General features: G+C 44.9%; 2 protein-coding genes across 11 annotated transcripts; one reads left to right on the forward strand and one right to left on the reverse strand.

The window, feature by feature from the left end:
- Positions 1-88,380: 88,380 nt before the first annotated feature.
- On the forward strand, positions 88,381-678,631 carry SASH1 (SAM and SH3 domain containing 1). 6 transcript variants are annotated; one of them, XM_029594048.1, is made up of 20 exons: positions 88,381-88,404; positions 327,491-327,619; positions 437,024-437,074; positions 437,232-437,281; positions 487,705-487,745; positions 498,116-498,202; positions 502,268-502,380; positions 526,202-526,303; positions 569,974-570,106; positions 572,858-573,204; positions 588,670-588,744; positions 592,653-592,796; positions 611,246-611,381; positions 624,039-624,208; positions 626,106-626,315; positions 638,640-638,790; positions 642,226-642,339; positions 657,191-658,230; positions 664,021-664,152; positions 674,540-678,631. In XM_029594048.1, exons 2-20 carry the CDS (start codon positions 327,575-327,577, stop codon positions 674,801-674,803), a joined length of 3,405 nt encoding a protein of 1,134 aa, XP_029449908.1. In that variant the 5' UTR covers positions 88,381-88,404; positions 327,491-327,574; the 3' UTR covers positions 674,804-678,631. The 6 variants fall into 6 exon arrangements, with proteins under 6 accessions (XP_029449908.1, XP_029449909.1, XP_029449905.1 ...); XM_029594045.1 differs by lacking the exon at positions 88,381-88,404 and adding an exon at positions 257,310-258,082; XM_029594046.1 differs by lacking the exon at positions 88,381-88,404 and adding an exon at positions 257,310-257,844.
- Positions 678,632-723,986: 45,355 nt separating this feature from the next.
- On the reverse strand, positions 723,987-833,423 carry LOC115087192 (glycoprotein endo-alpha-1,2-mannosidase-like). Of its 5 annotated transcripts, none has more exons than XM_029594057.1 (5): positions 833,374-833,423; positions 827,905-828,492; positions 790,929-791,038; positions 764,406-764,482; positions 723,987-725,683 (listed from the first exon to the last, which is right to left on the reverse strand). In XM_029594057.1, exons 2-5 carry the CDS (start codon positions 828,449-828,451, stop codon positions 725,047-725,049), a joined length of 1,371 nt encoding a protein of 456 aa, XP_029449917.1. In that variant the 5' UTR covers positions 828,452-828,492; positions 833,374-833,423; the 3' UTR covers positions 723,987-725,046. The 5 variants fall into 5 exon arrangements, with proteins under 5 accessions (XP_029449917.1, XP_029449912.1, XP_029449916.1 ...); XM_029594052.1 differs by lacking the exon at positions 833,374-833,423 and adding an exon at positions 832,621-832,745; XM_029594056.1 differs by lacking the exon at positions 833,374-833,423 and adding an exon at positions 831,708-832,422.
- Positions 833,424-898,680: the final 65,257 nt, after the last annotated feature.

Here is an 898,680-nt window from a genome sequence, read left to right on the forward strand (position 1 = left end):
TAATAGGTACACCTAACTCAAAGAAAACAATGAGATTCTGATTTGATTCACGGTACTCTTTATTAAGGAAAACACAACAGTACATACAGGTATTTCAGATATACAAACAATCCAACACTCATGTGTATTTTTGTAACAACACACTTTATGTTGTATTGTGGTTTTTAGATGTGTTCCAAGGGCTTCATAAGTTCAATATCTTGATCTCTCTGTGCTACTTTTAACTCATGTTGTGTCATTGTATACCACTTTTTTGTAGCTATGCGTGTTTTAAATGTACTTCATTTGCTTTATTTGTTTTTATTTCAAATGCTATTGTGATGTCTTCACAAATTTATTCGTTTATGAATGTTTAATTAAAATTGTATGGAATTTTTTTATTACAGTAGCCCCTGAGGCAGCTCTATATGTAGAGCGAAACTCGGCCAGAGTCGAGCGCAGATACTGTGTGAATAAAGTTTTTTGCCTTTACACAGAGCTCATCTTTTTTGGTCACAAGACAGGCTTACGCAGGATAAGTTAGGCCTTAGTGGATATGGTGAGCATGGCATGCCATACCTAGAAGCGTCAGGCCGCTGTGGTTATATTTGGAGTAAATGCAAACGAAAGACATGGAATAGAAAGGTCACACATGCAGCATCAAAGCAGGAGAGGGATGTATGACACTAAATAAAACTATTTGTGGGTTTCAAAAACAAAGTAAACAGTTCTTTTAAGTTAAGAATAGATTTATTTAAACAATCTTCATAAGTAGTATAGTCCCCCAACACGGCCATGTTTCACCGATGGGGCTATGTTGGGAGGGACAAACAATAAGGGGTAAATTTTAAAAACTTGTGCACACACATGGACACGCAATTTTATAACAAGCGCGCGCCAGTGCACACATGTTATAAAATCAGGGGTCAGCGCGTGCAAGGAGGGTGCGGCCTGGGAGGGAACTTCCCTACCCCCTATAGTAACCTTCCTACCCCTTCCCCTAACCTTCCCGCTTTTAGCCCTATCCTAACCCCCATCCAAATGCTTGTCTTACCATTTGCTCCTGTCTCAGGGCAGGAGCAAGTTGCGCGCGGCGGCACCCTGCCGGCACGCGAACCCCCGGCACAGCAGCAAATGGCCACTGTGCCGGACACCTCTAGCCATGCCACGCCCCACCCCAGACCACCCCACCCCTTTCCCGAGGTCCCGGGACTTCCACACATCTCGGGGACTTACGCCCGTGGCCGGGCCTTTCAAAATTGGCCTGGCACTCATAAGCCCGGCCACGGGCATAAATCCCTGGGATTTACGCGCGTAAGGTTTTGAAAATTTACTCCTAGGGATTTTGGGTGAAGAAACAAACAAATAAATTCAAGAAGAACAGAGGCACATACAGTAAGAATAAGCTGTTACAGTAAAATTACACAGCAAAAGGCTCATACCAAGAAATGTCCAACTTATAAGAAATTCCAGAAACTGATCCCAGAGAATTCACACAAATCTAAAAATAAAACAGTTGAATGCTCAGAGGTCGATGCATAAATAAATAAATAAATAGATAAATAACCCATGAGGATTATATACTGACCTCATGTTAACCCCGTTTTAAAGTATATGCAGCATATCGGAGAGGTACACGAAAACAGGACCTTAAATAAGACAAAACTGAAATTGAAAGAGCTTACTGCAAGACATGACCTGAGAGGAAACAAGGAATTAGTATAAGAGAAACTAATCTGTAGAAATGATCTTAGAGTGGTCAAGAGACCATGGGAATGATTTTACATATTTTTATGTCATCTAAAAGAAAAAGAAGAGAGAACATGAACGCAGGAGAATTACAGGAGGAATGACATTTTTACTCCAAATAGTTGTTGAGGCGAAGCAGGCAGAGGAAGTCAGTGGAGTTATGACCCTCCAGTGGCACTTGGAACACGGCAAGCAGAGGAACTCACTGGAGTCATGACCAGACTGTGATGCTTGGGGCTCACCAGGCAGCAGAGTCATGACCCTGCAGTGGGTTTTGGGCTAAGCAGGCAGAGGATCTCAGTGGAATCGTGACCCTGAGGTGGTACTCGAAACATGGCTGACAATACAAGGATGTATCATCCCTCTATGGTAGTGTGAGGTATATGGCAATGGAATGCTGCTGCTGGATGTGCTGTCAGACCCCTGTGCTGTTGGTGTTGAGGTAAGGCTGCTGCTGCTGCTGGATGTGCTGTCAGACCCCTATATTGAGAGGCCCCAATGTTGTCGTTGGGAAAATTTCAGAAGGAAGCAGGACGTGACAGACCCCAGTGTTGCTGATGGGGGACGTCAGGAGGAAAAAAGCTTAGTCCGACACAGGTGTTTATTTATTTATTTAAATGTACTTATTGTCCTTTTAAAGTTTGGGGCGGGTTACAATTAAGACATTCATAACAAAATAATCATAATAAGACAAACAGAACTTGTATAAACAAAACAAAGAAAAACGAGCTGATATTCAGGAATGGGCCTGGAAGGAGCCTAGATGTCTGGACTAAGGGACTAGGAGAAGAAAATATTATGGTCTGTTAAGATCTTTATATGCTTGATTAAATAAATTATGTTTCAATGCTTTTTTTTTAAAGCTCTTGCATCAGATAGTAATCTTATGTGGAATGGTATAGCGTTCCATATTATGGGGCCAGCAATGGAAAAGGCATGCTCATGAGTCATTAAGAGTCTTGTTTGTTTAGGTGAAGGTACTTCAAGTGGGAATTGATTTTGTGATCTAAGATTTCGTGAGGAAACATAGAAATGAAGGATTGCATGCAACCAGGTACTTTTAACATTGTGTATTAGGTTGTGCAGTGGCATCTATGGCACAAGTGAAAAAGTGCACCCTCACCCTGAACACAATGAGCTGGGAGGCTGTTAAATGTAGGGAGCTTTAATTTTTATTTTTCTTCAGCAACTTCTTCCTGCTCTTTGGGTTTCCAGCTCAATTGGAACCAGTACAGGGATCCTGGTGCCATGAGCTTTCATTCAAAAACTGAACTGGAAGTTCACCAGAGAAATGTATTTATTTATGAAATGCATTTCTATTTCTCTGAAATAGAAACAGAAATATTTTTCCTCCTGTATTCCACAAAATAAGGTATCGTGAGTTGTACATTCCCAAAGTTGGTTTATTCCATTCACTAAACTGAATATAAAATGCTTTTTCTACCTTTGGTGGCTGAACATTTTATTTTTCTAATCACTTTGGTCCTTTTTGGAAAACAGCACAAGCCAGGCAGCTATAGATCCCTACACAGAAACTACATGCAGAATATCTTGCCCCAGTCATATATATAGAATATATATATGATATATATATGATATATACAGACACTCACCAAATAAAGAACAAAGAGACCATAAAGTATACATCGAAACAGACAGGCAGAACCTGAACTGGAAACCACAGTGTAACAATGGAAAAACAATCACCATTCCTCATAAAATATCAAATAATAAAATCAAGAAATAAACCATCAGCCATAATAGTAAAACCATACTAACAAAAGGATAAGTATTTCAAAACAACTGACAAATAGAAAATCCAGTAATTAAAAACTCATTTAAAAATATTCCAAATGGCAATAAAATATTTCAAATCATTAGATACCATCAATAACACCTAAAATAGGGAATAGCCACTGCTATTACTGGTATCAGTAGCATAGGATCTACTTAGTGTTTGGGTACTTGCCAGGTACTTGTAGCTTGGATTGGCTACTGTTAGGAACAGGAAACTGGGCTTGATGGACCGTTGGTCTGACCCAGTATGGCAATTTCTTATGATCTTATGTTTTAAAATGAAAATTAATGAAGATATTTTTAAAAATCCCCCACTTTTCCTACCTGGGTACTTTAGATTTTCAGATGGCCTGAGATTGTCATGGATTTGCAGGGGGTGGGTTTTGTTGCACACAAACTTTCTCCTCTCTCTCCTCTGCTCAATCATGTACACACACACACACACACACACACATATTCTCTCTCTCTCTCACATGCTCAGTCATACATACATACACACATACACAGGCTCTCTCTCATGTGTTCAACCAGCTGTCATTGCTATGTTACTATGTGTCCGTGTGTGTGTGTGTGTGTCAGTACACACTCCCTCACATGCTGAATCATATATACATACACAAGCTTTCTCTATGTTCAATCATACACTCACATGCTCTGTCTCATATGCTGAGTCATATATATAAACACACAAGTTCTATATTATGCTCAATTGCACATGTACATTTTCTGTTTCTCATGCTCAGTCCTACCTACATGCACTGTCTCTCATGCTCAGGCAAGCACAAACACACACGCACAGTCTCTTCTGCTCATACACACACACACACACACACACACATATGCTCTGTTTCTTATGCTCTTTCACTTGTTTCCCTCTCTGGAAGAACAAGAGGAAGCAGCAGCAGCCCAGACAGTCAGTAGACTCTTCCTTTTGCTTCTAGTCTCCAGACCCTGCTATTTTTGCTCACTATTGTAAGGGTGGGGAGGGGAGGTAGATGCTGCTTCTTTCTGCCTCTCCGGTCATACTCCTCCTAAATTTTGTGGAGAGGGTGGGGGAGGCCATTTCTTTCAGTTATGCAGGCCATGCTCCTCTTGACTGCTGATGCAGGAACAGGGATTGGGAGGCCAGGCCTCTTCTTATGGTTCCATTGCTGTGCTTTTTCTGACTCCCAGAGCTGGGGAGTGGAAGGCAAATGCTGTTTCTTTCAGCCTCACAAACCACTGCTGTTCTTGATTGCTGGGGTGAGTTGAGCTTGGGTTGAGGAGGAAGTAGACGTATCTTTGTCTAACAGTAGACAGAGTGAAGAGCAATGAAGCTTGCTTTAAGCTGGGCAGCAGCATTGGTGATTATTTTTCTCCTGATTGAGGACATACATACTTAATTTTAAGGACAGCTGTGATGGTAGGCAGGATACCGAAAGCAGGCAAAGCAGTTCCTGCCCAAAGTATCAAGTGAAGGGGAGGCAGCTTTTCAGCCACACTGTAATAGAGATGGTGTCCTCTAGTAAAAGGCACCTATCGCTGAGGCCATATCGGCCATTGATTAGCTATAGCTCTGAGGTTGTGTATTATGAATAGTATTTTATATATTATCCTCCATTGTACAGGCAGCAAGTGGAGGGAGTGCAAAGCACAGCTGACATGACCATGCTATCTAGTATTTGTAAGTAGAGTTATGATTTGGCCGAATCTTTCGGTCGGGCCTTTGTTATCGGCCCGCTGTGGGAAATTTTGTTTTCCTGCGGTTTGGGCCGAATTTATTTCGTCTGTTCCCGAAACGATGCCCAAAACCCGCCCCAACCCTTCAGATTTAAAAAACAAAACCCAAACACACCCCAACCCTTCAAATTTAATTATTTGCAACTCCCCATATGACCCCCCCCCCAAGACTTGCCCAACCCCCCCCCAGACTTACCAAAAGTCCCTGGGTGGTCCAGCGGGGTCCTGGGAGTGATCTCCCCCTCTCAGGCCATCGGCTACCACTAATCAAAATGGCGCTGTTGGCCCTTTGCCCTTACCATGTGACAGGGGCTATCCGTGCCATTGGTCTGCCCCGTCACATGGTAGGAGCAATGGATAGCCCGCGCCATTTTTTAAGATGGCACTGGCCGTCACATGGTAAGGGCAAAGGGCCATCAGCGCCATTTTGGGCAAAGGGCCATCAGCGCCATTTTGATTAGTGGTAGCCGATGGCCCAAGAGGGAGAGATCACTCCCAGGATCCCGCTGGACCACCAGGGTCTTTCGGTAAGTCTTGGGGGAGGTCAGGCAAGTCTTGGGGGGTCGGGAGGGTGGGGGTTGCAATTAATTAAATTTGAAGAATTGGGGTGGGTTTGGGGTTGTTTTTTTTGTGCCCTTTCTCCCCTCCCCAAAAACGATAAGAAAACCACACAAAATTTCATGGGTTTTCTTATCGTTTCATCCCCCCCGAACCATGACGAAATAGGAAATATCGTCTCTATTTCCTATTTTGTCGCAAACGAATGCACATCCCTATTTGTAAGTAGTCGGGCAGCTGAGTTTTTGTTGTTGGAGATTGGTCAAGTGGTAGCAGGATGTGATAGACCCCAGTTTTGTTGATGGGGATGTGTCAGGAGGCAACAGGATGTGTCAGACCACAGTACCTAGTGGCTCAGGTGGCAAGGCCCTTACTCTTCAGCCAAGCAGGCCCCTGGTTCAAGTCCAGCCCTGCTATGAGGCAGGTGGGGTGCAGGGGAAGCCTATGAGCTTCTAGTGAGCCTGATGGCAAAGAATCTTTCATAACTTCTTTTGGCAGTAGAAGAGGACTGGAAGAGACCCTTCGTTTCTTTGAGTAAAGATCATTTTAATGGTGGTTAAAGAGGATTGGTAAATATAGCTTTGGGAAATCTTTGGATTTATAAAAGTTTGGAGAAAGGTGAAATAGTGGGATATATTATTTAGAGTTTGTGTGTGTCTGAAGTAATAATTCTAGTGTCTGTCTTTCCCACCCACTCAATCCTTGATTTTTAGGCAAGAGACACTTTCTCATTAAAAATCAATCAGGCTCTTATCTAAATCATACTATTGTACCAACCCTTACTGAAAGTTTAATCATCCCCTTGTAGGACTCTATCTGATTAATTAGTAAATTCACCTGTAAATTTAAAGTACTCTAATTCCAACTCCCTTAGTATCCTAAACTTAACTAGGAACTCAAAATTAAGATGAAGGCAGCAGTCCAGCAGCAAGAGGGGGGGCTTTCCAGACTTTTGCATTGAGTGTCACATGTATGATTTTTTACCCACCGGTGAGAGATTGTATGTGTGCACTGGTGCAAAGAGCTCCTGGCTCACAGGGAACGAGTCCAATCTCTGGAGGCTAAAGTAGCAGACTTGGAGGAGTTAAGGCAGACAGAGAGGTACATTGATGAGACCTTCAGGGACATGGTAGCCAAGTCCCAAATCCAGTCTGGTAGCGCCAGTGCTGCCTTGGATCAGAAAGGTCTTTGAGTGGGAGAACATCACCCTGGTGTAATAGGAAGTGATCCTATAGCAAGGACCTGCTCTCCAGGTGATGTATTGTCCTCTCGCACTGAGGACAAGTCTCCCAATGCTACTGCCCAGGAGGGAAGGGTTAGGCTGGCCATCATAGTTGGTGATTCAATTATTTCCTGGGTGGTAACTCCTAATATGGAACCTAACATCATGTGACTTCAGTATGGTTTATTTTTCCCTATATGCTACACCTTGCACTTATACACATTAAATTTCATCTGCCATTTGGATGCCCAATATTCTAGTCTTACAAGGTCCTCCTGCAATTTATCACAATCCGCTTGTGATTTAACTACTCTCAATAATTTTGTATCATCTGCAAATTGATAATCTCTCTCGTCGTATTCCTTTCCAGATCATTTATAAATATATTGAAAAGCACCGGCCCAAGTACAGATACCTGAGGCCATCCACTGTTTACCGTTTTCCACTGGGAAAATCGACCATTTAATCTTACTCTCTGCTTCCTGTCTTTTAACCAGTTTGTAATCCATAAAAGGATATCGCCTCCTATCCCATGACTATTTAGTTTTCTTAGAAGCCTCTCATGAGGGACTTTGTCAAATGCCTTCTGAAAATCCAAATACACTACATCTACTGGTTCACCTTTATCCACATGTTTATTAACCCCTTAAAAAAAATAAAGCAGATTCATGATGCAAGACTTCCTTTGGGTAAATCAATGTTGACTGTGTTCCATTAAACCATGTCTTTATATATGATTTGTGATTTTGATCTTTGGAATAGTTTCCACTATTTTTCCTAGCTCTGATGTCAGGCTCACTGGTCTATAGTTTCCCGGATTGCCCCTGGAGCCCTTTTTAAATATTGGGGTTACAATGGATGATTTTAATGATAGGATAGGACCCCAGGAGCGGCAGAGCACGCCGGGGAGAGCCAGAAGCAGCAGCGGGGGTCCCGACCGCGAGGGAGAGCTCGTGGCGGGTCAGCCCCGCTGCAGGGAGCAGAAGGCGGATGGAGGGGGACCCGGAGGCAGCGGAGAGACAGGCGCGGCGGCAACAGCGTCAGCGGCCCGACTGGCCGCACGAGGTAAGAGCCTGCCCGCGCTCCTCGCGGGCAGGATCGCAACACTATATACTGTAACTCTCCCGACTTACTTATTAGACTTTTGGCATTGGCATACAGACATTTCAAAGTGCATATTTTGTTTGTATTAACAGCCTGCTTTTCAATTTCGAATAATAGAAGGACTAGGGGGCATTCCATGAAGTTAGCAAGTAGCACATTTATTTATTTATTTATTTATTGTATTTATTTTGATTTCTTATATACCGACATTCCTGTAAAGTATACAGATCACACCGGTTCACAGTAAAACAGAACTGTCGCGGGAGGGCGTTACATTAAACAATAAACCTTAGAGCATAAGAACATTTGAACGTTTGGAGAAACAATGGAACAATTGCAAACTATTAGAAGCTTAATGCGGAATGACTATAAGACTTCAATCCCGAATAACAGTATGTAAAACATTAGACGTGAAGTTTGGATTCAGGGGATATGAGAGAGAGGAGGGGAGGGTGAGAGAGAGAAGGGGGAGGGAGTATTCTGAAGGCTAATCGGACAAAATTCTTTTTCACTCAACGCACAGTAAAGCTCTGGAATTTGTTGCCAGAGGATGTGGTTAGTGCAGTTAGTGTAGCTGGGTTCAAAAAAGGTTTGGATAAGTTCTTGGAGGAGAAGTCCATTAATGGCTATTAATCAATTTTACTTAGGGAATTGCCACTGCTATTAATTGCTTCAGTAGCATGGGATCCTCTTAGTGTTTGGGTAATTGCCAGGTTCTTGTGGCCTGGTTTTGGCCTCTGTTGGAAACAGGATGCTGGGCTTGATGGACCCTTGGTCTGACCCAGCATGGCAATTTCTTATGTTCTTATGTTCTTATGATAATTTGGAAATCTTTAGCTCAGGTGATTTTTCACTTATAGGCCTATGGACTACATTTGCTTTTATTGAAATCTCTCTGTTGGGGTGCCCTAACTCTCCTGTTTCATTAGTATCCTTCAAAGATATATTTCTCCGAACCATGCACTGCTGAGTGACTGTCGGCTTTCCCCTTGTTCTAGTTTAAAAACTGCTCTATCTCTTTTTTTTAAAGTTAGCGCCAGCTGCCTGGTTCCATTCTGGTTAAGGTGGATCCCCATCCTTTCGGAAAAGTCTTCCCCCTTCCCCAAAAGGACCCCGAGTTCTTTACAAAACTGAATCCCTCTTCCCTGCACCAACGTCTCATCCTCGCATTGTGATTCTGGAGCTCTGCCTGCCCCTGGGGACCTGCACGTGGAACAGGGAGCATTTCAGAGAATGCTACCCTGGAGGCTCTGGATTTCAGCTTTCTACCTAAAATCCTAAATTTGGCTTCCAGAGTTTTCTGGTTGGCACCAATGCAGTGCATGTAAAAATAATATACATGTTGCTGTGATATTTTTACCTTGAAAGACTATGAATATCTTTTTTCATGTACAATCTGTTATTATAAATGCACACTTTTTAACTGTGTGTGGTGAGAGCTAGTGTGTAAAGTTCACCTAGTGCACCTGATATCCTTGCACCGACCTGGAGAGAGTGTGCCACTCACTGCCCCCCACACTATTCACCCATTTACCACTTCTCAAGGGGGAAATACTGCGGAAATGTGGGAGGCAGGTTGTAGTGTTTCTGGGAATATAGTAGGGCATCAGTGATACTCTGTCTGCCATTTCTTTGGGAATTCTTGCCCTTCTTTTCCCCCTTCTGTAGCATTTCCAATTAAGGAAGGGCCAGACTCCAAGGGGACTCTCTGCCCCCCATGACCCTCTCGATGGTTTGACCTGTGCTTTGCCTCATCCCTCAGGCAGCAGATTGCCTTGAGCTGCCCCTGCAAGCATGTATGTGGAGTTTCTGATCAGAGGTTCTAGTCTGTAACGTACCTTTCCAAGCATGCCAGACTTCCCTCTTCCAAAGATTTGGTATGCTGACTCCCAGGTACCATGGGTTATCAGTTCCAAGTGGAAAAAAATATTAAAATTAACCCAAAAAGGTGGATAAATCAAGCAAGAAGCTCAGTTTTATTCCACTCAAAGAGTGGAATAAAACTTCCTTACCTCCAATCAGAGAAGATAGAGGAAAAAGACAGTTAATGCAAAAATATAATTCCTCTGCATCAGGTCACCAGACAGCTTAAATCGAGAAGAGACAAAAGACTGCCGGAATCTTCCCTCACACAGGATCTAACCTTGCACAGCAGATGCCCCAATTCACTCTGAAGAGGTAACAAAGCTCTCACAAGGAAAGCTCAATAATTTAAAAGCAGGCCGACGAATCAACTGTAGGCTGACTCCTTATTCCTTTCCCTTAAATTAGGAGAAAAAAAAATTACAAGACACAGTGCAGACCGCTTCTGCCTCCTAGAAACTCTTCACAGAAAATCCACAACCTGTTAATTCAAGTTCCCAATTGAAAATCCACGAAGAAAGACTGTGCTGTGGGATGATAAACAGCAGGCACACCCCACCTGCATGTTCCCACATAGGGGAGCAAAACCCAAAGAGACAGATTTTATAAATCTGTGCACACGCATACTTTTGTTCGCACACCAGGCGCGAACAAGAGTACGCGGGATTTTAATAGATACGCGCGTAGCCATTAATATCCAGGGTCGGCGCGCGCAACGCTGCCCAAAATCGGCAGCCTGCGCGTGCCAAGCCGCGCAGGCTGCCTCCATTCCCTCCACCCCCCGCACCTTCCCCTACCTAACCCACCCCCCCCCCCACCACCTTTGTCGACAAAGTTACGCCTGCTGGAAGCAGACGTAACTTTGCACGCGCCGGCCGGCTGCCCTGCTCCATGTTCCGGTTCCCGGGGGCTGGTCCGGAGCCCGCGGCCACGCCCCCAGAACGCCCCCGGGCCGAAACCACGCCCGCGGCGCCGCCCCCGAAACGCCGCGTCACTCCCGGCACGCCCCCCCCCCCGACTCGCCCCCCCCGACACGCCCCTCCATGCAAAATAGGCTCGGCACGCGCAGGGGGGGGGTTTGGGGTAGGTTTTCGGGGGGGTACGCGCGTATCCCTTTGAAAATCTACCCCAAACTCTCTCAATTATCGATGCACTTCTTCAGTAAGGGGAAACCAAAGGTCCCTTACATACACATGAACTAGATTTGCATACAATTAGGGCATCGTGCATGCAATTCTCTCTCGTCGTATGTTCATTAGGAATATTCTGAAAGTGCAACAGGTTGTGGCTCTTGAGAACTGGAGTTGCCCGCTCTAGCATGCGTTAACAGAAATATATCTTTATAAAGTTCCCATTTTCTTCACCATCTTAACCAGTTTGTCAGTGTACACCAGTATTGTAACAATATAACCTCTGTTTATGGTAAAGGAACTGGGAAACAAATAGAGCACTGTACATGTGCAAAATAAGGGCCATCATATTGACAAAGGGCAAAGCAGTGGAGTCATTATAAATTAGACACTGTGAGATCTGAAGCTTGCCCAGAGTCCATTAGAACTCGAGTACATCAAAGATGACCAATATCTCCACTTCAGATGCACAGTGTACTAAGAATTTTCCCCATAGGCACAAAGTGGGAAAAATCAGTAGGTCAGGCTACTTGGTTAGCCATAAACATAAAACTGTTAATCAATAAAACAGTTTGCTAAATTGCTGCATATTACAATTAGTTCCAAAATAATACAAAAGAAATACAATTTTAAAAAAATCATGTAAGACAGACTCAACACAAAGCCATGGATCTGATGAATGAAATCATTGTTTATCAGCCAACACCCTGAAAGCTAAAAAGTTGTCATCCTCATATGGTAGTGCTGCAGCCAACTGCACTTGCTGTGCAGTATTTAAGTAACAACCTCTTAGAAGTAGATCATCAACAGGCCGATACAGTACAGTGCACTCCGGTGGAGCTCACTGTTAACCGGCATTTGGACGTGCGTTTTCGACCCGCTAGCTTTACTCCTTATTCAGTAAGGGGTAATAGCGTATCGAAAACGCACATCCAACGCCTCCCCCCCCCCCCCCCCCCGAGACTAATAGCGCCCGCAACATGCAAATGCATGTTGATGGCCCTATTAACCATTCCTGCGCGATACAGTAAGTAAAATTTGCAGCCAAGCAGCACATTTTACTTTAAGAAATTAGCGCCTACCCAAAGGTAGGCATTAATTTCTGCCGGTGCCGGGGAAGTGCACAGAAATGCATGGTGATATTAAGTCGGACATCCCAAAAGTTAAAAAAAAGTTAAAAAAAAAATGGAATCGCAGCTCGCAGGTTGAAAACCGGACGCTCAATTTTGCCGGCATCCGGTTTCTGAACCCGTGGCTGTCAGCGGGTTTGAGAACCGATGCTGGCAAAATTGAGCGTCGGCTGTCAAACTCGCTGACAGCTGCCGCTCCTGTCCAAAAAGAGACGCTAGGGACACGCTAGTGTCCCTAGCGTCTCTTTTTACCTCGGGCCCTAATTTAAATAAATTAACTTACTGAATCGCGCGCACGGGAGAGTGGGCGCTTGCCCGCTCTCCCGCGATTTTTACTGTATCGGCCCATAAGAGAGTTGGCAGATTTGGTTCAGAACACCAAGGGTAGGCCAAACCAGTTTAGGTTTTAAACTCTCCTCTGACTGTATATATTATATATAGGGTCCTTCATTTTCAGGTCAAACCAATTTTTACCCATAAATTTCCAGGTTTTTTTCAAAGGTGAAAATTGATTTAAACTAATTTCCAGTCCTAATTTTAGGCTGATTGACGAGCAGTGTTTCAAGGCCTCCTGCCACTGCTGGAAGCCAGTGTAGGCCAAAGCACGTGTGCTGCGTTTCAAGTCCCAAACCCCACCAGTAAAAGTGCTTCAGTGCTGCGAACGTAGCGTTTCAAATCCTGCCTGCTCCCCCTCCCCCCCCCCCCCCCCCCCACAAAGTGCCTGCTGCTCAGCACCACCACCAATGCAGTGGAAATACTTCCCTGTCGGCTCCCTGGCCCTACCCAAAAACAGAAGCCCAGTTCTGCAGAACGTGGGAGCTGCCCAAGATCGAGGGAGGAGGAGCCTGGAGCTACCGCTGATAAGGATGAAGGCTGCTGCAGTGGGGTGAGGAGAGAGAGAGAGGGAGATTCTTAGCCGCAGGGGGCAGGAGGATGTGCAGGGGATGCTGTTGATTGAGTGGGTGGAAGAACATGCTTAATATTATTTTACTATCTTGGCTTCTGACCAGTTAAGTAAACTTCAATATTTACCTGGAAAAAAAATGAGTCCTGTTTTTTTTTTGCATTGATTTTCCCCTTTTTATCTTCTTGTAATAATAATTCCTGATAAAGTCTACATGTAACTGAATAGCTTAACATCCTGTCTTGAAAATTGGCTTAACTTTGGCCTGCCCCAGAATGCCCCTGAACACCTCTGACTTATTCGGCTCTAATTTAGCCGGTTAAGTGGACACATTTAGGCAGATAACTTTTGAGTAATCTGGCTAAATGGCTTTGAATATTGACTTCATAAATCCTAACTCCACCCATAGTCCCAATCCCAGAATTGTCAGTTCGCATAAAAGAAAACACAAAACTGAGCCCCAGGCTGTTTTAGTACAGCCATTTACATGCATAAAACTAGGTTGATTATGAGTAAATGGCTTTGAAACCTGAACCCTATATGCTGTACATTTTTTATTACGCTTGATGGAAAAGCGTGAAATAAAACAATAATGATGATATCAAACAGGACATCTTTATGCCTTGCTTTTCTCTCGAGACACCCAGCCTTTCAACCCACAATTTACCTTTGGTTTGTAGGTCTTCATTGGTTAAGATATTTGCAATTTAATTAATCCTGTGTTTGTACTGGTCCTGTGAATGCCATGCTACCTAATGACAGTGCAGAACTGAAAGCTGGCTTCTCAGTGTCCTGTTAGAAATGTGGACACAGAGAGGTTCTTATTCAGAGGCATTTAGCCAAATAATTCACAAGTTATCCGGCTAAATGCCGACTTTTGCCCGGTTAAGGTTAAGCCCATTTATCTGGCTTAACCTTAACCGGGTATCTCATTGTCCAGTTAAAATTTAGCCAGATAAGTTAGGGATGTTCTGGTGCCATCTATGAAGTATTCTGAGTAAAGTCTAAAATTGAATTTGCATTGATGCAGGAAACCTCTGTAGTGCCCCCTATCTCCCATTGAAAATCTCCGGAGGCAGCAGATGGAGAGTTGAGACAATTCTTCTAATTGCAGCCTCTAGTTTTTAATTATTTTGCTCATAAAGGGGTAGATTTTAAAAAGGTGCACGCGCGCATGTATACCTGTTTTTATAACTTGCGCGCGCAGGCGAGCGCAAGTTATAAAATCAGGGGTCAGCTCGCGCAAGGGAGTGCACAATTATGCACCTTGCGCGCACTGGGCCGCGCTGCCTTCCCATTCCCTCCCCCTAGCCCTACTCTAACCCCCCCGAAAATGTTTATTTTACCTTTTGCGCCTGCCTCTGGCAGGCTACCGGCTTGCGATCCTTTGATACAGCGGCAGTGGCTGCTGTGTGGCAGGCCTCTGGCCCCGCCCTGCCCCTGGACCACCCCACCCCACTCCCCATCCCCAGACCACCCCTTTAGTAAAGCCCCAGGACTTACACATGTCCCGGGGCTTTACGTGCATCACTGGGCCTTTTTAAAAAAGGCCCGGTGATTGAAAGACCGGTTACGTGCATAACCTTTTTAAAGTCTGGCCCAAAGTGTATGCATGGTTTCCAATTGCAGACATTTTTGTTGCCAAGAATTCATCAGCTCCTCATCTTGTGCTTGAACTGACTGCATTTTTTGTAACAAGAACTGGATATGTTGTTTCCAATATAGCCATCTTAGGTGATGAAGGGAAAAGGCAAAAACACAGAGAGTTTCAGAAATCCACTGACATGGGTGTGGCCCACTCTCCAGCAGCGTGAGAGCTGGCTTGCCCAACAAAAGAAAGAAAATAAAAAATAAACTCTAGCTCAACCGAACCTTTCCTTCCTGACTGTTATTTCCCTTTCTACCTGCTCCAAAAACAAAAAAAAACTTCCAGCTGTTGGATCTCCCAAGTTGGGCCTGATAAATCTGTCAGACTCAATAAAAATACAATGCAGGGTTCGTGCTTTTAACTGAAGTTTAATAAGCAAACATAAAGGTTAGAACATGGTAGGCGTTCGCAATCCATTTTATTGTATAGAGCGGTATACAGCACCTATACAGTATCCAGGGTGCGCCATACCTCTCATTTCAAATGTCATGTCATTTTAAATGTCATTCCAGCAGGTAAGTGAATGGTTCTTTTCTACAGAGACCCTGCATGGACACCGGGGCCGCAGCCCTGAGCATCCAGGCGTCCTTGATCGGAGGCGACTCCCAACCTTTCATGTCCTGGCGCTTAAGGACGTGCAAGGACGTCCGGGCATCTGTGAAGGTCGGGGCCTCCGAGCATGGATGCCCGCAAAGAGACAGGAATGCTGCCTTCCAACTTCCATGGCCGCTGCCTTGAGCGCCCGGCCGGACGTCCAAGGTCGGGGCCTCCGAGCATGGATGCCCGCAAAGAGACGGGAACACGGCCTTCCAACGTCCATGGCCGCTACCTTGAGCGCCCGGCCGGACGTCCAAGGTCGGGGCTTCCGAGCATGGATGCCCGCAAAGAGACAGGAACGCTGCCTTCCAACGTCCATGGCCGCTGCCTTGAGCGCCCGCCCGGACGTCCAAGGTTGGGGCCTCTGAGCATGGACGCCCGCAAAGAGACAGGAACACTGCCTTCCAATGTCCATGGCTGCTGCCTTGAGTGCCCGGCTGGACGTCCAAGGTCGGGGCTTCCGTTCATGGACGTTGATGGATGTTCCTGCCTCTAAAGCCCATGACTGAAAGGCCCCGCTGTCTTTACGGACATCTGTAAGCTCTACATGTGCTCCTCTTCTGTTTGGCCAATATATGCATGTTGTCCATGATGCTGTCCGGTCCGAATCTGACTGAACACCACACTAACACCAGGGTCAAGGTAGGCGGTAAATATAGATGTTAAAGACGCGGTAAATAAGCTGGTTAAAAACGCGATAATTTGGGCGTGCGTTACTGTATAGGGGGAATAGCTAATCCGATCATTAACATATCATATACATGCGGCAGGCAGAAATGGATACGCGTCTTTTTTGGCAAGCGCTAAGGACACGTAAAAGCCGATACTGAATCATGCGTCCGTCTTACGTGCTCAAAACATGCGTCCAAAGCGGGTTAAAAAACGGGCAACCGTGGCCGCGCTTTACTGTATCGGCTTGTTACAGATTACTGGGAGACCATCAAGCCGTGGTACAACTACTGTTACTTAATAGGACTTTAAAGCAAGTTAAACAGCTGTAAATCACACGATACCGTCCTATTGCACCAATATTATGCGATTTATGCGATATTTTGCATAGCCCTGCCCAGATTCCCTCCCCTACTACAATGAGTTGCTTTGGCATACATGAATTTTGCAAATTCATGCAAAGCAACTCATTAATAGGCAATCTGATGTTAATAACTTAACGTGGATGACTTAGAAAGTTGTCAGCCATGTTAACAACACCTCCTCTGGAAATGGTAATCCAAAGCAGGAGCCTCAGGTCCATAACATGGGTCCCGAGGCTCCCATGTTAGATTTAAAGACCTATGCAAAAATTTTAAAAATTCCACGCAAAAAATGAAAAGGGTGTAAAGGGGTCAAATTTGATCCCCGCCACTCAAGGCAGCCTTGACAACCAAATGTAAAAAAAATAATAATGTTAAAGTAGTAGACCACAATAGCCCCCCACTCCACCATTTAGCATATAATAAAGTATGTCTCTCCATACTCTTCCTCCTCCCACAATAGTAATACAAAATTGTTAGGGTATAGGGACTCCCCAATACCTCCCCCTCCATCCATCTCCCAAGTGTTAAAAAAAAAATCATTAGTTTCTAGTGTAAACATAATCCTCCACTCCCCACCCCCTGACCCCCCAAACCTCTCTCTTGCACCCCTAACCTCAAAAGTGTCAAATTGCTCTAGCATTGGGGCCTGAAGGTGCTCCCTAGCCCTGGGCCCAATTAACGCCATTTTTCAAAATGGTGCCGACCTGACTTTGGCCCAGTCACATGACCTGAGGCAAGATCCGGGCACTAATCTGGCTTCCACCTTGCTGTTAACTGGGCTCAAGATGCAAAAACAGAGATTCAGCCCTTCCTCCCATCCCCCCTCCCCCTTCTCTTTCCCATCCCCCCTCCCCTCCCCCCTCACACCCCCCTCCCCCTCTCCTCTCCCACACACACACCTCTCTGCACACATTTACTCTCACCAAGGCCTTCATCTAGGCCGCGAGCGGAGCACGTCCCGCGGGGGGGCCTTCATCTTCGCTGCGAACACGCACACTCCATTTGCAGCACGCTGGGGCCTTCATCGTCACCACGAACGGTGTGTGCTCTTTTCGCAGCATGCTGGGTGCTTCATCTTCACCGCACATGGCACGCCGGGGCCTTCATCTTCGCTGTGAACGGAGTGCACTCTGTTCGCGGCATGCTGGGGCCTTCATCTTCCCACGAATGGCATGCTCCATTCACAGTATGCCGGGGTCTTCATCTTCTATGCCATTTTCTGCGCAGAATTTGGCGGGGGGGGGGGGGATTCTGCGCAAATTCTGCGCTCCGCAGTAGCACAGAATTTCCCGAGGATTAAATTGTACATTGACAGCTGTTCATGCTGAAGCCTTAGAACGCCTGCAGTTGGACCAACATACTGTAGAAATGAGCAATACCATACGTGCCAGAAAAGCAAGTTCAGGTGACCGAAAACACCATCCCCTAAAACTAATCTCCTCCTGCAATTATCCTTCTCCATGCCATAAAGTGCAGGAGCAGCCATCTCAGGGGGCCACAGAGCAAAGACCAGAGAGTGCAGCCCACCTTGGGTGAGAAGAAGCTGCCTTGTGAGCATCCCTCCAAATTCCTGCTCCATGCCTTTTGTGAGATACTATATCCTTGTCGCCGCTGTTAACACCTGTCTTGCAGACTCTGCACCTTCTGAGACCATGCGGGACTCAGAACACATGCAGTGCAGTGACTCGGCACAGACATGGCATTTGATTGCAACTTGTGGCTGTGGAGTTTATTTGCAATAGTTATAACATAGTGCAACAGAGTGATGCTTGAACAACAGTTAAGAGCCCTAAAATTAAACCGCTGTCACTTTCTGACCACATATCATATGTCCCCGTCCCCACAACCCCTTCCCCTATCGATGGAATGCCTTTTATATTTTCTGGTAACATCTTTTGCTCATTCTGTTCTGACCCGTGGTAAGGATTATTAGCTTCCAAAAGCTAGCCAAGAAATATGCTAAATTAGTCCACTAGAAAGGTATCACCTTACGTAGTTTTTGATTTCCTTTCTTAAACTTTATTTTTGTGTATTCAAGTGGATTAATACTACTTTATAAAAAATACAGTTGTTGATAAATCGTTAGTTTGAAAATCCATTTTCTTATCTAAATAAAATGTGGATTTTTTTTTAAGTACTCGTGTGTTTTGATGGTTCTCATATGTGCACACCTCTCACAATATCTCCTGCTCCAACAGCCCCATCTCCTCCCAGCAGCAGCCCCCAAAAGCATCTTGTCATCTGAGCTCTTTAAATAGCTTGCATGCACATTGAAAAGTTAAGTTATTTATTTAAATTTCAATACCGCCTCCCTGAGCTAAGAACACCCCCCAAAATGGTGAATAGAAAAAAAAATATAAACAACAATATAGAAAAACATAACATCATAAAAACAGAAAAATGACATAATATCATGAAATGAAGCTAAGCTTAATTCACACTGCCATGCCCATATGACATTTTAGACCCCAAAATAATCTTGCAGAGACTGAGTTGCAGTACAGAAGGCATTCCAATACTGTAATTTATTGTATTTATTTATTAAAATCATTTGATATTCTGCCATGTTCTAAAGGTAGGCCCATGGTGGATTACAGTAAATAGATAATAAGGGGGGGAGTACATTAGGTAGGCGTGAAGAAGTAGGTGCATATATTTTGATGGAAAGAAAAAAGATCCTTGCCCTTTTTTGGAGGCTCAGATAATTTAATTTCTTTCTGGCTTCTGTAGGGAAACTATTCCATAGCATTGACGTGACAACAGCTAATGTCCTTAATCCGTAATGAGCCAGGCCCATTACTCAGAAAGTTGGGATTCAAGAAAACCCTCCATCATCTTAGTTTATACTTAGGTGTATACCACTCCGGGTTGTTGGTGACTGTGAGCTAACCAGAGCATAGAGGAGAGCATAGCCCACACCCACCAAAGCCTCAATTGTATCTGATGTGAAATGCAACCTAATTTTAGCATATGCACACTTAATATCTTTTCTGACCGATTTTAGCATCCACATCAGGGCCTTCGTGCATAGATGCTATTTTTTGTACACGCTAAGCTTTATAGTGCATAAGCCTTTTTTTGTGTTAAATGAGAGGGCCTCTTATTGAACGTAAACTGCTTTAGCTTCTAGGATCAATAGGAGGCACAGCATAGGGACAGCAGTTAATTAGTGGGAGTCAACTGCCTGTGACCGGGAAAAGACAAGTCATGCGAGAGACACACACAGCACAGACAATGCAGCTAAAGAAGCCACTGGAGTGATTACCAAAGAAAGCAGAGCTCTGATGCCTTCACTGCATGCTCTGCAACTAGATTCCTCTCTGTGGATAATGGCAAATGGTATAACAAGAAAACACTAAGCAGCGTGTTTGAGAGAGTTCCTTCTATCGTAGAACAGATGGTTGTTTATATATTAAAAAAAAGCTCTGAAAATAATTGTCATTATAGCATTTCCTTTTTTATTTCTGTGCTTTCAGAACTTGCCATCTTGGTAATGCAGTCTCTGTAAATGGGGTCAGTCTGGATGCAGTTGCTTAGGTCTCTGTGCTAAGCAGCACTTTATAAGTATGGGACAGTTTTCCAGTTAGCAAAGCAGAAGCAGGCAAGCATTTGGAGCACTTTTCTTATTAGTGTTGATTTCATCTTCAGTCTGTGCTAAATGTGGGCCGTCTGTTCATGATTCTTAATAGTTTAAAAGAAAACTGTAGCCTGCATACTCTTCAGTATGTCAGACGTACTCATAATTAGTAGTAATGTTTCTCATTTATCCATTAAAATTTTATTGCCCCTGTTTTTTTTTTAATTCATGAAGCCATATTTGGAACTGGGTCACTAATTACACTATATAGAAAGGGCTGAATGCTGTTTTATGGTTTTTATTGTATGATCATGTTATATTGTAACTGTTTTGGGGCTTTTTTTTTTACGGTATGTGCTATTTAGAATGAACCCTCAGAGGTTAGGGGAAACTGCATCCTCACTGGTTCTTTACATAGTAATCAGAATGAAGCTTCCAGGGTTTCTCACCCTTTTGTACAATCAAGCTAGGTAGAGAGTACATCCTACAACTCAACTCCTCCTTTACCTTTCATCACTCCAAATAAGAGAAAATCTTCAATGATGTCAACTTTGCTGTTCGTACCTCTGACCTTGTATGTAAAACTGCCCATCCCCCCCCCCCAATCCTCATCCCGAGTTAAAGTGCTCCCTCTTACAGTGGTATAATTTGTAAACTTACATATTTGGTACATAAGAATATAAGAACATAAGAAATTGCCATGCTGTGACCGGGAAAATAAGAAATTGCCTGCCTGTGACCGGGAAAAGAATGTCTTTTCCCGGTCACAGGCGGGTCCATCAAGCCCAGCATCCTGTTTCCAACAGAGGCCAAAACCAGGCCACAAGAACCTGGCAATTACCCAAACACTAAGAAGATCCCATGCTACTGATGCAATTAATAGCAGTGGCTATTCCCTAAGTAAAATTGATTAATAGCCATTAATGGACTTCTCCTCCAAGAACTTATCCAAACCTTTTTTGAACCCAGCTACACTAACTGCACTAACCACATCCTCTGGCAACAAATTCCAGAGCTTTATTGTGCATTGAGTGAAAAAGAATTTTCTCCGATTAGTCTTAAATGTGCTACTTGCTAACTTCATGGAATGCCCCCTAGTCCTTCTATTATTCGAAAGTGAAAATAACCGAGTCACATCTACTCGTTCAAGACCTCTCATGATCTTAAAGACCTCTATCATATCCCCCCTCAGCCGTCTCTTCTCCAAGCTGAACAGCCCTAACCTCTTCAGCCTTTCCTCATAGGGAAGCTGTTCCATCCCCTTTATCATTTTGGTTGCCCTTCTCTGTACCTTCTCCATCGCAACCATATCTTTTTTGAGATGCGGCGACCAGAATTGTACACATGGAGCGATATAGAGGCATTATGACATTTTCCGTTCTATTAACCATTCCCTTCCTAATAATTCCCAACATTCTGTTTGCTTTTTTGACTGCTGCAGCACACTGAGCCGACGATTTCAATGTGTTATCCACTTATGATGCCTAGATCTTTTTCCTGGGTGGTAGCTCCTAATATGGAACCTAACATCGTGTAACTACCGCAAGGGTTATTTTTCCCTATATGCAACACCTTGCACTTGTCCACATTAAATTTCATCTGCCATTTGGATGCCCAATCTTCAAGTCTTGCAAGGTCTTCCTGCAATGTATCACAGTCTGCTTGTGATTTAACTAATCTGAATAATTTTGTATCATCTGCAAATTTGATAACCTCACTCGTCGTATTCCTTTCCAGATCATTTATATATATATATATATATATTGAAAAGCACCAGTCCAAGTACAGATCCCTGAGGCACTCCACTGTTTACCCTTTTCCACTGAGAAAATTGACCATTTAATCCTACTCTCTGTTTCCTGTCTTTTAACCAGCTTGTAATCCACGAAAGGACATCGCCTCCTATCCCATGACTTTTTAGTTTTCGTAGAAGCCTCTCATGAGGGACTTTGTCAAACGCCTTCTGAAAATCCAAATACACTACATCTACCGGTTCACCTTTATCCACATGTTTATTAACCCCTTCAAAAAAATGAAGCAGATTTGTTAGGCAAGATTTCCCTTGGGTAAATCCATGTTGACTATGTTCCATTAAATCATGTCTTTCTATATGCTTTACAATATTTATAGCTCTTTGATGAATTTAGGCCTAAGCTTGCTATTGTTTTTCTTTAGCTGAAGTTTATTCTTACCACTCACAATGGTTTATTACTTAACCCTCTTTTTCGAATTGCCTAAACCAGAGTACACAGCCATAGTTGGATAACTAAAATATCCTAATCAGCTATGTTTGAATAGAGCCGGGTGGGTATTTCAGTTCTGCGGCCTCGTTTGGCCAGAAAAAAGTGCTACCTAAGCATCAGCAACTAAACTAAAGTAAACCATAAGCTGCCCAATCCCCTCACCCCCCCCCCCCCCTTCCAAAGCATGAATGTAAACTTGGGCTTCCAGCGTTGCCTCTGTCAGAGCAGCACCGGAGGCGCCGGGAGCAGGAGCAGAGGGTCCCTCACTCCCAGCTGAACTGCAAAGTATTGGCAGGGATGGGGAGGGAATGGGGTACAGACGGGACACTTCTTCATTGTGGATGGGAAAGGGGGGGAGGCAGGCTGATCGTGGGACAGGACCTGGCTTAAAATGCCGGGCAAATTGTTACTATTGAAAAAGGTGTAGGGGATGGGGGTTTAGGATGTACTCCCGGCTTGTATTATGCTTTGGGGGGGTTTGAAAGAGGGGATTTGGCAGCTTATAGTTTACTTTAGTTTAATTGCTGATGACAGCGCTACTTAGCCAGATATTTTTTCAATATCTCCTGACCCACACCAAAGAATTCAAAAGTGCACTGTGCTCCCCCACTACGGTCACCCTTCCCTCACGTCCCAAAGACCCCTCTCCCTCCTGGAAACCCTTTATCCCTAATTGAAGTCCATCCCCTATTCCAGGCAAGAGTTAAATTGCTTTTGCCCCACTGATGCCAAAATCCAAAATGACACCAACGCTCTTTTTCCCCCCCTTGTGTACAGGGTGCATTGAACGCCAAATGTGGCATTTAATGAGCATTAAATGTAAATAGTAAATAGGTCCCATTATTCTCTAACAAAGTGATGTGGAAAGCTTTAAGTAATCACCAGAGAGCATTTTATTACTTCTTCTGTGTAGCACTTGGAAGCATTCCAGCTTCCACTCTGAGTTTAGTTAGGTTCCCCTGATTCTTTTATATTATTTTTTACAGAAAAAATAAAGCAAAGGGATGTTTTGTGACTATTTGAGCTCATAAGAAAAGCTGGAATGGTTCAAACCTACAATGAAAAAGGATCATTTTTGTATTCCCTGCTAATAGCTTCGTTCCCTGTTCCGTGAAATTCAAAGGCATGTGAAAATGTATGCACAGGAGTACATCCTCATATCAACGTTGCAGATCCCTCAAGCCAACCTGATTTTAGATTTTTTTGAGGATGGGGCAAGTATGAGAAAACATGTTGCATGCATCTTGCTATTTGTAGGGCTCAGGAATGCAGCTGAAATAAGGCAACAGTTGAGACGATGCGGAAAATATCCATAGAGCAGAAAAGCTAGTTGGAACAATCTTCAGAAAGGTCAAAAACAGGTGCTACTAGCAAAAGAAGAGATCACTGTCTTTGTCAAAACTGTTTCATTACATAAAATACACCCAAAGATTCAGTTTAGCAATGGACCATCTTCGGATGGGGATGGGCGAGGGGCTGAGGATGGCCCTATTACTGAGCTAGAAATGATGGTTGGAATTGTTATATAATAATATGTAGTTTATTGATCTACTTTGGAGGCTCTGCTTTCTTTCCCCTAGATTCATCAACATGCTATAATACTGCATGGATAATGCCCGCGGTAAGCAAAAGGGGTGTGTTTATGGTAATTTTAGAATTACTGCATCACATGCTATCATACTACTGAGAGACAGAGAGAAAATCTATTTATAAGGCCTTCATAGTACTCAACTATTTATATCTCTATAGGAGGGCCAGCTAATAGATCGAGGTGAGGTGTTGGTGGTGATTTAGGGTTTAGGAGCCAATTTTATATGCAGAATGAGACGTACGAACATCATTTGGAGTGAGGAAATTCTCACCAAATTGAGATTTCTACTATGTTCTCTCGCCCTAGCTTGATAGTACCCTGTTATAGAGTCCATCAAGCAAGGGTGAGAGAACATTGTAGAAATCTCAACTTTGTGAGACTTTCCTCACTCCAAATCTTCACCAAGGTGTAATGTGCTGTTCCTACTTCTCACTCTGCATGTAAAACTGGTCCCTAAACCACCACCAACACCTCACCTTGTGCTATTAGCTGGCCCTCCTATGGAGTTATAAATAGTTGAATATTGTGAAGGCCTCCCCAGAAGCTCTCTCTTTCTCTTTCTTCCTCTCCCTCCCCCCACTCCCTTCTCCCTCCCCAAGCCCAGAAATGGCCAAAATGCAACTTGCATTCGTGCTGTGCGGTAACACATTTATCACACGCGTTATGCCTTTAATGCATGATTTAATGCCTTACCGTGTATGTTAACACCATAACGCATTTTGATGAATGACCCTGTTTGCTTGCTAGATATCCATGGTTTCCATTAATGTGGGCACCTGTCTGTGTTTTTATTTGGAGAGTTTCTAACCCCCTTTAGCTGATCTGAACCCTTGACTTATGATCAGAGCTGGGCATCTCTTGTGGCAGAAAACTGTTTGATAGCAGTGTGCTTCACTGTGGATTGACAGGACCACTGCGATTTATTTATTTAGTCAGTAGATAGGAACTGCAATTATATTTTCAGTGATAAAAGATGGGCAGGTAAGATCACCTATCCTGAATACTTCATCTCAGGTACTTGTTCTGACATGCTATGAATAAAACTTAAATATAAAATAGCTATATTTGTTGCAAACCCAGGTTCTGCTCCTTAGATCGACCAGGGCTGCTCGTCATGCAATAGTTCCACGTATGTGCCATACTCATACTTAATTTGCATTGGTTTTTGGAGGGAGGCCTCAGTCTGTGGCCCCTGGCCGAGCACTCTTATTATGATGGTTGGGGGCTAAACGAGTTATAAATGGGTGAGAAACCCTGGCAGCTTTGAATCTGAAGGTTCATGGTAAGGTGGCTTCAGCAGAGGCTGGTTCTGCTCTGAGCTGGAAACTGAAAGCCCAAATGAACAGCCCAAATAAACCTTGTTTAGAAAAACTATGTGTATGATATATCTCTTTTGGTGCAGCTTTTAATTTTGCAGGGATGTCAGTATTCAGCTCTGAAAATGTAGATGTTTTTCTCTTTCTTAATATTGGTGAGGTAGTACAGGCGTGATGGATTCTCCAATAATGGCTGTGGATTTTTTTTTTTTAATTTTTCCCCGGAACAGACCTTCTGATCTGATGAACACCACAGCATATTGATTAGGGCAGCAGCCTACTGCTGATTCACCAGCATTTTCTGCAGCTCCCGGTAGGCACTTCTGCCTACATTCTGAAATGTAGAAAGAAGGCCATGAAGTGTCAGTGTGGGAATAGAAACGTTCACAGCAATTTTAACAAAAAGAAATTGTATTGGTATAAAAGTTTTCATATTCCTGAAAAGTAATGCCCAACTCAGATCCTGTCATATTTATTTTCAGAGAATCATCAATAAATAAAAGAGAAATAATATTAATAATAAAAGCTATATTTTATAGACCTCACTTTATTATTTTGAAAATCTAAGACCAAGCTGAGGAAGTCCATTATAAAAAAAAAAAACAAACATTCAGAAAATGTTTGCCAAAAGCAGTCTGTGATATTAAATTTACAAGGGTAGATGAAAGATATTTTTTTTAAAATGGCCTTCCAGGAACAAATGTTACTGCAATTTAATGCAAAAGCTCTTGATGATTCTTTCGGGGGCTGACATCAGAAAGCAAGAGGAAGACATTTTCGGATGTCTGCCCCAGAAAGGATAATTCAAAGGACCAATGCAGTTTTACTATGCAGGAGCAAAGCACACAACAAACACGATTCTCATCCAGGGAAATGATATAAGCTACAAATCACAGAACAGCCTCACATAGGCAATCCAAAGGTCTTTATTTTACAAAGTGACTTTTTTTCTCTGGAGACCCACTGTATGTAAGATTGGGTAATGGGACTGTAAGAGACCTGATTGTTTGGAGAGAGAGGTTATTTTGAAACCATAGTAAGTAAATGTATTCCCAAATTCTATGCAATGGAAGTAGAGGGGAGACATCCCATGGGAAAAGAAAAGTTGCCTATGTTTATGTCCTTTCCAACAAGCTGTACTTCAGCATTACAAATCTTAAATCCTTATCATCTGACTGATTTTAGTACTAGTTAAGAACATAAGAAATTGCCATGCTGGGTCAGAACAAGGGTCCATCAAGCCCAGCATCCTGTTTCCAACAGAGGCCAAACCAGGCCACAACAACCTGGCAATTACCCAAACACCAAGAAGATGCCATGCTACTGATGCCAGTAATAGTTGTTACTAGGGATGTGAATCGTTTTTTGACGATTTAAAACAATCGTCAGATATATTTTAAATCGTCAAAAATCGTTAGAGCCACGATACAATAGCAATTCCCCCGATTTATCGTCAAAAAATCGTAAATCGGGGGAGGGGGGAGGGCGGGAAAACCAGCACACCAAAACAACCCTAAAACCCACCCCGACCCTTTAAAACAAATCCCCCACCCTCCTGAACCCCCCCCAAAATGTTTTAAATTACCTGGGGTCCAGTGGGGGGGTCCCGGCACGATCTCCCGCTCTCTGGCCACGGCTGCGTTAATAGAAATGGCGCCGGTGGCCCTTTGCCCTTATCATGTGACAGGGCAAAGGTAGGGCCGGCGCCATTTTGAATATTGGCAATACGGCCCGTGTGCAGGAGGTCGCTCCCGGAGCCTCGCTGGACTTTTGGCAAGTCTTGTGGGGGTCAGGAGGCCCCCCCAAGCTGGCCAAAAGTCCCTAGGGGTCCAGCGGGGGTCCGGGAGCAATCTGCACTCGTGACGTCGGGTGTCAGGAACCAAAATGGCGCCGGCGCTACCTTTGCCCTCTCACATGGTAAGGGCAAAGGGCCACCGGCGCCATTTCTATTAACGCAGCCGTGGCCCGAGAGCGGGAGATTGCGCCGGGACCTCCCCCCCCCCCCCCCCCCACTGGACCCAGGGTAATTTAAAACATTTTGGGGGGGTTCGGAAGGGTGGGGGATTTGTTTTAAAGGGTCGGGGTGGGTTTTAGGGTTGTTTTGGTGTGCCGGTTTTCCCGCCCTCCCCCGATAAAATGATTTTTTAACCAAAAAAACCATGACGATCAGATTCCCCCCCCCCCAGCCAAAATTGATCGTTAAGACGATCGATCACACGATTCACATCCCTAGTTGTTACACGTGCCGGCCATGGCAGACCCGCAGCTCAGCCCCCTCACCTCTCTCAAGCGAATCCAGCGCCTGGTCCCTCATCCCTGGCGGTGGTAGACCGCCGGCTCTGTCCTTGGGCTGCCCCTGGTTCCTCTGGCTCAGCTACAGATCCTTGTGCTCCGCTTCGAGCCTCTCCTCGTGGCCCGCGGAGAGACGCCACCTCTCAGTGCTGCGCCCCTCCCTAGGTATGCGTGCGTGCGTGTGCATGCGAGCATCACTATGTCTTAAGTAGGGCCCGCAGCGGGAACAGAGCCCCAGCCCCAGATGATGACGTTAGCAGAGCTCCGGTACTTAAGCCCGGGCTCCGCTTCCTAGGATCGCCTTTGCAACAGGTCTCCACGCTGGTCGTGTACTTGTTGCCTCCTGGTGATTCTCCTTTCTTCCTGGTTCCTGTTCCTCGCTGACTCCTGTTTCTGGTTTCATCATTCCTGTGTTCCTGATCCTCAACCTATCCTCGGATTGCCTTCTCAGACTCTTGACGTCTGCTTTGCCTGCCCACATCGTTGACTCTCTCCAAGCCCGGACCTCTGCTATGCCTGCCCACATCAATGACTCTCTCCAAGCCCGGACCTCTGCTTTGCCTGACCACGTCCTTGACTCTCTCCAGACCCAGACCTCTGCATTGCCTGACTACTCCGTTGCCTCTCTCCAGACCCAGACCTCTGCATTGCCTGACTACTCCGTTGCCTCTCTCCAGACCTGGACCTGTTCATTGCCTGACTACACTCTTGACTCTCTCCTTGTCCAGACCTCAGCCTTGTTTGCCACTGCTTCCAGATTGCCGCTGGCCATGACTCCAGCTTGCCTCACGATGCCTCTTTAGTCTACATCCTGGACTTGGCCTATTCAGGCTTCGGTCTGTTCTTGCTCGGGCACCCCGTTTCTGACTTTGATTCTATTGGTGCCCGGGTCTCTAGGACTCCGCCTCATCCAGTAAGGCCTTCTTCTCTTCTCTGTTGCTGCCTCTGGGCTGACATCAATCATTCCATTGATGATGACATACGGAGGCCTACCTAAGTCCAGCTGGCCCTGGCACCCAAAGGCTCAACCCGCGGAGAACGAGGGCTGGTATTGGTGAAGCATCAGCCGGCCTCCGTCCTTCAGCCGACTCTACCTGCCAAAGGTGGGGACCCGTAGGATCCTTCCTATGGGTTGCGTCAACCCCACCTCAGCCCAAGGGTCTACCTCTGGCGCAGCAAAAGCAGAGGCCATTCCCTAAGTCAACTTGATTAATAGCAGTTAATAGACTTCTCCTCCAAGAACTTATCCATATCTTTTTTTTGAATCCAGCTACACTAACTGCACTAACCACATCCTCTGGCAACAAATTCCAGAGCTTAATTGTGCATTGAGTGAAAAAGAATTTTCTCTGATTAGTCTTAAATGTGCTACTTGCTAACTTCATGGAGTGCCTCCTAGTCCTTCTATTATCTGAAAGTGTAAATAACCGATTCACATCTACACATTCAAGACCTCTCATGATTTTAAAGACCTCTATCATATCCCCCCTCAGACGTCTCTTCTCCAAGCTGAACAGCCCTAAGCTCTTCAGCCTTTCCTCATAGGGGAGCTGTTCCATCCCCTTTCTCATTTTTGTTGCTCTCTGTACCTTCTCCATTGCAACTATATCTTTATTGAGATGTGGTGACCAGAATTGTACACGGTATTCAAGGTGTGGTCTCACCATGAAGTGATACAGAGGCATTATAACATTTTCCGTTTTATTAACCATTCCCTTTCTAATAATTCCTAACATTCTGTTTGCTTTTTTGACTGCTGCAGCACACTGAGCCGACGATTTCAAAGTATTATCTACTATGATGCCTAGATCTTTTTCCTGGCTGGTAGCTCCTAATATGGAACCTAACATCGTGTAACTACAGCAAGGGTTATTTTTCCCTATATGCAAAAAAATAAATGTACTTGGGTCTAAAATTTGATATCTATCTACATAAGATCATATATAGAATTCAGAGATTAAACTACCATGACCCGTATTCATATGTAAAATATTGAAAACCGTAGTTGTGAAAAGTTATGGAGAATCTCTTAGTAATCATAATATTGTTAAATATATATATATATAGAAAGGGAGAGAAAAAATACTGCAATACAGAGCATGATAAATGTTAACCATCTAGGAAAACACAAATGTGCATCTTTTTTTTTTTTCATATCACTTTATTTTAGGCTGCAAGAATAAATGACATTGCGCGTAAAATGAAACAATGGCAGCCTTACTTACAATAAATTAAGCATAATATAACATATAATACCATATCATGGACAATATAACAATGATATATAAACAAAAAAAAAACTATAAAGGATAACACAAAGGTACTCTACATTGACTTCACCATTACATCTTCCAAATGTTTCATATGCCTCCTGTTTGTTGAGAAGGGAGAAAGACATTTTTTCCATAATTACAATATCAGCTACTTCCAGTGACTGATCTAAGGAGGACTTCCAAAAGTAAGCTATGGTAATGTGAACAGCATGAAGTAACTACATAGCCAAAAGCTTAGCAGATTTATTCAGATCCACATCTTCCCCTGTTCCAAAGAGACGCAAAGATTTATTAAGTTGAAAAGGCCGACCCAATATGTCATCAGTTAGCATCTCGAGCTGCTGCCAAAAGTTACCAACAATTGGGCAGTCCCACCACATATGGAAGTGAGAGGCAGATTCACCACACCCCCACCAACATAGGGGCCTTGATGCACTAAATTTAGAAAAGAACAGGGGAAATAGATATGTCCCATGTAGCAAATGAAACATTAACTCCCAAACTTTATTGCAGCAGGCCAATTTGAGAGTCAATCTCCATATATCTTTCCAATCGTCCTCATCCAGAGTCAATGATGAATCATCATTCCATTTCTCTATGATTATGGAACGCATCTGGATCAAATATACCATCTATCAAAAACAAAAACATGTACAGTATATTCTAGAAATCAGTTGTTTGTGAAACATAGGTTGGTTTCACAAATATTCTAGACCAATGTGCTTCTGTTGTCTGGATGCCGCTCTATGGATCTTTGTAATTGTGAAAATACAAATAGAGTGTGTTCAACAACACGAAATTCAGCCTGAAGTTCCTGGAAACTTCAAAATTGACCGCCAACCCAAATCTGATCTAAAAATCTCAAACCCCCCTTGCCCCACTCCATCAAGTCTAGTGATAAAAGCAGATCACTCTGAAGACATGAGATGGTAATAAACCCTCATTCCTAGAACCCAATAATTTATTAGCCGTACACCCCATTCTATCCTAGCATCGTGAGGAGAGGTACTAGGAAACATGAAGAGCGATGTCAGAGTGAACGGTCCCAACTGCAAATTCTCCAATGAAATCCAACTAGGTGAACCAACCTGTGTCAACCAGTCTTTAATACCACTAACCTTGAAGCAAGATAATAAAGAAATAAATTTGGGATATTCAACCCCTCACTAGTCCTAGGGTATAGTTTTATGTGTGGAGTTTTCTGCTGCCATAAAAAAGAGGAACTGGCTCCATTAAGATCTTGAAACACTTTTTGTGGAATGCTGGGAAGGACCTCCACAAATGTGCATCTTATGCTATAAAAAGGGATCAAAGCCTGGAGTCCCATATATTTAAGACTTGGTAGAAATTTAGATACCATTCAATGTGCCAACATTACAGAACAATAATTATTTATTATACAATTCAGGCAGAAGTGTAAAGTAATTCTAAACATTTAAAAACTTAGAAATACTATTTGGAAATAGGCATCAGATTTGTAGACCGTTTATTTAGAAACACAGGGGTGAATTTTAAAAGGACGCGCGCGGTTCCCGACGTACACACATGGACGCACAGATTTTATAACATGTGCATGTCGCCGCGTGCATGTTATGAAATTCAATATCCATGTGCACATGCGTGCAGGAATTTAACATTCACGCGTGTATCTGCGGTCGGCCTGCGACTCGTGCGTGCGGGGGGGGGGGAGGTATTTTTTACTTTATGCGCGATGACGCAATTTTGTTTTTCTCATTTCCCTCCCAGTCCACTCCAATTAGGAAGCGGACTGGGAGGGAACTTCCCTAATCCTAACCCTACCCTTCCTACCTTTTCCCCTTTCCTCCTCGACTCCTAACCACTACCTATCTACCCTATGTTTTTTGTTTGTTAACTTACCTGTTTCTTCAAAGCAGAAATAAGTTACGCGTGCCAGCAGGCTGCCAGCGTGCACTTCCCTGGGACAGGGCCTAATACGTTGTCCTGGTCCGCCTCTGCCCTGCCCAGACCCCCCCCCCTCCCCCCTGGCTCGCCCCTTTCTGGACCCGGCACTTTGGCACATATTGAGAGCTACGCGTGTGGCCAGGCCCCTTTGATAATGCACACGGCACGAACAGGGCCCGGTGAAATGCGTAACCCCTGGTATTTGCTCATGCGTGCGTTTTAAAATCAGATTGAAACAGTTCTAACTTTGAGCAGATGAATTTTCCATATCACAAGTGCCTTATTCATTCTCACACAGCCTCTGATATGATTATTTGATAGTATAAATATTTTGGATAGTATGCTTTCATTTCTTTTCATAAGAATTATATTTCTTGATTGATGACTTAATCAAGATTATAGAATTTTGTGGTTCTTTATCTATTATTTTACATCTTGGCTGTGTGGCTTAGGCACACAACTGAATTGGTGGTGTCCTGTGCCCACATCTTGTGAAGAGAAAGGATTGTTACTCTATAACTTCCTGTTTTACTGTCAGTGTATCTGACTGGATTTATGTTATTTGGTCTTTATTTATGTGTTATATGGCAACAAGGCTCACCAAATCTGAAAGCAATAATACTAGCCTAAAATGTTAAATAATTCAGATGACCATGAAAACAAGTAATCTCATTACCTGAGCCAGATTTCCCATTAGGCACAGTTGGCATATACCTGAGAGTGCCCGCTTTGTGCCAGACGCCTTAGGGGATCAAAAGTAGGTAGATAAACTAATATTAATCATGATAAATCAATGATAATATTAAATGGGAATCTGTGGTGAGTTTGGTGGCCCTGTGCCTTGACATCACATCGGCACTCCCCTCATTCCCCTCCTCTCCCTCCACCCCTAGCAGGAAAAAGATACTGAAGATCCTGTATCTAGGGGCATGTGAGATGTAAATCCAGCTCTACTCATGTTTATTATCCTTTTTTTAAATGTTTATGTGATGCCTGAGGAAACAGTAATGTTTAAGGTCCTCCTGCTATGCTGTACCCCTCATTTTGAAGCTAACGATACTTCTGTTGTGCTGATCTTTATCAGGACTAAATATGACAATTACACTAATGCATTTAAAGCAGAAATATAACACGGATAGTGGGCTTGCATGTTCAGTTGAGGAATATTTTCTATATAAAACAGGAGATATAACCATAGTAAAAAAAAAAAAATCTACATTATTCCCCTAAAAAGAGTAAATATGTTTGGACAGCAAAAAAAAAAAAAGAAATGTAGGGATAACATTAAAAGAGGATACAGAAGTGCCTAAAATATATCTTGCACTGATCAATCTATAGCAAATAGAATTGCTTCTATAAAGACCATGTAAATTGTTTTTTCCTGATATGGGGGCTTAGCACTGCCATAAAGGAATAACATAGTAATGGGGGTGTATTACCGTCCACCTGGCCAGAGTGAACTAACAGACAATGAAATGTAAAAGAAATTAGGGAAGCTAACAAAATCAGCAGCACAGTAATAATGGAGGTGATTTCAATTGCCCCATTATTGACTGAGTAAATGTCACATCTAGAGAAGTAAAGTTCCTAGATGAAATAAATAACTACTTCATGGAGCAGCTGATACAAGAACCAACAAGAGGGGAAACCATTTTAGACCTAGTCCTTAATGGAACACAGGATTTGGTGTGAGTGGAAACAGTGTTGGAGCCACTTGGCAATAGTGATCACAACATTATCAAATTTGACTTATTAACTGGAGGGAACAAAAAAAGAAATCTACTGCTACAACATTTAACTTTCTAAAAGGTGACTATGCTAAAATGACAAAAATGGTTAGGAAAATAACTGAAAGAAGCACCTGCAAAGGTTAAGAGTTTAGCTCGGGTATGGATATTTTTAAAAATACCATCTTGGAAGCCCAGACCAGATGTATTCCATGTATTAGAAAAGGTGGAAGGAAGGCTAAATGACTACCAGCATGGTTAAAAGGTGATGTAAGAGAGGCTATAATATCTAAAAGAACATCTTTAAAGAAATGGAAAAGAGATCCAAATGAAGAAAACAGGAAACAGCATAAGCACTGGCAAGTCAGATGCAAAGCATGGATAAGGAAGTCAGAAAGAATTTGAAAAGAAACTTGCCATGGAAGGAAAAACTCATAATAAAACCTTTTTCAGGTACATTCAAGGTAAAAAGTATTGCGATGGCCAGTCACATGATTCACAACCCGCCCCTCCTACCTGCCCTCCCGCACCGTCCCGGAGCTAGCTCTGCTCCGGAGCAGGGCAGGGGAAGTGTTCCGGCAATGGTAGGGACGTTTCCGGCCTTCCTCCTCACTGTGGGCCTTTGCTTCGCGGTGGAGGCCCCGCCAACTCTGCTGTCCTCTGTGCAGTCCCTTAGCCGCGTGCACACGTGCTCCTCCCCCTTTTTTTAAAGGGCCTGCAGTATGCCAGGACTGCCGGCCCCTTCAGAAGATGTCACTCCTGGAGAACTATATAAGTTGGCTCCTGACACTCAGGGGTCACCTTAGCAACTTCTCCCTTCCTTGGGGTTAGTTGCTTTCCTGGTTTGTCTGTCCACTGACCTGATTAGTGCCCGGTTTTCAACCCTTGCCTGTTTGCCGACTACTCTGATCGCCACCTGGAACTTGACCTCTGCCTGGAACTCTGACTACTCTTGATTGCTGCCTGACCTGACTTCTGCCTGGAACTCCGACTACTCTTGATCGCCACCTGGAAAACCTCTTGCCTGACCTGACTATGCCCGGATTGACCTCCGTTACCCTGCTTTGGCTGACCATTCTGGACTGATACTTTGGCCTTGAACTTTGCTATACACGCACTCTCTTCTGGCTGCCTGTGACCTCTGGACTTTCCTATCTGCACACCGACCATGCACCCTTGTTCGTGGTGGGCACACCCTTGAACTTTCTCTCAAGGAGACCCTGCGAAGCCCACCTAAGACCAGGCAGCCCAGGTAACCAAGGGCTCAACCTGAGGGAACCTGGGTTGCTATTGGCGAAGCTCCAGCTAGCCTCTGTCTCCTCCTGTGCTCCACTTCCTGGTGGCAGGCGCTCACCGGGTCCGACCAGAGGGCCGTACCAATCCTGCACCAGGCCAAGGGTCCACTCCCAGTGCAACAAAAAGCCTGCAAGGGAGTCAGTTGGACGATCAGATGATCAAGGGGTAAAAGGGGCACTTAGGGAAGACAAAGCCATAGCAGATTGTAGGGGTGTGCATTCGTTTTGAACTTAAATGGAAAACGCAACTTTTTTTTTTTTTTAACTTAAAAAAAAGATGAGGCTTAAACGATCGGATTTCCAACGTATTCAACATAGCTATGTTGAATACGTTGGAAATCGCGATTGTTGATCTAAATAAAAATTTAAACCCCTCACCCTCCTTAATCCCCCCCCCCCCCAAGACTTACCAAAGCTGGCCAAAAGTTCCGTGAGGGTCCGGGAGCGGACGCGTGGGGAATCACGTGACGTCCGCGTCACGTCGGAGTGATGCTGACGTCACGTGATTCCCCTCGGGTTCGCTCCCAGAACCCTCGTTGGGCTCAAAAGGCACTTTTGGCCAGCTTGGGGGGGTCAGGAGGCCCCCCCAAGCTGGCCAAAAGTTCCTTTTGAGCCCAACGAGGGGTCCGGGAGCGAACCCGAGGGGAATCACGTGACGCCGACGTCACGTGCTCCTTGCAAAGGAGTTCAGGAATGGCGTCCTGACCCTGCTGGACCACCAGGGAGTTTTGGTAAGTCTTGGGGGGGGGGGGGATTAAGGCGGGTGAGGGGTTTAAATTTTTATTTGCACATATGGACATAGACTCAACTTATGGAATTCTCCATATGTCCATATTGACCGCAAATGGGACCCCCTTTCGACTTATGGACTTATGAACTTAAACTTTTGGTCTGCACATCCCTAGCAGATTGACTAAATGAATTCTTTGCTTTGGTATTCACTGAGGAAGATGAAAGAGATATATCCATGCCAGAAATGATATTTAAAGGTGATGATTCAGAAGAACTGAAACAAATCTCAAGGAACCTGGAAGATGTACTAGGGCAAATTGACTAAAGAGTAGCAAATCACCTGAACCAGATGGTATATGTCCCAGAGTCCTGAAAGAACTAAGAAATAAAATTGCTGACCTGCTATTGGACATTTGTAAACTATCAGTAACATCATCACTGGTACCTGAAGACTGGAGGGTTGCCAATGTATCGCCAATTCTTACAAAGGGATCAAGCGGTGATCCAGGAAATTACAGACCAGGGAGACTGATGTCTGTGTCAGGCAAAATGTTAGAAACTATCATAAAGAACAAAATTGCTGAACATACAGATAAGCATAGTTTAATGGGACAAAGCCAACATGGATTTAGCAAAGGGAAGTCTTGCCTCACAAATGTACTACATTTTTTTGAGGGCGTAAATAAACATGTGGATAAAGGTGAGACCGTTGATATAGTATATCTGGATTTCCAGAAAGCATTTGACAAAGTTCTTCATGAAAGACTTCTTAGGAAATTAAAAAGTCATGGGATAGGGGACAGTTACCTATTGTGGATTTCCAGCTAGTTAAAAGAAAATAGTGAGTAGCACTAAATGGTAAATTTTCCCAGTGGAAAAAGGCAAATAGTGGAATGCCCCCAGGAGCTGTTCTGGGACCACTGATTTTTAATATATTTATAAATGACCTGGAAATGACCTGGAAAAACAAGTGAGATGATCAAATTTGCCAGTGAGACAAAATTATTGAAAGTTGTTAAATCGCAAGAGGATTGTGAGAAATTGCAAAAGGACATTGCAAAACTGGGAGACTGGGCATGCAAATGATATTTAATGTAGACAAGTGCAAAGTAATGCACAGGGAAGAGTAACCCAAATTATTGTTACATAATGCAAGGTTCCACATTAGGAGTCACCATTCAGTAAAAAGATTTAGGTGTCATTGTTGAAAATGCATTGAAATGTTCTGCTCAGCGTACAGCAGCAGCAGCAAAAAAAGCAAACAGAATGCTAGGGATTTTTAGGAAAGGAATGGAGAATAAAACTGAGAATATGATAATGCTTCTGTATCGCTCCATGGTGCGACCTCATCCTGAGTATTGTGTGCAGTTCTGGTCACCACATTTCAAAAAGGATGTAGCAGAATTAGAAAAGGTACAGAGAAGAGCGACCAAAATGATAAAGGAGATAGAACAATTCCTCTGTGAAAAAAGGCTAAAGAGGACTCTTCAGCATGGAAAAGAGATGGCTTAGGGGAGAAAAGACAGAGATCTATAAAATAATGAGTGGAATGGAACGAGTAAATGTTAATCAGTTGTTTTCTCTTTTGAAAAGTACATTTAAAACAAATAATAGAAATTATTTTTTTTACTCAAAGCATAATTAAGCTCTGGAATTTGTTGCCAGAGAATGTGGTGAAAGTTATTAATGGAGCTGCGTTTAAAAAATGTTTGGACAAGTTCTTGGAGGAAAAATGAATAAACCTAAGGTAGAGTTGCAGAAATCCATTGCTCATTCATGGGATAAGCAGTTTGGAATCTATCTACCCCTTGGAATCCTGTCAGGTACTTGTGACCTGGCTTGGCCACTGTTGGAAACAGGACACTGGACTTGATGGACATTTGGACTGACCCAGTATGGCAAGCCTTATGTTCTTAAATGTTAAAGTATCTTTCTTTTGCCCTTATGTAATGCTGAGTTAATGTGCCTTCACTAAGGTGTATAACTTATCTTTACCTGGTGTCTTTAGCATACAGTCCATGGAAGAAATTCAGTCTGAGCCACAGTACTGGAGGATTTGGCAGCACAAAAACAGAGCAGGAAACAGAATAAAGAAAGCAGGCTATATTTTGCATACTTGCATAGTTACAGCCTATAAATCAGACATGGTGCCGTGTCTGAGTTTAGTTATTTTTACATGAAAATTATATGGAGCTTCCGGCTGTTTATCTTTTCTCTTGCATACTGTATAAATACACACAAAGCACTCTAAATTTGTCGAAAATGATTCTGTTTGCCTTAAAAAGAGCCACTGTGGGGATACATAATAACAAGATGCTTGGAAATGCCATGGAAATTGTACTTGGCATGGGCTGCACATTTGAGGTGTGGTGGAGCTGTGCATAGTATCATCAGTTATAATCTTTGCTGACAGTAATAGTGCTTAGGCACACTTATAATTTCTTGCCCTCCATTATTACATATTCCGCGTACACTTGGCTGAGTAAGGCAGGCTTAGCTTCTGAATCATAAGCTTGAGGAACGCCACCACCCTTCTTACCACCAAATTATGCAAATCGGCGCCTGTGGAGCTCCCTGTGGCACTTGAACTTTGCGCTCATTTTCCAGGGACACACTGCAAGCAGTGAGAAGGGTTTTACATTCCCACGTTCAATCACTTCTTTGTACAAAGCTATCAGTTTGGTCAGGCAGGCTGAGCAGCAGTTGGTAAACGGGCGGCATGGAGCGTTTCACTGCCGAGTCTGAGTTTTGGAGCAGAGTCATGGTGAGTGCAATGCCATTTGGAGAGGTTTTTTTGCATGTGTGCATTTGCACTGTGTTTGTTTGTTTTGGTTTTGTTTTTTTAAACTTGCGATTAAGGGAAAGTTGTTTATTCATTAAGATTGTTTGCGGGTTTGTCAAGTCGAAGGCATATGTCCATCCCAGGAAGTTGTAAACAGAACAGTGCCCTGAGTGTTGTGTGATGTCTAGGATTTGTCAGTGAGAAAACTGTGACATCAGCGAGTTGGCTACTAAAGGCTCTTGTAAGTATTCATCTGGTGAAATGAATCATTGTATCATATAAACACTGTATGATCTGCATTTAACTTTGACAAAGGTTTGGAGATTGATTTCAAACTGGTCTAAAGTTCCAAAACAAAGCATTTCTTTTATCATTTTCCATTGGGCTTTAAACTGGCTGGAGGTGTGTTATGGTTAAATGTGGACATGCTGTATAGTTTTACCATGTTTGTTGCATCTGATCAGTATAAGTCAAGGTTATTTTGTCTTGGCTGTTGGAGAGTCGATCTAGGCTAGAGTATCTGACAAAACTCAAACTGTTTTATTTCTCTGCTCATCTCAACAATAAATCTGAAAGAAGATTCAGGTCCATATGAGGAAATAAATACAATTAAGTCTTTCCTTCATTTTCTTGACTTGGCAATATCTGTGATTTACAAAACATACTTTTGACTCATGAACAAAACATGGAAAACCAGTTACTGCCATTCGAGCTGAAAAGCAAACTCCTTTTTCCTTTTTCTCAAGGATTCCCATAGTGTCCTGTTCCTCCAGCTAACCAGCCTTTTTCTGTTAGTCAATGCAATCATACATTCCCATTTGAAATACCGCAACATGTTGCTTGCTGGATTTCTGCTCTTTTATGTTTATTTACTGCTGGCTTTATCTTCTCGCTTCCCAGTTTCTCCCATGCCACCTCTTCCAGAAAGACTCTTCATTGGCTCCCTGCTTACCTACATGCACAATTCAAGTTAACGTCTCTTGGAGTCATCTTGGTTCTGCCTCACCCCCGCCTGCTGTCTTTTGCAGTATTGGTACTGCCTCCTTTCATTCTGCCTCTGAATATTTACTATTTCCCCAGTCCTCTCTGCCCAGTCTTGTCTTTGTGTCTTCTGGAATAAAGTCCCTCAAAGTATTCAAATTACTTTTTTCTCTCTCAACAAAGGTTATGTGAAAATGTTTGATTCACAAATATTTTTGCTAATGTTATATAAAGTTTGCATATTCTTAAACATAGTTGTCATAAACATTAATGGCAGAATTTCTATGCAGAAGGTGAAAAACCATCAAAATTCACTCTCTGCAGCTTCTATGATTTCTATGGGAAAAACGTTTGTGAAAGTAGATATATTATTTTCACATAGGTGGAAAGACTATTTTTTGATGCAAAAATGTTCAAACATCTCCATTTCCAAGTCAAAACTATCTGTGATTGTTTTTTTCAGATGGCATCGCCAGCTGAATTCCTTCACTGACTTTTACTGTTTGGGCGGGGTCTTGATAATTGCAATTGCAGATCAATGAAATTAAATCCTGGAAAATTTGGTGGCCATCTTGCAATGTTCCGGATTGTATTTAGAGCATTGTAAAAGTTCCTGCCACCCTCACAGATCACATTTTGTTTCACCTACAGCTGCAAATAGTAAACTCTTGCCCAACCTATGAAACCTGGATAATGGGCAGAGAGTTTGATCGTGATCATGGATCTCAATATTTTGGCCCATCTTAAATGTACCTCCCTTTATATTTTCAACTTTTTAGTCTCCCTCCCCAGCAGCTTGTGCTGCTTTAGGATTAACTTGCAGTGTCCTGATTCTGAATTTTGGATAGTCAACGTGTGATGGGTAATGCAGTATGATAGAAACTGATGTATAAATCCAGACAGCCAATTGATGCTTCAGACACTCTGGGATTACAATAAGTTGTTAATTAAATGTCTAACTGTATGCATTCCTCAGTAGCTATAGCTATGCGTTCCTTTGTCTGCTTCATGATTTTAATTCAGCTAAACTGCTCAACTAACATTTTGTACCTCTGAAAACTATTTTAGAAAGAGAATCTGTTACTTTAAATCTTTTTCCTCAGCACAAAATTGTACAGTAAATCGAAGACTTACTCTTCAAAGAAGTGAGTTAGAAATTGAAAGTACAAGTTCCTTCAAGACAGAAAAAGACAGCGTTGTGGAGGGGTACTGAATATGAATAACTGATTTTTTTTGTTGGGCTTGTAAAGCTTTTCAACTAGTCTAAACATTCTTTTCTCCAAAACGTTAGATTAACTTGGTTTCTTCAATTTATCCTCATTCTTCTTTCTGTCTCGTTGTTTCTTCTTACCATTTCCATTCTGTTTTCACTTCCTCTCACAGTCTGTTTCCTACTTTCTTTCCCTCCAATGCTTACTTTCTGATTCTCATCCTATTTCTCCCTCTTTCAAACCTGCTCCATCTCTAGCCTCTCCTTGCTCTCCAATGTCTCATGACTTTTGCCTGTCCCTTTTACCACTCTCTATTTCTTACTTTCATCTTCCTATTCATGCAACATTGAAGTTTCTAGGTCAGGGATAGGCTGACCTTCAAGTACCACAAAATGGTCTGGTTTTCAGGATGCAGTGGAGGAACACTATGCAGTGTGGATAGCTCAAAAACCCAACTGGCTTTGCAACACTCGAAGACCAAAGTTGCTTTTCCCTGTTCTGTGGCATTGAGCAATATGGTAGGTAAAGGGAGGATAACATTCAAGCAACTACATGCAGTAGCATATATTTTTATTTTATGTACTTATTTTTATTCCATCTTTCAGACACTAAATTGGATTACTTTCAGATACAGTAGATATTTCCCGATCCCTAATGGACTCACAATCTAAGAGAATAGAGGGTGAAGTGACTTGCCAAAGTCACAAGAGATAGCAGCAGAATTTGAACCCTGGCTTTTTTGGTTCACAACCCAATGCTCTAACCATTAGACTACTCTTATGCACAAATATGGCTGTGCCTAGTTTTACTTTATAACGACACATATAAAATACACATTTTTATCCCACAAAATATGCTTATATCTTTGCTTACATGCGAATACATGCAGTGCATTGAAACCACGTATATCAATGCATTGAATAAGCATACTTTTCCTACCTAAATTAAAAATTATGCATGCATATGTTTTACGCATGAAAGTAAAGTAGACTTACTCATGTAAGTCGGCCAATGTTGAGGAAATTAACCAGTTTACCAATTAGTCTACCAGTATGCCCAGTCCTTCTCCAGATTATCGCAACCTTCCTGGTTGTTCAATCTGAACTCCCCCCAGTTCATCCAGACCTCCCATCCAGTTAGTACTATACAAAAAACATGTTTAATATCACTTAACGCCAGATAAATAGGAAGTGTAAAAATAAATGTGTAAGTTGGCAAATGTACAAGTGTGTCTTTTAAAATAGAAGCCTACTTGCGTAAGTGTTGACCTCACCCTGGTATGCCCCAGACCACCCCTTTTTTACATGTGTTTATATGTACATGCGAAGGTGGATATGTGTGTATGTGAGCAGTTCTGAAAATCAGACACGAATGCTTCCCATAGGCATGTTACATTCTGTTATTTACACGCATACTATTTTGAAAATTCACCCCTAAATGAGTCGTAGTCGGTCAGTTTAGAGAATGCTGTAGTAGCAAACATTGTGCGAATAGAAGTTTCATTTAGAATTCTCTTTTTCCCTCTTTTTATGCGGCAATAAACAAAAGTTTGCCTGTGGTGGCTTGTGAGTATATCCATGCAGAAGCAACTGTGAACTAAATTTATAGAGAGATGTTAACAATTCATTCAAACTCTAACTTAAACCAAATGGATTTGAACTTGGTTCAAGTTGAACAGAAATTTCAGATTTCCCCAGTTTGTCTGGGAAAATTCATCACATTTTTTATCAGTTGATTTGTGTGTGGGGAGGGGTGGAGTTTGAAAGAAATGTAGGGTTGTCAGCTGGCTCCAGATTTTCAGAACAGGTTGATCCTGTCCTGGTTTTACCCCATTGCATACTGGGACTTATTCTGATTTACCTAGTCTTGATTTTCTTAGGGAATGACAACAGGTAAATCAGAATAAGTCCCAGCATGCAATGGGGTAAAACCAGGACTGGATTAACCTGTCCTGAAAATCTGGAGCCGGTTGGCAACCCTAGCTATATGGTACTTGATCCCCTGTGGTGAACCTAGAGTTGGTTTACAGTTTGGGCACCCGTAGGCAGGATTGGAGTGTGGGGTTGGGAGAACATGAAGTCCCTTTACCTCCATCCCCCTCCAGAGTCCCAGAGTGCCTCTTTGAAGTAAATGGCAAGAGCAGGCTTCTCCTTGGCATAGGTGAACTCCTCTTATGCCTGGGTATTTGGTGCCTTCAAAATGTAGCACCCTAATGTTGCCTACGTCTAAATCAAGGCCTAGGTGAACCTCTGGTTTATTTCACAATAAATATTTCCTTGTCTTTCGTTTTACGGACCCTGGGACTGACAGCCAAATCCTTCTCCGGATAAAAATAGCATACTGTTTATCTGTTTATGTTATAGAAGAATATGATGTTAGTATCAGATTATATGGAATTCCTTCTACCAGACCATATGGCTTATTAATATTCACAATGCAAGCAGTGCCAGCTGTTGTGCCAAGTGCGAGGCTGTGTGTCCTTAAGACAGGAAGCTCTCTTTTTTTTCTACAATTAGTTTTTATTGCATTTTATATCCTGACAAGACAAAGCTACGTAGTTTACTTGTACTTAAATCACAGAGTGGAAATCTTTACACCTTCAGAATTCCTGGGTAGTTTTCTTTTTTCCTTTTCACTCCTTTATATTAGTGAGATTGTATTAAACCCAGAGCTTACCTCTGGGGGCACGAGGAGCTTCACTGCCTGGGTGAGGCTGTGTAGCTGTGTCTGTGCTGTTGTGCATGCGTGTGGTTGTGTTGCCTGCATGTTATTGAGGTGTTCTATAATTTATCACCTGTGTGTGTGTATCTTGAGATTGCTGTGTGGTGATGGAGGAAAAGAGATGGGCCTGGGTGGAAAAGGGAGGGCACATGGTAGGGTGAAGGTGGCTGTATCTGTGCAGCTGGCTGTTGGGGATGGGGTATACGTGTGGTATATCTGTGTAGAGAGGGGGTGTGGGTAGGGTGGAGATGGCCATCTCTTTTCCCCCCCTCTCTCTATCTGTGTCCTCCTTCCCCTACCTACCACCGCTCTTTCGGCTGTCACTGCGTGGCTCTTTTCTCCAATAGACGCGCAGGGCCTGGCTTCTCCGATAGCCCCATTCTTCAAGCTTTTTAACCAGGCATGCGGGGAAGAGATTTAAATGGTTAAGGAACTATTGTTGTGAATTTTGGGGGCAAGGGGAACTTGATAAAGTCAGGGATTCAAATTAGAACCTATTTCTATTGCACTATTTTGTTAATATATTGCTGTTTCTCATGATCTAAGTCCATTTATATGTGAATGTTGATTTTTTTTTTTTTAATTATTATTGTAACTCATTTTGTTTCTCCCAGCAAAAGGCATGAAATCAAATTTGAATAAAATGAAAATGGAAAGAAATAGGCACATTAACATTCTGAAGCATCTAACTAGAATATTTCTTCAAATAGCTAATCTTCCGAGGGCAAAACAGCTGAAATGTTTGGTTTGATACCTTCTTCCTCTGTTTACCCCCGTCACCACACCCTCATGATTTCATTAAAGCAGTAGTTCTCAAATGCAGCCCTCAATGGATTTTATTTTTGTGTTCACCATGGAAGAAGGAACCACTAAAGTTAACTGCAATATTGCTTCCCAAACCATTTGTAGTGAGAATGCTTGAAGTGCATCCAGAGCAGGATTTCACATTTCCATTTGCCAACCTGAACGAAACCTCCGGCGACCTTAGCCAATGATGTGCGTGCAGTCCGGATCGCTGTCACTTAAGCCCAAAGTGGCTGACACAGCTTGTCCTGCTTGCACGTTATCTCTCATGTGTCTGCATTACTAATTTCCAGCATGCATTACAGTCGTCTACCTGGGGCTATTTGTCTTTCCTTGACTGCTGTTGGTCTGGGCTCCTAACTACCTGCGTCTTTTTTCATTGGTTATAATAGGGCGATTTATCACTGTCAAATCACCTCCCTCTTCAGGAAGAGGCCAACTGCCTGACATGTCTGAAGCTGGTGGGAATTCTTAGCCCTTAACTACAGGTCCCTGGTTTGACAAGTCATTTATACCTCTATCATTTCCAGAGCCTGCCAGAACTGGATCTCTGGAATCTATATTTTATTTCTTTCCTGCATCCAGTTGTTGTTCTGGTGGGGTTTTTTTTCCTTCCAGAGTACAATTGGAGCATTGTATTCATGAAAACTTATCTCACAGAACCATATTCCAGGAAGGGGACGGGAGGTTATAGGGGCTCTGCATTGTTCATATTCCCCCTGTCACAAATAAGCCTGTATCAGTGCTTGTTGATCAATAAGGGTTCTCATTAATTGAAGCTGATATTTTCGCCTGGAGTGGCCCTAAAAGAGGCAAATTAAGGCCCAGTGGAGTTCTTCCTGTCGTATTGGTGACAAAAATTGCTACTCTGTGGCTACACAAGCAAACACTATTTAGGCCCATTATAGAGCACTGAAAATAAAATGAGCGTCCTGCATTCTCTTGCAGCTTCACTGTTTAAAACTAAATTACATTAAAAGGGAATATAAGATGTTCAACACAGAAGCCTGAAACTGTCTCTCTTTTGTCAGGACTTGCATGCTTTGCATCAGAAAATGAAACAGCTATGCTAAAAAAAGATAACTAGGTAAATAATTGGTAGGATTGCAATGCATAGTACTGTTCCTTTCAAACATAACCTTTGTAGCTTGGCAGTCATTTTGGTCCTGTATTGCATTTCATATAAACTGTTAACTCTGTACTTTGCAAACTGTTGTATCTAGTAAGAAGCCAAAAACAAAAAGAAAGACTCTGAGAGCAGATAAAGATCCCCAGACCCATCTAGTCTGTCCATTTTTTCTTCCTGTGTATACCAAAGTTTACTTTTACTGCCCTGCAACTAAAGATCTTCTGTGCTTATTCCATGCCTCCACTTAATTCCACTGGGAGTATGTTCCATGCATCCACCACCCCTTTTGTTAAAAAATATTTCCTCGTGTTATTCCTGAGTGCTAATCACTTTCATTTATTATGGGATTACAATTTCTTGCAGTCAACAATAAAATTAGATGCAATGTATGTTTCCAGTCACTAGATGGCAGCAGGTTAAAATGCAAAGGAACACACTTTGTTTACATTGAATCAAAAGTAACACTCTTAACAATTTTATTAATCACAGAATCTTTTCTAAGAGGAACACTTAATATTACCTAAATACTTGCAACTTCTCTTGCTTCAGAGAACAATGTTTTCTTTGTATAATAATACAATATTTCTTTTAAGTTTGATTTTACTGATAGCAGGAATTCTGTATTATGGTCTCTCTGTGGATGATCTCTATGTGTGTCAATCTGCAGATCTCTATTCCTTCTGTCCTGGTCTTTGTCTGTGCAGATCTGCACGTCTGTGTCCCTTATCATATAGCTTTCACTGTTCAGCATTTTTCACGTATCTATTCTCTTATATAATCCTGCATCACTGCAATTAATAATTAAGCACAAAATACATCACTCACCTTACAGATTGTGTGCCAGCTGACTTTTACCCAAAATTACAAAAGCCAGTTTGACCAAATAAGTTTGCAGAAAATATTTATGGAGAGATTATTATAATACATTTCTAAAAGTTTCTTTGTAGCCTGTCTCGCCAGTATACATTTGATTCACCCAAAACATGTATGCTACAGCTCAATAAAATTATAGAGGATTTTCAAATATTAGACCTATGTCAATCAGATATCAGATTTGGTCATAGCACTGAAACAGCTATGGTTTCAGTGCTGGACACAACTTACTGTGGTCAACCTCCCCATAAAGACAGTGCACCAGCCTCAGCTCGCATTCGGTCAGGATCCAGTTATAAGAACGTCGTAGCTCCCATCCTCAATAGCCTTCATTGGCTTCAGGTTCCTTATTGGGCACAATTTAAAGCCCTCACTGTCCTATAAAGCCCTTAATGGCCAGGGTCCAAGTTATCTACATGGCTGTTAATCCCGCTGAGTTTCAACACAAGGAGTGGCCTAGTAGAGCAATGGCCTGAGAACCAGAGAAACCAGGGTTCATTTCCCCTACTACCAAGTCATTTTACCCTCCATTGCCTCAGGTGCAAATTTGGGGCCAGATTCATTAAGGGGGCAATTTTCAAAGGAGCTATGCGCGTAAATGTAACATGCTATAGTAGCAATTTTCAAAAGTCGTTTACTTGAGTAAATCCTATGGATAATTCAATGACATATATTGTAGCAATTTTCAAAAGCCTACTTACTCAAATATAGGAGTAGATTTTAAAAGGGTTACGTGCATAAGTTATGCGCGTAACCCTTTCAAAACCCCCCTGCGTGCGCCGAGACTATTTTGCATAGCCTCGGCGGCGCGCACAAGCCCCAGGATGCGCGTCGGGGGTGGTGTGACATTCGGGGTGTTCCAGGGGGCATGTCGGGGCATGGTGCAGGCCCGGGAGCATGGCCGAGACCTCCGAAATCGCTCCCGGGCCGGGGAATCGCGTGGCGGCGGCCGATCGGCATGCGCGAGTTACACCTGTCTGGAGCAGGCGTGACTTTCACGATAAAGGTAGGGGGGTGTAGATAGGGCTGGGGGGGTGGGTTAGGTAGGGGAAGTTGGGGGGAGGCCAAAGGAAAGTTCCCTCCGAGGCCGCTCCGATTTCGGAGCGGCCTCGGAGGGAATGGGCAGCGCACGCAAGGTGCACAAATGTGAACCCCCTTGCGCGTGCCGACCCCGGATTTAATAAGATATGCGCGGCTACCCCATAGTGCATATACTCGAGTAAAACTCAGTTTTACTCCAGTAAATACTTTTTAAAATCTGGCATCAAGGCTTTTCTCCCATTTTGAATCTATGGGGAAAACCCTTAGGGGTCAATTTTCAAAACCACATGCGTGCATCGATGTACGCGTGGTTCCCGGCACCTGCACATGGATATGCTGATTTTATAACATGCGGGCGCCAGCGCGCACATGTTATAAAATCCGATGTCCGTACACACATGTATGCTGGATTTTAACATCCATGCACGCATGTGCGGGAGGACCGCGACTCATGTGGGCAGAGAAGGAAGTTACAAATTACGCTCAGTGATGCGATCGGCCTTTTTTCCAGTTTCCTATCCCCCTTTCCCCTCTTCACCCCGACCCCTAACCCCAACCTAGCTACCCCCAATTTTTTTATTTTACTACTTCCTGCTCCTCCTGAGCAAAAGTATTTTCCACTCGCCAGCCAGCTGCTGGTGCACGCTTCCCCCAGGACAGCGGTTAATGGCCACTGTCTTGGCCAGCCTCTGTCCCATGCCGCCCCGCCCCTCTCTGCTCAGACCATGCCTCCTAGCCCGCCCCTTTTTCAGGGCCCAGCACTTCTGCGCGTAACGGGACTTCTGCGCGTGGCTGAGCTTGTTCTAAAATGCGCGCGACGCATGCAAGACCCAGCCACGTGCATAACCCCTGTTTTTTTACGCACGCGGCCCTTTGAAAATGTATTCGTTAGTGAATCAGGTTGTGAGGCCTCTGGGGATAAGGGAATACCGACAGTACCTGAATGTAATCCACTCTGAAGTGCCAAAAAGCAGACTATAAAGAAAAAAAAAATATTTTAACAAGTTTTATCTCCAGTTGCTTCGGATATCCACTTCAACTGTAAACTCTTTGGGGTGGCAACTTATCGTACATGAGTTCTAATAATGCTGTAAGCTGTCTTGAGCATCACTTGGAAGAGCAGACTAAAAATAATTATCTTATATAAGTTAACATCAATTCAGGAAGTCTTGTTATTGACTCTTCTAAGAGATGCAAAGCTGGTGAGAAGTTACAGGCATGCTTTTTTTTATGTTTTACTCCCCTGTTATGGAATTTTCTTTACAGGGAAATCCACCTCACAAAGGACATAAGAACATAAGATTTATAGAAACATAGAAATGACGGCAGAAAAGGACCAAACGGTCCATTCAGTCTGCCCAACAAACTTATGGTACTATCTACCGTGCCATACAGGTCACCCCCCATAGTTATGTTTCCCAGACTATAAAATTCAGGGCCCATGTTTATTGCTGTTGAGTCCAATTCCCCGTTACCTCTTGCCATTGAAGCAGAGATCATTGTTAGATTTTCATCAAAAGTATCAGGCTTATTGGTTAAGGGTAGTAACAGCCTCATCAGCAAATTACTTGCATGCTTATTTGTTTCCTCAGACCGTAAAAGTCAGGGTCCTTGTTGGTTGCTGTCTGAATCCAATTCCCCTTTTCCTCTTTTCCCCCTGCCGTTGAAGCAGAGAGCAATGATGGAGTTGTATCAACAATATGAAGGCTTACTGTTGCCGCACGTATCTTATAAAATCCGGGGTCGGCGTGCACAAGGGGGTGCACATTTAAAAATGGTGCAGGCCATCCAGTGCTCCTACCATGTGACAGGGGCCGGACAATGGCACGGATACCCTGTCACATGGTAAGGGCAAAGGGCCATTGGCACCATTTTGATTAGTGGCAGCCAACGGCCCGAGAGTGGGAGATCGCTCCCGGGACCCCCACTGGACCACCAGGTACCTGTAAAATGTTTTTGGGGGGGTTCGGAGGGTGGGGGAAACAAAGGGATTAGTTTTAAAGGGTCAGGGTTGGTTTAGGGGTTATTTTTGTGCGCCGTTTTTCCCGTCCTCCCCCAAAACGATAAGAGAACCCCTACGATCAATATCGTGGGGTTTTCCTATCGTTTCGGGGGAGCCCCCAATTTCTGACGATTTTGAAAATATCGACGATATTTTCAATCATCTGAAGCCCGATTCACATCCCTACTGCCAGCCAGTGTCAGACAAACACACAGTTACTCAGACACAAACACCCACACATAGACTTTCAGACACCCATTTTGTCTGTATCTGAGAGATGGTGTGTGGGGGGTTTCTCACTTTCTCTGACACAAATACATACACACACACACACTTCCTCTTGGCTCACCCCATCCCTTTCTGTGACTCTAGCTTGCTTCCACTTTGAAGTGCCCCCCAACACCACTCCAGCACATTCGCACTGGCTGAGTACAACAAAGTGTGCTGCTTTTATGAGACAAGTGGAACACTGATAGACCGTCACCAAATACAGAATAAAGAGTCCACAAAATATAAATAGAAATGTGCAAACAAAAACTGAACTGGAAACCGTACATGTCAAACTGTACGCTGTTCAACGTATAAAGAGAAATATCACCAGTTCTCATAAAACATCAAATAATGAAGTCAAGAAATATAAATAAATCAGCAATAGTAAAGCCATATAAAGAATACATATTTCAAATTAAACTCATATAAAATTTTCCCAAAAACCAATAAAATATTTGAAAACAGCAGACACATCAGATAACACCCAATAATTAAAACCAATAAGACTTTAAAAAATCCTAACAGGGCCAGGGGGCACTCCATGAAGTTAGCAAGTAGCTCATTTAAAGCAAATTGAAGAAAATGATTTTTCACTCAGCTCATAGTAAAGCTCTGGAATTCATTGCCAGAGGATGTGGTTACAGCAGTTAGTGTAACTGGGTTTAAAAAAGGTTTGGACAAGTTCCTTGAGGAAAAATCCATAAATTGCTATTAATTAATTAATAAGCAATAGTGGCTTGAGATCTATTTAATGTTTGGGTGCTTGTGACCTGGATCGGCCAGTGAGGGAAACAGGATACTGGGCTTGATGGACACTAAGGGGTAGATTTTTGAACGTGCGCGCACTTCCCAGCGCACACACACATGGGCGCACCGATTTTCTAACATGCTTGCGCCGGCATTTCAGAAAATCCATGGACCACGCACACATGTGCTCCAGATTTTATAATCCGCGCAAGCATGTGCAGGCGGCACACACCAGGGGGGGGGGAGGCTTTTGCAATTTTCATGCAGCAACGCATTAGGGCCTTCCCCAGTTCCCTCCCAGTCCGCTACTGGGAGGGAAATTCCCTACCCCCCTACCTAAATTCCCTCCCTTTTCCCGTCTCCTCCCCACCCCCTAAACCCTACCTTCTGGATTTTTTTCCCTTTTTTTTACAACTTACTTCAGCTCCCAAGCTGAAGTAAGTTGCGCGCGTCGATAGAGTCTTTGGGACAGTGATTAATGGCGCTGTTCCGGCCCGCACCCGCCCCTCCCTGCCGAGAACAGGCACCCCTGGCCCGCCCCTTCGAAGAGGCCCAGCACTTATGCGCATACCGGGGTTTACGCACATGGCTGGGCCCCTTTGAAAATTTGCTCGGTGCACACATGGCCCAGCTGCACGCGTAAACCCCGCAATTTACATGCGCGGGCCTTTGAAAATCTACCGGTTAGTCTGACCCGGTATGGCATATCTTATCTTCTTAGCTACAGCCTTGTCAACCAGCAGTGGTCCTTCTCCAGGGTCTTCTTTAGTGAACACTGAACTGAAATATTTGTTTAATATTTCTGCCATTTCTTCGTCTCTCTCCACACATTGATCCTTGTCACCTTTCAATTTCACTATACCACTTTGGGCCTCCCTTCTTTGTCTGATGTATCTGAAAAATTGATTGTCACTCGCTTTACCTCTTTGGCAATCCTTTCTTCACTTAACCTTTTTCTTTCCTGATTTCTCTCTTTGACTTCCTCAGTTTTAACAGATATTCTTCCTTGCATTCCTTTTTTGGGATGCTTTATACTTCTCGCGCGCTGTTCTTTTTGCCTTAATTTTTTCAGCCACCTCGTTACAGAACCAGATCAGTTTCTTTTTCCTCTTCTTCTTCTCTACTTTCCTAACATATAGATTTGTTGTCTTTGTAATTAATCCTTTTAATTTGGCTCACTGTTGTTCCATTTGACCCGTTTTCTCTGACCCAGGCTGGGTCAGATCAAAGGTCCATCAAATCCAGTATCCTGTTTTCAACAGTGGCCAATGTAGGTCACAGGTACCTGATAAGTCCTAAACGTTGATAGTTTCCATGCTGCTTATCCCAGGGATAAGCATTGGATTTTTGCAACTCCACCTTAGTAATGGTTTATGGACTTTTCGTCCAGGAATTTATCCACACTTTTTTTTTTAGTCTTTAGATGCCTGATTAATTCATGGATATTTTGGAAGACAATTGTTTGTTTTACTGTTTATGCGGTTGAGGATTTTAGTTTTTGGTTTGTTTTTTACTGTTGTTAGTTATTGTATATCATGATGTTTATATTGAACATATGATATTATTGTTTCATTGCTTTTATGACTGACTTGCTATATTTTATGCTGATTTGCCATTCATAATTTTGTTTTTAGCTTGTTGTGCTTCACCTTGAGCACTGTTGGAAAGTCAAGCAAGAAATTAAATATTGCTCCCTGGAAACTGAATAGTGGGAAATATTTGGGTTTTACTGCACAGCAGCTGTCATGAAAAGATATACAAAGTATTTAGCACAAATAAAAGATATTTGAGTGTATAAGAGGAGCCATCATAGATGGTTCATTACAGGGCAATTTGCAAAGGCTTATCCATTGGTAAAACAGTGATTTGCACATGGAAATGAGGTCTTTGAAAATCGGCCATCCTTTCTGTGCTTAAAAGCATGCGTGTAGTGCTAGTGCATGCACACTTTTCAACAAAGAGAAGGGGCATTCCCGGGGGCGAAGCTGAGGAAGGGTTAGCACTGCATACATATGCGCACAGGTTGTGCACCTACACATGCGTGCATAATTTCACTGGAAAAGAACATAAATAGCAAGTCTATACACATACTTTTGTCAACTGGGTTGACAAAAGAAAACAGACGTAAAGTCTGCAAATAAAAAGTACCCACAGGTTTTTCACTTCTGTGCACATTTTGAAAGCTGCCCTACCAATGTATTACATCTTTCCCATTGACATGTCCCCTAGTTTACTGACTGTCAGGGTACCCCTAGTCGTTAGTGACACATTGAGGAAAGCGCATACCTGAGGAAGCTGGATGTCCAAATAAAGGTTTAAATAATACAGAGATTACATAAAACTAGACACCACTAAGTTAATAATGTATATATAAAATGCCCCAATAAATTTACAAAAATTTTTTATTATCATCATTTTTCAACATATATATAGATAAAAAACAGCTTCATATATGCACATACAAAACAACAATAACATATTTACATTCCCAACTAAAGGCCACAGTTTCGCCGACACAGCCGGCTTCTTCGGGGGACTCAATCACTCACACCCATTTAGAAACACAATAAGTGCACACAATTACAAAAAATATCCAAACAATCAAAACAATTACTACTTATGTAGTCATAATATCCATAGGTTGTGACATAGAGCAATAAGGTAATCAACCAAACATGTAATTCCTGTTTACACACAGGTATAAAGATGTTAAAATTTTATATATACGTCTGTTCAGTTTAGATAATTTGCAAAAACGTCGATAGGTATATCTGCAATAGTAGACAGATGATATATCTACAATAAATAAAAAATAAAAAAATTTGTCTGAAAAACTATTAGCAAGAATATAAAGACAAAAAGATTTTTGTCTTCAAAATTCTCACAATTACACTGCCAATCAGCAGGCATTCATTGTCTGTGCTTTACTACACCAACTAATGTCCAACAGCAAAAATACCTATTAAAAAGGAAACAACATTTATTTATTTATTTATTTATTTAAAACTTTTCTATACCGACATTCAAGGGAATATCACATCGGTTTACATTAAGCAAGGGTAACCAATAACTTTGGAAAAAAGAAGTTACAATTGACATAAGTAATCTAAACTGGGGAGAGAGGGCTAGCGTAGCAGAGTCAAGAGAGGAATGGTTACAGCAAAGAGGATTAAAATTATTTAACAAGATAAAATGAAATGAAAAATAAATGTACAGTATTTACAGATGATAGGAACCAAATGTACAATATGTACAGTATGTTCAAAATGAGGAAATTGAAGGGCAATTACTTGGGTGAATTCCAGGAGGGGGGTGTATAGTTAAGGGGTAGAAAGGGTGTGGGGGGGGTCTAGGGGGCTATGGAAGGAACTGTGCGTTGGATGGTGAGGGGGTTAAGTGAAGGCTTGTGAAAAAAGCCAAGTTTTTAGTTGTTTTTTTTTAAAGGTTTGTGCACAGTGTTCTCGGCGCAGTTGTGGGGGCATGGAGTTCCAAATAGTTGGTTCAGCGATGGACAAGGCCCTTTTTTTAGTAGCTATGTGATGGGTGAGATTTGGGGGAGGGATGTAGATGGTTCCTTTATAGGCAGTTCTCGTGGGTCTATTTGAAGTGTGATAATGTAGGGCGTTATCCAGCCATATGATGTTTTGGGTATTCAGGGTTTTATGGATGATCGTAAGAGTCTTGTGGAGGATTCTGGAGTGTATTGGGAGCCAATGAAATTTATCACTACATATTGCAACCAACTTACAGTGCTAGCCATAAAATTACCACAAAGGTTATGCACCAAAGCATATCATAGTGGCAGAATCACCACCGCATTTGCAGCAAAAACTTGGTGAAAAATGCTATAAAATGCCATGCATATGTATATCCACAACCGAGCAATGTATAAGCAAAAGGGGCGGGAATCAAAAAAGAAGAAATATATAGATGATATATTTGGTTGGGTTCATTGAAACAGTTACAAGTTTTCATACAGTGGATCAGTACTCTTGATCTAAATTTACAATTTGCATTTCACTATCATCAGGAGTCTATTGTTTTTTTTAGACCTACAGATTTATAAAAGACAGGGGGTATTATGTACTTCAATTAGTCTGAAAAGTGCAGATGATAACACGTTGTTACATTGTGACAGCTTTCTTCCCCTGGGTTTAAAAAACAATATTCCCGTGGGTCCGTTTTTGAGACTACGTGGTATATGCGCATCAGTTGGTGAGTACAAGTTATGTTCTATGGAGCTGACACAAAGATTTCAAGATAGGGGATATAGATGTTCTTGTATCAAAAAAGTATTTAAAAGCTGCTAACTGAGGTAATTAATTGCTGCTTTCTCAGAAATCGTGAGTCTCTAGGTTTGTACGTGCCTTACCTTTTTTGCCATATTCAGATAGGATTAAATCTATAATAAGCAGGCATTGGCCTGTTTTGAATAGTGACCAACTTATATTTGTGATGGAAAAAAAAAATTGATCTTAGGGAGATTAACTAACTTTGGCTTTATGACCTAGTGTCTCACAAGATAACCTGAGTCCATGTGGCCTGTACAAGTCTGGTCCTGTTCTGTTTGCCCTTGTGAGTGAATTGTCTGAATTATTGGTTAATGCTCTAAAATTTGGGCTGGATTTTAAAAGGGTTATGCGCATAAGTTATGCGCGTAACCCTTAAAAAAAAAACCCTGCAAGCGCCGAGCCTATTTTGCATAGGCTCGGCGGCGCGCGCAAGCCCCAGGACGCGCATAAGTCCCGGGGCTTCGCAAAGGGGGCGTGTCGGGGGCATGTCGGGTGGGCGGCGCGAATTTCGGGGCGTTCCGGGGGCGTGTCGGGGCGTGGCGCCGGCCCGGGGGCATGGTCGAGGCCTCCGGACCAGCCCCCGGGCCGCGCTAGCGCGCGCAGAGTTACAACTGCCTCTGGCAGGCGTAACTTTATCAACAAAGGTAGAGGGAAGGTGTAGATAGAGCCTGGGGGTGGGTTAGGGAGGGGAAGGTGCAGGGGAAGGTGCAGGGGGGCCGGGGGGTGGGTTAGGGAGGGGAAGGTGCAGGGGGGTGGAAGGAAAGTTCCCTCCGAGGCCGCTCCGATTTTGGAGTGGCCTCGGAGAGAACAGGCAGCACGCGCAGGGTTCGGAGCGCGCAAGTTGCACAAATGTGCACCCCCTTGCGCGCGCCAACCCCGGATTTTATAAGATACGCGCGGCTACGCCTGGTGCGCAAACAAAAGTACGCGCGCGCGTAGATTTATAAAATCTACCCCTATATGTATAAACTACCAGCATAACATGACTGTTTTTCATCTCAGGTTGTGTATGTTATACAGTGCCTGTTTGGACTTCTTTATATTAGTCAGACAAAATGTTGTATTAGGGCTGAAATATTAGAACATATGATTTGTATTCATGCTGTATTTATACGATGTTAGGTTCCATATTAGGAGCTAACACCCAGGAAAAAGATCTAGGCGTCATAGTGGGTAATACATTGAAATCATTGGCTCAGTGTGCTGCGGCAGTCAAAAAAGCAAACAGAATGTTAGGAATTATTAGGAGGGGAATGGTTAATAAAACAGAAAATGTCATAATGCCTCTGATTCATTCCATGGTGAGACCGCACCTTGTCGCTGCATCTCAAAAAAGATATAGCTGCACTGGAGTAGGTACAGAGAAGGGCAACCAAAATGATAAAGGAGGTGGAATGTCTCTCCAATGAGGAAAGGCTGAAGAGGTTAGGGTTGTTCAGTTTGGAGAAGAGAAGGCTGAGGGGGGATATGATAGAGGTCTTTAAAATCATGAGAGGTCTAGAACATGTAAATGTGAATCAGTTATATGCTCTTTCGGATAATAGAAGGACTACGGGGCACGCCATGAAGTTAGCAAGTAGCATATTTAAAACTAATCAGAGAAAATTCTTTCTCACTCAATGCACAAGCTCTGGAATTTGTTACCAGAGGATGTGGTTAGTGCAGTTAGTGTAGCGGGGTTTAAAAAAGGTTTGGATAAGTTCTTGGAGGAGAAATCCATTAACTGCTATTAATCAAACTGACTTAAAGAATAACCACTACTATTACTGGCATCAGAAGCATTTAGTGTTTGGGTACTTGCCAGCTCCTTGTAGCCTGGATTGGCCACTGTTGGAAACAGGATGCTGGGCTTGATGGACCCTTGGTCTGACCCAGTATGGCAGGTTCTTATGTTCTCATGTTCTTATGTACCCCTTTGGTGACTCATTGGCATATGGCTGAACACAGTGGGTCTGATTTTAAAAAGCATTTACATGCGTAAAACTGGGTTTTACGCATGTAAATGCACTTTACTCGAGTAAGTGGGCTTTTGAAAATTGCTACAATATATGCCAGAAGGGCTACAATATATGCCAGAAGGGCTACCAAAATGATAAGGGGAATGGAACAACTCCCCTATGAGGAAAGACTAAAGAGGTTAGGACTTTTCAGCTTGGAGAAGAGACGACTGAGGGGGGATATGATAGAGGTGTTTAAAATCATGAGAGGTCTAGAACGGGTAGATGTGAATCGGTTATTTACTCTTTCGGATAGTAGAAGGACTAGGGGACACTCCATGAAGTTAGCATGGGGCACATTTAAAACTAATCGGAGAAAGTTCTTTTTTACTCAACGCACAATTAAACTCTGGAATTTGTTGCCAGAGAATGTGGTTCGTGCAGTTAGTATAGCTGTGTTTAAAAAAGGATTGGATAAGTTCTTGGAGGAGAAGTCCATTACCTGCTATTAAGTTCACTTAGAGAATAGCCACTGCCATTAGCAATGGTTACATAGAATAGACTTAGTTTTTGGGTACTTGCCAGGTTCTTATGGCCTGGATTGGCCACTGTTGGAAACAGGATGCTGGGCTTGATGGACCCTTGGTCTGACCCAGTATGGCATTTTCTTATGTTCTTATGTTCTTAAATCGTCCATAGGATTTACTCATATAAGTGCACTTTACGTGAGTACATGGCATTTGAAAATTGCTACAATAGTAGTTACATTTATGCACGTAACTCCTTTGAAAATTACCCCCAGTGTGGAAGAGTTGAGATTCTTCGTGATTAATCATGTTAAATTACAGCATGGGGCAATATTTCTAAGGTTTTGACTCAAAATAACAGTGGTAAATCTTTGAATGGGATACTATGGAACCAAATGGTCTGAACCAAGATATTGAATGAACTATATTTTTGTGAAGTGTTATATGTTTAAATATCTCACACTGATGTGAGGAGTTGGGTTTTTTAATTCCCACCCCTTCTGCTTATAAGATTACTCAGTTTGGGATTACTCACAGCTCGATACAGTAAGGCCGCGGTAAAAACAGTGCGGCAGTGTCAGGCGCACCCTTCCTCCCCGCACGCACAGTTCTCTTCACTAACTCCCCGATACTCTCCTCTAATCGCATGCAAATGCATGCCGCGGCTGTGAAGCGTTAGGGAAGGGTTATGCCCGCGCAACCCATTTTACTGTATAGGCGCTGTAACAGCGCCTATACAGTAACCTGGGTGCGCTGGTACCTGTCATTTTAAATGACATTTGAAATGACAGGCACCAGGAAGTGTAAAAAAGTGTAAAAAGTGTAAAAAACAAAAAACCTGTGTGTTATATAAAAAAATAAAACAATTTTAAATACCTGTCGGAGGGCCGTGGGTCCAGGCGGCCGGTGGGCGGCGGGCAGCCATCAGCGGCATCCGGTAGTCCCTTCTCCCTTCCTCCCTCCCTCCCCTGCCTGGATGAGCGCCAAAATCGCACGGGCGGGGCGGCAGCGGGGGGGCGGCAGCAGGATCCGGGAGCAGCGGGTAGGCAGCAGCGGGGTCCAGGGGGCGGCAGCAGCAGGATCCAGGGGCGGCAGTGGCAGCTAGATCCGGGGGGCGAGTAGCGGCAGCGTGTTCGATCGGGCAGGTAGGTGGGAAAAAAAGATGGCCACCTGCACGGGGGAAAGCTGCAATTGGCCGCTGAAGACGTGACGTCACACCCCGTGACCCCAAACGTCGTGACATCACGTCTTCAGCGGCCAATTGCACGATTTTCCCGTGCAGGCGGCCATCTTTATTTTGCCACCTACCTGCCTGCTCGATCGAACATGCTGCCGCTACTCGCCCCCCAGATCTCGCTGCCGCCCCTGGACCCCGCTGCCGCTGCCCCCCCAGACCCCGCTGCCCCCCCGGACCCCGCTGCTGCCTACCCGCCGCTCCTGGATCCTGCTGCCGCCCCCCCCCCCCCCCCACCCCGCTGCCGACCCGCCCGTGCGATTTTGGCGCTCATCCAGGCAGGGGAGGGAGGGAGGAAGGGAGAAGGGACTACCGGATGCCGCTGATGGCTGCCCGCCGCCCACCGGCCGCCTGGACCCACGGCCCTCCGACAGGTATTTAAAATTGTTTATTTTTTTATATAACACACAGGTTTTTTGTTTTTTACACTTTTTACACTTACCATAGCAGGCCCGAGCCTTGCTACTTTTTTGTTTGTTTTTTTTTTGCTTCTGGAGGAGGGGACCGGACGGGGCTGCAGGAGACCGGACGGGACCAGGGCGGGTAAGCAATGTTTTTACACTACACTACACTACACTAACTCCTACTAGGGGGAGGCGGTAAACTAGCAGGTTAAGGCCGCGGCAGAACAGCGAGTTACGGAGGAGATAATATCAGCGCCCGTTACAGTATCGCAGGGGAATAGCTAATTCCTTCATTATACAGCTTTTTCGTTCATTTACATGCTGGGTGCGGAAAGGGTTTAGGAAAGGGTTTAGGAAGCGCTAAGGACGCGTGAAACTGGAGACTGTATCGCTGGATGGCCTTACTCGTCTGTATTGTGCGCTCCCAGCACGTTACAGACCGGGAATCTTTAACTCAACGTTACTGTATCGACCTGTCAGTTTGGGATACGCATGTGCGGCATTTTATAGCATTTTTTGGCCTGTTGAATGTATATTCTGCAAATAGGCGGTGATTCTGGAATTCAGGAGAGAGCCATGGAGCAGCAACACAGGAACAGGAATAAGGCCAGACGAACAGAGAATGTATGCAAGGGGGTCTGCTGTGCCGGCAAAAGGTGTGCCTCTGACTCCTTATGTAATATCACCAATCTGGGCATGTCCTGTGTAGAACCAATGGGAACCTTTAGTGGCATGACTAACTACCTGGCAATCAGAGGGTAAATATCCCCTGGCCTTTCTCTGACTTTGTATCTTGCATGGCTTCTTTGCAGTTTATTGGCCTCTGTCCTCTAAGACTGCCACATCAAGTTTTGTCAATCCTGACTGTATCTATGCCTTCATTTATTTTCCCAGACTCTTCAAACACACACATATTTACTTCTGTTTCAGGTAGATACCAGTCCAGGCCAGAGCGCTTCATAGGCAAACAGCTCCTACTACTTGATATGGGAGCGATTTTGACACTGAAATTTTTTTCACGCTTGGTAGGGGGAGAATTATGAAAACTTGCAACAATAAATCATTTTCTTTTATGCTATCACAGCAGTTCCCAAACTTTTTTTTTTCTGGCTAGGGATCCCTACATAGTTATCTCTGCTGTCAGTGCCAGAAAACACTGAGGGGTACATTTTAAAAAACAGCACGCGCGCGTACTTTTGTTCGCACACCAGGTGCAAACAAAAGTACGCTGGATTTTATAAGATACGCACGTAGCCGCGCGTATCTTATAAAATCCAGGGTCGGCGCGCGCAAGGGGGTGCACATTTGTGCACCTTGCGCGCGCCGAGCCCTGTGCACGCTGCCCGTTCCCTCCGAGGCCGCTCCGAAATCGGAGCGGCCTCGGAGGGAACTTTCCTTCCACCCACCCCCCCACACCTTCCCCTCCCTTCCCCTACCTAACCCACCCCCCTGGCCCTATCTAAACACCCCCCTACCTTTATTTGAAAAGTTACGCCTGCCATAGGCAGGCGTAATTCGTGCGCATCAGCAGACTGCTGGCACGCCATCACCTGACCCGGGGGCTGTTCCGGAGGCCTCGGCCGCGCCCCCGGAACGCCCCCGGGCCGGCACCATGCCCCCCGACACGCCCCCCGGAAAGCCCCGAACGTCGTGCCGCCCACCCGACATGCCCCGACACGCCCCCCCCCCCCTAGCAAAGCCCTGGGACTTACGCGCGTCCTGGGGCTTGCGCGCACCGCTGAGCCTATGCAAAATAGGCTCGGCGCGCGCAGGGGCATTTTAAAAGGGTTACGTGCGTACCTTATGCAAATAAATGAATAATTATAAGCCCTCTAACTAAACCCTTAACCAGACAGTCTCTAAAAAAATGTAAATAGATTATAGGGGGTCTTTATGCATTAGCATAGTTTACTTGTGCACATATACTGAACCTCTTTAGAAGGTAATAATTCAAGGCTTTAGTTATAGGCACTTAGGCAATAAATATGGCCCTCTGTCTACAGCTCAGAACTGGCCAATTTTTAACCTGTGCCTCAGCTTTTACAATATTTCTTAAAGCTTAAGAAATCCCCTTGAAGTCAATATAGGATCCTCAGACTGCTAAAGAGTTCCTTTAACTTCAGGTGGTAACAGCAGCTTAACAGTGGCTCTGTCTTCCTACCAGCCAGGTTTAAGTTCAACCGGCTTCAGAAAGGAAGTTATGTTACATTAACTAGAGTACTGTCAGTTTAAAACTAACAAACTTCAATAAAATTCTTTTCTTTTCTTTTTAAGAATCCCTATCACATCCACACGCTAGAGTCAAACTCCCGCGGGGCTCTCCAAGTTAACTAAAACTCTCACTCACGCATTCACATCCCCACACTCTCAGACTGTCATAAAAAAAACTCATAAAAATGCTTCCCATGCACACCCCCTCTCTCTCAAGGCTGCCCCCCCACTCACTGTTTAACTATCACACTTGGAATGCTGACAGCAGCCGTCCCAAGCTCAGTGACCCTGTGACTGCCTCATCCATACAGAACCTCCATTCACACACCTAAGCTTGCCCCTTTTATTCCCCCTTACCTCTTTTCAGAACCTTTCTTCTTTAATTTATTTTCCCTCCTTTGCTTTTTCCCCCTACACCAATTTCCCAGCCTGAGATCCAGGGAATTACTTTTTTTTTTTTATTTTAACCCATATGCCCCCTACACCAATTTCCCAGCCTGAGATCCAGGGAATTACATTTTTTTTTTAACCCATATGGGTTACATTAAAGATCTGGAAACCCTGACTTTCGGCCCTAGCCACCTTCCTAGGACATGATCATTTCTGAGTCATCAGCACCTCTCTGTTGAGAAAAGGCACTACCTTGGCCTTTTCTCTATGGAAGGAGAGACCCACATCAGCACCTCTGTGAAGAAGTGGTATCTTCAGATTGCAGACTGGGCACAGGAGTTTTGTTAAACCTGAGACACCACTTCCTATTTTACTCTGACACCCCTCACTGGTAGGGTCTGTTGAGACCACTGGCCGCACTAGCAAGAGCAAGTCCCACTAGTTAGGGGCATATTTGGGGGTCTCCTCAGGTCTGGTGCTTCCATTAGACAACTTAGGCAATCGCCTACAGTGCCAAACTTTTGGGAGTGGAAACATTCTACCAGTGTCAGGCATAAAGGGATGCTGTGCCCGATCTAATACTGTCAAAAAAGGGAGCACTGTGCTGGAGCTGCCGCCAATAGGGCTCCTCCTACTTAGTCAATGACCTCATTCACTAGTCAAACTTGCTATTTGTTCCAGCTCCTCAGTTCTCCCTCCCCTGCAATTACCCCTCAATCTGTCACAACCTCAATTGATCACTTGCCATGGCAACGTCCCCTCTTTCTTCAAATATACTGTGGTCACACTGCTCCTCAAAAAAACCTTCACTGGGCCCTACCTACCCTGCTATCATCCCATCTCCCTCCTCCCTTTCACATCCAAATTCCTTGAATGTGCCATTCATCTCCACTTGACTTTCTTTCATCTTAAGTCATTCTGGTTCTGCTTCAGCCTTGCTTTGGCCCTCTACATTCTATAGAAACTTCTCAAGTGAGCTCTTTGTGGCCAAGAAGAAGAACCTTTACTCAATCCTCTTTAACCTAGCCACTGTTTTTGATACCATTGATCACTTTCTGCTTCTTGACATACCGTAAATTGGATTTCAGGAGTCTGATGTATCTTGATTTTCTTCTTAACTCTCCCATCCTACTTTCCTGAATCCTCTGGTGATTCCTCCTCCACCACTATCAGTTAGTGGCCCTCTTCTCTTTTCTGTCCTTCCCTCAGTGCTCTGATCTCCTCCCGGGGGTTTTAGTACTACTTTTCTGCTGATGACTCCCAGGTCTGTCTACACCAGAATGCCCTATTGTCACCTTAAACTTAACATAGCCAGGATTAAACTTCTTCTTCCTCCTCTCCTCTCCTCCTGCAAACCCAATTCCCCTCTTCTTTCTTTTTGTGTTTCTGTGGATGGCACACTCATCCTCCCAGTCTCCTCAACAGTGGCATAGCCAAAACTGTTGTTTTGGTAGGGCCTGAGGTTAACATGGGTGGGCATTAGACATACAGTTGTGAGCTGAGCTACTTATGCTTTTATCAGCAATCCCCTGCCACCACCACCCCCACCAGCAGTTTTTCTCTCTCTCTCTCTCTCTTTCAATATCCTTCCTCCCATAATGAGAGCAAGAGTGACACGTACAGTGGTGGGGAGAAGGGCATTGAGAGATGGGGACAAGGTAAGGCAGGGAGAGGAGACTCATAGCCCATGCCTCACCCTGTCCCATGTTGCTTCTTTCTCTCTCGACCCCCTTGTCCCCCAGTAGTCTCTCTCTCTCTCTCTAGTTTCAGCCCCAGCCCCTGTCCCCTACAGTCTTTCTCTGATCTCCCACCCTGTCCTCAGTAGGCTTTTAGTCTTTCAAATCATCACAATCCCACCTTGTTCCCAGCAATCACTCTATCAAGCAACCTTCCTCCCTGCCTCTCTCTTAACCAAACATGCTGCCAAGTTCTCCCAGAGGCATTGCTAGGTAGTTAAAAGACTTAGGGCTCTGACCCATAGGCACCTATCAAAATTGTGATAACAATGGAACCAATCATGATTCCCCTCCAATAATAATCCTGTAGTTACCTATAATTGGACATTATGCTTTTAAATATAAAACTTTAAATGAATATTCAAATTCTGGAGTTGCTTCAGTAACAAGAACACAAATTGCCTCCACTGCCAGACACTCAACACAAATCCCTGCAAAAAAAAAAATCATTCAGGACCTATAAATCAAATATACTATACCATAGCAATACTAATTCCCAGAACTCATACGCACAGACCACCTTGTTTGACTGTCAGTTATAAAGGGAAATATGAACCTCTGAAATTAAATTAAAATTACCTATGAAAAGACATCACTGCAAATATTGCAAAAGATCCGGAACACAATATACCTCCTATTGGGAAAACAGAATATTCTAGAGTGCTACAGATCCTACATAGGAACTACATGCTAGCAGAATCCCTCACCTTGGTCACATGCATAATAAAGTACCATAAATTAGAAATAGAAATATGTAGAGTCAAGATGGCCAATGCATAAGTAGCAAGGGAAGACTGCTCTGCCGACCGCAATACCTGTATACAATTATTTCTAAGTAAAATTGCTTTAAAATGCCCCACACGGAATGAAAGGCAAAATTAAGAGCAAATACCTTTTCTGTGGTTTCCATGCAGACGACTCAACGGAAGATAGACAGTTTTTATATCTCCACACTATTGACGCCGGAAGCGAGGGCCGCTGCATGTAGGGATCAGGAGCTAAGATCCCTCTCATTGGCCAAGGAGATTTCGCTTACTCCTAGAGCACCAGAGACGCCCTCCCCCCCACCCCCCCATGAGGTCTGTGGGCCGAAGGTGTAGCTGAATTGCCGATTAACCTGGAGGTATCCAGTGGTAGCCCTAAACCATCGGGTTTAGAGGTGGAAAAGCTGGCTTCACTATGAGGCGGATTTTAAATGCCCTGCGCACCGGCGCGCCTATTTTGCATAGGCCTCTGGCGTACGCAAGTCCCGGGGCTTTCTAAAAGGGGCGGGGAGGGGGTGTGTCGGGGGTGTTCCCGAAATGACGCTGCGTTTCGGGGGCGTGCCGCAGCGTTTCGGGGGCGGGCCCGGGGGCATGGCGCCGGCCTGGGGGCATGGTCGAGGCCTCTGGACAGCCCGCGGGTCAGGTGACGGCGCGCCAGCAGCCCGCTGGCGCGTGCAGATTTACATCTGCTTTTAGCAGGCATAAATCTGCCAACAAAGGTAAGGGGGGGGTTAGATAGGGCTGGGGGGGTGGGTTAAGGAGGGGAAGGGAGGGGAAGGTGGGGGGAGGGCGAAGGAAAGTTCCCTCGGAGGCCGCTCCAAAATCGGAGCGGCCTCGGAGAGAACAGGCAGCGCGCGCTGGGCTCGGCGCGCGCAGATTGCACAAATGTGCACCCCTTGCGCGCGCCGACCCTGGATTTTAGAAGATACGCACGGCTACGCGCGTATCTTATAAAATCCAGCGTACTTTTGTTCGCACCTGGTGTGCGAACAAAAGTACGCAATCGCGCAATTTTTTAAAATCTACCCCTATGCGTAGGAGCGGAAAGGGGACCAGGGTCGGCTGTGGAATTGTCTGCGGAGGCCCAGCACTCCCGAAACTTATGGTACCGGTAGGAGATAACATCAAGGGTATAAACCTAGAAGATGCCATCACATTGAGTCCAGTAAAAAAATTTTCTTTGAAGAAACCTGCTATTGTTAATTTGCACGCTGTGTGGGGAGCTCTAGCTTCAATAAGATTCTAATAAACTGAGTTTGGACACTGAAAAAAGGGTGAAATTGCAACAAGAAAGAATGGATGGTATTGAGAAAAAAATCTGCCACTATGGAGAAGATTCAAACAAATTTAATTCAATTTGAAGCTACATCTATGAAGAAGTTTGAAAAAATTGAGAATTCTTTAAGACTCTTGAACTTGAGAATCTTACATTTTCCTATTGTACCCAAACCTTGTGCTGCATTTTGTTAAATCCTATTTAACAGATTGTCTTAAAATTCCTAAAGAAATGATGCCTATGGTAACTATGGCCTTTTATATGCTGAGGAAGCCAGTAAATTCTAGTGAAATGGAATTACAAGACCAGCATTTATTGAATATATCAGAGATTCTGGAATTATCTCTTGAAACTGAAATAGTTGCTTAGAGGCACGTTGTTAGTCTCATTCGCTTTTGAACAAGACTGTAATCTAGTTTTGAAATTTTGTTTCAGGAACAGGTTACTTCAGTTTCATGGGTATAAAGTCTGGGTATTTCCAGATATTATTAAAGTAACTCAAGAACGTAGGAAACAATTCCTGGAAATGAGAACAGAGTCTATAAATTGTGGTGCAAAAGTTTTGCTAAAATACCCTTATAAATGTTCAATAAGATACCAAAATGAGAATTCTGTGTTCTTCGAACCTGTACAATTAAGATCTTTTCTAGATGAACATCTTTAAGTGGGGGTATATAGTATTAAGGGTGTGATCTGCTCCTATGTGTCTATTTCTTCTTATATTGATGAAGCTTTTGAAAATGATAGCTCCTTTTCCGTTGAATCCTTCCCTATATTTCTTGTGAAAAAAGTTAGAGATTTACTAAGGATATTCATGGAATTTTGGAATGTCTAGTATGTAATTATTGTAATATCTCTATTTCTGCTTTGTTTGTATTATGTTTGAAAATGGTAAAATAGAAATAAAATTTAAAAAAATAGAAATATGTAGGCGAAATTTAAACTGAAACCACCAAACTCATAGGCAGTGTAACACTGGAGAAACAGAAACAGAAATGCATGTACTGTATAAAAAAAAAAAAATATGATGATATCAGAGGTGCACATTCCCAAAAATTGACATTTTCCTATTGCGAAATTGAAAATAAAATGCTTTTTATACCTCTCTTGTCTGGACATTTTCTGTTGCCGTGCGTTTAACCTGCTAACTTACCGCCTACACTTACCCCTGCATTAGAGGCAGGGGAAAGGGTAGGCGGCAAACTTTTCCCCAGCCCCCGCTCACCTGCCCTGGCCGCGTCCATGGGTGCTGGTCTCCGGGGCAGCCCCAGTCCTCTCCCCTCCTCCCGAAGCAACGAAAGCGGAAAAAAGCGAAAAAGCGAAAAAAAAAAAAAAAGTAGCAAGAGAGAGAGGGGAGAGAGGATGGGCAATCCTACGCTCGGGATTGCCAGTCCTCTCTCCCCTCCTCCCGAAGCAAGGCTGCTTTTCGCGCCTTGCTTCGGGAGGCGGGGAGAGAGGACTGGCAATCCCGAGCGTAGGATTGCCCATCCTCTCTCCCCTCTCTCCCTTGCAACTTTTTTTTTCGCTTTTTCGCTTTTTTTTTTTTTTTTGCTTTTTCGATTTTTTCCGCTTTCGTTGCTTCGGGAGGAAGGGAGAGGACTGAGGCTGCCCCGGAGACCAGCACCCATGGACGCGGCCAGGGCAGGTGAGCTGGGGCTGGGGAAAAGTTTGCCGCCTACCCTTACCCCTGCCTCTAATGCAGGGGTAAGGGTAGGCGGTAAGTCAGCAGGTTAAACGCGCGGCAAAACTGCAGGTTTAAAAAGCGATAATCGGGGCGCGCGTTACTGTATGGGAGGGAATAGCTAATTCAATCGTTTACATGTAATATACATGCCGCGGGCAGAAGGGGTTACCCAGTGATTTAAGGACGCGGTAAGAGTAGGTTAAAGGGGCTAGTGTATCGCGGGTTGGACTAACGCGGCCAAAAAGTGGGTAGAAAGCGGGTTAGGAGCAGGGTAACCGCGGCCGCACTTTACTGTATTGACCTGAGTGTGAAGAAAAGTGGAGGCAGGAACAGATGGGGGGATGGGGAAAAGTGCTGGAGCTGGCTTGGAAGGAATGGGGACACACAGAATGATACTGGTACTGCTTGGGGGGAGGCAGGAACAGAGAAGGAGACACTGGTGGGTTGGGAGAGGGGATGATGATGTAAGAGCATGGGGAGAGAATTAGCATGTGTGTGAATGGGAAGAGCGAGCATGTGTCTGAGGAGGGAGAGACCATTTCGCGTGTGTGTGTGTGTGTGTGTGTGAGAGAGAGAGAGCACATGTATATATGTATGAGAGAGCAAGTGCATGTGTGTAAAAGAGAGAGGAGAAAGCTTGTGCATGCCCCAACACACACATACTTCACACCACACACACACACACACACACACACACACACTAATCTACAACAATCCTGGGATCAGGTTGACTGAAAATCACAACTTCCTAGATATGGAGAGTAAGACAGTTTTAAAAATCCTTATTAGTTTTAATTATTGGGTATTTAATGTGTATTGAAATATTTTCTTGGTGTTTGGGAAATTTTTAAAAATTATGTAAATGAGGTTTTAATTATTGGATATTTTTCTATTGGTCTGCTGTTTTGAAATATGCACTTTTTATTACTAGGGTTTTTACTATTAATGATTCTTATTTCTTGATTTTGTATTACATTTTCTGAGGAATGGTGATGATACTGTATTTCCATTATTGCATTGCATATAGAGACTGCTTCTTGTGGTTTCCAGTTCAGTTTTTGTCTGCACGTTTCTATTTATATGTTATGTTCTCTTTACTCTCTATTTGGTGAGAGTCTATCTGTGTTATATATTTATGTCTTGAGGTGAGGTTTTTTTTGCTAATGTGTAGTTTCTGTGTAGGCATTTATAGCAGCCTGGCTTTTTCTGTTTTCCTAATAAGAGGTGTATTCGTGTTTTAGGGCCTGGTGTAATATGTTGCCTTTTCATGAGTAAGGTTGTTACTGTTTAAGTGCTGGCAGTCAGTGCATTTCATTACTTTATTTGTATTCATTTCTCATTTTCTCAGTTTTATTTTTTTTTCCTCATGTTACTGTTACGGTGGGCGAAATCCGGAAGTGGATCCTTAGGCCGACTGACCCGAGAGTACAGTCGGGAGGCAGAACTCCCACTGGGCAAACGGAGCTTCACCTGGAAACCCGTGACTCCCCCAGAGGAGCTGTGAGAGTCCGGGTCGCTAGGACTTAGGAGTCTTCACCCTGGAAGTCCGAGGTCCCCCCAGGAGGAGCCCGTAGGAACCCGGACCGCTGGGACTTAGGCGAAGACGAAAACACCCAGGAGTAGAGTACAAACCGGAGTCGAAGGCAGGCGGCAGGCAAACAGGAGTCGGAGTCACGGACCGGAGTCAAGGCAGGCAGCAGGCAAACAGGAGTCGGAGTCACGGACCGGAGTCAAGGCAGGCAGCAGGCAAACAGGAGTCGGAGTCACGGACCGGAGTCAAGGCAGGCAGCTGGCAAACAGGAGTCGGAGTCACGGACCGGAGTCAAGGCAGGCAGGTGGCAAACAGGAGTCGGAGTCACTAACCAGAGTCAAGGCAGATAAGAGTCAGGCGAAGGCAGAAACACAAGGCAAACGGAAGTCCAGGAACCAGGCAGGGATCAAGTCAGGCAGGCAAGCAGAACCGAAACCGGCAGGAACGAAGACAACGGCACTTCACAAAGGAACCTCGTTGCAAGGCACTTTGGAAGGAGAAGTGCCTTGCTTAAATCTCCCGGTCGGCGTCTGACATCATGGGGGGCGTGTCAGCACATCCGGGTGCTGACAGCTGAAAACGCCGTTCCCCGCGCGCGCGCGTTGCCCCGCTGAGGGGAGGAGTCTTCGGCGGCGTCTCCCTCGTGGAGACGCCGCTGCCACGCGGACCGGAGGGCCCTGGACCCGGCGTTTAGCAGCGCGGGGACAAGAGGTAAGCGCCCGGTCACTAATCTAGTGACCGGGATCGTAACAGTACCCCCCTTCTTACGCCCCCTCCGAAGAGGACCGGGCTTTCCAGGATTATCCAGGTGGAACTGAGTCAACAAGGATTTGTCCAAAATATTTCGTGCAGGTTCCCACGAGTCCTCCTCGGATCCACAACCCTCCCAAGACAGCAAATACTCCCAACGGCGGTTAGCGAAGCGTACATCACATACTTTATGTACTTGATAGACAGGTTCTCCGGGAGAAGAGGCAGAGATGTCATCTGGAGTAGGCCGATGAAAGCGAGAGTATACTACTGGTTTCAGCAGGGATACATGAAAGACGTTGTGTATCCGCAAAGACGAGGGAAGACGTAACCTGTAGGATACCATGCCAATCCGTTCCGCCACAGGAAAAGGACCACAGAATCTAGGTCTTAACTTGCGAGTGCGGCCTGGGAAGTGCAAGTTTTTGGTACTCAACCAAACCTTAGTACCCGGCACCAAAGTTGGTGCAGGTCGTCGGTGGCGATTCACCACATTACGTGTCCTCTGAGCTGCCGCGGAGAGTCGCTGTTGAAGAGTCTCCCAAAGTCGGTGAAGCTGAGAAGCCGCAGACTGGGCTGCTGGTGAAGGAACTTCCAAAGGGAGTGGAATCGGAGGCTGGAGATGTCGTCCATAGTCGACCTGAAACGGTGTCTGACCTGTAACGGAATGCTGATGATTATTATATGCAAATTCGGCCCAAGGCAATAGAGAGACCCAATTGTCCTTCTTTTCGGAAATGAAACTGCGAAGGAACAATTTGAGAGACCGGTTCATACGTTCCGTTTGTCCATTGCTTTGAGGATGAAATGCGGTGGACAAATTTAACTGAATTCCAAACTTCTTGCAAATAGCACGCCAATAGCGGGCGGTGAACTGTGATCCACGATCCGACACAATACTCAGTGGGAGTCCATGTGCTCGGAAGATGTGTTGAGTAAATAGATGTGCTAACTCTGGAGCTGAAGGAAGTTTGGGTAGAGGTACCAGGTGAACCATTTTTGAGAACCGGTCCACCGTAACCCAAATCGCTGTGTGACCTTCAGACGGAGGCAAATCTACCACGAAGTCCGTGGCAATATGGGTCCAAAGTTCCGTAGGAATAGGCAGAGGCTGCAGCAGACCCCATGGTCGTCCGACCAGCGGTTTCTGTCTGGCACACACGGGGCAAGAAGCCACATACTCGCGCACATCCTGTCGCACCCGCGGCCACCAGTAGTACCGATTCAGGAGACTTAAAGTCCTCTCCTGGCCGGCATGGCCCCCCATAAAGGAGTCGTGGGCCCATTCCAGGACTTTCCTCCGATCTCGTCGAGGAACCACCACTCTGTTGATTGAAGATATACAGGTGCTAGCAATAACGATTTTAGCCGGGTCGATGATATATTGCGGAGGTTCGTCCTCCTCCTCGACAATGGTATTCCGAGATAATGCGTCGGCCCGAAGATTCTTCGATGCCGGCCGGTATTTGAGGATGAAATCGAACCGGCTGAAAAACAATGACCAGCGAGCTTGTCTAGGGTTGAGGCGTTGGGCTTGTGACAAGAACTCCAAATTCTTGTGATCGGTATATACCATAATCTGATGCTGGGCTCCCTCCAGCCACTGCCTCCATTCTTCGAAAGCCAACTTGATGGCCAAGAGTTCTTTATCGCCTATCCCGTAGTTGTTTTCGGTCGACGTAAATTTCTTGGAAAAATAGGAGCAGGGTAACAACTTCCCAGAACTGGAGTACTGAGACAGGACAGCTCCTACCGCCACACTAGAAGCGTCTACTTCCACTATGAAAGGGCGTAGGGGATCAGGATGGCGGAGGCAGGTCTCCAAGAGAAATGCATCCTTTAAATCCTGAAAAGCTTTACAGGCTTCTGGAGTCCAGTGTTGTGTGTCTGAACCCTTCTTAGTCAGCGCAGTCAATGGTGCTACCAGCCGAGAGTATCCGGAGATGAAGTGTCTATAAAAATTTGCAAAACCTAGAAAGCGTTGCAGTGCCTTTAGACCAACCGGTTGAGGCCACTTCTTAATGGCGGATACTTTTTCAGGGTCCATGCTGAATCCTGTAGCGGACACTATATACCCTAAAAAGGGCAACGAGTCCTGCTCGAACAAACATTTTTCCAGCTTAGCGTAAAGATGGTGCTCTCTCAGGATCTGGAGTACCTGTCGAACCTGCTGACGATGGGTGTTCAAATCTTGTGAAAAAATAAGGACGTCATCCAAATATACAATGACGCAAGAGTTGAGCAAATCTCTGAGTATCTCGTTCATGAGATGTTGGAATACCGCTGGCGCATTACATAGGCCAAACGGCATCACCAAGTACTCGTAGTGTCCGTCCCGGGTGTTGAACGCGGTCTTCCACTCGTCCCCGGGACGGATGCGCACCAGGTTATAGGCTCCTCTTAAGTCTAATTTCGTGAACACCTTAGCCCCCTGAAGTTTATCAAGTAACTCAGGAATCAGGGGTAAAGGATACCGGTCCTTCTTGGTGATGGCATTTAAACCCCTGTAATCGATGCAGGGTCGCAAAGATCCATCCTTTTTAGCGACAAAAAAGAATCCGGCTCCCGCAGGCGATTTGGAGGTGCGGATAAATCCCTTGGCAAGGTTCTCCTTAATATATTCGGACATAGCTTTTGTCTCGGGTAGCGAGAGAGGATACACCCTACCCCGTGGTGGAGTCATACCAGGAAGAAGTTCAATAGTACAATCGAAGGGACGGTGTTGTGGTAATAACTCTGCTTTTTCTTTGGAGAAAACATCAGAAAAGTCATTGTACTGATCTGGAAGGAATATTCCAGCATGAGCCAAAGAGATAGGCGGAACCACTGTGGTTTTGATGCAATGTTGAAGGCAATGGGAACTCCATTGGGTGATCTGTAGATTATCCCAGCGAATTACTGGAGAGTGTAGTTGCAACCATGGCAGACCCAGAACAATAGGTATACTGATCTCTCCAAAACAAGAAACGAGATCTCCTCTTCGTGTAAAAGACCAGTCTGGAGTGTAAGCGGGACGGTGATCACTGAGATACTACCAGGCAAAGGTGTTCCCTGAATGGAGGTGACCCGGATCGGAGGATCACGGGGTAGCGTAGCCAAATGAAGTTGCTGTACCAGCTCACGGGTGATAAAGTTACCTCCAGCCCTGGAGTCAATCAGTGCCTGTGTTGAAAAAGAATCCTCTGAGACCCTCAGAGTTACCGGTACCGTACATTGAGGAGCAGCATTAAAACAGCCCAGGAGGTACTCCTCTTTCCTTCCTAGGCGTGGGCGTTTCCCGGCCGTTCTTTACAATGGGAAAGGAAGTGCCCCTTTCCACCGCAATACAGGCATAACCCCAATGTGCGTCGGCGGCGTTTCTCTTCTTCAGTTAGGGAAGTTCGTCCTAACTGCATAGGTTCTTCGGGAGAGGAACCGGCCGAAGCCCCGGAAGGTCTAGGGGCCGGTGTGAGCGGTCCTGAAAACGCCGGGGCTAGTGGAGACAGACGTCGTGGAGGACGCACCTCCCTGGCTCTTTGCTGTAGGCGTTGGTCAATACGTCCAGCCAGCTCAACAAGCGCGTCCATGTCCTCGGGAAGATCCCTGGCGGCCAGAACATCCTTAATCCGGCCCGCCAAACCCTTGAGGAAAATCCCACGAAGAGCATCGTCTCGCCAGCCTACTTCAAGAGCGAGAGTGCGGAACTCTAGGGCGTACTCGGCCAGAGTACGGCCTCCCTGTCGGAGCTGTAGCAATTCTGACGTGGCAGAGGTTTGACGAGCGGGTTCATCGAAGGCTGCTTGAAACCCAGCCACAAAGAGATCCAAATTAGTGAGAGTGACGTCACTCCTTTCCCACATAGGGGAGGCCCAATTCAGGGCTTTCCCATCCAGCAAGGAAAAGATATAAGCGACCTTGACTGAGTCCGTTGGAAACTGATTGGGGAGCAAGGCGAATCGTACGAAGCACTGGTTCAAGAAACCGCGACACCCCTTAGCATCTCCTGCATAACGGGACGGAGCGGGAAGCTGTGTGGGCGTCTGAATCGTAACCACTGGAGCTGGTGCAACCACTGGGACTGGTACCGGAGGTTCTGCGTCCATACGAGTAGCCATCCGCTCCACTGTGGCTACCAAAGAATCCAGTACTTGTTGTTGTTGTACCAAGTGTTGAGCCAACCCTGGGATGGCCTGGAGACCAGCGAGATCTGCCGGATCCATGGCCTTGCAAACTGTTACGGTGGGCGAAATCCGGAAGTGGATCCTTAGGCCGACTGACCCGAGAGTACAGTCGGGAGGCAGAACTCCCACTGGGCAAACGGAGCTTCACCTGGAAACCCGTGACTCCCCCAGAGGAGCTGTGAGAGTCCGGGTCGCTAGGACTTAGGAGTCTTCACCCTGGAAGTCCGAGGTCCCCCCAGGAGGAGCCCGTAGGAACCCGGACCGCTGGGACTTAGGCGAAGACGAAAACACCCAGGAGTAGAGTACAAACCGGAGTCGAAGGCAGGCGGCAGGCAAACAGGAGTCGGAGTCACAGACCGGAGTCAAGGCAGGCAGCAGGCAAACAGGAGTCGGAGTCACGGACCGGAGTCAAGTCAGGCAGCTGGCAAACAGGAGTCGGAGTCACGGACCGGAGTCAAGGCAGACAGCTGGCAAACAGGAGTCGGAGTCACTAACCAGAGTCAAGGCAGATAAGAGTCAGGCGAAGGCAGAAACACAAGGCAAACGGAAGTCCAGGAACCAGGCAGGGATCAAGTCAGGCAGGCAAGCAGAACCGAAACCAGCAGGAACGAAGACAACGGCACTTCACAAAGGAACCTCGTTGCAAGGCACTTTGGAAGGAGAAGTGCCTTGCTTAAATCTCCCGGTCGGCGTCTGACATCATGGGGGGCGTGTCAGCACATCTGGGTGCTGACAGCTGAAAACGCCGTTCCCCGCGCGCACGCGTTGCCCCGCTGAGGGGAGGAGTCTTCGGCGGCGTCTCCCTCGTGGAGACGCCGCCACGCGGACTGGAGGGCCCTGGACCCGGCGTTTAGCAGCGCGGGGACGAGAGGTAAGCGCCCGGTCACTAATCTAGTGACCGGGATCGTAACAGTTACATTTGTTTATATTTCATGTAGCAAGAATTAAGGGTCAGCCCTTGTAGAAGATAAGGATCACTTCCTTGCAGACCTGAAGGTCACACTTTTGGGACCAAGGGCACACTTGTGTTTAATAGTAATAGTAGTATGCTTTAAATAAAACAAAATATTGAATCCTCCAGCTGGTGGTATAGTGTGCACAGAGTGAGGGGGAACTTTTTGAGGTGGCCATAGGCACCAAATTGCCTGGCTACGGCTCTGCTGGGGGGCAGCAGTGGGCAAATGGTTAGCATTGGGCGGGGGGAGGGGGATCTTATCTCTCTGACTATGCAAAGAGGCAGACCCCCAAAAAGGGGTTGAATTAGCACAGACTTGAAACCTGTGAGCAGTAGTTGCCCGGTGTCTGGGCTTCCGCTGTAGCCTCGATGATTGACGCCACCGCTGACAAGTTTCAAGCTTGTGCTAATTCAACCTGCTCTTTGTGTCCATTACCATCTGTCCAATATAAGCACACAGATTTTTTCCAAGGACGCAGGAGACCACTTTGCACTGCCCTGCAAGTTCCCATCTTGGGGGGGTGGTGGAATGAAATTATTTGTTCCTTCTGTTCTTTCTTCAAATTAATGGTAAAACAAAAGAACCTTTCCTTTCCTGCCACGGAAACCTGGCTTATCATTCCCAAACGATTCGGAGGCATAAAAAATGTGTTTCTTTGGGGAAAACCATGGCTTAGCTAATGCCATTGCCTATGATTGCGCTGGCACCTGCGTGTTTAATGCTCTTCTCGCTCACCCTTTTCCTCCTTCCTAAGAGAATTCAGAGCAAACACATCAGACTTCATAATGTCATTGTTGACCTAATCATATCTGTAATTTCAATCATTTTATTGTAAGCTTCTTTTTAGGGGGATGGAAGCAATTTGTCTTCGTCTTTTTTTTTTTCCCACCCCCTTTAACATCCATTTGCCGCCTTCGCTTTTATAGAGATGAGTTACTCTCACTATTACCAGTGCTGAATTGGTTCTGTAAATTCCCAGTGGGGAAAACAATGCATCTGCTGTAAAGAATTTCAAGCCGACGTTTGAGAAATCAGCATTTTTCTGTTGATTTAATACTCTTCCAGGTCATTATTCCTCAGCTAAATGTTGCCTATTTTTTATTTCTCGGGTACAGTAGTTACTGCAGAATGACTCTGGGGAGAGAGAGAGAATAATCAAGGACGATGAATAGGAGGAAAATGCTCAGCATTAGCCTGTGCTGAGAACAATTCCCCTTTTGAAAATTCAGGAAATTGGTAATAGCATATTTTTGTCAAATAATTGCACTCAGAACAGACCTATATCATTTTGCCTAGTCAAATGGGCATATGTGTTTGCTTCTTTTTTTTTTCCCCCTCCCTTCATTCTTTGATGAGTGAATTTATGGCTAGAAACGTTCTCCTGAGAAGAGTGACTAATTTCTCCTTGCTTTGTTCTGCCTGTCTGCAATTGCCTGTTGCCTCTCTTATTTTAGCTTTCCATGTTACACAAACTGCGAGCGTGCACTCCTAAACTTACCCGCTTATTTCCAAAGGCATTTGCCTAGCATGTTTTGCCATAGCAAGGAAGAATGACATGTGTACACAAAAAGAAACCTGAATGTTGCCTAGATCATATTACTCTCTGTAGAACTGTTGTAATGGCTCAGAGCCCCCTCCTAGTGGTTGGTTCAGGAAGCACACCTCCTCTTGTCTGTAGATCAGCATGGTTTGGGATTGGGAACCTGCTTATTTTAACAGCTCAAAGTTAACAATTCTCCAAATACCAGCTCCACTGGTTTCTTGGAGCTATTCTTCCATGTGCTGATCTGATGGCAAAGCCTCTTCTTGATTTCCTCCTATGTAGGAACCAATGTAGTAAGCTGTGTGCTAAAACGTTGTGCTGAGATTTAATGCACAGTTTCTTAATGCATGTGCTAAAAGTAATTTAATTCCTGATGCGGTGAGCTAATGATATGCTAAAAAAAGTGAGAATTTTAATAAAAGCACTTTAACCCAAAAATGTGCACAGAAGAAATGCTTGTCACTCATAAAATATGATTTCTGTGCATAAAACATGTTTTCTGCATGGAAAAATATGTGTGCATGCAAATAGTGTTTTCTGAACATAAAACATGATTTATGCACACAAAATATAGTTTATATGAATATATGCAGAAAAAAAAATTTCATTTCTATTCATTAATTCCTTTTGCATGCCTCCATAATTTGTTTCATTTATTTCAAACAAAAAAAGCATTAAAGTAAATGGTGGAAGCAATGCATCTTATTATGAGCTTCAAAATCAGGGTTATCTAATCAATTCTAATGAGACTTGTGGGTTGACATCATCAGAAAAGGGAAGAGCACTCCAAGAATGTGTCAAAGTAGCAATAAAAGTAGCATGACTAGCCCAAGTTAGTGGTCCTCAACAGGTGTGTCGGGACACACTAGTGTGTCGTGAGTCCCAGGAGGTGTGTTGCAGACCCAGCAGAAGGCTGCTCATTCCTCATCAGTCTGGGCAGGAGTTGGCTGACTTCTTTATTGGATATGTCAGGAAGCTGTTCTTGCTTCCTTCTCTTCTTCCTGGCCCAGTGAGAGATTGTTCCCTCCTCCTTCATCCAGATCAGAGTGAGATATCACCAACTCCTGTTCCTATAGGCCACGCAGGACACCAACTTTATCTTCCTCTGCCTGGCCTGGTAGTGAGGCTGCTGATGCTCTCTTCACCCCATGGACCCTGGGTGTGAAAGCAGGAGCATGAGGGAAAGAGGTGCGTGCTCTATAGATTCACTGCCGACTTCTGCTGCTGCTGCCTCCTCATCTTCTTCCTCTTCTGAATGCTTCTTGTCTTCGTCTGCTGCTGGTAAAGAAGGTTGGAGACTCTGGATTGGACTGAAGGCTTTTCTGCTTGCTGGGAGCCAGGAGGAGAGGGACATGTGCTAGGCAGGAAGGCCTTGGGAGATAGGGGATCAGGGATCTGCTGGGTAGGAAGGAGTAGGGGAAAGGAGATTAAGGGTTGCTGGGTAAGGAGAGGTGGAGGAGGGGAGGGGTGGTGGCTGCTGGGCAGGGAGGAGAGATGGAAGTGGAGGGAGAGATGGAGATGTGGAGGATGCTGGGGTGGGGAGAGGGAGGTCAGGGGATGCTGAGCAGGAAGAGGTGGTCAGAGGTAAGCTGGATTGGGAAGGGGAGGGGTAAGGAGAATTTAGCAGGGGAGAGAGAGGGAGCATGGGGAAGAGGATGCGGGGGGGGGGGGGAGGGTCAGGAATATTGAACAGGGATATGAGCATGTGAAGGGATGATTGAGTAGTTGGGAGGTGATTGGGGCACGGAGGGGAGTGATGGGGTACAAGAGCCTTAATATGTCAGTTTTGAGAATATGTATTTCTTCTACTTTGAACTTTGCTTATTGTAGGAGGAAATATATTTCTGTTTCTAGTTTTCCAATTTTTGCACTACATGCAAAATGGCTTTCTGGGGTTTCCATTCAAGTTTTTGTTTCCACTTTTGTAATTTGCGGGGGTTTTTTTTATTCTATATTTGGTAAAAGTAGGTCTGTGTTTTTATTTGTGTATGTGACTGAGATGAGGTAATTTACTAGCATGTAAAGATTTATATCCGCCTTATTTGTTGTATTTTCTCAATATTATATTGCACTGGTGGTGAACCAATTCATTTTCATGGGTAGGGCTATTGCTGTTTTATTTCTTGGAGTTTGTGCTGCTGGAGTATGGCAGGTTTGATAAACATGTACAGAATGGGGTTTGTTTGCTTGTTTGCTTGCTTTTTTTCCCCTGACGATTTCAATGTATTATCCACTACGATGCCTAGATCTCTTGTCTGGGTTATTTTTCCCCATGCGCATCACTTTGCATTTGTCCACATTAAATTTCATCTGCCATTTGGATGCCCAATCTTCCATTCTCACAAGGTCCTCCTGTATCAAGGTCCTCCTGTATCAAGGTCCTCCTGTATCACAATTCATTTGAGATTTAACTGCATAATTTTGTGTCATCCACAAATTTGATCACCTCAATTGTCATACCCCTTTCCAGTTCATTTATAAATAAATTAAAAAACACTGGTCCCTGAGGTACTCCACTGTTTACCTTTTTCCACTGTGAAAACTGACCATTTAATCATACTCTGTTTCCTGGTTTTTAACCGGTTGCAATCCACAAAAGGACATCGCCTCTTATCCCATGCCTTTTTAGTTTTCTTAGAAACCTCTCATGCGGGACTTTGTCGAACATCTTATGAAAATCCAAATATACCACATCTATTGGTTCAGCTTTTTCCACATGTTTATTCAACCCTTCAAAAAAATGTAGAAGATTTGTGATGCAAGACTTCCCTTGGGTAAATCCAGGCTGGCTGTATCCCATTAAATCATGTCTATCTAAATGTTTTGTGATTTTATTCTTTTTCCCGGCACTGAAGTCAAGCTCACCGGTCTATGGTTTCCCTGATTACCCCTGGAACCCTTTTTAAATATCGGGGTTACATTGGCCATCTTCCAATCTTCAGGTACAATGGATGATCTTAATGATAGGTTACAAATTAATTGAAATAGGTCTAAAATATCAATTTTTAGTTCTTTCAGAACCCAGGGGTATATACCATCTGGTCCAGGTGATTTACTACTCTTCAGTTTGTCAATCTGGCCTACCGCATCTTCCAGGTTCACCGTGATATGGTTCAGTTCATCTGAAACATTACCCTTGAAAACCGTCTCCGGAATGGGTATCTCCCCAACATCCTCTTCAGTAAACACCAAAGCAAAGAAATCATTTAATCTTTCCATGATAGCCTTATCTTCCCTAAATGCCCCTTTAACTCCTCGATCATCAAACGATCCAACCAATTCCCTTACAGGCTTTTTGCTTCGGATATATTTTTAAAAGCTTTTATTGTGAATTTTTGCCTCTATGGTCAAATTATTTTCAATTTCTCTCTTTGCCTGTCTTATCATTGTCTTACATTTAAATTGCCACTGCTTATGCTTTATCCTATTTTCTTCTGATGGATCCTTCTTCCAATTTTTGAATGAAGATCTTTTGGCTAAAATAGCCTCTTTCACCTCACTTTTTAGGCATGCTGGCAATTGTTTGACCTTCCTTTTACCTTTCTTAATGTGTGGATTACATCTGGACTGTGCTTCTAGGCTTGTATTTTTTTAACAGTGCCCACATGTGTTGCACACTTTTTACCTTTGTAGCTTCACCTTTCAGTTTTGCTTTTTTTTTTTTTTTTTTTTAAACTATTTTTCTCATTTTATCAGTGTTTCCCTTTTGAAAGTTTATTGCTAGAGCCATAGATTTAAGTACTGTTCCCCTTCTAGTCATTAATTCAAATTTGATCATATTATGATCACTATTGCCAAGTGGCCCCACCACCATTACCTCTCTCACCAAATCCCACGCTCCACTAAGAACTAGATCTAAAATTGCTTCCTCTCTCATCTGTTCCTGAACCAGTTGCTCCATAAAACTGTCATTTATTCCATCCAGGAACTTTATCTCTCTAGAATGACCTGATATTTCACTTACCCAGTCAATATTGGGGTAATTGAAATCTCCCATTATTACTGCACTGGATGTGGAACTTCTACCAAAAGTGCTGCACTCATAGAAACATAGAAACATAGAAATGACGGCAGAAGAAGACCAATCGGTCCATCCAGTCTGCCCAGCAAGCTTCACACTTCTTTTTTCTCATTCTTATCTGTTTCTCTTGGCTCTTAGTAACCTTAGGTTCTATTTCCCTTTCACCCCCACTATTAATGTAGAGAGCAGTGATGAAGCTGCTTCCAAGTGAAATATTAAGTTTGATTAGTTGGGTAAGCGGCAGCATAGCTCTCTGCTGTTGAAGCAGAGAGCAATGCTGGATCTGCGTGAAGTATTAGTTTTTCTTCTCCCCTGCCGTTGAAGCAGGGAGCTATGCTGGATATGCATTGAAAGTGAAGTATGCCTTGAAAGTCACATTAACTATCATCAAATATTGAAAAGCCTAATAATTGGTAATTGAATAAGCCTAATAATTGGTAATACCTATAGCCCATGAACCCATCCCTGTTTTTTGTTTGGTTTTTTTTTGTTTGTTTTCTTTTTTTAATTTTTTTAATTTTTTTAATTTTTTTTTTCTTTTTTTAATTGGGAGATGGCAGCCCTCCATCCTTCCACTCCGTGAAGGTGGAACACCAACCACTGGCCACTGGCATCCCGCTCTGTGGCTACTGCCGCTCCGTGCAGTGTTTTGCTGCCTGCTCTTTATACGCGTCCTCTAGACCTGATGGATCCACAGTGTTTATCCCTCGCCCCTTTGAAGTGCTTCACAGTTTTGGACTTCACCACTTCCTCTGGAAGGGCATTCCAGGCATCCACCACTCTCTCCGTGAAGAAATACTTCCTGACATTGGTTCTTAGTCTTCCTCCTTGGAGCCTCAGCTCGTGACCTCTGGTTCTGCTGATTTTTTTCTGACGGAAAAGGTTTGTCATTGTCTTTGGATCGTTAAAGTTTTTCAAGTATCTGAAAGTCTGAATCATATCACCCCTGCTCCTCCTTTCCTCCAGGGTGTACATATTTAGATTCTTCAATCTCTCCTCGTATGACATCCGTTGAAGACCCTCCACCTTTCTGGTCGCCCTTCTCTGTACCATTTCAATCTTGTCTCTGTCTCTTTGAAGATACGGTCTCCAGAACTGAACACAGTACTCCAGGTGAGGTCTCACCAAGGACCTGTACAAGGGGATAATCACTTCCCTTTTCTTACTCGAATTGCCTCTCTCTATGCAGCCCAGCATTCTTCTGGCTTTTGCTATCGCCTTGTCGCATTGTTTCGCACACTTCATATCATTAGACACTATAACCCCAAGGTCTCTCTCCTGCTCCGTGCAGATCAGCCTTTCCCCCCCCCCCCCCCCCCCACCCCCATCGAATACAGTTCATTCGGATTTCCACTCCCCATATGCATGACTTTGCACTTCTTGGCATTGAATCTCAGCTGCCATATCTTCGACCACTCTTCCAGTTTCCTTAAATACCGTCGCATTCTCTCCACTCCTTCTGACGTGTCCACTCTGTTGCAGATCTTAGTGTCGTCCGCAAAAAGACAAACCTTACCTTCTATCCCGTCCGCAATGTCGCTCACAAAGATATTGAACAGGACCGGTCCCAACACCAATCCTTGCAGTACACCACTTAAAACCGCTCTCTCTTCAGAGAACGTTCCATTTACCATCACACATTGTCTTCTGTCCGTCAACCAGTTTGCAATCCAGGTCACCAACTTGGCACTCACTCCTAAGCTTCTCGTTTTATTCACCAGTCTCCTTTGTGGAACCGTATCAAAAGCTTTGCTGAAATCTAAGTAGATGACATTGAGCTCTCTTCCTCGATCCAATTCCTTGGTTACCCAGTCAAAAAAGTCAATTAGATTTGTCTGACAGGATCTTCCCCTGGTGAATTCGTGCTGCCTCTGGTCCATCAATTCTCCGGACTGTAGATAGTTTACTATTCTCTCTTTCAACAGTGACTCCATTACTTTTCCCACCACCGAAGTGAGGCTAACCGGTCTGTAGTTACCAGCTTCCTCTCTGTTCCCACTCTTGTGAAGCGGAACCACCACCGCTCTTCTCCAATCACTCGGCACCACCCCCGTTTCTAGGGATCTATTGAACAGGTCACACATCGGACCCGCCAGCACATCTCTGAGCTCCCTCAGTATCCTTGGGTGAATCCCATCAGGTCCCATGGCTTTGTCCACTTTCAGATTCTTTAGCTCTTCCCATACATTTTCTACTGTAAAAGGGTTTTCGTCTGTTCCACTTCCTTCCAGTTTCTTGTTGTGTAGAGATGGTCCTTCTCCAGGGTCTTCTTTAGTGAACACAGAGCTGAAGTATTTAATATATCTGCAATTTCTTCATCTTTCTCCACGCATTGATCATTTCCACCTTTCAATTTCACTATACCAGTTTGAACTTTTCTCTTTTCACTGATGTATCTGAAAAATGTTTTGTTACCATTCTTTATCTCCTTGGCAGTCCTCTCTTCCGCTTGACTTTTTTCCGACTTGATTAATTTCTTTGTCTCCCTCAGTTGAATCAAATATTGTTCTTTGTGCTCCTCCCTTTGGGATCTTTTATAATTCTTGAATGCTGTTCTTTTAGCCTTAATTTTGTCAGCCACCTCCTTTGAGAACCAGATAGGTTTCATTTTTCTTTTGCTTTTCTTTACACTTCTAACATATAAAGTAGTTGCCTTGGTAATTGCTCCTTTTAGTTTGGTCCACTGTTGTTCCACATCTCTCGCGTTCTCCCAGCCTTTTAGTTCTTCCTCTAGGTATTTCCCCATTTCTTCAAAGTCTGTGTTTTTGAACTGTAAAACTCGGGTCTTTGTGCTTCTTTTCCATATTCTTTTAGTGATATTAAACCATACCGTTATTAATATAGGGAAGGCTTTTTGTTCTTGTTGCACTTGATACTGTGTGTGTCTCCATGTCACATTTCTCAGCAGCTCTCCATGTCACATTTCTCAGCAGCTCTCTGTCTTTTTCCCTTGTGTGACACCCTTCTGGGTTGGGGTTTGGCACCCTGGTCTTCCCACTCCCTACACGGTAATTTTTAAACAGCTGCACGGGTGTACATGTACGAATGTATGGCAGCTCACGCGAATGGACACAGACATTTTATAGCATATGTGTGTATTATATACAATTGGCTGTATGCACATACATGTGCACATAATTTTGTATGGATGCATGCTTGTGCGTGCCAATACAGGCTCTACCATGTAAGTGGGGGGATTTTATTAGATACGTGAGCCGATGTAATTACAAGTTTCTCCAGTCTGTTCACAGTTCGCCCAGGTAAAGACTCTTGACTTCCTATCCCCCCTAGCTAGATAGCCTCCTTTTTACTCTATTAGCCCTGATTTTTTTATTTCAAAACTTACACGCCATCCATAGCAGAAACAAACTTACGTGGTTGGGGATCCTGGCGCACGCTTGTGTGTGGACTTACGCCCATACTTCAGCTTACAGACCCAGAATGCCCATGTCCTTCCCATGCCCCACCCAGACTCTGCCCAAGCCATGCACCTTTTTTTGACTTCCTGATTTGTACGCATACCAGGAGATATGCGCGTACTCGCGAGCCTTTTAAAATCCACGCGGCACAAGCCGGCCTGTATGATTCTTTCTAGCGCCCTTCTGGTCTTAAGATGATGCTCTCTTTTCATTTTTTCTCCCCTGGGGTTTCACTGCTGTACCCTCTGTTGCTCTGGGTGGCAGGAGCTATCGTTTTTCTCCTCAGTTTTTTATTGTGTGGGTTGTAGGTCCTGTCAAACTGAGGTGTTATTTCTGAGTTGATTTTCCTGAAATGCCTTCTTGAGGTAATTTGTTATTTTAAGACACTGGGCAACATTTTAGGGGACCTTAGTAAATAAAGTAGTGCATCCCAACCTTCACATGCATTCTTATTAGTGCATGTATATCTGATATTGATCTGGAATGAGAGATACCTGATGTTAAATAATGTACAGCTGCTATAGCTATGCGCTGTTGTTTATGTAAATAATTTTTTAAAAAATTGTCATGGTTTAGTTCTGGAATGAACTAACGCTCCAGGCATGTCACTTTCTACTGAAAGTGAAGTTTTGAAAATGTGATTTGCACTAACAAGCCATTAATTTTTCAGACAGAAATATCCTATAGGGTCACATTTGCCTCGTTTTAATTAAGTCTGAGCAGTGGATTTCATTACAGTCCCCATTTTTCAAGGGTTTATAACTAAGTAATTTAAATTTTCCTATAAATTGCTGTCTTGGTTGCAATTTAGTAATTTTTTTCTAAATGGTTTAAATTAGTTTTGAAAAACCCTCTTGTATTTTGTGGGTAATAGAAATCAATGCCAAGGTGGAGGTGGGGGTGGAAGTGGCACACACCCAATATTGCTTCGATAGTAAATTTCTCTTTTAAGTACCGCCCTGGGACCTTTTAGACTGCACACATCTAGAACTGCTTACATTCAGAACAGGAGGATGTAACACTAATCTGCATTCATTTGCTTTTACATGACAGAATTTGAGGGACATGCGTTTGTGCTTCTACTTTACAGTGCATTTTAAGCAAAGATTTGGAAAATAATTTTGATTTAAAATTAAACAATATGCACTCTTGAGGAGGGGACAATTCCAAATCCTGCCATCTGGAGCTGGTTTGTTTTGCTGGTGAACAAAGGTCAAGCAATACTGTCTAATCATTTATCCACTGGCACTAAGAACTTGTAAGATGGAATTACTTCTGAATGCATATATTATATATTATCCAAAGTAGGATTAAGAGGGGTGGAGCAAAAGGATGGGGTAGGGAAGAGGGTTGGAGAGGAAGAGAAGAGGAAAGGGGACAGAGTGAGTATCATTTTTAGAATTGAATTCTGACCAAAGAGTCTCATTGGTGAATGGATGACATGGCAAGATATGACTCTCTAAGATGTAAGGCTGCCTTGTGTTGGCTTCAGAAAGTCTGGGCAAGTTCTCAACTCTTATTACATGCCAAATGGTCAACAGATTCCTACATATTTTTCACACACTGTATGCCAGGCTTTGATATACAGTATAATAGTAATTATGTTGTATTGCATAGATGTTAAAGGTTAACAGATTTTATGCATCCCAAAATTCTGAGCAATAAAAAAAAGTTTGGGAGATGGAAAATTTGCATATGGAACCAAAATATGCATAGGTAACACCCTCTTCATGGGGATGGCTGAAATAAGAGTCCACACAGTCCCACAGCCAGTGCTCAGTGTCCTAATCCGCTCATGCATCGCCAACATGATCACTGGGTGCTGGAGGTTCAATCAGTCGGGGGAAGGTTTTTTCTTCCTGGGCCCTACGTGGTGGTGGGCCCAATTGTCATATCTTAGTCTCTTGGGTATTCACTTGAGAAGCTCCCTACAGTAGAATTTCTTTTGGCAAGGGAAAAATCCAGCAGGCTGACCAATACCAGCTGGCTGGCAACCTTAGGCCAAGTAGATTCTGCTGGTAGATTATAGATAGAAACTGATAGAATTTGGTGTTGCTTTGTTGACGAGTTGGCTCACGCAAATGTGATGGAGCTATGCCAGTCACTAACATTATCCCTTTGGGATTTTTCTACCTAATGGCATTAGAAGGGGTTTTGTTATTTTTTATTCCTCCCATTACTATAACCCCAACTTTTTGCAGGATAGGCTTTCTGGGGTATAAAATCTTATGGAGCATGCCCAGTGCTTCAGTGGGTCAGGAGCTAAGGAGAAGGAAGGAGGCTAGAGATTCCTCAAGGATCTCAAGCAAGGTTAGTGAGAGGAAGAATGAGGAGCTGAAAACCTGCCCTAGGTTTCAATAGAGAGAGAACTGAAGATCAGAGATTTCCCCAGGATCTCAGAGCAGGGTGGTTGGAGAGCCGGAGTTTCCCCCTGGAACTCATGCAAGGCAATTCAAGCATTTGGCAAAGAGGTTTTGAGAAAAGTTTTTTTTGTGGATTTTGAATGACCAACATCAGACAGAAAGGCATACCCCCAGCATACCAAAGGGCTGGAATTGGGGATCTTTTGACCCATTCAACCAGTTAAATTGGGTGAAGAAAAGGCTGCAGAGTTTTGAGCCACCAACTCAAGAGACTTGTGTTTTTTATAATTATTTATTTTTTTATTTGGCTTTTGCCTGTATCAAAATAGTGCTAGGCTTGTTGGAGCCCCTTTTTGGAAATTGTGCGTGGGGAGATTTTTCCAGACCAGTTCATTCCTGAACTGGAACTCGTTATCACCCTCTCACATGGTGAGGATATTTTCAATCAGGATGAAGGTACAAGAGCCAGAAGGGACGTGAGCAGAGTAAAGATGGACAAAGAAACCATTCGCTTTTTGCTGATCATTGGCTTGGATCCTCTTCTTTAAGATATAGTAAAGAATATCTTTTAGTTGATCACCAACAACAGACTGCAGTGTTTTCATTGAGTTTTACCCAAGTTTGGACTTACTGGGATGAATGGAGGTTTTTGTGATTCCTGGTTTCTCTTTCTTGTGCTGGTCTGGTTTCCCTGTTTTTATTTTTCACTATTTGACACCTTCTGGAAATCGTCAACGTAGAGTGTGAAGTGGTGATAGAGATAGTGATAAACAGAGCCAGGGGCCCCGGAAGAGAAATCCTCCTCCCTGTCTGGACCTGAACCCGGACCTGAAACACCCCTAGCCTAGGATAAAGCACCAAAACGAGAGACTAGCTATATAAAAATGCTCATGTTAAGACATTTAATGTAAATAAACCTCCCCTAATTATAGAGTAAATGCTGTCATTGTTATGTTGGTGTTAACCTGGTCGGCAACGGAAACATGAGGAGAAGTAAAGATCTTTCAAAAGGAAAAGCAATATTTCTGTGGATCAAGGCTTGGTGTTTCTTCCTCAATGGTGTTCCAAGCCTCCATGAGTCTGATGGGGAATCACGCTTTCTTTTCTGATAGTACAGAGGAAGTTAGAGGAAAACTGTGTATGTAGCATGGGGAAGAAGGTGCTGAGTTTTCAGAAGAAATAACTGGTCATGTTCTCATTTTATTTTAAGTTTTGGCCAGAGGTTCTTCTTTTCTTCTTTATATTCCAGCCTAGTGTGAATCAGTGCTGGAAATTTAGCACCATGCACCTTCATGAACAACTATTCAGAGATTCTACCTCTAATTTATATTACTTTCCCCGCCCCCAGCAATGTACCTAGTGTATCATTGCAGCAATAGTCTTGGGTCAGGGACCCATTTGTTATGGTAGCAATGATCCTGAGGCCAGGAGCCATGCACCAGGGCTTCTTCCAGAATCCTATATTATGGGCTCTAAATTCGGCTGTTAGAACATAAGAAATTGCCATGCTGGGTCAGACCAAGAGTCCATCAAGCCCAGCATCCTGTTTCCAACAGAGGCCAAACCAGGCCACAAGAACCTGGCAATTACCCAAACACTAAGAAGATCCCATGCTACTGATGCAACTAATAGCAGTGGCTATTCCCTAAGTAAACTTGATTAATAGCAGTTAATGGACTTCTCTTCCAAGAACTTATCCAAACCTTTTTTGAACCCAGCTACACTAATTGCACTAACCACATCCTCTGGCAACAAATTCCAGAGCTTTATTGTGCGTTGAGTGAAAAATAATTTTTTTCCGATTAGTCTTAAGTGTGTTATTTGCTAACTTCATGGAATGCCCCCTAGTCCTTCTATTATTCGAAAGTATAAATAACCGATTCATATCTACTCGTTCAAGACCTCTCATGATCTTAAAGACCTCTATCATATCCCCCCTCAGCCATCTCTTCTCCAAGCTGAACAGCCCTAACCGCTTCAGCTTTTCCTCATAGGGGAGCTGTTCCATCCCCTTTATCATTTTGGTTGCCCTTCTCTGTACCTTCTCCATCGCAACTATATCTTTTTTGAGATGCAGCGACCAGAATTGTACACAGTATTCAAGGTGCGGTCTCACCATGGAGCAATATAGAGGCATTATGACATTTTCCATTTTATTTATCATTCCCTTCCTAATAATTCCTAACATTCTGTTTGCTTTTTTGCAGCACACTGAGCCGACGATTTTAAAGTATTATCCACTATGATATCTAGATCTTTTTCCTGGGCGGTAGTTCCTAATATGGAACCTAACATCATGTAACTACAGCAAGGGTTATTTTTCCTTTAATGATGTCCATGACTCCATCTGCCACAAGGACTGTGAATGCTGCCTCTGCAGCATCTCTAGCCTCAGCCAACACAGGGCATGGCAGATCCAACTCAGGGATTGAACTGGGGACATTCTGCATGGCCATGCTAGGCCCGCTCCATTTCCTCCTTCTGACAATATATAGCTAAATTCAAATCCCCTCTAGATTTTCAATTGTATTTATTTAATATACCATTATTCCAATAAAGACCAAAAGAGAGTACAATAAAATTAATACAAAAAATAAAATATAACGTAAAACAAAATGCAACCCACTCAAAACATGACCTTCACATTGTCTTATAACTTCCTGTGCTTCGTTGCAGCCTTTTCCCGTCAAACCTGAGGCAGATGTCCTCTTCCTGCAGAAATGTACTGCCAAGTTGTGCACCTCAGAGGTGGCAGCATGTATGTTTGAAGTACTGTTTAAAATTGTACTTGCAAACATTTAAGATGAAAAACATTATTAGGCAAATCAAAATAGTCATCCACATTATGATTGTCTGCAAGTTTATCCTTGATCTGTTTACCCCTCCAATAGTATACCATAAAAAAACAGAAGAAAAGATTTTTGTAAAGTTTGGTCTGTAAACAACTATGAAATGACTGATGCTTGGTGACAAGTTGCACAATCTCAACACAGGTATGCTTGCCAGTAGGTTGAAAATAAAGAGAAATGTCCCCACCTGTATCAGCAAATGCCAGACACTCCCCTGTATACACACTCACAAGATTAGACCTGCAGAGGGAGGCTGGAATAGAAGTGACGCCACAGGCAAGTGTAACATTAGTAAGCGTTCTGCACGGCATGAAAGGCGCACTGTTTGTGACCTGCTCGACAGGTACAGAGACTCTGCTTTTCTCAACATAAGATGCTGCTGCACTGAGGCCTGTAAGTAAACATTTCTCAATGCTTATTCTCCCTCTCCTCTATCTCTTTATAATTTTATTTTTCTTTTATTCAATCCATGCAGTTGAAGCAAAGCAGTAGCTAAAGTTATTGGAGGGGTTTGGGGGCGGGGTTATTGAGATTCATTAGCATGGCAAAAATACATTATAATGGCTGCCTGGGGTCCTGGCCCTAGATGAGCACAAACTGAACTCCTCTGTAGCATGGCAGGGAAGAGATACTGGTGCATTGCAAGGCCTCAAGGCTTATAGCCTACTGAAATATTTCTTGACTAAACACTGCAGGGCAACACAAACTCCACTTCTATAATAGGAAATGAGGAAAAGAAATTAATTTTCCATTCCTTGTCACCTTGCTAGCTGTCTCTTAAAGCAATACACATGAGGGGGGAGAAGTGAAAATTGCTTTCATGATTTGTGGTAGATGACACTAAGGGGGTCATATTCAGCAAGCTGGCTAGTGGACAAGTTATCCAGCTAAAGTTGTCCCATATATTCGGTGGGATAAACGTCCCGCTGAATATGCTTGTCTGAAGTGCAACCCCCCGACAGGGCACATAAAATATGAGAGTATCTAGAACTTATCGCTAAGGGCCAGTCTTAGAGAAGGTTCTGTAAGAAAATGGTCAAACATATGGTGTAGAGGACCCATCCACTGGGGTCTCTCATCTATGAATCCTACCTCTTTCAATCCCTATGGTTGTTACCAGTAGACAATCGCATCCCAATTAAACTTCACCCTAAGGCATATTTTATGCCAAAACAATTAACGTTTTATTTTCTGGGGTTACCAGCAGAGCAACTGCTTACAAGATGGATAGAGTGTACTAAAAGATTTCCGATGTTATCAGAGTTCACAGGCTTTACAGCCCAGCTACCAAGACGCAGAAATCAACCAGTTTCACAAATGTCCAACACATCTTTTCAGTCTTTTACTATGCTCCTTTAGAAGTACGTGGCTTGCATTTCCGATATGCTTCTCAAATCTCAAAAGACAATATCCCCTCCCCATTATAGGTAGGATGCTTTCCCTACTGTTCAACCTACCAACATCAACTTCACTCCAAATCAGGTATTCATGTCATGGAAACTGGGTACCCACTCTCTTTGGGTCCCATGTTCTGTATCCTCAGTGATAGCAAGGACATCCCCACATCCTCCACACTTCATTAAGTGCCTCACCTTCCTATGGTCTTCGACTGTATATGGGGCCCTCTTTGTTCTCCTCCTCCTTTTTTTTTTTTACAACCCAGGCCAAGCCCCCAGTCTGATTCCCCATGACAGGAACCATCTCTTGTGCCTCAGGCTTTGCCAGCCCCTGTAGGGCCCTCTTCTGGAGGGAGGGTTCCCCAGGTTCACCAGCCAGACTGGCCACTGCTGTCCATTCCTAAAGCACCATGGAACCAAACATGGAATCCCAATTTATAACTTGTAACCTCTCCCCTAAGAGGATCTTTTCTTACCTCCATCTTAAAGAAGCCAAACCCAGTAATCCAGAAACTTCCCACACAACCTTCCAAGGGATCAGCATACACCTTGTCCTCTTGATCATGCATACTGCCATCTAGTGGTGGTATACTATAATTGCACACCTCATTAATTTTTACTGAAGCATTCAGGGGGCCGATGCAATATTGGGGCAGATTTTAAAAGGATTATGCGCGTAACCCTTTTAAACCCGCTCCTGCGTGCGCCGAGCCTATTTTGCATAGGCTTGGCAATGCATGCATGTCCCAGGGCTTGAAAAAAGGGGGTGGGGAGTGGACGGGGCGCTCCGGGGGCGGACAGAGGCCTCCAGCACAGCGGCCATGGAAGGGGATCGTGTGCTGGCACTCCGCTGGCACATGCAACCTATGCCTGCCCAGAGTCAGGCGCAACTTATAAAATAAAGGTGGGGGGTGATTTAGGTAGGGCTGGGGATGGAAGGAAAGTTCCCTCTGAGTGGCCTTGGAGGGAATGGGGAAAGCCATCGGGGCTACCCTAGGGCTCAGCGCACGCAAGGTACACAAGTGTGCATCCCCTTGTGCACGCGCCAACCCTGGATTTTATAACATGCGCGTGGCTGTGCGCGTGCATGTTATAAAATCGGGCGTAGATTTGTGCGCGCCAATGCAAAAACTTGCTATGCGCACTTTTTAACAGAGCAAATTTAACGCCAGCCCTGGAGCTGGCTTAAAGTCTTGCCGCGCGTCAAGGGCTCACTAAAAAACAAAAAAAAAAATCCTGCTTTCTATGGTTCCTCCTACTTTTAGTATCGTCGTGATACTAAGTAGGAGGAACCACAGAAAGCAGCAACATAAAAAAAAAGTCTTGACAGCTCAATTTACCAGCATCCCTTTTCCTATCCCATGGCTGCTCACAGCCATGTCTCCTGGGCGCTGATGCCAAGGACGCGCTAGGGACACACAATTGATCCCTAGCATGTCCTTTTTAGTGCGGCACCTCATTACAATACTGCATCAGGTGTCCAGGAAACATGGCTATGCGAGTGTTAAAAAAAAAAAAATGGACTCCCAGTTTGGATGCATCATTTTACACGTGGCTTATTGCATCGGCCCCTCAAACGTTAACAACCATTTACACTTCCCAGAACAAGAAAAAAGCTTCTGTACCCATAGTCCTTCCAGGCTACACTCAAAGGGCACATCTGGGGGCCTGTCACATGAGATTCATAAACTACTTGAAGAAAGTGAAGCCACGCTACCGTTTACAGCTTCTGGAGGGAGGCATCTCAGTCATTGCACAACAGCAACACCAGAGATGGGGAGTGCGTGCACCAGGTTCCGAAAGGAGCTGTGGCCTGTGGGCCTTTGGCCATGCACTGTCATAGTAGTGGCTGAGCTAGACAGGGATTTCATAAAAGAAAAAAAAAACTGGAGACTCGTGACACCATAGTCCTGTAGAGGCCAGTTTTGACTGAGCTGGAATCCCCAAAAGAACAGGAAGAAACAAATGGGTCCGAAAAATAAAAAAACCGAGATACTTTTGTATTGCTGTAAGTTTCATAGGGTTCACTTGTGCCAGTGCAGACTCTTTTGCTGCCTGCTTGTTTTATTAGCTGCATTCATTCCTGCACAATGACTACTATTGATGCTAATGAATGAGGCAGAAAGAGGACTATTTGATTGAACTTACAGTGCTAAATTCAGTGCCAAGAAAAAAAAAATCGTACAGAGCGAACTGAGAAAGGGGCATATACATAATTTTTACATAAAGACATTTGGAATAGTTTAATGATACAACCTTAAGAATCTGCATCTAATTTTGTTAATCACTGTTAAATATGATTGTGACCTTGGATAATACAGTACCGTACATTACTTCTAAAGACTCATTTTTCTTATTAAATGGTACAATACGGTCTAGGCTTTATCGCCAGCTTGATGGTATTATTAAGCAATAGGTCTTCATAGCTTTGTCTCATCACCTTTTAGAGCTATTTAACTTGGTACATTTCTGTGGAGAGGGAGAAGAGGAAGCTGAAGTTGGTTAGGGCTAGAAGAAAAGGAATATGTAGAGTAAGAGAGAAAATATGAGAGGGAGTGGTGTGTGTAGATATATATATATATAGTACATGTGAATGTGTGAAAAGAAGATGTCTATAAGTGGGAGTATGAGACATGTGAAAACGAGACTGGGAAGAGAAAGTTGTGTAGACATTTGGAAAGAGGTGGGGAGAGAATTGGGGATAAGTGCATGGGGAATTGGAGAGAACTAGGGTAGGGTTCACCCTGGGGCTGGGAGGGTGGAGAAGAAGAGGGAATGTGAGGGGACTAAGCATTTTGCTGATGGAAGGGAGGGAACAAGACTCATGGTAGTGATGAAGCTGGGAGGAGGAGAAAGAGTACTGGGGGATTGAACTGATGGGGAAGGGAAGGCAAAAGGATCAGGGAACAAGCTGGGGAGTGGGGAAAGAAAGGAATGGAGATGAAGCTGGGGAAGAGGAAGAGGAGATAATGCAAGGGGAAGATGGTGAATGGAGGAGAGAAGAAAGGCTGACATTAGATACACTGAGGTGGCCTAGTTGGTGCCAGGCACCTTGAAGTTTTGTCACAGCTTTGTCAAGGTGTTCACCTTGTATTTCTGGGGGCCCAGGGCAAAAAAATGCCCCAGAGAGGGAGTAGAAAAAGTATTTTCAGAGAAGGATCAGATTTTCCTCACTTCCTCGCAAAGCATGTATGCGAATAAGAGATGATCCTAGAAAACAAGATCCTTATAAAACAATTTTAGCGGCTACTCTCCAAAGACTTTTCAATAATCCAGCAAATGCTCTGAAAGTCAGAGAGAATAGTAAGCGTTCTCATTTGCTTTCCTTATCAAATTAAATTATCCCCTGGGTCCTCCTTTATAGCTATCAAAGTAGCTATAAAACAGTTGGAACTGTACAGAAAATAACCTCTAATGCATAATCAGTTACATGAGATGAAAGCTCTTTGCATAATTATATTTGTTAGAAATTTGGCTTCTGAGGCTTAGGCAGTACATGTTTATCATGAGAAAACAAATCTTAAACATGGTAAAAATCAGCATACATCATCCCACATACATGTTGCATTGTGGCCAATCTACACTCTAACCTTTACGTAAATTCCTTTTCTCATGCTCCTCATACTCTGTTCCACATGCCACGCCTACATTTGCTCTTCCATACTATACAGTACAACTGTTTCTGGTGTAACCCGCCCCCCCCACCCAAACGGGCACATGAAATGTGAGAGGATCCAGTACCTGAGTGAACCAAGTGCTAGTCTCTCAGGAAGAATTCAAGAAGGAAGGTAAGTCAATTACATGGTTGCAGTGACCCCAGGCCCAGAGGCAAGGAAGATGTGTAGAAGGCCTGAGCTGGATAGGGATCTCGGCCCTGAAGAATCCCCTCTATGACCCGCTTCTGTCTCCCCCTGTTCACATCTCACCACACCAGAAAAAGAGAGCTCACTCTGCAAATATATTCAAGCAGCAAACCTTTATTTCCTGGTGTTACCTACCAGTAATCAGAGTATGTAACAATAGAGTGAAAACATGGATTAGATCAAGTTGCATATACTTGTTCAGCTAGGCTGTGGAGGTTACAAACAAGACTGAAAGGTCAAAATTATTAACCTTGGTAATTATATACACCTTCCCCTGGATCATGAGAACTTCTTTTAACTACTTTTCTCCACACTTCTCTCCAATATTTTAAAATTCATACTGTAGAAGCAATCTATCCTCCCCTCCCCCAAACACACACACACACACACACACACACACACACACACTCCCTTCTCTATAACCATTTTTTCTCTTCTGTCTAAGTAGACTATGCTTCTCACAGTCTTATTATCAGTTTCTCCCACATAAAGTGTTTCAGTACTGACTCATTAGACACTGAGTATTAGAAGTGGAAATTAATTAATAAAGAAATAGGAAATAAAGACTATATTTCCTATTTTGTTGCATTTTGGGAATTAAAAAAAAATGAAAGGAAACCCCCCAAAATTTGCTGGCTTGTTCTATCATTTTTTGCGGGGGGGGGGGGGGGTGTAAAAATATATGCACCTTTATAAAAAAACAAACAAACCCAAAACCAACTCCCAAGCTTTCTCATTTATTTAAATATAAAGTCCCCCACCCCTAGGAATCACTCAAAATCTGTGGTGGTCTCGCAGGGGGCCCAGGAACGACCTCCTGCTCCTGGGCAGGTGGCTGCCATTAGTCAAAATGGTGCTGGCCATCCTTTACCTTTACCATGTGACAGGGGCTACCCAATGGCACCAGTAGCCCTAGTCACATGGTAAGTGCAAAAGGCACCCAGTGCCATTTTGACTAATGGCAGCTACTGGTCCGAGAGCAGGAGGTCATTTCCGAGCCTCCTGCTAGACCACCATGGATAATGGGTGAGTCCTGGGGGCCTCTGCTGGTGGGAGGAATTAATATTTAAATAAATGGGAAGGGTTGGGGTGGGTTTTGGTTTGTTTTTTTTTAATACCAAATTTAAAATGAAAAAAAAATCAAAACCCAAACCCAACAATCTGGGGTGGACCTGAAATGGCCCATCCCTGATCTGAAAACAAAAATGCCACAAAAAATATTTGGATATTTGGGGTACCACCCCCTACTGAGTACTTCTCACCATTCTCTAAAGAAACTTTGTAACCTTCAAACATTTCTGCCCTATCCAAGCAGTAGCATAGTACTTCACTGGGGTCCCCAGCTCTCTGCTTTCAGTGGTTGCCTCTTGGCATCTTTGCCCCACTGTCTGTCGGATCTCCAGACTCCCCTCCACCTTTGGGACTCAGGTCGGATCCCCAAGTTGCTTCCTTTTGAAGAGAAACATCTACTCTGTGTGTGGCCTTTCCCCGGGGGGGGGGGGGTGGTAATCCCTGCAGGGTCTCTCCTGAGATAGACACTGCCCTTGGCAGACCTAGTCCGTGGCTTGGCTCTCTCCAACTCCCCACCAAAATCCTAAATCCAGCATTTTATACTGGATAAGCAATCCCTCTTCAGGACTTTTCTCCCTCCTCCTTAAAGGAGAATATTCCCATATTACCAAAAAAGGATGCCATCTAGTGGCTATTCAGAATACCACATCCTTCATATCAATTTAGCAGCAACAGACAGCTTCTGCTATCCCACATTATTCCCATACTCCTCTCAATTTAAGGTAGTCTCCCCTACTCAGAATCCTTTCCAATGGTTTCTCAGTGACAAGAAGCCCTTTCTTGTCACTAAGAAACGATTGGAAAGGATTCTGGTCTGCTTATTTGATGTTTCATACCCCTTTTTTTAAACTCAAACAAGCAATTCCCATCCTTTTTTTCACACTCACAGTCTGTATTTATAAGGCTAGCAAATTTTGGGTACACAAATCTGAGACACGTTTTTTTTCTCACTGCAATAATGATGAGTGAACAGTTCATTTTGAGGAGGACAGTGATGGACTGAGGGACTGCTCCCTGGGAAATTTGTAGTAATCTGCTCTCAAAATATGCCGTTTCATGAAAGGATGGGGGATCATTGCGTATCTGGGTGGGAGGGAGTAGGAGAGGTTGCTATTTGGGGAAATCAGGTAGGAGGGAAGACTGAGGGCTAGGGATGATGGGGAGTTCCTTTGCTCATCATCCAGGGTGCGAGGGAGAGAGGAAGGTCCACAGGATCCAGCTGCCTAATTCCTTGGGTTAGGTTGCTAGAACCTCTGTGGTCAATTTCCAGCAACCAGATACCAGCTAGATTATAGCTGCCTAAGTTAAAGTTATCTGGTTAGACCACTGCTGAAAATTAGCCTATGAAATAGTCACATTCCTTGAAAACTGGCCCCACCTTCATTAAGTTTTGTTATCACAAAATATTTTGGACCCAATATAAAAGTCTCAGGGCTGGCAGCTATGTCTTACATAGAAGAGATTTCGTTATCCACTGTAAAATGTCAAATCAGCTAGCAAACGTCCTCCATCAGAATTTCAGATTACATTGTAGCTCCTAGATTTGGTGCTCAGGAATAAATGTGTTTTGAAATAGCAATATAGAACCCCACCAAAATCCAGGTTTTACAGGCTAGTGAAGCTTTCCAGAGTATCATCCTGGACTATATAGAAATATTCCAGGAAAGCTGTAGGAAAAAGATGGTCGATGTACATGAGTAAAATGCATTCTCCTCCCCCATATAGATGCAAAATCATTTTCACATGTCAAACACTGCCTACATCCATGGAAGTAAATATCCACAATATTTCAGGAATACTAAAATACACACTGCATAGATAAACACGATTCACCCACCTTTACTATTAATAGCACTAGGATGTACTGCAACATACATTAGTTCCTCTGGCATACAACTAAAACACCCATTTCATGTTTAACTCTCCTTCACACCACACTCGCACACATTCCTCTCAAATGAAACAAACACATATGGGAACTGACACCACAGATCAAAGAAAGATATACGTTTTAATAGAAAACAAAAATAAAAAGGGTGTTCAGTCTGTGCTCTGACTTGGCCCCTCTCTTGGCCATTGCTGCTGGGGATGTTAATTAGTTAGTTAATTAGTTTTATTTGATAAATCGCCTTTCTGTGTTTAAAGTCAAAGCGATGTGCACAGGAACAAAAATTGCGACTTTGTTCCTTTGATGAATATGCCGCCACACTGAACGTTGCACGACTAATTTTTTGTAAGTGAAATGGATTGATAATCACCTTTCAGTATCACTAAATGGTCAAGAATTAACCAACTCAGGGGTTCAGTCAGTTTGGTTGTAGGCAAATGAAAATGTCATTCAAGGCTTTCACCTATATTTGTTTTTCTTTCCCCTGCATTAACCTCGTATTGTACTTTACAGTGCAATATATCTTTCACTTTTTCTCATTTAGACTGTTTTCTACAAATCATCCTATTCAATTGATTATGTACTGTATAATTTAAATGGTGTGCAATAGGTTTTATTTATGCAGTCACTCAACATTTCCTCCTGTGTGCTAAAAGAAGTCTAAAAATAACTTTTTGCTGGTTTACATAGTAATGAGTCAACTGAGGATCTTCTTCCCCACCACTAATTTCAGCCTACTTTTTCTAAGTAAAGTAAAAACATATGTCTCATTCAATTGCAATCAACAAAAATGATGAATGTTAATGAGGAAAGCAAGTTACTGAAGGGTTTAAATATGTATATCCCGGCAGTGAGGAAGGATGCGATAGGGATATTCAGTACCACCAGGGTATAAAAAAATGCAAAAGTGCCAAGCATTTTTCCATGGAAGAGAAGTTCTAGAATCGAGGTCTCCAAACTATGGCCCGAGCAACAGATGTAGCCCTTGGCCAAATTTCATCTGGCCCACAGCACTGACAACAGAAAGAGCTTCATATGGCCTGCAGTGCTGGTGGCAGGAGCACGTTCCGCCCTTCCCGCCAACCCAGATATCTGAAGTCGTAAGTGCAAGTGGCAGCGCATTAGAGTGGCACGGCGGTATTGAGTATTGCTGGCGTTAGTGTGTTTTGTGCAGTTGGAGTCACTTGGGTCGAAGGCTGGGACAGAACTTGCAGCACCGCCATGAAGTGTTGCTTGGCCCTGTGGAGGGCAGGGCAGGCCATGGGGAGGAAGGCATTGGCTGTATCTGAGCCTTGGGTTCTGCAGGGCTGCCAGGGAAAGCCAAGTAAGGATGGTGTTCCTGGTGCTTCCAACAGTGCTTTTTCAATTGCAACTCCCACCTTATGGAAGGCCTCCCCGGAAGGATCTGCGCCTTATGGAATGTCCAAAAATGTTTAAATCCATCCTGAAAACATTTTTGTTCAAGTAGGTCGATTGTTGAACTGTATATAAATGGTTCTTGTCCTGTGATTTTCTGGAGTTTTGAGCAGATACGTTTCTGTTTAAGGTCTTTGTTACTTGTTTATATGTGGTAATGGTCTATTTTAAATTATGTATCTGGTATTGTACATCTCTTAGGGTCATGGCTTGAGCAATTAATACATTTTAATAAAGATAAAGATCTCTTTGTTGCTGTGGGGCAGAGGGCATGGACATTAACCCGTAAGGACGCAGGCTCTGAAGGAGCAGAGTGCAGAAATGCTCATTATTATAACCAGATACAAAATCCAAGTGTCTCTCCTTGTTTTAGGGACCCCAGAGGAGGTTGTTTTGTTCATACCATGAATATGGTATGAACAAAACCGCTCATTTGACCCTCTCACCTTCTTTTTTCTCTCCCTACCCCATCTGACCCTCTCCCCACCCTTCTGACCCTCGCCCATTCTACACCCCCCACCCTCTCCTTCCCCCCCTTCTTTACCCTAGGTTCCCTCCTCTTCTTCCCCCCCAATCATCCTTATTGCTTATTTAACCTACTTGTTAATATCAACTTGTACATTTGTATATATTTCTCGTATTATTCTCCTCTGCCCTTGTTAATTCCCTACCTGAATGATGCAAGAGAAGGGAATGAGAGGAAGGAAGAAGGGGTGGGGGAAAGGATGAGAAAGGGGAAGGAAGTAGAGAGAGAGCAAGAGTGCATGGGATGGTGTGAGTGAGACAGAGTACACCACACACACCTCCACACACACACCCCCCATCCTACTATTCCTCCACCCTCCCTGCCACAGCTTCCCTGGATGGACAGATTTTGTGGAAAGGGAGGATGCAGGGGACAAGTTGCCAACTTTGGAGAAATCTAAAAATATTATTACTGACACTTTGCCACAAACCTACGGCCGTGGGAAGCCTGCCCTCTGTCTCTCCTCTTCCCCAGCATTTCAGATCACTGTAGGGGACAGACGGCCCATTTCCCCCCCCCCCCCCCCCTTCTCAGCAAACAACTCCAAGGGGGCGCTCTCTCTCTCTCTCTCCCGGCCTAGCAGTCTCTGAGGAGGACCTACCCTAGCCCTCTCAATGATTTGAAATGTCCTATGTGGCCCTTCATTTGAAAGATTGGAGAACCCTGTTATTTAGGGATAATGATCTGAGGATGGGGCAAGAGAGACTCAGGAGTATTTCTTTTCAGAAAGGGTCGTGGATGCATGGAACAACCTCCCAGTGGTAGTGGGCAAAGTTTTTGAAACCTTATTGGAATCCAGGAATACCCAGGGGGGGGTTCTCAGCTGTAAGAAAGAGAGGATCAAGTAAGGTGTGCAATGTTGCAGCAGAGAAAATAGTAAAAGTAAGTGGACCTTTTGGTAGGGTTGTGCATGGGAAACATTTTATACCAGTCATTCTGTTTCATTTTGGAGAGGGTTTTCTCATGGGTTTTTCTTTCATTTTGTTTCGTTACTTTACATATGTAAGTACAATTTTATGAATGCGAAAAAAGTACTAGCATAAAGTTATGAAACAGTACAAAACGAATGCACGTTCCTACCATTTGGTCCTTTTCTGCCACCAGTTTCTGAAAAGTGAGGTTAGAATCTGACCACATGGAAAATAAATTTACTGTCCAGGCAAAGAACTTAGTTAATTTGGATTGTTGTCCTGTATTGCATATTTGGAATCACAATGATGTACGTGGTAGCTGGGTTTGCACAAACTGTCTGAAATGTATATTGCAATCATTTTCAAAGCTTAAAAAATATGGCAGAAACTTTGTTTTTCTGTATGTTGTGTCCATACCTGTACCTAAGATGGAGGTAATTCAGAGCAAGGCCATGGAAATGATGTATAACCTGTGCTACAGGTCATGCATAGAGTTAAAGATTGTAAAATCATACTCTATAGAAGAAAAGAAAGGGGAAAGAGAATGCGAACATTCAATAAGATACTACAAGGTAGCACTTGCCATGCAAAGAGAAACTCAAGGATTAAAAAGACATCAGATGAAGCTGTATTGAAGGCAGCTCAAAAGTAATATGAGGAAAAACATTTTATTCAGAGGGCGGTGGACCAATGAAATAGTGCTTCAGACAGATACAGAGGGACCTAAGTGGCAAGACAAGATGGATGTAGACCAGAAGTTGAATAGGATTTGTGGCAGCAAAGTAGACAAATACAGAAGAGCAAACTGAGTAGACCAAGTAATCCTTACCTAGATTTCTGTGAGTCTTGTCTCTTTGCTAAAGTGGGCGCTGCAACAATGTTTGCATTGTTTTAGGTACCATGTGTAGCTGCTCTTCCAGTAAAAGCCTGGAAGGCAGGGGGTCACATAGGGTCCCTGGGCTAAATCCTCTCTCCCTCTCGCAGCCCTGGGGGGATAAGATTCTCCCGTCGGGGGTGTAACCCCACCTTCCAAGCCCTGGAGAGCATTGGGGTTACTGTGCCAAGGCAGGGGATCAGACAGTCCTTTAGGACTTCGTTGGCTGGGGACAGAACCATCTGCAGGGCCGAAACTGGGTTGAAGACACACTCTCTAAAAGTCCACTGTCCACAGTGTACTTGTGCTCCAAAAAATACATCTTTTTTTTTTTAACACAAACCAAAATAGCAACAAGGAAAACTAAAGTGAAATCACATTCCATATTCTTAATCCACGTACTGGTTATAGTAATCAAAATTCAACAGTTTAGTTCATTAATCACAATTTCCCCCCTAGTTTTTCTTATTCCTTCTTCTCCCAGGTCTTAGAAGAACCCTGAATGCTTGTACACAGTCTTTATACAGCAGTTCTCCCCTTCATCTCACCCCAAAATCTTTTTTGACTCCACAATATCTCAAAACCTCTGCTGGATCCCTAGGCAGCTCACTCCCTTCTATGGACAGATGCAGCTCCTGGTCCACTCTGAAACTTCTCACAGTCTCCTCTCTCCCTGTGTCCTGCAAGCGTCCAACACCTCTCTCCTTTCACAATCACGTTCTAGAAACCTTGGATTCTTCTACTGAGCAGTCACTCTGGTACCTGTAGCACCATAGAAGGGGCACTTGCTTCTTCTCTCTTCATTCCCTCTCTTTCTCTTTCTCTGAGATGGTATCTCAGCACTCACTACATCACACTTGCACTGGCTCTTCCAGTCTCTCTCTCTCTCTCTCTCCAAGCATTGGGAAAGCCTCTCAGAATCCTCATTGCAAATCTCTCCAACTCTCAACGAGCTGGAAAACCTCACAGTTCTCTTTCTCCCTTGGGTACCATAGGAGATGGCACCTTTCACTCCACACTTCTGTTGTGGCTCCTCCAGAATCCCTTCCTTAGATTGCCAGCCCTTTGCCCATGGCAACAGTACTTTTTAGATCATTCCAAACACACTCATCTATTGGTTCAGAGTCACACCACCACTCATACTTCTGGCACACACCTACTCGACTTCCTTTGACCCTTACTCTTGAATTTTCCCAGTGTTAAAAAATAGGCTAAACGTTTTACCCTTTTTTACTTCTCCCCAAAACATACCCTTTATAGAAAGGGCCACCTGAATACTCCCACATAAGCTGTTCCCTAAGTGTCCTTTGCCTGAATTTTCCTAGGCCAGGACTTTCTCAACTGTATAGTATAGCACAACCTTTTAACTTTCAGTAGTATACATAAACCCAGTAAGAGCATGCTCCAGAAAGTATAGAGCTACTATGCCATCTAGTGATCCCATAACATTACAGGGGGAGAATTACTCTTCCAAGGTCCAAGATATGTGGGTGACTCTTTCTCTTTCTTGAGGATTTCCCTCTTCAACGTATGTAGAAAGGATGCGAGTCCTAAATAAATAATCTGGACTCTCAGGATGGGTGTCGAAACAAAACGTTACTGCAGAAACTCTTCAAAACAAGTTTATGGCACTATATACACAAGCGGGCGGATTTTAAATGCCCTGCTCGCGCGCCGGCGCACCTATTTTGCATAGGCCGCCGGTGTGCGCAGAGCCCCAGGACGCGCGTAAGTCCCAGGGTTTTTTTAAGGGGGCGTGTCGGGGGCGTGTCTGGGGTGGGGCCAAATGCTGCGTCGTTTCGGGGGCGGGACCAGGGGTGTGGCGCCGGCCTGGGGGCATGGTCGAGGTCTCCGGACCAGCCCCCGGGTCGGATGACGGCGCGCCAGCAGTCCGCTGGCGCGCATAGATTTACGTCTGCTTCTAGCAGGCTTAAATCGAGGGACAAAGGTAAGGGGGGGTTTAGATAGGGCCGGGGGGGGTGGGTTAGGTAGGGGAAGGTGAGGGGAGGGCGAAAGAAAGTTCCCTCCGAGGCCGCTCCGATTTTGGAGCGGACTCGGAGGGAACAGAGGCAGGCTGCGCGGCTCGGCGCGCGCAGGCTGCCCAAAATCGGCAGCCTTGCGCGTGCCGATCCAGGATTTTATAAGATACGCGCGGCTATGTGCGTATCTTATAAAATCCAGCATACTTTTGTTTGCGCCTGCTGCGCGAACAAAAGTACGCGATCGCGCTCTTTTTTAAAATCTACCCCAAGATTTGGACACATTTAAGTTTTATCATAGTTCTCCAACTCTACTTTATCATACAAGTGTCCCTCGGAAGATGGTGCCTGGGACAAAACTTGCCCTCCAGGGCATGGAAAATTGTCTTCCCAGATGAACAGGAAGGTATCCTAGTGATGGACATAAATCCCCTTCCAAATTACTGGCAGTCAAACAGGACATCAAACACTGCACGCCTCTCAAATGTATCTCTTCGCCACAGGGCGAAGACTCCAGATGGGGGTGTCCCAGTGTAATAAGAAAGTCTTACAGTTCTTTTTTTTTTCCAAATAACAAATGGGAGCGTTCAAATGAAAGGTCCAGGCAGCAGGGAACTATCAGTTCTCCCAGCTTTCCCCACTCTAGAGCAGGAAGGGTGGCAACAAAAAAATGTTCCTCCCCGATCCACAAAAAAGCAAAATCCTTACCCAAATGTCCAAACCTGGAATTCTCCTGCAGCAGGCCACACTGTCTTCTCTACCCTGGCCACCCCAAAAAAAAGGGACTTCCCTGTAATCCTTTCCTGGGCCAAAAACCAGAGGCCTCGCAAGGAGCTCTAAAAATCATCGAACTCCCAGGAGCATGAGGTCGAGATAACACAACCAGAGTAGCCCCTGGAATGGGCGAAACCACAAACATTTAAAAAAAAAAAAAAAAAAAACCTCCCACACAATAAACAGAATTGGCACTGCCACATCGATCTTTGACTCCTCCTGCTTTTTGTACAGGCGGAAGGGCTGACCACTCCAGCAGCCTTGCTGGAGGTGCTGTTCTGGAAAAGATGTGCCCCTCCCTCCTGTACCTAAATCCTAACTCTTAGCCCAGGTTTGGAAACTAGAGCCATCTATCCCAAGGAGTCACCACACATGATTACATGTTGGACATTCATCATTCCCCTTTGTGAATAACAGTAATACAGGGGTCAATTTTCTGGGCCCTTTATTCACCAGTGTCAACCTGCAGACCTGAGTACATAGGTTGAACTCTTTATTAGCCTCAACTGCATGCAATTGTATTCAGTGCTTGAATATATTACATTTTTCTGGAGATATCTTAGTAACTTTTTCTCTTCAGATATTTTCTTGAGGTTACTATTTTACCACTTTGTCATTTGCTTTTGGTTTTTTTTCTAAATTTAATTATCATAAATTTGAGATCCCATGAGCCATACAGTTGTAGCCTCTTTGCCCTCCTCAAGTCAGGCCTGCTAACACATTAGATAATAGTTATTCTTCCTAAAGCAATTGCCCAATAAACTACTGCACATCTAGCATAAGCCACTACAGAGAATGGGATGTTTGAAGTTAGCTGCAGAGCTATGTGCAAAGGAGCAAGAAAAGTGAAGTGTGCAAGGGAAATTATATTTTCACGTATTACAAATTCAGAGCAAATCCCATACAGAACATTATTTTAGCCTTCATCTGCTTGCTGTCTTCCCTTGTCTCTTCTGTGTCATTTGGCACAATAATCAATCTTCAGATGTTTACCCTGGCACGGTGCCTACACAGATCTTGAATATATATGAGCTCAAATCAGAGAGTTCCCTCATTCCAACAAGTTTATGTCTGTAATCAGGTATGACATTTTGGCACCTCTCAGTGATATAGGGCCTGGTTTTAATGTGTGTCTTATTCTGATTAATGATGCATTAATTTAACAAGAAAAATCCAGTTAGGAATTTTCTCTTTAAATTAATTTATAGACTCTAAAAGGGTGCTACCAACAGATATCTGTATTTTATGGGAATGGAGCAGTAATAAATGTAGGCAAACCATGTCACATGCATCATTCTTGCACAAATGTAAAGATTGAGCTCATGCAACAGGTCCGGGAATTGTGGGTGGATTTAAATTCACAAGCGGGGTCTTTACAGAACACTTGCTCATGAAGGAAACATTCTGGAATAGTTTGCATAACTGAAGAAAGTTCTTTTTCTTATGTTTCCTTTTGCTTGTATTTTTTGTTTTTGTGCCTGCTGTGAATTGGTCGTGTTGGAAGAGGTTTGACATTTACGAGGAGCATATTTTTCTCCAGTTTACTGCTGTCACTAATGGGAGGCTGAGACCATTTAAATTCTTGCATTATAAATAAAAGAAGATAATCCCCTCTGTTTTTTTATTTTTATTACCAAATGGGTAAGGATCTTTGGTTTTAATTTATATTTTATTTTTCTTGGAAATTTATCAGTGTTAATTGATACAAAAACAGGAGAGATCAGTGGAAAAAATGACTTGTCATTTTTCTGGGTAACCATAATTTTCTTCTTGTTGTAATAAATACTGATAAATTGACTAGAAAATAAAATAAAAACTTAAAACAAAGGTTACTGTGTATGGGCCTAGGTGACACAGGAGACTTTTTCTTTTTTTTTAGTTTCTTACCTCTGCAAATATTTTTTTTCCTCTGATCTAGCGTAGGGCTTGTCACTAAGATGTGAGCTAATGCAGCTAAGTAGCTTTTGAATATTGCCCTGTGTTTCATAAAATTAAGGTGCTTATTCAGCATGGAGTTACAGGTATAATGTATCTGCTGGATGGAATGAAATGCTAATGACTAAACAGTTGCTCAGGGATACTTTATACCTGCCAGGCTTTACATTGATTCACAGTCCAACTTTAATTTCTAAATGTTTAAGAATTGAAAGCTACATTGCACACAGTACTGGTATTTACGAGGCATAGATCAAGGACATTTATTTGCATGTACTACCTCCATTGTATGCAAATCTATCTCATGCATATTCATTGTGGATATTCTGAAAACCTGACCTGTTTGTGGCTCTTGAAGACCAGAGGTGACCATCTACTGAGAGGAGAGGATCACCTTGCTGGTGGCTGAAAGGAATCAGTAAGTTTTTGCTTGGTATGTTGTCTTTTTTAAACATATTGGGGCAAAGTTAACTATTTGGGAATATTATTTAGTGTGTTTGTGTGTTTGTCCTTTTAATAAGTAAGGCAGCGAATAAACAAGTTAGACTGTTTGTATTTTTAAATAGTCAGTCATTAAGGCAAGCTAATAAGCAGAACTGAGTGTATTAAAAAAAAAAAAAAGTAGCCAGAAGTTAGAAAAAAGTAGCCAAGAGCAGTGTATACCTAAGTAAAAAGGTTGAAAATTTCAGTTCAGTTACTCACCTTGGAAAGGTGTTGAGGTAGTGTGATTTGGTTTGATTAGGTACCAACATTTGTTTGTTTATTTATTTATTTAATTCTTTTCTATACCAATGTTCATGGCAACGTCATATCACATCGGTTAACAACGAACATGGGTGAATTACATCAAACATGGGTGAATTACATCAAACATGGGTGTAATAACGTTAACTTAAATATTTAGGCAGGGAGGAGATTAACAGAGGAAGAGGGTTACTAGAGCTAGGAAGATGGGTGAAAAGTAGGGTGTGGAGGGAAGGAACAGCAAATGATAATGGTTACAATAATGATGTACTTATGTGATAACCACCGTAGGGGAGGATTACTAGAGATAGGGAGATAAAAGTGGAGGGTGGAGAGAGAAGGGAGGGGGACAAGAGAGATTATAATTACAGCGATATACTTATTCGATAATTGCCTTGAGAGTTAATGAATGTACCGCAGCATTTTAGGGGAAGGCTTGTTTGAACAGCCAGGTCTTAAGTTTTTTCTTAAAGGTCAGAGGGCAGTGTTCCTGGCATAAATATGGAGGCAAGGCATTCCACTGAGATGGTCCAGCAATGGAGAAGGCACGTTTCCTTGTGCAGGAGTGAAGAGTGGATTTGGTAGGGGGAGCATGGAGGGTATCGTTATAGGCAGCTCTAACCAGTCTATTAGAGGTGTGGAGATGCAGCGGGATATTTATCTCAAGTGAGTGTTGTTTATGGATGGTTTGGTGGATAATGGGGAGGGACTTATGAAGGATTCTAAAGCTTATGGGTAGCCAATGGAGATTCCTGAGGGTGGGCGTGATGTGGTCTCCTCGGCTAGAGTTGGATAGGATCCTCGCGGCAGCATTCTGGAGCATCTGCAGAGGTTTAGTGGTAGTTGCGGGGAGGCTGAGGAGGAGGGAGTTGCAGTAGTCATAATGCCTCTGTATCGCTCCATGGTGAGACCGCATCTTGAATACTGTGTACAAATCTGGTCGCCGTATCTCAAAAAAGATATAATTGCGATGGAGAAGGTACAGAGAAGGGCAACCAAAATGATGAGGGGAATGGAACAGCTCCCCTATGAGGAAAGGCTGAAGCGGTTAGGGCTGTTCAGCTTGGAGAAGAGATGGCTGAGGGGGATATGATAGAGATGTTTAAAATCATGAGAGGTCTAGAACAGGTAGATGTGAATCGGTTATTTACTCTTTTGGATAATAGACTAGGGGGCACTCCATGAATTTAGCATGTGGCACATTTAAAACTAATTGGAGAAAGTTCTTTTTCACTCAATGCACAATTAAACTCCGGAATTTGTTGCCAGAGGATGTGGTTAGTGCAGTTAGTATAGCTGTGTTTAAAAAAGGATTGGATAAGTTCTTGGAGGAGAAGTCCATTACCTGCTATTAATTGAGTTGATTTAGAAAATAGCCACTGCTATTACTAGCAATGGTAATATGGAATAGACTTAGTTTTTGGGTACTTGCCAGGTTCTTATGGCCTGGATTGGCCACTGTTGGAAACAGGATGCTGGGCTTGATGGACCCTTGGTCTGACCCAATATGGCATGTTCTTATGTTCTTATCCCTGTACCTCCTAGGACAGTTCTTCTCAACCCAATCCTCAGGGCACACCTAACCAGCCAGGTTTTCAGGATATCCACAATGAATATGCATGAAAGAGATTTGCATACAATGCAGCCAGTGCATGAAAATCTGTCTCATGCATATTCATTGTAGATATCCTGAAAACTAGAATGGTCAGGTGAAGGTTGAGAACCACTGTCCTAGGGCATTTATAAACAGGAAATATGTGACATGGATGTGGTTTTTTTTGCTAATAACAATTGGCAGTAAGAATATCTGTACTGTGATTGGTTGTTGAAGATTTTGACCCAAAGTGATAGACACCTGACTAAATGTTAGAAAATAAACAATGCAAGCAGATACTACAGCAGAACTTGATTTCTGTTGCCATACCAGATGTGTGGCTACCCCCAAGCCTTCTCATTCTTCACACATTGTGCTAGGGAGAAGATTCTGCATTTCAAATGCAATTTGTTTCTATGACAAATAAATAAAATAAAGCTTTTCAGGGGGTAGTGGCTGAGGAGTGAAATTGTTTTCCTAGAGACTTGATTTCTCAGTGGAGTGTCTAGCAATGCAATATTGCCGGAGACTCCAGTGGAATGGGAGAGCCCTCCTAATAGTGGATACTGCAGCCTAGTGCTGATTACATGCTGTAAAAGAGGATAGGCCACTCCAGTCCTGGAGTGGCTCCAGTCCTGGAGTGGCCCAATTCAGGCCTGGTTTTCAGGATATCCACAACGAATATGTGCGAAATGTATTTGCATACAATGGAGGCAGTGCAGGCTAATCTATCTCATGCATATTCGTTGTGGATATCCTGGAAACCAGAACTGTTTGTGGCACTCCAGAACCACACATACCTGGCCCATCTGTAAAATATAAGTACAGGAATCAGTTTCTAACCATCTTTCTTTCATTTAGTATTCATTCTGTTGGATTCTGGCACTTCTGCTGTACCTAAACAGCAGTCGCACAAAGAAGATCCTTTCCTTGAAGTTCTCCTTGGGTTCATTCAAGTCATCCAATGGTGTGACACAGCTGTGCCTTTTTCTCCTCTCTTAGTTCTTGCATAGGCCTCTTGATACCCTGTGGGAGTCTTACACTTCACAGGAAGATTAGCTGTGCCCCCACGCACTGCCTTACCAGGGCACAGCTTGGTTCAGCAGCTCATGGGCTTTGAAAGTTGTCAAAAGGAGGCCCGGGGAGTGCCCTGGCACTCTTCAATCAGATCCATACTCCTTCATTCCCAATTCATCTCAGAAATCTCCCAGGAACCTTCTCATTAGAAAGACTGAAAACTCATAGAGCTTAGATTCAAAATTTTATGGGGATGACACCATTTCTCTCTTATTTTTCTGTACAAACCAACCATTAGTTCCTTGATGTCCAAGAAAACGATCCTGTGTAAGAGCCTTGAAAAGTCTATAGAAGGCTTATAAAATTAGCAGGATTTTTGCATTTGTTATTGTGGGCATCCTACTGTCTGACTAGTGTTCACAGCAGACACTGACAATGCTGAAGCAGTATATGTACAGCAGACCAATCTATTGCATTATTGATACAGTATAACCATAACACTTCAAAACCCATCCTTGCAGTTGCCAACTACTGAGATGAAATAGTCTACATCAGAATTCCATGTTTAGATACCACATGATGGCTCCCAAAGGGCAAATAGTACAGTGCACATCTGGATAAACTCAGCTCTGGTTAACCATGATTGACTCTAATAGTAGAATTGTTTAATCACAGTCGAAGAACTTGTGATACATTAAATCAATTGCATGTTCAATATCATACAGAAAATAAATAGAGTTTTTGCAGGTTCTTTTAGCCTGGTACTTTTCCTACAATTATTTTGGGCTTCCAGCTTAATTGAAACCAGTTTCTCCTGGGGCTGTGGCACCATGAACATTCTGAAGGCTTTTTACAGTGCTTATCTCCATGTTTACAGATACACAGACACGGTACTCAGTCAAGTTAAAATCATTTATTGGTATGCAATATTAAGACAGAGTATTGGGAAGAAGGAACAAATGACCTGACAGTCACTGTCAGAACAACTTCAGTTCTCTACCTGCACATTAGCTGCTTATATAGAGAATTTCTTTGTCTACCAGCTTCGCCTTAGCACATCATGACAGCTGGATCTGTTTCTTTTCATCCTAGCCTAGCCCACTATTGTTGCCCCAACATCAGTATTTTCCTATTCCCACAGGCTCTCTCTCTTCTATCTGAGTTTCAGCCTTACCAGGCGCCTGTGGTTTCGGCATCATGAGTCCTTTTTGTCTGGTTGTCAGATCTCCCTGCTGGCAATGTTTCTTGAGCAGTACAGCTGCAGTTCTGCAGATACTACAGCTGTCTCTGTCTTTGCAGATATACAATTTATTCACAACTGTCTTGAAACCCTTTTACCTCTCTTTGCCCTTCCATCTAACCCAGGACATCACATTGGCAATCCTGGCCCAGGAGCCATGGGATATGACTTCTTCTAGAACCTGGTATGCATGCACCCTGAAACTGGACACTAGGGTGTCAAAATTGTCCAATAGCTGAAACTCCCTTCTCTTCTTCTTCCTCTTCAGCCCCAACTTCCCCTCTCCCAACACTTCAAGGGCTGTGAATGCTGTCATTGCATTATTCCCTCCAATCTATAATATTGTTATATTGTTAGGGTATATGTTTAATCATGTTTGGAGCCTTTTCCTGGAGGATATACCACCTTTCCATTGGCATGGGTTCTTTAAATTCAGAATCAAAACTAGCATTATTTAATATTAAAATATACACTGGAAATATACTTGCTGTGTAATGTAGCTATACATTAATCCTTTTCACTGTTAACTATTATTGTTAACAGTCTGTGCGATTTATAGTTATGCATCAGTTTTCTTCCAAATATTATCCCCTGCATGATATGTGCACACTACTACAGAGGTCTGCAATACTATAGCGCTCATAGGGATGCTCTTTCCAAAGATCTAAATGGTTTGCATGCTGCTTGCTTAGTTTCCGGAGTAGTGTGGTTGCTGTGTTAGTCCACATGGATACACAGAAATAAAGATTATAGGTGGTAACCTTTCTATTGGACTAACTTAATATGTGGGACTAGCTTTCAAGAGCTAGGCAGAGTGCACAACGATCAAGATTATAACTGTCCAGTTAGAGTTGGGGGAATCAAGGCACATGATGATAAAGCAGTTCACCCAGGATCATCAGAAGACCTGACGCACAAGGCTTTACTCCAAACAACTGCTTAACTACTCTGCAGCTGTTAAACTAACTGCAGTTTATTGGACTGCATAGCCATAAAGTACAACCCTTTCATTTCGGCAGAACGCCTTCTGTTTTTTGCATTTCTGCCTCTCTCTTGCTGTCTCTCTGTTGAGCAAGCAATGCTTGCCTCCATGAGGCCACATGCTGCTAATCTAAGCCATGATGGCCCTATCAGCTTGCCTCCCAGCCCATCAACACTAATAAATGAAAATGATTTGAACTTTGGAGGTCATTATCTGTCATTTAATTTTAATGAAAAGAGACCCTGTTTTCCAATCTTCTGTCAACATTGCTGTGCTTTTTAAGGACATTTCTAGCATTGTTTGCTTATTTTACAAGTTTCCAATTAGCATTATCTCATGTCTAGATTTTTTTTTATATTGCTTTGTGTTTCCATGTCTAATTATTCTCTGTGTGTGCACATTGCTCCAAATGAGAAAGGAGCAGAGTCCACCCAGCAATCAGCCTTTAAGGAGTTTTTGTACATCGCTGATACTCCATGTTGCAAATCAGAAACTACAGACAACTGTTTAGTGTCATCAGTGTGGCTCCTTTAATAGTAGTAGTAATAATAATCACAGTTCCTAAATAGTGCCATTGTCCATGTTATGTTACAGGCATAAAGTGGGATTTTTACTACATTTAAGCATACGACACTTTCAGGGGCAGATTGTGGCAAAAAAATAGCTTGGGGTGGTGAAGCGAGGGCAAGAAAGATGCAGGAGGGGGAGGAATCTCTCTCTTACTCCCACCCACCCACCTCTCACCTTACTATTGAACCAGTGGCTCTTGTAAGCTAAAGCCCTTTGCACAACAGACTCCTCTCTTCACACAGCAGGCTGACCCACTCTCTCACTTTCTAAACACATTTCACTACCTAGTCTTTCCCTAGATTTCTCCATTTGCCACAGTCTAACATGTCTTATCAGTTGTACACTGCATCTTCACAGCTTGTCAATTTAATAAACTAATCTCTTTCATTTTCTTTTTTTATGAATGGGATGACCAGGTGTGGGTTTAAGAAAATATCAGCCCCCGGGGATTTTTTCAAAATAGGCCCACGGGTTATATGTCCGACGCCCTCGTGCACTGTCTCTGCAGTACATGTTTCAAAAGCTCCCAAAAGCATGGCAAGCCAACCCTCGAGAGATCCATCAAGTGACCTGGAGCCAAAATATCTCTAACACATTCCACATTTTCCCTAAATAACTAAAAACAACATACCCTAGACAGGGATGAGGAAACTGAACTGCAGTTCCCCTTCCAACCTCATCAACTGGTTGGCCCCATGCCCACCACAAGTCTGGTTAACACAATAAATGACAGCAGAAAAAGGCCCAAATGGTCCAACCAGACTACCCAGCTAGTTCCTTATTTTTATTTTATTTCTTTAAGGGTAATAACTGCTGCTCCGTGCGCTAACCTCTTTTTTCATTTCCGTCCTTTAGTTACTATGAATCCTCTGTGTTTATCCCACACCCTTTTGAACTGCATGACCTTCACTAACTCTTCCGGGAAGGCATCCCATGCGTCCATCACCTTTTCCGTGAAGAAGTATTTCCTAACACTGTTCCTATCCCCTCAGAGTTTCATATCACGACACCTAATTCTTCAGATTTCTTTCTGTTGGAAAAAGTTTTATTCTTGTGCATTATTAATGCCTTTCAGGAATTTAAAGGTCTGCATCGTATCTCCTCTGTCTCTTCTCTCCTCCAGGGGATACATATTCAGGTCCTTCGGTCTGATTTCATATGGCTTTTGATGTAGACCCCCCCTCACTATTTTGGTTGCCTTTCTCTGGCTGTTTCCATCATGTCTCTGTCTCTTTTGAGATATGGTCTCTCTCATGTATATATATATCCTGGGTTCCTGGCCTAAGTCTCTCGACAACTGATCAGCTCTTGAACAAGTTGCCAAGTAATGAGGCAAATACACTGCCAACCAGTGGCTCAGACAAATATTCCTCTGTTGTGCTGCTGCTCACGTGCTCACTCAGGAGGTAATTTTCAAAGGAGTTACACATGTAAATGTACCATACTTTCGAAGCAATTTTCAAAAGTCCTTTTATGCGCTGTCAGTGCACTTATGCATCTCAGACCTAGTGACAATCCAATGGGATATATTGTAGCAATTATCAAAAGCCTATTTACACATATAAAGTGCATTTAACATGTAAAACCCAGTTTTAAGTGTGTAAATTCTTTTGAAAATTATCGCCCTAGTGAGTGCCCCCGCATCATTATGTAAAGTTCTTGCTTGCTGCCAGCCTTTCACCAGCCTGCAGCACCCCCTCCCTTTCCCATCCCTTCTCAGCACCCCCATTTTCCAGGAGACTCACTGGTCCCACAGCCATCTGCTCCTCTCAGAGCTCATCCCAGCCACCTCCTTCCCTCCCTTTCTATCAAGCCGATCCAATACAGTGCACTGAGCCGAGCGCACTCTTTAACCCACGGTTGGATATGCGTTCACCTCCTCTTATTCAATAAGGGGATTAGCACGTCCAAAATACGTGTCCATCCCCGCTGTGAAACTAATAGTGCTCATCACATGCAAATGCATTTTGATGAGGCTATTAGCTAGGGATGTGCATTTGTTTGCGGAAAAAATAGGAAATAGAGATGATATTTCCTATTTCATCACATTTCGGGAGGGTGACGAAACGATAAGAAAACCCACGACATTTCATGTGGTTTTCTTATCATATATTGGGGGGGGGGGGAGAGGACACATAAAAAAAAAAAAAACAACTAAACCCACCCCAACTCTTCAAATTTAATTAATTGCAACTCCCATGCTCCCGACCCCCCAAGACTTACCGAAAGTCCCTGGTGGTCCAGCAGGATCCTGGGAGCGATCTCCCCCTCTCGGGCCATCGGCTGCCACTAATCAAAATGGTGCGATGGCCCTTTGCCCTTACCATGTGACAGGGGCTACCGGTGCCATTGGTCGGCCCCTGTCACATGGTAGGAGAAATGGATGACCCACGCTATTTTATAAGATGGCGCCAGCCGTCCATTGCTCCTACCATGTGACAGAGGCCGGCCAATGGCACCGATAGCCCAATATTAAGTTGAAGGAATTAAAAAGGACAGAAATTTAAAAAATAAATTTTAAAAAAAAAGGGTGCTGACAGCCGACCTCTCCTGGGCACCCACTGCCAAGGGGAGCATTAGGGGTGCACATGTATCTCTAGCCCCTTCTTGGTAGTGCAACCCCTCATTAAATATTCTATGGCGCACCCAAGAGAGGTGCGCCTGTTTTCCGTGCTGCTTTATTAGATCGGCCTGTGTAACTGTAGCTTGCCTCCCCTTGCTATTCCAGCACCTTCCCATTGACTGTGTAAAACATTTTTATAACAACACGTATACAGTATTTTCATGCACTACTATGGTGCCAACCACAAAACCTTGCAAAAGTCATTTGGAACCCATATGGTGTTAGGCCTATTCTTGATGTGGACTTAGCCCTTGCAACGTTTTGCATAAACTGAATTACAATATAGTAAACCTCCCATTCTAAACTTGCATTATCAGCCAGCACTCAAACAGTAACACCCCCACCTATGAAAAGGCAATATTTTGAATATTACACCAGGCCCTAAAGCACCAATATATCTCCTATTAGGAAAACAGAGGAATTTAGGTTGCTACTGATTCTTACACAGAAACTACATGGTAGCAAAATCCTTCACCTCAGATACACTTGCAAAACACAGACAAACCCTCACCAAATACAGAATAAAGGAACCATAGTAAGTAGAAACATGCAGACAAAACTGAATTGGAATCCACAACAAGCCAGTCTCTATAAGCATAACAGTACAACAATGGAAAAACAAAAATATCACCATCTGCCATGGTTGTGTAACAGAACGACTGTGTATAAATAAAATAAATAAATGTCTCATAAAACAACAAACAATAAAATCAAGAGGTATAATAGAATCATAATAATAGAATCATCATAATAGAAAAAAAACATGCTAATAAAAAGTGCATGCCAATACTGGCAGATACATAGATGGCCGGGCTGATTGCGCGCCGAATTCATTTTCAAAACGGCCCAGCCACATGCATATCTGCAGGTATGTGCGGAAGTGCTGGGTTGTTTAAAAGGGGCGGGCTGGGGATGGTGTCTGGGTGAAGCAAGGGGCGGGGTGGGGGCTAGCAGGGACAGCGCGCACTGGCCAGCTGCCAGTGTGCGGAACTTACTCCTGGTTCATTAAGCGGGTAAGTTCAAAGACAAAAAAAATTAGTTGTTAGCGTGGGTTTAGGGGTCGGAGAGGAGAGGGGAAAAGGGAAAAAGCATAGGTAAGGGTTTAGGGAACTGAGGGTGGCCTGATTGCGTCACCCATGGTAGAGGAACAGAAGGCATGCAGCATGGACCCAGCGGTGAGGTAGCAGTGGGAGGCCTACTGCCCACCTCCTGAAGTGAGAGCGAGAACCTGGGCCATGAGTGGAGGTGGCTGCACTATTTCCTGCCTCCAAGGTGAATATGGGGGAGCGGTCCAAACCAGCAGCGGGAAGAAGAGTAGGAAGCCGCCACCTCCACGAGAAACTCAGCTGAGCCACACAAAAATTTTTTAAAAAACCCCAAAAACTAAAACCTTACCTGAACCATCGGGTATCCGTTGAAGGCCGAGCCCTGATGCTGGGGCCTCGGCCCACACACAGGTGCAATACCATGACCCGACATGGACGCTGAGTCCCTACCGAGAGCCTTGGCCCGACGCTGCGACCCAACCTGGAGGCTGGGTCCAGATGCCAGTGCCTTGTTCTAGGCTGGGGCCCGGGCCCAACTCTTCAAACCAACCCGGAGGCCAGGTCCCAATGCCAGGGCCTTGGCCCAGACCAGGCCTGATGCCACGACCCAACCCGGAGGCCGGGTCCTGATGCCAGGGTCTCAGCCTGGACAAGGCATGATGCTGTGACCAGAACTAGAGGAGGCTAGGGCCCGATGCTGAGGTCAAGGCCTGGACCCAGGCCAACGCCAGAGCCTCGGCCAGAAGGACAGGTCCCGATGCCTGGGTCTCAGCCCAGGGTCAGGCCCCAGCCTTGGAGCCCAGGCCTGGGAGCTCCTCTTTATGCGTCCTCTTCTTTTTTCACTCCGAAGCCCAATGACAGCAGTCTCCAGGTTGGACTTTGGCATCAGGTCCTGGCCTCCGGGTCGGGTTGCAGCATCAAGCTTTGGTCCAACCAATGTTAAGAACATAAGAAATTGCCATGCTGGGTCAGACCAAGGGTCCATCAAGCCCAGCATCCTGTTTCCAACAGAGGCCAAAACCAGGCCACAAGAACCTGGCAATTACCCAAACACTAAGAAGATCCCATGCTACTGATGCAATTAATAGCAGTGGCTATTCCCTAAGTAAAATTGATTAATAGCCATTAATGGACTTCTCCTCCAAGAACTTATCCAAACCTTTTTTGAACCCAGCTACACTAACTGAACTAACCACATCCTCTGGCAACAAATTCCAGTGTTCCAGCATTGGGACCCAGCCTTTGGTCCAGGCTCCGGCCTAGGCTGAGGCCTAGGCTGGGTCCCGGGCCCAACTCTTCAACCCAACCCGGAGGCCTAGGCATCAGGTCTAGGACTAGGCTGAAGCCTCAGCCTTGCGTAGGCCGAGTCCACGACAATCTACCATAACCTTGGTCTATGCAAGTCTGAGGCTTCAGCCTATTCTGAACCAGCAGATCCCCACTGGACCAGTTAAGTGGGTGCCGGGGGGGATCCTGGCCCCAACATTTTTCCAGGAGGGTGAGAGAGAGGGCTCATTTTCGTTTTTTGGCCGTTTTGGATTTTTTTTTTTAATTACTTGATTTGGGTTTTTTTCACATGAATGAAATGAACCAAGCAATTCATGAACCTAAATTTGTGGAAAATAATCTCTCAAAAATGAACTGAAAAACCAAAACAATTTTTTTCCCTGCACATCTCTACTGTAAATGCCATACCTAGAAACTTTTGAGTTGTGGTCACCTTCAGATTCATTGTGAAATGGAGTAAGGGGATGCACACCCCAACTTTCTCCCACTCTACCAAACACTTTCTCACATATATCATTCTCTCTCTCTATCTCTGTCTTCAGTACTTCCAGGAATGATCTGAGTTCAACCTCTATATTATGCAAGATTATACACATCTTTCTGAAATGTTTAATGCAAAATTACTCTATTTGCTGATTTTAACAGATTACAAATAATAAAACAGTGAATACAGTATGTGCAAATGTTTGAACATCCTTCTAGTTGATTTATTACCACCTTTAAAAAAAAAAGTTGTTATTAAGGTCCAAAAAGTTGATTGACTCATTAGGTCTTCAGTTAGTTAAGTGAAGACAATTCCATGGTTGAACAAATTCTCTAAACTTTTTAACCTTTCAGGTTGTGATTGTTGTTCAGTCTACTTTCAACAACTATGGACTCCTCGATGTACTTTTCTGAACATTTGAAAATTAAGATCCTGCAATTCACTCTTACAAAGCAAAGGAAGGCTATAAAAAATCTCTAAATGTTTCTAGCTAGCAATTTCAAGTGTCAGAAATCGTTTTAAGAAATGGAAGTTATAGTATCTTATGTGGTTGTGGCCAAACAGTTCAATTTTCATTTTATTAGTCCAAAGCACTGGATTCCAAAATTTTTCAGCATATCAAGATTGTGTTTTGCAAAGACAACTTTTGTGATACAGTCATAGAAAAGGTTTCGTGCTGATAACTTTTTAATGCAGATCGTTGTTGTATAAGTAATGCCTTACTGTATTTCTATGGACAACTACTCCACTGTCAGCTAAACTTTTCCGCAAGTCATTTGCTGTGATCTGTGGGTTCTGTTTTGCAGATCTGACCAATTTTCAAGCAGTTTTGTCAGATATTTTTCTTGGTCTTCCAGATCTTGCTTTGACGTCAACAGTTCCATAATGTTTCTGTTAATTGAAATTGCTAGCTGGACTTGTTTAGAAATATTGCTTTAACCTTCCTCTGCTTTGTAGAAGTAAATGAACTTCATGTTCAAATGTTTAAACAGCTGCTGTTTATAGAAGCCCATGGTTGTTGAAAGTAGACAAAACAGTAATCTCAACCTGAATGAAAACTACAAGTTCCTGAATACAGTAGGGCAAAACCAGGACTGGATTAGTCTATTCCTTATGACATGGAGCCAAGTGGCAACCCCAGTTTCATGCCCTCCTCTCCTGTTCTGTGCATACTAGCTGGGAGAGAGAGAAGGGGCTGGAGCAGAAAGCTGTTCTTTGCTGAGTGAGATACCCAGTGAGGGGAAGAGCCCCAGGGTCAAGAAATGGGAAAAGTGCTGGGGTCAAGCTTGGGTAATGGGGAGAGAATGTTGGAGCCATCACTGGGGGGAGGGGAGGGAGAAAATGAGAGTGTGTGTGATGGAGTATGGGGCCTCCCCTCCACACCAAATCTCAGGAGGATCACAACTGATAAGTTCCCCAGGTATGTTCCTGGATCCTGGTGCAGATATGTGGGCCTACATTTCACAGCCTCTGAGCCTTAGCTGCCATATATAGGAGCTGAGAGCTCTGGAGCTGCCTGCTGATATCACTGCTGCCAGAGGAGCCCACATTCATCTGTGCTGAAACAGAGCCATCGAAGGAGGGACACAGGGAGCACTCTGCCAACCTGGTAGAACGACGCATGCCTAGGGAGTATTAAAGATCAAACAATTTGAGGAAGAAATAGGGAGATAATGGGAAAGGGAGTGGGCAATGTGTGAAAGATAGAGAGGGAAAGTATTTGGCAGTAGGTCAGAGGACAGAGTCACTTTACCAAAGAATTTGCAATCTAGGAAGCTGAGCAGAGGATGAAGGGAGGAAGTGGGAGAAAGACAGCTACAAACCACCGCTGGGAGAAGTTGACAGTTACAGACTAAGGTGTGGGGCAGCTGCAAGAGAATGAGAGACAGGTAGGTGAGAGGTAGGATCGCCATTTACCCTGGGTCAATTAAACAGACTAGTCCAGTTGTGGACACCCCCCCCCCCCCCCCACACACACACACACACACACACACACTACCCCCTGCATACACACGCACACACAATTTGCATGGATAAAGTTGCACTTCTAATTTTCCCATTGATTTTCCAAAGAAAATCAGAACTAGAATTTCATGTTTGCAATGGGGACAGGGGCAGGATTGGGGGAGGGGAGGGGCAAAAAGCCAGGACTGGGTCAACCTGTTTGACCTGTGGTGAGGTGACAACCTTAAAAATGCATGTATTTTGATTGTGATCTTGGGGAAGTTTAGGTTATTTTAAATGTATTTTTTAAAATATTTTTTAATATTCTAGGCAGGGTCATCAGAAGGGGCAGATAAGAGAGATGGCTGCCCGGAACAGCACTTAGCCCGGTGTCAGCCAGTAATATCTCACAGCAGATGGGTGGCAGTGCTTTTGTTATGTTAACTCTATATCCTGCAGTGTTTAGCAAATGTGTTTTAAAAGATTTTTGCCATTTTTGTTTTTTTTTTTTTTTTGGGGGGGGGTTACATACATTTATTATAACTTTTACTTCTCTTCCCAACTCTGCCTTGCCCATCTTCCTGAAATTTACAATCTAAACTTAAGCTGTCTGTAACAAGGCCTCTCGCCCCTCAAGCCTCCTCAGGGCCCAGGCTTCCTTGACCAGCTTTCCTCTTGTTATTTTGCCCATCCCTGTGAAAATGGTACCTGCTTATCCCTGCTTCACACTTTGACCTACATGTGGACAAAGCATGAGGTGTCAGGGAGCTGGCTTGATTTTGACAGTATTAGGTAAGATAGCAGGCAGGTAAGCAACTCTACCTCTACCTACAGAAGGACATAGGGGATCGGGGTCAGTGGGGTTGGGTGAGTAGTAGGGATGTGGAGGCCTTTTTTTTGTCACAAAGGCAGGGGAGCATTCAGTGTCTAGATGAGCATTTTTGTCAGAGGGCTGGCATGCTAGTCTTTTTTCCCACCACTACTCTGCCTAGTGGTCATTCATTTTCTCACAGTTACATGGCTGTGAGAAAGTTAATGCATGACGGTGAACAGAGGGATATGAGCTTAGAAGATCATTATCCTTCTTATTTAAATAGATAGTATGCAATTGATTTGTTCTTGTTTCACATGGCAGCGGCAAATTTTCTGATGCACCACCAACTTAAGCAGTCACTGTACAAGTTAAGAGTTATATCCTAGAAGCTACACTGCAGAATTTTGGACTTGATACAAGCTTTTTTATAGTTAATTTTGTAATTGTGTTTTGGAATATGTTTTTATTGATGTATATAAAATGAATTGTATTTTGTATGCATTGTGAACCGAGGTGATGATACTCCAAACAAACATCGGTATATAAAATGGTATAAATAAATAAATAGATAGATACATCAGAGCTTCCCAAACCTGTCTTGGGGATCCCACAGCCAGTTGGGTTTTCAGGATATCCACAGTGAATATGCATGAGAGAAATTTGCATACCATGGAGTCTCAGTATATGCAAATTTACCTCTTACCCCCATCATGTGACAGGAGCTACCCAAAAGCTACCGGTGCCATTGAGCAGATTCTGTCACATGGTTGAGCAAAGGGCAGCCCATGCCATTTTGAATAATGGCAGCTGCCGGGCCCAGGAGAAGGAAGTCATTCCCGGGCCCCCACCAGACAACCAGGGACATTTTGATGAGTCCTGGAGGGCCCAGGTAGGTCAGCTTGTCAGGGGTGAACATTTTAATAAAGGGGAATTGTCGGGGCGGGTCCTGCAAGAGGCTTTTTTTTTTTTTTGCAAAAAAATGAAATAAAAATAATGATCCGGGGGCGGACTCGAAATGGCCCACTCCCAAAACAATGGGGGAAATGTATTGAAAATATTTTTTTGTGTACACCCCCATTTAAGAGTATTATTTTGCTTCATAACATGTTGTATAATAGCTTTGCAAACCCTGGTTTAGCAGCTGAGCATAGGCAGCGTTTGAGTCTACTAAGTACAAAGGAAGATGTACATTAATAGCATTGCTATTGCTTACTTCCAAAGACAACATTAACAGCACAGAGCTGTTCTTCCTAGACTTGTCGGTCAGTACAAAGAAGCATAAATAACATAAGTCTGTGACTCCCAATCTCCTGTGGTCTTTGCTTCATGGAAGAGCATGAAAAGAAAGTGGGACATGAAGAAATGTCCAACTGACTATGCCCAGTACCTGGGAAACCTCACGTCCTGTTTGCTGCATGTAACGGGCATTATAAATGGTGCAGCTGCACTTCAGTTGCCATCTCTTGCTGGGAAACACTGCACAATACATCCAACAGCTTTACAGCTTCTTATTAAGCAGATCCGGTGTTTGGATCGTTTGATTACTTTCTCAGTTTATAGCATCCATAAATAAGTCTGGATATACTTATCTTTTATATATTTAGCATTTAAAGGATAGGTGCCTTGGGTTTTACAGGCTGTGGGAGGGAGGAGATTGGAAGAGATGGCTAAGTCACTAACGTAGCTTTATATGATCACCTCATCCTTGGCTTTCCCTGTCCAAGTGTCTCTCTAACTTGACTTTATGGTCTTTCTGATATTAAAGTAATCTTAAGGTACAATACACTGAGGGTAATTTTATATTAAGGTACTCTTCTACCAAGTAATTTATATCAACAAAAGAGTCCTCACCCATTCACAGAATATAAATAAATTCAAAAATACAATTTATTCATGAAAACACATAAAATAGATCCTGTCTAGACAATAATTCCTAAACTAACACACTCATCCATCCATATCACAAACATATCACAATTCCCATCAACCCCATTATATAAAAACGACAATTATATCACATAAAATTCCCAGCACCAATATGCAACACTGATTATTAATATACTTTCACATATATCTTGCAATCTTTTGCTTCTTTAATTTAAATAACATTTCATAATATATCAAAATAATGCTGCAACCAAAAACTCTGTGTATATTGGAACTGGATATTCTCACGTTCCCGCATTACACACTATACTTTTCTTATCAAACTGGTGACAACGTCCATTGGACCTGCCCGACAAGGAGTCCTTGTTTCACCCGCTTCATCCGGGCTTCATCAGGGATATTTCCGTCACTGTCAGCTCAAATTTGACCTGTGCAAAAACGCTTGTAAATTCTCTCCTGGTTAAGATATGCAACATCCGTTGCCGGATTACAGAGCTTTATATATCATTCAAATCTTCAAGTATATAAGAAAACCATTTCTCAATCCAACCTGCTTCCGCTAATTCCAGGGACCAACCATTTCCTCCGGAACTGATGTCATCACGTATAAACGGCATGTACATGCACAGGTCAAATTTGAGCTGACAGTGACGGAAATATCCCTGATGAAGCCCGGATGAAGCGGGTGAAACAAGGACTCCTTGTCGGGCAGGTCCAATGGACGTTGTCACCAGTTTGATAAGAAAAGTATAGTGTGTAATGCGGGAACGTGAGAATATCCAGTTCCAATATACACAGAGTTTTTGGTTGCAGCATTATTTTGATATATTATGAAATGTTATTTAAATTAAAGAAGCAAAAGATTGCAAGATATATGTGAAAGTATATTAATAATCAGTGTTGCATATTGGTGCTGGGAATTTTATGTGATATAATTGTCGTTTTTATATAATGGGGTTGATGGGAATTGTGATATGTTTGTGATATGGATGGATGAGTGTGTTAGTTTAGGAATTATTGTCTAGACAGGATCTATTTTATGTGTTTTCATGAATAAATTGTATTTTTGAATTTATTTATATTCTGTGAATGGGTGAGGACTCTTTTGTTGATATAAATTAAAGTAATCTTTGCAGCAACACACACTATTTTGTCAGTTAGACTAATGTAACCGTATGTATTGAAATATGCAACCAAATTCTACATCAGTGCATCCTTGTTGTCCATTTTAATGCCAGTTGTTGCCTGCCATTTCAGCATCTTGGATTGGGATGCTTTGGAAAACTGAATCACCACCTTTGCTATAATATCAGTTTTTGATAACCTAGAAACTCATCTTTGTTGAACTATAGTCTATCCAAATGGTTAGTTGATCAAACTGTGTGTCTCCTAATAGGTGAATTATGATTTGGCATCTGACTCCAAATATATATTCCTGACAACAGCTGTCATTTGCATTCAGTTTCATCCCCTGCATGACTTAGCTGCTGTGCTCAATCTGTTTCATACAGTGATCATGATAATATACTGCTACTATTCAGTTTTGGTTCTCAGCGCCTAGACTTCACTTTCTCATAGCAAATGTTAGATTGCTACCAAAAGGCATGGCATCTTCTCCTGCATTGTACATAAGACAGTAACATAGTGGATGTCAGCAGAAAAGGACCATTTGGCCCATCTTATCTGTCCAGTTACCTATACCTACATTACTCTTTCTTGTCCTTACCAGCACCTTTTGCATTAGAGGAAATCTTCCATATGTCAGCTATGCAATTTTGATTGCCTGCACAAGGCTGCTCTTTATCATTTTTGCTGTTAGCTGAGGAGTTCAGCCAACTGTATTCATCTTAGGTAACCTGCTAGGTTGCCAGAGCACTTAGAAACCATTATTTGGAACCCAGGGTTTATCTAGGAATCACATAAATAGCAATGTTAATGTCTTCCCTGCCAGTGGCCTCTGCTATGGGGAAGAGATTGGGTCATGCATCCAGAGAGTGCTGATGGGAAGAACAGTTCCTCCAGGTGCTGGCAAGTGAGGAGCTAGTGCAGTTGTGGGGTCAGTGTGGGCCTGAAGAGAGTAGGACTGGTGCAGCCACTTCCACTGGGAACAGTAAAGGTGGGCAAAGAGCAAATTTCTGCGGCCCTGAAGAGAGTAGGGCCAGCATGGCCCTGGAGCTGGTGGTGGAGGAGGAAGAGGTTACAGGGAGATTGTTGTGGTGAGAAAGCTGTAGGGAGAGGAGAAGGGTGCAGAGCTGGATGTGGGTGGGGAAAAGGGTGCAAAAGAGTGAAGTCTGTGGTAGAAATGATGAAAGGAGTAAGGGTGAGAAAGTTGAAGAGTGAAAGAGGAAAGAAGTCATGAAGGGGGAAGGAGTGAGTTTAGAAAAGGAAAGTGGAAAAGTAGGATAAATAATAGAAAATAACAAAAGAGCAAAAGATATAGTGGCATTGAAAAAGATACAAAGGCGACAAAATTGATAGTGGATGGAACTGCGGCCCCGTGAGGAAAGGCTAAAGATGTAAAGGAATGTTCAGCTTGGAGAAGAAACAACTGAGGGGGAGATACATAAACATGAGTGGATTTGAATGGGTAAATGTAAATCAGTTATTTACACTTTCCAAAAATACAAAGAGTAGGGGACATTCCATGAAGTTAATAAGTAGCACATTTAAAACAAATTGGAGAAAAATCTTTTTCACTCAATGCAAATTAAGCTCTGGAATTCGTTGCCAAAGGATATGGTTAAGGGAATTAGAGTAGCTAGGTTAAAAAATTTGGACAAGTTTAGGAGAAGTCAATAAACTGATATTATCCAAGTAGACTTAAAAAAAATAGCCAATACTTATCACTGCACAATAGCAGCATGGGATCTATTTACTGTTTGGGATCTTGCCATGTACCTGTGACCTGGATTGGTCACTGTGGGAAACAGGATACTGGGCTTGATTGACTCTCAGTCTGACCATTTATGGCAAATTCTTATCTTTTTTGTTGCACGCCCCTTCGGCGTCCGGCCCGCGCATGGGTCTGCTCACCTTGCTAGCTCCTCTGCAGGTCACGGGTCAGCCTCCCCAGTGGCAGCCGCAAGCTCCGCTAGGCCTCAGTGTCTCGCAGCGGCCGCTGGGCCTTCCACTGCGCACCAGGCCTCATGCCGGAGTACGGCGTCTCCAGTGGCGTTGGCCATGCCCCTGCATGCGCACGGACCGGCCGGCCTCTTGTACGGCCAGGGGCAGGTCCTAGCTCCGCGGCGCATCCTGATTGATGGAACAATATAAGGAAGTCCCTGTCTGCACTTCCTTGCCTTGGCAATTGGGTCGGCATTGTATTGTGTGCTAGTTTGCTTCCGTGTTCACACTCTTGTTCCAGCCTTGTTCCAGGATCCTACTGTTCCAGCCTTATTCCAGTGTCCTAATGTTCCAGCGTACTCCTGTTCCTGCGTCTGTCTGTTCGTCTTCCCAGGTAGTACCCTCGGACTGTTTCTCTGGTACTAACCTCAGCCTGTTCCTTGACCTTCCTGTCTGCTGCCTGCATCCTGACCTCTGCCTGCCTTGTACCTCCGGAACCTGACCTCTGCCTCGTTGACTACTTCCCGGGTTGATCCTCGGATTCTGACCTCGGCTACCATTGACTACGTCTTCTGATTCTGGCTCTGTCCCTTGCCTTGTCATCGCCTACGCTGGTTGTGTGGGTAGATTGTCTTTGGAAAATAATGCCTGAGGACTTGAGAATGAATTCTACATGTGTTATTTTCCAATCCTGACCTAAGCTTGTCTCTGGGAATGCCTCCCCTACATGCAGCTAAAAAGTATGTGTTGTGTGGAATAATATGCCTATTTTTACTCTTATTGAAGGAGAGCAGTTTTCAGAAGCCAGTTCAGAAAAATAAATCATCTTCTAAATAAACAATCTATATAAAATTTTAAATGATTTACTGCTAAAGAAAAAGTTTATTGTGTAGCAGTGATTGCTATATAAAACTTTTGTCAGTGTATTATCTGGGGGTGCTGACTTTTTTTTTATTATTTTTATTTTATCTATATGTAGGGATCCTGTTAGTCCCCTACTAGAATTAGATAGAATATATCAATTGGTGTGAAGAGAGACCTAAGGATAGTGAATGGCATGTCCCTCTGGCACTTAGAGTCAGCGCACCATTTTATCTTGTGGAACCCTTTTGCTTTTGAGGAGCAGCATGTCTGATGTTGAGCTCTGACAACGTAAATCTCCATGGAGTTCTTTATTTTGGATCAGAGTTTCTTTCTTCCCTCTCATTCCTTGTATTTAAATTTGAAGTGCCAACTAAGCTTACTTAGTTTTGCTCTTCAGTCCAATGAGAGAGGTTCTCTTCCAGCATGTATAGGTCCCTGGTGAGACCTCATTACTGTGTACAATTCTGGAGACCGCACCTTCAAAAGGATAGAAACAGGATAGAGTTGGTCTAGGCAGTGACTATATATATATATAAGTGGTCTTCATTCTAAAGCATATGGGAATAGATTTAAGATCTAAATTTATATACTCTAGAGGTAAGTAGAGATGAGGGAGATATGATAGAAACATTCAAATTTCTCAAAGGTTTCCATGCACAGGAAATGAAAGGAGGCTGTAGAACGAGGGGTCATGAGATGAGGTTGAAAGGGGGTAGACTCAGGATTAATTTTAGGAAATATTTCTTTACAGAGAGGGTGGTAGATGCATAGTTCAGCCTCCCAGTAGAAGTGGTGGAGACAAAAACAGTATGGGGTAGATTTTCAAAGGATTTACGTGCGTAACCCCCAAAAACCTACCCCTGCCTCTCCCTGTGTGCGCCGAGCCTATCTTGCATAGGCTTGGCGGCGCGCACAAGTCCCAGGGCTTGAAAAAATGGGCGTTCTGGGGGTGGGGCCATGGGCAGGGAACCAGCCTGGGGGCATTCCGGGGGCGGGGCCGGGGGATAGAGAGCCGGCGCACGCAAGTTACGCCTGCCCAGAGGCAGGCGTAACTTCTTCAATAAAGGTCAGGGGGGTTTTAGTTAGGGCTGGGAGGAGGGTTAGATAGGGGAAGGGAGGGGAAGGTGCAGGGGGGGGGGGGGGCGGAAGGAAAGTTCCCTCCGAGGCCGCTTCAATTTTGGAGCGGCCTCGGAGGGAATGGAGGAAGTCTGCTCGGCTTGCACAATTGTGCACCCTCTTGTGCGCGCTGACCCTGGATTTTATAACATGCGCACGGCTGCGCGCACATGTTATAAAATCTGGCCCTATCTGAATTCAAGAAAGCATGGAATAAATACAGAGGATCTTTAAAGAAGTGGTTATAAATATAATACTAAATTAACTGGACAGATGGGCAGACTGGATGGGCCATACGGTCTTTTTCTGCCATCATATTTTATATTTATGTGTTCTATAAGATCCAAGGAGAGGATGACTTCCAGCCATCCTAAGGAAAGGAAGAAGTGGAAAGGGGAGAGAAGGAAAGGAGATGGGCCATATTAATGGCCCATGAATATCTACAGAAGATTGGGAGATGAGAAAAAGGTATCACCCTTGATACTAAAAGAGGAAGTAGAAGACAAAAGACTAATTACCTTAAAGTACATCTTTGATACCTTAAAGTATCTTTGATACTTCAAACTACCATAGGAAAGAAGCACAAAAGATTTACCCAGAATCCAATAGGAGGAAAGATATCAAGTAATTAAAACAACTGATTAAATTTGATATAACATCAGAAATTAAGATAGACTGTAAGCAGTCTCAAACTTACTAAAAGCACTTGTAACAACTTGAAATGTGAAGTACACACTTGTAAAGACTATAAATCATCATTTGCATCTTATCAGTAAAAAAGAAATGTCAGAAACCACCAAATATCTTCTCTTGTGTTTCAGTGAGTGGTGACTTCATTATTCTGTAATGCTGGGATCATCATCATTGCTGTATACAAAACATAAAACTGGGACTTGAAATTAATCATTCCCCAGTGCAGGAAACCCTGGATATACATCATGTGGAATAATAAATATCCATCTAAAAATAAAATGTGAGATATGGCGTCTGGAACTGTTATCCTATTTTAACCATCTTTTTTTGAGGAAGATAGGGAGATACCCACACCTGAACCATTCTAAATGGGGACTCATAGAAAGTGAATCCACTGTTAATCTGGAAGAAGAGCTAGAGCAAATTGACAAATTAACTAGTAGCAATTCACCAGGACCTGATGGTATTCACTTTAGGAACTCAAATATGAAATTACAGGCCTGTTATTGGTAATCTGTAACCTATCATTAAAATTGCCTTTATACATAAGAACTACTGCAGGGCTTCCAAAACCTGAACTAGGGACCCCACAGCCAGTTGGATTTTCAGGATATCAAAATGAATATGCATGAGATAAATTTGCATACCATGGAGACTCGGTATGTGCAAATTTATCTGATGCATATTCATTGTGGATATCCAGAAAACTTGACTGGCTGTGGAGTCCCCAGGACAGGTTTGGGAAGCCCTGGACTAGAAGGTAACAAATGTAATGCCAGTTTCAAAAGGGCTACCAGGGTGTCGCAAGTACTACAGATCAGTGAACCATATGTCTGCGTCTGGTAAAATAGTGGAAGCTAATGCTAAGAGCAAAATTAATTGTCCCCGTTTGGCCCCCTCCTGCTCCTGCACCTACTACCTGTGCTGAATAGCCATGCTGGCAACCTAAATGATGACACCCGTACACGCCCATCCTGCTTGTGTACCTGCTTCCCATGCTGAATAGCTGGTGGGCTCAAAGCATGCACTGGATTTCCCAATAACCAGATATTCATCTGTGTGATGTGTGGTGCGTGCTTCTTCCCTATAGTGCCTGGGGGGCTGGGATCGCATTGGCGCGGCATGGTGCAATACCATGAAAATGAGGGGGACTGCAGAGTCTGTAGCACCAATATTAAACTGGAAAGGAAGGAGATTGGGCTGGTCAAAAGGGGGGAAGCGAGGGAGTGAGCAAGAATGGGATAAGAAGGATGTGATCTTGGGGGAGCCAGGGAGGATGTAAAAGAGAAAAAATAGATACTGGGCATGGCATGGTGTGTTAATAGCGGGACTAGGGGACAGTCCTTGAAACAAACAGGTTGCAGATTTAAAGCAAACTGGAGAAAGCATTTTTTCACTCAACACATAAAAGCTGTGAAATTTGTTCTCTGAGGATTGGTCAAAGCAACTAGCATAACTTGAACAAGTTCCTAGAGGAAACGTCCATAAACAGTTATTAACCAGGTGACTTCGGGAAACCACCACTTATCCCTGGAAGCTAGCAAGAAGAAATTGGATCTTTTTGGAACTGACTAGTGTTGGAGAAAGGATGATGGGGTTAGCCTAGTGGTTGGAGCAGTGAGCTAGGAACCAGGATTCAAGTCAGGTACAAACTTAAGGGCTAGATTCATCAAACTATCAAATGTGATAGGAAGAGTGGTGTATTTTATGGTAATAGTGCACTTTGCGATAAATAAGCTATCTTAACGATTCACATAGGTATTACTGCAGAGTGCGATAACTTTTCGCATTTTGAGGTAAGTGCCACGATTGTTAATTCCTACCTACCACCACTGGAGAGGGGGAGAGAGAGACACACACACAGACTAGCTATAAGGCCCTCATAGTAGTTAGGCATTTATACCTCTATAGGAGGCCCACCTCGAGGTGAGGTTTAGGTATTAGTGTAGGGGTTAGGGGCCACTTTGATATTCAGAGTGAGACGTACAAACAGAACAGTGCACTCTTGTGAAGATTTGATGTCCTTCGGAGTGAGGAAGCTCAACCAAAGATGAGATTTGTACAATGTTCTCTCAACCTAGCTTGATGGACTCTCTACCTAACCCCTACACTAATACCAAAACTTCACCTCAACTAACTAGGTGGGCCTCCTATAGAGGTATAAATACCTAACTACTATGAGGGCCTTATAGCTAGGTGCTCGCTCTCTCTCTCTCTCTCTCTCTCTCTCTCTCGCCCCCTCTCCTCTCCCCCCCAGTGGTGGTAGGTAGCTTAAAAGACTAACAATGCTATGTGTGAAAACATCGCAAAGTGCAATAAAGCCATGTCGCACAGCTTAACGCAAATGGAAAAAGGTGTATTTATTTGCCGCGTTAAACTGTGCGATATGGCATTGTGAAGCCAGCCCACTTGGCCAGAAATCCCATGCCAAACTCCACCCCTTTTTTAAATTAGCATCACACCATGCATTATGGAGCTTTTCGCATGCGAAAAATGCCTTAATGCATGCGAAAATCCCATAATGCAGCTTGGAAAATAACCCCCTTAGATTGTAAGCCCTCTGGGGATACCTACAGTACTTGAATGTAATCCACTTTGAAGTGCTGTGAAAAGTGGAATATAAAAATCTAAAAAAAATAATAAATTGATGGACCTTTCATCTCCCTCATCATGGCACTTCTTATGTTCCACTCCTCTTCTTCCTTCCCTCTTGCCCACTCTCCCTCTTTCCCAGTGTTATCTTTTCCCTGTCTTGCCCTTTCCAGCCCCCTCTGTATTCTTCCCATGATTGAATTTTATTATGATTTTGATAACTAGTACTTCTGCTGGTAAGCTGTTCCAGGCATTAATCACCCATTCACTAAGGAAGTATTTCCTCAGATTTCCTCTGAGCCTCCCTCTCTCCAACTTCATATTATGATCCTTTGTCTTTGATTATTTTTTACCTGTGTAAAATGCTACATTTTTTACTTAATTGAGAATTGCTATTGAATGCTTCTAGCATATCTTGTTCTCCCTACTTTCTTCCAGAGAGTAAAGCTGTCTGGGCCCTGTGTAATATGCATGTTTCCTATAGACTCAAAAAGGGAGACAAATTTTAGTATACATGCCTGCATTACAGGCCCTGTACCATTTTGGTAGCCCATCTCTGAACTATCTCAGTCATCTAAATATCTTTGAAAAGGTGTGGCTTCCAGAATTGAAAACAGAACTCGAGTTAGGAGCATCACCAGTATCCTGCAGTCCCAAATAAAGGGAAAACTACTTTTTTTTTTTCATACTGGTGATGCCTCCAAGCAGATTGCTCGCTTTCTCCTCTGCATGGTCACACTGGATGGCAGCCTTTCAATTATCAGAGATGATTACTCCTAGTTTCCTTTCCTGTCTAGCAATGGTCATCTTAAAGAATGGATCAATCTGCGTAAGCTAAAGGGGCTCCATCCTTCCATGTCTCTAATGGAAGAAAATAGTTGAGATATTCTATCCAATCATTTCCTCTAAGAGATGGCTCCAGTCATGCTTATCAATGCTCGACACATCCATCTATCTGCAGCCCTCATCAGCTGCCTTTTACCAGTTGGCACCACATAGGTTCTTTTATAGATAATTTATGAAACTTCAGTCTTTACTGCACAATGGAACACGCCAGTGCTGCTGCCCTTAATGAGATGGGGGAGGGGGCATGAAATAAATTGGATCAGCACCTTCAGCTAATTAAGTTCTGTTTAGTTTAGCATGTAATGATGCATGCATGCTAGATGCAAACCTTCATGCTTTCAGTTCCCCAACAATATTGTGCTCTCCCTTTATGCTAAAATGATATGACTTTGAATATCATTAAGAGAGGTTTATGTCTGTAGGTCTTCTGCTGCCCAGCTCTTGTAATTGTATAAAACAGTCACTAGCTGTTTGTATGAATTGAATTACAGCCCTTTCCTTTTATTTGCATGCGTTCTTTGTACAGTACTGAAAACGAATGCATACGAGGACACTGTTTATCTGACCCAGAGTGCATGTAAATCAGCCCCTCTGCACTTTAGGTGTGAAGAGGCTCCTGTGCATGCAACCCAGAGAAAACCACAAGAGAGGAATGTATGTGGTCCTCCTTTGTGCCCTTGCCAAAATTGTTTGTGTTGGGGGTTAAAGAAAAACATTCAGGTGTTTTATGGCTGTATTTTGTTGTCCTAGAGACAAATAGACAAACAAAAAATCATTTCTATTGGTTTGTAAATATCATTGAAATGTGAGTGCAGTATCTTTTGGCAGAATCGAAATCTTTCATAATCGTAAATCTTATGGAAAAGTCAGTGTGGCCCAGAGCCTCCTCATTGGCTACATTTCAGGCATTAATGGCCAAGGACCATGCTTCCCAAATGTTATCACCATATTTGTGTATTTATTTAATCCATTTTATATTCTGCAATATCCATAAGTAGCCCAGTGCAGATTACAGAAAACATTCATAATAAATATATAACACGGCAATAACAATAAAACATAAAATAGCTAATTAAAAAACAGGTTTAAGTAGCCAATATCAGTCAAAACATAAACTATAACATGGACATGATAGTCTACTGCAGAGAACATAACTAAAATAATAGAATTATACTCTCCAGCTAAATAAAGCAAACTACAGAATAAAATTACTCAAAGGCCTGCATGAAAAGTATTGCTTTTACTTTCTTTCTAAGCACTAAGTAATCAGCTTCCAATCTCAAATAATTAGGAAGAGAGTTTCATAGCACTGGGTCGGCTATAGAGAAAGCCTTTGTATGAGTTTCCTGCCACTTAAAATCATGATAAAATGTCATAGATAATAAAGTTTTACCAGAAGATTGTAAAGAATGTGTGTGTGTGTATATAAGGATTCATGGTGTAAACCATCACTGACAAAATTTTACGATTTAAAGTATAGGTTATTGAATGGATAGCTAGATTCTTATAATATTGGAGTAATTGTGTCTTACAAGTAAGGTCCTGATACCACTCTGACTGCTGCATTCTGTTCTAGTGGTAGTGCCTTTAAAAACTTTTTAGGTAGAACCAAATATAGGGCCTGAGTCATCAAGGTATTTTCCCATTGACACAGAATGCGAGAAAAGCCTTAGTGCAGTGGTTCTCAACCTTTCTAATGCCTTGACCCCGAAATACAGTTCCTCATGTTTGCGGTGACCCCTCGCCCCGCCCTTGCCCCGCAAGGGCGGGGCGAGGGCGGGGCGAGGGTGGGGCTTTGGTCATATGGGGGCGGGGTTATGGATGTGGTTGGATTTTAGTGCATACTTATTTATTATGACATTTATAACAGAACCACCATTCCTCATAAAACAATAAAATTAAGAAACATAAAGCATCAGTTATAATAGTAAAACCATACTAATAAAAGAATATTTTAAAATTACTGATAAATAGAATTTCTATTAATTAAAATCATATACATTTTTATATTTCCCAAACACCAATAATATTTCAAAACAGCACATATATCAAATAACACACAATAATTAAAACTAATAAGGATTTTAAAAAGCCCCTGCTGTCCATACATGGGAGCTCTTGATTTCCAGTCACCCTGATATTGTCGAGGATTAGGAGGTTATCCTCTCTCTCTCACACATACACTCACATGTCCATTCTCTCTCACACATACACTGTCACATACTTACACATTCATGCTCTTATACCCACCATAACCTCTCACTCTCACAGACACTGATACACTCTCAGGGTGTAAGACACTCTCTCCCCCCCCCCCCCCCCCCACACTCACACACCACACTCTACTCCCCTGGATTTTCTCATACACACTCATGCTCTCACTCTTACTGGCTCCCTCACAACCTCAGAGCCTCTCAAGATAAAACTCTATGCAGCAGAATAATGCTGAATGTTGAGAATTGTGTTCTGCAGACTAATCTGGAAAAATGCACTAATTTCTACATGAGTCATAATGAATCATGTCCTCAGCTGCAGGCATCAATTGATTATCCTGGCTCCTCTTATGTTTGCCAAATACAGTTCATGTGTACAGCAATCCTAATTCTCCACCAGATCAAGCTGATTTCACATCCCACTTCATACTTTGTCACCTCCAGCTGAGTCAAACAAGTTAATCTAATTACTGCCACTGCTGCCACGTGGCTATTGGGGAGGCACTGATTGCTGCTATTGGCACTGAAGCCCATTCTGCTGCCTCCTCTGTGCAGGCCCCCGTGGGTTTCCACTTCCTCCATGTTGATCTCGTACATTGTGAGATCCGCCATAGAGAAAGTGCTACTCTTGCACATTCCCAAAAGATTACATGTACCAATCAGTAAAAAGTAATTTATTTGTTTTTACATCTGCTTCCCTTTATTTTTTTGCCATTTCCTTTTATATTGCCTTTTTTTGTTTCTTTTCTCTCCACCTGTCGTCTTCCCTCAAACACACAGTCAGGTTCTCATTCTCACATGCATTTCTCTCACACACACACACAGGATCTCACTGTCACATGCTCTTTCTGTCATGCAATCATTCATACACACAGTCTCTCACTGGCACAGGCTGTCTGAGTCTCACACACATGGCTCTCTCCACACCCCCACATGCTGCCTTGCTCAAGCACAGGCTCTCACTGTCACATGCTGTCTCTTTCACACACACAGAGGCTCTCACATGCTGTCTCTGCAAACACACACAGTCTCTCAATTCACTCTCACACACAATCTCTCAACTCATCTCATACTCGCACACACCTCTCTCTCACCTCTGGGCCTCTTCTTTACGGGTTGCCACAGGATGGGCTCTGCAGCGGCCCTAGTCTTCCCACCCCGCTGCTCCTCTTTTGCATGTGGCTGACGCGCCTCCTCCTTCCTGCCCGTGCGGCTCCGGCAACATTTGTCTTCCGGGGCAGGGCGGGCAGGAAGTACCGTATTTTTCGCTCCATAAGACGCACCTGACCATAAGACGCACCTAGGATTCAGAGGGGGAAAATTAAAAAAAAAAAAATTGTGCTAAACTGGCTCTGCGTCTGGGGCGTCTTATGGAGCAAATTAGGGGAGTGCATAGCTTTTTTTTTCTCCCCATTTTGTTTTTGGGTCTGGGGAGGGCCATTTCGGTCCACTCCCCAGATCAGAAAACTCTGGGAACCCCTCCCCCCCCCCCAAAAAAAAACCCCATCCCACACTTTAAATTAACAACCCCCACCCTCCTGACTCCCCCAAGACCTGCCGACTTAATTTACCACAACCCCCCACCCTCCTGACCCCCCCCAAGACCTGCTGACTTAATTACCGCACCCCCCCCAAGACCTGCCGACTTAATTTACCGTAACCCCCCACCCTCCTGACCCCCCCAAGACCTGCCGACTTAATTTACCGCAACCCCCCACCCTCCTGACCCCCCCACGACCTGCCAAACATCCCTGGTGGTCCAGCGGGGGTCCAGGAGCGGTCCGGGAACGATCTCCTGGGCGTGGGCCGTCGGCTGCCAGTAATCAAAATGGCGCCGACGGCCCTTTGCCCTCACTATGTCACTGAGACCGACCAATAGCAGCGGTCCGGTCCCAGTGACATAGTGAGGGCAAAGGGCCGTCGGCGCCATTTTGATTACTGGCAGCCGACGGCTCACGCCCAGGAGATCGTTCCCGGACCGCTCCTGGACCCCCAATAGGAGGAGCACCGCGACGCGTTCCCTTTTGGGGTTGGAGGAGGCAGGTCTCCAGCTTCGCCCTGCCTCCCCGCAGCAGCCGCGGCGCCGCAGACCAGCAAAAAACCCCAACGGCCCGGTACTGGTCTGCGGACCGGGCTGTTGGGGTCAGTCTGCATACCTGTTTTGGTCGAACGACCAAAACACAGGCGACCCCTGTGTTTTGGTCGTTCGACCCCCGCCGGGGTCGCGACCCACAGGTTGAGAACCGCTGCCTTAGTGAATCAGGCAGATAGTCTGGCAGCCCCAGTGCTGCCTTGGATCAGAAAGGTCTCCCAGTTGGAGAACATCACCCTGGTGTAGTAGGAAGTGATCCTGTAGCAAGGACCTGCTCTCCAGATGATATATTCTCCTCTCGCACTGAGGACAAGTCTCCCAGGGCTACTGACCAGGAGGGAAGGGCTAAGCTGGCCATCATAGTTAGTAATTCAATTATTAGGAATGTAGATAGGGTGGCCAGTGAATGTGAGGACCGCCTGGTAACTTACCTGCCTGGTGCGACGGTGGCAGACCTCACGCATCACCTAGATAGGATTATAGACAGTGCTGGGGAGAAGCCGGCTGTTGTGGTACATGTGGGCACCAACGACATAGGAAAATGTGGGAGAGAGGTTCTGGAAGCCAAATTTAGGATTTTAGGTAGAAAGCTGAAATCCAGAACCTCCAGGGTAGCATTCTCTGAAATGCTTCCTCTTCCAAGTGCTGGTCTCCAGAGGCAAGCAGAGCTCAGGAGTTTCAATGCATGGATGAGACAATGGTGCAGGGAAGAGGGATTTAGTTTTGTAAGGAACTGGGGAAACTTTTGTGGAAGGGGGAGACTTTTCCGAAAGGATGGGCTCCACCTTAACCAGAGTGGAACCAAGCTGCTGGCACTAACTTTTAAAAAGGAGATAGAGCAGTTTTTAAACTAGAACAAGGGGAAAGCCGAAAGTAACTCAGCAGTGCATGGTTCGGAGAAATGTATCCTTGAAGGATACTAATGAAACAGGAGAGTTAGGGCATCCCAACAGAGAGGTTCCAATAAAAGCAAATGTAGTCCATGTGCCTATACTTAAAAAATCACCTGAGCTAAAGATTTCCAAATTATCCCTATCAACTAAAAAAAAAGGTTGTTAATACAACCAAAAAACACACTTTGAAATGTTTGAATGCCAGTACCAGAAGTCTAAGAAATAAGATGGGAGAGTTAGAGTGTATAGTAGTAAATGATGAGATTGGCATAATTGGCATCACAGAGACCTGGTGGAAGGAGGATAACCAATGGGACAGTTCTATATCAGGGTACAAATTATATCGCAATGATAGGGAGGTTCAACTTGGTGGGGGTGTGGTACTTTATGTTTGGGAAGGTATAGAGTCCAACAGGATAATACAAGATCATACAAGAGACTAGATGCTCAGTAAAATCCATATGGGTAGAAATTTTTTATTTCTCTTGTATGTTGTTTTATTTCTTGTTTGTTGATTTAATCTGTGCATGTTATTTTGTTCACCGCCTAGGCCTTTTTAAGTGTTAGGCAGTTTATAAATTTTAATAAATGTAAATGTAAGAGTATAGTGATAGTATTCTACCATCCACCTGGACAAAATGGCCAGACAGATGATGAAATGCTTACAGAAATCAGGAAAGCTAACCAGTTTGGCAGTGCAGTAATAATGGGAGATTTCAATTACCCCAATATTGACTGGGTAAATGTAACATCAGCATATGCTAGAGACATAAAGTTCCTGGATGTAATAAATGACTGCTTCATGGAGCAATTGGTTCAGAGAAGGAGCTATTTTAGATTTAATTCTTAGCAGAACGCAGGATTTGGTGAGAGAGGTAACGGTGGTGGGGCCACTTGGCAACAGTGATCATAACATGATCAAACTTAAACTAATAACTGGAAGGAGGACAATAAGTACATCTACAGCTCTAACACTATGGGGCGGATTTTCATACTCCGCGAATAGGCCTACTTTTGTTTGCGCTCCAGGCGCAAACAAAAGTACGCTGGATTTTAGTAGATACGCGCGGAGCCGCGCGTATCTGCTAAAAACCTGGATCGGCGCGCGCAAGGCTATCGATTTTGTATAGCCGGCGCGCGCCGAGCCGCACAGCCTACCCCCGTTCCCTCCAAGGCCGCTCCGAAATCGGAGCGGCCTTGGAGGGAATCCTCTAACGCCCTCCACTCACCTTCCCCTCCCTTCCTCTACCTAACCCACCCGCCCGGCCCTGTCTACACCCCCCCCCCCTTACCTTTCTCCGGGGATTTACAGCTCCCGGAGGGAGAAGTAAATCCCCGCGCGCGAGCGGGCCTCCTGCGCGCCGGGCCGCGACCTGGGGGCGGGTACAGAGGGCGCGGCCACGCCCCCCGGACTGCCCCGGGCCGTAGCCACGCCCCCATACCCGCCCCCAAAACGCTGCCGACACGCCCCCGAAACGCCGCGACGACCGGGCCCGCCCCCGACACGCCCCCCTCGGAGAACCCCGGGACTTACGCGAGTCCCGGGGCTCTGCGCGCGCCAGTAGGCCTATGTAAAATAGGCTCACCGGCGCGCAGGGCCCTGCTCGCCTAAATCCGCCCGGTTTTGGGCGGATTTAGGTGAGCAGGGCTCTGAAAATCCGCCCCTAAATGTTCAAAAAGGAAACTTTGATAAAATGAGGAAAATAGTTAGAAAAAATTGAAAGGTGCAGCTGCAAAGGTTAAAAGTGTTCAACAGGCATGGACATTGTTTAAAAGTACAATCTTAGATGCGCAATCAAGATGTATTCCATGCATTAAGAAAGGTGGAAGGAAGGCAAAACAATTACCAGCATGGTTAAAAGGTGAGGTAAAAGAGGCTATTTTAGCCAAAAAAAATCCTTCAAAAATTGGAAAAAGGATCTATCTGAAGAAATTAGGAAAAAGCATAAGCATTGTCAAGATAAGTGTAAAACATTGATAAGACAGGCGAAGAGAGAATTTTAAATGAAGTTGGCCGTAGAGGCAAAAACTCAAAATAAAATTTTTTTAAAATATATCCAAAGCAAGAAACCTGTGAGGGAGTCGGTTGGACCGTTAGATGACCAAGGGGTTAAAGGGGCTCTTAGGGAAGATAAGGCCATTGCAGAAAGACTAAATAAATTCTTTGTTTCTGTGTTTAATAATGAGGATGTTGGGGAGATACCAGTTCCAGAGATGGTTTTCAAGGGTGATGAGTCATGAACTGAACCAAATCACTGTGAACCTGGAAGATGTAGTAGGCCAGATTGACAAACTAAAGAGTAGCAAATCACCTGGACCGGATGGTATGCATCCTAGAGGTCTGAAGGAACTAAAAAATGAAATTTCAGGTCTATTAGTTAAAATTTGTAATTGAATATTAAAATCATCCATTGTACCTGAAGACTGGAGCATGGCCAATGTAACACCAATATTTAAAAGGGCTCCAGGGGCGATCTGGGAAACTATAGACCAGTGAGCCTGACTTCAGTGCCAGGAAAAATAGTGGAAACTATTCTAAAGAACAAAATCACAGAGCATATAGAAAGACATAGTTTAATGGAACACAATCAACATGGATTTACTCAAGGGAAGTCTTGCTTCACAAACATACTTCGTTGTTTTGAAGGGGTTAATAAATGTGGATAAATGTGAACTAGTAGATGTAGTGATATGGATTTTCAGAAGGCATTTGACAAAATCCCTCATGAGAGGCTGCTAAGAAAACTAAAGTCATAGGATAGGAGGCGATGTCCTTTCGTGGATTACAAACTGGTTAAAAGAAAGGAAACAGAGAGTAGGATTAAATGGTCAATTTTCTCAGTGGAAAAGGGAAACAATGGAGTGCCTCAGAGATCTGTACTTGGACGTGCTTGGACTTGCTTTTCAATGTTATGAATCCTGCCTGTGGTTCCCCCCATGAGCAGGCTCCTCACTGGTTGTCATTTCCGATGCGGCTGGACGCTGCTGACGTCAGGCCTTCTGCATGGCCGAAGCCGCGGACTCCGTTTGCCCCCCGCATCCCGGAGGCCGCCCATGATGCTTTCTTCACCGCAGCCGGAGCCGCGGACCTCTGTCCTCTTCGCGGCTGAACTGCCGCTGAGACCCGCGCCCTGGATGCCAGGTCCCCAACACTCCTCTTCGTGGCCTGGAGGCCGCCCCGAAGCCAGTCCATTAACTGCTATTAATCAAGTTGACTTAGGGAGTGGCCTCTGCTATTACTGGCATCAGTAGCATGGGATATTCTTAGTGTTTGGGTACTTGCCAGGTTATTGTGGCCTGGTTTGGCCTCTGTTGGAAACAGAATGCTGGGCTTGATAGACCCTTGGTCTGACCCAGCATGGCAATTTCTTATATACTTATGTTCTTACAGTAGTCAAGTGCAGTAAGCACTAATGATTGGACAATTAATCTGAAGTCAGTGATGGTTATATAAGGCCTCAAATACTCTAATATGCACAGTTGATAAAAGGTTGAGTTGGCATCTGATTTTACCTGTGCTTTTAAGATAAGTCTTGAATCAAGGTCAATAAATCACATGCTTCCAAAGAGATCAGCAGAATCATCTCAGCAACTGTTATATGAGACAACTCAGCAGGTGGAGTTGATCTGCCTAACCAAAATAAAACAGACATTTGGAGCTTCAACACAAATCTGTTGGACAACTTCCAATGACTAAAAATCTTTAAACAGTCAAAGTATCCAATGGCAACTTACCATCAGAACTCATTGTGGTCAGCATAAATACAATTTAATGAATGCCTACTGATGACAAGCTCTTACCCAATCACTGAAAATAAATAAAACTACTGACAATGGTGACCCTCGGGGTACACCACTTTTTATAGCATTCCAGGTTAAACATTTCTCAGCCACCCTCACCTGCTACAATCTGTTTGTTTTTTTTAATAAACAGATTTGTTTTAAATATCATGCAGGCACTGTAGAACAAATTCCTATAGATTGAAGTCTTAGTATTAGGTTCTTATGCAAGATAGTGTCAAACACTGCCGAGTAACTTTTCTCCAGTTCACAATTGAAAAGTGAGTCATTTGAGAACAACAAAGTCTCAGGTCCTCAGAATTTTCTAAAGCCATACTGACAAGGTTCTAATATCTTACGTTAATCCAAATATTCTTCCAGTTCTATCAGCACCCATTTTTTTAAGAGCTAAAGGATGGCAGGTTCAAAATTGGACAGTAACCTGATAGTTCTAACATTGATAAAGTAGAGTTTTTGAGAATAAGATGTCGCTTTTAATATCTCGGGGAAACAGGCATTAATAATATCCACTAATAAACTATATGTAACCTCATTTAAATAAGAAATCGACCAAATTCGGCAAGGAAGTAAAGATGAACAACAAGTTTTGGTCTGGGAAATCTATGTAAGACAGTGTTACCGAATTAAACTGTGTCCAAACCCCAGCATAATGCTTCATCAAATATTACATCAGAACTATTAGATGGTATTTTAATGTACTGCTCTAATATGACTCCATATTTTAACACAAGAAAATTCACAGAACCCCCAAACAATGACCAAAACAAAATACTGAACTGTCTCTTTCCCACTAGTCTCTCACCCAAAGCAGTAAAGGAGCAATGGCAGCAGGAGGCAGTGCATGTGCATAGGATTTCGGGCCTGGCAGGAAAGTCCTGCTTAGCAGGAGGGAGGCAGCACATGCAGGCTCACAGACCTTGCGCTGACTGTCGCCAGTGGCAACAGGTGAGAGTAAGGGGCCCAGAGAGGGATGGGGGGGGGAGGGGAGGCTGGAGTGGAGGTGCAAGCAGGAAAGAGTGGCCCCAGTTTCTTCCAACTCCCCCTCTACAGATTTTATAAGCCCTTTTTGGAGGGGTCATGACCCCCAGTTTGAGATGTTTCCTGGGAAGGGCAAAACGTCAAAACTGCCTGCATAAGTCCACGGGTGCTTTTTGCTGGCAGCCTTTGCACCAGTTTTCAAAGGGAAAATATTCCCTCTGAAAATCGTCTGAGGAAAAAAGTACTGCTTTTTGTGTGAGTACTTTTGCCAAGGAAAACTATCCTGTTCCTTCTGAAAATTCAAAAGTATGTGCATACCTTCTAACCCCGCTCTTCCTGGGCATACTTCTCCTCATCACAGTTAAAATTATGCATGTAGTGGAACTAAGCACACAATTTTATCCCAATATAGGGAGGCAATTTTCAAAGACCCCATTACCATGTGCAAATAGCCATTTACCTGCAGAAATGGATTTTGAAAATTGCCTTCAACATGAACAAATGGGAAGCCTGCCCAGTTCCAAAATTATACACTGCCAAGGATATATCCCAGCTGCAAAAGCATGCAGTGTTACTAAATGATTTAACAGCAAACTGAGATAATGTAAATATCACAAAACCATACTTATCTATTTTAAAACTAAAATGGTTTACAAAACATACAGTATATAATATTGAGCTCCTGGCTGGGCATCTCCCATAATAAGTGCCAGTAGAGAGGGGGTATAGCTTGGCTTCTCTTAAGACCTTCTAGCTGTCCACTCACCCCTAACTGACAGCCTACTAATGCCACCATTGCTTCATGTGCTCTCACACTTCCTCACACCAAATCTGCACATTGCTTAGTGCTGGAAGATTGACTGCCTTTCTCCCATGACAGCAAAAGAATTCACATGTGGTGCTTATGAATCCTGCTGAGCACCTCACAGTATCATTATTGCAACTGCTTCTAGTAATATTGCTTCAGTATGAATTGAAAAATAGTGTATTTGCTGAAAAATGCATGTGTCTATATTTTTTGTGTTATATTTTACACTAGGTTTATTATGCATCAGTGCAACAAATTGTTGGTGTTCTGTGATGATGAAATCTTCAATAAGTCAAACCACTTTCCCTGGGAGCCATTCAACATGCGCGCGCAGCCGCACACATGTTATAAAATCTGGGGTCAGCGCGTGCAAGGGGGTGCACACTTGTGCAGCTTGAGCACACCGAGCCCTAGGGGAGCACCGATTGCTTTCCTCGGTCTCTTCGAGGCCGCTCCAATTTTGGAGCGGCCTCGGAGGGAACTTTCCTTCCGCCCCTCCCTTCCCCTCCCTTCCCCTACCTAACCCACCCCCCAGGCCTACCTAAATCCCCCCTCACCTTTGTTTTACAAGTTGCACCTGCCTCTGGGCAGGCGTTGGTTGCATGCACCGGCCAATCCCCCAGCCTAGAGGCCCCATGAAGGCCTCTGGCCATGCCCCCGCCCCTTTTTTCAAGCCCCAGGACATACACTCGTCCCGGGGCTTGGGCGCATTGCCAGGCCTATGCAAAATAGGCTTGACACGTGTACCCCCCCTGTGCACATAAATCCTGCTGGTTTTAGGGTTTTTAAAATCTGCCCCTAAGAGTTTACATCAGAAGTGGGAAGCCCAGACCAGATGTATTCCATGCATTAAAAAAAAGTGAAAGGAAGGCCAAATGACTACTGGCATGGTTAAAAGATGGGTGAAAAAGGATGTTTTATCCAAAAGATCTTCTTTTTACTACGAACCAGAACATCTGGAGAAATTCTTAGAGGAATATCGCAGTCAAAAGAAGGAAGTACATCCCCAGTCCTAAGAAATTGGGAATATGTATAAGCCCGGTAAACCCTTATAATTAAGCCCTTTAGGGAATGATAAATATTTTTTTTTCTTCTTATATTCTTGCTTAATCTCTCCCCAAAGTGCTTGTTTAGTACATTAGAAACAAGGAAGAAAGAAGTTTAAATGGTTTAAAAGATTTAAGTTGATGAATGTTAAAGATGAATTTCTTGTTGGTATAATCGATTTATTGTAATGTAAATTTGAAATTTAGAAATAAATAATGAAAAAAAAAAAAAAAAGATCTTCTTTCAAAAATTGGAAAAAGTATCCAACTGAAGAAAACAGGAAAAAGCATAAGCATTGGCAAGTTAGATAGAAAGCTTTTGTAAGGCAGGCAAAAAAAAAGAGAATTTGAAAAGAAGCTAGTCTTAGAGGCAAAAGTTCAGAATAAAAACTTTTAAAAATATATCCAATGCAGGAAGCCTGTGAGGGAGTTGTTTGGACTGTTAGATGATCGATGAGATAAAGGGGCACTTAGGGAAGGCAAGGCCATAGCGGAAAATCCTTTTTGCTTCAGTGTTTACTGAAGAGGATGTTGGAGAGATACCTGTGCCGGAAATGGTATTGAATGGTGATAATTCAGAAGAACTGAAAAAAGTCATGGTTAATCTAGATGATGTAACATTGACAAACCAGAGTGGAATATCACTTGTACCAGATGATTTATATCCTAGAGTTATGAAAGAACTCCAAAATGATATTGCAGATCTATTGCTAGTAATTTGTAATCTATTATTAAAATCATCTTTTGTACCTGAAGATTGGAGGGTAGCCAATGTAACACTGATGTTTAAAAAGGGATCCAGGGGTGATCTGGGAAACTGCTGAGCTTCACTTTAGTACCGAGAAAAATTGTAGAAACTATTCTGAAAAATAAAAAAAACACAGAACATATTGAAAGACATGGTTAATGGGCCACATGGTTTAATGAGATACAACCAGCATGAATTTACACAAGGGAAGTTTTGCCTCACTAACCTGCTGCATTTCCTTGAAGAGGTTAATAAACATGTGGATGATGGTGAGCCAGTGGACTCCTGAGAAAATTAAAAAGTCGTGGAATAAGAAACAATGTCCTATTGTGGATTGCATAATGGTTAAAAGGAAACAGAGATGGACTAAATGGTCAGTTTTCTCAGTGGAGAAGGGCAAACAATGGTCTACCTTAGGGATCTCTTTTGGGACTGGTACTTTGTAATTTACTTATAAATGATTTGGAAAAGGGAATGATGAGTAAGATGATCACATTTTCAAATGTCACAAAATTATTCCAAGTTTTTAAATGACATGTGGATTATAAGAAATTGTAGGAGGACCTTGCAAGGTTGAGAATCTAGGCATCCAAATGGCATTTGAAATTTAATGTGGGAAAGTGCAACCCATGCTATAGTTACACGATGTTAGGTTCCATATTAGGAGCTACCACCCAGGAAACGAATCTGGGCATCATCGTGGACAATACTTTGAAATCATTGGTTTCGTGTGCAGTGATGGACAAAAAAGCAAACAGAATGTTATGAATTATTAGGAAAGGAAAGGAGAATAAAACAAAGGATGTCATACTTCTTCTGTGTAGCTCCGTGATGAGACCACACCTAGAGTACTGTGTGCAATTCTGGTCATCACATCTCAGAAAAGATATGGCTGAACTGGAAAAGGTAGAGAGGAAGGCTACCAAAATGGCACAGGATGGAACAGCTCCCCTATGAGGAAAGGAAAAAGAGGTTAGGGCTGTTCAGCTTAAAGAAGAGATGGCTCCGATGGGATATGATAGAGGTCTATAAAATCATGAGTGGAATAAAATGGATAAATGTGAATCAGTTATTTACTTTTTTCAAAAAATACAAACCATGGGGACACTCCTTGGAAACTGGAGAAAAATAAATTTTCACCCAATACAAAATTAAGCTCAGGAATTCATTACTGGAGGATGTGGTATATATAGCTGGGTTTCGAAGAAGTTTGGATAACTTCCTGGAGGATAAGTTAATAAAATGTTAACCAAGTAGATTTAGGGAAAGCTAGTACTTATTCCTTGGAGTTAGCAGCATGAGATCAGTCTATTTGGGATCCTGCCAGGTACTTGTGACCTGGATTAGCCACTGTTGAAAACAGGATACTGGGCTTGATGTTTCTTAATGTATCCTGATCCAGTATGGCAGTTCTTACGTTCTTATGATTAATATCACAGCTAGAATTATAAGAACATTTTAGTAATGTGAGGAGGGTATCTCTTGCAGCTTGTGTATGTTGTCAGAGATCATGGCAAATTCAGTTAACTGTGCCTTCTTATCCCAGTATGATCTCTTTGGTCATTGACATTGGACTCCCTTCTATTCTAGGTTACTGCTCAATCTCCAGTGCACGGCCTTAGTGAAAGCAAAGGCGAAAGGTGCAATCCTTGGTGCGTACCGCTTTCCATGCCGTATCAAGTTGTGAATTCCCTGCACTTTTTCCAGACATGTGACTTCGAAGCTTCAGTACTGTTTAATAATAGAAACCTAACTAGTTGTCAAGTAAGCCATTGATAAAGAAGAGTTGGTGTTCATGGACAACGTTTAAATAATAATGAAGATATAACTGGTCCAGATGCAGACTTACGAGAAATGAAAGGACATTTTCAGTGCTGAACCTAAACATTCAGTTCGCACTGAAGAAAAAGAATGGAAGCACTTGCCGTTTCAACCAGTTTGAATGCTTGTTTATTCTCCTTTAAAACATATACATTACTTTTAAATCTGTAAGCAGAGCTTTATGAGTGCAGCCTTCTTTCAGTTGCTTTTTTTTTCATAAATGGTTGTGTCACCGGGAAGCAGAAGGCACTGCTGAGGTTCACTGAACTAGAACAGCATATTGACACGCCGACTAGGGACCTGCCAAAAGGCTTATGCACTTGGCGATAATACCACCTTGAGTTCAGAGACAATGCACATCTGTGCCTCACTGATAGTGCTATAACCTTCATTATAATTTTGGACAAGAGCACCTGTGCACCGCTTGGCAAGTCAGCCCAGGGCCCCCATGATGATTGAGGTGATGTTTAGTAGCTTTCATTAAAACTGGGGAGACTTGCGTGCCAGATGCATGCTGACATGCACGAGAGGCATTTCCAGACTTCAACCTTCGTTTCCCATCCCTGCTCCACCTAAAATAAGCTCAGTATGTTTCTAAATGCTGAATCCTTAATATTCAAAATGTGATTAGATAATGCAGGAACACCCTTCAGAGCGTCGTTATGAGACAACAAAACTGAGCTGGGATGCAGTGTTGTATGATTGTACCTGTGCAAGCACACTCTCCCCAGATTGGCAATGTGACCGGCATGCAAGCCTCAGCAGGTCTACGAGTTAAATAGTATCTATTTTTTCTAAAAAGAAAACGTTTTAGATTCTATTTTCAGCAGTTCAGTCGCTCCCCCCGCTTTAAAATAGCGTGTATTTCTCACTACACATACCTTTTGACAAAGGACAGCTAGAATTGCCAGCAGTGCCCATGACTGCATTGTGCAATTTCATAATGTGCCTCAAATTTAGAAAATTGTGCGGTCCTAGTGGACACAGTGCCACACTTCATTCTTTAGACATTACAGAGTATCTTAAAATTAATTTGCAAAAGATGAAGCACTTTTGATAATCACTTTTTATCCAAATGATTGTTTTTTGCTGCTTTGCAATACATTCTTTCATTCATATTTAATTTTGTTGGTAAAATGTTGAGGAGGAGGTATTTTTTTTTTCTTATTTGCTTTTTTAGTTTGAAAGAGGTCATATACCACAGATGAAATTATTTAAAAGGAATCTAGACCACGCAGAGAGCACATTTCAATATAGCTGACTTTTTTTTTTTCTAAATTTCTTCCTTTCTCTGCTTCTCTTCATCTCTGAAAAGGAAAAAAAAAATAGACGTTACCCATCTACGTTTGCTTTTTGTCTGAGGAGAATTAGCAGTCTTGCTATTTGAAAAGCAAAAAACAATTTGCTGGCGATTTTGTCGGAACCTTCCCAAAACTCTGTTTCCCTTTCCAAATGCAGTCAGCCTTGCACACTTGATTTCTTGATTTGGTCTGTTTGAATTTAATATGTGGAATTGGAGAATATTTGTGCACTTGGCAAGCATGGTATACAGCTTGGCCATTTCATGAGTAAACGTTGTGAAATTAAGTGGCCAGTTTTCCTTAGAGTCCATTCAGTAAAAACGCTTATCCTACATCACATTTGTTGACCTTGATGTCTACCTATCCAAGTGAACTTGCACAGCAACTGCACTTGTTTATTCCGAGGGTTCATCCAGAATTCAGGACTTGCTTGAGTGAAACCCTGCCAAACAGTTATGGTTGACAGCAACATTTCTAATGCACAAAAGTAACAGCTCTAGATATAAGAGAAAAGCTTTTGATTAAATACCAGCTTCAGCAACACTAGGGGTAGAGAGGCCATGAGGAGCTGAAATGATCAGAGCAGGCCTGGGACAGGATGCAAATCGATCCAGATAAATACGAGCCATTTACATCTTGACTTGGATTTCCATACTTGCCCAGAGTGAATCATTTTGACCTAGTTTGGGTACAAATATTTACAGATTCATCCTTGGATTATTTGAAGGATTACAATATCTTTCAGTACTTTGAACCTACAAACATTTTCATAAATCCAGATTAGTTAAAGTACCGGTATATGTATTTTTATGAAAAGAAAAAAAAGCCAGTCTGATTTGAACTGACTCAAATCTGAATAACTGGCATTGGCAAATCAAAACCTAAATTTGAACTAGATTTGCCTGTCCATCTTTGGCATCTTTTATGGAAACTGGGTGAGTGATAGATAAGAGCGTGATGGTAAATGGAATTCTTTCTGAGGAGAGAAATGTGATTAGTGGAGTGCTGCAGCTATCGTTCTGGGTGCCGCTTCTGTTCAGTATCTTTGTGAGCAATACTGTGGAGGAATTAGAAGAAAAAAAATGTGCCTTTTTGCAGATGACAGTAAGAACTGTAACAGACTGGACACCTCTGAGGGACTAGACAGAGTAGAGAAGTGATCTAAGAAAGCTGAAACCATCATGTTAAAGACAGTTACATGCTGGCTATTTAGGTATAACTAGACTCCATCCCAGAGAGACTTGATGACTCTATCTACAGGAACAAGTAACTTCTTTATTATTTCCCAGGTACATTCTGTGCTCCATGACCTTTCCTAACAACTTTATTAACACAGTCTTTAACTGAACATTACACTCCATATCACAGAGGCTTGGTCAAATGCTTGGCAGTTAAGATTCAGTTTTAAAAAGTGCAAATTCATGCCTTTGGGATACAGAAATCTAAGGCAGCAGTACACAGTGGGAGATAAGAAGATCATGTGCACTGACCAGAAGAGAGATCTCTGGGTGATGGTATCATATGATCTCAATGTAATGAAATAATTTGATAAAATGGTAGCCAGAGCCAGAGGGATGATGGGGTACATAGGAAGAGGCATAAGTAGCAGAAAAAAAGAGGTGAGAATCAGGGCTGGATTTAAGAGGACAGTGCCCATAGGCAGAGGACTTGAGGAAAGGGCTTCTTTTCTTCTCCCCCTGGAAAGCATAGGGCAGCAGGGGAAATCCAAGTTTTTGGGGCACCTTCAGAATTTGGTGCCCAAGGCATGTGCCTATGTTGCCTGAACCCAAATTTGGCCCTGATGATAATGCTTGTGTTCAGGTCATTGGTGACTCCTCACCTATTGTGTCCAGTTCTGGATTTAAATAGGCTAGATGTGGGCTATAGAAAGGGTGCTAAAATGCTGCAGGGTCTCCACCACAAACCATATGAGATGAAACTCAAGGACCTAATATTTATACCCTAGAGGAGACTCAAATAAATACATCCAAAAAAAGGTCAATAAAGTCAATACCTCACCTATATTTATTTATTTATTTATTTATTTATTTATTTATTTTTAATTTTTATATACCGATGATCCTGTAAAGAATACATATCGCACCGGTTTACAAGGAACTGAACAGTCGCCTCCAGGGTGGAAATACATTAAAACAGTCGCCTCAAGGCAGAATACATTAACACAAGTATACAGGAAAACTATTAAAGAGAACTTTCATAAACTCAATTAAATGTAACTGGGAACCATAAATCAGGAACATATGTACAGAGGTAGGTATATCGTCTGTCGCTTCACCAGATTTTAGCTCTCAGGGAAAGCTTGAGTGAATAGCCAAGTCTTTAGCTTCTTTTTGAATGTCGGAAGGCATGGTTCTTGGCGGAGGTCCGGTGGGAGCAGGTTCCAAAGATGGGGACCTGCAGTGGACAGAGCTCGTTTCCTCAATGAGGTTTTTGTTGGCTGGGTGTGAAGCATGTTCTGGTATGCACTTCTGATTGGTCTATTGGAGATGTGTTGCTGTAGTTGGAAGGATAGGTTGAGGGGGGAGATGTTGTGAAGAGCCTTGTGAATCATCATGAGGGATTTAAATTGTATCCTAAATTTTATAGACAGCCAGTGAAGATTTTGGAGGATAGGGGTGATGTGATCCCATTTTTTGGTGTTAGTCAGAATTCTGGACGTCGCGTTCTGGACCATCTGAAGTGGTTTGATGGTGTTGGCTGGCAGGCCCAGGAGGAGTGAGTTGCAATAGTCCAGTTTAGGGAGGATGATAGATTGTAGTACCAAGCGGAAGTCTCGGAAGTGTAGAAGAGGTTTTAATTTTTTTAAGACTTGCAATTTGAAGAAGCAGTCTTTGGTAGTATTGTTTATGAACTTGGTGAAGTTGAGTTGGTTGTCCAGAAGTACACCAAGATCTCTTACTTGTGGCGTGTGGTCGATTGATGTGAAGGAGAGTTGGGTGGAACTAGTTGGGTTGAATAGAGAGCACTTGTCTGGAGCTATTATGAGGATTTCAGTTTTGCTAGTATTTAGCACGAGGTTGAGGCTTGTTAGCATGTTTTTGATTGCCGAAAGGCAGCTGTTCCAGTAAGACCACGTTTTGTGGAGGGATTCCATTATCGGGATGAGGATCTGAATGTCATCCGCGTATAGGAAGTGTGTTAGCTTGAGGTTAGATAGTAGATGGCAGAGTGGAAGGAGATAAATATTGAATAGTGTAGGTGAAAGGGATGATCCTTGAGGTACCCCCAGCTTTGATCTGATAGGGAGTGATTCTTTGTTGTTAATCCTAACCTTGTATTGCCTGTTTTCAAGGAAAGATTTGAACCAGTTGAGTGCTGAACCTGTTATACCAATATCTGCTAGACGCTGAATGAGGCAGGAATGGTTCACAGTGTTGAACGCTGAGGAGAGGTCCAGTAAGACGAGAAGGAAAGGTTGACCATTTTCCAGGTTGATGAGGATGTTATCAGAAAGCGAGGCTAGTAGAGATTCAGTGTTCAGTGACTTTCGAAATCCGAATTGATTGGAGGTTAGAATGTCATTCTCTTCTAGGAATTCGGATAGTTGTCTGTTTACTACCTTCTCCATGATTTTTGCAATCATTAGGAGGTTGGCAATTGGTCTGAAGTTAGCTGGGTCAGTGGGTGGAAGGTTAGGTTTTTTAAGGAGAGGCTTGAGAATAGCAAGCTTGAGTTGGTCAGGGACTTGACCTTGGGAGAGTGAGCAGTTTATGATGTCTGCTATCGGTTTAGCGATGATGTTAGGAATGGAGAACAGTAGATTGAATGGGATGTGGTCAAGTGGGTGGGATGAGGGCTTCATCTTCCTAAGGATGTTTTCAATTTCTAAGGCAGACGTCTGCTCAAGGGAAGCCATCGAAGCTGTAGTTGCTTTGTATTGCATGTGGGTTGGGTGAGAGTGTTGTGTGCTGGTGGTGGGAGGGTAGTTCGGTTGAGGAGAGGGCCCCTTGAGAGGAGCGAGGAGGGTGTCTATTTTTTTCTCAAAGTAGACCACCAGTTCGTTGGCTTTGTTGGATGCTTGTGCGTCTGATATAAGAGGGGTAGTTGGTTTAGTGAGGGCTGACACATAGGAAAACAGAGCTCTAGAGTCGAAGATAAAGTGGTGGATCTTTTTTGAGAAGAATTCTTTCTTGGTTATATTGATGATGTTTCTGTAAGAGTTTAGGCAAGATTTATAAGCCAAGAGGGTAATAGTGGACGGGATTTTTCACCACCTGTGTTCCTTACATCTGAGCTCTTGTTTGAGCAACTTCAACTCCGGCATGAACCAGGGTTTCCTGTTGTCCTTTTCAGGATGGAGCAATTTCGTGGTCATGGGGCATACTTGATCAGCCACCCTATTGGTGATGTTGATCCATGAGGTAGTGGCAGTGTTGATGTCTGAGAGGTTTAGTTGAGCTAGTTCTTTGGATAAATGAAAGCTGAGGATTTCTCCAGTACAAGGTTTTCTGATGGCAACTGAGGTTGCATGTGTAGTTTGGGGAGGGTGTTCCATGATCTCTAGAGCCGTGGAGATGATTCGGTGGTCCGTCCAAGGGACCTGTAGGCATGATGGATTGTTAACGGACGATATTCCTTCATTTAAGAAAATGAGGTCTAACGTGTGATCTGCCTTGTGGGTGGGTTCGTTGACAATTTGCCTGAACCCCATGTGGCCGAGGGAGGAGAGTAGGGTTTCGCAGTTGGTGGAGCGAGATAGGACGTCCACGTACAGGTTGAAGTCTCCCATGAGGATCGCTGGTTTTCCTGCATTAAGATGTTTGGCGGCTAGTTCAATGATGGGGGATGGGTCTGCCTCGAGAATTCCTGGGGGAGCGTAAATCAATCCGATTAGAAGGTATTTTGATTTGTAGAGGGCAAATTCGAGGTTAGCTGTTGTAATTGTGGCTTGTAGGGTCAGGCCTAATCCTTTTTTGGCGGCTAGGAGCAGCCCTCCTCCTCTTTTTTTGATCCTGGGAATAGAGAGTAGGTCATAAGCCTGGGTAGGTAGTTGATTTCGAAGTACTGTATCTGTAGTTTTTAACCAGGTTTCTGTGATAGCACAGATGTCTGGTTTAGTATCGTTTAGGAGGTCGTTGAGGATGTGTGATTTTTTAGAGATGGACTGAGCATTGAATAAAGTCAGTGAGAAAAGTGCCAGGCCTAGTAGTTGTGTGCAAGGCGTTATAGAGATGGGGATGATCCTCTGTTGTCGGTTGCGTGAATGTGGGTAGGGCTTAGGGAGTCTCCTCAGACGGTTGTAGAAGATAGGAATGTTGAAACATCTGCTGAAACATCAATGCAATTAATATATGTAAAGCACGACCTTCATCTTGGGCGCTGATTGCACATATGTTATGTGTATCAAATCTTTCATGCACCACCAATTTTAATCATTGGTCATAATGAGCAATTATAACAAAACTGACATTCCAATCACTTTTTTGAAATAATTTTTCGTATATGCAATTAAAATTCTGTGTAGACATTACTTATCTTATATGGTTTCCATCATATGGCATATGAGGGAAACCTTCCAAGATAAGTAGATGTCTACCCTAGAGGAGAGACAGATGGCATATAATAGAGACATTTAGATCTCTGAAAGGTAATAATAATTAAGAATAATGAAAGCTTTTTCAATGGAAAGGAAGTTGTAGAATTAGGAGTCAGGATATGAAACTCAAAGGGGACAGACTCAGGCAGTAGTATACTAAGGGGGGATGCAAGGGGGTGGTCTACCTTGGATGACAGCCAGGAGAGTGATGCCATCAGGAAGAGAAAGCCCCTTGGTGGCGCACTGCAATTAGGTGCCAGTGGGGTTCCCAGCCCCTCCACCGGCAAGAAGAAACCTGCATGCCAGTGGAGTTCCCACCTTCCACCGCCAGCTGGATCCACAGAGGCAACGCACTATAATGACGTGCCGTAGTGTTCCTAGCCCCCAGAGACAAGAGGAAGACCAATGAGCCAGAAAGAGAGGGACCCACAGAGGGGAGGGGTACTGTAATGATATGCCTGTGTGACCTGCCCTTCACACTGTCGGCGATCCCACTCCCCGTCTCCCTTCCCCCTCAGCCAGCAGAAGGACAAGTATAGAAACTGGTGAGTTTGCAGTAGAAAGAAGATGGGGAAATAGAGGGCTGTGAATGATAGGAAAGTGGAAAGGAGAAGAAAGAAAAGAGGGGAGGGTGGAGAAGGGGGAAAGGAAGGAAAGGGGGGGAGTGTGCAAGAGGAAAGGAAATAGAAAGGAAGGGGGTGTGGATTAGAGGGAGGAAGGGGGTTGCCCCTTCCCCTCAGCTGAAGAAAAGAAGGCAAGAGAGGGGTCTCAGCCTGCGTGGGGTGTGTGTGTGTATGTATGTGTGTGTGTGAGAGTGAGAGATAGGGATGGATGCCAAAGAAAGTATCTGCCCCAGGTGCCAAATACCTCAGGTAATACCTCAGGTATCCTCCCAGAATGGTTGATAAATAAAGTGTTGGGATAAATGAAGAGAATCTTTAGACAAAAAGTGAAGGAATAATGAAAGCATGAACTAATGGTACCAGAGGCCATGTGGGTAGTCAGGGAGGAGAATGGTTGAATACCTGGAATCTGAGGACTGGTAGGGGAGAGGTGGAAATAATGGTTAATGGATCAGATCTTGAGGTCAGGAGGTGGGGTAACTAGCCAAGGGGTTTACATTGTATTCTCTTATCACTGCTGTACAAGGGGTACATTGCCTTTTAGTTCAGCAGCAATGTACGGAGCCCATTCCTGTATTTTTCAGTATTTGTTATCTAGCAAAACATTGTTGATAGGGATTAATACTTTCTGGGGATGAGCACTCAGTTTTTCTAAAAGTGAAAATACAATGAATGACTCAATTTTTGGCTTGGTTCATTTTAAGTGAACTGAAACATCAAGCCGCCGAAAAATCTGAAAATGTTTTGGATCATTCAAGAGCTTTGCTGCAGATGGGCACTTCATGCATTCCTGGCAAGGCTCAGAGTGGATGGACTAGATCCGAACTGGAAGCTCCGGACACCTCAGGGAGACAACAGTTCAGGAAGGTTTTCCGGGCGAGACAGGCAGCGCCTGGGTCTAGTCAGGTGGAAGCCATGGTTAGTTTCCAAGCAGGTTGGTCTGATAGTCACGGTAGGCCAGGAGAGAGTGTTCGAGTGAAGCACAAGGGTCAGAGCCAAAGTATCAGTCCAGGAGAAGTCAGCCAAAGCAGGGTGTCAATACCAGAATCAGTCCGGGCGTAGTCAAGGCAACCGAGGGGCACTTCCAGGCGGCAGACAAGAGAATGGTCAGGCAGGCAGTGGTCAGTTCCAGGCAGCAGGCAAGAGAGTGGTCAGGCAGGCAGTGGTCAGTTCCAGACAGCAAGCTAGAGAGTGGTCAGGCAGGCAGAGGTCAGTACCAAAGGTCAGTCCAAAGAGGTACTACCTGAGAAGGATACAGGAACACATGGAGCCACTGGGAATGGAAGACACAGGAACACGGAGACGCTGGAACAGGAGGCGCTGGAACAGGAGACACTGGAACAGGAGAACACTTAGAACACAAAGGCAAACTAGCACACCAATGGTGTCGACCCGATTGCCAAGGCAGGGATCATGGGTTTGAGCCCTGCCTTAAATACAGGGCTCTGGTGATGTCATCCAAACGTGCCTCCCTCGGTTTTCCCATGCTTGCCCCTTTAAAAGACTGGACGTCGGCCACGCGCGTGCCTTGGGGCGGGGCCGAGGCAGCCGAAGGCGCGGAGCCTGCAGGGACGAGGACGCTGAGGAAGGTCGTGGTGAGCGACGGGGACATCGGGGATTGGCGGCAGCAGCCAGGCCAGCACTTGTGGAGGGCAGCGCGAGGTGAGCAGGCCCAGTTGCGGCACCTACGCGGCCGGGACGCACAACAGTACCCCCCCTTCTAGGCCTCCCCCTTACCGGTCTAGGCTTCTCTGGGTAGTCTCGATGGAATCCTTGAAGGTAGGTCTTTATCAAAAATGTTGTGAGAGGGTTCCCAAGAGTTTTCTTTTGGGAACCCTCCCATGACAGGAGGTATTCTAATGACCATGATGGTGTCGGACGTCAAGGACCTCCTTGACCTGCAGGGTGTTCTCAGTTTCCGCCGTATGTTGAGTAGGAGAAGGAGGCTTTTGGGAAGGCCAGGACAAGACCAAAGGCTTAAGTAATGACACATGGAACGTGTTGTGGATTCCCATGGAGGCAGGGAGTTGAGGCTGGTAAGTGTCTGCTCCAATGTGTCGAAAGATAGGGAATGGACCAATGAATCTGGGGGCTAGCCATTGAGATGGCAGTCATAGTCGAATGTGCTTTGTACTGAGCCAGACTTTCTGGCCAGGCCGGAACAGCGGTACGGCCCGACGATGGACGTCTGTAAAACGTTGGCTCTTTCAGCTGCTTGGCTATGTCTCTCTTTTACTTGGTTCCAGAGCCTGCATATAGTTTGTGCTGTAGACTGGGCTGCAGGTGAAGGTACACTGAGTGGAACCAGTAGGGGTAGGCATGGTTGGTGGCCAAAGACTACCGCAAAAGGTGAGACATCAGTGGCAGAGGCTATGTGGGTGTTATGGGATAGTTCTACCCATGGCAGGAGATCAGCCCAGTTAGCTTGCTGGTCATTGACATATGATCGCAGGAATGTTTTCAAGGAACGATTTGTCCTTTCGGCTTGGCCATTTGCTTGCAGATGATAGGCTGATGTTAAGTTTAACGTAATATTGAACTTTTTACAAAGGGATCTCCAATATTTAGTAGCAAATTGAGGCCCCCGATCATAGACGATTTCTTGTGGTAGTCCATGCAGACGAAATACGTTGTTTAAGAAGAGTCTAGTTAGTTCTGGAGCTGAGGGGAGACCAGGTAATGGGACAAAGTGGGCCATTTTTGAGAAGCGGTCAATAATGACCCAAATTACAGTATTTCCTTTTGAAGGAGGCAGGTCCACGATAAAAACAGTGGAGAGGCTTGGCCAGGGTTCGGTGGGCGCAGGGAGAGGTTGGAGGAGGCCCCATGGGTGGCCAGTTGGGGGGTTTTGCTGCGTGCAAACTGGACAGGAGTCCACGTATTCGCTGGAGTCCTTTATCATACTAGGCCACCAATAGTGCCTTCGAAGCATCTCGAGAGTCCAGGCTCGACCGGGATGACCGGCTAGCTTAGAGTCGTGAGCCCAACGGTGCACGCGCTCACGGAGATGGCGGGGGACCACCGTCTTCCCGGCTGGTACCGAGGTGGTGACTGCAATTGATATGCAAGCTGGATCGATGATGTGCCTAGGAGTCTCAGGTATATCTTCTGGCTCGATGGAATGAGAGAGTGCATCTGCCCGGAGGTTCTTAGCTGCCGGGCGATAGCGGAGCTCGAAGTTGAAGCGTTCAAAGAACAAGGCCCAGCGGGCTTGTCTGGGGTTAAATAACTGGGCCTCCTTTAGGTGTTCTAGATTCTTGTGGTCAGTAAATATTGTGTGAGTAGAAGGGGCCAGAAGGAGACCAGGGTTCGAGTCCTGTTGCTCCTTGTCACCTTGGGCAAGTCACTTTACCCTCCATTGCCTCAGGTACAAAAACTTAGATTGTAAGCCCTCAGGGGATAGAGAAATACCTACAGTACCTGAATGTAAACCGGTGTGATATCTCGATTGAGATCGAATGTCAGTATATAAAAATAAATAAATAAAATAAATAAAATAAATAAAATGGTACTAAAGTTCCTTTAGTGGAGTATTGACTCAAACCACTCCTGCTCCGATGGCAGATGCATCGACTTCGACGATGAAGGGATGGTTGGTATCCGGATGACATAGACATGGACCAGTATAGAAGGCTTCTTTCAAGGCGTGGAATGCTGACTGGGCCTTGGAGGTCACAGCCCTTCCTAGACATGGCGGTGAGTGGAGCAGCCAGAGAGGAGTAATTAGCGATAAAGTTTCGATAGTAGCTTGTAAACCCAAGGAATCTTTGTAGGGCATGGAGGCCCACTGGCTGAGGCCAATCTCGAATACCCTGGAGTTTATCAGGTCCATGGTGAAGCCATGGTTGGAAATGATGTAGGCTAAAAATGGAAGACTGGGCTGTTAAAAAATACACTTCTCTAATTTCACATAGAGGTGATGGTCTCTGAGACATTGGAGGAATGTTTGGATGTGGGAACGATGGGACTTTAGGTCTTTGGAGAATATTAGTATGTTGTCCAGATATAGCACGACAAATGAGTATAAAAGGTCCCGAAAGATCTCGTTCATTAAGTGCTGAAATACTGCAGAGGCGTTGCAAAGCCCGAAGGGCATTACTACGTACTCGTAGTGGCTGTCTCTTGTGTTGAAGGCGGTCTTCCATATGTCTTCTAGTTGGATTCATACAAGGTTATACACCCCTCGGAGATCCAATTTCGTAAAGATTTGTGCGCCCTGCAGACGATCAAATAGTTCACTAATAAGTGGCAGTGGATAACGGTCCTTACGAGTTACTGCGTTCAACCCTCTTTAGTCTATGCAAGGTCCCAAGCTGCCATCCTTCTTCTTTACGAAGAAGAACCCGGCTCCTGCCGGGGAATTAGAGGGTCTAATGAATCCTTTATCCAACTTTTCCTTGATGTACGCTGACATGGCTTGTGTTTCAGGAAGTGAAAGGGGATAGGTTCTGCCCTTGGGAAGCATGGTTCTGGGTAATAGTTCTATGGGGCAGTTAAACTCTCGGAGAGGAGGCAGGATGTCAGTGTTTTGTTTGGAGAACACATCTTTGAATTCCGAGTACGGGGCAGGTAACCCAGGAAGGGTTGTAGAGTTTAGAACAGTCACAAATGGAGACGCTTGCCGTAAACAGCAGTTTTGACATTGAGGGCCCCACTGAGTTAGTTTCAGGGATTGCCAGTCGAAGTGGGGTGCATGTAACTGGAGCCAGGGAAGTCCAAGGTCTACGGAGTGTGTGGACCGTTTCAGGATAAGGAGAGAGATTTCCTTGTCATGGTGGGTTCCAACGGTGAGGCGAATGGTCGTGGTACGGTGAGTGATACGACCGGGAAGATCCTCTCCCTGGATCGAGGCGATACGGAGTGGTACTTCCAGTGGTTGGGCTGGTATCTGGAGAAGCTTGACAATATCTTCCATAATAAAATTTCCACTCGCCCCAGTGTCCACAAGGGTGGTGGTAGCAAAAGAATGTGTCTCCCCAAGAAGGGAGATAGGGAGCAATAGTTGAGGGCCAGAAACAGTAGCGCCCAAGCTAGGGACCTCCGCCGGGCTCAGGCTTTGGAGTTTTACTGGACTCACAGGGCAAGTCTGAAGAAGGTGTCCAGAACCGCCGCAATATAAGCAGAGTCGGAGACGTTCCTCTGGAGTCAAGCGACCACGATTGATTTGCATGGGCTCCTCGGGTGGCTGAGGAGCCGGTGAGGCCTTCAATGGAGGACTTGCTGCCCATGATGGTCGTGGGTTAGGAGATAGGCGGACCCTTACCTCATGATATCATTTTCGGAGATGGTAGTCAATTCTACCAACCAGGGAGATCAGGTCTTCCAGAGATACGGGGATCTCCCGGGCAGCCAGTTCATCCTTAAGGGCTGGAGACAGTCCCTCGAGGTAGAGTGCCCTTAAGCAGTCTTCTTGCCAACCTAACTCAGTAGCTACTGTTCTGAACTCCACTGTATATTCAGTGAGCAAGTGCGAGCCTTGACGGAGGTGGAGTAGGTGGTGGCCAGTGACCGCCTGTCGGCCTGGGTCCTCGAAGGTACATCGGAAGACGGAGGTGAACTGAGGGAGCTGGCGAAGGATGGCGTCAGATCTAAGTTGCTTCATCAGGAAACAGCGAGGGTTGCAGTGAAAACTGCATATAACATTGATTTATGAAGCTCCACCCCATTAAAACGGGGTGGAGCCGGGAGGTCCAGCAGTGCCAGCCGGGAGGTCCAGCAGTGCCCGTGAGGGCAAGATGTGGGCAAGACCCCCTGAGTTGGCCATGACAGACTCCTACAATTGAGAGCATAGCTTTTCCACGGAGGAAGCCAATGTTTCCAGGACCTGTTGTTGTTGTTCTCGGAAACGATTAGCCAGACCAGGAATGGCCTGCAAGGCAGGAGACTCCGCCGAGTCCATGACCTTGGCAGCCTGTTGCATTGGAGTCCATGGCCTTGGCAGCCTGTTGCATTGGCTCCAGTTACATGCACCCCACTTCGACTGGCAATCCCTGAAACTAACTCAGTGGGGCCCTCAATGTCAAAACTGCTGTTTACGGCAAGTGTCTCCATTTGTGACCGTTCTAAACTCTACAACCCTTCCTGGATTACCTGCCCTGTTGGTTGCAAGCAGGTTGTTCTGATAGTCATAGTAGGCCAGAAGAGAGTGTCCGAGTGAAGCGCAAGGGTCAGAGCCAGAGTATCAGTCCAGGAGAAGTCAGCCAAAGCAGGAGTCAATACCAGAATCAGTCCGGGTGTAGTCAAGGCAAATGAGGGTCGGTTCCAGGTGGCAGGCAAAAGAATGGTCAGGCAAGCAGTGGTCAGTTCCAGGCGGCAGGCAAGAGGATGGTCAGGCAGGCAGAGGTCAGTACCAAAGGTCAGTCCAAAGAGTTACTACCTGAGAAGGATATAGGAACACACGGAGCCACTGGAAATGGAAGACACAGGAACAGAGAGATGCTGGAACAGGAGAACACTTGGAACACAAAGGCAAACTAGCACACCAACGGTGTCGACCCGATTGCCAAGGCAGGGATCATGGGTTTGAGCCCTACCTTAAATACAGGGCTCTGGTGATGTCATCCAAACGTGCCTCCCTCGGTTTTCCTGTGCTTGCCCCTTTAAAAGACTGGACGTCGGCCACGCGCATGCCTAGGGGCGGGGCCAAGGCAGCCGAAGACACGGAGCCCCTTCGGGAACTCTGCTGCGAGGCCTGCAGGGACGAGGACACTGAGGAAATCCGTGGTGAGCGACGGGGACATCGGGAATTGGCGTCAGCAGCCAGGCCAGCACTTGTGGAGAGCAGAGCGAGGTGAGCAGGCCCGGTTGCGGCACCTACGCAGCCGGGTCGCACAACAAACCCTGGGTGCTCCTTTGCCTTAGAAACTAGGGATGTGAATCGTGTCCTCGATCGTCTTAACGATCGATTTCGGCTGGGAGGGGGAGGGAATCGTATTGTTGCCGTTTGGGGGGGTAAAATATTGTGAAAAATCGTTAAAAATCGTGAAAAATCGAAAAATCGAAAAACCGGCACATTAAAACCCCCTAAAACCCACCCCCGACCCTTTAAATTAAATCCCCCACCCTCCCGAACCCCCCCCCAAATAACTTAAATAACCTGCGGGTCCAGCGGCGGTCCGGAACGGCAGCGGTCCGGAACGGGCTCCTGCTCTGAATCTTGTCGTCTTCAGCCGGCGCCATTTTCCAAAATGGCGCCGAAAAATGGCTGCGGCCATAGACGAAAAAGATTGGACGGCAGGAGGTCCTTCCGGACCCCCGCTGGACTTTTGGCAAGTCTCGTGGGGGTCAGGAGGCCCCCCACAAGCTGGCCAAAAGTTCCTGGAGGTCCAGCGGGGGTCAGGGAGCGATTTCCCGCCGCGAATCGTTTTCGTACGGAAAATGGCGCCGGCAGGAGATCGACTGCAGGAGGTCGTTCAGCGAGGCGCCGGAACCCTCGCTGAACGACCTCCTGCAGTCGATCTCCTGCCGGCGCCATTTTCCGTACGAAAACGATTCGCGGCGGGAAATCGCTCCCTGACCCCCGCTGGACCTCCAGGAACTTTTGGCCAGCTTGTGGGGGGCCTCCTGACCCCCACGAGACTTGCCAAAAGTCCAGCGGGGGTCCGGAAGGACCTCCTGCCGTCCAATCTTTTTCGTCTATGGCCGCCGCCATTTTTCGGCGCCATTTTGGAAAATGGCGCCGGCTGAAGACGACAAGATTCAGAGCAGGAGCCCGTTCCGGACCGCTGCCGTTCCGGACCGCCGCTGGACCCGCAGGTTATTTAAGTTATTTGGGGGGGGGGTCGGGGGGGTGGGGGATTTAATTTAAAGGGTCGGGGGTGGGTTTTAGGGGGTTTTAGTGTGCCGGCTCACGATTCTAACGATTTATAACGATAAATCGTTAGAATCTGTATTGTATTGTGTTCCATAACGGTTTAAGACGATATTAAAATTATCGGACGATAATTTTAATCGTCCTAAAACGATTCACATCCCTATTAGAAACCCCAAAACTAAATTTGGTCTGAAACAGGGCAAAAATTAAATGTTCTGAACTGACTCACATTTTTCTTTTCTTTACACCCCCCTGATACCTTCTTTTCAATATGAACAGTAGCCCTGTGGAAATGTCCATGCCAATTGCGCCATACAAGCAAAGTGGCTGCGAAAAGAATACAAGACAGCTTCAAAAAATAAGAAACGCTCCTGTTTCTGAGAGGTTCAGATTGTGTTTCCTGGTATTTTTAGCTAAGATCAAAGATAAGTTGATAGTCGTGAGCTCAAGACAATCCCTTCTTGGCTTTTTTTTAGATGAGATTAAGAAACTGTATATAACTCCTGCTAGGGTCCATAAAGTAAAACCAGCTGCTGAGGAGGTTCAAATCCTGGGATTGGTCAGTGGGGGTTCAAAAAGGTGGAGATGCTGAGCTGTATCAGGCTCCAAAGGTATCTCTCAGTAATCTTTCTCACTGGACAGGGAAACCTTCACGTTCCCTCTGTGGCATGAACATTTTACCCCTTACTGATATGGCTGCCTCTTCAGACACACCACAGCTCACAGGCATCCCTCCCTCTCAGGCGTGCCCAAACCCTGGGAAAAGGATTCAGTTCACTGTGTGGATTGGTGGCTCCACTAATGCCAACTTTATTAAACAGAAAAAACAGGGGCATTTAAGAAGCTCCACAAGCTTCAACGGCATTAATTAAAACAAACAGCCAGTGGCAAAATAAAACAGTTTAGCAGCGTCACTAATTCCTCAGCATAGGGAATTCATTCTTGGCAAAAAAAAAAAAAATCCAGCACAGTTCATCAGTAAGAAATACAGCACTTACTCCTCATCAGAAATTAGGAGAAATGATGAGGCTTCCAAGGCAAGCTGTTCTCTTTTGTGTTGTCTCCATAATTTCTTCTAGGGGCTCTTTTCCAAAAGAAGCTAGGCCTAGGAACTGAGGATAAGATTTACTCTCTCCATTGAGAAACGGGGGTTGCCTCCTCTTTTATCTGCACCAGGATGCACAAACACAGTGTAGCAAGCAGGCGGAAGAATCGGGAAGCAGAAAAAGCACACAATCGCCGCGAGTCTTACTCTTTCCCACCACTAGATGTCACCATACAGCCCCACCAAGGCTTGAAGATGCAAATACTGTACCATATTACATTATCTATCCTTGATACCAATGCAGCTCGTTGTGTAGATTATTTAGAGACAGAGGGGTAAAATTATTACTGGCATATGGAACAGACTTGGGATCTGGGCCATATGGGAGTTAATGACCTGTCCTCTGATACCACTGGGGAGTCAAATTTATTTTTTAAATTTTGATTTAGTTCACACCTTTTCGTTGGTATCTCAGAGTGAGTTACATTGAGGTATTATAGATATTTCCTATCCCAAAGGGCTTACAATCTAAGGGCCTTATTTATTAAGCATTTTTCTCATAGGCACAGAATGGGAGAAAAGCCTTACTAAATGAAACCCTAAGTTTGTACTTGTTTGAACCCTGACCAACCAGGAAGATTAAGCCTCCCTTTGATAAAATAAAATAAAATATCAGTGCTCAGTCAGGCACAACATGGGCCTCCAGAACTGGTGTGGGTATGCTGGGTTAAGAGGTCAGTCACCTTGCACTGAAAGATGTTTACCAGTATTTTTTTTCTTGCCAGTTTTTCCCTCTCTTGGTCTCTGTGTGCCTTTCCGTTTCCCACTTTTTTCTTTTTTCCCTCCTCAACCATCTGTTCCTTTTTTTTCCTCTCTTGTCCTCCCTTGCTTGCTTTTTTTTTTTCCACTTTCTGCCTACCTCCTCTCTCTCTCTCCAAACTGATACTGTCTAGGGGTGCCTAATCCTTTTGCATCAGCCCTGACAAGAAGTCAGCGTTTTCCAGTGAAAACTAAGCTCCAGTACTAGTGGTCGCGGTATGAGGTTGAAAAGGGCTAGACTCAGGAATTAACATAAGAAAATATTTCTCCATAGAAGCAATGTTGATGGATACACAAAAACAGTATTTCAGGGTAAATGGGGAGGGAGACCAAAATTGTAACGGAATTAAAGAAAGCATGGGATAAGCTCTGAGCATCTGTAGAATCTGAAATCTGGCAGGCTCTGCGGAGTTGAATCAGGGGTGAGGAGACCTGATGAGACCTGCAGTCCTTTATCTGACAATATTTTCTGTGTTTTGGTAATTGACTGAACATAGCTTAGATTTTTCCTTAGCATAAAAATAAGGGAAAGAATTCTGTGAAACCATCAGATTCAACCTCCTGAGGTCATCGCTGTGCTGATGTGTGGCGCAGGAGACTTCCTTTCTAGTTATGTAACCGACTTTACAAAAAAAAAAAAAAAAAACCAACAACATTTTTTTCTTTATGTTTTGTAAAGAAGGCCACCTAGGATTCTCTAATTGCAATAAAAACCTGCATGCATGAGTAAGCAGGTACTAAAAGCATAATGGCCGATGCAAGAAGTCATACCCATGCCGTAGGCTCAGGCAGAAATTATGCACCTGCTGTGTGTCTGCTGCATGAGATTTTATTGCTTAATTAAAATTACATCTTACTTGCCGTGACATTGCAAAGTGCTATAATGACACGAGATGAGAAAATTAGAAGGGAAGTAAAGGCTTTGGTTACGTTTGAAGTCCCAGCATTGGCTGTGGCACTCATCCTCCCTACAAGAGCTTCGCTTTCTGTTCCATTGCCATTTCGGTCCCCATTTTTTCCAATAATTATATGTTTCCGTCCTTCTTCTCTAGGAACTCCCTCTTGTTCTAAACTGCGGCCGTTGACTGATGCTAGGCCAGGTTATCTCCAACATTTGCTCAATTGATCTCCTTCCCTATCATCCACAAAAGTGTGGTTGCCGTATCAATCTACTTGACCTTTATTTCTGCATTTCCTAGTCTTAAAAATGTCCCCCTATTCTCTGCAGTACAGTAATGAAAAAGATTATATTTGTCATTGCCAACTGACCCCCAGCTCACCTCTATGATTTGTTTCTTTATTTTCTTTTTCTTCCCCTTCTGCCTGCTCAGTATGACTCTTTGGGTGACACAGGCCCCCTTTGCTGACCAAAGGCTGCATGAGGAAACTTTCTCTGTGTGGGTTCTGAGCAAGCAGGGGTCACCCCTGAACTGCTACAGTGACTATTCTAGCCCTCTTCCTCCCAGCCCAAGGCCCTGTACAAATAAGAACATAAGAAGTGCCGTGCTGGGTCACACCAGTGGCCCATCAAGCCCTGCATCCTGCCTCTGACAGTGGCAAATTTGCAGGGCTGGTGAAAGCACTTGGCAAACTAAGCAGCCACCCAGAGCAGCACAGTTCTGAGGGCGGCAACGGCATCTCCTCCTTCTTGCCGGCGCAGGCCCATGTGATACTACTTCTTCCAGCCTGCACCAGTGGGAAAGAGATGCTGATGCTGCCAATGCCATGAGAAGGAAGAAGAGCAGATTGAAAAGTCGATGGTGCAGGACAAAAGCAACTGGAAGAGCATCAGTGCTCAGGGCCCGGAAGCGGCAGTGACAGGAAGAAGAAGAGCACCAGCATGCTGGCCTGGAAGCACCAATCACAGCAGGAGGAGGAGGAGAGTCAGCATGCTGGCCTGGAAGCACCAATCACAGCAGGAGGAGGAGGAGAGTCAGCTTGGTGAGCCTGGAAGCTGCAATATCAGCGGGAGGAGATCAGCCTATGAGCGGGGTCTGGAAACTGCAATATCAGCGGGAGGAAGAGCATCAGCCTATGAGCGGGGTCTGGAAACTGCAATATCAGCGGGAGGAGGAGCATCAGCCTATGAGCGGGGTCTGGAAATAGCAGGAAGCATCGCTGTGTCGGCTTGCGCAGAGGAAAAGGGGGGGGAGTTTTTGTGGATGTGCATGTAGTGTGGGTGTGTGTGAGAGAGCCTGTATGTGTGAGGTGTGAGAAAGCCTGTATGCATGGGTGGTTAAGTGAGAGAGCCTGTGTTCAGGTGCGAATGTGTGGGCGTGTGAGAGAGGTTGTAAGCATGTATGACCATGTATTGTGTGAGAGAGCATGTGTGACTGTGTGTGTGTGTGTGAGGGAGAGAAAGTGTATGTATGCGAGAGCATAGGTGTGTGTATGTGAAAGTGAGTGTGTAAGTATAAGTGTGAGAGAGTTAGGATAAAGTTTGTGCAGCCCTCCTTCCCCAATGAACAACAAATTCAGGGTGACTGGAAATCAAAATATCCCAGGTATGGAGAGCAGGGAATTGTTTTATTCTTATTACATTTAACTATTTGCTGGTGTTTGATGTGTCTCTTGTTTTGAAATATTTTATTGGGTTCTGAGAACTTTAAAAAAAATGTTGGGGCCCAATATTCAAAGATATCTGGTAATCAAAGTTATCTGGATGTAACTTAGAAAGGATATTCAGAAGCTATGCAGCTGAATATAACAGGATTAGTTCTAGTTGGCAGATAAATTGTATCAAGATAACTTTAGACCAGCTATTGAGCAGGACGGTTGCCACTTAGCTGGATAAGTCCCTATTTATTCAGTTAAGTAACACTAAATAGCCTCTTTCAGGCGGATCCAATAAATCTGTGAGGAAAATGGGCGCTCAGTGTTTAGCACCTGCTTTCCTAACATGCGCCCAGCCACCTCTCCTGGGCAGCTGGCACCCAGGAGAGTTGGCTATCAGTGGGTTAGGAAAACTGGACATTCAATTTTACAAGCGTGCACAACCATGGGTTAGGAAAATTAATCTCGTTAATTGAGCATCCATTTTCCTAAACTGACCACTGTCACACTTTTTTTATTTTAATTCTTTTTTTTTTTAAACATTCTCATCCTTTTTGTTCCGCAGACTTAATATCTGCTCAGAAATTAATGCCTGCTCTGGGCAGGCGTTAATTTCTGAGGGTATAAATGTGTGCGTCGGATGCATATTTTTTTTTTAATTGGGGGAGAATAGATATTAGCCTCATCAAATGCATTTGCATGTGATAAGCGCGATTAGTTTCGCAGGGGGTTGGATACGCATTTTGGATGCGCTAATCCCCTTATAGAATAAGGGGTTGTGGACACGTCCAAAACTTGCGACCAACCACGGGTTAAACAGTGCGCTTGGCTGAGGACACTGAATTACATCGGCCTGTTTGTGTGTAATTGTTGAATGGTCTCCTGTTTTGAACAATTTATCCTATTAGTACAGGTTCATTATTATGATTGATGTTATATTTCTTGATTTTATTATTGTTTTGAGAAATGATGGTGTTTCTGTTTTTCCATTGTTGCACTGCATACAGAGTCTGGATTCTTGCAGTTTCCAGTTCAGTTTTTGTTTGCATATTTCTGTTTATACTTTATTCTGTATTTGGTGACTGTCCATCTGTGTTCTGCATGAATGATCGAGGTGAGGTATTCTGCTGGCATGTATTTTCTATGTAGGGATCTATAGCATCTTGACTTGTTTTATTTTCCTAATAAGAGGTGTATTGGTGTATGAGGCCTGATGTAATATTTGTGGTGTTGCTTTTTCATAGATAGGGTTGTTAACCTTTTGAGTGCTAGCATTTAGTGCTGTTTTAGTATAGGAGGTTAATTATTTTGTAATTCAGATTACTTATGGCTTTCTGAGAGCCAAGCCCACATCAAACGATCTTTACAATAGGCCAAATACCATACAGGTTCCAAATGTCTTTTTTTGCAGGATTGTCTGGTTGATATCACAGCAGTACATGTAAAAATAATATGCATGTTATGGTATTTTTACCTCAGAAAACTATGAATGTCCTTTTTCATGTAAAATCTGTTGTTAATGCAGTTTTTAATTGTGTGTGGTGAAGGTGGGGGTGCAAGCTTGTGACGTTTGCCTACTGTGCCTAATACTCTTGCACCGATCTGGAGAGAGTGCACCACACAGACCCCCACTATTCACCCATCTCCCACTTCTCCATGGGATAAATGCTGAAGAAATATGGGACGCAGATTGCTTGAGAATCACGAAACACTGGATCAGTGTCAGGCCATTTTAGCATTGAAGCAACAAAATGATCTCCTGCCTGAGATAAGTGTTTGCTTGATTAAAAATAGAGATAAAACTTTCAGTGGCAATTGATACTTTATTTTATTTGTAATTATAAAAACAAAAAAAAATGTTTGGATTTCTGAGGGACTGATGCATTCATGACCTATGATTAAAAACATAAGTCTTGTCTCATTTCAGACATTAGACACTCTGAAAAATAGAGTGCAGTCAGCGTTCATGGTATTATGAAGGTTATGCTACTTTATTTTACAATTTTGTGATGATTTGATTAACTCTTCAGTTTTCTTGGGTGAACTGCCCGTTTTTTTCAGTATATTTTTTCATCTTTGAGGTTTCTTATTTCACAAGTGTTGGAAAAATATGGGAACCAGGTGGTAGGGTTCTTGGGTGCGTGGTAGGATTGCCATCTTCTTAGAAATATTGTCACTGACACTCTATCTGCTACTCCTCTGGGAACTCTGACTCCTGCTTGTCCCCTTTTGCAGAATTTCGAATCACCAAAAGGGCCAGACTCCAAGGGGATCATCCCTTCTGCTGCTTGGCCTTTATGATTTGATCTGTGCCATGTCTTAGGGGAGGGGAGAGGACCATTTCATCCCTTGCCTCAGGCAGTAAATTGCCTTCAGCCTCTCATTGATAGCGGACTCCCACATGGGTATCCTCCACTGAGCAGTGCACAATGCTGCTATTCCACTCTGTTCCAGGCCATACGTCATGATTTTTAACTCCCACCAGAAAAGCATTCTGGTACTCATAGCCCTACATTTGTTATTAAATAGAACTACAATCCTTAGAATACTTCAAACTCAGCAATAAAATAATTCAGATTGGCTGAAAATTACACTGGTGACCTGGGAGGAGCTGGTATTTTCCAAAACATATGTTTATATTCCACCTGAGTGTTGCTTTTTCATAGATTGGATTGCTACTGTTTGAGTGCTGGGATTTAGTGCTGTTTTGGTATGGGAAGTAAGGAGCATGCCCCTTTGTGCGCCCCTACATGCACGCCTGAGGTGAAGCCTACAGATTCCTTTCTCTTCTGCTCCTTTGCCCTGAATACAGGAAAAATGGTGCAGGAACACTTCACAACAACTATGATAGAACAGGTCTCACATAGAAACCTTAAGCAATTCTATAAATTCATACAGCATAGAAGCTCTAACCTCATCTACCCCGTGAGAAATAATAACTCCTCAGCAGCTAACCCCTACCTAAAACTCTCACTACTTCTTCTAAATGAACAGTCTAAAAAAAAAAACCAAAAAAACCCTAAAAAATTATCTACTTGAGGAACTAAATCAGGCCATTTTTTGCGTCACAGAAACCTGGCTGAACAAAACTGATAATGTTCTCTTAAATCAAATCGAACATTCCATTTATGACATCTTTCATTTCCCCAGGCCTAAACATAGAGACGGGGATTACTAATTATTACCAAAAAAGAACTCAAACTTATGCCATACAAGTTAGAGGTTAACCCTCCTTACAAGTGGCTATACGTAAAACGCCTGTTGCATCCGTCGATCTCAGACGGCTTCGCCCAACATGCCTCACCTCTATGTCAGCCTTCTCCAACAGCCTCAGGAGAATGGCGTCCATAGCGTCTCCTTGCCGCACTCTCCGGCGTCCCTGGAGCGGCTTTGGCGCAGCGTCTCGTCATGTTGACCTGAGGCCTCCTAGGGCGCGTGTGTGCGTGGACGCCTCACAACTTAAAGCAGTGTTGGTGCAAACCTCGGAGGCATCCCCCTCGAATGACATCACTGCTTCCGACTACAAAAGGTTGCCCATTTGCTGACTCTCGCCAAGTTAGCAACGGATTGGATTCATTCCAGTCTGAAGCTGCTCTGCTGCTTTTGCTGCTGCTGGAAGCTATCTTCACCCTCCGGGGTTCTTCTAACTTGGGTACCTGCTCCTCGGGGGCCCTTTGCTTATTTCCAGGTGCCTATCCTGAATCCAGGTACTCGCTCCTCGAGGGCCTGTGTGTCTATCCTGCTGCCTGCTACCAATTCTTCTACCTGCTGAAACACTACCTATCAGCTACAGAGAGTGAGTACTACTTCTCCCAGTCTGTTCATCTACAGCTCCTCGTTGTCTATATGCATCGGGGCCTTATACCACCATTGTGGGAAGGGTCTCCTCCGCTGAGGGTCAAACTGTTGCTATCTAATCCACTCTCTACTGCCACCTCTGGTGAACCATACAAGCTGTATAATAAAGATATATTCTCTGTGTTTGTGCATCTGAGTCTAGCCTGGTGCTACATTTCCCTACGGGACTCCTCTCTGTGGGACTTACTATCACTGTTGCCCCTAAGAATCCACCAAACACCTCGATATCATAACATCGCCACAATTAAACTTCTGTACAGTCTATTGTCCACCTGGAATACTTCCAAAAGACTGTTCACTCTCATCGAAGCATTCACCAAAGCAGTCCCTTCACCCGAATCAACCCTCATAGTAGGTGTCTTTAATCTACATGTTGATAGAACAACCAAATCCTCTGCATTTGAAACCTTCTGAGAAACTATGGAAGCAATGGGAAGGTCACAATTTGTATCTGAACCAACACACAAAGCTGGGCATACTCTAGAACTCATATTCGCCAACCACAACAATTGCATGATAAATACCTCTCATACAATTCTGCCTTGATCTGACCACCAATTACTAAAAGCAGATATAATCATCCTCAACACAACAATACAAAACCCAAACATCAATTAGACATTCACCTTCAGAAGAAAGATAATGCCAGAGCTACTTGCTGACACTATAAAAGATAAACTAATCGACATCAATTTTCTTAATGCCTCTGCATCATTTGACACATGGTTAATGAAATAGAGGACAATCTATGCCCAATCCAAACAAAATCAATCCAACCATATCCACACTTTTTTAAACAAAAGAAACCTTCGTACAATGAAGATTTAAAACGTGAAAAACAACTATTGAAAAAATCTGAGAAACTTTGGCAGAAAAACCAGACCACCTAATTACATAGAAAATACATATCACTACTCTGTCAATACCAGGCTTCTAACAACAAAGCAAAGAAAGAACATTATGCTAAACAGATTCATGGAGTGATTTTTAACTCTAAATTACTCTTTGATGTTGTTAAACATTTAATCAAGGACCCATCGCCCTCGAGCTCAAGCAACAACTGCTTCTCTAAGAATACCTGCAATGACTATGCCAAACATTTGTCAGAAAAAATAACCAAACTAAAAAATCAATTTTCTGCAGACCCACTGACCAAAGAACAAGAAGAAAACCATGAACCAGCAAAATGGACCATGTTTGACAAAGTATCTAAACTACAAATCACGCAAATAATCTCCAAGTTATAACCTGAAATTCACCCTATAGACCCCGTCCCAGCTAGCTCCTTAAAACAAATTCATAGCACAATCACTCCAACAATCACATCCTTAATCAAGCAATCTCTCAAGGACGGTCTAGTCCCAGACAGGGCAAAACAAGCAGTGATAAAACCTATCCTAAAAAATAAAACCAGCTGTATTGACAACTGGGAAAATTATCAACTGATATCTAATTTACCCTTTCTATCCAAAATTCTTGATAAAGCTGTACTATCACAACTAGAAAACTATCTAGATGACCACCACATTTTACATCCAAACCAATTTGGATTCAGAAAAAATGTCTCTACTGAGACTCTACTCTAATCCCTATCAGACCCCATATTATGGGATTTTAACAATGATGAAGCTTACATCATGGTGCTAATTGACCTCTTGGCTGCCTTCGACACAGTCAACCATACCCTTCTATGCCATCAGCTGAGAAATATCAGAATTAACGTCAGTGTAAAGAAGTGGTTCACCTCTTTTTTTATCAAAAAGGACATTCCAAGTCAAACTGGGCAACCATATTTCTGACACCTTCCCAATGAACACTGATGTCCCCCAGGGTTCAGCACTATCCGCAACTCTAATCAACATCTACATGCTTCCACTATGTAAATTACTGTCTGATCTAGAAATCATCTTCTACCTATATGCCAATGACATTCAATTTTACATACCATGCAACATTTCCGTTGAAAATACAATACAGACACTGACATTACACATGAAGGTTATCCAACATGAACTATCCAATCTTAGACTATCTCTAAACACTAAAAAAACTGAAATAATTTTGTTAAGAAGAAATCCTCTAATAACACTCCCACAGACACTTGGCCTGGGTAACTTCAATATCACACCCTCAGACCAAATGCAGAACAGGAGTACAGATTGATGAGAACCTAACAATGAAAAACACATAAACAAATTAATGAAATCAGGCTATACTAAACTGCGATTACTACATAGACTGCAACCTTTCCTGACTCATGTAGACTTCCATAAAGTACTACAAACCCTTATTTTTTGAAACTTACACTACTGCAACTTTCTTCTACTCTGAGTACCTAAAGGTTTTATTAAAAAACTACAACTACTACAAAATGCTGCAGCGAGACTCCTAACAGGATCCAGGAAATTCAATCACATCTCACAATCACTGGTAGTTCTGCACTGGCTACAGATACAAACATGAATCCATTACAAAGTCTGAACATTAATACACTCCTCCCTCCATTCTGACAACACTGGCCTGGTAGGGGTGGTGCTATAATCATATAAACTGCAGAGATCACTAAGATCTCATAATAAAGAATTACTAGCTGTGTCAGCTGTGTACTAGCTGACAAAAATAAAGAGACCATATGTTCTCCATAGCTGGTCCTACACTTTGGAACTCTCTACCCGAGACTCTTCATCTGTCTACTGAAACAAAGAAATTCAGACATGACCTCAAAATGTGGTTATTTCAAAATGCCTATAATCTAACCTAACCTTCTGAAATCATTACTTGCTACTACATGGACAAACTCAATATGAACTTGACTAAAGAACTCACCACCTCTTTACTTCCAACCCACCCCAAATAAATGTATCAGAAACATCTTCTCTAAATTCCCTTCTTCACATCCCTCCAGCACATTTTGTTATAATTACTCCCTCACCCCTGCTACCCCATCCCTTCATATCTCTCAGTTCCCTTGCCGCCTCAGTCAGTGTATGTGTCTTTTGCCTAAATTGTGTCTTATTCCTAAAATGTATGAAATACGAACTGTTGAGAAGGGGGTGTTTAGTGTGCCCTTGGACCTCAGCCCGACCACAGACGGATCCAGGACCAAACTGAGGGTTGACGGCGTGTTCCAGCATGGCTGACGGTCTTACCCTCTGCCAGGCCAGCAAGCTCCCAAGGCCAACAACAAGATGATGTTGGAATGTGAATGGTCCTCCGACCATTCCGAGCCCTTTCGGACCTGCCGCTTGGATCGGCATGGAGCAGCAGGCCTGGCCTGAGGTCGAGGGCAGACGGGCCTTGACACGAAGACATGACAGTAAGGTCGATGCTACGGCATCGCAGATGAAGGCATGACACCAAGGCTGATTCGGACGGCATCACAGACGAGGGTTAAAGAGAAGACATGACATCAGGACTGATGCAACGGCATCAGAGACGAGGAACTTGACAAAGTCCAGACGAGACGGGAAACTGGGAAGGAAGACATTGGCACTGTCTCTCAGGGCGCCCTACACAGCCCATCTTCATGGGCGGACCCAATGGGCTGGTCGCGGACCACCCTGTCCCACTGTGTGCCCTACACAGCCCGAGGAGGCTGGTCACGGACCACGCTGAGAACGGGACAAGCGCAGGAAAGGATCCAGTCGAAGCAGAACTCCAACGACAAAGCCGGTGTCGTCCGAGGCTCCACCTACGGCTGGCAGGACATGACGGCTCAGGAGCACAGGATACACGTCCACCTGCAGGCTAGTCCACTCGGGCACACATCATCCGAGGGATCCCCGGCCTACAGGTACCAGAAGGCTCAAGAGCGCTGAAGACGAAGACACAGGAGCTTGGGTTGATGCAACGGCATCACAGACAAAGACAGGACATGAAGCTCAGGAGCGCAGGGACCGGAGTCCACTGCCGGCATCTCCAAAGACAAAGCAGCGTCACTGGAAGATCCACGGCCGGCAGTACGGAAGGCTCAAGAGCACCGGAACACAGGAACAGGGCATCAAGGAACCTGGAACATCAGGAAACGGAGGATCAAGGTGAGACACCAGGACACCTGGATGAGGACCTCAGGCATGAACATGGCTTGGCATGACGAGACGAAACAACAAGAACTCCATGGAGAAGACGAAGAAGACCTGACGGAGCTCTGGCAGGCAGGAGCCTCCAGAGTGAAGCAACTCCGATGCAAGGCAAAGACAGACTGACGGAGCAGCCCTTTTATAGGGCTGAAGCAGGAAGTCCACTCCCTAGGTGGGGCCAGCACACTTCCTGTGCCTGGCCCTTTAAATCTAGCAGAGAGGCGTGCGCCGACGCCTAAGGAGCAGGAAGCAGGGCTGTGCAGGACCATGGACAGCGGCCTGCACAGGATCTGTGCGTCAGAAGCGCAGGGCTGGCCTGAGGAGCAGGCCCGATGACTGCAGCGGCTCTAGCCGCTGCAGGAGGCCCCGGGGGCGGCTCCAGCCGCTACTCGAGCCCAGGGCTTGCGGCCTCCACGCCGCGAAGATCCAGATGACGTCAGGGGCAGCTCCAGCCTCGCTGATGGCAGGAAAGTCCGCAGCTCCGGCTGCGGTGAAGAGGAGCAGTACGGGCGATCTCCGGGCCGCAAAGAGGGATTACAGTCCGCGGCTCCGGCCGCGTGGAGAGGCTGGAGAAACAGCGAGGGTGAGTGAGCCTGCTCGCGGGGGGACCCACAGGCAGCGCGTTCATAACACGAACACATCAAGTGAATGTAATTGGTACCTATAATATTTATGTCATGATGTAAACTGTTGTGATCTTCACTTGGCATGACGGTATATAAAAAAAGCTAAATAAATAAATAGATACTATATTGTAATTGTAATGCAGCTTACTCATGTCTTTCTGAAGGCCAAGCCCATTCCCAACACATTATAATAGGCCTAATACCATATGGGTTTCCAAATGCCTCTTTTGTGGTTGACACCACAGTAGTGTATGTAAAAATAATATACATGTTAAAGTGATTAATTTTACCTCAGAATGGCCTTTTTCATGTAAAATCTGTTATTATAATTGCTTAATTTTAATTGTGTGTGTGGGAAGGTCATGGCAGGGAGGGGGGCACAAGGCTATAAGGTTTGCCTAGGGTGTCTTACACCTTTGCACCGGCCCTGGTGGTCCATGCCCCTTAATCAGAGGCTTGTCACTATAATGCGTAGGCTAAAAGAAAGCAAGATTGGAAAAGCCCGGGTAGCTGTGAGGAAAAGCCCATAGGGCCGGATTTTGAAAAGGTTACGCGCGCCGGGCCTATTTTGAAAAGGCCCGGCGGCGCGTGTAAAGCCCCGGGACGCGTGTAAGTCCCGGGGGCTTTACTAAAGGGGCGGTCCGGGGGCAGGGTGAGGTCAGGGCCAGAGGCTTCCGGCAGAGTGGCCATTGCTGCTGTGTCGGTAGATCGCGCGCCGGCAAGCTGCCGGCGCGCGCAAAAGCTAAGATAATTTTGGGGTGGGTAGGGCTGGGAGGGGGGAAAGGTTAAGGGGAAGGGGTGGGAAGGTTAGGTTAGGGGGAAGGGAAGTTCCCTTCCAGGCCGCTCTGATTTTACGCCGACCCTGGATTTTATAACATGCGCGCACATGTTATAAAATCGGGCGTACATGTGCGCACGCCGGGTAGCGCATGCACATGTAGCTGCGCACACTTCTTTTAAAATCTGCTCCATAGTGCCTCAGCCATCCCTCGTCTCAGAAACCCCAAAAACCCTGTAATATATTATAGCGAGCAGGGCTGAGGCATGTTTCAAATGTGCTGGAATCCAAAGAAGTATAAACAGAATGCTTGTCTTCCCTGCCTCCCAAAACTGGAAAATTTAATTGAATACAGTACCTTCTTTCATCTCTGTTTTGCATGGAGGGGATACATGACATACCTACAGAAAGTTAACATTAGGTGGGACAAAAAAGAGCAGGTGAGGGCTGTAAATAAACTGATTAATAAATGCAGCCAAACAGCACTGATTATCCCGACGCCTCCCGCTTACTGAGTTCATTGGAGCCATGTGTTATTTCCTGAAAAAGAAAAGCATTTGGAATTTCTTGTGAAATGCGTAGCATGTGAACTTGTTTTTTGTGATTGCTCATGTTTTTAATATTGCTATTCTAAGAGGCCGTCTAATTGCTTCCAGCACAGAGCGGAGGCCTATTAAAGAGAGAAGAACATCTAGTTCTAGTTTCTCATACCTTTCTACCAACACCCCTCCCTCCCCCAACTCTGTGGGTGACCCCTTCTTACCTTCAATTCAATCCCCTTAAATTATCACTTCCTCACATCAGGAGGATAATTTCCAGACATTTCCAAAATACTTGCATATTTACAAAATAATTTGTTCATGAACTTACTAATGAGATAAAAAAAAGGGGAGATTCACTAGTTCCATAGCTTTGGGATGGAGAATACAGTGAATAGTGTGCATTTTTAGATATTTTTTTCTTTTCTTTTCTTTTTTTTTGCCTATTCAATCAACAAATTTTGCATTAACTACTTTGGTGTACAAAAAAATGCAGAACATATAAAAAAAATGTTATGACAGAGGATATGTGTCAAACAAATTGTAGATAATGCCTTTCTGTTGGACTAACTCAATAAATCTGTTTCTAGCTGTCAGGAGTTATGCTTTCTTCATCATGTTAAAGGCAAAAAGTTGATTTTGCCAATTTTTTTTTCAAATACTCGAACGCAATCAGACCTGGGAAATTAATTTTCTAAATATTGTTAATTCTGCAACTTGACAAAAGCTTTTCCATTATTCACATATATATATCATATGTCATTGTTAGCACAGATTTTCATTTTGTGTCCCTCCCATGATGAACAAAGAATCCATAATACCGAGGTATTTGGTTTTAATCCTAAAGATTTCACAGCCAGCTCCCTCTGTCTATGGTTTTAAAATTCTTTCCATGTGTTTATGGTTGGGAACTTCTCCCAAGTATAAAATAAAGGGACAAAAACAGCCTTAGGGAGTTTCAGAGTAAAGGTGTCACCCTGTCTTCTGGAAAAAGAATAGTTTCCCTATGGAAGAAGGAGCTTCACGTTGTGTGAAATTAGTCACACTCATGGTTACACCTCAGGCTAGAGTGTTTCCAACCATTTATTCTGTCCATGACCACTTTTTTTTTGTTCTGGGAGTGCGAATGCCACCATTTGAGGCCCATCTCCCTCTGTTTCTCCCCCTCTCCAAAGGTGCTAATAGATGCATATCTGTTAAGCCTTTAATGACCTAAAGAGGAGTCTAACAGGGATAGCAGTTGTCTCAGTGAAGATGTGAAGGAGTTAAAATGTGCTTCCAGAAATCAAATCTTCCCTATTTTATTATTTTCTCTCATGAAGCAGCATTGGCCATTGTGGTGTAGGAAAATTAAATGAGTTTACTGACTGAGCCAAAGCAAAGTTTTCACACATAGCCAGTGATGCCTAAATCTTCAAGGGGCATTTTTACTGACTCCAGCAAACTGGTGAAGCTGAACCACTCTCTGGGTTTTTAAGGCACTAAAATACAGTGCTGCACACCCACTAACAGGGAAAATAATTTTACTGAGATTTGGGGTCTTGGCGTATCCATTGCCGTATCCATTGTGGGTGCTGCTGATGCAGGATCCCTAGCAGGCTCTGCGGAGACTTACAGGCCGATACAGTACAGTGCGCTCTGGTGGAGCGCACTGTTAACCCGCATTTGGACGCGCGTATTTGACGCGCTAGCTTTACCCCTTATTCAGTAAGGGGTAATAGTGCGTTGAAAACGCACGTCCAAACCCCCCCCCCCCCCCCCGAAACTAATAGCACCCGCAACATGCAAATGCATGTTGATGGCCCTATTAGTTATTCCCACACGATACAGAAAGTAAAATGTGCAGCCAAGCCGCACATTTTACTTTCAGAAATTAACGCCTGCCCTAAGGCTGGCGTTAATTTCTGCCGGCGCCGGGGAAGTGCACAGAAAAGCAGTAAAAACTGCTTTTCTGTGCACCCTCTGACTTAATATCATGGCGATATTGTCGGAGGCCCCAAAAGTAAAAAAAAAAGTAAAAATTTAAAAAAAACCAAAAATTAAAAATTGGTCCGCGGGTCGGAAGACAGTTGCTCAATTATGCTGGCGTCCGTTTTCCGACCCGCTGAAAACCGCCACTCCTTTTACTGCAGGCCCTAATTTGCCTAGGCCACCCTACTGAATCGCGCGCCCTGGAGAGTGGCCTGTGCGCTCGCCCGCTCTCCCGTGCGTTTTTCTGAATCGGCCTGTTTGAGAACCCAGATAGAGGAATCAAGCTTTTTCTCAGCCTCTGCCAAATCCCAACCCACAGAGAAAATGTATTTTTATTTAAAAGTTATTCACTTTGAGGCTGTGTATAGTGCTATATGTCAGCACTATAACCCAAGGGAAGCATTTCAGTTCCACAGTCCACCAAGGACGTCCAAACCATAACAAATGTGATCTGTGGAGCCAGCCCAATGGCTTATGCAGATGATCTGGATTTGATTCCCAAGTCAGATTTTATGCTTACCCACCCCCTTCCCGGGTCAGATAGGGATGCTGTACAAGCATTTACAGACCTGGGAGTACTGGAGGGGGAGGGGATGGTGTCATAGCCCTTGCACAACAGCAACACCTAGTGGCTGGATGAAAGGTCTATGACTGCAGCTTCTGGAAAGAAGAACCCTGGTGCATGCCCCCTGCTCGGGACCCTCACTGCAATAAATGGGTTGTGAGATGAGGGAAGATAAAAGAGGGGGAGAAAGGCTAGGGAAGTTGTGAATGAAGGCTCATGGTGCCAGATCCCAGTAGAGGGCAGTTCTGATTTGAACTGGAAGCCCAAGCAGCCCGGAGGAAACATTCAGGCCAAAACCAAAAAAGTAACAAAAATCACTGGTGTTTGTAGACACACCAACTATTAAAGTATACTTTAAGGAAACACAGCACAACTTTTGGTGGGTGGATAGAAGGTAGTAAAACAATGATGGATGGATGGATGTTATAAAACTTTTTATTTATGAATTTTAATATAATTCTAAGAACAATCTTGTTAAGCAAAGAAGGAAAACACAAAAGTACTTAAAGAAATAAACTTCACAGGATATCACAAATAAGCACTCTTCATACAAAAGTCCACTAGATAAGAGGGAGACGGCTCCAAATAAAACCAAGGAAATATCAGCATTATATAAGAACATAAGATATGCCATATCGGGTCAGCCCAACGGTACATCAATCCCAGTATCTTGTTTCCAACAGTGACCAATCCAAGTCAAAAGTACCTGAAAAGTACCCAAACATTAAATAAATTAATAGTAGTTTACAGATTGTTTCCTCTAGGAGCTTATCCAAACCATTTTTAAACCCAGTTACACTAACTGCTGTAACCACATCCTCTGGCATTGAATTCCAGAGCTTAACCATGTACTAAGTGAAAAAGAATTTTCTTTGATTTGTTTTAAATGAGCTACTTGCTAACTTCATGGAGTGCCCCCTAGTCCTTCTGTTATCTGAGAGTGTAAATAACCGACTTACATTAATATCGCCATGATATTAAGTCAGAGGGTCCACAGAAAAGCAGTTTGCCCGGAGAAATTAGCGCCTACCTTTGGGCCGCATATGTCCCGGGGCTTTCAAAAATGGGTGGTCCAGGGGCAGGGCAGGGGAGGTCCGGGGGCGTAACTCGAAGAAATAAGGTAGGGGGGATTTAGGTAGGGCTGGAGGGTGGGTTAGATAGGGGAAGGGAGGGAAAGGTGGCGGGGAGCTAAAAAAAAGTTCCTTTGGAGCGGCCTTGGAGGAACGGGGAAAGCCATCGGGGCTCCCCTTGGGCTCAGCGCGCGGCAAAGTGTGAACCCCCTTGCGCGCACCGACCCCGGATTCTATAACATGCGCGCGGCAGTGTGCGCATGCTATAAAATCAGGTGTACATTTGTGCGCGCCAGGTGGCGCGCACAAATGTACCCCGCACACGTAGGAATTATAATCGGCCCCACAATGTAGCAGTGAAGAGGATCATAATGCCAGTTATCTTACATCTTGAACTATCCCCCAAAATGTTTGAATAAACCAACAAGCTGGTGAGCAAAACTCCTAATGTATTTATGTGTCTCGCATTCCCTCACCACTCTCTCTCTTCCCCCCCCACCCGCCCCCATTCATGCCACCTCTCCTTTCCCTTTAATTTCATTCATCTCCCACCTACTTCGCGTCTTCTTGACCTTCCTCTGGTGGGGCCTGGCTCTTAACCTCTCCACAGATCTGGCCGGCACCTCCGCTGCTGGAAGCACCCGGGAAACACCGCCAGCCTTTCTGGCACCGGGCATTGGCTTCTGTTTGCGGGGGGCCTGGGAAATCCCAGGATTCTCCCATCGCTGTACATGGGAAAAAAATCCTTCTTCCTCAGGCAGGATCAGGCCGCCAGAAGGAAAAGTATAGTGGACCATATTTTGGGAACCCTCCCCCCCTCCCCTAATTTACAGAATCCTACAGCTAGAGAAAATTAAAAAGCTCCTAAGACCCTTGCCTCCATAACTTTCTATGCCTAAGGTGCCTCTAGGTAGAAATGCAGAAATACAGAAATCCTTTCAGATGTAGAAGAGCTGCATAGCCCTTGGCCAAGTGACTTGGATGGATCATTTAATTAATGCATTCCATTTTCGGTGGGGATCCCTTGTCTCTCTTCATTTCCCATCGCTATCAGTCATGTTCTCTTCCTCCATTGTTTGTTTGCCCTGACCTGCCTTCTCCCCCAGTTTGTTTTTAATAAGTTTGCATCTCAAATTTCACGTGATATGGCCTGATCAGTCGGCAGGCTAGCTGAGTGATGTGAATGGAAGTAAGTTTCTGTCTGCGAAGAAACTCTCCGAGGGGAGCTGTTTCACTGACAAGAGCTAAATAGTGAGAGGGAACTGGAGTGGGAAATAAGTCCATAATCATGGGCCCCTCTACAGAAACCATTCATTTTATGGTGCAGTTGCATTGCCTATCTATATTCAACACTACACCTTTTAGTGTCTGTAAAAGCACTGACCCAGCAGTGGTTTCTCCTACTCCAGCTGTCCAAAATGTTTCCTTTCTATGGACCGGGATGCAAGGATTCTGCCATTGATGCTTTATATAATTTTGCCTAAGTGTGTTGTACTGTATCTCATGTAGATCCTTTGATGTTGTGTGATTTTTTTTCCTCGAGTGAAGGGTTAAATGGACATGATTTTCTGTGCAGTGTTTTTTGGCTTGGATACACTGGACTACTGAGAAGGGAGTGTTTACCACGATGTACCCTTGGCACCATCAGCCTTCCTCTGCAGCTGCTATTTACCAGACAGTCGTCATGGGGAATGTAATTGGCAAGGAAAGTGAGACTAGGAATGCTGAAAGAGTTTGAGAAATCTTCACGCTGGTGATGCAACTGACATCTCAAAATACAGCAAGAAGCCATATCTGCACGATAAGGGGCAATTTCCAAAGAGCACAAGGTTTCCGGGTAGATTCCCCGCACCCCTTCTCCCAGACATTACATCGATCTTCAAACCAAAAGAACATTTGAGCATTTGCTTTGACAATTATCCTGGGAAGACTGGCCTCACACATTTGTAACTGGTAGTATGCATGGGTACTTTTCCACGGCCAAAATTTACACACATACTTTTTAAAATTAAAAACTATGCATGTAGTTTTGCCAGCTGGCTCCAAATTTTCAGGACGGGCTGATCCAGGCCTGGTTTTTATCCCTCTGCCTGCATGGACTTATAGGGAAATCAGTAGGAACACTAGAACTACGTGTCCATGCAAGCATGCGACAAAACCAGGATTGGATCCACTTATCCTGAAAAAATGGAGCTAGTTGGCAACCCTGTGCACATAACTCCCCTCTCTAACCCTGCCCCCAGGAATGCCTGTCTGATATGCAGGTGAAAATACACACATATAGGCTATGCTCATGTATTTTTACTTGCCCATCAGGCGGGCAATTTTATAAAAGCCCATTTCCACATGCAAAGCACCACTGTACCCATGGGAACAGCTATTAAAATTGCTCTCCCTATGTTTTAAGAAACAAATAAAGGCCATACTGCAATATATTAAAGGATGCAGCAAAGCCTAATGTTGAGCATGGCAGGATTCCACTCACTGTTCCTGCTTCAAAACTTCAGGCTCTGCGGCACTGCTGGAGCTGGCATGTGTCACAAGCATGGTGAATCTACAACTATATTATTTTTGTAGGCTGGCTGGTTTTTCTGCTTTTTTGGGGAGAATCCCTCATATTTTATCTTCAAATATTTTATCTGTGCTACAAAATAAGTCCAGCACAGTACATTTGTATGGGAATTTATGACAGGCTCTTTATTCACCCTCCAGCAATGCAAACTTTAAAAACTGACACCTTCCCCAACCCCAAGTCTTCACTGCCTTCCTCCCACCCCCGTACCCATGGCCAGTGCAAGGGTATTAGGAGCCCTAGGCAAATCTTATAGCCTTGATTACACCCACATCCCTTCTCTGGCCCTCTCTCCACACACACACACACACACACACACACACACACACACACACAGTTAAGAGTAATGCATTTATAATAGGTTTTACATGAAAAAGACCAAATACAGTATTCTGAAGTTAAAATATCACTTAAATTATATTACATTTACATGCACTACTGTGATGCCAACCAGCAATCCTTGCAAAAAAGACACTTGGAACATATTAGGGATGTTCATTCATTTCGCACATTAGCACATATATAATGAATGTTCGAATGTACACACAAAACATCCGTCTAATATGCGTCCATTAGGTACACACCATTCATTGTGCGTACATTCGTTCATTCGTTAGATACGCGATAGATGTCCAAAGAATAAAATGAATGGACACATGAATGTATATCCTAGAATGTATATGATATTAGGCCTCTTGTAACGCATGTTGGTGTGGGTTTGACCCTCCAAAAATCCTAATACACTTTCTATTAGGAGAATACCTCACCTCAGTCACACATGCAGAACATAAACAGACCCTCACCAAATAAAGTATAGAACAACCATAAAGTAAAAATACAAATGTGCAGACAAACATTGAACTGGAAACCACAAGAAACCATTCTGTAAGCAGTATAACAATGGAAAAACAGAACATCATCATTCCTCAAACATCAAACAATAAAATCAAGAAATATAATAAATACGTAAACATAATAGTAAAACATACTAATATTTTTTAAAAGGCTGACGAATAGAAGAGCAAATCATTAAAATATACAATTTTTTTAAATGTCCCAAAAACCAAGGGGAAGATATTCAAAAGCCATATAAACTGATAACTCAAAAGTTATCCATTTAAATGCATATATGGCATATTCAGCCACTTATCCAATTTTTTTTTTAATTTTTTATTTATGCATTTCCATTATATAACAGACAGTAATCCATAAATGAATACAGATAGACAAGAAAAATTTAAATTCAACCATTTATGATTTATCTAGCCATTATTATTTCTATCTAGTATTCATATGTAGAATTCAAATATGAAGTAAATATCTCATGAAGTTATATGTAATAGAGCAATATCTGACGACATTCTGGGAGAATTACCTTCAACCAGATAAACAACTGAAATAATGAGTTTACTAACAGGTATCTTTCTATTTGGCCTCTAGTTCTACAGTCACACTCTCTTGGGGACGCGACTCTAAGAAGACCCTTAACTGTGATACCTCAAAGAAAATAAATTTTTGTTGCTGACTGACGAATTCACACTTACTTACAGGGAAATTTTAACATTTTTCCACCTTTCGCTTCTACCTCTGTTCTTAAACCAAGAAATTTTGTCCTCATGTCTTGAGATTGTTTAGAGAGGTCAGGATATATCCATATTCTGCCTCCATGAAAAGGAAGCATTCTATTTCTCATATAAGACCTAAAAACAGCATCTCTATCTATGGCAAATGAAAAGGACACATGCAATACAGATCTATTTGTAATAACTGTGTCAATAGTTGATTTGATTACCCCTGTTAAGTTCAAAGAGTTTTGACCTTCGATTAGCGATCTCAAGCGTCCAGGAAGTCCCGTCTCCGTGACGTCAACAACGTGGAAGTCCTGCACCGCTGCTGTCCATGGATCCAAAAGAGCTCAACTTGCCCCAAAGAAATCAAAAAACCCAAATTATCAGGTAATAAGCTTCCTCCAGCAGTGCCTCCTCTCACCTCCACCTCCTATCCATCTAATTTATAGCTGGATAAGTAGTTATCCTGCTATAATTTAGCCAGATAAAAAAAAGAGGTTTCGGGTGCATTCCAAGGAAGGGCTACGATATCTGGCTAACCTAGGTGAAAATTGGGTATATGAGCTGGATAACTTTAGATCTGATTCTGAGCAGGTCTAAAGTTATCTGGCCTTCTGTGGCCAGATAGTATGCTATTTATCCAGATGTCTTTAAAAGACATCTGGCTAAGTAGTACCATCTTTATCCAAGAGGATAAGGTATCAACAGGGTAATCCCTCCCCCCCCCCCAAAAAAAAACCCATATAATAGTAATGCCCTGTAACACCAAAAAATATAATTAATAAGACTAAAAAACATTCATGCTCTCCATACCTGGGATAGTCACTCTGAGATTGTCATGGATTATGTGAGTGGGATGCACAGACTCTCTTTCTTATATACATACACACACACACGTTCTCTATCACATATACATGCTTTCTCTCTCTTATTCACCTGGGTGTCTCCAGCTATTATTTGGTGGGATAAGCCAGCAGCCCTGGGCTCTCCTTTTCACTTTGGCTGCTGGCAGGTTGGGATCCATATGCAAACCCATTTTCTCATACACAAACACACTCCAGGCAGGTTCCTGTTCTCTCTCTCTCACACATACACACACATACACACATACACCCCTCAGACAGGTTTCTGTTCTCACTCACACACACAATCCAGGCAGGCTTCCATTCACACAGTCCCACCCACCCAAATCCCAGGCAGGATCTCATTCACACCCACACAAATCTCAGGAAAGCTTCCATTCACCCCCCTCCCACCTACTCAAATCCCAGGCAGGCTCCCATTCACACACACACACACACACACGTGCAACCCAAGTAGTCAGGGTCCAAGGAGCTTCTTACTCCTCCCCTGCTGCTGTTGTCATCTGGTGCCAGAGCAGGAGTTGTCCTAGAGCTGTAGGATGTAGGAACCCATTCTGTGGTTTTTCTTCCATGCACGAGATGAACGTAGAGGAAGTGCTAACACTGTAAATGTTGAATAGCCAAGGGCTGGCCACTCAAGGAGGAGCTTTGAAAGGATCTCCCTCTTATTTTGCTCCCAGGTCATGCACATATGCTGAGGCAGAGTGCAGGCCTGTCCTTTCTTCCACCGCCAGTGGGATGGGATCAAACAGCAGTTGCACAGGCCTTTTCGCTTTTTTAGTCACCATTGGGATCAGATCCACCGGCATTTGCATGGGCCCTACTCCTTTTGGTAGGTCCCGTCTTCACTTCCACATCGATGCCGCCCTCTGGGTGAGCCATCCTGTGCAATTCCACGATTTGCACACCTGGTGGCACCAGGCCTGGTGTCTTCTCATTCAAAGTGAGTGCTGAATTGTTCTTCATTCTAATAAATGTTTGTTGGTAATCAAGAACTAAATTTTATCAGATATCTAAAGCTGAGAAAAGGTGTAACTGGCTGTTTAACAACACAAGCAAAGGCAGGACGTGTTTGTGAGACCTGTACAGCAGGACCTCCAGAATTGTAGTTTGACACCCCTGCCCTAAGAAAAGCATGACAACATCTTTATGCATACAATGGGGCAAAACCAGGATTGGCTCACTCTAGTTAGAGGATGGTTAAGTGCTGTACATTCACAAGGAAGTCTGAAATCATGGAGAATAACTTTAACACAGAGTGTTATTGTGGTTTTATAGCATTGTGTACATTTCAACTCAGCCGACAACTTTTGAGAAGATGTGGAAATGGCTCGTCTTAGAAGCCATGGATGTTGGGAAACAGAACAGTGGAGTTCTAGCATGGAAATGGGAAATGCATACAGTAGCAGCTTATACTGTCTGCATGTCATGCAGGGATAAAGTGGCATTAACATTGCAGGAAATATCTTGGCTGCATTAAGATCATCATCACCTTGTTGATAGCTCTATAAACAGACATTTTAACAAGGGCAAAGCACCTGATATTAACCTAATTCGAGATGCAGCACTAAATCCGGTTCTGTCTGTTCTCCACTATATAGTTTTTCTCTTTTTATAGTTTTTATAATTATGAATATAAAATCAATATAGCTACGGCACTTGAATCCAGAGCCATAGAGTTTATATGACCAATATGGTATCACCGGCAGGGCCTGGAGAGGAGGAGCAATGATGTGGCCCTGCTGGAATCACCGGCAGGGCCTGGGGAAGATGAGCAACATTGCAGCCCTACCAGAATTGCCAGCAGGGCCTGGGGAGGAAGAGGATTGACATGATCTGCTCTGCAGGAAGGAGCTCTAAGCCAGATCTGGGTTGAGGACTCAACCCCAAGAAATAGTCCTGTTGGCTGTGAGGGATGAAGGAAACTGCTGCTGCTGCTGCTGCTATTTCAAGAGGGGGGCGGGAGTTAGTGTGTGTATGAGAGAGAGAGATAGAAGGGGAGCCTGTGTGTATAAGAAAGAAAATATGTAAGTCTGAGAGTGTAAGAGAATGAGAGAATATGTGTGTGCATGCGTGTATGTGTGAGAGAGCTTGTGTGAGAGAATGAGAGAGCATAATTGTGCATGGGTGTGTGTATATGTGTGTGCAAGAGTGTGTGAGAGAACATATGTATGTTTGTGTGAGAGAAAGATTGAGGAAGAGCATGTGTGTGTGAGAGAGCATGTATGTGTGTGTGTCTGTGAGAGAGAGCGCACGTGTGCATGAGAGAGCAGAAAATTTGTGTGCAACAAACTTCCTTCCTCTCTTCCTGCTAAATCATGGCTATCTTAGGGCATCTGGAAATCAAAAGTTCCCAGGTATGGAAAGCAGGGGATTTTTAAAAATCCTTATGTGTTTTAATTCTTGGGTGTTATTTAATGTTTGTTTTGAAATATGTTATTTGTGTTCAGAAAATGTTTATATGAGGTTTTAATTATTGGTTGTTATTCTGTTTGTTAGTTGTTTTGAATTATATTCTTTATTCATGTGGTTTTATTACTATTAATAAAATTTATATTTTGTGATTTTATTGTTTTATGACTAATGGTAATATTTATTTTTTTCATTGTTGCACTTTCTAGTTCAGTTTTTTTTTTTGGCACTTTTTCATTTATATGTTATGGTCTGTTTATTCTGTATTTGGTGAGGATCTGTCTGTATTCCACATGTGTGACCAAGGTGAGGTATTCTGTTAGCGTACAGTTTCTGTGTAGTGATCTATAGCAGCCTGGCTTGTTCTGTTTTTCTAATAGGGGGTAGTTTAGTATTTTAGGACCTGTCGTAATGTTTGCATTGTTACCTTTTCATAGGTAGGGTTGTGCTTGAGTGCTGGCAGTTAGTGCTGTTTTGATATAAAAAGTGTTTTGTATTGTAATTCTGTTTTCTTGAGGCTTTCAGAGGGCTAAGCCCATGCCCATGGTGTGTTATAGTAAGTCTAATATCAAGTGGGTTCCAAGTGTTTGTTTTGCTTTTTGGCAGGGTTTTCTTGTTGGCATTACAGTATTGCATGTAAATATAACATACATAAGTGATATTTTTTTTTTATTTATACATTATATAATTATTACAAGTATCCACTTGTGAAAGAATATCCTACAATACAGATGTTGGCAATGGTTAACAGAATACACATTTATATAAATCATGATAAGATTCTGCACTTGTAGTCATATAGAAGTAAAGCGGGAGAGCTTAACAATAGAGCGTCTCAAAAAAGAAAACTAACATATGTATTTAACAAGAAAGAAATGGTGACCTATAACAGTCCCTCCGCTATGACTCTCAATATACTTAAATAGCGTGCTTATATGGAGCTAGGGTGGGAGTCCAGGAACACCCTCAACTGTGTTGGATCGAAAAAAACATATCGCTGTCCCTGATGCATTAAACAGCATTTGCATGGAAATTGCAGGTTAAAAGTTATTCCTTTCTGCACAGCCTCTCCTCTCATCTCCAGAAAGGTTTTCTTCTCATTTGAGTTTGTTTCATTAAATCTTGGTAGCCCCAAACTTTTTGGCCAAGAAATAACGTCTGACTATTTCTAAAATAGTGCTTAAAGATATTATTTTTATCCATAAGAAATGTAAACGTTACTAGAAGAGGTCTGCGACATGATACTACCAAGTCCTGTGATGAGTTCAGAAGAGTAAACAAATCAGGTATATCTTGTTGTTGTACATTTTCTTCTCTCTCTTCAATAGGATATAAATAATATGCCTTGGATATCACCGGTTTTAATTCTTCTGGAATCTTTAGTATTTGGGAGACATACAACCTAAATAATTCTATTAGAGAAATGTTCTTCAGAACTGGGAACTTTAGAAATCTTAGGTTATGAGCCCTCAATACATTTTCAATGTTTTCCAGTCTTTTATTGACTTCCATATCCTTTTGAATTGTTGCTGTGTTCAATTTCTCAACTTCTGTTACTCTTTCTTCCAACTTGTCAATTTTATTTTTCTGTGCCTTTATTTCAATAGCATTATCCTTGACTTGTTGCTTAACTTCAATAACTTCTTTAGTTAATCCCAGAATCGCTTTTTCTAGAGATTGGAGAGCTTTCCAAATTATATTTAATGATATATCAAGTTCAGATAATGTAATTATTTGCTGTGAGGGAACCTGGATTCCTGCTTTGCCCCCACACGCTGCTAGGCTGACGCCATTTCCAAGATCAACAGGTCTTGGTCCCTGCAGCAAGGTCTAATCCCGTACCCCCCTCTACTCCTCCGGGTATTACCTTGTCTCCATGCACTTGCATGTTAAGTCCTTTTGAATCTCGAGCCTGCCAGGGGCACCAGCCTCTCCTCGGATTATCTCCGTTGGGCTCTCATCACTCTGTAGGCTGCTTTCCTCATCATGTCCTGGAGGTGCTGGTCTTTTCGGTGATCCGGGGCTTAATGATATTTCGGTCGGGGATGTGTGCTCACGCTCCAAAGCTCGTTCCCCAGTGACCTTCTCACCCGGTGTAAGCGGAGGTACGGCAGCGAAGAAACTTCCGATTCTGGGTTGCCATGACTCCAGAGGGGTAGAGGTACTCTCTCCAGCCCTCACCCGGGCTTTACGCCTTGAATTGGGCATTGCAGAAATGTTTAAAATTAGCAATTCTTCAGGAGCATCTCATGCCGTGACCGTTCAGGTCGCCATCTTCACATATGTGATATTTTCTCTCAGAAGACTGTGCTTTGAATATCCTGTTTTATGTAAAATATATTATAAATGTATAATTTTTAATTGTGTGTAAGGGAGGATGTGATAAGCTGGGATGGGGGTGCAAGGCTGTAAGGTTTATCTAGGCTTCCTAAATCCCTTGTACCAGCCTTGGATATTGTTGTACAAACTCTTGGTGTCATGCTTTGTGTAATGGGTGAGGGCACAGATTTTCACTTGGCCAGATGCGCTAAATTGCCTGGCTACGGCTCTGCTTGAATCCTTCATCGTTCACTATCAATAGCCCCGACACGGTTCATGTTTTGTTTGTGACTGCATTAGGGGGAATACAGGATGATGTCTTCAACTTCCAAGTGGTGAGGAATGTGCAATGAACTTACATGAGGGCACCTCAAGTTCCACTTTGGCGCCACTAGCACCCCACACCCCACCAATACCTTGATGACAGTAGAGTTCAACTGGTGTCCAGCAAATGTAAGCAGGTATCTAATAGGAAGTGCAAACATTGGGAGGTGAAATGTGAGTGGCACGGCGAGCAGGAAGTTACCTGGATGATTATAGCGGAGATATTCAATGGGACGTATGCTGGTAAGTTGGCCTCTGAATGTACAGTACCTGTGTAAAATTAACTTATTAAAGATATCCGGGTAACTTTAGGATAGTATTTTCTCTGATCACACTTACTCTGATGTGTGGCCAGGTAGCACTTAATATCAGGTAAATAAACCCTGCTCCCAGGACATGTCCCCCGCCCACCCACCCCATCCCCATTTTAGCCAGCTAAATTGTACACAGGTAAAATTTTGTTGGTCAGCGGGGCAAGAAATTTTAATCTCAGGGTTTGTCCGGGTAACTTAAAGGTGACTCAGACAAACCCCTTTGAATATTGACCCCTTAGAATAAAATGCAGAATTAAAAGTGTTTCCTCTCTTTGCAGGTTTCTTAATAACGGTTTCGGCTAAGTATTCTATTGCAGAGTACTGGTTACTTGCTGACAAGGATAATCAATTCCTGATTGCTTTTCCTGGAAAGTAATCTAGTACTGATCAGTGCCAACAGAATAGCTGAGAGTTCTTGCGATGTAAACAGAAATAAATCACCACATTACATTATCTGTCACACAAGCCCTTCTTTTTCAAAGATTTTTGCAACAGGCAGAAAACAAGAAGATGTCTCGTTCCAACCACAAAGCTGCTAGGAAAATGAGGAAAGCTAGCTAAAACTGGCAGTACTTTTTATCCCAGAAATTACCTAACTTTTTAGATTTATTTTGCAATATGCAACTTGTAAGTGAACTATTAATTTTTTAACCTGGCATTTTTCTCATGTCCCTTTGGTCATCCAACTACAACCAGTGGTGGATTTCAGTTTTTATACCAATTACAGCAATTCCACCACTTTATATGTATGGAAACATTTAGTATCGAGCTTACAGTAATAGGCTATTAAGGACCTTCATATTAAGGGCTGAAGCATACAAATATCATCTATAGAACGTCCAAATCCTTGTGAAGCAATATCTTGACCCTAGACCATCAAGGATTTGAACATTCTATAGATGATATTCCTGCGCTTCAGCTTGGCAGTTTACTGGATTTAAAATTTCAAGATCATGTTGAGATAAGTATAGAATTTATTTGCAAATATACAAAAAAAGAAAAAAAAAATTTCGAGCTTGTTTACAGGACTGATGATTACATTATATTGGGCACTGGTGACCTAAGAGTCGCTACAGAAGCTATTAGCGATGCCATAAGCCCTTAATATGAAGGTCCTAAATAGCCTATTATTGTATTCTTGATACTGAGTATTTCCATACATATAAAGTGGTGGAATTGCTGTAATTGGTATATTTTTTTTATTTTTCTACCTTTGGACCATTTTTATTAGGGATTTCAGTGTTTGTCATCTCTAAGCCCTGTCTGTGCTGTTGCTCCCTATCCGTCCCAAGAAGGGCATGTTCTCGTATTTCCAGCATTGCAGGCTACACCCTTTGGAATAGTTTCCCAGAACCTCCACCAATGGAATATGACCTATTATGTTTTAGAAAGATGTTGAAAGCTTTACTTTTCTCCATAGCTTTCCCTACCCAGTTATCTCAGGGGATTATAGTATGCCTTACTATGGTTGATGACTTGCAATTTTTTACTGATATGTTTAAGATTTTTTAATCTGTTTTTAATTTAATTTTTTGTTTAGTCTAGTTATTGTATTAGTTTTGTACTGTTTGTAATTTACTGTTTTTTTATTGTGTCTGTAATTCTTGTTACCCGCTAAGATCTGTGGATTAGTGGCTACAAATTTGTTGATTAAATACATAAATAAATACATCTGGACTTTGGTGGGAGACTCTAGTAATGTCTTGGTGGCCTGGATCTTATGTTTCAGCCCTCTAACAGGCAGTAAAAGCTACAGAGTAGGTAGGCAGGCCTATACCGCAGACATTCTCTGTCCCTGCACAGAGCTACAAAACTATTTCCCTCACTGAGACATGGCCTGAATCTACCACTGCATTTATCTGACTGTCAGAACTGGCCTAATGTGCCCCTGTAGAAGGCCAGACTTGACTACAGCACCACGAGCCTTCCTTCATGGCCAGCTAAGGTTTTTCCTCATTTCTAAGCCCTCCCTCCTTCCTGTATTTTAGCCACTGCAGCATTGCAGCAATAATAGTGATCTAGGGGCCACAAACTTCACCCTGAGTCTGGCCACTAGGTGTCACTGTTGTGTGATGGCTGGAACTCCCTGCTTTCTACACCAGCCGCCTTTCTTCTCTCCCCAGGCCTGAACATACTGCCTCCAAGACATATCCGGAAAATGCATCTTTTTCCTGTTACTACTAATTCTCACCAATTCTCTGCTGCCCCACCCTACCTCCCCTACCTGCCCCCAGTCCCTCCTCCTGAACTCTGTTCATCAGGCAAGCCATTTCTATCTGTGCCCTTCCCCTGCATACTCTTTGAGATTGCTTTTAAATCTAAAACCCCCTGATTCTTCTTGATCTTGGCTCCCTTGCATTAAATATTTTTCAATGTAAAGTGATTACTAGAAAATGATGTCTTGACTGTTTCTCAGCTAACTTGTAAACTCCTTGGAGCAGGGACTGTCTCTATTTTCTGTATCTGTACTGCACTACATATACCTAGTAGTGCTATAGAAATGTTAAGTAGTGGTAGATTTTTTTTACTCAGTTATCCAGGAAAGATCATGTTTTCAGGGCTGGTGTTCACATTTGGCAAACTAGATGGTTGCCTGGAGTGCCAAAATTTGGGGGCGGCAAATTCCTGCTAGTGTGAGGCCTAGAGGGGTGCTGTGACAGAGCATTTACCTCCAGTAGGGGCAAGTGCTGTGCTGCAGCTGTAACCAAGAGGTAAGTTGGGGGAGGGTGGTATGATCGTAGGTTTGCCTAGGGTGCTGCACTGGCCCTGCATGTTTGAAGATTTTGAAAGAACCTTATCCTTAGCTAGATCGACGGGGCCTACTTGATCTGTGGTCTCCTCCTTCCCTCTGCCACTAATGTGTCTGTGTCTATCCTGGGCATTTCTCTGGGAAAGGGGGAACACTCAATGCTGGAGCTGAGACTTGACTAATAAAATTCAGCTCAGCAGAGTTTTCTGATGCAGGTAATTATTTTACCTCCAGGCCCAAGATGTTAGACTTGTTTTTCCAACAAAGACTCGCGCCACTCAGTCATTGAGTTCCAAAAATAAGTTTTAACTGTGAAACTTCTTCAACATAAATGATTTAACACTTGGTACATATTTTCCTTCTGGCATCCATGATAAATTGTTACAGCAATAACTGGGGCCTCTGAACCTTCGTGGCAACCCTCCAGGGATCGCCTCTATCTCTTTCCTCTTGGACTTTAGGTTCCCTTGAGGTAGCTGACAATTCCTCCCCCACCATCCCCAGGAACACTGAGAGTAATGATTGATTTCTGTTCTTCTTACAGCGGATGGATAGCTCTCTCTCTTTTTAAGCTTCTTGTAGATATCACCAGGTTAACACTGTGATGCATCAGCATCTCAGAAGGTTTTTTTTTCCTTCACCTTCTGAGATTAAGCAGTACTTCTATACCAGCTCTTTGTTCCTGCTTGAAATCTCAGTTCAGTCTGGAACTTTGACCATGGGTTCTCTTCCCTTGAAGACAGACCCAGGAATGAGAAGATTTACTTTTCTGATCATCCCAGAAAACATCACAGGAACAAACAACACAGTGAACTGCCAAGTGCACCACCACAGAGGCAAACTGTGTGGCACCACCCGCAAACCCCTGCAGACAAGGAGACAAGAGGCTGACCTCCCTTTCCCAAACTCCAACATCAATACACCTAGAAACCTCTCTAAGGTCACTATATGGAATCCCTGGATTGATCCACTAAGGCCTGTACTAGCAAACGGTTTAACCCACTCACTACACTTTACCAATTTTAATATGTCCTCCAGAGGGAGGAGCAAAGTATATGGCAAAGGGTCCAAAGGCCCCTTTAGGCGTGCAAGCTTCAAGTCTACCACTGTTTTGGCTCCTGAGACCTCCACTAGAAATCTGTTCCAGGTATCTACCACCCTTCCAGTATGTTCTTGCTCTTCCCTCCTTTTAGCTTTGTATGATGACCCTTTATCCTTGAGCACTTCATTCTATAGAACAAGCTATCTTCTGGTATTCTAGTTAAGGTATCTAAACACAACACACCTTGAGCTACCAATATAAAGGTGTGAGCTAAATGCACAAAAAATAAATCCTGTATCATTATATCATTATATCTCCTTTCCCTTCTTTCTTTCTACATAGTACATATTTAATTCCTTTACACTCTATGTATGGTTTATAATTCAGCCCATGAACCATTATGCTGACCCTCCTTTGAGTTGCCTATTGTAGCCATTAGAGCCAAAATCCCCGCAGCACGTATTGCACAAGCTTTGACTTTGTGGACTGAATTCTGCAACAGCAGGAATTGTATTTGTCCAAAATTAATTCCACACTAGAAAACTGGAGTTATCACCAATCTCCAGTGCATATCTGGGGGGAAAAAAACTTGCCATATTGTATGACAGGAAAGAAAATAGCGCAAATCTCTACAGGAAGAGGACAGAATGAGTTGCAATCTACACATGACCGCAAGTCATAAAGCTATAACGAAGGCCAAAAAAGCATACGTCTCCCATTCTATTGCACATTATATCATTATATCATTATATCTCCTTTCCCTTCTTTCTTCTACATAGTACATATTGTGCACATATTGCACAAGCCCCAAACCCAACCAGGAAATTATTTGCAATTGTAAATGACCTGACAAAACCATCTCCACAACAAAATCTCACAGCCAAACCAAAACTAACAGCAAATAAAATTGATACCTCAAAATCTCACAGCCAAACCAAAACTAACAGCAAACAACATTGATACCTTCTTTGAAAACAAAAAATCAAGATCCTTCATCAACAACATTACAACATCCCCCACCTGGAGTCAAAGATAGGTTTGGAGATGTCAAGCACACCAGAAATGTGGGAATCTTTTACCTAGGTCACAGAAAATGATCTAAAAAAGATGCTAGCTGCCCTACATCCAACTACCTGCTCCCTTGATCCATGTCCATCAAAGCTAATAAAGCTAGCAAGTTAAGGCCTCACAGCCTGGACAACAAAAATAATAAATCCTCCCTCACTGGGGGCATGCTTCCTACAGAAAAAGCTGTAGTATGGGCACTTATAAAAAAAAGAAGTCTAACTTGGACCCAGACACCCAGAAAACTACCACCCAAGGTCTAACATCCCTTTCAGTAAGAGCTGAACAAATGACTAATTAGCTGGAAAAAAAATTGGCTGCAGCCCTATCAATCCAGATTCAGGAAAGTCCGTGGAACAGAAAGTCCTTGTTGCCCTGCTGGGTGATCTCCTGAGATACCACGATTGAAGCCGGGCAGCAGCGTTGGTGCTATTAGATTTCTCTGCAGCATTTGACACTGTAGATCAGAACATCCTGTTATCTCAACTTGCAGAAGCCGGACTAAGCAGTAAAGTCCTTACCTAGTTCTGTTCCTTTCTGTCAGATAGAGAACAAGCTGTACATTTCGCTGACCACACATCAACACTATGGACATTAAAGTGTGGGGTTCCCCAAGGCTCCATACTATCACCAGTGATATTCAACATATATCTCAAGCCACAAGCACAGCTGATCCTCAACTTTGACGTAAAAGCCTACAACTGTGCAGATAATGTGCAGCTTGTGCCAACAATGGACCCAGACCCGTAATCAGTCATAGAGAAGCTTAACACATATCCTGCAGCCATACAAGCGTGGACAAAAGTCAATAAATTGTACTCAAATCCCAATAAAACTGAGATTTCTAGGTCCAAAACAGAGACAAGCCCCGGACCTGAAAATTTAATTTGAAATTTCTGTGCTTTCGCTATAAGTGCAGGTCAAAGTCTTGGAGTCATACTAGACTCAGAACTCACCATGCTTCCTCAGATCCAGGCAACAGTAATGTTATGATAAAGCGGTGTTTGGTGGATTCTTGGGTACTGTGGCAGATGAACACGCCCTCGGGGAGGAGCCCCTTGAGGCGCCACAGTACTGGGCTAAACGCAGACGCACAAACGCAGAGTTTAGTTCTTTTATTAAACAGCTTGTAGTGTACCACCAGAGGTGGCAGTAGTGAGGTAGTCTGGAAGTAGCAGTCTCAGGACCTTCGGCAGAGGGGACACTTCCCACCCTGTTGGCATAGGGGAATTCCGGTGCAGCACTGTGGATGAGATAGGCTAAGGGTTATATTACTCACTAGATGGTTGCTGTTGGTACGTGTTTCCACCAGGTTGAAGAAGTTAGGTAGCGGCATCGAGGCAGGGAGAGCAGGCCCTCGAGGAGCGAGTACCTGATCCCTGTAAGGCACCTGAAATAAAGCAGAGGGCCCCCCCGAGGAGCGGGTACCCAGGTTAGCAATACCCCGAAGGGCAGAGAAAGAGCTTCCAGCGGTAGCACGGAAGCGGCAGAATAGCTTAGAACCGGCCGAAACCAATGCTTTGCTAACTCAATGAGCTAGTAACTTAGTGCAGGCTATATACCCGGATGGTGTGACATCAGTAGAAGGGAACACCCCTGAGGTTCGTGCCAATGCTGGAATAAAGATGTGGGTGGTGTGTGCCCGCGCAGCCTAGAGGGCCCTTGGGAGGAGCATGGCGGGAGACAGCACCATAGCCATTCCGGGGATGCCGGAGAGGTCAGCTTGTAGACGTGGCGGCAGCCATTTTCCCTAGGGATGCAGGAGGAGCCATGAACAAGGTGAGGCAAACGGGGCGAAGTCGTCTAGCACCGACGGACGCAACAAGTAAAGGGTTACCATCTTCAACTAAGAAATGTACGAAGACTGTGTCCATTCATCAAGAAGTCAGACCTTTTCACAGAGTTCCATGCCACAGTAACCACACAACAGGACTACTGCGACGCACTGTACCAAGGTCCTAGCAGATTAAGCCCTCCACAAACTCCAGTTAATTCAAAATTCTGCCACATGACTAACAGAAGGATGCAAAAAGCATGATCACATCACAACTATCCTACAAAAGCTATGCTGGTTACCAATAACATACAGAACGATATTCAAAACTTTGTCATTTATGTTTAAAGCGCTAATAGGAGATGGGCTTCTATACCTGAGTGAAAGGATATCTGTCCTTGTAGCTTTAAGACCACTGAGACCCTTGCTTGGATCCTGGATGTCAATTCCATCCTCAAAATCAATTAAAAGAATAGATACCTGGAACAGATCCTTTTTGGGAGCAGAACCAGCCCTTCGAAATACCCTTCCAAAAAAATATATGATTAATAACTATCACTTCAGGAAACAACTAAAAGTCTGACTTTTCGGTCAGGCCTTTAATACCAAGCCTGGAGCACACAGAAGGACCATGGAACACTATCTAGCCTCAGCGTGAATGCCTTAGATATGCTGTTTAGGCTCGCTGCTACAAATATTTACTAGATGTTATCTAATTCCATTATTTAATCATTAGTATTTTCCCAACCTGGGGTCCATGGACCCTGAGACCATCCTGGGGGGAGCCACCAGAATGGATGCAAGAAAGTTCATCTGTGGAGAAAAAGAGTGGGCTGCTGCTACCTGTGATTAGTTGAGCTACTGCCACAGGCCAGGAGAGTCAGAGCGGGGCCTATTGCTGCCTCAGAATCTTCACCCCACACTGCTGCAGATCTGGAAGAGCAGCAACAGGGACGGGGGTGGGGATGTTGGCATCCATTAGAAGCCTCAAAATGCACTGCCACGTGTCCAGTGGACGTAAGGAAGAGAGGGACTGATTGCAGCTCTCAAGAGTCATAAATCCTACTACTGCACACTCGGGCCGACACAGTAAAATGCGCGGGATAGCCGGCGCTCCAAGGCGAGCGCCCGCTCTCCCGACGTGCACCCAGGCCACTCTCCTGCGTGTCCCTGGCGCCTCCTTATTGACTGAAGCGGCAGCTGTCAGCAGGTTTGACAGCCGACGCTTAATTTTACCAGCGTCGGTTGTTGAACCCGCTGACAGCCACGGGTTCAGTCAACCTTGAGTTAAATTAAATGTAAGCTGTTACTTTAACAGTACTCATAGGGAGTAGACAGAATGAAATCTGAAGAAGTTAGAAGAGTGGTTAAATTCTTGGCTGTTATTTCAACACAAAACAAATGATTGTGCTGAGCTAGTGGTAATTAATAACGTTTTTTATTTGAACCATTTGTAAAGAATGTTAAAATAAATACAGAAGATATTTTTTGGGATGCTTAGTTGGAGGGGAATGGGAGTAATGTCGTGCCCTGAAACTCTTTCTTTTTAAATGAGGAGGTCAATAGTCAAAACCCATTTAGCTGAATAATTCAGAAGCTATCCAGCTAAATGGCAGCTTTTGTAATACTGGGGAGGATATCTGGCTATTATTTAGCTGGATAAAAAAAGAGCTGGTTAACAGGGTCGTTCTTTATTGCGCGGTGTGCTGGTATTGCATGTGGTGCCAGGCTGCACTGCGGCAGTTTTATTCAAATTAGGGGAAGGGGAGGAGTGTGGGCGGGGCTTGGGCGGAGTTATCTTCTGGCAGGGCTGCGGGCGATAATGTTTTTCACATTATCGCCGGCATCACCGCAGGAAATAACTACACCTTTTCTCGTGGCGCTATGGGGGCCATAGTGTGCGTGCAGCCGCACCGCGGTGGACGAAACCACACTGCCAGTATGCGGCCGGCCGCCCACCCATCAGATACAGCAGAATGATGCATCTAGGGGTAAGCTAGCTGGATATCTTTAGACCAGACTCGGTGTAAAATTATATCCAACCTTCGGGCCGATACGGTAAAGTCCGCGGGAGAGGCGGGCAAACACCCGCTCTCCCAGCGCGCACACAGGCCACTCTCGTGTGCGCGCAATTCAGTATTCAAATTAGGGCCGGCGGTAAAAAGAGGCGCTAGGGACACTAGCGTGTCCCTAGCGCCTCTTTTTGGACAGGAGCGGCGGCTGTCAGTGGGTTTGACAGCCGACCCTCAATTTTGCTGGCGTCGGTTCTCAAACCCGCTGACAGCCACAGGTTCGGAAACCGGACGCAGGCAAAATTGAGCGTCCGGTTTTCAACCCGCAAGCCGCGGGCCGACTTTAAATTTTTTTTTTTTTTTTTTTTAACTTTTTGTAACTTTCGGGGCCTCCGACTTAATATCGCCATGATATTAAGTCGGAGGGTGCACAGAAAAGCAGTCCAATCGCGGAGCGCACTGTACTGTATCGTCCTGCTTGTGTGGCCCGATAACCTGCCACTTAACTGGATGTCTTCAAAAGGATATCCAGTGAAGTGGCACTGTTACACTTAAAAAAATAATACTTTTGAATGTCAGTCTTCCAGTCCGGTTCCCCCCTCTCTATAAATTTCACAAAAGCCCTTGCTAGCTGAGCTTCTCCCTCGAAACCCTTCCAATCGGAAGTTTTAAAATGAAAGATAAACTATCCGCATTGGCATTCTCCTTCCCCGCCTGCGACCTTGGTGCTAGAAATGAGGGCCTCTGAATTACCACAGGTAGTGGCTGGGAGGATTACAATTAGAGGGGTGGGGGAGGGATGGAAAGGGTTACCTTTCATTTTTTTTAAATATCCTATTGGAAGGGTTTTGGGAGGGGCTCAACTGATTGGGAGGGGAACGGGGGAGATCAGGCTGAGAGGCCCTCACTCATAATTTGCTTTCACGTCCCCAGCACCACTTAAGTGGCAATATTCAGAAGAATAAAGCTGGCTAAGGCTAAAGTTATCTGACCACATGAGGCCGGATAACCTTAAACCTAACTGGCCACATTCAAAAGATAACCATTAGCTTTAAAATAAACCAGATAAATTTAGCTGGATAACTTTACTCAGATATATTCAGTCGGATGTTTATCACACTGAATATCCAGGGTTAGCCAGATAAGTTAGCCGTTTAAGGGCTTTTTTTGAATAGCGGCCAGGTTGTTCCTAGCTTGGCAGCCCCACAGCTGGAGAAGGAGCAGCAGTGTGGCTGGGGGAGAAAAGCTGGCAGAATGGGGGGAGAGGGGGGAGGACAGACAGGGCTGCCAGAGGAGAGAGAGAGAGACGCTAAAGTGGGCTGGGAGTGGAAGAGAACCTAAGCCTGGGTAGTGGCTGATAAGGGAAGGTAAGCTGAGAGGAGAAAGAGTCAGGAGGACGTAAGACTTACAAGAAAGCGCTGGGCTGAGGGTGAGGGGAAAAGGTGGAGCTGTCTGCTGCATGAGGAGAAGCACAAACAGAGGAAAGAACTAAAGCAAACTGAGGAAATGAGCGGAAGAAAGGAAAAGGCTTTTAAAAAGAGAATGAGGAGGCAGAGATGGAAATAAGAGATAGAGGAGAGTAATCAAATCACAGACACACAGGTTAGAAAGTCGTTTATTTTCATTTTGGCAAGGATTTCCTGCCATTTTTTCCCCTGTGCTTGCGAGCCAGTCTAAGACAAGGAGCTCCCAGAGGTTGCAGAAATGGCTGTTCTGTCCTCATCCAGCCCTGATCTGTGACACCAGTGTAAAGAAGGTATTTTATTGGAAGGGGAGAGGGAATGGGGTGGCCAGAGTAGCTGACAATGTCCCCTTTAAAAACTGCTCTGCTGTCAAGATCCTCAGTGAATTTTAAATCTGATACAGATTTGGGGAACAAGACTGGATTTTTTTTTTTAAAGCTCTAGTCTGGATAAAATTCACCTGGATTGAGGCTGATTTGCCCCTAGTGTTACACATCCCTAATCATAAACCTGGGCAGGCAAAGCATGGCCGTGGCATTAAGGGACTGGAGTGCTTGCCAGAGGGGAAGCTGGTCTTCCAAAAAAAGAGGGGAGGCCAGAATAAAAAATGCACATCCGTGTCTGTTATTGCCATACCACTATTAAAAAAACTAATGAAATAACAAAAAATATAGACCTTTGAGCAACATAAAATAAGATCAATAAAGAAGGCCAACAGAGGGAGAACTAGAGTTAGGAAAGAGGCTAGTTGCTCCTTTAACAGGAGGTTTTTCAATCAGAATGCAATTGTTCCTGCACCAGCACAGCACAGTATTTTCTCCCTACCCTATCCCCTTTTTCATTGCCCTGAAAATACGGAATGAACCTGATTATTGTTATAGATGGAGTTTGCGAGTTCCCGTAGCTCTACTTGTGCACCAGTTAAGTGCTGTTTGCTGGAGAGGCATTGGGTGGTACACTTTGAATTGCAACCTTTGTCCTGCTGTGGGTTTTTGTTTGTTTGACGGAAAGAAGATCTAGGTGCAGACTTTGGTGTTACCATCAGGCTTTCTACCTGATAGGGTCTGAGAAACACCCGTTGCACCAGTGAACCATGAAAAGCAATCAGTAAAATAATCTTGTTTCCAAGGCGCAGTGTGATTTCTTTCAAGTTTATCTATGGCCATCTGATGGAGGTAGGATTCCAGTGACCAGGCACCCCCAGGCACTAGGGGTGCATTTTATCAGTCGCAGGAGGGGGGAGGGGAGGTGTTGGACCTTTTGAGCGGAGGCATTTCTTTGTGGGTAGTGATAATGGGATTGGGGGATGGTGTGAGGAAGCCAGTTAACTGCTCTATGGTGGGTGTTGCTTCTCTTCGCATTTAGGCTTTGTTGGTGCACAGTGTTAATTTGGTTTTTTTTTTTAGCAAGCTGCAGTTGAAAGGGATTGGGGGGGGGAGAGAGGTGTTTGTGACAGGAAGGGCCGGGTGACTGCAGTTTGAGGTGCTGCCCGCCGTCTTTGTTTAACATTAAGGTAGGAAGAAGACGGAGAAGACCCCTCTTGACTTGCCAGGGTACCTGGCACTTTTTATGGTGTTAGCCTGGCCCTCTGGCACGGAATAGGACTTTTGATCTGGAATGTGAAGTGTATGTGTGTTTTGTTTTGGGGTTGTTTTTTTTTTACCGAGAGGGCAGAGATCCTTGATATTGTTGGACCTGCGGGGTTGCCCTGGAGGACAGCCAGCCTGTGAAGGAATTGGATTTCTCTTCCTGGGTGTGGTGTTGCATTGAGGTCACATGGTAAGTCATTGCTACCTTCTTTGCTTCGCTGAATTTTTCAAACGACCTTAGCGCACCGCTTGCAAATTTTGCGTTCCCCAAAATTCCAATAATGTCTTTCAATACACAAAAGACATAATGGCTTTCTTAAATGCTCAGGGAGCCTTATATCAGTAGCTTGAACAGGTGATGCATGGGTTTAAAGTGAAATACAGGGACTTGACTGATGGCTGGATGACATATACCTCAGAAGTTTCAAACCTGTGCTTAAACCACGCCTAGGCATATATGCTCCTTTGAGTCCAGTGTAGGTCCATGCCATTTTTATCCAGTTTGTTGCCCTGTCTCCTTTCTTATTTGTATTTTCTTGCTCCATTTTACTGCCTTACTTACCTTGGGGCAGCTAAAACATTTGTGCACAGAAAACGGGCGCGTTGCATTGGGTGCATTAGCTGCGCGAGAAATTGCATCGCGGGTATTAGCTAATAGCCTCGTCCGCATGGAATTTACATGTGAAGAGCGCTATTAGTTATGTGGTGATTTGGACACGCTAATCCCCGAATTGCACTGGGGTTTATGGAAGCGCTTCCAAAACACATGCCGCTGCGCACGGTATTACATCGGCCTCCTTGTGTTTACTGTAAAATGCAGCCCACAGAGCTCAAATGAATGTAGGGATAGGACATATAAACATCTAGGGACCGATGCAATAAAATGCACCCAGCCTAGAGCACAGCTTAATGAGCGGTTGCGGATGCACGTGTGTTCATAACCCCCGATACAATAAGGGGATCAGCGTGTCCAAAACGCACATCCAAATAAAGGTGTAGCTAATAGTGCTCATCTCATGTAAATACAATGGGGACAATGTAATATTATGCAAGCAATAAATAGCGTGTGTCCAAGCTGGACGCACGTTTTTGAACGCACACACATTCTCTCTCTTGGGCGCCTGTCTTTCATTCTAATGAGCTGGTGCGCTAAAAGGGATGCGCAATGGATAATCTGTGTGTCCCTAGCGCATCCATGCCATCGAGCGTCCAGGAGAAGTGGCTGGGCGCAGGTAAGGAAAACAGACACTCAATTTTCTGAGCTATCCATTCACTGGTTAGGAAAGTGGGCGCTCGTAAATTGAGCTTCCCTTTTCCTAACCTAATTGCTGTCAAGTTTTTTATTGCTTTTAGTTTTTTTTTGTTGCAGCTCTCTGTGGTTCCTCCTGCTTAATAGCGCAAAATATCAAGTAGGAGGAACCACAAAAAAAACCCCTATATTTTTTGCTTTTCTGAGCATGGCTTGGGGTGCCTCAAAAAATGCCAGCTCTGGGCTGGCATTAATTTTCATTAATTTTTGAGCGTTAAAATGTGTGCGGCGGCCGCACATTTTTTTTTTTTTAGATCGAGGTACTAGCTAATAGCCTCATCAACATGGCATTTGCATGTGATGAGTGCTATTAGCTATGCGCTGGTATGGACTTGCGTTTTGGACGTGCTAATCCCAATATTGCATTGGGTGTATGTCTAGTGCATCCAAGATTCGCGTCCAACCGCGCATTTAGCGACGCGCTGGGTTCAGCACCCGATATTACATCGGCCCCCCCATGTACATGAGGCTGCTAGCTATTACCCCACAATGCAAAAAATCCTCGTGTGCCCGAGGTGCACTTTTTACCCATAAAGTAATAACTTAATGTTACTTCCCACAGGTCAAGATCTCCCCACAGGTCAAGATCTCAACTTAAAAACAAACAAAAACCTGCTTTTCTATGGCTCCTCCTACTTAGTATCATCGTGGATACTAAGTAGGAAGAGCCACAGAAAGCAGCAGCATCCAAAAAAAAAGTCTTGACATAAAAAGAAAATTTCGGGGTGCACAATATACACCCACGATATACAAGCTCCGGGCCGTGTATATTATGCATGCATATTGTGCTGGTAAATATCTGCTGCGGGAAAAAACAGACATTTTGTAAATTAAGCATCCATTTTCCTAACCTAGGCACAGCCACATCTCCTGGGTGCCCGATGCCATGGATGTGCTAGGGACGCACAATTTATCTCTAGCGTGCCCGTTTTAGTGTGGCAGCTCATTTACATATTGCATTTGGCACCCAGGAAAGATGGATGCGCTTGCATTAGAAAACATGCGCCCAGTTTAGATGTATGTTTTTTACGTGCACTTTATTGCATAGACTTGCTAGTGCAGATAGGATCAAAAGGCACATTATATATTGGCTGTGCATTTATTATACACACAGCCAAACATTTCAATAAACTAACTCTCTCTGAAAAGCGAATGTGAGTGCTCATCCTTGACTACTTAATTGCATACAGTTTTAACTGGCTGATGCAATACTTTTCGCTGGCTGCAGCGCACGGCTCAACACGCGATTGGATGCGTGTCCATAATCCCCGATGCAAAACGGGGGTTAGCGCACCCAAATGAGCGTCCAACTGAGTGCATAGCTAATAGAGTTCATCCCACATAAATTCATGTTGATGATGCTATTATTTCCGCCTGCCCCGGAACAGGCATTAATGAGTAGCCCAAAAAGTTTACAGAAAAGCAGAAAATACTGCTTTTCTGTAGTTCCTCCGACTTAATATCGTGGTGATATTAACAGATCGATACTCTAAGGCCGCGGTAGAAACAGTGCGGCAGTGTCAGGCGCACCCTCGTTCCCCGCACGCACAGTTCTCTTCACCTACCGCTCGATACTCTCTTCAAATTGCATGCAAATGCATGCCGCGGCTGCGAAGCCTTAGGCAAGCGTTAGGCCTGCGCAACCCATTTTACTGTATAGAGCGCCTATACAGTATCCTGGGTTCGCGGGCCTAACGCTTCACGGCCGCGCTGGTACCTGTCATTTCAAATGTCATTTCAAATGACATTTGAAATGACAGGTACCAGGAAGTGGACAGTTGTGTTCCCCGATGCTCGGCAAACTTTCTCCCCCTCACCTGCCCTGGCCCCGTCCGGTCTCCGGTGCAGCCCCAGTCCTGTCCCCTCCTCCCGAAGCAAAAAAAAAAAACCGAAAAAGTAGCAAGGCTCAGGCCTGCTACGGTAGTCCCTTCTCCCTTCTCCTCTCCTCCCGATTTCGGCGCTCAAGGCGGCCGGGTGGGCGTGCATTCATCCAGGCAGAGGGAGCCGGCGGCGAAAGCGGCCTCCGGCTCCCTCTGCCTGGATGAATGCACGGCCCCGCCGGCAGTGAATGAATGCCCGTGCGATTTCGGCGCTCAAGGCGTGACGTCACGACGCTTGACGTCACGGCATGTGACTGCCTTGAGCGCCGAAATCGCACGGGCATTCATTCACTGCCGGCGGGGGCCGTGCATCGAACACGCGCCCACCTGCCCGCCGGCTCCCACCGCCGCCTGGATCCAACGCGCGTCCACCCACTCGCCGGCTCCCGCCGCTGCCGCCGCCTGGATGAACGGGCGCCCACCCGCCCGGCTCCCGCCGCCGCCTCGATGACCGCACGCCTGGGGGATCAGGAAAGTGACAGGTATTTATACATATATATAAACAACTTACGCTGCAATGTTTTTTACACTTTACTCCCTTTGGTTTTACCCCCATTTTTTACACTTTATTCCCGTTTTAATTTTTGAACACCACACTAACACCACACTAACACCAAGTAGAGGGTAGGCGGTAAACTAACAGGTTAAGGACGCGGCAAAATAGCGGGTAACAAAGGAGATAATCTGAGCGCGCGTCACAGTATCGGAGGGAATAGCTAATTCCTTCATTATACAGCTAATTCGTTCATTTACATATCATATACATGCTGCGTGCGGAAAGGGTTATGCGTCTGTTCTAAGAAGCGCCAAGGACGTGTGAAACTGGAGACTGTATCGCTGGATCGCCTTACGCGTCCGAATTGTGCGCTCCCAGCACGTTACAGACGGGAAATCTTCAACCGCACGTTACAGTATCGACCTGTTAGTCGGAGGAAGCAAATAAGGAAAAACCTTAAAAAAAGAAAAAAAGATTAAAAAGCGTGCCAACAGTCAGGTTAGGAAAAGGGACGCTCGTAAAATTGAATGTCCTATTTTCCTAACCCGCTGACAACCACCTCTCCTGGGCACCCGCTGCCAAGCAGGCGCTGGGGTGCACAATTTCCCCTAGCGCCTCCTTCTTACCGTGGCAGCTCATATAAATATACATCGGGCACCCCAGAGAGGTGCATCGGCGTGGTTAGGAGAGTGGGCACTCAGTCATGAGCGCCCGTTTTCCGCACACCAGTATTCAGTGCATAAGATTCTTAATTAAAATCTGACGTTGAAAATCCCTTATTTTACCTGGGGAAATGGGCTGTTTGATTATTGCCCACACGCTACTTAGGTAAATGTTCGCTCCCATTTCAATAATCTTGAATTCCTCAGCTCAGTGTGCAGCAGGGTCAAACAAGCAAATAGAATGCTAGGAATTATTTGGAAAGGAATGAAGAATAAAACTGAGAACATCATAATGCCTCTGTTTAGATGGCTGGGAACCTGAGGGTGGTGCAGGGGGCTAGACTGGCACTGACCCCGCCCCCCCCCCAGTCCTAATATATATATTTTTTTAATTGAGATGAAGGCGCTTTGGGGAGGGTTGGCCCAGCAGGGCTGAGCCTTTGAAGCTCGGATGGGAGGGAGGAGGGGGACTACCATGGTCCAACAAAACTTTAACTTTTTGTCCTGTCATTTTTTTTGCTTTGGATCTACTCCTTTTTCGCTTTTCTCACTTTTAGGGACTTAAGCAGCACCCACAAAAAATAGCGTGCTATGCACAGAGACCTTAGCATGCATGCATGCTATCCGAGACAAAAATAGATGTTGGCGTGTAGGCGCATGCAAACGAAGGGACATCGTATGCAAGTAAGGTTTTAATGGGCACATGCAAAATAGCACGATATGCACTCCTCCATAGGCTAATTAACATGTGCTGACTAATGCCTAAACTTTAACTGGTCAATTTTAGGCTTGCCTGTGAGCAGATCTATAGTAATCGGGGAACATGTTAGGTGGAGTAGTAAGACTAATAAAAAAAAAAGATTGTAGGCCTACTTTCCCCTAATGTCCCCCACCCAAGGTCCAATGTTTGGCCCTCCTGGGCCAAATCTGCAGCCCCTTACCCCCTCAAAAAACCTTTTCTTTTTGTTTTGAATATCTATGTGTCTCAGCCAGTCTCAGTCACAGCCCTCCATCCCAGTCCCCATCAAAAGATCACAAAATGTGTAATCTCCAGGGCCTTCTCCTCTCTCCCAGCTGAACCCATAGCTTCCCACCCTCCTGGTACCTTCATGGTTGATCCAGTCCTGGTTTTCCCCATTGCATGCAGGGACTTGTTCTCATTTCCCTCATGCATTCCATAAGAAAAAGCAAGACTACAAGTCTCTGCATGCAGGGGAGTAAAACCAGAACTGGATCAACCTGTCCTGAAAAAGTGAGCGGGTCGGTGCAGTAGGAGAGAGAGAGAACGTGATGACGTCATGTGATCATCGACTGGGGCGGAAATAAACCCGTGCACACTATTGAAAGGGCTCAGCCGCCAGCATACATTGTGACTGAAAGATGAAGGCGATATCATACCTCACAGTGTAGCAGGCACAAGGGTTTGACTGCCAGGTACTTGCGACTTGGATTGGCCATGTTACGAGCTCGCGTGGTCGTCTCCAGCGGGTGGTGAGCCCTTGGGCCACGGCAGGACTCAAGGAGGAGCCCAAAGCCACACCGTGGGAGGTGAGCTGAGCAGGCATGGGGAGCCAGGCGGGTACAAAAGCAGGGAGTCCGACCCTCAGCCAGACCTGCACGCCCATGGTAGCCAACACTGGGAAGTTGACTGATGAATGGTCCTCCGACTGTTCCCGGCCCTTTCGGACCTGCCGCTGGGGACGGCAATGGGCGGCAGGCCGGACAGAGGCGAGGCCAGACAGAGTCCTTACACTGAAGACATCGTAGACAAGGCAGGTGCAAACAACGAAGATGAGGGCTGGAAGGAAGACATGGCACTGTCCATCGGGGCGCCCTACTCAGCCCACCCGTGGGAATGAGTCGCGGACCACCCCGTCCCAGACGCGCCCTACACAGCCCAGGAAGGCTGGTCGCAGACCACGCTGAGGAAAGGAGGGTGCACCAGGAAAGGTCCAGTCGAGAAGGAACTCCGATGCCGGGACCAATGACATCCGAAGCCCCGTCGGCTGGCAGGAACAGAAGCTCAAGAGCCCGGGGGACGAATCCCTCCTGTTGGCCAAACCAGGGCCCAACAGGCCAGAAGGCTCAGGAGCCAGATGAGGACATCAAGGAAGAGCAGGAACTGGATCAGACATCAGGTAACACATCAAGGCAAACATCAGTAACATCAGGTAGCGGACATCAAAACAGGACACCAAGGCAGAGACACTGGACAGGGACCCATCAAGGCATAGGCGATCACGGAGGACCTGGATCGGCAAGGTTACAGACAACTGTAGAGCCCGATCCGAAGGCCAGTTGCAAGTGACAAGAAAGTCCTTATATACTGGAGGTTGTAGGCAACTCCCTGGGAGGAGTTTGCCAGGATCGCCCCTCACTGGTCCTATAAGTAAGGTGGAGAGCTGCGGGCCAGCCCCTAGGGAAACGGGCGTGGCTGGAAACCAGGAAGTCCAAACAGCCAAGCAAGCCACAGGAACAGCTAGGCCTCTCAGGCCCTGGAGCAAGTCCCGGATGGAACACAGGCGAGGCCCTGGCTTCGGAGCGGCCTCCGGTGGAAGGTGAGAGACTACCTGTAGCGCAGCAACAGGGGGGATCGTAACAGGCCACTGTTGGAAACAGGATACTGGGCTTAATGGACCCTTCCAGTATGGCATATCTTATATCTTAAGTTATGTTGTTATGATTGTATCGATCATTCCTTTTATGAAGGCGGGTAGTTTGGCCAAAGATCATTGTTGGCATTACACATCTTGAGTCAGAACAGCATCCTGGGTATTGAGGGCTTCTTTGATGTCAATAGTTCATGTTTTTTTTGGTTTTTTTTTTTACTACAGAGCTCTCTTTGGAGAGCCTTGAGGCTCCACCAGACTACGTTATCTGGCAGTTCTCCCTCCAGAATGTTAGCACCACTTTACTCTGTTCTCACGGGATTCAAATTCAGGTCCCATCTTGGGATCAGATTCTCTCTCCCGCTTCTACCCTCAGTACTGTTTCCGTTTGCCCGGCTTCCTTTTATACATGTGACATGGTAGGAGCACAAGATGGCACCGGCCATCCATTGCTCCTACCATGTGACATGGGCCGACCAATGGCACCGGTAGCCCCTGTGACATAGTAAGGTCAAAGGCTATCGGCGCCATTTTGAATACCGGCAGCCGAGGGCGTGAGTGCAGGAGATGGCTCCCGGACCCCCCGCTGGACCACCAGGGAGTTTTGGTAAGTCTTAGTGCTGAATGAGTGTTTTGTTAAATTTTAAGCGTTAACTCCTGGTCAGAGGTGCAGTAAAGGTCCTGAGACCAGTGTTAGTCTATGGAACTGGGTCTGGAGTTCAGGGTGCGGGGATGCAGTACTGGGCTTTATGGACAGAAAACATGATTTGTGTACAAAATATGATTTATGCATACACAATAGTTTCTGTGCATTTATATTTTATGCACGGAAAATATGGTTTATTTGCACAGATCTCATTGAAATTTCCACAGCTCAGCTCTTCCTCCTCTTCCCTATGTTCCACTCATAGGAAATTGCCATACTCAGTCAGACAAGGGTCCATCAAGCCCAGCATCCTGTGTCTAACAGTGGCCAATCCAGGCTACAAGTACCTAGCAAGTACCCAAACACTAAGTTGCTCCCATGCTCTGATGCCAGTAGTAGCAGTGGCTATTTCTAAGACAACTTGATAAATAGCAGTTAATGGACTTCTCCTCTATGAACTTATCGAAACCTTTTTTAAACCCAGCTACACTAACCACATCCTCTGGCAACAAATTCCAGAGCTTAACTGTGCGTTGAGTGAAAAATAATTTTCTCCTATTAGTTTTAAATGTGCTACTTGCTAACTTCATGAAGTGCCCCCTAGTCCTATTATCCGAAAGAGTAAATAACTGATTCACATTTACCCATTTATTATTTCTTTATTTTATTTAACATGTTTTGTATACTGTCATTCGGTTTCGCCATCAGAACGGTTTACAGTAGAGATGTGAATCGTGTCCTCGATCGTCTTAACGATCGATTTCGGCTGGGAGGGAATCGTATTGTTGCCGTTTGGGGGGGTAAAATATCGTGAAAAATCGAAAAAACGTAAAATCGCAAAACCGGCACATTAAAACCCCCTAAAACCCACCCCCGACCCTTTAAATTAAATCCCCCACCAAATGACTTAAATAACCTGCGGGTCCAGTGGCGGTCCGGAACGGCAGCGGTCTGGAACGGGCTCCTGCTACTGAATCTTGTTGTCTTCAGCCGGCGCCATTTTCCAAAATGGCGCCGAAAAATGGCGGCGGCCATAGACAAACACGATTGGACGGCAGGAGGTCCTTCCGGACCCCCGCTGGACTTTTGGCAAGTCTTGTGGGGGTCAGGACGCCCCCCCCAAGCTGGCCAAAAGTTCCTGGAGGTCCAGCGGGGGTCAGGGAACGATTTCCCGCCGCGAATCGTTTTCGTACGGAAAATGGCGCCGGCAGGAGATCGACTGCAGGAGGTCGTTCAGCGAGGTGCCGGAACCCTCGCTGAACGACCTCCTGCAGTCGATCTCCTGCCGGCGCCATTTTCCGTACGAAAACGATTCGCGGCGGGAAATCGCTCCCTGACCCCCGCTGGACCTCCAGGAACTTTTGGCCAGCTTCGGGGGGGCCTCCTGACCCCCACAAGACTTGCCAAAAGTCCAGCGGGGGTCCGGAAGGACCTCCTGCCGTCCAATCGTGTTCGTCTATGGCCGCCGCCATTTTTCGGCGCCATTTTGGAAAATGGCGCCGGCTGAAGACAACAAGATTCAGTAGCAGGAGCCCGTTCCGGACCGCTGCCGTTCCGGACCGCCGCTGGACCCGCAGGTTATTTAAGTCATTTGGGGGGGGGGTTCGGGAGGGTGGGGGATTTAATTTAAAGGGTCGGGGGTGGGTTTTAGGGGGTTTTAGTGTGCCGGCTCACGATTCTAACGATTTATAACGATAAATCGTTAGAATCTCTATTGTATTGTGTTCCATAACGGTTTAAGACGATATTAAAATTATCGGACGATAATTTTAATTGTCCTAAAACGATTCACATCCCTAGTTTACAGTACCATTTACATCAGAACGCCATCAGAATGGTTTACATTCTAGACCTCTCATGATTTTGAAGACTTCTATCACATCCCCCCTCAGCTGTCTCTTCTCCAAGCTGATCAGCCCTAACCTCTTTAGCCTTTCCTCATAGGGGAGCTGTTCCATCTCTTTTATCGTTTTGGTCGCCCTTCTCTGTACCTTCTCCATCGCAACTATATCTTTCTTGAGATGCGGCGACCAGAATTGTACACAGAATTAAAGATGCAGTCTCACCATGGAGCGATACAGAAGCATTATGACATTTTCCGTTTTATTAACATTCCCTTCCTAATAATTTCTAACATTCTGTTTGCTTTTTTGACTGTTGCAGCACACTGAGCTGACGATTTCAATGTATTATCCACTATGACACCTAGATCTTTTCCCTGGGTGGTAGCTCCTAATATAGAACTTAACATGGTGGAACTACAGCATGTATTATTTTTCCCTATATGCATCACCTTGCACTTATCCACATTAAATTTCATCTACCCTTTGGATGCCCAATCTTCCAGTCTCACAAGGTCCTCCTGCAATTTATCACAATCCACATGTGATTTAACTTCTCTGAATAATTTTGTATCATCTGCAAATTTGGTTACTTCACTCGTCATATTCCTTTCCAGATCATTTATAAATATATTGAAAAGCACCAGTCCAAGTACAGATCCCTGAGGCACTCTACTGTTTACCCTTTTCCACTGAGAAAATTGACCATTTAATCCTACTCTCTGTTTCCTGTCTTTTAACCAGTTTGTAATCCATGAAAGGACACCACCTCCTATCCCATGGCTTTTTAGTTTCCTTAGAAGCCTCTCATGAGGACTTTGTCAAATGCCTTCTGAAAATCCAAATACACTACATCTACCAGTTCACCTTTATCCACATGTTTATTAACCCCTTCAAAAAAAGAAGCAGATTTGTTAGGCAAGACTTCCCTTGGGTAAACCCATGCTGACTGTGTTCCATGGTATCTGAAATAGCATTTTTTTGAACTAAATGTTATGATTCTCCAGTTTTTTCTGTCCTTTATTTCCTGGCTACTCTAGCCCCCAAGTTCATTCTCCCTGTTATTTGTACCTGCGCTTCGGCCTTCCTGTTATATGGTTATGTTCAGTTAATCCCTAAGTTTGATGTAAACCGGCCTGATATGAAGCTTGTCATGAAGTTCGGTATAGAAAAATGTTAAATAAATAAATAAATAAATGAATGAATTAATTAATTAATTCAATTTTAGCTGGGAAACGAATAAGAATGAACGCATTAACGTATTGGGGGGGCCCCCCTTGCCAAATGCAACATATCTGCCCCCCGACGAATATGAATTCCGAATGCAACGTATGGCGTCCCTCTGCACATCCCTAGTACACAATCTTATTTATAACCTTCAGGACTGCTCCTTCCCAGCTTGACTCTTGATCCCTGGTGGGGGGGGGGGGGGGGATTCTTTCTATGGGGGGAGACTCTCGTCTGTGGCCCAGACAGTGGGGTATAATCCTGTGTATTGGTAGCTTTGGCAATCCCAGGAGGGAGATGCTGTGAAAGAGCAGGCAGGACCAGGAACTGGGTATTAAATAATAATTTACTAATTCATTTAAGGTAAAACAATAATTTACTGATTTATTTAAGATAAAATAAATCCCATCCTTAAAACTTGTGCAGTTTAACAGTTGATTCTTGTTCAGTTTAGAGTGTTTCACTGTGGATAGGTGTCCTTTTATTTCAGCAAACTGGTCGAGCTTTCCATGGTGGTGTATATTGTGCACTCAAAGCTCTCCCAGCAGCTTAACCGGGATTCCTAGGTCAGAAATACCATTCTAGCATAGCAAAAATCCTACCTTACAGTCTAGCGTCTCCCAAACACCCAGCTCTATATTCTAGTCCCATGCTTGTGGAGATTCCAGACGGGGGTCTCCTTGATCTTACATCGCTCTTTGTACTTGTTCTATATTGGTGATTCTTTGGGTAGAAAAGTTTTAGGATGGGAACCTGCTGACCCAGCCAGGCTTCCAGTGAGGAGGGGAGGCCAAAAAAACCTCCTCACAACAAAAGAGTTATACTTTCTTCTACATAAACCTTTCTAGACTTGACTTCTGCTGTCACAGGTGCCTGCCGCATTCATAGGGAGAATGGAATCACTGGTCTTTAGGCTCTGCACTCTGAATCCAGCCAGCGAGGATAGCCTTCATCAGAGGAACAGAGTGAAATACAGTCCCTTATGTGGTAAAGTTCTTCCAGCCTTCACGCACCTCACACAACCAAGCCTGACACAGATGCTTGCTACATTCAGGGGTGAATGGACTCACTGGTCTTCAGTCAAGGAGTGCAAGTTCCCAAAGGATTCAGGCCAAAAAGATATCCTTACTGTAACTAAATATCTAGAATCCACTGGCAGGTTGTGCACAGCAAATCCCCTGCCAAAAAGGGAAAACTGGTGAGGCAGGGAGGGAAAAATCTCTACATCTTGTCTCTCTGGTGTCTACTCTGCACTCAGTATAGCCACGCCCTAAACCACTAAATGGCTGGTTATAAAAGGACCTGAGTAATCAATAAGAACATGCCATACTGGGTCACACCAAGGGTCCATCAAGCCCAGCATCCTGTTTCCAACAGTGGCCAATCCAGGCCATAAGAACCTGGCAAGTACCCATGTTACCGTTGCTAGTAATAGCAGTAGCTATTTTCTAAGTCAACTCAATTAATAGCAGGTAATGGACTTCTCCTCCAAGAACTTATCCAACTCTTTCTTAAACACAGCTATACTAACTGCACAAATACATCCTCTAGCAACAAATTCCAGAGTATAATTGTGCGTTGAGTGGAAAAGAACTTTCTCCGATTAGTTTTAAATGTGCCACATGCTAACTTCATGGAGTGCCTCCTAGTCTTTCTATTATCTAAAAGAGTAAATAACCGATTCACATCTACCCGTTGTAGACCTCTCATGATTTTAAACACCTCTAATCATATCCCCCCTCAGCCACCTCTTCTCCAAGCTGAAAAGTCCTAACCTCTTTAGTCTTTCCTCATAGGGGATCTCTTCCATTCCCCTTATCATTTTGGTCCGTCTTCTCTGTACCTTCTCCATCGCAATTATATCTTTTTTGAGATGCGACAACCAGAATTATATACAGTATTCAAGTTGCGGTCTCACCATGGAGCGATACAGAGGCATTATGACATTTTCCGTTTTATTCACCATTCCCTTTCTAATAATTCCCAACATTCTGTTTGCTTTTTTGACTGCCGTAGCACAATGAACCAACGATTTCAATGTGTTATCCACTATGATGTCTAGATCTCTTTCTTAGGTGGTAGCACCTAATATGGAACCTAACATTGTGTAACTATAGCATAGGTTATTTTTCCTTATATGCATCACCTGGCTCTCTTAGGTGGGAGGAGGGCAAGAGGGGATGGATAGCTCAAGATGTTTTAGAAAAGGGAAATGGAACTAAGTCATGTAGTGATGGCCTGGAGGGTCTGAACACATATGCATTCTAATTACATGTATACACTATATGCTAACAATTTAGAGCATAGCTCGTTAAGTAGCATTTTGGGGAGGGAGGGAGAGAGAGAGAGAGAAACTAGCCATAATGCCCTCACACTAGATTGGTATTTATATCTTTATGGGAGGCCCACCTAGTCACTTGAGATGAGGTTTAGGTATTAGTGTAGGGGTTAGGGGCCACTTTGATATTCAAAGTGAGACATACGAACAGAACAGTGCTCTCTTGTGAAGATTTGATGACCTTCGGAGTGAGGAAACTCACCCAAAGATGACATTTGTACAATATTCTCTCAACCTAGAATGATGTTACCCAGGTAGAGAGTCCATCAAGCTAGGTTAAGTGCACAAAGTTATTAAAAAAAAAAAAAAAAAAGTGCAGCACAGACCTGATGGTCTGATTCTCCGTCCCTACTCAATATACGAGAAAGGGACCCTGCCAGGCCAAACCCCCCACTCCTCCCCAATCCCCTTCTTGTAAACTTAAAATATTTACATATCTCAGGTTTGGTCATGGCTTCATCCTTCCCCCTGTTGCCAAAAATTACATTGCAAAACCCCCGCCTCTCACTCTCTCTCCCCACCCCAATTCTAACCCACACCCATTCAAGAAACCCCTTCCAGCCACCAGGTTCATGGTATGTGATGACCACTCCCAGCGGCATCCAGAGTTGCTCTGACAGCAACGCTGGAAATGTGAGCGATCAGTGTTGCTATCAGAATACGGTACTGACAAATATATATATGCTAAAAACTATGCTAAAAATATATATATGCTAAAAACTTTGTAGTTCAAGTTTTAGTTCACAAGCCCTTAAGTAAATATATGCTTAGGGAACATCTGGTAGATGAATTGCAAGATATTTTACCATTTTGCTGCAGTGCCAGTGTTGTAAATTTACATAGTACTCACTACTAGTAATGATAATAATGAAAGTTTAGATATCAGTGTGTTCTATTTATAAGTGAAATACTCTGTGTGACAGATATATACATTATGCATACATCCAGGAATATATTTGAATGTTGTTGCGTACCTCATAGTCTTATCATTTGTATAACTGTGTTTTCTACATAGTAAAGGAATAGCATTCATGTATTGTTTTTTAGAGTGTGATTCAGCCGAACCTTTTGGTTTGGCTTTTGTTATTGGCCCGCCGCAGGAAATTTCGTTTTCCCGCGGTTCAGGCCAATTTTTTTTCGGCTGCCCCAAAATGAAAATCCCAAACCTACCCCAACCCTTCAAATTTAATTAATTACAAACCCCCCCCCCACCCAAAGACTTGCCATCTTAAAAAATGGCACGGGCCATCCATTGCTCCTACCATGTGACAGGGGCCGACTAATGGTACCGGTAGCCCCTGTCACATGGTAAGGGCAAAGAGCCACCGACGCCATTTTGATTAGTGGCAGCCAACGGCCCGAGAGGGGGAGATCGCTCCCGGGACCCTGCTGGACTACCAGGGACTTTCGGCAAGTTTTGGGTGGGGTTGGGCAAGTCTTGGGGAGGTTGGGAGGGTGGGGGGTTGCAATTAATTAAATTTGAAGGGTTGGGGTGTGCTTGGGTTTTTTTTTATGTGCCCTTTCTCTCCCCCCAAAAAAACAATAAGAAAACCACATGAAATTTCATGGGTTTTCCTATTGTTTTGTCGGCCCCCTGCAACGCAGCGAAATAGGAAATATCATCTCTATTTCCTATTTCGTTGCAAACTAATGCACGTTTTTTTAATACATGTGTTTCATGTACAGATTTCGTATTGAAAAAAAGTTTGTGAATCCCCTAGGATGGTCTGTATTCTAGCACAATTTATACTCAAAACATGATCATATATTTATTTAATGGGGTTATCTCTCCCAATGAGAGAGAGAGAACCCCACTGAATAAATAACTTGGACAAAAAGCTATATTTTGATTATTTATTCAAGAATAAATATCCTTGTGAAAAAGTATGTGACCCCTTCATTCAGTAACTGTTGGCACCTCCATGAGAAGCAATAACTTCAACTGAACTTTTCCAGAACTGTTTATCTGTTTCTCGCATTCCCTTGTGGAATATTGGCCCATTATTCCATGCAGAGCTGTTTCTGCTCTGTGACATTTGAGGGCTTCTTCCATGAACAGCTCACTGCAGGTCTTTTTAAAAGAGATTAGTTTGGAACTTTGACTTCCCAATCCAAAACATGAAATCTCTTCCTCACTCATTCTGTAGTAGATTTGCACTAATGTTTAGGGTGGTTGTTATGCAGCATAACTTATTTTCAGCCCAGCTTCAGCTCACAAATAGATGACCTGACATTCTCTTCTACAATTTTCTTAAAATAAAGCATAATTCATGGCTACAAAGGTAGGTCCTGATGCAGCAAAGCAGCCCCACACTGTGCTACGTCTATAACCATGCTTGACAATAGGGATGAGGTTCTTACTATATGGAAGGCAATGTTTGTGGAAATTCCAACAAAACATTTGTTGTGCCTGAAAGGTTCAATTTTTGATTCATCTGTCAAGAGAACAGGAAGCCTTGTGGGTCATCCAGATGCTCTCTGGCGAGCCTGAAGTAGGCAGCAATGTTGCTTTTTTCAGATCAGTGGTTTCTTCCTAGCTATCCTTCCATGAACCTCATTCTCATTCAGCTTTTTTCCTGATGGTTGACACATGAGCCCTCACATCAGCTGCAGCAAGTGAGGCTTGCAGATCTTTAGATGTTGCTTTGGAGTTTTGTGGCATTGTGTTTGATTTTCTGGTTTGCATTTGGTGTGACCTTGGCAGGATGACTACTCATGGGTAGAGTTGCTGTAGTCAGTGTTTTCCATTATAGACTATGGATGGATGGAGCCCCAACTGTTTGGAAATTGTCTTGCACTCTGTCCAGACAGATGAACATCAATTACCGTACTTGTTTTTGTAAGTCCCCTGAAATTTCTTTCGATCATGACATGATAAGTTCCCATTTGGTGAAGATCAAATTTATAACCTTTTGGACTTTTAGGGGTAGATTTTATAAATTTACGCGCACTCGTACTTTTGTTCGTGCACCAGGCGCGAACAAAAGTACGCTGGATTTTATAAGATACGCGCGTAGCCGCAAGTATCTTATAAAATCCGGGGTCGGCGCGCACAAGGGGGTGCACATTTATGCAACCTGTGCGCGCCGAGTCCGGCGCGCGCTGCCTGTTCCCTCCGAGGCCGCTCAGAAATCGGAGCGGCCTCGGAGGGAACTTTCCTTCTGCCTCCCTTCACCTTCCCCTCCCTTCCCCTACCTAACCCCCCCTACCTTTGTTGGCAGATTTACGCCTGCCAGCGAGCTGCTGGCGCGCCATCACCCGACCCGGGGGCTGGTCCGGAGGCAGTGAATGAAATGAAGAGATGAGGCATGGGGGTGGCTTACGGGAATGACAGCTACTACCGCCCCCGGTCCCACTCCCTCCCGCCCCTTTACGAAGCCCCGGGACGTACGCGCCGGCAGCCTATGCAAAATAGGCCGCCGGCGCCCTGCGCGCGTAAATCCGGCTGGATTTACGCGCGCAGGGCTTTTAAAATCCGGCCCTTACTGTATATAGGATAGAATGCCCGAACTCAGTCATGCACATTTGCTCTACCGGGTGTTTTCCTTGTTAGCAGGAGGCTATTTAAGCATCTGATTCTAATTAGACAATTATTTGGCCTAAGGGAACTAGGCATTCACTTACTATTTCACACGCACTTTATTCTGAATTAGTCCTGTTAATTCCTATTATTGTGTCTCGAGAGGTATGGAATTATTTATACCTTTTTATTGTACAGGAAAAGTCTGGTTTTAATTAAACAAGGGCATCATGGAAAGAACTTGATATTCTCATTATACTTGAAGTTCACAAATGTTTTTCTCAGCATCGTATTACAGCACTAACACCTAGCTCCTGAATCACTTGTCACTTGACTCAAGTCACAAGGAAAGGAAATTCCAGGCATCCCCCTCACTCAACCATTTACAGTTTGAACCAGTGGTGTTTAAACATTTTTTGGGGGGGCTTGACCACCTTACACTGAATTCTCTTCTTCCCTCAGTCCATTAAATTTCCATTGATTATATCGTGCAAACACTGAACACAAAATTGAAAGGGGTATAAATCCCTTGCAGGCACTGTATCCTGTTTTATTCCTTAACGCTGAAGACACACAATGTTCACATTGTTGGCATCACGAAAGGAAGTGACTCTTTCATTTCCAGTCCTCACAGAAGACTCCGCTCTTCGTTGTTCAACCCCCAGTACAGGCTGGCACTCTCGACAAGCACTGTGAACTAGAAGGATTGGGCCTGCTTCCATTCAGCATGGATGTCAGTTTGCCTGCACTCAAGGCCAGGTGGCAGCAGGAGCTGGATTTTCTAAGTTCAACAGACACATCTCCATTTGTCTGTGAAAATAAATAGTCCTGACGACATTTCATGTCTTTGGGCAATATAAAATGGCTTGTGTGCAAGATTCTCTCCACCTGACCAGCTCGGACAGCAATGTAACAGTGCACACACACACACACACGGGGCACTATGTGAGTACTGTATTAACGCAAACTTTAATTAGAAAAAGATTTTCGTAGTGGCAGTGTAACGCAGAATTTTATGCTTAGTGAACTTGTACCTACAAAGGCCTCCTTTTCGTGATTTTGGCATGAACACTCCTCTGGATTTGCACAGGGGATTGTAAAACATGAGCTTCACCCCGTCTAATTTAAAAGTCCTCTTCAGTCTCTGGGAAAGAAACCATAAAAGCTTGCAGCCTTGAAGACTGACGTTACTGTTCTCAGATTGGAAACTTGCGTTAAATGTGTGCTCTTTTGTATCCAATATATATGTGCGCAGACTTTTTTGTTTGGGGAAAAAAGTGAAATCACTAGATAGTCATCCTTTTTGTCCACTCCCTCTGTGCCCCAGAAATGTTGCCTGAGATTATTATTATATGCATAGCTCTGTGCAGTAATGGGCTGTTTTGTAAGCGATTCACAAGCCCACTTGCCTGGTTTATTGACAACATTAGGGAGATAACACAAATGCTTTAGGGAACTAGGGGTTCATTGCTTTGTTTATGGTGAACCCAGTCTAATAATAATCCTCACTCACCCCAGAGTAGCATTTCATTTCAGTCTCTCCTTTTTATTTTTTCATGGAAAACATTCTCAGAGCAGAATGTGTCCGAGCTGAGACTGAAACGTGGATATAGAAACATGAGGAGCTAAGCCACGGCAGACCCAGGGTGCACAGACTTACTCTTCTGTGGGTCTAACAGACGGGACCACCTGAGTTTTCTCTTTAGCTGACAGGAGTTTGCTGTGTAAAGCAATGGGCAGTAGAGGGGGAGCCGTTGTTAGGCTCCTGCTCTTTCGCTTGGGGGAAGGGATTCTGGGGAAAATAGTTTGGAATGGAGCCAATATTATTATCCAGTCTTCAAAGAGGGAAGTCATATGAATCTATGCATGAAAATGGCCAGGTTTATGGAAATAAGTGGTGCGTTTTGTCTTCCCAGAAATATGGTATGGATAAAGCAAGGTCCCTAATTTCCTGTGGCAGGAATTAGGAAATCCTTCACCAAAGTGTTTTTTTTTTTTAAGATTCTGTTGCAGTTGTGCAGAAATTGCATAAATTAGCATATATTACTTACTGTGTAAAAAACAGTTTTTAAAGCTTTTATTTTTTTAATTTGTGTGCGTGCGCATACGGAATTCCTATTATTCCTTTTCCATTTAATGTTTCTTTTTTATTTTCATTCCCATTGTCTCTTTCTCTCTGTCATCTTGCCCCACATTCTCACTCTTGCTGTCGTCTACTTTTCTTTACCCCTCCTAAAAGGGCTTATTTTCCTCCAGTATCTCTTCTCCTTTACCCAATTTATTCTTTCCTTGAGTCTCTGCCTATCATGATTGAGGAAGTGAGCCCTTATGCCGCTGTTACGTTTCCACAGCCTATCTCGGGGGTGGCTCAAGGTAATCTGCTGCCTGAGGCGAGGATGAAATCGTGCCCCCTCATAGCCCGGTGCAGGTGAAATCACTGAGGGTCAGGGCAGGGGGAAGGCAATGGAGGGTGAAGTGACTTGCCCAAGGTCACAAGGAATGGCAGTAGGTTTTGAACCCTGGCTTCCCTTGTTTGCACCCACTGCTCTAACCACTCAGTTTTTGGACCTGTTATTTTTTTGTTCTCAGTCTTCGGTGCCCATTCTAGGGGGCGCCAGAGAAATGTTTAATGGGGTGGGGCGGCCTTTGGCCACCCCATCCCCTGAGTCTAGAAATTGGACTCCTCCATTCTCTATTGTCGGCCTCCCACCCTTCTCCAGGATCTGCTCCCTGGGGGTGTTAGAGGTTGGTGAATGGTGGGAGTCTGTGTGTGTGACACACTCTCTCTTAGGGCTGATATGAGGGTATTAGATGCCCTAGAGAAACCTTACAGCCTTTCATTCCCCCTTCCTTCCCCTCCCACATAATTCAAACTTCTGCATTCTTTTCCATTTTAAAATTTATTAATGTCCCCAACCTAAAAAAGGAAGATTGCATATGGAAAATAGACATTCAAAGTACAACATATGTATTTTATAGGCATACACTGCAAAAAAAAAAAAATAGTTTAATAGACTTAATAAACAACCTTTCTCATAGTAATCAAGGTGGTTTACTGGATCCCATATGGTATTAGGCCTATGGTAAAGTGCACTGGGTGTGGTCTTGGCCCACAGAAAGCCAGGAATAAACTGAACTACAATTCCAATGTAGTAAGCCTTCCATATCATAACTGTCAGCTCTCATCCTTTGGAAAAGCCATACTGCAAATATTATATCAGGCCCTAAACACCAATACACCTTCTATTAGGAAAACAGATTAAGCCAGTTTGTTGTAAATCCCTACACAGAAACTACATGCTAGCAGAATACCTAAAGCCTCAGTCACACAAGCAGAACACAGATAGACTCTCACCAAATACAGAATAAAGAGATCACAAAATATAAATTGAAATGTGCTGACAAAAACTGAACTGGAAATCACAAGAAGCCAAACTCTGTAAGCAATGCAAACACAATCAAGAAATATAAAACATTAAACATACCAATAAAAAGAATGTCAAATCTGCTGATAAATTTAGCCAATTAAAAACACGTATAAAAATGTTTAAAATATTACCAAACACTAATATTTCAAAACAGCAGATACATCACATCCAATCATTAAAATTAATAGGGATGTGCATTCGTTTGCGATGAAATAGGAAATAGAGATGATATTTCCTATTTCATCGCGGTTTGGGAGGGCGACAAAACGATAAAAAAAACCCATATGAAATTTTGTGGGTTTTCTTATTGTATTTCGGGGAGGGGTGGGGAGAAAGGGCATATTAACCCCCCCCCAAAACCTAAACCCACTCCAACCCTTCAAATTTAATTAATTGCAACCCCCCCCAAGACTTGCTCAGCCTCCCCCCAAGATTTACCAAAAGTCCCTGGTGGTCCAGCGGGGTCCCGGGAGCGATCTCCCCTTCTCGGGCTGTCGGCTGCCACTAATCAAAATGGCGCAAATGGCCCTTTGCCCTTACCATGTGACGGGCTATCAGTGCCATTGGTTGGCCCCTGTCACATGGTAGGAGCAATGGATGGTCCGTGCATTTTTTAAGATGGTGCCGGCTATCCATTGCTCCTACCATGTGACAGAGGCCGGCCAATGGCACGATAGTCCCTGTCACACGGTAAGGGCAAAGGGCCATTGGCGCCATTTTGATTACTGGCAGCCGACAGCCCGAGAGCAGGAGATTGCTCCCAGGACCTCCTGCTGGACCACCAGGGACTTTCGGTAAGTCTTGGGGGGTCAGTCGTGAGGGTGGGGGGTTGCAATTAATTAAATTTGAAAGGTTGGGTGGGTTTGGGTATTTGGTTTTTTGTTGTTGTTTTTTTTTTACAACCCCTGTTGTAATTCGGGGTTGTAAAAAAAATTCGGGCTTCGTTTTGGGAGGATAGACGAAATAAAATCGGCCTGAACCATGGGAAACAATTTCCTGCGGCGGGCCGATAACGAAGGCCGAACCAAAAGGTTCGGCCAAATCACATCTCTAAAAATTAACAAGGATAAATAGAAAATGTCCTACTCTCCATACCTGGGAGCTTTAGATTTCCAGTCCTCTAGTCCTCCTAAAATTGTCCTGTAACCTCTCTCACACACATATATACAGGTACTTTCTCACACACACACACACATATCTGCGCAGGCATTCTTTCTTATAGTCACACACACACATACATATACAAACACAAAAACCCTCTCATATATAAACACACCCCCACCACCCTCTCATACACACACCCCCACCACCCTCTCATATACACACCCCACCACCCTCTCATATATATACACACACACACACACACACCACCACCAGCCTCTCATACACACACACATCCACAACCACCCTCTCATACACATACACACACACACACATATACCCAACACCCTCTCATACACACACACACACACACCACCCTCATACACACACACACATGCACGCACACCCCACCACCCTCTCATAAGTACATCCCCACCCCCAACACCCTCTCATACACACACACACCCTCACCCATACCCATACCCACATCCCTCTCATATACACACACAGGCTCTCACCCCCCTCCAACACACACACAAGCAGTCACCCATCTACCCAGGAAGGTAGTCACCCACCGCATATACATACAGGCAGTCACCCTGCAGGACGTCTGCATTGCCTCCTGCCCCGAGATCCCTCGAGGAATTGTGGGAATTAGCTTTAGAAAAAAGGGAGCGGTGTTTCCTGCACCTCAGCAACTTGCAGGAAAAGGGATTGCCTGGCAATACAGGTCCCTAACCCCAGGCAGCAGGAGTCGCGTTCATCCCGACATCTCTTGCTGCCGGGGGCCTCGCAGCTCCGACCTTACTTTGGAGTCCTGTAGGAGTCCCATCCCTCCTGGGTTACCTATCGCACCACCAGGCCGCAGGGATCTCTCTTTTTCACCCTGCCCCTTTGACTGTCAGGTCAGAGCCCGAGGTGGTGAAATCGGTAACCCAGAAGGGATGGAACCCCTGCAGGACACCAAGATAAGGTCGGAGCTGCGAGGCTGGGTTTTAGTTGGGCTTCTGTTAGGTCACCACCCCATCTGACACCCTTGCCCTTTGGCAAGCCCTAATCTCGGGACCACCAGACCGGGCTATTACCAGTTGGCCCAGTGTCATTTGCATCCGGGGCACAGTCTGGCTGTGGGAGAGGTAGAGTGCCAGGCAGATGTTTGTCTTCTGTTGTCCCTTTCCTGGGGGAAAGGGGAAGGTGTTCGAGTCTATTATGCCTGGCCCAGTAGCAGGGGGAGAAGCAATAAGATGCTACATGGAGAGCCAGGGAGGGTATGGCTGGTAAATTGGGGGCTGGACTTGAGGCAGGTTTCATTGATGGAGTAGGGATAATCCGCAGGGGAAGATTTTGTAGAGGCAGTGTGGATAGTGCAGATGCCATGGGTTTTGTTGATGGAGTGGGGATAGTGCGCGAGGTTGGGTTTTGTTGTGGGGGGGGGGGGGGGCGGGAATAGTGCGCAGGGTTGGTGGTTGGGTTTTGCTGATGGGGCAGAGATAATGTGCAGGGAGGGGATATCGTACAGACTGCATGGATAGTGCACTTGACAAGTGGGGGGGCTGAGTTTTGTTGATGGGGAGGGGAATAATGCGCAGGGTTGGGGGTTGGGTTTCATTTAGGGGGCGGGGATAATGCACAGGGTCTGGACTCCGGCAGCAGGAGATGATGTCAGGATCAACGCGACTCCTGCTGCCCAGGTTTAGGGATCGGCAGGGGTTTAGTTTATCCCTGCCCGATCCGAAGCTTGACTTTGAAGGCAGAGTGAGGCAGTGGCTGCGGTAGAGGTGTTTTGAAGGGGTACTTTTTATCGCTTCAAAATTCTTCCTTAAGCCACCGCCTCACCCTGCCTCATGATAGAACTGCCCCTGGTCTACATTGTGCAGGCACAAGATAGGCTTTAACAGGCGGCAGCTGGCGCACCACAGGAGGAGGTTTTCTGCCTAGCCAACCACTTCCCCCTTGGGTTGAGCCTGCAGTTTCTGGTGGATGGCAGGACTTTCCTGGCTTTATCCAACTGATGACAATAGGCTAGATCGGTGGCCGGGCGATCAGAGCAAAGTCCAAGTTTATTTATTTAGGCATTTTATATACTGTCATTCCAAAAGAAGATCACAATGGTTTACAAAAGCATCAGTTGTATTATAGGTCCCCCTCAACAGCTAAAACATGTTGACTAGAGGACTAGAACAGTTGTTTGAAATACATAAGTTCCATTTCAATAACCTCGCATATTAGTCAGTGTGTTGTCTTAATACGCTTTACACTCTCATTACTTATTGCTCATTCTTTTAACATTATCTACACTTTTTTTTTTCTGGTTATTTGCATATTGATATTTTAAGTTAGATCATGTGTATGTTTGAAGGGCCAGGTTTTTAGGTTATGTTTGAAACTTTCTTTCTGTTATCAGACGTAATGTCTCTGGTAGAGAATTTCACAACTTGGGACCTGCTATGGAAAACATTTGGTCTCTTATTTGTGTTAGGTGTGTACTCTGCGTTGTAGGCACAGTTAATAGTCCTTTGTTTTGCGATATTAGCTTTCTCTGTGTATGGTTGATGTGTCACGCGTATTAGGCATGGGTTTCTATCATTGATGATATTAAAGATTAGTGTTAATACTTATATTGGATTCTGGATATAGAAACATAGAAATGACTGCAGAAGAAGACCAAATGGCCCATCCAGTCTGCCCAACAAGCTTTCATACTTATTTTTCTCATACTTATCTGTTACTCTGACCGCTGAGGTCAGGGCCCTTATTGGTAACTTTTTGGTTCTAATTTCCTTCCACTCCTGCCACTGATATAGAGAGCAGTGCTGGAGTTGCATCAATGTGAAGTATCAAGCCTAATTCTTTAGGAGTAGTAACCACCGCAATAAGCAAGCTGCTCCCACGCTTATTTGTTTGCCCAGCCTGTGCAGTTTAGCCCTTGTTGGTTGTTGTCTGAATATAATTCCTTTTTTCTTTGTTCCCCCCCTGCCGTTGAAGCAGTGAGCTGCACTGTATATGTATTCAAAGTGAAGTAACATGCTTGATTGGTTCAGGGTAGTAACCGCCGTAACAAGCAAGCTACTCCCACGCTTATTTGTTTTTCCAGCCTGTGCAAAATAGTCCTTGTGGTTGAATATGAATGACGTACGAGGAGAGATTGAAGAATCTAAATATGTACACCCTGGAGGAAAGGAGGAGCAGAGGTGATATGATACAGACTTTCAGATACTTGAAAGGTTTTAATGATCCAAAAACAACGACAAACCTCTTCCGTAGGAAAATAATCAGCAGAACCAGGGGTCACGATTTGAGGCTCCAGGGAGAAAGATTCAGAACCAATGTCAGGAAGTATTTCTTCACGGAGAGGGTGGTGGATGCCTGGAATGCCCTTCCGGAGGAAGTGGTGAAGACCAGAACTGTGAAAGACTTCAAAGGGGCGTGGGATAAACACTGCGGATCCATAAAGTCAAGAGGCCGCCAATGAAGAGTGGGTGACTCGCCAGAATGATGGCTATTGACACAATACCCTTATTAAATAAACATACACATGCTTACTGTGACTCCTACATCGCTCAAAGCTTCAACAGCAAGAGGTAATGGAAAAAAGGATTTGCACTCACAAAGAGGGGAGTAGCTGGCTTGTTACAGCGGTTACTACCCCAAACCAAATATGCCTGATACTTCACTTTCAATGCATATACAGCATAGCTCTCTGCTTCAATGACAGGGGAGAAGAATAACTGATACTTCACACATCCAGCAGAGCTCTCTGCTACAACGGCAAGGGAGAAGAAAAAGGGTTCGCACTCAAAAAGCGGGGAGTAGCTGGCTTGTTACGGCGGTTACTACCCCAAACCAAATGTGCCTGATACTTCACTTTCCATGCATATCCAGCATGGTTCTCTGCTTCATCGGCATGGGAGAAAGACTGATACATCACGCATTTCCAGCATAGCTCTCTGCTTCAACGGCAGGAGAAAAAAAAACAAAAAACAAAAACAAAAAACTGATGCTTCACGCATATCCTGCATAGCTTCAACGACAGGGGTGAAGAAAAAAAGGATTCGCAATCACAAAGCGAGGAGTAGCTGGCTTGTTACGGCGGTTACTACCCCAAACCAAATGTGCCTGATACTTCACTTTCAATGCATATCCAGCATGGCTCTCTGCTTCAACGGCAGGGGAGAAGAAAAAAACCCAACAAGGGCTGTACAACATAGTCTAGGTAAAACAAATAAGCATGGGTGTAGCTTGCTTATCGCGGCAGTTTCTGCCCCTACTACCCCTAACTAATCAAGCTAGATATTTCACTTGGATGCAGCTCCATCACTGCTCTCTACATTAATGGTGGGGGTGGAAGGGGAATAGAACAAGGAGCTAAGAGAAACAGATAAGAATGAGAGAAAAAATGTGTAAGGCTTGCTAGGCAGACTGGATGGGCCATTCGGTCTTCTTCTGCCGTCATTTCTATGTTTCTATGTTTCTTTTTTCTTCATTTCCCCCAGCCATTGAAACAGAGAGCTGCTTGGATATGCATTGAAAGTGAAGTACCAGGCTAATTTGGTTTGGGGTAGTAACTGCCGTAACAAGCAAGCTACTCCCATGCTTATTTGTGAATACAGATCCTTTTTCCCACATTTCCTCTTGCCGTTGAAGCATAGAGCAATGTTGGAGTCGCATTAACCGTGTGCATGTTTATTGAATAAGGATAGTAGCTGTCATTCCCGTAAGCCACCCCCCATGCCTCATCTCTTCATTTCATTCACCTCCTCTAGAGGCTGCCAGTACAATCAGAGAGGGGGGTGATGTGGTCAAATTTCCTTGTCCCTATTAAAAGTCTTGCTGAGGCTGACTGAGGGCTGAGCAATGTTGAAGTCCAGTCGAAGGTCAGGGCAGGCGGAAAGTGAGGTGTAGTTCAGGTCCAGTCCAAGGTTAAGGCAGGTGGAAGGTGAAGTGAAGTCCAGGTCCAATCCAAGGTGAAGCCGAGATAAACAAGCCAGAGGGAGGACACTGAGACATGGACAAGGAGGAAAGCAGGAATGAGGCAGCAGGTGGCCGGCATGAACCCGCAAGACCGCACAAAGGCAAACCAGGACAAGACAGGAGCAGGAACGCTGAAGCAGCTAGCACTTTAGGAAGCAGGAGAACTGTTGCAAAGGCAATGGCTTGCAGCAAGACTAGTGTTTTAACTCTCCTGGCTGGCCGACGTCGTCATCTGGCGCCATAGACAAGTTCTCGGCGCCGAGTCTTTAAGGGTCTGAAGAACGTATGCACGCCTAGAAAGGCCACACCGCGGTGAGGGATCTGGGCGTTCAATATGGCTTGCAAGGGGTAAGTGAGGCTGGCCACGGTGTTGCTACCACGGCTGGCTGAACATTACATTGCCTCATTCTCTGCACTTTTCCTTCCAAAATATCTATTTAGTCTTTTTTCCCCTCCCCTGTAACAACTTGTCATCTTTTCTTCTCCCTCTCGTCAGATTGCTTGTTTCTCTCATTCTCCACCCCCACCCCATCAAGCCTCTTCTCTATCACCAATCATATCTTCTCTTCCTCCTTCCCACCCTGTTCTCCAGTACTTTTTGCTACTCTGTGTCTCTCCAGCACATTCCAATGTACAGAAAACAGAATCCAGTGACTGGACTGCAGCAGCAGCAGCTACATGCAGGGGAGAGCCAGGAGAGACGACAGCAGCTACAGGTGCTGTGGTGGGGACAGAGGGAGCAGTGGGGGCGGGGACTAGGGGAACGAGCGAGCGCCAGAGAGAATTGTGGCAGCTACAAGGAAGGTGGGGATCACATAGCAGGAAGCAACCCTGGTGGTGTGCTACAGCTGGGACCATTTGCCTTCAGCTGGAGGTAAGTTCTATGATGAAGCAAATTTGAATCTGTTCTTCAAATTTATGTCACTTTTCTCCAAGAATTTCAAGGACTGAAAAGAGCTTATGGTACAATAAAATATACAATATGAAAATATAAATAATGAAATACAATTATTAAAAAAAAAAACCAACAAAGGTAAACCAAAGATAATGCCAACCCCCATCCCTGCCAGCGGGGTTAAGCGAATACAAAATCCATTTTACTCAATCCAATAAACTAATTAATACTGCAGCAAGTCCAAGGCCCTGGTGTAAAGATAGGTGTGAGGAGGGAAGTTAAGGGTATAAATATATTTAGCAGTGCTAATTCATTTAAACAATGCCCCCTCTCTAGAATATAGGGGAAAAAAAAGAGTTCTGCTCAGAAGCCATCACTTTCTGAGCAACAGTGTTTGTGGAAGCTGTAGGCAGTGAGGTGACTCTTTAAGTACCACCCTAAGGTGCCACACATTTTTTCTCTTTCTCTCCCAGCCTTGGGATGCATGCTGAGTGAAAGTGTATTTCTGATTCTCTTTTCTATTTCTATACTGCTTTATTCATCCAAAGAAGGCCCAAAACGGTTTACATTATTCATCATAAAACAATACATGATTTATATAGTGAAACCTGTGCATTTAAGACCTCAGCTGTTTATATAGTGTTATATGAATATTAAATATCACTGGGCCAGCCCTGTGGGCATGGGACTGGCTAAGGGTCAGGTGTGTGATGCAGTGGAACACGCTCAATCCTGGAGAGGGCGGGAAGATCACTGCCACTGCTGCGGTGGCCCCTGCCAACCAGCAAAAGCAGTTTTGAGGGATAGTAACAGAAGATATGACCCCTTTGGCTGGCATGAGTTCCTGGAAATGCTGTCTAAGGTTAGAGAGTTTAAAGAGGCTAAAGGGAATTATAAATATTCTGAAAATAAAAATGCCATTATTAGGTTGCTAACAGTAGATGGAAATTACATGACAAAGGCCAAACATCGTGTCCCTAATGTGCTAACTGTTGCGCTCCTACTCGCGGGCCTAGCCGCAAGCAGGCGCTTACCTTGCGGCCCGGTGGCCACCGCCAGCGTTCCATGCGGACAGGAGACCGCCGACATGGTCTTCAGCGGCTGGAGCCGCTCCAGTGCAGTCCTTGCAGCAAGAGGCCACCAACACGTTTCTTGCACCAGCGGGGCCTCCGTGGGACCTTCAGGCGGCTGGAGCCGCTCCCCTCAGGACCTGCATGGTGGCTGGAGCCGCCCTCAGCCTCTTCTTCGCGTTCTGGATGCCACCGCTCCAGCGTTGGGCCTGGTCGTGGCTTGCTCTGGCTCCTGCACTCAGTGGCATTGACGCCACTGTGTAGGGTCCTGTCCCTTCCTCCTAAGGGGCGAGGCTGCGTCTCTCGTCGATATTTAAAGGGCCCGTGGCCAGATATGCCCTGGGCCTCACCTATGGACTCCTCCCTGGGCGTCTCCAGCAGAGACCTATAAAAGGGCTCTGCTTCCAGTTCTTGGTTGCCTTGGCAAGGGGTTACTCCTCCTTAGGACTCCTCATCTTCCAGCTCCTGCCCGGCATCTCCTTTTCTTTATGGGATCCCTTGTCATTCTGTTCCTGGTCTCTTCACTGGATGTCCTTCATCTCTGCTGTTGTCCCTTTCGTTCCTGATGTGTCCTCGTTGATGTCCCTGATGTTCCGATGTTCTCCTTGCCCTGACGTCCTCCGTCTCTGATGTCCTGATGTCCGCCATGCTTCCAAAATCCTGATGTTTCTTCTGCGAGGTTCTGATGCCTGTCCAGTCCTGTGTTTGCCAAAGCTCCGCGCTGTCCCATCCCTGCGTGGTCCGCGACCAGCCTAGCTGTGTTGTGTAGGGCATGCAGTGGTCCAGTGGTTCGCAACCACCCCAGCTGGGGTGTGTAGGGTGCTCAGTGGGATAACTTCATCAGCCGGGGCCGAGGATCCTCTATGTCCTTTGTCAGTCCTCCTCCATCAGAGTCCATTGATGTTCTTGCCTCGCTCTTCCTCACTGCCCTTCAGTGAGTGTCCTGGAAGTCCGAAGTAGATGTCCCGTGCCTTTACCGTGGAGGCCTGAAGTTTTAGCTTGTCCAAATGTCTTCGTCTCCTGTCATCCTCAGATGTCCTGGTTCTGGATTTTACCTCCTAACAGGCCATCCTCAGTCCAACTCTATACAGTAAAATGGGTTGCGTGGGCCTAATGCTTCACGGACGCTTCTTGGACGCAGCTTGCATTTGCAAGCTATTTAAATACAATATCGAGCGGTAGGTGAGCCGGACTGCGTGCGGCAACCGCGGGTGCGCCCGGCACTAACGCAGCTCTTCCTACCGCTCCTTACTGTATCGGCCTGTGGGTTAGCTCACCCTACTCCTGCACTTCTCTTTTTGAGACATATGGTAGTTTGCTTGGGGGGAGGGAAGAACCCCACCCCGGTATTTCTTGGCATCCAGTCCAACCCTGAATGTGAACAGACTCTTTTCCAACTCTTCTTGACCTCGAGCCTCTCCCCTTGAGGGAAAGAGCCCCTGAAGGATTCTCCTTCACTGGGGGGTCTCCAGGCCCCAAAGCCTGTAGGTTGGCTATTCTAATATGGCTTCAACCCTAATCTCCACCCTGTACTTGGAAAGGGCAGAGGAGGAAAGGGTAGAATCCACTAAAACCTTTCCCCTTTATTCTGCCTGCTCGATAGAATCCACCAATAAGAACGTCTCAAACTGTTAAAGGAACATACACTCTTTTCCCAAAAAGCATCTAAACAATTTACATCATGACTGATCCCCCTAAAATGCCATCCAGTTATCATTTCATAGTATTGCATGATAACTATTGAACACTTTTGTTACCCAGTAAAAACAGGATGAGAGCAGGGTCTCCCACATTCAGACAGTTTTGTACACTTTGACACAGCATAATAAAGGTCATACTAAGGGGGCTGCTACAGGAAGAAGAGAGGAAATGGGTTTAGGGGAAAAATAAGGAGTTCTGCCTTTGCTATGTTGAGTTTAAGGTGATGGTGGGACATCCAGGCAGAAATGTGAGATGAGCAGGCTGAGATTTGGGACTGAATTCCTGATAACATTTCTGGTATAGAAAGGTAGATCTGGTTGTCATCAGAATAAAGATGGTGCTAAAAGCCATGGGAGGAGATCAGAACACAAAGGGAATTAGCAGAGAGAAGAGATGAGAGCCCAAGATAGAGCCTTGAGGCACACGATAGTGAAATGGCAGTAGAGGAGGATCCGCCAGAGGAAACACAAAGTGCAATGGGAGAGGTAGGAAGAAAACCAAGACAGGACAGAGTATCAAGGAGTAGTTGCTAAAACAACAGTTTCAAAAGCAGTGGATAGGTCATTGAGGATAAGGATTGAATAAAGGTTTTTTGTTTTAGCCATAAGCAGATCATTGAAGATGTTGGCAAGGGCTGTTCTGTGGAAGGTAGAGGGCAAAAACCAGACTGGAATGGATCGAGAATAGCTTGAGATGAAAGTCAAGACTGTGGAGGTGAACAGCACATTTGAGTAGTTTTGGATACAAAAGAGAGGAAGAAGTTGGGATAATAGTAGTGCAGATAGAGTCCAGTGAGGGTTTTTGAGGATGTCACATGCTTGAAGACTGCAGGAACAGTTGCAGTGGAAAGTGATAGATTAAAGATGTGATAGAAGAAGGGATGACTGCAGGGGAAATATTTGTGAGGAGTTGGGTGGGAATGGGGTCAAAGCAATAAGGAGTGAGTTTAAGGAAGGAGAGAAGATGGGTCATTACCTCCATTGCAGTTTCAGAAAAGGAGGAGAAGGTGGCAGGGTTCAGAAGAAAGGGAGAAGGGAGAGGAAGGGAGGAGTAGAGGTGACCTGGTTGAGAACTCAAGACTAATTTTGTGAATCTTGTTATGGAAGAAGTCAGACATAGTCTGGGCAGAGAATGAAAGGATGGGGAAAGGGGCAGGGGTGAAAGAAGTTAGAGGAGGGAATTGAGTGTGGCAGAGTTGGTGAGGATTGGAGTCAAGAGAGTTTGTTGGATGGACATAGTAGTATTGCTTGTCAAAAAAGTAAGTGTATAGTGTAGTTACCAAATTCATTAATAGCAACCATTACTCCAAACCATTGAGCCCCCCCCCCCCCTCACCATACACTCACAAACACACACATACAAACACACATACACCCTGCTTCTTAGAATTTAAAAAGAAACACAATTCTGTGGGCTCAAATAAAATATAACAAACATTGCCCAAAGATAGCAAATATTTACTTGGAAAACAGACACAAATCTCAGCACCAAGAAAGACAGAAATCTCTTCCTGCAGTCTTGAGTGGCCCAACATAAGAAAAAATATCCAGACTCCGTGCCCAAGAAATAGGCAAACGCTTCTCAGAATAGAATTATAGGATATGATCTCTGTCTTGGGAAAAGACAAAGTGACTCTTCATTGTCCTGCTTACTAATACCAGTTGAATCAAGATTGTCCAAAGATAACTACCCTTCTCCCTGCCCATTCACCCTTTGTGTCAGGGGAAGGTGGTGGTGATGGAGTTCAAACCAGCAGCGGTTGGGAGATGAAGGACTGAAGCCTTAGCAATGGAGTCAAGCAACTTGAAGTAAGCAGGGCCAGGGTTCATAAGAGAACAAACAGAAAGGGAGAAGCTGGTCTCTCCCCTAGGGACAGAATTGGCCAAATCCAGGCTAAAAGGAAATTGCTGGGACCAGGAAGTTATTCATATCAAGCAGAAAGCTATCCAAGCACTGTAGTAAGATGAATTCTCACAGTGATGCCTAGCCTACCTTCTTGCTTAGTTATGTTTCTACCTCGCTCCAGCCTGCCAAGTGCCAAGCTTCAGCTCCAGCCTTATTCTCAAGCTGCAGTCCCATTCCCTTTGCCAAGCCTCTGTTCCATTCTTGGCTTCAGATTCCAGCTCCTGTTCCAAATATAGGTTCCAGTTCCTAGTCCCCAGCTCCAGCTTTGTGTTCAACCTTAGAACTACAACTCCTGCTTGGAGTTCCGGTTCCAGCTTTACATTCCGGAACACTCCAGTTAGGCCTGGATTTGTCAATAGGCACACTAGGCTTATGCCTAAGGCAGCAGAAATCTGAGTGGCAGCAGGCTGGCTGAAAATGTGCTGCCTTTCAGCAGTGCTGAATCTCATTCAGCAGAGAACAGTCCTCTGTTTCCTGATCCAGCCCCGCCCCTACAGACAGCAAGCAAGGAACAGGAGAGCCTGTAGCAGCCAGAACAAAGAGGGATCATTTTGGGGAGATTAGGAGCGGGTGGGAAGAGAGGCTTGGCAATGAAAGGGGTATCAGCTGGGGGGGGCATGTATGTGTGAGAAAGAGGAGATCAAGGGTAGGGGGTAATGTTCATGTGTGTGAGAGAGAAGGGACTGGTGCCAAGTGTGTGTGTGTGTGTTTGTATATGTATATATATATATATATATATATATATATATATATATATATATATATATCATATTGGGTAGATGTTAGAGAGGGGAAACAAGGAGGAGCAGGACCAGAGCATGGAAGGGACACCTCCCTCCTCTCCCCCCCCCCCCCCCCCCACCCACTGCAATTCAAATTCTTCATCCCTTCATCTTGATTCTATCCCCCAGATTCTGGAATCTTCCTTCCTACTTCTCCCTAATCCCCAGATTTTAGAATCCACTCCCTCCTCCGCTTCCTCAATCTGATAATCTCTCCCTCTCGCTCTCCTTAATCTTCCCCATCCCAGATTCCTAATATTCCCAATTCTCCCCAACCCTAGTTCTCGTTCCTTCTCATACTCCTCGCCCTTTCTCCTCACCCCATTCCTGATTCTCCTCCCTTCCTCTCCCCTTTTCTGAGGTCTCCTCTCTGCACTGATACTCCTTCACCCAATAAAAATAGAATAAATTATACTAATAATTATAAAGTAAAACTACTTTATTTTTATAATGTAATATAAAAGTTGAACATTTTTGCCAATTTGCTTCAGAAGTTTTATTTTTTTGCCATGGGTTCTATTCCTGAACTGCCACAGGAAACTGCTCCCTGTTGTCCAATCTCGGTGCAGAGAAGGGGAAGACAGCACCAGCAGTGTCTAGGTGAACCAAAATCCTAAATCTGTCATTGACTCCACTTCCAAGTCCCAGCTCCACATTCCAGCACAGGCTCCAGTTCCTGCTCCGAGTTCAGGTTCCAGGTCCAGCATGCTGGGACTCCCCTCTCTCTCCTTAACCACAAACTCTTACCAATATGGCTAAGGAACCTAATGCTTCCTTCCTCACTAGCTGCTCTCATAGGCAGATAGAAGCTCTCCCCTAGTGGGAGAGCTTCTCCAGAGACATTCAGAATTTTCCCTAGATAATGCTTGAAAATCTCCAGTGGAAAGGTGAATGGAATAGCTGGAAAGATCAGCAGACACAAATAAAGCACTCTGGAGTGATTTTTTTCCAATTCTCTAATTTTCAATGCACCATGCCCTTGTCCTGCATCAGCACTGTCTGACTAGAAAGCAACAGGCCAACACGCTGATCATCCTTAACCATTTTCTTCTCTTGACCTATGAGATTCTTTGGTGTTTGGAGGTGAGAATGTGAATCTAGTGAGGTAATATATCTGCTTTAGCAAATCCAAATAGAATATAAAGTCACTGTGGGTGGTTTAACTAAGCATGGACTAGACACCAAAGTCATTGAGGTGGCAGAAAGTGCAGGGGGGTTATCAGATGAACTTACTCCTGCAGCCGGCATTGATACTTGCACAGGGGCTGCAGCAACCATTGCGGTAGGCTCTCCCTTCAGCTCTGAGCTGGCTAGGCTCATCGCTGCTGCCACGCTTACAATCCTGGCATTGTGATTCTCCTGTGGCACAATTCCCTCAGCCTGTTTCAATCTCCCCCCCACGTTGGAGAGACAAAAGATAGGTTAGAATGTTGTCTGCATAACTTTGAGTCAGTGCTGATTGGATTGCATGTTCTTCCAGGCTCAAGGTTGTTTCTATCTCGGTTGGGGAGGCATTCCTGCCCAACCGGCTCACCTGACCATGGTATCTGCCATTGAGCAAAGCCTCAAATGGATAGCTGCTAAGGTAAAGTTTCTTGGCATACTGAGGGAAACTTCCCAATTTTCTCCTTCTCTTTGCCCGGTATACAAGCGAATGCCATGACAAAGCTAAAGGGCACTCTTCCAGTGAGGTGCTCAGCAAAGGGCATCCTCTACTCAAGCCACCATATTGGTCTCCCCCAGGAAGCTTAAATGTACATTTCAACAAAGGCTTAACTAGTAGTTCATATTGTGTGGGTCTTTGTCTTATTTTTCTTGCATTGACATGAAAACAAGGATTTAGAGCAGAGGTGTGTAGGTTGATGACAAAAAAAAAATATAATTTAAAATAATTGTCATTTCGGTTTAAATTAATTTTGAACGAATGCAAACAATTGCTTTAAAACTAATAATAAAAGCCTCCCCGTCCCGCTCTCCAGAGGAAACCAGAAACAGGTCCTGGTAGTGGAATTCTGCTTGTTGAACTATTTTGGGGCCCTTCGGTAACATTTGGTGTGCTTACGGAGGAAATGCTGCCGAAAGGGATTCCTGTTTTCCTTGCTGATGGGAAGCAGCTCATCGCCGCGTTGCACCCTGCCAGCCTTCCTTTGCTTTCTGATATAACATGAGATCCTCGTCTTAGTTCAGGGGGGACTTTTCCCACTGTGAGATTGATGGGCAGCAAGTGCCAGACAACGGAGCCTGTCCAGCTGACTCGTCATGCCTTAGGAGCAAGAGAGGAATTTCCAGATTTGCGAGCGATGGAGATTATTTTTCCTGGTTCATGCATGTGGCGACCGTCACTGGGAAAGGAGAGTGTAATGAAGGCTTCTCCTCCCCTTTCTCCCCTCCCATTCTAAAAGTATCCTCAAGCTGTCCAAAGTCTTAATGGCTGTGGAAGGCGCTTAATACAAGTGATCCTTTGTTTGGCTGAAAACATCCAAACCTGTGGCAGGACTTTTGCTCTATATATTTTTTTTTTTTTTAACCAACAGGTGCCATGGGTTTTTAACATTTGCGGAGCAGATGGGACCTTATTTTCGATGTTACATTAAATCGTCAGGGAGGTTGGACTTGGTTCTCTCAATCTATTTGCCTTAGGATGTTTGGGGAGGTTCAGAGTCTCTGAATAGTTTTGCTACTGCTGCTGCTGCTGCTTTTTTATCCTCTCCAAGGTCAGAACCCAGTACTGCCAGCTCCAAACTGCACGTGCCAAGCTGTGAGCTAAAAGGTTCAAGCTGCCCTGGTTCAGAAATCCTTTCTATTCCATTTGGGTGTTAGTGCAGCACTCTGCTGAGCATTCAGCGATGGATTTCATTTTTTTACATGCCTGTGTCAGCCTTGCTTTCCTGATTCCATGTATCTCCTTGAGACCTCCGAAAACATTTCCATGCTAGCTTTTATAACTTTTTGAGGTGAGGACTATGCAGTTGCTGACATTTAAAGGAGATGGATCCACTGCAGGGCAGGAGGTTGAGAGAGGGGGGATCAGGTGGACAAGGACCGCACCTCTGCTAATTTGTTTTGCTTGTCCTCTGAGGTCATGTGACTTTTTATGTGCTAAAATGAGGTTGCAGTGGCAAAACGTTTGGGAAGCCCCGCCCTGTATTTTATCTGTTATAATAGAGCATTACTCTCCCCAACGCCCCTTTAATTCAGAGACATCTGACTTTCACCTGCCCTTTTAGGGAAGGTAAGCCAGCTTGCTTCAACCCTTTCAGAGGAAATATATCCAGTCTTACCCTTTCTAAAGAGACTGCCAGAATTGTTTCTCGTTGGGTGAAGATTGGGATTGTGAGTCCCTGCGATGCTTCTGGCCACAACTGGGGCTTTTTTACGCAGTATATGTGGGGAGGCCAATTTTCGAAGGCATTTGTAAAACAGTGTTTTAGACGCTGCAGAGGGCTAAAAGGAGGCATGCCCATGGTGAGGTTAGGCTGGGGGGAGTGTGTTGTGTTGTTGTTTTTGATTTGTTTTGCCTGGGAAAAAAATTCCCATCCAAGAAAGCAGGGGCAAATCTCTGAGGCTACATTTTCCAGGGACAATAATCAAAGCAAACCTACCCACCCACCCTGCCCGGATAGTTTTGTTTTAATTACTGGTGCAAACCACGATGGTAAAACGTATGCGCAGAGTTTTCCCCAACCTGGGCTATATGTCTATTGACCCCAGGCACAGGCTCTTCACCACCTTCTCCTCCCTCTGCCAGCGGGAGGAAGGGAAAGAGAATCCCGCCGATGTGACAGGGACGGGTGGGATACCCCTTGCCATGCGCTTGCTTTGCCTAACGGGAAGTCGGGCCCTGAATATGTGTGCAGGATGGTAGTTCTGTCTGGTGGGAATGTCCCCACGTGACAGCCCTGGAGAGAGGTGAGAGCAGAATCAGACCAAGACATTTTTCTGATTTGCAAATTGCTCAACCTATTGACAGGAGTCATGAGGGCCTTGTAACAAGGTAGGGTAATGCTGACCAAACAGCAAACAGACAAAAAAGCCTCAGGTGAAAATCCCTCCCGAACAAAAGTATCAAAAGACAAACAGGGATAAACAATTATATGAGCCGATAAACTTATGTCCGGTTTTGCTTATCCTGGGAAATGACCATTCGAAGGTACAAACTCATTGGATAGCCAAATACCGCTTTGCTCTGTATAACAGATAAACACATTTTTTAAAAATTTTTATCTATTATGCAATTTAAAACATTTCTTTAAACACCTAATGTGAGAAAAAATGTTTTTTTAAAGTAGAAATCATTATATAGTAGTCCACCCAATGGAGTCTAACAAAATATGGCAGTTGTATTGAAACTTGAATCACAATTATCTTTATTTCTTGTGCACAGATCTTCCATCCGACATATTTTTTAATGACACCAGCCATGTTTCAATGCCTTGCGTCTGCGTCAGGGGCTGGGGGATGAAGTTAGTGTTCATTTATCTTCTAACTGTCGTCTTGCCATCTTTTTTTCTCACAGTAGGTGTTTAAAGAAATAAGTTTTTAACTACATAATAGATAAACATTAAAAAAAAAAAAGATCTGTCATATAGAGCAGTGGTTCTCAACCTTTTTCCCATCGTGACACACCTGACAGGCTGCGCACACATGTGTGACACACTACTCATTACAATTCACGGCGGAAATAAAAAGTAAAGGTCCGGTAATTTTTTTTATTGTTTAAAATGACACAAGGAAAAGATACATATTACATATCCAGCACTTAAACAGTAACCACCTTACCTAAGAAAAGGCAACACTGAAATATTACACCAGGCCTTAAGACACCAATATATCTCCTATTAGAAAAACTGACCAAGTCAGGCTGCTATAGAGCCCTACACAGAAACTACACGCCAGCAGAAAACCTCACCTGAGTCACGTGTGCTGACCCTCACCTAACAAAGAATAAAGAGACCAAAACGCATAACTAGAAGCATGCAGAAAAAACTGAATTGGAAACTGCAACAAGCCAGAGTCTCTGTATGCAGTGTAATAAAGGAAAAAAGAAACATCACCCATCCTTATAAAACAAATCAAGAAATATAAAATCAGTAGCAGTAAAACCATACTAACAAAAAGAACAGATTATTTCGAAACAGCTGATGAGTGGAATATCCAATAATTAAAAACTCGTATAAAAAATTTCTAGATACCAATAAAATATTTCAAAATAGCAGACACAAAGACCCAGTAATGAAAAATAAGGATACAAAAATGTTTTTGCTCTGCATACCTGGAAATGTTTGATATCCAGGTGTCCTGAGATTGTTTTGAATTAGTAGGAGGAGGGGTGGCGCTCTCTCTCACACTGGCTCTCAATTACACACCTATACACACATGCTCTCAATCACTCACAAATACACATGCTTTTTCTCTCTCACTTATATAGGCTCTTAGTTACACATTTACACACATGCTGTCTATCTTTTCACGCTTACACACACAGGCTTTCAATCACACACATACATGCTGTCTTTTTCTCTCACACACAGACTCTCATTCACAGGCTTACAAACATGCTCTCTCTCTCTCATTTACACACAGGCTCTCAATCACATACTCACATATTAGGTGCTACAACCCAAGAAAGAGATCTAGGTGTCATAGTGGATAACACATTGAAATCGTCGGTTCAGTGTGCTGCGGCAATCAAAAAAGCAAACAGAATGTTGGGAATTATTAGAAAGGGAATGGTGAATAAAACGGAAAATGTCATAATGCCTCTGTATCGCTCCATGGTGAGACCGCACCTTGAATACTGTGTACAATTCTGGTCGCTGCATCTCAAAAAAGATATAATTGCGATGGAGAAGGTACAGGGAAGTGGAATGGAACAGCTCCCCTATGAGGAAAGACTAAAGAGGTTAGGACTTTTCAGCTTGGAGAAGAGACGGCTGAGGGGGGATATGATAGAGATGTTTAAAATTATGAGAGGTCTAGAACGGGTAGATGTGAATCGGTTATGTACTCTTTTGGATAATAGAAAGACTAGGGGGCACTCCATGAAGTTAGCATGGGGCACATTTAAAACTAATCAGAGAAAGTTCTTTTTTACTCAACATACAATTAAACTCTAGGATTTGTTGCTAGAGGATGTGGTTAGTGCAGTTAGTATAGCTGTGTTTAAAAAAGGATTGGATAAGTTCTTGGAGGAGAAGTCCATTACCTGCTATTAAGTTCATTTAGAGAATAGCCACTGCCATTAGCAATGGTAACATGGAATAGACTTAGTTTTTGGGTACTTGCCAGGTTTTTATGGCCTGGATTGGCCACTGTTGGAAACAGGATGCTGGGCTTGATGGACCCTTGGTCTGACCCAGTATGGCATTTTCTTATGTTCTTATGTTCTCCCTCACCTAAACCAGCTCTCAATCACACACAGACACACATGCTCTCTCTTACTTATACACACAGGCTCTTAATCATACGTACATACACATGATCTCTCTCACACACAAAGGATCTCAATCATACACACATACTCTTTCACACAAACAGGTTTTCAATCACAAACTTACACATACAGGTTCCCAATCGTAAATTTACATTCATGCTCTCTCTCTCACAGGCAGGCTCTCAATCAGAGACATACTCTCTTTCACATATACAGGCTCTCAATCTCACACATGCATGCTATCTCACTCACACACACAGGATCTCAAACACACATGCTTGCTCATTCACTCTCTCCCTCCCCCCCCCCCCCCCCGGAACTAGCGGCAGCAGCAGCCTCCTCCCAACCCTAACCTCCATTTTCAGCCCTCACGCAGAGAAAGGAGCCCCATGGGCCACGGGGGTTGACGTTCTTCATTTTCCTCCGAGCCGCGCTGCACATTCTTCAGACCGCGACTCTCTTCTGTTCTTCGGGCCGATTCTGACCACACTAGCATGGTCTCTTCTTCCCATGCACGTACCCGCTGCTCACCTCTTCCTCTTCCGGGCCGCGGGGGCAGCGGGAAGAAGAGACCATGCCGATGCTGATGCCGCTGACTCCAGCTGTCCTGCCGCGTTCCACCCGGGCTGACAGCATTTTAAACCCGGGCGGAGGAGGACCGGGGAGCAGCTGGGTCAGCGGGGGACCAGGAAGTGTGGCGACACACCTGCGTGTTCTTGGCGACACACCGGTTGAGAACCACTGATATAGAGCAAAGCAGTATTTGGCTATCCAATGAGTTTATACCTTCAAATGGTCATTTCTCAGGATAAGCAATACTGGATATAAGTTTATCGCTCATATAATTGTTTATCCTGGGTAATGCTGATGCCTAAACTCGCTATTCTTCTTCTCTTAAACACTGAAACTCATTGATGGGGGTTGAGAGTACAATCCTGTATTTCATGACATTCTTCTCCACTTGACTTACTAAAAAACGTATCTTTTATAACTATTCATATTTATTACATGCAGCCATAACAAATATAAACAGAGGAGGACAATAATGAATACAAAGCACGAAAAAAGACTAAATTAGAGTTACCTTGTGACAAAGAAGTACCAAAGTACTGCAGAAAATATGTTAATTGGAGTAGACCAGTTTCGTCAATATATTTTATTGAGGGCAGTTTTCAAAAGCTATTGACTTGTGCAGTTTGCTATTAGATGGGTAAAATGGCTTTTTATAAATTCCCTCTTCTCCCCCCGTATATGGGTCAAAGTTTGCGTGTTGTTCCACAATGCACATATGTTTATCTGCATTCACAGGGTTGGGTCTGAGATCCTTCTTACACTTCTGGTTCTCCACTGAGAATTTTGAGTGGTGATACTGCATCGGCCTGTTAGTTAAATGGCTGTCCACAGGTGCAGAAACAGTAGGATTAAATCTAACCAGTAATGTTATAGCTGACTAAATTTAAGTAAATCTTCAGCTGCTACCTATCCTAAATCTAGCTCTCTATGACACTTGCTGTTGAATAAAAGAATATTCAACCCACTATGTATGCTAGCTAATATAACTCACTGCACTTTTTAGGAGCTAAAGGTTCGTTGGCCTAGCATCTGACACATGGGGAGGTGGCATGTGTTGTAGGTTAGTTAATGAACACCCTATCACATAATCACTTGTTCCATTTTAACTATCTCTAGAAATATGTCCCATATGCATCGTATAGATGTACTTCACTAGGAGACAGACATGAATGTTCCATGCTGGCTTTTATAACTTTTTGAGGTGAGGGCTATGCAGTTGCTGACATTTAAAGGAGCAGCATCCCCAACAAGATAAGAACATAAGAACATGCTATACTGGGTCAGACCAAGGGTCTATCAAGCCCAGCATCCTGTCTCCAACAGTGGCCCATCCAGGCCATAAGAACCTGGCAAGTACCCAAAAACTAAGGGGTACATTTTAAAACACAGCACACACGCGTACTTTTGTTCGCACACCAGGCGCGCGCAAGGGGGTGCACATTTGTGCAACTTGCACACGCCGAGCCCTGCGCGCGCTGTCCGTTCCCTCCGAGGCCGTTCCGAAATCGGTGCGGCCTCGGAGGGAACTTTCCTTCTGCCTCCCCCCACCCCCCCGGCCCTATCTAACACCCCCCCACCTCTGTCGCACAAGTTACGCCTGCTTGAGGCAGGCGTAACTTTGCACGCGCTGAACCGGCTGCCGCGCGCCATGTTCCGGTCTGGGGGCTGGTCCGGAGGCCGCAGCCATGCCCCCGGAACACCCCCGGGCCGAAACCACTCCCGCGGCACCGCCCCTGGATGACGCGCTGACCGCGTCACGACCCCCGACACGTCCACCCCAAGAAAGCCCCAGGACGGCTTTGCATGCACCGGAAGCCTATGCAATATAGGCTCGGCGCGCGCAGGGGCATTTTAAAAGGGTTACGCGTGTACCTTATGCGCGTAACCCTTTTAAAATCCAGCCCTAAGTCTATCCCATGTTACTGTTGCTAGTAATAGCAGTGGCTTCTTTCTAAGTCAACTTAATTAATAGCAAGTAATGGACTTCTCTTCCAAGAACTTATCTAATCCTTTTTTAAACCCAGCTACACTAACTGCACTAACCACATCCCCTGGCAACAAATTCCAGAGTTTATTTGTGCGTTGAGTGAAAAAGAACGTTCTCCGATTAGTTTTAAATGTGCCATATACTAAGTTCTTGGAGACAGGAGATGGCTAATCAGAAATTGGGCAGCAAGAAGTGAGCTGGAAAGAGCAGCTCCTGGAGAGCGCCAGCTGCTGCTTGCTCTGCTGTTGCAGCCACCAGTGCCTATGCAAGTTGTGCTGTTACCAACATCAAGAGAATGGATCTATTGTGTGTGCCGGTTGCGGCAGGCCCATGGCCAGACCCTCTTACCCCTGTTTGCCTGCTCCAGCACCTGGTTCGGCTTCCCTTTTGGCCAGGGGTCGCCTCCTCCGACTTTGGGCCACTGCCTGTGCTCCCAGCTTCGCAGCAGACGTCTCAGCTCCATGGCATGTCTCCCCGTGTGGTCCGTAGGGAGACACCACCATCTCGCGCCACACCCCTCCTTTTGATGAGGCCGCGGGTTGGATTCCCTCCCTAGGTGCGCACGCGCCCGCATCTATTCTCCTTTTGAAGGTGCCGCGATGGGAATCCAACCCACAGCCCCGGATGATGACGTCACTGGGTCCCGGTGTATAAGGCCGGGCCCAGCCAGTGCTTCTTTGCCTTGGCAACAGGTCTCCACGCTAGTCGTGTACTTAGTTGCTTCTCCCTGAGATACCTCCATGTTCCTGGTTCCTGATTCATTCCTGTTCCTGATCCTGATACCTGTTCCTGCTCCTTTGTTCCGTGTCTACCCTGCTTGATGTTCCTGACTGCCTTCTGGATTTGACCACTGCTTTGCCTGACCACGCTACCGATTGTCTCCTGGATCTGACCACTGCTTTGCCTGATCACGCTACTGATCGTCTTCTAGATCTGACCACTGCTTCGCCTGACTACGCTACTGACTGCCTTCCGGTTTGACCTCTGCCTTGCCTGACTATTCTCCCGCTGACCTCTGGTTTTGACCCACACTTGTCTTGCCACTCATCCTTGCTTGCCCTGACTTCAGCCTGCTTGACAATGCTCCTTTCAACCTCATTCTGGACTTGGCCTTTCAGGCTTCGGCCTGTTCTGCCTCCTGTTTCCTTTGGCGCCCGGGTCTCCGGGACTCCTCCTCGTCCACATCAGATTATTTACTCCTACTGCTGCTGACCCCTGGCTGACCTCCTCGTCGTCCCTTAGAAGACCTCGGACAGAGGCCCACCTAAGTCTAGCCAGCCCCGGTACCCAAGGGCTCAACCTTCAGGGAACGAGGGCTGGTATTGGCGAAGCTCCAGCTGGCCTCCGTCAGTCAGCCAGCTCCCCCTGCTGACGGTGGGGACCCATAAGGCTTGCCCAACAGGTAGCGTCAACCCCACCTTGGCCCAAGGGTCCATCTCCTGTGCAACAGGATCTGCCTAGCTGGAAAGTGATAATTAGGGTCATGCATATTATGTCCTGGTAGGTGAGCATTTTGTACTGAGGTGAGATTGACTCTGTCTAGTTGGTGAACCTACTAGGCCCATGCCATTAGTAGGCAGGTGCACTCGGGGACAAGAATTGAGCGCCTTTATCAGCCCTTTTCCCCACAGGTTGAGCCCTTAGATTCAGGTGTCAGCAGGACATAGGTGAGATCCCGCTGAGAGGAGGAGGTCCAGTGGCAAGCCAAGGATCAGGGCAGTTGGCGTACAAGCAACATCGGTTCCAGGCAGAAGTTGGGGCAGGCGACATTCAGGCAGAGACCAAATCCAAGCAGAGATCAGGGCAGATAGCAGTCAGGCACAGTCAAGAAACTAGCAAGAGTCAAGCATGAGAGATCCTTCCAAAGGGCAAGGAAAGGGAAAGAACAAAGCAGAGAACAGGAACTGGGTCATGCAGGGCAGAGGGAAGAGCAGGGCCAGGGAGAAGATAAGAACAGAATGAAGGGGGAAGGCAAGGCTGGGTATGGAGGCTAGGCAAAGACAAGAGCAGAAAGGAACAGGACCTGGAAAGAGAACAGGAACTGGAAAAGGACAAAGGCAGGATCAGAATAGCAACACGCACTGCAGGCTACGCAGAAGGACCTGTTGCTGAGGTGCCGGCTGTCACACGGGCTAGGTTTAAATGCCTGGCCAGTGCCAGGGTGGAATTTAAGCTGGCATATGCAAGCTTTTCTTACCCTCCTGGGATTTGGGGGTGGATATGCTAGTTAGTATTATACTGATCTATTATTGTATATTGACTGTGAAGGTATTGATTGTACTGTTGGGAGTGGGTGCGTTTTGTTTTTTTTAAGTTGTCTGATGTGATCTTTCTCTCTTCCTAGTGATGGCAGGGAATGGAGTAGGTCAGTACCAGGAATCATTGTATTTGTTATTTTATATAGATATACTGTTTTATGATGAATGACTTAATACGCTTTGAGTCCTCTTTGTGGGGAAGAAGGCGGTATAGAAATTGAAAATAGACATAACTAATTATTGCCTAACATCTTCCACAGTCTGATATATTTATTGTGCTTTTTTTTTTTTTTTTAAGTCTGTAGATGCTTTGTTGTTCAGTTCCTTGAATTGCTTTCTATTTCTTTTCAAAGTGAAACAGATAGAAATAAATCAAAAGCAGAACAAACTATGGCATTAGTGTAAAAAGGAAGAAACAAGCAGTTCATTAATTTTCTCACTGTGGTTGGCATGAATTCTTGGCGCAGACTTTATCCTGCTGCCATGTGAGAGACCCAGGTAACCTCTGGCTCTTGTGCGCTGAGCCACTGGGGCCTGGAAGTGTCAATTAAGTGGTGTTCTCAGCTGAGAGGTCCACAACTTGGAGATTTGTCAAAGAAGAAAAACATCTGGTTTATCCCTTGCACTTGGAGAATCTTTGAGAAAACCACTGCTAATACCATTGGAGACTCGATTGACAGTACTAGCATCTCCAAATGTCCTTTTATTTGGAGGGCAGTCCCACATTACTATTTACCTGATCTGTTGTACAAAATAGATTTCATCTTTTCCAATGCTATATAATAGGATTTTTTGACCTGAATCTCATTCCCACCACACAGGTTACAGGATGTCCTGAAGTCTTGCCAACTGAAAGCCTATCAGTGCCATGGAGTTCAGCTGCTGTTGTCATACTCAGGAAGTTTCCTTGTGCCCCATCAAGAAGTAAATGGAATAACACCCTCTCTCTTCTGAAAAATAGATGAACATCATATTTCCTTCCTGAAAGTGACTCACAGTAGTTTCTCCAGAAAGGTTAATACTCCTTGCAATTTCATGGCACACTTCTTTCCCTTAGAGTGAATCATTTATTGAAAATAAATATAAATATATATACATTTTTTTTTCCTAAACCTGGCATCTGTTAGTTCGGTGGTTCTCAACCTTTTTTCTGTCGGGACACTCGTGACAGATGGTTCTCACGTGTATGACGCACTGAACACATGACTCTCATGGTCAGGGGGTTCCACAGGGAACCCCCTGACCTGCAACAATGGGTGCAGAGCAGAACTAGGACTTTCTCCGTATAATTCACTATACAAAAAAGATGATATGGTGTCATTGCGATAACAGCAACACAAACTCTCCCTACTACCAGGCGCAATAGCCTTTCTAATGGAAAGACAGCAGTTCACCACCAGTGCAAGTCCTATTGAGAAAACACAATAAATAAGACCTGTACAAATGCCTATATGCTAGTAAAATACCTGACCTCAGTCACACACACACAAAACCGACCTTCAACAAGTACAAAAAAACATGGATACCCAAAAAATCCACTCTGCATGCACTACAAACCTAGAGAAATGGAAACAGAAATATAGCACCTAACATACTCCCAGGATCTGCAATAATGCATACAAACTAATCCATACAAAGTTGCATCTGTATTATGGAACACACTCAAACAACAACAACCCAATCTATGAAATGGCAACACTACAAATATTAAACAAGGCCCTAAACACCAGTTCACCTCTTATTAGGATAACAGTACATGCCAAGCTGCTATAGATCCCTACCCAGAAATTACAAGCTTGCAGAATACCCTTACCTGGGTCACACATGCAGAACACAGACAGACCATCACCAAATATAGAATAAAGAGACCATAATGGTAATGTTTTTCCATTTTTGCACTTCATACAGAATTAGGCTTCTTTCTGTTTCCAGTTCAGTTTTTGTCTGCACATTTCTGTTTATACATTTCTCAAGAACTATAAAATAAATAATTGTAAAGCTATACTAATAAAGAGAATACATGTTTCAAAACAACTGATGAATAGAATAATATCCAGTAATTGCAAACTCATAACAATTATTAAAAATTATCCAAACACCAATAATCAACACAGCAGGCACAACACACAATCCCAACAATTAAAATGGCAGTCATTCAAGAAAAATGAACTTAAAAAGCCACCTTAACTTACCCTCTCCAGCAACTCTCCTACTCCTTTCCCTTGCAGGCCAGTGGCACACACCAGAAGCAGCAGGGGCTACCAAAGCTCTTTCTTCATAGTCCTCTTCCTTAGGGCCCAAGACCAGCCTCTCTGCCTCTTTTAAACACAGACACACACACCAGTCACCTCCCTGACCAGTCTGTCAATCTCACACACACATACACACACAAACCAGTCAGCTCCCCGACCATCTCTCAATCTCACACATGCACACCAGTCACCTCCCTGACAAGTCTTTCTCTCTCACAGTCACCTCCCTCACTAGTCTCACACACAGTGTCCCCTCCCTCATACACACAGTCACCTCCCTCACCAATCTCTCTCTCAGATGCACACCAGCCACCTCCCTGACTAGTCTCTCTCCCACATGCATACCAGCCTTCACCCTGACCAGTTTCTCTCTCTTACATGCACACCAGTCACCTCCCTGACCAGACTATCTCTCTTTCACACACACACAACAGTCACCTCCCTCACCAATCTCTTTCTCAGATGAACACCAGTCTAGTCCCTGACTAGTCTTTCTCTCTCTCTCTCTCATGTGAACACTAGTCTGCTTCCTGATCAGTTTATCTCTCTTACATGCATACAAGTCTGACCAATCTCTCTCTCACTGTCACCTCCCTGACCAGTCTCTCTCTCTCACACACACACACACACACTTCACCTCCCTGACCAGTCTCTCTCTCTCGCACACACACACACAAAACAGTTACCTCCCTGTCCAGCCTCTCTCTTACATGCATACCAGTCATGTCCAGGACCAGTTTCTCAATCACACATATGCGCTCTTGCTCTCTCACTTACATAATCATGATATCTCTCACAAACACAAGCTCTCAGACACACATTCTCACTCTCTCTCATGTACACACATGCTTGCTCTGTTTCACTCACTCCCTGCCCCACCCCGCTAGCTCATACTCAATTTTACTCACTTCCCCACCCCTCCAAGCACAACTGGGAGCTGTAGCAGCCTCCTCTTCCAGCTCCCGTTGTCCAAGAATTAATCCGATCAGCTGCAGGGACTAATGCTGCTGTCTCCCATTGCAGATCATCAACGTTTTTTTTTTTCAGCCGGCATTGCTTCTCAGGCCAATGCTACTGCCATTTTTGAATGCAGCATGGCCCTTTCTTCTTCCCACATGTCCCACTGAGCATCACTTCCTCTTCTGGGCCACTGGGGGTGGGAAGAAGAAAAGACTATGCTACACTTTCGAACTCCCACTAATACGGGTCCTGTTCCTATCTGGGCTTAAGGATGATGATAGCCTGGATGGCAACTGTAGCAGTGCAAGGATGTCTGCACTCACTCTGGCTGGAGGGGAAGAGAAGAGCAGCTGGGCCAGTGGGAGTGTGCAATACACCTGCTGGTGCTTGGTGACACACTGGTGTGTCGCAACACACTGGTTGAGAATCACTGTGTTAGTTTAAGGTCCTGTACACCATTTATTTTTAAAGTACTTTTTTCAAAGAATTGTCATGAAATGGCACAGAAATAAGTGCTCTTACTACTGAGTCACTAATACTCACAGTACTTCAGCCCCTGGTGTTCCTTTTCCACCTAAACAGCGATCGACAAAGCTCAGTGAAGGAAGACCCACTTGCAGGACCACTTTCCTCCCTTTAACCACATCTTTCATTGTTATTAACCTTACTGGCACCTTCTTCATCAGAATACCAGGGTTTTTCAGCCAGTTTGGTTAAAATGAAATATAAAGCCTGAGTCATGAGCTGAGGGTCTCCTGGAGAACCTACATAACATGAGGGGGGTGGGGTGGGAGGGAATGATAACACCCCACCCTACCACCCAACTGCATTGGGAACACAAACCCATTTGGACTCTTGCCAAACCAGGTGTTGCATTCGTAGACCCTTGGACCAAGGTGGAGTTGGCACAACCTGCAGGGAGAAGCCCTGCAGGTCCCCACTATTGGCAAGTGGAGTAGAATGAGGCAGAGGCCCAACTGGAGCTTCGCCTTGGGTTGAGCCTTTGGGTGCCAAGACCAGCAAGTCTTAGGTGGGGGCCTCTGCTGATAGTTAGAAGATCCATTGAGGTCACTGGGCCAGAGTAAATGTAGTACAGGTGAATCTGGAAGTAGGCTAGGGTCAGTGGCAGGCAACATTCAGGAATGTCCAGGAGACAGGCTGAGGTCAATACTGGATATCTGTCCAAAGGGAAAGGCAGGACAGATAGGCAGGGCAGGAAGGCAAGCAGCAGAACAGGTGGGCAAGCGAGAAGATGTGGGGGCACTCCATGAAGTTAGCATGGGGCACATTTAAAACTAATCGGAGAAAGTTCTTTTTTACTCAACGCACAATTAAACTCTGGAATTTGTTGCCAGAGAATGTGGTTAGTGCAGTTAGTATAACTGTGTTTAAAAAAGGATTGGATAAGTTCTTGGAGGAGAAGTCCATTACCTGCTATTAAGTTCACTTAGAGAATAGCCACTGCCATTAGCAATGGTTACATGGAATAGACTTAGTTTTTGGGTACTTGCCAGGTTCTTATGGCCTGGATTGGCCACTGTTGGAAACAGGATGCTGGGCTTGATGGACCCTTGGTCTGACCCAGTATGGCATTTTTTTATGTTCTTATGTTCTTATGAAGACTGAGAGATTAAAAAACTGAACTCAAGAACCTGCGATGAAAATGAGGACCTATTGAAGACAAAGGCAAGGACTACTGGAACTGAAGATGAAGACAAAAAACTGGAATTGAAGATGAAGGCAAGGAGCTAGAACTGAAGACAAAGAGCACTGAAGCAACTCACACTACTAAACAGTAAGGAGACCCACTGCCAAGGTGCCAGTGGACTGTCAGCCCAGGCCTTATGTAGGCCTGAGGGGATGATGTCATCAGGAAGTGCCTTCAGCTGTTTACCGCTGTGTGCCCTTTAAATTGGATGATGGCAGGTGTTAGGTGCACCTAGGGGCCAGAGTGAATGTCAGTGATGTCCCGGCATGAGGACCATTGGCGGCATCATGCCACGCAGGAAAGAAGGGAAGCCTGGCATTGTCTGGGAACTTCAAGCAGGGCCTAATCCGAAGGGTAAGTGCAGCGATTCATGGGAGGAGCCTGCAGACCACTAAACACAGCACCAGGAGGATTGAATTCTTGTCTTTTTTTGTGTGTTGAAAGTCATAAAATCATACTTATGTTTGTCTCAGAAAAGTGATCAGGTGTAAACCTTGTTGGGATAGGAGCTGAAGGTGGAATAGCTACAGCATTTGAGATGTTTCAGACCCATGTGTACAGTAATTATTTCATATGATTGCAAACTAAAGGGTTTTTCCCATTTTATGTCTATGGGTAGTAGAAGACGCTTAGTACATGTGGTCCTATGTCTGTTATCTTCAAGAAGGGCTAAAGTGAATTGCATGGGTAAGCATACAATGGAAAATTTTATAGGATTTTTGAGCTAGGGAAATATGTGGAATGGATGTTGTATAATTTAGAACATTTAAGCTGATAGTCAAAACCATTTTGTAATGAGCTCAGTATTGGTGGGCCTTTAGTGCTATGGCATGGTTGGTGCCACCTAGCAGATGAACTTTCTTAGGCCTATGTTGACAGCTGGTGGAAGCCCCTGTGGAAAGAGAGGCTGGAGGTTCACTATACCAGCCGCTCCCCCACAGATTGAGCCCTTGGGTTCTGGCAGCCGGCAGGACTTAGATGGGTCCCTAGGGTGGACAGGCAGATGAGAGTCCAAAGATAGATTGAGATCAGGGCTGGTGGCAGACAAGAGACACGAGGAACAGGTCAGAAGTTGGAAAAAGCAGCAGACAAGAGAAAGCAGAGCAGACCAGAGATTGGGGCAGGCAGCAGACAAGGCGTGGTCAGATCCAAGGCAGAAGGTCAGGTCCAGGCAGCAATCAAGGAAGGTCAGGGGCCAAAGTAGAGGTCAGAATCTGGGAGAGCAAGCCCAAAGACAGACAAGGAGAGACAGGACAAGACATGACCAAGAAACGGGCATGGAAGGACAAGAAGGATATGGACAAGGCAAGGGTAGGCAGGAACACCAGGGAACTGGAACGCAGGAACAGGAATGCAGGAAGAAGGCAACACAATGACAGCTCAAGGCAGGGGAGGAGACCTGTTGCTTAGTTTCTCTGATGCTAGAAAGAGGGCAGGGAGTGGTGAAAGCTGGAACTTAGATGGTTCACAGCGTCTTCTGTTAAGGATGACAGGGAAAGTATGCAAATTAACTTTTTCAATTTCTGCAACTGGAAATAGTGTGTGTGTGTGGGGGGGGGGGGGGGGGCTGTGGAAGTTGAAGCTTAGACAGTTCATGGTGTCCTCTTGAGTCCTCTGCTGGAGCTGTTGGGAGAAGTCTTTTGGTCCTCTGCTGCAGACAGACGCCCCTTTTGCCTAAAAGCGTTATACTGTATATTTAGATGTGCTGTAATTCCATGTTTTGAATAGCTAAAACATTAGTTTTCTGAAACTTTCACCATTGATATATATCTGGCTGTGTGTGGGGATGGGAGGAGGCCAGAAAATTAAATGACCCAAAATCACATGCTTTTTGTCTGCCCATATTTAGAAGCTTCCTTAGATTTAAAAATTAACAGGTTGGCTAGTCTTGATCACTTTAACAAGATATAAAAAAATATTATGTCATTCTCAAGGAAACATTGATGGAGGAAAGGTGGGAAAGAAGGGAGAAGTGTTGATTATTGGAGATTTAAATCTACCGGAAGTAGATTGGAAAATCCCTTCTGTGGAATCTAACAGAAGTAGATAGTGGATGCCCTGCAAGGGGCTCAGTTCAAACAAATGGTAATGGAACCCACGAGGGACGGAGTTATATTCAACTTAGTACTCACTAATGGGGAAAGTGTCTCTAATGTCCGGGTGGGGGCCCACCTCTCAAATAGGATACGGAGATGTCACACGAAGACCCGAGTTTTGAACTTCAAAAATATGGACTTTGTTGAAAGGGGAAGTACCTGGAGGCAGAACTATAAGACTGGGAGAATATGAGAGAGGTGGAACAACAGTGAGCCAAACTGAAAGGAGCAATTACAAAAGCAATTAATCTATATGTTAGAAAAGTAAACAAAAGCAAGAGAAATAAGAAACCTATCTGGTTCTCAAAGGAGGTGGCTGACAAAATCAAAATAAAAAGAACAGAGTTCAAGAAATATAAAGGATCCCAAAAAGAGGAACACAGGGAAGAATATCTGGTGAAACTGAGGGTGATGAAGAAAGTAATCAAGAAAGCAAAAAGTCAGATAAAAGAAAGGATTGCCAACGAGGTAAAGAGAAGTGACAAAACATTTTTCAGATACATCAGAGAAAGGAGAATGATCCTTTTCAACTTTCAATTTCACTGTTCCACTTTGGACCTATGTGTGGAGAGAGAAGAAGAAATGGCAAAATATTAAACAAATACTTCAGTTCAGTGTTCACTAAAGAAGACCCTGGAGAAAGAAAGAGATTGGAGGGGAGGGGAGTAGATGAAACTGTTTACAGAAGAGAATGTATGGGAAGAGCTAGGTAAACTGAAAGTGGACAAAGCCATGGGGCCTGATTTGGTTCATCCCTGGATACTGAGGGAGCTCAGAGATGTGCTGGCGGTTCCGCTGTGTGATCTCGTCAATAGATCCCTGAAAATAGGCGTGGTGCCAAGTGATTAGAGAAGAGAGGTGGTGGTCCTGCTTCCCAAGAGTGGGAGCAGAGAGGAGGCTGGAAACTACAGGCTGCTTAGCCTCACCTGGGTGGTGGGAAAAGTAATTGAGACCCTGCTGAAGGAAAGAACAGTGAACTATCTACAGTCAGGAGGATTGCTGGACCTGAGTCAGCATGGATTCACCAGGGGAAGGTCCTGTCAGACAAAACTGATTCATTTTTTTGGCTGGGTGATTAAAGAATTGGATCGAGGAAGAGTGCTCTCTATGATTTACTTGGATTTCAGCAAACCATTTGATATGGTCCCACATAGGAGGCTTGTGAATAAAATGAGAAGCTTGGAAATGAGCGCCAAAGTGGTGGCGTGGATTACAAACTGGTTGACTGATAGAAGACAGCATGTGATGGTGTTGGTGCTTGAGGTAGTTGTGGGTGGATTCTTGGGCCGGTGGCAGATGACCACGACCCCGGGGGAAGATCCCGAGAGGGACCACCGGTCAGGCTCAGAGTATGGAGACGGGCACACACTAGTTCTTTTATTAAACAGTATATTGAACCACCAGAGGTGGCAGTAGTGAGCTGGAGCGCCCGGCAGGGCTGTAGTCCCTCAGGTACTGGAACAGCGATCCTAGATAACTGAGCTGTAGAGAAAATGAATATAGTGAGTAGGCAGGGTATGCAGAGTTCAGGAACAGAACCTTGATGGTAACACTCACACAATAGCCTCTAGAAGTAGTCCAGGTTTTGGAATAGGTTAGGCCCTCGAGGAGCGAGTACCTGGTTCCAGGGAAAGCTCTGAGAGAGAGAGAGAAGATAACTCACTGGTGTAGTAGGCAGCGATGACTTCCAGGCAGAAAGAGTATTCAGCAACCAGTCCGGGAACATGGGTCCTCAAGGAGCGAGTGCCGGTTCCTGACTGTGACCTGAAAAACAAAGAGAGAGTGAGGCCCCCGAGGAGAGGGTACTCCTGGTAAGTCCAAGGAGGCAGAGTAGCTTGGAGAGAGCGAAACTGGTCCGTAACCAATTTCTATTCAGCTCCTTGCTAACTCGATTAGTTAGCGATTTCTAAGACCTTATATATCCGGTACTGATGACATCATCTCAGGGGGATGCCCCTGAGGTTCGCGCCACTGCTGGTACATCAGTCGGGGCTGCGCCGCACGTGCGCCCTTAGGCCCTTGTGAATCATGGTGGATCGCAGCGTTGAGCCGCTCCGGGGACGCCGGAGGAAGACGGCAGAGAGACGCCGTGGCAGCCAACCTTCCACTAGAGCAAGAGGGAGTCGCCAAAGAGGTGAGGAGGGTGGAGTGGAGATGTCAAGCAGCAACGGTCGCAACAGATGGTAAATGCAATCTACTCTGAAGAGAGAATGGTGTTAAACAGAGTGCCGCAAGGATTGGTGTTGGGACTGGTCCTGTTCAACATCTTTGTTAGCGACATTGCAGAAGGGATAGAAGGTAAAGTTTGTCTTTTTGTGGATGATACTAAGATCTGCAATATAGGGGACACATCAGAAGGAGTAGTGAGAATGCAACGTGATTTAAGGAAGTTTGAACAGTGGTTGAAGATATGGCAGCTGAGATTCATTGCCAAAAAGTGCAGAGTCATGCATCTGGAGTTTGGTAATCCAAAAGAGCTGCACATGATAGGGAGTGAAGGGCTGTTGTGCAAGGAGCAAGAGAGAGACCTTGGGGTGATAGTGTTTAGCGATCTGAAGACTGTGAAGCAGTGTGACAAGCCAAAGAATGCTGGGCTGCAATAGAGGAATGACTAGTAAGAAAAAGGAGGTGATAATCCCCTTGTACAGGTCCTTGGTGAGGCCTCACCTGGTGTTCAGTTCTGGAGACCGTATCTCAAAAGGGACAGAGACAGGATGGAGGCAGTCCAGAGAAGGGCAACAAAAATGGTGAGAAGTCTCCATCAAATGACTTATGAGGAGAGGTTGAAGGACCTAAATATGTATACTCTGGAGGAGAGGAGGTGCAGGGGAGATATGATACAGACCTTTAAGAGGTTTTAATGATGCACATTTGAAAAACCTTCTCCGTTGCAAAGAAATCAGTAGAACTAGGGGTCATGAAATGAAACTCCAGGAAGGATGACTCAGAATCAATATCAGGAAATATTTCTTCACAGAGAAGAGTGGTGGATGTCTGGAATGCACTTCTGGAGAAGGTGGTGAAGACAAAAACGGTGAAAGATTTCAAAGGGGCATGGGATAAACAATGTGGATCCCTAAAGGCTAGAGAATGGAAATGAGGAAAAGAGCACATGGGGGTAACTTGCTGGTGTGGTGGTTACTGCCCTTAACCAACAAGCCTTCATACTGTTGATGCAACTCACTATTGCTCTCTGCTTTAACGGCAGAGGAAAAAAGGAAAAGGGAAATTTTCGTTTTGGATAGCAACCAACAAGTACATGAATTCTACAGTCTGAGAAAACAAATAAGTATGGGAGTAACTTGTTGATGTGGCTGTTACTACCTTTAAAAAATAAGCCTTATACTTGTGATGTAACTCAACATTACTCTCTGCTTCAAACGGCAAGAGTTAACAGGGAATTGGACTAAGACAGAAACCAACAAGGGCCATGACTTTAACGGTTTGGGAAACTAAGTATGGGGGTCACTTGTATTATGGGGGAGACTTGTATAGCGCAGCTGGTGCTACCATAAGCTTGCTGTGCAGACTGGATGGACCATTTGGTCTTTTTCTGCCATCGTTTCTCTGTTTCTGTGAATACATTAGAGCAAATATAAGCTTGAAAGGAAGTTGATGGAGGTAAAACAGGATTTCAAATTATTCATTTATTTATTGAATGAAATGTGTATTGAACATGTGTACTGCTCTTTTACTAATGAATGGGTGTAGATAAGCCAAGGCAGTCTGCTAATACTGGAGATTTGCATATAAATTGTCTGTCGAGTAAACATCCTCAACATAAACAGGATAACATTTAAAGGTGATCCAGTGAGGTCTGCAAATACAAATTAGGCTGTAAACTTTGATGAAATTTCAGACAGACTTAGCTACCTAACTTTTTTTAGGCTAAACATTTATCAGACATGCATTTAAATTTACCTAAATGCTATTGTTTACCTAAATGTAGGGTAATGTACCGAGCACTGAATTTACCTGCTCCACCTGTGGCCCTGTCCTCTGTTCAGATGCCTAACTTTAAGTACTCAGCAAGGGGGAAATTTCATTTTTGCAGATCTGGGTGTTTTAACTTCTTTGCTAGGCACCTAAATCTTCTGAATATGGACCCTTAAGTGTATTTGTAATAATACTGTTTCAATATCTAATTATAAAAATAAATATTTTCCTTGTACCTTAGTGTTTTAGTATGTAAATGGCATTACCCTTGGTTGCAGCAGAGATCCAGGGAGGGAACTTGAGAATAATCTTGCTGTAAGGGTACTGTTTTTTCTCTCTGGCTTTGTGTTGCAGAAGAATTTTGGACCACAAGACAGGGAGACTCCAGGGCCTGAAGGCTAGATGCTGGTTGGTAGGCAGACAAGTTTTGGTACTGTTAGATACAACACATTTGTTTTGTCTCTAAATCTGTCTGTTATATCAGTATGCGCCAATTCTAGAACACTGTTAAAGGTTCTCAAAAGATTAAAAACAAGTTTTGTGATTTTTTTTTTTTTTGCACTATGGTGATTTCTTAACAGGTTGGTTATTAGGCCTTTTCTCTCTCCCTCTTTCTTTGTATGTATAATATTGATGGTGTGAAAAATAGGTGCCAGGAAAAATATATATTTTCAATTTTTTTCTTTTTGGCTCTTGCTCTTTATTTTTGTCTTGTGTATATTTTAGCATTTTTCTTGAATTACTTTTCCTTTTTCCTTTATATTTTTCCTTTTGCTTTTTTTTTTTTGTTCTCTCCTTCCTTCTTGTCCCTCAGAGACCCCCTTCATTCCAAGTACTCCCTCTTCATTCCCTTCTGCTCAGCAATAGGGCCCTACCAATCTTTGCATGGCCTAGGGTCCCACTGACATATCTGTCATTGGGCACCAGGTCTTGAATTTTAGGCTCTCAATCAACCTGTTGCCTGGGATTTTTCTAACACTGTGTCTGTATCTCTGCATCTAGTATATCATCCATTTTATTAGCTTAGTACATAAATGTCATGCATGCTATATATGGGAATGGTTATCTATATACCATATTTATATTTATTGGTGCACCCAGTTACCAAAATTATGAAAAGTATTTCATAATACAGCAGTGTGCAAAGAATCCCAGAAACAACTTTTCTAGAACAAGCCAATTGTGATATTGCCTTTGTGATGTCATTGGGACACCAGCACAGGAAAAATGTAGTTTGTGTGACATCACTGGTGGAAGTGTGTGCTTTATAGAGATTGGAGTGACAGTAAAAGGTGTTTTCCTTTTTTCACAGCTTTTCTCCTTGTTATAATAAATCTCCTACTCTGAGTCCCTCCACCCACTGATCGTCCCCATACACTATCCTCTCAGAGCAACCCATGCCCCTAACCTTCAAGTCATGGCACCACTTGTCTTCTTGTGGTGATTTCCCCGCAGCAGCAACTAGAGATAGAAGTTTGGCGCAGGGCCCCTCCTATGCTCTCACAATCCCTGCAGCGACCTGCCCCTGCTCCCGCAGGGCTTCCTGTTACCATGGAGACCTGTAGGAGGAATGGAGGGCTGCAGGGCCTGTCAGGAGGCCCCATTGTTGAATTTTCTGTCTTCAGGTTCTGTGGGGCCAGCACCAGGTCCCAGATGGAGGCATGGCGCTAGTGGTGACACTCTGATGCCTATAAAAGTTTGGCAATCCACAAAATGAACCCGCACACTAATCGAATGTTATTCTCATTAAATAAAGTATGTCTTAAATTTTTTTAAAGAACAATTTTTTATAAATACACCTCAGTGTCCCCCAATTATAAAAAGATTATGAAGTGTCGGATGATGCTTCATATAATTACCAGAACACCAAACCTTGGTGTCTAGCTCAATTTAGTATTATAATCATGAGCACCACCTTCCACCACTTTTAATTTTTACAAAAGTATTTTTATTTATCCTATTTTTTATTATTTGTTATATATGATTAAAAATTGATGTTGCTTAACCAACTTGCATCTTTTATCTTGTTGACTGCTCAGTCCATTTAAATGTTTTAAAGAAGGTTAAGAACAAAGTGAAACACTGTGTGCTGAACCAAGGGTTTCAGGTCACCAATCCCTAGAGAGACAGAAAATTACTTAGCTTAGATTGTTGTTCAAAACGCGGATCTTTTTCAGTGGCACTTGCCCCAACGAGGCCCAGTTTCGACGAATCTTCAAAAAAAGATGGTGAACCTGAAGATGGAAACAGATGGAGCAGCGTACAGACGAGCTCGTTATGGATTTGAAAAAGGCTACATTTACTCAAACACTTAATTTGAGTGGACTCTCCTGAAGAAGATTCGTCAAAACTGGGCCTCGTTGGGGCAAGTGCCACTGAAAAAGATCCGCGTTTTGAACAACAATCTAAGCTAAGGGGGGAAGTAGAGGAGGGAGAAATGCTTTCAGGGACGTGCTGGACAGATCCCCCTGCTTTTGAATAGAAGAAAAAGCGCTTCCTCACCCTCACACGCACCTTTCTCTCCCAGGCATTGCTTTGGCACAGTTTTCAGAAACAGCTTCAGCCCCCAGTGATATGTAGAACTGACGGGATGGTGTGTTTGAAACTGAATGGGGGGGAGGAGAGAGGAGGTAGAAAGGGAAAGTGAAGTGTTTCCATAAATTTTCCCTTGGAGCTGTGCTTGGGGTAGATAAAAATAATCAGTGGAGGCAGAGGACCACGTTTCCAGGGTTTTGCTTTTCTGAAAAGTGCTTGACTGGCTATTGATTGGGGCTGTGATAGCCGAGGTAGCCTGACGTTTGAGGAAAAGGTGATTGGGGGGCGGGGGGAGAGATCTGTCCCACATCCCACATCCAGGATTAGCTGTTTACTGGAGGGTTGGGGTTTGTTTTGTTTTCAGCTTCAGAGATTGCAAACTTGTTCCAAGCCAAAGGCTGCTGCTGGTAACTGGGCAGGCTGCTCTTTCAACAGGCGATTTGTTCTCCTGCCTGTGGCTCATTTCCATGCGAAGAGTCTGACTGACATCACACTACCTTTTGTTGCTGAAAGCTTTCTTTTGCGGCGGAGACAGAGTGAGCAGTCATGTGAAGTTGGAAGAGCTTATTTGTTCAAGGAAGGGGTGGCTGGTGCTTTCTGTGCGAGTGTAGCCAAGAACTACGAGCATCTTTCCTACTGGTATTGCCTTAAAATAATACTTTGGGGACGAGGTCGACGTTTGCCTTGTGCTTGCTATGGGTTAGAAACTTTTTTCCCTGCCTGAATTACAGCCGGGAGCATTACCGAGACCCCCACGGAGGCACCGTGGTACGAACCAGCCATCACTTGTCCTGTTGCTGCTGCTGCAACTCTACCAGAAAAAAAAGTTTCTGAAGGAATGTCAACTGCACAGCTCTGGATCTAGCAGGCACAGGGGGATGGGGGTGGGGGCAATGACTGAGCACAACCTGGCAGCTGACTCGGAAAACACTGTTTTGTTTTCCCCCCTTGAAGAATCCTGTGGGTGTCCTGTTGGCGGGGAGCACTGATTGCAGCCGGTGGCAAGGCATGGTGAGGCTCTTCGGCAGGAGCAGGGGGGAGTGTGTTTCCTGCTGGCGCTCGCTGGCGGTGGTGGTGGTGTCAAGCCTCTGACAGAAGGTTGGCAGTTGTTAGGTGCCTTCCCCTGAGGCAAGAGGAGCTCCCAGCCATGGAGGAGGATGGAGCAGCCTGCCCTGATCCCGAACCCCAGGCAGACAGCCTCATGTCCGAAGCATTCTCCAGACTCTGGGGAGATGTGATGGGAATGCTGGTGAGTTATGCAGGGGGGGGAAAGGGGGCAAGAGATCAAGAGATTTTAGAGGTCGGAGGGAGCATGCGTTGTCTGCACACTGAAAGGTCCTTTTCATTTATAATCTGGTCTTTCGACCTGTGCAGTTCCTGAAGTGCTCATCATGCATGTGTGTGATCTGCAAGAAGCAGAGCTGCAGAAGTGAGTGTTTCACGTTTGTACGTGTGAGATCGTTTTTGGGGGGTAATTATCATGAAGCAGTAGTCAACCTTGATAGTGAAAACATTTAATTCCTCGTACCAAGGAGAATTCTGCCTGCTGCACATCAAAAGTGTTGTGTGGTATTATTTGCTTTGTTTTCTTGAGTTTTGTTGGATTCTTCCTGTATTGAGCTGATTGTAAAGGAGTTTGGTGAAGTAACACTGTCCTTGAAAAATGCAGGCAGAGAAAACAACTAGCCCCTTCTAATTCCTTCTCATCAGGTGGCTGACCGGAGCACATTCATTGAAAGAAGATAATTCTTAGCATTGCATAATTCTTCACTCCTGCTGTTCACTAGCAGTCTGTCAACAGACAATAACATGTGCTCTAGGATTTCTCAGATGGAGGCAAATGTCCAGGTTCTTGTTCTTCTGTGTTCGTGTGAACTACCGCACTATTCTGACACTTTTTTTTTTTTAACCAGTGAAAGGATAACTTGAAATGTTTGCATTATCTGTGGAAAAAAATACATGCCCGTATACTGAACACATGATAAACACAGTTCGAATCTGGAGCAAGTTTGAAACTTGTGAGCCGAGGCATCCCGCGTCAAGGCTTCAGCTCTGTCTGCTGCCCATTCACACATCTTTCATAAACATTCATAATTCAGTCATCATTCTTTAACACAAAAGGGTTTTTCTCTAAAGTGGAGAGTATATCTCACATTTACTAACCTTAGGTGTAGAAAACACAATCTTAGCTCTTCCCAAGCATGATCCTTTTTTACTCAGTTGCTTTGTTCCTTAAAGCTCAAAACTTAAACAGCAAAAAAAAAAAGTAAAATAAAATAAAACATGTGAACCAATAATCCTAGATAGCATTGATGAGCAGAAAGGGAGCAATACTGTGTTCTCCCAAATTTAAATCTGTTATAGCCAAGAAGGTAATTCGGCAGGGATACCACCTTTATTAGGATAACACATAGTTTAGAGCCTTTTTGTTAGTTCAGTATACATCTCAGCACAACCCAGAACGTTTGCTGGTTTTCTTTGAGCAAATTTTAGTGGTGGAAACATAATCACAGTCGTAAAATTGAACCACATTTGCCTCTGCAGCCTCTTTTTAATAATGTTGGGTGAGCCCCCTCCAGGGCTACAGTGACCCCTAAGCCTTTCCCAATTCAGCAGCTACTGCGGGGGTAGGAGTCCACCTCAAAGCCCTGCATTTAATTACTGTCACTGCCAGAATGTTGCTCTCTCTCTTCCCCTGCCTCTTTTACAGGGGCTGTGCAATTTTATGTGTAAATAGTGCCTTTGATACAGATAGATTGCAAAAGGCTTTTCCAGGCATTTGCCGGGAAAAGAAAAAGCACAAAATAAGGTGCTGTCTGTCAGAGTGATGCGGTGATAAAACAAAGGCCAAGGAGATGATGAGCCTGTCGTTTGCTGCCCAATAAAGCTGTTTTCTGTTTCCTTCTGTTCAGCCACTTTATATTTTTAAGACAGGGTGACGCATGGATAACAGACAGTTTTGAATTTGACTCCTAGAGGTCATCAATATTGAAAGCCTTTGTGCGGGTAACTTTTCGAGTTATGCGCACGAAAAACGAGCTTTAAATATTTATCCTCCCCTTGACGGCACACGTTTTTTGTGCCCAGCATTTTTTCTGGACAAAAAGGGACGTGGATGGAAGCGTTTGGGGGTAAACTTCAGCTGGTGAGCGCGGTATTGGGCACCGTCTGGCAAAAGCGACCTGCACAAGTCTGATTAGAAGAGTCACAGCCCTAACTTTGCCTGGAGGGAGCTATGCACATCACTTTATGCGAGCATAGTGAGGTTACACCCCCCTGAATATGTGAGAAAAGTTATACACACGACTTTCTGCGGATATTTTTGATGCTTCCTGGCTCTCTGAATATTGTCCTCCTATTGGGTTTTTCCCTTTGAGGTGCACCATGTTTGTGTAAAACATAAAACGTGGTGGAAAATAACCCCCTCTTATGATATAACATTTCCTGCTGACCCTGGGAGGAGGAGGGACAGGCGGGATTTTGTTTGGTTCCTTGTTGCCATCCTAACTCAGTCTGCAACTTATGGACCTTGACGTCCTGCAGAAAGCATTGGGATGGGAATCGAAAACTTCAAACTAGTAACTAGTGGAGCTTGATTGACAACATTGACATTGTTTCACTTCTTGCGGGCTTTGCGTTATGATGAATTGTGTTAAACTACTTCACGGTTGTCTATGAACTTCCTTCTGTTTCTTTCTCCCAGTATTGAGAATCCTTATAGAATTTTACTAAGATCCAGCTGGAGGCTTCCATAACAGTAAGCCGTGGGATGAGTCCGTTTGAATGCACAGAAATAAAGGCCAATATAATCTATCATTCACCTGTATCTTCAGGCAACATCCTCTTTTGCTCTGACCTGCCCGTTTGTTTTTGGCCCGAGGAAGGAATTGTTCGCTCTGGAAAGCTAGTCAAGAAATGTTGCACGCTAGTCCAATACTAAGGTATCACCTTATATCATTGATTTTTCTTTTTATTTGATTTTTATTTCCATGCATGAAAATAAGTAAAAAAAAAAAAAAAAGAGGTAGATTTAAAAAGAATAAAATAGTGCATGGATGCTAAACCTCACTGCTCTGGAGCTGAGTGCAGGAGGAAGTCGGAAGAGATGTACTAAGTTAGTTGGCCCCACTTCTAATTGATTGGGCCGGAGTCCCAGGGTGGGGATCCGTTGCTGAGAGAAAGCCGCAAATTAAGTTCATTTCTCCATTGATTTTAACATCGTTGCAGATTGTTAAAGGAGGAGTGGCTGTGAAGCGTTATGGTGCAAATATGAAATGCCTGTTTAGATTCCTCACTTTTTTTTTGTAAAAACAGGATTGGAGGATAGATTAGTCCAGTCTGAGATGTGAAAAAGGAAAGTCAAACGTTTTGGGTGCAGGTTGTCAAAGGGAGAAAAATCGACCATTTTCTATAAAACTGACTAGTTAGAGCATATTTTGAGTTTGATAAATATTGTATAAGATTTATTTTTTTGGCCCAGCAGTGTCCTTTGTACTTTCAGCTCAGTTAGAACAAGGGCTGGGATTTGGTGCCATGAACCTTCAATCACAGCTACCTGGGGATTTTTCCCTTGTTTTATGCCCTCAGCCAGCAGACCTGGTCTGATCATTGCAGTGAGGGTCCTGAGCTGGAACCATGCATCAGGGCTCCTTCCAGAACCCTGCAGTCATAGGCCCCGAATCCCACCACTAGGTGGCATACTCGAGCAGTGACCACAAACATCTGCAACATCCCTGGTCAACCTGGGCAGAGAAAGAGCCAATTTGAGGATTGAGTGGGGGACCTTTCCCATGGCAATGCGCAGCACCAGCACTGCCACTGACCCCCTGCGCTGGCCCTGTTTAAATTATAACTTGGGTGGCAACAGGCATAACCAAAGTTTCTTTAAAAATGAGTTTGTGATAAAGATGAACTACAGTGTTTAGGGAATCACAAAAGTCACAGAATGAAGAGCTGGGATTCAAAACCAGGAGTTTGTGATCTCAAGTCCTATATTCTGGAATTAGTTGCTTCATTCCATTTTCTTGGGCTAATATTACTACACAAAAGGCCCTTATTCAATAAAGATTTGTTTCCATAGTCACAGACTGGGAAAAAGTTATTTTTGAATAAAGGTTTGAGGGCCTGATTCACTAAGCTTTATTTTTTTGCCTCCATCAATCTTTGGGCAGGCCCAGCACCACTGGTGTGCAAGCCGTGCAGTTGCACAGAGCGGCGCACCCAAGGGTACAGCATCGGGAGCAGGTAGAGGCCCGTGCTACTGCTGATGGACCCAATCCCATTGGCGGTGGAAGAAGCAGAAGGCTCATGCAGCCACGAGAGGACCCCATCCCACCTGCAGCAGAAGAATCAGAAAGCCTGTACGGCCGCCAGTGGGCTTCATCCCACTGGCAGCGGAAGAAGCCTGTCCTGCAGCTCCTCCTTGGGTGCTTGCTGCACGTAATTCATGGTGCTAGCACTTCCTGTATTCTCATCTTTCGCGAGTGTTGAATTACCATGGGACCAGCATTCAAGAAATGTTGGAGAACGGCTACTCTCCCCAACAAAGACGATACAAGCTGGCAGCAGCAGTAGCAGAGGAGGAATGACCCGTGGCCCCTGACTGCCTGTCTGCATGTGTATGTGAGTGAATGGGAGGCTGCTTGTGATGGGGATGTGTGTGTATGTGAAAGGGAGGATGCCTGTGAGTATGAGTGTGTGAATGGGAGGCTGCCTGGGATAGGGGTGTGTATGTGCGTGTGTGTGTGAATAAGAGGCTGCCTAGGATGGATGTGTGTATATGTGTGAACGACAGACTGCCTGGGATGGGTGGATGTGAATGAGATACTGCCTGGGATGGGTGTGTATGTGTGTGTGTGAATGGGAGCCTGCCTGGGATGGTTGTTTGTATGTGTGTATGAATGGAAGCCTGCCTGGGATTTGTGTGGCGTGTATGCACATGCATGCATGGGAGCCTTCTTGGGATGGGCAGTATGTGTGTGTGTGAGAAGGGGAGCCTGCCTGGCATTTGGGTGGATGCGAATGGGAGCCTGCCTAGGGTGTTTGTGTAAATGGAAGCTTGCCTATGGTATGTGGGTGTGAATAGAAGCTTGTCTGGGTTGTGTGTGTGTGAGAGAGAGAGAGAATGGGCTACAGGTGGATCCCAACCTGCCAGCAGCTGAAATGAAGAGCAGGGCCCGAGCTGCTGACAGATCCCAACCAAAGAAGATCTGGAGGTGCCTGGGGTTTTGTCTGAACATAAGAACATGCCATACTGGGTGAGACCAAGGGTCCATCAAGCCCAGCATCCTGTCTCCAACAGTGGCCAATCTAGGCCATAAGAACCTGGCAAGTACCCAAAAACTAAGCCTATCCCATGTTACTGTTGCTAGTAATAGCAGTGGCTATTTTCTAAATCAACTTAATTAATAGTAGGTAATGGACTTTTCTTCCAAGAACTTATCCAATCCTTGTTTAAACCCAGCTACACTAACTGCACTAACCACATCCCCTGGTAACAAATTCCAGAGTTTAATTGTGCGTTGACTGAAAAAGAACTTTCTCCGATTATTCTAAATGTGCTACTTGCTAACTTCATGGAGTGCCCTCTAGTCCTTCTGTTATCTGAAAGAGTAAATAACTGATTCACATTTACTCATTCTAGACCTCTCATGATTTTAAACACCTCTATCATATCCCCCCTCAGCCGTCTCTTCTCCAAGCTGAAAAGTCCTAACCTCTTTAGTCTTTCTTCATAGGGGAGCTGTTCCATTCCCTTGATCATTTTGGTTGCCCTTCTATGTACCTTCTCCATCGCAACTATATCTTTTTTGAGATGCGGCGACCAGAATTGTACACAGTATTCAAGGTGCGGTCTCACCATGGAGCAATACAGAGGCATTATGACATTTTCCGTTTTATTTACCATTCCCTTTCTAATAATTCCCAACATTCTGTTTGCTTTTTTGACTGCCGCAGCACACTGAACCGATGATGTCAATGTGTTATCCATTATGACGCCTAGATCTCTTTCTTGGGTAGTAGCACCTAATATGGAACCTAACATTGTGTAACTATAGCATGGGTTATTTTTCCCTATATGCATCACTTTGCACTTATCCACATTAAATTTCTTCTACCATTTGGATGCCCAATTTTCCAGTCTCACAAGGTCTTCCTGCAATTTATCACAATCCGCTTGTGATTTAACTACTCAGAATAATTTTGTATCATCTGCAAATTTGATCACCTCTCTCATCGTATTCCTTTCCAGATCATTTATAAATATATTGAAAAGTAAGGGTCCCAATACAGATCCCTGAGGCACTCCACTGTCCACTCCCTTCCACTGAGAAAATTGCCCATTTAATCCTACTCTCTGTTTCCTGTCTTTTAGCCAGTTTGTAATCCACGAAAGGACATCGCCTCCTATCCCATGACTTTTTACTTTTCCTAGAAGCCTCTCATGAGAGGGAGCATATGTATATATGAGCTTGTGTGTGTCTGTATATATACTGTATAAGAATGAGTGGAGAAGGTTTGTGCATCCCACTCCCATGAATCCATGACAATCTCAGGGTGACTGGAAATCAAAAGTTCTCAGGTATGGAGAGCGTGAATTTTTAAAATCCTTTTTAGTTTTATTTTTCAGGTGTTATTTAATGGGTCTGCTGTTCAGAAATATTTTATTGATGTTTGGGACATTTAAAAAAAAATTGTGAGTTTTTAATTATTCAATCTTTTATTTGTCATTTGTTTTTGGAATAATGTTAATCTGTTTTTACTATACCCGGCGTGCGTACATGGACCCCCCGATTTTATAACATGCAGGCACGCGCATGTTATAAAATCTGTGGTCGATGCGCGCAAGGGGTTGCACACTAGTGCATCTTGTGCGTGCCGACGCACGCGGCCTTCCCCCGTTCTCTCCTCCCTAATCTAACCTTTCCACCCCCTAAGCCTATTCTACCCCCCCCCCCACCTCTATCTTACCTTTTGCGCCTGCCAGCAGCCTTCCAGCACACAATCTTCCGACACAGTGGCAAATGGCCGCTATGCCGGAGGCCTCTGGCCCCGGACCGCCCCTTTTTTAAAGCCCTGGGACTTAGATGCGTCCCGGGGCTTTACACGTGTCACCGGGCCTTTATAAAATAGGCCCTGCGTGCATAAACCACTATGTGCGTAAATCCTTTAAAATCCGGCCCTATGTATTTATTTTATTTCTTGATTTTAGTGTTTGATGTTTGAAGAATGTGATGGTTCTGGTTTTTTTATTGTTGCACTGCACAGAGTGTCTGGCTTCTTGTGGTTTCCAGTTCAGGTTTTGTCACTTTTATATTTCTACTTTATGGTTGCTCTGTTCTGTATTTGGTGAGGGTCTGTTTAAGTTTTGCATGTGTGACTGAGGTGAGGCATTTTCCTAATAGGAAGTGTATTAGTGTTTTAGGGCTTTCGGAGGGTCAAGCCCACACACAACACACGTTACAATAGGCCTAATACCATATGGGTTCCAAGTGTGTTTTTGCAGGGATTTCAGGTTGGCATCACAGTAGTGCATGTAAATATAATGTAAGTGATATTTTTACCTCAGAATATGGTAGTTTGATATTTTTATTGTGTGTGGAGTGGGTCGAGGGGTAGGTTAGGGATGGGGGGGGGGGGGGCGGACATTGTGCAAGACTATAAGGTTCGCCGGGGGAGGGGGTGGTAGTGTCAGTTTTTAAAGTTTGTATCACTGGAGGGAGCTGGGATTTTCTTTGGTGAGCCTGGGACAGAGAATGAATGAACGGGGGGGGGGGGGGCAGCACACTCTTTGTTTGCACAGGACAACCAAAAAGTAACACTGGCCCTGCCTTTAGGATTCACTCCCTGACCTTGAAAGTGTACATTCCCTTCACTAGGTTTATGAGAATGAGTTCTAGGCTTGGTGTGCTTGTACAGAGGTGCATTTTCTTCTGCTGGGTGGCTGGCAGAGTTAACCAGATCAACTTATCTGGCTAACTTAGCTGGCATATTCAGCAGCATGGTGCGCCACTGAATATACATGGCTCACTTTAAGTTTGCTACAATTATCCTGCTACATTAGCTGGATGATGCTGAAAAATTGCTGTTATCTGACTAACGGGCCGATTCAGTAAAGTCCGCGAGAGAGCGGGCAAACGCCCGCTTTCCTGGTGCGCGCACAGGCCACTCGCCTGTGCGTGAGATTCAATATTTAAATGAGGCCCGGCGGTAGAAACGGGCAAAAGGAGGTGCTAGGGACACTAGCATGTCCCTAGCACCTCCTTTTGGCCCGGAGCGGCAGCTGTCAGCGGGTTTGACAGCCGACGCTCAATTTTGCCGGCGTCGGTTCTCGAGTCCGCTAACAGCCACGGACTCGGAAACCGGACGCCGGCAAAATTGAGTGTTTTCGACCCGACAGCTGCGGGATGACTTCAAATTTTTTTTTCTTTTACTTTTTTTACCCTTCGGGACCTCCGACTTAATATCACCATGATATTAAGTCGGAGGGTGCACAGAAAAGCAGTTTTTACATCTTTTCTGTGCCGGAAAAGCAAAATGTGCGGCTTGGCTGCATATTTTGTTTTCTGAATCGCGCAGGAATACCTAATAGGGCCATCAACATGCATTTGCATGTTGAGGGCGCTATCAGGTTCGGCAGGTTGGACGCGCATTTTCGGCCCATTACTGAATAAGGGGTAAGGGAAAACACGCGTCCAATGGCAGGTTAACAGTGCGCTCCGTTGGAGCGCACTGTACTGTATTGGCCCGTAACTTAGCAGCATATCTCCCCTCCACCCTGACTGCTCTCTGACTGCTCTGACATGGTCTGATAAGGTTTTAGCTGGCTAATAACTTATCTTGCTATGTCAAGGGTGGCTAAGCTGGGAGGATTTGTAAAATCCTGCGGTTTGTCCAGCCAAGTCCGAACTTAGCCAGGCAATCCGCTTTAAATTTTGACCCTCGTAATGTACACAGGCCTGTGCACAAGAGGGGGATAAAGAGAGTTCACTTGTTTGGGGACTTCAAGCTCAGAAGGGATCCCCAGAATTGGCACATATTTATAAAAAATAATAATAATAAACTAGGGAAATGATTGGAAGGAATGGCTCTCTAAATTATTCCCTAGATATCGCCAGAAAAATGCGATGTATAAGTTAACAAGAGACCACTTCTGAACAGCAAAATAAAGAATTTAGTTTGCAAGCTAGGAAAACAGGAAAAGAATGCATGCGATGTGGCTGAAGGTTTTTATTGGAGGTGTGACAAAACAGAACTTTTGCCTAGTTTTGCAGAGTTGCGAAGGCCAGCTCGAGTGATAACACAGTCCTGCCTGTCCGGAATAGAGTGTAAATGGGATTAGACGAAGGCATATTGAGGCCCCACTTTCCTCCTGACTCGTGTGAACTTGCCACATAATGCAAAATGCGGCCCTCGTACCTTGACAGGACAGGATGCTTGAATAAGATATTCTGCCATTGCATCAAGTATAAAATCCTCCCAGCTACTAAAAATATCAATGGGTGGGTGTATAACATGGATGAGTGTATAAGGAGCAAAATGTATCTTGAGCTGCTCAGAAGACTTAACATAATGGACAATTGTCTTCATTCACTCTGAATGCTCTGTAATTTAGTTGAAAGCAACACTGTTACCAAAATACTTTCAGAAAATTCAGCTGACAGTTAAAACAAACAAATCATTCTGGACCTGGAAACATATTTGGTGAATGAGGAGGAGGAGAAAAAGTGATATGGGGTACTTTTTTTTCTAAGTCATCCGTTTCCTATTCCCTCAGAGTCCCTGCTCAGGATATCTTGGCCACCAATGAAATTGTAGGTCCTGATTTACCAAGCTTTTACCCCATAGACAGACACAGAAGGGGAGAAAAGGCTTAGGGACCTCAGGCCCTTTAGGTTGGAAGTACTATGGTGTCGTCATTAGCTTTCTTTCATCTATGGTAGCGGTGCCCCAAAATTCAAAGAGAGATTGGTAAAAGCACAGAAATTAATTGAATAACGTAAGAGGAGTTCATCTTGCTGTTATGTCCCCATGCGCTTTTGTTTACTTGATGGATGGGACTCCCTACTTGCTGGCTCCTTACCAAAAGCTGATAAAGCATAGTATTAACTGCAGCCAAAATGTCTTTGATCATGTCTGGATTCTTTCTGCATATCTCTAAGGATTTGTTTTTTTAGAGCACAATTTATTTCCTGTTTCATAAGCAAGGACTTGTTTGATTTGTCAAGATGTAAAATAATTTATTAAAGGTTTTATCAGTTGCACACAATTGATTAGGTATTACACGTATACATGGCAGTAGCTTTACTGATTCAAGACAGATGCATGCCAAACACATGCAGATGAGTCCATTACATGATCGGGGCCAAAAGGATCACCGAGGCCGGCTGATGCCATTTTGAAAATAGCCGTTGGGCCAGAACAATCAAGGACCAGCAGCAGGGACTTAAAAGGTAATCCAGCTGGGTGGGCCTTGGGAGGGGAGGCAGAGGTCCAGGGGCTTAGGGGAGTAAACCTGCCACAGATGTTTTAAACATTTCTACTGTATTTTTAATACTTTGGTCACCTGAAGGGGTGGTGGTGATGGTGGAGGGCAGTGGGATAAGAGGTTCGCAATAGATCTCTCCCCCCCCCCCCCCATTGACAGTGAGTTTATCTCTGTAGTTCTGAGCTCAGTTTCATCCCCAGTGTGGCACTATGACCCGTGCTGGGCCTCAGATAGGAGCTGCTCACAGTGCTTGGACCTGCTGCCAGCGGGAAATAGGGAAGAGTTCCTTATGTGTGCCAGTCCTGGAGGGAAAGAGCTATTAATATTCTAACGGTGAGCTTGAGTTTATATATCTGAGGGGGCCACGTTTTGTAACGCCAGGCACGAATTGGCTGGCAAATCCGGGCAGAAGCGATCGTTAGCTTTCACAGCGGACTAACGAGCATGAGTCCGCTTGGAAAATGAATCCCTGCGTAGCTACCTGCCTGCACACACTTACCCCCCCCCCCCCCCCGCCAGTCTGCAGACAGAAAGTCTTCATGAAAGTGATTGCGCATACTTTTTAAAAGCCTCAGAGCACGGGCATAAATCCAAGCCAGGCCCCCAGGAACAGCTCCGGCCAGTCTCGGTAAACTGACATGCACACGCCTAAAGTTGGTCACGTAGCGGACGGCGGGCAGTTCTGGTATATGAGGCTATTTCTGTGTGGAAAAACACCGTTTTCACCCGCAGACGTCCCGTCCACCGTGACCCTTCCCGTGGTTGCCTCAAGTTTGACCCTGGCTTCGTTTTTCTAAATCTGTGTAGTTAAAAAAAAGTTGATCCCTTGTAATGAGCTGCCTCTCTGGCTGGCGGAGGGTGGGGAAGAGGAGGAAGGCTGCTCGTTTTGCTTTTTAGCAGATGGTATCAAATGTTTCTGTGTGTTTACCACTGCCCCCCCCCCGCGCCCCCCCAATAATTTAAAATGGCTACACTGAGCTGAACCAAGCCTTGTGCGGAGGCAGAGCTTGGGCGGACAATGGAACCTTTCTGTCTTTCAAACTTTGGGAGAGGTTTAAGGGTTGGATGGGGGGGGGTGGGGGAAAGTATTAGAGGCAATGTGGACAGTTTTCCCGTAGGAAATGTAAGGGAGGGAATTGAAGTGCTTAAGTTACCGTTGCATCTGGGCTGATCTGAATGAACATTAATATCTGGATAGAGAGGGCATGAGGGGTTTAGTTGTATGAGATGAAAGTTATAGTTGGGGACTGATTTGGGAGGAGAGGGGTTTGAACTAAGGCTATCTAGAATCTTCCTACTTCTTTTCAGGCAGTTTTTGGTATTTTATATGGTTAAAAAAAAAAAAAAGCTATAGAGTGACTTTACCTATCAAGGAAAGACTTCATTTTTCGTCATATGTGTTTGGGGTTTCCCCCCCCCCCCCCCTACTATCTGTCATGTACAATTTCCCTTCTGGTGCATTTCAGTGAAAGCCTAAGATCTCTCGTCTTCTCTCTCCGGATCGCAGTCTTGGAGGCTTTCAGACTTTGACGTGCATGACTTTGGGGGGGGGGGGGGGGGTGGCAGGAAGGTGGAGCAGGGCGTCAAGCGAGCCTTTTATGGCATGTGGAGACCTTGGAAGTGAAGACCGTGAATTGTAGCAGCTGAGGGTCTCCATGCAGGGCTCTGGAATGTGGGCTGCGCGCATCCTGTATGCAAGAAAATATGCACAGAGCCTTTTCTTCACCTTGTGCCTGCTATTATTCTTCAGTGACAAACCAGAGCCCTGCGGATTGTCCCAACAGAGCTAACTGGCAGGGAGATCTACAGACATTTTTCTCTTTATCAATTTCCTTTCCCAACTAAGGCAAACAAATTCCACCAGGCATCTCCAACATGGAATTGTGCTCCTTTGCTTACTGTATTTTCGCTCTAATGCTAAATTGCTAGCAACAGATCTGCACGTTTGAAAAGCAAGGATAGGGTGAGGCCCTGCAGACATGCTTAACTGTACGAAAAACCATTGGAACCACATAATTACCCTTTCAACCAACCTTGCTTCCAGCCCTGTTTTGAGGTTTTGCCAAAGGAAGTGATGGCTGCGCTCCTTCTCCTCGCTCCTCAGTGACATTGATGATAATAAGAATAATAATGAAGGATTTTATTTTTCCCCATTATGTGGCTTAAAATGCCTTAAAGCTACTTAACAGCAGCTTGTCAGTTAGGATATTGCAATACAGTAAAAAGCATGCCGTATATTTGCTGTACTAAAAAAAAAAATTGTTGTTTAATGAAATTGACCCATGAGTGTTTCCAAGATGAGCAGCTGTTGGTATGACGATGCATTTCAAAGAACGTGTTTTCTCACTCAGATCACTCCAAGCTCCATTACAGGTGTGCCAAGAAGTAGAAAACTGAGCCAACAGTACATTGGGGCATGGAATAATTGACTTAAGATCACTTTAACGGCAAAGACCCTGCTGGGGATGGGCAGGATTGGAGTCACCCCCCCCCCTTGGTGTGATTGCAGTACCTGCGCATATAGCCCAAGGACTGTTTCACGCTGGTTCTCTACAGCGTGAAACCTGTCATGTACATCTTTTGTTAATCTAATCCACAAGTGAGATCTTTGTGTATCACTTTCCCCCCCTTTTCTACAATGAGTTCCAGAGATCAGAATGTCTAAAAACCTCAGTGCCTCCTCCTTCCCACCATAACAGCATCATTTGCTGAGCATAGGCAGTGGCGGGTTATCTTTTTTTTAAAAGCTCTTTTTTTTTTAAAGTAGTCCCCCTGTTTAGGAAAAAAAAAATGTTTTTTTATTTGAAATTACAGTGAACTAAGCGTATCGCCTGTGGGTGGCTTCTGGTCTTGTTCCATCTTGCTTCCAGTTCCTCCTCTAACCACCAGCTGGGTACCGTTGACGTGATACCTAATTGGTGCCGTGGCAAGGAGAAGTGAATGAAAGGGGAGAGCAAGATACTCAGGTCTGATTTCTCACTTCCCTGCTAATTAAACTAACTTAGTGCCAGTGGTTCCTCTTCCTACTAGTAAGAAGCAAGGCTGCTTTAAACTGTTCTCAGGCAGCGCTTACTTCCTGGAAAATACGTTGTCTGAATATCTGACAAGCCTCCCCATACAGATGCTGTGGCAGCAGAAAACGGCTTTCTCGCTGCTTACTTCCCACCCAAGTAACTTCAGTTTTGGCTGGTTTTCTGCTCTTACTTTTCAGTTTCTCTCATTTTGCGTTGCTGAGGCCGCTGATAAGTTTCTAGAGCGGTACAGCCTTCCCCTCTCTTTATGGGGGTGGGCTCTGCACCCTGGGAGCACGCCTTCCCTGTGAGTTTTCAGGAAGCGCAACTAACACAGATGGTTACCAATGAAACCAACAGTTGTGTGCGCTTACTTTTCAAAAAGAAACTATTTTGTGGATGATTCCTTAATAATATTCCTACTGCTGGGAAGAAGGGGGATGCTGTGTCACCTCCTTTCTGTCTCAGCCCCGTGTACGTTGAGTAGTGATAGAGAAGTGATAAGTAATAGTATAAGATCGGGACGGGTCATTCTTGGACAGGCAGATGGTTTCTAGTGGACGTGGGACAGGACAAGCAGTGTTTGTTTCTTTAAAGGGGATCTTTTATAGTGTATATAACACCCGTTTTAAGCATTTAGTTGTTTCTGTAGAAGCAAGAATTTCTCATTAGATAATGGCCACCCCAAGGGATGTGTGGGGTAAGGCTTGTTTATACTTGGGGGGGGGGGGGGGGGGTAAACAAAATAGGAGCTCTGCTGGCTTCAATGAGAAGCAAAGCCCAGGAAAGCCAAGGTAACTGTAATAACCAGTTCTTTCATTCTTGCCATATTTTTTTTTTCCTGGGCAGCTTTTGTTAGCTTTTGTAACAGTAGATTGCAGCTTACAATTGCCTGTCTCTCTTGCTCCATGAATCTGACCTACCTGATTTCAAAATGGAAAGGACCTCTCTTGTTGTACGGGTGATGCGATACCTTTTAAGGGTAGGGTTGGGGAGAGGGGAGGCACTGTAAGGCTGAAGGGCTAGCAAGGTCTGGAGCAGGTCTCCCCCCATGAAACCGTAGCCCCCACCAGCGCTGATGTCTTTGTGAGAGAATGCAGCTTTATAGAGATTGTGATGTAGCCTTTCCCTTCCTGCCGCCTGACTGGAATTAGACGTTTCCATCCAAAGGTTCTTTCCAAGGTCGACGAAGCAAGCATAAGGAATATGAAGTACTGGCAAAAAAAAAATACTTTTTTTCCTCCTCATAGTTCACACAGCAGTGAAGATGCCATGGCCATATATTTTAACCTTCTTGAGGAGTTCCCAAACTTTTCTGTTCCTTTGGAGCAATAACATATCTGCAGGACTCACCACAGCATGCAAGCATTCCAAAAATCCAAGTCAAACCTGATGTTTCCCAGCGATAGCTGCGTCTGAAATTTATGCTCAGAAACTCCAGCCCTGAGCCGGGTATTTGCCTGTGAGCAGGGTTTCTTACATTGTCAATACAGATCACCATAGTACGATCCCGGGGACTGAGGGAGTACAGGACAAAGAGGCCTATGCGATTGGCAATTGACATCCAATTTCACCAAAGTCTGCTGGTGAATAACCAGATTATGAGTGGCTTTTTGAGCAAAGTAACAAGCCACAGTTTTTCACCTAGTGTGTAGCTGTAGCTTTAAAATGGTTTGCGCACTGTTGCCCTGCTTCATGCCTTCCATCCTGCTAATTGGGTGACTACAGTGAGATTTTATCCTATGAAACACGTGCAAGTTGTGTGGAGCCAACATCTTGACAAACACTAATTTAGATTATAGGAATTTGTCAAGCTGATTATATGATAAAAAATGATCAGTAAGCTGCAAGTTAATTATAGTGTCTGGTTTAGTTCAGGAGTGTGCATGTGTGTGCTAATTTGGTGTTTCTGAACATTGTCCTGCAGGAACTCCTAATCCTCTGGTTTACAGCATATCTGCAAGGAATGTGATGAATATGCATGAGATATATTTGCATACACTGGGTCAAGTATAGGCAAATCCACGTTGAGCTATCTTGTAGGGATGTACTTTTGTTTCGGAGTTACATGCATAATGGAAGTATGCGTGTACTTCTAATAGCTCTAGCACACAATGTTTTTTTACGCGTGTGCTATAAAGTCTGGGAGTTATGCACGTAACTCTGAAATGAAACGAATGATGCCGTACAACAAAATGGCGACCTCTGCCGAGGAGGATGTGCTGGAGTTAATTTACTCCGCCGTGTCCCCAATAGACACCTTAATTTGCAAAAAAAGAAGAAAAGAGAACCTACTGGCCAGCGCTCCGGCCTTGGAGCCAGAAGGGGCCTGGACCTGACCCAGGGCTGAAGGCCCTGCATCAGAACCCAGCCTCTGGACCAGGCCCCAGCATTGGGCCTAGGCCAAGGCCCAGGCATTGCAACCTGGTCTCTGGCCTGGGCCCCGGTGTTCAGCCTAGGCTAAAGCCCAGGATTTACTACCAGGCCGATGCCCCGGCATCCAGTTTAGGCTCTGGCATCAGGCCTAGGTCTCCAAACTTCAGCCTTGCATGGAGCCTAGGCCAAGATCGCGGCAACCTACCATAGTTTTGGCTTAGGCTTCGGCCTAGGCCTAGGCCTTGCTAGTGGATCCCCACCAGATTGGGTACATGGGGGCCAGATATTTCCTGGTCCGGGCATTTTTCTGGTTAGGAAGGTTGGGTGGCTGGGACAAGGGAGACCTTGGGAAATGCCATTTCCTTTTTTTTATGTTTGTTTTGTTTTTCTTTTTTAAACAAAAGATGCTAATTAAACTTTAAAGGAAACGAAATTCGTGGGGAAAAATCCTCCCAAAAATGAACTGAAAAATGAAACATTTTTTACCCCTGCACATCCCAAATTGTAAACTCTTTCTGTGGCTGTACCTGATTTGTAATTTGCCTTGTGCTTAATTCGGAAAGACGAGTAGCTAAATCCAAAAAAAATCCCCAAAACAACAACAACAACATTCCTTGGATATACATTAATTGACTGATATTGCTGCCAGAGGGAATGAGTAGAAGATGACATTATATTGAAATTATTTTCAAATGCAGGGACACCAATAAAGAAAATATATAGCACCATAGTTAACTAAATAGCTATGCCCACTTGCTGGTACAAAAAAAGCACTACACCAATGGACATCAGTCCACTGCGGCAGCTGCTAAGTGGATATTTGGTCTCCTGAAAACCCACTTTTGCTGTGTGAACCACATTTTAGGCTTCTACTGCAGCTTCTCAAAAAGTACAAGACCATTTTATTTTCTGACATCATTATGAGATCTTTTTCCTAACTCCTCTATACCATTTTATTTCATTATAAGCTGTTCTAATTTTCCTACATGCATCCTGATGGACTCCTGTGTGAGGGCTTTGGAGCTTGGGGACGGCAGTCTGTAGGGTGTGAGCTGTCACTGGGGACGTGTTTCCAGAGCACTTACCGGTACCCATTTGATGCATTGGCGATGTCAGGAGTATGACTGCGTATCTGGTTTAGGAGACTCCTGCATATACTTGATGAAAGTGATATCGTAGTATACAATCCAGGGGGGTGGCCAGGCTGAAAATGCGTACAAAGGGGGATGATGGGGCCGACCTGGCAGCAAAATGGCACAAAAAAGCAGCAAACTGCCAGGTGGAAAAACAAAGGAGGATTGTATGGTTTCCCCAAATATAGTAATATAGGATTGGAATATATTTAATTTCCCAAATCCGATGACTGTCTTAAGCCCCAAAATTTGAACGAAGCAGCCCAGAATGCCTTGCTCAGGGTCAGAGTCCATGGCATAGGACATTTGATGACTTGTATCATTATTCAGCGCGCTGACTATTAATGCACTCCTCCTCAGCCTTGATACTTTTGCGGCTCGGTTGGAATGCCTCGTCTGAGAGGGAAAGGTTCCTGTTGACATATATAGAAACTAAGCTCATTAAAAAAAAAAAAAATCCAGAATGTGAGGAAACAGAATCTAACAGGAATTTGCTAAGGTCCCCACCCGGCATGAGAGACTTCCTGTTGGTGAAATGTCCTGCTTTGTCAGTTATTTGTTACTTTCTTTTTCTGGGAAGATATTGAAGGGGAAGGGGGGGTGGGGGGTTCAAGGGATCGTTTATTTCATGTACATGTGAACCAGTGTAGCAAAGAGAGCGATCCCTGGTCAGCTGACAGTCGGCTTTGTTACTTATAGCAGCTTTAAACTCTTCCGTGGACGAGCTTTGAGACCTGTCTATTCCATCTTGATAAAGAAGCTGAAACCGTTTCTTTTTAATTATGCATCGCGGAGACTCCTTGTAAATGCTGGCATAGTCTTGGTCCCTGGGGTACAAGCATTCTCACACCATCCTGAAAGTTCCTCCGCAGTCACACTTGAAAAGTATGAATGTCGCTGTGGATGCCAAAAATAAAAAAAAGAAAGAAAGAAACCAGACTCCCAAACCATCTTGCAGCTTCTCTGAATTGCCATAACTGTCTGGCCAATAATTCCGTGTGTTCAGAAGAGCGTGTGTATTGGTGCGTGTTACGCGCTCTGACGTCTGTTTCCACCAGCTAGATATACAACCTGCTGTTGCACAGAAGAGATTTGTGAGTGCATTGCAATGTTTGCATATTTCCTTCTTCCCCGGCTTCTGGTCATTTTTGCTCTTGTTCCACCCTTTTGAAGATGACTGTCTGAGCCTGTACCTCACACATGTGCACAGATAAGCTCATAGGTTCTGGGATTCTATACTCACAATCAGGCCGATACAGAACGGTGCGCTCGGCCAAGCGCACCGTTTAGCCCCCGTTGGACCGCACGTTTTACATGCGCTATTATTACACCTTATACTGTAAGGGGTAATAGTGCGTGGAAAACGCGTGGCCAACCCCCCCGAAACTAATAGCGCTCGTCACATGTAAATGCGTGTTGATAAGCCTATTAGATATCCCCGCGGGTTACTGAAAGTAAAATGAAAGGCAGGCGTTAATCTCGGACAACACCAGGAAAGTATACAGAAAAAACTGCTTTTCTGTACACCCTCTGACTTAATATCATAGCAATCTTAAGTCGGAGGTCCCAAAAATTTAAAAAAAAAAAAAAAACTTAAAAAAAAAAAAAAAAAGCTGTCCACCGGCCTGCAGGTTGGAAAATGGAGTCTGTTTTCCGAACTCGTGGCTGTCAGCGGGTTTGACAACCGATGCTGGTAAAATTAAGCGTCGGTTGTCTGACCCGCTGACAGCCGCTGCTTCCGCTAATAAGGAGGCGCTTCCCTAGTGTCCTCAACACACAGTAAAGCTCTGGAATTTGTTGCCAGAGGATGTGGTTGGTGCAGTTAGTGTAGCTGGGTTCAAAAAAAGGTTTGGATAAGTTCTTGGAGGAGAAGTCCATTAACGGCTATTAATCAAGTTTACTTAGGGAATAGCCACTGCTATTAATTGCATCAGTAGCATGGGATCTTCTTAGTGTTTGGATAATTGCCAGGCTCTTGTGGCCTGGTTTGGCCTCTGTTGGAAACAGGATGCTGGGCTTGATGGATCCTTGGTCTGACCCAGCATGGCAATTTCTTATGTTCTTATGTTCTTATTAGCGTGGCCCCTAATTTAAATAAATAATCGCGCACCCAGGAGAGGTGCCTAGGCACGTGTCGGGAGAGTGGGCGCTCAGCACGGAGCGCTGGTTCTCCCACTGAGTTTTTTCAATTGGCCTGAATGGTGCGAGGTAATGTTTCATCCCCTCGCATCAGCGGAGGTCATAGAAGCACTGTGAAATTCTTTTGCTCAGCCCCAGATGTCGGCCATCAATGAATCCAGAGTGTTGCAGTTCCGATATCGAGGAAGATAAGAGAGTAGATTATCAATTAAACTTCACCAGATTAATTTCAAAGCAGCGCTTAGCCCTTCAGCCGTCACTGGTCTTATTTAAAATAAATCCGCTAATATTTCCCTCTAGATATAGTCAAAAAAAGAAATCAGGATGTAGTAGTGTCCTTTGTTGAGAAACTTTACTACAGCCTCGGGCCGATTCAGTAAAATGCGCGGGAGAGCCGGCGCTCTTAGGCGAGCGCCCGCTCTCCCAACGCATGCCCAGGCCACTCTCCTGGGCGCGCGATTCAGTATGCAAATGAGTGTCCTCGCTAATATGGAGGCGCTAGGGACACTAGTGCATTCCTAGCGTCTCCTTATTGGCAGAAGCGGCGGCCGTCAGCGGGTTTGACAGCTGACGCTTAATTTTACCAGTGTCGGTTGTCGAAACTTTGGGCAGGCGTTAATTTCTGAGAGTAAAATGTGTGGCTTGGCTGCACATTTTAGTTTCTGTTTCGAGCGGGACTAGCTAATAGGCTCATCAACATGCATTTGCATGTTTATTTATTTTATTTTATTTAAGGTTTTTTTATACCGGCATTCATGAAGCGTTCACATCATGTCGGTTTACATAAAAAACAGGGGTGCAATGAATACAACAACGAACATAAATAAATGTGCTGAAGAGATGCAGTTACAATTAACAAGGGCTGTTGAACTGGGGTGGAGGAATTAAAGAGAGATAGAAGAGGTTAATTATATACAAATATACAATATGTACAGTGTACAATATATACAGCTACTGTGTCGAGTGTTTGCTGTTGATGCGTATTAGATGGGGTTCGGGAAGGCTTGCCTGAACAGCCATGTCTTGACTCTTTTCCTAAAGGTTAGGAGGCATGGCTCGTTTCTGATGTCTGGGGGGATGGAGTTCCATAAAGGTGGGCCAGCTGTGGAAAAGGCTCGGTCTCTTAAGGTGCTGTGATTAGTGGTTTTGGTAGGTGGAAAATGGAGGCATCCTCTGTAAGCTTCTCTTGTCGGTCTTGTGGATTTGTGTAAGCGGAGGGGAACTTGTAGGTCGATTGTGGTATGTTGGTGAATAATTTTGTATATCAAGGTGATGGATTTGTGGATGACTCTGAAATGAATTGGTAACCAGTGAAGGTCTTTTAGGACTGGGGAGATGTGGTCTCTTTTCCTGGTGTTTGTTAGTAGGCGGGCTGCAGCGTTTTGAACCATTTGGAGCGGTTTGGTGTATGAGGAAGGGAGGCCAAGTAAAGTAGAGTTGCAGTAGTCTAACTCAGAGAAAATGAGAGCTTGGAGGTTGTTGAGCGCACTATTAGTTTCGGGGGGGGGTGGACGCGCATTTTCCAAGCGCTATTACCCCTTACTGTCAGGCCGATACAGTACAGTGCGCTCCGGCGGAGCGCACTGTACTGTATCGTCCAAACGCAGGTTAACAGTGTGCTCCGGCGGAGCGCACTGTTAACCTGCGTTTGGACGCGCGTTTTCGATGTGCTAGCTTTACCCTTTATTTGAAAATGCGTGTCCAACCCCCCCCCCCCCCCCGAAACGAATAGTGTCCGCAACATGCAAATGCATGTTGATGGCCCTTTTAGTTATTCCCGCGCGATTCAGTAAGTAAAATGTGCAGCCAAGCCGCACATTTTAGTTTCAGAAATTAGCGCCTACTCAAAAGTAGGCATTAATTTCTGCCGGCACCAGGAAAGTGCCAGAAAAGCAGTAAAAACTGCTTTTCTGTACACCCTCTGACTTAATATCATGGTGATATTAAGTCGGAGGTCCCAAAAGTTAAAAATAATTAAAAATAATAATTAAAAAAAACAATTTAAATCGGCCCGCGGCTCGCAGATTGAAAATTGGACGCTCAATTTTGCTGGCGTCCGGTTTCTGAATCCGTGGCTGTCAGTGGGTTTGAGAACCGACGCCGGCAAAATTGAGCGTCGGCTGTCAAACCTGCTGACAGCCGCAGCTCCTGTCAAAAAAAAGAGGCGCTAGGGACGCGCTAGTGTCCCAAGCGCCTCTTTTTACTGTGGGTCCTCATTTGAATATTTTTTTTAGTGAATCACGCGCACAGGAGAGTGACTTGTGTGCGTGCCGGGAGAGCGGGCGCTCGCCCGCTCTCTCGCGAGTTTTACTGTATCGGCCTGTGTATAAGGAGTAATAATGGTGCGTCAAAAATGAGCATCCAAACGGGGGCTAACGGTGCGCTCGGCCTGAGCGCACCGTACTGAATCGGCCTGTCTGTGCTGATGACCTCCCAGTGGGCAATCTGGTAATGTCTCTATTTTAATTATTGGAAGGGTCCTTTTTGGCTTAACTGTTTGAAATATAATTGAAATTTTGAGGCAGTATTTTTGGGTGGCGAGCTGCCACTCTGCAACGTTCTCCAGTTGGACTGGAAAGGCAAGTGGCCTCCATCAGGATGGACCTGGCAGAGAAAGAGCTCTGTCACCTGTGTGGATTGCAGCCCTTCTGACTTGTAGAAACAAACCCATGGCATTAGAAAAGATCAGGTTTACTCAGAAGGAAAAAAAAAAAAACTGTTGAAACTGAGATTTCAGGTTTTTATATTACTAGATTAGTGTTAAAAAATATATATATATATGTCTATATATATCAGCAAAACATTTCACAGTTTAAATGTTTTCTTAGGGTTTGTGGCATGCTACACTTGAGGGGAGAGCAAAAGAAAGATTTGCTTAACTGGAATAAACATTTAATCTCTGAAAGACATCAACGTTTTCTTCCAGAGCAAAAATATATTTTATATAGTCCAGGCCGTTCCCCAGCCCTGCAGCTGATATTCTTCAGCCTGAGACCCCTCCCCCCAGCTTTTTGTAGCACTAAAGGATTTCCTGAGGAAGCCTTGCTTGGAAGGGTGGGATACACTTCTTGCATGTGCTCCCATTCATACTCATATACGTTTCTAACATAGGAAAGCAGTTCTCTCTCTGTGCTTAATCTGTGTAAGGAAAGATGGATATCTGCCCCGGGCAGCTCCAGTCATTTCCCCTTTTTCTATTTAAAACTCCGAACAGCAGGAAACTGTAGGCGTGCAGAGCCGGTTTGTCCCTTTCAACCATAGGGATCTCACAAAATGTATCCCACCCACATTTATTTACTTATTTATTTTAAAACTTTTCTATACCGTCGTTTAGTAATGCACCATCACAACTGCTTACATGTAGGCACGAATAGGTTTGGTTTCTAGGCTATCCATAGTGTGCCAATATTTACGGTTACATAGATCAATAATATACTCTAAATGAGAAGTGGGAAGAGGTTACCATTTATATGATTGTCAGGATAATCATATATGTGTATACTGTTTTCATTTCATATTTAATTATGAGTAAAATAAAATAATTCTACTTTTTATATAGAGGTGACTTTCAGCTGGAAGTATTTGTTGTTGCTATTCAACGCTCTCACTGTGAAATGCTTTTTTTGTGTGCAGAACCCGTGCACACAATAGGGAGCCCTGCATCCATGACAGAAAAGAACACTTTTGTGAAGGAAGCGCTCACAGCCCCTTGGGGGTAGGGGAGAGAGAGAGGTCATCAATAAGGGCAGTCTCTGCTGACCAGAACTGAAGCCTGTGATGCAGGGGTCCGGAAGGCGACTTGGTGCATGGCTCTCTCAGCCTCAGGACCTTTGCTGCAATGAGCAGGCTAGGAACAGGGGGCCGGAGGGCCCGTTCAGAAAAAAAAAAAATCAGGAAGAAAAATCCCTGTGAATGAAAGTTCGTGGTGCCAGATTAAACACGGAGAGAAAACTGCAAGGGGGGGTGGGATTTTTTTCACGAGCTGGACTATATAAAAGATATTTTTGCTTTGGAAGAAAATGTTGATGTCTTTCAGAGATTAAATGTTTATTCCAGTTAAGCAAATCTTTCTTTTGCTCTCCCCTCAAGTGTAGCATGCCACAAACCCTAAGAAAACATTTAAACTGTGAAATGTTTTGCTGATATATATAGACATTTATATATTTTTTAACACTAATCTAGTAATATAAAAACCTGAAATCTCAGTTTCAACAGTTTTTTTTTTTTGCTTCTGAGTAAACCTGATCTTTTCTAATGCCCTGGGTTTGTTTCTACAAGTCAGAAGGGCTGCAATCCACACAGGTGACAGAGCTCTTTCTCTGCCAGGTCCATCCTGATGGACGCCACTTGCCTTTCCAGTCCAACTGGAGAGCGTTGCAGAGGGGCAGCACGCCACCCAAAAACACTGCCTCAAAATTTCAATTCTATTTCAAACAGTTAAGCCAAAAAGGACCCTTCCAATAATTAAAATAGAGACATTACCAGCATGCCCACTGGGAAGTCAGCAGCACAGACTGTAGTACAGTTTCTCAACAAAGGACACGACTACATCCTGATTTCTTTTTTTGACTATATGTAGAGGGAAATATTAGTGGATTTATTTATAATAAGACCACTGACAACTGAAGGGCTAAGCGCTGCTTTAAAATGAATCTGGCGAAGTTTAATTGATAATCTACTCTCTTTTGTGATTCCAGTTTGAGCTGAAAGAGAAAGGAGAAGCAGCTGGACTAAAAAGTGAAAGAAATTAACAGGGTATGTGTCCAGTTGTTTTTCCCACTTGTTGAACTTACAGATACACTTCCCTTTTAAAGAATCACTTTGGCCTCATTGGCTCACAAATTCTGCTACTTAGCTATAGTGCTATAGCCCCGCAGAAGGAAGATTACTGGCTAGGGGGTTTCTTATGCAAGGCTTTCTTTTTTTTTTTTTTGCTTTCTCTTTCTCTTTTTTTTAATTCTTCCATTTGGTTTCCTTTGTGCCTTATTAATGTTTCCATCCTTCTTTCCTTCACCTTATAAACTATGGGTTGAAACAATGGAGAAGTAGCCTAGTGGTTAGGAAAGGAGGCTGAGAGCTAGGGAAGTCAGAGTTCAAAGCCTGCTGATGCTCCTTGTGAGCTTGGGCAGGTCACCTCACCCTCCGTTGCCTCAGGTGCAAACTTAGGGCCTGATTTACTAAGCATTTTTCTTATAGACACAGAATGGGAGAAGCGCCATAGGAAATCAGGCCCTTAGATTTGTAAGCCCTTAGGGGACAGGGACGTACCTGCAGCACCTGAATGAAGTGGCTGACCAGTCACAAAAGGCAGAATATAAATCAAAAATTGTTTATGGATTAATAAATGTATCTGAATACTTAGAATTTCTGTAGCTTCTTTTACATAAATAAAATAACGTTCCCAGAAGCACTACAATTAAATTATGGCAAGCACTCAGCTGATTTTTACGGTAAGGCGGCCATTTATCTGAATGAGGAAAATGAGTCCCTTGATTGCCTATTGGCAGAGCTTGAATAATGGGCTGATCTTTGCTGGGTGAGCACATTTTCTGGCTGATGAGTTAAAGTCATAGTTTGTAACCATCTTAGCAATATAACAGTAGCATAATATTCTATGAGGAGCTTGTTTTATTTCAATTCACAAATTGTCTCAAAACAGTGTGCTTTAGGAAAACATTTTTTTAACATAAAATCAGCACTTGCCAGTCAAAGCTCATTGCCCATGAGGAGTACAGTGTTCCGGAAGTATTGAAAGCTCAGATCTATTTCACGTGCCTTACGTGTGGTATTTTTCAGTAGCCGCCCCCGGACTACCTTTAGCAGTGCAGGAGATTGCACTGGGAGCATTGCATGAAACGCCCTGTATGCTTTGCTGAGGTTACACGTGGATCCCATCACTGCCTTAATTGGTCCATCCTTCATTTGAGTTATTTGTTGTCCCGGTGTTCGTGTGCGATAACCTCTCTGCTGGAGCACTGATTCCCGGCAAACACAAACTAAATTCCACAGCTTTAGAGGCATTTTTGAAAGAAATACTTTTTGTCCTTCAACGTTCTGAAAGCGCTTAACCCATCTAAAATCCACTGGCGATTTGTGCACGATTAATTGTTTTCTCTTAGGGTACACAGCAAAATATGTCCACGTATATATTGGACACATGGTAGAAGACGAGGATCAAATGAGCAGATGTTTGAAACTTGTGAGTCATAGTGCCAGTGGTCAGCCATCAAGCCTTAATGATTAACACAATGCTCACAAGTTTCAACTTGCGCTAATTCAACCTTTTTTGTGTCTCCAAGTTAAGGTTAGCCATGGATTCCCACCAAACATCCAATTGTTGATCTACAGTCCTCATATCGCTTGGACTCCACGCACCCGCTTTGTACATTTTTTTTTTTTTTAATGGTATTAATTATTTCAACCATCCTCATAAACTCATCAAACACAGCCTCTGACACAGTTTTGCTCTCTATCACAACTAAAGCCTCATTAATACATCATACATACACCCACCAAACACAGCCTGCTTCTCACACACATTACCAAACATGCACCCTCCTTTCTTGTACGGAGACATAAGCCCTCCCAAACACAGCCTCCCCTCTCATACACGCATGCACACCCAGCATGTTTCTCTCTCCCTCTCACACTGGCTCTCACTCCTCTCACCCTCTCCTCTCCTCTCACTCACACTTGCTTTCTATCCTCTCCCCCTCCCCTCTTCCCTTCTTCTCACCCCATCCTCCATCATACTACCTTCCCTTCCTCTCTCCATCCATCTCCATCCTTTCAGGCTCTCCTCCCTCATCTATGCTTCCCTTCCTCTTACCCTCTTCTCCTGTCCTCTACCCTCCCCTCCTCACAAATGGTGTCCTCTTCCTCCTCCTCCATTCCCTCCCACTCACTCCTTATTTTGACTCTCACTCCCTTCTCCTTCTCCTCACCTTGGCTTCCTCTTCCGTTAGTGTGGGATGGGAACCCCCACTAGCATTGTGGCCCTTACTGTGTTGCGAAGAAGAAACAAATCGGAAACCGATCCAACGTTGCAGGTAGCAACCAGAAGAACAAGAAGATCAGTAACAGCACACTACCAATTATCCATGCAGATTCCTTGCCGTAAAACTTAAAATTCTGTAAGCAAGGCGTCTTGTAACCACTGCAGTTTTTAATAGACGTTTTTAACATACTGCTGGATTTTAAGGACATTGTATCCGAATGAGTGCTGCTAATACCGTTATCATTATTCAGCAGCCCCTGAAGCAGCTCTTAATTGAGCGAAACTCGGCCTGAGTCCAGCATTTTACTTCTTAATAAATTCTTTGGTGTTACCGATCTTCTTGTCCTTACTGTGCTGCTGCATTTGTCTTTATATTCTGCTTGCAGGGGGTGGGGGCCCTGTCATCATTCCAGCCCTTGCCTCCCGGAGCTTTATTTTCTGCAGACAGAGAGTGGGGACCCCTTTACACGCATTGTAACCCTCACTACACTACCGTTTGGGACTCTGTCTCCTGCTGGCAGAGGGGGGCGGGTGGGGATCCTGCCAGCTTCGCAGCCCTTGCCATGCCACTGGATCACACTGTTATTGAAACCTTTACTACTGCCGCTGTGCGTGAGCAAAAAAAACCAGAAAAGTGAATCTTGTTCTGTGTGTCAATTTGGCTGAAGGCAGGGAGAGTTTGGCAGGGCTGTTATAACTTACTTTTTGGGCAGTAGTTTAGGGACCCCTTAGTTTAGATGAGCACATTATTTCTTCTTTCAATGATTTTATTTTCAGGTCATTTAACGCCTTTATCTCCGCCATCATTGTTGTGCTTTGTCCTTCAGTCTGAAGCACAGTAGAATGGAATGTGACCATCTGGGCCGGGCCTGCATGACAGAAAGCCATGACTCTGCACTTGGATTCCAAGAAAAATAAATCTTAATAACACTCGGGCATTTTGTCTTGGGGAAAAAGACCGACTTCAAAGCCAGCAGCAACCTGCAGGCTCTTTCAAAGGCTGGTGTCAAAGCTAGCCATTGTATGTTACTACATAGTCTGGTAGCTGCTTCTATTTTAGTTTTACTAACTTGCACAATTCCTTCAGGGATTCACCATGCACAATGTAAATACAGATGTAGGTATAGATTTTAACTGCAAGTGCTTCACTGCCAGCGGGCAGGCAATCTGTGGTTGTTTGAATGTAATTATTTACACTGTATGCTGCTCAACTGATTCCAATCAAAGATATTTCTAGTGCGAGTTTCAGTTTATGAACAACCATGATTAAAGGCTTTCTTAGCTCCACCTCCAAAGTTACTTTTTGTTATAGGTATATCAGTTTGTTTGACAGCTCTCTAACTTGTCATTGATATATGATAAAGTTATCAGAAGTCTCCAAAGCATTTCCTTCAGTTCTGCTCTCCTCATCTTCGCCCGGCCAGCATTCAGGTATCACAAATCTTGATACTCTTATGATTTGATGAGTCAGAGTATTGTCAATAAATTTACACAATGTAAATCAAGGTTTGTGAGTCAGGTATATATGGTAACATTGCATATCATACATTCAGATTTTTGTCCTTGCACATCAAAATTGGGTTCAGAGTCCTTTTGTATAATTTTCAAGGTGTAGTCTGTAGAACAGAGAGAGTGGTTAAGTTGGATTTTATGATATGTCCAGCAGCTTTTAGTGATAGCTAATTTGTGATGCTTGTTCTCAAATGTTTTGCTTAAGAAATGAGGGTGTGGCAAGATTTGCTCTGTTGTGTTTATCACTTTTGCTGCACTGGATAATGTCTGACCTACCGCCATGTGTCACAGAAAAAAATGATGAGCACTTAAACTGTATTCTACATTGCTACTTTCTTCTTGGTGGGATTTTTCCATGTTTGCATTTTACCAGTAAAAGTGATCTTGAAAGTGACAGCAATACACTAATAAAGTTGTAAGTCTAAATCTTTAAGCTGAACTATGGTGGCTAACATGATCATTTACCTAGAGCAATGGTTCTCAACCTTTTTCCATTGTGACAGACCTGACAGACCACACTCTCATGTGTGACACACTGTTCATTACAATTCACGGCAAAAATAAAGGCCCAGTATTATTTTTATTGTTAAAAATGACACAAGGGAAAGAAGTATTCTGTCTGAACAGAATTTGCATAAATATTAAACATCCCACACCAAAACAGCACTAATTTCCAGCACTTAAACAATAAACACCTTACAAGGCAAAATTGAAAATATTACACCAGGCCTTAAAACTCCAATACTCCTCCTATTAAACTGGCAAAGCCAGGCTGCTATAGAGCCCTACTCAGAAACTACATAACCAGCAGAATACCTCACCTAAGTCATATGTGCCAGACTCTGACCTAACAAAGAATAAAGAGACCATAAAGCATAACAAAAAGTGAACTGGAAACTGCAACAAGCCAGAGAGTCTGTATGCAGAGCAACAAAGGAAAAAGAGAAACATTACCAGTCCTGATAAAACAAATCAAGAAATTTAAAATCAATAGCAGTAAAACCATAATAATAAAAAGAACAGATTATTTCAAAACAGCTGATGAATGGAATATCCAATAATTAAAAACTCATATAAAAAATTTCTAGAGACCAATAAAATAATTCAAAATAGCAGGCACCAAGACCCAATAATGAAAAATAATAAGGATTAAAAATACTTTGCTCTGCATACCTGGGATCATTTTTTTATTTTTTATTTATCAGCTTTTACAATTACAAAAAAGATTACTTTGCTTAGAAACACAAGAATACAAATATGAATTTTTTTTTAAATCACAAAATATAAATATTTTCTTTCTTTTCACGGAAACCTTTGGGGGGAAAAATAGGAATATTATATCGGGAGATTACTGAAGAAAAATCATCTCATATAAGGCTACCCTCATAACCATATTTACTACTTCATGCACGGTTATTTACTGGTGGGGACCTGCTCCTTAGAGCTCAAGAACTGCCTAAGCTGTTCAGGATTAGAAAACACAAAGGTATTTCCAGAGAATTTAATGACACATTCTGCGGGGTAACGTAAAATAAAATTTGCACCCTTCGCATTTGCTTCTGGGCGCATTTGTAGAAACTCTTTTCGACATAATTGTGTCGCTCTGGACAAATCGGGGAAAATGCGGATCATGCCTCCAAGATAAGTAACATTTAATACTTTTTAAAGTAATACTTCATAATGAAGCCTCTATCATATTCAGAATAAAGGGTAACGAACAAAACAGTTGTTTCTGCCATTTCACATCTGGAGCTTTCCAAATAATCTGAAAGGTTATCAAAGTTCCCAGGATCTCCAATTGGTGATATTTGAAACTGAGACTGTCTCTGTTGCAGATATGTTATCTTTTTTACTGACCTATTTGTTCTTCTGGTATCTTCAGAACCTCTTTTAAGTACCTTCTAAATGTTATCAAAGGGACAGTTCCCAATACTGGAAGTTCAGTAATCTTATATTCAGCTGTCTCAAGTAATTTCCTACTGACTCTAATCTGCGCAGTTTATTAACTGATCACGCATAGTTGTAACATTAGAGTCAGTTATACCTTTTAAATCATTTTTAAGCTCCATAATGGCTTGGTTTTGTCCTTCTATATTCAATTTGCATTCTTTTTCAAGGGAGTCAATTTTTTTTGGAGGCAGTTTCCACTCGTTGGGCCTGTTCATTTTGCCCAGCCTCAAGCCCCACAATTAAGTCCCAAATGGATTCCAGCGTTATATAACAGCTGGTTTTTTAATTTTTAGAGGCTTCATAAAGCTTTTCTTTACCTCCATTCCTTCCGCGCTTGATGTCCCAGCACTTTCTCCTTCATCTTCTCTTTCCTTGGTCAAAACGGTGGCACTAAAAAGCCTCTCCTGATCCTCAACCACGCCAGGCAGCCCCATCTTCTTGGGTTTGACCTGGGGAATCATTCCCCTGCAACACCAACTGCACAGCGTCATTAGGAGGAAATGGTTCCGGCTGCAACCGCGGCTCTGGAGGACTGAGCAATACATTCCCAGGAGGCGCCGAGCCATGCAGCCTGCCTCCGGTCCCTCCGAGGCTGCTCTGAAATCAGAACGGCCTTGGAGGGAACTTTCCTTCCACCCCCCGCACCTTCCCCTCCCTTCCCCTACCTAACCCACCCCCCCCCCAGCCCTATCTAACCCCCCCCCCCACCTTTGTTGCACAAGTTATGTCTGCCCGACACAACCACCCCCCCCCCAGGAAAGACACGCGCGTCCCGGGGCTTTGCGCGCGCCGGCAGCCTATGCAAGATAGGCTCGGCACGCGGGGGGGGGGGGGGGGGGTTGGGGTAGGTTTTCGGGGGTTACGCGCATAACCTATGAGCGTAACCCTTTGAAAATCTACCCCATAGACTCTCATTCACATACTTACACATGCTCTCTCTCTTTCTCTCACTTACACACAGGCTCTCAGTCACATACTCACATACTCTCTCACCTACACCAGCTCTCAATTACACACAGGCTCTTAATCATACATACACATGATCTCTCTCACACATACATTTTCTCAGTCATACATTCATGCTATCTCTCTCTCTCACACACACAGGCTCTCAAACATATATGCTTGCTTGCTTGCTCTCTCTATCTCTCTCTCCCTCCCCCCCCCCCCCCACCGAACTAGTGACAGCCTCAGCCTCCTCCACTTCCAGCTCTCACGGCCTTGAGAAAGGGCTCCCACCGGCTGCGGGGGCTGAAGCTGCTCCTCTTGTGCTTCTCATCGCGCTGCTCATTCTTCAGGCCAGGCCTTCGGGCCACGCTGCTCGCACTAGCATGGTCTCTTCTTCCTGCACGCGTGGCCGCTGCACTCCACTTCCTCTTCCGGGCCGCGGGAGGCGGGAAGAAGATACCATGCCGGTGCCGCTGACTCCAGCTCTCCTGCCGCGTTCCACCGGGGCTATCAGCATTTTAACCCGGGCGGAAGATAAGTTCCTATTTCGCTGGGGCAGGGGGGGAGCAGCTGGGCCAGCGGGGGGACCAGGAAGTATGGCGGCACACCTGCGTGTGCTTGGCTGGTAAAATTGATGAGCTCACGTCCGGCACACACTGTTCACATCTAGTGTACACCACTACTTTCATCTAGCGCTCACATCCCACACGTGCTGCTTATGTCGAACATGCACTTCTTAAATACAACTCAGCAAGGAGAGGCGATATTGGCACAAAGTAAAACACCCATTTAATTGTCTTCCTTCGCTACACACAATCTTTTTTTTCCTCTCCACCTGCCCCCCTCCGCCCTCCCAAACCCCACACAACAACCACAACCTCTCCATAGGTGCCAGCTCTGTGGGTGCTTCAGCACCTGTAATATTAAGAGGGGCCGTCCTCTCTCCCGCTGGTTGGAGTGGTAAGACAAGAGGAGGAGGAGCGGTGGTGCCTTGGGTCATATCCTGTTTCTTTGTTGCTGTGAGCCGCAGTATTGCACTGTGAAGTGCACAAGACACAGCAGTGCTGTGCATTATATAATACTCCATACAATATCTTCTGATGGCAGTGGCCTGAGCCACTGCTACTGGCTTCTTTCTCCTCCTCCTCCTGCCAGCTTCGATGTTTGTGTCAATGCCAAGGATAAGACTTTTATTTTCGGGGGAGGGGAGAGGGCATTTCTGTTGCACACCTGCAATCATTTTAAAAACTTGGCTCCTATGCTCCTCTCCACTACCCACCTGCTTTTCCCTTCCCCACAGCGATGACAGTGCAACCATTTGCTACCTCTCCCAGCTCTTCCTGTCCTACCAAAATGTTCTCCTAACTGGAGCAGTAGCCAAGTGATTAGCACAGTGGATTAGGAACCAGGGAAGCTGAGCTTCAGATCCCCCTGGCACTCCTTGTGATTTTGGGCAAGTGACTCCACCCTCCATTGTCTCAGGTACAGATTTAGCGGTCTATTTGCTAAGCTGTGTTAGGTATTTATCATGCAATAATCTGCCCCATGGCACAGTAAGGATGCTAATCAGCCCATTACTAGCTAAAACATACAAATCAAATAACACGGCTTGCCTTAAAAATTGCAAGCCGTGTTATTTGAGTTGTAGCTATCTTGCCTCGGGAGCATTTGGGGCAAAAGTAGGACATCAGCCAGCTGGAGCCATTTTGAAAAATGGCTGCATTGTATTTAGAGGCCTAGGGGGCAGTCTGGGCCTCTACTGAACCACCAAGGATGTGCAGGAAAGGCCCAAGGTGGTCTAGAAGGGGGGAGGCCAGTTTCTAGGGGCATTTTTTTAAAATAGGGAGGAGTTTTAGGAGGAGGATGGGCCTGCACCCCAGGGGACTCCAAAGTGATATAAATTGATTTTTTTTACTTCAGCTGGCTCCAGAGGGTGGGGGTAGCAGACAGGGGTTCTCCCTAAACCCCTAATGTTTGGGGATTCTTGGGGGTAGGATTACTCAGCCCAGTCAGGCCCTTTAAGACCATGATTGCCCCATAGCCTGGGGTCAGCACTGTGTGGTTTGGCCAGGGTTCTGCTAAGCTGTGGTATTTTTCCCTGTGGTATTGTACTGTGGGGGTTTTCCTCTACAGCTGAGTGTCCTCTCCACGCACTCCGCTGGTCCAGATGGCTACTCCTTTCCTACCAGGAGTCTTCAACAACAGATTCACAACAGCTTGCTAACTTCTTAGCAGGAACTATAACAGATTCATATCAGCTTGCTGACTCCCATCTCCTTCTGGAGCTAGTCCATAACAGATTGCTACTCCCAGCTCTACACAGAGCTTTCCTTATCAGATTGCTAACTCCTCCCATCTTGAGGAGTCAGATCATATCAGATTGTCACTCCTATCTGATGTCTCCGCCCATCCGGCATCAGATCCGCAGTCTAAACCTTAACAGATTGCTAGCTCCTCCCCCCAGGGGAGCTCGCTCATAACAAGTACCGAGTATTGAATCTTAGTAAACCCTGCAGTATTTTCCGTCTGGAGAAAATACGGGGGCTTAGTAAATGACCCCCTTAGGTTGTAAGCCCTATGGGGGCAGGGAAATAACCACACTACCTGAATGTATCTCACTGAGCTACCAATGAAAAGGCATAAGCTAAATATGTCACGTATGCTGTCCGCAGCAGACCCGCGGCATGGCCCCCTCACTTTTCCACAAGGACTCTAGCCTCTGCTTCCTCCTTGTTGGCAATGGTGGGCTACCAGCTCCATCCTCGGGCCTTCCCCGGTGCCTCCGGCTCTGCCATTGTCCCCGGCGTTCCCGGTCCTGCTGCCACTGCTCGTCGGGCCTCTCCGTGTGGCCCATGGAGAGACCCCACTACCCGAGCTGCGCCCAGCGCTGATCCTTAAGTAGGGACCACGGCAGGAACCTGGCCGCAACCCCGGATGATGATGTCAACCTACTCACAGTATTTAAGCTCAGGCTCCGCTCCATAGCGTTGCCTTTGCAACAGGTCTTCTCGCTGGTCGAGTACTCATTGCTACTAAGAGATTCGTCTCTTCCCTGTGTTCCTGACCCTCGTTGTCCCTGGTTCCTGTTTCCTTGTTCCTGCCCTGCTTATGCTTCGGATTGACTACAAGGACTTTGACTCTGCTTTGCCTGACTATGCTACAGTCTATCTCCAGACCCAGACCTCTGCTTCACCTGACTACGTATTGCCTATCTCCAGACCCTGACCTTCGTTTCTTCCGACTTCGCCATTAATTATCTCCGTGATCAGACCTCAGCCTTGCTTGCCACTACCTCTGGATTGCCACCAGCCTTGACTCAAGCCTGCCATTGCATGTCTCTTCTGCCTGTTCTCTGGACGTGGATTCATCAGGCTTTGGCCTATCTTTGCTCGAGTGCCATCTGTCTGCCTTTGTTCTATTGGCGCCCGAGTTTCCAGGACATTATCCAGTCCAGAGTAGGACTGCACCATTTCTCGTCTGCTGTCTTTGGGCTGAACCAACTTCTCCTGCAACTCTACACAGAGACCCACCTAAGTCCTGCCATCCCCAGCACCCAAAGGCTCAACCCGTGGGGAACAAGGGTTGGTATAGGTGAAGCTCCAGTGGCCTTTGCCTATCAGCCCACTCTACCTGCCGACGGTGGGGACCCGTAGGTCCTTACTTACGGGTTGCGTCAACCCACCTCGGCCCAACTCTCTAACCTAAAACATATCTTTTGTAAGGACATATTTAATTTTAATTTTGAAATCCTTACATTTTCCAGGACAATTCTGAAATGCAGGACTGACCTCGGGGAAAAAAATGTGATTGGTTTCATCCCTTTGAAAAGAGTTCTCTCTGAAATGAGATGTTATTAATTGCTTGACAAACATGCTAATGCAAAGCCTACAGGACAATTTAAATCTCATGTTCCTGATAGGATGTTTCTAACCCTGTTTAAATGAAAAGTCAGTGTAATTTTGGTGCAGCAGAGCCCCGTTTGATTGTCTTGATGCTATAAAGGACACTCAGGCATAGGCAGTCTGTATAATGTGTTGAATAATTCAGCAGCAAAAAAATGGCAATAAAATTTGAAATATTGTCGCTGTGAAAAGATATTCTGTGGGCAACTAACCACAGTCAATTCTTCATAGTAAAGTCTTTATTTTACAGCTTTTTTCATGCATTTAGCATCGGAGGCATACCCCATTGATAGGATTTCAGCAGCAGCGTTCCCGGGTAGGGATGAGAGGAGCCAGAGGAGTTTTGAGTTTTGTGAAAGAAGGTAAATGCCCTCCGAAGCCGAAGAGTCTGATTCTAAGAAGTGCCATGCTGGGTCAGACCAAGGTTCATCGATCCCTGTATTCTGTTTCTGATGATGGTCACTCTGGGTTACAAGTATCCATCAGATGCCCAGTAGTTCATGTATTGCTTATATCTGACTCCCAGAGATAAGCACTTGCTAATAACTGTTTATGGACTTTTCCTTCAGGATCTTGTCCAATTCCCTTTTGAACCCCACTTTGACCATATCCTCCGGCAACAGATTCTATAGCTTGATTGTGCAGTGAGCGAAAAAATACTTCCTGTCGGCCCGATTTTAAATGGCCGGCACGCGCCGGCGCACGCATGTTATAAAATTGCGAGTCCATGTCTGCACACTGGGTAGTGCCTGCATATGTTTTTAAAATTTACCCCTTTTGCTTTGTTTTAAATCTGACCGATTCTAGTTTCATGAGTGTCCCCTAATCCCAGGGTCGGAGGAACCACTAGGCGAGCCAGACCTGTGCCTAGGGTGCCACGATTTAGGGGGCGCCACGGCAGGCGGCAAAATTTTGAAAGAGCAAAAAAGTGCCCTTTCAAAATTCTTCCAGCCCCCGCCTCACCGTGCCACCCTCCCGACGCCCCCCTTGTGGTCCAGCGGAGGGCCCGGGAGCGATCTGCCGCTCCCGGGGCCTCGGCTGCCACTAACCAAAATGGCGCCTGTGGCCTTTAGCCCCTACCATGTGACAGGGGCCAACCAATGGCACCAATAGCGCCTGTCACATGGTAGGGGCTAAAGGCCACCGGCGCCATTTTGCTTAGTGGCAGCCGAGGCTCCGGGAGCGGCAGATCACTCCCGGGCCCCCACCTGGACCACCAGGTATTTTGTAAGTTTGCTTTTTGGGGGGGGGGGGGAGGAGGAGTCGGGGCTGCGGCTGGGGGCGGCGCAAGGCTGAAGGTGCCTATGGCGCCCAATCCCCTTGCACCGGCCCTGCCTAATCCTAGTGTTGTTTGAAAGGGTAAATAACTGTTTCCTATTTACCCGTTCCACCCCACTCGTGATTTTATAAATTTCAATCATAATCCCCTCTCAGTCATCTCCTTCCCAAGCTAAAGAACCCTAATCCCTTTAGTCTTTCTCCATAAGGGAGCTTTTCCATCTCGTTTATCATTTTCATCGCCCTTCTCTGTACCTTTTCTATCTCTGCTATATTTTCTGAGATGGGGTGACCAGAACTGCACTCAATATTCAGGCAAGGCAACTGTGCTTTTTTTTTTAGTTTAGTGTTCTGTAGGGGAGCTGCTTTTATAAAGTCATGGCTGTCTCCCAATAACTTTTCAGTCATTCATCCGTTTTCGTTCCAGTTTATGCCACAGAATTCCCCTTGACCCAATTGCTCACACTTTTCATGTGCTCCTGAGGGTCCCCCCCCTCTCCCCCACCCTTCGATTCGCAGTTTGACACATAGCCTAGTTTCTTATATGGTAACTGACTTTCTCAGGGTACTTGTCTAAGCTGTGTGGGCAGGTAGGAAAGTCTCCGGGGGATTTCTAATGTATGAGCTTGCTTTCCCTGTCAAACTTACCTTGGGGGGAAAAAATACCTGCAGAGATTTGCACCTGCTGTATCTGCCTCCTCTCCCAGCCTCATCCCATCTTGACAATGCCTCTGTGATAATGCAGGTAAAACTAGCTTTTCATAAAGCCCCTTTTACCCAGATAAACCGCCATTTACAGAGGTAAACAGCTTTTGAAAATTGCCCTCTATTACATCATCATGATGTCTGTGTGTGTATCTGTCCTCCCCTCCCTGTTTTAATGACTTGTACACTGTTTTGAAGGTTTTTACTGATGTGACGGTCTAAAAAACCAAATAAACTATAACTTTTCAACCACTCATCCAATTCCATTCAAATGTCTGCCATGGATAGGACAGCACTGAGTGACCCCTGTTCACACTTTATATGTTCCCTTGATGTCCTTGGTGCTCACAATTCCTTATTCTTTTTATTTTCTATTGGAAATGAACCCATTCAGTTCAGTTGAAATCTGAGGTAGGTCCAGAGCACGTCAACTCATTAAGCATTTTGAAAGCTGCCCTGCCATTGGTCATAATAATCATAACCATATATAAATTTCTGTACCAAAAATAGGAGACCAGGTATCATAAAATATTCACATACGTCTTTGTCTTCAGGGTTGGCTTTTTCATTAGGTGAACTAGGTGATCACCTAGAATGCTGAAATTTTGTGGGCAGCAGGAGGGGCAAATCTATTATCTTAGGCAGCAGAAAACAGCTGTTCTGCTCACTGTTCCAACCCCCTCTCCTCTCCAGCACCTTACAGGAAAGGAGGCTGAGGTGCACAGACCACAGCAAAGGAAAGGTACTCTGATCCCCCAGTCTAGCCCTTCTCCTCCTGTCCTCCATGGGGAGTAAGAAGAGAAGAGGTGAGGCTGAAGTATACAGAGCCACTCTGCTCCCTAATTCAGCCCTTCCCCTCTTCCTGTTTCCTTATCACCTCCTGTCTGCAGAGAAGGGGATGAAGTTGGAGTGGACAGCAGAGCAAAGAAGAGTTCAGGTTTTGTCTGCATATTTCTATTTCTAATATGTGGTAATTTATTCTATCTTTTGAGAGAGTCTGTGTTCTGCTTGTGTGACTCAGGTGAGGTGTTCTGTATAGATTTTGTATAGGGATCTGTAGCAATCTGGCTTGTTCTGTTTTTCCAGAAGAATGGGTATTAACGTTCTAGGGCCTACTTATTTCTTCAGTGTTGCTTTTTCATAAGTAGGGCTGTTGCTGTTTGAGTTCTGGGAATTAGTGCTCTTTTTGTTTTTATGGAAGATTTATGTTATAGCTTCTGTGTTTCTTTTATTAAAGGGTTTTGTATTGCTTCATAAAGTGCCAGCTAGTGGAAGTTCTTCGTATCATTGTTACTGAGGTGACAACAGAATTTGGATTTTTTTTCCTGTGGTGAGTAGTAAGGGAAAACAGGCTAGTTAAGGCCGGCCAGCCATTTCAGAGACTATCGACAGGCAATATGGTATTAAGTCTTTTAATTTATAAATTTATATATTTCTTGAATTTTTTTTTTTTTTTTTTTTTGCAGTCTAGCTCCAGAAATCATAGGTGACACATTCATCAGACACTGTGACATGGAATTTGAAACAAAGTTTATTATTTAAAAGTATGCACCCTCTTGGGCAGGGAAATAACTGCAGTACCTGAATTGTAATTCACATTGAGCTACGATTTGAAAAGGCAAATAATCAAATCTAAAATCCAAATACAAAATTATGTGTTTTACAGGAATGTTCTGGGAGGGGTGGTGGTGATGTCCTCACGATTGCTGTTTAATTTTCAAAATGTCAAGGGGTGGAGTGCATATGGACCTGAGAGTTAATTAGGGTGGGAGCAAGACTGAAGATTTGCCTAGGGTGCCTAATCCCCTTTGCACCAGCCCTGTTTGGCTTTCTTTTAAATGAACATCTGGCACTGGTGCTTGACTACGTACTACAACTGCTCTTTTAGGGGGCATTAAAGTTTGGTTTAAACTGTATCGTTCACTTCCATTGATTTCAGTGGCATCAGTAGAACAACAACAGTGTCCCAAAGAAAGATCTCATTATTGACCCTACTGAAAGAGTACTCTGTCTAGATTTTACAAGCAAAGTTTGGACAATCTGTATTTTCTACTTCGGTTATGAACTTTTCAAAATATAACATCAAGAATCCTCTTCACACAGAAAAAGAAGTACCGTACTCATATCCTAGCTAATCCAATCAAAAGTAAGTGTTAAAAAAAAATTGAATTGGCCCATCCATATCACAGTCCCACCATTATTGGGGTTTTTACCATCGCTCTGTGCAAGTTACCCCAGCCTCCTTTGGAAGTCTGATGCAGTAGTACTACTTCTCTTTGGGTTGTAACCGCCATGTTGTGCAGGTTACCCAGAGTAGTTATGGTTTAGCAATAGCAGCCTCATGCAGCCCGTCCACTCCTCTTAGGATGTAGCCAAGCTCGATGCAGTTTTATCTCCATACATTGACCACTGACTTCTGTTTTCCCCTCCCCGGCCCTTCAAATTTCATATGTGCAAATTCCAAAGTCTCCGCCTTCATTTCTTCTACATGTGTTGCCTGTTACCTGCTCTTAACATTGTGCTCTGTGTGTAACGGACACTACAGTCCTAGGAATGTCCTAGTGCAGCTAGTGAGCGATAATTAGTACAGGATCCATTCTGCTTCTCCTTGAGGGTGCTGGAGTGGCCATCCCCTTCTGTGAGGTTTATAAGCAGCTTTCTACAGAGAGCTCAGGGAGGCAGTGTAGTTTGCTGGTTTGGAGGAAAGTTGGAGTGTTGTTTTTTTTGGCCACACTGGGAAGCCTGGGCTCCATCCTGCCTCGGACCTTTTAGGATCGGTTGCGGACGCCACCTCTGTGGCCCATAGGTGCAGAGTGGTTAATCCTGGGTTACGTTTTGTGACTTTGAGCCTTATGAAACACCTGGGCCTCTCCTGGACGCAGGGCACGGGCAGGGGATACCTGTCCCTTAGAGGTGGTGACCCATTGCAAGGATAAACTCCAGTGTGTTAATATCATTTTGGGGGAAGAAGATTTTTGGTTAAAAGATCTGGGAGGACATTTTTTTGCTGCCCGCCTTCCTTGCCTATCAGAGGAAAAGCTGGAGCTGCTGTTGCCAGGAGGATCTCACCCATCTGGGGGATCCACAAGGGACAAAGATTAAGAAGGGAAAGAAAAGGTCAAAGAAGAGAAAGGGAACTGTTAAGCTGCGAGTAAGAACAAGTTAAAACCATGGTGGGCACCCAAATGGAGTCTTCGCCCTTGGGACGAGAGAAGATTGGACTCTCTGGGCAGAGAGACTGTGTTTAAAACGTTTTACCAAAGGTGGAGGGGGTTTTTCCTGCCCACACAAGGATCCCCTGTCCAGCTGGGAACGTTACTTTCCCATGTCTGTGTAGGGTGGATGTTTCCCTGACCCTGGCAAAAGAGACCCATGCACAGATAGAGGGAAAGAGACTGTAACACAAGAGACGTCCTATGGTGCTGAGGATTAAGTTTATTGTGCCATACTTCACCAGTGTTTTCAACAGTAAAGGCTTTAATTTTGGTCACGAAACCAGTGGCTCCAGAGTGCTTCTTTGGGACCTACAGCATGCAGCGAGGACACGTACCTCTCTCCCAGGGAACACAGAGAAAGAGAAAAGTGAGACCCTCCCCCCAGGAACAAAATAAGGAATGTCGTCGTTAGCACTCGGGGCCCTGAAAGTTGACCCCCCCCCCCCCCCCCCCCCGATAAAAAGAATCCACGCTCTGGGGAAAGAGCCAGGAAGAAGAGAACGAGCAGGAGGTATAATCAGTCGTTAAGAGACTGACATGTTCTTTTATGGCCCCAGCAGAGTTCGGTAGGCTCCCCGGGGTGGGGTTACATGTGTTTATCTCCAGCAAGTTTAAATAGTATTCTTTTGGTTGCTGCTACCTCTTTCTATTAAGCCATTCCAGGCATCCACCACCTCTCGGCAAGGAAGTATTCTGTTTCCATTGTACCTTCCTCCCTACAGCTTCATTTAATGACCTTTTGTCCTTAAATGTTTCTTACTGTGGAGGATTTCAGCTTCCTGCACTCTGTTAAAGCCTTTAGTGTTTCTGGAGGAAGTTAGTCAAGTTGCGAGTGGGAAGGAAACAGTGGAAGCATGGGCCAAAATAGTGGGCAGCATTTTTCCCATGTGTTGTGAAATGCAATATCAGAGGTGGTTTAAGAGGAAATTACAGTCGGGATCGTTTTAATGTGCTATGTACCGTGTCCTCCCACGGTGAATCTTGGACCGAACTTTGTGACCAATTTGTTAAATTCTTTTGTTTTTACCTCAGCTTGAAGAAATGTTTAAAAGACAGCTTCATGGGAATCTAAACATGGATCTCTGTTACTGCACAATAATTACATGCATTTTTTATTTTTTGGTATATGCATGTTGAGTCTTAAAGGAGCAGTTGTACAATTAGGAATGTATCTAAAAATGACTTCTAATTGTCCTGATTTTTGTTCTTCTCAATATTAGCTACTTTTGCTGAAGCATATTTTGCCTTTCCTCATTTTCTATTGTTTTTAAACATATGCTGCATATCATGATTTAACTGCCCTCTTCTTGATCTGCCTGGGCCGTGTAACAGAAGTGCGATGTTCTGTTTGTGGTCTTGTCTCACCTATAATGGCTGGAGTTGTACAAACAGGCCTAGTTTTTCAGGGTGACTAAAAAGTACAGATTACGTCAGTAACTTTCAAACCAGTGTGCGGGCGCACTTTGGCGCGCGTGCCCATTTATGACATGCGCGCACATATGCACGCATGTTATAAAATAAACTGGCCACTTTTTAAGCATGCGCATGCCTGGCCACATAAATCAGGTTTCTGCTGCGTAAGTCAGGGTATTTTAAAATGGGCACGCATCCACGCCATGACCAGTTTCACCGGTTTGCCCAGTATTTAGGTCCTCCAACCCCCCTTGGTTTAATATCCTGCAGTACCCCCAGTTACCCCAGATCCTTTAAACCCCTTGGAAATGGCTGTTTTATTTGTTTTTTACAGTTACACCTCCTCTATAGCAGAAGTAAAGTTACGTGGCAGCGGACCTGGGTACACCCCAGGGCGCGTAAATATTTGTGTTAACATCTCTTGGCCACGTCCCGAAATGCTTATGTTCCACCCAGACCACTCCTACACCATGCCCCTTTTGATTCTGTACAAAATAGGAGAATACCTTTGTACTGAGGGCCCACATCTGTTTAGGGGAACTGACATTGTCCATTTCTAATAGGAAATAGAAAAGTGAAGAGAAGGCTTAAGGCTTGATACAAAATTAAGAATGGCACAGTGCAGGTTTGTCAGAACAAGAGATTATGGGGCCTTTTAACCTTGCCTTTCCAAGAATGGCTTCAACAGCTTAAACCAACATCAAATGGCAGCTGATTTTTGGGCTACCGCTGAGCCCGACCTGGTTTTTCACTGCTCCTCCGTTGCATGCAGGAATCACTGCAGAGATGGTAGGGCCTTTAATAAGGGAATCAGGAGAACAGTTCATGTCTTGCTCACCTTGTCTTTGTTTGAGGCTACTGGGGATTCTAGCATAGATATTTCAGATATAGGGCCTGGAAGTTTATTCTCCACTAGGCATAAAGTGAGAAAAATCCATTTTTTTTAAATCAGCCCTAAAATTTGGCAGAGAGATGATCTCCTTCATATTATTGTATAATACCAATGGTGTTGTGAAACTGTTGCTCCTTACTGAAAGTAGATTTTCACTATATTTGCTTACTATATAGTTTGTAGGAGACAGAGCTGCTGCTAAATGTTTATGAGTATGGGTGACACTGTGTCTACTTGGAAGGTTTTCTGGTATATTTGACTGCCAGTTAACCTATCCAGTATTCCCAGTTTTCAACCACAGTATTCCTGACTCATGGAAAATTAGTTCCCATTAGCTGAGGGGGGGAGGGGGGTCCAAATATGTGTCAGGTACAGAAATAAAAATGAAAGAAGAGGCGAGAAAAACAAGGAAACGTATAGGACTGAATGAAGGCATTTCCACCCTTTCATTTCCTGATTTATTTTTTTGATACGTGTCTGTTGTGGCACTGCTGTGTGAAACGCTGGCCCTATTCCTGAACCTGAAATGGAAGAGAGAGCTGACAGAAACGTAGCCAGTTCTGCAAGAGCAAACGGATAACAAGTTATCAGAAAAAAAAAAGAAAAAGTAACATTAATGGGTTTTTTTAGACTTCTTTTGAAGTTTACTGCTGGCAAGAAATAATAAAAAAAAAAAAAAAGATGACTTAGATAACAGTAAAAAAAAAAAAAAATAGCAATTGCAGCAGTAGTAGGGAGCTTTTCAGCCACGTCATCATTTTTCTTTTTTTTTCATTGTAAACATAAGTTTGGTACCGCCTTGTCTAGGAGATATTTGACAGCCAGATGTGTATGTCACGAGGTGTTAACTTGGGGGGGGGGGGGGGGGAAAGCACCTTCTTAGTGTCTCCTGTTAGCCCTGCGTGCAGTTCTTTAATTTATGGCTGTAGGCTATCATTTAAGGACCGCATGATGGCACACAGTTTCCGTGTATGCACTTGCTGTAAACATGTGATTTAAATAGCTTCCTTCCCATTGATGCAGTTCAGCACAGTCTGGGAAGGCCACTGCTGGTCTTGAGTGGCTTTCCTACTGGAGTTCTCTACCAGGAGGAGCGGGTCAGTGTAACTGACTCTGAAAGTCTGTTAAGTTTATTGGTACGTTTTACCAATAATTTACCAACTCTTGAGAGTTCCTGGCGGAGCAATTCTGTGATTGGGGGGGGGGGGGGGTGTTTAGGTTGGCCTTCTGAGGTCCCACTGAGTTAGCCAGGCAGCACACTTCACCATAACAATTGTAGAAAAATAGGATGGTGAGGGGTCTCGGGAGGTCATCTAGGCTGCTCCCTGCCTTCAGGCAGGATCCATATTACCTGCATCATTCCAGACTCACACTTGTCTAACTTGTTCCTAAATCCCCACCACCCCCCAAAGGTTCCACCGCTTTCGTTGACAGGGCTCACTGCCCCCTGACTGTAACTGAGTCACATTTATGAACCTGCTAAGCTGAAATACTGTGTTCAGGATTTATAACAAGCTTCTCTTGTTTCAGTAATGTCCTAAGAAATAATAAGAGGATGCTTACAGGCACCTTTAGAGGTGACTGAGAATTATGATAGGTAGAAAAGAAAAGGGGGAAAATAGGAGTATTCAGTTTCCTTGCATCATTCCTTTTAAAGGTAGATACTATTTCAGTTTCTTTTTGAGGCTTTCTCATTCTTTCCGCCATGAGATGAGTAGATTAGATAACTTGGATCCCATTTCACAACTTACTTGAGGGATGGAACGGTGGGGAGATGTTCTGTAAGGGGGGGGGGAATGATTTTAGGAAGAGTATCCCTATTGTCAACCTTCATTCATTGTAACTGCTCCAATGTCATTTATTTTTTGTTTTTACCTTTACCAGTACTGTATCTGAAATGATACAGGTAATTACTAAAATTAAAAATTAAAAAAAAAACCCCAGGGATTCAAGTGTAAAGCTCTCACTGGAACAAAATAAAGAGCAAATTAAGAAGTGGAGACCTCCTGGGATGAATCATTGTTTTGTGAAACTTATAGATAAATCATGCTTTCCCAGTGCTTACAGCTCTCATTGGGTGTAGTAAAGGTACTGTTAATAACCAGTCACCCGATAGAGCTCATACTACTACTATCAGTTTATTATGTAGTGCTAAAGATATACACAGCACTGTACAGCTCCACATAAGAGGCAGTCTCTGTTCTACAGATATTATAATCTAGTCAAATATGCAAGACAAATACGCATTTAGTGGAAACAAGGGACAAGATTTAAATTCTCAAAGGTTGATTAATAGGTAAAGTTTAGGCACTGGGACTATTTTATCTAAGTGGGTAAAACTGCAAGAAATCTGTGAAGGTCTGTTGGTAGTTCTTGTCTCCTGCCAGCAGGTGCCCTCAGTTGGCCTTGGATCCCAGCTGCTTAGTCCTCCAAGCTCTATGGCTTGGAGATCCTGCTGGCGGTCAAGTTTGATGCTGCCTCTCAGTTGCAAGCCAACCTCATAGTAAGTACCTGGTCTTAGTTTGGTCCAGGTCTGGTTCTAGTTATGGTCCAAGTATGCTGTAATTCTAGCAATTGTGGCCCTAATCTGGGACCTTCTGGTATTCATTTGTCGCTCTTCCCTTATTTCCTGTTGGTTTGTGGCTCTAATTTATGGCCTTTTTTCCTTAATCTGTTCTATACTGTTCATGTTTGCTTATAGTCCTAATCAAAGGTCTTCTAATTGTTGTTCTGTCCTATTCCTGCTTGTTTGGTTTTAGTTTTATCTTGCTTTCCAGTGTCCTGTCCTTTTAGTGAGTGCTCTTCTGTACTGCCCAAGTTCTACAGTTCAGTCCTGCCATTGTGGGTGCTCTTTAGTGCCTGTCCTGTGTGTGTGTCTGTACCTGTCCAAGTCCTGCCAGCCATCAGGTCCTGTGGCTGATAGAGGCAGAAGATATCAGTCCAAGTCCTGCTCCAGCCACTCCAACCAATGTCCGGCCCTCCTCCAGTTCCAGGGGTCAGAACACTGGCAGTGCGCCATGACAAAATCAGGTCTTGCCCCTCAAACAATCTACATAGGAAAAACAGGAAATAGGGTAAGTGGGTGAGGGGTAGAGAGGGTGGGAAAGTCAGATATATTAACATTTCACGTCTTAATCCTCTAGCGGAAAAGTATAACTCCTTTCCAAGTGCTCAGAGAAATTAACATTGCATCCCTTAATCCGTTAACTCTGATCATGTCTCTATGTCAACATTTATTAGAGTAAAGGAGACTCAGGGATTCCAAAAACTTGATCTTGTAAAGTTCCAGCAGTGTTTCAGATTTGACAGAACACGTGTTATTCCTCTAGAAAAAAATATTTTTTTAATGTCAACGTCTTTAGTTCCATATAAATATGAAACCTGCAGCAATGTATTCTGTGAATTATGAGAGTTTAACTCTTAGCTGCGTGATATTCCGAAAGCTAAACACTTTTTAAAAATATGGTATGTTCTTTTCTCTTTCTGTTTTTCTTATGTGACGGAGAGCTGTATGTGGCAGAAGGCAAGGAACATTATTAGATCGCACAATAGTAAGGAAGGAAAGACAAATCTAAAACAGTTTTTGGTGCTGATCGCTTTCTTTACTTGCTTACATCAGGCTGCTCGAGCTCTGGCACAACACTCACCCATTCTGAGCTTTATAAAGGTTTCAAAATATATTTTGTAATCGATATGGGATAATCGAAATCAAAAAAAGAGGTCCGAATAGGTAACATCAAAAAACGGGAAGGACCTGACTTTGAAAAATAATCACTTTGAATGCTTTTCAGCATGATTTTGGTATATGTTGGTATCGTATTATGTGCTAAACCTTGTCAAGGATTCATTGATGCCAACGTATTCCAAAAACATAGGGGTAGATTTTAAAAGATGCGCGTGAGTGCAGTTCCTGGCACGTGCATATGAACGCGCTGATTTTATAACATGCCACAGTGGCTGGCAGGACTTGGACATGAACAGATTTTACAATCTACGTGTGCATGTGTGGGCAGCGCACGCAGGGGGGGGGGTGTGAATTTTTGCAAAGTATGCACAGCAACGCAATTGGGCCTTCCCCAGTTCCCTCCCAGTCCGCTTCAGACTGGGAAGGAACTTCCCTAACCCCCTGCCTAACCTTCCTTCCTCTTCCCATTTCCTCTCTCCCCCCCCCCCCAAACCTATCCCACCTTTCCTCAACTTTTTTATTTTATTACTTACTGCCCCTTACTGTAGTACTCTTTATATTGGGCTTCCAGATAGGAGGTTACGTGCGATGAAGTTAATACAAAATTAGTCTGGGGGAGTTTTAACAGGGATTTCAAAAACAATGCATTTATTCCCAGTTCTAAGAGAATTACATTGGCTCCCAATAAACTGGAGGGGCAAATTTAGTCCTAGATTCATCATTCCGCTATAAATGTAGTGGAATGATGAGCTGCTGCAAAAAAAAGGGGGCGGGGGAACGAAAAAAGGGATGGTGTGCATCACCCCCATAGCGACACTGCAAAAGATGGTGCTCTTTCCCATGCTACTGCCGGCGATAATGTACAAAACATTATCGTCGGCAGCAGTGCTGCAACCTCATTACCCTTTACTCCACCCAAACTCTTCCCTAACTCCACCCCTTCCCCTAATTTAAATGTTACCGCCGTGATTCGCCCATTATCGCAGGCGTTAGGGCGTTATCACGTGCGATAACGCCTAACGCGCGCAATAACGGCCCATCGCATTTTAGAAAATGACCCTATTAGGTTGTTAACCCATCGTATTTAAACTCATGCATAATCTTTCCTCCTGTACACATCGGGATCTCATAAGATGCTATACCCCGGCACGTGCTTTGAGATCTAAAAACTTACAACTGCTGGACGTGTTTTCTCCGCTGTTGCACCTAATGAGTGGAATAAACTCCCAGCAGAAGTGAGACAGTTACAGGATTTTAACATTTTTAGAAAGACATTGAAGGCAATAATTTTTGAGGCTGCTTTTGGCTGAAGTGTGCTGTTTTCTTTTAAAAAATCATTGTAATAGCATAATCTCTGTTTGTAATGTTTCATTTTGCTTGTATATGTTTGTCTTTAGTTGTTTTATGATTGTTATTTTGTAATCCGCGCCAAACATTTTATGGAGGTTGCGGAATAAAAGTATTTTAAGTAAAATAAATAAATAAATAAGCAATTTGCACGGGACAGCAGCAATTTACAGCGGGACAACAGCTAATGGCTATTTAATCTTTGGAAGACACGATAAATTAAGTGGTATCACAAACTTCATTGTAATATATAAATTTGGCTTTGGTAAAGGGCAATATCATATTAAAGTATCAATTTATAGAGAATAATTTAAAGAATAAAAAGTAAGTGGCCGCTGTCCTGGCCGGCCTCCGTCCTGCCCAGGCCACACCCACTGGCCCGCCCCTTTGTTTCATGGCCCGGCCACAAGCGTAAGTACCGATTATTACGTGTACTGTGCTTTTAAAATTTGGCTGATAGTGTACAACATTTAGAAATATTATTTTTCAATGTGAGGTCCCTCCCTGTTATTTGATGATTAATGTGGGGTGAACATTTCTACTTATAAAAACTACTACTTCAGAAATATTGCAAATTCCTTTAACAGGAGACTGGATCAGAGAGAAGATATTGATCAATAATAATATGAAAGCTGGCTGCGCTTGTGTATTGAAAATTTGCAGCCCTGGTAACAGTTTATCATTTTGAGTAGAGTAACTACATAGATTAAATACGTCAGTAACGTGTCTAATTTCTTTTCTTACAAGTATAATAATGAAAAATTATTTATAAATGCATAGTACCTGCAAGAGCTATAGCTAAAAGGTATCTCCATAAGATTTGCATCACAGCTCTACACACAAACCACACAAACTACAAATCATGTTCTTTAAAAATGGTTTTTCTTTTTAATAGAAAAGTTGAACAGTCTGTTCTGAGTCATTTTACAGATGTATTACTGCATAGGTATGGAAAAAGATATGCCTGAGCTCATCTTGAAGGTAAACTACATCATGGCATACAAATACCTTTAAAAAATCTTGAAGCAAGTTGGCTTCCAGGTGGAGAGCTGCATTCATTGCCACTCTGACTCAGTGCAGGATTTTTTTTTCTCTTTCTTCTTCCCATTCTTGATTTCTTGTTCAGCCCAAAATACAAGCAAAGGGCTGGATTCTAAAAGGGTTACGTGTGTTAGACCTATCTTTAAAAGGCCTGGCAACGCTCGCAAGTCCCGGGGATTGGAAAAAGGGGGCGGGATGGGGCGGGGCCAGAGGCCTCCGACAGAGCGGCCATTGCCGCTCTGTTGGAGGATCGCGTGCCGGCAGGCTGCCGGCGCGTGCAACTTGTGCCTGCCCAGAGGCAGGCGCAAAAGGTGATAAACATTTTGTAGGGGTAAGAGTAGGGCTGGGGGGGAAGGGGTGGGAAGGTCAGGTTTGGGGGGAGGGAACGGGGAAGGCAGGGCGGCTCAGCGCACGCAAGGTGCACAATTGTGCACCCCCTTGCGTGCGCCGACCCCTTATTTTATAATTTACGCGTGCCTGCGCGCGCAAGTTATAAAATCAGGAATACATGTGCGCGTGCCGAGTAGCGTGTGGAGAGGGGAGAAAGTCTGATACTTCACGCATATCCAGCATAGCTCTCTGCTTCAACGGCAGGGGAGAAAGTCTGATACTTCACGCATATCCAGCATAGCTCCCTGCTTCAACGGCAGGGGGAATGAAGAAAAGTGGATCTATATACAGACAACCAACGGGGACTGAATTGCATGATCTGGGTAAACAAATAGGCGTGGGTGTGGCTTGCTTATTGTGACAGTTACTACCCATAACTAAGCTAGATATTTCACTTAGATGCAGCTCCAACACGGCTCTCTACATTAATGGTGGAGGTGGAAGGGAAATAGAACCAAAAGGTTACTAAGAGCCAAGAGTAACAGATAAGTATGAGAAAAAAAAAGTGTGAAGCTTGCTGGGCAGACTGGATGGGCCGTTTGGTCTTCTTCTGCCATCATTTCTATGTTTCTATATGTAGGCTGCGCGCGCTCCTTTTAAAATCTACCCCAAAGTTCTTAAGTATTTTTTTCTTGTTGATGAGGGAATCATAGACACTTGCAAAGCCAGGTCAGTGGCATGATGTGGACAAGATGGTTACATCAAAGTCATTGCTGGTATGGATTTTCTCGCTGTTTGGTTTCCTTGCCTGCCAATGTATTGCCTCCATAGCTACAGACTACCTCTTTGCAGTTACCAGTGAAGGCTGGACTGCTTCAGATTGGTGTGCTCTCTTGATGATGTGGTTATGTCAAGGTCACATGACCTGGAGTCTAGAGGTGAAGAGAGTTCTGAGCTGGTCCCTGAGCAGAAGTGCTGGAGAAAATACAAATTCTTTGCGATTTTTAAAAAGATTTCCTAAGCTACTGTGAAAAGTATCCTGGAACTTTTGTGAAGAACAATTATGGATATCAAGCAGCTGCAGACTTGGAGCTTAAAGTAAATTCTGATTCCTTCTTTGGAAGGCAAGATAAATTAAGTGGTCTCACAAGCTTCTTTGGAATATATAAATTTGGTTTTAGAAAAGGGCAATATCATATTAAAGTATCAATTTATAGAGAATATTAATCACTTTTTTATACTTTAAAATTTTTGAAAATCTTGATATCTGGGGTTGAGCTATTTTGGAAATATATGTTGGAGTTTTTGAAGATCGCTGGGGAAAAGCCTTGTGCCAAAGGTTTGTAACTTATTTTCCTACATATAAACAGGAGTGGATTATTCTAATCCTGTTTTCAAAGCTTCTAATGAAGATTCTTCACATGATTTAGAAAATATGGTAAATTCTGTGGTGGAAAAGTCTGTAATATTAGGCTCTTCCGTGGAACTGCATCAAGATTGGGTTTTAAAAATGTAGTGTCTGAAATTGGATGCTCTCTTTTTAGGCACTAAGGTCAGGTTATGCCAAGATGTATCTCATTCTACTCGGTAACAAAGAAAAAGACTTTAGGCAAATAAACTTGATGGAGCTGATTTTGAGTTTGATATATCCTGCCAAATTTCTAGTCAGATTTAAGAAGGAGATCTCTATATATTCTGGGACCTAGAAGAGCTTGCTACCTTTATCCAGATGAACTCCACTGACCCTCTGGTTCAAATTTATATTAGTTAATTTTCTTTTTCTTTTCTTTACCTTCTCCCTCAGGGTCTCAACATATTGGATACTTGTCTCTCCATATCTGTTTAATTTAAACAGAGAAATATGATGACAGAAAAAGATTCTGCGGCCTATCTTGTCTGCCCATCCTCACCAACTGCTCAGCTCTACAACCTCTACCACTCCCTTATATATTTATGTTTGTATTTTCTCAGCTTAAATTTATAAATCTTCCTTCTCTTCTGTTTAAGATTTGCTCTAGGGCAACTATATGTTTCTGTAAATGTTACTTCTGTGTGATTTCTTGTCTTGTCTAGACATTATGGGCTAAATTTTCTAGTGTATGTTAGGGATGTGCAGAGGGACGCCATATGTTGCATTCGGAATTCGTATTTGTCGGCGGGCAGATACGTTGCATTCGGCAAGGGGGGCCCCCGATACGTTAATGCGTTCATTCTTATTCGTTTCCCAGCTAAAATTGAATTAACTACAACCCCCCCCCCCCCCACCCTCCTGACCGCTCCAAGACTTACCAAAACATCCCTCAGCCCCCATTCTGGTGTGGTCCCACTTCTGGACCTCAGTTACTTCCTAATTCTCGAACCGATTTACATAGCTACAGAACTCTCTGTGTCCTAGCAAACCATCCGGTTATTAGGCAGTCAGGATTACTTAAGAAAGTCATGCTGGTTATATTAACCTTGCCTTGAATCCCTGAAACATCCAGGTTTATATATTCTATAACTCCTCCGAAAACGTGTCTGATGGTAATAACAGCGCTCCTCACCGCCCCGTTCCCGGTAAAGCGGTGTGTTCTTCTGGAATCGTTACAGAGGGCCTTTCAAATAGGGATTCAGGTTGTTGTAGCTTGACTGCCATCATTTATCTTTCAGTGTTCATTTAAACTCAAACCAACTTTTCATGAACTGAGAATCACAGAGTTCCTTGTCTAGCTAACAAAGTACCAAACTTTTGTCAATTCCTCCTGCCACTGAAAAGCATTCACTTCCGCCAGCTGTTGCTAAATGAGCCATGCAGCCCCCTGTTTTTCAACGAAGTATTGCGTCGATAAAAGCCTTTTCCTTTTCCACTGAATCAAAAACTTGCATTTCACCACCATACCATACCTGCAGATATGCAGGAAATTGCAGGACAAAATGGATCTCTTTCAACTAATATTGAGCAGTCAGGAACAAAAGTCTTCCTTCTAGCAGGCATTTTCATAGAATAATCTTGAAAGATCCTTATCGGCTGATTTTCATATTGTAAATGAGATTTCTTTTGGTAGGCCTGCAGTATCATTTATTTTTGCGTGAAATGTAATACCCGAGCAATTACAACTTGTGGTCTCCGGTCGCCATCTTGTTTCACCCCTATTCTGTGCGCTCTTTCAACATATTATATGAGGCCTTTCAGCTCAGTTAAACCCAACATCTCAGGGAGCCATGTAATAATTAGGTTCCCCAACTTAGAGCCCTCTATGGCCTTCTCAAATCCCACGAAGTGCAAATTATTTTGATGACGACAATTTTCTAAATTGTCTATTTTCTCTTCTTGCTCCAGCAGAAGCTTTTCTAACTTCTATATTATCCCTGTTGCTGCTAGCGTGTTATCTTCTACCACAGACACCCTTCCTTCTACTGGGTCTAAACAAGGTCCAAAATGAGTGAGGGAGGATTTTAAATTGGTGATCTGTGTGGAAGTTGTTTCAAGCTTACCTGTGATTGTGGCTGAAACTGCTGCAGTAATCTCCTGAACAGTTTCCTCCAGGAGGCCTTGCATAGTTTTATCTATTTATTTATTTTATATACCATCATTCCAAGTTAAGATCACAACGGTTTACAAAAGTAACATTCTTCCTTTAGGTCATTACATATTATGGTGTAACACAAATTGGTATAACGTATAGGGGTAGATTTTAAAAGGCTTACGCGCATATGCATGCGCCGAGCCTATTTTGCATAGGCTCGGCGGCGCGCGCAAGCCCCGGAACGCGTGTAAGTCTGGTAGGCGTAACTTTTAAAACACAGGTGGGGGGGGGGGGTTTAGATAGGGCCAGGGGTGGGTTAGGTAGGAGAAGGGAGGGGAAGGTGCAGGTGGGGGGGGTGGAAGGAAAGTTCCTTCCGAGGCTGCTCCGATTTCGGAGCGGCCTTGGAAGGAACAGGCAGCGCGCGCCGGACTCGGCACGCGCAAGTTGCACAAATGTGCACCCCCTTGTGCGCACAGAGCCTGGATTTTATAAGATACGCGCGTATCTTATAAAATCTGGCGTACTTTTGTTTGCGCGGGTGCACTTTTAGAAAATTTACCCCATAGCTCTCTCTTTCCTGGCGGCCATTTTCTCTTCAGCTGGTTTCTATTTTTTTTTCTCTTTTCTAACTGGCTTCCTCAGCATTCCACCCAGAGATTTTTTGCATATAACGATCTATGGACATATACATATTATCTATTCTAGATGTATCAAACTTGTAGCGTTTGAAGCTTGGATGGCAGTGATTAATGCAGATGATTAGGAGATGGCACCCAGAGCTTGATCAGACACATCTGATTGAGATTACCAGATCAATTGACCCCCTCGGACTATCTAATTTTGTTGTACAGCTTACGTGTAAATATAAGATATTATAAACAAAGGGTTAACTTTTCAAATGGCGAGGCATCTTTTACACAAGCAAATGTAGTTAACATACATAAATCACTCATGTCCAGTTAAGAGGATTCTTAGCTGCCAGGAAGTATGCGTCCACTTTTGGATGCATAGAAAAAAAAGAGATTTTGGGAGTATGGCGGGGAGGGTGGATGCAGGTTTGGAAACTGCATACATATATTCATTAACAGAAATGCACATGAGTAGTAGATATGCCGCTAATGCATGTACTTGTTTAAATTAAATTAAAACAGTGTAAAAGTACATGCACATTTCAAAGTCACGCAGCAATTCAGGCACACCTTTATTTATTTATTTATGCTTTTTATATACCGTCGTTCCAAAAGTAGATCCCAACGGTTTACAAGTATAGCATTGAATTACATTGTAGAAAGATAATACATTTCTAAGTGCATTCATATAAAAAGTATGAAAAGGATTAATCAAAGAGAGTTATTAAGTATTAAAACAATGGAAAATAATTCCAAGGAATTATTTAAATATAAGGAATACAAGTCAAAGAAAATGTGTTTGGGGACTTTGTGTCTAAAATTGGGTTTGTGCATACACTGCCAGCCACTCGCCCTATGGAAAATGTTCCTAGAAATACCAAACAGTAAAGTCTGGAAAAAGAAAAATAGCAGAGCATGCTACATGTTTATAATATCAAATGGTCATAGTAGAAACACTTCAAAGCTACCTAAATGGTCTCCTTTTTCTGCTCTGTGCAGGATCAGAACTATAAATGGTATCACATTCAGGTCCCAATCCATCAGACATCTCCCATAGATACAGAATGGAAGTTAACGAATTAGGCCCTTAGACATCCAGTGTTTTGGTGTTAAAGATAGGAAGGATTTTCCAAGCCATTTCCATGCATATAACACACATTTATGAACACTGGAAAATAGCCTTGGGCTCAGTGCATCTCAAAGTATACGCGTGACCTGCGTACCTTTTAAACATATCAGGGAGAGGTGTTCTGGGGGTGCAGAGCCTGGGTGGAGTTGAGACTTAAGCACTGACTTTGTTTTTATTTAAAATAGTGGGCCTGTAAGTTAACCTGCACAAGAGAAGAGTTAGGTTTCGTAGGTTTCGTGGACCCTTGGCCCAAGGTGGGAGTTGACGCAACCTGCGGGGTTGGGCCCCACAGGTCCCCATCGACAGGAGGCGAGGTTGACTGGAACAAGGCAACAGGACCACGGCTGTGGTCCAGGAGGTGTAGAAGAACTGCCTGCATCACAGCCACGAGATCGCAGGCGCCTGCACTGTAGCTGTACTGCGGGGTGCCCCGAGGAGCGGGGACAGAGAAAGTCAGTTCAATGATATTGCAGTGCTGGGCAGGTCTGGAGAGAGCATATACTAGAGGAAGGATCTCCAATGCTGGAGTGCACAGGGCAGGCCCCGAGGAACGGAGAGTGCAGAGACAGGACCCTGATGAGGTAACACTGAGGCTGCCCCGAGGAGCGGGGAAGCAAGGAGATAGGGTCTCTGGTATAAGGTGCTGCGACTACCCCGAGGAGTGGGGAAGCATAGAGACAGGATCTCTGGTGTAGTAAAACCGAGGCTACCCCGAGGAGCGGGAAATGTGGAGTAAAGGCTGCATGTAAAAGGTACACACAGCTTCTACCCCTGCCCGCACAGTTATAAAATTACCCTCCCAAAAGGAAATCCATGCCTCTGGACCACCCAGATATCTGTGTCTCCCTGAAGGAGGGAAACATCTAGACCTCTGTGGGACCAATGTACGAAGGCACCTTAACAGCAACACACACTTGTGCTATCTATTGCAAGTGGCCGCCAGCGCTGTTAATGAATGGAAACTAGATTGTATGTGTGTTTAATGCCAAATCTATGCTAAGTTAATGAGAAGCAAAAGTATGCAAAATAGCTCATTACATATTCGCTCAGCAAAAACGTACTCTCATTAGAATGTGCAAAATCTAACACTGCTGCATTACTCTGCATAGTCTCACAAGCGTAATTTACTGTCTGGGGTAACAAGTGCATCGTTTGCATCTCATTAACATTGGTTAGTGTGTGCATGAAACAGAATTTAAGCTCGTTAATGCCAGATGCAAGCACAATTGGTACATAGGCCCTTTGATATTAAATACACAACGGAAGCGTTTGAAATGTGTTACCTATCTAACTTCTGACAACCTTTTTTGAAAATGTAGCCCTATATACATATTATCTATACCCAATAAATACTCTTCTCAGTGTATTTTCGGTATATATTATCATTAATTTAAACAAGCATACTAGACATTTTAGAGGTTTTTTTTAATCTTTTGATCTTCCTGCCATCAAGTGCTAGACTGGGCTCATAGTGTAGCTCAGAGCAGTGGTTTCCATACCTGTCCTGGGGGACCCCCAACCAGTCAGGTTTTCAGGACATCTGCAATTAATTATGAATCATTGCTTGCAGATTTATCTCATGCACATTCATTGTGGATATCCTGACTGGTTGGGGGCTCCCCAGGACAGATTTGGGAACCTCTGGCGAAGAAGAAGGGTATTCACTACTGTTCTTTGGGCTGTAAAAAGGCCTGGATTTCAGGGTGATCAAAATATGCAGATTAACTGGATGTTTATTTACATTTAAATGTAAACAAATATATCTGGGAATCTCGAGAACCCACTTATCCAGCACTGTGATCTTGTGCACATTTGTTGTTGGACTTTACTTTTCTCAAATTTAGATAGAAATGCACTGAGGGAAGAACACTGTAACCATATGAATGCTCTTATATAGCACTTTGCATCTTGGGATGGCTACTATTTTATCTTCCTTGTTTTCTTCTTTGCTGTCCTTCTGTAAATAAACCAAATCCTATATTCTGGGGTACGTCCTGAGTGCTATTTGTAGAGGTTCCCCAGTGTGGGTCATAATCAGTTTAAAAATAGCCTGCAGCTTTGGCAGCTTTAACACAACTTTGTTTCAAAGCATATTTCATAACATCCCAGGACACACCTTGGCGTTCTGTTAGGATGTTCTCAACTTGGCTTGACCATCCAAATAATGGACTACTAACATAGCTCTGGAGAAGTATGATATGTGCAACCCCAGATCCATCCATTGAGCACCTGTAGCTTGGGAGGGAGGAGTGGCAGAGGCAGGAGATATTTCCTCTCCAAGGATGCAGGAGTGATGAGCTGGAGGGTGCCTCCTCCAGTATCCCAGTGGTCCTTTCTCTCAAGCAACGCAACAGTATCCCATTAGACCCACCTTTTAAAGTCATAGAAGCAGGAGCAAAATAGAATCAGTGGCGACCCACCCCTGCACCTTAGACTCAGCATTGCTTGTGAGAAAGTGCTGCTGGGGCATGGGAAGTGACACCTCTTTCACTCCTTATTTCTATGCATCTCCCTAGATGGTAATCTAGACTTGTGTATGGGAGGTTGTAGATGACTGATTTTTTTGCTTTCTTTAAATAACTGTAGAGAGCAAGTTGAACTGTGTAGCTTCTTGTGTCTGTGTGAGCTAGCACCATCAGCAGAGCAGTGCACACTGATGGCATGCTGGGGCATTGGTGCAGTGCAAGCTCAGAGACCAGAATACCAACCACTCAGCCACCAAGACTATTTCATGTTGAGCCCTATATTTGTGGGATGGCCTCCCATCCAAATAATGGCAAAGTCTTGTGGGACCAGAGCCCAAAATGGTATTGCTGCAGGCTTATTATATTTACAACATGGTTATCTAGTGCCAGCATACAGTTGCCCTTGGATTGATCCTCGTATATAAAGATGACAGTGACATGCCCTGGGGGACCGAGGCACCATGCAAACCTAAGACTGAAGTATCCGGCATTAACCAGGGAAATCAAGCTGGAATGGGATCATGCTTATATTATGTGGTTACACAACAGGGGTCTTTTGCCTGCCCGATGATAGAGCAGGCATGCTACCCTCTCATACTGATTGCAGTAGAATGCTAAGAGGGCGCTTACACCTTTAGTGCTTGCAAAATGAAGGAGAGCAGCCAACTTTCTTTCTTTCCTGCTGCCGATAACCATTCAGGATGCCCACTAATTATTCAGTCAATGCACATTGACAGGAACTGGAGTGAGCTGTAGCACTGCTGGCCCTGGTCTCTGATTTAGAGGGAGGATATTATTACAGGGCAAAGAAAGAGGCATCATTTTTTTTTTTTTTTGAAAGAGTGCTCTTGAGTAAACTAAAGTGAAAAATGTCAGGGATTTAAGAACTGGAGGCTGTGCAACTGAAGAGAAAGGGATGTTAATAAATTTAGGATGTGAGAGAAGCTTAATGGAAAATAGCTTCTGTTTCTTAAGGATAACATTTTTTTTTAGTTTTATGTAGTCAGTTTGAGTCATGATCAGCAAGGGAGAAAGTGAAAGATAGTCTAAGGGTATCAGTAATTCATGTGATTTATTAGACCTGGGTCTGCTGTGTGAGATTTTCAAGCATTTCTTCATACTGAGTGATTTTTGGCCTTACTACCCATCTTCCATAATGTGTTTGAAAAGTTGTACTTGTGTTCGTTCTTTCTTTCTTCACCTGCTATACTTCCTTAGGTCAGTGGCCTGTGCTCACCCTATAAACCAGAGATAATTTACCTTTTTTTTAAGAGGTATTTCAAACTGGAAGCTGATCTGGCTGAAATGCTACTTTAGGGTGTATAATGAGAAAATACAGCCATTTTGCATCTTCAGATGATGAAATAAATGTTGATGTTACATAGTACATGACTGCAGAAAAAGATGAACTGACCCATCCAGTTTGTCCAGTTATTCCTGTCCGTGCTGCTAAGGGTAAATCCCAGCTACCAACTGTGGCGCACGACTGCCTGGAGGATATTATTTCTTACCCAGGATTGTTTTTGTTAGCTTCTTCCATTGTACTCTTCACTCCTGGGTAGGTAAACATGTAAATTCGTACTAGGCATCTCTCAATTCCTATGCCCAACTATAAGGTCCCACAGTAATCCAAGTAGCCACCAATACGAGCCTAGCTGTTATACAAACCTAATGCTCTCAGGCCCCCATGGCCTTTCTGGATAGCACCCCGCCACCACCACCACCAATCTGTCATAGCTCTCTGCTTCAGCGGCAGGGGAGAAAGTCTGATACTTCACTTTCAATGCATATCCAGCATAACTCTCTGCTTCAACAGCAGGGGTAATGAAGAAAAGTGGATCTATATACAGACAACAACCAACAAGGACTGAATTATTTAGTCTGGGTAAACAAATAAGCATGGGTATAGCTTGCTTATTGCAGCGGTTACTACCCCTAACTAATTAAGCAAATATTTCACTTAGATGCAGTTCCAAACTGCTCTCTACATTAATTGTGGGGGTGGAAGGGAAATAGAACCAAAAGGTTACTAAGAGCCAAGAGTAACAGATAAGTATGAGAAAAAAAAGTGTGAAACTTGCTGGGCAGACTGGATGGGCCGTTTGGTCTTCTTCTGCCATCATTTCTATGTTTCTGTGTAGCCTGCCAGACAGACCTTGGCTATGTGTCTGTGTTTCCACTAGGACTTACATTTGTTAATGTACTTGCAGCCTTCCAGATAGACCCAGTTGCTAATTAATTCTGTCATGCAGCCTGTCAGGCAGATCCAGCAACATGATCTGTCTGACAGACTATGCATTTGCTAGGACTTCTACTGTTTATTACTATACCTGTAGCCTGTCAGACAGACAAGCTGATAATTCTTCTGTGTTTTCACGTTTTTGCAACAAAGGATCTTTTACTCAAAACGTGAGACACCCTTACTAGACAGTTTGTGTACCAGCAAGGTAATAGGTCGCCTTCCTGTTCTGTGCAAAACCCAAGCCATGAGGCCTAATACACCAAGAATAGGGGAAAACCCTACTCAAGCAAAACAACTCCTTCTGCTCCGACTGCCAACTCAAAATGCCACACAGATCTATGAAGCAGCCTGCCCTTGAATAAGCCAGAGCCTGCCACTGCAGCCACCACAAAAGGAGTGCTGTGGCAAATCAGTCTGCTGCACTCTTGCACTCTCTACCCAGGCCTTTGACTAGGGCTATCTAGTGATTTCAAAGGGTCCCTATATACATATTTAGAACACTAAGTCTCATCTCATAGGGCTTTTGGTGCGCCATTTTGTAGCCCTTCTTTGGATTGCCACAGCTCAGTCTAGCAAATCCCAAAGAGATCGATTTATGGTTGCTCACACCCATAAATACGGGGTGCCTTTCCCCAAGTCTATCTAGGTAATAATTTGTCCAAACCCCTTTTAAACTCATCTGTGCTAGGTACCTTGACCACATCCTCCAGCAACTAATTCCATAGGTTAATTATGCAGAGAGTTAAAAAAAAAAAATGCTTTCTTCAATTTGTTTTACATCCACTACCCGTTGGTTTCATGGAGTGCACCTCCAGAAGGACATAGATGGCTTTTCCAGTTGCTGGAGGATGTGCTCAAGGTATCTAGCACAGATGAGCTTAAAAGGGATTTGGACAAATTACTGCAAGAAAAGTCCATAAGTAATGTTACCGCCATAGACTTGGGGAAGGGCCCCCCATATTTATGGGTGTGGGCAACAATAAATCAATCTCTTTCGGATTTACAAGGTAATTCCTAGAAATCTGGATTGGCCCTGTCAGAGACAGGATGCTGGGCTGGCTGTCCTTGGACTGACTCGGCATGGCACTTGGCATTTGCTATGGTCTTATGATATAGCCTCCAGAACTGGACAGCAATAAACTGTGGAATGGCATAATCACTTTTTTTTTTTTTCTAGCATCCCTCCAGTTCTGGCCATGGCCTTGTTTCAGTTGTTTCACTACCTTAAAATCATTGGATATAATCCTCCTGAGGGCTCTTTCCTGTTCAGTGAGCTTCAGTCTTTCTCTCCCTTCCCATCCTCCCAACACTCACACTGTACCGCTCCCTTGGATTTTCTGCATCCAGAAGTTGACAACTCTGCATGTTTTAGTATTAAATTTAGCTGCCAAGTGGTTAACCACACTGTTGTAGATGAAAGTGCCATCTTTCCTTTCCAAGCTGGTCCACAGCTCCTCCTCTTTTTCCCATGCCCTCTATATTTCAGTTTTTTTTACATAAAGAGCTACTCCTCCCTGTTTTCTGACATCCCTATTCTCCATAAACAGATAATAGCCTGGTATGGCTGTATCCCATTCATGGGAGTCATTGAAGCAAATCTCTAGCAACAATATCTAGGTCTGACTCCACCATCAGGGCTTGCAGATCTGGAATTTTATTGCTTTCACTATTAGCATTTGTACTCATAGACTTCCAACTATTTCTCCTTGGCTTGTCTATACTCCAAATAGCCTCATACTGGCTCCCCTTATCTGACCTGTTGCTCAAGGGTGGACTAGTAAGCACCCCCGTTTTCTATTCCCTCCCCACCACACACACACAATCTTCATTTTATCATTGGGGTGATAATCTGAGTCAATCGAAGTCCATCTGTCAGCCTCCTCCTGTAGTTAAATATCTGTCAACGTATGATCTAAATTTCTCATCTAGAAACCTTTTTCCTTTCACAGAAAGATGCAAGTCATCACCACAGTATTGCCTTTTATTATTCCATATACGGCCCCGGCACCCAATTATATCTAACACCCTCTCTTTTGCACCAGGTGTTGTCACATATAGGGATGTCACATGTATTTTATTGCTGTTTATCTTTGGGTGGTACTTCCTTCCAGCTGACGTTTTGACTGACCTAAGCTGAAATGCGTCTGTAATATGAACTCTGATGAAATCCTAACATCCTTTCCTCACATTGTTTGAAAAGGAAACCTCTGGGGTAGCCAGCGTGTTCCCTGTAAATTTCTATGGGCTATGTGAACTGTAAAGGCTCTTGTGTGCATAATGTTGCACATTTATACCAACTGTTCTTTGAAACAGTTTTTTATGTCCCTGTTCTTGGGCGTGCCATGTTTTCCTATGTATGCCTGTTCCGTGACTTGTGTATGCACGCATGCAGCTTAAGGGAACTCAGGAGACCCGGCTGTGAGCGACAGGGGCTGGCATAGAGCTGACAATTTAGATTCCGGGGAGGGAGGAAAGATAGCGACCATCAGTGCAGCAGGCCCTGCTAGCCAAGAGATTGGCACTCAAGAGTAAGTTCTCACTGGTCTTCTTGGTTGACAAGGGTACATTGTTGCCCAGGCATATTGTTGGAGGGCTGGGGGAGGGAAAGGTTGAATAAAAAGGGAAGAAACAGAATAAAAAAATAAAGACTGTGATGCAGATTCTCTTGCCAGTCCCTACAATGTGAATTTATTTTCAAGAGTAGCTTTCTGCTATGTTGACAGTGTTAAATTTTCCGATAATGTGACTTTTTGTATTTTTTTTTCCATTACATTTCTCATATTTGACATCACGAACAAATAACAGATAATTTGACACAGCTTTCTGGTTAGATTTGAAGTCTTATTTATCCTCCTCCTGTAGAAGTGATTCCATTCCCCTTCTCTCTCTCCTACCCTACTCAATACGTCTTCCCCACCTGTAAGTGAAAGCAACATTTTATCAGATAATTACGTTGGCGGTTAAACCAAATCATTAAGCTCCCGTGTTTCTTTATAAACGTTTGGTCATCCCTGATGAGATATTTGTTAAGCATTTTTGAAAGCTTGTTCTTACTTATCCTGGCTCACCATTTTAAATTAGGAAGCTCCTACCCTGACCCTTATCAGCACCCTTCGAAATCATCACTAATACATATAGCAGCAGGTAATTTTTTTAACAGTCTGCATAAAATGCACCCTTTTTGAAAGTCACGTGTATAAGTCAGCTTTGAAAATTTCTCCCGCAAAATCACCTGCACAATTTGATGCAGGTGGTTTTGCTGTGAAAATGTATCCACATTGTTCAAAAAAGTATGCATGGAAACAAAAACCCTGCCCAGACCCTCCACCTTCCCCCTTCCCTCCTGAGTGTGGGTAAAAGTGTGTGCATGCAGGTTTTATGTGAATACATTTCCCTACATATTTGGTGGGTACATTTACATAAAGGACATTTCAGTGGGTAAAGCACTGCCTCTTCAAATTACCTTCATAAAGCTTGAATATAGCATGAGCAGCTAAAGAGTGAACATGGATACTAAACACTTTAGAATTGTTGAACATGATGGCAGATAAAGACCCATTTAGTCCATCCAGTCTGCCCATCCACATCTCCTGCTCAGCTTTACAGTCTCCTCTTCTCCCTCAGAAATCTGTGCTTGTCCCATGCTTCCTTGAATTCAGATACTGTCCTTGTCTCCACAGGGGAGTCTGTTCCATGCCTCCACCACCCTCTCTGTGAAGAAATATTTCCTTAGATTGTTCCTGAGTCTATTCCCTTTCACCCTCATCCCTTGACCCTTCATTCAAGACCCTTGTTTCCTTTGAGAGATCTGCATCCTGTTTATTTATGCCTTGGAGGTATTTAAATGTTTCTATCATATCTCCCTTTTTCCTTCTTTCCTCCAGGTTATGCACGTTTAGATTTATACTCTTTGTCCCTATATACTTTATGACTGCTGGACTGACTCCATCTGGTTTATATACTTTTTAAATGTGCAATCTCCAGAATTGTACACAGCATTCCAAACGATGCCTCAGCAAAGACTTACAATATATAGAGGCAATATCACCTCCTTTTTGTTGCTTGCTTTTGCTCTCGTTATGCATCCAAGCATCCTTTTGGCTTTTACCATTGCTTTATCTACTTGTTTTGTCACATTAAGATAATCAGAAATGATCACCCCCCTCCATTCCTCAAGCTTCACTGGATCCCTTTTTATGTTTTCATAACCTTCCAGTTGCAAATTTTAGTATTATCTGCAAAAAGGCCAACCTTTTTCGATAGCCCTTCAGCAATGTCACTTATGAAAATGTTGAAAAGAATTGGACTGTAGACTGATCCCTGCAACACACCACTGGTAATCGCCCTTTCCTCAGAGGGAATTACAGTTGCCACTAATGTTTGTTTCTTCACTCAACCAATTTCTAATCCAGTCATTTTGTTTATGTCACCTATGCTCTGGAACTCTTTGCTGGAGAATTTGCGTGCAATTGATGATGATTGGTTTGTTTGTTTTTAAACATTTAAAAGCTTATTTATTTAGGCAGGCTTTCAACTCAGAGTGAGTTCTCATTATTGGCTAACATGAAACAAGGTTTGTTGTAGATTTTTATTTTCTGTATTTTAATCGTTTGTTGTATTTTGTGATTGCTTGATTTTATGATGTTGTAGCCCACCTAGTATGATTGTTTCACAATAGGCAAGATATAAATATTATTAAGTAAATAAATGCTGAACGTGTCAAAGACCTTGCTGAAACCCAAGTACCCTACATCTAGCATTCTAAATTTCTGATCGCATAGTCAAACAAATTGATCAGATTCGTCTGACAAGACTTATCTGTGATAAAAACATGCTGCTTTGGCTCTTGTAATCCATTGGATTCCAGAAACTGCACGATCCACTGTTTCAGCAGCGATTCCATTCATTTAAGCACTGCTGAGGTGAGACTTAGCTGGCCTGCAGTCTCCAGACTGCTCTTTATTATTCCTTTGTGAAGAGGAGCCACATCTGCCTGTCTCCAGTCCTATGAAACCATTCCAAATCGAAAGAAGCATTGAAAAGGTCAGATAACAGAGCTTCCAGAACTTCCCTAAGTTCCCTTAATACACTTGGATGTATCCTGTCTAGCCCCATTGCTTTATCTACTCTTATTGAAGATTTTTGAGATGTACCTCACTTCCATTCCTATTTGTGGCAGTTTTTGGTGGGTCATTCTCCAAATCCTTACTCAGTGAACACTGAACAGAAATACTTGTTAAGCAATTTTGCTTCCTGCTCCTCAGTCTCTACATTTCCTCACCCCTTCACCTTTGAATCTTACAGTCCAACTTTGGCACTTTCTCTGGTGCACAAACTGGAAGGTAAATAAAATACAGACGTAACAAAGAACAAATAAACAAAAATAAAAAGTGCCTAAGTAAATTTTCAAAACTTTTATTTAACAAATTTTGATATGCCAAAGAGAAAAGTTTTATTATTGCATCTAATATGGACACAAATACAAACACATTTGAAAACACACAAATATTCCCAAAAATATTAAATAATTGAATAACATGAATTGACAAGTTAAAAGTAGCCAAAAAAATAGAATAAACCAGATACTATGCAATAAAACTTACCAACAGCGAAATATAGTCCTACTACCGTCAAACACGCAATGTAATAGCCTGGTGAAAAAATGCAGCGCATGCGTATATTTCTACCATAGGCTTTAAATAGAGGAAGCAATGAAAATGAGTGCATGTGACTGGATAACATATAGGGAGAGAGACCAGTGAACAACTATCATAAAAAAGAACTCCATTCAACATCCAGATTTAAATCAAGATGATCAGTAGTGTCTCAATCAAAAGTGAAACGCTGCTCCTTTTGAACCAATGCTCTGGAAATATTACCCCCTCGATGTAACTTAATTGAATGGATAACAAAAAACTTTTAAGTCCTCCACACGATGTCCCAAGGATTGCCAATGAGCTACAAGTGGAGCCCTCTCCTTATTAGTACAAATGTAGCTCATGTACTCCAGTATATGGATACAAACAAATCATTTAGTTTGCCTGATATATAAAAGTTTACACATTGTATCACATAAATCACTTGAGATGAGAAACAATCAAAGTGTGTGGGCAATTTATAAATACGATGTGAAATGCTGATATGACATTCAGTCAATTCCAGTACATAGGGGCAATGTAAACATGATCTACATTTATATTGTCTGACTGGACTCGAAGCCGTACATGGGAGCATCAGAAGAGAAGCAGACATAAGCTGATCACTCAAAGAACGATTCTTTTTTAACACAAAAATTGGAAAGACGGAGAACATGGAGTCTTGATTCAGAATGGGTCAGTGCTTCCTAATAATAGCTTTAATTCTTCCCGAAAGAGGAGAGCATGGTAAAGCCCACCAAATCTTGAAACGCGTGATTTGGACGAAGGTACTAACAGATTGTCATGACTAGCATATAATGCATGTTGAAAAGCTTTCTTAATACAAGCCCAACTATATCCACAATCTGGAAATCTGCTTGCCAACCTCATAGACCATAGCCTGTATTGGTTCAAAAGGAGCAGCGTTTCATTTTTGATTGGGACAGTGTTAATCCCCATAGTTTAAATTTGGATGTTGAATGGAGTTCTTTTTTATGATAGTTGTTTACTGGTCTCTCTCCCTATATGTTATCCAGTCACATGTACTCATTTTCATTGCTTCCTCTATTTAACGCCTATGGTAGAAATATACGCATGTGCGGCATTCGCCAGGCTATTATATTACCATGTTTGATGGTATCGGGAATATATTTCGGTGTTGGTAAGTTTTATTACATAGTGTCTGGTTTATTCTATTTTTAGGCTAGTTTTAACTTGGCTTATCAATGTAATTCAAATATTTAATATTTATGTGTTTTTAAATGTTTGTATTTGTGCACCTATTAAATGCTTTCCTAATGCGTGCCCATCCACCTCTCCTGGGTGTGCGATGCAGTAGGCTAATGAGCCACTGCATTAAAAAGGTGGCACTAGAGGAAATCGTGCATCCCTATTGCCTCCTTGGCATCGGGTGCCCAGGAGAAGTGGCTGTATGCGGGTTAGGAAAATGGACGTTCGTAAAAATTGATCATCCAGTATGTGTGTTCAGCTTTTCTGTTACATTTTTGAGGCTCCTCAAGACAACGCCAGCTCTGGGACTGATGTTATGTTTTGAGGGTTAAAACGTGCGCGTCAGGTGCATGTTTGCTTTTTACATAAGGGGGTAATAGCTAATAGCCTCATCAACATGGCATTTACATGTGATGAGTGCTATTAGCTACGCACTGGTTTGGATGTGCATTTTGGATGCGCTGATCCCCATATTGCATCAGGAGTTATGGATGTGCATCCAACCATGAGTTACCCTGTGCACTAGCCTGAGCGCACAGTATTGCATCGATCTATTGGGGAAACATTCTTGAGGGATAAAACAGGAGAATAATAATTGTTTGTATATATAAAACCATTAGGTCAGAAGCTGCAGTTGGTAGTTATTAATTTGTAAGTGATTTCTTCTCTCTTTTTGAATGTTATATATTTTGAATGTACTTATTTTCCTATATTGTTTGCCCTTCATTTGATGAGGGCTGGTTCATATAATTGCAGATATGTAATTACTTTTAGAAATTACTCTTTGTATGGTGTTGAACAAGAGAGCCTGCCCGTCCTGGCATAAATCATCTCCAGCACTGGACTCAGCATGGACCCAGCAAAACAGAAGACCATCCTGCAATGGCCCCAGCCGCTGGGCTAGTGAGCTTTACAAAGATTTTTTGGATTCTCCAATTCCTACCAGTAATTTATCCATGGATACTCCATTCTGGCTGCTCCCCTCATGGCCTTGGCCCAAAAGGATGCAAATGCTAGAAACTGACCACCAGAAGCGGTCAACGTCTTTCAGAAGCTCAAACAAGCTTTCACTCAAGGACCCTGTCTCTGGCATCTGGACACTTCCCGTCCTTTCATGCTTGAGGTAGTTGCTTCTTCCCTTGGGGTTGGGGCTGTCCTCAGTCAACACAGCACGGAAGGGAAACTTCTTTCTTGTTCACTCTACTCTCAAAAATTTTCTCCAGCTGAGAAAAATTATACTATCAGAGACAGAGAACTTCTAGCCGTCAAACTTGCCCTGGAGGAGTGGTAGCATCTCCTGGAAGGCTTCCAACACAAAACCACCATCTACACCAATCACAAAAACTTGGAATATCTTCCGCAGACACAACACCTCAATCCTCAGCAGGGCCTCTGGTCTCTCTTCTTCTCTTGATTTGGCTTTTACCTCCACTACTGTACTGCCGAGAACTTCCGAGCAGATGCCTTATCCCATTCTTTTCTAACTCAGGATACCACAGAAGCACCATGTCACATCATTGACCCGGCAAGGGTCCTTCCGGCTTCCACCACCTCCATCTCAGCAGGGAAGACTGTTGTTCCAAAAACTCCAGGAAAAAGTGTTGAAATGGGCGCACATCTCCCTTATAGCAGGGCACCCAGGAGTATCCAGAACCCTCAAATTCCTCCAGCACCACTACTGGTGGCCACAGCTCAAGCAGGATGTAAAGGACTATGTAAGATTCTGCCCACTTGCGCACAGAACAAAATAGATCATGCCTGACCCTGGGGGCTATTATAGCCGTTACCAGGGAACCATGGATCCATATATCCACCAATTTTGTGGTGGCTCTTCCCCTCTCACACAGCTCCACAGTGATATGGGTCATCATGGACAGATTCTCTAAAATGGCTCACTTCGTACTTCTCGCTGGGCTCCCCTCTGCTCCTGAACTAGCTCGTCTTTTTGTTCAGCATGTCTTCCAGCTACATGGATTACCATCTCATATCCTCTCTGATAGAAGGGTTCAATTTACTGTCCATTATTGGAAGGCCCTCTGCCGTAAGTTTGTCATATCTCTGGACTTCACCACGGCCTATAACCCCCAAGGCAATGGACAAAGCAAAAGAACTAATCAGAGCCTCAAAACCTTTCTCAAGCATATGTCAACAAAAGGCAGGATGATTGGGCCTCCTTACTACTCTGGGTAGAATTGTAACACCGGCTCTTCAACCTTTCAGATCGTGTATGGGAAGCATCTGTGGGTACCACTCATGCTACTTCTTGCTGTTGATTGCCTGGCAGCCCATCTCACTGCTCAGGAACTCCATGCCCTCTGGACTACGACCACCCAGCTAATATCTCATGCTGCCGCACAAGCTGAAAAATACACTTGACGCCAAATACCGAACAGCATCCCAATTCAAGAAGGGCGATTCGGTGTGGCTGAACACTCAACGCCTACATCTCAAGGTTCCTTCCCTCCGCCTGATGCCACATTTCATTGGTAGGTACCCTATTTGACGACAGATGGGACCTGTCACTTTTCAACTAAAGCTTCCCAAAATATTCAGAATCCTTGTTGAAACAGTTAATCCTCTCCTGCCCTTCCAGAAAACTTCCCACCACCACGGATGTAGCGGTGGAACAAGACACACAGTTTGAAGTGGAAGAAATTCTGGACCCCATAGGTGGTGGGGAAAACTCAAGTATCTTATCGCTTGGAAACACTTTGACCCAGAAGGAAACTCTTTGGAACCTTCCACTAACCTTCAAGCATCGTGTCTGACAAGTGACTTCCATTGACAATTTCCCTCAAAATCAAAGCCTCAGACCCTGAGGAGGGAGCTTAAGAGGGGGTACTGTTACGTTTGCAGCTCATGGGACACTCTGCAAACTGGTTCTTTCACCCCAACACCGGCCTCCCTGAAGTGTGGCAAGACATTTAAAGGGCCTGTGGCAGGAAAAGATCCGCATTGCCCTCAGATGGCATCAGATGCCTAGCCCTATAAAGGGCTCTCTCTGCCTCTTCCTCACAGCCTCAGCAATGGGTTGACTTCCATGCAGGTAGGTGAGTTGCTATTTTGGTGTCTTACCTCTTCGTCTTCAACTTCGTCCAGCCTTGCCTTGCCTTTTAGTCCTCCGCCCTGCCCAGCCTTGCCTTGCCTCCTTGTCTCCAGTCTTGCCGTGCTTCCTTGGACTGATCCACGGTATTGACCATAGCCTGTGACCTGACCATCCTTGTCTGCCACCTGCCTCAACCATAGCCTGTGACCTGACCTTCCTTGTCTGCTGCCTGCCTTGACCACAGCCTGTGACCTGACCTTCCTTGTCTACCGCCTGCCTCGACCATAGCCTGACTAATGAATTTCTCTTCACCCTCACCAGAGACATTCATCTAAGACCTGCCAGCACCCAGAACTCAAAGGCTCAAGTCGCGGGGAAAGGGGCTGGTATAACCGAAGCTCCAGTCAAGTCTCTGCATCATCTTCTGCCTGTTAGCAGTGAGGATATAGGGTCCACAACTCTGACATAATTCAAATTATTTCTGAAAGTTTTTTGCTAAGTCTGATGTTTTCACCTTGTTTTAGATCATACCTTCTCAGTGGGCGGACCAATACTATGGAACAACATGCCAGAGAGTTGCTAAGAACTGAATCTATCACTTCCACATTTAAGAAACGTTTAGAAACTTAGCTGTTTCAGAGATATTTTGGTAACACAATCTCATAGACAGGTGTTTATGACAGATTTGTTGACTTTTGAATGCAGATGAAAGTTGGAATAGTATCTCAAGTTGTTGTTGTTCTTGCTGTTTTATGTTTAAAATTTTTTATGTATATGTTTTAGGTTTGTAAACCTCATTGATATTTTATGATATTGTGGTATAAAAATGACTACAAATAAATAAAATCATTGCTTTACTGTCTTGGTACAGTGCTCATTAATACAGTTTTTCCACTTCACCTCAATCTCAACTTGCAACAAATGTTGCATTCCCATCCTAGGCCATGTTTATTAATGTTTATTATTGAGTAAAAACTGTGTGAAATGCTTCATGAATCATTTTTTAAAAATTTGCAACTTTTTTTGCATTTACATAAAATCTTTTGCCATAGGGTTTAATGCCAAAGCTTTTAGCAGAAGCACTAAAAATTTGACAAACGTTTTCCCTAAAAATGCAAAATCATGGTGATTGATGATATGATCCTATGAATTATGGTCAAACGAAATTAGGCGAAAAGCTCTATTCTCCCCATAAAATTTGCAAAGGATGAATGAACACTCTCTTCTTTTCTCACTTTCCATGCAAACTTTTTCATCCTTCTCTAGCCTCGTAAGTAGGACAATAGCCCAGGAAAAGCAAGATTGTTGATGAAAGAGACTCCATCAGCAGTGCTACCTTCTCCTTAGCACAGAAGTCCTTTTTGTGACATACTGTCAACAGTACTAACTAATTCTCTGTTGTCTTCTTGCAGGATGGTTCTCTGGGGAACATTGATGACCTGGCACAGCAGTACGCAGATTACTACAATACTTGCTTCACCGACGTGTGTGAGAGAATGGAGGAGCTCCGCAAGCGCAGGGTTTCTCAGGATCTTGATGTGGTAAGGGTCAGCAGCATCCACAACAGTTATTCATATCATAACCATTTCCAAAAGAAAACAGTTGTAATTGGGGATGAGTTTTAAGATGTGGGTTGCTTAAAGGCTTGAAAGAAGGACTGTAGAGGCTAATGAACAACATTTCAAACTATAATTTTGGGACTGACTCTAGGCATTTGTTGAGGCTCATTGAGGAAAGGCTGGTAACTGTGTTATGCTCAGGTCACTCTCCTACTGGCAAAATGTGGTTTTATGGGGGATCGGTCTTGGAAGAAGCCTCCCTTCTAGCCGTCACTTATGTAAAGACCAGAGTGCTGGAATAACCACAAGGTGAACTGAAGTTGCTCCTTGTGGGAAATATTAGGGACCTGGAAATAAGACATAAAACACATTTTTAAAAACCCAACAGAAAGACTTGAATGTAGAAATGGATGTCTCAATTTAGGACCAGCAAAAACATATCTATCTATACATAAATCAATAGAGATTTAAATGAATAAGTCAAGGCTATTTAGTGCAGGCACAAAAGCCACTATGTACAACACTTACCTGGTAATTACATTGAAAAATATGCTGTCGATTGATATATTTACCAGAAAAGGGAAGGGCAGCCAGTTCAGTGGCCAAGATAGTGGCAAGAATATTTTATTTATTTATTTTATTTATTTAAAGTTTCTTTTATACCGATGACCGTTTACACATCGCATCGGTTTACAGTTAAAAAGGAACAAATGGGCAGAACCCTTACATATAACATTGAAAAAACAGGTTAACTTTTGGGCAGGGCCCTTACATGTAACTGAGAACAAGGAGGTTAAAACTGGGATAGGGTATAGAGCTGACTATGCTGCGCAGCGTCCGTGATATCAATAAATAGATACAGCAAAATCAGCAAAATCACAACTATTTACAAAAGCTAATTACATAAGTAGCCGAGTCAAAGTACAAAATCGATGGGCATGAGACGTATTCCGAGAAGTAGATTCCTAGTCATGTAGCAAATTCTTAGTTACTCAATTTTTAGTTAAACAGTGGGGGTTTATGTAATGGCAGGTGATGTGTGGTAAGCTTGCTGGAAGAGCCATGTTTTCAGTTTTTTCTTGAAAGTGGGTGTGTATGTTTCCAGGCGTATATCGGGAGGCAGGGAGTTCCATATGGAGGGGCCAGCGAGAGAGAAAGCTCTGCTTATGGTAGATGATAATTTGAAAGATTTGATGGGTTGGGCACGTATGCATTTGATGGGTTGGGCACGTATGCATGCTGTGGATGGGTTGGGCACGTATGCATGCTGTGGATAGTATAATTTCATGCCAGTAAGCCTGTGAAGCTCGTGTTAGTTTTAAGGCACTGTGTTGTCTGAAAGGCACAAGGGAAGCACCGATTATTCTCAGAAGCCCTTGGCTTTTGCTGATACTGCCTGCAGGATAGGGATGTGAATCGGGCTTCGGACGATTGAAAATATCATCGATATTTTCAAAATCATCAGAAATCGGGGGCTCCCCCGAAACGATAGGAAAACCCCATGATATTGATCGTGGGGGTTCTCTTATTGTTTTGGGGGAGGACAGGAAAAACGACACACAAAAATAACCGCTAAACCCACCCCGACCCTTTAAAACGAATCCCTTTGCTTCCCTCACCCTCCCGACCCCCCCCAAAAACATTTTACAGGATCTCCCGCTCCCGGGCCGTCGGCTGCCACTAATCAAAATGGCGCCGATGGCCCTTTGCCCTTACCATGTGACAGGGTATCCGTGCCATTGGCCGGCCCCTGTCACATGGAGGGAGCACTGGATGGCCAGCGCTATCTTTAAAAATGGCGCAGGCCATCCAGTGCTCCTACCATGTGACAGGGGCCAGCCAATGGCATGGATACCCTGTCACATAGAAAGGGCAAAGGGCCATCGGCGCCATTTTGATTAGTGGCAGCCGACGGCCCGAGAGCGGGAGATCACTCCTGGGACCCCCACTGGACCACCAGGTACCTGTAAAATGTTTTTGGGGGGGTCGGGAGGGTGGGAGAAGCAAAGGGATTAGTTTTAAAGGGTCGAGGTGGGTTTTTTATCGGCTCGGGCGTAGCAAAAAAAAAAAAACCCGAAAAAAAAGTAGCAAGAGAGCGAGGGGAGAGACGGGCAATCCTACGCTTGGGCCTGCCAGTCCCTTGTTCTCTCCTCCCGAAGCAGGGCGCGAAAAGCAGCCTTGCTCCGGGAGGAGGGGGGGCAGTTTAAAGCGACGAAGCGACTTACGTTTGCAGCCCCCCCCCCTCCGGACATCGGCGACGACCGCGGCTCCAGCCTCCAGCCGTCAGACAGACGCATCGCACGTGGGAAAGCGGCCCCTATGCGTGCAATTGGCTGCTCAAGACGTGACGTCACGACGTTTGGCGTCACGGCATGGGACGTCACGTCTTGAGCAGCCAATTGCACGCATAGGGGCCGCTTTCCCACGTGCGATGCGTCTGTCTGACAGCTGGAGGCTGGAGCCGCGGTCATCGCCGATGTCCGGAGGGGGGGGGGCTGCAAACGTAAGTCGCTTCGTCGCTTCAAACTGCCCCCCCCTCCTCCCGGAGCAAGGCTGCTTTTCGCGCCCTGCTTCGGGAGGAGAGGAGAAGGGACTAGCAGGCCCGAGCCTAGGATTTGCCCATCTCTCCCCTCGCTCTCTTGCTACTTTTTTTTCGGGTTTTTTTTTTTTTTTTTTGCTTCGGGAGGAGGGGACAGGACTGGGGCTGCACCGGAGACCGGCCGCGGCCAGGGCAGGTGAGCGGGGGCTGGGGGAAAGTTTGCCGTCTACCCTTACCCCTGCCTCTAACGCAGGGGTAAGGGTAGGCGGTAAGTTAGCAGGGTAAACGCGGGGCAAAACGGCAGGGTAAAAAAGCGATAGTCGGGGCGCGCGTTACTGTATGGGAGGGAATAGCTAATTCGCTCGTTTACATTTAATATACATGCCGCGGGCGGAAGGGGTTACCCGGGGATTTTAAGAGGCAGTAGGGATGAGTTAAAGGGGATAGTGTATCGCGGGAAGGGCTAACGCGGCCGGAAAGTGAGTAGAAGGTGAGTTAGGAGCAGGGTAACCGCGGTTGCACTTTACTGTATCGATCTGTATGTTAGCAAACAAAGGACAGGCTAAATACCCGGATGGCGAGACATCACTCGGAGGGGACGCCCCCGAGGTTCCCGCCATGACATGGATAAAGATGTGGGTGGCGAGCGCGCGGCGCACCCTAGGAGACCCTCAGGAGAAACATCATTATCCATAGATTGTGGCTCATCTACAATACATGTCTCATGGTTAGCTTACATGTAATTCGTTCTTGTACTTTCAGGTTTAATCTACTTTTATCAGTGAGAGTTTAAAAATAGTTGCCAGTGGCAAGTGTAACTAGTCGTTTGGTGCTGATTTGTAACGCCAGCTTTTCCTTACTTTCTCTGTTCTCTCTGTAAAAAGCCTGTTTGAAAAACCATGTTTTCAGACTTATTTTGAATAGTTTGAAATTTCCCTGTAATCTTACTTCCAGGGGGATAGTATTCCAGAAGATGGGTCCAGCCAGTGACAGTGCTCGCTCTCTGACCCGGGTTAGCCGTGCTGTTTTAACCGACGGGATGGTTAGGAGGGCTTTGTTTGCTGATGTGAGATTTCTATGTGGTACTGCAGGCTCAGACACTGGTGCCTTGAGAAACTCTATAAGGCATCCAAGTGCATATCACCCTAAATCAAGTCTTTTAATCTTTAAGATAATAGGTCAATATTTATTCAGGCGAGATATACAGTGGCGGGGTTGCACTGCTGAATGCATTCATTTATCTTGTAGTTAGCCAGAGAAGTTTATCTGGCTAACTATAGGTCAGGCAAATAACTGTCCTAGACTTATCCGACTAACTAGCTCCACTCCAGAACACTCTGTCCCATCCCTCATTTATTTGGCTATTCAGCTGGATAAACAGTTAAGCTGGCTAAGCGCTGGCTGCTGAGCGAGGCTAAATATTCAGATAGCTCCACTTAGCTGAATAGGAATTTATCTGGCTAAATGGCTCTGAATATCAACCTTCAGGGTTTCATGCACATTGTCTCTAAGCAGTTTCCGTGCCCTGCATCATCGGTGAGTTGTCTTTTTGATTGAGCTCAGCTGAAATGCTTCTTTGAGGAAAGGGTCAGGAGGAAAAATCTAGCTGGGCATACTGGATTTTAGTTAGTTTTTTTGCCCTGGTATCTTTCTCCTGTTTCTTGGTGCTTCCAGCCCAGGGAGCAGAATCCTGGCTGGAAAAACAAACTCAGGTCCTGCACCTGGCAATGTGCACTGTGTAGTGCAGCCACTGAGCTACCGGGCTCGCTCCATACCTTTTCTTTTTTTTTTTTTTTTTACCTAACTCCAGCTTCTTTGGGAAGCAAAGGATAATCTAGGACCTGGATCTGTACCTTTAGCCTTCATTCATAACTGCTGCAGATTCCCCCCCGCCATTTTATACCCCCCCCCCAGTCTATTTCAGTCTATTTAGTCCTGGACTGAGGCACCATACACCAGAGGTCCTTCCAGAACCCTACACTCATGTGCCCTGAATACAAACACTAGGTGTCACCATTGTGCAATGACCATGACTCCCTCCCTTCTCCCCAAGGGGCATCTTTTGTCCCAACCAACTCAGGAAATGGAAGAGCTGAGCTGGGAATTAAACCCTACCAGATCCTTCTATAAGGCAGTGGTCAGTAATTTTTACTACCTGCTATAAAGGGAAATGGATGAAAAGGGGAGGGGATTGGCTTCCAAGGGAGTATAGTGCCCCTTATGGCCTTAGCTGCTGGTAAGTAGCAGAGTCCTAGCATGGAGCATACAATATTCTGGGTTACCTGATTAGCTACCACATCACACATGCTCTTACCATGTTGTCTGGAAGGCTTCTGTGTAACATGAGGAGCTTAAAATGATATGAGGAAAAGAAAAACATTTTCTTTAGTAAGGAAGCAGAAAAAAACGCTGCAAAACCTACAGAAATCACTGCTCTCAAAGAATCTTTAAAACATATTTTCCCCTTATCAGAACCTCCCTGTTTAAAAAGTAGGAAGGGGACACTCAGGGAGCATTTGCCATCTTCTCTTTATTCTAAAGAAATACAATGAACTGTAAGCATTTTCCCCCGAATGGCTGCTGGCGTTTGTCAGCCAGTTTGTTTACATTAAATTTCCAGAGCTCAGGAGTGCAGAACGGACACTCCCCATTGCATCACGAGGCCATTTTCCACTGGGACCCATAATAGCATGGCCCGTCCCACACAGCAGAGTGTAATCATTCCTGCCACCATTAGGTTATGAGCAAATAAACTCTTTGAACTGAAGAAGTCACCGGCAGGTGCTGGCTAGTTCTGCTTTGCCCCTTAACTCTTAAAGGGAAAGAGGGTTGGGCTGGTCTGGTGGCTTCAGTCACTGCCACGAGAGAGGCATGGGGGTTCAACTCAAGAGAATCACCTTCCTGAGGTGAGGGATGAGATGGCACCGCCGTGCGCCCCCCCTACCCCCCCCCCCACACACACACACAGCACAGGCCAAATCATTAAGAAGGGGGTCTCTTTTTAGTCTGGCTCTTTCAGTGATTTGAAATGCTGTGGAAGGGGGGACGCAGAGGTGAGAATTCCCAGAGGAGTGGCAGATAAAGTGTCAGTGATAATATTTCTAGGAAGCTGGCAGCCCTGCCACACTCCCAGGAGCCCTAAGACCTGCCTCCCACCTTTCACCCAGCATTTTCCCGCTGTGGAAGTTGGAGATGGGGGAACGGTGGGGGAAGTCTGTGTGTGGCGCACTCTCTATTAGGCACCCCAGGTGAACTCCAGCCTTGTGCCCCACCCCCCTGCCCTACACACAATTAAAAATTCTGCATTTATAGTAACCAATTTTACATGAAAAAGGACATTCAAAATATAATCTTCTGAGATAAAAATATCAAAGCATGTATATTATTTTAACATGCACTGCTGTGGTGCCAACCAGAAAACCCTGCAAAAAAGCAGCACACACACTCGGAATGCATATGGTATTAGGCCTGTTGTAATGTATGTTGGGTTTCAGCTTTGTCCTTAGAAAGCCATGAGTAAACTACTGAATTACAATATAGTAAATCTTCCATACTAAAAAAAGAGCACTAACTCAAACAATAAAAACCTTATCTATGAAAAGGCAACACTGCAAATATTACACCATGCCCTAAACACCAATACACCTACTATTAGGAGAACACAAGAAGCCAGCTTGCTATAGATCCCTACACAGAAAAAGTACACACTAACAAGACACCACACCTCAGTCACACCTGCAAAGCACAGACAGACCCTCACCAAATACAGAATAAAGTGACCTTAAATTATAAACAAACGTAGACAAAAATTGAACTGGAAATTGAACCAAGCCAAACTATATGCAGTGAAAAATAGAAATACCATGCCTTATAAAACATCAAACAATAAAACTATACTAACAAACAGGATAAATATTTCAAATAGCTAATGAATAGAACATCTAATAATTACAATCTCATAAAAATTATAAAAAAAAAAAATCCCAAACAGCAATAAAATATTTCAAAATAGCAGATCCATTAAATTGCACCCAATAATTAAAACTAGTAAGAATTTTAAAAATTCCCGTGTTCCATACTTAGGAACCTTTGATTTCCAGTCACCCTGAGATTTCCGTGAATTGGAGGGGGGGGGGGGGGAGGAGGAATGCAGGGGAACTTTCTCCTCCCTCTCTATCACACATACGTTCATTCATGCTCATATGTGCGCTCATATACACATAGATGCTCTCACACATGCTCTGTGTGTTCTCTCACTTGCTCTTTCACACACACATGCTGTCATATTTGTTCTTTCATACACACACTCTCACACCTGCTCTAGCATACACACACATGTTCTCACACTTGATCTTTAATACACACAAACACACACACACACATGCTCTCTCTCACATGCTCTCATCCACACATTCACACATAGATGTTCTCACACTTGCTCTTACACACACACACACACACACACACACACTCTCTCACACTTGTTCTTTCACAAACACACAACACATGCTCTCATAAACACACAGATGCTATCACACATGCTTGTGCTCTCAGGCATACACACAAATACTCTCTCATACATATATACACACACACACGCTCTTACCAACACACATAGATGCTCTCTCACACACATGCATATGATTTCTCAAATCCAAACATGTACACAAGCTTTCTCACATGCAGACCCACAGTGTCTCCTGTTACCTCACTCACAGATGCTATCAATCATGCTTTGTCTCTCCTTTCTGTTGCAGGTAGCCAGGGCCTCTTATTTTGTTGTGCCGCTGCTGGGCCTCGTCTCTTATTTGGACGCTGGAAGGTTGGGGACTACCAGCAGCCACTATTCTAATTTTTTTGGACTGCCAAGCAAATGGGGCTCTGTCAGCTGTCCACAGGTCCTTTGTTATTCTTTGGCCCCAGGCATCCATCTCTTGCATTCTTCAGTTGCCAGCGGGTTGGGCTCTGCCAGCAGCCATTGAGTAGGGTCTCTTATTTTCTTTGTCGCCAGCGGCCTACATCTCTTCTTTTCTTCAGCCACTGGTGGGTTGGCTCTTCTGGCATCCTGTGGGGCTTTATCAGCAGGTTGGGCTCTGCCAGAAGCCGCTAGGCCTTTTCTTGTCTTTGTCACTGGATTGGGCCTCTTCTCACCTTCAGCCCCCACGGACACATCATTTTTCTGCGCCCACAAAGCTCCTCTTTCAGCCTGTGGGGTGTGAGAACCTCATGCGCATGTCTATAGCTATGTGTCTAGGCCAGGTGAGGTGATCATTGGAGAAGAGTTTTGGGGGGGCACTTTTTGAAACCCCAAAATGTTGCTGCCTCAGGCGGCTGCCTCACTCTGTCTCATTATAGAATCACCCCTACTTCTGCTCCCCAGAGCGGACTGAACTGGGGATACAGCTGAGGCAGTTCTTGCATCCTCTTCGGGAGAGGGGAGTCTCCGTCATTGCCCAACAGCAACACCTAGTGGCCAGACTTGGGATCCACATTTTCAGGGTCCCAGAGGGAGTGCAGTTTGTGTCCTCTGTTTAAGGACCATTGCTGCATTGTCTGGGCAAAAGATATGAAAATAGGGAATAAAACAAAGGGGTAGATTTTGAAAAAGAACACACGCGCGACCATGTGCGCGTTCATGTTACAAAATCCCGGTCGGCGTGCACAAGGGGGGGGGGTATAATTTCGCAAATTCGCGTGGTGACACATCGTAGGGCTTCCCCAGTTCACTACCCTTACCCTAACCTCCCTAACCTCCCTTCCCCTATCCTACTTGCCCCCTATCCCACCCCCCCCCTCCATTTTTTAAACTTACTTTTTGCAAAGGAGCAGGATAAAGTTGCGCGTGCCAGCACAGTAGCAAATGGCCGCTGAACCGGGCGCCTCTAGCTCCGCCCTGCCCCCGGAACGCCCCTCCCCATCTCTCTGCCAAGGCCCGGCTCTTGTGCTCGTAACAGGCCCAGCCGCACGCATAACCCCTGTGTTTTATGCCCGTGGGCCATGAAAAATCCGGCCTAAATTGAGTAGTTATGCATTTATTTATTTAACTCCTTTTCATTAGTAGCTCAAGGTGAGTTACATTCAGGCACTGTAGAAATTTCCCTATCCCTAGGAGGGATTACAGTAACAGGCTAATTTTAAAATGAGTGCGTGCGTGAATATATACTCACATATCGGCCTGCGATGGAGATACACTGGAATTTTAAATCACGTGCGCACTTGCGTATTTACGATTTAAAATATTCCTACTGTGCGTAAGTATGCTCCTAATTTTAAGAGGTTACTCAAGCATACCTACTTCGTGGGTCTTCCATAGGACTTTTCCGGCTTTAAAGCGGATTTTAAAACATGCTCGTGTGAGGGACATTCACAGCTTTTCCAGTTAGTCTGCCCAGTCACTATCAAAATCTTGCAGATCCCTCTAGGTCTTCATCCTACACACCCCCTAGTTGACCCGGACCCCTCACCCTGTCCTGTAAGCTCTAAAACTCGAGATTTACAGACTTGTTCCTCATGTGAAGCAGTAGTAAAGTTACGTGGCCAACAAGACTTTCGCGCACTGCGGCCTCCGGGTTTTAAAATATGGAGTTATGTGACCAAGTGTTGGCGCTGCCCTGGAACATCCATGTTCCGCCCTCCCTTTTTTTTTGGTGCATGCACATATATATATATACTAGCCGTTAAGCCCGTTAAAACGGGCGAGATTCCATCATTCAGACAGGCACGGTTCTCCACAACTTCCCTTTTCCTTCCATCCCCTCCCACCTCCTCCACAACTCCTTCCCTCTCCCAGCCCTCCTCCACCACTCTTTTTTCTCTTCTCCAGAACTTCTTACCCTTCCCACTTGTTCAGTCATATCCTCTTCCCTTTTCCTTCCCCTTCTCCCCTCTCCCTCAGCCCTCCTCCACTCCCTCTTCTTCTCTCTGGCCCGCCTGACACTTAAACGCCACCGCTGCTCCTCCATTGGAGGTCTCCAGTGGGGTCTCTCTCTCTCGCGCGGGGAGAAGCAGCGGCGGTGGCACAGACACAGAAATGCGAGGTCTCCGGGGATCTCTCTCTCGCGCGCGCGCCGCTCCACCGGGCTCGGTGATGAGGCGCGCGAGAGAGAGAGACTTCCGGCGACCTCCCATTTCTGTATATGTGCCACCGCCGCTGCTTCTCCCTGCGCGAGCAAGAGACCCCACCGGAGACCTTCCGTGCCGCCGCCGCCACCGCCGCCGCCGCTCCTCCTCGCCGCTTCAAAGACAGCCGTCCGCTGGGCTCCCCTCGGACCGACGTGCTCACGCATGCGCAGTAGAGCTGCTCTCTACTGCGCATTTGCGGCACGTCGGTCCAAGCCCATTTATATGGTAGATATATCGCAGGTTTGAAAATCTGCGTTGCACACATACATGCGAATGTCGGCATTTTTTGCGCAAGCAACACATTTCAAATCGACCTCTAAGTTTGTACCTGAATTAGAGGAAGGATGAAGTGACTTGCCCCAGGTCACAAGGGGCAGCAGTGGGAGAAGCAGGATTTGAACCCTGGCCTCCTTTCAGCCGGCTGCTCTAACCATAATACTAGTGTTTCCCAGGCAGTGTACCTTTATACCTGTTCAGCTACGCCTCTCTGCGCCTGCTCCTAGCCCTCTCCTCTCACCCCTTCAGCATCCCACCTCCCTCTCCCCATCCCCCTATTCAGCATCTCCTTTCTCCCCCACACCCATTTCCACTCCCTTGCTCATTAGCCCTGCCCTTATTCCTCTCAGCCCCCTTCTTTCCCTACCCTTGCTCCCTCCTCCAGCCCTCACCTCCTCATTGTTAGAATAATAATCTATTATACTTTGCATGGTTTACACAAAGAATGTATGTTAGAGAGACTAACATTCATTATAAATGGGGGAAATATGCTTGCCCCACCCCCAAACCAAAAAGACACTCTACTGCCCCTGGCTGTGGTCTTTATAAATAGAAGAGACATTGGAACCCTCCTGCCTGCACCGCAGTCGATGCCTCTAGGTGGAGCCTCACTGTATCTGGTGAAATGCATCATTGAGCACAAGATGCAGCTCCCCCAGGTGTATCATTCAACCAAATTTTGGTATCTGTCATCATGCAGGCAAGAGGGCTCCAATGTCCCTTCTGCTCATCAAGATCCCACCTATCGGACTGGTAAAACCTGGGTTTGGAGGAGTGGGTGAGTGGGCTGCTGTGTGAGAGCGAGGGATTCTTGGGGTGCATGTCTTGTCTTGGGAGGGAGGTGGGAATGCCACGAGAGGAGAATGTCTCAGGGGAAAGGGGGAGCAGGTATTATTTTTCTCTTTCCACAGTGCAGAGGAGGCCTGTTGCTTGGAGAAGGAGGCTGGGGGCCTCTTTCTATTGCTAAGATTTAAGGGGGAATGAAACCCTCCTCCTTGCCCTGTGTTTACTGGCCAAAAGTGAAAGGGTTGATTTGGCATGGGGCATTTTGAGAGAGAGCTGCTATGCAAAGTAGCTTAACTAAGGCAGTTTCTTTTATTCTGGCTTGCAGGATGTTTCCAGAATCTGGATTATTAAATAAGGCATTTTCTTTTTTTCTTTCTTTTAAATTTTTAACTCAGTTTATTTTATTTTAATTATATTTTTATGGTTGTATTTTAAATATGTATTTTAAATTGTATTATTTTTTTATTTTTTATTAGCTGCTTGTGTATTATTTGAATTTTTATGTAATTGGTTTTTTTGCTATGTTATTTATTTATACATTGTAAACTGCTGTGATTGATTCAGAACAATGGTATATAAATATTACAAATAAATAAATGTTTTTTTTTATTAATGTGCATATTAGTACTGCAGTCACCCTTGTGTGGTAAAACATTAACTTTTATATTGTAAAACTTATTGCATACCACATTAAATAATGCTTACTATGCACATTCAAATTTTTATCAGCTCGCCTGCTGAAGCTTTTTAGCACGTTTTACTGCATATGGCCCTTTGTGACTGCAACGGGGCACTTTTGCAGGCCTAAAAGCTGTAAATACAGGAGGTTCAAAGGTGAAAAACTCCACAGGACTAACACCACCTAATCCTTTACCTCAGATAGATTCAGATAGATAGTCTACTACTATCTAAAATAAAAGAATCATAGCTAAAATAGACCCATTTCTGATAGGTGTTGAAAACTGTGTAGCAGGATGCATCCCATGGTGCTCTAGAATTCTGGAAGGGACTTCATCAGAAGATGGACCCGATTTTGATCTCCCCATTCCAGAGCAGCTGGCGCTCAGTCAGCATAGTAAATGTAGATCACAGGGCAGAGCTTTGTGGGGAGTGGGGTTACATTATCGCTCACTAACGTGACTCAGAATTGCAAAGTTTGGTTCCTTCATGTAAGCAGAGGAGTTTGCCAGTCACTCAGCTGAAAAATCCAGAAAACTGTGTCACGCAAGGAGCTGCTAATTACCTTTAGTGCTAAACTTTTTTTTTTTTTTTTATTATTGTAGTTTGTTTAAATCGTTTACTTTAACTTGGGACTCATTTTATGTGGAGTCCATTAAAAAACAAACAAACAAAAAAAAAAGACCCTAAAATCCTGCATCCGGTGCTGAGGCTGGCTTTTGGCAGCAGGGCTAGCTGGGGATTCAGTGTACTACCAAGGGACCCACGGAGGCTCTACTCTTCAGGGTCACTGTTGGGGACAGGAGAACTTAAGTTGGGTTCCAGGTTTGACAACCGAGATAAAGCTTTTTGTTGGCTGAGTGTTGTCTCTCTCTCCCCACCTCTCGTTCCGTAGCTGGCACTGGTTGCTGCAGGACATAATTCTCCCACTGCCTGCGCTCTGGCCCCGCCGCCTGCCTCTGGTTGCAGAGCTCCCCAGTACATCCAACACCAGCTGCAGGCACTCGGAGGCAGGAGGTCATACGAACCTGCAGGGCGAGGAAGGGCAGATCCATGGGGGGGGACTTTCATAACACCGCACCCTTCCTGAAGTGGGTTTCGTTGCTTTATTCCTTGTTGGGTGGGAGGAGGGCGGAAGAAGCTTTCAGACCTAAAAAGAACTTTTAGAAAAGTACAAGAGAAGTTCACCAGGTAAGCTAATCCTCTCATCCATAGCAGTGCCCCTGCTGTCCCTCAGAAGATACAAAGGGCTGGGTGGGTGTGGATCAAACATGGAGAATGAACTGGGGCCCAGCAGTACAGGCTCATTTCAGGTAGCATTAACTTCCACCCCCATTATACAGGTATTTGCTAACCAGAGGGCATGGGTCCTTCCAGCTCATGCTCCCCCATGACCTCATTAAAGCGGTACTTCTGCCTGACTGAACAAAAGGCGGCCGCACCCTAGTGCCTCTCTGTGCGTGCATGCTGCAGAGCCGAAACGCTGTGCCTCCTCCGCAGGGATAAACCGGCTTTTAAAGCAAAATGTATTTATCCCCCTTATTTTCCAGCCCCTTTGGCGTGCTGCTAGCAGCGTTTGAAAGCTCTTCAGAAAGGGGGGACTTGAGCAAAGGATTGCACCAAAGGCAGGTAGTAATGTAAATAAAGTACAAAGCAGGAGGAGGCTGCTTGGTGCCCTGCTTATTCAGGACTCAGAACTAGGAGCACACATCTGCTAGGGTAACCCAATACTCTGCAAAGTTAAAAGCTTATGATGGGGCTGAGTCTAGAGCGTCACTTTTTGGCTTATATAAAACCTGGCCTGAGTACTTGATGCCAGGCCTTTTGCACAAACACCGCTGAATCCATGAGTTCATGTGAAAAGTAACATTCTTTTTGTTTAGCAAATAATTCACAATGCTGAAAATGCCACCTTTTGCACTTTCAGCTTTTGCATATCTCTGCAAAGTGCCACGCACCCACAGAAGAGGGAAAATCCTTTTATATTATCCCCTTTCTTTTCTCCCATTTTGAAACCCCTTCCCAGACGGCCAAAACTCAGGCCACACGAGTTCTTCCTTTCCGTGCTGCCCTAGCGCCGGCAGCAGTGGCTACAGTAGTGGCAGCCATCTTTCCTCCCTCCCCAGAGTGCAATCCAGGGCAGAGCCAGAGGGCCAGCCCGTGAAAAATGTGTGACTGTTTTGGTTTTGATTTTAACTTTGAAAGCATGTTTAAGGTGTTACCAATGAGGTTGATATGCAAAAAGGTTTGTCCGGCTAAGTTCAGGATAGACAAACAAATCCAGGGTTTGCAATATCCTGTTACACCAAAAGGATAAAAAAAAAGAGGCAGTGCGGGGTGAGCAAAATATATCCAGCAAGCACTGATATTCAGCATTAGCTGGATGAGCTTACCTGGCTAACACTGATTGGAAACATTGCAGGCCTAAAATTAGCCAAGTAAGATTTTAAAAAGGAAACAAACAAACTTGCAGGCCCAGCAGCAACCTTATCCCCCACCCCAAAATAATTTTTTTAAAATAGCGCAGTCCCTAGCAGTCTGCCCACTCCCCAAAATAATTTTAAGAAAGTTGTGGGCTGGGCGGCCTGATCCCTACTTTCTTTGAAAAGTGGGACAACACCACGCCTCCCTCCCCCCGAACTTATAAAAACTTCCCTGTACATCAGCAGGAGGAGGAGAGCATCTTGTACCACTCCCTAAGAGGTCAATATCTAAGTACCAGTAGCTGTCAGTGGCATATATATTCATTTATTCACTTTGTTCGGGCCTAAGTGGAAGATGGGGACAAAGGGTGCTAGGCCGCAACCTTGTTATTTTTCAGATATTCAGAAAAAGCCTATGAGTGGCAAAGTGACCTGGATAACTTTACCTTGGTAGCTTTAGCTGAGTATATTCAGTAGAAGATAAGTTCTGCTGCTCATTGGCTTTACTGAATATTGGCCCAGTAGTTTTTAAAATAAAAATTAAAAACATTTCATCAAAACAATTAATACATCATTAATTCCTCCCCAATTCTCCCTAGCAACATGCTGAAAGCAAAATTCATATCAAATAATATATTAGATTGAAAATTAAATATAAATAAATGCAGATAATTGAAATAAAAATTCCTCAAATATGTACATTCAGGTACTATTCTGGTGGTGATAATTTTATATGTTTTTATTTCATTTGTCTTATTAGTGATTATAATTTTACATGATTTTATTGTATAATTTTATTTTACATAATGCCTTTAGGTTTTATGAGAATGTTTTATTGTTTAGGATGGAAACCATTGTGATATACTTTGAATGGCAGTATATGAACGCTTAGTCGTGTTTCCTTCCTTGCAGCACCCACACTTTGGTTGAGCCCTATAGGGTCTCTCTCATTTTTCCAGCGAAGCTCACTGGTAGACTAGGTATTAGAAAGTAACCTGGACACCCAGCCTCTGGAAAAAAGCCCCAGATATATCTTGAAAACAAAAACTTTTGTACTAAAACATTACTTTTGTTCTTCAAGGTATGAGATCAAAAGTGATGGCACAGATGTAGAGTGCATTATAATTTAGCAATACATTACACATGTGAGTACGGCTGACTGTAGTTTTTTTTTTATGTTGTAATAGCCTAGCTGACACAAATCTGAATAAGGGTTTCAAATTGCTGGTTTTCTTCTGAATTCTCTATGGTGCTATGTACTTTGCGTGTGAGATACAGTGGGTCAAAACTATGCACACTACTAGGTGTATTATCCAATATCAGTTTAAAAAATACTTCTCATATGAATTTTAAAAAATCTTTAATCTGCACTACTGCAATTCTCCTCAGCCTTTGGTAGCAGCCATGTTCAGAGCAATGCCGCAGAGCTCCTGATGTGAAATGACATCTGATTGCTTCATGCTATGCATATGATGCCATTTTGTGTTGCATTAACTGATTTTGACTACAGAACTGTAGTTCCAGCTTCTAGGAAAAAACAAAATAAAACAAACAGGATTATTAGCCCATAGATACAGAGAAGCTGACCGGGACTGGCTCAGCCAGTCCAGAAAACATGCAGCCACGCAATAATCTACCTTTATGATAGCACAGACAATATGAACCAGTCAGATCCAGAGTATTTGAGGTAACACTGACTCTGTCTTCTTAACATGAATCGTTGGAGAGCTGATGAAAGAATTTTAAACAATGATGACTTATAAGTTAAAATTGAGATGCCAATAGCCAAAGATAACTACTCGTCAAGAATATTTAAATGTTGCCCAAATCTTTTTTAAAGATGAGGAGATCCACTGCAGTGTTCTCTATGCCAGGGGTCAGTCCTCCATCAAGCTAGGTTGAGAGACCCTTGCCCAAATCTCATCTTGGAGTGAGTTTCCTCACTCCGAAGGCCAGCTAATCTTCACAAGAGACCACTGTTCTGTTCGTACGTCTCATGTAGAATGTGAAAGTGGCCCCTAACCCCCTACACTCTTATCTAATCCCCACCTCGAGTTACTAGGTGGGCCTCTCATAGGGATACAAATACCTATGTATGGGACATGCTATTATGGCCAGTCTCTCTCTCTCTCTCTCTCTCTCTCTCTCTCTCTCTCTCTCTCTCTCTCTCTCTCTCTCTCTCTCTCTCTCTCTCTCTCTCTCTCAATACATCAGGTTTGGCACTTATCGCAGAATATGAAGTGGTATCACAATGTGCACTAACTTAGCTCTTCGCACAGGTAAGTTTCACAAACCCCTAAGTTTGAACCTGAGGCTTCCAGTCGGCAGAGTGCCAGAGCTTGGTTCTCATTCTCTGGCCCCCTTGAAGGAGTCCTTTTTCCAGAGTTTATCTTGCTGTGTTGTCTCTAGCAAAATCTTTCCTTCTCCAGATCTGCTGATTTGTCTCATCTGGTCTTCCTGTTTCTAGTTTGCTTATGCTAAATACTGCATTCCTGCTGAGTCCTACTACCTAAACTCTACTGGTCACCAGCAGGGCTCAACCCAAGGGGAAGGTGGCCATTGCAGGTAGAAGATGCCTTGCCGTTGTTCCATTTAGAACCTGTCCAACTTGCCTTGCTAGTGTTCCAGCCACTCTGGCTAAGGAATCGCACTCCTGGCAGACTGTGCCGTCACATTCTCCCAGGTTTCCTTGAATTCTGTTATTGTTTTGGCCTCTGTCAGCTGGCAGGCTGTTCTAGTTGGCTGGGACACAGGATTTTTGCTCACTCTTTGACACCATTTATATGGATTTTATTATTCAAGTGGAAGAAGAAATAACGGTAGAGCTGGGCAATTAGAACACAGTCAGGACATGATGAGAAAGTTCTTTTTTCTCTGCTGTTTCACAGTTCAAGTGTTTTGCTGTGCGCACAGACAGACTAGATTAGTATTTATCTGGGAGATTTAGGCTTATCTTGGCTCGAGATTTTTACTAGTGAAAGGTTTTATTTATCTGTTTATTTAAATCGTCTATATCTTTTATGAGTAGGGTACAAAATAAACATATATAATATTCAAAACAGCCATAAATCTTAAAATAAAACATTAAAAGATAAAACCAAAATACTTCATAATATGCCAGCAACATATACTGATACAACAATTGGCATCATTAACATAAGACATTCTAAAAGCAAAACACAAAATAGCAGGAAGGAGACTTTAAAATACAAATGTAGTAGTAGGTATCCAGCCTGAATGGACAAACAGAGCTTCCAAGAATCAAGCAAACACAAACATTTCTTAAAAAAAAACAAAAAAACCCCCAAAAGGAAACAAAAAGGCAACCCCCCAAAAGACAAATGGTCTTTTGTAATATGCAGCTGGCTTTGCAATTCTTATTTGCATTTTACTAGAAGAATTCCAAAATGCCAATCAGATTGACACTAAACTGAGAAAGATAGCAATGTAAGCAAGCAGACTGCAAATATACCCTCCTTTTTGCCTCCTCCAATTGCACTGGGAACATTGTTCAGGCTATAAACATTTATTCTTGGCACAATCAGATATGGGTGTGTGTGTGTGTATGTGTGTGTGTGTGTGTGTGTGTAAAAATGTGACTGTCAGTGAATCCTAGGTCAACACAGTGACTTGGTAGTTACCAGACCTTTCCAGTATTTTTCAATTTTGTCTTTTGGGGGTCTTGAGGATGGGATTTCTACAGTTAAATGGAGTAATCCTGACATTAAAGAGGGTGACGATGCTTAAGTCTTTGCAGGGAAATGATGTGCGTGAAGAGGGTTTTTCTTAAAATAGGGGAGTTACAGTCGAGGTGAATATGTATTAGGAGGCACATCTTTACAAATAAGGAATGGGCTTATAGAAATTGCCTACATGTTTTAGAGAGTTTTATCTGAAATTGGGGAGTATGGTGATCCATGCACCTTTCTACATGCACTGTCAGTTTTCAAGATCTTTCTTCAAAAAAACACAATCTGCAAGTATGAGTTCCATCTTCATGTGCTAGGTTTATTACTTAAAAGAGACCTCACTTGCTATTTTATTAGGAAAACATAAATAGTTGGGTACATGATAGTTTTCTAAGGGTACTGTGAGTGCTTAAACATACAAGCTGTTGGGACAAAGTCCTTTATGTAATATCTGTTGAAGGGACCTAGAGATCAATTTTCAAAGAATTTAGGGGTCTGACTATCAGGCCGATTCAGTAAAAGTCGTGGGAGAGCGGGCGAGTTGTGCATGTGATTCAGGGGGGAAAGAGCAAGCAAATTAGGGCCTGCGGTAAAAAGAGGCACTAGGGACACTAGCGCGTCCCTAGCACCTCCTTTTTGACAGGAGCAGCGGCTGTCAGCGGGTTTGACAGCCGACGCTCAATTTTTCTGGCATCGGTTCTCAAGTCCGCTGATAGCTACGGGTTTAGAAAACAGACGCCGGCTAAATTGAGCGTCCGTCTTCCGACCCGTGGGCCACCAGCCGATTAAAACAATTTAAAAAAAATTTTTTTTTAAACTTTGGGGCCTCCGACTTAATACTTTCCCGGTGCCTACCCAAAGGTAGGCGTTAATTTCTGCCAGCACCGGGGAGGTGTACAGAAAAGCAGTAAAAACTGCTTTTCTGTACACCCTCTGACTTAATATCATGGCAATATTAAGTCGGAGGTCCCAATGTAAAAAATAATTTAAAAAAAAAATAATTAAAATCGGCCCACGGTCCGCCAGTTGAAAACCGGACGCTCAATTTTGCCGACATCCGGTTTCCGAACCCGTGGCTGTCAGCGGGTTTGAGAACCGACGCCGGCAAAATTGAGCTTCAGCTGTCAAACTCGCTGACAGCCGCTGCTCCTGTCAAAAAAGTGGCGCTAGGGACGCAGATGGCCACACTGCCATATATTGAGGATGATATTTTCCACTGTGCAGAAAAAACCAATATATTTTATTTAAAATGTTTGCTCCATTGTGTTATTATAGAAGCTTGCAGCGTACTGGCACTATTTGCCAGTGATAAATGTTCTATCCCCAACCAAACCTCTGTTCCCCCCTTTTTTTTTAAAGGATCATCATTAAGGGAAACCCTGATGTGTGGTTATGTGCGGTAGCTATATCCGAGATGACCACTCTGTAATCATCTCTTTGTATAGCCACTGTCTTTATTCTCAAAATATTTTTTAAGTTTTTGCTTTTTTGTATTTTTATTAATTATTCCATTCCTAGTCCTTGATTTAGACTCTCCCTGGTGGACAGCTCGACCCTCTTAAGAGTGCTTACGCTTCTTGTCATCAATACTTATCGTTCTTTATGCTTGGCTATACAAAGAGATGATTACAGAGTGGTCATCTTGGATATAGCGAGCGCACATCAGGGTGTTCCCTTGATGGTTAGTGGTGATAATTGCTGTGAGTTTGTTTTCCTGTTGGAGAGGGCAGTGGGAGGACAGAACCGGAGACTGGGAAGTGGGGTTGCCAACTCTTGAAAATATTTTCTTTACTGGCAGACTTACGTATTTTTTACCGACAGCCAAACTTTTTTTAAATTGATGTACGTTGCTATTCTATCCACAGCTGGATTTATGACGTCAAGTCTCACACTTTTCTGCACTGAAACATTGTTCCCCGAATCCTGAGTACTGCAGCCTCCTAGGGCCTGAGCTCACAGTACTGTAGAGCAGACAGTGCGTGCCATTTTAATTCACATGAAGTTATTGTTACGGGCATGGCTATTTCTTTTTTTTTTTTTTTTACTAATATCTGGCAACCCTGCTAGGAGGACCAAACAAAGCAGAAACATCTCAGAAAACAGATCCTTGATAAGAGTTTTGAGATTAATATTTATAGGATTATAAAACAGCTCTGAACATGTCAGAACTGAATTGCCTTAGCAGAAGAATGCAATCAATGATGGACTTACCCTGTGCTAGAGAATGGAAGCCCACCAGTACTGTCTTAGTTTTACATAACTTAGCTCTAAAAATTGAGTTGAAGAGCAGGTCCTCCCAAACCTGTGCTGATGACCCCACAGCAAATCAAGTTTTCAGGGTAGCCACAGTGAATATCTCATGCATATGCATTGTGGGTATCCAAAAGCCCAGCTGGTTGTGAGGTCACCAGCACAGATCCGAGAAGCCCTGCTGTAGAGATTATCCTAACCTGGCAAGTCAGAAAAGATATTATGACCTCCGTCCGCGGCAGGCTCAACTCACGTCATGTCATGCTTGGTTTTCTACCCCTGGTACTCTTGCGGCAGTGGCCAGCCACTGCCGCCGCATTCCTCCTGGCTCCTTGCACTCTACATGGCGGCTGGGCTGCCGCCGATCAGTGTTTCAATCCTGGGCATCTCTAGACGCACAAGCACCGCGCCATCTGTTATCCCTTTAAAGGGCCAATGGCGGGAACTCCAGCCTCGTCCCCAGCTGATGACATCACTGGCCCGGGATATTTAAGCTTCACCTCTAGCCACCACTAACCAACTTGGCAACGAGTTCCTTGGTTCCTTTTGGTGCCAGTTCCTTCTCCACGGACCTGGTCCTGCCTTCGGATCTCTGCGTTTCTCCTTCTTGGTTACTGCTTCAGCACCTCCCGCTCCACAGGCCCTGGCTCAGCGCTACTTCACCTGGACTTTCTCTCAGCGCTTCCCGCACTTCAGGGCCAGGCTCAGTGCCACTTCTCCCGGACTCCCTCTCAACGCTTCCCGCTCTGTGGGTCCTGGCTCAGCACTACGTCACCTGGACTCTTTCTCTCAGCGCTTCCCGCTCCTCGGGGCCAGGTTCAGCGCCACCTCACCCTGACTCTCTCTCAGCGCAGTGCTCCACCTGACTGTGTCTCGGTACCCCCGCTCCTTTGGGCACCCCCCCTGCGCTGCTATTATCCCGACGCCAGTTACAGCGGGTTTCCCCACTTTCTCCTTTCCAGCATCCTACAGTTCCTGTCTCTGCACCTGCACCTCCTCATCTCGAGGCCACTCCCACGTGGTCCTGCTCTACTCCCATCAGAGCTGTAGGGGCCTTGCACTCCTTGAGACTCTTTCTCCTCCTCCCTCCGAGAGTGCTCTTTTTGAACTGTGCCTATCTTCTCCGACACTCTCTGAACTACTCGCCTACCCTCTCCGGGACCAGCCACACAGAGGTGCTCCTAAGTCCTGCCGGCCCCGGCACCCAAGGGCTCAACCTGCGAGGAACGAGGGTCGGTGCAAACGAAGTTCCAGATTGCGTCTGTTCCCAGCCAGCCTCGCCTCCCGACGGTGGGGACCTGTGAAGCCCTGTCTTTCAGGTAGCAACAACCCCCACCTCGGGCCAAGGGCCCACAATTCCTAACAAAAGAAATGTATGGAACCAAATCAAGGGAAAGTTCTGAGTGGAATTATAAACACTGTGATTGCCCAGGATATCTGGACATTGCTTCAGTGTAAAGGTTTCTTAAAAGAGAGATGCCAATAGGAATATAGGTTTCCATCTGTGCATTCTGTTGGGTGCATGTTCTGTACTTTCTCCAAGGACAAGCAGGATGGTAGTCCTCACACGTGGGTTACATCATTAAATGGAACACCGATGGGGAAAACTTATATCAAAGTTTCTAGAACTTTGATTAGGAACACTGAGCATGCCCAGCATGCCCTATACCACATGTCCAGTGGGGTCCCTCTACAGTTTCTCTTTTTCCGCAGAGCTGTAAGCCTCAAGGTGTGAGTGACCTCACTTTGGCTGGTTTTTGGCCTTGCGTAAAACTTCATTTTTCTCACAATTTTTGCGGGTTTTTTCTCATTGCTCCATCCCTGGGACACTCTCTGTGCCCTCCTGTAGTGTCTCCTAGTTAGGGTTTTTGGCGATTCAGGTAAGTTTCCTTTTGTGGTCGATTCTCTCATAGCGGCAGTGCATTGGTGCCTGCCAGCCATCAATGCCCCACTGCCATCATCTTCCGTTAGTACCCTTTTGTTTCATCCGTCATGGCCACGTCCATTTTTCAGCAATGCCCACAGTGCCCAAGGACCTTGCCCATTACGGATCCGCATGAGACGTGTCCTCTGCCTAGAGGCATCGCATGATGTTTGGGGTTGATGCGTATACACCCAGATGACCCCAAAAAGACATTGATTTCAACTCGACAATATGGATCAGGTCTTCGGATCAAAGAAATCCGAGCCATCGGCATCGAAAGACCAAGGAGCAGCACTGATGGACACTGAGCCATCGACATCTGCAGGACCGTCGGTTCCATCGATGTCGCCGGTGGACAGGGATGCCAGAGACCGACCATCGACCTCTTCATGAGAGGTCTAGAACTGGTAGATGTGAATCAGTTATTTACTCTTTCGGATAATAGAAAGACTAGGGGGCACTCCATGACGTTAGCATGTGGCACATTTAAAACTAATCGGAGAAAGTTCTTTTTTACTCAACACACAATTAAACTCTGGAATTTGTTGGGGATGTGGTTAGTGCAGTTAGTATAGCAGTGTTTAAAAAATGATTGGATAAGTTCTTGGAGGAGAAGTCCATTACCTGCTATTAATTAAGTTGACTTAGAAAATAGCCACTGCTATTACTAGCAACGGTAACATGAAATAGACTTAGTTTTTGGGTACTTGCCAGGTTCTTATGGCCTGGATTGGCCACTGTTGGAAACAGGATGCTGGGTTTGATGGACCCTTGGTCTAACCCAGTATGGCATGTTCTTATGTTCTTATGTAAGGACATCTGGTTCCTCGTCATCAGCCTTGGCACCAGGGAAGGTCTGGACCAAGCATCAAGGGAAGCCAATAAAACATCGGCACTGGTCCCCATCGATGCATGGTGCCGGGCACAGGGATGTACCAGCTTTGTCACAATGACCCCAAAGCGACCCCCATGGCGAAGAGTGCCAATCCTCCATTGGTGCTGGGGGTCTGCAGTGGTCTCCATCGGTCATGATGCCAGTCAACGATCCACCTCCAGGGTTCAAAGAATATCTAGCTACCTCTCTTTCCTCCCAGTCTTTCTTGGCATCGGCAACATTCAAGAAGGAGCTGGAGCATCAAGTCTACCTTGCAGTGGACCAGGCACTGCAGGGTTTCAGTCCTGTGGCACCGACAGCACCGGACCTGATGCCTCCTATCCTTGTACCACTTCTGGAGAAGCTTAACATGCTCATCAGTGTGTTACCAACTCAGCTGGCTTTGGTACCCGGGATGGCTTTGCAGCAGGAATCGATGCCCACAGAAAGGCATAGCTGCGGGTCTTGGATCTCCAACCAGAGGTACAGGAACGATTCACTGACATGCCATGTACTGAAGAGAATCTCTTTGCTGATAGCGTGAGGGGTGCCTTGATTCAATTTCAGGTCCATCATGAGACCCTCCAACAGCTCTCCACCAGTACTCTAGACCTATCCTCCTCATCCAGGAGGCCATCAAGACTGGGGCCAAGGAAGTCTTTCTTTCGCCAAAAGAAGTACTGTCCTCCGCTTCCTCTCTTCTGTCACCTTCAGGACTCCCACAGCTGTCCCAGGCAGCAGAGAGCCCCCAAGCTCCAGTCAGCTCTTCAGTCAACTCCAGGGATGGAGTTTTGACTGGACTGTAGGGAGCATAAGCCAGTTGTCCTTACCTGGGATGATGGACCCTCCAGTCGGGGGTAGGCTGCGGTTCTTTGTGGACCAGTGGGTTTTATCCTTTGTCCACCATGTACCAATTGAATCTATATTGGTGTCCCACCAAATTGCCCTCCATGCCCATATTAACGGCTAGAGCAGTCAAGCCCATACCACCAGGGCAAAGAGGACTGGGTTTCTACTCCAGGTACTTCCTCATTCCAAAGAGAACAGAAGGACTCTGTCCCATCCTAGACCTAAGGTCCTTGAACAAGTTTCTAAGAAAAGAAAAGTTAAATATGGCTTCCCTGGGTACCTTGATCCCCCTTTTACAAAAACGGGACTGGCTATGCTCCCTCGACCTAAAGGATGCATACATTCATATCAAGATCTTCTCCAGTCACTTGCCAGGTTCTTGTGGCCTGGTTTGGTCTCTGTTGGAAACAGGATGCTGGGCTTGATGGACCCAGCATGGCAATTTCTTATGTTGTTATGCAGTATCTCCGATTTGTGGTGGGAAATCAGCACTTCCAAAAGTGTGTGTGGCTGTTCAGGCTTGCATGCATGCCGTGGATCTTCACAAAAATGCCTGGCTGTGGTTGCGGAACACCACTGCAGGCTAGGAGTGCACATTTTTCCGTATCTGGATGATTGGCTGGTCAAGAGCACATCTCAGGCTGGGGCCATCAGATCCATGTGCTTGACCATTTGGGTGTTGGAATCACTAGGGTTTGTATTCAACTATCCAAAGTCCCATCTCAGCCCATCACATCAATTGGACTTCATAGGAGCCCTGCTAGACACGTTTCATGCCAAGGCCTTTCTGCCTCACCAGAGAGCTGTCACCTTGGAGGCCAATGCGGCAGATATTCAGCAGAGCCAACAGGTGTCAGCCTGGCACATATTGAGGCTGTTGGGACATAAGATCGCAACCATCCATGTCACTCCCTTGGCACTTTTACACATGCACAGAGCCCAGTGGATCCTGAGGTCACAGTGGTGCCAGGCCACTCAGAACCTGCAGGATTGCATCTGAGTCACTCTGGGACTCGTTCTGGTGACAGGTTCTTTCAAATCTGAAATGGGGGATCTCTTTTCAGATTCTCTCTACTCTAATTGTACTAACCACAGATGCATCCACCCTGGGGTAGGGAACTCATGTAGGTGGGTTCAGTACCCAGGGTCTCTGGTCCGCTCAGGAACGCTGTCAAATCAACTTACTGGAGTTTTGGGCAATCAGGTATGTGCTCTGGGCTTTCAGAGATCTGCTGTCCAACAAAGTTATCCTGATCCAGACCGACAACCAGGTAGCTATGTGGTATGTCAACAAGCAGGGAAGCACAGGATCGTACCTCCTGTGTCGGGAAGTGGTCCAAATATGGTCGTGAGCCCTGTCCCATGGGATGGTGCTCAGGGCCATGTACCTGGCCAGGACAGATAGCATAGTAGCGGACAGGCTGAGCTGAGCTGAGCCATCAGATCCCACATTTGGTCCCTAGACCAGGGGGTAGCAAATCAGATATTCTGCCTCTGGGGGAGCTTGGTCATAGATCTGTTCATGTCCCCCTGAAACAGTAAGGTGCCTCGGTTCTGCTCCCTGTTCAGGTCAGTTGGCAAACCAGCCTCGGATGCCCTTGCCTATCATTGGGGTAAGGGTCTTCTGTATACATATCCTCCAGTTCCCTTAGTGACGAAGACTCCCTTGAAGCTTTGTGTGGACAGGGGGGACTATGATTCTCATAGCTCTTCGTTGGCCGAGACAGATCTGGTTTTCACTCCTGTGGGAGTTGTCCATCTGGAGAATGATCAGTCTAGGGACTTCCCCAAACCTCATCACACAAGACCAAGGCTGTGTGTGGCATCCCAACCTCCAGAGCCTGTCACTCACAGCCTGGACATGGAGAGATTAATTCTGCAGCTGCTTGATCTTTCAGAGGATGTGTCTTGGGTCCTGGTGGCTTCTAGAAAGCTTATCACTTGAAAGCTCTACATTCTCCTACCCCCCACAAAGCTGCTTAACTACCTTCTACACCTATCAGAATCTGGCTTGAAAACCAACTCCGTTAAAGTTCATATTAGTGCAATTGGCACATACCACCAAGGCGTAGATGGTACACCCGTCTCTGTACAGCCTAGTTTTATGTTTCATGCGGGGCCTGCTTCAATTGAAGTCTCCCTGAGGCCTCCCATTGTGTCTTGGGACCTCAACTTGGTGTTAGCTCAGCTGATGAAAGCTCTTTTTGAGCCGCTGCGTTCCTGACCTGGAAGGTCATATTTTTGGTGGCGGTCACTTCAGCGCACAGGGTAAGCGAGCTCCAGGCCTTAGTGACTTATCCACGTTATATTAAGTTTTATCATGACAGAATGGTCGTGTGTACACACCCTAAGTTCCTGCCTAAGGTGGTAATGGATTTCCATCTTAACCAGTCATTTGTCCTGCCAATATTCTTCCCAAGCCCCATTCGCACCAAGGCGAACGAGCACTGCACAATTTGAACTGCAAGTAAGCATTAACCTTCTATCTAACTTTTTATTTCTTTTGTTAGAAATAGGTTGGGTGTTGCCGTTGTCAAACAGACATTACCCAATTGGCTAGCAGATTGCATTTCCTTCTGTTATGGCCAGGAGAGACTGCATCTTGGGAGTCATGTCAAGCTCATTCTGTCAGAACCTTGTAAGCATTAGTGGCCCACGTGTGAGTAGTTCCCCTGCAGGAGATCTGCAATACTGCTACATTGAGTTCTCTCCACACACTCACATCTCATTACTGTCTGGATAGTGATGGCCAAAACGACAGTAGGTTCGGCCAGTCTGTCCTTTGGAGCCTGTTTGAGGTGTAAAACCCAACTCTCCCACCTAGGGCCTGTTGTTTGGGTTCAGACTGTTTCCCCCTCTGTTACCAACAGCACCAGTGTTGTTGTGCCCATTGGTACCTGGCTGGGTGTCCGTTGGTCCCCTTTTACCTTGGTGAGAAGCCTGTAGCTAGGGATTCACCCATGTGAGAGGACTACCATTCTGCTTGTCCTCGGAGAAAGCAGAGTTGCTTACCTGTAACAGATGTTCTCCCAGGACAGCAGGATGTTAGTCCTCACGAACCCACCCCCCACCCTGCAGAGTTGTATTTCTCCTATTTTTTATTTTGATTCTGTTACAAGACTGGTGAGGGGCCTCACATTGACATGTGGTATAGGGCATGCTGGGCATGCTCAGTGTGCCTAGTCAAAGTTCTAGAAATTGTGACACAAGTTTCCGTATTGGGACTCCATTTGATGATGATTTCCATATGTGAGGACTAACTAACATCCTGCTGCCCTTGGAGAACACCTGTTACAGGTAAGCAACTCTGCTTTCTTTGCTTATCCTGATCTGGCCTTCATTGTTATCTGTCATGTATTCTCATATTTTATTAGATTAGGTCTTTTAAAATTTATTTTTATAAATAAAAAATACTGAGGCTTTCATTTCATAATTTTCATTTGAAGCTGATAGCAGCAATTCTAGATTCATAAGTCAACCTGAAGTTGTAAAAAAATATGAGTATTAGTTATCTTCATTTATTCATATATTTCTAATGCATTCTTTGGAACAAGTAAGTGTTGGAGTTAATGAAAGCTAAGCTTATTTATCCTGCCATGTCCATCACTCTAATGTTGCTTTTCTGTTTGTCATCACCCATTGTATCCAAAATAAGAAATAAAACAGGTTTCAAGTGAGATTTTCAAAAACTTGAGGGCATTTTTTATAATTTAAATGTAAACACTTGAAGAAATGTTTTTTTTTTCCTGCAAAGTACTGAAAGTGCTGGATTCATTTTTCAGTTGGCTTCACAGCAAAAACATAATTTTGGTGGAATCTACAGGGTTGCAAAATAGTAAGTGTTCCAATGGGTGTATGTAAGAGAGTCCTCGCTTAACCTTCTTACTTGGTGAGTTTGGAAATCAGTTTCAAATCGTTTTTAAACTGCAAGCCAAATTACCTTAACTAGTTTCAAATGCACTGTGAAAAAGTTAGTTCCATATAGAGTGAGATGCATTTTTTTTAGGCTGAAAGCCCTTAAAATAATACTGTATCTTTATTAAGAAATTCCAAATAACCAGATTATGTCCTGGGATTATTGGGCTGGGGGAGATCCTTATGAAGCACATGAGGAAGAACGGATAATCAAGGAGCTCTGGATTCAGTGCATTATCATAGAGAATATATCAAGATATATAATCATTCTTTCCCTTGTTGGTTGATAGATCAGTACTACAGCGGTTTACATTACAGTAAGTATAATGGTGACTTTGCACCCTTACCAAAAATTTTCAGTTTCATCTGCATTTTTGGATCCTCCCCAGATGTTGATGTTGTTTCATCTTTCTTTGAGCTGGCCCCTACACTGTCATATGTCAGTGAAAGGACCAATCCCCTTTCAGGACAGCCTTCTGAAAGGAGATTGGTCCTTTCACTGACATGTGACAGTAAAGGGACCAATCTGCAATAAGTGAAGGAGTGAATAAATTAATATTAAGACACTTTAATATTGATTTTATACACTCCTTCTGGTGCCGGTAGTCAGGTTGGGAGAATGGACGCTGAATCAGCGTCCATTTTCCTAACCCCTGCATGTGCGCTGGTTAGGAAAATGGGACGCTGATAAATTCAGCGTCTGTTTTCTTAACTGGTGGACAGCCACCACAGCAGACCTCTTTTCGGCTTGCGCTGTCAATGAGACGCTAGGGGAGTGCAATCGCCTCCTCGACAATGCGAGCCCTAATTTAAATATTGCATCGTATCCCCAGGAGAGGTACCTGGGCGCGCGTTATGAAAGCGGGCGCTGAATACACAGCCCCCACTTTCAGCGCGGGTTTTTTGCATCGGCCCCATAGTGTGTACACAGTTTTGTAATAGTCATCACACAACAGTGACACCTAATGCCCGAAAGGTGGAATATAAATCAAATAAATAAATAAATAAATAGTGGCTCATTGCAGAATTATGAAAGACTCTCTTTGGGAGGGGTCAACAACTACAGTTAGGAACAACTGATCTAGTGATATGGCTGCTGCTGGCAGGACCTGACCCGGGGAAACAGAGTTGTGTGGGTGACTACTGCTGGCAAGGCCAGGCCAGTAAGAAGGAGTTGCGTTGGCAGGACCCAGGCTGAAAGTTGTGGAAACTGATGAGGCATCAGCCAGGAAGAGCGTGTAGTCAGTGGGGCCCAGGAGAGTCACAGTTGCTGCTAGGCTGAAGGAGGAAGAGGAAGGAGAGAGAGGGAGAGAGAAAAAATAAGCTTGCAAGGAGGTGAGGTTGGGGGAGAGTGCTTGGAAGGAAGGAGGAAAGAGATGGTAAAAGTAAAAAGAAAAAGAAGCGAAAATCTTTTAAAATGAAAAGCAAAATAGGAAAAAAGTGAAAACCCAAACTAAAATATTTCATATTTATGAATGTATATAATCAAATGGATGAGTTATGCCTCATGTCAAAATAACACTAGACATGTAGGATCCTGTTTAAGTTTTAATTATTTTGTGTGTCAGTCCCCCTACTGCAGGAAAAAAGTGCAAAATATACATTCCTTATTGAGCAATATGATATAAATATCCAAGACCTGTTATTAAACTAAGAAGCACAGAAGTGACTGGAGGCTGCATCCAGTACAGAGTTGGGCAAGTTAAAGCAAGCTCAAGGTTCCCACGGTGGACAAGACCCAGCTAAATGGGAAGTAAAGTGCTCTGACTCACAAGGGTCAGAGTGCTTGTAACTTCCTTGTCTAAGGACCCGTGACTTTGCTTCATGCCAAGAGGGGATGAGATTGGCAAGAAGGAGAGAGTTTCATGTCATCCCCACTCTTCCTCCCCCTCCCCCACCTATACCCTTGCAGAAAATAGTTGAAAATAACTTTTCCTTTCTCTTCTTAACTCTGAATTGTTGTTCCCCCTTCCCTCTGCAAAATTCAGAAGGTGCTTAGTTATTTTTCAGCCTCAGCAGTCCTAGGACTGATGAGGGTTGTATGTGATTCGATGTGAAAGTACTGCTTAGTTCTGTGTCATGAAGATGCCATTGGCATTCTTACTATGACTTGACAGCAGTAGCAAACGCTAAGGGCAAGCCATTGTTTTTCTACTAGAACCGGAATCACTATGAGATCCATATTCAGCTGATGGCTGGATTGCAAAGTTAGATACATTTATCTGGCTAACTTTGGAGGAATATTCAGTGGTGCATCCACAAAATTGACTATAGATGGCTGTCTTATAACTGGATAGGTTTATCTGGCTAACTTTAGGACAGCTCTGCAGCATGATCAAAGTTAGCTGAATATGTTATCCAGTTAACCTAACTCCCAGAAATGACCCTACATTATCCAGATACATTTTAGCTGGATAATGTAGCTATCCAGCTAAGGTTTAGCCAGATATGGGCCCAAAATATTCAAAAGTCAGCATGTAACCAGATAACTTGTGAATTATCCAGCTAAATGCCTCTGAATATGGACCTCTATATGTATCCCAGCTTGTACTCTTGCTCTTATGATCTTACCCTAGTTTATACAATTTGGACTGGGGAAAAACAACTCTTAGCTGGGAGCATAACTAAGGGAGGGTAATGTGCTTAAGACACAAAACAATGACCAGGCACTTACCTTGTTTCCAGAGTTAGGGCTGAGGTTGCTATGCAGTCAGAGAACTGGGTTTGATGCAGTGGGACTTTGGATGCCATCTGACTTTGCACGTTGGTAACTTCAGAGGTAACTGTCATTGAGTTCACAACCATAGAGAGCAGCTTCCAAGCTGGTCAGAGAGTCAGCAGCATGTGAACACTGTGAGCCAATGAGATTCTCATTTCCTAAACCAGTGAGTCATAGAGGCTATACAGGCAGCCACAGCGACTGCAAGAACTCTAACCCTGGAGAACGCAAACCAATTGAGTCTGGCTTCCAGAAACTGGATGTCATAGAGCATGGACTGATGGAATTGCCTGTCATAGAAGGTTATTAAAATACTGATTTTGATGCCTAAAGAATAGTCCAGAGTAGCCTAGGACAGTCCCTGTTACACCCTGTGAAGGGGAGAAGACAATCCAGAGGAGTCACCCTAGTGGAGCAATTCCCAGAAGATACGCTTCTCAAAGGGGATCAGTGCTGCAAGACCCTAGGAGAGACTGGAGTCCAGAGAGTCACTTGAAGAAAGAGGAAAGATTGTTAAGCCCTACTGCATCCGGCTAGGCAATATTCAAACCGTAGAGCTCTTGCCTGCAGGCAATTGAGCCTGGAAGAGTGCCAGTTCAGAGCATCCAAGGAGACTGATCATTGTAAGATGGCGAGTTACCCTGTGCACTGTGGATTTATGTCTGGGACCCCACTCTACAAGGAAAACCCAGCACTCGATGCAACACACACAAGTGGAGTGGAGACTTGATGGTGCATATTATACTGTCAAGCATTCAGTAGAACTCAGACCTAACAAACCGCATCTTGTAAATTATCAAGCCAAATAATATCTGGGCCCCAGCGATCCAGCTAGCTATACCCGATACCACACTGAGGGAGACTACTTTTGACTGGAGTCAGACTGAACTTTTTTTTTTTTTTTAGCCAGGCTCACAAAGGGAGCTTGCTAGGCACTCCCACAGATCATTTCAATTGTTAGTAAGAGTGTGGGGGGGCTTTTCTGTTATTTTTCTACATTTTACTATTCTTAATTATTGTTTATTGTCCTTATAAATATTTTTCTTATATTCACATGTGCTTTTATATCCCCCTTTGGTTTAATGTAGTACTTGCCAGTCTTACCCCCAAATCAGGACTTTTAAAAAGTCTTTTTGCAGAATGAAAGAAGTTCACAGAAAAATTAGCCTTGGCAGTGTTCCATCATGACCACAAGAGAAAGATGAAGGTGACAGGGGTTTTTTTTTCGGGGGGGGGGGAGAGAGGAATGGAAATTTACTATGGGGCAAATTTTTGAAGTGTTGCTCTTGCTAAAAAAAGCCCACATATGCGAGTATCTGGGCTATGTGAAAGCAATGCTGGAAATTAAGTGCATGCGTGCGTGAGTTTAAAAAAAAAATGGGGCGGAGTTGGGAGTGGAGCATGAATATTCTGGGGTGGGACCAACAGTTGCGTGCGTAACTCCGCATTTTAAAGCCAGCTGCCGCAATGCGAGGCGGCCTAGTAGCCACGTATATATATTAGAGATGTGCTTCAATTTGGTATATCGTGTTGGGCTTCGTTTCGGGGCCCCTGCCCCTGTGGGGATTTCATTTTTCCTGCGGTTCTGGGTTTTTTTTTTTCAGGGGGATCCGATTTTCGGGTTAGTGTGTGCTAACTCCCCGTTAGTGCATGCTAACTTTGCCACGTTAGTACTCGCTATCGGGAGTTAGCGCGCATTAACTCTCATTAGTGCGCACTAACACGAAAATGAATTTTTTACGAAATTTCTGAAAAAATTCAATCGTTTGAAAATTGCCTAATTCGGGAAAAACGATTGCACATCCCTATATTGCTGCTTCTGATTAGGTGTAAATCTGTAGTAATCACTGTTTAGGCCTAACATACCAGGAGGAGAGGGTCTGGGTCAACCAGAGGGGTCTAGATGACCTTGAGATAGACTGGGCAAACTGGTGGACGATTTGGGAAAATTGGCTACGTCCTTCACGCAAAAATGTTTTGAAATCTGTTTACCTGCATGTTAAAGCTGACAATTTCTTAAGGAAAATACATGAAGTGCATTTGCTTGAGTAATGGCTTAAAATTAGGAGCACACTTATGCTTGCTGAATGTATTTTAAATCTTACGCTCGTAAATGTGCACGTGATTTAAAATTTCAGCGTCTGTTCGCTTGCGTGCCCATACACGTGTATAGGTGTCCGCACGCTTAAAGTTACCATCTATATTTCTTTTCCCAGTGCCTCATGAAGAGATTATCCTTTAACTAAAATAATCAGTATAAGATTGGTAAAAGAAAGTGGAATTCCCTGACTTGGTGCAGTATTTCAAAAAACAGGTTTTCAGGTGAAATGTGGAAGTGCTGTATCTGAAATAAAATATATGTTAAAGCTTCCAATAATCGAGGTTTGGATGGAGAGGGAGAAATATTTGACTTCCAAAAATTTCCTTTTCTCTTGAAAATATATATGGGTCTATTAATTGTATTTTAATATTAATAAGCTATTGTAAATCTATAATGGGATGTTGCATTAAAAATCAACCTCTTCTGCTGATAGTGTCTATAACATAGTTAAATTTGGTCCCTTAATGCAGAGTAAAATAATATCACCTTTTGCTGTTGTATTAAGATACAAGATCAATTTAAATTTAGTTATTACCCTTGAACATAAGACCAATTATCCCGTTGTTTGCATATGTCCTTCTGGGCATCTAAACCAAAATCTACTTAGCTCAGCTTCTAGCCCATATTTCAATTAAATGATTTCTTAGTTGAAAACATTGAAAGTCCCTGGAGGCCTCTATTCATTGTCCTCCTCCCAGTCTAACCCCAGCACTACCTTGCACCCTCCTTAGCCCTAACCCCAGCACTTCCTTCCCTTTTCCTGAGCTCACCCCCAGCACAATGTGATCCCCTCTCCCAAGCGCCACTCCAGCACTCTCTCCCCCCTCACTAGTCCAGCCCCATCACTCTTGTCTCCCTACCTAGCCCCACTCTAGCATTCCTGTTCCTCCTCACTGGCCCATTACCAGCACACTCTGACCCACCTCTCCCTGGCTTGACCATTTTGACCCCAGCACACTGACCCCCCAGCCAGCCTGATTCCACTACACTGTGACCTCCCTCACTAGGCTGACCTCAGCACTCCTTTCACCATCTTACTAGCCTGACCTCAGCATTCCCTTCCTCCTCTCACTGTCCCAGTCCCAGCACCCTCTGATCCATCTCCTTAGCTTGACCCCAGCACACCCTGCCCCAGTTTGATCCCAACATGGCTTGATCTTTTGTCCGAGCCCAGCACTTCCCGTTCCCTCCCGGCACACACTGACCCCCCAAGCTCCTGCACTCCTTCTCATCTGTCAGTGTAAGCACACTCCCTCCACTTCCTTAAGCCAACCCCAATCACTCCTGAACCCAGTACACTGACTTCCCTCACCAGCCTGAACCATCACTCCCTTACTGGCCCAACCACAGCACATTCTGAGTCCCTTCCTTAGTGCCACCCCAGTATACTCCCTGCTTGGCTTCACCCTCACAGACCCTGCCCCAGTTCATGCTGTTGCAGCCTGACCCCAGTCCATCCTGCCCCTCTGTCCCATCCTGATCCCAGTACATGTTGATCCCCTGCCCCAGCTTGATCCCAGCTCTCCTTTTCACCTGCCCAGCCACAGGATACCCAATATTTCTCCCTAAGCCCACTCCAGCATACTCCTAACCCCAGCATACTCTGTCCCCTCACACAAACGCACCCACCATCTTTCCTAGTTTGGCTCCTGGACACTTCCTCCCTCTCATTACTCCAAGCAAAATACAAAAAACCTCCTGAAAACCCAAAGCAATTGAAATAAAAGAACCCCTCACACTGACTTCCACACCGGCTAAAGCAAATGCCTCTAGAATGACCCACCTCCCTCCCCCACACTAGGCTTCTCCTCCACAACCTTTACCCCATTGTGGGTCCATGGTTGTTCTGAGGGCAGAAGCAATGCCCTATCACTCCTGTTTCATTGCCCTGGCTTTGCAAAATAAGTGCCCGTCAACCCGAGGCTTCAACATTATGTTGCACAGCTGCTATTAAGAACATAACATAAGAAGCTGCCATATTGGGTCAGACTGAGGGTCCATCAAGCCCAACATCCTGTTTCCAACGGTGGCCAATCCAAACATTAAGTAGATTCCATTCTACTAATGCCAGTAATAGCAGTGGCTGTTCCCTAAGTCAACTTGATTAGTAGCATTTAATGGACTTCTCCTCCAGGAACTTATCCAAACCTTTTTTAAACCCAACTACATTAACTGCTTTAACCACATCCTCTGGCAACAAATTTCAGAGCTTAATTGTGCCTTGACTGAAAAAGAATTTTCTCCATTTTGTTTTACATTTCTTACTTGCTAACTTCATGTAGTGCCCCCTAGTCCCTTCTATTATCCAAAAGAGTAAATAACCGATTCACATTTACTCGGTATAGACCTCTTATGATTTTAAACACCTCTATCATATCCCCCCTCAGCCGTCTCTTCTCCAAGCTGAACAGCCCTAACCTTTTTAACCTTTCCTCATAGGAGAACCATTTCATCCCCTTTATCATTTTGGTCTCCCTTCTCTGTACATTTTCCAGTGCAACTATATCTTTTTTGAGATGTGGTAACCAGAATTGTACACAATACTCAAGGTGCAGTCTTACCATGGAATGATACAGAGGCATTATGACATTTTCCGTTTTGTTCACCATTCCCTTCCTAATAATTCCTAACATTCTGTTTGCTTTTTTGGCTGTCGCAGTTGTTGCAGTCTGATACTGCAGGCGAAGTAGTGGACCCTTGGGCCGGCCTACCTCGAGTGATAGGGTAGGCCAGGAGGCGGAGCCAGAGGCTTGAGGTGTTCACCCGGGAACCAGGAACCCCCCAGGAGGAGCCCGTGGGGTTCTGGCACCTTGGGACTTGGGCAATAGAGAGAGTCCAGTGACAGGGATGGCGATAAGCCGGGAAGAGAGCAAGGAAGTCCAAAGGTACGTGGTAGGGCGGATACTGAGGCAGGCGGAGGATAGTAACAGAGTCTCTGTGGCAAGCGGGAACAGGAGCAGGAGTAGCCTGAAACAAAGTCTGTGACCAGCAGGAGCTGGTGCAAGCTGTAACCTGGAACGGATTCCGTAGCAAGCAGGAACTGGAGCAAGCTGAAGACTGAAGCAGGACCAGAGACGAGCCGAGATCAGTGGCAGGCAGCAGGCTGAGCAAACAGGAACAGGCCAAGATCAGGGCAGGCGGCAGGCAAGCGTAGTCAGGAACAAACCAGAGTCAGAGGCAGGCAGCAGGCAAAGCGTAGTCAAGGCAAACCAAGGTCAGCGACAGGAACTCAGTGAAGACGATGCGCAACTCAGAACTACAAGGCAGTAGTGAACCTCGTTGCAAGGCGATGAGACGGCGTCCGGGCGCCGGTTAAATCGCCCTGGGTGCGTGACGTCATCATTGCAGGCGGGGCTCGACTTCCGGGTGCTGGACGTACAAAGTGAGCGCACTCGCGCGCGAGGCCACGGCGAAACAGGCATGAAATGGCGGACGCCACGTGGAGCCATCGGCGTCTTGGGATCCTGGGGTCGCGGAGCGCGGCGTCTCCAGCCGCGAAGGTAGGCACTGGTCAGGCACAAGGGAGAGGAAGCGGTGCAGACCGCAACAGCAGTACACTGATTCAACTATTTCAATATACTATCCACTATGACGCCTAGATCTTTTTCTTGGGTGGTAGTTCCTAATATGGAACCTAAATTCATATAACTACAACATGGGTTATTTTTCCCCAATATGCATCACCTTGCACCATTTGGATGCCCAACCTTCCAGTCTTGCAAGTTCCTCCTGCAATTTATCACAATCCGCATGTGATTTAACTACTCTGAATAATTTGTATCATCTACAAATTTGATTACCTCATTTGTCGTATCCCTTTCCAGATCATTTATAAATATATTGAAAAGCACCGGTCCAAGTACAGATCCCTGAGGCACTCCACTGTTTACCCTCTTCCACTGAGAAAATTGACCATTTAATCCTACTCTCTGTTTCCTGTCTTTTAACCAGTTTGTAATCCACGAAAGGACATCGCCTTCTATCCCATGGATCACCATCTCTCTCCTGACACTACTTGGTGCAGGCTGCTGCTCACTCACCCTCTCCATGCTGCTGGTTGCAATTCTTTTCCCTGCCACCCTCCCAATGCTTCTAGTTATGGATGGGCTCCCTTCACTCAAACACTTCTGACTATAGGCACACCAAGTCCCTCCCTTCCAACGTGCAGACTGAGTGTTCTATCTCCCTCCCTCTTTCCCAGCTACACTGGTAGTGGAACAGCACCCTGTCTCCCTCCCTCCCCAGCTCTGATGGCTGCAGGTCAGGCTGCCCCATCTTTTTCAAGATACTGTGGGCGGCTGCTGTTGCCTTTTCTCCTGACTTGGCATCCTCCAGCTGCCTCAGTGCTATGTAGCCCTCCTGCCCCTTGCACCACTTGGCTCACATGAAACAGGAGACACCGGTTCCAGGAAAAAAGGCAACAGTAGCGTGCTGGGGCAAGCTGGGGATGTGAATACCTGGGGATGGGGAGGAAATTGGGAGGCCTGAGAGGAAGGACGGGAAGAGACTAGGGAAAGAGAGAAAGACAACTAGAAAGGAGCAAACAAAAGAGGAAGTGAAGAGGAGGAGGAGATATCTGTGTGAGGAGGACAAGAGAACTTGTAGTGAGGAGAGTAAAAGGAGAGCAGGGTAGAAAGGAAATGGGAGAAAGGCCATGGAAAAAAATAAAAACTGAAATGGGGAAACGGATAATGAAAAAAAAGAGAATCTACCACTAAACATTTTGTAAAGAAACATTTTTAAATTCTTTTTTAGTAAAGACTGATCTTTTCTGTATAGTGAGCAATGTAGACTATGGGAACACGTGTTTTCCAGCAGAAACACCCCTCCCCCTTTGAAATTGCTCCTGGGCCTCTGTGGGGAAAAGTGACTGCGTTGGAGGTGGGGTTAGAGCGGGCCGCCAGAGCTTCACACAGAGATTTCGTTTTGAAATTCCTGTGTGTTCTGTCTCCATTTTTACCCCGTTTTACAGAGGTTCCCAGGCCTTTCCTCAGAGACCGCCAGCCAGTCAGATTTTTGGATATCTAAAAGAATATACCTGAGAGTAACATATTTGTATGCACCGCCTTCTTTGTATACAAATATATCTCATGCCTATTTATTGTACATATTCTGAAATCCTGACTGACTAGGGATACCCCAGGATAGGTTTGGGAACCATTGGCCCAGAGCAGGAGTGGATATACGTAGTGGCCTGAGGGTCACATTGTTTTCCCTGTCCCCTATGGAGAGAAGGAGGGAGGGTTAAACCTTTTCTCCCCCAACCTCCAGGCTCTCATTGGCATGGATTAGTCAGCTGAAGTGGGTGGGGAAAGCTTTCTCATGTACACATACACACACACTCATGCACGCGCACACATATTCTCACTATCGGTCCTCCCTTTCCAGATCTGATGTCCAGTGCTCTCTCTTTTCCTGCCTGCGGGCCCAGCCCCCACTGGCTTCAGTCTTCCTACCTTTCTAGCTGCAGCTAGCATGGCACAGATGACACCACCTCTTTCCAGCCCATATTAGCTGATGCATCATAGCCATCTTCTCCCTGTCCATGTGGGCCAGTGATGCCACAGGCCCCTGCTGCTTGCCTGTATGGACCAACACAATGTTGCCACCTTTCTCCTGCCCACATGGGTCAAAGATGCTGCCTCCTAACAGCCTACATGGACCAGAGATGCTGTCTCTTGTCTTGCCAACATGCTGTAGTTGCTTTCTACAATTTGTATGGGCCAATGATGCCACCACCTTCTCCTGGCTTGCACAGGATGACACTGCTACCTCCTTCTACCTCTGCAAGCCTGATAAAGAGTTCCTGCCTGTGGCCTAGAGCCTTCTTGTCTCAAGTGTATCACATTAAATATACTTCTGTTCAATCACACTGCACTCCTCTAATGTTTTTGACTTTTATTTTAGTAGAATGCAAAGTTTATAACAGCTCTGACTACAGACCGAGGTTAAAATAATGAGCCTGACAGTAAATATATATAGAGATAAAGTACAAGATTTAAGTATAGCATATTCTTAACTCACTAGCACACAAAATATATACTGCAACAAGATGTTGGCTAGTTGATTGCAGTCTGGTATTTTTCTGGTACAATGCTGCAAGACTTTGGGTGTGTCTAGAGGCCAAGATGATATGCAATATAGTTCTTTAGTGGAGGTTTTCACCCCAGTTATGGCATCAGTGTAATCGTCCTTTCTTGCGTCATTGATGGCCTTCCTATACATCCTGAAGCATAGGGCCCAATCTAATCTATCTTAGTGTTTCCGCTATCTTTCTTCCTGGTGACATTTTTTTAGTTGTCTAATGTATTTTGAGAGCCATGATGTGGTGCATTTGGGGGCGGATTGTGCTTTCATGGATGCCACTTGGTCTAGGATAGTCTTGCAGGCGTTATTCCAGTGATGCATATAAGGAACGATAATCCAACTATATAAGTACATGCTGCTGGATCTTCTATTAGATATCACCACTTAGAAGAAGGATCTTGGAGTCACTGTGGAAAATACCTTGAAATCTTCAGCACAGTGTACAGAGGTAGACTAGAAAGCAAATAAAAAGTTAGGTATTGTTGGGAAAGAATGGAAAATAAAACAGAGGGTAACTTAATGCCTCAGTATCAATCCATGATGTGACCATAGCTTGAGTATTGTCTGCGGTTCTGGTTGCCCCATCTCAAAAAAGATATAGCGGAACTAGAAAAGATAGAGAGAAGGGTGACCAAAATGGAATGACTCCCCTATGAAGAAAGGCTAAAGAGATTTAGGACTCTTCAGCTTAGAGAAGAGATGGCTGAGTGGATATATGATAGTGGTTTATAAAATCATGAATGGACTGGAATGGATAAATAGGAAATGGTTATTTATCCTTTCAACTAGTACTAGGACTAGGGGACATGCCATAAAGCTAATAGGTAGCACATTTAAAACAAATTTTAGAAAGTGGTTTTTTTTTCACTTTGCGTACAATTAACCTGTGAAATTTTATGCCATAGGAGGTGATGAAAGGATAGCTGGGTTTGAAAAGGGTATAGATAAGTTCCCGTAGAAGTGGGAAAACCACTGTTTATCTTTGGTTATGAGAAAGGAGAATGAAATGTATTTGGGATCCTGCTGGGAACTTGTGACCTGGATTGGCCACTGTCAGAGACAGGATGTGTTGGGACTCGATTGACTTTTGATCTGACTCAATATGGAGTTTCTTATGTTCTTATGCAGGACTAGACTCTCTACCCTTCCTCAGGGAAGGTTTTCAGTTTGATACTGAGAGATTTTAAGACTTGAGGGGTATTGCGTTAGGATCCTGCCAGCGATAGGCGCGGGCAGTCCCCTACCTTCCTTCCAGCTCAAACGCGGCCAGCCAGGCCGCTGCCGACGCCGTTCCTCAGCAGCCGAGCTGCGACGCTCCTGGCTCCCCCGTGGTCCTAGTACGGAGCCGCCCCTGCTATCTGCTTCCTTTCTTCACGGCAAGGCTGACGCCACCGATGCCGCTGTCCTCCGGGCCTCCCACGCGGCAGGGATGCCGCTGAGGCAATCTTCACTTCCTGCTTCTGCATAGGCGCGGGCGCACGCCTCTCTTCTGTATTTAAAAGGCCAGCGGCGGGAAAAGCCCCGCGGCCCTCATCGATGACGTCATCAACCTGTTCCACTTCAGCCCTATAAAAGGGCCTTGCTGCTGTTCCTCATTGCCTTCGGATCCAGTCTTCACAGTGTCTGTGGTCTTCTGTGGATCCAGGTCCTCCGTGGTCTTCCTGTGCCTTGATGGATCTTTGCTCCATGTTCCTGAACTTCATCTCCTTGATGTTCCTGGTCTTGTCCCTCGTTGGAGCTCCCTTACCGCCTGTCTTCTGTTCCTGATGTTCCGAGTCCAGATGTCCTGATGTCCCGTGTCCTGAGGTGCCATGTTCCTTGTTCCTGATGTTCGATGTTCCTGTCTTGACCTCATCCGTCTCATCTTCAGCTCTTCTTCTGGTTCCCAGGTCCCTCGTCTGTCCACCTATCTTGGCGTGCCATGTCATGGTCTGTGACCAGCCCTGGGGAGGCTGTGTAGGGTGCTTCGTCGTACAAGGCTTTCTTCTCATCTGCATGCAAGCCTCCAGAAGACTCCTGTTTTTAATGCCTTGCTTCTGAGAAATCTGAGTCTTGAATCCTGTCCTGGTCTTCGGAGTTCCCTTGTGTCTGCTTCCAACCATGCCTAAGACTCTGCCAGAACCTGCTCCACTCCAGCGTGGTCCACAACCAGCCACAAGCGGCTGTGTAGGGCGTGCCCCGGTACAGGCCTCTACTGAATCTTCGTCATGTTCCATTCTCAAGTTCCACTTCTTCACCTGGAGTCTGCTTCGCATTCAGCGTGGTCCACGACCAGCCATGGGCGGCTGTGTAGAGCGCGCTGCGATGCAGTTCTCACCCAGTACTTTCGCCTAACTCCTGAATCCTTGCCTGAAAGTTCCGAGCAACCTGAATCCTTGCCTGAAACCTCCTGAGTGTCCGAGTCTTCGTCTGAGTCTCTTGAGTATCCTGAGTCTTTCTCTGAGTCTTCATGTTCCTGCCCTCAGTCTCTGTCTGGCCTCATGCACTTGTTGTTCCCAAGCGGCGGGTCTGGAAGGGCTATCGAGTGGCCGGAGGGCTACTCTCGAGACCAGCATTGCATTGCTGGGTCTCATTGGTGCGTGTACGTCCAGTAGAGGGCTGAGCCTGCCTTGTTCCTGTTCTGGTTAATCCTCGCCTTGTCTTCAGTCCAGCCTTGCTCCTGCTCCACCCGTGCTCATACCAGCTCACCTCTCGCGGTGTGTCTTGGGGCTCCTACCTGAGCTGCACTGTGACCCAAGGGCTCACATCCTGCCTTGAAATGGGACCATGCCTCCGCGCTCCTTAGGGCGCTTCGCAACATATTGACCTTCCCCTGTATATTGACCACCTATTTTTGGTGTTCCCTTTTGACTCTGTTGAAATATTGAGGACAAATTAAATCATTGAGTGTTGAGACCCGACTACGGGAGTGCTGGTCACTTTGGGGTTAATTTTCAACACCATTTATGTGCAGCAAACCTATTCTTTTATGTGTAAATGGCTGTGCCTGGATCTCAGTGTGTATGTACAAGCAGGCATGAAGCCCAGTTGATGCATGCTTGTACGCAAACTAAAGACTTATTCCAAGGAGCGGGGTCGGCACTTTTGTGTATAAATTGTGCCCTCCAAAGAAGAGGTATAACTATGTGAGTGAATGTGTGCGCGTACTCAGACTATTACCCGAGTATTTTCAAAGCGAGCTTCCATACATATAAGTATAGTTTAATTTATTAATTAAATTAATTGCCTTTCTAGTTTGTAAATCAAGTCCTTAGTAAAGTCTGTGTATCTTTTACTGCTGTGTGGGCTGTTTGAAAGTTCCCCTCCTAGGGATGAGTCCGCCAGCTTCCTTTGTGTTGGAGGCAAGGAGTATATTGATGGTATAGTTTTGAGAGGGCGCAGTGTTTATTCATTACAGGCCCAGAGATTGTGTGGAGGTTAGGAAGTATGGGGGCCATTAAAGCACCTTCACACATACACCACCCCCCCCCCCAGCCTGGTGTGAGGGCAAAAGGTGCTCTAGTGGGCCTTGGGCTGAGGTCTGCCTGGTCAGAGGCTGGTGCCTTGCATATAGAGCAATGGAAGCTTAAGCAGCAGCAGCAGGCTCAGCCTGCTTGCCTCATGGCTTCACCCTCAGGGGTTCAAAAGGGATTGCTGGGAGCGCCACAGTGAGAGGAGCTGTTCTACTCTCCTTCACTTTTCCCGAGATAGATTTATCTCACCCCAGAAGACTTTATAGCTCTGGAACCTTCACTATCCAGAGGAACTTCTCCAGTTTCTTTCTCTTACTTCAATCCACTGGGGCAGAACTCCTCTCTCCAGCTTGAAACAGACTTCTTTTGCTCCTCTCCTCTAGAGAGACACTTGCCCCTCTACTTCTTTCCTGAGAAGATCTGGTAACTTTCTCACAGGGATCTCTGCAAGTTCGCTACTGCTGCCCTCCCAGTGGGACATAGAGGATTGTACCATAGAGGAGGAATAGCCTAGTGGTTAGAGCAGTGGCTACGAATCAGGAGACCAGGGTTCGAGTCCCACTGTCGCTCCTCGTGACCTTGAGCAAGTCACTTTACCCTCCATTGCCTCAGGTACAAACTTACAGGCCAATTCAGTAAAGTCCGCAGGAGAGCAGACAAACGCCTGCTCTCCTGGTGCGTGCACCGGCCCCTCGCCAGTGCGCGCAGTTCAGTATTCAAATTAGGTGGTGCAGTAGAAACAGGGAAAAGGAGGCGCTAGGGACACTAGTGCATCCATAGCACCTCCTTTTAGCCCAGAGCGGTGGCTGTCAGCGGGTTTGACAGCCAACGCTCAATTTTGCCGGCGTCGGTTCTCAAGCCTGCTGACAGCCACGGGCTCGGAAACCGGACGCTGGCAAAATTGAGCGTCCGGTTTTCGGCCTGTCAGCTACCGGCCCATTAAAATTTTGGTTTTTTTTTGTTTTTTTTTTTTTACTTTTTACTGCTTTTCTGTGCACTTTCCAGGTGCCGGCAGTAATTAGCGCCTACCTTTGGCTGCACATTTTACTTTCTGTATCCCGCGCGCATACCTAATAGGGCCTTCAACATGCATTTGCATGTTGAGGGCGCTATTAGGTGCCGCGGGTTGGACGCGCGTTTTCCTCCCCTTACTGAATAAGGGGTAAGGGAAAACGCGCGTCCAAGAGCAGGCTAACAGTGCGCTCTGTCGGAGCGCACTGTACTGTATCGGCCTGTTAGATTGTAAGCCCTCTGGTGATAAATACCTACTGTACCTGAATGTAAACTGATGTGATATCTCAGATCGAATGTCGGTATATAATAAATAAATAAATAAATACCACAGCCAGAGGTTAGAGACTGGCTTTTAGCCTCTATCAAGGTAAAAGGTCTTGCACTAACTTTAGGTATTTATGGAATACTTGTTGAAACTGATTTCAAATGCATTGCAGAGGGAATTCAGTGAAGCCAGTTCTGTAGCAAGTGTGTCTCCATTCAATGGCTTGTTGGATTCGTATTGGATTACTGTCTGTTACAACTGATTTTGTCATAGTAACATGCATAGTAATGATGGCAGAAAAGGACCAAATGGTCCCATTCAGTCTGCCCAGCAAGCTTCTTAAGGTAATAACTGCTACTCTGTGCAGGTTACTCCCTTGTTTCTCTGCCCCTCCCAGCAGTTATCCCCAAGCTTTATCATAACCCATAAAAATTGCAGCTAGCAATCATTTTTTACTGGGTGATGAGCTTTCTTGAAAATTCAGGCAGTGCTGCTTGCTGTGCTTTGCTTAGGGACTTGGCTGTAGACTTATGTTGTCTTAATAGTACATTTAACTTATCTGCTTTCAAGGATGAATTACAAGAATTGGCAGAACTCTTATTGTGTTCTTGTGCATCTTTATCAAAAAGACCTGACTGGAAACAAAGTGATAAGTCATCAGATTACTCCCTGGAATTGTGAAAGCCACACTTGCTAGACAGCTACAAGCCAGCTGTCTGAGCAGAGCCCTGCTGACCTGGTTGTTTTCAGAGTGGATATGTGAAAGTGATTTACTTCATTTGCCCTTGTATTCTGAAAGACACCCAACATTATCAGTCTGCTAAATGAGGCTAATTAAAAGGTCTGTCTTTTCAGTAAACATACCCATCAAGTTAATGCAAGCTGTGTTTATGCATCAGTAAAAGTTTGCTTCCCCGTGCTAAGTTTTGCAGTGACAGCCAGATGGTTATTTCTTATTTTGTCAGAAGCCAACGGTTAGGTTTATGTTTTCATATAAATGTGTATGGAGATTTCTTTGTGTAATTGTTGTTCAGGTAATCTAATTCTGAACGTCAGTGAAATGAATAATTGTGCAACACTTGTTTCTAAAGAAGCCTGCTTCAGTGGGGTTGGCCTGTCGATGGCCTTGAGGATTGTCATTCCTTTGGCTGGCTTGATCACAGAGTACTACAGAAAAAACTCTCACAAACCCCTAGAACAGAGGTGGTCAACTCTGGTCCTGAAAAACCACAAGCAGGCCTGTTTTTCCAGGATATCCATAATGAATATGCAGTGGAGGCAGGGCATGCAAATCCATCTTATGCCTATTCATTGTGGATATCCTGAAAACCAAACCTGTTTGTGGCTCTTGGGGACCAGAGTTGGCCATCCCTGTCCTAGTGGTTAGTCAAAGAGGAATAATAAAAGAACATTTTAAGGGGTTAGCCTCCTGTTTTCTTGTCCACGGGAGGCAACTGAAATATGGGAGCTGTAATGTAGCATTACAGCGATCCATCATTTGGAGGGTCATCATGAGAATATAGGCAATGCGCAGCTCAAACTTGCCGAGAGCTACGTGGTGCTGGAAGATATCAGTTGTTTCGGTGACAGCCAGGAGAGACTGTGAGTGGTAGAAGAAGGATGAAAGGGACTGGTTTGCCTGTGATGAAAGTGTAGAGACCTCCTGGTCTCCACTAGATGGCCCTAGATCCCTGCTCTGGGTTTTCCAGCTTAGTGGGAGATACCATTTCTGAACGGCACCTCCCCTTAAGGCTGGTTGTAAATGGTAGCTCCTTAGTTCACTTGGGGGGAGGAGGGGGGGGGGAATCTAAGTGGTCTAGAGAGTGTGGTCATTTTTAGTTGGCTTCTGGAGAGTAAGGAGCTGTGTTTGGGAGCTGATTGATTTTTGAGGCAATCTCTGCAGTGCACCTCTTGCCTGTCAGAGTCTGCATCCAGTTTTTGGGAACAGAGCTTTGGGAAGATCTGGGCAGTTTTCCTAAGTTTGCCGGGGTGGGACCCTGGTGAGGGACAAGACCCAAATCCAGGAGTCAGGGATGAGAAGGCCTGTGTACCTTTTCCCCTGAAATTGGAAGGGCATCAACGACTCATCACCTCAGAAGAAGCGTTTTGGACTTTTTGGTTTGTAAGGAGGTTCAGTGCCACCCCCCTCCTCACAGCAGAAGCTGGGATATATATTAGCCTGTTTAGTAGTCTCAGCATCAGACTTTTCCCAACGAGAGTTCACAGTCAGAAGGAGTCCAATGAGCAGAGGCAAAAATCTTTTGGAGACCCACATCTGGATCTCCATCCTTTAGGACACAGGTCACAAGCTGGGGAAGAACCAGACTCGTGTGGACCTCAAGAACGATTTTTTTGAGACTAAGGGGATCCTCCTTACACATTCCCTGCTGGACATGGAATTTCCTATCAGCTCTTTCCCTGAGGGATAAGCGCAGTGCCCAAGGCACTGGTACTGAGGGCACATGCACAGAGGGGAGAGGAAGAAGAGTCTGCACTGTAAATACCCCGGTGAGAGTAGAGATGTAAAGACACAATTATCTACTTGATTGGATTTTTCTTTGTTTCTGAAGAATCTTAATTTGTGTCCTGCCTGTTCCTGCAGCACCATCACAACGGAAAAATCAGTCACACACTAGAGGAGGGGTTTTCACTACTCCACCTGGGCCTAGAAGGTCAGCCTTCCCCCCATAGAAAGGAACCATACCTTGGGACAAGCAAAGAGGGGAAATATGGCCCATGGAGACAGCCAGAAGAAATAAATCCTTTTATGGCTCTTTGAGAGACAGAACAGGGTTTATCCAGTAAACAGATCGCTCCAAGAACCAGCCACTCCACTTAGGGGGGGGGGACTTTGGTTCGTGCCACAGAGGAGAAGCCATTTCCTGACCAGTAAGAAGAATCACCGAGGAATACCTTGAACCTGGGCCTCCATACCATTTGTTCAACCTCTTTTTAGAATCCGCAGAGCAGTGCAAGGATCTATTCTTCCAGCAACTGGTTTTATTGTAGGTGCCCTGGTTGAATTTAACAATAATTGTTCCTGTGCCTGTCAGAGTATGGGAAATCAGAGAAGGGCTTGAAACTTTACTTTTATCTTTTGAAGATTTCAGGGTGTCCCTTACTATTAGATTTATATGATATTACATGTATTCACAGACTCATAAATATGTAGAGTATTGAGATCAGTAAAGAGGTGGTGGGTCTTTACGGAGAGTAGTATTTCCATATGGCAAAGGAGCCTAGAAGGGGTTTCCTGTGCTTTTACATTTACCTCTTCTCCAGGGGAATCAGGGGTAGAGCACCCAGGCCTTTAGGAGAACGAGTAGAGCTTGGCATTTGGCGGGGATTCTGAGTGAAAGAACCAGGTGGTGATCATTTGTGAAAGAGAGTTATCACTGAGGTTGTCGTTCAAGAAGAGATTACTAGAGATGTGAATCGTGTCCTCGATCGTCTTAACGATCGATTTCGGCTGGGAGGGGGAGGGAATCGTATTGTTGCCGTTTGGGTGTGTAAAGTATCGTGAAAATCGTTAAAATCGTGAGCCGGCACACTAAAACCCCCTAAAACCCACCCCCGACCCTTTAAATTAAATCCCCCACCCTCCCGAACCCCCCCCCCCCAAATGCCTTAAATTACCTGGGGGTCCAGCGGCACACTAAAACACGGCACACTAAAACCCACCCCGACCCTTTAAATTAAATCCCCCACCCTCCCGAACCCCCCCCCAAATGCCTTAAATTACCTGGGGGTCCGTAGCCTTAAATTACCTCCGTAGCGGCGGTCCGTAGCTAAATCGGGGGAAGGGGGAGAGCAGGAAAAGCGGCACACTAAATAGTGTAGTCTTCAGCCGGCGCCATTTTGCAAAATGGCCGCCGCAAAATGGCGGCGGCCATAGACCAAAACGATTCGACGCAGGAGGTCGTTCTGGACCCCCGCTGGACTTTTGGCAAGTCTTGTGGGGGTCAGGAGGCCCCCCCAAGCTGGCCAAAAGTTCCTGGGGGTCCAGCGGGGGTCCGTGAGCGATTTCCTGCCGTGAATCGTTTTCCGTACGGAAAATGGCGCCGGCAGGAGATCGACTGCAGGAGGTCGTTCAGCGAGGGTTTCGGACCCCGGCTGAACGACCTCCTGCAGTCGATCTCCTGCCGGCACCATTTTCCGTACGGAAAACGATTCGAGGCAGGAAATCGCTCACGGACCCCCGCTGGACCCCCAGGAACTTTTGGCCAGCTTGGGGGGGCCTCCTGACCCCCACAAGACTTGCCAAAAGTCCAGCGGGGGTCCGGAACGACCTCCTGCGTCGAATCGTTTTGGTCTATGGCCGCCGCCATTTTGCGGCGGCCATTTTGCAAAATGGCGCCGGCTGAAGACTACACTATTTAGTGTGCCGCTTTTCCTGCTCTCCCCCTTCCCCCGATTTAGCTACGGACCGTCGCTACGGAGGTAATTTAAGGCTACGGACTCCCAGGTAATTTAAGGCATTGGGGGGGGGGTTCGGGAGGGTGGGGGATTTAATTTAAAGGGTCGGGGTGGGTTTTAGGGGGTTTTAGTGTGCCATGTTTTAGTGTGCCGCTGGACCCCCAGGTAATTTAAGGCATTTGGGGGGGGTTCGGGAGGGTGGGGGATTTAATTTAAAGGGTCGGGGGTGGGTTTTAGGGTGTTTTAGTGTGCCGGTTTTCCTGCCCTCCCCCTTCCCCCGATTTACGATTTTTTGACGATAAATCGGGGGAATTGGTATTGTATCGTGGCCCTAACGATTTTTGACGATTTAAAATATATCGGACGATATTTTAAATCGTCAAAAAACGATTCACATCCCTAGAGATTACCAATGTTGTGTTGGAGCAAACGAAGGCCATCAGCCTTATGAATCTGATTTAGGGTTTTCTGCACCAAGGAATGGCAGCAAAGGCCAGCCAAGTGCATGTTTCTGAGGATTCACAGAGGAGCAGCCCTCTGGATTTTGAGAAGACATTTTATCTACATACAGGAGAATTTTCAACTTTCTTGTTTGGAGAAAAAAAATCAACATTACTCAGGTACTAATACTACTATTATTACTGCTACTACTGCTGCTACTACTTAACATTTCTATGGTGCTACATGACATACTCAGTGCTGTACAAACACACAAAAAAAAGGTAGTCCCTGCTCAATAGAGCTTACAATCTAATAAGAGAAACACAGGAAAAAAGACTTGGGGCATTTCATAAAGCAAGACAATGGTTAAAAAAAGAAAAGTTAGTTAATGAGGCTAAAAGCAATCAAGCCTAAGATTTAAAAGCAGCTTAAAAAGGTGGGTCTTTAGATGGGATTTAAACATGGCAAGAGGGAGCATGACGCACCAGTTCAGGAAGACTATTCCAAGCACACGACACAGCCAGGTGGAAAGCATGGAATCTGGAATTGGCAATAGTGGAGAAGGGCACGGATAGGAGTGACTTATCTGAGTGGAGTGCACGAGGAGGGGTGTACACAGAGAGAGAGAGAACAGAAGAGAGGTAGTGAGGTGCTGCAGAGTGAAGGCATTTGTAGGTGAGAACGAGAAGCTTGAACTGTATGTGGGAGCGGATAGGGAGCCAATGCAGTGACTTCAGAAGAGAGGGTTTTGTGTGCATAGTGACTTTGGTAAAAGAATTTAGGACAGATTTGAGTGGAGAGAGATGGCTTGCCGGGAGACCTATGAGGAGCAGGTTGCAGTAGTCTAAGCGAGAGGAGATGAGAGAGTGGATAAGGGTTCTGGTAGTGTGTTCAGAAAGGAAAGGATGGATTTTGACTATGTTACAGAGGAAGAAGCGGTACCAGTACAGGGAAAGACCCAGAGTGGAGAGGATTTCTAAAGCGTACACTGTTAGGGCATGGGCATAAGAACATAAGAAGAAATACACTGTGTACTAGTTTGACAATTAACATAACACCCAGAAACGCCAAACCAATTTTGTAAGACCCTCTATTCACGGGTAGACATATTAAGTGTTCTAACCGTTTCTCATAGGGGTCACTATTACTTTAATCATTTATGTACTCAATTTTTGTTCTGTTTTTCAAAGTTTTTTTCAAAGTTTTTTTCCAGGCCCTCAACAAATTCTTAGGCACTTGCCAATCAAAAATAAAAACGGGTACTTATCCGCACTGAAAAGGTCCCAGGTAACCCGACATGGCCATGTTTCGGACCGCTGTCCTGCTTCAGGGGAAAGGAAGGCAACCGATTCAGATACTTGTAGCAACTTCTTCTAGCGGCGTCTTTTTTCGTGCCGGTCAATTTCTTTCAAACAGGCTGAAGCTCTTTCAAACAGGCTGAAGTTCAGCCCGCTGTGAATAGAGGGTCTTACAAAATTGGTTTGGCGTTTCTGGGTGTTATGTTAATTGTCAAACTAGTACACAGTGTATTTCTTGTTGTTGACATTGGTGTGTACTAGAGTACACCAGTTGGTGTGGGTGGGTTTTTGTTGTGTGATTGATATCATAAGAACATAAGAACATAAGAAAATGCCATACTGGGTCAGACCAAGGGTCCATCAAGCCCAGCATCCTGTTTCCAACAGTGGCCAATCCAGGCCATAAGAACCTGGCAAGTACCCAAAAACTAAGTCCATTCCATGTAACCATTGCTACAGAGGAGTTCCCTAGTGCTGCAGGTTCTGTGGCTATACCTGTTGATTGCATGTTGGATATTAATTTCTGCATGGATTGCACTTGAAAAAATGTATTGTTTGTCAAGTTATACCCCGGTAAACGTCTTTTGTGTGGCTGTGAGGTTTCTATTGGGTGGTACAGAAGACATCCATAACCTAAAGGCCCTGGAAAGTTGCTCTCACTATCAGACAGATGTGGTCCTTGATGGCCTCAAAGCTCCCAGATTTGACCCTGAGTCAGAGGTAACCTGAATTATTCTTATTTAGATGCACAGACCTTACGTAGTCTAGACATGGACATCTCCTGCCAGTGCACATTCAAGTATTTGTTTAACCTTCATAGGCATCAGATGGCCTTCATTTGCTTGCATTTTTATATTAGAGGACAGCTAGAATCAGATATGCACACACAAGATCTCTTCCTGTGCTGTGGGTTTGTCTTAGAGATCAGTTTCAGCTTTTATGTTTGATTTAGGTTTTCTGGTTTTGAGTATAAATTGAGATTTATTTTTTCCCCTTTATTCAGGCACAAAAATTCAAGTTAACAAAGATACGGATTGTCACTGATTAAGAAGGATAAGCCTCTTTTGGACTGATTTTATATAGTTGCAAGGCTGGCTTGACAGGCACAAAGTAAAAAAAGGTTTTTCTTTTTCCCATAGGTACAGAATGAATATATTTGGGAACTTTTATTTCCAGTCACCCTGAGATTGTCCTGGCTTGTTTGGGGAGGGGGGAGTGCATGTGCACAAATTTTCTCCTCTCACAAGCACACGCATGTATATGCTAATTTTCACACTTCTCATTCTCCCATGCACGCTCATTCTTACCCATGTTCTCACACTAACACATGCCGCCTCTTACTGCTCTCCTTTTTCCACACACACACATGCTCACGTGCACATATACACTCGCCCACTCAAATGTAGTCCCTCACATACATACACCTACTCACACTCTCTTCTCTCCCTTTCTCCTGTGCTCACACTCTCTTCTCTCCCTTTCTCCTGTGCTCACACTCTCTTCTCTCCCTTTCTCCTGTGCTCACACTCTCTTCTCTCCCTTTCTCCTGTGCTCACACTCTCTTCTCTCCCTTTCTCCTGTGCTCACACTCTCTTCTCTCCCTTTCTCCTGTGCTCACACTCTCTTCTCTCCCTTTCTCCTGTGCTCACACTCTCTTCTCTCCCTTTCTCCTGTGCTCACACTCTCTTCTCTCCCTTTCTCCTGTGCTCACACTCTCTTCTCTCCCTTTCTCCTGTGCTCACACTCTCTTCTTCTTCCCTTATGCCGCACAAACAGACACACACACACGCTCACTCATTCTCTTTCTTTCCACCCTGAACCCATCAGCAATAACAGCCTCCTGCTCCTTGGGGGCCTCTGCAACTACAGCCATCGCTGCCCCAGCTCCTCTTTCCTGACTGCATGGGCCCCGACGGGACTCCTTCTGCTCTGCTCAGGCCCAGGCGGTTTCCTCTTCTCGTCCGCACATATTGCTTCAGCAGCAGCAGCAGCGGGGGCTGTCCTTTAAAATAAATGACTCTCGTTGAAGCTTTCAAAATCTCTTTGGCTTTGAATTCGGACTAGCTTCACCTCTAGAACAAGCCCATGGTGGCAGACCGTGGCATGTGTGTCCAAAGCAACACGGGCTTTCTCTCTCTCCTTTTCTCCCAGCCCTAATTGCCACTCCCTAAGCTGGATTGTGAACTGAGCCATGGGTGGGCCGGAGCGGGCGCCTGGGTGCAGTAATGAATGGCAGGGCTTTTCCTAGGCCCTGCGCTCACTGCCACCCTGCCACCCCACTGCAATTTTCTTAGCAGCTGGGCTCACAAACGGCCCTGCAAGTTCTCCCCACAATGAGGGAGAGCTGGCTTAGGAAAGAAGTGGTGCCTGCATGCCTGACCAGCTCCATCCTCTTGCTGCCACCCATGCTGCAGGGCTGCCTTTAGGCTTGTGCGATGTGACTACCACGGGGCTGCTTCATCTATGAGGCCTGGTCTAGTCACCTATCTGTAGATGGCTGTTTGTGTGAACAGGTAGTTTTCCGTGTCTCAGGCCTTAAATACGGGTCCCAATCCCACTAGTAATATCTTAACCTTTTTCCAAAATGCTCATTTGACCTTTCCTTTTGATTATTATTAGGATTGTGGTGTTGCAGAAAAGGATGGCACAGGTTTGCCTATTCCTTTAAGTAAATGTATATAGGGATGATACCTAGGAGGAGTTATGCCCTGTGTAAATAAGAGCCTGAGCGGATAGTGGGAGAGTTTTGATTCTGCAGGGTGATTCAAAGGGAATAAAACTGAGACAATTCTCTGAATCCCTGTCGGCCCTGCTGGTTATTCCAGTCCATCATGGCCATCAGTGACACTGGATTCTGGTGTGCCAAGGGAGTGATCCAAGGTATTTGCCAAAGTGGCATCTGGGAGGAGTAATGGACACTAGCCTAGTATGGGAGATCCCTTGTTCTTCTCTGGAAGTTTCTTCCTAAGAGGAATTCTGTGAATCTTCGTGCGCACTGATGAGATTGTTCAAAGAACGACTAAAGCACATGAGTTGTTAGGAAAAGAGAAGCTGATCCTGTGTGCCTTCTTTTTGTTACTGCTGATATCTTTGCTGCAGGAATCCTGTGACTCCTCCTTTTGGGATTTTTATTGCTGATTGCTGGAATCCTGGCAGAACAAAAGTTGTGATAAGTTTGAATAAAAAGCCATTGTGATCCCAGGAATGTGGGCCCAAGGTCAATGAGTCTGACAAGGGATGGAAAAAAGAGAAGACCGAAGATTTTGTGTATGGGGGGCAGTCTGATGGTCCCAGAGAGGAAAAGGTTGATTTTAAATGTCCCCAGTTGACAGCTATGCTTTTAAGTCTCTGAGCTAGATCCAATCTGCCATCTACCCAACCACTGTGTTTTTTTGAAAGCCATAGAGCTGATGCGAGGACGACAAAAAGCCAGCATCAGACCTCTCAGTTTATGTGCCCCTTGCTGGGGTTCTGCATGTATGAGAAAAATCACTCTAACCTGGGGCCTGCTACAGGGAGCCCATCCCACCAGCGGCAAGAAACAAGGAAGTGGAGGGCAATGACAGGAAGAAGCAGAGCGGCCCCTGGTTATGGACTGATGGCACTCAACTGGAGAGAGAGCATTTCTTTCCAGTTTTGTCCGATTTAGAATGGATGCCAGTTGGAGCGAGGATTTCCTTCCTTTAAAGCTTGGGCTCAGATGTGCGAGTTTCTGCATGAAGGAGCTTCTCCGTATTGGAGAGAGAAACTAAAAGATTTAAGTATTTGGCGCCATTCATTATGTTCCCAGGAGGATAATCTGTTGGAACTTCCCCCACTCCCATTTGAGATGAAATGGGTGAAATGCCTTCGCCAGGCTTACCCCCGGGCAGTTTAGATTCCCCAGAAAATTAGGCTGGTGGAAAGTTTGGGTCTTAGAAGTGCCCTTAAGGCTGAGGCATGTTTTGTCCTGGAAAGTTGGCTATGCAGGACTGTTTATTTCTTGGACTGATTTTGGGTTCTTCATCAAGAAAACTAGTCTTATAAGAGGTTTATGGTGTTGATATTTATTGTAACAGCTGTGCGCTGCCTTGAATAATGCAGGAAAACAGCGTATAAATAATTTTAAATAAAGGGAAACAACATTGTTTTGGGGGGGGGGCGGGGAAGGGAGGAAAAGTCCAAATGAAGGCAGAGAGAGAAGGGAAGAAGAACATGGGGGAGGGAAGGAAAAGAGAAAATGAAAGTGAAGGGGGAATGCCAGAAAGTGATCCCGCTTCTCCTTTCCCTCGTACATGCAGCACTTTTATTGAAAAGAACTTTACGGGGAGTGGTGAAGCCCTGGGCATGGCTACGAGAAAGAAAGAGAAATTAAAGAACCAAAGTCGGCCAGCAAAAGCTGGAGTAGATCAACAGGCCGATACAGTAAAATCCTGTGCGCGGGATTCAGTAAAATAAAATATTCAAATTAGGGCCCGCGGTAAAAAGAGGCGCTAGGGACATTAGCGTGTCCCTAACGCCTCCTTTTTGGACAGGAGCGGCGGCTGTCAGCGGGTTTGACAGCTGACGCTCAATTTTGCCGGCGTCGGTTCTCAAACCCGCTGACAGCCACAGGTTCGGAAACCAGACGCCGGCAAAATTGAGCGTCCGGTTTTCAAGCCGCGAGCCGCGGGCCTGGGGCCTATTTAAAAAAAATGTGTTTAATTATTTTTAACTTTTGGGACCTCCGACTTAATATCGCCATGATATTAAGTCGGAGGTCCTGGCGCCGGCAGAAATTAAAGCTTTTGGGTTGGTGCTAATTTCTAAAAGTAAAATGTGCAGCTTGGCTGCACATTTTACTTACTGAATTGCGCGGGAATACCTAATAGGGCCATCAACATGCATTTGCATGTTGCGGATGCTATTAGTTTTGAGGGATTGGACGGGCGTTTTTGACGCGCTATTACCCCTTACTGAATAAGGGGTAAAGCTAGCGAGTCAAACACGTGTCCAAACACGGGTTAACAGTGCGCTCCGCCGGAGCGCACTGTACTGTATCAGACTGTAAGGAAGGGAGAGGGCTTTTGGGGACAGTATGGGAAGAACAAGCTTTGAGGGACAGATTGTCCAAGAGGGTAAGGACAACTGAGTGAACAGCGACTGAAGACAGATTAGGGGCCTTCGCCATTCTGACCTGACCCTAAACGAGACGAAAAAGGTCCTGACATCCGAGGCCTTTGGCTGAATATGAGAAATTGGGAGAGATCTTACAAAGGATGGCACTTTGGCTGTAAAACCACCGCAACCTCCTAGCAATGTGTTTCAGTGGCCTGAGCTTTTTTTGCAGGCATGGATATAGAATGTGAAAAGTTGAGTTTGGTTTGTGGGAGTCAAGTAATTTGAAATTCTTTCATTCCGTGCCTTTTAATCTGCCTGTAATTTGTTTATTTTTGTAATCCACTTTGTTCTGCCTAGAAGCTGCATGTGCTCAGCTCTGCTCAAACCATCTTAATTCAAAATATTTCAATTAGCACAAGTGAAAACTTGTTAAATGGAGGTGCTTGAATTATGATTGTTTGTAAAAAAAAACCAAACACAAAAAAAACCCCTCTTTGCTGTGATGCCACTGCTTACAGATTTCAAGCTTGTGCTAATTCAAACATTTTTCTTTAGATTTTATCCCATGTCCAATATATGCACATGTATTTTTCTGTGTAATTCAAAGCAATATAAATTGATAATTTGTACATATGCTGCTAAATAATATATTAATTAAGGGGGCAAATAGCAAACTAATAGGGTCCTTTATCAAAATGCTGTAAGTTGTTTTCGCATGCATTAAGGGCTTATCGCATGTGAAAAGCGCCGTCAACGCATGCAAAAATGCCTTTAACACATTGGATAGCACCATAACGTATGGTGCGATGCAAATCCGAAAAAGAGGAGGAATGGGCTGGGTTTACTGTTTTGTGAAGCACTATTGCACGGCTTTAACTACACCTTTTTCAGTAGTGTTAAGCTGTGTGATAGCTTGTGTTAAGGCTTTATTGCATAGAGAGAGAGAGAGCGAGAGCACCTAGCCATAAGGCCCTCACCCTAGATAGGTATTTATATCTCTATGGGAGGCCCACCTAGTCACTCGAAGTGAGGTTTAGGTATTAGTGTAGGGGTTAGAGCCCACTTTGACATTCAAAGTGAGACGTACGAACAGAACAGTGCTCTCTTGTGAAGATTTGATGACCTTCGGAGTGAGGAAACTCACCCAAAGATGAGATTTGTGCAATGTTCTCTCAACCTACCTGCCATGTAAAGGGATGGAAGGACCTGCAACATGCTCTCCCAATCTGTGTCCTGCTAAAAATCCCTGGTGGCTTGTGAGGGGGAGCTAGCTAGGTTGAGAGAACATTGCACAAATCTCATCTTTGAGTGAGTTTCCTCACTCCCATCAAATCTTCACAAGAGAGCACTGTTCTGTTCGAACGTCTCACTTTGAATGTCAAAGTGGCCCCTAACCCCCTACACTAATTCCTAAACCTCACCTCGAGTTGCTAGGTGGGCCTCCCATAGAGATATAAATACCTATCTAGGGTGAGGGCACTATGGCTAGGCTCTTTCTCTCTCGCTCTCTCTCTCCTCAGTGGCTCTGATAGTAAACATGGTCCCCCCAGTGGTTGTATGTAGGAAATACCACACTTATCTCAAAGTGCAAAAAAGTTATCACAATTTGCAATAACTTAGCTCTTCACATAGGATTAGTGCAAATTGTGATAAACTGCCTATTACCATAAAACACACCCCTTTTTCTATCGCATGCAGTATTTAGTGCATTTTGATAAATCCAGGCCTAAGGTGTCTATTTATTATGCCATGGTAAAAAAGTGTGTTCCCACAAGCTAATTCCAATGAGAACTGCACCAACTAACCCATGGCTCCCCATTCACAAGCCACTAGGGATTTTTAGCAGGACAGAGATTGGGGGAGCATGTTGCAGGTCCTTCCATCCCTTTACATGGCAGCTGGGAGCATTGCCAAGCATCTTAGCCTTGAGGTGTAGCTAACTTTCCTGGAGTAGCCCAGCACGCAAAGTTTATTTTTGCGAACCACACTACTTGGCATGGCAGTGAGCAACTTTGCATGCATTTGCATGCAGAACGGCTCATTACCATGGTCAAGCTCTACCTGATTTGTGTACAGGAAAGAAATGCACAAACGTTTGCAGTAATCAGGGCCCCTGGGGCTCCTCCAATTCTGCGGCCACAGGAAGGGCCACAAAATCTGCCCTTTCGGGTGGAATTTGCTGGGCCCTGTGGAATCACCACGGAAAACCAGGGAGCCAGGTTTCGTCACGTCGGGCCACTTGGAGAAGGAGGAGGGCAGCTCTCTCTTGACAGTGCTTTCAATCCTGGCTGCTGTCAAACCCCTTTCTGGTCCCCCCCACCCCAAATGGCAAGGAGGAGAGTGGCTGCACATTGAGTTGTATCCGACTTCTCCTCCTTTGTTGCCCAGGCTCAACATGCAGCTTTGAACCACGCAAGACCCTCTACAGCCCTGTGGTTCAAAGCAGCAGTCAGTCTGGGTGGCAGAGGGGGAACTGGACATAGCTTGATGTGCTGCTGCTCTTCACCTTCATGCCATGTCATCAGTGACAGTAGGTTTGGGGAGGTAGGAGGAGGGAGTAATGATCGAGAGACTGGAGGGGGGAATAAATGAATGAGATAGGTGTGATGGGGGAGAGGGTGGAGAGGGTGGAGGGTGGAGGGGATAAGGAACACAGGAGAGGGTGGAGGGGGTAAGGAAAAGAAGAGATAGGTGTGATGGGGTGAAACACAGGAGAGGGTGGAAGGGGTAAGGAAAAGGTAAGGGGAATTGTATGAAACTGGAAGGGCCTTGTGATGTAGGCTGGGAGGATTATGGGCAAGGGCTTGGGAGATGGGAGTGAATCATGGAGTGGCAGAAGGGAATTTGTTACTAGAAGAGATGGGAGTTGAATGATGAGGACTGGGGAGATGAGGTGTGTGTGAAAGGGGGGCTTAGGAATCGGGGTTTATGTGAAAGATTTGCTGGGGCAGGGTGGATGGGTATGTATATGTGGGCAGGTGGGATGGGGACAATAAAAGAACTGGGGGTGGAGGGATGAAAAGATACAATATGGTTTGGGAAGGATGATAGAGAGAGGATAGGGACTAGGGATGGGGAGAAAGAACAATGGGGATTGGGATATGAGGGGGAGCAGCGCTCTCTTCTTTCAGGTTCCTCCTCCCTTCAAAAGAAATCTCAGAATCTCGTTCCCCTCCTGTTCTCTCCCTCCTCCCTATCCCTAATTTTCCTCCTCCTCCACCCAATCCCAATCTCTCCTCCTTCTCCTCCTTCTCCACCCCTATCCTCCCATTCTTCCCACCTCCCTATCCCCGATCTGCCTTCCTTCTTCTCATTTTTTATTCTACCTCCCTTTCTCTTCCCTTCCCTTAGATCTCCTCTACTTCTCCACCTCCAGCCATTAAATATTAAACTCCCAAAAGGAAAAAATCAGAGATTCAGACATAAAGCAAAGTTTGGAAAACAAATTAGAGGTCCATCTTCAGCCGCTTGCTCGCTAGGAAAGTTAACTGGATACATTTATCTGACTAACTTAGCCGAAATAGATGTGAATCAGTTATTTACTTTTTCGGATAATAGAAAGACTAGGGGGCACTCCATGAAGTTAGCATGGGGCACATTTAAAACTAATCGGAGAAAGTTCTTTTTTACTCAACGCACAATTAAACTCTGGAATTTGTTGCCAGAGGATGATGTTAGTGCAGTTAGTATAGCTGTGTTTAAAAAAGGATTGGATAAGTTCTTGGAGGAGAAGTCCATTACCTGCTATTAATTAAGTTGACTTAGAAAATAGCCACTGCTATTACTAGCAACGATAACATGGAATAGACTTAGTTTTTGGGTACTTGCCAGGTTCTTATGGCCTGGATTGGCCACTGTTGGAAACAGGATGCTGGGCTTGATGGAACCTTGGTCTGACCCAGTATGGCATGCTCTTATGTTCTTATGATATTCAGTGGCACAGGTGCCACTGACTCTACTGAGCTATCTTAAAGTTAGCTGGATTAAAGTTAGCTGCTCTTTGGTTGTGCTAAAGTGACCCCCCTAAGGTAACAGGATATTGGCACTCCACCGTAGAAAGCCCCCGGACCGCTCCCGACCCAGTCAGATAAGTTTTCAGCCAGACTAAACCTTAGCTGGCTAGGTCAGGGGTGGTCAAACTAGGGGGATTTTAAAATCCCGACATTTGTCCAACTAAGTGCCAGTCTTAGCTGGACAAACATTCTGAATATCGACCTCCTTATTTTTATTATGTAAAATAAATGTACTTTATCAGACAAAATAATTTAAGCATATTCAAATGTGCCATATAATTGCAGAATTTTCCAATTGTTGCCACAGAATCTACCCTGTTCTGCCGCAGGATTCTGGGGGCTCTGGTAACAATTCAAATCGCATGTGATAACACAGTCAAATGCATTATTGAGCTTAATAAATTGGCCTGTGTTGGCATGAAATCCACAGGTACTTTCTACCCGTGAACTTTGCCTGGATTTACAAAGTAAAAATGTGCATGAACCACTTTGAAACTTGCTGTGGGTACAAATCACTGGCTTTTGCATGTAGATGCCTTTTGCATGAAAAATAATGCATATAGAGTTGAAAATACAATCTATGCATGTTATTTTTGTGCCCAAACCAAAATACGAGGGTGACGGTTAACATTACTGAGTTTTTAGTAAATTGTGAGGGCTCGGATTGTGGTCAAGCTGGTTTTCTTAAAGGATGTATCATGGAGACTGTTATGGTTTCCATGTTGAATGACATCCTACTATCGTTAGATAAAGGAGATTCAGTGTTTGTGGTGCTGGTAAATCTTGCTAGCGTTTTAACCTGCTGGATCATTCTTTTCTGTTATTACATTGCCAGCACTTGGGATAAGAAAATACTGTAATTAAGTGGGTTGCCTCATTTTTTGAAGAATAGGATGCAGTCAATGGTTTTTAATGGTATTGGGTCTTTATCTAGAGAGGTTTTATGTGGAGTACCACAGGGATTTTCGTTATCACCTTTTGCATTTTAATATTTACTTAAAATATCTGGGAAAGTATATGTGCTCTTTTGGGGTTAGAATCGTTATTAATGCAGATGACGTTTTGTTGATGGCTGCATTGGGAAAAGACTCCGATAGGATTATTTCCCAGTTAAATGAATGTTTAAAGGAGGTTGCAAAATGGTTGGCTGATAGTAAACTAGATCCGACTGCTAGTAAGACTGAAAATACTGCTGGTTGGATCTATGAATTTACATAATTACTAGTAATAAATGGTTTTGAGCATTTCTTCATTCCGGGAGGTGAAATCTTTGGGGATTAAATTAGACTCCTGTATGAATATAGAATAGCAGATTACATCTGTAGCATGAAAGGCATATCTGAGATTGAAGATGGTAAAACAGCTTTGACCATTTTTGAGGTTGGGAGCTATAAAAGCAATGATGTATGCCCTGGTGTGTTGATTATTGTAATGCAGTATATCTTGGGAAGTCTACCCAGAAGCTTCATATAATATAGAGAATACTGCAGCAAAGATTGTAACAGGTAACTTGAGGCATGTTCCTGTACCTCCTCTGCTTTTGAAACTGCTTAGGCTTCCGATTGCAATGAGATGTAAAAATTTAAGGTCTTTGCGTTTTGGGTTTTAAGAAGGAAATGTCCTTTTACATCTTTTCAACCATTTGAAATGGTGTCATACTAGTAATCAGAGTTCAAGTCTATTAATGCTTATCAGTTAGACCTTCCCTCAGTAAATCACTATTGTAATTTGCATCTATAAAATAAAATATTTTCAACAGCAGTGCCAAAATTGAAATTAAGAGCAAAATTTAATTTATTGAGGTTTAAGACAATTAAAGGTCTAGTTAATGTTATCAGGGATATGAGTAGTGTCTTTGGAAGTTGAGATTGGTTGATGGGAAGTTTGCTGCTGAGCATGTAACAACTGAATTAATTTCATTGTGGGTTTTTTCCAGTTTCTTGATGATGGAAGTATGGTTTAGGTTATTTTATGTTGTGTTTACATTTGATGATTTATATTTATTATATTTGCCTTATTTTTTGAATGTCACGTTGGACAATCTTTTAGCTCTGGAAGGCATCTGATAAATGTTTGCCAATAAATAAAGAAAATATGTCCCCCCCAGGAACACCAACTCTAAATACAGCTAAAATTGGGTATGTTATGGGAGCATACATAGATGTTAGCCACAAGGAGGGAGAGCTGTTTTCAGACAATTAACATGAGTCAAATACTTTGAAGATGGTTCTCTTAGAAAAGAAGCACAATGAGCGAGTAGAAGTAACAACCATAATTAATGGTTTTAGTGATGGGCAATATTGTCTCTAGTCAGATCACATTTTTTTGTTTTGATGGTAGGAATCACCTTATTTTGCCACTGTAACATTTATTTAATTTCAGTTAGTGCAACCCAGGTTACAGTAAACAATATATATGTAGAGACCCCTATGGGGATCTTCACTGAAGAGGTGGCCTAGTGTTAGGACCCATCAGTGTAGGTATGGAAAGAGCATACCATTTTGCCACAGCACCCCCTTTTGAGGCTGCTGCAGTGGTAGATGCCTGCCTATTGAAAAGCAGATGACTCCTGGGTTAGGTGGGGCATATATTTTTGGAAACTGAAGGAGAAGGAGAATAGCCTTTGCTGTAGCATTTTGGAAGAGAAGCATCTAATTTTGTAGTTCCACTCTCCCAATTCTTTTCAGTATAGGAAGCAATTGGATCAGTTTTCTGGCCAACATCCAGTGGCTGGTGACTGTGGTGGACTTGACTTTTGAGTGTTTTGAGTGGAAGTTTGCTTGCCCAGCCCTCTAGCTCAAGTCAAGAGAGGAGTGGGGAAGGAAGGAGGAGGAGGAATTTTTTTCCCTCTGGAGATGATTTTGGATCCTTCAGTCTGAAGGATCATGGTGACAAATGAGGGGAATTTGGGAGAATGAATAGATTCCATCTGGAGAAGGAAGGAGAAAGACTCCACACAGATGCTTTTTTTTTCCAGGAGAGCAAGACAGAAATGTTTGGAGTTTTGGGGTCAATCAGTTGACCACAAGTATTTGGAAGGGGAAACCCATCAGATACAGGAGATCAGTGTCACCCTGAGTAGACTAATATTCGACTCGCAGCAAGAAATACCAAGGGACTGTAGTCACAGATTAATTTTTGGACCAGTTATTGGAGTGAATATGGATGTAACGAGAAGAAAATGTATTTGGTGCCATCTGATTTCCATGAACCAAATCAGGCTGTAAACTTTTTTTTTTTTTTGGAATACCAAATTTGAGAGTTTATTTGGAATGGGAAATCACAGAGACAGGAGACTTTTTGCATAACATCTTGGGCCCTGGAGTATAATCTCCACCTCACCCCATTCAGAGAATCCACTCCAAGGTTTATAGAGACTTCGCCCAGACTAAGCTGTGGCATTGAGCATGACACCCAGCTTCATAGCTAACACTAGTAGAGGGGGCTCCATAGAAAATATACAAAATTCACAAATTAAAAACATCGCCCCATTCTCCCCCGAATAAGTATGCCAGCCATTGTAAACACACCACCAAACCTTCCTGGATCCTCATTTGTGGCCCTGGTTTCCCCAAGGATTGTACAGAGATTTTCCTTTTCATTTTTTAGTGGGAAGTCTTATTTTTCTGTCAGCTTTACAGGATCTGCATCTCTCATATATTTGTGTTTTGCACAATCCCGGGGAGGAAATGCATTTTCTATTTTGGTTTGCTCCGTGTTACACTGCATGTAGAGTCCGGCTTCTTGGGGGTTTCCATTTCAGTTTTTTTGCTGCTCGTCTCTATTTCAGAATTGTGGTCAGTTGTGCTGTTTCTCAGTTAAAATGTATTTAAAGAAATGTAGTCCCTCCTAGAACTCTGAAAAAGACCATTCAGCTACTCACTATTGATGTCCTCATCACCCTGCTCTTCCTCTGTGGAGTCCTTTCTATCTGCTTTTTGTGGGGGTCAGACCTGGCAAATATCTGAAATGGATTCCACAGCTCAACATTGTTTTGTTGTTAACATGCACCAGCAACAGGTACACAAGTTTCTTTCAATTGAACTGAGATAGGCAAGAGTTGCAAACTAAATGCCTATTTAATTTTGAATATTTGTATTTTTTTTAAATTACTCCTTAGCCTTGTTCCTTCATTCCTTGTTAAGAACTTATTTACAGAACATGCATATCTGTGCATCAATATACATGGGAGTTATTTATGGTGATATTATTAGATTATAAATGTATAGGTCAGGTCTCCTTTTTATAGGTCGTCAAGGTATGATTTCTATTTGAAAGGTGAAATAACCTAATACATTAATCAAAAATAGCAAAATGTTAAGAATTAACATTTAATAGTACTTAATAGTACCATTTTCACTTTTGCTTGTCTGCTGCTTATGAAATACAGATACTTTTATTCATGCTCAGATGTCACTTTGGGCAGCTTTTACAAGAGGCAGTGTGTACGTGTTTACAAAGATTGGACCTGATTATGAAAAATGTTCCCCTCTTCCCCCGCCATGGTCATAAAATAAGGAGAAATCATTTTGTAACTCCATCTCTTTATTTCCAGAACCAAGATAGTTTAAAAGAATATTCAGAGGGTAAAATCTCCCAGCTTTTCACACTGTAGGACACCATGCAGTCTTTGGAAAGTCAGAAGAAGAGTCTAAGCAAGGAGAATCTATTTATTAAATGGCTGAGGCATTATTTAAAGGATTATTTTAGTTAGTTTTATTTTTTTATTTTTTCACATACCATTTGTTTCTGATTAGAATTTTTAGCAATGTTATATTACAGTGATCCATTTGTAAAACAGAACTTTGGTTAGGATAAACCAGAATCTGGTCCTCCAAATTAACTTGTATAGAGGTTTTGTGATGGCAATTAAATTCTACCAAGACAAACCTGTTGTAAAAGAGACAGATCTGTTAGGTTGTATGTTGAGGTGTCAAGGTATTCACTGCCTCTGGGGCCGATGCCATAATTGAGCACAGAAAACGGGCGCTCAGGGTTGTGTGCCCGTTCTCCTAACGTGCGCCCAGCCCCCTCTCCTGGGTGTGCGATTCAATATTTAAATGAAGGGTCGCGCTAAAAAGGAGGCACTAGGGAAAAATATGCCCCCAGGATCATGTATTTTGTGTGTGTACTGGGTGTCCAGAATGTTTTTTAACTTTTTTTTTTTTTTTTAACTAAATACTGCTTTATTTGGTTCCTCCTGCTTAGTATCGTGACATAGAAACATAGAAATGATGGCAGAAAAAGACCAATCGGCCCATCCAGTCTGCCCAACAAGCTTCCACACTTATTTTCCCATCCTTATCTGTTTCATCAACCACCAAGTTCAGAGCCCTTGTTGGTAACTGATTCAAATTTCCTGCCATCCCCTGTCATTGATGCAGAGAGTAATGTTGGAGTTGCATCAAAGGTGAGCATAAGGCTTAATGGTTAAGGGTAGTAACCACCGCATCAAGCAAGTTACCCCGATGTTTATTTACCCAGACTGCAAAGATTCAATACCTTGTTGGATGTTGTCTGAATGTAAAACCTGTTTCCATATTTCCCCCTACCGTTGAAGCAAAGAGCAGTGCTGTATATGTATTCAAAGTGATGTATCAGGCTTAATTGATTTAGGGTACTATCCACCGTAATAAGCAAGCTACCCCCACGCTTATTTGTTTACCCAGATTGTGAAGTTCAGTCCTTGTTGGTTGTCTGAATGCAAATCCTGTTTTCCACATTTCCCCCTGCCATAGAAGCAGAGAGCGACTCTGTATATGCATTCATAGTGATGTATCAGGCTTAATTGGTTTAGGGTAGTAACCGCCGTAATAAGCAAGCTACCCCCACGCTTATTTGTTTACCCAGATTGTGAAGTTCAGTCCTTGTTGGTTGTTATCTGAATGCAAATCCTCTTTTCCACATTTCCCCTTGCCACTGAAGCAGAGAGCAGTGTTGGAGTTGCGAAGGCTTATTAAGTAAAGGTAGTAATCATCAGGTAGTAGCCTCCACTCCAGTACGATACTATTAGGAGGAATCACAGCAGGATTTTTCTTTTTTTTTTTTTTCCAGTGCACCCTTGAGTGTGGCATATCTTTATGCCAGTCCCAGGCTGGCGTAAAATTTGCTGCGTTGCCAATGTCTGCATGGAAAATGTATTGGATGACGGGGATTAGCTAATAGCCTCATCTTCATGAATTTACATGTAATGAGTGCTATTAGCTACGTGGTGATTTGGACGTGCATTTTGGACATGCTAATTCCCGTATTGGATCGGGTGTTATGGACGTGCGTCCAAAACGCGTGTCCAATCGTGTGTTAAGCCGTGCGCAGCAGCTAGCGCATGATATTGCATTGGCTCCTTTGTGAGCAAATGACCTGCAGCTGCAAACTCCTGAGGCTTCTCTCAGGCTATGCTACATGGGGGAGATGCTTGACCATGCAGTAACAAGGGACCTCCAGTCTCTTCATTCCCTTGATTGAAGGGACAGGAGTGAAATGGGGAGAAGCCCCCTTCTGAAAGCAAATATTTAGTTGAGTCCCAGATTTATAAAAGGAAAAGATGCATTTGCTTTGTCTCTAGAACAGGAATGGCCAACTTTAGCCAGCCTGGGAAGAAAGCTGCTATTTTGCAGAATTTGGAAAGGCTACAGCTAACATTTGGACCACAAAGCTTGTGCGTCCCAAATGTTCCCATGACATGAAGATTCACTATTCCTCCTAACATTTCTAAGCGCAGTTTCTCTCTTACACTGTCGCAGCACCTCCCTCCTCTGGTGGCAGCCTCTTTTACCCTGCGGAAACCAAGCTCTCCTTCCCCTCTGATAGGGACGCTCCCCTTCTATGCTGTGATTCTTAAGCCTGCTCCTCTGGGCAGTGCTGCTTCTCCTCTGTACAGTGTTGGCTGCTCTTTGCCTCTGCTGCTAGCAGTGCCACACATTCTCTCTGTCTGCAGATCCGCGCTCCTCCCACACACCGCCCGTGGTGGCAGGCCATGGACCACCTAAAGCTGTTGCGAGGACCCTAGAATAAGATCTGTGTTGGTGCTCCACCTGTTCCGAGCTGTTTAGTAACCAAATATCTGGATAGAGCCTTAGGCCAGTCCTGGAATTTTTGCTCCTCTGCCATATGTGCCTTTCCAACTGTAGTACGGTGTTGAAAGGGAGAAGCAGGATAGAGGAGTACCGCAATGCAATGAGATGCACATTTTAAAACCAAGACTGGCCCAAAGCTTCCTTCCAGAAATTGGCTGATTTGGAAGCTGTCTCTGTGTCAAGGCATTCTTTATGTTCTATTTTTGCATCTGTAATTATTTGGTCTGTAGATATATGGTCAAAAGCAGAGCTTTGCTATTTGTCAGCATAGTTTTCGAAAACCAGGCCTTTTGTTCTCTCAGAGTTTTCCGTGTCTGGGTCTGAAGGAAAAAACAAAATTTCCTTAGCCTGCCACTGTGCATCTGTAGTGTGTGTGTGTGTGTGTGTGTGTGTATGTGTCTGAGAATGACTCAGAAAGAACTCTCAAAATATTCCCAGATGTTCATTAGTTTCAATGTATTTTTTCTGTTGGTAAAAATGAAATTGGATGTTAAAAACCTATTACAACAATGAGCGTGGCTGATCTAGAAGAGAACGTGTGAGGGAGTGCAAGTGTTCTGTGGACGTGCGTCCCCTGGCCCACTGAAGGTACTGTGATGTATGCTCAAGGTTATTAATATTTTTTATTAAAAAGTACATGGTCACAGATTACCAACTGTGATTCCTAGCAATCGATTCTTTATTGATTTTTTTTTTTTTTTTAGTTTACTTGGGTACTAAAAAGGCGTGGACTTTCCACAGAGGTAAAGAATAAAAAATAAACTAACCTGGGGTCTCCCAAATACCATATATGATAAACTATATTCAGAGCTGATAAATGAAATTGTTTTACTTTCTACCTTCCAAAAACAAATATGCTGGTTTAGAAATGAGCCACATATCTGTGATCTTTCAGTACAATGGAGGATATTGTTATATAGTGACCTGTTTCTTGGGTTCTTAGTGTTGTAATCTATGACAGTGAACCACAAGAACATAAGATATGCCATATTGGGTCAGACCAAGGGTCTATCAAGCCCAGTATCCTAACTCCAAAGTCACAAGTACCCAAACATTAAATAGATTCCAAGCTGCAAATACTGGTAACAAGCAGTGGCTATTCCCTATTGATTAATAGCAGTTTAAGGACTTCTCCTTCAGGAACTTATCCAAACTTTTTTAAACCCAGCTACACTAACTGTCTTGACCATATCCTCTGGCAATGAATTCCAGAGCTTAATTGTGCATTGAGTGAAAAAGGGTTTTCTCCGATTTTTTTTAATGTGCTACTTGCTAACTTTATGGAGAGCCCCCTAGTCCTTCTGTTATCTGAAAGAGTAAATAATCGATTCACATTTACTTGTTCAAGTCTTTTCATGTTTTTATAGAACACTGTCATATCCCTCCTTGGCCGTCTCTTCTCCAAGCTGAACAGCCCTAACCTCTTTAGCCTTCCTTCATAGGGGAGCCTTCCATGCCCTCTATCAATTTGGTCGCCCTTCTCTCTACTTTCTCCAGTGCAGCTATATCTTTTATTGAGATGCAGCGACTGGAATTGCACACAGTTTTCAAGGTGCGGTCTCACCATGAAAGCGATACAGAGGCATTATGACATCCACCGTTTTCTTCGCCATTCCCTTCCTAATAATTCCTAAGATTCTGTTTGCTTTTTTTGACCGCCGCAGCACACTGAGCCGACAATTTAAATGTATTTTCCATTATGACGCCTAGATCTCTTTCCTGGGTGGTAGCTCCTAATATAGAACCTAACATCGCTTAATTACAGCAAGGGTTATTTTTCCCTATATGCAACACCTTGCACTTGTCCACATTAAATTTAATTTGGACACCCAATCTTCCAGTCTTACAAGGTCCTCCTGCAATTTATCTCAATCCGCTTGTGATTTAACTACTCTGAATAATTTAGTGTCTACATATTTGATCACCTCACTTATCGTACCTTTTTCCAGATCATTATAAATATATTAAAAAGCATCAGTCCCAGTACAGATCACTGAGGCACTCCACTACCTTTTTTCACTGTAAAAACAGACCATTTAGTCCTACTCTCTGTTTCCTGTCTTTTAACCAGTTTGCAATCCCCGAAAGGACATCGCCTCCTATCCCCTGACTTTTTAGTTTTCTTAGAAGCCTTTCATAAGGGACTTTGTCAAATGCCTTCTGAAAATCCAAATTCACTACATGTACCGGTTCACCTTTATCCACATGTTTATTCATCCCTGAAAAAAAATATAGCAGATTTGTGAGGCAAGACTTCCATTGGGTAAATCCATGCTGGCTATGTCCCATTAAATCATGTCTGTCTAAATGTTCTGTGATTTTCTTCTTTATAACAGTTTCCATGATTTTTTCCGGCACTGAAGTCAGGCTTACCAGTCTATAGTTTCCCGGATCACCTCTGGAGCCCTTTTTAAATATCGGGATTACATTAGCCACCTTCCAGTCTTCAGGTGCAATGGATGATTTTAATGATTGGTTACTAATTATTTGTAATAGTTCTGAAATTTCATTTTTGAGTTCTTTCAGAACCTGGGATGTAAACATTCCGGTCTAGGTGATTTACTACTCTTCAGTTTGTCAATCTTCCAGGTTCATCGTGATTTGATTCAGGTCATCAGAATCATCATACCTAATAACTGTCTCCAAAACAGGTATCTCCCCAACATCCTCATCTGTAACCACCAAAGCAAAGAATTAATTTAGTCTTTCCACGATGGTCTTATCTTCTCTAAGTGCCCTTTAACCCCTCGATTGTCTAACAGTCCAACTGACTCCCTCGTAGGCTTCCTGTTTTGGATATATTTTAAAAAGTTTTTATTATGAGTTTTTGCCTCTACAGTCAACTTCTTTTTCAAATTATCTCTTAGGCTGTCTTATCAATATTCTACATTTATTTTGCCAATGCTTATACTTTTTCCTATTTTCTTCAGATAGATCCTTCTTCCAATTTTTGAAGGAAGATCTTTTGGCTAAAATAGCCTCTTTTCACCTCACCTTTAACTATGCTGGCAATTGTTTGGCCTTCTGTCCACCTTTCTTAATGCTTGGAGTACATCTGAATTGTGCTTCTGAGATGGTGTTTTTTAACAATGTCTATGCCTTTTTTACACTCAACCTTTGTAACTGCACCTTTCAGTGTTTTTTAACTATTTTTTTTTTACATTAGGGATAAATACCAAGATGAGGCATGGAGTTTATGATCACAATATTTTTCCCCATTGTAGTTTAAATTAATTTTGCATTGAAATGAAAGCTCTCACATGCACCAGAGGAGCAATCAAACTCTCCCTCACCAGCAGCTTTAGTGGACACAGCTTGGTTTTCACTTAATGACTTCCTCCTGCTCTTCCAAGCTTTCTTCTCCATCAGAACTAACCTGGGCGGGCTGAGTCTGAAATATGAAGTCTGTACATGCTGGGGTCCCCTAATGAGTAACTTTACTTCTGCTATGGACGGCGTGTAAATAATAAAATAAAAATTAGGCTGATCAGCGGGGTTTAAATGGTCAGGCCTAATAGAGTAAAAGGGAGGCAAGTTAGCTAGGGGGTTTAGGAAGTCCTGTCTTTTACTGGGGCAAACTGGTAATGAACTGGGGAAATAGGTAATTGCATTGGCATGCGTATTTACTAAACTCCGCTCACTTACACGAGTGAGGTGGCATTTGCATGCACATGTAGGCTTCAATATAAAAGTTGTGCACACATGTACACACATATAGCTGATTTTATAACAGGCGCAAATATATGTGCATATGTTATAAAATTGCCGTGTCCATGTGTGCGAGCGGTAAATGTGCACATGCGTGCAGGTCTTAAAATTAACCTGTATGTGAGAGAGACTTGTACCAAATGCCATATTTCAGATTTGAACTATTTCTTCAGAAAAGTTGTTTTCAAACACCAATTTTGTTTACTGACACTAAAGAGACAGACATATACCGCCTAAGACCTTGGAGATTTATCGTTTCCCCACTTATGGAGCACCCTCCAGTTGGGGGTGAGAAAGAAAATTGTTACTAGAGACTTAACCCTAGTGTTCTTGTGTACCCTGTGACTCAGAGTAGACACAGAGTACAGGGGTTACACTTAGGTATTAAATCTAGGAGAGGCTATGATTATAAGGCTTCAGGGAGGTCGAGTGAGGAATAACGTACAAGAACATTTTTTCACGGAGAGAATGGTGAATGCATGGAACAACTTTCTAGGTATCTGTGGTAGTAGCAGGAATGATAATGAATTCAAAAATGTATGGGAGAAGAACACAGGGTCTTGAGTTGTGGAGAAACAAGGGAAAAGTCAGAGATGATGTAGGGTCTGGCATTACAGTACATAGGGGAAAGTGGACAAACAAGAGGGTCCTTGTGATCTCCAATTGGGTTCCGTGCCTTTGCATTACTTTTTAAGAAACCTGTCCCTGTCCAGCATATGTCTTAATGCATGTTCTTGATGGTTTCACTAGTGCCCCCTCAGCCTGGCATAATTCAAGCAGGAAGTGAGTGCAGAGTCTTGGGCTGACCAGAGATTGATTTAATTCACTCATGTCTCAGTGCTGAAATCATCCCGCAGATTTAAGTGGGTCCAGTAGGTCCCGTTAAGGGGGGCTGTTTTCTAACTGCTCGCAGTGCTGCATACCTCGCTGATGTCTTTCCACCAATTTTCAACATGAAACCTCATGCACGCTTTCACTTTCAGAATAGCTGTGGGTACAGAGCACCTGAAGAGAGTTGTAGCTGGTTTTCCCTGTGGGTACTTTTTTACATGGAAAATAAGATGCGTGGATATAAAAATGCCAATTATGTGCATTGTTATCCTCTCCCCACCTAAACACACTGCCTTCTGATGCAGCTAAAAGTGCAGGCGCTGTGGAACCCCCGTGCGTGACAGCCCTGTTACCTGGGAAATTTTGAAATGCTGTGTACCCATGTAAGAGGCTATTTAGCTGGATAAAAGGGGCTTTCTGAAAACTGCTTACCCTGTGTGCAGGTTAATTACATGCAAGGAGCGACCAGCCACTAGCTGGCGGGATTCAGGACCCATTATTGCAAGGTTACAGTAGGATCCCTGGTGCATGGCCCACATCCCAGGACCATCATTGCAATGACCAGACTAGGTCTGTTGAGTGAGAGCATAAAACAAGGGAAAAATCCCCAGGTAGTTGTGAATAAAGGATCATGGCATCCATATCCCAGCCCTGGTTCCAACTGAGCTGAAAGTGCAAAGGAAACTGCTGGATCAAAAAATATAGGTGCTCCACAAACTTACAAAACCTTCGGAGTTTGTCTGTAAAGCTGATAATCCATAAAGACAAACATTTTGAACAAGAAACATATTTGATCAAGATAATTCTTTAGCTGGAGTTTCCTGTGTGCATGGAAACATGACGGCATGAAAAAGACCCATCCCACTTATCTCGCCCTTATAATTTCTATCACTCCCTCGGCAGTCCTCTACATTTATCCCATGCTTACTTGAATTCAGATACTGTTTTTGCTCCACCACCTCACTGGGAGGCTTTTCCATGCATCCACTACTCTCTGTCTAAAAAAATATATATTTCCTAATATTACTCCTGAATCTACCTCTTTCACTCTCTGTTATCTTTGCTATTTTGGCTTTCTTCTAGGGTGTACATGTTTAGGTCTTTAAGTCTATCCCCATATAAACAAGATTTATTTATTTATTTATTGATGGCAGAAAAAGTCTGTATGGTCCATCTAGTCTGCTCATCCACCCAATTATTTTATGCTTTAGAATGAAGACCACTGATCATTTTAGTAGCAGCCCTTGGACTGATTCCAACCAGTTTATATCCTTATGAAGATGCAGTCTCCAGAATTGTACATAGTATTCCAAATGAGGTCTCACCAGGGACTTATACAAGGGCAATGTAATCTTCCTTTTTCTGTTGACCATTACTCTCCCTATGCAGCTAAGCATCATTCTGGATTTTGCCGTTGCTTTATGCACCTATTTGGCCACCTTAAGATCATAAGATACTGTTATCCCCAGATCCTGCTCTTCTGTGGTGCTTAGAAGATGTTTGCTTCCAATGCTGTACCTCTCTCTTGGATTTTTGCTGCCTAAATTAATTACTCTGTATTTTTTAGCATTAAAATATAAGCTACCGGTCTCTAGACCATTTCTCAAGCTTCACTAGATCCCTCCTAATGTTTTCCACACCTTCATGGCCGTCTACTCTATTGCAGATTTTGGTATCATTGGCAAAAAAGCAAACCTTTCCCGACAATCCTTCCTCTGTTGCTCATGAAAACGTTGAAAAGAACCGGTCCCTGGACTGATTCCTGAGGCACAGCACTAGAAATTCCCATCTCCTCAAAGTAAACTCCATTTACCACTAGCCTTTGTCACCTCCCACGCAGCCAGTTTCTAACCCAGTCACTTATAGGTTCCATACCAAGGACACTCACTTTATTTATAAGTCTTCTGTGTGGAACAGTGTCAAAGGCCTTATTGAAATCCAAGAATCTAGCTATCTCCCATGATCCAACTGTTCACCCAGTCAAAGAAATTGAATGGATTCGTCTGACAGATTTACTCTAGTAAAACCATGCTGTCTCAGGTCATGCAGTTCATTGGATACCAGAAACTGCATTATCCTCTGTTTTAGCAGTGATTCCATTAATTTCTCACCACAGACTAACTGGCCTATAGTTCCTAGCCTCCTTACTTCCACTTTTATGAATATGAACCACTTCTGCCCCCTCCAATTCTCTGAAATTACCTCTGACTCTAAAGAAGCATTGAAAAAGTCAGCCAGTGGAGCTGCCAGGACTTGTCTACGTTCCCTCAATATCCTTGGATATATCACATCCAGCCTCATCACCTTATCTATTTTAAGTTTAATTAGCTCCTTACAAACACACTCTTCTGAAAATTAATTGAGTTTTACCTCACCTCTAATCTTTTTTTGTGTTCATTTTATGTGATCCTGTTCCAGGACCTTCCACAGTGAACACCGAACAGAAATATTTGTTAAGCAATTTTGATTTTTCCTCATCAGCCTCTCTATATTTCTTCCCTTCACCTCTGAGTCTCTCAATGTCACTTTTGCACTTCCTTCTATCAATAACATAGCTAAAAAAAAAGTCTTGCACTTCCATTTTACTGTATTTGCTCATTTTTCTTTGGTTTGAATTTTTGCATTCCTGATTACTTTCCCAGCTCCACTTAGCTTTTCCAGATATTGTTGCCTGTCTTCTACTTTCTGTGAGGTATTGTATCTGAATAAGTATGCAAATCGCAACCCCACCAATTTGCTTCTAGTTATTGATGGCTATGCTCAAGTTTTCAAATCTCTCCTGCCTCCTTTGCTTAGGAGATGGGGTGGGGAGAGATAGTGCTAGGTACTTGGAACTTGGAGAGGGAATGGTATTTGACAGTTCTGGTCACCACATCTTAAAAAAGATGTGGTGACCAGAATTAGAAAAGGTACAGAGGGATGACCAAAATGATAAAGAGGATGGAACAATTCCCCTATGAAGAAAGGCTAAAGAGGTTAGGACTCTTCAGCTTGGAGAAGAGACAACTGAGGGGAGATATGATGGAGGTCTTTAAAATGAGTGGAATGGAACGAGCAAATGTTAATCAGTTTACTCTTTCAAAAAGTACAAAGACTAGAGGCCACACAATGAAGTTACTAGATAATACATTTAAAAGTAATGAGAAAATATTTTTTCCCTAATGCACAATTAAGCTCTGGAATTCATTGCCAGAGGGTGTGGTGAAAGCTGTTAATGTAGCTGCGATTAAAAAAGGTTTGGACAAGTTCCAGGAAGAAAAGTCCATTAACTATTATTAAGGTAGAGTTGCAGAAATCTACTGCTTATTCTTGGGATAAGCAGCTTGGAATCTATCTACCCCCTTGGGATGCTGCCAGGTAATTGTGTCCTGGATTGGCCACTATTGGAAACAGGATACTGGGCTTGATGGACCTTTAGTCTGACCCAGTATGGCAAGTTTTATGTTCTTATGAACAATTAGTGCTATGTTCCATAATTACAGGACTAGGATGAACCTGGCACCTTCTCACTGTTTATCCTGCCCCAGGATGTCAGTCTATCCAGTACACCAGCCATCCGTCATCCTAGGCATGGAATGCTTCCCTTCTCCACATCTTTTTTTTGAAGCTAGGATTCCTCAGCTCCTGGCTCCCTGCGTTGGAGGGATGAAGAGGAGCACCTATCCTACTGCTTTCAAAGCCCCTGCTCCAGCAGAGAGGCAATGAGATGTGATCAGAGCTGGCATTGATCCTGAGCTCTGTGACGTGCTCTCCTTCTTCCCCACCACCACCAAGGATCAGTTGTGTTAGGAACAGTGGGTTGTGTACCCCCTCTGCACCTAGCCCTTCTGTGCCGGGTCCGGTGGACCACTCCACGTGCACGTGAGATGTCCCAGGCCAAAGCATTCTTTCACAGGAGGGTGGTCTGGGCAGCATGCATCCTCCTCCCCCCTCCGACTGCTCTCAGTAATGATCTTTCTGCAGATTCACGTATGGAATTCAATGTTAGAACTTTTTACTTTGTCTAAAAAAATCAAGTTTAGTTATCATTTTGGCGTGCGACCAGGCCCATTGCTGATGCTAGCAGGGCCTATCTGAGGAGCTCAGTAAACCATCCAGTTGGTAGTAGCATTGAGAGAGGCTGGGTGAGCCACATAAGGGAAGGATGTTGGGTTCTATATGGGAATTTGCATGTGCATCTGCCTGGGGTGGATGGGCTGCTTCTGGGCAGACTGGATGAACTCTTTTGCAAAAACTTTCTGTTACTAAGTATATCTGCACAAAGGAATGAAAATTCCATTCCAAACATGCTCCTTCAGCGACATTAATGATATGCACAGTCCTGGGTGTTGTATCCATTGCAATCCCTAACATAAGATGTGGTCCTTCAGGACCCATAATTTTAAATGCTTGTGGTTTAACAGGCTGTTGACAAAACTGCACTACCTAGGCATAATCTGGGAATGCCAAGCCTCCTGAATATCCGGTCTGCTCTGCTTACTGCAGATATTTACTTTCAAAACATGGAGTAAAGTTTCCTGGCACCTTAAAATGAAGTGCCCTGGAGCGATAGCAGTTGCAAGCAGGCAAAGGTTGACATGGCAGCGGTGGATAGTTAGCTTTGGTGTTGATCAGGTGCTGCTTTGTACTTGCAGATGAAAGGCGCAGAGGACTGCAGCTTCTTGGCTGCCTCAGTGAAATTCAAGTGCTGTGTCAATTCTCCAGGTTTGCTTTGCACCAGCGAGCCGCAGACAAGGGTGGAGCTCTGGCCCTTGCTTGTAGAGCATTTTTCACTCGAGTGTGTGTCTGAACAGGTCCATTCACCCTTAAGGTAATGTCAAGCACATTCCATCCCTGAACACTCTTTTTACTGCAGGTTTGCTCTCAGAATCCACCACAGAATAAAAGGACTTTTCAAAACCAACTCAGAATATGTTTGATTTTTTTTGGTCAAGTTTAATGGCATGAGGATGATGCACGCTTGGAATAAATGCTCCTTGACATTGCAGTATGGAGTTTCCTGGTTGAGTGGCTATAGCCGTGCTTTAGTTAACGAACTACTTGCAAGTCTGCAGGGGCTCACAGTTTAGAAATCAATCCTTCGTCTGTCTTTCAGCCCAGTTTTGATTGCACCATAGTTGAAACCCCTTAAATTTGTGGTTCAATCAGATTTGCTTATAAAACAAATAGAACAGCAAGCAAGCTTTCTGGCTTGCTCAGAATATTGACTTTCCCGTGTCTTAGCTGGATTGCTTTTGCCTTTGGTCTAATTAAAGGGTCTCTTGTTTTTGGTGTGATGGGGTTCCACTTGGTGGAGGAGTAGCCTAGAGGATAGAGCAGCTTGCTTTAAACTGAAGAAACCAGGGTTTAAATCCCACTGCTGCTCCTTGGGACCTTGGGCAAGTCGCTTTACTCTCTGTTGTCTCAGGTACAAATTTGGAAGATCGTGAGCCTTCTTGAGGACAGAGAAATACCCACAGTACCTGAAAGTAATCCACTTTGAAAAGCTGAATAGAAATTAGAAAAGAAAAGTTGCTGTGTTTTCATGAGCATATTTCATCTACTGGGCCTGATTTTCAAAAGAATTTATGTATATAAAACTCAGTTTTATCCGTACGAATCGGCTTTTGAAAATTGCCTGGGGGGGGGGGGGGTGGAAGGGTGGGGGTTGTGTGCATAAAAGTACACACAGATGGGATTCCACATGTACTTTTGTGTGCACTAGAAAGAAGCGTTCCAGGGCGTGGAGTTGGAGCAGGAAACGTATTTGCTTTTGATTTTGGATAGTGTGCATGGAATTGTATATGTGGGCACCTGTACAGCTGATCATAAGAACAAAAGAAATTGCCATGCTGGGTCAGACCAAGGGTCCATCAAGCCCAGCATCCTGTATCCAACAGAGGCCAAACCAGGTCACAAGAACCTGGCAATTACCCAAACACCAAGAAGATCCCATGCTACTGATGCAATTAATAGCAGTGGCTATTTCCTAAGTAAACTTGATTAATAGCAGTTAATGGACTTCTCCAAGAACTTATCCAAACCTTTTTTAAACATAGCTACACTAACCACATCCTCTGGCAACAAATTCCAGAGCTTTATTGTGCATTGAGTGAAAAAGAATTTTCTCCGATTAGTCTTAAATGTGCTACTTGCTAACTTCATGGAATGCCCCTATGTCCTTCTATTATCCGAAAGTATAAATAACCGATTCACTGAACTGTGAAATGATTATAGTTCAAATACGGTAGTATTAAGGTTAATTTATCCAGTGCTAGCAGATCTATCATCCCTAGCAGGCTTGCGTGCAGATGCTGCGCTGGTTTCCGTGTACACCTGCTAATCTTCAAAGTGGACTTGCATGCCTACGTCCCCTTTGAAAATCAGGGCTCAAGTCTTTCGGGGTATTTCTACATAAGGAACTGAGCCCAACGTGAGCGCTTATAACATTAGCCTCACTATATTTAATTACAGCCATGCTTCTTGTTAAAAAGAAGAAATTGGAAAGAAAAGCTCCTCCTTCCCTAGTGTTCACCCTTCCAGTGTCTATGCCGTGTTCACGCTTTGCATTTCTCCTCTCAGTCCCTATCTGCACCTGCTGAAAGTCAGCATATAACTGCGCCCCCAGTTTAATTAGATTCAGAATGGTGGACAGGAGGAGCTTTCAAAAGACTTGGAAGCTGCATGTCTTCCTCGGGAGTGAAATAGGAATCTGAATGAACAAGAAGGCTCTCTCAGCGGGTTTTGTTTAACTGCCAATGCAATTACCTATAAGAGAGGTTGCTAGCGCTGGGGCATGAAAGGATCGCTTCAGACTAGCTGGCTGAAGAAAGTCAGCCAAGTGGAAATGGTGTAGAGCATCACATTTCTAGTAGGATAAAATACCGTGTCAATAAAAACGTTCCTTTTTAAGTATGTGTCTCCCGCACCCGTCTACCTTCTCCCTCTTTCTCCGCCCTTTCAGCATGAGCCTGGTTGTAGAGATACCCCATGACAGCTTGTCTCCCTGATAGGCTTAGCAGGGCCTTGGAAAGTCACCAGGGAAGGAAGGGATGGGATAGGGAAATACTAGTAGGACTGGCCTCAGAAAATTGAGGTCCCTAGAGCAGGAACTAGGTTTCATGGACATCAACCATATACTCACAGAAGAGGCTGGAGGCGATTTAATGAAACAGGAACTTTTACTGTTAACACAATACAACTTCACTCTGCAAGCTTCTCCGGGTAGCCTCCTCTTTATTTTTATGCACATTTCCCATAGCACCACCTAGCGGGGGCCTTCTGAATTGCACAGCACCCACTTGCAAGTTTACTTTTTCTTAAGTTCTGTTGCAGAAATGTTATTGATTTTTATTTGTTATGATGTCACTTTTTTTTTTATTTAAATGTATTGTATTTTATGTTGAAGATTGTACCCCACTTAGAACAAAGTATAGTGTACAATGCGGGCTGTACATAAATGTTATACACATGAATCTGATTTCAAGACCATGCATGTCTTTTTATTTTCTGCCATTCAAATTAATCAGCCCTGCTGTTTTCCTGTTCAAAATTGTAATTTTGTAATTAAAGCGGCAACGTTTAAACTGCATTAGAACAAAATCTATGGGTATATTTTCTAGGGGTGGGCACCAGCATTTTTTTCATTTAGTTTGTTTGTTTAAAATGAAAAACTGAAACAAAAGGCATTTTAAAAATTAGAAAAAACCCCAAAAGGAAAACCAAAGCAAAAATATTGGGCCCTGTTGGGAGGCAAAACTCCCAAACCCCCAGCCTGGCCTCCCCTCCGTTCCCTCCAGCCTCTCTAACCCTCTTAGTATTATTTTCTTTCTTCATGCAGCAGGAGCAATCCCCAATCGCTCTTAGCTTGCCAGTGATAAGCTTACAAATGGCACTGGAGGCCGAAGCTGGTGCACTTTATATTTTGTCTATACAAAATGGTGCCAGTCCAGGATCGCTGCTAAAACCTGAGGATAGTGCAGGTTCTGGAATCGAACAGATTATAAGATCTGAGGCAGCATGGTTTTATCAGAGGTCAAATGAATCTGATCAATTTCTTTGACTGGGTAAGCAGAGAGTTAGATCAGGGGAGAGTGCTGGACATTATGTACTTGGATTTCAGCAAGGCCTTTGACACAATTCTGCTTTGAAAGCTTATAAATAAATTGAGCGTCCTTGGTATGACTAGAGTGACCGACTGGGTTAGAAACTGGCGAAGTGGTTGCCGAGTGGTAAATGGCGTTCGCTCTGAGGAGAAGGGCATTACTAGCAGTGTACTATGGGCTCAGACTTCTCTGAGGAGAAGGGCATTACTAGCAGTGTACATATGGGCTCAGACTTAAAGTTCTAGTGTATACCCTACTAGAGGATAGATGATACAGTGGAGATATGATAGAGGCATTTAAATACGTCTGAGGTATTGATGCACAGGAGGTGAGTCCCGTTCAATAGAAAGGAGACTCTGGAACGAGATGTTATGGGATGAGGATGAGAGTGGTCTAAGGCAGTGGTTTTCCAACTGGTGGGTTGCGAGGCTCTGGGAGGTGAGTCGCAGGGCCAGCAGATGTCTGCCTCCTTATCAGCCCGGATGGGAGTTGGTTGACCTCTCTTACATTGGGCCTAATAGGAGGCTACTCTCACTTCCTTCTCTTTCTGGCCCAGTGGGAGGCTGTTACCTCCTTTACCCAGATCAGAGTGAGACATTGCCAGCTCCTGCTCTTCTGGGCCTGGTGAGAAGCAGAATCTATCTTCCCCTGCTGAGTCTGGGAGTGATGCTGCTGATGATCTCTTCACCCTGTGCAGGGTGGGGGAATGGAGGATGGGGATGCTGGGAAGATGAAGGTGGAACTGAGATGGAGTGTGGCTGCTGAGCAGGAAAGGGTGGGAATCGGGGTAGCTGGGCAGGGAGGGAGATGGGATGAAGGGGCTAGGGAGAGTCAAGCAGGGGAGAGGGAGAGCACAGAGAAGAGGATGTGGGGGGTCAGGAATGCTGGGCAGGGATATGAGTGTGAGCTGATGATTGAAAGGGAATAATTGGGAAAAGGGAAGGATGATGGAAGCATGGAAGGGGAGTGACAGGGTACAAGAGCCGTAATATGTCAGTTTTGGGAATGTGCATTTCTATCTTTGTACTTTGCTTAGTGTAGGAGGATATGTATTTCTGTTTCTAGCTCTCCAGTTTTGCACTGCATGCAGAGTGGCTTTTTGAGGTTTCCATTCCAGTTTTTGCCTCCTCATTTGTAATTTGTGGTCTTTTATTCTGTATTTGGTAAAGGCTGGATCTGTATCTGTGACTGAGGTGAGGTGTTTGTATCAATCTTCTTTGTTACGCTTTCTCATTCTCAATAGGACATGCATTGGTGCTGCACTGCTGCCTTTTCATAGGAAGGGGGTATTGCTGTTTGAGTTCTTGGAGTTAGTGTTGCAATGGTATGGAAGGTTTGCCAAGCCAAACCTGCAACAAAAGAGCAACACCTCCCATAAAATAATAATAAAAAAAAAAATTATAATGCAGGGAAAAAAGTAAAAAAAATATATATATTAAAAAGTCAAAAAATATATATTAAAAAGTCTGTACTATTGTTTGTATTTTATTTCATTACTAATAAAGGAAAATGGTATCAAAGTATTAGATGTAAATGTTTTAATCCACTGTCTCTTGCCCGCAATGGGCTTCAAACAGTATGGATATGTAATGTATGGATATGGAGTTTTATATGTAAAGATAAATACCGCTTAGATAGGTGTTCCTAGGTATTAGGAGAGGTTGAAAATTTTGTATGAACACAATCAATAAAAAATCTTTTTTGTACATAGTTATATAATCTATGTCCTCTAGTTGGGTAATATTGTATGATTTAGATAGAGGTACTGCATCATTATTGTCTACCTTCAAACAGTATCAGCATATAAAACACCTTACGTTCAAATCATATACCAAAATTCCTTTGACCAATTAAAAAAACCTTTATTCCAAAAAAAACCTACTTATTAAAACTATATTATAAACTATATTACTAACTATCCTTTTGTGGCATTCTATGTCAAAAATAGAAAATCTATCATTCCATATAAATATAAACCAGCCTATACCAATTTCCTGAGCAGCACTTAAATGGACAGGATGATCACATTTTATCCAACAATTATTTAAACGCTGTACTTAGCTCTATAGCTGTATCGGCTGACTCAAATGAGTAAACTCCACTAGTACCGATTCACCATCTCAACATGACCGTGTTTCGGCATCAAGCAGTGCCATTTGGAGCTAAGCGTCCATTTAACATGCTGATAAGATCGTAATAAACTCCTGAGGAAGGCATTGCTTGATGCCGAAACACGGCCATGTTGAGATGGTGAATCGGTACTAGTGGAGTTTACTCATTTGAGTCAGCCGATACAGCTATAGAGCTAAGTACAGCGTTTAAATAATTGTTGGATAAAATGTGATCATCCTGTCCATTTAAGTGCTGCTCAGGAAATTGGTATAGGCTGGTTTATATTTATATGGAATGATAGATTTTCTATTTTTGACATAGAATGCCACAAAAGGATAGTTAGTAATATAGTTTATAATGTAGTTTTTTTGGAATAAATGTTTTTTTTAATTGGTGAAAGTAATTTTGGTATATGATTTGAACGTAAGGTGTTTTATATGCTGATACTGTTTGAAGCCCATTGCAGGCAAAAGACAGTGGATTAAAATATTTACACCTAATACTCTGATACCGTTTTCCTTTATTAGTAGTGATATAAAATATAAATAATAATAAAGACTTTTTAATATATATTTTTTGACTTTCGAGTCCCTGCACCTCAAATATATATATATATTTTATTTTTTTTTATGGAAGATTTGCTACACATATACTGAGTGGTCTTTTTTTTTTTTCAGGTTTTGTATTTTACAGTGCGCCTGTTAGTAAGGGAGTTTGTGTTTCTGTTACTGAGATAGCACCAGAATCAGAATATTGCTTTTATATAGTGAGTTGTATTTGAAATATCCTAGTTCTGCTCTGCATCCATTGTTTGGGGGCGGGTTCCTGTGGATGCAGAGTATATGTTTACATTTAGCCCTGTGATGGTCAAGTGTTCAGTGTGTCACGCCTGTAAGCATTATCTGCCAGGTGTGTCCCAATAGAAGAAAGGTTGAGAACCACTGCCTTGGGCTATAATCCACAGTGATATCACATGGGATCCAAATGGTACGAAGGAGAACAGGACATCTGAAGAAAGGATGGACAGGAGGAGAAATGTGGGGATTATGGAATCTGATGACGAGAGAAATTCAAAGTAATGTAGAGACCAGGAGAAGTAGCACGCCAAGGTATTTTATCACCTTTAAATCAATGGGAATGTACAAGCCCCTTTTCGGCATTCCAGTAGTAATTATCTGTATTGTCTACAGTTTGGAAGGTCATCCATTTACTGTGTGTTTTTGGGTGGATTACAAGTTTTTTCCTTTTTTAGCTCTACCTTTCATTTGCAGAACCGTTTACCTATTGACGTCACAGACTTGATTCATTTTGGAGGATAGTTTCCTGGGTTTTCATCAGCTATAAGACCCCCTCCAACTCCCTACCTCTAAGACCTATGTCAGTCCTATTGCCCTGTTTATACCATGCACTCCAGTAGCCCCATTAAGCCCATGTAGGTCATCCAGACTGGCAGCTTGGGGCGTTTAATGGTATACTGATAGTCAAGAAAGGAGAAGGGATTTTTGTGCTTCATACCCTCCTCCAAACAAATGGGTAATTACTTCTTGCACAAAGAACAGAGAGAAATCTCTGTGGCACACAGAGAAATTGATGCAACAGTTGTCTCGGAACAATAAACATGGCCTTACAGATCTGAAACACAGTTAGGCACGCACTGCCTGAAGAATAAACAGTAGACTGCTCTTCTATTTAGTGTATACATTGAATGTTTAAATAGAACAGGTTAATGTCACAGAGTGAAGGAAATTAATGGATAAAAATATAAACATAATTTTACATGTTTCAGTTGGAGGGGAAAAGTTTTCAAATATTGCTCAGCCTGTCTTCACTTCCAGAGATGGAGATTGTCACTGCAGCCCCCTGGTAATTGATTACATATATCCCAAGTCTAAAAATTGGTGCTGCCTTTCAGGACTGGACAGACGGTTTCGCATTCCCAGCAGTACTCTTTTATCCCTTTTGCAGTCAGCTAGGATGGAAATTCCCGCCAAATCCTTATTAACACTGTCATGGTGCTCCTTTCTGACCTGGCAGTGGCAGGAGCAGCTGGAGTCACAGCTTGTTAACCCGTTGGCTCATATATGGGCCGCGTACCTATGCCAGCTTCACTGGTTGTCCATACAGCATACGCAATAGAAGTTGGCTGTGATCATGCACAGCCTCCTTTAATAAATGTTTCTTCTCCCTGGATCAGTTCCACTCTTAGGGGTAGATTTTATAAATCTACGCGCGCGCGTACTTTTGTTCTCGCACCAGGCGCGAACAAAAGTACGCCGGATTTTATAAGATACGGGCGTAGCCGCGCGTATCTTATAAAATCTGGGGTCGATGCGTGCAAGGGGGTGCACATTTGTGCAACTTGCGCACGCCGAGCCCTGCGCGCGCTGTTCCCTCCGAGGCCGCTCCAAAATCGGAGCGGCCTCTGAGGGAACTTTCCTTCTACCCCCCCCCCCCCGCACCTTCCCCTCCCTAACCAACCCCCCCGGGCCCTATCTAAACCTTCCCCCTACCTTTGTTGCTAAAGTTACGCCGGCCGGAGGCGCACCATCACCCGACCCGGGGGCTGGTCCGGAGGCCTCGACCATGCCCCCGGGCCGACGCCACGCCCCCGACACCACCCCCCCCAGAACGCCCCAAAATTTGCGCCGCCCACCCGACACGCCCCCTTGCGAAGCCCCGGGACTTATGTGCGTCCTGGGGCTTGCACACGCCGCTGATCCTATGCAAAATAGGCTCGGCGCGCGCAGGGGGGTTTTAAAAGGGTTACGCGCGTACCTTATGCGCGTATCCCTTTTAAAATCCGGCCCTTAAGGTGCAGATTGCACCTAGGACCCTTCGGTCTTCTCGATCCTTGCTGGATGTTCTCCTCCTTTCGCTCAGCTCGTTTGTCGGCGAAGTCATGAGAGGACTTTTAACCATAGCAGGGCAGGTGCTAATGGAATTCACTCCCACTTTCCATACTCTGTTTGAAGGACTGTAAAGAATTCTAAAAAGCACTAAAACCTTCCCTGTTTAAAGCAGCCCTTCCAGCAGTTTGCTAGCTCCCCTTCTTCTTTCTTATCAGGACAGCTGCTGCCTCCTGAATCTCCACTTTTTGCCTCAGGCTGCATGTGGTTTATGTTCTCATGTATTATGTACAATTTGACTATTTTATTATGCATGTAGAGGGTGCAGGAAGTAAGTACTTTTAAATAAGCAAATAAATAAAAACTTGTCTCTCCAAGGTGCCAGTGCTTTCCCCTGACAAGAAAGCAAAATTGGAAACCCTAGCTTTCTTCTGATAGCTTATAAATATATATTTTTTTAACTTACTTCTATTTGGAGACACTCTCTGGCATTATTGCAAAGAATTGAGCAACGTACAATCCTCATTGTATAGCAGTCCTCCCGCAGACCAGCATTAGAGGCCCACAGTAGCAGGCCTGTAAATATTCTCTTGTTTTCTCTCTGAATAAAATGTAAGTTATGAGGTCTGTGAGGCTGCATGGATTCTACCACATAGACACTGCTCACACAGTTGTGTGCATTCTGCTTATCGAAAAACTGTGAGGCAGCGTTGGCTGGAGACATGACAGGGTGACAACTGTCACAGGACTCCAGAATGATTAATCAACCCCAGAACCACTTCAGGCCGGTTCATTCTCACCTGTCACAAGGCAGAGGATTGCACGATATGAAGAGTAAGCGCAGGACTGGGCATGGAAAGGGGGGAGGAAGTAGCACGAAACCTCACCGCTGGTTAGCCGTGGTGTCCAGCTCTTGCCGCTGTCTTTCTCATCCCTCTTCTCCTAAGCCTTTGGAGATCATCTACAGTTCCCAGAGTCCACGCCTCTCCTCCCCCCCCCTCCCCCATACTGCCTTCTGACCAACTCTTTCAGGCCGATGCATTAAGACGCACGTTAAAACGGGTGCTCGTATTGAGTGTCCGTTTTCTGAACACGTGCACAGCCACCTCTCCGGGGCACCCGATGCTATATTTTAATGAGCTGCTGCATTAAAAAAGGACACGCCAGAGAAGAATTATGCGTCCCTAGCGCTGTAATGCATCAGGGGCCCAGGAGATCTGGTTCTGCACCCACAGTTGCCATGGGCGCTCAGTATGAGTGTCTGTTTTATTCCCGCTTCAGGTCGATTTCTGGATACCAAATAAACACGCACAATAGCAGGAGGCAAAATCGACCTGGAGCACGTCTATTGTGTCTGTATATTATGCATCCAGAATTTTTTTTAATCAAGCGGTTACATTATACCTTTACAAGCCGTTAAGCCCGTTAAAACGGGCTACATTACATTTTTTTTTCAGTCCATTTTCTAACACAGCACCCTTCTACACTTTTTCTCCCTCTCTCCCCCTTCCCCTCGTTCACTCCTCCCCTTTCCTCCACTCAGTCTTACTCACCCTCTGTCTCCCACTGCCTTCTTCCCCTCACTCTCACCTCCCTCCCCTTCCCTCAGTCACTCCCACCTCTCTCCCCTTCCCTCAGTCACTCCCCACCCTCTCTCTCAATCCCATCCCCTCCCCCTCAGCCCTCCTCCACTCCCTTTTTCTCTGCTCCACATCTTCTTACCCTTCCACTTACTCACATCCCTGTCTCTCACCTCTCCCTCATTCTCCCGTCAATTCTCCTCTCCCCTCACTCTTCCCCACCCCCCTACCTCCCTCCCACACACTCACCCACTCCTCCCTCCCTCTCACTCAGTCCCCCCCCCCTCCCTCACTCTCCCTCAGTCCCTCCCTCCCCCTTCCTCAGTCCCTCCCCGTCCCTCCCTCCCACTCAGTCCCTCCCTCCCACTCACTCAGTCACTCCCTCCCACTCCCTCCCTCTCACTCAGTCACTCCCTCCCCTCCCTCCCCTCAGTCCGTCCCTCCCTCTCTCTCCTCCCTCCCTCGCTACTGGCTGCCGCCGCTCGCTGCTGCCGCTGCTGCCCGCTGCCACCCGCCGCCGCCATGTTTTTTTTTTCTGACACTGGCTCAGACCGACGTGCTCGCCCGCACATGCGCAGTAGAGCTGCTCTCTACTGCGCATTTGCGGCACGTCGGTCAACCTTCATTTATTAGGTTGATTCTTAAACACCGCAAGCAGTAAGCTTTTAAGAATAAAGGTAGGAACCACACAGGACGCTATTTTTTAAATTTCACCTGAGCCCTTGACTTGCGGATTGATTTTAATGCCAACTCCGGGGCTGGAGTTAAATTTGCTGCATTAAAAAGTGCACGTTGGGTGCCCAGCGACTTTCAGCATTGGGAGGTAATTGGTAATAGCCTCAGCTACATGGAATTTACATGTGATGGGCACCATTGGCTCGGCGGTTGTTTGGACGCGCTAATCTTATTGCATCGGTGCTAGTTTAGCACATCCAAAACATGCATCCAAACATACAAAATCCTGGGCACTGAGCACATTTTATTGCATTGGCTCCTTTGTGTTTCTGTGATGCGGTCCCTTGGTTTGATGCTGGTCTCTCTCTTCTGGAAGCGCACCTAACTGGTTCCGCACCTCTCTTTGTGAACCCAGATAATCATTTATTTGTCCGGGGCAAGTCTCAAGTGTCTTCCCAACCAGGGTCTCAACCCCCCTCTCCGCCTGGTCTCCATAGTCAGACCCTTATCCGAGGAAGCACTGGAAACCCGAGGCTCAACACAATCTTGCTACCTGGTTGTTTCACCAGATAGCGAATTTATAAGTCTTTTAGTCTTGGTCCACAATGTCAGTGAATCAAAACAGAAAAGGGAAGAACAAAATCCCAAAAGAAAATAAACGTCAGCAAACCTTCCTCTTTTCTTTAAAGGGTCAAGATTCCTGATTTGGCCAATCTTTACTGCTCCAAGAGTTCTTTCTACAGGGAGACCTTGTCACCTTCTGAGCCTCTCGAGGGAGACTGACGTATGTCTCCCAAGGATCCCTTTTTATAGGCCCTAGGCCCCTCCCCTGAACTATCCTGATTGGCCCAGTCGTCTGGCCTGCCCCCATCCCACAGCTGCAACTGCTTTCTGAACTCTCTTGGTGGAAGAAACCACTCTCCCTTGGGCTGGTTCTCTTCACCCTTCCTCTTGAGTTTTCCCCGATTTGATTCCATGGTTCTCAGTTTCTGAGCTGGGTGTGGGGGACCCAAAACATGTGAGAAAGCACTGAGGCCCATATAGTAATGACAGTGCTCATGTGTCACTGGTAAGAAGTGGGAGAGAGTGAAAAAGGGCTAAGGGAATGGATGCTGCTTGGGAGAGGGGGATGCTGTGCCAGCAGGGGGAAGAGAGCATGAGGCAAGGGACTGGAGGTAGAGGGTAGAGGGGCAGGGCTGCTGGGCAGGGGAGAGAAAAAGAACAGCGTGCTGTTGGGTAGTGGAGAAGCAGCTTTAGTGGCTAGAGCAGCGAGGTGAGAACCAGGAAATCCGGGGTTCAAATTCTATTGGTGCTCCTTGCGACCTTGGGCAAGTTACTTCACTCTCCATTGCTTCAGATACAAACTTCAGGGTCATTTATTATGCTGCGAGATTTATTGCGGGGGTCTGACCCACGATAGTTTGCCCCTCCCCAATGAAATACGCAGCATTTGCTCAGCGTGATTTTTTTAATCACGCGAGAAATGTGCAAGAAACAATTCAGTGCCATGAAACTGGGCTTAAGTATAGGACGGCGGCCCATCTCGGCTGGGGCAGCCATTACTTAAAGGGCTCAAGACCCAAGAGCTTCACCCAGATTTGCAAAAAGGTCCCCAGGGGTCTTTCGTGACTCACACCCACCCCTGCTGACTCTAAAGGTGGCGATGACCCCCACAAATAAAAAAAAAAAAAAGTTTTAAAATGCATGATGATTCCCTACCCCATCCCTAACCCCTCCTCTATGTATACAACTCAACCCCCAACCCGAGGCAAATTCTGCCCTTCAAAGACCAGCCCATCGGCAATCCACCTCCGGCTCCTCCCCCAGATCCAAATACATTCATATTCCTGGGGTCTAGTTTTCTTCCCCAGCCCCCATCCCCAGCCTGAAAAAAGGCCCTGGTGGTCTGGGGGCAACCTGAACTCCACTCCTACCCCCGACCTCCACGTACCTCCAAATTTCAGCACTGGGGTTCGGTGGGGGCCCAGAGTGCCCCTTAACTCCAGGCCCAGTCTGCACCATATTTCAAAATTGTGCCAAATGCCCATTTGCTCTATCACATGGTAGGGGAAATGACCCACCGGACACCATGTGATGGGGTATGCAAAGCAGCTCATTACCATTTTCACAATATTTATTGTAAAATAACACGCAATATTTAAAATACCGGTCATTTATCGCTACCACAAGGCTTTTACCATACAGTAAACACCCAATGTAGCTTAGCAAATATACTCCTACATTTGGAAATGTTCTCATAGGTTTTAAAGGCAAAGTAGCAACATGCCTGCTGTCCACCAAAGTTTCAAAGAGAAAAGTCCAGAAACAAAAGAAAGTTGAATTATCTCAAGCTTGAAACTTGTGAGCAATAGCGCATCGGTCATCAAGACTTCAACTGAATTTTGGTGGTAGTTTATATCCCTACATTTTTTGGATGTTCCACATTTAAGGGCGAATTTTCAAAAGTTGCTCGTGCAAAAAATAGCACTTGTGTAAAATAGCATATATATGTAGGCGAGTATGTGCTATTTTGCAAACCTTAATATACCCACGTAAACTAGGGTCTGTGAATACATTTGCACGAGTAAAAAAGGGGCAGGCCAAGGGCGCTCCGGACAGGGGCCAAATTTTGTGCGATTAAGTTGATATTTTGTAAGCAATTTACATATATAAATGTGGCAGCTTACTCGCATATATTTACTCCTCAATAGCTGGAGTAAGAGATTGATAACAACTGAAAAGTGAAATACTGAGTAGGTGGGGGGTCTGGATGAAATGGGAAGGGACCTCAGGCTGCAGGCAGATTGGTAAAACTGGTTATTTCATTGCTACGCGCATGTAAGAAAATCCCCTGACTTACGTGTGTAGAAGCCACATGGGGGGAGGGGGGAAAAGCATCTACATTACAAGTGGAAAATCTACTCATGTATCCTTTAAATATGAAGTAAAGATACACATGTATTTTATTTGTGCACACTTATCTGGCTAAATTCCCACTTATCCAGCTAAGTAGAGCCTTTGCCACTACTTAGATGGACAAGTTTCAACTTATCGGATCAGTAGCAGCAAAGCCACTACTTATTAGGATAAGTCTGAAAAGTGCTACCTGTCTGTCTAAGTAACATTTATCTGGTTAAGTAAGTTAGCCAGATGAATTTGAAAAAAATCACTATTTAGACAAATATGTCTTAAACACTACTTATCCAGCTAAGGCAGATAGCGGGATGAGTCTAACAGCACTACTTATCCGGCTGATTTAAGAACAAAAGAAATTGCCATACTGGGTCAGACCAAAGGGGTCCAGGTGATTTTCTACTCTTTAGTTTGTCAATCTGGTCTACAACATCTTCCAGGTTCACAGTGATTTGATTCAGTTCATCTGACTCATCACCCCTGAAAACCATCTCCGGAACCAGTATCTCTCCTACATCCTCATTAGTAAACACAGAAGCAAAAGATTCATTTAGTCTTTCTGCAATGGCCTTATCTTTCCTAATAGCCCCTTTAACCCTAACGGTCCAACCGACTCCCTCACAGGTTTATTGCTTTGGATATATTTTTTAAAGATTTTATTATGAGTTTTTGCCTCTATGGCCAACTTCATTTAAATTCTCTCAAAGCCTGCCTTATCAGTGTTTTACACTTAACTTGACAATGCTTGTGCTTTTTCCTTCTTCCAATTTTTGAAGGATTTTTTTTGGCTAAAATAGCCTCTTTCACCTCACCTTTTAACCCTGCCAGTAATCGTTTTGCTTTCCTTCCACCTTTCTTATTGCGTGTTATACATCTGGACTGCACTTCTGATTGTATTTTTAAACAATGTCCATACCTGTTGTAAACTTTTAACCTTTGCAGCTGCACCTTTCATTTTTTTTCTATTTTCCTCATTTTATCAAGTTTCACTTTTGAAAATTGTGTTAGAACTGTAGATTTATATATTGTCCCCCTTCCAGTTATTAGTTCAGATTTGATCATGTTGTGATCACTGTTGCCAAGTGGCCCCATCACTGTTATCTCTCTCTCCAAATCCTGCGTTCCACTAAGAATTAAATCTAGAATAGCTCCCTCTCTCATTGGTTCCTGAACCAATTGCTTTATGAAGCAGTCGTTTATTCCATCTAGGAACTTTATATCTCTAGCAAGTCCTGATGTTACATTTACCTAGTCAATATTGGGGTAATTGAAATCTATTATTACCGCACTGCCAAATTGATTAGCTTCCCTCATTTCTCTTAGCATTTCATCTTCCGGCTCATCATTTTGGCCAGGTAGACAGTAGTATACTTCTATCACTATACTCAACACACATAGGATTTCTACACATATAGATTATACTGAACATTTAGTCTTTTGTATGATCTTTATCCTGTTGGACTCTATACCCTCCCGGACATAAAGTGCCATACCCCAACAAAGATGATCCCTCCCTATCATTGCAATATAATTTGTACCCTGATATAGCACTGTCCCATTGGTTATCCTCCTTCCACCAGGTCTCTGAGATACCAATTATGTCTATCTCAACATTCACTGCTATATATTCTAACTCTCCCATCTTTATTTATTTATTTATTTATTTATTTATTTATCTATCTATCTATCTGTTTATTTATTTATTTATTATTTTTGCTAAACCGGCTTTCATGACATGAATCACATCAAACCGGTTTACATTTAACAAATTGTGCAAGGTAAGAGAGAACTCAAACAACTGGAACAAGAGCATTATAAGGAGAGTGACAGTTACAGTAAAACAGGGAAATAAATAACTGAGAGCTGGAAGCGAGAAGAGGGGAAGTTAACTGACAGCAAATTATTTACAGGGTAACAAGATTGAATCCGATATAATGTGATTTGTATAGAAAATGACATTGATAACAAGGTGAAGGTGATGACAGCGAAGAGAATAGATTGTTATTTAAATCCATTTTTGATAATGTGATTGAGATGTCGGGTGTAGGTCTCAGTCAAGGACTGGAAAGGCTTTTTTAAAAAGCCAAGTTTTCAGCCTTTTCCTGAATGTTGGTAGGCAGGGTTCTTGTCTCGGGTCTGCTGGGATGGAGTTCCATAAAGGTGGACCTGCTGTTGAGAACCCTCTGACACTGAGAGATTTATGTTGGAGGGTTTTTGCGTGTGGAACCTGCATCTTACTTCTTAGACTTCTGGTATTGGCTACAGACATTTCAAAGTGTTTTTTTTGTTTGTATTTTCATTCTGCTTTTTAATTGATAGGGATAAATTGGAATTTTTTTTAGCTCAGGCACTTGGACTACTTTTCTTATTATTGGAACCTCACTGTTGGGATGCTCTAATTCTAATGCATCATTAGTATCCTTTGAAGATACCACCCTCCGAACCATTCACTGCTAAGCGACTGTCGGCTTTCCCCTTTGTTCTAGTTTAAAAGCTGCTCTATCTCCTTTTTAAAGGTTAGCGCCAGCAGTCTGGTTCCACCCTGGTTAAGGTGGAGCCCATCCCTTCGGAAGAGACTCCCCCTTCCCCAAAAGGTTCCCCAGTTCCTTACAAAACTGAATTCCTCTTCCTTGCACCATCGTCTCATCCACGCATTGAGACTCCAGAGCTCTGCCTGCCTCTGGTGACCTGCACATGGAACAGGAAGCATTTCAGAGAATGCTACCCTGGAGGTTCTGGATTTCAGCTTTCTACCTAAGAGCCTAAATTTGGCTTCCAGAACCTCCCACCCACATTTTCCTATGTCGTTGGTGCCCACATCTACCACGTCAGCTGGCTCCACCCCAGCACTGTCTGTAATCCTATCTAGGTGATATATAAGGTTCGCCAGCTTTGCACCAGACAGGCAAGTTACCAGGCGGTCCTCACATCCACTAAGTAGTGCTTTTTCAGATTTATCAAGCTATCCTACTTAACCAGATACGTTTGAATAGCGCTTGTTAGAGAAGTAGCGCTTTTCAGATTTAGCTGGATAAATCGGAATTTATCTGGATAGTTTTGAATTTGTGCAGCATGCATTTTTATACATGCACACATGTTTGTGCACATTCTGTATGTGCATGTATTTTATAACTTGCATTAATCATATATGCGCAGATTATAAAATTCTGTAGTAACTTTTAGGGATGTGCAGCCGGAAAGTATTCATTGGATTCGGGATATGTATTCGTCGGGGCCCAGATACGTTGCATTCGGTCAAGGGGGGTAAAGCCCGATCTGTTAATACGTTGAATTCGGCATTCATTCCCTTTAAATTTAATTAACTACAACCCCCAACCCTCCTGACCCCCCCAAGACTTGCCTAAAGTCCCTGGTGGTCCAGCGGGGTACCTGGATCATCTGCACTCGGGCTGTCGGCTGCCAGTATTCAAAATGGCACCGATAGCCTTTGCCCTTACTATGTCACAGGGGCTACCGGTGCCATTGGTCGGCCCCTGTCACAAGATGGTGCCAGCCGTCCATTGCTCCTTCTATGTGACAGGGGCTGATCAGGACCCCTGCTGGGGGGGGGGAGTTTAGAATTCTGCATTGTACGGCTGCTCAGAATTCACCTAGCAGTAGTTATACACTACAAATTCTTATTTGCTTTGATTTCATTAAAAGCAAAAGTCATATGGCTGATGAGTGTCATTTAAAAAATATTAAAGCCCCCCCCCCCCAAATCAAAGGTATGGCAGCCATTTTAGAATAATAAAAATAAAAGTACAGGAAGGTACGCATTATTAAGCAGGGAAAACCTGAAAATGTGGAGCTGGAAATAACATGGAAATACCATGAGATATGTTTTAATGGTTTAAATTGCAAAGAAAACATTTAAATATTTATTTATTAGCATGTCCTTCCAGAAACATCCAGGGTGGGTCACAATAAAACATTCCAAAGCAATATAAAATGAACCTCAAATCACAATCCATAAAAACACAATAAATTTCAGATAGCACCAAGAACAATAATGGCTGAATTTTCAAAGGCCTACGTGTGTAAAAACGGGTTTATGTGTGAGGTTGGGCCTTGTGCGCGCAGCGTGCATTTTATAATGGGCCTGGCCAACCCCGGTATGTGCACAAGTGCCGGGCCTTTCCAAAGGGGCTGGCTAGGGGGCGGGAATGGGGTGGGAGGGCAGAGGAGCAGTAAGTAATAAAACATTTTAGGAAAGTTAGAATAGGTTTAGGGGGTGAAGAGGCGAGGGGGAGGAAGTTTAGATAAGGGGGGTAGGAACGTTCCCTCCCAGTCCACTCCTTAATTGGAGCGGACTGGAAGGAACTGGGGAAGGCCCAATTTCGTTGCTGCAAATCCACCCCCCCCCACCCCCCCTGCGTGCTCCCATAAAATATGTCCCTCTGCCCTAAGCATGGGAAGGGCCACTCCGCATACACCCATCATTTTACTCTTTTGTTGTAGTTAAAATAATGCTATTCTTTGGCAGCATCCAGTCAACCACAAAGGTGACGCCTACCAATCTTCTCATGCACTTGCTCCCCTTCTCTCTTTACCTACCTCACTGCAGCTCCTTTTCTCCACCCCTTGTCTCCTCTGTTTCTCACCCTTTTTATCAATAATATCCTCACCAAGTCTTACCCATCCACAAAAACAAAAATAAAATAAAAAAATCTCTCTACTAAAGCTGTAATTGGCTATAAAGTCTTTATAGCCAATTACAGCTTTAGTAGAGAGATTTTTTTATTTTATTTTTGTTTTTGTTTTTGTTGTCGTGCATCCAGCAAATCTGGATGCACGACACTCCAGCATAAAATTGTGTGTTGCAGTTGCTGAAACTTCGTAGTTGATTTTAGTTTTAATAAAGATCTTTAATTTTTGATTTGGCTTTTGTGCACCCTTCTCCATCGATTTGCATCCATATTTTAGGTGGAAACTCAGCCATTGGGGTAGATGTTTGAAGTGCGACTTTTGTATTTGTTCAACATCTCTAAACCCCAGCAAACTCTTGCCTTGCTGGTAGTCACTGCAAAGCTATGGCTCGCTCATGACGCCCACCTTTTAAAAATTACTTTGGCCTTCCCTAACACCCACATAATATAGGCTACATTAGCCTACAGAACATGCATATTGTCTTTCTTATCCTGTTCTGAGCCTAGTGTTACTTGGTCTCACAGCCTTATTCCCTCAAACACACACACACTCATTTAGTCGCACCCTCACACATTCACACTTGCACCTTATGCATTTTGTATAAGCATTTAAAGCTACACCTGTCATCTTTTGAAACCCACGGCACATATTCCTGAGATTATGAATCCCCTGGACTATAGTGATATTAAAAGACTTAGTACCTGAATACTGCATTGCTGTGTTGGCAAGCAGGACTAGTTCATAGTGCCTTCTTATAACATTAGCTAACACTACTGTTTTCCAGTCATACAGACAAAGGTTCATATAGATAGCTCCCACTTCTCCTTCACCTCATAATAAAATGTGAGTTAAAAATGTCTGCTGAACTTCAGAGAATATTTTCTTTACTCATGCGCTGAAGAGTTAACTCCCAATGTAGTAATCTAATGTTATGCTAATATATCAGGAGTTTAAAAAAGCATGTTAATCCAAAAGTGTGCATGCGAAAATTTTCTTAGCATACACAAAACATGGTTTATGTGCACTGTTGTGTGCAGAAAACATGATTTATGTGCATAAAAGTTGTGCTCTTAAAAGTTATGAATACAAAACATGAGTTTCGTGCACCAAAGCTGAATGCACCAAAACATGAATTAGGAGCACAAAATATGTTTTATGTACTTAAAACATGATTTGTGCACAGAACATGTCCTCACACTCAAATCATGTTAAATGCACATAAATTTTGAGTACAGGACTCCCGCACCATAAATTCCAGGTTCAGCCCCATAGACTAACACTGACCTCAGAAACTTTACTCCACTCTGACCAGGAGTTAAATTTCCAGCATCAGGAAAATCTGAGTTAAGCCTATGCACTGTTCTGCATAGCTATTTTCCATTGACAAGCAGGGCTGAAATTAGCCATGGCACACGATGACATCATCCATTGGCATCAAACGGACCCATCTCTCTAATTCAGTATAGTTTTTACTACTGAGCATGCACAGGAGTTCCCACATGCGTGCTGCCTCATGAGCCTCTCAGTCTTTTTTTGTCTAAGCTTCCTCACAGATGTGTATTTTCTCTCTCTCTCTTGTTTTTGTACCTTTTTCGTTTTCCTGAAACTAACTTGTTTCAGAGATTCCTCGCTGCCTCAATAGCCCCTTGACAGCATTTTTCAGTGCTACTACAGAAAAAAGAACAATAATGTCTTTGGATCTAAGAATGCCATGTCCTGTGGCTTCAGGGATTGTGTCTGTGGCCGAAAAATTTCCATCATTAGAACAACAGTGGGCCAAATAAACCCCTTTCAGGACGAGAAAACACAATACAATAGGCTCACTGACGAATGTATTCAAGGTGGTTCGGAAAGGGTTTAAAAGGAGCTATTACAAAGGCAACAAATCTTTATGTAAGAACAGTGAACAAAAATAAGAGGAAAAAGAAACCAATCTGGTTCTCAAAAGAGGTGGCTGAAAAAAATAAAGGTAAAATAACAACCTTCAAGAAGTACAAAGGATCCCTAAAAGAGAAACACGGGGAAGAATATGTTATGAAGCTGAAGAAGACGAGGAAAGAAATCAGGAAAGCAAAAGGTCAAACAGAAGAAAGGTTTGCCAAAGAGGTAAAGCGAGGTAACAAAAATATTTTTCAGATATATTAGAGAAAGGAGGAAGGCCCGAGGTGGGGTAGTGAAATTGAAAGGAGACAAGTAGCAATGTGTGGAGAAAAATGAAGAAATAGCAGAAATATTAAATAAATAATTCAGTTCGATGTTCGCTTAAGAAGACCCTAGAGAAGGACTATTGCTGGTTGACAAACGTTCTATGCCTATTACATAAATCAATGCATAACGATAAGGTTGAATGGCTAAATGCTGCTATTCATCTGCATTCTCCACAGCGGAATTTAAGATCCACAAACCAAGGCTTGATGACAGTTCCTTCAATTCAATCGTCAGCTCAGTGTGCTGTGGCAGTGAAAAAAGCAAACAGAATGTTAGGAATTATTAGGAAGGGAACGGTGAATAAAACAGAAAATGTCATAATGCCTCTGTATCGCTCCATAGTGAGACCGCATCTTGAGTACTGTGCACAATTCTGGTTGCCACATCTCAAAAAAAGATATAGTTGCGATGGTGAAAGTACAGAGAAGGGCGACCAAAATGATAAAGGGGTTGGAACAGCTTCCCTATGAGGAAAGGCTAAAGAGGTTAGGGCTGTTCAGCTTGGAGAAGAGACGGCTGAAGAGAGATATGATAGAGGTCTTTAAAATCATGAGAGGTCTAGAATGAGTAAATGTGAATCAGTTATTTACTCTTTCGGATAATAGAAGGACTAGGGGGCATTCCATGAAGTTAGCAAGCAGCAAATTTAAAACTAATCAGAGAAAATTCTTTTTCACTCAGCACAACAATTAAGCTCTGGAATTTGTTGCCAGAGGATGTGGTTAGTGCAGTTAGTGTAGCTGGGTTTAAAAAAGGTTTAGATAAGTTCTTGGAGGAGAAGTCCATTAACTGCTGCTAATCAAGTTACATAAGAACATAAGAACATGCCATACTGGGTCAGACCAAGGGTCCATCAAGCCCAGCATCCTGTTTCCAACAGTGGCCAAGCCAGGCCATAAGAACCTGGCAAGTACCCAAAAACTAAGTCTATTCCATGTTATTGTTGCAAGTAATAGCAGTGGCTATTTTCTAAGTCAATTAATAGCAGGTAATGGACTTCTCCTCCAAGAACTTATCCAATCCTTTTTTAAACACAGCTATACTAACTGCACTAACCATATCCTCTGGCAACAAATTCCAGAGTTTAATTGTGTGTTGAGTGAAAAAGAACTTTCTCTGATTAGTTTTAAATGTGTCACATGCTAATTTCATGGAGTGCCTCTTAGTCTTTCTATTATCTGAAAGAGTAAATAACTGATTCACATCTACCCGTTCTAGACCTCTCATGACTTTAAACACCTCTATCATATCCCCCCTCAGCCGTCTCTTCTCCAAGCTGAAAAGTCCTAACCTCTTTAGTCTTTCCTCATAGGGGAGCTGTTCCATTCCCCTTATCATTTTGGTCGCCCTTCTCTGTACCTTCTCCTACCCTTTAGAGAAGGAATGGGGTTAACCTGCATGGAATGGCATTTACTACCCTTAAGAGAAGAAATGGGGGTAACCTGCATGGGACGGTATTTACTACTGTGAGCATCTTGATGGGCAGACTAGATAGACCACTTGGTCTTTATCTGCCATCATTTACTATCTCTGATGGACACAATATTGATTCAGCTAACTGTTATGACTGCAGTCAAATGTCACTGAGGTCCCAGAGGAACAGAACCTGGAAGATGAAGGAGCTTCGTAGGGCAGTCAAAATTCTGAGCTGTTCCTCCTTCCAGAGTGGGACCTCCTCAGACTCCCTCCATGCAGTCGAGCAGGAGCTCCTCGGGCAAAACTCCTCCAACCACACCTTGGGGCAGATTTTCTAAGTTCACAGAACTTAGAAAATCCGGTGGTAACAGGGGGCGGGGGGGCGAAATGGGGGGGGGGGCGGTCCTGCGCTAGCCGGCAGCGATCGCACAGCTGCGGTGCGATCGCTGCTGGCGACGCGTCGAATAACTACACCATAAAAGGTGTAGTTATTCAGCACGAAATAGGCAGTGAAAAGGCTTCTTACCTTTTCACTGTCTGTGCCGTCTTCGTGGAGTCGGCCCCGGTGACGCCCCGACTCCTCCTCTTCCGGGGCTGACTCCGCCCTGATGTCCCCTTTGCAGGCGTGCGCTACGATTTCTAGCTATCGCACGCTTGCGCTGGTAGCGCAAGCGTGAGATAGCCTTAGAAAATAAGGCCCCTTGAGTATTAAGTGAAGTTCTGATCATGCCATCTCATAAAAGTGGAACTAGAAAAAGCACAGGGAAAGGCAACAAAAATGCTAAAGAGGATGGAATAGCATCCCTATAAAAAAAGAGGCTTCACAGGTTAGGGCTCTGCAGCTTGGAAAGGACAATTGAAAAGAGATTTGATAGTGGGGTGAAACAACTAAATAGGGGACGTTATTTATCCTTTCAAATGACACTAAAAGAAAGGGATGCTCCATGAAACTGACAAACAGCAGATTTGAAACGAATCATAAAGGGGCCGATGCAATAAATCAGCGCAGAAAACAGGCTCTCAGTGCTGAACGCCGGCTTGCCTAATGCCTCCTTGGAGAGGCTGCAATCAGCAGATTAGGAAAAAAGATGCTCAGTTTTACGAGTGTCCGTATTCCTAACCTGTGCACAGCCATGGATTAGGGAAATGGACGCTTGTTAATTGAGTGTCCCTTTTCCTAACCTGACTGCTGGCACACTTTTTTTTTTTTTAACATTTTGGTCCTTTTGGTTCCTCCGACTTAATATTGCCACAATATTTAGTTGTAGGAAGTACAGAAAAGCAGTATTTTCTACTTTTCTGTAACTTTTTGGGGCTGCTCAGAAATTAATTCCTGCTCTGGGCAAGCGTTAATTTCTGAGCGTAAAAATGTGCAGGTCTGACACATTATTTTTTTATAGCTGGGAAGAATAGCTAATAGCCTCATCAACATGCATTTGCATGTGATGAGCGCCAATAGTTTCGTGGGGGGTTGGATGTGCGCTTTGGATGCATTAATCCCCTTATAGAATAAGGTGTCCAACCATGAGTTAAACAGTGCATTCCTGTATTGCATCGGCCCCAAAATATATTTTGTCACTTAGCACACAAGTTGCGGAATCTGTTGCCAGAGGATATAATCAAGGCGAAGGCATAGCAGGGTTTAAACAAGGTTTGGACAAGTTCCTGGAGGAAAGGTTCATGAAACATTATTAACCAGATAGACTTGGGAAAGCTATCGCTATCTCTGGGCGTGAATAACAAAAATTGATGTTCATTTTGGGATCTGCCAGGTATTTGTGACCTGAACTGGCCAAGTCAGAGACAGGCTCGATGGAACTTGGTCTGATCTAGCATGGCATTTCTTATGTTCTTAGGTTTCCTATTGAGTAGAGATGTTTATGTTTTTTAGAAGATATTTAAATAAAGCAGTTTGGTGACTGAATTATGCATTATTTTAGCTTCTTGCTGTTACGTTTGCTGGCTTGCAGGCTGCTTCCCAAGCCGGCTCACTCAACTCAACGCTGGTCTCTCTGAAGGTGTGGCAGGACTCTGCCACTCCTGCTGCCTTCCAGCGTGCCCCTAGGCGCATGCGCGCTGAACTCATGCAGATTTAAAGGGCCTACGGCAAGAAAAGGCTCGCAGTGCCCCCAGATGATATCACATGCTTAACCCTATAAAGGGCTTTCTCTGCTGCTCCCTCACTGCCTCAGCAAAAGGTCAACTACCATCCTGGTAGCATGAGTTGCTGCTTCGTAGCCTTGCCTTACCTCGCCTCTTCGTCTTCAGTCTTGCCCAGTCTTGCCTTGCCCCACCTCTTTGTCTTCAGCATCATCCAGCCTTGCCCTGCCTTCTGCATCCTCCAGCCTTGCCTTGCCCCCCCCCCCCCCCGAACTGATCCCCAGTGCTGACCATAGCCTGTGACCTGACCATTCTTGCCTGCTGTCTGCCTAGACCACAGCCTAACTACGGAACCTCTCTTAGCCTTTACTAGAGATTCATCTAAGACCTACTGACCCCCGGAGCCCAAAGGCTCAACTCGTGGGGAAAGGAATAGGTGAAGCTCTAGTTAAGTCTCTGCATCGTCTTTCGCCAGTTGGCAGTGAGGACCTACTGGGCCTTCCTAGTAGGTGGCATCAACCTCACTCCAACACAAGGTCCATAATTCTGTCTTTAGATTAAACTGCGATTGTGATTGAAACCTGCTCAGATCACTTCCTCTGCCCATCTCCACCCAATTCCAGATGGTGGAGATGTAAATTTTCCTGAAATTTTGAATTGAGGAGGAAAAATGAAAAAACTGGGAAGAAATGGAAAATTAATTGGGAAATAATAAATAATTGTACTTGAGTAGCAATATAGTAAATGGTGTATACCTACACTTATTAAGTATTTTTATTTGAACAATTATGAAGTAATTTGATGCACAAACTTTTTATATCAAAAGCAATATTACAAGAAATGAATAGACAAAAGAATTCTGTAAAATGGGTCATAGGCTCTGACAGTATGTGTGTTTTAACTGTCAAATATGTGAAGGGTCATATGTTCAACATAGTTAAACTCTTTTCATGAGGTACAATTAACACCTATGGTTCGCACTTTCATGAATTTTAATTTGATACAAAACATAATATTTTGTTTCTTGTTGAAGTGTCAATGGCACACCCAGAAAACAAGAACAAAACAGAACTTTCTTCATTTGCTCACTGTTTTAAAAAGCGTCAAGGCCTTCTAGACGTTTGCATAATTATCTGAGATATTCCCCTGTTTCCTACAACTTTTCATTACGACGGTCACAGGAAGACACTACTCTCCTTTTTCTGATACCTCAACAGCACGTTTGACCTCTCTGCCACCAACTGAGATGTCCTGTCTTTGGTGAGGAATGTTCCCCTGAAAGCTGCCCACGTGCATGGCCGAACACAACTGAAATCCCTCCGGTGCACAGCTTCCGATTGTCCATGCCCTTCTAAGGCGCTGCCAGCATTTTCAAAACTTACTAGATGGCTCTCCCTGGCTGATGATTGCATCCATGTGAGATCGGCGGCCTGGAAGTGCCAGCTTGCAAGTTCTACAGATGCTTGAGATGCTGTCGACACAGATAAGACCAGTCGCCTTAGGTATAGGGATTCCTTTATCAAATTGTAGTTTAAATTCACAGAATGAAATAAAATATGCCTGGTGGTCTAATGTCTAATTTCCTTCTGTAGGAGTGCAGAAGGGGCGAGCATATCCTTTAAGTTTCTTTCACGTTTATTAGCGATTAATAACCTTTTATTCTCAAAATATTTGAGACTTTGTAGTTTTGTCCAATGTTTCTTTAAAACCTTGCAAATATTCTTTGACATCTTACTAAAGGTCAAGGGACAAACAATATTGTCGATGTGTTCTCTCTTTTTTTGGTTTCAATAAATCTTGTCTTTTTCGTTCTAATACGCGCTTATAGCCAGCATCAATGTGTTTCTCTGAGCAAGTCTTATTTGTAACCCAGCAGTTCTTATTTATAAACCTTGATTTCATTTCAGCTTAGGTTGAAAGTCTCATTCTTAGTACATAATCTACGAAGTCTCAAAAATTGTGACTATGGAAGGTTATTTTTGAGCGCCCTACTATGGCAACTAGTATAATCTAAAAATTTTAAAATTTGCGCACACAGGGGGGGGAGGGGAATTGTCTAAAATACGCCCGGTGACGCAATTGGGCCTCCCCCATTTCCCTCCCAGTCCGCTGCAATTAAGGAGCAGACTGGGAGGGAACTTCCCTACTCCCCTATCTAAACTTTCTCCCTCTTCTCCTCTCCTCTCCTCCCCCTAAACCTAACCTATTCCCAAATTTTTTACTTTAGTACTTACTGCTTCTCTGAGCGCCTGCTGGCTGTCGATGTGCGCTTCCCCTGATCAGCGTTGAATGGTGCTGTCCCGGCCCTGCCCAGATCCCGTCCCTGGCCTGCCCCTTTGGCAAGGCCCGGCACTTTGGCGTGTACTGGGGTTTATGCACATGGCTGGGCCATGCATGCAGCGTGCGCAAGGCCCGGCCACGCGAGTAAACCCCGAAATTTACGTGCGTGGCCCTTTTAAAATCAGGCCGTATGGCTTTTTGCAATTTCCAGTTCAGTTTTTGTCTGCATGTTTCTATGTATACCTTTTGGCATGAGCACTTTATTTGGAGGTTGGAGAGGGTCTGCCAGTGTTCTGGTGTGTGACAGTTGTGAGCTTTTCTGCTATTGTGTAGTTTCTGTGTAGGTATCTGTAATAACCTGTCTTACTCTGTTTTCTTATTGGTGTTTTAGGGCCTGGTGTAATATTTGCACTGTTGCATTTTCATGGTTAGGGTTCTTATTCTTTGAGTGCTTGTAGTTAGTGCAGTTTTGCTATGGAAGGTTTACTGTGTTGTAGTTGTAGTTCAGTTTATTCACGGCATTCTGAGGGCCAAGCCCAAATCCAATGCACTTTACAATAGGTTTTATGCAATATGGGCTCCGAGCGTCTGTTTTGCAGGGTTTTCTTATTGGCATTACAGTAGTACATGTAAGTGTAATATCCTTGTTGTTGTAAGTGATATTTTTACATCAGAAGACTGAATGTCCTTTTTCATGTAAAATCTTTGCTGTAAATGCCTAATTTTTTGTGTGTGGCACAAGGCAGGGGAGGAGGGTGCAAGACTGTAAGGTTTTCCGAGCACCCTTACACTGCCCCCTGAGAGAGTGTGCCACGCACAGACCATCGCCCATTCCCCCATCTCCCACTTCCCCAGGGTATAAATGCTGGGGAAGTGTGGGAAGCAGTTGGTAGGGTTCCAGGGAGTGTGACAGAAAGACAATTCCTAGAAATATCACCGACACTCTTTATCTGCCACAGCTCTGGGAACTCTGACCCTTGCCTGCCCACTTCCCCAGCATTTCACCTCATTGAAAGGGCCAGACTCCAAGGGAGACACCACCTCTATGCCATCTGAGTGATTTGACCTGCGCTGCACCTCGGGGAGAAGGTGGGGCCAGCACCATTTCATTCCTCGCCTCAGGCAGCAGATTGTCTTGAGCCATCCCTGCAGACAATGCTCCCTCTGCAATCCAGGTCCTGATTTTTGACTCCTTTCCCACCCACCCCCCCGACTGCCACACTCCCCACCTGAGCTGCATCCTCATTTCTCTTCCTACCTCCCTGGCCAGCAGGAGTCTGGTGCTTTACCACTTGTACCCTCTGCTGACTGCTTGACGATTCCACCTGCCTCACGGGTTTTTGAACTGTTGTTGGGCCCCTTAAATTTTGTGTTAGAAAAATGTGAGATGTAAGGAGCCCTGCACTGTTCCCCTCTCCCCAGAGGTTGTGAAGTGTGGCCTCTGCTGCATCCCCCAGTCCCGGCCAGCCTGGGGAGCAGAAGCCGGGCCCGGAAACTGAACCTGCGTCTTCCGCATGGTAGGGCGCAGCACTTGAGCCTATCTTTTTCTAATTTAAGAAAAATGATGGAACATTGGAATGATTTCAGGATCATTTTTTTTTCTTTATATCCTAATTCCACTTGGATCACTTCCCTCCCCATGATCCTCCACCTCGAGTGAGTGCGTGTAGTCAAACAGCAGTTGGCTAAAGATGCACTCCCCGGACTAAACGTTATGAGGTCTGCTTCCTCTACAGATGGGTTTCCCTTCATTGAATAATGTAAACAGTTCTCTTCTCTTTAACTCTTATCCCAGAGCTGGCGGGGGAAGTCTGTTGTGGAACCTGTTGTTCTGTGCCAGAATTTGTCACAAGGTTGGGTTAGAGTGAATGTCCATGTGGGTGACTAGATTAAGCACCACCAGGAATAGTCAATGAGGAGAAATCAAAGTGGGAAGCAGCCCAGACAGAGCTGCATCAATGATTTTAAACATCCCTTATTGCATTTCTAGCGATTATGTTCGGAACCAATATTGTTACCTTGATTTGGGTTTTGAAGGGGTTTTCATACATCGCTTAATGTGATTTTTGCTTAGTTTCCAACTGGGTCCAGAATTTAAAAAAAACAAAAAACAGTTGGGATACTAATTTATGATCTAAGATGGGGTACTTACATGAAAAAGCATCATCTTCCTTCCGCCCATACATTGCTATCTTTACACATAACTTGGAATTCTTGAGGTTCACACAGTCTTTCTGGTTTTTTTATTCTTTTTGGTTTTAGCAAGGCCTTTTTCTTTCGGTTGCAGTGTCAGTTTTCTACGTCCTGTCCAGAAAAGCCAGAAAAAGACCAGTTGAGCAACACTGAAGAATGTCACTTTACTTAGATCTTAGAAAGTAGCATAGTCTAGTTCAGTGCCCAGAAATGAAGATCCATAAACAACAACAACAACAAAATAAAGTGATATCTCTTTGTTGATCTAACATTACTTTTCTTGACCTGCGATGGGACTTAATACTCCCTTCCTCAGGTCAAAACAGAATGAGCAAGTCAGATGAAAAGCTTGGATATTACCTGAATGTCAAGTGAGTCACAGATTACATTACAATGACGGGGTGAAGAGGGAAATGGGGGTGGGAGGAGTAATGCATTAGCAGAGTGACTGGAAGGTGACAAAGTTAGTGTTTATGAATTTTCCAAGCACAGAACAGGTTACTGCTGAGAGTGGAAAGGAAAGCAGGGCATGCGAGATGCCAAGTCAGTGCTGAGAACTTATGAACCAGGATGCATCTGAGCCCTTCCTGATCCTGGAAATAAAAAAAAAAAAGAAAATTCTATCTTTTTCAAAGAGCTCCCCAGCTTAAAGCCTGACAGCCATAACCAGTTTCTCTGGGAAGGAGGATTTTAGCTCAGGGCTGGGGCGATATGTGTGTTCTGCTGGATTGTATCAACAAAATTAGTGTACAGTATTAAATATATTTCTGTCTGCCAGCAAGGACGCCAGCACAGTCTGCAAAGCATCAGTGACATAAAGAGTGAGAAGCCCAAAGATGCTATATGGAGTTTCCCATTCTACAGTCACTCTGCATGGCAGCTTTTTATTATTATTATTATTATTATTATTATTAGTTTGTATATGCAAGAGAGACCGGGGGCAGGGAGCAGGTAGAGATGGGACAGGCTTGCTTCTAGGGCTGTTGAAGCTTTTCTCTGTATTGGGTCTAAAGGTGGCGAGGAGAAGGACCTGGCCCGAGAGTGTTAACTCCCTGAGAGGGCAGTGCTTCCTTTCCAGTCTCACCGCAGGCCAAGAGAGGAACAATGGCGCTTCCTAGCCAGGTTCCTGTTCTGCTGCCATCTGGAAAGCTCATTTGGAACATGGGAGGAGATGACGTCAGAAAATTGTATGCATTTTTATAGACCATTTCTGTCGAAACACGGGAGCAGAGAACAAGGACCATGTTAGGTTGCACTTCCCAGCCTCTTCAGTCTAAATTGCACGGTGGGGTTTCTAATTGTAGGGTTTTGCAGAGGGAGGCGCTGGTGCTATTAGACGCTGTTACTGAGATGTTTGACCTTCAGTCCTTGGCGGTGTCTGGTCTCTCAGCTCTTTAAAGTTAAGGATATCTGCTTTTCTTGTTAACAATGCGTGTAGTAGTTTATCTGAGTTTGAAGTGAAGTCGCTGCCTTTGGCACACATGGACATTGTTAGTGAGTCTTGCCGTGCAGGGAATTGGTGTAGGGGGAATGCTGGAGACTAGAATAGCTGAGGGGGGGGGGGGGGGATTTTCAGCACAGGATAACACTGCCACCTCCCTACCACTGCCCCAGTCTGTCCAGAAACGTGCCTTACTTATCCCTGTAAACAAAATATTAAATAATCGGTACACCTGTTCGTCTATTTTAAATTAATTGAAGACTAGCTACTATGTATTTTTGTGGGACCTCTCCTCACAGGGTCATGGTATTTTTACCAGACTCTTTCTTGTGGTCTTTGGTCCATTTTACTTTATATTTTTTTGGGATATTTTTATCATTTTATCACCCCACTTTCACCATTAAAAACTGTTATCAAAAGACTATTATCAAAAAACTGATGAAACCTTCAACCATATCCCATATGAAAATAGTCACTTTTGCTGAATTTTTATCAAAAAACTGATGAAACCTTCAAACCACAGTCCAATATGAAAATTGTCACTTTAACTTAATTTCAGAAAAACGCTGTATTCTGCAGGAGTACTTATCTGCATCACCCAACGCCATCGCGTTTCGGACCCCCTCTCTTGAGGTCCTGCTTCAGGGGATAAACATTTCCATCTTTTTTCTGTGACAGAGGCCGAAGGAGGGTGCGTAGTGGGTTTATCCTCCTGTTCCCTAATAGGGGCTCCCTTCTCCCCCGCCTTGCTGCAGCCTAAGTGGGCAGCACAGAAAAACAGGCAGGCGATCCTTACCAATGTAGGGACTTCTGGGATTCCCCACTAAATAATAGGCTTAATTTTAAAATCAGTGCGCACGCGCCCATACACATGCAAATCGGCACGCGAGCAGAGAGACGCTGGAATTTTAAATCACGTGCGCCCTTGCGCACGTTTGATTTAAAATATGCCGACCACACGTAAGAATGCTCCTGATTTTAAAAGGTTACTTGAGCAAACCTACTTCACTTATCTTCCATAGGACTCTGCTGGCTTTAATGCGCGCCATGTAAGTGGATTTTAAAACATGCTCACACGAGGGACATTTCTAGTTTTTCTAATTAGCCCACCAGTTTGCCCAGTCAATCTTCAGGTCATCCAGACACCTCTGGTTCTTCATCCTGCATGCCCCCCCCCCCCAGACCCCTCATTCTGTCGTGTAAGCCCTAAAATACGAGACTTGTTCTTCATCGGGATCACGGAAGTTACACGGATAACGAGCCGACACGTATTGTGGCTTCTGGTTTTAAAATACATACTGGCCGATACAGACGGATACAGAGGGTTAACAGACGGAGCGCACTGTTAACCCTCAATTGGACGCGCGTTTTCGACGAGCTAGCGTTACCCCTTATTGAGTAAGGGGCCGAAAACGCGCGTCCAACCCCCCCGAACCTAATAGCGCCCGCAACATGCAAATGCATGTTGATGGCCCTATTAGTTATTCCCACGCGATTCAGAAAGGAAAATGTGCAGCCAAGTCGCACATTTTACTTTCAGAAATTAGCACCTCCCCAAAGGTAGGCGCTAATTTCTTCGGGCACCGGGAAAGTGCACAGAAAAGCGATATTGTCGGAGGTCCCGAAAGTTACCAAAAGTAAAAAAATAAAAATAAAAATTTGAAGTCGGCCTGTGAGCCGCGTGCCGAAAACCGGATGCTCAATTTTGCCAGCATCCGGTTTCCGAACCCGTGGCTGTCAGCGGGCTCGAGAACCGACACCGGCAAAATTGAGCGTCGGCTGTCAAACCCACTGACAGCCACCACTCCAGTCCAAAAGGAGGTGGTAGGGATGCGCTAGTGTCCCTAGCGCCTCATTTTACCTGTTTTTACCGCCAGGCCTAATTTGCATACTGAATCGCGTGCACAGAGTGGCCTGTGTGCGTGCCGGGAGAGCTGGCGTTCGCCCGCTCTCCCGCAGACTTTACTGTATCGGCCCGATAGTTATGTGCACTCACATATACGCTAGAGATGTGCAAAGCCCGAACATTAGTGCGCACCAACCTGAAAACTGATTTATCCCGAAATTTTGGGAAAATTTGGGTCAGTTTTCGGGTTCCCCAAACCAGGACGAATTAGGCAGTTTTGTTGAAATTGCCTAATTCGTCCTAAACGATTGCGTATCCCTAATATACGCAGACAAATCGCAGCTTTTAAAATTCAAATTGCCCACGTGCAGCCCGCATACTCGCACATATGGGCATTTTTACGGGAGCAACGCTTTTAAAATCGGCTCCCTAATTGCGTCCCTTAGCAGAAAAGATATTTTGAGTAGAGAGGAGGCAGGGTGATCCGTTTGTAAGAGCCAGAGCGGATCGTGCTTGTGAGTTCTCGAGTTTCTAGAAGTGAGAGGTGCAGGGAGGCACACTGGAAGTTTGAGGCTGTTGTGTGCAGGCGAAGCAGCTGCAAAACTTAAGACCGAGGTCAAAAGTTTTAAGGTGGGGCGTGCGCTTTCTATTCCTGTTTTCTTTAAGGTCCTAGGACTGAGAAATGAGAGTTTCCCAGTGTGGTGGAAGATAGCTGTCACTCATATGATTTTTCTCAGGGAGATGGTCCTAACTCTGAGCTTAAGAGAGTTTATAATCTGGGTTGCCAGAAATGGAGCAATGCACTGTGATTCCTCAGGGAAAAAGATTCCTAGTCAGTGCAATTTGGTGCCAAAATGGTACTCATAATTGGGGAGGAGTCAGCACGTAACAGATGCAGCAAGGAAAGGAGAGGGGCGAAGACTGTCCTGTTGAGGAGCAAAGCAGAGCCAGAGCCCTTAGATGCCAGATACCAAGGCGTGACCTATAGAATAGTGTCTCCCAACCTTTTCTAAGCTCAAGGCACACCTGGATTAACAAAACTGTGGTGTGGCACAGCTGCCAGAGAGCAGGCAGTGCGTATGTGAAGAGGACTCATAGGCCAAAAGCCCTGCCAGTCTCTCTTCCAAATTGTAAAACTAAGGGAGAGGAAGCCATCACAAAGGACCAGCTCCCTCTTTATCCAAATGCAGGAGAAGGGAGAACCCAGCGTGGTGCGTGCAGCCCACCTCAGTTAGTTAACATTGGCTGCCACCTGTGGCTTCTCTGCTGCTACTCCCAAGACTTCAGAGTGAGACACTTCCAGTGTTCAATGCACTCGCTCCCCATCTCACTCAGTCTGGGGATAGGATGGAGGCTAGAAGGAGGCTCAGAAGGGGGGGAAGATGAGACAGTGTTGTGTGCAGTGCATGTGCTGCACAAAGCAAAGCTCATCTACCCATGCCCTGCATGCTGCCCATTGCTTAACTCACGCCAAGGCTCATGCTGTCACTGGAAGAGGAGGCACTGCATGTTCCCCAGAAAGCGGCTCCAGCACGTTTCAGAGATATCCCTGATGTTTCCCTTGTTGCTGTGAATTGCTGAGAGCAGAGCTCTGGCGCCGGGTTTGACCTGAGCCTCAGGCGGTGGGGACTTTTCTGTGGCAACACCGGATCAGGTCTGAAGGTGCACTGATTGGGAAACACTGGCACAGAGAGGTATAGGAACTCTCAGAGCCTTCTCCATTAGAGATCCTGCAACAGAGAAGCAAGGGGAGCCCATTTCTGTGGCTTATGAAGGTGTAAATTGAAAGTACAGATTAATCACCAGGTAAATGTACTGTTGTGTTGGATTATCACATTTGAAACATTTCTGTAACAGTAGAAGATTACTGTCTGGAGACCGTTTTTATTCAGGTCCAAGAGTGCAAACGCCAGGGGACCTAGAAGATCATCTTCCCTCTCTGCTTGGAATGAACCCAAACTCACAACCTGACAGTGATGACATGGGAGAGAGGTTACATAATAAATTAAAATAATCCATTTTCTCGCCTTTATGTCTCTGGTTTGTTTTCTCTCCTGTCTGTATTCCTTCCTTTACTTGGTCTTCTCAGAGCTCCATGACTACACCCTATCTCCTGCTCTTTTCAGTCTGTTCTCATTTCCTGTCTTACTCTCTTTTCTTCATCTTTCTTTCTTGTTCTCTTTCCTCTGTTTGTGTCTATTTCTAGATGCAGCTTGTGTCTCTGTCCTTTTCCCCCCTCACTCTCACCCGTTATCTTTTTGTCTTTTATCCCCACTCGCTCATTACTTCTCTCCATACCTCTCCCTTGCCTTCCCCCTCCCCGTGCTGTATCCTTCCCTGAACGCTCTGCCTTTTTCATCGCCATCCTCCTCTTTCCTTTACCTCCTCTTTCATTCACCCTCCAATCCCCTCCCCTCCCCACCCCTTACCTCCTCTTCTCCCAAACCTCTCCTCCTACCACTGTGCCCCGCAGTAGCTCTGAATGGGATGCCAGGCATTGGCGGAGGATCTGCCCCAGGCCGTCAGCCAGCAGCAGAAGGGACTCTGTGGCCCGGCAGGATTCAGTTTTGTGGGCTGCCCCGGAGGCTTCTCCCTCTCTGTGACACAGGCTGGAGGGGATTGGATTCAGGAGTATTAGCTCCCAAAAGCTAGTCAAGAAATCTGTGAAGTTAGTCCAGTAAAAAGGTGGCATCGTATATAATTTTGGGGGTGGGGTTTTTTTTTTGTTAACCTTTATTTCCATGTATTTAAGTGGACAAACAGAGCAACCAGACTTGATTAAAAAGTTCCTTAAACTTGGGAGTCCACCAGCTTGGTAACTGTAGATGATCTAGGTGTTATGGCTTCAGAGCTGAAAAATGTCCTTCATCACTGGAATAAATACTGTGTTGTCTGCGAGTTAAATATGCATTTATTTAAAAACATTTTGTTAGCCGCTTACAACAGAACAACTGTGCTAAGCAGAGAACAATAACAGTGAAACACAATTCCTTCCAAAAGATTACAATTACCCATTGTGCCTGATGTAAAAGCAGATGCACCTCATTTCTGTAGTAGGTCCTCTAACCAAATGCTTCGTGACAGGAAACACACGCGGTGCACATTCTCACCTGTACACCCTGTCTGCCTTGATAAATTCGGGGTAACCATTTTATATTGCTGGAATATGGCAAGTTTGACTGTGCCTCGCTTTAACGCGGCGTCTGTTTTGTTTTAGGAGAAATCGGATGCCAGCCCCACATCGCTCCAGCTGCGATCCCAGCTTGAAGTAAGCACCCCTGACTCTGATCCTTTTTGTTAATTTTTATGTATTTGTTGTTTCGCTTGCTGATTCTGCAAAAGGCTGAAATGAAAGCTGCTGCTGCTGCTGTCTGCTGGCACTCATACCAATAAAATCCACCCCCCCTTTTTTTTTTTTTTTTTAGGAATCCCTTGGCTTCAGCAGCACTGTGTCCACGCCGGAGACAGAAAGAAAGTAAGTTTGTTTTGTTGTTCTGAGATCAGAATGCTCCCCCCCTCCACAGAGAAAGCAGCCCTTTTACATTAAACTGATTTTATTGTACCTAATTCCAGATGCATCATCTAACAGGGGGGGGGGGGGAAAGGCCCCATAGAGTTAATTATTGTTGCATTTTGAGAGGATCAGGGGTTCTTCACATGCCATGCGGTCTGAAATCCAAATGGTGAATTATGGGGAAAAGAATGAATTCCATTGTTGTGTGCAGAGTGAAGAAAAAAAAAACTCGAGTAGTGGCAGAGAAAAAAAAATATTCTTCAGCCTTTTCAAATAATTTAATTTTACAACCTAATGTGGCCTCTGTGCTCCCCCCTCCAACTGCTCATGGACCAGTCCTTTCCTTTGCCAAGAAATTATCTTTATTTTCATGAAATAACGAATCATCAAAATAATACCGCTAGTGATTGCATGGCTAACAGCTGCCGCAAATAATTGTGGGGCGGATTTTAAATGCCCTGCGCGCGTAAATCCGGCCGGATTTACGCGCGCAGGGCCCTCGCGCGCCGGCACGCCTATTTTGCATAGGCCGCCAGCGCGCGCAAGTCCCGGGGCTTCGTAAAAGGGGTGGGGAGGGGGCGTGTCGGGGGCGTTCCCGAAATGACGTGGCGTTTCGGGGGTGGGCACGGGGGCGTGGCGTCGGCCCGGGGACGTGGTCGAGGCCTCCGGACCAGCCCCCGGGTCGGGTGATGGCACGCCAGCAGCCTGCTGGCGCACGCAGATTTACGTCTGCTTTCAGCAGGCGTAAATCTGCCAACAAAGGTAAGGGGGGGGTTTAGATAGGGCCGGGGGGGTGGGTTAGGTAGGGGAAGGGAGGGGAAGGTGGGGGGAGGGCGAAGGAAAGTTCCCTCCGAGGCCGCTCTGAAATCGGAGCGGCCTCGGAGGGAACAGGCAGTGCGCGCTGGGCTCGGCGCGCGCAGGTTGCACAAATGTGCACCCCCTTGCGCGCGCCGACCCAGGATTTTATAAGATACGCGCGGCTACGCGCGTATCTTATAAAATCCAGCGTACTTTTGTTCGCGCCTGGTGTGCGAACAAAAGTACGCGATCACGCAAATTTATAAAATCTACCCCTGTGTATAGCTTCTATGTAAGCCCAACCACCAAAAAAGCCAGTGCCACAGTGATAGAAATCACAGAGCGCATCTGTGGAGAGACTGTATTTAACTATTTATCTTATCTTATGAGCTAGCAGGGTGTGGTGAATGGGTAATTCATGCTCCCTCCCCCATCTGCTGTCCTCCTGAGGGATTGGCAAATTCCGGGTGTCCGTATTTTTACAATGTAGCCCCTGCAAGCCCACCTATGCCCAACAGTAAAAAAAAAAATATGGTTATCGTTGTCTGACCAAGCTCGGCACGTGACCAAGCTGCCATGGACCTGCACATTCGGTGTGAATGTTGCTTTTGTCTTGTGTGTGTCTTCCTTTTTCAAGGTCTTCACAGAATGTTTCCCAGCTGGGACTCGGCCTTGCACTGCACTCAGGGCCGGCGCATCCAATAGGCGAACTTCGGCGCTCGCCTAGGGCACTGAGCCGTAGGGGGCGCCGAAGAGCAGCCACGTGGTGCCACAAGCAGGGCCTACCCCGCTCATGGCAAAGAGAAATAGAGACTGTGTGCTTCTCGGGGCCTGCTCGCGGCCCTGAGAAGTACACAGTCTACGCCAAAACAGGTAGGGGGGGCCCGACCAGGGGGGAGGGGCAGCGCAAGGGTCGCCTAGGGTGCCCAATACCTTTGCACAGGCCCTGACTGCACTGCTTACGCTATTTCTCCATGAGGAAGCTCCTGTTCCCGATTCTGTACAGTGCTCCATCTCGTGTAGCTTTGGAGCTCCAATCACTTTTTCAGTTTGGCTTGCCGGAGTGCAGTTGAAAGGGACCTTGTCCTTTATTTTGGACTTTTACTTTTTGTAAACTTACACAGATTCCCTACCTGTTCCACCATCATCGCTGCCAGTAATTCTCCTAAATCGAATCCTTTCGAGCAGCCTCAGCACTGATGGCGCATTGCTCTTCACTAGTGTATCTCTAAAGTGTCTGTAACTAAAGTGATGTGTGGCATGTAAGCAATTTTGATCTTATTGTCACATCTGGATCTGGATGTGAATGAGAACCAGAATTGATGAATGTGCGGTTCTTTTGAGTTAAAACAATGATTTAAAATAAAACCGAAACAAGGAAACAGAAAGCAAACAATCAAAGGAAAGACTGCTTGTATAGCACAAAGGTCTGTGCTGGCTTCTGTTGACAGAAAATGGCATAGTAGTTTTTTGACTATTACAGAGCTCCTGCCCACTAATTCACCATTATTGCATGAAAGCAGAAGCTCGTAATACTCATCTGCTAGAAAAGTAAATTAAGAACTTGACAAACTGTCCAGGATCCAAAGGTCCATTTAGCCCAGTACCCTGTCACTAGCTGCAGGCACTTAACTTATAGGAAGTGTTTAGGGAAACAGAGGATGTGTAAAAATAGAGCATAAGAACTTGCCATCCTGTTTCCAACAGTGGCCAATCCAGAAATCAAGTACCTGGCTAGATCCCAAACAGTAAATAGATCCCATGCTGCTATCGCGCAGTGATAAGCAGTGGCTATTTCTTAAGTCTACTTGATTAATAGCAGTTTATCGATTTCTCCAAGAATTTGTCCAAACCTTTCTTAAACCCAGCTACATTAACTGCCTTAACCACATCCTCTTGGTACGATGCTGCTCGCGGAGCCCATCCCGCCAGCAGCCTCTCACCTGGCCCGACGCTGCCACGGATCCTTCCTTTCTTGCGGCCTAGGCTGTCCCGGACCATCGCTGCTGCTCCTTGCGGCCCGATGCCATGGTATGCGGCAGGAGGGGCTGCTGCTGTTCTTCGCGGCACAGAACCTGCCGCCAGGACGCCTCTTCATGCAGCTAGGAAGCCACCGCCGACGCTCCTCTTCGCGGCCCTGGTGCCGCCACCATCTGCTCATCTTGTGGCGGAAATGCCATCGCTGTTGCCTCCAGTCACGTGGCAGGAATGTCGCCAATGACACTGCCTGCTCTTGCTTGTCCCCGAGCCTTCTAGGTGCACACGTGTGCCCCTGCATCTCATTTAAAGGGCCAGTGGCAGGAAAAGCCCCGCGGCCCCAACGGATGATGTCATCAGCCTGTTCCTCCACCAGCCCTATAAAAGGGCTCAGCTTCCATTCCTCGAGGCCTTTGCATTGGATCTTCATGGTTGTCCATGCGTCTCCTTTCCAGTCAAAGTCCTCCGTGGTATCCTCGTGTCTCTTCGTTAGATGTTCCTGACGTTCCTGGTCTCCTTGGATGTTCCTGTTCTTCGTTGGAGCTCCTTCGTCATCTCTTCGGTGTCCTGATGTTCCACGTTCCATATGTTCCAGTCCTGGTCTGGATGTTCCCATCTCTGGCTCTTCATCCTGCTTCCAGGTTTCCTGCTCGTCCACCTTTCCTGGCGTGCCACTGTCGTGGTCCGTGACCAGCCCATGGGGGGCTGTGTAGGGTGCTTCATGGCACAAGGCCTGTCTTCACATCTGCAGCACAAGTCTCCGGAAGGCCCTTGCTTTTAATGCCGAGGTCTGTTCCTGAATCCTGAGTCTTGAATCCTGTTCCTGGTCTTCGGAGTTCCTTGTTCCTGCTTCCGTCCATGCCCTAGACTCAAGCCAGAACCTGCTCCGCTTCAGCGTGGTCCTCGACCAGCCACATGTGGTTGTGTAGGGCGCGCCTCGGTGCAGGCCCCTCCTGAATCTTCATCATGTTACCAGTTCCAAGTCTTCACCTCACCTGGAGTCTGCTTCGCTTCCAGCGTGGTCCGTGACCAGCCATGGGCGGCTGTGTAGGGCACACTGTGGTGCAGTACTTACCCTGTACTAGTGCCTGAATCCTCGTCGGAGTTTTCCAAGTTCCTCGAGTCCTCGCCTAAGTCTTCCAAGTTCCTGAGTTCCATGCTCGTCTTGTTCCTGCCCTCGGCCTCCATCTGACCTCACGCACTTGTTGTTCCCAAGTGGCGGGTCCGGAAGGGCTACCGAGTGGCCGAAGGGCTACTCTTGAGACCAGCATTGCGTTGCTGGGTCTCACTTGTGCATATAGGTCCACTGGAGGTCTGAGCCTGCCTTGTTCCAGTTCCTTGATGTTCCTCATCTCGATCCTGGTCCAGCCTTGTTCTAGCTCCTGCCCGTGCTTGGACACTCTCACCTCCCATGGTGTGTGTCTTGGGGCTCCTTCCTGAGCTGTGCCGTGGTCCAAGGGCTCACAATCCCTCTAGAGCAAGCGACCGCATCCCCGCACTCGCAACACCTCTGATAATGAATTCCAGAGCTTAATTGTGCATTGTGATAAAAAAGTTTTCTCCAATTTGTTTTGAATGTGCTAATTATTAATTTCATAGAATGCTCCCTAGTCTTTGTATTTTTTAAAAGAGTAAATTACTGATTTACATTTACCTGTTCTGTTCCACTCCTGATTTTATAGACCTCCATCATATTCCCCCTCAGATAATTCTTCTCCAAGCTGATCAGACTGAACCTCTTTAGCTTTTCCTTTTAGGGGAGCCATTTCATCCCCTTTATCATTTTGTTCACCCTTTTTTGTACCTTTTGCAGTGCAACTATATCTTTTTAGAGATGCGGCAACTAGAACTGCACACAGTACTCTAAGTACAGAAACACCATGGAGCAATACAGGGACATTTGACATTTGCTGTTTTATTCTCCATTCCTTTCCTAATAATTCCTAACATTCTGTTTTATTTTTTTGATCACCGCCACACACTGAACCAAGGATTTCAACATATTGTCCACTCTGATGTCCATGTCCTTTTCCTGAGTGGCAGCTCTTAATATGAAACCTATCATCATGTAACTACAGTGTGGGTTTCTTTTCCCCATGTGCAACACTTTACACTTGTCCACATTTAAATGGCAGATTAAATTTAATGCCCAATCTTCCAGTCTCGCAAGATCCTCCTGCAATTTTTCACAATCTGCTTGTGATTTAACAGCACAGAATAATTTTGTATCTTCTGGAAATGTGATCGCTTTACTCTCATTGTTCCCTTTTCCAGATTATTTATAAATATATTAAAAAGCACTGGTCCCAGTAGAGATCCCTGAGGCACTCCACTGTTTGCCTTTCTCCACTGAGAAAACTTCCCATTTAGTCCATCTCTTTGTTTCCTCTCTTTTAACCAGTTTGCAGTGCACAGTAGGGCATTCCCTCTTATCCCATGACTTTTTAATTTTCTTAGGAGTCCCTTATGAGGGACTTTGTCAAATGTCTTCTGAAAATCCAAATGCACTACATCCACCAGCTCACTCTTATCCACATGTTTATTAACCTCTTCAAAAAAAATGTAGCAGATTGGTGAAGCAAGATTTTCCCTGTGTAAATCCATGATGACTATGTCCCATTAAACCATGTCTTTTTATATGTTCTGTGATTTTGTTCTTTAGAATAGTTTCCATGATTTTTCCCAGCACTAAAGTCAGACTCACCAGTCTATAGTTTCCTAGATCACTCCAAGAAACCTTTTTAAAGATCGGGGGTTACATTGGCGACTCTCGTTAGGCATGGCAGACAATCCCAACGATAGGTTACTAATTACCAGTTAATGGATCTGCAATTTCATGTTTGAGTTCTTTCAGAACTCTGGGGTGTATATTATCTGGTTTGGGTGCTTTGCTGCTCTTTAATTTGTCAGTCTGCCTTATTACTTCTTCCAGCTTCACAGTGATTTGTATCAGTTCTTCTGAATCATCACCATTGAAAATAATTTCCAGCACAGGTATCTCCCCAACAACCTATTCAGGGAAGCAAAGAATTCATTCAGTCTTTCTATGATGGCCTTATCTTCCCTAAGTACCCTTTTAAACCCTCAATCATCTAACTACCGACCGATTCCCTCACAGGCTTCCTGCTTTGGATACATTTTTAAAAGTTTTTATGAGTTTTTGCCTCTAAGGCTAACTTCTTTTCTAATTCTGTTTTAGCCCGCTTTATCAGTGTCTTACATGTAACTTGCCAGTGCTTGTGCTTTTTCCTATTTTGCTGAGATGGATCTTTTTGGCAATGTTTGAAAGAAGTTCTTTTGACTAAAATAGCTTCTTTCACCTTTTCACCTTCTAACAATGCCAGCAGTCATTTGACCTTCCTTCCGCTTTTTTAAATGCGTAGAATACATCTGGACGGGGCTTCCAAGATGGTATTTTTAAACAATGACCACGCCTGATGTATACTCTTAATCTTTGTAGCTGCACCTTTCAGTATTTTTCCAGCTATTTTCCTCATTTTATCAAAGTCTCCCTTTTGAAAGTTTAATGCTAGAGCTGTAGATTTACTTAAAGCCCTCCTAATCATTAAGTCAAATTTGATTGCTCTATGAATGCTGCTGCTGAGTGACCCACCACCATTATCTCTTGCACCAAATCCTGCATTGCACTAAAATTTAGGTCTAAAATGGCTACCCCGCTTGTCAGTTCCCAGTCCAACTCCAGGTCGCTGTCATTTATTTCATCTAGAAACTTTACCTCTCTAGCATGTCCTGATGATACATTTACCCAGTCAATATTGGGGTAACTGAACTCTCCCATTATTACCATGCTGCCAATTTTATCTTCCCTAAACTCTGTTAGCATTTCATCATCCATCTGTTCATTGTGGTCAGGTGGATGGTAGTATACCTCCACCACTACACTCTTCACCTCTTTTTTGTTGGTATTAACAACCTGCTTATCACTTGACAGTGATATTTTGGAAACTTTTAACTCAGGTGGTTCTTTGCTTACAGACACTTGGGCCACTGTTGCTTTGATTGGAACCTCTCTGTTGGGATGCCCTAAATCCTTTCCTATTTTAGTATCCTTTGAAGATACCTGCCTCTGAGCCATGCACTGCTGAGCGACTGTCGGCTTTCCCCCATGCTCTAGGACAGGGGTGGGCAAGTCCGGTCCTCGAGGGCTGCAAACCAGTCGGGTTTTCAGGATACCCCTAATGAATATGCATGAAATAGATTTGCATACAACTGAGGCAGTGTGTATGCAGGTCTCTCTCATGCATATTCATTAAGGATATCCTGAAAACCCGACTGGTTTGCAGCCCTCGAGGACCGGAATTGCCCACCCCTGTTCTAGGATGACCTCTTCAAACTGAAGCAGTTCTGAACCTTGGATTCATCTATCTCTGTGAAAGTGGTATTAGGATGGCCTCATCTATTTATCGTTATAAGGCAATAATAGACAGTTTTTATGCCACTAAAGACATGTTAACCCATGTAAAAATGTGATGTGAAATTTCCACCCCCCCATCCCTACCCCGTGAACAAGTTCTGGATGATAAGGCATGTGCTTTTAGCCGTGATGAGGATTGTGTGCGGGGACTACATTTTGAAAGCCCCACGTATATTTCATGCATGTACTTTGTGCCAAGCCCAGATTTTCAAAGGGAAGAATTCCACTGGGGAAACCATTGCTGCGCAGGTTTGCTCCTGTTTTTGTGCGGGTGCAGTTTGCTGTAGAAAATGCCGCGAGTAGTTTTGAAAATGCAAACCTCTGTGCGTTGTTGCCTCCTCCTTCTTCGACTTGGCCCTGCTCCTGAGTCTGCCTGCTTTTGCCGGGGTAAAAGTATGTGATTCATTAATCCCCCATATGTGCTTTTACCCAGGGAGAGAGAGGGGTTAATTTTCAATTTACCCGGGTAAATGGCTCCTGAAAACTGCCCTGCTCATTTGTAGCTTCTCCGCCTACATGGGCAATCCTCTACCACTTCTATTGGTAGGCTGTTCCTGACCTCGTCATCTTCCTCTTTGAGTCTTACATGACCCATACTTAATCCACTAGCAAGCCCACTTTCACACCTTACCACCAAGTTTAGTCGTAATCCATCAGTGAGACTGATGGACGAAAAATTTGGTCATCTATGGTAATTCATGTTAGAATTATAAGGTTAAATCAGTGATGGTTGTCATATTGAGAGACAATAACTCAATAACTTCAACTGCACAACTGAACATTGGTTCGGTGGATATGAAGATGAATTCATTGCTGCAATGATCTGTGGCCCTTTTAAGTTTCTCCTATTAGTGAGCAGACATAATTTGTACACAAATCTACTCCTCTAGTTATGTATTTCATCCATTAAATTGACTACAAATCTTTAGTGATGTCACTTTTACTATGAATACTTCCGAATGTTTCTGTAACACCCCTCCCCCCACTTTCTGAAACCCACCCAAATTCAAAGTGCTCCTCTACAGTGGTACATATAGAGAGAGTGTCAGACTGACTCTATGCAGAGGCTCTCTGTCTCTCTCATATTAACCTGTGCTTCTAATTGTAATCCTTTATGTGTGGAGCTTTAACTTGCGATTTTCCTTAGCATTTGTCAGCTTTTACGTATGTAAGACAACAAGTTTTGTAACATGCGTATAAAGGAAATTTCCTGTTTTACCAATCAGTCCACCAATTTGCCCAGTCTATCTCTAGGTCTTCAAGACTCCCCTCAGTTCTTCAGCCTGAACTCCTCCCAGTTTACCCAGACCCCTTCAACCAGTCAGCATTGGTGTATAAATAATTTTATTCAGATAGATTGTAAGCTCAAGGGGATAGGGAAATACCTACAGTACCTGAATGTAAACCAATGTGATATCTCAGATCGAATGTCAGTATATTAAAAAATAAATAAATAAATAGCTTACATGTAATAATTAGCAGGTGTAAATATAGGCAACTTGTACGCATAAATATTGGCCCTGCCCTGGATCACCCCTGGCCAACTGCATTTTTTATTTGAACAAATGTATTTGCGCACCATTAGGGATTTCTTTAAAAAGCAACTTTTAGTGGCAAGGGCCTGATTTAGGGCCAATGTCACAACTGTCTTTCTATTGGGGATGTGCAGAGGGACGCCATACGTTGCATTCGGGATTCGTATTCGTCGGGGAGCAGATATGTTGCATTCGGCAAGGGGACCCCCGATACGTTCATGCGTTAATTCTTATTTGTTTCCCGGCTAAAATTGAATTAACTACAACCCTCCACCCTCCTGACCCCCCCAAGACTTACCAAAACTCCCTGGTGGTCCAGCGGGGGGTTCGGGAGCCATCTCCTGCACTCACACCCTCGACTGCCGGTATTCAAAATGGCACCGATAGCCTTTGAACTTACTATGTCACAGGGGCTACCGGTGCCATTGGTCAGCCCCTGTCACATGGTAGGAGCAATAGATGGCCGGCGCCATCTTGTGCTCCTATCATGTGACAGGTAGCTCCTGTGACATAGTGAGGGCAAAGGCTATCTGCGCCATTTTGAATACTGGCAGGTGACGGCCCGAGTGTAGGAGGTCACTCCCGGACCACCAGGAACTTTTGGTAAATCTTGTGGGGGTCAGGAGGGTCCCCCAAGACTTGCCAAAAGTCCCTGGTGGTCCAGCGGGGGGCCGGAAGCGATCACCTGCACTTGGGCCGTCAGTTGCCAGTAATCAAAATGGCACCAATAGCCGATAGCCTTTGCCCTTACTATGTCACAGGGCTACCGGTGCCATTGGTCAGCCCCTGTCACATGGTAGGAGCACATGATAGCCCCTGTGACATAGTAAGGTCAAAGGCTATCGGCGCCATTTTGAATGCTGGCAGCTGAGGGTGTGAGTGCAGGAGATGGTTCCCGGACCCCCCACTGGACCACCAGGGAGTTTTGGTAAGTCTTGGGGGGATCAGGAGGGTGGGGGGGTTGTTTAAATTCGCTCCTTTAGATGGCCGAATAATTCAGTGAAGATTCGTTGTATTCGTGGGGAATCGCGATACGTTTCGCTTCCCCATGAATACAACGAATATGGCCCTATACGTTGCGGATTACCAATACGTAGGAAACGAATGCTCACCCCTACTTTCTATCGTATGATTTTGTATCATTACTTTTTGTCTCTGCGTTTTTAAGTTTAGGGCACCGTGCACCTTCTTGAGTAGTCGTATTTTATTTGTTTTCTTCACCGCATTGGGCAACTGAAAGGACGGGCATTGGGCAAACTGAAAGGTACAAAAAGGTTTTAAAATTTAAAAAAAAAAGAGATTGAAAAGAAGTAGCCCTAGTGCCAAGCCCTGCTGCCTCCCACTGGTCGCTTTGCCTTCACTAGAGTGGAACCCATTTACCACCACACTCTTCATCCTGCTGCTCAACCAGTTCCTCATCCAATTTACCACTGCCCCTCTTTCGTATCATCCAGCTTGTTTACCAGTCTTCTAAGCAGAGTGTAGAAAGCCTTCCTGAAGTCTAGCTAGGCACCTTGTACTGCACCTCCCTGATCCACTACTTTTGGCACGTCAGTAAAGGATTTAATCAAGTTTGCCTGACTGGATCTTCCTGAGGTGAAACCACATTGCCTGGTGTCCTGCAATGTACGCTTGCTTCAACATACTGCACTGTCTTTTTGCACAGAGGAAGAGGAAAATGATATGCCTTGCATCTTTGTAATGGTGTGTAGTCTCTAAATATTGTTTAAAGAAATTCATTGCCAAGTAATCCAAGGCTGCCTTGGGGATTGGCCCTGGTTCCAGTAAAGACTGTGCCTCAGGCTGGTGCCTCTTTCCAGCTGTTTGCTTGTATGTCTCTTCCAGTTAAGATAGCAATTCAACTTAGCCCTTAAAAATGCCGTTTTTTTTTTTAACTGTCTTAAACTCTATGTATTGCAATATGAAATAGCAAAGGTCAGTATGAAGAGAGCTTTTCTTTTTTTCAGTATAAATACCTTGTGGAAAATGAAACTGCCACCATCATTATCTTCCTTGCATCAGCCCCTATCACCTGATGACTTGGCAGAGTCCAAGAAGAGATGCTTTTAAACTGGGCTGGGCAGTAGAGAGCAGTTGACAGCGGGTAAAAAAGAAAACGTTGTACCTAAACTTGTTTTCAGTAACTTGTTTTCCTGAACCTGCTTTTTCTTTTTTTTTTTAAGTGCATCAGAGTTCAATAATGTTTTGGACCAAATTAAAAGGCTCGTTTAAAAGACAGTGCGATACATATTACTCAAGTTGATCAGTCCCATGTTTTCTTTTGCGTTGGTTTGCAGTGGTACTAGAGGAACGGTATGAAAGGAATGTTAAAAGTGGTTTAGAGTCTTGTAGTTATTCTGCTCCCTTAATAATTATTTCTGTTCTGCACCACTCTTTTTTTTTTTTTTAATTAAGCTTTCAATATTTTTTTTCATGATGGAGATGCTTCCCTGCATTTGCAGGTTTTGTTTTTTCTGTCCCGTGTCCTTGGCTTCTCTTCAAGACTCCGAATACAAACCACAATCTCTTAGGTGGCAGAATGAAACTCCAGCCCTTCTGAAGATCTCTCAGCCTCTGGCATCTGCACGGACCTGGGGGGCGCACAGGTTCAAGGCCCCAGAATTATGGAGTCAGCCTTTTGGTCTAGATAAAAATGAGGTCCAGTTGTAACTGGGTGGTAGTATTTGTGCGACCTCTTTGTAAAGCACCCTGAGATTAAGGGCAGTAAGGCCACGGTATACAAATTATTTATTTGCTTGATTTATAATCTGCTTTTCAGGCACTTCCATAGAAGATTACATTATGGCATTATGCAGCATAATAATAATAATAATAGTAACAACTAACTTCTAGCCAAGCAGGATCATTCCTTAAAGTTAAATAAAGTCTCTTTACCTGTAGACACCACAGTTCTGGTGTTCTTTGTAGGCTGGGATACCCTTAAAGGAACTGCTAAATAGATAAGGCGCTGGGAGTGCAGAGAGCTCACAGGCTTCTTTTCGAGTGCTGCTCGTATTCCAGTATCACAACTTTTTTAAAGACACTCATTTTCTCCAGGATCACTAGGGCCACTTGAAGTTATTTAATGTGGTTTCCTGTACCCTGTGTAATATATCTGTGAAATGTCAAATCCATGGCTAGCCTATAAAACCTGCGGCTGTTTTTCCGTCTACTATTTTTCCCCCTAAAGTTTCTGATGTTATTTTGTCTGCCTACTCTTGACTCTTTCATCATTGCCTCCCTGTGCGAAGCCTCCCAGTCCTTTTTTTTTTTTTTTTTTCACCCCCACCTTGCTCATGTACATTGTTTTATGCGCATCCCGAGCATTTCCAAAGCAAATTGCTGTTGTCATGTTTCCCTCCTTATTCATGTATTTATTTATTACCATCCATTTGTGATCTGCTCTTTCATTCTAGGCAGGGTACAATGAACATTCTTAAAGTTTAAAAACCATCACAGACATAAAGAAAATATAAATGGGATACACATTAAACATTCACAAAGGAAAAAACCCCTCCATCCTGAGCTGGAGAGCCGCCTCCTGAATGCTCAGCCTCAGTGGCAGTATCCCCGTAGGCCCCTGGGTCTCTTCCATCACTGAGGTCTGAAGCATCCGTCGTGGGCTCCGTTTCAGTTTCATCAGACCGTCTGGGGACATCAGGGCACTAGTGAAGCTCTGCAGAAATAGGATAAGCTCAAATTGTTTTTTTGTTGTTGTTGTTGTTGCTTTTTAGAATACTTGCTAGAATGCATGTCTAACGGATGCTTTTCATTTTATTCCTGGTTAGCATGCCACGCTGATGACGCTGGAAATGATGAAAACCAAGATTTGTTTCTAAGTGTTAATAAAGATGAGAAACGCTTACCGGTCCAATGATTGGAATAAGGAACTTATTCACACTTATCCGGCTGAATTATCCAGCTAATTTTAAACATATCCGGGTATATTCAGTGGCACAGCTGCACCTCTGACTTTCCCGGCTCAGGGCCAGATTCATCAAGGCATTTTCCCATAGACACAGCATGGGAGAAATGCCGTAGTGAATCGGGCCCTTAAATTAGCTGGATATGTCTGAATATTGACCGCTTTACATTTTCATGCATCTCTCTTGCATTTGGGAACAACAGTGCTAGCAAGGGAGCCACAAATTACTTCACACTGCATTGCTGCACCTGATTGGGTACAGTGTCACAAATGCTATCAAACGCCTTCTGTCCTTGTTTGTGCTGCCAGACAGCCAGTTAACCCTTTATCCAGCTTCAGCAAATCAGATGGACTCGGTACTTAACATCCAAACGTTTATTAGCGCAGTGAGTTATATGACCCTCACTGTGAAGAGCTGGAGTGAGTATAACTATAATGCTTAGACCTATGGAGGATGCACGTTGCCGTTTGTGAATATTTAGGTCTCGACTTGCTGAGGTGAGAACTGGGGAACTAGTTGTGCTTACTGCCAGGAGATGCAGGCTAAATGCTGCCCTTTTGACCTCAGATCACTATATCCTGCCTCTCATCCGGTTTTTAGCAGAGGTGGAGGTGCTGTCTTTGAGGAATAAGTTCTGTATAACATGCTTTCATTCTTTGCACATCTAACTTTGTTGCCTACATTGAAGCAGGAAAAAATATATACTAGCAAAAAGCAAAAACAAGAATTCATTTGACAGCTAAAACAAAGAAAGCCATCTGGATGATGCTTTTGGTTCTTTTTATTTAAATTCCCGAGGATGTATTAGTATTTAAACATTTGGAAGATTCCTTTCGCATAGCCACTCCTCACCACTATGAACCAAAGTAAAACAGCACGCCGCCATTTTTTTTTTTATCTTCATCAGATCTCCGCGCTGACATTGCACTGACATTTGCAAAGTATGACCGGAGCATTAACCACTACAGACGGGCCTTGGGGGAAGTTTGTTTTGTGAAACTAAGGGGCACAACACAATTTACTTATTTTTAAATGTATTGTGTATTTGATTTATATTCTGCCTTTCAGGCACTTCAAAGTACAACAAACAAAACACCTTTTAATCACTACTCCCCGCCACACCCTAGCCCCCCAAATTAAAAAAAAAAGTTTAAAACCTAAGACAGAGAGATGACCCAATCCAAATTCTTTGATCCATGATCAGGAGTCGGAGCCCGTTGAGATGTGCTGATATTTTTTCCCCATCCGGTCTCCTGATCACAGTTTAGACAAAGATTTTGCTGTTCTCAGTTCATAGTGTGAGAAGAGACTTGCTGGACTTGAAAGGTCAGGTATTTGCGGAAGAAATAAATAAAAAAAATAACAGAACTCAAATAACAAAACTCCTAGCCACAGTTTGAATAAATTAGTCAGAAGCTGATGACATTAATGAAAGCTTCTTAAAAAGGGACAGCACTGAGATTTTTTTCCCCAACCTCCAATTTGCTTTTGTCATACCAAGCCCTTGATTTATCAAGGGTCTTGTTTTCATGTTTGTCCAGAGTAAAGGTTTTGATAAATCAAGCTCTTCTTAACCCTCCTCCCCTGAGAAAAAGTGTCAGAAAGAGCAGAAATAATGTAAGAAGAAGTGACGTACCAGTCAGGCTCATTACTACAGGAAAGGCACATTATGTACTAGGGCAGGTGGCGGCAGGGCCGGTGCAAGGGTATTAGGCACCCTAGGCGAAACGTCAGCTATGCCGCCCCCCCCCCCCCCCCACACACACACACAAAATTAACTTACATTTTGCATTAATGAAAATAACGAAGTCTGTATTTATAACAGAACACTTATTTGACATTTTTATGCCATGTAAACCATTGAGATGATTTGTCTTATCGACGGTATAGAAACTCTTTTATAAATAAATAAATAAAAATAAATAAAATAAACATAAACCAAAGCTATACTTGTTGCTCAAACAAAAAAAGCAGACACATCACATAATATTAAATAATTAAAATGGCAGTCAATCAAGAAAAATAAACTTAAAAAGCCATCTTTACTTACCCCCTCCAGCAGCTCTCTTACTCCTCTTCCATGCAGGCTGTAGCACACACCAGAAGCAGCAGTAGTGGCTAAGCTCTATACTCATGGTCCTCTTCCTTAATGCCCATGTCTCTCACACACACACACCATATCAGTCATGCCCCCATGACCAGTTTCTGTCTCTCACACACCAATCATCTCCCAAACAGTCTTTGGCACACACACACCAGTCACCTTCCTGAACAGTTTCTCTCATGCCATACACACACAGGCTTCCCACTCCCGTGTTCCACTTACATATATGGGCTTCTCACTCTCATAATCACTTTCTTTCTCACACACATACCCAGAGTTCTCACTTCCATGCTTTTTCTCTCTTTCACACACACACACACACACACACACACTCACCAGTCTCTCACTCCCATGCTTTCTTTCACATACACCCCCACACCAGGCTTCTTACTCCCATGCTTTCTCACATACCCAGAGTTCTCACTTCCATGCTTTTTCTCTCTTTCACACACACACACACACACATCCCTGACTGTCTCACACATCAGTCATCTCCTTGAGCAGTCACTTTCATTGTCTCTCACATATACACATACATCAGCTCTCTGACCAGTTTCTCTCAATCACACACACATGCTCTCCATCAAATACATTCTCTCACTTACACACAGACTCTCAATCACACGCAGGCAGGCAGGCAGGCAGGCTGGCTGCTTCTCTCTCTTTCTCTCACTCACTTCCTCCCCCCCCCCCAGCACAAACGGTAGCTGCTCCTCCTCCTCCAGCCCCTGCAGGCCAAGAAGGAAGAATCCCATCGGCCGCAGGAGGCTCGTGCTGCTCTCTCCTTTTCCCGATTACCGGCTGCTTCAGTTGCTCGGGGGCCGATGCTGCTGTCGCCGCTATTTTTTCACGCAGCACTTCTCTTTCTTCCCGCGCATCACTTCCTGTTCCGGTTCAAAGGGGGGGGGGCGGGAAGAAGACCAGCCGCGGATGCAACAGCTTTTTTTTTTTTTTTTTGCACCGCTGCCGTTCCCGCTGGGCTTGAACGTGCTGATAGCCCGGCGGCAACGGCAGCAGGGAAGAAAGAGCAGCGGGAGGGACCGGGAGCCACGCGAACCGCTGGGGGAGGTCAGATGGGTCTTTTGGGGCGGGCTGCCGGCAGCGGCTGTTTTATTTTTATCGGGGGGGGCGGCGGCTCTCTTAATTTTACCGGGGCAGTGCCGCCCCCGGGAAGCTGGCGCCCTAGGCGACCGCCTAGTTCGCCTAGTGCTTCCGCCGGCCCTGGGTGGCGGGGCAGTCATTGGCTCTGGGGACCCAGGCCATGCTCCGAGTCTGCTCAACAGTGCCAGAATCTCAGTTGCTTCTGTTTGTATTTCACCTGCTTTAGGCTGTGGGGGGGGGGGGGGGGGGGGAAAGAGTCAGACCTGGCCTTGAACTAGGAGGTCTGCCCTGTTGGTAGGCTTGTGCTCCACCCGTGAGCCACAGGCTGGCTATGTTATTTGCAGCCAAGTAAGCTGAGAAGCCTTGCATACCTGCTTCCAGCCAGACAGCCCTGTAACCTTGCGGACTCAGACTAGTCCTTAGGAAGTCCATGTTCAAAAGCTATTTAGATCGATAACTCAGAAGTTATCTGTCTTAATAGCAAACTAGGCATATTCAGCCACTTATCCGGAAAAGTAGTTTTCCAACTATAATTCAGCCGGAGAAAAAAAAAAGGAATTTCAGGGGCTTTCCGGGGAGAGGTTGAGTTATCTGCCTAACTTAGCCGAATATTGCATACATTTGTCTAAGGCCTGGATTTATCAAAATGCGAAAAATATCACATGCGATAGGAAAAGGGGCGTGTTTTATGTTAATAGGCAGTGTATCGCAAAGTGAACTAATACCTATGCGAAACGCTAACCTTTTCACACTTTGCGATACATTTCAGAAATGTATTTCCTGCATGCTCACCTAGTAACGCGAGGTGAGGTTTAGGTAGTAGTGTAGGGGTTAGGGGCCACTTTGACATTCAAAATGAGACGTACGAACAGCACAGTGCTCTCTTGTGAAGATTTGAGCACCTTCAGGGTGAGGAAACTCACCCAAAGATGAGATTTGTGCAATGCTCTCTCAACCTAGTTTGATGGACTCTCTACCTGGGTAACATCAAGCTAGGTTGAGAGAACACTCCAAAACCAGGAAAATAATCCCCTATCCCAGCGATTCAAATCCCTATGAATAGCTCGAAACAGTGGATCGTAATTTAGTCTGTAGAAGTTCCCATTCTCCAGCCCGATCTTAACACCAAGGTATTTCACCCATTCCCTCGCAACCCGAAATGAAAGAGTGCGAGCAATGTTATCAAAGCAGGTGGACTGTACGAAATATTGAGGAGCTCTGACTTATCTTCATTAACCTTAAATCCTGAGACTCCTTCAAAGTCTCTCAGGGCCTGCAGTAAAGGAGGTAAAGAGTCTTCAGGTTTGGTAATTGTGAACAAGAGGTCGTCCGCAAACATAGAAATCTTGTAGTCATAGGATCCCTTCATTAGACCCCTAACCCCCGGGTTTACCCTCATTGTAGCAGCAAATGGTTCCAAGGAGAGAGCAAATAGAAGCGGTGATAGGGGGCACCCTTACCTGGTACCCCTCTTTACTAGGTTTTCATATAGATGCTGAATCCATTTAACAAAATGGGCACCTAGCTGGAATTTATCAAGAACCTTAAACAGGTATGGCCAGTGCACCCTGTCAAAGGCCTTTTCAGCATCGACCCCTAACAGTACCATCGGTACCTCCGCCGTTTTTGCTTGCCAGATTATCTCCTCATATTATCGGAAGCTAGACGGCCTGGAACGAACCCGGACTGATCCTCATGAATCAGAATCTGGGGTACTAATGCTAGCCTTGTGGCTAAACTTTTGGCCAGGAGTTTGAGGTCTACATTAATCAGAGATATGGGGTGGTATGAGCCGCACTGAGTAGGATCCCACCCTCCCTTGGCCAAAATCGTTATACCTGCCAGCATTTGTATATAGAGATGTCAAAATATGTTTCTTGTTTGAATTAATAACCTGCTCATCAGTTGAAAGGGGTAATTTGAAAATTTTCTGCACTTTACTTAAAGGCACCTGATACCCTTTGGCATTTATTGCAGCCTCTCTACCCAGATGCCCTATTTTCCCTGGTCTCTTAGTATCGTTCAGAGATACATTATTCTGAACCATATCCTATCCTTCTGAGCGACTATCAGCTTTCTCCCATCATCTAGTTTAAAAGCTGCGCTATCTCCTTTATAAAAGTTAGTGCCAGCAGCCTGGTTCCACTCTGGTTAAGGTAGAGCCCATCCTTTTGAAAAAGGCCCTTCCCCCAAATGAAGCCCAGTACCTAACAAATCTAAAACCTTCCTCCTTGCACCATTGTCTCATCTATGCATTGAGACTTTGGAGCTCTGCCTGCCTCTGGGGTCCTGCACGTGGAACGGGGACTATTTCTGAGAATGCTACCCTGGAGGTTCTGGATTCCTACTTTCTACCTAAAACCCTAAATTTGGTTTCCAGAAGCTCCCTCTTGCACTCTCCCATGTCATTGGTACCCACATGTACCAAGACATCCGGCTCCACCCCAGTACTATTTAAAATCCTATCTATGTGATGCATGAGCTACGCCACCTTCGCACCAGGCAGGCAAGTTGCCAAATGATCCTCATGTCCACCAGCCATCAACCTTCCTAACTGAATCACCAACTATAATGGCCATCCTAACCCTTCCCTCCTGGGCACGTGCCCTTGGAGTCCTATCCTCGGTGCAAGAGGATACTACATCACCTTGAGGGCAGGTCCAAGCTACAGGATTGCTTTGTGCCTCATCAAGCTGGTGCTTTCCTTCCAGGTGACCTTTCTCCTCCAAAGCAGCACAGGAGCTACCAGATTGGAGGTGGGACGTCTCTACTTTATCCCTGAAGGTCTCCTCTATATACCTCTCTGTCCCCCTTACCTCTTCCAGATCTGCCACTCTAGCCTCCAGAGATTGGACTCTTTCTCTTAGGGCTCGGAGCTCTTTGCACTTAGTGCACACATACAACCTCTCGCCAGCTGGGAGATAATCATACATGGGGCACGCGGTACAAAAGACTGGAAAGTCTCCCTCTCGCTGCTGGACTATTTCCTGCATCATAGTTTTGTTGATTTGTTATCAATTTAAAATTTCTAAGGGAGCAGGGATGTAAAGCTAACCTAAAGTACTTTCAGTCTATGGATTTATTTTATATGATTCTGGTAATGACCCTCAAACACAAAAATTTACCTCTATCTTCCTAGTTACTCAACTTATTAACTCTTGTTTTGAATTAGATTCCTTATGTATAAAATCTGCTACAAATTACTCCTACCAAACACAATTACTATGTAAAATCAAAACAGATAAAACCAAATCAAAACAGATAAGGTCTAGTAAACAGATAAGATATAGCAAGGTAAATGGATATAGTATAGTTAGGAAGTTTGAGGTACACATGCCATTTGACGCGCACTTCTGGTCTTCTGCTGCAAGGGGTGCGGGGCCTCTGGAAGCCGGGGCTGTGAAGTTCAAAGCTTGGATCCTCACTGCGACCTCTGGAGTCCTCTCCTGGGAGTTGTAGGGTAGAATTTGCAGATGAGTCTTCCAGTCCTCTTCTGATGTAAGGAGTGTGGGGACTCTGGAAGCTGGGGCTGTGGAGTTTGAAGCCTGGACCACTTGCTTTGATTTCTGGAGTCCTCTCCCAGGGGCTGCTGGGTAAAATATGCAGATAAGCCTTCAGGTCCTCTTTTGCTGCTTACGGAGCAAGGGCGAGGCAAAGATGGACAAGGCAGGACTGCAAGACTGGATGAGGCAAGGCAAAGCTGTAGGAGGCAAGTCATGGCTGGAAACAACACACACTCTCACTAGGCAAGGAGGACCTGTTGCTGGAAACACAGCTAGGGTTTAAATCTCCAGCCCGTGCTGACATCAACTCACCGGCGCTGCTCTAGTTTCTCAATGCAGGGCCCTGTTATCTTCTGGTGCGTGCCTAAGGCGAGCCAAAGCAGGAGCAAGATGGCGGCGTCCATGCCACGTTGGAGGCAGCTGAGCTTTGGTAACCGTCCAGCAGTGTTTGGAGGTGAGTGCGGTCGGATGCAGAGTCTGCCCGTAGCCGGCCAAATGTAATAGCATAGTTCAAGGCAAAGGGGTAGTGGTACCTTGTTCCACATTTTGGGTATATAGCAGCTGAAAGCCCGCCTGCACTATTCTGCTGTTCAATTTCACGGATGTCGGGGGGGGGGGGGGGAGGATGGAAGTGACTTTTGAGAAAATTGAAGATCTCTGGTGTCTGTGTGTTGGCAAGAAGAAGAAGGGAGATATACTCGTGAGCCTGTCTATTCACACATATGAAGACAAAGCAAGGGGTTTTGAATTTTATCCTAGTTTCTGTTGGTAGCTAGCCAGTGCAATTTGTGTAGGATGGGCCTAATGGGATTGGTTGCTTTGGCCCCTATCAGAATTCTGTTTGCAGTATTGTGGAGTTAGAGACGTTTCAAATTGTACTGAGAGATGCCATTCAGTAATGAGTTACAATAGTCAATTTGACTAGTGATTAGTTCAAGAATTACGGTAGCCAGGTTGTATGGATAGGGTTAGTTGCATAGCTGGTGAATCTGACATAGATACATGAAGGACTTTCTTTTTACCTTGGAGATGTGAGAGTCCTCTGAGAGATTTTGGTCGAGTTGAGCCCTGAAGCTTCGTACTGATTCTATATACCAGGCCCAAGATAGAATGCAGGCTCTCACTCGGTAGGAGAGGAATTCAGCAGTGTTGGCTGAGGTCCTTACCTCCTTGGGTTGTGTCTTTATCCCTTTTACCAATTATTTCCTTAACTGCTTAGGCTTTTAAGTTTGAGGATCCTGACCCTTAAGGAACAGCAGAGAAAATAGTCACTCACAGTTTGTAAATGATAAATGAAGACATTATGGAAAGGTGGAGATTCTGTAGGCTGTGCTGCATAATCCTCCTAGGAGAGTGAAAGCAGGGCTCAGACTAGGAGAGTGTTGCACCTGGAGGAGGACCCTTGTCCTGGAGCAGCGTGGAGCGGCTCCCTGGTCGGACCCAGGAAGCACCTGCCACCAGTAGGCGGAGCACAGGAGGAGACAGAGGCTATCACTGGAAGCCCGCGGTCCACCCGGGTGGAACCCTTGGGGACCCGGGCCACTTGGACATAGGTGGGCCTCACAGGGTCTCCCGGAAAGGAAGTACAGAGGTGTGCCCATTAGGATCAAGGGTGTGCGGTCGATGTCAAGACTGGAGGCCTGGGGAATTAAGGAAGGCCAGAACAGTGTCTGCGATGACAAGGCTAGGAGCAGGGCCAGGCTCAAGGAGGCATGGTCAATGATAGGGGTCAAGTTCCAAAGGTCAGTCCGAGAGTAGTCAGCCAAAGCAGGGGTCAGGTTCCAGAGGTCAGACATGGTCAAGGAGGCAGGCAAAGGTCAGAATCCAGGCAGCGATCAACGTAGTCAAGAGCAGGCAGAGGTCAGTACCAGAGAGTCAGTCCAAGAGGTACTACCTGAGGGAACGCAGGAACGGAAGGAAGCTGGAATGGAAGGACGCTGGAACAAGCGATGAGACACTGAGGCAAATTAGTACACACATGGTGTTGACCCAATTGCCAAGGCAAGGAAGTGCAGGCAGGGACTTCCTTTATATCGTGATCAATCAGGATGCGCTGCGGAGCTTGGACCCGCCCCCGGCCCTTTAAGGAACCGGGCGGTCTGCGTGCGCCTAAGGGCGGGGCCGACACCATGGAGGATGCCGAGCCCCGCCGTGAGGCCTGGTGCTCTGAGGAAGGCCCGGCAACTGCCACCGCCGGACGCCAAGGCCTTGAGGAACTTGCAGCTGCCACGGAAGAGGCCAACCCAGGACCTGCAGAGGAGTTGGGAAGGTGAGCAGGCCCGTGCGCAGGCCGAGCGTGGATGGGGCACGCAACAGAGAGTGCATGAAATTCCTCGTGCTGGGTCAGGAATATAAAAGAGAGGATATTTATACTGAGCTGGCCTACCTGGAACTGCTCAGTGTAACTATCTTACACTTCTGATTTAATACCAAGGTAATGTATATTTTATTTTTATTATACTATCTCTACCCTAACCATACTACCTCTCTAAGTGTTTAAATTTTGATTATTTAGCATACAATTTTTTTTCTATGTTAATTATATTATGAAATAATGTATTTACTTCTTTCTTCTTTGGAAATGCAAATAATTTTAAATGATTAATTGCTAACTACTGTAAACCGATTTGATATGCTCGCATGAAAAGTCGGCCTATAAAAATTATTAAATAAATAAATAAATAAACTCCATGAAGTTTCTGTTCTCAACCCATGCCCATAATTTAAAGGCACGTGCACTCATTTGCTAAAGATTACACAAGGGCTGTCTGAAATTATTCTGGAGCGCCCATTTTAGTGCTGGGTCCCTTAAATATGAAACATGACTTAACCACAAAAATAAAGAGTCAGAGGCAGCCCAAAAGCAAGTCAGAACTCGTATCTGGCTGCAGCAAGTTAACTGAAAATGTGTAGGTGTAATGAGTTAAGGTCTATCCCACCTTTCTTCAGCCTTCCAGGTAAAGAAAAAGTTCTCTACATTTTATGATCGCAGAAGGATTCATAGGCGCGAGGCAAACGTGCATGACTCTGAATTCAGCCATTCTTCTGTGGCATGTGAGCTCCCCAGTGCCAGCGGCCTGCTTGGATGAAGCGACTCAGGAAGCTCCATCAATAATGGAGCAGGAAGCGCTGTGCGTGGAGCCGCCTACTGCTCCTGAGAGGAGCCAGTGTGTAAAAAGTACAGCTGCGCCAAGAGGCTTTTCTTTTCTTTCCTCTCCTCCACTCCTGGAGACCAACTTATTGTGGATGCATCATGTTTTTATTTACTGTGTACATCCGGGTTTTTTTCTCCCTTTCTCTTACGAGAGTAACTTTTGATTTGATTAGGCCAAACTAAAATATGGATTTTTTTTTTTTTTTGTTACCAGCCTTTTTTTTTTTTTTTTTTCTTTTTAAGCCATGAAAAGCTCAACCCGATCGAGTTCTGCACAGCCCTGGCTCCGTGCTCAGACTGCACGAGTGGGTCACCACCAAGCACGCCCCGGCTGCAGTGAAACAGCTCAGTGTTTGCAGCCAGCGGGAGGGGGGGGAAGGTTTTCACCCATTTAAAGAGCCATCGCTATGGAAACATAATGAGGAGATGATTGAATGGAAGCCTTCCATCTCTCTCACACGTAGGGATGCCAGGGAGGTCAGAACCTTGCAGCCTTTGCTTTCCCTTCAGATTCATGTAAATTTGATAAGAATGCTAAAGGCTCATTTTCCTGTCAGCTCCCCCCTCCCCCATCCCAGTTAGATAAATTACCTTGTAACAGTTCTAGCAGATGATCCGTTTTCAGGTTAATTACATGTCTAAGTCTTTGAGGATATGTAGGGATAACCGTGTGGTCTGCGAGAATAAGTGCGCAAATGCTTTCTTATTGATTTATTCAAGGATGTCAACGTGGGCAATATTTCTGGACCAAAAAGTGCAGGATGCACAATTCATCTGCTTTAGTCTCTCCTCTGGTTAAATAGCTGAGGTGGGAGGAAATGCCTCTCTGTGTGTGTGTGTGTGTGTGTGTGTGTGTGTGTGTTATAACAGTTTTAAATCTTTTTTTACATTATTGAAGTACATTTCTGCATTTGTATAGCGTACACAAGATCTTGGCACTTGATTTGAGTTTAAAGATTAAACAAGCAGATGATTCAGGATACCTTTGCAATATTTGTGCTCTGTTCTGCTTAAAAGTACATGGCAGGCTCCGGAAAGGTCCATGGGACACTCGTGCACACAGGAAACGGTGTCCATGTTGCTGTTCCTTCTGTCTGCCATTCATTTGTTTCATTGTGAAAGTTAGGGCCAAGTAAGGCTTAAGAAAATGGATCCTTCACTTTGATACCCTGAGTTCTGGCAAGTATAAAGTATTTTACAGTTGAGAAGTAAGGCAATGAAGATGGAAAAGGCAGGAGAGAAAAAAAAGTCAGCAGAAACATTATCGGGCGTCAGGTCTGGAGTGCCTCCCCATCAAATAGTGTTTTTCATAGGGTTTTTTGGAATTTATTTCTTTTTGGTTCCCTGTCTCCCTACAATCAGTGTGTAGGGAGACAAGGAACATCAATGTGTAGGGAGACAGATATTACTCTGTTGTTTCCTGAGGGTTAAGAGAGAAGAGGAAAACCAGAGTTGCTTTGTCAGTGTTGCAAACCAGCATCATCTGCTGATGTTCACATCCACATTATTCTCTGTTCAGTCAGCTGCAACGAGAAGGTACCATGTCCAGCATGTTGGCTGGAGCTCCTCCTGACTTAAAGCATTGTCCCCCTCAGAGAGAGCCCCTGTATTTAAAGCATGCTTTCTTGAATTCATATATTGTTTTTGTTCCTCCACTGGGAGGCTGTTCCACACATCCACCACCCTCTCAGGTAAAGAGATATTTCCTAAGATTACTCCTTAGTCTACCCCTGTTCACCTTACTCCCATGACCCCTCATTCTAGAGTCTCTTTTCCATTGAAAGAGGCTCACCTCCTGTGCATGGAAACCTTTGAGATATTTAAATATCTCTATCATATCTCCAAATATACTTTAGAATGAAGACCGCTGATCATTTTAGCAGCCACCCTCTGGAGAGGCTCCAACCGGTTTATATCCTTTTTAAAGGTGTGGTCTCTAGAATTGTACATAGTATTCCAAATGAGGTCTCACCAGGGACCTGTATTGGGCAGTATCTCCCTTTTTCTGCTGACCATTCCTCTTCCTATGCAGCCAAGCATCTTTCTGGCTTTTGCTGTCACTTTATGCACTGTTTAGCCACCTTAAGACCTTCTGACACAATGACCCCCAGATCCCGCTCTTCTTTCTGGCTTAGAATAATTTCATCTCCAATACTGTGCTGCGAATGACGTGAGTGTGAGCCCCTTTTGCCATGGCGCAACCTTGTGGGCTGTGCCTTAAGGCTTGCACCGACAGCAGGTGAGCGAGTCTTAGCATGGGCCAGACTATGACAGAGTCCAAGAGTCTATACCAAGGCAAGGCTGAAGCTGGAGAAGCCCAAAAGCTGTGGCTGTTGACTTGGCACAGGCTGAAGACTGAAGCGGAGCTAAAGACTGGAACAGGCCTGAAGGCTGGAACAGGATTGAAGACTTGAGCAAGACTGGATACTAGAACCAGGACAAGACAGGAACCAGGAGACCTTGCTGAGGTGAGGCTGAAGAGCCCTTTTATAGGGCAAGCGGCAATGACATCATCCAAGGGCGCCACTGGCTTTTCCCACCGCAGGCCCTTTAAAAGAAGCTGTGTCACGCATATGCATGCCTAAGAAGCAGAAGGGGAACATTGTGGCGTTTCCCTACAGCAGGGAGCGGCAGCATCAGGCTGGCAGCATCAGGGTGAGTGAAGCCGCTCTCTTGTGAGCGGTGAGCGAAACATACTGCACCTCTCCCTTTGCTTTTTGCAAACTAAATGTATTACTCTGCATTTTGTTAATAGTAAATCTTAGCTGCCAGACCCTAGACCATTCCTCGAACCTCGCCAGATCCCTTCTCATGTTTTCCACATTGTCCTGGCTGTCTGCCTTGTTGCAGATTTTGGTATCATAGATAAAAAAGACAAACTTTTCCCCACAATCCTTCTGCTATGTTGTTCACAAAAATGTTGAAAAGAACTGATCCAAGGACCGATCCCTGAGGCAAACTGCTAGAAATGCCTCTCTTCAGAATAAACTCCATTTACCACTACCCTTTGTCACCTCCCACTCAGCCAGTTTCTAACCCAGTCAGTCATTCTAGGTCCCATCCCCAGGGCACTCAGTTTATTTAATAAGTCGCCTACTCAGAACCGTATCAAATTCCTTAGTGAAATCCCAGTACACAACATCTAATTCTCTCCCTTTATCCAACTCTCTGGTGATCCAATCAAAAAAATTGGTCTGATTCATCTGACAAGAGCCTCCTGACTGCTCTGTTTATTCTAATAATTTCTCCGCTATCTCTAGCCTTTCCTTCCTTCCAGCAGTCTATGCCTCCAAGTTTAATTTCCCTGTTAAATGTAACTTTGCTTTTTCATGTTCAACCTTTTGTTTTTGGTTACTGTTCTTGGTTCAGTTCCCCTATTCGATGTGAACCGACCTGATATGGTCTCCACCATGAAGGTCGGTATAGAAAAGTGTTAAATAAATAAAATAAAATCTCTTTTAAAATTATGCTGCTTCGGATCTTGCAATCCATTAGATTCAAGAAACTGCACTCTTTTAGCAGCTAACCAAGCTCATCTTCTACCCATCTCACCCTATCAAAGATCTCCTTTTTCTTTTCCTTCATCTCTCCCTTAAGATTTTTGGCTAGTCCTCTATCCTTCTTTTATGGTCTGTGTTCTTCTTCCTTCTTCTTCCTTATCCTCCTTCCTTCTCTTTCTGGAGTTTGTCTCTGTTACCCTCTGCTGTGTCCTCTCGTACTCTGTTTCCTCATCTTCTCTCTTGGCTGTTTTTAATTTGGGACTGCATGGCATTGGCACAGCTCATGATGTTCTTGTTACATGAGAACTGAGCTGACTGGTACCTCAAGAACAGTGCAGGCACTGCCCAGGATAGCCAGCCTTAGTGGTACAGGGATACACATACGTGCCTTGAAGGGAAGAACGGCTGCGTCACATCCTGGTGGCCTGTGTGAGTGTCATTAAATATAGTAAACAACTAAACATTGTAAATGACAGCAGATAAAGACCAAAAAGGCTCATCTAGTCTGCCCAGTAGCAACTTTATGTGCATCTTCCTAAAGCAGATCAAATTCTCACATAGAACACAACCACAAATCCCATTGTGTTCTCTTTAGGGTTGCAAATGCTGCTCCATGTGGGTTACCCCCATGCCATCCAGGAAGCACAATGCAGTCATATCACTGTTGCCCTGAGCTGCAACTGTTGCTTAATAAAGGTTGCCCAGTGCTTCATTACTATTCTCTTACCACTAGAGATCCTCTGGGTTTATTCCATGTATTTTTTAAGTCTATCACTGTCTTTGTCATTACCGCTTCCTTTGGGAGGGCATTTCAAGCAACCACCACCCTCTCTGTGAAAAAATACTTCCTGATATTGTTCCTGAATCTATACCTTTTGGAGCTTCATATGCCTAGTTCTATAGCTGCCTTTTCATTGAAAAAGGTTGTCTTCCTGTGCATTAATAGCTTTCAGGTATTTAAATAGCACCATATCAATCCCCCCCCCCACCCACCATGTCACCTCCAGTCTCATCTTATAAGGCTTTTGGTATGAACCCTGCGCCATTTTGGTTTCCCTTCTCTGGACCCTCTCTAGCCTCTGTGAATCCTTTCTGAGATATGGCCTCCAGAACTGGACACAGTACTCTAGGTGAGATCTTGCCAAAATCCTGTAAAAAGACATTGTTACAACTCTTTTTTTACGGATTATGCTTCTCTCTATGCATCCTCTGGCCGCCACCTTATCACACTGTTTTGCTTACTTGAGATAACCTGACACTATTACATCAAGGTCCCTCTTCTGGTCGGTACACATCGGCCTCTTCATCACCTACTGCATACTGTTTTCATTGATTTTTGCACCCCAAGTGCATGATTCTGCACATTTTTTGCATTGTTTCTTATTTGCCAAGCATTAGAACACGCCTCAAGCTTTCTTAGATCACTTTTCATTCTGACTGAATAACTGACCCTAGAACTGATCCCTGAGACACTCCACTTATCTTCTTTCTCTCCTTTGGGTGAATTCCATTTACCATTTTTGGCTATCACTCAACCAATTTCTAATCCAGGTCAGTATCTTGGGACCTAGTGTCCCTAGCACCCCTTTTTACCGTGGGCCCTCATTTAAATACTTGATTGCGCGCCCAGGAGAGTGGCCTGGGCGCGCGTTGGGAGAAAATGTGAAATGTGTGTGCTGCACAAACATGACACTTTCTCATTTTCCTCCTCTTCAGCCTCTTCCTTTGTCCTTCCATCCTCTGTCTTATTTCCAGGCTGAGTAGGACAGAGAGAGCATGCTCCAGAGATGTGCATTCTTTTTTTTATTTTGCCTTTGTTTCATTGTCTTTTCAGTTATTTAGTTTTGGAGGGGTTTTTTTCTTGTTTTTCCTTTTTTTTTTTCATTTCAGTACCGACTATTTCAAATAGAGTACAAAAATAAAATTACATAATTAGCAGAATCAAAATGCAAGTATACCAATTACCATGCACCTCTTAAAAAAAAAAAAGTTTGGGGGATTCAAGGTATGAATATCCCTAAATACTAGGGCCCTCTTTCCCAAAATGAAGAAGGATTGGCAAATTCAAAATATGCACTTGCATTGCACTGCTTAGTGCTTAATAGAACTTGTTGATTCTACTTGTTTGTTAACACTTGTTACCAGGCAGGTGGCACCTTCCCCCTAGACACCACCTTCAAACCTTGGCAACACAAACAAGTAACTAAAGAGACAGCCAATGGGAATGGAGAAGCATAGCTATAGCTAATGAACTGCTCCCCCATTTAACACTTTTTGTTACACAGATTGCAGCACTGAAGGGCAGAAAGTGATGTGTTCCACTATCTGATGGGAGGAGCAATCAGATAGGAGTTAGCAATCTGTAATAAATCTGCTGTTAGACTGCGGAGTAGCAATCTGATCTTATTGGCTCCTAAAGAACATAAGAAATTGCCATGCTGGGTCAGACAAAGGGTCCATCAAGCCCAGCATCCTGTATCCAACAGAGGCCAAACCAGGCCACAAGAACCTGGCAATTATCCAAACACTAAGAAGATCCCATGTTACTGATGCAATTAATAGCAGTGGCTATTCCCTAAGTAAAATTGATTAATAGCAGTTAATGGACTTCTCCTCCAAGAACTTATCCAAACCTTTTTTGAACCCAGCTACACTAACTGCACTAACCACATCCTCTGGCAACAAATTCCAGACCTTTATTGTGCGTTGAGTGAAAAAGAATTTTCTCCGATTAGTCTTAAATGTGCTACTTGCTAACTTCATGGAATACCCCTAGTCCTTCTATTATTTGAAAGTGTAAATAACCGAGTCACATCTAAAGAAGGAGGAGTCAGCAATCTGATGTATTCTCCATGAGGAATAGCAATCGTGTAGTGTCTCAGATATTGTCTTGCTAAGGAGTAGCAATCTGTAACGAATCTGATATAGTTGGGGGTGGATCCCTGGGCCGGTGGCAGATGACCACGCCCCCAGGAGGATATCCCGAGAGGGACCACCAGCTAGGCTTGAGTATGGAGACAGACACACATTAGTTCTTTTATTAAACAGGTTTTTGAAAATACCAAAGGTGGCAATAGTGAGCTGATATGCCCGGCAGGGCTGTAGTCCCTCAGGTACTGGAACAGCGATCCAGGATGGCTGAGCTGTTGAGAAACTGTAGAAAGTGAGTAGGCAGAGTAGGCAGAGTTCATGAACAGAACTAGATGACAAAACTCACATAAGATCTCAAGGAAGCTCAGGTGCTGGAAAGGTTTAGGCCCTCGAGGAACGAGTACCTGGTTCCAGGGAAAGCTCTGAGAGAGCGATGGTAACTCACAATTCTTTGTAGCAGTGATAGCTTCCAAGCAGTAGAGAATCTTCAGAGTGTCCAGGAGCATGGGCCCTTGAGGAGCGAGTACTGGTTCCTATCTGTAATCTGAAAGTAAAGAAAAAGAGCGAGGCCCCCGAGGAGTGGGTACCTCTGGTAAGTCCGAGGAGGCAGAGTAGCTTGGGTGGTGTAGCTGAAGCAATCCCCTTACTTGCAAACTCAGTTAGATAGTGAAATAGAGACCTTTAAATATTGGAAGTGGACGACGTCTTCGCAGGGGGACGCCCCTGAGGTTCGCGCTCTTGCTGGTACTTCAATCAGAGCGCGCATGCGCACCCTAGGTCTTCAGGCAAATGGCGGATCTGCAACGTTGAGCCAGTCCGGGGACACCGGAGAGAGATGGCATGGAGACACCATGGCAGCCAGCCATCCATCAGACCCAGAGGGAGTCGCCACAGAGGTAAAGAGGGCGGAGTGAGGACGTCGAGCAGCGACGGTCGCAACAGTACCCCCCTTCAAAGGGCGATCTCTTCGGGTACCAGGCTTAGGTTAAATCGGGGCCGAAGCCTTCCTAAATCAGAAGGTATTCAAATGTCTTGCCTCTGATATGAACATCCAGAATCTCTTTGATCTTAATTTCTAGGTCGTCTTCTGCATTGATGACAGGTGGATCTTGAGATTTGGAAGAATCTTGCAGAGTGTTATTGAGCTGCTGTGGACGTCACTGAAGGTTTCAGTGGAAGTGGTGATGATAGGGTACATCCAAAACCCTCTTCTAAAGATGACTTTGCAGTAGAAGTTGCTGGATGAGAGATGAAGTAGAATTCAGCAGTAATAAGTAGCTGCTATGGATGTCACTGAGGCTTCAGCGAAAGTAGCGATGTTGGGATATTTATTTATTTATTTATTTATTTCTTTTGTATACCGACATTCGATCGAGATATCACATCGGTTTCCAGATAACTAAAGGAATAGGGTGGTAACAGCCCTATTTTACATTATAACATGGTATTAAATAGATATAAGAATATTTTACATTATAACATGGTAATAAATATAACAGGAATATTTTACATTATAACATGGTAATAAATATAACAAGTTGTAACAGAACTAACAGGAGTACATGGAACATTAGACTATAGTATATAACATATGTACATAAATGGCTTGTTGATGAGGATAAATTATGGTAAGGAGAGCAGGGAGTGTAGAGGGGGGAGGGGAGAGGAAGGGATGTGTGGGAGGAAGGTAGTGATAGGGAGGGAAAGGGTGGTGGGAGATGCTTGTGTATGTGGGTGGTGGGATGCTTGTGTATGTGGGTGGTGGGTGGTGGGAGATGCTTGTGTATGTCCAAAACCCACTTCTATAGATGACTCTCCAGTAGAAGTTGCTGGATGAGAGATGAAGTAGAATTCAGCAGTAATAAGTAGCTGCTATGGACGTCACTGAGGCTTCAACAGAAGTAGCGATGTTGGGGTACGTTCAAAATCCACTTCTAAAGATGGTGGCATTACCAGCGAAAACAGACTATCTTCTTCGGATCAGTTATGTGCTGTGGCTCATCAGACACATCCTTTGAATGGATGGAACGTGACAGATATCTCCAAATTTATAATCTGTGAATGCGGATAGATGTTGAACGCCTTTGAGCCAAGGTGAACGTAGAAGGCGCTATGAATATCAGCAGCCATGGGCTGAACTGCCATGGACATCACTGAGATCTTCAGGAGAAGTGGCGATGTAAAGGAACGTCCAAAGCCCACTTCAAGTTGTGATGCAATAATGGATCTTCTAATTTGACGAAGGGACTCCTCAGGTCTTCCACTAGACATCTGAGAATAAGGTTGTCTCCTGCCCCTGAGTCCATCAGGGCAGGAGTCTGAACCATAGCCGGTTCGCAGATCACGGAGACTGGAAGAGAGGGCGGAGGAGAAAATGCAGTATGGCCCAAGAACAGTCCTCCCGCGGGACTTAGGCCCATCCTTTTCCCGGACGAATGGGGCATGTAGAGACATCATGGCTGGGCTGACCACAGTACATGCACAGGTCGAGTTTCTTCCGAAATCTTCTCTCTTTGGAGGTCAAGTGTCCATGACCAAGTTGCATTGGTTCATCTTTATCAGCAGCAGAAGTTACTGGAACCATCCGAGGTACAGTGGTAGTACTAGCCTGTTTCAACTCAAGTAACACCTTAGGCCGGAGTTCCTTCACCATGTCTCAGAGCCGGTGATCAGTCCGAGTAGCCAAGGCTATTAATTCGTCCAGCGAGTCAGGTGTCTGACGAGCGGCCAGCTCGTCCTTTAAGCGGGTATCCAGGCCTCTGCAGAAGAGAGTCTTGAGACATTTGGGGTCCCAGCGAAGTTCCGCTGCAAGAGTCTTGAATTCTATGGCAAATTCAGCAGTGATCTGTTGTCTTGCTTCAAGTCAACCAAAGCAAAACCGGCAACAGAATTATGAGCAGGGTCATCAAAGATGGATTTAAACAAGTCCATAAATCCTTCAATGTCCTACAAAATAGGGTCCTTGCGTTCCTACAACGTAGATGCCCACGACAGGGCTCTTCCATCCAAGTATGACAGGATGTAGGTGGTCTTCGAAAGAGCCGTGGGAAATAAAGTTGATTGTAAGGTGAAATGCATGCAGCACTTGTTCAGAAAGCCCCGGCTCTTCTGGATTTCTCCGGAAAAGCGGATAAGAGCCGCCAGTGGTACAGCAGTCTTTAAAGTTACCTCCTGTAACTGACCTTCTTGGTTAGAAGCTGTGCCTTGTATCTTCTGTGTGTGTAGCTGATGAAATGCTGCAGTAAGTTTCTCCAAAGTTTCTTGCTGCTCTGAGATGCGTTGGGCCAGGCCCGGTATAGCCTGCAAGGTAGAGAGATGTGCCGGATCCATGAAGTTAACAACATAGTTTAAGCCAGATCCACTGGAGTTAACAGCATCCCATAGTTAAGCTGGATCCACTGGAGTTAGCAATCTGTTAGGAAAGCTCTGTGTTAGAGCTGGGAGTTAGCAATCTGTTGTGTTCCGCTATCTGATGGGAGGAGCAATCAGATAGGAGTTAGCAATCTGTAATAAATCTGCTGTTAGACTGCGGAGTAGCAATCTGCTCTTATTGGAGAGTCAGCAATCTGATGTATTCTCCGTGAGGAGTAGCAATCTTGTAGTGTCTCAGATATCGTCTTGCTAAGGAGTAGCAATCTATAACGAATCTGATATAGTTGTGGGTGGATCCCTGGGCCGGTGGCAGATGACCATGCCCCCGGGAGGATATCCTGAGAGGGACCACCGGCTAGGCTTGAGTATGGAGACAGACACACATTAGTTCTTTTATTAAACAGGTTTTTGAAACCACCAGAGGTGGCAGTAGTGAGCTGATATGCCCGGCAGGGCTGTAGTCCCTCAGGTACTGGAACAGCGATCCAGGATGGCTGAGCTGTTGAGAAACTGTAGAAAGTGAGTAGGCAGAGTTCATGAACAGAACTAGATGACAAAATTCACATAAGGTCTCAAGGAAGCTCAGGTGCTGGAAAGGTTTAGGCCCTCGAGGAATGACTACCTGGTTCCAGGGAAAGCTCTGAGAGAGCGATAGTAACTCACAATTCTTTGTAGCAACGATAGCTTCCAAGCAGTAGAGAATCTTCAGAGTGTCCAGGAACATGGGCCCTCGAGGAGCGAGTACCGGTTCCTATCTGTAATCTGAAAGTGAAGAAAAAGAGCGAGGCCCCCGAGGAGTAGGTACCCCTGGTAAGTCCGAGGAGGCAGAGTAGCTTGGGAGGTGTAGCCGAAGCAATCCCCTTCTTTGCTAACTCAGTTAGATAGTGAAATAGAGACCTTTAAATATTGGAAGCGGATGATGTCATCTCAGGGGGACACCCCTGAGGTTCGCGCTCTTGCTGGTACTTCAATCAGAGATCGCGCCCTAGGTCATCAGGCAACATGGCGGATCTGCAACGTCGAGCCGGTCCGGGGATGCCGGAGAGAGACGGCATGGAGACGCCGCGGTAGCCAGCCGTCCATCAGACTCTGAGGGAGTCGCCACAGAGGTAAAGAGGGCGGAGTGAGGACGTCGAGCAGCGACGGTCGCAAAAGAATGTGTGGATTATTAGATATTAATTGCTAGCAATGGAAAAGAGGAAAAAAAAATAAAACTCCTCACCTAACAGTAGGCTTCTAATCAGTAGCAGCCAGATAATCTTGTGAATATCAGGGGCAAGTGCCAGTCTCTTTTCAGGTACCGTTTTGGAGTGCCAATGAAATAGACAATGTTGTAAAAACAAAAGCACAACCTAGCATGCACTGAGCGCTGGATAAAATTCACTCAGTGTTGGGAGCAGCAACAGTGAAGGGGATCTTGAAGGCACATGTGGCAACCAATTGAAATGGCTGCCCACGCCACACCAATTTTTCCCTTCTCTTGCCTTTGCATATAGAGGGATCTGGCCTTCTGTGATGGGTTCATGTGTATCTCTCTTCCCCATCTCTTCCTTTTGTTTTAAAATTTGGAAGAGAGACTGGTGGGGCTTTCAGTGCTTTCCTAGCTCTTCTTTTGGCCACCTAAGTCCTCTTCATGTATGCACTGCCTGCTCAGTGGAATTTGTTGTGCCACACATTTTTGTTAATGTAGGGGTGCCTTGGGTTTGAAAACTTTAAGAACAAATGCATTAGAGAAATAATTTATCCTCTTGATCTCCAGTGGGCATGTAAGGGAGTAGGGAGATAAAAAAAAAAATAAGGTAAATTTGCTGAGAATTATGAAAAACACTTAATCTCAGATCCCGCCCCCACCTTCAAAGCCTATCAACTTCTAAGATTACCCAGTCCAGCTTAGCCCTTATCTAGTTTTGAGCCCTTCTGAGAGAGGAATACCCTCATGAACAGTACAGCACAAGTTTTGTGGTATTCGGGTGACAGTTGGCAGAGATGATCATAGGATCTAGGAAAAAGTACTATAGTTGTTTACAAAAACATTTACTTCTCAAGAAGCCACATGTTTTGCATGTCGGGGAAGAATGTCTTGTGAATTTGGATGGTGTTGTAAGCAGATCTGCTGTATCAGGGTTAAACTGGAAATAATTTTGCCTTTGGAGGCTGGACCTCCCTGTTCCAGATAAATAATGGGACTCATAGAAACATCTTTGGCTATAATTTCTGAGTCATCGTGATCCAGCTGTTCTGACCTCTTTGTAAAATGTGTTGCTATCATCTCATCTCATCCTTCAGGTCGAAACTGTGTTCCTAGAACTCTTGAGCTTGTATGCATTGGTGAAATGCACTTCACACGGCAGCTCTCTAAGAAAGGTGGGACTGAAGGCTTCTGCTGGAAGCTATGGCACTTGACTGCCTTTCAGACCTGAAACGTCAGACTGGCTGCCAAATGTCGCTGCATCATTAGCTTTCAGTACAGCTAGTCTGCCTGCGAGTGGAAAGACACAAATTGCTTTCTGTCAGTGGAACGGCTATGAATTTAACACAGTGAGATGGGGGATGCTGGCAAGATCGACTGAAAAGCCCACTGGAGCTCCCATGACATCTTTTGCTGTTTGTACTAGAAAATGTTTTCATGGGAAAAAAAAATAAAAAGGGGGGGGGGGCCACGAAAGATTGCTGGATTTATAAAGGCTGGGCAAGCATGGTGTAAACTTCCCCATGCTGCTCTGCCAGCGCAGCTGCATCCTGATGAGAATTACCCTTGCCAGGCCCCTTCAGAATTGAGAATGCCAAGGGTAGTGAATTGTGCGCTGGATCTCTCATGTGGGCACATGTCCATAAGGGGCTAAACGGAGGCCATCAAGCTGCTTTCTTCCAAAAGGGTGGGCAGTCTGATCTACTGAGTTAAAAAACAGTCATCTATGCCCCCGTCTAAGAGTGGTACAACAGCAGGACTAGTTAGAGTTATCCACCTTTTGGTTTGTTATTATTTGTGATGGTTTATTTTAGCCTGTGTCCTCTGCTCTGAATCATTCCTATCTTTCCTATTATTGGTTCAGTGCATTTTATTTTTAGGTAAAAAGGTGCTCACATTTCCTCGTGGCCACATCCTCTTTAACAAAATCGCTTTCCCTCTGCCCACTCTGCAGGTACTTGTACTATATTCATGCTTTGCATGTTAACATGGTGAGTCTCTGATAAAATTTATAAACAGGAGCCCCCTCTTGACTTGAGCTATGATGCAAGCAGTCTCTCTTCTTAAAGGCACTTCCCCTTACCCATTGTCCACCCCCCCCTAAAAAAAAAATCAATTATTTACATGTTTATTTCTGTAACATTGCTGCTTACGTTGGCCATGATGACTTCTGCTTTCACTGCTGAATTGGTTGGCGCTTTATTATCAGAAGAAGTGATGTAGGGAACAGAATCAGTCCTTTGGCAATGTCTCCTCCTTCCCACTTTTAATGACTTCTACATAGGCAAACCTCAACACAGAGCACACTTGATAAGCCTCAGATAGAGGAAGGCAGTATGCAACATAACATAAACAATATATTCTAAAGTGTAAAACAAATTGCATTTTTAAGATTTTTTGCCACTCCCGCCATTTCTTTTAAAGTCAAAAGGTGGAACCCTGTATGGTGGGAGAAAACACGAATGCGCAATCCGCAACGTATATGTCCCTATTCGTTGCATTCATGGGGTTCCAAAACATATGGCAAACCCCCACGAATGCAACATATCACTAAAGAATAAAACTCCCTCCCTCCTGACCCCCCCAAGACTTGCCAAAAGTCCCTGGTGGTCCAGCAGGGGTGCTGGAGCGATCTCCTGCACTCGGGCTGTCGGCTGCCGGTATTCAGAATGGCGCTGATAGCCTTTGCCCTTACTATGTCACAGGGCTACCGGTGCCATTGGTCGGCCCCTGTCACATGGTAGGAGCAATGGACGGCGGCACCATCTTGTGCTCCTACCATGTGACAGGGGCCGACCAATGGCACCGGTAGCCCCTGTGACATAGTAAGGGCAAAGGCTATCGGCGCCATTTTGAATACCGGAAGCCGACGGCCCGAGTGCAGGAGATCACTCCAGCACCCCTGCTGGACCACCAGGGACTTTTGGCAAGTCTTGGGGGGTCAGGAGGGTGGGGGTTTTATTCATTAGTGATACATTGCATTCGTGGGGGTTCGCCATACGGTTTGGAACCCCACGAATGCAACAAATAGGGACTGTGGATTGTACTTTCGTTCAAAACGAATGCACATCCCTATGCCACAGCACACTGAGCCGACAGTTTCAATGTATTATCCACTATGATGCCTAGATCTCTTTCCTGGGTGGTAACTACTAAGATTGAACCTAACATCATTTATCAACCAAACAACTAAGGACTGTTTTCATAAACTTCATGTCCTGAAAAGAATAAAACCACTCCTTCACTCTCAAGATTACAGAACGGTTCTGCAAGCAATAATCTTCTCTAAGATAGAGTACTGTAACTCTATCTTATTAGGCCGCCCCTCATCACACACCAAACCTCTTCAGATGGTCCAAAACGCAACTGCCAGACTACTGACAAACACGAGAAGAAGAGACCTCATTTCTCCCATCCTTAAAGACCTACACTGGCTGCCAATTCACTATAGAATCATTTATAAGTCCATCACCATTATCTATAAAGCCATCCATCACCACGCTCCACTCAACCTACAAATTCCATTCAGAAAACATACCTCCTCCAGACCCATTAGAGAAGCTTACAGAGAATCACTACATGTACCCCATACCAAAACCTCTCAACATATTACATTTAGAGACCGGGCCTTTTCCACAGCAGGACCAACATTATGGAACTCCATTCCACCGGATCTGCAACAGGAACCATGTCTTCTAACATTCAGAAAAAGGCTCAAGACGTGGTTGTTTATTCAAGCCTTTCCGGACCCCAACTGAATCTCAATCCAACGACAACCATAGTCAGAGATTCCTAGAACATTGTAAATAATTGCTCTTTCTGTTAATTTCCTTTAGCCTTTCCTTCTTCTCCCAGTTTTGAACATCCTTGTTTTATTGTAACTTCTTAGTTTCTCTTCACCAGTTACTGTTTATTTTATTTTCATTTTACACCCCCTGTTAAATGTAAACCAGCATGATGTGATTCCTATCTTGAATGCCGGTATATAAAAACACTAAATAAATAAATAAATAAATAAATAAATAACATTGTGCAACTACAGCAAGGGTTATTTTTCCCTATATGTGTCACTTTGCACTTATCCACATTAAATTTCATCTGCCATTTGGAAGCCCAATCTTCCAGTCTCGCAAGGGCCTCCTGCAATTTATCACAATCCACTTGAGATTTCTCTACTCTGCATAATTTTGTGTCATCCGCAAATTTGATCACCTCACTTGTCGTATCCCTTTCCAGATCATTTATAAATATATTAAAAAGCACCGGTCCAAGTACAGATCTCTGAAGCCACTGTTTATCTTTTTCCACTTTGAAAACTGACCATTTAATCCTACTCTCTGTTCCTGTCGTTTAACCAGCTTGCAATCCACAAAAGGACATTGGCTACTATCCCATGACTTTTAGTTTTCTTAGAAACCTCTCATGCAGGATTTTGTCGAATGCATTCTGAAAATCCAAATACACCACATCTACTGGTTCACCTTTGTCCACATGTTTATTCACCCCTTCAAAAAAATGTAGGAGATTTGTGAGGCAAGACTTCCCTTGGATAAATCCATGCTGGCTGTGTCCCATTTTCTGTGATTTTATTCTTTGTAAGTTTCCACAATTTTTCCTGGCACTGAAGTCAAGCTCACTGGTCTATAGTTTCCTGAATCACCCCTGGAGCCCTTTTTAAATATTGGGATTACATTGGCCATCTTCCAATCTTCAGGTACAGCAGATGATTTTAAGTTAAAGTATATTTATTCATTTCAACACATACAGGCCGATACAGTAAAAGTCGCAGGAGAGCGGGCGAGTGCCCGCTCTCCTGTGCGCGCAATTTAGTATTCAAATGAGGGCCCGCGGTAAAAAGAGACACTAGGGACACTAGCGCATCCCTAGCGCCTCTTTTTTTTGACAGGAGCGGCGGCTGTCAGCGAGTTTGACAGCCGACGCTCAATTTTGCCGGGATCAGTTCTCAAACCTGCTGACAGCCACGGGTTCGGAAACCGGACGCCGGCAAAATTGAGCATCCGGTTTTCAACCCGCGAGCCGCGGGCTGATTTTAAATTTTTATTTTTTTATTTTTAATTATTTTTTACTTTTGGGACCTTCGACAATATCACCATGATATTAAGTCGGAGGGTGCACAGAAAAGCAGTTTTTACTGCTTTTTTGTAAACTTTCCCGGTGCCGGCAGAAGTTAACACCTACCTTTGGGTGGGCGCTAATTTCTGAAAGTAAAATGTGTGGCTTGGCTGCACATTTTACTTACTGAATTGCGCGGGAATAACTAATATATTTTAGATGCGGCTGCGCCGCTGAATATCCTACCTAAGTGTACCTGATTCACTAAGGGTTTTCCCATAGACACAAAATGGGCGAAAGGCCTTAATGAATCTGGCCCTAAGTTAGCCGGATATGTTTATCTGGCTAATTTCCCTAGCTGGCTAGCTTTTGAATATGGATCTCCCATTTACTCCCATAGCTGCATTGGTAATTTAGAGGAAATATATATTACATCATATTGGTCAATGCACTGAGGGTTTTACATTTGTTTCACTTCCCAAAAAAAAACCCAGAAAGTAGCCCTCTTTATTGTAATGCAGAAGTATGTATCAGTTCTGGTTATAAAACTTGGAATTTCAAAACGCAATAAATACTTGAGCACTGAGAAACATATTTTACAAAATACATAGATGTCTGCAGACAAGGACCAGTGGGGGCCTACCTGCTCTGCCCGATTGTCCCTGCCTACTTTGCTCTAGCTAAGATATCCTTCAGCTGTCTACCATACAAGCTTGAGCATTTATGCTGTTCCAGCTCTTGTCATCACCTTTCCTTGCCTTTTCCACCATTCTCTTTGACTGCCTGCGGGAGATTGCTGCTCCTACTTTTTTCCTTCCCTGGGAGTTGTAGGTAAGACAGAATGCTGCCTGTGGTATGATGATTGCCATCTATCCTCAGTTGTATCCAAGAATGTACCAGAACTCTGCTACTGCTGCTGCATGTTGATTGGCCTTTCCTTTACCTCCTCGATGCAGACATGCTTCTGTACTGTACTGCGATCTCCCCTTTTATAGCCCACTACTATTCGGGGATAAGAACATGCCATACTGGGTCAGACCAAGGGTCCATCAAGCCCAGCATCCTGTTTCCAACAGTGGCCAATCCAGGCCATAAGAACCTGGCAATTACCCAAAAACTAAGTCTATTCCATGACCATATCAATTTCTATGCCTAGAACACCAGCCAATCCCCCCCCCCCCAACCCCCAAATCTAATTTTCCCTTACCTCTCCTCTTACTACTGTCATCCGAATCCAGCCCAAGTATCTTTAAATTCTCTCATGGTCTTGGTTACAACAACCTGCTGGTAGAGCTAGTCCAGACGTCTTCTATCCTTTCAGTAAAAGTGTTTTCCTTGACCTTTCGTCTATTGAACTTCATATCCTTGCCCCCTTTTTCCTTGAATTTAATTTTGTTTTTTTTTAAATTAAAAGTGCTATCACCTTGTATTTTAGTGAAGCCTGCTAAATATTTAAATATTTCTGTCATTCCTTTTTCTCTTTCAGTGAGAACATTTTGAGCCACTTAAACCTTTTTCTGTAGGGTTTGTACTTCGGGACCTATATCAGAACTGTTTTTATCCTGGCATGGGGCCTGGCGCTGTAATGAAATGTGGGTTCCTCAGGAATGCCTACTCTTCTCTCTCCCCACTCACTTCTCCCTTATCCCTTTTTATGCCCCCCCCCCCAATCCCATACTCACCCCTATCTGTTCCCCCTTTCTCTCATATCCCTCCCTCCCCTGCTTTCCTTCCTCACTCACTGCTCTCTCTCCTCATTCTTCCAGTTCTTTCAAGTCCCCTTTCATGTCGTCCAACCCTCCTGTTGTTTTCTGCCCGGTCACAAATATTTGTGTCTTCTGCAGACTGACACATTTTCCCCTCAAGACTCTCTATAATGGTACTAAAGATATTGAAAAGAACCAACCCTAGCTTTGAGCTCTGGACTACTCCATTGGCTAAATTTACCTTTACCCACATCAACTTAATTGCTAACCTGTGTCTGAGTTCTGTTGCTGAATCGGTCTGTTAAGAAGTTTCTGTCTCACTCACATAACTTCCAGCACATTTAAGAATCTTCTGTCTGGTATAGTGTCAAATGCTGTACTGACGTCCAGACGGGCAACATCCATAGCACCTTCCTGATCTACCGTTTTTGTCACCTGATTGAAGAAGATCATGGTTTCTTTGTGAAACCGAGATTTTCCTTTTATTACTTTACAGGTCACTTCACCTCAAGCCCTCAATGTAATACTTCTGGTAATCCATGTTTAAATTGTCATGCCAGTAAAGTTTCTTGAATAAAGGTACTGGACTAACCTTTTCTTGTTCGCGTTTAGTTAACTTTGGAATAATCCCAGTTGCCAGGACTGAGAGAAGTCTCTGCACTCCCTGCACAGAAAATGAGAGGAATGGGAGAGCAAAAATAGATCAAAATAAGAAAAAAAAAATGACTGATGACAAAAAAGAACAAAATAAGGAGAAAAAATGTATAAGGGAAAAGGTATTTTTTTTCTTTTGCTCCTACCATTTTTCTAAATGCTTTTTCACCTCTGGCTTTGTCCACTACTGACATTCGACTGCTGAGACTGTGGTTCCCTGGCTCCTCCTCCTTCCCGTTTTTGTGATGGGGGGGTTACCTCTGTTCTCCTCCAGTGCCCCCCACTGGTCTCTAAGTACAAGATGAAGAGAGGTACTCCGGGCGCAGTCAGCACGTTGCGGAGCTCACTCAGTGTCCTGGAATGTAGCGCAGCTGATCCCATTGCCTTTTCTCCTCTCATCTGTGCAGTGTTTGAAATGCTTCCTCCTCTGTAAATGGGTTTGAAATCATTTTATAGTCATTTATGTCTCTGCGGCCTGCTGCTTGCTGTTTGTGATTGCATTTACTTAGCTGCCCTTGCTTGGGTGAATGTGCGTCCTCAGTGGAGAGTCAATAAAATCGTACTTGGCGATCTCACAGGCTCCCTAAATGTGTCAGGAAATGAACTTTAGAAGGGAACTTAAACCTTTCTGGCTTTGTATACGTGAGAAAGGCCCCTTCCAATGTGTCCAGCTCTGGAACTAGTTTGGTTTTTATCACTGTCCTTGACGGGTTTATTTGTATGTCGTTTATAGATTTGTTTAGGTTTTCTGGTCAGCACCATTTTAGCACCCTGTAATCTCCTCCTCTATTTTGCTGTCAATGTCGCCACTCCGGCTACTGATGATTGACCCAGCAGAGGTAATCAGATGCAGTCCAACAGTTTAAAAACAGACTTTTTTTGATTAATATCGTTACATTCTAGGCTGCCAGTAATCAGCACGAGTCTTTTCTAAATGTTGGAAACGGTGTGATCTCTCTTCTTTTTATTTAGCTTCTGGGTCTGCAAACAGCATGAGATCCTGCTTTAAAAACAGGAAAAACATCAACGTCATCCTAAAGGAGAGGGATTAAAACCCAGAACTCCTGAATGCAATACTTTAGCAGGAGCCTTTCTAACATATAGGGGGGGTCTGTGAAGTTAGGCCTGTGCACCCTAAGGCCGATTCAGTGGCATACTGAGGCAGAGCCGTAGCATGCCTACGGCCAATATGGCCACAGCCGTAGGCGCCGCTGTCGAAAGGTGCCATAGCACCGCCACCATGAGGGGCCTCAGTAAAGTGAAAAGGCAGCATGGCCCACCGGCCGGCCACGCTGATGATTCTGGCGGAGCCGCACTATTCTTCGGCTCATTCATACAATTTTGAATTGTAGGTTGAGTGAAGATAAAATATGACAAAGCGGAAGAAGATATATATTGAATAGTATGGGAGATAGTGATGATCCTTGGGGTCCAGACATCTTCTATCCTTTCAGTAAAAGTGTTTTCCTTGTCCTTTCGTCTATTGAACTTCATATCCTTGCCCCCTTTTTCCTTGAATTTAATTTATTTTTTTTTTTAAATTAAAAGTGCTATCACCTTGTATTTTAGTGAAGCCTGCTAAATATTTAAATATTTCTGTCATTCCTTTTTCTCTTTCAGTGGGGGATCGCGTCACCAACCCCCCCCCCCCCCGTGGGGTGCTGTCGCGATCCCCCTCATTCACCCCCTCTGCTCCTGAAGAATGGAAGGATCGTGGCCTTGAAGCGTGGGCTGCTTCCTCCACCTGATGACACCATTCAGGCACCAGCAGCCAGGAGGGAGGAAGCACGTCTTTTTGTGCCTGTTTTGTTTTAAGTTTTAAACCCTTAACTGTATATATAAACACTGCAGACTGTGGCCACTGTGTGAGAACCTGAAAAGTTTTTTCCACGTATTTTCAATGTGTAGAAAAAGTCAGCAGTGCCCTCTTCTGTCGGCTGGAGGTAATATGGTGCAGTGTTTTGGGGATTCTAGGAACCAGAAGTACCATTGACCTGAGATTTATCCAACATTTCACTGAGGACTGTGTTGTATGTTAAATGAAGCATTTTGATTTCACATCGTTTTTAAAGGACAGTGCCTGATGGCTTCAAGCACGATTAGCAGATGTGCAGCAGTGGGGATTTAAGCAGTATGTTTCCAGAGGGTGCTGATTTGCCCTATACATGGATTTATATTTTAAAATAGCAATTGTCTAAAATCACAGATGATTTTTGCCTTTTGTTGGTGGATTCTTGGCTACGCGGTGATCTGCATTCTGGATGTAGTTTTCCAGTGTGTCGGTAATTAATCAAACTATTTATTCACCCCATCCACCAGTTAGTTACGTGGATACTCACACCCAATTTGTCATATACCAGAGAATATACAATATTAATATAATGCTATATTTGCATATAATGGAGTTTTCAGTGGGATGTGTAAAATATTGAGGTAAACAAATAAGACTAAACATACTGAGGTCCATATTCAAAATCATTTAGCTGTGTAACTCAGAGGTTAGCTGGCAAAATGAACAGCCGGCTAATAAGACGAGGCGTTCCAGGGGCGTAACTGGGAGGAGCTGAGTTAGCTGGTTAAATTAGCTGGCTAGCTTCGATATTCAGAGTTAGCCAGATGACTTAGCTGGCTAGAGTCTGGTCGGGGCAAAGAGCTGCCCTAAAGTTAGCTGGCTATAGTGAGCCAGATAACTTTAAGATAACCGGCTATAGTCAGTGGTGCGGTTTCACTATTGAAGATACCTCCAAAGCTTAGCCGGACTGTGTCTGAATATGGACCTCGTCAATCTTTTTTTTCCCCATAGGCATAACATGGGAAAAACCCTTTTCATGCATTTGGCCCATATTGCATTCACATAGGGTGGTCATTGTATTTAGCCTTACAGATGTGCACTCGAGCACATAGTGGAATTTAATATACATTGGAATTTAAAAGAGTGGTAACATAGTTTAGTTGCAGATTTAAAACAAATTTAAGAAAGTGTTTTTTTCTGTCAACACACAATTAAGCTGTGGAATTTATTGCCAGAGGATACTGTCAAGGTTAATAGCATAGCTGAGTTTAAAAAATGTTTGGACAAGTTTCTGGAGGACAGAATCCATTAACAGTTATTAGCCAGGTAGACTTAAGGAGAGCGATTAACAGAGAATGGATCTGCCGGATATTTTCAAGTCATCGAGACTGACCACTGTCAGAGAGAGGATGCTGGGCTTGATGGACCAGTGGACTGACCCAGCATGGTACTTCTTATGTTCTTACTACATAAATTTAAAACAAAACAAATCTAGTATGTATGAAAACTTCAAAAAGCTGTTATGCATGCCTTCTGCGGCAGACCCGCGGCATGGCCCCCTCACCTTTCCACAAGGACTCCAGCTTCTGGTTCCTCCTTGCTGGCGGTGGTTGGCCGCCAGCTCCATCCTCGGGCCTCCCCGGTGCCTCCAGCTCTGCCACTGTCCCCGGCGTTCCCGGTTCTGCTGCTACTGCTCGTCGGTCCTCTCTGCGTGGCCCGCGGAGAGACGACACTACCCGCACCGTGCCCCTCCCTAGGTAGGTGCGTGCGTGCTGATCCTTAAGTAGGGACCGTGGCAGGAACCTGGCCGCGGCCCCGGATGATGATGTCAACCTACTCACAGTATTTAAGCTCAGGCTCCGCTCCATAGCATTGCCTTTGCAACAGATCTCCTTACTGGCCGAGTACTCATTGCTACTAAGAGATTCGTCTCTTCTCTGCCTTCCCGATCCTCGTTGTTCCTGGTTCCCATTTCCTCGTTCCTGCCCTGCTTATGCTTTGGATTGATTACACGGACTTTGACTCTGCTTCGCCTGACTACGCTACAGCCTATCTCCAGACCCAGACCTCTGCTTCACCTGACTATGCTACAGTTTATCTCCAGACCCAGACCTCTGTTTCGCCTGACTACATATTGCCTATCTCCAGACCCTGACCTTCATCTGACTGCCATTGATTATCTCCGGGATCAGACCTCAGCCTTGCTTGCCACTACTTAAGAACATAAGAAATTGCCATGCTGGGTCAGACCAAGGGTCCATCAAGCCCAGCATCCTGTTTCCAACAGAGGCCAAACCAGGCCACAAGAACCTGGCAATTACCCAAACACTAAGAAGATCCCTCTTCTGGATCACTGCCAGCCCTGACTCAAGCCTGCCATTGGACACCTCTTCTGCCTACTCCCTGGATGAGGATTCATCAGGCTTCGGTCTATCTTTGCTTAAGTGCCCTCTGTCTGCCTTCGTTCCATTGGTGCCCGAGTTTCCAGGACATTATCCAGTCCAGAGTAGGACTGCAACATCTCTCGCCTGCTGTCTTTGGGCTGAACCAACTTCTCCTGCAACTCTACACAGAGGCCCACCTGCCGGCCCCAGCACCCAAAGGCTTAACCAGCGGGGAACGAGGGCTGGTATAGGTGAAGCTCCAGCGGCCTCTGCCTATCAGCCCACTCCACCTGCCGACGGTGGGGACCCATAGGTCCTTACCTACGGGTTGCGTCAACCCCACCTCGGGTGGGGTATGGTCGTTATGGGGGCGAGGCCTACACATGTATGTAACTCCATATTTTAAAATCCAAGTCCACAGTGTGCATCGGCTTGTTAGCCACACAACTTTATTGCTGCTCCTGATAAGGAGCAAGTCTGCAGGACAAGGTGAGGGGTCCGGGTCAACAGGGGAGGCGTGCAGGATAATGAACCAGAGGGGTCTGGATGACCTTGAAATTGAATGGGCAAACTGATGGACTAATCGGGAAAAACTGGGAAAGTCCATCGCGTGAACATGTTTTAAAATCTGGAGGGTAAAGTAACTTGCCTAAGGTCACAAGGAGTGACAGCAGGGGGATTTGAACCCTGGATTCCCAGCCCACTGCTCTAACCACCAGGCTACGCCTCCATCTGCTTTTCAGCTGCCTCATACATTATAATTAATTTTCTGGAAATTTGTCATGGCAGTATGAGAGAGCAAAAAGCCTGATAACAAAAGATTCAGTGGTACATAATGTTATGTATTAATAGAATCTAAAAGCCCACTGGTCTGCTTTTTGATTAGAAGATGTAGAGCCCTTTTTATTAAACAGTTTTCCCAAGGAACACAATGGAAGAAAACATTTAGTACGTAGACACCTTTATGACACTGTGTGCAGCAGCCTGGAAGCTGCATTGAGTATCATATCGTATCGTAAAGGGGTCTATGTACTAAATGTTTCCAGGCAATTAGCATAGTGGGATGTAAGAGGTTTGGAGAAGTTCCTGGATCATAGGTCCATAACACATTATTAGCCAAGTAAAGAAATCTATTGCTATTTCTCGGAGCAACTAACAAGAATTAAATCTACTTTATGCAATCTGCCAGGGCTGGACTAGCCACTGTCGGAGACAATGTGCTGGGCTCGATGGACCTTGGTCTGACCCAGCAAGGCAATTCTTATGTTCTTATCCAGTGAACTTTTTTTTTTTTTAAACTAATAAATAGTTTTGATTATCTTCTGCAGCTCTTTTATGGAGGCTAATTAGTAAGCTTTATAATTTGGCAGTTTATCCTGTTTGATTGTGGACCCTCAGGTCGTTATCAGGTGCCACCTGAGGAATCAGTGGGAAGGACACAACAGTCACCAGCAGGGTGATTCCGGCTGCAGGTGTGAGCCGATCTGACCCGGAAATCATGTGTCTGGCATGCACATAAAACACGCGCTCCTCATTTGAGCAATGCAGAGATGCTCCAACACGGAGGTTCTCAATCTAGTCCTCAGGAAACGCCCAGCCCATCAGGTTTTCAGGATATCCACAATGAATATGCATGAGGTAGATTTGCATGCACTCCCTCCATTGTATGCAGATCTACCTCATCCGTATTCATTGTGGATATCCTGAAAACCTAACTAGCTGGGTGTGTCCCGAGGACCGGGTTGAGAATCCTGTATTAGAGCATCTCTGCATTGCTCAAGCGAGGAGCTCGTGCTTCATGTGCATGCCAGAGGCCCCGCTCTAACATACACAACTGCTGCAGAGAAGCACTCACGGTGATGCCTAGGATAAATCTAAGAGGATTATATCACAGCCAAACCAAATATCCAAATTAGGACAAATCATACCTGACTCTTTCAATGCTTCGGGACTTTTGTGATATTTCCTTGCCAGTAGCAAATTCCATTTTTGTGAGAGCCACTATTTTTTGACAGCCTTTACTTGCAAATTAGCACAAATCCAGCTGTACTAGAAAAAGGTTAGAATCCCCCCCAAACAACACTATGGCTCGATATTCAGCCACTATCTGGCTGCCTATTTAGTTGGATAAACGTATCTATTTAATTTTGCCAAGCTCTTCAGTGGTGCAGCCATGCCACTGAATAATATCGTCAGCTATCTTAAAGTTAGCTGGATAAGTTTATCCTGCTAACTTTAAGACAACCAAATAGCAGTCCTATACTTATCTGGCAAATTAACAGGGTCATTCATCAAATAGCGTTAGGACCCTAATGCCGGATAAACGTGTGATCTTTATCCTGGCACGTGTTTGTATGCAAATTTGATAATGAGTATCCAAAAACTAGCTTTTATGCAAATGAGGGACGCCTGCCCCCTTTCTGAAAATGTATTGCACACCAATGTGGAATTTAACATCGGAAATAACACCTTTTTTGTGCATTAGAATGGAAAAATAGTTTTTATCGTGGGATAGCGCTGTTATCACGGATCACCACTATTATTACGGCTAATATCAGGAGCGCCATAATGAGGATTTTTCTCAGACAGACCTAGACAGCCCTGCTGCGCCATTAAAAAAAACCTTTTCTTACCTACCCTTTCTTCCTAAATCTTCTTTGTTAGAGGGAAGTGTAATAGTAGTGGGAAACTGACTGCCTCACTGGCCCATTTACATGATGGAAGCAGGATTTGCAAGCACATGTGCATGTACATATCAAATAGGTGCACATGTGTATGCTTTCAGTCTGATACCATGCGTACATATATGTGCCTATAATGGCTGCCGCCACCGTATTACATAGACACGTATATGTACGTAGGATATCAAATAGGCTGAAAGCGCCTACATGTGTGCGCTATTTTTATATGTGCGCACACATTTATTTGTGCATGTATATCCCATTCTGAGCCTGCGACATGCTAATACATCGCACACCGCGATACGCCGTCCTGCGACGCCAAAAATTCTCATGGGTTGCGATTTACCTACGTGATGCAGAATGTCAAAAATTAGCATAACCAACGCGTCATATTCCTGTGATAAATATAGCAATTTGAAGAATCTTGTCTTAAGCTGGATAGCACTGAATATCTGCGTTTATCCACCTAAAGGGGTCATTCTTTAAAACGCGATAACTACTGTGTCGCGTTGGAAATATTTAAATTTGGGAAAGGGGAGGGGTTTGGGGCGGGGTTAGGGCGGGCTTTCGGCGAGCAAAAAAAAAAAAAGTATTTCCGGTAGCGCCTAGGATTTTACACATTATCGCCGGCAGTAGCACCAGAAATAACACCACCTTTTGGTGTGGCGCTATGGGGGCAATAATGGGCAGCGCGGCTGCCCACTATCAGCCCCACCCCTTTTTTTTTGTACGACTTATCATTCTGCTATAAATATAGCAGAGTGATAAATCTAGGGATAACTTAGCTGGAAAAGCGTCCCCACCCCAGAACGCCCACATCCCATCCCTCACTTAATCAGGTAACTTGTTAGCCAGATAAAAACCAAACCAAGCGGCGGCCACTGACCACAGCCGGATATTCAAATGGCAGCACTTAGCCGGCTAAGTCCAAACATAGACAGTTAATTTGCGCTAAATATCAGGCCCTATGTATTTAGGGGCATTGCAAGTATACCCCGCAGTGAGCTTTGCACTAGTGCAGGCAATAAGCTCTTTTAAATAAATAAAGGAGTTTGAAGCATGGTCTTTGCTTCCTTACGCTATGCCTAAACGTAAATAATGGTTTTCTGTTTTGCTTTTAGATTCTAGCTCTGGTGGCTCCTGCGCTTGTGCTATAACAGGATGCGTTTATGACGTGCTTGATGGTTTTGCTCCCTATGGCCTCTGAAGGCCCTCTGTCCCCCTGCCACGTTACTGTTACAGCTGACTTTCGTGCACAGCTTACTCTTCAGTCTGGTTTTCAGCAAGAAATTTTAAAAGAAAAAAAAAAAAGAAAAGAGGGCCGGGCTGGTGGTTCAGAGGCAACCTTGCACACTGCCATGCAGAGGGAACTGGGTTCAGGCCTTCCTCATCCCGAGCTGGCTGCAGGCGCTGCCCCAGGGGGTGATGGTCATCAGTAAGTGCGACACCTGGTGGCCAGCCTTGGAGCCCATGGTGCAGGGTGACAAAAGGATACATGACTCCTGGCCTCGGGATCATAGATGCAATGACCAGAGTAGGAGCTATTGGGAAGGCGGGTCTGTTGAAAGAGGGGAAGCATCATCCCAGTCAGCTCTGAACAAAGGCTTGAGGCACTAGAGTCCCAACACTGATTCCGATTGAACTGGAGGAAAGGAAATTAGCGGACAAATCCGCTAGTGGTAACAGATATCTTGGCAGAATCAGTGACTCTGAAAACATTTATTAGGCGAATGCCAAATGCTGGAAATAATGGGCCAGATCTTAAAATCGACGCCCGATTTTATAACATGCGCGCGCTGCCACACACATGTTATAAAATCCGGGCTCAGCGCGCGCAAAGGGGTGCACACATGTGCACCTTGCGAGCGCCGAGCCCGAGGGGAGCCCCAATGGCTTTCCCCGTTCCCTCCAAGGCCGCTCCGAAATCGGAGCAGCCTTGGAGGGAACTTTGTTCCGCCCCCCCACCTTCCCCTCCCTTCCCCTACCTAACCCACCCCCCATCCCTAACTAAATCCCCCCCACACCTTTGCTCCAAAATTTACGCCTACCTGAGGCAGGCGTAACTTGCGTGCGCCGGCGGGCTGCTGGCACGCCATGCCCCGGCACCGGCCACTGTGCCGGAGCACTCGACCCCGCCCCTGGACCGCTGCCTCGCCCCCTGGCCATGCCCCCGGACCGCCCCTTTTTGCAAGCCCCGGGACATACGCGCGTCCCAGGGCCTGCACAGGGGCAGATTTTCTCGGGTTACGCGCGTAGCCTTTGAAAATCCTCCCCGATGTGCAGGTTTTTGAACAGTAAAATAAAATCTATTTTATCATTATTATTATTTTTTTTTTGATCACAAAGTAACACTGTGGATTTTCTTTCCTTCATGCATGCGCTGGATTCTTTTGGTCACAAGAACCCTGTTGCTGTTCCTCAAGAGGAGCATTAAAGATTATTGAGGTTAAAGAGGTCTAATATCTAGGAGCCTCCTGTTACCCATTAGGGAAAACCCTGCATCTGTCCCCCGGGGTTTACAAGGGGCAGAGAACTGCCGGTGCCTTTGAAGTTTTATAGTGCACTGTAACGAGAAAGCGCCTCTCTGATACTGTAATGCAATAATCCTTTCTTTTACTCTCTGTTCCAGGCTCTCTCTCCATAAATCAAGCTCTGAAGAAGGCTCCTTAGGTCAGTGTTGTTCATCTCCACTGTTTTGAGCTTTTTTTTTTTTTTTTCATTTCATTCAACATAATTAAGAATAACGAGGTCCGTATTCAAAAGCCATTTAGATCGATAACTCAAAGGTTATCGGTCTAAATGGCAAAATTGTAGCTGGATAAGTAGTTATCTAGCTGTAATTTAGCAGGATGAAAAGGGGGTATTCCAGGGGCGTTTCCAGGGAGGGGTTGAGTTAATCAGCTAACTTAGCCAAATATTGCATGTATCCAGCTAAGTTATCCGGCCTTGAGAGGATTACGTGCTACTTATTCAGAAATCTTCAAAAGATATTCAGGTGAGCAGCGCTTTGAAAAATAAAAAAATGAAGAACTAAAGGGCTATGGCCAGATTTCCTCTCTCCCTCCCAGCAAATAGCACAAATGCCCTCTCAGGCCTTGCACCCCGCCCGACCCCCCCCCCCCCATCTTCTGATTACAAAAAATGTCCCCGGATTGCTTCTGACATTCCCCCTCCCCCTTCTCAGATTATAATCTATTAAAGTGGTCAGACCCCCCCCCCTCCCCACAATCTAAATCAGGTTCCCGCTGCACTCCCACCCCGGACCCTCCCCCCAGCCTTCCAATGCCAAAAAATCCACTTTCCCGCTCCCGGAGAGGTCTAGCGCAGGCCATGGGCTCCCTTAGTTCTTTTTGTTTTTCAAAGCACTGCTTACGCAGATATCTTTTGAAGATATCCGGATAAGGTACAAATTATCCGGCCATACAAGGCTGAATAACTAAAAACCCTAACTGGCTATATTCAACCATAGCTGGTTAGGTTTTTTTTAAGTTATCTGGCTAAAGTGAGCTGGATAACTGAACATATTCAGTGGGACATATATCCGGCTGAATATACGGGAGAAGTTATCCCGCCAACTTAGCAGAATAACTTGCCCAATACCTGCTGGCCTGCTGAATATGGATCTCTACCAGTCTTTTGGCTTGAGCCATTGGGTGTAGTTTGTCGTGTCACTTCCAACTATGCAGCTTTTAAAAAAAAAAAAATAATAATTCCCTCAACCCCTTATGCTGAAAAGGCCTGAAGGCTCTTGCAGCAAGCTTCCATTCCTTCCTCTTTTGCTGCTGCTGCTAAAAATTGCCCCGCCGCTGAAACCATTCATTACCCCTGAGGAGATTTGGAGCTTTATTGCTTTAGGAGAATGATGGATTGTTTTACGCACAGTTTCCTCACATAAGGTTATCTAAGGATGGTATTGACAGTGCCAGATATATTTCATCCAAGTCACCTAGCAAACCAAATCCTATCAGGTGTATTAACGTCAAAAAATTATTGTAGGAAAGGATCCTAATAGGGATGTGCATCGTTTTTATGATGAATTAAAATATCGTATGATATTTCATAATTCATCATGTATCGGGGGTCCCCGAAAATGATAGGAAAACCCCATGACATTTCGTGTGGTTTTCTTATAATTTTTTTTTTTTGGGGGGGGGAGAAAGGGCACACAGAAAAAAAAAAAACCCAAAAACCCACCCAACACTTCAGATCTAATTATTTACAATCCCCCACTCTCCTGACCCCCACAAAACTTGCCTATAGTCCCTGGTGGTCCAGCGGGGGTCCCGGGAGTGATGTCCCCATCTCGGGCTGTCGGCTGCCACAAATCAAAATGGCACCGATGGCCCTTTGCCCTTACCATGTGACAGGGGCAATCGGTGCCATTGGCCGGCCCCTGAACATGGTAGGAGCAATGGACGGCCTGGGCCATCTTAAAAAATGGCGCGGGCCACCCATTGCTCCTACCATGTGACAGGGGCCGGCCAATGGCACCGATAACCCCGTCACATGGTAAGGGCAAAGGGCAATCGGCGCCATTTTGTTTACTGGCAGCCGATGGCCCAAGAGCGGGAGATCGCTCCCGGGACCCCCGCTGGACCACCAGGGACTTTAGGCAAGTTTTGGGGGGGTCGGGAGGGTGGGGGATTATAAATAAATAAATCTGAAGGATCGGGATGGGGGTTTTATTTTCGGATCGGGACAGCCAAAAAAAAAAAAACCGGTCAGAACTGCGGGAACGAAATTTCCCGTGGTTGTACGAAAACGATACCGGAAATGATTGCCGGACGATACACATCTCTAGATCCTAATCGGCAGTGCTCCATTTAGACATAATCGGGTCCAGGTTTAGATATAGGCAACTGCCTAGGGCAGCAGTTTTGAAGTCACCAAATATTAAGGCCAATCAGAAGCCTGCATGGGACACCACTGCGGCACTGGCCATAGGCATCAAAATCTTAAATCCAGGTGCTTAATCCGTGAATGACCATTTGGATATGTCAGTTTAGGGCTGAAAAATAGAGAGGGAAGAAAGCCATTTAGCCTGTAAAAATATATCAAGACCATACCAAGAGTTTTTTCTTAATGAAAATTCTGCACAAAACAAGGGGTTGCCCACTAATAAAAGTAGGAAGACAGTTCAAGGTCCTTCAGAGGAAAGAATTTTCTATGCTGAAAGTGACTGAGACAGTTTCTACTGCTCCAAGGAACATTAGAAAGTATTCAGATCTGCTGAGATTCCAAGTGGATAGCTAAATCAAACAAATCAGGCTCGACAGATATCCCACAAGCCCCATTAGATGCAAATCAGTGATATTGCCATCTTTCAAAGATATGGAAAACGTTTATAAGAATGCACAATCACTTCATCAGTTCAGCACCAGATGTTTTAATCATCGTTGCCTCAAAAAGTTAACTTTTTTCTTTCTTGATGGTCCAAAAAGCATATCTTCCATTTAAACAAAATCAATTGCAAATACATAGTGCTACTTATATTAAACAAAATGTCTCTTAAAAATCTACAAAAAAATGAACCGCTTACCTCTTGAAAAGAAAATGAAGTTGTCTGCAATATGAAGTGCACCATTTCAGGGAGGTGAATCTTTAATATCAAGCTTCTCAAGATGCCATCGACTTCTGCAGCAGCGTTCAAACTACAGCCAAGCTGAGGTCTGCAACAAAGACCTATGAAAAACTTGCATGGCTGGACAGCAGCCAGGGCAAACACTTGCAGGGATGCATTCATTGTTATATGCCATACCTCCTCCAGTGTTTTGGACAGTTTTGAAAATTGCCCTCCGAAGGAACCGAGTCCAGGTGAGTACAGTCAGCATGGGGGAGAAGTGAGCTATCGCACAGAGGCGCCTTCTTACCCCCTACCTCTCTCCTTCTGCACAGGGAGACGGCACGCAGTCAGGTATGTAGGTAAGCATGGTCTCTAGTAAGGGGCTGACAGACCAGTGCTAGATCAGTTTTGCACAACCTTCTTGAAGGATCCCGTAAACAGATAACGCTGAGAGGTCAGCATTTTCACCTCCACCACCGAACTGTGAGAGTGACGGTCTGTATGGGATCTCCAGCAGGCGCACAAGGGCTCGCACAGCTCAGCGATGAGAGGTCTGGTCTGACAGGACCTAATCAGGTATACACTCTCTCTCTCTTCTAAAGGGGTGGAACCACAATCCCTGCAGGGGAAAATTTCACTGGCCCTTTAGAAGCAACTGCCCCCTGGAAAATGTTAAACAGTGTTTAAAAATAGGGGAAAGGGTCTTAATTGTTTTGTATCAATATATGTTAGAGTAAAAGAAGAGAGTTTGTGCGTGCTCTTTTGATTTTCCCCTATTTCAGGAAGAACTATTAAAATTGTTCCCATAGAAAGCAATAGGAACTGCTCTGTTTTAGGAGCACTTCTGTAAGTCATACCACCCTTGAGCTGCAGCAAGAGAGCTCCAAGCCTTGTCCTACCGGGAACCTTATCTTCATTTCACCGACTCAGGGGTGTCGCTGACCACGGTGCTGGCTTTTCTTCCTAAGGTGGTATCGCCTTTTCATTTGAATCAGTTGGTGGAACTGCCATCCTTCTCAGATGAGGATTCCAGGGAGCTCCGACACCTTGACGTCAAACAGGGGGTGCCGCCATAGCTTCTTCGTGGCAGGAGTCACCATTGTCGCCGCTGCCTGAGCAGCAGGGAATCTGCTCTCCTTTTATTTTCTTTGCGGCCCCGGAGTCACAGCTGTCTCTGCCTCTTCACGGAAGGAGCCGCTGCCGGGACGCCTCTTCATGCAGCAGGAGTGCCGCTGCCGTCTTCATCATCTTTACAACAGGAACGCCACCGACGTGGCCTCCTCGACTTCCTCCACCTCCCGGGCCCCTCTTGGCACGTTATTTATATGTATTTGGTTGAATTAGGGCTCCTAGAATATCTGGGCAGACTGGAGTGAAAATTCTGAGCAAAAAAATTTAAAATTCTGCGCACAAAAAGTTAAAATTCTGCAAACTTTATATTGGTCAAAATAACACAATTTACATGACAGTCTTTAAGGAATTACATTTTAAATTAATACAGAAAAAAGTTATTACTTAGAATTACTATTGGGGGAGTGCTAGGGAGTGATTCCCGATTCCGGGGAGATTTAGTGTGCCCAGACCGCGGCACAACCCCAGAGGGCTCCAGGGAGCGCCGAGGCAAGACATGTTCAAGCACAGGCGGACAGGCAGAAGACCAGGAAACCTGACCTCTGCCGAACCCATCGCACCAGAAGAGACCCAACAACGCAATGCTGGTCTCTAGGGTAGCTCTTCGGCCACTCGGTAGCCCTTTAGGACCTGCCGCTTGGGAATGGCAGATGCAATGGGACGGACAGAGGTCGAGGACAGGCAGTGGTACTGGAACAGGAACAAGATGAAGGTGCTTGGAGACTTTGTCAAGATGAGGAAATTTGGATCTCAGGCAAGGATTCAGATGTGGACGAAGGTTCAGGTTGCTCAAACATGGATGAAGATACATGATGCTCATAGGATTCAGACAGGGATACAGGTTACTCAGAAGACTCAAACAAGGATTTAGGTTTCTCAGAAGACTCAGGATACTCAGAAGACTTGGACAAGGATTCAGGACTCAGGTGAAAGTACTGGGTGAGGACTGCATCGCAGCGCACCCTAAACAGCTGCCACAGCTGGTCACGGATCATGCTGAACACGAAGCAGGCTCCAGGCGAAGAAGTGGAAATTGAAACTAGGACATGAAGATTCAGGAGAGGCCTGCACCGGGGCGCGCCCTTCACAGCCGTCTGTGGCTGGTAGCGGACCATGCTGAAGCGGAGCAGGTTCTGGCAGAGTCTTAGGCATGGACGGAAGCAGGCAAGTACTCTGACCGGGGACAGGATACAATACTCAGGATTCAAGACTCGGAACTTGGAACTCGGATTCAGGAACATTAAAAGCAAGGGTCCATCAGAGATTTGCGCTGCAAGGTGAAGGCAGGCCATGTGCCACGAGGCACCCTACACAGCCAGTCAAAACAAGGCATGGGCCACGACGGAGGCACGCCAGGAAGGATGGACGAAAGGAACCTGGAAGCTGGATGAAGAGCTGATGAAGAGGGCATGAGGATCAGGACAGGAACGAAAGACATCGGGTACATCGGAACATCAGGACATCTGAACCTCTAGATGATGGGGACCTCTGGAGACAAGGAAATCTGGGATGTCTGCAGCATAGAGCATGGAGAGCAGGTACCTCTGGAGCAGGAACATCGGAACTAGGAACATCCAGAGGGAAGAACATCTGAAGACAGGAACATCTTGAAGACGAGACGGATGAGGAGACAGGATCCGACGAGAGACCAGGACATGGAACGAAGATGAAGACGAAGGATCAGGAACCACAGATGAAGACAAGAGAATTCCTACGAAGAACAAGTGCCTTGAAGAAGCAAGATGAAGCAGAGAAGACTTCTGGAACGAAGAGCTGGAACCATGAAGAATCCAGGAGTAGACCAACTCCTTGCAAAGGCAACGACAGACCCTCTTTATAGGGCTGAAGAGGAAACGCCTCTGGAACATCATCAGGAGGAGTCAAGACGGACTGTCCACTACTGGCCCTTTAAATAGAGCAGAGAGGTGTGGCCATGCACCTAAGAAGGGGCAGGACCTTGGAGAGTGGTGTCCATGCCACAAGGAGGAATCAGGCCCCAACGCGAGTGGCTCCCTGCCGCGAGACACAAGAAGATGGCGGCTCCCTGCTGCAGAAAGAGGAGCTCCAGGGCAGCCTCCTGGCTGCAGAAGAAGATGTTGCTGGTGGCGGCCTCCAGGCCGTACAGGGAGAAGCTTCAGCAGCGGCCTCCTGGCTGCGAAGAAGGTCCAGCGACGACAGCCTCCAGGCCGTGCACGAAAGGTGATGGCGGCAGCTCCGAGCTGCGGGGAGATCCAACGGCGGCAGCTCTGTCCACCGCGAGTGGTAGCTTCAGCAGTGGCCTCTGGGCCGCAGGAAGAGCAGCAACGGTGTCTGTGATGGAACTGGTGTCGGCAGCGCAGCCACCAGGCCCCGCTGAGGTAAGAGGCTACTTGTGGGCCTCTCCCACAAGCAGAATCGTAACAGATGCAGAGATTTAAATATTTTGAGCAGAATTTCCCTAGAAATTCACCGTAAGAGTGTTCCTTCCACTTGCTCTCCCTACTCCCCTGGCCACTTTGCCCTCTCAGGCCCCAAGTCCTCCACCTGCCACTATCTCTCCGCTCCACCTCTAGGCTCAACCCCTTCCACTCTATCGCCAGACCCAAAGTTTGACCCCATTCTCAGTACTGCCCCTCACACAGGCTCCCTCTGTCCCTCCCTCTCTCACACACATGCTCCCTCTCTCTAGAACACATACACACACCCTCATACATGCTTCCTCACTCTCTCTCACACACACACACACACATCCCCTCATACAGGGTCCCTCTCTCTTGCATACACACCCACACAAGCTTCCCTTTCTCTCTCATGCATACATCCTCACACAGGCTATGTCTCTCTCTCATGCACCCCTTCAAACAGGCTCTGCCTTACACATATACAATCCCTTGACACAGGCTAGCACCCTCACATACACACGAGCTCCCAATCTCTCACACACATACACACTCCTTCACAATCTCCTCATATAGGCTCCTTCTCTCTGGCACCCACACTCAAACATCCCCCCCCTGCTCTCTCACCTCCTTTGCTCTTTCTCTCACATCATCCTGCTCACCCCTCTGCTCTCTCAACTCCCTGCTCTCACACCCATGCTCTCTCTCTCTCTCTCTCACAACCCTCCCCTCCACTCCCCTCTCTCACACCCCTCCCCTTTCTCACACCCCTCTCCTCTCTCACACACACATTCATTCACTCTCACCAGGGCCTTCATCTTCACCGCGAGCGGAACACCGGGGCCTTCATCTTCGCACGCTCCATTCGCGGCATGCCGAGGTCTCCTCTTCAGTTTTCTGCACAGAATTTGATAATTCTGCGCAGAGGGGGAATTCTGCGCTGTGCAGTAGCACAGAATTCTCCCAGGACTAAATAATGCAGCATCCATGGTGTCTCCTCCTCCTCCTACAGTGTATGTGCACTACTTTCAGGTCATGAGGAATATTTTTTATTTTGGCAAAATATCTCTTAAAGATCAGCTTTTTTTTTTACACTGATTATACAGTATTTTTATACCATTCACCCTCTAGAAGGAAAAAAATCAATTCATCCAAATTATTATTGCTATTTTTTTTAAGCCCAGATGTTTCTGCACAAAATTAGAGGAATTGTGAAAAAGTCAGCCTGTATATATATCTGAAGATGAGTTACCCTTTTATGCTACATACTAGGATTATGATACATCCCTAAGAATTAATCTATCAGCTGAAAAGCATCTGCAGTTCTGAATTGGCCACCCAGAAACAGAAGTCACATGACCATGTAGGGTTAACAACAGATCAAAAAGAAAAACAACAAAGGAAATCTCAAGTAACAAAATGTAATGGGAGAAAACAATGTATTTATTTATATCTAGATTTATTCTTTTTTCTTGCCTTGGCACATGCTAGCCTGTGACAAAATCAAACCTCTCTGCAGAGAGAGTTCCATTAGTGTGGTCCAGCTGTGAAGGAAATTCTCTTCTGCCAAAGTCGATCTGTAGTTAGCACATCTTAGATATAACTGCACCGGGCATCCAGTAATTTCCTGCAGTAAGCAGCTATCCCTTAGGACATTAAATTGAGCTAAGTATACCTAAAATAGTAAAGATATCATGTTCAGTGATTGAGGAAAAGGTCATAGGACATTTAATCAACACCAAGGTCTAGAAGTCTCCCTAAAGCTTGCTATCTTCTGGACATGTCTATTATTCAGGTTTGTGGGCTGACCCGGTGGCTCACTGGCAGTACGGTGTGCAGCCATGCAGAAAGTCCCTGGTCAGACCTTCCGTTTCCTGGATAGGTGGGGATGGTGAATGCTGCAGAGGCAATGTTCACAGTACCCAGGGGTGACACCTAGTGGCCTATGATTGCATAGTCCCTGGCCCAGGACCATCCCTGCAGTGACCAGACTAGCGGGCGGATACAGTAAAGTCCGCTGGAGAGCGGGCAATTCTCTATTCAAATGAGGCCCAACGGTAAAAACAGGCAAAAGGAGGCGCTAGGGACACTAACGCGTCCATAGCGCCTCCTTTTGGACCGGAGCAGCGGCTGTCAGCGGGTTTGACAGCCGACGCTCAATTTTGCCGGCGTTGGTTCTCGAACCTGCTGACAGCCACGGGCTTGGAAACCGGATGCCGGCAAAATTAAGCGTCTGGTTTTCGACCCGACAGCCGTGAGCTGACTTCAAATTTTTTTTTTTTTTTTACTTTTCGAAACTTTCGGGACCTCCAACTTAATATCGCCATGATATTAAGTCGGAGGGTGCACAGAAAAGCAGTTTTACTGCTTTTCTGTGCACTTTCCCGGTACCTGAAGAAATTAGCGCCTACCTTTGGGTAGGCGCTAATTTCTGAAAGCAAAATGTGCGGCTTGGCTGCACATTTTGTTTTCTGAATCTCGCGAGAATACCTAATAGGACTATCAACATGCATTTGCATGTTTCGGGCGCTATTAGGTTCGGTGGGTTGGATACACGTTTTCGGCCCCTTACTGAATAAGGGGTAATGCTAGCGCGTCGAAAGCGCACGTCCAATGGTGGGTTAACAGTGCGCGCCATCGGAGCGCACTGTACTGTATCGGTCTGTTGGGGAGGTGGGGATATAAAATAGGGGAAGAATCCTTGGGTAGTTGTAAATGAGGGTTCATGGTGCAGGGATCTTGGCCTGGGTGCTGATTGAGGAGGAAGAGGAAACTGCTGGATCAAAAAGAATAATTTTGTGCTGATTTTGCTTGTGTTTCAGTTTTTTTGCATAAAACAAAACAAAACATGCATTTCCCTAGTCTTTGGAGCACTTCCCAAATCTCATGTAGCCACTCATTCCTCTCTTTATGGACACCAGCAGGTATCTCCTAAGGTGTGAATTCCCTACACTGTAGCCAAGTCGCAAAATTCTGTGATGTCATGAATCATCCATTGATTCACAGGATCAAACAGAAGACTTTGAAATGCATCCACTCATGTGCAGACAGCCAGGGAAGCCTCAGAGGGATAGGTAGCAGGGTCTGTGAAAGAGCATGCGGTAGAAAGTAGCTTTATTGCCTCATTTCACTTAAGAACCGTCGTGGCTACACTGCGCTACTACGCCAAGCCAGTGTCACTGAGCTCCTGCTTGAAGAGAAGATTGCAGAACAAAATGTGTCATGATTGGTTTTATGAATTCAAAAGTTAGGCATGAGCAATCCATGACAAAGATGGCCCACTGGGTGTTCCCCAAGAGCCAAACAGACCTGTTTTTCGGGATATCCACAATGAATATGCACAAGAGAGATTTGCATGCACTGCTTCCTTTGTATGCAGATCTATCTCATGCATATTCGTTGCGAATATCCTGAAACCCTGGCCTGTTTGTGGCTCTCAGGGACCAGAGTTGGCCAGCCCTGCTCTAGGTTGTAACCGGCCCCCTTCACCGCATGGCGTATTCTAAAGCACCTACAAGCATCACATTCATAGATGTTTCATAATAAAATTGCTTTAATAAAGTGTTCCTGTAGAAAACCTTCCCTGCCCCGAAACCACCTCCATCACCTGCCAGTTCATAGTGCCCCGCAACAATGCATGGGACAAATGCCAAGGAGGTTTGTCAGCCAGTCCAGTGCTTTACAGTTCCCCTTAAAATTTGCTTTCCTGCAGTAGTCTTGCATGGCACTAGATGTGTGTTTAGTGACAATGAAGTAGTTGGCTCAACTATCTGAATTTACCAGGTCTTATTGCGTCAGCTTAAAAAAAAGCCCCTAAAATACCGTTCCATCTTGGCACATGGAAAATAAATGTTGGAAGTCAGTACGGAGGCAGACTGAAATAATTAAAGAATGTTTTGACTGCAGAGTAAGATCCTTGCTGGTCGGCTTATGATCCTTAACTGTGATTTGATTTGTTTTTGTTTTAGGGAAGGCAGACTGGAAAAAGAAAAATAAGTATTTTTGGCAAAATTTCCGAAAAAACCAAAGAGGACTAATGAGACAGACGTCAAAAGGTACTGTACCATTCCGATAATCACAGAATTCAGATCATTCTGGGCTTGATTTGTCAAGAGATTGTTTACCAATAAATTGGGCTTTCAGGGCCCTGTCCATCCAAGACCCAATTTCAACACTGACATTAATGATGTAGGGGTAGGAGGTTGTCCAAGACTGAGACCCAGCAGCTTTCGTCCTTTGGACAGGGGTCAAGGGCTTTGACTCCGTCCAGAACCCGAGACAAGTGTGATCTTGGCACCACCAGCAGCAGGTGTGCTCACAGCAGCAGTGACTAGAGCTGGGCGTGCAGCTGTCGTGAGGACTGCAAGTGCTGTCTCGGTTGCATTCCCAGCCGTTAACAGACCAATAAGCAGAATTTTGATGTGGGAACAAAACTCTCCTGCCCGTTAGCTCAGTTTCTAAGTGGGCATACTGCCCTTGCTATAGAGCGTTCCTTGTTTAGGACTCATTTATTTTTTGGCCTTCAGCTTTGTTGACTGAAAGCCACTGCTTTAGGGACACGCCAACAGGAGTTCCCTCTTCTAACCACAGAGGTTGAGAACTCAAGCAGGTTAACGGTTATTTCTTGCAATAGAGTTTTCCCCTTGTACCGTTAATGAAAATTTATAAAGGGGGGAGGGTCTCTGAGAACCCTGCTTATGTGCATTGTGGAGTATTTTCCCGAAGAGAGAGATCCAGCTATGGGTCTTTTCTTTTTGGTTAAGATCCAAGCAGTGTCTAAATTCCTGAGTTGAGGGTGGTCCATTTTTGGCCTTTTATCTGAGACCGAGAACATGTACAAGATAGGTGGTGAAAGTCCTTCCATCCAACCCCATTGGGAACATGATGATGTTACAATCATTGCAGAATGAAATTACCAAACCTCCTGCTTAAAAACAAAAGGTTCCACTGAACACCAATAATATAAGGTGTCAGTCTTGCAAGACCATAAATAGTAGAATCCTATAGTTGACATTGTGTGTCCTTTTAAACCTACTGTAACTGGTGCAAAGCAACACGTGTCGGGGCCTACATCCCCCACCAACAAGCAAGAGGAACAGAGAAAAAGGCCCTCAGTGAGACAAGTCTTTTCAGTAAAGTTGCAGGGGAAAAAATAGTTAAGAGGCAGAGTAGGGCCCTAAGGGGCAGGGCTCTGGAAGGAGATAGGGCCAAGAGTCCCATCCAAACTACAACCAAGAACTAGGAGAAAAGGGTCATAAAAACACTTGGTGGCCATTAAATGGGAGAGAGAAGAAAAAGCCACCTGCGGAGTCAGCCGCAGGACATAAAACCAAACTTGTTAGCAATTAGGCTACCTTACAGACTTAAGAGACTTTGGAGAGGAGCTTGTTGCTTGGGTATAGAAAGGAGGGAAGCTGAACCCACCACTCTGAGGATTAAGAACCCTCTCCATTTGGGTATGTCAATCCCTGAAGTGAAAGGGTTGGAGAGAGTAGATCAAAGTTGATCTTGGGTATTCCAGAACACAGGAATGCTAGATCCAACCAGTCAAAGGGAGAAGAACCAGTGAGAACAACTACAAATCTTTCACCACACCCATAACTCCAAAAGTACAGCACACCAGGGACATCTACAGTGCCTATTACGAGAAGCCTGGGAAAGTACTTGTGGAACCTTCACATGGTGTCAATCAATACTATATGTGGTCAACTAATAAACTATGTTCTACGGAGTCTTCATTCTTTACAGATTTGTTTTAGGTTTTTATTATTTACAAGGTTTGCTGCATTAATGATGAAACCATTCCTTCCTGCCTACATTTGCCTGTTCTGCCTTGTGCTAAGAACTTGACCCATCCTGGGTCCAACAATAGTAAGCACATTTTAGAATGGACTGTAAGCCCTCTCTTTGTGGAATGAGAGGATTCATTTTAGAGGAGAATATACAATGCCTCTATGCTCTGCTTAGATCTAGAGCACTAATGGGTTTTGGTCTTCCCTTCTGCTTCAAACAGAAACCAAATGTGATATCAAACTTGAGTCCCACTTACTCAAGTTGGCTGACAGCATGCTGCAATAAATTGGAGTGTGTGTATACTGGCCTCAGTCATTCATAATATATTGCACAACAGTTGACATTTACAGTCATTTACAGAATCACTTTATATCAGAATTTAAAAAAAAGTATATCATACTTTTTGCCTTGGCTCTCACTTAGTGTTATCTCTGATTGAAATCCAAAGTAGCAAGAGGAAGCAGCAAGGCAAATAATAATTTTTTATTGTGAATGAAGTCCTGATTCAATAAGCTTCTTTCCCATAGACGCAGAATTGGAGAGGAACCTTAAAAGATGAATTTTAAAAGCCCAGTGTGCACCAAAACCAGGAGATCTGTGCACACGTTGGGGGCGGTGCGCGCAGAGCAGATTTTTATAAGCCGCCCGTATACACGCGTATCTCCCGCTGCACACACAAATGAAAAGCTTAGAAAAAAGGGCAGAGCATGGGCATAGTCTGGATGGACCATGGGTGTTCTGGTTTTCACACTTGAAATTCGCGCATACATACGTACGCACACTGGGGCGCCCCGGGGTCCCCTGCCGCATAACTTTATTTCTGCTACGGATGACGTAAGTTTAAAAAAAAAAAAATGTAGGCCGTTCACTAGGGGGCAGATTTTAAAAGCCCTGCGCGCCGAGTCTATTTTGCATCGGTCCGGCGATGGGCGCAAGCCCCGGGGACGCGCATATGTCCTGGGGCTTTGAAAAAGGGGTGGGAAGGGGGTGGGGATGTGGGCGGGTACCAGTCCGGGGCGGGACCGAGGCCTCCTGCACAGCGGCTGTGCCGGGGGATCACGTGCCGGCAGCGCGCATGTTATAAAATCGGGCGTAGATATTAAATCTGGCCCTAGGGTTTTAATGGTCGGGGCTAACAGTGAGGAAGGGAGGCTATTAAAATAGGAGGGGGGGGTTGGAAATTCTGTCCCTTAATTAGGAGAACTGAGAAGGAACTGGAAAAACGGTGAATGGCATTGGCGCACATCCCTTGTAAAATGACCCCATTTACTGGATTTGTGCACATGTGCGCGTCCCATTTAAAATTGAGTGTACATGTACATGTGTCGAGGCTATTTTATAACGTGCACATGTGTGCGCGTATGTTATACAATTACTGCATTCCTGGGCGCGGGCCGACAAACGTGCTCACCTTTTTAAAAGTTACCGTTGTTAATGAATCAGATTGTTATTAGGGATGCTTCCCATGCTGAAATTTATGATTATTGTTATTTTTTTTATTTTTTTTTTTACCACCTCTTGCAGCCTGACACCTTAAAACTAAACTAGAATAAATAATGTTACAAAAGCGGGCACTGCATTAGCCTATCAATAACACTGAATTAGTACAGAAATAGCACCGCATTATGGATGTTGCAACAATGTACAAACGCCACTGAAATCCATTTTCACTTCATTTGCTCCCTTATCAGGAATTTGGACCTACCTGTATCCTTTATCTTGCTGGTGTTATGTCTCAGTGCTTCCGCAATATGTTAGATGGAGCAAAAAGGTTCCTTCTGCGTTAACACTGAGTAGTTGATGTCTTACAACCTGCACACCTGTTTGTTATGGGATGCCTGAAGCACAGACCGCCATTGCATGGGGAGAAATGCATGCTGTCTTATGTCTCTGGTTATCTGCATCGAGGCACTGGATTACAAGGATGTGGATGTACACAGTTGCAGAGTAAAAGAATATGAAAGAGGGCCTGAGATGCGCGCTCTTCAAGAGGCAGAGGAGATTGTCATAGAATTTCATTCATAATAACAGCAGTATTACTGTTCCAAAATACATTATTCTTCCCAAACTGCTGATCTCTGCAAATGAAAAGAGCATATCATCAGACTTTGAAAGATAATGGTAAATTAAGACATGGGTTTCATGAGAAATTGTGTTTCTTATTTCATTTTTTTGTTTGACTCACTACATCATTTTTTTTTTTTCCAGCTGTGTTCTGCCGAGTTGCCTCAACAAATTGGAAACATGCACGCTTTTAGTTAACTAAAGAAATAGGAAGTGGTCACAATCCTCTTGTGACTTGTCCACTTTCTTTTGCTCTTGAACAGGGGAGGATGTTGGCTACGTGGCCAGTGAGATCACGATGAGCGATGAGGAACGGATCCAGCTGATGATGATGGTGAAAGAGAAGATGATAACAATTGAAGAGGCCCTTGCTAGGGTAGGAAGCCTCTGATTACATTTTGCTCCCGTTTCTGCAGTGTAACGAGGGGCAGATATATTCTGGGATCCTCGCATCTGCATTTCAGTGACTGCGCGGTTGCAAGAAGAGATCAAAAGAGAAAACGATGGTTTGTGTCATTTGCTGAACATCTGTCTGTCATGAATCACACCAGCTCACCCAGTCTATAAGCAAAAGTTTCTTTGGTTGTCCTGAGGCACTGTGATTTAGAATCCTGTTTCAAAAAGTTTTATTTTGACTAATGGTTTAGAAGAAAAAAAAATTTTTTTCAAGTACTGATTCATAAAATATGCTGATGAGATATGGACAGCAGTAAGAGGGGTTTATTGGAGACCCTTAAAGAATGAAAGTGCCATTTCCATTTGTCTGGAAAATGTCAAAATTGTTCAGCTTCATGCTGAGATTCCCCCACCCCAGGAATGTGGAAATTTTGGTCTGCTTGGGGATGCTTTGTCTTTACTTTTGGGATTTCCTGGTTAGACGTTGTTCTTAGCTGGCTGTTATCTGAAGAAGAGTCCACCTTGAACTGCCATGGAATAGAAGATTTATCTGAGTAGTGTCACTCTTTGCTAGCAGACAAGACTTGTGCATGCAAACATGAGTGAGGGACACACAAACTACTAAACGGTGAGGCCAATGTAATAAGACCCGCAGTGAAATCGGTGCTATTTTTTAAGCGCATATTTTTTTTAGTATGCCCGGCAATAGCAGATGCCTCCACGGGATATAATAAGGGATTGGCATGCAAAAGAGGTACACACACAAAATCAGCGCAATAAAAATATCTGCGCAGATACGCACGCTGAAGGCCCTATGTAATAAACGGCTCATAAGCCCACATTAATGTGGTGACCCATGATTGATTCTCGGTTGAAAGCCTTCCCCTTTCATAAGACAGTAAAGAAGTTAGTGGTCTGGGAGTGGGACTGAAGATGGGTAGAGCAATGTGTAATCCCTTCATCATCCATCACTGACCACGTATCAGGAGTTATCTGTTCAAGGGTACAGCAGTGACTACACATTTCTCAATGCAGTGACTTGCAAGGTAAAAGTGAAGTCGGGGTTAGCAACAGAGAGCTTTCAGCATTCAGCATTTCTGACATGTGCCTGTCCCTCTCCGCCCTCTCTTCTGGCTTCTGCCGCTTATTATTTGACCTCCAGACAGGCAATGACACTTAACTCCTGCCCTGACCCAGGCAAAAAAAAAACCCCCGCACCAACGCCAGTGCAGCTTTCTACATTGCCCATGAATAGCTAATTGCTTCCTTTGCATGGCATTTATCATGGATTCGTGCTAAACCAGCAGCGGCTTTTTGAGCGGATTTGTGCCCGTTTTTTCATGGTAAATGTCGAACTAAATACATGCGTAAGATTAGCGAGTGAAAATGCGCATACTACCAGATGCACATAAAGTTTACCGCAGCTTATTACATTGGCCCCAGTATGCGCCACCTTGTGGTTAGCTGTGTATTGTTGTCCCCCTAGAGTACTAAAAAAACATCACTTAATCTCTTTTTTTTAAAAAGAATGGTGAATTTTCTCAGCAGAACTTTTTTTAAAATTGCCATGGTTTTATTGATTTTCTTTCATTAGTAACTGTCTGTGACCAGCGAATTATTGTACACGTGGTCAACGTAGGTAGTAACAGTTCATTATGCTCATGAAATCTTATCCTATATTACCAAGGTTTCCTGTTTCATGTCATATTTTGTTATATTTTTTTAATTATGAAACCCTTTTTTTCCTACCCAGTTACTGAGTCTAAAAAGAAAAGCATGTTAGGGGAGCTGTCTCAATCATAATAAAACGATAGGCAGGCCCTTTTCTGGCTGCTAATGGAAAATGTGAGAGACCTCCTAGAGTCAACTATAAAATTATAAACAGTTATGGAACAAAATACATGTTTTTATGTTTTATTACTCCCCCTATAGCTTCAGTGGAGGAGCTTTTGAAGCTGAGAAGTGACCTCACTGTTTTTCTGTTAGTCAAATTTATAATATCTCAGTTGAGGAATTGTTACATCATTCCTACCCCACAGCTAACATCGTAAGAGCATGGCGAGATCTATCGTTTCATACTAAATAGCTGGAGAGTTTAGAGAATTAGCAGTCAGGCTTGGATTTGTCAATAGGCACACTAGGCCTGAGCCTAGGGCGGCAGAAATCAGGGGGGGGGGGGCAGCAGGCTGGCTGAAGATTTGTTGCCTCAGCAGCCCTCTGTTTCCTAATCCGGTCCCTCCCATCCAGGCAGCATGCAGGGAACAGGAGAGCCTGCAGCAGACAAAGAATCCCCATCCCTACTTCTCTTTCCCTCTCACACTGCTCCCTCTTTTCCTCACCCCATTACTGAATATCCTCCCTACCTCTTCCCTTCTCCCGAGGTCTCCTCCCTGTATTGAAACTTCAGATCTTGTTTCTTCACTCATTAAAAATAAAATAATTATAGCTATAGTGTAAAACTATTTTTATAATGTAATATAAAAGATGGAAATGTTTGCCAGTGTGCTTCAGAATTGTTTAATTTATGCCTCATGATTTATCCTTGAGCTGCCACAGGAAACTAAGGGACTGTGCCTTGGAACTTCTGCTTCTTGTTATTCAGTGTCGAGGGGGGGTGGAGGGGCGTGACAGCACCAACAGTGCTTAAGGCTACCAAAATCCTAAATCCTTCACTAGTAGTAATCCCAGTTTATTAACAAATCTACGCCCGCACATAACTTTAAAAATCTACCCCTAAGGGAATAAAATGTCATACTTCAGTTCTTTCACCTCTTGAAAAAGAAAACTGATTAGTACTGAAATGAGAAGAAAAGAATTGTTCAGGAATAAAACACTTGAGCACATACCGTTTTGTGATGGGGGTGTGTGAGGAGGAGGAGGAGCATCACTAGAGTAGGAGACATGGCTGAGGGTGGAAGCATCATCAGGGAAGAAGAAGCAAACTGAGGAGCAGGAGGGCTCAGAGTGGTTACGCAGTGGAGGGTCCCCCCCAATTTAGGGGGCAAGAAGACAGAAAGAATGGGAGGGTGTGTGTGCAGGATTTTAGGCATCAACAAGGGATGAAGTGACGTGACTCAGAGGCATCGGCAGATGGTGAGAGGCCTTGAAAAGCAGATGGGAAGAAAAGTAAGGAACTGCAGGGATGGGAGATGGGTGAGTGTGGTGTTAGAAGACATCTACAGGGGCGGGGGGAGGGGGAGGAGAGGAGGAGTGCCAGAAGACAGCAAAGGTGAAGAAATTGGGCCGTAAGGAGATGGGACGTGACAGATGAGAAGAGTTATAGCCAGGTCATTTCTAATCTATGGCCAAATGAAAAAGTGCGCTCTCGATGTGAACATAACATGCAATACCACGAGCTGGGAGATTCTGATAAATGAAGGGGGTTTTGACCCAGAAGTTTTCTCCTGCTCCTTTGGACTTCCAGCTCAGTTGGAAACAGTACAGAGATCCTGGCATCATGATCCTTCATGTACAATTACCAGGGATCTTTTTCCCCTTATTTTATAACCTTTCCCAACTTTATTTACTCCAGTCATTACATTGTCCGTCCTGGGCTGAAGGCCATGCAGCAGGACTCTCTTCAGAACCCAGCAATCATGGACCCCCAATCCAGCCACTAGGTGTCAGTGCCCATCCAGTCACATAAGAACATAAGAACATGCCATACTGGGTCAGACCAAGGGTCCATCAAGCCCAGCATCCTGTTTCCAACAGTGGCCATAAGAACCTGGCAAGTACCCAAAAACTAAGTCTATTCCATGTTACCGTTGCTAGTAATAGCGGTGGTTATTATCTAGTCAAGTTAATTAATAGCAGGTAATGGACTTCTTCTCCAAGAACTTATCCAATCCTTTTTTAAACACAGCTATACTAACTGCACTAACCACATCTTCTGGCAACAAATTCCAGAGTTTGTGCGTTGAGTGAAAGAGCATGGCCTTCATCTTCTCCTTATACAATTAGAAATTATGCATTTATAATACCAGATGATATTCTTGTCTTTTCTAAGGATCTTGCTACGCACCATGCAGATGTGTGCATGGTCCTTCAACATCTCTGTGAGAACCATCTCTTTGCAAAGTTGGACAAGTGCCTTTCTGAAAAGTCTAGTTTGCCCTTCTTGGGGTATATAATCTCGCAGCAAGGATTCTCCATGGATCCTGAAAAACTTAAAGGAATCCAAGATTGACCTCGGCCCGTGGGCCTTAAAGCATTACAACAATTCCTTGGATTTACAAACTATTACCGCCATTTTATTTCCCATTATTCGACCTTGGCGGCTCCTCTCGCTGTGTTGACCCGTAAGGGCCAAGATACCCGGAACTGGACCCCGGAAGCCGTTACAGCTTTTCAGCGCCTCAAAGAGGCCTTCCTTGCTGGACCCTGCTGTCATCATCCTGACCCAAACCTCCCCTTTCTGGTTGAAGTGGATGAGTCTGCTATCGGGTCCGGGGCATTTCTGAGCCAACATTCAACATCTGGAGCTTTGGTTCCATGTTCTTTCTATTATTGCAAGTTCTCCCCTACAGAACAAAACTATAGTATTGCAGACTGAGAATTACTTGCTATTAAATTAGCCCTGGAGGAATGGTGCCCTTGGTTAGAGAGTGCTCAGCACAAATTCACGATATTTACTGATCATAAAAACTTTGAACACTTGAGTCATGCCCAGCGCCTTAATGCCCGTCAAGCCCGATGGGCTTTGTTCTTCTCTAGGTTCAACTTTGAAGTTCGCTATCGTCTTGCTGGAAGGAATCTTCGGGCAGATGCCCTGTCACGTTCCTTCGAACCCAAAGACATTCCCGAAGAACCCAGTCATATATTTGACCCAGCTTGTATCTGCTTGTCTGCGACTCACCCAGTCCTAGCTGAGAAAACTGTTGTGCCCCGTCGCCTCCGTGAAAGATTTCTCCGATGGGCACACGATTCTAAGTTTGCTGGCCACCTAGGGCAAGCATGAACTCTAGGCTTGCTCCAGCGGTTCTTCTGGTGGCCCACTATGGTCTCTGACACAAGAGTGTACGTTGATTCCTGCAATGCCTGCGCTCAACAGAAACCCCAAGTCAGTCAACCATGGGGTTTACTTCAACCACTTCCAGCTCCCGAAGAACTGTGAATGCATCTCTCCATGGATTTCATTGTGGACTTACCACTATCCAAGGGGGTTACCATCGATAGGTTTTCAAAAATAGCCCATTTTGTCCCATTACCAGGTTTACCTTCTGCTCCAGAAGGTAAACCTGGTAATGGGACAAAATGGGCTGTCCTTCTTCCACATATTTCGGCTGCACGGCTAACCCAAGGACATTATTTCTGACAGAGGTCCACAGTTTGTCGCACGTTACTGGCGCGCTCTTTGCAGTAAGTTTGGAATTAACATCAGCCTAACCACATCTTATCATCCTCAAGCCAATGGACAAGCTGAGTGAATGAATCGCTCCTTGAAATCCTTCCTTCACGCCTATATAAATGACCACCAAGACAACTGGTCCGAACTCCTTCCTTGGGCGGAGTTCTCCCACATCCCCCATATTGCCACTGCCACAGGCGCATCACCTTTCTCCATTGTTTATGGTAAGCAACCTCTACCACCTCTACCCATACCATTATCAGTACCTTCTCCTGCTGCACAAGCTACTGCAGATGCCCTCAAGGCACTCTGGAATCAGACAAATCTTCGCCTACACCAAGTCACATCCCGGGCCAAGAAGTCTGCGGATATTCATCGATTCTCTGCTCCTGAGTTCCTCCCTGGCCAGAAAGTCTGGTTGAGTACACGGTACATTCGGCTTAAGATACCTTCCAAAAGGTTTGCACCGAGATACATCGGACCATTTTCAGTCATCAGTCGTGTTGGACCTGTTACGTGCCAGTTTCGGCTGCCACCAACTTTGGGAATCCTCAATACGTTCCATATATCACTTCTGAAGCCAGTAATCCTTCAGGTTCGGGAACCTTTGCGCAAGGTTCCCGAACCATCCCAGCTTGTTGCGGAGCCCGACTACTTACAAGGTCCATGAAGTTCTAGATGTTCGCCGTAGGGGCCGCCGGTGGGAACACCTCCTTTCCTGGGAGGGTTATGGCCCAGAAGAAAATTTGTGGGAACCAGTTCATACCATCCTGGATAAAAACCTCCTCCCCCAGTTTCATCGTGCCCATCCGGGCAAACCAAGACCTCCAAGGGGGGGGCATAAGGGGGGGTACTGTTGTGTGTGCCGGCCGCAGCAGGCCCACGGCCAGGCCCTCTTACCCTCTGCTGCCTAATCCAGCATCTGGCTCCACTTCCCTCGCAGTGGGAGGCCGCCGGTTCCGTCCTCGGGCCACCCCTGGTGCTCCTGATGCTATGACGAACTCCTGTGTTCCGCGGTGGGACTCTCGTGTGGCCCGTGGAGAGATGCCACCATCCAGCGCTGTACTCCTCCCTAGGTGCGCACATCACTAACTCTTTTAAAGAGCCCACGGCGGGAACTTGGCCGCGGCCCCAGATGATGATGTCGCTGAAGCTCCGGTATATAAGGCCGGGCTCAGCTCCTGTTAGTCACCTTTGCAACAGGTTTCCACACTGGTCATGTATTTCATTGCCTCCTGGTGATTCCTTCGTGTTCTCGGTTCCTGTTTCCTTCGAGTTCCTGTTCCTAGTTTCGTCTTCTCTGTTCCTGTGTTTCCTGCTTCCCAGTCTGTTCCTACAGACTGATCTCCTGGACCCGACTTCCGCTTTGCCTGACTACGCTATTGATTTTCTCCTGGACCCGACCTCCACTTTGCCCGACCACGCTATTGATCTTCTCCTGGACCCGAACTCTGCTTTGCCCGACTACACTATTGATCTTCTCCTGGACCTGACCACTGCTTTGCCTGACTACGCTACTGATCATCTCCTAGTCCAGACCTCTGCTTTGCCTGACTACGCTACTGATCATCTCCTAGTCCAGACCTCTGCTTTGCCTGACTATGCTACTGATCATCTCCTAGTCCAGACCTCTGCTTTGCCTGACCAAGCTACTGATCATCTCCTAGTCCAGACCTCTGCTTCGTCTTACTATGCTGTTGCTTCTCTCCTGGATTTGACCTTAGCCTTATCTTGCCACTGCTCCTTGATTGCCATCTGCCCTGACTCCAGCTTGTTCTACGATGCCTCTACTGTCTACGTCCTGGATTTGGCCTTTCAGGCTTCGGACTGTTCTTGCTCGGGTGCCCCCTGTCAGACTTTGGTTGCTGTTGGCACCCAGGTCTCCACCTCGTCCAGTACAGACTCTTCAGTTTTGCTGTTGCTGCCTCTAGGCTTACCTCTCCATCTTCTCAGTGACGACTACATATGGAGGCCCACCTAACTCCAGCCAGCCCCGTACCCAAAGGCTCAACCCGCAGAGAACGAGGGCTGGTATTGGTGAAGCTCCAGCCAGCCTCCATCAGTCAGCCCACTCCGCCTGCCAACGGTGGGGACCCGAGGATCCTTCCTACGGGTAGCGTCAACCCCACCTCGGCCCAAGGGTCCATCTCCTGCGGAACATTTGTAACCTATCATTAAAATTGTCCATTGTACCTGAAGACTGGAAGGTGGCCAGTGTGGCCAGTGTAACCCCGATATTTAAAAAGTGCTCCAGGAAAAATTGTGGAAATATATAGATAGACATGGAATAGTGGAACACAATCAGCATGGATTTACCAAAGGGAAGTCTTGCCTCACAAATCTGCTAGATTTTCTAGTAGGCTAATAAACATGTGGATAAAGGTGAGCCAATAGATTTAGTGTATCTGGATTTTCAGTAGATATTTAACAAAGTCCCTAATGAGAGGCTTCTAAGAAAATTAAAAAGTCATGGGATAGGAGGCAATGTACTGTTGTGGATTGCAAACTAGTTAAAAGACAGGAAACAGAGAGTAGGATTAAACGATCAGTTTTCTCAGTGGAGTTCTTCAGGATCTGTAATTGGCCTGTACAGTGGAGTTCTTCAGGATCTGTACTTGGCCTGGTGCTTATTAATATATATATAAATGATCTAGAAAGGAGAATGATGAGTAAGGTGATCAGATTTGCAGATGACACAAAACTATTCATACTTAATAGTGATAAATTGCAGGAGGACCTTGCAAGACTGGAAGATTGGGCATTCAAATAGCAGATGAAATTTTATGTGGACAAGTGCAAGGTGATGCTTATAGGGAAAAATAACCCATGTTGTAGTTACATGATATTAGGTTTCATGTAAACCAGAAAGAATGTTAGGAATTATTAGGAAGGGAATGACAAATAAAACAGAGAATGTCAGAATGCCTCTGTGTCACTCCATTGTAAGACTACACCTTGAGTACTGTGTTCAGTTCTGGTTGCCGCATCTCAAAATGTTGTAGATACACTGGAGAAGGTACAAAGAAGGGTGATAAAGGAGTTGGAATGGCTCCCCTTTCATGAAAGGGTATAGAAATTAGGGCTTTTCATCTTGGAGAAACGGCTAGATTGGGTAAATGTGAATCAGTTGTTTACTCTTTCAGATGATAGAAGGACTAGGGGACACTCCATGAGGTTAGCAAGTAGCATATTTAAAACAAATTGGAGAAAATTCTTTTTCACTCAATGCACAGTTAAGCTCTGGAATTTGTTACCAGAGGATGTGGTTAAGGCAGTTAGCATAGCTGGATTTAAAAAAAACTGCTATTAGTCAAGCTGACTTAGGGAATAGCCATTGCTTATTACCAGCATGGGATCTATTTAATATGTGGGTACTTGCCAGGTATTTGTATCCTGGATTGGCCACTATTGGAAACAGGATGCTGGGTCTGACCCAGTATGGCAACCTCTTATGTTCTTATGTTCTAAAAAAAAATCGAATGAATAGAACATTGAATAATTAAAAACATATGAAATAAATACCAATAAAATATTTCAAAACAGCTGATACATCAAACACCCAGTAATTAAAACTAATAAAGATTTGGCTGACTTACATTGGTCTCAAACAGCAACCTCTAGAAATTCAGCAGAATATATCTGCTTTTTACCTCTAAGCAAAAACTTACTGTAAAATAAGTCAATCCCATTAAGGAATATTTTTACTTATTGTTAAGGTTTTGAGGTGTTTGGTGGATTCTTAGGTGCTGCAGTGATGGCCACTCCCACAGGGAGGAGCCCCGCGGGGAGCTGCAGTACTAGACTCAGATGCACAAACACAGAGATAGATATTATTGTACAGCTTGTAGAGTTCACCAGAGGTGGCAGTAGTGAGCAGATTCCTGCAGCAGCAGTCTTGGGTCTTCGGCTGAGGAGACCCATCCCACAATGGTGGTATAGGGAGCTCCGATGCAGATTTCCAATGAGGAGCTGTAGGTGAGACAGGCTGGTAGATGTTAGATTACTCACACTCTTGTAGCTGTAATGGTGGAGTTCCCAGCAGGTAGAAGTATTGGTAGCAGGCACCAAGGTAGACAACTCAGGCCCTCGAGGAGCAAGTACCTGGATACTGTATAGGCACCTGGAAAGAAGCATAGGGCCCCCGAGGAGCGGGTACCCATGTTAGAAGAATCCCAGAGGGTAGAGAGAGCTTCTAGCAGCAGCAAGAACATAAGAAAATGCCATACTGGGTCAGACCAAGGGTCCATCAAGCCCAGCATCCTGTTTCCAACAGTGGCCAATCCAGGCCATAAGAACCTGGCAAGCACCCAAAAACCAAGTCTATTCCATGTTACCATTGCCAATGGCAGTGGCCATTCTCTAAGTGAACTTAATGGCAGGTAATGGATTTCTCCTCCAAGAATTTATCCAATCCCCTTTTAAACACAGCTATACTAAGAAGCGGCAGAGCAGCTTAGACCGGACGAATCCAATCCTTGCTAACTCAAAGTCAGTCAGCAAATGGGCAGGCTAAATACCCGGATGGTGTGACATCACTCGAGGGGGACGCCCCCGAGGTTCGCGCCAACGCTGGAATGACGTGGGTAGCGTGTGCACGCGCACCCTAGGAGGCCCTCAGTTGAATCATGGTGGAATGCCTTGCCATGGTCGTTCCGGGGACGCCGGAGAAGTGGCAAACAGAAGTGGCGGTCGCCATTTTCCCGAGGCTGGTGGAGAAAGCAAATATTGAGGTGAGGTAAGTAGGACAAAGCCGTCTGAGTCCGACGGACACAACAGTACCCCCTTCAAAGGACCTCCTCCAGACCCCCTACCTGGTCTTAGTTTCCAAGGATGCGATCGGTGATACTAATTCAGCATCTCTTTGTCCATGATATTAGCCATAGGTTCCCACGAGTTATTTTCTGGTCCATAGCCCTCCCATGACAGGAGGTATTCCCAAACTCTGCCTCTCTTCCTTACATCAAGTATTGCATCAATTTTGTACTCGATGTCCTCTTCTGCATCAACAGGAGGGGGATCTGGTGTCTTGTTGCTGAATTTGTTGAGAATGCGCGGTTTCAATAGAGAGATGTGAAACGCGTTATGGTTCATTGCTGGGGGAAGTCTGAGACTGTAGGAGAGGTTGCCCAGACGTCGGAGGATGGGAAAAGGTCCAACATAGCATGAGTGAACTGATGGTAGCTTGAGTCTAAGGTGTTTTGTTGACAGCCAGACTTTATCACCAGGCTTGAAGTCAGGAGCCTTGCAGTGATGGGCGTCATAGCCCCTTTTAGCTCGGATTCCAACTTTAATGAGCATCTCCTTGGTCTTCTTCCAAAGTTGTTGAATCTCATCAGCAGTAGCTTGAGCTGCCAGGGAAGACACTGACAGCGGAAGTGGCAAAGGTGGTGAAGATAGTCGTCCATATACCACTTTGAATGGTAAGAACATAAGAACATAAGATCCAATAGATGTTGCTGGATGTGAGTTGATGGAAAACTCGGCCCATGGTAACAGTTCAGCCCAGTCATTCTGACGTGAACCAACATAGGCACGGAGGAACTGCTTGAGAGTACAGTTCATCCTCTCAGTTTGATCATTTGATTGAGGATGGTAGGATGAAGTGAAGTCGAGAGAGATATCTGACTTCTTGCACAAAGCCTTCCAGAATTTGGCTGTGAATTGTACACCTCTATCTGAGACTAAGTGTTTCGGCATGCCATGCAGGCGGAAAATGTGGCTCATGAAAAGCTTTGCAAGTTCACTAGCAGTTGGTAAGCCAGGAAAAGCCACAAAGTGAGCCATCTTTGAGAAACGATCCACTGTTACCCAGATGGTATTGTTGCCTCCAGAGAGTGGTAAGTCTACCACAAAGTCCGTGGTGATGTGAGTCCAGGGCTCGTCTGGCACTGGCAGTGGTTGAAGCTGGCCCCAAGGATGTCCGGGCGGAAGTTTCTGTCTGGCACAGTTGGCACAGGCCGCTACGTAAGCAAACGTGTCTTCTTTCATCGACGGCCACCAGTAGTATTTCTGTAGCTTCACCAGAGTTCTCCATTGACCGGGATGTCCAGCCAATTTAGAGTCGTGAGCCCACACTAGTAGTTTCTTCTGGAAGTTGTTAGGCACAATAGTTTTGCCCGAAGGCACTGGGTGAGTAGCAGAAAGAATGATTCTCTCTGGGTTGATAATGTGTTGCGGAGCATCAGGTATGTCTTCAGATATGAAGGAGTGAGATAGGGTATCCGCTCTAATGTTTTTATCTCCAGGTCGGTATTTCAAGACGAAATCCCTGTTAAAGAACAGGGACCATCTCACCTGTCTATGGTTGAGGCGTTGGGCATGGTGAAGGTATTCTAGGTTTTTATGGTCTGTAAAAACCGTGATTTGATGTTGAGTGCCTTCAAGCCAGGGATGCCATTCCTCGAACGCTATCTTTATCGCCAGCAGCACTTTATCTCCAATGCCGTAGTTTCTTTCTGCTGGCGTGAAGCGTCTGGAGAAAAGGGAACATGGACATAGGATCTTGGAGTCACTGTTCTGACTTAGCACTACCCCTACGCCAACATCTGAGGCGTCAACCTCCACGATGAAGGGGCGTGCAGGATCCGGATGATGGAGACGTGGCTTAGTAAAGAAAGCATCCTTCAGCTTTTGAAATGCAGTGACAGTCTCTATAGTCCAATTGGCAACATTGGCACCTTTCTTTGTCAGAGCTGTTAATGGCACAATCAATGAGGAGTAATTCTTTATGAAGGTTCTGTAATAATTAGTGAATCCCAGAAATCTTCTAAGAGCTTTTAGACCAGTGGGTTGAGTACATTTCTGAATGCTCTCAAGCTTTTGTCTAAAGTCTAAAACTTATCAGTTGTGCGCCCAGGTTTGGCGTGGTGTCAGCATTAGTTTTGCGGTGCATAGACTTAGGGCGCCTAACTTTTATGCGCATAAAGGTGCAGATTTTCAAAGGGGTACGCGCGTAAGATACACACGTAACCCCTGAAAAAGCTTCTCCTTCCACCCCCTGTGCGCGCCGAGCCTATGTTGCATACGCTCGGCGGGGTGCGCAAGTCCAGGGACATGCATAAGTCCCGGGGCTTTCCTGGGGGGGGCGCGTCATCGGGGGCATTCCGGGGTGGGGCCACGGGCGTGGTTCTGGCCAAGGGGCGTTCCGGGGGCGTGGACGCAGCCTCCGGACCAGAACATGGTGTGCTGGCGCACGCAAGTTACGCCTGCCCAAGGCAGGCGTAACTTTTGAAATAAAGGTGGGGGGGGAGGAATTAGGGCCTGGGAGGCAGGTTAGTTAGAGGAAGGAAAGGGAAGGTGGGGGGTGCTGGAAAGAAAGTTCCCTCCGCGGCCGCTCCGATTTTGCAGCGGCCTCGGAGGGAACGGAGGCAGGCTGCGCGTGCAGGCTGCCAATTTTGCGCAGCCTTGCACACGCCAACCCCGGATTTTGTTTGCGCCGGTTGCGCGAACAAAAGTACGCCCCAAATTTTGTACACTTTAATTTTAATTTAATTTAATTTTAATTTAATTAATTTCAGCGCGAATCAGCTGGACGCACATCTTCAGTCGCCTGTTAAGTATACTGATGAAATAATGGTGCCAGTGACTAAGAAACCTAAGTACCTTTCTCTCTGTGTTGCCTGTCATAATCGGGCATCTCAGTCTGGGCTGTATAACATAGTCTGAGTAAAACAAATAAGCATGGGTGTAGCTTGCTTATTGCGGCGGTTACTACCCCTAATACCCCTAACTTATCAAGCTAGATATTTCACTTGGATGCAGCTCCATCACTGCTTTCTACATTAATGGTGGGGGTGAAAGGGAAATAGAACCAAGAGCTAAGAGAAACAGATAAGTATGAGAGAAAAAAGTGTGTGAAGCTTGCTGGGCAGACTGGATGGGCCGTTTGGTCTTCTTCTGCCGTCATTTCTATGTTTCTATGTGTCAGCACTGCTTAGAGGCTCAGGGAGAATTATCTTACTCTGATTTTGCTATGCCTGGTTCTCCCTAGCCTGATGATGGCCCCATTAAGGACTTGTACGGAGGAACGCCTGACCTTGGAACTCCCTTGACTGGTTCCTCCGCAGGGAATAGCAGCTCAGGGGACCTCGCACAAGTGACTTCTGGTTTTAGCATTAGCATGGATCCTTCTGCCTTTTCTTGGGTAGAATTTTTTCAAGGATTGCAATCCTTTCTTCAGGCGCAGTCCTCAGCCCCGCCCAATCCTGTCAGGTCAGATTCTCAGGAGGTGTTTTATGTTCTATGTTTAAGTGCCGAAGCACACCTCAGTTAGCTGCAGGTATTCCCAACAGGAATTCAGATGGCACGGATGATGAGGCAGATCCTGACTCTGGAAGATGGGGGAAATTCTTCCGAGACTGGAACTGTATAGGACTGTGTTGCAGTTCTTTCATAGAGATGAGCTGCCGGCCCTGATTTCCCAGTCTTGGAAGATGCTGGAAGTTCCTGGGGCAGATTCCATATCTGAGCCAAAGAAAAATCCTATTTTAGTTTCCTTGTATAAAGCCTCCTGTGTTTTCCCCGTTATGGAAGCGATTCAAGACTTGATTGATCTTGAATGGGACTCCCCGGAGGCAAATTTCAAAGGGGGTCGGACATAGGAAGGTCTGTACCCCCTGGATCCAGTGGTGCGAGAGCATCTGCATTTACTGAAAGCGGATGCACTTGTCTGTGCCATCTCTAAGCGGATGACTATCCCCGTGAAGGGAGGAGCAACCTTGAAGGATGTGCATGATAGAAGGATTGAGGCCATCCTTAAGCAAGCATTTGAAGCAGTGCTATGACATTGCAGATAGCATCCTGTTGTGCCCTGGTGGCTCGCTCTTGTCTGCTTTCTCTCAGGAGGTTGATGATTCTGGAGTGAATTCCAAAGCAGCTATGGAACCTGCCACCGCTGCCTTTTTAGCAGATGCGAGCTGCGATTTAGTCCATACCTCGGCTAGAGGAGTGGCTTTGGTAATAGCGGCCAGGCATCAGTTATGGCTGTGAAATTGGTCAGCCGATGCAACCTCCAAAACTAATCTTAAAAAATTGCCTTTTAAAAGCTCGCTCTTGTTTGGGAGCGAGTTGGAGAAAATGGCGCCAGAGGCAGGCAGAGCTCCGTAGTCTCAAGGCGTGGATGAGACAATTGTGCAGGGAAGAGGGAATTGGCTTTGTAAGGAGGTGGGGAATCTTTTGGGGATGGAGGAGACATTTCCGAAAGGATGGGCTCCACCTTAACCAGAGTGGAACCAGGCTGCTGGCACTAACCTTTAAAAAGGAGATAGAGCAGCTTTTAAACTAGAACAAAGGGGAAAGCCAAAAGTAACTCAGCAGTGGAATGTGTCTTTGAAAGATACTTGGAGGAATGTCTCTTTGAAGGATACTAATGAAACAGGAGAGTCAAGGCATCCCAACAGAGAGATTGCAATAAAAGCAAATGCAGTCCATGTGCCTATAAGTAAAGAATCATCTGAACTAAAGAATTCAAAATTATCCCTATCAACTGAAAAGCAGGTGGTTAATGCAAACAAAAAAAGCATTTTGAAATGTCTGTATGCCAATGCCAGAAATATAAGAAGTAAGATGGAAAAGTTAGAGTGTATAGCAGTAAATGATGAGATAGACATATTTGGCATCTCAGAGACCTGGAAGAAGGAGGATAACCAGTAGGACAGTGTTATATCAGGGTACAAATTATATCACAGTGATAGGGAGGATCAACTTGGGGAGGTGGCACTTTATGTCCAGGAGGGTATAGAGACCAACAGGATAAAGATCATATAAGAGACTAAATGTTCAGTAGAATATATATATGGGTAGAAATCCCATGTGTGTTGGGTAAGAGTATAGTGATAGGAGTATACTACAGTCCACCTGGCCAACCTAGTCAGGCAGTTGATGAAATGCTAAGAGAAATCAAGGAAGCTAACCAATTTGGCAGTGAAGTAATAATGGGAGATTTCAATTACCCCAATATTGACTGGATAAATGTAACATCAGGACATGCTAGAGACATAAAATTCCTGGTTGGAATAAACAACTGCTTCATGGAGCAATTGGTTCAGGAACCAATGAGGGAGGGAGCTATTTTAGATTTAATTCCTAGTGGAACGCAGGATTTGGTGAGAGCGGTAATGGTAGTGGGGCCACTTGGCAATAGTGATCATAACATGATCAAATTTGAACTAATGACTGGAAGGGGACAATTTGTAAATCTACAGGTCTAAAAATAAATTTTCAAAAGCGAAACTTTGTTAAAATGAGGAAAATAGAAAAAAAACTGAAAGATGCAGCTCTAAAGGTTAAAAGTGTACAACATGCATGGAGATTGTTTAAAAATACAATCCTAGATGCGCAGTCTAGATGTATTCCACACATTAAGAAAGATGGAAGGAAGGCAAAACAATTACCAGCATAGTTGTGAGGTGAGCCAAAAAAAATCCTTCAATAATTTGAAGAAGGATCCATCTGAAGAAAATAGGAAAAAGCATAAGCATTGTCAAATTAAGTGTAAAACATTGATAAGGCAGGCTAAGAGATAATTTGAAATGAAGTTGGCAGTAGAGGCAAAAACTCATAATAAAAACTTTTTAAAATATATCTGAAGCAAGAAACCTGTGAGGGAGTCGGTTGAATCGATAGATGACCAAGGGGTTAAAGGGGCTTTGAGGGAAGATAAGGCCATTGCAGAAAAACTAAGGGGTGGATTTTAAAAGCCCTACTCATGTAAATCCAGAGGATTTACCCGCATGGGGGAGGGAGGGGGTGTTTACACACGCCATCCCCCGATTTTATAACATGCACACACCTGCGCGCGCTGGGTAGCGCATGCACATGTACGCCCGCATGCTTCTTTGAAAATCTACCCCTAAATTAATTCTTTACTTCTGAGTTTACTAATGAGGATGTTGGGGAGATACCGGTTGTGGAGATGGTTTTCAAGGGTGATGAAGCAGAAGAATCTGCTTCATCACCCTTGACAGGCCAGATTGACAAATTAAAGAGTATCAAATCACCTGGATAGGATGGTATGCATCCCAGGGTTCTGAAGGAACTAAAAAATGACATTTCAGATCTATTAGTTAAAATGTGTAACCTATCATTAAAATCATCCATTGTACCTGAAGACTGGAGGGTGGCCAATGAAACTCCAATATTTAAAAAGACCTCCAGGGGTGATCCGGGGAAACTATAGACCAGTGAGCCTGCCAGGAAAAATAGTGGAAAATATTCTAAAGATCAAAATCACAGAGCATATAGAAAGCCTTGGTTTAATGGAACACAGTCAGCATGGATTTACCCAAGGGAACTCTTATCACACAAATCTGCTTCATTTTTTTGAAAGGGTTAATAAACATGTGGATAAAGGTGAACCAGTAGATGTAGTGTATTTGGATTTTCAGAAAGTGTTTGACAAAATCCCTCATGAGAGGCTGCTAAGAAAACTAAAAAGTCATGGGATAGGACCTTTTATGGATTGGAAATAGAGTGTAGGATTAATAAATGGTAAATTTTCTCAGTAGAAAAGGGTAAACACTGTGCCTCAGGGATCTGTACTTGGACTGGTGCTTTTCAATATATTTATAAATGATCTGGAAAGGAATATGACGAGTGACGTAATCAAATGTTCAGATGATACAAAATTATTCAGAGTAATTAAATCACAAGCGGATTGTGAGAAAGTGCAGGAGGACCTTGTGAGACTGGAAGATTAGGCATCCAGATGGCAGATAAAATTTAATGTGGACAAGTACAAGGTGTTGCATATAGGGAAAAATAGCCCATGCTGTAGTTACACAATGTTAAGTTCCATATTAGGAATTACCACCCAGGAAAAAGTTCTAGCCATCATAGTGGAGAATACATTGAAATCGTCGGCTCAGTGTGCTGTGGCAGTCAAAAAAGCAAACAGAATGTTAGGAATTATTAGGAAGGGAATGGTTAATAAAAGAGAAAATGTCATAATACCTCTGTATCGCTCCATGGTGAGACCGCACCTTGAATACTGTGTACAATTCTGGTCACCGCATCTCAAAAAAGATAGTTTCACTGGAGAGGGAACAGAGAAGGGCAACCAAAATGATAAAGGGGATGGAACAGCTTCTCTATGAGGAAAGGCTAAAGAGGTTAGGCAGTTTAGCTTTGAGAAGAGACGGCTGAAGGGGGATATGATAGAGGTCTTTAAAATTATGAGAGGTCTAGAATGGGTAGATGTGAATTGGTTATTTACTCTTTCAGTTAATAGAAGGTCTAGGGGGCACTCAATGAAGTTAGCAAGTAGCATATTTAAAACTAATCGGAGAAAATTCCTTTTCACTCACTGCACAATTAAGCTCTGGAATTTGTTGCCTGAGGATGTGGTTAGTGCAGTTAGTGTAGCTGGGTTTAAAAAAGGTTTGGATAAGTTCTTGGAGAAGTCCATTAACTGCCATTAACCAAGCTAACTTACGGGCCGATAAAGTACAGTGCGCTCTGATGGAGCGCACTGTTAGCCGGCATTTGGACACGCTAGATTTACCCCATATTCAGTAAGGGGTAATAGCGCATCCAAAACGTGCGTCCAAACCCACCCCCCCCAAACCTAATAGCACCCGCAACATGCAAATACATGTTGATGGCCCTAATAGGTATTCCCGCGTGATTTAGAAAGCAAAATTTTGCTTTCAGAAATTAGCACCTACCCAAAGGTAGGCGCTAAATTTCTCCGGGCACTGGGAAAGTGCGATATTAAGTTTGATGTCCCAAAAGTTTAAAAAGTAAGAAATTTAAAAAAAGAAATTTAAAATGGGCCCGCGGCTGTCAGGTCGAAAACCAGACGCTCAATTTTGCCGGCATCCGGTTTCCAAACCCGTGGCTGTCAGCGGGCTCGAGAACAGACGCCGGCAAAATTGAGCGTCGGCTGTCAAACCCGCTGACAGCCACCGCTTCCTTAAAAAAAGAGGCGCTAGGGACACTAGCGTGTCCCTAGCGCCTCTTTTTACCACCGGACCTAATTTAAATAAAGATACTGAATCACGCGCACAGGAGAGCGGGGTTTGCCGCTGTCCCGCGTTTTTACTGTATCGGCCCGTTAGAGAATAGCCACTGCTATTACAGGCATCAATAGCATGGGATCCACTTAGTGTTTGGTACTTGCCAGTTACTTGTAGCCTTGATTGGCCACTGTTGGAAACAGGATGCTGGGTTTGTGATGGACCCTTGGTCTGACCTAGTATGGCAGTTTCTTATGTTCTTATGGCTTGTAAATGGGGCGAATCCCCAGTTCCTCGGTTGCCGGAGGATAAGCAGTTTCAGCGCCCCTTTGGTATGAGGGCTCATCTCAGGGGCTCCAAGCAGTTTCGTCCCTACAGAGGTTCAACCTTTCAGAGGACTTGGCCTTTTGGCAGGTCTCAGTCCCTTCGTCCCAGACAGCCCAAGCAAGGCATAGGCTCAGGTGCGGATCCTCCTAAGCCTTACAATGAAGGTTTGCTGACCCACCTTCAGGAACAAGAGATAGGGGGGGACTTCTCTCTCTCTCTCTTTTATCAGAGATGGGTTGAGATCACATCGGATCAGTGGGTTCTGTAGGTGATATGAGAAGGATATGCGATGGAATTTTGCAGTGTTCCCTGGGACATGTTCATGGTATCTTCTTGCCACTCCCGCAGAAGAAGCAGACAGTGGAATCTATGCTGTCAAGGCTTCTCAGGCTGAGGTACATCTCAAGAAGGTACAGGATGATATTCCATTTATTTTGTTGTGCTCAAGAAGGAGGGCTCCTTTCATCCCATCCTGGATCTCAAAGAAGTCAACCATCATTTGCAGGTGACTCATTTTCGCATAGAAACCTTGTGCTCAGAGATAATGACTATGTACGCAGGGGAATTTCTGACCTCCCTAGATCTGTCCAAGGCCTACCTCCATATTCGATTGGAACACCAACATTTTCTGCATTTTGTGGTGTTAGGGCGCTATTATCAGTTTCAGGTGCTGCCTTTTGGTGGAGCCACTGCTCCCAGAACCTTTTCCAAGGTTATAGTGATTGTAGTGGCAGAGTTGAGAAAGGATGGAATCCTGGTTCACCCATATTTGGGCAACTGGCTGAGTTGTCAGGAAGAGAGCCGCCTTGTGACCCACAAGGTGATCTCCTTGTTGCAGGAATTCGACTGGGTAGTGAACCTAGCCAAGAGCAGTCTTCAGCCATCACATTCATTAGAGTTTATGGGTGTTTGGTTCAACATGAGGCAGGACAACTTTTCCTCCCAGAAGTTCGGATTCAGAAGTTGATGTCGCAAGTGTATCTTTTGGTGAACACTGAACGCCTGACAGTGTGGGCCTATCTACAGGTTTGATGGCAGCAACCCTGGAAGTGGTGCAGTGGGCGAGAGCACATATGTATTCTCTTCAGCACTCCCTGCTGTCTCGTTGGAACCTACAGTCTCAGTACTATTCAGTTTGGCTCCACTTGCCGATAGAAATCTGCTTTCACCTCCAGTGGTGGTTGCAGGAGGATCATCTGAGAAAGGGAGTTTCCCTGACATTGTTGGACTGGTGATTTGACAGATGTGAGTCTCCAGGGTTGGGGAGCTCACTGTCAGGAACTAATGGCGCAAGAATGGTGGAATGGTGGAGCATCAATTGCCTGGAAGCCCAGGCGGTCCAGTTGGCATGTTTGCATTTCAGCAACAGACTACAGGGTCAAGTGGTCCAAGTAATGTCGGACAACACAATGACAGTGGCTTACATCAATTAGCAAGGAAGAACCAAGAGCAGCAAGTGTCGCAGGAAATAAACCAACTTACGGGTGGAAGTTCATCTCCAGGTGATCTCAGCCTCTCATATTGCAGCAAAAGACAATGTTAAGAGTAGTTTTATTTTAGCAGGGAGAGTCTGGACCCAGGAAAATGGGTATTGTCTGACAAGACATTTCAGCTGATAGTGGATCACTGGGGCCTTCGATTCTTTGACCTGCTGACAACTTCTTGCCGTGTGAAGGTTCATCGATTCTTCAGTTGTAGGAGAGATCAGGGATCCTTGGGTATCAATGCTTTCATGCAGATCTGGCTGGAAGACAAGCTGCTGTATGCCTTTCCTCCATGGACCCTGTTGGGCAGAATAGTTCGCAGGATCGAAGGCCACAGGGGGATGATGCACCTGATAGCACCGGATTGGCCCAAAAGACCATGGTATGCAGATCTGCGAAGACTCCTCGTAGAGACCCCCATTCGTCTTCTGCTGCACAAGAATCTGTTGCAGCAGGGACCTGTCCTTCACAAAGATCCAGCTCTGTTTTGTCTTAGAATATGTTCCTTGAGAGGGCTCGCTTGCTGAAGCGTGGATATTCTTCTGCGGTGATTGCTACCTTGCTACGAGCTGGAAAGTTTTCCACTTCCTTAGCTTTTATGTGGGTTTGGCAAGTATTTGAGGGTTGGTGTGAAGATCGAGGTGTTCTTCCTCATTTAGTTAAGATCCCGCTCATTTTGGAATTTTTGAAGGATGGGTTAAATGAAGGGTTGACCCTTAATTCCTTGAAGATACAGGTTGTGGCTCTTGCCAGGGGCCAGGTGAATGTTGAATCCTTATCGTCTCATCCTGATGTGGCCCGTTTCTTGAAGAGATTGAAACATCTTCATCCTCCCTTGTGGTTACTAATTCCTTTGTAGAGTCATAACCTGGTGTTGGATTTCTTTGCGGGCCCTATGTTTAGACTGCTGTGTAGCCTTTGTTTGCAGTTATTGACCTTGTAAACAGTGTTTCTGGTGGCGATATGTTCTGCACGTCAAATTTCCGAGCTGCAGGCCATGTCTTGCCGGGAGCCGTTCCTTCGGGTAACTCCAGGAGCAATACAGCTGCATACTGTTCCCTCATTCTTTCCTAAAATGGTCTACGATTTTCACTTGAATCAACCCATTTCCTTGCTGTCCTTGGATAAGGAAAGAACTGTGGAAGAGTATCACCTGTTGTGTCTCTTGGATGTCAAAAGACATGTTGTGCGGTACATGGAGGTTTCTAAAACTTTCCAAAAGACGGATTGTCTGTTTTTCCATCATGGTGGAGGAAAGCAAGGTGAACCAGCTTTGCAGTCTACAATAGCCCGCTGGATTAAGGAAGTAGTCACGGTCACGTATGTGGATGCTGAAAAGCCGTTGCCTACTCAGATTAGAGCTCATTCCACTAGGGCTCAGACAGTGTCATGGACGGAGGTTAGATTGCTGTCTCCTGTTGACATTTGCCGAGCTGCAACGTGTTCCTCTTTACACACTTTTTCCAAGTTATATCGTCTGGTTGTGCAGGCCCGGGACGACACAGCCATTGCAAGTGCAGTGTTGACTGGACTGCAGGCAGCCTCCCACCATTTTCTGGAATAGCTTGGGTACATCCCACTGGTCCTGAGTTCATCTGACTACATGCTAGGAAAGGAGAAATTACTATTTACTTGATAATTTTGTTTTCCTTAGTGTAGACAGATGGACTCAGTTTCTCCCCCCTTGGCTGCCAAATGATTGTGTTAATGGTCCTCCTGTGGGGCTACATGTTCCAGAGGATTAACTGGTAAGTGTTCATCCAGTCCCTAGATTGGGGTACATACGTTCATGGTCTTAGTTCAGGTTTCTTGTTGGTTGAGTACAGTAATGGTTGACTGTTTTTAATTAAGTTTTTGCTAGTCTGTCCACAGTTGCTTTTGAAGAAAATACTGGCAGGCTGATGTCACTGTAAGAGTATATATACTGTGACGTCAGTTTGCTCTGTCTCCATCTGCTGGCAGAGGTGCATTAACCCACTCGTCCTGAGTCCATCTGTCTACACTAAGGAAAATTAAATTATCAGGTAAGTAGTAATTTCTCCATGCTCCTAGGCTCTCTCTCACATGCTCAATCATATACATGCACACACTCATCCCCTCTGGAATAATAAGGGGCAGCAGCAATAGCCTCCTCCTTCAGCCCTTAGGACCCACCAAACTTCCTCTTTTGTTTGTCTTCCAGGTTTGCTGTGCCTACTTCTTGTTGTGGGGGGAGGGGGACTGGAGCATGCAGAGGAAAGTCAATGCTTCTTTTAGCCTGTGGACTGTCACTGCATTGCTCCTCACTGAGAGGGCAGGGAGATGACCCAGCATCTTAGAATCTCACCAGAGGCCAATGTTTCTTGAGGCTATGTGGGTTGCACTGATCTTCACTGCCAAGGCTGGGAGAGGGAGGCCGATGCTTTTCATGGCCCTCCAGGCCACTTTGCTCCTCATTGCCAGTGCAGGGAGAGAGAGAGGAGGAGGCCAGTGTTTTTCATTGCTCCGCAGACCATACTGATCTTGACTGCCGAGGTGGGGTAAGGGAGGAGGAGGCGGAAATCTTTTGCTCCTCATTGCCAGTGGAGGGGGGAAGGGGGCAATGCTTTTCGCGCAACAGCACCACTGGTGGATTTCACTTATGGCCGATGCCAGATCAGCTAGAGGCTAGCTACGGCTTTGCAGAATGGGGTAAGGGATGGAAGAGAATAGGTGTGGGACTGGGAGGCATGTCGGGAAGAAGTTAGCATCAGAGTTGTCAGTAGGGAAGCTGGAAAGGAAAAGATGAGATGCAAATCGGAGACATCCGCAAGAGGGAAGGGGGTCAAACCTGTGAAATATCTGTCAGGGAAGGAAGGTGGGGAGAGGATCACATGCATGAAACACAGGGTGTGGGCTAAGTTTGTTTGCCAGAGAAAGGAAGAAGGGCTGGAAGATATCTTCTCAGGAAGGGAGGGGGAGGTGCAGGACAGAGAGAGATGTCTATGTGGTGGGGGCAGGGCTGGGAAATGTTAGTGGGGGAGGGGGAGAGTCTTGCAGGTGTCATTTGGGAAGTAAGGAAGGAGGTTTGGTAAAACACATAAACAATGAGAAGAATGAAGGTCTTGGTGGTGACAGCAGGCAGTGTGGGTGTGAGGGAAGTTTGGCAGTGTGATTAGGTGGAGATAGGTGGGGCTCAGTGGTGGAAGTGGATAGACAGTTGATCAGGAGCTCAGAAATGACAGGGAATGGCAGTTGGGAGAAGGGGTTCAGAAATGTGAGCAGTGACAGTAGGAAAAAGGGCGGAGAGATTGAAGGGGGACTCTGCATGAGCAGGTGAGGCAGTAAGTCAGAGCTTAGTGGTGTTATCTAGCAGGCACATCAATGGAGGGATGGGGGATGTGATGGAAGAGAGCACAGGCTGCCTCCTTCAGTCCTAGCTATCTATGTCCTGCTTTCAACTCACATGCTCATTGCTTGCTTTGCCAACAATGGACAGATATAGGCAGCTCTGTCCAATGTTTCAAGGCTATGTCTACAGAACCTTAACAACGGGATGTAAAGATCCATTTTTTTCAAAACTTTCTCTTTCCATTACATTAACCCTGACGGTGTCTCTTTATCTGTGAATTTCATTAATTTGAGCCCATGATCCAGTCACAGAAATACCCTAGGATGAAGCAAACTGGTTGCCAACCCTGAGTTTGTTCAATTATCTCTTAATCTTAGCTCAAGGAGTACGAAGCCCAGCACAGGCCGCCAGGTGCCTCAGACTCTGCAGACTGGACCGACACCCCCGTTCCATCATTTGACGGGTCATCTAACTGTAACGTAAGTATCACTCCTCCTACTGGCATAACTCAAAATCTCCGTCAATGCAAATTGTTATCAGTCTGAGAAACTGACCTCTGCAAATTCTGGGTTCATAATTTTAGTGCACCTACAGTATGTCTTCTAGAGATTTGAAAACTAGAAAAATGAAGAATAACTATATCTGTCTACTGTGAATCAGTGAAAGCTACAGGCTTTACTCTAATGATTAAGGTAGCTGCCTTACAGAACTGAAAAACAATGCAATTTTGATTGCTTATAGCAACTTATTTGGAATCTGATTGAATTGTTGCTGCCTAGCCTTTGTAGATGAATCATCTCAGCCAAGCTGTACATTTCTCTTGGAAAAGCCAAGAAAGATGGCATGTGATGACTAGGAAAAATGTATTAGTTTAGAGCAGCTGCAGGAAAGGGACGGTATAGGACACTCCTGTTCTTACCCTTGTGTTTGTGGGTATGGTTCATGTTTCATAGTGCAGCTTAAATGTCGGTGAATTAAAGTTGGGTCGGTTTTTTAAATTAGGATATTGTAATTTTTGAATATTATAACCATAGAGGAATGCTAATCAACTTACATGGTTTCCTAAATGGTTCCTTCTGTTCATAAAAGATGTTCCATGATTTAATAGACAAGAGACACAGCATTTCCTTTCAGCAATTGGGGAAGCGTTCCTTCACTATTTATTATCTGTTGAGTCTTGCTTTGACGCTCAGGCTTCTGTACTAATCACCCAGAACCAAACACAGGGTGAGCAGGAGGCATGAGACTCAAAGCTGAGGTACCATTAGTGAACATTTGTGGTTGCCTAGGCTTTTCTCCCATCTTCTTTATTACAGATGCATCTATCTTGCCTCTCTGTTAAGCTGAAATGTTGCCGTGACACCTGATAATTGGTTCTGAGTGATGTTCCAAGCCCTGACACACTCACCTTGTGCAAACTGGGAGTCTACTCCAAAGGTTTGACATACTATACCAGCCTGAGTCTGGCAGAACTTTGAGCTCAAATTCTAATTTCATGGTCAGAATGGCTAAAAAGGAAGATCTCAGATATTCTCCACCATTTCCCCTCATGCATACCACTTAACATAATTTCCCAAAACCCCAGTTGTCCATTTTGTTGTCTTGACCAGGCCAACTCTTAATATACTACACATCTCATCAAGTGGATTATACAGTGAGCAGTGTGAAATGATCAGTTCTATCTTTCTAGATCTGAGTGAGATAACCCTTGTATCCAAAAAGAGACACTTCAGCTAAGAGGCTTAATAACCCCTTATAGGATGTCTAAGGATTATACATTTCATATTTGATGGGAATGCATTAGAGACTGAGAGAGTCATATGCCAGCCAGACCTGTTGTAGAGGGAGGTGTGCTATGTTCCAGAACTTAACAGAAAGGTGAATGAGACTGATTGGGTCCTCTGACCACTTCCATATCTACTCATTCATTAGGGATGTGCATTTGTTTGAAACAAAACATGACAAATAAGACTAATTTGTTTCATTGGGGGGGCCCCAAACCAAATTGGGGGCCCCCCTGAATTATTCGTTCATTTCATGGTAAACAAATGCATTGGACTTAGGTCTAGGCCTGAAGCCGGGGCCTCACCTACAACATCTGCTGAGGCCCAAAGCAAAGGATGTGACTTATGCCCCAGGCAAGACCCTGGCATCGCGCTCGGGCATAGACCAAGGCACAAAGCAAGGACCGTTGCCTAGGCCTGAGCATGACATCGGGTTCTCAGCAGAGGCCTGATGCCTCGGCCGAGGTGATGTTCATATCTTTCCTTCTGGTAAAGACATAGGCATGGTAAGAGAGACACATTCTAGAGATGAATTTGTGATATAGACAATAGTGCTTTGCTTTCTTGGACCAAGGTGTGATATTCCAAGAAGAAAGTATGCTGAGTAGAGAGGGAATACAAAGAATGCCATGAGTATTTCTTCCCATAGACTTGACAGCCTCGTGATTAGGATTTTAAAATAGGTTATTTGGGGATGATGATAAGGAGCCAACCTATGTGACCAAAAAGACGTCATGGTCCTTAAGTGTACACCACTGAATTCAAATAAAAACAGAAACAAATTATAGTAAAGATGCCCAACGGGAATTCAGTGGTGTACACTTAAGGACCATGACGTCTTTTTGGTCACATGCGTTGGCTCTTTAAAAATGGCCGTTGTGAATATATAACCATTGACAACCATTTTGGGATCGCTGGTGTACGGAACAACACATTAACAGCAGTACAATTTTCCTGTCGTTTGGTGAGCTGGACCCCTGATGAAGGATTAAATATTGAAACCTGGCCATGTTGGGGAGAAGGAGTCGCTACCGAATTACCGGATAAGAATTTTAGGAGCCTTCAGGATGTACTCGATTATGTGCAGCTAAGTACAAAACATATCTGGGGAGAAGGAATTGTTACCTAATCATTTGATAAGTGTTTCAGGACACATTTTATTATGTGCAGTCGAATATAAAATTTTTTAGTGTGCTATTGAAGTATCCAGTTTGAATTGAGTTTTTCACGGTTCTAATTTACAATTTACATAAAAAGTTTTTGGAAGTTTCACTATCTATAAAAAAAATAGGGGGATGGTGGTCAGTTAATGATTATAACATTGAATGGTATCCTGGATAGTACCTGCACGTATGATACGAAACTACCACTTCCTCCATTAAAATAAGTTTTGAGACGTTTGTCTGTAAATTCAAAAAAATACAACAATTGTTTTGATTTAATTATTTTTGTGAGTTTATTGTGTGGATTTATTTTGGTTCCAGTCATTTATAAATGGTTGTTCTCACAGATTCAGTTGGACAGGGAGCTCTCTGAGCCAAGACTAATTATCTCTAGTGTGCTTTTACATTTTTATCTCTATCCTCATGGTGACATTATTTCCTCTTTTGGAATTCAGTATAACATTTACACAGATGATATCCAACTCTTTGTACCAGCAAGTGTTTCTCTTTCACCCACCCTAACTCTCAGGTCGATACAGTAACGTTGAGATAAAGATTCCCGGTCTGTAACGTGCTGGGAGCGCACAATACAGACGAGTAAGGCCATCCAGCGATACAGTCTCCAGTTTCACGCGTCCTTAGCGCTTCCTAAACCCTTTCCGCACCCAGCATGTAAATGAACGAAAAAACTGTATAATGAAGGAATTAGCTATTCCCCTGCGATACTGTAACGGGTGCTGATATTATCTCCTCCGTAACCCGCTGTTCTGCCGCGGCCTTAACCTGCTAGTTTACCGCCTCCCCCTAGTAGGAGTTAGTGTAGTGTAGTGTAGTGTAAAAACATTGCTTACCCGCCCTGGTCCCGTCCGGTCTCCTGCAGCCCTGTCCGGTCCCCTCCTCCCGAAGCAAAAAAAAACCAAACGAAAAAGTAGCAAGGCTCGGGCCTGCTACGGTAAGTGTAAAAAGTGTAAAAAACAAAAAACCTGTGTGTTATATAAAAAAATAAAACAATTTTAAATACCTGTCGGAGGGCCGTGGGTCCAGGCGGCCGGTGGGCGGCGGGCAGCCATCAGCGGCATCCGGTAGTCCCTTCTCCCTTCCTCCCTCCCTCCCCTGCCTGGATGAGCGCCAAAATCGCACGGGCGGGTCAGCAGCAGAGTGGGGGGGGGGGGCGGCAGCAGGATCCGGGAGCGGCGGGTAGGCAGCAGCGGGGTCCGGGGGGGCAGCGGCAGCGGGGTCCAGGGGGGCAGCGGCAGCAGGATCCAGGGGCGGCAGCGAGATCCGGGGGGCGAGTAGCGGCAGCGTGTTCGATCGGGCAGGCAGGTAGGTGGCAAAATAAAGATGGCCGCCTGTACGGGAAAATCGTGCAATTGGCCGCTGAAGACGTGACGTCACGACGTTTGGCGTCACGGGGTGTGACGTCACGTCTTCAGCGGCCAATTGCAGCTTTCCCCCGTGCAGGCGGCCATCTTTTTTTCCCACCTACCTGCCCGATCGTACACGCTGCCGCTACTCGCCCCCCGGATCTCGCTGCCACTGCCGCCCCTGGATCCTGCTGCCGCTGCCCCCCCGGACTCCGCTGCTGCCTACCCGCCGCTCCCAGATCCTGCTGCCGCCGCCCCCCCCCCCCCCCGCTGCCGACCCGCCCGTGTGATTTTGGCGCTCATCCAGGCAGGGGAGGGAGGGAGGAAGGGAGAAGGGACCACCGGATGCCGCTGATGGCTGCCCGCCGCCCACCGGCCGCCTGGACCCACGGCCCTCCGACAGGTATTTAAAATTGTTTTATTTTTTTATATAACACACAGGTTTTTTGTTTTTTACACTTTTTACACTTTTTACACTTTTTTACACTTCCTGGTGCCTGTCATTTCAAATGTCATTTGAAATGACAGGTACCAGCGCACCCAGGTTACTGGGTGCGCTGGTACAGCGCCTATACAGTAAAATGGGTTGCGCGGGCATAACCCTTCCCTAACGCTTCACAGCCGCGGCATGCATTTGCATGCGATTAGAGGAGAGTATCGGGGAGTTAGTGAAGAGAACTGTGCGTGCGGGGAGGAAGGGTGCGCCTGACACTGCCGCACTGTTTTTACCTCGGCCTTACTGTATCGAGCCATCTGTTGTTTGACTGCATTTATGCTATAAAAGGATAGATGTCTGTGAGCAAATTTGTTCTTAAACTAAAAAAAAACAGCAAAGTTTTGTGGGTTAGCTGCCTTCCTGTTTCAACTGAGTTTTACCCACTTCAGTGAAGAGGACAGTTATTCCCTTTTGAAACAGAAATCTGGAAACTTTGTTGAATTCTTTATTGTCCTTTAAGCCCTAGGTTCAGGCAATAATGAAAACTGACTTTTTTAAATTGCACTTAGGGAGCTTAGGTGTCTGTTACCAAAACCTGACTTTAGGGCAGTTGCACAGGTCTTAGTAGTTAGTCTACTTCACTGCTCCAACGCTATTTATCATGGTCTTTAAAAAATACCAGCAAGCAGCGTTGCAACTGATTTTGAATGCAGTCTCACGGCTGATTACAGGTTCCAATCGAATGGATCACCTCCCACTAAATTTCATGGGGCTTCATTGGCTGTTTATATATTTAGGATCCAGTTGAAGATACTAGTATTGATCTTTAAAACATTCCAGGAGCATGGGTGATTTTATTTGAAGAAGGGGGACCAAAATGATAAGGGGCATGGAACGGCTCCCCTATGAGGAAAGGCTAAAGAGGTTAGGGCTGTTCAGCTTGAAGACGAGACAGCTGAGGGGAGCTATGATAGAGGTCTACAACATCATGAAAGATCTTGAATAGGTTAATGTAAATCGGCTATTTACTCTCTCAGATAATAGAAGGACTAGGGGACATTCCATAAAGTTAGCAGGTAGCTCATTTAAAACAAATTATAGAAAATTCTTTTTCACTCAACGCATAATTAAGCTCTGGAATTAATTGCCAGAGGATGTGGTTACAGCAGTTAGCGTAACTGGTGTGATGTGGTGCAGCCCGGCCGCAGGCAGGAGCTGCCAAGCCACCTTAAAAGCAACGCGAGTACCAAACCCAGACAGCAGGGGGCGCAGGGAAAGATGAGAAGAACTACGAATCCCAGGTTTCCTGAAACACCACCTGACTTGGGAGGAGAGCCTGAAGGTGAACAGGTGTTAGACATAGACCATGATGAGCTAGACACTGATGAGTTCATGGAAGTGGAGGAAGAGGGTGTGCCCACTTGGTGGGAATGGCCACAAAAGCCCAACTCTTGGGAGTCAGAGGAGGAAGAGATGGAGGTAGGTTCAGGGGGAGAAGAGTCCTCCAGTTCGTATATGGATACTGAGTAAGTTGGGGGAGGGGAAGTACACTCCTGAGGCTAAAGGGAAGGCCAGGGAGGAGGGCTCTAGAGGGGCCTGTTATGTTAGATCTGGTAATAAGCGCCGGGCATAAGAAACAAATGGTTACTCCCTAAGAGGCCTGCTGGTAAGAAAACCGGAGGGCTGGAAGGGGATGGGAGGAAGCCTCATGTACAGGTTTGTGTTATGTTATAAAGTGCTTGAAAGGAACTAGCGAGCTCTCTGTGTTGTCTTTGGGGATTGGGGAAGGGGTTCACCTACCCCCAACCCTGCTTGAAGGGAGCCTCGGAGCCCCGCCAAACCAGGGCCAGCGGAAGCACGGACCCAGGGATTTGCGTGAGTCGTCCAACTCTCGAGGCCTCGTTCGCTGGGACGGAAGGTGGAAGGGCGATACCCGAGGCCCCAAGGACGGTGAGCCGTGACACTGGGTTTAAAAAAGGTTTGGATAAGTTCCTAGAGAAAGAGTCCATAAACTGCTATTAATAAATAAGAAATATTAGCTTGGGATCTATTTACTGTTTAGGTACTTGCCAGGTATTTGTGATTTGGATTGGCCACTGTTGGAAACAGGATGCTGGGCTTGATGGACCCTTGGTCTGACCCAGTATGGTATGTCTTATGTTCTTAATGTATTACATCCTTATTCGATCTCAGCATGCTGCAAATAAATTGCTGTTAGATGTTCCATCTTTTAAAGATTGTCTTTGCAGTATTTTTGCAAGCAGACATTTTCGGTTGCCAGTCTTGTACTTTGGAGTGCCTGTCTTTGGGAATTTGAGAACAGCCAGATATTTTGTCCTTCCAGAATAAGGTTGAAACATTTTTGTTCAGATAGGTGCTCCCATCTAAAACTCAGGTATTATCTCTTCTTTGACATATAACCAGTGCTCGATCCTTGATCAGCATTGCTATGTATAGGCTATATTTTTGCTGTACTATTTTATTGTTTGGTGTTTTTTTATTCATTTTGTTTTGGTTTGTTTTGTGGTCAATTATGTACATTTTTTTATAATTGTATTCCACCTTGAACAGGTTTACTATATACAAGAGGAACAGAAGTTATTTAACTAAATAAAATAAATGATGACAGAAGACTACAAGTAAGGAAGAAACAAACTACACAGGATGAAGGCATGTGAATGGAGAAGTGTACAGAGTCCTTTTTTGGAATCTGGATAATCTGAAGCAGTGGGAGAATTCAAGTTAGTTTTGGATGTTCTCTGGCCAATGTAACCCCAATATTTAAAAAGGCTCCAGGGGCGATCCGGGTAACTATAGACCAGTGAGCCTGACTTCAGTGCCGGGAAAAATAGTGGAAACTATTCTCAAGATCAAAATCGTAGAGCATATAGAAAGACATGATTTAATGGAACACAGTCAACATGGATTTACCCAAGGGAAATCTTGCCTAACAAATCTGCTTCATTTTTTTGAAGGGGTTAATAAACATGTGGATAAAGGTGAACCGGTAGATATAGTGTATTTGGATTTTCAGAAGGCGTTTGACAAAGTCCCTCATGAGAGGCTTCTACGAAAACTAAAAAGTAATGGGATAGGAGGCGATGTCCTTTCATGGATTACAAACTGGTTAAAAGATAGGAAACAGAGAGTAGGATTAAATGGTCAATTTTCTCAGTGGAAAAGTGTACACAGTGGAGTGCCTCAGGGATCTGTACTTGGACCGGTGCTTTTCAATATATATATACATGATCTGGAAAGGAATACGACGAGTGAGGTTATCAAATTTGCGGATGATACAAAAGTATTCAGAGTAGTTATCACAAGCGGACTGTGATACATTACAGGAGGACCTTGCAAGACTGGAAAATTGGGCATCCAAATGGCAGATGAAATTTAATGTGGACAAGTGCAAGTTGTGGCATATAGGGAAAAATAACCCTTGCTGTAGTTACACGATGTTAGGTTCCATATTAGGAGCTACCACCCAGGAAAAAGATCTAGGCATCATAGTGGATAATACTTTAAAATCGTCGGCTTAGTGTGCTGCAGCAGACAAAAAAGCAAACAGAATGTTAGGAATTATTAGGAGGGGAATGGTTAATAAAACAGAAAATATAATACCTCTCTATCACTCCATGGTTAGACCGCACCTTGAATACTGTGTACAATTCTGGTCGCTGCATCTCAAAAAAGATATAGTTGCGATGGAGAAGGTACAGAGAAGGGCAACCAAAATGATAAAGGGGATGAGGTTAGGGCTGTTCATCTTGGAGAAGAGACGGCTGAGGGGGGATATGATAGAGGTCTTTAAGATCATGAGAGATCTTGAACGAGTAGATGTGACTCGGTTATTTACACTTTTGAATAATAGGAGGACTAGGGGGCATTCCATGAAGTTAGCAAGCAGCACATTTAAGACTAATCGGAGAAAATTCGTTTTCACTCAACACACAATAAAGCTCTGGAATTTATTGCCAGAGGATGTGGTTAGTTCAGTTAGTGTAGCTGGGTTTAAAAAAGGTTTGGATAAATTCTTGGAGGAGAAGTCCATTAACTGCTATTAATCAAGTTGACTTAGGGAATAGCCACTGCTATTAATTGCATCAGTAGCATGGGATCTTCTTAGTGTTTGGGCCATTTCCAGGTTCTTGTGGCCTGGTTTGGCCTCTGTTGGAAACAGGATGCTGGGCTTGATGGACCCTTGGTCTGACCTAGCATGGCAATTTCTTATGTTCTTATGTTGAATGGAAGTTGGAAGATCAGATCTAGAGGGAAGCAGGAGGACAGGTTAGGTGGTAGTACGGGGCTTGGTGCAATTGCTGGGTTGACAGATACATATTATGTCAGCTTGAAAGTCCAGAATCACCTACATAACTGTACTTCCTTAAACTTTGAAAGTATTTTCCTTTTACAATATGGATCTTGGATTTATCAAACCTTAGATTTATTAAACCTTGGATTTATCAATGTTTATAGTAAACCCCGATCATTATCCAGACTGTTCTATAAACTGTATAATTTTTGACATTGCTATCTCAACGTTTTCCACAGTCTGCAAGTAGAGCATGTATTTCCCCTCTAGATCTTTAACAAAGACACTTTTATACATAGCATCTTTCCTTAGTCACTAAACTTTCTGTAACCAATATAAATAAGAAGGGAAAACAGACAGCCATGAATTGTTCCTCTGGCTAAGATTCTGCATATTTTATACCATTTCCTAGGACACTTACTCTTGGGGAACCGTCTAGTAATTAGAACCAGCTCAATATTTTCCCAGGTAGCCAAACCTTTTTCGAACCCAAAACAGATGTTCCCAGAATGGCAAGTCAAATGCTTTTTCAGTATCCATGCTTATCACTTCAGCTTTTACATTTTGTTTCTGCTTGGCAGGTTTCAGTACTGCAATTAGCCTCATATGCTGCCACAAACCCTACATGATCTTTATGAATTAATTTCCCTATTGTTTATTTTAGTCTGTCTACTAAATTTTTTAAAATGAGTTTTATATCTTGGTGATGAAAGGTGTCATCAACCTGTTTGATCCTGGTAGTTTACTATCTTGTCTCCCTTTATAGATCAAAATGATAAGAGTCTGATGTGATGATTGTGAAAGTTGGAAAGATCAGAGCTAGAGCTAGTATACCTGTATCCAAAAAGTCATTTTCAACAAAGAATGTGCAATCTTGTCTAAGAAAATTTTGTAGAACTTTTCTCCAGAACCTATTATAAGAATAGGTGCATTAGGGTATTCCATATTTCTCATATTTCCATGAAAGGTATGAGCTAAATCAAAATAAATAATCAAAGCAGGCAAAGGTTATATTAGAAAAAAACATTAAATTAGTCCTCATTTCTGTTTTTTCTGATATAAAATTTTTCATTATAATCTCTAAAAATATTTGTCATATTCTCAGTGTCTATCATTCTTTGTCCCAAAGCAGTTTTCGTACTCGGTATAAAATTAAATTTTCTTGCCATAAATTTCCCTGAAGTATTGCCATGTAAATGATACTTCCCTTTAGGTCTCATTAAATTACTAACCAGAGTTTCCAAAAGTGAATTCTTATTTACTGTTCTTAGCATTAGAACCTCTTTTTAAGTTGAGAATTGTTTGAATAGTTCCAGAACGCGAATCTCCTTTTTCCTTTTTCAACATGTTGGCCTCTTTGAGTGCAATAAGGTAGCCATAGCAGTTGCCACATTCTGAGCTACATGGCTTTCCTATTTTTAATAGGGATGTGAATCGTTTTTCTGACGATTGAAAATATTGGAAGATATTTTCAAATTCGTCAGAATTCGGGTGGGCCCCAAATCCGATAGGATTTTTTTTGGGGGGGGGGCGGGTGGGAAGAAAGGGCACTGGATGGCCCGCGCCATTTTTAAAGATGGCGCCAGCCGTCCATTACTCCTACCATGTGACAGGGGCCGGCCAGTGGCACGGATACTCTGTCACATGCTAAGGGCAGAGGGCCATCGGCGCCATTTTGTTTACTGGCAGCTGACAGCCCGAGAGTGGGAGATCGCTCCCAGGACCCCCGCTGGACCACCAGGTACTTTAAAAAAGTTGGGGGGGTCGGGAGGGTGGGAGATTAGAAAGAATTACATTTAAACGGTCGGGGTGGGGTTTTTTTGGCACGACACAGCCGATTTAAATGGGTAAAAACCACGGGAACGAAGATTTCCCACGGTTTTTACCCAAACCCAAAACCGGAAATGAGTCCGGTACCGATTCACATCCCTAATTTTTAATGCATTGCGTTCTCTGTTTTTCTTCCATCTTACCTCCTTCCTGCCGTACCAGTCAGAGAACTACTTATGGTGGGCTCCTGTTGTGATGCACACCTACCATCATATGTTATGACTTCATGCACTGCTCTCCTGCCCTCCCCGGGGTTGCTTGCAGCTTGGGCCAGCTTTCACTGCCGCGTTCCCCGGGACTCCTCATGGCAGCCTGGACGCCGCCGCCATCTTCTTCAACTTCGGCCCTTCCTAGATGTGTGCGCACCACCAGGCCCTCTCTTCAAACCTCCTTGGCGGGAGTCTCAGGGGTGACTCCGGTTGATGACATCATCAGACCCGCGTATATAAACTCCACCTTCGCCCCTCAGCTAGCCAACTTGGCAACAAGTTCCGTACGTCTTCGACTACTACATATTCCTGAAACTACGCTGCTACCTTGGACTTGAACCCTGTCTGGTACCCGCTCCTTGGGGGCCAATGCACATCCTGGGGACTCGCTCTCCTTGCCTACCCCACTCCTCGGGCTGGTTCTGCATCACCTGAGTTCTAACCAGTATTGCCTCCCGTTCCTCAGGATTACCTCTGGGACACCTCAACTATCCGTGAGTTCTAGTAGGGACTTCCCTGGTCCTCAAGGTTGCACCCACATTCTGAACAAGGACTGGTCGCACCTCCCACTCCTCAGGACCGCGCTACTTGTGTTATGCTGATTGTCAAAGCTTCCCCGCTCCTTGAAGTTGTGCTCTCCGGCTTCACCTGGACCTGCGCACCTCCCCGCTCCTCGGGGTCGTGCCTACGAACAATATTGGGACTGCCTACACTTCCCCGCTCCTTGGGGCGGTGCTACGTCATCACTAGAGGCCCAGCTCGGGCTTCCCTGTTCTGAGGGCTGGCCTACGGCGTTTCATCACCATCCTATGCTGTACAGCTCCTCTCCTCGGGGTTGCCTTCCGGAGTTCCTCCTGATTGCTCAAGCCTCACGCTCCCCACTCTGCAGCCTGACTGGCATTCCTTCCCTCGGGGTCTAACCAGGTACTGCCTCCAGTCTACTCTCACGGGGGGCCTTTCCTGATACCACAGGACCTCTCTATTGCCTCGCTCAAAGCTCTACGCAGGTCTCTGACCTCACCTCCCAACGGTGCAGACCTGTGGGGGTCCTTCCCACAAGTAGTAACAACTTGCATCTTGGGCCAAGGGCCCACACACCCACAAATCATAACATCATGTACATATACCAGATCAGCAAAGAACCATCAAAAGAACCCCTGATATTCAGCTAGGTGGAAATTGGTGCTTTATGTCTGGCAGTAATTGGTGAATTTTAAATGATGTTAAATAAAATCCTTAAAGCTGCCCAGACACTTTGTGGAAATGAGATACTTTGTATTTACTGCGTATTTAGGTTGAGTAATATCTAGATCTTATCTGCTCCCTTGCAGGGCTGTAAGGCAAAATATATTAAGGTTCCTTTTAGGATCTAATGTTGCTAGACACTGACCAAACCACTGTTCAACAAAATGTTTTTGTGAAATAAATCAGCTTGTGATTTTCAGGATGGGAACTTTAAGGAAATTTCAAATTAAAATAGAAACATGTATGGAATAATCCAGGAGGCTAAAGATGATTACCAGGGCTTGTTAATTATGTCCACTTAATGCAGAATTAGATTTGCAAGCCTGTTGAATGGCTTTTGCTTTTCTGAAAGGCAAAAATATTAACAAAAAGAAGAGTTCTATACCGTCACCTCCTCAATGGGCATGCAGGAACTGGATTCAGCCAATAGAGGGAGCAGTGAACCCATTAGTGTCCGAGGGCTGGAGTATGATCTTTCCCCAGTTAGCGTAGAGAATTCTGGTTGAGTTTTTGAGAAGAGGAGCAGATGACCTGCCCTTGTACAATGCAGGAGAATGGAACCGGTCACCCCGGCATCAGCGTGTCTGAGGAACATGCACTGTCATGCTTTTGGACTGAGTTCAGCAAAGTCCTTAATCTACCCAGTTCAAGAACTGTAAGTCAGTTGCGTGTGGAACACCATTTCACAAGGCTCCGAGTGCTAATATTCATTTGAAAAGAGAGTGCAGCAGAGATGGTGGAAGAACTAGGCAAACTAGGTGGCTGCCTAGAATGCCAAAGTGCTGGGTGGCTGCGCAGCTGTGGCATCTTGTCTTTCCTGGCCCCTTGGTCTGGAAGAAGAAGTGTTGCCCGATGGGCCTGTTGGGGCGGGAAGACTGCTGCAGCCAGCATGAGACACAGGGTTATGGTGGTCTTTAACTGTAGTAGCGGCACTGGATTATGATGGCTGAGGCAGATGGAGCAGGTTCACAATGGTTGGCTGGAGCAGAGTAGAGCTGCGGGCCATGCAGCCGTCGGAAGCTGAAGTAACAAGCTGACCGGCCTGAGCCGGAGTTCAGCTGCAGTCGCAGGGCCCCACAGCTATCAGGAACTGGAGCAAGAGAGCCGCACAGTGTGGCCCCCCATCCCCCCCATCCATCGGGAGCTGGAGCAGGTTGTCAGGAAAAGCAGCACTGTTGCTCAGGCAACCGACAGAAGGAGAAAGAGTTCTGTTGATGGTTGGGACTAAAAAAGGAAGCAGTTTCTACTACTATTTGTGCTTGAGAGTGAGGGAGCAAAGAGTGAGTGAGAGAGGTTGTGTGTCTGTCTGATTGCGTATGAGAGAGAGAGAGGCTGTGTGTGAATGTGTGACTGAGCCTGTATGTGTGTGAGAGAGAGAGAGAGAGAGTGTGTGTGTGTGTGTGTGTGTGTAAGATTATGTGTATATGAGAGAGAGACTGTGTGTGTGTTTGTGTGATAGAGGCTGTATGTGTCTGTGTGTGACAAAGAGGCTGTAAATGTACAATTGAGTCTGTATGTGTGCGAGAGATGCTGTTTGTGTGAGTGTGTATGAGAGAGAAGCTGGTTGTGTGATTATGGGTGTGTGTGTGGAGAAAGAAAGAAAGAGGGGGGTGTGTATGAGTGAAAGGGAGAGAAGCTGTGTGCATGATTGAGCATATGTGCATGTATGAGAGAGACGCTGTGTGTGATTGAGCGCGTGTGTATATGAAAGAGAGAAGAAAGTTAGTTTGTGTGCAGCAGCTCCTTCTAATCCATGACAATCTCAGGGCATCTGGAAATCAAAAGTTCCCAGATGTGGAGAGCGGGGACATTTTTTAAATCTGTATTCGTTTTAGTTTTTGGGTGTTATTTGATGTGTCTGCTGTAAAATATTTTATTGCCATTTGGAAAAGTTCCATATGTTTACTGGACATTATTCTATTTGTCAGCAGTTCTGAAATATTTATTATTTTTATTAGTATGGTTTTACTATTATTGATTTATATATATTATGTTTTCCAAGGCATGGTAACATTTCTGTATTTCCATTGTTGCACTGCATATAGAGTCCAGCTTTCTGCATTACCAGGTCAGATTTTGTCTGCACGTTTCTATTTATAATTTATGGTCTTTTTATTTTATATTTGGTGAGAGTCTGTCTGTGTTCTGCATGTATGACAGATGTGAGAGATTTTGCTAGGAAAACAGCATGTTCTGTTTTCCTAATAGGAGGTATATTGATGTTTTAGGGCCTGGTGTAATATTTGCAATGTTGCATTTTCATAGGAAGGGTTGTTGCTGTTTGAGAGCTAGGAAATAGTGCTGTTTTGGTACGGAAAGTTTACTATATTGTAATTAAAATTCAATTTACTCATTTTCTGAGCACCCACACTCAATGTGTTATAAGGTTTAATGCCATATGGGCTCTTTTTTGCAGGATTTTCTGGTTGACAAAAAAGTAGTATATGTCCATGTCCATGTAAAATTAGTTTTTATAGATACATGATTTATTTATTTTTTTATTGTGCGTAGCGAGGATGGCACATGGGGGGGACAGGGGGGTGCAAGGCTGAAAATTTTGCCTAGGGCACCTAATATCCTTGCACTGGCCCTGGAGTGTAGCCCCTGTGTTGTTCCTGTGGTAGGCAGAAGACAATATCCTGAAGGAAGTAACTTACTCGGGCTGTGGTGATTATGTTGGAGGCAAGGAAGGATTTTCTTATTCAAGTAATATCATCCTTGCAAAAGCCTGCCTTCTTAAGTATCTAGTGTCCTCATGAAAGTAAAAGTCTTTAGGAACAACAGACCTGTGAAGGCTGTTTTATTTAGAAGATCAGCTGGAATTAACAGAGGATATGTTTCCCCAGGGGAGAGGCATGGAGATTTGCCTGCCCCCACTAACAGAAAAGAACTCCTATGTTCATCTCACATGAATGAGTGATCCAGGCCTGCCCTTTGCATTTTAGCACTTTTATTATTGTACTTTTGTGCACTTCGTTGCCACAGTAAGTTACTTGTGCTTCTCATTGCCTTCAGAATTCTTCCTAAAAGCACGTTTCCATCACATTTTCTTGTTTGTGCTGCAGAGCAAAGTTATTTGTTGGTTTTTTTGTTGGGTTTTTTTTTCAGCTAGTCTTAAATGTATTTGGCTTTTGCTTTCTGCATGTCCTTTGTGGATGTTCAAGCTTTAAAAAAAAAAAAAAAAAGAGCAGGCAGTTTGGGAAGTTCTGATCTCACTTGTAAACTGGGGAGTGTTCCTGGGGCTGCAAGTTCAGGGGGGTCAGGTTGCCGTGGAAACCTTTCATCGGTGTGCTTTTGTGCTTAGCTGCCACTACTTCACTCCTGGGCCTTGGAGACCTGAGTGCGGGATGTTCGTGTAGGCCTTTCAAGATGGCGAGGGAAGAAAGCACACTTCGTGCCAGTGATCCCTCTGCAGCAGTAATAAGAACACAAAAATGACTGCTTGTCATTATAAATTGCTGCTGATCGGTGTCCGCCCTGGAGTTGTGACCATATCATGCTGGATGAGGCAATAGGACTTACTACCATTTTCCAACATCTGATCTAACTACTGTGATGAGTTTTTTTTTTTATTTTGCCACGTGTCCTTAATTTGGATGTCAAAGTTAGCCCACAGGAATGGGAAATACCAATTGCTGTGGATGGTTCTGAGATGAGGAAGAAACTGTGAGAAGGTTTAACCCTCCAGGTGCTCATATGCCGGTGTTTGATTATTTAATGATTTTAAAGAATAGTCTCCAAATGACTTTTTGTTCAATAGTACATCAAGCAAATATTAATACTAACCTTGTATCAATTAATTCTTACTACTAAGTCTTTCTTTATTTTTGATGTTATGTAATATTATCCCCTGAAATTTTCCTCAGTCGCTGGAATTTGCCGTGTTGGGAATAGTATCACAAATTGTCTCATGTGATACAGAATCTGCTTGTTTCATTTAGTGTAGTCAGTGGCATTTTGTTGCATCGTACTTAAGATATATCAGTCAGATCCAGCATATATATAACACAAGGTGAGAGTTGCAGTTTATATACAACAACCACAGGTACATATGTTTTTGTTCTTTTTAAATACATTTGTAAAAAGCATTGTGGTTCTCTTTGGATGAAAGGCAATACTAAAATTTGCCAGCTGCTTATTAAACTAACTTTTCTTCTTCACTTGGCTTCTGAAGCCCATTTTTTTACATTCACAGTGTGAGACCTTTACAGCCTGTGTCTCAGTAAAGTGGAACAGATCAGGATTTCAGTGCAGACCATGGATGGTGGCAGAACTCTAGAGTAGGGCTTCCCAACCTGTCCAGGTGATCCCACAGCCACCATGATTATGCATGAGATACATTTACAAGCATTGGAGACTCAGTCGATGCAAATTTATCTCATTCATAGTAATTGTAACTGTCCTGAAAACATGATTGACCATGGGGGTCACCAGGAAAGGTTTGAGAAGCCGTGCTCTAGAGATATGGGAGCCCAGAATGCTGATTTAGAAAGTTTGATTAGATTTCTTTTATATTTTTTTTATTCTAGTTGTTCTGTTTGTTCTGAGAACGCTAGGAAAGCGATCCCATTTGAGGGGATTGTGTGCCCTTGGGCCTCGGCATGACCCCAGAAGACTCCAAAACAGCACCGAGGGTTGGCGAGACGTGTCTAAGCATGGGTGAAGACAAAGTCTGACTCTCTGCCGGATCTGCATGCTTCTGGAAGCCAACAATACTATGTTGGTATTTGAACAGTCCTCCGACCGTTCCCAGCCCTTTCGGACCTGCCACTAGGTATCGGCAAGAAGCAGCAGGCCGGACTGAGGATGAGGGCAGACGGAGGCCTTGAGACACAGAAGACTCAAGACGTGGACGAGAAGACTTTGGATGTGGATGAGGAGCTTGGAAGACTCTGGAGGAGACAAGAAGCTTGGAAGGTTCAGACATTGGCACTGTCTCTCAGGGCGCCCTACACAGCCCACCAACACGGGCGGACCCAGTGGGCTGCTCACGGACCACCTTGTCCCACTGCGCGCCCTACTGAAGAGGCTGGTCGCGGACCACGCGGAGAGCGGGACAAGCACAGGAAGGGAATCCAGCTGAGACGAAACTCCAGTGATGAAAACAGAAACTGCCGAGACGGATATACCGCAATAAAGTGTCATCTGGAGAACCAAAGGAGCTGGAAGGTCAAGAGGACTTGGAACAAGTGAAGGAGGAACTGGAACCTTGGAACATGAGGAAGTCTGGAACATCAGGAAGCCTGGACTAGGAACCTCGGAACATGAAGACATGGAACATCAGGAAGCAACGAAGACTCAGGTGAGACAGGACATGTAGCTCCAATGAAGAACAAGGAACGAAGACCTGACGGAGCGCTGGAAGACGAGACTTCCAGGAGCAGGAAATTCCAATGCAAGGCCAGGCAGAAGTGCTGGAGAAGCCCTTTTATAGGGCTAACAGAAGGACGCCCAGAAAGACGTCATCAGGTGGGGCCCGGGGCATATCCGGCCGCGGGCCCTTTAAATGTAGTGAAGAGGCGCACGCCGGTGCCTAGAGAGGCAGGCAGGAACAGAGGCAGCACCACGGACAGCGGTGGCCTGCCGCACAGGAAGGAAACAAGGAGCAGGCCTCTGCGCAGGCCCAGACAGGAGGAGGCGGCTTCCCTGCAGCATGAAGAGGACCCGGAGCTGCTCCATGCCGCGAAGGCCCGGCAGGGACAGCACTAGGCCGCAGTACAGGGCCTCAGCGATGGCGGCTCTCTGCTGCGGAAGGCAGGCTGGCTGGCGGGTCCCTGCCGTAAGTGAAGGTCCCAAACGTGGGGGTCTGGGCCACGGCGGCAAAGGTGGCCTCCAGGCCGCTTGGAAGGTAAGCAGGATGGCAGTTCGAGCCGTGGGAGAACAGCAGTTTCAGCAGCTCCCTGCCACAAGACAGGAAGGAAGTCGGCAGCGTCTCTTCGGCAGCTTCTCGGCTGCATCGAGGAAGCAGCACAGGACGGAAGTGAGAGGCATGCTCGCGGGGGAAAATCCGTGGGCAGGAATCATAACACTAGTGGGGAGATACTGTAACATGGGATTCATCTTTCCACTAAGAACTATTTCTTCTCTAACCCCCTGAAGGTGCATTAGCCATTAATAGGGAAAGAGTTTCACCGTGGAATGCCCCTGTATGTCACTAATGCAGATTATTTACCTAAAAAGATGGGAGGAGGGAAGTGGAAGCGCAAAAAAAACCCCCAAAACTCATCTGTTCCCAACAGTACAATTTCTTTGGTACTCTTTATTTTACTCTTCTCTTACACCCTTAATTATCTCAGTACATCACACCGTGAAATCACACAATGTTCTGTAAGACCAAAAAATATTTTATGGCTAACCAGAAACACTATAATCAACATACAGTTATTTAGAATTGGGGCAAAAGTATAAATAAAAATAGGTAAAGGGTTAAATTAATGGATAACAGAAATAAGAATAAAAAGCAAAGAATTTATGACATTAAAGGAAATTCTGGGGTTGTTTTTAAAAGGAGCGCATGTGCATCCATGTGCGCATTATTCCTGGTGTGCGCACATGGAAGCGCCGATTTTATAACATGCACGTGCGTGTTATAAAATCTGATGGCCGCGCACACATGCGCACCGGATTTTAAAATCCACGCGCGCATGTGCGGGCGGCGCATGCAGGGAGGGGACGAATATTACCTAAATACACGCGGCAACGCAATCGGGCCTCCCCCAGTTCCCTCCCAGTCCCCTCCACTTAAGGAGTGGGCTGGGAGGGAAAATTGAGAAAAAAAATAGTTAAGGTGCTGTATTCACAAAAATTAAAAAAAAACAAACATGTTTTTTCCTACATGTTGCCATACTTTACTTTTATATTATATACTGAGGGTGTGCAAGTTGGGGTATATGTGCATGAGCATGCACAAAGTTATGCTACCATTTAATAAACCGTGTGGCAGGAGTTTCACAGTTTATAAAATATCAGGTATCTCTGACCCGAAACTACATGCATGTGTTTCAGTACAATCGCAAGATCTTAATGCTGGGAGATGCTGTTACGTGTGCCGTCCGTGGCACACCCACGGCGCGGCCCTCTCAGCTTTCTATACAGAATCCAGCTTCTGGTTCCTCCTCGCTAGCGGCAGTAGGCCGTCAGCTCTGACCTCGGGCCGCCCCTGGTGCCTCCGGCTCCGCCATAGTTCCCAGCGACTCAGGTCAAGATGCCATTGCTCGTCAGGCCTCTCCGTATGGCCTGCGGAGAGTCGCCACTACCCGTGCTGCGCCCCTCCCTAGGCGCACACGCGCTTCACTGATCCTTTTGAAGGGCCCGCGGTGGGAACCTGGCCGCAGCGGCGAATGATGACGGCAAACTCTTCAGTGTATTTAAGCTCAGGCCTCGCTCCATAGCGTTGCCTTTGCAACAGGTCTCCTCGGTACTCGAGCACTTGTTGCTGATAGAGAATCATCTCTACGCTTTGTTCCTGACTCTCGTTGTTCCCTGTTCCTGTTCTCCTCTTTCCTGTCCTATCTATGTTTTGGTTTGACTGCACGGATATCGACTTTGCTTTGCCTGACCACGCTTCTGCCTATCTCCAGACCCAGACCTCCACTAGGCCTGACTACGCTACTGCCTATCTCCAGACCCAGACCTCTGCTATGCCTGACTACGGTACTGCCTATCTCCAGACCCAGACCTAGACCTCTGCTACACCTGACTACGCTACTGCCTATCTCCAGACCCAGACCTTTGCTATGTCTGACTACGCTACAGCCTATCTCCAGACCTTGATCATTGCTTTGATTGACTCTTGCTATTGACTTCTCCATGATCCGATCTCAGCATTGCTTGCCACGACCTCTGCTTTGCCACCGGCCCTGATCCAATCCTGTCATTGACGCCGCTCCTAGCCTACTCCCTGGACGTTGACTTATTAGGCTCCGGCCTACCTTTGCTCGAGCGCACTCAGCCAACCTCAGTTCCATTGGCGCCTGTTCCAGTACCTTACCCAGTCCAGAGTAGAACTATGCCACCTATCGTGTGCTGTCTCTGGACTGAACCAACCACTCTTGCTAACCAACCTCAAGGCCCAACTAAGTCCTGCTGGTCCCGGCACCCAAAGGCTCAACCCACGGGAATGAGGACTGGTATAGGTGAAGCTCCAGCAACCTCTATCAGCCCACTCCACCTGCCGACGGAGGGGACCCGTAGGTCCCTATCTATGGGTTGCATCAACCCCACCTCGGCCCAAGAGTCCACCTCCGAAGCAACAGATGCATACTTTTCTATACCTATTTTTTAAAATTACACTCATATATTTTACGCATGAAAAAATTATAACGTGCGTAATTACAGTAGTTTATGCATAGAGGCAGGTTTTTTATAAAATATGCATGAACTTTGTTTATCAAAATTTTTGCTCATGTACTTTTAATCACCTGTACACCAACACCTCCACCCAGAGCTCTGCCAGTTCATGCTGAGTCCCACCACTTAATCCAAACCTTCCATTCAAATACTGCAGACAAAAGACAAGTGCGATTTCATTTCTCCATTGGCAAGTGCAAAATATGCATACAAGTTTTCTAATGTATATGTGCATACAAAGTATTAACTTACTCGTGCACTTCTGACCCCTGCCCCGGAACATATATGCACATGCACACACTTCTTGACCACTTAAGTATAAGTAAATTATGGAATAAAAGACAAAAATATAGAAAGTTCTAGCATCGTCATATAATGCAAATTTTAAATGCTTAATAAGTCTGTCAGTCCCTGGAACCCAAGGACTTAACTTGTGGGGAAAGGGGCTGGTATAGGTGAAGCCTTAGTTCATTTTCTCTCCAATGTAACGCTGCCAGCTGTCGGTGAGGTCCTTTGGGGTTCACCCCGTAGGCTGCGTCAATCTCACCACAGCAGCAAGGGTCCACACACACATTGCACAGGTATGGCCATAGTCCATTCATGGGCCTCATTGAAGCAGATCTCTCTGATAGCACCAATATCTAGGTCTGCCTCTGCCATTAGGGCTTGCAGATCTGGAATTTCATTGCCTAAACTTTAAGCATTTGTGCTTACAGTCTTCCAGTTATTTCTGCTTGCCTTGTCTACATTCCGCATAGCTTCATACCTGCTACCGTCATCTGCTCTGTTGTTCAAGGATAGCCAAGTGAGCTCCTCACTCTTTTACTGTTCATAGAGACTTTATCCTCATTTCCTCAGTACACAAGATTTGTTGATTTTTGGTGCTTTCTGAATTGGTTGAAAGCATTGCCACTTTCCTTTTGTTTTCAAGAGATCAAACCCTGCTTCCTTCATTCAGGGCGCCAAGTTAAAAAAAAAAAACAGGGGGAAAACTTACCCCAAATTGGAGACTGGAGCCAGGACAAAGGATGTGCTAACTTCTGTAAAACTAATTGGTCAAACCCATGGAGAAACAAAGGGCTTGCCCCAGTCTGTCTGTAAAATTTTTAAAGAAATGGGGTGGTGAACAAAATCCACAGCAGATCTTTGGCAGTCCACTGGCAGATCTATGCAAAGTCCACTGTAGATTTCCAAAGATTTCGCCGGAGATCTGTATTAAACCCCTCTCTTCACCAAACTCAAACCAGGCTGAAATCCATCTGGTTCGAGTCTAAATTGAACTGCTTCACACATCCCTAGACAAAAGGTAGGGTACTAATTTACAAGCAGGATGTTTCCTCAAAGAACAGCCAGGAAATTATCACCTGCATGTTTTTTTTCTCAGCGGTTGTTATTTACATTGTCACTCTCCATAGCAGTGTGATCATTCTGCTTGCTCTTTCTCCAATACAATGCACTGTTGGTGTTTAATATTTTGCAAAAATAAAGAAGTCTAGAACACCATGAAACAAATATATGTTGTCCTCAAACTTCATCTTTTTTACCAGTCACTGTCCTGTTTTTCATTTAAGGCTGCAAACTGTTATAATTGCTCAAGAAATTGTATCAACTGTGGGGTTTTCTACCGAGCGTGCCACACTGTGTACTGGCTCATGCCTCTGATGGAAGCAAAGGAGGCATAATCTCAAAGAGCTGGACATGGAGAGGTCAAAGCATGTCAAGGATCAACTTACTGAGGGGAAAAGTGACCCAGTATAGGGAAGATAGGCTGCTGCTTATTCCGGGTTTATTTTTTATATCTCTTATTCCAGTGAATTGTGGCAGCCTGCAGCGCCTGGTTTCACATGGAAAAAACAAGGACTACAAATACCACACTGCACTGGGGTTGTGAGTTCAAAAACCAGGAATAGCCCAGTCTGTCCCTGAAATGCGTGCCACTTAGCAGCCCTGGCAGCACGTCACAGTCCTACTGGGGGAACCCGGGAGTGGAAGGGGATCATGGGAAGGGGCTTTGAGAAAGCAGACTTCTGAATGGAGAGGGGGGGGCTTCATCCAAGACAGGTGCTTGGGGGCATCCAGGAATAGGAAGATTAGAATGTAAAGAAGGAGAGCCATTGGAGGTAAGCGGGGGGCAATGCCAGACTTCTCAGAATAACTAGTGGAAGGCATATTAACCCTTTTAGCAGACCAAGAACACACTTGCCACAGATGTTAAGAAAGTTGTTTCATATGCATTGCTTTTGTCTTTTATAAAGCCGTGTGATTACCATGTTAGTGCATTTGAATATGTAGAAAATTGCTAGTGATACCTTTCTATTAGACTAACTGAAAAAAAACAAAACAAAACCTCCAACTTTGAATTTCTTTCTTATTGGACTAATATTATATGGATTTGCCTGAATGCACAAGAAAATTGTAGATTGGATTGTAATAGAGGTTGTTTTTTTCCAAAGCCATAAACTGTTATAAAGAATAAGGATGGGTTGCGATTCTCCCGTGGCTCCAGCCACGGGAGGCCTCTTACCTTCCTCCTTCCCTCAGCCCGACTTCTGACGCCACTCCCATACAATCCGGGGACCGCCCAAGCTGTCCTCAGCACGGCGGGCCTTGCTGCTGTGTCTCGTTGCGGCAGAGGGCCGCAGTCATCTCTCCTATGTGGCCCGGAGGCCGCAGAAGCAGGGGCCTCTCCCGCGGCGTGGAGCCGCTGCTGTTCCGTGGCCCAGAGGCCGCATCCCCCGGACCTCTCCAGCAGCGGATGCCGCCATCTTCTAGCAGGCCTGAAGGCCTGCCCTCATGCGGCAGGAGCCACCGACGCCAGGAGTCACACCGGGTCTCTTTCTGCGCACAGAGGCCGCCGATGCCTTTGGGCTCCCCTGCGGCATGTGGCTGCTCCTCTGCCCTCCTCTTTGCGGCTTGGATGCTGCCTCCCACTGCGGGGCCTGCACGGCCCAGTTCTAGCTCCTCCTCACCGTCTGCGTCTGCAGGGCCACTGTCCAGGGTCCTGCAGACTTCCTGCTTCCTCTCCTTAGGCGCGGGCCGCGCCCCCTTCCTGGAGTTAAAGGGCCAGCAGGGAGTGGTCACTCTGGCTTCTCCTGTGAACTCCTCCCTGGGTGTTTCCTGCTTCAGTCTACAAAAGGCTTCCACTGTTAGTACTTCCTCGCCTTCGCAGAGAGCAACTTCCTTCCTGGAGCAGGTCTCCTCAGGATCTCCGTTTCCAGCTCCTGCCTGGCATCCTTGTCATAGGATCCCATTCCTTGTTCCTGACTACTTTGATGTTCTACGTTCCTGGTCTCATGTCTTCGTACTGTCTTCAGTATCCTGATGTCTCTGTTCCAGCTTTATCCTGATGTGTCTGTTCCAGCTTTATCCTGATGTACCATTCCAGTCCAAAGGTTCCTGAGGTTCCGTCTTCCCATTCCTCGTAGTCCGTGACCAGTCCGGCTGGGCGGGCTGGTGGGGCGCATAGTGGCCCAGTGGTCCGCGACTACCCCGGCTGGGGTGTGTAGGGCGCTGGTGGGATTCTTCCATCTCCAGAGCCGAGGGTACCCATGTTCCTGTCTGTCGCTCCTGGGTCTGGAGTCTTCTGGACGTCCGCTTCATCTGTCCCAGCTGCTCCTCATCGAGTGTCCAGGGAGTCTGTTTCGGATGTCCTGGATCCTTGCCTTGGAGACTCATCTTCCTCTTTTGATGCTCTGGACTCCGGCTACGTCTAGCCCCCGGCGGGCATTGCTCCGGTGGATAGCCTGAGGGCCAGTCTGGCCACCACAGCCTCTTCCCTGGCTATGGGTGTTAGTGCTCTATCTGGAGTCTCCTTCATCTCGGATCAAAGATCTTCCTTGTCCATCTGAGTACCGTCTCAGATCTTCTCTCTCGTCTGATCTTCTTCATGTTCAGGGTTCCAGAGCTTCCCTCCTGTGGTCCGTCTTCAAGTCCAACTTCGGGATACCTTCTTGATACTTCGATCGCCGGGTTCCCAAGGCTCAGTTCAGGATGGGGCCACCTGGAGTTTTGGCCGGTTACCTTCATTTGTCTGTCCTGATATCCTTCTCCTTGGATTCGAGTCCTTCTCTTCAGTACCTATTGCCATCTTGAACTCTAATGTAATTGAGTCGATGCCAGCCTTGCTGCTTCGCCTCCAACATGGTCCGCGACCATCCCGGCTGGGGTGTGTAGGGCGCGTGGCGTCGCAGCACTCCTTTGAAGTTTACCTCAACGCCTGCCTTGAGTCTTCGTCTGTATCCTTGTCCTGTGTCTTGTCCTCGTCTGCCTTGTCCTCTGTCCGACCTGCTGCTTCCCTCCGCTCCCTAGTGGCAGTCCAAAAGGGCTTGGAACGGTCGGAGGACCATTCAGAGACCACCATTGCGGTAGTGGTCTCAAGGAAGCATGCAAGTTCGGTCGAGGCTCAAGGTGAGGACGTTTCACCGCAAGGGCACACATTTCGTCCGGCACTGGAGAGTGCCCCCTGGTGCTCTTGTCCATCGCAGCGCAACAGATGGGGGGGGTGGGATGCTAAGATTTTTTTTTTAGCAAAGGATGAGAAACTTGAGGGAGACAAACAGAAATTCTCTGGCGATGAGTGAAGAAGTTTTATGTCTCCTTTGTGTTTCTTTCAAAGTGTTGGATCCTTTCACTTTGAAATGTCATAAGTTTGTTACTGGGTCTTTTTTAGCATCCTGATGGTAAGGCCACTAATTTAGTATTCAGGCCTGGAAAAAAGCCCCCCCCCCCCCCCCCTAGGAATGTCACCTTCTTCCTCTCTGTGATGTGTTGTCTTAATCTCTGAAAATCTAGTAGCATCTGACAAGTATGCATTGAAATGTTAAATTTACAGAAAGGCACATGCTTTATTATTATTATTATTATTTAGCTATACAAGTTTACAAAGCCAACAACAATAATCTTAAGCAGAGTTCCGCTGTGCTTTTGCTCTCCTTGCTTGTAATATAAAACTCCCAACAGATATGCGGGTTTAGGCCTCATCCCAGCTTCCAGGGACTCCCCCTTGCTTTCTTTCCTTCCCTTTCCCCCTTTCCTTCTTTCGCTGAAATTCCATAGACAGTAATTAGGGAACTGAAGGCCAGCAAGAGGTCACTTAGCTTTCGTCAGTGAAAACTGGGATTGTTTACCACATACAACACTCCCTTTTTTCCTTGTGGTGAATAGCAGATTTGCTTAAAGCTGATGACTTCTGCCTTTCTGGCAAATTATGCAGCTCAGCAAGGAACTGGGGATTCAGTTGCCGAGCAGAAAGCAGCTAATTAAGTCCAGTATCTTCCTTTCTTCTGCTCGGGTTTTTTTATTTATTTATTTATTTTGACTACTTCACATATGAGCGGGTTGCACTGGAGCCAAGTCTTTGTTTGACAATGTAACTCGGGAGAGGAGAAGTCCCGTGCATGTTATGATTGCCGTCAAATGGTAACGCTCGAAAAGCGCCTAATCCCAGACTTTGGGGAGCTACAGGGGCTGAAATCGGAGCAAGCACCAAGTGCTCAGGAGGAGCTCGTCCGAATCGTGCCTTAGGCCTGCCTAAATGCCGAAGCTGGTAAGTGCTAGGATGTGCCGCGGTGCGAGGTGTGCGCATGTGATGTCCATGTGTCTGGAAAGAAACTGAATCCTTCCCTACTGCTAGGCTTAGCTCCTTATTGAGATTTGAAGAAGGTGCTTTTTTTTTTTTTTTTTCCCTTGTCCCTTTCCAACTCAATGTATATCTTTTTATTTCTTTGTGTATGTAGGGGAGGGTGAGGGAAGTGAAAGAGTAAATAACTCTTTTGGTAGATTTAAAAATAAATAAATAAATAAAAGCATTGCAAAAGAACTGAAGAAAGTATGCGTTTTGTCTCGGTGTTCTGCTGGAGCTTATGGAAAAGCTCTTGTTTTAAAAAAATAATATAAAAAAAAGAGAGCTTTATATATTATACTAAAAAAGGGTGAGCATTTCTTTACTTTTTCGTTGCCACCTCCCCAGCTCTGAATAATTGTTGATCATTGTAATGTGTGAGATCTTTGGTGGCTTGTCAATAAGTGTTACACTGGAAGTTTACAGGAAAGTCTTTAAATTTTTTTTAACAAGAAGCTAGGGCAGAAACATTTACTGTTGCCAGCAGCTGCTTATGCTTTACACATGTTCTGCTTCTGGATTCAATGTATATTTATTAGAAGAAGATTACTTTTGTTTGGCTTGGGTCATGAGACTGTTTAGTTATATTTAGCCGGCTTTAGAAGACGAGCTCGTTGAGTCTCTATCTTTGCACAGAATGTCCGTTTGCTTTATTGTGCTCTAAAACTTGCCGTGTGTTATATTAGAGCCATAGTGTTGAAACCAAAGTGGAGCGGACTGTATTTCTAAACAGAAATGTAGAATATGACAGTAGATGAAGACCACAGAGGCCATCTGTTTGGCCCGTTTATGCCTTCTACTGCGGTATCGTGACCCTATTTGGTCTCCGACTTTATGCTCACTTTCCTGCAACTGAGGATCCTCTATGCTTGTCCCCTACTATCTTGAATTCTGATACTGTTTTTACTTCCATCACTTCTACTGTTCCCTGCATCCACCATCCTTTCGGTGCAGAAATATTTCCTTGTGTTACTCACGAGTTCTCCTTTCAAGCTCTCTACCCATCCCAACATAGCAGACACGATGTCCCTAAAGCACTATTCGTATATCTGCCTATATGAGCTATCGGGAGTTTGTAATGCTTTTTTTTTTTTTTTTCTTGTTTGATTAAATTGAGCAGCAGTCTGTTCAAGGCAATTGTCAGCTATGACAAATCTTTGTACTCAGCTATCGACAGCAAATGTTGATGGTCACCATGTGGAAGCCTTAGTGCTTGCAGATGCTGTTGATTCCACCTCTCTCTGTCCCTGTAGTCCATCATGAAGTTGTATAATAGAGAGTTCCCCCAGAACTGGCTTTAGGTCTTGGTATGAGAACATTGCAGATGTGCAAGGTTATAAAACTTCTTCCAAGAGAAAACTGCAAAGGAGACTCCACCCTAGGGGGAAAGCAAAGGCCCCACAGGTCCTGCTCTTTCCCACTGGCAGCTGAATGGCGTGCTCTCGCTTTAAAGCAAGTATCATTTTGTACATTGGCTCGGTGCATTTGTTATGGTTTCAAAGTATGGAGCCAGCTGTCTGCAAGCTGATGTAATGTTGCCAGGGAAACTAGAAATGAAACACTTAAGCATTCACCACAGAATTACTACATAGATTAGCCAAAATAATTAAAAAAGTTGAGCCATATGGGGGTTTACTGATGGAAATATCTTCAGCAGCATGGATGCAAATTAAGCATATTCATACTTATTCCCCCTCCCCCCCTTTTTGTTTGGAACTTTTTTGCAAAAGCTGTCAAAAAGTAGGCGATTCTGCCATAATTTACCATCACTATAGAGAAGAAAGAGATCTTTTAAAAGTTGGTCTTCTTTTAAAATCTACAGCAACGTGCACTGCTTTAAGCTTCACTTAGCCCATAATTTGACTTTATTTGTTGCTACCCCTTGTCCAGATTTCAAGGCAGGTTCCAGCACGTCCATAATCTGCTATTCAAGCCACTAACTAGTTTGATTTACTAGGTCCATGGTCAAAAGGGAGACAGGCCAGAGTCAGTCCTGGTTCTGTTCCTATTGCATCTAAAGATCTGTGCTTCCACTTTCTTAAAGAAAAATCAGTGCACCTACAAGGTCCTGCTTGGATTGGGAGTTAAAGCAGGACTGGCTCGTCCTGGCCTGTTTAACATGGTGCTATATCAGTGTTTTCCAACCCTCTCCTGGAGGCACACCTAGCCATTTGGGTTTTCAGAATATCTGCAGTTCATATGCTTGAGATAGATTTATATAAACTGAGTCTCCAATGTATGCAGATCTATCTCATGCATACTCATTGTGGCTATCCTGAAAACCCCACTGGGCAGGTGTGTCTCCAAGACAGAGTTGGGAAACACTGAGCCATTATGATGATAGCACATGATGAATGCATAGAAGAACTTTACTGGAGAGTAGATCATGGTTATAGCACTGGGCTGTGATTGAAGAGAAGGCCTTGTGATGTGAGTTCAAAACGTCCCTCTTCTTCTGGTTCTTTGAGTGACCTTTGGGTAGTTTACTTCGCCCCCTTCCAAGACTTAGCATGTAGTTTGATCTGGTTTTCCTGGTCAACACATTTTTTTTGCCAGCATTGCCAAGCTAATTCAGTTTCTCAGCACATTTCCTGTTTAATCCAGGTATTCTTGCCAACTCTTTGTGTCAGATGTAAAAGGTTTTCTTTCATTTTGAATGTATGGCAGGGGTGGCCAATTCTGGTCCTCAAGAGCCACAAACAGGCCAGGTTTTCAGCATATCCACAATGAATATGCATGAGATAGATTTGCATGCACCGCCTCCATTGTATGAAAATATTTCTCATGCATATTCATTGTGGATATCTTAAAAACCAGGCCTGTTTGTGGCTCTCGAGGACCAGAGCTGGCCACCCTTGCTTGCCATAGATCCAAAATGGGGAAAGAAAACGCTTATTATACCAGACACTAGTTTGTGTCTAGATTTTCATTACAGATAACAGTGGTGTCGGTAAGGTTTGGTTTTCTTATTCGCACCACAATGTATTCTGCAGGACAGGAGCCACAGTGCACTGGAAGAACAGTGAGAAAATCAGGGGCAGGATAACCATCCCATGATGGCATGTTGGGCTGCCAGCGCTAAAAGTGGCAGTACTTTGTCCGTGCTTTAGACAGTTGATCCTCTAGACTGCATTTGAGACTACTCCCTCCAAGCAATAGTGCTTCCTCCTTGCTGCAAAAACGTGTTGCCACTTTACCAAGCCTCAGGAGAACCAAAAACCTGCTAATGAGGATGGAAACCCATTCTGTGGCTTCCAGACCAGTTTAGCAGCTATTATGTGGTCGGAGCTTTTATCATTGCAAGTGTTACTGTAATAAATTAGGGTTTTGATGACACGATGGAGGAATGCTTTGTATCATCTATTTGTGGAAAAATATATATGCAGACTAGAAGGTTATTGTAAAAAATAAAGCCTGTTTAGATACTTGGGATGTGTATATCTCTTCTTTTTACTTAAAGTGAGAAGTATTTTGTTAAATTACATTTAGGTGTTCAGATATTCTTAGCGACCTTAATTTTTTTTGTTTTTATTGTTTATTTTTCCTGGGAATTTATCAGGGTTTATTGTGACAAGAACAAAAACCAGAGAAATTCAGTTGAAAATAAATGACCCATTTTTCCAGGTAAAAATCAGAGTTTATTCTAGTGGACAGAATCCAGGACCATAAAACAATATTAAGCAGATTCTGCCATCCACCCACTCAGCAGCATCCCCACCTCTGCCCTCATCCCCTGTCTAGCATGTTTCTCTCTCTCCCCACCTCCATCCTGACGACAGTCTCCCTTGCTCATCTTCCCTCTGCAACAGCAGGTTATAAAATTTGCGGATGATACAAAATTATTCAGAGTAGTTAAATCACAGGCAGTTTGTGATACATTACAGGAGGACCTTGCAAAACTGGAAGATTGGGCATCCAAATGGCAGATGAAATTTAATGTGGACAAGTGCAAGGTGTTGCATATAGGAAAAATAACCCTTGCTGTAGTTACACGATGTTAGGTTCCATAATAGGAGCTACCACCCAGAAAAAAGATCTAGGTGTCATAGTGGATAATACTTTAAAATCGTCGGCTCAGTGTGCTGCAGCAGTCAAAAAAGCAAACAGAATGTTAGGAATTATTACGAAGGGAATGGTTAATAAAATGGAAAATGTCAAAAATGCCTCTGTATCGCTCCATGATGAGACCGCACCTTGAATACTGTGTACAATTCTGGTCGCCGCATCTTAAAAAAGATATAGTTGCGATGGAGAAGGTACAGAGAAGGGCAACCAAAATGATAAAGGGGATGGAACAGCTCTCCTATGAGGAAAGGCTGAAGAGGTTAGGGCTGTTCAGCTTGGAGAAGAGATGGCTGAGGGGGGATAATAGGAGGACTAGGGGGCGTTCCATGAAGTTAGCAAGTAGCACATTTAAGACTAATCGGAGAGAATTCTTTTTCACTCAACGCACAGTTAAGCTCTGGAATTTGTTGCCAGAGGATGTGGTTAGTGCAGTTAATGTAGCTGGGTTCAAAAAAGGTTTGGATAAGTTATTGGAGGAAAAGGCCATTAACTGCTATTAATCAAGATTACTTAGGGAATAGCCACTGCTATTAATTGCATCAGTAGCATGGGATCTTCTTGGTGTTTGGGTAATTGCCAGGTTCTTGTGGCCTGGTTTTGGCCTCTGTTGGAAACAGGATGCTGGGCTTGATGGACCCTTGGTCTGACCCAGCATGGCAATTTCTTATTTTTTATGTTCATGCTTACTGAGGCTCCCTCGCTCTGTAGCACTGCACATCTGCTTTTGTGCAGAGCCAGGGAGTTTGCCAGGAAGTGCTTCTGGTGGACAAGGCCTGCTTCAAACACATTTGCGACACCAAACAGCAGGTACTTTGTTTGGAGAATGAGAAGATGGGACTTGAAACATGGCATGGCAGGCCCTGGATGTGAGCGCTTTCACTAGTGGGGGGTGATTTGGCCCACACTGGCTTCAAGCAGTGGTTGGAGGCCTTGAAATGCTCATCTGCTGCTCTAGAGTAGCTTTTTAGTCTAAAAATCAGTTTAATCTGAAAACAAAGGACCCTAGGTATTCTTTACCATGGGCTTAATGGTTGCTATAGGTAATTGTACTTCCTGTCAGTGGGGCCGATGCAGTACAGTGCGCTCAGCCGAGCGCTCAGTATAACCTGCAGTCGGACGCGGGTTAAATAGGCGCTAATCCACCCCCTGATGCATGTGAACGAGTCCATTACTCATTCACTCCAAATGCAAGAAAAATAAATGTGCGTCTCAGACGCGCATTTATCGCTCAGCTATCAACGCCTGCCTGGAGCGGGCGTTAATAGCTGAGGGCATTGAAAAGAAGTAAAGAAAAGCAGAAAAAACTGCTTTTTTGTACTTCTTGTTTAAAAAAAAAAAAAAACAACTCAGCCGGCCGCATTAAGAAGACCGACGCTGATATGCAGACTGCAGTTAAGAAAACCGATGTCGAGTTCATCGGCACCGGTGACCGTAACTGACAGAGCGCCGGTAACCACCTTGCGGACGCCATGTGCGCGTTAAGAAAGCGGGCGCTGACTTTTTAGCGCCTGCTTTCTGCACTTATTTTTGCATCGGCCCCAGTGTTTTGGATGTATTATATGGGGGGGGGGGAGTACTAATGGGCAAAAATAGTAAACTGTCTATTGTAACATTTTGGATGTTGCTATGCCACATGGAAGAGTTCATGAGTTTTGCTGTTTGTTCTTTGAATTCTAATAAATTGAAATGTTAAATAAATGAGGTTTTATTGATGCATGATATCTTTGTAGTGCTGTAGCTGATCAGGCCAAAACATGTTTCTTGCTCAGGATCTGTAGGATTTTATTGGTTCTTGTTAATTTCGAGAGCACATGGATTGCGCTGAAAATCAGAGGGTGCTACATCTGGGGCTGCTGGGCAGTCTGGTGGCAGGTACTGGGAATACAGCATCTTGCACCTCCAAGGGACGTGACTGAAATTGTCTCAGGTCAGCGGTGTATGACCTTGTGTGGTGTTGCATACACTGGCGCTGTATGAATAATAATAGGCGGCAGCAGTAGAACCGAACACAATGGGTCCCCACAGCCCGCCTGTGTTTGTGAAATAGGTCAATCGGTTTCATCCAGTTCTCAGGGGGCATGTGTCCCCCCCATCACCACAAAACCATCAGGCTGCCTAGCAGTGATTGCTACACTACTGTGGTCTGCAGCCTTGGCAAACATTGTAAAGGTTAATTGGGCATTTAAACTGCACTTAGCTAGTATGTTAAGAACAGGATTGAGAAAAGGCAGTGCAGGCAAACTTTCGGTGCCGTTGGCTGTTCTATACCTGCCTTATGGAGAATAGATAAAAGGATTTAACATCTAATATACTGTCCATATGTCGTGTTTCACGAGAACTAAAATCCACAAAAATATACAAATATTGCATACGTGTATGTTCATGTATGTACAGTGTCTGCTTATGTATGTGTGTATATTTATATATCCCGGTAGGCATGTATGGTCTCAACTCAGCACGGGCCTGTGTTTTCAGAAGGTGGGTTGGGGTTCGGGGAGTGGTGTTACAGAAACATTCAGAGGTATTCATTACAAAATTGACATCTTTAGCTCTTCTAAGCGATGAAAGGGAGTTGATTTCTACAGTGCAGCTAGCAGAGACTGCAGCGTACAGATCAATTCCTTGTGTTAGATTTCATTTCTTCTACGGCCTAAAATTCTTTAATGACGACAGTTTAACAATGAATACTTCTGAGTGTTTCTGTAACACCACCTCCCGAATACTCACCCCAAATCAAAGTGCACTCCCCCTTACAATGGTGCTTATATTGAGTGTCAGACTGAGCCCTTTAAAAGGGTTCCTCACTCTTTCTTTCTCTCTTCCTACATCTACTGAGGAGCTGTAGCAAAGTGATGCCGGTAACACGCACAAGGCTTTTAAAATCTACCTCATAGTATCTTGTTGTCAAAGTATCAAGGGCAAGGCCGTAAAATGGTTTTTAAGCTTTCGGTAGAACAGATTACAAAGGGTATATCTTGGAGATGTGTTCTCGATATCTTTAGGCCTTACAGTGTGGATTACCCCAGGGTTTCATATTATCCATTCCCGGTATTATTCAGTGTGTGTATTGAGCCACTTGCTCAGATTACCAGCAGAGCAGAATGAAAGTATCTGATCTATGCTGATGACATGCAAATATACTGCAACCTAGGGAATGGATGCCAGGAAAAATGAGAGATTGAATTAATATCTAAAAGGCTTGGCTGACTTAGAATAAGTTGTGCTTTGACCATTTAAAACCAAAACATTATGGTTAAGGGGGCCTTCCTTGACAACCCCTTACTGTTGTGACCGCTTTTCAGGGCACATGAAATGATAGGGGTTCTGATGCCTGCTTGGGAGCTGAGCACCAGCTTCTGTGGGTTCAAATAAAACAAAAGAACGGGACCTGATGAGGGCTGTATTCCTCAAACTGGACAGGGAAAACACAAAACTCATTTCACCTCTGTGACCCCCCCCATCTGACTGCCCCCAATAATTACCAGTCCTTCCCAGAACTGTTCCCTTGAACGGCAGACTCCAACTCCCTGGCTCACTTCTTAGGTTTAAGGAAGTCTCGCTCCTGAGGCGTCTTCCACAAAACCTTTTACTTTAATTTCCAGGGGTTCCAGAAGTCAACGAGGTAAATCTTAAAAAGTCTCCGATACAGACTGAGTTCACGGGTGCAACATGGTAGGAAGTTGAAAAACAGAAATGGCATCAAAGATCTTCCCATTTACTGTGCATCAACATCATCAACATCTGCTTCTCTGTTGTACCAATATGTTATTTGTGGCTCTTCCTTGAAAGACATATTCAGTACTCGCGCCCTCCCACAGAATTCATCTCATGAAGGAATGGGACTCGAGTCACTATTTCATTGTGCAACATTTTGATCTTAGGAAAATCAGTCTATTAAATAAATGACCATTACCGCTCACTGACTGTGGTCCATGGTGAAACTGGTATCCAGCTTCCCCCTAGGAGTCTGGGCAGCAGTGCCCAGGAGTCTAGTCAAGGCAGTCTGGAAACATGGCCTTGCTGGGCCTCTGCCAGATGGACTGCAGAAGAGGAGAGAGAGAGAGAGAGAGATGATCCCCCTACTCTGACTGTACTCCAGCTTCCCACCAAAAGAATCCCGGAGAACACCAGTTAATATTAAGCCAGAGCACTCTCTCATTTCCCTTACAGGCCAATACAGTAAAGTGCGGCCGCGGTTACCCTGCTCCTAACCCGCTTTCTACTCACTTTTCAGCTGCGTTAGTCCAACCCGCGATACACTATCCCCTTTAACCTACTCTTACCGCGTCCTTAAATCACCGGGTAACCCCTTCCGCCCGCGGCATGTATATTACATGTAAACGATCGAATTAGCTATTCCCTCCCATACAGTAACGCTTTTTTAACCTGCCGTTTTGATGCGCATTTAACCTGCTAACTTACCGCCTACACTTACCCCTGCGTTAGAGGCAGGGGTAAGGGTAGGCAGCAAACTTTCCCCCAGCCCCCGCTCACCTGCCCTGGCCGCGTCCATGGGTGCTGGTTAAGCTCCTATAAGCGATGCCGTGATGCCAAACGTCGTGACGTCACGCCTTGAGCGGCCCTATTGCACACACAGGAGCCGCTTTCGCCCGTGCAGGCATCCATCTTTGCCGGCAGCTGCCTCCGGGAGGCAGGGGAGCCGCGGTCCGTCTCTGCCGATGTCCGTCTCCGGAGGGGGGCTGCAAGAAGAGTAAGTCGCTTCGTTGCTTTACACTGCCAGTCCTCTCTCCCCTCCTCCCGAAGCAAGGCTGCTTTACACGCCTTGCTTCGGGAGGAGGGGAGAGAGGACTGGCAATCCCGAGCGTAGGAGAACCGTCCACTTCCTGGTACCTGTCATTTCAAACCGTCCACTTCCTGGTACCTTCCTGGTACCTGTCATTTCAAACCGTCCACTTCCTGGTACCTGTCATTTCAAATGTCATTTGAAATGACAGATACCAGCGTGTCCTTGAAGCGTTAGGCCCGCGCACCCAGGATACTGTATAGCGCTCTGTACAGTAAAATGGGTTGCGCGGGCCTAACGCTTCACGGACGCTTCTTGGACGCAGCTTGCATTTGCAAGCTATTTAAATACAGTATTGAGCGGTAGGTGAGCCGGACTGTGCCTGTGGCAACCGCGGGTGCGCCCGGCACTAACGCAGCTCTTCCTACCGCTCCTTACTGTATCGGCCTGTTAAAGAGATAAACAAATCCCTATGATAAACACCTGCCACAGTGCATATCAGAGTGACCCCCAAAAGCAGAGGGTAGTTAGGTAACAACTTATAGGGTTTTCTTAAAAACAGATTTTAGCGGCAAGGGCCCAATATAGGGAAAACCAGGAGTATTATTTTTTATTCCCATGCGGACTGGGAATTGGTAGGGTAGTGAAAGTCTGGGGTTTTTTTTCTTTTCTAGAATATTCATAATTTGCAGCCATTCCTGAGGAGAAAAGGATCTAATTACAGTAGTTCATGTGCTAATTACAATGGACTTGGAGTACTATAATTCCCTGTATATAGTCTGCCAAAGTATCAGCCTAGTAGGCTGCAAGTAGTGCAAAACAGTGCAGCACCCTTGGTTTCACGGACAAGATCTTGTGACCATAACTCACCCATCCTTAAGACTCTGCATTGGCTTCCAGTTAGCTAAAGCACAGAATGTGGAATAATCCTTCTGGGTTTTGAGCCTTAAATAACTGTGCTCCACAGTATCTTGTCCCGGGTACAATATTATGTGCCAAGGCGAAACTTGCGGTCTTTCCAACAACTTCTCCTTAAATCCCATGTAAAATCAAATTGGTAGATACTATGAAGAAGTCTTTTTCCTGTGCAGGACCATTTTATTTGCAAAGATAATCCCACAGGAGCTTAAGGTAATAAAAAATGTAACTACTTTTAGAAAAACCAGGGCTTAATTTGAGAGGGAAGGGTCTGGAATGCAGTTCCCTCACTTTTTTTTTCAGATTTAAGAGGCAGAACAGCAAGAGTCTTCTACTCCAGTCCCTCTCTTCCAGGCAGCCTGCAAGGAAGATGAGAGAGGAGGGGGTAAGGGTGGAGCAGACAGAACAGAGAACAGCCCTGCTGCTCCCTAATCCAGTAGGCGGCTTGAGCACCTGGGCAAAGGATGGCTGGGAGTTAAGAACGGAGTAGGCTGGGGATGGAGGATCATTGGGATAAGGAGGAGGAAGAGCATGGTTTGCATATGTATGTGTGTGTTTGGGAGGGGGAAGTTCACATCTGGCCCTGCCCCGCCTCCTCATGCAGCTCACGCCCAGCACTGGCCCTGCTCCCCCCAATCCCCTGCTCCACTGTTCCACTTCCTTTTTGTCTACAAATTAAGCCGTGTAGAAAACTACGTAAAGCTCGGCATTTTATGGCTGTCTTTGGGTCATTTCATATCGTGATGTATTTCCTGTGGATTTTAATCTGTTTTTAAATTTCCTATTTCTAGGGATTTTATTATGTTTGTCTTAAATGTAATTAAGTTATGTTGTCTTTCTTTTGTTATCGTGTTATGTTGATTACTTATTTAAATTGTTGTACAGCACTTTGTAGCCTATTTTTGGAGGAGCAGTCTAAAATCTGAAAGTAAATTAAAAAAAAAAATCAACTTGGCATTCTCCATTACAATGAAAAGACATGTGCTAAATGTAAGTAAATAAATGAAACACAGGCCCCAGCGACACACGTACGACTTGCCTGCAACAGTGGCAGAACTACTCGTACAGTACATTGTCCGCATCCAAAATCTGAAGCCCTTATAGAGGGCAACTTTCAAACTATGCACAGACTTTACACCAATTAAAAAAAAACCAAAAAAGCTCCCATCTGAAAACCGAGTCGGAAAAAGTATGCGTACAGACCTGCACCTGCAATTTGCATCAGAGCTTTTCCCAAGAAAATACATGCGTGTACTTTTCAAATTAGCAAACTACATTTGAAAGTATGAACTCCTCCGCACCGCCACCCCCTGCTGGGACTGCCTCTCCTATCCGTGTGTGAAGCAATGCATGCTGTGGCATTATTATGCATGGAGAGAGCCCATTTCTGCACCTAAAACACTGCTTTACCCACAGAAATGCCTTTGATAATCGCCCTCCTAATGCATTGCATTTAGTCGTTCCCATTGCAGAGTCATGCTCGGCATAAATCTTCAGAATCTCGTCTTTCTGTGCTATTAAATCAAGACTGTTGTATGCCCAATGCCACGCTCTTGCTGGAGCTTAAACTACACTTCCCCACAATCATGTTTTTTTAAACACCTCCTCTGTTTGATGAATAGATATGGCACATATCTCTTCCTTTATCGTTCCTGGACTGATTTCTGATTTTCCAAACCCGGACCTAGAGGGTCAAACAGGCTTCTTTTCTGGGGGGCTCATCACTGTCCAAAATGTTGGGATCAGGAGGTGAGAAAGGATGCTGATCTTTCGTGGCTGCGTCTGCACAGAAGTGGCTTGCAGTAAATACAGGTCATAGTAACATAGTATTGATGGCAGAAAAGGACCAAATGGTCCATCCAGTCTGCCCAGCAAGCTTCTGATGGTAGCAACTGCTGATCCATTCAGGTTACTCCATGTTTCTCTAAAGGGTAGCAGCTGCTGCTCTGTGCAGTTATTCGATGAGCCTTCTTGAAAATTCGGACAGTGCTGATGTGTTTTGATTATGGACTTAGCCTCTGTTCTGCCATGCTGTCCCCTGGCAGAAATGCTGGGATCTGGAGGGAGAAATGATTTTTTTTTTCCAAAAGGTGCACTACTGTGTATCTTCTCGTGTATGCAGAAGGTGCACTACTGTGTATCTTCTCATGTATGCAGAAGATACTATGAACATGTGTTTTTCCAATCAAAGAAGTATTTCAGTTTCACAGAAGCAAAACATTGTGCTAAGTTGTAATGCTTCTCACTGGTGTATACTGCTAAAACAGAAAATAACTCTGTAATATTAAAGATTCTTTTCTGTGCTGCCAGGTGCCCTCCGATTGTTCATGGGGCCTATCTGGAAATGCAGCAGGGACATTGCAGCTTTCTATTAGCTTCCAAGGGGGGCCTGGGACCCAGCCAAGAAAGGCACAAACCCTACTTTGGTGTGTAGCAAGCCCTGAACTAAAGAGAGTATAGTTTTTTAATTTAAAGGCAATTTTCTCTGCTTATGCATATAATGTTTTGTGTCAGTGCAATATAGTTTCAGGGAGCCACTCAACTTCACCATACTTCTTGAGTGCCACTTAAAATGCCACTCTCTGGTCTATATTTGTGAAGTGTCTTTGATTTGTCTATTGAACACACTCAGCATGTTACTGAGGAGATTAGTGCATACTACTCCATTTCTGTTTTGGTGTGGTTTTCAGCAAAGTGTTTTTTTGTGTAGTGATGATTGCTGGTTTTAGTAAACGAGCGTACTGAACGATTTGAAATAACTGAACTAACACTGTGGCAGTATCTCACTGTGATGTGCATGCCTTGTACCCGACACATGGTAGCACCTGGAAAAGCATTCGGGATATCACAGTTTTTGAAACTTGTGAGCAGCACAATCATTGCCAATGCTGCCGACCCTGTTATAAACCACTCTCTTCAATCTGCCATCTTTCCCCCATTGATTCTCATAACAGGATCTAAAGCAGAAAAATGGGGCAAGCAAGGCAAGGCAATAGCCTAGTGGTTAAAGCAGTGGGCTACAAACCAGGAGACCAGGGTTTGAGTCCCGCTGTCACTCCTTGTGACCTTGGGCAAATCACTTTACCCTCCATTACCTCAGGTACAGCCTTAGGGGTAGATTTTCAAAGGGGTACGAGCGTACCCCCCAAAAACCTACCCCAAACCCCCCCCTGCAGTGCCGAGCCTAAGTCCCGGGGCTTGCATTGAGCTGTGTGTCGGGGGCGTGCCGGGAGTGACGCGGCATTTCGGGGGCCGGCACCGCGGGCGTGGTTTCGACCCGGGGGGCTTTCCGGGTCGTGGCCGTGGCCTCCGGACCAGCCCCCGGACCGGAACATGGAGTGCGGCAGCCGGCCCGGCGCGCACAAAGGTAGTGGGGGGGTTTAGATAGGGCCGGGGGGGTGGGTTAGGTAAGGGAAGGGAAGGTGCGGGGGGGGTGGTGGAAGGAAAGTTCCCGCCGAGGCAGGCTGCACAGCTCGGCGCGCGCAGGCTGCCAATTTTGGGCAGCCTTGTGCGCGCCGACCCCGGATTTTAATGGATACGCGCGGCTACGCGCGTATCCATTAAAATCCTGCATACTCTTGTTCTCGCCTGGTGCGCGAACAAAAGTACGCGTGTGCGCAGATTTATAAAATCTGCCCCTTAGATTGTAAGCCCTCTGGGGATAGAGAAATACCTACAGTACCTGAATGTAAACCGATCGAATGCCGGTATATAAAAATAATAAATAAAAAAATATTCCTGAGTTTAAACAGGAATGTGAATTTTCTCCCAGAAATCCTGCATGGAAATTTACCGACTAAATCATAGCTGTGAAATATACAAGGAGGTCAGAGTCTTTCCTTTTGGCTACAGCAAATGTCTTTGAGTGTGGTATGAGATGTCTTGATTTTTTCTGCCACTTTTTTTTTTTTGAAACCATGGACTTTACTGACTCTCCTGCCTTCCACAGTTTTTTATATTTACCGTAGGATTTGTGTATGTGTGAATATAGGAGGTCCATGTTCAGCGCCATTTGTCTGGCCACATTCCTCTTTAAACTGAAAAAGATACTAGTCTTGTCTTTCCTGGTCCCTTTTTCTGCTTTAGATCTGTGGTGAGAGCCAGTGATGGAAGCATGGAGTTCAGACTTAACCAGACACATGACGCCGTTTCAATAAATGGCCAGGCTCAGCACTCGGCACTTAGCCTGTTCACTTTTTATCCAGCTAAAATGTTAGCCGGATAAGTCCGGGGCAGGTGCATACCAGGGCAGAGTCAGTTTTCCAGACAACTTAGGCCTAGATGCCAAAATAGCGTCTGCGATAAAAAACAAAGGGGGTGTGGTTAGGCTAATTTCCCTGCTCCCGCATCGCACTGGTAATTTCCAGAAGCTGCGATAAATTTATCACACCAGCGCTAATTTTCACATCGCATGCTGATTAATCCACCTCAGGCGCGTTACGAGAGAGAGAGAGCGAGAACCTCTGTAGAGACCAATATGTAACTTTACTACTTATACCACTATAAGAGGGGCACTTTTAACGGGGTGGGTGGAGTAGGTTGGGGGGGGGGGAGGCAGTTTTACATACACAGTCAGAGGTACGAACAGCAAATTTGACATCACTGAAGATTTTCTGTTGTTTGGAGCGATGACAGGTAGAGAGTATATTGTACAAATCAACTCCTCGTGTACCATTCATCGCGCCAAACAACAGAAAATCTTCAGTGATGTCAACTTTGCTGTTCATACCGCTTATTGTGTATGTGAAACTGCCCCCCCCCAAACCCCATCCCGAGTTAGAAGTGCCCCCTCTTACAGTGGTATAAATAGTAAAATTACATATTGGTCTCTATAGAGACATGTGCTCTCTCTCTCTCCCCCGCCCCACCCAATCTCCTCTCACTTGCATGGATAAATGTCAAATTTCAGTGTTATTCAGCTAAGTTACAGGCCAATACAGTACAGTGCGGAGAGCACTGTTAACCCGCGTTTGGACGTGCGTGTTCGACGCGCTAGCTTTACCCCTGATTCAGTAAGGGGTAATAGCGCGTCAAAAGCGCGTGGCCAACCCCCCCGAAACTAATAGCGCCCGCAACATGCAAATGCATGTTGATGGCCCTATTAGTTATTCCTGCGCGATTCAGTAAGTAAAATGTTGCAGCCAAGCCATACATTTTACTTTCAGAAATTAGCGCCTACCCAAAGGTAGGCATTCATTTCTGCCGGCACCCTCCGACTTAATATCATGGCAATATTAAGTTGGAGGTCCCAAAAGTAAAAAAATAATTAAAAAGAAAAATAATTAAATCAGCTTGCGGGTTGAAAACCAGACGCTCAATTTTGCCGGCATCCGGTTTCTGAACCCGTGGCTGTCAGCGGGTTTGAGAACTGACGCCGGCAAAATTGAGCGTTGGCTGTCAAACTCGCTGACAGCTGCCGCTCCTGTCATAGATCTATCTATCTATATAACCTCCTCATCAGCGATCTCTGGGAATATGGGGTGCACACAGTTATCCCAGGACCACTTTCTCCTGGTTCTCTTTTTTCACACCAAATGCTGTCCACTGGCCTCCAGGGTGCCATTGTTCTTTCTGGTGGAGAAGAGGATTCAACCTCCCGGGCCTTAGCCTCACAGGGGTGGCTACCAACACATAGTCTCTCAATCCCTTTAGGCTTTCTTTCTCCACAGTACTCACGCTTAGGGTGTCCTTGCTTTATGGCACCACTGACTCTTAGTGAGGACGCTGGACACTCTCTGGTGGGGGTGTTCAACAATAACTTACTGCAATCAAATATCTTGAAGTCCAATTCATAACAAAACTCTCCAATTGGTCTTCTCACAAAAATAAACAGTTCAAGGCTGCAACAGTGCCCCTAAGGTGGCAGGCATTAGGCAAAACCTAACCCTCCAGATGTTAGAAGGTGGGTTCCCAGTGGGGACATGGATCCCCTTATCACTCTTTCTCCCTCTGATGATATACTTGGACTTCTGATGTTAGAAAGTCTCAACAAAATGTTCAAAATCTCTCCTCCTCCTCCTCAGTGGGCCAGGAACTGGAGGCAAAAGAATTTCTCCCAAAAACACAGGAACAAAACTCTCTGCCAAAACACTTCTCTCTTCTTTGTGAGATCACTGCTGTCCCTCCTTAGCTGAGCATCAGGGAATCGCAGCACCTTCTGATCACCCAAGGCAGGGGTGAAAATCCTCCTTAAGCAGGAGCAGGCACCCCAGAAAGCAAAACTCTTAGGAAAAAAAATAAAACAGCTGGTCCACAAACTCCTCTTCCACTCTCCTCAAGACAAGGGGGGAGGGGGTCCCTGGCCGGAGCAGAATCCCTTCCCCTTGATCAGGCTGGAGGAGGGGGGGGGGGGTGTGGGCGCAAAATGGGGAACAGAACACACAACTCCTTCTCTCCGAAACGTCAACTCATAAATCAACCCAAACACCACACTTCTCATGCAGAGCCTGCTTTTAAGGAGCTGGCTGATCAATCCGGGCCCCTGCAGGGAATGGTGTGCAAACTACTGAATCGTAGCCTAGGGCTAAAGCTAGGGACAATTTAGCCAGTGTGGAACCTAAGTCATATATATATATATATATATATATATAAATATATATATATATATATATATATATATATGAGGTCAACATTCAGAAGGGGGGCATCTGGCAAAGTTAGCCGGATAAACTTATACCAGACTATCCGTGGCATACTTGAACCACTGAAAATACCCAACTAAGGCAAAGTTAGCCAACTAACGGGCCGATACAGTAAGTCGCGGGCGATTTAGTATTCAAATGAGGGCCCGTTGTAAAAAGTGGCGCTAGGGACACCAGCACGTCCCTAGCGCCTCCTTTTTGACAGGACAAAATGACATCCTTTCTTGGGAAATGCTCAAGTGGCCCCTATTGCTATTGAGCAGGAAGCTGAATTGATACCGAGTTCCCTATCTCTGCACGTTGAGAGAGACTACAAAAGGCCTACAGCACACTGTACCGCCAGGGGATCTGCTCAACTGCATGTAGTGTCAGTACTGTAAAGGCTTTATTGTTTATGAAAAAAAAAATTCTTTAATTTTTTTCGTTCTGAGTGGATATAGAACAGAGGAAGTAGCATGTAAGACATGAGAGCCGGCTTTGGAATGAATTCCTTCACAAGGAAAGGATTGTTCCAGCTAGTGCCATTGCTGCCGGGGAATGCATCTGCGTGTCAGTGATGTTTGGCTCTTGAGGGAGCGCAGCTGTAGCTGAGTGCACTCAATCAGATGCAAAGTGAAATTTACAAAAAAAAAAAAGTGGTTTGAGGGGTGGGGGGGGGGGGCCGGATGTTGGGGAATATGCTCTGTTGTGCTGCTTGGAAAGGTCAGCGTTCTCCCCCTGCTCGCTGGAGCAGGAATGCTGTGTCTCACTTTAGCACTATAGTGTATGAAATGTCTTCATAAGAGCAGTCTGAAAGTCGGGGTGGGGGATGGGGATATTGTAACTGTGCCAAGTGAGCTGCTAAACGGGGACAGAAAAAGGAGGGACATTTCTCGCCCCATCCAGGAGGCTTTTGTTTATTGGGGAAGTGTGTGTGTGTGTGTGTGTGTGTGTGTGTGTGTCTGGGGATGGGGATGGGGGCAGGGGATTTGCGAAATGGGAGGGAGTTAAAAAAAAAAAACCCACACTTGTTTTGGAGAGGGAGGGGTGGCCCTTTGGAAGGCCATTGTGATGATGAGTTGTAAACATCGAGTTACTGATAGGCCAGAGTGCTCAGTCACTAACCCAAACTACTGCATGAATGGCCCTGCAGGAGCAGCCCCCGTATGATTTACATAACAAAAGAGAGGAGGGGATGGAAGACAAGAAAGAGAGGATACACGAAAAGGGGCTTCAGGACCTCAAGGGTCTGCAGAACCAGAAGAAAAAAAAATGGTGTGGTGTAATCTAAAACTACGGGGCTTAAGAATTATTGGCAGCAAAAAAACCAAGTCTGAGGGGACTGAGATAATGAGCAGAAACGTGACAGCAGGGTTGGCTTCGTGTCACAGCTGACATGGTTTGCTTCAAGGAGTGCACCACGATAATAATTCTTTATTAACCTCCTGTCTGTTCTGCCGTTTTGTTTACTTTTGTGTTTTGTTCTGCAGTCGAGAGAGCAGTCGGATGATGAAACTGAGGAGTCCGTGAAGTTCAAGAGGCTGCACAAGCTGGTGAACTCCACCCGCAGGGTCCGAAAGAAACTGATTCGGGTAGAAGAAATGAAGAAACCCAGCACGGAAGGTAAACGAAACTTACCTGCTTCTTCGGCTTAAAAAAATGTGCCCGAGCATCTGCGCTAAAGATTTGCTTTTCTAGCTGCGGAGAATCCCGTAGGCTAGTACTGCCCGTGAGTCCATGATGCAGCCTGGCCTTTCTACAAGGTAGTTTGGGCATGAGTTACTAAGGGCTTTTCATTCAGGCTCAGAAGGGGAAGAAAAGCCTTAATAAATCACGCCCCTCAGAAGCTATGAAACATTCCCGTGACTTGCAAAAATTAAAAAAAAGGAGTGGGAAAGAGGAGCCCGGCAGAGTTTTGATGAATGTGTGCGTGAGTAAGCTGGCATCACGATTAAAATCAGCATCAGTGAATTGCGTTTAAAAGGAAGGACAGGCTTGTCAGAAGAAGGGATTTCAGTTCACTTGGACATACTGTATATTAAGGATTTGAACTGCTGCTCGGAGATCTGTATCCACTGCTCTCCATGAATGTGAATCTGATGAAATCAGTCAGCGCGTGTCCTGCCGGCCCCTGCTATCCTGGCTAGAATTGCCAAACGGCTCTAGATTTAGTTTTGACACCACCTCTCTTCACTGTCGGTGCTGATGTCCAGGGCTGTGAGGCCTGTGTTTTAAAAGCCAGGGCTAAGGAAATGTTACTTGACCCTTTAGAAATGGAAATGTCCCACAGGTACCAACAACAGCTTTCCCTTGTATTCTGAATGCATCTTGAAACCAACTGGTTTTGAATTATTAGTAGTCTTTTAAATTGGCCAGAAGGGCCGATAGTTTGCTGAAACCAGTGTGATTGTATGTGAATATAAAATGGCATAGGAAGCAGCAGGTCTTCATGCATCCAGTACTTCCCTGTACTTGCAGGCTGGTGGAAAAGTTTCAGAGAGAAACATTCTGCTTTCAATAGAGGGAGTATTAGGTCTCATTCCCCTGCTTGGCAGGGCTGATACAATGTTAAAAATTAAATCAAAAAACCTCAGTCTAGGGCTTACATTTGCTGAGTTTTGTATTTTCCCCTCTGTCCCTTTGTAACCGAGTGAAGAAGGGTCTTAAGGATAAACAGGCCGATTCAGTAAAGTCCGCTGACAGCCACGGGCTCGGAAACCGGACACTGGCAAAATTGAGCGTCCGGTTTTCGACCCGACAGCCGCCGACCGACTTCCAATTTTTTTTTTTAACTTTTTTTTTCTTCGGGACCTCCGACTTAATATTGCCATGATATTAAGTCGGAGGGTGCATAGAAAAGCAGTTTTTACTGCTTTTCTGTGCACTTTCCCGGTGCCGGAAGAAATTAGCGCCTACCTTTGGGTAGGCGCTAATTTCTGAAAGTAAAATGTGCGGCTTGGCTGCACATTTTACTTTCTGAATCACGCACGAATACCTAATAGGGCCATCAACATGCATTTGCACGTTGAGGGCGCTATTAGGTTCGGCGGGTTGGATGCGCGTTTTCCGCCCCTTACTGAATAAGGGGTAAGGAAAAAGCGCGTCCAAGGACAGGTTAACAGTGCGCTCCATCGGAGCGCACTGTATATCGGCCTGAAAGAGAGAGAGAGGCAGGTGGAGGAGGAAGGAGTGAGCGGGCAAGGGCTTTGCTTTTGGAAGAGGAAAAATTGAACAACCACAGTATTAGTATCACATTTCCAATTCCTGCAGATCCCAGACCCGCGCATTGCTGGGTTGGGGACCTGCAGATTCTGTGCGTGGCAGGACAGACCTGTAGCGCTCTGAAGGGGGATCGCGTTCCTAAAAGAAATGATGCACTTCAGAAAGTTTTGTGTTCCGAAAAGAAAATAGTCTACTGAAGAAAAATCAAAGTTTGGCTGATACGCAAAAAAAAAAAAACACAGTCCAGGCTGCCAAATCACAGCAGGAAAACGTGTTTTTTTTTAATTCCAAAACTCACCATAAGGGAGATCAGTACCTTGTGCAGCTTAAGTGTTACTCAGAACACTGGAATCTATTGGTATTCTCCCTAAAGGCCCCTGGCTCTTTCCAAGAGAATGAAGGGCAGGCTTTACCAGCAAAAATTCTCCCCCCTGTTGTCTAAGGGTTGGATTCTCCTTTGTAACCTATAGGAGAGAATACTCATCTCCTGTGGTACCAATGGAGCCCAGACTGAGCACGACCCTTTAGCTGTGTCTATGCAGCTCCTTCATATCTTATTCCCCAAATCCAAGAACTCTCCAGAACTTGCTCCCCCCCTTCCCCCCCCCCCCCCAATAACCTACTGAACTACGGGGATGGGCCCTGCTGTCACTCCTACGTGACGACTACTCCCCCTGAACCTCCCATCTCTGGAACATTCCTTGTTATCTTCTAACCCTCCCTATGCCCCTGATTGGCAAAATTAGATGCCATTCCAGCCAGGGGAGATAGTTTTCAAAGGAGTTACACGTGTAAATGTAACGTCCTATCATTTCAGTTTTCAAAAGTGCATTGACACATGTTAAACCCAGTTTTAAACGTATAAATCCTTTCGAAAATTACCCCCTATGATTGTAGGTAGCTTAGATGTTAAGATGTAGAACTTCTATGTCTAGTTAATAATATAGAAAAGATAATGTCCAGCAGAATAGAACTCTGTGTACATATCTGACAGGATTGCTAGATAGGCCAGATTCTTCCCTTGACATGGATGAGATTTTTGCTGCTGCTATTCATAAAATAAGATCAAATGAGAAGACAGATTAGTCTTTAACTAAATGTGGCTGTAACTATAAGGCAAGACACTTGATGAATGCTTTTCTTCTCCTGCAGGAATGGACGAGCACACTGTTGACAGCCCACCTATAGCAGATGACAAATCTGCACTTTACTCTGGAGTTCACAAGAAGACCTTTTACTTTGATGATTCTTCTGAGAAGCAGCTGGGAGAGGATCCAGACTCACTCACCGTGTCCCCTTCGTCTACTAGCCTGGACACCTGGAATGCCAACAGGAAGCTGATTAAGACTTTCAGCAAATCCGACAACCGGGGCCTTATCAAGCCTCCGAAGAAGATGGGATTATTTTTCTCTAACCCAGAAGAGGAGAGGACTCAGAAGGTTTCTCGCTCTTTGACTGATGGGGAGATGAAGAAAGGCCTGAGCTCAATGAGCCATGGGGTAAGTACAGAGCGCATTTGTTTTTATGGCAGCAACAAACACAAGCACCACCATCTCCTGGTCTCCTTGGAAGAGCTCCAAAGCATCCGAAAGCAGATCAGATTGAAAAAAATAGATTCTAACTACTCCTGTTCCAGAGCTTTTCTTTGCCAGCGCCCTACCAGGAAAGGAGGGCCAACCAGCGACCATCAACCGTTTCCACAGAAAGCCAAAGGCGGAGGCTGCGGCTTCCCCAGCAAAAGGATCCGGGGCCGCACGTCCATCAGTGACTTCAACATCACTTATGTGGTGGAGCGCAGCCTCTGCAGTCACCTGAACCTGTCGCAACTGGTGCGCCCGGTCGCTGATAGGACCCTGACCAAGGCCGAGAAACAGGATCTGAGGCAGTGCCTGCTGGAGGAGGAGGAGCAGACCGAAAGGAAGTGGGCTGCCACGGTGGATCGCTGCACAAAAAGGGTTTTCTTAAGAATTCACCAGAAATCCGTGAGTCACGGAGCCTTCCGAAAAGTGGCCTTTCATTTCCCACAAGGTTGCAGTCAAAGATTATTACTTCATTCCGGTCCCTCCCGTTAAGGATTTCATTTCTTTTTGTGCCTTTCTTTTCCTCCCAACCTCATTTGCCAAGAGATGATGTTTAGTATTCTCTTAAATATAAAACTGGATATGGGGTGTAGGCTTTTTTTTATTCCCCTGTGAAAGTACTGATAAGATTATTTCATTTTTCTTGGCACTTTATCATCAAGTCCTTTGCTGCTTTGTATAAAGATTAATTCATCAGGAAAACGTTTTTATTTTTCCTTTCAGCCTAAAAAAACCCAACATGTTTTAGCCTAAGATCGTTGAGTGTTTAAGGATCATATTAAAACATTCAATATCAGAATATGGGCAGGTGTGACTCATCCATTTTTTTTTATCTCTTAAATACCTAAGTGAGTTACTAAATCACACACACATAATAATCTACAAACAAAAGCAACAATAAAGCTGAAATCTGCCCACGAACCAAGTCTTAGATTGCATCAAAGTTCAGTTTCCTTAGCTGAATACCTGTTTGAATAAACATGTTTTTAACATTGATTTAAATATTTTCGAGCAGTCCATCAGGCGGAAAGTTTCTGGGACAGAATTCCAGATGGTAGGAGCAGTGACCAAGAAAGACGATTCTCGTGGGTCAGCTGGTTGAGCTTGTCTCACAGAGCTGACGTCATGGAGGCTTCTCTGAAAAGACCGTAATAATAATCGCATTGGGTTATAGACTTGTAATAGGGCATTAGCCCAAGGTAGAGAATCGAGTCTAAGTAGTTTGTGGACTGACATTGTGATTTTAAATATTACACAATGGTGAGCCAATGAAGGTCGGCCAATACAGGAGTAATAAGATCACTCCTGCTTTTTCCCAATATTAAGCGGCCCGCTGAGTTCTGCAGAAGCTGCTTTGCCCTGATAGTGGTTCCTGGAAAGCCTGCATAAATAGCACTGCAGTAATCCAGAAGCAGTATAACAGAAGCCTGGACCACTGTTCTGAAGTCAATGGCTTCCAGCAGTGGTTTCATTCCACGCAGAACACTTAGCTTAAAAAAAATATCCCGACTTGCTAAGAGAAGCAATCTGATAGCGAAAGGACATCGGATTGCTTCACAGTGATGTTAGGCGACCTTTGTTTTTATAACATGAGGTTTAGCAAATCTGACATTCTCAAGAATAATTACACTTCATTTTCTCAAGGTCACTTAACAGTATTTAAGGGTGGCAATGGGGTTAGCCTGGTTTTCTCGGTATCGGGGCACAGGCTGTCCATAACAATAATCGTAATTTGTGTTTTTATAGCACCTTTTATCCCATCTAGATCCCCACACACACACACCTGCATGCTCTAATTCAACATTTCAGGTACATAAGCTCAGCCACCACTGTGGAGAGCGCACGCACACAGCCATCACTGTGATGGAGACTAGAGGCTGACGCCTGATCCTTGTGGACATTTTTGAAGAGAGAAAGAAAAATGTTGTGATTAGTATTATTATTACCCAAGTACAGCAGCGTAAACTGAGACCCAGCGAGATAAAAGGGGCATTTATTAAAGCGGGTTCCTCACTGGTGGAATTGTTCCAGTTTTGTAGCGTTATTCCCACTGATAAATCTCTCAGTCTTTTTGTCCCAGTGTGAAAACTGGGACAAAGCTTTGCTGGATCCCTAAGACTCCAGAAGTGAGATGTGGCCTTGTTTTACACCGAGTCAGTCGCAGGGCAGAATCCAAGCTCAAAAGGTTTCGGGAAGCCCTCCTGCCACATAATTCATTGCTCTAGCAACTAGTCTGCACGACCTCCCCCGCATTACTTAACACATGTAAATGAAGTTATTTGGGTTGGTTCAAACACGGCTATCACTTCAATAGATTTTTCCTGGTTCGTGTGTGTGCGCCAAGGACACAGACTGTAAGAAACTATTTTTTTTTCCTTTTAATGAAGCGCTCACATGTTTTCACGTGCCCTGCCAGCTCCGGCCTGCTATGTTTTGCTTTTTTTTTTTTTTTTTCCCAACTCCATATCGATTCTGAAGCTGTGCTTGGACAGCCAAACAATAACCCTCTTTCCCCTATCTCTGAATAAGACACCAACTGAGGAACAAGACGTGCTCTTCCTGGCTGGTGTTTTCTTATAGCCAGGAGAGCATTTTTCACACCTAGTAAAGCCCTAAGTGAGCCCATTGTCAAATGCCATCATGAAATTACATGAGAAAATTAACAATGGGAGTGTGGGGAGTGGATAGCCTCATGTGAGACTTCCAGACTGGTTCATTTCTGTTACAAAGTTCCCTGTTTAACACTGCAGAAAGCTGCCATTCTCCCCAACCTTGGAAAGAATATCCGACCGGAAGGAAGTAGTATTTCTTGGCTGCTGCAATCTCTGGGAAATGGCAATGCCCGTGCATTCAGTGGACGTGGTCATTCTGTCTCACCTCACCGTTTCGTTCACCTTTTTGTTTTTTGGGGACATTTTTTTTTTCCATTCTGGTGACCAAAGCATGCATGGAATGTTTAAGCCCTGGCAGGTTTTTTTTTTCTTTATTGACAGCATTAATGTGCATTTTGACTGCATGACCATTCCATTGGATAGTATGTTTTCCTTATTTATAGGTCTTTGTAGAGGGTAGGAAAGTAAGAAAGAGGGAGTGATCACGATATAATTAGATAACAGGGAATTGGCTACCAGGTAGATAAAAAAAAAAATCAGAGGCTCTAGATGTAGAAGACATTTCCATTAGTGTGTGCATAAGTCAGTAGATAGAATTTAGAAAAATAAGATCCTGCAGGTTTCTTGTACTTAAAGGCAAGATGTATTGCAGAGGATGAGAAATCCTACCGAAATTTTTTTTCAGTAGCAGAAACAAAATATTATTCATCTTAACAACCAAAATGCACCTGTAGAGGTTAATTTTCAAAGCTTGTGCTTAAAACTAAGCCAGTTTTATGCATATAAATGGTTGTACTAAAATAACCCGGGGATGTGTGCACGTAAAAGTATCAACGTAATTTGTGCACACCCGAGAGAGGCGTTCCAGCGGGCGGAGTTGTGGTGGAGTCAGCACTTCTGCGTACAGTTTTTTAATTTTAAAAAGTGTGAGTGTAAATTACCCTGCCCGAGTTACGCTCTGCTTGGAGCACGTACAACTTTGAACAAGGTCATTCATGTGCATACTCTGCCGATGCCCTGCGATTTTTTGCAAAGCGAATTTATGGACAAAAGTTTTGATTTAAAAATCCTCAGTAAAGTCTGGGTGCACTCTGCCCACACTGGAGCCGATGCAAAAAAAAAGAACGCTGAAAGCAAGCGCTGAGTATCCAGCGCCCGCTTTCCTAGCACATCCCCAGGCGAGGTGCCTGGGGGTGCCATGCAATATTTCAATTAGGGGTCGCGTTGTCAAGGAGGCGCTAGGATCGATTGCGCGCCCCTAGCGCCTCCTTGACAGTGGGAGCCTGCGAGCGGTTGGCTGTCAGCAGCCGTCTGCTGGTTAGGAAAACAGATGCTGAATTTATTGGCGTCCGTTTTCCTAATTTGCGCAGCCATGGGTTTGGGAAACGGATGCTTGTTAATTGAGCATCCATTTCCCGAACATGACTGCCGGCATTTTTTTTTTTTTTTTTTTTTTTAAATCTCTTGTTCCTTCTACTTAATATCTCAATGATATTAAGTAGGAGGATGTACAGAAAAACAGTATTTTCTGCTTTTCTGTCCAACTTTTGGGAGTGCTCAGAGCAGGCAATTTCTGAGCGCAAAATTGTGCGTTTTGGACGCCCTTTTTTTTTATGCATTTCGGGTGAGTAACTAATAGCATCAACATGCATTTGCATGTGATGAGCACTATTAGTTTCAACGCGTGTTGTGGAGGTGCTAATCCCCTTATTGCATAAGTTGATTAGGTTGCACCTACATAACCTGCGTCCAACTGCGGGTTAAACAGTGTGCTCGGCTGAGCGCACTGTATTGCATCGGCCCCACTGACTTTACTTCTGTGCAGGGAGTTATAAAATCACCCTCCCTATATGGATTATCTTTTCTTTTTATTGAGAGGGGCTGGTTCATAGATAGTTAAAAGCAATATCTGATTAACATCTTTATCAGCTGCCAAATACAGCGACCCCCCTCTGAGATGTTAGTATAACCACAGGCATTCTATAGAAGAAGGAAAGTGGATTATATTTCACAAATTAAGGCCTGGATTCATCATTCTTTTGCAGAATGATGAATCCTGCGAAAACGGGGGGCGAAGGGGGGGGGCGGGCCTGCGAAAGCCCGCAGTCTTCGCACCACGGCGGTGCACCAGCTGCCGGCTTTCGCGCCGAATAGCACCACCGTGAAAGGTGGTGCTATTCGGCGCGCTACTGCCGACATAACGTTACTAACCTTATTGCCGACAGCAAAGACACCGCCGACTTTGCCCCGCCCCGTCTCCTCCCCTCCCCGCCCCGACTCTTCCCCCCTCCCTAATTTGCATGATATCACATGCAAAAAGGCCCTTTTCGCATGCAATAGAGGCTTCTCGCGTGCGATAAGCCTTTAGAAAATAACCCCGTAAGAGAGAAAAGTCCCCACAAATCCCTGATGGCATGCATTCAAAACTGCTGACTCAGCAAAAGGAAAACAAAATATATATTTATTTTTTTTATTTACGAAATTATTTTGTTCACTCATTTTCTCTGGCCTCCCCCACTCTCTTCTCTTTTTCTGAAGTCACAGTGGCGGAAACTGCTCATCTTCTCTCCCCCTCCAAACTCACTACTTTTTCTCTGGACCCCCATTCCTACCCAGCTCCTTGGTTCCAACTCCACTGCAGTCATCCCTTTCATTTATCACATCCTCAGTCTATCACTTTCCACTTCTACAGCTCCTGCTGCCTTCAAACATGCTGCAGTCACACCAAAAAATCCTCACTAGATCCTTCTTGTCCGTCAACTATTGCCGCATTTCATTCCTTTTGCTGCCAAACTACATGAATATGCTGTTTACCACCACTGTCTTGACTTTCTTTCATCTCACACCATTCTTGATACACTCCAGTCTGGGTTTCACCCTCTAAATTCCACCGAAACAGCCCTTGCTAAAGTCTCCAGTGACTGTTTATGGCGAAATACAAAGGCTTTTACTTAGTTCTTATCCTTCTTGGCATATCTGCTACTATTGACACTGTTGATCACCACCTACTCCTTGATACTCATTTGGATTTTAGGAATCTATCCTGTCTTGGTTCCCTTCTTACCTCTCCCATCGCACTTCTAGGGTTCCCTCTGGCAGATTTTCCTCTACTGCTATTCCACTATCAATTGGTATGCCTCAGGGTCCTATCCTGGGCCCTCTTCTCACTATCTATACTAATTTCCTTGGTCTCCGATTTCCTCTTATGGCTTTCATTACCATCTTTATGCTGATAATTCCCAGATTTACCTTTCTGCACTAGAAAGTTCATCAAGACTTCAGTCCCAGAGTCTAGCCTGCTTGTCTGACATTGCTGCTTGGATGTCCCTCCTTCATCGTAAAACTCAATATGGCCAAGGCAGAGCTCTTTATCGTTCCCACCAAGCCCTCTTCCTCTCTTCCTCCTTTCTTTGTTTATGCGAATAACACAATCCCTTCAGCCCATAAACGTGGAGTCATCTTTCACTCCTTTCTCTTCTTCTCTACACATATCCAAAACACTGCTAAAATGTATTGTTTCTCTATAGCATCCCTAAAATCCACCCCTTTCTTTCTGAACACACTACGAGAATCCATAATCACTCTCTCATCACTTCCCGCTTAGAATGTCGCAACCTGTTCCTCCCAGTGAGCCAACTCTCTCCATTGCAATCCACACAAAATTCAGCTGTGCAACTTATCTTTCACCAAAGTCGCTACACCCCTGTAATCCCTCTTCTCAAATCACTGCATTGTCTCCTTGTTCGTTCCCACATACAATTCAAGCTCCTCTTGCTCACCTACAAGCACCTCAGAGCCTCTCCTCTTATCTCTCTCTACTCCCCTCCTCGTGCACTCCGCTCATCAGGCAAGTCATTCCTATCTGTGCCCTTCTCCTCTTGCGCCAGTTTCCGACTTCTTGCTTTCCACTTGGCTGCACCATATGCTTGGAATACACTTCCTGATCTGCTGTGGCAAGTTTCCTCCCGTGCCTTATTTAAATCCCATCTAAAAATCCACCTTTTTGAGGCTGCTTTTAAATCTTGATCCCTGATTGTCCTGCTTATTGTGTTAAGAAATGGAATTCCCCAAGTCCGTTTTGCCTTGTATGTTTGACTTTATTAGGTTGTAAGCTTTACCGAGAAGGGACTGCCTCTTATGTGTTTTTGTACAGTGCTGGGTACATCCAGTAGCGCTATAGAAGTGTTGAGTAAGAGTAATTCTTCCTTAGTGGAAGAATTTAAAATTAATGCTGATGTTATGCAGTTGATTTTTCCAGTCAGTGCCCCCATAGCTATGGTGTGTGAGACTATAGAAAATTGCATTTCTTCCGTGAAGCAGTGGCTCAAGCAACATGGCTTAACACTTGATCTCAGCAAAACCGAAGCCTTGTGGCCGAGTAGACTGCCTCCTCTTTCTAACCCATGTGTTCACCTTTGTTATTCGGGATATGGGCTTTTTATTAAATTTCTGCCTTGGGGTCTTAAGCCATAGCTTCGAGCTATGGTTAAGTCAGCAATTTACAAGCTTGGCTCTCCATCCCTTAAAATATCTTCTACCTGTCTCTGATTTCAGAATAGTGGTGCACACATTTATTTTGGTTCTTTACGTGCAGGGCTGCCAAAATACGTGATTGGAGCACTTCACTGATTACAAAATGCAGCCATCCATTTAATCACCTCCTGCTCTCTTACAAGACGATGCAATATCATGCGCATACAAAAGTGCATCCGAAATGGACAGACTTTTTTTAAACATGCACACATCCACCTCTCCTGGGCGCTCGATGCAATATGCAAATGAGCTGCTGCACTAAGAAGGTTGTGCAGTGGATAATATGTGCATCCCTAGCGCTCTGCATCGGGTGCCCAGGAGAAGTGGCTGTGCATTCACAACAGCCTGGCTTGAGCTGTCTCCCTACCTCCCGGCAGGGCTTTTCCGGATTGGACAGCCTTCTGAAAAGGGATTGGTCCTTTCACTGACATGTGACAGTGAATGGACCAATCAGCAGTAAATGAAGCAGTAAATACATTAATATTGCCTTCTGTGTGCAGGTTACCAAAATGGAAGCTCAATTTATGAGCATCTGTTTTATCTCAAAGCAGCTAATTTACTGGCACAATACACACACACATTATACACGGCCCCGAGCATGTATATTGTGCACCCCGAAATTTTTTTTTTTTTTTTAATGTCAAGACTGTTTTTTTGCATGGTGCTGCTTTCTGTGGTTCTTTCTACATAATAAGCAGGGTTTTTTTGTTTTTAAGTTAAGCCCTTGCTGCGCGAGAAGACATTCCGCGTGCTTCGGGGAGGCGCAAAATTTAACGGGTCAAAAAGTGCGCTTCGGGTGCACGGGGATTTTTTGCATTGCAGGGTAATAGCTAATAGCCCCATCTACATGGAATTTACATGTGATGAACACTGTTAGCTACGTGCGAATTTGGACACATGTTTTGGATGCGCCGATCCCCTTTTTGCATCGGGGGTTATGGATGCACGGCCAAAACATGCATCCAAGCACTCGTTAACCTGTACGCTAGGCTCAGCGCATGATATTGCATCGGCCTGCAAGAGAGCATATCTCCCCTGCACTCTGCCAACTCCACTGGTTTCCAGTTAAGCACAGGATCCAGTTCAAGCTGATGACTCAAGTCTATAAAGCCCTTTATGCTAACGGTCCAGCCTTCTTATCCAACAAGCTGATGATCTATGATCTGTAGATAAAGGCCTACTTATTGTCCCCACTGTCAAAACCTGTTGCCTCCAGATAGTTCGTGCCAGGGTTTTTGCAGTCACTGGTCCCACTCTGTGGAACGAATTATCCATGGAGCTAAGAAATTCTGTTGACTATAAATCCTTCAGAAAGCAGCTGAAAGTGTATTTCTTTCGTTTAGCTTTTTCCTGAGGTTTTAGGTTTTATTCTCTTTTCAGGTGGACGTGTATTTTGCTTTATATTATGGGGCGGATTTTAAAAGGAGCGCGAATAGCCTACTTTTGTTTGCGCTCCAGGCGCAAACAAAAGTACGCTGGATTTTAGTAGATACGCGCGGAGCCGCGCGTATCTGCTAAAAACCTGGATCGGCGCGCGCAAGGCTATGGATTTTGTATAGCCGGTGCGCGCCGAGCCGCGCAGCCTACCCCATTCCCTCCAAGGCCACTCCGAAATCGGAGCGGCCTCGGAAGGAACTTTCCTTTGCCCTCCCCTCACCTTCCCCTCCCTTCCCCTACCTAACCCACCCGCCCGGCCCTGTCTAAACCCCCCCCTTACCTTTGTCGGGGGATTTACGCCTCCCAGAGGGAGGCGTAAATCCCCGCGCGTCAGCGGGCCTCCTGCGCGCCGGGACGCAACCTGGGGGCGGGTCCGGAGGGCGCGGCCACGCCCCCGGGCCCGCCCCCGGAACGCTCCCGACACGCCCCGAAAACGCCACGCGGTTCGGGCCCGCCCCCGACACGCCCCCCGACACGCCCCCTCCGAAAACCCTGGGACTTACGCGAGTCCCGGGGCTCTGCGCGCGCCGGTAGGCCTATGTAAAATAGGCCTACCGGCGCGCAGGGCCCTGCTCGCGTAAATCCGCCCGGTTTTGGGCGGATTTACGCGAGCAGGGCTCTGAAAATCCGCCCCTATGTATATATTGTTATGATGCTTTTGAAACACGATTTTATATTTTCTGTTTTATTGTTAACAGCTTAGCACAGTTTTTCCGTTGTAGGCAGTATAAACAAAACAAATCCTGTAAATAAATAAATAAATAGTAGTAGTAAAGGAAGGCAGCGGAGTCTTGGATGGAGGACACTGAGAGATAGTGATTGAAGCTGGGAGCACATTGAAGGAGCGTGAATGAGTCTGGGTTGACAGTGGAGGGAGAATGGATGAGGGTGGGTGGGGGGAGGCAGAGGGGTAGCACGGAAGAAAGGAATTGAAGAGGGACAGGAAGGCGGGGAGGAACTAAAAGGAAAATATGGCAAATCAGAGGCAGGAATTGAAAGGGCTTAAGAAAGATTCTATTGGGTGCCAGAGAGGGTGGAGAGATGGGGAGGGGTAAGAAAAGTAAGCAAAAGGTCAGGATTGAGAGAAAGTAAGGGGGAGGGTTATGGAGTTTAAATGTTGTGAGGTGAAGATGAGACAGATGAGATGGGGGGATGTGAAAGAGTGTTGGACAGCAGAAAGATAAGAGAAAGGAGGAAAATGAGAAGTGAGATATGAGAGAAAAATAGAAGAAGTGGAAGGGGAGGGAGAAGTGGAGAAAGAAGAAGACACAAAGCTAAAATGGAAAGAAAACCAGGAAAAGTATTCAGAAGGCAGACAAGAAAGATTGTGAAATATGATGAAAGCAAGTCCTCAAAAAAGAAAAACATTTTCAGTAGTTACTGGAATATGTATCACTTTGTGATATTAAACTATTATATTTTCTGTATACTTTTTTTCATTATTTCAAACATATATGTAGTAACTGCAAGGCCAGTGCAAGAGCATTTGGTGCCCTAGGCAAACCTTCGTTCATGTACCGCACACCTCCAACTTACCCTCCCGCACAGCGCTCCCTCCTATCCATGGCAGTGGCTCCCGCACATTCCCTCCTATCCATGGCAGTGGCTCCCGCACAGCGCTCCCTCCTATCCATGGCAGTGGCTCCCGCACAGCACTCCCTCCTATCCATGGCAGTGGCTCCCGCACAGCGCACCCTCCTATCCATGGCAGTGGCTCCCGCACAGCGCTCCCTCCTATCCATGGCAGTGGCTCCCGCACAGCGTACCCTCCTATCCATGGCAGTGGCTCCCGCACAGCGCTCCCTCCTATCCATGGCAGTGGCTCCCGCACAGCGCACCCTCCTATCCATGGCAGTGGCTCCCGCACAGCGCTCCCTCCTATCCATGGCAGTGGCTCCCGCACAGCGCTCCCTCCTATCCATGGCAGTGGCTCCAGCACAGCGCTCCTTTCTTTGGTGGCTCTGGCACTGATCCCCTTTGGGCCTCTTGCTGGCAGGATTTTGCCGCCCCCACCCCCAAACTTTTGTCACTCTAGGTGAGTGCTTAGTTTGTCTAAGGGAAGCACCGGCCCTTAAGTAACTAAAAAGCTTCTTACTCTAAAATTTAAATGAGACAGCTTTGATGCTTTTGTTTCCCTGGCAGCAAGAAAATCTTACTGGATCCCAGTTTATTTGGGATCTGGGGTCCCTGTGGGCCCGCTGGCACCCTCCCCCTCCCGCCCGTTGATGGGAGAGGTGCAATATAGAAAGCAGAAAAAAGCAGATTTGTGCTGGAGGTGCTGCCAGCAAAGGGGCCGATGTATAAAGCTTTTTACTCCTGTTTTATTGTGGGTTTTTCGGCATTAACATAACTCCGGTATGTAATATGGGTTTTAGCACCAAAAGCCATGCCATAAACAAGAGTAAAAAGCTGCAATAGGATTGGCACATATCCATGTAAACTGCAGAATAATGAGCTTACTAGCTTTACCCTGCAGTGCAAGAAGGCACACTAAAAAAAACCAGATATCAAGGCATGGCTTGTTTTACAGCAAAATTTAACTCTTGGATCGGAGTAGGATGGGCTGAGTGGCAAACCCCCCCCCCCCTCCCTGGCCAAGGTTAGCCCTCCCCTGAGTTGTACTGTGGGCCAGAGAGGGGGGTCTGAGTTGCGAACCCTCTCCCTCCCACCCAGGCAAGTTATAAAAAGAAAAAAAAATCAAAGCAATGGCCTGGGCACCTAAATTTCCTCATGATCACCCCAACCTCAGCTGAAGGAAAAAGAATACCCTTATTTCCTTCCACTGGGCAGCCCAGTACAGAACATAAGAATATACGATTTGCCATACTGGGTCAGACCAAGGGTCCATCAAGCCCAGCATCCTGTTTCCAACTGTGGCCAAGCCAGGTCACAAGTACCCGGCAGGATCCCAAAAGGTTGATTTCATGCTGTGTATCCCAGGAATAAGCAGTGGATTTTCCCCCACGTCCACCTTAATAGTCAATGGACTTTCCTTCCAGGAACTTGTCCAAACCTTTTTCCAACCTAGCTAAACTAACACAGTTCACTTTGTCCTTTGGCAACAAATTCCAGAGTTTAATTTGCATGGGAGTAAAAAATAATATTTTCCCAGCTGTATCAACCTTAATATTAAAGTATTCACTTCACTGGCTGGCCACCGATTGGTTCTTTCAGTGACAATGGTAGGGCCAATCCCCATTCAAAACGCAAGGATTGGTCCTTTCACTGTCGGTAAAAGGACCAATCGGTGGCCAACCAGTGAAGTGACTAAATGAATATGAATACTGATACAGAGCTGTACTGAGCTGCCCGGAGGGAGGAAGTAAAGCTCTTTTCCTCCTGTAGCTGGGCTTGGGGGGATCAGGAGGGAATTTTGGTGCCCTGGCTGCTACTTTTTTTTTTTTTTTAACTTGCTTGGATGGGTGGGAGTGGAGGTCACAGCTTATCCCACCCTCCGGTGAACAGCAAGGATAACAGCAGCGGAAGCAGCTTCAGTTAAGGGACTGCTGGATTCTTTTCTGGATTTGGAGTTTTATGGATATGCAAATGGTCCGTGAATAAAAAATAATAAAACTTGGGGTTTTGTTTTTTTTTTAACTAATGAGGCATTTGTATGCCGTCAGGTTGTGTGTTCTTACCATGGGCGCAGTGTAAAATGTGTGCTAAACTTTACCTCCAAGTGTAGAAGGAAGCCATAAAGAGTCAAGAAGAACTGCAGCCAGTGGGGAATGGGGAAGGGAAGGGGGAGTTTCTCTGGGCAGAGCGGAGATGGTGGGGCAAAGGAGGAAAGAGAGAGGGGGGGGGTTGACATTGGAGAGAGAGGAGTTATTCAGGCTCTCTCGGTGATTTGGACCGTTCTGTGTGGCCCCTTTTTAATAACAAGTTTCTGTGGAGGGACTCCGGCAGCGCTGATGCACGGCAGTGGACGAGGAGCAGAAGCAAGGGCCGCTGCCCTGTACTGTGCTCCCAGCATGGGTTTCAGCTTTCTTTCTGAAACTGACAATCTGTAGCCCATTCGGAATTTGGCAGAAAGGCTATTTTGATCTAAGTTAGGTATCTGACCTAAAATTAGACCAGAGGGACCCCAAACTGTTTCAAGGGCAGGGCTGCGTGCGATATTTCATACCACTGACAGGGCAGGGGGCGATGTCCCCAGGGAGGTTTGATGGGCACTGGGAGAAGGGTCTCCCCTGGGTGTCTGGCCATTTCACTGAATTGTAGTGCTGTGGAAGGGGGAAGGCAGCGTTCCCACACAGGTGTGGCAAATAGGGTGTGAGTAAAAATATTTCTAGAAAGCTGACGACCTTGTCAGACCCCCGGGAGCCCTACTATCTGCCCCCCCTCTTCCTCAGGATCTACTTCTGTCCCTTGAGGGAATAGGGGGAGTGGGTGAATGCCAGGATGGTGTGTTTGTAGCACGCTCTCTCCCACTCACATCCCCCACTCACATCCCCCACCTACATCCCCGATTCACATCCCCCACTCTTGCTTTCTACTTCCCTCCCTTTTCTCATTGCTGTCCCCCACTCCATCTCATTCCCATCTCATAATGTACCCTTCCCTCCCTCACTTTTCCTCCTCCCTTCCCTCACTCACTTTTCCTCCTCCCTTCCCTCACTCACGCTTCCTTTCCTTCCTCTCATCTCTACCCCTCCTAATATCCTCTTTCCTTCTCTCACTCATTCTGTCTTCCCTTCCTTCACTTCTATCTCCCCTCCTTATTCCCTCCCCTCCTTTCACTCTCCCCCTCACCCCTCTTTCACTCACCTCCCTACCATATGCTTGAGGGGCCTGGCCTTCCCGCCAGGTTGCTCACTTCTGAGGTGTGAGACCGGCGATCCTCCTTCCGCTGGCAGGGCCTGGCCTCCCCACCAGCGGCTAAGAACATAGGAACATACATTTTTCCATGCTGGGTCAGACCCAAAGGCCCATCAAGCCCAGCACCCTGTTTCCTTCAGTGCCCAATGCAGGTCACAAGAACCTGGCAGGCATCCTAAGATCAATATATTCCATTGTGCTTATCACAGGGACAAGCAGTGGATTTCCCCCAAGTCCACTGTAATAATGGTGTATGGACTTTTTTTTTCCCAGGAACTTGTCCAAAACATTTTTTAAACCCAGTTACACTAATAGCTTTTACCACATCTTCCGGAAATGAATTCCAGAGCTTAATTATGTATTGAGTAAAAAAAAATATTTTATCCCATTTGTCTTAAATGTATCATCACCTAGTAACTTTTCAATGCATTTCTCCTAGATTTTGTCTTCTCTAGGGTGAGCCCAGTGAGCCTTCATATTTTACCGGCAAACATAAAAAAAAAGTTCCTCCATAGGCTGGATCCAGCCACATGTAAAAAAAGCTGCGCAGGCCAGAAGAAAAAGCACTGAGGGTTTGGTCCAGCCTGCCAAGCTGTAGTTTAGGGACCCGTAATGGAAATTTTTATTTTGTTATACCGATTTTCACCAAAATTTCAAAACGGTGTACAATAAGACTTTAAATATAGTTGAAGACTATGAGAACCTTTTCAAGTTTGAAAAGCCATCTTATTGCGTTTAAAAGCCATTTTTTCCCTGTTGCATAATAATATAAATTTCACATAACAAGCAATGAAAGGTTTTGTTGTCAAATCCATTACTTTTTTCAAACTTTTTCAAACTACACCTACTCTAGTCCCCTGAATCTGTGTGAGTGGCCACGTCACAAATGACCTCATATGAAATAGGATCGGATTCTTTCATTATGATGTCATTGTGACATCGTAGCTTATATCTGCCAACCAATTGGGTCATTTGTGACACTTGCAAATATGGCTGTTCTCTGAGATCCAGGGGAATTACAGGGGTGCAGCTTTAAAAAGATTTCAGACACAATGGCGTAACAGTAACATTGTTAATTTGTATAATCTGTGAATATTTGTGAAGTGGGCTTCTGAAAAATTGCTTGTCACACAGATGGTACAGTTTTTATGGTTTGTTTTTTTTCAATCTTTCAAATGAAGCTGAACTTTTGAAACATAATTTGTCATTCAGCTTCTTACCATAAAGATGTGACTTAGCCTTCATAGATCCTCCTTCCCTGTGTCTCATTTGGAAGAAGAGTGTCACCCTACTGACTAATTCATTCTGACAGTTTTTGTAGGCAGGAAGAGTCTGAGGAGCCACATTAGTGGTTGGACAAGTCTGAGAGGCAATGAGTCAGTCCCCACCCCTCCCAGTGGACTAATCTTGCAACAGCCAATGTAGCCAGGTTTCTCTCATGTTAAAAAAAACAAAACAAAAAACACCTCAAAGCTGCCTCATACCACCGAGGAGATAACCATGGGTGCCTGAACCTGCGGACAGATTTTCTAGGCTGAATACATTTCAGACTGGCAGGGTGTCTCTTGGGAATATTATCCGCATTGGAAGGGTCTCCTCTCGTAGATTCTGATGCCATCTTTGACCAGCTACGGAGGGGGACGAGGCTGCCAGAAAGCTGTAGGATTCAGCGTACAGATCAAGTGCAGCGTTTTCTCAGACCAAAGGTTCTTGAGCGTCTGGACTAGAGACCCAGTGAGGAGTAGCATCTCTGTGATGGGCCATCTGGTTCTGATTCCTCTCCCAGCATGAATCACTATGGTGGGACATGACCTTCTCATTCCTCATCGTTCTGTTTTTCCTGTTCCCATCTCATGTGTGCACACATGGTCTTGTTTTCAGCGCTGTAGCCCCAGTGAGAGAAGATGCTTATTTGTTTTGTTTTTTAAAATTTCTCTAGCCCTCTTTTTTTTTTTTCCCAACCAACTCTTTCTCTTTTCTGCAGAGAACCTGCAGTTTTGGTGGATTTGACTTAACCAATCGTTCTCTGCACATTGGAAGCAACAATTCTGACCTGATGGTGAGTACAGAGGGAAGAAAGGGCATGGTTGATTTTACACTGAAAACAAATCCGTGCGAGGCAGAATGACACAATCTGTGCCATTTGTGAGTGGGGATGTGTCTTCTCTTGTCTACGGCTCCAGTGCTATACCTGTGCAACCTGCATAACCCGCTTTAAATGCTGATAGCACGTGTCACCGTCATGGCAGAACATGGCATTGTGTCAAGCGCATCCACCGATTACATAAGCACTGAGTCTGACCTGCCCTGCTGTGTCCTAAGTAGGTTACTTTAGATGGGAATTAGTCCATAAGCTGTTTTTTTCCCCTGTTAGTGCTAATTATCTTTTAACCAAGCCAAATTATAGTGCGTCTACAAAATAGGTGCTTTCAGCTCCTGTTTATTTAAATGATCCTGTACAAGACCTTGTCCTTGTTTAATTAGTCTTCTGCTGGGTGATGCTATAGAAATCCTCCTCTCTTGAGTGCAACCGTTGTTGTGCCGTGTAATAATTCACGAGTCCTGCATTCAGCACAGGAGCTGTTCACCTCTTATTGTGAGCAGCTGACAACACATGTCATTAAGCTCCTTACCACAGTACAAAATTTGGTTTGCTCTGGTCAGATAACAGTGAAAGATTATCCTCATAATTTATTGGGGGGGGGGGGGACGCAGGGAGAATGCTTGAATCCGCCTAAGCGAGTTTTCAGCTGGCTTGAGCGTATGCACTCACTTTCACAAGGTGCGTACTTGTAGCCACAGTAAGTAATTTGGTGGGGGGAGAAAAGCAGCACGTGCACGTCGAGGTTTAGAATGCGTGTGCCTGTGGTTAATCCGCATTCATCAGACTCCCACTGGGTATGGCTTAAAGCGCATATGTTTTATCCAATAACCACCCAGTTAGACACAAACTGTGCAGGTAGTTTCTCCTTGAAGGTAAGGTGAGTGAGCTGATAAGTATGCGCACCCTTTGTCAGTCAGGCTGCACAGGGAAGATGGACCCCGATGTGTAGAACAGCTCATGGGATGCCTCCATCTGCTCCGGGGTAATAGTCCAGGTCCCAGCCCCTGTATCTTCAAGATATCCTGGTTAAGTGGAGCTGTCAAATAATAATAATAAAAAAAAGGAGCCTGTGACCTGATTTCCTTCCCCCCCCCCCCAAATTTCATAGATGTCCCTCCTAAATGTTGAAATGATTCCAGGGTCCACAGGTTGGCCACCCTCTTCACCCGCTGCCTCTGTTTTCTCTTTCGCCAGCTCTTCATGTTCATTATTAGAATAGCATCTTAGGTGATTTTTTAATTTTTTTTCTGTGTTCACTTCAACATATTTCTCTCTATTGGTGCTCTTGAGGATAAACTGGCCATACCTCTCAATTCCCCTTAACTGTTACCATCTTCATTGTGCCAGGCTCTTCTGTAGGCATAAACTGGCAGTGTCCTCTGAATTATTATAAGGGAGAAATCTGCAGTTTATTAGCGTAGGTTACCATATTTGCCTAAATATAATATGGGGGAGAGGGGGGGTTTGGACATTTTACATGTCCAAACACTCACCTTGTTATGTAAACGGTCAAAGCACTTCCCCTCTCCAAATCCACTGCTGAATGTGCTTCATCTCTTCCCCTCCCCCACCCAACACACACCCACACTATCAGGCCGATATACAATAAGGCGCAGGGAAAACAGGCGCTCAGTATTGAGCGCCCGCATTCCTAACACGCACCCAGCCACCTCTCCTGGACGCGTGATCCCATATTTAAATGAGGGGTCGCACTAAAAAGGAGGCACTAGGGACAATAGTAGGCCCCTAGCACCTCCTTAGCAGCGGAAGCCCAGGAGAGGTGGCTCTCAGTGGGTTTGGAAAACTGACGCTCAGTTTTATGAGCGTCCGTTTCCCTAATCTGTCCCGCCGGCACTCTTTTTTTTAAAATTTAAAAAAAATGTTTTTTTTTAACATTTTGGCTCTTCCGACTAATATCGCCACGATATTAAGTCGTCGGATGTACAGAAAAGCAGCATTTTCTGTTCTTCTGTACACTTTTTGGGGCTGCTCAGAAATTAGCTCCTGCTCTTGGGCAGGCATTCATTTCTGAGCGTAAAACGTGCAGATCGGGCACGCGTTTATTTTCTGTATCTGGGGCGAATGACTAATGGCCTCGTCAACATGCATTTGCATGGGATGAGCGCTGTTAGTTTCGGGGATGGGGGGGTTGGATGCGTTTTTTGGACACGCTTATACCCTTTATCATGTAAGGAATAGTGGACGCGGGTAAAACGGTGCGCTTGGCTGAGCATGCTTTACTGTATCGGCCTGTCTGAAAGCAAGACCCCACTAACTGCTCCTCCAGCTTGGCATCCCCACCGAGGGACTGCTGAAAACCTGGCCTTCCCTCCTCTCCCACCGAAGATGCTGACTGCTCCTCTACCAGTCTTGTAGGGAAGAGGGGTAACAATGTCCCACCTGGGCTCAGCGGAGGAGGAGGCAGCAGCATCCCACCTGGTGGAAGGCCATGTATAAAATTTGGGGGGGGGTAGGAAGGAAATCGGTCCACAGACCTCTCCTTTTTTTATGATTATTATTTGACAGCTCTACGTTAACTGGAAATCTTATGAAGACATCTGGAATAAGCAGCAAGTTATTCAGCCACACAAGGCTCAATAACTTAGCCGGATATATCCGAAATTTGACTGAATCAGCCGGATATCTTGGGCATGCCCAGGAATATCTCTTGTATTTTTTTATCCAGCTAAAATATAGCCAGATAAATTGCTCAATATAGAAAAACTTGCCATTTAGACAGATAGCATGAGTCCATCTTAAACAGCTTTGAATATAGACCTCTCCCTATTTCATTTCATTTTCAAAACAAAATGAAAAAAAAAAATGTTTTTCATTCGCTTTGTTTTGAAGACCAATCGCCGCCACCACCACCAATTTAAAAAAAAAAAAAAATTGCCACCAGGTCCCCCCCTCCCGTTCACCCAACCCAATGAAATGGGTTAAATGAAAGCCTCTCTGACTTTCCCCCACGCCACTGGCACGATGGCGGGTATTTCAGGAGCAGGAACCATCTGCAAATTCTGCTGTACAACGTAATGGTGCCAGCCTTGGGCCGAGCGGTTGCCATTTTGAAAATCTGGAGCTGCAGAGTGGGAGAGACAGGGATGGCTCCTGCTCCTGGAAGTTCCGCTGATAGGGCAAGAAATGGGGCGGGGGGAGGTCACAGGGGTCCTGAGTCTTGGGGGGGGGGGGGGGAGTGACCTTTCATTCAAGCAAGGTTTGGTGGGCAGGATAACAGCTTCCTTTCGTTTTGTTTGTCTGTTTTATTTTTTTTCTTCATTGTTTTTGTTTATTTTGTTTGGATAAATGGAACAAAATAAAATAAGAAACAAAATAGAAAAGCAGAAGCAAAAGAAAATATTTTCAAGTTGTACCCCCTCCGTTTCTGTCCATCTAACACTATTTTATGAGGAGAAATGGCTTTGAAAATGTTCCCATAGATCACGCTGCTGCTGCTAGTGGTCTCTGTACACTCTTTCTGCAAGGTCTGGAGTAGAAAAAAGCATGAAGGTGGGATTGAAACGGCTTTTATAGTGACACGCACAGCTTAGCTGGTACCCTGCACTTTTTTTTACCACTGTAAGCAGTTCAGATCAGCAGAATAGAAATGCTTTGAAATAAATAACATTAGGGATTCATCCCTACCCCAAGACCTGAAGACCTGAGCGAAGATAACCTTGCTTAGAAGTATTAAGAAAGTTCTGTCTTATCTGAGGCGCAGTCCTTTGGTTGAGAGAGATGTTCAACTGAGATTCTGTCTGTTTAGGGTATCAAAGAGCCAGTTGCATTTGTCGTGCATTTAGGGATCCTGTTTGAAGGAAAGTCTCCGTGTAACACGTGGAAACCTGTGTTTGCATTTGTAGGGCAAAGAAGGCGACCTGGTTTACAAAGAAGTCATCAAGTCCCCTACCACTTCCCGCATTTCACTGGGCAAAAAGGTGAAGTCGGTGAAAGAGACCATGAAGAAAAGGATGTCCAAAAAATACAGCAGCTCCGTGTCTGAGCAGGTAAGATGGCGAGGCCTTCGCTGTAAAACATCATCTGGATTCTTTGCGAGCGATGTTGGACCCGCGTAACTACTTTCCCATAGGTGAGGGTGGTGGTGCATGAGCTTTTCAGACTGCTTGTCTTCAGAGTATGTTTCGTTTAGAAATTAAAGCCTCAAGGAAAAAAAAAAGGAAGGAGAAAGGCCAGCTCCCAGGTCCTGGCCTCGTTGCAGTTGCCGTACTCGGTGCTCCGTGATAAAATACACGTTGGTGGCGTGATGCTGCAATGGCTGGCACTGTGGCATAGGGGTTAGGGTACAGAACAGAGAACCTATGGCCACCTCTAGCTGTGCAGCCTGAAAGCACCCTGCATCTCCACTCACTGTGTAAGTCCCTTGGGGACAGAACCTTGTAACCTTGTGGATTGTCTTGTACAGAGCTATGCAAATATTGTTGTTTCTTCATGGTTATGGCCATTTATCTCAATCCTTCGCCAAGGAGTTTGTCAGGTTTTAAATTACAGTAAGTCTGCTTTTCCAAGCTTTTTGGCAGGCTCTGTAATTTGGTTTTGCTAACTTCTCCTGTACAGTATTTTTTTTTTTTAACATGACTTTCCGCATAAAATGCAGACACAATTTGCTTGAAACCACCAAACAGCTGACTGTCACTTTAAAACAGCTGCAGAATGCAAACATTTACTCTGGCAGATGGCACCATCTAGTGGCTGAGCTTGTGCTGACTGAAGGCCAAGAAACACCCCAGAAGTTTTCTCTTTCACCATCTCTTCATGTTTGTTAGTAGAATATCGTCTTAGGTAATGATTTTTTTTCAGTGCTCACTTCAGCATATTTTTCTCATATTGATGCTCTCGAAGATAAACTGGCCATACCTCTCGACTCCCCCTAGTTATCGTAAGACTGTTACCAAACTGTCCATGTCCTCTTAATTATTATAATGGAGAAAATCTGCAGTTTATTGGCATAGATACCATATTGTCCTAAATATATCACTGGGGTTATTTTTGGACATTTTACGTCACGTAAACCCAGTCTAATCTACTTCCTCTCCCCCCAAACCTACTGCTAAATGTGCTTCATCTCTTCCCCTCCCCCCAACCCAACTCCGAAACCAACAGTCTGCTGACTGCTTCTCCAGCTAGGCATCCCCACCAGTGAATTACTGAAAACCTTTCCCCTCCTTATCCATGCCTCCCCCTCCCACCAAAGATGCTGACTGCTCCTCTAGCCACGGCTCTCGTAGGAGAGGAGGTAACAATGTCCCACCTGAGCTCCACAGAGAAAGGGAGGATGGGGGGAGGTGGCTTCAGCAGCGTCCCACCAGGTTGGAAAGAGAATGCCTGCTCTTTGGGAAGGAAGTATCAGGTCTGGCGGGCAAGGAAGAAGCATCCTGACTGGGCCCAGTGAGAGAGGGAGCAACTCAATCAATGGATGGACCCAACCATGTTGAGCCAAACATAAGAGGGTCAGTCGTATATCCGGGCCAAGGTGGTATATATGTAGTGCATTCAGTGTGTGCAGACAATCGGAAGGTTACAATTTGTGTATGAGCACATGGGGATGGATTTTCAGTGTGGGGCAGAGCGCACCACTTAGCTGGTTAAGTTAAGCTCATTTTCATTCACAGTCTAGCTAGCTTGATTTAGGTCCACCATTTTGTACACGGGGTAAACCGGTTAGATCCTTCCCTGACCCTATGAATACCTCCAGTGTTAGATTTAGCTGCCCTGAAGGGCTGACATTGTCACCCTACAAAATCTAGTCGACTCACTCCTTGGCTGGCTAGCTCCTGCCAAAAATCAACCTTCTGGAAGGAAAGTGACTCGCTCAAAGTCACACACAGGCCAATTCAGTAAACTCCGCGGGAGCCGAGCACTCGCTCTCCCGAAGCGCGCCCAGGCACCTCTCCTGGACACGTGATTCTTTATTTAAATTAAGGCCCACACTAATAAGGAGGTGCTAGGGACACTAGCAGGTTGGAAAACAGATGGTAAATTTTGCCGGCGCCAGTTGTCGAACCCGCTGACAGTCACAGTTTTGGAAAATGGACTCCGGCAAAATTTACAATCTGTTTTCCAACCTGCAGGCTGTGGGCAGATTTTTTTTTTTAAGAAGTTTTTTTTTTAATTTTTGGGGCCTCCGACTTAATATCGCTATGATATTAAGTCGGAGGGTGTACAGAAAAGCAGTTTTTTCTGCTTTTCTGTACACTTTCCTGGTGCTGGCTGAAATTAATGCCTGCCTTTGACGTTAATTTCTGAGAGAAAATGTGCGGCTTGGCCGTACATTTTACTTTCTGTATTTGGGTGACTAATAGGCTCATCAACATGCATTTGCATGTGACAAGCGCTATTAGTTTCGGGAGGGTTGGTCGCGCGTTTTCCATGTGCTATTACACCTTACCCCCTTACATTATAAGGGGAAATAATAGCGCGTCAAAAATGCGCGGCCAGACGGGGGCTAAACGGTGCGCTCGGCCAAGTGCACCATTCTGTATGAGCCTGACAGTGAGTAGTGAATAAGAGACTTGAACTAGGGTCTCCAGGCCCACAGCTCTCTGCTGTAATCCTTGAGCTGCACTGCTAACCCATCATAATGCTACAAGGTCACAAATACTTCATTTCCCCATCCCTTCCCTTGACAGGTGAGAGGGGTAACCCAGTGTGTCAGGTTTGTTCTTCAAAGTCCTGTGGAGCGTCAGCATGCTTTTTGTTCATGAAAGCACTTGAACTATTATTGTTAATGCTGTAATAGCATGAGAGTTCACATAATCTTGTTTTCAACATCAAAGCAGTACTTCTCTTCACTCTGAGGTTAATCTGCCCTTCCCCAGAGCAACTGAGATCTAGTAGTTTGCTGTTGCCTCAGGGCATTGGGTGGGGATCATGGAATAAAAGAAAGGGTTCTTCAGCCATAAACTGAGTGCATGCTGATCTCCTGTCTTGGAGAAATGGGGGACATGGGCATGGGACATGGGAAATGCCACAGAGTAACTTGGACATTTAGTGACTTGGGATTTAATTAACGTTCAGTCCTCAGTTCTCTTACTGAGTTCTCTTACGGAGGACTGAACGTTAATTAAACCCCAAGTTACTAATTGTCCAAGTTACTCTGTGGCCTAAGAACATAAGAAATTGCCATACTGGATCAGACCAGGGGTCCATCAAGCCCAATATCCTGTTTCCAACAGTGGCCAATCCAGGCTACGAGAACCTGGCAAGTATCCAAACACTAAGAAGATCCCATGCTACTAATGCCAATAATAGCAGTAGCTATTCCCTAAGTCAGCTTGATTAATAGCACTTAATTGACTTCTCCTCCAAGAACTTATCCAAACCTTTTTTAAACCCAGCTACACTAACTGCACTAACCACATCCTCTGATGATAAATTCCAGAGCTTAACTGTGCCTTGAGTGAAAAAAAACTTTCTCCGATTAGTCATAAATGTGCTACTTGCTAACTTCATGGAGTGCCCCCTAGTCCTTCTATTATCCAAAAGATTAAATAACGGATTCACATCTACCCGTTCTAGACCTCTCATGATTTTAAAGACCTCTATCATATCCCCCCTTAGCCGTCTCTTCTCCAAGCTGAACAGTCCTAACCTCTTCAGCCTTTCCTCATAGGGGAGCAGTTCTATCTCCTTTATCATTTTCGTCGCCCTTCTCTGTACCTTCTCCATTGCAACTATATCTTTTTTGAGATGCGGCGACCAGAATTGTACATAGTACTCAAGGTGCGGTTTCACCATGGTGTGATACAGAGGCATTATGTCATTTTCCATTTTATTAACCATTCCCTTCCTAATAATTCCTAACATTCTGTTTCTCTTTTTGACTGCCGCAGCACACTGAGCCGACAATTTCAATGTATTAGAAACATAGAAATGACGGCAGAAGAAGACCAAACGGCCCATCCAGTCTGCCCAGCAAGCTACGCACTTTATCCATTTTTTTATTTCCCTTTTTCTCTCTCCCACCTGTTACTATTGGCTTCCAGTACCCTCCAGCCCTAATTCCCCTCCACCCCACCACCAATGTAGAGAGCAGCGCCGTATCTGCATCCAAGTGAACATCCAGCTCAATTAGGGGTAGCAACCGCTGTAACAAGCAGGCCACACCCCTGCCCCATACTCTTACCCACCCCTGTTTTGTTTTTTTTTGTTTGTTTGTTTGTTTTTGTTGGTTTTTTGGTTTTTTTTTTGGAGATGGCAGCCCTCCATCCTTCCGCTCCGTGAAGGTGGAACACCAACCACTGGCATCCCGCTCCATGAATGCCTCTGTGGCTACTGCCGCTCCGTGCAGTGTTTTGCTGCCTCCTCTTTATCCACGCCCTCTAGACTTGATTATCCACCATAATGCCTAGACCTTTTTCCTGGCATTTACCAGGCAGCAATGCTCAGACCTTTTACAGTCCCAGTTAAATGTGAACACCTGGGAAGTTTTACTATGAGGGCAATTCTCAAACAGAGCTAGCTGGCTAACTCAGGGGTTTAGCCAACTGTATCCATCAGGGTGAAAATCTATCCTCTGCCAAGCAGCTAAATATAAAAGTGGGCATTCTGGGAGGCATGTTTAGTTTGGAGGAAGGGGGAATTACGCATGTAGATTGGATTTTCCAAGGTAAGTCAACCTGCAGACATAGCAGATATAAGCCACCGGGGGTTTGTGTTTGAAAATGTTATGAGGGCACGAAGTACTTATGGATTTTGCACACTGGGCAGAGTTTTGAATATTACCACCCTGTCTGTGGAATGGAATTTGAGGGCAACCATGCAGAATAACTTCCTAGTGAGAGGTGAATGGGAAGGGAAAATGATGGAGAACCAAGAAAGCAAATCATATCCTTTCTCAGCATACCACATCCGTGTTTTATTCTTATATTCACTTAAGAGCGTATACCACATGTGTTTGACGAGGTCCATCACAAGCATGGAATGGGAGTTCAGTATTTCATGAACAGGTGCTGGAAGGTAGTTTATCTGTGATCCCTTGCAGCAGTTCTTGGGACACTCCCAATCAGTCAGATTTTCCGGCAGGTCCACAATGAATATGCATGAGACAGATTTGCATGCACCGCCTCCACACCTGGCTGGGGGTGTCCTGAGGACCGGGTTGAGAGGCCCTGCCTTACAGGACCACGATTGCCAGCTCTCTGAAGTGAGTAAAGTCACCAGGGCTACGAATGGGCCAAAAGCAGAAAACCCAGACATGTCAGGTCACATATAGCATCTGTGTCAGTTCTGGGCCCCAGTCATGTGCTAAGTGGGATGCTTTAGATGAGAAGTAGTCGTACTACGTACAAGCAGGACCGAACCTAAATGACAGTAAGAAAGCTGAAATACTGCATGAAGAGTGCATTACCTTAGTGATCAGATGGGATTTTTCTCCTTTTTGTTATTCTGTCATCTTATAATATCAGTTGAGATGTGGATTTAAGTGCTCTGCAGACATTTTCTGATGGTTGTGCAGAACGGTAATAATAGGTTTCATTGAGATGGGTTTCTGACCACACATACGTGTCATTTACTCATCTGTCAGCGTTTTCTTGCTATGGATAGTGCTTCCTTTTTCTGCATACTATAATTTTCAGAGAATTCTTTCCGTGTCAAGAATTGCAAGGAGCAAGTGGACGAGGCAGACGAGAGTGAGAAAAGCCTTTCGGTGAAATGGAAGGGATGGGGTTGTTTATCTGCCTTCCCCCCCCCCCCCCCCCCCCCCCCAGATTCACAGAGACATTTGAGAGAGCAAAAGAGGTGGCTGCACCTCAGAGAGCCTGGCCTTTCCTGAAGCTTCCCAGAAATAGAACAGCTTAGAAAATGGACCATGTCCACCAGTCAGTCAGCAGTGAGAGACCCCAGCAAGCCGTTATCTTGAGTGCAGAAGCCTGCCGATTCCCACTGCTGACGCGGCACGTACAGAAATGTAGCACAAAAATTGGCTTTGCAGCTTTGTTTGAAATTCTGTTTTCCAGCAGTAAGCATCTCTTTGGACCTCTCTGGGTTGAAGAGAGCCAAAACACCCAAATAGCAACTGTTGTTTAAAGCAGATACTTGGTGGAAAAAAAACATACATTTGTCATGGCCCGAAAAAAAAAGAAAGAGATTCAGTGTTCAGAAGTAGTGCACCGTTAACTCTTTCTACTCCTCCACCAGATGTGTCCATAACCACCTATCTCCCCAGATACATACACACTTTTTATACACCCCTCAGAGCCATAAGCAAACTAAGCAATGTCTTGGGGCCCAGGGCAGCTCAAGAGTGTCCTTAATTATTTTCTTTTCATAAGGACTTCTTTGGCCTCCGCTGTCCCTGCTTAAGGCCTCCAATGGCTTTAGCACTACTGCACTAGGACCCAAACGTAGTCACACCCGCTCAGAATTGGTGTAACTCTGGCAGACGCGTGATCTCACCCATCTGTGTGGGATTTTTAACATTGGAAATCTGCATTCCTGCTTTTTTTTTTTTTTAAACAAACCCTGGAAGGTGTTCTCCCATATAATGCTTTCTTAGTCTGCAAGAAACTGAAACGTATTCAGTTTGTATCGTTTTCAAGGAATTTTTTTAAATCTTCTGCATAATCCTCATGTAATACCTATAATGTCATCTGTCCATTTGGTGCTTTCATCCCACCAGGATCACATTAGGGGCAGAATTTTAAAACGGTTTCAGTATGGAAAATTGGAAGTTGTGTGGTGAAGTTTCAAAGAGTTATGTACATAAAAATTAGAATATACGTGTGTAACAAGCCTGTACTCGCATAATCGGTATTTTATAAAAGCCAAAGGTACGTGCATACTTTATATTTCATGTGCACACATATGCAGTTAAAAACTTGCTGTTTTTAAAAGACACTGATGCATGTATATTTAGCAACTTGTGTTATTTTCCACCTGCTAATTATCTGGCATAATTGATATTAAACGTGTTTATTTTTGTAGTATTGGATGGGTGGAAGGTCAGGGTGAATGGGGGAGTTCAGGCTGAAGAATCAGGAGGGTCTCTATGATCTGGAGAAGGACAGGGCGAACTGGTGAAGTAATTGGTGACGCAGTTCATTTCAATTATGCACGAATGTTTTAATATATGCCGACTTAACGCACATAAATCAGGTTTTACGAAAGTCCTACTTTATTTCTGTGTGTAAAGTATATACACACAGTTTTTAAATAGGAAAATTGTGAGCGTTCATTGGATTGAGATACGTGGTTTCATTGCACTGCATGTGTTCGCACATAAGCCTATGTATACACGTATTTTATAATATGTGCATATGTGATACACGTGTTGGTGTTTGAGGTAGTTGTGGGTGGATCCTTGGGCCGGTGGTAGATGACCACGCCCCCGGGGGAAGATCCCGAGAGGGACCACCGGTCAGGCTCAGAGTATGGAGACAGACACACACTAGTTCTTTTATTAAACAGTATATTGAACCACCAGAGGTGGCAGTATTGAGCTGGAAGTGCCCGGCAGGGTTGTAGTCCCTCAGGTACTGGAACAGCGATCCTGGATAACTGAGCTGTAGAGAAACTGAATATAGTGAGTAGGCAGAGTATGCAGAGTTCAGGAACTGAACCTTGATGATAACACTCACACAATAGTCTCTAGTAGTCCAGGAGTTGGAATGAATTAGGCCCTCGAGGAGCAAGTACCTGGTTCCAGGGAAAGCGCTGAGAGAGAGAGAGTAACTCACTGGTGTAGTAGGCAGTGATGACTTCCAGGCAAAATAAGTATTCAGCAACCAGTCCGGAAACATGGGCCCTCGAGGAGCGAGTGCCAGTTCCTGACTGAGACCTGAAAAACAGAGAGCGAGTGGTTACCCCTGGTAAGTCCGAGAAGGCAGAGCAGCTTAGAACGAATCCTTGTACCATAACCTTTGCTAACTCGATTAGTTAGCGATTTCTAAGATCTTATATATCCGGTACTGCTGATGTCATCTCAGGGGGACGCCACTGAGGTTCGTGCCATTGCTGGTACATCAGTTGGGGCCGTGCCGCACGCGCGCCCTTAGGCCCTTGTGAATCATGGCGGATTGCAGCGTCGAGCCGCTCCGGTGATGCCGGAGGAAGATGGCAGAATGACACCGTGGCAGCCAACCTTCCACTTGAGTAAGAGGGAGTCGCCAGGGAGGTGAGGAGGGCAGAGAGGAGACGTCTAGCAGCAACGGTCACAACAACGCGCAGGTTATAAAATACTGTCGTAGATCTATACATGGCCATATATGCATTTATATGCTACCCAGGGCTTTCAGGTCCATTAGGTGAACTAGGCGGTTGCCTAGGGTGCCAGAAGTGGGCGGGGCACCATAGGCCGATGCAAGGGCTTGATTTTTGAATTTTCAGGAGGCTGGAGAGGCAGGTGCGGCAATGCGAATGAGATCGTATCTGCGGATAGAGGCACGAAGGAGCATTGTATGTGAGTTGGGGGGGGGGGGGGCAGTTCGGCTCGAGATAGAGAGAGAATCAGGATATGGCAATGACGTCACCACCTAGGGCGGCTAGACACCCTTCCACCGGCACTGATGCCACCATGTGTCAGAAGTGACAACCCACCATGGAAGGAGGCAGGCAGCCTCAAAAGTTGTAACCAGGAGCATTGGGGAAATGATTGCCCTTGATGACCAGCCTTTGCAGGTAGTGGAGAATATGGGTTTCAAGCATTTTCTGAAGGTCTTAGTTCCAAATTACAAAGTCCCCTCCAGAACCACATTTAGCAGAAAGGTCATCTCCAGCCTGTACAACCAGTGTCGCAGTCGGATCCAAGTGCTGCTAGCTAAGGCAGAGGGGAGTGTGCATTTCACCTGCGATATCTGGACAGCCATGAATACTGCACACTCTTACCTCTCCCTGACAGCAAACTGGTGGGACCTGGCTGAGGCAGGGGCAGGCAGCAGCTCTATTAGTGAATAAGTATCAGGGTGGAGGTGGGCTTTACTGCACACCCACCTGACGGACAAGGCCCATACCTCAGCCAATATTATAGCATGCTGGAGGGCTGGCAACTACACCAGCGAGACAGGAATCCTCAGGCAGGGTTCTTTGTCACAGACAATGGTGCAAACATGATAAAGGCAATATGCGACGGGCGCTTTCAGAATATCCGATGTTTTGCACACACTCTGCACCTGGTAGTGAAGTCAGCTCTGGGGTTGGAGTCCAGTCACCAAGAGAATGGATACCTGCATACGTTAATACACAAGTGCAGGAACATAGCAGCGCACTTCCACAGAAGTGTGAAGGCAGGGCAGGTTCTCCGACAAAAGCAGACTGATTTGGACATGCCTCACAAGCGTCTCATTCCAGGGAGCCCTTTCCTGCGCAAAGAAAGGGAACTCTCCCTGGGTGTAGCCAGCCTATCTCTTAGTGCCCGCCGACCCATGTTGAACCATAACCGCTGTTCACATGGAAAGGAAAGAACTCAAAAATGAAATTTCAGACCCATTAGTAAAAATTTGTAACCTATCATTAAAATCATCCATTGTACCTGAAGACTGGAGGGTGGCTAATGTAACTCCAATATTTAAAAAGGGCTCCAGGGGCGATCCGGGAAACTACAGACCGGTTAGCCTGACTTCAGTGCCAGGAAAAATAGTGGAAAGTGTTCTAAGCATCAAAATCACAGAACATATAGAAAGACATGGTTTAATGGAACAAAGTCAGCATGGCTTTACCCAAGGCAAGTCTTGCCTCACAAATTTGCTTCACTTTTTTGAAGGAGTTAATAAACATGTGGATAAATGTGAACCGGTAGATGTAGTGTACTTGGATTTTCAAAAGGCGTTTGATAAAGTTCCTCATGAGAGGCTTCTAGGAAAAGTAAAACGTCATGGTATAGGTGGCGATGTCCTTTCGTGGATTACAAACTGGCTAAAAGACAGGAAACAGAGAGTAGGATTAAATGGACAATTTTCTCAGTGGGAGTGGGCAGTAGAGTGCCTCAGGGATCTGTATTGGGACCCTTACTTTTCAATATATTTATAAATGATCTGGAAAGAAATACGACGAGTGAGGTAATCAAATTTCCAGATGATACAAAATTGTTCAGAGTAGTTAAATCACAAGCAGATTGTGATAAATTGCAGGAAGACCTTGTGAGACTGGAAAATTGGACATCGAAATGGCAGATTAAATTTAATGTGGATAAGTGCAAGGTGATGCATATAGGGAAAAATAACCCATGCTATAGTTACACAATGTTAGGGTCCATATTAGGTGCTACCACCCAAGAAAGAGATCTAGGCGTCATAGTGGATAACACATTGAAATTGTCGGTACAGTGTTCTGCGGCAGTCAAAAAAGCAAACAGAATGTTGGGAATTATTAGGAAGGGAATGGTGAATAAAACGTAAAATGTCATAATGCCTCTGTATCGCTCCATGGTGAGACCGCACCTTGAATACTGTGTACAATTCTGGTCGCCGCATCTCAAAAAATATATAATTGGGATGGAGATGGTACAGAGAAGGGTGACTAAAATGATAAGGGGAATGGAACAGCTCCCCTATGAGGAAAGTCTAAAGAGGTTAGGACTTTTCAGCTTGGAGAAGAGATGGCTGAGGGAGGATATGATAGAGGTGATTAAAATCATGAGAGGTCTAGAACGGGTATATGTGAATCGGTTATTTAGTCTTTCAGATAATAAAAAGACTAGGGGGGCATTCCATGAAGTTAGCATGTGGCACATTTAAAACTAATCGGAGAAAGTTCTTCTTCACTCAACGCACAATTAAACTCTGGAATTTGTTGCCAGAGGATGTGGTTAGTTCAGTTAGTATAGTTGTGTTTAAAAAAGGATTGGATAAGTTCTTGGATGAGAAGTCCATTACCTACTATTAATTAAGTTGACTTAGAAAATAGCCACTGCTATTACTTGCATCGATAACATGGAATAGACTTAGTTTTTGGGTACTTGCCAGGTTCTTATGGCCTGGATTGGCCACTGTTAGAAACAGGATGCTGGGCTTGATGGACCCTTGGTCTGACCCAGTATGGCATGTTCTAATCTCCTCCTCGTCGACTCGCCACACTTTGAAGGCTCGTGCTCCACTCTAGGGGCCAACCCATTTTAGGGAGCCCTTTCCTGCGCAAAGGAAAGGGAACTCTCTTAACACCCGCTGACCCATGTTGAACCACTGTTCACATGGAAACCTCCTCCACCTCGGCCTTCAAAATTATGTTTGTATATCTGCTACGTCCACCAGATTTTAAAAGGCCAGCGAGAGCTCACTAGACACCAATAGAACCACCACACTCTAGGGGCGAACCCATTCTAGGGAGCCCATTCCTGCACAAAGGAAAGGGAACTCTCCCCTGGGCCAGCCTGTCTTGCACCTATCAAAACTACAGGGACCTGACTACCTCAGCTCTGCCAGCCTGTCTTGCCCCTATCATCTTTCTGCCACTCTGCCATACACCAGATGACTCACTCTACTCTTTGTGGTATTCTTGCCACTATCATGGTTCCTCAGTGTGTTGGTGCTAGTCTTTCTGCTGCTTTGTCCCTTTATCGGCACTTTGTGGTTTTTTCTGACACCCTTTCTGCTTGCTATGTTCCCCCTTCATTGTGCTGTAGGATGTTGATGCCACTTGTCTTGCCACTTTGCCTGTCGTGCTGCCTTCGAGGATTCATGCAACTGTTATCGGTGCTCTCTTTTGAAGCTGTAGTGTGTTTTTGACACTCTCTCTGCTGCTTTGCACCTCTGTTAAAGCGCTCTTGCCACTCCTGGTACCCCTTTGCCCCTTTACAGTGCCTTAGGCTATTCATGCCACTTTGGTGCCACTTTGCCACAGTCTAAGTACCTTAGAGCTCTTTTCTCGTTCTGATGATTGCTCCTCAGAAGTTTCATCAGAATTGAAAGGCTACAAATACTTCCCTCATTAACTTTAATGGGAAAACGAAAAACGAATGAAACTAATAAACAAATTGGTTTTCCCCCTATGAAACTAATGAAACGAATTTTGGTCCCTGCATAACGAAAAACGAAATGAAATGAATTTTTTCCTTCTGCACATCCCTAGTATTCCCTCCCAGTCCTCGAGGGCCGCCAACAGGTCAGATTTGCAGGATATTCCTAATGAGTATGCATGAGATAGGTCTGAATGCACACTTCCTCCTTTGTATACAAATCTGTCCCATGCTTATTTATTAAAGTAATCCTGAAAATCCAACCTGTATGCAGCCTTCAAGGGCTGGAAGTGAATATCACTGTACTATGTAAATGATTAATAATAGTAATTCCTCAGTTCTCCACTCACCCCCTCAATGATCCCCCCCAGCCCCATGTAACCTTTCCAAAATGATCCCCCTTTGCTGTGTCTGCTCTAGGCTCACCCCACCCTTCCTGTACATGAAGCGGAAAGCTGTTCTCTGCTGAGTGAGCTTCAGCTCAGCTGGGATACAGAAAACAGCCATCAGCTTCCTGCTCCAGCCCTTCCGGTCCCAGATAGTGTGCAGGTAACAGGAGGGGAAGGGGTGAGAGTAGAGCAGACATAGCAAGGCAAAGAAGAACCACTCTGCTCCCTAATCCAGCCCTTCTCTCTCCTATTATTCATGGACAGGAGGGGTGGGGGGGGGAATCATTGAGGGGGTGAGTGGAGGACTGAGGAATTACCATTATTAATCAGCTGGTCTGCTGACCCCAGAATTTTGCCTCTCTAAGAATAAGCCTATTGTGCCTATTGGAAAATCAGGTCTGGGAACAAGAGCTCCAAGAAAGCTGTCCACACACTTAAGATGCCCAGTGACATAGACGTAAAAAGAAAAACAGCGCAGCACCAAACACTGTGCAGGATTTTACTGCTCTCCTGTCTCCCCTCTGGCAACAGCAGTGAGATTCAGAAAGGGGGACTCAAAAGTGAGGCGTGCAAAAGAATGGAAGATGTAAGGAGAAGTGATAGGCCCTTGAATGAGGAGGCCAGTTCAGGGCCAATGCAAGAGTGTTAGGCATCCTAGGCAAAACTTACAGCCTGCTGCTCTCTCCGCTACCCCCCTCCCCCCTCAACACACACATACACACACACACACACAAAATAAAAATTTGCCATTACTCAACCAATAACAACACTAAATATGAAAAAACCAGGCTGCTATAGATCCCTACATGGAAACTACAGGATAGCGTACTTCACCTCAATCACACATGCAGAATTCAGCCAGACCCTCACCAAATACAGAATAGACACCATAAAATATAAATAGAAATGTGTAGACAAAAACTGAACTGGAAATCTCAAGAAGCCAGACTTTATGCAGAGCAACAATGCAAAAACAGAAACATCACCATTCCTCATAAAACAAACAATAAAATCAAGAAATATAGATTATCAATAGAGTAAAACCATACTAATAAAAAGAATAAATATTTCAAAACAGCTGATGAATAGAACAACATCCAGTAATTTAAAAGTCATACAAATTTTCCAAATATCAATCAACTATTTAAAAACAGTAGTCACATCATACAGCTCCCAATAATTAAAATTAATAAAGATAAAATCTTCTACTGTCCATATCTAGGATCTTTTGATTTCCAGATGCCCTAAGATTGTCATGGATTAGCAGGGGGAGAGGAGAGGGGTTATTGCTCACAAACTTCCTCCTCTCTCTCATATATACACACATGCTTACTCACTCTTTCTCTCACACACACACACACACACACACACATACATGCTGTCTCTCTCATACATATGCATACACAGATATGTGCGCTCTCTCACTCTCATACTTACACACACACACAGACATGTCATCTCTGTCCTACATACTCAGACATGCACTCTCTCTCTCTCTTACATTTACACACAGATGTGCCCTCTCTGTTATACATGCAGTACATACACAGACATGTACTCTCTCTCTCTCTCATAAATACACACAGACATGCTGTCTCATACATACACATACAACACCCACCTCTGATGCATACTCACACAAACATGCCGTCTCTCTCATACATACATTCACATACACATGCTGTCTCTCATACATACATGCACATACACATGCTGTCTCTCTCATACATACACACATGCTCTCTCTCATACAGACAGACATTCTCATACTGTACATACACAGACATGTATTCTCTCTCTCTCATAAATACACACAGACATGCTATCTCATACATACACATACAACACACACCTCCGATGCATAAACACACAAGGGCTGAGTGCCTTGTATACATTTCACTTGACCTACTCCTTCAGCTTTGCAAAGAGTCAGGAGCTGTAGCAAGAGAAGAATGTGATCTAGGGGAAAAGAGAGACTTTCTCTCACCTGAGGCTTCTTCCTCTCTCTTGTAGTGGCAGTGTTTGTGAATGCGCTCTCTTGACCTTACATCCCTAGTCCTCATAGAATAAAGGGAGGGGAATGGTGTGCAGGGGCAGGAGTTGTGTAACACATGAATGCTGATTAGAGAGTGATAGAAGTGATTGGAAGATCACAAGAGTCCCTTCATAAACCATGCTGATGTCTTCAGTGGCCTCACCCTCTTGTAAAACAACCTTCTTTGGAACACTGGCTTGGACATTAGTGTGATCTAGAAATTATGGATAGAAGTTAGATATGCCATAGCTCATAACTCTCCTATGTTGTGTTTCTCATTACATTTATACATTATCTGTATTCTAGTGTGCCTTCATCATGCATATATGTATCATTCCCAGTGTATCTACACTTATCTAAAAAATTTACCTCCAGAACGCTGACACAGGTGTGTACTATATTGGTTTGTATGCAGCCTTTGGAGGTAATTTTAAAAGTAGTGACACGGGTAAACTTAACACACTATCATAGCAATTTAAAAAAGACATTTACACTTCAATATCCTATGGACAAGTCAATGGCGTATATTGTAGCAATTTTCAAAACCCTTCTTACATGAATAAAGTGCATTTACACATGTAAAACCCAATTTTAAGCTTGTAAATGCTTTTTAAAATCAGGCCTTAAGTGTAAAACTTATAACCGAGTGTGACATTGCTGTAGTAAATATTTCATTTCATCAGGATGGTAGTGGAAATTTGCTTGCAGTTAGAGAAGAAACTGTTCAGAAACAGTGTGTTCTGTGACCATTTCTTGCAGGGGCATCAATTATTTTGCCAGGATTGACTCCGCGCAGACTGGTAACCTCTGACATGGTGCCTTATCCTGGTTAATTTCCCTACCACCTGCAACCTCAGATTTTTATCCTGGTGTTTGAGTTTATGCATCTGTTTCTGTAGTACCCCAACGCTAATGGCAGCAGTCTGGACTTGGCACAAGCTTTGCTGCTTCCTAGCACCTTCAGTGGTTTTTGAATAAACCCCCATACAGTTGCCAGAAATATGAGTCAACCTGGCCCAATTACTCTACTTTTCCTAGGATGAAAGTTGGCCTAGTAGGGTTTACAATCATTTGTGTACTTAGTCTGCTACTTGCCTGTAGCAGGGAAATCTCTGCTTCCTTCTAGTCCCTAGATCCTAATGCTTGGCAGAAGCGTTAGCTACAAAAAGTGTTGGGTTGCTCTTGAGTGGCAGAGCTTCCTGCAGGTTGACCCTCTTCCTGGAAGTGGGCTTTTGGTTGTCATCAACTCAACTGCCTGATGCATCTATTCTTTGGCAGGTCACTTGTGGGGGACTGAATAGGCAATTTTTATATTCAGTCAGCATCCTATTAAGTCAGTGAAGTTGCTAGTTGTTTCATAAAAGTAGAAGACTTCGAAAGAAATCCTATCTGGAAAGTGTTTATATTTGTGTTGTATTGCAGAGTGCTATGCTTCCAAACTGATTTCTTTGAAGTTGAGCGATGTATTTAAATGAGGCAGCAATTGGGCAAGAATTTTTGGATTCCTATTCTTACTTTGTTTTATATTTTATGTCCTATTTTATTTTATTGTACATCGCTTTGGGCATTTTTAACAGTAAGGCGATTAATAAATATATGAAACTAAATAAGTAAATAATTCGCCTTTCCAAGTTCAAGGTGGACCGTGTTTTTCAAACACAAGATGTAATTATTTAGATTTGCAAATTTAGCAGATCTCTAGGTGCACTAAGCCGCGATGTTTTCTCACAGGAGGGGGTCCCAATATAGCGGAGAGGTGTCGCTACGATGGCGAGGCCCCATTCCCAAAAATGCATCGCAGCTGTATCGGTGCGTTCTTTTGTGTCGCGGCCAAACACCACGGCGCCAAAGAATGCGGCGAGCGTCCCTTTAGCGCGATGGCAGCCCCAGCCTTCCCCCAAGATGCAGCAAACGGGAAGTTTGAAAGGAGGGCCAGCGCTGACCCTTGTCTCAATCCAGGGCCACCGGTTAAGGCAGCCCCAACTCCCCCAAAATGTGAAAGCGTTAAAAAAAAAAAAGAACCACACAGCAACAAGGCGAGCCCCCTTCCACGTAGCACCCAATAAAATGTGGCCCCAGGGCCGATAACACTGCCCCTGACCCCCAAAGTACCAACACTAAACCCCCACCACACCAAAGTAACTCACCTCAGCCCCATCCCTTGGCCCCCCCCTGAAGTCACACAGTTCAAACCGCCCCCCCCCCCCCCCCACCAGTCCCTGGGGCAAGGTCTGGTTGGAAAATGGCGGTGATGCAGGAGGTATGGGGGGGTTCGGGGAGTGGTGGCAGGTCCTGCACTTTTTATTTTGGGGGATGGGGATTTGAACTGTGTGACTTTGGGAGGGCCAGAGGGGGTCGGGTTGTGTTACTTTGGGGGGCCGGGGGTAGAGAAATTGATTTTGTTACTTTGGGGATGGAGGGTAGTGGTATCGGAGCCCAGGACCACATTTTATTTTGTGCTTTGGGGAAGAGGGGGGCTGGGGCCATTGCTGCTGCCACGCGGTTCTTTTTTTCAACTTTTAAACATTTTAGGGACATCGGGGCTGCCTCAACTGGCAAACCCAGGTTGAGAGAGAGGTCAGCACTGACTCCCACTCAACCTCCCCACTTGGCCACAAGGTTGTTGTTTTTTTTCTGTCGCTTTAAATGTATGGTTGGAACCTCAGGACCCGCGCTATCCCGGGCCTCCCACCGCACATACAACACATTTCATATAGGTGTAGATATTTTATCGTGGCTTCCCTTCTTCTCAGTTGGCCACGATAAAATATTTACATAAAATTGACTAGTAATGACCACCTTTGCATGCAATTTCATTATGCATGCATGCAAATCACATGCAAAAAAGGTCATTGTAATAGGGGAGGGTATCTGGACGGGGATATGCAAAAGAGTGTGCAATATAATGCACGTCAGAGCCCTAATGCAGCTTGATGAATCACCCGGAAAGTGTGTTATTAAATATTTCCATCTCTTAAATTTGGATGAATTGAACCCTCTGTAAGTGGAATATGCTGCTAGATAATTTTCTACACTTGACTTTGATTTAGGACACTTAATGCAATGTGAGTAACTACTGAGAAGGACACCCCCAATGCCTTTGGGTTTGTTATTCAAGCCAAGTGGAAATGTTAGTTTGATTTCAAACTAGATTGGAGCACGGGATACTGGTCCCCTTTACATTCATTCAGGCAGATTCAGTAAACATCGCGGGAGAACGGGCGCTCCGTGTTGAGCACCCGCTCTCCTAACGCGCGCCCAGCCACTTCTCCTGGGCGCGCGGGCCTATATTTAAATGAGGGGTTGCGCTAAAAGGAGGCGCTAGGGACGATTATGCGCCCCTAGCGCCTCCTTTGCCCAGGAGAGGTGGCTCTGTCAGCGGGTCCAGCAAACCGATGCTCAATTTTACGAGCATCAGTTTTCCGAACTCGCTGACAGCAATCGGTTAGGAAAACGAACGCCGGTAAAATTAGTTAATTTATGTGCATAAAATGTACAAATTGGTCGCACATTTTACTTACAGAATGCCAGGTGAATGACTAATAGGCTCATTTGCATGTGATGAGTGCCATTAGTTTTCAGGGAGGTGGCCACGCGTTTTCAAGGCGCTAAACCCCTTACAGTATAAGGGGTAATAGACGCCCCTCAAAAACATCTTGAACAGTGCGCACGGCCGAGCACACTTGACAGAATTGGCCCGAATGTCGGCAAAATGTTTTAGTGTCTGCAAAGCCGTCCTTGCTCCTACACCTCTAAGCAAGGTTGACATTTTTCAATCCCATTTTTTATTTTCTTGCAAACGATGCAGTGACATCAGGCAGCATGTGTTTTCAGTAGAATGTCAACCTTTGTTCTCAGTAGGTATCATGGTAAAGAAGTCTGCAAACTCTTGAAAAAGGCAAAATAATTGCCTACTGCTGCTTCTACTAAAATACCAGGAAAAATATTGCCGACACTCATTTCTTGGATCATAAAATCTGGTGAACAATTTACTGAGCAGACAGACCTGAAATGGAATGTTCTGACAAAAGAGTCTCACACGTGCATGCATCCTTGTGCTGCTGAGAAACAGTGGTGAGATTTTGTATGATATGATGTATGATATTGTTTGGAAATGTCTTCCAGGACTCCAGCCTGGATGGAATGCCTGGCTCCCCTCAGTCCCCGCAGCCTGACACTGATCCTCTGGAGAAACCCAAGCTGAAAGCTGGTGGTTCTGTAGAAAGCCTGAGAAGCTCCTTAAGCGGGCAAAGTTCAATGAGTAAGTTCAGCTTTTAAATTGTTTGTTTGTTTTTTCCCCGTTGATGATGCATCCTATACCATGACTGCTGGAAACTGGAAGAGTATGGCCGCATGAACTGTGCTGCACATGCCCTGTTTTTTCTCTTATACATATCTCCTAAGCATCCGTTGCCTGTTACTGTTGAACTTGAAAACTTTGGGTCTGATCTGTTTTGGCAAATCGTAAGTTAAGAGACACTTAGCAGTTTAAAAATCAAAGGAGCAGTTACAGCCTTCAATTGTTTCCCCATTTATGAAAGTCTAAAAGTTCTACATATTCGCATCTGGCACACTCGACCTGTTTTTTAACATGTGTGGTTCCGCCTGCCCTCTTCACTTGGAATTACAGAGGTCTGAGGCAGGCCTATTTGAGAATCTCTCTTTAGAGCCCTCAAACAGCTGCTGGTGACAGAGGCAACGGCATTCTGGGCTTGCTAGGCTTCCACGCTTTCTGATCAGGAAGGGGTTGGACATCTCAGGGCGTGGTAAGGCAGCCAGGCCCAGTGCTTGCTTATGGAGCCTCTGAATGGCTTGGCCCCTGCCACATGTTTGGAATTGAGTTCTAGGGCCCTGGCACTTCACCGGTGGACATCTGCCATGGCTCCCGCTGGGCAGGTCCTCTCTTGGTCGCTTCCTCTCCAGTCTGAAATAACTGTAATGGTCCTTCAAGTCTCAGAGCACTTCCCAACTTCTCCTCCAACTCAAAACGGGTCCCTAGATTGACCTGGGACATGGTGGAAATTTGGAGGGGATTATGATCTATTTCCTCAGTACTCACTTCACTTCCTCTGATCTTGTTGTTGTTGCCACTGACTCATTGTGTCTATCCACTGGCCTGACTTCTCCCTCCCAGCAAGTTTGGGGACATGAGGCCAGGATCAGCCTCCAGCAGTTGACTCCAGGTCCCCTGTGGTACAATGCCAGTGGCTTCAGGCAAGGCTGTACACAGCTCTGCTACCCCTCTGAACGTTGATAGTAGCATCAAATTGGAGTGGCTCTTGGATTTGTATGTAGCACCCCTTCTCAGGAAACACTGGTTCACAGCTGCCAAGGGGACGGGGACTGCACAAAGACTGAATCCCACTTGCACCCGTAGGAAGAAATGGGCAGAGTGAGGGTTGCAGGTATATTTAGATAAATCAGGTGCCCCACTCACTGTTCTCACTGTCTGTATTTTGGGTCTTACCCCCAGGACCTTTCCTTGTTTGAAACCCCACTCCTGGAATGGGATATAATAAGAAAACTCTCCACACCAATATTATATGTTCTGTGCTCTTTACTGCATACAAATAACACATTCAGCAACAGGGAAAAGGGGAATGGGAAGAGCACCAATGGACCAAAATAAACAGTGTATATAGCATTGAAGTATAATCATCAAGAGCAATAGACAGTGTAAATGCAGGAATTAAATAAAGTTGCAACAAAAAAATACAAGACTCAGTTTATAAATTCTTAGCTTGAGTTTGCATATTGAGCAAAAAAACTTGTTAAATCTTACTGCTGGGGGTTTGTTCTTTGGTAAATGTGCACAACACCCTTCCAAACAGATGGAAGGAAAAACAAAGCCCTGTGGAACACTGATGGTAGGAAAAGAATAACTTGTAATGTTTATAGTTCATGAAAAAATACACAGTCCCACAGACAAAGTTCTTTTCTCTATGAGAGAAGGTTTCCCTTATCTAATGTGTGTCTCTCCTATTGTGATCAAACTGGAATAAACTGTATTCTTCATCTCCCATAGAACAGAGACAGATGTGCTTTGTGCTTTGGTACCCTGGAAAGAAATCTAATATATGACAGTTAATATAATGATTAAAATTAAATTTAAAAATGACATTACAGGTTCCTTAAAAGTCAAACTGCTGTTATACCTTAATTCAGCAAAAAGCAGTCATAAAGCTACTTTCCTTTCTATGATGGTCCACCTCTAGGAGGTGCTGTCCCCTGTGATAAGAGCTACTTCCTTTTACAAATCTAAAATCCTTTTTTTTTTCTATGCTTGTAAACTCCTAACTCGCTTTCTAAAAGAGAAACTTAAAACAGACAATTTTGCACTTAATTAGAAGTCATTTTATTTCCATCCAATATGCATATGTTCCACAAAGTTCATACTACCAAATCCTGTAAATACCCTAAATAAAAATACGAATCATTTCCAAAAGCACAAACATATCAGCTAGGAGTCTGGAAGTCTGCAAAATAAAAGGATGGCACATACTAATATGCATTAACCAAAAGTTTTTCTTACTGGCACATAAATAGATAATAGGCATTGCTGCTTAACTCTCTGCTGTTCACCGTCTCACAATCTTTCTCCTTTACATATCGTCTAAACAGGCCACAATACAAACGGTCAATACCTGAACTCCCATGACTGTTTCACTTTCTTTCACAAAGATTTCTTACTAGTGTAGCCTGTGATGCTTATTATGAGATTATTCTCCTTGAACAAATACATACCTTACATATGAGGAGCTCTGTCATGGGGATCTGCAACATTCTATTACTATATCTTTCGGCATATTAATTGCTCATTGTTCTTTTCTTCTTATCTTGGCCCTTTCACTATAAACTCTATTTGTAACTTATAAGCTAGTTGGTTTCTATTTAGGATTCCAAAGGGGAGGATATAATTTTTCTTAGTTCTGTCTTCGATTTGTATTACATTTCTTCCTTTTCCTGTACAAAGACTCACATTGATGGTTTATCAATCTTGCAAAGTACATTATTTTGTTTTAGTTCACATAATATGCTAAAGACTTTCTCATAGTGTCAGCTTTCACTTGTTTTTATGATTATTCCCAATTACACTTAGACTTACCATCATTTAAGAAGGGTATTAGCCCCACTTCTCTAGAAGTACCTGAAGACGAAGCAGTATTACTAGCCCTCATCTACCTTAATAATTAATACCCCTTGACTGACATTGGTTTAGAAACCTTGCCATCCACAGCTGTATTATCTCTTGGACATATGACTGCCACAAGTGAATTAGGACTGTTCATACAGTGAGGGCTTTCACTGCTACAGGTTGTTGTCATAATACTGGATAGCACTATAAATACCCTACAGAATTAGTATGATGTTTCGGACTTTTGCTATGCCTTTGCCTATCATGCATATGCCTTTGTATTTGATCTTCCATCACTGCAGCATATGACTAGAATATGTCTTATGCTTTGCAACACTTTTATAATTCATCCCACATCATGTATGCACAACACAGTATGAGTTCTTCTATTGATTCTTGTTTCTTTTATTCTATTGGTTTCTTTACTTTTCTGGTAAGGTGCATTGATTATATCCCTGCTTGCCATTTTAATAAATATTATCCTGGGTAGTTGTTTAAAACAACAATATTCATTGAAAAGATTTGCCCAGTATACCTAGTATTATATGAGAAACATAGTACTTTCATACTGGTCTCTCTGTGTACTTATCTTTATATGTTATACCACTAGTATGTAATTACTTGACTCTGAAAGATAACATATGTGATCATGCTATTATGAAGTAGGTCCTTTTTATAATGCAGGTATTTGTATAGCTCCATTATAGAGCTAATAGATACGTAGTGAAAATTAGTTATGATGTTATTGTTTGATTAACTAGTGAATGCTTGTGGGAGTATCATTCATATTAATTAGGAATCTAGAGGGACACACACCTATACACTACACCTGATAAATACCAAGGTTAGTGGTTAGGACACACTTTAAGTTCCTTTGTCATGGCTCATCATCGAAGACTGGTTGATGGAACACCTGTCCATTAACGGTGTCCCAAGAGGGAAATGAAGAATATGATTGATCAGATACGCAATATTAGGAAGGAAAAATACCCAGACGCCTCTGCTGTACTGTGGCCTGTCAGAGGTGAATGAACTCTGAGTGTCTTTCTGAGCATGACTTGCAGAATGTCCCTGAGGTAGACCTACTGGCACCAACATATTCAATGGCAACATTTACTTCATAATACAATGAAGCTGGGTTCGCATGAAACCAGGATGTAAGCTTTTGTCTTACAAATGTATATCTCAACGGACAGGAACCAGGTGAAAAGAAGATTCTTTGAGGTTACAGCTTTAATTAAATCCTGGTGACAGAAAACGGAATTCAGGCCGAGTTCCTATTCAGGCCACAGACTTGCTATCTGTTTACACAACAAAGAAGAACAACAGGTTATCAGGAGGAACAAAGTGCATCAAAGCCAGATTGATAAAGGAACTTTTATGGTGGAAGGGTGGTTTCAGGGAAGGCAAGTAAAGAATATGATTTTTACAAATGAATGGAGGATGTCCTCACAAGCATTTTCTATACATGATAGATTGTCATGACAACAGCATAATCTATCTTTGGGCATTCTGGAAACTTCGGTAGTGCTGTATTTTGATTATAAAAGTCAGGGCATGTCATATATTCATTGAGATGCTAGTTATTACAGATAGAGGGCATATAGCATCTCCCAGGAACACTTGTCTTTGACTCTTCTTTAAAAAGCCAAATAAACTAAATTTTAAACCTCTTGCTGAGTCGAAGTGTTCTTGTTGCCCTGGCCCTGAGTACAGAAATTATGTACAACTCTCAACAGAGCAGTAGTGCTGAGTTGCAGGTTTTAGATTACAAAAGAGCTGGCCTAATAGCCATCAGCCTTGCTGAGGGAATATGGTTGATAAGCACTGTAATGTTCTCCGAGAGATCCACTGCTGGTTTCAGCAGAAGAAAAATCCTGTATTCACTCTGAGTCTGAGTTCACTCTGAGTCTGTTTCCTTCCCTCTCATTTACCAGTTCTCTGTCTACTCCCAGGATCACTCTTAGCAGCACCCCTCCAAATACAAGGGCAGGCACCCAGGGGGTGCTTTATTATTTCTTTGATTTAATTACTGTGGTTTCTGAGCAGTAGTTAACACCCTGCAGCTGGGTGCTCCAAGTGGTAAGAGTCAGCATCCCTAGACTGCAGTGGTAGAGCAATAAAGTTATTGCAAGCTGCTGCAGCCCCTTCCACAGACTGTTATAGAGAGATCAGTTACTTATCTGAATCCTGTGAGAGAGAATATCTGCTGTGCTTCTGCAGAAGTCCTCTCAGACCCCACTGCAGCTCACTTACTCCCTTTCCACTGCTGGCTCTGCATCTGTTTGCACTCCCCAACAGTGGCCTTTCTTTTTCTTTCCTCTTACCTGATTGGCTGTCACTGGTCAAGAGGAAGATGGCATCCATACACTGAGCACAGTCCCTCCTCCTGGGCACCCAACTACCTTCGCTCATGCTCCCTTTCAGGAAAACCCGCTGGTGGGAACAGTGACCATTTGGAAAAACTGCCAGGGAAAAATGTAAAACTTTGCTGAAACAGTCTTTTCCTAGCATGTAGCCAGATGGACTGAGGACCAATGGGTTTATGCTCCCATGCCAGCAGATGGAGACGGAGTCAGGTTTCAAAGCTGACGTCACCCTAGATACACTCCTGCAGTGACCTCAGCCCTTCGGTATTTCTCCGTCTTTAGCAGACGCGGACATGCTTTCCCTATGGAGATTGCTGTACCTTTTGGAAGATGGAAATCTACTTTTAAATTGGAGAAAATAATGAACCCCGCTCTCCTGCGGTGATACCTAAAGGTCCCTCCCCCAGTTGAGAATTCCTGAGGTGATTTCCGAAATCCCTCAGAGGTGGGCCTTGGTCTGGTAGCCGGTTCCCGGCAGGGACTTTGCTGCTGAAGCAGCTGAAAGGCAGCGAGTGCAGGAAGCCGAGCGCGGCAGTGACGGACAAAGCCCTCTCCCTCCACAGCCGAAGACCATCTCTGTACTCAGTCAGAAAGTGCTGAGCCCGGGTAAGTAAAAAAAAAAAAAAAAAGAGAGAAGAGGATTTCCTCCTGATTCACAGATATTGGAGGGGATTTCGGTAAGACTTCCTCTGGTCTCCTTGCTCGACATGCTGCACTGACGTCCTTCCCGATCCCGTTGGGGTAAGGGGAAGTGGGCTTCTGAGCAGGTTGAGTGGTCTCCCGGTGGGCTAGGCCCCGCTTTAGGCTTGATCAGCACACTACGTGGTAGGCCACGACGACGCCGTTGTGCACACGTTTTTATACCTGTGTTGCCCACCATAGAGCTGTGGCCCACGAGGGCGCCTGAAATCTGTGCGCATAAAATTTTAAGCGCGAGCCGTTTGAACACGCAGTTACCGTCGCCAATGGCTCTGGCAGCAAAGAAACATAAGCGCCTTTCTTTCTGCACTGCTTGTCATATTAGGGCTGCACAGTCTGCCCTGAATTCTTGCTTATGTCAGCACTGTGAGGAAGCCCAGAGAGAGATGGCCTTCCCGGGCTTTGCTAAGCCTGGCTCCTCCCATTCAGAGGATGGATCAGCCACAATAGCTCCGGGACTGGGTCATCAATGGGAGAGGGAAATTTAGCGGCACCTACCCCAGTACCTTCTGGGCTAGGCATGGACCCTTGAGTGGAATTCTTTCAAGCCTTCATATAGGCGCAGTCTGCTCCATACCAGGGTACTATCAAGCTAGAGCAAGAGAACATTGTAAAATCTCATCTTTGTGAGATTTTCCTCACTCCAAATGATGTCAAATCTTCACTGAGGTGTACTGTGCTGTTCGTACATCTCACTGTGCATTTAAAACTGGCCCCAAAACCCTAGACCACCATCAAAACCTCAACTTGAGTTATTAGCTGGCCTTCCTGTAGTGATAGAAATAGTTGAATACTGTGAAGGCCTCCCCAGAGGCTCTCTCTTTTTCTCGCTCTCTCTACTTCACTCCTCTCCTCTCCCTCTACCCCTCCCTCCTCCTCTCCCCTCTCCCTCTTCCCTCCTCAAGCCCAGAAATGGCTGAAATGCAATTTTCAATATTTATCGCAAATTGCGTTACAGCCGTTTCGGACATTTCACACAGCTTAACACCAGGAGAAAAGGTGTAGTTATTGCGGTGTTAAAAATGTGCAATAGCGTGCGGTACACTATTGCACAGTGCAAAACTGCCCTTCATTTTCATTAATGGCACCCAAATCCCTAACCAATCCTGCCCCTATGAAAAATTTGCATTCGCACAATGCGATATCATTACTATCACAGGCATTAACGCCATAATGCATGCCTATGAGAAGCTTATGTGGCTTTCAGAACACTACTGTTTTTTTGGGTCCAGCAGAATGTATATATCTTATATAATACTCAGTAAAATCTGTTTAAATGATATAACATAGGCAGTAGTTTGAAACTTGAGCAATATTTAATTAAAATGTCTTATACCTATTGACTTTAAGGATTGGCTGAGATATTCTTTGGTTTTTGTTTTGTTTTTATGATATATTTTGTTTTTATGTGAATGCACTCTTTTATCCTTTGTCTTTTGTTTTGTGACTATGCTGTGTTTATTCAGTGTTTAATTGAACTTTTATGCATGTATTATTGCTACCCGCCTAGAACTGGTGACAAGCAGGATATACATGTTTTTAAATAAAACCCTGACGGTCCATATTCTGACACAGTTTGGATAGCAAAGTTAGCCAGATTATTTATACCTTCAAAGTTAGCCAGATAAGTTTATCTGGCTAACTTTGAAGGTATAAATAAAGACTGCAGCTGCACTATTGAATATAACTGGCTAGCTTAAAGTTAACCAGCTAACTACATTAACAGTGAAATGAAGAGGGGAAAGCAGGTGGCATAAGAAGAGAGAATGAAAGAGATGGTGTGGGTAAGATGAGCGGGAAGCGGGGGGCCTTGTTTTGCTATCACTAAGGTTCCTGGAATTTGAGATCCTGTCCACAAAGTGCAAACACTTAAAAGCTTTGCAATATGAAAGCTCTCTATTCTCCATCCACCTCATGATAGCAGCTTAGTATGTACTCGAATTTTGCCATAAAGAAGAGACAGACTCTTCTAAGCACTGGAGGCAATAGGGTAATGAGGACCACAAAATGGAACCTTTTGACATTTTTGGATGCAAAAGGATGGTAGAATTAATCAGTTCTGTTCTTGTCCGTAGAGGCTCGTGGTAATGAAAGCCCTCAACTTCAGGTTGACTGGAGCCGTGACTGTCTTGATATTTCCGAGGCAGGTTTATTGTGGGTTAAAGCAGTATAATTCAGCAACCAGCTGTTGTCCCTTATAGAAATAATGACTTACATTTAACCCACGTTAACATGGTCTGTCACGGTGTGCCATGTAGAAATTCTTCTCCTTAAACGTAAGCCTCCCGTGTCCCTATGGAGCCCCTTAGCGGAAGATGGCTCTATGATTACCAGGACTTCAGGGCTTGGAATCCTGCTCAATTCTTAGCAATCCAGTCAAAACGACTCCTGCTTCCAGTGGGGGGGGGCAGCGGAGTTTTATACCAATATTTCACCCCTCCCAGTGGGGAGTGGTGCTCTTTCTTACCATACTGACCCTACTTTGACATTGCAGTGGCAGAGTCTGGTAAGACTTCTGCCATGCTGTGGGCACTCAGATTAGCTGAAGCCGCATTCTGCATGATTATGAGGGGTAGGAACGTTTTCTAAGAGACATAAAATAGTATCCCCTCTACAAGGAGCAAACAGGAATTTAGTTGCTCATGCTGAATCATTTTATTGTGTGAACTGTTCTCCTAAAGCTCTCAGAACAGCCATGTCTGGAAGAGAATATCAGATAGGCTCTCCACACAATGATATCTCATAGGTTCAAGCAGCGTGCATTTCATTAGTGACCTCCTACACTGTCAAGACAAGCTAATCCAGGCTCATGTCTCATCTCTTGGTCCATTCACTCACTGAGCAGTGGACACACCCAGATTTATAAGAACACACTCGTAGGCACCGCATCAAAATGGTAAGAAACATTACGCACTCAAAATGAAATTACAAGAAAGGGGGCAAACATGCCAAGAAAAACTAAAAGAAGTATTGAAAAACACTGCACATTTCAAAAAGGAAAAGAGGAGAATAATAACAACTAACTTGCTGTAGCAGTAAGGGAGAAATTTAGCCCACATAGGGCTCAAGACTTTAGGCCGAATTTTCAAAGTGGACTCATGTGCATAAACGTAGTTTTATGCACATAAATGGACTTCTGAAAATTGTCCAAGCGGTTGTGTGTGCAGAAGTGATTTCATGTGGATTTTTGTGCATACTAGTGGAACAAGCTACTATAAATCAGATTCCTGTTCCCACGAGCTTATCGTGGGTTGGAGCCTTACATTGTGGACCGAGCTGCATCTGGATCTGAGTGATGTGTTTTGGACCTGCCAAAAAAGGGGTTTTCAACCCTCCATAGTCTGCAAACCACCACAGCCAAAGTGAACGGATATAAAAGTACATCAAAACCCATGTGCTCTCCTGCGAATGACAAATGTTCTTTAAGAACCAGCATCCAGCACTCACAGTGTTAAGTTGGGAAAAGGGCTGTACTGTATAGCCTGCCCGGAGAACAGTACTACATAGCCAGCAGAGAAGGAAGCCAACGGAATGCTGGGAGACCATTTAAGGAAGAAAAGGTGCAATTTGCCTGGTTCTGTGGGGACGGCCAGGAGTTGGAGCCAGGAGTCAGGAAGAGAGGAGTGTACCTGGGAGCTCTGCAATCAGTTCTTCTCTTGAAGAACTAATTATCAAGTGGGAGAGACAGAAGTCTGCACTCTGAGGAAAAATACAGACAGCTGTTCTTGCTTTATAGCCGAGCTACATGTAAAATCCCAACAAGGGACAGAGGAGTCAGGAGCTGAGAGACTGAGCAACTTCCTTTCCAGAGATATCCAGGCCATGGAGCACATGGCTAGATCACCCTTCTAAGCGACTGAATTAAGTAATCTAAACTTTGCACAGAGAGTATCTTAGCAGAGGAGAGAGAAAGTTTATTTCCTTGCTTTTTATCACAAATTCAGTATCTCATCTTAACTGCTTCAGCCTTTTAACTGAAGTCAAGTATAAACCCTTGCCACAGCCACAAGAAACAGGACAGGGAAAGAGAAGCTGATGGACCGTGGTCTTTCCGGAAGAGACAGAAACAAGGCCTGCTTTCTATTAAGTACCAAGTAAACCGTTTGGGGAAGCTTTCCAGGAGAGAGAGACAAATTCCACATGCTGCATTGCTCATCTATTTGGTTTGTCATCTAGCCAGCACCACCATCAAGAGAGAATTCTTCATTGGTTTTTCCACACAATTTTGTGTTTGGAACAGGGTGCACCTTTTACATACTGGTGGCATTGGGATGAATCAGTCCCCCCCACCCCCCCCTTTTTGAGTACCAAGGGGTAAAGACAATTTTTTAAAGCTGTGTACTTCACTGCTTCCCCACACACACAGATACACACTTTCTCTATTAGCATTCTTTTTTTTTTTACTATCCATATGAGTATGTTGGTTGCCCTGTCTAACAGGCCATACCCATTGTTATATTTGCATTACTTGATTTATAATAAGAAAACTGCAAGCTTATATTATACTTCACTACTGTACTTTTCCCATTTAATGTTCTGGCTGGATTTACCATATACTTACATAATACTAGTAAAAAGGTTAATTACTGTTTTATTCTGGTGTGATGATTTTATCTGCTTTGTGGTGCCACAAGTGAGAGATTGTTTGGGAAGGGCACAGAATTGTGGTATCGGGGGCTCTGGGATCCTGTCTCATCCCCCACTCAGGCTACGAACCTGAAGATAAATCATATTAGTGAATATAATTTCTCGTGTGGTACTCCCAACCTCAAGCATAGGGGTAATTCATAGTCCAGACCAGGTGAGGGCCACACTAGAAATAGGTGTTTGGAGGGGGAGGGGAGAGTTAGGGGTCGAGGGAACAAATTTACACATGTACTTTCGATTTTCTAAAGTTTGTATGTGTGTGTGTAAATCTACTCGCACACATTTACACCTGTTAATTTTCAAAGTGGAAGTTAAACACATAAATCCTCTTGAAAATCAGGCCCTAAAAACTGCACTCCCTCATCCCCCCAAAAAAAGTGTGTTGCCATCAAATAAGTTTTAAAGAAAGATACACACTAAAAACAACCTTGAAAAAGACAGAAAGAAATGTCAGCAAAGTCAGCAGCCCATTGTTTTGGAGACTCTCTCCTGCCTTGCGGATCCAGAGTCGCTGGTGATTCACCCTTTAAATCCAGTTGCCAGAAGCAAAGATATACGTTCTTCAAAACTTCACAATTAAACAGAAATGTAATATTGGACAACTGCCTTCTGATTCTCAAAAGGGAAGATACTCTGAGCCAGAATTAAACACTCAGCCAAACCTGACATCACTGCCACGTTTGTGCTTCTTTTGGAACCTCTCCTGCTTCAAAATATCTTGGCCAGTCGTCACAGATCTCCACTGAAACTGTACTTCAAATGAAATACCAACCCTACAGCCACAGTGAATCCTCCATCCTTGAAATGTGAAAGATAGTGCTGCTAAGCATATATATTTTTTTTGATTGTTTTATGTTAAGCAATGATTCATTTGTTTTACTCTGTACCCCACTTTTGATGCTCTTGGGAATTATCAGGAAATCAAATTTAACTAAATTATTATCCTTATTCATGTCCTAGATTTTTCTGTATGATCATTATTTTAGGTGCTGTTGATTTATTACTTTTATGATGCTGTTTTTATATTTTATGCTGTATTTTATTTTTGAGCCATTTATATGATTGCTTAAAAATGTTTATACGCTTTATATTCTTTTTATTTTGTGATGTAACTTGCTTTGAGCATTTATGGGGAATGTAAATAAGTAAATAAAATGTGTTGTATATTATCCTTCAATACAAATTACAGAGAAGCACAGCAGACCTCACAATGAATCAAATATGTAGAGAGTGAGGTCTAAAAAAAAAAAACCTCATAGCACAAATTTTCTACAAAAAGTATATAAACTAATAGCATCATATAATTTTTGGATCAGTGAATTGATCAATCAATAACATATGTAATCAGCCAAAAAAAATCTTTAGGCTTATGACAGTTTAATCATTTACCATTAGTCAAAATTGATGTAGCTCAATATTTTATTTTATGTTTGTATATTATAATTCTACACAGGTTCACTCTAAGTAGGTACCTTAGGCACAAGGAGATAAACTGATTTATGCTGTCATCATAAGTGTGTGTGTAGCAGAAGGAAGATATCAGCTCCGTGCTCCTCGTGTTCTCTTAGCACTGTACCACCCTTCTGCCATGACCTTAGATAAATCCCTCTGTTTCCTTATGCCTCAGATACTCCACTCAGATTGTGAGGCCTGTGGGCCAGGGATTCATTTTACCATATAGCGTTTTATACACTTTCAGCACTATGGAAAAGCAAAATCGTAACAATTTTCAAAAATATCAACCTAACAGCAAAATTTGAAATTGACACAGAATGTTACTACTTCTTTTGAGTACTTTATAAGATAGGAGATAATACACAAAGGTGCAGTTTCCTTTTAAGATTTAAAGAAGAAAATATCAGACTGATTTTTTTCAGGCCCGGCTCATCACTAGTGACCTTTTAGAGTGGCGGGAGGCTAAACGTCACGAGTGCAGCACACTGTGATAACTCTCCTGTGCATGAAGGTCTTGCTGCTGAGGTTCACGCCGCACTGGATTAAGAGAAAAATGCATGTTTTTGAGCATGATGGACAGCAAATTGTGACTTGTTTTGCTTTGTGAACTCAGGTGGTCAAACAGTGAGCACGACTGATTCCTCTGCCAGCAACAGGGAAAGTGTGAAGTCAGAAGACGGCGATGACGAGGAGCCTGCCTATCGAGGGCCTTTCTGCGGAAGAGCCAGAGTACACACGGATTTCACACCCAGTCCCTATGACACCGACTCTCTCAAACTCAAGGTACTCTTCATGTTAAACCATCACTATGCAGAGAAGACCTTCTCCTTCTCTTATAGATTATGATAAGTGGATGTAAGGAATTGTCACTGTGGCCCTTTCCTTCTGCTGCTGCTCAGGAGCCCTACATTTTGGGCTCCCCCTCTTCTTTGGGACAGGTGGGGGTTAGGGGGGGGGCGATGTACCTAAGTCCATGGGCATGACTGGTAGCTGTAAGCGACAGAGGCAGCCATGCTGTCGAGAAGGAACCATCAGGGTATCTCCATCATCTGGCAGCTGGTGCACAGGGGAGAAGGAGTGGGAAGAGAAAATGTAAATAAAACAGGTGATTGATAGTGCAGGTACCTTGGAGAGCTAATTTGGCATCGGAGAAAGAGAGCGGGATGTATGCGTGCATGCACCACTGCTGACTAACAGGCTGATACAGTACAGTGCGCTCCGGCAGAGCGCACTGTTAACCCGCGATTGGACGAGCGTTTTCGACGCGCTAGCTTTACCCCTTATTCAGTAAGGGGTAATAGCGTGTTGAAAACGCACGTCCAACCCCCCTCCCCCCCGAACCTAATAGTGCCCACAACATGCAAATGCATGTTGATGGCCCTATTAGGTATTCCCGTGCGATTCAGAAAACAAAATGTGCAGCCAAGCCACACATTTTACTTTCAGAAATTAGCGCCTAACCAAAGGTAGGCGTTAATTTCTCCGGGCACCAGGAAAGTGCACAGAAAAGTAGTAAAAACTGCTTTTCTGTGCACCCTCCGACTTAATATCATGGCGATATTAAGTCAGAGGTCCCGAAAGTTAAAAAAAAGTTAAAAAAAAAAAATTTGGAAATCAGCCCGCGGCTTGTGGGTTGAAAACCGGACGCTCAATTTTGCCGGCGTCCGGTTTCCAAACCTGTGGCTGTCAGCAGGTTTGAGAACCAACACCGGCAAAATTGAGCATCGGCTGTCAAACCCGCTGAGAGCCGCCACTCCTGTCCAAAAAAAGGCGTTAGGGACGCGCTAGTGGCCTGTGCGCGTGCCGTGAGAGTGGGCTTTTGCCCGCTCTCCCGCGACTTTAACTGTATTGGCCCGTAAATGAAGTGACAAATAGACTGCTGCATCCAGGCAGGTTAAGCCTTAATAATCTCTGGCTGATGTAGCATCAATATGTTGGTGGAGAGAGAATCAGCCATATACATAGCTTAAATTGCTTGATAAATAACCAACTCCAGGAGGCCAATGTACTAAAGTGCACTGAATTTCGTGCACTTATCTTCCAGATAAGCTAGGTAGAAAATTTACATGCAGAAATTTCCTACAGACATCTTCACAAAAAAAAACAAAAAACCAACTAGATTTCATTTGGTGCAGTTATCTATTTTGTGAAAACCAGCCTATGAAGGATTTTTTTGTACACGTTTTAGTGCTGTGAACATAGTTAATGAGCTACTTTGCGAGATTTTCCATCACAGCAACTCATTAAATTTGAATTTGCATAAAAGTTTGCAAGAGTAAACTCATGCCCATAAGTTTACTACATGCAAAGCCAAACAAATTTGCAAAGTCTGCTTTGCGAGTAGAAAGGAAAAATTCTGTGCGAAGCGGACTTTTTCAAAATTTCATGCGTCTTAATACATTAGCCCTCTGGGTTTGGATTCCTAGTTTTTCAAATACTGAAAGGTGGAAGTGCTTGTTAAGGTAAGGATCGTGTGTAACTGCATTTGTGAATATTATCAGTTTAAAATGTTGTCGGTCAATCTATTCATTTTCCACTAATTTTATACAAAAATGAGTTATGGAAGATTTCTTCCTACATCACTTGTTGTCAGTCCTTGGGTCATTAATGCTGTAATGAGTGATGTCCTTGTAATCTCAAAATGCCATTCCAGCAGATAATTCTTACTATTTATTTACAGAAAGGAGATATAATTGATATTATCAGCAAACCCCCCATGGGCACCTGGATGGGCTTGTTAAATAATAAAGTTGGCACTTTCAAATTTATCTACGTGGATGTACTGAATGACGTGGAAGAAAAACCCAAACGGGCCACAAGAAGACGAAGGAAGGGAAGACCCCCAAAGCCAAAATCTGTTGAGGATCTTCTAGAACGAATTAATTTGAAGGTTTGTTTGCATTTGTTTTACAAGTGTAGCTAAACGCTCATTGGGAAACTGATTATTTTTTTCTACATATAGGAGGTCATTTTCAAAGGAAAATGTAAATGTGACATTATCCTAGCAGTTTTCAAAAGCCTATTTACTCCTGTTAAGTGCACGAAATGGTAAAACCTATTGACAATTCAATAGCACATATTGTATCAGTTTTCAAAGTTGAGTGCACTTAATGTGAATAAATGGGCTTTAGAAAATTGATACAATATTATGTTACATTTACATTTTCTTTTCAAAGTTACTTGATAATGTATAACTGCGTTTGTGAATATTTTACAGTTTAACATTTCATCTGTTCATTTTCTACTATGCATCCTGGGACTGAGATGGGAATCCAGTATTGATGAAGGGCAGTGGGGCGTAATGAGTGCACATGTCAGTGCCATATATATTTCATACCTTTCTCTCATTCATGATGACTCATACATTAACTCTCTGATGCCAGTTCCAGCCTGTATATTATTAGCAACGCCACATTATTTGGTTTCCCGCTGCAAGTGAGAGGCAGTGTGGGACACAATACATCTGTTACGAATAGGAAAGGAAAACTGGTTCTTACCTGCTAATTTTTGTTCCTGGAGTACCACAGATCAGTCCAGAGACCCATCCCTATCTGTCGAAAGACTTCCTCACTTCTGGATGTGGCTGAGCTGACAGAGCTGGCATATGATATACTCAGATTAATGAGCAGTGAACATAGTTGGGTACATGTTTTTTGTGTTAATTCAAGAGGGCCTAGTTTGCAGGGTGCTCCAACTTTACGTCTCTGTTCATTCAAGGTATATTGGGGTTTGTTAAGTTAGACATCTTGGCTTGGGTACAGGTCAATACTGAGGGTCTGCAGGTGGCACTCTCAGTTATGTAGCAGTGCCTCAAAAGTTTTTGTTTTCTGCCTCCATCTGCTGGTAGGGATGCATAAACCAGGTTAGGTTTGGAAACCACTAGTCTAGACCTTATTGGCCACAGGGTTGCAACAGCTGAGTTAGTACTAATGTTATAGGCAGAGCATGACCTCAAGAACTACAAATAGGCCTGATTGTTAGGATATCCGTAATTAATATGCATGAGATAGATTTGCATGCCCTGCCCCCATTCTATGCAGATATATATATATATATATATATATATATATATATATATATATACTAGATAAGGGAGCCCTGACCGACGTGCCGCAAATGCGCAGTAGAGAGCAGCTCTACCGCGCATACGTGGGCAAGCACGTCGGTCAGAGCGGAGCGTGCCTGAAAAAAATGGCGCATGGAGGAGCAGTAGCGGCAGCAGCAGCGAGGAGCAGTGGCGGCTGTGGCAGCGGCGCGTGCGAGGGATGGACCACTCCCCCGGAGATCTTCCGTCTGCGCTATCTGAGGGAAGGGGTTGTGGGTGAACTGAAAGGGGAGGGGATTGAGAGAGGGGGAGTGACTGAGGGGAGGGAGGAGTGAGTGAGGGGAGGGGGGAAGGTGAGAGGGTGGGAGACTAGAGGAGGGAGGTGAGAGGGACTAGAGGGGGGAGGTGAGAGGCAGTGGGAGGGAGAATAGAGGTGGGAGGGAGAATGTGGAGGGGAGGTGGGAAGGAGAATGAGGGGGAGGGAGTGGGAAGGAGAATGAGAGGGAAGGAAATGGACCAAAAAATTTTTTTAAATGTAGCCTGTTGTTACAGGCTTAACGGCTAGTATATATATATCTCATACATATATATCTCATACATATTCATTATGGATGTCCTGAAACCCAGGCCTCTTTGAGGGTCTTGAGGACTGGAGTTGCCTACCCCTGCTTTAGGAGATCACGCCAAGGAATACAACCCTATTCTACAGTTGTACTCCACAGCAAAGGCCTTCAAGTCTCAGTATCAATGAGGAGCCTGGGAAACTCTGATTTAGAACAAGGATTCTCAAATGTTTTGTTAGCAAACTCCCCCAGAAATAGGCTCCTCCATTCTCCATGCATATTCATCTCTTCTCCTCAATTTGTTTTTTTTTATCTCAGGCTGTGTCTCAAGGGAGCTGAGTTGCATCGCTTCCATTCTTGGTGTCCTTATATTGCTTCATTTCACCCTTCCTTCTATCTCCCTCTTTCTCTCTACTTCTCACCTATCACTGCCACCATTTAGCTCTCTGTATCCTTTCTATTTGGCTCTTCCAGCCCCTGCACTGTCTTTATTTTTGTATCCCTATTCTCATCCATTTCTCTTGTCTTTTTCCTCTCAGCTCTTTCTCATCTTTGATAACAATAGCAACTGCAGCATAGTAATCCCTCCTTGTAGTGTATGTATTGTGCTGCTTGTTCTGCGTGTAACGGGCTGTAAGGTGCAAATTATTAATAAGCACAAGTAGACTCAAAGCTGATCATATTAAGACATTTAGCAGAATGAAATAATTGAGTAAATATGGGAAGAAAGTTAAATTCACATAGCCTAATGACAATTATAAGTCTAGTCTCTGAATTGACTTTGCAATTCATCCAGAATGAATGATCTGCAAATGGTTGCTTTCTTCTGCAGTGCCCATGGCCGTATTTGCGAGATCAGTAGTATAGAACTGAGGGTAGTGTAAAACAGTTTTATGGCTTCAGTGGCTCCTCAGGACTACCATACAAACTATCTGAGGTTGGTGATCTGCATATTTTGATTAATTGTCAATGGCTACGTCTGTATTCACCTTCATTTTCATTTTGATCTAGGAAAGACCTTGGAGCTTGTAATCTGGCAGTCATAATGCTGAGTTGCCATGTTCCATCGAGACTTTGCATCATGACCCTATCGACCACTTGAAAAGTAGATAATAAATAGTATGGAGTTTCCATTATAGTATCTAGATTGCCTCTGCTGTTTATCTATTCATTTCTTTTGAACTTGAGATGAGTTTTTGGCCCATGGTTTCAGCTGGTTATTCATTGTGCATAGATTTGAACAGGGGGACTCCTATATTCAAACATGGCAAGATATGGATTCCCTTCACCTTGTTTTGTATTCATCAGCAAATGCTTCACAGTTTTAACCATCCTTTCAATCTGCCCATTTGACAGTGGGTAGTATGGACTTGATGTTTTGGGTCAAAAGACATAGGTTTCTGCAAACCTTTCAAATTTTGCTGAAGTATACTGAGGCACATTGTCTGACACAAATTATCCTTGAATTCCATGGCAAAATTCCTTTTAGCTTGTGAATTATGCTAAAAGCCAAGGTGTCTTTTAGTATTTCTAGTGCAAAATAATGATGATAATAGTCCACTAATACAACATAGGTTACATTGTCAAGCATAAAAAAAAAATCTTATGCTACCTTTTGTCATAGTAGCGATAGTACTGCATGTGGAATCATTGGTGCTTTAGGGTTTGAAGCATGATGGAACTTGAGCACTATCTCCTCAATGTCAGCATTCATTCCTGGCCAATACAACAAGTCCTGGTTCTGTTTCTGCATTTCTCAACTCCCATGTGTCCTTGATGAATTTGTTTCATTAACTCAACTCTCATGGCTATTACCAATCTTTCTCCTTTGCAGATGCGATTGTCCATAATAACTAGTTCTTCCCAAAACCTCCAAAATTCTTCCTCATGCAGTGAGCATGAGTGTTGTGACTTTGGCCAACCATTGAGTATGGCTTTATGAAGGGCTGAGGGTCTGTTTTTGTTGAATCTTTTACTTGTCTCATTTTCTTGTCTGAAATGGGTAGGTAGGACATAGTTAAATGTTACTGTGCTTCAAATGCCTCTTTAGCTAACTTATCATTAAAATCATCCATTGTACCTGAAGACTGGAGGATAGCAAATGTAACCCCAATATTTAAAAAGGGCTCCAGGGGCGATCCGGGAAACTACAGACCGGTTAGCCTGACTTCAGTGCCAGGAAAAATAGTGGAAAGTGTTCTAAACATCAAAATCACAGAACATATAGAAAAACATGGTTTAATGGAACAAAGTCAGCATGGCTTTACCCAGGGCAAGTCTTGCCTCACAAATCTGCTTCACTTTTTTGAAGGAGTTAATAAACATGTGGATAAAGGTGAACCGGTAGATATAGTATACTTGGATTTTCAGAAGGCGTTTGACAAAGTTCCTCATGAGAGGCTTCTAGGAAAAGTAAAAAGTCATGGGATAGGTGGCGATGTCCTTTCGTGGATTGCAAACTGGCTAAAAGACAGGAAACAGAGAGTAGGATTAAATGGGCAATTTTCTCAGTGGAAGGGAGTGGACAGTGGAGTGCCTCAGGGATCTGTATTGGGACCCTTACTGTTCAATATATTTATAAATGATCTGGAAAGAAATACGACGAGTGAGATAATCAAATTTGCAGATGACACAAAATTGTGCAGAGTAGTTAAATCACAAGCAGATTGTGATAAATTGCAGGAAGACCTTGTGAGACTGGAAAATTGGGCATCCAAATGGCAGATGAAATTTAATGTGGAAAAGTGCAAGGTGATGCATATAGGGAAAAATAACCCATGCTATAATTACACGATGTTGGGTTCCATATTAGGTGCTACAACCCAAGAAAGAGATCTAGGTGTCATAGTGGATAACACATTGAAATCGTCGGTTCAGTGTGCTGCAGCAGTCAAAAAAGCAAACAGAATGTTGGGAATTATTAGAAAAGGAATGATGAATAAAACGGAAAATGTCATAATGCCTCTGTATCGCTCCATGGTGAGACCGCACCTTGAATACTGTGTACAATTCTGGTCGCCGCATCTCAAAAAAGATATAATTGCGATGGAGAAGGTACAGAGAAGGGCTACCAAAATGATAAGGGGAATGGAACAACTCCCCTATGAGGAAAGACTAAAGAGATTAGGACTTTTCAGCTTGGAGAAGAGACGACTGAGGGGGGATATGATAGAGGTGTTTAAAATCATGAGAGGTCTAGAACGGGTAGATGTGAATCGGTTATTTACTCTTTCAGATAGTAGAAGGACTAGGGGACACTCCATGAAGTTAGCATGGGGCACATTTAAAACTAATCGGAGAAAGTTCTTTTTTACTCAACGCACAATTAAACTCTGGAATTTGTTGCCAGAGAATGTGGTTCGTGCAGGTAGTATAGCTGTGTTTAAAAAAGGATTGGATAAGTTCTTGGAGGAGAAGTCCATTACCTGCTATTAAGTTCACTTAGAGAATAGCCACTGCCATTAGCAATGGTTACATGGAATAGACTTAGTTTTTGGGTACTTGCCAGGTTCTTATGGCCTGGATTGGCCACTGTTGGAAACAGGATGCTGGGCTTGATGGACCCTTGGTCTGACCCAGTATGGCATTTTCTTATGTTCTTATGTTCTTAGGTGGATAAATCTTGAAAGCGCTACTTATCTGGATAAGTGAGTTGGATGGATAAGTCTCAAATAGAGCTACTTATCCAGATAAGTAAGATAAATGAATAAGTAGCTGTTTTTGAGACTTGTCTGTCTATCTTATTTATACGGATAAGTAGAACTTTTCAGATTTGTCTGGCTATCTGACTTGGCTGAATAAGTAGTGCTTTTAAGACTAAGTTGTTATTTAAACAGATAAATTGGAACTTGTCTAGATAAGTACTGCTACGTAGCTGGATAAGTTCCACATTCAAGATTTATCTGGCTAAACAGTGGTAACTGCTATACTCATATTTTTATTTCTAACTTGAAAAAAATATGTGCATGGAGATTTTATCTGTATAATTTATACAAATTTACCCCGTTAGATGGGTTTTACGTCTGTAAGTCAGGAGATTTTCTAACATGTGTATGACAATGAAATTACCAGTTTTACCAATTCATCTACCAGTTTACCCAGTCCATCAAGACCTTCCTAGCTTCTCAGCCTCAAATATCCCCTCCCCCCATTTTACCAGACCTCCCCACCCAGTCAGTATTTCACTTTTAAGATGTTTATGACCACTTGCTTCAGATATAGAGCAGATGTAAATATATGTAAATAAGCTGCCAAATCTGCAAGCGTAAATTGCTTATAAAATGGCAACTTACTTGTGATAATTTTGGCCCCACCCTTGGACTGCCCCTTTTTTACACACGCAAATTGAATCACTCTTACTTATATGTGAATTTTGAGGTTTCTAAAATAGCATTTACACATGTATATGCTGAAGTTTACACACACAAGTTTTAAAAATTCATATTTTAGAGTATCAGCAAGTGGAATAGTGCTATCTGGCTTGCATTTTATGATAATATTTCTGCAGACTGTGTCCTGGCTAGTGCCATTGCTAGATTCTTCTTCATGATCATTTCCAAAGGCTTGTGATCTAATTCCACAGACACTTGTCTGCCAGATATATATATATATATATATATATATATATATATATATATATATATATATATATATTGATGAAAACACTTGTGAACGGGAGCTCTTGGGTTGAGCTTATGATTAAGCTACTTAACAGAACTTATCATACTCCTGTATTATATTCTAAATGTTTCCTCAGTGCCAGTGATCAATGTTGGCAGGGATGTGAGCAGCAACCTACCTATATCCATATGTGGCAGTTCTGTCCTGAGGTACCTAACTTCTGGTCCCGGGTCACAAAAGAAATAGCTGATATCCTTCCCCTCTCCCTATCCATATAATGCTGAAATTGGGGTTATTGGGCAGATGGCACCATTCGCTGGTTCCTGTGAAAGGTAGAGCACTGGTCGGGCAGCTGTTGCTGGCAGCTCGATTCACTATTGCAACTTTTTGGAAAGTCACCCCAGTATAGCTTACTGGCACTCACAAATACAAGTTATTGCTGACCTGGAACTGCTACGGTACAGTCTTAAGGGTGAACATGATAAATATACCACTATTTGGGGGCCATATCTTGATTATCTGAATTCTACTTAAGCTAATTTGCAGTGCCTCTTGGGGTAACTTCTTTTTATTTCCACTTTAATTGTCCTTTAATTGTTTGTTTCCCTCTGTACTCTCTTTCACAATGTACCTCACTGCAATATGGGTAATTGCTTCTATGTACTTTTCTCTGTTGTTTGGAAACATTTAAATAAAAAGTTATAAAAAAAAAAAAGAGCATGAGCTCCCGTGCCGCGATCCGACTGACACAACCCCAGGACTGGCTGTGGTCCACGCAGCTGGTGGGTGAGTGCATCCAAGCACAGGCTAGTCTGAAGCTGAAGACTGGAGCCTTGGGACAGACTAAAAGCTCAAGCAGGGCTTAAGATTTGGAACAGAAACAGACGAACCAGGAACTAGGAGATCTCGGATGAGAACCAGCAACCCATGCTGGTCTCTGGAGTAGCCCTCTGGCCACTCTGTAAGCCCTTTCAGACTAACCGCTTAGGAACTGCTTAAGTGTAGGACCGATGAAGGCTGAGGATTCAGGACACTGATGACAAGACAAGGCTGAAATCTCTGAAGACTTGGAACAAGACAAAGGCTCTGAAGATTTGAAATAGGCTGAAGGCTGGAACAAGAACTCTGGAGATGGGACAGGTCTCAGGAACTCGGACTCTAAAACTGAGGACGAGGACTCCAAAGACTTGAATCAGTTGACAATTCATACTGAAGACTGAAGAACTTAGAAGACAAAGACATGAACACCAGACTTGGACCTCAGGTGACAAAGACAGTAACAGGAGACCTCTAGAACTCAGAAGACAAAGACAGGAACAAGAACAAGAGACCAGCAATACGGAGGACCTTGAAGGCCAGGACATGGTGGAAGACCACAGGACCTGAAGACCTTTCGAAGGCCTGAAGCAATGGGACAAGTGTCCTCTTAAAGTCCCAAAGCATTGATGTAATCAGGAGGGGCCGCAAGGCTTTTCCTTCCGAGGTCCCTTTAAAACTTGAGTAGGAGTGCGTGCGCCTAGGGAAGATTCATGGTGCTGGGGATTGCCGTCGGCAATTCAGGGCCGCATGGATGACTGACTGCATCTCTCCTGCCATGGGAGGCAGCAACAGGCGATGGCAGCACACCAGGGCCATGCTTGAACCATGCTTTCTGGGCCACTCAAGACACAGTGGCAGCACCTACCAGGTGAGCAGAGTCAGCGGCACTCCAGGCCGTGAATGCAACAGAAGCAGAGATGGGTAGGTGAGGCCGCTCGCAGGGCCCGTGAGCGGTATCGCAACAGAAATGTTTGCAGCCAAAAACAAAGGCATATATTTGTTTTTCAATTGGACATAGTTGATTTCCGTTTATGTTAGTATCTTGGACACAAAATGACTGGCTTCCCTTCTTGAACTGATACCGCTCCAAGTCTTTGGAAGCATCAACCTGAATAGTCATTTCTTTTCTTACATTATACAGTGTGAGAGTGCTAAAGTTTGAAATTAGCTTTTATATCTCGTCAAATATATCATTTTGCTGTGCTTCTCATTGAAAATATGAGTGTTTCTTTACAAGATCCACATCTTCGACCCAACTTCCTGAACCCTCTTATGAAGGACTGTTATACACAACAGAGACACAACTAAGTCTTGAAAACTATTCAGAAATGGAGATTGCCTATACTGGATGTCAGTGCTATGTTAATTGCAAATCTGATTTGCCTGTAAGCTGTTCTAATGTCTCTGTTCATTTAAATTTATTATAATCCGCCTTAAGACCAATTTTGGGAAAAGGCTGAATATCAAATGTTCAAAAATAAAAAATAAATAGGGGTGATACAGTATCAGCAAGGTATGGAATGAACTTTGCTCGTTAATTTGCCATCCTAAAATTGTTCTGATCTATTTTGTGGTGGTCTCACATTGAAATTGCTGCAGTTTTTGCTGAGTCTGGCCTGAGGCCTTCTGCTGACAGTACATGACTAAAGTATTTTACTTCCCTAGCTCTTACTGTACATTTCTTTAAGTTTAATTTGATACCCTTTTTCTCTGGATCTTTGAAGCACGACTTTTAAGTTGATATCATGTTCCTCCACTCTTGTGGCCTATACTACTATGTTATCCACATATGCTGCAATATCATGAAGATCTGCATATATTTCATCCGGTTTTCTCTGAAAAACTTCCTGACCTCAGTGAATGCCAAATGGCAGGCGAGTAAAACAGTATCTTCCTTGTGGAGTGTCAAAGGTTGTGAGCTTGGAGTTTCCTAGTCTAGTTTTATTTGCCAGTCTCCTGATCTGGCATCAAGGACACTGAAACATTTTGCTTCTGCAAGCTTGCTGGTGATGTCCTCTATGGTTAGTTCTTGTTACTTTAGAACATCTCTGGGCTTGGCCTGTTTTTCTGGGGCCTGTTAGATCTGCTTCAGAAGCTGGCACCAGGAATTGAACTCACATCTCCTGCCTGACAGCACAGAGCACTAGTGTGTACTCTCTAGAAGAAAGGAGATATGATACAATATCAGAAAGCATTTTCCATGGAATGAATATTAAAAGGATATGAGTAACATCCTATGGCATTGATGAAAGGAATGTGAGAAAATACTTTTTCACTGAGGACACCTGGAACAGACTTCTAGTGGAGGTTATAGGAGCTAGAACAGTAACAGAATTCAAGCATGCATGGGATAGACATAAAGGGACCTTAATGGCAAAGTAAAGGAGACCACAAATTAAGTAAGATAGTTGGCAGATGTGGTGGACCCATAGATGTACCTACAGGGTGGCAAGTACCACTTCCAAAAAATGCTTGCCATCCCATTTTCAGATAGGGTTGCCAACTGTTTGCGCATAGCCCACTGTCTACACTGCCAGCCCTGGTACCTCTTTTGTCCTGCCTGCAATGCATAGTTCAGATGTCATCTGATGCAGGAAGGACAGAAGAGGATTCCTTCACATGGTAGCCAGAGAAGAGGACTTTAGACTTCACTCATATCCATATAGAAGAATTGGTTGAATGAGGCTATCAAATAATTTTAATGGTTGTTTTACTGGGAGGTTGAAAATTGCACAGAAGGACCTTGGGACTTTTTCTTATTGTATCTTTTATAGCCAGTTTATTGGCAGGAGGCATTATGAGTATTTAAATGTCATTTTACCTTGCCCTCATCCACACTTGACTTGCATCCTTATTGCCACTCCAAATACTTCTGTCTAGAGATTCCTCTGGGTGGACCAAGTGGTCCTTCTATGTTTATCTGTTACTCTGCCTTATTTTCAACAGCACTTCTTCCATGCTGCAACTGCAGCATAACCTTTCAAAGTTGGCTTTCAGTCAGACACAAGCAAAAAAGTAGTGGATCAATGTCAAGGAAACAGATTTTTATTTGCTCATGTAGCAAATTGCTCAAGATTTCCCGACTCGGGCCGAGTTTCGCCCATAAACATGGGCTGCCTCAGGGGTTGTATAACACTAAAATTAATAAATAAATCACAGTAAAAAAAAAATCATATACCTCTACCCCTGGAAGAGAGGACTCTGCCCGTTAACCCCACTGAGGCTCGACTCCACCTGCTGCTGCGGGACTCAGAGATATCGGAGGAAGGCACCCGCAGTGAGTATCTGACGGAGCCCACATCTGTGGAATGAGAAGCCTCAGCCTTTTGTTCGAGCTTAGAGCTTGCGGGACTGGTTCCAGCTGGAGCTGCCCCCCCCCCCCCCAGCAGATCGGCAAGGGTATTGCTAACTACCCACCTATTTGGTTAACAGAGCTAGTAAGGCCTCAATCATTTAGTCTGGAATCGATATGGGACACTATTCATGTTTTGAATTTAAATATCTCAGCACAAGTAAATCTTATCTCTAAAACAGTTCAAGATTTAGATCAATGGTTGAAGACAGACGAGGGAGAAATTGGTGAGCATAAAGTGAAATGGGAATCTCTTAAAGTTCATGTTGAGAGTTTCACTGATACTCAACAAGCGCTAATCAAGGAAAATCAATCTCTTCAGTTTAAATTGGAGAACACTGAAAACCAAATACGCGCCAAAAAATATGCGTTGTATTAACTTTCCAAAAATTCCTCTTACATCACCCAAAGATATCTGGAGGAGGTATCTACTAGAAATATTAAAAATCCCAGAAGCTGCACTTCCAATAATTTCTAACAATTTACTATATACCTCAGTCAAAGAAGACATCACTACATAATAGCAATATGCAAGTTTTACTACCCACCGAGTCACCTAAGATGGATATTTCCTCAGTTTTGGAGCAGTCAGATGAAAATTTGGCTAGGCCTTCCAACATTGATCGTTACGTTCTTGCTTGACTCTGATAGGGAATGGATATTCCAAAAATATTTTGCACATCGATCTGAGCCGTTCCTGAACTGTAAAGTTCAAATGTTTCCTGATCTTTCGAGACAAACCCAGAGGAGAAGACGCCAGTTTTTGTTATTGAAACCTAAAGCTCTTGAGATAGGATCACTATTTGTGTTAAAATTTCCTTGTAAATGCCTGATTAAACACCAGGGTGTTTCCTATTTATTTTTCCATCCATCTCAACTAAGAGCTTTTCTTACTCATAAAGGTGGAGTTCAGTTTAGCTCCTCTCCAACTTCTGGTGTATGAGCTCCATATAGCTGTAACCTTGACCTCTAATAGTATACTGACCCATTATTGCTAATACTTCATGTTGTTATATCTTGATTTCCTCTTGGATTGTGTATATCTTGGATCACTTATTGTGGGCTTGTATACGTGGTATTAGAAATTTGTATTTTCTTTCGAATATCTGATAAATAGTATACTATCACTTGTATTTCCTTTCAAGTTTTAATACTTGATGCAACATTGTAAAATTCATAAATAATAAAAAAAAAATCATATACATACAAAATATTAAAAAATATGTAAAATGGCTTTCAGTCAGAGGCATAAGTGTTTAAATATTGTATTTGGAAAGTTTCAAGAAAATTTAAATTAAAAAAAAAGTCTTGAGGCTCGGGGCACTTAAGATATTGATAATGAAAACCAACAATCATAAGTCCTTACACATCCCCACCACCCAAAGAACAATTCTTTAAAAACACAGCTCCTCCAGTCTTTACAATGTGCACTAATCATGCAGGCAAACATAAGGCACTGGAAGAGGAAGGTGGGGATACACCATACAGGTTGATTCTTACCAAGGTGCTCTTGACAGCTATTTGCTTGGTTTGCTCCAACCACACCCTCTCCCCGCCTTTCCCTGAAATACAGGAGGGGAGGGGGCCAGTTAGGGAGCAGAGCAGCTTTTGTTTGCTCTGTTTTATCGGTTTCAGGTTCACCTCCTCTCCTCCTTTTCTCTGCACAGGAGGGTTTTATCACTGTCTACTGTCTGCATGCATGGTTAAGGAACACTGAAGTGTGCAACATTGTGTTCACACACGAGACCTTGAGGTAAAACGGAAGAGCTCTTTCTGTTCACTTTTTCACTCACTCGTCTCGTGGTTCATTTGCAGGAGCACATGCCCACCTTCCTCTTCAATGGTTATGAAGACTTGGACACTTTCAAGCTTCTGGAGGTGGAAGACCTGGATGAGCTGAACATTCAAGACCCCGAGCACCGCGCCGTCCTCCTCACTGCCGTGGAGCTGTTGCAGGAGTATGACAGTAAGTCTGGGTTTTCTTCCTAGGATGACGAAAGGGAGAAGGGATATTTTTTTCTGCTTATCATGAATAAAGGGGAAACCCACTCAAGGGACATTATGTGGCACACAAAAAATAAAGAAACAGCTTATGATTCTTGATGTGAGCTTTAAGTGAATGAGTATCCTCAGCTAGTCCAGCACAACCTAAAAATAGACAGACAGAGAAAACCCAGTGCCCAGAGGAATATCAATGTATGGTTTACTGGGCCTTCCCACTACATCTTTTGAGGTTTTCCCATGGGCATAGCACATGAAGGTCAAAATGGACATTTTTCACTCTATTTATTTATTTACAAGTTTTTGTATACCATCATTCGGTGGGTTCCATCACAATGGTTTACAACATTTGCATAAAACTTCTAATACATTTTCAATTCCTAAAATCAAACATAAAATACATAAAACATGAATCATAAATAAAACAGTAAAATATATGAACAAATATTAATAACACATACATGAAATGTAAACACAAGTAAATATCAGAGATAAAAAATAAAATGTCCAATAAAATTACTGTATAAAACTAATAAAGTAATGCAGTTTCTGAACAAAGAGAGGTTTGTCTCTTGCTGCCTAATGGTTACTTTGATGGAGACACTAAAACGCATCTACTGCAAACCATCTCTAGCCTTGTACATCATTTGGCATTAGCATAACGCATATAAAACCAGTATGTTAAAGCAGTAGTACCTGCAGGAGACATTACCACAAAGAGTTGTCTAAAGCAGTTTTCTCAAACCGATCCTGGAGTACCTTCTAACAGGCCTGGTTTTCAGGACATCAGCAATGAATATGCCTGAGATAGCTCTGCATACAGTGAAGGCAGCACATGCAAATCTACCTTCTGCATGTCAGGGGGGATCTACTGAACACCAGACTGGCTGGGAGATGCTCCAGGACTGAAAGTCCAGGCCAGTCCTGGGGCTCTGGAAAGCAGCACTGATGTGTAGGAGGCCTGACCAGTGAAGCACACAGGGCCTGGAAGTACTTCTCTGGAGGTGAATTGATCGAGCCTGAGGACTCGGAGGGAAAATGGCTGCCACTACTGCATTGAACCAGTTATAGAGCTGCATATTTCCTTCCAGCTCTGGCCTGGTGCAAGGATGTTAGATTCCCTGGGAGAAACATATAGCCTGTTGCCCCATACCCCCTCCAGCTACACCCTTCCCACACACAATTAAAAATTATGCATTTATAATAGATTTTATATGGAAAAGAACATTCAGGCCGATTCAGTAAACTGCGTGGGAGAGCCAGCGCTCCGAGGTGAGCACCTGCTCTCCCAAAGCACGCCCAGGCCACTCTCCTGGGTACGCGATTCAGTATGCAAATGAGGACCCGCACTAATGAGGCGCTAGGGACACTAACGCGTCCCTAGTGCCTCCTTACTGGTGTAAACAGCGGCTGTCAAACCCGCGACAGCCACCGGTTCGGAACACGGACGCCGGCAAAATTGAGCGTCCATTTTCCAACACGCGGGCCGCGGGCAGATTTTTTTATTTTTATTTTTGGAGCCTCCAACTTAATATCACTATGATATTAAGTCGGAAGGTGTACAGAAAAGCAGTTTTTTCTGCTTTTCTGTACACTTTCCCAGTGCTGGCCGAAATTAACTCCTGCCTTCGGCCTGAGCGCACCGTACTGAATCGGCCTGATTGAAAGTATAGTCTTAGAGGTAAAAATATCACTTTTAAGATGTATATTGTATTTACATGCACTCTATGGTGGCAACCAGAAAACCCTGTGAAAAAATCAAAAAGACTCTTAAGAACTGATATGTGTGTTGGGTGTGGGTTTGGCCCTCAGAAAGCTGTGAATAAATTGAATTACAATTTCAATATAATAAATCTCCCATGTAAAAACTGCCAGCACTCAAACAACAAGCCTACCTATGAAAAGGCAACACTGCGATTAATACACCAGGCTAAAATCACAATATACCTCCAATTAGAAAAACAAAACAAGAGAGGCTGCTATACATCCCTACATAGAACCTACATGCTAGCAGAATTCTTCATCTTAGTCACACATGCAGGACACAGACAGACTCTCACCAAATACAGAATAAAAAGACCATGAAGTATAAATAAAAAAGTGCAAACAAAAACTGAACTGGAAATCACAAATCAGGCTATGTAGTTAGTGCAACAGAAACATTAACATTCCTCATAAATATCAAACCATAAAATCAAGAAATATAAATCAAAAGTTGTAAAACCATACTAATAAAAAGAATAAATATTTCAAAACAGCTGATGAATAGAATAACATCCAATAATTTAAAACTCATAAAATTTTTACAAATACCAATAAAATATTTCAAATCAGCAGACACATCAACCAGATGCCCTGAGATTGTCGTGGATTAGGAAGGGAAGAGGAGAGGGATTGCTGCACACAAATGTTCTCCTCTCGTAAATATACATACATGCTCATATGTATACACACACACATATGCTCACATACACTCTCGACACACATGCATGCTCTCATGCACACATACGCACACACCCGCATGCTCTCTCATACACACGCACGATCACAAACACACGCACACACTGTCTTTCACATATGCACACAGATGCTATCTCTCACTTCCCTCTGGAAGGACAAGGCCAGCAGCAGCCACCTCCTCCAGCCCCTGTGACTAATGGGACACTTCCTCTTTATTCAGGCTGTGGGGGCTGACACTGCTCTGCCTCCTGCTCCTAACAGACTCCAGCTCTTGCTGCTCACCCTACTCCTGTGGGTCCCTGCAACTGCTGACCGTGGACTGGGGCCGATACTGTGCAGTGGTTTGGGGGCCATCTGCTCCTCATCTTATTTCTGATAGCCACTAGACCGATGCTGCTTATTCCAGCTTCTGCTTCTGGCAGAAGCTGGAATAAGCAGCATCGGCTCCTACTTACCGCCTGTGCGGCCCGGATGAAGAAGTGGCCTTTGGACAGCAACACTATGCCAAGCCCTTCTTCCCAGAGGAATACGGTTACATGAAATTACAAAATTGGCATTTTACATGGTTTTGTTGTTGTTATGGCAGAAGTACATAAAATCCAACTTTTGTACATGATCAGCTGTATGCTATATGGCGAGAGCACCCTCACCCGCACCCCCAGTAATTTAAAATTATTTATTTCAAATGGAAATCAAATTATGGCAAATGTTTGCCCTCATTGTATGCAGCCAACAGTTAGAGGAGGATGAAAGAACTCTGCCTCCATTATTTAGCCATGTCCGATCCAGAACGTGGGTGCATTTATGACGCTGATCTTGAAACGAAGATAGCAGTGGGCTGTTGACAGAATTATTTTTCGCCCTAAATTACAATGAATTTTTTTAATTTTTTTTTTACTAATTTCTTCTCCTTTGCCTTCCACCTCTTGTCTTTGTCCAGGTAACAGTGACCACTCGGGGTCCCAGGAGAAACTTCTCCTCGATGGCCAGGGTCTGAGCGGATGCTCGCCACGTGACTCGGGCTGCTATGAAAGCAGCGAAAACCTGGAGAATGGTAATGACGGCGCAGAAAGCCTCTGACGTGCACGCGCTGTGCTTTCTGTGGACGGCTTGCATCCTTCCCGCCCCCGTGCTTCAGCTAAAAAAAAATGGAGTCTCTTCACGCTTGGCTGTCTCGTTTCCATTCGCCTGCATGCTTCTTCCTTCTCATCCTCTGGCTGAGCCATCGCTTCAAGCATTGTTGTGTTTGCTTCCCATAATTTTACAGCTAGACAAAATCCTGAATTCATACGGTATTTTTAGGAAATGTTAAAGGGGTTTTTAACATATTTTTTTTTTACACCATCTACCAAACTAGAGAATTTATTTTAATCTTTTTTAAATAGTAGAAAACCTGTTGGCGAACACAGCGTGTCCTATTTGGAAGCGTGTCTGGTGGCGTGTTCTCATTGTTTGATTTTCAGAAAGGATCCTAAACTGTGTGGGTTCTCCGCCCATGTGTGGTGGTGGCATCCTCAGCTCGCCAGCCACAGGCAATGTTCTTTACTCTTAAATGCGATTGGACCGTCAAGTACGTTCACAGTCTGTGAAACTTAAGAAACGCAGTGTCTGGGCAAAATGTGCGTCTCAAATACCCAGTGGCAGCCTGTTCCAGACCCAGCCCCCATACTTTGAGAAACCGGAGAATGGTTTTTTCTGTTTAAAGCCTCTCTCTTTTTCTACCTTGAGATGCTCCCTATTCATTAACAGCAAAGGAAGTAGAGGGAAGCTTTAGAAGTAGACAATTTTTAACTTTATTTTTTTTTGGGTTATCCATATCCACTGCTTTTGTTCCCACCAGTGGATCGATTTGTTTTCTGCCGGTGAGGACCATTTATGTCGTAGTAGCAGTAGTAGCCAGAATCAGCCCCCAGTGCATTATGGCATGATGTGCAATAAATTAAAAAAAAAAAAAAAGGTTACCCTAAATCGGCTCGGGCTGGTTCTGCCCCCACAAGAAGTGTCTCGCACACACATAGCCATAATGCCAGCGGCAACATGAGGCAGCGAGGAGAGGTGGGGAATAAAGAAGAGGGCGACTGTAAAGAAGCCACGGGAGCATTTACATCTGAAAACTACCTTTCCTCAATATGGCTAAAAGTCTGCACGTCTTTCCATTACATGGACATTTCGAGGAGGTGCTCCCCAGGGGCTGGTAAATAACGTGTGGATAACTCTATGCACTTATTTTCCAGGAAAGAAGTACCTGTACAGAAAGCAGGGGCAGACATCCGTGGGTACTTTTGTACCCACCACAAGTTTCAAATTGCACGGGTAAAACATACCCAAGGACTTTGTCCCAAGGCAGACAGTCTGAATGTTGCCCTTTTTTCTAATGAAACACTTTCTAGAAGGTGGTCAGTATTTTACATTTGCTTTAAATCGCTCCTTCTGTGCCTCCCTTCTTTCCTCTAAACAGCATTCATTTTTTAAAGGCTTGGAAAAATTAAACAAGATAATGTTTACCTTCAGTTCCCATGGAGCAGAAAGTCTCTGTTTTCCTGGCTTCTCAAAGTAGTGAACAGTGAACATTCTCAAACACGGCACAGCTAAACAGGTGGATGCCGCATCCCATCCCTCCTCCTCCTCCTCCACCACCCCCCTCTCTCCCCATCGTACTCAACTGACTGCTCTGGTCCCACCCATGCGCAGCTAATGTTACCGCTCACCGATCCAAGAAGGAGTAGCAGGTGCTTTCACACAGGCTCACAAAGCCAAGCAAATCTGTTCACTGTTTGGTTTTCTTCCAGTGTATTCTGGACATCTAAAAAAAAAAAAAGAAAAAACACAAGTCCTGCATCGTATTGTATTGGGTTTGCACCATCCTGTAGTGCTTCTCAAGCCAGTCCTGGAGTACCCCCCTAGCCAGGATATCCACAATAAATATGCATTAGATAGATTTGCATGCACTGCCTCCACTGGAGGGCTCCAAGACTGGCTTGATAAGCACCGAACAGTTGCTTTTTTTCAATTTTTCGCATGTACCCAGTAACTGCATTAGTTCAACCTGAAACCTGGCAACAGAAGGAAGACCAACCTGACACGCTTGTTAACAAATGTCATCTGCCAAGGAGCATTCTGGGCTTAGATATGCCCTCAATTGACGTTGATGTGGGCATCTGAACATTACTCCACTAGAACACTTCAGGATTTTGTTTTGTTTGTTTTGGTTTTTTTTTGGGGGGGGGGGGTGACAATTTTGTTAGCAGTACTGAAGGGGCTTCTCTTGTGTGAGTAGCCACATTATATACTGCATGTCAGCATGATCCGCCCTCCTGCACATTTCAAAGACCTTCTGCTTGGACTGCACTGACCGAAAAGCAGCCAAAGCATTGGGGGAAGGTGGGAAGAGCCAGAATGCCACCTTGTGTCCATCCTCCCAGTCCTGCCCGTGACGCAAAAACCAAAGCTCCAGTGTGTCGATGGACACCTTTCAAAGAGCTCTGGGTTGTAGAACAGAGTGCAAACTGTGTACATGGTTCTTGTTTAATAAAAGAGGTGTGGGACTGTCACGTGACCAGGAGAGGTGGTTTGTAGACGGTGTGGCAGTATTGCATCTTCTGCCCAGCAGAAAGAGAGAGAGCTTTTTTTTTGTATTATTATTTTCTTACTGGAAAGCAGTATGTGTAAATAGAGGCTATGTACATATACACGTTGCATTTGTAGTAAGGGATGGTACTGTTTGACTTAAATTACTGAGCAGCTTTACAGTTTAACAATGTGTAATAAAAGTGATTCTTGCCAACGTGGTGTGATTGTCCGCTTGTTTTTCCGCGTCACCCTTTCTAACCAGTTTGTTTTGGTGTGGAGTATGGCTAATGCTTTCGCTGCTTGCCTGGCTAACGTTTTTGTATCCTTTCGGCTAATCCTTTTCTAATTGTTGCACTCGGTGCACAGCTTATGTGCAAAAAAAAAAAAGAGAGAGATCTGTCCAGAGACAGGCGCTGCTATCCACAAAGGCACTCCTCAGCAAACTCTGTTCGCTTTTTAAGTTAAGAGGCCCCATGGGCGTTGTTAATATGGGAGCAGCTGATGTTTGTTGATAATTGTGGGACCACAGTAAAAAGATGCAAATTGGAGCAATGGGATTAGCCATGCAAATAAATATCAGCCACTGCACTGTAAAGATTGAAGGCCCAGTTTTACACCATAGCCCAGCAAAGGCTAAAAATAAATTTACATAAACAAAAGGCTATGAGGAAACCACAAATCTTTTTCTCAGATATGTCACTTTCCCATTATATTAATAACCCCCTTTGGTGAGTGAGAGGCTACTTTGTACTAGATCATGTAGCTAAAAGATTCAGGTCTAGAGGCACCCCCCTTCCACCCAAATTTTAAATAATTGTACTCAATTATCTTCTTACTAGTAATCTCGAACTTGTCATTCAAATCAGCTACGATTCCTGAGGATTCATTTTTCAAAAAGTGAGCCTGATGTCAGTACCAGGCAAAACGGTAGAAGATATTCTGAAAAACAAAATTATTGGCCATCTGGATAGACCCAGAGTAATGGGGCAGAGTTAACATGGATTTAGCAAAGGGAAGTCATATCTTACAAATCTGTTGCATTTTTTTTGAAGGGGTTAAAAAACGTGTTGACAAGGGTGAGTCAGTTGATATAGTCCATCTGGATTTTCAGAAAGTGTTCGACAAAATCCCTGGTGAGAGACTCATTAGGAAATTAAAAATTCATGCGATTGGAGGCAGTGTCCTATTGTGGATTGGTAACTGGCTAAAGAATAGGGAATAGATTAAGAGGGAATAGTCTTGGCTCTCAGTGGAGAACGATAAATAGTGGAGTGCCCCAGGGATCTGAACTGGGACCGGTGCTTTTTAAAATATTTATAAATGATCTAGAAAAGGGATAAAAGCCAATAATGAGAAATTGCAAGAGCCCCTTTCAAGACTGGGGGATTGGGTGTTCGGATGGCGGATGAAATTTAATGTGGACAAGTGCAAAGTGATGTATATAGGAAAGAATAATCCAAACTATAGGTACCCAATACGTGTCACCACCCAGGAGCTGCTTTGAGTTACTGTGGACAATAATTTGAAATCCTCAGTTCAGCGTGCAGGGGCGATCAAAAAAAGAAAACAAAATGTTAGATGTTGGAAAGGAATGGAAAATAAAACAGAGACTCTCATAATGCCTCTTTACAGATTCATGGTGCCATTGCACCTTGAGTACTGTGTATAGTTCCTGACACCCCATCTAAAAATTATATGCTGGCATTAGAAAATGTACAGAGACGGGCGATCAAAACAGGGCTGGAACAGCTCCCCTATGATGATGAAAGGCTAAATGTTAGGGCTCTACAAACTGGAGAAGAGATGGCTGAGGGGAGATATGATAACGGTCTGTAAAATCTTGCATGAGATGGAGCAGATGAACAGGGGATGGTTATTTACCCTTCCCAATAATACTAGGACTAGGGGATACTGCATGAACCTAAATGGTAGCGCTTTTAATACAAATCAGAGAAAATATTTTTTTCATTCAGCGCACAATTAAACTATGGAATTTGTTGCTAGAGGATGTGATGAAAGCAGTTAGCGTAGCTGGGTTTAAAAGGGTTTACACAAGTTCCTGGAGAAAAAAATCCATAAACCACTATTAACCAGGCATGTAAACTTGGGAAAGCTGCTGCTTATTCCAAATATGCGCAAGTAGGAATGAATCTATTTTTGGGATTCTACCGGGTACTTGTGACCTGGGTTTGGCCACTGTCAGAGGCCTTTGGTCTGACCCAGTGTGGCATTCCTTATATTCTGCCCCACCCTCCTGAGAATGAACCTGCAAAAAAAAAAGAAGAAACCTATTTGGATACTATTTCTATCTTCCTGGCTTTCTTTCACACACCCTCTCCCACTACACAACTTCCCCTTGGTTCGCTTGCAGTGTCTGTCTCTGTGCCCCTCTCCAGCTGTCCTCCTTCTCAGTTCTCTCATATCCTCTATACTTATCCCTCAATTTTCTTACAACCCTCTATGCCCTCATACCCCATCCACTCCCCCAGCAATGGTCCTTTTGCCCACTGTTCCCCTTGTGCCCTAGCCCTAGTCCTTTCATACATGTCAGAGGCACTTGGAAAGGAAATAGGTGCCAGACAGCCCAAGGTTTGCATTGCAGACTGAGAGACGGCATTCACCCTGCTTGCCTTCCCTCCCAGCATTCACACCTTTCTCACCATTGATTCTTTAAAGTGTTCTACTCCTCTCCCTCTCCCAGATTCCCTACCTGTCTTGTGCTGGGTGATGGCTCCCTTGCCCTCTCTCTCTCTCCTGGCAGGGCAGACTCCCCAATCTCAGGAGCCAGAGATCTGCAGCCACTGTGTCTGCTGGAACCCTCTTCCTCTCCTGTCCCTGAGGCAACGGGCTCACCTGTCCAGGAGAGGAAGAGCAATCCTTCCGTCCTCCTCTGTGCTGGCTGGCTGGCTCTTTTGCATTTCCTTTGGTTTGGAGGCACTTCCACTTCAGCTCCACATGCACCTCAGGGGAAGGGGGAAGAGGCAAGACTGTATGAGAGCCTTCCTTTCACCTCTGACTGGAGATGCTGTAGTCCTGCTGAGCACTGGCTGTGGGTGTTTTCTTTCAAGAGCACCAAAGCTGGGGCATTTTCAAACAGCATCATAGCATGGGCCCCATGTTCCAGTGCCAGCAAACCAAGCTTTTGTCCCCTAAACCAGCATGATACGACATCATGTATGTATGTATGTATGTATGTATTTATTTATTTATTTATTTATTTAAAAGAATTTGTTGGCCGTGCAAATATACAAGCATAATAAGTTTAGGCATCTGTCATTATGTCTGTTAACACAATGTAGAGTACCTATGAATGTTTTTTAGAACCATTATAAAAAAAACAAACAAACATTTGGCTTACGGTATCATAAAAATGTGAAAACTATTCAAGATCACATTTGCACCAGGTTTGTTTTGTGTTTGACAGAATGGTTAGACTTTCCCAGACCCACTAGAAAATGTTGTGAGATTGGTTTCCAATGGATTTGGGGGCAAATTAGAAAAAAAAAAAAAATGCAAGATATTTTGATTCAGATTTTCAAAAAATCCAAAGCAGATATAATCCCAAGAAGATTTTTTTTTTTTTTTTTAATTTTGCCTTGAAATGGTTCATCAAACTAATTTGACAAAAGTGTACGTTTTGTTTTTTTTTTTTTACAGGCTCATCAAATTGTTCCATGAAATTGAACATCTCATTTATCCAAGTGTTGCACCCCTTTGTAAATATTTACATTTATTTAAAGAAAGTCTTTATTACATTATACCAGTGCCTAAAATCGACATTGTTATAGAGTATCTATCTCTAACAGAAATCATATTTTATTAAGGTTTATTGATATTGGTCAAGCTAGACACTTCCACTAAACTTTCATTGATTTAAATAATGTGGGAACCATGTATGTAGGCTGGCAGTGCTAAGCAGGCCTTGGTTGTCTACGGGCGGGTTGAAATCTTTCATAATTATGGAACAGAGCTCTGGGATTCCCCCCTCCCCCCACTAAAAAGTAATTTTAAAAGGTGTGTATGCAGGTAAAATGTGTTTTACCTGCATAAATAGCTTCTTGTATGCCCACTCGATCCCGAGGGTATAAATACATGTATACACCCTGTGCACTGCTGAAACAGGAGGGTAAGTTGTCTACAAACGCCATTTGGGCAACAATACGGATAGACACCAGAATAGTCCAAAAATAACCTTTTATTTGAGTGGAGACATATATTCATACAGATGCCCGACTCTGGCCGTGTTTCGCCCCTCTTGGGGCTGCCTCAGGGGCTAAAGCAATAAATATGACATATAAATATACATTAACTAAATATGTAAAAATATCATTAAAATAACATAAAAGGGTACCAAAAATAAAAATAAAACACCAGTTACTATTATCACTATTATCACTGTGCACGCCTGGTTTATACCTACATATACCAGGTGCTTTCAGGGGGCAGGGAGGTTTGGGCAGACTTATCATTTATGTGCATCCTTTTCAATTTTATTTAAAAAAAAAAATGCATTTAAATTTCTACGAGAAAACAACCAGCACACATTAGTAGGCGTAAATGTGCCTGAGTAGTTTTCCCGGGATAATTTTCGAAGTGAAAGTGCGCAAATACTTGACAATTAGTAAAAAGGCTGTGGGCAGAAAGGTACCTGAAACTTTACACCCTTATGCCAGTGACCTCTAAATGTACAATGTTCCACAGCCTGCGTGACAACAGACTGGCAGAGCTAGACGATAATCTGGCTTTCAAGAACCTGCATGCAGTCACAGTTTCCCAAGCCCTGCTTGCTATGCCTGAATGCTGTTGGATTAGCATGAATTAGCTGAACTGTTAGACCTGGGAAGCGGCAGCATTATATTAATGACCTGGCCCTCCACTACTGTCCACATATTTACCTTCAGTTGTCAATCACTGCTTCAAAAAACCCCCAAGGTTATTACTTATAATAGTTTACAGCTCTGAACCCACACAGGGTAGATTAGAGGAACTTGCATGCTCATCTATCTAGGATGGCAGAGAGCCAAAGAAGATGACAGAAACTGACTTGGATAAGAAGCCTACTTTCCATGGCTGACAGATGGGATATAACCAAGGTCCCTGGTCTCCCACAATTCTGCAGCCATGGCAAGAGTCAAAATTCGGCCCTTGGCATGAAATTGCCAGGTTTCCCATAGAATCGCAGGAGACCAAGGGTTGCTCCTTGCATTCCCAGCCCTTCCACTGCACATGCATGGATCAGGCTGGAGGAGAGGAGCATCTGTGCTTCAAGACATGTTTTTCTCCCCTACCAACCTGGGAAGGTTTGAACTGCACAGCAGTATGGTGCTGCACATGGGATCTTCTTAGTGTTTGGGTAATTGCCAGGTTCTTGTGGCCTGGTTTGGCCTCTGTTGGAAACAGGATGCTGGACTTGATGGACCCTTGGTCTGACCCAGCATGGCAAGTTCTTATGTTCAAATCCCAAGTTGGGCCCTAGGTTACAGAGGAGGAAACAGCTAAATCCACCACCACTCTCCCCCTACTGTTGGTCAATCAGCATGGGGAGAAGAGGAAGAATTAGTGGGGTAAGAGGAGGAAGAGTGGAGGGCGAGCATCAAAGGTGGGAGTGGTAAGAGGGGACAACAATTGGTGGGAATATAAGAGCAGATGACAATTGGCCAGGGATGGTAAAAGGAAGGTGACAGTAAGAGGGGGCAATAAGAGGAGGATGACCATCAGCGGGAAAGTAGAGGAAGGTGACCATTAGCAGGAGGGGAAGGAGGGAGACCATTGGTGGGAAATGGATGAAAGATGGATAGACGTTGGGGATTATCGAGATCTGTGCCAGCTGGTGAGAGAGAATGAGAGTGAACCCTCCACCCATCTCTCTATCTCCCATGTCTTATTCTCTCTCCCTCCCCTCCCCTGGATGCATCTTCTCCCACCCATTAGTGATACTCTCTCCTCCTCCCGTGCATGAGATTCCTTTTACTCTGTGTGCCCCTGCTGTTCCTGTATTCCCCCTCCCTCCATCCTTGAGCCTTCCCCTCCCTCTCTGCCCTCTGCCATCCTCCCCCCAACAATGACCTCCCCTCCCTTGGTCCTGAATCCCTTCACCTTCCCTTTTTCTCCAATATTTCCTCTACCTCCCAATCCTTCTACCTTCTCCCCCCCATCCCCAATCCCTCCTCCCTCCTTACCTCTTTCTATCTTCTTTATCTCCAATCTTCCATCCCCAGCCCTCCATCTTCCAATCTTCCCCTTCTCCCTCCCCTCCCCATAACCAATCTTTCCTTGCTCCTTTTCTTCCGTCCTGTAATCCTTTCTCTTCTCCTCTCACCATCCTTTCATCTCTCTTCCCCTGATCCTATCTTTCCTTTCCTTCCCCTCCCCTCAATCCTGTCATTCTACCTTCTGCCATTCTATATCCTCTCCCCTATCCCTGAGATTCTCTTTCCTTATCCCCTTCCTCCCTCATCCCCATGCCAATCCCTTTTCCCTGAACTGTTTCTTAAGATCCTATTTTCCCCACCCAAAATAATCTTTAAAAAAAAATATTGTTTACATAGTCCACAAATAAGCATTGATCTGAAAAAAAAAATTCCTGTCAGAGTCCTCATGTCCCTTCGATTGCTCCAGAGAATTTGATGTGGGTTGGACGGAAATAAAAAATGTCATTAGGTGGTGTAATTGTGCACGTGTATCTGTGAAATACATTAATCCCCCCCCCCTGAAAAAAAATACCAGTGTGAATCAGATGCAAAATAAACACGCCACAAAAAAGTTTGTAGGGTATGACAATTGCGCACATAATATTCTACCCATCAGAATTTAGTGTGGATAGTACATCAAACACAAATATTAAGGGAAACCACACACCCTGATCTCATCAGCTTTCTTTTCCATCAGAAAGTACCAGTAGGCTACAAAAAGACAAAATGAAACATGTTTTAAAATGTGAAGGCAGATGTGTTGAGTTGGCGATAAGAAGCAAAAATCCCAGCGCAGAGGAGCTGCCCTCTCAGCACTCTTAATTGCTGCTGGGTAGTGGGTGGTACCTCCTCTCCTAGCTTTCTTCAAATTGCTGACAGCAGTCTGATTCAAGCAAAGGAAAAAAATGCACAGACATGGATAAATATGTCTCGGATTCACCAGAGCAAATTATTGTGGGTGCCGAATTAGTCCACTTGACGAGCTCAGAGCTCTAGAAAGCTCATCATGGATGTATTGAGTTAGTCCAATAAAAAGATCCCACCTACAGCTTGTTTGCTGAACCTTGTTTCTTCAGATTTATTACCTTTTTAAGTGCAAATTCCAAGAAATTCTGCAATCCATAGGAAATAAGGGAGTAGTACATTCCATCCGCACCAGGTCACTGGTCACATCTGCTTCCAAAGGCACAGTAACTGCAGGTGAACTATGGCTATTCCTAAAGCTGCACCTGAAAGAAAAGGCACATGCTCTGAAGTGAAGTGAAGATTGCTCATCTCCTAATCACAAACCCAAAAGAAACCATTTTCAACTGTGCCAGCACTGCCAGGAAGCTCCCTTAGGGAGGGTAACAGTGCACCTGGGGCTAAACTCTGCATGTAGAAAGTGCACCCAGACTTTAGCCTTAATTTTCAACATGTACTAACATGTTAAAGTCCACTTTGAAAATCAGCAGCTGCGCACAGAACCCAGCATGCACATGCATTTACATCTGCTGGAGAGCGGATATAAACATGTACGTGTACCTTTACATGCATAAGTGATTTCCCTACCCCTCCGCCACTCTCAGCATGCCTCTTTCTAGTGCACGTAAAAGTCCACGTGGAGTCTCTTCTGCACGTACAACACCACCCCCCTGGGCAGTTTTCAAAACCCCCCACTCATCTAGGTTTGAAAATCAGGCCCAAAAAGCTTCTGTTTTTCTTAATATTAAGAGATCATCCTTTGGAATCTTTTCCTGGAAGCAGAAGTTCAGAGGTTTGCATTTAAAGTAGTTGGTGATTCAGTTCAGTCTCTAAAAATGTCACCTTCAGCTTTGAGACAGTGAGTCTGTCATTAAACTGCAGGGCCAGGCACCTCCCACTGTTAGTTTAGAGCCTGCAGCCATCAGCTGTCATTTACAATAGAACTTCTTTTATATTTTTAAATGATTCTATACGCACACACACACACGATTTCTTTAACTTGCTTACTAAGACAAATGTAGGGCCTGATGTAACAAGGTTCAATCAGCAGAGTGCATGCACAAAGGTTAGTTCTGATGCAGAAAGCAGTTATGCACACAGAAAATGCATGTAAAACTGTGTATTCTGCTTAGTGCCCTCGCATGGAAATCCCATGCTAATGAAGGCATTAACTCTTACCCTCCATCACAGAGAAATGTGTCGGTTTAACTCTTGTTTTCTTAGCCCTGGAAACTGTACCCCTGGTAAGAGATGAGGTGAAGTTTCCAGTGCAAGCATCACGCTATGGGCAGAAGCCAGAGTACCGGGCCGGAACCTGTATTCAAGATTTATGTGCAGAAAACTCTTTGTGCACACAAAGCATGCTTTCTGCACATAAATATGATTTATGTGCACAAAAACTGTTTGCTGCATTGAAAGCATTTTTGTGCACATAAATCATCTTTTCTGCACACAAAGAAGCACAAATCAGGTTTTGTGCATATAAAAGTCCATTGTGCAGAAAAGGCTATACTATAATTTACAAAAAGCAGCGACCTGTAATTTCGCATTCAGAAATTTACTGTTTTTGGAAATATTGTAAACAGAACTTGGGTACTTTGTATAGAAAATCCATTTACATTGTTACAGGCAGCATTTTAAAGTATGCTGGAACTAGTCATGCTCTCACAGTTGTTAAAAAGTTTAGCAGAATGTTTTTGGTTTGTTTATTTCTAAATCTCATGTATGCACACAAGCCAGCTGGTTGTACCGTTAAATGGCACCATTCACAATATCCATGCAGAAGGTGGCCAATGAGACATGGTAAAGCTAGAACTCTGCGCCGTTTCCTGCAGCCTGGCAAACATCAGAAGGTTTTGCATGTCACATCTGAATGTGAGGAGAGCATGCATGGGCTCAGCTAACTCAAGGGATGTGCACAGGACTAGCCAGCGCCCTGGGCCACCAAACTGTGAGAAATGGTCAATGATTGCTGGTTTACTGGGAATGTAATTAAGGAATCAGCACGCGATGACAGGTTGAGGGATATTGGGTTTTTAGAATATAAATTTGATGGTGGGGCAAACAACAGAAACTTGCTTAACATCAGCTGTTGTAAAGGAACCTATCTGGCTGACAAAAATCTTGCCATAGCATAAATAAAGATATTGAGGCTATGCAGGAGGGTAATCGCCGACACTGTACAACTGCACTCCTCTTACCAGTCTTCCCTCACAGAGCCAACTCGAGAAATGTAATTGTTCAAAAAGTGTATAACCATAATAAAATGGTTCATGCTTTTTATTTACAAAATACTAATATATGAATAGAAAGATACAGATGTCAACAAAATTGGAAAGGTGTACTCCCATCATTATTAGTTATTGAATTTGATACAATGCTTGTTAAAGGCAGAATCCAAGTGGTTTACAGCCTTATAATCACATATATAATTGCAAAGCATGAAAGCAAAAAAATTTAGTAAACATTATACAAAGTAATAAAAAAACAGATACATCACAAATAAACGAGCACAAAACAGTGCTACAACTAGCAAAGCAAATAATATGACAAAAGAGCTCAGTTAAACCCGCCACAGAGTACACCAAATTTCCAAAGGCATTCTTTACACTACCTGTTGCAGGGATGGATGATGCTGATCCTTAAGAACCACAGACAAGCCTGGTTTTCAGGAAATCTACAATTAATATACAATGGAGGCAGTGCATGCAAATCTATCTCATGCACATTCTTTGTGGATATCCTGAAAATCTTGAGGTCCAGGGTTGGTGACTCCTAGCCTATTGTGTTATTCATTCCCAGTAATTTCATGTATTTATTTTTTATGTGCTGTTTTTGTAAGGGTGGGTATGCGAATTGGTCCAAGAGTGTATGTGGATGGGTGCTATGGGTGTGCATGTAGAGAGAGGTTTTAGGGCGGTTTGGGAAAGGGGGTGTGCTTGTAGGTCTGGGTATCTTTGATTGATGAAGCCTGCTGTTGTCTTTGTTTTTAAAAAGCCCGCGTGTTAATTTCCTGTTACCTGCAGAACTTACTGAGGGCAGAAGATTTGCGCACATAAGATCTCTCTCATAGGTAGATGGAAAAATCACACAGACAATTGGTCAGACACATAAGGCATTCCTTACAATCCTTTACTGTAAAGAACGCCTGAGAAAAAAAAAGGTCTTGGGAATAAGATCGGAGAAATCAATAAAGAAATGTAACAAGCAAATTGATTTCAGTAGTCCAGATAGTGCTATTGCTTTAAATTCCATAGTTTCATTCACAGACGTTCATTCTTAGAACGCCAGACAACTATGAGGAAGCTCAATTCCCACGATTACAGACACAGCCATGGGCGTCCTCCATGGGGGGAAGCCATTTGCCCCCTACCTGGATCTTAATGGTTAATTGTTGTAACTATTTCTATGACTTTGTTTTTGTATAATCCCTATTTATTGTCGTTATGGAACTTCCACCCCCAAAAAATGCTGTGCAAGTACTCCTGGAAAAAGCAGCACGCGAGGAACGGTAGGGAGTGACTGCCGGTACTGCTAGAGAGCACCATCAGGTTTGAACTGAAGTGGAAAACATGGCTAGGGCCTGCAGTGTCTCTTGGGTCTCCCTCTTCCTCTTGCCTGCCAACTGGGGGTGTTATTTGATGGAGCACCCACGCATTATTGATTTTGACAGTGACCCGCCTAGAACCGGTGATAGTGCGGGATAAAAAGTATTTTAAATTAAAGAAATTATTCAAAAGACTTGAAAAAGTGCGCCAGACTCGGCATACCATCTCAGTTCCCAAGTTTGGAGGGGTTTTTTTGGTTTGTTTTTTTTTTAAATCAAATATAGGTCCTCCCTAAAAAAAACCAAACCAAAATAGTACACAGCAAGGCTTGTGCTGGAAATCGCAGTAAATGTGAATGCTGTCATTCTGGTGAGGCACTGCTGCAGATAGGACATATTCCATAAAGTTACCATCTGCGTGATTATGAAAGAGAAGCATGAGGATATGGGGGACAAGAGCTCTCTTTAGATCCTTAGCAAAGTTAAATGAAATATTCCTTTCTGCCAGTGATTTTTATGCAATTGAAAGGAGAATATAAAAAATAACAGAATACTTTCGGAGTCCGTTTTTGTATGGGATAAAACCTGCTAGGTTATGGCCCATGGTGAGGAAATAGTATTACAGAGACTTGCATTTCAGTTCACCAGTGCTTAGACAGGGTTTTCCCAGAAATTAGAAAAGTGAAGGTAATAGACTTCCCATGATTTCTTTTTTATTAAATACTGACTCCCTAACATGAGAATACTTCCGAATGTGGATAAAAAGTATTTTATGAGAGGTCTGGAATGGGTAAATGTGAATCGGTTATTTACTCTTTCAGATAGTAGAAGGACTAGGGGGCACTCCATGAAGTTAGCAAGGGGCACATTTAAAACTAATCATAGGATGTGGTTAGTGCAGTTAGTGTAGCTGGGTTTAAAACAGGTTTGGATAAGTTCGTGGAGGAGATGTCCATTAACTGCTATTAATCAAGTTGACTTAGAAAATAGCCACTGCTATTACTGGCATCAGTAGCATGGGATCTTCTTAGTTTTCGGGTACTTGCCAGGTACTTTTAGCCTGGATTGGCTATAAGTACCTGGCTTATAGCTAATCCAGACCAAGATCAAGCCCAGGATGTTGGGTTTGATCTTGGTCTGACCCAGTATGGCAATTTCTTATGTTCTTATTTTTCAATGTCCAAAAGTGAAAATTGGATTAACGGAGGTAAATTGAAATGGTTGGTCTAGGTTTAGCATCCAGTAGCTTGGTAATCTAATACAGTGATAGACATTTCTTCACCTTCCTACCCCTTGTTGTAAGCTCTATGGGGAAATGGCTCTGAATCCTTGTGAAGTAGCTTGTGCTGGGTTATACAAAAAATGATGAATCTTCCACATTCCCAGTGACTTTGCACACAAATAGAAGCTTTTCTTCAACCGGTTAATGCCTGTGATTGTTTTAAAGCATCCTGGGGGGATCCTGGCACCAAGTAAAATGGGCACTGAAGGAAAAATATGCAGTATAAGGTCCTTAGAAGCCTTTCCATTTTCTAAGCTGCTATAATATTGAACATGACTAGCATGGATAACATATTATGTTCTGCTCCATCTATTGAAAACTATATATATATATTTTTATACTTGTATTCCAGGCAAGACTCGAAAAACATGTTCCTTGCCTAAAAAGTCATCTGCAGAGCACAACCTCAACGGAGATCAGCCGACAAATTATCCCACGCTGCCCCTGACCCAGTCAGTGGAGGTCCTGCAGCAGGCAGAGAAGCAGAGGTTAGCCAAACACCCCTTTCCAAAGATCTACCTCAAGCCTGTCACCATGCTGGGGTTGAAAAAGAGCCGCAGAAGCCTGCCGGTGGTGGTCTGCCGGAGCTGCGAGACGCTGGACAGCCCTCAGCCCATGGAGACCTGGCCCCGGTCTCATTCCTTGGATGATCTCCAGAGGGAATCCAATGCTGAGAGGCAGGACCTTGGCAAGACACTGTGCGTCCTGTGCCAAGATGGGACAAAGACTACGGCCCCTGTGAGCAGCTGTGCTACAGAAGAGGCTCGTCCTGGGCAAAGCACCGTGGCTACTGCCATAGGCATTCAGGAATTGGACTGCTCAGCAGTGGAGACTAATACCTTGTGCCTGACCAAGAACTGTGAGGCTTCAGTTGTGCAAAGCACCAGGAGGACAGCCGTGGAAAGCCATGAAAAGAACAGCCAGGATCCCAGGAGTGCCGGGAAGATGCCAGGACCTGGGGATGTGGAGCAGAGATGCACAACTGCAGCAAGAATGCAGCCAAAAATGTCTTCTCAGCCACCACCGGTCCCTGCCAAAAAGAGCAGAGCACGCCTTCTGAATGGCCTGCATCACCCACCTCTGGCCTCGAGTGGTACCCTTTCCAGTTCGGAAGCCCCCTGCCTGCCAGTGAAAACAACTAGCCCAGTGAGCCCCAGTGACTGTCACTTGGTGCTCACCTGCAGCCCATCTCCAGAGCAGGTTTTGAGCACTCAGCTCCCACGGCTTTCTGAGCACACTGAGGCTCCGGGAGCTGCTCAGCACATGGTAAAACTGGGCCCAGTCTCTGCAAAGAAGGTCTCGTGCACCAGAGGGATGGATCCAGAAATGCTAATAGAAAACAAGCTACAATCCGAAGGGATCGATCTCACAGAGGAGCCCTACTCGGATAAGGTAGGAAAGTCATGACTTCCCTTATCAAACCAGGCGCGTTCTTTTAAAGCAGCATTATTAGCTTGATTGGTCAAACTAGCAACTTGCTTGCTGCTTCCTGGTTTGCCCTCCAGCATCTCATTTTTCTGTTTTGCTGTTTTATTTAAGCTGATCTTTTCACAGTCTCTCTAAATTGTCTATTGAGCTGCCGCTGGGTTAGATGGCCTGTGGCTTAATAAAATACTCATACGCACAATAAAGCTCTGGAATTTGTTGCCAGAGGATGTGGTTAGTGCAGTTAGTGTAGCTGGGTTTTAAAAAGGTTTGGATAAGTTCTTGGAGGAGAAGTCCATTAACTGTTATTAATCAAGTTTACTTAGGGAATAGCCACTGCTATTAATTGCATCAGTAGCATGGGATCTTCTTAGTGTTTGGGTAATTGCCAGGTTCTTGTGGCCTGGTTTGGCCTCTGTTGGAAACAGGATGCTGGGCTTGATGGACCTTGGTCTGACCCAGCATGGCAATTTCTTATATACTTATGTTCAGTTTCAGGCTCAAAATTTATCCCCTTCCCACCTTCTCTTCCCCCCCCCCCCCCCCCCCATTCCAACTAAAACTACTTTTAGCCACAGGGAAAAAGAATGGGGTGGCAGCAAAGTACAGGTGGGGAGGTTCCCTGTGAATATCAGGATATGTATGCTACCTGGACAGGCTCATAATTGCCCAATTCCACCCTCCCCGGACCAAAAAAAAAAGTGAAAAGCGAGGCAACCAAGTAAGTAAAGAATAGGGGACAAATAAATAGAACAGTATGGTGAAGACCACCGTCAATTACAGACCCTGCAGTTTTGTTCCTTGCACACCCCTTTCTGCTGACAAGTCATTCACAGTGTTTAAAGGGGGAGGAATCATTTTTACACATGCTGTTCTACAAAATGTGAGAAGTCTGCTGCCGGGCACAGGATCCAGTGCAGTCATGTTTCCCTAGGGTTGGTTGCCGCTCTTGACAGGCGGGTAGTGGTGGCAGGAAGTTAAGCTTAACCCCTGTCTTGCTAGTGGCTTTCTGTCCAAATTTCTGCTTAAAAAACAAAACCTACCTACTATTCATAAAACTTTTTAAATTGCATTGCAAAGCTGAAGGGATTTTGAAGGAGGGTGGGGGTGACTAATCCATTCCTGACCTGAGTATTTCTCACCTAAAAATAGAAAACATTGCTATATGATTTTTTTATGAGGGAAATCTTGGCTTCCATTGAGCTAGGGAAGGAACACTCTGCATAGAACAGGGCTTCCCAAACCTGTGTTGGGAATCCCCCCAGTCATTCAGGTTTCCAGGGTATATATAATGAATACATTTACTTATACAGAGTCGCCAGCATATGCAAATATACCTTCTGTATATTCATTGTGGATATTCTGGAGCCCCCAACTGGCTAGAGGGTCACCAGGACACATTTCAGAAGCCCTGGCATACAATCTTCTAAAGAATGACTTCCAATGCTGCTGTAGGACTGACCGATCTCTCCCTGATAGCATGTAGGCAACTTAACATGTAAAGAAAGATTAAACCCCTGCTTCCTGCAGTGTGTTGCACTGAGTTTAAGGGATGACTTTTGAGAAAGTGGAAATTGGTTGAGAAAGACCTTTTCCAAAAAACTGGTATGATATGTTATCCAACAGTGCTTTGTATGAAAAGATCCTCAATAGCCCGACTAAATAATACAACTACTACTTTTCCAAGAGGATGAGATTGATCGCAAGAACACCCAAAAAGATTCCCCAAAAATGAATGGAGGGTGATAGATATTCTAGAATAGATCAATGTTTCTCAAGGTTTGCATGCCAGGTTCTGATTAGACACCTCCCTTAAATCACATACGGGCCGATAGAGTAAAAAACGCGGGAGAGCAGGCGAACGCCCACTCTCCTGTGCGCGCGATACAGTAAATAAATTTATTTAAATTAGGCCCAGCGGTAAAAAGAGGCGCTAGGGACACTAGCGCGTCCCTAGCGCCTCTTTTCGGACAGGAGCGGCGGCTGTCAAGGGGTTTGACAGCTGACGCTCAATTTTGCTGGCGTTGGTTCTCGAGCCCGCTGACAGCCACAGGTTCGGAAATCGGACGCCGGCAAAATTGAGCGTCCGGTTTTCAACCCACGATCCACGGGCCTATTTCAAATTTTTTTTTTTTTTTTACTTTGTTAAACTTTCGGGACCTCCGACTTAATATCGCCATGATATTAAGTCGGAGGGTGCACAGAAAAGCAGTTTTTACTGCTTTTCTGTGCACTTTCCCGGTGCTGGCAGAAACTAGCACCTACCTTTGGGTAGGCGCTAATTTCTGAAAGTAAAATGCGCGGCTTGGCTGCACATTTTACTTACTGAATTGTGCGGGAATACCTAATAGGGCCATCAACATGCACTTGCATGTTGCGGGCGCTATTAGGTTTGGGGGGGTTGGAAGCGCATTTTGGACGCGCTATTACCCCTCACTGAATAAGGGGTAAAGCTAGCGCGTCGAAAACACGCATCCAAATGCCGGCTAAATGCCGTCGGAGCGCACTGTACTGTATCGGCCTGATAGACTGGTTGCAGCACTGATGAGTGGAGGGGTGGGGGGATGGAAGCCCCTAGAAAATTAGAGTACTGAGGAGAAGGACGCGCTCCCTGCCCCCATCCGGTCTTTAATCTTAGGAGTCAGCCCTGGCGCTGGTCTGTGTCATTTTAAGAAGATAGATAGCCGGTTTAAGAAAATTGTTTTATAAAAAAGTTGTTTTTTATTTTTAAAAAATACCTCGATCTCTTTCTTTCTCCCAGGCAGCAATCAGTACCGACCTTAGAAAGTAAAAACAAATAACCTTCCTCTCTATCCCAGCCAACTATCAGTTGATCACTGAAAAAAAATTCCCTCCCTCTCTCTTTCCTCTCCCCCACAGTCAGCCATTAGTTGATCAGTCACCAGCTCGGTATTAAAAAAGGAGAAGAAATCCCTTCTTCTCTCCCTCCCTGCTGCTAGCCAGCAACATTCCTACAATTAATACCCCTACCCCGCTGCAGCTGAATTTTAACAAGCCAGCATGAAACTGGGTCAGAGTCTGCTCCTCTCTCAAGCCTTGCCCTATCTGCATGGGAGGTGGAGCAGACTCAGTCTCAGGCCAGCTTGCAAGCATTCAGCTGCAGCTGCTCCCCTCCTAGATATAGGGGCCTCAGGACCAGTCTCAACCGGAAAAACAGAGTAGGCGGGGATGGGGGTCGACTTTTGGAAAAGTCTCTGCTGACTGTGGGGCAGGGAGCACTGCAGCGTGTGCAGGTGCAGGGGGGGGGGGGGGGTCTTGCTTCCTCCTCAAACCTCCTCCAACCACAGTCGTACCATGGACCAGGGAACATGCTGCCAGGGATCGGTTTTGATCCATAGACTGGTGATTGAGAAATGCTGTTCTAGGTGTTCCACATTCTACCAACAACTAATAAGGAGGAACCTAAGAGAGAAAGACTAGGAGTATACTTAAAGAGCCAAGAGGCGCCAGTGTGGAAGAAGGATAAGGAAAGAGTAGGGTTGCCAACTGGCTTCAGATTTTCCGGACTGGTTGTTCCAGTCCTAGTTTTACCCATTGCATGCTGGGATTTATTCGGAATTCCCTAGCAAACGCAAGACTGTAAGTCCATGCAGGTCTGGAGCCAGTTGGCAACCCTAGGAAAAAATTGGTAAGTGTTCCAAAATTTTGGTATTTCTGGGAGTGCATTTATATGCTCCACAATGCCAAATCATATGTATTCTGAATGTTAGACGTAAGCAAACAAAGCCTTGATGTTATTTGTCTTCTGATTATTATTATTATATACTAATCTGTATAGTGCATTCTAGATGTCTGCAGCACTATGCAGAAATGCATAATGAACAGTCCCTGCTCTTTCGACTCTACAATCTAGTCAAGACAGACAGACAAACCATGCAACAAGAAACAAATAAGAAACTATGGAAGGCTATGAGTAAGGAGGATTAAAGTGGGTTAAATTGAAGATTTTGAGTATCATCAAATATAATGTGTCATAAACTAGTTAAGGGGGAAGGAACTAAATCAGGTGGTTTACAGATAGCTGCAGTCTCAACAACTGGACTTATAGATCATTTCTCTAATTGTTAATGGGACAGAAGCTTTAACCAATCTATATAAGCAAGCAAGACTGTGCAGAAGGGCAACCACACTCCTCTCCAAAAGCTCCAAAACAAGTTATATCCATAGGGGGGTCATTTTTGAAGCATTTTATATGCATAAAGAGCTTGTTAGAAAATGTATTAGTCTTTGCACACAAAAGTATGCATATAAATCAGTTCAAACCTACCTTTAGGTGCACAAAAAAGAGGCTTTTCTGGGGCAGAGTTTGGATTGATGCATATAAATGCACTTGCAGAAGTTATGCCCTGCCAACAGCAGGTGTAACTTTGTGCCAGGGAGTCAGTTCGAGACCTGACAACTAATTTTCAAAGCGAAAGTATGCACGTACTTTTGCTTTGAAAATTAGTGGTAAAAAAATACTTGCCGGCTTTCTGTCCCATAGAAAATCACTCTCTTAAAGTAGAAAAGTACCAGACTAGCGGGCCGATACAGTAAAAGTCGTGGGAGAGTGGGCGAATGCCTGCTCTCTCAGCGTGCGCACAGGCCACTCTCCTGTGCGTGCGTTTCACTAAATTAATTTATTTAAATTAGGGCCCGCGGCAAAAATAGGCGCTAGGGACACTAGCGCGTCCCTAGCGCCTCTTTTTGGACAGGAGCGGCGGCTGTTAGCGGGTTTGACAGCCGACGCTCAATTTTGCCGGCGTCTGTTCTCGAGCCCGCTGACAGCCATGGGTTCGGAAACCGGACACTGGCAAAATTGAGTGTCCGGTTTTCAAGCCGCGGGCCCATTTCAATTTTTTTTTTTTTTTTAATTTTTAACTTTTTTTAACTTTGGGGGTCTCCGACTTAATATCGCCATGATATTAAGTCGGAGGGTGAACAGAAAAGCAGTTTTTACTGCTTTTCTGTGCACTTCCCCGGTGCCGGCAGAAATGAATGCCTACCTTTGGGTAGGCGCTAATTTCTTAAAGTAAAATGTGCGGCTTGGCTGCACACTTTACTTACTGTATCGTGCGGGAATACCTAATAGGGCTATCAACATGCATTTGCATGTTTCGGGCGCTATTAGGTTCGGGGGGTTGGATGCACGTTTTTGACTCACTATTACCCCTTACTGAATAAGGGGTAAAGCTAGCGCGTCGAAAACGTGCGTCCAATCACGGGTCAACAGTGAGCTCCGCTGGAGCGCACTGTACTGTATCAGCCTGTTAGAAAGTTAGCATTTCCTCCCTGATCTTTGAAACCAATGGAAGAATTTCAGAGAAAGATGCGCGTAAACCCTTAAAAGTGCCCACACTTCTGATTTAATCTAATTGTATACTGTTGGTTAGTATTTTCTCTCGACAAACCGAGGTGAAATTATTTCCCCAATAAAACCTTTACAAGCAAACAAAAACAAAGCTGCTTGCTAGGGCCTCCGTTCCCCTTCAAAAAGAAAGGGAGTCCCATGAACGCTGCTAAATCCTCCTCCCGTTAAGCTTGGACAGAAGGAAGGCTTTGTGGATCTTGGTTCTCATTTCTGAAAAGCCCAGGCTCAGGTTTACCACAGACTGAGGAGAACAAATTACCAGGGCCCAGAGTCCCTTTCCTAATTTGTTCCATTCGGTTTGGGTATGCCCCTCCCTCGGACAGCTGACTGATCTTTGTTTCTTGGCTTCTCCCTTTCTTTCTGTGGCTCGGTGGGGACTTGTGAAGCACGGGCGTTGTGGGATTCCCGAGGCTTTGGTTCAGAGATATGCCGAAGACCTGAATCAGCCTGAAAAGGACACAGCTGGAAATCTGGACCAAATCCGGGTGAAACAACTGAGGAAGCAGCACCGTATGGCGGTGAGTGCCCTCTCTGCAAGCACTTCCTTTTCCTCTACTTGAAACTTGCATGAAGATTCTGGGAACTTGCACAAAACAATCCTGCCCCCACAGTGGGGAAAAAGGATGATGCTTTTACAGTGTGTCAAACAATTGTTAAAAAAAAAAAAGAAAGTCCTTTTTTAGGTGACGTCTTTTCACAAAATATCTTATTATTTAATTTACTGAATCCATTTTATAAGTGAAATAATATCAGTGTGGTACTGAAGACATAGGTTATAAACTAGCCACATGTCTCATCTATAGGCATGTGGCTATATGTATGTATGTATGTATACATGGCTACCTTAAAGGACACGGATGGAAATCTGGACCAAATCCGAGTGAAACAACTGAGGAAGCTCACCATATGGTGCTGGTTTGCCGATCTGTTAAATACCCTTTGATCGATCTAAGGCAGGGATACCACCCAGCATGCAATGCATCCCTAAACCAGAAACTGGAAGGGGGTAACTATGGATGAACAATGCTGCCCATTCCCCTCTTTCTTGCACGCCTCCTCTGCGCACCCGCTGCTTGCCATTATTGGCGACAGGATACCGGATTAGATGGCGCTTCGGTCTGAGCCAGTTTTGCAATCATGTTCTTCTGATTCCTGACATATAATAATTGTTCTCTAGAACAGCATTTCCCAACCGGTGTGCTGTAGCTGTATCTCTGGTGAGCTACGGCAGTCTTCAGTTTCTCATTCCCCTGCTGACCTGCAGGATATCCTTCCACCAGCAGGGGGAGTCAGAGAGCAGCGCTTATCTGCTGCTGCTTCAGCTTTCCCCTCTCCTGACTTCCTTCTACAATTGAAACTGCATGGGGCCCTGTAGACTCACAAGTCCTGCTGGCCCCCATGCAGTTCTCATTGCAGAGGGAAACCCAGGCAGAGGAGAAAGAAACATCACCAGGGAAGTGCTGCTGGAAGGGGCAGCCAAATTTGCTAGGAAGCTGGGGGTGTTGGGGGAGAGGAAAGGGAAGGTGATAGAAATGATGTCAGGGTGGAGGGAGAGAGTAGGAAGATGATGGAGGTGGAGGGAGAGAGTAGGGAGGTGATGGAGGTGGAGGGAGGGGAAAATTATGTTGGTGGGGGGGGGGGGGGGGAAGTAAGGAGAGAGAGGGAAGGAGAAGGTGATGATGAAAGAAGTTGGGGAGATGATAATACCAGGGGGTGAGGGGAGAGAAAAAGGAAGTTGATGATGTAGGGGATAGAAGGGAGAAAAAAGGGAAGTAAAGGTAATGATGCAGGAGGAAAGAGTGAAGAGAAGGTGATGATACCAGTGGTGGGAGGGGGGAAGGGAAGAGAAGGTGATGAATCCATGGGTGTGGCGAGACAATGAGAACTGTAGTGGAATGAAGGGAGAGGGGAAAAGATGGCAATGATGTGAGGGGTGGGAGATGGGGGAAGGGGAAGAGAAAAGGTGGTGATGTGTGGGGGGGGGGAGGGGAAGAGTGAAGGGAAGGTGATGACGCCAGGGGTTGGGGAGGAGAAGAAAGAGAGAATGATGATGCCAGGGAAATAGGGAATAGGGAAGGTGATGGTATGCCATAATGAAGTGAGCCCAATACAGGGTGTGCCATGACACAAAAAAAAGGTTGGGAACCATTGCTCTAGAATTTAGATGACATTAGAAACAAATCCTCAGGTTAGCTAGGCAGAGTGTTCAACTTAAATGTATTCCTTTTACCAAATGAATCATTTGATCAGCAGTGCTGTAGCCACTTACAGCCTTTACGTTGTTCATTTAAAACACAATAGCTCATTTTTGTAGAAATACTGTCTGACATTGGAAGCGTTACAGAGATTACAATTTCAGAACCAGCAATTTTATCCTTAATTGGTCATTCCATATCACGTGGACCAGGGGTCCACGTTCAACCTCTTCCAAATCAAAGAAAATTTTGCATGGATGTTCTCTAGGGTTTCAAAGAAAACCAGACTAAATTTTTCTCCTAGGACAAGCAGGATGGTAGTCCTCACATGTGAATGACATCATCAGATGGAACCCACCACGGAAAACTTTTGTCAAAGTTTCTAGAAACTTTGGCAGACTGAGCATGCCCAGCCTGCTGCTATCCGCGCGTCCACGTGAGGTCTCCCTTTCATCTCTTCTTTTCCCCCGTGCAGTAGTCTCGCGGTTGTGGAGCTCCAAACCCTTGAAGCGTTTTTTGCATTCTTCAGGGTTTTTTCTTTCTGCATTGGGTCCCCCTTCGCATTCGGTTCCCGGTAGATACCCTTGGCTTTTGCCTTCATAATTCACAGTTGATTCCCAACTCCCACTTCTGGGTCCCTGTTGGTCATCAACTGCGCGCCGGCCTCTTTTTCAATGGCGTCATCGGGTTTTCAACAGTGCCCGAGGACCATATCCGTCACGGATCCGCATGAGGTATTTATCCTCTGCCTGGGGGCCTTGCACTTGTCCAAGAATTCATTTGTGTGATCAAATGAGCTCCAATGGGCGTCGTGCTCACCTGGACAAAAGGGAGATTTTTTTTGGCTCTCCAAAACCCTCCACTTCGGCTTCAGTATCCTCCACACCTAAGGACTATGGCGAACCGTCCCCATCTCTTTCCCTGGCAGTCCTGCTCTCCAGTACCCCTAAGGATCACGGAGAGGTAGATCGCTCCTCAGTGGACTCTGCCCTCCCCCTAAGCTTCGGGTTGTCATTGTCCTTGGCGCTGGGGAAAGACTGGGCCCAAGTACTGGAAACCCAGGAAGCATCCACACCAGTCTCCGTCCCAACACAGTTCTGTTTTCAGAACGGCATCAGTAGCCGCCGAGCCACTATCAAAACGGCACCGGCCCCCGGAGGTTCTATCCTCCAGTGCCCCAGAAGCCCAAGACGTTCCCCACCGGCAACTGTGCAGGGCGCCGTGCTCCCTCATGATTCCTTCGAGGCTGTGCCGGTGACGCCTCATCCCCTTCCATCAGTCCTCACCACACAGGATTTCCAGCAGGAGTTGGACCACAGGATGCAATCGGCGGTGCTCAAAGCACTTCAGAGCGTCGAGCTGCCGGCGCCACCGGCCACCATATCGGAGCCCGAGCCTCCGCCTTCCATGCTCGCACCCCTGCTAGAGTGTCTGGACATCCTTCTTGGCGCCCTACCAACCAACCGGTGCCCAAAAGGCCCCTGATAACTCTCGGCCACCAATGCCCTCCACCGGAGCAATCATGATTCCTATGTCATCTGAGGAAGATGAGGCCGCGGAGACCAGGCACCCATGCCCGCGGTTCCCCAGGTCGCTGCTGCCGGTTCCCCCGGTGTACCATGGCTGATGCCACCCTCGATGCCCGAGAACCCATCGATGCTGTCTGTGCCTCCTCGGCCTTCTGTGCCTTTGGGGCCCAGGCCTGGTGCTCATCCTGGTCCCTGCCCTTGACGTCCGGACCCTAGTGAGGAGGAGGGCCCCTATGACCCGTGGGGTTCCTCGGATGCATCGTCCAAGTTCTCTGACGACCCCCTCTGGAGTAACAGCGTTGTTCCCCACCCAAGGACCTGTCTTATGCCAACTTTGTGAGGGCAATGGCAGAAGCCATTCCCTTCCAGCTCCTGTCGGAGGAGGACTCCCGTCATAAGATGCTGGAAATCCTCCAGTTCATCAGTGCTGCAAAAGAGGTCATGGCGGTGCTGGTCCACGACTTCTTTAAAGAGCTCCTCCTCGGTATGTGAGAACACCCAGTGTCGGTGGCCCCGGTGAATAGGAAAGCTGATGTGACTTATCTTGTTCAACAGGCAGTGAGCTTTGAACGGAGGCACTTACCCTACCAGTCTGAGGTGGTGGAGTCCACACTCAAAAAGGCCAGACGCTCCTAGACACATGCGTCCGCCCCTCTGGGGCACGAGCACAGGGAGCTCGATGGCATTGGGAGAAAGATGTTCCAGGGGGGCTATGCTGGTGGCCCGTATTGTGGCCTACCAGCTATACAACCAGAGGTGCAGGACAGGCTTGTGGACCTCCCCTGCACAGGAGAGAACCTTTTTGGGGACAAGGTGAAAGAGGTCATGGTGCAACTGAAGGATCAGCATGATACTCTTCAGCAACTCTCCACCAGCCCCTCTGAAGGCCCTTCCTCCACCAGGATGTCTTCCAGGCTGGACTCTCACAAGCTCTTCTACCAGCCAAGGAAATACTTTCCCTTCAGTTACCCGTACCCAGCCACCTCGGTCCAGTCCCAGGGGCCACGGCCAACAGCAGCAGGTACCGAGGGCCCAACCAGCCCCCCAACAGGCCTCGTCCACCGGCTTTTGACTGGCGGTGAGGGAGCACGAGCCAGACGCAGGTTCCCATGGCAGCTGATCCCCCAGTCGGTGGCAGGCTCCTTTGTTTCGCCCACCACTGGAAAGCGATCACTTCGGACCATTGGGTCCTCTCCATTGTCCTCCAGGACTACCGCCTGAACTTCAGCAGGCTCAGAGACCGCTCCCCCATGTCCATTGTGGGATTCGTCCACCCATCAGGTCGTCCTCCAAATAGAACTTTCCACCCTTCTAGAACCGGTTCCCCATGTACAGTGGGGGCATGGCTTCTACTCGAGGTACTTCCTCATTCCAAAGAGGAACGGCAGCTTGTGCCCCATTCTTGACCTCCGGGCATTAAACCATTTTCTCGTAAGAGAAAAATTTGAGATGCTTTCTCTGAGCACACTGATTCCACTCCTCCGAAGAGGAGACTGACTCTGCTCCCTCGACTTGAAGGAGGCTTTCGGCTATATTGCAATTCTCCCTAGCCACAGGAAGTACCTCCATTTTCTGGTGGGGACTGCACATTTTCAATACAAAGTGCTGCCCTTTGGGCTGGCATTAGCCCCATGTGTCTTCACGAAATGCTTGACAGTGGTGGCTGCCTACCTCAGGCGCTGCTCGGTCCACATCTTTCCATACCTGGATGACTGGCTAATCTGGAGCGACTCACACTCTGGGGCCATGATTGCTCTAACTTTAACTGTCAACACCTTAAAGATTCTGGGATTCGTTATCAACTTCCCCAAATCACATCTCAATCCATCTCCACGGCTGGACTTTATCAGTGCCAGGTTGGATATGGCACGAGCGAAAGCTTTCTGCCCAGGGATCGAGCGGTCGCTCTCTCTTTGTTGGCTACCCTCGTTCGCAACAATATGCTGGGCCATATTGCGGCTTCGGTCCTTGTGACTTCCTTGGCCCACCTCTGCATGAGGGACCTGCAGTGGGCCCTGCAGTGTCAATGGTGGCAGGAGTCCCAGGAACTGGAAGTACCAGTGACAGTCACAGACCCTCTCCATCTTTCCCTAGCCTGGTGGGAAACTCTATCTAATCTGGAAATAGAACTCCCATTCCTGCCTACTCTAACCCAGGTGACCCTCACCACTGACACCTCGCCTCAGGGGTTGGGGGCCTACACGGACGGCCTGCACAGGGCCTTTGGACTGTGGCCGAATCCCATTGCCAGATAAACTTTCTGGAGTTACGGGTGATCCGGTATGCCCTGTGGGCATTCCAGGACAGGCTGTCCTCCAAGGTCATCCTCATCAGCACGGACAACCAGATGGCGATGTTCTACATCAACAAGCAGGGAGGCCTTTCCCCTCTGCCAGGAGGCATTGCAGGTCTGGGACTGGGCCCTCTCCAAAGGTATCTATCTGCAGACCACATACCTGCCAGGCCACCTAAACACATTGGCAGACCGCCTCAGCTGGTCCTTCCAGCCACACGCGTGGTCCTTGAACCCAGCAGTAGCAGCCAGCCTATTACGTCTCTGGGGCATGCCAGACATGGACCTGTTCACCTCTCCCCACAATAACAAGGTGAGCATTTTCTGCTCCTTGATTCCGGGGAAGGACCGTCCGGCCTGCAACATGTTCTCCCTTCACTGGGGGACAAGGTCTCATGTACGTGTACCCCCCAGTTCCACTTCTCTGAAGGACTCTGATGAAGCTGCAGGAGGCCAGAGGACCATGATCCTGGTGGCACCCTCCTGGCCAAGGCAGGTGTGGTTTCCTCTGCTCCAGGACCTGTCCATGAGCGCACCAGTTCTGCTGGGGATGGCTCCTGACCTCCTATCGCAGAACCAGGGCACCTTACACCACCCGAACCTCCGGGCCCTGGCCCTCACAGCATGAATGTTGAGCACATGATCCTCCACCTCCTGCAGTTCTCGGACGGGGTCTCCAGGGTCTTGATTGAATCCCGGAAACCTTCCACTCGAAAATCTTACAGCTTAAAATGGAAGCGTTTCTCCACCTGGTGTGGGGGCCATGGACTGGATCCTTTCTCCTGCCCACTCCCCCACTTGCTGGATTATCTGTGGCACCTGTCCGAGTCTGGCCTCCAGACCAGCTTGGTCCGAGTACACCTCAGCGCCCGCAGCGCCTACCACCAGGGAGTCGCTGGGGCACCCAGTTCAATCCAGCCACTGGTCGGGCGTTTCATGCGGGGCCTGGTTTAACTGAAGCCCCTGCTTCACCTGCCGTCAACCCCGTGGGATCTCAACATTGTCCTGATGAGGCTCATGCAGCATCCGAGCCTCTCAAATCCTGTCACCTGAATTTCCTCACCTGGAAAGTTATGTTCCTGGTGGCGATCAGTTATGTTCCGCTTGCAGTCAGTGAGATCCAGGCCCTGGTCACATATGCTCCCTTCACGAAATTCTTCCATGATTGTGTGGTGCTGCACACACACCCAAAATTTCTGCCAAAGATGGTGACTGCTTTCCACATCAACCAGCCAATTATCCTTCCGCCGGCCTCATTCCCACCCGGGTGAACGTGCCCTCCACACCCTGGACTGCAAGCTGGTGCTCGCTTTCTACTTGGACCATACAGCGAACCACAGACAGTCCTCCCAGCCCTTTTGTGTCTTTTGACATCAGCAGGCTGGGAACAACAGTGGGGAAGCAGATCCTATCCAACTGGCTAGTGGATTGCATTGCCTTCTGCTATGAGCAAACAGGCCTTCAGCTGGCTGGCAGGGTGAAAGCTCACTCTGTATGGGCTATGGCGACGTCAGTGGCCCATCTGTATGTAGTCGCCATTGCTGAAATCTGCAGAGCTGCCACCTGGAGTTTTCTCCACACGTTCGCGGTGCACTACTGTCTGAACAGGACAGTGCTTTTGCCCAGTCCGTCCTCCGCATTCTTTTCCAGTCCTGAACCCAACTGTTCTCATCGTGCTCTCTGTGGGGCCAGACTGACCCTGTTTCCCACAGCGCCACAGTTGTGTTGTGCCCGTTGGCACCTTGTTTGGCCACTGTGGGTCCCTCTGATCACAGGAGGCAGTCTGGAGCTCTGTAATCACCCACATGTGAAGACTACCATCCTGCTTGTCCTAGGAGAAAGCGCAGATGCTTACCTGTATCTGGTGTTCTCCTAGGACAGCAGGATGTTAGTCCTCAGGAATCCCGCCCACCTCCCCATGATATTGGGTTTGCCTTCGATTTATTGTGTTATTTTTCTCATTCGTATTTTTGCTGATATGAGACTGAAGGGGGACCTCGCGTGGACGCACGGATAGCAGCAGGCTGGGCATGCTCAGTCTGCCAATCAAAGTTTTCCGTACTGGGCTCCATCTGATGATGTCACCACATGTGAGGACTAACATCCTGCTGTCCTAGGAGAACACCTGTTACAGGTAAGCAACTGCACTTTCACCTGGATCTCCATTGCTTGGAAAGCTAGAGGCAGTTGTGTGGAGGTCACCTCTGAGTACTATGCTTCGCGCAAACGAAAATGTCCATTTTGTCCAGGTACTGCAGCCCAACAACACCTTTCAGGGGCCTGAAATTTTGAGGATTAGTACAACCGCTAGTGCTAAGTTCCTATGCAAAGTTTGGAACATAACGTGAGCTTGCCTCCCTTTTTATGGGTCAGCAAAGTATGTGAAAAATGTTACAAAAGAAATATAAAACCTGCTTTGACTCCTTGTTGCTCCTGACCGATACTTTGATTCAGGCCCTGACTGTACCAGTTGTCACGGCCCATGGTAATTACATATAAGATTTGCTCTAAGAGGCTTTACAGACAACTGGATGCAAATATATAAAATTACATAAAGACACAACATCACTTATTTAAGCAATGTTTTCCAATTTTCCAGTGCAAATATCTCTACTGTGTAGTTTTTAATTCTTTTTTTTTAATGTCATTTGAAAAAGCATCTTTTTTTCTACAAAAGTCACCCTGTTCCATTTTGGACCCGAACTTGCTTTGGTCAGAATTAAGGCCCCAATGATATGCATCATTTGCATGCTTGGGCTCTGTGTTAAAAAGAGGCATCTTTGGCGCCCTGCTGTGTAACACACAAATGAAGATGTGAAATTCTACAGTGCGGCGAAGCTTGTTGTGCTTACCATGCTTGTAGCTTATGATACATCTTGCTTCATCATATTTTTATAAATGACCCCTTAAAATGGACATTTTATTGTGCTGTGTTATTTACTGCATACAATGCTGAACATGCAAAAGTATCACCTTCACAAGGAACTATGGTAATGTCATGTTAGCAGTCGCAGAGATTTTGGGAACATGCTCTGCCTGTGACACCATTGTGCTCTTTGTGTCACTGGTATCAAATTTTTCTTTGTGCCAAATGAGGACATTGAAGCAATCAGATCTGTTCAGGATGAGAAGTTTAGCAAAGGTCATACAGTTGCTGCCACAAGGGAAAATCATCAATTTAAGCCCATTGGGGCAACTAAAATTTGCATTAGCAAAATTTTGAATGAGATCACCTCATTCATTGCAAATGCTCTAGAACATTTACGTGAATATTTTCATGCCCTTCAAGTATCCAGCTTCCAACCTGATCAGTATTTAGCTTGTATCTATGATAAATCCTGGTGGATTAGCCATATATGAGAAGTCTCAATTGAGGAACGTGAGGTCTTGGTCAATGTCTTGCATCCCCCAAGGTCCTGCCAGGTCAGTTTACTGGCTGCCCCATAGAGACACCTGTTGGGTTCCAGAAGAGCACATTATTGCTACCCTTGATGCAGCCATAACAACTTCATTAGGCAGGCAGTACATTTATTCACAAGCCACTTTGTCACACGTTGATGGGGCATTCAAAAGCATGTGCAAGACAGGAAAAATCACTAAGTGATTTTTTGTGAAATCTGTAGTTTTAAGCAATTCTTGTCTTGCCTTTTCTTGTTTTGTACTTAAATAAAAGCTTGGAAACCTGTGGCTAGTACCTTGTCTGGCTGTCTGGAGTGGTTCCTAGGCTATGGGATTGTCAATTTTGCTGAATTGGCAGTGGCTCAGCCACCACTAACCAATGCAAAGTAACTAATCAGCATACAAAGTTTTGCACTGACTTTGATGACTAATTTATGTGTCAAAAGATAAAAGTAAACTGGGCTGCATTGTAAAATTTCACATCTCTAGTTCATTTGCATGTTTCACAGTTGGGTGCCAAAAATTGCTCTTTTTAACATAGAACATTCACACATGCAAATGATGCTTGTCTTTGGGACTGTAATTCTGAAAAAAGCAAGGCTGAGTCCAAAACGAAACAGGGTGACTTTTGTAGCAAAAAAGATGTTCTTTCTAATGACATTAGAAAGAAAAAATGTAAAAACTACACAGTAGAAATATTTGCACCCAAAAAATGGCAAAACTTTGCATAAAAAGGTGACATCATGTCTTTATGTAACTAGTTCTTTGCTTCCAATTGGCTGCAAAGCCTCCTAGTGCAAATCCTAGATGTACATCATGGGCCATGACTACTGATCCAGTTATGGCCTGAATCGAAGTATACATCAGGAGCAATGAGGAGTCAAAGCAGGCCTTAAATTTCTTTTGTAAAATTTTTCACATAGTTTGCTGGCCTTTAAAAAGGGTGCCAAATTCATGTTAAGTTCCAAACTTTTCACATGAACTTAGCACCAGAGGTTGTAATAATCCACAAATTTTCAGGCCCCTAACAACGGTTGGTTTTTCTGCAGTGCTCGGACAAAGTGACCGTTTTGTGTTGCACAGAGCACAGTACTCGAAAAGTGATCTTCATTCAGCTGCTTCTAGCTCTTGAACCAATAGAGATCTAGCTGAAAAATTTTGCATAGTTTTGTTTGAGGTCCTAGTGAACATCCACACAAAATTGTATTGTTTGAAGGAGGTCGAGCATGGATGATTTTCTAAATTGGTCCACTTGACATGGAATGTTCCATATATAAAGTACCACTATAGGATTTAAGGGCCTAATTGATGTAGAAAGAGAAAAAAACCCTTCACAAGATCCTAAATTAGACAAATTCCTTTGTGTACATAGCACTAGAGAATGAAGCTAACTTCTGTTGAGGCTGGAAAACTGATAAGCTGCTTTCTTATCCTTGGAGTTTTCTTCAGTAGGCAGTTACTAATATTTAACATTTGGATTTATATCTAGATTCCAAGTGGAGGACTGACTGAAATCTGTAGAAAACCTGTGTCCCCTGGATGCATCACCACTGTCTCTGACTGGCTGGTTTCTATCGGACTGCCAATGTACATCACCCCTCTCACAGAGGCTGGAATCAACACGCTGAGCAAAGCCTCTTTCCTGTCACAGATTCGACTGCAGGAAGCTGGAATCAAGGAGGAGAGACATAGAAACAAGTTGATAGCAGCAGCAGCAAGACTTGTTCAGACCCCAAACCCAGAGGCTGTTTAGACTGCCAGACTAGATACTTATTGAGACCTGCTTCCAGTTGCAGAATCTTTTATCTTTCTGCAGACAAAGGGGTTAAGGCACCAGAGATTCCAGCAAGAGGCAAGTGCATGTTACAAAGGACTAGAAGAGTTCTTCCAGTTCTATACAGCAGGAGAGAAGGCAAAAAAACACGAGATAATACAGAGAACACGGGATTCCATTCAGCTCTTACAAAAGAAAAAGTAAAAACGTAGTAGTATAATTTTTCAAGAGCGTAAAATCCAACAGGAAGGTGTAAGCATTTGTTTTGCAGGCCTGCTTCTTGGGGAGGGAATAAATCCAGTGCTGATGACTTTTATGCATGTTCCTCCATTGCTTTGGTGTAAACTTTATGGAGGCCACAAAGGCTGTAGATAAAAGTAGGTAAAATAAATAACAGACTGGAATTTAGGGTTTTAGCACAGATCATGTCTGTGGCTGCAAGACAACTAACCAAACTACGCTTGCAATCTCTTTTTGAAGAGTAAGATCTAAAAAGAAAACAAACCACCAATAGATGCATTGTAGCAATCAGCTCTTTTGCCTTAAACTAAGCTTTTGTGATATGTTATCTTACCAGCGTCCGTCTACCATACTTGTAAGTCTCGGATCATACTGCCGGACACCTGCAACTGACTTAGGACCATTCCCCTCAAAAGTGGCACTGCAGATGTCTTGCTGTAATATGTTCTGCTTGCTTTTCAGCACAGGACTGATCCCTGAGTTCTGGATGTCAAGCTAACTTCTAGCTCACTGTGGCTTGCGTTTGTTGTTGTTACTAAACTTTGCAAAAGATATATCTTTGCCTTGTACTTTTGAAAATGTGTTTGTCTTCCATGTTATATACTTTTTTCTTTTTACTGTTTTACACTGCCATCCATACACCAGGATGGGCAACTCTGGTCCTTGGGTGCTACAAATAGATCTGCTTTTCAGGATACTCACAAAAATTATTTGGAAGAATCTGCATACATTTGTCCAAAAACAACAAACCAACCTCCACAGATGGAGTTGCTTATTGGGGGTATTCTCAAAGACCCAAGGAACAGTATTTCCCATCTCTGCCTTATGCACTACTGTAGTGCTTCCATGCTACATTGACCACATCAGTGGGAAACATTGACTTTGAAAGTACAGATTAGTGACAGCAAAACCAAATCAAACACGAAACAAACATTCTCCTGAAAAGTAGGAGCCTTGCAATGTAGGGATGAACTACGGCACACTGTTTTCAGTCACTCACAGGACAACTTTTATGTCCTTGAAACAGATAGCCTTTGGTCAATGCTAATTACAAAAAAAAAATAATAAAAGAACTGAACAAATTTAATTTAATTTAAATGCCTCCTCTCGGAATCAGTCAATGTCACCGAAGTGGTGGGCAATCAAGACATACATCAACAATTTTGCAGTACACAAATTCAACATTTAAATATACAGGACAACCTGTAGTGATCTCTCATAAAAACCTCCACATGTACATGAGGAAATGGAAGTTACAGGCACATTAAAATAAAAGAAAAATGTTGGAAATGGCACACTCTGGCTGCCAGGGATCTTGGCTCATGATTTCAGAGCCCCTAAGCAGTGGGGTGAGTTCTTTTGATCCACTCCCCTGCAGTAGAATAGCAGCAGAGCAAACGCCACTCCTGCTGCTGGTCACAAGATGGATGCATCCAGCAGCCAAGGGGAAAAACTGATAAACTGCTTTACCTTCCTACTACTTTTTTTTTTTTTTTTAATTACTTTTCATCCAACCAGGCAACTCATACCTTGCCAGACACAAGGGCCGCCTGTTAAATAGGCATGAAAGACGTCCGTCCCAAAAAAAGTGAGCTTTGCAGCATCCATACTCACAGCCTCCACGTACTAGGGTGATTTGATAATCTTTTAAAGAAAGCGTAGGTGTGAATGAGGTAGCAGTCAAATAATATTTTTATATGTAGCCTTTTCCATAGCGCCTGTTAATGGAACATGTGGGCTAGTGGTTAACACATCCTGGCCCTGCCATGGTCTCTAAGGGTTGCCTTTGGGTAAGTGGCGTCATATCCCAGTGTCTCAGTTCACTCAGCTGTAACTGGGTGGTATAGCACAATTTCTGTTATGAACACATAGGGCATATTGTGAGTTGACTACTGAACTTACACACAGGGGGTCCCTGTGATTGGAAAAATCAATCACACATAATTTTGTCACAGGCTGGCAACCCAGGGGAGAATTTGACAGTTGTGTAATCACTGCACGGACGTTTCACGTAACAGCGCATCATATAAAAAGCACGCAGGACAACATCACACCAGTTTGTGGGCAAGTGACCAGGAGTACTTTTGTACACCGGTGAGTAACCAGTTTATTAAATGAATGAAAGGGAGCAAGCGGATCTCCTGTTCCTTCCAGCACACATTTCCAAGGAGCTGTGACTGGCAAACGACAATTAAAATCCTGTCGGGGGGAAAGGGGTTTATAAAAACATTTGTTGGTATGAACAGAGCAGACAGCTTTACTTCAACAAACTCAGATTATTTGCAATTGGAATTCAATGCAATATTGTAAGATTGAAGACAGGAAAACTACTACTGTAATGCCATTCACCTCCTCCCCCCCACTAAACCCCAGGACCTCAACTGCAGACAACACACACAGCGCAGGGTACCTGGATGTGTTCATAAGGACACCGAGGGACCTATGCAATAAACTGAGCGTTAAAAAAAAACATGTGCTGGTTTCCAATGCACATTTTTACCACTCAGGTACATTTTTTTGAAACCCCCCCAAAGCAATAAGCTATGATACACTAATGCATCGGGAGATAAAAACGCATACAAACTGTAAAATGTGCGTTCGGCAAAGGGAGGGGGAGCTGTTTCTACAAGTGGCGGCAGCCGCCGCCACCACATAATTAGATAAATACCAACTGATCCGGCTATGTGGCGGCAAGCAGCAGCCGCCAGATAGTCGGAGAAATCAGTACTTATAAAGTACTTATTCAGCTATGTAGCGGTGACTGCGCCAGATAAGTACCGATGTGGCCGGCTACTGCCACATACCGGCTTGGACAATTTTTTTTCTTCCCCTATAGCGCTGGAAACTTAATTCCAGCCTTGACCCAGGTGTTAAATTTCCAGCGCTAAAGAAGGTACTCTGGCCCGCTGCAGTCTTTCTGTCCCGGGAAGAAATACCTTGATGCCCTCATCTGCATGGGACTTCCATGCAAGCGTGCTGAGTATTGCTCTCCATGAGGTACGCGCATTTTCTGCACACAAAACTCCTTCCTGCATCAGGATTAAGTTTTGCCCATAGAAAAAGAGCACACAAAATGCAGGCTACAAGGCGTGTTTCTCTGCATGCACCTTTCTCCATCGGCCCCAAAGTCAGCAGGCCTGCATTTTCAGCATAGTGGTGCTGCAATTTCCAGGGTGGGTTCTTGATTTAAAATGCCCTTTGCCTTCCTGTCTGGAACTGCTTATACTTTTAAACTGTATTATGGGAAGGTAAAAAAAAAAACCAAACAAAAAAACATCAGGAAGGGGCCAATAGGATCATTGAGACAGCCACTGCTATTTAATTGCTTACTAAAATCTTGGAATGTGAGCAGAGAGACAAAACGATGACAACGTCCATGAACCAGCTCCAGCACTTTACAGGTTGGATAAGTTGTCTGCTTGGGCACTCCTGAAACTGCTAATTAACCAACAGCTTATATTTTAATTGCAAAATAATAATGCATTTCATTCATTAAAAAAAAAAAAAAAAAAGAACCCTTTTTATACTGAAACTTGATACTCTCATTTTTTTAAATTCAGTGCCCAATATCCTCTTGCCCCAGTCTTTATCAGTACAGAGACTACAGTTTAAAGAGCCTTAGGAGCATTTCTTTTTACTCCTCTGGTGCATCTTTTTTTCTTAATTTCCTTTTGAATCACACACTTCTTTGTTCTATTTAAAACAACAAACCTAAATTTCCATCATTTGAAGTCTGTAAAGATTAATGGACTAAGTCAATACTTAAAAAGTCTAACCTTTAAAAAACATGACTGTGCATATTACCATAAATAAATGCTCTAATCACTATTTGAGGTTTTTGTGTGTCAATGGGAGGTATTGCCTTTCCCTGCATCTTTGATCTGACATACGCAGGCAGGCTGTAGGGGATCCGTGGCCCAAGGGCTGGAGAGCCACTTCCTCCATGCCACTCTCAGGCCAGTACAATGCCCCTACGACAGTAGCAACTGGCCCCCATGGATAAGGGCTCTGAACCCAACAAGCAGCATGAGCTAACATGTTCAAACAGGGCCAGAGTTCCTGTTCCAGTCAGCACTGCAACGTCATCCCACTATGGTTTCCTCTAGTTTGCAAGCTGAAAGCTAGAAACAAAAAATCTGTGTGTATTTGGTAGAAGAAAATTTACCATCCTCCTTGAGCAATTCTCAGACTCTGGAGAAATATTACCTTTTGTCAGACACTACACACTCCCACTCCTCCCATAAGGGTCACTATTTTTCCATTATATGGCAACAGTATCAAAGATGTCACCAACGTCTGTGGAAATCTGTGGGCAGCTCCCTGAAAAAGTAATGAAGCTGCCTGTGGGAAATGATTGCAGAACTCTTTCACTTTTGAGGACTCTGTGTGCTGTAAGCCTCAATTTTAATCTATATGTGTGGCAATTTTTGTAAATTGTCAGCTTGCAATAACAATATTATTACCTTGTATAACATCTTTGTCCTGTCTCTAGTACTTAAGGAGTGGGATTGTAGACTTTCCCCCCCTGGCTATTGAACCCATCTTAATCACTCACTGCCCTGGAGATGCCTGCTGCTGCATCTTACAAAATAGCTTAAATACCTAAACCATGGCTAAATTCCAAATGTCATGCCCTGTGCTCTTTCAAGACTAGAAAATGTTATTGAAGAGTTGATCCAAGCTGTTTACTGAACATCATCTTATCACCACGTTAGCTCCAACACACTTACATCCTTAATTGACACTCTTGGAGAAAAAAAAACACAAATTATGTAACAACTGACAATGTTGCACTTTCTGTACATGAATTCAATATTTAAATAACTTATTTTTTGCCATTTTCTGTTCTTAAAAGATGTAAGTAGCTGTAATATATCAGTACTACAACATCCTTGCAGTTTGCTTCCAACCGAGAGAGCTGTGTATTAAAAAGCAAGTGTAAAGTATTGTACTCTGTTTCAGCTAGCAAAACGATGGTTGACAAAAGGTTCTTCCTGTGTCTATAGTTATATGTCATAATGTTCATATGAAGAAATAAATACATTCATTTCCCAAAGCGTATGAGTGTCTGATTTGATGGAGTCTACCCCTTCATTGTTTGTTGGGAGGGTACGGTGGTAGCAGGAACCCAATGGAAAACCACAAGAAACTGGATTTCTAGAAATTTAAAAGCAGGGGATAGGGGAAGAAAAAAACACCAAACAAAATGCCCCCTCTTGTAGAAGCAATTCCTGTCCATGAGATGGTTAAAAGCCAATAACAAACTTTACTATGATATTGCAGCTTAAGTGTTGCTTTAACTAGAAGACTTAGTCAGCCCAGCAGTGTGTCAGAGCTTATAGCCTTCAGGGCAGGGGGATTTGCACACTTGTGGAAAGGATCCTGTCTAGAACGTCCGCTCATCTTCCTGGCAGGAAGGAGGGGGAAATAGCCAATATGGTTCATCAGCATTGTGCAGTTCATGGCTTGGTCACTAAGCATTGGTTTGGGATGACAGAGAAACACACGATGTCCACAAGCAGGCATGAGCACCTGAGAAAACTAATACCCACACAAAGACAAAAAAATTCCATGCCATTGCCATGACAGTGTTTTCTCCAGAAAAGGTGATGAAAAGTGTTGGTCTTATTTAGATTTAAACTCATTGGGGTAGATCTTTAAAAACTACGCGATTGCGTACTTTTGTTCGCGCACCAGGCGCGAACAAAAGTATGCTGAATTTTATAACATACGCGCGTAGCCGCGTGTATCTTATAAAATCCGGGGTCGGCGCACGCAAGGGGGTGCACATTTTTGCAACCTGCGCACGCCGAGCCCAGCGCGGCCTGCCTGTTCCCTCCGAGGCCGCTCCGAAATCGGAGCGGCCTCGGAGGGAACTTTTCTTCGCCCTCCCCCCACCTTCCCCTCCCTTCCCCTAATTAACCCACCCCCCCGGCCCTATCTAAACCCCCCCCACCACCTTTGTCGGCAAAGTTACGCCTGCTGAAAGCAGGCGTAACTTTGCGCGCGTTGGCCGGCAGCCCCGCTCCGTCCTCCGGTCCCGGGGGCTGGTCCGGAGGCCTCGACCACGCCCCCGGGCCAGCGCCATGCCCCCGGGTTGGCGCCACGCCCCCGCGTTGGCGCCACGCCCCCGGGCCCGCCCCCCGAAACTCCGTGGCACGCCCCCGAAACGCTGCGTCGTTTCGGGAATGCCCCCGGACACGCCCCCTCCCTCCCCTTTTCGAAAGCCCCGGGACTTACGCGCGTCCCGGGGCTTTACACGCGCCGGCGGCCTATGCAAAATAGGTGCGCCGGCGCGCGCGGGCCTTTTAAAATCTGCCCCTCTGTGCTTTACTCATTTTCTCACTGCAGATGTGTGTTTTTCTAAACTGTCCTTTACTCCAAGGGCAGAGTATTTTGCTTGCATCTTTGTTCTGTGATGATCCATACAGAAGAGGCAGAAGTGGTTACTTGTAAACTTTCAACAACTTTGGTGTGAAACATGGGTCCCGCTGAGATCCTTCATCCAGCCCACTGTCGCTGTGTCCGGTGCACCTCTGGGGCAGCAGCTCATTGGATCCGGAGGCTAGTGGGGGTGGTAAATGCAGGTGGGAACGTAGTGACGGCTAATAAAATTGGGCCAAAAGGAGAGGTATCACACCAAAAAGGCAGCCCTATAGGAAACACCATGGGTCCTATTGCAGTTCTTATCCCTGAAAGCAGGGATAAGCAAGGGAAGCCTCCTACCTGCAAAGAAAAAACCCCACCACGATGTAAAATCCTGGGAGAAGAACGCCAAAGGAGTAAAGCAACTATTGTCCCTAAGATTTTGGGGGCTATTTTAGTTGTTTATAGAGAAGCCAAAAATAGGTTCTGAGTGTGAATACATCCAGAAGTGTGTTGAGAGAGGTCAGAAATATTATTTTTTGGGTATGCTGGGACTTCAGAGGAACAAGCTTTCTTTAGATGACATCATCAGTGGAATAAGACACATAGTAAGCTTTTTTGTTGTTGTTGAAACAGAGAGATGTTGAAGAGAAAGAGAGGGAAGAGGACATAAAAAACTTTTGCTCTTCATGAGCATTAGAATTGGTTCTAAAAAGAGGAAACATTGCCTTTAATAAACAATTACATTGAAACACAGAAACCCTTGTGATACAGGGAGATTCACTCGAAAGAGGCCCTGAATATCCTGTAATAACTCTCAATAGGACGAAGCAATCTGAGCGAAACAACGTGCAATGTCCTATTGATGTCCCTGGGCCTAGGGGAGTTAGAAGGTCGCAGTATGGTGGAAAGAGCACACAGGCTCGGAACCCGATCGAGCAGACCAGGCCCAGGGTGACAATTGCCAAGATTTTAAATTTTACCCGTAAAATAGCAATTTTACAAGCTTACAGAAAATGTTCAATGCTCACTTGTGAGGGAAATAGGATCCTGATTTTCCAAGATTATTCTGCAGTGATCTCCCAAAAGCGGAAAGCGTTTTCACCACTATGCACAGAGTTATTTAACAAGATGATGTGCTTTAATTTGCAGTACCCGACAAGGCTCTGCATAGAACATAAGGGAGCCTGGAGATCCTTTGATTCAGTTACAGAAGCCAAGCAGTTCATAAATGACATGGCTAACACCGGTTGACTTTGTCTTAGTTTCTGGCAGAAAGTCAGTTTTCTATTTTGTTTTCCCTCATGAGAGATTCCTTAAGAAATTGGGAAATCATGAGATACTAGGCAGTGTGGGTTGGTAACTGGATAAAAAAAAGAGGAAATAGAGGGTAGGACTAAATGGTCAGTTTCCAAATGGAGAAAGGTTGTTAGTAGAGTGTCCCAGAGGTCTGTGCTGAAACCTGTGCTATTTAGCTCATTCATTCATGATCTGCAGAAAGGAACAGTGGAAGAGGTGACTAAGGGGGTCATTTTCAATAGCTTTTGCCCTCAAAAAGTCCCTTTTCGCGTGCGTTAGGGTGATGAGGGCGGTCGTCCCTGGAAGAGGAGGAGTCGGGGCAGCACCGGGGCTGACGCTGCGGAGAGATCACTGGTGGCCCCCCGTTTCCCCCCCCCCCGGTACCGTGCGATTCTTCAGCCTCTTCGGAGGTTTGATTCCCTATCGAGCTGTTGCCTGGAACCACACCTCCTCGAGGGCGGACCTATCCTCTGTCACAACCAGGGACCCAAGCTATGACAGAATATATCTGAGAGATCCTGGCTAAAGGGTTCATTTGACCATTGACTTCTCCCACTGGAACGGGATTTTTCTTTGTTACAAAGAAAGACAGATCCTTAAGGCTGTGTATTGACTATCGCGTCTTAAATGCCATCACTAGTAAGGACAAGTATCCTCTGCATTTGATCTCTGAGTTATATGATCGACTTCAGGGAGCCTTCATCTTTACTAAACTAGATCTACGCGGAGCCTACAACAGTACACATATGCCCTGAAGACATCTGGAAAACAGCCTTTAATTCCAGAGATGGGCATTACAAGTACCTGGTAATGTCCTTCGGCCTTTGTAATGCCCCGGCTGTATTTCAACGAATGATCAACGAGATCTTCCGAGACCTTCTATACATCAAGGTAGTAGCGTATCTTGACGATATCCTTGTCTTCTCTAGATCTTGCTACGCACCATGCACATGTTCACACGGTCCTCCAATGTCTCCGTGAGAACCATCTGTTTGCAAAATTGGACAAGTGTCATTTTGAACAGTCCAGTCTGCCTTTTGAAGGATACATTATCTTGCAACAAGGGTTTTCCATGGATCCAGAGAAACTCAAGGGAATCCAAGACTGGCCCCAGCCTGTAGGTCTCCGAGCTTTGCAGCAGTTTCTTGGATTTAAGAATTACTACAGTCATTTCCTCTCTAATTATTCCACTCTGGCGGCTCCTCTCACCACTATGACCTGTAAGGGCTGAGACACTCGAAACTGGACTCAGGAAGGCCCTTGCAGCCTTTCAGTGCTTTATAGAGGCCTTCCTCGCTGCACCATGCCTTCGCCATCCAGATCCAAACCGCCCCTTCCTGGTCGAAGTGGACGCCTCAGCTATCGGGGCCGGGGTGGTCCTAAGCCAACACTCGACATCCGGGTTCCTGGTCCCTTGTTCCTTCTTTTCTCATAAATTCTCTCCTGCCAAACAGAATTACAGTATTGGTGATCGAAAATTACTCGCAATTAAGCTGGCCTTAGAGGAATGGCGCCCCTGGTTAGAGGGGGCCCAGCACAAATTTACAATTTACACCAATCATAAAAACCTCGAACACCTGAGTCATGATCAGTGTCTCAAACCCCGTCAAGCTCAATGGGCCTTGTTCTTCTCCAGGTTCAATTTTGAACTCTGGTATCGCCCCGCAGAAAAGAATCTCCGGGTGGATGCCTTATCTCACTCCCGAAGATGTTCCTGATGAACCAAGTCACATTATCAACCCTGCTTATATTTGCTTGCCCGCGACTCTCCCAGTTCCCGCTGGGAAAACTGTTGTTCTCTGTCGCCTTCGTGAAAAAATCCTCCGATGGGCACACGATTCCAAGTTTGCTGGCCACCAAGGACAGGTGCAAACTCTTGCCTTACTCCAGCGATTCTTTTGGTGGCCTACTCTGGTCTCTGAAGCCAGAGCATATGTTGATTCCTGCAATACTTGTGCCCAACAGAAATCCATAGTCCGTCGACCCTGGGGTCAACATCAACCACTTCCTCCTCCAGAAGAACTGTGGACACACCTTTCCACAGATTTCATTGTGGATTTACCACCGTCTAAAGGTCATACTGTCATATGGGTCACCATTGACAGGTTTTCTAAAATGGCCCATTTTTTTAACTGCCTGGCCTACCTTCTGCTTCAGAGATGGCATGCTGTTTTTTGTTGCGACCACTCTGCCTTACCTCTTTTTCTTCCCTTTCTCTCTCTTTGGGCAAGATGGCTGTCTCCGGTGCCGAGGGCCTTGGCGTTTCCAGATCAGCATGGGCGTCCCCATCTGCCATACTCACTCCTGTGGCCTCCTAGGGCATGAATGCGCACATCTCTGATGCTCAAATACATGTCATGGCGGGAATCTCGGGGCGGCCCCACCGCATGACATCAGTACCTCCGGGTATATCTAGCCTCCGCTTCAGCTACCACTTTGAGTTAGCAAAGACTTAGCTTCGCTACTCTGCCTGCTATAAGCTGCAAGCTTAGCCGCCACTTTTACGCTAAGGGCCTCGCTCCAGTAGAAGCTCTAGACACCCGCTCCTTGGGGGTCTCTCGCTTCCAACGTTCCTTCAGAGTCCTCACTAACCAAGACAACTGCTCCTCGGGGGTCTTCTCTCTCTATTCATTTTCAGGATATTGGACCATTGGGTACTCGTTCCTCGAGGGCCTATCTAGTTCATATCCTGCACCACGGACCTTCGGTCCCATCATTCTACCATCAGGAAGACGCCTTCACTCCGTGAGTACCTCTACGATCTGACGCTCCAACTCCACCCATCAGCCACGGCGTTACCCGCACTGTAGGCTCCTGCCTATCATGAACATCTGGGTGAGACTACACTTCTGAGCCTGTTGAACATATTGGCACTTCGTGGATCAGTGCCTTACCTTCCTGCTTCACCATCTAATTACAGCAGTACAATAAAGACTCTATTCATTCTGTGTCTGCTATCTGTGTCAGCCTATCACAGTGGTTCCCCACGGGGCTCCTCCTCGTGGGCGGAGTCATCTCCATTGCAACTAAGGGTCCACAATGCCTCAAACATAACATTTTTCCTCCATATCTTCTGGCTGCACGGCTTACCCAAGGACATAGTTTCGGACAGAGGTCCCCAGTTTGTCGCCCGCTATTGGCGTGCTTTGTGTTGTAAATTCGGCATCAACATCAGCCTCACCACAGCTTACCGCAGGCCAATGGCCAAGCTGAACGCATGAATCATTCTTTAAAGGCATTTCTCCGCGCCTACATAAATGACCGGCAGGACAAATGGGCAGAACATCTTCCTTGGGCGGAATTATCGCACAACTCCGACATCGCCGCTGCCACAGGAATGTCGCCATTCTCCATAGTTTATGGTAAGCAGCCACGGCTTCCATTACCCATACCGTTGTCTGTACCCTCTCCAGCTGCGCAAGCCACAGCAGATTCTCTTAAGGTTCTATGGAATCAGACAAACCTTCACCTGCGCAAAGCTGCAATCCGGGCCAAAAAGTCCGCAGATATTCATCGACGCTCTGCTCCTGAGTTTCTTCCTGGTCAGAAGGTTTGGTTAAGTACACGATACATCCATCTCAAGATACCTTCTCAAAGGTTCGCACCAAGATATATTGGACCTTTTCCAGTCATCCATCGTGTTGGACCCATTACTTACCAGCTCCAGTTGCCTCCGAATTTGGGAATTCATAACACATTTCATGTGTCGCTTTTAAAGCTGTTGGTTCTCTCCTTGCCTTCTTGTAAGGTTCCTGAACATCTCAGCTGGTTGCTGAGTCCAACACCACTTATAAGGTCCACGAAATTCTTGATGTCCGCCATAGGGGTCGTCAATGGGAATACCTCCTTTCTTGAGAGGAGTACGGCCCAGAAGAAAACTTGTGGGAGCCAGCTCGTAACATTCTGGATAAAAACCTCCTCCTACAGTTCCATCGTACCCATCCAGGAACACCCAGACTTCCAAGGGGGGGGAATGGAAGGGGGGAATACTATTGCCTGTGCCGGCCACGGTAGGCCCTGGGCCAGGCCCTCACACACTCTTCTACCTACTTCAGCATCTGGCTCCACTTCCCTCGCAGTGGTGGGCCACTGCCTCTGACCTTGGGCCGTCCCTGCTGCCCCTCTCTCCATGGCAGACTCCTGTTTTCCGCGGCTGGCCTCACCGTGAGGTCAGCGGAGAGACACCGCTGTCCCGCACCACACCCCTCCTTAGTTGCGTGTGCATCCCTGTTCTTTTAAAGGGGCCGTGGCGGAATCCTATCCCTCAGCCCCGAATGATGATGTCACTGGGCTCTGGTATATAAGCCTGGGCCCAGCCTCTGGTTAGCTGCCTTTGTAACAGGTCTCCACGCTGGACATGTACTTCGTTGCTCTCCCCAGTGACTACCTCCGTGTTCCTGGTTCCTGTTCCTTCTGTGTTGCTGATCCTGGTCCTGTTACTTCATCTGTTCCTGTGCTTCTTGTATGTTCCATTGATGTACGGACTGACTTCTGGACTCGACCTCTGCTTTGCCTGACCACGTCATTGATCTTCTCCTGAACACGACCTCTGCTTCGTCTGACCATGTCATTGATCTTCTACTTGACCTGACCTCTGCTTCGCCTGACCACATCATTGATATTCTCCTGGACCCAACCTCTGCTTTGCACGACCATGCTACTGATTGGAAAAGAAACAACTAAAGGGGTATGGTAATTCGAGTGGTAGCGGCTTGGAAACAGCCAGAGGAAAAAGGAGGCAGACTCTGACTGTTCCTTAAATGCAATTTATTTACAGTGAAAACAAAGCACAGTACAAAGCAAAACAAACAAATTAGGCATCTCACCTTTAAATTTAAGTATCTCACAAATATTGGGTATCAAACATAGCAGTTCTTAGCATATTTCTGGTCCCTGCCTGCTCCTCGGAGCCTCTCTAACCTTTCTAGGCCGTGAATTATTAAACTCTGGTGAGGTGCTTCTCCCTTCATCCAGGATTCTCTATGTCTGAATTGTAAGTGGTACTGGGCGAGACAGCTGTGCCCGGTCCTTTAAATTAGTCTGAGGGAGTTTTCTATAGACTGCCTCACAGGGGGATATGATTGATATTTATAAAATTATGAGTGGGGTGGAATAAGTAAATAGGGAATGGTTATATGCATTTTGAAACAATAATAGGACTAGGGGGCACTCAATGAAACCAGCAACCAGAAGACGTAAAACAGATAATAGGAAGTATTTTTTTACTCAGCACACAATCAAGCTTTGGAATCTGTTACCAGAGGACTTGATCAAGGCAATTAACACTGTGAGGCACAAAAGAGGATTGTACAAATTCTTGAAAAAAAAAGTCTCTAAACAGTTATTGGTCAGCTGGACTTGAGAAATCCAGTGCTTATATCTAGAAGTGAAATAGAAGAAATAGCTCAACTGTTGGAGATCTGCAGGAATTGTGACCAGGACTGGCCATTTTGGAGAGAGGATGCCATAGCCAAGACTCCATTCTTGCAGTTGAGACTGGGGACAGCCACTGACCCAAAACAGTACATGGAGTCTGTGCAGCCATTGTCTGTGCATGAGTATTAGGTACTAGGTGAACATTATAGCCTTGCACCCCCCACCCTCCCCTTGCACAATTAAATATTATGCATTTATAATAACAGATTTTACATAAAAAATGATATTTGAAGTACAACTTCTGAGGTAAAAATATCATTCATAGCAAAATGTAGATTATATCTATATTCACCAAGGTAGTGCCACCAGAAAATCTACTAACGAAATAGCCTACTAGATAAATAAACTCTTAAGAAATTGAGTGAAATTATGCTATAAAGGAGGAAAAAATACCTCAGAACCTGAGCAGAATAGGTATAAAACCTTGCAACCTCTCTAATGTAATCATAGGTCAAAATACCTCCTTGTGCATTTGTGCAAAACCTTTTTTTATTCATTTAAAAGTAAAATGTCTTAACATAAAATGAATTACAATATAAAAAAAAATCCCATAGCAAAATAGCACTTAACTACTTATGAAAAAACAACACTGCAAATATTACATCAGCCTTAAAACACCAATACAGCTTCTATTAGGAAAACAGAATAAGTTAGGAATCTAACAGCCTACATAGAAACCACATGCCAGCAGAATATTTTACTTCAGTTATACATTCAGAATACAGAGAGATCCTCAACAAACATAGAATAAAAAGGTCATAAAGTATAAATAGAAATATGCAGACAAAAATTGAACTAAAAACCACAAGTAGCCAGACTCTGTATGCAGTGCAAGAGTGATAAAACAAAAGCATCACCAATCCTCATAAAACAATAAACAATAAAATCAAGGAATATAAAACAGCAATCTTAATAATAAATCCAAATAAATAAAAAATACATATTTCAAAACAATTGATAAATAGAATATCCAATAATTAAACTCTCATAAAACTTTTTAAAATTTCCCAAACCCAAATATAATATTTCAAAACATCAGACACATCAAACACCAAATAATTAAAACCAATAAGAATAAAAAATCCCCTGCTTTCCCTACCTGGGAACTTTGATTCCAAACACCCTGAGATTCTCGGGGGTGAGGCATGTGCACAGACTGTCTCTTTGTGTTCTCATTTACACATATTCTCTATCACACACACATCATATTCTCTAGGGATGTGAATCGTTTATCTGACGATTGAAAATATCGTCCGATATTTTCAATATCATCAGATATCGGGGGGTCCCCGATAGCGATAGGAAACCCCACGATTAATTTAGTTGGTTTTCTTATCGTTATGGGGGGGGGGGGGGGCGGGAAGAAAGGACACAACCTAAAAACACAGCCTGACCCTTTAAAATGAGTTTGTTAGTATCCCCCCACCCTCTGGACCCCCCAAAAAATGTTTTTAAATACCTGGTGGTCTAGCGGGGGTCCCGGGAGCATTCTCCAGCGCTTGGGCTGTCGGCTGCCACTAATCAAAATGGCACCGATGGCCCTTTGCTCTTACCATGTGACAGGGGCTATTGGTGCCATTGGTCGGCCCCTGTCACATGGTAGGTGCACTGGATGGCCCACGCCATTTTTAAAGATGGCGCCGGCCGTCCATTGCTCCTACCATGTGACAGGGACCGGCCAATGGCACGGATACCCTGTCACATGCTAAGGGCAAAGGGCCATCGGCGCCATTTTGTTTACTGGCAGCCGATGGCCCGAGTGCGACAGAATGCTCCCGGGACCCCCGCTGGACCACCAGGTATTTAAAAATTTATTGGGGGGGTGTCCGGAGGGTGGGGGGATACTAACAAACTCATTTTAAAGAGTCGACTGTATTTTTTGGTTATCGGCTCGGGCGCAGCCGATAAAAAAAACCCGATCGGACTGCAAGAAAAAAATTTCACGATGTGAATCAGAACCGATACCGGTTCCGATTCACATCTCTAATATTCTCTCACATGCCCACTGACACTTATATGATAGTCAGACACATACATGCTCTTTGACAAACACACATACATACAGAAAGTCAGTTGCACACTCTCACATGCTCATTGACACACACACACAGATGCACACATTCACACTAACAGCCAGTCATATTCTCTTATACTCAGACACACATACTCAGTCATAGACTCACTCTCAGTGACACTCTCTCACACAGATGCAAAGTCACATACACTCACTCACTGACACACACACACTTTCTTATATGCTCATTGACATACAAAAACACTCAGTCACACACATTCTCTCATACACAGTGACTTACAGAGACTCTCACTGACTATTCTCACATGTTCACTCCGTTATACTCCTGCAGAAGACAGAAGCGGCAGCAGAATTTCTGATTGAATTAAAAAAGTTTTTATTTACTCAATTGGTGGTTAGGTGATTCAAACAAAGCCATGGGAGAACAAGTTCTCGGTGGGCTGCCTGTTTCTTGTGGTAGGAGGCATCTCTTGTCATGGGAAGGGGTGGGCTACAAGGCACCGATACTCTTCACTTAGGGGCAGATTTTTAAAAAGTACGCTGGATTTTATAAGATACGCGCGTAGCCGCGCATATCTTATAAAATCCAAGATCGGCGCGCGCAAGGGGGTGCACATTAGTGCAACCTGCGCGCGCCGAGCCCAGCGTGAGCTGCATGTTCCCTCCGAGGCCGCTCCGATTTCGGAGCGGCCTCGGAGGGAACTTTTCTTCTCCCTCCCCCCACCTTCCCCTCCCTTCCCCTACCTAACCCACCCCCCCCCGGCCCTATCTAAACCCCCCTTAACTTTGCACGAGTCGCTGGCAGCCCTGCTCCGTCCTCCAGTCCCGGGAGCTGGTCCGGAGGCCTCAACCACGCCCCCGGGCCGGCACTACGCCCCTGGGCCCGCCCCCGAAACGCCGGGGCCCGCCCCCAAAACTCTGCGTCGTTTCAGGAACGCCCCCGGACATGCCCCCTCCCGCCCCTTTTCGAAAGCCCCGGGACTTACGCGCGTCCCAGGACTTTACGCGCGCCGGGGGCCTATGCAAAATAGGCTGCCGGCGCGCGTAATCCGGAAGGATTTACGCGCGCGGGCCTTTTAAAATCCGCCCCTTAGGGTTTTTGTTTTTTTTTGCTGCAGCCCAAGAATGAAGGGGCTTGCTGCAAAGGATAGCATGAGAAATGGAGCTGGCAGTGAGACAATCACAGGAGGCCTATAGGCCACTTCCCACTGGGAGAAGAAGAGAAAGAGCTGGGAAGGGGAGGCAGCTAAATTATTTCCCACCTCTACAGTTGAAGGTAGCGAAGGGGTACAAGAGAGCTGCAGGAGGAGGGTTAGGAACCTGCTGCAGGAAAATTTAGTGAGCAAATAATCAGTGAGTGAGAGCCTCGGGGAAGGCTTGAGAAGCATGGCTGGGTACCTGATCTTGGATGGAAAGGCCCCTGCAGGCATGGGCCGCTGCAACCAACACCAACCTTATGATTGGCCATACTGGCCTAAAGACCAGATAGGCCAATCTGCCCCTGGTCAAACACACTTTCTCACACTCACTTTCAACAGTGACACACATATTGTGTGATACTCTCAGGCACACTCACTGACACGCAGTTACTGCTTCCCTCATTTACACACATCTCCTCTCTCTTGCGCTCTCAATCTTTTTTTTTTTATATATATTTTTATTTTATATTTATTACTTTTCAAAATGTTACAAAGCAATTTATATTCTTTTTACAGAAATATCTAGAAACATAAATTTAACATAATCAAACAGAAGAAGTTCCACATATACATTAGACCACCAAATTATTCTCGTCGGAGGAGCAATAATTATAGGAAGCCATAATATCATCAAGAAAGAAAAAAGAAGAAACTGGTCATAGCCTGATACATCTTTACCCCTACTACAGGTTAAGTAATAGGACTAACCATGGTTGATGAGATACTTATCACCCTTCTTTGGGAATTAAGCCACACTTTAAGATGTTCTGGTACGAGGAAGATATAAGTAGAATTATTAAATTTACAATACATCTACATGGATATCTGAGCTGGAAACTAGCTCCTAGAGTTCTAGTTTCTTGCCTTTTTAATTTCATTACTGGGGGGGGGGGTTCCACAAAATTACTTTATTAATGTTTATTTCATTTCCTTAAATTTACAAAAATGAAATAAACGTTTTTTGTTTTTTTTATAATCCCCAAAAATGGCCTTAATAAAAGAAATGAGGCCTCCCTACAATCCATCCCTCTCACCCACAGAAAATGCCAGGGCCAGGATCCACCCAGGTCCCACTTATGCAGTCCAGGGAGATCTGATGATGAGGCCAAGGCCCAGGGCAAAGTCTTGGCCTTGCTTGGCAATAGACCTGGGAGGACAATGCTATCATGGCCTAAGCTCCACGCTAAGGCCCGACTTGGAGGCTTGGTTGCACTGCTGAAGCCTAGACTAGACGAAAGATCTCGGCCTAAGATCAGGCCTGACTCTAGGATTCAGCCCGGAAGCCCAGTCCGAATTCCTAGCTGTAGGTCCAGGCCCAGTCTGAAACCTGGGTCCCAGCCCAAGAGGCCTGGTCCCGACACTGGGGCCTCGGCCAAGACACAAACCCAGGCACAGGCCCATACATGGAGACTAGAGACCAGGCCTTGGAGCTCCTCTTCTTTCTTCTGTCTTCTTAAAATGACATCGTTGGCTTGAGAACGTCCTAGGGCAACTTAATTTCAGCACTTCCCTCCTCATCAAAGGGCGCCATTTTGATGTATGGCAGTTCATTTAAACTGATGAGCTCCATGGCCTGGTCTTCAGCCTCTGGGTCTGATCCTTAGCCTGGACCTAGGCCTAGGCCGATGCCCTAGCATTCGAATCCAGATTTTGGGCCAGGTCCTGGCATCAGGCCTGGGCCTAGGTCCCAGTGTTAGAACCGGGCCTGTGGGCCAGGCCTGGCATTGGCTTAGTCTGGGACTAGGCATCGGGGCCAGGCCATGTCGTCAGAACCACGACGGACACAGTAAATAAAAGCCGAGAAATTCTCAACCCTGGCAAACTTTTCCAGGCCTAAATCTTGGTTCAGGTCCCAGTCAAGACCCCAACATCAGTCCTGGGCCTATGTGTAGGCAAGGCCGTGTCCATGGGTCTAAGTCTAGGCCCAACGGGTGACTTTTTATTTTTTTCAAAATGAAACATGAATACCAACGAAATTTCATTGCATTTTTATCATTTCATTTCGAAAATGACGAAATTAAATAAGAAATATCATTGTCATTTCCTATTTTGTTTCCAACAAATGCATATGCTTACTAATTAATGATAAGAAAATATTTGTGTAGTATGATCCAGTAGGGATGTGAATCGTTTTTTGACGATTTAAAATATCGTCCGATATATTTTAAATCGTCAAAAATCGTTAGAGGCGATATTTAATAGGAATTCCCCCGATTTATCGTCAAAAATCGTAAATCGGGGGAAGGGGGAGGGGAAGGGGGAGGGCAGGAAAACCGGCACACTAAAACATCCCTAAAACCCACCCGACCCTTTAAAATAAATCCCCCACCCTCCCGAACCCCCCCAAAATGTTTTAATTGACCTGGGGTCCAGTGGGGGGGTTCCGTTGTGATCTTTCACTCTCGGGCCATGGGTGCGTTGATAGAAATGGCGCCGGCGCTACCTTTGCCCTGTCATATAACAGGGCAAAAGTAGCGCCGGCGCCATTTTGCTTCCTGTCCCCCGACGTCACGAACATAGGAGATCACTCCCGGACCCCCGCTGGACCTCCAGGGACTTTTGGCCAGCTTGGAGGGGCCTCCTGACCCCCTCAAGACTTGCCAAAAGTCCAGTGGGGGTCCGGGAACGACCTCCTGCACTCGAATCGTGTTGCCGTAATGGAAAATGGCGCCGGCCGTACGTCAAAAATCATAAATCGGGGGAAGGGGGAGGGCGGGAAAACCAGCACACTAAAACATCCCTAAAACCCACCCCGACCCTTTAAAATAAATCCCCCACCCTCCCAAACCCCCCCAAAATGTCTTAAATTACCTGGGGTCCAGTGGGGGGTCATATGACAGGGCAAAGGTAGCGCCGGCGCCATTTCTATCAACGCACCAGTGGCCCAAGAGTGGAAGATCACAACGGGACCCCCCACTGGACCCCAGGTAATTTAAGACATTTTGGGGGGGTTCGGGAGGGTGGGGGATTTATTTTAAAGGGTCGGGGTGGGTTTTAGGGATGTTTTAGTGTGCCGGTTTTCCCGCCCTCCCCCGATTTACACAATATTTAAAAAAACAAAATCGTGACGATCCGATTCCCTCCCCCCCCCAGCCGAAATCGATCGTTAAGACGATCGATCACACGATTCACATCTCTATGATCCAGCACATAGAGGTAAAATATTGTTGCAATTAAAACAAGATTACTTCAGGATTAAAATGTCCTTTCTAAACTATTCAGTCTATTTACAATGTTCACTATATTGCTTTAGCTTTCTCTTTCTGTTTTATAGGATGAATCAGCTATCCTTACCTCATCTTATACATTTTATTATCTCCCTTGCTCACCTCAATATCCTAGCCCTCTTTCCTGCCAGGACTGCACTGAGTGCTAATTCCACCTTCTGCCTCATTTGCCTAGTTTATGTCATTTTTCTCAATAACTCATCCTGCCTTGTCCTACTTCCTTTCAATTCTATTTTTGCATCTTATACATTTCCAACACTATCATCTGCACAAACCATTGGATATCTTGATCCTTATGCAGACATTCCGCTGGATATTATATCTGTCCCACCTGTATCACTGAGTGAGGTAGCAAATGATTGGTTTGGGTAATTATGGTGAACACTTCCATTAATAATCAGGAGAAAGTAGTAACATCACTCCTTTTGATCCTGGGGGAATTCTGCACACACAAATTTAAAATTCTGTGTACAAAAACTTGCAAAATTCTGCATACTTTATATTGGTCAAAATAACACAATTTACTTGACAGTCTTTAAGTAATTTAAAATGTAATACAGATAAAAGTTATTACTAAAAGATACAGGGTTTTAAATATTTTGAGCAGAATTTCCCTAGAAGTTCAGTGTAAGAGTGTCTCTTCCATCCTCTCTCCCTGCTCCCCTGACCAGTCTCCTTTTCCTTTGCCCTCTCAGGCCCTGACTCCTCCCCTTGCCACTATCTCTCCCCTCCCACTCAAGGCTCAATCCCTTCCACTTTATCTCCACTTCCAGAGTTTGACCCCTCTCTCACACAGGCTCCCTTTCTTTTATTAAACAGTATATTGAACCACCAGAGGTGGCAGTAGTGAGCTGGAGCGCCCGGCAGGGCTGACGTCCCTCAGGTACTGGAACAGCGATCCCTGGATGGCTGAGCTGGTGAGAAACTCAATATAGTGAGTAGGCAGGGGATGCAGAGTTCAGGAACAGAACCTTGATGGTAACACTCATACAATGGTCTCATAGAAGCCCAGGAGCTGGAATGAGATAGGCCCTCGAGGAGCGAGTACCTGGTTCCAGGGAAAGCTCTGAGAGTGATGGTAACTCACTGATGTAGTAGGCAGCGATGACTACCAGGCAGAAGTGAATTCAGAAACAAGTCCGGGAACGAAGGTCCTCTTGGAGCGAGTACCGGTTCCAGACTGCAACCTGAAAAAGCAAAGAGAGAGCAAGGCCCCCGAGGAGCTGGTACCCCTGATAAGTCCAAGGAGGCAGAGTAGCTTAGGTAGCAAACCCTTGCTAACTCGTGGGCCAATACCATAAAAATCACGGAAGAGTGGGCGAGCGCCCACTCTCCCGGTGTGCACACAGGACACTCTCCTGTGTGCGCGATACAGTAAATTAATTTATTTAAATTATCGTCCATGGTAAAAAGAGGTGCTAGGGACATTAGTGCGTCTCTAGCACCTCTTTTTGGACAGGAGCGGCGGCTGTCAGCGGGTTTGACAGCCGACGCTCAATTTTGCCGGCTTCAGTTCTCGAGCCCGCTGACAGCCACGGGTTCGGAAACCGGACGCTGGCAAAATTGAGCGTCCGGTTTTCAACCCACGAGCCGCGGGCCCATTTTAAATTTTTTTTATTTATTATTTTTTACTTTTTTTTTTACTTTTAGGGCCTCTGATTTAATATTGCCATGATATTAAGTCGGAGGGTGCACAGAAAAGCAGTTTTTACTACTTTTCTGTGCACTTCCCTGGCGTTGGCAGAAATTAACGCCTTACTTTGGGTAGGTACTAATTTCTTAAAGTAAAATGTGCGGCTTGGCTGCACAATTTACTAACTGCATAGCGCGGGAATGACTAATAGGGCCTTCAACATGCATTTGCATGTTGCGGGCGCTATTAGTCTCGGGGGAGTTAGACGCGCGTTTTCGATGTGCTATTACCCCTTACTGAATAAGGAGTAAAGCTAGCACGTCGAAAACGCGCGTCCAATTGCCGGTTAACAGTGCGCTCTGTCAGATGGCACTGTACTGTATTGGCCTGTTAGCATTTCAGAGACCTTTAAATATCCGGTGTGGATGACGTCATCTCAGGGGGACGCCCCTGAGGTTCGCGTCACTGCTGGTACTTCAGTCGAGATGTGCGCGCGCGCGTACCCCTAGGCTTCTGGGCAACATGGCAGATAGCAGCGTCGAGCCGGTCTGGGGATGCCGAAGTAGTTCGGCAGAAGGACGCTCCGGCAGCCAGCGTTCCATCAACCCAGAGGGAGTTACCAAAGCGGTAAGGTGGGCGGAGCGGAGACATCGAGCAGTTACGGTCACAACAATACCCCGTTTCAAAGGGCGATCTCTTCGGGTACCAGGCTTGGGTTTAGAAGGATGCATGAGACGGAACTGATGAAGCATCTCTTTGTCCAGGATATTGGTCTGAGGCTCCCAAGAGTTTTCTTCGGGACCGAAACCTTCCCACTTTAGAAGGTATTCAAAATTCTTGCCTCTTTTACGAACATCCAGAATCTCTTCGGCTTTGTATTCTAAGTCGTCTTCTGCATTGATGACAGGTGGTTCTTCAGTTTTGGAATAAAATTCACTGAGTAAGAGTGGCTTCAGAAGTGAAATATGGAATTCAGCAGCAGTGGAATGAGCTGCTGTGGACATCACTGAGATCTTCAGTGGAAGTGGTGGTGTTGGGGAACGTCTAAAGCCCACTTCAACCTGTAACGCAATAGTAGATCTTCCAATTTAATGAGAGGACTCCTCAGGTCTTCCACTAGACGTCTGAGAATGAAGTTGCCTCCTGCCCCTGAGTCCACCAGGGCAGTAGTCTGAATCGTGACTGGTCCTTAGGTCAAGGAGACTGGGAGAGAGAGCGGAGGAGAGGGCACAGTATGGCCTAAGAACAGTCCTCCTGCAGGACTTAAGTTGGGGCTGTGCTTCTTCTTCTGAAGTCTTCTCTCATTGGAAGTCAAACATCCATAACAAAGTTGCATCAGTTCATCTTTACCAGCAGCAGAGATTACTGGAATCATCCGAGGTGCAGACAGCACTAGCCTGTTTCAACCCAGGTAACACCTTAGGCCGGAGATACTTTATCTTGTCCCGGAGCCGGTGACCAATCCGAGTGGCCAAAGCTACTAATTCGTCCAGCGAGTCAGGTGTTTGGCGAGCAGCCAGCTCGTTCTTTAAATGGTTATCCAGTAGGAATGTACATTCAATTCATATATTTCATATGTTTCCTATACAACCATGTAATATGAAACGTATGAAACATATGAAACGAATGCACATCTAATTGGCATATAATGGGAAACGTATGAAATGAATTAAACGAATGAAACGAATGCACATCCCTATTATCCAAGCCTTTGCAAAAGCGAGTCTTGAGACATTTCGGGTCCCAGTGGAAACATAGAAACATAGAAATGGCGGCAGAAGACCAAATGGCCCATCCAGTCTGCCCAGCAAACTTTCATACTTTTTTTTTTTCTCTCTCATACTTATCTGTTACTCTTGGCCTTTAGTAACCTTTTAGTTCTTTTTCCCTTACACTCCCACCATTAATGTAACCTTTTGGTTCTATTTCTCTTCCACCCCTGCCATTAATGTAGAGAGCAGTGCTTGACTGCTTCTAAGTGAAGTATCTATCTCAATTGGTTAGGGGTAGTAACCGCCACAATAAGCAAGCTACTCCCTCACTTATTTGTTTACCCAGCTTGTGCAATTCAGTACTTGTTGGTTGTTATATGAATATAAATCCACTTTTCTTCATTTCCCCCTGCCGTTGAAGCAGAGAGCTTCTCTGGATATGTATTGAAAGTGACTTTTTAGGCTTAATTGATTCGAGGTAGTAACCGCCGTAACAAGCAAGCTACATCCATCCTTATTTGTTTTGAACCCTATGGCAAATTCAGCCAATGATCTGTTGCCTTGCTTCAATTCCACTAAAGCAGAACCAGCTACAGAGGTTCGAGCAGGGTCATCAAAGATGTATTTGAACAAGTCCATAAATCCTTCTTTGTCCTTCAAAATGGGGTCCTTGCATTCCCACAAGGTGGATGCCCAAGACAGGGTCCTACCATCCAGTTATGAAAGGATGTGGGTAGTCTTGGAGAGAGCTGTAGGAAATAGAGACGGCTCTAAGGCAAAGTGCATGCAGCACTGGTTCAAAAATCCCCGGGTCTTTTGGATTTCTCCGGAAAAGCGGATTGGAGCTGCCAGTGGTACAGTAGTCTTCAAAGTTACCTCCTGTAACTGACCTTCTTGGTTGGAAGCTGTGCCTTGAACCTTCTGTGTGTGAGGCTGATGAAACACTGAAGTAAGTTTCTCCAAGGCATCTTGCTGCTCCACAATGCGCTGGGCCAGGCCCGGTATGACCTGTAAGGAGTTGAGTTGTGCCGGATACATGGAGTTAGCAATCTGTTATTGTTTAGGATAGTTGTGGATGGATCCCTGGGCTGGTGGCAGATGACCACGCCCACGCGGGAAGATCCCGAGAGGGACCACCGGTCAGGCTCAGAGTTTGGAGTCAGACACACACTAGTTCTTTTATTAAACAGTATATTGAACCACCAGAGGTGGCAGTAGTGAGCTGGAGCGCCCGGCAGGGCTGACATCCCTCAGGTACTGGAACAGCGATCCCTGGATGGCTGAGCTGTTGAGAAACTCAATATAGTGAGTAGGCAGGGTATGCAGAGTTCAGGAACAGAACCTTGATGGTAACACTCATACAATGGTCTCATAGAAGACCAGGAGCTGGAATGAGATAGGCCCTCGAGGAGCGAGTACCTGGTTCCTGGGAAAGCTCTGAGAGCGATGGTAACTCACTGATGTAGTAGGCAGCGATGACTTCCAGGCAGAAGTGAATTCAGAAACAAGTCCGGGAACGAGGGCCCTCGAGGAGCGAGTACTGATTCCAGACTGCAACCTGAAAAAGCAAAGAGAGAGCGAGGCCCCCGAGGAGCGCATGTGTCCCTAGGCTTCTGGGCAACATGGAGGATAGCAGCGTCGAGCCGGTCTGGGGACGCCGGAGGAGTTCGGCAGAGTAACACCATGGCAGCCAGCTTTCCATCAACCCCAGAGGGAGTCACCAAAGTGGTAAGGTAGGCGGAGCAAAGGCGTCGAGCAGCAACGGTCACAACTATTGGTGAAGTACCTGCTGTTAGTAAAAGTCCATGAACAGGAGCGCCAAAGGCAGAGACAGATTAGGCATGAAGCAGAAGAGGAAACAGTGGGCACTTCAGAGCAGCACTCTGTCAGCAACAGCTAGTTCTTCCTACTCCACTTCAGTACGCCAAAGCCATGTTGCCCATAAAAATCATCTGTTCTGGAAGGGGCTCGAGAGAAAGCAGCTGGCACGAGTGACTCTCAGCCCACCCAAACAAAGGAGACACCAGCACAAATGTCAGTGACACAGTATCTCTCAGAGCCCACAGAGGACATGCAGACAGCTTCGCTGGCATATTAGGCACACAAGTCCACTGTCTGGCCACACCTAGCCAAAGTGGCTCAGTGATATCTGTCATGTCCACCAACCAGTGTGCCCAATGAATGTGTATTTTCAATGACAGGGGATATCATGAGCCCTCACCGCTCAAGGCTGGCAACAGAGTTGATGGAAATGCTAGTGTTTTTGAAAATAAACATGCCTTTGCTTGGGTTTCAAAATTTTTCCTGTGAATGGCAAGATGAATAAAAGCAAATGAAAGCCTTGCAGCAGCTCCAACTGCCTCCTATGCTCTAGATAATATCAGCACATGTACTTGACCTGAAACGCTGTGCCAGTCTGTCCACTGTCCAGGCCGTGCTTCCCTACAAGGGCCTGACCTCAAACGCTGTGCCTGTCTGAGTTTAGTTCTAGTATTTCTAATTTCAGTTTCATTTATTTATGCATTACTTCTTTACAGAATATTCTTTTTCCTGTTTTGCAACATTTGGAATGTAAGAACATAAAAAGCTGACTTAAGATGTTTGGAGCTTGCATATTTCATATGCTCAATAGTTTTCATGACCTTCATAATATGGGCCATTATCCCTAAATCTTTCTTAGGTGCCAACATTAATGTTTCGAGTACTATAGAAAACTGGTGGTAGTTGCCCTCTAGTTCATCCTCTGTGTTCCCATAGTTTACAGAGGCAATGTAAGGTACAAAGTCATCATAGGTTGATATTGTAGATTTGGACTTCAGTAGCAGTTTTCTTTTTTCTGAGAGTTCTTCACGTTCCTTTGTCATCAACTGAAGGGCATAAGTACAGTTAATAGCTTCTGAGTATTCACTAGACGCCAACCCATTCTAGGGAGCCCTTTCCTGCACAAAGGAAAGGGAACTCTCCCCGGGTGTAGCCATCCTATCTCTTAGCACCCTCTGACCCATGTTGAACTGCTGTTCACATGGAAACCTCCTCCACGTTGACTCGCCATGCTTGAAGGCTTGGACTCCACTCTAGGGGCCAACAACCCATTCTAGGGAGCCATTTCCAGCGCAAAGGAAAGGGAACTATCCCCGGGTAAGCCAGCCTGTCTTGCCCCTATCTCTTTGCACCCTCTGACCCATGTTGAACCAGAGCTGCTGTTCACATGGAAACCTCCTCTATGTCCACTCGCCATGCTTGAAGGTTCCTGCTACACTCTAGGGGCCAACCCATTCTAGGGAGCCCTTTCCTGTGCAAAGTAAAGGGAACTCTCCACGTGGCCAGCCTGTCTTGCCCCTAACAACTTTCTGCCACTCTGCCTTGCTGCCATACACCAGACGACTCACTCTACTTCTTGTGGTGTTCTTGCCACTATCATGGTTCTTCAGTGTGTTGGTGCTAGTCTTTCTGCTGCTTTGTCCCTTTATCGGCACTTTGTGGTTTTTTTCTGACACTCTTTCTGCTTGCTATGTTCCCCCTTCATTGTGCTGAGGATGTTGATGCCACTTGTCTTGCCACTTTGCCGGTTGTGCTGCCTTCGAGGGTTCATGCAACTGTTATCGGTGCTCTCTTTTGAAGCTGTGGTGTGTTTTTTACACTCTTGCTGCTGCTTTGCACCTCTGTTAAAGCACTCTTGCCACTCCTGGTACCCCTTTGCCCCTTTACAGTGCCTTAGGCTATTCATGCCACTTTGGTGCCACTTTGCCACAGTCTAAGTACCTTGGAGCTCTTTTCTCGTTCTGATGATTGCTCCCCAGAAGTTTCATCAGAATTGATAAGAAAACCCTAATTCTGCAGCCAAACATAGGCTGCAAATACTTCCCTCATTGACTTTAATGAGAAAACGGCCAACGAATAAAGCTAATTATCAAATTGGTTTTCCCCCCTATGAAACTAATGCAACAAATTTGGGTCCCGGCGAAACAAAAACCAAATCAAAATGAATTTTTTCCTTCTGCACATCCCTATTGGTTAATACTTTTTAAAATCTAGAATGAAAGGAGCATAGCAAGGCAGCAAGAAGTGTAGCTTCTTGCTGCCTTGCTGTAACACCTCCAAAGCTCTAGTGCTATCTGGTTTATGTATCATTTGTAAAATACCTCTGCAGGCAGCAAATGTAGAATTTTTAGGGTCTGCAAAGTTTATTTTAAATTAATAAGGATCCTGGGTCTTTTTGTTTTGTAATGGGCAAGATATGTGAGCATGGTAGTAAAATTGCCTTTAAACTTGAGAGCTGGTGTGCATCTCCAGAAGCAGACATTACATTCTACATTGTATGCAACATTCTAAGCAACATTCTAGATTGAAGGTTACATTTTTCTTTTTGCGGAGGATACTAAGATCTGTAACAGAGTGGACAGGCGTGAAGAAGTAGAGAGAATGAAAAGTCAATGAAGAAAGTCTGAAGAGTGGTTGAAGATTTGACAGCTAGAATTTGTTGCCAAGAAGTGCAGCAGACATGCTTCTGGGCTGCAATAATCCAAAATAGCTGTATGTGATGGTAGGGGAGAAACAATTATGTGTACTGACAAAGAGGAACATCATGGAGGTAATAGCTTCTGGTGATCTGAAGTTGTAAAAGCAATGAGACAACGTATTAGGTAAAGCCAGAAGGGTGCTGGGCTGCATAGGAAGAGGGATAATTGTAAGAAAAAGGAGGTGAAAATGCCCTTATACAGGACCTTGCTAAAACCTCTCTGGGACGGGAGTACTGTGCTGTGTTAAGGTCTGAAGACTTTATCTCAAAAAGAATAGAGATGGTAATGGTTGTTAAAAAGAAGACCAAAATGCTGTGTGATGTGTATTGGAAGGCATATGAATAGAGAATGAAAGATCTAAATGTATATCCTTGAGGAGATGAGGTGCAAAGGAGATATGATTCAAAAACGCACACCCGGAGAGGTATGAATGATGGACCAATTTAAAACCTTTTCCAGGAGGGAAGACTCAGAATCAGGGGTTGAAGACACAGAATTGGCCCCAGTGGTGCACTTTGGGACATGGTAGGCTGAAGCTGGAAGTGTCAACCACTCTGGCCTGATATTTACAGTTTCAGCCAGCCATACTCTAAACATAGCCTCCCATGATTGTGGATAAAGCATGGTATGCTGACACTGGAGGTGTTGGGCCACGGTGGCTATGCTGGCGTATAGCATCCTGAAGCTGGAATTGTCAGGCCTCAGGGGTTGTGGTTGGAGCAAGACTTGCTGATGTAAGATATGTCAAGCTACTTTGGTTATGGTTGGAGTATGGCATGCTTAAAGTGGAGTGTCAGGCCCCAGTGGATGTGCATGGAATATGGCAGCAGAAATTGGAAGAGTCAGGACACATTGGTTATGATTGGAAGAATACAGGCTGATTCAGGATACGTCAGGCCAAAATGGTTATGATTGGGCATGGCATGATGAAGCTGGAAGTGGCAGAACCCAGGGGTTGTGATTGAAGCAAGATAGTGTGATGCAAGATATGTCAGGCCACAGTGGATACGGCTAGAACATGGGATGCTGAAGCTGGAAGTGACTGGCAACATTGATTATGGTTGGAGCATGGCATGCTGAAGCTGGAAGTATCAGGCCACAGGGTTTGTTGTTGAAGAAAGACAGGCTGATGCAGGATACGTCAAGCCACAAGGTTATGGTTGAAGCATGGCATGCTGGAGCTGGAAATGTTAGGCCCTAGGGGTTGTGGTTGAAACAAGACAGGCTCATGCAGGTCCCAGGAATTCTGGTTGGAGCATGGCATACTGATGCTGGAAGTGACAGACTATAGTTGTTATGGTTGGAGCATTGCATGCTGAAGGTGGAAGTATCAGGCCCCATGGGTTGTGTTTACAGCTAGGACAGCTGGTGCTGGATATGTCAGACCAGAATGGCTATGGTCGAAGCATAGCATGCTGAAACTGGAAGTATCAGGCCACAGAGACTGTGATTGGAGCATGGCATGCTGAAACTGGAAGTGTCAGATCACAGTGGCTATTGTTGAACCATAGCATGCTGAAGCTGGAGGGCCACGGTGGTTATGGCTCGAGCATGAAATGCTGAAGTGGGAAATTTCAAGCCCCAGTGGTTGTGGTTGGAAGAATACAGGCTGATGTAGGATACGTCAAAATAGGGGTGGATTTTAAAAGGGTTACGCTCGTAGGTTACACGCGTAACCCTTAAAAAACACCCCTATGAACGCCGAGCCTATTTTGCATAGGCTCGGCAGTGAGTGCAAGCCCCGGCATGCGCGTATGTCCTGGGGCTTGCAAAAATGGGCAGACCAGGGGTGGGGTCATGGGCGGGGCCGCGGTCTGGGGCGGTCCGGGGGCGTCGCCAAGTGCCCCGTCATAGCGGCCTGTGTCGAGACCTGGCGCGCTGGGAACCAGCCAGCGCGTGCAAGTTACACCTGCCGGAGGCAGGCGCTACTTTTAAAACAAAGGTAGGGGGGACGATTTAGTTACTTCTGGGGGATGGGTTAGATAGGGGAAGGGAGAGGAAGGTGGGGGGGCCAAAAAAAAAGTTCCCTCCACGGCCACTCCGATTTCGGAGTGGCCTTGGAGGGAAAGGGGAAAGCCATCGGGGCTCCCCTTGGGCTCGGCACGCGCAAGGTGCACGTGTGTGCACCCCGTTGCGGACGCCGACCCTGGATTTTATAACATGAGCGCGGTAGCGCACGCATGTTATAAAATCGGGTGTACATTTGTGCGCACCGGGTAGCACGCACAAATGTACCCCGCGGGCGTAGGAATTAAAATCAGCCCTATAGTGTTTATGGTTGGAGCAAGGGACGCTGTAGATGGAAGTCAGCATGGCTTTACCCAGGGCAAGTCTTGCCTCACAAATCTGCTTCACTTTTTTTGAAGGAGTTAATAAACATGTGGATAAAGGTGAACCGGTAGATATAGTATACTTGGATTTTCAGAAGGCGTTAGACAAAGTTCCTCATGAGAGGCTTCTAGGAAAAGTAAAAAGCCATGTGATAGGTAGCGATGTCCTTTCATGGATTGCAAACTGGCTAAAAGACAGGAAACAGAGAGTAGGATTAAATGGGCAATTTTCTCAGTGGAAGGGAGTGGACAGTGGAGTACCTCAGGGATCTGTATTGGGACCCTTACTGTTCAATATATTTATAAATGATCTGGAAAGAAATACAACGAGTGAGATAATCAAATTTGCAGATGACACAAAATTGTTCAGAGTAGTTAAATCACAAGCAGATTGTGTTAAATTGCAGGAAGACCTTGTGAGACTGGAAAATTAGGCATCCAAATGGCAGATGAAATTTAATGTGGATAAGTGCAAGGTGATGCATATAGGGAAAAATCCCATGCTATAATTACACAATGTTGGGTTCCATATTAGGTGCTACAACCCAAGAAAGAGATCTAGGTGTCATAGTGGATAACACATTGAAATCGTCTGTTCAGTGTGCTGCGGCAGTCAAAAAAGCAAACAGAATTTTGGGAATTATTAGAAAGGGAATGGTGAATAAAACGGAAAATGTCATAATGCCTCTGTATCGCTCCATGGTGAGACCACACCTTGAATACTGTGTACAATTCTGGTCGCCGCATCTCAAAAAAGATATAATTGCGATGGAGAAGGTACAGAGAAGGGCTACCAAAATGATAAGGGGAATGGAACAGCTCCCCTATGAGGAAAGACTAAAGAGGTTAGGACTTTTCAGCTTGGAGAAGAGACGACTGAGGGGGATATGATAGAGGTGTTTAAAATCATGAGAGGTCTTGAACGGGTAGATGTGAATCGGTTATTTACGCTTTCAGATAATAGAAAGATTAGGGGGCACTCCATGAAGTTAGCATGGGGCACATTTAAAACTAATCGGAGAAAGTTCTTTTTTACTCAATGCACAAACTCTGGAATTTGTTGCCAGAGGATGTGATTAGTGCAGTTAGTATAGCTGTGTTTAAAAAAGTATTGGATAGGTTCTTGGAGGAGAAGTCCATTACCTGCTATTAAGTTCACTTAGAGAATAGCCACCTCCATTAGCAATGGTAACATGGAATAGACTTAGTTTTTGGGTACTTGCCAGGTTCTTATGGCCTGGATTGGCCACTGTTGGAAACAGGATGCTGGGCTTGATGGACCCTTGGTCTGACCCAGAATGGCATTTTCTTATGTTCTTATGAAGTGTCAGGCAATGGTGGTTATGGTTGGAACATATGCTGAAGATGGAAGTGCAAGCCCCAGGGGTTGTGGTTGGAGCATGGAATGCTGAAGCTGAAAGTGTTAGGACCCAGGGTTTGGAGCAAGACAGACTGATGCAAGATATGTCAAGCCACAGTGGTTATGGTTGCAGCATGGCATGCTGAAGCAAGAAATGACAGTACATAGTGGTTATGTTTGGAGCATGGTATGCTGAAACTGAAAGTGTAGGGTCATAATGGTTATGCTTGGAGCATGGCTTGCTGATACTGGAAGTATCAGGACCCAGAGGTTGTGGTTAGCGAATGGCAAGCTGAAGCTGGAAGTGTCAGATCACATTGGTTATGATTGGAGCATGATATGCTGAAGCAGGAAGTATCAGAGCCCAGGGACTGTGATTGGAGCTTTTCATGCTGAAACTGGTTAAGTCAGGACTCAGTGGTTGTGCTTGGAGTATCGCATGCTATAACTGGAAGTTTCAAGCCCATGGGCTGTCATTGGAACATGGCAGACTACAAGTAGAAGTGGCAGACCCAAGTGTTTCTGGATGGAATATGACAAATAGAAAGCGGATGTGGGAAGCCCCAGGATTTGTGGTTGGAACATGGCAGGCTGAAACTGTGTCAGTCTCCGGTGGTTGTGGTTGGAGGAAGACAGGTTGATGCAAGAAATGTCAGGCCATAACAGTTCTGGTTACAGCATGACATGCTGAAGCTGGAAGTGTCAGGACCCAGGGAGTGTGGATAGAGTAAGTAAGGCTTAAGCATCATATGTCAGACCCGGTGGTGTTGTTTGGAGCAAAGGAGACTGAGGAACTCAGTGGAGTTATGCCCAAAGTTCTTTATTATGGCAAAGCCGGTAGAGGAACTCAGGGGAGTCATGCCCAGTGGTAGTGATTGTGGCAAATCAGTCAGAGGAACTCATGCCCCAGTCAGAGTTTTTACAAACACCACCGCTGAGGCACGACTCCACTGACTTCCCTTGCTTTGCCCCAAATAGTTCTTGGGGTAAAGTAGAACAGGGAAATCAGCGGAGTCATGCGTCAGCAGTGGTGTTTGTGGAAAATGAGGCAGAGAAACTCAGTGCAGTCAAGACCGTGTGGTCGTTATGGGAGTCATCCCCCTACAGTGGAGCAGAGCAGGCACTCTGTGGAGTCATGATCCTGCAGTGGTGATGGGGTAAAAAGCAGGTAGAGGAACTCTGTGAAGTCATAACACATTATTGTCTATAGGAATGAAATGAATGACATATGTTTCATTCATGGGAAGTGCCTCGTTTATTTTTGGGACCACAGATGCAACAAAAGGGGCATATTCATTTCAGAATTAACATTTATTTTTAATAAATGTACATCCCAACTAAATACTAGCTGAATAACTATTTGTCCGGCTAGAATTTAATCATATAAGCCAGGGTCATTCCAGGGGCAGGGGAAGAGGCAATCTGGAAAGGAGCTGAGTTTGCTGGATAAGTTATCTGGCTAATTCCAATATACAGAATTAGCCAGATAACTTAATCAGGCCAACTGTGGTCAACCTGTAAAGCTGTCCTAAAGTTAGCCAGATAAACTTATCTGGCTAACTTTAAGATAGCTGGGTATAATCATGGGTGTGGGTGTGCCACTGAATATACAGCACTAGTTAGCCAAATAAGTTTATCCAGCTTACTAGCAGAGCCACACAGTGGCTGAATATGGAGCTCATTATTCTAGACTAAGTTATGGGGCTCATGGTATATTTTGGATTACTATAAAATGTTGCATACTGAGACAAGGAATAAGAGACCTATTTACTAAAGTGCCTGAAGTACCCACATTTCACCCTAGTCCCTCCACCCAGTCATTTTTTCACTTTTAAGATGTTTACGATTACTTACACGAATTACTAAGCAGGAGTATATATTTGCGAGTAAAAGCCGCACACACGTCACTTTGGCAGATTTTAAAATAGCAATTGCTTTGCATAAATTTTGGCCCCCATCTTAGAACACCCTTGGCGTACCCTTTTTTTACATTTACAGACCATGATTTATGGGTGTATGTTGTGGTTTTAAAAATAGCATATACTTGTGTATCTGCTATTTTATATGCGCATCTGCTAATTTTGATGCATGCATCGTTTGAAAAATCAACTTTCAGTGAGTAATGTTAAGATTACTTACCTGGTAATCTCCTTTTCCTTAGTGTATGCAGATGGACTCAAAACAAATGGGTATAGTGTGCTCGTGCTAGCAGTTGGAGACGGATCTGACGTCAGCACGGGTACATATACCCCCACAGGAAGTGAAGCAATTCAGTAATCTTCCTTGCAAAGCTGTTATAGCTATATGCGTACTGACCGATCGATTAATCAACAGGATTACCCTGACCAATTGATGGTAGCTGGAGACCGCCAGTGTTCTCAACCTGAAGGCGTCGACACCCGGCAGGGTGGAAGCCCTATTATAAGCAAAACATGGCTTACCTGAGTCAGCGAATCCCCATGTATACCGGCAGCCGGGCGGGATGCTGAGTCCATCTGCATACACTAAGGAAAAGGAGATTATCAAGTAAGTAATCTCTACATTTCCTAGCGTGTAGCAGATGGACTCAAAACAAATGGGATGTACAAAAGCTACTCCTGGACTGGGCGGGAGGCTGCCCGAGGACCGTGTAGGATCGCCCTCGCAAATGCTGTGTCCTCCCTGGCCTGAACGTCCAGACAGTAGAATCTGGAGAAGGTATGGAGGGAGGACCATGTCGCCGCTTTACATATCTCTGCAGGCGACAGCAGCTTAGCTTCTGCCCAAGAGGCCGATTGTGCTCTGGTAGAGTAAGCCTTGACCTGTAGAGGTGGTGGTTTTCCTGCCTCTACGTAGGCTGCCTTGATAACTTCTTTAATCCAGCGGGCGATGGTCGGCCATGAGGCCGCTTCCCCTTGCTTCTTCCCGCTGTGCAGGACGAACAGGTGGTCCGTCTTTCGTACTGCTTCTGACATTTCCAGGTATCTGGACAGCAGTCTGCCGATGTCGAGATGACGTAGTATTCGACCTTCTCCCGATTTCTTCAAACCTTCCGTGGTAGGCAAGGATATGGTTTGGTTGAGGTGAAAGTGTGAGACCACTTTGGGTAAAAAGGAGGGAACTGTGCGAAGATGGATAGCCTCTGGAGTGATTCTGAGAAATGGATCACGACAGGATAGTGCTTGTAGCTCTGAGATGCGGCGTGCTGAACACACAGCCAGCAAGAACACCATCTTCAAGGTCAATAACCGGAGCGACAGGCCTCGAAGGGGCCTGAAGGCTGATCCCCCTAGAAATTCCAACACTAGGTTGAGGTTCCACAAGGGCACTGGCCACTTCAGTGGCGGGCGAATGTGTTTAACTCCTTTCAGGAAGCGTGAAACGTCTGTGTGCTGGGCAATGGATTTGCCGTTACGTCTGGGACCGTAGCAAGACAGCGCTGCTACCTGTACCTTGATGGAGCTGAGGGACAGACCCTTCTGAAGTCCATCTTGTAGAAAGTCCAAGATGAGAGGAATCTTAGCGGCATGTGAATTGGTGCCGTGAGAGTCGCACCAGGCTTCAAAAACTCTCCAGATCCTGATATATGTTAGTGATGTCGAGAACTTGCGTGCTCGGAGGAGTATATCTATCACCGGCTCCGAGTATCCTCTTTTCTTCAGTCTAGCCCTCTCAATGGCCAGACCGTAAGAGAGAATTGAGCTGGATCCTCGTGGAGAATGGGGCCTTGCCGTAGCAGGTCCCGGTATGGAGGCAGAGGAAGAGGATTCCCTGCCAGTAGTCTTCTCATGTCTGCGTACCAGGGTCTTCTTGGCCAGTCCGGGGCCACTAGAAGAACTAGGCCTCTGTGTCTCTGAATCCTGTGAACAATGGCGCCCAGCAGGGGCCATGGAGGAAAGGCGTATAGCAGGATCCCCTGAGGCTACGGTTGTACCAGGGCATCGATCCCCTGAGCCAGAGGATCTCGCCTGCGGCTGAAATATCTGGGAACTTGAGCGTTGGACCTGTCCGCTAGTAGGTCCATGGCTGGCGTCCCCCATCGATCCACAATTATCTGAAAAACTGTGGGTGACAGTTGCCACTCCCCCGGGTTTAGGCTTTCTCTGCTGAGGAAGTCTGCCGTCGTGTTGTCCTTCCCGGCAATGTGGACGGCGGAGATGTCCTGGAGATTTGCTTCTGCCCAAATCATCAGGGGAGTTATTTCCAGGGACACTTGTTGGCTTCTGGTTCCGCCCTGTCGGTTGATGTATGCCACCGTGGTGGCGTTGTCTGACATCACTCTGACCGCTCTGTTGCGAAGTCTGTGGGCAAATCTCAGGCACGCTAGCCTGACTGCCCGTGCCTCTAGTCGGTTGATATTCCACCTTGACTCTTCTCTGGTCCACCGTCCTTGGGCGGTGAGCTCCTCGCAGTGCGCTCCCCATCCGTTCAGGCTGGCATCTGTGGTGAGCAGAATCCAAGTTGGGGAGGACATTCTTGACCCCCGGCTCAAGTGGCCGGGCCGTAACCACCAGCGTAGTTGATTCCGCACTCTGGCTGGTAGAGGCAGGTATATGGTGTAGTCCTGTGATCGTGGACTCCATCGAGATAGAAGGGCGCGTTGCAATGGTCTCATATGAGCCCGCACCCATGGCACCACCTCCAGAGTGGATGCCATGAGGCCGAGGACTTGTAGATAATCCCGATCTGTGGGCCGGCTGGCGCTCAGCAGGACCTGCAGATGATTCCGGAGTTTTGACTGTCTCTTGGAGGTCAGGCTGACCTTGTCTTCTTGGGTGTCGAATTGGACCCCTAGGTATTCCAGCAACTGGGATGGCTGTAGGGAACTCTTCTTTATGTTGACTACCCATCCTAGGCTTTCCAGAAGAGCTATAACTCTGTTGGTTGCCCGGTGACTCTCCTCCGGTGACTTTGCCCTGATCAGCCAATCGTCCAGGTAAGGATGGACGAGGATTCCTTCCTTCCTGAGTGCCGCTGCCACTACTACTATTACCTTGGTAAAGATCCGCGGCGCGGTGCCTAACCCGAAGGGTAAAGCCCGTAAATAGCGTTGGTGATCCCGATGGATTGGGATATGGAGGTAGGCTTCCCCTGGCTGTACTGAGTTCTTGACAGACCGTAGAGTTTCCATGCGAAAGCTGGGGACCCGTAGGTGTCGATTGACTGACTTGAGGTCCAGGACGGGCCTGAAGGTGCCCTCTTTCTTGGGTACTATGAAATAAATGGAATAATGCCCAGAAGTTACCTCTTCCGCAGGTACTGGGATTATGGCTTTTAGGGCCAGGAGCCTCTGTATTGTCACTTCTAGTGCCGCTGTCTTGAGTGGTGAACAAGGAGATTCAACAAACTTGTACGGCAGAAGCCGAAAGAAATCCAGGTAATATCCTTCCCGGATGATGGCGAGGACCCACTGGTCCGAAGTGATCTCGACCCACCTACGGTAGAAGAGGGTTAGCCTGCCCCCTATGGCTGCTACCCTCGGATGGGTCGGCTGATTGTCATTGTGGGTTACGGCCGGGGCCAGAACCCGGGCCGGCTCTCTTCTTGGTGTGCTTAGCCCGAAAGGGCTGATTCCTGGCCTGAGAACAAGGTGCTTGATAGCGAGACCTGTAAGGGGTAAAGCGCTGCGAGTTTCTACCTCTGGATGGTCTGGAAACAGGATGCTGGCTCCTCCTTGACCTGTCTTCTGGTAGACGGGGTAACGGAGAGGCACCCCATTTAGTAGCCCAATTCTCAAGGTCGCTGCCGAACAGTAGTGAACCCTTAAAGGGCATTCTTGTGAGTCGAGTCTTGGAGGACGAGTCGGCCACCCAATTGCGTAGCCAAAGCTGTCTCCTGGCTGCCACTGAGGAGGACACTCCCTTGGCTGCCGTACGGACGAGGTCGGAGGCTGCGTCTGTGAGAAATGCGAGTGCCGATTCCATGTCTTCTCCCGGGGTGTTGTTTCTTGCCTGTGATAAAAAGGAGCGCGTCACCACGGTGCAGCAAGTCGCGATTCGAAGGGACATGGCTGCTACCTCAAAAGCTTGTTTCAAAATGGTGTCCATGCGTCGGTCATGTGCATCCTTGAGAGCCGCTCCCCCCTCCACCGGAATGGTGGTGCGTTTCACGATTGCATTAATTATGGCGTCTACCCTGGGGCACGCCAGCAATTCCTTGGATGTCGGATCTAGAGGGTACATGCCAGACAAGGCCCGACCCCCTTTGAATGAGGCCTCCAGTGCCTTCCATTCCAGCTCGATTAGCTGCTGTGCGCTGCTTGTAGGAGGGGAAAGTGGTGAGCCATTTGGTGCAGGCCCTCTAGCAGAGGGTTCTGTACAGGGACCCCTGAGGGGTCCTGGCCCGGAATGGCCAGCTCCGATAAGCATTGTGAGACCAGGCCCGGCAGATCTTCTCTCCGAAAGAAGCGTCTCATGGTCCGATATGGTTCTATCTCCGAGGAAAGTTCATTCTCCTCGAGTGGCTCCTCACTTACCTGGGAATAATCTGAATCCCCATGACTGGGGCTGTCGGGTGGTGAGTGGCTGCGCCTAGATCTCGAGGGTCCAGGGGCCGGATCAACCGGGACGGAAAGACCCATCCGAGGAGCAGACTGCATCAGGACAAAGGCGTGAATCCCCTTAAATAATTCCACCCAGGAAAGCGAAGCCAGATCTAGCCGCAGGGGTACCAGGTCTCTCGGATTCCCTGGCTGCTCGCCGCGGCCTGCGAAGTCCGGTGTGGTCCCTGAGGAACCGCTAGGCTGGGACCGGTCTTGTCCTGGAACTGCCATGGCTTCCTCACATTGGGCGCATAGGGAGTCTGCTTCCTCGCTCTGTGTAACTCTAAGGTTGCATGCTGAGCAGAGGCTTAGAGCGTTCATGCCTGATTCTGGGGGTGCCGGCTCTGCGGACGCAGAGGCATTCTTATGCTCCATTTGCTTTAAATGCGGTGGCGTCCTACGATGTGCGCCTAACACGGGCGCTCAACAGCATGCGCCTAGAACGGGCGTCTTATCAACGTGCGCCTACAGCGGGCGTCTTATAAACAGTGCGCCTATGAACGGGCGTCTTATAACCAGTGCGCCTATAAATGGGCGTCTTATAATGTGCGCCTATAGCAGGCGTCGTATAAACAGTGCGCCTATGAACGGGCGCCTTATAAGCAGTGCGCCTATGAACGGTGCGTCTCATAAATGTGCGCCTATGAACGGGGCGTCTTCTAAATGTGCGCCTATAGCGGGCGTCTTAGAAATGTGCACCTATAGCGGGCGTCTTGGAAATGTGCGCCTATAGCGGGCGTTTTAGAAATGTGCGCCTATAAATGGGCGTCTTAGCCTAACAACATGCGCCTATCGCGTGCGCTAACAACATGCGCCTATCGCGTGCGCTAACAATATGCGCCTATCGCGTGCGCTAACAACATGCGCCTATCGCGTGAGCGTTTAGCAAGCAAAAGCGCTTAATTAGAAAAGAGAAGTAGGCAGGCAAAAATGGTGACCTCCCAGGCAGGCGGCCTCGTAGGCAGGCCCAGTCAGTCCACACTTCCTCGGAGACCAAGTAAAGATGTACGCCTTACCGTGTCTTCGGCGCTTCCCGGCTGCGACCCGGGCGGTCTCCGGCTGCGGGGGGAGAGGGGAATACCTTCACCGCCGTGCTTAAGGAAGTGAACCTGCTGCCTCTAGGCCGCGCCCGAACTGCTCGGGGGCCAAGTCTACGCCGGGACCGAGGCTGCCTCTAGGCCGCGCCCGAACCGCTCGAGGGCCAAGCCGCGCCCGAGCCCTTCTCACTCGGGGGCTAGTCCCTGCCGCGAACCGGCCACCGGACCGAGGCCCCTACCTCCAAGGGACCACGGAAGTCAGCTCGGGAAACTCAACTGGGTGAGTGACCGCCTGGTATCACCACAGGAGTGCGGGGCTCGTCTTCAGTAGATTTCGTCTATGAATTTAGTCGATAGAATTTGGAAACATGCTCAGCGAGCGTGGGTAGCTCCAAACTGCTTTGGAGACGGAAATTACTGAATTGCTTCACTTCCTGTGGGGGTATATGTACCCGTGCTGACGTCAGATCCGTCTCCAACTGCTAGCACGAGCACACTATACCCATTTGTTTTGAGTCCATCTGCTACACGCTAGGAAAAACTGTTTTTTCTATCTGATTTACAGACTAAACAGAACTGAGGAGGAGAAATATGCCCACAGAAAGCGCAGCTGGTAATTAATATCAATCTCATAAACTATTTTTATTAGTGGACAGATTGCAGCCCTACATGTACACACCCTCACTAAGTACAAACAATACAGACAGTGGGGTATCTAGACAGAAGTATTTGGGGGCAACAGGTGGTGAAGCTAAGTGTAAAGGGGGGCAAGCTAAAGAGGCATTTCCTAACATCATGCCCACTTCCATAGCATAGCTTCCTGCCTTTAAATTGGCTATAAAAGTACAATAAGAAAAAGATCCAAGTGCGTTCTGCACAAGTTTTAAAAAGCTGGCCAGTTTCAACCATCTAGTAAAGCTATTCTTTTTTTAAATTATTTATTTATCATTTTTCAAAATTTACAAATAAACAAATTACATTTCTTCAATTACTTGCATTGAAACCAAATTGACTGTAAATCTATATCTGATATACATTAATTTGTAAATTGAAAACTTTATCAATAAATGGCTAAATCATAGACTGAGACTATTACAGAAAATATTGAGAGATTAAATTTGTAATTATATAACTTATAGACAAAAGCACAAAGACCACCGTCGTTTCAATAATTTCCCCATTAACTCTGTGATACTGGGGTAGAGGTTCTTGGCTCTCGTGCTTCTATAAATTGACGTAACTGATCACTTTGAGTAAAACTAAAAGACTCATTTTCTTTCTTAATGTTGCACTGACAGGGGTATTTTAGAAAAAAGGAGAAACCCAAGGAAATAACTCTTTGCTTCATAGCTAAAAACTCTCGTCTTCTAGTTTGGGTAATGGGTGCTAGATCTGGAAAGATCTTAATATTCTGACCTAAATAAGCTACAGGATATTAGGGATGTGAATCGTTTTTTGACGATTTAAAATATCGTCCGATATATTTTAAATCGTCAAAAATCGTTAGAGCCGCGATACAATAACAATTCCCCCGATTTATCGTCAAAAAATCGTAAATCAGAGGAAGGGGGAGGGCGGGAAAACCGGCACACTAAAACAACCCTAAAACCCACCCCGACCCTTTAAAATAAATCCCCCACCCTCCCGAACCCCCCCAAAATGCCTTAAATTACCTGGGGTCCAGAGGAAGGGTCCCGGTGTGATCTTTTACTCTCGGACCTCCGGTGCGTTGTAGAAATGGCGCCGGCGCTACCTTTGCCTTGTCATATGACAGGTCAAAGGTAGCGCCGGCGCCATTTTGTTTTTTGTCCCCCAACGTCAGGAGCGTAGGAGATCGCTCCCGGACCCCCGCTGGACCCCCAGGGACTTTTGGCCAGCTTGGGGGGGCCTCCTGACCCCCACAAGACTTGCCAAAAGTCCAGCGGGGGTCCGGGAACGACCTCCTGCACGCGAATCATTTTTCCATACGGAAAAACGATTTGCGGCAGGAGCGTAGGAGATCGCTCCCGGACCCCCGCTGGACCCCCAGGGACTTTTGGCCAGCTTGGGGGGGCCTCCTGACCCCCACAAGACTTGCCAAAAGTCCAGCGGGGGTCCGGGAATGACTTCCTGCACGCGAATCGTTTTTCCATACGGAAAAACGATTCGCGGCAGGAGCGTAGGAGATCGCTCCCGGACCACCGCTGGACCCCCAGGGACTTTTGGCCAGCTTGGGGGGGCCTCCTGTCCCCCACAAGACTTGCCAAAAGTCCAGCGGGGGTCCGGAACGACCTCCTGCAGTCGAATCGTGTTGCCGTATGGCCGGCGCCATTTTGCGCAAAATGGCGCCGGCCGTACGGCAACACGGAGCGCACTGTACTGTATCGGCCTGTTAGGGAGAAGGTACTTCATTGTGCACATGACTCTTCTAAGCTGGTCATCCTGGCACCAAGAAAACTCTCTCATCACTACTAGTGGCTGCAAGTGATCCGTCACAATGTTGAATCCTGACCTTAATCTGCAGTGACAAGATGTCACATGCCTGAGCCTGGGGGCTCTTATGGCCATTGCCAGGCCCTGAGAAACCATTATCCCACATAGCCATGGATTTTGTTACACATCTCCCACTCTCCAACAGCTGTACAATAATTTGGGTGGTAGTGGATAAGTTCTCAAAAATGGACCACTTTGTGCCTCTTCATGGCTTTCCGTCAGCTCAGAAACTGCCCGTTTCAACAAGTATTCCGTCTACACAGACTTCCTGAACATGTACTCTAAGATTGGGGATTGCAGCTCAGTACTAATTTCTGGAGAAATCTGTTAAAAAAAAAAAGTAAGATTTCCTTGGATTTCTCATCGGCTTACTATCCACACTCCAATAGCCAGATAGAATGGACTAACCAGATTCGCAAGGCCTTCCTAAGGACATATGTAAACGACTGGCAAGATGACTGGGCTTCCCTAGTACCATGGGAAGAGTTCCGTCATAATAATCACCCTGGTGAATCTGCAGGCACTTCACCCTTCTATATAGTCTACAGCAGGCATCCTCAACTCCCACTTCTGGTTTACCTGACTGTTCCATGTCCCATGGCTAACATACTAACCCATGATCTTGGAGAACTTTGGCAGAAGACTTGGTAATTCCTTGTTGCGGCTGCTAAGAAATACAAGAGACAGGCCGATAAAAGGTGCCATCCAGCACAGTTGTCAAACCAGGTGACAAAGTGCGGCTTAACACTCACAACTGAAAACTCCTTTCATGACGTTTTCTGCATGCTTCTTTGGTCCCTTCCCCATCATCTGCCAAGTGGGGGCCGTAAGCTATCAACTTCATTTACCCCCTACTCTGATGGTTCATAATCTCTTCAATGTTGCCTTGCTAAAACCATTGCTTCTGTCCTGTTCCTCTTGTTCTACATCTGAGCCCACTAAAGTGATTTCAGAACTGGACCCTGAGTACAAGATACAGTCTATCATGGATTCCAGATGCATCAGAAGAAAACTACAAATTATCTTACATCCTGGAAAGGATTTGTGACAGAAGCAAACACTTGGGAACCTGCCACCAATGTCCAAGCTCCTTGCCTCTCCAAGGAATTCCATTGACTTTCCCCATAAGCCTAAGCCAAGGGACTTGGGGAGGGAGCTTAGAAGGGGGTAGGTACTGTGGCCGTCTTTCCTTACCCTGGAGTGGCAGGATGCCACCAGAGACCCGCCTAATGCTGACCTCCACTGCTATGGCTACAGGCCACCTCAGACATGTGCGTGCACACAAATCTGCCCATGGTGCCTCCTTATGACAGCAGTGCAGCTGGTATTTAAACCCCAGCCAGACTCAAACAATTGCCTCAGCAACAGGTCCTCCTGCCGAGCCTCTGCCTACAGTATGATTCGCTTTGCTCCTGTTCATTTGCCTCGCCTCTATTCTAGCCTGCCTTGCCTCTGCTCCAGCCTTTCTCCTCATCTTATTGTCTACCCGTGTAGAGGAATTAATTTAAAATAACTCACAGAAACAAATTGTAATATATCTTTTTATTGAAATGATTTAAAATTGCTTGCTATATTTTCTTTGGATGCTAGATGGCGCTCGTCTCACACCAAACATATTACAATAGATGAAAAACAAGTTTCACCTCTAAAAAAAAGTTTTAATTAATATTTCTTTCTAATAAACAACATAATGCAATTAAACAATAATTATATAGTTCCTTATAATATTATATCAGGATCATTAAAGGAAATAAAGAATAACACAGAGTATAATTTCTAGACTTTTATATCCTCAATTCTGCATCTATACTTACTATTTGAGCTTTTTCTAGTTGGCCAGACTAGATTCAGAAGGAAGTCTGCTCCAGGGGCAGCAGTGAAATGCATAATTTCTTCTGGTTGTTTTTCCCTCTGTCTCTGATGATGCAATTGTAGAGCACCTGGCACAGAATTGTTAACTCAAGCACATTGTCACATGTCGGTAGCCAAGCAGTTAAGAAAGTTTCCCCATATAACAAAATATTAAATAACAATTCCCATTCCAGTTGTCTTTATGAGAGAGAATAAGAAATTGTCAAAAGACAAATCTATAATTAATTCACAATCTATTATTTTCAAAGTGACCAATAAATAAGAAAAGTTAGAGAGATATTTCCATTTTCCAATAACAATATTCAACTGTTCACAGTAAGACAATTTGTTCTTCAAGTAACAATTGAAATTTCTTTCAGATTAGCAAAGAATATATTCTCACACTCTGGGGCAGATTTTATAAAACTACGCGCGCATGTACTTTTGTTCACGCACCAGGCGCAAACAAAAGTACGCCGGATTTCAATAGATACGCGCATAGCTGCACTTATCTGTTAAAATTCGGGGTCGGCGCAGACAAGGCTACCCAAAATCGGCAGCCTGTGCACGCCGAGCCGCGCAGCCTGCCTCCGTTCCCTCTGAGGGAAATCAGAGCGCCTCGGAGGGAACTTTCCTTCCACCCCCCCCCCCCCCCCCCGCACCTTCCCCTCCCTTCCCCACCCCCCAGCCCTATCTAAACCCCCCCTACCTTTGTTGCACAAGTTACGCCTGCCCAAGGCAGGCGTAACTTGCGCGCGCTGGGCCGGTCGCCGTAGCGCCATGGTCCGGTCCGGAGGCCGTGGCCATACCCCCGGAACGCCCCCGATGACGCGCGGGCCGCGACATGCCCCCCCCCCCCGGAAAGCCCCAGGACTTACACGTGTCCCGGGGCTTTGCGCGTGCCGGCATCCTATGCAAGATAGGCTCGGTGCCTATCTTGCATAGGCACCGAGCCTATGGGGTAGGTTTTCGGGGGTTACGCGCATAACCCTTTGAAAATCTACCCCTCTATATCTTTCATTCATATGTGCACATTCTCTAGTATTAACTCTTGACTCTTGAATGTACTAAGCATATACATAGCATACCATGACATATAATTCAAACAACAATGAATTATCAATGGACAGGTAAGCTTGTAAGCCCTATATCTTCGTGTTCTGTATCCCAAATAGACACATATCTCTTAACAGATTTAAATTAAATTAAGCTTGCATGTCAAATGTCTCATATGACAAAATATAATAAACTTAGCTTTGGTCCTTCACTGGATGATCGGGTGTGATGCTTTGACCGCAGCTAGCTAGCGTGGGTTAACTTTAGCCCAGGCAGATGAGACGCTTTAGATGCTTGTGATCAGATGCTGGCGTGCGATGCTTAACGTAGGCTGGAACTCTATACTCACACGACTTGGAACTCTGCTGCTTGAATTTAGTCTAGCTCTTCCAGCTCTTGAACTTGTGGTCTGATTTCTTTTACCTACTATCCTTGCTTAGCAAATCAATAAAAGAAAACTTGTCTCCCTAGTCCCATTCTTCTTTCCCGATGACTATGCCTTGCTATGTGTTTGTATTCAGGAACCTTAGTGTACTGGAATTCTAGCTATTGCAAAAATAAAAAGAAATATTTCCCTCACGCTCAGCTGACCTAACCTATCTTAGGGGGTCATTTATCAAAATGCGTTAAAGGTGTTTTCGCATGAGTTAAGGGCTTATCGCATGCAAAAACGTCTTTAGCGCATGCGATAGCACCATATCGTATGGCGCGATGCAAATTTGAAAAAGAGGAGGAGTTAGGGGCGGGAGTGGGCTGGGTTTGCCAGTCTGTGAAGTGCTATCGCACAGACTTAATGCCGATTTTAACTACACCTTTTTCAGTAGCGTTAAGCCGTGCGATAGCTTGCGTTACGGGGCGGTAAGGATTTAGCGCATTTCGCAATGTCTCCTGAAAGGCCTGTTTTAGTAGATTTGAAGTTCCCGGGGCACCAGCTGGATCCATGGGGTTACAAGTCCTTCCAAGACTTGTCCCCCTTTGAAATTAACTTCCGGGGCACCCCACTCAAGATCAATCAATTCTCGAATGACCTCCATAATAAGGCAAAAACATGAGGCTTTGCACAAAGAAACCAAAATGTGAGCTATCTTTGGCATAGACATGGATTCAGCCCCAGGTACTCCCAGCATCTTTAATTTTTGGGAAATCAGAGCCAGTAACATCTCTATGAAAGAACTGCAACACAGTTCCATACGGCTCTAATCCCAGAGGAATTTTTCATTCCTCCAGGGAGTAATGATTGGCTGCATCATCCATGCCATCCAGGTCCCTATCGGGAAGACCGACCACCGATCTAGGCGTACTCAGGCTCTTACCCTCAGTACCAGTTGCGCCTCTGACCTGGTAAGATTGGTCGGGGCAGAGGACTTTGCCTGAAGAAAAGACTGCAATCCTTCAAAAAAGTTCCACCCAAGAAAAGGCAGAAGGATCTACGTCAAAACCAGGAGGCAACTGTCCTGTGCCCACTGAATTACCTTCCCCCACTGATGCAGTTAGGGGAGCCCAAGGTCAGGCAAACCCGTCTTTACGTAGGCTGAGAACTGGGCTTAGTAAAAATCAGATGAAAGCAATTCCCCCTGAGCTTCTAAGCAGCACTGACACAAGTTAGAGGGCACATCAGGCTGAGCTGCCGAAATATGACAAGAAGCACAGAGGGTAAGGCGCTTAAGGTTTCTTTACTATAGGTGCCATCATTTTGAAAGTATGCACTAAGGGGCGATGGAAAAGTGTGCGTCCAGTTGAATGCGTGCTGCAAAAAAATAGTTGTCCAAAATTTAAGCTTCCAAACCTGTGCATTGATGAGCGCTCAAAGGCTTAGCGTTTCAAAGCTGCTTAGAATGTGGGCTGGATTTTAAAAGCCCTGCACGCCGGCGCGCACATAAGTCCCGGGGCTTCGTAAAAGGGGCGGGGAGGGGCAGGTCTGGGGGCGTGGCCGAGGCCTCTGGATCAGCCCCTGGGTCGGGTGATGACACGCCAGCAGCCCGCTGGCGTGGGCAGAGTTACGCCTGCTTCGGGCAGGCGTAACTCTGCCGACAACGGTAGGGGGGTTTAGATAGGGCCGGGGTGGGGGGTGGAAAGAAAGTTCCCTCCGAGGCCGCTCCGATTTCGGAGCGGCCTCGGAGGGAACGGGCTGCGCGCGTAGGGCTTGGCGTGCACCCCTTGCGCACGTCAACCCCGGATTTTATAAGGTACGCGTGGCTACGCACGTATCTTATAAAATCCGGCGTACTTTTGTTCGCGCGCACGTAAGTTTGTAAAATCTACCCCTGTGTGTATAGGGAAGCAGGTGCCTCAAACAGACGTTCTAATCAACTGAATAATTCTTCAAAATGCAGCCACATTGGGATGGAATCATAAAGTTAAGTTTTTCTGGATCATTGCAGCTATTAATTTTGAAAGTTAATTGCATTCAAAATAAGAGAAATTAAAAATCTTGGGTTTTCTACACAAGTATTGATTCACAGAGCATCAGGGTGTGCATTCAATATAAATCTTATAAAAGTTATTCAAGCATTGAAAAATTTAAAGGAAACATTTTTGGAGTGGAAAATAATTTTATGGGCATTGAAAAATTATAAACAAAAAATTACAAAATTAATTTTGAACTCTATTGTCTGTGAGGTAAATGAGGAAGATTGGTGGAGGTTAATGATTATGAGTTTAATGGTAACCTGGCTAGTACCTGATTATGATCAAATATGAAATCAACACTGCTTTCCTTTAAATATTAGTTGCCCTCTTAACAGCCAAAAGAGTAAAACAAATTTTAATTAAGGTGTTTTTTTTGTACTGAGTAGTTAAGCAAGTTTGAAACATGTACATAATCTGATATAGTGATTTTTCCTAATTCCACATGAATTAATTTGAAAAAAGAAGGCACTGAGATAAAATTATAGCCAGTATGTGAATAACTGTCATGAGGCTTTGAATAAATGGAGAAATCAAGTTCATCCGGGTGTAACACACACCAATCATCAATTAGCTGTAATTCTTTCATAAGAAAATATGTCCCTATGAAAGTTGCAGCTGGCCTACTCAGTCAAGGAATTTAGCATCTTTATTATCTACTATAAAATTGAAATTCCAAGCTATTACTAACATGTAGACAGGAAACTGACTCAGTTCTGTAATTAAACATGAATAGGAGTGACTAAATATATTAGGGGAATATACAGTTCAAAATAGAGATTTCTTTTTTTTTTTTTTCAACATTTTATTGATGTTCACACCGAACAAAAATACAATGGGGTAGATTTTACAAATCTACGCAGGCGCAAACAAAAGTACACGGGATTTTATAAGATACGCGCGTAGCCGCGCGTATCTTATAAAATCCGGGGTCGGCGCGCGCAAGGGGGTGCACATTTGTGCACCTTGCGCGCGCTGCCCGTTCCCTCCAAGGCCGGTCCGAAATCGGAGCGGCCTCAGAGAGAACTTTCCATTCACCACCCCGCCCCTTCCCCTACCTAACCCACCCACCCGACCCTATCTAAACCCCCTCCCTACCTTTATCTTAAAAGTTACTACTGCCTCCGGGCAGTAGCAACTTACGCGCGCCGGCACGGCAGGCCCCGACACAGGCCTCTGTGTCAGGGCACTCGGCCACGCCCCCGAAACGCCCCTGAGCCAGAAACACGCCCCCGGACACGCCCCGAAAACACCACGTCGCCCCCGACACGCCCCCTCAGGCAAGCCCCGGGACTTACGCGCGTCCCGGGGCTTGCGCGCAGGGGTTTTTTAAAAGGGTTACGCGCGTAACCCTTTTAAAATCCGGCCCAATATGCAATAAACATAACCGTTAAGAAACAGTGTTACATCTTGTTATCTGATGAAATAAACTGCCACTAACCAAGACACATTGACCTTCACTATCTGTGATTTGATCTTTCTGAAACAAGATATCATCATATTATTAAGAGAAATAAAAAAACACTTGATCAACCCAAACCTTTTTAAATTTCTCATGTTCTCGTGCTGTAAATGGGTTTCTTGGAGAAACAGTATATGGGCCTTCAACCTGATCCTCGGTCAGGACTCGCTTTCATAATATTCACAATGAATATGCATGAGATAAATCTACATGCATTGTATATAAATCTCTCTCATGCATATTCATTCTTGGACATTCTGAAAACCAGTCCTGTTTGTGGCTCTTGAGGATCCGAGTTGGCCCCCCTTGCTTTAGTGGATAGAGGCATGCCCTGGGTGCTTTATGAGGGCATAAGCCAAGAGAATAAAAGTCTTCAAACACTGGAGCAGTGCCAACCACTGCAGCATATACCCTGGCAATGACTTTCTGCAAATTTAAAATGATTTCCATTTTAAACTTTTTGCATAGCTGAACAGTGATGCCATCATTGCACTGTGATCATAGATGCCAAAACAAAAAATGTCATCATCTGCTAAGGAACAGGTGAGAGGTGATGTGGAATGTTGGGTCACTCCTGTCTTAGGTGCAGTAGTAATTTTGGAGGTCTCGGCCAGCAACAGAACTGCACACTGCCACTGGAAGGACCCAGGTTTTGAGGGCCTCATCTAAGTAACATGAGTGGTGCAATTTCTACAATGACTCTTAATCAAAAGAGCTGTTACCCATTTTATTTCATTTGAACTCATTTATTAGTGCAACAATATTATTCATAGAATCTGGTGATATATATATGGATATCATCTGGGTGCTGAAAGCCCTACTACCAGCCATCCTGAAACGCATGACAACACCTTTCAAGATGACTAGTAGCAGCCTGCGTGGACTAGTTTAGAGAATTACAGAAGACAGTTTTTGCAAATAACCTCTGATGCAAATGCAGCTAAAAGCATTAAAACACAGCCAGTGTTGAGACATGTGTGTTTTACAATACGAGATCATGGTGAAAATATTAAGTACTTTTCTCTTCGTTTCTGGTTTCACAAAGATGCCTGTTTATTGAAAAGTAAAAACAAACATATGTGTTCACATGTCTAGCATACAAAATTCCAAAGAAAAAACTTTTGATGGACTTGAACTATTAGTGGGCTGGACTAGTGTGTGGTTTTGCAATACAAATGTCTGCCATGCAGAGATGAGGATCTTTCACATACAGACAAATATCTGTGCATTGAGGGGATTAAGAGTTATTGTGTGGGATTACTGAGAAAAATAAAAACCATTTAGAAAATGGGTGCTGTGCTTCATCAAATATGAAGTTAAAAAAACAAAACAAAAACGAACAGACATTATTGCAGGGGTGGCCAAACACAGACCTCAAGAGCCACAAACCAGTCTTGTTTTTAGGATATCCACAATGAATATGCATGAGCTAGATCTGCCTTGATTGCATGCAAATGTATGCATACTCATTGTGAATATCCTGAAAACCAGGCCTGCCTGTGGCTTTGGAGAACTGGAGTTGGCCACTACTGCATACTATATACATAAATCAAAGCACATACAAGGGATAAGATTCTGCAGGACAGAACACAAAGCAGAAGGATCCAGAGGCAGATTTTGCCTTACTCATGGCTGCTGAGACCTAGCACAGTCCTGGCAGGATTTGCTTTACTTTGTGCCTCTCACAATGGCACAAAGTAGCCATATATATTAATTAACTATTATACATACAGTTAGGCATTATTTACATACATTTTAGGACTCTTACTCCATGACAGGGCCAAAATTGTTGCAAATTTATGAGTATATACTTAAAACAAAAACAAAATATTTACAGGACCAAGCTCGTTTCTCATAAATATTTTACGAAGGGAAGACTGAAATCTTGGCTCCAAGAAAAAGAAACTGTGGAATATGTTCTCATTTTCCATTTGTTTCAGTTTTTTCAGGATCCTGGTTTCAAAAGTCTTTCTTTTGCCCAATGTCATGGGAAAACAATTTTGAAAACAAAGTACTAACATATCAAAAACAAAAACAAAGAAAGAAGACATCCTCCACCAGTCACATTAGCCACTTTTCTTTTTCCTCGCTGTATATTGTAGTCCACTTGCGAGTGAGCTCCAGATACAGGTGTGGCTTGTAAGGCAGGTAATCCTGGTAAGCTATTTGGAGAGATATTTTGGGAACAGCTGCTTCGATCTGGGTCCCCTCATGCCACTCATTAAAGGACGTGATAGAAAGAACATCAGGCCGCACGAGCAATGCCTCTTTAAAAGCGGTCTCATAGTACTTCCCATTCACTCGATTTCGGGTGTTGTGGTTGTTCCAAGGTCGAATTCTGGTGTCGCTATATCCTGGCCCCACGCTTGGAATAAACAATAGGTTGTTGCTGCTGCAGAAATATTTCAAACCTATCCAATGGTGATGAGATGACCCATAAGAGAAGCCATTTGTGGCAAAGTAAGTATACATCCCATCAAAACCACTTCTGCGAATTTCTTGCATATGCTTTTCCTGAACAAGCAACCCAATGAAAATTCCATCGTAGGGCGTACCGCGAACGCTTTGGGCTCCGGACACAGTTAGTAAATTGGCCCATATTTCAGGGGCTATTAGGTAAGAGTCATAAATATAAAACATGGGAAGAGTTCTACCGGTGCTTGTCTTGTACCTGTAAAATGCTGGATGGCTTCCATATCTGTATACCAAAAGAAAAAGGCCGCATTTAGTTAAACTGAGAACCCATGCACCAGCACAAGAATATATTTGTCACACATTCAAGCTTAGCGATCCTACCTCCATTCCATCTTTGGGATGCAACTAATTTATTTTAGGAGCCTGTCCGTTTCCTCTTGTTTCTGTGGGTTTCCAGCTCAAACAAAATTGGGCTAGTATCCAGCAACCCAAGTTTTCATTCACAACTACCTTGGGAATTTTCTCGTATTTTCTAACCCTCTAGACTCAGTTACCCAGTTTTTGAAGCAGCAATCCTCAGCCAGGAGTCCTGCACCAAGGCTGTTTCTAGCAACTTGCAAATCTCTGGCCCTAACGCCAGCCCCTAGGTGTTACTTTTGCACAATGACTGAGACCCTCGCTCCCCCCCTCAAGGGCTGGCCCAGGATAGGAAGATCTGTACACAATACTGCACTGAGCCAGGATAGGTAAATCTGTACACAATACTGCACTGAGCCAGCCTCACAATTAATTCTGTAGGTATTTTGGACTGTAATATGGTGTGGGAAGTAGTACATGGTCTTGAGTTTGAGGATCTCTAACTCATGACCAACAAAGAAAGTGATCACCCAGGCATGCTACCTGGAGGTTGGGGTGTATGGTTTTAAAAGTGAGAGGAGGGGGGGGGGGGAGTGACGTCACCAATGGGGATAGCAGCCTAAAATATGAGCTCCCGCCACCGCTGATTTTCATCGATCACTATCTGCGTTGAACCCCCACAAAATCAGCTAAATAAAGCACACAGGCATCCACTAAAGTTCCGCCATGGCAACAAAGAAAAAAAATGTCGATTTCCTGCGTTTTTCCTACAAAGGAGGTCCGATTGAGGTTGAGGAACGTGAGGTAAGCCCGGGTGAAGCTCTAGATGGCGCCGTCCTGCCTCCTCCAATCGCTAATGCTGACACCCACCCCGTTGATCACTGTAGCCCGGCAACCTCAAAGCACCCTACCCGTGCGGAATTTCGAGCGTGGTTCGCAAGTTTAAGAGCAGACATTAAGTCATACCGCCAAGAAATGATTTCCCATATGGAGAAGCTAAAGGAGGAAATGTCAACGATGAGCCACTGGATCGATGACCTAGACACCAGGTTAGACAGCCAGGCTGAGTCGATTAAACAAGCTATAGTTTCTTGCACAGAGCTTCAATCAGAAACACAGCAATTAAAAGCGAAAATTGCGGACTTGGCTAACAAAAATTGTGCTGAATTGCTGAAACGATTCTGCAACCATCTTCCCCTTGTCTCTCACACAGAAGGGGACTTCATAATGCCGGAGATTAAATTCGATAGCGCCCACAGGGCCCTACGAGCCCCTCTTCCAAACAAAGGGTGCGACATAGTGGCCTACTTTCATGATTTTACCGTAAAGGAACAGGTGCTACAAGCAGCCAAAGCTCAAAATGTGTGGCGCTGGGAGGATCAGGAGATCTCGATTTATGCTGATCTCTCACAAGCTACCTTCCAAAATCGCTACTCACTCCGGGAAATCACATCCTATCTCAGAAAGGAAAATATCAAGTACCGCTGGCTGCACCCTTTTGGACTCTCCTTCTTTCTAGAAGGGGTATCCCACAGAATCAGCATGCCTACTGAGGCCCTTACCATACTGGCGCCGTGGGGCTTCACCAGCACCGTGATCGAGGCCAGCACACCCAAATCCTTGCCTGCTGGACTCACCACGCCTGCTTGCAGAGGATTGGAAAAAGAAATAGCAGACTTCGGAGACACTCGGGTGGACCCCACCTCAGCCAAGCAGCAACCTGAACTTCCAACTGAGGAGAGCTGCGGGTATTTCAGACTATCTTGACTTAAATCTTCTATGAGCAGGCAGAAAGACCTGACATTCGGAACTTATAAGGGAGTCTGTGGCACACAGTTCTATCTTCCAGGAGGTCATTTTTCCATCTTCTCTATTATGCTTCATGATCGTTATTTCTTTTTGTTATAAGTTCTTGCTATGTAGGTGGCGGAGGGTTCTTGTCCCCATTTATGACAATAACATCCCCCCCCCTCCCGATTTGGAGAGTGTGCAGCCTGCAGGTAGGGAATGGCAGGCAACAATCTGTCAGCAGGGGAAGAATCATATCCCCATGGGCTAAGTGCTGTTGATTGGTTTTTCACTGTGATGGTCGTAGATACTCCTTTAAATGCAACAGGAGTTACCTCTCTCTTCCTAGATTATGCTGGTTGTCCTGGGATTTATTTTGTGGTAGGATCACTACTTCATGGTGGAATGGCACTCTCTGCAGTGGTCTCCAGAAGGGGAACTACTCAAATTACCAATGTATGACGGTGGGGCTCTTGTTTTAGATTTATATCAAAGATTTACATAAATGGCTAAAATCCGTATCAGTCCTTATATGTAAAGGGGCTAAACTCACCACAAAAGCGGAGTTTTCTTTTTAGGGAACTAGACCTAAGACTGCCCAAAATAGTATTCCTTCAAGAGACCCACCTATCTAAGAGGTATGAATATCTGATGAGATCACCAAAATACAGTAGACAATATTTCACGCCCAGTAATAAACTAGCTAAATATGCAGGGGTTGGAATACTGTTCCTATAAAATTTTATTTTTGAATGCACATATTTCCTTTCAGATCCTAAAGGCAGGTATCTACTGCGCCAAATTAAAGTTAATGGATCCCTTACTATAGTAAATGTTTATACTCCTAACAAGGAACAGGCTATCTTTTTTCAAGAAATTCATCAAATCCTGCTACAACATAGTGTGGGCCTGGTAATCCTGGGAGGTGACTTTAATGTAGCTCTCTCTCCTCTTTTAGATACTACTAAGGGGCACGTACAGACTGCAAAACTTCATAGCAGATTCTTTAAGGATCTTATGAACATCCCTGGAGGCTACAATATCCTCATTCAAGATCATATAGTTACTACTCCAAGCCTCATGATTCCTATTCCTGCATAGACTATATTTTGGTGACTAAATCCCTTTTTCATTATGTTCAGAACCCCGAGGTAGGCATCATTACATGGTCTGATCATGCTCCTATTAGTATAGACTTAACACTGCGAGGGGACGATGCGAGGAGGTGGTTTTGGAGACTAAATGACTCTATACTGACTGACCTTACCTACGTACAAGACACTGCCCAGATTATTAACGGCTTCTTTGGAACCAATGCTGGCTCTGTTGATTCCCCGGTGGTGATCTGGGATTGTTTTAAGGCATTTATCAGAGACCACTTTATATCTCGCTCCTCTTTTCTCAAAAAACAAAAGAATGAAGCAAGCTCCCGGTTGCGGGAAGTGATACAACTTCTCTCACAGCAACATAGCCAGAGTGGATCCCCAGCCATTTTAACCCGCCTCACCAAAGCCAGAGAGGACCTTCATAGACTAGAAGCTGACTGTATCAATCACTCCCTAGAAATTATACGCCAATAGCACTTTGAAGGGGGCGAGACGGCAGGAAAGCTGCTGGCTAACAAACTGAAAATACTTACCTTTCAAAACTATATTCTAAAAATTAAAAATGAACGAGACGAGATCTTATCGACATCGTCAGAGATAGACCAGCAATTTCTTAAATTCTATCAACCTTATACATAGCAGAGTCCCAGATCACCCCAGAGACCATACATTCCTATTTGAATTCCATGCCCATCCCCTATCTCACCCGGACATGAGGGAACTTCTCAATCCAGATATTACTACTCCAGAGCTGCTGCTGGCTATAAGGGATCTCAAAGTGGGAAAGGCCACCGATCCTGATGGACTCACTGCAAAATTTTACAAGGCCTTTGCTCCCCAATTGGTTGCCCCTATGCAAACATTATTTAATTATTTACAGACTGGAGGCTCATTATTACCAGACTCTAATCTTGCAGCCATTACAATTATAGCCAAACCAGGCCGTGACCCCACACTTTGTGGATCATATTGCCCAATATCCCTGATCAATCTTGATTTAAAGATATTAGCTAAAGTACTAGCAGCTCGATTAAATGGCTTTATTGCCCATATTAATCCACCCGGATCAAGCTGGGTTCATTCCTGGTAGGATGGCCAGCGATAACGTACGGAAAATCATAAATATACTCTGGGGGGCACATACGCAACAACTGCCCATGCTCCTCCTTGCTATAGATGCCGAAAAGGCTTTCGACATGTGCACTGGCCCTTCCTCTTTGAGACCCTGAACACTATGAACTTTGGTAACTTTTTTTTTTAACTGGATTCAAGCTCTGTATGATAAACCCAAAGCATGTTTGAAAATAAATGGAGGTTACTCGGTCACTTTCAATGTACAACGGGGCACTAGACAAGGCTGCCCCCTCTCACCCATACTGTTTTCCATATTCCTAGAACCACTAGCCATCATTATCTCTCATTAATGGCTTCCCCCCTTGGGCTCAGAGAATTATAAACTTTCGTTGTTTGCAGATGACATTCTTTTCACAAATCACTGATCCCCATACCTCCTTGCAGGCTACTGAAAACAATATGGCCTCCTATAGTGCTGTTTCTGGTTTTAAAATCAATTGGGATAAGTCAGAAATATTGAATGTTACCTGTGATTCCGAAACCACCAAATACTTAAAATCTAATCATCCATTTAAATGGGCCCACTCCAAAATTGAATACTTAGGAATTTATCTGGGTAAAAATTTATCTGACCTCTTCCAATTTAACTACATTCCCCTGCTACAGACAATTGAGCGGGACTTGGAACACTGGTCGCGTCTTACCATTACCTGGCTTGGTAGGAGTGCTGTTAAGATGAATATCTTGCCGAGACTACTCTATTTATTCCAAACCTTACCGATCACATTAGCATACATGACCCTAAATCGTTGGCAAAAGAAACTGATGCGCTTCATTTGGTGGCATTGACCCCCTAGGGTAGCCAAACATGTTCTTTTTCAAAACAAGCTTGAAGAGGGTCTGGGTCTTCCAAATCTGTCCTGGCACTATGCTGCTGTGCAGCTTCGCCCTATCATTGACTGGCACAGAGTACCAATGGTAAAACACTGGATATAAATTGAACAGTCCTGGTCAGGAGCTATGCCACTTCAAGCCATGGTCTGGCAACCCATGCACATTTGGCGCCCCTGCCCTATTTTAGCCACCACCACCAGGCATACCCTGAGTGTTTGGTCCACATGGAAGGATAGACTGGTGGGCTCATCCCCATACTTCTATGCATCCTGTCTCTTCCACAACACAGAGGCAATCTCAACTGGCCCCTAAGAGATCCCTTTTTGAGGGCTATCAGGCCCAGATGTTAAAGGGCCTGATATCCAAAATCTACCAATTATTAAATACTCGCTTACAGACTTAACCCAACCATATCTCTGCCTGTCACTTTCAGAAGAACAATGGTCTCTGATATTTATGAAGACCAAGACGTCTCAATCTCTTCCACTATAGTCGAGCAAGGCTATAAAGTACTATATTTAGATGGTACATTGCACCCACTCGCCTGAGCAAGTATAACCCTAGGACTAGTGAGCAATGCTGGTGCAATTGATCCCAATTAGGCTCCTTTCGGCACATGTGGTGGGACTGCAAATATATTCAAAGTACCTGGAGGCAATTAGAGACATTCCTTTCAGCCATCCTAAACACACCCATACACTTAACCATCACACACGCACTCCTTTATTTACACGACGAAGACTCTTCCCCACACTTTCACATTTTTATTCAGCACCGTTGTATTGCAATGAGAATGGAGATTGCATATTCCTGGAAAAGAACATATGCCCCCTACCCTTCAGGAGGTCCTGAAGAGATTGGACAAAACTTGTACAATGTATACAATTACTGCGGCTAAACAACATAGAAAGGCTAAGTTCCATAAGGTTTGGACGCCCTACCTCAACAGGAGGTGTGCACATCCTACATACAGCACGCCTGGAAATCATAACCCAGGGCAATAACGGCACCAATAATCTGGTTGGTTTCTTCTGAACGTAATACTTGCACTAATGTTGGCCTTAACTGAGCCTAACCCTGTATATTTTGCTATTCAATAAGATTTATTTATTGTTATCTGTGACCTTTGGTTTATGTTGATGTTTAGGTAAACAGTACGTAGAGGGAAGGGGGGAGAGGGGAATCAGTTTATAAAATTGAAATGCTGTCCTTGATATCTGCTGATGTATAAGCCTACGGGTCATGACATGTTTGCTTTGCTGTATTTTTCAAGGATCACAATAAAAATCATAAATTAAAAAAAAAAATAAAAGAGAGAGGAAAAGAAAATCTGTTAAAAAAAAATGGAAATGGAAATGGTTGCAATAGGCTTAACCTGGGGCTTGCTGGCATGCAGCAGCCCTAGACTTAAGCCTCCTTTGTCTGGCCTGTAATTTTATTTAATATATATCCCAATATTTAAAAGGGACCTCATCAGGACTGTGAAAATAGGAATGACAGACATTTATTTACAATCTTGGCACACCCAAAACAATCTGCACACTGAAGAGAGACTAAGTAGCAGCTCAAAAAGAACCAGTTCAAAAGGATGGGTTAATGTTGTACCTTCAGTCTACATATTTTACTTCTCCTCTGTGGTGCAGTAACAAAGAACAAATAGAAGAGTCAGGCAGAGACATAGAATAAAGGCTTTTTTTTGTTTATTTGCCTCCTTAAAACTGTGTAGCTGTTCAAACTTCTACTGTACCAGTAGTGGCCAACCTTTCATGCATTGAGCAAAGAAACTAGTGAGTCCATATTCAGTCACAGGCCAGATTGCAAAGTTAGCTGGATATTCAACGGTATAGACACACCATTGAATAAAGCCGGCCATCTTCAAGATGGTCAGATTAAGTTTATCTAGCTAACTTTAGGAATGGTCTATGGCACGACCAGAGTTAGCTGGAGATCTTAGCCGACTAACCTAACTCTGCCCAGAAATGCCCCCAGAATGTCCCTATGTTATCTGACTAAATGCTAGCCACATAATGAGATTCAAATTGGCATTCAGCCATTTAACTCATAAGTTATCTGGCTAAATTAGTCCTCTTCTAACATGTGGACTAACTCTAGTCTGGAATTTGTTATGTCTCCCTTTAACTTAATCTTAGTTGATGCCCTCTTCGGGCCTTTTCTTCCAGCTACCTAAGCTTCCAAGTTCACGGTCCTCGTTTAATGTAACTTTTGCTTTCCCTTTATCTCAGTTATTTACCCTTGTTCGATGTAAACCGACCTGATATGGTATTTAACCAGGAAGGTCGGTATAGAAAAATGTTAAATAAATAAATAAATAAATAAATAAATGCGCTGCATATGGATCTCTAGAATGAACAGTGCCAAAGAGCCTCATGTTTTGAAGAGATGAAGTGAGGGGGGGGGGGGGGGAGGCGCTCTAACACGGTCACGAAAGGAAAATTAGTTTCTTACCTGATAATTTTCGTTCCTGTAGTACCAAGGATCAGTCCAGGACACCTGGGTTGTGACTCCGCACCAGTAGGTGGAGACAGAGCAAAACTTGAGGGCGGAGCCATATATAAGCCCCTGTGCCAGTTACAGCCCCTCAGTCATACGTAATGTCAAAGTAGCCATGCAACCAAGTAACAAAACTGGCTAGAAAATGCACTTCTAACTTTAAACTAACACCAAACTCCTACTTGAACCTGGATTCCCCAACCGGGAGAGCTAAACAAGCTAACAGCAAAACTAAGAAAACATGATGAGCGGACTCTCCGTTACTGTAGCGAAGCCCTGCGGGCGGGATCCTGGACTGATCCTTGGTACTACAGGAACGAAAATTATCAGGTAAGAAACTAATTTTCCTTTCCCTGTACGTACCAGGATCAGTCCAGGACACCTGGGATGTACCAGAGCCAACTTACCGAGGGTGGGAAGCAGAGAGTCCCGCTCGGAGAACCCTCTCTCCAAAACCCCCGGAATCGTGAGCCCGGACATCCAACCGGTAATGCCGGATAAAGGTATGCAACGACTTCCAGGTAGCCACCCTGCAAATCTCTTGAGGCTACACCTGAGAAGCTTCCGCTCAAGACGCAGCTGGAGAGCGAGTCGAGGGAGCCCGAAGACCCATGGGAAGTGATTTTCCCCCGCACCAAGTACGCCGAACCAATGGCCTCCTTGAGCCAAGTGGCAAGCGTCGTGCGGGACGCTGCAACTCCTTTCTTTGAACCAGATAACAAAACAAAGAGAAGAGCCGTGACCCGAAATGGATAATTGACCTCCAGACAGCGAAGGGGGGATCTCCGCACGTCAAGCTTCCGTAAATCCCTCGCTTCTGGATCAGAGGGCTCCCCGACCGCAAAAGCGGATAGCTCAATTGAAAAACATGGAAAGCCGACACCACTTTCGGCAGGAAGGAAGGAACCGTCCGCAAAAAAAACTCCGGAATCGGAAATACACAAGAAGGGTTCCCTACAGGACAAAGCCCGTAACTCCGAAACATGCCGTGCCGAAGCAATCGCCACCAAGAACACCGTCTTCAACGTGAGATCCTGAATAGTTAAGCGTTTCAAGGGTTCAAACAGCGCCGCGCATAAAGCGGAGAGAACGGAATGGAGGTTCCAAGCTGGACAGGGGAGACGCAATGGAGGACGAAGGTGCTTAGCTCCCCGAAGGAAACGGGAGATATCCGGGTGAAGATCCAGGAAAGTACCACGGACCTTACCTCGCAAACAACCAATCGCCGCCACTTGGACCCATAGGGAACTACAAGCCAGACCTTACCTTGGCAAAAAACTGCTTGGAGGAACGCCAGAAGCCGCAGTAGGGACCACCCCACGCTGCACGCACCATTCCTCCAATCCACCCAGACACGGACATAAGCCAGGGACGTCGCCTGTGTCCTGGAACGTAGCAACGTGGCTACCACCGCAGCTGAGTAACCTTTTCTCTTCAGGCGATTCCTCTCAAAACCATGCCGCGAGGCAGAAGTGATCCGCAGTCTCCAAACAGACGGAGCCCTGATGGAGTAGACCCGCCATCCCCTGGAGCTGAAGGGGTGCCGCCACTGTGAGCTGGATGAGGTCTGCGAACCACTGCCGGCGCGGCAACTCCGGTGCCACCGGGAGCACGATGGCCGAGTGCAACTCTATGCGCCGCAGAATCTTGCCGTTCATCGGCCACGGGAGAAAACACGTACAGCAGAACATCCGTCGGCCCGGGAAGCGCCAACGCATCGACGCCTTCCGCCCCCTTTTCTCGACTTCGACCGAAACATCGCGGAGCCTTCGCGTTGTGCCACGTGTCCATCAGATCCATGTGGGGCACTCCCCACTTCTCGCAAATGAGAGGCAACGCTTCGTCCGCCAGTTCCCACTCACCGGGATCCAGGCGATGCCGGCTGAGAAAATCCGCCTGAACGTTGCCGACTCCTGCACTGTGAGAGGCTGCCATGTGGCCGAGATGGAGTCCTGACAGACCATTAAGCGCTGAGCCTCCTCCGCCACCTGTGGGCTCCTTGTCCCGCCTTGGCGGTTGATGTAGGTCACGGTGGTCGCGTTGTCCGACAACATTCGGACCGCCTTTCCCCGCACTACCGGTAGGAAGGCTTGCAGAGCCCAACGGACCGCTCTGGTCTCTAGTCTGTTGATAGACCACTGGGCTAGCGACACTGACCATAGGCCTTGGATCGAGCTCCCTAGGCAGACCGCTCCCCGACCGGAGAGGCTGGCATCCGCGGTCACCACCGTCCAATTGGGCACCAGAAGAGACACTCCAGAGGACAGATGACTGGAATCCAGCCACGAGAGCAGGCTGGACCTCGCGAGTCCCCTTAGTGGAAGCGGTAAGTGGAACTCCTCGGAAACCGGCGCCCAGCAAGATAGTAAGGACGATGGTAAAAGGCCGCAGATGAGCGAACGCCCAGGAAACCAGCGCAGGCGTGAATCTTGCCGTTCAGAAGCCATATAACCCCGGACCGCAAGGCAGTCGCAGACAAGAAGCGCCGTACTTGAGCTGGCAGCTCGTATCTCCAATCGTGTGACAGGAACACCTAGCCCTGCAACGTGTCGACAACGGCTCCCAGAAATTTCAAGGTCCGCGAGGGTGCCCGATGACTCTTGTTGAAGTTGACCACCCATCCTAGGGACTGCCAAGGTATAAGACCCTGGCCCACTGACAACAGACATTGATCCTCGGGCTTCGCCCGAATCCACCAATCGTCCAGGGACGGATAGACCAGATCATACTGGCGCAGCCACGCCACCACCGCGACCATCACCTTCGTGAACGTGCGGGGGCCGTCGCGAGACCAACCAGGAGCGCTTGTAACTGGCAGTGCCATCCTAAAAACGCAGAACCTGATGAGGAACAGGAACGACGGCTGAATGCCTATGTGATGATACGCCTTCGCGAAATCCAGGGAGGCCAGAAAACTCGCCGGGCCGCCCCGCAGCAATTACCGACCGAACCGACTCCATTTTGAAGTGAGAAACGCGAAGGCATCGCGAAGGCATCAGTTCACTCTACCAAGATCCAGAATAGATCTGCCGTACCGCCTCTCTTGGGGACGACGAAGTAAATGGAGTAACGGCCCCTGCCGTGCGGTTGACCGGAACGGAGGAGGCAGCCGAGTCTGATCACGCGGAGAACCCACTGGTCTGACGATACACCGGCCCATCTCTCTACAACTGAAATCAACCGCGCTTGCCGGGGCTCCCTTGTTTCCCCCGAAAGGACTGCTGCTGCCATGGCGGGGTCCGGGAGGAAGAAGACCTATACGACTGACCAGGAGACTTTGGAGAACGCGACGTCCTGGGATCACGAAAGCGGGACCTGGTCGAAAATGAAAACCGCACCCTGAATTTATCCTCGAGCCTCGGGAATCAGTCGATCTCCGGCAAGAGAGAGAGCTTACCCATAGCGTTCGTGACCTGGAGGTGCAAAGCCGGAGTATCCTATTCTCGATAGAGCAGGGATGACACAGACAGGTGAAAAGGAATGAAGCCCAGCCGAGACTACCCCCAGCGGGGTGGGATGACCAACCCCTCCAGGATGGTGGGAATCAAGGGCCAGCTCCTTCCTGATGAAGAGGTGGATAGAGCTCGAGTAATCCCCTTCTGAAGGCTGTGCCTGCCCAGCCGTCCACTGCGGCGGCGTGCCATCCCCCTCAGCCCCCCTCGGAGGCGGGGAGGGCGCCTTGGAAATCTCCGGACCAGAAGATTCAAACGTCGACATCTCCCTCAGCCCCCTTCGGAGGAGGGGAGGACACCTAGGAAATTACCGGATCCGACGAGGCAGAGGTAGGGACCGTGCCCAAACCAGGCGGTATGGCCCGCAACGGGCGTTTGGCTATGAATCGCCCCACCGCGAACTGCGGCCGAGTACGCGTCCGGTCCTAACTTGATTGGCCTCTCAGGCTCTCCGCCTGGCCAGAAGGTCGCTTGTGGGCACTGCAGCCTTAAAGGGCCTATGCCTGGCCAAAAGAAAAACCAGGGACAAAGAGTCCCTCAGAGATCGTGGCGTGTCTCCCCCGGTCCTCCCCCCCCACCGCCTCCAATGGCAAAACAGACCGCGGAGCCGGCGACTGGGGGGGGGAACGGAAATGAGGGAACAAACCCCTGGGGCCTGCCGCGCTTGGTGTCGCGCTCGACGCCGCACCAAGATGGCCGACTTTCCCGCCAAATTTCGCGTGAAAAGTCTGTGTAGAATTTTTTTTTTTTTTTTTTTAAATCTTTGCCCGCGGCAGGCAGAAAACTGCTTGGGGAAGGCCACCGGACGGTCCCCGCGACCAAGTACGCCGCAAGAGCGAAATGCCGCCGCCGAACAAGCACCCCCTGAAGCAAGGCCAACGATACTGCGCCCCTCGTTGCGCAGCCTGAGGAGAGCCGAGCTCGCTAGAGGCGCGTGGGCGCGAAAACGTCCGAAAAATGAGGACCCCGAAACGAGGAGTTCCCATCCACGCTAGCCTCATCCGAGGACTCAGCCCCCCCGGGGGACTCCCCCCGAAGGCCTCCGCTAAGGAGACAACGCGGGAGGCATGCCGGGATTCCCTACCGGTTCGCGCACAAGTTCGCGAGCTGACCCCAAGATGGCCGCCGCTCCCGCGCTGAGCGGGAAGGGGTCAGCCGGCATGACTGGAGCGGCGAAAACGCGCGACTGCGAACGTGCCGACCGGGATCGGCTCCCCCTGTCTGTCCCGGACGGTCCCTCCCGCCCGGGATGCAAACGGAGCAAATCCCCTCACGCGGGAGCTGCGCGCGCGCCGAGCCGCAAGCACGGCCAACCGTTCCCCTCGGCCTCCATGCGGTCGCGGCGGAACGGACGGCGCACTAACAAGACAGAAACTAAAATAATCAATTCCTACCGCCGAAAACACTCCCCGCGCCTCGCCGAACCGAGAAAACTCCCCCACCGGCGAAGAAACGGAGAGCCGCACAAGAAAAATAAAAGTACAATTTTTTTTTTTTTATTTTTTTTTATACGCAAACCTGACGCTGTCCAGGGTCCTGGGTCTCCTGCTTCTGTTGGGGGTGAGTGAACCGGGCTCCCCGGTGTCACCCCCACGCTGCTGCCAGTGGTAGGCCGGGTCCTCGACCCTCAGCAGCGGCCTCAACCAGGGGGGGATAGTCCCCTCAGAACCTTCCCACCCCCCTGGGAGGCAGGACGGACAGCTTCTTCATGTCTCTTCTCACCTTCAAATCCTTTTCTTTCTTTGTTTGTTTGTTTGTTTTTTTTTTTTTTTTAAATAACCAAAACCGATAAACTGAAACCAATAAAACCACCATGACCCTGACTAACCAACTATCAGTCCTCAGGCCACTCAGAGGCTGTGACTAGACCTGCACCACCTACTGGAGACAGAGTAAGACTGAGGGGCTGTGACTGGCACAGGGGCTTATATATGGCTCCGCCCACAAGTTTTGCTCTGTCTCCACCTACTGGTGCGGAGTCACAACCCAGGTGTCCTGGACTGATCCTGGTACGTACAGGGAACATGGCTGAATTTTGTTAGAACTCTGAATACCCCAGGGTCAATTCCATAAACTCCCCCTGTTAACGCTATGAATTACCTCTACACAACAGGTTGAGAATCTGGGAGAAAGAGGCACAATTGTTTTGGTACTGTTTGGGAGCAAAATCTGTGCTGTGGAGGACGAATAGCCGGCGAATGTGAAGTAGGAGAGGCAGAGGGCCTAGGCGCAGGTAGGAAGGAAAGGGTGAGCAGTAGTGAAATAGAGGTCCCTGAATCAGGCCAAGAAATGATAGCTCAAATTCCAGGGGAGATCCGGAGCCTAAGGGCAGATGTGGCAAAAGAAATGAGCTCCGTAAAAATGTCCATAACAGAGCTTAAAGAGCATACAGATGTGGTAAGACCAAGATTTGATGGGCTGGAGAACAGTGTCTGAGATAGAAGACTGGGAATCCACAACAGCAAATTCCCTGTTGACCCTTAAGAAGCAGGTAACAAATCTTGAAGAAAAGGTAACAGATCTGGAAGATTGATCCCGGCGAGCTAATGTACAGGTGGTGGGAATGCCAGAAAAAATGGAGGGCCAGGAGACGCGAGAATTTATAGAACAGCTCCTGAGAGAAGTATCACAACCAGATTGGAAGACCCACAGATAGATATTGAAAGGGGGCATCGAGTAGCAGGATATCAAAAAACAAGGAGAAATGACTACTTACCTGATAATTTCCTTTCCTCTAATGAAAGCAGGTCAATCCCACCAATGGGTAATGTACCTCTGCCAGCAGATGGAGCAAAAGCTGTTATCATAGATATATAGTCTCATCCTGTCATCAGCCTGCCAGTATTCACTGGAAAAGTCAAACTGTGAACAAATTGATTATACTTGAACATTATCATTAACAACCAACCACTCATGGTTCCAACCCAACAAGAACACTGAGTTCAGACAAAAGTAGTAACATATGCACTAAACTAAGGGACTAGAAAAGCCACTTACCAGTCTTCAACGAAGAGCAGGAATCACATTCTGAAATGTTTGCCCTGAAACAGCTAACCATAATTTAAACAGCAGCCTAGGGCGGGTGTGGCATTGACCTGCCTTCAAAGGAAAGGAAATGACCAGGTAAGTAGTAATTTCTCCTTCCTCTGCATTCTAGCAGGTCAATCCCACTAGTGAGATGTACCAAAGCTAATCCCGAAAGGGCGGGAGGCTACCAGAGGTCCAGTCAATACCACCCACGCAAACACGGCAGCCTCTGTAGCCTGAACATCCAACGGTAGTGCTTGTAAAAGGTATGGAAAGATGAGCACGTTGCCTCTTGGCAAAGCTCAGCAGACAAAACCAAACTAAGTTTCGCCCACGATACCACCTAAGCCTCCATGGAATGTGGTCTAATTTGTTTCTGCATAGTAACTTCAGAGGCTGTAATGACTTCTTTAATCCAACGAGCTATCATTGCCCGGGTCACGGGTGCTCCCTGTTCACTTCCACTATGGAGCATGAACAGGCGATCTGACTTTTGGATAGTTTTAATCTCCTCCAAGTAATGCAAACTGTCCAAGGTGGGGAAATGGACTGATTCAAACGAAAGTCTGAAACCACTTTTGCCAAATAAAAGGGCACAGCCCGAAGCTGAACTGCTCCTGGAGGCATACGCAGAAAAAACTCATGGCAAGAAGGAGCATGCAGCTCTGAAACCCGACATGCCAAACAGAAAAACAAGACAACTTCAAGGTAAGTAGCTGTAAGGAAAGAGTGTGCAGCAGCTGAAAGGTCGGACCAGCCAAAAATTCCAGGAAGAAATTAAGGTGTTAAGGGCCAAATCCTTATGCAAAGAATTCTGTAAGAATTCCAAAATTAAAGGAATATCCAACTTTAGAAGTTGAGAGCCTCGCTCAGAGCACCAGGCTTTGAAACTATCTAAACCCCAGCATAGGCTAAGGGAGTAGAAAATTTCCTGGCCCGAAGGAAGATGGAAATCACAGTAGGCGCTTCAAAATCCAAGCCCTTTCAATAGCCAAACCGTAAGACAAAATGGAGACGGACCCTCATGAAGAATGTCCTCAAAATATCCAAGCAATCAGGACTGCAGGTCTAGCACCTCTACCATCTGCTGGAGGTAGAGAAATACTGAGGGCCTGCAGGTGGCACTCTCATATATGTGGTAGTGCCCAAAGTTATGTTCTCTATCTCCATCTGCTGGTTGGGATGAATAAAACCAAATTGTCTGGACTGATCTGGGTATGTTCAGGAAACTACCTTGCAAGAAGTGCGAAGATTCTCTTCCATGCTCTTGGCATGAATCAAACAATCATCCCAATAGGGGTGAACTAGAATGCCATCTTTACATAAGGCCTCCGCTATCATCCTGGGCACAGTGGTTAAACCAAAAGGCAAAGCCTGGAAGTGGTGGGGAAGATTAAGAATGGCAAACTGAAGAAATTGTCGATGTTCTCAGCGACGTGAGGTATTCCCCTGTTTGACTGCCATTAGGATAGACTGCACCCTTTTCCATCCTGAAATGAGTGATTCGCAAAGGACGATTGACACCCCCAAGATCCAGTATAGGTCAAAAGGACCCTTCCTTCTTGGGCATGACAAAATAAATGGAATACTAGCCCGGAAACGGTTGTTGTAATATGCTCAGATGGGTATAGGCATTAGGGATGTGAATCGTTTTTTGACGATTTAAAACAATCGTCAGATATATTTTAAATCGTCAAAAATTGTTAGAGCCGCGATACAATAACAATTCCCCCGATTTATCGTCAAAAAATCGTAAATCGGGGGAGGGGGGAGGGCAAAAGTAGCGCCGGCACCATTTTGACTTTTGCCCTCACTATGTCGACATAGTGAGGGCAAAAGTAGCGCTGGTGCCATTTTGAATATTGGCAATACGGCCCGCGTGCAAGAGGTCGCTCCCGGACCCCCGCTGGACTTTTGGCAAGTCTTGTGGGGGTCAGGAGGCCCCACCAAGCTGGCCAAAAGTCCCTGGGGGTCCGGCGGGGGTCCGGGAGCGATCTTCTGCACTCGTGACGTCGGGTGACAGGAACCAAAATGGCGCCGGCGCTACCTTTGCCCTGTCATATGGTAAGGGCAAAGGGCCACCGGCGCCATTTCTTTTAACGCAGCCGTGATCCGAGAGCAGGAGATCGCGCCGGGACCCCCCCACTGGACCCCAGGTAATTTAAAACATTTTGGGGGGCTTCGGGAGGGTGGGGGATTTATTTTAAAGGGTCGGGGTGGGTTTTAGGGTGCCGGTTTTCCCGCCCTCCCCCGATTTACGATTTAAAAAAACAAAAACCATGACGATCAGATTTCCCCCCCCCCAGCCAAAATCGATCGTTAAGACGATCGATCATCCGATTCACATCCCTAATAGGCATACGGCCAGAAATCCATGTATAACAACCGCATGCAAGCTCGGTGCACAAAAAAAATTGCATTCAAGTACACACATATCATACCCGTCTAAACTAGGCACACAAACTGTGTGCCAGATACACACACTCAAACAAACGCCCAAGCTAGGTGCCCAAGGTGAGCATCCAGAAAGGACACCACCCAACCTGGTTGCACAGGATGCACATTCAAGGAACCATCCAGTCACACACACGCCCATCAGGGAAACACGACAGTGGATTCACAATGAGGTGCGCAGGTACATGCCAACAACACACAATGAAAACGTGGGAATTTGGGTATCTAGGAAGCCAACAGACCTATATAGATACAATTATGCAGCAATTGTGGATCGTATACAGAAGGATTTGCGGACATGGGATGATAAATTTCTTTCATGGTTCGGAAGAATAAATGTTTTGAAGATGAATATACTTCCTAGATTAATATACCTATTTCAGCATGTTCCATGTTACTTACCGAGGGGTGGGGGTGCTACTTCGTTGCAAGGGGCATTGAGAAAATTTATATAACAAAATAAGAAGGTGCTCATTAAATTTAGGAAGCTATGGAGGCCTAAGGAAGCTGGGAGGGGGGGGGGGGAGGGGATGGCGCTACCCTGCTTGCAGGGGTACTACTGGGCAGCAGGGTTGACAGGCATACTGCCCTGGTTTCATAGAGACCAGCTGACACCCTAATATTCATTGAAGGTTCAAATGACGGGATGGCAAGACCTTCTACTGCTTTTCTTATAGCCTGCGTTGATACATGGTGGATACAAGACAACTCACGCATGCCCTCATATATCACATACCATTATGATTTGGAAAACAATATGCAAGAATCTGTGATTCCCCTCACAGGCACAGTCAGTTACTATGCCTATAAGGCATAACCTTAGATTGCCAAGTACTACTTTCCACAGAGATGTCACTGAATGGTGGAAACAAGGATTAAAATTCCTTGTACAATTGTGGGAACAGGAGAATGCACAATTACACTCTTCCATAACTTCAAGGAGGAATATTTATTTATTTATTTAACATTTTTCTATACCGACCTTCATGGTTAAATACCATATCAGGACGGTTTACATCGAACAGGGGTAAAAATAACTAGGTAAAGGAAGAGACAAAGTTACATTAAACGAGGACCGTGAACTTGGAAGCTTAGGTAGCTTGAAGAAAAAAGATAAAGTTAAGTTAAAAGGAGAAATAAGAAATTCCGGACTAGAGATAGTTCAGATTAGAGTTAGTCCACATGTTAGAGTTGGTATCCATGCTGTCCAGGTAATCAGAGGAGGGGAGGTATAATTGATCGTGAGTAGATAACGTTTAATGTGTATCCCAGGGTTCTGGGTAGGCGGAACAGCCACGTTTTGAGTTTTTTCTTAAAAGTTAGCAGGCAAGGTTCCAGCCTGAGTTCAGCAGGGAGGTTGTTCCAGATAGCTGGGCCTGCTGTCGAAAATGCTCGGTCCCTGGATGCAATGAGTCGCGTGGCTTTGGTTGGAGGGGCTTGTAGTGTTCCTTTGGATATTTCTCTCATTGGCCTATTAGAAGTATGGAGTTTTAATGGAATTTCAAGGTCGAGATAAAGGAGATCGTAGATGGATTTGTGAATTAAAGATAAAGATTTGTGTAGGACTCTGTGGTTGATTGGTAACCAGTGTAGATTTCGGAGGATGGGTGTAATATGATCACTCCGGTTGGTGCTTGTTAGGATTCTGGCAGCAGCATTTTGTATCATCTGAAGCGGCTTAATGGTTGAGCTGGGTAGTCCTGTGAGGAGTGCGCTGCAGTATTCTATTTTGGCAAATATCAAGGATTGAAGAACTGTCCTAAAGTCGTGGAAATATAAGAGAGGTTTGAGTCTTTTTAATACCTGTAGTCTGAAGAAGCAGTCTTTGGTAATAGTGTTAATCATACTCTTTAGGTTAAGACGGTTATCAAGTATTACCCCGAGGTCTCTAACCTGAGTATGAGTGAGGGCGTGGTTATGTTGGGTCTGTGACTGGTAGTTGTCTTGGTTGGCGGAAATGAGGAGGAGTTCAGTCTTGTTAGCATTGAGGACCAAATTTAAACTGTTGAGGAGACTAGTGATAGATTGTAGGCAGTTGTTCCAGATCGAGAGTGATTTGGTAATGGATTCCGTTATGAGGATCAGGATCTGCACATCATCTGCGTAAATGTAGTGAATAAGGTTGAGACTTGTTAACAGTTGGCACAGGGGGAGGAGGTAGATATTGAAAAGGGTGGGGGACAGGGAGGATCCTTGAGGTACTCCTAGTGATGAATTTGTTGGTGGTGATTCTTTATTATTTATTCTGACCTTGAAGCTTCTATCGCTAAGGAAAGACTTGAACCAGTTGTAGACTTGTCCTGAGATGCCTATGTCTAATAGACGATTCAGGAGAATGGCGTGGTTGACAGTATCGAATGCCGCTGATATGTCTAAGAGGATTAGAAGAAAAGAGTGTCCTTTGTCCAGTCCCATAATAATATGGTCAGTTAGGGAGATGAGCAGGGTTTCTGTGCTGCGTGATTTGCGGAAACCATACTGTGAAAGATATAGTATATTGTAATCTTCTAAATACTCTGAGAGCTGGGTGTTAACCACCTTTTCTGTGATTTTGGCTAAGAATGGAAGATTTGATATAGGGCGAAAATGAGCTAGTTCACTAGGGTCTAAGTTGTGTTTCTTAAGGAGGGGTTTGAGAGAGGCGTTTTTTAGGATGTTTGGGTACAAACCTTGGGTTAAGCAGCAGTTTATGATGTTGGCCAGTGGTCCGGAAATTGTGTTTGGTATGAGTAGGAGTAGCTTGGTTGGCTGGATGGTTTCTGCTTCTTGAGAATGGATTCAATCTCTTTAGATGAAGTTAATTCGAAGTTGTCTAATTTGGCTCCCTTAAGCATATGGGTATTGGTAAATGAAGCGAGGGTGTTGTTATTGGGTGGGAGGAGTGAGAGCGTGTTTGATATCTTCTGCTGAAAGAAAATGGCTAGCTCGTTTGTCTTGGATTGAGCTTGTTCGTCTGGGATCGGTGGTGGTAGTGACTTTGTGATTTGAGACACATATGAGAAGAGAGCCTTCGCGTCATATTGGAGATCATGGATTTTATAGGCGTAAAAAACTTTTTTTGATTTTAAAATTGATGACCTGTAATGATGTAAGGTTCCTTTGTATGATGAAAGCGTGGAGGAGGAAGGGGCTTTACGCCATTTGTTTTCCTTGTGACGTAGTTCTTGTTTTATCTGTTTGAGTTCATTGGAGAACCAAGGTTGATTTCCTTTTTTTAAAGGGTTAATTCTTTTCGAGATAGATGGGCAGTGCTTATTTGCTACAGCTTCTGAGATCTTGTGCCAGGAGAGCACCGCTGTGTTGGGGTTGGATAGATCTATATTTTTGAGATCCTTAATGAGCTGTTCGCCGAGTGTGTCGGAAGCACATGATTTCCTGAAGTGAATGGAGGAGAGGTGGTGGGTGGTGGGTGTCTGTTTATTTGAGGTGAGGGTGGTTGTTATCAGATAGTGGTCTGACCAGGGGATGGGGGTACAAGCCGGATCCTTGGTGATGGAGAAGTTAGAGTTGATAAAGATAAGGTCCAAGGTGTGTCCTGCTTTATGTGTGGGTCCGTTGACGATCTGGGTGAATCCCATAGCATTGAGGGCGGTGAGGAGGGCTTCACAGTTGGGTGCATGGTGAGTGGCTTCAAAGTGTATGTTAAAGTCTCCCAGGATTATGGTAGGAGAGTCAGTGTTGATATGTTTAACGATGGATTCAATAAGGGGGGAGGCGTCTGCTTCCAATACTCCTGGGGGGGCATAAACTAGTAAGACTTGCAGATGATTAGATTTGAATAAACCTAGTTCTAGTTTGGATTCTGTCTTGATTGTATGAGATATTAGTCTGAGTTCTTTCTTGGTGGCTAGTAACAGGCCGCCCCCTCGTTTTTTGTGTCTGTGGATAGAGAAAAAGTAGTATTTGTGGGTAGGTAATTGATTGATTAGCGCTATATCCGAGTTTTTTAGCCAGGTTTCTGTGATGGCGCAGACGTCAGGATTACAGTCTAAGAGATAGTCGTTGAGGATATGAGTCTTTTTTGTCAGGGATTGAGAATTAAATAGGGTCACTGAGAGAAGAGTTAGACCTAGGAGCTGAGTCAGGGGAGTGATCAGGATAGGGATGAGAGATCTGGGAATATGAAATGCCAAGGGAGTCAGTGTCCTTCTATCAAAGGTTAATGGAGGAACTGGAACACTATAGGAGAAAGGGATGGGAACAGAAGGTGCTCAATACAGTAGAAAACGTTATGGTCAAAGACGACATGTCACGGAGGGGAATTTCAAAGTTTTATAAAGCAGAGGTGGAATGCCAAATGGAAAGGGATCCAGCTCTTAGGTTAGAGGCACAGTGGCATGAGGAGCTGCACTTAGACTTGAATGCTTAAAGCTGGAGGACTATTTGTAAAAAAAAAGGTACATAAGATCTCAATTTGTAATAAGAGGGTAGAATTAATGGTGAAACTTCTCCACGGTGTTTACAGGTTCACGGCCTATTATACAGCAACACTTTGGTAATATGCGCCAACTGCACAGAGATGAACTCTAACGGAGTTGGTCTTTAAACCAGCTTTCAATAAGTATAGAAAGTAATCAAGTAGTTTTTGTGTGGGGCAGAACAGATCTATGACCTTCTGCTCACACCACATGGAAAACCTCCTCCACGTCAGTCCTTCTAGTGGAAGGCTTTCTGGAAGCTACCAGGACCCGAGACAAATTCTCTGAAAGATTAAGCAGCTGCAGATTAGCCTCTCAACATCCAGGCTGTAAGCAACAGAGTCTGGATGTTGGGATGCCACAGCCTGCCTTGGTCATGTGTGATGAGATCTGGGAAAAGAAGTTTGCCGTAGAGGCAAAAACTCATAGTAAAAACATTTAAAAATATATCCGAAGCAGAAAGCCTGAGCAGGAGTCAGTTGGACCGTTAGATGATCGAGGGGTTAGAGGGGCACTTAGAGAAGATAAGGCCATCGCGGAAAGATTAAACAATTTCTTTGCTTCAGTATTTACGGAAGAGGATGTTGGGGGAAGATATGGCAGGCCTGACTGACAAACTGAAGAGTAGTATATAATCCAGGGTTATGAAGGAACTCAAAAATTAAATTTCAGACCTATTAGTAAAAATTTGTAACCTATCATCAAAATCATCCATTGTACCTGAAGACTGGAGGGTGGCAAATGTAACCCCAATATTTAAAAAGGGCTCCCGGGGCAATCCGGGAAACTACAGACCGGTTAGCCTGACTTCAGTGCCAGGAAAAATAGTGGAAAGTGTTCTAAATATCAAAATCACAGAACATATAGAAAGACATAGTTTAATGGAACAAAGTCAGCATGGCTTTACCCAAGGTAAATCTTGCCTCACAAATCTGCTTCACTTTTTTGAAGGAGTTAATAAACATGTAGATAAATGTGAACCAGTAGATGTAGTGTATTTGGATTTTCAGAAGGCATTTGACAAAGTAGAGTTGCTTACCTGTAACAAGTGTTCTCCCATGACAGCTGGAATTTAGTCCTCACATGTGCGTGACATCATCATGATGGAGCCCAATCACGGAACACTTCTTGTCAAAGTTTCTAGAACTTTGACTGGCACACTGAGCATGCCCAGCATGCCACCAACCCTGCATCCAGTAGGGAGTCCCCCCTCAGACTCGTTTGTAGCAAAAAGTATGAGCGAAAAATAAAATGTAAGTGAACCCAACTTCACAGGGTGGCAGGCGGGTTTCTTGAGGATTAACATCCTGCTGTCCAGGGAGAACACCTGTTACAGGTAAGCAACTCTGCTTTCTCCCAGGACAAGCAGGATGGTAGTCCTCACATGTGGGTGAATAGCGAGCTACAGGATGCCCAAATAGAGTAAACCAAAAGCACCCAACGACGTGCAACAGGCACAACAAGGAGGGTGGTTTTGGATATGAGGGCAGCCTGAACTTCACAGTGGGTCACAGGAAGGAAGTTGGGTTGTTAAACTGGAAACAAATTACGTAGGACAGACTGGCAGAAGATGGAGTCCTGTCTGCCAGCCTTGTCGAGACAATAATGAGCTGCAAAGGTGTGGAGGGAACTCCATGTGGCAGCTCTGCAGATGTCAGCAAGAGGTACAGAACGGAGGTGCGCTACTGACTTTGCCATGGCTCTTACTGAAAGCGCTTTTACGCGTTGTTGTAGCGGAAGGCCTGCTTGTTGGTAGCAGAAAGAAATGCAGTCCGCCAGCCAGGTGGACAGGGTCTGTTCAAACAGTTGGGTGGACATCCTATGGGCTGCAGTGCGGTCCAAATAAAAGGCAAGCGCACGTTTACAGTCCAAGGAATGCAGAGCCCGCTCACCTGGCTGTGAGTGAGGCCTTGGAAAAAAGGTAGGAAGTATTATGGACTGATTTAAGTGGAAATCAGAAACTACTATTGGTAGGAATTTAGGGTGAGTGTAGAGTTCCACACGATCGTGAAGAAATTTGGTCTACTGTGGGTATGTTACCAGCGCTTGTAGCTCACTGACTCTGCAAGCTGATGTTATAGCAACTAGAAAGATCACTTTCCAAGTGAGATGTCGTAGCCTGCAGGAGTGTAGGGGCTCGAACGGAGGTCTCATGAGCCGTGCCAGCACAATATTAAGGTCCCATGCTGGAACCGGAGGACGCAATGGAGGCTTGTTGTAGCAAGCCTCTCAGAAAATGCCCTACAAGGAGTTGTGTTGATATTGGAGCATCTCCTATGCCTTTGTGATAGGCAGCTATGGCGCTGATATGCACTCGGATGGAGGAAGTTTGTAGACCAGACTCCAAGAGGTGCCAGAGGTAGTCTAGGAACCTTGTTGTGGGACAGGAAAAGGGATCTAATTCCTTCATTCTGCACCACAAGGAAAATCTCTTCCATTTGGAACGATAAGATTTCCTAGTAGAAGGCTTTCGTGAAGCTACGAGTACCTGGGATATAGTGTCTGAAAGATTTAGGGATTGTAGTATCAACCTTTCAACATCCATGCTGTCAGAGACAGAGAGTGGAGGTTCGGATGACGCAATGATCCGTTGTTCTGTGTTATCAGAGTTGGATCTGTGCCCAGGAGAATTGGTTGTCGAATTGAGAGGTCGCGTAGGATGGGAAACCAAACCTGTTGCAGCCAGTGAGGGGCTATGAGGATCATTATGCCCCAGTCATTCCGTAACTTCACAAGAGTCTTGCTGATGAGTGGAAGTGGAGGGTAGGCATATAGAAGACCCGTTGACCACGAGTGGGCGAAGGCATCCTGTGGTGGTGTCTTGTGGCTGCGGTGTAGAGAGTAGAAATTGTCTACTGTGTGATTGTGAATATATGCAAAGAGGTCTATGTGTGGTCTGCCCCACTGGTGGAATATCTTGTCTGCTACAGTGGGATTTAGGGACCATTCATGGGGATGAAAGGTCCAGCTGAGATTGCCCGCCATCACATTGTCCACGCCAGCCAGGTAGGTTGTTCTCTGTAGCATGGAATGGGAGAGAGCCCAGGCCCAGATCTGTGCTGCCTCCTGGCATAGCAGATAAGAGCCTGTGCCCCCTTGTTTATTGAGGTATCACATCGCTACTTGGTTATCGGTTTAAATCAGGATTGATTCGTTGGATAGGAAGCCTAGAAAGCAAATAGGGCGTATCAGATTGCTCTGATGGAACAGCTCCCCTATGAGGAAAGACTAAAGAGGTTAGGACTTTTCAGCTTGGAGAAGAGACGACTGAGGGGGGATATGATAGATGTGTTTAAAATCATGAGAGGTCTAGAACGGGTAGATGTGAATCGGTTATTTACTCTTTCGGATGGTAGAAAGACTAGGGGGCACTCCATGAAGTTAGCATGGGGCACATTTAAAACTAATCGGAGAAAGTTCTTTTTTACTCAACGCACAATTAAATTCTGGAATTTGTTGCCAGAGGATGTGGTTAGTGCAGTTAGTATTGCTGTGTTTAAAAAAGGAGTGGATAAGTTCTTGGAGGAGAAGTCCATTACCTGCTATTAAGTTCACTTAGAGAATAGCCACTGCCATTAGCAATGGTAACATGGAATAGACTTAGTTTCTGGGTTATTGCCAGGTTCTTATGGCCTGGATTGGCCACTGTTGGAAACAGGATGCTGGGCTTGATGGACCCTTGGTCTGACCCAGTATGGCATTTTCTTATGTTCTTATTCTGCTGCGGACCAGGTTCCCTGGGTTTGCATGTTGTTTACATGGGCTCCCCAACCGAGATTGGGGGCATCTGTGGTTAACGTAATCTGAGGTTCTGGAGACTGAAATGGTAGTCCTATGAGAAGATTGGACTCCTGGATCTACCACACTAGTGACAGACAAAGCTGTTTGGTGATGTGGACAATGTGGGACATATGTTGAGATGACATATGTTGAGATGACTGAGACCACTGGGTTTTTAATGTCCATTGTGACACTCTCATGGCTAAACGAGCCATTGGGGTGAACTGGACCGTGGACGCCATGTGACCTAGCAAGGTTAAGAGATAACGAGCTGTTGTGGTTCGGCAAGTTTGTATTGATTTGGCCAAGGTGGATAATATGCGCGCTCGATCCCTTGGGAGAAACGCTTTTGCCTGCCTGATGTCTAAATCTGCCCCAATAAAGGAGAGGGTACGCGATGGGGTGAGATTGGACTTGGGATAGTTTATTAGAAACCCCAAGGATTGTAGTATCTGAAGAGTGAAATGAAGGGAGTGTAGAACTACTTCCTTGGATGGACCTTTGAGTAACCAATCATCTAGATAGGGATAGACATGGATGCTTTTTTGTCGTAGGTAAGCGGCTACTACTGCTAGGCATTTTGTGAACACACATGGTGCTGACGCGAGGCCGAAGGGCAGCACGCGGTATTGGTAATGTCGGTGACTAAGAATCTTAGGTATTTTCGATGTGGAGGGGTTATTGCTATCTGAGCATATGTCTCCTGAAGATTTAGAGAGCAAAGCCAATCTCCCTTTTGGAGGAGAGGGAGATCATGGAGCCTAGGGTTACTATCCTGAACTTTTCCTTGCGTAGATATTTGTTTAGGGCACGTAGATCCAATATAGGTCGAATGCCGCCTGACTTTTTTGGAATTAGAAAATAACGGGAGTAGAATCCCTTCCCTAGCTGAACCGTGGGAACCGGTTCTATGGCACTGGAGCGGAGGAGGGTTAGAAGTTCCTTCTCGAGAATGGGAGAGTGGTTGGTTGTTCTCCACACAGGACGAGATGGGGAGTCTGGTGGAAGGGTAAGGAAGTTTAGATGGTAACCCTGAGTTACTACAGAAAGGACCCATTGGTCCATTGTGATTGTGGGCCATATGTTTGCAAAGTGGCACAAGCGGCCTCCTACAGGAAAATTTGCTAGAGGTTGGCTGTTGCTCTCTAGAAGGGAGTCAAAAACCTGATGCAGGACCCGTTTGCGGAGCTAGTTGGGTCTTGGGAGGTCTGTGTTGGCGAGATTGACCTTTCTGATAGGGCCTGGTTGGACGAGACTGAGGTGGGGGAGGATAATACCTACGGGTTTTGTAGGTTAGCCTCCTGGGATCCCTTCTGAACTGCCTTTTTGTGGTGGATGAAAAGTCAGAGGGAACAGTAGAAAGTTGTCGCAAAGTCTCATGATGATCCTTGAGTTGTGCAAATGTTTCTTGTATTTTCTCCCCAAATAAGTTCTCCCCTGTGCAAGGGAGGACTGACAATCTTTCTTAGTGCAAGTCCGACGCTTTTAACCAAGCCCATCGTCTGGCACTTAGGCCCGCTGCTGACACTCTTGAGGCGGTGTCAAAGATGTCGAAGGCAGCTCTCACCTCGTGTTTCCCAGCGTCCAGGTCTTTCTGGAAAATGGAAGTTAGACCCTCTTGAAATTCCTCCGGCAGAGTGTCTGAGAAATCTTGCACTTGCTTCCACAGGTTTCTAGTGTACTGGGTCATGTATAGCTGGTAGGCTGCTATACGTGCCATCAGCATAGACCCTTGAAATACTTTTCATCCAAAGGCATCCAGGGATTTCTGCTCTTTGCCCGGCGGGGCAGAAGAATGAGGCCGGGATCTCTTTGCTTTCTTCTGAGCAGATACTACCACTAGAGAGTGGTGGGGAAGCTGATTTTTCTGGAAACCTGGAGCTGATTGGACTAGGTAAGTAGCATCAGTTTTTCTATTTACCGGTGGAACTGTAGCTGGGTATTCCCAGGTACGATTCAATAAGTCAAGGAGGACCTCGTGAACTGGAATTGCCATGGCTTCTTTTGGGGCATCCACGAATTGGAGAACCTCCAACATCCTGTGTCTGGCATCATCTTCAGTTTGCAGCTTAAAGGGAATGGTTTCAGACATTTCCTTTATAAAGCTTGCAAATAAAAGGTCTTCTGGAGGGGAGCGCAGTCTCTCCTCAGGAGGTGAAGGTTCTGATGGGATGTCCTCAGAATCCTGGGAGTCAGAGGAATCATCAGTCCAAGGATCATAAGGCTGGTCTCCTGCACCTTGCAGTTCCTCTGATGGTGGAAGAAGTCCTAATCCAGTCGGTTCTGGAGGTGGCACCGAAGGAACCGATGGAGGAGGTACCGAGGTCGGTGGAGGCACCGATGGTATTGGTGCTTTGGAAGGATGTCGGGGTGGTAGAACACTGGATGGACCCGGTATCGGGTCCGCCAGCGATGGGTCCCAGTCTTTATTGTCCGATGAGAGAGGAATTGGTGTCGATGGCAGAGGAGGAACCGGTGGCATCGAGAGAATCATTGGTCCGGAGGGCATGGGACCTGTGGAAGAGCGCCTATAAGGGTATCCAAGCGATCCAGTAATGGAGCCAGCATAGCAGGCATCAGGTCGAGCCTCGGCATGGGAGTCGGTGCCAGTGGCGACTGGAATCCTTTGATTCCTTGGAGAACTGCCTCTTGAACCATCTGGTTCAATTCCTCCCGGAAACCTGGTGTAGGTAACACCGCTTCCGGGGTTGGAGGTTCCAGAGGCGTCGCCGGAGGGTCCACAGTATGTGGAATCTCGGCTCCCGGCACCATTGCTGGTGGGGATCACCTCAGTGTCCCGGGTCCAGAGGAGGATAGGTGCTCCTCTCCATGGAACTTCGTCGGTGGTTCAATCGATGCCGATGTCTTGTTGGTGCCGGCACCAGAGGAAGTATCTTTCCAATACCGATGCTTCTCGGTGCTCGGCGCGGTCTTTTTCTGGCGCCGAAGAAGTCGATGCTTTTGAACAAGAGGAACTGTGATTGGCGGTCGCCGGTGCCTCAATGATTCTGAGAAGTGGAAGGTGATGGAGTTGAGAATGTCTTCCAAGCTGGTGTACTCTTAGCTGGAGTAGCGGAGCAGAACACTTAGATTGGAACAAGTGTTCCATTTTTTCTAAGCGGGCCCGGCGGCCCTTCAGCGTCATTTGGGCACAACTGGTACACATCTGAACGTCATGCGAAGGCCCCAAACATAAAACGCATACATTATGCGGGTCCATAATGGACATAGTCCTTGGACATTCTGGGCACTTCCTGAAGCCGGTTTCCTTTTTTTAAAAAAATAAACTCGGCGCGCGGTCGGTGGACTTCGGGCACCGGTGAGAGTATCGTCGATACTGACCGCAAGCAAGCAAGTAAAAACTTAAAGATGTTAACGACTGTCGATGTTCGACGAGGAGGAACCCCTGATAGGGTAATTTTTTAGAAAAAGTTTTGAAAAGTTCCGTTGAGTAAAGTTGTGAGGAAAATCTCACAGGGCTCCTGAAAACCACGAAGCAACTGCTGCACGGAAAATAAGAGACTGAGGGGGGCCCCTACTGGATGAAGGGTTGGTGGCATACTGGGTATGCTCAGTGTGCCAGTCAAAGGTCTAGAAACTTTGACAAGAAGTGTTCTGTGATTGGGCTCCATCCTGATGATGTCACCCACTTGTGAGGACTACCATCCTGCTTGTCTAGGGAGAAAGTTCCTCATGAGAGGCTTCTAGGAAAAGTAAAAAGTCATGGGACAGGTGGCAATGTCCTTTCGTGGATTACAAACTGGCTAAAAGACAGGAAACAGAGAGTAGGATTAAATGGACAATTTTCTCATTGGAAGGGAGTGGGCAGTGAAGTGCCTCAGGGATCTGTATTGGGACCCGCACTTTAATATATTTATAAATGATCTGGAAAGAAATACGACGAGTGAGGTAATCAAATTTGCAGATGATACAAAATTATTGAGAGTAGTTAAATCACAAGCAGATTGTGATAAATTGCAGGAAGACCTTGTGAGACTGGAAAATTGGGCATCCAAATTGCAGATGAAATTTAATGTGGATAAGTGCAAGGTGATGCATATAGGGAAAAATAACCCATGCTATAGTTACACAATGTTAGTTCCATATTAGGAGCTACCACCCAAGAAAGAGATCTAGGTGTCATAGTGGATAACACATTGAAATCGTCAGTTCAGTATGCTGCGGCAGTCAAAAAAGCAAACAGAATATTGGGAATTATTAGAAAGGGAATGGTGAATAAAAATGTCATAATGGAGAAATTACTTACCTGATAATTTCTTTTTCCTTAGTGTAGACAGATGGACTCAGGACCAATGGGTATATTGTGCTCCTGATAGCAGTTGAAGATGGATCAGATTTCAATCTGACGTCAGCCCTAGTACATATACCCCTGCGAGACGCCATGCTCTTCAGTATTCTCTTCGAAAAGCAATTGTGGATATATGTGTGACTGAATAACTTGATTAACTTGGTTAACTTTCTATGTAAACCGTTCTATGTTCTATGTAAACCGACATGATTGTTTATTGTTTAACTATTTCTATTCTCTCCTATTTCTTCCTCTCCAAGTTCGGCTACCCTTGTTAAATGTAACTGTACCTTCGGTCACCACAGTTCTAGTTTTTATGTATATAATGCACCCCTGTTTTATGTAAACCAGCAAGATATGTTTTCATGATTGCCGGTATATAAAAATTCTAAATAAATAAATAAAAAATAAAAAAATGATGTGAACTCTTCATGAATGCCGGTATAAAAAAACCTTAAATAAATAAATAAATAAAATAAAACTTGATTAACTTGCATAAGTTGGTTAACTTGATTAACTTGAACTGGTTGTTGTGGTTATAGCTGGAGACCGCCAGTGTACTCAACCGAAAAATGCCGACACCCGGTAGGTATGGGTGTCCTAATTAGAGGAAAGCTTGGCTTACCCGTGTTTGTCCCCCGAGGGTTCCGTGACGGTCGGCAGCCGTGGGCGGGATGCTGAGTCCATCTATCTACACTAAGGAAAACAAAATTATCAGGTAAGTAATTTCTCCATTTCCTAGTGGGTAGCAGATGGACTCAGGAACAATGGGATGTACAAAAGCTACTCCCGAACTGGGTGGGAGGCTGCCCGTGGCCCACTTACTACTGCCCTTGTGAATGCTGTGTCCTCCCGAGCCTGAACATCCAGGCGATTGAACCTAGAGAAGGTATGGAGGACAATGTCGCCGCCCGACAGATCTCGGCGGGTGACAGCATTTTGGTTTCTGCCCAGGACACTGCCTGGGCTCTAATGGAATGGGCCTTGACTTGTAGAGGTGGAGGTTTGCCTGCCTCTACGTAGGCCGCCTTGATAACTTCTTTGATCCAGCCGGCTAGGGTTGCCTGTGAGGCTACTTCCCCTTATTTCTTCCCGCTGTGAAAGACGAAGAGGTGGTCCGTCTTTCGTACGGATTCCGACTTTTCCAGGTATCGGATTAGGAATCTTCCAACGTTAAGATGGCGAAGGCGGTGAGATTCCTCCGAATCCCAATGCTCATCCGGCGATGGTAGTGAGATGGTTTAGTTTAGATGGAAGTGAGAAACCACTTTTGGTAAGAAGGAGGGGACCGTACGTAGCTGTATGGATCCCGGTGTGAACCTGAGGAACGGTTCTCGACAGGACAGTGCTTGGAGCTCGGAGATGTGACGGCCGAACAGACTGCCGCTAGAAATGCAGTCTTCAAAGTCGGAGGGACAGGCTGCGGGTGGGTCTGAAGGAGGCTCCTGCTAGGAAATCTAAGGCTAGGTTGAGATTCCATAAGGGTACCGGCCACTTTAGGGGTGGTCGGATCTGCTTGACCCCTATCAGGAAGCGGGAGACGTCCGGGTGAGAGGCTAGGCTTCCGCCCTCCACCTTGGCTCTGTAGCAGGCAAACGCTGCCACCTGTACTTTGATGGAGTTGAGGGACAACCCCTTCTGTAGGCCATTCTGCAGGAATTCCAGAATCGTGGGGATTTTGATTGTCCGCAGGAGGATATCACGGTCTTCACACCAGGCTTCAAATATTCTCCATATTCGTATGTAGGTTAGAGATGTGGAAAACTTGTGTGCTCGGAGCAGAGTGTCAATCACCTCCCCCGAGTATCCACTCTTCTTCAGGAGTGTCCTCTCAATGGCCAGACCGTAAGAGAGAATCGAGTTGGGTCTTCGCGGAGGATCAGGCCTTGTTGGAGCAGATCCCTGTGTGGAGGTAGAGGGAGTGGGTTCCCTGTCAGTAGTCTTCGCATGTCTGCGAACCATGGCTTTCTTGGCCAGTCCGGGGCCACTAGAAGTACTGGTCCCCTGTGGTGTTCTATCCCGCCCAGTAGCGGCCACGGAGGGAAGGCATATAGCAGGACTTCCTGTGGCCAGATCTAGACGAGGGCATCGATCCCTTGTGATTGCGGGTCCTGTCTGCGACTGAAGAAGTTGGGAACTTGGGCGTTGGACCGGGTTGCCAAGAGGTCCATGGCTGGTGTTCCCCTGCGGTTTACTATCAACTGGAAGGCTGTGACCGACAGCCTCCATTCCCCTGGGTCTAGACTCTCTGCTGAGGTAGTCCGCAGTGTTGTTGTCTTTTCCCCGTGATGTGGGCGGCTGAAATCTCTTGTAGTTTTGATTCCGCCCACTCCATTAAGGGGGTTCTATTTCCAGGGACACCTGTTGGCTTCTGGTTCTTTCCTGTCGGTTGATGTAGGCCACTGTTGTGGCATTGTCTGACATGACTCTGACTGATTCGCCCCGGAGTCTGTGACTGAACCGCAGGCAGGCTAGCATGACTGCCCGTGCTTCCAGTTGGTTGATGTTCCATCCCAACTCTTCCTTGTCCCATTGCCCCTGGGCGGTCAGTTCTTGGCAGTGGGCTCCCCACCCTCGTAGACTAGCATCCGTGATGAGCAGGATCCGGGTCGGTGGGGATAGCCTTACTCCCTTGCTCAGGTGGTCTTCTTGTAGCCACCATTGTAGCTGGGTTCAAACCTCCTCCGGGAGCTGTAGTTGGAGTAGTTCTGGGACATCGGATTCCATCGTGACAGCAGGGAACGCTGTAGGGGCCGCATGTGTGCTCTTGCCCATGGGACCATTTTCAGTGTGGATGACATGAGGCCGAGGACTTGGAGGTAGTCCCACACCTTGGGGCGAAGACTGATTAACAGGTTTCGCACCTGTTTCATCAGCTTTGTTCTCCTTGTAGGAGTCAGAATAACCTTGTCTTGTCTGGTGTCGAACCTGACTCCCAGGTATTCCAGAGATTGGGAAGGCTGCAGACAGCTCTTGTTTGTGTTGACCACCCACCAGAAGTTCTCCAGTAGAGTTTTGATTCTATTGGTTGCCTGATGGCTTTCCTCTGGGGATTTTGCTCCGATCAGCCAATCATCTAGATATGGGTGTACAAGGATTCCTTCTTTCTGCAGTGTCGCCGCACTACAACCATGATTTTGTTGAACGTTCGGAGAGCTGTGGCAAGCCCGAAGGGTAGTGCCCGGAACTGGTAGTGGTGGTCCAGGATCGCGAAACGTAGAAAACGCTGATGCTCGTGGTGGACCGGGATGTGCAGGTAGGCTTCTGACAGATCCAGGGATGTGAGGAATTCTCCCGGCTGTATCGCTCTTATGACCAAACAGAGTTTCCATGCGGAAGCGAGGGACCTTCAGGTGACGGTTGACCGACTTGAGATCCAGGAAGGGTCGGAACGTACCCTCTTTCTTGGGAACGATAAAATAGATGGAATAGTGCCCAGTATTTTGTTGTTGCATGGGCACCGGTGTTATGGCCTTTAAGGCGAGCAATTTGGTCAGTGTGGTTTCCACTGCCCTCCTTTTGGAGAGGTCGTGGCAGGGAGATTTCACAAATTTGTCCGGAGAAATGTTTTGGAAGTCCAGATAATATCCCTCTCGAATGATGGTTAGGACCCACTTGTCCGAAGTTATCTCGACCCATCTTTGGTAGAATAGGGCAAGCCTGCACCCTATGGCTTCTTCCTGTGGATGGGCCGGCTGATTTTCATTGTGGAGTGCGGCTAGGGCCTGGGCCAGAGCAGGCTCCCCTTCTGCTGTGTTTGTTCAGAAAGGACTGGCCCCTGCCTGCGGGGCGAGATGCTTGATATGTATTTTTGTATGGTTTGAAGCGCTGTGATCCCCTGCCCTTAGATGTTCAGGGGGAGGAGCGCTGGCTTCTCTTGTTCTTGTCCTTCGGTAGCCGTGGTACTGGGGATTCGCCCCATTTGTTGGCTAACTTTTCCAGTTCGCTTCCAAACAGGAGGGTTCCCTTAAAGGGCATTCTCATGAGTCTCGTCTTGGAAGTCGCGTTGGCTGACCAGCTTCGGAGCCAGAGCTGCCTTCTGGCTGTCACCACAGACGAGACGCCACTGGCTGCAGTGCGCACCAAGTCAGAGGTCGCATCTGTGAGGAATGATACTCCTGGTTCTAGTGCTTTGACGGGTTTGGTGGCGTTCCTGATCTTTAATAAACAAGCGCGTGTCACCACGACGAAGCAGGCCGCAATCTGTAGCGACATAGCTGATACGAATGACTGTTTGAGTATGGATTCCAGACGTCTGTCCTGGGCATCCTTGAGTGCCGCTCCTCCCTCGACTGGGATGGTAGTGCGCTTAGTGACTGAGCAGACCATGGCATCCACTTTGGGGAATGCCAGCACATCTTTTGGTGCGGAGTCCAGGGGATATGTGGTTGCCAGGGTCTGCCCCCTTTGAATGTGGCCTCCGGAGACCCCCATTCCAGGTCAATCAGCTGTTGGACAGCTTGCAGCAAAGAGAAATGGCGGGAGGCCTGACGGAGTCCCTCGAAGAGGGGGTTCGTTTTCGGTTCCCCTGTAGCACTTGTGCCTGGGATAGCGAGCTCTTTCAAGCTGTCCGCCACGAGGTCTGAAAGCTCGTCTCTGGCGAAGAACCGCCTCATGGTTCAGTAGGGTTCCGTTCCTGGAGGGATTTCTCCTTCCTCCAGGGAGTCTTGACCCTCATCCGAGGTGTCTGTGTCCCCAAAGCTGGGGCTTTGGGGCGGGCGAGGCACTTCTCTGGGTTTAGAGGGTCCCGGGACGTTAGGGTCCTCTGGGGAAGGCTGTGGCTGTGTCATCATAGGCACCGATTGCATTTGGACGAAGGTATGTAGGCATTTGAAGAATTCTACCCAGGAGAAAGGTGCTGGGTCTAAATTGAGAGGCACTGCGTCCCCAGGAAGCCCTGTTTGAGGGAGGCTCCCGCTGGGAGTAGCGAGGTCCGGTGTACTGTCGGTGGAACCGGATCCCCGTATTGGCTGGGGAGGTCCTTGGGCTGGATCACCCAGGGCCTCCTCACACTGTGTACACAAGGCCGTGGCCTCTTCGTGCTGCGCTGCTCTAATATGGCATGCTAGGCAGAGGCCCTGGGCCTTAAGCTTCTTGTCCGGTGGTGCCATGGTTTGTGTGCGCCGAAAGAAACTGTTTGTGCATTCAAGCGTACGCCGGGAGGCTGAGATATGCGCTCCGGGTGCGAAGTTGTGAATGTAGGTCAGATGCGCCCGCCGCTCTGCGCACGGGGTTTTACTTATGCGCCCGGCACAGTTGAGCGCGTGGGTGAGCGCCCAGTGCCCTTGCGCGCTGGTGTGCACAAGAGATTTTGTGCGCACGGTTCCCCTCTGTGCGCACAGAACGATTTAGCAGACAGGGCAGTGATCGAATGGAAATGGAGATGGCGATCACACAGGCAATATGGCGACCGCCTCGAAAGGTCTCCATGTGGGATGGCCCTCATATCGAACCAGGGTCTAGCCCTGGTAGGGATGATCAACCCGGTAGCACTTACGCCGGCTGGCTATCTGCGGCTATTTGAGCCTCGGAGACCGGAGACTTTTAAGAAGTTTTCTACCTTACCTTGTCTCCCAGTCTCATCCTGGGCAGTCTACGGCTGCGGGGGAAGAGGGAAAAAAATACCTTCTCCTCCGCGCTCGAATTTGCACCTGCTGCCTCTCAGCTGCACCCGATGCCGGGGGCTAAGTCCATGCCGGGAACCGGCTGCCGGACCGAGGCCTACCTCAGAGGGATCGCGGAAATCACTTCAGGAATCTCGACTAGGGGAGGGACCCATAGGTATCACCGCAGGAGAGCGGGGCTTATCTGTAGAGGTAAGTTTTCTTCTTTGTTTGGATTTCTTTGGTTAGAATACTATAACGCTGTGCAAGCGTGTATAGAGTCCCGAACTGCTATGGAGACGGAAAATACTGAAGAGCATGGCGTCTCGCAGGGATATATGTACTAGGGCTGACGTCAGATTGAAATCTGATCAGTCTCCAACTGCTATCAGGAGCACACTCTACCCATTGGTCCTTAGTCCATCTGCTACACGCTAGGAAAAGCCTCTGTATCGCTCCATGGTGAGCCCGCATCTTGAATACTGTGTACAATTCTGGTCGCCGCATCTCAAAAAAGATATAGTTGCGATGGAGAAGGTACAGAGAAGGGCAACCAAAATGATAAAGGGGATGGAACAGCTCCCCTATGAGGAAAGACTAAAGAGGTTAGGACTTTTCAGCTTGGAGAAGAGACGGCTGTGGGGGGATATGATAGAGGTGTTTAAAATCATGACAGGTCTAGAATGGGTAAATGTGAATCGGTTATTTACTCTTTCAGATAATAGAAGGACTAGGGGGCACTCCATGAAGTTAGCATGTGGCACATTTAAAACTATATGGTTAGTGCAGTTAGTGTAGCTGGGTTTAAAAAAGGATTGGATAAGTTCTTGGAGAAGTCCATTACTTGCTATTAATTAAGTTGACTTGGAAAATAGACACTGCTATTAATAGCAACAGTAACATGGAACAGACTTAGTTTTTGGGAACTTGCCAGGTTCTTATGGCCTGAATTGGCCACTGTTGGAAACAGGATGCTGGGCTTGATGGACCCTTGGTCTGACCCAGTATGGCATGTTCTTATATTCTTATGAAATCCTCAGACTGATTGGTCTCTGGATGGACAACTCCAGAAGGAATGGAAACCAGATCTGTCTCGGCCAATGAGGAGCTATGAGAATCATATTCCCTTTTTCCTCGCAAAGCTTCAAGAGAGTCTTTGCCACTAAGAGAATCGGAGGATACACATACACAAGACCCTTGCCCCAGTGACGGGCAAGAGTGTCCGATGAACTGTAGAGGAAGCAGAACTGAGCCACCCTCATGTTGCAAGGGGACACGAACAGATCTACGTCCGGGTTCCCCCAGAGGCACAATATCTGATTCGCTACCCCCTGGGGTCCAGGGATCACTCGTAGGGATTGAAGGCTCAACTCAGCCTGTCCGCTATCACATTCTCTGCTCCGCCAGGTACATGGCCCTGAGCACCATCCTGTGAGACAGGGCCCACGACAAGATCTGGACTACTTCCTGACATAGGGGGTACGGTCCTGTTTCTCCCTTCCTGTTAACATACCACATGGCTACTTGGTTGTTGGTGTGGATCAGGACGACTCTGTTGAACAGCCGAGCTCTGAAAGCCCATAGAACATGTCTGATTGCCCAAAGCTCCCGGACGTTGATTTTACAAAAGTGTTCTTGAGCAGACCAGAGACCAAATGCCGAGCCCATCCACCTGAGCTCCCCACCCCAGGGTGTATGCATCCCGTGGTTAGGACAATTTGGATAGGGGGACTTTGAAACAAGATCCCCCATTCCAGATTTGAAAGTACATGCCTCCAGGACAATGAGTCCTGGAGAGATGTGGTGATTTTGGTGCAATCCTGGAGGCTGAGTGGCCTGGCGCCACTGCAACCTCAGGGTCCACTGGACTTTGCATATGTGTAAATGTGCCAAGGGAGTGACATGGATGTTGTGGCCATACCCTTTCCCCCCAATATTTCTCTCAGCAGTCCCAGCATAATATCTTTTAAGCCATCCCCACCATCACCACCTCTGGCTTTCTTTCACATACCCTCTACTTCTGTCTTTTCCCCAGTTCTCTCAAACCTCTTCTACCCTCATATCTAGCTCTCCTGTGCCTGCTCCACTCCAGCTATATTATTTTACACACCACGCCCACTCTTACATGGCTTTCATGCAGCACCCTATGTCAGCCATCTCCCACTACTATTCCCCCCCCCCCCCCCCACCACCACCACCATAGCTCTGATTCCTATGGATGTGCAGAGGGACGCCATACGTTGCATTCGGGATTCGTATTCGTCGGGGGGCAGATACGTTGCATTCGGCAAGGGGGGCCCCCGATACATACATGCGTTAATTCTTATTTGTTTCCTGGCTAAAATTGAATTAAGTATAACCCCCCACCCTCCTGACCCTCACAAGACTTGCCAAAAGTCCCTGGTGGTCCAGCGGGGGTCCGGAGCAATCTCCTGCACTCGGGCCGTCGGCTGTCAGTATTCAAAATGGCGCTGATAGCCTTTGCCCTCACTATGTCATAGGGGCTACCGGTGCCATTGGTCAGCCCCTGTCACATGGTAGGAGCACAAGATGATGCCGGCCATCCATTGCTCCTACCATGTGACAGGGGCTGACCAATGGCACTGGTAGCCACTGTGACATAGTAAGGGCAAAGGCTATCGGCACCATTTTGAATACCGGCAGCCGAGGGTATGAGTGCAGGAGATGGCTCCCGGACCCCCCGCTGGACCACCAGGGAGTTTTGGTAAGTCTTTGGGGGGGGTCAGGAGGGTGGGGGGTTTGTTTAAATGGGCTCCTTTAGACGGCCGAACAATTCGGCGAATACAATGAATATGGCCCTATACGTTGCGGATTACAAATACATAGGAAACGAATGCACACCCCTACTGATTCCCTCACACCTGCTGCAGAACAAATGGCAGTAAACATCTTGGGGAGCTGCAAAGTGCTAGACAACCCAGCTTCCATTGCTGACATTAAAGAAATGGGAAGGAGATGACATTCTGGCTCTCCTTACCTTTTCCCCAACATTCAACTCTTCCAGCACTGTAGAAGGTAGGGTGGATTATGGACAGGATTGTGGGGGTGGGACTGGAATAGTAAATTGTTAGGCTCTTCTCTGCTCTACTATACTGTTCTCCCAGTTCCAACTTCTCCCCTTTGCAATGATGCCCAAGTACCATAGGGACAGGAGGAAAAGAGCTGCATTTTGCACATGAAAGAACCACATGTGGCTCACGAGTCACAGGTTGGCCAGCCCTTGACTATATGAATACAAACTGCTGCAGCTGCCCAGTGACAATAGCCCTGTATGAATCGTTTGCAAGTTCAAATAAAACCATGGGGAGAACATTAGGGCAGGCTCAAAAAAATCCACATGCACAGCAACTAGAAAAATGAAATGAAATTATTTCATTTAAAGCTCCAATAGCAGTTGGATTGGATTCTACAAACTTTTTACTTTCCACTTACTCCGCAGTACAAAGAGATGCAAACTGAAGCCACAGCACTAACATGCTAAAGCTGTGAATAACTGTCAGCCCTGCTGTCTGCACACCAGTCATCGAAGGCCTTCAGTTATATCAAACACAAAAAAAATGAGACATAGCTAAACAAAACAAAAAAAAACAAAAAAAAATTAAGACCCAAAAGGCAGCTTTTAAAATTTCTCTTTTCTACCATGCCCATGCCAGTCCCTTTCAGAGGGTTATCACACAAGAGTTTGCAAACTTTAGTAAAGGCAGACGCACAAAATTAATTCAAATGTTGGAAACTTGCTGGAGAAATATGAGCCAGATAAGACTGGGGACTGCACATTCAGCACCGACAAACCTATAGTCAATATAATTGCCACTAAACCTCCAGGGGTCCCCAAAACATGCAGCAACACTACTGCATTACAGCTAAAACAAGAATCGTGCATGTTGTTGAAGAGCATGCAAATAAATGTCAATCATCTTTAGCAACCTTCATTTTCAGTTTTTATTTTATTTTTACCAGGAAGTCATCAAATTTTGAAAACTTTGAAAGCAGCGGAATATAAGCATTTTAAAATAAATAAATAAAATCAGCATTTATCATAATGAACAAAAGGGAGAAAAAAATCAATGGAAAAAAGTAATTTGTTTCCACTAATTTTTCTCCTGGTTTGTTTTTTTTTCCATTATGACAAATGCTGATAAATTAATGGGAAAAATAAAATGAAAAGTGAAAACAAAGATCATCTTATATTGACCACAGATACAACTTACTTGTCTATAATGTATTTCACATAGTTGTACATGCTGCGATCATCTCGACCTTTGTACGGCTCAATGTGGAACGTGACCTGCAAGAGAAAAATTCTATTAGAACTATCAAATAAGGTGGGGGCCCTGCCTGGCAGCAAGTGCTGGGCACTTTCAGGCAAGACCTGGGCTCAGTTCCCAGGCCAAGCATCCTGGGGCTGGAAATGCTGCAGAGGCAGTGCTCACAGTGCCTGCAAGGGAGGGTGTTTCAGCCATTGCACAAGAGTGATACTTAGTCATGAGACTTCAGGTCCTTGTTAGCCAGGTTTTAGAGGGATCCGTAGTGTGTTGCTCTTAGCTAAGGACTGTCACTGTGATAGTTTAATTTAAAAATGTATAACCCATTATTCTACAATTCATAGCAGGGTACAATAAAACAGATACAATTAATAACAAATTAGCAATGAGAAAGTAAATTAGAACATAAAAATCTAAATAAAAACCAATAACAATTCAACTTAAAATCCCGAGCTGTTCCAAGTTGGAAGCAGAGATATAAAAATACAGAGAAAAAAATCCCTGGATAGTTGTGAATCAAGGCTCATGGTGCCATAGCCCAACAGAAGCCAGATCATATTGAGCTGGAAGCCCAAGGGACCAGGAAGAAAACTGCAGCCCAAAACACCCTTCACTGCCCCCTGAAATCAAAGTACACTCGTAAAAAAAATAAAAAATAAATAAAATAAGCACGAAATTAACAAGAATGAGCCACAGCACAGGCTCTCAAATTGGTCATGCCACTTGTTTGCACATGCACCCTACCTCCCCTCCAGTTTCAGTTACTCATAGGAACACAGTACATGACCAGCAGAAGAGAGAAGAACCAACTCAGCAAATCTTCCGGGCTATCTCTGTCCACTCTTAGGGGCTGATGTAATAAGACCCGCGGCAAAACAGGCGCTCGTTATGTGTGTGGCTGAAGCTACCGCTTCCGTGGGATGTAAAAAAAATAAATTATGCTAATGACTTAAGCACAGAAATCCGCGCACGAATGGAAAAATGTGTGTACCTAAGCATGGTACACGGCCTTTGTAATAAGTGGCCGATTCCGTGCTGAAAACCTGCGCCGATAATCCACGCATAAAAGCAAGTGAGCAAGCGAACAGGTCTCCCTATTAAGTGAAAGTATGAAACTGGAAAGTAATTTTAGTATTTCAAATAACTGTGCTGCAGAAAAAAGGTCAAATATTTTCACGGATGCTAATTCACAAAAATCTTGCCGCTCTTCTGGCCATGTATCTGTCTGCCCAGAGAAGTGCCTACCTCGGATGCTGTGAAAAGCATTTTGCTAAGCTGGCCACTTTGAAGCCGAGATAGGCGTTCAGCCAGGCGCTTATCAGGCCGCTCATCAGGTCTCTCATGCTCTTCTGTTCGTGGCAGAAAAATCTACACGATCAAGTGCCCAGAAAGGCGCCTAGCGTACTTTGCCGTCTGGGTGCTCAGCTAGGTGCTTACTTGGTCGTGAATGTATGCTGTTGGGTGCAGCGCCTAGCTCAGTGTCCAAGCGGCAATGGTAGCTAGGCGCCTTTCTGGGTGCCTGACAGCATAAATTCGTGACCAAGTAAAGCGCCTAGCCTTTCTGGAAGCCTAGCTACCGTTGCTGCTCGGGCATTGAGCTAGGTGCTTACTTGGTCGCAAATCTATACGATCGGGCACCCAGAGAAGTGCCTAGCTAAGCTGGCCACTCAGACACCGAAATAGGCGCTCAGCTAGGTGGTTTTCAGGATGCTCGGATGCCGACAAAGGCCCCCCGGAGTCGGCGCTGACCCTTAACACGTGCCCTGACCACTGCAGTAAAAAACCCGCACTAGCGAGGCTCCCTGCATTGCCTATGATTAGCTAATCACCTCCTTTGCATGCCATTAGCATGCATTCGTGCAGAAAAAACTGCGGGTCTGTGAGCGCATTCGTACTCACTTTTTTCCCACGCACAAAAACCTCATTACGTTTCTGTATCAGGCTTTGCGCGGGAAAACGCGCGTACAAACACACGTACACGCGCGCAAACTGAGCATGCCCAGCATGCCACTATCCATACGTTATCTATCTTCAGTCTCGTAAGTAGATTACAATAAAAATAAAATAAACTACAGGAATCCAACTCTGCAGGGTAGCGGGTGGGTTTCCTGAGGACTAACATCCTGCTGTCCTAGGAGAACACCTGTTACAGGAAAGCAACTTCGCTTTCTCCTAGGACAAGCAGGAGAGTAGTCCTCACATGTGGGTGAATCCCTAGCTACAGATTGGCCCTGAAAAAGAATGGGACCAACAGACACCAAACAGGTGCCAATGGGCACAACAGAGGTACTGTTGGCAACAGCAGGGACAGTCTGAACCCAAACCAGGGGCCTGAGGTAGGGTTGGGTTCACAGTGGAAAGAGGTTCTTGAAGACAGACTGACAGAATCTGTTATCCCGGCAGCTATCCCTATCCAGACAATAATGAGCCCCAAAGGTGTAGAAAGAACTCCATGTTGCAGCTTTGCATATCTCCTCCATTGGAACATCATGCAGACGAGCCTCAGAAGTCACCATGGCTCTGACTGAATAAGCCGTGATGTGGCCCCCCAGTTGCAGTCCCGCCTGGACATAGCAAAAGGAAGTGCAGTCCGCTAGCCAGGTGGAGAGAGACTGCTTAGCTACAGCCACACCCAGCCTATTAGAGTCAAAAGAAACAAAAAGCTGTAGGTGGACTGCCTGTGGTCTGCTGACCGGTCCAGGTAGAAGGCCAAGGCCCTCTTACAATTGAGTGTATGTGGCACACTTTCCCCTTGGCTAGAATGAGGCTTAGGGAAGAAAGTAGGCAGGATGATGGATTGGTTAAGATGGAAATCTGTTACCATCTTCAGCAGGATCTTAGGGTGTGTGCATAGAACCACCCTGGTGGAAGAGTTTCTTGAAGCCACCAAGACCCGGGACACCTCCTCTAAAAGGTCAAGAGACCACAAGATCAACCGCTCAACATCCAGGCCATGAGTGATAGGGCCCAGAATTTGGGGTGGCGCAGCCTGCCCTGATCCTGAGTGAGGAGGTCTGGGGCAGTTCCCAGATGCACCGGGTCCCGCCAAGAGAGAGATCCCGCAGGAGCAGGAACCAAACCTGTCTTGGCCAATGGGGGGCTATGAGGATCATAGTCCCTCTGTCCTGGCGAAGCTTCAAGAGAGTCCTCAACACCAACAGATGTGGAGAATACGCATAACAGGAGGCCTGTTCCCTAGTGAAGGGCAAAGGCGTTCGTGACTGGTTGGCCATCCCACCTGGTCAGAAAGCAGTACCGGGGAACTTTCCTGTTGCACGGGGAGGCAAATAGATCCATGTCCGGGGTCCCCCAGAGACAGTAGATCAGACCTGCCACTTCCTGCTTCAGGGACCACTCATGGGGTCTGAAAGTTCGGCTCAGCCTCTCCGCCAGGTTGTTCTCTGTACCGGCCAACTACATGGCTCGGAGCAGTATTCTCTGAGCCTGCGCCCAAGCCCAGATCTGCACTGCTTCCTGACAGAGGAGAAAGGACTTGATATACCACATAGTTATTTGACTGTCTGTCCAGATGAGGACCACCCTGTTGGCTAACCAATCCCAGAAGGCCAACAGAGCATACCAGATCATCTGCAGCTCCAAGTTGATCTGATACAGAGCTTCTTGGGGAGGCCTTGGGTGTGGAGGCAGTCAATATGGACCCTCCAACCCAGGTGGGAGGCATCCATGATAAGCACAATCTGGTGGGCGGAGCCTGGAAGGGAACACCCTGCTCCAGATTGGAAGAAGTTCTCCACCAAGACAGGGAAGTCCTGAGAGAGGGGTAGACTTGGATGCAAACCTGAAGTCCCTGGGTGGCCTGACACTATAGGGATCACAGGGACCACTGGGCCCTGCGCATTGGGGCAAAAGGGGTGACATGGACGGTTGTGGCCGTCTGTCCCAGGAGCTACAGCATATGCCGCTCCAATACCCTCTGGCGCCGCTGGACCTCTCCCTCCAGGGATATTGTGTCTGTCCTATCACGGGGCAAAAAAGCTTTCGCCTGCGTTGCATCTAATACAGCTCCAATGAAGTCCAGCCATGACAACAGATGAAGATGGGACTTTGGGTAGTTGATCAGGAACCCAAGGGACTCCAGGACCCAAATGGTGAGGTGAATCGACTGCAATGCTCCCGCCTCGGTGGTGCTCTTGACCAGCCAGTCGTCCAAGTAAGGAAAGACCTAGATCCCCTGCTGGTGCAAACAGGCCACGACCACAGCCAGACACTTTGTGAAGACCCGCGGTATAGAGGTCAGGCCGAACAGGAGCACGCAGTACTCAAAATGCTGATAGTCCACCAGAAAGTGGAGATACTTCCTGTGACTTGAGAAGATTCCAATGTGTGAATAGGCGACTTGTAGGATGAGGGAGCAAAGCCAGTCCCCTCTTTGCAGGAGGGGAATCAGAGTGCCCAGAGATACTATCTTGAACTTTTCTCTTTTAAGAAAACTGTTTAAGGCTCGCAGATCGAGGATGAGGCGGAGGCCTCCTGTTCTCTTTGGAATCAAGAAATAATGGGAGTAAAATCCCTGACCCTGCTGGTCCCGAAGGACGGGCTCCACAGCCCTGGCTGTTAAGATGGCTGAGAGCTCTGCTAGGAGCAACTCCAGATGTGAGATGGTATCCCAAAATGTACATGGGGAGAATTCGGTGGATCCTCCACAAGGTTCAGCCTGTACCCATGATGGATGATAGCCAGAGCCCACTGGTCTGAAGTCATGGATGGCCATAGGTCCGCAAAAAACCGGAGTTGGCCCCTGACTGGTCTTGGTTGAAACATCAGGCTTGGGCTCCCTCGCAGCCAGTCAAAACCCCATAGCGGGACTAGTCTGAGGAAGTGGGTGAGGCTTGGGGTCCCGCTGCTGCCAGGACCTACCCTTAGAACTGACCTGCTGCGGGCAGGAGCAAGGGGAAGGACGACAGTATTTTCTCGGTCTGTAGAAGGGCCTTCTCAGATCTGGTCTGAAGGATCTCTTGGAAGAGGATGGGGAAGCAGATTCACCGGCCAACAGATGCTGAAGTGTCTCTTGGTGATCCTTCAGCAGTGTGACTGCATCCTTCATCTTGTCAACGAAAAGATTATCTCCGGTGCAAGGTAAGTCATCCAGCCTTTCCTGAACCTCAGGACAAAGGTCTGAGGCATGGAGCCAAGCGAGATGCCTTGCAGAATTACCGGCGGACAGAACTTGGCAGACACAACACGGCTTGCCATTTCAAAGACTTCATAGGTAGCCCGCACTTCCTGCTTTCCGCACTCCAAGCTCTTTTGAACAATGGACATAAGGGCCTCCTGGGGATGTTGGGGTAGGCTGTCTGCAACCTCCTTTACCTGCTTCCAGAGATTACGGGTATATTGGGTCATGTACAGAAGGTAGGAGGTGATACAGGCTACTAACATGGAGCCCTGAAATACTCTCCTACCCATAGCATCCCACACCCTATGCTCATTATCAGGGAGAGCTGAGGAATGCGTTTTTGACCTCTTCGCCTTCTTTAGCACAGACTCTACCACCACCAACTGGTGGGAAGCTGATGCTGCTCAAACCCCATAGTCTGCTGCACCCCATCGCCTTCTGGTTCACTGGGGCAACAGAGATGGGGTGCTCCCATAGCCTGAGAAGCAGCTCACGAAAGATCTCATGATTTTTTTCAGGGCATCCACAAACTGGAGGATCTCCAGCATTTTATGGCGGGCATCCTCTTTCAACAGAAGTTGGAAGGGTATGGCCTCCGCCATAGCGAGGACAAACCCTGTGAAGGTAAGGTCCTCCGGCGGAGATCAATGCCGCTCCTCCAAGGGGAACGGATCCAAGGGAAAATTGGAATCCATCAAAAAACCATCGGAGGCATCATCTCCCCAAGGGTCAAAAGGGCCCTCCGGCTCATCAAGACCATCCGGGAGGGAAGACCAGTGCTTGCTAGGTGAATCTTGATGCTGAGGCACCAGGGGACCTAAGGGTCCAGGCACAGGCCCCAGCAGCACAGTCGGGGGCACGCAAGATCTCAATGGTGCAGAGGGTGTCAACGGTCCCTCGTCCAGGAGTCTCCAACATGGACTGGCTTGGATGCTCTACACTTCGGAGCTCGAAGGGTCATAGAGGGATCACGGGGTGCCAGCAACAACTGGGTTGGGAGAACACAGAGTGCATCAAGCTGATCCAATAATGGTTCCAATCCGGGTACCATCGGCAATGGCGAGGATCCTGGCATCAGCAAGGACACCGGCATCGGTGAAGGCACTGGCATCGATGAGGGCATGGAGCCAGTGGTGGGAGCTCTGGCTCCCTGTTGCGCAAAGCATGTTCCACTGCCAGGTGCACCTGACATTCAAGCTCTGCCTTGAAAGCCTCCGATGAAAGGGTAGGCTGAGAGGTGATGGGGGTGAGGCCAGCTTCTCCTCAGGATGCTGAGGAGTATCTACAACCTGACAATGGAATTGGCGTGGATGGCCTCAGGCCACGGGACATGATGGGAGGCCTCCTCTCACTGTGGCCACTTTGGTGGCAAGGCAGCAAGCGCAGAGGCGAACCCGAGCCCCGCACCACTGCAAAAATGGAGACCGATGGCAGTGCTTTTGAGATCTCCCACGGTGCTCAGCCCAGTCTTTCCCCAGCACAGAGGACGAAAATAATGATCCAGAGGTCCAGGACTTAGAAGAAATTGACACTGGCCGATTTCCGGCACTCCCCTCACCCGAAGGCCTCGGGGGAGGAGACACCAAAGTGATGAGCAGTTCCCCCCAGTCCTTGGGCATCAATGGAATCGATGCCGGAGTGGAAGGATCAGACTTACCCAATCCGAAAACTTCTCCATCTTGTTCAGCTGGGTACAGCGGCCCTCTGGGATCATCTGAGCACACAATTCGCAGTCCCGAACATTGTGCGATGCTCCCAGGCAGAGGATACACACATCAACTGGATCCATTAAGGACATAGTTCAGGGGCACTGACAGAAGCCTGAGGCCACCATGAGGTGCACAAAAGATCACAAGGACACAACCGGAGGACATTGAGAAGAGGAAAAAAAACTCACCGGCCGATGAAAGGATAATGGGGAACTGGACAGAGACCAAGCGCAGGAAGAAAAGGGAGAAAACACACATTATGTGGAGCATTTCCTGCATAAAAGAGCATAAGCTCCAGAAACACAAGATGGTAGCTCCACGGAAAAGAGGAGACTGAAAAGAGACCCCCACGTGGATAGTGGCATGCTCAGTATGCCAGTCAAAGTTTCTAGAAGCTTTGACAGAAGTTTTCCGTGCCGGGCTCCATCTGATGTCATCCACATGTGAAGACTACCATCCTGCTTGTCACAGGAGAAAATCCAGCCTCCCAGGTCCCTAGCATAGCCTGCCAGACAGGGCCAGCTACGTGAGCACAAGCAATTCCTCCTTGCCTGCTTGTGCTCTTTCATTTTCACTAACTTTTTTGTTGGCAATTCCAAAAATTTAAACCATTACTTTGCATTGTTAACAAAAAAAAATGTTAAATGATGGGCCAAACAATCTCTGATGATGTGCTCAAATTTTTAAACGAAACATCTGCTGCCTACCATTTTTCATTTTAAAGACAAAATCCCCAGAACTTTCAACATTACTGTTCATTTCTTTTCACACCCTAAGGATACAGCTCTTCTTTAAAGGCAAGAAAAAAGAAGGCAGAACCTTCTTGAAGATACTGGTTACCTGAAAGTCTTTCACCTTCTGCTAACATGTGATGCATTGCTGCTTTCACATCTGTAGGTAACCCAGTCTATGTAGTTTCCCCAAATTAACAAAAGATTTTTAATTTAGCCATATATCAATACATTCCATGTCAAAGCACCTTGCCATTAATTAGATCCCCACAGATATTTCTAGCAGATTTTCTCTGATCCACTTTCCTTGCTGCTGTTAATATCCAATTTCAATCAGATGTCATTTCAGCTTAATTTTGCTCTCATAAAAGGACGAAGAGATTTCTGCTTTAAAATTTTCTTATAATGCACAGAGAATGTCTTTCCAAAAATGTATTATTGTAGCATATTCCACAAAGTTACGTAGGAGTGAACATTGTCACTTTTCAAACAGCCAGTTTGCAATCTGATGTCTTCAGCTATCCCATTTTGAATTTTCTCACTTAGTCAATTACTGCTCCATTTAATATTTAAAATTCCATTTTTCTTAAATTACTCTATATTGTCCATGCATTTATCTGTTTCAACAATTTATGTATATCCATTGCATTTAGCTCAGTTTGTAGTTTTGTGTTCCAACTGTCTTATTGCATTATAGGTGAAGCATTATTACATTTTAGCAGGTATTTGTGACACAATGAATGAATTTGCTAGACATTTTACTCCATTGTACAGAACCATGAAGTCCATACTGAGCTACTGGCTGGCTAGCAAAGTTAGCTGGATAAACATCTGGCTAACGTGGCAGGGATAGTCAGTAGCATAGGCATGCTGCTGAATATCCCCAGCTAATTTAAAGTTGGCAGAAAGTTTATCAGCTAACTTTAGGACTGCTTTTTGGTTTTTCAAATGTTATTGGGCTATGTTAGCCAAGTAACACCAAAAATCAGCATTTATCCAGCTAACTTAGCTGAAGAATTGACTACACCCCAGATTGCCCACGATTTAGTCAGATAACTTTTTGGCTAAATAAATTATCCAGCTAACATGGGGCTGGTCAGCATGGCGGGATTTTCAAATTCAAAAGTTTGACGGCTAAATCCGAACTTAAAAAACAAATCGGAAGCCGATCCAAGATGGCTATGTAGTGACCAAAAAAGAAAAAAAAGAGATCGGTATGTAAAAAAGACCTTTATTCTTAAAATACTCCTGCCCAACACTGGCCGAGTTTCACTTTCATATAGAGCTGCCTCAGGGGCTACTGTATAGAAGAACTTTTGAAAAGTATGCACTTCAGTCAACGATCAGCAATGATATACATACATATTGTAAGGTATTCTTAGTAGCGCATCTGCTATTTGTTCCGCAGACACAATAGTCTTTCAAATTGTTAAAACAATATCCACTGGACAACTTGAAACCACAACTTAGTAGCGCTTCTGATTATGTATTGCGAATCATTGTAGATGATTGACCTTCAATGTTATGAACAAAGGCTTTCAGAAAGCTTTCACTCATAACATTGAAGGTCAATCATCTACAATGATTTGCAATACAGAATCAGACGCGCTAAGCAGCTCTGGTTTCAAGTTGTCCAGTGGATATTGTTTTAACAACAATTTCAAAGACAATTGTATCTGCGGAACAAATAGCAGATGCTGATACCATTGCTGATCTTTGACTGAAGTGCGCACTTTTCAAAAGTTCTTCTATACAGTAGCCCCTGAGGCAGCTCTATTTGACAACAAAACTCAGCCAGAGTCGGGCAGGAGTATTTTAAGAATAAAGGTCTTTTTTTACATACCAATCTCTTTTTTCTAAATCCGAACTTAGCCAGACAAATAGTGCTAAATAATCAGCCTCCTTGAATAACATTGTATTGATGTAATTCTTTACTTTAAATGACATAAAATATTTCTGTGGTATATCAAATTTGTCTTGTACAGGATTCCAAAACTGTTCAAGTTTAAAAGAGCCTTAATTATGCCAATGTTTTTCCCCATCCAAGACTTAAAGTTCATGTTTTTATTTGCCAGGGATAAAGATTGTATAGTATTTCCTGTTAAAGGCAAAAATGGAGATACTGATGGTTTCTTTTTCCAAAGCTTACATTCTTGCCATGGTAATCACTACCATGGTTTTAAACAAAATATTTTCTTTTGGATAATTAGCAGATCCACATTGCAGGCATGCAGGAAATACTTCTCCTCGAAGATCCTATGTGAAGTATTTTATTAATATCAAAAACTCCCATGTGAGCGTCATTCGGCAAGCCATATTATGCATTCCTATGCTGTGGGGAAAGCAAATTACTTCTCTCTAGCTAGTATTCCTTCTGACCCTCATTCTCGATGTTTTCCTCCTCTAAATAAATTGATGGCTAGGTTTCTAGATCTATTGTTAAATCTTGACTATCATGCAGGCAGCATCTGTTAACAGTGCAATACTTCTGTACAATATTATTATTTTGCTGCTCAACCAAACAGTTCTCCAGGCCACAAGTGAATGTGCACTTTCTTGACTAATAAGATAAATACCGATTTTCTACATTTGTTGAACTGTTGGAATATTAACTCCAAGATACTCTGTGGACTGCTCACCGTGCTTAGAGACATACTTTTGCCTATACTTCGCAGAGATGGGGAGGGGGGTAATTTTCGCATCATGATTTTGCTTGGGTAAGCATGTATTAACTCAGATTTTAAAAAACTTTGAATTTTGCCCCCTTTGTTTCCCCACTCTGGGGGACATTTCCCTTCCCCTTCCTCTTTTGTTGCTAGCTATCATGATAATCCCAGTTTGTTTGTTTTTAGTACTACAAACTATCCATATTAGGAATTAGGACAATGGGGGTGGAGTTTGGAGGCTGGGCTTTAATAAAGGCAGTTTTTAAATATTTATGGATGGGGGATGGAGGGGGTGAGATGGGTAGTACAGATACTACATCCATGGGCCAAGAGGATTTTGTTGAGAGGGATGGAATGGGAGGGGGAAGCATGCTAAAGGGCCTTGAGCTCCTTTTAAGCCAGCGGCCCTACTGTCGTGTGTTGTTGTGACCAGGAACATGAAAATTTGCTGGTCATGGCATTGCAAGGTCAAGTTGGTAGTAGCGGTGTCACTGCGCAAAGAAGACATCCTGGTACATTCATATCTGGATGAGTTACAGCTGTCACAGACGTTGGAGTATATCAGCAGAGCTGGGCAGAGTATTTCTTCCAGACACTCACTTTCAGAAGTTGGTTGCTCAGGTTCAGGCCCTGAGGAAGACCATTAGTCCGACAGTGCGGTCATATCTTCAGGTCCTGGGGCTAATGGCAGCCATTTTGGACATTATTTCCTGTGCTAGGGTGCTCCTGCGACCTCTTCAGCGCATGTTACTTTCCCAGTGGCATCCACAGTCTCAGGAGTATAATGTATGATTTCACTTGCTCCTGGCAACATTCAGTTGCACTGGTGGCTATAGGTGGATCATCTCAGGAAGAGTATTTCCCTGGAGGCACTAGGCTAGTTGGTTCTCATGACAAATGCACAGTCAGGAGTTGGGGGGCTCACAGTCAGGAGCTGGAAGTGTACACAGTTCCACTGACACATTGGTGGTTTGCCGAGCAGCTAGAAGCTTGTGCAATCACAGTACTGTCGGATAATGCATTGATAGTGGCCTACATTAATCATTAAGATGGAACTGGAAGCTTTTCAGCTTATGGTAGAGCGTTGTGGTCATCCATTTCTTGTTTTGTGGGTATCCTCCGACAACACAGAGGTATCACAGTTCTTCAGTTATAGACGTTTGAGAGCGCAAGATACAGATTCTCTCACTGGGATTGATCAGAAGATTGCTAACCAGACTGAAACCGTACTTCTGAGGCTCCAGATTGTATTCGGGGGCTGTTGTAGACCGTTCTGCAGAGGCTGCTGGTGAGCAGTCTTCTAAGGCTGCCAATCAGGATGGATCGGTTACATCATGGACTCTTTCTACATGATGATCCAGGTTGTTTTCGTCATGTACTATGGCTGTTGGAAGGGCTCAGGTGTTGAAGTGTTATACTTTTACAGTGATTTCCACTTTGCTCTAGGCCAGAAAGGTTTTTTTTCTACATCTCTGGACTTTGTTACAGTCGGAGAGTTCGGAGGCCTGATGTGAGGAGCGAAGTTCTCAGCCTTTCAAGGGAAAATTATTTTAATTCTGGAATTTCTGCTGGAAAGTTTGCTTAAAGGCTTGGCCCTTACTACCCTGAAGGTTCAATTAACAACTCTTGCTTGTTATAGGGGGGTGAGTCAATGGCAGGCCATTTTCTTCTAATCCAGAGGTGTTCCAGTTCTTGAACGGTTTCCACTTTCATCCTCTGCGTGGTCTTTCCTTGCAGCTACTTATCTTGATGGCAGTTTTTTTCTCGTGCAATCTGTCCAGCATGTCAGATTTCCGAGCTCCACTATCTTCTTGTTGTGGACCGTTTCAGGGTGCAACTTTCTTTCTTTTGCTGATAGTGATTTCATTCAGGAGTTCAGTTGGATCACTCCTTTTCCCTACCCACGCTGGATAGGAAAAGTGCTGTGCGTGAGTATTGTCTTTTGCGGGCCTTGGATGTCAAGCAGCATCTGATAAAGTACTTGGTTTCAGGAAGTAGGATCGGCTGTTTCTGATCCATGGTGGAAGTAAACAAGGGGAACTGGCAACATGGGCAACTATAGCCCATTGGAAAAATGATGTCATCACGGCTGCCTGTGTGGTTGCAGAGATTCCTTTCTCTAAGCGGCTTACAGCACATTCCATTAGAGCTCAGGCGGTATTGTTTGTCTCTGGCCAAGTTTTCCCAAGCAAGCGATGTGATCTACCTTGCATACCTTCCCAAGCACTACCACTTGGAAGTTCGAGCTCTGAAGGGGCAGCCTTTGCGCGTGTGGTGGTATCTAGACAGTGAATGGCCTCTCTTTATTACATCCCACTTGTGGGGACTGGCCTGCGTGCAGAAGAAGGAGAAATTTCTACTTACCTGATAATTTCCTTTCCTCTAATGAAGGCAGGCCACTCCATGGTACCTAAGCTATAATTTAAATCCTAAAAACACACAAATGTCCCATCAAGAGATACAAAGTTTCCTTTCTGATAATCTCCCAATTGGCACAGTAGTACATTTTCCGAGAGCTTATCTCAATTTAGGGAGAATGGTTGGCAAACAGCCCAGATTGTCAAGGATTGAAAATTTAGAAAGAGAGAGAAAACTGCAAGTTTTATCTTTTATAACTGAATTAATTTATAATTTTAAGCCAGGATAATGCTACAACAATTAACTAATATAAGCTTTTATTCTAAATAAAATATAAGAACTATAATTGCAATACAGAAATAAATGCTTCTTCAATAACTGTAGTCGTACATCTGAATAGCAAAGCAAAGCTAGGCATTCAGCCAGTTAACTATGAATGAATGATAGATGATTCATTGTGTATCTGTGTAATAAAATTGTGTATCTGGGTAGAATATTCCTAAGAAATTTAGAATCTATTACTGGGGTTATGGATTTCTTGGAAAATGATAATCTTAGTTCCAGGAAATTTAGTACCTAGATCTTTTAGAAATGACTTTATCAATTTCTGCGAATTAAGACCATATGTTTCTAAGAAATTATACTATAAGTTGTCAACAAATGAAAAGTATAAATACAATGCAAAACTGATCCTCCAGTACTACTTTTCCAGTCAAAGACCAGACTGGCAATTAATTCTTATTTGGTAAGATAACCATTTGTAATTCTTTTTTCTGGATCTATAAGATTACTTCCTCATATAATAAAAAAGCATATTTTTTTGACTTCTTATATTACTGTCTGATCTCTGAGTTGTTCTGTTCTTATAAAATAATTATTGCTCTTACACTAATACATTATTTCTAAGGAGCAATGATATGTTAAAACTTATATGAAATGAGATTCTAGGAAGAGAGAGTAACCTATAGGGAAACTCCCTATTAAAAATTCACTCATCTAGAGCTACTTAACAGAGTATGAACCCAAGACATTTGTATCCTAGTGTTCATAAAGATTAGCCCTTAAAGAAGCACTTCAAATTGGATATTTTTTTACCAGTTTACTCAAGTTTATCTTTCTGTCTGGAGGTTGTTTCTTCCAGGCTTCCTCTGTTTGTTTCTTGTTAAATCTTGTCTGCAGCAGATGAAATCCCAGGGCACTCCTGAGACTCTTCTTCAATGCTGAAGATCAGCTGGAGGTCTGCGAGGCATCTTAGCTGCTACATGACTTTTTCTTTTTTAAGATTTCCTTAAGGGCTTAATTCAGAAGTTCAACAGTTTGATGGAAGAAGAAGAAGAAAAGATTACTCCTATGGAGAAGTCCCAATAAGCAGGGCGGTTCTATAATGAGGAAGGGCGAGGCAGCTATTTCAGGTGGCAGAATTTTGAGGCAGCAAAAAAATGCCCCCCCCCCCAAAAAAAAAATGCCCCTGCAGTGATTGCATCATCTCGATGCCTCACGAATCTAGAGCGGCATGAGCATTCCACGTCACCGTGGCACGCAGGAGTAGCCACTAGTGAGCCTTGGCCCGCCCAACCAGGACTGTCGCAGTAATGCCGTCATGGAGATGGGACCTGCGGGATCCCTTCCCCGCGGCCGCAAAGAGGAGGGCCAGAGTTGCAAAACTGCCACAGGATCCCAACCCTGCAGTGGCAGAAGTAGAACTTTGGCTGTACCTAATTCAGGGCTTTGAGGCGGAGGTGCCCATGTCACTTACTGGCCTGGCACGCAGCGGTGGCATATTACACTCCTTGGTGCCAGCAGGAGAGCTTTGGTGGCCTAAGATGCGCACACGCATGTGCTGGGCCCCTCCTTACAGGCAGTCCACTACGCCTTCCGTGCCATAGCTTCCTTGCTCAAAATGGACTGGGAGCTGAAGAAGGTGAGGCCCTGGCCCCAATTCCGAATATATGCAAGCCTACCACTTTCGCCCCCTACCTCACCCCAAATCCAGCTCTGCCTCTCTCCCCATCCATTCCCCCCCTCCTTTCAATCCTAGTTCCCTCAGCCCGATTGTCCCAACCTGATTCCCTTCTCCCTAAACTTGGCTTGGTCTGGTATCTGGATTTTCAAAGTGTCCTGTGCCAATAGCTGAGGCCCTGCTGTTTTGCCATACATTGCTTATTTCTCACTGTTTTATGTGTTGGATGCAGAAGCTGGGATCGCCACTTTTATGCTGCATTCCTGCCTCTCCGACACAACACCAAAACATCTGATGATTACAGCATCCGTCCTGGGGAAGGGGGGGGGCTTGTGTATGATGCAGTTTATAGCATGACGAGGTGACGTCACACCCAGCTGGAGCAGCCATTGACAGCTCATGTGCACCCATCTGGTACCGTATGATGATGCCTGTTCTGTAGATAGCACCCACAAGTGTGATGTTTGACCAAGTTGGCAGGCTGTTGGGGGGCTGAGGGGATTTTTTTCGGTGACCCAGTTATTTTTCCTGGTAACCCCCGAGTCTGCCATTGGTACTGAATGGGGCAGGGGATATTCTGCTTCTGTCAAGAGCAATATGGTGGGGGGTAATAACCTTTGTAAGACCAAGATGGCAGACCCTGAAATTTATGGTTGATCATGTTTCTTCTTTGGAACTGTATAATGAGCCACTTTCTCCTGTTTGGGTAGGACAGGTTTGTTTTGGAAGCCAAGTGAGGTGGGGAATGCTTGCTGTAGATCTGTACATTTTTGCTGCAAAAGTCACATTTGTGTTTGTCACTGAATGCTTTTTCTGAACAAAAACTGGAATAAAGTTGGGACCAGATATGGCATGACAAATGTCACTAAAGCTTGGGGTTGATTTGGCCACCTGCTGAGGAAATTGGTGGCTAGATTACTTTTTATAGTTGCCACTGGTCACTGGTTTTCAGTTGCACTGACCAGAAAAAAAATCACGTTTCACTACTATGGCAGTGTAGAGGATATTTTTTTGGTTTAATTTTTTCAAGGTTAAGGCCCTCTCTACAACTGAATTTACTTATTAGATTGCTTTTAAACTGAAACTCTATCCAGAAGATAATTACTGGTTTGTTTGTTTTTGTGCACACAGGTATCTTCTCTGATGCATTTTATCCTGGGGTGTATCCAAAGAGAGGCTTTATGAAACTGCGATTGTGGTTTGCATGGCTGTGTATGTGGTGTTCTCCTCCCTTATAAATCAGAAATGGCTTCAGATAAGGGTCTGAATCTTTGGTGGTTCTTGGCGTCATACAGGCCGATACAGTAAAAGTCACGGGAGAGCGGGCAAGTGCTCTCCCGGCGCGCGCACAAGCCACTCTCCTGTGCGTGCGATTCAGTGTTCAAATGAGGGCCCGTGGTAAAAAGAGGCACTAGGGACACTAGCGCATCCTTAGCGCTTCTTTTTTGACAGGAGTGGCGGCTGTCAGCGAGTATGACAGCTGACAGCCGTCGCCGGTTCTCAAACCCGCTGACAGCCACGTGTTCAGAAACCGGACGCCGGCAAAATTGAGCGTCCGATTTTCAACCCGCGAGCTGATTTAAAATTTTTTTTTATTTAAAATTATTTTTTACTTTTGGGACCTCCGACTTAATATCGCCATGATATTAAGTTGGAGGGTGTACAGAAAAGCAGTTTTTACTGCTTTACTGTACACATTCCCAGTGCCGGCAGAAATTAACGCCTACTTTTGGGTAGGCGCTAATTTCTAAAAGTAAAATGTGCGGCTTGGCTGCACATTTTACTTACTGAATCGCGCGGGAATAACTAATGTTGCGGGCGCTATTAGTTGGGGGGGGGGGGGTTTGGCCGCGCGTTTTCGATATGCTATTACCCCTTACTCAATAAGGGGTAAAGCTAGCGCGTCCAAACGCGGATTAAAGGTGCCCTCTGCCAGAACGCACTGTACTGAATCAGCCTGATAGGGAGGGATGCGACCTTTGTGATTTATACAGTGGGGCGTAATTATGGATGATGGTACGTGGCAAAGAAATGTATGCATGGGAGATCGAATAGGATGCTATGGAAAATCAGACAACCAAGGCCCCTTAAAATGTGTTAGTTTCCATGTGTTACTGTAGTGACTGGGTTTGTAAAAGTTTGAGCTACAGATGTTCGAAAGAGGCTGTAAAAGTAATTTTATAAGGCATTTCCACCAGTAAATGGGCTTTTTAACAATTGCCCACCCTATATGTGGATCAAAGTATGTGCCTGAGGTCTCTATGTGTATACTTTCTCCTGCACCGAGAGGAATCATTCCTGGGAGTGGAATTGGGGGAATGCTCCGTACTTACGTGCACACAGTTGAATTTTCAAAAATATACATTTAATTGTTCCCATGAAAATCTACCTGCACAAATGTGAATGAGAGACTGTCCCTCAGCCAAGTTGCCAGATAGCTAATATCAGGCCAAAGAATAAATAATCTAGGGTATGTTCTACTTCTTGGTTATTTAGACAAAATTTGAAATTTGTGTTGGGAGATTTTTTTTTTGGCTCAATTCTGCTGGCGCTGTGTGATCCTGGGATACATGATTGACAGAAAATGAAAAAATGTTTGTATTCTATAGATGCATTTCTATATTCAGAGAATGTATATTTCTATATTTCAAAGGCTAGCACTGGAGTATTGAGGAAGGGAATGGAGAGAGTGCAGAGGTCAGGGGGAGAAAGTGTGCCCACCACTGCTAATCCATGTCAATCTAGGGGAGTTGGTTGCCTTTCTTCCTCTTCCTTACATTTTGGCCCCCACCCCTCCTGAGAAACAGGGATCAATTGGGGTGGGGGATGGTGGGTGCACCGTTTGCCCTAGAGCCAGCCCGGTGAGTGAGCGTCCTTTGAGCGAGAGTCCTTGGAGCACTGCCACCAGGATTCATCCTGAGTTGCCCTGCTTGAAGACAAAACATTGCAAATATTTTGACGGGGGAGCGGGCAGTAGATGCAGCTGGGGATCAGGGCAGAGTGAACTGTGGCAGGGGGAGAGGAATTCAGGGGTAGAGTGATGAACTGGTGCTGGGTGAGGGGGTATAGGAATAGGGATTTGGGGGAAGGTTGAGTGAAATACAATATTATTTCAATAGCAAAACTCACTATGAAAATGATTATCATGTTTTCACTTGTTTTTGACAGTGAATGTTTCTATTCAAATACTTGGTATCTATAATCATGCAACTTGCTCTGTTTTCCAATTTGCACTTCCCAATAGAAACTGTATTGGTGCTCTAGAGCAGGGTTTTCAAATCTCAGGACATTCCCATCCAGAAAAATGAGAAGCAGTTTAATAAATCCAAGAATAAATACATCTTTTTGTGAGAGTGTTTGCTTTTTGGGTGTCTGGGATTGGGGGCACCATCTCATTCCTCGCCTCAGGCAGCAGGTTGCCTTGAGCCGCCCCTGCCAACAAATACACTTAAAATCGTTTTAACTTTTTTCTTGAACAGAAAAAAGCAAACCTTCAAGGTATGTGCAATTTCACACTAGGGTCACTTTAGTCGCACAGTTAAATGTGTTGCCTTACTATGGCTTTAATAAAGACTATCAAGTGACATAGCAGGTTAAGCTAAAAGATGACCACAAGGCCTATGTGTTAGAGGTGGGGAGCCTCTCTCTTTGCTTCCTAGTGCTAAATCCAGGGAAGGCAAAAAAAAAAATCAAATCCCACACTGAACACCATCATTGCCAAGCTGGTCTCTAAGCAGAAGATTTATTTTCATGTCCTCAAAAGTGGTATCCTCTTAGATAAAGAGTAAGCAGGTCACCACAATCCTTGTGTGATGTCCTGCTACATTTTGCAATTATGAAAACAGAAAAGATTGTTATTGTACCACGGAGAATGCTTCCAAGTGCTACTGTGGAAATAAAAAGGTCAACAAGTTGTAGGTAATACCCACTGAAGGAAACATTGCTCTGGAAAGCTAGTCACAAAGTGTTAAGTTAGTCCAATATAAAGGTATCACCTACAACTCGTTTGCTTCTATGTATGTATCCAATAGGCTTAGCAGACAAAAACAAACAGATGGGACCCCTTGGCACTATGAGACATACTATGAACGGGAAGCAAAAGCTTTAATACCTTTCTAGAAAGCTTTGGAAGAACTGTCTGTTCAGCACACAGGGCAGTTATGTGAATCAGATAATGACTATAGGTAACTGTCATCAGTGAACACAGCAACCACACTACCTTTATTTCCTACCTTTTGAAACTGCAGCTTATTTTTTTCCCTATGGTATGGAGGTAGTACTGACTGAGGAATCCAGAGCACATTTTTGCTACAATAGCTTTACTCCAGCCCAGGGCGACTGGGTGCGCATACCGTGCATTTGCACAGGGTGGCACACACAAGGGGGGGGGGGGGGGGGGGACAGGGGACATTTCTGATGTGCTCGCAGGCCTCCCAGCCTGCGGGTGCCACGGGTTTATGATATACTCACGGGGAGGAGCCAGGCCCCAGCCCCGCAGGAAGAAGTGGCAGCAGCTGAAATGATGACTTGATGGCGGGATTCCATACCCTGCAGGCAGAAAGACAACACTCGGGACAGCACTGGAGTAAGACTTGCCCACAGGGTTCCCACAACCCACAGCAGAAAAAAAGAAGAGGCCCGGTGGGTGGAGTGGAAGGGAAGAGAAGAGAAAATGGAAGTGTGTGAGTGACATGGGAGGGGACAGGAGGGTAATGAGAGAGGGGATGGAATATAAAGGGGGTAAGTGAGAAAGGGGAGAGGGAGAAGGGGGAGGATGTGAGTGTGAGAGGGGAGAGAAGGAAAGCAAAGGGGACTGAGAAGGAAGGAAAGAGAAGGAATTAGAAGAAAGGGGAGCAAGAGGGATCGGGTGAGTATGCATGTGTGTATGAGAGCATGTGAGTGTGAGCATGCGAGAATGTGAACGAGCAACTATGTGAAAGAGAGCATGTGAGTGATCTTGTGTGAGAGCATGTTAAACTGTGAGCACGTGTGTGTGTGTGTGTGAGAGAGAGCATGAGTGAAAGTTTCTGTGTGACAGCATGTGAGAGTGTGTGAGTGAGTGTGAGAATTAACATGTGTGTGTTAAAAAGAATGTGTATATGAGAGAGAGTGGACAAATGTTTTTCTGTAGCCCCTCATTCACCCACTACTCCAGGTCAATTTGAGAGTGACTAGAAATTAAGTTACCTAGAATGAAAAGCTGGAAATGTGTTTATCCTTATTAGTTTTAATTATTGGTTTATTTGATGTGTCTATTTTTGCATATTTTATTATTTTTTTGGGAACTTTGAAAATTTTTATATGAATTTAATTTTAGAATGTCATTTTATTTGTCAACTGTCTTGAAATATTTATTTATTTGTATGATTTTACTATTATGACATATTTCCTGGTTTTATTGTTTTATGAGGAATGGTGATGTTTCTGTTTTTCCATTGTTGCACTGCATACAGAGTCTGGCTGTTAGCAATTTTCAGTTCAGTGTTTGACTGCACATTTCTATTTATACGATTGTTATGTTTTAACTTGGTTTGTGGGCCCTTGGGTTGTGGAGAGAGCCGACTCCACCCACAGGGAGGAGCCCTATGGGGACTCTCCACAACAGGCGGGGTCTCAGCTGTGATGGACACGGGAGTCAGAGAATACTTATTATACAGCAAAGAGAAATCAGAGGAGCGGGACTGTAAACTCAGTCCTGGAATAAGAAGACCTGGGATGGATTCTTCGGTAGTGGTCCGCAGAGCGGGGTAACCCGGGGAATACTTGCATCTTGGTAGGACTTGTGCATAGTAGCTCCAGTAGTGGTTCGCAGCACGAGGTAGACCGGAGATAGATGTTGGCTACTGGCACAAGACAGCATGGATCCGGTAGTGGTCCACAGAGCTGAGTAACCAGAGGATCCACACAGCAAGATGGAAGCAGTACTGTAGAGCAGATCTTGTACTCACTATGCAGTAGAGAATTCGTAGTAGCAGCAGTGGAGACCAGAGGCAGGAATAGTGAAGGTTCGTCAGAGAGGCTGCTGGAGGAACACCCTTAGCTGGTGAAGGTGAGAGAGGCATAAGAGGCTCTCCGAGGAGCGGATAGCCCTGAGTGCAGCAAGGCCCCCAAGAAGCGGGTACCTGAGTCACTCAGTCTGGAACGCAGGAACAGCAAAGCAAGCGTCTCAGAGGAAGGAATTAAGCAAGATGGAATCCTTGCTAATTGGTAGGTAGGAAAGTCCAGTAGGCTTAAATACAGTAGGCAGTGACGTCATGCGGAGGGGACGCCCCCGAGGTTCCCACCATGACGTGCATAAGAAGGAGGCAGGCGAGCACGCATGCGTGCCCTAGGTCGCACCAGATTCAAGATGGCGACCGGGATCGCCCACACCGTACCGGGAACACCAGGGAGGCCGGTGTGCAGAGGCAGAGGCGGCCATCTTAGCCAGGATCGGAGCTACTGGGTAAAATGAGGTGAGCAGCAAAGGTCACAGCCGTCTGCGACCGATGGGCGCAACAATGATCTGTCTGCGTTCTGGTGTATAATGAAAGTGAGGCATTCTATTATTAAGAACATAAGAACATGCCATACTGGGTCAGACCAAGGGTCCATCAAGACCAGCATCCTGTTTCCAACAGTGGCCAATCCAGGCCATAAGAACCTGGATTGTATAGAAGTTGTATAGTTTCTGTGTAGGGATCTATAACAGCCTGTTTGGTTCTGTTTTTTTTTTGTTTTTTTATTAGGGTGAGTATTGGTATTTTAAAGCCTGGCATAATATTTACAATGTTGCATTTTCATGGCTAGGATTTTCACTGTTTGAATGCTGGCAGTTAGTGTAGTTTTGGTATCGGAGGTTTACTATATTGTAATTGTAGTTCAATTTATTCATGGGTTTTTGAGAGCTAAGCCCAAACCCAATGCACTTTACAATATGCCTAATACCACATGGGCTCCAAATGACTTTTTTGCAGGATTTCCTCATTGGCATTACAGCATTGCATGTAAATATTGTTGTAAGATTTATTTTTACATCAGAAGACTGTACTTTGAATGTCCTTTTGTTAATGTATAGAAACATAGAAACGATGGCAGAAGAAGACCAAATGGCCCATCGAGTCTGCCCAGCAAGCTACGCACTTAATCCATTTTTTTTTCCCTTTTTCTCTCTCCCACCTGTTACTATTGGCTTCCAGTACCCTCCAGCCCTAATTCCCCTCCACCCAATTTAGAGAGCAGCTTTGAATCTGCATCCAAGTGACATCCAGCTCAATTGGGGGTAGCAACCGCTGCAACAAGCAGGCCACCCCCTTGCCCCATACTCTTACCCACCCCTGTTTTTATTTTTTGTTTTGTTTTTTTTGGAAATAGCAGCCCTCCATCCTTCCGCTCCGTGAAGGTGGAACACCAACTACTGGCCACTGGCATCCCGCTCCGTGAATGCCTCTGTGGCTACTGCCGCTCCGTGCAGTGTTTGAATGCCGCTGTGGCTACTGCCGCTCCGTGCAGTGTTTGAATGTCTCCACTTTATTCACGCCCTCTAGACTTGATGGATCCACAGTGTTTATCCCACGCCCCTTTGAAGTCGTTCACAGTTTTAGACTTCACCACTTCCTCCGGAAGGGCATTCCAGGCATCCACCACCCTTTCCGTGAAGAAATACTTCCTGACATTGGTTCTTAGTCTTCCTCCCTGGAGCCTCAGCTCGTGACCTCTGATTCTGCTGATTTTTTTCTGACGGAAAAGATTTGTCGATGTCTTTGGATCATTAAAGTTTTTCAAGTATCTGAAAGTCTGAATCATATCACCCCTGCTCCTCCTTTCCTCCAGGGAGTACATATTTAGATTCTTCAATCTCTCCTCGTATGTCATCCTGTGAAGACCCTCCACCTTCCTGGTCGCCCTTCTCTGAACCGCTTCCATCTTGTCCTTGTCTCTTTGTAGATACGGTCTCCAGAACTGAACACAGTACTCCAGGTGTGGCCTCACCAAGGATCTGTACAGGGGGATAATCACTTCCCTTTTCTTACTCGATATTCCTCTCTCTATGCCGCCCAGCATTCTTCTGGCTTTTGCTATCGCCTTGTCGCATTGTTTCGCAGACTTCATATCATTAGACACTATCACCCCAAGGTCCCTCTCCTGCTCCGTGCACATCAGCCTTTCCCCCCCCATCGAATACAGTTCATTCGGATTTCCACTCCCCATATGCATGACTTTGCACTTCTTGGCATTGAATCTCAGCTGCCATATCTTTGACCACTCTTCCAGTTTCCTTAAATCCCGTCTCATTCTCTCCACTCCTTCCGGCGTGTCCACTCTGTTGCAGATCTTAGTGTCGTCCGCAAAAAGACAAACCTTACCTTCTATCCCGTCCGCAATGTCGCTCACAAAGATATTGAACAGGACCGGTCCCAACACCGATCCTTGCGGTACACCGCTTAAAACCTCTCTCTCTTCAGAGAGAGAGGTTATTCATGCATAATTTTAATTGTGTGTGGTGAGAGCTGAGGGAATGGGAAAGCGTAAAGGTGTAAGGTTTGCCGAACACCTAATACACTTGCACTGGCCCTGAAAGAAAGCGCCACTCACAGACCCTCACCGTTCACCCATCTCCCACTTCCCCAGAGTGTAAATACTGGGGAAGGGTGGGAAGCAGATGGTAGAATTGTGAGGAAAGTGGCAGGGTTGCCAGCTTCTTAAAAATATCACCGACACTCTTATCTGTCACACTTCTGGGAACTCTGATCCCTGCCTGCCCACTTCTCCAGCATTTCAAATCACTGAAAGGGCCAGACTCCAAGGGGGACATCACCTCCTTGCCATCTCAGTGATTTGACCTATGCTATGCCATGCCTTGGAGGGTATACATACAATAACCCAGGGCTTTTCACACGATGTCAATCTTTTGCGACGCTGCACCACCAAAAATATTTAGGCAATGACCTTCATAATAGGCTTCCTCGTTAGGGCTTTCGCCTATTCAACTCGGCCTTATGCATAATCATAGGTCATGATGTTGAAGATATTTTTTTTGAGAAAGTTTTCTTTTGCAAATTAAAACGAATAAAGTCAATGACTATTTCAAACTCTGACTGGCATTATTCCATATATATAATCCATCATTTAAATGGTTAGACTTATCTGGATTGTAGCACTTTTTCAGTCAAAAACCATGACAGTGTTCACAGTGCTGACCCGACACGGAGCCGTGTTTCGGACTGCTTTCACCATCTCCCAGTCCTTCATCAAGGGTAATAGATACAGTTGTCGAACAATTCAAACATGGCGCTTCAGCGTTATTTTTGGTGGTGCAGCGTCGCAAAAGATTGACATCGTGTGAAAAGTCCTGGGTTATTGTATGTATATTGTTTGTTCCCAACACTTTTCTACAATAACATCAAGTCCCACTCTAGTTATCTTTAAATGCCTTGGAGGGTGCCATCTCTTCCCTTGCCTCAGTGAGCAGACTGCCTTGAGCCGTGTCTGTGGTGAGGGCCTGTGTGCCTGAGAATGTGTCTGTGTGAGAACTTGAGTGTTTGTGTATGTTTGTGTGCCTGTGAAAACCCATGTGTCACAGGCACACACACATAAGGGTAGATGTTTAAAAAATACGCGCATGCTTCCCAGCGCGAGCACATGGCGCACGCATGTTATAAAATCCGGGCTGATGGGCGGGGTGGGGGGGAGGGGCGAGATTTGCCCTGTTTACGCGTGGCGACGAGATCGGGCCTCCCCCAGTTCCCAGTTTCCTACACCCCCTACCTACCCTCCTTCCCTCTTCTCCTCTCTTCCCCGACCTTTTTGAAATCCCTACCTTTGCTTCTTTTCTTTATTTCGGAACTTACGCCAGCTGCTGTACCGGTGACCTCTAGCTCCGCTCCACTCCCTGGACTGCCCCCGTCCCTGGGACCACCCCTTGATAGAGGCCTGGCTCTTCTGTGCGTAACTGGGGGTACGCGCACGGATGGGTCTCTTCTAAAATGCGCGTAGAGCGCACAAGGCCCAGCTGCGTGCGTAACCCCTGTTTTCCCCGCACGCAGGGGACTTAAAATTTAGCTGAGAATGTATCTGTGAGGGAGAGGAAGCCTGTGTGTGTTAGAGAGAATGAATGTGTTACTGTGCATGTATGTGAGAAAGAAGATAACATTTGTGCAGCCCTACTTACCCCAATCTGTGACAATCTCAGGGTGACTGGAAATTAAAAGATCCCAGGTATAGAGAGCAGAAGATTTTTTTAATCCTTTATTAGTTTTAATTATTGTTTGCAATTTGATGACTCCGCTCTTTAGAAATATTTAATTTTTTTTTTTTGGGCGGGGGAGGGAATAGAACATTTTTTACTATTGGATTTTTTATTCATCAGATGTTTGGAAATATTTTATTGGTGTTTGGAAAATTTTGGATATTCTATTCATTAATTGGTTTGAAATATTTATTACACAGAAACACAGAAATGATGGCAGAAAAGGACCAAATGGTCCATCCAGCCTGCCCAGCAAGCTTATCGTAGTATCTACCACTCCATACAAGCCATTGCCCAATTCCCCATTACCTCTTGCCGTTGAAGCAGAGAGCAATGTTGGAGTTGCATCAAAAGTATCAGGCTTATTGGTAAGGGTAGTAACCTCTGCATCAGCAAGTTACCCCCTTGCTTGTTTTCCCACACCATACAATTCAATGTTCTTTTTGGTTGCTGTCTGAATCTAATTCCCCTTTTCCTTTTTTCCTGAATATGAATTTACTATTATGACTGATGTCTTATATTTCTTGATTCTATTATTTAATGTTTTATGCAGGATGGTAATGTTTCTATTTTTCCTTTGTTGTTCTGCATATAGAGGCTGGCTTGTTGTGGGTTCCAGTTACTTCTTCTCAGCACGTTTCTGTTTATACTTTCTGATCTCTTTATTCTGTATTTGGTGAGGATCTGTCTGCATATGTAACAGAGGTGAGGTATTTTGCTGGCATGTAATTTCTGTATAGGGATCTATAGCAGCCTGGTTTCCTAATAAGAGTTTTATTGCTGTTCTAGGGACTGGTGTAATATGTGCAGTGTGGCCTTTTCATATACAAGATTGCTAGGGTTGTTTTGGTATGGGAAATTCACTTTATTGTAACGGTAATTCTGTTTATTCATGGCTTTCTGAGGGTCAAGCCCGCACTAAACACGTGTTACAAAAAGTCTAATCCCATAGGAAGTGTCTTTTTTGCAGAATTTTCTGGTTGGCATCACAGCAGTGCATGTAAATATAATATGCATGTAAGTGTTATTATTGCCTCAGAAGACTGTAAATGTTCTTTTTCATGTAAAATTTGTTATAAATGCATAACTTAATTGTGTGTTTCTGTAAAGGGTGTGGGAGTGTGTGTGTGTGTTGGAGGGGGGGGCGTGTGTACAAGGGTGAAGGTTTGCCTAGGATACCTCATAACCTTTCCTATCCATGGGTTCTGGGCTTTATTTGATAGGCCCAGGACAGACAGTGAATGATTCGGAGGGGAACGGGACACAGTAATTTTTCTCACAGGGCAGCAAAAAAGCTAGTTCCGGTTCTGGCTTTACCCCAATCATGACCTTGAAATCAACAAATTATCCACAGACGAAAATGAATAAGGTATAAGAAAAGGACTAGCACATGAAGCTAAATAAATTGCCTATGTAATAGAAGTGCTCACAGGCCAAACCAGCAAAAGTCACGAATAGCCCAAAGTCAAAATCAGAACATACAAGTTGCTGGACAGCCCTGGAGCTTCTGAAAAGTAGATTGCATTCAAGATTGAAATGTCATCAGATGATAGTCTAGATAGAAAGCAGGCAGAAGGGATAAAAGGCAGGTTTCAAGTGACGAGTCCACCATATAATTTATACATGCTACTGATTAAATAAGGCCCCTATTAATGTTCATGAGAACTCTGAAAACAATACCTTCAATTTATATTTGTGTGCAGTATCCAAAATAGCAGGCACCAAATCATCAGTCGGCTCTCCATGCTCATCCGCCATGCCAGGTGGGTACCACGAAAGGGCTACTACTCCTAAAAGACCAAGATAAAATGATTCCAGTCATCAAATCCTCAAAAAATAGCTATGACTATAATCTGGATAAGATTAAAATCAAAAGAAATATGTACACTTAAATAAACTAAAACCAATTTTCAGATTAACTCTGCACTACAAAAAAAAAATCACTTTTATATTATAAATTCTCAGTCCAAAATTTGCAGTCTCTCTGAAGAGCCAATACCACTTATTTAACTTTCAAAGTAAACTTTTCCCCCTAATCTGTTGGTAGATTTGTTTGTTTTTGGAGTGAGGAAACAGAACACCTGATCTGGATCAGAGTCAATACCACAGTACTGTGAGGCAAACGCCAACGCAGGATTTCTGGAGTAAGGCATGTCTCACCCCCAAGAGGAAATAAAGGCATCCCCCCACAAAAATGTTCCATATACAACTTGTGGATGGCAGAAAATGCAGTTCCCACACTGGATTGTAAGCATTTCAGCCAGCAATGGCAGATACAATTCCTAAATATAAAATGTAGGTTTTCATTTTCGTTTCGATTCCTTCCTTCTAAAGAGCTTCCTGAACATTTTTCATTATTTTATATTTGTTTTAACTTTTCTCTTTCCAGCTGTGATTACTGTTCCGAAAGAGAGGCCTCCTCCAAGGCTAAAAATTGTAGGCTTGCTTGAATGCCAGCATGGCTTTTGGCTTCTCCAGAAGGAAGCAGTTCTCCCACTAGTCCTGAAACTTGAATTCTAGCCTCCTGTTCAGTAAATTAATTTTTTTTTAATTTCTAAATTAAGTAGGCATGCTGGTGGAAACACACGATACAACCAGTCAGGAGTATGATATAGTATCTAGAACAGATGATCATGTGTACGGAGCAGCAGTTGCTATCCTTCAAAGAAACATGGGGGTTACCTGTATGGCGCGGCAGATACCACCATAAGAAGCTTGTTGCGAAGACTGGATAGATGTCATTACTATGTTACTATGTTATGTTCTATCATATTGCAAAGCGCCAGCCTATATGATGTTACTATTTGTGCTGAACAGTAATAAGGCCACAGCACTAAACAACAAAATTCAAACATCTTTAACTCTCTGTCCTTGTAACATTTAAAGAAATAGCAGTCTTTGTGATGAAGTGTTATTCTTGTCAAACAATGCTGCATCAGACTCAAAAAAAAAAATATTGGCAAGTGAATGTGAATAGAAGCAATTTATGAGAAAATGACCTGAAATAATAATGGGTCTGAAAATGGCTAGTTGAATGAGTGAGAAGCTGAGCCGTTTCCTCTGGAGCAAGACTGGCTCAAGAAACAAAACCACCTCAAAAATTTCAGATACAAAATAAGTTTGCTTACCATAAACTGTGTTCTCCATAAACAGCAGGATGAATTAGCCATGACATATGGGCGACGTCAGCCTATGGCACCGGACAGTAATGGGATGTAAAGGTGTGTATTGACAACCAAGTTGCAGCTTTGCAGATGATGTCCAGAGGTAGAGCTTGTAAAAGAGCTTTTGATGGAGCCATTACTCGAACTTGATAAGCCTTGATGTAATTTGTAGGTCTGCTAGTGCATAGCAGTCTGCTAGCCAGTTAGACAATGTTCGTTTGGTTACTGCTATGCCAAGTCTGTTAGGATCATAAGAGAGAAAGAGTTGTGAGGCTTGACAATGGGGCTGGGCTCTTCTTTTATAATAAGCCAAGGTATGAAGGGTTTTCTCATCTTAATGCAAGTGTAGCCTTGGGAAGAACATAGGTAACATGATGGCTTGATTAAATATGAAAAGCTGATAATTGCTTTTGGTGGAAACCATGGGAGGATATGGAGCACCACCTGATATGGAATAATTGCTTATAAGGAGGATATTTACCCAAAGCCCGGAGCACTACCAGATTATGGAATAATTGCTTATAAGGAGGATAATGACCCAAAGCCTGAAGCTTGCTGACTCTTCTGGATGACATGACTGCTATAAGGAATATTATTTTCCATATTAAAAACTAGAGAGAAGGACGACTTCTGGTAATGCTCTAAACTGAATGCACGTGTGCTGCTAAGCTCCCGTGGGGCGTATTCATTCTCTTGAATAAATTTCCATTGTTTTCATGTATTCCTTACTTTATTTGTGCAATGTGCAAAGATCCTTCCCAAGGCTCTTTACCGGCATTGTGGGCCGAGAAACAAACGAATCCTTTTAAAAAAAAATTGGACTAAATCGCCAGAGCTCAATGACGGCTTGGTAGTGCCTTTCGCAGAGGATGAGGTAGATGGAACCCTGGCAGTTAAGGGGGCATCCTAGATAAAGTGGAAGACTTGCTGGAGGCGTTTACTGCTAAGATCACCTCCTGTCTGAACACCCGGCTGGGAGTGGTGGTTAAGATCGCCCAGCTGGCGGACAAGGTGTGCGACCATTCGGGGCAGCTCAATGAGGCAGAGACTTGTATCTCTGAACTGGAGGATATGGCTACTTCGCTGAGCGGCAAAGTTGAGAAAATAGAGAGGCAACATATCTCTGTTGTTCAAAAGATGGAAGATTTGGAAACCGTTATCGGTACAATAACATGAGAATACTTGGCTTCCCAGAGAAATCGGAGGGCCCTGACCCTGTTGCATTCGCGGCGCACTAGCTGCTTCAGCTACTTACCATTCCCAGCAAACAAGGAGCCATCAAGATTGATCGAGCACATCGTATTGCTGCACCAACTCCAGCCCGAAGAAATCTGCCTCAAACTTTCATTGTTCAATTGCACAATTTCCAGGATAAAATGACATATCCTGATTGCCACCCGGGATGCTGAAGTACTGACCTTTGAAGGGGCCAAGATCATGATTTTCGCCGACTTCTCCTCTGACCTGCAGCAACGGCATCAGGCCTTTGGAATGGTGAAGCGCAAATTTGGGAAACTCGGAATGCCTTATGTGATGCTCTACCCTGCTAAACAAAGTTACTGTAGACAATAAAAATGTGGTCTGTTCTACCCTGTAGGAGGCTAAGCAGTTGCTGTCTGAAGTTAAAAGAAAGACCAACACATTGGCAGTACCCTGACAGATTTCAGCCCCTACCTTGTGGCGACGGCTATTTTGTTGATTCCCGTGGGAGAGAGGCTGTTTGCTTAAGAGTTATGAACTGGTTACTACTGGAGTTCTACTTTCTCTTGTTTTTATCACATTTTTACTACGTTGATAAAAGCTACCTTGCCACCATATGTTATTGCCTACCTTTTAGGGATGTGAATCGTTTTTTAACGATTAAAATTATCGTCCGATAATTTTAAAATAGTCATAAATCGTTAAAGAACGCGATACAATAGGAATTCTAACGATTTATCGTTAAAAAATTGTTAATCGGGTTAGTGTGCACTAACAGAAAATAATACAAATTGACACTTTTCAGGTCAGTTAGGAATGAATATGTATTCCTATTGGCTGGCTGCCCTCTTATTTATTGATGTTACCAAGGTTCCCACTGAGGTGATGGTTGGGGGGATGGGAAATGGAAACGGTTGGTAGACAAAAAAGTAATGTGATCAGTCAATGTGACTAGAACTTGTGCCCTATCCCTGATACCGGGAGTGTTGTGATCTTCCTGCATGCAGTGCCGTATCTCTGATACCGGGAGTGTTGTGATCTTCCTGCACAGTGCCCTATCCCTGATACCGGGAGTGTTGTGATCTTCCTGCACGCAGTGCCATATCCCTGATACTGGGGGTGTTGTGATCTTCCTGCATGCAGTGCCCTATCCCTGATACCGGGAGTGTTGTGATATTCCTGCACTCAGTGCCATATCCCTGATACTGGGAGTGTTGTGATCTTCCTGCACTCAGTGCCCTATCCCTGATACCGGGAGTGTTGTGATCTTCCTGCACACAGTGCCCTAACCCTGATACCGGGAGTGTTTTGATCTTCCTGCATGCAGTGCCCTATCCCTGATACCGGGGGTGTTGTGATCTTCCTGCACGCAGTGCCGTATCCCTGATACCGGGAGTGTTGTGATCTTCCTGCACTCAGTGCCGTATTACTGATACTGGGAGTGTTGTGATCTTCCTGCACGCAGTGCCCTATCCTGGTTACCGGGGGTGTTGTGATCTTCCTGCACACATCCCAGTATCAGGGATAGGGCACTGCGTGCAGGAAGATCACAACACCCCCGGTATCAGGGATAGGGCACTGCGTGCAGGAAGATCACAACACTCGGAGATTTAGTTAAAAGAACCGTCAGCGATTTGAATGCCCATAACCTTGACAGGGATTCCTCGCCCTTAGGGGGATTCCTTGCCTTAGGGGGTAAATAATCGGCTACGCTAGATACTTGCAGAAAGAGGAGAGGAGAAAGATTTCCTTATTTCAGGATGATACTATTCAATTGGAAGTCCAACATAAATGGGACTGTTATTTAGCTACTTACAAAAGGCTGGACCATGCCCGGCAGAAGCTTCGTTCTCTAGAAATGGCCAAAATTGAGCATGCTTTAAAGTTTACTAGAGAAAATTACTATGAGCACGGGGATAAGGCCGGGACTCTGCTAGCCAGGGCGGTGAACGAAAAACAAGCAAAATCGCACATTACTGTTTTGTGTACCTCGAATGGTACGGTAAGCTCAGACCCATATAGATTGGAGGGCTTGATAATGCAGTATTTTCTGAATTATATTCAGACCCCAGAGGGCAGGATGATGGTGATGTCCAGACTTTTTAGCTGACTTGGAACTTCCTGAGTTGGGGGATGCACAGAGAGAGATACTGGCTGTGCCCGTTACTCATCTGGAGATCCAGGATGCAGTGCGGATCCTTCCAGCTGGAAAAAGCCTAGGTCCAGGTGGGTTCCCAATCGACTTTTTAAAGAAATGTTTGGAAGATGTAGCCCCCTTTTTGTTAGCCCTATGTAATAATGCAGGCTTGGCTGCATCCTCCTTGGGGGGGATTGGATGACGCTACCATTTCTCTTCTTTTTAAGTTGGGGAAAGAACCAGCTGAGTGTGGGTCATACCACCAGATATCACTGTTAAACTCTGACTAAATATTCTAGCCAAAATTTTGCAGATTCGACTGGAAATTTTGCTCCCTTTTTTAGTTCACCATGACCAGACAGGGTTCATAAAAGATCAGGTTTCCAAGGTGAATACTAGACGCTTACTTAATGTCATGCACCTCTCTCAGAAATTATGAAAAACAGGCATAATTGTATCCTTAGATGCAGAAGAAGTGTTTGACCATATTTCTTGGTCTTTCTTATTCTCAGTCTTACATAAATTTGGTCTCCCGAATAGATTCCTGAGTTGGGTACATGCCATGTACGAAGCTCCCAAAGCTTGACTATTGATTAATGGGGTGCTATCTCCCTTCTTTTCTACCGGCTGTGGCCCTGGCAGGGATGTCCTCTCTCCTCATTACTCTTCGCCCTGGCTATAGAATTCCTAGCGGCCTCTATATGGCAAAATCGGGACGTCACGGGTTTCCAGTTTGGAAACCATGAACGTGACATTTCTTTTTATGTGGACAACGTTTTAATTTTTCTGTCTAATCCACATGCTTTTAGCCCAGTATTATTGGAAATTCTCTGGCGGTTTAGATTATTCTCTGGGTACAAGATTAATTATGATAAATCCGAAATTCTCTCTTTTGGTCCTTGATTGTATGGCTAATTTTCGAATAGTGCGGGATGGATTCAAAATCTTGGGTATTTTTATCCCACAAGATCTCAGACAATCCCACAATATCCCAGACAATCCACACTAAAAGCTAAACAAGACTACCACTCCGCTAAAATACACGATTACCAATTTAACACCAACGCTCTCTTTTCTTATGTCACTGAACTCACCTCCCCTTCCCCCTCCCCCACCACTGAAGAAAATGCTAGCAGTAAATGTGAGGAACTTGCCATGTTCTTTAGAAATAAAATTACAAATGTCCTCCAATTTTTCCCTGTTAATCCCTCTCCTGTCAACCCACTACCCAAAAATTTGAGCGCTAGCCTTGAGTCCCTCGAGCTCACCTCTCCTAAACAGATTGAACGCATCCTCCGAAAGGCTAAACCCGCCACACACTCATCCGACACAATCCCCACTAAGACTCTACTTTCTATCCCCGCTACCATTTCAAAACCCCTGGCCGACATAATCAATTGCTCCCTCTCACATGGCAAAGTACCCAACCCCCTTAAACATGCAGTAGTCAAACCCCTCCTAAAAAAACCTAACCTCGACCCCAGTATCCCAGCTAACTATCACCCTATTTCTAATCTGCCATTCATAGCAAAAATAATGGAAAAAATAGTCAATATCCAGCTTACCGAATTCCTTGAAGAGCACAACACCCTTCACCCGGCTCAATTTGGTTTTCGTAAAGCCCGTAATACTGAAAGCCTCCTTCTTACCCTCTCTGACACTATACTCAAGGGATTGGACCATGGTCAATCATACATACTTGCCCTCCTTGACATATCCGCAGCCTTTGACACCGTCAATCACACCATACTCCTCACCTGCTTTTCTGAAATCGGTGTCACAGGTTCAGCATTGCAATGGTTCTCTTATCTCAACAATAGAAATTACACCGTAAAAATAGCCAATTGCGAATCATCCCACATTCCCCTCACACAGGGCGTCCATCAGGGCTCCTCCCTCTCCTCCACGCTTTTCAATATATATCTCCTTCCCCTCTGCTACCTCCTCTCTGACCTTGGCCTAAAGTTTTTCATGTATGCTGATGACGTTCAAATCCTCATCCCGCTTCAAGAATCCATCCCCAAAACATTACAATTTTGGGATTCTTGCCTTAGTTCAATCAACACCCTTCTCTCAAACCTACATCTCGCTTTAAATGTAACAAAAATGGAGCTCCTTACAATTTCCAATCCCCCAGCTCGCACGCTCCCTGCCATAAGTAACGCCGCTCCTCCCTCCAACACAGTTACCTACAACGTGAGAGAACTCGTGTCTATCTTGATCAACAATTACATTTCAAACTTCACATCCACAATACCATAAAAACAGTTTTTTTTCAAATTGCACATCCTAAAGAAACTTAAACTTAAACCCCTTCTATATACCCAAGACCTCCGCACAGTCCTACAGGCAACTATCTTAACTAAACTGGACTATTGCAACTCCTTATTTCTGGGCCTCCCTCTCTCCACTATCAAACCCCTCCAACTATTACAGAATGCCATGGCCAGAATTCTCACAAACACACGTAAATCTGATCACATTACCCCCATCCTAATGGTTACCCATTGCCTCCCGCATAAAATACAAAACACTCACCATTCTCCACAATATATTGTACAATCAAAATCATACCTGGCTCGAGAATGCACCACTTTTCCGATCTTCCACCCGCCCTTCCAGATCCAACCTTGCTGGAACCCTATACACTCCGTCACTAAAAACCGCACACCACACCTCCACCAGAGAAAGGGCTTTCTCCATTGCTGGCCCTTCCCTATGGAACACCCTGCCCACGGCTCTCCGCCTAGAACCTAGCCTGTGTAAATTTTAAAAAGGGCTCAAAACCTGGCTCTTTACATTGGCGTATCCAGATGTTGACCAAACTTAGCTTGCACTCCAATCCCTTAGCCCACTCTCTCTCCCCGCCTCCTATCAGCCTTTCCTCTTTCTCCCCACTATTTGCCCCTAGCAAAGACTTTTAAATACAGTGTTATAATTTCCCCTCCTCCACCCTTTGCCTTTCCTCCTCCCTTGTCCCTCCCTCTTCCCCTACCCCTCCTAATCACTGCCATCAATGGTCTGGCTCTTCCATCTGTATATATATCGTCTCTTGTTAATTTATATTCTCTGAATGTTCCTATCAATTTCTCTCTTTCACTATCCTTCCCACTGCTGTCCTCTCTCCTCCTTCATTGCTGCTCCCCCTTCCCCCATTCCTGTTTATTGTATTTCGCTCTATTGTTTATCAGTCACAATGTAAACCGGCATGATGTTCCGACAAATGTCGGTATATAAAAATCAAATAAATAAATTAAATAAATCTAAAAACTCTGTATACCCTTAACTTTGATCATTTATTGGCTGAGGTTCATTGTAATTTGCAGAAATGGGCAGAATTACCGATTTCCTGGGTGGGACGCATACATTTGGTCAAAATGAGTATTTTACCAAAGCTTTTAGATTGTTTTCAATACGTTCTTTGCAACATACTGGCTAAAGTTTTTTATGCTCTGCATGGTTTGATCTCTAAATTTATTTGGAGGTATAAACGGCCGTGTATCAAACACCCAGTTGTGGCTCTCTAAAAAGCAAGGAGGGATGGCCCTTCCAAATTTGAGTGTATTATTGGGCGGCTCGCCTGGTTTTGCTTAAGGTGTGGTTCCAACATGCTGGTGCGGTGTGGTGATCCCTAGAACAGACCCAATTAGACATGATGGATCTTGCTCTGCTTCCACTTGTCCCTACAGACTCCTCAATTTGCAGGAGAGTGACTAGGAATAGCCCTATACTGACTCCTACATTTCGGTTTGGGATTAAGTTGTGAGGTATATGGGGCTGACCAGGGAGGAGATACTATTTCTGGGCCCTATTTACGGTAACTCTTTGGTTTCCGGCCTTACTTTTGCTCCAGGGTTGAAAGAATGGCGAAGGTATGGCTTGGTGGGACAGGCAAAGCTCTGGGAGGATAGGCGTTTTTTTACCTTTTACATCTCTGTGTCCCGATTTTGATCTCCCCACCCATACACATGCTAATTATTTACAATTAGGAACAGCACTCTCTCGGCTGTATGATCTTTCAGTTTCTCTCTTGGAACCTAATGACCTGTTACATTATTTTTCTGAACTGGATGCATTTGTCAAAGATACAACCCTATTATATTTGGGGATACTTCAAAGTAAATTTGGTAGACACTTCTTGCTGTTTGATCCGCTAATGGAATAAAGACTCGGGTACTTCTCTCACTGTATGAAAGTGGAAGGCCATTTGGACAAATGTACACCATAGCTCTATCCACCTAAGACAGGATGAATTAATGATTCATCTGTTACATCACACATATAGGACCCTGATCACCTACTCTAAGATGTATGCTGATTCTAGTCCTTACTGTTGGCGGGGGTGTGGCGAACGAGGCATGTATCTACATATGTGGTGGCATTGTAAGGGTGTCAGACAATTTTGGCGTAAAGTGACAGATGTTACTGCTGATATGATTGCTGTTCCTATCTATATTGCGCCTTCTTAGTAAATGGGAAGGATCACTGGTTCCCAAAAAATTTAGATGCTTGGTAGGCGAAACGCTTCTAGCAGCCAGATTTTCTACAGCTACTTTTTGGAAAAGAAATCCCTGTTTTGAGCACTGGCAGAAACAAATTAGTCAGATCGCTGATATAGTGTTTCTTTGTTATGCAATTCAGCAGGAGCAATTTAAATATAACCGCATTTGGGGTCCATATCTTTCGTACCTTGATAGTTCAGCCACTTGATTATTTTGTTTACTGGTAATGTTATACTAACCAAATATGTTTAGTTAGCAGTGTTACATTCTTTACATTGTATATTGTGATTGCCACCTTTTTCATGCTCTCCTTGCATTGTATTCTTGTAAATATTGAAAAATGTGATAAATAGTTATTAAAAAAACCAAAAACTTGAGAGAAGCAGACTCAAATGATTCAAATGGCAGCTTTATCAGTTCTGACAGAACTATGTTTAGGTCCCATGGAACTGAAAGTTTAGTATGCCATAAGCTTTTCATGAACTTTGATACTAACGGATGAGTGGCTATCGGCTTACTCTTGATTTGAGTATGATAAGCTGTAATTGCACAGAGATGAATGCTCACTGATGAAGTAGTAAGACCTGAAGAAGAAAAAGAGAGCATTAACTCTTTGGGTTCACATGCAAACGGATCCAAGGAACTTCACTGACACCATGTGAGAACTATTTTCATTTAAATCCATAGGTTTTCCTTGTTGATGGATACTGGCATTCACTTATGCCCTTAACCTCCTTGGGTAAGGACAATTCAGCGAGTATTGTGCGCTCAACATCCAAGCCATCAAGTTGAGGGAGTGAAGATTCAGAGGATACAGATGTCCCTCTTCCTGAAGGATGGATCTGACCAAAGAAGGATTGGAGAACCACAGAACAAATGTAACAGGTACACAAAGCATACTTGCCTGGGCCACACTGCAGCTATGAGGATCAGCCGGGCCCAGTATTTGAGCACTTTTGCACCATTCTGTCTGTCAGAGGAATTGGTAGAAAAGTACACATGCATTCCAGATGAGCAGAAAAGTGTCCTGAGAGGATCTGAATTTGCTGAGTAGAATGGAGCAAAATTCCTCCAGTTCTCTGTTTTATTATGAAGCAAAGAGGGTGATGGCTGGAAGACCCCATATGTTCATCAGTCTGTCTGCTGTTGATTGTTGCAAAGACTGCTCATGTGGACGAAACTCTGCTGAGGTGATCTGCTAACATGTTGGAGATTTCTGGAAGGTTAAGTTGTGCCCATTCCAATTTTTTTATCACTTCTTGGCAAAGAGTACATGAGCCTATACCTCCCTGTTTGTTCATGGAGAACATGGTTGTCTATTTGACTAAGAATTGTCCTTGGGAGGAGTCGAGTGAAAGTAATTAGAGCAAATCTGATCACTCATAGTTCTAGGAGGTTGATTTGAAATAGTTTCTCTACGAATGACCATATTCCTTGAATTCAAAAGGGTCCCACACGGGCCCCGAAATGTTTTGCAGAGGTATCTGTCACCAATGTTAATTGGTGAGAAAGTAGAAAGAATGGTGCGCCTTCTTGAAGGATGAAGGGGTTATAGCCACCAGCATAGTTCCTGCTTCATTTCTTGAAAATCTTTTACTTTGGTTGCTAGTGGTTGAGTTAGTTGGTCCCACAAGGACCCAAGGCACCACTGCTACAGGAATCGTATATGTAGACGGGTTAGTTAAACTATGTGAATTGCTGCCGCCATGTAGCCTAGAATGACTAGTACTTCTCTGAATAATGAAGTGTGGGAAGCCAGGAGAAAGGCAAGTGATATTCAGACTTCACAATCTTGAGAACCATCTTTGGTGATCTTGCACCACTCCACCAAGTAGTGTTAGATTCTGCCTCCTACCAGAAAGGATATTTGTTGGGTTTGTAAGGTAGTCAAGAACTTTGGTCCAGCTTTGGCCTGGACCTGTTTAGTTGATTTTGGTTGTCAGCTAATTGTCAAATGTGCCAAATGCATTAAGGGGCGGATTTTAAGAGCCCTGCTCGCCTAAATCCGCCCAAATCCGGGCGGATTTAGGCGAGCAGGGCCCTGCGCGCCGGTGAGCCTATTTTACATAGGCCTACCGGTGCGCGCAGAGCCCCGGGACTCGCGTAAGTCCCGGGGTTTTCTGAGGGGGCGGGCCCGAACCGCGCTGCGTTTTCGGGGCGTGTCGGGAGCGTTCCGGGGGCGTGGCCACGCCCTCCGGACCCGCCCCCAGGTCGCTAGCGGCCCGCTGGCGCGCGGGGATTTACGTCTCCCTCCGGGAGGCGTAAATCCCCCGACAAAGGTAAGGGGGGGTTTAGACAGGGCCGGGCGGGTGGGTTAGGTAGGGGAAGGTGAGGGGAGGGCAAAAGAAAGTTCCCTCCAAGGCCGCTCCGATTTTGGAGCGGCCTCGGAGGGAATGGGGGTAGGCTGCGCGGCTCGGCGCGCGCCGGCTATACGGAATTGATAGCCTTGCGCGAGCCGATCCAGGATTTGCGCGGCTACGCACGTATCTACTAAAATCCCGCGTACTTTTGCTTGCGCCTGATGCGCCAGCAAAAGTACGCCAAATCTCGCGGTTTGAAAATCTACCCCTAAGGACTTATGCTTCAACGGTGCTGAATGCATTGATGATGCTGGGAGTTTTATGCATTGATGTGCCGGAAAATGATGTATGTCGATGGTGCCAATACTTTGTGTGTGTGGGGTGGGGGGGGGGGGGGGTTTGGCACTGGCTATACCAGTGGCTCCACTTAGTGGCACTTATTTTTCTTCAAAGCAGTTCACAACTTTTTATGTTTACTCAACCCTGAAGACTTGACCTATTCCATAGAAGGGGGAGATATTTTGGAGGAGCTTCTGCTCAATTCCATACCTAGAGAGGCAGACAACGCTGTACTTCGGGAAGAGGACCAACTGCAGCTGCTGAAAGGCTTATGCAATTACTCTTATTTTCCATGCCCTTGACTTTTGGGAACATGGAGACATCAGGCCATAATGACAGTTGGCCTGGTCGTGGTTTGGTCCAAGATAGCGATAATAAATTTCATTTCTTTCAGTAATGGAAGTTTTTCTACCACATTATACAGTCTTTAAAGTCACTTACTAGGTTTTTTCTTTCTGAGCATCTTGAAGAAAAGTGCTGTTTGGGGGCTGTTTATGCAGCTTTGAAGAGAAATATATTGAGAATTTTAGCAGAAATATTGAAGAAAAATAGAGAAATAGGATACATGTCTACGAGCTTAGAGACAGAAGTGTCCATTCGTGCCACCAGATGATGTCACCCAAATGTTATGGTTAATTCAAACTTGCTTGTCGACGGAGAATAGCCTTGATGTGTATACTCCCATGAACAAAAAAATAACTCTACTAAATGGTACAATTCTTGGGTTATATAGGCATTTGGCATAAGGAACAAAGAAAGCCCATTTTCATAAGTAATTGCATTAGCTGAGAAAAAGATCTGAATAGTCCCAATAGTCCATTATCATATCTACTCAACTATGCCACTGGTTTTATCAATCTCTTTGTAGTGAGCTATGTGCTGATGACAGTTACTTCTTAGCTGAGATTGAGAATTTGAAAAATAGGGCGGGGGTTAAAGCCCTGCCATTGGAACCTATCTGGGACTAAGTATCTCCGATGACTTTCTAGATGGCCAGTACTAGAACAATATCCAATATCTCTCACATTCAGCATGGCAAACTGCAGGGAATACATTAGTTCCACTGCTCAATAGCAGGGCTGTCCTCAAGATGGTGCAGGACATCATGATTAGGGATCTTGTTTGCTAGGATTGGTGTTGTGCAAGACTGTGGCAGAGATGAAGCTCTGGGGCAGCATTGAATGATTTATCACTGTACTTTCTAGCCCTCAATCAACTATGACTATCTGCAATGTCCTTGGGCAAACACCATCAGAATGAATGGTGAAATTTAATTTTACCTGATAATCACCAATCCATAAGCATGGGTTACGCTCCCCAGCCAGCAAATTATGAAGAGAACAAAAGGCTCACAGAGATCACCCCTTATAGGGTTCCTCTGCTGCACTTAGCCTACCAGTATTCAGCATAACAAGCCACAAAATATAACTAAATAAATTCTCCCTTGTCTTTAAGTTCAAGAGCTTTTGGGAACCAACACAAACCACATCAAACAAGACACACTATGGAAGCACTCACCTGGACAGAAAGTTCAACTCAAATATCTTCTTCCCAGAGTGCTCCAACCTAGGAACACTCCATAATACATCTCAGAATGAAGAATAATTTGGCAGTTATGGAAGGTTCTAGCCAGACCAGTCCATATAACTAGGACAATCCAAGCTACCTCTGAATCAGGTGGGATACTGTCAAACCCACTTTCAAGAAGGCAGAGCCAAATGTTGCCTCTTCCTCGGATGGGCATCAAGATGATAGTGCTTTGCAAAGGAATGTAAAGACCTCCAAATTGTTGCTCTGCAAATATTGACAGAGAAACTAAATGAAGTTAAGCCCATGATGCTGCCTGCGTGATAAATTGATAAATGTGAAAGAAATCTCAATGGCTAGGTACATGTGAATTATCCTGATTCAGCTATGCAAAACATGTCAACTATTTAAAACAGTATACTATGAGAGATTCCATTTAAAGGATCCTATATACAAAATCAAGTGTTTTCACAATTTTTGTAAAAGTACTCAGCTATTGAACTCTCTTGTGAGATTTTATTAACCTTTTATACTGCAGTGTGTTTTGCCTTTGAGCACCATTTAGAACATTTTTGTAACAATAAATATTTGACAATGCCTCATTTTTTCAGCATATTATTTCAGAGGTATTCCAGTCAACAATTTAGAAAATTGTGTGGGGTGTTCGCCTTTCCTAGGACCATGGAAGAACACAAAGATGATCCAGTTTTCTGAAATCATTAGTCTAAGTATCAAAGTAAGATTCTTTGATATGAAGATGATGCATCTAGACAAACCTGCTTTTGTATGCCTCTTTCTTGAACGAAGGTAAAGACACCATTTGATTGAGATGAAATGCTGAGACCACCTTTGGAAGCAATGATGGCACTGTATGGATAAAGACCTCCTTCGAAAAAAGTTGGAAAAGGCTACTTGCAGGACAAAGCTTATAGCTCCGAAAACCATCTAGCGGAACAAATCGCCACCAAAAATACCGACTTAAGAGTGAGATGTCTGACTGAAGATTTCCTAATAAGCTCAAACTGCTGAGGACAAAATTCAAATCCCAGGCAAGAACTACTTCCCTGACAGGAGGATGAATATGCTTAACCTTACATGGGAAGTGGGTCAACATCAGAATGAGTCATCAAAGATTTGTCCCTGAAGCACCCCCTAAAACTAGCAATTGTCACTACCTGAATCTTCAGAGAATTGAGGGCTAGACCTTTACTCGAACCATCTTGTAGCAATTCCAAAACTGATTGAATCAAAGCACCTCTAGATAACAGCTTCTTGCTTGAATACCAATCCTCAAAATTCCTCCAGATCCTGATACATGTCAAGGATGTAGAGACCTTCCTGGTCCATAGGAGTGTATTTATTCCAAATTTTCTAGACCACCTATTAACATTTGTAGTATTAACATTTGTAGGTAGTTTACACGCATACCTAAGTATTCACTAATGCCTTTAACTAAATGCGCCTTCTCAAGGGTCAAGTCTTAAGACAAAACTGAGAAGGATCTTAGTACACTGGTGGACCCTGGACAAACAACTAATTGGGCTGTTGGGAGCAGCACCAGGCGCCCAACATTCTCACCAAATCTGCATACCAGTTCGTCTTGGGCAAGCCGGAGTCACAAGGATCACTAAACCCCAATGCTCTAAAGTTTTCTGTAATGATCTGCCCACTAAGGGACATGGTGGAAATACATAAAATAGACACTTTTTCAGCCACTCCTGAATTAAGGCATCTACTGCCAAAGACTACAACTCTCTCTTGCTACTAAAGAAGTTGAATACCTTAGCATTGTTACAGGAGAACATCAGATCCATCACCGGCTCTCCCCAACTGTCCACTATTGTCGAGAATACTTTTCTTGACAAAGACCATTCTCCTAAATCTAGACAGTTCTGTCTGAGAAAATCCATCTGCACATTCTCCACACCTGTTATGTGAGCCATTGAAAAAATCCATACATGTCTCTCTACCCGCAGCAACAACTGGACCATTTCCTGCACCACCAGGACTTCTGTGCCCTCCTTGATGTGATGCTACCACCACATTGTCCAATAAAATCCTGACCACCTTTTCTGAGGGGCAAACTGCAGGTGCATCTTCCCTTATTGCTCTGGTCTCCAAGAGACTGATTGATCACCTGGCTTCCTCCATTGTCCAGACTTCCTGGGCCATCTGACCTTAACGATGTGCTCCCATCCAAAGAGACTGGCATCAGTAGTCACCGTGACCCATGAGAGCAACTCCACCTCTTCTAGATTCTTGATAACCAGTCACCAGTCAAGCTCTGTCTAGCTCTTTCCGGCTCCTGGGTTTTGCCTCCGCACCAGCAGATGGAGACAGAGCAAGATTTGACTGACTCTGCCATATATACCAGGGTGCCACCCACAGTCTGCCAGTATTACGTAATGTCAAAGCAGAATGATTCCCAAACAAACTAAGTATACACAGGAATCGAAACCTTAAAATGGATCACTGACCCCTACAATAAACCGGACCCGTGAAAAGAGGGTAAAAACTGATGAAAACCGCAGATCAAAGGAAAACAAACGCCGAAGCAGCGGACTCTCCCTTACCTTTATGCACTCAGTGGGCAGGACTCTGGACTGATCCTTGGTACTACAGGAATGAAAATTATCAAAGGTAAGACCTAATTTTCTTTTCCCTATATGTACCGGATCAGTCCAATGACTGAGAGGGAATGAGGTGACTCTTAGCCATGTTGACCACCCAACCGAGAGACTTCAACAACTGCAGCACCCGGCGGATCGCTGATTGACACAGTTTCCGACTTTGCCCGAATCAACCAATTGCCCAAGTACGGATGCACCAACAAGCCCTCCCAGCGTAGTTGCGCTGCCACTACCACCATGATCTTTGTGAATGTTCTGGGAGCCGTCGCAAGAGCGAAGGGCAGAGCCTAAAACTGGTAGTGTTTTCGAAAGATGAAATATCTTAGAAATTTTTGATCGTCTGCCCTGATCCCGATGTGTAAATACGCCTCCGTCAGGTCCAGAGATGCCAGGAATTCTCCCGGCTGAACGGAAGTGATGACCAAACGCAACGTCTCCATGTGAAAGCGGGGGATCTGAAGGCATTTGTTGACTTGCTTTAAATCAAGGTTGGGTTGGAAGGAACCCTCCTTTTTTGGAATGATGAAATATATGGAATAATGGCCTCTTCGCTGTTCTGGAGAAGGAACTGGAACAATCGCTCCCAGATCGAGAAGACGGTGCAAGGTCTGCTTTACAGCCTGGAGTTTTTCGGCATACCCACATAGGGAGATCAGAAACCGCGGGCTGGGTCGTCGTGCAAAATCTAAAGGGTAGCCGTATTTTATCACAGAAAGCACCCACTGATACAATGTGATTGTGGCCCATTCCTCGTAAAACAGAGACAGCCTGCCCCCTACCTTCGGTACCGAGGAATGGACCGGCAGGACATCATTGCACGGACTTACCACCTGGGGTTGCCTGGGAAGCCTCAGGTCTGCCGAAACGTCTCCCGCAAAAAAGCTGTGACCAGGCCTGTTGCCTGCCCGTATTCTGGCGAAAGGAAGACGTGTTTGTCCAGGCCGGACGAGATTTATGACCCCCTCGGAATCGGGACCGAGAAGAAAAAGTTCCTCTGGAGCGTGACCTGTCCTCCGGCAAGCTATGAACCTTATTCTCGCCCAAGGACTGAATCATGTCTTCTAGTTCCTTTCCAAATAGTAGCTTGCCTTTAAAAAGGTAAAAGACCTCCACTGGGATTTGGAAGCCACATCCGCAGACCAGTTTCGTAACCACAACAATCTCCGTGCCGAGACTGCCGAGATCGTGGAACGAGCCGATGTCTGCAAGAGATCATACAGCACATCCGCACTATAAGCCACCACTGCCTTGAGTCGGCTAGCCTGCCGAGCTTCGTCCTCCAAAAAGCCTTCCTTGGCTTGCAGTTGCTGTACCCAGTGAAGCCCTGCCCTTAGGGCAAAATTGCTACACATCGCCGCCCGGACCCCCAGAGTGGATACCTCAAACATCTTCTTAAGCTGTATCTCCAGCTTTCGATCTTGTAGGTCCTTGAGGGCTGTGGATCCCGTGACCGGGATAGTAATCCTTTTCGTGACTGCCAAAACTGCTGCATCCACCTTCGGAACTCGAAGAACCTCCAAAGCTTCATCCAGCAGGGGATAAAGTTTATCCATTGCTTTCATGACCTTTAACCCCAAATCTGGAGTATCCCATTCCCAGAAGAGCAGGTCCGTAGCCGAGAAATGGAAGGGAAAGGCTGTAGGGGGATCCCTCAGGCTCAACAACACGGGATCCATAGAACCTAAGCGAGACTCTTCAGGAGGTGCGTCAATCCCTAATTCCCCCAGGATGGCAGGAATGAGGGGCCCGAGCTCATCCCTTCGGAACAGGGGCACCACCTTCAGATCGTTGCCCTTTCCGACCTGACTCGGATGAGCAGCCCCCTGCTGCTGATCACCGTTGCCCTCTACCCCCTCGGGGGCAGGACCGGCATTTCCGGATCTTCCTGATCCGGAGTCTCTGAGGCTGTGTCCGAATCCTCCTAGGGTGGGATGGACCATAAAGGCCGCTTTGCTTTTGACGATCTCCCGTGGTCCACTGACTGATGCCGCTTTTTTCCCTTGGAGAGCGGCACGGAGGAGCTCCCGGGCTTGGAAGCGGATCTTTTAGAGGCCTTATGCGCTTTAAAAGCCCTATGCATGGCAAGAATAAAGTCTGAAGAAAAGGAGGAACAAGACCCCTCCGAATCCGTTCCTGATTCATCATCTTGTCCCCCTGCTACTGCTCCCGCAGGAGAAACAAGCCACGGAGCAGGCTGCTGTGGCGAGAGAGGGGGCAGGGGACTCCCCTCCCTCACCGCGAGTTGAGCCACGAAAGAAGTAGCTCCCAAAATGGCGTCTTTTACCGCGCTCAGTGGCAAGGTCCTTATATCTGAAGCCGGCAGCTCCCCAAACGCGATCGCCACCGATCTCCTCCGTATCACCACCCCCCGACGGGTCCTGACGTTCCCTCACCTCCGGGGATGCAGGCTGAACACAGCCCATCCCTCGAGAGGCGCGCGCGCCCTGAGCCACACACAGTACAAAACGGCCCGCGCAGCATGAGAGGGCCGGGTAAAGAAAAACTTAAAGGAATCCCTCCTTTGTCAAAACAGATGGGGGGGGGGGGGGGGGGGGGGAGAACAGAACGAAAAACGCTCCCCGATCGGCGCGGCAGAAAGGTCAAAGGAGAGCCTCGCGACTCCGCTCCTCTATTTATTTATATTACTAAAACACGCCAACCTGTTCTGCTGTCCTCGGTCAGGTCCTGAAACCTGCCAACCCCCTGGGAGGCTAAGACCATCAGCCAGCTGATCTCTTCTTAGTTAGATCGCTTTTTTTTTTTTTTTTAATCAAAAAACTTAAACTAACCAAATACTACCTGTCTCTACACTGTGAAATATCTTTTTTTTTTAAAGAATCAGTACAGACTGAGTGTTGCACCCGTACCATCTGCTGGAGACAGACTAATACTGGCAGACTGTGGGTATATATGGCAGAGTCAGTCAAATCTTGCTCTGTCTCCATCTGCTGGTGTGGAGGCAAAATCCAGGAGTCTGGACTAATCCGGTATGTACAGGGAAGAAGATATTTCCGATTATCTCGCCTTATCTAATATGAGGAATTGCCCTTGCCTCACCTCTACCATTAATAATTACTGATTTCTAAGTTTCCATCTTAAAGTGACTCTCAAAGCCCTGTTTACTTGCTTGAGATCCATTATGGTCTAAAAGATACCCTCTTTCTTTGGAACCACTATGTAGACAGAATGTCTTCCCTGATCTCTTTCAGAGAATGGAAGCGATCACATGAAACCCGTACCGTGTCCCTCTTCTGAGAAGAAAGATAAAAACACCATGGACATGTCTGAAGTATGACAAGAAAACTCTAGGATGTAATTATCTTTAATCATCTCCAAAACCCACTGATCCTAAATAATCTGAACCCATCTTTGGTAAAAGGTTGACAAATGTTTGCCTATCTTTTTCATCAAAGCCTGGATTCCTAAACCTTCATTGAGAGGGTGACTGTGTCTGGCAATCTGAAGGAGGTGAAACAATGTGACAAGGAAGTAACTAAAGCCAGAAAGATGCTGGGCTGCATAGAGAGAGGAATAACCAGCAGGAAATGGGAGTGATAATACCCTTGTTCAGATCCTTGGTGATGCCTCACCTGGAGTACTATGTTTAGTTCTGGAGACCGTATTTTAAAAAAGACAGACAGATCCAGAGGAAGACAACAGAAATGGTGTGATATCTGTTTCAGAAGATCTATGAGGAGAAGCTGAAGGACCTAAATATGTATATCCTGGAGAAGAGGAGGTGCAGGAGAAATATGATACAGACTTTCACATACTTGACAGAAATTAACAATGCACAAACTGATACACAAACTTCAAACCTTTTCTGTTGGCAAGGAAACAGTAGAACTAGAGGAGGTCAAGATATGAAGCTCTAGGAGGAACGAAGAGGGTGGTGGATGCCTGGAATGCACTCTCAGAAGAGGTGGTGAAGATGAAAACAGATAATGAATTCAAAAGTGCACGGGACAAACTGTGAATCCCTAAAGTCTTATAAAAAAAAAAAAAAAGGGTTGGTGTAACATTTCTGCATGGAGGTATCATGCACAGGAGTAGCAGTTACCACCCTTAACAGAATGAGGGCAACCTGCACGGGCACCAGTTACTACCCTTAATAGAATGCAAGGGGATTTCCTGCATTGAGTGGCAGTTACTACTATAAGCAAACTGCTGGGCAGACTAGATGGACCATTTAATCTTTATCTGCCATCATTACTATCAGCCCGATCCAGTAAAGTCCGTGGGAGAGCGGACTAACGCCCGCTCTCCCGGCGCGCGCACCGGCCCCTCGCCGGTGCACGCGATCCAGTATTTAAATTAGGCGACGCGGTGCAAACGAGGAAAAGGAGGCGCTAGGGACACTAGCGCGTCCCTAGCGCCTCCTTTTGGCCTGGAGCGGCGGCTGTCAGCGGGTTTGACAGCCGACGCTCAATTTTGCCGGCATCGGTTCTCGAGCCCGCTGACAGCCACGGGCTCGGAAACCGGACGCCGGCAAAATTGAGCGTCCGGTTTTCGGCCCGACAGCCGCGGGGCCGAATTCAAAAATTTTTTTTTTTTTTTTTTACTTTTTTATACTTTTGGGGACCTCCGACTTAATATCGCTATGATATTAAGTCGGAGGGTGCACAGAAAAGCAGTTTTTACTGCTTTTCTGTGCACTTCCCTGGCGCCGGAAGAAATTAGCGCCGACCTTTGGGCGGCGCTAATTTCTTAGAGTAAAATGTGCGGCTTGGCTGCACATTTTACTTACTGGATCGCTCGGGAATACCTAATAGGGCCATCAACATGCATTTGCATGTTGAGGGCGCTATTAGGTGCCGCAGGTGGGCCGCGTGTTTTCCTCCCCTTACTGAATAAGGGGTAAGGGAAAACACGCGTCCAGAGCAGGGTGACAGGGCGCTCCGACGGAGCACACTTTACTGGATCGACCTGTATGTTATTATGAGAGTTCTGACCACCGGCATCTATGCCAGAGCTTGGATCTTTAGCTTCTCTTACTGGGCCGAAAGGACTACTAAAATGTCTAGAATGCTGGTTGACAGTATTTTCCTTCTCTCTTTATCCTGGGATCCTGGCTGGAGCAGACCGAGGAGCCCATTTAGACTTATCCTCTGGCAACCTGTGTACCTTAGACTTCCCAAATTTCTTCAAATCTTAACCATAGAGCCGAACCCCATTTAAAGGGAAATTGCACCAACTAAGTCTTTGAGATGGTATCTGCTGACCAATTAAGCAGCCATAACAAATATCTTGCTGCCACCATGGAGGCCATGCTTCTAGTCATCGCTCAAATGAAATCATAAGAGGCATCACCAAAGACGGCCGCTCCGGGCTCCATCTGAGCCGCTTCCTTCTGTACAGATCTAAGTCCACCCAAAGAACTTTCCTGAATGTGCTACACCAAATGCATTCCTGCCCGTGACACAATTCTACTGCACACTGCAGCCTACAAAGCCAGCCTGGCCAGATCAAAGCATCAATCCTTCTGTCCTGCGCACCCTTAAGTATTCCTTACACAGGAACAGTGGTTCTTCTGGTAACAGCACACACCAGAGCATCCACCTTAGGAACCTTTAACTATTTTCTTTACTGCTAAGAGCCTTTGCTTGTCCCTTACAACTGGCATCTGGAGAAACCTGTTCCCCAGAAACCGGCTCCCCAATAGATTTAGGGAGAGGAAGACCTTTGAACGGTTTCAGAGACACACCATGATGGGATCCTCTAACCAATCTACTAACATTTCCCCCTTTTGCTCAGTTATAATCAAAATTCCTAAGGATTGAGAAATCAGGGAAGAGAGTTTCTACTTATGGAAAAGCTGAACCAAAGGCGAATTACTTTCCTCCTTAAGGGAATACTGCCCCTCTTCCAACTCTCCCTCACTCATCTTTGCCCCTCTAGAAGCCACCAAATAAGCTTCAGAAGTAGGGGGCTTGATCTCCTACAGGTCATCTTCTAACTCTTTCCTGGCCCTTTCCTGCCCAGAGCCTAACATCACATGCCCCTGAGGAATCTGTGAAGTGGAGGAAGAAGCATCTAGGACTGCAGCCTGACCCACACAAAAACCCTGATGTAGACATTTTAAAAATTCAGCAGACAATGAAGATCAGGAAGAAGCAGGCACTGACTCCTACCTAGACGGAACAGCTCTTACTGACCTCCCTGACGAAGCTCCCAAGACCCCCGGGAGTCTTAAAACGCTGTCAAACACCATAGGAATCAAAGAAGGAGGCCCCCCACTCTAAATGCTCACCTTCCCTTAGCTCCAAAATGATTAAGGTCCCTGCCACAGCAGAAAATCTGATGGCAGGAATAGGCAGTGTGACTCCCTCCTCTAAAACCACCACACAAGGCTGCAGGGATCTCCCTTTCCTCCTAATACATTTTGCAGCAAATATTCCCCCTGAGCAGACAATGATGCATGCCATTCTCGGAACAGAGCAGGGAATTTTCCTTGTGTTCCAGTCAAAATTTCTTCTTTACCCGGCCTAAAAATCAGGACTGACACACAGCATGGGACCCTGTAAGAGGTGACATCATCAAGCCTTTTGCTCTCTATCTCCATCTCTACCTGCTGGCTAGGGAGCATAACCCATGCTATGAACTGGTTTGGCCAAATGAAGAGGAAAGGATACATGCTACTAACAATGTTAAACTGAGAAGCAGCTAGCAAATTAAATATATACCTTCCATCTTAAAAATTGGAGAAATTACTTACCTGATAATTTTGTTTTCCTTAGTGTAGACAGATGGACTCAGGACCAATGGGTATAGTGTACTCCTGATAGCAGTTGGAGACGGACGGATCAGATTTCAATCTGATGTCAGCCCTAGTATACATACCCCTGCAGGAAGTGCAGCTCTTCAGTATTCTCCTCGAAAAGCAATTGTGGATATATGTATGACTGAATAATTTGAATAACTTGATTAACTTTATAACTTGGATAACATGATTAACTTTATAACTTGGTTAAATTAAATAATTTGAACTGGTTGAATTGGTTATAGCTGGAGACCGCCAGTGCCCTAAACCGAGAAATGTCGACACCTGGCAAGATGGGTGTACTAGTTGGAGAAAGATATGGCTTACCCGTGAAGCGCTCGCCGATGGTGATGTCACTCGAGTATTCCATGACTGACGGCAGCCGTGGGTGGGATGCTGAGTCCATCTGTCTACCCTAAGGAAAACGAAATTATCTGGTAAGTAATTTCTCCATTTCCTAGCGTGTTGCAGATGGACTCAGGACCAATGGGATGTAAAAAAGCTACTCCCGAAACGGATGGGAGGCTGCCCGTGACCCACTTAGTACTGCCCTTGCAAATGCTGTGTTCTCTCGAGCCTGAACATCCAGGCGGTAAAACCTGGAGAAGGTGTGGATGGAGGACCATGTCGCCGCCCGACAGACCTTGGCGGGTGACAGCATCTTGGTTTCCGCCCAGGATACTGCCTGGGCTCTAGTGGAATGGGCCTTGACTTGTAAAGGCGGTAGCTTGCCTGCTTCTACGTAGGCCGCCCTGATGACTTCTTTGATCCAGCGGGCTATGGTTGCTCGCGAGGCCTCTTCCACTTGCTTCTTTCCGCTGTGAAAGATGAATAGATGGTCTGTCTTTCGTACGGATTCCGACCTTTCCAGGTATCGGACTAAGAGTCTACAGATGTTGAGATAGCGTAGACTGCGAGCCTCTTCTGAATTTGTATGCTCATCTGGCGATGGTAGAGAGATGGCTTGGTTGAGATGGAAGTGAGACACCACTTTGGGAAGGAACTGTGCATAACTGGATGGTTCCTGGGGTGAGTCTGAGGAACGATTCCCGGCAGGACATAAGAACATGCCACACTGGGTCAGACCAAGGGTCCATCAAGGCCAGCATCCTGTTTCCAACAGTGGCCAATCCAGGCCATAAGAACCTGGCAAGTACCCAAAAACTAAGTCTATTCCATGTTACCGTTGCTAGTAATAGCAGTGGCTATTTTCTAAGTCAACTTAATTAATAGCAGGTAATGGACTTCTCTTCCAAGAACTTATCCAATCCTTTTTTAAACACAGCTATACTAACTGCACTAACCACATCCTCTGGCAACAAATTCCAGAGTTTAATTGTGCTTTGAGTAAAAAATAACTTTCTCAGATTAGTTTTAAATGTGCCCCATGCTAACTTCATGGAGTGCCCCCTAGTCTTTCTACTATCCGAAAGAGTAAATAACCAATTCACATCTACCCGTTCTAGACCTCTCATGATTTTAAACACCTCTATCATATCCCCCCTCAGCCGTCTCTTCTCCAAGCTGAAAAGTCCTAACCTCTTTAGTCTTTCCTCATAGGGGAGCTGTTCCATTCCCTTTATCATTTTGGTAGCCCTTCTCTGTACCTTCTCCATCACAATTATATCTTTTTTGAGGTGCAGCGACCAGAATTGTACACAGTATTCAAGGTGCGGTCTCGCCATGGAGCGATACAGAGGCATTATGACATTTTTCGTTTTATTCACCATTCCCTTTCTAATAATTCCCAACATTCTGTTTGCTTTTTTGACTGCCGCAGCACACTGAACCGATAATTTCAATGTGTTATCCACTATGATGCCTAGATCTCTTTCTTGGGTTGTAGCACCTAATATGGAATCTAACATTGTGTAACTATAGCATGGGTTATTTTTCCCTATATGCATCACCTTGCACTTAACCACATTAAATTTCATCTGCCATTTCGATGCCCAATTTTCCAGTCTTACAAGGTCTTCCTGCAATTTATCACAATCTGCTTGCGATTTAACTACTCTGAACAATTTTGTATCATCTGCAAATCTGATTATCTCACTTGTATTTCTTTCCAGATCATTTATAAATATATTGAAAAGTAAGAGTCCCAATACAGATCCCTGAGGCACTCCACTGCCCACTCCCTTCCACTGAGAAAATTGTCCATTTAATCCTACTTTTTGTTTCCTGTCTTTTAGCCAGTTTGCAATCCACGAAAGGACATCAACACCTATTCTATGACTTTTTACTCTTCCTAGAAGCCTCTCATGAGGAACTTTGTCAAACGCCTTCAGTGCTTGTAGTTCAGATATACGACGGACCGAACAGACTGCCAGCAGGAAGACTGTCTTCAATGTTAATAGTCGGAGAGACAGGCCGTGAAGAGGTCTGAAGGAGGTTGCTGCTAAGAAATCTAGGACCAGGTTGAGGTTCCAAAGAGGCACTGGCCACTTTAGGGGTGGTCGGATCTGCTTGACTCCCTTCAGAAACCGGGAGACATCCGGGTGAGAGGTTATGCTGCTGCTCTCACTCTTGGTTCCGTAGCATGACAATGCGGCCACCTGTACCTTGATGGAGTTGAGAGACAATCCCTTCTGTAGTCCGTTTTGCAGGAATTCCAAAATTGCAGGAATTTTGACTGAGCGTGGTATGATGTCGTGGTCCTCGCACCAGGCTTCGAATACTCTCCAAATCCTTATATATGTCAGGGATGTGGAGAACTTGCATGCTCGGAGTGTCAATTACTGCCCCCGACTATCTGCTCTTCCTCAGGCAAGCCCTCTCAATGGCCAGACTGTAAGATAGAATCGAGCTGGATCCTTGTGGAGGATCAGTCCCTGTGTGGAGGTAGTGGGAGAGGCTCCCTGTCAGCAGTCTTCACATGTCTGCGTACCACGGTTTTCTTGGCCAGTCCAGGGCCACTAGAAGTACTGGTCCCCTGTGGTGTTCTATCTTGTGGATGATTGCGCCCAATAGGGGCCACGGCGGGAAGGCATATAACAGAGTCTCCTGTGGCCAGGTCTGTACCAGGGTATCAATTCCCTGGGACTGGGGTTCCCGCCTGTGGCTGAAGAAGCTGGGCACTTGGGCGTTGGACCGGTTTGCAGGAGGTCCATGGTTGGTGTTCCCCAATGGTTTACTATCAATTAGTATGCTGTGGTCGACAGTCTCCATTCTCCTGGGTCTAGACTTTCTCTGCTGAGGTAATCCACAGTGACGTTGTCTTTCCCCGCGATGTGAACGGTCAAGATCTCTTGAAGATTCACTTCCGCCCATGACATTAGGGGGTCTATTTCCAGAAACACCTGTTGGCTTCTGGCTCCTCCCTGACGGTTGATGTAGGCCACTGTTGTGGCGTTGTCCGACATTACTCTGATCGCTTTGCCTCGGAGTCTGTGACCGAACCGTAGGCAGGCTAGTCTGACTGCCTGGGCATCTAGTCGATTGATGTTCCATCCCGACTCTTCTTTGTTCCATTGTCCTTGGGCGGTTAGCTCCTGGCAGTGAGCTCCCCATCCCCGCAGGCTGGCATCCGTGGTGAGCAGGATCCAGGTTGGTGAGGATAGTCTCGTTCCCTGCTCAGATGGCCTCCTTGTAGCCACCATCGTATTTGGGTCCGAACTCTGACCGGGAGTAGAAGACGTACGATGTAGTTCTGGGACAGTGGATTCCATCTTGATAGTAGTGAGTGTTGTAGGGGTCTCAAGTGAGCTCTTGCCCATGGCATTACTTCCAGTGTGGATGCCATGAGACCGAGGACTTGTAGGTAGTCCCATGCCATGGGGCGAAGTTCGCTCAACACGGTTCGTAACTGGGTCATCAATTTTGATCTCCTTGTCGGTGTCAGGGTGACCTTGTCTTGAGGTCGGACTGGACTCCCAAGTATTCCAGAGATTGGGAGGGCTGCAGACAGCTCTTGTTTGTGTTGACCACCCACCCGAGGCTCTCCAGTAGAGTTTTGACTTTGTTGGTCGCCTGGTGGCTTTCCTCCGGGGATTTCACCTTGATCAGTCAATTGTCTAGATAAGGGTGGACATGGATTCCTTCCTTCCTCAGTGTTGCTGCCACCACCAGTATGATCTTGGTGAACGTCCGGGATGCAGTGGCAAACCCGAATGGTAGTGCCCGCAACTGGTAGTGACGGTCCAAGATCGTGAAGCGTAGAAAACGCTGATGCTCTTGATGAATCGGAATGTGTAGGTAGGATTCCGACAGATCCAGGGATGTAAGGAACTCTCCCGGTTGTATTGCCCTTATTACTGAGTGTAGGGTTTCCATGCGGAAGCGAGGAATCTTCAGGTGACGGTTGACCACCTTGAGGTCCAGGATGGGCCTGAATGTTCCTTCTTTCTTGGGAACAATAAAATAGATGGAATAATGACCAGTATTTATTTGTTGTGGAGGTACCGGAGTTATAGCCTCTAAGGCTAGTAATCTGGTCAGTGTAGCTTCCACTACTATCCTCTTGGAAGGGTTGTGGCAGGGGGATTCCACAAACTTCTCCGGAGGGAGGTGGTGGAAATCCAGGTAATATCCCTCTTGAATGATGGATAGGTGTGATGTAGCGCAGCCCGGCCGCAGGCAGGAGCTGACAAGCTATTATAAGAGCAACAAGAGTACCAGAGCCAGACAGCAGGGGGCGCAGGGGAAGAGGAGAAGAACTACGAATCCCAGCTTCCCTGAAACACCACCAGACAGGGGAGGAAAGCCTGAAGGCGAACAGGTGGCAGACATAGATGTTAATGAGACAGACACCGATGAGTCCATGGAGGTGGAGGAAGAGGGCGTGCCCCCTTGGTGGAACTGGCCACAAAAACCCAGCTCTTCGGAGTCAGAGGAGGAGGAGATGGAAGTAGGTTCAGGGGTAGAGGAGTCCTCCAGTTCATGCATGGATACGGAGTAATCCAGGTGGAGGGGTGAAGTATAATCTTTACGCTAAAGGGGCCTGTGGTGTTGGGGCTTGTAATAGTGCTGAGCAGAGGAGGTAAATGATTGCTCTGAACTAGCACTGCTTGTAAGGGAACCGGAGGGCTGGAGGGGGAGGGGACAAACCCCATGTAATGCATCCAGTTGTTACTTATTAAACTGCTCTGAAGGAACTATCCCTCTCTCTGTGTTGTCTCTGGGGATTGGGGTGTCTGCTTACCCCCAACCCTGCCCGAAGGGAACCCAGAAGCCCGGCAAAACCAGGGCCAGCAGAGGCACCGACTCAGGGAGTTACGGGAACACATCGAACTCCAGGGACCGGGGCAACTGGTGGCGACTCAGAACCGGAGATGGAAGAGCGGCGTTCAAGGCCTCACGGACGGTGAGCCATCACAATAGGACTCACCTGTCCGAAGTTATCTTGACCCATCTTTGGTAGAATAGGGCAAGTCTGCCCCCTATGGCTTCTTCCTTTGGACGGGTCGGCTGATTTTCATTGTGGGGTGCGGCTGGGGCCTAGGCCCTAGCTGGCTCCCCTTTTTGTTGTGCTTGTTCCGAAAGGACTGGCTTCGGCCGCTTGATATGTGCTTCTATATGGGTTGAAGCGCTGTGATCCTCTGCCCCTGGAAGTTTGGGGGAAGGGTCGCTGGTTTCTCTTATTCCTGTCCTCCGGTACCTGCGGCAGTGGGGACTCGCCCCATTTGTTGGCTAGTTTCTCTAGTTCGCTTCTGAAATGGAGGGTTCCCTTGAAGGGCATCCTTGTGAGTCTCGTTTTGGAGGATGCGTTGGCCTACCAGTTTTGGAGCCAGAGTTATCTTCTGGCTGCCACAGCGGATGACAATCCTCTAGCTACGGTGGGCACCAGATCAGAAGCGGCATCCACAAGGAATGATACCACTAGTTCCAGGCCCTCCCCAGGAGTGTTGTTCCTGGTCTGTGATAAGCAGGCGCGTGTCACCACGGCACAGCAGGCCGCGATCTGTAAAGGAGACGTCAAAGGACTGTTTGAGGATAGATTCCAGACGTCTGTCTTGAGCGTCCTTGAGTGCTGCTCCTCCCTGCACCGGGATAGTAGTGTGCTTCGAGACCGCACAGACCATGGCATCCACTTTCGGACCTGCCAGGAGATCTTTGGCGGCTGGGTCCAGAAGTTACATGGCTGCCAGAGCACGTCCCCCTTTGAACGTAGTTTCCGGGGCATCCCATTCCAAGTCGATTAGTTACTGGACGGCTTGTAATAGTGGGAAATGGCGGGAGGTCTGACGGAGTCCCTCTAGTAGGGGGTTTGTCTTAGGTTCCCCTGAGGCACTTGTGCCCAGGATAGCCAGTTCTTTTAAGCTGTGTGTGACCAGGTCTGGAAGCTCGTCCTTGGTGAAGAAGCGTCTCATGGTTCGGTAGGGCTCTGTCCCTGGAGGGAGTTCCCCTTCCCCCAGGGGTTCTGAATCCTCATCCGAGTCGTCCGTGTCCCCGAGGGTGGGGCTTCTGGACGGTGGGATCACTTCCCTGGGCATAGAGGGTCCCGGGACGCTGAGGTCCTCTGGTGGAGCTTGTGGCCGCATTATAGGAGGCCCCGGTTGCATGTGGACGAAGGTATGCAGACCTTTGAAGAATTCCACCCAGGAGATAGATGCTGGGTCCAGACTAAGGGGCGCTGTGCGATTCTAGGTCCGGCATACTGTTCGAGATGCTGGAGCGGGCCATGAAATGGATCCCCTAGGGCCTCTTCGCGCTGTACACACAGGGCCGTGGCCTCCTCCTGCTGTGCAACTCTAATGTGGCATGCTGGGCAAAGGACCTGAGCCTTGAGTTTCTTTTCCGGTGGTGCCATGGCTTATGCACGTAAATATAGTTGTGCGTTCCGGTGTGTCGGAGTTGTACGCTGTTGTGCACCCGGCACAGTAAATGCGTGACTACACGCGTCGTCTGTGCGCACGGTACTTGTGCGCGCAATGTTGTGCACACAAGGTATTTCGCACAGAGGTATTTGCGCACAAGGTATTTGCGCACAAGGTATTTGCGCACGGCTCACCTCTGTGCGCACGGCTCGGGGCGGCGAACAGGGTGGTGAACAGATCAAAATGGTGACGGCGACCAAGCGGACAATATGGCGACCACCTCGGAGGGCCTCCACGTGGAGGGATCCTCGGATCCAACCGGGGTCTAGCCCTGCTAGAGCAGATCAACCCGGTGGCACTGGTCCCGACTGGCGACCTGTGCGACTCCTCGAGCTTCGGAGACCGGAGACTTTTAAATAGATTTCTACCTTACCTGGTCTCGGTGCTTCCCGGTCTCGTTCCGGGCAGTCTCCAGCTGTGGTGGGAAAGGGAAATACCTTCACCGCCGCGCTCGAGGTTGCACCCGCTGCCTCTCAGCCTCATCCAATGTCGAAGGCTAGGTCCCCGCCGAGGATCGGCCACCAGACTGAGGCTCACCTCCGAGGGATCGCGGAAATCACATCGGGAATTCTCAATTGCGGGAGGGACCCAATTGGTGTCACCATAGGAGAGCGGGGCTCGTCTGTAGAGGTAAGATTTCTTCTTATTCTTTGGTTTTCTTTGGTGAAATAATGCTGTGCGAGCGTGCATAGAGTCCCTAACTGCTATGGAGACGGAAAATACTGAAGTGCTGCACTTCCTGCAGGGGTATATGTACTAGGACTGACGTCAGATTGAAATCTGATCCGTCTCCAACTACTATCAGGAGTACACTATACCCATTGGTCCTTAAGAGTCCATCTGCTACATGCTAGGAAAAATCATTTTTGGTTCAGGCCCCTGGCTAGAAGCATGATTATGTCCCATCTGAGTCAGTCTCTTAAAGATGCAGCACTTATTGGAGGCACTGGAATCACTGTCAGTCTATGAGCCCATGGGCCTTTAAGGGAACTAACAAACAGGGAAACACCACTGTCCTTGGGCTAGACCTTAAAAAGGTTTGCCATCAAAATATGTTTACTTTTGGCAGGTCATTATTTATCCAACTATTCTCAGCACTTTCAAAGTTCAGGAATGCCAGGGCTAGGTGAAAGGCTGGAAACCTATTAACATAATTGCTCCAGCAGCCCAAAAAATTAACCCTTGCATAAAGTAGTCACCTTAACCAAAGAAGGAGAGTGAAAAACAGTAGAGATAGGGCAAGGGGAGAGTGAAGAAACAGGAGGTAGAATGTTGCCAGAAATTATAAGGGTTTTGTAGCTGCTGCCTTGAAGGCCCACATAGGCTGAGGTAAGGGATGGGGGCAGGGCAAGGCACTGGCCACAGTGCCCACTTATGAAAACCTTGGGCACCCCAAAAACTTCAATTCTGGCTACACTCCTGCAACCACCAATGTGAGTTTTTTTTGTCCTAATGCTACCCACAACTGGGCCTGCGATCTCAAAAAAACATTTGTTTCAATACAACAAAGCCAAAAACTGAACCTAAACAATAAAAGTACACTTGACATAATTAGGAGCCTTCGTTTTTAGTTTATTTTTCCCAGGAATTTATCAATGTTTATTATAACAGACAAAAATGAGAAATCAGTGGAATAAAATTGACTTTATTCCCCCCAACAATTATCTCCCATTTTAGTTATAATAAACAAAGAGGTTGATATTCAGCAAATATTTTCTGACTTACAGGCCGATACCCGCGATTGGACACGCATTTGACACGCTAGCTTTACCCCTTATTCAGTACAGGGTCAAAAACGTGCGTCCAACCCCCCCCGAACCTAATAGCGCCCGCAACATGCAAATGCATGTTGATGGCCCTATTAGATATTCCCGCGTGATTCAGAAAGCAAAATGTGCAGCCAAGCCACACATTTTACTTTCAGAAATTAGCGCCTACCCAAAGGTAGGCGTTAATTTCTTCGGGCACCAGGAAAGTGCACAGAAAAGCAGTAAAAATTGCTTTTCTGTGCACCCTCCGACTTAATATCATAGCAATATTAAGTCGGAGCTCCCAAAAGTTAAAAAAAAATTGTTTTTTTAAATCGGCCCGTGGCTTGAAAACCGGATGCTCAATTTTGCCAGCGTCCGGTTTCCGAACCCGTGGCTGTCAGCGGGTTTGAGAACAGACGCCAGCAAAATTGAGCGTCGGCTGTCAAACCCGCTGACAGCCGCCGCTCCTGTCCAAAAAGAGGCGCTAGGGACACATTAGTGTCTCTAGCGCCTCTTTTTGCCACGGGCCCTCATTTGAATACAGAATCGCGCACACAGGAGAGTGGCCTGAGGTTCGCCTGCTCTCCCACGACTTTTACTGTATCGGCCCGTTAGCTAGCTAAGTGGCACTATTTGAATATTTGGCCGCACTCAGCAGTTGCCACTTAGCTGGCTATTTATAAAGCTAAAAAAACATTTAACTGAGGGGCAGGAAGGGGACATTCCAGGGTGGAGCTACTTATCCATCTAACTTATCCTGTTTAGCTGCATAAGTGTAGGATAGTTGTTTGGCTGCATTGCTAATATCTCAATCAAGATAACTGGCTAAGTGTACCTGGCTAATTTGCTTAGCCGGATAGTGACTGAATATTGACCTCTGCTGATAAATTCCGAGGAAAAATAAAATAAGAACTGAAAAAGAAGATCCTTAGACATAAAAAAATGTTCAGCCAGAGCGATTTCGTATGTCCTCGACAACAAAGGATTATGATGTAATTCTCTGCTGCAAACTTGCACTAAATAACATGTCATTCTCTGCATGAGGGAATGTCTTCCTGAGCTATGGGTAACCACTCCCATTTTCCCTAGTGTAATTAGCAGAGTATCAATGCAAACCTTTCATGCATAGACCACTGCACAAACACACTTTCTCAGCCAACACTGACAGGGGTGGGAGGTCAACATAACATCTGGCCTGAGAACTGCCAGAAACTAATGAAAGAAATCCATACCATCTCTTTACTGATTAATATAAAAGATATGACATTTATACTTACCAGATAATTTCCTATCTTTTAATCCTAGCAGACCTGTGGGATTCCCCTGCTTGCCAGTAAGTGGAGACAGAGAACTTTTTCCTTTTTTTTTTGCCTACATGACTCACGTTATATATCCTGGGATAGCTGGGCAGTTCCTCAGTAGCCTCTTGTCCTAGCCTATTAGGTTGATGTTCTGCATCTTTTTGACCCCCCTTTTTTTTCTTCAGGAGGGTACTTGGACTGCCTCTGTATCGCTCCATGGTGAGACCGCACCTTGAATACTGTGTACAATTCTGGTCGCCGCATCTCAAAAAAGATATAGTTGCGATGGAGAAGATACAGAGAAGGGCTACCAAAATGATAAGGGGAATGGAACAGCTCCCCTATGAGGAAAGACTAAAGAGGTTAGGACTTTTCAGCTTGGAGAAGAGACGGCTGAGGGGGGATATGATCGAGGTGTTTAAAATCATGAGATGTCTAGAACGGGTAGATGAGAATCGGTTATTTACTCTTTCGGATAATAGAAAGACTAGGGGGCACTCCATGAAGTTAGCATGGGGCACATTTAAAACTAATCGGAGAAAGTTCTTTTTTACTCAACGCACAATTAAACTCTGAAATTTGTTGCCAGAGGATGTGGTTAGTGCAGTTAGTATAGCTGTGTTTAAAAAAGGATTGGATAAGTTCTTGGAGAAGTCCATTACCTGCTATTAAGTTCACTTAGAGAATAGCCACTGCCATTAGCAATGGTTACTTGGAATAGACTTAGTTTTTGGGCACTTGCCAGGTTCTTATGGCCTGGATTGGCCACTGTTGGAAACAGGATGCTGGGCTTGATGGACCCTTGGTCTGACCCAGTATGGCATGTTCTTATGTTCTTACTCTGAACTGATAATGGTTTCCCAGTACTGAAATCCTCAGATATCTGCAATGTGGGATATTTAAATATGCTTCTACTAGGACCAATGCAGTCATTAATTCCTCCTGAATGCACCAATGACTGACCTCAGTATTTCCATTTCTGAACCCTCTCACTCCAAGGGCTCTGTATACCCTTTTCAAGTCTAACAATTTCTTGACATACCATCACTTCCAACAGCGAAGCTCACGAGTACGAGAAACAGAGCCTTCTCAATTGCAGGCCCAAACTTATGGAACACCCTACCTCAATACCTAAGATCGATAATCGACTGCAAATCCTTCAAAAAAGAACTGAAAACCTGGTTATTTAGCCAAACTTTCAGAGATGGCGTGGGCTAAATGTCATAACCCCTCCACCAGCACTTCCCTTACAAGATGAACTCAATAAGCTACGCTAGAGTCTTGTCTCTTTCTCTTTGTTTTTTTTTGTGAACCCCTTTCCCAGTTCTTTCGATGCCGTGCAAAGTTTCAGTTAAACACGCCGCGACCCTGTTCAAGCGTTTAAGTTTTATTATATGATTCTATGTTACCAGTTCGATGTATTCTCTGCCACTCTATGTTCCGTGTCCTGGTTCGATGTAACAAGTTGTTCTACTGTAAACCGGGGTGAAGGCTAACTGCTAAACCTCGGTATATAAAAGCACCGAAATAAATAAATAAATAAATAAATAAATAACACCGGGCGGAACACCCCTTCTTTTTTGAGTACTACAAAATATAGGGATTAACAACCTACCCCCCTCTCTCTGGGACTGGAACTGGTACTATTGCTACTAGTGCCACCAGTTTGTCTAGAATCATTCTGATTATAGAGTTAGGCGACTGCCCACTGGAAGAGGTTTGGGGTGGGCCCCACGATCATCATTTAGCCCCTTTAAAACTCCCGGGAGCTCTGGGGGTTTTCTCTCTAACCCAGCCTTGTGTTGCTAGAAAAGGCTGTCTTAGCTGACTACCTGGTACTCTCACTTGCCTAAACCCTCTAAATTTTCTTTGATTTCTGTTTAGAGCCTTAAGGGACCTTTAGGCCTACCCTCTGGGAGTCTCAGTGGCTTTGATTCTACCAGGCTCTTCATTAGGGCATCTAATTCTTGCCCAAAGAGGAAACACCCTATGAAGGGCAGGATGCTTAACCTTGCTTTCAGGGGTGCATCCGCCGGCCAATGACTGAGCCACAAATACCTCCTTGCCACCAGTACCCATGTCATCTGCTTGGCTGAGGTTCCGATAAGATCACATAGTGTGTCTGCCAGAAAAGCCATCGCTGACTCTATTCTGGCCGTCCTATCCCCTGGACTTTCTCCTATCCCTAGCATTTCTTCCTGGAGCTGCTGGAGCCATTTGACCAATGCCTTGGCTACATAGCCCCTACATACCGCCACTTGTAAAGACAAACTGGCTGTCTCAAACACTTTCTTCAAAAAGGCTTCTAACTTTCTATCCGGTGCATCTCTTAAGGAGGCGCCTCCTTCTACTGGTACAGTCGTCTTTTTTGACACTGCTGCCACTGGGGCGTCTACCTTTGGGACTTTTATTAACCTCTCTACCTCCCCCTGTTGTAGTGGGTACAGGGAGGTCATTAAGGATCTTGCTTTCAGGGCTGAAATCAGGTGTGACCCATTCTCCCTCAATCATCTCTATAGCCGGGTGGAGGGGAAAGGCTTTTGCTGATCTCATTATACCTCTCAGGAATAGGTTGCCTTGCAAGTTCTTTTTCTCCTCATTTTCCTTGCCTGACTCCTGCGGGCTTAAGGCTTGCATAACCTTCTCTAAGAGGAGGCTCAGTTCTTCCTTCCTAAACAGCCTCACTGCTACATCTTCGCCTTTACTCCCCTCCTCCTCCACAGGAGCTTCCTCTGGGCGTTCTAAATCCCCTGCATCACTCTCCGAACCACCAGGGAAGGGGGGAGGGTGCGGCAGGGGAGTTCCCTCTGTCCTAGGGTTCTTTAAACCTGGCTTATGTTGTGAGCCCAATGGGGAACTGCTTCCCAGAGGACCTTCTAATGCAACCTCTTTGGCTTTCATTTCTTTATAGGTCTGATGCATTAGAAAGTTAAATTCTATGGAAAACTCAGTCTCCTGCACTATGTCTTGCCTTCTTCCCCCTAGGGCTTCTCTCTCTCTCTATCATAGGGCTTTGCCTGTGCATAAGCTGCATCCCCCCATGATGGGCCCTCTGCCCAATCAAGCTGCTCTCGTGGTTCCTTCTGAGCTGGCAGCGCATCTGCTTGTAGCCCGCCCCTCCCTACCTCACCCGCTCTCCGCTGCCTGTTTTCCGGCGATTCACAGCCATCACAACGGGGGCAAAAGGAACCCATGATGGAGCTTGTCCCACATTGTGTACATTTCCGGCCCCTCTCGACTATGCATCTTGCCACTGGAGGGGGGAAGAGATTGCGTTCCTGCCACTGTGGCTAAGGACGCCGAATCACTCCCTATGAGCACGTGCCGCCCCCTCCTGAACTGCCCTCTTCAGACCGTGACTTCTTAGGACTACTCCGGGAAGGTGACCTTTTCCTGTTTTTTAAAAAGGTGAGGAGGGTTTCTCCCTGGAATTTAACTACTTTGCCCTGTTACTACTCTTTTTTTTTTCTTTTTTATAGTCCCTAGATATCCCAATATACACCCCCACCTAAGCGGAGGCAGAGAACTACTGGGGAAACCACCCAGCTATCCCAGGTTATATAATGTGAGTGATGTAAGCAAAAAAAGAAAGTGGAAAAATTTCTCTGCCTCCACCTACTGGCAAGCAGGGGAATCCTGCAGGTGTGGACTGGTTTGCAGGATGAAAAGGAAACATCTCATATATAAAACAGTGACCATAAAGCTCCAAGTCAAAAGCAACAAGCTAAGTCAGTCCTGGTTTTACACGACCTTGGTTTTTATTTAATTTTTCCTAGCAATTTCTCCACATTTATTATAACAACTAAAAATGGGAGAAAATCTGTAGCGTAAAAGACAACTCATTTTTCCCCACAGATTTCCTCCCATTTTTAGTTGTTATAATAAACTCAGAAAAATTCCTTTGAGAAATAAAATAAAAAATGAAAGCAAAAGTCCTTATGCATGTGCAGTCCAGATTTCCTCTATCAGGACTACATCTCCCTGCATGCAATGGGATAGAAACTGGACTTGCTCAGCTTCCCTTACCACAGATCTACGGCTGTTCTCCATTATGGGGGTGCTAAATTTGTTCTTATACTGTGATGGGAGAAGTTGATTAGAAAAAGCTGAAAAAGTATCCACAGTGAGGCAGGCTGGCAATGTTTCTCAAGTAAACAAGCTCACAACACACTGTTAAGTAATGAGAAAAGCACGTTTGACAGAAAAAGGATCTAGAAAATGCATTACCAATAGAAGCTGAATGCATTTGCTTCATGTGGGTCTCTATAATAGAAGGGTCCTTGGAACTGTAAGTCCCCAATTCAGGGTAAAAGTTGGATCCGATATCATCGGGAGGGTTGTGTATTTTTCCTGTAAAAATGTTAGCAAATGCTGGATCCCAGTGTTGCAGCATTGGGTGGTTCCAGTGAATATATTTACCATCAAACTGGGGATTCCCAAACCAAGTGTAGTAAAACACGTGGACATCATAATTAGTAAGTGGCGGGTCTTCCAAATGAACCTGACCAACCATAGCCCATTTTGAATTGCTGGGAAAAATGTTGTGCAAGGTCTTCTGCGCTTTCATGCCCCCTTCCCTGGCACTGTCCTGGGACTCTCGTTTGCCTTCCAGAAGAGCATTCCGTTGGTGGATCTCTGGTAAGAGCCCAAGTCCAAATGGATTCCCAAAGGCAGCAGCATCAGGCCTGATAGTCTTCAAACCCATCATAAGGGAGCAAACAAATAAGACAAGCAAGAACAATATGATACATGCTCTCCTGCGAAATCTTGTCATGATGACATAGTTTTGGGTCCAACACTAAACTTCCAGGTTTACTGTGTCAAAAGAGGGAAGAAAGAAAAAAAAATGAAAGCAGCACATTAGTAATTCCCAATTTAGGAAAAGCATTCTAGACAACCCCCTAGCACAGCAGTAAATCTGCACTATAGCGTAGGGGTTCTAGGTTTAGATTTTCTACCTGCTGTGGCCACCAAGGTCCCCACATGCTGTGGAAGCACTGTCTGCCTTTGAAGGGAGCACTAGTAGCTTCATGCAGCACAAATTTTTCCTGACGGGTTAAGCTAGGTCAGCAGCTCTCAAACATGGTCCTTCAGGCTCCCAAATAAGGACTTTTTCAGGCTAGCCGCACTGAAGAGTCATGAAATGTGCATGTATTTGCAAATTCATCTGCATTACCATGAGGAGGCTGTTTGGGGGCCTTGAGAAATGGATTTGAGTACTGCTTACCTACATGTTGAAGGAAAACACCAGCACTCTCGCTCCAGTAAGGTAATCCAAGCATACTTCTAAAGCAGGAAGAAGGGAATAAAGAGATCCCCAGCAATGCCTGATATAGGTTAGATTCAGAGCTATCTGTTGACAGTAACATCTGTATTCATGGGCACAAGAGTTACTTTTACAAGTGGGCTCTTTCTGTATGTAGAGGGAAAGAGGGCAGGTTTGCAAATGGGATAGCTTTTCAAGGCTGTGCGTGTGAACACACTGTACTGTTTAGCAGCGAGTTTACATGAAAGGCTATTTTGGGGTTTTGGCCCTGGATTCTTAAGGAATTTGGCTTGGCCGTCAATTTGTTGATCATTTTTGTGTTGGTGATAGCCCTATTTTATTTTCTCTACCTGTTTATATTTTTTGATGTATCCTGTACTTGTATTTTATTTTGTCTAATTAGTTATATCATAATGATTGTATTGTTTATTTCTGTATGATTTTGTTATTGTGTGCTTCATAATTGTACTGCACATTACCTAGGGCCCCAAGATGGGCTTTTAAATATATTTACAGTCTGACATCTTCAATGTTCAGCTGGTCAAGTGATATTAAACACTTGCTCAGTGGCACAGTCAGAGCAGCAATGTAGTATCCTAATAGTTAGAACAGCAGGCTGAGAACCAAGGTTCAAATCCCACTTCTCCCACTGACGTTCTTGTGACCTTGAGCAAGTAAATTCACCCTCCACTGCCTCAGGTACAAATTTAGGATTGTAAGCCCTCTGGAGACAGGGCAATACTTAAAGGATCTGATTGTAATTCGCCTTAAGCTCAAGTTAAAGAAAGGGATCTGCCATGTACTTGTGACCTGGATTGACCACTGCTGGAAACAGGATATTGGGCTTGATGGACCTTTGGTCTGACCCAGTAGGTATATCTCATGTTATGTTCTTAATAAAATCTAAAATCCAAACCCAAACTGGTACAAACAAATTCATTACACAGTGCGAGATCAAGGTAAAATGTAAAAACTGACTAGGGACTTGCACTATCTGCTTTGATGAGTGGAATAGGGATATGCATTCGTTTAAAACAAAATAGCCAACGTCAAGGACACTATTTCATTTCATTTTGTTGGAACCACTGAAATTTAGATTTTTTTTTTAGTTTCATGTTAATGCACACTAACAGAATTAACCACAAAATTAGGAAAAAAAACAAAACAAAACAAACCCCCCCCCCCCCCCCAATGAACAATTTGAAAAATGAAATCAAGCTAAAAACAATACGAAAGGAAACAGACAAAAAAAAACTCAAAACAAAACCACACCGCACACTCGTAGTGTAGAATGCTGTTTGGTGCTGATTACATGACACATATTGGGTGCCATTGCTAGAGCAAGTAATTTTGCTGTGCAAGATGGCTTCGAAATGTGACATCCTCCTCCAAACCACAATCTGTCCCTATTTGCACACCTTTTTGCACCGCTCCTTTCTTCCAAAGCAGCAGGGTGCCCTTGCTGCTACCAGCACACAATTCTGGGTTCTCCCTAAATGCAGGACAGAGTATGAACTGGTTCACATTCAGTGAGCTTCAGAAGTACTGGCACCAGATGTTGATAAGCAGTGGGGCCCAGAGATGCTCCGCTGCTCTGGAGGAGGAGAAGACACAGAGCTTCAAGAAAGAGTAGTGCAGCCCAAGAAAGGTGGGGTGGGGGAGAGGAATGCCATCTCTTGCAGCTTGCTGCCTAAACGTAACTTTCAAACAGCCACACAGGTGTATATGTGCATGCACATGCCAGCTCACGCGAATGGATGCGGCCATTTTATAACATACGCTTGTATGTGCGCACATGGTATAAAATCGGCAGTACACACGTACATGTACACACAATTGTATGTGCATGCACAAATGCCAGCTCTACAGCATAAGGGCAGGGATTTTATTACGTACGCATGCTGATGCAATTACCAGTTTCCCTAGTCCGTTCCCAGTTCACCCAAATAAAGGCTAGGACTTCCTAACCCCCCTAATTAAACTGCCTCCCTTTTACCCTTTTAGCCCCAACTCTTCAATCCTCACTAACTATCCTTGGGTTTGTTTTTTTTTTATTATGAGATACACGCCATCTATAGCAGAATTAAAGATGCGTGGATAGGGACCCTGGCACATGCTGTTTTAATTATAAAATCTGTGAACGCCCATGCCCCGCCCCCAAAATTTTTATATGCATGTACTTACACGTTTTTAAAAAATCCGCACAGTGTGTATTGGCCCAAAAAAAAACACATGGATCTCCTGGCTTTGGCGTGCCAAGCTCTTAAAATGTACCCCATACGTAGCCTCCTAATAAGTGATGGTCAGGCCTGACTTGAAAAAAAAAATAAAATAAAAAAAACTTCCTTCATGTGCTTGATGGTTTACTTTAGACTACAATGTGCTGCTGCTGAAAGCACTGCTGGGTTGAAGACCCAAAGTTAGATCATCATTAAAGAATTAGGGGTTTTGATGGCACAGCCGGATTTTGGGGTATGCGACTCGAGCGACTGCACAGGGCGCCATGACTAAGAGGGTATTGTGAACCCATGGTGACGATGCAGTGTGCAATCATGTCCCCTCCAAAAAGTGCCGTGCCTTCTCAGTTCTCACTTTGGCTCTGATGGTCTGACCTAATCATTAGACTGCAATCAGCAGCCCATCAAAAGTATTGCCCATGCGGAAGTCTTGCCTATCTTTGCAGTTTCATGCTCCCTACTCCCCCCCCCCCTTCCCGCCCCAAAAGAAGCATAGCCACAACGAGGTGCATTGTTTCGGAAATCACCGATTCGGATTATCGTGGTGTTTGGGGTAACTTGTCTTTGCCTGTCCTGCTGCCGCCTCCCCTCCTCCAATCCTTCGGTAGCAAAAACGGGCCCGTGGTGAGTCCTAAAAACAAAACACCACTGCCAGTGTTGGTTGCAGTGGCCCCATGCCTAAGAACTGCTGTGACCAACAGCAGCCCTGCAACAGCATTTTCTCACACAGCGATAGCAGAAGTAGCAGCTGCTCCATGGACCTGCTCCTGCTGCTCCCCTACCACCTGCTATGCCTCAGAGCACTGATGGAAGGCAACACGGGTACCCCTGACAGCCGGCCCGTCTCGCCGCTGCTCTGAGCTACCAGCTCTCTCATGCATGGAAAGCGGCAGAATAACAGTAATAAAAAGACCCACTATCAGGGCTTTCCAACCTCCCACGCCGCCAAGGGACATCACCTTCAGGTCAGGAGGAGCAGCAGCAGGGAGCTGGACCCAGATCCTACTCTTTGGGACCATGTCGGAATCTCTCTTCCCTGACCACCAATGTAAGTAAAAGTATTTGGTGCTTTATGGAGAGGGAGTAGAGTGTGAGCATATGAGTATGAGAAAGAGAAGAAAGCTTAGCATAAAAGTAAGCACAAAGATCCCTACCCCGGGATAAACCCAAGAAATCAAAAATTCCCAGGTATAGAGCCAGGGATATTTTTTTTCCTTACTAGTTTTAATTTTGGGGGTTTTATTTTATATGCCTGCTCTTTTGAAATATTTTGTTGGTGTTGGGAAAAATTTAAGGTTTTGTCTACATGTTTCTATTTACCGTATTTTTCGCTCCATAAGACGCACTTCCGGGGGGGGGGGAATATCTGTGCGTCTTATGGAGCGAATATTAAAAAAAATAATTTACAACTCCCCACCCTCCTGACCCCTCAAGACTTGCCAAAAGTCCCTGGTGGTCCAGCGGGGGTCCTGAAATCGATCTCCCCCTTTCGGGCATTCGGCAGCCAGTAATCAAAATGGCGCCGGTAGCCCTTTGCCCGTACCATGTGACAGGGGCTACCGATACCATTGGTCGGCCCCTGTCACATGGTAGGAGCAATGGATGGTCCGCGCCATTTTTTTTAAGATGGCGCCGGCCGTCCATTGCTCCTAGCATGTGACAGGGGCCGACCAATGGCACCGGTAGCCCCTGTCACATAGTAAGGGCAAAGGGCCACCGGCGCCATTTTGATTACTGGCTGCCGAATGCCCGAGAGAGGGAGATCGATTCCAGGACCCCCGCTGGACCACCAGGGACTTTTGGCAAGTCTCGGGGGGGCTGGCGGCTTGTAGTTAATTACATTTGAAGGGTTGGGGGGTATTTTTTGTTTTCACAAAATAGCACGATAAAAGTGTTCTGATCCGGGGAGTGGACCGAAATGGCCCTCCCCAGCTTCGAAAACGAAACGGGGACGGAAAAAATTGTATGGACACCCCTACGATCGCTCCATAAGTCGCACAGACGCCCGGGAACGAGCCGGTTTAGCACACCATTTTTTTTTCTCCCTCTGAGCCCTAGGTGCGTCTTATGGAGCGAAAAGTACGGGTATATTTTATGGTGTCTATTCTATTTTTAATGAGGGTCTGTCTGTGTTTTGCGCAAGTAACTAAAGTGATGCATTCTGAAAGCTTGTAGTTTGTGTAGGGAACTTACTGCAGCTTGGCTTGTTCTGCTTTCCCAAAGGAGGTATTGGTGTTCGAATGCCCGCTATATCATCTGCAGTGCTGCCTTTTCATAGGTAGGGCTGTTGCTATTTTGAGTGCTGGTGTGGAACGTTTGCTACGTAGATGCTAAGCATGTTTTTTGATGGGTTTTATGTTGTGGCACAGTTTCTAGTAATGGAGAAATTTTATGCAGTATTTACTGATGTAATACCAGAATGTAAATATATTTTTGTGTATGTTGAACTGTAAAGTGAAATGTCTTAGCTGTGCTCTTCTCTGGGAGAATTTATGTGGATCTGGAATATGTGTTAGTGAACTGGAAGTGTAGGGATTATATTGAGATTCTATACCATCATGTATAGACTCCAGATTTCACTCCCATTTAGAAGAACTGATTGAATGATGCTATCAAATAATTTTAATGCTAGTTTTCCTGGGTGGTGGAAACTATCCAGGGTTTTTTCTATTACAGAGAAGACCCTTACAACTTCTTCTTGTGTTGTTTTATAGCTAGTTTAGTTTAAAGGCGAGGGCTCTACTGTTGGGGTGAGCGCAACGTGTGGAATTAAATGTCATTTTGGCTTGTCCCCCTCCATACCTGCCCTGCCAATGCATCCTTTTGGTTTTATTCAGGGGTGGTGTGCCAACTGCAGATTTTGCAGAGGGCACCAGTTAGCCTAGAGCCAGCCCAGCTTGATGCATTGCACAAGTCACACCTCAGGAAAAAGCAAGTTTGCTTATTGTAATCATGTTTTCCGTAGATAGATGAATTAGCCATGCTGTCTGGGTACGTCTTCCGTGCCACTAGGTGGAGGAGCTCTCTAAGATTAGTAAAGTCTTTCAGCTAGGTGCGCCCTCCTGTATCTTCCCGCACTTGCCTGAGGCTCCTCAGTCCGTATCAAAGCAAGTAGTTTGCCATGTCGGAACTATCCGGGGAGGCGGGTGGGTTAGCATGGCTAATTCATCTGCTATCTACGGAAAACAGCTTTTACGGTAAGCAAACTTGCTTTTTTCACGCAGCTGAATTAGCCATGCTGTTTGTGAGTCCCCAGCTGTCGTATTGAGCATATTTATGTGAGTGTTTATTGTGTTCAATATGGGAATTATAGACGGAGAGTTTCTATGAAGGTGTATTATGTGTGGAGCATATGTGCTCTTCTGTAATATAGTCCACCCCATGTATGCATCACCCGTGGTTTGTTTGTCTAAACAGTAATGGGATGTGAAAGTATGCAGTGATGACGTTGCCGCTTTACAGATGTCTGTGAGAGGCACTTCATGGAGGTGGGCAACTGAAGCAGCCATTGCATGCACTTGATGTGCTTTTGGTGTTGCGGATATCTGTTTTGAATGCTTTTGATAGCAGAATATTATGCAGTTGGATATTCAGGAAGATAAAGTTCTTTTTGTCACTTGACGGCCTGGCGCGTTCGGGTTGAAAGAAAGGAAGAGTTGTGAGGGCCTGTTGGGTGAATGGGTGCACTGTTTGTAGTAAGCAAGCGCACGCTTACAATCTAGAGGGTGAAGTTTCCGCTCATTGTCATTAGCATGAGTTTTTGGATGAGAGGTAGGTAAGGTGATGGTTTGATTAATGTAAAAACTGGAAATCACCTTTGGTAGAAAATTGGGGTGTGTGTGTGCAATGTCACTTTGTCATGGTGAATTGCAGATAAGGGGGGTAGTGAACTAAGGCTTGAAGCTCACTAACTCTCCTTGCTGATGTGAGGGCAGTTAAGAAGAGTACTTTCCATGAAAGGTATCGTAGGTGACAAGTGTCCAATGGTTCAAATGGTGATAGCATCAGTTGTTCAAGGATTATGTTATTAGCCCACGGCACTGACGGTTTCTTTATCGGTGGACGTAAGTGTAATACCCCTTTCATGAATCTGGACATGAGTGAATGACATGATATGGGTTCCCTGTTTAGGGGGATATAGTAAGCTGCTATAGCACTTAAATGCACTCGGAGTGAGGCCGTGGCTAGGCCTTCGCTGTAGAGAAGATGAGGTATGTCAGAAGGTGTTCTGTGGGCAGGTGATTGGGTCCCTGCCCGCTGAACACCAGGAAGCGTAGTGAGACCACTTTCTTTGGTAGTTGAGTCTAGTCAGTGGTTTTCTCTAGGAGATTAGTATGTCCTGAAGAGAAGGAGGAATGTTTTGGTACACAAGTCTTTCAATCTCCATGCCGTGAGATGCAGGGAGGAGTGAAGAGGATGAAGTAGTGATCCGTTCTCCCGGGTAAGGAGTTGACGGCTGTTGCCCAGGGGAATTGGGTCAGAAATTGATAGCTATATGAGGTAGCTGTACCATGGTTGTCTTGGCCATGCTGGCACGATTAAAATCAGATCCGCCTGGTTGTCAGTGCATCTCTGAATCGTGCGAGAGATGAGTGGAATCAGAGGGAACGCATACAGTAGATTGTGAGACCAGTTTATAAGGAATGCGTCTTGAGCTAGTCTGAGTGGGCTAGGGTAAACCGAGCAAAAGTTCTCCACTTTCCTGTTGCGTTCTGTCGCGAAGAGATCGACGGAAGGAAGGCCCCAAGTGGAGAATATGCGATGCGCAACATCTTGATGTAGTTCCCATTCGTGGGGGTGAAATATTCTGCTGAGTTTGTCTGCTCTGGAATTGCTGATTCCGGGCAAGTAAGTTGCTTGCAGAGAGATGGATCTGTGGTGGGCCCACTCCAATATCCGGACTGTTTTCCTGCAGAGGTTCCAAGAACCCTCCTTCCTTGTTTATGTAGAACATCGTGACTTGGTTGTCGGTGTGAACCATCACTGTTTTCCCCTGTAGGGGCTTTTCAAAGGCTCAAAGGGTGTTACTGACCACTCTGAGTTCTAGAAGATTTATGTGTAGTGTGCATTCCTTTGTGGACCATAGTCCTTGAGTTTGAAGATAGTCTAGGTGAGCTCCCCATCACTTGGGAGAGGCGCCTGTGGTGAGTATTATCTGATGTCCAGGGGGTCGTAGAGGTGATCCCATTAGTAATGTCGATGGGAGTAGCTACCATTGCAGGACTCTTTTCATGCTGATGGTTAGGGTGATGGGAGTCGACAATGGATGGAGGAACTGGATCCATTGATTTTTCAGACCCCATTGTAAGTGACTCATGTGTAATCATGTATGTGGGACTACATAGATGGATGCTGCCATGTGTCCTAGAACTGTTAGGATTTGGTGGGCCGGAACAGTCATATTGCGAAGCAGAACTGAAGATAGTGAGGTAGATCTTAAAAAAATACGCGATCGCGTACTTTTGTTCGCACACCAGGCACAAACAAAAGTACGCTGGAATTTTTAAGATACACGCGTATCTTGTAAAATCCTGGATCGGTGCGCGCAAGGCTGCCGATTTTGGGCAGCCTGTGTGCGCCAAGCCACGCACGCAGGCTCACCTTTCGCCCTCCCCTCACCTTCCCCTACCTAACCCACCCCCCCGGCCCTATCTAAACCCCCCCCCCCACCTTTATCCATGGATTTACGCCTGCCGGAGGCAGACATAAATCCGTGCGCGCCAAGACCTGACCGGGGGACTGTTCCGGAGGGTGCGGCCACGCCCCCGGAACGCCCCTGGGCCGAAACCACGCCCCCGGAACACCGTGTCATTTGGCGACGCCCCCAACACGCCCCCTTAAAAAAGCCCCGGGACTTACGTGTGTCCCGGGGCTCTGCGCGCGCCGGCGGCCTATGCAAAATAGGTGCGCAAGGGCCCTGCTCGCGTAAATCCGCCGGATTTACGCGAGCAGGGCATTTAAAATCCGCCCCAGTGTGGAGAGAGGTAATGCTTTGTCTTGGATAGTGTTGATGTAGGCTCTGATGAACTGTAAGGTTTGCGTTGGCTATAGATTTGACTTTTCGTAGTTAGATTTAATTCTTAGTGGAACGCAAGATCTGGTGAGAGAAGTAACGGTGGTGGGGCCACTTGGCAACAGTGATCATAACATGATCAAATTTAAACTAATAACTGGAAGGGGGACAATAAGTAAATCTGCAGCTCTAACACTAAATTTTAAAAAGGGAAACTTTGATAAAATGAGAAAAATAGTTAGAAAAAAACTGAAAGGTGCAGCTGCAAAGGTTAAAAGTGTTAAACAGGCATGGACATTGTTTAAAAATACAATCCTAGAGGCGCAGTCCATATGTATTCCGCGCATTAAGAAAGGTGGAAGGAAAGAAAAACGATTACCGTCATGGTTAAAAGGTGAGGTGAAAGAGGCTATTTTAGCCAAAAAAAATCCTTCAAAAACTGGAAGAAGGATCCATCTGAAGAAAATAGGATAAAACATAAGCATTGTCAAGCTAAGTGTAAAACATTGATAAGACAGACGAAGAGAGAATTTGAAATGAAATTGGCCATAGAGGCAAAAACTCATAATAAAAACTTTTTAAAATATATCCAAAGCAAGAAACCTGTGAGGGAGTCAGTTGGACCATTAGATGACAGAGGGGTTAAAGGGGCTCTTAGGGAAGATAAGGCCATTGCAGAAAGACTAAATGAATTCTTTGCCTCTGTGTTTACAAATGAGGATGTTGGGGAGATACCAGTTCCGGAGATGGTTTTCAGGGGTGATGAGTCAGACGAACTGAACGAAATCACTGTGAACTTGGAAGATGTAGTAGGCCAGATTGACAAACTAAAGAGTAGCAAATCACTTGGACCGGATGATATGCATCCTAGGGTTCTGAAGGAACTCAAAAATGAAATTTCTGATCTATTAGTTAAAATTTGTAACCTATCATTAAAATCATCCATTGTACCTGAAGACTGGAGGATGGCCAATGTAACCCCAATATTTAAAAAAGGCTCCAGGGGCGATCCAGGTAACTATAGACCAGTGAGCCTGACTTCAGTGCCGGGAAAAATAGTGGAAACTATTCTCAAGAACAAAATTGTAAAGCACATAGAAAGACATGATAATGGAACATAGTCAACATGGATTTACCCAAGGGAAGTCTTGCCTAACAAATCTGCTTCATTTTTTTGAAGGGGTTAATAAACATGTGGATAAAGGTGAACCGGTAGATGTAGTGTATTTGGATTTTCAGAAGGCGTTTGACAAAGTCCCTCATGAGAGGCTTCTACGTAAACTAAAAAGTCATGGGATAGGTGGCGATGTCCTTACGTGGATTACAAGCTGGTTAAAAGACAGGAAACAGAGAGTAGGATTAAATGGTCAATTTTCTCAGTGGAAAAGGGTAAACAGTGGAGTGCCTCAGGGATCTGTACTTGGACCGGTGCTTTTCAGTATATATATAAATGATCTGGAAAGGAATACGATGAATGAGGTTATCAAATTTGCAGATGATACAAAATTATTTAGAGTAGTTAAATCACAAGCAGACTGTGATACGTTGCAGGAGGACCTTGCAAGACTTGAAGATTGGGCATCCAAATGGCAGATGAAATTTAATGTGGACAAGTGCAAGGTGTTGCATATAGGGAAAAATAACCGTTGCTGTAGTTACATGATGTTAGGTTCCATATTAGGAGCTACCACCCAGGAAAAAGATCTAGGCATCATAGTGGATAATACTTTAAAATCGTCAGCTCAGTGTGCTGCAGCAGTCAAAAAAGCAAATAGAATGTTAGGAATTATTAGGAAGGGAATGGTTAATAGAACAGAAAATGTCATAATGCCTCTATATCGCTCCATGGTGAGACCACACCTTGAATACTGTGTACAATTCTGGTCGCCGCATCTGAAAAAAGATATAGTTGCGATGGAGAAGGTACAGAGAAGGGCAACCAAAATGATAAAGGGGATGGAACAGCTTCCCTATGAGGATAGGCTGAAGAGATTAGGGCTGTTCAGCTTGGAGAAGAGACGGCTGAGGGGGGATATGATAGAGGTCTTTAAGATCATGAGAGGTCTTGAACGAGTAGATGTGACTCGGTCATTTTCATTTTCGAATAATAGAAGGACTAGGGGGCATTCCATGAAGTTAGCAAGTAGCACATTTAAGACTAATCGGAGAAAGTTCTTTTTCACTCAACGCACAATAAAGCTCTGGAATTTGTTGCCGGAGGATGTGGTTAGTGCAGTTAGTGTAGCTGGGTTCAAAAAAGGTTTGGATAAGTTCTTAGAGGAGAAGTCCATTAATGGCTATTAATCAATTTTACTTAGGGAATAGCCACTGCTATTAATTGCATCAGTAGCTTGGGATCTTCTTAGTGTTTGGGTAATTGCCGGGTTCTTGTGGCCTGGTTTTGGCCTCTGTTGGAAACAGGATGCTGGGCTTGATGGACCCTTGGTCTGACCCAGCATGGCAATTTCTTATGTTCTTATGATTAGGAGACCTAGATTGTCTTGGCAAGAAATAGTTCGAAGTAGATTGTCCCATAAGAGAGTCTGATTGGGTGCTACTATAAGCCAATTGTCCAGATAAGGAAATATTTGAACCCCCTGTTGACGGAGATGTGCCACCGCTACTGTTAGACATTTGGTGAAGACTCTGGGGGCAGAAGAGAGGCCAAATGGCAGAACTTTGTACTGGAAGTGTTGGTGTTACCTCTGTTTCCAGATGGAAAACCAAGAGTTGGGATGCGTTGGTAGGTGAGCATAAGCATCCTTCAAGTCCAGTGAACACATCCAATCGTTGGGTCGAAGGAAGGGAAGAATGGACTTGAGAGAAGTCATTTTGAACTTCTCTTTGTGAAGGTGTCTGTTGAGTGAGTGTGGGTCCAAGATGGGACGCAGCCCCCCTGACTTCTTGGGAATAAGGAAGTATTGTGAGTAGAACCCTTGATGAAATTGTGGGTAAGGCAATTTCTGAATGCACTTGTTCTGGAGGAGCATTTTGAGTTCTCGAAGGAGAGGTTCTCGATGTGCTGTTTGATGATTTTGAGGAACTAGGTGTGGGAGGGTCGGGAAGGATGCGAAATGTAGAGAGTAACCTTGTTCTATTATTGTCAGGACCCATTGATCGGATGTGATGTGGTTCCAGGCTGGAAGGAACTGGGACAATCTGCCCCTAACTAGAGGTGTCTGCATCGGTGGCAATAGTAATTCTAAAAACCTGGCTGGGTCTTTGAGGGTTGAGGGTCAGCTTGTTGACGAGGCTGACGAGGGGCTCTGGAACGTTGGCGTGGTGCCTGGTGTTGGTAAGGCTGTTGCCTGGAAGACTGATAGGTTGGAGGCTTATAGAATGAGTACGGCTTATAGGCTCTGAAGTTGGTTCTTCTGTAAGTAGTAGAAGAATATTGACGCCTGGATGTGGAAGGTTGCTGAGGGGATGTGAGTGAAAGAACTGCTGTTTTTTGTTCTTTGAGTTTTGTGACCATGTCGGTAAATTTATCCTCATGCTGTCCCCATGCTGTCCCGATGCAGACATGCTATCAGGACAGCATGGAAGTTTCGCCAACTTATCAGGTGTGTCGTCCCTGATGGCACTGGATCTCAACCATGCCAGGCGTCGTGCTGCTATGGCGTTTGCAGAGTCTTTAGAGGAAATCTCAAATTCCTCATAAATCGACCGAAGGAGGTGTCGCAGACCTTCTTCTAAATTGTGGTATTCTCAAGGCAAACTGGCCTCCGGGGATCCCTGTTGCAAATGTAGTTTCAGAGCCTGTAAGTTTTCAAATAGATATTGTGCTATGTAGAGTTGATGGTTCTGTATGCATGTATTGAGCATTCTAGATTGAAATGACTTTTTTGCGAAGTCATCGAGAGTTTATTATCTCAAGCTGGTGGTGTGTTTGAGTGAAGTTGCAACTTCCTTGCCTTCTGCATAGCTGACTCGACCACTATCGAATTATGTGGGAGTTGAACTGCCGAATGGAAGGGAGAGTCCTTCATGCGGTATTTTAGGTATTCCATGCCTTCTTCATTAATGCAGTCCATACCGAATGTTGCGGAAATGCTACTGGCTCATTTGGAGTATCAAAGATTTTTTAAATCCCTAACATTTCCTGTTGAGGATCCAAGATTTTCTTTGTCTCTACATTGAGCATTTGACCTACTTTCTCCAGAAACTGAGAATAAGTGAGGTCTTCTGATGGAGAGGCGGGATATCGGCAGGGTCAGACGGGTAGCCCTTCAATGAGCCTGATGAAGAATCTATATCTAGAAGTTCTTCAATTGGCGAGGAAGGCCTCCTCGGTAGGTCTTTTGGAGCTGGACCAGGAATAACAGGGTCTTCTTGGGCAGGCGGTGATACGGCGGTGTCGAGGTGGCAGATATGAATGTGAATTGGTAAGCCTGATTCTTTTGCTACAACTCAACATTGTTCTTTGCTTCAACGACAAGGGGTAACCGGGAATTGGATTCAAACAGCAACCAACGAGGGCAAGACTTTTATGGACTGGGAGTCTGTTAAGCATAGGGAAAACCTGCTCAGCGTGGCAGATGCTAACGTGGGCTTGCTGAGCAGACTGGACCATTTAGTCCTTTTCTACCATCATTTTTATGTTTTTATGTTTGTTTCGGAGTAGGGGCATGCCATAAAGTTAGCATGTAGCACATTTAAAACAAATCTGAGAGAATTCTTTTTCACTCAATGCACAATTAAGCTCTGCAATTCATTGCCAGAGGATGTGGTTAAGGCAGTTAGCATAGCTGGGTTTAAAAAAGGTTTGGATAGGTTCCTAGAGAAAAATTCCCATTAACTGCTATTAATCAATAGGGAATAGCCACTGCATGCTGCTGGCATTAGTAGCATGAGATCTGTTTAATGTTTGGGTACTTGCCAGATACTTGTGACTTGGATTGGCCACTGTTGGGGATAAGACACTGGGCTTGATGGACCTTTGGTCCGACCCAGTATGGCATATTTTATGTTCTGATTCAAAATCACAAACACAGAAGCAACTCCTCCCCAAATGTAATATAAAACAAAAAACTGAGAGGGAAAAAAAATTCTCCCAAATATTATTAAATATTTAAATTATTAAACAAAACTTAATCATTTAAATATTTAATAGTATTTGGAAGAATTTTTTTCTCTCTTCATTTTTTGTTTTTTATATTTTATGCTCTTACATGAGCCTTTGGGTAGAACAGGGATTTCCACCCAGGTGTTACAGAAATAATAATCTCTCAGACCCTGAGCTCTGTCAGCAATCATCTCCATGCGTCAGAATCTCACTCCCTGAGGGCACTAGTGACATTTCCTGGACAGACTTAGTGTGCATATATAGGGAAGTGCCCTCTAGGCGAGGGCTGTTCTTATGAGAGCTGAGACAAAGAAGAATGAGCACACGCAGTAGAGCAAAACCGTGGTTTTAACAGTTTCTGTACTCTCTCCACGTGTTTTCTGCGTGGCTTTAAGGTCAACAGGTGTTCTTTACAATAAAATTTCCATCCCACCCCCAAAGACGTGCCAATGTCATTCTATTAAGCTAATATATCCGACACCAACTGCAAAAGAATTCGCTGGTGAATGTCAACCCCAGCACACAAACAGCAGAGGAATTGGGCAGGAAGCGACACACTGGTAACTACGAGGTATACGACACTGACCCCACAACCTGATCACGAGGAGCCGTGCGGCGGGTACCAGCGTGCATCCATCTCTAAGCGCGCATGTGCGCGAGTCAGTCTGCAGTGCTAGCGAGCCGGGAAAGGCTGCTCATGCACCACGTGACCCAGAGAATGCCTCACATGCGCAGGCCCCGAGGCTAGGAGCCGGCAGGGGAGAGGAGTGAGTGCATGACCAGCTATATCGAGTTGACAAAAGGGGAAGGTTGGTGCTGAGAAGGAAAGCGCTGCTGCAGGCGCCGTGCAGCACTGGGCTGCTGATGGAAGGCGTGATTACATAGCTGAATAAACTGAAGAGGCACAGGAGGGTCTATAAAGTCATAGCTAAGGATAAAAAGCCTTAACAAAGGCAGAATAAAAGAAAAAAATGGATACTGACATGATGTGCCTTTGCAGATCTGTTATTTTTTCCAAGTCAAAAATCACAAAGCCAAACAAAGAAGAGAATGAGGATTTGATTTTAACAAGGTCAGAGCAACTTCATCCGTCTCCAAAAAGGAAAGCGCAGTTGCTTACTTGTATTAGGTGTTCTGGGACAGCAGGATGTTAGTCCTCACATGTGGATGACATCATCCGTTGGAGCCCGGCGTGGAAAACCGAGCATGCCTGGCCTGCTGCTATCCGCATGTCCATGCGAGGTCCCCCTTCAGTCTCGTAATATAGCAAAAAATACAAGCGAGAAAAAATAACACAACAAACCGAAGGTGAACTCAACATCGTGGGGAGGCAGGTGCGATTCCTGAAAACTAACATCCTGCTGTCCTAGGAGAACACCTGTTACAGGTAAGCAACTGCGCTTTCTCCTAGGATAAGCAGGATGGTAGTTCTCACATGTGAATGATTACAGAGCTCCAGACTGACCCCTTCAATCAGGGAGACCCACTTTAGCCGAACAAGGTGCCAACGGGCACAACACAACTGCAGATCTGTGGGAGAAATGAGGCAGTCTGGTCCCATAAAAAGCACAATCAGAGACAGTTGGGTTCAGGACTGGAATAAATTGCAGAGGATAGACTGCCAAAAGCGGTGTCCTGATAACTATCCCTGTCAAGGCGGTAGTGAGCAGTGAACGTGTGGAGAGAACTCAGGTTGCGGCTTTGCAAATTTCAGCGACAGAGACCGCACGCAGATGGGCCACTGTTGCCACCATAGCCCGCACAGAGTGAGCTTTCACCCTGCCGGGCAGCTGGAGGCCTGCCTGCTGGTAGCAGAAAGCAATGCAATCCGCTAGCCAGCTGGACAAGGTTTGCTTCCCCACTATTGGGGTCAAACAACACAAAGAGCTGGGAGGACTGCTTATGGGCCATTGTATGATCCAAATAGAGCGCCCACTTGCAGTCCAGGGAGTGGCGAGCACGTTCCCCCGGGTGGGAATGATGATGGATGAGGTCAGGAGCCGTCCCCAACGGGACAGGTGCGCTCACTGTGACAGGTCCTGGAGAAGAGGGAACCACACCTGCCTTGGCCAGGAGGGTGCCATTAGGTTCATGGTCCTTCCTGTCCTCTTGCAATTTCATCAGAGTTCTCGAGAGGAGTAGGATTGGGGGGGGAGGGCGGTATGCATACCGGAGACCCTGCCCCAAAGTGAATCGAGAAGGCATCGCAGGCCAGATGGCCCTTCCCCTGAATCAGGGAGCAGAATCTGCTCACCTTGTGATTGTGGGGAGAAGTGAACAAGTCCATGTCCGGTGCACCCCAGTGGCAGAACAAGTCAGCCAGCACCGCAGGGTTCAGGGACCACTAGTGTGGCTGGAAGGTCCGACTGAGGCGGTCTGCCAGTGTGTTTAGGTGTGATTCAGAAGGTAGGTGGCCCATGCACATCCCTCTTGAAGGGCCCAATCCCAGACCTGCATTGCCTCCTGGCAGAGGAGGAACAAGTCTGTGCCGCCCTGCTTGTTGATGTACTAGATCGCCACCTGGTTGTCTGTTCTGATGAGGGATGACCTTGGAGGACAACCTGTCCTGGAAGGGCCCACAAGACGTACCAGATCGCCCGAAGCTCCAGAAAGTTTATCTGGCAGCGAGCCTTGGCTGCAGACAAGAGGCCCTGAGTATGCAGGCCGTCCGTGTAGGCCCTCACTCCTGAATCAAGTCATCTGTGGTGAGGGGTGGCGCGGGCTAAAATGAGAGACTGGTTTCCAAATTGGGGAGGGCTTCCCATCAAGTCGGAGAGACGGAGGGGGTCCGTGACCATAATTGGAGCCTCCAGATCTCTGGATACCTGCCGCGACTGGGATCGCAAGGCCCACTGAGGTTCCTTGTGCAGAGGCGGGCAAAGGGGGTCATGTGGATGGAGGCCACCATGTGGCCCAGAAGGTAGAGCAGTAGACGGGCCGGCATCCTCTTGCTGTTGTGAACGGGGGTGGCCAGCAAGGAGAGGGCGACCACCTGGCATTGGGCAGGGAAAGCTTTTGCTTGTACCATGTCCAACCTGGTGCCTATGAAGTCTAGCTGTGGAGACGAACAGAGATGAGACTTGGGGAAAGTTGATGATGAATCCCATCGTCTGCAGAGTCTGAACCGTGAGAGCCAGTACTTTCAAGGCCCCGGAGCGGGTGTCACTCCAAATTAGCCAATCGTCCAGGTATGGAAAGACATGGATTGAGTGACGCCTGAGGTAGGCAGCCACCACCGCCAAGAGTTTCGTGAAGACGCATGGAGTTGATGCCAGTCCAAAGGGCAGCACTTTGTACTGAAAATGTGCCGTCCCTACCAGGAAGCGGATGTACCTCCTGTGGTTGGGGACAATTGCAATATGGGAGTAAGCCTCCTTTAAGACGAGGGAGCAAATCCAGTCTTCTCTTCGGAGGAGCAGGATGAGCGTTCCCAGAGAGACCATTTTGAATTTTTCTCTTATGAGAAACCTGTTTAACGCCCTGAGGTCGAGAATGGGGCGCAAGCTGCTGTTCCTCTTCGGAATGAGGAAGTATCTCGAGTAGAAGCCGTGGCCCTGCTGCTCATGGGGGAACGGTTCTATTGCGCCCGCTGCTAGAAGGGCGGAAAGTTCCGATTGAAGGATGACCTGATGGGCGGGCAAACCCCACGATGGACAAGGGGGAGCAGCCTCTGGGAGCCTGCTGAAGTTCAGGCAGTAGCCCTGGTGGACAATGGAGAGGACCAAACTGTCCAAAGTGATCGCTACCCAATGGCGGGCAAAACAAAGGAGCCTGCCACCGACCGGGGGATCGACCTCCAGGGGAACCGGCATCTGGCTCATGCCCCCTCTCCGCCAGCCAAAAGCCTGTAGAATGGGTCCTGCTGCGGGGCTGGTTGGGTCCTCGGGGGCCCGCAGCTGCTGGCCGCGACCCCTGGAACTGGTTCGAGGCAGGCAAGCATGGGCGGCTGGAGGATAGTATTTCCTCAGTTGATAAAAGGGCTTGCGAAAGCCAGGCCTGGAGGTCTTCCTGACAGAGGATGGGCCTTCTGAGGGGCTGGCAGAGAGTTGCTGAAGAGTATCATGCTGATCTTTTAGCTGCGCTATGGCCTCCTTCACCTTGTCCCCAAACAAGTTGTTGCCTGTACAGGGGAGATCTGCGAGCCTGTCTTGAATCTCCGGCCGGAGTCCCGAGGCTTGGAGCCCAGCCAGCCATCTGGCGCCAACGCCTCTGGCAGCCAGGCGGGCTGCGGTTTCGAACACGTCATAAGTGGTTCTCACCTCATGCTTACCCGCTTCAAGGCCCAACACAGCAATGACTGCAAGAGATTCCTGCTGTTGCTGGGGAAGGCCCTCCTCAAAGTCTAGGACTTGTTTCCATAGATTGCTGTTGTATTGGAACATACACAGCTGGTAGGCTGCAATACGGGCCACCAGCATGGCACCCTGAAACATTTTTCTCCTTATGCCATCGAGTTCCCTGTATTCATGCCCTGGAGGAGGCGGAAGCATGTGTCCGGGAACATTTGGCTTTCTTCAGGGCAGACTCCACCACCGCTGACTGGTGGGGGAGTTGCCGCCGCTCAAAGTCCATGGCCTGCTGCACCAAATAGGTGGCATCGGCCTTCCTGTTGACCGGGGACACAGACACCGGGTGTTCCACATACCGAGGAGGAGATCCTTAAAGATGTCATTGATAGGCACTTCCACGATTTCCTTGGCATCATCGATGAACTGGAAGACCTCCAGCACAGCATCTTATGATGGGTATCCTCCGACAGGAGCTAAAAGGGGATGGCCTCTGCCATTGACCTTACAAAGCTAGCAAATGACAGGTCTTTGGGTGGAGATTGACGTCGCTCCTCCGGCGGGGAAGGCTCTGAGAAGGGGTTGTTGGAGAACTTAAGAGGATGAGTCTGAAGAGTCATCGCCCCTGGGGCTCATAAGAACCCTCCTCCTCACAAGGGGCCCAAGAGCGGGGGCCAGGGGCACCGATGGAGCCTCTGGCATCGAGGGAGGCATCGACCGTGTTAAGCCGGGGGAAACTGGCGGCGGCCCAGGGAATCGCAGGCAAGGGCGCCCAGTCCCCGAGGCCTCATCCTTCTCCTTGGAACCGGGAATCGGGATCGCTCCAGTAGAGGGCATCGGTGGCCAAGGAAGAATCAAGGGCCTCTCGGGCACCGGTTGCGTTGGTAAGAACATAAGAAATTGCCATGCTGGGTCAGACCAAGGGTCCATCAAGCCCAGCATCCTGTTTCCAACAGTGGCCAATCCAGACCATAAGAACCTGGCAAGTTCCCAAAAACTAAGTCTATCCCATATTAATGTTGCCAGTAATAGCAGTGTGTATTTTCTAAGTCAGCTTAATTAATAGCAGGTAATAGACTTCTCCTCCAAGAACTTATCCAATCCTTTTTTAAACCCAGCTACACTAACTGCACTAACCACATCCCCTGGCAACAAATTCCAGAGTTTAATTGTGCGCTGAGTGAAAAAGAACTTTCTCCGATTAGTTTTAAATGTGCCACATGCTAACTTCATGGAGTGCCCGCTAGTCCTTCTATTATCTGAAAGAGTAAATAACTGATTCACATTTACCCGTTGTAGACCTCTCATGATTTTAAACACCTCTATCATATCCCCCCTCAGCTGTCTCTTCTTCAAATTGAACACTCCTATCCTCTTTAGTCTTTCCTCATAAGGGAGTTGTTCCATCCCCTTTATCATTTTGGTCGCCTTTCTGTGTACCTTCTCCATCGCAACTATATCTTTTTTGAGATGCGGTGACCAGAATTGTACACAGTATTCAAGGTGCGGTCTCACCATGGAGTGATACAGAGGCATTATGACATTTTCCGTTTTATTTACCATTCCCTTTCTAATAATTCCCAACATTCTGTTTGCTTTTTTGACTTCCGCAGCACATTGAACCGACTGTAATTTATCACAATCTGCTTGTGGTTTAAATACTCTGAACAATTTTGTATCATCTGCAAATTTGATTACCTCACTCGTGTATTTCTTTCCAGATTATTTATAAATATATTGAAAAGTATGGGTCCCAACACAGATCCCTGAGGCACTCCACTGCCCACTCCCTTCCACTGAGAAAATTGTCCATTTAATCCTACTCTCTGTTTCCTGTCTTTTAGCCAGTTTGTAATCCACGAAAGAACATCGCCACCTATCCTTTGACTTTTTACTTTTCCTAGAAGCCTCTCATGAGGAACTTTGTCAAACGCCTTTTGAAAATCCAAATACACTACATCTACTCGTTCACCTTTATCTACATGTTTATTAACTCTTTCAAAAAAATGAAGCAGATTTGTGAAGCAACACTTGCCTTGGGTAAAGCCATGCTGACTGATGCCAGTAACACTGGTAAACAAATTTCTGGGAACATTTTGTTTCCTCCACAACCTTCAGTGAAACAAGTAGATTTTAACAAGCTGATCACAAATATGCATTTATTACCGTATTTTTCGCTCCATAAGACGCACTTTTTTTCCCCCAAAGGTGGGGGGAAAATGTATGTGCGTCTTATGGAGCGAATATAAAAAAAAAACCAAACAAAAATCTAACAAACACCCCCCCCCCCGACTCCCCCAAGACCTGCCGAATTAATTTCCTGCAACCCCCCACCCTCCTGACCCCCCCAAGACCTGCCAAACGTCCCTGGTGGTCCAGCGGGGGTCCAGGAGCGGTCCGGGAACGATCTCCTGGGCGTGAGCCGTCGGCTGCCAGTAAACAAAATGGCGCCGACGGCCCTATGCCCTCACTATGTCACTGAGACCGACCGCTGCTATTGGTCGGTCTCAGTGACATAGTGAGGGCATAGGGCCGTCGGCGCCATTTTGTTTACTGGCAGCCGACGGCCCTATGCCCTCACTATGTCACTGAGACCGACCAATAGCAGCGATCGGTCTCAGTGACATAGTGAGGGCATAGGGCCGTCGGCTGCCAGTAAACAAAATGGCGCCGACGGCCCTATGCCCTCACTATGTCACTGAGACCGACCAATAGCAGCGGTCGGTCTCAGTGACATAGTGAGGGCATAGGGCCGTCGGCGCCATTTTGTTTACTGGCAGCCGACGGCTCACGCCCAGGAGATCGTTCCCGGACCGCTCCTGGACCACCAGGGACGTTTGGCAGGTCTTGGGGGGGTCAGGAGGGTGGGGGGTTGCAGGAAATTAATTCGGCAGGTCTTGGGGGGGTCAGGAGGGTGGGGGGTTGCAGGAAATTAATTCGGCAGGTCTTGGGGGGGTCAGGGGGGTGGAGGTTGTTAATTTAAAGGGATGGGGGGGGGGGTTTTGGGGGTTCCCACAGAAAGAAAAATTTTCTGATCTGGGGAGTGGACCGAAATGGCCCTCCCCAGACCCGAAAACAAAATGGGGAGAAAAAAAAAAACTATGCACTCCCCTAATTTGCTCCATAAGACGCCCAGACGCAGAGCCGGTTTAGCACAATTTTTTTTTTTTTTTATTTTCCCCCTCTGAATCCTAGGTGCGTCTTATGGTCAGGTGCGTCTTATGGAGCGAAAAATACGGTATGTATGCATCACATACTGTTTGCCCAAAAAGTGCGATATACATTAAGCATTGTTACATGTCTGTAGTGGCATAAGCTATAATGGCAATGCTGGCACCAGAAAACAAAACTAAAAATGTTTTGCCGCAGATTTTCGTTTGTAATTTCTGTCCGACGCTTCGCGGATGAGAGTCCAACAATAGTCACCCAGCATGGAGGGGTTCCTCGGGCGACACCTGATGACTTTCCGCCCAACTGATTAGAAAAGTACAAAGATCAGACAACAAAGGTAAGAAAAAATATTTTGAGATTTTAACAATTGAAATATGCCATCTTTGGGAATGTGCATTTCTTGTATTTTTGTATTTTGGTCTTTCTTCAGTATTCCACTGTTCAGAGTTTTGTTTCTCAGGCTTTCTATTTTGGGGTTTTTTTTATTATTGACAATTTTTATTGAGAGGAATTTGAAACTGAACATACAATAAACAGCAGCATTCAGATACAACCATAATATAATCTAAAAGAATACAAACTGTAGTATTGACATGATCCAAAAGTCTGCGAATAAGCTCTCTTCCCTCTCCATTAGACCATCCTCCCCCCTGCCCCCCTCGTCCCTCAGCTCTATCCCAAAGAGCATGTTACTCAGATATTTCACAATCTTAATCTTATGGAATTAAGAAATTGGTCAGATAGCGCAGATGCTTTTGTAAACTGCCACTCTTGTGGGTTGGGAAGGCTGTCGTGGCCGGTACTGATGTGACTGGTGTTAAAAAATGTAGTCTTCAAAATAGGCAGCAAGCTCTCAGATGTTGCCCACAAGAGAGTGCAGTCCAATGCCTTCCTCCCTACAGGGTCTCACTTAGGATTGGGGTGCATAGGGATCCGAGGTACTACCACCCACCCAGTGAAGTCTCTTGCAGGTAAAGAGGAGAGGCAAGGATAAATAGAATAATATTGTAATTTTTTTTTTATAATTTTATTTAAAAACATTTCTTAAAGCAAACATACTGTTTCTTAATACCACTGTGAACATTTTAAAAACAATTTTCTCAATAAAGCTTAACATATTTCTTTTCTTTTTCCCCACAAAAGATTATAAACTATAACTAAACAAGAAATTACAAAGAAAATGCTCAAGTTGCTTCTACTTATCAGATAAGTTATCGGTTAATCTTTCCTAAATTCTGTATCTATCTTCCTTTCTCTGGGTCCCTCTGACCATTCCTCTCTCTACCCCGTTCCTCATGAATACCCTGTTAGATGTAACTATCTTTTTTTCCTTTCCAACTGTAAAGTTGCTACCCCTGTTTTATGTAAACCGATGTGATATTCATTTGAATGTCGGTATATAAAAATGTTAAATAAGTGCTACAGTTAAACTTCCCTTTTTTATATATTAAAGTTAATATTCCATATATTGTTTCTATTAACTAAAAGAAAATTGATTCTTTGTGTTTCCTTTTCTTTTTTTTTTATTTAGGTCCAGTATTCCTTCTCTCCATTGTGTTCAGGTAAATAAAGTTTATATATTTTCGTTATAGTCTTCCTTTGTCTTTATCTCTTCTGTTCTCTTTTAGTGTCTCTCTCTTTCTGTTAACTTTAATAACTCCACACTTGCACATGTGTAAGCTCAGGCCTGGCTATAATGATTATATGTTCTATTATAAAACTTATGTGCTTTTTCTTCTGTCGGTGCTGGCCAGTTTTTCTTCTCTTCTTTCTTTTCTTCTCATTGGCTCTGGAGTCATTGTCTTTTTTTTTTTTAACCTACTACCTTATTCTTTAATTAAATCAATAAGCGAAACTCTCTCCCTCACACCGCTCCAGGATCTTCCACAGACTAGTCAGAATATTCCCTTAGTGTAAGTGTAGTGTACATGACTGTTTATTGAAACTAACACTAACTAAATTAAATCAAAAGATAATTAAAACAACCCTATCTTTCTTTTTATATGAAATAACAGTTCATACATTAATAAAACAAATTCTGCCAATCATTCACTCTTTCTTCTTCCTGCTAAAATATTCTTATGGGTTCCTCAAAGTCTATATAAAATTCTGTTTCTTCATATATAGTGCAGTTATAGGCAGACAGGAGCCTCTGATTTTTTTTTTATAGAGACAGCATTTGATGTGCTTGTCTCATATATATATATCAGACTCTTATAGCTAATAATTCATCTATTAGTACATTGAAGTAGTTGATGGTCCTCTTTATAGCTTTCCCAGCACAGAATGTCTTTTCTGCGTGATCTCACACTTTTCTACAGTGAACTGCTCTGAATCCTCACTTCTTGGCGTTCACTATACAGGAGTCACAAACATCCACACTCTTAATATTGATTCTACAATTGCTGTGATAACATGCGGTACAGCAAAAACATTTATATCTTAACTTTGCCTATCTTCTTATCTTGGCAGCAACCTCACAATCATTCATTAATTCATACACTCATACTCCTCTACTAAAGTGAATGTTCTTTCATTGACTTTGAATATTTATTTTATTTTTTATAGGCCTCTGAGTCAGAGGACATTAACAACACCTCTACTCAATTTGACTTCAGGCTCTCAACTGTTGTATTCTATAACTGTTTTTCTCTTTTTCTGATCTCAGTAGATCATTACCTTTGCTGATGTCACTAACTTAAATAGTACATGGTACTCTCTATTAAATATGTTCTATTTTTCTTTCTATGTAAATTTCTATCTGTGTTTATTATTTTTAATTTAAGAAAAAATGTAATACATAGTTTATTAGCCAAATCTCCTTTTATTCTCTACTTTCATCCTGCATTGTGTCTTAAGATAGTCTACCTGCACTCACCTCATCACTGGTAACCAGGGAAGCCATCGTCACAGCTCCATGGTTACCACCTTATTTTTCAAAGGTGTTGTGGTCTATACTACCTCAAATAGGGCTGTTCGGATCATACTGTCTTATTTCATTTTCTTAACTTTCTCAGACTTTTACACTTTCTAGCCCGTGGCTCCATTGCCCAGTTCGGGTCCAAGCCCTACTGAGATGACAACAAGAATACCAGTCGTCGTAGGCCCTCTCCCTTCAACCTAATGTCTCGTCATCAATGTCCAGGTTCTATAAAACTTAAGGCAGGATATCTCGTCATATAGCTGTCATTTTTTCCATATATTGAATTTGTTGCAGTTAAGTAGCTGAGACTTACTGGGAATGTCAGGAGATTTCCACTGGGCGGCTACCATCAGGCGGGCTGCAATCGTAATAAATGTAAAAAGGCCTGCTTCTCATCAGCCAATTCTGGGTAGGTAAGCCCTAATACCCAAATTTCCATCTGTAAGGGGCCCTCCACTCCCAGTATTCTCTCAGAAAGCCTCTGGCATTCCTCCCAGAAGGACAGTATTTTAGGACAATGCCACCACATATGAATGAATGTTCTTACAAGGGAACACTGTCTCCAGTATAAGGGGAGACCCTGTGTAGCCAACGCACCAGTCTAGCAGGAGAATAATGCCAACGATATAGGAATTTGTACCGATTCTCTATCATTGCAGCTAACCTGGAGAACTTCCCTAATGTCCGAAAGCACTCCTCCCATTGTTCATTCGGCCACAGGGTCCCCAAATCTTTTTCCCACACCACCAAATGGATTGCTACAGCAGGCTTCCCGGAGATAAGCAATTTATATATCTTAGATATACTATTCCATAGTTTACCATAGTTTACCATAGTTTACCATAGAAATGACGGCATACCATAGTTTACCATAGTTTACCATAGTTTACTATTCCATAGTTTACCATAGTTTACCATAGAAATGACGGCAGAAGAAGACCAAACGGCCCATCCAGTCTGCCCACCAAGCTTCGCACTTTTTTTTTCTCATACTTATCTGTTACTCTTGGCTCTTAGTAACCTTTTGGTTCTATTTCCCTTCCACCCCCACCATTAATGCAGAGAGCAGTGTTGGAGCTGCATCTAAGTGAAATAACTAGCTTAATTAGTTAGGGGTAGTAACCGCCGCAATCAGCAAGCTACACCCATTCTTATTTGTTTACCCAGACTATGTAATTCAGTCCTTGTTGGTTGTTGTCTGTATATAGATCCACTTTTCTTCATTCCCCCTGCCGTTGAAGCAGAGAGTTATGCTGGATATGCATTGAAAGTGAAGTATCAGACTTTCTCCCCTGCTGTTGAAGCAGAGAGCTATGCTGAATATGCTAAACAGTTAAACCTTGGTCAAGCTAGTTACAACCGGACCTTTCTGGAATTTAGTTGGTCCTTTGTTTTAATTTGATAGCCAGCTCTTTATGCCCCAATGTCTTATCTAAACAGAGATTATATGTGACACTAAATCTAACTAAGAGAGAGATTCTGATAAAAAAAAAAAAGCTGTAATGTTTTCTTTTTGTTTAAATCTTGAACACAGCAGAGATACCCAAAAAACAGCTTAATATACACTTTTTATATCGGACTATAATGAAAAGAAAGCAATTATACACAGAAGCCTACTATAATAATTTTAGTATTAATCAGGGAAAAACTTATCTGCCCAGGCAATAGTCAGTCTCCAAGCTATGCACCGCTTGCAGTGGAGGTGCTGGTTTGCACAGTTAACTTCTCTCTAGTTCTGAGATAGCCACACTCCAAACTACAATATAATACAAAATACAATAGCCCTCGAAGATTGAACGGCTTTGTTGCAAGTTCTGTTGAAGTCCACTTGTAAAGAAAAAGTGCCATACTCCGGCATAAGCTAAAAATCCACATTAGGTAATCCAAAGGTCTTCTATAACTCTACGAAGGGGACTATCCCATTAGACCACAGCTGCCCTAGACTTGCCGGACCACTAACCTCCGAAAAGTAGTGTTACTTAGTCCCATAGAAAAATCCCTTAGGTACCTAATGGAGGATAGGGCTGAATATGATTTTGGGCCTATGAGAGTTGACTTCCACCTCTTCCATATCGTAAGTGTGGTCTGTAATCCTGGGGGGCATAATGAAAATTCTCGAGGTGTTAAAGTACTTGGCCAAAACACAGCGTGAAGGGGAACCCCGCCTGCCAAAGCTTTTTCAATTGCAACCCACTGCTTAGTAGAGCCTAAATCATGGCAGTCTATTACACTCTTAAGCTGAGAGGCGACATAATAATGCAGTAGGGATGGTAACCCCAGTCCTCCCTCTCACCTGGACCTAAACAGAACCTGTCTTGATACCCGTGGGGGGGCGTCTGTGCCAGATAAAGGAAAACATTTTCCACTGTAGAGGCTGCATCTCATGGCTCGGGAGCAAGCAAGGCAACACCTGAAATAGGTATCCAACTTTAGGCAACAGATTCATTTTAATCGCTGAGATCCTACCAAACCATGAGAACTGCAGCCTCTCCCACCTTTTGAGGTCCCCAATCAATGATCGCACAAGGAGCCAATAATTCTGTTGCACCAGAGAATCAAAATCCAGACCCAGATTTACTCCTAAATACCTAATGGGACCCGCTGTCCAACGAAACGGGAATTTCCTCTTGCCCTCTCTCAGCAGATCCACAGGGAAATTTACAGGGAGGATCTCTGATTTGTCCGGATTAATCCGCAGGCCCGATAGGCTTCCAAATTGTTCTTACTTTGTCAACACCACTGGCAGCGAAATCATGGATCTTGATAATGAAAAAATGTCATCAGCATATAGTGAAATCTTATATTGCTGGAGACTGCCTATAACCCCATACACATCTGCCACCTGCCGTATTACCATTGCCAGAGGTTCCAAACTTATGGCAAACAATAGTGGTGACAGGGGACAACCCTGCCTTGTCCCCCTGCAGATCTGAAAGTTCGCCATATAGCTATGGTTAATCTTTAGACACGCTTGAGGGTCCCAATATAACTTCCGCACCCAGGTGGAGAAAAGTCAGGCCCACCTTTTCCATTACTGCAAACAGAAAGGGCCAATAAACACGGTTGAAGGCTTTTTCCCCATCTATGGTAAAAAAAAACCAAAAAAAAACAAACTGGCTCTCCCGTAGTTCTAGTGATATGAATCAGGTTAATCAATTTCCTAATATCGGCCGTCGTCCTGCCCAGCATAAACCCCGCTTGGTCAACATAAATGAGTCTACATATCATTCCACGCAAGATTTTCAGATCGATATTTATGAGCGAGATGAGCCTATAAGAGGCACAACTCGTGGGATCCTTCCCCGGCTTGGGCAGTATAGTAATACCCGCTACGTTCCCAAATGGTAGAAGTTGCCCACCCACCCTAATCTTATTAAACATATTCACCAACAGGCCTCGCAGTAAGGTTCTATATTTATAAAAAAGGTGGGTAAATCCATCAAGACCGGGGGATATCCCTGATTTTAAATCTTTTATGGTGCTTTCCACCTCCAATTCCGATATCTGTTTTCCCAAATGAAATTGGTCTTCCTCAGGCAATGTGGGCATATCTATCTCTGCTAAATAAGAGGAAATATCATCCCGGGTGGCTTCAATCTCGGGAGTATATAGCCCCTCATAAAAGCGCTGAAAACGAGCCCGGATGGCTGCAGGATCTGTTAGTATTTCTCCAGATGATGTCTTAATATGGTATATCAATTCCTTTACCCTCTTGGATTGCAACTTCCTTGCTAGCAAACTGCTGCTTTTATCACCAAACTTAAAAGTATTGTTTTAATATATCTAGTCTGAATGCTATTTCTTCAGCATCTAGTGCAGCAATCTCCTCCCTGTTTTTAGTTAGCGGTCTAATTGGGAATAGCCCTTGGTATTGCTTATGCTGATGTTCCAACCCTCCCAGTTCAGTCATTAGAGCTTCCCTTCGAGCCCTCTTCTGTCTTTTATGATGTGAACCTAGATTGATTAAATGCCCCTGGATCACTGCCTTCATGCCCTCCCAGAGTGAAATTGGTGACGCCTCATCCCCATCATTTAGGCTGAAGAAGTCCTCTATAACCTCCCCTAAACGATCCTGACATTCTTTCACCTTCAACAGGGAATAATTTAATCTCCAGAACTTTCGGCCTGTCTCACTAGGAAACTGAAAAGAAAAAGAATTAAGGATCCACTAATGTAAATATCAAAGAAAAAGAAATGGTTGGTGTATATTGGGAATGTACTGAAACTGCAATCTAAGTTACACTTTCATGACTCTTATAGAAAAGAACTTTTTTATAGAAGATTTTTAACAATTGGAGGAAAAAACCTCAGAGCTGGTATTGTGTCTGAATCAATTATCAGTTTATAAACCAGTAGATGCAATCATCGGTCAAAAACCTCCACTATATAATGTTCTTTATTCAACAAACATTTTTTGTCATTTTTTGCAATTTTAGCTTTAAAAACTTTTTAAAGCTGCTCTTACTCTCTGACTTATGTGAATTTTCTGGAGTAAGCATGGGATTTTCTCCTAATTTAAAAAGAGAATGGGAAATTCACCCCTTACTGAAAAATATGTCTAAAAGACAAATTGCATTTTCAATTATATTGCCCAGTTGACTCAGAGTTTTCAGGTTTTTCCAAGTTTAGAAAGCAATTGCGCCTCCTGGATCAAAGTGATGTAATACACGGTGCTGCTATTGGAACAATTTGAAACACTTCAAGCGGCATTGAAAAACAGTCAAGCAAAAGTGAAATCATCGCTTTGTGTCACCTTGCATTCTTATGGTAGCACACTTTTATGATATTATAATGCTGGCAAATCTTGGCTATGAATCACTTTGATTAACTAAGCAATTGTGCCAAGAAACAACATATATCACTTTGAAATTCTAATAACAGTCTGATGAAGTGAAACTGTAATACTGGCATTGTCGCAACTTGTTGCCAGTATAGCTCTGAAAAGGCTGCTTGTGATACAGATCACTTCATTTATCTTAATAGTTGATCCTGGTTGTACCGGAAGACGCTTGAAATACCTATATTGCTGGCAAATCTTGGCTATGAATTTCTTTGATTAACTGAACAATTGTGCCAAGAAACAACATGTATCACTTTGAAATTCTTATTGCCAGTGTAGCTCTGAAAAGGCTGCTTGTAATGCAGATCACTTCACTTATCTTAATAGTTGATCCCGGTCGTACTGAAAGACGCTTGAAACGCTGACGTACGTTTCGCGGGTAATGGGTAGCATTGACTCAGAGCATCCAGACTGAACGACCAAACAGACGAAAACTGTGTAATCCCGTAAGACGCAATACTGCCCTGACGCAGCTTTTCCTGCGAAACGTACGTCGGCGTTTCAAGCGTCTTCCGGTACGACCGGGATCAACTATTAAGATAAGTGAAGTGATCTGTATCACAAGCAGCCTTTTCAGAGCTTTACTGGCAAAAAGTTGCAACAATGCCAGTATTACAGTTTCACTTCATCAGACTGTTATTAGAATTTCAAAGTGATATATGTTGTTTCTTGGCACAATTGCTTTGTTAATCAAAGCGATTCATAGCCAAGACTTGCCAGCATTATAATATCATAAAAGTGTGCTACCATAAGAATGCAAGGTGACACAAAGCGATGAAGATTTCACTTTTGCTTGACTATTTTTCAATGCCACTTGAAGTGTTTCAAATTGTTCCAATAGCAGCACCGTGTATTACATCACATTTTTTAGTTCCTTCAGAATTCTGGGGTGTATACCATCCGGTCCAGGTGATTTACTACTCTTCAGTTTATCAATGAGGTCTTCCACATCTTCTAGGTTCACCGTGATTTGGTTCAGTCCATCTGAATCTTTACCCATGAAAACCTTCTCCAGTATGGTTATCTCCCCAACATCCTTTTCAGTAAACACTGAAGAAAAATCATCTAATCTTTCCGCGATGGCCTTATCTTCTCTAAGTACCCCTTTAACCCCTCGATCATCTAACGTTGGAACTCTGCCGTTGGGGCCCAGAATGTCATGGCAAATGCTTAAAGGAGGTCTCTCCTATTCTCTGCATGTCTACAACTCCAGTGATGTCGGGACTGCCGTCTCAGTTATGCATCATTTCATGATGTTTTTTCCAAAGAAGCTGCTGACATCCTTCTGTCACATAGATCTTATGACTGCGCAATAAGACTGAAACCTAATGCTGAACATCCTAAGGGACGTGTCTACCCGCTGTCAGTGGTAGAGAACATGTCCGAGTACATTGAGGAAAACCTGCAAAATGTTTCATTAGACCATCTAAGTCTCCTGCAGGCTTCTTCTTTGTGGGGAAGAAGGACGGCACTCTGCGTCCTTGTATCGACTATCGAGGTCTGAACGAGATCACGATTAAAGACCAATACCCCTTACCTCTGATCTCAGAGCTGTTTGATCAACTTCAAGGAGCCAAGATATTCTCAAAACGTGACCTAAAGGGAGCCTATAACTTGGTTTTGCATCTGCGACAGTAACGAATGGAAAACAGCTTTCAACACTTGAGAGAACCATTTTGAATATTTGGTAATGCCCTTCGGCCTGTGCAACGCCCCCACTGTGTTTCAGAACATGATGAACGACATTCTGCGGGACCTTCTGTACAAAATTGTCGTTGTTTACCTAGATGACATCTTGAAATTCTCACAGGATATGTCAACTCATCTAGCAGATGTCAAACAAGTATTACTGAGACTTCGAGAACATCGCCTCTACGCCAAGTTATCCAAGTGCGAATTCCATAAGGACTCTGTGCCTTTTCTTGGCTACATTGTGTCTAAAGATGGCTTCCAGATGGATCCCCAAAAACTAGAGAGTATTAAAAATTGGTCCCAACCTACCAGCCTGAAGGCCCTGAGACGATATTTGAGGTTCACAAATTACTATAAAAGCTTTATAAAGAACTATTCTTTGATAGTGCCCTAAACTACAATGACACGGAAAGGGGCCAGTGCTTCTAAATGGTCTGCAGAGGCCATTTCCGCATTCGAGAAATTAGACTGCCTTTTCCACTGAGCCATGTCTGCGTCACCCGGACCCCAATAGACCCTTCATCGTGGAGGATGACGATTCAGATGTTGGAGTAGGGGGCCGTATTAAGTCAAACTGGAGATTCTAAAGCCTTACATCCCTGCTCCTTTTTCTCACGACACTTTTCTCCTGCAGAGAAGAACTATGGGATCGAAGATAAAGAGCTCCTGGCTATTAAACTGGCATTCAAGGAATGGCGGCCTTGACTTGAAGGCACCCAATATCAAATTACCGTATTCTCGGACCACAAGAATCTAGAGTATCTCTGTCAAGTGCAACATCTCAACCACAGACAAGCCAGATGGTCCTTGTTTTTAATCGCTTTGACTTCATGCTCAAATATCGCCCCGGAGACAAGAATACCAGAGCTGATGCCCTGTCACACCCTTTCCTCTCTGAGGATGTTCCTGAAGAACCTCAGCACATCATCGACCTGAAGAAAGTCATCTTGGTGGCTATCCATTCTGTGCCTGCCGGTAAAACAATTGTGCCTAAGAACCTCAGAAAGAAACTTCTATACTGGGCTGATGATTCCAAATTGGAATCCCGGTCAACGACGTACCCTGCTGAAATTACAGAAGTACTATTGGTGGCCTACTATCAAGAAAGATACATACTCCTATGTAGCGTCATGCTCCAACTGTGCCAAACATAAGCCTACTTCTCGTCAGCCTTGGGGATTGCTACAACCGCTGCCAGTTCCGGAACAGCCAAGGACTCACATCGCTACTGACTTTGTAGTTTTATATACCTCTTTTTGGAGGAATGAATACTATCTGGGTGACGGTTGACCATTTCAGCAAGATGTCTCATTTAGTGGTGCTGCCTGGCTTACCTTCAGCCTTGGAGCTTGCGAAGCTCTTCATCGCACACATCTTTCACCTTCATGGCCTACTGAAGCACATTGTCTCGGATAGAGGATCTCAATTCACTGCAAAATTCTGGAAAGCTTTGTGCAAGCTATTTAACATCTCTCTGGATTATATATCTGCCTATCATCCACAATCTAATGGCCAAACTGAAAGGATGAATAGGACCCTAAAACAGTTCATTCGGGCCTATGTGAGTTGCCATCAGAATAACTGGGCCGAGCTGTTACCATGGGCTGAATTCGCCATTAATTCACATCCAGCATCATCCACTGGATCAATACCATTTGAAGTGGTATATGGACGTTTACCTTCACCGCCACTTCCACTGAAGCTCTCAGTGTCATCCCTCCAGCTCAGTCCACTGCTGATGATATCCATCAATTATAGACTCAGATGAAAGATATGCTAATCAAAGCTGGTGATCGAGTAAAGAAGTCCTACAACGCTCACCATTCTAAAGCGCCTGTGTTTCAACCTGGTGACAAAGTCTGGCTATCAACTAAGCATCTGAGACTAAAGTTACCCTCCACTCGATTTGCTCCTCGCTACGTTGGACCATTTCCAATTCTCCAACGTCTTGGCAACAGTACATACAGTCAGAAGCTACCACCTGGATTGAAAATCTACAACGTATTCCACCTTTCACTTCTGAAACCACTCATTCTCCATGAGTTCTCATCCAAGTCTCCTGAACCAACTTTTATCAACACAGAATAAGACCTTGAATATAAGGTTGAAGCTATTCTAGAAGTAAGAAGACGTGGCAAAACTTGGGAATACCTTCTGTCTTGGGAAGGTTATGGCCCCGAATAAAATTCTTGGGAGCCAATGGCTAATATCCTGGATAAAGAGATGCTTTTTCAGTTTCACCAGATGCATCCTCAAAAACCAAGACCTGGTACAAGAGGGAGTCCGCCCTTTAAAGGGGGGGTACTGTTGCTACTGTCGGCCTTCGATGGCTTCGCCCCGCCTACCTCTCACTTCTTGCGGCTCCTCCCGCTCACTTCAGACTACTGGCTGCCACGGCGTCTGTTTGCCGTCCTCTCCGGCGTCCCCGGACCGGCTTTGGTGCTACCTCCCGCCATGCTCTTCCAAGGTACCTTAGGGTGCGTGTGCACACGCCACCCTCATCTTTATTTCCACATTGGCGTGAACCTCAGGGGCGTCCCCCTGATATGAAGTCACGCTGCCCGGATATTTAAGCCTACAGTATTTGCTAGCTCATCGAGTTAGCAATGGAAATTCTACGGCTGGGATTCGCTCTCCATACCGAAGCTGCTGTGCCATTCCAGCGCTACCTGGAACTCTTACACCCTTCGGGGTTGCTAACAGGGTACCAGCTCCTCGGGGGTCTCTTCTGCTTCTTTCAGGTGCTATCAGGAAACCGGTACTTGCTCCTCGAGAGCCCATGTTCCCTGAGTCACTGCCTGCATCTTCAAACCTTTCTACTTGGAAGGCTTCACTAACAGTTTCCATCTGTGAGTACAACTACCATCTATTCCACATTACTGCTTCACTTGAACCAGATACTCACTCCTCGAGGGCCTGCCCTCTGTTCTGGTGTCAGACCTCTCGTCTAGTGGAATCTCTGTTACTGCTACATGAGTACAATACAACTGAGTCTGTCTGCTCTAAGGAATCAGGTACTCACTCCTTGAGGGCATGCTCTCCCTGTCTTGGAGCTTCTCCTAATTCTACCTGGGACTCTGAATGCTTCTTATTGTGTACTCATAACTCTGTCTCTTTCCACTACAGCTCAGCCTAGCAGAGGATTCGCTGTTCCAGCATTCTGTGGGAGACCTGCCCAGCCGGGCTGTACATCCATTACTCACTACTGCCATCTCTGGTGGTTTCCAAAACTGTTTAATAAAAGATTCAAATCTGTGTTTGTATGTCCAGAGTCTAGCCTGACACTGTGGTCCCTCACAGGACTGCCCCCTGTGGGCGTGGTCAAGGTCGATTATGTGCCACGGGGTATCAGGTGCGACCTCTGCAACGAAAGATCTGGAGAGAGCATCGGCACGGCAATTTTTATTGGCTGGGCGGTAACACACAGGAAATTGAATTGGGTAAAAAAGAGGGCCCAGCGGGCCTGGCGATGGTTTAAACCAGGGGTGGGCAATTCCAGTCCTCGAGGGCCACAAACCTGTCAAGGTTTTAGGATATCCTAATGAATATGCATGACATAGATTTGCATACAACTGAGGCAGAGTGCATGCAAATCTCTCTCATGCATATTCATTAGGGATATCCTGTAAACCAGACTGGTTTGTGGCCCTCGAGGACCGGAACTGCCCACCCCTGGTTTAAACGCTGAAAATGCTATAAATACTCAAGGTTTTTGTGATCCGTGTATACTGTGATCTGGTGTTGGGCTCCCTCGAGCCAGGGACGCCACTCCTCAAAGGCCAGATTGATGGCCAGCAACTCTTTATCCCTGATGGCATAATTTCGTTCCGCTGGAGAGAAGTGCCGTGAAAAAAATGAACACGGGTGTAAGGTATGAGTAATAGAGTATTGGCTCAGAACGGCTCCTACTCCGATGTTAGAGGCATCAACCTCAACTACAAATAGACGTCTGGGATCCGGATGGCGGAGACAAGGTTCCTGGAGAAAAGCTGTCTTTAGGTCCTGGAAGGCGGTCATGGCTTCGGGCAACCAGTGAGAGGGGTTGGCCCCATTGCGAGTCATGGCCGTGAGTGGTGCAGTCAGGGTAGAATAATGGTGAATAAAAGACCAGTAGTAATTGGCAAAGCCAAGGAATCTCTGAAGTGACTTGAGACCCGTAGGTTGAGGCCAATCGCAGATGCACTTTAATTTTTGAGGATCCATTCTGAACCCTTGGCTGGACACCACGTAGCCAAGGAAAGGGACAGTCTCCTGCTCAAAGGAGTGCTTTTCGAGTTTGGGAAAAAGTTGGTTGTCCCGCAGACACTACAGAACACGAGAGACATCCCGGCGATGGTTTTCTAGATCTTGAGAGAAGACTAGGATGTCGTCAAGGTAAACCACTACGCATTGGTAAAGCATATCTCTGAAAACCTCGTTCATCAGATTCTAAAAAAACTGCAGGTGTGTTGCAAAGGCCGAACGGCATCACAAGGTATTCAAAGTGGCCGTCAAGCGTGTTAAACGTGGTCTTTCACTTGTCGCCTTTGCGGATATGGACCAAATTGTAGGCTCCCCGGAGGTTCAATTTGGATAAGATTTTTGCTTCCTGAAACCTGTCAAAAAGCTCTGAGATCAGAGGTAGTGGTAGCAGTCCTTTCGAGTGATTTCTTTTAGGCCTCGGTAATTGATGCAGGGATGGAGGGAGCCGTCTTTTTTTTTTTTTTTTTTTTTTCCCTACAAAGAAAAATCCTGCTCCTGTGGGAGACTTAGAGGGCCAAATGAAGCCTTTGGCAAGGTTTTCGCGGATGTACTTTGACATGGCCTGAGTCTCAGTTAACGATAAGGGATAGATCCTACCCCGAGGAGGCTCTGTGTTGGGCAGTAAGTTAATTGCGCAATCATGGGAGCAACGCGGGGGTAGAGTGTCCGCAGCCTTCTTCGAGAACACATCAGCAAATGAAGCATATTGCAGTGGAAGGCCGGGAAGAGAGAGCAAGGTATTCAAACAAGGCAGAGGCAAGATGGACTCTAGGCTGTTCTCATAGCAGGAGGGGCCCCAACGAGAGAGCTGTAAGGTAGCCCAGTCGAATTGTGGAGTGTGTTGCTGTAGCCACGGTAGTCCCAGGACCTCAGGATGAATGGCTTTGTCCAAAATGTGGAAAGAAATGATTTCTACGTGCAGGGTCCCTGTGTGGAGTTATATAAGAGCCATGGTGTGCATAACCTTGCCAGGAAGAGGTTCTTGATGGATGAAAGGAGTTAACGGCATAGGGGAGCAGAAAGGAGTTAACGGCATAGGGGAGCAGATGGTGGGGATCCGCAGGTGTTCAGTTAGTTGTTTTAATATAAAGTTCCCATCAGCCCCAGAGTCTACCAACGCCAGAGTGTGGAACTCCTGGTTATCCATTTTAATGGAGACGGGTACAGTCAATGGAGGAGACGGTGAAGTCAAGCCTAGGAGTAGTCCTCCAGCAGAACCTAGGCCTGGGAGTTTCCCGGCAGACTGGATACGAGACTATGGCATGTCCAGGTTGGCCGCAGTACAGGCAGAGGCCGGGTTGCTGGCGTTGGCGTTGTTCCTTAGGAGAAAGTCTGCTCTGGCCCATCTGCATTGGTTCATCCTCCGCTTTGTTCTGAGCTGCGTTCACTCTAGATGAAGATGAACGTCGAGTTCGGGACGAGCCTGGGGTAGACTTCCGGGACGCTCTAGACTCTCTTGTGAGCATTCTTGCAGACGGCGGTTGATGCATCCAGGAGTCCAAAGATGCAGGCAGTTCACGAGCCGCCAACTCATCTTTAATCCGGGGGCTCAAACCTTCGAGAAAGATGGAACATAAGCAGTCTGAGTCTCAGTGGAGCTCCCACGAAATTCAATAACATAGTCTGTTAATGAGCGAGGGTCTTGTTGGAGATGGAGAAGTAATGACCCGGAAATGACTCTTCGGCCTGGATCGTCGAAGACGGAGCGGAATAAGGCCAGGAACCCCAGGAGATCTCGAAGAACCGGATCCGCATGCTCCCAGAGAGGTGACGCCCAGGCCAAGGCCTTACCATCCAGAAGGGAAAGGATGTAGGTGGTCTTGGTGATCACATCTGGGAAATAAGCTGGTTATAGACAGAAGTGCATATTGCATTGATTCAAGAAACCCTTGCACATAAGAGGTTTCCCTGAAAAGCATGGAGGTGCCAGCAAGGGCATGGTAGGCCAAGGAACTGAACGTATTGAGCTTGGTAGACGTCGTGGCGGCAGTCAGAGTAGCATCTAAACGAGTGCTCAAGTTGTCAATGGCAGTTGCCAGAGTCTCCAGGAATTTTTGCTGTTCACTGATTCTTTGTGCCAGGCCAGGGATGGCCTGGATGGCAGAGACCTCTGCCAGGTCCATGGCAATTTATTAGGATTCGTATGTTTCATGGACCCTTGTCCCGAGGTGAGCGTTTTTACCACCTGTGAGGAGGAGCCCCACAGGTCCACACCATCAAGAGGCGAGGTCAGGTGCAGCAGGAGCTTGAAGAGAGAGTCTGTGGGGAGGTCCCAAGTAGCGGTTGGTCTGGAGAGAACAGTACTTGGGCAGAGACCTCAGAGAGAGCGGCACTAGGCAGGCCCGAGGAGCAGGGAGCGCGAGGCAGGAAATGCAGGAGGTATACTGCTGAGACAGCCCCGAGGACTGGAGCTGCGTAATGAAGAATGCACTGATGCCATGATGTAGGCTAACCCGCAGAGCAGGAAGCCCGAGTCGAGTCTCCAGGTAATGTCAGCAACCCTGAGGAGCAGGGCTGCATACTGTGAGACCTCTGATAGAGGAATAGAGGCACCACCCTGAGAAGTGGGGAGGTGTGAGTACAGTCACTGATGTGTAAAGGAAGGCACTGCCCCGAGGAGCGGGAAGCACGGACAGTCACTGACGTAGTATATAGGCACTGCCCCGAGGAGCGGGAAAGCACAGAGATGAGTATCCCAAGTGGGGAGGCAGTTCCCAGAGGCAACCCCGAGGAGCAGGGATGCCGGCGGGTAGGACTCCCAGAAGGCGCAAGGCTACCCCGAGGAGCGGGGGAAGCCAGGAGACCAGGTCTCCGATAAGAGCGCAAGCAGGCCTCCGAGAAGCGGGTTCCATGAGCAGGGTCCAGAGTCCAAGGTAGGTCCGAGATAGTCACCACAAGTCTGAGGAGACAGGAGCAAGTAGAGTAGCGATGGCACTCATTGCCAAGTCAGCTAGCAAGGGGCAAAGGAGGTGCTTAAGAAACCTGACCAAGTGATGTCATCAGTCGGGGACGCCCCCGAGGTTCCTGCCGTAGCGTCTTCAAAAGAGGGCCCGGTAGCGCGAGCGCCTAGGAAAGCCAGGAATCGCACTGGATGGCGGCAGCGTCCCGGCTGCCACGAGGAACCTTGACGTACAAGGTGGTAGAGGCTAGCCCCCACCGCAAGCATGCCCGAGAAGGTAGAAGGGTAACACAAGACGTAAGTAGACGTGGTCGCAGCTGTCTGTGACAGGTCATAACACAAACCTTCCATCAAAGAGCTGGAGGCAGAGAACACTGGCTATACTATTTCTGTTCATAACATGCATACTAGTGGCAAAGCCAGAAATAATTATTTGAGTGGGCACAAGGTTAACAGGTTGGACTGTAGACTTGCAGGTCTGAGACATACTAGTTGATTCTTATTGATAAATAATGCCATAGCTTTCTAAGTAATTTGCAACAGACATTTTACATCATGCATGAAACTTTAAAACATTTTACCTCATTTATTTCAAGCACTTACCAGTATTAAAAATTCCTTACTTTTATTAATTTATTTTATATTTATTGCAGTTTATAAATGAACAATTATATCATGTAAAAAGCAAAGAAAACAAACAGATCAAACCAATCATGTAATAAAACAATCAATGTATTCTTTTATGAATTCTCTTTGCAGAAAGCCAGAAATCATCATAACTACAATAAAATAGCATTAGTCATCAGAACAGGTGCAGAGCTAAGACAATTCACATTACAACCAACATGAAAAAAAATATTCAAATTCTGGTATCAACTCATCAAAAATATCCATCCATTGCTAAATATTCTGTGAAGTAACACAAACCCGTGCAACAAAAAAAGAGACATCCAGAACGTTGCCATAACATATAGTCACAGTACTGACTCTCAGGACTCAAACAACAGTAACCATATAAAAAAGCAGCAATGCAAATATTACTCCAGGAACTAGAACATTCAGGAAATAAGAGAACAAGTTGGACTACTACAGAGAAATTACATACTAGCAGAAATACTGCACTTCAGTCACACACACCCACAGGCAAAACAGAGACCGATCCTTACCTAATATTTTATTTATTTATTTAGGTTCTTTTTTATACCGAAGTATAGCGGGAAGCCTTCACTCCGGTTTACATTTGAACAACTTCATACATGGAACATTTGTAACATAAAAACATTAGTATTATAATTAACATCTCGGCTAAAGCAGAGTAATGACGAACATCATTAAATGACATAAATAAGGAAAGTATCTTAAAATTGGGTTTCCTGATGTATAAAGGGGATATTAGCTAAAGTGTAAGGAAAAGTCAGATTGGAGGTGAGGAGGGGTGAGGTTGAAAATTATAAGTGTAAGGACTGGGTAATTAAAGAGAGAGAGAAGGTTAATGGTAAGTAAGGGAGAAAATAAAGAGGGGAGGAAAGAGTAGGTAAAAGTTTAAGCGGAAAGGAAGTATAGAGAGGAGGAGAGGGTTAGGGTTCTTTCAAAGGTGAATTTCCAATTTCTAAGGGTGTACATCAAGTTCAGACTGAGAATGCTTGCTTAAAGAGCCAGGTTTTAAGTTCTTTTTTGAAAGATTTGGTATCCCTTATTGAGCTTAAATATGTTGGTAAGGAGTTCCATTCTATAGGACCAGCTATAGAGAAAGCTCGATTCCTGGTGATAGATAATCTCGCATCGGAGAGAGGGGGTATGATTAGCTGTAATGTATTAGAGATTCTTGTTGACCATGTTGGTTTGTGGAGTTTAATCATGCAATCAAGTGGAAAGTTGTTATCCTTGTATATTTCATTATGAAGAATAGATAAGTTTTATATTTGATTCTTTGGGAGATAGGTAGCCAATGTAGATTCATCAGGGTTGGTGAGATGTGATCAAATTTCTTCTTTCCAGTGAGGACACGTGCTGCAGCATTTTGCAGTAATTGTAGGGGTTTAAGAGTGGATTTGGGGAGTCCAATGAATAAAGCGTCACAGTAATCAGTACATGAGAAGATGAGATATTGCAGCACAGTTCTAAAATCATTTGGATATAGTAAAGGTTTTAGGTGTTTGAGTATGTGAAGTTTGTGGAAACTGTCTCTCGTTTTTGTAGCTATGCATGTTTTGAGGTTCAGCTCATTGTCTATCCAAATTCCTAGGTCTCTTACTGAGTTCTTCAGTTGAATATTGATGTTGTCAATTGAGAAGTGGGGAATTTGAGCTGGTTGTTCAGGATTGTTTCTTTTTAAGAGGATACATTCCGTCTTGTTCATGTTTAGGCATAATTTTAGTTGGTTCAAAAATGTTTTGATTGAGTTGAGGTGTTTTTTTGTGAGGCAGATTGCATCTTCAATGGTAGAGGTTATTGGAATTAAAAGTTGAATATCGTCGGCGTATAAAAAGAAAGTGATACCTAGGTTTGAAATGAAATTACAGAGAGGTAGAAGGAATATATTGAAAAGGGTTGCTGAGAGGGCAGATCCTTGTGGCACCCCTGTTTTTAGTGGACATGGTTCGGATGAGATGTTATTGAGGATGACTTTGAAATATCTGTCATAATATAGAAATAAGAGACTACAAATTAGAAACAGAAACATGCAGACAAAACCAAAATAGCCTGAGAAAGTAGACTCTGAACAGTGGAATACTGAAGAAAGCACAAAATACAAAAATATAAGAAATGCACTTACCAAAGATGGCATATTTCAGTTACTAATATCTCAAAATAAATTTTTTTGTTTCTTTGTTGTATGATCTTTGTATTTTTCTAATCAGTTCTCCTAGGTTTTTTTTTTACCACTTTTCCCTTGTTGGTCATTTCCTAATTCCTTTTTAGGGTCTCTTCTCATTCTGTTTCTTCTCTTCCTCCTCACCACACACACACACACACACACACACACACACATGCTTTTTCTCACAGACTCCCTCACACACACAAGCTCTTACTGTCATATGCTCTCCCCCCAAGTTCTCACTCTCACATTCTCTTCACACAAATACACACACACACAGGCTCTCACCTCTTACATGCTCTACCACAAAAACTAGCTCTAACACTCATATATATTCTGGTGCCCACACACGCACGCACACACACACACACACACATTCTTGTTTGCTGGCATTCTTATAGCGGTTCCAGCCTCTCCAGAATGTTTCTTTGGTGAAGGACCAGATTTTGAAGTTTCACCTAAATCTAGTAGGGGTGCTCAAAGCAGTTCTTGGGGCCCCTGAGCTAGTTAGGTTGTCAGGAATTCCCTAATGAATATGCATGAGAAACATTTGCATACATAGGAGATAATGCATGCAAATAAATCTCATGCTTACTCATTAGAGATATCCTGAAAACATGACTGTCTGGGGGACCCCAAGGACCTTTTTTGAGCACCCCTGATCTATGGCACCACAGCAAACAGCATAAACTGTTATCTGTGACTGAGGTATGTTTGCTCCCGCAGAAGCACCAGCGCTTCTTTTCAGCCATAGGACCAAATGAGCTGTCATATTGCCCAAACTAAAGAAACTTACCTAATCTCTTCTTTTTTCGCTTTTTACATCAGAAAGCACTTCTCTGTAAGAGTGCTCAAGTAAGTTAAAAAAACAACAAGTGCTCATCCAACTTCCTCTAATATAGAGGTAGGCAGCTTGTCTACTGGTCCTGGCTCACCTCATTGCAGAATTTGGGTCTGCAGGATCTTGGCCTATAAAACCTGTAGCTAGTTTAGCCAGCAACAATATAGAAGCTATACCATAACAAATTCACCCATGGAGTATCACATTTTTAAAAATCAGGGTGTGCCTTAATCACAACCCTTCATCGAAGAGCTGGAGGCAGAGAACACTGGCTATACCAGTTCTATTCATAACATGCATACCAGTGTCATAGCCAGAAATAATTATTTGAGTGGGCATAAGATTAACATGTTAGGCTGTAGACATGCAGATCTGAGACCTACTAGTTGATTCTTATTGATAAATAATTCCATATACTGCACCCTACAATGGCTTTCTAAGTAGTTTGCAACAGACATTATACATCATGCATGAAACTTTAAAACGTTTTACCTCATTTATTTCAAGCACTTACCAGTCTTAAAAATTCCTTACTAATGTTTATTAATTTATTTTATATTTATTGCAGTTTATAAATGAACAATTATATCATGTAAAAAGCAAAGAAAACAAACAGATCCAATCAATCATGTAATAAAACAACAAGCAATGTATTCTTTTATGAATTCTCTTTGCAGAAAGCCAGAAATCATCATAACTACAATAAAATAGTATTAATTATCAGAACAGGTGCAGAGCTAAGACAATTCACATTACAACCAACATGAAAAAAAAAATTCAAATTCTGATGTCACCTCAGTGAAAATATCCTTCCATTGCTAAACATTTTGTGAAGTAACACAAACTCCTACAACAAAAAAAGACATCTAGAACATTGCCATAGTCACAGCACTGGCTCTGGGGACTCAAATATCAGTAACCTTATAAAAAAGCAGCAATGCAAATACTACACCAGGCCCTAGAACATTAATACATCTTCTTCTGAAATAAGAGAACAAGTTGGACTACTACAGAGAAATTACATGCTAGCAGAAATACTGCACTTCAGTCACACACACCCACAGGCAAAACGGAGACTGACCCTTACCTAATATACAGGCCGATACAGTAAAACCCGCGGGAGAGCCAGCGCTCTGAGGCGAGCACCCGCTTTCCCAATGCGCGCACAGGCCTCTCTCCTGTGCATGTGATTTAGTATGCAAATGAGGGACGCGGTAAAAAGATACGCTAGAGACACTAGTGCATCCCTAGCACCTCTTTTTTGACAGGAACGGCGGCTGTCAGCGGGTTTGACAGCAGAGGCTCAATTTTACCAACGTCGGTTCTTGAGCCCACTGACAGCCACAGGTTTGGAAAAAGGACACCGGCATAATTGAGTGTCTGTCTTCCGACATACGGGCCGCCAGCCAATTTCAACATTTTTTTTTAATTTTTAATTTTTTTTAAATTTTGGGGCCTCCGACTTAATATTGCTATGATATTAAGTCGGAGGGTGTACAGAAAAGCAGTTTTTTCTGCTTTTCTGTACACTTTCCCTCTGCTGGCAGAAATTAATGCCAGCCTTTGGGCAGGCGTTAATTTCTGAAAGTAAAATGTGCGGCTTCGCTGCACATTTTACTTTCTGTATTGAGCGGGAATAGCTAATAGGGCCATCAACATGCATTTGCATGTTGCAGGCGCTATTAGTTTCGAGGGGGTTGGACTAAGGGGTAAAGCTAGCGCATCGAAAACGCGTGTCCAAACCCGAGCTAACAGTGTGCTCCACCGGAGCCCGATAAAAATAAGAGACTACAAATTAGAAACAGAAAGATGCAGCCAAAACCAAAATAGCCTGAGAAAGTAGACTCTGAAGAGTGGAATACTGAAGAAAGGACAAAATACAAAAATATAAGAAATGCACATACCAAAGATGGCGTATTTCAATTACTAATATCTCAAAATAATTTTTTTTGTTTACCTTTGTTGTCTGATCTTTGTATTTTTCTAATCAGTTCTCCTAGTTTCTTTTTTCCCACTTGTCCCTTGTTGGTCATTTCCTAATTCCTTTTTAGGGTCTCTCTTCTCATTCTGTTTCTTCTCCTATTGTCTTCTCTTCCTCGTCTCACGCACACACACACAGGCTCATGCTTTTTCTCACAGACTCCCTCACACACACAAGCTCTTACTGTCATATGCTCTCCCCCCAAATTCTCACTTTCACATTCTCTACACACAAATACACACACACAGGCTCTCACCTCTTACATTTATTTATTTATTTAACAGTCTTCTATACCGATGTTAGTCGAAACATCACCTCGGTTTACATGGAACAAAAGCAACGGAAATTACAAGACAGTTAATTTGCTCCTGCGAATACATGGTTATTTATATTTTATTGTTTGATATTTAATGATGTATGCATATTATCTTTAAAACCCTTGTTTCTGTAAAGCCTGTTGCCGTTAAATGTTTTACTGTTTTTTAAACTGTTACATGTAAAGCCTGTTGCTAATTTATTGTTTCACTGTAAACCGAGGTGATGTATGTCTATACGTACCGCGGTATAAAAGAATCTATAAATAAATAAATATAAATAAATAACAGGGGAAGGGCAAGGGGTACAAAAAACCATACATGCTCTTCCACAAAAACTAGCTCTCACACTCATATATATTCTGCCCCCCCCCCCCACACACACACACAGACACAAGCTCTCACTCTGTATACGCTACCATACACACACACACACAAAGGCTCATGTTTTTTCTCACAGACTCCCTCACACACACAATCTCTTACTGTCATATGCTCTCCCCCCAAGTTCTCACTCTCACATTCTCTACACACACACACAAGCTCTCACCTCTTACATGTTCTACCACAAAAACTAGCTCTAACACTCATATATATTCTGTTGCTACCCCCCCCCCCCCCACACACACACATTCTTGTTTGCTGGCATTCTTATAGCGGTTCCAGCCTCTCCAGAATGTTTCTTTGATGAAGGACCAGATTTTGAAGTTTCACCTAAATCTAGTAGGGGTGCTCAAAGCAGTTCTTGGGGCCCCTGAGCCAGTTGGGTTGTCAGGAAATCCCTAATGAATATGCATGAGAAATATTTGCTTACATAGGAGATAATGCATGCAAATAAATCTCATGCTTACTCATTAGAGATATCCTGAAAACATGACTGTCTGGGGGGCCCCAAGGACCTTTTTTGAGCACCCCTGATCTATGGCACCGCAGCAAACAGCATAAACTGTTATCTGTGACTGAGGTATGTTTGCTTCCACAGAAGCACCAGCGCTTCTTTTCAGCCATAGGGGCAAATGAGCTGTCATATTGACCAAACTAAAGAAACTTACCTAATCTCTTCTTTTTTTGCTTTTTACATCAGAAAGCACTTCTCTGTAAGAGAAGAAAGTTAAAAAAAGAAGAAAGTTAAGAAAAAAAAAAAAGTGCTCATCCAACTACCTCTACTATAGAGGTAGGCAGCTTGTCTACTGGTCCTGGCTCACCTCACTGCAGAATTTGGATCTGCAGGATCTTGGCCTATAAAATCTGTAGCTAGTTTAGTCAGCAACAGTATAGAAGCTATACCATAACAAAATTCACCCATGTAGTATCACATTTTTAAAAATCAGGGTGTGCCTTAATCACAACCCTTCATTGAAGAGCTGGAGGCAGAGAACACTGGCCATACCAGTTCTATTCATAACATGCATACCAGTGTCATAGCCAGAAATAATCATTTGAGTGGGCATAAGATTAACATGTTGGGCTGTGGACATGCAGATCTGAGACCTACTAGTTGATTCTTATTGGTAATTTGTTAATCAAGAGAGCAGTGAGTCACTCTGGCTGACTAACTGAAGTTAGACTGTTTGTATTTCCCAACCCTCCCACCCCTCGCCCACTCACCCCTAGCTCATCCTTTTAATTTATAGGCAGGTTCCACTTTAAAAAAAAAAACCTTATTGAGAGTTTGATCATTACCCTCTAGGACACCACAAGACATAAGTGAATTCACTAATACATTTAAAGGACATTAATTAGACACATTCCTACACCCATAGCAACCTAAAACTTAAGTAGGATCTGAATAAATTTGAGATGAAGGCAGCAGTCCAGCAGCAGGAGGGGGGCTTCCCAGTCTTTTGCATCGAGTGTCACATGTATGATTTTTTGACCCGCCGGTGAGAAATTGTACTTGTGCATGTGATGCAAAGAGCTCCTGGCTCTCAGAGAACGAGTCTGGTCTCTGTAGGCTAGAGTGGCAGACCTGTAGGAGCTGATGGAGACCTTCAGGGACATCATAGACAAGTCCCAGCTTCAGACTGGCAGCCCTGGTGCTGCCTTGGAGGAAGAAGGTCTCAAGATTGGAGAGCATCAACCTGGTGCAGCAGGAAAGGATCCTGTAGCAAGGACCTGCTCTCCAAGTGGTGCATTGTCCTTTTGCACTGAGGATATCTCCCCAAGGCCTACTGCACAGGAGGGAAGAGTTAGGTCGGCCGTCATAGTTGGTGATTCGATTATTAGGAGTGTGATAGCTGGGTGGCTGGTGGGCATGAGGATCGCCTGGTAACATGCCTACCTGATGCGAAGTTGGCGGACCTCACGCGTCACCTAGATATGATTTTAGACAGTGCTGGGGAGTAGCCGGCTGTCGTGGTACATGTGGGAACCAATGACATAAGAAAATGTGGGAGGGAGGTTCTGGAAGCCAAATTTAGGCTCTTAGGTAGAAAGCTTAAATCCAGAGCCACCAGGGTGGCATTCTCTGGAATGCTCCCTGTTCCACGGGCAGGTCAACAGAGGCAGGCAGAGCTCCAGAATCTCAATGCGTGGATGAGACGATGGTGCAAGGAAGTGGGATTCAGTTTTGTTAGGAACTGGGGAGCCTTTTGGGGAAGGGGGGAGTCTCTTCCGAAGGGATGGGCTGCACCTTAACCAGGGTGGAACCAGACTGCTGGCACTAACCTTTAAAAAGGAGAGAGCAGCTTTTAAACTAGAAAAAAGGTGAAAGCCAACAGTCGCTCAGCAGCGCATGGTTCGGAGAGAGGTATCTTCAAAAGACACTAATGATGCATTAGAATTTGGGCATCCCGACAGTGAGGTTCCAATAATAAGAAAAGTAGTCCAAGTGCCTGTAACAAAAACTCACCTGAACTAAAAAATTCTAACTTAACCCTATCAATTAAAAAGCAGAATGAAAATACAAACAAAACAAACTTTGAAATGTTTGTATGCTAATGCCAGGAGTCTAAGAAGTAAGAAAGGAGAATTAGAATGTATAGCAGCGAATGATGACATAGACTTAATTGGCATCTCAGAGACATGGTGGAAAGAGGATAATCAATGGGACAGTGCTATACCGGGGTACAAATTATATCGAAATGACAGAGAGGAGCACCCGGGAGGAGGTGTGGTGCTTTATGTCCAGGATGGCAGAGTCCAAAAGGATAAACATCCTGCATGAGACTAAATGCACAATTGAATCTTTATGGGTAGAAATCCCTTGTGTGTCGGGGAAGACTATAGTGATAGTATACTACCGTCCACCTGGTCAAGATGGTGAGACTGACAGTAAAATGCTAAGAGAAATTTGGGAAGCTAACCAAATTGATAGTACAGTAATAATGGGAGACTTCAATTACTCCAGTATTGACTGGGTAAATGTATCATCAGTACATGCTAGAGATATAAAGTTCCTGGATGGAATAAATGACATTTTTATGGAGCAATTGGTTCAGGAACCAACAAAAGAGGGAGCAATTTTAGATCTAATTCTCAATGGAGCACAGGATTTGGTGAGAGGTAACTGTGGTGGGGCTGCTTGGCAATAGTGATCATAATATGATCAAATATGAATTAATGACTGGAAGGGGGACAGTCAGCAAATCCATGGCTCTCATGCTAAACTTTCAAAAGGGAAATTTTGAAAAAATGAGAAAAATTGTTAGAAAAAAACTAAAAGGAGCAGCTACAAAGTAAAAAGTGTGCAAGCGGCATGGTCATTGTTAAAAAAAAAAATACCATCCTAGAAGCACAGTCCAGATATATTCCACACATTAATAAAGGTGGAAAGAAGGCAAAACGATTACCGGCATGGTTAAAAGGGGAGGTGAAAGAAGCTATTTTGGCCAAAAGATCTTCATTCAAAAATTGGAAGAAGGATCCAACAGAAGAAACTAGGATAATTCATAAGCATTGGCAAATTAAATGCAAGACATTAAGACTGGCTAAGAGAATTTGAAAAGAAGTTGGCCGTAGAGGCAAAAACGCACAGTAAAAACTTTAAAAAATATATCCGAAGCAGAAAGCCTGTGAGGGAGTCAGTTGACCGTTAGATGATCGAGGGGTTAAAGGGGCACTTAGAGAAGATAAGGCCATCGCGGAAAGATTAAATGATTTCTTTGCTTCGGTGTTTACTGAAGAGGATGTTGGGGAGGTACCCATACTGGAGAAGGTTTTCATGGGTAATGATTCAGATGGACTGAACCAAATCACGGTGAACCTAGAAGATGTGATAGGTCTGACTGACAAACTGAAGCGTAGTAAATCACCTGGACCGGATGGTATACACCCCAGGGTTCTGAAGGAACTCAAAAATGAAATTTCAGACCTATTAGTAAAAATTTGTAACCTATCATTAAAATCATCCATTGTACCTGAAGACTGGAGGATAGCTAATGTAACCACAATATTTAAAAAGGGCTCCAGGGGCGATCCGGGAAACCACAGACCAGTTAGCCTGACTTCAGTGCCAGGAAAATTAGTGGAAAGTGTTCTACATCAAAATCACAGAACATATAAAAAGACATGGTTTAATGAAACAAAGTCAGCATTGCTTTACCCAAGGCAAGTCTTGCCTAACAAATCTGCTTCACTTTTTTGAAGGAGTTAATAAACGTGGATAAAGGTGAACCGGTAGATGTAGTGGATTTTCAGAAGGCGTTTAATAAAGTTCCTCATGAGAGGCTTCTAGGAAAAGTAAAAAGTCATGGGATAGATGGTGATGTCCTTTCGTGGATTACAAACTGGCTAAAAGACAGGAAACAGAGAGTAGGATTAAATGGACAATTTTCTCAGTGGAAGGGAAGTGGGCAGTGGAGTGCCTCAGGGATCTGTATTGGGACCCATACTTTTCAATATATTTATAAATGATCTGGAAAGAAATACGACGAGTGAGGTAATCAAATTTGCAGATGATACAAAATTGTTCAGAGTAGTTAAATCACAAGCAGATTGTGATAAATTGCAGGAAGACTTTGTGAGACTGGAAAACTGGACATCGAAATGGCAGATGAAATTTAATGTGGATAAGTGCAAGGTGATGCATATAGGGAAAAATAACCCATGCTGTAGTTACATGTTAGGTTCCATATTAGGTGCTACCACCCAAGAAAGAGATCTAGGCATCATGGTGGATAACACATTGAAATCGTCCGGTTCAGTGTGCTGCGGCAGTCAAAAAAGCAAACAGAATGTTGGGAATTGTTAGAAAGGGAATGGTGAATAAAACGGAAAATGTCATAATGCCTCTGTATCTCTCCATTGTGAGACTGCACCTTGAATACTGTGTACAATTCTGGTCGCCGCATCTCAAAAAAGATATAATTGCGATGGAGAAGGTACAGAGAAGGGTGACCAAAATGATAAAGAGAATGGAACAGCTTCCCTATGAGGAAAGACTAAAGAGGTTAGGACTTTTCAGCTTGGAGAAGAGACTGCTGAGCGGGGATATGATAGAGGTCTTTAAAATCATGAGAGGTCTAGAACGGGTAGATGTGAATCGGTTATTTACTCTTTCAGATAACAGACTAGGGGGCACTCCATGAAGTTAGCATGTGGCACATTTAAAACTAATCGGAGAAAGTTCTTTTTCACTCAACCCTCAATTAAACTCTGGAATTTGTTGCCAGGGGATGTGGTTAGTGCAGTTAGTATAGCTGTGTTTAAAAAAGGATTGGATAAGTTCTAGGAGAAGTGCATTACCTGCTATTAATTAAATAGACTTAGAAAATAGCCACTGCTCTTATTAGCAGCGGAAACATGGAATAGACTTAGTTTTTGGGTACTTGCCAGGTTCTTATGGCCTGGATTGGCCACTGTTGGAAACAGGATGCTGGGCTTGATGGACCCTTGGTCTGACCCAGCATGGCATGGTCTTATGTTCTAATGCCATATACTGGACCTTACAATGGTTTTCTAAGTAGTTTGCAACAGCCATTATACATCATGCATGAAACTTTAAAACATTTTACCTAATTTATTTCAAGCACTTACCAGTATTAAAAAATCCTTATTTCCTAGCATACAGCGAGATGGACTCGGGACCAATGGGTATAGTGTACTCCTGATAGCAGATGGGAGATGGAGTCAGATTTCAAAGCTGACGTCAGCCTACATATACCCGTGCAGGAAACTCTGCTCTTCAGTATTTCTCAGTCTCCTAAAGCAGATAGGGACACATCCATACACTAAAATAGTGTTAGCAATTCTAAAACAAAGAAGATAGAAAATTTACCTCAAGAAGACGAGCCTCACTCTCCTGCGGTGATACCTAAGGGTTCCTCCCCAGTCGAGAATTCCTGAGGTGATTTCTGAGATGCCTCAAGAGGTAAGCCTTGGTCTGGTAGCCGGTTCCCGGCGTGGACTTAGCCCGATTGAGAGGCAGTGGGTGCAGAATCGAGCGCGGCGGTGAAGGTAATTCCCTCTCCCCCCCGCAGCCGGAGAGTGCCCGGCACAAGACCGGGAAACACCGAGACAATCTCCGGTCTCCAAGGCTCAATTGGCCGCACAAATCGTCCCTTCCAGCGCCATCATGTTCGCATGGCCGTTGGCGCCATTTCCTCCCCTTGATCGCCGTATTGCCCGCTCAACAGGGCCATGCACACAATGGTGCTGGGCGCATAGCGGCCCGCACAAATGACCCAAGCGCACAAATAGCGGCGTGCACACAGCGGCGCGCACAAAGTAGTAGCCTGCACGCACATCCCACACGCACATCGTCGGCGCACCCGGAGCGCATAAATAAGCCTCCCGGCGGGCACACCAACGTGCACAGTTTTTTAGTCACTCCATGCGCACAAATCATGGCACCGTCGGCCAAGAAGGCCAAGGAACAAGCCCTCTACACAGCCTGCTACTTGAGAGCTGCGCAATGTGAAGTGGCCTCCCCCCTATGCCAGCAGTGCGAGGAGGCTCAGGGGGAACCTTAGCAAGGCTCCCCACAGCCAGTAGAGGGATCCGGATCCACTAATGACAGTACCCCGGACCTCTGTATCTCCGACTCAGCCCTTAGGCAAGAAGGCACCTTGGGGGCCTCCACCATAACCCAGCCTGGAATAAATATGGACCCAGGGACATTTTCCTGGATGGAATTCTTCAAGGGGCTGCAAACCTTCGTCCAGGCGCAGTCGGCACCGCCTGCGACACAATCCCAGTCTCCACCAGAAGGACAAGACCTTCCAAGCACCTCTCAGACCTCTTGAGACGTGCACCACCTAGGCAAAAGCCTCCCTACAGGGGATACAAACACCTCGGGGGACGAGACTGACACCCTGGAGGAAGGGGAAATCCCACCAGGGATGGAATCATACCGAACCATTCTGCGATTCTTTTCTAAAGACTAGTTTCCAGCTCTCGTGTCTCTGACCATGAAGACTCTGGCCATTCCAGGCATGGGTACCACAGCGGAGCCAAAGACTAATCCTGTTTTGGTGTCCCTCCATCAGGCCTCATGCTATTTCCCAATGTTGCAGGCCGTACAACAACTGATTGACCTGGAATGGAATGCCCCGGAGGCCAGCTTCAAAGGAACCCATGCCAAGGAACTCCTATGGTTCCCAAAAGTGGACGCCATGGTCTGCACAATCTCTAAGCGCACAACGATCCTGGTCAAAGGAGGAGCGGCACTCAAGGATGCGCAGCTCTCAGGTGACAGGCTGGGCAGAGGGCTTGTCCCTTGACCTTCTTGGCCAGCGGTGCCATGATTTATGCAGGTGGAGTGACTAAAAAATTCATCTGTGCATAGTAACATGTGCCTGCTTGCTTCTCTCCAGAGACGCAACCACGTCCGGTGAAACATTAGAACCGGCAATATCCTTCCTCACGGATGCGACCTCAGACCTAGTGTGCACATCAGCCAGGGGCGTCTCCTCCATAGTGGCAGCCAGAAGACAACTATGGCTCCGAAATTGGTCAGCCGACGCAACCTCCAAAGCGAACCTCACGAGAATGCCTTTTAAAGGATCCTTCTTGTTCGGGAGCAAATTGGAGAAGTTAGCCAACAAATGGGGCGAATCTCCAGTACTTTGTCTACCGGAGAACAGGAAAAAAAGAAACCAACACTCCTCCCCCTGAAGAACCAAGGGCAGAGGAACCCAGCGTTTTAGACCGTACAAGAAAACATACTACCAAGCACCTCGCCCCACAGGCAGGTCTCAGTCCTTTCGGAACAGACACAACAAGAGGGGAGCAGGCTCAGGTACAGGCTCCAGCCGCACCCCACAATGAGAATCAGCAGACCCATCCACAGGAAGAAGTCATAGGAGGCAGACTTACCCTCTTCTACCAAAGATGGGTCAAGACAACATCGGACAAGTGGGTCCTAACCATCATTCGAGAGGGATACTCTCTGGACTTCCACAGCATCCCTCCAGACAAACTTGTGAGATCACCGTGCCACTCCCTCTCCAAGAGGACGGCAGTGGAAACCACACTGACAAAACTACTCAGCCTAAAGGCGATAACCCCAGTGCCCATGCACCAACAAAATACTGGTCACTATTCCATCTATTTTATCGTGCCCAAGAAGGAAGGAACGTTCCGGCCCATCCTGGACCTCAAGACCGTCAATTGTTACCTGAGGGTACCACACTTCCGCATGGAAACCCTACACTCAGTCATAAGAGCAGTACAGCTGGGAGAATTCCTGACTTTACTGGATTTGAAGCCTATCTCCACATCCCGGTCCATCACGACCATCAGCGCTTCCTATGCTTTGCGATACTGGACCATCATTACCAGTTCCGGGCTCTACCCTTCGGACTAGCTACCATCCCTCGGACCTTCACCAAAATCATGGTGGTAGTGGCAGCAACATTGAGGAAAGAAGGAATCCTCGTTCACCCTTACCTGGATGATTGGCTGATCAGGGCAAAATCTCCAGGGGAAAGTCACCAGGCAGAATCTCAGGTGGGTCATCAACACAGCCAAGAGCTGCCTGCAGCCCTCCCAATCGTTAGAGTACCTGGGAGTCTGGCTCGACACCAAGCAAGACCAGGTTGTCCTTCCCCCTCCAAGGAAAAGGAAACTGATGGGTCAGCTGTGAAAACTGTTGAACTATGTTGGCCCCAAGGTATGGGTCTACCTCCAAGTCCTCGGTCTCATGACATCAACCTTGGAAGTCGTTCCATGGGCAAGGGCCCACATGCGCCCACTACAACGTTCCTCCTGTCACAATGGAACCTGACGTCCCAGAACTACTCCATTCACCTTCAGCTACCAGCAGAGGTTCGGACCCATCTCCAATGGTGGCTACAGGAAGACATCTAAGCAAGGGAGTAAAACTATCCCCACTGAATTGGATTTTGCTCACCACGTATGCGAGCCTGCGAGTGTGGGGAGCCCACTGTCAGGAACTGACAGCCATGGGACAATGGGACAAGGAAGAGGCGGGATGGAACATAAACCGGCTGGAAGCCCGAGCAGTCAGACTTGCCTGTCTACGATTCAGCCACAGACTCCGGGGCGAGTCTGTCAGTCATGTCAGACAACGCCACTACAGTTGCCTACATCAACTGCCAGGGAGGAACCAGAAGCCAACAGGTGTCCCTGGAGATAGACCCCCTCATGGTGTGGGTGGAAACAAATCTGCAAGCCATCTCAGCCTCACACATCACGGGAAAAGACAATGTCTCTGCGGACTACCTCAGCAGAGAGAGTCTAGACCCAGGGGAATGGACGCTGTCGACCACAGCCTTCCAGTTGATAGTAAATCGCAGGGGAGCCCCAGCCATGGATCTACTGGCAATCCGGTCCAATGCTCAAGTTCCCAAGTTCTTCAGCCGCAGACGAGAACCGCAATTTCGGGGAATAAACACCCTCTTCCAGACCTGGCCACAGGAAGACCTACTGTACGCTTTTCCCCCAAGGCCACTACTGGACAGGATCATCTGCAAGATAGAACACCACAGGGGGCTAGTACTTCTAGTGGCCCCGGACTGGCCAAGAAGGCCAATGGTACGCAGACATGCGAAGACTTCTTGCGGGGAACCCTCTGTGCCTACCTCCACACAGGGACCTTCTCCGGCAAGGACCGATCCTCCACGAAGTCCCTTGATTCTCTTATGGTCTGGCCCTTAAGAGGACTCGCCTGAAGAAAAGCGAATATTCTAAGGCAGTGATTGACACCTTGCTCCGAGCACGCAAGTTCTCCACATTTCTAGCTTACATACGAATATGGAGAGTATTCGAAGCCTGGTGTGAAGACCGCGAGATCCTTCCGCGGACAGTCAAAATTCCCATGATCCTGGAATTTCTGCAGGATGGCTTGAAGAAGGGGCTGTCCCTCAACTCCCACAAGGTTCAGGTGGCTGCGCTGGCCTGCTTCAGAGCCAAAGTGGACGGCATCAGCCTATCAGCCCATCCAGATGTTTCCCGCTTTCTGAGATGGGTCAAACAAATCCGACCACCATTAAGGTTGCCGGTGCCCCTATGGAATCTCAATCTAGTATTAGACTTCCTAGTGGGATCTTCCTTCAGACCAACACGCGGTCTGTCGCTAAGTCTCCTGACCTTGAAGACTGCATTCCTAGTGGCAATATGTTCAGCCCGTCGCATCTCCAAGCTTCAAGCACTATCTTGTGGGAACCATTCCTCAGGTTCATACTGGGAGCCATACAGCTACGCACTGTCCCCTCCTTCCTTTCAATTTCATCTAAACCAAACCATCTTGTTGCCATCTCCAGACAAACATAAGGACTCTGAAGACTCATGCCTTAATCTTCGCCATCTAAACGTCAGCAGACTCCTAGTCTGATACCTGGAAAGATCGGAATCTGTGCAAAAGATGGACCACCTATTCATCCTTCACAGCAGGAAGAAATAGGGGGAAGCGGCCTCACAGGCAACCATTGCCCACTGGATCAAAGAAGTAATCAAGGTGGCCTATGTTGAGGCAGGGAAGCTCCACATCTGCGAGTCAAGGCCCATTCAACAAGGGCCCAGGCAGTGTCCTGGGAGGAAACCAAGATGCTGTCGCCCGCCGAGATCTGTAGGGCTGTGACGTAGTCCTCCATACACACCTTCTCCAGGTTCTACCGCCTGGATGTCCAGGCCCGGGAGAGCACAACCTTTCCAAGGGCAGTACTAAGTCGGCCACGGGCAGCCTCCCGCCCGGTTCAGGAGTAGCTTTTGTACATCCCATTGGTCTTGAGTCCATGTGGCTAGGAAATGGAGAAATTACTTATCTGATAATTTTGTTTTCCTTAGTGTAGCCAGATGGACTCAGCAACCCGCCCATGGCTGCCCCGGAATCCGGGAACCTCGGGTGACAAGCCCCGAGAACAAGACAAGCACGGGAAGCCAGGTATTACTCCTAGTTCAAGAAACCCATAGTTGCCGGGTGTCTGCTTTATCCGGTTGAGTGCACTCAACCGGATAAAGCAGACACCCCGCAACTTCGGATAATAGAAAGACTAGGGGGCACTCCATGAAGTTAGCATGTGGCACATTTAAAACTAATCGGAGAAAGTTCTTTTTCACTCAATGCACAATTAAACTCTGGAATTTGTTGCCAGATGTGGTTAGTGCAGTTAGTTTAGCTGTGTTTAAAAAGGGATTGGATAAGTTCTTGGAGGAGAGAAGTCCATTACCTGCTATTAATTAAGTTGACTTAGATAATAACCACTGTTATTACTAGCAACGGTAAAATGGAATAGACTTAGTTTTTGGGTACTTGCCAGGTTCTTATGGCCTGGATTGGCCACTGTTGGAAACAGGATGCTGGGCTTGATGGACCCTTGGTCTGACCCAGTATGGCATGTTCTTATGCTCTGTACTATAATTCTGCCAGAACCCAAACTGGTATTGGTCAAGCAAATTATATTCATCCAAGTAGTTCTGTAGTTGTTTCAAAAACTGCTAATTCACAGACTACTTAAAAATTGAGTAGTCAAAATTGGGCGATAATTATTCAAAGCAGGAGCATCTAAATTAGATTTCTTTAGTAAAGGGTGAACTGAGGCCTGTTTTAACATAGGTGGTAAAATACCCGATATAGGTGAAGAATTAATTGAATGCGTGAGCGGGATACAGATGTTGTCAATGAGCACCTTCAATGTAACAGATTTATAAGGATAGAGTGGACAAAACATAGAATTCATTTTTTAACTAATTGAACAAATTTAGTAGATGCAACAGAATCAAAGTCCATCCATGACCAGTTCCTGTTGCAGGGCCTTCAAAGGCATGGTGTGAGTGTGTGCGCGCGCGCCTAGGAGAGCAAGCAGCAGTATTGGAGTTCAGGCAGCATAGCAATGTTCTCAGCAGCGATAGACTAGCAGGCATAAGTGAGGATTGGCTGTGATGTGGCTACTGCAGTCGGCCAAGTGTTACAGTACCCTTCCTTCTAAGCCCCTACCCCAAGAACTTCTTGGTGAGCTGGGGAGCCTGAACATTCTTGCCTGGTCCTCATATTCTCTCTTTGGAACCATACACCTTCCAATAAATCAATTAATGTAGTTTACCCTGTTTCTTTTTCGCATCCAATATTTCCTGGACCTCATACTCAGTGTCAGATTCAGTGGACAGTGTCACAGGCATGGGAATTCATTGTGGTTCCCAGACCAGCACCAACAGTTTAAGAAGAGATACACGGAAGGAGTTGTATGTATGCAATGGGGGTAACAGCAGCTGATAGGTGACTGATACCAGTTGGTGAAGTACTGAGTAGGGCCTAATGAATTAGGATGAGAACATTGCAGAGAGAGACTTCAACCAGAGGTCCCTCGTGTCTGGATTCATCTTTAGACCCTGATCCAAACTAATATACTCCAAGAAGGGTAATTCAGATTGCTTGAAAGAGCAATTTCTCCATTTTGGCATAAAAGTGGTTTTCCCTTAGGCATTTCATGACCGTTTTGACTTGCTCCCATTGTTTGGCCAAAGAGTGGGAATAGATAAGGCTGTCATCCAGATATACATGGATACAAGACTGCCTCACTTCAGTGGATTTACTAGCTCTTGAGCCAGCTCAAGGGTCCACAGTACTAACATTAACTTTTCGATAGACTTCATCGAGCCACCATCTTCACAATGCTGGACCTCAGCGGGGCATATAACATTATCAGAATCCGAGAAATGGAAGAGTTGGAAAACTGCATTCAATACCTAGGATAGCCACTACAAATATCTGTAAAACCAATTAAGGTAAATACAAAATGTGTGTGACCCCTCTGAATATATTCAATCAGTAATACCAAAGTAATTGGGAAGAATACAGTATAAATAATATATACATAATAATGTATATTTCCACAATATCACTTCTGTTTTTTATTTATTCACAACATTCATTAATAATACTTCTTAAAAACATTTACAAAATGTATACATAATATTTTAAATTGAATAAGTGCACCATGTAACCATAAAACCCATATTATTCCCCACATCATATTAATGACGCACAAGCATTCCTAACCACTCATATCTTTATACATGCATACCCATACACTCATACATACCCCACCATCCCATATAAAACAACCATAAAAGTAAAAAGAAAATACTTCACTAAAACAAGTTACAGGGGAACTCTTTCTCACTCAAGTATACTCTTCAACAATACAAATAAATAGTTTTTGATTCCAAATACCAAATGCTGAATATTTTAACTAAACTCCCATGTTATCAAATACCATGGAAGACCAATTAACTCTACTCCCAATTTGACCCAATTCCCAATATGACATGGGGAAATATATGGGTTTTATAAGTATAGGTTACATGGTGCACTTATTTGATTTAAAATATTATGTGTACATTTTGTAAATGGTTTTAAGAAGTATTATTAATGAATGTTGTGAATAAATAAAAAAACATATAAGTTCTGTTCCAGTATTTGACTGTCTCGTCTCCCCAGGTAGTACCCTCAGACTGTCTCTCTGGTACTGACCTCAGCCTGTTCCTTGACCAGTCTGTCTGCTGCCTGGATCCTGACCTCTGCCTGCCTTGTGACCTCATCTGACCTCCGGAACCTGACCCCTGCCTCGTTGACTACTCCTCGGACTGATCCTCAGAGTCTGACCTCGGCTGCCATTGATGTCTCTTATTCTGGCTCTGTCCCTTGCCTTATCGCCTACACTATTCTGGCCTTCCTTGCTCCATCAGACCTACAGCCTCGAGTCCGACCGTGCTCCCTTGTTGTCCATGGGCACGCCTGTCTACTACCTCTCCAGGAGACCCTGCGAGGCCCACCTAAGTCCAAGCGGCCTGGGTCCCTACAGGCTCCACCTGTGGGGACCGTGGGCTTCCAGTGGTGAAGCTCATCCTAGCTTCTGTCTCCGCCAGGGCTCCGGCCCCTGGGAGCAGGTGCTTCCTGGTCCCTACCAGGGAGCTGTTCTCCACTGCTCCAGGACAAGGGTCCACCCCCAAGCGCAACACTTCTCCAAGAACTTATCCAAACCTTTTTTATGTAAAGTATGTTTATTAACAGGATACGAAACCATTCATATAGTAACAATTTCTCAGTTTTCAATAGCAACCCACATGCTGTACAATGTCATCTATTTGTTCATTAGACCAATGTCCAGATATAAGCCGTTCCGAATGACAATATCCCTAAGAAAATCACACCCTGTGGTTCCTGTCCACAGCCTCGCCATTACAGCACAAGTCTGGCGCTGTGTTCTAGTACACCAAACACTAACATGGAAGCAATAGAACTACCTCATGGAGCACCACTACCCACTCCCCCTTTACCCATCGAGTAGGAAATGTGAAAAACAGAGAGAGACAGAAAAGTAGAAACCTTGGAGAGGGCATCTTTACATCCCCAGTAATTACAGGCTATTTAAAATGTAACTATGAGCTCTGCTAGGAAGATTCTGCAAGTAGGGATCCCAAATAGACAAAAAATTCACTTTTTGAAAAAGGAGGTATGCGCAGCCATAGATTCCATTGTCATCATTTTGCCAGTAAGAGGGGGGACCGGGCTCTTTCCAAACTATTAAAATAGAGTGGATACCTTGTAAGGTTCATTTCCTGACCAGGAGTCGAGGGGTATCTTTTTTCACAAGCTGGACCAGATCAACATGAAATAAGATCAATTCTGGGGTTTGTGGAAGGGAAGATCCCTGTCAAATGAGCCATAAATCTAAGAATTTTGCCCAAAATTGAAAAATAACCGGACTGTGCCAAAATGCATGAGATAGCGTGCCCTTCTCTTTAGAACATTTTACACATAAAGCTGAGGGTGACAAATGTGCTTTAAATGCAGCTACCTGAGAAAAATATGCTCTATGTAGAAATTTAAACTGCATTTCCTGTAAATTGCTGTTTGGAGATAGTACCTTAATCTCTTTTTAACAGGTTATATATGATGCAGGGGGAAGCCTAAAACCACCCTCTGAGAGCCATTTATTCATTAAGGGCTGGATTTTAAAAGCCCTGCGCGCGTAAATCCGGCCGGATTTACGCGCGCAGGGCACTCGCGCGCCAGCGTGCCTATTTTGCATAGGCCGCCGGCACACACAGAGCCCTGGGACGCGTGTAAGTCCCGGGGTTTCGTTAATGGGGTGGGGAGGGGGCGTGTCTGGGGTCAGAGGGCGGGACTGGGGGTGTGGTGCTGGCCCGGGGGTGCGGTCGAGTCCTCCGAGGCTGCCTGTTCCCTCCGGAGCAGCCTCGGAGGGAACAGGCAGCACGCGCCGGGCTCGGCACGCGCCGGGCTCAGCACGCGCAAGTTGCACAAATGTGCACCCCCTTGCGCGCGCCGACCCCGGATTTTATAAGATACGCGCGGCTACGTGCGTAACTTATATAATCCAGCGTACTTTTGTTCGCGCCTGGTGCGCGAACAAAAGTACGAGCTCGTGCAAATTTATAAAATCTACCCCTAAATTTGTCACCCAAGCTTGCTGCTCCAATGAGTACCATTCTTTATAAAGGACCGAAGTAGATACCTTTAGCTGGTCACAGGGCAGAAAGTCATCAATTGTGTTTACTACGCCCATTGTCAATGCATTTTGTGGGAGCGATCTAATATAATGGTGTAATTGCATATAGGGAAAAATATCCGCCTGGCTAAACCCACATTGCTGTTGGAGCTCCCGCAGGGAAAGAATCATATCCCCACCCGCCAAAACGTGATATAGAAGGGTAAGACCCCTCTGCACCCATAGGTGAAACCTTTTGGAGTGGTTCCCCGGAGAGAAATCATGATTCCTCCGGATGGGTAAATAGGGTGTACAAGTCTGAGTTAGCTACAGGCGTTTCATGCACGTACCCCAGGCCCATCTCAAGGGGGCTATCAATGGGCTAGAGGCCATTAAAGGAGGCAAGGTACCGGAGGGAGCATGTATGTAACACACATTTAGAGTTCAAGCCTTTTATAAGTAAGGAGTCACTATCTGGTGTTGTGTATGTCTCACCGTCATAAAGCCAATCTGTCACCAAGCACAAGATACTCACCAAGCTGTATCCCTTCAGATCTGGTAAGCCCATGCCCCCTCTATGCCATGGGAGTTTCAAATGTGTCAAAGCCACCCTGGCCTTCTTTCCCAACCAGAGAAAACGGCAGAGCAATTTATCAAGCTGATGGAGGTCCTTCCCTAATATGCGGAGAGGTAAAAATTGGATGACATATAACCATTTAAGGAAAAGGACCATCTTGAATAAATTAACCCTTCCCCCTAGAGATGGAGACAGGGAGTGCCAGAGTGCCAGTTTGTCCTTGGTGGTATGGAGTAATGGACCAATGTTGAGATTATATAACTGTGGTAGCTGTAGGGAAATTTGGATTCCTAAATAGCAGAAGGAACCCTCAGCCCATTTTAAAGGGAACTCCTCTCCCCATTGAGTTTGGAGGGAGCTCGGGCATAACAATGCTTCAGATTTATCCATGTTCAATTTGTACCCTGGGAATTCCCCAAATGTCCGAAAAGATGCATAAGATGGGCTAGAGACGACCTGGGGGTACACATAAACATTAGAAAGTCATCCGCAAAAGCAGCATATTTAAAATCATCAGTACCTAAAGGAAAACCCCCGGATGTCCTCAGAATGTTGGATCGCCTATAGCAAGGGCTCCATTGATAGCAAAAATAATAACGGGGATAGGGGGCATCCCTGTTTGGTCCCACAGTTAATGGGGAAGTCTGAGGATAGCGTACCATTAACAGTAATAGCAGCCACTGGGTCCTTGTATAGCAATTGGATCCCCTGAAGAAAAAGGCCTGCCAGGCCCATCTGATGAAACACCTGAAACAGGTACTGCTATTCCATCAGATCAAATGCTTTTTCAGCATCAAAGCTAACCATAAGGAAAGGCACTCCACGGGCAGAACAGAGGGAAATGGCCTTTTTTTTATTTGTGTTTTTCTATACCGGCATTCACGGTAATTTACGAACATTAAGAATCGCAAAACGGCCCCGCACAAAACCTACCTGGCCCTTCCCTACTACTAGGGCTCAGTCTGGCAGCACCAAGGCCAATCTATCAGCCAAATCTTGGCCAGTAATTTTTGATCAAAATTAAGCAAAGATATTTGCCTATACGAAGATGCCTTAATGGTGTCCTTGCCTGGTTTGGGTAGGATCGAAATGACCGCTTTATTCATCCCCGGGGGAAAATGATCCTGAGCATCCCAGGGATATCCTCAATCAGAATTTTGTAAAACTCGGCTGTAAAGCCGTCCGTACCAGGTGCCTTTAATTGCTTCGCTGTCTGGATACCCCACCGATCCTCGTCCGTCAATGGCTTATTTAGGTATTGTAAATGCCTGTCCTCGAAGGGCTTCAAACCTATCTGCGATAGGAAATCCTGACACTTATCAATATTAAAGCCTTCAGAGGAATACAACTTGGCATAATAGTCCGCGAACTGATCGAGAATGTCAGTTTTAGACAGGACTCTCCCATGCTGTCCTGCTATGGGAGATACACCCTTGGGGCCCCAGTCACCTGAATGAGCTGAGCTAACATCCTCCCACTCTTGTTGCCATGGTGGTAAAGTTGATATTTATAAAATAGAATACTCTTCTTGGCTCTTTGGTGCAGCTACCTGGGTAGCCAAAAATATTTCCCTTGCACTGGCTGTATTATGGGCCGTGAGTGTCCGTCTGTATTTCGTCAATTTAGATTTCAACTCCAAGAGCTGTTTATTCATTGTTTTTTCTCTCCACGCCACATACAAGATTATATCACCCCGTAACACAGCTTTGGAGGTGTACCACATAAGGGTTGGGGAGGAGTCCCTATGGATGCTATTGTTAAACACATAGGCCGCCCAGCGCTGCTTACTATACATTTGAAAGGCCTGATCATGGGCCAGGTAATAGGGAAATCGCCAGGTCCCAAAGGAGGTCTCCATGCGTAACCCGGAGAGTTCCAACATATAGGGGCATGGTCCGAAATCTTAATATTCCCTATTCCAGCATCCACTACCTGAGAGAAAAAATCCCGAGATAACAAAAAATAATCGATACGAGATAAAGTAGAATGAGCACAGGACATGTGAGTGAAATCTTTCTCAGTGGGATGTAAGACCTGCCATGTATCCAATAGCTGGAGCTGCGAGATAAGAGAAGGGATACCCTTCCTGCAGCCAACTCTTAAATCTCTAGATGGTTGGGGCTTATCCAGGAAGGGGTCTACTACTAGGTTAAAGTTGCCCCCCATGAGCAATGGGCCCTGTGTGACAGCCAACAAGGTTTCAGATAGTTGTTGAAAATGGGCATGGCTATAAGTTACACAGAGTAATATTATGTTCTAGTTTACTGACTAGAATAAGGAATGGCCCCAGCGGGTCCTTGATTTCCTGAAGAACCGTCAAAGACACATTCTTGTGCACTAAAATAGCGACTCCCGCTGATCTAGTGGTAGCTGAAGCATAGTAAACTTGTCCCACCCCTTTCTGTTTAAGTTTCTGGTGTTCAGTGTCAGTTAAATGGGTTTCCTGCAGGAAACCAATATCTGCAGATTGCTGCTGCAACGAGGTCAGGATCTTCTGCCTTTTAATTGGGGATCCTATACCACATACATTCCATGATATAAATTTCGAAGATGGTTTACCCATGATGCAAGATTAGATGACAGGAGAAGAAACACAGAATCTGGAAAAGTCTGTATAGATGGCCGCCTCCCCAGCTAAGGTCATCATCTTGATAGTGCTCACAGAGCAATGAATACATATTCGCATTACCCGCCCAGCGTGGAAAGGTATCAACCTGATAGACCCAAATCCCTACCCTCCCCCCCTTACCCCTATACCCCAAAAACCAAGACCCGTCCAAAAAGGACTGAGGGTCACTTACATAATGCCCTCCCTACCCCCCCCCCCCCCCGCCGCATTATACGGCCCGTTTGCTGAACAAACCAATATAGAACTTGAACCTGTAGTGCAGTTGGAAATTGAACATCAAAAACAGCAACCATAACTTATTTAGCTAATAAAAACTGGAGAAAGCATGAAAAATAAAAGGAAAGTCTCTGAGGCGCACCCTGTGATCCCGGTACAGGGTGAAAAAAGTGTCCCAGCCGGGTGTAGAAAGGAGGAGAAGCCGGGAACCGCGAACTGATTCCAATGATCACGGCTCAAAACTGAGGAGGGGTTCAGCAAATTCCACCATATCAAATCCAGCAGTGCTGCAAAAGAGCTACAGCGTTGAGGCACCCTAGCGAGTTCCATTTCCAGACAATCAGCTAGCGTATTGGCCTCTGTCACCGTGTGAATCCATTTCGCCCCTTCCGGGAGGACAATCCAAAGTTTCACCGGGTATATCAGCGCGAACCGGAGGCCCAACTTATGTAGTCTCGTACAGGCTGGGGAAAACTCCTTGCTCTGTAGGGATAATTTAGCTGAGTAATCCTGAAAGACAAGTATAGGTTTCCCCTCATAAGTAAGCTTCCATCCGTTCAGCAGAGCTTACAAAATAGCCATTTTATGGGCAAAGTCCAATACACAGGCTATTACCAGCCATGGTCTATTGTTTATTTCCTTCCATGGGCCCATGCGATGCGCCCTCTCTGTCCTGATCTAGGCCCAGATCCTTGGTGAGCCAGGATTCTAGAAAATGAGGTAGCTCTGGGTCGCTGAGGGCTTCCGGTAACCCAATAAAGCATAAATTGTTGCGACGGGACCGGTTCTCAAGGTCCTCCAGACGCTCATCTTGCCGTTGCAGCGCTTTTTTAAACTAACCCAGCTCCGTACCATGGGCCGCCATTGTATCCTGATTATTAGAGACTCGTGTTTCCAGATCGCTGGTTTTAGTGTCCGTTAACGCCATGTGGGCCGTCACCTCTTCAAGTTTATCGCAAATTTTGTGAAATTCCAGCTCCAGGGCAGCCACCACCGCCTTTTTCAGTTCATCCACCATGGCGGTTGAAGACGAGGAAGAAGCCGCGACCTCCGGCATGCCCACCATCTTGCCTGGGCTATGCTTCAACCCCGGCTTGTCTTTATCGTGGTCCTTCCGGGTTAAGCGAGTGGACATACCATCCCAAATCGCTTGCCCAGGATACAAGAGATATGCTGACCACAGAGGGAGCAGAAAAAAATTATATTTAACAAAAATAAAAGGGAATGCAGCAGGGGGAGACCCGGAGCCGAGCCAACCACGTCTTACTTGGTGTATGGCATTACGTGACTCCCATCCAAACCTTTTTTAAAACCAGCTACACTAACTGCACTAACCACATCCCCTGGCAACAAACTCCAGAGTTTAATTGTGCGTTGATTGAAAAAGAATTTTCTCTGATTAGTTTTAAATGTGCTACTTGCTAACTTCATGCCCCCTAGTCCTTCTATTATCCGAAAGAGTAAATAACCGATTCACATTTACCTGTTCTAGACTTCTCATTATTTTAAAGACCTCTATCATATCCCCCCTCAGCCGTCTCTTCTCCAAGCTGAACAGACCTAACCTCTCAGCCTTTCCTTATAGGGGAGCTGTTCCATCCCCTTTATCATTTTGGTTGCCCTTCTCTGTACCTTCTCCATCACAACTATATCTTTCTTGAGATGCGGTGATCAGAATTGTACACAGTATTCAAGGTGCGGTCTCGCCATGGAGCGATACAGAGGCATTATGTCATTTTCCTTTTTATTCACCATTCTCTTCCTAATAATTCCTAACATTCTGTTTGCTTTTTTGACTGCTGCAGCACACTGAGCCGATGTTTGCGTAAACATGATTCCTGTTGCTGGATGCCAAGGGAGAAAAGGAAGTGGATTATTTTAAAGATCGCAAGGCTGATGGCAACTGCACGGTGTGCATATCTGCTAGCACCAGGACTGATACGACTTTTCCTTCATTTTTGTAAAGATCTTACATTTGAGTCTGTTGCTTTTAGCAACTTTGCCTTGTATATTTTTGTAATGAATCTGGTTGCTAGACAGCCACTCCCTCTCCCCTCCCCCAAGTCAGCAGGATCCCTCACTGGGCCATGCTCAGAGACGCTATAGCTGCACCCTTGAAGGCTGCATGATGCAGCAAACCCTGTCCTACACCTCCCTGCCTTTCCCTGCACTTGGTGCCTCATCATCAAGTCACCTTGCTTTGGCCCTCCTAGCCTTGTTTCTGTGTCACCTTCTGGCCTTCTTGCTGTCCTTTGTGGCCCTTGAGCCTTCTTGTCTGTCTTGCCTTGTCTTGTGTTTCTCATTTTGTCTTTGGTTTCTGTGTCCGTGTGTATCTTGTCTTGTTCTTGTGTTGTCCTATCTCCTATGGGCCTCCCCCTGGCCTTCCTGCTTCCTTTGGGTTTCCCAGTGGCCCTCCTTCCCAGTGGGATTAGGTCTCTTGGTGGTATAGCCTGTCTGTGCCCTTCCTTACACCCTTGATCCAGTTCTACCCCGTTCCTGCTTGTGTGCATCTACCTTGTTCCTGCCTAAGTGTTTACCCTGTTCCTGTCTTTTCTCTCCTTGCTCCTGCCCTGCCTGGTCTTCTGTCTCCCTCTAGCCTAATTCTCCTGTCCTGCCTTTGCCTTGCCTTCCCAGTCAGCTTTCCTCAGACTGATTTTGTTGCTGACTCAGACTGTCTCTAGCTTTGACCTCACTTGTTCGCTGCCTGCCTTGACCTGCCGCTTGGACACTTGACTTTGTCTAAATGCTGCCTGCCCTGCCCTCTACCCTGACCTCTGCCTACCATGTACCCTGGCAATGAAGTCCTGCTGGCCACCAGAACCTGCGGGATCACCCCAAGGGGGGAAGGTGGCCGGACAGGCGGAAGACCGTGCTCTGTTATGTCAGAAAGTCCTGCGCCACTCCTGCTGCCAGACCGTGACATTATTCCTCTTACTTCCAGTTTCTGGCATGCTCTTTTTGATTGAAATATAGGCAGGACATTATCTCATTTTATCTTCAGGGGCCCACATAATTGTATCTCTTCCCCTTAATTTTCTCATTAACTGCTACAGCAGATCCATGAACAAGGTCACCATGGCCCATAAGCCATACCAGGATTGTTATCTTCATCTGAAGGGTTCGTACTATTGCTTGCCACCATTAGCCCTAATGCAGAAGCTAAGGTGGGTGCCTTTTTATCCTGGGCATCAAGCGGCCAGTTTGACTTTTACTGTTTCTTTCCTGTCATGCTATAATAGTAATGTTCACCTTGCTGAGATTTAGTCCAGATGTTATACAGCAAGGTCACCATGTGAAGGCACTCAGCATTAAGGCTTGAGGAGAGAAATTTGCTACATTCAGCTTTTCTCTCCCCTGAGACCCCCCCTCTCCATTCCGGTGTGCCAGTAAATCTACTTAGTCTAATATCACAATACTGATGCTGGAGGTACAGCAAGATGGAACGTAGCACAAACTTTTCACTAACCTGGTCCAATTTGACATTCTGAAAGAAAAGAGTAGTGGGACCAGTTAAAATGATGTGGCAGAGATAACAACAAATTCTTTTTTTTTTTTAAGTATTTATTTGGTTATTAAAAAAAAAAAAAGCTAATGATATGCTAATAATGGGAAGGTGGAAAGGATAAGAAAAATGACCTGAAGGTTATAGGAAGTTAATAGAGATTGCTTGATCTCCATCCTTACTTTTGTCTCCTTGCTCAGTTTACTTTTCCAAATTGCTGCATTAATGATTTATAATTTAATAATTGTATTATTAATTGTGCACAACACAGATGTTCTGTGTTCTCTCTCATATGTTTTCTTGTTTGGATTGTTCAAGGGGAAGGGGGAGAAATTCATTGCTGGGAGGATTGACATTGCAATCCTTTATTCTGACTGCTTTCAGTATATAACTTTTGCTACCAAAGTTAAATCTTAAGAAAAGCAGAAGCAGAAAGAATACCCTTTATTGAATGCTAAAATTATAGGACAGAACCAGGGCAAGGTGCAAAATGATTCATGCTTTGAACATGTTGTGATTGGATCAACCGGTTATCAGCTGGCCCGGTTATTAAAGAATGCTTAGCTACACCTCTGGAGAGAAGCTGAACAAGTCTTGCAATTTTAATTGGGGAACTGAAGCCAGAGAACATGTTGATTTGTGTGGCTGGAAGGATACTTATATATTTCAGGGGAATTAATTTCATGCTATTGCTGTTTGAAATCACCAGGAGCCAAATAAAAAAAAAAAAGGATGAGAAAATTGACTGAGCCTGCCTAGTAAATTATTCTAAGTGACATTTTCGTTACTTTAGTCTCAGTGTGTGTGTGACAAGACAAATCAACAACAAAATTCTTTCATGCACACCAACACTGGAAAACTCTTCAGTGGCAACATGCTGAGAAGGGTCTTAAGAGCCTTTATCCAATACAGTAGCATATTAAATGATGGCAGATAAACACCAAATGGTCCATTCAGTCTGTCCAACAATTTGCTTGGGTGATAACTGCAGCTGCTTACAGGTTATCCCCGCCTCATACCTTCTGTTAAGGTTAATTGCCATTCCGCGCAGGTTACTCCCATTCAAAAATGTTACATTTACAGTTAGCAATAGGTCACCCCTTTTCTTCATTTCCATCCTCTAGCCATTAGGGATCCTTTGTATTTATCCCATGCCCTTTTGAATTCCATTACAGTTCTTGTCTTCGCCACCTCCTCCAGCAGGGCATTCCAATCATCCACAACCCTTTCCGTGCAGATATATTTTCTGACATTGTTCCTGAATCTACCCCCTTGGAGCTGCCACTTCTACAGCTTTTCCATCTGAAAAAGGTTTAATTCACATGCATCATTAATACCTTTCAGGTATTTAAATGTGTGTATCATATCCCCCCTCTCCTCCAGTCTCATCGCATGTTTTTCTGTGCGGAACCCACACCATTTTGGTTGCCTTTCTCCGGACCACTTTTAACCTGTTACTGTCCTTTTTGAGATAAGGTCTCCAGAACTGAACACCGGTAAGGGGACATTATCACCTCTTTTGTTCCTGTGGTTATGTCTGTCTCTATGCAGCCCAGCATTCTTCTGGCCTTAACCACCATCTTATCTACTTTCAGATAGACAGACACTGTCCCTCTCTCCCAGTCAGTGACTTTACAAGATCCACATCTTCCATCCACCTTCCTGAACCCTCTATGAAGGACTGTGTTATACATAACAGGGACATAATAACTACATCTTGATAACTATTCACAAATGTGAGATTCCTATACTGGATGCAAATTATTCTGATTTGCTTGTAAGCTGTTCTAATGCCTCTGTTTACTTAAATTTATTGTAATCCGCCTTAAGACCAACTTTGTGAAAAGGTGGCATATCACATAAGAACATAAGAAAATGCCATACTGGGTCAGACCAAGGGTCCATCAAGCCCAGCATCCTGTTTCCAACAGAGGCCAATCCAGGCCATAAGAACCTGGCAAATACCCAAAAACTAAGTCTATTCCATGTAACCATTGCTAATGGCAGTGGCTATTCTCTAAGTGAACTTAATTTGCAGGTAATGGACTTCTCCTCCAAGAACTTATCCAATCCTTTTTTAAACACAGCTAAACTAACTGCACTAACCACATCCTCCGGCAACAAATTCCAGAGTCTAATTGTGCGTTGAGTAAAAAAGAACTTTCTCCGATTAGTTTTAAATGTGCCCCATGCTAACTTCATGGAGTGCCCCCTAGTCTTTCTACTATCCGAAAGAGTAAATAACCGATTCACATCTACCCGTTCTAGACCTCTCATGATTTTAAACACCTCTATCATATCCCCCCTCAGTCGTCTCTTCTCCAAGCTGAAAAGTCCTAACCTCTTTAGTCTTTCCTCATAGGGAAGTTGTTCCATTCCCCTTATCATTTTAGTAGCCCTTCTCTGTACCTTCTCCATCGCAATTATATCTTTTTTGAGATGCGGCGACCAGAACTGTACACAGTATTCAAGGTGTGGTCTCACCATGGAGCGATACAGAGGCATTATGACATTTTCCGTTTTATTCACCATTCCCTTTCTAATAATTCCCAACATTCTGTTTGCTTTTTTGACTGCCGCAGCACACTGAACCGACGATTTCAATGTGTTATCCACTATGACACCTAGATCTCTTTCTTGGGTTGTAGCACCTAATATGGAACCCAACATTGTGTAATTATAGCATGGGTTATTTTTCCCTATATGCATCACCTTGCACTTATCCACATTAAATTTCATCTGCCATTTGGATGCCCAATTTTCCAGTCTCACAAGGTCTTTCTGCAATTTATCACAATCTGCTTGTGATTTAACTACTTTGAACAATTTTGTGTCATCTGCAAATTTGATTATCTCACTCGTCGTATTTCTTTCCAGATCATTTATAAATATATTGAAAAGTAAGGGTCCCAATACAGATCCCTGAGGCACTCCACTGTCCACTCCCTTCCACTGAGAAAATTGCCCATTTAATCCTACTCTCTGTTTCCTGTCTTTTAGCCAGTTTGCAATCCACGAAAGGACATCGCCACCTATCCCATGACTTTTCACTTTTCCTAGAAGCCTCTCATGAAGAACTTTGTCAAACGCCTTCTGAAAATCCAAGTATACTACATCTACCAGTTCACCTTTATCCACATGTTTATTAACTCCTTCAAAAAAGTGAAGCAGATTTGTGAGGCAAGATTTGCCCTGGGTAAAGCCATGCTGACTTTGTTCCATTAAACCATGTCTTTCTATATGTTCTGTGATTTTGATGTTTAGAACACTTTCCACTATTCCACTATTCACAAATAAAAATAAAATAACAAAACAGCCTTGCAGGTACATTCCTCTCCCTCCCTCAGCATAGAATAAAGTATATTTTGAATAAGGATCTGAAATTTTCCTCAGAATTTTTTAGCAGTCAAGCTGTAGCACTTTTTGCATTTAAAAAAATGAGGGCGCTGTTATCTTGAAGAGGAAGAACTGACAACTTTGTATTTCATAAATTCAGACGAATATATCTAAAGCACTACAATAATGCTGGGGGCTTGGCTGGCCTGTTCAAGTGAAGCCATTGGGCAAGCGTAAAACAGCAGCTTTATTTCCCTTCTCTTCTCCCGCGACAAAACATTTGTACAACCCTGGCCAGATTGTC

Source organism: Rhinatrema bivittatum, chromosome 3, assembly GCF_901001135.1.
Source record: "Rhinatrema bivittatum chromosome 3, aRhiBiv1.1, whole genome shotgun sequence".
Taxonomy (NCBI): Eukaryota; Metazoa; Chordata; class Amphibia; order Gymnophiona; family Rhinatrematidae; genus Rhinatrema; species Rhinatrema bivittatum.

What these genes read in the sequence shown, in the direction of transcription:
- SASH1 (XM_029594045.1), top strand. Translation starts at nt 257,981, where the DNA reads ATGGAGGAGGATGGAGCAGCCTGCCCTGATCCCGAACCCCAGGCAGAC. An exon ending in TTGAAGAGGCCCTTGCTAGG is followed by an intron (nt 502,381 to 526,201) that starts GTAGGAAGCCTC and finishes TCTTAATCTTAG; the next exon opens with CTCAAGGAGTACGAAGCCCA. An exon ending in CAGCGAAAACCTGGAGAATG is followed by an intron (nt 642,340 to 657,190) that starts GTAATGACGGCG and finishes CTTGTATTCCAG; the next exon opens with GCAAGACTCGAAAAACATGT.
- LOC115087192 (XM_029594057.1), bottom strand. Translation starts at nt 828,451, where the DNA reads ATGACAAGATTTCGCAGGAGAGCATGTATCATATTGTTCTTGCTTGTC. An exon ending in AATGCATTCAGCTTCTATTG is followed by an intron (nt 791,039 to 827,904) that starts GTAATGCATTTT and finishes TTGGTCTTTTAG; the next exon opens with GAGTAGTAGCCCTTTCGTGG. An exon ending in GTGAAATACATTATAGACAA is followed by an intron (nt 725,684 to 764,405) that starts GTAAGTTGTATC and finishes TTTGGTATACAG; the next exon opens with ATATGGAAGCCATCCAGCAT.